The 1,100,794-nt window shown below is 39.6% G+C and overlaps 6 protein-coding genes, 2 long non-coding RNA genes and 5 pseudogenes across 26 annotated transcripts; 7 read left to right on the top strand and 6 right to left on the bottom strand.

Annotated features, from left to right (window-relative positions):
* Positions 1–27,073: 27,073 nt before the first annotated feature.
* LOC116576917 (BRCA2 and CDKN1A-interacting protein-like) lies at positions 27,074–39,899 on the bottom strand. The gene is made up of 2 exons (XM_032319474.1): positions 39,880–39,899; positions 27,074–27,575 (listed from the first exon to the last, which is right to left on the bottom strand). The coding sequence occupies exons 1-2, from the start codon at positions 39,897–39,899 to the stop codon at positions 27,146–27,148; spliced, it is 450 nt and encodes a 149-aa protein (XP_032175365.1). The 3' UTR covers positions 27,074–27,145.
* Positions 39,900–40,036: 137 nt separating this feature from the next.
* On the top strand, positions 40,037–43,059 carry LOC116576916 (annotated as a pseudogene).
* Positions 43,060–210,357: 167,298 nt separating this feature from the next.
* On the bottom strand, positions 210,358–241,932 carry TBX4 (T-box transcription factor 4). Of its 6 annotated transcripts, none has more exons than XM_032320741.1 (9): positions 241,697–241,932; positions 236,914–237,120; positions 236,026–236,120; positions 227,566–227,685; positions 226,114–226,261; positions 215,201–215,353; positions 214,155–214,243; positions 213,781–214,016; positions 210,358–212,556 (listed from the first exon to the last, which is right to left on the bottom strand). In XM_032320741.1, exons 2-9 carry the CDS (start codon positions 237,115–237,117, stop codon positions 211,937–211,939), a joined length of 1,665 nt encoding a protein of 554 aa, XP_032176632.1. In that variant the 5' UTR covers positions 237,118–237,120; positions 241,697–241,932; the 3' UTR covers positions 210,358–211,936. The 6 variants fall into 6 exon arrangements, with proteins under 6 accessions (XP_032176632.1, XP_032176631.1, XP_032176628.1 ...); XM_032320740.1 differs by having other exon boundaries at positions 241,703–241,932; XM_032320737.1 differs by lacking the exon at positions 241,697–241,932 and adding an exon at positions 241,570–241,690.
* Positions 241,933–250,438: 8,506 nt separating this feature from the next.
* On the top strand, positions 250,439–251,458 carry LOC116576915 (annotated as a pseudogene).
* A 16,233-nt stretch (positions 251,459–267,691) lies between these two features.
* Positions 267,692–281,457, top strand: LOC116577482. The gene is made up of 3 exons (XR_004280516.1): positions 267,692–267,982; positions 275,439–275,608; positions 281,108–281,457. It is a non-coding gene; the product is annotated as an uncharacterized LOC116577482 (long non-coding RNA).
* Positions 281,458–281,494: 37 nt separating this feature from the next.
* Positions 281,495–288,479, top strand: LOC116577481. The gene is made up of 3 exons (XR_004280515.1): positions 281,495–281,661; positions 282,312–282,527; positions 287,069–288,479. It is a non-coding gene; the product is annotated as an uncharacterized LOC116577481 (long non-coding RNA).
* Positions 288,480–304,902: 16,423 nt separating this feature from the next.
* On the bottom strand, positions 304,903–314,278 carry TBX2 (T-box transcription factor 2). Of its 2 annotated transcripts, XM_032320077.1 has the most exons (8): positions 313,605–314,278; positions 312,219–312,486; positions 311,113–311,259; positions 309,861–309,937; positions 309,599–309,762; positions 308,493–309,130; positions 306,287–306,340; positions 304,903–306,235 (listed from the first exon to the last, which is right to left on the bottom strand). In XM_032320077.1, the coding sequence occupies exons 1-8, from the start codon at positions 313,997–313,999 to the stop codon at positions 305,888–305,890; spliced, it is 2,091 nt and encodes a 696-aa protein (XP_032175968.1). In that variant the 5' UTR covers positions 314,000–314,278; the 3' UTR covers positions 304,903–305,887. The 2 variants fall into 2 exon arrangements, with proteins under 2 accessions (XP_032175968.1, XP_032175967.1); XM_032320076.1 differs by having other exon boundaries at positions 304,903–306,340; positions 313,605–314,277.
* Positions 314,279–321,436: 7,158 nt separating this feature from the next.
* On the bottom strand, positions 321,437–908,977 carry BCAS3 (BCAS3 microtubule associated cell migration factor). Of its 12 annotated transcripts, XM_032320064.1 has the most exons (28): positions 908,886–908,977; positions 907,391–907,478; positions 904,823–904,877; positions 897,572–897,647; positions 878,683–878,789; positions 851,510–851,591; positions 815,134–815,206; positions 771,576–771,683; positions 768,397–768,473; positions 753,263–753,339; positions 744,480–744,563; positions 731,034–731,204; positions 721,166–721,259; positions 697,765–697,898; positions 672,526–672,790; positions 644,134–644,284; positions 631,315–631,359; positions 623,057–623,181; positions 620,506–620,671; positions 618,272–618,372; positions 589,690–589,790; positions 587,024–587,220; positions 582,055–582,152; positions 344,900–345,067; positions 334,417–334,482; positions 332,105–332,198; positions 325,637–325,727; positions 322,134–322,236 (listed from the first exon to the last, which is right to left on the bottom strand). In XM_032320064.1, the coding sequence occupies exons 2-27, from the start codon at positions 907,459–907,461 to the stop codon at positions 325,679–325,681; spliced, it is 2,835 nt and encodes a 944-aa protein (XP_032175955.1). In that variant the 5' UTR covers positions 907,462–907,478; positions 908,886–908,977; the 3' UTR covers positions 322,134–322,236; positions 325,637–325,678. The 12 variants fall into 12 exon arrangements, with proteins under 12 accessions (XP_032175956.1, XP_032175954.1, XP_032175960.1 ...); XM_032320065.1 differs by lacking the exon at positions 332,105–332,198 and having other exon boundaries at positions 321,437–322,236; XM_032320068.1 differs by lacking the exon at positions 334,417–334,482.
* LOC116577193 lies at positions 757,199–757,602 on the top strand (annotated as a pseudogene).
* Positions 811,097–811,399, top strand: LOC116577865 (annotated as a pseudogene).
* A 10,448-nt stretch (positions 908,978–919,425) lies between the features above and the next one.
* On the bottom strand, positions 919,426–961,835 carry PPM1D (protein phosphatase, Mg2+/Mn2+ dependent 1D). Of its 2 annotated transcripts, none has more exons than XM_032320079.1 (6): positions 961,159–961,835; positions 943,337–943,562; positions 935,005–935,129; positions 927,481–927,671; positions 924,883–925,125; positions 919,426–920,907 (listed from the first exon to the last, which is right to left on the bottom strand). In XM_032320079.1, the coding sequence occupies exons 1-6, from the start codon at positions 961,628–961,630 to the stop codon at positions 920,350–920,352; spliced, it is 1,815 nt and encodes a 604-aa protein (XP_032175970.1). In that variant the 5' UTR covers positions 961,631–961,835; the 3' UTR covers positions 919,426–920,349. The 2 variants fall into 2 exon arrangements, with proteins under 2 accessions (XP_032175970.1, XP_032175969.1); XM_032320078.1 differs by having other exon boundaries at positions 943,337–943,565; positions 961,159–961,834.
* Positions 961,836–988,269: 26,434 nt separating this feature from the next.
* LOC116577192 lies at positions 988,270–989,330 on the bottom strand (annotated as a pseudogene).
* A 40,035-nt stretch (positions 989,331–1,029,365) lies between these two features.
* On the top strand, positions 1,029,366–1,090,977 carry APPBP2 (amyloid beta precursor protein binding protein 2). Its single transcript, XM_032320144.1, has 13 exons — positions 1,029,366–1,029,822; positions 1,058,188–1,058,276; positions 1,060,960–1,061,111; positions 1,064,182–1,064,305; positions 1,071,910–1,072,078; positions 1,076,422–1,076,511; positions 1,077,853–1,077,920; positions 1,078,003–1,078,108; positions 1,078,813–1,078,937; positions 1,081,659–1,081,744; positions 1,083,306–1,083,496; positions 1,085,213–1,085,378; positions 1,086,416–1,090,977. Exons 1-13 carry the CDS (start codon positions 1,029,685–1,029,687, stop codon positions 1,086,667–1,086,669), a joined length of 1,758 nt encoding a protein of 585 aa, XP_032176035.1. The 5' UTR covers positions 1,029,366–1,029,684; the 3' UTR covers positions 1,086,670–1,090,977.
* The last annotated feature ends 9,817 nt before the right edge of the window (positions 1,090,978–1,100,794 follow it).

The following is a 1,100,794-nucleotide window of genomic DNA, read 5'->3' as shown; positions in this document are numbered from 1 at the left end:
TTACATATTTTCTTTGAGTAATAAGTTACAAACACTAGAATGGAAGATAATTTCTAAATTGTTTTGAAAGGGTGAAACCATTTATCCTTTCTGGTTTAGTTCCTAATCCACAGATAAGGGTAGTGGGGTAGTAGAAAGAATACCAGGTGGAAAACAAGAGACTTGTGCTTTATTCCTAGCTCTGCCACTAATTTGCTAAGTTACATTGGCAATCATCCTGCCTTTGAGAAATTAGTTTCATTTGTGAAATGTGGCATTTAGTACTATAAAAATCACTTAAATCCATTTCAGCTTTAAAAACCCATAGTTTAGAGAAATATATATTGATATTATATTTTGAGTCAATTTTCATTTGCTTTTGTTCCAGAATGCTTTAAATAAGGTAAACCATTTTGTAGAAAAGGTGAAATTGACACTCACCTCCCTTTAAGGAATAACTGTTATGAATATGCTGCTTAGTAATTTGAGAAGCAAGATATTTATTTTTAACAGTGCTGCAATGAAAACATTTTTTGACCCTTAAAATTGCCTTTAGAATTGGTAAATGACATGAGAAAAATTAAGCACAATATATTTTAGTCATAATCTTGGTGTATTATCCAAATAAACCTCAAATCTATTCTCTCCAAAATCTAATTTTCTCAGGCTAAAAATTTCCATTAACTGAGAATATATATAGAGATGTGACACTAGTATTTAGTGATTCCAAAAGGTATTTCAAAAATTTCGTGCAATGATCTCACTATTGAAACAGGTATAGGGTTTCCAAAAATAGCAACATGACCAGGATAGTATTGCAAGAATTAAAGTACCAGCCTTTATGGGACACCTGTGTGGCTCAGTCAGTTAAGTGTCCAACTTTGATTTCCCTCCAGGTCATGATTTTCAGGGTTGTGGGATCAAGCCCCAAGTCGGGCTCAGCTTGGAGTCTGCTTGTCTCTCTCAGTTCCTCCATTTGTGTATACTCTCATAAATAAATAATAAATAATAAACTTACAAAATCTTTAAAAGATTTTTTTTAAATTAAGTACCAGCCTTGGGGCACCTGAATGGTTCAGTTGGTTAAGTGTCTGACTCTCGATTTCAGCTCAGGTCGTGAGATTTAGCCCCACATCGGGCCCTGCACTCAGCAAGGAGTCTGCTTGGGATTCTCTCCCTGTCCCTCTGCCCCTGCCCTCCTCCTTCAGTCTCTCTTAAATAAATAAATAAATCTTTGAATAATGAAGCACCAGTCTTTATAATAGAGTAGGAGGTAGAATATTTTTATTAGTAGTAATGTACTTTTAAAAGATGTTTTGGAGCCCAAGTTAAAACAGGTGAAAACATTTAAAGACTTTTTTATTTATTTGAGAGAGCGAGAGCACATGGGTTGGGGTCAGGGCAAAGTGAGAAGGGGAGAGATCCTCTAGCAGACTCTTCACTGAGGGTGGAGCCCAATTTGGGACTCCTTCCCATGACCCAAGGTGAAATCAAGAGTCTACCACCCAATCCACTAAGCCACACAGGCACCCCTAAAACATGAAATTAAAAGTATTTTGTACATGGTAGACCCTCAAATATTAGGTAGCAGGTCAATCATATATCTGAAGTACACATACCCTGCTTTATGTGAAGATTTCCCTGATGGTGATAGATGCTAGATAGAATGAGAGAGGGGGAGATAAACTGACAGTAAAGAATTGTTATATAATAGGAAAGAAAAATTACTTGACTAGTTTATTTCTTAAGGCTTTGGAGATATGTAAGTTTAGAAATTGTTTATCAGGTAATTTGCCTTACCCATTCAACGGATATGAAATAATTATACCAAATTTATTTAAGGCCTGAAAGTATATAAAGCATACCAGCCAGGAACCAGGAAAACTTCCAGTTGGAGAAAGAGCTTTACTGATGGAAGAAAGGTACAACATAAAGAGTAGATGTTTCATGACTTGACTTTTGAAATTTAGATAAGTCATTTAAAACTTTTTATAATTGTATCAGAAATTAATGACAGTTACTATGCTGCTACTCTGCACTTAGTACATGATTTTTACTTTGCTACTGTAAGTTCACATGAGGCTTTGTTTTTATTCTTACTTATGATCTTTGTATCTTTAAAGACTTTTCCATAATTTTTCTGCAGCGGCTTTGTCATATTTTTCTGCAGTGAAATACATTGCAAATATTTAATTCTTTAGGATTGCTTGTAAAACTGGAATCAAAGTGCCTCTTGTAAAATCACTTGAAGGACTGGTTATTGTAGTTATTTAATCTCTAATTGATGGCATTTTTTGTGTGTGTTTGATTACCACACAATTCTTGTTCGTACCTCAGATTTGTCAATGAGCTGCATAAGATTTTACTTTAATTTTTATGAATTCTTGATAGTTTCTTACCATGTAGAAAAATGCAGTCAATCCTTTGTAAATAGAAAGGCAGTATTAATACTGGACTTTTTCATAATAAAAAATAAATTTAAGACCTCATCAGACAATGAATGTCTTAACCTAAAACAGTAACATGAAGTATATGCATAGCTATTAAATGTACAATAAAGACCATCACTTCAGGAAATGGAAATTTAGACAGATGACCTAGGCTTATGATTCTCTAGGCTTAAGTGATTTTCATGTCTACCCCCCCAAAAAAAGAATTTTGTTTCTTAAGCTTTCATTTGATAGAACATTAGCTGCCCAGCTTCCTGTACTCTACAATGGAGCCTTGTTATAATGTCCATGGGATCTGAGCCAGTGGATCACCTTATTGGTGAAACCACCTTATAATGAAGTGCTTTCAGTAACTAAACTCTTGGACAAGGTCCAAAACAACCCATCTTATACCAAATTCCACTCTGTAATAAACAAGCTTCAATGTATTGAAAGAAAAATAAAAGCTACATGAAACTTAGAATTCCCAGAAATCAACCTTTGAAAATCTAATGGTAAATACTGATTTAAAAGAGTATTTTTTAACAAGGCATAATCAGGTATTTATTTTAGTGCTTTTTTATAATAAATTTGTATTTTTTTCTTCATCTTCCTTTTTGAAGCAATGTATATGATTTTGATGCTCTTACAGTTTTCCCCCAAATTCTGTCATTTTACATTAGTATTTATAAAACTCATTTGGCTCTTTGCTATTATAAAGTACTAAATTGTACAAGTGGCATATCATTTATTTAAACTGCTAGATGCCATCATCTCTTATTTATGATTCATATATAGTTGAAAGATTTAAAGATGTCAAATATTGATTGTTATTTTGAATCAAGTATGGTCTTGGTATATTTTACCTTTTTTTAAACTAGTGTTATGGTATTTATATTTAAATATTAACATTCTTAAAAACATATGTTTATAAAAAATAAAAAATTAAAAAAAAATAAATATTAACATTCTTTCAAAAATTGATCTCTCTCATCTTGTAAAAGGACCCATGTAACCTGCCTTGTCAGTCAGAACTTTACTATATTGCATGTGGAGCTGAATTATTACCTAAAGTAGGAGGTAGGAAATATAAAAAATTTTTTGTGCCATCCTTAATATAGGCCTACTTAAAATTATAATAAAGTAAATTGATATATTCATATTTCCATATTTTAGCCTTTAAAGTTGATTGCAATATACATGAAGTTTGTTACCCTTAGACTTGGAAACATGTTCCAGTTCCACTTGTTGACTTTGGGCAAGTTACTTAAGTTCTCTGAACTTCTATGTTTTTAATCTTAAAATAGAGATAAATAATAATTTCATAAGAAATGGATCAAACAGGGGTGCCTGGGTGGCTCAGTGGGTTAAAGCCTCTGCCTTCCGCTCGGTCATGATCCCAGAGTCCTGGGATCGAGCCCCACATCAGGCTCTCTGCTCGGCAGGAAGCCTGCTTCCTCCTCTTTCTCTGCCTGCCTCTCTGCCTACTTGTGATCTCTGTAAAATAAATAAATAAAATCTTAAAAAAAATAGATCAAACATTATGAGTATCAAATGCAGTAGAATGCATAAAAGCTTTTAAAATTAAAAAAAAAATTTTTTTTTAGTGTTCCAAAATTCATTGTTTATGCACCACACCCAGTGCTCCATGCAATATGTGCCCTCCATAATACCCACCACCAGGCTCACCCAAACTCTTCCACCCCCTCCCTTCCAAATCCTCAGTTTGTGTCCCAGAGGCCACAGTCTCTTGTGGTTTGTCTCCCACTCCGATTTCCCCCATCTCACTTCTCTCCATCCCACAGTGTCCTCCATGTTATTCCTTATGCTCCACAAGTAAGTGAAACCATGTGATAATTGACTCTCTCTGCTTGACTTATTTCACTCAGCATAATCTCTTCCAGTTTCGTCCATGTTGATACAAAAGTTGGCTATTCATCCTTTCTGATGGAGGCATAATACTGCATTGTATATATGGACCATATCTTCTTTATCCATTTATCTGTTGAAGGGCATCTTGGTTCTTTCCACAGTTTGGCGACTGTCCATTGCGACTATGACCATTGGGGTACAGGTGGCCCTTCTTTTCACTACATCTGTATCTTTGGTAAATACCCAGTAGTGCAATTGCAGGGTCATAGGATAACTCTATTTTTAATTTCTTAAGGAATCTCCACACTGATTTCCAAAGTGGCTGCACCAACTTGCATTCCCATCCAACAGTGTAAGAGGGTTCGCCTTTCTCCACATCCTCTCCAACACTTGTTTCCTGTCTTGTTAATTTTGGCCATTCTAACTGGTATAATGTGGTATCTTGATGTGGTTTTGATTTGAATCTCCCTATTGCTTATCATGATGAACATTTTTTCATGTCTGCTAGCCATTTGTATGTATTCTTTGGAGAAGTGTCTGTTCATGTCTTCCGCCCATTTTTTGACATGATTATCTGTTTTGTATGTGTTGAGTTTGAGGAGTTCTTTGTGATCTTGAATATCAGCTCTTTGTCTGTGTCATTTGTGAATATTTTCTCCATTTTGTGGGTTGCCTCAATGTTTTGTTGACTGTTTTCTTTGCTGTGCAGAACCTTTTGATCTTGATGAAGTCCCAAAAGTTCATTTTTGCTTTTGTTTCCTTTGCCTTTGGAGAGATGTCTTGAAAAAAGTTGCTGTGGCCAATATCGAAGAGGTTACTGCCTATGTTCTCCTCTCCTCTAGGATTTTGATAAATTCCTGCCTCACATTGAGGTCTTTTATCCATTTCAAGTTTATCTTTGTGTATGGTGTAAGAGAATGGTCAAGTTTTATTCTTCCACACATAGCTGTCCAATTTTCCCAGCACCATTTATTGAACAGAATGTCTTCTTTCCAATGTATATTTTTTCCTGCTTTGTTGAAGATTATTTGACCATGGAGTTGAGGGTCCATATCTGGGCTTTCTACTCTGTTCCACTGGTCTATGTCTTTGTTTTTGTGCCAGTACTATGCTGTCTTGGTGATCACAGCTTTGTAGTAAAGTTTGAAATCAGACAACGTGATGCCCCCAGTTTTCTTTTTCTTTTTCAGCATTTCCTTAGCAATTTAGGGTCTCTTTCGGTTCCATACAAATTTTAGGGTTGTTTGTTCCAGCTCTTTGAAAAATGCCAGTGGAATTTTGTTCGGAATGGCATTAAAAGTATAGATTTCTCTACACAGTATAGACATTTTAACAATGTTTATTCTTCTGATCCATGAGCTTGGAATCCTCTTCTATCTTTTTGTGTCTTCTTCAATTTCTTTCATGAGTGTTTTGTAGTTTCTGGAGTACAGATATCTTACCTCTTTGGTTAGGTTTATTCCCAGGTATCTTATGGTTCTTAGTGCTATAGGAAATGGAATCAATTCTCTAATTCCACTTTCTATATTTTCATTGTTAGTGTATAAGAAAGCAACTGGTTTCTGTACATTGATTTTGTATCCTTCCACATTACTGAATTGCTATATGAGTTCTTGTAGTTTGGGGGTGAGTCTTTTGGGTTTTGCCTATAAAGTATCATGTCATCTGTGAAGAGAGAAAGTTTGACTTCTTCATTGCCAATTTGTATGCCTTTTATTTCTTTTTGTTGTCTGATTGCTGTTTCTAGGACTTCTAGTACTATGTTGAACAAGAGTGGCATGAGTGGGCATCCTTGCTGTGTTCCTCTCAAAGGGAAGGCTGTCAGCTTTTCCCCATTGAGGATGATATTTGCTGTGGGTTTTTCATAGATAGATTTTATGAAGTTGAGGAATGTTCCCTCTATCCCTTTACTTTGAATCATTTTAATAAGGAACGGATGCTGTATCTTGTCATATGAAAAGCTTTTTTTTTTCCTTTTTTAATGAGGCAAGGAGAAAGATAACAGAATTTGGGGTCACAAGAATAAGTTCGAATTTTGGCCCTGTTATTTACTGAGTGGAATTTGTTGATCTTCAGCTTTATCTTCTGGGGGGAAAAGTGAGCAATATCTATGCAAGAAAATTGTGAGAATTATGCAGTATGTGAAAATGCTTTATAAATTCTGAAGCACTGTTCAAATGTTCGTTGTTAGGGAACCAAAATAATACAGTATAATGGTCATCTCTAATTATACCTTCAAAAGGACTAATAACCCTTAGAATTTGGACCATATACTCAAAACCACTTTGAGCTTCTTTCAAAGGAAACTCAGTGCAGTTATTCTTTTACTGGCAAGACATATATCATGATAGTTTACTTTCCATTTTTACATTTCATTTTTATGTCTTAAAATGTGTGTACATTGCAAACAGAAAAAGTTATAAGAGGAACACCAAAATCCATAAATCCCATTGAGAACATTCTATGAAAGATTCATAGGGAAGGGAATTTTCTTTTTGTATATGTTATTTACTGCTGTACTCCCAACATCAAATTTTTGATTAAATGTATGCACCATTTTGCTAATAATGTATTTATTTCTCTCAGGACTTTATCATATGATACCTGACTCTCATAAATGCCTATTTCATTTGACCAATTTCTAGAGTCTAGTGACCTTTCTCTTTCTAAATGTTTATTCTTATTCCTTTAACAGCAATAAATCTTTCACATCTTCTCTGTTTCTTCAATTGTGGGCCAGGGATTGTCTTTACTCTTTCTTTTTTTATTTTGAAGGGTGTACTTTTAACAACTTTATCTACAAGGGATGCTGGACTTTTGCACATTCTATTGCGCTGTCCATAAACAGTATTATTCTGACACAATTGGATTCTAAAACATTAATTAAATTTCATATTAACTAATTGGTTAGCCAAAATATCAGCTACTTTGTAAACATTTTATTACCACCCCATGATAAAAATTAATTATTCCCTATATGATATTTATTGCATGATGTTGCAAGTAATTACGTAGAAGTGGGTCTCTCTGGCACACTGTGACTGCCCAAGATTAAGGACGATTTCCCATGTTACCTAGCATTTGTTCATTCACTCACTTATCTAGTATATTTTGAGAGCCTGCTTTGCATTAAGAGCTATTCTGTGCTGTAGGGATAACAAAGATGAGTAAGACAAGGATCATATCTTCAAGGAATTCATAGCCTAATTAGCATACAGGAAATACTTACTATAGAGTGTGGTAAGAGCTGTAATAGAGGCAAAGCACACAGCAGTTTTGAGTATATACATAGTGGTAAGTATAATAATGATTCTAGTTAGAGGATCTGTAAGTTAACAGCAGAATTTGTTTAACACAGGAAATACCATCTGACAGATTTTCTTTCATTTCTTAATGGAAAAGTGCTTACAATTTTGAAATACATTCTTGAGGAAATTCAGAATATGCTATTTTTCTTGATAATCCCATCTTCAGATCTCTTGGCCTCTCTACTCAGGATTATTGAGTGTTGACTTACTTAAAGGAAACAGCAAGAACATAGCAACTAAATCTTATGTAGTATTTTTATTCTATAGCATGTAGTCTGTCATAGAGCTTTCACAACCATTAGTTCATCTGGTTCTCAAAATAGTCTGCCAAAGTAAGCAACACATTTAAAAATGAGGAAAATGAAACTGACATCACAATCAAGGTCATGATGCTCTTTCTACTGCTTTGTTGGAGTTTTGTACTCTCATATTTATTTTAGTATACTTTTATTTCCAAAAATCTCTTTATGAAAAGTATATTCTTAGAATTCTGAACATAGACTTCATTATCTAACTTTTTTTCTAAGGGAGTGCTTTCCAGAATCATCTTAACATTTCTATAATATTAAACAAAAATACATAACATCCATTAAAAAGTATAAGCTCCTTGAGGGCAGAAATAGTCCTAGAGCATAGTATACTGCTTGACACATTGGAGGGGCTTAGTAAACATTTTTTCATAAGAAGAAAGAATCTTTTTAAAACGACCCAAAAACCTTAACATTGCCTTAGGTAACTTAGCTAACTCGTGATGCTAGAATCAAAACTTGTACACAGGTGTCATAAGTTCTAATTCTAGATTCTTAACACCTTACCAACTTACCTTATATCAAAGCCTCAGTTTCCTGACGACTGTTATTGTGATTTCACTTCCATTTCATCCACTCACTTCCATTGACTATACCATAAAACTTTCTTACTCATGATACCTTGAACTCTGTCCTTCTCTCTACTTCTCTGATCTTCTGTGCTCCAGCTTTTACTCCATTCCTCCTTGTATACTTACTCCCTTGGTTTTCTCCCAGTTTATCAATCTCCTGCACTCTTAGCTTTCCTTTTTTTTTTTTTAAAATCTTATAATTCTTTTTATTTCTGAAAGTCAATATTAATATCCCTGTTTCCTCTCATTATTATTAACATACAATGTATCATTTGCTTTAGGTGTACAGGTTTGTGAATCATCAGTCTTACATAATTCACAGCACTCACCGTGGCACATAAACTCCCCAAAGTCCATTACCCAGGCACCCGATCCCTCCCCTCCACCCCGCGGCAACCCTCAGTTTGTTTCCTGAGATTAAGAGTCTCTTATGCTTTGTCTCCCTCCCTGGTCCTAACTTGTTTCATTTTTTTCCCTCCCTGCCCCCACAATCCCCTGCCCTGCCTCTCAAATTCCTCATATCAGGGAGATCATATGATAATTGTCTTTCTCTGATTGACTTATTTCGCTCAGCATAATATCCTCTAGTTCCATTCACATCATTGCAAATGGTCAAGATTTCACTTATTTTGATGGCTGCATAGTATTCAATTTGTGTGTGTGTGTGTGTGTGTGTGTGTGTGTGTGTGTGTATACACAAATATATCACATCTTCTTTATCCATTCATCTGTAGATGGACATCTAGGCTCTTTCTACAGATTGGCTATTGACACTGCTGCTATAAACATAAAGGTGCACGTGTCCCTTTGGATCACTACATTTGTATCTTTAGGGTAAATACCCAGTAGTGCAATTGCTGGGTCATACGGTAGCTCTATTTTCAAATTTTTGAGGAACTTCCATACTGTTTTCCAGAGTGACTGCACCAGCTTGCATTCCCACCAACAGTGTGAGAGCGTTTCCCTTCCTTTACATCCTCACCAACACCTGTCCTTTCTGATTGCTTAATTTTAACCATTCTGACTGATATGAGGTGATATCTCACTTTGGTTTTGATTTCGATCTCCCTGATGCTGAGTGAAGTGGAGCACTTTTTCATGTCTGTTAGCCATCTGCTTGTCTTCTTTGCAGAAATGTCTGTTCATGTCTAATGCCCATTTCTTGATTGGATTATTTGTTCTTTGCATGTTGAGTTTGACAAGTTCTTTATAGATTTTGGATAGTAGCCCTTTATCTGATATGTCATTTGCAAATATCTTCTCCCATTCTGTCAGTTATCTTTTGGTTTTGTTGACTGTTTCCTTTGCTGTGCAAAAGCTTTTGATCTTGATGAAGTCCCAATGGTTCATTTTTGTCCTTGCTTCCCTTGCCTTTGGCGATGTTTCTAGGAAAAAGTTGTTGCGGCTGAGGTCAAAGAGGTAGCTGCCTGTGTTCTTCTCAAGGATTTTGATGGATTCCTGTCTCACACTGAGGTTTGAGTCTACTTTTGTGTGTGGTGAAAGGAAATGGTCCAGATTCATTCTTCCGCGTGTGGCTGTCCAATTTTCCCAACACCATTTGTTGAAGAGACTGTTTTTTTTTTCCGTGGGACATTCTTTCCTGCTTTGTCAAAGATGAATTGACCATAGAGTTGAGGGTCTACTTCTGGCCTCTATTCTGTTCCATTCATCTAGGTGTCTGTTTTCGTGCCAGTACCATACTGTCTTGATGATGACAGCTTTGTAATAGAGCTTGAAGTCTGAAATTGTAATGTCACCACCTTTGGCTTTCTTTTTCAACATTCGTCTGGCTATTCAGGGTCTTTTCTTATTCCATATAAATTATAGGATTATTTGTTCCACTTCTTTGAAAAAAGTTGATGGTATTTTGATAAGGATTGCATTAAATGTGTAGATTGCTCTAGGAAGCATGGACATTTTCACAATATTTGTCCATGAGCATGGAACGTTTTTGCATTTCTTTTTGTCTTCCTCAATTTCTTTCATGAACACTTAATAGTTTTCTGAGTACAGATTCTTTGCCTCTTTGGTTGGGTTTATTCCTAGGTATCTTATGGTTTGGGTGCAATTGTAAATGGGATTGACTCCTTAATTTCTCTATCTTCTGTCTTGTTGTTGGTGTATAGAAATGCAACTGATTTCTGTGCATTGATTTAATATCCTCACAGTTTACAGAATTCCTGAATGTGTTCTAGCAGTTTTGGAGTGGAGTCTTTTGGGTTTTCCACATGAAGTATCATATCATCTGCAAAGAGTGAGAATTTGACTTCTTCTTTGCTGATTTGAATGCCTTTTTATTTCTTTTTGTTGTGTGATTGCTGAGACTAAGACTTCTGGTACTATGTTGAATAGCAGTGGTGAGAGTGGATAGCCCTGCTGTGTTCCTGACCTAAGGGGAAAAGCTCTCAGTCTTTCGCCATTCAGAATGATATTCACGTGGGGTTTTCATAGATGGCTTTGATGATATTGAGGGAGATACCCTCTATCCCTACACTGTGAAGAGTTTTGATTAAGAAAGGATGCTGTACTTGGTCAAATGCTTTTTTAGCATCTATTGAGAATATTATATGGTTCTTGTTCTTTCTTTTATTAATGCATTGTAACACATTGATTAATTTGCAGATGTTGAACCAATCTGCAGCCCAGTCATAAATCCTACTTGGTCGTGGTGAATGAACCTTTTAATGTACTGTCGGAACCTATTGGCTAGTATTTTGGTGAGCATTTTTGCATCCATGTTCATCAAGAATATTGGTCTGTAATTCTCCTTTTTGATGGGGTCTTTGTCTGGTTTTGGGACCAAGGGAATACTGCCCTCATAAAATGAGTTTGGTAGTTTTCCTTCCATTTCTATTTTTTTGGAACAGTTTCAGGAGAATAGGTATTAATTCTTCTTTAAATGTTTGGTAGACTTCCCCTGGGAAGCCATCTGGCCCTCGGCTCCTGTTTGTTGGGAGATTTTTGATGACTGCTTCAGCTCCTTATGGATCTGTTCAGGTTTTCTATTTCTTCCTGGTTCATTTTGGGTAGTTTATATGGAGCTAGGAATGCATCTATTTCTTCCAGATTGTCAGATTTGCTGGTGTATAGTTGCTTGTAATATATTCTTATAATTGTTTATATTTCTTTGGTATTGGTTTTGATGTGTCCTCTTTCATTCATGATTTTATTTATTTGGGTCCTTTCTCTTTTCTTTTTGATAAGTCTGGCCAGGGGTTTATCAATCTTATTAATTCTTTCAATAAACCAGCTCCTAGTTTTGTTGACCTTTTCTACTGGTTTTTTTTTTTTCTATTTCATTGATTTCTGCTCTGATCTTTATTATTTCTCTTCTGCTGGGTTTAGGCTTTCTTTGCTATTCTTTCTGCAGCTCCTGTAGGTGTAGGGCTCGGTTTTGTACTTGAGACCTTTCTTGTTTCTTGAGAAAGTCTTGTATTGCTATATACTTTCCTATCAGAACTGCCTTTGATGTATTGCAAAGATTTTGAACAAGTATGGTTTTTTTTTTTTTTTCATTTGTTTCCATGAATTTTTTTAAAAATTCCTTTTTAATTTCCTGGTTGACCCATTCATTCCTTAGTAGGATGCTCTTCTGCCTCCATGTATTTGAGTTCTTTCCAACCTTCCTCTTGTGGTTGAATCCTAGCTTCAGAGCATTGTGGTCTGAAAATATGCAGGGAATGATCCCAATCTTTTGGCACTGGTTGAGACATGATTTGTGACCCAGGATGTGGTCTCTTCTGGAGAATGTTCCATGTGCAGTAGAGAAGAGTGTGTATTCTGTTGCTATGAGATGGAATGTTCTGAATGTATCCATGAAATCCGTCTGGTCCAGTATATTATTTAAAGCCCTCATTTCCTTCTTTTTTTTTTTAAGATTTTATTTATTTATTTGACAGACAGAGATCACAAGTAGGCAGAGAGGCAGGCAGAGAGAGAGAGAGAGAGGAAAGCAGGCTCCCTGCTGAGCAGAGAGCACAATGTGGGGCTTGATCCCAGGACCCTGAGACCATGACCCGAGCCAAAGTCAGAGGCCTTAACCCACTGAGCCATCCAGGTGTCCCCCCTCATTCCTTCGTGATCTTTTGCTTAGATGATCTGTCCATTTCAGTGAGGGGGTGTTAAAGTCCCCTAATATTATTGTATTATTGTCAATGTGTTTCTTTGATTTAGTTATTAATTGGTTTATATAATTGGCTGCTCCTATGTTAGGGCATAAATATTTAAAGTTGTTAGATCTTCTTGTTGGGCAGACCCTTTAGTGTTCTTCCTCATCTCTTATTATAGTCTTTGGCTCAAAAGGTAATTTATCCAATAGAAGGATTGCCATCCCCGCTTTCTTTTGATGTCCATTAGCATGGTAAATTGTTTTCTACCCCCTCACCTTAAATCGAGGTGTCTTTGGATCTAAAATGAGTTTCTTTCAGACTGCATATAGACGGTTCTTGGTTTTTGTTTGTTTGTTTTTATCCATTCTGATACCCTGTGCCTTTTGATTGGGGCATTTAGCCCATTTATATTCAGGGTAACTATTGAACGATATGAATTTAGTGTCAGTATATTGCCTATAAAGTGACTGTTACTGTAAATTATCTCTGTTCCTTTCTGGTCTGTTACTTTTAAGCTCTCTCTTTGTTTAGAGGACCCCTTTCAATATTTCCTGTAGGACTGGTTTGATGTTTGCAAATTCTTTCAGTTTTTGTTTGTCCTGGAAGTTTTTTATATCTCCTATTTTCAATGACAGCCTATCTGGATATAGTATTCTTGGCCGCATATTTTTCTCATTTAGTACTCTGAATATTTCATGCTAGTCCTTTCTGGCCTGCCAGGTCTCTGTGAATAAGTCTGCTGCCAATCTAATATTTCTACTGTTGTATATTATAGACCTCTTGTCACAAGCTGCTTTCAGGATTTTCTCTTTGTCACTGAAACTTGTAAGTTTTACTATTAGATGATGGATATGGACCTATTTTATTGATTTTGAGGAAGATTCTCTGTGCATCCTGGATTTTGATGCTTGGTCCCTTCACCAAATTAGGGAAATTCTTTGCTATAAGTTGCTCCAATATACTTTCTGTCCCTTCTCTCTCTTTCTTCTTCTTCTGGGATCCTAATTACTCTAATATTGCTTCATCTTATGGTATCACTTATCTCTCGAATTCTTCCCTCATTGTCCAGTAGTTGTTTATCTCTCTTTTTCTCAGCTTCTTTATTCTCCATCATTTGGTCTTTTGTATCACTAATTCTCTCTTCTGCCTCATTTTTTCCTAGCTGTAAGAGCCTCCATTTTTTATTGTACCTCATTAATAGCTTTTTTGATTTCAACTTGGTTATATTTTAGTTATTTTTCCAGAAATTGATTTTATTTCTCCAGAAAGAAATTCTCTAGTATCTTCCATGCTTTTTTCAAGCCCAGCTAACGCATTGATATTGTTATTCTGATTTCCAGTTCTGACATCTTACTCATGTCCATATTGATTAGGTCCCTAGATGTTGGTACTGCCTCTTGTTCTTCTTTTGAGGTGAGTTTTTATGCCTTGTCATTTTATCCAGATAAGAATAGATAAATGAGAGAACAAAATACTAAAGGTGTAGCAACGACCCCAGAAAAATATACACTATTACATTGGAAGAGACCTGAAACTGGGGGAGAAGAAAGAAAAAGGAAAAAATATATATTATATATGTGTGTGTGTGTGTGTGTGTGTGTATGTCAGAATGGTGAATAGAACAGAGCCACACACTTGATTTTGGGTGTATTTTGGTCTGTTACAAGAAACTGCCTCCCAAAATTTTAAAGAAAGAAAAAAGAAATATATATCTATATATATAGATAGATAAATATATAGATATACACACACATACACACACACACAAGGATAAACACGGTAAAGGGATGGAATATGACCATAAAGATGAAAATTTAAAAAGATTCCAAAAAAAAGAATTGATAAGATAAGAAGACGGCTGAAAGAGGAAAAAAAGAAAGAGGAAAGAATGTGATCAGGCTGGAGATAGAACAAAGACACGTACTAGATTTAGGGTATAGTTTGATATGTTAGAAGAAACTGTATCCCAAAATATTAAAGAAAGAAAAACCTGTATGTATACAAAAAAATAAGGCTAAATATAATGAAGAAATAGAGTATGACAATAAAAATGAAAATTAAAAATTTCTTATAAGGTATTGATAAGATAAAATTGTTAAAAAAACGTTAAAATAGGAAAGAGGAAACTTTTTTAAATAGAATAAGAAAAAAAATAAAATTAAAAATTTTTAACTTTGAAAGTCTAAAGAATCATGGGGGAAAAGCCATGAATTCTATGTGCTGTATTCTCATAGCTCTGAAGTTTTGCAGTTCTCATTGATTGGTGAATTTCGTCTTGGCTAGATGTTCTTGTTGATCTTCTGGGGGAGAGGCCTGTTGCAGTTATTCTCAAATGTCTTTGCCCAAGGCAGAATTGAACCACCCTTGCCATGGGCCAGGCTAAGTAATCTGCTCCGGTTTGCTCTTGGGAGCTTTTGTTCCCTAAATGCTTTCTGTAAAGCTTTGGGGGATGGGAATGAAGATGGCGACCTCCAAATCTCCAGCCCGTAAGAGCTGAGAGCTTGGGCCCCACTCCTCAGTGAGCCCTCAGAGAAAAGCAGTCTGTCAGTCCCATCTCCATGGTCTCCAGCTGCGCTCCAAGCTCACCCAGCCTGTGACCGTTCATTTCTATCTGGCGCACAGCCCTGTTTAGGAGTCTCCAAACCCAGGATATTCCCGCAGCACACTCCTGTGCCATTCCTCCCAGAAGAGGAAGGAGGGAGTCTCCCCAGATCTGTCACTTGTGGGTTCTCTGCTCGAAGAGCAGTGGCCTGACTGTGCCTTGGATCATGGCTTAAATTAACCCCAAGCTGAAAGCCCCTTCCTCAGCTCTGTCTCTGTAGCCGGCTTGCCTGCTCTGTCTGCCACACTCAGACAGCCCTGGTGTTTTTGTGACGCTGAAGTTCCTGAGACCACACTGTCCCAGCAAAAGCTCCACCCACCTCCCACCTCTCCCCTGCTTAGCCTCTGGAATGAAATCCCTCAGTGGGGCAGACTTCTAAAAGTTCTGATTTTGTGCTCGACTGTTCTACCACTTGCTGGGAGCCTCCCCCTCTCCCCTGCAGTCTGTCTTCCCATGTATCACCTCAGATTCACTTATCCACACATCCTATCTATCCTACCTTCCAGAAAGTGGTCACTTTTCTGTTCCTAAAATTGCTGCTCTTCTTCTCTTCAATCTCCTGTTGAGTTTGTAGGTGTTCAGAATGATTTGATAAGTATCTAGCTAAACTCCTGGGACCCAATGATATTTAGGTCTCCTACTTCTCTGCCATCTTGCTCCTCCCCCTCCAGCTTCCTTCCTTCTAAGTTTGGACTTCATAGTCACTGTAACTATTCTCTTGCTCAGGTCCTGAACTCCTGTCAACCTTTGTCATTCTGCTATCTTAGTCCTGCAAAATCATAAATCTAATTTAATGTCACAGTCTATCTTCTCTATTTGTACATCTGGGAAGTTGAGTACTACTTAAAAATTTTGTATAGTAGTGTGGATTGGTGCCACTGCAGTATAATGGCTTCCAGTCTTAATTGGATTCCCAATACTGCTTTTCAGGTTGTATGTTTTCCCTGATTAGTTTTCCATCTCTTCCCTCACCTGGCAGCAACTGGACTAAACTTGCATGTTATTTCTTAGCCCAATTCCCTTCCCAGTTGGTATGCTTCCTCTGAATAATCTTATCCTCTCTTCAACTGTGTGCTGATGATGCTTGACCCATCATCTAGCTACATACTCAACATGTTGGGTGTTCCATAGTATCTCAAATTCAATTTGTACAAAATAATTCTTTCCTGAACTTGCTCTTCTCTGTTTTAGCTGGTGGCACCATCATTCATGTACTTCTCTAAATCTTAAACTATCAAGTCATCCAAGTTTTAGAGTTGAGCAATATTGCTCAACTTTCCATCTTTACTGTGATTGCATTAAGACCTTCATAATCTTTTCTAACCTAGTGTAATTGTTCTTAACTAGTCACTTTGCCACCTGTCTTACTCCTAAAGTCCACTTTACACTTTGTTGCCACTTAACCGATCAAAAATACCAATCTGACCTTTTCATTCACTTCTTTAAAACCCCTCTGAGGGGGCGTCTGTGTGGCTCAGTGGGTTAAGGCTTCTGCCTCTGGCTGGGGTCCTGGTCTCAGGGTCCTGGAATTGAACCCCGCATCCGGCTCTCTGCTCAGTGGGGAGTCTGTCTCCTTCCTCTCTCTGCCTGCCTCTCTGCCTGCTTGTAATCCTCTCTCTGTCTAATAACTAAATAAAAATATTAAAAAATAAAAATAAAAAATAAAACCTTTCTATGTACAGGACCAAGTCAAAACTCTATATGAAAACAGACCAGACTTTTTATGATCTGGTCTTTGCTAGTGTTTCCAGCCTTATCTCCTGCCACCCTTTGTTGACATTATACTTAAGAATAGTTTTAAAAACAGACCATGCTGTTTCAGATCCATTGCTTTTGCTAATGCTCTTTCACTTGTGCAGCGTTCCCTTCCTCTTCTTTACCTGGCAAACTCCTACTCATCCTCAGAGATTTAGCTAAGGCATTATTTCTCTGAAAACACTGTGTCTTCCCAGCTGCATTAAATGTACTTCTAATTTTCTTGCCCCCCCCCCCCCGGGCCTACCTTCAACATAGTATTTTTAACACTATGTTGTTTATTTTCACTCCTGTCTCTGTACCAGACTGTATAAGCTTATACAACATAAGACCTTATTTGTCCTTGTAACTCTTGCATCTGGTACATGCTTTAAAACCACCCAATTTATGACACTGTTCCGTTCCATAAGCCAAACTGAATCATGCTATTTTAAGATAGGCTACTTTTATTTAGGTGCTGCATTGTTTATTATATTGTTTATAATATAAACAATATAATATTGTTGATTATATTGTTTATTATATTGTTGATTACTGTTTTAATATTTTAGAGTAGGCCAGAACTTTAGAAATCATATACTTCCCTTACATTAAACATAAGGTAACTGAGGTCCAGAGAGATTTAGTACCTAGACCAATGTTGATAGCAACACAACACACTGTGTGTTTTTAATGTAATTTAGAACAAATTAACTTGATTTAGACTTGCTTTTCAAGGCATTCTTAGAGAAAGTACAAGGTTAGATAACCGAAAACTAACTTTAAAATACTAATTAAGAAGCCACTTGATCACATTCTTTATGATTACATATAACTATGGAGTTTATTATGAAAAGAAATATATGTTGGTGGTAATATATTTTAATGATAATATACTTTTGTTTATTGCTACCACTATGTGCGATAATTCTCCATTGAGTTGTCTTCTGATTGACTAAACTTATACACCACACCTTAATAAATTATCACAACCAGCAGTATATTTTTAGGAAATTAATATAATTGTTAGTGTGATATGACTTTCCTAAATCTTTTTTATCTTATTTTATTCTTAGGAATTTTTTATAAAACTGTTTCTAAAAATACTATGCTGATAAAAATCCAAGTTGCATAAAAATCCAAAATCCAAACATTTCCTGAATGTTAAGTTAAATTGCACACACAGTGCCTGGGTGGCTCAGTCTCTTGAATATCTGACTCTTGGTTTTTAACTGAGGTCATGATATCAGGGTCGTGGGATCAAGCCCATGTCAGGCTCTGCACTCAGTGGGGAGTCTGCTTAGAGTTTCTCTCCCTCTCCCCTCTCCCCACCCCACCTCCACCTCTCTCTCCAAAATAAAATAAGTCTTTTTAAAAAATTGCACAAAATCCCTTTGCCATTGCTTAACTGAGAATGCAGATCAGAAGAAAATTTATGTCACTGGTGACAGTGCTGCCCTTAATAATTTAAAAGCCACATCAATGGTTTATCAGACTTCAGGGACAAATTTAGGTAAACTCACTTAATTGCTACATAGCATCCTTGTCACTTTCTAAAGCCTTCAAATGTAAGTAAGACACCTTTTTAATGCTCATGTAAAATCTGAAATGAGAAGCAATTTTTAAACTTTTTAAATATGATCCAGTCTCTTAAGAATTGCAAAGGAAGAAAAATATAAAATAATCTCAGATTCTGCTCAAAACATAGAAAGTAAGAAATGTCACATTGTGGCAGATAGGCATTGCTCTATTTGTGTCTGATAATGAATTTTTTAAAAATATTCCCAAGACAAGGGGAGACGGAGAGGAGAAGGGAGTTGAGGGAAATTGGAAGGGGAGGTGAACCATGAGAGACTATGGACTCTGAAAAACAATCTGAGGGTTTTGAAGGGGCGGGGGGTGGGAGGTTGAGGGGACCAGGTGGTGGGTATTAGGGAGGGTACAGATTGCATGGAGCACTGGGCGCAGTGCAAAAACAATGAATACTGTTATGCTCAAAAGAAAGAAAAAATTAAAAAATATATATTCCCAAGATACACATAATCCAGATTTCATACTTTGGCAGGCTCGACCTGGGGAAAGGATGGTTGCTTCCATGGGTTACAGGAAGCAGCCTATAGGATGTAGTGACTCATAGAAGCAACCTACAGGATAAAGGGGGATGGGTTCCACCAGCTGTTCCTAAAAAACAATCGGATGGGTGCTCATATACAAACAAGTGACCCATAAGCCTTTTTCCTTTGCAGAAGTATGTCTTAGGTTGCCTGCTAGCCTTTTTCAATTGCCCAGCCACTTTCAATGCTGCTGCTCATATTCATTTTTATTCTAATATCCACTTCTAATGTTACATAGAAGGGACTAGGTCACACATTATGATTTACTTCAGGCCCTGCCCTCACCCAGAAATAATCTTAAACTCCTCTTTTCCTAGAAACATTATGGCTGAGGAGAAACAGATTAGTTGTATTCTAAAATGCTTATTTTAACATCTATTACTTACCCACTTTCAACATCAGTGGATTCATCTAAATTCTTTCTACCCATTTAAAATCTGAGAGTAACAAGTTCTATGATAATATGCATTCCTTCAATACTTAAGTATAAAAGACACAACTATAACGTGGGATTTTCCCTGCTTCTACCCTCTCAGAGGTGGACCATTTATGACAAGTCTGAATGTTTACTTTGGTTACAAATGTCTGCAGAAACATATGGTCAGATCATATGGTTCTAATAATGTTCCCTTTAGTACTTTGCAGCTTTGACCAATTTCAATATTTTTTCTGGAATTGGAAATTCTTTCTTGTGGGAATGTACTCATTTATCAAAAAATGAATATGTGGTTGTTAAGAACTTTTTGGCTTAGTGCAATATGAAGGACTGTAAGAATTTTTTTGAGAACTACAACTTTGTATTGATTCATAGTCTTATTATACAAATTCTTCAGATTTCAACTGTGTACTCTTGAGCTTGAAGTAAAATGCTATGTTGTTAATTTTTTTTTTGAGCTGCATCATTCAATATCTTCTCATTCTGAGTTTCCACTCCTCTCTATAGTGATTTCCAGCACAAATGTAATTCAGTCCCAAAAAGAGTTTGAGGGAGTGGTGTACGGGAGGTTCTCTCTGGGTCTATTTTCTTCTCTTTGGCGTAACTGAGAACCTTTGTTGTATAGTACCATTAATTCCTACAGAAGGTAGTGAGAGTTCACTCAACACCAAGAGGAGCTCTTCCTTCCTCTATGAAAACTTAGAGGTTTACTCACTTTGTGCAAAAGGCAGTCTGACATAAAGAAGATTGCCCTTGCTTATTTGAGATTTGCTTAGTGATTTCTTGGATTGTTCGGCTAAAGAATATAGAGAAATTTTTGTCCTGAAACCAGATGTGTAGCAGTGACTTATTACTGTTATTATAAATATACTGTTTAAAAGGAACACTACTCACACAGACTTATTACAATGTGGAGGAAGCGTGAGAAAAAATACTTTGCTTTTTTTTTATTTTAATTTTATTTATTTATTTATTTGACACAGAGGGATCACAAGTAGGCAGGGAGCAGGCAGAGAGAGAGGGGGAACAGGCTCCCCACTGAATGGAGAGCCCAATATGGGGCTCAATCCCAGGACACTGAGATCATGACCTGAGCTGAAGACAGAGGCTTAACCCACTGAGCCACCCAGGTGTTCCTACTTTGCTATTTCTAATTGCTAAAGAAATATTTGCATTAAAAGTTTTTTCTTTTAAAATAGCCTTCTCTTAGACTATGAATCATCATGTAATTTCTGTTACAGGCTCTATTATGGGAAAAGTTACATTCTTACATATTTATAAAATAATCAAATTTCTGTTTTAAAGCTCACTGGTTTGAAAATTTTGACAGGTACTATTTCAAATTTAATTAACGTAGACAGATTTTCTTATTGTAGAATATGGAGATTTGGTAATATTTTCAATTATACATAATGAAAAAACAAAGAAATATACTTTTCTCTTGAACAATTTTGATTTTTAGGAAGGCACTAAGCCTAATGGACTGGAGCATGAATTTGAGGTTATGACATTTTATTTATTTACTTATAAATAATTTTTTTTAGAGAGAGAGAGAAAGATAAGGAGATTGGGGGAAGAGCACAGAGAGAATCTCAAGCAGGATCCATGCCTAGTAAGGAGCCTAGCACAGGGCTTGATCTCATAACCCTGAGATCATGACCTGGGTAAAATTAAGAGTCAGCCCAACCAACCAAGCCACCAAGGCACCCCAGGGTTAGCATATTTTAAATCCTCACCTACTGCTTTCTAACTTTTACTTATATTCTCTGAAACTTAATTTTCTCATCTGTAAATGAGGACAATTATACTTACCTCATAGAGATGTTATGAGAATAAATGAATTAATTAATGAATTTACCTAAAGGCAATAGAAAATGTAGGCTAGTACTCTTTTTTAAAACTTATTTTTGTGACTCTTCTATGTTAAACTAAAGATGGTAAAAGTTAAGATTTTATATTTTCCTTTACATTAAACTAATGGTTTTCAAATCTTTATCCATTCTTAACATCCACTCTACCTTCTATTAGATCTTTATAAGTGAAATTGAGATGTTCAATCTGGTGGTTTAGGGTTTGTGAAAGGCCTTTTTTTATTTTTTGTAGGCATGGAGACAGGTTTATCTTTAAATGTCATCTGGAATATGAAAGAATGTTCTTTAACCAACTACTTATGGCGTAGGAATTGTATAACCAGTCTCTATTCCCATGTCTTTTAATTGGTGCTGAAAAAAGTGATCCTGGAAACATTGCTGAATCAAGGGTAAGTTTTTATACATTCATTCTTGAAATGTAATATTGAGCTGCTTATGTATAATGGTATTTCATATATCTTCATCATAACATAAGTATTGCTATGTTGCAGAGAAATATGATTAATAAGGCCTATTCTCTCTTTTAATAAAAAATATAAAATATGATATACTATTAAAGATGAACTATTTCTAGATATAATACTTCAGTAAATTTGGCATTAAACCATAAGTATTGAAGCCCAAACTAAAAAGCCATTTAAATATGGCCACATAGAAAAATTAGACACATTATACTTCCATATTACAATGAAATTACACTTTAAAAACTTGCATTGTTAAAGCAATTCTGTCTTATCTCTTTGTGTGCTTTTTAATCTGCTCACTGAAGCCTAATCAGGATTAAATATACTGGAGACAAAGACATGACCCAAAGATTAGCCTTGTAAAATAAGGATCGGATTTCCAACTCAATGTAAACTCCTGGTGTATATCCCTAAACCAAGGAGAATCAAAGTTATAATAGTAAAGCAAACAATTTGGTTATAAATACAGTTTTATCAAAGGATAGAATGACTTTCAACACATAAGCTCTATGAATAAGACTAGGTATGTTCTTAAAGAACTATGAATTACATTACTTTAAAAAACATCAAATCTCAGGTAACCAAATGTAGTAAGATTTTTAAAATGTCTTCTTAGTGTAATACAGTGTGGCGGGTAAGAATGTGAACTCTGCAATGCGATCAGTTGGATATAAAATTCTACTATTCTGCCTCTTTATTGGCTCCGTGACCTAGAGCAAGTTACTTAACTTTTCTTTTACTTTTCTACAAAACTAGGGAAATAATACCTAAGCAATAGGGTTGTTATAAGGATTAAATGAGTTAATTCCTATAAACTACTTAGAATACTAACTAGTATGATGTAAGAACTCATGCAACAAACATGATGATGCTATATTATTAATATCACTTTAAAAAACCTTTAGTCATTAAAAAATACAAAATCATGCATTATTCCAACATTAAATAATATAGTTAGAGGTTAGAATATTTATCCATTTTAGTGTTTAAATTGTGTGATGATGGTTAGGCATAGGAACAATTTAAACTGTAATATTCCTGTTTTAACATTATGAAATAGTATCATAGTCCCTCAGCAACAAGACATGCTCTACTGCTGTGGGTTTTATAAGGTGAGTTTCAATACACATTCAGACGAAATGCCATTTATAAGCATACAGTTAATTGAATGCTCACAGGAAGAGCATAGTTAAGTACTATTCCTTTGTGGACTGGTGAATTATGCCTTACAATTAATACTTCTCTGTGGGAAAAAAATAGAGCTTGTCTTTCTTCCAAGGAAGGTGAAATTGGCAGTATGGGAACATTGAAAAGTTCTGGCAGGGTTATATATTTTGTTTTTGAAAATTTACTCTTCCCAACTGGAAATGTAATAAGGATTTTGCAACAAGATTTTGTTCCATTGTCTTACCTGATAAGAAATTTAGACAGGACAGTAAGCATAACCTTATTTTGGTTAGGGCCACTGGGAATTAACTTTCAAATACGACTTGCTCTTTTTTGGTTATCCCCATACCATAGCTATCCACATTACACTCTTGTGTTAGTGAGTTATACCACTTATTATCAATTATGTTGAAATTATATCACTTATTATCATGTATGTTAACTTAACATCACTATTACCTGTGTTACTGAGAGATAATTTGCTTTCTATTCTTTCGTTCAGTCTTAACTAATAGTAGCACATTAGATATTTTTTAACTTGTTTTAATATAGTAACTCTTTTTAAAAAAATATTGGAGATATTTGGGGATCTAAAATCTGAAATGATTGTATATACAAATGTACTGTGTGCAAATGAAGGATTAGTGCTACTGATCCTGACTTTACTGAAGTTGGTTGTTTTAAGTATTGCTGACAGTCTTGTTGATGGAAATGAGATTTGCTCAAGAGATGTTAACATTTTAACCTAATTATATCATATGTAACTTAAAAGCTATGAAAGATATATTTTTTATATTTCATTACCGCCCAGAGTAAACAAACTCCATTTTCTCTAATTTGCTGTGTTCTTAACATCTCCCTCTTCCCTTTTATCTTCAAAACATCCATTGAATAATGTTAGTTTCTAAGTTTTTCTGTAGGCTTATTTTTTCTTATTGTTTTACTTCTCTCATTTATGCCTATTTGTAACCCTTCTCTCTTTTCTTGTTTTTTTTTTTGCTACTATTTATACTAAATTAGAATTTTCATACTAGTGTGCCCTAAATAACTGCATCAGGAAAAATCACATTACTCCATAAAAATACTTTATTTGTTTTAGATGATATAACACTTTTGATTCAATAGAAAAAATAGTAGGAATGTTTTCACATTTTACACATGTAGCTTAATGAAGGACCTACATGTATATGGCTTGGAGCCTTTCTTTCAGTGGAAGCAGTACTAGAAAAGCACGAGTAAATCAATGACAAGGAAGAGAATCTAGGAAAAAGGAGGAGTGGGGAAAGGAAATAAAATATAGCAAGCACTTGATCCTATTTGGCAACTATTGTAAGAGAACATTGTGTCAATCCAAAACATTCAATTTCTCCTTAGTTAAGACAACACTTCTTTCTAAGAACTAGACATACTGTGAGATTATTATGTCACTGTCATAGCCATAACGTTAAAGCAGGATGAAGGATGAAGAAGAACCTAAAAATCTCGGGTTGCATCCAAAGATCAGCAAGAGTAATGGTTCAATAGGGAATTGGTAAAAACAAACAAACAAACAGACAAACAAACAAACAAAAACCCAACAACAAAAAGCTGTTCTCTTTCAGATCTCCTGGTTTGGTTAGTATGTGTATGTAAATGAAAGAAAAGAGTTCTAAATAAATGATGTTTAAGTGTTCTTTTTAATAATCCATTCTTTATTCATAGTTCATTAAAGCTTTTGAAATTTTGTTCTTATTATTCTTTGAATTTATCTTTGTAAACTCATAGATTCTTTAGAAGATACCTTAATACAAGTAAGAAACTTTGCACACTTATAGTGATCATTAGTGAAAGGACTAAGCAACTATACTTTATTATAGTTGATCATCTAAGTTTTCAGTAATTTTTTCAAATAATTGCCTAATTCAGTTCTATTAGGCATTTTCTTCAATGAGTTAATTTTCTACCTCTTTGTTATTATAGAAATCTTTTTATGCTAATCTTAAACTTGTATAGTAATCCCGTAATTTCAAAATACTCATTTTAAATATTTTTTTTTTCTTTATTGAGAGAGAGAAGAAAGCACATATGGCGTGTGGAAGAGGACAGGGGGAGAGGGAGAATCTTAAACAGGCTCTACACCCAGTGCAGAGCCCATTGTGGGGCTTGACCTCAAGACCTTGAGATCATGATCTGAGCTGAAATCAAGAGTTGGACACTTAACCAATTGAGCCACCTAGATGCCTCAGTCATTTTAAATCTTAACGAGTATATAACTCTATGTTTAAGAATATAACTCCTGATATTTTGTAAAACAGTATATACTTTTGATAAGGCCATAATTAAAATAACTTCTAAGGAGGAAAAATTGAAATAACTAATATTCAAGATAATTTTCACTTCTATCTTTATTTTTAAAGAAAGTTTTAAAGTATTTAGAGGATACTTGGAATATCAATTTCTCTTACAAGATGAAAAAGTCCATTGAAATCTAGGAAATGTTTACAACCTATAGGAAGAAAATCATAAAACTTATCTGGAAGGTGTTAAGCAGTGATTTTCAAATGGAGGGAAGTGTATCAACTTCTACTCCAAAGATTTCCTACGTAATTAGAGTTACTATTGATGGAAGTGTGGATGCATGTAAATGACATTGAGGCTGAAAAGAAGTTTGAGAGTGAAAGCTTTAAATAGATACTGTATCATAGGATTAGGGAAATAAATATTGTACAGATATTAGTTCTTTATTACTTAAGACATAGAATTAACTGATTTGAATATGGCTAATGAAGGGATCTCACCTTAAGGGATGTTAAAAACATACATCAAACTTATAAATAATTAAAATAATTTAGGAGATCAATGTCTGGAATGGTAGTATGAGGATCTTTGTAACTCACTTTTCAACAAAAACTGTAAAACAACTAACAGCTATTTCACTAACCAAAGACACAGAATGAACTGAAAACAAAACAAAACATCTATCCAAGGGAAACTATTATACCTCAGTAAGACAACAATGTTAATGATACCATACCCATTCAAAGCTATAAGTTTCACAGCCAGTAGAGAGGCACTCAGTTAAAAGGTAACACCACTACTCAAAAAAAAATTAAAAGTAGAATTGTTATATAATACAGCAATTCCAATTCTGGGTATTGTGTTGAAAGCAAGGTCTCAAAGAGATAGTTGTACACTCATTAATCATAGGAGCATTATTGACAATAGCCAAGAGGTTGTATCAACCTAAGTGTCCATCAGTGGATGAAAAGATAAAGAAAATGTGGCAGACACATACAAAGGGATCTTTTTAAAAAAAGTTTTTTAAACCAACATATAATGTATTATTAGCCCCAGGGGTACAGGTCTGTGAATTATCAGACTTACACACTTCACAGCACTTACCATAGCACATACCCTCCCCAATGTCCATAACCCAACCACCCTCTCCCTACCCTCTTCCCCTGGAAACCCTTAGTTTGTTTTGTGAGTTTAAGAGTCTCCTATGTTTTGTCTCCCTCCCGATCCCATTTTTTTTCATTTTTCCTTCCTTAACCCCCACACCCCCCCACTTTGCCTCTCAACTTCCTCATATCAGGGAGATCATATGATAATTGTCTTTCTCTGGTTGACTAATTTCACTCAGCATAATACCCTCTAGTTTCATCCACGTTGTTGCAAATGGCAAGATTTCATTTCTTTCTTTTTTTTTATTATTTAAAAATAAAAAATAGAAGTTTTTTTTTTTTTAAGATTTTATTTATTTACTTGAGAGAGAGACAGTGAGAGAGAGTATGAACGAGGAGAAGGTCAGAGAGAGAAGCAGACTCCCCATGGAGCTGGGAGTCCGATGCGGGACTCGATCCCGGGACTCCAGGATCATGACCTGAGCGGAAGGCAGTCGTCCAACCAACTGAGCCACCCAGGCGTCCCAAAAAATAGAAGTTTTTATTGAGTTCTTTAAATTACGACTCCACGTTTTCCTTCTTACTGGAAAAGCTTTTAATCCACCAATCATAATTCGACCAAATTTTTTTTTAAAAGCTATTTTGTAAATGTGTCAAGACACAAGTGACAGACCCCTACTTTTTTGTAGAGGACCTTACTCTGAATAAAGTCTGGGTTTTTTTTCCAGTAAATCTGAGCTGTTTTCTGGTAATTTTACAAAAGCAAAACCACCCCATTACTGTCCATGGGAAACGGGTCAGAGAGAGAGATGCTCCTTCAGTTTATCCATGATTTCGTTCATCCTGTCACCTGGAATCAACATCACGGTTCGCAAGGGCTTCATCGAGACGTCATCAAAGGACCACCTGCCTCCCAGACGAGTGTCACACTCTTCCTGCACTGAGTAGTTAAACTTCAGGACTGCTTTCTCATAAAGAAATTCTTCCTCTGCATTGGCAAATATTAATTCCTCTTTCTCTTGGTTATTCCCTTTCTTTCTGGAATTGTTTTTTCCAGCTTCCACAAACGTCTTGCTTATCAGAAGGTAGAAGTAACACTTCCCACATGGCTTGTTAGTTTTGTGTGCCTCTGCTAGTTCTTTCTGGAGCTGCTGATGCATGGGCAGCGCGATCTGAGGAGGGACATTGATGAACCTCTCACTGAGGTTCCTCAGCAAGATTTCATTTCTTTTGATGGCTTCATAGTATTGCATTGAATATATCTACCACATCTTCTTTAACCATTCATCTGTGGATGGACATCTAATTTCTTTCCATAGTTTGGCCATTGTGGACATTGCTGCTATAAACATTGGGGTGCACGTGCCCCTTTGGATCACTGTATTTGTTATCTTTAGGGTAAATACTCAGTAGTGCAATTGCTGGGTTGTAGGGTAGCTCTATTTTCAACTTTTTGAGGAACCTCCATGCTTTTTTCCAGAGTGGCTGCACCAGCTTGCATTCCCACCAACAGTGTAGGAGGGTTCCCCTTTCTCTACATCCTCGCCAGCATCTTCGTTTCCTGACTTGTTAATTTTAGCCATTCTAACTGATATGAGGTGGTATCTCATTGTGGTTTTGATTTGTATTTCCCTGATGCCGAGTGATGTGAAGCACTTTTTCATGCAGCTGTTAACCATCTGGATGTCTTCTTTGCAGAAATGTCTGTTCATGTCTAATGCCCATTTCTTGATTGGATTATTTGTTCTTTGCGTGTTGAGTTTGACAAGTTCTTTATAGATTTTGGATAGTAACCCTTTATCTGATATGTCATTTGCAAATATCTTCTCCCATTCTGTCAGTTATCTTTTGGTTTTGTTGACTGTTTCCTTTGCTGTGCAAAAGCTTTTGATCTTGATGTCCCAATGGTTCATTTTTGTCCTTGCTTCCCTTGCCTTTGGCGATGTTTCTAGGAAAAAGTTGTTGCGGCTGAGGTCGAAGAGGTTGCTGCCTGTGTTCTTCTCAAGTATTTTGATGGATTCCTGTCTCACACTGAGGTTTTTCATCCATTTTGAGTCTACTTTTGTGTGTGGTGAAAGGAAATGGTCCAGTTTCACTCTTCCGCATGTGGCTGTCCAATTTTCCCAACACCATTTGTTGAAGGGACTGTCTTTTTTCCACGGGACATTCTTTCCTGCTTTGTCAAAGATGAATTGACCATAGAGTTGAGGGTCTACTTCTGGCTTCTATTCTGTTCCATTCATCTAGGTGTCTGTTTTCGTGCCAGTACCATACTGTCTTGATGATGACAGCTTTGTAATAGAGCTTGAAGTCTGAAATTGTAATGTCACCACCTTTGGCTTTCTTTTTCAATATTCATCTGGCTATTCAGGGTCTTTTCTGGTTCCATATAAATTTTAGGAATATTTGTTCAATTTTTGGGGAAAAAATGGATGGTATTTTGTTAGGGATTGCATTAAACGTGTAAATTGCCTTAAGTAGCATAGACATTTTCACAATATTTGTTCTTCCAATTCATGAGCATGGAAACTTTTGCATTTCTTTGTGTCTTCCTCAATTTCTTTCATGAACATTTTATAGTTTTCTGAGTACAGATTCTTTGCCTCTTTGCTTAGATTTATTCCTAGGCACCTTACGGTTTTAGGTGAAATTGTAAATGAGATTGACTCCTTAATTTCTCTTTCTTCTGTCTTGCTATTGGTGTATAGAAATGCTACCAATTTCTGTGCATTGATTTTATATCCTGACACTTTACTGAATTCCTGTTTAAGTTCTATCAGATTTGGTGTCTTTTGGCTTTTCCACATGAAGTATCTTATCATCTTCAAAGAGTGATAGTTTGATTTCTTCTTTGCTGATTTGGATGCTTTTAATTTCTTTTTGTTTTCTGATTGCTGAAGCTAGGACTTCTAGTACTATGTTGAATGCCATTAATGAGAGTGGACAGCCCTGCCATGTTCCTGACCTAAGGGGAAAAGCTCTCAGTCTTTCCCCATTGAGAATGATATTCGTTGTGGGTTTTTCATGGATGGCTTTGATGATATTGAGGTAGGTACCCTCTACCCCTACACTGTGAAGAGTTTTGATCAAGAAAGGATGCTCTACTTTGTCAAATGCTTTTTAAGCATCTATTGAGAGTATCATATGGTTCTTGTTCTTTCTTTTATTAGTGTATTGTATCACATTGATTGATGTGTGGATGTTGAACCAACCTTACAGCCCTGGAATAAATTCCACTTGGTCATGGTGAATAATCCTTTTAATGTACTGTTGGATCCTATTGACTAGTATTTTGGTGAGAATTTTCACATCTGTGTTCATCAAGGATATTGGTCTGTAATTCTCTTTTTTTAATGGGATCTTTGTCTTGTTTGGGATCAAGGTAATGCTGGCCTCCTAAAATGAATTTGGAAGTTTTCCTTCCATTTCTATGTTTTGGAACAGTTTCAGGAGAATAGGTATTAATTCTTCTTTAAATGTGTGGTAGAATTCCCCTGGGAAGCCATCTGGGTCCGGGCTCTTGTTTGTTGGGAGATTTTTGATGACTGCTTCAATCTCCTTACTGGCTATGGGTCTGTTCAGGTTTTCTATTTCTTCCTGTTTCAGTTTGGTTATTTTATAGGTCTCTCTCTAGTAATGCAAATATTTTTTCCAGATTGTCAAATTTGCTAGTGTGTAGTTGCTCATAATATGTTCTTATAATTATATGTTCTTATATATTCTTATAATTGTTTGTATTTCTTTGGTGTTGGTTGTGATATCTCCTCTTTCATTCATGACTTTATTTATTTGGGTCCTTTCACTTTTCTTTTTGATAAGTCTGGCCAGGGGCTTATCAGTCTTACTAATTCTTTCAAAGAAATATCTCCTAGTTTCATTGATTTGTTCTATTTTTTTTTTGGTTTCTATTTCATTGATTTTTACTCTGATTATTATTTCTCTTCTCCTGCTGGATTTAGGCTTTCTTTGCTGTTCTTTCTGCAGCTCCTGTAGGTATAAGGTTCAGTTGTGTACTTGAGAACTTTCTTGTTTCTTGTGAAAGACTTGTATTGCTATATACTCAAAAAGTTTAAAAAAATTTTTTTAAAAATATGCTTATTTCTAAATGCTACCAATAAGCATGTGGACATCAAAGTTAAAAAATACAGTTTGATTTATAATAGCTCAAAAAATTAAATACTTAAGTGTAACTCTAACAAAATATGTATTAGATTTGTATGCTGAAAATTATGCAGCACTGAAGAAAGCAAAGATCCAAAATAAGCAGGGTGTGCCTGGTTGGCTCAATCAGTTAAGCATCCACCTTTTGGTTTTGGCTTAGGTCATGATCTCAGTGTCTTAGGATTGAGCCCTACATAAGGCTCCATGTTGGGCACAGAGTCTGCTGAAGGTTCCCTCCCTTTTCCACTGCCCCTCCCCCTGCTCATTCTCTCTATATTTCTAATATATGTGTGTGTGTGTGTGTGTATGACATAAAATAGGGCATCTGGGTGGCTCAGTGGATTAAAGCCTCTGCCTTCAGCTCAAGTCATGATCTCTCAGGATCCTGGGATTGAGCCCCACATTGGGCTCTCTGCTCTGCTGGGAGCCTACTTCTTCCTCTCTTTCTCTCTGCCTGCCTCTCTGCCTACTTATGATCTCTGTGAAATAAATAAATAAAATCTTTTAAAAAAACATAAAATAAACAGAGAGGGAGGGGCATCTGGGTGGCTCAGTCATTTGAGCAACTCGCACTTGAGGGTCTGCACTCAGTGGGGAGTCTGCTTAAGATTCTTTCCCTCTCTCCCTCTTCCCCCTTGCTTTCTCTAAATTAAACGAATAAATCTTTTTAAAAATATGAAAGAAAATAAACAGAGATATGTTATGTGTTCATTCTAAGAGTTTAGATGTCATTTCTCCTCCCCAAATTGATATACCATTTATGTAATAACTGTCAAAATCCCAGGAAAGGCTTTGTAGATATAGACAATATTATCCTAAAATTTATATGGGAAGGCCAAAGTACTAAGATAGCTAAAAAAATTTTGAAAAAAAAAATAATAAAGTGGAAGGGATCAGCCTACCTGATTGCAAGACTTTTTATATACTTGTTGTAATCAAGACTATGTGTTTTTTTTTTTAGGAGGGATAGAAACATAGATTAATGGGATAGAATAGTGAACTCATAAATAGATCCTCACAATATCCCCAGCTAAATTTTGACAAAGATACAAAAGAAATTCGATGGAGGACAGATTGGCTTTTCAATAAGCAGTGCTAGATCAATTGGACATCCACAGGCAAAATAAAATGAACCTCAACAAGAACCTCATATCTTACACAAAATTTAACTCAGAACTGGTCAAGAATTTAAATGTAAAATGTGAAACTATTGAACTTTTAGGAAAAAATAATAGGAGGAAATCTTTGGAACCAGGTTAAGAAAAAGAGTTTTTAAACTTGATCCCAAAAGCATGACTCATAAAAAGGAAACATTAATAAATTAAACTTATTCAGAATTAAAAACTTCTGCTCCAAAAAGACCCTCATAGGATGAAAATTCAAACTACAGAGTGGGAGAAAATATCTGAAACCACATTTCTGACAAAGGACTTCTTTAAAGAATTCTCAAAACTAAACAATAAAAAGCAAACAACCTAATTAGGGTATGGGCAGAAGATATGAAGAGACCTTTTGCCCAGGAAGTTATGCAAATAACAAAGAATTACATAGAAAAATGTTTGACATTATTAGCCAATAGGGAAATGCAGTTAACCTTACTGAGATCACTACATACATATCAGAATGACTAAAATTTAAAAATTGTGACAACACCAAGTAATGGTGAGAATGTAAAGAACCTATATCATTCATACACTAATTGTGGGAATGTAAAATAGTACAGCCATGCTCACAATTTGGAAGTTTCTTTAAAAACTAAGAATGCACATTCACCAAGAGAACCACTTTCTGAATCTGAAAATACAGCTTAACAAACGTATTCATTCATTTATTTATTTATAGGTTTTAGTTATTTAACCGAGAGAGAGAGAGATCATGAGCAGGGCGAGGGATAGAGGGAGAAGACTCTCCACTGTGCAGGGAACCTCATGCAGGACTTGATCCCAGGATCCTGGGATCATGACCTGAGCCAAAGGCAGACACTTAACCACCTGAGCCACCCAGGTGTCCAAAAAATTTAAAAGAATAGAAATCATACAATGTCAGCTCTGAGAACACAACTGAGTCAAACTAGAAATCAATAACAGAAAGATAACTGGAAAATCCCAAGGTACATGAAGATTAAACAACACACTTCTTAATAACAAATGGGCTAAAGAAAAAAATCTCAAGAGAAATTTGAAAATATTTTGAACTAAATGAAAATGAAAGCACAACTTATCAAGATGTGTGGATGCAGCAACATCAACGCCTAGAAGAAATTTATAGCAATGAATGCATATGTAAGAAGAAAGATTTAAAATTAAAAATCTAAGTCTCCACCTTAGGAAACTAGAAAAAGAAGAACAAATTAAATCCAAAGTAAGCAGAAGGAAAATAATAATAATTCAGAGCAAAAATCAATGAAATTGTAAACAAGATATAATAGAAAAAATTCAGTGAAACACAAAGGTGCTTCTTTGGAAAGATAAAAAATCAACTAGCCTCTAGCCAGTTTAAGCAAAAAAAGAACAAAAATTACTGATGTCAGAAATGAAAGAGGGAATATTACTGCAGATCCTGTGCACTTTAAAGGATAACAAAGAAATATCATAAACAACAAATATTAGTGGTCTAGATGAAATAGACCAATTTCTTGAAGGACATAATTTGACAAAACTCACTCAAAGAAAATCTGTATAGGCTTATATCTATTAAAGAAATTGAATCCATAATTAATAATCTTCTGAAACAGAAAGAACCCAGCCCAAATGGGTTCACTGATTATTTCTACTGAACATTTAAGGAAGAAATTATACTAATTCTCTACAATCTCTTCAGAGGATAAAGTAGAGGGAATACTGCCTAACTCATTGTATGAGGCCAGAATTACCCTAATCCCAAAACCACACAAAACTTTAGAAGAAAACTACAGAACCATATCTCTCTTGAACATGGATGTAAAAATTCTTAGTAAATATTATCAAATCAAATCCAAAAACGTATAAAAGAATTATATATCACCACCAAGTGGGATTTATCCCAACCAGCCAAAGCTAACTCAGTATTCAAAAATCATTTAATGTAATCCATCACATCAATAGGCTAAAAAAGAAAAATCACATGATCATATCAATAGATGCAGAAAAAGAAGTTCACAAATTCAACACTCAACATGATAAAAACTCTCAGTAAACTACAAATAGAGGAGGACGTCCTCAACTTGATAAAGAATATCTACAAAAAACCAAAGCTAACATTATTCTTAATGGTGAGAAACTCAGAGGTTTCCCACTAAGATCAGGTACAAAGCAAGATGTCCCCTCTCATCACTCCTTCTCAACACTGTACAGGAAACCCTAATAAGACAAGAAAAGGAAATAAAAGGTAGTCAGTATGGGAAGGAAAAAATAAATCTGTCTTTGTTCAGCAATGACATGAGAATGTATGTAGAAAATCCAAAAAAACCCCACATCAACCAAAACACGCCCCCACCCCAGAACTAGTGATTATAGCAATACTGCAGGATATGAGATTAATGCACAAAAGTCAGTTGCTGTCCTATATACCAGCAACGAACAAGTAGAATTTGAAATTAAAAACACAAAACCAGGGCACCTGGGTGGCTCAGTGGGTTAAGCCTCTGCCTTTGGCTCAGATCATGATCTCAGGATCCTGGGATCGAGCCCCACATTGGGCTCTCTGCTCAGCAGGGAGCCTTCTTCCTTCTCTCTCTCTACCTGCCTCTCTACCTACTTGTGATCTCTGTCTGTCAAATAAATAAATAAAATTAAAAACAAAAACAAAAACAAAAAACCACTTACACTAGTCAAAAGAACTAATGAAATACTTAGGTATAAAGCTAGCAAAGTAGGTACAAGATGTAGACAAGGAAACTACAAAACTCTGAAGAATGAAATAAGAGAAGAACTAAATAAATGGAAAGCTACACCATATTTATGGTTATATTATCAAGATGTCAGTTCTTTCCAACTTGATCTATAGACTCGATGTAGTCCCAATCAAAATCCAAGCGAGTTATTTTGTGGATGTCAACAAACTGGTTTGAAAGTTTATATGAAGAGGCAAAAGGTCCAGAATAGCCAACACAATATTGAAAGAGAAGAACAATATTGGAGGCCTGACACTACCTAACATCAAGACATACAAAAAAAAAAAAGAAAAAAAAAGCTACAGTAATTAAGACAGTGTGGTATTGACAAATCATAGCTAAATAGATTGACAGAACAGAATAGAGTCCAGAAAGAGACCCCCATTAATACAGTCAACTGATATTTGGCAAAGGAACAGAAACAGTATGACAGAGCAAAGATAGTGTCTTCAAGAAAGGCTACTGGAACATCTGGACAACTGCATGCAAAAAAAGTGAATCTAGACTTAAACCTTTCATAAAACTTTACTCAGAAAGACTGCAGACCTAATGTAAAACACAAAAGTATAAAACTCATTGTAAGATAACATATGCTCATGTAAGATAACATATGAGAAAACCTTGGTGACATTGGCTAAGGTGATAACTTTTTAGATACAGTAAATAAAGTCTTACTTTTAAAGTTGATATATAAACTAAGGATCCTCCCTACTGCCATATAACAGCAATTCACTCCTAGGTATTTATCCCAGGGAAATGAAAGCTGTGTTGCCTCAGAAATCCATACACAAATGTTTATAGCAGCACTATTCATAACAGCTAAAAGATGAAAACAACCCAGATGTTCTTCAACAGGTTAGTAAGGAAACTGTACTTTATACACACAATGAAATTCTAAACAGCAATAAAAGATATGAGTTATTGATACACAGAACAACCTGGATGTATCTCCATAGAATTATGCTAAGTTTAAAAAACCAATCTCAAAAGATTACATGCTGAATGATTCCATTTATATAAAATTCTTGAAATGCAAAATTATTCAAATGGTGAGCAGATTAGTGGTTACCAAAGATTAAGGAGGAAATGCAAGTGAGAGTGAAGTGGGTGTGGCTATTATAAAGCAGGAGAGATCCTTGTCATGATGCAAATGTTGCATATCAACTCTTTCAATATCAACATTCCTGTTGCAATATCATGCTTTTATTTTGCAAGATATTATACGTTTGGAAACTGGGCAACAGGTCATGGGATCACTGTATTATATCTTACAATTGCATATCATTCTACAACTATCTCAAAATGAGTTTAATTTTTAAAATGAAGGAGAGGGACGCCTAGGTGGTTCAGTCAGTTAAGCATCGAACTCTTGATTTTGTCTCAGGTCGTGATCTCAGTGTTGTGGGACCAAGCCCCTTATCTGGCTCCATATTCAGCAAGGAGTCTGTTGGAGATTCTCTCTCTCCCTTTCCCTCTGCCCCTCCCCCTACTCATACTCTTATTTTCTCTCTCAAATAAAAAATAAATCTTTTTTTAAAAAGAATTTATTTATTTGACAGACAGAGATCACAAGTAGGCAGAGAGGCAGACAGATAGAGAGGAGGAAGCAGGCTCCCTGCCAAGCAGAGAGCCTGGTGGGGCACTTGATCCCAGGACCCTGAGATCATGACCCAAGCTGAAGGCAGAGGCCAACCCACTGAGCCACCCAGGTGCCCCCCAAAATAAATCTTTTTTAAAATGAAGGAGAAATTCTGATACTCTCAGATAAACAAAAACAGAGTATATATTACTAGCAAACTTGTTATATGAGAAATGCTAACTGGAGTCCTTCAGGCTAAATGAAAAAAAAAACAAAAAACAAAAAACAAAAAAACAACAACAAATGGTAACTTGAATACTCATGAAGAAATATAGAGCACTGGTAAAAGTAATTTCAGAAATAAATAGAAGACAGCACAGGGACGCCTGGGTGGCTCAGTTGGTTAAGTGGCTGCCTTCGGCTCAGGTCATGATTCCAGCGTCCTGTGATAGAGTCCGACATCAGGCTCCTTGCTCAGCAGGAAGCCTGCTTTTCTCCCTGCCTCTACCTGCCACTCTTTCTGCCTGTGCTCACTCTCTCTGACAAATAAATAAATAAAATCTTAGAAAAAAAAAAAAAAAGAAGACAGCATAAATGTGTGTTTGTTTAAAATCCTTTCCTTTTACCTCTTTTCAATGACAACTAAGTATAACAATAATTATAAAAACTACTGATGAGTTCATATTAAAGACGTAAATTGTGTGGCAACAATTGTACAAGTGACAGGATGGAGATGTTGGAAGAAAGTTGGTATATAACATTGAAATTAAGATAATATTAATCTGAATAGATTGTTTCAAGTTAAGTTGCTAATTATATTCCCCAGAGCATCCATTAAGGAAATAATTTTTAAAATGTAGGAAGAGACACAAAAGAGTTAAAAGAGTACACTACAAAATATTTAACACAAAAGAAGTCAATCTCCTCTTCTTATAAGGACACCAATTATATTAGAGTATGTCTTACACCAATGATCTCATTTTAACTTGTTTTTGCTTTTGTTTTTGTGACCCTATATTCAAATGCAGTTATACTCTGAGTTAGCAGAGGTTTGGGCTCCAATATATGAATTTTGGGGGGAGACAATTCAGCCCATAATACTGATCTATATATATTTTCTTTTTTTCTGAGGAATTTCTTCTAACATTTCTTGCAAAACATGGAAGTTGCCTATGGGTAAAAAAGTCCCTCAAATTCCATTTTTGCTTGTCTGAGAATGTATGTCTCCTTCATTTTTGAAGTTTAACTTAGCTGGAAATAGAATTTTAGGTTGTTTTTATTTTTCTTTCAATGCTTTAAGTATTTTATTTTTTTTTTGTACAATATTTTATTTATTTATTTGATACAGAGAGAGAGATCACAAGTAAGCAAAGGGTCAGGCAGAGAGAGGGGGGAAGCAGACTCCCTTCTGAGCAGAGAGAGCCTGATGCGGGGCTCCATCCCAGCACCCTGGAATTAGGACCTGATCTGAAGGCAGAGGCTTAACCCACTGAGCCACCCAGGTGCCCCAACACTTTAAGTATTTTACTCCACTATTTTTTTTTTTCTTGCTTGCATGTTTTCTGAAGAGAAGTTTAATGTAATTATTATCCTTGCTCCTCTGTGGTAAAATTTTTTTCCTCTGGCTTCTTTCAAAATTTTCTTTGTCTTTGATTTTCTGAAGTTTGAATGTGATACACATTGGTGTAGATTTTGTGGTATTTATTCTCAGTGGTTTATGAACTTCGTGGTTCTGTGTTTTGATGTTTCTCATTAGTTTTGGGAAATTGTCAGTCAATATTGTTTCAGGTATTCCTTTTGTTCCTTTCTCTTTTATACTTCTGGTATTATTATTATACATGTTACACTTCTTGTAATTTTAATTTTGCATTTCTTAGATATTCTGTTCTCTTTCATTATATTTTCTCTTTGCATTTCAATTTGGAAGTTTCTAAGATTTTTATTTATTTATTTGTCAGAGAAAGAGAGAAAGCAAACACAAGCAGAGGGAGTGCCAGGCAGAGAGAGAAGCAAGCTCTCCCCTGAGCAGGGAGCCCCATGGGGGACTTGATCCCAGGATGCTGGGATCATGACCTGAGCCAAAGGTATTTACTTAATGGACTGAACCACCCAGGTGTCCCTCAATTTGGAAGTTCTAAATTGACGCTTCTTTTTTTTTTTTTTTTTTTAAAGATTTTATTTATTTGACAGAGAGAAACCACAAGTAGACGGAGAGGCAGGCAGAGAGAGAGAGAGAGGGAAGCAGGCTCCCTGCTGAGCAGAGAGCCCGATGCGGGACTCGATCCCAGGACCCTGAGATCATGACCTGAGCCGAAGGCAGCGGCTTAACCCACTGAGCCACCCAGGCGCCCCTAAATTGACACTTCTTCAAGCCCACTGATTTTTCTTGAGAGCGTATCAATCTATTGATGAGCCCATCAAGGCATTCTTTATTTCTGTTACAGTGTTCTTAATTTCTAGCATTTCCTTTTGATTCTTCCTTACAATTTTCATTTCTCTGCTTACATTGTCTATCATTGTCTAGACATTCTTGTATGCTGTCCACTTTTCCATTAGAGCCTTTAACATATTTATTATATGTTTTAAGTTTTCAGTATGGTCATTTCAACATCTCTGCCATGTCTGAGTGCTTCTGATGCTCTGTCTCTTCAAACTATTTGTTTGTTTTGGTCTTTTAATATAACTAGTAATTTTTTTTTGAAAACTACTTCATAAGTAGTATTCTTTTCTTCCATCAAGAAGCATATGTGTAACTCTTTTGATGATGTTAACAGTCACTGATGTTCAACATCTAGAGCTATTAATTCATTAAGGATTGCAAAATAGTGATGTTCCATTTCTCTCATTCTATAGTATTATATAGAGTACTTTTAGGATAAGGAACTTCTTATCTGCTATATGGTTACTCAGAGGTAGAGTTTTGTTGTTGTTGTTTTATTTACTTGACAGAGAGAGACACAGCGACAGAGGGAGCACAAGCAGGGGGAGTGGGAGAGGGAGAAGCAGGCTTCCCATCGAGCAGGTAGCCCAATGTGGGGCTCGATCCCAGCAGCCTGGGATCATGACCTGAGCTAAAGGCAGATACCTAAGGACTGAGCCACCCAGGTGCCCCCAAAGGTAGAGTAGAGTGTATTTTTTTTTATTAAAAAAATTTTTTTAAAAAAGAGAGAGATAACAAGTAGGCAGAGAGGCAGGCAGAGAGAGACTAAGGGAAGCAGGCTCTCCACTGAGGAGAGAGCCCGATGTGGGGCTCAATTCCAGGACCCTGGGATCAGGACCTGAGCCAGAGGCAGAGGCTTTAACCCACTGAACCACCCAGGTGCCCCCAGAGGTAGAGTTTAAATAGGAAAGTCAGACTAAGTACTTGCTAGCTTTTTTTTTTTTTTAAACCATAATTAATATGATGAGTTAGCTCATTAGAATCCAATGGCAATGTTTTTTGGTTGCTTTTTAAATTATATTATAAGCTCAGAAACCTGAAAATGCTGACATATTTCAATTCCTTTCTTATTTTAAAAATAGAATAATAACTCAAATTTCATTTATATGCTGGTTAATAGAACCAATTTTAAGAGATATTACAGTTTGGCTTGGAAGACAAAATGCAGACCAAAGACTTAGATAGGCATTTCACAAAAAAGGTATTCAAATGACCAATAAATACATGAACATATGTTCAACCTTATTAGTTATCAGGGAAATGCAAATTTAAACAATAACACTACCTAATATGCCTAAAAGAATGGCTAAAATGAAGACAGAAAATGCTAAGATTGGTGAAATTATAGAACATTGTTAATGAGAATGTGAATTGGTATAACCATTTGGAAAACTGATTCATGGTATCTAATAAAATTGAATATATTTACATTCTAAGTCCCAGCAATATTCCTGGATATATGCTTAACAGAAATGCATACATATGTTCACCAAAAGACATGTGTAAGATTGTTCGTAGCAGCATAATTCATTATACCTATAAAATCATGACCATAGAATAAATAAATAACCCCAAATCTACCGTATATATATATATATATATATATATGTAATAGTATATTTGCACAAAAAGAATGAATGAGCTATAACTGCTCAAAAACACTGAAGAATCTTGCAAACATTACGTTGAGAGAAAAAGCTAGATGTAAGTTCAAAAAAACAAGCCAAACTAATACATGATGTTTAAAATTGGGTTAGTGGTCTGGCAGGGAGGGATCTAATGACTAGAAGGGCTTCTAGGATGCCATTTCTTGATGTTTAGTTTTAAAAATCTTTTTCTGGTTAACGTATGTGCTCTCTTTGTGAAAATTCAGTAGCCTCTTTATTTATGTACTTTTCTGTGTATATGTTATTCTTCAATAAATCATTTTAAAAATACAACTTGTAATATTCTCATCTAACCTCTATTATACATTATTTTTTAAAGATTTTTATTTATTTATTTGACAGAGAGAGATCACAAGTAGGCAGAGAGGCAGGCAGAGAGAGAGAGGAGGAAGTAGGCTCCCTGCCAAGCAGAGAGCCCAATGAGGGACTCAGTCCCAGGACCTTGAGATCATGACCTGAGCTGAAGATAGACGCCTAACCCACTAAGCCACCCAGGTGCCCCATCTTTGTACATTATTAATTAGGATGTATTTAGATATGAAACAGTTATTAAACCCCACTGGATCAAAGACATTTTCAGAATATAAGTATTATTAAAACAGAATCCCTTCACGTTACTCATAAAATGTCATTGGTAGGGGCAACTGGGTGGCTCAGTGGGTTAAGCCTCTGCTTTTGGCTCAGGTCATGATCCCGGGGTCCTGGGATCGAGCCCCGCATGGGGCTCTCTGCTCGGCGGGGAGTCTGCTTCCTCCTCTCTCTCTGCTTGCCTCCCTGCCTACTTGTGATCTCTGTCTGTCAAATAAATAAATAAAATGTCATTGGTAGAAAAACTTAAGCAGTGTAACTGCTAAATCTCCTACAGCATGATTTTTATCATGTTTCCAGTGTTTGGGGATCAAACCAAATTGATTTAAAACATCTCTTGGGGTGCCTGGGTGGCTCTGTGGGTTAAAGCCTCTGGCTTCAGCTCTGGTCATGATCCTAGGGTCCTGAGATCAAGCCCCACATCAGGCTCTCTGCTCAGCGGGGAGGCTGCTTCCCCCACCTCTCTCTGCCTGCCTCTTTGCCTACTTGTGATCTCTGTCAAATAAATAGATAAAATCTTTTTAAAAAAATCCCTAAACAATTAAATACATATAACTCATAAAGATGTTTGGTCTATTTTCCAGATAGACAAGTCAGCTGTTAAAAAGGTGACCTTTGTGTAACAGGGATTTTGTGTAGATTTTTTAGGGGAGTCCATGTTAACACATTTGATAAACTTTTATCTTAATGCGCCTTTCTGGAATACCAGTCTGATCTCAATTCGAACAAAGCCTTAGGTGATGTTTGCTGGTGGTTGAGGTGGCTTGGTCATTTTCCCAGCCTGTATATTTCTTATTGAATGTTAATCAGATTCATTATTAAAGATTTCATCTGCCACACAAATAAGTAATTGGCTATGTCTGAGTGGCCACCTTTTGTCTTTAGGAGATTGCTTAAAACTGCATTAAACATCATTAGACCAAAATGATGACCATTTGTCCTTTACTTGTTTTCTAACAGATTGGATCTTATTATTATGCAAACACACTACAAAGAACAGTCTTAGAAAAAGCTCATATGAATTATTCTAAGTTCATAACAAGTTTTTATATTGAAGGATGCATGAAATTATTACTAATTACGTTAAACTATTTCCTTTTGTATGTATTATAGGGCACTGTTTAGAATCCATGGGTTAAAAATTATACAAAAGTGAGACGTTTGTAAGCATTGCTTTCTACCTTAATATATTTTATCATCCTCTTTTATTGATGAAATGATACAGAAGAAAAAAGATTAAATATATTATTTAAATTTACATGTTAGTTTTCTCTTAAATTAGTCCATGAGATAGAATAAGCAGAAAATAATCATGAAGGTATAATTATTAAACAATATAATTATAAATTCACATTTTCCCTACAACATATTTTTCTTAAAATCATATTTGCCAGGGCACCTGGGTGGCTCTGCCTTCGGCTCAGGTCATGGTCCCAGGGTCCTGGGATGGAGCCCCACATCAGGCTCTCTGCTCTGCTGGGAGCCTGTTTCCTCGTCTTTCTCTGCCTGCCTCTCTGCCAACTTGTGATCTCTGTCTGTCAAATAAATAAATAAAATCTTTTTAAAAATCATATATGCCAACCCACAGAACTTTATTTGTAAGTCATCATCTATTTTGATCCCCCCAAAGAATTATATGTAATGCTATCTTTCTTGTTCAATTTCTATTATTGTTGTGACTAAATAAATTCAGTGGCTCTGAAATGCATGAAATTGGTTGTCATCTGAGATCTGACAATTTCATAATTGGTTTAAGCAGAATGTACTTCATACTGACCTTAAAATATCTTTGGCAATCTTTCTGCTCCTGGAGCTGACTTGACCACAAATGAAATTATTTCAGCCTTAGGAATGAAATCCTCACCCACTAAGGGTTCAGGTGGACTTAGCTTTATAATCTGCTTTAAAAGTTTTGAGTAGATGGAGCCCTCGCGTGCCACCTTCCTTTCTCTTCCTCCAAGCTACCTGTGGAGGTGGCAGCTGTGTGTTACAGGGCAGTGTTGCTGCCCTCAGACGTCTGGTGAAGCCCAAGATCATTAAAGAAAGGACCAAAAAGTTCATCTGGCACCAGTCAGATCAATATGTCAAAATTAAGCGTAACTGCCAGAGACCCCGAGGCACTGACAATAGGATGCGCAGAAGATTAGAGGGCCAGATCTTGATGCCCAGTATTGGTTAGGGTAGCAACAAGAAAGCAAATCATATTCCCCAGGGGCTTCCAGAAGTTCCTAGTCCACAATGTCAAGGAGCTTGAAGTGCTGCTGATGTGCAACAAATCTTACTGTGGAGAGATTGCTCACATTGTCTCCTCAAAGAACCGCAAAGCCCTTGTGGAAAGAGCAGCCCAGCTGGACATCAGAGTCACCAAACCCAATACCAGGCTGCACAGCAAAGAAAATGAATGATCAGCTTGTGCCCATTATAGTTATATCAAAACCATAAAAGTACAAAAAAATTTTTTGAGTAAATTGAATTATATGGTTTTCCTTCATATTTCCTGACCAGTTTTAGGGAAGAGTATTTATTATTTTCTGTTTCATCAAGGAACTGAATCCTCTCAAATTCATATATTGCAAATTATATTAGGAATGGATTATGGTCAAGAATTTTATAAATAAAGCAATTAATACTAATTAATAAAAATGTTTCTGTATATCTACTTAAGAGTGAAAATAATTCACTTTTTAAAAAAGATTTTATTTATTTATTTGACAGAGAGAGAGATCACAAGTAGGCAGAGAGGCAGGCAGAGAGAGGGGGGTACATGATGTACATGATGTTTTGATATTTGATACATTGTGAAGTGATTACCACATTAACCAAATTAATATATCCATCAGCTCACATAGTGACCTTTTTTTGGTATGTGGTGAGAGAAAACATCTATATTAGCAAAGTTTAAGTATACAATACATTATTATTAGCTATAGTCACTATGTTGAACACTAAGTTTCTAGAACTTATTCATCTTATAATTGAAAGCTTGTACCCTTTGAACAATATCTCTCCATTTCTCCTGCCCCTTGTGAGAACCATTTTACCCTCTGGTTCAGTGAGTTAGGCTTTTTTAGATTCCACAAATAAGTGAGGTCATGTAGTATTTGTCCTTTGCGTCTGACTTACTTTCCTTAGCTTAATATCTTCAAGGTTCATTCATATGGTTACAAATGGCAAGATTTCTTTTTCTTTTAAAGGCTGAATATTATTCCATTATATATTTTTCTTTTTCTATTCATCCATTGACAACCCTTAAGTAGTTTTAATATCTTGGCTATTATGAATAATGCTGCAGTGAACATAGGGGTACATATATCTTTTCAAGTTAGAGTTCATTTTCTTCAGATAAATACCCAGAAGTGGAATTTCTAGGTCATATGGTAGTTCTATTTTGTATTTTTTGGAGAAAACTCCATATTGTTTTCCATAATGGCTATACCAATACACATTACCACTATAGTGTACAAGGATTCTTTTCTCCACACTCTCACCAACACTTGTTATCTCTTGTTGTTTTGTTTGTTTGTTTTTATAATAGCCATGCTAACAGATGTGAAGTGATATTTCAATGTTCTTTTGCATTTTCTTGATGATTAGTTATGTTGAGCATTTTTTATATACCCATTGGACATTTGTATGGCTTTGGAAAATGGCTAGGCAGGTTCTCTGCTCAGTTTGAATCAGGTTGTTTGGGTTTCTGGTTGTATGAGTTGCTTATATACTTTGGATATTACCCCCTTATCAGATAAATGCTTTCCAAATATTGTCTCCCATTCCATTGGTTATCTCTTCACTCTGATGACTGTTTCCTTTGTTATGCAGAAACTTCCTGTTTTTGGTGTCATACCCAAAAAATTATTGCCAAGATTAATGTCAAGGGAGCTTTCCCACATGTATTTTTAAAAATAAATCTGCCCTCTTCAAGATTTATATATTTCTTTGAGGGGGAGAGAGAGAGAGAGAGAGCACAAGCAAGGGCAGGAACATATGGAAAAGGAGAGGGAGAGACTCTCAGGCAGACTCTTTGCTGAGCTTGTAGCCGGAGGTGGGGTTTAATCCAATGACAACTGAGATCATGACCTGAGCGGAAATCAAGAGTCTGACACCCAACCACTTGAGCCATCCAGGTTCCCCCTGGACCCCCTGTATTCTTCTAGGAGTCTTATAGTTTCAGGTCATCCATTTAAGTCTTTAATCCATTTTTGAGTTGATTTTTGTATATGGTATAAAATAAGGATTTAATTTCATTCTTTTGCATGTAGGTATCCAGTTTACCACCACCTTTTTCTGAAGAGATTATCCTTTCCCCATCGTGTATTCTTGGTTCTTTTGTTGAGGAATTAGTTGAACATATATGCATGGGTTTATTTCTGTGATCTTTATTGTTTCATTTGCCAGTACTATATGTTTTGATTGCCATAGTTTAAAATAGGGAAGAGTGATGCAACCAGAAGAACATCTACTTTATCATTTCTCATTATTACTTTGGCTATTTGGGGTCTTTGGTGGTTCTATACAAATTTTAGGATTGCTTTTTCTGTTTCTGTAAGAAATGCCATTGGATTTTATAAGGATTGCATTAAATTTGTAGATCACTTGTGTAATATGGATACTTTAACAATAATAATTTTTCCAATTCAAATACACAGATATTATCTTTCCATTTACTTGTATCTCCTTCATTTTCTTTCATCTTTCTTTAAGTTTCAGTTTGAAGATCTTTACTTCCTTGGTTAAACTTTTTCTTAGTATTTATCTTTTTTATGATATTATAAATGGGATTCTTAATTTCTTTTTTGGGGGAGCAGATAGTTTATTGTTCATGTGTAGAAATACAACTGATCTTAGTATGTTGATTCTGTGTCCTGTAACTTTACTTAATTTATCAGTTCTAACAGTTTTTAGGTGGAGTCCTTAGGGGTTTTTTTTTCTAATATATAGAAATCATACATCTAGATATATACATACAAACTGAGGGCTATAGATCATACATCCATGAACAGAGACAATCTCATTATTCCTTTCTGATTTGGATGCCTTCTATTTCTTTTTCTTGCCTAACCGTTCTGGCTAGGATTTCTTAGTCTTATGTTGAATAGTGGAGGTGAGAGTCGTCATCATTGTCTTTTTCCTGATCTAGAGGAAAACTTTCAGCTTTTCACCATTGAGAATAATATTAGCTGTGAACAAATCATATACAGCCTTTATTATGTTGAGCTACATTCCTTCTATATCTTAAAATGTATTGAGAGTTTTTATCATAAACAGTTGTTGAATTTTGTCAAACACTTTTTCTGCGTCTATTGAGATGATCATATAAGTTTTTTCCTTCCTTCCATTAATGTGGTATGTCACCTTGATTGATTTGTGTATGTTTCTTGCATCTTAGGGATAACTATCACTTGATCATGTTGTACGATCTTTGTAATGTGCTGGCGAATTCAGTTTGCTAGTATCTTTTGAGGATTTCTTTATTCTTCAGATATGTTAGTCTATAATTTTTTTGTAGTGTCCTTGTCTGGCTTTGTTACCAGGGTAATACTGGCTTCATAAAATGAGTTTGAAGTGTTCTCTCCTCTTCAACTTTTTGGAAGTGTTTGAGAAGAATTGATATTAGTTCTTTAAATTTAATTAGATTCCACTCATGAAGTTATCTAGACCTCGGCTTTTCTTTGTTTGGAGGTTTTTGATCATTACTTTAGTCTTCTAACTTATTATTGGCCTATTCTTTCATATTTTCTTTTTCTTTATGATTCTTGGTTGATTCTTTTTCTTTATGATTCTAGGTTGTATGTTTCCAGGAATTTATCCATTTCTTCTAGGTTACCCAATTTTTTAGTATATAATTGTTTATATTGGTTTTTTATGATCCTTCATATTTCTTTGGTATCAGTAGTAATGTCCCTACTTTCATTTCTGATTTTATTTTATTTTTTATTTTTATTTTATTATGTTATGTAAGTCACATACACTGTATCATTAGTTTTTGATGTAGTGTTCCATGATTCATTGTTTGTGTATAACATTCAGTGCTCCATGCAATACATGCCTTCCTTAATACCCATTACCAGGCTAATGCATCCTCCCATGCCCCCTCCCCTCAGCAGCCCTCAGTTTGTTTCCTGTAGTCCATAGTCCCTCATGGTTCATTGCCCCTCTGATTCCCACCCCTTCACTTTTTCCTCTTCCTTCTTCTAATGTCCTCTATGTTATTCCTTATGTTCCCTATATCAGTGAAACCAAGTGAAAATGGTCTTTCTCTGCTTTACTTATTTCACCTAGCATAATCTCTGACTTTATTTATTTGAATCCTTTCTCTTTTTTCTTAGGCTAGCTTAAGATTTGTCAATTTCATTTGTCTTTTTAAAAAATCAACTATTAGGGGTGCCTGGGTGGCTCAGTGGGTTAAATCCTCTGCCTTTGGCTCAGGTCATGATCCCAGGGTCCTGGGATCGAGCCCCGCATCAGGCTCTCTTCTCAGTGGGGAGCCTGCTTCCTCCTCTCTCTTTGCCTGCCTCACTGACTACTTGTAATCTCTGTTTGTCAAATAAATAAATAAAATCTTTTTAAAAATCAATTATTTAAAAAAATCAACTATTAGTTTCATTGGTCTTTTGTTTTTCTAGTCCCTATCTCATTTTTCTCTGCTCTGATCCCTGTTATTTCCTTCCTTCTGCTAACTTTGAGTTGAGTTTGTTCTTCTTTTTCTAGTTCCTTGAGGTGTGAAATTAGGTTGTTTAGAGATCATTTTTCTTTTTTAAAGTAGGGTGCTTATTACTATAAATTTCCTTCTAATAAATGCTTTTACTGTGTCCCCAGTGTTCTATTGTATTATGATTCATTAGTCTCAAGATTTTTTTTTTAATTTCCCTTTTGATCTCTTCTTTGACTTGCTGATTGTTCAGCAGTGTGGTCAATTTTCACATATTTGTGAATTTTCCAGTTTTTTACCTGTTATTTATTTCTAATTTCCTATTGTTTGTGTCAGTAAAAATACTGATTTCAATTTTCCTAAATGTTAAGATTTGTTTTGTGACCTTATATATAATTTATCCTGGAGATTATCCTGTGCACCTGAGAAGAATGTGTATGCTATTGCTGTTGAATGGATTGTTCTGTTAGGTCCATTTGAAGTATAGTTTAAGTCCTGTGTTTCCTTATCAACTTTTATCTGGATGACCTATATTTTATTGAAAGTAGGGTACTAAAGTCTCCTACTATTATTGTATTGTCTATTTCTGCATATCTGTTAATATTTATATATTTAGGTAGTCTGATGTTGGGTGCACATATATTTATAACTGTTGTATCCTCTTGATGAATTCACCTTTTTATCTTCATCTCTTATGACAGTTTTTGGCTTAAGGTTTATTCTGTCTCATTTAAATATGGCTACATCTGATCTATTTTTGCTTTCCATTTGTATGGAATATCTCTTTACATTTTTAAACTTTCAACATACATGTATCTTTAAAGCTGAAGTGAATTTCATGTAGACAGCATGGAGCTGGGTCTTGTTTTTTAATCCATTCAGTCACTCTGTGTATTTTGTTTGGAGGATTTAACCCATTTACATTTAAAGTACTTTTTGATGGGTAAAGCTTACTGTAGCCATTTCATCATTAATTGTTTCCTGGCAGTTTTTATAGTTCCTTTTTTCTTCAATTGCTATTTTTCTTTTTGATTGATGGTTATCCTTAGTGTGGTACTCTTTTGATTCCTTTATTTTTTGTGTGTTTACTATAGACTTTTGCCTTGTGGTTTCTATGAGGCTTACCTAAAACATATTTTAGTTATCACAGTGTATTTTAAGGTGGTATCAACTCAAAATCAATTGCAAAGAAAAGCACTATACTTTTTCTACTCCCTTATATTTCATTTTTAATGCCACAGTTTACTAATTTTTATATTGTGTATCCATTAACAAATTATTTTGGCTAGAGTTATTTTTAATACTTTTGTCTTTTAACTTTTATACCAGAGTTGAAAGTGATTAACTCACCACCATTCTGGTTTAGAGTATTCTAAATTTGACAATATTAAGACATATATTTTCTTATTGCACTTTGCAGATATTGCATTTTTTATGAATTGAAGGTTTGCGGGAAAATGGTATTAAGCAAGTCTATGAGGACTATCCTTTCCAACAGCATTTTCTCACTTTGTATCCTTGTGTCACATTTTGGTAATTCTCATAATATTTCAAACTTTTCACTATTATTAGTTTGTTATTTTGATCTGTGGTCAGTGATTTTAGTTCACTGAAAGCTCAGATGATGGTTAGCATTTTTTTTTTCAATAAAGGTTTTAAAAATTAAGGTATGTACATTGCCTTTTTATGTAATGCTATTACACACTCAATATACTACAGTATGGTGTAAGCATAACTTTTATATGAACTGGGAAACCAAAAAACTTATTTGGATTATTTTATTGCAATATTCACTTTATGGTGGTAGTCTCGAACTGAACCCTCGATATCTCCAAGGTATATCTGTATCTCCCTTTATTTTTTTTCTTCTAAATACGTTGTTTATTTGAGAGAGAGGGAAAGGGCATGTAAGAGAGAGCATGAAAGGTGAGGAGGGGCAGAGGGAGAGGGAGAAGGAGACTTCCCACTGAGCAGGGAGCCCAGCACAGGGCTTGATTCCAGGACCCATGAGATCATGACCTGAGCCAAAGACAGATTCAACCTACTGAGCCACCTAAATGCCCCTTACCTTCCTTTACCAGTGAGCTCTATACTTTTATATGTGTTCATATTAGTAATTAGCATCCTTTTGTTTCAACTTGGAGAATTCCCTGTAGCATTTCTTGTGAGGTAGGTCTAATGGTGATGAACTTCCTCAGCTTTTTTGGGAGAGTTTTAGCTCCTTCATTTCTAAGAGACAGATTTGCCAAGTGAGTTATTCTTGGTTGGCAACTTTTTTTTTTTTTCTTTTAGCACTTTGAATATCCCACTCTCTCCTGGTCTTCAAGGTTTCTGCTGAGAAGTCTTATGGGGGTTCCCTGGTATATTATGAGTCACTTTCGTTTTGCTGCTTTAATAATTCTTTGTCTTTAATTTCTGGCAGTTTGATTATTATGTGCCTTGGTGATTTCTTCTTTGGTTTAAACCTGTTTGGGAATCTTTTACTCTCATGTACCTGGATGTCATAAAGCTCCCCAAATTTGGGAAGTTATCATCCATTATTTCTTTAAATAAGCATTCTGCCCCCTTCTCTTCCTTCTGAGACTCTCATAACACATACATTAGTGTTTTGGGTTTTTTTGATGGTTTCCTCTAAATCCCATAGACTTTCTTCATCCATTTTCATTGTTTTTTCTCTCTGACTAGAATCTTTCAAATGATTCATCTTTCTATTCATGATTCTTTCGTCTACTGCTGACAATCTCTATTGCATTTTTATTTTATTTAAAAAATTTTTCATCTACAAAATTTCTCTCTCATTGGTTTTTATGATTTCTTTCTTTTTATTAAACTTCTCATTTTGTTTATGTATTTTTTTTCTGATTATGTTGTGTTGTTTTTGTTATCTTGTTTGCTGATCTTCCTTAAACCAGTTATTTTTATTTCTTTATAATGTAATTCATAGATCTCCCTATCTTTGAGTAGGTTACTGAAAAATTGTGTCATGTTCGAATGGATAACCACTTTGGTGATGTCATGTTTCTTTGTTTTGTATGTGTGTGTGTTCTATGAAGTCTTGTGTTACTGTATTCACATTTGAAGAAGTAGTGACCTCCTTTAGTCTTTATTAACTAACTGGCTTTGGGTGAGAAATGCTTTCACTACTCAGCCTGGTTAGTAATTCTGAGACTCTCTTCAACATTTTCTATGGCTGTGTCTATTTGACACCTTTTGGGGTGAATTGGAATTCTTAAGATTATATGTCTTCTCTTGATTTCTGCAAAGCCAGCGAAATGCTGAGATTCTTCCATTTGTTTTTCCTAGGATGGTACCCTGAAATGTTTAAATTTGCATACCTTCTCCCAAACTCATAAAGTCAAGTTGGATGTTTGTGTGTGCTTGCAAGTTGTCTGCAGTGGCTTTCATATATCCACAGGAACATGCATTATGATATGGCCATGATGGGGGAGATGCATAGCTTGTAAAGGGAGTCTATGGGATAGTTGTGGGGGTTCTTTAGGCAACGAGGCATCCCAAGTGGCTTTCTTTTTATTTATTTTTATTTTTTTATTTCTTTTCAGCGTAACAGAATTCATTGTTCATGCACCACACCCAGCACTCCATGCAATACGTGCCTTCCATAATACCCACCAACTGCCACCCCCACCTCCCACCCCCCGCCCCTTCAAAACCTTCAGATTGTTTTTCAGAGTCCATAGTCTCTCATGGTTCATCTCCCCTTCCAATTTCCCCCAACTCCCTTCTCCTCTCTACCTCCCTATGTCCTCCATGTTATTTTGTTATGCTCCACAAATAAGTGAAACCATATGATAATTGACTCTCTCTGCTTGACTTATTTCACTCAGCATAATCTCTTCCAGTCCCGTCCATGTTGCTACAAAGTTGGGTATTCATCCTTTCTGATGGAGGAATAATACTCCATAGTGTATATGGACAACATCTTTCTTATCCTTTCGTCTGTTGAAGGGCATCTTGGTTCTTTCCACAGTTGGCAACTGTGGCCATTGCAGCTATAAACATTGGGGTACAGATGGCCCTTCTTTTCACTAGATCTGTATCTATGGGGTAAATACCCAGTAGTACAATTGCAGGGTCAAAGGGAATCTCTATTTTTAATTTCTTAAGGAATCTCCACACTGTTCTCCAAAGTGGCTGCACCAACTTGCATTACCACTACAGTTTTAGAGGGTTCCCCTTTCTCCACAACCTCTCCAACACACGTTGTTTCCTGTCTTGCTAATTTTGGCCATTCTAACTGGTGTAAGGTGGTATCTCAATGTGCTTTTAATTTGAGTCTCCCTGATGGCTGGTGATGATGAACATTTTTTCATGTGTCTGATAGCCATTTGTATGTCTTCATTGGAGAAGTGTCTGTTCATGTCTTCTGCCCATTTTTCGGACATGATTATCTGTTTTGTGTGTGTTGAGTTTGAGAAGTTCTTTATAGATCCTGGCTATCAGCCTTTTGTCTGTACTGTCATTTGCGAATATCTCCCATTCCCTGTGTTGCCTTTGTTTTGCTGACTGTTTCTTTTGCTGTGCAGAAGCTTTTGATCTTGATGAAGTCCCCCAAATTCATTTTTGCTTGTGTTTCCTTTGCCTTTGGAGACACGTCTTAAAAGAAGTTGCTGTGGTTGATATCGAAGAGGTTACTGCCTATGTTCTCCTCTATGATTCTGCTGGATTCCTGTCTCACATTGAGGTCTTTTATCCATTTCGAGTTTATCTTTGGGTACAGTGTAAGAGGATGGTCAAGTTTCATTCTTCTACATATAGCTATAAGTATCTTCTACATATAGTATATGTTTATATATATACATAGCTATATGTATATATATATATATATATATCTCTTCTACATATAGTCCAATTTCCCCAGCACCATTTATTGAAGAGACTTCTTTCCAACGGATATTTTTTCCTTTGCTTTGTCGAAGATTATTTGACCACAGAGTTGAGGGTCCATATCTGGGCTTTCTACTCTGTTCCACTGGTCTATGTGTCTGTTTTTATGCCAGTACCATGCTGTCTTGGTGATCACAGTTTTGTAGTAAAGCTTGAAATCAGGCATCGTGATGCCCTCAGTTTTGTTTTTCTTTTTCAACATTTCCTTAGAAATTTGACTAGAAATTTTAGGATTATGTGCTCCAGCTCTTTGAAAAATACCAGTGGAATTTCGATCAGAATGGCATTAAAAGTATAGATTGCTCTAGGCAGTATAGACATTTTAACAATGTTTATTCTTCCGATCCAAGAGCATGGAATGGTATTCCATCTTTTTTGTGTCTTCTTCAATTTCTTTCATGAGTGTTCTGTAGTTCCTTGAGTACAGATCCTTTACCTCTTTGGTTAGGTTTATTCCCAGGTATCTTATGATTCTTGGTACTATGGTAAATGGAATTGATTCTCTAATTTCCCTTTCTGTATTTTCATTGTCAGTGTATAAGAAAGCAACTGATTTCTGTACATCGACTTTGTATCCTGCCACATTACTGAATTGCTGAATGAGTTCTAGTAGTTTGGGGATGGAGTCTTTTGTGTTTTCCATATAAAGTATCATGTCATCTTCGAAGAGAGAGTGTTTGACTTCTTTGCCAAATTTGAATACATTTTATTTCTCTTTGTTGTTTGATTGCTGTTGCTAAGACTTCTAATACTATGTTGAACAAGAGTGGCGAGAGTGGGCAGCCTTGTCGGGTTCCTGATCTCAAAGGGAATGCTGTCAGCTTTTTCCCATTGAGGATGATATTCACTGTGGGTTTTTCATAGATAGATTTTATGAAGTTCAGGATGTTCCCTCTATCCCTATACTTTGAAGCGTTTTAATCAGGAACGGATGCTGGATTTTGTCAAATGCTTTTTCTGCGTCAATTGAGAGGACCATGTGGTTCTTCTCTCTTCTCTTATTGATGTGTTCTATCACATTGATTGATTTGTGAATGCTAAACCATCCTTGTAAGCCAGGGATGAATCCCACCTGGTCGTGGTGGATAATCTTTTTAATGTGCTGTTGGATCCTGTTTGCTAGGCTCTTGGTGAGAATCTTAGCATCCATATTCATCATATTCATCAGGGATATCAGTCTGAAACTCTCCTTCTTGGTGGGGTCTTTGCCTGGTTTGGGGATCAGAGTAATGCTGGCTTCATAAAAAGAGTCTGGAAGTTTTCCTTCTGCTTCAATTTTTTTGAAACAGCTTCAGGAGAATAGGTGTTATTTCTTCTTTTAAAGTTGGGTAGAATTCCCCAGGGAATCCTTCAGGTCCTGGGCTCAAGACCAGCAAGGCTTGCTGGTCTTGGAGACTCTTTATCTCTCCATCCATTTTGAATGTCAGTCTTGCTGGATAAAGTATTCTTGGCTGCATGTTCTTCTCATTTAGTGCCCTGAATACATCTTGCCAGCCCTTTCTGGCTTGCCAGGTTTCTGTGGACAGGTCTGACATCATTTTGATGGGCTTTCCTCTGTACGTAAGGAGCTTCTTCTAGCTGCTTTCAAGATATACTATCTACCATTATGATTCCTCATTCTTACTATCAGGTGTCTTGAGGTCTTTCTAGATTCTATAATCTTGGGGGGAGACCGTTCTGCCTCTAGTACATGAACGCTGGTTCCATTCACAAGATTGGGAAAATTTTCATGGAGAATTTGTTCAACTATATCTTCTAGTCTTCTTTCTTTCTCCTCCCCCTCAAGGATTCCAATAATTCTGACATTGGGATGTTTCATGACGTCATTTATTTCCCTAATTCTGTTTCATGGCTTCTATGCTGTTTGTTCCAGGCTTCCTCTTGATCCTTTCTCTCTATCTGTTTGTCCTCCACATCACTAATTCTATCTTCTGTCTCAGTTACCCAAGCTTTTAGAGAATTTAGATTAGATTGGAACTTATTGAGAACATTGTGAACATCATCCCTGGTGGCTTTCAATTCTTCCCTAATCAATTCCATTTGGTCATTCATGGCTTTCTCCAGCCTAGCTATTGCCTGGATAATTGTTAGCCTGAATTCCCTTTCCAACAAATTGTCTATGTTGACAGCCATTAGCTCTGTTGCAGAAGGCCCAGCCTCTGGATTTTTCCTCTGTTGGGCACTCTTCCTCCTAGTCATTTTGGTGAGAGATGGCTGAATGGATGTAGCTGAATGTATTGACCATGGTGCAGGCAAGGTGCACCCTGGAAAGCTGAGAAATCAAGAGTCCCCACCCAACCGAAAGAAAAAAGAAAGAGAGAAAAAAGAAAAAGAGAAAGAGAAAGAGAGAGAGAGAGAGAGAGCGCGACAGGAAAAAAAAAAAGAAAGATAAAATAAAAAAGAAGGCCCAGCCCAAAGAGGTCCCAAGGTAAGATTTATGAAGTATACAAATAAGAACAGACAAACAAAAAGACTGATAAAAGTGGATGACAAGAAAAAAAAATTATATACATATATATTTATATATATATATGAAAGCAAAACAAACAAAAACCTCGTCAAAAAGAACCCCAAGTATAAGATTTATACACTACCAGGACAAACACAAATACACAGAAACACTGGCGGAAGAAAAAGATGGGAGAGTGGCTATAAATTCTCAGTGTGGGCAAGGAAGGTTATTTTGATTCTTCCTGGTTGTATCTTGACATCTTTGTTAAAGGACTCAACTTTCCCAAGATAAAGGGGGATTAAAAATTGGTTTACCTATAAGGGTAGCATTGATCGGGGAAAGGGGATTACCCTGAAGCTTAACTCTATATGAATATTAAAAAATAAAAATTAAAAAAAAGAATAAACTAAACTAAAATTAAATTAAATTAAAAAAATTTAAAAATAGAAAAGCAAAAGAAAAACACCGGTACATGCATCAAAAAGTTTGGGTTAAAAGGTTATTATGGAATTTGATGTACTGGACATCTCACTGTGATGGTAAATAGGTTAAAAAGTTATCTATAAAAAAAAAGAACCAGAATAGTGGGAACGAATAAAAAATAAGAGTTGTATCTATGAAGTAGTAGTGGTGGTTCTCTTGTCTTTTTTTTTTTTCCTGGTTGGATTTCTGGGGGAGGGGTCTGCCACGTGGATTTTCAGGCAGTGTTCCCCGAGTTACATACTTCCACCCCCATCAAGGGTGTGGGCTCTGAGGAAACTGGTTTTTCAGGCTTTCATTCCCTGGAGGGTTTTTTGTTTGTTTGTTTTCTCTTGCCTTGACAGCTTTTGATGGTTTTTGGAGGTTTAGAGGAAAGCAAACTGCACCCAGACCTCCCTCTCAGAGAAAAGCTCCAGAGCACATAAATTTCCCCTTGGTCGCTGGCAGAGCACGTTCCCAGTCGCAGTGCCTGGGGACACGGGAACTCCTGCTTGTACCCAAAACCAGCCACAGCGGGGCTGTCTGGGCAGCTCCAGACTGCCAAAGAGGTCCCAAGCAGCCATAGCGCACTGAGATATTCCCACTGGCCCCGGCTGGGAGTGCTCAGACTTTCTGGGTCCAGAGTGCCAGGCTGGCGCCTGCACGCACCTCTCTCAGGGGAGGGTGTGGGGCGAGACTCAGACTCTGGTCTTGTGGCCTGCATGCATGGAGAGTGCAAAAGGCTGTGGTTCTGCCAGCTGGAGCCTACAGGCACCTCTCTAAGTGGGAGGTGTGGTATGCGACTCAGACTCTGATAGCACAGTGCAGCACGCATGTGGAGAGTGCAAAAGGCTGTGGTTCTGCCGGCTGATGAGGCTCCCAGTGCTATGCCACCACCCAGGCGCTCTCAGGTGTGCTCGTGGCTCAGGGACCAAGACTTTATTTCTTCACCACACCCTCTCTGGCTCAGCACCAGGGGTGGCTGTCCTGGGTCCGGGGACTTAAGCCTCTGTCCCCAACCTCCCCGATTCCCACAATTTCCCCCATGATCCATTGCTCTTTTTGAGTGCTTTCAACCAGACTCCAAGTTAATGCTGGTCCCCAGTCACAGGGCACTCTTGTATTAGAGTATTACTTTCCAATGGGTCGCTTCTGGTGGCTCCCTCCCCCTTTTGTTTATCTTCCAATATCAGTCCGATGTTCCCACTCTGCTTTACCTTCCCACTGGCCTCTTCTGCCCCTGTAGAGATCCAGACATGTATAATTCTAATCTCAGTCTGATTTCATGGGTGATCAGAGTTCTTTGGTAGGTAATCAGCTCACTTTAGGGTACAGGTTGAAACGGCACCTCCTCCTACTTCCCCGCCATCTTGTCCTCCTCCCCAAGTGGTTTTCTGATGGAGGGCACAAACATTTTGATAGGATCCACTGCCCTTTGTTGAATTCCAAGTACTGGTTACTCTGAGTCCTCCCTCTGTTCCCTGCCCTTAGCCTCTTCTAGTCATTCAGCTGTGCCTATTAATTCAGTATTCTGAGTAGGGTAAGAAGTGACCTCTGAGCAGCAATCTGTATGACTAGGAAAACAAAGTAGTCACTCACCTTGTTCTCACTTTCCCCCATGGAAGAAATTGCAGGCTAAGCGGGTCTTTCTTGGCCCTGAGCTATACCACCTTGAGGGAAGTATGATATGATTAAAGTGAAGCTATTCTTCTTACCCTCTTCAATGCATCTGTTCTTAGATTTTTTTTTCCTGCAGTGATGTGCTTGAACATCTTCATTGGACTTCTAGCCTCCTACGAAGTTACTCTCATCCATGAGCACTTGTCAAAATTCATGCTTTTGTGGGGAGATGATGGTACTTTACTGAAGTCTTTCCTCCAAAATTCACTTTGTAGTGAAATATTTAGATAGTATCTGAACTCAAACTTTTTTACAACACTGTGGAGCAGAGCTGGCTTATAGAATAGTGTTAGTGTAAATGGATTTCTTTACTGAAGTGACAAAAGAACTCATTATGAAATGATAAATTGTATAATATTAAATTCAATGACATACCATCAATTTATAAAAGATAAATATTAGTTGATATAGTCTAAATAAGACTGCTCCAACAAAGATGATCAATTGACCAGTTGATTTTCAAGGCTAAAATTTTTATGTAAGTTATTCCTTAACTCTAAAATACTCCTTTCCATCCATTCTGACTATCTTGCTTTTCCAAGTTAGGATTCATTTGCTCTGTAGAGCCTTCCCTTACCCCTGTAGCAACATTCATCCCTCACTTTTCTGACAATGCTTCCTATTTTATGCACTTAATTATTTATAAACTTTGATTTTCTGTTCAATTTGTATAGCTTTTCTATTCCCCTTGAGATATGTTCTTCAGAGATAGTCTAGCATATATGGAGGGATGGTTAGACAGATAGATACTTGATAAATTTTATTTGAAATGAATTATATGTTTATCCCTACAACATCTCTTTTCCCCCTTCACCTAAATTAGCCATACCTCTGTTCACTCCTATTGTTCCTAGTGCTACTATTTTTTTCTCCCTTTTAAGATAATTTTTAAGTATAAATATCCTATTAAATATAGATGGAAATGTATACATATACATATATATATATTGTGTAGACAATGTATTCATATACCTTGAATTGATCTTAATACTCAATATTGTAATTTCGTCAAAAGGTAAAGACTCATATAACACTTAGCAGATAGTCAGTTATCATTAACAGACACTAATATCCTACTGTTATTTTTTTTGAAGATTTTTACTTATTTATTTGAGAGAGAGTGTACAGGAGCAGGGGGGAGGAGCAGAGGAAGAGGGACAAGCAAACTTCATGCTGAGCATGGAGCCCAACACGGGGCTCAATTTCATAACCCTGACATCATGACCTGAGCTGAAATCAAGAGTCAGATGCTTAACTGACTGAGCCACCCAGGTGTCCACAGAGACTGATTTTTTAAATTTAATTTTCAGTGGGCTGGGCTCTTTATTCCCCTTATTTCAAAATTGAATTAATAAATTCTGCTCTAACTTACCTCATAGAGATGTTGTATTTATATATGTGTTTGTTTTATATATATGTATGATCTGTGTATTTCACACATATGTATGTGTGTATTTCATAATCAAGTAAAATCAGTGTGCTTTGAGGCCAGAGCTGTACATTTTCAAGCAAATATAGTATATGTGTTCAAGTTATAGATAATTCAGAAGTAGCTTATTTATCTACAGGAGAGAATTTCTTTTTTTAATCTTTTCTAAATTGATGAATAATAAATATACAGTGTTATATTAGTTTCAGGTGTGCAATGTAATGATTAAACAATTCTCTACATTACTCAGTGGTTATCATAATAATCCCCTTTATCAGGGTGCCTGGGTGGCTCAGCAGGTTAAGCCTCTGCCTTCAGCTTGGGTCATGATCTCAGGGTCCTGGGATTGAGCCCCACATCGGGCTTTCTGCTCAGCAGGGAGCTTGCTTCCCCCCTCTCTCTCTGCCTGCTGCTCTGCCTGCTTGTGATCTCTCTCTCTCTCTCTGTCAAATAAATAAATAAAATCTAAAAAAAAAAAAAAAAAAAAGATAATCTCCTTTATCTATTTCACCCATCTCTCCATCCGTCTCCCATCTGGCAACAACATTTGTTCTCTATATTCAAGAGTCTGCTATTTTGTTTGTCTTTTTTTTTTTCTTTGTTCATTTGTTTTATTTCTTAAAATACACATAAGAGTGAAATCATATGGTATTTGCCTTTTTCTGTCTGACTTATTTCACTTAGCATTATACCTTCTAGTTCCATTCATGTTTTTGCAAATGGCAAGATCTTATTCTTTTTATCGCTCAATATTATTCCATTTTATATATACCGCATCTTATTTATGCATTTGTCTATGGATGAGTACCTGGTTGCTTTTATATCTTGGCTATTGTAAATAATACTGCAAGGCAACCTATTAAGTGGAGGAATATATTAAAAATGATGTATTCAATATTCAAAATATATACAGAACTTATAGAACTCAACACCAAAAAGACCAAACAAAACAAATAAATAATTTGACTTAAAAAAGGGTAGAGGAGGGAGACCTGGATGTCTCAGTTGGTTAAGCATCCAACTTTTGCTCAGGTTATGATCCCAGGGTTCTTGGATTGAGTTCTGTATCCAGCTCCTTGCTCAGGGGGAACCTGCTTCTCCCTCTGCCTGCTGCTACCCTTGCTTGTGTGGGCTCACTCATTCTTTCCCTCTGTCTCTCACCAATAAATAAATAAAATCTTTTTAAAAAATAGGCAGAGGATCTGAATAGACATTTTTCTAAAGAAGACCTAAAAATGGCCTACAAACACATGAAAAGGTGATCAGCAAATTAAAATCAGATATCACCTTACATCTGTCAGAATGGCAAAATAAGATAAGAAATAATACGTGTTGGCAAGGATGTGGAGAAAAAGGATTCCTTGTGCACTGTTCATAGGAATGCAAATTTGTGTGGTCACTGTGGAAAACAGGATAGGCATTCCTTTAAAACAGATGGGTGCCTGGGGGGGTGCGGGAGGGGGGGGCTCAGTGGGTTAAAGCCTCTGCCTTCTGCTCAGGTCATGACCCCAGGGTCTTGGAATCCAGCCCTGCATCGGGCTCTCTGATCAGCAGGGAACCTGCTTCCCTTCCTTTCTCTCTTCCTGCCTCTCTGCCTACTTGTAGCCTCTATTAAATAAATAAGTGAAATTAAAAAAAAAAACAAAACAGAGGGGTTTCTGGATAGCTCAGTTAGTTAAGCATCTGCTTTTGTCTCTGGTCATGATCTCAGGGTCCTGGGATTGAGCCCCATGTTGGGTTCACTGCTTGGTGGAGAGCCTGCTTCTTTCTTTCCCTCTGCTGCCTCCCCTGCTTGTGTGCATGCTCTCTCTCTCTATTAACTAAGGAAATCTTAAAAAATTTTTAAAATAGAGTTGCCACATGATTCAGTAATTTCAGTACTGGGTATGTATCCAAAGAAAGCAAAAACACAACTCAAAAACACTAACACTAACCCCTATGTTTATTGTAGCATTATTTATAATAACCAAGATATGGAAGAAGTAGAGAGTTTCTTTGCAAAGCACTGTTTCTCAAATTTGCTAAAGGTACTCTGATGAGAGTCAAATTAATATCTCTTCCAGGGCCCTAAAATTCATGAGAAGCAAAGATCTAGTTAGAGTATAAGAGAAAGGAAAAACTTAATTATAGACAGCATCTAACAACCTAAGCAACCATCATGCATTTGAATATGAATTACACTAGGCATAAACAAATTAATCAGGAATTCAGCAGAATGTAGAAAATAAGGCAGTTAAGCTAAAATATGTGCCTTTTGCTCAATATTAGATTTAACTAAATGTGATTGCCAACACTTGGCATTTTTTACCTACAAAAACATCAATTTCTTACAGTTCAGCCTAATAGTGTTAAGGTATTGAATTATATGGCAAGATTCCTATCAAAACCCGTTTTCTTAATAACAGTGAAGCAGAGGAGCAGGTTAAATGACTTGCCCAATGAGACAGTCAAGACTATATGCTCAAATTTTATTTGTTTTTTTTTTCTAGCTAAATACTACATAACAACCCATTACATTTTTTTCCATCATTGGCATATTGTTTTATTCTTTATATTAAATCATCTCAGAATTCAGTAGGCCTTAATTTTGCTCTATATTTGCACCACTTAGTTAATACTTTTTGGGAATAGGCATTAGAAAAAATACTGGATGAAGAATTAAAATAAAAATCCAAGTACTAGTCTCAGATTTTCCACTGTAATTCCCTTAAAGTCCCTTAAAACCTTGATAAGAACAGTATGTGAAAGATTAATTCCTTTACCTAAGATTTCTGTGAATCTGGAGGGGTATTGGTATGTTTTCTTCTTTATCATAAGTCTAAGCTTATGCTTCTGTTGAATTTATTCATTTATGGATTATTTGCTCTTCCTCCACATGCTGTCCTTATCTTACAACATACTGACTTAGATATAGAATTGACCCTCTTCATAAATATTTTTTTAAAGAAAGGAGGATGAGAAAGAGGGAGAAAAAAGAGAAGGAAGGAGAATAAAAAGAACAAAGAAAAAGAACCACCTTATTTAAGGCATTTATTTATATAAGAGGTTTAATGGCGTTTTGGCGAGAGGGGGAGATTTAAGTTGAAAGAATGTGGGGCCCCTGGGTGGCTCAGTGGTTAAGCTTCCGCTTTTGGCTCAGGTCATGATCCTAGGATCCTGGGATCAAACCCCACATCCTGCTTTCTGCTCAGCGGGAAGCCTGCTTCTCCCTCTCCCACTCTCCCTGCTTGTGTTCCCTCTCTCACTGTGTCTCTCTGTCATATAAATAAATAAAATCTTTTAAAAAATAAAATAAAATAAATGGAAAGAATGTATACATCAAATTGTATACTCTTGGAAGTGCCCAGGTGGCTCAGTGGGTTAAGTGTTTGACTCTTCATCTCAGGGTTGTGAGTTCAAGCCCCATCTTGGAATTCATGCTTGGTATGGAGCCTACTTTAAAAAAAAAAAATTGCACACTCTTTAAAGATGCTTCAGAGGCCCTAGAGTTAGCTGACAATCCATCTCCTTATCTCTTCTATTTATTTTTCTGTGCTATCCTTATCCATGAATTCCTGGTCATTTCTAATGTAGAACAACTTAGCTTTCTCTTGTTTTCTTGTCTTCAGCTACTTATGTTCTCAGAATCTCCTATTTTATTTCCCAGTGTCATATCAAAGTTTCTTTCTAATATAAAAGTGTTGATTCCTCAATAGAAAAGAAATTTTTCTGTTTACTATAAAGATTTTTGTCACCCTGCTATAACAGGGTGAATTTGGTTAAAAATTATATTTACATTCTCTAAAATCTAATTTTTTGCTCAGAAAGTTGGAGGTGTTTTACTTGATTTGCCTGTATCTCAAAGTAATAAGCATCAAATGGGTTATACATATATGAAAGTGTCATATAAACTTTTATACACATTTAAGAACTTTCATGTGGGAGAGGGCATGGTGAAAATAACACTAGACATCAGTTGGAATGAATATGTGCTTACATTGTGCATGATTTAATTTATTCCTTTAATAATGTTGAATAGTCATTACTGCCAATTTTACATATGAAGAAACTGATACACAGAAATGCCAAGTAATTTGAAATGCCAGATAGTTTTAAGGTAGGAGAATCAGGATTTAAGCCCAAGTTTAATTGCCTACAAAACTTGTGGATATATTTGTTTTTCATTATATCTCACATCCAAATCTGAGTTACTAGTGTGTGTACATTTAATTTATTAGAATTTCAGTGTTTTTTATTTGTAAGTCAGAAATAATGCCTGTGTTGCCTACCTCACAAGGATTTTCAAGAATCAAATGAAACATTTTGAAAATCTGAAGAATTGACTAAATTTAGTTAGTATTTCCTTATTAAGAAGTGGATGCAAACAAAGTAAAAGTACAAACACATACTTAAGTAAAGAATATTTAAATTCAAATGAAGATAATTGAAATTTTGTTGAGGGCAAAAAATTCAGGAGCTAAGGACTTCAGTCTTTGATTCAATAGAACGACTTGGCAGAATGGCAGTCAGAGTTCTCTGACCATAGGATTATGCCCCTACACATACATTCCACATGTTTCTTTTATTAGAAACAAAAGAAATCATAATTAAAAATCATAATATAAGATTTAGTCAAGAATTTCAGTTCTAGCCAATGTTCTAGAGTTAGCACAGATTCAACTCAGTGTCTTAAATTATCTATATTAATGATCCTTAGTCTTTTATAAATATAAGAAATGTTAAGTATAGTCTACTTACTAAATCAGTATAGTCTGCTTACTAAATATACTATAAATATATAAAAAATATTTAAATCACAAATTTTAGAAGGTCTTAAGTACCAGCATTTATCTACTCAAGAGTCTTATTTTTTGAAACCCTACAACAATTAAATAAGATTTTGCTACACTTGTTTCTTTTTAAAATCATTTAAATTTTTGGCCTTTTAAGAAACTCAGAACATTTCCAGTTTTTGAGATGTATCTCTCTCATTGTGTAGGTACTGACAACTGAAACTAAAAGATTAAAATCATTGATATAACAAATATTTGCAAGTGTTAATGTTTAAAAATACACACTATATCCTCCAAACAAAAATAGTATAATTTCAGCCAAAATTCAAAATTCTAGCAAGGCCCTTTAAATTTTAAAATATTTATGATTATATATAATTTGTTTGAGATATCCAAATAGATGAGTATTAAACAAATTTTGTAAACACGATGTATATGTGATTTGTCTTTGTTCATTATACTATGACTAAAAGGCTTCATAATAGTGTGTATATATTTTTCATCAGCTAAGGTACACATTATTGTATTTTGGGTTACAATTTAACTTTGACCATTATAAATTAATCTATAAATAAATTTCACATGAAGTTGATGAATTTTGCCATATAACATTACTTTTTAAGTTGTGGTATAATACAATCATTAAGTTGGAAATCTCATTTAGTTTTAGAAATTTGTCATGTGGTACTTTAAAGGCCACATGCAGCTTGCAAGGCTGTTTTAAACAGGGGCTCCTGGGTGGCTCAGTCAGTTGAGTGTCAGACTCTTGATTTCGGCTTAGGTCATGATCTCCTAGTCATGGGATCTCCATGCTGTGCACAGAGTCTGCCTGTCTCACTCTTCCTCCTCTCCCTGGTTGCCCAATCTTTCTCTCTCTCTCTAAAATAAATAAATAAAATCTTAAAAAAGAAAAGACAACTTTAAACAAATATATTTTGCATACCATTATTTTGCAAGTTAATGTGTCTCTGCCTTCCTTCAAGACTGTGTACTCCTAAGCAAGGAATCAGGATATATTTAAAACCTGTAAGAGTAGCTCTAAAATTAGGAATTAAAGATTAGATTGTTAAATAATCTAATAAAGATTCATTGAAGTGGAATTATATTTTATGTAGATTTTTCTGCCATTGACTCTTCTCAGGAGTATCAAAATATAAATCACTTCTTTGTTATTGGCATATTATTTGGCTTTGCAGAACATGAATGCAAAACATCAACCAACAGAAAAAAAAATCAAAGAATTGTTTTCAACATTGTATGATTTATATAAATTATATAATTTAGTTATTTGATTTCTCTGTAGTCATTTGTTATTAATTAATTCATTAATTATTTTAGAGAAGGAGAGGGGGTGTTTTGTGAGGGCAGAGGGAGAGGGGTAGGGAGAATCTTAAGCAGGCTGCATGCCCAGCATGGAGCCCAACACAAAGCTCAATCTCAGGACCCTAATATGATCTGAGCTGAAATCAAGAGTCTGATGTGTAACTGATTGAGCCATCCAGGGGCCCCTGTAGTGAGTTTTTTAAATATCAAGAGCATTAAATAAGGTTTTAGAATTTTTAAAGTTACAAATAGATTTATCCCAAGGATGTTGGTTACATAGTTTATTACAAAAATGAATAGCTTTCAGCAATAGTTTTAATGCTTTACTAGGTAAAATTTAATTTGTTAACATATACTAATATATTTTTAAAAACTTACAGCATAGGAAAGGAAATCATCAGAGAAATAAAAAGGCAACTTGGGGCACCTGGGTGGCTCAGTGGGTTAAGCCTCTGCCTTCAGCTCAGGTCATGATCCCAGGGTCCTGGGATCCAGCCCCACATCGGGCTCTCTGCTCAGCAGGGAGGCTGCTTCCCCTCTCTCTCTGCCTGCCTCTCTGCCTACTTGTGATCTCTCTCTCTGTCAAACAAATAAATAAAATCTTAAAAAAAAACCCAACAACCTGAACTTATAGACATAGGGAACAGATTGTTCCCAGAGGTAGGTAATGGGGTGGGTGTGTGTAAAATGGGTGAAGGTGGTCAAAGGTACAAATCTCCATTTATAAAACAAGTATGTAAACGCCCTTTTAAAAATTTATTTATTTATTTATTTTGACAGAGATCACAAGTGGCAGAGAGGCAGGCAGAGAGAGAAGGGGAAGCAGGCTCTCCACTGAGCAGGGAGCCCGATGTGGGGCCCTATTTATTTAATTTAACTAAAATTTTAAAGAAGAATTAACATCAAGTTTACACAGTCCCTTCAAGAAAATAGGAGGAAACACTTTTCATTTCATTTTATGGAATTAATATTACCTCAATACCCAGACCAGACAAAGTCAGTACAAAAAACAAAACAACAACAACAACTACACACCAGTATCTCTCATGCACATAAATGCAAAAATCTTTAACAAAATATTATCAAGTCAAACCTAACATTTTATGAAAGAACTGTGCTCTATGCCCAGGTATGCAAAGTTGTGTCAATATCTGAAAATCAGTGTAATCCACCATGTTAATGGTCTAAAAGAAAAAAAAAACAACACCATATGGTCATATCAATTGTTGCATTGAAAGCATTTGACAAAATACAATACCCATTCATGATTAAAAGTTCTCAGTAAACTTCCTCAACTTCACAAAGAACATCTACAAAAACCCTACAGTTACTATCATATGTAATACTGAGAAACTGGAGATGCTTTTCCTACTAAGATCAGGAGATAGATAAGGATGTCCTCTCTTCCTTCCCCCATTCAAATTCATACTGGACATCCTGGCTACACAACAAGATTTAAAAAAAAAAAAAAAAAAGGAAATGTGTGCAGATTGGAAAGGAAGAAATGAAACTGTCTTTATTATCTAATTATATGGTTATCTATGTAGAAAATCCCAAGAATTGAAAAAATGCCCAAGAACTAATTGAGTATAGCAAAGTTGAAGGATTCACAGTTAATATATAATGGTCAGTTGCTTTCCTATACCAGCAATGTACAATTAGAATTTAAAATTTTAAAAATACTATTTTTAGTAATACCAAAAAAATGAATTACTTAGGTACAAATCTAACAAAATATGTACAGAATCTATATGCTGAAAACTATAAAACTCTGATAAAAGAAATAAAAAGGATCTAAATTAATGGGAAGATATTTCATGTTCATGGTCAGAAAGACTCAATATTGTTAAGGTGTCAATTCTTCTCAAACCTAATCAACAGATTCAATGCAATTCCAATCAATATCCCAACAAGCTACTTTGTAGATATCAACAAATTGATTCTAAAGTTTTTATGGAAAATACAATGTTTAAAGTCACTTTATAAATAGGCTTACTGTATAATTACAATATCCAGACAGGAGAGAATAGGCATTATAGATCAATGCAACAAAATAGAGAATCCAGAAATGGATCCACATAAATATGCTCAACTGATTTCTAACAAAGATGGAAAAGCAGTTCAGTGAAGGAAAGATAGCCTCTTCAACAAATGGTGCTGGAAGCAAAAACAAAACAAAACAAAATAAGAAATAACCCAAACCTTGACCCAATTACAAAAATTAACTCCAAATTGATCATGAACATAAACATAAAGTATATAATGTAAAAGATAAATATAAAGTGTAAAGATATAAAATTTTTTAAGAAACAACATAGAAAAGAATTTTGGATACAGAGCTAAATAAATAGAAGCACTATTCATAGAGAAAAAGTTGATAAATTGTTCCTCTAAACTTGATTTCAATAAAAATTTAAAACTTTTGGCCTTTGAAAGCCCATATGAAGCGGATGAAAAGATGAGCTACAGACTGGGAAAAAATATTTGAAAATCAAATATTACAAAAGATTGATATAAAAATAAATAAAGTAGCCTCAAAACTCAATAGTAAGGGGGTGCCTCCATGGCTCAGTTGATTAGCGATGGACTCTTGATTTCAGTTCAGGCCATGATCTCAAGGTTCTAAGATTGAGACTTGTGTTGGGCTTTGTGCTGGGCATGGAGCCTGCTTAAGATTCCCTCTCTTCCCCTCCATAGGCCCTACCCCCCAAAACAAACACCTCAACAGTAAAAAACAAAACAAACAAACAAAAAACTAATCAGAAAATAAGAAGAAAACATTGAAGAGATATCCAAAGAGGATATACAGTTAAGAAATAAGCACGTGAAGAAGTGCTTAACACTAACCATTAGGGAAATGAAATTAACACCATGATGATATATCACATGTCTATCAAAATGACTAAAAAATTAGTGACAATACCAAATACTGGAAAGAATGCAGAGAAATGGTGCTACCACACATTGCTGGGGAGAATATAAAATGTTACAGTCACTCTGGCAAATATTTTGGCAATGTCTTAATAAACTAAATATAGAGATGCACTCCTAGGCCCTCATCTCAGAGAAATAATAATGTAGGTCCCACAAAAACCAATATATGATAGGGTTGTGACAGCTTTATTTGTAAATACAAAAAGCTAGAAAACAAAATCTTCTGCAATAGGTAATGATTAAACCATGGTACAGCTCAGCAATAAAAATGAAGGTGCTATTGATACATACACAATTTGAGTACACAATTCAGTGGCATATGCTGAGTCAAAAAAATCAAATTTCAAAAATTGCATACCATGTGATTCCATTGATATAACATTTTTGAAATGACAAAATTGTATAAATGGAAAACAAAAAGAAATTTCCAGAAGTTAGAGAAGGTGGCAGAGAGGGAATTGGATGTGTCTTTAAAGAAGTATCTTTGGGGTGCCTGAGTGGCTAAGGCAGCTAAGTGTCTGCCTTCAGCTCAGGTCATGATCCCAGAGCTCAGGGATCAAGGCCCACATTGGGCTTTCTGCTCAGTGGGGAGCCTGCTTCTCCCTTTCCCACTCCCCCTGCTTGTGCTCCGTCTCTCACTCACTCTCTCTGTCAAATAAATAAGTAAAATCTTTTAAAAAAATAAATAAAGAGGTATCTTTTTTTTAAATGCAACTGTTTTATTTTATTTTGTTTTGTTTTTTTCAGTGTGTCAAGATTCATTGTTTATGCACCACACCCAGTGCTCCATGCAGTACGTTCCCTCCTTAATACCCACCACCAGTCTAACCCATCCCCCCAATACCTTCCCTTTCCAAAACCCTCAGTCTGTTTCTCAGAGCCCATAATATCTCATGTTTTGTCTCCCCTCCAATTTATCCCAATTCACTTTTCCTTTTCTTCTCCTAATGTCCTCCATGTTATTCCTTATGCTCCACAAGTAAGTGAAATCATATGATAGTTGACTTTCTCTGCTTGGCTAATTTCACTTAGCATAATCTCCTCCAGTCCCGTCCATGTTGATACAAAAGTTGGCTATTCATCCTTTCTGATGGAGGCATAATACTGCGTTGTATATATGGACCATATCTTCTTTATCCATTTATCTGTTGAAGGGAATCTTGGTTCTTTCCACAGTTTGGTGACTGTGGCAATTGATGCTATAAACAATGGGCTACAGATGGCCCTTCTTTTCACTACATCTATATCTTTGGGGTAAATACCCAGTAGTGCAATTGCAGGGTCATAGGGTAGCTCTATTTTTAATTCTTAAGCAATCTCCATGCTGTTTTCCAAAGTGGCTGCACCACTTGCATTCTCACCAAGAATGTAACAAGGTTTCCCTTTCTTCACATCCTCTCCAACACACATTATTTACAGTCTTCTTAATTTTGGCCATTCTAACTTGTGTAAGGTGGTATCTCAATGAGGTTTTGATTTGAATCTCCCTGATGGCTAGTGATGATGAACATTTTTCCTGTGTCTGTTAGCCATTTGTATGTCTTCATTGGAGAAGTGTCTGTTCATGTCTTCTGCCCATTTTTTGACATGATTATCTGTTATGTGTGTGTTGAGTTTGAGGAGTTCTTTATAGATCCTGGCTATCAGCCTTTTGTCTGTACTGTCATTTGCAAATATCTTCTCCCATTCCCTGGGTTGCCTCTTTGTTTTGTTGACTGTTTCCTTTGCTGTGCAGAAGCTTTTGATCTTGATGAAGTCCCAAAAGTTCATTTTCACTTTTCTTTTCTTTGCCTTAGGAGACATGTCTTGAAAGAACTTGCTGTGTCTTATGTCAAAGAGGTAAAGGATCTGTACTTGAGGAACTACAGAACACTCATGAAAGAAATTGAGGAAGACACAAAAAGATGGAAAAACATTCCAGGCTCATAGATTGGAAAAATAAACATTGTTAAAATATCTATACTGCCCAGAGCAATCTATACTTTCAGTGCCATCCCGATCAAAATTCCACTGGCATTTTTCAAAGTGCTGGAACAAACAATAATAAGATTCACATTGAACCAGAAAAAGACCCTGAATCGCTAAGGAAATGTTGAAAAGGAAAAACAAAACTGGGGACATCTCGATGCCTGATTTCTTCTTTTTTTTTTTTTTAAGATTTTATTTATTTATTTGACAGGCAGAGATCACAAGTAGGTGGAGAGGCAGGCAGAGAGAGAGAGGAGGAAGCAGGCTCTCCGCTGAGCAGAGAGCCCAATGCGTGACTCGATCCCAGGACCCTGGGATCATGATCTGAGCCGAAAGCAGAGGCTTTAACCCACTGAGCCACCCAGGCGCCCCTCGATGCCTGATTTCAAGCTTTACTACAAAGCTGTGATTACCAAGACAGCATGGTACTGGCACAAAAACAGACACATAAACCAATGGAATACAGTACAGATTTCAGATATGGACCCTCAACTCTATGGTCAAATAATCTTGACAAAGCAGGAAAAAAAAATCCAGTAGAAAAAGGACAGTTTCTTCACTAAATGGTGCTGGGAAAATAGGACAGCTATGTATAGAAGAATGAAACTCAACCATTCTCTTACATCACAAAGATAAACTCAAAATGGATGAAAGACCTCAATGTGAGGAAGGATCTATCAAAATCCTATAGGAGAACATAGGCAGTAACTTCTTTGACATTGGACACACCAACTTCTTTTAAAGAGATATCTTGAGGGAGATCTTTGCAGTGGTGGAAGATTTCTTTTAATTTTGTGGTAGTTTTATGATTATGTGCAATAAAAAGACATAGAACTATACACACATTTTATACTAGTTTCAATTTTCTGGTTTTGATATTGTACTGTAAATGTGTCAGATGTATGTCAGACCATTGCAGTAAAGCAAATAGCACAATAAAGTGAGTCAAATAAATTTTTTGACTTCTCAATGCATTTAAAATTATGTTTACACTATACTGTAGTCTATTAAGTGTGCAGTAGCATTTTGTCTAAAAAGACAATATATATACCTTAACTTTAAAATATTTCATTGCTAAAAAATATTAACCATCATCTGAGTTTTCAGCAAGTCATAATCATTGATCATAGGTCACCATAACAAATATAATATTAATGAAAAATTTGAAAATATTGCAAGAATTGCCAAAATGTGGCAAAGAGACATGAATTGAGCAGATGCTATTGGAAAAATGGTGCTGATAGACTTACTTGATGCAGGGTTCCCACAAACCTTCAATTTTTAAAAAATCAATCAAACAAACAAACAAACACATTATTGGGGGAGGAGACAAGATGGCAGAGAAGTAGGAGGCACTGTTTCAACCTGTCCCCTAAAGTGAGCTGATCACCTAACAAAGAATTCTGATCACCCATGAAGTCAGTCTGAGATTAGGATTATACACTTCTGGATCTCTACGGGGGCAGAAGACACCAGTGGACAGGTAAAGCAGAGTGGGAACATCGGACTGATATTGGAAGATAAACAAAAGGAGGAGGGAGCCACCAGAAGTGGCCCATTGGAAAGTAATACCCCAATACAAGAGTACCCTGTGATTGGGGACCAGCATTAACTTGGAATCTGTTTGAAAGCACTCAAAAAGAGCAAAAGATCTTAAGGGGAAATTGGTGGAATTGGGTGGTTAGGGACAGGGACTTAAGCCCATGGACCCAGGACAGCCACCATTGGTGGGGAACCAGAGAGTGCAGCGAAGAAGCAGGTCTTGGTCCCTGAGCTGCAGGCATGCCTGAGAGTGTCTGGGTGGTGGCGCCCATGAGGGAGTCTGGTGTGGACGCCAGCTGGTGCTCTCTAGAACCACAGCCTTTTGTGTTCTGCATGTGCTGTGTGTCCAGGGTCTGAGTCTCACTCCACACCCTCCCCTGAGAGAGGCCCATGCAGGTGCTAGCCGGTGCTCTCTAGGACCCAGAGATTCTGAACAGTCTCAGCCCAGGCCAGCATGAAAATCTCAGTGTGCTATCTCTGGTTGGGAGCTCTCTGGAGGTCCAGACCTGCCCAGACAGCTATGGCTAGTATCCCTCGTGGTTTGGGGTACAAGCAGGAGTTCCTGTGACCCCAGAAACCATGACTGGGGATGTGCTCTGCCAGTGGCAGAGGGGAAATTTATGTGCTCTGGAGCACCCAGAGGGGAACAGACTGAGACTTCTCTCTGAGATGGGGTCTGGGTGCAGTTTGCTTTCCTCTAAGCCTCCAAAGAACTGCCAAAAGCCACCAAGGGGAGAAAAAACAAAAAACCTCCAGAGAATAAAAGCCTGAAAAACTGGTTTCCTCAGAGGGCAGCACCTTGATGGGGGTAGGAGGGCTCAACTCTAGCAAGACTCCCTGAAAAACCATGCAGCAGGCCCTTCCACCAGAAAGCCAGCCAGCCAAAAAAACAAAATGAAACAAAACAAAACAAAAAAACAAAAACCCCAAAAACAAAAAAACAAGAGGACAACCACCACTACTTTATAGATACAAGTTTTTTAAAAAATTCATTCCCACTATTCTGGTTCTTTTCATTTTTTTAATATAACTTTCAAATCTATTTACCATCACAATGAGATGTTCAGTACATCAAATTCCATAATAACCTTTTTTTTTAAAAATTTATTTGACAGACAAAGATCACAGGTAGACAGAGAGGCAGGCAGAGAGAGAGGAAGGAAAGCAGGCTCCCTGCTGAGCAGAGAGCCCGATGCGGGGCTCGATCCCAGAACCCTGGGATCATGACCCAAGCCGAAAGCAGAGGCTTTAACCCACTGAGCCACCCAGGCGCCCCCCATAATAACCTTTTAACCTGAACTTTTTTGATACATATACCTGTGTTTTTCTTTTGCTTTTCTAGTTTTTATTTTTATTTTATTTTTTTAATATTCATATAGAGATAAGCTTCAAGGTAATCCCCTTTCCCCAATCAATGCTACTCCTATATGTAAACTAGTTTTAATCCCCCTTTATCTCAGGTAAGTTGAATCCTTTAACAAAGATATCAAGATACATCCAGGAAGAATCAAAATCACCTTCCTCATCCATACTGAGAATTTATAACCACCCTCCCATCTTTTTCTTCTGTCAGCATTTCTGTGTATTTGTTTTTGTATTTGTATTATGTATTTGTTCTGGTAGTATATAAATGTTATACTTGGGGTTCCTTTTGACTGTGTTCTTTTTTTTTATTTCTTATTTTTTTTCTCTTGTCATCTACTTTTGTCAGTCTTTTTGTTTGTCTGTTTTTGTTTGTATACCTTATAAATCTTACCTTTGGGACCCATTCAGGCTGGGCCTTCTCTTTTATTTTTTCTTCTTTTTTTTTCCTGTCTCTCTCTCTCTCTCTTTTCTTTTGGTGAGGACTCTCAATCGCTCAGAAGTGTTGCAGAGTGCACCTTACCTGTTCCAGAGTACACCTTGCCTGCACCACAGTTGACACATTCAGCTACACATCCGTTCAGCCATCTCTTACCAAAATGACTAGGAGGAGGAATGCCCAACAGAGGAAATATTCAGAGACTGTGCCCTCTCCATCAGAGCTATTGGATATGGACATAAACAGTATGTTTGAAAGGGAATTCAGGCTAACAATTATCCAGGCAATAGCTAGGCTGGAGAAAGCCTTTGATGACAAAATGGAATTGATTAGGGAAGAAGTGAAAGCCACCAGGGCTGATGTTAACAATGGTCTCAGTGAGTTCCAATTTAATCTAAATTCTCTAAAAGCTAGGGTTAACTGAGGCAGAAGATAGAATTAGTGATCTGGAGGACAAACAGATAGAGAGAACGGATCAGGAGGAAGCCTGGAACAAACAGCTTAGAAGCCATGAAAACAGAATTAGGGAAATAAATGACACCATGAAACGTTCCAATGTCAGAATTATTGGAATCCCTGAGGGGGAGGAGAAAGAAAGAAGACTAGAAGATATAGTTGAACAAATTCTCCGTGAAAATTTTCCCAATCTGGCAAATGGAACCAGTGTTCATGTCCTAGATCAGAAAGGTCTCCCCCCAAGATCATGGAATCTAGAAAGACCTTGAGACACCTGATTGTGAAAATGATGAACCATAATTTTAGACAGGAGCTCTTGAAAGCAGCTAGGGGCAAGAGATTCCTTACATACAGAGGAAATCCCATCAGGATAATGTCAGACCTGTCCACAGAAACCTGGCGAGCTAGAAAGGGCTGGCAAGATGTACTCAAGGCACTAAATGAGAAAAACATAGAGCCAAGAATACTTTATCCAGCAAAACTGACATTCAAAATGGATGGAGAGAGAAAGAGCTTCCAAGACCAGCAAGGTTTAAAAGAGTATGTGACCACCAAGCTAGCACTGCAAGAAATATTAAGGGGGGTTCTATAAAAGAGGAAAAAAAACCCAAAATATCATTGAACAGAAATATATGGAGACAATCTATAGAAACAAAGACTTCACAGGTAACACGATATCAATAGAAATGTATCTCTCAATAATCACTCTAAACGTGAATGGCCTAAATGTGCCCATAAAATGGCACAGGGTTGCAGATTGGATAAAATAACAGGACCCATCCATATGTTGTCTATAAGAGACCCATTTTGAACCCAAGGATACATCTAGACTGAAACTGAAGGGATGGAGAAGCATCTTTCACGCCAATGGGCCTCAAAGGAAGGCTGGTGCAGCGATTCTCATATCAGATAAATTAGATTTTAAACTGAAGATTGTAGTCAGAGATACAGAAGGACACTACATAATTCTTAAAGGGACTATCCACAAAGAAGATCTAACAGTTGTAAATATTTATGCCCCAGCCAATTACATAAGAAAACTGTCAATCAAGATAAATATTCATATTGATATGAATATTAATATTAATACTAATAGTAGGAGATCTTAACATGCCACTCTCAGTAATAGACAGATCATCCAAGCAGAAAATCAATAAAGAAACAAGAGCATTGAATGACACATTGGACCAGATGGACCTCATAGATATATACAGAACATTCCACGTTAAAACAACAGAATACGCATTCTTCTCAAGTGCACATGGAACCTTCTCCAGAATAGACCACATACTGGGTCACAAATCAGGGCTCAACTGATACCAAAAGACTGAGATTATTCCCTGCATATTCTCAGATCACAATACTTTGAAACTGGAGCTCAGCCACAAGGAAAAGTTTGGAAGAAATTCAAACACCTGGAAGCTAAAGACCCCCTCGCTTAAGAATGCTTGGATCAACCAGGAAATCAAAGAAGAACTTAAACAATTCATGGAAACCAATAAATGAAGACACTTCAGCCCAAAACTTACGGGATACAACAAAGGCAGTCCTATGGAGCAAATACAGAGCCATCTAAGCCTCTCTCAAAAAAACTGAAAAATCCAGAATATACCAGCTGTCTACACCTTAAGGAACTGGAGGATCAATAACAAATTAAGCCAACTCCACACACAAGAAAGGAAATAATCAAGATTAGACCAGAGATCAAGGAGCTAGAAACTAGAGATAGAGTAGAACGCCTCAATGAAACTAGAAGCTGGTTTTTGGAAAGAATCAATAAGATCAATAAACCACTGACCAAACTAATCCAAAAGAAAAGAGAGAAGGCCCAAATTAATAAAATTATGAATGAAAAGGGAGAGATCACAACTAACACCAAGGAAATAGAAACAATCATCAGAAGTTATTATCAACAGTTACATGCCAATAAGTTAAGCAACCTAGATGATATGGATGCATTCCTGGAAAACTATAAACTTCCAAAATTGAACCAGGAAGAAATTGACAACCTGAATAGACCAATAGCTAGTAATGAGATTGAAGCAGTGATCAAAAACCTCCCAAAAAACAAGAGCCCAGTACCTGATGGATTCCCTGGGGAATTCTACCCAACTTTCAAAGAAGAAATGACACCTATTCTCCTGAAGCTGTTTCAAAAAATTGAAGCAGAAGGAAAACTTCCAGACTCTTTTTATGAAGCCAGCATTACTCTGATCCCCAAACCAGGCAAAGACCCCACCAAGAAGGAGAGTTTCAGACCGATATCCCTGATGAATATGATGAATATGGATGCTAAGATTCTCACCAAGAGCCTAGCAAACAGGGTCCAACAGCACATTAAAAAGATTATCCACCACAACAAGGTGGGATTCATCCCTGGCTTACAAGGATGGTTTAGCATTCACAAATCAATCAATGTGATAGAACACATCAATAAGAGAAGAGAGAAGAACCACATGGTCCTCTCAATTGATGCAGAAAAAGCATTTGACAAAATCCAGCATCCGTTCCTGATTAAAACGCTTCAAAGTATAGGGATAGAGGGAACATCCTGAACTTCATAAAATCTATCTATGAAAAACCCACAGTGAATATCATCCTCAATGGGAAAAAGCTGACAGCATTCCCTTTGAGATCAGGAACCCGATAAGGCTGCCCACTCTCACCACTCTTGTTCAACATAGTATCAGAAGTCTTAGCAATAGCAATCAAACAACAAAGAGAAATAAAATGTATTCAAATTTGGCAAAGAAGTAAAGCTCTCTCTTTTCGAAGATGACATGATACTTTATATGGAAAACCCAAAAGACTCCATCCCCAAACTACTAGAACCCATACACCAATTCAGTAATGTGGCAGGATACAAAGTCGATGTACAGAAATCAGTTGCTTTCTTATACACTGACAATGAAAATACAGAAAGGGAAATTAGAGAATCAATTCCATTTACTATAGCACCAAGAACCACAAGATACCTGGGAATAAACCTAACCAAAGAGGTAAAGGATCTGTACTCAAGGAACTACAGAACACTCATGAAAGAAATTGAAGAAGACACAAAAAGATGGAATACCATTCCATGCTCTTGGATCGGAAAAATAAACATTGTCAAAATGTCTATACTGCCTAGAGCAATCTATACTTTTAATGCCATTCTGATTGAAATTCCACCGGTATTTTTCAAAGAGCTGGAGCAAATAATCCTAAAATTTGAATGGAATCAGAAGAGATCCCAAATTTCTAAGGAAATGTTGAAAAAGAGAAACAAAACTGGGGGCATCACGATGCCTGATTTCAAGCTTTACTACAAAACTGTGATCACCAAGACAGCATGGCACTGGCATAAAAACAGACACATAGACCGGTGGAACAGAGTAGAAAGCCCAGATATGGACCCTCAACTCTGTGGTCAAATAATCTTTGACAAAGCAGGAAAAAATATATGTTGGAAAAAAGTCTCTTCAATAAATGGTGCTGGGAAATTGGACTATATGTAGAAGATATATATACATATAGCTATGTATATATATATATATATATATATATATATATATACATATACTATATGTAGAAGATATATATACATATAGCTATATGTAGAAGAATGAAACTTGACCATCCTCTTACACTGTACCCAAAGATAAACTCGAAATGGATAAAAGACCTCAATGTGAAACAGGAATCCAGCAGAATCATAGAGGAGAACATAGGCAGTACCCTCTTCGATATCAGCCACAGCAACTTCTTTCAAGATATGTCTCCAAAGACAAAGGAAACAAAAGCAAAAATGAATTTTGGGGACTTCATTAAGATCAAAAGCTTCTGCACAGCAAAAGAAACAGTCAACAAAACAAAGAGGCAACCCAGGGAATGGGAGAAGATATTCGCAAATGACAGTACAGACAAAAGGCTGATAGCCAGGATCTATAAAGAACTTCTCAAACTCAACACACACAAAACAGATAATCATGTCCAAAAAATAGGCAGAACCATGAACAGACATGAACAGACATGAACAGAACATGAACAGACACTTTTCCAATGAAGACATACAAATGGCTAACAGACACATGAAAAAATGTTCATCATCACTAGCCACCAGGGAGATTCAAATCAAAACCTCATTGAGATACCACCTTACACAAGTTAGAATGGCCAAAATTAAGAAGACTGTAAATAATGTGTGTTGGAGAGGATGTGGAGAAAGGGAAACCTTGTTACATTCTTGGTGAGAATGCAAGTTGGTGCAGCCACTTTGGAAAACAGCATGGAGATTGCTTAAGAAATTAAAAATAGAGCTACCCTATGACCCTGCAATTGCACTACTGGGTATTTACCCCAGAGATTTAGATGTAGTGAAAAGAAGGGCCATCTGTAGCCCATTGTTTATAGCATCAATTGCCACAGTCACCAAACTGTGGAAAGAACCAAGATGCCCTTCAACAGATGAATGGATAAAATGCAATGCAGTATTATGCCTCCATCAGAAAGGATGAATAGCTAACTTTTATATCAGTATGGATAGGACTAGAAGAGATTATGGTGAGTGAGATAAGTCAAGCAGAGAGAGTCAGTTTTCATATGGTTTCACTTATTTGTGGAGCATAACAAATAACATGGAGGACATGGGGAGATGGAGAGGAGAAGGGAGTTGGGGGAAATTGGAGGGGGAGATGAACCAGGAGAGACTATGGACTCTGAAAAATGATCTGAGGGTTTTATAGGGGCCGGGGGGTTGGAGGCTGGGTGAGCCTGGTGGTGGGTATTATGGAGGGCACATATTGCATGGAACACTGGATGTGATACATAAACAATGAATTCTGGTACACTGAAAAGAAATTTTTAAAAAACACATTATTTCTGAAGAGCAGTAAAGCAAAGCACAATAAAATGAGGCGGCATGTAATGCAATCCCTTATATTGATAGACTAAAAAGAAAAATCACATGATCATATCAATAGATGCAGGAAAAGCATTTCACAAAACCCAATACCCATTTATAATAAAAACTCCTTAGACTAGGAATAAGAGGAAACTTCTTCAACTGATTAAGAATATTTTTGAAAACCTTTAGTTAATATCCTTACTTTATGGTGACTTTATTCTCACCATACTTTATGGTGAGAAACTCAGAGGTTTCCCACTAAGATCAGGTACAAAGCAAGGTTGTACCCTCTCATCACTCCTTTTTAACACTGTACAGAAAATTCTAGCTAATGCAATAAGACAAGAAAAAGAAATAAAAGGGAGTCAGAATGGGAAAGAAAAAATAAATCTGTCTTTGTTCAGCAATGACATGAGAATGTATGTAGAAAATACAAAAAAACCCACATCAACCAAAACACACCCCCACCCCAGAACTAGTAAGTGATTATAACAAGATTGCAGGATATGAGATTAATGCACAAAAGTCAGTTGCTGTCCTATATACCAGCAATGAACAAGTAGAATTTTAAATTAAAAAAAAAAAACCACTTACACTAGTCAAAAGAACTAATGAAATACTTGGATATAAAGCTAGCAAGGTAGGTACAAGATGTAGACAAGGAAACTACAAAACTCTGAAGAATGAAATAAGAGAAGAACTAAATAAATGGAAAGCTACTCCATATTTATGGTTATATTATCAAGAAGTCAGTTCTTTCCAACTTGATCTATAGACTCGATGTAGTTCCAATCAAAATCCAAGCAAGTTATTTTGTGGATGTCAACAAACTGGTTTGAAAGTTTATATGAAGAGGCAAAAGGTCCAGAATAGCCAACACAATATTGAAAGAGAAGAACAATATTGGAGGACTGACACTACCTAACATCAAGACTTACTGGAAAGCTACAGTAATCAAGACAGTGTGGTATTGACAAATCATAGCTAAATAGATTGATGGAGCAGAATAAAGAGTCCAGAAAGAGACCCCCATTAATACAGTCAACTGATATTTGGCAAAGGAGCAAAAACAGTATGACAGAGCAAAGATAGTGTCTTCAAAAAACTCTGCTGGAACATCTAGACATCCACATGCAAAAAAATGAATCTAGACTTAAACCTTTCATAAGACTTTACTCAGAAAGACTGCAGACCTAATGTAAAACACAAAAGTATAAAACTCATGAAAGATAACATGTGAGAAAACCTAGGTGACCTTGGCTAAGTTGATAACTTTTTAGATATAACACCAAAGGCATGATTCATGAAGTAAATAATTGATAAGCTAGACTTCATAAAAATTAAAAAATGTTCTGTGTGGGGCATCTGAGTGGAGTAGTTAGTTAAGTGTCTCTTGATTTCAGCTCAGATCATGATATCAGGGTTGTGAGATCAAGCCTCATGTCAGGCTCCATGCTCAGTGGGGTCTGCTTGAGATTCTTTCTCTCCCTCTCCCTGTACCCACCCCTACTCTTTGTCTCTCTCACTCTTACTCTCAAATAATAAATAAATCTTTTTTTAAAAAAACTGTTCTGGGAAAGACAATGTCAAAAGAATGAGAAAACAGACTGTAGTCTGGGAGAAAATGTTTGCAAAATACATATTTGATAAAGAACTTTTACCCAAAATATACAAAGAATTATTTAAACTGAAAAACTTAATTAAAAAATGGACCACAGACCTTGATAGACACATCACCACAGATGATATACAGGTGGAAAATAAGCATATGAAAAGAATTTCCACCTCCTATGTCCTCAGGGAAATGAATATTAAAACAACAACAAGATACCACCACACACCTATTATAATGAACAAAATCTGTAACACTGACAACAGCAAATGCTGGCAAAGATGTGGAGCAACAGGAACTGATGCATTGCTGGTGGAATGCACAATGGTATTGCCACTTTTGAAGATGGTTTGGCAGTTTTTTACAAAACTAATCATACTCTTAGTAATGTACTAAGTCATACTTAGTAACATACTCACACAATCCAGGAATTTCAGTGCTTGGTGTTTACTCAAAAGTTGAACACTTTTATTCTCATAAAAACTTACACATAGTTGTTTATAACAGCTTCATTCATAATTGCCAAAACCTGGTAGCAATATAGATGTGCTTCAGTAGATAAACTGATACACAAATAAACTTTGGTACATCCAGCTATGGAATATTATTGAACACTGAAAAGAAATGAGCTAACAAGCCATGAAAAATTATTGAGAAGTCTTAAATACATATTACTTAACATAATATTTAATAATACATAATACTTAATACACACATAATTCGTACATAATACATATATAATACATACATATATAATACATTATACATTATACATATAATACATTATAAATACATACATAAAACTTAATACATAATACTTAAATACATATTACTAAGTGAAAGAAGTCAATATGATTACATACTATATGGTTCCAACAATATGACATTCTATTAAAACTATGTAGATGGTAAAAAGATCAATAGTTGCCCAGGGCTGGGGATAGGAGGGAGAGGATGAATGGGCAGAAGACAGAATTTTTAGGGTAATAAATACTATATGATATTATAATGATGTATACATGTCATTATGCATTTTTACAACACCAAGAGTGGACCATAATGTCAACTACAGACTTTAGGTGATCTTGATGTGACATTGTAGATTCATCAAATATAACAAATGTACCACTCTGTTGGGGTATGTTTTTAATGAAGGAGGCTATGCATGTGGGGCAGGGGATATATAGGAAATATATATCCCCTATATATCCTATATTTCCTATATATAGGAAATTTCAAGGAAGATGCAGAGATTTCCTATATATCCTATATATTTCCTATATATAGGATATATAGGAAATCTCTGCATCTTCCTTGAAATTTTGCCATGAATCTGAAACTATTATTAAAAACACTCTTTAACAAGTTTAACAAAACACTCTTTAACTACAGCCAGCAGTATACTTAAATTTGGTGAAAGATTAAATACTTTTTCCTAAGATCAGGAACAAAAGGATATCTGCCCTCACCGCTTCCATTCAACATTGTACTAAAGGCTCTCTAGTCAGTGCAATGGGGGGTGGGGGAAGTAGAGCATATAGATTGTAAGGAAAAAGTTAAACTGTTTTTATTCATAAACAACATGCAACCTATGCAGAAAATCATAAAATATCTATAAAAAACCACCAGAACTAAGAAGTGTGTTTAAGATCTCACGAATCAAAATCAATGTACAAAAATAAATTAGATTTTTATGCAGCAATGTTTCTTTTAGTGTTTATCTGTTGGTCATGAAGTCTTTTAATATGTAGTTATCTGTAAATACTCTTTCACATACATTTTTGAAGGGTATTTTCAATGGGTATAGAATTCTAGGTTGGAGTTATTTTCCTTAACCACTTTGAAAATAATCTATTGTCTTCTGACTTCCATTATTTTCATTGAAGTATCAGGTGTCTTTTTTTCTCTATGTCTAAGATTTTCTTTTTGTCTTTTGTTTTCAGCACTTTTATTATGATGCTCCTAGTTTTCCTTTTATTTATTGCTCCTGGGGTATTAGTATTTCTTGAATATGTGGCCTGCTATCTTTTGTGAGTTTTAGAAAATTCTCAGGCATTATCTCTTCAAATATTTCTTCTGTCTTACTCTCCTCCACTACTCTTTGGCTCCAGGAAAGTCTCAGAACTTTTGTACCCAACTTATTACATGTTCTCTGAAAGAAATTGGCTTAAAGTACCCTCATCTTTCTGTGTTAATATTTTTAGGCTATCATGCTGTAATTTTGTTGCATATCAATAAAAATAATTTTTTTTACTTAAGATGAGTACTAAAGCTTCTGAATACCTTTCAAAAGAATAATCATAATCTTTCTTTCTTTGATTTATGCCTTCTTGTGAATTAAATGGATGTGGCTTTTAAAAAGGAGCATCAGTCTCAAATACTGTTTTGATACTTACACTGTATTTTATAAGCATTAACTTCTATTCACCCACAGTTATGGAAAAAGTCTGTATCCTTCATTTATTACTACCAGCTAGGGATATATGATTGTGGATGCATATTTCTGTTTCAGCTTTTGTTTGAGCAGCTTCCAAAACATCATCCTATAGGTTTTTAGAATCTGTGCCAAGTTCAGCTCAGATTAAGTTTCTTTGTTAGAATTGCTTTTTAAAGCATCTGGATCAGAAATCATATACTTCTGCTGCATAGCAAAAGAACATTTGGAAATCATCAGGGGCATCATAATAGAAGATGATAGTATTGTATGTTCTTTCTCAGAGTAGGTAAAGACTACAACAAAAAATAATTTTATTAAGAATTTAGAAAATGCTGTTTTGATATTGCTAAAACATGTAGAGCATGTTTGGCTTCAAAAATAATGTCATTCTACACATTATTATTCCTAAAACCATCATAGAATATTTCTAGGTAAAACAGAGATTTCTGCTTTTTACCTATTTTCAATGGTGTACACACAGGCACACACAAATATGTTAAAAAAGCATGCAGTGTTAAAAAATTTTTGTTTAATGTGATAATTTTATTTTTGTTTCTTCTCTAAATTTGAAACAGAGACCTAATTTATTCTTCATATCCTTTTAAAAAACAGCATCCATTTTGTTAGGTTTGGTTTAGATTTCATTAGATGTCAGTAATCACTTTGCTCTCCTAAAGAGAAAGATCCATTTTTTTATTAAAAAAAAAAAAAAAAAGAAACACAAAACTCCAAGAGAAGCCTTCAATTTTTAATATAGTACATTGTGTCATTTTCATAAATGGGAAAGGAGTTTCAAAAATAGTCTCAGAACTTTTGTACCTATGAAGTAAACTTAAATCTATGGTTTTTAGGCTCTCTAATGTTTCCAAAATGATTGATGGATTTTGGAGAGATCATTTGATTATTCCATATATAGCCATGAGAGGGTACATTTAGGTTGTGGTTTGGAAATCCAAATGATTTAGTGGATAAGCTCCAGACTGTGGAACCAGAAGAAAAGAGTTCTTTTTCTGGTTGGAGTGTGACCTTTGTCATGTTTACCTCTGCTATTCTCAAATTTAGAAATAACTTTCTCTTCTATGTTCACTTCCAAAGATAGTGAGAAATCATCAAGGTACATCACAACCTAATTTTACTTTCTCATAGTTATATATGGGGTTATCAAATGATCTCTTCAAATCTCATTAATCATGAAATTATGATTAGTATGACCATTTTTGTACCAATTTAAATATTATAGTTCTTACTTTTATGAATCATATAACCTTCGTATTGATAGCACTATTTTTCAAAATCTAGCCTAATATATGTTTTTATTTTCTTCCTCTCATTAGCCAAGGAAGATAGTAGAGGAAAGGCGGACACATTCTTTAGAGAGTAAGGAAATACAATTTTGCTTCTTTATAGTCTACCTTATCTGCACCTTAAAGACATAGCTAAAATGTGATGTCTGAAATATATGTATCAATGAAGTTTTTATTGATTGATATAAATAGGGATGGCTTTGTTCAGCTGAATACTGCTGGTAGGAGTTACTGGCGTATGTAATACATTATCTTATTACACTCATTTTATGGAAGCTGATCCTGATGGGACAGTGGAAGGAGAGCTTTCTCCAGCTTTCTGGAAAAGCAATTAATCCTACTGCTTATGTAGCAACCATGTCTTGGATCACATTGGTGTACTGGCACCCTTTCTCCTTTTATTAAAACAAAAATGCAGCTGCTGACCAGAAGTGCAGCTCTACAAGTGGGGCTTTCATCGTACTGGTAAGAGATTCATATCCAGGGTTGACATCATTTCAGTTATGGCTTTTTCATTATTAAATTTTGGAATTTCAAGTTTGTTTATTAAAGATTTAAAGCTATAGGTTAAATCACCAAATTGAAATCCACTTATTTTTCTATCCTATGATAAGTGGATAAGGTGTGCTAGAAAATGTATTTTTCAGATTTCACCACCAGATGAATTATTTTAATTGTGAAATACATGGTATCATAAGGAAATTGATAATTTTCCCCAAATCTTTCTGTTCTGAAACATTTCTATTTTATATGTAACTGTCCACGTTCCTCAGTTTGTAAGTAAATTTAGTAAGTAAGTTTAACAAATAATTTAAAGTTATTGACTATTAACTGTTGGTAAAAATAGTGGCCAGGACTTTTACTTAGCCCTTGTGGCAACTTTACTGTATACTTCATCTGTTTCTCATCAGTATTGAAAATTGATAATTCTTTAAAACATGTTGCATTCACTAATGCTAGCAAAGATTTTCAACTCTTAGTATAGTCTTGCATATAAGGGCTCTCTTAATTTGTAATCCAGTCTTTTTCGAGGCAGTTCATCTTTTACTGCAAAACCAAAAATTAGCAGAATACTTTTATCTAGGGTTTAATGTAAATTATATTTTAAATATCAGAAGCAGTTTTATATAGTTAACAGACACTTTTACGAAGACATTTATGAAACTGAAAGTTCCAACTGCAGTATATTTTATGTTTGTAAATTTCTAATGCTTTGGATTTAGAAATAATAGACCCAATCAGTCTATTGGGTTTCAATTTTGGCCTCTGTGAAATCCATTTTACCAAAGACCATTGAATATATGTAAAATGGCTTCTATTCTCATGCCCTGTGCATTGTGCATATATATTAGTAGGTAATAGTTGTTTTTTAGAAATTGTTGTTATTGGGGACCTGGGTGGCTCAGAGTTAAGCATCTGCCTTTGGCTCAGGTCATGATCCCAGGGTCCTGGGATTGAGTCCTGCATCAGGCTTCCTGCTCAGCAGAGAACTTGCTCTCCTCACTATACCTGACACTCCTCCTGCTTGTGCTCTCCCTCTCTTTCTCTGTCAAATAAATAAATAAAATCATTTAAAAAATAAAATTGCTATTTATTTGTTTGGCTATTTAAGATGAAAATAACAGAACAAATAATTGGAATAATGGCTGACATATCACTCTGACATGTATTCTTTAAAGACTTTTTAATTTGGTTACATACTGCAGGAGACAGGGCAGGAAAATCCAAAAGTTCACAGTTATTAAGATAAAAATATGTGTTGCTGTGTTCCAACATCAATTCTCTGATACCAATTCGGTGTTCTACTATTCAATTCAATTATGATACCAACTACCCAAGTTAGAGTCAAATTCCACACATTTAAGACAAAGTTCGATAGCCCTCACATCAGATCCCAAATGCAAGTTTTGGGTGTCACCAAACACCCACATTTCTGTCTGGTCTACTACAAATTCATCCAGGGCCTCACACAACCTCTTCAGGTTTGATAATTCTAGAATGACTCACAGAATTCAGATAAGTGTTACATTTATAATTGCCACTTTATTATAAAGGATACAAGTGAATAGTCAGATGAAGATATATACAGAACAAGGTTTGGAATGGTCCAGAGTACAGAGTTCTGTCTCTGTGGAATCATGCTATGTGCCACCAGCATGTCAATATGTTCACAAACCAGGAAGCTCCCCTGAGCCTGTGTGTCCAGATGGTTGCATTACATAGACATAATAAATCAAATCACAGAACACTGTGATTGATTTCTCTAGACTACCTCCTTTCCCTGAAGGTTGGACTGGCCCAAAGTCCAACACTCTAATCATGTGTTCATTTTTTGGTTATAACCCTCATTCTGAAGCTGTTTGGGGCCCTGTCTTGAGTCACCTCATTAGCATGATGAAGACACTCCCATCACTCAGGAAATCTGAAAGGTTTTTTGAAGCTCTGTGCCATGAATAAGGCCAGATAAAGATTTAATTATACCATGGTTGTCTATTATAATGGTTATAATTATAAATACTTGTTATGAGATAAAACATAAAGAGATATTTAGAAAGAGAATTCTGATGTAGAGCTCATTAATAAATTAACGATAGGCACATTGGATATGTCTCTTGTGGGAGTTGAAGGTTTTTAAATGTCTACATCTACAATTAAGCTAGGTTTAAAGACTAGACCATTTTATTACATCATATACAAAAATAAACTTAAAATGTATTAAATACCTAAATATGAGATATGAAACCATAAAACTCCTAGAAGACAACATAGGCAATAATTAATTTTACATTAGCTATAGCAACATTTTTCTAGATGTGTCTCCTCGGGCAAAAGAAACAAACATATGCTCAGCAAAGGTAAACATCAACACAATGAAAAGGCAACCTACTGAATGGGAGAAGATATTCACAAATGATGTATCTGATAAGGGGATAATATCCAAAATATATGAAGAATTTATATAACTCAAGAGTGAAAAAACAAATAAATAACCTGATTAAAATAGGTAGAGAATCTGAACAGACATTTCTCCAAAGAAGACACACAGATGGCCAACAGACACATTAAAAAGATTCTCAATATCACTCATCATGAGGGAAATGCAAATCAAAACCACAATGAAATACCATCTTCTACCTGTCAGAATGGCAAGAATCAAAAAGACAAGAATAACAAATATTGGTGAGGATGTGGAGAAAAAGGAACCTTCATGCACGGTTGATGGAAATGTAAATTGGTACAGCCCACTGTGGAAAACAGTATGGAGTTTCCTAAAAAAATAAGAAATAGAAATACCATGTGATCCAGTAATTCAACATCTGGGTATTTATCCAAAGAACACAAAATCATTAATTCAAAAAGATACATGCACCTGTATGTTTACTTCAGCATTATTTACAATAGCCAAGATATGGAAGCAATCCAAGTCCATCCATAGATGAATCGATATAGATGTGGTATATACATACAATGGAATATTACTCATACATAAAAAAGAATGAAATCTTACCATTTCCGACAATATAGATGAAACTAGAGGGTAATATGCTAAGTGAAATAAGTCAAACAGAGAAAGACAAATAACCATATGATTTCACTCGTATGTGGAATCTAAAACACACACACACACACACACACACACAAACACAAATGAATAAACAAACAAAAAGCAGAAACAGAGAATAAATACAGAGAATAAACCAATGGTTGCCAGAGGGGTGAGGAGATAGTAGATGAGCTAAACAGAAGAAGAGGAGTGGGAGATTCAGGCTTCCATTTGTGGAACGAATAAGTCATAGCAATAAAGGACATAGCCTAGGAGATATGATATATCAATGATACTGTAACAGCATTGTCTGGTGACATAAGGTAGCTCCACTTATAGTGAGCATAGCATGACATATAGATTTGTCCAATCACTAGGCTGTTTACCTTAAATTAATGTAACACTGTGTGTCAACTATACTCCAATTAAAAAAAGAAATGAAATGAAAACATGATTTAAAAAATATTTTTAAAATATCTGTAATAACTGGTTACTTATTTGATACGGAATCATGAAAATAATGTTCTGATTCCTGTTTTACATTTTAAAAAGGCTTAAACTTCACAAAGTAAATGCCAAACACCAGGGTACTTGAAATATGCACTTTCTACCCATTGAAAACTGGTTTTATTTATCATGAGCAAGTTGTATTTATGATATCCATGTCATGGAAAATTGCAAAAACAAAGATTAAGTTATTTTTTCAGCCATACATAATTAGTGCCAGAAACTGAAATCTGAATGCTGATTTTCCATAGCCTGTGCTTAGTATGCTTATCCGTAATATAATTCAATTACTAAAACATAATTTTGTATGAAGTATTTGATAATATAATAATGATTTCATTGGATATATCACATACCACATCTTATTTTTACTTTTGTTAATATCACTTCCAATTGACTCAATAGATTTCCTTATGAAAAATGAATGAATGACATTACTCAAATCTCATAGAAACTGGGCAAACATGCTTTTTTTATTTTTTAAAAGGGTAGAAATTGAATTTAGGTTTTCTACTAAGTTCTAGGTCTCTATTGATTACTATATTAAATGTACACTTTTCTTGTAAAATAAACATAAGTCACACAAAAAGATATGAGGATTTATAATCTATGCATAGCTAGATTATAGAGTATTGAAGCTAAGATTGCTAACACCACCATAAGAAGAAATCAAGAATGATTTTTAAATTTATTTTATTTATTTATTTTTAATTTTATTTATTTTTTAAATTTTTTATTTATTTTCAGTGTAACAGTATTCATTGTTTTTGCACCACACATAGTGCTCCATGCAATCTGTGCCCTCCCTAATACCGACTACCTCATTCCCCCAACCTCCCACCCCAAGAATGATTTTTTAAATATATTCTTTTATCAGTATCAACCATCACTTTCTTCCAATGGAACTGGCAAATGCAGCAAAACACACAATTTTCAAGAAATTAATAAAATTAAATATTTTGAGTAGCAGATATAACATTTGAGTGAAATTATTGCTGTATTATGGGATACTGTAGACCAGTCATTAGAAGAGAGAACCATTGATTTTAGTAGGAAAAAACAATTTAAGATAACCTAAAAAACAAATCTTTGTTTGTTTTCTAGATTTCTTTTGAAGCAATAAGATGGGAACAAAGTATACTCTTTATTTATGTATCAAACCCTAATCATCAATTACCTGAAATAACAATGTATTTTTAGTATATAATTTTTGTAAGAATGTTACATAGTTGGTATTGTGTGTGTGTGTGTGTGTGTGTGTGTGTGTGTCTGGAAAGTATATGTATATATTCTGGCAGTGGGAAGAAAAAGAAAAATAAAAGTACTTAGGAGTAATAAATAGAATGAAGGAAAAATGAGACTCAGAATAAGAAATAAGTGGAAAAGGTAGCCAGCCTTACCTAATAGTATTTATTGGACTTTGGGGGTAAAAAATACATCTAGATTTTTAAAACAGACAAACATTGCTAGAATTTTACAATCAAGTATTTATTGAGTACATATTATATGCTTAAACTATGCTGATAAAGGGAATGAAAGGGAAGTTTAAGACAAGGTCCCGGCTTTCAAAGAATGTAAAATCCAGCAGGAGTGACTAACCTAACATGCAAGACAATAGAGAAGTAGATTACAGATATTGGTGTGGAATGAGTTGGCTTCTCAAAGGAGGTAGAATTTGCAAGTTTTAGACAAAAAGCATGTGTATTCCTTTCTAAAGTTTTATACAATTATTCCTGAAATCAGGGCTTCTTTTCTTTTCTTTTTAAGATTTTATTTACTTGACAGAGATAAAGAGCACAAGTAGGCACAGTGGCAGGCAGAGGGAGAGGGAGAAGTAGGATCTCTGCTGAGCAGGTGGCCTGATGCTGGGCTTGATCGCAGGCCCCTGAGATCATGACTTCAGCCAAAGGCAGACACTTAACTGACCTGAGCCACCCAGGCACCCCAGGTCTTCTTTGTTTTCATTAAGAAATTGTAGCTTCTTTGCTAAAAAGTATGGTTACCACAATTCCCTTTACATAAAAGCAGGTTTATTTTAATGTTATAACCATTTTATGTTTTTCTAGAATGTACCTGCTAAAGATTTAAAGCCATGTTTTTGCAACACTTCCTATTTCTGCTCTAAGAGCCAGTCATATAAAGGTAAGCTGATATTTTGATCCAAACCCTGATATGAGGCTGGAAGTTCTCTTTCCTCTTTTGCCACTCCCCTTTGTACATTAGATAAAGAAAAAATATTAACAGAAAGTACCATAGAAACACAAATAATCAATGAAGATAAAATTGTGAGAAACAAGTTTTTCACTTTACTCCAGTATTATTAAAATTATTTCAGAAAACATTACTATTTGATATTAAGACTTCAAAATTAATATATATGTGGTGAATATCATTATCATAATTGTATAGATCAAGATTGTTTTACAGTAAGAGAAGTCATTTGTGGTCAGTGGGGTATAAAATGTGGCTTTAGATGCCAAAGTGTTATGAAATTAAATTTATGTCAGTCTCTTTTTGCTTTCTTTTCTGTGGGCTAATCATGAATCTACTATGTCACTTGAGTTTGCTTAACAGCTTGTGTTGATGAAAAGATACTGGTCTTAATATATAGTAAGGGTGGTTATAATAAACCTAGTACAATATGCTGAAAATTTTTATGAGTCAGTTCATAATGTACATGTGAACCTGTCAAAAAAAAAATCAATACCTTAGTGAAGGATAAAGTTGAGGTGAAGTGGCTGAGATCAGACTTTTTAGATTATTCTACCATTTGCTTTAAAACTTTTTGAAAGTCGTTATTTTAGAATTATATGTAGATTGCATTTGCATATTTCTAGCTAGCTATTTTGCCTCATTAGATTAGTAAACAAATGAATGATACTTTACTGGGAAATTTCCCAATCTGGATGTTAAGAAAAATTGGATATGATGATATTAATTTGCTGTTAACTAATGTTATACAACATTGTTAAATGACAGTCCATCTGTCAAATTAACATCATGACATCCTACTTGTTATTTTAATATGTTATAATGATGAAATGTGTTTTTTAGATATGTTCTACATTTGCACTAAGTAATGGAAAGTACAATATATTATGTGCCTGTGCCCTGAGGAGAGATTTTAACAAAAATAATTGAAGGTAATAAATCTTAGCCGCTTTTCCTCTGTGTTGCCCCTACCCCAGTATACCTTTTATATTATTATATCTCCTATACATAGCAAGCTTTCTAGATAGTAACAAAGTTTGAGCACTATTGTGTGTTTTATAGAATAAAACCCACAATTCCTGCCAAAAAATTTACTTTGCCCTGAAATGTTGCTTTAATAAACACTCTCTATGATCGCTTTTATGATGATTTGATCCCCTTGACCAAGATTGAAATGCATTCTTGAATGATGTTGCTATTGAACAAAAGACAAGTTTTTCAAATAATTAGGAACATCTACAGGCTAATAAATCTGCCCTACAGTTTTAATTTGATTGTATACCTGGTAGGTGTTTTTGCTTAAGAAAGTGTGTATGGGGGGATATGCATGATTTATAATGTGTTTGGATTTTTGTTTAAATTGTCATGGGCAGCAATGATAAAATTTGGTGCAAAGAAGTAATGCAATTCATATTTGATAATATTGTCTTTAATCATGCCTTGATCTCGCCAATATTCCCTAATGCAATTTTTTAAAAAAAAATTGAGATGGCCAATTTTGAGACACATTATTTTAATAACCAGTTATTTTAATAACTGGTGTTCCTTTGTTTTCATTTGTAAATATATAGCACAGATGATTATACACTATCTTTTCAAAAATGGTTACAGGGTTTTGTAGCTTTTATATAACATTATCCAGAGTGTTTTCAGTGTATTTAAATCTGACAATATATTGTGAAAAGCAAATTTTAAAATTATATAAATGGAATACTTTTCAACAAGAAATAATGATGTGAATGAAAACTAATCCAATATATATGAACGTAGCCCAGGCTTGCCATATTGGTTTATCCATTAATTTTCTTAGCCCAGGTGTTTGTTTAGTGGGAAGTCATCTCATGAAGTGATGATAGATGTATTTTACTCAGAGCTAGTTACACAAGTCCAACATTTTATACTTTTCATGCTCAAAACTGCTAAGGAACCTTTGCTTATAAAAGTTTAAAAATCACAATTGGAGAAAATTGTTCATGATCTTTCAATAGAAGAAATGCTTTCTCAAAGCTTTCAATGAACAAAATAGGACATTTTAAAACCTAGGTAGGAATGAATTTTATTTACAATGTTATTATAAAATTCTTTTTTTAATAACATTAGAACAGATTTTTTTCTAAAATGGAAAAAACTTTACTAATTTTTCATACTTAAAAAAAGACAATATATTTTTGTTGTAAAAATCAACAATACAAAAGTCCCCAAACTAGAAATTCTACCCAATCTTACCTCTCAGAGAAAATCATTGTTAGTACTTTGCTGTATGTCTTTTCAGGATTTAAAAAAAAAAAATAGTTTTAAAATTGCCTTATACTTACACATAGTACTTTGCAAACTGCCTTTTTTCACTTACTATATTATGGATAACTTTTCATGTCAATACATATAGATCTTGATAATTTTTAATGACACATAGTATTCTGCTCATAGTTAACTCCCTATAGGTAAATAACAGTTTATTTAATGAATCTCTCTAGTGATGGTCATTTAGGTTGTTTCCAGTTCAGAGCTTTTATAAACATTACATTTGTTTAATGATTTCCTTGGAATAAATTCTAAAAATTCAAATTATTGGATTAAGTATTTAGATGTTTTAAAGTTTTATATGTCTTGTCTAGTTGTTCTCTGAGAGAGTTATGCTGATCACTATACAAATTTACAGTGCCACCAACAGTATATGATAGTATCCACACCTTCGCCTACTCTGCGTATAATCCATGTTTCTAATATTGTTAATTGGATATGACGGAGTAGCACATCTTATTTACCAACAAGTCTAGATTTTTTTCATTTGCGAAGTACTAGAAAATACTTGTGTATTATGGTTTTTTCCCCATTTTTCTATCTCTTCTTATTAATTGGTAAGAGAGTTTTAGTGAAGATATTAATCCTTTGTGATGGAGTGTCTGGGTGGCTCAGTTAAGTGTCTGCTTTGGGCTCAGGTCATGATCTTAGGGTCCTGGGACAGAGCCCCATGTGGGGCTATTTGCTCAGCAGGGAGCCTGCTTCTCCCTCTCTCCCTGCCCCTCCCCCTTGCTTATGTTCTCTTTTTCTCTCTCTCTCAAATAAATAAGCAAAATCTTCTATAAAATACTATCCTTTCTGTATTATATGTTAAAATGTATTTTTAAATTTTGTGTTTTGTGTCAATATGTGGTCAATTATGTGGTTAATTTTATTAGTTTTTTTTACTGATAGTTTCTAGCTTTAGTGCGTGCTAAAGAAGGTCTTCCTTACCCAGATTATGATATCTTTTATTTTCTTCCAGTGCTTCAATAATTCTGTTCCACTTATTTCTTTTTTATTCATTTTGAATAGATATGCAGTTAACATACAATAAATTGTACATATTTAAAATACAAGACTTAATAAGTTTTTGTATATTTATAACCCATGAAACCACCAACCCAAGATGATGTGCATACTCAGCACCTCAAAAGGTGTTCCATGCTTCTTTGTATTTCCTTCCTCCCATTTCTTTTTCCCTACCCCTCAACAACCACTGATTAGCTTTAGCTTTCTGTCACTGTAGATGCATTTTCTAGAATTTTCTATGAATGGCATAGTAAAGCATAGTAAATAATAAAACAGTAAAGTAAAAAATGGTAATAAATAGTAAAAAATAGTAAAGCATGCTTTTTTTCTATGGCTTCTTTAACTTGGCATAATTATTTTGAGATTCATCTGTCATTGCATATAATAATAGTTAATTCCTGGGAGGGGAAAAAAAACCCAATGATTAATTCCCTTTTATTGCTGAGTAGTATTTCATTATATAACTATGCCAAAATTTGTTTATTTGTTCACATGTTGATGGACATTTGGGTTATTTCATGTTTGGGGCTATTACAAATAAATCTACTGTGAACATTCATGTACAAGTCTTTGTATGGACATTTACTTTCATTTCTCTTGGATAAATACCTAGGAGTGGAATGTCTAGAGAATATAATCAGTGCATATTTGATTTTTGAGAAACTGCCAAACTGTTTTCCAAAGTGATCATACCATTTTACCTTCCTACCAACAGTTTTTCCAATTTTTGCCAACACTTCGTGTGGTCAGTCTCTTTAATTTTAGCCATTCTAGTAGGTGTGTAGTGGTATTTTATTAAAACATTAATTTGTGGGGCGCCTGGGTGGCTCAGTGGCTTAAAGCCTCTGCCTTTGGCTCAGGTCATGATTCCAGGGTCCTGGGATCGAGCCCCACATCGGGCTCTTTGCTCGGCAGGGAGCCTGCTTCCTCCTCTCTCTCTGCCTGCCTTTTTATTTTCTTTTTTGTTTGTTTGTTTGTTTTGTTTTGTTTTTGTTTTGTTTTGTTTTTTGCCTTTTTATTTTCTTAACAGTGATTTTCAAAAAACAGAAGCCTTAAATTTTGATAAAGTCAAATTTGTCCATTTTTCTTTTTTAGATCATGCTTTTGGTATCATATCTAAAAAATCTTTGCCTAACCCCAGGTTACAGAGGTTTTTTTCTTCCATTTTCTAGATATTTGTGTGCTATGATGCATTTTAGGGTAATGCCTATATATGGTGCAAGATATGGATCCAAGATATGGATACATTTGTTTGCATCCAATTGTTTCAGCAACATTTGTTGAAATGAGTATCTTCTCTCCACTGGATTGCCTTTGCATCTTTGTAAAAACTAAGTCATCCATATATGTGTGGATCTATTTCTGAACTCTCTATTCTGTTCCATCTATTTATTTGTCTACTTTTTACAATACAGCACTGTCTTGCAATCAGATAATGTTAATCCTCTAACTTTTTTTTTTCAAAGTTGACGACTATTCAAATTCCTTTGTATTTCCATATAAATGTTAGAATCACCTTGTCAATTTAAACAAAAAATGTTGGGTGCCTAAGTGGCTTAGTTGGTTAATGCTCTGCCTTCAGCTTGGGTCATGAGCTCAGGGTCCTGGGATTGAGCCCTGCATTGGGCTCTCTAATCAGCAGGAAGCCTGCTTCCCCCTCTCTCTCTGCTTGCCTCTCTGCCTACTTGTGATCTCCCTTTCTCTGTCAAATAAATAAAAAACCAAAATCTTAAAAAAAAAATGTTCACATGAATTTTGGTTAAGATTGTAGTTAGAGGGCACCTGGCTGGCTCAGTTGGTGGAATATATGACTCTTGATCTCAGGGTTGTGAGTTCAAGCCCCATGCTTGGTGTAGAGATTACTTAAAAATAAAACCTAAAAAAAAAAAAAAAAGAACAAGAAGATTGTAATTGGAAGAATTAACATCTTAAAAATATTGAATCATCCACATACGAATAAAGTATAACTTGCCATTATTTGGGTCTTGTTTAATTTCTCTCAACAGTTTTTTGTAGTCTGCATGTATAGGTCTTGCCCATCTTTGGTCACACTTATTCCTAAATATTTTATATTTTTATGCTACTGTTGATTTGAATTTCAATTTCTGAATGTTGTTAGTATGTAAAAATATTATTGATTTTTGTATATTTATTTTGTGTCCTACAACCTAGATGAGCTCATTTATAAGTTCTAGTAGAATTTTGTATAATGCATGAGATATTCTACACAAATGAACATGTTGTCTATGAACACAGACTTCCTTTTCAACTGGAAGCTTTTAAATTCTTCTTGTTTATTGTACTAAATAATGCCTTCCAGTACAAGGAGCACTTGGGTGGCTCAGCTGGTTAAGCATCTGACTCTTGATTTTGGCTCAGGTCATGATCTCAAGGTAGTGAGATCAAGCCCCATGTTGGGCTCCATGCTCAGTCAGTGAGGCGTCTGCTTGAGATTTTCTCTCTGTTTTCCTCTGCTCCTCCCCGTTGCACTCTCTCTGTCTCCAAAATGAATAGATATATCTTAAAAAAATAACAACAACAACAAACACCTCCAGCACAATAATGAACAGACATAGTGAGAAGAAACAAACTTGTCTTGTTATTGATCCTAGGGAGAAAGCATTCAGTCATTCACCATTAAGTATGATGCTCTATATGGATTTTTCTGTAAATGCCTTTTAAGAAGTTGAAGATATTTTCTTGTATTCCCATTTGCTGAGTTTTTATCAGGAATGTTTGCTGGGATTTTATCAAATGCATTTTCTGTATCTTTGAGATGAATCATATGGTTCTTCTTTTATATATATATAAATATATATATTATATATAATGTATAAATACATGTATATTCTATGTGTGTGTGTATATATGTGTGTGTATGTGTGTGTGTGTGTGTGTGTGTGTGTGTATATATGATGATTCACACTGATTCACTTTTTAATGTTAACCTACATTGCAATCCTGGAATAAACCCTTCAATTATTTCAATCCTGAAATAAACCCATGAATTGTCCTTTTCATATATTGATAGATTTGATGTGCAAAAATTTTATTTATAATTTTTACATCTATGTTTGTGAGGGGTATTAGTTCTGTAGTTTTCCTTTCTTGTAATATCTTTGATGGCTTTGGTATCAAGGTAATGCCAAACTCTGAATGGCTGAGAAATATTCTGCACTCTTCACTTTTCTGAAAGTTTTTATAGAATTTGATATTATTTATTCCTTAAGAGTTAGATAAGATTTACAGTGGAATTTTCTTTGTAGGTTTTTTTTTAAACAGTTTCAATTTCTTCAATAGATACAGGGCTACACAGATTATCTATTTCTTCTTGAGTGAGCTTTAGCAGGTTGAGTCAAGGGATTTTTTTTTCCACCTAATTTAAGCTTTCAAATTTATGGACATAAAATTGCTTGTGATAAAAAAAAAATTGCTTGTGATATTCCCTATCATTATTTCAATATATGTAGGATCTATAACATGTATTCTCTTTTATTGCTAATATTAGCAATTTGTGTCTTCTTTCTGTTTTTTTCCTGATTAGTATGGTTAGAGGTTATCAATTATATTAATACTCATAAAATATCAGCTCTTGGTACAATCTATTTGCTCTCTTTTATTTTATTGATTTCTATTTTGTTATTTATTCTTTCTTTCTTTCTTTCTTTCTTTCTTTTTTGCTTACATTGGGCTTAATCTGCCCTTTTTTTCTAGTTCCTTAAGGTGTAAGTTGAGGTCAATTTTTTGAGATCTTTCTTCTTTTCTAATATATAGGCTTTTGGTACTAAAAATTTCTCTCCAGTCAAAATGCTTTTCAATTTGCTTCTGATTTCTTCTTTGGCAAATGCATTATTTAGAACTATATTTCATAGTTTCCAAATATCTGGGGATTTAAATATTTCTGTTATTGATTTCTAATTAAATTGCTTTGTGATTATGAACATAACATACTTTACATGACTTAAATGATTTTAAATTTGTTAAGATTTGTTATATGGTCCAGAATATGGTTTATCTTGGTAAATGTTCCATAGTACTTGATAAAAGGGTTCATCCTACTCTTGTTGGTTGTAGTGTCCAAGTTCATTGAAAATTTATTCAAGTTGTGTACCTGTACTGGTTTTCTCTCTACTTGTTCTATAAATGATTGAGAGATTGAAATCTCCCTTTTAAAATGTATTTGTTTATTTATTTATCTATCTTAAATTGGTTCCAGGCGGGGCCCAATGCAGGACCTTGAACTCATGACCCCAAGATCAAACCTGAGCCGAAATCAAGAGTCAGACACTTAACTGAATGAGTCATCCAGCTGTCCCAGAAGTCTCTCACTCTTTTTTTCTTTATAGATTTATTCATCTATTTTAGAGAGAGAAAGAGAGAATGCAGATGTGTGAGTGAGGGAAGGGGCAGAGGGAGAGAATCTTCAAGGAGACTCCCCACTGAGAGCAGAGCCCAGTATGGGACTCAATCCCACAACCCATGAAATCACAACCTGAACCAAAACCAAGAGTCAGATGCCCAATGGACTGAACTACCCAGGTGCCCCCCTGAAATCTTTTTTTTTCCCGCATTTTATTACATTTTATTTTCGGAAAGCCATCAGTCATTCTAGTTAGTCACATAGATTACATGATCAAGAGATTTAAAACAATGTTAATCATGAAATCCCACTTTCATCTGCAAAAGTCAAGCTATGCTGTTAAACACAACCAAGATAATAAGAACACAAATGTCCCTAAGTCTACTGGATCTTGAGAATTATTCAGCAACACCCACAAGAAAAAGGCAAAACTTTGTCCTCCTGAAAAAGTGTAGCACTTTTTTTTTAGATTTATTTATTTATTTGTTGGACAGACAGAGATCACAAGTAGGCAGAGAGGCAGGCAGAGAGAGAGAGAGGAGGAAGCAGGCTCCTGCCAAGCAGAGAGCCCGACACAGGGCTCGATCCCAGGACCTGGGATCATGACCTGAGCTGAAGGCAGAGGCTTCAACCCACTGAGCCACCCAGGCACCCCTAAAGTGTAGCACTTTTTAGGAAACCAGGAGAACTTCCAAAAGCCTCAACATTTGTGATTATGTTAATAAACCTTACAAATGTCTTCATAAACTGTGCTGAGTCAGGTAGGGGTCAACAAGTCAAACACACCCCTGTTGCTTTTCATGAGGACATTTGGAGGTCCCAAACTACAACCCCAGAGGCTCTTCCCTTTGTGTTCATACAGTATACATATACATATGAAGAGACTTGCTTTGAGTACTACTTAAAATAGGCACACTTAATACTGAAGGTCATTTTTAACAAAGAATGTCCCGATGTTCAGTCTTTAACTGTGTGCGACAAAGCCAAGATATACCACCAATCCCATAAAAAAAAAAGTTGGGGGGATAGTTTTAACACAACATTAATATATGCTAATAAATTTTTCTAGTGAAGACAACAAAGCCCATTCACAACTGAGGGACAGAGGAAAACTCATATTTTAGCCACTGTTACCTCTCAGAAGACAGACCTGGGGGTTCCATGCCCTGCCATGTGGAAAGCTCCCCTTCTTTCCTGCCAGACACCCAGTGGTTGAGAATGCAAAGGTCATTGTGATCACCCTGCATTGAGAATTTCACTGCCTCTGACAGCCCACACGTGGGAGCTTTGTTGTGCCTGCATGGCAGCATGGGAGCCATAAAGGGAGAGGATGAAAGCATTCCCTGTGAGAGGCTGTTAAAAAGAATCCCCTGCCCCAGTCCACCAAAAAAGCACCGATCATAGTATTTAATAACTACATCCAAGGAATTGGAGGGGAAATTACTGGGGCACGCAGAGAATCTAATGTACTCAAGCTGTCACTGCAAAGCTGGTCTTGCGAAAAGCAGAGGAAGCACGTGATCTAGCTCAAATCACACATGCTGTGACCTAGCTCAAATCACACGTGCTGTACCCTTAAATTTTGTCCCTTCAATGGGTCTTCACTGCCAACACAACTGGTCTTCAAAGTCTCTCAGAGCCTCTCTCTTAACCAGGTTGCTTGTGCTAGTTTTTTAGTCTTTCCCAACAGGATCCAGGGGAAAAATAGCCTTTGGAATGCAGCAGCAAAGGAAATAAGGAATATTCAGATATGGAAAAGTTAGGAGAAGGCCTCCTGGTGTTGATTTAGAGACTAAGAGTCTTGGGGGCGCCTGGGTGTCTCAGTGGGTTAAAGCCTCTGCCTTCGGCTCAGGTCATGATCCCAGGGTCCTGGGATCGAGCCCCACATCAGGCTCTCTGCTCAGCAGGGAGCCTGCTTTCTCCTCTCTCTCTGCCTGACTCTCTGCCTACTTGTGATCTCTGTCAAATAAATAAATAAAATCTTTAAAAAAAAAAAAAAAGAGTCTAGGCTACTGCTAACAGTGGGGTTGCCAGCAGAGCCATCTTCCCAGAGACACTCGCCCCAGCATTTCTGTTACACAGGTCCTGCTGGCAGCAGCAGTACTCAAGCTTCTTAAGCCCTAGGGCTTTTGAAATATACTTGTAATTTTAATTATCAAACTTCCAACCCTGGTGGTAAAAAAGTTTTGGCTCAGCTTTGACAAAAAGACACATATCAAGATTAACTGAACAAGTGGTGGTCTTATTGCAGTCATGGTCTGGTTCAGTACAGATGGAGCATGTTAGGCTATGATCAGAGTGGCAGAGGACAGCCAGGACAAGCAGAAACAGGATGAATCCTCCTTTGCTTCCCATTGTGATTGTCCACAGAATCTGTCTGCTCTAGCACCCCACTGCTAACATTGCACCCTGAAATCTCCTTTTTAAACATGGATTTCTTCATTTCTTTTTTCCATTTTATCAGTTTTTGTTTCGTGTATTTTGGAGCTCTGTTAGTAGATGTGTAAACATTTAAGATTATTATGTCTTCTTCATGAAGTAAAATTATTCGGCCTTAAAGAGTAAGAACTCAGATAAGCAAGAGAAATCATGAGCTTATTGCAAAAAGGTTTATTCAAATACATTTGTTTTACCTTCTACCACATTTCAAAAAGGATTTGAGGCAGATACATTTATTTAGAATCTACTGTGTTCAAGATATTCAAGTAGTGTTTTTCAAAAACTAAATTCATATCATAATTTTACAGAAAGAGATACATTGTACACAGGGACCCAATATACACATTTATTTATACATATTTTATATGTGTGCATGTAAAAAACTCACAAAATTTTAACTCTTAATACATGTGATATAATCTGATATTATCTAATCTATGTCATTTAAAAAAATTAATACTAATTATTAAAAAAACTAAATTGATGAATTTGAATTTTAAAAGATCACTGTGGTGGGGCACCTGGATGGCTCAGTGAGTTATATCCTCTGCCTTCAGCTCAGGTCATGATCCCAGGTCCTAGGATCGAGCCCCGCATCGGGTTTTCTGCTCAGCAGGGAGCCTGCTTCCTCCTCTCTCTCTCTGCCTGCCTCTCTGCCTACGTGTGATCTCTGTCTGTCAAATAAATAAATAAAATCTTAAAAAAAAAAAAAGATCACTGTGGTTGCAATATGGAGAATGGATTAGATTTGAGGATGACAAAAGCAGAACCATGAAAACGCTTGTAATGGTATGGGTAAGAAATATGGTAGCCTAGAGTAGGGGTGATATCAAAGTAGCTATACAAAAGTGAATCAATTCAAGATCTATTTAAGAAGTAGAATTAACAGAACTGAATAAAATATGTGAGAAAAATGACATTGAAGATATAAGAACCAACTTTGGTTGACTTAAGCAAAAAGGGAAATTAAAAAAAAATAGGGATGTTGAAAAACTCACCAAATTGATTAAAAGGTGAGACAGTTATAATTAGAAATGACTCATAAGACTACCATCATAGGAATGAAAGAAGTCCAACTGATTTGGTCATCTCTTCTTCATATGCCCACTATAGAGAGCAGAGGTGTCAAGGGTGACTCCCTCTCAGACAACAGAACTCTTAGAGTTTAAAAACCTTTGGTTAACCACCCTCAAGGGATAAAATGGTCTAAAGGATAGAAATACAAAAGTTCTCCTTACCCAAGGATCTGAGCTCTTTGCAGGTTTTAAACTTAAAAAAAAAAAAAAATTAAATTGTCTACAAATGGGAAAAAAGGCAAATTTGAAAATGATCTGCAGTTCCCAGTGCATATTAATAGGCAAAAAGCCAAGTACTTCCAAACATCTATACTTACAGTCCTCTTTAACCCTTTTAAAGACAGAAAAATTTTCTTTGGTTCTGTTACCAAAACTATTAAGGGGGGCTGGATAGTTCAGTTGGTTAAGGGCCCAACTTTTGATCTCATCTCAAGCTTGACCTCAGGGTTATGAGTTCAAGTCCCATGTTGGACTCCACACAGAGCATGGAGTTTCTTAAAAAATAAAACAAAACAAACCTATTGACTTCAGTTTCCTAGTGAATTTTAAGTCTAGGCTGTGTTTTCTTCATCTCTTCTATGTCCCATCAAATTCAACATCAAACTTCTTTCCTTCCTATACAAGGTCCTCCCTGCTCCCTTCCTATCCTTCCTTCACTGGGTCAAGTAAGTGATGCTGTGGAAGTTGCAGTTTGAATCACTTAGTATTTCTTAGGGGCACTCCATTGACAGGAGTGACTTTTAGACTTGGAACCTCCCATCTGCAACCAAACAATGTCTACAGATTTATTTACCTTATATTTCACTGAGTGAGCATGAGGGGGAAACAGTAACGGTACTCTAGTCAAAAGCCCAGCTATATTAGGAGTTCTAGAGAACAAATTCCATATGGAAATTCCTAGAGTCTTTAGAAAATTGGAATTGGTCTTTGTGGCGATTATAGCTCTGATCCTCTTTGAAGAAATAGCAGTACACATGAAGATGATCCTAGTTAAATGGAAACCACTCTACTAAGTAGGAATCCTTTGACAAACATCTTATGGATGGAACTAATGCGAAAAGATGTATCCTTTGTATTTTAAAGACTATAGTTCTTTTTAATCCCCTATCACACAGTCACCTGTTAATAAAACACTTGGAAACCATTGCAGATGCTTTCTTAAGATTGCAGCTTCTCTTTCCTACCTATAAGTGGGGTCTGAACCATGCTTTATTTGCCCTGTTCACGTAACTAAATCTATTCTTGTCCCTAATCTTGTCTCAATCTGTCTGTTACTTTAATGAGTTCCAGTCTAATTTAATTCCATTGTGAATCCCATTCTTTGTGCATTTTGTTGTTGTTTTGCAATTACCTTTTTCTGATCCCCGCCATTTGACCATGCCACTTGCTTAATCTTACTGCAACTCCAATTTGTCTGCATAAAGAAACAAATGTGGTGTCTATTAGTATTTGTAGGCAGGTCTAAAACAGAATCCTATACTGGTAACTGATAACTTTCAAATGGTTTTGAAGGTCATCATTACAATTAAATCAATTAACAGTTTTTAAAGAATGTAATGATTGAAAAGTCATATGCTAGGCAATGGGGAGAAGGAGAATACCAAGAAATTTCATGGTTCTTGCCCTCAAACAGCTTGCTGTCTGGTGAAGGAGAGGGAAATATAAACAATTAAGTTTAACATGAGCTTAAATAGGAAAATAAGTGCAAGAAACATACGGTTGTACAGGAGTGCCCAGATGAGAATAGGGAAGATTTCACAAAGGAGTTGGAATAAAAATATATTAATAAGATCAAACATTTATAGAGTATCGTGAACTAGGTACTATTCTAAGAGCTTTACATACACAGTTGGCCCTTGAACAACATGGGTTTGAACAGTGTGAGTCTGCTGATACATGGATATTTTTCTATACACATATTACAGTACTGTAAATGATTTTTTCTTTCTTGTGATTTTCTTAATAATATTTTCTTTTCTCTAGCTTACTTTATTATAAGGATACAGTATATAATACATGTAGCATATAAAATATGTGTTAATTGACTGTTATTGGTAAGTCTCCCAGTCAACAATAAGGTATTAGTAGTTAAGTTTTGGGGGAGTCAAAAGTTATATGCAGATTTTCAACTTTGCAGAGGGTCAGCACCCCTAACCTTCATGTTCAAGAGTGAACTGTGTTAATTCCTTTTTAAGGATATAGGTAAGATTTTAATATATAACTATAGGCAGAAGAGCATAAGGCAAAGCACAAAAATCTAACTCATAAGTTTTCTTATCTGTAAGAAAGAAAGTTGATATTAATATCTCTAATGCCTTTTTTGGGTTACCTTTGTAAGCTACAAACACAGAAAGCAGCCTCAAATCCTTGGGTCATGGCAACAAAAGCAGAAGTTCAGAATCTCATCACAGAATGCAAGAGCAAGCATCTTCTCCATTTATACATGTATGGAAGCCAAAACATTTAGATAACTTGTCTAATGTTACATGAGGAATTAGTATTGAACAATGGATTAAATTTAATTCAGCTAATATATTTGATCATACGCAATTAGAATAACCTTTCACGTAGCTAAATAAGCAGGAAATAGAATATATAGCTCTTTTAATTTTAGTTCATTCCAAACTACTGTATCCTGCCTATAACCAAGCATGCTGTCATTGTAAGACCAGAGCCTTCTATTTATAGTGCTGTGGATCACTGAGGTATAGAAATTAAAGCTGGTTACTCTAGACATCTCTTTGGGACCACTTATGTGAAATAAATAATAGGGTTAAATTAAAAAAATTAAATCCAAAAAGCCTTCCCAGAAGTTATGTATAAACCTTCATTAGGTACATTTTCCATTTTGAATTCTGGTGGATGGGAGCCAATCAGTGGGTGAAGCCAGCACCACATACTGCAATATACTCAACACTTAAATGCTTCGTATTTGAACCTTTCATATTTTTGGTTGGGTAGAAAGCAGTAGCTTGCAAGCCAAGTGAGAATAATGAGAACACAGAAAATTTTTGCATGTAAAAACAGCAATTTTAATAAGATACTATAATCACATGACACTTTGATACCTATCCCCAGTTTTTTTTTTCCCCAAAGATCCCATTTATTTATTTGTGAGGAAGCATATGTGCACAATTTGGGGAGGGGCAGAGGGAGAGGGAGAAGCAGACTACCTGTTGAGCAGGGAGCCCAACACAGGGCTTGACCCCAGGACCCAGATATCATGACCTGAGCCAAAGGCAGATGCTTAACTGACTGAGCCACCTAGGCAGCCCCTACCCAGTTTTTGAGTGCATGGGAAGAAAATAATGTACTTCTCTTTGATGGCTTTGGAGATGTGTATATATATTTCCCTTTTATGTTTGTTTTTAAATATTCAGATTTAAGCAGTTTAGTAAGGAGAGACAATATTAATGCATACTTACAGTAGCTAAAGAGCCAATTTAGAAAACCCATAATATAAATTAGAATGGCTAGAAGCCCAATGTGGCATCTTTCTATGTTGCTTTGCAGTTTGTTCACTCTGGGAAAGTGATGTATTCATAATGTCCTTGGATGCATGATAAATTGAGAAAAATTGTCTTCTGGTGAGATTCTGATTTCAGTGTAATCATTCTTGTGAAAGGGAAAAGCTTCATATCTGCAGTCATTTTACAGACCAAGCAAGTTACTAAGACAGAAACTGTCATTTTCTTAGAGACCCAGAAGGTCTCAAAAGAAAAGAAAGCAAAGGGAAATAGAAAAAAGTGTCTCTTATTTCTTTGGATGCCAGAGGGCCCCTTTCCAGTCCTTGTTTATATTCTTCCTCACTTGTTACATTGAAAGGAAAAATTTGATACTATTGGAAAACAAAATCCTCAAGACCTTCATAAGTTTGAACTTTATAAACTGAGGAGGAGATTTCCGAGCAAAGACAGGAGTTTTAATAAAGGAAAACAGAATACCAAACCAGGAATCTGAAAATCGAGGAAATTCTCAGTGTTGACGAAAGGTATGGATATGGAGATTTAAGGAACTAAAGGAACTGCTTTCCCATGGAGAGTCTTAGAGATTTTTAGAAGCATTCTTTCCCTGGCATTCATGCTGAATCCAATTCTATTTTTTTCCTATTCTTGAAATTCTTGGCAGACCATCTCATTTGGCAATTGGGACTAATTACATTCTCTTGTTCACTGCAATTAGAAAACTTTGTTTCATTTTGGAACACAAAATTTATGTTTATCCAGAATTACTATATTCCACTATGAACCCATTTGCTGTCATTAAGTTTAAATCAAAATATATCTATGAGTTATATAATTTTAGTTCAAATAGAAATTCCATGACTAAAATTTACTTCTCAAAAGATGATGATGTCAGTTAGTTTTCAGCAACTAGAATTTAAGAAATAGAAAAATCACTAGATCTGGCTGGCTGTAGCTTACAAAAGCTTGGGGGTTTACATTCAATCATTTCTAGTTTCTATATTCTTTTAAACTTCTACCCTCACTGCTTCCTGATCATCCCCTGATCATTCTACTCAAGTAGAAACTCTTGTAACTAAGCTCTGTGTAACCAACACAATATTAATGGGTACTCATCCATTAACTCTATAAACAAAACATACTGACTGATGACCACAGCACACTGATAGCATTTAGGTAATTTGCCACTGCCCAGTTTACGCATAGATTTTTGTTCTCATTAGAGTGATAGACTTACCAAGAACCACTTGTGTTTATTTAACTTATTTATGCTAGATATACTTGTTATTATAATTACATAATTTAAGTGATTATTTTATAAACCATTACATAATTTTTATTTGAAATATAAATAAAGAAAATGGTTGTTTCTACTAAAATGAAGTTGAGTGAGTTGGAAACATTAAAAAAAGGAAAATGTCTTTAAATTTTTTCTATTGGGGGGCATCTGGGTGGTTCAGTCAGTTAAATATTCGACTCTTGTTTCTGGCTCAGGTCGTGATCTCAGGATCATGGGATCAGGCCCTCCATTGGGCTCAGTACTGGGCGAGGAGCCTGCTTAAGATTCTCTTTCTCCCTGGGGCACCTGGGTGGCTCAGTGGGTTAAGCATCTGCCTTCAGCTCAGGTCGTGATCTCAGCATCCTGGGATCAAGCCCTGCATCAGGTTCCTTGCTCAGTGGCAGGGCGGCTGCTTCTCTCTGCCTGCTGCTAGTGCTTTCTCTCTCTCTGTCTCTCTCTGTCTCTCTCCCTCTTTCTCTCTCAAGTAAATAAATAAAATCTTAAGAAAAAATATTGTCTCTCTCCTTCTCCCTCTTCCCCTTTCCTGTCACTAGCACGCTCTCTCTCTCAAAAAAAAAAAAAAAAAAAAGAATTTCCATTGGACTAGAGTAAAAAAGTAGAGATTGGGGGGAAATCATAAGTATCTACCATTCTGCACTTAGATTGCTTCATGAGCACTTTTTCCACTTTTTAAAATTGTGGTAGAATATATATAACATAATATTTACCATCTCTTTTTTCATTCTTTCAAGATTTTATTTCACTTCCAGTTAGTTAATATATAGTGTAGGATTAGTTTCAGGGGTAAAATTTAGTGATTCATCACTGGAATACAATACCCAATCATTATGTCAACTGCCCTCCTTCATGCCCATCACCCATTTACACCATGCCCCACCCACCACCCCTCCAGCAAACCTCAGTTTGTTCTCTATAGTTAAGAGTCTCTAATGGTTTGCCTCCCTCTCCGTTTCTTTTTTAAATTTTTAATTTTTTATAAACATATAATATATTTTTATCCCCAGGGGTACAGGTCTGTGAATCGCCAGATTTACGCACTTCACAGCACTCACCAAAGCACATACCCTCCCCAATGTCCATAACCCCATCCCCCTTCTCCCAACCTCCCTCCCCCCAGCAAACCTCAGTTTGTTTTGTGAGATTAAGAGTCACTTATGGTTTGTCTCCCTCCCAATTCCATCTTGTTTCATTTATTCTTCTCCTACCCCCTTAAGCCCCATTGCATCACCACTTCCTCATATCAGGGAGATCATATGATAGTTGTCTTTCTCCACTTGACTTACTTAGCTAAGCATGATACACTCTAGTTCCATCCACGTTGTCGCAAATGGCAAGATTTCATTTCTTTTGATGGCTGCATAGTATTCCATTGTGTATATATACCACATCTTCTTGATCCACTTGTCTGTTGATGGACATCTAGGTTCTTTCCATAGTTTGGCTATTGTGGACATTGCTGCTATAAACATTTGGGTGCACGTGCCCCTTCGGATCACTATGTTTGTATCTTTAGGGTAAATACACAGTAGTGCAATTGCTGGGTCATAGGGCAGTTCTATTTTCAACATTTTGAGGAACCTCCATGCTGTTTTCCAGAGTGGTTGCACCAGCTTGCATTCCCAACAATAGTGTAGGAGGGTTCCCCTTTCTCTGCATCCTCGCCAGCATCTGTCATTTCCTGACTTGTTAATTTTAGCCATTCTGACTGGTGTGAGGTGATACCTCATTGTGGTTTTGATTTGTATTTCTCTGATGCCGAGTGATATGGAGCACTTTTTCATGTGTCTGTTGGCCATCTGCATGTCTTCTTTGCAGAAATGTCTGTTCATGTCCTCTGCCCATTTTTTGATTGGATTATTTGTTCTTTGGGTGTTGAGTTTGCTAAGTTCTTTATAGATTTGGGACACTAGTCCTTTATCCGATATATCGTTTGCTAATATTTTCTCCCAACTGTCAGTTGTCTTTTGGTTTTGTTAACTGTTTCCTTTGCTGTGCAAAAGCTTTTGATCTTGATAAAATCCGAATAGTTCATTTTTGCCCTTGCTTCCCTTGCCTTTGGCAATGTTCCTAGGAAGATGTTGCTGCGGTTGAGGTCGAAGAGGCTGCTGCCTGTGTTCTCCTCAAGGATTTTGATGGATTCCTTTCTCACATTGAGGTCCTTCATCCATTTTGAGTCTATTTTCGTGTGTGGTGTAAGGATATGGTCCAATTTCATTTTTCTGCATGTGGCTGTCCAATTTTCCCAACCCCATTTATTGAAGAAGCTGTCTTTTTTCCATTGGACATTCTTTCCTGCTTTGTCGAAGATTAGTTGACCATAGAGTTGAGGGTCTATTTCTGGGCTTTCTATTCTGTTCCATTGATCTGTGTGTCTGTTTTTGTGCCAATACCATGCTGTCTTGATGATGACAGATTTGTAATAGAGCTTGAAGTCCGGAATTGTGATGCCACCAACTTTGGCTTTCTTTTTCAATATTCCTTTGGCTATTCGAGGTCTTTTCTGGTTCCATATAAATTTTAGCATTATTTGTTCCATTTCTTTGAAAAAGATGGATGGTAATTTGATAGGAATTGCTGTGGAGAGCCATCCAGCAGATGCAAGGAGTCACGTAGACGAAAATGCCTGAAGATTGAGGAAGTGAGAATGATTGGCTAGGTAGGGTTTGGGTGCGCTCGTGGCTGATACATGAACAGCACCAGGAGCCAAGAGAGAAATGCATGATCACTGCTTGAGAACAATAGAGCCCTGCGCGGTTACGTAAGGGTCCACGAGGAGACCGCGTGCACAGGACAGTGATTGGATAGTCGGGCTGGACCGCCTACATGTATATATTGCCAGAACTTGCTTGTAGAAGGAGGAGAACAAAGAGAACAAAGAGACGCTAATAAAGAAGTTTGCTCCTCATCACGTTTGCGGGTCGTTCTTGCTGGCGAGAGCGACATCTGGTGCTGAGACCCGGGAACTCATGCATCGCAAAACGGAGATTGAGATAGAGCAACGATAAGGTAAGGAGTGCACCTATTTCTGTCTAGTGAGCGACAGGGAAAGTTCCTAGGATTAGGACGATACAAGTAAAAGTTCCCTCGGCAGGGACGATACAAGTAAAAGTTTCCTCGGGATGGGGAACGATCTTAGTAGACGTAGAATGGAAGATCCCCTAAAAGACGTTCTCAAGATGAACGGTACCCCCTTAAAGACAGGGCTCCTAAATGTGCCACAATGGGAACACCTGGGCGAGGACTTAAAACTCTGCCCCTCTACATCCCCGGGGACTCTCGCCGTGTGGTCCCTGGTGAAAGTATGTTTGCAATCCCCCCGAGAGCCCCTGCAGCGAGCAGTACTACAGGGAGGGGAAGTTTTTTTGCAAGTGAAAGAAGAATCCCGTAAGGGCTCCTCCCGAGACCCTGACTCCGAAAGCGAAAGCTCAGAAGGGATGTCAGAAAGCGAGTTGCAGGAGCTAGGAAAGATAGAGGCAAACAACAAGAAGGAGGAATCTCCCGGTCTCCAGACAGACTTGGAAGCCATGAGGCAACGATTTGAGGATAAAGAGGCGGAATTGCAAAAGGTATTAGGAGAGTTAAGGGTGCAGGGAGAAGTAATGGCGCAGCTGAGAGCAGGGGCGGAAGCCGCAGTTGTGGCGCAATCGAAATTAAAAACGAAAGTTACGCCGCTTCCGCATTCTAGCCCCACGGCGCCACCCCATGAGTGGCCCCCGCCTTATAAGCCCAGCTGCACCAAGACGTGCTATTGTTCGGGCTGCGCCGCGGAAAATTGGAGAGAGGTCCTTGTCCCGGGAAAAGGCTTTATTCCAGTGTTAGAAGATCAGAATCAGCAGAGGTACCACCAGCCACTAGATTTTAAGTTGGTAAAGCAGCTGAAGGAGGCAGTTAGCAGCTATGGGCCCCAGGCAGCCTTTACGGTCTCCCTTGTGGAGTCGCTGGGAGCACTCTACCTTGCTCCCGAGGATTGGGCCAACTTGACCAGGGCGGTATTAAGTGGAGGACAATATCTAGAATGGAAAATCCAAAATCAGGACAATTGTCTGGACACAGCACGGAGAAATGCAGCCGCGGGTAACCCGCAATAGAATTTGGAAATGCTGACAGGCACAGGGCCATACCTCGGGGCCCAAGTGCAGAGTACATACCCCCCTGCGGTGTATCAACAGATAGCCACGGCGGCCCTCAGGGCTTAAAAGACTCTGAGAGGGGCAGGAGACTTGCAAGGCCAATTATCCAAACCTGACCCGGTGCTTGGGTGGCACCGAGGTTCCCTTTATGTTTTCCCACAGGATGCGCCTGCTCCACTCTGGGTGCCGGAACGTCTCACCAGGCTGGTGGCCGTGGAACCTGTGGAGGGTGCTGGTGATGGTGATGATAGCGACGATGACTGTCCTGCAGCCTGTTCCCATGAAGGCGGAGCCAGTTCAACTGTGGTCGAGACAAGAGACTGCCCAGCTTCAAGCCCTTCTTCAAATGGCTCAGCATAGAGTGCAATCTTCTCACCCTAACTCATGTTTGTTACTGACGCTTAAAGCTTTGTGAGCTCTTTATTCTCTCACTTCCCTTCCCTGACGCACGCATGGTATGTTGTAGGAACAATTGTAGGAGTACTAGTGGTGATTGTTCTTTTCATGTGCCTCTTGCCTTGTGCACTTAAAATTATCTTCGCAGAAATTTATACGGTGAAAGCTATTGTACGTAACCACCAGTTAATCACCCGCGGTGGGCTCAGAGTGTCACCCTGAACGCCACTCAAGTATCTCTTGGCTCCGTCAGCAATTGGGTTAGTATGTCATAACAATCAGTCTCATTCCTCAAAAACTGGGCAGGCATAGGAGCCCTGATTATGTTGATGATTCTGGCTCAAGTAGTCCTTCTAAAATGCATCTGTAGAATTGCGCGACAACAGCGGCTATGGCAACGGGCTTTGGTCTAAGCCATGATGGCTCTGGAGGCTGGTACCTCCCCCAGATATGGCTTAGTATGCTGGATCGGTAGCCAAAGACGGGTAAGACTGATCCCTCACCATAGCAACCTAAGACAGGGGCTCCTCGACCAGGGGGAGTACCCGATGACGGGTAAGCATGTGTGCTGAGGATTGGCAACCTAAGACAGGCACGATCCCTGCCATATAAACAAATAAAAAAGGGGGAGCTGTGGAGAGCCATCCAGCAGATGCAAGGAGTCACGTAGACGAAAATGCCTGAAGATTGAGGAAGTGAGAATGATTGGCTAGGTAGGGTTTGGGTGCGCTCGTGGCTGATACATGAACAGCACCAGGAGCCAAGAGAGAAATGCATGATCACTGCTTGAGAACAATAGAGCCCTGCGCGGTTACGTAAGGGTCCACGAGGAGACCGCGTGCACAGGACAGTGATTGGATAGTCGGGCTGGACCGCCTACATGTATATATTGCCAGAACTTGCTTGTAGAAGGAGGAGAACAAAGAGAACAAAGAGACGCTAATAAAGAAGTTTGCTCCTCATCACGTTTGCGGGTCGTTCTTGCTGGCGAGAGCGACAAATTGCATTAAATGTGTAGATTGCTTTAGGTAGCATAGACATTTTCACAATATTTATTCTTCCAATCCAGGAGCATGGAACATTTTTCCATTTCTTTGTGTCTTCCTCAATTTCTTTCATGACTACTTTATAGTTTTCTGAGTATAGATTCTGTGCCTCTTTGGTTAGGTTTATTCCTAGGTATCTTATGCTTTTGGGTATAATTGTAAATGGGATTGACTCCTTAATTTCTCTTTCTTCTGTCTTGTTGTTGGTGTAGAGAAATGCAACTGATTTCTGTGCATTGATTTTATATCCTGACACTTTACTGAATTCCTGTACAAGTTCTAGCAGTTTTGAAGTGGAGTCTTTTGGGTTTTCCACATATAGTATCATATCATCTGCGAAGAGTGATAATTTGACTTCTTCTTTGCCGATTTGGATGCCTTTAATTTCCTTTTGTTGTCTGATTGCTGAGGCTAGGACTTCTAGTACTATGTTGAATAGCAGTGGTGATAATGGACATCCCTGCCATGTTCCTGACCTTAGTGGAAAAGCTTTCAGTTTTTCTCCATTGAGAATGATATTTGCGGTGGGTTTTTCATAAATGGCTTTGATAATACTGAGGTATGTGCCCTCTATCCCTACACTTTGAAGAGTTTTGATCAGGAAGGGATGCTGTACTTTGTCAAATGCTTTTTCAGCATCTATTGAGAGTATCATATGGTTCTTGTTCTTTCTTTTATTGATGTGCTGTATCACATTGATTGATTTGCGGATGTTGAACCAACCTTGCAGCCCTGGAATAAATCCCACTTGGTCGTGGTGAATAATCCTTTTAATGTACTGTTGAATACTATTGGCTAGTATTTTGGTGAAAATTTTCGCATCTGTGTTCATCAAGGATATTGGTCTATAGCTCTCTTTTTTGATGGGACACATGTCTGGTTTTCGGATCAAGGTGATGCTGGCCTCATAAAATGAGTTTGGAAGTTTTCCTTCCATTTCTATTTTTTGTAACAGTTTCAGGAGAATAAGAATTAGTTCTTCTTTAAATGTTTGGTAGAATTCCTCCAGGAAGCCATCTGGCCCTGGGCTTTGCTTGTTTGGAGATTTTTAATGACTGTTTCAATCTCCTTACTTGTTATGGGTCTGTTCAGGCTTTCTACTTCTTCCTGGTTCAGTTGTGGTAGTTTATATGTTTCTAGGAATGCATCTATTTCTTCCAGATTGTCAAATTTGTTGGCGTAGAGTTGCTCATAGTATGTTCTTATAATTGTTTGTATTTCTTTGGTGTTAGTTGTGATCTCTCCTCTTTCATTCATGATTTTATTTATTTGGGTCCTTTCTCTTTTCTTTTTGATAAGTCTGGCCAGGGGTTTATCAATTTTATTAATTCTTTCAAAGAACCAGCTCCTAATTTCGTTGATTTGTTCTTTTTTTTTTTTTTTTGGTTCCTATTTCATTGATTTCTGCCCTGATGTTTATGATTTCTCTTCTCCTGCTGGGCTTAGGGTTTCTTTCTTGTTCTTTCTCCAGCTCCATTAGGTGTAGGGTTAGGTTGTGTACCTGAGACCTTTCTTGTTTCTTAAGAAAGGCTTTTACCGCTATATATTTTCCTCTCAGGACTGCCTTTGTTGTGTCCCACAGATTTTGAACCGTTGTGTTTTCATAATCATTTGTTTCCATGATTTTTTTTCAATTCTTCTTTCATTTCCTGGTTGACCCATTCATTCTTTAGAAGGATGCTGTTTAGTCTCCATGTATTTGGGTTCTTTCCAAACTTCCTCTTGTGTTTGAGTTCTAGCTTCAGAGCATTGTGGTCTGAAAATATGCAGGGAATGATCCCAATCTTTTGATACCAGTTGAGTCCTGATTTAGGACCGAGGAGGTGATCTATTCTGGAGAATGTTCCATGTGCACTAGAGAAGAATGTGTATTCTGTTGCTTTGGGATGAAATGTTCTGAATATATCTGTGATGTCCATCTGGTCCAGTGTGTCATTTAAGGCCTTTATTTCCTTGTTTATCTTTTGCTTGGATGATCTCTCCATTTCAGTGAGGGGAGTGTTAAAGTCCCCTACTATTATTGTATTATTGTTGATGTGTTTCTTTGATTTTGTTATTAATTGGTTTATATAGTTGGCTGCTCCCACGTTGGGGGCATAGACATTTAAAATTGTTAGATCTTCTTGTTGGACAGATCCTTTGAGTATGATATAGTGTTCTTCCTCATCTCTTATTATAGTCTTTGGCTTAAAATCTAATTGATCTGATATAAGGTTTGCCACTCCTGCTTTCTTCTGATGTCCATTAGCATGGTAAATTCTTTTCCACCCCATCACTTTAAATCTGGAGGTGTCTTCGGGCTTAAAATGAGTTTCTTGTAGGCAACATATAGATTTTTTTTTATCCATTCTGATACCCTGTGTCTTTTGATTGGGGCATTTAGCCCATTATCATTCAGGGTAACTATTGAGAGATATGAATTTAGTGCCATTGTATTGCCTGTAAGGTGACTGTTACTGTATATTGTCTCTGTTCCTTTTTGATCTAACACTTATAGGCTCTCTCTTTGCTTAGAGGACCACTTTCAATATTTCCTGTAGAGCTGGTTTGGTGTTTGCAAAGTCTTTCAATTTTTGTTTGTCCTAGAAGCTTTTAATCTCTCCTTCTATTTTCAATGATAGCCTAGCTGGATATAGTATTCTTGGCTGCATGTTTTTCTCGTTTAGTGCTCTGAATATATCATGCCAGCTCTTTCTGGCCTGCCAGATCTCTGTGGATAAGTCTGCTGCCAATCTAATATTTTTACCATTGTATGTTACAGACTTCTTTTCCCGGGCTGCTTTCAGGATTTACTCTTTGTCACTAAGACTTGTAAATTTTACTATTAGGTGATGGGGTGTGGGCCTATTCTTATTGATTTTGAGGGGCGTTCTCTGCACCTCCTGAATTTTGATGCTTGTTCCCTTTGCCATATTGGGGAAATTCTCCCCAATAATTCTCTCCAGTATACCTTCTGCTCCCCTATCTCTTTCTTCTTCTGGAATCCGAATTATTCTAATGTTGTTTCGTCTTATGGTGTCACTTATCTCTTGAATTCTCCCCTCGTGGTCCAGTAGCTGTTTGTCCCTCTTTTGCTCAGCTTCTTTATTCTCTGTCACTTGGTCTTCTATATCGCTAATTCTTTCTTCTGCCTCATTTATCCTAGCAGTGAGAGCCTCCATTTTTGATTGCACCTCATTAATAGCTTTTTTGATTTCAACTTGGTTAGATTTCAGTTCTTTTATTTCTCCAGAAAGGGCTTTTATATCTCCTGAGAGGGTTTCTCTAATATCTTCCATGCCTTTTTCGAGCCCGGCTAGAACCTTGAGAATTGTCATTCTGAACTCTAGATCTCACATATTACCAATGTCTGTATTGATTAGGTCCCTAGCCTTCTGTACTGCCTCTTGTTCTTTTTTTTTGTGGTTAATTTTTCCACCTTGTCATTTTGTCCAGATAAGAGTATATGAAGGAGCAAGTAAAATACTAAAAGGGTGGCAACAACCCCAGGAAAATATGCTTTAACCAAATCAGAAGAGATCCCAAATCGTGAGGGGGGAGAAAGGGGATAAAAAGAGGTTCAGAAAGAAAGAAAGAAGAAAAAAAAGAAAGAAAGAAAGAAAAGAATTTAAAAAAGAGAATGAATAAAGAAAAGTATAAAAAGAAAAAAATATATATATTAGATAAACTAGTTAAAAAATGTTTAAAAAGAAAAGGGTAAAAGTTAAAAAAAATTTAGCAGAAGAAGAGAAAAAAAAAGAAAAAGAAAAAAAAATTAAATTAACTGCAAGACTGAAGAATCATAGGGAGAAAGCCATGAGTTCTGTGCTTTGCTTTCTCCTCCTCTGGAATTCTGCTGCTCTCCTTGGTATTGAAACTGCACTCGTTGGTAGGTGAACTTTGTCTTGGCTGGATTTCTTGTTGATCTTTTGAGGGAGGGGCCTGTTGTAGTGATTCTCAAGTGTCTTTGCCCCATGAGGAATTGCACCGCCCTTACCAGGGGCCGGGCTGAGTAATCCGCTCGGGTTTGCGTTCAGGAGCTTTTGTTCCCTGAGCGCTTTCCGTAGAGTTCTGGAGGACGGGAATACAAATGGCGGTCTCCTGGTCTCTGACCTGGAGGAGCCGAGAGCCCGGGGCCCCGCTCCTCAGTGCACCCTCAGAGAACAGTGCCCAGTAACTCCTGTCTGCCTGACCTCTGGCCACGCTCTGAGCTCACAGAGCCTGCAACCAGTTCAAGGTAACCCCAAGCTGTGAGCTCACTGATGGCTCTGTCTCGTGGCCAGCTTCCTTGTTCTAATACCTGTAAGCTCTGTGACACTCAGACACCCCCGATCCTTCTGTGACCCTGCGGAACCTGAGGCCACGCTGACCCCGCGTGGGCTTCACCCCGGTTTAGCCTCTGGAGCGATGTCCCTCAGCGGAACAGAATTTTAAAAGTCCTGATTTTGTGTTCCGTTGCTCCGCCACTTGCTGGGAGCTGGCCCCTCCCCCCGGGGTTTATCTTCCCGCCACTTTGAATTCACTTCTCCGCCAGTCCTACCTTTCAGAAAGTGGTTGTTTTTCTGTTTCTAGAATTGCTGTTCTTCTTCTCTTCGATCTGCCAATGGATTTGCAAGTGTTTGCAATCTTTAGATAAGCTATCTAGCTGATCTCCTGCTAGCTGAAGTAGTCTCAGCCTGCTACTTCTCTGCCATCTTGACTCCTCCCGCCCTCTCAGTTTTTTATCTTATTTTTATTTTTCCTTCCTTTCCCCTATATTCATCTGTTTTGTTTCTTAAATTCCATATATGAGTGAAATCATGTTATTTGTCTTTCTCTGAGTTATCTTGCTTAGTATAGTACTCTCTAGTTCCATCCATGTTGTTGCAAATGGCAAGATTTCATTCTTTTCGATGGCCGAGTAATATTCTATTGTGTGTGTGTGTGTGTGTGTGTGTGTGTGTGTGTGTGTGTACGTGCCTGTGTGTGTATGTATATATCACATCTTTTTTATCCACTCATCAGTTGATGGACATTGGGCTTTTTCCACACTTTGGCTATTGCAGACAGTGCTGCTATGAACACTGGGGTTCATGTGTCCCTTCAAATCACTATTTTTGTATCCTTTAGGTAAATACCTAGTATTGCAATTGCTGGGTCATATGGTAGTTCTATTTTTAACTTTTGGGGGAACCTCTATACTGTTTTCCAGAGTGGCTACACCTTGTGCATTTACACCAATGGTGTAGAGGGTTCCCTTTCTTGGCATCCTTGTCAACACCTATTGTTTCCTTATTGTTAATTTTAGTCATTCTGACAGGAGTGAAGTGGCTCTCACTTCTCTTAGTGGTTTTGATTTGTATTTCCCTGATGCCAAGTGATGTGGAGGGTTTTTTCATGTATCTGTTAGCCATTTGTATGTCTTCTTTGGAGAAATGTCTGTTCATGTCTTCTGCCCATTTCTTGATTGGATTGTTTATTCTTTGAGTGTTGAGTTTGATAAGTTCTTTATAGATTTTGGATACTAGCCCTTTATCTGATGTGTCATTTGCAAATATCTTCTCCCATTCTATAGGTTGCCTTTTAGTTTTGTTGGTTGTTTCCTTTGCTGTGCATAAGCTTTCTATCTTGATGAAGTCCCCATAGTTCGTTTTTGCTTTTGTTTCCCTTGCTTCTGGAGATGTGTCTAGTAAGAAGGTGCCATGGCCATGGTCAAGGAGGTTGCTGCCTGTGTTCTTCGCTAGGATTTTGATGGTTTCCTATCTCACATTGAGGTCTTTCATCTATTTTGAATCTATTTGTGTATGGTGTGAGAAAGTTGTCCAGTTTCAGTCTTCTGCATAACATTTACCATATTAAACATTTTAAGCATATAGTTAAGTGGTATTAAATATACTCTTGTGCTATCATCACTACCATCTACATTGAGAACAGAAATTCTATACCCATTAAACAATAAATCCCTATTTTTTCTGCCCCAGCCCCTGGCAACCACCATTCTGCTTTCTGTCTTTATGATTTTGACTAAGCATTAATCTAAGTGAAATCACACAGTATTTGGGCTTTTTTAAAATTTTTAAATTTTTTTGGTGAGTGGCTTGTTTTACTTAGTATAATGTCTTCAAAATTCATCTGTGTTGGGGACACCTGGGTGACTCTGTTGGTTAAGCAACTGCCTCCAGCTCAGGTCATGATCCCAGGGTCCTGGGGTTGAGTCCTACATAGGGCTCCTCACTTAGCGGGGCCCTGCTTGTGTGCTTTCTTTCTCTCTGGCAAATAAATAAATAAAATCTTTAAAAAAATTCATCCATGTTGTAATGTATATTACTTTTGAAGTGTGAATAATATTCCATTGTATGTATATACAACTTTTACTTATCTATTCATCTGCCAATAGACTTTGGGTTGCTTCTGCATTTTAGCTATTGGGAATAATGCTGCTATAAATTTGGGTATACATATATCTCTTTGAGACTCTGCTTTCAATTCTCTATACCCAGGAGTGGAATTGTTAGAACACATGATAATTCTTTTTTTTAAAAATTTATTTATTTATTTGACAGATAGAGATTACAAGTAGGCAGAGAGGCAGGCAGAGAGAGAGGGAGAAGCAGGCGCCCTGCTGAGCAGAGAGCCTGATGCAGAGCTCGATTCCAGGACCCTGGGATCATGACCTGAGTTGAAGGCAGAGGCTTTATCCTACTGAGCCACCCAGGTGCCCCAACATATGATAATTCTATTTTTACTTTTTGAAGAACTGTTTTCCATGGTAGCTGTACCGTATTACATTCCCAACAGTGCACAAGGGTTCCAATTTCTCAACATCCTCAATAGCACTTGCAATTTTCTGGTTTTTTAATTAGCCATCCTAATGGATGTAGGTGGTATCTCATTGTAGTTTTGATTTTTGATTTGCATTTCCTTAATGACTAGAGATGTTGAGCACCTTTTCATGTGCTATATGGCCATTTATATCTTCTTTGGAGAAATGTCTATTCAAGACCCTTACCAAGTTTTGAATTGGACTGTTTGTTGTTGTAGTTGTTATCATTAGTTCTTATATATTCTTGATGTTATCAGATATTTGTAAATATCTTCTCCCATTCTGTGAGTTGCCTTTTTACTCTGTCGATACTCTGTTTCCTTTTTGTAAAAACAGTTTTATTTAAAAAATTTAAAGTTTTTTTAATCCAGTTAATTAATGTAGTGTTATTTTCTGTTACTTTCTGCTGAATTCAATTGTTCTAACTTTTTTTGTGAAATCTTTAGGGTTTTCTACTTATAAGATCATATCATTTGAGAATAGAGATCATTTTACTTTTTTCAAAGTAAATTACAATTTGAATGTCTTTTTATTTCTTTTTTTCTTTCCTTCTTTCTTCTTTTGGGGAGGTCTAATTGCTCTGGCTATAACTGCTAGTACTGTCTTGAATAGAAGTGGTAAAGTGGGCATCCTTGCCTTATTTCTGATCTTAGAGAAAAAGATTTCAGTCTTTTATCATTAAGTATGATATTCACTGTGGATTTTTAATGTATGGCTTTTACTATATATTGAGGTAGTTCTTCCACTCCTAGTTTGTTGAGTGTTTTTTTAATCACGAAAGTGTGTTGGTTTTTGTCAAATGCTCTCTCTGCATCAATTGAGATGATCTTGTATATCTTTTTCTGTTATCATGATATATTACATTGATCAGTTTTCACATATTGAAACATTCTTGCACTTTGGAAATAAATCCCACTGAATAAAAGATTCAGTATTCAATCCTTTGAATACACTGTTGAATCCAGTTTGCTACCATTTTGTTGAGGATTTTTGCAAAAATATTCATAAAGGATTTTGGTCTATAATTCTCTCTTGTTTTGTAGTGTCTTTGCCTGGCTTTGGTATGAGGGGAAAGCTGGCCTCAAAGCATAAGTTAGGGAATGTTTCTTCTTTTATTTCAGTCGTTTTGGAAAGTTTGAGAAGTATTGGTGTTAATTCTTTTTTTTTTTTTTAAAGATTTTATTTATGTATTTGAGAGAGAGAGTGAGTGAGAGAGGGGTGGGGAGGAGCAAAAGAAGAGAAGAAGAGAAGAAAAGCAGACTCCCCTCCTGGGCAGGGAGACTGACACGGGCTTTAATCCTGGATCCTGGGATGATGACCTGCCCCAGAGGCAGATGCTTAACTGACTAAGCCACCCAGGTGCTTCAGATGTTAGTTCTTATTTAAATATTTTGTAGAATTCACCAGTGAAGCCATCAGGTCCGTTGCTTTTCTGTTGGGAGATTTTTGATTACTGATTCAGTCTTCTAACTAGATACAGGTCTATTCAGATTTTCTATTTTTCATTATTTAGTCTTAGTAGGTTTTGTGTTTCTGGGAATTTGTCCATTTTATATAGATTAGATTATCCAGTTAGTTCGTATGCATAGTACTCCCTTATAATCCTTTTTATTTCTGTAGAATCCGTAGTAATGTCCCTACTTTCATTTCTGATTTTCAGAATTTGAATCTTCTGTTTTTCTTAATCCATTTAGCTAATTGTTTATCAAATTTGTTGATCTTTTGTAAAAACCAACCTTTTATTTCATTGATTTTCTCTATTTTTAAAAAATTCTTGTTTTTTTTTTAACCTCTGCTGTTATCTTTATTATTTCCTTCCTTTGGCTAGTTTCAATTGTTTGGGTTTCATTTGTTCTTCCTTTTTCTAGATCCTTAAGCTGTAGAGTTTGGTGTTGATTTGGGATTTTTTTTTTTCTTTTTCTTTTTTCTTTTAGCACTGTGAATGATCATCCCATGGTCTTCTGGCCTCCAAAGTTTCTGGTGAGAGATCTGCTGATAATCCAATGAAGATTTCTTGTATGTGATGAGTCACTTTACTTTTTCTGCTTTCAAGATTCTCTCTTATTAGACCTTGTATTTCCAAATTTTAGTTATAAGGTGTCTTTTTGTGGGTCTCTTACTTTGAATTCTTGTTTATTTTTATGTCTTTCATCAAATTTGGGAAGTTTTTAACCATTATCCAAATACTTTACCATTTTCTTTCTCTCTTCTCTTTCTGGGACTCTCACAATGCATATGTTGGTCCACTTGATTGTATCCCACAGGTCATTTAGAGTCTGTTCATTTTTCTTCAGTTTTTTAGTTTCTGTTCCTCAGATTCAATTAATTTCCATCGTCCTATCTTTAAGTTTACTGCTTCTTTCTTTTGGTGGCTCAAATCTTCCTTTAAATCCCCCTAGTGAATTTTTCATTTCAGTTATTGTACTTTTCAGTTCCAGAATTTCTTTTTAGTTTCTTTCTAAGTTTTCTATCTATCTATTTGATATTTCCATTTCACAGAATGCTTTCTTTTTCCACATCTTGCTTTAGTTTTTTGAGAATTTTTAAGACATTTGTTTTAAAATCTTTGTCTGGTAGATCCTCCATCAGGTCTTTTTTTCAGAGACCCTTTCACTTAACTTATTTTTTAACCATAAGTTGAATGGATCATTCTTTCATATTTCTTTATATATTTGTGTTTGTTCTTGTTGTTGTTGTTGAAAACTGGACATTTGACACTAATAATGTGGTAATTCTGGAGATCAGATTCTTCTCCTTCCATAGGATTTTCTGAGTTTCGTTGTTGGTTATTATTGTTGTTATTTTATTTTTGTAGGTGTCTCCATGCTAAGGATCAGCCGAGGTATAAACTTAAGATCTTTTCAGGTCTTTTCTTAGGCTGCATCTTTCCCTAGGCATACACGGTGACTTTCTAATTACCCTTATATATGCAGTTGCTTTTGAATATCCTAGTCTTTAATGTCTGGCTTCCAAAAGGGGAAAGATAAAAATGAAGGGGGAATAATACTGTGCTAGCCTTTTAAATCCCCTGGAAATGATTTCAGCTGAAGGGGTGGAGCTTGTTGGGGAAGTACAACAACAACAATGGCTACCTGCCTCTTTGTACCTCTGAGTTTAAAACCTAGTAATTAACAATCAGAACACAGATCCTTGATATTTTGTGGACAAAGTCCTTTTTTGCTACCTTGTATCCTGCAAGCTGGATTGCAGGCTGCCCATGTAATGCATGAAGAAGTAGGGCAGAAGCTTTTGATTTTGATGAATTCTTCATCAAAATCAAAAGCTTCTGCACAGCAAAGGAAACAGTCAAAAAAACAAAGAGGCAACCCACGGAATGGGAGAAGATATTTGCAAATGACAGTACAGACAAAAGGTTGATATCCAGGATCTATAATGAACTCCTCAAACTCAACACACACGAAACAGGCAAACATATCAAAAAATGGGAAGAAGATATGAACAGACACTTCTCCAATCAAGACATACAAATGGCTATCAGACACATGAAAAAATGTTCATCATCACTAGCCCTCATGGAGATTCAAATTAAAACCACATTGAGATATCATCTTACACCAGTTAGAATGGCCAAAATTAACAAAACAGGAAACAACATGTGTTGGAGAGGATGTGGAGAAAGGGGAACCCTCTTCCACTGTTGGTGGGAATGCAAGTTGGTGCAGCTTCTTTGGAGAACAGTGTGGAGATTCCTGAAGAAATTAAAAACAGAACTTCCCTATGACCCTGCAATTGCCCTGCTGGGTATTTATCCCAAAGATACAAATGTGGTGAAAAGCAGGGCCATCTGTACCCCAATGTTTATAGCAGCAGTGGCCACGGTCGCCAAACTATGGAAAGAACCAAGATGCCCTTCAACGGACGAATGGATGAGGAAGATGTGGTCCATATACACTATGGAGTATTATGCCTCCATCAGAAAGGATGAATACCCAACTTTTGTAGCAACATGGACGGGACTGGAAGAGATTATGCTGAGTGAAATAAGTCAAGCAGAGAGAGTCAATTATCATATGGTTTCACTTACTTGTGGAGCATAACAAATATCATGGAGGACATGGGGATTTAGAGAGAAGGGGATTGGGGTAAATTGGAAGGGGAGCTGAATCACGAGAGACTATAGACTCTGAAAAACAATCTGAGGGGTTTGAAGTGGCAGGGGGGGTGGGAGGTTGGGTTACCAGGTGGTGGGTATTATAGAGGGCACGGATTGCATGGAGCACTGGGTGTGGTGAAAAAATAATGAATACTGTTTTCTGAAAATAAATAAATTAATAATACATACATACATACATACATACAAAAAAAAAGAAGTAGGGCAGATGGTTACTAATTTACTAAAAGCTGAAATTGATCAAAATTAAACAAAATTTACCATTCATGCCTTCCCCTGGAGGTTGCAAGCCTCAGTAGACTCCAGAGTTCCAAATTAGTTCTATCAGATTCTGCCAGGGCAATTGTTATCTAGATAGGAATATAGATTCCTTGTGCTTCCTACTCTACCATCTTCTTAGAAATTCTCTCCTTGAGGACCTTTAAGTCCTTGATTTACTTTAAATAAACCAAAACAAGGAACCATAGACAATGCACTTACGTATATGGTCTATGCAAGAAAACTGATGCTGATTCCAATAAACATATTCTAATAATAGAACATATTCAAAGAAATCCAATAAAATCAAAAAAGTTTTAGACCTTATATCAAAAGATTGGAAAATAAATGCATGCAAAAAGATACATGTTTTAGGTTAAAATAAATGTTAAAGAATGTAATTTTTGCTCATAATTCCCCAATTTAATCTTTTTCAGGGAACTACCTATTGGCCAAATCCCAGGTCCCTCTTACAATTTATTAAATAAGTGGTTTTCCACTATGCTGTGGATCATCTGTAACTTATATCCTCTAAATCCAGCCTTACTTCAATTCCAAACTTCCTTGACTTCTTGGCAACATCTGACACTGTTGACATCTCTTTTTTAAATGCTCACTTTTTTGGTCTCCATGGCACCACACTCTCCTGATCTTTTCCTTTCCTTTCTATTGTGTTCCTCAGTTTCTTTTGTGGGCATCTCCTCTTCTGCACAGTTCAGAAATATTGGTATATCTCAGGGGTCTTTCCCAGCCTTGTGCTCTTTTCACTCCATATACTCACTTTAAATGATCTGATTAATTTCTATGCTGATGATTTACAAATCTGTAATTCCAAGCTCAGTCTTTGTTCTGACACACACACTTATGTGTCCAAATACCTCCTTAACAATCTTATTTGGATACCCCTCCGGCACCTCAAACATAGCATATCTAAAAGTGAACTAATTACCTCTTCTCTACTGATTAATTAGAGAATCTTCTCCAGTATCCCCTGCTCAATGAGTAGCACCATCACATACATAATTTCCAGACCAATGTGATAGTCACGTTCTTAACTCTTCCCTTTCCTTATCTGTGATATCTAATAAACCTTCAGTTCCTGTTGTTGTTTTTACCTCTTGAGCATTTCTCAAATCCATGTACTTCTCTCCATCTCTACTATGATCATTCCCTCCTAATTTTTGCAATAACCAACCAAATGGTCTTCCTTACCTCCAGTATCTCTTCTCACCAATCCATTCTGCCACCAGATTTGCATATTCATTCTTCAGTATACGTACAACTCTGAACTCCGCCATATGGTTTATTAGACCTTGCATGTTCTGATGTCTGCCAGTCTTCTCTTACTATTCTCCCAAACGTAATTAACCATACTGAATTTCAGTTCCTGTAACATCATGCATCCTTACCCCCAGACTTTTCCATGTTATTGTCTCTACTTGAAACACTCCTACATATCTTTCAAATCTCATCATTAAAGTCATTTTCTCAGGAGAGTTAATCCTGGTCCCTAGATTAACTTAGATCTCCCTAAAATATGTTCCCATTACACCATTCTTTATGCGATTGCTTATTCAATCTTTGTCTTCCTGACTAGATGAAGAATACTTGCTCTGTCTGTCCTATTCACTGCTGGATCCACAGCCCAGTGGCTACCACATAGTAGGTACTCAATAAATACTTTTTGGATGAATGAATGAATAAACACATTGGCAATAGTTAGAACTCAGTAACTATTGAATGAAATGGTCTTAAAAAGAAAAAAAACTACATTTTTTTATGCGGAGGAGAGTTGTTCTCAACAAGCTCATTGCCATGGCAGATGTTATTCAGGCATCTGGAATTCTGGAATTCTTTTCGGGATTGCCTTCAGAACATGCAATATATTTCCCCATAATACCCTAGATAGTGGCAGATATTCATCCTTCAGGTTGGATTTTATTTTGGAAGGAGCAAGATCACTTAAAGCCAAGATGGGTAATCAAGCAGGGTAATACTATCAGAGGTAAAAAAAAAAAAAAAAAATTATGTGTGACTGTAAATTAATGAGTCTGACTTTTTCATATGGCTCATAAACAGGGTCATAAGGTACTTCTAGAAGAGAAGTTTCAAAAATATTTTGAGCAAAGGCAGGATTGTTAGAATGTTTGTATAGCTTCCCAAGGGAACTTCTTTGTGGGGAACACGGCTCATTTAGATATATACAGTCAGGAATGTTTTGTTTTGTTTCCTTTAGGCACAATTTCTACATACATGTAAGCTTGACTCAAAGCTTCAGGGAGAGAATGATATAGTAGATAGCAGATATGTGAAGTAAATTTTACTTATCATCATCATTATTGTGAACATTTAATAATGTGCAAGGCACTTACAAAGTAATCATCATCATAATTTGACCACATATCAAGATAAAGTAAAGTTGTGTTAGCCCACCAACCTAAATACCACCCCCAACAAAAAGTGTTATGAAATATAGAATAATCCTTTGCCAACTAATATAGCTCTCAAGAGTACCAACTACAGTGATATTAGGTTGGCTCAGTTTATTGAAGTTAATGAGTGATTTCATCTGCTACAGATGATGCCTTCAGACTTTGTTCGGACTACTCAAAAATAGGTATTATTGGTCATGAGAGAAATCATGGGCAAGAACAGATCTACAGAAATAAATATATCTTCCCTATTAACAGCAACAATAATAGATCTTATTTAGATTCCCCATTATGTGCCATGAATTATGCTCAGCACTTAATATGCAAGTATTATTTTTTCATTTCAGAACCCAAAGCTAAGAGAGGTTAATTAACTTGCCCATCATTAAACATATAGAAACTGGAAGATTTAGATGAGAACTAATGGTCTACATAATTTCAAAGCACAAGTTCTTTCCACTTTACTCAAAGTACATAATGGACTAAAACCAGGCCTTCACCATATGCAAAGATTGCACATTTGAAATACCAGCTCTATTGATTTGATTTTTTTTTTTTTTTTGGTGGATCATCTTCTCATAAGTGTCTTAACTCTTCTGGCAGTTCCACTTTCTTCAAAATTAGCATTAAGAATTTTCTATTGATCTTTCTCTCCACTTTTTACTATAATATTGAGTGTATTCTGGCTGTCTTCTCAGCTGTCCTTATGCCTCACTCCTAACTTCATTGCCCAAAAAGTTGTTACTGAAGCTCAGATCCTGCCTGTGGAGACATGCCCCATGGAAACCAACTTTGCACGACCTTTGCCTCCTATAAAATGGTAATGGACAAATCCTTCTCTGTGGGGAGTTTTTCTTGCCACTTGATATTGAATCTTTAGGGGGAAGGTAATGGGAGATGGTTGATGGAACGTTTAGAGTTACCAAATCTGATATCCATACCTTGTCCAAGTACAGCATCCAATTTGGATTTGGACCTTGCTACTAGATTCTGTCAGTATCCCAGGGAATGCATTGACTGTCATAACATTTTTGTCACATCTCCATGCTGATTGTGCCATTATGTAGATGGAATAAAATTCAGTTACCACTTTTAACTTGATGCTCTTGATGAGGGTCTTAAAGGAAAGCATGATTTGTCTTGAGTAGGTAGGTTGACAGATTATTTTTGTCTTCTAGCTTAATATTAGCAAGAAGACTATGATGCAAGAGCCTTTAGTCCCCAGTGACAGGGAAACATCCAACTAAAGAAAATTGGAACGGAATTAGTAAAACTGTGTTATAAAAATCACCATTACTTTCATATATGTTTATATCAAACTATAAATCAATATGTTTCTACCTATTTACAACCTAGCATACTTTAACCCCACCTCACTGTGTTTCTTCTCTTGTCTATATTCCTGATTGATTTCATGGTGTTTATTTTAAGGTCAGTAGAGTCATTTCCATCTCCTCGTAATATTTTAACTCTTCATCTGTCTTTCATCCTATACCTTGATTTAATTATTTATTATAAGTATTTCTTAAGTCACATTTGTCCAGAGAACTCTTTTCTGGGCCTAAAAATGATACCAAACTCTCTAAGTCATGCTCTGTATTCTAAAAAAGCCTTTAGATTGTAATAGGAAGATTAAAAACATGAAGGAAAATCTTTTACCTAAGAGAAATATTTTAAAAGATATAAGAAACAATCAGAAAATATACAATGGAAAGGATTAAAAGGGTCTTAAAAATGCTATTCTAGCAGGTCTCTCCATCCATGTGTTTGTCTTACCTCTTGCTCAGAGCAGCCTACACTATTATTAGTCTGCTAATACTAATTTTCCAGGGGTTCTGGAAAATAGTTTAGTAGCAGGAATTACTCCCCCAAAATATACTAAGAAACTAAATCACTGTAAGACTTGTAGAAAGCCTGACAATTATAGGAATAATATTTAGATGTCCTGACTCCTAGTTAATTCTTTGCTAAAAATAAGTTGATTGCTAGGGAGATTTGGCTACACGTTCCTTTGTTATCTTTTAGCATTCATTATTGGTAGATGTTAGAATACTAAAACATATGTTCATATATGTCATCTGTTAGTATACATAATTCTTCCTTCTGCAAAACGTTTGTGTAGAACGTAAACTCCAAGATACGATAATTAGTGATAACAGAGTCAAAGGTTTCCAAGGAGGAAATCAAAGAAGAAAAATAGGCACAAAATGTTGAAGAAAACTAGCAATAATTTTCATAATTGTTCCATTCTAAATCAGTGCCTTTCAAACTTCTAAAACCATGATTCACATGATTTTAAAATAAATGCATTTTTATCATAAGACTCAAAAGTTGTTATCCTCACTATGTGTAATGCACCTTTGATGCAATTTTTATTTCATTTCTTAAAAATCTGGTTAGGATCTAATAAGTGGGTCAACGTCCATAGTTTGAAAATCACTGCTTTAAATTGTCCACTGCTATAAAGAAGAAGAAGGAGGAAGAAGAGTTAGTGATGACATAGACTAGTCCAAGTGAAGTTTAGTAAGAGATATTTAGCATGATCCTTTTTTTCCCCCTCACTGACAAATATGTACATTTTAAAGACTTCAAAAGAAGGAAGTCATATGTGCCCAACATTGCATATTTTTAAGATGCCAAAGAATTTTTAACTTAGAGTGCTTGTTCTTATTTCGGAGTAATAGTCCAAGCAAAGATGTGAATGTGTTTTTTTAAATCAACTAGTGTGAATTTTAAATAGCAGCTTTCTGCTTTCATAAATCATTTGTATCAAATTCATCGGTGGTTCTTCATATGGTATATCACAAGTGGGTTGCAGCTGGTTTCTTTACAAACTGGAATTTGGATTCTATTAACAGGTCCAGTGAAAGATTCTTCTCCAGTATCTGGGCTTTTTCATTGCTACACACACTGAACATGGCTTTTGCACTACTACTTCAAGCTCCTTCAATTAGAAATTGCAAGATAGCTGTCATCAAACTCATGTAATGTGGATCAGCCAGACATCTGGCAGAATTTGTATGTGCAAAAGACTAAATACCTACAATGTTTTCTCATCTTAAAGCAAAAACATTGCTTTTATAGCTAATGGAACAACAGAAGTGTTTCCATTATCCTGGTTTAAAAATACACGTACAACAAAGCAAGTGTCGCAATAAAATGCATGTTCTTTAAAAAAAAAATTGCTATTAGGAAGTATATAAGATAGCTTTATTTGCACCAAAGTGAAACTTTACCATTATTTTTAAGACATGAAATATAAAAATCACAAGAAATCGGGAGCATTTGAATAAGTAAAATAGTTTCTAAGCATAATGAATTTTGCTTTTTGGAAAGCCCATTTAAATTTCACTCTACTTCTAAGCAGTATTGTGTCATATAGTAGACAAAGCACTAAAGAGTATAAAAGGCCTGGGATTTGGTCTTAGTGCAGTCATTAGTTGATAGTGTAACTTTGGGTGATCCACTTAACCTTTCTGAGACTCATTTTCCTAATTTTAAAAATGAAGATATTAAATCACATGGTTTCTAAATTCCATAATATCATAGAGATAGGGAAGCTTGAGATAGTTATCTATTATATAAATGTTAACAAACAGGAATTATCCACTCATTCCTTTCCACATTAATTCGTGAGCATCTCTCATCATGTAGGTAGGAAGTAAAAACCTTTGCTTAAATGCAAGAGAGTTTAATAAACCTTTAAAAATAATCTCTGACCCCACTTAGAAACTAACGGACTAGAAGTTGCTAGAAGTCTGTTCTGGTTATACAGGCAAACTTGCAATCACTATAATAAAAGAATAAATCATATAAGAAAATGCATTAGCAAAAACTGAAGAGAGTAATCAGATAAAACATTGTGTGCATCCAACCATATCATTGAGAATAGACAATGCGTTTTTCTATGATTGAATTGAACAAAAATTATTCTAACTTATGAATACTAGAGCTACCAGAGAGAGAAAGTGGTGACCATCTGGAGTAAGAAGTTTCTTCTTCATGTAATCACAGTGATGACATCATTCACAAGTGGCAGAACATAATAAAGCATTTATCTTTCATTCCACAAGGTGGTGGTTTCATGTATAAACTATTTGGGATAGGGTTTTTATTCTGAATCTAATGATGTGCTTTTTAAACAGTTTTCTTATTTTTGTCTTGTTAGTACATCATTTAGAATCCTGCCTCTGGGTCTAACAAATTGCCTCATGCCAATGTAGATACATGTACTTTTCCCCCAAATTGATAACATATGCCAAGCTTTTCTGTACTGCCCTCAATAAACACACTTCTAGGGGCATTCTTGACCCTGATCCCAAAGAGAACTCCAAATGTGTTCCCTCTCAGCCAGAAGATCAGCTTCCTTGTGCTTTTTACCCTATTGTTATGGCCTTAAAAATTAAATATACTTTAGAAACATAATATGGTCCTTTATCTATAAATATTTGTATGTATTATATGGGTGAATGAGGTTTGTGAAATAACATTAGAAGGTATTTTAAAACAAAAGTTGAAGAGCTGTTGGCAATAAATTTTGCCAACTTTAACTTAAGAACCTACTTAGAGCCTTCCAGATACCTCAGATTCTGCCATTTCCTCCCTCCATAATGACATCTTCAACCAAACCCTTCTCAGATGAGTCCAAGATTAGTTTCAAGGAGTCCAGGCTAAAGGTGTTTGAAGGCTGATTCTTTATGTTTTCCTCCTGCAGCTCTGTTTCAGATACATCTGTAAAATGAGCATCAGTGGTAAGGTACAGGCTTATGCATAAACTGCAGTGTATATTTAGAGTACATTGACCATTTATCCGTGCATTCATTCATTCATCCTCTCACTAATTTTTCAAATATTTATTAGGTGCTTTCTTTGTTCCAGGCATGTGTTAAGCATTGAGGGTACAAAATAAAATAAACTCTCTTAAAAGTAATAATATAGGAATGATAGCATTAAACCTAATATTCAGCAAGGCAAATGAGATTTAATAACTTTTTATGCTAAATATCTTCATTTCTAATAATTTCCTCTATTTTTTCTATTATCAATTTAAAATTATTGTTTCACTTATCTTCTGCTTTTCTGTCTTTGATATAGTTTAAGCTAAGAGTTCTTTATAGTTTAAACACTACATCTTATCAGAAAAAAATTTAAACATTTTAAGAGAGTGTAGGGGCATCTGGGTGGCTCAGTCAGTTAAGCATCTGCCTTCAGCTCAGGTCATGATTCCAGGGCCCTGGGATCAAGCCCCAGGTTGGAGTCCCTGCTCAGCAGGGAATCAGCTTCTCCCACAGCCCCTCATCCCCACTCATGTTCTCTCTCTGAAATAAATAAATAAAATCTTTAAAATAATAAACATTTTAGGAGAGTTTAGTGGCACCTAATTGTTATGCCACTTTAATTTTTGCCTTAAAATAATTTTAGATTCTTTAGATTTCTAGGACTTAGAGTCCCAGAAAAATGGAGGCAAGTGGTCTCCACCAGCAGGTTTATGGGGATTGGAACTTGAATGTTATTTATTTAGAGAAGATTATAATAAGTATGAGCTAAGGGATCAGGAGCTCATATAATAAGTATGAGCTAAAGTAAATATGATTATTAATAGGACACATAATAGAAGGTTTAACTGTGTATACATCAGAACTGAGTAGTTGCTTTCCACCCTGGGAAGGACTGGTTGTGTTCTTGAAGGGTGTTCTGACTCAAATGTATGGCAAAGTCAGTGATCAAATGCTTTCCTAACTAGAGATTAGTTCAGGTGTTTACTTTTAACAGTCTTTCTACTTAGCGCATAAAAAATGGCATGTGAAGATGAAAAACTTTCTATATACTGAGAGAAAATGTTGCCACTAAATGGTAAAGTAATTCTTATTCAAACTAAAAAATGTCTTTTTTCTTTCACTCAAATTGAGTCATCAGAACATTCAGTAGTACGCTTAAGCCAATAAAAGAAAGAAAGAATAAAATATTCAGAAGTAAAACATGTCCATACTTACACAGTTTCAAGTTAGAAATGGTTGTTTAATTATCTTATTAAGCTGCCATCCACTACAGTATTTAATGCTTTCTATTTCTGAGCACTGCACAAATATTAACAAATTGATTCCATCACACTCTAAAGTTTGCTAGTGTTGTTACTGCGATTTCTAAGGCAAAGGCAGAAGAGACCATTTTAGAGTGTACTTTGAGCTAGAGGAATGACAGCATATTCAAACACCTATAAGTAAGTTAGTCTTGTTTGGGAAGCAAGGTATGCACTTCTGGAACAACTAGGAAATACTGTGCATTGGACATGATTATGTGCCAAAATAGACAGTAAGTGCTATAGATCTGAATAGAGAGGTAAAAAACCAGATCTATGATGAGTCTTAGAGCAAGAGCTATTTTACTTCTGAGGAACAGAAAGTATTCATATTACCATGATTTTGTCTTTACACCCTGACTTCTTCAGTAGCTACTTTGAGATTAGAGAAGGTAATTGCCCTTTCTCAGCTAATTCTGAAAACATATGGAGTGTACTATCATTACACATATTAGCATTTAACATGGGGGCCACCCTGCTTGTCAAATTTTCCCCAAACAAGAGGCAATAAAAACTAGCCATTCCTCAGGAGCAGATCTTCAAAATTAGAAAAGTGACTGGAAATTTGAAGGGGGGAAAAAAAAAGGTGGGGCTGTTTTTTACGTGAGCTCTCCCCACGACCCCCTACTGCCTTTTAAAAAATAAATTAACTCATCATGAGATTTCCAAATGCATTCTTTTAACATATGGTCAGAGTGTAAACATACTGGATTTATTTCAGGGGAAGAAGTAACCTGATTGATTCAAACAGTACCTCAGAATTTATTCAGTAATGTCAAGAGTCACAACTTCTTTTTATCACTTTGGATTCACAAAATTGCATCAGAGGAAGATATATGCTTGAGTGTGATTGCTCCCAGACATGCATTTTTCCTCCATGAGGGACCTGAAATAATACCAAAAAGCCAGCTTGTATTCATGTGGGTTTTAGTGGCACTCATCCGGAATGATTTCCCACTGAACGTTATGTCAAACTTGTGAAACAATAAGGTTATATCCTGACACCAGTAATTTTCTCTCTGGCATCTAAAATTCAGATCCTTCTGTTGGTAAAACTCCTCTCCAAATTTAATGAGCTATCTTGTATTACTTTTTGCAAGGTGAGGGTAAGAGTGCTGAGCGGGCCAGTATAGGGATGAACATGTGAAAAAATCAGAAGAAAGTGAGAAATTGCTTAATGATAGAGGAGTTCTAATACCAGATGTAATGGTATGCTTACCCTTTGAAATGAACAATCCAAGAGTCAAAACACAGTTAAATTGAACGTAGAGAAAGTATACACTGGAATGAAATCAGTACTGCCAGGATTAAGTCTATATTCCTTTTCATTAGGAAGTGTCCCTCCCATGCACACATGTCACCATACTAATAGGCAGCAGGAGACACTGTTGTACGTTTTCTTCCCACCATCAGAGGCCTGAGGATGAAATCAGAGATCATCTGCTTGTGAATATGGGGGGAAGAACCCATTTTCACTGCAAGGCTTTAATGTGATGTTGATGGTAAGCGACATGATCACTGAAAACAGATGCCATATGGAGTCTCATTGATTGATGTGCAAATCTTTGACAGCAGAAACCCAGGTTGTCAGTTTGCCTTCATGGCTGTCTTACTGAGATTGAATCAGGAAAGGATCCTCTTCATTTAAAATGTTGGGACATGAATCACTCTGACAGAGAAAAGTTCCTTCTGTCTGGCCTTGTGATTCTCAAGTGTAGGCAACATGGGGACTTCTTCTAAAGGTGAAACTCAGGAATTTCAAAATCCCCTTTAACAAATCCTCTTCTTTAAATGAAGAATATTTTTGCTGAAATAGTTCACTAGACACTGTTTTCTTGTTTAAAGCGAGGGTGATTGTCACCCTTAATGTGCTGGCTACCCTTCCACAAGCACATGTGACAACTTTGGTTAACGGGATTTTGTGAAATGAGGAATCATGGCCCCTCAGTTTGTATGCTGCCGTACTACAAAGAAAACACACCATTTTACCATGTGCAGTAAAAGAAGGACTGCCTTGAATTAGGAAACCTCTCCGGAAGCAGCCAGAGGAGCCTCTCCACCTGAACTCAGTTTGGGAGGCTTATGCACTTTTTTTTTACTTGGTGCAGTCTGATCAAGCAAACCAAAACAAGGAAGTATTTATAAGCTCAAGAGGGAATGGTATTCCTTAGAATCTCAAAGAGCTATATATTTTTTAGATATTAATCATATGTGATGCTGTAAAGAAAAGCAGTTGGCACCAACATGAGAAATGTTGGCATTAGATAATATGTGTAGTGGAAAGGCATCTGAACCCAAAGCCTGTAAATACTTTCTTCCAATGGTAGATCCTAATTATATTTTCTGTATTACTTTTTGATTGGTTGGCTCATTTTATGTTTGTTTTAATAACATCTATTAACAATTTTTCTACTACAAAAGCAGTACATATTTTTTTATTAAAACACTGGATAATATAAGAAAAAGCACTCATATTTTTATTACTTTAAGACAACCAATATATTTTTCTATGTACAGGTTTTTATTTTTAAAAAATGTTTAAAGACTTCATTTATTTGAGAGGGCACAAGTGGGGGGAGAGGGGGGAAGCAGACTGCCCGATGAGCAGGGAGCCCAATGTGGGGATGAATCCTAGGACCCAGAGATCATGACCTGAGCCAAAGGCAGATACTTAACCAACTGAGCCACCCAGGTGCCCTCTACAGGCGTTTATTTTTTAAAACATGTACTGCATATAAAATTTTGTATTCTGATTTTTATATATTTATTTTTTTTAAGATTTTATTTATTTATTTGACAGGCAGAGATCACAAGTAGGCAGAGAGGCAGGCAGAGAGAGAGAGAGAGGAGGAAGCAGGCTCCCTGCGGAGCAGAGAGCCCAATGTGGGACTCGATCCCAGGACCCTGAGATCATGACCTGAGCCGACGGCAGAGGCTTAACCCACTGAGCCAGCCAGGTGCCCCTGTATTCTGATTTTTAAACTTAACATTCTATCACATAATTTTTGTATATAAATTTCATCTAAATTTTCTTTTATTAGCTGCAATGATGATCATCAGATAAATTTGCTATGTTGTTCTTGACCATTCCTTCATTGATACTTACCATTTCTTATCTTTATAAGTAAGGTTGCAATTAACATTTCTCTTCAAAGTTGTATCTTTGGATCTTAGTTTAAATTTATATAATTGGTTCCCAGGTATAGAATTATTAGGTTAAACTATAAAAACGTTTTAAAGGCTTTGGTTGTTTCAATTTACATGCTCTTAAGCCGAATGTGATAGTATTCATTTCTTGGCTCATTTAGATGGCTGATTATTGAAACTCTCTTGGGGTTTCATGAGGCCCAATGGAGTTTGGAAATAGATGTGATTGCTGTTTGACTCTCCTTAACCACCCTTAAGCTCTGGAGGTTCAATTTTCTTCATTAATGAGATGAATTATAAAATATTTCACAAAACCATTGTGTGAAAAAGACAGTAAAATAAATGGAAAATATCTCATAATTTTAGAATATTTATTAAGTACCTGCTGTGCGTGGGATTATTCTACATACGAATATGTTTTTTCAACTGAGAACCTAGCATATTTTAATTTTCCCTAGACAACAGTAGTCTAGCAAAGGGAAGGATGAAAACCTTTGGTTAAAGAATCCATTCTCATTTTTACTCTTTTACTAAGTTGCTATGTGACCTTGTATAAATTACTTAACTCTTCGGGTCTCTATTTCTTCATCAAGGAGTGCAGCGGATTTAACCAGATTATCTCTAAACTGCTTATGGGTCTAAGATTCTTTGATGTTATCAAAAGTCATTTTTCCAGAAAAGAATGACCCTTCTAACCACTCGTCCTTTCAAAATCCAAGTGGAGAGTGCCTGCAATATTTATTTCCAAAAACTCTCAGAGAGTTCAAATATATATGGCTGTACTGGGTAACTTTCATGTTTCTATTCAGATTTACTTTAAAGAAATATCATGATGAGAGCATAACCTTTGCTTGATCCTTTTGTGAGTTAAACAAAAACAGATGAAAGTTATAACAAAGAATCCTTTAAAAATATAAGTATACTACAGAATGTGCCAAATTATGCTCTCAGCTTTGTAGTGTAATGGTCACTTTTTCAGTTGGAATTTCATACAAGTCTTTGAGATTACAATTTGGTGCTCATTAGTATAACACAGAAGACATCCTACACTAAACAGAGAGCATCATCTTATCTGGGCTACAGTGAACATTTATCTTTTTATTAGTGAACACTAATCTTTATCTTTTTATACAGTGAACACTTACCTTGTTTATTTTGTATACTCTTAAATATAGTGCTAACAAGGAAAAAAATCACATTTTGTTTGCTAGCAGGATTTTGTCATGGAAAATTTGCATTTTTTAAAATAACAGCTTTATTATGATATAATTGACAATTTTAAAGTGTATAATTCAGTGGTGTTTAGTATGTTCACAGAGTTGTACCAACACCACTGGTGTGTTTTAAAAACTAAATTGTGTAGACAATACACTAATTGCTTGCTTCTATTTATTAGATTTGGTATCATATATATATATATATATTTTTCACTCAAGACCTTGTTTAGTTGCAAGAATTTAAACTATTTAGAGTTAAAAAATAATTTGGCTGTGTTATAGCACATTTTCAGTTTAATGTGAAATCTACGCATCTACCCAATCCTACATGGAAATCTTTGTTTACAGAATATAGAAAAATTTAAAGTGCATATGTTTGATGGTTTTGCAATACAATTAAAATCCATGAGAGGCTGAGAACAGTTCATGTGTTTCTGAATTTATTTTAGATATTTAAAGTCATTTAAAAAAAAATTTGCCTCCCTCTGTTGACTTAGAATTCTTATGGAAGATTAAATATCATACCTCAAGAAAAAACATCTAAAAAAACATCTGAGGTGATAGAGGGGTAATAGTTGTTTTTTCTCCTCAAGCCATGAAAAAAAAAATGCTTGTATTTTGAGAAATCATAGGTATGATTTAAAGTGTAAATAATAATAATATTTTATCTCTAGCATTTCATAAGATTGATCTTGAAAGAGTTAACTAGATGTTTCTACTTAAGCCTTTGCAATAAACTTGCTAGTAATCTCTTCTTAACTGTTTTATAAACAAGCTGAGTAACTTACTACTACAATGAGTTTTTAGTAACTTGACTACTGAAGCTATAAAAACCATTGTAAATTTAGATAAAACCTTTTTTGTTTAACATTCCAATCTAAATCCTTCAGTATAGCATCTCATTTTTCCCCCTGTCCATCTCTTGGGAATTGCAAGGGTTGTCATAAATTATTTTCTCACTGTTCAGTTTGAGAAATCAGTGCCCATTTTCAAATAGAAGTTTATTTTATTTTATTCTTTATCCAGTATAATTAACATACAAAGTTGTATTTGTTTCAGGTGTACAGTATAACAATCAGATGGAAATTTTGAAGTAAACTTCTCACTAGTGAGGTAAAAAAAGAGAGGCCTAACATTCTTGCTAGAACCTCAATACAGACCTTTATAAGAACATCTTCTCAGGGCGCCTGGGTGGCTCAGTTGTTAAGCATCTGCCTTTGGCTCAGGTCTTGATCCCAGGGACCTGGAACTGAGACCCACATCGGGCTCCCTGCTCTGTGGGGAGCCTGTTTCTCCCTCTTCCGTTCCCCCTGTTTGTGTTCCCTCTCTTGTTGTCTCTCTCTCTCTCTGTCAAATAAATAAATAAAATCTTAAAAAAAAAAATCTTCTCTAAGTGTTCATACTTGAAATGACCTTGAATAAGTCGTTTACCCTTATATGGCTTATTTTCTCATCTGCCAAATGGCAGTAAAGAGTGGTCTAATTGTGTGTTTGAACATGATAACCTAAAGTAATTGGATTACATCAAATAGTGGTATATACGTTGTGTCCTTCAGAAAGACATCAACAAACTAATATTTTTAATATAACCTATAAATTTTCTGTGATATCCTTATCTACATTTGAGAAACCAGTTGAACTCTTAATCTAAAATATACAGATGGGACACCTGGGTGGCTCCGTCAGTAGAACATCTGAATCTTGATTTGGGCTCAGGTCATGAGGTCAATGTTATGAGATTGAGCCCCACAGTGGGCTCCATGCTCAGTGTGGAGTCTGCTTGAGATTCTCTCTCTTCCTCTCCCTCTGCCCCTCACTCTGTGCTCATGCACGTGCTTTCTCTCTTTCATAAATAAATAAATTCTTAAAACATTAAAATATACAGAAATATTTATCAAGTTAGTAACTCATATCATATCATAATAACTCATTATGACATTTTAGAGAGATTATAAGCATTGATTTTTGTTATTTTGCCTTTAAGTGAGCATTGAGATATATGAGAAACAAGCCTAGCTTGAGGAAAATAAGTTGACTCATAATTAGACTTAAAAATTCAGAAAAAAATGTGGGACAGTTAGCAGAAATCAAATAATTAATAATCAAATCAAATAATAGAGAAAAAAAACTAACTTGGAAACAAGTTTGAGACTGGAAATAGTGGGCACAATTTTCTCTTTTGTAAAATTGGTTATTTTGGGGAACATTCTGTGTTTTATAAATGTGATTTATATATTAGAGGCAACATTGCTTTTTAGGCAAAAAATACTGATGCCCTCTGCTGTCATCTTAACTTCCTTCTGTTTGCTGTCAAAACAGGAAGGAAAGGGGGAAACCCAAGCAAAGTAGTCAGGGAGCAAAACTGGGAAATTCTGGTACCTGCAGCGCCATGGACTGAATCACATGCCTCTATCTGACTGCTTTATAACTTCACCCCAAAGTGGATTCCATCATTATTAGAGACAAACATAATTCTTTTTAAAAGATTTTGTAGTGACAGAAATGTGTGCCTTTGAAATTCAGAAAAACTAATATGAAATGAAAGTATCATCTGTTTGAGATTTCTCCTGGAATGAAACTAAAATGGGTTCATTTGGTAATTAGAGGAAACCTCAGCCAAAAATTCTTTTGGAACAAATGAGTACCTCCTCCCTCAATGAAGCCGCCTAAAATGTTATTTAAAGTATATGCCGACTGGACAGACCTGGAATTGTTATTTTTCACAATTAATTGAAGCATTTGGAAAATTCTGGCTGTAGATGGCAGCATCGCACCAATGCATCCGTTCTAAAGCCTCTCACAGAATTTGTAAGATGCTAAAAGCTCTCTGGTGCTTAGAGGACTACAGCTCACTCACTAAAAACTAGCCACCTTTTTTTTTCTCCCCCCCTCTGAGGGTGAAAACTTGCCTTGTCTTTGCATGCATCCACCTCTAAATTTACTACATTCAGACTTATTCCCAAAGTCTTTGAGCATATTCCTTTAGTTGTGGGATTTGGAAAACAAAATGAATGGTATTTTTTTTTAGAGTGTCTGAAAATACCAATTGTAGGGCCTTTGAAAACACAGATTTGTCAGCATTTCACATTAATGGGTCTTTTATTTGTTTGTTTTTCTTCCTGATTTATAGACAGCACCCCATTATAGAGGCAATATATCTTAATTTAAATAACTTTCAAGTTATTTATGACTAGCAATGACTTTGAGGCTGGGGTGTTTTACTTTGTTTTATTTTTGTTAACAGTTTCATTCCGGTGCTAGTGATAACAGTAGAGCCTAAAATAAAAGTTTTACAGAGTTCTCTGTATGATTGGAATAATCTACTGAATTACATGAAAGACCTAAATCTTTCTTGAAAAATTTTCATTTATAGCTATATTCTAACTTAAACGTTTAACAAAAGGTAATGATGACAATTCATTATGTCACAGATATTATCTAAGGTTCTCTTATTTCACTTAACTCTTGTTATAAACACACATTATTTTTATTTTGCACATGAGGCAAAAGAGATTCAGTGACTTGCCCAAGATTTCACCACTAATAATGGTGGAACCAGGCTATAATGCAGGGTTTTTTAAATTCTAAGATCAGTTCATTCAAAGTGATGATAGCTGCTTCTCCAAGAAGAAAAATAGTCTAGTAAGTAGGACATGAAAGATTTAAGACAGAAAAATAGGAATAATTTGTAAGCATTTGGAATAGGTAGTAGGTGATTTTTAAAATTTGGGGTTTTATCTTCATTCAGTAAATATCCTTTAAATGTCTAGCATGTACCGGGCACCTGGGTGGCTCAGTGGGTTAAGCCCCTGCCTTCAGCTCAGGTCATGATCTCAGGGGTCCTGGGATTGAGTCCCGCATCGGGCTCTCTGCTCGGCAGGGAGCCTGCTTCCCTCCCTCCCTCTCTCTCTCTCTCTCTGCCTGCCTCTCTGCCTACTTGTGATCTCTCTCTCTCTGTCAAATAAATAAATAAACAAATAAAATCTTTAAAAATAAATAAATAAATGTCTGGCAAACCAAGACCTGGAAAGGAACCAAGGAAACCTTAACATAATCTATAATATATAGTTCTTGCCCTTCTATAGTGTGTGTGTGTGTGGGGGGGGAACCAAGACACAAATAGATAATTATAACACAGTGATTTTGATCTTTGCATTTAGTCTGTTGTAATATATGTTAATATGAGAACATAGAGAAGGCAAATCTTACCTGGGGTGGAGGGCAAAAGAGCCTTCCTGAAATAACTGACATTTCAGTTGAGTCTTATAGGCTAGAATAACCAATTGGAAGGAATAGAAGAAGACATTACAAACAGAATGGCAGCATAAGCCAAAGACAGCATAGTGTGCACCTTAAATAATATCTAATACTGAAGTGAAGATTTTGCATTTTTTATAGGGGGGAGAGGGAGAGAAACTTAATCTTAGGCTTGATCTCACAACCCTGAGATCATGACCTGAGCTGAAACCAAGAGCCGGATACTTAACCAACTGAACCATCCAGGTGCCCATGAAGTGAAAATTTTAGAAAATAGTTTTGTTGAGTTCAAAGAGAAGAGTTAAGGTCACTATTTTCTCATCAGCCCTTAACTGTTTTATAAAACTATGTTAACTATATTATAAAACCCTTAAAAATATTGTAATTATACCAAATCTTAGGGACACTTAGATGACAACCTCAACCGTCAAAAATATAACTCAGAACCTGGAAGGGGAAGGAAAATAAGAAAACTGACATTTATTGAGGCACCTGGTTGGCTCAGTCAGTTGAGTGTCTGCCTTTAGTTCAGGTCATGATCCCAGGGTCCTGGGATCAAGCCCTGCATGAGGCCCCTTGCTTAGCAGGGAGCCTGCTTCTTCGTCTCCCTCTGCCTGCTTCTCCCCCTGCTTTTGCTCTCTCTCTCATTCTCTTTCTCTGTCAGATAAATAAACAAAATCTTAAAAAAAAAAAAAAAAAGGAGGGGTGCCTGGGTGGCTCAGTTAATAAGCATCTGCCATCAGCTTGGGTCATGATCCCAGGGTGTCTGGGATCGAGCCCCACATTGGGCTCCCTGCTTGGTGGGAAGCCTGCTTCTCCTTCTCCCACTCCCCCTACTTGTGTTCCCTCTCTCACTGTGTCTTTCTGTCAAATAAATAAATAAAATCTTAAAAAAATAAAAATAAAAAAAATTTAAAAAAGGAATACTGACATTTACTGAATAGCACTCACGTCATCCCAATACTGGACATTAATTCTGTGATATTAATAGTAATGTGTCTGTTTTATGACAAGGCTTAAAAATATTAAGGAAGTTTCCCACAGCAAGCTAGGGAATAGTAGAGCCAGAATTGGGGTTCTGATGACTCTAAAGACTTTGCTCTTTTTTTATGCTTTTGTAGAAGAGGGAAAATATTTTTTTCTTCCTACCCTTCCAAGATCTGGACTGAAACCCCATAGCAAAAGACAGATTAACATAAGAAAAGCATACAAATTTACTCTACTTAATATAAGTTTTATGTGACACAGAAGCCTTCGTAAGGAAATGAAGACCCAAAGAAGTGATTAAACCTGAGTGATTTATGCCAGGTGTGACGAAGAGTGGAAAATTATGGGAAAATGTGATAAGACAAAGAGTGTGAGTTCAGAGTAGTAAAGGGGGAGAAACAAGGTCTGATGGTCAACCTCTTGGTGTACCTGCCTTTGGAGATAAGGATGTTCCTTTCCTTCAGGTATAGAGAGGGCACCTCTCACATGAGGGTTATGATCTGCTTTAGGGGAAAGTCAGAAAGTTCTTTCTGCACATGCTTTGCCTCAAATTCCTTAAGTTTAAAATATGCAATATGTCAGGTTTTTTGGGGGGTTATATGCATATTTTGGGGTAGCATGTTTTGAACACCGTCTTTCTTTCCTCAGAGTAGCTAAAAGTTAAGTATCACAAAATCTATACACTATGATTTCCTTATGAACTTTACTCATAAGAAAGCTCCTCAAACTCTGACTCAGGTGGTTTACTTTCATAAATCACAAATCCATTCCAATTGTCCACTCCCCATCATCTCATACACAGATTAAAAAGTAGCTTCCTGAAGTGCCTAGATGCCTCGGTGGCTTAAGCATTCAGCTCGTGATTTTGGCTCAGGTCATGATCTCATGGGTCTTGAGATTGAGCCCTGACTCCAGCTCTGTGCTCAGTGGGGAGCCTGCTTGAGAGCGTCTCCCTTTGCCCCTCACCAAACTCGTGTACATGCATGCACTCTAGCTCTCTCTCTAAAATAAATAAATCGGGGCGCCTGGGTGGCTCAGTGGGTTAAGCCGCTGCCTTCAGCTCAGGTCATGATCTCAGGGTCCTGGGATCGAGTCCCGCATCAGGCTCCCTGCTCTCTGCTCTGCTTCTCCCTCTCTCTCTCTGCCTGCCTCTCTGCCTACTTGTGATCTCTGTCTGTCAAGTAAATAAATAAAATCTTAAAAAAAAAAAAAAAGAACTTCCTAACTCTCTCTGCCTCAGTCTTACTACCAGCACCACACTCCATACTACTTCAGTTGTTTTTCTAAAACAGAACTAGTCCTATCACTTATGCAAACAAAAACCTTTACTGCCTTCCAATTGCCTTCACAAAGTTCAAACTCCTTAGCATAGTATTCAAGGCTTTTTACTTAGCCCTGTGTTTTCCCATCTATAGGCCTGTTTCTTTCCTTCTTTCTGCCCTTTCTCCTCTCCCTGTCCTTCTCTCCTTTTTCCCTTTCCTCTCTCCCTCTCTGTCTTCCCCCACCTCTCTCTCATCTTCCCCTCTGCCCCTTGCTCTCTCCCTCGTCCCCTCCTTTTTACCATGACTCTGTCACAGTGAAATACGTATTGTTCCCTGAACATAGTATGTTCTCTTCCCCTAAAATTTACTTCCCATCCTTTTCTAGCTGATAAGATGTGACAAAAATCCAATTCGTCTTTCAAGATACAGTTTAAATGTCATGAACCATGTGAAATCTTACCCTATCTCCTGGGGTTAAATTATTACTTCCTACTTCAGACTCCCACAACTCTATTCTTACCTTTAAGTGCCTTTTGCAAGTGCCCGTTGTAAGTTAATTTTACAATGAACTCTATACATATGTGCTTGTTAAATTGTGAGCATGTTCGTACTCATCTTAGAACATGACAGTCAGGGGTGCCTGGGTGGCTCAGATGTTAAGCACCTGCTTTTGGCTCAGGTCATGACCCCAGAGTCCTGGGATCGAGCCCCGCATCGGGCTCCCTGCTCAGAGGGCTCCCCATTCGCTGGGAAGCCTGCTTCTCCCTCTCTTATTTCCCCTGCTTGTGTTCCCTCTCTTGCTGTGTCTCTGTCCAATAAATAGATATATTTTTTTAGATCAACATGAGAGCCATAACTCTTCCTCAAAAAACTGAAATAATGGATATTCAGAATGTTTATTGGATACATTAAGCTCAGTTCTCTGAATTCACAGAGGCATTAAAAATAACGAATTAGGAAGAGAAAGATGAGATTATAAGTTCTGATAGGTATTCTGATTATAGCAAAAAAAAAAAAAAAAAGAAAAATGACAGCTCTGAGCAAGGGTAAGATAGAAAACCACATAAAACATAGATAACTAAAAATACCAATCTGAACTTATTTGCTGTGGAGTTGAACATTCAATTTATTTCAGTGTGTCCTGAGGTGGCACTGTTACCACACAGTACATTTTAATTTATACTAAGAATAGTGATCCTGTATCGTTTTGAAAGCACTTACGATTTGTTCTGTATGGTGTGCTTAAGAAAGCACAATGGCATAAGGATAGACGTATAGATCAGTGAAACAGAATTGAGAGTTCAGAAATAAACGTGTGTGTCTATGGCCAACTGATTTTTTGACAAGAGTGCTAAGATTATTCAATGAGGGAAAAATAATCTCTTCAACAGATAGTGCTGGGACAACTGGATAGCCAACATGCAACCCCAGGAGGACAACATACAAAAGAATGAAGTTGGGTTCTGATTTCATATAGAGAAATTAACTCAAAACGGATCAAAGACCTACATGTAAGCACTAAAACTATAAAACTTTTAGAAGAAAACATAGGTGTCAATCTTTATGACCTTAGGTTTGGCAATGGATTCTTAGATATGACACCAAAAATACAGGCAACTAAATAAAGAATAGATAAATTGGGCTCCTTCGAAGTTTAAAACTTTGTACATTAAAGGACATTATCAAGAAAATGAAAAGACATCTTGGCAAATGGGAGAAAATATTTGCAAATCATTTATCTGATAAGAGTCTAGTATCCAGAGTATATAAAGAACTCCTACAACTCCAAAAAAGAACAAACAACCCAATTTAAAAATGGGCAAAAGTCTGGAAAAGAAAATGGCTAAAACCTCATGAAAAGATGCTCAAAGTCATTTGCCACTAGGGAAATATAAAGCTAGACCACAATGAGCTAACATTTCACACACACTAGGATGGCTATATTTTAAAAAAAGAAGAAAAAGAAAAAGAAAAACTGTTGGATATGGAGAAGAGGCTGATCAGCCCAACGCAGGACTCGATCCCTGGACCCTGAGATCATGACCTGAGCCGAAGGCAGAGACTTAACCCACTGAGCCACCCAGGTGCCCCAGCAGTGCATTTTGCCTTTTTATTCAACATTTTAAATATTGTAAAATTTGTTATGTAATTTAAGACATTAAAAGGGCTGTCACAGATTGTCCCTCCCTTTAGCGTCCTACTATCCCCAGTGAAGCCTCTTTAACTATTTCATTAGTCAAAAATTCTAATGAATCAAAAAAAAAATTCTAATGAATCAAAGACAACTAACATAAAAGATACGATATAAAAGACAATTCTGTTGTCCAAAAAGATAGTCTTACTATGTTCTATGTGTTTTTCCGTCCCTTCTGAGATTTCAGAATTTAAGCTCTAAGACACAAAGCATTCAAAGAAAATCATAATTAGAAAGTACGGGAAGAACCCAAGAATGTTGGGTACTTACGTTTCAATTTCTGGAGAACACTGGCCATACATATAATCCAACAATTCGATAAAAATTAACACTATTGAGAAACACAAGTGCATTGAAAATATTCAAATAATTTGGAAATAAAACTATGTGCCTAACCATATAAAGTCATAGTATGGGCTGGATTGTAACTGCATTTAATAATACACATAGCACTGTATGTCTGGGTGTTTATTTATTTATTTATTTATTTATTTTTATTTTCAGCGTGACAGTATTCATTGTTTTTGCACTACACCCAGTGCTCCATGCAATCCGTGCCCACTCTAATACCCACCACCTGGTTCCCCCAACCTCCCACCCCCCGCCCCTTCAAAACCCTCAGATTGTCTGTATCTTTAGATCAGAACATGAAACATAGTCTCAGACCAATACTTAACCTTCAACATATTTGCTTTGAGAATCTAATTTTATTAGGGGGTTAACTTGGTGTTTAATGGTTTTATATGTTCTTCAGGTATCTCTACACCTCACCTCAGTCTCATAACTTACATACATGACAAATGCAAACTTTCCATTGACCCAGAAAAGACATGTGTTCTGGTACAGAGTATAATTATAAGTCCCTGATCTTCTCCTCCCCTCTCTCACTCTGCCCCCTCTTTTTGTGTTCTCATTGTCAAATACAAGAACTCAAGGATGGACCAGAGATTTGGCTCCAATTAGTATCCTCTGGCACCTGAGCCATTAGGTTGACAATTCATTTATGCGTCTTTGTGGTTAACTCATGATCTCATTCAATAACAGTATTTTTCTGGGTGGTATTTTTTGTTGTTGATCTTTATGCTTAAATATGGGTTCTTATTTTTCTCTGTGAATCATTGTGTCAACATAGGTGTAGTTTGGTTAGGTAAATACAGAGGAGATAAATAAACTAAATCTGAACCTATAGAAACGTTCTCTTAGTGCTTATAGTAATGACTTGCACATTTGTAATATTTTTTTCTGGCTTCTTTTCATGGGAGGTATTGAGTCTGGTAGTTAAAAAAAAAAAAAAGTGGAGATAAACAGGGAACGCTTCCCACTAAGAGTTCAAGACATGTAAAACAGAAGTTGGCCTTTGAGTAACAAAAATGTATATAAAACACTTAAAAGAAAACAAGTACCTTATAGTTCTCAGGTAGAATTAGTCAGTATAATTTTGTAATACCTTCCAAAGTGTGCTTCTTTGAACTTTCAGTTGAAATGAGACCAGTGTTAATCAGCATGCAGCTTCTTGTCTTAGAGATCAACACATTTAAAAACCAGGTGGGTAAGTCAAGTTCAGTATTAATCTAGGGTGCCTGAAACTTCTCTCAGCTTTAAACTATCCCACCCTCTAGCTCTATAGAAAGATAAGTGTTTGTTAAGGAGCTTTTCTTTCTTTCTTTTTTTGCTTCATTTTTATTGTTAGTTTTTATAGAGATAATAGTTCCTAGTAATAATTGTTTCCAGTGAAAAGAAGTTCAAGGAAGATTGAAAATATATTTGAATGAGCTCAAACAATTTGCAATTTAAATAGAGTGCAGGATTCTCTTACTCATAGGTAATATTGTTTAATCTTTGTTAACATACTAGGTATAAGATCAATGATTTCTGCCTGATAATACCTTGCACTTTAAAGTGTATTTAGTGTTTACTTACTATCTGGTTTTAATGTGGTGGAGTCATAATACATAAAAGAGAATATTCACCAGGCCCATCTTTTGGGTTACACCCATTAACACAAAAGTTGTAATGTTTTCCAAAATTCCTTCATTTAATTACCAGTTATGCTGAACTTTTCACAAGTTGAATCAATGGTGAGTCACGTAAACTAAAATCCACCAATAGGTAAAGTAAAATCCACCAATGTTACAATAGAACAAAAGAGATGGGCAAAAGAAGTTTCAGCCTCTAGACAAAAGTAGAATTTTCAAAAGATACAAAGAAATAACCTTTTGTCAACTTCCATCCTATAGAAGAGCTGTAAGAAAAATACTAAAGAGTCTAGTACCATGTAAACATTAATAGAAACTAATACTTCAGCAGGTGTGCCTGTTGCTTTTTAAATGGAACTCAGTAATCCTTTGATCATGTCTCTGAAAAGGTTTTCTTCCCCAGATATGTTGCAACTTTTCTTAAAGGTATAGTTTTCCTTTCTGGAAATGTCTTGATATCATTATTACTTTTTGTTTAAAAACATTCCCTAAAGTAATAATTTGGAAAAGAATTATTGACCATTCGAAAAATACTTGTTTTGCTTTTAGAATTTCTATTTAGACAAATTTACTAAATTCTGTTATTAACCATGTCATTAACTGATACTAAGTTTTATTATAATCAGAATTTACTTTTCCTTACAGTCTAGTTAAAGGAGTGACTTTAACATATTTATATAGTATGTGTAAGATTAAAGATATACATGACACCAAAATAATAGGCAGGTAAACCGTCAACAATTAGATAAGTCATATTAAAAAACTATAAACTCAGTGATACAGTAATGTGTTTTGGAGGTATCACCATTGCAAGATGTTTTTAGCAGTTTCACTTTTTTCCAAGTTCTGCCAATACCCTATAGATACAGGACAAACTTCTCTATCTCTGTTGCTAATACTCCAATTCAAATCTGCATCATATCCTTCCTCCAAGAGAGGCTTCCTGCCTCTCTCTAATCTTATCTTCTCCTAAATCTGTCATCTATATTGCCCCCAGAACAATCTACTTGTTCTACTTGTCCTGCTTGAAAGTTGAGTATTTCTTTATTATGCATGTAAGACCTCTGGCCTCTCACTGTCCAATCTTATCTTCTGCATCTCTCCATTTAAAAATTTATGCTCTAGTAATACTGGATTTTTTTTTATTGTTACATACACACATCTGTTATTTCATATTTTTTGGTGCCCTTTTTTTTTTTTTCCCCACTATGTTCCCTCCTACCCAGATTGTACTTCCCATGAATCTTTGCTTGGCTAATTCTTACTCATCTTGTAAGAACCCAATTCAGGCGTCATTTTCTCCTGAAGTCCTAGGTTGAACTAAAAAGTCTTTTTCTTGTGATCCCATAATGATCTCTGCAAATTTCTACTTAGTATATTATATTGAAATCATTTATGTCTATATGGAAGATCTGCCTTACTTTTTTTTTATGTCATTAGTGCCTAATACTAACTTAATGCATACATTGTGTGTTTTCTGAAATAAACATATGATAGTTTATAACAGTAGGTGGAGTTTTTTCCTTGTTTATATCTTTACTAATTTTTAGTTAATTGACTTTGAGCAAGTCACTTGCCTCTTTAAAACAGTGTTTTCATCTTTAAAATGAAGATTACAATTGCTAATATTTATTAAACACCTGCTGTTATTTTTCTAAGTACCTTGCATGCACTTTTCTAAGTACTTGATGAAAGTGCTTAAGGTAGATATTATTATCATCTCTACTTTACAGATAAGAAAACTCAAGCATTAGAAAAAAATTTAACCATTTTGCATAGTTAATAAATGGGGAAGCTGGGTTTCCATCCTAAGCAGTCTGATTCCAGAATCCATTCTTTTAAAAATTATATAATGCTGCAATGATAAGAGCAAGGTTATTGGGAAGATGGAATGAGATGCTAGTGAGAATATTCTGTAAAGCACATGGTATTAGGCAAATAATAATTACTACTACCACTTTTGGAGCCCTAGTATGTGTCCCACAGAGTGTAAAGGAATTTGCATATTGTATTAACATTATAATTAATTGTATTGAAATATTAATTATAATTAATACTAAAAATTGATTGGATCCTAGGTACTATTGTAATCTCCCCTAAAGATGAGACAATTAAGGCAAAGAAAGATTGTATGACAGTAGGTGGTAGAGCCTGAATTCAAGGGTACTGGTCTGAATTTGTAGCCACCATGCTTAACCACCATGCTGTGCTGCCTCTCACATAGTAATGTAAACACGGTCTCTGTGTGTTCCCTACCCATGAATTTTGTCACATAAATCTTCCCACTTACATTGTATGTATCTAAAACTATATGCTTTACCCAAAGTGAATTTATTCCATTTGGAACCCAAAGGAGGTGTCACAAAGCAAAGTGTGTGCTCATGCAAGTGAGGGCTTTCAGGATTGGCACCTATAAATAACCTGCTTGCTTCCTTAATATAGGCATGTGTTTAAAGATAGAATCCCACATATACTAACACGTAGGTTGTAATTGGTAAAGGAAATCAATGAAAAATTCAATTGTGATTTAGGAATGGAAGTATCCAGTTCATTATTATCTAATTTATTACTTCTTAAATAAAAAAATTCCAACACTATATCCTCTTCTGAAGAATTACAGCTTATGAAATAGTCAGAGACATTTTTAAAACCCCTAAATCGGAATCCACTGCTCAGTGGAAATAGAGAGATATGAGCTCCAAACACCCTGATTTTGGTGGGGTTAGGTGAGAAAACAGAGTGATTTCATTTTAGTGCTGGTTTTTAACATTTAATTTCCTTTTATAAAAGTAGTTTGACCTTTGTGGAACATGGGAAATATAAAAAGACGGGGGGAAAAAAAAAGCCCAGGTTTCTTTCCCATCTCTCCAGAACCATCTTCTCCAAAGGATCCCCAGACCAGACCACCTGCTTTAGCATTACTCAGCTATATTCAGATGGAGACATACCAGAGGTAGAGGCTTCTGTCTTTTAACAGCAAAAATGCAAAGTGAATCTCCTGCTTGAGAGACCTGAAGGATAATGTTGTCCCTAGGAACCATATACTTGGCATAATATGGCATGTTTACCTAACAGCCTGCTATGTGCCTAATATGTGAAGTTCCCTTTCATGGCTGTTTGTTTCTGTTGGACTGTATGTGTTAAAAATAATATAAGGTCAAATTCCATAGAAAAGCATGGTTTTGATTGAATTTCCAGTCTCAAACTCTGGACCTAAGCCAGTAGAATCTGGGAATGTGGCAAGGATATAGTATGTCTTACATTGCAACACTCAAAAGTGACTACTTAGGTTGATTAACTAGTACTAAGGATAGGTTTGGAAAGATACTTCAACCAGACTAATTAGCAAGCAGTTAGATGTGACAGAAAAGTGAGTAAAATATATGCCACCTTTCTGGTAGGGGGTTCAAAGAATGCACTGGTAGAAGATGGAAATAAGTAAGATGTATGCTGGAGCCATATAGAAAGAAAAGTTACCTCCATTGCATGACTCATGCTGTTTAAAAATAGAACTGATAGCTCTTAAACACAATTTGAGTTAGACTAAGAGCTTGACCCCGAAATATATGTATTTAGCTATATAATTTTTGATGCAATTTATTGTAGGTAATGTTGCCTTTAAGCTCATTTTAAGGTTCAAATTAAGATATGAAATCTTAAAAAAAAACAAAAACCCTATGATGTCCCCAAAACTATATTAGTCTAAATTTAAATCTGAATGGATCGGTTTCTTATCTTTTTCATTTCCTTTGCAAAATACCCAGTAAAACATGTGTATTTATGTTAACACTTCTTGGAATTAACAGTGGAATGAAACAGAATGAATTACCTGCCCAAGAATACCACCTTTAAAAAAGTGGATTGTGATTTTAGATGGTGGCTTCTCTTACATGGTTCAAACAATTAAAACTTTAACCATTACTTGGTCACCCTCATACTCAATTTTCTTCTCTTGGATTTTGGTTCTCACTTATATTTCTATTCTGAAACACTTTCTTCAGTCATCTGCCTGGAATGCCTTTCTTGCCTTTTTAGCTTAATGAAATCCTATTCATCTTTCAAGGAATATTATCTCCTGCAGAAATTCTTCTCCATTTCTTACCCTTCATTCTTCCCGAACAAAATTATTCCCCCTGCTGGTTTGGTACTACTTCTATTCCCATACTTGAAATATCATATTACAGTTAGTATGTATATGTCATTCTCCCAAACTTATCTGTAAGGCACTTGAGGGTAGAAACTATCTTATTTATCCTAGAACTTCTACTCTTCTTGAGCAAGAAATTAACATGAAGTCTTACACACTGTCAACATTTAATGTTTTCTAAACCAAGGGATATTCAAAGCAGGAATTCTACTTTAAGTGCTGGGAAGGTAGATGGGGTACTCGGAAGCATTCTTCCAAACATTCTTTGTTATTGAACTAGGCTTCTTATTTGCCCATATTCTCCACAATGTAAATACGCATTTCCCTCTTAAATCTGCAAATCTGTTTACCAATTGTTCTCCTTATGAGATTGAAAATGTTACTTTGGATCTATTTATTTATGCATAAAGTATGTGTTGACCACCCACTGTGGCATTGCTGATATTTTCATCCACATTAACTCCTCATTTTTCTCAAATGCTGATAAGCAATAATGTCCACTACAACCATTGTTTGTGTAGCATTTCATAGCTTACAAAATATTTTCATGGCCATCATTTCATTAAGTTTTCCAAAATGTATGAACTGGATAGTATGATCTCAGCGTTTAAGACTTTTCTTAGATTTGCAGCTACCTTCATGAAAGAATGTTTTTGTTTAACCACATCTAATTATAACATTTAAGAACTGTAAGGGACCTTAATGATCAAATCCTGATATTTCCTCTTACAGATAAGTAAAATGATTATTGGACCGGTGAAGTGACTTCTCTGTCACATATTCTTAATAAGTGGCATAACCTAAATTGTAATAGAATCTGTCTTCTGAGTCCTAGTTCAATGTTCTAGCCACAAACTACATTACCTCTAGGTAAAAAATTTAAGTACATCACCCTCATTTTTGAGAAATTCTACCTGTTCACTTTTGAGAAGTGTCATTTCTGACAGTCTTTGTAAATCTCTCTCTCATCATAGTCTTCTTCCTGGATTTCTACTCTCTTCCTCCTGCTACTATTGGAAGTGGAACTTATGCATACCTACACCACCACATACAAAAAATATTTCTACGCAATTTTATCTCTCTAGTAGATTTTATCTGCAGATTTTAAAATCTCCTAGCTTTTTGGCCTTTAGTTGTTTTCAATGTTCAGTAGTTGGGTAGTTTTAGAGCATTTACTCAAAGTTCTGCTGAGAGGCTTGACGAATGTGAGATCTCTGGGCACCATTGCCCCGTATTCCTCCGTTGCTGAGAACTTAGAGTTTTAAACTGGAATAATTCTTAGAGATACTTGGTCCAATTCCATTGTTTTCCGGACGAGGAAAATGACTGTGGTGAAAAGAAATGTCCTTAAAGTTATATAGCCTGAATTCGAGTCCAGGGTTCTAACCATGGCCTTTCTACTACTTGTAGTGCTTGTTGAATGTAAATAAGGTCACTGAACAAGGACAAGATCATCGGCTGAGTACTGAGAAGGGAAAGCAAGGAGTTTGTGCCGACAAGGGCCCCAAATTTGATCATCCTAAACTGACTAAGAATGTAAACATTTTGAAGATTCTGTTACAGTTCTGTAAAAATTGACCTTAATTTGCAGCTAAACCTGGAGAAGTCTTCTGAGGGGCCTAGTAAACCTTATCTTCCTATTCCAATTAATCAAATTTTTAGAAGTGTAACCATTTTTTAAAAAATATTTTGTATATTTATTTGAGAGAGAGAGAGAGAGAAAAAAAGCAAGAGACAGAGCTCAGAGTTCAGAGGAAGAGACAGAGGCAGAGGGAGAAGCAGACTCCTGGTTGAGCAGGGAGCCCGACCTGGGGCTCGATTCCAGAACCCCAGGACCTCATGACCTGAACTGAAGGCAGACACTTAACCAACTGACCCCCCACCCCCGGTGCCCCTAATTTTTTTTTTTTCTTTAGAAAATGATCTTCATGGGTGGCTCAGTTGGTTAAGTATCTGCCTTCGGCTCAGGTCATGATCCCGAGGTCCTGGGATCAAACCCCGAGTCAGGCTCCCTGCTCAGCTGGGAGTCTGCTTCTCCTTCACTGTCCTCCCCTACTCATGAGCACTGTTTCTCTCTCTCTCAAATAAATAAATAAAATCTTAAAAGAAAGAAAATTATTTTCATGTGACAATTTCCTAAAATTTTATGCCATTTTATCTTTAAATATAAGCTCCATTATCCTTTTCATGGCCCATTTTAGGGGAATACTGATAGTGGCATGACTGAAACTGGCTGAGCTTAAACATAGCATGCGAACCCTTTATAATTTATTAACAAGATTTGAGCATAGAGGCTGATTTTTTGTAAGATTGGGTTCTGTGAGACAGAGTCTTTTGCATTGATTTAGGATACCCAAATTCAGACTGAAACTTTCCAGACTTGAGAGTGTTCACATTTTTGTAGCTTAATTGTAAATCATCTTTCATTTAGAAGATTTAAAGACAGGCTAAAGACCTAAATCTTTTCAGTCACCTTCCTAACTAGGAAAAAGCCTCTAGATGAGCCTTATTATGTTTTTTTTTTCCCCCTAATGGATTAGAACAAACAGTTTGATACTGTTCAAATAGAACAAATACCATCACACAAAAACAACTTTTTCCTCCAAGAGTTAAAAGTAAAATTAGGTGTCATTATAGAGCATTTGGAAGATGTTTGAAAGGAGTCTAGCCCAAGCAGGCCAAACCGCTCCACTGGAATGGGCAGCAAATCAAAACCAGAGTGGTAGGCTTGTTGTTCCCCTATTTGTTTGGCTTCATTCTGCTTGATTATTTTGGCAAAGCTAAGCTGAAACGGCAATGCTCTGAAGTTCTGTAAATTTAAGCTTTTAATTAGGTAAAAGACTCTTTTGCAGCTCTTGTTGAGTGCTCATTTTGTGCTTGGAATGCTTTATTCCATACTTTGGTATGTTTTGAAAAGAGTTGTGGTACTCTGCTGACTCCCTTCAGTAGCCATGAAAACCCTCCATGGATTCTTTCCGAGTTTTATCTGCTGAGGTGTTGTTCTGTAGGTGCCTAGTGCATTTGAATATCTCTGGAATTTTCTGTCCATTTGTGATGTTAAAAGAAAGCTGAATTCTGCTTGAAGATTTCCTGCTTAAAATTATTTTTAAATTTAAGAAAAATGTGCCTGTAAATGATAGGTTTTTCTCAGAAGAGAGTATTTTCTACCTTTACTTTTTCACAATATTTTCTCAAATGTTTAACTGATTTGTACATGTTTTTATATCTGTGGTTTTAAGTAAAAAAATGAAACACAGGAGAAAAAGCATTGTCAAATGATGGCACAACACCATGGTTATGTGGTTTTCTTTTAAGAAAAAATTTGTGGTCTTTAAATTGATATTTTTCATTTAGATAAAAAAAAGTCTTTAAATAATAACTCATATGCTAGGGTATTAGAGTCTGTCTTATAAAGAATAATTTAACCAATCTAAAGCTCATAAGGGAAATCTTGATCAAAATCAAATAGGTTAAGTATGTGTGTAGAAACATCAGTCACTGTTAGTGTTTTTTGGTACAGGGAAAATCTCTAAATTGGCTTCCTTCTGAAATAGGAAATATATTGTCTACGAATTAATAGCTACAATTGGAGGAGAGTCTATTTATTTTCAATTAAAATCCAGTCTTCTTCTTACCTAAAATATAATACAAATCTCCATTATAGAAAAAACAGCCCTTATGAAAACGAATCCTAAAAGTATTTGTGTCAATATTCAAATGTCAACAATGTCTACAGAAAAAAATTGCTACCCACCGACAATCTTGCCACACTTACTCTTCTTGTGAAACAGGTGTCTGAACTGATTTGGGAGCTTTGGTTTTATTTTTGTCAGTGTTTAATTTCCTACCATGCAGACGCACTTTGTGTTAAGGGATTTATGTGATTAAGTGGCAAAATAACAAACAAGGTTGTCTGGTGCTCATCTTCCCTCTTTAGTTGACTAATCACCTTTGGATTCTGGGCTCTGTCAGTGAGTGTGTCCCTTACACAAGTAAGCCGCATTTATCAGGCTAAACAGTTGATCTGCACATGACCACCTTAGCTGGAGGTGAAGTCCAGGATAAAACTTAGTTTCAATTTAGGAAGACATTTTATCGTCCTGGGTTTGGAGATGGTTTCCTTGATTAGAGTTAAGGATCTTTCCCCCTGGCTATGTTGACAGCGCAGTCCTGCCCATGCACTTCAGCTTAAGTATGTAAGTCAATATTCACTGTGGCCAAGATTTTAAAGCATCGAGGGAGGTAAACTAGTCAAGACCGTATCTTCTCATAGCAGTGAGGTGACTTAGAATTCAGAATCAGTTTCTTAGAAGCAAAAAGTCCACAGAGAAGTCTTGAGGCTTAGACAAAACCATTCTGACACCAGTACTATAGTTTGCATATGTCTCACTCGCCCTTGACTTGACACACAACTTGAGGGATTTGAGGTGATTAATAGCTTGCTCTTTCTCTCTCTCCAAGGTGATGATTACTGCCCTGCAGGTACTATCATCCTGGTGTATTAGCGGTAATAATGACTGGGATTTATGTAATACCGTCTTAAGGAAGATTGCAAAGTATTTGATGCTTATTATCTCCTGCCATTGTGTTACCAGCCAGAATTTTATTTAGAGCATTCTGGTGTGGGAACTGAAGCCCCGTATTTAGAGGATTTGTCCCTGGGACCCACTCACAGGGCAGTGGCATAAACAAGGTTTAGTTCCTTGATTTCCTGATTGTTAACCCACTATTCCTTCATCCAGATTACTACTCCCTCTTCATTTTTCAAAGAGTGTGGGAGCCATTAGCTTTCCCATTCCACCCCAAGCATAGAAAACAACAAAAATCTCCTGAAAATGTGAAAATACATTTATGCACTAGCTTGAATTTGCATTACAGCATATGGTCCTCTGCATATGGTTCGAGATGTCTTTTAACAAAAAAGTTCATGAGAGGATGACCTAACTCTGAGTCATCAAAGGTGAGGCATGGGAACTGTTGCATTTTGTTTGCACAGACTGCCCAAATGTAAATGGGGCATGTGGTGAGTGTGATTTGGTGGTGGTGGAGGTGGTGTGAGACTCCTTTGTATTAGGGTCTTCAGTTTCTCTTGTTTTGAACTTACACAGGATTCTTTGCCTTATCAGGCCTATACCAAACCACATATTCACATGTGACTGTAGGAGTTAACTAAACTCTTTTGTAATTCTATTGAATTCCCTGTACAAAATGGATTATGCCTTTGGTGTTTTAGGTGTACAACCAAACCCTCTAAAACCCAATTCCTTTGGTCAGTACCAACTCAAACTTGCCTGCCTTTCTTATGGTAAAATCACAACATGAGGAAGAGAAAAATTTGGTGTGATTCACATTTGGCTTGAAAAATATATTGTTGATAAAGGACCCCACCTGGTCATATTTTAAAACACAGATAACTCTTACTTTGAAGTAATTTTTTAAAGTGTTCTTTTTAAAAAGAAGGGGAAGGAAGAGAAGAAAAAGAGATATATTGAGCCTTAATTTTGTGTCAGTCTCTGTCATATATGTTTTCACAAATTCTATCTCAAACCTCATAAAACCTGCAAGATAATTATTTTCTCCCATTTTAAGAGAAGAGAAAATTGAGAGGTTAAATGATTTGAACGAGTTACTTAGTAATACACTAATAAATGACAGAGCCCAAATTTAAGCTCTGGTGTATCTGATGGTTATCCAAAATATATCTGGAGAGGCCCTTGGGTTAGTTTAAATGTTATCAATGAATATCACGGAAATAATGGAACTAAGTCTCTCTGAAAGGGAAAACTTACTATATAGAGAGAGCCATATGCATGCAGATATTAAATATAAACAGAAAATAAATATTTTCCAACCTGATAGCTTGTGGCATTGAGAAAATCTTCTCACAAAACCCCATCTTAAAAAATAATTGCACCATTTTAAAATCTTCTGAGATAATTGTGAGGAAATCTAAGGGAAAATGTGTGTTGTAGGCTCAATGGCTTGGCAGAATCAAGTATCTTTTGGATTCAGACTTTGTAGGGGAGTAAACCGCAGGAGAATCTTTAGAGCTTTTAGTCAACATTTCAGCAACTGGGTAGATTAAAAGAAAAACTACCTGAAAAGAACAATATTTTTATTGACTATTTTGCATTTCTAGGCACTAATCATTTTACATGGACCTCTTCTCTTTAGAGGTAGGGGATGAATGTCAGAAACACTCTCTCCCTTTTCTAAATTAGATAATAAATTACTATTAGATTATAGATTACTTTCAACTCTTAGCATCAATGGATTTAAACTGTGTAAACATTACATTTGTTTGTAATCGTGCCTCAGAAAAGCCTCAGAAAAACTCCAGTAATCAAACCCAATACTGACTCATAGGCCAGAAGACAGCACTAGGATAGGGGACACCTGAAGGTGAAGTAGCTCCAGGAGGTGAGACCTAGATTTAAGTTTATAAGCATTCCTGCATAAACTTTAGTGACTATCTGAGTGCTTCTGAAGATTTCTGAACTTTGGGCAGGCTGTAGATTGCACATGCCTTGTTGATGTTTTTCTGAATGTTTCATCCTAACATTGAAGCCATTCATATTCTCAACAGTAGAGGTCCTCAGTACCATAGTTCTTCAACTAAGATGCTGAAAATTTTTCCCACTCTTGAATTATTTGACTTTATGATTGCTTGTGGAACTTAAATCATTTTATATGTACAACTGTCTATTTTTGTGTCATTAATACACAAAAACATTTTATTCCTAATTGTCTTAGGTTGGCTTAAATTTTCACTGTCTTTTGTAACAGCTGAAATGATTTGTCAAACATTATTCAGATGGGTGGAGGGATGGGTAAAATAGGTGATGGGCATTAAAGAGTATACTTATTGGGATTCCTGGGTGGCTTAGTTAGTTAAGCATCTGCCTTTGGCTCAGGTCATGATCTCAGGGTCCTAGAATTGAACTCCACATCAGGCTCCCTGTCCAGAAGGGAGTCTGCTTCTCCCTCTCTTCCCTGGTCCTGCTCTCTCTCTCTCTCTCTCTCTCTCTCTCGTTCTTTCTCTCAAATAACATAAAATAAAATCTTTTTAAAAAAATAAAGCGTACATGAATCATAATGAGCACTGATTGATGTATAGAATTGTTGAATCACTATATTGTACACCTGGAACTAATATAACCCTGTACATTAACTATTCTGGAATTAAAATTTAAAACTTTAAAAAAATGAGTCATTCAACAGTGGGATATTTGAAAAAATATGTAAACTATTTTCTTGAAATTCTGAAATAAAAAGACTGAGAAGCTGTTTAGAGGATTTTAAAAGTTTTTGAGATGAAGGACAACAATGATTTGTTAGGAAGACTAAAGGGTCAGTTCTGGTTTTCTAAAACCTGCCAATTTATTTACTTGTCTATTGTATTTAGAACTATGGGTCTATAAGCTTTGGGAGGGGTAATTTTTTGACCCTGTTTCAGGAATTTGTATTTTTATTTATTTTTATTAGGATCTTCTGCTATAAATACAATCACTAAGAACATTCCTATTTACCCCTCTTTTTAACCAAAATCTGACATTATGCTTAACCCCTCCCCATTCATTACTTTTCATAGCTAAGCAATCACTAAATGTTCTCAATTCCACCTTCTATATATTGCTTGTGCCATTTCCCAACTCTTTAGCCCCCACAGTCCTCTGTCAGGCCCTAACTTGGCTATTACAACCATCTTCTAATTAATCTAGTTCCAGTCTCTCCTCTTTCTAAACCATTCCTTGCATATTTATGAAACCACCTTTCTGAAATGCCATTTTCCTCCTGAATACCTTCAGTGGTTTGTCATCACTCCTCAATAAAGCCCAAATTTTCTTAGCGTCACCTGCAAATTCTTTTATTATTTCGTCCCTAACTACCTCAGCTTTATTACTTCCTTCTCTGTTCACCACAGCCCCAAACGCATGCGCCAGTCATCCCCGGAACTATTTAGAGCTCTTCAAACGCATCACAGTGTTTCAAATTTTCTGCTTTTACATGCTGTCATTTGCTCAAGTATTACCATTTTTTTTTCTTTTACTCCTTTTTTTTTTTTTAAAGATTTAATTTACTTATTCTTTTACTCCTTGTTTGCGTGACAAATACCTAACTCTACCTTTAAGATCCAGGCCAAGTGTATTCCACTTTGTAAAACCTTTCCCGAACCTCAGGCAGGGTTAGCCACTACCTTCTTGTGCCAGTACTCTACTGTATATATTCTTCCATTAACACTCTCCACATAGTGTGTTAGTTACTTCTGCTAGACCAGTAGTTCTGGTGGGGAGGGTAAGGACGGTGCCATGTAGCAATGTTTGGAGACATTTTTTATACACACAGGGGAGGGGGAACGCTACTGGCATCTAGTAATTAGAAGCCAGAGATGCTGCTACACATTATATAATGCCCAGGACAGCCTCCCACAACAAAGAGTTACCCAGTCAAAAAGTCAGTAATATCAAGGTTGAGAAACTCTCCCAGACTGCTGTAAACGTGTATCTTTTTTCTTTTTTTTTCAACTCTGGATCCTTATAACGTAGAACAATGTCGGGCAAAAAATAAGCACTAAATAAATACCGGTTCAATGAGTGCAAAATTTCATAGGATTCTCTGAAAGGAATCCATCCAAAGATAGAAAAACAAGATTCTTTGAGAAAATAGCCAAATATAGCCAAATCCAATCCCATTCAAAGATATAATTTGAAATTCACTTTAAAATTCCCTTAGTAATGCATAGTGAGGTTGGATTTAAAATCATGATCTGGTTATGTGCCTACTTCTCCTCCCAAAAAGTCACAAAATGTAAGAAAATATACATTAAAAATAAGAAACAGTTCATTATCAGTTCATTTTGAAGAATCTCTGAGAGAACACAGAGGGTAAAAGGAAGGAAATAATCAAAGAAATAAGAGGAAAAAGTTTCCTAGTTTCTGAAAGTCTTCATATTGAAAGGGCCTAATCAAAATTCCAAGGATAGAGAGATTAAAAAAAAATCTACAATGAATAGATATCAATTTGGCATTAAATGCTTTATTACTAAGGCTGAATGCCAAAAGATAATAAAACAATATCTTGATATATTAAGGGAAAATTATTTTAAAGTTAAAAGTCTTATTCCCAGTCAAATTAACATTTAAATGGGGGGGGTGTGGGTGGCAAAATGAAGACATTTTCAGGTACGTTAAGACTTGGAAGCTTATCATCCACAAACCTCTTTAGAGAATTACTAAATGTTGTAACTCAAACCCTCCTCCCTGAAAGGAATTTATAGAAATATAAATGATCAACAAAGCAACAAAACCTACAGTATTTCTAATAGTGTTCATAAATAATGAAAAATTATTAACAACAACCTAGAACTAAAATACCAGATCATTTCAGCATGAGCAACAGGAGGGACAAGAGGAAAGGACAGGGGAGTGAATGAATGCTTACTAAGACTCTGGCATTGTTGGGGTAAGAGCTGTGTTGATAAGTAGACTAACTGATAGGGAAAAAAAATGATGGAAAATTTAAAAAATCAATCTAAAAAATGTAAGAGTAACCATAAGAAAAATATATAGATTCCAAGACAGAAAAGGGAAAAAGAGAACGAAATCAATCCAACAAAAGGCAATACAGAAGAAAAAAGAAACAAAAAGAAATCACAGTAAATAGACAGTATAAAATAAGGTAGCAGGGTCGTCTAAATAAACCAGTAATCACAATTAATGTCAATAGATTAAATTCTCCCATTAAAAGATAGAAAATCCAATTGAACTTTGCAAAAATCCTGCCATATGCTATTTACAAGTAACATATATATTATAAAATGATAAGTTTAAAATAAAAAAATGGAGAAATATATCCCATATAAATGCTAACAGAAAGTGGATGTAGTAATTTTAATTTCAGACAAAATATTACTTTCAGTTTAAAAAGTGAAAAACAGGGGCACCTGGGTGGCTTAGTTACAAAAGCATCTGACTCCTGGTTTTGGCTTAAGCCATGATCTTAGGGTCATGATATTGAACCCTGTGTTAGGCTCTAGGCATGGCCCAGTCTGCTTGGGATTCTTTGCCCCTCCCTCTCCCTCCCTGTCTTCCCCTCCTCCCTTTCCCCCCCACCAGGTACACCCCCCCCAAAATAAATAAATAAATAAAATCATTTTAAAAAGTGAAAAATACAAAATAAAAAGTGAAAAACAACAAAAGGGACAGAGAAGGATTTTTTAAATATTTATAAAAAATACAGGTGCCCTGGGTGGCTCAGTAGGTTAAGCCTCTGCCTTTGGCTCAGGTCATGATCCCAGGGTCCTGGGATCGAGCCCCGCATCGGGCTCTCTGCTCTGCAGGGAGTCTGCTTCGTCCTCTCTCTCTGCCTGCTTCTCTGCCTACTTGTGATCTCTGTCTGTCAAATAAATAAATAAAATCTTAAAAAAAAAAGAAAAAGAACAATCCACCAAGAAGACATAAGAATTTTAAACTTTTATCTACTAAACACATAGTTTTGAAATATATAATATTAAATAAAAATTGATAGAAATACAAGGAGAAATTGAAATCCAGAATTAGAGTGGAAAATTCTAATAGCCCACTCTCAGAAATCAGATAATCAAGTACCCCCCGCTCCCCCCATACAGAGTTAAGAAATAGAGGATTTAAATTACAGAATTAAGCAAGCCTGTTCTAAATGACACATATAGAACATTATATCCAGCAAAGACATAGTGCACCTATTTTCAAACAGCCATGGGTGATTCTTAGAATTTAGCCATTTTTTAAACTACAAAGGAAATTTTAACAAATACCAGAATAGCAAAAATCTTATATTATATAACTTTCTGGTGACAATGCAATAAAAATAATGATAAAGAATTAATACTTAAAGGATTCCTCCCACCCAAATTTCTCTTCATGGAAAAAATTAAACATCCTTAGTACTATTGTATCAATCACAGACTATTTAGAAATGGAAACCAGTAAACACATAACATTATCAAAATCTAAAGGATTCTGACAAAGTGACATTTGAAGGAAGTTTCAAAGATTTACTGCATTTATTAGAAAATATAAACATTGGGGCACCTGGATGACTTAGTCAGTTAAGCGTCCAGATTCTTGATTTTGGTTCAGGTCATGTCTCAGGGTCTTGAGATCAAGCCTTGCATTTGGCTCCAAACTGAGCTTGGAGTCTGCTTAAGATTCTCTCCCTCCTAGAGTCCTGGGTTTAAGCCCCGCGTCTCCCTCTTCTGCTCCCCCTGCTTGTGTGTTCTCTCTCTCTCTGTCAAATAAATAAATAAAATCTTAGAAGAAAAAAAGATTCTCTCTCCCTCATCCTTTGCCTTCCCCCAACCACTTGTGTCCTTTCTCTCTCTCTTAAAAAAAAAACATAAAAGATGAATTAACTAAGCATTCAGCTATGAGAACTAGGGGAAAAAAAAACAATAAGATAAACACTAAATGGAGGAAATAAGTAATCAAGATGAAAGCAGAAATTAAAAGCAAGATAAAACTAGTAGATCCAATTAATAAAGCCAAAAATTAGAGTTTTTTTAAGACTAATAAAATACATACAAAACTTCAGCAAATCTAATTACCAATAAAAGAAAGCACCAATGAAGATATTGAAAAGTTGTACTTACATACCAAAAATTTGAAAATCTAAATTCAATGCGGGGGGACCCTGGGTGGCTCAGTCAGCTAGGCATCTGCCTTTGGCTCAAGTCATGATGTTAGGGTCTTAGGATGGAGCCCTGCATTGGGCTCCCTGCTCAGCAGAGCACCTGCTTCTCCCTTTCCCTCTGACCCTGCCCCCCACACTTCTGCTTTCTCTCTCTCTTTCTCAAATAAAACCTTTTAAAAAATCAAAATTCAATGGAAAATTTCTAGAAAAGTATAACTTAGTAAAATCTATTCCACAAGGTAAACAGTTTAATGTACTAAAAATAAGAGAAATTTTAAAAGTGGGAAGAAGTTGGGGTACCTGGGTGGCCCAGTTGCTTAAGTCCCTGACTTTGGCTCAGGTCATGATCTCAGGGTCCTGGATCGAGCCCCACACTGGGCTGTGTGCTTACAGCCAGGAGTAAGCTTGTCTCTCTGCCCCTCGCCCCTGCTCATGCTCTCTCCCTCTCAAATAAATAGATAAAATCTTAAAAAAAAAAAAAAAAAGTGGAAGAGGTCTTCCTCTGAGAAAACATCAAGCCTAGTTTTTTTTTTTTTTTAAGATTTTATTTATTTGACAGAGAGAAATCACAAGTAGATGGAGAGGCAGGCAGAGAGAGAGGGGGAAGCAGGCTTCCTGCTGAGCAGAGAGCCCGATGCGGGACTCGATCCCAGGACCCTGAGATCATGACCTGAGCCGAAGGCAGCGGCTTAACCCACTGAGCCACCCAGGCACCCCTCAAGCCTAGTTTTTGTTTTTAACAGATGAATTCTATCAAGCTTAAGGTATAACTGTTTCTTTTGTTAGCTAAAATACTCCAGAACATAAAGAATGAACTAAAGCTTTCTAATTCAGCCTCCAAGCTTGAAACCAAATCTAGACAAGGGCCGCATGCATTTAGATATAGAAATAGACCAATGTCATTTGTAAAAGATTCAAAAATTTAAATAATATAATGCACAAATCAAGTCCAGTGATGTATTAAAAGATAAATGCATTATGTCTAATTAGGATTTATCTCAGGAATGCAGAGATGATTTAATAGTCTATAAATTATCAGATTAACAGAGCAAAAATCAGTAATGTCAACAGTCTCCAGTTCAAAAAAGAACATTTAATGTAACTCAGCTCTATTCTTCATTAAACACACACAAAAAAGCAACAATTTTTAGTAAACTAGGAATAGAAGTAAATTTCCTTAACTTGACAAAGTTAATCTGTCCAAAATCTATAGCAAACATGTAAACATTCCCTTCAAAATCTGGAACAAGATAGGATGCCTACTATAACTACTTCTTAGTGATACTGAAAGCCAATGCAATATGAAAAGGGAAAGAAATGAGAATTATAAATATTGGAAACAAAGACAACAGTGTCATTGTTTGCGGACCACATGACAGTCTGCTTAGAAAAATCAACAGCTCTGAAAACTATTAAGAAAATTTAGCAAAGTAGCTAACTAAAGATCAATATAGAAAAATCAATGGATTTTTTTTTTAAGATTTTTATTTATTTATTTGACAGAGATCACAGGTAGACAGAGAGGCAGGCAGACAGAGAGGAGGAAGCAGGTTCCCTGCTGAGCAGAGAGCCCGATGCGGGGCTCGATCCCAGGACCCTGGAATCACGACCTGAGCCGAAGGCAGAGGCTTTAACCCACTGAGCCACCCAGGTGCCCCTCAATGGATTTTTTAATATTCCAGCAATTATGTGAAATAGATAAATTCCTAGGAATAAACCTAACAAGAAATCTGAAGGACCTATATTAACTACTAAACTTCAATAAACGCCATAAAAGGAGATTCAGTGGAGATAAATACCATGTTCTTGCATTGGCAGACCCAACATTGTAAAGATGTCAGTTCTTCTCAAGTTGCCCATAAGTTTAATGCAATTCTAATCAAAATCCTAGTAAGTTTTTTTCATGGAACTTGACAAGCTGATTCTCAATTAGGTACTGAAGAGAAGCTGAATGAGACTGTAGAGAACTACTTGATACTGAATAATGGAAGGGGAATGGCCCTTCCAGATACACTAGAAACTTATGATAATTAACAGATTGTGGCACTGGTACAAGAATAAGCAATTGGGTTAATGGAACAAATGTAGTGCTCAGAAGCAGATACATTCACATGAATAAACTTAATTTATGCAAACAACGGTATTTTAAATGAGTGAGAAAATACTGTTGGGGTAATTAATTGTCAATTTAGAAAAATAAAACAAAATCATATCACGATCTCACATCAAAATCATAATTCTAAATAGATTAGAAAGCCAAATATAAAAAATAAGTATCGGGAAAAATATAAAAGAATATTTTAAATTTGGTCTATAGAAGTCTTTCCGAAGCATTATGAAAAATCTAGAATCCATAAAATAGATTGGCAGTCAGTAAATAATTTATACAACTGAAAACACATAACATTTTTTTAAAATGACATGTGTATAAGCTTTTATAAAAACCTAGGTACTGTAGGGGCGCCTGGGTGACTCAGCTGGTTAAGCATCTGCCTTTAGCTCAGGTCATGATCTCAGGGTCCTGGGATCAAAACCTATGTTGGGTTCTGCCCCTGGGCTCTGCACTCAGCAGGGAGTCTGCTTGAGAGTCTCTTTCACGCCCTCTCCCTCTGCCCCTCCTCCCTTGCTTGTGCACCTTATCTCTGTTTCGCAAATGAATAGATAAAATCTTTAAAAAATATATATTAAAAAACCCTTTTGAACTGTATACTCACCATATGTAAATTATACCTCGATTTTTAAATTTTTTATTTAAAAAATTTAAATTTATGTTTTTAAAGATTTTATTTATTTGACAGATAGCCCAAGCAGGGAGAGCAGCAGAGGGAGAGGAAGAAGTAGGTTCCCTGGTAAGCAGGGAGCTAGATGCAGGACTCGACCCCAGGACCCTGAGATCATGACCTGAGCTAAAGTCAGGCATTTAACCCACTGAGCCACCGAGGTGCCTCTTCCTCAGATTTGTTTTTTTAACCTTCCTCAGTTTTCTTTAAAAAGGAAAGGAAAAACTGTCAGGGAGGAAAATAATCATGACATCAGTAGAAAATAAATATTACAAATTATTATAAATAAATAAACATTCAAAATATAAAGAATACTACAAAGCAATGAAAGGAATTATAAACCAAGAGTGAAAAGAGCAATTGACAGAAGTAAAAAGGACCTAGTAACATCTGGCAAGATGTTCAAATGCACTAGTAATCAGGAAAAGGCCAACATAAGCAACAGTGGATGCCACTTTTGCTCATCTGACTGCCCCAAACAAAAAGATAGGTGATAGCCACAGTTAATGAATGAAACCAATAGCCACTCACGTGAATCACTGAGAACTCCAGAGCTTGAGAGGTGCAATTATTCTCACAATGTATCACTTGCTTTTGATCCTAGATAAATATTTGCACTATATATATATATATATGCTGAAATAGGTATGAGCATGTTTACTGAAGCATTGTTTACAATAGAAAAAAGAGAAATAGCATAAATATTAACGGAGCTGACTGAGTATACTATGGTTCTATAGATGCGTGGAATGCAATGCTATTTATAAGCAAAATAAAAATATGCACATATGTAAGATATAAATATGTAGAAAAATGGTCACGAGGGATATAGGAAACCAGCAATAGTAGTTACAACCTAGAAAGGAAATAGAATTGGGGATAGGGATGGGAAGGAAGAATAATTTTCAGTATTATGCTAATACTTACATTTTTTTTAATTTCATGAGAATATATTTCTTGTATAGACAATTTAAAATTTACATCAATGAGATGACATTCTTATAACAAAAGCAATACATGTTTATGGTAGAAAACTTAAAAATTCAGAGAAGGAAAATAGGAGAATAAAATAGCCTGTAACCCAGGAATAACCACTATTAACATTTTGATGCATAACCTGTAAATTTTTTTTATTCACATATATGCATATTTCTTCAGACTACATTCCTAAATTGCTGGAGGTTTAGATGCTGGATCAGATATAATACACATTTTGTAGGCCTTTGAAATGTATTTCCCCAAGTCTTTCAGAAACTACTATTTAATGCCCCCCAGCAGTGCACGAGAGTAACAGGGTCCAGGGCCCTAACCAACACTGGATATTGTAATTTTTTAAAATATAAATTTGATAAGTAAAGTCTGACGTTTTGTGTTTACTCCTTGATTACTAATAAAGTTTAGTATTAGTGATATTAACCCTTTGATAGTATGTTGCAAATATACATAAACTTTTCAGCCCCCAAGCCATAAACAGAGATTACATTTGATTGCCTTTAGAGCTCTCAGTAATATTTGTTGTTTAAACATGCTATTAAGCATGTATTATGTAGTGTGTGTGTGTGTGTGATTGTGTGAGAGAGAGAGAGAGAGAGAGATACATGACTCTACATAGAAAAATAACATCACGTCTTGGCTTGTGATTGACCACACGGTCCCTCATCGAAAAATTAATTTATTTCAATGTTTCTAAAAATCAAAATGTTTTCTGAAAAACAACATTCTTTGGGAAAGCTTTCTTCATGAGAGATTAAAATCTGTCTTAGACTTCTACATGGATTAAGTTTTAAATTAGCATAGAAGAATAACAAAATGAATCAATTTGATCAAAGAAAAAGTGTCACTAATTATTTAAACAAGACACTTACAACAGGGATTTAAAGGCAAAGAAGCGGATTTCCCTTGCATGTGGATCAAATCAGAAGTATCCCATAATTGACTCTTTACAAGACCCTGCTTCAGTATAATGGACTAGATATTAAAGCTCTAAGTATTTAAAGCTAGTTTCCGTCTTTCTCTAAATGGAGGCCCGCCACTAAGAGCTATTTTACAAGTCTGACACATTAGCTGCATCACGGGGAAATACACTGGCTCTGCTTCTAGGGTCCGGAATTTCAAGTGCTTTCAATAGTTAAATGGTGTGAAATGGGTAACATTGAAACTGTGAGAAGCAATGAGTGCCTAAAAAATAAAATCCAGATGGGAAGTTGATGAAAAGGGATATAGATACTGTAATGGTTCTTTCAATGAATTAATTCTAAAAAGAACACATGCATATTTTGTGTGTATTTGTTTTAGCTAACTTATTTGTGCACATTTTGGGGGGGAAAACCCTGTAATTTTTCCCATTCTATTATTGAACGTTGTTTGGAAACAAAGGAGCTTTTGTAAACTATGGCTGTCAGATCAAACACAGGAGTAGAGTAAGAAGAGTCATATAAGGAGTATTTTATAACTTTCTTAGAGCAGTAAAGTCAAAAGGGTCAAGTCAAGACCACAGCTCTTCCTTACACTGTAATTTTAAACTAACTAACTTTTTCATACTTTGGTATTCCCACTAGGGAATGGAGGTTTTGGTACTTACCATTATAGTACATTATTCAGGGAAACATAGTGTGCTTTAAGTGTCAAAGGTGTTTTGGTCTCACAGCATCTTTAACTGTTCACATACATAATAACTCCGAAGAAGCATTACAGGGTCATGAAAAGGGTTTTAATATTTGACTAGATGTGGATTCAAATCCCATATTTGCCACTTAGTAAATGCATGATGTGGATCCAATTACTTAATCTCTCCGAGCCTCCCTGTCCTCAGTTATAAAACAAGGATAGTAGTCATATTATTAAGGATGTTAAAGGAATCACACCATTCAGTGTCTGAAAAGCCTGAAGCAGAGTGGCTAACTGGGAAGCCCTCAAATTCATAGCCATTAGTATTCATAGTAAAAGCTTGTGTTTGAATTAATTTTCCTATAATTTTTCTTCCCAATAATCAAAATAAAGACTAATTAGTACCAAACAGGTCCTATTTTGATACACAAATATGGGCTACTCTTTCTCTTGTACAGAATACAGAATATTGGAAAAATATATATTTGCTTCTACCATCCAATATAATAAATGGAATCAAACCAAAGCAATACCCTCAGAGTGTTGGTTTTTTTTAAGGTTCTAGCTTCATATCTGACCAACACAACTGCAAGAACCCAACAGCTTCGAGGCACTGCAGTGTACCATTAGAGTGAGAGTCACACTGGCCAGTGAAGGGGGAGAGCTTTGTTTGGCAGGAACTAACTTTCATACGTGAAAGGTGCTGGAGGAGTCAGGATAGGGATCTGGCTCTGACTCTAGTTAAAGCTCTCCATATTTTCATTACCTACTGCATTTTTATGGTTGAGACCTTGGCTATAGGAAACTCCAGATTGAATAGACGCCTCAAAATATACATCTGAGCCCAGCATTTCGCCTTAAATAACAGTCAAGTTGCCTGCAGATGGATTTTTTGAAATGGGGCATAGAAAAGGTTTTTAAAAAAAAGTCAGGCATCAAGCAGCCTCACAAATCATTTTTACGTGGCTTCCTGGACCTTTGTCTTTAACAAATCCTTTAAGGGGGGATTGACTCATTTGTGTATTTCTTCAAAGGAAGGATTTTGCAGGTAGCTCTTCATGAGGCCTGCCACCTTCTGGGATTTGGGAGAAAGAGAGTTTTAAAAGAGTAGAGATGTTTACTCTTGAGAAGTCATTGTTTTGTCCCTGCAGCCATTAGCTCACTCACTAAACTGCTGGCAATCTCTGGAGTAAAGTATGTGTCTGTGGAGGCCTGTGGTCCTCAAACTACAGACTGGAGATCCCAGGACTGAGCTGGAGACAGAGTTCAGAATCTCATTAGCATTATTAATAAATGGACATGGGTACCATGTAAACCTAGGAGCTTCTTTTATAAATACAAATTTTGTTGTAGGTCTGTTTTGAAAGCAAAACCAGTTAAACAGGGTGAAATTATTTTTTGTCCCTTCATGTTGGGTTTTTGAAATAAAATCATATATGTAATTTAGATGGCGTGTGCCTCTAACTAAGTTAAAACATAAGCAAATCTACTTAGCCAAAAACCCAAATTTATTCTCATTTTATTAGGCAGGTGGTGTACATATTAGGTGATTTCCCTCTCGGGTTTTACATTTATTTCATGTGTTTTTCTCCAAAGAACAGGAGTTATTCTGTCAAAAGTGGGGAGGTGAAACCTCGGTTAAGGGGATACTGCAAATTCTACCCTTTCAGCAGAAGTAATTTATAGTTTCATAATATTCCAGAGTTTCTCTTTGTCTTTTCCATGATAATTTACGACCAAGGTATTTTCTGTTTCCCTTACTCCTTGCTACAAGCCTGAACAAATAAACTATGTGCATATCGGGTCTGTTTCCCCATGCTCATTTCCATTATTTTTTTCTTTCCCTGACCTCAGGTGACATAAACTGGATTCTGCAATGCATTATTTTAATCCAGAAGGTGCGTAATGTGAAACTTAACTAGTGGGAATAAGCTTTTGTGTTATTTTGTCTAAAATTATTCTTTAGAGCAATCCAATGTTGAAATCCAATATTTGGAATATAGAAAAAATGTTTTGGCTGCCTAGGGAATATATATAACTTATATATTTTATTTTTGGTATACAGTTATATATATAATACTTGGTATACTCTGTGTGTGGGTGTGTGTGTAAAATCTTGTGTATACCTAAAGAATGACTTTTTCAGGCATTTGCCTTGAGTTTTTATAAAGTTTATTATGAAACTATATTACATATATATCACATATATATTACATGTATAAAACTGTAAAAAAAAATAATACAGCAAACACCTCTCTACTCACTGCCTAACTTAAGAAATGAAACATTAATAATAAAATTGAAGCCTTTTGTGTGTTCCCTTCTCCAGTTGCATCTTCCTTCCTATTCCCTAAATAAGGAAATCTGATGTTTATCATTTGCAGGCATTTCTGCACATTTTTACTATATATGTATGTATTCCTAAACAATTTACAAGAGTAATACCCATTTTAAAGACTTCATATAAATGTCATACTGTGTATTCTTATAAAACTTGCTTTTTTCCCCCTCAATATTTTGCATGTAAGATACACTCCCATAGCTCTGACTCGTTAATTTTCACTGATGTATGGTATTACATTGCATGGTTATACTACAACGTATTTATACATTTCCCGTCAATAGATATTTAGCTTGTTTAGTATTGTTTGCTGTTATCAACATTGCTACTACGAACATACTTGCGCATACCTTTCTGTGCCTACATGCAAGAGTTGTTCTAGAGCATATTTTAAAAGTAAACAGATATTCACTTTTTCTATTTATTGCCAATTTACTCAACAAAGTAGTAAATCAAATTATACTCCCACCAGCAGGTTCCGCTTCACTATTTCACCAACACTTAACATTATAAAGCGTTTTAATTATTGTTAATCTGATGGGGGTGAAATACCTCATTTCTTTGATTACTTAATGAGGTTTAATATCTATTTCTTTATTGGCCTTTCATTTTTCATCTTCTGTGCAATATAAGCTTATGTCTTTTGTCCTTTTGGGGGGCAAGGGTATTACTTGTCTTTTTCATACAGATTTGTAGAAATTCTTTTTTTTTTTTTCAAGATTTTATTTATTTGTTTGAAAGAGAGAGAGCATGAGTGGGGAGAGGGGCACAGGGAGAGGGAAAAGCAGACTCCTCACTGAGCAGGGAGCCCAACATGGGGCTGGATCCCAGGAACCCCACAAATTCTTTATATACCCTGAGCATTTATCCTTTGTTGGTTCTATGTATTACCAGTATATTTTTCTAGTGTGTTTCCTTTCTTTTCAACTTTTTTTTTATGATGTCATTTGATAAACTGAAGTTTTAATATTTAAAATAGTCAAACTTTTCATTCTTTATGGTTTGTGTTTATTGTGTCTTAATTACTGTAGCTTTATAATAAATCTTGATTTTTGGTGGGACACCCCCCCCCATTTTTCTTCATGACTATGTCCTTGGTTGGAAGTGTGCTTATTCCTGGCTTTTTTAATAGTGTAACTTTATTTTGAATATCTATTTCTAGCCATCTGATAATTTCCACAAATGAGCTGAATATAACTTCCCTGATTCTGCTCCTCCTTTAAGTCCATCTCCATCCCAACCTTTCTTTTGCCTTCTCTGATTTTCAGAAAAGTGTGAAAAATTATGGTTATCCTTATGCAGATTGCCAAATAAATGATCAGTTGTTCTATAAAGAACCATGATTCATGGCCCCTGGGTGGTTCAGTCGATTAAGCATCCACATCTTGATTTCAACTCAGCTCATGATCTTAGGGTCATGAGATCAAACCCCATGTCAGGCTCTGTGCTCAGTAGGGAGTCTGCTGGAGATTCTCTCTCCTTCTCCCATGCCCCGTTGCTCTCTCTCTCTTTCTCATAAATAAATAAATCTTAAAAAAAAAAAAAAAAGAACCAAGGGGTGCCTGGGTGGCTCAGTGGGTTAAAGCCTCTGTTTTCGGCTCAGGTCATGTCCCAGGGTCCTGGGATGGAGCCCCACATCAGGCTCTCTGCTCAGCGGTGAGCCTGCTCCACGCCCACCCCCCCGACTCTGCCTGCCTCTCTGCCTACTCTGTCAAATAAATAAATAAAATCTTGAAAGAAAGAAAGAAAGACAGACAAACTCATCCATCTTTAGTTTGGGGCAATTTAAAAAAAAAAAAAAAAAAAGAAGAAGAACCAAGATTTATAAACTTGTTTTTATGACCTAGGTTTGAAAGTCATATAGCATCATTTTTTAATATATATTTTTTATTTCATTTCAGTGTTCCAAAATTCATTGTTTATGCACCACACCCCATGCTCCATGCAATACAATTTATAAACTTTAAATATTATTTAAAACTTTTTATTCTAAAAGGAATCAAATAAATTATTGATTAAAACCCCACCATAAATGGTATGAAGATGAGAAAAATTTAGACTAAATAAAATTTGTCTAAACAATAGGAAACTAACTCATGATCAAGTTCAAAGGATATATGCTATAGATTCAGGTAGTTCTTCCTCTTATATATACCTTATTCAACCTCTCTAAACTTTGGTGTCCTAATTTATAAAATTATCTCACAAGATTTTTGTAAGCATGAAATGTTAAGGATCCTGCATAATGTCTGAAAGATGGTAGATACTTGACATTATTCTCTCCATAGCCTCAACCTAAATCTTCCCCATAATGGTAAACATAATGTTATGGGAAGAGGTAATGCCTTAGCTAAAACCTGAAAAATATGTAGTAGTTAATAGTAGGGAAGGACCTTTAGGGTTGCCAGCTTCAGCAAATAAAAATACAGGATGCCCTATAAAATTTGAATTTCAGTTGAGTAACAAATAATTAGTTAGTATAAGTATGTCCCAAATATTGCATGGGATTTAAATTTAATTGGGTGTCCTGTATTTTATCTGGCGGCCCTACTTCCTTTTCCAGGTCTCAGTTTTCTCATAAGTAAGATGAAGTTTCAGGCTAAATTACTATATGTCTACTCTTGAGATGATACTGGGCTGTGATGGTAAAATGAGAAAAATCAGCAATATATAGCATGTTTGGGGACATGTATTGATATAAAGTTGTAAACTGTTCTGTGTTGAGAAGGCCCACCATTTATTTTGAGGTTATTCTTCTACCACATGAATTCATAGCTTCGATGTCTACCATCTTCAACCCTACTTCTGATTCCATTATTCCAAATTCTGTTACTTTTTTCTTTAGAACCCAAAGTTTCTTCTCCCTCTAATACCAGCAGTTATCAAACTTTCTGGTCTCAGGGTGCTATAATATCTCCTCTTTTCATAAAATGACAGGTGTTGATTCTCTAGTGTCCTTTTCTGGGAAAAATTTATGGTTAATCCTTAAAATTGTTTCAAAATCTAACTTGTAAAAAATTTTACTTGTATGTAAAATCCAAACTACCAGGAATCACTCCACTAGATGATGTCTAAGTTTCTTCCCAACATTAACATTCTGTGGACTTTGCCATAGTCATGAGGGGCATACAGATTCTTCCCCCCCAACACCCTATGTGACTCTAACACAATTTCTTTTCTAAGCCACATTTTCCTCAATATGCAATTAAAAAAAAAAAAAAAAAAAGCTCTCACTCTCCTCTGCACTGTTAGTTACTGGAGAGTGAATGAAGTCATGTCTGGAAAGTGCTCCGAGCTCTTAAGAAAAGTACCTAGAAGGGGAGAGAGGTGCCATTACTCTGTATTGGGAGTAATAGTTGATTTTTTAGGATGAACTGAAAAGCTGAGAATATGTTTAAAGTATTGTTTTTGATTTGCACATCTTTAGTTTGATCCTTAACAACATGTTTGCTAGGATTCCAGAAATTTTGTGATCTTAGTTCAGTAATGACATTTTACATCCTTCCCAGGACTTTAAGTACCCTTTAAGGAATGCATGGTTAATGTAGTAGAGAGAAAAATTTTAAATCACACTGTATCTCAGAGCCAAAAAGTCCAGCCTTTTTATTGGCTTTCACTACTGACCTTAAACAAGCATGACTTGTTTTTCTAGAAACACCTGTCAACTTAAAAAAAGAAAAAAGGACAAAGCCAGAATTCTTAAGGTTCACTGAATAGCTAAGTCAGACATCATTTCTATTCTTCCAAAGGTTGTGATTATTTATTTTTCCACACAATTTCTTAGACTATCTATGCTAAATCTGATGCATCATGGGCAGAGAATTCTTGATCCAAAGCCCCAGAGATTACCTGACTTGATTATTCCAAATACTCTGTATTCTCAACCAAAATAGACTTCTTTTTAAAGAGAATCCAATTTCCAATGGGTTTAACCTAGAAAAACAGCAGAAATCTAATAAAAGCTAGGAAGCTGGTCCAAGGAAAGCATTGTGGCTGCTACACATTTGGAGGCCTGGTCTGGTGGAGAAGTTTGGAGAAGCTGCCAGTTCCTCCAGTGAATTTGCTGTTCTCTGAGATGTGGGATGGGGCACCTGGTAGACTCCTGGCAAATCTTATCCAGGAACAAATTTTACTTGACTTCTTTCCTGTATTGCCAAGACACGGAGTAATTGAGATACTAGAGTTGCTAACAGAGTCTTGGGAAAGAAAGAAAGAAAGATATGAAGATAAATTCTTCTCCAAGTTCTTCCTACTCATTCCTTATCACTCAAATTCATATTTTGGCAAATTCATATTTTGTGGTGCATCGGAGAATCAAAGTTCTTTAGGAAAGCATATTTAAATGCCCACAATAATGTCTGCCACTCCCCTATCCATTTTCTGCCATAGTATCCCACACCAGGAGTTTTTACTTATTTTACCAAGGAAGTATAACCTACAATCACTATTCAAAGTTGAGTTGATTATTCTTTTACCAGTAGCTGGATAATCTCAACAAGCATCAGCTGGGCAATGACCTTTCCTTTTCTCCCCATACTTATAAAATCTCTGAGTACAGTGCTCTAAGTTCTATGTCTCTAAGATCCATGTATCTACATATATTAAATGTATTATCTTGTAGTGTAAGATCTGACTAGGAATTTCTTCTTTCTCTCCTCCTGGGTTTCAAAATCAACCTTGTTTTCCTCATTCTCAGCTAGATTGACTGAACACAAGAAGCTCATACAAATTTGGCTGTCAAAGCTATTAAAGTGAGGGAGTCCCCCCCCCAGACAAAGGACCTAGTATGTCCCAATACTTCTCTGAGTTCCAAGCTTTTTGACTGCTTCTCTATATCTTAGAAAAACTGATGGCACCCTCTCTAGATGAGAAGTTGTACCTCATCAGTAAGTGTAAAGCGAACAATTATGAAGCATCATGACCTCCAAGCAGAAAATAGTAAATATCGCTATGTATAGAAATCTATTGAGGCATGGATTGATGCCACCATGATATGTCTCATTTCTAGAGCATTATACACATGGGATCCTAACATTAATTAGTGTCTTGGGAAGGCAAAGGCCAAACAGAAAAGTTTTTATGTTAAATGAATTGAACCTATTGGGTTATGATGGGCTTCAATGACTGAGAAAGACAAATGATTCCAAACCAGCTCTTAAGACAGGTTCATAGAACTTCCCTCTCTGATGCCAAGATGAACGTACTAGATCACTCCCCTGGACCATAGAAAAAATTGATAACTATCATTATCTAAAAACATAACAAAATTCATTTGTTGAAGGCCTATCATGTACCAGTAAGTATGCACATGTCATTCTCCCTTTTTTTAAAGATTTTATTTATTTATTTGACAGAAAGAGATCACAAATAGGCAGAGAGGCAGGCAGAGGGAGAGGGGTAAGCAGGCTCCCTGCTGAGCAGAGAGTCAGATGTGGGGCTCGATCCCAGGACTCTGAAACCAAGACCTGAGCCAAGGAAAAACCCACTGAGCCACCCAGGCTCCCCTGCTTTGAGTTTTTATAGATGTTTTTCATTAGAGTGAAGTACCTGCTTTTATATTCCTAGCCTGTTGAGTGGGTTTTTTTTTTTTATCATGAATGTTTGTTGAATTTTGTCAAATGCTTGTCTCTGTCCATTGAGATGGTTATGAGGTTATGTTTTGTACTCTCTTAATATGGTACACCACATTAATTGATTTTTAAATGTTAAACCAATCTTGTATTCCTGGAATAAACCTCATTGCTCATAGTATGTAATTCTTTTTATAAGTTGCTGGATTCAGTTTACTAGTATTTTGTTGAGAATTTTTGTGTTCATTTTCATAACAAGTACTGCTCTATAGTTTTCTTCTCTTCTCTTCATCTGGTTGTAGTATCAGGCTAATAATGGTCTTATACAATGATTTGGAAAGTGTTTCCTCCTCTTCTATTTTTTGGAAGGGTTGGTGAAGAGTTGATATTAATTCTAATTTATATGTCTGGTAGAATTCACTTGAGAAGAGATTTGGTCCTGGGTTTTTCCTCTGTGGGTAGGTTTCTTTTTCTTTCTTTCTTTTCTTTTTCTTTTTTTTCTTTCTTTTTTTTTTTTTTTTTTTTACTAATTCAATCTCTTATAACAGATCTACAGTTCATCTATTTATTCTTGTGTCAGTTTTGATAATTCTTGTGTTTTTAAGAATTTGTCCATTTCATTTAGATAATCTAATTTAGGGGCATATAATTCCTAGTTTATTGTAGTTTTTTATAATTCTTTTTATTTATTTATTTATTTATTTATTTGATGCCATGTCTTCTCTTTATTTCAGATTCTAGTAATTTGAGTATTCTCTCTTTTCCTTTGGTCAATCTAACTAAAGTTTTGTTAGTTTTGTCGAACTTTTCAAAGAGCCAGTTTTTTGATTCATTAATTTTCTCTATTGTTTTCCTATTCTTTCTTTCATTAATTTTGTTCTAATCTTTATTATCTCCTTTCTTCTGCTTGCTTTGGGTTTAGTTTTTCTCTCCTTTTCCCTGTAAGGTGGAAAGTTAGGTTATTTATTTGAGATCTTTCTTTTTTTAAAAAATATAGGCATTTAAAGCTACAAAGTACCCTCCATGTATTGCTTTAGCTGCATCTCCTAAGTTTTAGTATGTAGTGTCTTCATTTTCATTCATCTCAAAATTTCCTTTTTTGAGTTCTTTGATCCATTGGTTATTAAGGAGTGTGTCAATTTCCCCATATTTGTGAGTTGCCCAAATTTCTTTGTGTGATTGATTTCTAATTTCATTTCATCATGATAGGAGAAGATACTTTGTATTATTTCTTTCTTTTTAAATCTATTGAAGTTTCTGTCTTATCGTCTACCATATGGCCTATCTCGGTCCTCTTAAGCTGAGGATGAAGAGTCATGGAGAATCCAAATACAATAGAAGAAGCACCATCCAACTGAATTTTAACTCCAGGTTTTTCTACTTACCAACAATATGGACTTAGAAGTCCATTTTTTTCTCTGGTATTTAGTGTCCACATTTGCATAGAGAGGACCACTTAGACTAGAGCACTTCTAAGACCATAGGAATGATTTTAAACTCCAGTTCTTTTACTAGCTTGAATAAATCCTTTAATCTGTCTGAAGCAGTTTCCTTATTTCTAAAATGGGGAGAGTAAATCTCAATTTGCAGAGTTGTCATTAGAATGACATGTGCAGGGTACCTGGGTGGCTCAGTGGGTTAAAGCCTCTGCCTTCGGCTCAGGTCAGGAACCCAGGACCCTGGGATTGAGCCCTGCATCGGGTTCTCTGCTCAGGAGGAAGCCTGCTTCCTTCCTCACTCTCTGCCTGCCTCTCTGCTACTTGTGATCTCTGTCTGTCAAATAAATAAATAAAATCTTAAAAAAAAAATAAAGCAAAAACCAAAGCTAACATCCATACTTAATGGTGAATGACAGAAAGCTTTCCCTCTTAGATCAGAACAAGGCAGGAGTGCCTACTCTTGCCACTTCTATTCAACATTGTACTGGTAATTCTAGCCAGAACAATTAGACAAGAAAAATAAATTAAAACATCCAGGTTAGAAAGGAAGAAGTAAATCTGTTTGCTAATGGCATGATCTGTGTAGAAAATTCTGAGGAATCCACTAAAAACTATTAGAACTAATAGACAAGTTCAGCAAGATTTCAAGACATGTAATCAATATACAAAAATCAATTGTATGTATAATTGTATATGTAATTTACATATGATATAAAGAATCAGTTGTGTTTCTATATTTTTGCAATGAATAATTCAAAAATAAAATTTTTAAAAATTACATTTACAATAACACCATAAAGAATAAAACTTAGGAATTAATTTACAAGAGAAATATAAAACATATACTCTGGAAACTATAAAAATTTCTGAAAGAAACTAAAGGCGATCTTAAATAAATGAAAAAAATTGCATGTTCATGAGCCAGAAGATATATAATTAAGATGGCAATATTCCCCAAGTTGATCTAAGATTTGATCGCTATCAATTTGATCTCTATCAGAATCTGAGCTGGCTACTGGATAAAATTTATATGAAAATTTGATGTGAAAATTTCAACCTTGAAAAAGAACAAAGTTGAAGGACTCACACTTCCCATTGCAAAACTTACTACAAAGCAACGATAATCAAGATAGTGTGATACTGGCATAAGGATACCCATGGAAGAGAACTGAAAGTCCAAAAATAAACTCATGTGTCTATGTACAAGAGTGTCAAGACCATTCAGTGGAAAGAATTCAACAATTGGTTCTGGGACAACTGGATGATAGCCACATACAGAAGAATGACATTGGACCCTTACCTGATATAATATACAAAATTAACTAAAAATGGATCAAAGACCCAAATATGATAGCTAACTATATACAACTCTTAAGAGAAAACATAGGGGTAAATCTTCATGACTTTGAGTTTGGCAATGGATTCTTAGATATGACACCAAAAGCACAAACTACCAAAGAAAAAAATAAATAAATTGGATTTTATCAAAATTAAAAAAAAATCTTTGGGTCTCAAAGGACAATCAAGAAAATGAAAAGGTAACCCACAGAATGGAAGAATATACTTGCAATCATATTTCTGATAAGGGAATTGTATTTAGAATATAAAAAGAACTCTTACAACTCAATTATGGAAAGATAAATAACCCAATTCTAAAAGTAGACCAAAGATTTGAATAGACATTTCCACAAAGAAGATACACAAATGTCCAATAAGCACATGAAAAGATGCTCAAATGCTAATCAAAACCACAACGAGATGCCAGGTCATATCAACTAGGATGGCTATAATCAAAAAAGTCAGAAAATAGTAAGTGTTGGTTTGGTGAGTCATAGAGAAACCAGAGCCCTCACACACTGCTGATGGAATGTAATTTGGTGCATCAGTTTTGGCAAACTGTCTGGAAGTCCCGCAAACCATATGTTACCAGATGACCCAGCAATTCTACTCCTAGATATATACCCAAGAGAAATGAAAACATATGTTTTCAAAGAAGCCAGTCACAAGAGACCATATATTGTATGACTGCTTTTATGAAATGTCCAGAAGAGGCAAATCTATAGAGATAAAAGATGATTAGTAGTTGCTCAGGGCTAGAATATGTGGGAAATATGGGGGCAAAAATTAATGGATACAGGGTTTATTCTTGATGTGACGAAAATGTTTTAAATTGATTATGGTAATGGTTGACTACTCTGTGAATATACTAAAAAATCATTGAGTTATACACTTTAAATAGGTGAATTATATGGTATGTGAATTATATCTTAATAAAGATGTATCAGTGGCAGAGAATATTATAGAGTATTTATTTACTCAAATAAAAATTTTCCAAAAGTTTAAAAATGAATAAAGAAAAAAATGAAAAAGAAGAAGCTTAAATCAGGAAAAAAAAAAAAAAAAGCTAAATGAAGTACAAATCTGAAAGTTTACAAAATCAAGGCTGGCTAGAATCAAATAGCCTACCAGGTTTTCATCTCATGTATTGGAATCTTTATATATCTCACAAGGGTTTCCACTGTCAGTTTCAAGTCCTGTATATTTTCACACTTCTTTTAAAATTTTTGACCAAGAGGTAAAGATTTAGTTAGTGATATCAATGAAAAAAGAGGGAGAATCCCTTCTCAATTGGTTTGGGGGGAGGGCCGTGAAAAGGGTGATTAAAATCCACAAAGATTTGAGAGCTTGCTGTATGTTTTGTACTAGGCTTTGTAGAGAAAACAAAAATGAATATGTTCACATGGATGTTATAGACTCTAGGAGAAATTTGACTAAGTGACCAAGCTATTTGGGCTTGAGAGACAAGAGGGAGGAGAGAATATCTACCTTGAAGTTTTCTGGGAAGTTTGCATGTTTCACAAGTTTAAAAAATTGAAAAATACTAGTCTGGACTGGATATGGTTCACTACACTGTGATAGATGATCCTTTTTCATTTCTCTGATCGGTTTGGTCTAAACTTTTAGAGTTCGGACCCTCTAACAAATGCAAAAGTCTGTCAGCATTATGTGTTTTCTCCCTTCCTACCCCCCTTTTTTAAATTCATCAACTCATCTCGTGTTGATCTCTCCACATCTAAGTGGAGGGCTCAAAGCAGAGTTCTTCCTGACCTTTCTGATATCCTGCCCTATCTCCTAGGACAATCATAGTTTACCCGTTGGAGTCCTAAATTGACCACTTGTTACACACACAAGGTTTCTGTTGCTTTTTCTTTTTTTTAATAGAGCCAGTAATGTTCTGGATGACTCTGTGGTTAACTCTGGTCTGACCCTGCACCTTAGTGGTTTTATTAGCTGTGTGTTTGGCTCTGAGATCCTCTCTCTAGCTATTGTCGTTATTGAGACTATTTGTGTCTCCAGTGAATCTCTCCTAAATCCCCTGCTGTTATCTGGCTTGGGTATGTGTGTCTAAGAAGTGAGTGCATTCTTGTCTGAAGTATGTCCTGACTGTCTCTGATAGCAGCCATTTCTGTCCTAACTTTACTGGGTACTCAGATTGATATGATTAAGACTAATGAGACTTACTCTCAGTCAAGGACCTACTCAAGGATAAACTTGTAAATCCAATGAATTCTGAAAATGACTAGTAACTACTTACCTTTCAACCTTTAGGGAATTTGAGGGATGATTTATAACTACTCCTTTTCCATCCAACAACATCATTAGAAAGATGTTGTGAGAGATACTGCTGTGCAGCCCACAGATTCTCACTCACAAAAAATGTGCCTTTATTAACAATGATTCATAAAATATATTTATATGTTTGTACAAACTCTACCAATGAATGGTGATTCAATAAAGTCATTGCCACAAAGGCAGGACAACACACACCCCAACTGGAAAGTGTATAGTTTTCATGATTACTATGACAACATTTTTCCTGAATTGGATTTTCTTCAAAATGTCACTGAGGTAACTATATCAGATCATCTACAAGAAATACAGACATGAAAATTACAATATTGCATGAATAGTAAGGTAAAGTTGGGAAAAGTATAAGGCTCTGGATTACATAGCAGCTCCTTTTTTATTGTGTATCTGGTCATTCTGGAGAGCTAAGTCTTCCAGAGAACGGGGTGCTTGTACACTTTTCCACTAGTTTAACCAATACGATTTCCCTGAATTTTTCCACAGTTTTAAAGTCATCTTCTTTGGGGGCGCCTGGGTGGCTCAGCCAGTTAAGCGTCCAACTCCTGATTTCATCTCAGGTCATGATCTCAGGATTGTGGGACTGAGCCCTGAGTGGTTGAGCTCTGTGCTCAGCTTGGAGTCTGCTTGTCCCCCCACCCCCTTTGCTCCTCCTCCTACTTCAGCTCACACTCTCTTTCTAAAATAGATAAATCTCAAGAAATATAGATTGATACTATTTTTAATTTGAATGATTTTAATGACTCAGAGCCATGCCTATGAATGTGGAGGCAACATGAGATGGCAAAAGCACAGGCTCTGAAAAAGACCTGCGTTTGAATACTGACTGGTTCCTCCTCTTCATAGCTACATGACCTTGGGGGACATTTCTTAGTAGTTTTTGAGCTCCGATTTCTCATCCATAAAATGGAAATGGTAGAATCAACCTGAACAGTGATGGGGTACCTGGGTGTCTCAGTTGGTTAAACATCTGACTCTTGATCTCAGCTCGGGTCTTGGTTTCAGCTCAGGGTGGTAAGTTCAAGCCCCACATTGGGCTCAGCGCTGGGCCTAGGGCCTGCTTCAAAACCCCAAAAAAACAGAAGAGTGATGATTTGGTAATTAAGTGATATAACGCAATGGTTTCTCGGTATTTTTCACCCCAAAACTCTTTTTACAAATGAAATCTTGGCCAGAGCTGTGTCATGAACAAGTGAAAGTAGAAATGTTCTGAGTTTTTAAAATCATGTCAGAGACCAACACTTAGTAGATACTGTTTAAATGATAGCCATTTAGTTATTAAGATCACTTAATATGAAGCTTTTATTCATGTTTATGGTTTTATTCTATGTCAGCTTTTATTTTTATTTTTTAAGTTTTTATTTATTTATTTGACAGAGAGAGACACAGTGAGAGAGGAAAACACAAGCAGCGGGACTGGGAGAGGGAGAAGCAGGCTTCCTGCCAAGCAGGGAGCCAGAGCAGGGAGCCCAAGCAGGGAGCAGGATCAGGGAGCCCGATGCGGGGGTTGATCCCAGGACTTGGGGATCGTGACCTGAGATGAAGGCAGATGTTTAATGACTGAGCCACCCAGGCGCCCCTTCTATATCTGCTTTTAAAGTTTTCTGTCTTGCCATCAAGCTGTCTGTATCTGTCTCTTCTCACTGTCATCATTGTACTTTCTCACAAAACCCCTTCTCCCATCTTTTACTTTGCTACTTCTTTCTGATCAGCTCTGGACTTAGAACCCAGACAACTGTAACTTAGAATTATGTGTAAAATAACAGTGACCGAGTTCCGCGAAGAAGGTTGTAGACTGCTTATGTGAGTACAATACATTATCACATACTTCGGGCTTGTACTTTGTAACACAACCCCTGGTTATTCAGAGACATTTTCAGAAAATAGTGTGGTCCAGTAGAAGGAATATGAGTTTGAAAGGTAGACCTACAATCTGCATCTTAACTCCTCTACTTGTTAATTGTGTGACCATTGGCAAGTTACTTGATCTCTCTGAACCTCAGATTTATTATCTTTAAAATACAAAGAATAAAACCTGTATCATAGAATTATGATTAAATGAAGAAAGTATATAATGGAGCCCTAGCTACTTAGTAGATGGTATATAAAGTTTCGTTCTCTTTCTTTGCTTTGCCCTTCATTTTCCTTTCTTCCTGATTTTTCAGTGTGTTTTTGGATAGATTAAATTGCTGACTGGCTCAGGTGCAGTATATGGTCTAACGGCATAAATTTGGGGATATGTTAGGAACGGAGTGGTGGGGAGACTATAGAAGACTGAGACCATGAGAAGCTGTGACACGGAGGACGGCTATAATTTCCCACCTATAAAAGAAAAAGGGAAGGGCGCCTGGGTGACTCAGTCAATTAAGTGCCTGCCTTTGGCTCAAGTCATGATCCCAGGGTCCCAGGATGGAGGCCCACATTGGGCTTCCTGCTGGGCAGGGAGCCTGCTCTCCCACTCCCTCTGCCGCTCCCCCTTCTTGTGCGCTCTCTCTCTCTCTCAGATAAATAAATAAAATCTTTTTTTAAAAAAGGAAGAAAGAAAAAGGGAAGAAAAATACCAAGATGTTAAGGCAATTCTGTGAAGGCCATTGCGTAGTCAGCAATGCAAATTAGCATCCCGGATGCAGTTGCAAGTGTGGAGCCTCCTTATTCAGGCACTAGTCTGAGCTGTCTACCTTGCCTGTTCGTTTTTCACATAAAATCTTGACTTCAGCTGTGAGCTGGAATCCAGTTCATTCAAGTGTCATCAACAGTTAAATGGTTTTGTGCGTCTGAACTCAAGACTTCATAAAGACTTTTATAAGTTTCTTTTGATAATAACTACATGTTATAGAATGAACCATATTTTATCAAATAGTTAATTTAAGCATAAATCTATAAATACAACTATAGGAATAAAGAACTCAGCTTTGACATGAAGCACTGGGGAGATAGATGGCTCTCTCCTGGTCCTGTTAACACTGTTCTTCTTACACTGTGTGTCCTGTCTATCCTGTCTATAGGGCACTGTTGGCCCATATTCTGTGTCCCACACTGTCTCACAGTCATCCCTGCCCACCTAGTCCAAATGCTTTTAACCAAACACAGAGAATTTTCAGCTTTTCTGTCTGCAATTGCTCAAAGTTTAGTCTTTAATTATAGGCCTTTTGAACTATATTTCCACAGCACTAGCAAAACTGTTCCACATCTGCTCCTGAACAGAACAATTTAAAGCTATAACATATGAAGGTTCATTTTCTTTTACTGTTGCACCCTGCAAAATGCAAGCCACAACCATCTACTCTTTATCTTGTACAGCTTTGATATCTCTTGCTCTCACTTACTTGTTTGTGTTCTCTCCCTTTCTCTTGCTCTGTTCCTTTTTTTTAAAGAAAGAGAACAGTTTCCAGGTTGGTAACAATCTGAAAAGTCTTCACTGTACAGAAAAAAACAATAGTTCTTATAGCACACCATTTCCTCTCTGGTTGTAGTGAACTAGATTTGTGTATGTTTAATTATTTCAGGCTCATATCTAAGCACATTTTACTAAATTGTGAAAAATTTCCTGGCAGTTCCCTTTGATTTTATGTTGTTTTACTCTACTGTTTGCTAATTAAAGTTTGATCATGGAGTGAAAGATTTTTAAGGCAGTTTTTGAGGAAAAGAAAATAACTAAAACCAAAGTTGGAGAAAGTGTGAAAGAAAGAGGAATTAAGTTAGTTCCACTTAATTCCATTTAAAAACATGCCGTGGGGAGCCTGGATGGCTCAGTGGGTTTGGAGTCTGTCCTTGGCTTGGATTATGATCCGAGGGTCCCGGGATTGAGCCCCACGTTGGGCTCCCTGCTCAGTGGGAAGCTTGCTTTTCCCTCTCCCTCTGCCAGATGCTCTGACTGCTTATGCTCTCTCTCTCCGTCTCTCTCTGTTTAATAAATAAATAAAATCTTTTTTAAAAAAACATGCTAGAATTAAAATAAATGGAATAAACATATTCCATTTAAAAACATTTGAGCCTTGATTGTACCAATCCCAAAGTATTTTCTGGGGTTCTCTCTTTAAAAAAAAAAAAAAAAAAGGGATATGCTTTCTTTAGATAGTGAGTGTTCTAAAAGGTGTAATGTCAGCCTTTTAGAGTAAGATCCCATAAGGTGGGGGCACCTGCATGGCTCAGTCAGTTAAGCGACTGACTCTTGGCTTTGGCTCAGGTCATGATCTCAGGGTCATGATCTCAGGGTGGTGAGATCAAGGCCCACATCAGTCTCTACACTCAGCATGGAGTCTGCTTGTTTCTCTCCCTCTGCTCCTCCCCCTGGCTCATGCTCACGTTCTCTTTCCTTCTCAAATAATAAATAAACAAACAATAATATCTTAAAAAACAAACAAACAAAAAAGGAGCCCACTAGGTGATGATGACTCCACCATCAGCCATTCCTTCTAGTTCCATGAAATCCAGGGAACGTTGAAAGGAGTACCAAACTTAGTATCAGGATATGGTTCGAGCCCTAGTTTTTCACTTTTTAGCTTTTTGGTCGTGGCCAAGTACTTAATCTCTCTGAACCTCAGTCTGTAAAATGGAAGTTCTAATTAAATTATGAGACCATAAATGTAAAGCACATCAAATTTTATTTCGAAGTCTTTAATTTCTATCTTCTCTCCTTTGGTTCACTCATGTGCAGCCCTTCCAGAGTCAGTCCTCTTTGTTCCTGATCCTGCCTCTTGATTCCGTTGTATCCTAGTGTCAGGCACGTGGATATATTACCTCACTGAATCTTGAAAACGATCCTGTGAGGTTGGTACCATGTGGATTTGAATCCAGGCATTCTGACAAAGTCTGCATACTTGAAATCATGCTGATTTGAGGTAACTTTCAGGTCGCTGTCAATACCTATCACTCTTGCTGCCATGAAGGAAGAAGTCTCTGGTAGAGGTTTTCTTTCAGGAAGATGCACCAGCCAAAAGCCACTGATAAATCTGGGTTGGGGTGGGGGGGTCCTGGATACCTCAGGAATGGTGGCCTTTTGCATCATGGGAAGGATTCCCAGGAAGGTGGTGGCCTGCCGTAGGACAGGAGCTCAATGTAGTACCTCTCAGGGTCACTTGGGAGACGTTAGACTAAGAGGCCTTGTAGACAGCTCTGAGATGCACCACAGAGCTCTGAAAATAGGAAGCCTTCCACAAGCTGGCCTGGGCAGTCAGTCCAGACATCACCCTGAACATCTCCAGATGGGCCTGTATCTAAGCTGCCTTTCCTAGCTGGGCTAGGGGAAGGCTTGGTGAGATCTGAAAGGAGAAAAAGAGGCCCCCAAGTAAGGGAAGCTGGACAGGAAATTTCCCAGCACAGAAGAGGACAGGAGCGGCAAGAGGATAGCATCACCCCCACCAGCACTCGACGTTCTGCGAAGTGCAAAAATTGTGTCAGCATTTCCATTTTAAACCCCTCATTTCTTAGGCTTGCAGCTCAGGTCATAAAAATTCACTCCGGGCTGAAGTTTGGCATCCAGTCCCTTAGCTGTTCTTAAGCAGTGTGCCCCAAAATAGAGATGTTTCTAGTTTCAGACATTTGGGGGACTGCTACAAACATGCCCCCAAAACTTCATCGGGTAAAAATGGGCTTCTAAGCTGTTGATCTACAGTGCATCAAAAGCTTGCCTCTATAAACCTATAGGAAACATGTTTTGAAAAAGTAGTATCATTCCACCGCAAATATGGATTCCCTACACGCTGAGCTGGAGAAGCGGATGTCAGAATCTGCTGCTATTATTACTGCTTGCTTGGAGTAACACATCAGGTACCCTTCACTGCCGCTCATCACCAGAGCTATTCTCACCCCAAAAGCCATTTGAATTTCCAACCATTGTAGAGGTCTGGAGTCAGCAATTGATTCAGATTTTTACAGGTTATTGGACTTTGACCAACATGTATTTAAGCCTCAATTACACTTTCCTTACAAGTTTAGTATGAACAGAAAAGATAATATATGTCAATACAGCCTGATGTAAAATAGACCGACCTTTATCAGTAGCAACTGATTGGCATTTTGGAGATGAGAAGGTATCTATGGTAGTCATTAGTGAAAAGTCCTTTAACCTCTTGACTGTGAGGTTTCTACCTATTCTCCTTTTCCCCTAATACCCCTCACTGGCCTCCTAAGCTATACAGACATTCAAAATAGTAGACAAATTGAAACATAAATTCCCAAGAGAAGACTCCCAATGTTTTAGAAATCAGACAAATGACAAGGAACTAATAATTATACCAGAATGATGGGGATGCCTGAGAGCTATGCAAACTCGAATCAGATAACTTAGCTCAGGTAAGTAATACTCAGCCAGCTTGGGGCGTTATAACAGCCTGACCTGAGGGAATTTTGAAGAGACTGGTCTCCTCAAGTGTTAGGACTTCAGCCGTTAACAAAGAAGAGGAATAACCGTAATTTCAACATATGCCCTAGCTGAAGGAACGGCAGAGCAGGAGCCAGGCAGCCACCATTTTGGACCTCCGCATCCCTGGGCAAGAGGTTGCCCCTAATTCTCAAGTAGTCTGTGACACTTGGGGTGTCAACGCTTATCTTAGGGGTAGAAAGGTAATGTCTGGCTATGGCACCTGGTTTGGGAGCAAACAGAGGAATCCATGGCTCTGAGCCCCAATCCTAAGCTTCCCACTTAGTATCTATCTCTGGAAACAAACCTCCAACAACCGAAGGATTTTCAAAAACATCTTCTTCACTAATGGAGGCACTGCTGAAAGGTCCATGGAGCTTTTGGGGGTCAGTTAAACCTGAAGGTTAACTTTTATTTTTAAATGTCAAAAGTAAACTGCAGATCTACCAACAGTTAACAGTTTTACCTACTTCTGTCTAATCCTTTTATCCACTGCAAATTTCATTCCAAAGGGAGTCATTAAGGTAAAGTAAAAATGATGAATACTGAGTACAGAGGGGAAATTAGTGAGGTCCTATTAAAACTAATGCATTTCTAAGCCCCCAACGCTATTTCTTTCTTCATATTGTTAAGTTATGGACTCAAAGGAATGCATTTTATATATATATTAAGATAAACACTTTTGTACCCAAACACAGGCTAAGAAAAAGGACACCATCCATACCACCAAAGACTTCTATATGATTCTCCCTCATTTCAAATTCTCTCCCTCCTCCCTGGAGGTTAACCTGTCCTGAATGTCATGTTTATCACTCCTTGACTTTCCTTTAGTGTGTGACTCACTTATGGGAGTAAGTATTCCTAAACTAACCTGCTCAGTTTTTTGTTTTGAGCTCCGTATAAATGGTATCATACTGTATGTATTCTTCTGCAACTTACTTCTTTCATTCAGCATGCTTGCAATATTCACTCATGTTGATCTACATGGCAAAATTCATTTTCACTGCTGTATAATATTCCATTATCTGACTATACTGAAATTTATTTAACCATTGTCCTCTTGAGAGACATTTGGGTTGATTCCAGTGCTTTACTATTGCAGACAATTCTGCTTTGAACATTATTGTACCTGCCCCTTGGGGAACATAGCAAGAATTTCTCTAGGGATTTATTTCTTCTGAGTCATGGAGTTTATACATCCTCAGCATCCCAAATCATGCCAAACTGTTTTCCAAATGGTTGTACATTGTACACAATAGCCAGCAGTGTGTATTTCTTCCAGTTGCTCCATATCCTTTCTGATTCTTGGTTTTGACATTTCAAGTTTTGGCACTGTGAATGTGAAATGTTATCCCTTTGTGATTTTAGTTAGCATTTTCTTTCTTTTTTTTTTAATATTTTATTTATTTATTTGAGAGAGAGAGATCACAAGTAGGCAGAGAGTCAGGTGGGGAGGGGGGAAGCAGGCTCCCCATTGAGCAGAGAGCCCGATGCAGGGCTTGATTCCAGGACCCTGAGATCATGACCTGAAGGCAGAGGCTTCAACCCACTGAGCCACCCAGGAGCCCCTAATTAGCATTTTCTTGATTTCCAATGAGGTTAAGCATCTTTTCATATACTTATCAATCTTATTTATTCTTTTATGAAGTGTTTATTCAAATCTTTCAGCCAGTTTTATTTGGAATTATTTGTCTTTTTCTTGTTAATTTGTAGAAATTCTTTATATACACTATATCTTCGTCACTTGGTATGTTGCACATATATTACTGACTTGTCTTTCACTTATTTATGCAGACTTTTGATAAGCAGAATTTTCAATAGTTTGTTATTACTATCTTTGTTCTTTCTTTGCATAATTGTTTCTCACAGGAGGAAAAATAAGTTGGAATTTGGTTCATCCTTAGTGAGTGGTTCCCCTAGTCCTACTTGGATAGTATTGGTTGGGATGAATCTGGACTTGATTCAGTTTATTTTACACGTATTTTTTTCCGAAGCAAGAGTCTGTCTCTAGAGGCCCTCAAAAAGTGTGGGCTTTTGTTGATAACTTTCACCTGTTTCTGGGGGAATTCTGCTTAGCATCAAACAACCATCAGAGTCTCACAGAGATTTTTTTTCCCTGAGAGTATGTAAGAAATTGTAAAAAAGAGTCTTACTTAGGGTTCATGGTAATGTGGTAATAGGGTGATATGGAGCTAACAGACCTGGTATCTAAACCAAGTTCCATTCTTTACCCACTGCCTAAGCTCTCAGACCCTCAAACTTCTTGTTTGTTAAATGAAGATAATTGCACTTGTTTTATTCCCTTGTGAGAATCAATAAGATGATACAGTTCAAGTGCCTGCATGACACACAGCTCTCAACAAATGTTTGTCCCCTTCACCTTAGGAAGTGGGGTCCTTTTGCAGTCAGCCTACTCAGTCCATCTGTGATCTTTGGCCCAAAACTTTTCTTCCACCACTCTCCCCAAGCTTGCATCTGCACATTGGGCATAGGGGAAGACTATAGTAGACAAATAACTGTTGGCCAGGGATTCTGATTTTTTTTACTCTTCTTTAAATACTCAGGAATATTAGCACCGTGTGCTTAACCATCCCAATTCAACTCACTCACCATATTCCATATATTTGTCAAATGAAAAGCCAATATTATTTTTGCAAGTACAAAATCTGGGGAGGAATCCTTACAACAAAGTATAATTGAACATATTGATTTTCATTTTGTCAATCACAATGTTTCACTACAAATGCCTCATACACCTTCATTCATAATATCTTCCCCTCTCTCTCCACTTTCTCTCTCTCTCCCCCTCTCTCTCTCTCTTTCTCATTCTCTCTCTCTCTCTCTCTCTCACACACACACACACACACACACACGCATGTGCACACACACACAGGCCTCCCTGCTTCCTGCACTGGTATTTCTTAGTTATCATAATCAGCGATGACCCCATTGGTGTCATAAAGTTATGACCTTGGAATGAATCAGGAACCGTTGCAGTGAGGCAGTGAGGTTTTAGTTAAAAGCCTCCAATTCCACCTTTATGGCTCCTCATACCAGAATTTAAGAAGCTTCTAAGGCCTTGATCAGTCTTCCTCAGTTGACCTCACCCTGGCTGGCACCAGGGTTTGTGATCTTGATAAACAGCATCTATGCTGTTCATTCTTTCTTTAGTCAAATTTATTTTGTAGTCATGCACCCATTCAGGATCTCAGACACTCTTTGTAAGCCATCCATTATTTTACAGTCTTTCCTGCTTGATCCATTACACTGATTCATTTATTACTTTCCATTCTGAATTACTTTAACAAATTCTTTGCTCATTATTTATTTAATCAACAAATGTTGTGTTAAGTTTCACTTTTAGGGATGTCTGGGTGGCTGAGCTGGTTATGCCTTGGGCTTAGGTCATGATCTTAGGGTCCTGGGATGGAGCCCCATGTCAGGCTTCTTGCTCACCGAGGAGTCTGCTTCTCCCTCTCCCTCTACCTGCCAACCGCCCTGCTTGCGCTCTCTTTCTCCATCAAACAAAAACAAAAACAAAAACAAAAAAATAATCTCTAAAAAAAATTAAAATGAGCTCCTAAATTTACTATTGGAGGAATCACTGTTACAGTTTTCAGTAACTCATAGCACATTTATCTGTGTGTTATTGGTATGCATGTTGCTTTTATTATATGTGCATTCAGATACTTCTATCTCATTCTACTTTCATTAATATCAAAGCCCTCCTTGGTGTGGTGATTTTCGATGTTGCTATTTTCCTATTCTATACTCCAGTAGTTCTTTGTATATACACCTGTCTTACGGCGTGTATTTTACGGTGCTTTGTATCATGATTTTACTCGTGTTAATCTCCTTTCTAAACTGTAAGTATAACCTAAGTGACTGCTTGGGCCCTTTCAGAGGTCACTTTCTTCTGATATCCTTTCTGAAGGCTGTTTTGTTTACAGAAAATAGTCCTTAATCGTCCTCCCTCAACAAAGTGCTGCTACTGGCCACACTGGCCTCGAGGAGGGGTGATATAGTGAAAGCTTCATTTCTTTTTATTGTCCACACCTCTACTTTCCTTCAACACCATTTATGCAAGTCTGTTATGGCTAGTATACTTTTATGAGAGTCACAGAGAGCTAACAACGTAGCACAGCAAACAACTTGGAAATGAACATCATTGTCATAGAGTTTCCACACCATCCACCTTCCAGAAAATCTCTCAGGAAGAAAGGAAATTTCTTCCCTTCGGCTCTAGCTTCCGGGCTATCTTCTTGGGCCCTCTTGTCTCCCTAGGCCATCTTCACATCTCTGGACATCTCCATCTGATGGTCCCACCTCATCTCTTTCACAATGATTCTGTAACTCAAGCCTTCTTCCTTTCTTCCTGGAAATACTCAGCTTTCTCTTTGTTTAGTACATTGAGGCTGTGCCTTTCTCAGCCAAAAAGTTCCATCAAAGTGTTTTCCTTGACCTTGAAAATCCATTTTGCAACTTTCCTGTAAGTAAGAAGGGGCTGCGATGTGTGTGTGTGTTTTAATAGCATTTTTTCCTACCACTACAAATGTGAGGATCTTATTTCACATCATTCATAATGCCTTACACATGAGATGATCTGATTTTGCTCTTCCAACCCTGTTGACCCCCATTTAATAAAAACACCCGCATTTCACCAGTATATATATATATATTTCACCTTCTCCTATAAGAAGGAGAGGGGAGGAAAAGGAAGGAGACAAAAGTTTTCCTCCTTAGATGACCAGGTGATTGGTAAATCATGAACTTCTGCTTAGGGCACACAGGAAGAGGAGCTTTTTTGTGGGAAAAGGATTTCAATTTTGAACATATCAAGCTTGCAGTATCCATCAGGTAACAATACCCAGAAGGCACTAGGAATACAGATGTTAGTGCTCAGGACAGAAGTGATTTTTCTCTTGATTTGGAAATCATTAGTGTGTAAGGTATTGGTTAAGCTGTAAAAGAAATCACGCAGAATACCAAGGAAAAGAAGAAAACTATGAGAGACCACATGATAGATCTAGAAGTCAGTGGATAAATGAGGCTCCTAGAAAGGATAGTATAAATGGGGACAGATGCAATAATCAGATGTATTATATAAGAAACGTAAGGATAAAATACCAGAGGATTTCAATAGAAGTCAGGGTCAGGAAAGAAGGCCCACTATCACTACACTTATTTATCATTGTTGTTGACATAAATTCTATCTAATAAAAAGATAGAAAGGAAGGAAAGGAGGGAAGAAGGGGGGATGGTTTATTATTTGCAAATATTATCAGTATTTACAAATAATAAGATTGTGTAACTAAAAAATCTAAGAGAATCAAAGCTACTAGAACAAAGATAGTAATAGTACCCATTTACAAAATAAAAACTGTTTTCTTGGGGCACCTGGGTGGCTCAGTGCGTTAAAGCCTCTGCCTTCAGCTCAGGTCATGATCCCAGGGTCGTGGGATCGAGCCCCGCATCGGGCTCTCTGCTCAGCAGGGAGCCTGCTTCCTCCTCTCTCTCTGCCTGCCTCTCTGCCTACTTGTGATATCTATCTGTCAAATAAATAAATAAAATATTAAAAAAAAAACTGTTTTCCTATTACATCTCAGAAACAACCCTTTAGAAAATATAATGGAAATGGAAAAATATTGAAATAAATATCATGCACAATAAAAAGCAAATAAAGACAGGGCTACGTTTGGAAGTGCAGAGGAAAAAAGTTAAAGGGACTTCCTTCTTAGGGCCCATGTTAGGGGTGGTAATTATATCCTACCTTTTTGCTGTTTGTTGCACGTGTGCTAGTCCTGAATCCCCAGTCAAATAGCAAGCTCCTAGACTATCGGACATGTCTTCCCTTCTGCTTCTTAGCTGAAATTTACTAGAAAGGCTTAAATTATCTGATTCATGCTGTTTTTGTGCATTTTTTTTTCAATTTGACTTAAAGTAGAGATTTAACCAGAGAAAACAACCACTTTGTAAGCTAATGAAAAAATATCACTGTATCAAAATTAGAGTACCTCCCCCCACTGAGAACTAATAGTTCCACAACACAAGATTTAGTGTCCACATTCCTGTTCAATTTCCTTGCTTCAACTAAGCACATTTTATAAAAAAAGACCTTTTAAAAATGAATCCACTAGAATAACCGTAAGAACCAGCATCCTCAAACAGACTAAGGTCAGGGAAAGTGAAAGCAAATTCTTTCAAACCAGTTTACACTCTCCTGTCATTTCTCTCTCCTCATCTTGCTGGCTGGGGGATTACCTGGTGGTGCAACAAGGAAAATAATTAGTACATCTAATTCATAAGGAAGTAAGTCACAACAAAGAAGATAATTAGTACATCTAAGTTAGAGTAAGACAAATACTGTATGATCACACTTACATGTGGAATCTAAAACAAACAAACAAACAAAACTCATAGAAAAAGAGATCAGACTTGTTACCAAAGGTAGAAGGTGGGGAGAGAAGGAATTGAAGAAAAGTGGTCAAAAGGTACAAATTTCCAGTTATAAGATAATTAAGTACTAGGGATGAGGTATACAACAATAGCTAAACCTATTGTGGCAATCATTTTACTATATATGTAAATCAAACCATCATGTTATAGGCCTAAAAATTATACAGGGCTATATGTCAATTATTTCTCAATAGATCTGGGAAAAAAGATCCAGAGGAATCCAGAGTAATATACGAAGAATCATTTGTTAACTTAAGACTTTTTTTTAAAAGATTTATTTATTTATTTGAGAGAGAGAGAGAGAGAGTGAGCGCGCAAACAGGGGGAGGGGCAGAGGGAAAGAATCTCAAGCAGACTCCCCACTGAGGGCAGAACCAGACCTGGGGCTCCATCTCATGGCTCTGTGAGATCACCACCTGAGCCAAAATCAAGGGATGCCCAACCAACTGAGCCACTCAGGTGCCCCAAGACTTTTCTAAATCACTTTTCTTTTGCTGCGTGGTTGACTAAGCCTAGATCCCTGCTTTAATTAGAACAGTCACTTGAGAAGTAAAAATGCTTAAGAAAATTCAAACAAGTGGGGGTGTAATAGTGTTATATTATGGTTATAATTTACATTTTCCTGATGACAATTGAAGTCAAACATCTTTTCAGAAAAGACTTCTAGTTTGGCAATATTGTGTCCTAGAGAACCTGAAAATATGCTCCTGCTCAAAAACCTTTTGAAAGATAAAGTATAAGTAACTTTCTGCTAAGAGAGTAGATCTTAAAAGTTCTCATCACAAGAAAAAAAAATTGTAACTATGTGTGGTGGTGGATGGTAATTAAATTTCTTGTGGTCATCATTTCACAAGACAGTTCCTTGAACAACATGGCTGTGAACTGCATGGTCCACTTTTACACAGATATTTTTATAGTACAGTGATGTATTTTCTCTTCCTTATGATTTTCTCAGTAACATTTTCTTTTCTCTAGCTTACTTTATTTTTTTAAATCTTAAATTCAGTAGAGTTAACATACAGTGTTATATTAGTTTCAGGTAGACAATATAGTGGTTCAACTGTTCCATACATTCCTCAGTGCTCATCACGAGTGTACTCTTAATCCTCTCCTACTATTCCACCCATCCCCCAGCCCACCTCCCCTCTAGCAACCACCAGTTTGTTCTTCACAGTTAGAGCATACTTTATTTGTACGAATACAGTATATAATACGTATAACATACAAAACATGTCAATCAGCGGTTTACTTCATCAGTAAGGTTTCCATCAACAGTAGGCTATGAGTAGTTAAGTTTGGGGAGAGCCCCAAGTTATAGCCAAAAGTTTCAACTACATGGAAGTTAATATTCCTAACCCCCAAATTGTTCCAGATTCAACTGTATATATGTATATCCAATCATTATGTTGTATACCTAAAACTAATATAATGTTATATGACCATTATATCTCAATTAAAAAAAAAAAAAAAAACAGAACAGGGGCACCTGGGTGGCTCAGTCGGTTGAACATCTGACTCTTGATCTCAGCCCAGGTCTTGATCTCAGGGTCATGGGCTCAAGCCCCATGTTGGGCTCTACACTGGATATGGAGTTTACTTAAAAATAAAAAACAAAGAAACAAAGCAATTTTCATTTAAGTGTGTAACTGAATCTTAGGAAAGTAAGAAAAATCCTTAAAGATGAAAAATGTAGGAAGACTGAAGACAGAGTTGCAAATCAAAGCTGATGCTAGGACTGCCTGGAGATAAAGAATCTATCTTATTAAATCCAGGGGACTGAATTTTGTTTTTCTCTTTTCAGTTGGTTATGGAGTGTCTTTTTTTTTTTTTTTTTTTTAAGATTTTATTTTTTTGACACAGAGAGACACAGCGAGAGAGGGAACACAAGCAGGGAGAGTAGGAGAGGGAGAACAGGCTTCCCAGAGAGCAGGGAGCTCTCAGAGGGGATGGATCCTAGGACCCTTGGATCATGACCTAAGCCAAAGGCAGACGTTTAATGACTGAGCCACCCAGGTGCCCCTGGAGTGTCTTTTCTAAGTTAACTTTTTTAAGTAAACTTTTATGAAGTATGACATGCATAAACCATAATTGTATTCTTCGATTAATTTTAGCAGCTCGAACACACGCATGTAAGGAGCGCTCACACCAAGAGACAGACTTCTCTGCCAGCACTCCAGTAGCCTCCTTTGTGTCCCATTTAATCACTACTCGTGGCCTCAAGGGAAATCCTACCTTCTAACAGCATCAAATTAGTTTTGCCTGTTCTGACTTTGTATAATGAAAACACACAGTAAGAACTCATCTGAGTCTGGCTTTTTTTTTTTTTTTTGCTTCACATTATGTTTGTAAGATTTATCTATGCTTTTGCATTAAGTTGTAATTCCCTCATTCTCATTGCTGTATATGAATCCAGTGTATGAATATATTGCAGTTTATCCTTTCTACTGCAGATGGACATTTGGGTTGCTTTCACTTTTGAGTTACAATGAATAGTGCTACTGTTAACATGCTATACCTACCTTTTTGTTAATATCTGCACATATTTCTTTTCCATATATACCTAAGAAGGGAATTGCTTGGCCATAGGGTACATTCCTACATTCCTCCTAACCATAATTGTAGGATGCTGACAATTCAGTAGATACTGCCAAATAATTTTCCGAAGTAGTTGTACCAATTTACATTTCTACCAGCTGTATGTGAAAGTTCCACAAACACTCAGTATTGTTTGTCTTTTTCATTTTGGCCATTCTGTTGGGAGTATAATAGTATAATAGTATTGTTTTATGGTCATAATTTACTTTTTCCCAGTCACTATTGAAGTTGAGCACTTTTTCACATGTTTCTTAGAAATTTGGATATCCTCTTTTGCAAAGAACCTGCATAAGTCTTTTGCCCATTTATTTTTTCAAATTGTCTGCCTTTTTCTTATTAACTTATAGAAGCTTTTTAAATATTCTGGACTTGAGTCCACATATATCCAAAGATTATTTTCATTTTTTTTCTATTCTATTTCTATTCATTTTTTATTTCTATTCTATTTTTTCTATTCTTGTATTTGGCTTTTCATTGTCTTTTGATGACCATAAGTTTTTATTTTTTTTAAGATTTTATTTATTTATTTGACAGACAGAGATCACAAGTAGGTAGAGAGGCAGGAAGATAGAGAGGGAGAAGCAGGCTCCCTGCTGGGCAGAGAGCCGGTGTGGGACTCGATCTCAGGACCCTGAGATCATGACCTGAGCCAAAGGCAGAGACTTAACCCACTGAGCCACCCAGACATCCTGACCATAAGTTTTTAATTCAATATAGACCAGTCTATCAGTTTCTTCCATTATGGTTAGTGCTTTTTGTGTCTTCTTTAAGAAATCTTTGCATAGCCCAAGGTCATGGAGACATTCCTCTTTGTTTTCTTTTAAATATTTTATTTCATATTTAGATCACAATCCACCTGGAATTTATTTTTTCTGTATGGTGAGTCAGGGGTCAAACTTCCCTTTGTTTCAAATGGATATCTAATTGACACAGGACCCTCCTTTTCTACTGCACTGTCATGTTTCTCATAACTCGGGTACTATAGGGGCACCTCGGTGGCTCAGTCAGTTAAGCGTCTGACTCTTGGTTTCAGCTCAGGTAATGATCTCACAGTTGGTGAGATTAAGCGCCCTGTGTTGGGCTTTGTGCTCAGCAGAGAGTCTGCTTGAGATTCTCTTCCTCAGCCCGTCCCATCACTCACACACTTGCTTTTTCTCTCTCTCAAATAAATAAACTTGGAAAAAAAAATAATTCAGGTGCCATGTATGTGTGGGTGTATTTCTGGACTTTGTGTGCTATTCCATTGGTCTATCATCTATCTTTGCACTAGTACCATACTGGTAATACCAGTAAGATAAAGACTGGTGTAGGATGAATTTTTACAAAATTGCAAAACAGGGTGCCTGGGTGGCTCAGTGGGTTACACTTCTGCCTTCAGCTCCAGTCGTGATCCCAGGGTCCTGGGATCAAGCCCTGCATCGGGCTCTCTGCTCAGCAGGGAGCCTGCTTTCTCCCTCTCTCTGCCTGCTGCTCTGCCTGCTTGTGACCTCTCTCTCTGTGTCAAATAAATAAACAAAATCTTTTTTAAAAAATTACAAAACAATAGAAGAAAATCCTGTTGTGAAACATCAGTAAACTCATATCATTTCAATGATGGTTTCCCTAAGAACCTTAGATAACAGAACAACCACAAGCAGAAAAATGAAACTGGACAATTTCTTTATACCACACACAAAAATAGACTCAAAATGGATGAAAGAACTCAATGTGAGAAAGGAATCCATCAAAATCCTTGAGGAGAACATAAGCAGCAACCTCTTCGACCTCAGCCACAGCAACTTCTAGCAACTTCTTCCTAAAAACATCACCAAAGGCAAAGGAAGCAAGGGCAAAAATGAACTATTGGGACTTCATCAAGACAAAAGCTTTTTCAGAGCAAAGGAAACAGTTAACAAAACCAAAAGACAAGTGACAGAGTGGGAGAAGATATTTGCAAACGACGTATCAGATAAAGGGCTAGTATCCAAAATCTATAAAGAACTTATCAAACTCAACACTCAAAGAACAAATATTCCAATCAAGAAATGGGCAGAGGACATGAACAGACATTTCTGCAAAGAAGACATCCAGATGGCCAACAGACACATGAAAAAGTGCTCCACATCACTCAGCATCAGGGAAATACAAATCAAAACCACAGTGAGATACCACCTCATACCAGTCAGAATGGCTAAAATTAACAAATCAGGAAACGACAGATGCTGGTGAGGATGCAGAGAAAGGGGAACCCTCCTACACTGTTGGTGGGAATGCAAGCTGGTGCAACCAGTCTGGAAAACAGCATGGAGGTTCCTCAAAAAGTTGAAAATAGAGCTCTGCCGTGACCCAGCATTCACACTACTGGATATTTACCCTAAAGATACAAATGTTGTGATCCGAAGGGGCATGTGCACCCCAATGTTTATAGCAGCGATGTCCAAAATAGGCAAACTATGGAAAGAATTTAGATGTCCATCCACAGATGAATGGATAAAGAAGATGTGGTATATATATACAATGGAATACTATGCAGCCATCAAAAGAAATGAAGTCTTACCATTTGCAGCGACATGGATGGAACTAGAGGGTATTATGCTGAGCGAAGTAAGTCAATCAGAGAAAGACAATTATCATATAATCTCCCTGTTATGAGGAATTTGAGAGGCAATGTGGAGGGTTTGGGGGGTAGGGAAGGAAAAAAATGAAACAAGATGGGATCAGGAGGGAGACAAAATATAAGAGACTCTTAATCTTACAAAACAAACTGAGGGTTCCTGGGGGGAGGAGGGTAGGGAGAGGCTGGTTGGGTGGTTATGGACGTTGAGGAGGGTATGTGCTATGGTGAGTGCTGTGAAGTTTGTAAACCTGACGATTCACAGACCTGTACCCCTGGGGCTAATAATACATTTATGTTAATAAAAAATAATAAATTTTTAAAAATCAATCAATTAATTTTTTTAAAAAACCTCAGATAACAAAATTATCACCTAGAGATTATTCTAAAGTATGTTTAAGGTACATAAAAAGCAGTGATCACAAAAGAGAACAGTATTTTTTTTTAAAAGACTAAATTGGCTTAAAAAAAAACAGAATTTCAAGGAATGTAACACGTACTCCTCAAAATTGAGAGTATTCATTGATTCCAACAAGTGGCAAGTCTTAGTTAAATAAATGACAGGTTTTAACTGTGGAAGCATAAACATGACCCCTGGTTATTGTCCCTTCAACTGTAGGCATCAGGCAACCTTCCATCTTTTGTTGTGACCTACTAATGCCAGCAGACATGAAATAAGCAGGAAATGTGCTGAATGGGCTGGGCAACACTATGGATTCATGTCCAGCATATTGGTCTGTCTTAAATATTAGGTTGGCATTAAAAAATATTTATTTTTTAAATTTAGTATTTATTTGAGAGAGAGCACACCAGTGGGTGGTGGGGAGGGGATAGAGGGAGAGGGACAAGCAGACTCTCCACTGAGCAGGGAGCCCAATGCGGGGCTCGATCCCAGGACCCCAGACTCATGACCTGAGCCAAAGGCAGACACTCAACCTACTGAGCCACCCAGGCGCCCATAAATGTGGCATTTTGTGAAACATCATCAGGAGGATAACGCTAAAAAAAATGACCCAGCAAAACAGAAATTTAAATGAAGCTTTCTGGGTAGCTACACAGTGAGCTTTGGAGGGGGTTTTTGATGCCTCATAAGCGGAACAAGCCCCATCTCACTGATTCAGGCTTAGGCTGTGTTACAAGCAGCTGACATAATTCTCAATATTTACCAACTTGGAGAATGGACTCCAAGGTTTTGGACTCCAAAACTCCAGGTTTGGGAGTCAGATCTGAATGTAAATTCTGATTGCACCAGTTATTGCTGTATCTGGCCCAGAATGGGAATCCAGTCCCTGAGGCCTCCCTTCTCCCACTCCAGAAGGCTTAACAAAACCAGGGTCCACACAGCTGGTGCTTTTGCCCATCTGAGTCCTAATGACCCTCAGGAAGTAGGAATGGTAACAATTTACAATCTCTGGCAGGCACAGCACTAGATGTTTTATATACATTACTTCATTTCAATCCTCACGATCACCCTGAGATAGACAGAGACACAGACACAGATATAGATGATTTCCCCCATTTTATTTGCCCTGAATCACATGCTAAATTGTGCCAGAAATGAGATTTGAACCTATGTCTGTTCCTGGTTCTTTCCATAATGCTAAGTGACTTATTTTGAGGCTTTTTACATTCATTTTCTTTCTTTTTCTTTTTTTTTTTTTTAAGATTTATTTATTTGACAGAGATCACAAGTAGGCAGAGAGGCAGGCAGAGAGAGAAAGAGGAGGAAGCAGGCTTCCCGCTGAGCAGAGAGCTTGATGCGGGGCTCGATCCCAACACCCTGGTATCACGACCTGAGCCAAAGGCAGATGCTTTAACCCACTGAGCCACCCAGGCACCCCATTCATTTTCTTTCTGAACAACATATTTTCATAAAACTTTAAACACTGGCCAGTAAGCCAAAGGACTCAGCTGATTTTCTTCTAGGCAGCCTTGTGGTCTTTGTGACAGTCGTGTTTCTGTTGCAGGTCAGGCTGCTCCCCTCCCCTGTGCTGGCCGCACACTCTTCTGTCAACCCCTCATCCAGAGACAGGCTTTATTGAGCTTTCTTGATGCTGCCTTCAAAGCTAGGGTGGCCATCTGAGAGGATGGAAGAAACCAGTAAAAGACGGGATTCTGAGGAGCCATCCCAGGTAGAGCTGTGTTTTCACGCACGCGCGCGTTGGTGGAGCAGCTCTAGTGTAGTGAGGACAGCGAATGAGCACAAGTGAAGTTGAGTTCTCTGTGGAAGCAAGGGGGAGAGCATGTGTCTGAATGTAATTCTGACGGCATCAAGGTCATGTTAGAGCTGGTGGAGCTCTATTTGTCTTAGGAAATCTCGAAAACTTTTATAGGGAATTCGGAAAATATTTTCAGCCGTCAGGAAAGATAAAATCCCTGCTCACAAAGTACAGGCACGGGCCCAGAGACTGAACAGACAGACTGCTGTAAAACCCCCATTTAATAAGGCATTAAAATGCCATCGACCTGGACACATTAAAAAAAGAGAGAGAGAGAGAGAGAGCAATGAAAACAAATACCATTCAAGTAATTAGGATCTTATGCCTGAGGCCCGCCTGGATGCCAAGCAAGGACTTCCCTGCAGGAATCCGCGTGGAGCCCGATCCCAGCAAGGAGGGATCGGCTAAGACAAAGGCAGCTCTGGGCCGGGATTTTTCTCCGCAGTCCCCCTCGACCGCCTGCCCCTGGATGCGGAAGGCGGGACATTGGAAGCGGTCCCCCCACCCCACACCCCACCGGCGGCCGGGAGCACGCTCCTGGCTCCAGCTGCTCGGCCAGCAGCGCCTGGGCTTGTGCCTTCCTGCTCCGCCAAGGACAAGGAGGCATTTGAAGGGCTGCCTTATTGGGTAAATATGCTCGGAATTGGGGTGAGGGCTGGAGAGTGAACATTTGTTTACGAAGGTAGCTGTGAGGGGGAAAAAGCTGTCTTTTCACGAGCTCCTGCAAATACGGAAGCTGCCTCCCGGCTATTTCCTGCGGCCCCGGGCTTCTGAAGAGTGGAAGGCCAGGTGCACAGCCTCCAGCCCGCACACTTCTTCCCCCCTCCCAACCCCCGAGGTAGTTCCCCAGGGCTCAGCCCTAGAAATGTAAAAAAAAACAAAGGACTTGTCCTCTTCTTCTTTCTGGAGTGACCCCGTGTGTGTTTGTGGCACCAGCAGGGTGCAGGGCTGCGTGTCACCGAGCAATGCCTACTAGCAGGTCTCCCGGTAGGAGAGACCCGTTGCATTTTCAATCGCCTCATGCCTCTGGTACAAATTGAGAGGGTCTGGTATTTTTCGCCTTTTCATTCACTTTTTAAAACTTCCCATCTGAATTTATGACACTGATGAGTAACTTTTGTTAAAGACTCCCACAGAGAAACTTGTTGACTCTGAATATGTTTCTGTTCGATTTCTTCGTCTTCCCGGACCCTTTCCTTTTCTTCCAATACATTGTAATCGCCAGCAAAATGTGGCAGCGAGAGATGGGAGAAAAGGAGAGAGGAAGAAAGGGAAAAGAATGAAAGAAAGACAATTAAAGTCTAAACATTTTCTGGGGTTACTTTGAATTGGACCAGTTGGTTTCGTTTTGCAATACAAAAGAAAAATTCAGGCCTTAGGGCCTAAAACTTTCATTAAGTTCAGCTTTGGTGAGTTCTAATAATACAGAGGTTTATTAAAAGCGTGAAAAATGTCATTGCAGAGGCCTTCCCTGGGCAGCAGCCTCACCTCTTGGGAATGAGTCATGCTTCCTCCATGGCTGCCTGAGCTGTAAAGTTGTGGGTAGGATATTTAAGGTCCAGTGAATCTTTCTTGCCATTTTACTGGGATCACGTCCCAATTAGCAATCTTGCCATCCAGGGCGGTAGCCCGACAGCAAACGTGAGAGAAGGGCTGGGTGCTTAGGGCTGTTACAAATGATTAGTCCAAAAGGGTAGCGGTAAAATTTAGAACTTAGTCTCCGGCAGGAGTCTGCAGGAGGAAATGAAGGGATCAACAACATGAGAGGAGCACTGTGGCCGATTGTTCCCAACCACAGCCACAGGCTTTTCTGTGTGTGCTGGAAATTGACCTCGTCCAAAGCTGAGGACGCAGGCAGGGCAAAGATACCGATAAGGCAGATGATGATGCTAAATCCTCCACCTCTCAGAGCCAAGGAGATTGCTCCATACCTTGCCAACTGTTCCCCCTCCTTAGTCTATAAAAAGCGGTGATTTTTTTTTTTTTTCATGAAAATGCAAACATGAGCCTGGATGGTACTAAGTGGACCAACAGGAAACATAATAATTGCAATCCCTTTCTTTTCTCACTAAGTATTTTCATGCAGGCCATCTCATTGGGCCCATGAAGCAGGCCTAGGAGGTTGGCGGCACAGATAGTACTTATCCTTCTTTGTAAAGAGGAAATCAAAGCCAAGAAAGACGGGGGTGGGGGAAGGGAGCCTCTAACAAAATAGTGGCAGAGTTGGGACTTTCTTTCAGGAATAGGGTAATTCCCAGCATCCCTGAATATGGCAATGAGCTTTGAATGAAGGAGCAGAAAGCCCAAGCTTCCTGAGGCACCCGTGAAGATAGCTGTATCTCCGCTGGAGGGATACCTTTTCCTAAATGTCCTTGAATGTTGTCCGGAATCCTGGTTGAGTCCCAAGCCCCTGGAAGTGTGAGGTGCTCAAGGGGCTGGAAAGACCAGGCGGGGTTCTTCCCAGAATGGCCCTCCGTCTCCCTTTGGCACTCTATACCTAACTGCTCATAGGTTTTGGCGTCTGTTAAAGGAGGCTTAACTGTGAGACAGGAGAAGCAATAAAGTCCTGAAAAGCAATAAAAGGAATTTCCCAGAAAAAAAAAAAAAGTCTACATCTTTTCGGCATCTAAAATAAAACCTGTGCAGACTGGCATCCCATGTTGGGGGAGGGGACCAAGTTAATTGAGCTCGGTTTTATCTGTATTGTTTTATTTAGCCTTATCTATAACCTTGGAAGAGAGGGAGCACTTCATTACCCATAATTAACATATAGGGGTATAGAGGCTCACAGAGATTAGGCCTACAGCTAATAAGTAAAGGGCTCCAGGACCATTCTTTCTCCATTGTTTTGCCTCTCCATTTCTGGGAGGTCACGTAGAGCCCAGACTCTTGCAAGGACTTCTCTAGCACCCTTTAGCCTCCATACTTTTTTATTTTTATTTGTTTTTTAAGATTTTATTTATTTAAGAGAGAGAGAGAGAGAGGCGAGAGCACGGGCAGGGGAAAGCAGGTTCCCCACTGAGCAGGAAGCCTGACACAGGGCTCCATCCCAGGACCCTGAGATCATGATCTGAGCCACTCAGGCATCCCTCCATACTTTTTTAAAAATCTCACCTCCCTTCAGCAAAAAGCTTTCAAGCACGTACCCTAATATATTATTTATTTTTATAAATTTACTTATATAAATTACACGTATTTACTACTGTACTAATCTAGACCTTAGATATTTGAAAAGGATGAGATAAATATAGAGAAAGAAGCTTCTGTATTTCCTACCATTACCCTTCTTTGGAGAGAGTCCTGCTATAGATTCAGAGTCCTGGATATAACTAAGAAATTCATGATTGCAGACATTATCCATGGAATTATAGACTTTCAGTGCTACAAGGGTTAAGAGGAGCTGCGCAGAAGAAGAAAAGGAGGCTCAGAAAGAGGGCGAGTCACACAGCTGGCGAGGGACAAAACGGACCAGAACCTGTATCTTCTGCATCACCCAGTCCCAAGCACTTTTCACTGTTCACCATTGATAATAATATGCCAAAAGCTCATTTTGGGGGTCTTCAGATAATAATATGCCAAAAGCTCATTTTGGGGGTCTTCAGATAATAATATGCCAAAAGCTCATTTTGGGGGTCTTCAGATAATAATATGCCAAAAGCTCAGGTCTTCAGTGTAACTGGCCATAGCTTAATGCCTGAACCTTCGGTACCGAGTTTGGAGTAAATACAGGCCCATCAACTGCCCTGAAGAGACAGCCCTTGGCTTTGAGTCTGGGCCACAGAACATGTGGGCCAGGCCGTCAGCACGTGGGGTCTAAGGGGAGGAAGACTGTGCTGTGCTGTATTTGGTGTTAGTAAAAGCAGCTCACATAGTTTCCACCATTCCTAATGGAACAACATCATTTTACAGACCCAGCCCTTGCTTCAGCCACCCTAGCTAGGAATTCTTGGTGTAAAGAACAGTGACTCCAGATCGAGTCTCTTCCAGGCCATCCCAAGGAAGAGTTCTGTGACCAGGAGTTGCAAAGGCAAGGAAAAGACACCCAGGCTCTGCCACCCAAGCCAAGAAGCCTTGGGGCCATCCCCCCCCAACACTTTGAACAGTTGTTTTAGAGTGACCTGGATTATTTACTAAGTCTGCTAGTTTGGACCAAGCTGTCCGTCTCATGGATAGGATGAGACCTAATGCAGTGGCCTCCTACCCACCCCACCCCCAACCCCCGCCCGGTGAGGCAGAGGCCAACAAGTTCATGGCCAGCCTATGGGGAGTGGTGGTAGAGGCAATGATAAATCTAAGTGCCACAAATTCTTTACTAAATTATGTTTGGACAAATCTCCAGCTTCCTTAGGCCTTGAATATAAGGAAGTTTCAGATTAGATCATTCTAAGGAACTCGTCTACTCAGGTGGGATGGTGAGGGGCTCATCTGCGGCTGTCCTAGCTCATAGGCACCTGTGTTCTAGGGAGAGAGGTCAAGCTGAGAAGGGATGTAGGACGAAGACGCACCATCCTTTCCTAAGCATATACCCTGTCCTAGGTACTTTATGCAGGGAGTCATGTTTGGGGGCTTCTTATCTGGCTTTGTTGGGGTTATCTCTTTCTAAGGGAGGGACAAGGCCAGTCCTATCTTGGCTTAGGCAGAGTGGTCTCCTATAGAAGGGCTTGGGAGAGGGGACTATTTGGAATCCCTGAAACAGAAAGAGATATAAAGACCTGGAGAGCAGAGGCTGGAAACAACCCCCATCTAATACTCCCAGAGCTCATTTGCCCTGTAACAAGCAATTAGGTGAGACAACAGAGAATTTTAAGTTTGGGCGTTACACTCTCAATGTAAGCCTGCTGTGCAAGAGGGTGCTCAGACTGCTTGTGAGCTTGGGGGGCCCCAGGCCTGGCCTGTGCGCCTACAGAAATAGCTGCAGGGTGTCCTGCTCTCTCACCACACCCCGGTGGTGGCCAGAGCAAAGCAATCAGGCCATACCAAGCTGAAAGCAGAGTCACCAGTGAAGACAACTCTCCCTTGCTTGAGCAACCTCTTGTCTTCTGCCTGGGCCATTCCCTGGCTCCAAGTCTGAAGAGCCATCACCTCACAGGCAATGCTTTTGTGCCCTGGAGTGCTGCTTCCCACAGCCCTATGCTCTGCAGCCTCACACTGACAACACTAAACACTGGGCAGCCCAGACCCAGGGATTTGCCGCCATGGCGGACTCTGCCAGCCCCGATGACAGAGCAAGAAAGTATACAGATGTAAGCCAGCTTTAGAAAATAGAATCTGCCTCAATTAGCACGGGTTTGGGAATGTGCGGTAGGGAACTGAAGCCCAGGTTTCTGACTTGAGCTGGTAGTGCTCAAGTCATTGGCTGGTGGTACCGTTTACCAAAACAGAGACGGCCAAGAGGACGTTTGGAAGGCTCCGGTTTGAGCCGGAAGAGTTGGAGATCCTGACATCTAGTAAATGAAACATCCAGGAGACAGTCTCAGGAGAGAGAAAAAGGAGATTAGACCTGAGATTGGTCAGCGTATGTCAGTGAAAGACCTAGGGAGAGTGGCTAGTGAGGAGACATGGCTAAAGCCCCAGTCCTGGAACAACAGCTGCATTACAGGCCCAGGCAGAAGAAAAGGTGTCTAAGTAGGAGAGCCCGAGAATCGGAAGGGAAACAAGCAGGGTGAAGAGGCCCAGAGGTCAGTCTCTGTCCACGTGACTGGGAGCAGCAGCCACTTCCCAGACTTACTATCATAGCATTTGGGCACGATTTCATCGACTCCTTCTTTTATTCCAGGCACTTCTATAATCACAACTTATTTTTCTTTGGTACTTAGTGAAATCTGTTAATTATAAAAGTAATACATGCTCATGTTAACAAGGCAAATAAAGCAGAGATGTATGGGGGAAATATCAGAAAAAATTACTCCTTAACCTCTTAGCCCCTATCACACACACACTTGCACACACACAAGCACATGTCACAGGTTCACACGTCACACACACACACATATATAGACAGAGACACAGAACACACACATATCACTCACACATACATGCACACACACAGAGGGGTTTGGGGTTTTTTTTGTTTTTTTGTTTGTTTGTTTTACATTTCACACAAATGGGAAACCGTATCTATTACTTACAAAATTTTTTTCACACAATAAATACATCATGGAGCTATATATTTATATATTTCATTCTCTTGTTGATTGTTGTTTAATGATCTGTTGTTTGGCTGCAGCAGTGTGTTTTTTATTCCCGAGTATTCTTGAGATCATACTCTATGTTATGATCCCCTTTTGTCACTTAGTATTAAATCAGTTCCCATATCATTAAACACATTTTGTAAGTGTAATTTCAATGACGATATCATAGTCCTGAATATGAGTATATCATAATTTATTTAACTGTAATTTACTTTCTGCCAATTTGGGCTATTAAAAATAATACCATAATGACCATTATAGAACACTAAGCTATGTCTCCACATTTCTGGTTATTTTCTTTAGTATATGAACACTAATCTTAGAGTCTTTGTCCAAGTTACCAAACTGCTTTTCCTAGAAAGACTGTAGCAATCTGTGTTCCCACTGACAGTGATTGAGAGGTGCTCCTCACATCTTTTCTTAAATGTTTATTAATCGGTTAGATAAAAATGGTGTTTTATCACTTTAATTTGCATTTCAGGTGATTCGGAAGGTTAGCTTTGTTCAAGTTCATTATCCCTTTGCAATTCTTAAATGATGCTGATCACAGGCACCCAGGGCCGTTCATTTCTAAATCAGCCCTTCCTCTTTTGCCACTTGCCCTACCTCAGATGCTTCTTTCCCACCCTGGGCTCCAGTGTGGTCCTCTCCTTCCTGGGTCTGCATCCCTTGCCATCAGCTCACAAGCCTCTCATTCCTTCCTTGGTCCCAGAGCTGGTCTCTGTCATAGCTTTCCCACCTGGGGGTGCCCTGGCTCAGCCTACGCCAGTCCCCCTGCCCTGGAGGACCGAACAGGAGCCTGAATTTTCAATCAGGCTTCCAGGGCCCAGCATCAGACTGGGGTCAGTGCTGACCTTGGGCAGACATAGCCAGGGCCCTTCCTGCCCTGCCCTGGGCCCAGGGAAACCAGAGGGCCGCTGTTAGGGCCTTACCTGCTGCGACTTTGTACAACTCTGTCTCATCTGTTCCTCTCCCATTTTCCTCCTCTCCCCATTACTCCAACTCAGGCTTTAATTTTCACAAATGATACAATTTGGTGGTTTGGGGTTTCTGCAGGAGAATTTCTGTGATCCTCTGAGCACTGGGACCTGTTTGCCCTTGTTAGAGAAGAGGGACTCTGGATGCTCTGCAGACCCCGTCAGGCTGTGGTAATAAGCAGGGGCTGTTTGAGCGGCAAAGTGTAAACCTGGTCCTTCTTAGTGAGACTTTGCAGAAATCCCACTGGAGATTTTTCTGCCCCTGCCCTGTCTACTTTCCTTCATAATGATAAATGGCTGAAAAGAAAACTATCTAATCTCCAAACTGCTTGCTTTTTTTCCTCCTCTTGCTTCAAGAAGAGAAAGAAGAACACAGTCACATAAAACAGAGTCCTTCATCGCCTGCTTCTCAGGAGACAGTTCCTTCCCTTTTCATCCCAGGCCTGTTTCTGATCTCTGATGGGCTCGCACTGAAAGCTCTGGCCAGCCTCTCTAATCAGCTGCGACAGATGACAGACGCTGCAGTTGCTTGGGTTGCCCATTGAAATTGAATTGATTACCCGGCCCCTTTGCCATTTTGTTCTGCACACAATTGCTTAATAGCTGTCACCTTGGCTTTCAGTTCCAGCCGGCTGCAGGCTGACTGGTTCCCATTACTTGGGATGGCCAGTGCAAGTTCATCACCTTTACAGGATGTCCCTGATTGATTCCGTATGCCTTGGAGACCTGTAATATATTTGCATAGGAGGGAGCAGGGCGCTGTTGGGGGACGGGATAGAACTCTCTCGGCTGCGGGAACTGCCAGGTTTCGCTGCAGGGCTCGCCATATTTGAATCATTACCAAGGCTTCTTGTCAGGAGTCTGGCCTCTGCTGACACAGCTGCTAATGAATTTGTAAATTTTTAAAAAATACAAAACAACCCAGCCTGATCTAACCTTTGCTGTCGCCACCTGCTGCCTGGGTGGGGATGGCCAACAGAACCGTGCTTTTCCTGCTGAGCTTGTGCTGGTCTTTTGCAATGACAGCCTCTCCCTCCCCGCTCCGTTCCGTTCCCCTGCCTGCCAAGCAGGAGAACTGGGCTCAGAGGGGAACATCTTTCAAGTGAAATCTTTGCACTGGGAACTACTTCAATTAGACAGCAGGGGGAATGTTAACATGCCCTCCGGCCTTTTAAGTGGGTTTTAATTTTATGTTGTAAGATAAGACACTGCAAGGCAGGGGCTGCTACTTCTCCAGCAGGCTCCATTAGTGGGGCGAGCCGAGGCCTCTTGACCCCCTGAGGCCCAGCCAAGACTGGAAGTTGGTTTGGTTTTTTAACAATTTGTCAGTCTGACCCAGCTTCTCTTTCATTCTCCCTTTTGTTGTGCCAGGCTCTTCTGTTGTTGGAGGGCAGTTGGGTAGCCGAGTTGTAGCTGAGAGCCTAGCCCCCTTTCCCCAAGCGGCCGGGCCTGGGCTAGAGAGCAGAGCCCTGGGTGGGAGCTGCCTGTCCATGGCCTCACAGCTGAATATTCATCGTTTTTTTTTTTACCCCCTTCCCAGGCAGAGCACTGTAGAAGCAGACACTTTTCATGTGGCAGGTTTCTGGCCCGATGATGTATGACCTGTTGGCGCTACTGAATGGTGCCCTTTGTTCCAGGGTATCCCATGTGCCCCCTTTTTATTGACTTGTTGATTCAGAGGGGCAGGAAAGTTCCACAAATCCCACTGCAGGCCCTGCTCTCTAGCCGTGCCCAGGTGGGGAAGCCCAAGGACCTCATGCTTCCCAGAAAGCAGGTAGAAAGATAGGGGCTGCCTAGAGGCAGAATATTCCTTAAGAGACAGCATTCTTTACCTTGGACTCAGGCAACTATGTGTCCAGAGAGCCTGGGAACCCACATGTAGCTTCCAGCCCTCTGTCTGGCGTTCTAGAAAGTGTGGGATATCCCAGAATTCAGTCTTCGCCCAGAAAGAAAAGAGCAGAGCGGGTGTGTACACAGGCACACATACATGCAGACAAAACCCACTTAAAATTAAAATTAAACCCACCCCTTCCCTGAACCCTAAGCCGGGTTCAGGTAAGTTTTTCTCTGTGACCAATGAGCCCAAGATGGGAACCAACAGCCAAGGAGAGAAGGAGTTGGCCTCCTTCCGCAGCAAGAAGTTTCCCCAGAGAGCAGTCCTACAGCCACAGGGAAGGACTTGGGGGCGGGGGGGGGGGGGGGCATGACAAAGTCGACTTTTTACCCAGCAGGAAACCTCATCATCCTAAAAAAGATGAGGGTTTAAAGAATACCCTTATCCTTGCTTTCTCTTCTGCTGACTTCCCAGACCAGCCTGCTATACAGACAGTGGGTAACAATGAGCAACTTTGGGAAAGGAGCCACAAGGGGAGGGGGCAAGAGGCAGGACTGTAAGGAGGGAGACCCAACACACCTTTCCACACCAGCTTCTCTTCTAATCTAACAGGGTGAAACTAGACTGAATTTCATCTCTCCTTTTCACACTCCATCTTATGGCCAAGCTGTAGGGTATCTGGCGGACGGGTGGGAAGCAGAGGTCTCTGCCAGGCCTTCATTCTGTTCTCTGGGGTGCAGCTGGCTGATGAGCTCAGACATCTGACTTCTCCAGGAAACCCCAGGCTTTCGCTTCAACCTGCTCTTCAGTTCCTTGTCTGAAGAGGCCACACAAATCCCACCAAGAATTCCCTTCTGTGTAAGACCACCTCTCCCAAATCACCAGGTTGTGTGTTGATTACTAAAAGGAGACGAATTCTGGTGTCTTGCCTGCCTTGCCCTTCTGGGGTCTTTGTGGGCCCTGGGAATCCAGACCCATCATCTGGGGAGTAACATGAGAGCAGAGGTACAATTGTTCCATTGGTTCTAAATTCCTTCACTCGAGGCTCAGAGGTTCCATGGTATAAATGCTCAGAGGCACAGAAAAAAATACCAGCAAAGGGGACACTAAGACCATTGCTGAGCCAAGAAATGACAAGTCAGTAGTAAAGAGCATCCACACACTTCACAGTTGTAAAATGGCTTTATGTTACGATATGTAAAATAAAATGTCCATGCTATATAACAAAACACTTGAAGTTCCATATCCCCTGTTGGCTATTGTGTCTTCTAATATAGTTTAATCTGTGGTGGGTGTATATTTATATATATATAGATTTATTTATTTATATATTTATTATTTATTTATTTATATGTTTTCTCTAAACCATTCTTAGTTTTTAACATCAAATGTGTAATAAAAATTTAAATAGATGTCTTTTCCAAATACCCCCTCCAGCGTTTATTTTATTGTTTATTCGTTTGTAAAAAGCAAAGCTGAGTTTGACATGTGGCCTGCATTTGTGAGAGAGAGATATATATATTTATTTATTTATATAATATATAAATAGCTATTCAGCATGCAAAGAGTTTAGTGATTTCCCAAATTAGATTACAGAGTTCACACCAGCCGCATGGATGGTCTGGTGACTTTCCACGCTGAAGAGCTGGGCTGGGGGACGACACGATCCACCTCACGGGAGAATTATCCTCGCTTCTCTGAGCTCACTGGCTGAATGTACTGGAAGAAATGAATGTTTTCTCGATTCTTGTTTTTATTTCTGTCGGGCTTCCTTGCTCCAAAGGCGAGGATTTTCTGGGAGCTGAACAGGCTCTGCCTGGCAGCAGCTCCAATGTGGTCTCCTGGGGACGTTGCCAGGTGAAGTGTGTTTCATGATGGCCAGTCATCGGATGCAGATGGTGCCCGAAAGGCCGAGTCTTGTACATCAGAGAGAGAGTGGGAAACTGGATGTCGGGGGCTGAGGGGAAGGACTTTGTACCATATTAAAAAACCTGAATGATGACAGAGATGCTATTGGTCGCATTTTCCCTCCTCTTGAAGGAAAAAACTAAAATGTTTTAATACCCATCAGGTGGCACTTAGCACATGACCTTCTCTGAAAGTCATCCCTCAGACCTTGGGACTCTAGGGATCAATTTCCAGGCCACTGACTGAGCCGTGAGCTCTACTCTCGGAGAGCGCTTTGTGGCTTAGCTGAGCGCACGTCTCAGGTCATCTCACAGACTCTCCAGAGGCTAAAAGAGGGGTCCTCTACTCCCCAGACAAGATTTCCAGCTTCTCTTGCTAACAGAAGGCCAGGAACTCAAAGATGTGCACAGAGACCTCCCACCCCAGCAATGAGAGTCTTCTCCAACCTTCCCTACGAGAGAGACCTCATCACCTGGCCCCTGAGTGAATCAAAGATTATTTTATCAAAACCTCTCTAAGTAACTCACATGAACTCTCCACCCCCGTCCTATCCATGCACCTGTCAGGAGATGTGAGGTAACAGTGGACCCAGGTACCAGAGCCAAAATCACTTCTTAGGTCATTGTGGTTTTCTTCCTCGTCATGGCCTCAGCTGTATGTCAGAAGGCGGATATTCTCCAAACGTAGGCACGTACACAGGCACACATACATGCAGACACACACGCAGACACCCTCCCCTTTGAAATACCTTCCCGTGTTTCTTGGTAGCGCAGGCCACCCACAGAGGTTAACACCGGATTACCGTGGTCCTGGGGCTATCGATGGACATGGGAGTCATCCGTCAGTCCAGTTCTCTACCGTTCCCATTCCTGAATGATACTGTAAGGAAGCTTCCCGGGACAGGGAGAAGCTCTGAGAGTAGAGAAACTCGTTGGCAGCATTCAGATGTGGAGAGGGCGGCTTCCTCTCGCACACGGCGGGGAGGCCGCGCTCCCTGGGGAAGGAGGCAGTGGGGCCCCGCTCCCGGACCTGAGACTGTGAGAGCTGATTGTAGACGCTGAAGTGGGTGTTTCCCGGCGGCTGGGAGCTCTGAGCGGAGAGAGTGGGCAGCCGAGGCATCATAGTGGTGGCGGTGAAGTGGGTGGGGAAGGACTGGTAAGGCACAGTCTCCATTGTCTGAACACTGTAGCTTGTGTACGGGGACACTGACGTCCACATGTTACAGCTCAGCGGGGGTGGGGGCAAGTCGTCCACCCCAGACACCCCCGCAATCTCCGGCCCCGAACCTGAGTACATACAGGCTTCTCTTGGGGTCACCTCACTGCAGTAGGAGGGGCTCAGCATCTGCTGGTCGTAGGGAGGGGGAGAACGGAAATAATGATCCTCTCCCACTGCGGGGGGAGCTTCCAGATAGGATCGCTTGCAGGGTAAGTCCAGATGGCGGGCACTGTCTGCTGGAAGACAGAGAAACCTTCAGGAAGAGCCATTTCCACCAGCCCAGGGCCCAGAACCCTCTTCTTGGATGCCAGGACAGCCTGCCACTGTCACTTAGGACTTGCCCCTCAGCCCACGTGGCCATGGCACTTCCAGAATCACTTTAATCAGCTACAGCTTTTATAAGGTGGCAGCAGCCAAGAAGTGGTCAGATTATGGACCCTGCTCAGAGGCCACAGGGGACACCACATCAGTGGACACGCAGTGATGTGGTCAGCCAGGCGGCATATAGCTTTCATCCTTTGCCACCATGACTCCTGGGGATGGGAAGAGGCCTTAATGTGCCCTGGCATTCTTAGGCGAGGCCCACCCTGGCCAAGGAAAGTGGAGGCAACTGCCAGGCCAAACTAGGCCCAGAGGCCACATCTGTGTGAATTAGCCAGAAAATTAAAGCCACAATGTTTCTGCCTTAATCCTCAGCTCCCAGGAAGGCCTTCACAAGCCAAAGATACTTGCAGGCACGTTCCTGTTGCTTTTAGAAGAGGAAGTAAACCCTACATGTGTTCAAAGGAGTCCCAGCATTGTTATAATACAGATTCCAACCAGTGTTTACAAAATGGAAACGGAGCTGATAATCAGTAAAAGGTGACTTGGACTTTTAAGGCTAAGCTGATACTCTCTTTGGGGAAAGATGACATCAGCTGCCCCAAACCATCTATGTGTGTCTTTCGATGTCCTCAGCCATGACGGCTTGACTGTCTGGAGCGGCATATCCTCTGGGTCACCCCTGTTTTAGGATTGAGGGGGCTTTGATAAATGATAGCTCCAGTCCCCACACCTCTGGACTCTGAGATGTCGGCCTCCTCGCAGACTTAGAGACAAAGCCCATGTGACTTCATGTGATGTGCCCACCCCATGAAGGCTCTGAGCAGTGGCTATGAAAAGCACCTGGCACTGGGCAGGGGTACCCACCGGGGTCCTGGGGACATGAGGCCAGAAGGGGTCTGTGAGGATTAAAATCAAGAATCAACATCCCTGCACTAAGCCGGCCATGCTCCTGACCCTCCAGGTTTGTTCTCCCAGGCCACTCGATAACCAGGTATGTGTGTGTGTACATGCACACATACACGCATAGGTGTGTGCCCACACGGCATGAATGTTCGCACATATGATGGAGAGTGTTTGTAGGAAGAGCTTTACCCCTTGTCTGACCCTCTAGGGCTGCCAGCCTAGGAGAGAGCTACCTCGTCTTTTCAGGCAGTGGTAGAAGAGGCTGGAGTCCCTCTGGGCTGGGAAGGTGTTGAGGGGAAGGTCCTGTGGCTCAGCAGTGGCGAACTGCATGTGAGCCCCGTTCTCGTACTGGTAGTGCTGGAGCGCCTGATGGGCACCGTGCAGGGGACTGACGTCGGGCTTGGCTGAGAGCTGGGTGGAGACGAGCCTCTGCCTCATGATGCTTTTGGAGATCACAGGATATTCTTTGCTGGCGAGGCGGGGAGGACAGGGACAGGAAGACAGGAAGAGAGTAAAGATACTTTGAGGGTTACCCTTCGTTCTCCTGAACCCAGTCTGCACCCCGACCCCCGACCCGCATCCCGTCCCCCGGGCCAGGCAGCCCCACCTCTGCAGCCGGGCCACACGCAGGTCACTGTCGTCACTGCCCCGGAATCCCTTGGCAAAAGGGTTGTTCTCAATTTTCAGCTGTGTGATCTGTCAGGAGAGGACACACAGAGTCACCATAGTAGAGGACTGAGCTGGTCCTCCTCCCCGTCCCAGACTGTTCAGAGCTCTGGGCAGAGTCAAGGGACAGGGTACACCCCAGCCCTCGGCCAGCTGGCCGGCAGCCTGGCCGAGTCCTCCCGGCCCTCTCCATCCATGACTGGCTCCTTGCTGCCTCCCATCCATTCTCCTCACTGCGGACCTTCTGACTCTGCCTCCTGTTCTCCTACCTGTGTGCCTCTCACAGCTTCACATCTGTGTCACCCCATCCAGGGCATCTGCCACATCAGCTTCTGAGGGACCATACTAAATGCAAATCTGTCACTCTTCTGCCTGAAATCTGCCACAGCCTATGGCCCTTCCTCAATCCCCCAAGCCGACCTGGCCAGTCCCTTGCACGATGTGACAAGCCCCCTGAGAAGGGTTGCCTGGGCAGCGGCAGAGGGACAGAGGAGAATGGCCCATGCATGGACCCAGAGGCGGTCTGGGGCAGTCAGGCTGGGGAGGGGCGTGGCAGGGTGGGAGGTAGACCCATCTGACCACTGGCTGACCACAGGCTCAGTCTCCCGGCTCCCACACAGCTGACCATGCCCCGAGGCTCCTTTCCCCAATCTTTCCCCTTTCCTGGCAGGCCCTGAGTCCGATCTTTGAATCCCAGCAGGGTCAAGAAGTTTGTAGGACAAAACGGCCTAACACTCAAGCCACAAGGCAAGATCCACGCTCTTGGTTCTTATAGTGCCGACTTTGTCCATTCCCCATAATTACTTCGCACTGGAGATTTAGGAATCTGGTTCCCTTTTTACTCAGCATTTGCTTTCTCACTGCTCCGAGGGACAGTCCAGGTGTCCAAGGCGCCTCTGCCCCGTGCATGGGGGTTTCCCTTCCTGCCTCCCTGATGGCACAGAAATGCCAGGCAGGGTCAGCGGTGGGGGCTGGGGGTGACTATACCTTGTGATTCTGGTAGGAGGTCACAGAGATGAAGGAAGTCTCTGGGAACACATGGGTGCAGAAGGCTGTGTTTTTGGAGCCGAAAGCATTGTTCTCATCAGCCTTCACGATATGTAGCCTTGGCTGGTACTTGTGCATGGAGTTGAGGATGATCTGGAAGACAAGGGTCTCTTTCTGAGCTCTAGGTCCCCATGCCCTCGTCCCTGGTCTCAGTCAGCTGGCCTCAGGCTGGCTTTCATGCTCCTAAAAGCCCAGGTTCCAGGGCCTGACTCCTGGGACAGGCCAGAAAGGTGCCAATGCTCCCAAGCAAAGAAGCAGGCTCCTGGACCCCCGCTCAGCCTCCACGGCCCCTGCTCAGCCCCTCTGCTCCAGAACGAATGCCTGGCCCCAAGACCTTCCTGATGGCACAGATGTTTCACTGCAGTAATGGAGAACTGAATAGTTTAAAGCCCAAGTGACCTCAGCACTGTGTAGGAGGTGGAATTCCGAGCTCATGCAAAGGCCCAGGGTGTCACGGACTCGCTGTGTGACCTCAGGAGAGTCACTGGACTTCTCTGAGCCTCAGTTTTCATATCTGTAAAATAGGATCCTAATTCGTAACTCATCTCCCTTAGGTTTCCTGCTCCAGCTGCCTCTTTACCCTGCCCATCCTGTCCTCTCTTCCCTCTCCTGTTCCTCACCACCACCGCCCCACGCACGGCTGTATGACCCGCTTTTCATAAAGATGCCCGCCAGGGTGTGCAACATGGGGGAGGAGCTGAGGGGAGTGTCCCACTTGGGGTTTTTTCATCTGTTTCAACATGTGCAGAGGCCTGCTGAAGGGATTCTGGGAGACCCAGATGCATCCTGCCGGCAGACCTGCTCAAGACTGCCCCATAGCCTGGAGGGAAGCTCCGTCATAAGCTACAGTTCCAGGTGCCAGGGTAGGAGATAGCAAAGTTCTAGAAATAATGCCACAGAAGGCCAGAGGCCCCACGCACCTACAGGCCCTTGAGGATGCCTGGGGCTGGGGAGGTGGGTCAACCCACCAGACCAAAAGAACCCAAGAGGCCTGGCCCTGGAGCCCTGGGAGTAACACACAGTAGTTGCGGCTCCAAACCTGCTTCATTCGGCTGTGCCCCACGGTAGCGGCTGCATCATGTGCCATTAAAATGTATTTTTTATCGTTGACATTTGCCAGACGCCCTCCCTATTGGAGGTAGGACCAGGAATTTGGGGCATTTTATCAGCACCGCTGCTTTTGTTAACCCTTTGGCTCCTATTCTGGCTGGGCAAGGCTGGCCCTCTGGCCCCATTACTCTCTGAGCTCCCTTCTCTCCTTCCTTTCCTTCTAGGTGTGCCCCTTCCTGGGCTAGCCCTGCTGGCTCCCATCTTCCCAGTTCCCAGGGACAGGTCTGGGGCCAGATTAAAACCCTGAGTGACCAGAGTGCCAGAAGAAGGGCCAGAATCAGACTCCTCTAGGGCACACCAAGGCAGAAGGGTTAGTCTAGGGAAAGGTGCCACGTTCAGCACGGCCTGGGGACAGAGAAAGCCTAGGGGACAGGCACAGCTGAGGAGCAGGTGGGTAGCAGCTGGGCCATGGCCTCTGGCTCTCCCTGGGCTCCTCAGCTTGCCTGGATCTCTCCATCCAGCAGAGCTAGTTTTTCTGCCTTCTGCACTGGGTGTGACAGCCTCCCGTGACAAATCTCTGGACCCTCTCGGGGCAGATACAGAGCACCCCAAGCCCTCAGCCAGGGCCTGCAGCTGAGGACCCTTTGCCCAACTGGGAGCCTGCCAGATAAGCAAACGCAGAGTGGACACAAGTCCTGCCTCGGGAGGCCTCAATGGACATCTGTTTCAAGAGGTTGGGGATAGGGGATGGGTCTTGGGAAACACCTCTCAGTCCCTTTAGGTTATTCTGCCACCCCGCACTGCTCCCCAGCTGCAGGAGTCCACAAAGGACCCAAGTTCCCAGAAGACCAGGAAACTAAATCCCTGGGAGGTGGTCAAGATGCCTCCAGAAGTCTCCAAAGTCCCACCTCCTGGCCTTTTCACATGCAGTTCCTTTGGCTTGATCTTCCTTTTGCCCCCTCTCTCACCTTCTAGGGTTATCTTCTCTAAACCTGATTCTTCCGGGAAGCCTTCCCAGATCACTAGGTCCTTTTGTGAATCCCTGATTCTGAAACTTCCTCCCTACACATTGTCTACTTGGCTGTTGTGTTGCTCCCTAGTGGTTTCCTGTTCCTGCTTGTCCCTTCAATTAAACTGTGAACTCCTCAAGCGAAAAAGAGAAAAGGCCATATTTTTTACTCCTTTTGTACCTCTGGGCTCCTTTACCCTCAGACAGGAACTAGTTAGTGCAAGGCAGCCTCTAAGGCATTTTTCAGGTAAAAATTCAAGATTAAACCTGTGCACAGCATGCTACCATCTCCCGCAGCAGGACTAGCCCCTGGCCACTTGGGGAGAACACAACCAGTGGACTGACAGATCTAAGCAATGCCAGGCCCCAGCACAGTGAGGCTGGGCTGTCCCTCAAGGATACCATCAGACAGATGACAGCACCCTCCCTGCTCCTTGGCCACCTGGGGAGTCCTAGGCTCTGTCGGTCTGTCCAGAGCCCTGGGTACCATCAACTCCCTACTCCCCACTGTCACTCACCTCCAGGTCCAGTCAGTGACCAAGTCCTGTGACTCCATCCACAAGATAAATGTCTCTCTGTTCCCACTGCACAGCACTGATTCAGCAACCCCCCACCCCACCCCCGCCATCTCTCTCTGAGTTTGGGGCTACCTCCTCCCTGTCTCCCTCTCCATTTTCACTGCTACACACCAAATCAGGTCACTCCCCTGCTTATAACATTCCGGTTCATCCAGAAGGACTGTCCACTTGCTTTGTATTTCTTCCTCTTGCCTCCCAAGTTTTCCTCCCTCCATTCCTGCCAACATTCAGAGCTCAATAAATGTCTTATATTCATAATGCCACCTTTGATGGTTCCCTCTTGCCCCTTGGGATAAAGGCCAAACTCCTCAGCCTATCAGACAAGGTCCTTCATTGACTGAGGTGGAGAGATTGCCAAATACACCTTCTAGGGGAGGGACCCAGTCTGGCTGGCAGGGAAAACTGGGAAGAGAGAAAGTGCCAGACGTGAAGGACAGGGAGGAGCCATAGGGGGTTGCAATCCTGGAAAACAGAGAAGTCGGGAAGAGTCCAGAAGCTTCAGTGGATCTCTGCTCAGCAGCTGCAAGTCTTGAACAAGCTCTTTCCGCCCAGGCAGATGGGGTCCCTATCTGCAAAGGGAGGCCTTCGACTAAGAAGTGGTCCCAAACACCCCTCATAACTCAGACACTCTGGAATCCATACAGGTGTCTGGAAGAATGTCCTGCTTATTGAACCAACGCAATTTTAAACTTGTGCTTCCGCCCCAACAGCCCAGGAGAATGTGGAACTAACTCCGTGACTCACACCTGGCTTTACTCGGAAGTTCCTCAGGCGCCACATTAATCTCCTTTGCCAGAGTCTCCCATTTATACTTGTGGCAGAGGACGTTGGGCCAAATGGACCAGCCAAGTCAACAAACCCCACTACATAACTGGTCTCATCATTGTTTTACAGACATGGGATTCATTACGTTCTGGCTACAATTCAGAAGCCTGTTCTATTTTAACAAACTGTGATAGCGCCAAACATCCATTTCCTCAAGAGATCACCCTAGCGTGCTTGGCCAATGAGGTTGAGATTTATCTGCATTAGAATCACAGAACATAAGCACATGGAGAGGCAGACCTTAGAAATCATTCTAGTCCAACCTCCTAATTTACAGATGAGGAACAGGAGGCTTGTAGTGGGAACGTGACTTGCCCAAGAACACATAGCTGGCTGGAGACAGAATCCTGAGAAGAGCCCAGATGGCCTTTGAGAGAGCACACGCTGCTCTCCACAACACGCTCAGAAATTAATGATAAAGTGTCAGCCCAACACTGTGAGAGACGAGGATTCACCAGACCCTTATGTCCATCACGGAACACAGTGTATCTGGATGCTGGCCGCACAAATGTGGCCAATGTCCATTTTGTCATAGATTAAAACCAGATTTTTCCCTGTGTCGTAATTTTACTTTTTAAGACCACTTCTCCATCTTCCTTCTTACCCGCTCCAGTTCTGCAAAGAGGTAAGGATGGAGGCAGGTTCTAGAGCTTACACAAAAAGAGGAAAAAACCTGACACCCAGAAAGGTAAGCGATTGGCTGAAAGAAGACCCAAACTAGAGCTGAGTCGGGCAGCCCATTAGCCAACTCAAGAGACCTCGGCCAGGTATGCCTTAGGCCTCACTCCCAGGGCAGCAGCCCAGGGGCCCGGAAAGCTTTCTGCCTTCTCTCACAGTCACTGCAGTGTTCACAGAGCATAGCCTATGTGCCAGGCCCTGTGCTGAGGAGCCTACCCACATCGAATAAGTAACTCTTTACAACATCCCTGTGTAGTAGGCATTATTATTGGGTGCATTAGGCAGAGCCTAAGGGCACTGCAGCTCAGGGAGGTGAAGGCATCTACCCAACCTCAAACAGCCAATGGGAGGCGGAGCTAGATTTTGGACGAATTCCTGAGCCTGAGCTCATACATGTCCCTGGCTGGAGAGCACCAGGCCCTCTTGGGAGTTGTACAGGGCATCTGTACAACTCCCCAACGCACCCAGCAAGGGCTCAGCCCATTGTCAGGGTGCAAAATATGTGGGAGAAAAGGAGGAAAAGAGGGAGATCAAGAGCCCTGGGTCCCCACCGACATGCTGACAGCATAAGCTTTGGAGGGAGTTCAGCCCCTGGCAGAGAACAAGCCTTCTCTAGCTAAATCCCGCCCCTGTCAGCCAGTTCTCTCATTCACTTAGTGCTTACCAGCACCCAATGTGCCAGACCCAGTGCCAGGCACTAGGATACAATTGTGACTTAAAACCTTGTGGTTTCCTATCTAGTGGGGAAAGTCACGCAGTAATCCAAAAACTAGGCAAAAGTAAGTAGTGAGAAAATGTACTGGAACAAAGACGACATGTATTTATTTATTTTTTATTATGTATTTTAAAGTTTAGCCAATTTTTATCTTTTAAAAAAATTTTTTTTTTAATTTGTCAGAGAGACAGTGAGCAAAAGCAGGGGGAGAGGTAAAGGAAGAAACAGACTCCCTGCTGAGCAAGGAGCGCATTGCAGGACTCAATTCCAGCCTGAGCCAAAGGCAGGTGCTTAACCAACTGAGCCACCAGGTACCCCAAGACTACATTTATAATAGTGATGACTAAGATGAAATACCTAACTGAAAATATGTAGGTTCTGATGAAGAAAACTTTGGGGGGGGGGTAAAGATTTTATTTATTTATTTGTTTGTTTGTTTATTTATTTATTTGACAGAGAGAGATAGAGATAGACAGCACAAGGAGGCAGAGCAGCAGAGGGAGAGGGAGAAGCAGGCTGAGCAGAGAGCCAGATATGGGACTTGATCCCAGGACCCTGGGTTGATCCCAGGACCATGGGTTCAGGACCTACGCTAAAGGCAGACACTTAACAATGGAGCCACCCAGACATCCCTGTGATGAAGAAAACTTGAGGACACTTTTGAAAAACAAAAAGCAGGCATCCACAAAGAAAAAGGCATTCCTATCCATCCGTCCCTAAGTCAATTTATAATTTTGAGTGATCGTAATAAAAATACAAATAAGTGTCTTTTTTAATTATATGCTGATTCTTAAAGTTCATATGAAAAAAAACAGATAAGACGAGCCAAGAAAACTCTGCAAAAGAAGAGCAATGGGGGACCAGCCCTGCCAGACACTAAAGCTTATCATGAAGTCTCAACAGCAAAGGCACTGGCACATGAACAGACACAAATTCAAGGGGGATTTAGTGTACAGAAATAACGCATCTGAAGCCAGGAGGGAAAGAGAACCAGTCAATTATTGGTGTGAGGACAACTGGACAGCTTTTTAGAAAAAAAAAAGTTGGATTCATACCTCCTATTGAATGCCAGAATAAATTCCAAAAGGATCAATGGTTTAAATGTAAAACTAAATCCATAAAATATTGGAAGAAAACAGAAGAAATTTTCCTTCAAAGTAAGGAGTGGGTAAGGGCTTTCAGTCACTCAAAATCCAGAATCCATAAGGAAAAGAACAATATTTTCAGTCAAAACCTTCTGTGTGGGAGTACCCCTATAGGCAACGTCACAAGGCAAATTGCAAACTGGGAAAACACATGAGCAGTTCCTGTCACATACAGGGGCTAAGCCTTCCTCATTTATAGAAGCTCCTAGAATGGATAACTGCTCAAAAATCTGAGAGAAAAAATGAGCAAAGGATAAGAACAGCCGTTCACAGAAGAGGGAAAAAGATATTTAACTTCACTCAGAATAAAGGAAATGCAAACTGAAACCACAACCAGCATCTACAGTTCACCCCTCAGACTGGGAAAAGCCCAGAACGTCTCTCCCACCTGCTAGGAAGGCTCCAGCCATCAAAAGGCGAAACCACGAGTTACAAATCCAAACACCTCTGAGCAAGCAACTCGCCACACAGAGATACTTGACGCAGGTGTAAAGCGATATATGTACCGGTTTAATTGAAAGAGCAAAAACGGGCATCTTCATTTCTTCAATAAGGACTGGCTACATGATTTATAGAACCATCGCACAATGAAATTCTACGAGGCTACAAGGAAAGGAATCAAAGGAAACTCTAGATGAACGGCGTGATCTCCATTTTATACTGTTTACAAAGCAAGGTGCAAAAAGCTTTTATAGTGTACTACCTTTTGCATATGAAAGAAAGGACTTGAGATTCTGCATCCTGCTCGTTTATGCAAAAAGAAATGCCAAAAAGAAATGATTAACAGTAGTTAGCTGTGGCTGGGGATTAGAAGAAACTAGGATATGGAGAACCAGAGGATAAAAATGGTTTATTACAGACTTTTTTTTTAATTTACTCATTGGTTTGTTTCTAAATCACGGAACTGTATATTTCCTATTCAAAAACAAATCTGATTTATAAGTATAAAATTCTAGGGGGTGCCTGTGTGACGCAGTTGGTTAAGCATCTGACTCTTGGTTTCGGCTTGGGTTGTGATCTTGGGGTCATTGGATGGAGCCCCAAGTCAAGCTCTGTGTTCATCGCGGAGTCTGCTGAGGACTCTCTCTCCTTCTCCCTCCACCCCTCACCCCTAAAGTAAATAAATAAATCTTTAAATAAATAAAATCCTAACTGCGGTAAGAACTAGGACAGAAAGGTGGATGGCACGTTGGGAGCATGTAATGGGGACCCTGAACTGTCTCCCTGAAGAAGGGGCATTTGAGCTTAGATCCCAAGGCTCAGGAATAACTAGGTGAAGAAGCCCGGGGTCAGAGGAGGAAGTGGCACACCGAGGGGACAATGTTGTGCCACTTGGTGACCAAAGAGCCACAGCCTAAACCCCCAGCCCGGAGCCAACCCGGCCTCTCGAACAGTTAGACTTACTGTGTCAGAAATCGTAAGCTGGTCTCCCAACTCAGCAGTCTGGGAGTCCTGGGATATAAGAGGTCTCTCTTCTCACACAAAGATGCACAGACGCACAGACACACCCTGCTGCAGCCATTGGCTCCCTGCCTCCAGATCAGGAGAAAAGATAAGACCCAGCCATCATCAAGTCCTGCTGTAGGAGACAGGCCCTACCCCAGGGAGGCCCTCCTCAATTTCCAGAAGCTGCTTCTCTTACCATTTCTTGGTGTCCTGGCCCAGGACCCTGTGGGGGTGGGAGGCAGTGCAAGTAGGAAACAATGGGCACCTGCCCCTCCCTAGGCAGAGGAACAGAAGTGGAGCTGAATTAGGGCCCTAAGGCAGCAGCCCTAAGGTGCTGCTCAGCACCCCCTGATCCTTTCTGCCCATCTCTGGGTTTAGGCTTACTCCCAGAAACTTACTCCCAGGGTATTACTGGTGGTAATACCCTGAACCTACCCCAGGAAGGAATAGAGGGCCCTCCTGGACTGCAACAAACACCCACCAGGAGTTTTCTAGGGAGAACCTGGTCCTAGAACACATGGGCCATGTGGTCCAAGGGGTCCCTCTGGCCTGTATGTAGGACTAGCTGCCCTGTCCAGGCCTTCATTGGGACCCTGAACCCTCTCCTGGAGGTGGGCTGCAAATGAAAGGCAACAGCTAAAATCCCCAAGATACTAGGAGACCCAAGCCAAAAGTGCAAAGTTCACTTGGTTGAGAAAGTGCCTCGAGGTCCAGGAGGTTTTAAGGAAAACTGAAACTGTGGAGGTGAGCAGTGCAGAAGCAAGGGCTTGTTTGGGGCAGACTCGTTGCCCGACATAGCTCTTTCCCAGGCTCCTGCACTGAGAAGCCAGGCAGGGTGCCGAAGGGCTCAGCACTCCCACCGGAGCAGGCCAACAAGCAGAAAGCCCTGGTCCACCTGGTTTATCTAGGAATCCATCCTCCACAGCCCATGCCTGCATGATCAAAAGCTGCTCCCTCTCCAGGGATGTTCCAAATAGTTAAAGATACCACAGCTCAAGCCCTGGTACAGAAAAAACAGGCGGAGAAGCCAAAAGAACGCTGGACTGGGAACAGGTATGGGTTCAAGACAGCTCCTTCACACCCAGCCCCTGAGATAACGGCCTTGTCTCTGGGTCCTGCCACCATACATGGGGAGCTGTCACCACTGAGCTGCTCATGCTGGGCAGATGCAGGGCTGGGGGAGGCTCTGCATCTCAGCCGTCTGCAGAGAGCTGAGTTAGTATGGGGAGTATCCCTATCGCCAAGGAAAGATGAGCTCCAGGCAGATGTGGTGAGTGTAGTCGGGGGCACCCCCAACATCACGAGCCCCTCAGGCAGCCCCATGGGCTCAGACTCAAGACAATATTCAGGGTTATGGCAAACTCCTTGTGGACTCGAGAGCCACCGAGGAGCAAGCCAGGCTGGGAAGATCTACTGCTGGGCTAGGAAGGCCAGGTCTCTCTCCCACTTCTTAAAAAAGCCCCACTTTGGGCGCCTGGGTGGCTCAGTGGGTTAAGCCGCGGCCTTCGGCTCAGGTCATGATCTCAGGGTCCTGGGATCGAGTCCCACATCGGGCTCTCTGCTCAGCAGGGAGCCTGCTTCCTCCTCTCTCTCTCTGCCTACTTGTGATCTCTCTCTCTGTCGAATAAATAAATAAAATCTTAAAAAAAAAAAAAACCCACTTTTCAAGCACTTGAGTCCCACCCCTGCCACCTTCTGCAGGGGTTAAGGGTGGGGGTAAGGGTTTGACGAGTCCCCTCAGGCATCCCTGCAGCTGGGAACCATGGTAGCAAGCCGTGCCTCCACCATTCTCACCAGGACTTTGACCTCTGGGTACTTTGGATGGCTCACTCCAAGATCCAGCTCTTGCTAAGCTCTGTGCTCACCCCAGTGGTCAGTCCCATGGGGTCCCTGTGTGCAGTGTTGGGCAGAGACAGGCCTGCCAGGGAGGCTCCCACACACCCACCACAGAGGCCCTCATTAACTTCTCCACGTTGATGCCATGACTTGGGCAAGCAAGGGAGGCCGGGTAGGAGCCCATGGGGAGTGAAGTCTTGGCCAGGATAGTGCCCAGGAAGAACCAGGAGGCCCTTCTCTTCCTCTGTTAAAAGGCCCCGTGCTCTGGGAGGTGGGGGCTTGGCCCACCCTTCCATTAGATCGGTGGTTTGTCTCTGGCCCCATGAGAAGTTGGGGCTGCATCTTTCTGCCACCCCTCCCCCACGGCACCTGCCTGCATCGCATGAGAAAACCTGCACCCCTTAAAAACAGAAAAGTCAGGAGTTAAATACACTAATTAAGCTTTCTCCTAGTTGCTTGTTTATAGATTACCAACTCAGAAGAGAACTGAACAGACTCAGAAAATTAGAAGCAAGGGCTGCTTGTCTTATATACCACTCAGAAATGACCCACTGCTGGCATTTTCCATGAGGAACTATGATTCAAAGGATTCTGATATGCATGGAACCCCTCAGTAATAGAATTTAGGTATAAAAGAGGCACCTCCCTGCACCCCCAGCCCTACCCCTGTGTCCCCCACCACCAGCCACACCCTGAGGATTTCATGAACAGCCTGGGTAACTGCATCTAGTAGCAGCCTCTGCTGCTCCCGTGCCCCACCCCACCCCCACTCTGTACTTCCAGAGTAAGGATGGGTAGCTGAGAGGGGCTGGGCCTGTGCCCTGGCCGATAATACCAAGTCCCCAGACTTCAGTTTGCCACACACTTGAGCTAAAAATTTCCACATAAAACGCTTTTTGTGGGTCTGCCAGAGCCAGATGAGGAAAGAATGAGCTTTAGCAGCCTGGATCGGGCGTCAGCGGCAGCATCCCTGGAGCTGTAGAGTCTCCCTTGTAAGAGCCAGGTCCAGGGCAAGGCCAGGGAGGAGCGGCCACCAGGGCCAGAGTGAGGCCCTCCCTTCCAGAGTGCAGAGGCTGCCAGGCCAGGCAGATGGCTCACGCCAGAGGCCTCAGAACTCATCAGTGACTCTTTCCGAAGAAAGTTAACGTGTGTTAGGCTCCAGCAAGGCCAGATTTGGGGACACTGATGCAGAGAGAGATTACCCATCATCATCTTCCTTGTCAACCGTTGCCATTTACTTAGAGCCTCCCACGTGCACGGTGCTTCCTGCGCATTCTCTTAGTTAATTCTCACAACCGTGAAAGGTTTCCAGGTAAGAAAACCAAGGCTCAAGAAGGCCAAGAAACTTGCCCAAAGTTACCCAGCCAGCAAGTGTGAGGGGAAGGATGCAGGGCCTTGGGGTGAGGGGGACTCAGACCCTGGCTTCCTTCCTCACTCTGGCCCAGGCACGGACCAAAGCCCGGAGCTGGATTCCCGGAGGGGAGTCTCCACATGGCCACCCCTACCCAGCCCCCCACCAGCAGGGCGGTGCGCCAGGACTGGTTCTCAAGGCCAGGCAGTCTCTTTCTTACATGGCCGAAGGGGTCCAGGTGGTTGTTTGTGAGCTTCAGCTTCTGGAAGGAGACGAGCTGCCGCATCCAGTGGGCCCCAGTGGCAGGAGAATCAGGGTGGACATAGAGCCTTCCTGGCATGGCGGGCTCGGCCTTCCCTGCCACCATCCTGCCAACAGAGCAGACAGAACCACAGCAGCTGATTACTCTGGGGTCTGGAAAAGCCCAGATTCCCTGCCCCCTCTGAGAGCAAATCCCCATAAACCTGAGGGGGGCCGGGTGGGAATCACTGCTTATCCTATACTCTCAATTTAGGGCTCTGGGAGTTTGAGTGTTGGTCAGAGGAGAGCGTGTTGAGGAGAAGCCACGACTCTGAACCTTTTATTTCATGGCAGTATAAAGAGAAAGGGAAGTTACAGACAGATGTGATTATTTACTTCAAAGAATGGGGCTAATCACAAATATATTGTGGGCAGATTTAGGCACTTGTGTATACGTGTTATCCTTTCAATTTTGAAATGTAATTATTTATATTATTTGGAGGGAGCTTCTTAGAGGACCTAGACAGCTTTCAAATTGCTTGTCTCCAATATAGTGTTTACCCCCAAAGAAGTTAATTGGTAACTGTCCCCTCAGCTAGAGCCTGCTCTGAATGATAATTCAACCTGAAGAGAGAAGAAATAGAAATATGGCCCTTGCTAGGACCTGGCCACTGAATCCTGCGGCCTCTACCCAGTCTCTGCTGACCCTACTACCAGCCCACTGTGGAACCCACATCCCAGCTGGCTACTAATTCATTCAATCCCTCTCTCAACTTGAGCCCTGTCCCGGGCTCTGGGGATAGACAGTGTACAGAGGAGGTGGCCTTAGGAAAAGCAGCTCAATGTTTATTTACCCACCCCCTGGGTAAATGTTTATTTACCCTACAACCCACTTGTTTCTCCCAGCCCCTTGCTGAAGGGTCCCCTCATCCAACCACCAGGCAGCTGCCTGGATCAACCGCTTAAAGGAAGGGCTCACAGCCAGAGAATGAGCAAGTGGAAAAGCAGCAGAAGACACCACAGACCAGGCACCTGGATGCTAACCATCCGAATCAAAATCACCCAAGAAAATAGCTCCCATCCTCCAACCCAACGAGTGATTGATTGCACCCAATCAGTGCAGCCCAACCAGAGCCTGTATCCATCCAGCGTTGGTGTCCATCTGTCACCCCACAGCACAGCCCACAGCTGGAGGGAGAGAACAGACTCTCGAAAGCCACCAAACAAACACTGCAGCTCATTTCTAGCCCCAGCCCCTTCGGCAGCAGGTGGACAAACATTTGTGGACCCTGTAGCCCCTGCGAGTTTGGTTTCCAAGTCTACCGGTCCAGGCAATCATTGGAACTAACTGGGGAGTCCCTGGACCAAACATCAGGTGGTAGGGTGGGGGTGGCGAGAGAAGACAGGGGATGTCAGGGTCCCAGGTTCTTACCATTTGTTGTCACAGAACTTGTAGCGGTGGTCATCCGCAGGGACGATATCAATCAGCAGGATGTACTTGGTCTTGGGGTTCATGCCTGTGACTTTGACCTTGTAGCTGGGGAACATCCTCCTGGGAGGCACCAAGGTGTGAGGCAGAGGCATAGAGCACCAGGAGAGATGGCACACGGGGTGAGGGGACAGAAGGCCCTATATCAGAACTGCAAGCTGGGTAAGACCCTTCCCTCTCTGGCCTCAGCTTCCCCCTACACAAGGGAAGGCCTGCACCAGATGCTCTGAGCCCCCCGAGCTGTGTCTAGGAAGAGGGCTTACCTGGCTTCCCCAATGCAACACAATTCCCTACTATTTAGTTCTCCTGGCTGTGAGACCTAAGGCATAGGAACCCTCAGGGTCACAAGAGAAGATTTCAACACCAACCTAGCTGCTTAATTTCGCTTCTGTCCTTTGCCATCCATACACAACTAAAGTTCTGGGCTGCCATTACGGGGGCCAGATCAAAAGACCTCAAAGTCAGGGCGCCTGGGTGGCTCAGTGGGTTAAAGCCTCTGTCTTCAGCTCGGGTCATGATCCCAGGGTCCTGGGATCGAGCCCTGTATCGGGCTCTCTGCTCAGTGGGGAGCCTGTTTCCTCCTCTCTCTCTCTCTCTCTCTCTGCCTGCCTCTCTGCGTACTTGTGATCTCTCTCTCTTTGTGTCAAATAAATAAATAAAATCTTAAAAAAAAAAAAAAAAGACCTCAAAGTCACTGTCAGCTGCTTCTGTAATCAGTGGAGTGTCTCCTCTGGGCCTTGTCTAGGTGGAAACCCTCAGGCCTCAAACCAATTCATGGGAAAACAGGAGAGCGCTGCTAGGTCTTTGGATTCCTTTGGAGTGTTTAGAAAAAGTGTTTAATTGTGTGAAGACCTTGCCCGGGCCTATGCACACTAACCGGGGACCAGGGAAAGTCAGTTCAGGAGTCTCATGGAGAAAAGCACAGATTCTAGAACCACTGTGCCAATGAGCCCCACCACTGGCAAGTTGTGAGGTGTTGAGCAACTTGCTTGGATCTCTCTGTGCCTTGGATTTCCTTATCTCTAAAATGGGGATATTAGCACCTATCTCATAGGCTGGTGTGTGGATTCACGGAGTCCATCTGTGACTCCTACCCCTGGCCCTCACTGCACTCCTCCCTCCACAAACCGGCGGACGACCGACCTCTGCGAAAATGGCCTCACTTAAAAAATAGGATGTTTTCCAGTTTCCATAGCCCTTGCTAAGCCTGGGACCCTCAGTCTCAGTGACTATTCTAGAGAAGGGCTTCCCCAGACCCCCATTCACACACATGAACAACAGCATGTACACAAACCTACAAGGGCACCGCTCTGCCCCCTGGTCACTAGGCCCCTGATACTGGATCTCCCCAGAGGGGCAGACAGAGCTTCCTCACAATCCTCCTCCAACCCTTTCTTAGCTGATCTCCCACAAAAGTGTTTCCCCAAGAGAGAGGCCGATCCAAACCTAACTGAAGATGCTTAAGGTGTCAGGAAGCAAATCCCCTGAGCTGGGACCCTGCCCAACCAGTCCCCTCAAGGAAAGCCATCAAGTGGTCCTCTGCCTCCTCACTAAGCTGAGAGTCTGTAAGGGGAACCTCAAGAGAAGCTGCCCTAGACACCTCAAAACAGATGACTGGAGCCCCTCATTTTGTCAACAGGGGTTTCAGCTCACCTGGACAGGACAGGGCTTCCAGAAGGGGTCAAGGCCTCCATAAACTGGCAGACCTACAGCAAGCCCCGGCCAAGACCCTGAGGTAGGAGGTTCAGTTCTACCCCTGGCTCAGCCCCAGCCTGCTCACCCTCTTTCTTGTGGGAGGAAAGGCCTGTGGGAGCACTGCAGTGGGCCAGGGACACGGGAGGTGTTTGGCCCTGTGTATGCACGAGCGCATGTACTTGAGTACACAGTGGAGTGCGCATGTGTGCATGTGTGCGTGCCTGGAGGGAGGAGGGAAGTTCTAGCAGCAAGTCTAGGGACTTATAAACCGTGTGGAAGAATTTGTCTCAGATGTCAATTGAAAGCATTTTCAAATGTCCACCCCACCCCCTCTCCAGGAACAGGGGAAGTGAGAGGGCTCAGGAACCCAGTCCTGCCTCCTGCTTACCAGTCCCTGCCTGGCCTGGGGGCACAGCTGCAGCCTGCACCACCCTCTTCCCCAGCTCAGCCTCTTCCCTGATAGGCCTAAAGCTGAAGTGTGGAGGGCAGCAGCTGCCTCCCCTCCCCTCCTCCCTGGGGGAAGGCCAAGAATCCTGTCCCCTCCAGGCCACCATTTTGTAACTGTTACAGAAACTGCCACAAAATGGGACAGCCCTGGCTGTGCTTGGGCTGACCTGGCACCAGTGCCCTGCACTTAGCCTTAGCCTGTTTCTCCTGTAAATCACTCCAGGTGGCAATGGCAGAGGACAGATATGACGGCCCCCACCCCCTCCCGGCTCAGGCCAGTACCTACCAAGGGGGCCGGGCGAAAATGGCTCCTTGCTACTGGAATAGTCTCCCAAACCTAGACTGAGAGGAGGGTGAAGGACCCCGCCTCTCCCCTTCTCCTACTCCCTACTGCCCTTCATCTCATGGCTCAGGAGGCCAGGCTGACATTGGCTAAATGCTTTTTAGAAGGCCTATAAGCAGCCTTGGCCCAGCTCCTCCAGGCACTGAGCTGGGGTCCTGTGATTTGGCTTCTCCCAGAAGCTGACCATGGACCAGATAGATTCCTAACGGAAAACACCCTCAGGGAGGTTTTGCCAAGACTTGGGCAGGGAAGGAAGGTATTCCCCAGCCTCTGCCTACCAATTCCCCTCTTCTTAGGGCAGGAGCCCCTGTGGCAGGGGATATCTGGTCTGAGAGAGGGGTTCAAAAGTCTACTGCTCCAGGCTGAACTATCGAGGCTCAGTAAGTTCCCACTGCTTTCACCGGAACAAGCATCTCCCCATCTGTCAGGGTCCAGTTTGGTGACTGCTTCTGAGAACACAGGCCTTGGGGACCCTGGGCACTATCATTTCGCCACCTGCGCGGCTCCAGTAGAATGAAGGGCGCAGCCGGGCGGGGAAAAGGCTGCGTATGCGGTCCACGCAGCCTGCAAACCTCTCCTCCGGGCCAGAGGGGGCTCAAGCTGGATCCTAGAGGCCCAGCGAGGGAGCGTTCACCAGGTGGGCATGGCTCCGGCCACCGACAGCAGGATGGGTCTGGGAGCTGTGGCATCCTCGGGACTCCCCGTCCACTGTGAGGGCCCTCTCTACTGAAATCTATGAAAGGATGGGGCGCGATGTAAGTTGTTTCTGTGATTTAGGACATAAATGTAGCTGAAAACCACCCCGGGTGGGGGGGGGGATGAATACCTCAGCGGGTCGGGGAGGGAGGGCCGGGAGGAGAGGGAAGGACTCGGAGCCGCCTGGCTCGCACTGTGCCCCGCCGCCCGCGCTGGCCGGGAATCGCTGGCTCGCCGGTCCCAGACACCCCGCGGCAACCCGCCCCCCCAGTCCCGCGCCGTCCAGCCCTCTCCCCTACCCCCTCCCTGTGCCCGGCGGGCCTCTCGTCCGCGCCCCTGGCGACCCCTCGGGGCTCCGGGCCCCGCAGGCAGAGCTGCGCTCCGGGCGCACGCGGAAACGGCTCCGCCGGGGAATAAACAAGCCGCCCGCCCGCCGCCCGGGAGGAGATGAAAGCCGGGGGTTTCTCCTCTGATCATGAAACAGGCTCTGAAAGGGTGCGGGCTGGAGCCTTTATCTACTTCGTACTCGGAAATGGTTTTAGAATGAACTGCTAAGATAAGCTTCCTTGGACGTTTCTCGGCGTGGGAGGCTTGCGGGGCGCGGGGCAAGGGATTCGGGGCATTGTGATTTTGGCAACAACCCCTCAACTGCTCGCTGGCTGCTGAGAGGGGACGTGCAAGGTCAGCTGGGCTCCCAGACCCGCGGGGGCTCCCGGCTCCCCGGCTCCCCGGCCAAAGCCGTAGCCAAATTTCTGGCCTTGACCTGTGAGCCCCCCACCCACGGGGGGGGGCGGTGCAGGGAGTAAACTAGGAGACCAGCCAGATTCTCTCCACCTAGCCAGGCCACCAAACCCCAAACCCAACGGCACCCGACTTTCTCTGAGAGCCCGGAAACCCCAGGAGCAGCCAAGTGTGCCTTCCCTTAAACATAGGCACAAAACCAAATCGAAGGGGTGAGAAGTCGGGAGAGGGGCTGTGAGGGGGGCGGGGAGTGGTGGGGGGTTGGGAAGGCACGCAAGAGGATTCGCTTCTGTTTCTTTATTTGGGTGGTGCTTTGATGGGGGTATTCATTTTGTGTAAGTCTTTAGAGCTGTACAATTAAGGTTCGTTCATTTCTATGCAGAAATTTTCCACTTCAATAAAATGGGCATTGAAAATTATATCCCTGTATACGGATACTGTATATATCCCTATGTATATATTGATATATAACAGAATATATCAGCAGCAGAGCCCAGAGTCTGAAAGGAACCAGTTACAGGCAAAAGACGGGGTTCCACAGAAAACCCCACCCTTCTTTCTATCCTTAGTGTCTGGGAATCTTGAGAGAGATTTCTGGGAAGAGCTTAAGGCCCATCAACCAAGGTTCAGTTTGCTGGAGGAGGGGGGCCTGTGTTGCTGGTACGGCCTATACTGAGACCAAACTTTCTAGAGCAAAATTATTTCTGAGAGCATGGCAAAGCTTCATAATTTTTTCCCACTTTATACACACACACACACACACACACACACAGAGTTTTCTAATTCACTCAATGCATTTTTAAGAAATATTTTCCCTGAGGTGGGAGGCAGGAGTGAGGGTGTGTGGAATGGATGCTGTTTTGGGAGATCAGTTGCTTCTCAGATTTTTTTTTTTTTAAAGACACTTCCTTCTGATAGACTTTTGCTTTCAGAAAATACTTTAGAAAGAGATCAAAGGACTCTCTCCCCAACCCACTTTCCCAGTGTCTTCAACCCTTACTTGTCTTATCACCCACGCCACTGGGCTCTGACGCTCTGTATACAGAGCGAGGGCAATTGGCTTTGAAGCCCCGGATTAAGCTGGGCCAAATCCTTGCCTCAGAATAACAAACAATACAGGTTCAACAGGAGTTCTCATCGGTAGTTCATTTTTCAAACGCAAATTCACTGTCACTAACACAAGCAACATTGAACTCAGCAGGCTATGAAGGCTGATAGTGGAGATTTATCTGGTGGCAAAACCATGACCTAGGAGGAGAGCAGTCAAACGGTTAGGAAATTTTCATTTTTGGGACGTTTATATTTAAATTTTTTGTGGAGCTCACTTTTATCTATGTTTGGGAGAAAATGCAGTTTCTCACATGTATCAAGCTTGGCAGGCTATGTGAAGGAGGTAGAGAGAGGAGGGGTCTGCTCTCTGCAGCAAACGGCTTAAAACTTGTGAGTGCAGGAGGCTGAGAGGGACCGAAACTGGCTGGGAGCATTCTGGCCCCATTTTACACCTGACATCATGGGTTTCTGAGCATTCAGAAATTGATGTCTCCCTATGTGATTGGCATTTTATTCCCCAGATCAAATGGTTTGAGAATCCAAACCACTATCGGATGAAGGGGGTGATTCTCTCCTTGGCCTGCAGACCTTCAAGGGCTTAAGGCAAGAGGCTTGTGACCCAAAGACAAACTAGCTTGAGAATATTCTGGTTCCCCTTCTCCAGGGCCTGCCTCTCCCTCAACCAGATAGCAATGACCATGCCCCTAACCAGCCAGGGTCCCTACGGTAGAGCAACAACCCCGCATGGAATGGCCTTGTAAATAAGCAGTAAGGGGAATTTCTCAAAGTTGGCATGTTGTTCTGGGGGTGGGGTGTTGTTCTGGGGGTGAGGTGTTGTTCTGGGGGTGGGGTGTCACCCACTTGACTTGTGCAGACCCGGCAACTGCCTAATCTTGCTTCTGTCTGTAAGAGCCAAGTACCTTCTCTTCTCTGGGGTAAGGTTCATGTTCCCTCGGTTTTCCTCCAGCTCGAGCAGTCTAGGAATCTGTGATTCAAGGTACAGGAGAAGAGTCTAGGCCCTTTACTAAGAAATGCAGGTGTCCCAGGAAGGGTGCTGGTAGAGATATGAAGAAGAGAACTGGGAGTCCACAGGGTAGCCCAAACAAAGCCAGGTGCCTCCCAAGGCTGCCCAGTCAGGGGAGGCAGGAGGAGGGATCATGGGGGGGGGGGGTAGAGCCCTGATTTTGGTCTCTGAGGTCAGCGAGCAGCTATGCAGGAGGAAAGAGGGTCTGTGAGAACCATGGGGAGGGGCAACGAGACTAGTGACTTTCTTAAGGACTAGACCTGTTGCACAAATAACGTTCCGCCAGAGAAATGAAAGAGTGTGATGAAACCGTAGTTGGCCAACTTCATCGCAGTCACTTAAAAATTATCATCATTCCCTGAGGTCCATCTCTTAAGATCAGGCACAAACGTCTACCTGACATTGGTCACCTATGGAAGTGTGTGTGTGTGTGTGTGTGTGTGTGTGTGTGTCTGTCTGTCTGTCTGTTGCAGGGAGGGAAGGAGGAGGACCCATACAGATGCAGGAAACCCCACTAAGGAGAATCACAAATGCCTTTTGTTTTAAATAGCAGAAGCCAGCCTTGCCCCCAAGAACATGCTGGCCATTTATTTTCAAAAGACAAGGTTATTTCTGCTGCCTAAAAAGGAAATTCTGGAAAATTCTCTTTCTTCTTTCCTTCCCTCAACTCTAGCAGTCGTAAGAAATAAATTCCCCCTCTTCACACCTGTAATCCACTCAACAATTGACCATACATAGCTCACAGGACCCCTGGTTTGAGTCTCATAGTAACCAAGAAAGGAAGGATGGCAGGTAAGTCTGCAGTCACCAGCTCTGTTTTACCCAACACCATTGAGCCACAGGAAGCTTAGAGACGTGTCCAAGTGCACTCAGCTAGGAAGAGGCAAGGCTTGTGACACCTGGCTCCCCACTGAACTCAAGGACTATTCCAAGTGGCACCCTCTACTGGGTTCCCCTCATGTGTCCTCCTTCCTCATTGCCCAAATGTAGCAAATTCAGGCTCTGATAGTCCCCTACTTCTTCTCGTGATAGCATCCCCAGGTGCCCTTGCCACCTACTGGGGCAGGTGGCCAAGTGCCCAGACCTTTATCCCCCCCCCCAAAAAAACAAAGGAAACCTTGCATGCCTGCCAGGGAGAGGACATGAGGGGCCACAGCACTCCTACACCACACACTGCAAATCACCAGCTTTTTGTTTCTTTTGAACAGCCCACCGTTCTCTGAGCAGGTCAGCGGAGTTCTTTAAAAAGTAGAAGAAAAATGCGGAGCGGATGCCAGACGTTTCTCTAATTACGATTAATTTTAGCTAGCATTTAGGGCACGCTTACATGTGCCAGGAGCTATGCTACGTGCTTTGCATACAACTGTATGCATGGTTTTTCAGAGAGGCTATGAGGAGAGGGGGATAAGCGAGTGGAGAGACTCTTGCCTGGGGGTTGCACAGATGCCAGCAGCTGCGGTCTGACTCCCCATTCCTGGCTATTGATGCTTCACCACCTTATTCCTTGGAAAACCTAATTACGGGCACACAGCCAGGCAACGGGACATTTTCACACCTACCCTGTCCCCAGGGATCAAAATCAAATGTGAGCAAGTGGGGAGGGGGTAGTTCCTACACCTGAACTCCCCAGCTTCTCTGTCTGCGGGTCAATCCCCCTTCACTGATAACTGCTGGCCAAGCCCTTCCAGCCCCGCTCAAGACTCCCGGCCCCATCCAGTCTCTGGTCTTGCCCCCTCTGCATCTCCCTCCTCTCGCCCTCTCCTCCAGGCTCTCTCCCACAGACACCAGCACATTTTAAAGATGTTTCCACTTTATAAATCATTATTTCTGGCAGCCACCCGAGAGCTGCTCCCTAAACAGCACACACACAGGGCCCAACGGTGCCTTTCCCTTTGCCGAGGGGGTTGCTGGCAAAAGAGGAACAGCAACCCTGAGATGAGAGATCTGGGGTTCATGCTGCCCTGGAAAAGTTACGGAAATAGGATAACACCATCAGGGCCCCTTCCGCTATCTGTTGAGGGTCATCTCCGGGTCCCCAATCAATGCAATCCTGATAAACCAGGCAGGTCCCCAAAAGGAGGAGGACAAAGCAGTCCCCCACAGGGGCCTATAGTGCTTGAAGTGGGACCTCCGACCCCCAGATCCTTATTTGCATTTTATTTGCATAGAGCTGCCCCTCCCATCCTTCCATCCCTCTGGGCTTCTAAAGGAGGAATCCCCTGGGTGAAGTTCTGTGGCCCAGTCACAAACTGTGGTAGGATGCCGCTGGGCTAAGGCCAGAGCGTCCAAGGGGACTCCCATCGCTCCCCTGTCTCCAGCCGGAGATGATTGTTAAGCAAGCTCCTGGGGATCCCCATCGCTCCCACCAGTCATCTTCCAAACCCCAAGTAAACATCCCAGACCTGACCTGCCCGCTTTGGTGATGATCATCTCGGTGCCCGCCTCGTGGAATTTCTTCCAGAGCTCCTTCTCATGCAGGCCAACCTTGATGTTCTCGATGGTCTAGGGGCAAGAAGGAAGGGGACTTATGTTGGCCTGGGATGTGGCTCCATGCGGAGCCCTGAGGACGGAGAACACAGGCCCAAAGAACTATGCAGAGTGCTGCCAGCCCCAGGACTTCTTGCCTGAAGGTTTCGTTTCGTAAAATTATAAGCTACCATTGGTGAATTTTTCAAACTTTAAAAAGTAGCTAAAACCCGCTCCTTTGGAGCTATAGCGGTCTGCAGAGGACACACACTGACTGTGTCAGGGTAGATGACACACTACACAAACATAAACACTCCATGTAGTGGGATGTAGCCACAGGCTTGCGGACAGACACACAGACACAGGAGGGACGCGCGCACCCGCACACCCTATGCAGACCCACGCAGGCCGAGGGCGTGCACAGACGGATTCCTTTCATTGTGATCATCAGGTTATCACTGAGACCCTCTTAGGGACGTCCCCACAGCGGCTCCCGGCTCGCACCCGCCTGGATCCGCTCTTCCCTCCCGGGGCCAGGCTTTCGCCCCCGCCCTCTCGGCGTCGTCTGAGCTGGACACTTGGCCGGGGCTCGCCCGGATGCCAAAAGGGTGCCCTCCGCACCCTGTTCCAGAGGAGCCCCGAGGGCGCGAAGCCGAAGAGGGACAGAAGGCAGAGTGTGAGCCCTACTCCGCGGAGGAGAACACACAGTCCAGGACGCAACCAGATCCTGGGGAAGCGCGTCCTGTCCTCTTTGGGGCGGACTGGCAGACGCAGGCGGCCCTATAGCCAGACGGATGCCCAACCTCTGCCCGACGGCCACAGGCCCTACCTGCTCGGCGGCGGCGGCGGCGGCAGCAGCTGCGGCTTCGGCGCCGGGGCCCGGGGGGCTGCCGAGCGCGGCTCCGCTGAGGCCCGGAGCAGCCAGCGCGGGCTCGGGGGCGTTGGCGGCGTTGGAAGCGCTGGCCTCGCCGAGCGCGGAGCCCGGAGCCCGGAAGGCTTCCTCGCTCTCCGACAGGCCCTTATCCTGCAGCATCTCCTGCGGGCACAGCACACACCGAGTCACATGCCTGGGTCAACACTCGCCAGAGGCCCCGCAGCCCGCTCCAGGCCAGCGGAGGGACTTCGGCCCGGGACGTAAAGGCAGCCCTGGCGCACGTGGACACCGCCCCCTTCTGAACTGGGGGAGGGAGAAAATGCGGAGGGTAGGACCGTGGCCGTCTCCCTCTGGGTTCTGGACCTGGGAGGGTCTGTGTGCGGTTCAAGGTCTGGCTGGTCCTGGGTGTGGGGCTGTGTGATGAGCAGGTCTAGGGGAAGGACCGCCCTCTCGGCATTGCCCCAGCTGCACCCCCAGTCCCTCCCTCCTGCTGGGCTCCAGTGGAGCCTGAGGCCTAGGTCTCTTTTCGCTGTTTCCTAATGACGGTCCAGGCTCACTCTTGGGTCAGGGCAGCCAGGAGACTTCCTGGGTCGGCACCAGAGGACAGCCAGGCCAGGAGGGCAGGGCCCAGGCTCCTGAAGCTCCACACCTGCAGGAAGGGCCTAGGGCTGGGCAGTCGCTCAGGTCCCTGCTCACCCATCTGCCCTCACGCAGTCCCTTAAACACCAGTCAGGAAAAGACTTCCTGAACCATAGACAACCTATGGGTCCCTCCCACAGGCACACACAGCCTCACACGGACACAAGCACCCTCACAGGGCCTTCTAGTCCTTCAAGCAGCCACACTCTCCTAGTGCAGCGTTGATTCAGGCCTTGGCCAGGGGCCTCACAGCCTTCCCCACACATTCACATGCGCTGGTTCACTCTGTCACACTTCAGCTCCAAAGGGCTCTGCTTTGGGGCAAAGGACTGAGACCCTTCCCAGCTAAGGACCAGGCCAGCTGGGTGGGTCCAGGTCACAGGCACAACCTAGTCCTGCTCCCAAGCACAGCCATCCTTCCCCAAGTGTCTAGAACTATTCACCAGGCTGCCCCAAGTGCCTGCTCCCTTCTAGAAGTTGATCCTGGGATATCAGAATGAGAGCCCAGGCTGCAGGTCCTGCCTTTCCTGCCTCCATCATGGATGCACCCCTACATGATCCCTGCTTCTCCTTTCCAACTTCCTGCTCTTTTCCCTTCTTTTGCATCGGGTGGGTCTTTTTTCTGTGTGCATGGCTGCCTCTCTTCCTGTCTTATTTCTGTTCTCTTCTGGGTTTCCCTGAGCATCCCACGGCCCAGGCCTCTGACCATCCTGCCCACTGGCCTCCCCATCCCAGGTCCTAGACATTGGCTCCCAGGGCCTCACAAAATAAACAAGCCAAGTGCAACCGAGGGAGATAAAAAGGGGCCTGGGCAAGTTGGGGCTGGGAAAAGCCCATAAAGATAAAGCTGACAGCCCTCCCAGTCCTCTGGCCACAAGCAGCAGGAAACAAGTCTTGCTAGTCATGGTTAGCACCAGTACCCGCCTTGGGCCACGTGCGGTTCTGAGCCAAGCCTGGGAAACCTGAAGCCCCAGGGCGAAGGGACACAGCTCAACGAGGGGAGTTGCACGCTCCGGCCCAATATACTGGTTCCAACTGTATCCGGGGTCAGTCGGTTGGTCCCCCGCGATCCGCTTGGGCCCGGAGGGCGAGCCGCTTGTTGCAATGCTGTTTTGGCCATTGGGTCCTCTACGGGGTACTTGTCACACCAGAAGCCATACAGGGCCGCTATCTGACTCACTCCCGGTGCTCTCAGTCCTGTGCATGGAGCTCCTCGGCCGCCGCAGGTATCCACTGACACCAGTCCCATGGCTCCGACCACGGTGTTCTCCTTCGCTTCTTCCTTTTCTCTCCGCCCCGGAGACACACGCGGACATCGCGACAGCTGGCCCTCGCCCTGGCTGGAGCTCCCCGCCGATTTCCTTTTCTTCCCTCCCGGCTGGCCCAGAGTGGCCCCCATGGTTCCCCTCGCACCCCCGAGCCCTGGCGCGAAGTGCACAGCCGGGTTCCGCACCAAGCGGAGCCCACGGCCCGCGGCCTCCGCAGCCTCCGCAGCCTCAGCGCTCTCCCCACTCTCCGACTCTTCCGTGGACGCGGCCCGCCAGCTCGGCGCCCTTCCGCTCCGTCTGCCGCTTTCAGCCAACTCGTTTTCTAAGGAGAAGGGCATTTTACTTTTCATTCTAGATTACTGATCATATAATTCTCGCACTGCGGGAATTAACATTTTGTATTATTTTAAATATTTTAATTATTTCTATTATCAGCAGTATTCTGATCAGTTCAATGACATTAAGAATATCCTAGCACATTAAATTATTAGTACTTTTAATTTTTAATACTGTAAAATCAAAGCACTGGTTTGATTTGTTAATTCATCATTATAAAATACGTTGGTGCTTTCCTGTCACTGCTCCATCATTCTAGGGTCTCCTGGTACCTTAGTGATACTGTTACCAATAGTCAGGTAATTAGTATATATCGTATTCCCATAGGTCATTGTAATCTATTGTTATTTTAATTTTTATTCTGTACTCCTAAAATGCTTCCATTGCTGGCTCCTCTGTCTCTGTATTTTGTCACAGTTTCGGTAACTTGTTATCTACCATTACTTGTAATATTATTGTTCTCAATATTGATGTTAATTTTCTTCACATCCTTATAATACTTCTTATTTTGTCATTATTTGTTTTGTTAGAATTGTTCACAATATTCTAGGTATTCTTCATCACATCGTTATAATATCTTGTCATTATTTGTAATTGCGATCTTGATTCGCTGGCTATTTTTCATCAAATCATTACTCCTTGTTACTTTGTCAGCATTGGTGATATTGCTGTAGTTCCTAATACTCTAATTATTTTTCATCACATTGATATGGTTCTTCTTATTACTCTACCATTATTTATAATGTTGTTGAGACTATTAATACCTTGGTAATAAATTGTCATAATATTCCAGCAATTCTTGCTGTTGTCTTTGTTTGTATTAGTATTGCTCTAAAGATTTTGATTAATATTTAGTAATTCATTAGAGTATCTACAATACATTATATGATAGTATTCCATCAGTACTACTAATATTAGTATTTCCCTTAATAGTATTTTCAATTGTTCACCCTTTTCCATGGTTCTGTCATTTGCTACTATTTCCCATACTATTATTATCGATCTTAATACAATGGTTCTTATTACATTGTTCCTATATTTGGAGTTACTTTGTCTATAATCCGTTTACATTTGTGATTACAATTTTCACTTGGTTCTGAAACTGACTACTCTTTTACTCTTGTTTTAAAGTGTGAACACTATCAGTTTTGCCGCTTAGCCCTGTTTCTTTGGTAATTGCTCACATTCTGATAATTCTCGATGATCGATAATTATTCGTATACAATGCTCCTTGCTTTAATTTTGATGAGCCTGTTGCATCAAAGGCTCTGAAGTCCAGGTTTCCGATCGCGCACTCTCACAACGATATCGCCGCAAGTACCCGGGCCCTCTTCTTGGCCTTTCTTATTCTGCAAACACCAGTTTCTAGACCACCGCTCCGCTTGTCACGGCTTAACCTTGTTCCTTTGGAGCCGGCGCTGTCCCTTCTTTGCCTTTGGGTCCCTAGACCCAATCCATCCTGTTATTCAGAGGAGATGAGGGCTCGCGCCCCAAAACGCGGGGAGTCCGGCCGAGGCGGCAGCCTGATCTGAAGCACATCTCGCCACCCTTCTGCAGCCTTGCGGGTCCCTGACGTCCTTCTCCCGGTCCCGTTACTCGCTTCTTTTCCAGTTCATCCTCTTCTGCCCTGCAGCCTAACCCTGGGCTCAGGGTAGCCCCTGTCCCGCACGCCCGGCTCACCCCCATCCCGCCGGAATCACACTCACCCTAACTGCGCTGCCGCATGCGGAGGCGCCTGCGGCCCGAGGTCCACTGCAGGCTCGGGTCCGAGGGGCACGGGACGGCTGGGGCACTGACTTGGGGCCGCTGGGTCAGTGTCCCGCTGCCCGCCGTGCCCTCGGGGCCGGACACATCCCGGCTCTGGAGCGGGCTCTGGAGCGGGCCCTTGATCTCCGACGCTGCACTTTGGGGCCTCAGCTCCCTCCTCCTCCCTCCCTCCCTCCCTCCGGGGCCGCCACCCCCCTGCGCTGACGTCGCCGCTGTCAATCAGTCTGCGCCCGCCGCCCCCCCGGGGAGGGGGGCTCGAGGGTCCCCTGGCTTCACGGGCCCCAGGACGCCGAGCCCTGTGCGGGCCTCGCACTCCCCCACGGCGCGGCTTGGTGCCCTCCCTGCGGCCCTCGGGCCCCGCCGGCCCAGCCGGGCTGGGAGCCCCGCATGGTTTAGATTAGAGGGGGCGGGAAGAGAGACAGCGGCCCGGCCGGGCCCCACTGCTCGCACCAAGACTCGACAACCAGGACGGCACGCCCCGAGCCCCGGCGCTGCCCGCACACTGAGGCGCGGCGCAGCCAGGCCTGGTCGGGCCGGAGCCAACTTGCAGACAGCCGCCCTCAGCCGAGCCCCAGGCCGCGGGCTCGGCGCCCGCACACACCTCCGTCCGAGACCCGCTCCCAGCCGTGCACGCAGCGGCTCGGTAAGCCCACGTCCCGGGGGGGCGGGCGCACAGCGCCTCACAGCCCCGCACTCGTCCACCGACCATGCCCCCAACACATTCTCACACCTACGCGCTGCGGCCCGCGCGCTACTGCTCCCCGGCTCCCCGCGCGGGCGCGACGGCCAGGGCGTGGACCCTCTGCTCACCGGCCCCCGCCCCCGGCTTGTCCCGGCCTGGCGGGCAGCGGGCAGCGGGCGCCGGACCCGGCCTGGCGCGCCTCAGAGTCGGCCGCGGAGGTCACGGGTGAGGGCAGGCCCTTCGTCCGGGCGGGGAGGAGGCCGGGCGGCCGGGCCTGGAGCTGCGGCAGCGGGGAAGTGCTGGGCCGGCTTCTGAATCTGAGCCGAGGCCCGGGCTTCAAGGTGCCAGGGCTTGGCAGAGTCCCTGGGGGAAACTGCGGCGAGGGCCAAGACTCCGCCAGCCGCCTCAAAATCCCAGAAAGCTGAGGAGGAAGTCCAATGCCCGCTCCAGTCTAGGAAGCTTAGACCACTGTGCCGGGAGCTCTCCGGCCTCTGTGCCTCAGAAAGGGAGGCCCCCTCCCTGCCCAGCCTCTGACTCTCCATTCCCTCTGTCTCCACTTACCTCTCCTTCTCTATGTCTGTCTGTACCTTGACACAGGACCCTTCAGGGCCAGGTCCATATGGACCTTAGCCTATGTCCAAGCCTCACAGCCTGTCATATGCCCAGGATACTGAGGCAGGATTAGGTCTGCCCACCAGAGTCCCCTCTCAGTAGGATTCCCAGGTTAGCCTCTTGGTCCTCAGCGTGAGCTGCATCCCTCCCTCCACTCATTTCCAATGAGCCTCTGTTCCTTTCCAGACTTTTACCTCAAAATCGGATTGACGGGAACAAGACGAGGCAATAGCTTCCCTGGATGGATTTGTCCCTATTCTTATGATAGGAAAGGAAAGCCAGGATCAGTGCCTCCCCTACTACCCAGCACTCAAAGGTGGAAGCCTAACACCAACTAGGAAAAGCCAGCTGCTGCTGTCGGGAGCCATTCGCCATCTCCATGATGGGCTAACTGCTCAAGAATCCCTATCATCCTTAGCAGTACCAGATTCTGCTACCCCATCTTCCTTTCCCAGCTTGTCTCATGGAGTCCCAAACCAGGAAGAGGAAGTAAGATCTAAGGGATGGAGAAGTTTAATCCTCCTCCAATCCTGCCTTCTCCTGGAGTGGAGAAAGGAAAGGCCCTGGTGTTTCAGAGATGCCTGGGGAGTCATGTTTCCTGTGTTAGGGAGAATTGGATGACACATCTCAGCTTCTGCTCCCAAGCCCTCCTCCCATGCCCTCCCCAACAGCCTGTAGGGAAATCCCTTGCAAATAAATAGTGTACAGATGAGCCATCCAACGACTGTGTGGAATGGTGAACAGGGAGGGCAGTGAATCACCAGGTACCATGGGAAGACTACATTTAGGCCAGAGTCTGGAAAGAACTGGTTGATAATCATTGGAGGAAGTTCATAATGAGAGCATCTAGAGTTGTTCTTTCCAGAAACTAGAGTGGAGACTTTCTATAAGTGCAAGGCTTTCTGAAGACTCACAGGAGATACTCCAAATCAGCATTAAGTAGTTCATGATGACATGGAGAAATGAGATACAGAAGGGACTGGCAAGACTTTGGTGATGAAAACAACGGGGCAAACCAGCCAGCATGTAAGAGAGAAAGGGAAGGCATGTATACACATTCTCTGTTAGTAGAATGGAATTCTTTGTTTCATTGATTCGAACAGGTACATTTCTTTCCACATTTTGATAGCTCTGAAATGGGGATGCATCTTAGAATCAATGGAAGTTTAATTCATTGCAGTGCTATAGTGTAATAAATATTTTTTCTTCTTAGTGGTACATAAAATAATAGAAAGGTGTAGTATTTGTTGATAAACAGCTGATGGAGAAAAGAAAAAGACAGGCGGTTTTTTTGTTCGCTTTTTCCAAAGTGAATTTGAGTAGCTCTGAGTACAAAAGCTCTCTTCAGCTAGCTAAGTGAATAATTGACCATTTATCATACAAACTTGGGTTGGTTTAGGGGAAAGCCGTCAGGTTTGGTGTCAGGCTCACCTTGGTTTTGAAACCTGGCTCTGAATCCTGGCTCAGCATTTAGCAGCTGTGCGACCTTGGGTAAGTCCCTTAACGCTTAAATAAAATGGATACAATCACTCCAACTTACTAGCTTATTGTGAGGTTTGACTAAGTTAATGCATGTAAATTTCTGGCATGTGGTAGGTAATTAATAGGTTAATTCCCAAATATTTCTAAAATTTATTTTATACCCCCTCTTTTCCAAAAAGGCTTGAGATGGTTTATAACCAAAATAAGCTAATAAAAACACAAGTAAAAAGACAAAATAGGAGTAAGGGAAAAGGAATAAAAATACATGCTATCACCAAGTGTTGACGAAGTCACTATAATTGAGATCAAAATCTGGCTTATCAGCAGCAGGCCAAAATGGTCTTTTTCCATTTCAGAAATGTGGAAACAGTATTTCTTTGGTGAAGTGTAGGGAACAAACTTTCCCTTGGCCCTAACTTTTATTTATTTAATTTTTAAAGATTTATTTATTTATTTGAGAGAGAGAGAAAAGGGAGAGCACAGAGGGAGAGTGAGAGGGAAAAGCAGACTCCCTGCTGAGCAGAGAGCCAAGGCAGGGCTCCATCTTAGGACCCTGAGATTATGACTTGAGCCAAAGGCATTCACTTAAGCGACTGAGCCACCCAGGTGCCCCTGGCCCTGATTTTTTGTTTTTTAAGATTTTATTTATTTATTTGACACACAGAGAGAGATCACAATAGGCAGAAAAGCAGCAGGGGTGTGGGGGGAAGCAGGCTCCCCGCTGAGCAGAGAGCCAGGATGCAGGGCTCTGATCCCAGGATCCTGAGGTCAAGCAGAAGGCAGAGCTTTAATCCATTGAGCCCCCCAGGCAACTCGCCAATTTTTTTTTTTTTAAAGATTCCATTTACTTATTTGACAGAGAGAAAGATCACAAGTAGTCAGAGAGGCATGAAGAGAGAGGGAGGGAAGTAGGCTCCCCGCTGAGCGGAAAGCCCAAGGAGGGGCTCAATCCCAGGACCCTGAGACCACCATCCCCGGGGGAAGGCAGAGGCCCCAACCCACTGAGCCACCCAGGCGCGACTCCTCCTCCCAATTTTTGAAGTAGTTTCTCATGTCAATTTTTACCTATATGTCTGGTACAGTGTCTTACCATTTACAAAGTGGTTTCACAGTTACTATCTCATCCGATGCTGTATTAATTCCATTTTGTTTCCATTTTATGGATTCATTCATCCAAAGTATTATTTATCATGTGCTTGCTATGTGCCAGGCATAAAAAGGAAAGGCCAAGCTCTTGGTTAGTTTATTAGTTCTATTAGTTAGTCAACTGATTGTCTAACCAGTTACTACCACAAATTCACTAATGAATGACCTGCAAACTTACTAATTAATCACCTAAATAGTCAACTCCGAGGGGAGCGGGGGCTGCAGGATAAACTGGAGAATCCTGGTCAGTGCACAGAAATGGCTTGCACCGAGGCAAGGGGAGGTTTGGTTGAAGACGACTGCTTGAGCTGGCTCCATAGCGTGGTGAAAAGCAAATTACAATTAGAAAAAACAAACAAACGAAACAAAACAAAAACAAAACTAGGTTTTTGGAGTATTTAATAAATACCAATGTGAAGATCCACCCCAGACCAACTGAGTCAGAACCACTGAGGATAGGAGCAAAGTACTGCCCTATGCCAATCCTGGAAATCCTGTTCCTTGCTTTCCTAAGTTCCCTGGTAACTAGGAGTGGTCACGTGATCCAATGTTGGCCAATAAGGCCTAAACAGAAGACTGCCAGGAGGAAGTTAGGGAGGGAGGAGTTGTGTTTTCTTTTTTTCTTTTCTTTTTTTTTTTCTTTCTTGGTAAAGGGGAACACATAATCTTCTTCTAAGGATGAGAACCCTGGAATTCTCACCCCCTAGAGACCCTGACGCAAAGACAAAGGGCACTATACTAAGGATATCGGAACAAAAAGAAAGCGCCTGAGGGCATCAATGAGCAGGTAAGCCAGTGCCGACTGTTTCTTGTGAGAAAAATAAGCCTGTTTCTTGACATCATTGTTAGCCTGGGTCTCGGTTACTTACAGCCAAACACACTCCAGAGACATGTGTAAAGGTCGCAACTATGTGTTGAGTGAGTCCTTATTAGGCACTCCACCGTGAGGGATACAATCTGAATGTTCATGTGTATCCTTGTGTATTTGCACACACTTTCCTGTTCAAAGCCAGGACACAAAAATCCCTCCCTCCACATCCCCTTCCCAGCCATGCTCTTTAGTGTGCGCTATGACCTAAGGCCTGGGGTCCTTATTAAGTCCCCCAGAAGGAAAGGATGGGTAAGAAGCACAGAATTCACTGTCCCCTGTGGCTTTATCCCACTGTGTCCCCAATAGCCCCAAATCTTGGTTCTAGATTTTCCAGCCCACATCCCATTAGGATTATCAAGCTCAGCTGGGGTGGGGGCAGGAGCTGAGCTCATTCTGGAAATTGGAGGATTGAGCAACAGGAATGGGTAGTAGGTAGCAGCGGCTGCAGGTGCTTCCCCTCAGGCCCCAGGTGCAGTTCTGCTCACCTGACCTCTTACCCTGGCCTCCCAGGCCTTCTCCCACCTAGAATATTAAGAGACTTCCAGTTAGAAGAAATTGAGGAGTGGATTGGCTTGATCCCTGACCTGGGTGATATAGGCTGGTCTGAGCCCCCTCAGGCCTGAGGGCAGAGGCAGTGATTTACCATTTACCCTGTGAGTCCTTTCTATAACTCTTCAGTGGGGGCGCTACAGAGATAAGGAACGAATACTCCTTTCTGGGTTTTGCATAGTCAGGGCTAGCAATCTAGGTCTTCTGTTCCCAAGGCCTTAGCCACGGGTGGGTTGTCTGCCGATCAGACTTTCTCCCCCATTCCACTACCTGCTCCTGCACTGCCACTTCTTCCCATTTCCTCCAGTTCGACTGCTCTGAAATGCGCGCTTATTTTGCTATCCCTCTGAGTAAGGTATCTCCACAAGGGTGGGATTGGGTAACAAATATGCCTACATCAGAGAATTTGTCTCATTAGCCAACCCCCTTTTTCTTTCTTCCTCTTTCTCCCCTCTATTCTTCCTAAGCACAGACTATCCAAAACTGGGTTTGAATGTGGGTCCTCCGAGGGTATTTTTTGAATGAGGGGCTGAAACAAATTAGGACTAAGAATGAGAGAGTATGTGATCGATCAGCAGGTCCTTGGAATTTGAAGTGAAAAAACCTGAATTCAGGTCCTCCGCAGGCTGCTTACAGAGGGACCTAGATCACGATCCACTTAAAGCCTGTTTCCTCATCTGTAAAATGAATTTAATAATAACAGCCACCTTGAAGGATAGTAGAAAGGATGAAACACATAGAAGTGCTTGAAGGGCTCACAACAATAGCTAATGTTTATTGCGTGCCTACAACGTGCCTGGCAGAATTCCAAGAGCTTTATGTGTTTACCCTCATTTCAACCTTACCATATTATCAGGTAAATACTATCATGGTCCTCATTTCATAGATAAATATACCTAAGGTCATACAATGAGGAAACGAAGTCAGGATTTGAACCCAATTGATTAGTCTGGATCTCCAGTGCCCATGCATTCAAATATACTGTTCTATGGTCATTTAACCTAACTAAGCTCCTTTCACTTGTTAAACAAAGATAACAGTACCTCCCCTACAGTATTGTTGTCAAAGTGTAATATACTGCCTGACACAAGATAATCCTATTATCATTACTGTACTGTCAATTGATCTTACCCACGGTCTCACGCTTAAAAAAGGAGTTCATTCGACCTCTAAGTTTCTAGACCCCAAGATCTTTACTATCGTTATTGTTCATTTTCTAAAAAATACAATACCTACCTAGAGACCAAAGACTTAGTCATCTCTCTTTAGACTCCCCAAAGATAGGGGCACCTAGGTGGCTCAGTGGGTTAAGCCTCTGCCTTCAGCTCAGGTCATGATCTCAGGGTCCTGGGATCAAGCCCCACATCGGGCTCTCTGCTCAGCAAGGAGCCTGCTTTCTCCTCTCTCTGCCTGCTTGTGATCTCTGTCTGTCAAATAAATAAATAAAGTCTTAAAAAAAAAAAGAAAGAAAGAAAGACAGATATAGTACAGGGGCACCTCCTGGGTGGCTCAGTTGGCTAAGTGTCCAGCTGTTGATCTCAGCTCAGGTCTTGGTCTCAGGGTCATGAGTTCAAGCCTCCCCCCCCGCCCAAGACATAGTACATCCTTCATGGTCCCAGAAACATCATGCTCTGTCTCCCACTGACCCCCACCAAGCTGGCCACGAAAGAGTCAGCAGGACTCATGGAAGTGGGCTGCTCAGTCACCAGGACATGCTGGTAGTAGAATGGAGAGCACTGATTCTACTGCAATCTTTTCTTATGCAAAGATGGTGCCGATGGCCCCTTCTAGCTGGTAACACCATCTTGGCCAAAAAAGGGCAATGTTTAATAACCCAGGCACAAATGGGGATGAGGATAAACGCACTTTCGTCTGGAATAAAATCCTCTATAACAGGCTTTCTTCCTTGCCTCCAAGATCCTTAAGCTCCCTCCATCTAGATAATGTTTGGGAAGTGCCTCCTAACATCTAGCTTCATCCCCTCTTGCTGCAGTTGGTCTATTCCCTGTCTCTAAAGAATCAGAGGCATTCTGGGGCTTGGTTAACTGGTCAGACCTTCACAGTGGAGTTGCCATTCTCTAATTTCAGCCACCAAAGCTGGGTTTGAACTGGCATTGAACAGGGCACAGACCCTGGTCTGTGTTCCTGGGAGGCAGAGCCCGAGGTTGTGGCTCCCCTAGAATTCAACAGACCCTAAAAGGGGAGGCCAGGAAGGAGTCTCTAGGCTCAATCCCCCATGTCCCTGCATTTTCTGAAGTTCCTTCTTTGAACATGTCCCTTTATTTATTGGGCTTCATTTAACCTCAGCCTTGTCCTCTGAGATCATTTATTTGGTAACTGTCACTCAGCCTGCTGTGGCATTAACTTCATAATCCTATTGATTTCCTCCAAGCCAGTTGGGGGCTTTCTCAACATCTTCCTGGGTCAGTAGGGGCTGATTGCCAGTTCTGGTCATTACAGAGTATACTGGAGGGTCCAGACTGGTATGGATTTGCCCAGAGGACCATCTTCGTGTTCCTTTGTCCCACACTGGCCCTTCTCAGGCTGTAAGAGATGGATTTGTGTGGCTGCCTTGGTTGCTGAAGTGTGAGTAAAGTGGCAAAGTGCCCACTACCACCGCCAGGAGCTCCCTGAATGGCTACTGAGGCCGTCCTTCAGCTCAGAAGTCCTGGGCTTCACCAACTGCAGCTTGCTTGGGCCGGAACCCCACCCCCTCCGCCATCTTGGATCCGGAGGGGTAAGGGGTCCAATCAGCACAGGAGAAGCGGGTGAGGGTGGGGTGAAGCTGCAGCTCGAGCCCACGTGGCCACCGACCTGCGCCTTCCCGCCACCTGCGGCCGGGGCCTGGCCCCTGTCGAGCTGCAGCTGCAGCTCCCAGACACCACCCCAGCCCGTCGCCAGGGGATTAGTGTCCGTCTGTAGGTTGGGACAACCTCAGTGGGGGTTGTCCTGGTCCAGACGAAGGCTCTCCTTCACCTTCCGCAGGACCACTTCCCCAGAGTCCGGCTTGGGCAGAGGGGATTGTGTTGGGGGGTCTGACAGCCTGGGGTGCTGATCTCTCCCAGAGCTGAGGTGTGGGGTGACGGGAGCCCCCCTCCCCTCCAAGCCTGAGCCACATGTGCTGGGAAGTTCATTTCCCCTTGTTTTGCACAACGGGCTCAGGGATTGACCCCAGGAGTGACCTCAGTGTCAGGAGGCATTAATGATCTCCATACGGGCAATAAACAGGCAGACCGGCTGGCTTGGTGTGGAGGTGCCCTGGAATGGGGCCGCCTTATTAGCCTCACATTCGTTTTTGGGTAGAGGCTTAATTAGCAAGAGCTCCCTCATTCGTCTTCCCTCCCCCAAACATCCTGGAGCGCGATGGGAACATGATTGGAGACACTGGACTTCTCTGGCTGGTTCCTTTGCTCCTCATGGGCCTCCTCAAGAGGCAGACTCTTCAGGCGTCTGCTCGGTCATTTGTCTGCCTCTAACAGAACTTTGGGCTTAGTCCTCCTGATAAAATCTCTCTTGTTTTTAAAAGCCCCCAGAGGTCAAGTCCATGCATTCTGAGTCAGTTCACTTTTTTGTCTATAAGAACCCAGGAACAAGAGGATCTTACTCTTCTTTAACTTAAATCTCTCCTGACTCTTTGAGTTTGAGCCCAATTTTGCCAAAGGGAGATTTCCCAAGGGAGTAAATAAGAGAATAAATAGGTGGTTACCAGCCTGTATGTGGGTGCAACGTGGGTGGTGGGTGCTATAGGGTCCTTAGCAACTGCCCAAGCTATTAAAATCACCATCTGATGTATCCTATCTCCTCCAAATCCATTTCCCTCAGGTTGGTTCGTTTTTTCTAGGTGTGTGATTTACCCTCTTTGGGCTTCAGTTTTTTTTATCTGCATAGTTCCTTTAAGATTCAGCAAACACTATATGCCAGGCACAGTGCTAAGTGCTACAGAAATGAAACAGAGAAAACCCAGGCCCTACTTGAGATGGAGCTCCCAAACTAGCGGGGAAACAGACTTGTAAAGAAATGCAGTAATAAAATGTGCTTGGGGCTATAATCTAAGTCCATATTGGGTATGATGAGAGTAAAAAGAGGGAGTTACCAACTCATCCTACCTTTTCGAGGAAGGCTCGCTCCATGAGCAGGTACCATCTGAGCCCATCTTTGGAAGACAAATATGTATGGATTCCTGAGGAAGAATGTGAAAAGGGTATTTTAGGAAAAGGGAGGAACCTGTACAAAGGCACAGAGGCCATGTTTGAGGAACAGCAGGGCTGCGGTGATAGAAATTGGAGCTTTGTGGGAAGGGAGGGCTTGGGAAGGGCCTTGTAAACCATATTGATAACTTCATCTAGAGAGCCATGGCAGTACCTTGAGTTCTGCAGAAATAGCACCAGGGCCCTTGAGATCCAGATGGGCACTGGGTGACTCAGCCTCAAGGAGGAAAAAATAATTAAACGTAGGCAAAGGAGACCCTAAGAAGGATCCTGATAGGCAGAAAACATCGTGTGCATTCTTTCTGCAAACTTGTTGGAAGGGGCACAAGATGAGGCATGAAGATGCTTCAGCCAGCTTCTCCAAGTTTTCTAAGTAGTGCTCAGAGGGGTGGAAGACATGTCTTCTAGAGAGGAAGGAAAATTTGAAGATCTGGCAAAGACTGACAAGGCTCATTATGAAAGAGACATGAAAACCTGTATCCATACCTCTTAAAGGGGAAATAATAAGGAAATTCAACGATCCTGATGTATCCAAGAGGCCTCCTTTGGCCTTCACATTGTTTTGCTCTGAGTAGCATCCAAAAATCAAAGGAGAACACCTGGGCCTGCCCATTGGTGATGTGGGAAGGACCTGGGAGAGACATGTGATGATGCTGCTGGAGACGACGAGCAGTCTCCGGAGGCTGCCTAGCTGAAGGGAAAATAGGAAAAGGATATTGTTGCATATTGAGCTACAGGGAAGCTGATGAGGCAGAAATGGGAGTTATCCAGGGCTGAAAAGAGCAAGATAAAGAAGGAAGGCAAGGAAGAAGATTTTTCTGGTGGAAAAATTGGTTTGAGGGCAGCTTTTTTTCTTGTCCCTAAAGCATTTAATGCTCCCCCTCCTTTTAATGAAAAAAAATAAATAAACTGTTAGGCGGTGTAAGATCTCTTTTTAAACTTTACCATGTCTTTTTTAAAATGGAGTTTACATACTACCGAATTTGTCTTTAGCTAGCCTTATCCCCGTGGTATTTTCAATAGCTATTAAATTTGTTAGCAGTATGGGCATAAAAATGTAAAGCAAGTTCTTGGTGCACAGCCCAAATCAGATAAAAGGGGGATGATGGGTTTTTTCATCTTTAGTTGTTTCTGATGCGACTTATATGAAATCATTGTTTTTCTGTTCACTTTGTAGTTGTTAAAAAAAAAAAAAAGTTGCGGCTGTTTTGTTGACTTTTTTTTTCTTTTAAAGGTTTTATTTATTTATTTGACAGAGACAGTCACAGTGAGAGAGAGTATACAGGCAGGGGGAGTGGGAGAGAGAGAAGCAGGCCTCCTGCCGAGCAGGGAGCCCAACTTGGGGCTCAATCCCAGCACCCTGGAATCCCAGGACTCTGGGATCATGATGTGAGCCAACGGCAGACACTTAACAACTGAGCCACCCAGACGCCCCTCTATTTTTTTTTTTTAATTTTATTTATTTGGGATGCCTGTGTGGCTCAATTGGTTAAGCCTTTGCCTTCAGTTCAGGTTGGGATCCCACAGTCTTGGGATCAAGTCCCACATTGGGGTCCTTACTCAGCAGGGAGCCTTCTTTTCCCACTGCCTGCTTCTTCCCCTGCTTGTGCAGTCTCTCTCTCTGACAAATAAATAAGATCTTAAAAACAATATTTATTTATTTATTTACTTGAGAGAGAGAGAGAGAAAGCATGGCATGTGAACAGGGAATGTGACGGAGGGAGAGGGAGAAACATTCCCCACTAAGCAGGGAGCCCGATGTGGGACTCGATCCCAAGTCCCCCAGGATTATGACCTGAGCCGAAGACAGACACTTAACTGACTGAGCCACCCAGGTGTCCCTGTTCTGTTGATATTCTGAATGCTTCTAAGTAAATACAAGTTCTTAAAATGTGTTATCCTTTTCATAGGTCTGAATTTTTTCTTCTTGAGGGGAAGCTATAATCTTTTGCTTTTGCCCATTTTGGATCACACGAATGATTTACACTATTTATCTTTTCATATAGTTAGCTGATAAGAAGCTTTTTGCTACACACCTGCATATAATGAGGGTAATAAAATTTGAATTGAGACAGAAACAAAACAATTTAAAAAACCACCTCTATCTAAGGGCAGTAGGAATCCATAAAGGGTTTTTAGGAGGGAACAGGGCTGGACGGGTCAGACTTGTATTCTAGAAGATGACTAGTGATGAAGGAAGGGAAATTATTAGAATAATATTTAGAAGTGGAGTAGGAAAAAGGCAGGGCAGTAGTTGGATGTTTCTGGGCAGGAGTATGGTAGTCATTTGTCATCTTCACCTCCTGTATCCACACTCAGAAAAGTTTGTAGTTTTAGGGGAAAGAATCATTCCCGCTGAGTATTTTGGTGGACTGTCCGTGAAGGGGCTCTGTCCATCCTCAGCCAGGACCATGTTAGATGCTCTCAGAATTCTAAAGTTGAGCATAATGGCTAAAGAAGGAAGGAATGTGAGTTTAATCATCCTCTTTGGGCCTCAGTTTCCTCATCTGTATGTATCATTTAAGATTCAGCAAACACTCCATAGGAGGTAGCATTATTTTTTTCTTATATAACTCCAATATAATTTACATTAAAAAAATAACAACAAGTCCATGGTATCACCCAGTATTTATTCCACATTCAAATTTCTCCAATTTTCCCAAGTCTATCTTTTACATTTTTCCGCAATTCAAGATTCTTGCATTGTGTTTGTTTTTTTCTTCTTAAAAATTAATTAATTTTTTCTAAACATATAATGTATTATTTGTTTCAGGGGTACAGGTCCCTGGATTGTCAGTTTTACACAATTCACAGCACTCATCATAGCACATACCCTCTGCAATGTCCAGCACCTTGCCACCCTATCCCTGCCCCCCCACCCCCTAGCAATCCTCAGTTTGTCTCCTGAGATTAAGAGTCTCTTATGGTTTGTCTTGCTCCCTGGTTCCATCGTGTTTAATTTTTCCCTCCCTTCCCCACAAACCACCCCTGCCACCTCTCAAATTCCTCATATCAGAGAGATCATATGATAATTGTCTTTCTCTGATTGACTTATTTTGCTTAGCATAATACCCTCTAGTTCCATTCACGTCATTGCAAGTGGCAAGATTTTGGGGGTTTGATAGCTGCATAATATTCCATTGTATATATACAACTTCTTTTTTTTTTTTTTAACTTCCTGAGTCCTCTGTTCATTTTTTTAAAGATTATTTATTTATTTATTTGACAGAGAGAGAGAAACACACACACACACACACACACAAATAGGCAGAGAGACAGGCAGAGAGAGAGATGGAGGCAGGTTCCCCGCTGAGCAAAGAGCTGATGCAGGGCTCAATCCCTGGAACCTGGGATCATGACCTGAGATGAAGTCACAAGCTTAACCCACTGAGCCCCCCAGGTGTCCCTATACCACATCTTCTTTATCCATTCATCTGTTGATGGATATCTAGGCTCTTTCCATAGTTTGGCTATTGTGGACCTTGCTGCTATAAATATAGGGGTGCACAAGCCCTTTTGGATCACTACATTTGTATCTTTAGGGTAAATACCCAGTAGTGCAATTGCTGGGTCATAGGGTAGCTCTATTTTCAACTTTTTCAGGAACCTCCATGCTGTTTTCCAGAGTGGTTGCACCAGCTTGCATTCCTACCAACAGTGTAGGAGGGTTCCCCTTTCTCTGCATCCTTACCAGCATCTGTTGTTTTCTGACTTGTTAATTTTAGCCATTCTGACTGGTGTGAGAGGATATCTCACTGTGGTTTGGATTTATATTTCCCTGATGTCAAGTGATGTTGAGAACTTTTTCATGTGCCTACTGGCCATTTGGATGTCTTCTTTATTGAAATGTCTGTTCATGTCTTCTGCCCATTTCTTGACTGGATTATTTGTTCTTTGAGTTTTGAGCTTGATAAGTTCCCCATAGATCATGGATACTAACCCTTTATCTGATATGTCATTTGTGAATATTTTCTCCCATTCTGTTGGTTGTCTTTTGGTTTTGTTGACTGTTTCCTTTGCTGTGCAAAAGCTTTTGATCTTGATGATCTCCCAATAGTTCATTTTTGCCCTTGCTTCTCTTGCCTTTGGTGATGTTTCTAGGAAGAAGTTGCTGCAGCTGAGGTCGAAGAGGTTGCTGCCTGTGTTCTCCTCAAGGATTTTGATGGATTTCTGTCTCACACTAAGGTCTTTCATCCATTTAGAGTATTTTTGTATGTAGTATAAGGAAATGGTCCAGTTTCACTCTTCTGCATGTGGCTGTCCAATTTTCCCAACAACATTTGCTGAAGAGACTGTCTTTTCTCCGTTGGACATTCTTTCCTGCTTTGTCGAAGATTAGTTGACCTTAGAGTTGAGGGTCCATTTCTGCGCTCTCTATTCTGTTCCATTGATCTAGGTGTCTGCTTTTGTGCCAGTACCACACTGTCCTGATGATTATTACAGCTTTGTAATAGAGCTTGAGGTCTGGAAATGGGATGTCGCCAACTTTGGGTTCCTTTTTCAACCTTCTTCTGGTTATTCGGGGTCTTTCTGGTTCCATATAAATTTTAGGATTATTCCATTTCTTTGAAAAAAGTTGATGGTATTTTGATGGGGTTTGCGTTCAATATGTAGATTGCTCTGGGTAGCATAGACATTTTCACAATATTTGTTCTCCAATCCATGAGCTTGGAAACATTTTCCATTTCTTGGTGTCTATCTCAGTTTCTTTCACAAGTACTTTACAGTTTTTTGAGTGCAGATTCTTTGCCTTTTTGGTTATGTTTATTCCTAGTTATCTTACGGTTTTGGGTACAATTGTAAATGGGATCGACTCCTTAATTTCTCTTTCATCTGTCTTGTTGTTGATGTATTGAAATGCAACTGATTTCTGTGCATTGATTTCCTATTCTGACACTTTACTGAATTCCTGTATGAGTTCTAGCAGCTTTAGAGTGTAGTCTTTTAGGTTTTCCACATGAAGTATCATATCCTGCATAAAGAGAGATAGTTTGGCAACTTCTTTGCCAATTACAATGCCTTTTATTTCTTTTTGTTCTCTGAGGCTTTTTTGTTGTCTGCTGTCTTTTTGTTGCTGAGGCTGGGACTTCTACTACTATTTTGAATAGTGAGGGTGGACAGCTCTGCCATGTTCCTGAGCTTAGGGGAAAATCTCAGTTTTTGTCCATTGAGAATGATATTGCTGTGGGTTTTTCATAGATGGCTTTGATGATATTGAGGTAGGTACCCACTATCCCTACACTGTGAAGAGTTTTGAACAAGAAAGGGTGCTGTACTTTGTCAAATGCTTTTTCAGCATCTATTGAGAGTATCATAGGGTTCTTGTTCTTTTATTAATGTATTTTATCACATTGATTGATTTGTGGATGTTGAACTAACCTTGCAGCCCAGGAATAAACCCCACCTGGTCATGGTGAATTATCCTTTTAATGTACAGTTGGATCCTATAGGCTAGTGAGAATTTTTGGTTAGAATTTTTGCATCCATGTTCATCAGGGATATTGGTCTGTTAATTCTCCTTTGTGATGGGGTATTTGGTTTTGGTATGAAGGGAATGCTGGTCTCCTAAAAAGAGTTTGGAAGCTTTCCTTCCATTTCTATTTTTTGGAACAGTTTCAGGAAGATGGGTGTAAATTCTTCTTTAAATGTGTGGTAGAGGGACGCCTGGGTGGCTCAGTTGGTTAAGCAGCTGCCTTTGGCTCAGGTCATGATTCCAGCGTCCTGGGATCAAGTCCCACATCCGGCTCCTTGCTCCGCAGGGAGCCTGCTTCTTCCTCTGACTCTGCCTTCCACTCTGTCTGCCTGTGCTCGCTCTCGCTTGCTCTCTCTCTGACAAATAAATAAAAAAAATAAAAATAAAAATAAATGTGTGGTAGAGTTCCTCTGGGAAGCCATCTGGCCCTGGGTTCTTTTTTGGGAGATTTCTGATGACTGCTACAAGCTCCTTACTGGCTATGGGTCTGTTCAGGTTTTCTATTTCTTCCTGGTTCAGTTTGGGTAGTTTATATATCTCTAGGAATGCATCCATGTCTTCCAGATTGTCAAATTTGCTGGTGTACAGTTGCTCCTAATATGTCCTTATAATTGTTTGTATTTTGGTGTTAGTTGTTATCTGACCTCTTTCATCATGATTTTATTAATTTGGGTCCTTTTCTCTTTTCTTTTGGATAAGTCTGGCCAGGGGTTTATCAATCCTATTAATTCTTTCAAAGAACCAGCTCCTAGTTTCATTGATCTCTTCTACTGTTCTTTTGGTTTCTATTTCATTGATTTCTGCTCCTATCTTTATTATTTCTCTTTTCCTGCTGGGTTTAGAGCTGTTCTTCCTGTAACTCCTGTAGGTGTAGGGTTAGATTGTGTACTTGAGACCTTTCTTTTTTCTTGAGAAAGGCTCTGTTGCTATATACTTTCCTCTCAGGACCGCCTTTGCTGTGTCTTAAAGATTTGGAACAGTTGTGTTTTTATTTTCATTTGTTTCCATTCCATTCCATTCCAATCATTTTTTAAAAGATTTTTTTTTTTTTAAATTTGAGAGAGAGAAATCACAGTAGGTGGAGAGGCAGGCAGAGAGAGAGGGGGAAGCAGGCTCCCCGCTGAGCAGAGAGCCCGATGCAAGCCTCGATCCCAGGACCCAGAGATCATGACCCAAGCCGAAGGCAGAGGCCCAAACCACTGAGCCACCCAGGCGCCCCAATTCCAGGAATTTTTTAAATTGCTCTTTAATTTCCTGGTTGACCTATTCATTCTTTAGTAGGATGCTCTACTGCCTCCATGTATTTGAGTTCTTTCCACCTTTCCTCTTGTGGTTGAGTTCTAGTTTCAAAGCATTATGATCTGAAAATATTCAGGGAATGATCCCAAACTTTTGGTACTGGTTGAGACCTGATTTGTGACCCAGGATGTGATCTATTCTGGACAATGTTCCATGTGCACTGGAGAAGAATGTGTATTCTGTTGCTTTGGGATGAGATGTTCTGAATATATCTGTGATGTCCATCTGGTCCAGTGTGTCATTTAAAGCATTTATTTCTTTGCTGATCATTTGTTTAGTTGATCTGTCCATTTTGGTGAGGGGGTATAAAGTCCCATACTGTTATTGTATTTTGTGAAAATATTTTTTTATTTTGTTATTAATTGGTTTATATAATTGGCTGCTCCAATTTTGGGGGCATAAATATTTAAAATTGTTAGGTCTCCTTGTTGGACAGACCCTTTAAGTATGATATAGTGTCCTTCTTCACCTCTTATTATATAGTCTTTGGCTTAAAATCTGACTTGTCTGATCTAAGGATTGCCACCCCAGGTTTCTTTTGATGTCTATTATCATGGTAAACTGTTTTCTACCCCCTCACTTTAAATCTGATGTGTCTTTGGATATAAAGTGAGTTTCTTGCAGACCGCATATCAATGGGTCTTGTTTTTATTTGTTTGTTTGAATCCATTCTGATACTCTGTGTCTTTTGATTGGGGTTTTTATCCCATAACATTCAGGGTAACTACTCAAAGATATGAATTTCATGCCATTGTATTGCTTATAAGGTGACTGTTACTATATATTGTCTCTGCTCCTTTCTGGTCTGTTACTTTTAGGTTCTCTCTTTGCTTAGAGGTCCCCTTTCAATGTTTCCTGTAGGGCTGGTTTGGTATTTGCAAATTCTTTTAGTTTTTCTTTGTCCTGGAAGCTTTTTATGTCTCCTTCTATTTTCAATGACCACCTAACTGGTTATCTGCATATTTTTCTCATTTAGTGCTCTGAATATATCATGTCAGTCCTTTCTGGCCTCCCAGGTCTCTGTGGATAGGTCTGCTGCCCATCTAATATTTCTACCATTGTATGTTACAGACCACTTGTCCTGAGATGCTTTCAGGATTTTCTCTTTGTCACGTAGACTTGTAAGATTTATTATTAGATGACAGGGTGTGGACCTATTTTTATTGATTGTGAGGGGGGCAGGTCTCTGGGCCTCCTGGATTTTGATGCTTGTTCCCTTCACCAAATTAGGGAAGTTCTCTGTTGTAATTTGCTCCAATATCCTTTTTGCCCCCCTCTCTCTTTCTTCATCTTCTGGGATTCCAATTATTCTAATATTGTTTTGTCTTATAATATCAATTATCTCTCCAATTCTTCCCTCGTGGTCCACTAGTTGTTTATCTCTCTTTTTCTCAGCTTCTTTATTCTTCCTCAATTGGTCTTCTTATCACTAATTCTCTCTTCTACCTCATTTTTCCTAGTGGTAAGAGCCTTCATTTTGGTTTGCACCTCATTAATAGCTTTTTTTTTAATTACAACTGGGTTAGATTTTAGTTCTTTTATTTCGGCAGAAAGGAATTTTATTTCTCCAGGAAGGGATTCTCTGGTATCTTCCATCCTTTTTTCAAGCTGAGGTAGCATCTTGATAATCATCACTTTGAATTCTGGTCTGACATCTTACTGTCTGTATTGATTAGGTCCCTAGCCATCAGTACTACCTCTTGTTCTTTTTTTTTTGAGGTGAGTTTTTCCACCTTGTCATTTTATCCAGATAAGAATAGATGAATGAGAGAACAAAATAATAAAAGGGTAGAAACAATCCTAGAACAATATACACTAACCAAATCAGAAGAGACCAAGACTGGGGGAGAAGAAAGGAGAGAGAGAGAGAGAGAGAGAGAGAGAGAGAATATATATGTGTATATGTATATATATATATATATATATATATATATATATATATACATATACACATATATATATATATCAAAGTCAAGTGTGTGGCTCTGTGGGGATATATATCCCTTTTTAAATCCCCACAGAGCCACACACTTGATTTTGAGTGTGTTTTGGTCTGTTAGAAGAAATTGCCTCCCCGAATTTTAAAGAAAGAAAAACATACACACACACACACACACACACACACACACACACACACACACATCATACATATACATACACACACACACAAGGTTAAACACGATGAAGGGATGGAATATGACTGTAAAGATGAATATTGAAAAAGATTCTAAAAAAGGAATTGATAAGAAGTTGGTTGGCAAAAGAAAAACAGAGGAAAAAAGAGAAACTATGATCAGGCTCAGACTAGAACAAAGCTATATGCTAGATTTAGGGTATATTTTGGTTTTTGGAAGAAACTATATCCCCAAAATTTTAAAGAATGAACAACTTATAAGTCTACAAAAAGTAAGGTTAAATACAATGAAGTGATAGAATATGATTATACTAATGAAAATTTTAAAAGACTTTTTAAAAATGTATTGATAGGATAAAATAGTTTTTTAAAAAGGTAAAATAGGAAAGAGGAAAAATTTTAAAATATAGAATATGAAAAAAATAAAATTTTAACAATTTAACTTGAAAAGACTAATGTATCATGGGGAAAAAGCCATGAATCCTATGTGGTGCATTCCCCTAGCTTGGAGTTCTGTAGTTCTCATTGATTGGTGAACTTGTTCTTGGCTGGGTGTTCTTGCTAATCTTCTGGGGGAGGGGCCTGTTGCAGTGAGTCTCAAATGTCTTTGCCCAAGGCAGAATTGCACTGTCCTTGCCAGGGGCCAGGCTAAGTAATCTGCTCGGGTTTGCTCTTGGCAGTGTTTGTTCCCTGAAAGCTTTCCATACAGCTTTGGAGGACGGGAATGAGGATGGCGGCCTCCCAATCTCTGGCCCTGTAGGTGCTGAGAGCTTGGGGCCCCACTCCTCGGTGCACTCTCAGAGAAAAGCAGTCAGTCCCCACCCCCCGTGTCCCTGGTCTCTGGCCACACTCTGTGCTTACCCAGCCTGTGACTGAGCATTTCTATCTCTGGCACATAGCCCAGTTTGGAGTCTCCAACCCAGCAGATTTCTGCAGTGTGCACTTGTGCCACTCCTCCGGTGGAGGAAGCATTGGTTTCCCCAGATCTGCTACTTGTGGGGTCCTTGCTCAAACAGAAGTGGCTTGAATGTGCCTTGGATCCCAGTTTAAGGTAACCCCGAGCTGAGAGCCCACTCCTCGGCTCCATCTCTGTACCTGGCTTCCTCACTCTGACACCTGGGAGCTCTGCCACACACAGGTAACCCTGGTCTTTCTGTGACTCAAAAGGCCTGAGACCACACTGTCCCCGTGAGGGCTCCACCCCCAGCTTAGCCTCTGGAGCAACATCCCTTAGTGGAGCAAACTTCTAAAAGTTCTGATTTTTTGCTCTGCTGCTCTACCACTTGCTGGGGGTCAACCCCTGCCCCCCCCTTCCCATATATCACTTTGGATTCACTACTCTGGATGTCCTACCTTCCAAACAGTGGTCACTTCTCTGTTCCTAGAATTGCTGCTCTTCTTCTCTTTGATCTCCTGTTGAGTTTGTAGGTGTTCAGAATGGTTTGATAACTAGCTGAATTCTGGACCCAACGAAATTTAGGTCTCCTACTCCTCTGCCATCTTGCTCTACCTCAGTAGGTAGCATTCTTATGCCAACTACATTCTTCAGTCCTCATGCCCTGAAGGAGTTATGCTCCTGCACCCTCTGTTTGGCTCCCCACAACTGCTCTAGCCTCCATCACTTCTAAGCCTGGATCTTCAGTCTTCCCTGTAACCTGGTGAGTGGATTCATCCTTCCAATACATCCCCTCTCTGCTTCAGCCAGCCAGAGGTTCGTTCAGTCATGACAAGCCTGAAGTTGGAAATACAGGAATTGAGGATCTAGAACACATCAATGTGTGGTTGGGGCTTTATATTGGTAGTTGATGAGCTCACTAAGGGAGAATTCATAGAAGAAGGAGACCAAAAAGAGAGTCTGGAAGGTGTGGAAAAGAAGAAAGGACACCAGTGATGCAACCTAATAAGAGTCTGTTAGAGTTGGCCAAGACAGAGTGCACTCCTGGCAGAAAAATAACTTTTTCAAAGTAAAGGAGTGGTCAGCAGTGTAAAATACTAGAAAGAATGTCAAAGAGGAGGATGTAAATGATTAGGGGAGGAGGACAATTCAAGGTCACTGGGGACCTTAGGAAGAGCAGATCAAGCACAGAGGAGAGGTGTCTACCTGTTTCCCAGACTGTAGGAGGATCAGATGAGCTGGCTCCAGTAAATGAGGAAGGGCCACCAAATAAGAGAGGCAGGCGTTCTGGTTTCTTTGGGCTTCTAGAAAGGGCAATAGTGCTAGCCTTCTATATCATCCTTCCCTCTTTTGCACAGTGACTAAAATTTAGCAGCAAGCCCCGACACACCACTGGAGCCTTCACCCACCCAGCAGGCTTGTCCTGGGGGGCTCTGTCTCAGACTCACTTAGGAGCCCAGGGGCCCAGGGGCCCAGCTGAGAGGCTGAAGACAGCCCTGCCATCATCCTGGATTCTACTCCTTCTGCTGTAGAGTCAAGTATCCTCCTTGTAGAGCATCTGGCAGTTACAGCCTGATGTGAAGGAAACCAAAGAGATAACCACTGTCAATATTTTGTCAGATTACCTTTCTTTCCCTTTATTTTAAAAAAATATATTTTTTAAAATTATGAAGCAAAACAGATCTAGAAAAGTCAGTCCTTGGCTCTTCAGATGAGGGTTGTTTTGATGAACACCATTTGTGTAACTTTAAGCATTGGTGCCCAATTTTTATAATTTTACAGGATTTTCTTTTTTTTCCCTAATTTTAATCCATTATTTATGCTCTTGACTACTTTTAAGAGCAAAGAGTTGGAACAGCAGGAATATTATTTAATTAAATTATGGCCACTTATAGTGTATGTATGGTGTGATTGGAATTTTGTAACCAATTAATTCTATCTATAGCAACCCACAGCCAGGTGTGATTGGTAGTTGTCTCAGGGTAAGATTGTAGATGTTTTTCTTTACTTTTTTGGCTTACATTTTTCTTTGGTTTGCATGTAAATTTTTCTATAAAGAGTATGTATTGCTATTTTAATAAAAGAAATAGGAAAAATAATGATAACTAATAGCTAACTGTAAATACTTATCATATGCCAGGATGCTAAATGCTTGATATAAGTTCCCTTACTGAAAGCAACAACATAACCTAAACCCTATTATACACCTTTTAAAATTTATTTTTATGTTTTAAAAGATTTTATTTATTTATTTGACAGAGAGAGAGAATGCGCGCTCGAGCAGCAGAGGGAGAGGGAGAAGCAGACTTCCCTACTGAGCAGCGAGCTCAATTTGGAACTCAATCCCAGAACCCTGGGATCATGACCTGAGCCAAAGGCAGATGCTTAAATCACTGGGCGACCCAGGCACCCATATCCACTTTTTAAAGAAGATTTATTTATCTGAGAGAGAGAGAGCACATGAACATGTGAGCAGAGAGAGAGAGAGGGGATGAGAGAGAGATCCAAGCAGACTCCTGCTGAGTGCAGAGCCCAATGTGGGGCTTGATCCCTTAACCCAGAGATCATGACCTTAGCAAAAACCAAGAGTCAGACGCTCAACCAGCTGAGCTGCTTCTCCTTCTCCCTCTACCCCTCCCCCTGCTTGTGCTCCCTCTCCCTCCCTCTCTCTCTAATAAATAAATAAAATCTTTAAAGATATATGTGTTAACTGATTATGTTATCAGTAAGGTTTCTGGCCAATAGTAAGTTATTAATAGTTAAGTTTTGGGGGGAGGCAAAAGCTATTGCTAGATTTTCAGCTGTGCAGAGGTGGGCACCCCTATCCCCCATGTAGTGCAAGGGGTCAGGTCACATGTGCTGTAGGAGGTTAGCCTGGGGAAAGAGATGTTGCAGCAGGCTCTGTGTAGTTGGCCCACTAAGTTGATGACCACTTACACCCACAGCTGGTGTTTTGGAAGTATTCATATATTTAGTTCCTTTTGAAGTAATTTTGCAACTTTAGCTATCTTTAAGCATTTCTATCTTTTCAAGGTGTTTTAAATCTATTTTATTATTTACTTATTTGTTTATTTTATTTTTTAAAGATCTTATTTATTTATTTGACACAGAGAGAGAGAGAAGATGAGAGAGGGAATACAAGCAGAGGGAGTGGGACAGGGAGAAGCAGGCTTCCCACTGAGCAGAGAGCCTGATGTGGGACTTGATCCCAGCACCCTGGGGTCATGACCTGAGCCAAAGGCAGACACTCAACCGACTAAGGCACCCAAGTGTCCCTTTATTTATTTTTTAGATGGCTTCTTGAAAAGATTTTATTTGTTTATTTATGAGTACAAGTGGGCAGAGGGGCCAAGGGGCAGAGGGAGAGGAGAGGAAGAGAGAGAGTCTTGACGAGACTCCACACTGAGCACAGAGCCTGACATGGGGCTTGGTCTCACAACTCTGAGATCATGACCTGAGCCAAAAACTAAGCCACCCAAGTGCCCCTAAATCTACTTTTAAATTTCTAATTCTTTTGTAGCTATTTATTTTCTATGTTGTATATATTAGCACAAATTTGGAATAACTGAAATGTCCAGTAATAAACATTAATTGGGAACAAAATTAAATATCTAACAACAAAAATTGGTGGGAAAAAACTAGATGATCTCTCCCACACACATGCATGAAAAGAAAACCATAGCCAAAGATTGTGGATGAAGAGAAATTAGAAAAGTTTTGTAAGTGGGAAAATGTTTTTCCAAACTCTTCAATTCCTAAAAACTTCTGGACTTGTTATGTTTTTAAAGATTTTTATTTATTTATTTGAGAGACAGTGAGAGTGAGAGAGATCACAGAGGGAGAGGGAGAAGCAAACTCCCCGCTGAGCAGGGAGCCTGATGTGGGGCTCCATCCCAGGACCCTGGGATCATGACCTGAGTTGAAGGCAGATGCTCAACCAACCAAACCATCCAGGTGCCCCTAAAAACTTCTGGACATCTACACAGCTGTATAGTTCCTACCTCTTGTGTGTGAGAATTACAAAAGAAAGCAGGATCCTCAAAGGAAGTCTCCATGTGCTACCCAGAACCATGTTGCCCGCCACTCCTGATCTCCTCCTCCATGTTCCAACCATACCTGGCTGTTTGTGACCCCATAAGGATTATCCTCCCTTCTCTTGCTGGCCACCTGGGGGAAACGCTATGTCCACACACAGAAGACTACTCTGTTGGTTGGTGCTGCTTGGCCTTCAAGTTTTCCAAAACCCAGCCATGCCCTTCACTTCCCCTGACCCTCAGAGCAACCCTCTGAAGAAGGCAAGAGCAGGCACCAGTGCTCAAAGGAGGAACTGAAAATACTGGGGTATAGAGGTTAAGTGACCAAGTCAGAAGGCAGAGTCAACCAGAACTAGAACCCACATGTTCCCCTTCAAATCCAGTGATCCTCCCTGTTGCTGTGGCTGGTCTCTGTTCTGGACACTCTATCATGGAAGATGAGATGAGATACTGACTCAAGACCTTGCCTGCCTTTATCATGCTTGGGTGGGTACCTGGGCACCTCTTCAAAGGCAGTTGTCTCCTTCTGCCGACAAAGGAGGAAGCAGAAAAGAGCAGAGGGGTCCCAAGCCTCTCCCCTCTGATGACAACGTCAAGACCAGGACCAAAGTAGGTAGGATAAAAACCGATGCCAGGGCCAACACTGTGGGGTCCACAGGTACAGCACCAGAGAGCCTAGAGCAGTGTTTCTCGACCTTGGACACAGGCTGACCTTTAGGGCTGGAGGATTCTTTGTTGTGGGGCTGTCCTGTGCATTGTAGGAGCAGCATTCCTGGTCTCACCCATACCTGAGGTAAAAGCCAAAAATGTCTCCGAGTATTGCCAAATGTCCTTTGGGAGTCCAAAATCACCCTGTTTAGAACCACTGGCCTAGATTTTTCAGGATATTATCTGCTTTGATTGCATTCCTTTCCAGAAATATAAGTTATTCAGTATGTAACTATGACTTGATTTATATACCTTTTTAAAATCTTTATTTATTTAATTTATATACTTTGTTTTTTAAAAAAAGATTTTATTTATTTATTTATTTGACAGAGATCACACGTAGGCAGAGAGGCAGGCAGAGACAGAGAGGGGGAAGCGGGCTCCCCACTGAGCAGAGAGCCCTTTTGGGGCTCGATTCCAGGACCCTGGGATCATGACCTGAGCTGAAGGCAGAGGCTTTAACCACTGAGCCACCCAGGTGCCCCTAATTTATATACTTTTAAGGGGCTTTTCACATCAATAAATCCACAGATTTTTTTTTAAAAAATCAGGTATAATGTCTTGATTTGGGATTTTAAAATATGGTCACCATGGCATGTTCTTAAAGACAGGACAGTCTACCTCTTCCAGAAGGAAGGATAGCCACTAAGGACTAAACTCTTGCCTTCTGCCCAAAGGCCTGGCCTCCTAGGGAGGAACCTAGCCAGCTTTGGGAAGGGCATCTAGCTGCTGCCTCTGAGATAGTGAGTGATCTTTAGCTGTGACATAGACCTTTTCTGAGTGTTTTATCCCCACTGCCACCATACATCCTCCTGTTGCGCTGGGGCATTACCCATGAAAACAAAATGGTTGCCTGCAGAGTAGAAAGTGACCACATGCACACCCTCGCACCCACCATTCTCAGCATGGGGAATGTGTTCACTGGGTTTCAAAGCTTAGCATTGAATTCTCAGGCCCGAGGAGCAGAAACACTAATCAAAGGACCAATATATTTGATCCAAGTTGCAGAACTGCTTAGTAAAAACCTTTACCCTTCTGAAATATGGTGGGAATTGGGTACAGGGAACTTTTTTCTGTTTTTCCCAGGTTGGACCAAAAAGCCAAGAACTTCTGAAGGGAGAGAGAGTTAAGTAGATAGGAAACTGGCAGACAAGCTGAGACTGTAGGAATGGAGAGGAAGGAGTTGGTGGATTCTCATTAGTCAGGGGTAAATGAGTGGGTTGCCCTTCACATGCCCTTCTAGTTCAAAGTCTTCTGATTGCTGAAGACAGTGATTCCTACCTATGCCTGAAATGGAGATCAAGTCAAGCACTTTTTCTGAATTTACCTGATGTGGAGATTTACCTAGGATACTTACTAAAAATAAAGATTCTCGGGCCTTTTCAGCAATTCTGAATAAGTCAGGAATGGGGACCCGACATCTGTAATACTTGTTATAAGCATCTTAGGCACGGAAGCACCAGGGACACCAATTCTTATTCTTTCCCTTTGGCATATCTTTTTTTTTTTTTTTTTAAGATTCTATCTATTTATTTGACAGAGAGAGATCACAAGTCGATGGAGAGGCAGGCAGAGAGAGAGAGAAAGAGAGGGAAGCAGGCTCCCTGCCGAGCAGAGAGCCCGATGCGGGACTCGACCCCAGGACCCTGAGATCATGACCTGAGCCGAAGGCAGCGGCTTAACCCACTGAGCCACCCAGGTGCCCTAGCATATCTTTTTCATCCTAGCTTGTATCTCTTTGAAAACTCGGGGAGCTGTGTTATAGCCTTGGGCTTCCTGAGGGTACAACCTGCCTTATAGACTCACCAGTGCCAACCAGTGCCCACACTGGGCTGCTGTTTAATACTTAGCTGTTGTCTGAATGAGTTTTCAGATAGACTTCACATGTAAGACACATATCTTATTGAAGTAAAGGATGTAGTACTTAAGGTCCACAGCTTCACAAATTTTTCCTTTTTTTTGCATTTGAGAGAGAGAGGGGTATTGAATGCAAGCAGGCAGGGGAAGGGGTACGGGGAGAGGGAGAGAATCCTCCAGGAGACTCCCTGTTGAGCGCAGAGCCCAACAGGGGGCTCAATCTCAGGACCCCAAGATCACGACCCCAGCCAGAGTCAAGAGCAGACTGCTTAATTGACTGAGCCATTCAGGTACCCTTAGAATTTTCTTCCTAATTAAGTTTATTGAGATATAGTTTACATACAGTAAACTGAACCCATTTAAACTATCAATTTGATGAATTCTGACAAAAGTATACATCAGTGTAACCTCGACCATGGTCAAGCTGCAAAGTATTTCTGTCAGCTTCAAGAGCACCCTTGTATCCCTTTTCAGCCAATCTTCTCTCTACCCCAGCCCCAGGTAGTTTCTGGTCTTTCTGTTACAGTAGATTAATTTGTATTCTCTAGAATTACATGTAAATGGAATAGAATATTATGTATTATTTTGTGTCTGCCTTCTTTCAGCATGACTTTGAGATTTGTCTATACCAGTGGTTAGATCAGTCTTTTTTATTGCTGAATAGTATTCCATTGTATGGATATACCATTTGTTCATTCACTCAGATTTTGATGGGCATTTGTATTGTTTCTAGATTTAGCTATTGTAAATGACATTTGTGTACAACTCTGTGTATGGACATGTTTTCACTTCTCATGGAATTTTCTAGGACTAGGGCAGAGTAGGGACATTAGTAAAACTCCCTCCCTCATCCCTTAAGTCAATAAACTCTTATTTGGACAATGATGTGGCAAGTCTGCTCCACAAACCAAGCACGACCGAGAGGGGTCTCATGATCTTTTTGGTATGGTCAGTATTTTGGCAGAAGAGTCCTCTGCTGAATGAGCCAGCCCAGCCAGAGACACCAAGAAGGCCTTGAAAATCTAGACCCACATTCCAACAAGAAGGCTTCATTTGCAATGCAGGTATGTGAGGGAAAGTTTTTAATGCTAAGAGAGAAAGACTTTTTATTTATATATTTTTAAATTAACATATAATGTATTATTTGCTTCAGGCATACAGGTCTGTGAATCATCACCCTTACACAAGTCACAGCAATAGCGATAGCACATATCCTCCCAAATGTCCATCACCCAACCACCCTATCCCCTCCCATGCCGGTCCCAACACATTTCATTTTTTCCTTCCTTTCCCGCCATGAACCCCCACCCTGCCTCTCAAATTCCTCGTATCAGAGAGATCATATGATAATTGTCTTTCCCTTGTTGATTTATTTCACTTGGCATAATACCCTCTAATTCCATCCACATCATTCCAAATGGCAAAATTTCATTTCTTTTGATAGCTGCATAGTATTCCATTGTGTATATATACCACATCTTCTTTATCCATTCATCTGTGGATGGACATCTAGGCTCTTTCCATAGTTTGGCTATTGTGGACATAGCTGCTATAAACATTCAGGTGCATGTGCCCCTTCGGATCACTACATTTGTATCTTTAGGGTAAATACCCAGTAATGCGAATGCTGGGTTGTAGCAGAGCTCTATTTCTAACTTTCTGAGGAGCCTCCGTGCTGTTTTCCAAAGTGGCTGCACCAGCTTGCATTCCCACCAACAGTGTAGGAGGGTTCCCCTTTCCCCGCATCCTCACCAACATCTGGAGGAAGCAGACTCCATGCTGAGGAGAGAGCCCAATGCAGGGCTCGATCCCAGGACTCTGGGATCATGACCTGAGCCAAAGGCAGCGGCTTAACCTACTGAGCCACCCAGGCGCCCCTGTACCAACGATTTTGAACCGTTGTGTTTTCATTTTCTTTTGTTTCCAGGAATTTTTAAATTCTTCTTTAATTTCCTAGTTGACCCATTCATTCTTTAGTAGGATGCTCTTCTGCCTCCATGTATTTGAGTTCTTTCTACCTTTCGTATTGTGCTTGAGTTCCAGTTTCAAAGCATTATGGTCTGAAAATATGCAGGGAATGACCCCAGACTTTTGGTACTGGCTGAGACCTGATTTTGACCCAGGATGTGATCTATTCTGCACAACATTCAGTGTGCACTAGAGAAGAATGTGTATTCTGTTGCTTTGGGATGGAATGTTCTGAATATATCTCTGATGTCCCTCTGGTCCAGTGTGTCATTTAAAGCATTTATTTCTTTGCTGATCATTTGTTTAATTGATCTGTCCATTTTGGTGAGGGGGTATAAAGTCCCATACTGTTATTGTATTTTGTGAATATATTTATTTTATTTTGTTATTAATTGGTTTATATAATTGGCTGCTCCAATGTTGGGGCATAGATATTGAAATTTGTTAGATCTTTAAATACTGTTGCACAGAGTCTTTATGTTTGATATAGTGTCCTTCCTCATCTCTTATTATAGTCTTTGGTTAAAACCTAATTTATTGGATCTAAGGATTGCCACCCCAGCTTTCTTTTGATGTTTATTTGCATGGTAAATTGTTTTCCACCCCCTCACTTTAAATCTGGAGGTGTCTTTGGGTATACAATGACTTTCTTGTAGATAGCATATCAATGGGTCTTGTGTGTTTTGTTTTGTTTTTTTTTTTTAATCCATTCTGATCCCCTGTATCTTTTGCCAAGGCATTTAGCCCATTTTCATTCATGGTAACTATTGAAAGGTATGAATTTAGTGCCATTGTATTGCCTATAAGGTGACTGTTACTGTTACTGTTGTCTCTGTTCCTTTCCGATCTGTTACTTTTAGGCTCTCTCTTTGCTTGGGGACCCCTTTCAATATTTCCTGTAGGGTTGGTTTGGTGTTTGCAAATTCGTTTAGTTTTTGTTTGTCCTGGAAGTTTCTATCTCTCCTTCTATTTTCAATGACCACCTAACTGGTTATAGTATTCTTGGCTGCATATTTTTCTCGATTGTTGCTCTGTATATACCATGCCAGGCCCTTCTGGCCTGCCTGGTCTCTTTGGATAGGTCTGCTGCCAATCTAATATTTCTACCGTTGTATGTTACAGACTGCTTATCCCAAGCTGCTTTCAGGATTTTCTTTTTGTCACTGACACTTGTAAGCTTTACTATTAGATGAATATTAGATTTACTATTAGATTGACCTATTTTTATTGATTTTGAGGGGGGGTTCTCTGGGCCTCCTGGATTTTGATGCTTGTTCCCTTTGCCAAATTTGGGGAATTCTTTGCTATAATTTGTTCCAATATACCCTCTGCCCCCTTTCTCTTCTTTTTCTGGGATCCCAATTATTCCAATATTGTTTTCATCTTATAGTATCACTTATCTCTCGAATTCTCCCCTCGTGGTCCAGTAGTTTTTTATCTTTTTCTCAGCTTCTTTATTCTCTGTCATTTGGTCTTCTATATCACTAATTCTCTCTTCTGCCTCATTTATCGTAGTGTTCAGAGCCTCCAATTTTTATTGCATCTCATTCATAGCTTTTTGATTTCTACTTGGTTGGATTTTAGTTCTTTTATTTCTCAAAAAGAAGGATTTTATATCTCCAGAAAGGGATTCTCTAATATCTTCTCTCTTTTTTTTGAGTCCAGCTAGCACCTTGACAACCATCATTCTGAACTCTAGTTCTGACATCTTATTAATGTCCATATCAGTTAGGTCCCTGGCCCTCAGTACTGCCTCTTGTTCTTTTTTTGAGGTGAGTTTTTCTGCCTTGTCTTTTTATCCAGATAAGGATAGATGAATGAGAGAATGAAGTATAAAAAGGGTAGCAATGACCCCAGAAAAATATACACTAACCAAATCAGAAGAGACCCAAAACCGGGAAGAGAAGAAAGGAGAGGGAAAAAAAAAAAGAAAGAAAAACAATATGATTAGTCTGGTGAATAGAACAGAGCCACACATTTGATTTTAGGTGTCTTTTAGTCTGTTATAAAAAACTGCCTTCCATAATTTTAAAGAAAGAGAAACATATACACGCACAAAGAAAAATAAGGCTAAACACTATGTAGAAATGGACTATGACTGTAAAGATGAAAATTAAAAAGGATTCTAAAAGAGAAATTGATAAGAAGTTGGTTGAGGGGTGCCTGGGTGGCTCAGTGGGTTAAAGCCTCTGCCTTCAGCTCAGGTCATGATCCCGGGGTCCAGGGATTGAGCCCCACATTTGGGCTCTCTGCTCGTCAGGGAGCTGGCTTCCCCCTCTCTCTCTCTGCCTGCCTCTCTGCCTACTTGTGATCTCTGTCTATCAAATAAATAAATAAAAAGAAGTTGGTTGAAAAAAGAAAAAAAAAGGCAGAAAGAATGTGATCAGGCTGAAGACTAGAACAAAGCCATGTGTTAGATTTTGGGTATATTTTGATCTTTTAAAAGAAACTATATCCCAAAATTTTAAAGAAAAACCTCTATGTATACAAAAAATAAGGTTAAATACAATGAGGGGGTAGAATATGACTATAACAATGAAAATCTAAAAAGATTATTTAAAAACGTATTGATAAGATAAAATAGTTTAAAAAGGCCAAAATGAGAATGAGGAAAAATTTGAAAAATAGAATAAGAAAAGATAAAATTTAAAATATTTAAGTTTGAAAGACTAACCTAACATAGTAAAAAAAAAAAAAAAAAAAAAAAAAGCCATGAATTCTATGTGGTGCGTTCCCTTAGCTCTGGAGTTCTGCAGTTCTCATTGATCCGTGAACTTGGTCTTGGCTGGATGTTCCTGATGATCTTCTGGGGGAGCGGGCCTGTTGCATTCTCAAATGTCTACCTAAGGTGGAATTGCACCTCCTTTTCCAGGGGCCATGCTAAGTAATCTGCTTGGGTTTGCCCTTAGGAGCTTTTATTCCCTGAACGCTTTCTGTACAGCTTTGGAAGATGGGAATGAAGATGGTGGTCTCCCAGTCTTTGACCCCGTAAGAGCTGAGAGCTCGGACCCCCACTCCTCAGTGCATCCTAAGAGAAAAGAAGTCAATCCCTCCCATCTTCCTGGTCTCCAGCCGTACTCCGTGCTCACCGGCTTGTGACTGAGCACTTCTATCTCTGGCACATGGCCCCATTTAGAGTCTCTAAATCTGGAAGATTCCAGCAGCATGCTCCCACACCACTCCTCCCAGAGGAGGAAGTGGGGGGTTTTCCCAGATCTGGCACTTGTGGGGTTCCTGCTCAAAGAATAGTGGCCCAACTGTGCCTCAGATCATAGTTTAAGGTAACGCTGAGCTGAAAGCCCACTCCTCAGCTCTGTCTCTAGAGCTGGCTTCCCCGCTTCAAAACCTGGCAGCTCTGCCACACTCAGTTACTCCTGGTGATTCTCTTACCCTGAGGGTCCTGAGACCACACTGTCTCCACAAGGGTTCCACCCCCTTCTTAGACTATGGAGTGACGTCCCTCAGTGGAGCAGACTTCTAAAAGTTCTGATTTTGTACTCTGCTGCTCTACCACTTGCCGGGAGCCAGCCCCATCTCCCAGCAGTCTGTCTTCCCATATATCACCTCAGATTCACTTCATACATCCTACCTTCCAGAAGTGGTTGCTTTTCTGTTCCGGGAATTGCTGTTATTTTTCTCTCCGATCTCCTATTGAGTTTGTAGGTGTTCAGAATGGTCTGATAACTATCTAGCTGAACTCCTGGGACCTGATGATATTTAGGTCTCCTACTTCTCCACCATCTAACTTCTCCCCCCAAGGGAAAGACTTTTTAGCTAAATTATCCTTCCCCCTGCCCCAACTTAACACCAAGGTAGATTTCCCTAATTGGTAGGAGTTTCTGCTAAGAGCAGAGAGAAACGTGAACAAATCTTTACAAGAGGGAGTGAGCCCTGGGCAGGGTCTCTGGACAATCAGAAAAAAAGTTGTATTCATTTCCCAGGGCTGCCATGACAACTCATCACAGACTTGCTGGCTCAAACTATAGTCCTTTTATTCTCACAGTTGTGTAGTAGAGCCACACAAGTTGCTAGTAGAGCCACATTCCTTCTGAAAAATTCTAAAGGAGAATCTTTCCTTCCTCATTCCAGCTTCTGGTGGCTCCAGTTCTTTGGCTTGTGGCAAATCTAATCTTCATATGGCCTTCTAGCCCATGTGTCTCCCTTTGTGTCCTTTCCCTTGTGAGGCCACCAGTCATTAGATTTAGGGCTCACTCTAAATCCAGGATGATGTCACTTTGAGATCCTTAACTGAGCCTGTCCAAATAAGCTGCTATTCACAGGTACCAGGGGATAGAACTTCATATATCTTAGGGAGGGGGACACGTTATTGAACCTACTACAGAAGCTGAAATGCCAAATAGTTTGAGAAAACACTAGCCCAGAAACTAGTAGTAATAAAAGTAAATATTAAGGGTTTCCTATGTGTCAGGATCTGTCCTAAACACTAGCCATAAAATATCCCACCTAATCTTGGCAATTCTGAGGCACGTAAGATCATTAGCTTCAATCTGACAGAGGAGGAAACCATGTGTGGTACCAGGAGCTTCATGAACATATCTGTAGTTACATGGATAAGCAGTCCAGCCCCAGCACCACTGCAGCATCTTACCTGCAGCGGGTATTGAGAAGAAGGGCATCCCAGGGCAGGCTCTACCTCTGTGGTGCTTGGAGCTCTTGGACATCTTTTAGGGCCTGGGAGAGGGGGGGATGAAGCAGTGGGAGGGGCCTCTCAGGCCTAGCATCTGAGGTGTGGCAGGAATGAGGATGTGTGGGTGCAGCCAGCCTGCACCTGGGGGGCTGCATTGGGAGTCCCATGCATCCAGGGCAGAGGTTTGCCCTGCCTGGGAGCCAGGCTAGGCTGGGCACCCATTTCTTGAGTTCTGTGCTTTGCTTTCTCCTCCTCTGGAATTCTGCTGCTCTCCTTGGTATTGAAACCGCACTTCTTGGTAGGTGAACTTGGTCTTGGCTGGATTTCTTGTTGATCTTCTGGGGGAGGGACCTGGTGTAGTGATTCTCAAGTGTCTTTGCCCCAGGTGGAATTGCACCGCCCTTAGCAGGGGCCTGGCTGAGTAATCCGCTCAGGTTTGCTTTCAGGAGCTTTTGTTCCCTGAGAGCTTTGTTCCCTGAGCGCTTTCCGTAGAGTTCCGGAGGACGGGAATACAAATGGCGGCCTCCTGGTCTCCGCCCAGAGGAGCCGAGAGCCCGGGCCCCACTCCTCAGTGCGCCCTCAGAGAACAGCGCCCAGTTACTCCCGTCTGCCTGACCTCCGGCCGCACTCCGAGCTCACCGAGCCTGTGGCTGGTTCAAGGTAACACCGAGCTGTGAGCTTACTGTCAGCTCTGTCTCTGTAGCTGGTTTTCTCGTTCCAATACCCGCAAGCTCTGGGACACTCAGACACCCCCGATCCTTCTGTAACACTGCGGGACCTGAGGCCACACTGACCCCGCGTGGGCTTCGCCCCGGTTTAGCCTCTGGAGCGATGTCCCTCAGTGGAACAGACTTTTAAAAGTTCCGATTTTGTGCTCCGTTGCTCCACCGCTTGCCGGGAGCCAGCCCCTCCCCCCGGGGTCTATCTTCCCGTCACTTTGGATTCACGTCTCCGCCAGTCCTACCTTTCAGAAAGTGGTTGTTTTTCTGTTTCCAGAATTGCTGTTCTTCTTCTCTTCGATCTGCCGATGGATTTGTAGGTGTTTGCAATCTTTAGATAAGCTATCTAGCTGATCTCCTGCTAGCTGAAGTAGTCTCAGCCTGCTACTTCTCTGCCATCTTGCTGGGCACCCATTTCTTGACCTGATGTCTGTGAATGGGCCATGTAAAGTAAGATTATGACAGCATCACAAGTAACTAGCTAAGAGGCAAAAAAAAGAAAAGCAGTGGGTACAGGGGTCTTCCCCCCAATTCAGCCAGGGTTGCTTCTTCCCACTTGAAGGATTTATACTCTATTTATTCTGCCATCTACTTCCTTCAAGTAACCAATTCTGAAACCTACCCACTACCCAGATGAACCCAAGAAAAGCTAAGACCAGGAACTGACCAACCCCTACTCCAGTATGCAGATGGACGGACCAGCAATGGTATGTGAGTGGTTCAGAAGAGCAACTGGCACCGATTCGTTACTAGGCATATTACTAGGAGTCGATGCTTATTGATCCCTGAGGTGCTAGGCACTAAGCTGTGTGTTTTCATGCATTCCCTCTGTAATTTATAGCTACTGCAGGAAGTGAGATTATTATCTTGATTTCAAAGAAACTGATGCTCAAACAAGTTAAGGACTACTTGACTGCAAAGTATTTGCTCTTGTCTCCACACATCAGTGGTTTTCAAGATATGGTCCTTGGACCAGCAGCCTTAACCTCACTGGGAACTTACTAGAAATGCAAGTGCTGGAGGGCCCCACTTGGACCTCCTGAATATGAACTCTTTGGGCAGAGCCTAGCACTCACTGCCAGGAGATCCTCATGCATGCACAAGTTGGAAAACCATTGCCCTACATTATCCCCCTCCCTCCAAGATCCAGGCATGCCAAAATAATCTCATTTTCTTTTGTAATAGGATGTCCAGAGTGCCAGACGAAGGACATACCCTGTCTCCAGAGTGCAGTAAAGCCTTTGATCTACTTCTTAAGAAATCTTCGAGGACAATGTAGGAGAACACAGAGGAGACTGGTGAAGAAGGAGGCAGGACACAGCATGAGGGGTCACTCCAGTTCTCCAGAGGCACAGGTAGGACGAGTGACAGTTACACAAATCTGGCAGGAGGTCTCTACTGATGAGCCACAGAGTTCTACCTGGTTTGACTGTTTAGTCAGTGGTGTGGAAGATGGTATAGGCTTGGTTCAGTAGGTATCACAGAGCTGGGGGAGATGGCAAGCCCAATGGATAAAACGCAGACCCAACATGATTTTGACTAACCAGAAGCAGACATTAAGTCTAAAGTCAAGCACGCTGTCACCGTGTATGGTTGTGTAGGCTGTTCCCTCCCCAGATGCACCGTACAGGTTGAGGGATTAAATGGGAGCTGAAATGAAGGTACTCTACTCAGTTTTAGCCACGGGAAGAGGAACCCTTTTTGAAGTTCATCTTGAAGGTATTTTATGAACTTGCATCTGTGCTGACCCTTTATTTATTTTTTAAACTGGGGTAAGATATATACAATATAAAAATTTCTAATCATGTAAAAAATTTTTAATTATGGTAAAACAGATGATGTAAAATTTACCATTTTATTAACTTCTGATTATATGGTTCAGTGACATTAAACACATTCACATTTTGTGCAATCATCAGCAATACCTATTTCCAAAACATTTTCATCATCCTAAACAGAAACTGCACCCAGTAAGCAATAATCCCTCATTTTCCCCTTCCCTCAGCCCCTGGTAACCTCCAGCCTCTTTTCTGTCTCTAAGAATTTTCCTATTCTAGATATTCTGTGTGAGTGGAATCATACAATATTTGTCCCTTTGTATTCAGCTTATTTCACTTAGCATAATGCCTTCAAGTTTTATCCATGTTGTAGCAGGCATCAGAACTTCGTTTCTTTTTATGGCTGGATAATATTCTCTTGTACATATGACCCGTGATTTATTTATAGATTCATCTGTTGATGGACACTCAGGCATTTTAACTATTGTGAAGGATGTTGTAATGAACATGGGTATGCAAGTATCTGTTTGAGTCCCTATTTTCAGTTCTTAGGGGTATATACCTATGAGTAGAATTCCTGGATCATAAGGTAATTCTTTAGTTTTTGGAAGGACTGCAAAACCATTTTATACAGTGGCTGTACCATTTGAGATTCCCAGCAGATATGCAAACACTCCATTTTCTCCATGTCCTTGCCAACACTTGGCTGTTTTTTAATTCTAGTGATCCTAGCGGATATGAAGTAGTATCTAATAGGATTTTGACAGGCATTTCCCTAATAATTAATAATAATGAGCGCTTTTTCTCATGTGCTTTTTGGTTATTTATCTTCTTTGGAGAACTATTTATTCATGATCCTTTGCCCGTTTAATTAAGAAAATTCTTTTTAGAGAGAGAAAGAGAGCATGTATGCACTGGGAAGGGAGGGGCAGAGGGAGAAAAAGAAACTTAAGCAGGCTCCATGCTCAATGCTCAGTGGAGCCCAGTGAGGGGGTTCCAGCTCATGACTCTGAGATCATGAACTGAAATCAAGAGTCAGATGCTTAACCAACAGAGCCATCCACATGTCCCTCCCTTGCCCCACTGGCTCAGTTGGAAGAACAGTCTCTTGATCTTGGGGTTCTGAGCTTGAGTGCCATGCAGAATGTGGAGATCACTTAAAGAAATAAACCTTTTAAAAAAGATTTTATTTATCTGAAAGCAGACAGTGTGTATGAGTACAGGGGAGGGACAGAGGGAGAGGGAGAAGCAGACTCCCCACTGAGTAGGAAGCCCAACGTGGGGCTCAATCCCAGGACCCTGGGATTATGACCTGAGCCGAAGGCAGATGCTTAACCAACTGAGCCACCCAGGTGTCGCTCAAAATAAATTTTTTAAAAATCTGGAGATAGTGAGAGACAGCCCAGACTAATCTGACTCCCTGGATCCAGTTATGCCTGAAGTCCACTCCTGTTTTTATCAGTTATGTGAGCAGCAAATTTCTTTTTTGGCTTAAGCTAATTTGAACTGGGCTTCTGTCAGTTGGAGCCAAAACAGCCCTGATCAACATAGCTTTCTGCAGGGCAGCTGTGTGGATTAAAAGAAATCCTACTATAAATTACCTACCACCTAGCAGGCATTCTGTGAGAGAGTAACAAGCCTGCCTGGGTTTCTAGTGTAACCATACCAGCAATAGTGGCAGATGGAAATGAACTGTGTAGGTGTATGAGGGACGTGAGCATTTGATCCCAGCTGAGCCAGACTGTTTCTCTGGGTTGTTCTCAGGGCCACTAAGCTGATTTCCATAGCCAAGCTCCCTGTCCCATGAAGAAGCCCTTGTGTGGTAAGAAGGAATGAAACTGACATACAAAGAAAAAAAACGAAAGGAGACCAACAGTGTTCAAACCCAGGACATGTGTCCCTGGCTATCAGCATTCGGAAGTCTGGCTGCCCCCCTCCCCTGTACTTCTAAGTACCATAGGCTCCACTAAACTGTTCCTTCTTTTCAGCTTGAACTGGATTTTTGTCCCTTGCCACTGAAGGATTCCTATTGTTCCCAGAGGCCAGCCAAGGCTATAAAAGACCCACTGGGTCAGCTCTGCAGCTGGGATGGTCTGTCCCTCATTCCTGGCATGAGAAAAGTCAACATCCTTTCCTGTCAAGTAGCTCTCACATCCAGGGTCTGAGGCAGACTGGGTCCTGGAGGGGGACAAGCAGGGACGATGCAGGGCACTGACATCACTTCTACTGCCCTCTCCAATTGCCACCTTGCAAATCCTTGACTAAGCAGTTACCTTGTCTACGAACAGGGTCCTGACAGGTGGGCCTATTAGGTAATGACTGCATGGTGAACAAACTTGCCTCCCCCACCTTCTGTCTAGCTTAGGGGAGAGGTTCAGTCCCCCTTCACCCTAGCTGGTGAGGGTAAGAGCGTGAATGGTCTGAGCTGACCCACAGTGACAGATTTGACAGGTGGAGGCAGAGTCCAGACTCGGTGATCTTGGGACTTCTTTCTGAGGCTTCACCATACTCTAGCCTGTGTGCCTAGCCTGGTGCCATCCATGTCTTCATTCATGTGTTACTCAGCAAACGTTTGCTGAGTGGGTGCTAAGTGCTGGGCACTGTGCTAGCAACAAAACAATGAACAAAACAAAGTTCACACTCTAATGAGGGGAAACAATAGAGTAAAAACTGCATAGTGTGTCAGATGTCAGTCATGACAGCCACAATCAGAGGAGGGGAGGGAGGCTGTGGAGATGGGTCACGACTTGGTACAGGATAGCCTTTCCAAGCAAGAAACGGGGGAGCGAGGTGGAGCATGCCTGGAATATTCCAAAAATGACAAGGAATTGCTGGTGGGAGTATAAAGTGGTGCAGCCACTTTGGAAAACAGTTTGGCAGTTTCTCAAAAAGTTGAACAGTTACCATTTGACCCAGCAGCTCCACTCCTGAGCATCTACTCAAGAGAAATGGGAACACACATCCACATAAAGACTTTCACATGAAGGACCAGAGCAGCATTATTCTCAATAACCAAAAAGTGGAAACAAACCAAATGTCCAGGAACAGATGGATGAAGATACTATGGTATATCCATACAGCAGAGTATTATTCAACCTTACAAAGGAATAAAAGCACTGATACATGCGACAGTGTGGATGAGCCTTGAAAACACTATGTTACGTAAAAAAAAGCCAGCCGCAAAAAAACCCACAAATTGTATGACTCCATTTATATGAAATGTCCTGAATAGGCAAATCTACAGAGACAGAAAGTAGATTATTGGATGCCAAGGGCTGGGGACAGGGGCAGTGACTGTTGTTATGTCAGGGTTTGGTTTGGGGATGATGGAAATGTTCTGGAATTGGATAGTGGTGATTGCTGTACAATGTTATGAGTATACTAAAACCCACGGAGTTGTTACACTTCAAAGGGTGGATTTTATGCTATGCAAATTATATATTAGTTTTTTTTAAAGAATTAAAAAAAAACAAAAACAAAAACAAGGAGGTCAGTGCCTCTGAGAGAGCAAGGATGAAGCCCGGCACACAATAGTGTAGAAGCTGCTTAATATATATTTGTTAAGTCATGTAAAAGCGAGAATAGTTAAACTCTTCATGGCCTCTGCTTTGTTCACCATGGGGGAGAGACTTCTGGCTCCCCACGCAGTGAAAAGCAGGCCTGGCTAGTTCTGGTGTGTGGACAGTGAAGGTTCTCATGCAAATCCTTCTTGCGGGGAAGGACCAGTGACCTCTGGGGAGGAGCCACCTAAAGGAAGGAAGAGACAAGTGATTTAGAATGAACCGTTGCAAGCTCCATGTTCGGCTTCCCTGGGCTTGTCCTTCAATTTTCCTGTTTGTGGAGCCCACACTGGGCTCTCTGAACCTCAGTGTTTCTGTCAATGGGGGAGAAGGAAGTTAGCCCTCAGCCCTGGCCTGGGACTTAAAGGAGGCAGAGGAAGCAGTGCCTTTTTGTGATGGGGAGGAAACTTCTGAGCCTCTGAAGTGAAGCCTTGGGACCCAGGCCAGAGTCTGACCCCTAGATCCTGAAAGAAGCTGCCAGTGTGGCATCTGGGGGAGAAGACACAGTAAGCTGAATGGACCTTCCCCAGCATGTCTCCAAGGGAGGAGTCCTGGGAAAGCTAAGTTCCCACCAGTGAGTTGGGGGAGTACGGAAGGTTTGGAAGACAGGCATTGTCTAGAAAAACACGTGGGAAGTCAGCATGCAGGGCCATGAGACGGGTCCTGAGGACAAGCTATACAGATGCCACAAGCCAGCCTGAGGCTCAGGCTCTGCCAGGACGAGGGCCCAGCCTCTGTGTAAGGAAAGAAAAGGTGGGGGTGATGCAGGGAAAACCAGGAACCACCATGCAGGGCGGAGCAGGGCAGGGGGTACCAGGGACCAGTCTACTCCTGGGCCCTTGGGGAGGATAAAGAGAATAACCATTCTGGTAAATGCATTGGTTCCTTAAAACTTAGGACAACCTGGTGGGGAGAGGGGGATGTTCTCATTACTGTTTTACAGGTGAGGAAACACTCTGTTCAGAGGGGCGGCCACTTGCCCAAGGTGACCCAGCTAAGGGATGGCAGAGCTAGAAGGACATCAGTTCCCTCTGACCCCACAGTCGAAGCTCTTCCCACTCTTCCCCCTAACAAACCAAGAAAGAACTGAAAACGGCCCTCAGTAGGGCACACAGGGAGCCACCTGGCCTTCCAGCCTTATCACAGGTCTTGGCTCCACTGACTCTCCCCTAGGTGGGGCTGAAGAGAAGATGGGGCATTGTAGGGTGAGGGGGGTGTGGGGATGGGGTCATGACCCCCAGAGAAAGGCTGGATATGCCCCAGGCTCTTGTCCCAGCACTGTGGCCAGGCAAGCGAGGAGTTTCAGATTGGGGGCTCCAAGGAGACTCTCTAAGGAACCAGATCCTTTCCTTTCCAGGTCTTCCAGCTACCTCTGCCCTCCTGGACCTACCCTCCTCTCAGGGCTGCTTGCTCTGAATAAGTTCACATCTTTTCCTGAGCTGGGGATGGTGCCCCCTTCCCTGCACAAGCCCAGCCCTTTGCCCCTGTGCTCTTGAAATGTCTCCCATCTTCTTAGGGCACCTCTCCATGAAGTCTTCCTCACCTTCTGGCAATGTTCTCTTCCGTGCATTAAACATCTCCCCTGTGCCAGAAGCCCAAATCCAGCCCTAAATATCTGGCCTGAGGAGCCATCGCCAGCAGAGAGGGATATACCAGGACTGTGGGAGCCCAGGATTGGAGGAAGGAAAACTCAGGTAAGGCACGATGAAGTGAAGGATTTTTGGCCTAAGCCTTAGAAAATAATGAAATACTCAGAGGACATGGGAGAAGGGGCAGAAGGGCATTCCAGGCAGAAGGAATGAGGGGTTGCCCTGTCTCGGAGGACGAACAGCCCAAAGCTGTTTATTCTCACCTCCCTGTGGACTTGCCACATTTTTTTTTTTTTTTAAATTTTTGTGGGGTCGGGGGAGGAGCAAGATGATGGAGAAGTAGGAGACCTAAATATCATCGGGTCCCAGGCGTTCAGCTGGAGAGTTATCAAACCATTCTGAACACCTGCAAACTCAACGGAAGATCGAAGAGAAGAAGAGCAGCAATTCCAGGAACAGAAAAGCGACCACTTTCTGGAAGGTAGGACGTGCGGAGAAGTGAATCCGAGGCGATATGTGAGAAGATAGACTGCGGGGGGGCGGGGCCAGCTCCTGGCAAGCAGTAGAGCAGCAGAGCACAAAATTGTTACTTTTAGAAGTCGGCTCCACTGCGGGGCCTCACTCCAGAGGCTAAGAAGGGGTGGAACCTCACGGGGACAATGTGGTTTCAGGAAGACCAGGGGTGTCTGAGTGGCAGAGCCCCCAGGTATCAGAGTGGGGAAGCCAGCTGCTAAGACAGAACCAAGGAAGGGGCTTTCAGCTCAGGGTTACCTTAAACTGTGATCTGAGGCACAGTCAGACCACTGCTCTTCAAGCAGGGACCCCACAAGTGGCAGATCCAGGGAGACCCCCCCCCTCTGGGTGATAAGGAAAGTCTGTGTTCTGAGGTGGCTGACCAATCCAGCAGGGGAATCCCAGTCCTATTCCAGGCTTTCCCCCAGCCCCATTGGCCACAGCAGCAAGAGGGGCACAGATCGAGAAGTCCAAGTGTGTACGATACCCCCTTTGTTTGTGCTCCAGGCTCAGACCTTGAGAGATTACTCTCTCCTGGGCCCGCTAGCATAAAATAAATATCCGATCCTCCAAGGTCTCTGAGTGCTGCTTGTTTTGTTTTTTTTTTTTTTTGGCCAGGATCCAGTCTACAGTCGTAACATTTGTTCCCTGACCAGGAAACCCAACCACACTGGCCCACTGTTGCCACCAGTTTGGGGGCAACAGCAGCGCAGTGACGGAACAAGGGTCATAACAAAGAAGGCGCACCCTGCCTAATCTTTGGCAGTCTCCCACCCACTTGCCTCGGAGCAGCCCAGTTCCGCTGTTCCCGCCGGACTCCAGGAGATTTGGCAGGTGAGGACCTGGTTCTGATGTCGGATTCCCATCAGGCCTGGGGCCCCAGGACCAGTCAGACCCACTTGGCAGGGTGGAAGCGGGAGCTTGACCACCTCCTAGAGACCTCCAAGGTCTCACAGAAAATCCCCAAAAGGAGGATCAGAAAGGAATTTCCAAAAGGAATTCCACAGGTAGGGCCTCCCAAGGCGGGAGGAACTATAACAACTTCGGTATGAATCAATGTACAGTTTGACCTGGCGATTCTGTAGCTCCACTCTATTGAGACTACGGAGTCTGAATGGGTCCCAACCTATTTCCGTGGTGACCTCATAGGTTAGAGAGAGCCTTTTGGGGCACCAGTCCAGGATTTATACAGACTCGCTATAGCTAAGAGGCACCCAAGTCTCCTCTGGGAGGGCGGACAGGCGGGCATCTGATTGTTCTCTCCTCTGGAGGGGCACCCACCCTTTATCTGTCTCTGTGCCACCGCACAGGGGAGTGTCACTATGGGATCAAGGCAGAGTAAACCTACAGTCCTAGATTGTATGATCAAAATTTCAGAAAGGGGTTTTCAAAAGACTATGGAGTTAAGATGCATCCTGGCAAATTGACAACTCTGTGAGTTAGAATGGCCCACCTTTAATGTCGGATGGCCTTCAGAAGGGACACTGGATGTCCCAACAGTTAGTTGGGTGTGACAAGTTGTAACAGGGGAGCCAGGACACCCCAACCACTTTCTGCACATTAACTCCTGGCTAGGAATCACCCAGACCCTCCCCTCTGGGTGCGATTTGCTTGCAATAGGCAGGGACAGGCCAGGGTCTTAACTGCCTTATCTAAGCAGCCCAAAAAGACCAACAGAAGCCCCAGCCTCCACAGATCTTAGCTGGAGATCCCAAGGATAAACCGATCCTGGCCCCTCCATACGCACCCCAAGGCCATCTATACCTGGCCCCCTCCAGTTCCAGACAGTCCGTCTCCCCAGCACCCCAGGCCCAGCAGCCAGGATGCACTCCAGGCCAGACCAAATGCCCTCCAAATGCCAGTACAAGAGAAGCAAGAACCCAAGCGGCACAATAAAGACAGACAATCCAGCCTGGCCATTCCATGATGTATTGTCAAACTTTCTCCACCACCGACCCCCTCAACTGAACACATGAGCCCACCTGTTCATTCTGGGAAAGTTTTCAGAGTCGGCCTATTGGCAGGTCTATAAGGCAGAGAGGCTCCAACCACCGAAAGGAGGGAACCCAGAACCCCCTTGGCCAGGGATCAATGTCCCTACTGTAAAGAAGAGGGGCATTAAAAAATAAGTATGTTGCAACTGGGAGAAGTCTCAAAAGCCCTGCAGCTACAAGGAAAAACCCCCAAAAGGGGACCTTATAGGCCTTGCAGAAATAGACTCAGACTGAGGGGGACCAGGCTATCTTCTTCTTGGCCTCCATGAGCCCACAGTCAGAATAAAAATAGAGGGCCAACCAGTGACTTTCATGGTTCATACTGGGGCCAAGTACTCTGTTGTCACCTCCCCAGAGGCCCTTTTTCAGCAAAGAGGACTGTGACCATCTTTGGGGCTACTGGGACACAGACAATACAACAGCACTTCTGCCAGGCTCACCAGTGTAAACTCAGACGCCACAAGGTCCAACATGAATTCCTTTATCTACCAGATTGCCCCATTCCCCTCCTGTGCCAAGATATACTCTCTTAAGCTTGGGGCTCAGATACACTTTGAGCCCACCGGGCACACCAGCCTCCAATTAAACCCAGGGCAAAAGGAGATGGGGGTCCTCTGGTACTAGCAATTACCACACCAAGAAATAATGGAGAGAATTCTGCACCCAGGCCCAGCCGAATGGCCTGCCAGAGTTCAGGTTCACCTACAGTACAGGCTAAAGACAACCCAACCCACCTGGACTAGCCCAGAATCAGGCCCCTATCACTGTTAAACTGATCCCGGGAGCCCAACCCCAGAGGCAAAGGCAATACTCCCTCAGACAGAAGGCTAAGATTGGCATTCAAGAACATCTGGCCAAACTTACAGAAGCAGGTATCCTAATCGAGTGCCAGTTGGCCTGAAATACCCTACTCCTGCCAGTTAAGAAGCCAGGAGGGGGATATCGACCAGCCTAAGACCTGCAGGCCATCAACAAGCGTAGCCGTCTCCCTGTACCCAGTGGTCCCAAATCCATGCACCTGCCTCCAGTATGTGGACGATCTCCTCGCCAGTGACACACAAGAAGACTGCATGAAAGGCATGAAGGCCTTCCCACAGTTCCTGTCAGACCCGGGGTACCAAGTCTCATGGAAGAAGGCACAAATCTGCCAACCACAGGTCTGTTATCTTGGTTTCCTCCTTACCCAAGGGAAAACAGAACAAGGACCAGAGGGGAAAAAAGTCCTCTCCTTGCCACAGCCCCAGACAAAAAGGGGCCTATGAGAATTCCTGGGGGCTACAGGATTCTCCTGCATCTGGATTCCTGGGTTCTTGGTCATAGCAAGACCCCTCTGTAATCTCTTGGGGGACTAAATCAAGAACCTCTGCCTGGACTGAAACAGCAGAAGCCACCTGCACAGAGAGAGAGGCTGCCCTGAGGCAGGCTCCAGCCCTGGGCCTACCAATCTCTTTGTACATGAAAAAAATAGTGCCCAGCGTACTCACCCAGATGGTTGGGCCCTGACAACAGCCAGTTACATATCTGTCAAAGCGACTGGACTCCATGGCAGCAGGATGGCCACCGCCTCAGGGCGCCAGCAGCCACAGTCCTACTCAGTAAGGAGGCAGACAAGCTCAACCTGGGGCAAGAACTTAACGTCAAGGTCCCTCATGCAGTTACGACCATCAAGAACACACAGGGGCACCGCTTCCTTTCCAGCTGTCAACTAGCACAATACCAAGGGCTCCTCTGCAAAAAATCCTTGGGTCACCCTTAAAACAGTAAGGACATTAAACCCAGCAACCTTTCTCCCCAAGGAAGAGGGGGAACCAGATCATACCTGCTCCAAAGTAACTGGTAAAGGCTACACGAGCCGTCCAGACTTATGGGATCAAGCCATAAAAAATTCCAGAGCTCACACCGTTCAGAGACAGCAGCACTTATCTACAAGAAGGTGCCCAAAAAGCGGGTCCTAGGACTGAAGTCTTAGAAGGTAGAGCATTACCAGCTGAATGGTCAGCACAAGGGGCTGAACTATACACCTTCTTCCAAGCCCTCACCCTCAGTGAAGCCAAGCCCGTCAACATCCAGTGACTCTCGGTATGCCTTTGCTACTGGGCCTCTACAGGGGGCCGGCTACAAGGAGAGTGGCTCCTAACTGCTACAGAAAAGGCTGTCAAAAACAAAGAAGAGATACTGAAACTCCTCGAAGCTGTCTGACTTCCAAAGGAAACAGCAATCCCGCACCGTAAGGGACACCAAAAAGGAGACATAGTGCAGGCAAATCGTCTGGTAGATGAGGCTGCCAAGACCACAGCCAGTAAGGACAAAGACAGAGCTCGTTCCCTCACCATGGCCCTGACCCCCGGAAGAAGTCCCTCTACCCAGTTACACTAAACAGAAAAAAATGGGCCACAGCTAAGGGGGCCACCCTGACTAAAAAGAGATGGTGGGTAATACCAGATAGGCACATTTTCATCCCAACAACAGGAGGGCATCTAGTCAAGAAGTAGCACCAGCTCACCCACCTGGAAAAAACCGCATTAGAGGCCCTCCTCCAGAAGCACTGCTACATCTGCCAGCTGCCAGCCCTGGGCCCAGCAACCAGGGAGCAAGGAACAACCTGTGCTAAATGTCATGCTCGGCCTGCACCAAAGCCCCCACCAGGTGTCCAGAGGATAGGAGTAACTAACCCCTTTCAAAAATCTAGAAAGAAATTCACAGACGTCCAGCCAAGCTGGGGGTTCACATGGCTCCTAGTAATGAAGTGCCTATTCTCTGGATGGGTGAAGGCCTTCCCAAACAAGACACAGCAAAGCCGGAAAGGAGCCAAAGTTATCTTGGGGGAGCTCGTGCCCCGGCTTGGCCTGCCATTAACAATCAATAGTAATGATGGGCCTGCATTTGTAGCAGACATTGTTCAGGTCTTAACCAAGTTTCTCAACATTACCTGGAGGCTCCACACCACCTACTGACCCCGAAGCTCAGGGAAAGTAAAGCAGATGAATCGCACTCTCAAGGGAACTTTAGCAAAGTTTTGTCAGGAGACTAACCTCCCATGACTGGATCTGCTACCCCTGGCCCTCCGTGCCCGCTGCACAGCCGGGATGCTAGGTTACTCCCCTTCCAAATCAGTGTATGGACGGCCTCCCCCGTGCCTGGGGAGCCTTCAAGTAAACTTACATCAAACTGGGGATAAAAAAATAAAAAAAACAACAACTTCAGAACCTGGGGGCCACCCTAAATAAATCACAAAGGTACCATTGAAAGGGCCCCAATCTCCTTAGGGATGCACTCCTTCCAGGCAGAGACTCAGTCTGGGTCAAAAATTGGAAAAGGAACTCTTCAAACCACAGTGGACAAAGCCTCACTCTGTTGTTCTAACACCCTCCTGCCCTTAAGGTCTCGGCTGTCACCCCATGGGTCCACCACTCCAGAGTAAAAAAGCCCATCACCTGGATGAGAAGCCGCAACAGTGGAAAGTCCAGCCAAACCCGGCAGACCTGCTCCGGCTTCGCCTCCAATGAGAACCCACTGACTGACTGCCCGCCGTCATCCTTACTTCTCACTGGCACGATATTCCTCATCCTAGGGGTCAGACTCTACGCCATTGTCCCCTTCTGACTGGACATTCCCCCAGAGACTTGCTGTTGTTATTGTTTACCAGATGACCCTAGGCTGCTTTACTGCCCTTACTTGTCCACAGGTTTTATCTGCTGTTGGGCTAGCCATAATGGCTCCCTCTAACTAAGGCGTGGGCCCCACTTTTATTGGCCCTCTGCTCTCTACTCCTACAGGCATTCCACTGTTGTTTTCCCAACCCCAGTCAGTCCTGGTCTTCTGCTACCTGGTGTGTTGTTCCTCCTCCCTGCCTCTAGCTCACCCGACCCGGCAGTGGAGGGCAAACACCCACACAATCAGTCATGCATGCCTGTCCGTCTCTTACCCGATCTTTCAGTCCTCCCCAGGAGCGATGCTCCACTTACACAAAAACCTCCTAGCTGCCCTGACACACCCCCATGGCCCTTCCCCTTCATGTGAGCCTGTTGGCCAAGTCAGGAGCCCTAATGCCACTGGCATGAAAACGTCACAGGTTCAGCACCAGGGACTAACTCAACAACTCACGGCCCTGACCTTACAGCACTAACCTGATTCGCCAGCTTCAGTGTCCTCCAAAACAGGTGTCGACTCGACTGACTCATAGCTGCACAAGGGGGACTCTGCCTCTTCTTATGGGAAAAATTTGTTTCTGTGCTCATGAGTCGGGGGTAGTCCAAGAAACTCTAACCCAATTGCAGGAACGAGTAATTTGCCAGTGGGAGGCACTCCAGCAGGCGACTTCGTGAGAGTCCCTCTCACAACAGTTCCCTTGGTTTGCCCCCCTCATCGGCCCCCTCCTATGCTCCTCCTCACAGTAGCATTTGTCCTTGTATTTTTAATGCTCTTACCAGGTTTATCACTGCTTATATTTCCAAGGTCAGACTCCAGTAGCTCCTCACTCACTATTGCTCTGTAAATAATAAAAATAATGCCCTCTAAACCAGGTATTTAAATTGGCATCAAAGGGGGAATGACAAGGAAAATCTGTGTTCCGCGGTGGCTGACCAGTCCAACAGGGGAATCCCAGTCCTGGCCCCAGGGCCATTCCAGGCTTTCCCCCTAGCCCCACCAGCCACAGCTACAAGAGTGGCACAGATACAGAAGTACAAGTGTATAAGATACCCCCTTTGTTTGTGCTCTGAGCTCAGATCTTGAGCGATTACTCTCTTCTGGGCCCACTAGCATGAAATAAATCTCTGGATCCTCCAAGGTCTCCAAGTGCCACTTGGTTTTTTTGGCCAGGATCCAGTCTGCATTCCATAGCACGGGAGGAGTGGTGCAGGAGCAGGGTGCAGGAATCTGCTGGATTTGGAAAGTCCAATCAGGGCCATGGGCCAGAGACAGAAGCGGTTGGTCACAGGCCAGGAGAGCACGGAGTGTGACCAGAGACCAGGAAGACAGAAGAAATTGACAGCTTTTCTCTAAGAGCACACTGAGCAGTAGGGGCCCGAGCTCTCAGCTTCTATGGGGCTGGAGATTGGGAGGCCTCATTTCCATTTCCATCCTCCAAAGCTGTATGGAAAGCTTTCAGGGAACAACACTGCCAAGAGCAAACCCAAGCAGATTACTTAGCTTGGCTCCTGACAAGGGTGGTGCAGTTCCACCTTGGGCAAAGACATGTGAGAATCAATACAACAGGTCCATCACCCAAAAGATCACCAAGATCATCTGGCCAAGTTCACCAACAATGAGAACTGTGGAACTCTAGAGCTAGGGGAAAGCAACACATAGAATTCATGGCTCTTTCTCCATGATTCTCTAGTCTTTTAAAGCTAAATATTTAAATTTTTAAAATTCTATTAAAAAAATTTTTTTCCTCTTTCCTATTTTAACCTTTTTAAACTATTTTATCTTATCAATACCTTTTTAAAACTCTTTTAAAATTTTCCTTGTTATATTCTATCCCTTCATTGTATTTAACCTTGTTTTTGTTTTTTTTTTTTTTGTATACATGTAAGTTTTTCTTTCTTTAAAATTTTGGGATACAGTTTCTTCTAACAGGTCAAAATATACTACAAATCTAGCATATGGCTTTGTTCTAGTTTCTGGCCTGATCACATTCTCCCCCCCCCTTTTCAACCAACTTTTTATAAATTCCTTTTACCTTTTAAATTTTCATCTTTTCAATCATATTCTATCCCTTCATCATGTTTACCCTTATTTTTCTATGTATTTTAGGTTTTTCTTTAAAATTTAGGGAGGCAGTTTCTTCTAACTGACCAAAATATACTAAAAATCAAGTGTGTGGCCATGTATGTATATATGCATGTGCATGCACACACACACACACACACACACACACACACACACACACACACATATAATTTTTTTTTCCCCCTCTCCTTTCTTCTCCTCCTAGTCCTGGGTCTCTTCTGATTTGGTTAGAATATATTTTCTGGGATCATTGCTACCCTTTTAATATTTTGTTCTCATTCATCTATTCTTATCTGGATAAAATGACAAGGTGGAAAAAACACCTCAAAAAAAAGAAAAAAAAAGAACAAGAGGCAGTACTGATGGCTAGAGACCTAATTGATATGGACATTAGTAAGATGTCAGAACTGGAGTTCAGAATGACAATTATCAAGATGCTAGCTGGGCTTGAAAAAAGCAGAGAAGATACTAGAGAATCCCTTTCTGGAGAAATAAAAGAACTAAAATCTAACCAAGTTAAAATCATAAAAGCTATTAATGTGGTACAATTAAAAAAATGAAGGCTCTTTCTGCTAGGATAAATGAGGCAGAAAAGAGAATTAGTAATATAGAAGACCAAATGATGGAGAATATCTTAAGGAATATCCACACTATTTTCCAAAGCAGTTGCACCAACTTGCATTCCCACCAACAGTGTAAGAGAGTTCCCCTTTCTCCACATCCTCTCCAATACTTGTTGTTTACATTCTTGTTGATCTGGCCATTCTAACTCGTGCAAGGTAGACTGGGTATTTACCCCAAAGATACAGATGTAGTGAAAAGAAGGGGCATCTGTACCCCAATGTTCATAGCAGCAATGGCCACAGTTGCCAAACTGTGGGAACAACCAAGATGTCCTTCAACAGATGAATGGATAAAGAAGATATGGTCCATATATACAATGGAGTATTATGCCTCCATCAGAAAGGATGAATACCCAATTTTGTATCAACATGGACAGAACTGGAAGAGATTATGCTGAGTGAAGTAAATCAAGCAGAGAGAGTCAATTATCATATGGCTTCACTTACTGGTGGAGCATAAGGAAAAACACGGAGGACACTGGGAGAAGGAGAGGAGAAGTGAGTTGGGGGAAATCAGAGGGGGAGACAAACCAAGAGAGACTGTGGACTCTGAGAAACAAACTGAGAGTTTTGGAGAGGAGGGTATGGAGGGTTGGACGAGCCTGGTAGTGGGGATTAAGGAGGGCATGTTTGCATGGACCACTGGGTGTGGTGCATAAACAATGAACTTTGGAACACTGAAAAAAATTAAATTTTAAAAAATGAAGAAGAGAGAAAGAGAGGTAAACAACTACTGGGCCACAAGGGGAGAATTTGAGAGATAAGTGATACCATAAGACAAAACAATATTAGAACAATTGGGATCCCAGAAGACGAGAGAGCAGGCCAGAAGGTATATTGGAGCAAATTATAGCAAAGAACTTCTCTAATTTGGTGACAGGAACAAGCATCAAAATACAGAAGAAACAGAGAACCCTCCTCAAAATCAATAAAAATAGGTCCATACCCTGTCATCTAATAGTAAATCTTACAAGTCTAAGTGACAAAGAGAAACAAAGTCCGTAACATGGGTGGAAATATTAGACTGGTAGCAGAACTATCCACAGAAACCTGGCAGGCCAGAAGAGACTGGCATAATATATTCAGAGCACTAAACGAAAAAAATATGCAGCCAATAATACCATATCCAGCTAGGCTGTCATTGAAAATAGAAGGAGACATAAAAAGCTTCCAGGACAAACAAAAACTAAAAGAATTTCCAAATACCGAAGCCCTACAGGAAACATTGAAAGGGATCCTCTAAGCAAAGACAGAACCTAAAAGTAACAGACCAGAAAGGAACAGAGACAATATACAATAACAGTCACCTTATAGGCAATACAATGGCTCTAAATTCATACCTTTTGATAGTTACCCTGATGTAAATGGGATAAATACCCCCAATCAAAAGACACAGGGTATCAGAATGGATAAAAAACAAAATCAACAACAACAACAAAACAAGACCCATTGATATGCTGTCTGCAAGAAAGTCATTTTAGACTCAAAGACACCTCCAGATTTAAAGTGAGGGGGTGGAAAACCATTTACCATGCTAATGGACATCAGAAGAAAGCTGGGGTGGCAATTCTTAGATAAATTAGCTTTTAAGCCAAAGACTATAATAAGAGACGAGGAAGGACACTAAAAGGTCTGTCCAACAAGAAGACCTAAGAACTTTAAATATCTATGCCCCTAACATGGGAGCAGCCAATTATATGAACCAATTAATAACCATATCAAATAAATACATTGACAATAATACAATAGTAGTAGGAGACTTTAACACCCCCCTCACTGAAATAGATAGATCATCTAAGCAAGAGATCAACAAGGAAATAGGGCTTTAAATGACACACTGGACCAGATAGACATCACAGATATATCCAGAACATTCCATCCCAAAGCTACAGAATACACATTCTTCTCTAGTGCACATGGAACATTCTCCAGAAGAGACCACATCCTGGGTCACAAATCAGGTCTCAACTGGTACCAAAGATTGGGATCATTCCCTGGATGTTTTCAGACCACAATGCTCTGAATCTAGGACTCAATCACAAGAGGAAATGTGTAAAGAACTCATACACATGAAGGCTAAAGAGGTTCCTACTAAAGAATGAGTGGGTCAATCAGGAAATTAGAGAAGAATTAAAAAAATTCCTGGAAACAAATGAAAATGAAAACACAACTGTTCAAAATCTTTGGGACACAGCAAAGATGGACCTGAGAGGAAAGTATACGTGCTTACAAGTCTTTTAAAGGAACAAGAAAGGTCTCAAGTATACAACCCAACCCTACACCTAAAGGAGCTAGAGAAAGAACAGCAGGAGAAAGCCTAATCCAGCAGAAGAGAAATAATGAAGATTAGAGCAGAAAACAATGAAATAGAAGGCAAAAGAACCATAGAACAGGTCAACAAAACTAGGAGCTCATTCTTTGAAAGAATTAATAAGCCTCATAAACCCCTGGCCAGACTTACCAAAAGAAAAGAGAAAGGACCCAAATTTAAAAAATCATGAATAAAAGAGAATAGATCACAACCAACACCAAAGAAATACAAAAAATTGTAAGAACATATTATGAGTTACTATAGACCAATAAATTTGACAATCTGGAAGAAATGGATGCATTCCTAGAGACATATACATTACCAAAACTGAACCAGGATGAAATAAACCTGAACAGACCCATAACCAGTAAGGAGATTGAAGCAGTCATCAAAAATCTCCCAAAAAACAAGAGCCTGGGGCCAGATGGCTTCCCAGGGGAAGTCTACCACACATTTAAAGAAGAATTAATACCTATTCTCCTGAAACTATTCCAAAAAATAGAAATGGAAGGAAAACTTCCAAAAACTTTTTAAGAGGGCAGCATCCCCTTCATCCCAAAACCAAACAAAGAACCCATCAAAAAGAATTACAGACCAATATCCCTGATGAACACAGATGCAAAAATTCTCAACAAAAAGGATCCAACAGTACCTTAAAAGGATTATTCACCACGACCTGGGGTTTATTCCTGGGCTGCAAGGTCGGTTCAGCATCCACAAATCAATCAATGTGATACAATACATTAATTTAAAAAAGAACAAGAACACTATGATATTCTCAGTAGATGCTGAAAAAACATTTGATAAAGTACAGCATCCTTTCTTGTGAATATCACTGTAAATGGGGAGAAAATGAGAGCTTTTCCCCTAAGGTCAGGAACATGGCAGGGCTGTCCACTCTCACCGCTGCTATTCAACATAGTACTAGCAGTCCTAGCCTCAGCAATCAGACAAGAAAAAGAAAGAAAAGGCATCCGAATTGGCAAAGAAGGAGTCAAATTCTCGCTCTTTGCAGATGATATGATACTTCATGTGGAAAACCCAAGAGACTCCACTCCAAAACTGCTAGAACTCACACAGGAATTCAGGAAAGTGTCAGGATATAAAATCAATGCACAGAAATCAGTTGTATTTCTATACACCAACACCAAGTCTGAAAAAAGAGAAATTAAGGAGTTGATCCCATTTACAACTGCACCCAAAATCGTAAGATACCTACGAATAAACCTCACCAAAGAGGTAAAGAGTCTGTATCAGAAAACTATAGAGTACTCATGAAAGAAATTGAGGAAGACACAAAGAAATGGAAAAACATTCCAAGCTCATAGATTAGAAGAACAAATATTGTGAAAATGTCTATGCTACCTAGAGCAATATACATGTCTAACACAATCCCTATCAAAATACCATCAACTTTTTTCAAAGAAATGGAACAAATAACCCTAAAATTTATATGGAACCAGAAAAGAACCTGAATAGTTGGAGGAATGTTGAAAAAGGAAGTCCAAAGTTGGCGGCATCCCAATTCCAGACTTTAAGCTCTATTACAAAGCTTTAATCATCAAGACAGTATGGTGCTGGCACAAAAACAGACACCTAGATCAATGCGCACATTAGGGAGCCCAGAAATGGACCCTCAACTCTATGATCAACTAATCTTCAACAAAGCCAGAAACAATGTCCAATAGGGAAAAGACAGTCTCTTCAGCAAATGGTGTTGGGCAAAATGGATAGCCACATGCAGAAGAATGAAACTGGACCATTTCCTTACACCACACACAAAATAGACTCAAAATGGAACAAAGACCTCAGTGTGAGACAGGAGTCCATCAAAATCCTTGAGGAGAACAAAGGCAGCAACCTCTTCAACCTCAGTCGCAGCAACTTCTTTTTAGAAACATTGTCAAAGGCAACGGAAGCAAGGGCAAATATGAACTATTGGGAATTTGTCAAGATCAAAAGCTTTTGCACAGCAGAGGAAATTTCAACAAAACCAAATGGCAACTGACAGAATGGGAGAAGATATTTACAAACGACATATCAGATAAAGGGTTAGTATCCAAAATCTATAAAGAACTTATCAAACTCAACACCCAAAGAGCAAATAATCCAATCAAGAAACAGGCAGAAGACATGAACAGACATGTCTGCAACGAAGACATACAGATAACCAATAGACACATGAAAAAGTGCTCCACATCACTCAGCATCCGAAATAGAAATGAAAACCACAATGAGATACCACCTCACGCCAGTCAGAATGGCTAAAATTAACAAGTCAAGAAATTACAGATGTTGCCAAGGATGTGGAGAAAGGGGAACCCTCCCATGCTGTTGGTGGGAACCCAAGCTTGTGCAGCCACTCTGGAAAACAGCATGGAGGTTCCTCAAAAAGTTGAAAATAGAGCTCCGCTATGACCCAGTATTTGCACTACTGGGTATTTACTGTAAAAATACAAATGTAGTGATCCGAAGCGGCACGTACACCCCAATGTTTATAGCAGCAATGTCCACAATGGCCAAACTATGGAAAGAACCTAGATGTCTACCCACAGATGAATGGATAAAGAAGATGTGGTATATATACACAGTGGAAAACTATGCAGCCATCAAAAGAAATGAAGTCTTGCCATTTGCAACCATGTGGATGGAACTAGAGGGTATTATGCTGAGTGAAATAAGCCAATCAGAGAAAGACAATTATCATATGATCTCCCTGATATGAGGAATTTGAGTGCCAGTGCCAGGAGTCGTGGAGGGCGGGGAGGGAAAAATGAAACAAGATGGGACCAGGGAAGGAGACAAACTTTAAGAGACTCTTAATCTCAGGAAACAAACTGAGGGTTGCTGGGAAGGGATAGGGTGATTGGGTGATGGACATTGGGGAGAGTATGTGCTATGGTGAGTGTTGTGACTTGTGTAAGACTGATGATTTACAGACCTGTACCCCTGAAACAATACATTATATGTTGATTTTAAAAACTTACTTGGGGGTGCCTCAGTGGCTCAGTTGGTTAAGCATCTGCCTTGGGATCAGGTCATGACCACAGGGTCCTGGGACTGAGTCCTGCATCAGCCTCCCCACTCAGTGAGGAGTCTGCTTCTCCCTCTGCCTCTCTGCACCTGCTTGTGCTCTCTCACTCTCAAATAAATAAATAAAGTCTTTAAAAATAAATAAATAAAAGATTTTATTTTTAAGTGATCACTACACCCAAGAAGGCGCTCACACTTACAACTCTGAGATCAAGAATCACACACTCCACCCACTGAGCCAGGGAGGTGACCCCTGCCAAGTTCTATCCTATGCCTGCCTACAGACAACCTGAAGAAGGGGACCAGGCCATGCTTCCTTGGGAGAGCAAGGAGCTCCAGGGGAAGGTTCAATGAGACAAATGGGGACCACCTTCCCTGGTCCCATCTTGTTTCAGTGTTCCCTCCCTACCCTCCATGACTCCCTACCTTGGCACTCAAATTCCTCATATCAGGTCCCTCCTCCTGGGTCAGGATGTTTTGTGAACCTGAGCAATAACCATTCCCCACCCTCTCTGTGGGGCAATCAGGGAGCCCCACATTTCCTCTTGCCCTTTGCAGACAAAGTGGACATAAGTCTTTTTTTTTTTTTTTTTTTTAAGAAATGACACGTGAGGCTCAAGGGGTCAAAGCCACAGAGCGAGCCGTGCAGCTGGAATTTGAACTCAGAGCTCTGGCTGCACAAGGGCCATGGTCATTCGCTTCCCTCAGTGTCATTGCCTGGGCAGCAGGACCTAGCCAGAAATTAGAATGGCGGCACAGGAAGGAGGCGTGGATTCCCCCAGAGGCAACAGGCAGGTTGGGAACCCTTGATCTGAAACAGGCCTAAGGCAGGAGGGGCAGGGACTGTGGGCAGCAGAAGCTGGAGCCCCAGACTCTAGGCCCGTACAACTCCAGATCCCCATCTAGTGGTAAGAGGTTGCCACTGCCTCATGGCCCAGGAGGCTCACAGGCCCGGCAGATCTAGTCAGGTCATCAGCAAACCATCCTCCAGCAAGAAACACCCCTTCCCTGGGCCTGGGTTCTGCAGGAGACAGAGGAGGCCCCATTGAGGGGCATGTGTACTGGCGTTCATGGCCCTCAGGATTTCTCTGCAGCAGCACAGTCCCCTGTGAGGGCTCGGTCCTCAACCACAGACACCCCAACATACAGGCCCTGAAGTCTAGGCCACACTCCTTCCCCAGACTCAGTGACTTAACAACCTGTTGCCCCAGGAGGCCAGGTCTCATTGGCCTGTGCTGGCCTCCAGTGCAGGAGGGGTCACCTAATTCTGGTGGGCTGGCCCCTGGGTGCTGCCCAGGACAGAGGGGAATTGGCACTGTCTCCAGATGGCCCCTAGGACCCCATCCCAGGAGCCGCTAGGCGCCTCTTCAGGAGGGGAGCAGAGGGGCAGCATTCACTTTCCAAATAGCATCTCAGCCAAAACCCCCCATGAGCTCGGTCCTGTTATCTCCCTGCAGAGGAAGCAAAGGGGGAGGGGTACAATGATGAGCCCAGGTCACCCATTCCCTGAATACCAGCTATAAAACATTGTGTTCGGGCCCCTTGCCCAGAAAGGAAAAGGTCCAGGGGAAGCTTCCTGGAGAAGGGTGCAGTGGGCCAAGTTTTGAAGGGAGACAGGAAGAAATTCCAGGCAGAGGGAAGAATGTGTGAGTGTGAGAAGGACACAAGGCCACAGGGGCAAGGTTAACCTAGACCTGGGTAGGCGGGCAGTGAGGGTAGAGCCCTGGGGTGGGGGTGGGGAATGGGGGGCATGGTGGGGTTCATAGGCAGAACTCACTGCCAGGTTGAGCATTCTGGACTCCAAGATCACGGGAAACCCACCGTCCTTCCTTCCTTTCTCTCTCTCTCTCCCTTTCTTTCCCTTCCTTCCTTCCTCTCTTCCTTCTCTCTCTCTCTCTCTCCTTCCCCCTCTCTCCTCCTTTCCTTCCTTACTTTTTTTTCTTTCTGATTTATTTGTGAGAAGGACTGAGCAAGAGAGACAGCACAGCAGAGGACAGAGGCAGAGGGAGAAGCAGACTCCCTACAAAGCAGGGAGCCCGATGTGGGGCTCGATCCCAGGACCCTGAGATCATGACCTGAGCTGAAAGCAGACGCTTAACCAACTGAGCCACCCAGGTGCCTCCCTGGGCAGCCTTTAAATAGGGCAGCGACCCCGTCTCATCCCTGTTTCAGGAAGGTCCTGGCTGGCAGGAACTGTGGGCAGGCAGGCCTGCTGTGACTCTCAGGGCTCTGGGTGGAGAGGCTCACCTGGAGTTGGGGGTGGTGGGGGAAGGTTGTTACTCAAGGCAGGGGCTCAGCAGCAGCAAAGACCCAAAGGCCAGAGGGCCCCAGAGCCTCTCAGAAACAGAACATCACCCAGGATGGCTGGAGAGAAGGGGTGAGGGCTGGGAGGGCTTGGGTATGGGGGGTCTTCAGTCCCCTTGGGCCACTATAACATAATACCACAGACAGGGTACCTGAGAAACCACACACATTTATTTCTCACAGTTTTGGAGGTTGGAAGTCTGGGATCAGAGGGCCAGTGGGGCAGGTGAGGGACCTCTTCTGGGTGGCAGATGTGTCACTGCATCCTCACGTGGTGGGAAGAGTTGCTTTTATAACAGCACTAATCCCATCATGAGGACTCTGTCCTTGTGACCGAATTACCTCCCCAAATCTGTACCTCCTTATACCAGCACCTTGGTAATGAATTTTGGGATGATACAGAAGTTCAGACTACAGCAGTCTGGAGTACTTTCCTGCAGAGGCAAATCCTCACACAAGATATACACCCTCCATGGGACTCGGTTCCTCAGGACAGAAAGGAGCCCCTGTTGGCCCTCAGGGTCCCTCTGGCCAATGCCAAGTAGACTTGGAGCAGGGGCTACTGGGTCAGGGCTTGGGCAAGCATATCCTGGAGGGACCAGGTGTGGGCCCTGCTTCCAAAGGGTGTATTTCATTCATTCATTCATTCATTCATTCAGCAAATGCTTTATGTATGCTGGTCATGTGTTTATTAAGCAGTTTTACGTCTGGGGACGTAAGCCCAACAGACACCAGCCCCGCCTTGAGGGGCTGTCATAGGAGACAGACCTTAAACAAATATAGCCCTTCCCAGAGCAGATGTGGCCATGCTGAAGGGTAGGGTGGGGTGGGAATGTGCGTGGCTCCAGCAAACAGGGGTTGGGAGGGGGGCACAGGAGCCTCAGAGTCTGGAGAAGCTGTTTCTCCAGGGAAAACCACCAGGCGCCTTGTGTAGGCATATCTCTGCTTGTTTATGTGCATGTGTGTCCCTGCGAGTGTGCATGTCTGTGTATGTGTGTGTGTACATCTGTGTTTGTGCGTGTTGTTAAATGAGTGTACCTGGGGGGGGGGGTCCATACATGGATACATCTGTATGTCTGTGTGGGGGTGGGTGTTAGCTCGCTATGCGTGAGTCTCCATGGGTGTGCAAGCATGGATGTCTCTAGAAGGAATCCATTGGGGAGGGTCTGTGTGTGAAAGGTAGAAGGTAGGGTGCCTACTGGGTGACTTCTAAGAGGTTTCTCAGAACTCATGATATCAGTAATAAAACTAGAACTGCCATGAACACAGGAGGACAGTCATGGGAGGTCAAAGCTGGAAGGGTGGACAGCCCCTCGAAGAAGGGAATAAGACCCCAAGTTGGGGCAGGGTGAAGAAACGGGCCAGCCACACCAGGGCTGAGGAAGCACCAGTCCCATAGGAGCCTGCCACGTGGGGCTGGGCCAAAAGCCTGATGGGACTCAGAAGCCTCAGGTTCTGTAGAGCGGGAAATCAGGTCTCCAGGAAAGAACATGGGCTTGGGGACAGGCAGACCTGGGTGTGGCTCTGGACCCGCATCTTAGCAGCTGAGTGACCTCAGGTATGTCCAAGCCTTGGTTTTCTCCTCTGTAGAATGGGAATCATCATACCCACTGCCCAATGCCTAGAACCAATAAGAAAATGTATGCCCAGTGTGAAGCACACAGTGGGGACTCCGCAGCTCCTCCCATTACCTCCTCCCCTTAGGGCCTGAGGATATCTTTTTCTCTTTGGGATGGAAATCAAGAATAAGGAAAGCAAACCTGAGCCATGCCTGAGCTAAGCCCTTGCCAGGTGACATCTCAGGTAACCCATGGACACCCTTGCTATTGTGTCACACAGAAGTCTCTGTGTCCCCCTTCTCCCCCACCCCCACTGGCCTCCCTGGCAGGTCCTGCTGGGCATGCGAGGCAGGGAGCCTCCAAGTCCAGCGGCAGCGGTGTCTTTCATGGACACGCCACCTGCTGGGCCAGAGGGCATTTGCCCAGCCTCTCTGCCCCTGCCCAGTGGAGGCTGATCCTGACTGATCAGGCAAGCTGATCCCTTATCAGCTCACATTTCCAAGGATGAGGCCCATGGGACTGTGAAAGACCTCTTCCTTTATTCGCTGGACAGCCTGAGGCATCTCCCTTTATTTCTCTGAGCCTCACTGTCTTCATCCCTGAAATGGGGATTCACAGCCAACACCCTGCCATCGAGGACTCAGCGGGGCCCATGGGTGCAAGTGCTTTAAATAGAAACTTCCACACAGGTAAGGAATTAGTCCCCGGGGTATCCCAGGTTGGGGGGGGGCATCCTTCAACATGGGCTGAGAACGTCCTCCCCTGGTGTCCCTTGGTCTCTTTAGAAAGAAGTCACACTACTCCACACACTGGTGCCAGGTGGCCAAGTCATGTCCCCCCACCAGTCTGTGCCTCACCTACAGTTGGCTCCAAGGTGGAAAGTAAGGGAGGAAATAACCACGTCCCACAAGGGGTGGAGGCAGCTAGAGCCAGCGGCTTCCCTGAGGCTTTCAGGACCTGGAATGCACTTCCCCCACTGGGAATTCATCCTGGCCACCAGCCCCGCCCCCACACCAAGCTCCACAGCAACAGCAGCACCCCTCAGGCTTGAGTTCCAAACACTAAATAGAAGTCTAGCCCCTGCCTGTGGTATGAAGTGGAGACTGGGGATCCCTGGGAACTGGACCCAGGTCGACGGGTCACTCACAGATAACGTGATTTTGGCCCAAACTACTTATTCTCAGGAAGAGGATTCTGAAGCCAGACAAAAAGTCACATTGTCCAAGGTCACCCAGCTAGAGCCAGAGCTTAGCCTTGTACCTATCTCCCCTGCCAGCGGTAGAGGAATGTATAGATAACTATTGAAGCACCAGAGGTTTGATTCTATCCTGTATTAGACATTGAAGAGGAAAGAGCTGGAAGTCTAGTGCAGGAAAGACACCTGGCTTGGGTCACAACAAGCTGATGACTGTGTCCTGCTGGAAACCACCCTAGCTGCTGTGGACTGGGCTGCTTTCTAGCTATGCACCTTTAGTTAATAATAAAGGAGATAATCTCCCAGAGTGCCAGAGCTCATCCAGGGGCATAAGGGTCAACTGGAATCAGGCTTCCAAAGCCTCCCCCAACCCCCCAATCAACCTAGCAATCTGGCCTCACACCTTTCCCCTCTCCCTTCAAACCTGACCCAGAGCCTTGGTGGCTTTTAACCAAGGGACAAATTCTCACGCTGACCACTGTGTGGTCCCCATTCCCCACCACCACCTCTCACTGGAATAATGCAGCCCCAAAGCTACCCCAAGGCTTCTGACACCCAGGGGTTACCGCAGGTCACCAGAGCAACTCTGCAGGGCTCACCCCAAGGGCCCCATCCTGCATCTTCCCCCACCCCTCTGCACTCCACCTTGCACTCGACCTTGAAGATCACAGAGGGAAGGTGGAGGAAGGAGTTTAGGCTGACTTCTGGGCGGAGGAGCGCTGGATCCCGCCCTTGGGCCCCTGAGCCACCGCAGCCTCCTATCCCGCACAGCTGCACCGTCCAGTGGGCCCTGCAGGCCAAAGCAGTTTGTCAGGCATGCAGCAGAGGATCCAAGCCCACAACCCCGCTTCTGAGAGGCGTGGAAGGCCAGTGTCGGGACCTCGAGAAGGCCCCAGACCAGCGGAGCACTCAGAAGGTGGCCCGGCGTTCTGCAGCCAGGGTCTTGCAGGCCAGAGAGCTGGCACTGCAGGACAGTCCCAAGGGGAAGGGAAGAAGCCTGGCTCGTGTCCGTGTGTCTACAGTCCCACCACAGTCCCAGTGGGGCTCTGCGGAGCCTCTTGGTCCATCTGATGCTTGTGCCCGTCTCTAGGCCTGGATCTACGTCAGTCTGTGGCTCTGTCTTCGTGCCCATCTCGGCGGATCTCAATGTCCACCTCTGGCTCTAGTCTGGGGCTGGCTGTCCGGCCGCGGTCTGGCCCCTGGCCTGGAGCGCCATCTCGTGGGCACTTGGGGAGTTGTCGCGGCTCGTGGACCGGGCAAGCAGCAGGTTTGCTTTGGGCGGAAGGTTGCGGAAGATACCCAGGTGAGGAGCCGGGAAAAGAGCGGCGGTGGGCTCTGAGAGCCAGGTGCTTTGGAGGAGATATGGGGTGCGGCGAGCAAATCTGACCCTCCCAGAGCCCAAAAGGAGCTCCAAGAGCAAATCAGAATCCCAGAATCCGCCATGGGCATCAACGCATTCACCGAGGAGTGACCAGGCTGCACTCCCGAGGGTGCTCGCTGGGGAGTGCCCCCAAGGGACCTGGGGCTCAGGTTCCGCTCCCTTTGCCTTCTTCCCCGGGCGCGCAACGGTCTTCCCTCTGCTGTCCAGTCCCTAGAGCACGAGTGCTCGGCCCCTCGCCGGACACTGCCTGCTGGGCTGGTGCTCCAAACTTTGAGAACCAGGTCGCCAAAGGAGAGAAAAGAGTGGGATTGGATTTAGGGTATTTCCCAAAGCTGGGAAGAAAGGCAGGCTCAGCGTTTAGACTTCGGTCTCATCCAGACTCAGTCCCTCGAACCATCCAGTATCTGGGGAAAGGGATGGAGGGACTCGAGCCAAGGCGTTCACCTGTGTGTGTCCTGGCAGCAAGAAGCTGAACGTTGTCTTCCAGCTCCAAGGGATGCCCTGAGTGGGCGTTCACGATACGCGGGGGAGGCGGACCCCAGCTCAGCGCCTTTGGGTGACAGGCAGGGCCAGGCTCCTAATGCTGTACGTTTCCTCCGCCGCAGCGTGAGTGGGGATGGGGGCAAAAGAATGGCTAGAGGGACTCGGGAGACTCGGATTAACCCAAAACGAAGTGAGTAGCTCCAGGTCTCGAGATCCGTGCTGCTTGGCCGCCAGGGGTCTCACAGAGCCCCCATACCCACATCCCCGGTCTCCAAGATCCCGTGAGTGACGCTCACCATCCCGCACCCACAAGAACAGTTCCCTCTCTGACACCACAGTCTCAACGCACACGGCCCCGCAGCGACCCCTCAAAGCCCATCACCCCAAACACGCCCTCCGCACATATCCGCGCACTAGCCGTTCTGCCGTCTAGGGCCCCTGGTGCCAGGCCCCAAACACGCCCTCCGCACATATCCGCGCACTACCTGTTCTGCTGTCTAGGGCCCCTGGTGCCAGGCCCACAAGGGTTAAGGTCTTGGGACACCAGAGCGGCGAGATGTGAGGCGCCTGGGCTAATTGGCGACCCCAGGAACAATGAGGGATGTGAGGCAAGGGGAGGTGGTCGGCTTAATTGGGCCAGGGAGCGTCCTGGTCTTTGCCTGGGACAACGCCCTTGCGGCCGGCTTTCCGCAGCCAAACTCAGGTGGACTCAACTTTCCCCAGCTCCGACCCAGTGGAGCGCCGCGAGGGCGACTCCGGGAGGAGACCTGCCGGTGGGGCTATGGGGGGCCACTCCCCAAACACTCAGAGCCCGGGGCCCTCGAGGCCCTGCAGTATCACTCCACCCCATATCGTGTGCTGCGGCGACCGCACCTCGAGAATGCGGCCGCAACCCGGCCGCCCAGCCTAGCGTTTGCAGCGACCCTCCTGGAGTTCCCCACTCCGCACCCGGCCCCTAACGCGGCTTGAGGTCGGTGCTGCCCCCTGGCGTCAGCATCCTGCTGAGCACTCGCCGATTTCCCTTCCTAGACGTGCAGGGAGAAGCCGGAAGAAGTGAGCGCGCCCCCGCTCTTCGAATCTGAGAGGCGTTTCGAACCCAAAGAGACCTCGAATAAGCACACTGCCACGAGGGGTTCTACTTGAGCTGAGAAAGGGGTCTCTCTGCCCCGCCCCGTTCCGGGACAAGCCCTTCTGTGTCCTGCCTGCGAAAGGTCAGAGAGACCGGAAAGAAGCAGCCCACTCACCCTCTGGGGGCTTGGGACTGGCTTCTGCGCCCTTTCACGCTCTCACTGGCCAAATCTCTCACCGAATTCAGCGTAGCCTGGGTCCAGCTTCCTACCTGGGAGAGGCGGGCATGGCTCTCTTTCCTTGAGAGTGCGTTGGCCCACGGAGGTGTCCACGGCACTTGGAGGCCTGGATACCGTCGATCCCAATTCCACCTTCACCCGTCCTTCATCTCACCATTCCTGGTGTTCCTGGTGAGTTGGGGACCCGTGCTTCCCGCCCCCAAAGTGCCCTAGGTGGGCAGACAGTGTGTTCGTCCTGGGCTGCACGGACTCCCAAGGCTTAAAGGGGAGGCTGGGAAGGAGATGGCCGCCCCATGACGCATCAATAGACCCAAAGGTGGGTTAAAGGAGAGACCGCCCATCTCCCACCCCTGTCCACTACTAGGATTTGGGACTGGAGACACCTGTTGGCTGAATGAAGCACAGGTGAGCTCAGAGGATGGGCAGCAGCTGTCCGTGCAGAAGCAGGCCGCGGGGAAGAACATGCCTGATGGAGACAAACACGGTGGGACTCCCAGGGACACCCCAGCAGAGCCCTTTATTATACCTGGGAAAACTGAGGCAGGAGAGGTAGTAGCCTATGGACCCACACTCCCCACACCCTGAAGAAACATCTAGATGAGTTAGACGGGAAAACTCTCAGGTTAGATTCTGCCACTCTAGTCAACAACCCTGACAAGGAGAAATGTTTCTTTCCTCTTCTTTTTTGCTAATCTCTACACCCACAGGGGTCCGAACTCAGGACCCCGAGATCAAGAGTCGCATGCTCTGCCCACTGAGCCAGCCAGGCGCCCTGAGAATTATTTCTTTCTGAGGTTCAGGAGGCAGAGAGATGGAAAAGGATTCTAGCGCCCGCGGTTTTGGGTGCACCTTGGCCAAGCTCCTTAAAGGGAGAGAGGGCGTAGGGTGCAGCCATCTTCCCAGCTCCAGCTCCCCAGAGGCACTAAAAGGCCATGCGTTTCCACTCCGGAGCCCCAGAAAGGGAGCCCGGAATCCCCGTGCGGAGTGGCTGGGGCGGCGGCCAGAGGCGAGTGGCCAGCAGAGGGAGCCCGGCCCCCGGCCCGGGAGGCTGCCCGCGCGCGAAGAACGGGGGGCTCGAAGCTGCTCGGCGCCTCCCGGCCCAGCCCACGGCCCTCGCCGGCGCCGCCCGGCCTCGCAGCTCCGCCCGCAGCCCCAGCCCGCTGCCGCCCCCGGGGTGCAGCTGCTGCCGAGCAGGGGGCGCCGAACGTTTAGTCCCCGCCCCCAGCCCCTCCCTACGCGCTCGCTGCGCCCCCTGCCCCACGCGGCCCACAGAGCGCACAGCGCCGTTCACTTCGCATTGCAGCGTTTTATTGTTTTCTCGCGTTTTTGTCTTTTCGTCTCTCTCCGTAGCGAAAAGTGAAAACCTGAGGTGGAGCCCGCGGGCCGGGCGAGCAAAGCCCGGGCGTGGGGGGTGGGGAGGGGAGCCGAGGGGCTGGCGGGTGGGAGTTCCTCCAGGGGTCGGGGCTTCTCCCGCAGCCAAGGACCCCCCCCCGCCCCCAACCAGCCCTGTACAATATAGATGCTCATGTAAAATGAAAAGAAAATTTAAATGCTATGAATTAATCTCTAGATATTATGTACACAGCAATGTACACCTTTGAATAAATTAATACCAATTTGCATATTCTGGGAACCTTAAAGCTTATTTACACAAATTACCATTTATTTCATAAATATCTTTTTTTTCCCCCCCTGGAGACTCAAGGCCGAAGTGCCACTCCCTCCGCTGATCCAGGGGTGGGAGGGGCGCCTCTCTTTTGAGGGGGAAAGAGTGGGAGGACTAAAAGAACAGGTCCCTCCCAGCTCAAGTCTACACTGACTTCAGTCTTCACTGAGCCCAGCATCCCTCACTGCAGATTCTCAAGTGGTCCAGGCCCAAGACTAGGGGCTCTGGGCTTCTCTCCCAGGCTCCCATCCCTGACTCCTGCACCTTCTGGCTCTGGAAGAGACAGATGGGCGGGAGGACGAGGCCTCCCCACGGCGCTGGAGGACCCAGAGGGGCCCCTGGCCAATACCACCTTGACACTGGAGCAGATCTGGACCGTGACCAGTGGTTCCTAAGCGACTGTGTTCCCGGCAGTCGGATTCCTTGTGAGGCCCAGGGAAATGTCCCAGGCCCCGGATGGCTGGTCGGGCCTCTATTCCGGCTGCTGCAGCCTGCTTTTGCTCCTTTATTTAAATAAATACCCATTCTGTGCTGTACACGTCCCAAGCAGCAGGGGCAGGCAGCCCGGGAGGTCTGCGTGGCAGCGGAGCAGCTGGGCAGCCCCCTCACTTGGGCGACTCCCTGCCGGGGGAGAGGGCTCGCTGGCTCTCTAGCCCACTCACCAGTCTCTGGATGCTCTGCAGTTCACTGGCCGCCTCTTTGGCTGAGCCGCTGGGTGACAGGGCCCCCCGGGAAGGGGCCCCAACCTTGCGGAGAGCTAGCTCCGGCAGGGGGCTGGGCTCCCGGCTGTTGCCGCCTGCAGCCTTGGAGCCCTCCGCCGCCAGCCCAGTGGTGAGGAGGCTGGCGCTAGGCGGGATAGTTACCGGGATCTGGTAGGGGCTGAAACGCAGGCGGGGCCGGGCACTGCCCAGAAAGTGGCTCCGGGACAGGGAGCCTGCGGCGGCGGCAGCTGCGGCCGCAGCACTGGTGGCGGGCAAAGCAGAGGCCGCGGCCGCAGCAGCTGCCATGTACGTGTAGGGGTAGGGGAAGAGGCCTCCGAAAGTGGGCATTGGGATTCCCTGAAAGAAACAGAACAAGACAAGGGTTAGGCATCCTGCCAGAGGTGTTCCGAGGGTAAGCTCGGTGCTGGGGGTGGTGCTACCACCAGCCATCCCTGCCCTACGTTTCTAGGAATATAAGCCCAGAGCTCCCAGAACCCGAACCCCAAGCAGCACAGGTAGGCATGAGCCGGTGTGCTTAGGCCAACCCCTGTTAGAAGGGCGCTCACTTCTGAGTATGATGCAAAGGTCTGGCGCCATCAAGCTCTGGGCCAGGTATTACAGTAAGAGTGAGGGAAAGACACGCCAGGTGGCTGCACTAGCATGGGCAAAGGCCTGGAGGCAGGAAACTGGGCAGGCAGAGAGCCAGGTGGCAAGCAGGCAGATTTGGCTGTCTTGGGAAGTTCTGCTCACTTCGAACACTGTCTTCCCCAGCCCTTCTTTCTGGAGGTGCCCGCAAAGGACTGAGGAAGCACAGGCAGGAGAGGGGAGGAGCCCTATAAATTCTCCTTTTACCTGCCTGCCTGCCCAGGGATCTCCTGCCTGGACCAGAAGAGCATAGATGCCAATCCGTTTATAAACTCGCCTGGATATTCTACAGAGAACTCCTGGCGGCTCCTCAGTGGCAGCTGAGGAAGGAATGCAAAGTCTGCCTGTGGAGAGCACAGTAGCCAGGAAACCCCAGACAAACACCCGTCTGAGTCCATGAGGCCTGACTTTTGGATTAGCTGACCTTTGAGATAATGGCTCCCTCCCCGGAGTATGGAGATATGGGGAGGAGTGCAGGGGCTGGTTGCGCTGGGCTTCCAGGGAGCCTCAGGCCTGGCTCAAGCAGGGAGAAGGAAAGAAGTCGCTTAGTCAGGAATGAGCAAATATCCTTCCCGAGAAGGTCAATTCTACTGGGCATTCAGTCCTGGCATCTCAGGTGGGGAGGAAGGAGGGAGGCTTCAGATCTCCCCAAAATTGGCTCTACCTGAGGGCTAGGGGCAGGCTACCCTGGCTCAGGAACTTAACCACTAGCATGAAGCCTCCTGAGTGCTGGGTATTCTCCACCTGGCCCTGCACCTGTGGCCCAGGCTGTATCTGGAAGGCCTGACTTCTGCACGACCTCTCAGACGCCCGTGCTGCGGAGGGGGCATTCACATACACACAGAATCAAGAATGCAGGTTAAACCTCCAGGCCCTACGTTCCATTTTCCCGAGGCTTCCTGGCCATCTCAGAGCCACACACACGTGATGTGAGCGCTTCACTCACTCCAAACATCCCTGACACTGAGCTCTGTTAAAAACCCATTTCAGAAACCCCTCACCCCCCCCTTAAAAATATTTGCTTCAGAACCAAAGGAGTCTTCTCAGACCTGAACTCCTATTTTCCTTCCCTTAAGATAAGATCTCAAGGATTCAATTTGCCAGAAACCTCAGAGGGAAGAAAATGAATGTAGAGATTCCAAATCTTTCCACAGGGAATATTCCACCCAAACAACCAAAGAGGCCGCTCTCCCCATGGGATCTCCACATTTTGCTGCTGGCCAGTTTCAGAGTCTCCCCTGGGAGCTCAGAATTTCAGCCTGGACCTGGGGAACTGAACCCCTCTTTCCTGAGATTTGTGGCTGAAGGAGCTGGGAGACCCAAAATGGGGGGAAGAAACAGCCCAGCCCTGTCCTTTGTCACGTCAGAGGACTTCCTAGAGGACTTGAAAGTAGCCAGAGGCATCTGAGAGGTGGGTCTCTGTGGCGTCAGTTGTTCAGAAAATATTGCAAATTTTTCTACTCCCTTTTTCCAGGCATCATAGCCTTTCAGGGACTGACAGTGAGCCAAGAGCTTTTGCCTCCAAGAGAAGTGTCCTGAGGCCAGGAAAGCGGCCTTCACCAAAGTCAGAAGCAAATCCAGTCTGTCAGAGGAAGACTCTAATGGGTGCCACTCTGTGCCTGAGGCATAGGGAAGGAACCCCAAAGAGGGCCAGGGATTTGTTGAGAGTCAGACACAAGTAAGAAACAGTGCCTGGCCAGACCCTAGACCTACAGTCTTAGTCTCCCCTGAATCTAGGCATCCTGGAGAGTGTCTGTTGGGTCTCCCCAGGACAGAGTCATTGCCAGTTGAACTCAGAGCGCCCATGGCACCCTCAGGCCCTATGCCCACCTCGCTCTTTCTCCCTCCCGATCACAGGCCTTACCTGAGATGCCAGCATGTGCTGGGAGAGGTGGAAAGGGAAGGGCGCGGCGGTGTTTGCCGCACTGGCCGCGGGACCCAGCCCGCTTGCGTCCAGCCCAGTGGCGGTCCCTGGCCCGCCTCCTCCACCACTGCCGCCGCCGCCCGCCACCGAGGCCAGCAGGTGACCCATGCCCATGGCGGAGAAGGCTCCGGGGCCCATGGCGAACTGTCCCGGGTGCAAGAAGAGCGGCTGGCCGGCCCCCAGCGGCCCGAAGAACTGCTGCCCGTGCAGATGGCCAGAAAAAGCCAGGCCCGGCAGGTGTCCGGCGCCCAGGGGGGACGCACTGTCCGTCTGCACCACCAGCGGCGCCAGGCCCGGCTCCTTGCCCTCGCCCGCCTCCTTGCGCCCGTCGTCCTTCCGCCTCGCTTCGGCGCGCTCCTTCTCCAGGCTCCGCAGGCCAAACGGGCCGTCCCCGCCGCTCTCGGCCGGCTCCTTGCCCCTCTCGGGGCTGCGCCGCTCCCGGGTGCGCTCAGGTTCGGTCAAGCGAGGGGGGCTGCCGCTGTCCAGGGCCGGACTGCGGCCTAGCGCTGGCCCCGCGCGCTCCTCGCTCAGCCTCTCCGGCTCTGGGTCGCTGTCCGCGGCACACGACTTCTCCTCGGCTGCGGAAGAGAGGACGCGCGAGGTCACAGGGGCCCGGGAAGACACACCCGCGAGGCCTCCCCCCGGCATCTGGGCCAGGTCGGAGAGACTGGGAAAGGCCGGCTCTCGGGAAAGCCGCGTCCGAGGAGCTTCAAGCTCCTCGTCGGGCAGGGGGCAGTTGCAGGTCACCTAATTTAAGGCCCCGTATTTACTGCTGGAGAAACTGAGCCATGTAAGGAAACTCACTCCCAGAGTCACACAGCGCCCGGGGCCTGGCTCGGAGTCCAGCCAGATCTTCTAGCTATCCGGGACCACCCTCCCAGGGAAGGCCTGGGTCGGGTGCCCCAACCCAGTCACAGTGCTGACGCTTCCCCCAGGCCGTACGGTTACCCGGTTACCCGACGCTCAGCAAAGAGCCAACCGGGCCCCCGGAGGAGGGCCTCCCCTCCGCCCTTCCTCCACCCCCGGTCCGACCACTCGACCCTCACCTCGGGTCCGATGCAGGCGCAGGGGGCTAGGCGCTGACCCCGGGGAGGGTGGCTGTTCCCGCGCGGGGGCGGGGTCGCAAGACGAGGCGTCCGACTCCGCGCCGTCGCGCTCGGGCTTGCAGTGTTCCTCGTACAGGCGCAGGGATGGCAGCGTCAGCTGCTTCCTGGGCAGGAGCGGAGGGAGCGGGTCAGAGGCGCGCGCACAACCCTGCGGCCTGCTCGCTCAGACACCCTACCCAGAGCCGCCCGGCTCGCCCCTCACCTTTTCTCCCGCCGCCCATTCCCGGTGTCGCGGAAGCCCTTGGCGAACGGGTTGTTGTCGATCTTCAGCTGCGTGATCTGCGGGGGACCGAGGAGGCGGTGTCAGGTCAGGAAGCGGCTCCTCCAGCCTGGCCTGGGGCACCCCGAGGTCAGAGGCTGCCGGCGCGGAGGAGAGCCTGGCGAAGGTCCCCCTGGTCCCCGCCCGCCTGGGACAGGACGCCCCAAGACGGAAGGCGAGGTGAGGCCTGCTGGCGGACCTCGCGGGAAGCCACAGGGTCTCTCCTCCTCCAAAAACTTCATTCGAGGCGTATTCTCTTATCTTGCACACACAAGCCCAGAGCTGTGCGCAGAGTCGGGATCTGCCTAAGCATGCACCCGGGCCCGCTCGGTCACTCAGGTTAAACAAACCCGGCGTAGGAGGCGCGTAAAGGGACAGCAGAGCACATGCTGGTCCACGCCACAGGCGCAAATCACACTCACGGGCCCGCACACACGCAAGTACACACAGACAAAACAAACACGTGCCACGGAACCAAAGGAATCCACACACCTCCACACCCAAAATGTTGCCCGCCTACCCGCATACACATCGTTTCACAAAGACAAAAAGAATGACCGGTTGAGCACTTGGACACTCTCCGGAGAGGGGTACACATGGGCACAGGCCCAGAGGGAGTGCTTCTCTGCCCCTCTAAAGAGAGAGTGTAGAAAGGCAGCAAGAAGAAAGACCCCTTTAACTTAAAGGAAAAGTCTCTAAACACTTCCCAAGGGGTTCAGGGCCTGGACGGATGGGGGAGGAGGTCTTTGGGAACCTGTGTCACCTGTCCCGCCCTCTGGGCCCTAGGTTCCTATCGCTGGTTCCCCAGCCTCCGAAAAGCCAGGGCAGATTGCCTCCGGCTTCCTCTCTTCATTTAAATCCCCATCTCCCAGCCAAGAAATAAACGAATAAAATGTAAAAATGTCAGCGCAGTCTGGGGTCTCTGCTAATTGCTAAGTAAACATCCCCACCCCAACGAGCGCCCAGCTGTTCCCGCGCTGGGGGAGCCTCTGTGTTCGTGTGGTGGAATTGGGAGGAAGCCTGGGGGATTTCAGTGGGTGCTGCGCTTACAGTGCAAGACTTGGTGCTGGGGAGGGAGCTGTGAGGGTGCAGGGTGGGTCCTGGGGGCTCAGGGGGGGAATGAGTGAAGATTTGGAGCCTGCAGGTGTAAGGGGGTGTTGGTGCAGGGACTGGGTCCGCTGCCCACGCAGCGCACCTTGTCGTTCTGGTAGGCAGTGACGGCGATGAAGTCGGTCTCGGGGAACACGTAGGTGCGGAAGGTGCTGTAGGGCAGCTTCAGGATGTCGTTCGCTCTCACGATGTGGAAGCGCGGTTGGTACTTGTGCATGGAGTTCAGGATCGTCTGTGGGGAGGGTGCGGGTCAGTCGGCAGCCCCCAGCCTTTGGCCCCAGCATTTCTACTTCCTGGGAGCCCCACCACTTTCCAAGTCTCTCTGTCTCTTTCTTCGTCTGCCTCCTCCACCCCCTCCATGGCGATTTTCTCCTGTGTTCTCTGCTCTTTTTCTTGCCTGTATTTCTTTTTCTTCTATTTTTTCCCCTCAGTTTTCTTTATTGCAGTTTCTTTCTCTCTCCACTTAAAAAATTTATCCCAATTGAAAACAAAACAAAATAAAAACCCAACAAAACTCCACTCTTAACCTCTCTCCTTGGGCTCATTGCTAAGGCCCTAGTAACTCCACGGACAGAAGATTTGGACCTTCCAGGGGCTCAACAATGGGTAGTCCCTTTTGCCCCAACTCCCCCCTCCCATTCACTGCGGGGCCTGGCTCAGGAAGAAACGGAGAGAACCCCCAAACTCTCTCCTCCTGGTGGGGCATCTGCCTGTAGAAGGAGGGAAAGGAGTCTTAGGATGTGAAGGGGGCTGGTTTAACTTTTGAATCTCCTAGTTTGGGGGGGAAATGGGGACATGGGTCAAGGGGAAGGGTGAAGAAAAGCTGAGGTCGGGGACGGGACTTCCAAACTCAGCAGTTAAAGACCAGAGGCTGCACAAATGAGTCCCGGTCACACCTGCCTCCCACTGGGCTCTAGAAAGAGCTTTGGAAGGCCGGACCCCAGCCGAGATTGTGAGCAGCTTGAAGCTTGCCGCCCCACAACCCCTTCCTTCCCCAGGCCTGCAGAGCGAAGCCCTTTGGGCCCAGGCTCAGCCAGCATGGGCCACAAGGCAGTGACCCGAGCAGGGGCACTCTGAGGGTTCGGCCAGCGCTCCCCTCTGGGGAATCCCGAGGCCTGCTCTCCCGCCCCCACCCCCTGCGGAGCCGGATGCAGTGTCCGACCCTCTTCCCAGCGCCTGCCCAGGACTCACGAAGCCATGCTTGTCAGAGATGTTGTTGGTCAGTTTCAGCTTGTGAAAGGCCACAGGCTTGGCCATCCACTGCTCTCCCGTGGCCGGGCTGTCCGGGTGGATGTACATGCGTTTGGGCATCTCTGGGTCGGCCTTGCCCGCCACCATCCAGCGTGAGTTATGGAACTTATACCGGCAATCATCAGCGGCCACAATGTCCATCAGCAGGATGTACTTGGCCTTCTTGTCCAGGCCGCTGACTCGCACCTTGAAGGGAGGAAACATCCGCCTGCGAGAAAGGGAAAGGGGAAGACTCCGTGGAACCCGGTTTTATTTCTGAGGACCCCACTCTCCAGGCATACACTACTGCCAGGAGCTTCCCTATGTGGGTTTCCCTGTTGTCGCTGTTCTGCCCTCATATGACTGCCCAGGAGACCCCACCTGTGGTTGTTATTCCTGTGGGAGCCCATTTCCGCTGGTCAAATCCTTTCTTATTATATGGTTACCCCTGGGCCCTATCCTCATATCCTCAGGTTTGGTGACTGTCTTTCTCCCTCATCTGAGATGAAAGTCAATGACCAGAAAACCCAGGCCCCCTAGAAATACACCTGCTTCTTTTGAATCTCCCCCAAATTCACTCGGGGGATATGCCCACTGGGACTGAAACTCCCAAAAATAAAACCAGAAGATGTTTGCTTGGGGAACTGGGTTACAGCCCAACGAGAACCTTGCATTTCGGGGGAAGAGGGTGAACCTGAGGCCTGGATTCTTGATGGTTGAGTCGAACGGTGGAGGGGCTGGGGACTGTGACTTTCTTCAGTGTTTAAGGCTGGAGCAGTGTGTGAGTAGGGGGCTTCTCACTCCTTGGGCCTGGACAAGGCTCCCAGCCGAGGTCAGGCTGCAGCTGGGCCCGCTTGGGGCTTACTGCCAGAACGGAATGGCGGGCTGGAATCCGCTGGCCAGCCTGGGCCTAGCACGGTGTGAGTTTCATTCTGGGTTCCCGGGTCAGAGGACGGACGGGAGATGCTGCATCTCCTCAGAGCTCCGAGAGCCAGACCCGGAGGCAGGAGAGCCAAGCGCCAGGGCTGGGGAGCCGCAGCCGAGATCTCGGAGAACCCGCCCGGGCCGAGCCGCGGGGCCTCCTCGGCTTTGAGACTCAGAAAGGTTGGGACTATTATTTAGGAGCGTGTTTTCGTTTTGTTTCATTCGGGTAACTTTGGTGTTTTCGTTTTAAAAAATTCGCTCACAGCTAAATGAGAAAAGTCAACTTGGTTGTCTGTGGGAGCTAAGCGTGGCGCCTGGCCGGAGCCGGGAGCCGCGAGCGGCCGGGTCGGCGCCGGTGGGTGCTGTCGGGTCCCCGAGCCTGCCCTCCCGCCTGCATGCCCGCCGGCCAGCCAGCCGCCCTACCTCCCGGACTTGGTGATGACCATCTCGGTGCCCAGCTTGTGGAACTGGTCCCACAGCTCCTTGGCCTCCAGCGTCACCTTGGGGTCGTCCTCCACCTCGTCCTCGGGCTCCAGGCTCTTAAGCGAGCGCAGATGCGCGGCGGGCGGGTGCGGGCCGAGTGCCGAGACGTGCAGCCCCGCCTCGGCCGCCGCCGCCGCCGCGGCCGCCGCCGCCGCCGCCCCCGCCAGGCCCGGGTCCGGCAGCGGCTTGGCCAGCGCGCCGGGCGGCAGTGCGAGCGCCGGGAAGAAGGAGGGCTGCGCCGCCGCCAGGAAGGCGGACATGGGGAAGTCGGCCGGCCGTGGCGCGTGGAACGGGTGGTAAGCCATGGCGCTGGCCGCCAGCGCCGGCTCTCTCATCGGGACATCCGGCCCAGGCGCCCAGGGGCCGGGGCCGGGGGCGCGCGGCTCGGACCCCCGGCCCGGGCGGCGGCGCGCGCGGAGGAAGGGCGACCCGGGTGGCAGGCGCGGCGGCGGCTCCTCCCGGCTCCCCGTCCGACGCACGGCTAGGGGCGCGGGGCTCTAGGCGCGGGGGTGGCGGGGGCTCTGCGCGGGGCTGGGCTGGGCTGGCCCGCTCCGGCGCCGGGGACCACGCGCGACTGGTTAGATCTTGTCGTGATCTCTGGAAAACTGTGACTATCTCACATGTCCTGCCCTGCTCGGATCCCCTGCGCTAACGAGCCAGGCCCCCCTTGATTGCTGATTTTACGCTTTTTGGACCAATTGTGGGTCTCCGGGGGCGGGGTTTTGACAGCTCAAGCCAAGCTCCGGCCGGGAGGGGGGGTGCCGGGGAGAAGGTGTCGGAAGCCTCAGCAGTAAGAAAACATGTCAACAGAATAAAATATTAACCAATGACGGGCCAGCGGGCCCCGAGACCCCTCCCCCTGCCCCGGCCCCCACCCGGACGCCCGCGCCCGCGGCTGCCTGCGCCGGGACGAGAAAGCGCGGCGGGCCGACCCGACCCGCCGAAAGGGCCTGAGGCGGGGGGCGCCCGGGTCCCAGAGCCCTGGGGAAGGACCCCCAGCCGCACGCAGGCTCCAAGTGCAAAGCATTGACACGGCCCCGAGAGGAAAGGGGGCGCCCTTCTTCTCCCTCGCCTGGCGGCCCAGCCGCTCTGGCCCGCGCCCCAGCTTGGCCTCCGACCCCGCTCTCGGCCGCAGAGCAGCCCGGGGCCCCTGCACTCCTGCTGGGACTGGAAAGAGAGGCCGGTGGGCGGGCGAGTCGGGAGGCGCGGGCGGCCAAGGTCCTGGAGCCGAACCCAGGTGGCGGGAGCCGGTGAGTGGAGCGGTGGTAGAACCCCGGTGGGGCCGGCGTGGGCGGGAGTGGGACGCGGCCTGGCTCTTGGGAAACGCGGGGACCCCTAGTCCGAGCCCCCCACCCCTTAGGAAGACTCAGGAGGAACGTGGAGTTCCTGGCAAGCCCTGAATTAAGCCCAGTATCTGTCTGCGTCCCAGATCCAGCCTTGAGCCCTCCGACAGCCAGGAGAGGCTCGGGGTTAGGAAGGTGTGCGCATCTTCCGCCGAGCACCGGGCGGCACGGCGTGGGCCAATCCCGGTTCCCAAATCCGTGACCCGCGACCCAACGAATTTTCGCCGCATCCGGTACCGGAGACCCAAGTCTCCCTCATCCTAAACAGCGGCATCCTCTCTCCGCTCTATGCCGCGTTCTTAAGAGTTTGTTTCCGTTTCTCTGGAGCGTACGTCTCTCAAGTTCAGTAGTTCGGAGCAACGAGTGTGGGGGTCGGAGTGTCTGGGCGCACCTGTGGTTGAATCCGCTACCCCACCCCAGTCTTCGTTCTTCGGCAGCCCCACTATTTCCCCCGCCCCGTGGTGTGTGTGTGTGTGTGTGTGTGTGTGTGTGTGCGCGCGCGCGCGCGTGTGTGATGCGCCCAGTACGGTGGTGCACACTGTGCACGGCGCGAGCCGCAACTTCAGGAACGCGCCAAGTGAGTGAAGCGGCCACACACCTGCCTTGAATCGGGCTCGGGAGCTGTCACTCCGACTGATTCCTGGTGGTCACTTTCTAAAGGACAAGAAGGACCACAAACTACACATGGATGGCACTCTTGCCCGCACATCCTATATAAGTGTGGGTGAGTTCGGCCGGCGCGGGCCCTGTGCCCGCGTGGTAGGCGCGTGCAGCCCACATCCCACAGTGACCCAGGCAACACTGCCCAGCCACTGCACACACCCAGTCACAGGGCACCTTGTCGCTGCACACTTGGACCTGGCATTTAAGCCTGATGGCTTGGAGCAATGCGGATTAGGGACCGGCCAGAGGGGTTTGGCCTCCCGACCTTTTTCTACTTTTCCAAGCCAGTCCTTTCACAGCTCCCTTACCCAGCTTGCAAACGAGCGCCGCCCCCACAGGGTTTCTCTTCACGACCCTGCTCCTGGCTGGGTCGCTACTCTCTGAGTGCCTCCTCTCTCTGTCCAGAACGAATCTTCGACTCTGCGCTGCGCCGTCTACGCAGGTGGGGCAGAATCCGTTGCAGTTCTGCACAGGCAAAGTCCTGCCGGCTCCATTTAGGCGGGATATGGCCCCTCGGGGAGGAACGTGTGTGGGCATGTTTGTGCCGTTGGTGAGGTGACCAGATAATAGGGCAGCGTTCCATAGTCAGGAATCCGGGGACGGGCCGGGAATCCGTGAATATATTTACAAAGTCATGGGTGTACATTACTTTCGTACTTGTAAGAATGTGTGTACATCTAACTGTGCAATTTGGACATTTTCCTGGGAAATGTCCGCATCTGGTCCGGGGTCTAAGGCCCGGAGAGTTCGAAACGGGCGGACCTGGGTTGTTTGCCGAAGAACCCTGGAGACAGTGCATGCATGGCTGCATTGGGGAACCACTATCCCACCTGGCCACAGCCACTGGGTCACCATCTTGCCCTCCCGCGGCCACAGGCTGTTTCCGGCAAGGCCCCTGTCGTCTGTCCTGCCTTTCTATCCCACAGCCAACCCGAGGTCCTGCTATAGGCACTCTCAAGATTCTGAATCTACCCCCTCCCCGCCCCCCAGCCAAACTCTCTAACGAGAAATATTCTTGGCTCCTCGGAAACCCACGTAGGGGAGGCCCAGGAGGCCTCGGAGCGGCGCCTTGAGGCTCCCAAGCTCCAGCTCGGCCCCTCCCCCACCGGGTCTACCCCACGTCCCCTTCCCGGGAACAGGCGCCTTGGGGGGGGGGGTCCCCGGGGCTGAGAGTTCGTGTCTCTTTAAGAGGCCCTGGGGGGCGCCTCACAAGCCGCCCGGGGCTGGAGGGGGAGGGCACGGGCGGGGGCGGCTGGCGCCAGGCGGCCGAGGCTCCACAACAAAGCTCCGGCCCCTGTCACTTCGCATCGGCCGGGCCCCGCAGACGGGCGGGGGACGCGCGCTCAGCCGCCCCTCCCTCTCCTAGGCAGTCCTGGGCCCGGGCGTCGGGCGGGCGCGGGCCTCCCGGCCTCCCGCGGGTGGTTGCGCGCCCTCAGTACGCTCCGCGCTTCCCACAACTAGGAAATCAGGAGGGGGGCGGCCTCGGCCGGATGGTGCCTTGGTCCCGAGCCATGTTGGGCCGCCCGTCTGTCCTTGGCCCCGTAACATTTCGCGGCGTCAGGGGCCACTATTGGGACCTTCCCCGGGTTGGGCCTCTCGGGTGTCTTTGCCTGTGTGACTGGATGTGGATCTGCGTGCGCCCGCGTGCATGGCTTAGGGGGTATATGGTCGGGTGGCGCAGGCGACGAGCGTCGGGTAACGGGGCCCTGTCCTGAGAGGAGAACTAAAGATATGATTGTGCCGGGCTAAGCTCAGGTGACGTGTGTGGCCTATCCGTGTAACCAGCAGCGGAGGTGCCACTGGACGTCTGTCCCCAACTTGGCGCGGCGTGCGTGCGTGTGTGTGTAACGCGTGTGTGTGGTGGGGCGGGGGTAGACGCGGAGTTGCTTCCCATCCCCGCTTCCCGGCCGGACCCGCGCCTCCCGGAGGCTTGGCGCCAGCCAGCCCCGTTTAGCGGCCGGGCCCGGCTCCCCCGCGGTCCCGGGTCTGGCTGGGGTGGGGGCCGCGGCCTCGATGACCCCGGCCCGCAGCGGCCCGGCCTGTCCCGTCCACTTAGACAAATTGCGGCTGACAGGCGCGCAGTCTCTCTGGAGTCGCCGCCCGCCCGACGCCTCCCTCCCGACCCAATTACCCCGCGCAGGGTCGGGCCAAGTGGCTGGGAAGGGGTGGGGGGGGCGTGGGGAGAGCAGGAGGCCCGACCTGTTCTCCGCCCGCGCGGTGGCCCCCGCCTTGCTCCAGGAAAGGCAGCGGGGCCACTTTTTTCCGGTTAGGTCCCGGGAAGTGCCTGGGCAGGCTGCCTGTGTGGCCCAGTCCCCAGTCTTACAGGCGAACGCGAGGACGAGGCCCCTCCTGGCAGCTCAGGTTCCGGACTTACCCGGCCTTTGAAGGGGGTCGCTTTACACCCGAGGGCGAGGTGCGTCAGCCCGCAACCGAGGGTGCGTCCCCTCCGGCCTTTGGACGACGTCCCCCGGAGTTTTGGGGACCCTATAACGCTGGGAGCTCCAGACTATTAGTGGCTCTGGGGTCTTAGTCCGCTGGTGGCCGCGGTCCGCTTGGGAGCAGGGATGGGCCAAAGTGAGGTGCACGTCTGTGAAACGGCGAGTGCGTGGACGCGCACTTGTGAAATGGTGGGTGCGGGTGCTTGGGATTACGGCGGCGCGAGCGGGCCATGCTGCCGCGGGGCTTGAGGGGGCAAATCGCTTAAAGGACCCCTAAGACCAGCCCACCTGCGAGAGAGGGGCGGGGCTGGCCTGCGCGCGCTCGCCAGGATCGGGATTCACTTTCTCAAACGCTTTCGCAGGGAGCCGCTCGGGATTTCCTGGCGCAGCGTAGTGGGGGACAGCGCCCCACAATCAGGGTTCCAGCTGGGTCGTACGCGCCCTCCCTTTCCCGAGGTAGAGCTACTTGGCTGTCCCGTCAGCCTCCGGGCCTCCAACCAAACTTTTGCCTTTTTAACCGATAACTTCCTCTTTGCTTGATTCAGCCTGGTTGCTCTTCTTGGCAGGACACGCACCTCTCCCCCTATTTTACAGATGACGACCCTGAAGCCCAGAGGGCAGTAATTTACCCAAGGTCACGCAGCTACCAGTGGCAGAGCTGGGATGGGACCTTGGGACCTTAGAAGAGAGTCAGGGCGCATCCAGTCCTTAGAAGCTGGTGCTGTCACTGCTGTCCTGAGAGCTTCCCCCACTTACACAGCAAGGCAACACTGAGACTTCAGCCCCACTTTCAGGCTGAGCTCTTGTTTTAACTATAGGACAGAGGAGAGGCTCTCTCCCTTTGCCCCTAGAGTTTCTGGCTCTAGGTGTGCAGGAGGAGGCTGCATTTCCAAGTTACACAGGGACAGGGAGTAGCTTCAAAAGCCAGGGTCTGGAAGCTCTTAGGGGTAGGGGATAGAGATGAGTGGGATCAGAGTCTTGGATTGTGTGGGGGCGCAGGACAGGGAGGTCAGCACAGAACAGAATCCAGCCCTCTTAAGAGCACAGGAGGCAGCAGGGAGCATACAGAGGTCAGATCAGCTGTGTGACTTTGCAACGCTGTGGAAGGCCCGAACCTTCTCTGGGGCTCTGGCTTCTCATCTACAAAATCAGGACTGAGCAGTACTCCTTTAAGTACCTTCTAGTTTAGAAAGTCTCTGGTCTGTGCAAATCAGAAAAATCAGCCCTTGAGAAACTCTTTCCAACCCCAAACTGGCAGCTGCCTGCTCTGGCCTCTGCTTGCTTCCAGAGCTGATGCTGCTGTTTGATGGAGTACTTGCGCTCCTGGATTTGCCTTGGGACCACTGGGCCTTTTCTCAGATCAATCCCAGACAGTGCCCTCCCTCTTTGAGCTCCCATCAGCCTCCTCAGACCATGAAGATATTTTTTCCTCCATCAGACTGAGAGAAAGTCCACGGTAATTTGCCCTTGGAGCAGGTAGCACTGTGAGAATCAGGGAGGTCTCATAGCTCCCTCAAGGTCACTCGGTCAGGCCACAATTAGATGCATGTTCTGATGGCCTCCTAGGTGATGGCATCATGGAGGTCTGCTGGGCTGCTGGGGAGGGTGAGGTGAAGATTGCCCTTGGTGTTATCTCTAGAGGATAGGAGGCTGGCTGCTTGGGGGCCAGTGGGCAGTACAGTCCCCCACCTAGGGGCCCAGATCTCACTTCCAGCTGATTACAGGCTGTGGCAGGGTCCATAACCTCCCCAATTAGCCAGGGGCCAGGCCCAAGGCCTCTCTGATAACCCGAGTTCTGTGGCAGCCGCCATGGGGCCAGCTTATCTGGCCTTTCTTATCCTCCCCCTTCCCCCACATATTCAAAGACTTGCCCTGGCTGTGAGCAGATGAATAACCAGATTGTCCTGCAAGCTCAGCCGGCAAGTCCAGCCCTACACCCACAACTTTCCCTGACTGGAGGAGGCCACAGATGTTTTGCACCCCCCTGGAGGGAAAGGGCTGAGCCAGGGAGGACTCCTGACTCTAAGCTGCCGGCCAGTTCCCCGCATGGTTGGAGAGAGCTGCCCGCTCTCTGTCTTTGCCCCACCCATGAACCCACGTGGATTCAGAGGATCTCCCCTTTCCTAGAGTTTGGGACCCATCACCAGGGAGCCAGGCCATGGGCAGGATGCACAGGAAGCCTGGTTGCAGCCCTGTCCCTGCCTCTTTGGGACTGAAACCCTGCTCTGGTGGGGGGTTGGGGCTGTGCCAGCCACGTCAAGGTCTCGGCTTCAGCTGAAATGGGGGGAAAGCTGCTGCAGTCTGGCAGCCCCCACTGGCCGTGCCCAGACTTCCTTATGGCCCCAACATGCCTCTCCCAGCACGGCCTGTGATTCCTTACCGCAACTGCCAGCCCCAGAGGGGACTGGCTTCCGGCACCCTAGCTCCAGAAGGCCATCTACCCAGCCTGCAGAGCCCACGGAGATTCAGGTCCAGCTTCTCCCAATAGGCCCAACTGACCAGGTGGAGGGGAACTGAGGATGAAATCTCTTCTCAGATGTCATGGGGTGCACGTGAAGGGGCAGAGGCCTCTGGAGCTACGCCGGCTCCAGCTGGACGGTCGCACGGGAGCCCCTGCTTGTGAACGCAACTCTTCCAAGGCTGTTACATTAAACTTTACCCCAAACCACACCTGGCTCAGTGGGTTTCCTTCAATCCTCCCAGGCCTCGCCGGCTTCTCAGGGAAGAGGGGGAACTGGGGCTGGCATTAGTCACCTTCCTGCTCAACACCCCTTTTTGCTCCTCCTGGTCTGGTCTCCTTCCTGCCTTTCACTTCAGGTCCAGAACTGGGAAGGGGTGAGAATCAGGAACCTGTCATCCAAGGTTCCAGTCAGGATTCATGAGACCTGCCTATACCCGACCACCCTTCCACCTTCTGAGTTTGAAAAGAGAAGCAATTACATGGTGCCTGCCCCAACGAGAAGGCTAGCATCTTCAGGCTTTCTGTCCCCCAGCAGCACCACCCCTGCCCCCAGCCCAGCACATGTCAGGGACACCTTACTGGCCCTGACTGCCATAGCCGGGGGGCGGGGGGCTCCTGGCCTGTGTGGTGCCTCCAGAACTCACTGGCTCTGGTAACCAGCAAGAAGTTTGGAGAAAGAACTTCAATCCGGCCCTATACAACTTGCACAGCAAACATTCTCCTTCTCCTTCCTACCCCCTCACTGACCCTCCAATCAGCCGCTCATGTTGAGGCAGGGGTGCTGGTAGCGGGGACACATGGTCAGATCCACAGGACTCTGCTCAGGGCTTGGAGAGGACCCTGACCCCAGCGACGCAGGGACGGACACCAACTGTAGCGTGATTTATTGGACAAGACGTGCACTTTTTGACAGGGCCTTATTAACCACGGTTTCCTTCACTGGACAGCACAGGACCAGGGTAAGAGGGCTTACAGACAAGAACGACAAATCCTTCCCATGAGCCAAAGAGGAAAGAAAAGAGGAAGGGGGAGGCTTCTCCTTCCTTCCTCCTTCCCGAATACTCTGGGTCTCAGTTTACCTCACGCCAGAGGGAGGTTGGCCAAGGGAAACTGGGCAGTGCATCTTGTAGCCAGGAGTGGGCTGGGGCTGTCCGCTCAGGGTCAAAATGCCCAGCCGGGCCATCCACTCTTTCTCCCCTTCCCCGCACCCCGTGGGTATGGTTAGAAGATACAAAAGCGGATCCAGTACAGGACATCATGTGCAAACGGAGGAGGGGACAGAACTTTCGCAGAGTCTCCTTCAGCCACAGCCCCACTGGTGGGGGGCAGAGGTCAGAGTGCGCCAAGGGAGAAGGGGCTCTTCTCCATCCGGGGAGGGTGGGTGGCTGTTGTCACTAAGCTTGGGGAAGGTGGTTGGTGGAAGAGGAGCAGAGACTGAAGGGCAGGACCAAGAGGGGGACTTCTCCCTCTCCCTCCAGCAGGTGAGTGGGCCGGCCAGTCAGAAGCAGGTTGCTGGTACTACGGGAAGCCGGTGGGGAAGAGGCTGAGGGGCTGACTCTCATTGGTGGGCAGTGGAGATCGGTAGCCATCGAAGTTTCGTGGGATGCTGCCGCTGGTGGAGCCTGAGCTGTTACTCAGTGTCTCGATGCTTCCCTCTCGCTGTAGTTCTGCAAGACAGAGGAGAGGACCAGACCTGGTCAGAACGGAGTCTGAGGGGCTGGGGCACACCCTGGGCCGCGCTGTCTGCCTGGAGGCACCTTCCACAGGGGGGGTCCCCACCTGCTCCCCAGATGGGCCAGGCAGCAGCTCCGGTCACAGGGAGTTCACAGCCAAAGGAGGGGGAAGATCCCTTGGCTGGCAGAGTCCAGTCTTAGGCCACAGTCTGTCCCTCGGTGTGGGAACCCCTTTACATAAGTCTGGCCACCCTGCTGATTTGTCTGGACCACACTGCCATACACGGGACACGTGCCCACACCTGCACACACACTCATGCTCAGCCAGCATGCTCCCCGGTTCCAGAAGTGGCTCCGGGCCTGGATCTACAGGTCAGGCAGGCAGGAGAAAAGCCAGAACGTGGCAAGGACCGCAGCCTCCCTGCCTGATCTGTCCCTCCCTCTCCTCCCTGGCCCTGCCTGCTCCCTGGAGCTTCCGCCCTGGCTTAGCAATTCACTTGCTCACTCATTCTGAGCCATACAGTCTGCCTGCTGGCCAGGCCGCCGCTCATCTTTGGCACCTCCTGGAAAGTGTCCAGTTTCCCTGCAGGAGGGAATGCCTGGTTGGAGAGGGGCCTATTTCATTGGAGAGAAGGTCCCTGCTTGCTTGCAGTGCCTCCTTTCTCCCTTTCTCTTAGCCCCCCAGTGCCCAGGAGGCCCCTCAGAATGCAGAGCTGCCCTGGGAAGCAGGCGGGGAGGCTCCCACCCCATCTACTGCCCCTTCCCTGGCCCTCCCACAGCTGAGCTGGCATCTTGGATACAGCAACTAGCCCTATCTCATTCAGCTGTGGGCACCTTACTGCCTCCCACCCCCAATCCCCAGTCTCTTGACCTAAGATAGGTTTTGGGTCAGGTGGTTTGGGAACAGACTTCCCTGCATGTAGAATACAAGGAAGAAAGAATTATTCTTGGCTTTTTGCAATTGGCTAGTTCCTATCCCCTTTCAGTCCCTCAGAGTGGGCTCTGAGACCTGGGCACACACATTCCTGGGAAGACTCTGGGAGCCTACCCCAAGCCAAGATGTGGTGATCTGCAATTTCTTCTCCTGCAAGGTACGCCTGCCTGGGACTAAGGGGTCTTGCTTGTCCCCCTCAGGAGCTCAGGACCTCAAAGCAAACTTGAAGCAGCCAAGTGTACTTGAATGTTATACTTGTCGGGTCTGGCTTGAGACCTGCATCTACAGCCTGCACCCACTCCCAGGCTCCCTGCCACCACACACATGCAACACAGCTAGCTTGGATTAGGGTAACAGTCATGGTCTTCGCTCTTGGTCTGGCCATCGGCAGCCAGCCAGGAACTAACCACTGACTCCCACTCCCTACAGGCCTCCCCCAAAGCACAGAAGCCACCCAGCTGTAGCAGCCACAGAATGAGGTGGGAAAGTCTGTGCTGCCCACCTTCAGAGCAGGCATGACCCAGGGGTGAGGGGCCCTCAGGCTGCACTGGCCATGGCTGGAACCTTGACACTGGAACCTCTCAGCAGATAGGGGGTAGTGGAAGCGGGGGGCTGTGGACACAGGCTGTGGGCCTGAGGATGGTCCCAGTCTCCAAGAGGCACTGGCTTCCCTGTTGGGTCAGAGACCCTGGGATACATCAAGAGTTATCTAGATATGGACTGCAAACAAGACAGGTGGCTACCACATGAGCTCTGTCTCCCCTGCTTGTTCTCTGGTCTCACCCTAATTTGGGAGTACAGACTGTGTGCCAACAGAGGGAGAAGATGGAAAAGCAAAGAAGAGACCCTGGGATTTCTACATGGAAGTGTCAGATTCCAAGAAAACGTCTTTTGTTCCTTTCTTTGCCCACAGGCAAGCCAAGGAGTGTGTGGGGGATTCCCGAGGCCCGCTGGATTTCCAAGACCCTTGCCCTCATGCACAGCCATCCTGGCACTAGGGGGCGCTGACAGCAGGGCCAGAAGGGCAGAAGAGCAGAGCATTGGCAGGAGCACGGAAAGCAGGGGCTTCCTCAGAATCTGGACACCATGCCCAAGCAAGAAAGCCCCAGATGAAGGAGCAGGAAAGGCCACTAGAATGGGGAAGGCTGGCCCCTTTCCAGAGCTGGGGGATAGGCCCAGAGTTCTTGATGCAAAGGGCTGACACATCGACGCTGCCAAGGAAGTGGAGGACACTGGAGCCCAGGACCAAGCACAGCAGCCCCGCTGCCCCTTGGCACAGGCCCAGGCAACACCCTCAGCAGCCTAATGGGCTCCACTCTGTGAGTCTGAGTGGATGCCCTCATCCCATCATGTGACAGCGCAGGGACATTTGCCAAAAGAACTTAGGAGTTTGCTGCTCTTGGGGGCCAGATATGTCCTGACCGGCCTGGCTATTTTCTTTTCACCAATCAGGCCTGGGATTAGACAGGAGAGGGCAGGCTTCTCCCTTGCCCACCAGCCCCCCAGAACCCAGGTGGCTACACAATGCAGACTTGACATCCCCCAGTTTCCTCTCTCTCATCCCCCTCCTCTCCACTACCACTGCCTGCATGGGACTGCACTTCCCATCTAGATGATTTCAAGAACTCCCTCCCTGTCTCCCCATTTCCAGCAACCCCCTCTTCAACCCACCATACCAGAGTGGCTCGTCTCTGGCACAAACCTCATCTTGCTTTTCCTCTGCTTCAAAACCTTCATCGTTCCTTGAGTCCTCAGCATCAGGTCTAAAATCAACCCTCCAAAATGGCCTTTCATGACTTGCCCCCGAGACCCCACCCACTGATGGCACCTGTTATTGGATCTGAAGAACCAAAGTAATGCACTTGTGCAGTTCTGGGATCTCTCCAGGCTGCCTCAGGCCCCTGGGCCTGTGTTTATGCCATTCCCTTTGACTGAAAAGCCCTTCCCAGGCTCCTGTGGCCCCCAGGACCCCTACTCATCTTTCAAAGGTGAGCATAGATATCCACGCCCCACAGATGAGCCTGTCCTGCAGCCCTGGTAGCCGGCCGGGCTCCATCCTTATTCCTGCCCCAGGTCTGTTCACGTCTGTGTCCCCACCCGGGTGCAGAGCCCCTTGGGGACTGCTTCTGGGCCTTAGCTCTGTATCCCTTGTGCCAATCACAGGGCCTAGAAAATAGCTGGTGCTCAAAAAACGTTTCCTGACTGAATGGTGTGGTGAGGAGAGGCGAGGAGCTTCTCTTCAGCATATGGTCTATTAGTAAGAGAACTAGGGGCCTGGCTGGACCCGGGCACTTTTCTACATGCCTTCTGTCAACCCCCTTCTCTCTTCTCCCTGAGACAGAACAATGAGTGTGTGCAGAAGAGGAAGTGGAGGAGGGGTGCACACAGGTCCCCCCCCTTCGAGTCACCCCGGCCGCCCAGCCCTAGGAGCAAGCGGCAAATGGAAATGTGTGGCCTTACCTTCCTCCATCCCGAACACCTGCTTTGTTACTGTTGGGTTGCTCACGGACGCTGGGCTGTTGGCATTGTTTTTTTTTTCCTTTTTTTTTCCCTTTTGAAAAGAAAAGCATTGAGGAATCTTTTTGGAAAAGATATGGACAACGATTGAGAAGTACACTGATCCCTGCAAGCAGGTGGAGAGGTCGTAAGGAGGTGTGGGGTGTCACGCTGGGAGGAGGGCAGGCTGGCGGCGAAATTCCGCAGTCAAGGACAGTGACATGCATGTGTAGGGGGTGGGGGCCAACCCATCCGGAGGGCCCCAGAGATGGAACTGTCGTGATGGAGCTGAGAGCCCCTCCGGCATGGGGGCTGGGAGAGAGGAGGAGCCACACACGGAGCAGGAGGGCAGCGGTGGCGGGGGGAGAGAAGGGTGCTGGCAGGCACCCCATGCGGGCAGGTTGCTAGGAGAGGGAGAGGAGGCAGGCTGCAGAGTTTTGGGGGGACATCTCCAGACCTTTGGACTCAGGGGCCCAGATTCTGGGCTGCTGCCCTCCTCCCCCATTCCCAAGCCCCCAGATCTGGGCAGCTCTTCTAGGGCCGAGGTGGGCTTATGGAGAGAGTCCAGCAGCTACCTGCTAGGGTCTCAGGAGAAAGCTGGGGGCCCTATGCCCGGGTGGCTGGGAAAGCACACCCCGTAGCCTCCCTACTTGGAAGAATGCAAATGCTGCTCAGTCGGAAAAAGCCAGCTCTTAAAGAGGTTGCTCCCCAGGCCTCAAAGCTTGATAGGGGATGAGGACTAGTTCCCCGCCAAGGGGCAGGGCTCAGACCGAAGATAACTTATGGTGCCCTCACCTCCTGCATGACTCTGCACCTGCGAGCTGGGTGCTCATCTCCCCCTCTTGCGGACAGCAAAACCCAGGGAGAGTAGGAAGCCATGGGCTTTGGGTATGCAGTCCCCTGAGAAGGAACTGGGGTGGGTGCAGGCCCTGGGATGGAGATGTGGGCAACCCCAGACATCAACTGACTGGCTCCCAGTGCTCCCTGCTGGCTGTGTCCACCCATTCCCGACTGCTTCTCACTGGGAAAGGAACCTGCTAGCCACAGACACCCCTCCATGCCATGGCCAGGGTGGGCAAGCCACAGGGGGTAGCGGGACAATGGAAGGAACAGCAACTACGAGGGAGGCGCCAGGCTCTCACAAGTGAAAGAAAGAGAATGCACTCCACATGGAGTCTGGCAAAGTTCAGAGGGGACAGGGAGGTGGCTGCCCTTGTTAGGGAAAAGCAGCTCTGGCTACCTGGGCACATATGCAAAGGGAGAAGTCATGGTTATGTCTCTGTGAGGAGGCGGGAGCACGGCTGGCTGCAAATGTGGCCCCACTGGGGCTGGGCCATGCGGAATGAGGGGGGTCTCTCTGAGATAGTTCACTCCCTCATTCCACAGCTGGATACCGCAGCCCCTCTGCAAAGGTGGGAGCAGTGGAGACTGGCTCCTGGGAGCCGTGGGTGGGTACTGTTGAGCTGGGCAGGGGTGCACCAAGAGGAGAGGCAGAGGTTGGAGGCAGACGGGACTCTCACAGGGAGCCAGAGATGGCCTCTGGGGGCTGGCTGCCAGGACACCCCTTCTGTGGCCTTTCCCACAGGCTGGTCCCAAGGCTGCCTCACCCTTGAGATGTTCCCTGGGGCCATCCTCTCCTCTGGATACAGACCCTTCTCTCCCTTGAGGCTGTCCCATACTGGCAAGTCAGAGACTTCCAGGGACAGACTGGATGGAAGCCTCTTCTCACTCATGAGTCACTTCTCTAAGTGCCATGGTCTTGATTCCCCCGTTCCCTAGGAAATGCTGGGGACACAGGAACTAAGCCCGGAGAGAGTGGGGAAGCCCAGGTGGGCAGGGGACCCCAATGAGAGGTCAGAGTGAGGTCCTACTTTGGGCTTGACCGTCTCTAGGCCTCTTCTGGGCAGATGGCAGCAGGGGCAGCTGGCCAATCAGAGACCCTGAGGGATGCCCCACTGGCTTCTGGTGGTGGCGGGGGAACACTGTGGAGAGCCCAAGGCTCAGGACTCAGAGAGAGGCCTGTTTCTGGGCTCCAGCAGAGTCCATGAAGGCAGTGCTGTGGCTGTGTTTGGGAGGAGGGTGCCTGGGCCCTGTCGTTCAGCCTCCGGGCAGCCCTGGCACTTCCTCCACCACCAAAGCAGCACCATCTACGGGTTGCCCCTCCGGTGTGCCCGGCACTCAGCCGTGTTCCGCACACTCAGAGCCTCACAGTGCTGCTCATTAAAGGGATTAGCAGAGCACTTTTATTGGGCTCTGGCTGCAGCCACACAGCCCAGCCCTAAATGAGCCACCCAAGCGGCTGGGGTGGGGGCGGTAGGGCTAGAGCTCAGGACAGTCTCAGCCCGCACCCACAGCACGCTTCTGGCAGTGGGAAGGGAGAACGCCCCCCCCCCCCCAGCCCCACCTCCTATCCCAGGCTCTCAAGGGCCTGAGGAGAGGGGAGGGGCAGTGTCTGTCCAGAGCGGGGAGGCAGTTTAGGGAAGAGGTCGAGAGCACAGGCTCCAGCCTGCGGCCACTTGGGAGACTTTGGGCAGGTTACTCAACATCTCCTGTGCCTCAGTTTCCTGTGCATGAGGATAACAATGCTTCCTAGTGTGGCTGTGGCATTAAATTAAATAACACAATGCACGTAGAGTATGTCACAAAGCTTAAAGCTTCCAGCAGGCAAATGTTGAGTTACTACTATTGTCGCAGTTGTATTAGTGATGGTGATTATCCACAGGGTCCTCTGGGTCCCTCTCCGTCTTCCCTCTCCAGGAGGTGCCTCTGCCAAACAGACCCCTTTCGGCTCACCTGCCACGAGGGCTTGGGAAGGATTCTTTCTTTTTAATCAAGAAATGGCCCGCTGAGGAAGATGGCAGATACGTGTTTACAGCTTTTCATTTCCCTCCTTGCCTCTTTGTAAATACCCTTTTCCAAGCTGGAAAAATAAATTTCCAACCCTGTTGACATGCATTGATTTTTCCCTCCTGCATCTACCTTCCCCGTCAGCAGGGCCTTTGGTTAAGCCCCTTGCCTGGGTTGGGCTCAGTGGTACCCCGGGGAATGGGTGGCTCCAGAACACAGAAGAGCCAGCCAAACTGCCCCATCCTGCCCACTGCCTGGCTCAGAGGAGGTCTGCAAATAGAAATAGTTCCGGTTCCCTTCTTGGCTGGGGAGGGAGGTTGGGATTGGCGTGGGGTATGGGTGGGCTCTGACTAGGGGGTTAGAGATTTTCAGAACTTCTTTGGATGGGATATATGGAGAGGAGACCAGGGATCACGGGACTGCTGCCAAGTTCAGCAGATGCTTCCAAATGGGGTCTGTCCCAAGCAACCCACTTGGTCAGCCGGGAGCCTGCTGGGACCTGCTGGCTGGGACCAACCAAGCACACTGGGACTTGGAGAGAAAACGGTGAAGCAGGAAGGGGGGCTGAATGCTTCCTGTGGGGCTGAGCAGGACTGGCGACCCCCCGATGCTGGGATCCAGAGAGACAGCCTAGATGCCGATCAGGAGACTGTCCGCTTTATACCAGTCCCGGGCTGGGAAACTCCTGCTCACTCCTCTAGAGTGAGGGAGAGACAGAAATGGAGTTGGCTGAAAATGTTTCCAGAAACCCCAGCAGCTCTGTCAGAGACCACACTCTGGGCCAGAGCCAGTCTCAGCACTGGCAATTTTTAGGAGGATGCGAGGACAGCAGGTAAAGGAGGCCTATGGGGAGGTCTCGCTTTTCCTCACACTCAGAAATGCCCCATTTGGAGGGTGCCTGCCTCCCCGACACCTTTCCCCTTCCCGCCCCGTTCCAGCCCCACCAGTTGGGCTCTCTCGCACGCAGGCAACCCCACAGGCCGCGGAGCTGGCACAGATGCCAACAGACAGACCTAGAGGTCTTGGGAGAGAACAGGACCAGGGGAGACAGAAGGGCTGCCCTCCCCTTCCAGCAGGGCTTTTGCTCCCTTCCCAGGCATGCTTGTGGAGGGAAAGAGGGCAGCTTCTTGAAGCTGAGGGCCAAGGATGAAATGGCTCCTCCACATCCAGATAATAGGGATCCCAGTTTGGGCTGCTGGAATCTGGGCATAGAGGAGAAACGGTGCTAATTCTGGCCGGCGTACCTCCAGACCTCGCACCCATGTCTGAAGGCAGAGCCCTTGCCCACTGTTGTCATATAGTTCTGGTGACCTGACTGCACACAGCCTGTAGGTAGGCCCGCACCTTCCCTCCTGCCCGGGGTCCCTTTCCACCCACAGGATTCCCACAACTGTGCTTTCTCTCCCCTTTGCCCAGCTCTCGTTCCTGACTCCTGCAGCTACTGAGGTCTAGAATGTCACAGAATGAGGCCAAGGCCCCATGGTCTGCCCGGACCCCACCCCTCAGCTCTGAACAATGAAGGGGAATATCCAGTGCTCTTGGCTCAGGAGACCAGGAACGGCTTCCCTTGGCCACTGGGGCCATACACACGCCTAATAACCTTAGGGCTTAGGGGGAGACCTGAGGTCTAGAGAAGTCCTCAGGTCCTCCAGGCATCCACTGGCTCCTGGAAGATGAAAGCTGTGGCCAGTTGTGGGGAGTTGTAGAAAGGATGATGGTTGAAGAGACTAGGCAAGCAGACAGCCTCCACCCAGGAAAACTGGGGAACAGACACATCACCTCTCTTCCCCATCACTCCTTCCCTCCTCCCTTCACTAGCTAAAGAGAAACCTTATTCATGACAGCAGGCCAGTGTGGCATTAATATCCTGAGGGAGAGGCACAGAGGTAGCTAGATCCCCAAACTCCTTGTGGGGACAGGGGTGTGGCAGATGCTGGAATGTTGGGGAAGGGAGAATGAGGGCAGAAAGAGAGGGAGGGGGAGGCCTAATGAATGAGGAGGACTCCGGAGGCCTCTGTTCAAAAGAACGGATTCTCACCACATCCTGCACCCCCTCTCCTTTGGAGCTGGCTGGGGGGGTGTGTGTGTTGGGGGAGTGGGGAGCACAGCGTCTGAGTCCCAACAGAGCAAGCAGCTCGTGGCTCAGCCAGATTCCTTCACGGCCTTTGAACAACTGATGAGCAATGGCGGTAGGTGGGGTATCAGCTGGAGGTTGTGCTGGCCCAGGTTGCCCCATATAACAGCCGTAATAAGGTAGGGAGAGACAGAAATGCTGCCACACTTCACTCCCAGGAAATCCATGTTACCCTAAGCCAAGTGTTGGCTTCAAAGCAGGAGAGAGCAGGATCCCCTACCCGGACCACCTTGACCAGTACCCCGTGTGCAGTGACCTGCTCGGTACCACTCTATTACTCTAACTTCACATCCTGACCTGTCACAACCTATTGGACATGGGGACAGCAAAGGCTGAGCAGAATGGGCTCCTGCTTCCCTGGTTTTGAGGTATTTGACAAATCTGGCTGAAGCCACGCCTCGGGAACAGCCCTGCACTGACACCACCGTGGATGGCAGGAAGGAAGAGTCCTGGGGTAGGAGGCTGAGAGTTCTGCCACAGGCAGATGTGCTGAATGACCTGTGCGAGTCACTTCACTTCTCCTCCACCTCAGCATCTGTCAGGCGGGAGGGGAGGAGCGTCTCTGGCAACCTCACCAGGTGTGTGAGGCTCTGAAGAGAAAAGGATGGGACTTTCAGAAGCAGAACACGCATCAAACACGCAGAGTGTCCTGGTTAGGAGGTCAGTGCAGCCGCCTCTGGTGTTCCAGCAGGCGGAGGCCCCCAGAGGCGGGCTCCTCAGGCAGGAGGGCCTGAAAGGGCCTTTTTAGCTCCAGGTCACGGCACGACATTGGGGGCTGAGTCTTGGCAGACGCCATCTGAAGTGAACACGGGGCCAGGCGATTCGGAGATGTGCCTTTGACAGAGAATGTTCAGCCAGGTGCTGTGGCATGAGCTCTTTGTGTGTGTGTGTGTGTCTGTGTGTGGAGAGGATGTGGGTGCCAGTGAAGGCCCCATAAACATGCCCACTCAGCATGGCCACGAGGAGGACATGGCACTTGGAAAGTCTCCTGTGGAAATGGTGCTTGGAAGCTAGCCTGGACCCACCTATCTTCTCCAGTCCAGCCCTGAGGCTCGGGAGACCCCACCGAGCTCACAGGCCGGGTCTTCCCGAGCTGCCCTCCAGGGCAGAGAGGCAGCACAGGGGTCCACAGGAGGGATGCAGCTCCTTGAACTTTGCTGGCCTGACGGGCCAGAGCCACATCTGGTTCTCATTCAAATGTCCAAACATAATTAAATTCTCTATGATGCAGCGGAAGAGTTTGGTAAGATGTGGCTTTCCCCCCTTTCCATCAAGGTTAAGAAATCAGTCTCTCATTCCACTGGCCGGCCGACTCCTTCTCCTCCCTGACACTGGTCTGTCCCAATCTAGAAAGCAGAGGCCTGTGTTCTGATCTGATTTCTCGAGCTGACTGGGCTGGGGCCAGTGTGGGCTACACGGAGCCCTTCTCCCCCACTGTCCCACTTACCCACCTGAGAAGATTAACAGCTGAGGCCAAAGCAGCAGGCTGTCGACTGAGCAAGTCAGTACCCTGTGAGCTGGGCGGGGGTGGGGGACGTGAGCCGCCTGGACGAGGCAGAGGCAGCTGTCAGCTGTCCTACCCAGGCTGCGCCAGACATACCAGTGTCTTCTCACTGACTAGATACAAGGATCCCCATTCTCTAGGTCCTCACAACGGGAAGCCCTTGAGAGTCTTCAGTCTCCAGCCTGGCCCTTGAGTCCCTCTGTGGAAAATGGAGCTTCCCACAGTCACGGAGGGGTGAGGCAGTCACCCCACCCCCAACCCGTGCACCTCCCACCTCTCACCTTGCAGCCTGGGGACTGCTGCAAGGCCGCACCGAGCCCTGGCCCTCCTCCACATATAAAGGAGGGAGGCAGGGGGAGTGCTGGAGGCATGAAGAAGGCTGGGAGCTCCCTGCCTCACAAAATTGCTGGTTGTTTCTGGCCTGTCAAGGCTCTGAACAGGCTAAAGGGTAGCAGGGTCCAAGGTGCAGTCCTCGGAGATGGCGGGCAGCCTCCTCAACAGAAAGGAGGCCCACAAACCAGAGGCTTCACTGCCTCTCCTCAGTGGCCAGTCCAGGACTGCCCCAAATTCTAGCAGAATATCCTCTAGATGGGCTAGCGTACCTTCCCAACTGAGTAGCTTCTGTTTTGGGCTTTTTTTTTTTTTTTTTAACTTAGGGATTTATGACTTTCATGGTTATGGGTTCCATTCTACTTCTTGTGCCTATTCTAATCTTTGTGGTACACACTTTATAAGAGTTTCTTAATAAGTCAGGATATTTTTCCTTTTGAAACAAGCTGTCCTGCAAGTTAATGACTTACAGTGGGTGTGGATGCTACCCAGAGACAAGCAGGGGCTGGGAAGATGATAACCGGGGTGCAGTAGAGAAGAATCTTCTAGATAAACAGAGCTATGTGGACCAACTCTTGTGCTAGCGCCCTCCTGAAGTTCGCCAATGTCCCTATCAGAGAACTAGGACCACTTTCAGGTGCACATGTTTTTTCCATGCTAGAGAATGCTCAACGCTCACCCTGGGGACAGGTGCACACATACACGTACACGCATGCACATGCAAACACACACACACATTCACAAGCTGGTGTGAACCAAACAATTCCAACATTGCTGACCTGACTCTGAATTGGAATAATTCTGTTTATCTTTTTGAAATGGTAAACTTCTGTTTAGTAATGAATTTAATTAACTTCTTGGTGGCATCAGTGCCAAGGCCATGTGTCTGGTGCCTTCACATCCATGAAGAAGGCTTTAAGGAAACTTAAGCCAGTCTTTAGCACAGATGCCTGAGGCCAAGTCTAGCAAAGAGAACAGAGGTGGGGCCGAGGTCCACGTTGTCCCTGCCAGGGTCGCAGCCTGTGTTCTGGAACCCATGCCCCCCCCCCCCCCCCCCCCCACCGCTGGGAGAAGAGCACAGGTCTCAATTAGCTGCTGTGGAGCCGCCTGTCCGGGGGAAAAAGCTGAGCAGGATGCCGCCTCTGCTTTGTGCTCTGTTCACAGACTGGCTGCTGGAGCCGGGGCTCTATTCATTATTCAATTCAGCTAGCTCAGATGAGTCTTTCCATTTGCTCCTCCAGGAGGAATAACAAATCTAGAAATGCAATTCCACTTTGGTGTATTAAGATATTGATTTGCCCAGCGAGGGGAAGTGCATTTGTTCTGTCAGCCCTCCCATGGGCAGGAAGGGGTTAACCAAATGTTTATCACAAGGCTGGCTTCAGAGTTGAAAGTAATGTGATCAGTAATGAATTTTGTGTTACATTAGGTTGTATAAATGGACAGACAAGCGCAGACAACAAGTGGCCAGGAGTCGGGGCTAATCTAATGATGTAAAAATAGAGACAGCACCAATTATACTAGGGGCCAGCTCCAGGCTCCTGCAGGGACTGCAAATGAATAGGTACAAATCAAATTACTCACTAATAGACGCACTACAAGAGGGGCAGTCAATGGTAAGTGCATTAGAGCCCAGTGACCTCTCTGCTCTGCACAGCAGAATCCGAAAATTTGACTTCCATCTTAAAAGTGGGGGGCAGGGAACGAGGGTCTCAAAGAAACTCTTGTTGGGTGAAGAACAACAACTACGGCCCATCCCAAACCAGTCCGCTGCCAGGAGGTACCTCCTGTCTGTGTTGACCTCTTGCCCTCATTTCAAGGCTCCTGAGAGCCTGAGCACCCGCGGGGGGTAAGGGAGCAACTTCTTGAGGGACAAACAGAGCAGCGGGACGAAGCCTTGCACGTAGGCAAAGACAGGAGGTTACATACCAACATACTTCACAGCCACGTGTCTCTCAGGGGTGGTGTTTTTTACGGCTACGTCAAGGGCTGTGTCTGTATTGAAAATAGAATATTTCTTTAAAGAGGATCACAACATGGACCTTTAAGAGAGCAGCAAGTGCTCAAAACAAAGCAAGTAGATATCAAAATCCAGTTGGGCCACGGAGAGCTCTGCAGGGGGCTTGTTCGTGGTCTGTTCCACGGTGCAGCACATCCGGACTCTGCCCTAATGCTTGTCAGCCTCGACCGCCGAAATCCTTCCCTCCCTTCCTCCTGCCCCGCGCTGCCTACTGAGTGCCTGTATCCATGGATCATGGAGACGTGCTCAGAGGCAGGAACCCGATGCTCCTTCTCAGCTCTCCGTGGCGTGAGGGGAAACCCAGTGTGAAGCCAAAGCATCTCCAAGCCTTCCGAGGACCCAGCCAGGCCCAGACGGACACGGGACCCTGCTGGGCTTCTCCCTCCACCCCCTCGAAGGCCAGCACTATCACACCCTCCAAGTCGAGATGGCATGCTGGTCCTGGCCGACTGGGGCCCAGAGATTATGGAAACATGCTGGCAGAACGAGCACAGGGAGGACACAGAGTGAAAAAAGGAACCGACACAAATGTAGCAACTGGATGTTGATCTTCCCCAAACTTAATTAAGCACACAGAGCGGTGGGATAGGAAGCTCTCAGGCTTCACTGAATAACATGTGGGGGGAGTTGGGGGCGGTCTGTGAAGCCTGGTGCTGGGGGATTCTGCCAGCAAATTAAAAAATTTATGCTTATGCAGTGGGCCTGCAGGTGCCTGGGGGCAGGGGTGGGGTTCAAAGAGAAGTGGGCAGGAAGAAATCACCGAAGTCAGTGGTCAGGCGGCTGATTCTGACAGAGGTACTTGGAAATGCTTTCTTCTGCTACATTCAGTCACACTGGCATGGCTTGGCCTTCTTGGTATAGTGAGGCTCTGGATTCCTGAAGGGTCAGAGGGTCATTTCCAACTTTCATTTCCTGTGTGTCATGTGTCTCTCCTCTATTACCAGCCATCAAACCTAGGGGCCAGTCCATACACCACAGACCATCTTCGGAGGACGCGAGGCAGGCTCAGAGGGAAAGATGGGTATTTAACCATCCATGACTGTGTTCAACTTTGTTCAGATCTCACACCTCACAGAAAGGTCAATGGTTAAAGGTGAATTCTTTGGCAGAGGAGGAGAACAGAGAGAAATACTCCCTCTTGTTAACCATTTACCTATGTTAATGTCTCCAGAGGAGGGCCCTCGTCTGGGGGTCCATCTGCCCTTCCCCACCCTCTTGTCCGAGCCTGTTCAATTTTCCACAGGAACTCCTGCCTCCATGTTGGGGCAACACCCGGAAAGGGGATTCTGAAGGTTCACCAATGAAGTCACACTGGCACTTCCTCCTTGTTGACAGGAATCAGGGTGCTTTGGTTACAGAATTCAGAGCAGACTGGGCAACTGAAAAGTGCACAGAGGAGCTTCTCAGTCCTAAGCTCCCATTATAGCTCTGCCCTGGCCTGGGACTTCTAGCAGCCTTGGGAGACAGGGAGAGGGAGAGAGGGGGGAGAGGGAGGGGTAAACAGGAAGAGAGACGGGAGAGGGCAAAGGGGAAGAGTGGGGACTACGAGAGAGACAGAGATGGAGAGAGAGGGAGATGCGGGTAGGAAAGGGAGAGGGAGGGAAAGAGAGAGAGAGAAATGGTCTATCTAGAATCAGATTTGACAATGGGCCAGAAACTAACAAGTGTGTCCTAAACATGGTCATTTTTCCCATTGCTCTGGCTCGCTTTCATTTACTTCTCAGGAGCCACAAAAACCCATGCAGTCATTCAACAAACATTACTGGGGCTCAGCTTGGCTCTCGTCCCAGTGCTGCATGGTGGGCAATGAGAAGGCTGGTGGTTAGAGGTAACAAAGAGGAATAATGAGATTCTGTCCAACGCACCAGAATCAGGTTAAGACATGCAGTACGGGCAGTGTGGCTGAGGGAGGGGCTGAAGGGACCACCCGGCTGTGGCATGTAGAAGGGAATCAGACACGGCTAGGTAAAGGACAAGGCAACAGACACTACTTATCTGGGGCCAAGTGTCCAGGGAGCTGGCAGTTCAGAAGCTCAGAGGAGAGAGAAAGGGCATTGGGTGGCAAGGTCAGGGAGGGTTTCACAGAGGGGATGTGATTGGAACTTGGTCTACAGAAGTGACTGGGCAGAGAGGCAGGGCAGAGGGGACTCTAACATAGAGCCAGGTGAGCAGGGCTCGTGCTGCGGACGACGGGATGGTTCTGATGGGAGCATGTTTGCATGAAGGTGGTGGTGAGGATGAATACCAATAAGGGGTTACTGGGGACAAGTGAGTGAGAGAGCAGGTTGCCAAGGAGGGTGAGGGGGGCCTGGAAGAGCCCTGAAATCTCATGGCAGCAGCCGAGGTGGAAACATGGGGGCCCTGGGCATGTTGTGAGTAGGGAAATAGGAACAGGCTCTGAACGTGAGAGCCCCATTCCTCTTCTGGGGATCCCTTCTCATTCTGAATAGCGGGTGGGAGTCACTGAACTACCCTCTGACCAGTGAGACTGACCGGATCTTGAGAAACTCCTAGCTCTCTCTCTCTCTCTCTCTCTCTCTCTCATCCTGCTGTCAGCATTCCTGGGCTGTGTGAGCAGAGTGGCGTTATTTAAAGCTCCGGGCCTCATTTCACTTCTTGTGAGGTTACAGCTCAGGCTTCTTAACCTCAGCGCCCACTCTTTGGATGAGGTGACTAGATGGTATACAATGTAAACTTCTTTAGAGATACTGTATCTCTTTGACCTGTTTTCTCTGCATTTCCTGAGTCAAGTTTATAAAAAAAATTACTTTCCTTCTGTTTTGTGTGGATCCCAATTTCACAAATCTTTCTCACGAACCAATTTTATCATTTATATACACACATACAAGCTTATTTTCATTTTTCAAACAATGACAAAAACAACTAGTAGTGCAGGCCCTTGTACAATGTCGCTTACCCATGGAGAATATAAGCTTTGTGAGCACTCAGTTGGTTAATGGGTCACAAAAGGGCCCCCATTATCTTGACCTGGGGGAGAAATAAACATCTGCAGCTGGGGGCAGGGTTGGTTGGGAACCACTAGGTGTGAATTAAGTCCCAGATGAAGGGTCACAGATAGGACCCACAGGTGTGGGAGATCCAACCCAAGAAGCCTGAAGACCTACAGGCATGGGTGTGGGCACACCTGGCCAGGACTGGAAACCACCACCTGGGTTCAGTGCGCCTGTCCCTTCACCCCTCTGTCCAGTAAGCACCTGCACAGAGGTTTGGTCTGAACACCAAGGACAACATAAGTAGGGCTGTCCCTGAAGATGCTTTTGCTATTGTCCATGGGACAGACCCTTAAAGAAAACACTATTCTGATACCAGAGCAATGAAAACTCATCTAATCCCACTGTTTTACAGAGCCTGGGTTCCAGTACCTCCTCAATATCTCATTTTGATCCTGTGTTTTTTGTTATGATCTGACTTCAAATCTTTCCTCTTTCCTCCATTGTGAGTCAGAGAGGGGAACATCTCCCTGGCACTGTTGTGATGATGAAAGGACATTTCTGTTACTAGCCTAGAGGCTGAAATATAGAAGCCACTTGGTAGGGATGGCCATTATCATTGTGAGGAGCCAATGAGAAGACAGATAATGGAGCGTCCTGTCCAGCAGCACAGTGCCCGGCACCTAACACACACGGGGAGCAGACGATTCCATGTTGCCTGGTTTCTCTTGCCCATGGTACTGGAGAAGAAACTGAACCCAGAATGGGAAAGGAACTTGCCCAAGGTCACAAAGAGTTCCCCCATTCCTTCATGAGGACTTCCAAATGCCACTGAGAAGAAAAAAACCAACATTCTTCCCAGCATCAGTAGCTGGGTACTAGGAATGGAAAGGGCTGTCAGATTCAACCTTTCCCACCAGTGGAAACTAGCGAGGAACAGGCCATCTGACACCGAACTGGGACACAGATGGCAATGCCAACAAGGCCGCGCCCCAGTTCGCAGGCAGCAGCTGCCTCCCCGCCACCCTCAGCAGCAGTGCTGTGGCCGCCGTGGTGCTGGGCTCTGTGTCTGGGGGCTCCTATGTCTCTGGGGACTTACTCTTCTCTCCCCACCCTCAGCAACCATGGCAGCTGTGACTGGGCAACTGGCAGTTTTGTCTTCACATCCTAAAAAGACCCATCCAGACTCCTGGTCCAGCCCTGCTAGGCAGGCCCCTGTGGAAAGCCCGAGAAAGGAGCCAGAGAGGAAAACACACCACTCAGCACTGCTGCCTCCTCTGGAGCTTTCATCTCTGTGAGGGTAACAACCATGCCTACTTCCCCACAGTGCCCAGCCCAGCGGGGAGAAACCAGCAGGTGTCTACAGTGAGCCTGCCCACCCACTGCGACCATGGAAGAAGGTGCAGGCCATTGACGAGGTCACTGAGAAAAGACATGAAAAGCATTTTGCAGACATACTGTAGAAGGAGCAAAATTCTAGGGCCCAATTTGGTAACGCAAACGGAAGGACCTAAGTGATAGGCTAAATTGCTAGGATGAAAGCGCTTGCCAGAAAGTAGAGATGTCTAAGGAATACGAGAATTAATTCACTACCACGATTGTCACCTGAGCATGTGGCAACTTGAGATGGGGACAGGGCCAGTATGGCCTCTACAGAAATGCAGCCTCAGCCTGATAATGACCACAGCCCTCAGCAGTGGGCTGAGTGAGAGTTCCAAGGCCCATTGGAAGAGCTAATCCTGGAGGGAGGCTAGAGGGACCAACACACTGGGTTACTTGCCTTGGGGAACACATCTGGTCAACTCCAATAAGAATAGCTGACATTTATTACTAACATCGATTTCTGCAGTCCTGAAATGGAAGACAGTATTGGCACAAGGCCACGCACACACAAGTGCACATACATGTGTGTGCATGCACACACACACGCAGTGCTCTTCGTTCTTCTTCTGCAGATTATCAGGTATTTGTTAATTTACTGAAAACGTCCTATGACCATTTAAAAATGGTGCATGTTGTTCAAAATGTGCTTTTTGTGTTAAAAAGGAAAAAAGACAGCCTTTCAAGAAGGAAAAGTTTTCTGACAAATCCTTGAAAGAGATTTCATTGAAAATAATCCTAATAATTAATATACATACATGAAAACTGAGGGGATTTGGGCAAATAAATTAGAGCATTGGTTTAAACTATAGGCTGAAATTCACTGGTGTATTGTGAAATAAATTTAGTGAGTCATGACCACATTCTTTTAAAAATGTAAGAAAATAGAAAGTACTAGAATGCACTGCTTATAACACTGTTTTGTGAAAGTTTTGTATGGTTGGTTGGGTAAGGAAGTAAGTGTATGTCTGACAGAAGGCAAGAGGCAAAGATTGAGCCTGTACGGTGATCCCCTAAAGTAAATGTTTCTGGACTAGAATAGTCCACTTGAAGAGATGGCAGACAGAAAAAGATGAAGCCTCTTTTCTCCCTTTAGTGCCATGATTATAAATGAGAAATGGTGTTCCTGGGATTGCAGGAAGTCACAGTCAGGGGAAAGAGACAGTTCCTCTTGACCTTGAGAGCTGACTTAGTGAGCTCTTAAGAGTCAACAGCAGCAAAAGGAGGCTGCCTGCAACAGAGACATGTTAAGCTTATCAGGGCTTGGGAATGAGTCCTGGGACTTTTGCCATTAGACATGGGAGAGAGCAAAGAAGAAAGAAAAAAGTTTAGCTGAAGACGGAAAGAGTTAAAGTCTAAAGAGAAAACACACTTAATATGTATCCAGGTGTTTATGAAGATTTGTTGGTATTAGGTTCTATCTATCTAGACACAAAACAACTGGAGTAAGTACATGTTTTGCTTATTTAAAAAATTCTATTTTTTCTAGAAAAGGCAATATTGAAAGGAATGTCTGCTAAGCAGGAATTAGTCAGGTTGTTTTGAGGGGGGTGAGAGAGAGAGGAGGGGCTGTGGGAGACAGCATTCCGGGCAGGAGAAATATGTGTGGGGGGCCTGGCGGGCAGAGAGAGCACGTGGGCTCAGGGACCCTCCGGGGAGTTCAGCTTGGCTGGAGCTGGCAACAGCAGTGGGAGAGGAGTCTGGAGACAGGGCAGCAGCTGGTCATGAAGGGCTTTGTACACAGTGAGATGGGGTGGACCCGGACAAGGCCAGGGTTGGGGGAGAGGAAGTATCAGCAGGTGCCTGGGTGAGTGGTTCTGGAGTTCTGGAGAGAGCCATCTTGGAGATTATTTGGAATTAGTCAGTTTAGAGGAGGTAAGGGAGGCCCCAGAAGCAGAGGAGATTGCCCTGTACTGACTGAGGGTGAGGGAAGAAGGCCAAGGCAGGGCTTTGAGAAATATACCTCAGGCCGAAACGGAAGGAAAACCCAGAAAAGCAAGGGAAGAAAAGGAGCCAGATGCAGAAGAAAAACCAGGAGAGTGAGGCAGAACAGGAGCCACAGGAGAGCACCTTGAGATCATGGGGCATGGCTCATGGTGCCAAAGCCAAGGGTCTGGTGGTGACTTTGGGGAAATAGCTGTTGTGGTTGGGCAGGCTACGGAGGCTGGGACTGTGCCTCCTCTGTGTCAAGAGCGGATGGGAGGCTGTTGTGAGGACGGCTAGGATCTGGGTGCGTGGAGTCAAGAGATCTCTTGAATAATGACCACCATTTTCTCTCGGAGAGTGAGAGACAAGATGGTGGGGTAAGAGACCTGAGAATAGGGAAGTCTGAAATACTAGCCATGCAGAAGGAAAAAGAGATTTCAAAATGATGGACTGAGCACATGCACCATATTAAAAAAAAAAAATGAAGGGAAAATATTAAAAAAGGAAACATAAACTCCTACGGGACTAGAGATCTGCGGAATCTTAAGAGAAGGAAATCAGGCCAGAAGCGACAGCAGGAGACAGGGACTGTGGCAGAACTGCTCACTTCTAGACTGGATGCAGAGTTCATTCACTCAGCAAACAGTGACCACAGGCCTACTATGCACCAGACACTGTTCTAGGTGCCGGTTGCTGGATTCTGTGGGAAAAAATGAGCATAAACTGAGAACAGGAGGAGGGGCTACTAGCACAATAGAGAAGGCCTTCTCTGGCTCACTGGAGAGTCAATGCCAGAAATCTGTAGAGGTGCCAAACTGAACCGCTTGGGATTCTCCTTCAGCAAGTGTCAGAGCAGAAGTGTCAGAGCAGAACTGGACTGACCTTGATTTGGAGTTTTGCTGAACGGGGACAATGAAAGGCTGACGGGGCAAGGGGTGTGTTAATACTCCAAGACAGCGACTCAGCCAGTTATTTTAGAGCAGATTTGCAAATCACACATGTGATCTAGTTAGAATACCTGGTCAGCAGCCCCCATGGAGGACAGAACTAACACCTGCCTCCTAGATGAACTGTGTTTAAAGACAGACCTTGTCACATGTGCATAGAGACCTTATTAGGATGCTTGTGTTGACTCAGCGGGGCTGGGTGGGGCCCGAGACTGCATTTCTAACCCACCCCCAGGGACAGAGGGTGCTGCGGATTCCCAAACCACTCCTGGAATAGCAAGGCTTAAAGAGAGAAAGAAAAAAAAAAGGTTTTGCTTTACTTTTGGGGCACAGCTAAATTGCCTATGGTATAGCTTTCTGGTGAGGTGCTGAAGCCGGCTGACAGCGACATTTTCAGGAATTCAGCAAGCCAACTGACACCATGTTGATGGCCTGACATTGGCCATAACTCGAATTTTTATACTACAGAAATGTCCAAATGCTAACAAGCAGGGCCTACCTGCTTCCCTCTGGAAAGCCGGTTGGTAAACAATTCCCAGCATGTCACTAGCGTAGCCTGTTATCACCGTGACGAATGCTCTAAAATGGGCTTCAGTGTTGGGGGGTCACAAGCGCATGCTCTGTTCACACCTTGTTAAAGAGGCCATTGATCGTGATTGAGAGACTACACAAGATGCCTGCTGGAAGGTACTGAGGATTGATCATCTCAGGTGCCTTGGAGTACCTGACACCAGCAAACACTTACTGTCACCTTATGTGTAGGTCCTGTGAGCCACGGAGAGGAGGAGAGTGGTGGGAAGGCAGAGATGGACGGGCTGCTATGGCAAAGGGAGGCTTGATGACATTCGCATCCAAGTCACACCGCCTGTCCCAGGCCATTCCTGGGTGCGCAGGGCTGCCCCTCTGAGGCCCTCGGCTGCACCACTAAGCCTGGGACTTCAACTGGAGTTGCACGACGGGACAAGTGATTCTCCGCAATGGCAGAGGGAAACGAGTTAATTTCCATAATACCTGCTTTACTGACTGACCCTTCAAATGGAGGCAGATTTTAAAAAACTGATACATTTAATATGGTCAAAAAACCCCAAATGAATCCCTTTTGGTGACAGTTTGGGGAGGAAAATGAAATTCCTCTGCTCAAGAAGGGCATCTCTTATTTTCTGACCTGTGGGTCATGCAGTTTTAATTTCCTCTCTCATCTCTTCTTCTTCTTTTTTAATTTCACAAACCTGCTTAAGGCCACAAAGACACTCCTGAATCCCTCAGCTGTCTGGCAGATGAACTGCTGCCAGGTTTGTTCAGGTTACTGTTTGCGCCAGGCTGAAGTTCTCCAGCTCCGGACCCGGCACCCCTTTAAATCTGCTTGCTGGCAGAGGGGCTCCAAGTACTGTCTGAGGAGAGCAGCCCATGAGCCGTGTGAGCCCCGGCAAGGGTGGCTCCTGGGGAGTGAGTCTGGTGACACCAGGCCCTGGTGGATGGAGCAGGGGCTGGCAGGGAACCGATGGGTGCAGGGGAAAGGCGGTGCTAGAGGGAACTTTTGGAATGAGAAAAGCTTCCCCCCTTCTCTGAACTTCCAAGGAAAACAGGGTCAGAGCGTCTGTAAATGGCAGAGCCCGCCTCATCTGCAGATGCAGGGAAAAGAACAGGGGCACGGTGGGCTACCATCCATGGTTGGGAGGGCTGGATGATGGGGAGAATGATGGTGTGCACATGTCTGTGCATGTGTGTGCACGAGGGAAGGGGGCATAGCTGGTTGCTGCTTCCAAGGTCTGCATCTCCTCTCTCTCCAGGGAGGAAGGGGGTGTGGAAGGGGGCTGGCCCTCAGAGATGGCTGTCTCCTGCGGCCTAGGGCACTTCTCTATCCCCAGGCACACTCCTTTTCTTCCCTCCTTGAATCCATTCTGTCCATTTGCCTAGTACGGCGCAAGCACTGTGGACGGGCCCAGAGCTGATGCTGTGGAGGTGGAGAGGAGAAAGCTGGGTCTCTCTCCGCTTGGCACAGAACAGGAGGACTGAATGGGAGGTGAAGAAGGGAGGGGAAGAAGAGAGGGAAAAGCTTAACTGCTGACTATCTAGGGGAGGGGGAGGATCCACACGGAAGTGGGACAGACGTGTGATGACGTCGGGCATTTCAAGCCCTGCTAAAAATGGTTGCCTCTCTAAATCTTGCTGATCCTGATTCCTGTCCCAGGTTGTAAGTTTCTCCTCGCTGGGATCCTCTTCCCAGGTAGGCCGGTGCAGTGGGGACGATAATGATCACAGTAAAGAATAGTCTCCAGAGACCTTGGGCAAGCAAGAGTGGAAGGCCCACAGCCAGGATCTGCTCGACCCAGTAGGAAGTTCCTGTTGACCTCAGGTACTGGGGAAGAGGCCTGCTGGGCAGTCGTTCTTGGGCCTAAAAGCTGGGCTAGAGAATGCATTAGCTACATAGGAATGGAGAATGAGGAGGTGCTTCGGAAGAAAAGGAGCGGCAGGCTGCGCTGTAATTGTGCGGCGATGGGAGCATCGTGGTCTTTCCTGACTGCATGCTGTGCACGTGTGTGTGCATGTGTGCATGGACACATGCGTGCGTGCACGTGCACATGTATGCTGCTTGCTGGCACAGGGCTCACCCATCTTCTAAGGACATCTTCTGACTGCTCTACAGATTCGAGAAGCTGCCCTGGGCTCTGGCTGCCGAGCCCTCTCACAGGCAAGAGCCCAAGGGCAAAGGCAGCAGAAGAAAGAGTAGCCTGGGGGCTCAAACCAGCCTTGCTTCATGCTTGCTCCCTCCAGGCAGGCAGGCCCCACTGCTACTTGCTAATCCACAAAGCCTCGGGCATGAGAGAATGACGGAAGGTGCGCTGCCTTCCCACTCCATGTCTTAGGACTGTTGAGAACTGAGGGACTCCACAGTTGTTCCTTCCCTTGGAGTAGGTGTCCTTCCAGGAGCCACATGTACAACACAGTTGCATTTGTCACTGCATTTGTGTACATGTTATTCCACGTACGACGGGTCACTGGGTCCCGTGCACTCCTTCACACAGGGCTCTCCCAAGACCAGAGACTTCCAAACTGATGCTAGTCAGAGTGCTGACCAAAGGAACACACAGTTAGAATAAATGGACACCCTCTCCTGCCAGAGAAGGTCTATGCCAACATGTGCTGGTCCTGACCCCGTCAGGCTGGAAGTGCGAGGCCACCTTTACCTGTTCCGGATCCCACCACGTCCCGGCTCGGCGACTCGGCCATGGCATCGGCGAGCCGCTCCCGGAGGCCTTCCTCTGTGTGCTCCATGGAGGACATGTGCCGCAGTCCAAAGCCCTCGGGCCAGCTCCCACACACCTCTAGCAGGGTCACGCTCCGGTCAAAGGTACCTGCGGCACACATGGGATATCCGGCCTTGAGTGTGTGCTTTCAGAGAGCGGGCCCTTCCCCTGTCTACCTGCCACTAGCCGCCCCCTCCTCACCCCCACCCCCACCCCCACCACCGTCCGTTTTGGCTTTTCTTCTCCAGGCTGGATGGAGGAGACACCACCATGAAACCCGTGCTGAGGGCAGCACAGCTCATGACGTGAGATCAGACACGGCAGACTTTCAGGAAAAAGACCTCAGAAACAGGTCAAGGGCAGAGCACCTCTTGGCCAGGTTCAACCCAAACACACCTCTACTTTTCTTTCTTTGAGGCAATAGGCCTTTCCCTAACAGTTCATTTAAAAAAGTGGTACATAGCTTAAAACTTCAAAAAAGTTTTTCATCCCACTCCATCCTCTAACCTGTATCCAACCTCCTCATGTTACATCTGAGGCTCAGATCCATCAGCAGGTTTGTGACAGACCTGGGTCAAGAACTCCCATCACCTGACGCCTCAATCTGGAGCTCGCTCTACTCTGCCGCACGCAGTCCCCCAGCTGCCCAAGGACAGACGGACAAGAGGGGCACCATTTGGGGGACGCCAGCAATGGAGCTAGGTGATAGAATCTCCAGCTAAAATTGTTCCTTAACTTGAAGGCGTGTTCCAGTTCCAAGACGTACATGGCGCTGTGCTCGGTGCCAAGATGAGATTTTAGGTGCAAGATCACTTCAAAGTCTAAATTTAAATTCTTCTCCTCTATTATACAGCAAGTCTTCTGTGAAAGCTTAGTTCGTCTACTCTCTCTTGGAAGGAGATTATCGTCATGCTCTGTTGCTTTAAGCACATACCATTTTCCCAGTGATTAGGTAACTGAATCTACTGCATTTATTGGGCTTGGTTCCTGCCAGCACCAGGAAGATGGGGAAAAAATGCAAATGCCAATGTTTCCTAAAGTTAAAAGTACGCACAACACACACTTTTTATCAGGCCTTGCTTCTCCTCTTTGATCAGCCGTCAGAAACTATCTTCCCCAGGCGGGCAGGACTGGGCAGCGTCAGCGCACACTCTCTGCCAATGACAGGTGGTAATAGAGAGGGTGCGAGCCCCAGCCCCGGCAGGCGGCCCTGCCTCTGATAATGGCCAAAGCATCGAGGTGATAACCGTTAGTAAACACTCCGACAGCCGGTGACTCCATACATCAGCAAAGAGGGCCAGATAATCCTGAGCTCTTCTGACCAGACAAAGGCCCTTGGCCAGCCCGCTGGGATTTATATGTGTGGCAAGGGTCACCACTGGCTCCTGAATGTCATCAGCCAAGTTTGGCTTTGATTTATCTCTTGCCTAATTGCAGGGAAGATTCCTGGTGCTGGGAGGATGGGTAACATCTACAAAAGTATCTCCCCAAGAAGAGGCCACCTTGAGACTGGGTTGCCGGGCATCGGCTTGTTGGGTGGGACCCAGGAATGGGGAGCTGCCTGATACTACCTTCTCTCTTCATTAGCAGGGTCAGGATGGATCTGGGGAGCCAGGAGCCAGTGGTGGGGGTGAGGAGCTCTGAGCATCAGCCCTCCAAGGGTCTGAACCGTGCATTCATGCCTTGGCAGTACCAAGCCCAGAGCCAACCCCCGAGAGCATTAGCAATAATCAAAAGTGCCCAGGCCCTAAGGACTGGTGACATACTGATATATGTCACTGATGACATATGACCCACTCTCTAAGTGATGTTAGGTAAGTCCCTCAATCTCTTTTTTCCATCTCTGAAGTAGAACTATTAACTCTGCCTCGAAGGAATGGAAGGTTAAGCCAGGTTCCCACCAGGAGCCGGAGTTCTCCCCTGGTGCTGTCCCATTCTTAGCCGACAAGATCAAGAGCTACAGTGTCATTGCGCCTCTGATGACCGGCAGATGAGGGAGTTAGTAATAAAACCTGCGCACTCCCCCACCTTGTAACCTCAGGGCTGTGGTGACAGCTTTCTTATGGACAGACATGTCTCAGAGTCTGTCTCAAGAATGGGGATGCCCTTACCTTCTGTCACTTCACAAGAGCAGCGTGCCTGTCCCTAAAAGGTGCTCAGTCAGTGTTAGTACACGCCGTTCTTAGAGGTCAGGGCAGCTGAGCAGACAGCAGGAGCCAAGAGGAAGAAGAAAACAAAATAAGCCAGCAACATGCTATGACAAGAAGGGTGCAGGTAAGAAGGCAGGCCTGATCTACGACAGATGGTAAAGGCCAGAGGAGCATGTGGTATTTTAGGGACAAAACAACAGTAGACATGTGAAAAAGAAATCATGAGCTGGTGGAGAATGGAAATAGAGCTGGACTCAAATGTAGGTTCTCGACATGTATTAACTGCGTAGGTCCGGGCAAGTTCTTTAACTTTCTGAGCCTCTGATTCCATACCCATAAAAGTGGAAAAAACAGTACAACCCTACAGGGTTGTTGTGAGAGTTGGATTAGATGAACATACAATCAATCCCTAGCACATAATGGGGTTGCTCATGTGCATGTTAGTAACAGCAAATATGTACAACTTTATACCGCTGGAAGCATCATCATAAATATTGCCTATCACAATCCTGAGACTGGTTTTTTTTTTGTTGTTGTTGTTTTAATTTATTTTTTTGACAGAGACAGAGATAGCAAGAGAATACAAGCAGGGGAGTATGAGAGGGAAAAGCAGGCTTCCAGCTGAGCAGGGAGCCTGATGTGGGGCTTGATCCCAGGACCCCAGGATCAGATCCCAGGACCCTGGGATCATGACCTGAGGTGAAGGCAGACGCCTAACAACTGAGCCACCCAGAAGCCTCAATCCTGACATTGTTAACAATTATTATGGAAGAGGGGCTGGAAGCTCTAAGGGATTAAACGGTATGCTCGAGGTCTCGAAGTGACAGATCCTGAACACAGGCTCCTAATTCTTAGTTTGGACTTCATTCTGTCGCTTTACACTCTACTTCTCTTAGCTGCATCTGTAGTGGAGAACTGTTTTTGTTTTTGCTCTTTTTTGTTTAAATTCAGTTCATTAACATATAGGGTATTATTAGTTTCAGAGGTAGAGTTTAGTGATTCATCAGTTGCATAGAAAGAACACCCAGTGCTCCTTATGTCACATGCCCTCCTTGATGCCCATCAACCGGTTACCCCATTCCCCCCACCCCCTCCCCTCCAGCAGCCCTCAGTTCGTTTCCTAGAGATAAGAGTCTCTTATGGTTTGTCTCTTTCTCAGACTTCGTCTTATTTTACTTTTCCCTCCCTTCCAGTGGAGAACTGTTATAGGGAGAAATCACCTCTATCTTTCCTAACTTGTTGAGGGCTCTTATCACCTTCAACCAATACCTCTAAAAAGTCTTTTCCACTTCCAACTAGCCCAGCTTCTTTGGAGTATCATGGTAATGCTGACATGTCATCCTGTCTGCTGGATGGCACACAAGAGGGAAAAAACACTGACGGAAGATATATTCTGTTCTCTCTTCACAGGGGCACTGCTGAGGTGGTGTGGGCAGGAGGCTGGGGATACAGTGTCCGTCAGAGGAGCACGGTATTGTCTCTACTGTCCTGAGAAGTCCCAGAGAGGACTTATTGTGCTGGAGGGAATCTCCACAGAGACTCTGTGGTGCCCTCTTCCTTGGCCTTGCCTTCTACCCTGGCCAGCGTGGATGAGGACAGCAAAGGAGCTCCTGGACTCTTCTGGGTCCGGAGTGAGAGAGAGCTGCAGGTGTGTGTGTGTCAGCAAGGGCTGGGGTTAAGAGGCCAAGCCCTCGGAGAGTGAGGTCATCTCTGCACTCTTAGGCAACTGCACATCGTGTCAGCATTGTCGGCATGGCTATCATTCATCGGGTGGGCCCTGAGAGTCTCGATCAGATGGGCTGGCCCTCTGAGTCCCATTATGGGAGAAAGGGTCAGTTTCAAGAGAGAGAAAACACTTAGTGCAGGCTGTTCAAGAAGCACAAAATATATGTACTTAGCAACAAAGATTTTTTTGCCGAAGCAATGCTCTGTGGTTTGCAAAGCCCCCTCACATTTATTATTTCAGTTAACTCACACATTCCTTAAATACTGATTAGCATCCACTATGATATGACTCAAGCACAGCACTGAGGTATGGGGATACAGAGTGAGCCAAAAAAAAAGGTTCATGGTCTTTCATAAAACTCTGAGAAGCAGCAATTGTCACCATTTTACAGATTTATATTTTACTGAGGCTGAGGGAGAGAGGTGAGGTAACTTAAGGCCATGGTTTAGATGTGACAGTCTTGCTCTGATGCTTTCTGGGAGTCCCTTCTTTTAGGGCTGCCTCCCACCCTGCTATTCTCTGCACAACATTTTCTAAGATTTGGTTCAAGTCTCACCTGCTTGCTGAAACCCTCAGTAACCAACCAAGTTATAATGAGAGCTGTTCCAGAAAGTCTGTTTGCATGGCAGGTTCTTTACCTTTTGGATGAAGCTGATGAAAGCTCTGAACTTGCCCCCAAAAATGTATGTTTGCATACATAAAATTATGTAAACAATTTCATAAAATGCTGTAAAGTGATTACGCTTCTGTATGGTTCTCTGAAGCCCATCTTCGGATCCCAGGTTAATGAGATCATTTCCATGGTGTCATTCCCATCCTGCCTTATGTTGTCTTCATGATTTGCTCTCCAACCTACTTTAGAAGCTCCTCGAGGGCATGGATTCTTCCATAACCCATAAGTCTGTAATAAGTATAGGACTTTGTGCATCACATTTACTCAAGATATGTTTGATTATCAACTGATTGAGACCATCTAAGAAATCTGACAGTCCCTTTTGGGTAGGATCCCGGTGCCTAAACATCTAGGGCTGGGATTAGGAGGAATAAGCTAGAGGTAGGCAGAAAAGGGAGCTAAAGTGAAACAATAGGAAGGAAGGAGCTTATAAGGGAGCAGAAAAAAAATGTCACGGTATTATTCTACAGCCTTCTGCATTTATTTTAGACTGGAGACCCCGGGAATTGGAGGAACCGAACAATCTGCCTTGGATGGCACAGAGAGTCGGGCTTGTACAGGTGAGCTTCCTGAATCCTGCTTCCCAGCTTGGCATCCTGTGTTACACTCTTTCCCCAGAGGAGAAATGGGTCAGGTTCTTGGGTTTCACAAACCCATTAAAGACATGCTGTGACAGCTGGTAAGCCTGCAGCTCCTGGGGAGCCTAGGGGAACATGTGCTCTGTCTTTGGTATACCATTGCTGGGGGGCAACGGAGCCTGAGGGAAAGAGGGGGCATGGGGTGTGTTCCTCGGAGCTGATAGTGTCTACTCACACCCTAGCTATTTAGAAGATGTGGCACAGCCTTCCCCGTGCCTCAGTCAGGTTTAGCCCAGAATTTGGACTTTGATGAGAGGCTCCTGATCAGATTTCTAGCCTCCAGCGAGGCCAGGTAGCAGATGCAAAACTTGTCATTAAACACAAGCCCTTCTGGGCGAGCACTCACGATAATGATGATGTCCGTGAGAACTAAGAAACGATTCTAGGTGGGATGGGAGCAACTACCAGAGAGTTTCCCTGTCTGTTCTCCAAATTAGCTCACTCAACAGATCTGGAGACTGGTCCTGTGGTGGAGAGCTCCTCTGTGTTTCAGGCTGGTTCACACAAGCACAGGCTGAGGACATTAGCTTTATCTGGTACCTGGATGTGGCCGCAGGCATATCTTACTATATCAATACGCACTGTGTTGTGACTAACACAGACTGGTTCACTGTGGGAAGGGGAGAGAATATGGGTACCCTGTCTGTCGCTCTCAATTCCTTAGGGTAGCTCCCAAGGTAACCGTGATCTCACAGCCACAGACACGGTATACAGCTAAGGGGCCTAGACCCCAGCAATCTTTTATGACTCAGATTATCTAATGGTCACCAAACTTGTGACAGTGTGCCATCTTTATCCCATATTCATCCATTTAGCTGTGGGGTTTGGGTTTAGGTCATTTTTATTTTTCAAATTCAATTAAATTAAATAATTACATTTTTAAAGTAGGCTCCATGTCCAGCGTGGAGTTCAAATGCAAGGCCTGAACTCATGACCCTGAGATCAAGACGAGCTGAGATTAAGAGCTGGATGCTCAACTGACTGACCCACCAGGTGCCCTGGGGTTAGGTCACTTTTAAAGGATTCGCTACTCGTTGGGGCACCTGGCTGGCTTAGTCAAAAGAGCATGCAACTCTTGATTTCAGGGTCGAGAGTCTGAGGCTTGTGTTGGGTTTAGAGATGACTTAAATATATAAAACATTTAAAAAAGAAAAGGATTTGTTACTCCAGGTCAGAAGTAAATTGAGCAAGAGAAAGGAAAGGTACCAGCAGCAGAGAAATGCCTTTGCTGATGCTGGCAAGCCAGGAGATGCTGACGTGCCAGATGTGATGATGTTATGCACATCTGTTCTCCCAGGCTGTTGGGGCCAGGGCTGGGAAGGGATTATTCATCATTCATCACAGTCCACCAACAGACTGCCCGGTGTGGCCAACATATCAAGCCAGAGGAGAAGAGTTCAACAGTAACTCGGACACCAAGATTTCTTCAATTTAACCAAGTAGTTGTTTTGGCAACTACTTTCACAAGTGCCATGTATGATCACAACTCATACTTTCAAGAGGAGGAGACAGACCACAACTCAAGATACCAAGGTTATAACTGGACTTCTTCCATTAACTTTTCTGGACATTCTAGGTCTTAATTTCCCCATTTCTCACATGGACAGTAAATGAGTAACTCCCACAACAGAGGTTCATCACACTGGCATGAATAGCCTCAAATGTAATTAATAATAATACACTAACAGGGCAATGGTGAGATGATGTTTGATGTATCTGGGGATAAAAGGTACCATATTTCATTTTCCATGAACCAGAAAACATAATTAAGCATTCATACCGTAAGTGGGTTCTTTTTTCTTTCTTACTTTATTAAAGGTATATGGTAAGCATCGGACCTGGGTTCACATGCCATCTCCTGCTATTTTCTCACTCTATGACCTTGGGAAAGTCATTTGGCTTCTTTGGACCTTGGTTTCTCTACCTGCCGTAGTGGGCTGAATTGCATTTCCCCCCAAAATATGCCCACCTCAGAATGGGACCTTATTTGGAAATAGGGTCTTTGCAGACATAATTAAGGATCCAAGATGAGACTATCCTAGAATTAGGGTGAGTCCTAAATCCAGTGTCTGGAATCCTAATGACAAAAAGGAGAGGAAAATCACCAGACAGAGCAGGAAAAAAGCCATGTGAAGACAGAGGCGGAGAGACTGGACTTATGCTGTGACAAGACGAGGAATGTCGGGATCCACCAGAAGCTGGAAGAGGTAAGGAGGGTTTCTCTCCTAGAACCTTTGGAGGGACTGTGACCTTGCTGACCCTTAACTTTGAACTTCTGGCCTCCAGAAATCTGAGAGAATAAAATTCTGTTGTTTTTAGTCACCAGGGCTGTGGTAATTTGGCATGGCAGCCCTAGGAAAGGAATACACTTAGAGAACAGGGACATGAAATCTGCCTTCCAGGCTGTTGTGAGCATCTGATCAGATTGTGCATGAAAGAGTGTCAGGTAAAGTCGCACAGGGCCACCTGAACACGGACAGCTACTATGGGACTACGGGAGCAGTTCTTCAGAGGTGCGCTGGGATTCTGAGAAAGGCTTAGAAAGTGAAGACAGTGATCTGGGGACATCTCTAGGCCAGAAGACAGGCACTAGGCCAAAGACACTGGTGTGCAGACTCCATCATTAAAGCTGAGTGGTTCTGTGTGGTGACACAGCAAAGGCCCTTGATGGGAACTCCCAGCACAGAAGTGGGTGTGTGGCCCCCACTTCTCTGAGGATGCCTGCAGGGGGCACAGGAGGGCAGGCCAGGTGGCTCTTAGCTCCCAGCTTAGCTCCCTTCCATTCTCGTGATCTCCCTACCTTTCCCTACATCTGAGGGGGATGTTTCAGCTCCTAAATTGTTTAATAAATAAATAGGATCATACTCAACATGGGTAAGGACAGAATGAGGGTAAGGAAGAAGGTAAGGGTAAGGAAGGAATGAGACGGACTGGTGCTGGTGGGGAATATTATTGTTATAAACCCCATGAAGGGCAATTTGGCAATACGTACTAAGAGCCTTTTAAAAACATTTCCAACCATGACCTAGGGATTCCACCTCCAGAATTCTAGCCCAAGTAAGTAAGATGCTAACCAACCCTCAGGCTTAAAGATGCCCCTTGCCACTTTAACACTGCCTTAAAACAAGGTATTTGTGAGGTAAATCATACTTCCTTCTTGCAGCAGAATATTAGGTAGTCACAAAAAAACCATGTTTATAATAGGGGAAATTCTTTAAGATATCATGTCAAATAAAAGCAAAACAAAATCGTATAGTTATTATTACCAAGCAATGTAAAGGAAGCGTAGACAAACATTTTTTTAAAAATTCACAATGAAGCATTAATCATGGTTGCCTGGGGGTAGTTGGGTTACTGGGGACTCTCCTGTCACTTTATACCCATCCATGTGTTTTCTGTAACTTTGGCAATACATAAATAAATAAATAAATAAATAAAGCAAGTCAACAAACATGAGGAAAAAGCAGAGAGAGAGAAGAGAGAGAGAAAAAAGCCCCGTGCCAGAAACATGTGCACTGGGACACAGACAGTAGCCCCCTGAGGAACATCTGAGTGGAGGGCTTCCCCTGAGCCTGGTCTTGACACGCCTGGGGGGCGGGGGGAGCCTGCAGCTCCACGGCCCGCATCTGACTCCTCTCCCAGTGTCTGCGGCCGGCCGCACGCGATGTTGACTCATCCCTGTGTACATCGGACATATTTCCTTTTAATTTGTGTCAGGAATGTGCACCAACCTGTGTGTGTGAAAACGGCAGAAACAACTTGACCTCTGTACAAATTTCATACAACAGTTCAGAAAGGACCAGAAGAGCAAGGCTGGAAGGACTCCATTTTAAAATCAAGTCCCTTTACCTGTCATCTTTGTCCTGCCCGGCCACCCCAGCCCTCAGCCTTTCGATAAACAGGACAGAGCTTGCTAGGAGACACCCTTTCCTGATTGCCAAGGAATGTCTGAGCCCCTCACACATCATTAGGAGGTCACTGAGACGGGCCCCTGCCTTTTGCCTGGGAGCCCAGGAGATCAGTCATCACTGCAGGGCCCAAAAAGGAGAATTTCAATGGGCTCCCCACTCACAGCAGACCTGGAGGTGCCTCAGACAGAAGAGCTTTCCAAGTCAGGCTGACACTGGCATTTCCCAGACAGGATCCCAGAGATCTTTCCTCCTCTGCTTTGAAACAGAAACCATCAAGATTTCTACCCCTCAAAGTGGGAAGAGAAGAATTGTCTTGCAGCTAGACTGCAATGAAAATATTCCCTGCAGGATGGTCTGCCCTGCTTCTGAGGATGGAGAGAAAATTTACACACGGCGTTCTGTTACAGGACTCCTAGGGTAAGGCTCAGAATACACCACAAGACAAACTATATCCTCGGAAACCTAACATCTCCTTTTTATTCCAACATCTCCTTCAATGGAAAAACTTCATGGAACTGTATCTCTAAACACAAATGAGCAAACAAAATGGGTTTTCCAGAACAGTCCCGCTCCCAAACAAGTCCTGTGATCACATCAGATATGGTGGAAGGCAAGAGAACTAACATTTATTGTTTATTTTGTTCCAGGCATGGCCACTTTATAAAACCTTACCTCACTAAAATTGCCCCAGCAAGTCTATGAGGTTGGTGCTGACATTCCCATTTTATAGATCAAGCAACTGAGGCCAAGAAAAGTAAAATTTTGCTCAAGATGACGATGTCAAGGCTACAGTCAAGATTCTGATTCTAGGTCCAAGGCCTGTACTTTCTTCCACTAAAATTCATGCCGAATTTTCATTTTGAAAATATGGCTGCAGAACTAGTAAGGGGGTTTCCAGTTAAGCCTTCCTACTGCTGAATTTTTAAGTGGTTCTTAGAGTTGGGCAGTTGGGAGGCCGGACAAAGAACCCAACCCAAACAAATCCTGTGTGTGTCTTAAAGAGACTTCAGTACTCCGCAAATAAGCCAAATTTGAGGCTCTCCACGGAGAACTTTGAAGTCTGAAACCTGGGACTAAGAAGTCTCCTGTTTTTATTAATTAAAGAAGATGTTTCAAAATCATCAGATTTAGCACAATGACTGGACTTCAGATGTGAAACTCAATATACACACAGACATGCATGGCTTGTCCTTTTGGGTTATTTTTGATCTTCCCTGAGGATCTGCATCTCCTCAGATGAGATCTCTCTGCTTCCTGGGCTGGCTGACATGTCTGCAGGCCCAATTTTGCAGGCCTGGGCCCCTGCTGGCCTCAGGAATTTCAAAGGCCAGGGAGAGAAGTGTGGGCAAAGTGGCTCCTACCACCATTTGCTCCTCTAGGCCCCCAAGGCAGTAGCTGTGGGAAAGAAGGGAGGAACCCACTCTGGGCTGAAGGAAGGTCCTGGATGTGCCTGTAGGTCCCAGAGTTGACTGGTTTGATGCCCTGCCAAGTTTTGGTTTTGTTATTTTGGTAGTCACCTAACCACGTGGGCTTTCAAATGGTGTTTCCAGCTTGGGCAAAAGGCATTTCCATTTGTAGTGTGTGGTCAGCCTTCCACTTTTCTCTGCCACCAAACCCCATCAGCTCTCACTCCAAGGGGCAAAGCTGAACCAGATTTTTAGCTGCAGGGGTCTTGGATGAAGATTTGTGCCTGGCCTGCCATTCTGACACAGGGTATATTATATAACAGGATCCCTACTTTCCAGGCCCTTACAACAAAGCTGTTCACCAAAGACTTGGCCTCAGGGCCTGAGAGGAGCAAGATGAGAAACAGCACTGTTTGGACAATGGGGGACACCCACTAAAGCTGGAGTAGTCGCGGACAGTTTCCATCAGTTATGGCGTCTTGATGTGGGTGGAAGATATGCCACAGTAGGGGGGGATGTCTGGGTAAAAACACCAAGGCAGGGATGTTCCTGACGTAGAGGCAGTCAGTAGAGTCTACTGGAGTGGAGGGTCCCTCATGAAGAATACTACCACATGTGGTTCCTCAGAATTGGTGCCCATTTTCACACAGCTATTTCCTTGTGACTGTGGGACCATAGCAATCTGTACCATGGGCAGGACAGATACTGTTGACTCCATTTTACAGATGAGGCTCCCGAGGCTCCCGATGAGGAAATGACTTGCTTCACTCACCTTAGGTTCTTTACTTTTTTTTCTTTTATTGAAGTATAGTCGACAGTTACTTTAGTTTCTTGCCTCCCAGGGTAGTTGTGGCACCCTCTGTGAAGATCCTCAGTGAACAAACTGGCACTACAGAAATATCATCATGGCGGCCTAAGGCAGGTGCCGAAATGGGATCACAGGGCAGACTGGTGACTGACTTTGCTGCAATCCTAACTAGTGCTGGCTTGGGCCCCTTGTCCTACAAGGGCTTCCTTGACTTTTGGCCTCATTTCCTGGTCCTGCGGCCCACGGGGGTGAGCGCGGTGGTAGGGTTCAACACGGTATCACTTGACTTTATCACACAAGGTGTGTCCATGGCTTGTTCCACACCTGAAACAGTGAGGGTGCTTGGGAATTGTCATTCCCTGCCTTGACATGTCCACGTGTTTGTTCAGCCTTGGCTGCTCCCACTGACTCATCCTCAGCCTGGGCATGGAAACCAGGGAGGATGTAGGGAAAAGAGAAGAAGCTGCAGGAACACACAGCAGGAGCAATGAGGTGTAGAAATCTTAACAATGACAATAATCCCTTACAATGCACCTGCTTTACCCTTTACAAGGTGCTTTCAACTGCCTTAATCCTCACAACACTCCTAGAGAGGAAGGCAAGGCAACTCTTATTAGCCCCCCTTTCACGGCTGAGGAAGTGAATGCAGAGATGAGGGGGGCAGAGATGAGTTTGGAGAACCCGATCCTGCGTGCTACACCTTTGCTAGTCCAAGTGTGGGCCACTGGCCAAGACAGCAGCATTGCCTGGAAGACTGGGAGAAATGCAGCCCCGTGCAGGCCCTGCCCCAGGCTTAATAAAGCAGAATGTGCACTTAAATCACATCCCCAGGGGGTTGTGTGCACACTAGAGTTGGAGAGAATAGCTTACACGGCACTCCCCTCGCCCTGTTCCGGTCCCTTGGAGTATATCTGGTTCTACCTACTCATTTAAAGACCAGGAAATTGAGACCCAGGAGCCGATGGGATACGGCCTGTGACAGAATCAGGAGCAGACAGAACTTTGGTCTTGCAAAGCAGTCCTGCTCCTGTTTAATCCAGCTGACACTCAACTACTGTGCGCCTTGCCTTTTCTCCTCTGTCCCTGCCCCACAAGTTCAAGTCTCAAACCGCTCTCAGCTGCCAGGCCCTCAGCCTCACCCCTCAGTTCCAGCCTTGTATTAAGTGTTAACACAAGTTCTAGGACCTAGGGTTAACACTCTATTAAAGCAAACAGGCAAGCTGAGACCTCCTGCTACAGTGGAAGAGCTCAGTGGGGGTGCAGAGCACCCAGGGGCTCCCAGGCACAGCTGCGGAGGGGTGGGCTGGCGCTCAGCTGTCTCTGCCCTGCCCCACTCGGAGGCCCTACTGCTTTAAGGAGAGGACCAGGCACTCCCTGCTTACCTGTGGAGGGGACACTACACATGCCTTGTAAAATGCCCACTTCATTAGTAAGTGTGGAAAATGCCCAAATAACTGTGTTAAGCTGGTTATGATTTTCCCTCCATTCACCGGTCTCCCTGGGTGCCAAGTTTGGCGCCTGTGGGTAAAAGCAATTCCTAGGCCTTGGCTGGAGCTTGGGCCAGGATTCTCCCTCCTTCCCCCCAACCCCCCACTTCTACTCTATTGAGGCCAATCAGGATGTTATTCATTTCCCTAGCAGAGACGCAAGTTCAAAAAGGGCCAGGAGAGCTCCTCGGCCCAGTCACAGTGTGAGAAATGCCAGTTTTTCCCATGAGAAGGAAGCAACAGATTTTGTTTCTGCTACTCATGCAAGGAGCAGCCCAGAATGAATGTGTGTGTGTGTGTGTGTGTGTGTGTGTGTGTGCGCACACACATACACACGTGCACATGCACACGCCCACGCAGAAACCTAGCTTTTTATCTCTGGACCTATGGAACATAACAAATTTACAGGAAGATTGGAGTCATCCATAAGGAGAGAGGCGAAAAAAGCTGAGGCGCCCAGAGGTCCCTAGGAGGGGCCTGGAAACCTCATGTTACTATCTCAGACAGACATGGACCTGTCATCCAACCTTGAGTTAGGGCTAACAGCTGAATGAAAGAATTTCTCATTGTGCTTCATTTGAGTTTTAGAAATGCTTTTAGGGCTGAAAAGCTACTTAGAAGAGCTTTCTCACATCCCTCAGACTGTTAAAAATAAATAAATAAAAACCAAGTGTATTTGTTGTAGAAACACCTACCAAATAGCTCCAAATGAACTTGCAAATTCATACAAACTCCCCTGGGCCAGTCATTAACCCTTTCTGGACTGGACCTCCCTTTAAAATAAAGAGGCCTGGATAGGAGCTCCATAATCTTCAAATGCAGGAAGGGACTCTCACGCTGTCAAGATCTAAATGGGTGGTGGTACCCCATTTACTGGGTGAACCATCCCCCTCTTTCTTGCCCTGCCTCTGGGGTCCACCTTCAAGAACCAGCAGCAGTGGCCTGTGCTCCAAATCTGGCTTTAATCCCTTAATCCTTTAGTACCTCTTATGCCTTATTTCAAAGGCCATTGTGAGAGAGGGGTGGGGAGCAGGTCTATTGGCCAGATGAAGTGGCTGTAAGTCACTGAGCTTTCTGTCGGTCGAAAGAGCACTTGATTAAGAATGGGAAACTGATGGCTAGTTCTGGTGCTGGTATATTCTAGCAAGTCACCTCCTGGCCCCTCAGTTTTCTGCACTGTAAAAGAAGAACAGTAACGCTACTTATTAATGATGCCTGGGTGGTACGGTCCGTTAAGCATCTGACTCTAGGTTTTGGCTCAGGTCATGATCTCAGTGTCGTGGGATTGAGCCCCGTGTCAGGCTCTGAGCTCACCGTGGAGTCTGCTTGAGATTCTCTCTCCCTCTCCCTCCGCCCCTCCCACTTATGGTCTCTTTCTCTCTAAAAATAAATAAAGCTTTAAAACAATAATAATACTAGTTATTATTACTGTTAGTTATTTATAATCCTCAAAATTATGCTAAGATTCAAATGTTGATGTTCATGATAGACCCTTCAAGACTACAATGTGTAACGGGTACGTAAAGTATTGACTTTACCCTTAGAAGCCAGATGGCTTTATATTGGTGCTCTCACCACTTCTCCCAGATCCTTGGAGACTTAAGGATAATATCTAAGCTGTTTGGCTTCTGGAGGTATGGGAATGTCCACACAGCTCAGCACACTGCTCAATCCTAAAATGGGAATGTGAAGTTACCAATCATGTCTTCACTGGAGCTTTAAAGCTGCACAAGACACTTAACTGCTGCCCTCCAGGGTCAAACAGAGCTGACCCTGAAGTTATTCTGATGTCCCAGAGATATCTAAGAACCAAGAGCCTGCAGCACAGATCTTGCCACATAAGAGGGGCCTAATGGGGGCGCCTGAGTGGCTCAGTTGGTTGAACATGTGACTGTTGATTTCGGCTGGGGTCATGGTCACGGGGTTGTGGGACTGAGCCCCGCGTTAGGTCCCACGCTCGGCGCAGAGTCTACTTGTCCCACTCCCTCATCCTCTGCCCCTGCCCCTGCTCACACACTCTCTCTAAAGTAAATAAATAAAATCTTTAAAAAATGGGTGCCTAGTAAATGTTTATTAAATGAATGAAGAGCGAATCTTTGCTATATTTTGATCTGAAGTCTGAAAAGGAACACATAAAGGCATTTCCCAGCCACCTAACCTCCAGGCAGCACTACCCTTAAATTTCTCATTCTAAAATAACTCCAAAAAGAAGGGGTCCCTATGCTCCTTGGAGCCACATTCCTTAGTATTCTCCTCAGCAGGTAACTTCTCCCTATAATATTAAAATAAGTATAATTAATATCTCTATTCATCCTGGACAGATAATGTCCCAAGATCAAGTGATTAGGAAATAATATTTATCCTGACTATTCATTCACAACAATGTCTGGATTTCAAAGATTTGCAATTTCACACAAGGGGCACAGACCCTCTGCACCATTTCCATGCCTCATAAAATACATTTAGTAGAGACAAAGCCTTTATTTACAAAAAGTACATACAACTGATCCTGAGAAGAGTTGTGTGAAACACGCCTCATGATGAGGGGCAGTGAACAGTTAGGTCTCAAACATATAAACAAGTAGAGCCAGCTCTGGCCTTGGCAATCAATCACCTAAAAATTTCTTCTTTGTCTACAGGTGTTGCTTCTTCCAAACTTCTTTAATAGGATTTTAACTTATGTTTTGTTTTGTTTTGTTTTAAATGCTGGATCCCATTCAAGCCCATTATTCCACAAAACAGAGCAGCCAATCAGACTGTCTACAGGGAAGAGAGGATGCTCCAGTCCAACAGCTTTGAGAGAAGCAGCACTAGGGCAGTTACCTGTCTAGATGCAGGGTTTCCACCAGATTCCGGAGTATTCACTTGCTCAGAAACCCTCCTTCAGATGCGTGGGTGAGCACTTCTCTCTCCATGCACCTGAGGAGTGCCACGGAAGCGCTGGCTCAAAGGATGGGGGTTCTCTAGAATCTCAGGGGGAATCTGTGTCTAGGGTGGGAGGTTGGGATGTAGTTTGTGTAGTTGGAAAGTGCTCCCAGGTTATAAATCAACAACCTCTGGTCTAGAGCCTCATTCCCAGATTTTCCTAAAGGGAAGAATCGCCAGGGGCGCCTATGGAATAAACAGATGCTCAGGCCCTTCTCCAAGATGATCCAATGCAGCGGTTCTGGGATAGGGTCTGAATCTTACCTGGGAATTTGGGGAACCACGGCTCTGGAGCGGCAGGCCCTCTTATCCAGCCTCAGGGGAAAAGGCCTCTGAATCTCCTCCCTCGATCATGGTAGCTCAGCCATAACCACTTGGTCCCCTGTGGCAATCCCGATACTGCGAAGGAAAGCTGCTTACACTGGCAAATTGCTGACTACTCCTCATCCTTCCTTAGTTTCCTTTGGTTTTCCTCCTTCCTCCCTGAACACCCCCTAAGCTTCTCCCTAGGCCTGACTTTGTTCCCTCTGCCCCTCAAGTTGTTGTGCTTCTACAGGTTCCACCCTTCACCCTCTTCTCTTCCTTCTTTGCACACTAGCCTGGGTGAGCTCATCTACTCTCATCGTTACAACTATCACTGACACGCTGCTGACTTCCCTAACTGCACTTCTGACCCAGTTCTCTCCTGGCCTCTGGATCCATCTCTGTCTGACCCAACATACTCCACAGGCACCTCCAACTCAGTGTGTCCGAAACAAAGTCATCACCTGACTTCTCTGAAACTTCTTCCTTCCCGATTCCCTAAGTGAATTGGCAGCACTGTCTTCTCAGACTCCCCCCTTTCCTCACCCCCACTGATCAGGAAGTCCTATGGATTTTACTTGCTAAGCCCTGCCCAATCTGTCCCCTACTCCACGGCCACTGAACTTAGACCCTCCTCAGTTCCCATCGGGATTATTCCAACAATCTTTATACCAGTCTTTCCATCCCTTAATATAGCTTCCCTTTATTTAACTCTTCTTAGTGCCACCAGAGTTACCTTTTCTAAAATGCAAATCTGAACATTTAACTCGTCTGTCCTCAGGATAAAACCCAATCTTCTTAGCACCACCATCTATCATCTGGCCCTGACCAGCTCTCCACACTCTGCACACCCTGCCCCACCTTGCGCTTTGCCACCATGCATCTGAAACGGCTGCTCCTTCTGCCTGGAATGTTCTTCTTCCCTAGTCCTATTATTCATCCTTGAAGACTTAGATCAGCCGGGGGAGTCTATCACCCTCCTTCTTCATCTGACTTAGGTCTTGCAACAGGCCAACACCCTGGCTTGCCTTCCACATAGGACATCGTCAACTCCACAACGAACACTTAACGGCTGTCTATTACAGTCCAGCCACGGTGCTGGGTGCTGGGAGTCTGGGTAAAGGGGATGGATGGCTGAAAGAACAGTAACATGTTTTCTGGTCTACTTTCTGACCAGACTGTAAGTTCCTGGAGGACAGCATCTGTGGCTGCTGGTTTTTTGTTGTTGTTGTTTTTTGTTTGTTTGTTTGTTTTAAAATCTCTGTATTCTGAGTGCATAGCATGTTGCCTCAGTTCTTGGCACTTAGCAGGAAGGAAAGAAGGGAAGGAAGAAACTGGGGTTGTATAGCCCAGAGAAGAGATTGAGAGAGCTGAGATTCTAGTACTCAAATATGTGAAGCACAATTTTATGGAAAAGGGAATCAACTGATTGATCAATTGATCGATCAATCAATCTATTTAGGGGCTCCAGAGGCCAAACAGGACCCAGAGAGAAAAGACAATGGGCTGATGTATTTCAGACCAACATGAGAAGAAGCACCAACTGCCAGGACAAGCTACCTTGTACTGCCCACTCAAGACTCAACCCATGTGTGAGTTCCTCCATGAAGCCTTCCGGGAGTCCTCTGGGCAGGGAATGGTCCCTCTACTGTAGCCCCACAGCACCTGCACAGCCCCTAACGTGGTGCATCCGTGACTGCAGTGACCCATTCTCCTGTCTTCCCCTCAGCTTTGTGCTGTGAGTGTTTTGCCTTATTTTTGTATTCACAGGGCCTTAAGTCACAGTACAGGAGACGGTTAAAGGCTCAGGCTTTAGGGCTCTTGTTCTGTCACCTAATAGTTGCATAATGTTGGGCAAATTAGTTACCTCTCTTGGGTCAACAAATACCTCTTTCAAATGGGACTCATAAAAAATATTAAGGCTTAAACGAATGTGTTCAGCGCAGTGTCCGACACAAGTGAATGCTTACATGCACTATTATCCTGCTGGTCCTCGTCCTGATTCAGTGAAGGTCCTGTTTCACAAAGAAACTGAGGTATAAAGAGACTTTGCGTCAGGCCACAGTGCTGGGCCCTGGGGCCAGGATTTTGGACATCTCAGATAGTACACTTCTCCCAGACTTAAACCTTTAAAAAGGTTATCCCCTTGATTTTTCAACCATGCTTAAGTGAGCTGAAAATAAAAGGAAGTACTTTGTTCTAGAAGGGAATACAAATGTTCTTTGTGACTTCCATCACCTCTTCCAAAGGAATTCTCTTATTAATCAGGAGAGAAGCTCAGAGCTCATAGGAGCTGTCGAGAACAGTGTTCCTCATCCTTTTGACAGGACTCTACGGACTCTCGAAGTCAACAGCTGGACTTCAGAGAAGACTATGGCATGACACCACTGTCACCTTCTAAGTAACAGTAAAAGCTGAGAAAATGCAATGCTTAGGTGCATGACCAAACCACTGCTCCTGGCCTCACACTTCACTGACCACCACACACCAATGACTTCACCTTCATTCCTATGACTCCCTCACCTGGATCTTGCAATAGCCTCTTTTAGTATTGGAAGCAAGAAATCCCACCTCTTGATCATGAAACTTCCTATTTGTCTATCTCCTTCACTTCCTTATTCTTCCTAATGATGCCTTTCCACCTCATTGAGCCTGCTAGCCCCTGGAGCCCTTCCCTGTCATCCCAATCCACTGGTTCCCTCCCAGTGACACTTCTCCACGTCCATCCTGGTATTCAGGCTTGTAAGTCCAATAACACCCTCAACACCTGCCCCTCAACCACCCTCAACCACCGCCACCACTGCTCCCCCTGCTTTGCCAGATGCCTCCAGGATGATCTGCCTACCATCCGGCCACCTGATTCCTCTGCTCCTGCTCCTGGGCTGCTGGGCTGTGCTGGAGAAAACCTCACACTTACATCCACTGGCACCACGACAAATTTACCAGTAAGGCCTTTCCTGCTCCTCAGCCTTTTTTTTTTTTTTAACCCCCTCCCCATTCATTCCTGGTCAGTTCCCTCCTGTATTTTCTCTTCTTCCCAAACCCCCTAAACCTGTCACAACTCTCTCCCTCATTCTCAGCAGATGACCTGCCAACTAACTGCCTTTGGGATTTCTGTTTTCGTTCTTTCTTTTAAAGATTCAGAAGACCATGCATCTTAAAAGCGACCAGTGTAAGAGTGACAAGCACAGATCACAGCCCCTGAAGAATCACCCCGTCAGCCAGTCAAGCAGAGTCTCCTCTGATAAGAGAAAGCAGGCGAGGGGGTGTCGGCTGGGAACCAGAGAACCGCTCTTCCCGCCTTTAGTTTCCCACTGAATACATTCTGGAGAGTTTTTGATTTTGCCCTTGTCACTTCTATTCTTCATCAGAGAGCTGCTGCTGTGTGAGGCTGAGTGGCGTCCTAAGGTGGGAGAAAAAGATGATTACAGCAGGCGAGTGAGCCCGTGCCCAGGCGGATGGCTTATAATCCAGAAATGACCCTGTATGGTCTCCACATGAGAAGGGACAGAGCAGTCAGCATTCCTGTGAGATTTGCAGGCTCGCACACACGTGGATGTGTATCTATTTCAGAATCATCCCAGGAGTCAGAAAATACCTGTCCAAAGTGTCAGAAAGGTGCAAGAGTGATGCCTCCATGCCTTGGCGTGGTTGCCAGGCCTCGTGATGACCCGGCCCGCGCTCACGCATCCAGGCTCCTCTCTCCCCCTCCCTCCCTGCACCTTGCATGAAATATAAGGAACCCCGTTCTGTTCCTCCAGGGGAGTGTGCTCCCTTTAGCCTCTGGGCCTTTACATCTTCATCTTGCTCATCCTTTGATGGCAGCTTAGACAGAGCTTCTGGGCACCCTCCCTGACCCTCCTCTAGATGAGGCCAGGTGCCCCTGCTATGGGCTCCCGCAGCAGAGCCCCTGAAGCTACCTCATCACAGTACACTCCATGAATATTGCTGGTGTGTCTGTTTTCTCTTCTAGAACAGAAGCCCCACAAAGGCAGAGATATCATCTGTCTTGTTCTCTGTAGTATCCTCAAAATTTAAGACCCATCTTCTCTAATAGCTCTATACTGATCCCAGAAAAACCAAGGGGTTTAGATGTGGACAGAGCACCCCTGTCAGTGCACAGAGGGAACAAAGTCCTGGTGAAGATGAAGCTGGGCCTGAGAGGGAACCAGTCAGGGCCCAGCATCAACGGCTACAGGCTTCACGAAGCAGTGGGCCCAACTCTCAGTATAAGCTCCTGGATGAAGAGACCCACATCTCTGATAAAGCAGAAGCAACTGGTAAGAGATGGCCCTTGAAGACAAGGGGGACTTGCTGTCAAAGGACAATGTGGGCAGGTAAACTTAGGTTCTAGCTCCTTCTGGGTTCCAATGAGACTCTACGACTCAGTTGCAGTGCTCTCTCAGATTGGAGTTTTGTGCTGCTCTGGCCTTCACCCCTGGCCTGCTGTCCAGATTCCTGGCCCTAGTCTCCTGCTCTCTGATCTTATTATGGACATTCACCAGTCTTAGCTCACCCAGGACCTTCTTGCCAACCAGATTTCATCTGGCCAACTATACCCAAGCCTGCATCCAGCCAGACACTCAGTCTTGCTGGAATGAGTGGACTTCTCCAAGGACTTTATGGCAGGAAGAGAAAGTTGGACCCGGAGTGAGGGCAGGGCAAACAGAGAGAGTGCCCCATGGAGCCTGTAGAACTGAACCGAGCAAAGAACACTGCCACAGATTTGCTTTGCTCGTTCTAGGCAAAATGCCCAACTGGCACTGTTTTGGGAAGAATTAAGCTGCTTTTGTCTCAGACAAATTCCTGGGGGATACTATTGAGAAGGGACCTGTCAGGAGAGACATTTGGTCACACAGATCTGGGAGGAGAGTAGCAGTGGCATGTTGGTTATCTGGCTGTCCAGCTGTTTGTTGCAACTTTCCACATACACTTCCTCAACCGGTACTTCTCAGCGGGGCTAGGGAGGTTTCTGAATATAGGGAGGTACAGGTCTCATCCCAGGCCATGGGGTGTAAGATTGGAGCCTGGGCATGTGTATCCCCAAGTAACTCTGAGGCACTCTTTGTGGCTATAAACCATGACCAGATCAGTGCTCCTGTCCAGGTCAGCATGTCTGCCTTGGCCAAGGTGCTCACAGAGGAACACGGCAGGGAGGCTGATGGGCTGATGGAGGCATTGGGTACCCACCCTCCATGAATTTTCCTACCTCAGTAGCAACTAGGATGAGGTGGTGAAGGATAGCTTACCTTCTGGGAGCATGCAGGAATATTTTCAGCTTCCTTTAAAAGGAAACCTCTTTATACAGAGTTTGGATAGAAACCCCCAACCGTTGACTGAGCTTACTTCTCGTAGTGCTCATCTCTGTGTGCTCAGTACTATAATGGGTGATCAACACGTGCTTGGCTAAGTGAATGAGCCACTGAGACCACCTTCTTTGGGTGTGGGCTCCCTGCCTGAGCGGGGGTGGGGGGGTGGTTGGCCCCTGAAGACAGAGGGATGGGAAAACTCAGCAGGTGGGAGAGTCCTAGACTGCCGTCCTGACCACTCACTGTGCCTGAGAGCCAAGAAGGAAACATTTTTAAGAACCAAGCCCTGAACCACCATGGCTCGGGCATGTTCTTAGACACCTAAATTCTTTAAAACTAAAATATCATATTATTTCCATTTAGGAACTGGTATCCAAATTAGCCCTAAAAGGAAATGTCCACTTGTGTCCCATTCCTGACTGCTAAGTTTAGGGTATTTCAGATATCAGAGAATAGTCAAAAACACCTGGGTGGGTCTGAGTGGGCAGAGAGGAGGCCAAGTCGTCTTTGGGTGCTGAAACTTACGCTGTGGAGCGTGACAGCAACAATTGTGGCTTTGGATCAAGTATGGCTTCATGGGGTCTGTGGAAGGCCTGCTGGCCTCCTGTGGGAAGGCAGTATGGTACAGTGCCCCGAGCACTTAGGCCAGAATCCACTGCCAACCAGCTGAGTGTCTCTACAAAATACCTTGCTTCTATAAGCTTCAGTGTTCTCAGGCGTCAATTGTGGGTAAGGTATCTGCCCTCCCTACTTGAAGGGCTGTTGACAGAACCAAGTAAAATAGGAAGTGTATATATACTTCCTGTTTCTGTAAATCCTGAAGTGATGTATTTTGATAAAATACCAGGATTTCCTTTGGGGACACTGCCTGCCCAGCGGTCCTCCCCAGCAGCTGATTTCTCTCCCACAACCCTTCTCACCCTTTCCCAATGCAGACTTCTCTTCTTTGCTTCATAAAGCCTATAGCTTTGACCCTGCTGGCCTAAGACTATACTGTCCCCTGCCCCTCCTTGTCCAGCCCCACTCCCTCCCCGCCTCACCACATCCCTTATTCCTCCAAGAGTTGAGCTCCTGATTTCTGTCATAAGTCACACAGATGATCCTTCCAACAACCCGGTCTCTCAGTTCTTGAACTTTCTGATTTCTAGCGCTCACCTCCTTTGCCTCTGCCACTCGCCACGATGGCCATTTCCTTGATATAATTAACGGCTGCAAACACCATCACAATCTCAGTTACCAAAGTACCCCACTACTGCCTATCTTTCTAGTACCGCAGCTCCAACAATCCTTCCACCCCACCAAGGTCTCTAAACCACTGATCCTGCCTGCCTTGGGTCCTTCTCCTCCCACCATACGCTATTGTTTTACTTTCTTTCAATTAAAAATTTTTATTTATTTATTTGAAGGTGGGGAGGGAGGGGGAGAGGCAGAAGGAGAGAGAATCATAAGCAGCCTCTGTACTGAGAATGGAGCCCGACATGAGCTTGGATCTCATGACCCTGAGGTCACAACCTGAGCCAAAACAAGAAGAGTTGGACGTTTACCAACTGAGCCACCTTGGTGTCCCTGCAATTGTTACACTCAATCCCTCACACTCACTGTACCCCTCCTTCCCTTTGCTACACTCCCCTGGTGAAATCAAAACCTTGTTAATCTGCCCACTCCCTGTCCCCATGCGGTTACTTGTAGCTGGGAAAAAAGCACATCCTGCTAACCAGTCTTACTTCAAATTCATGATCACTAAGAGCAAATGGGCTTTTTTTTTTTAAGGATTTTATTTATTTATTCAACAGAGAGACAGCAAGAGAGGGAACATAAGCAGGGGGAGTGGGAGCAGGCTTCCCGCTGAGCAGGGAGCCTGATGTGGGTCTCGATCCCAGGACTCTGGGATCATGACCTGAGCCAAAGGCAGACGCTTAATGACTGAGCCCTACAGGCGCCCCTGCAAATGGGCTTTTAATGCTGCCCTCTGATCACAGCTCCTCGGTCCATCTGCTCTCTCACTCTTCTGGCCAGTGACTTCCCATGCCTTCTCCACCACTTCCATGCTCAGCTGAGGATATCAATCGCACTTCATCATGAAAACTGAAGCAATCAGAAGGGGATTTAAAGTCCTAGTTCTGCACCTACCCAGCCACCTGCCTCTGAGTGCGTATGCTCCCTCCCTGCACCAAGGCCAATCAGGCCACCCATGCCCTGATTCCTCTTGTCAGCATCATGCCTATATTCCCTCTAATAAATGAATGTCTTGACCCCACTTCCTCCTCTCATTATCATCCCATTTCTTTCTTTCTCTTAGAATTCCTTGAAAGAGATGTCTAGACTTGTTGTCCACAATTTTCTTCCTCTCTTTGAACCCAGTCATGGTGTTGCCCCACCTCTCCACTGAAACCACTCTTCCAAAGTTAATGACCACCATATTACTAAATTCCACGGCTGTTTCTCAGTCATCTGTCCTGACCTGTCAGCAAATCGAGTCACGTGGCTCTAAATGTTGAGACTCCCAAGTTTATAAGCAAAGATGTGGTTGGGCCAAGAACGAATCAGAGACAGTGCCAGGGAAGTCCCAGTTTGTATACCTTCAGGTCCCCCCTTCCCTGGCTTCTTACGGTAGCCTTATCACCTGAGTCTCAAGTGAGCTGGTGCCTGGGAGATCTACTCGCTGAACCAAAATCTGTTCTTCACCGGCTTTCAAGGTGTAACCCAGGGATGCAGGAGAAGGGGATACTGGTGGTGAGGGCAAGGGGCAACTGCCAGCTGCGGAACATGGCCACTGACCATCAGCTTCTGCGGGCTCCACACGACGACCTTCCTAGGAGGTCACATGTTGCCTCTTGAATAGACTGTAGTGAAGTCCAGAAGAATATGAGAAAATGGGAGAACCTGATGGTTTTTCGCAAACTTATTTTTTTTTTCTTAAACCAAGATGTTAAAATCTGGCTCACTGAGAAAGAGTATGAAGAGGGACGTGACTGCCACGAAGGACAGAAGCAAGGGTTCACTTAATTTGTTGTTTTTCCTTTCTTTTTTGGTTATGGCACCAGACAGCCTTCCCATTTGAGGACTGATAAGGATTTGCCTTGGGACACTGAAAAAAAATAAATAACTTTTCTCAGTGTCACAAGGGAAAAATGTATTCTTCCTGGGAAATGGGAAAGGCATTAGTCAGGGTGAGGGCAGAAAGATCCACTCCCACGTTGGCTGATTTGCCAGATTCGGCGGTGAAAGGGCCGCCTCCCAGCCCGGAATGGGCCTTCTGCTTCCAGGCCTGGTTTAGCCTGACTCACAGCTCCCAAAGCCCCTACCTCCACTCAGCAAACAATGCCAGAAAAACATCTGCTACCCCTAACCCTCCGCTTCCCAAAAGAAATGATTAAAAAGTTAAAGAAACACTTCCATATGGAAGAACCCTATCCCAACAGGTCACCACAAAGATACTTCAAACACAATAAAACAGGAAGAACTAAAAAAAGCAGAGAAGTTCACAGAACCCACACAATCTTTTATACGGGGGGGGGGGGGGGGGAAGCCACCCTGGGTAACTTTACACAGTTCAGAACACCATTTGGCAGTTAAGTATGTCCTTAATCTGCTCAATTTGCTTATTATAGTAAAGGTTTAGGAGAATTTGAGAGTAGTGGCCAAAAATACTGCAATGATCTCTATTCCTAAAGTAAACTCACAGAGTGAATTAATTTCTTCAACTGAACTATTGCGAAGTTCAAGTCCCCCCCCCCCCCCACGTAGAAACAGGCCACGGGGAAGCCACGGTTGCTTAAAGGCAGAACCACTTCAGTGGACTTAGCTTATTCATCCCACAAGTATTTATTGGACGCCCAAGACAAGCCAGGTCTGGTACTAGTCACCAGGAAACAAAATTAAGTGTAACATTAAGCCTACCTTCATGGTGTTTACAGCATAGAAGGGATACTGTAGTTCCTAGATTAGAACTTGGACCTTCCACCAAAGGAGGGGTAGAACAGAAGCACTGGGGAGAGGCCACCCAGCAGAGAGCACAAGCTTTGGAGTCACACAGATCTGGCTGCTTCCTTCTTAACTATGCCACAGAAGTGTGATGTGGAGCAAGGCCCTCACTGAGCCTGTGCTTTCCTCAGCTATAAAATGGGGATGGAATGAACTCCCTTGCAGGGTTGCAAGGGAGTGAATGAACAGAAACAGGGGCACCTGGGTGGCTCAGTGGGTTAAAGCCTCTGCCTTCAGCTCAGGTCGTGATCCCAGGGTCCTGGGATTGAGCCCCACATTGGGTTCTCTGCTCAGCAGGGAGCCTGCTTCCCTCTCTCTCTCTCTGCCTGCCTCTCTGCCTACTTGTGATCTCTGTCTGTCAAATAATAAATAAATAAAATCTTTAAAAAGAAATGTTAAAAAAAAAAAAAAAAGAATGAACAGAAACAGGATTCCTGGTGGCTCAGTGGGTTAAGCATCTGCTTTCAGCTCAGGTCATGATCCCAGGGTGCTGGGATGGAGCCCCGCATCAGGCTCCTTGCTCAGCGGGGAACCTGCTTCTCCCTCTCCCTCTGCCTGCTGCTCCCCACTACTTGCACTCTCTCACTCCCGCTCTCTCTCACTGTCAAATAAATAAATAACAACTTAAAAAAAAAAAGAATGAACAGAAATACACATAGGTATTCCACTGATTGTTGATACTAGGGAGACTATTTCCATCTCTAAAGTCCTGTGAAATGCTAAAAGGCTTCAGCTAAGAACCCTGTAGATAATTAAGACCAGAGGAGAGGGAATGGACAGAAAATGACCTCTAATGAGGGAGAACAAATAAGAAAAAGAAAAAAAAAAACAACACTGACAAAAAAGTTCCCCTGGTATTCAGTTTAGGTGGATTAGAAATAGTGATTTTCTTTGGAGAGTAAAAACAGAGGCAGTTCACACAGCGTTTGGCAAATCAAGGGCCAAGGGCAGCCTGTCAGGAGCTTGGCAGGACGATGACGGGAGTTTTCTCTTGCTCCAAGGGGAAGGCCTGGGCCTGAGGGCACTGGGCAAGGCTGAGCCTCCCATCCAGGAGGCTGCAAGCTGACTTCTTTGGCTACCTCCCTTGGGCCTTAAATTGCTTCCTGAGGCGAGGACCTGGCTAATGGTTTATTTACAACAGGAAGAAGCAATTACCTTGGAGAACACGGAGTCATATGCCCCACCATTAGCCAGGAACACCACACTCTACCAATAACCTCCAAAGATATATGAATCAGTGACTGCCCCCACTTCAGGAGTCTGCCACCCCTCTCCTCCCTACTCTACCTCGGTGATGATTTTAAATAAAGTGTGACAAAGAGAGCCTGAGTTGAGCTCTGAGTTAGGAAAGGATAAAGTTATTTGGGGTTCTGCTGCCGCCCTTTCTGTGTCATGTTGGGCCTTTTTTGTGAGACCGCAGTCCACTGTGGGCAAAATGACATGATGTGTTCATGCCCCCAAACTACCTTCTCCCAAAGAATGCTGTGGGTATCATTAAAACAAACAAAAAGTGGATAGAGGAAAACTCCTTGTGGGTGAAGGAAACAGAGCACTAATACAAAGTACTCAGGCCCAGCAGTGTGGGGAAGCCAGACTTGGAACACACACAGTGTACCTCCAAAACTCGAAAGCCAGATTATCCGTTAAGGAAGAATTGGCAAGGCCGCTGCCAGGGAAGATGGGTGTGGTGGTAGTTGGGGGTGGGGTGGGTGCATAGATGGGTACGGTTTCTAGAAAGACCTACTAAGAATGGGAGGCAAGCCGGAAGCTCTCTATGGGAGGAGGCTGACAAAGACAATGGGAAAGAAGCCTAAGGAAATGCAGGCTGTCTGTTCTGATATTTAATATCCAAGAACGAAAGGCAGAAGAGGTGCAAAAAGCTTAATAGTATTTGTAGTTCAAATTAAAGTGTTCAAAGCCCCGTTACAGAGCAGGGTAATGTATGCAATGACATCTGGGACTGTAATCAGCAAAGCGCTTTCAAGAGCTGCCAAAGCAAACAGCCAAATAACAAATCCACTTTACAGATCATCAATCTGGTCCAGGACTTGCCAAGGTAAATAGTACAAGGCTGAAGTTTGCTTTGCAAACCAGGGAGCTGGGAGTTTAGCGAGGCCGTGATCCAGAGCAGCACCGTTGGGGCAGGGCCTCTGGAGTCTCGCTCGCATCAGGAAAGCTGACAAGGCCTGCATCTGAGCAGGACAGAGAGAGGAGGTGGGAGTCTGGGCAGCCCCCTGCTCCGGAGCAGGGTCTGAAGACAGTTGTCACTCTGGGCAGCCGCCATAGCTGCCAGGCTAGGTGGTGACCTCGCAGGGGCCCATTATCCAGCCAGAGTCCCCCAGAGCCTCCAGGCTCTGACCAGACTGGAGTCATGGGCTTCTAAGACAAAAAAAAAAACAGCCCAAAGTTGCTTTTTCTCCCTTTTTTCCCAGTCACTATGAAGGACCATGAATTCTCAACACAAGGATTTGTTTAATGTGTTTTCCCACCCAGACTGGGCGAATAGCTTCCTGACTGATTGGGCTTCTCACTGGGGTACCCTAGGCCCCACTCCAGAGTCTTGTCCACAGGAAGTCCGAGTCAGTATCTGGTAGCTGAGGGGGCAAATGAATGAGAACTACCAAGTACAGAGCACCTCAAATGTGCAGGGCTGCTAGTCTAGGGACGTGGCTTCATCCTTAAAAGGAGCTTTATTAGGTACCATTACTGCCCCCCCCCCCATTTTCCAGGTGAGGACATGGAGGCCTGGAAAGGCAAAGGTCATTTAATTTGACTTCCTCCACCATCAATATTAATTAATTAGCACAAATCACTGGTAGTGGGGACACGGCTGCTCTGGTGGTCCCTCCACCGTGTGCTTTGCATGTCTCATTGCACAGGATTCAGAGAAGCAACCAAAGAAATACCTGTCAAAAGCCTGGCAAAGGAGAACAGAGTTTATTCTGCTTCTTTCTTCTTATGTTAAGGATGTAGGGCAAGAACAGCTGTTTTGGGTGATAGCAGAAGAAGAGGTATTTCAAAAAAATCAGGTGCCTTGACTGCGGGCCTACTGTGGGCAGGACTCAGCATGCGGGGGCTGGGAGGGAGTGGGCCCCTCTCTACCTCTGGGACGAACCTGTTGCTCTGACTTTACTGAGCACACAGAGGCCTGATGACTTTAATGGCCGAAAGGGGGCCTCCCAAAGGAAGGTTTGCTTGTGCTGACTATGAGAAAAAGAAACGGGCTAAAACTGATGTACATCTACAAGAGGGCAGTGATGCGTCTGAGGAGGAACTCTGTGGTCTGGCCATCAGAGCTTTATTCTTTCACTTTTTTTTTTTTTTTAATTTATTTATTTTAGTAATTGCTACATCCAATGTGGGGCTCAAACTCACGACCCCGAGATTAAGAATTGCGTGCTCTACCGACTGCGCCTGCCAGGCGCCCCTCGAGCTTTCCTCTTGAGTGAGCTCTTGCAAAGAGCCATGGATGCAGGCTCTGGTTCTTTCTACCAGACAGTGACGTCTGCTTGGGAAGCCCAGAGCACAGTAGAGGTTTCAGCCTCAGGAGCTGGGGCCAAGTCCCATAAAGGGGTCAGGCATTTACTGGGCACTAATAAATACCACTTGCTATTCTGAGTTGAACCTGTGACACTTACTTTTCAAAAATTACAATTCAGTATTTTTTGTGGCACCTTTGCCCTCTATGACCTATTATGTACAAGGCGTTGGCTTGATGCTTAAGTACATTCTACATTCTCCTTACAATAAAATCTGTGACATAGGCTTTATCCATCCCATTTTATAGATAAGGAAACTGAGGCTCAGAGAAGTTAGATCACTTGCCCCAAATCATCTAGTTCACCCTTATCTTCCACAAGTTTTCTGTGACTTCTAGAAAGGAATGATCCCCACATTCTCTTTCCCTCAACAGCCTTCAATGCAGAGTGCTTTGACAGGAGCTGGGAAACACTTCGTTAATGCTTCTACTGCACAATGATCATCTCTGTGTACATCTGTCTGCCCTGCTAGATCCTGAACATCTCGGGGTGGGGGTGGGGTGTAGAGAGATTGTATCTGATTACTGTTCTGAATCTCTAAGGCCCAGGGTCCTATAATCTGCATCATGGGGGCCCATCAAATCATATGCTGGTTAATCCAAATGAGTGAATTGATGAATGCATCTATGCATTCTGACCTCATTTCTCAATCAGGAAGATGAAGGACCAGAAAGGTTCAGGAACTTAATAAAGCTGTAGAGCTAGTCTAGTGGGCCAAAGAGGGGCTCTTGGGCTCAGGAGGAAGGAAGGACTGGCAAAACAGCCTGGTATGCGTGGGACTGGCCGGGGCTGGGGGTGGCAGGGAATGGGCCAAGAGGAAGGTATGCTACTGGGGGTGATGAGGCAGATACCCAACTGTCTCACAAAATGCCTCCATTTTGTTCTGGGCCTGGCTTGAGGTCAGGGACAACGGTTGCCTGATGGGAACTGGTGCCTTCCAAAGATTACAGGTAGAGATTTGCAGCCGGGCACAAACCTCTCTGAAGACAGAGCTTTTCCCTGAGCAGTAGCTACGGTGGCGGGGCTGGCGGAGTCTGAGGGGCTGGTGGCTCCCTGGCAGTCACTGCTCTTGTTCTCCGCACCGAGACTGCATTCTGAGGCTCATGCAAGCTGCTGCCCGACCCATGCCCACCCAGGTCCAGACACAGGTGTGTGGTGGCACCAGGGAGACAGGAAGAGCCAGAAAAAGCACCCTGCCGGGACACTCTCTCAGAGAGATGCGAGGCTGCAAGGACAGAAGTTTGGGGAGTGCTGTGCTTTACCAACAGCACTGAACCCAGGGTCAGGAAGCCAGGATAGAGCCCTGGCTCTCTCACTGCCTCTTACTTGCAACACACCTTCTCTGAGCCTTGGGGAGAAGAACTCCTACTCCACAGGTTGGTTGTGGAGATTCATGAAAGTCAGGAATTCTGTAAAATTATAATATTCTCATCATATGAAGTTTCTTTTTCTGCTGTCAGGTTGTTCCCCCTCCTTTCAATCCGTAGCCATAAGCCCTATCAATCGGTCTATTTGCTCTCACAAACACGGTGAGCAAGGGCTCCATCCTGCTGGGGTAGGAAGCTCATCTCTAGAGTGGAGAAGGGATGGGAGGGGAGAGCACTGGTTGTCAGAGCCCAAAGTTCAAGGCCTAGAACACTCTTTATCTGAGAGCCACACACTGCTTGGCTAAAGCTGGGCATACCTGGGGCCCACTGTCCTAGTGAGACTCTGTTTCAGGTGGGTCACCAGGTAGTAGTTGTTCAAAGAATGCCTTCTTCTCGTGCCCCGCTAAACTCCAAAGAGAAGCCTTTCTGGGTGCCTCTCCACAGAGCCTAACTGGGCCTACGCTCTTCAGAGAGTCGACCAGTGGCCTAGCTCCAGAGCCCAGCCGGCTGGGCAGCAACTCTCCGAACTTGTCTGAGGCAGCCTCGCCCTACTCATGGGAGGTCGGGATGCACATGCCAAACCAGACACACATATGGAGACGATTAGTCCAACACTCAAAAGAAATGGGCCGGCATAGGATGATACATGGAAAAGGCCGGTTTGGTACAAACCAAAAAAGTACACCACCCAAACCCATTATGGGCTCAATTATGGGAAGACAAAGCTCTTGTCAGCACCAGTGATGAGCTGAGGGTTCAGAATGGGACTCACTTCGGGCCACTAAGTACACCTGCTGTGTGTTGAGCACACACCGATAAGCCACAGCACACGGAAAGGACAGAAACGGGTCCTCTCTTCATGGGTTTCTTGACAAGAATTCCCTTTTCCCCTTCCCTAACTCCTAAGTGTGGGTTGTAAGAAGGGTTATAATCATTTGGAATCTTCCTTTCTGCCAAAGTGGGCAGTAAGGGTCCTCTAGAAGAAAGGGAGGGGGGGCATCTGGCTGCTTTCCAATCCTCCCTCATTCCCAAGGAAACTGCAGAAGATCTAGTGTTCATACCCTGTCAGAAACTCATTCAGGGAACAGGATGGAGAGAAACAAGCCAGTGGGGATTTGCCACGTTCTCACCAACAGCATCTGAACAAGTGCTTCAAACTTTGAAGAAAGGCAGCGGCCACAGTTAACCTGCTGTGAGCTGACCATCACTTCTGCAAGAGTTTCTTGGGCTGTTCTGTCATGTCCCCCCCCCAAACCCCCTGCTGTCATCCAACTCCTAACAGAGCTCATCTCATGTCTCCAACATTGACTACTTATTTGCAAATATCTCCTTGCCTCTGTAGTCCCACTGCCTCTCCAAATACTTTTGGGATGCCTACAGGGAGAGAAGGTATCTATTCCATCAGTTTATCATCATTCACCAGCATTCCTTCTCCAGGGACATGCCTAGCCCAAACATCTCTTCCGTGAAGCCTCACAGATCCAATTCCACCGATGCAGAGTCAACTTCTTGACATCTGCCCAGAAACTCAGTGGGCCTAAACCTCCTTCTCCACATGACCAGCAACCCTTGGTGAATGAAGTAAAGACAGTAAAATAAGGCAGAACACTGATGCCACAAAAAGTCCTGATGATCATCCCTCCTACATATCACTGCTCTGTCCATTGTTATCGATTCCAGCTTAGTCCGCGCCCTCGCCTCCTATGGGACTCTCACAGCAGTCTGCTTCCTGAACGATCTTTCCAGAACTCAAACACGATCCTATGACTCTCTGTTGTGAACATATTTCCCAGTGCTTTTAGGATAACACTGAGATCCTTCATAGGAACAGTAAAGGGCCCACAGCCTGAGCCCACACTGTTCTCCCCTCTGGACACCGAGCTCGAGCCACATAGGCCATCTTTCACATGGACCACTCTCCTCCCCTCCCTCACCCCTGCCTCCTTTGCTGACTGAACTCACCCTGTAGGACTAGCTGAAATGTGACTTCCACAGGGAAACTCTCCTCGAATACCGCTTTTACACCACGTGGAATTTCTCCTCTATTACACTTCATACAATTTACAATTATGTTTATTTGTGAGGCTATTTGACTGGTGTCTTTTTCCCTCCCTGGAACACAGACTTCACAAGCTCTGCTGTGTCCATGCCTAGCACATGGAATAGTACCCAGATCAGCACTTCAGAGATATTGGATGGATACTGAACTCATGAATGGTGGGTTCTTGGAAATATACGACAACATGAATTTTCCATTTTTTTTTTTCTGTCGAGGTTTCTTTGCTCTATATTTTAACCAGATTTAGTCAGATACTGTGAGTTTTTTGGTGGGAGAAGCATTCAGCATGACTGGTTCCCACATGACAGTCCCTCGGGACCACCCTACACTGTTTATCCTGCCAAAGACACCAGGGGAAATGGAGACACTCTTCTCAAAAACACCTCCTAAAAGAGTCCCTGCTTGGTAGAGTTGGCCAATCTCTTTCTTGCTGGTCAGGCCTATTACTCCTGGAATCCAGCCAGTCATTTTTTGAAAAAGAAGCCCTGTCACTTTAAGATTTTTGTCCTTTGCCTGGGCCATATATTAGCGTTTCTTGCTGTAGTGGCTATGCTGCCTGCTGTTCAAATTTGTCCAATTAGACACAGCCCCACAGGGTGGAATTTAGTGTGAAATGTGCCTGCCACTGACCAAGAATGAACTGGTGTGTAGCTCTGCTGCTCTACAAAGCCCCAGGGGAGGCGGGGGCTAAGGGAGGTCTTCCCAGGAATGGCGCACCACCCTCTGGGTACTGCCCAGTGCCCAGGGCAGAGGGTCACCCTTCCCGCCCCTGTAAGGCCTGAGAACCAGGCAGGGCAGAGCGGGGTGAGGCTGCCTGAGTGAGTGGGGGGGGGGGAGGGTGGAGCCTGGGAGTCAGCCCCCACAGACATGAAAAGGTCAGGGAGCTGTTTGTATGGCTGAGAGTTCCTTACCATGCTCTCTACATGGCCCAGAGATCAGGATTCTGCCACTCCCTGAACGTGACTATGCGAGAGCCTGTGCCTTGTGCTGTGGTCCACAGAGACAGACTCAAACATTCAAGAGCCTCCAACCAGTAACTCAGCTGTGATGGGTACTTCAAAGGCACAGGCAAAGTGCTCACAATGGGACCCTAGTGGAAAGGGGCTTTAAGATGAGAATTAAAAATATATATTTATTTATTTGAGAGAAAGAGAGAGAGAATGGAGGGGAGGGATAGAGGGAAAGGGAGAGAGTGCCCTAAGCAGACTCTGCTAAGCACAGTGGAGTCCCATGCCAGGCTCAATCCCACGACCCCGAGATGACAAGCCGAGCTGAAACCAAGAGTAGGATGCTCAACTGACTGAGCCGTCCAGGCACCCCTAAGATAAGAATTTTTATCAAAAGACCTCCTTTGCATTTTTAAACGTGTTTTGTTATTTTTCTTCGACAAGTTCAAACTCCTAAAAACTCATGCCATTCTTAGAACATTAGACTTTTGAACTATGGAGAGACTTCAGAGATCATCTAATCTATACCCTTATTTTATAAACCAGACAAATGAGATGAGAGAGAGGAAATGACTTAGCCAAGGTCATGTAACCAGCCACTGGCAGGGCTGGCAGCCAGGCTGCTGACTCCAAGCTTGGCTCTTACCTGACTACCCGATACTGCTTTCCTTTCCAGGCTACTTACACTTCTACTGTATCTGTAGATATACTAGAGTCACGTATTCTAGAACAGAGACTATTTAAATATACATATATGTATAGTAAATAAATATAATATACATATATATTTATTTTAAAGATTTTATTTAATTATTTGAGAGGAAAGGGGAAGAGAGAAAGAATCATAAGCAGGCTCCACACCCAGCATGAAGCCCAACATGGGGCTCAACCCCACAGTCCCGAAATCATGACCTGAGCTGAAACCAAGAGCTGGACACCAAACCCGCTGAGCCACATTAAACTTAAACATTAAACACTTAAATATTAAATTTAATGTTTAAATACATTAAATAAAAGTGTATTTAAATAAAATACATTTAATCCCAGTTCTAGTTTCCTCTACCTGATCAATACACACAGCAGCTGTGGATCTTGGTTTATGTCATGTGTACAATGAAGGAGGTTGGGCTGGAAGTACTCTAGGTCCTTTTCATTTTTCATTCATTCATTAATTAATTCATTCATTCATTGAAACATTTATTGAGTGCTTAGCATGTGTAAGGTCCTGGGTAAATGTAGATACAGAAGGGAGGGGTTGTCAGCCCAATCGGGAAAGGGAAGCACAGGATGCCCTGTGCGCTATGTGCTCTAGCAGAGCTGGACGCAGAGTGCCCTGGGAACACAGAGGAGGCAGGCCTTGCGGAGGAAGTACAAGGATTCCAGTTGAAAACTAAGGTGTATGTGATGAAAAGGCCCCAAATACCTTGCAGACACTAAAATCCTAGTCTTATCTCCCAACCAAACTCACTTTTGACAGTGAGTTATCATTTTTCTCTGGAAGGAATGTGCAAACGAGAAGGGAAAAAGGTAGTCCGGGGAAAGAGGAGAAGCAAAGGGCCAACAAATCCACACAGGGACCAAGGGGCCAAAAGATAAGCCAGGGCTGCCTGCTTCTGCTGGATAGCTTACAAGCAGCAGAGCACAGCAGACAGGCCGCCTGCTTCCTGGCAAACGTGCACCATGGTGATGAATGGTCTCGGAATCCTTGGAGGGAAGTGGGGTTTCCTAAGGAAACACAGACCCACCTTTTAACTGAGAGGACATATGGAGGAAGGAATGGGGACCTTGGTCACTGAAACTCTCCCCAAATTCACCTCCCCTGCACACCTTTCAAGCTTGTCATTTTGAAAACCTGAAATGCCCTATTATACATTATCAACTATTTACTTCTCTCCCAAGCCAATCCTCCAAGGTAGGAAGGATTCCTTGTATTCCTTCATTTTCAGAGAGTAGAAAACCTGGGGCAGCTCAGGGTCACTCCAGTGACTGACTCCCCAGCTTCCCTGGGAGCGTCCAGGCAGACACTGGAACCCAGAGCTAGAACTCTCGCTAGCCGATCTCCTACTGCACTACTTATTTCCATGGTGTAGCTGAGTGTTCCACACATATTCATATTAGCCAGTGAGGTTTAGGAGGAAAAAAATCATCAGAATGGGTTATAAATGAGTCCTTTCCCCTGGGGAAGTTTGGGCTCTAGACAAAAGTCTTCTCATCTTTAAAAGACTCCCTTTTGTGAAATGAACAATCTGGCCCGTGGTCATCAGCTGTCTAAAAGACCGCTGGCTTACAGCGAATTTCCCCATGTGATGCTAAGTCCATGTGACTATTATCCTTTTTCTTCTCCTTTTTCTTTTTTTAAAATCAACTGCTTAGCAGCTCAATCAAATTAATTGTAGTGCTTTCAAAAGGCATCAAAATAGCCACAACTCTCCCTGAAAAGAAGGCAGGCGCCTTGTTTTCAGGAAAAGATGTAAAGTCCTCACTTTAGGGGACTCAAACAGATATTCATTCCATGACAAATCCCCCCTTTCTCCCAGAGTCTTTTTTTTTTTTTTTTAAAGACTTAAAAATATCAACACCAATAATGAGACTATACTCTCAGCTTACTTCTGGCCAAATTTTATTTTCAGCTTTGAGTAACTGGGAGTTCTTTATGGTCAAGGACAAAAAAAAAAAAAGGCTGGAAAAACCTCCTTAGAAAACTAACTAACACAACTCACTTGTTTGAAATGAAGTGGAGGCTGGAGAGAGGGAGAAGAAAGGAAAGCAGAGTGGGAGGCACAGCAAGGCCATGTTCTTGGCCAAGCCTCAGGCCTGGAGAAATATCCCAGCCAAATCATGGCTGAGTTACAAGCTCATTCCTAAGAGGATGGCGGAAGGCTTGGAGGATTGGGTGTAACCCCGGTAGGCAGTCCTGATCCTCACCAAGAGTGATGAGAGGAAAGAATTCTTTCTGTTCTTAAAAACTGCTCAATTTGGCAGCTCTCCTAAAACACCATCTTTCAGAGACTAGCACCTTCCCTCAGAGTGAGTGCCTTGCATGTGAGGGGGCTTTGGAGTGATCACAGGGCCTTTCTACATGAGCTCTTTCTTGCCTCATAATAATAACCCAGGAAAAATAAGTGGGAATCAGTGTGATTTAGCCACATTTTACTGATGAGGAAACTCAGCAGAAGACTGCGAGACCAGACACCCAGCCCTCCAGGGGTTCTTGCTACTATTCTCTTCCAGCCAAAGCCTGGGCCAGAATGAAGAACACTAGGCCAGGCTGAACCTTGTAGCCTAGAGTAGCCACAGTCACAATCTCTTGGTTGTTCTTCCAAGAGCTTGCCCCAGTGTGAAGAATTCCTGATAACCAGGCCCAAACACCAACCTAGTGACACGCAGCAGAGCAAGGCTTCCTGAAAGCACAGGGAGCCTACTGGGCTACAGGGCCATGCAGATGGCCCCAGGAAGAAAGGGCTGCCTGGCCCAAGCCTCCCACATCCTCGGCTGAATGGCCTTTTGCTGGGGGTCATCAGCCACTTATGACCACTGTTTTGGCTCTTTGCTTCCTCCTGGCTCAGGACCACAACCAAGCTCTTTGAAAATGGGGGTCATTAGCTCCCGCAAAAGACAGGGGATGGATGAATACAGGGAGAGGAGGGTGGGGGAGGCGGCCTGAGTCACATATAACCAACATATAACCAGCATCTTTCTTCTTTTGTTACTTACTCCTCTGTCCTCCTCTGGGTGAGTGAAACGTGGCCATTTAATTTCATATGTCTATCCAGAGTATTGGATATGAGAAGGAAACTGACAGCCTACTTTAAACAAGGGAGCATGAAAAGGGAAACTGGAGATGCCACAATTTTAGTTATATTTTGGGAAAAAAGACAGGAGGCCAAAAGACCCTAGATTAAGGATGCAGAAGACATGAGTTCCAGTCTCCATTGATACGGGAAAGTGTTCAATTCTCTGGGTTTCTTTTTTTTAAAAATCTGTAAAATAAACTAATAGTAATAACTCCTGCCTGTATCACACCATGCCTTAAGGCTCGTCAGGGATAATGTATGTGACAGCCTTCCTTAAATGCTCAAACCTTACACACATGTGATCTATTACCATTATGACTGAAGAGTTTATTACACATGTTTCAGGCAGATTAGAGAAATCCTCTCTGACTATTAAGAAAACATATGAAACACCCAAAGCAAATATTAGAAGAAGTCTAACTATACTCTCTGGGTTCTTTCACTAAAGCAGGTAAAGGTTTTGTGACTTAAGAAAAGCAGAGAACAGGGATGAGAAAAGAACCTAGAGTCCAGTATTTTCCTTCACTCGGACCTGGCTCCGAGTCCCAAGGACAAATGAGGAACCCAAGACTTTTTTGGGTTGAAGTGTAGCTGTCCAGGAAGAGATGGGCTGGTATGGAAGAAGAAAACTGGGGTTTAGAGCCAAAGATTTCCAGCTCTACCAAGTGCTAGCTATGTACCTGGAGCAATCTGCCTTACCACTTTGGGCTTCAGTTTCTGTGTCTGAACAATGAAGATGAACATACCTATTTGTGCAGAGTTGCCATAAGAATTTGGAATTACACCTAGAAAGTTGACTGGCACATGGCAGATGTTCATCATTAAGTGATCTCGCATCTTATTATACTTCCTAAAACATCATAAAATTCTAGTGGCTTGCTGAAGAAGACATCGGAGAGACTATCTAAAGAAACTAGATAGTAGAGCAGTGTGGTAGACTCGGGTTTTGAGGCCTGGGATTACTAGCTGTGAGACCACGGGCACCTAACAGCTCAAATTTCCTCCCCTGGAACATGGGAGAAATACTATACTGTCAATGTAAAGACTATAGGAGTCAAATCATGAAAAACTTCAAGATGCCAAGCACAGAATCAGAGATCAATAAACATCAGTTTTGTTTTCTTGTTTTCTCATCCCCCCCTTTTTTTTCCCAGTTCACTATGTCTGAAATTTTCCTGTGCAGATATCATAAATACATTACATAGAATTTTAAATTTTGTTTGCTATGTTTCTCAAGGCCCATGAAGCAAAGTATAGATATACAAAAGTGGCCAGTTGTTTTCCTTGGCTCACCAAAATAGAAAATGTCATTCCCTCTCCTTCTTTTGGCAAACATCTAGGGCCTTGGATTTAAAAATAATGGACAACTTTAGTGTAACGAGTGTAATAAGCATTTCAGAATGATTCTAGATGTAAACATCAGAGATATAGCTGTGTCTTATGTACCCTAGAGGTTTTCCCATCTGTCTCTAATTTCCTAGTCTTACTGCTGTCATCCTTGGCCTCTGGTACCCTGGGATAGCTCTGTACACACCTTTACAGCCACACCTGTTCTCATAACCTAATCCAGAAACACCTCTCTTCTCTCAATTCCTATCTTACCTACTTATCTTATTAGAGCTCATCTAAGAAGTTGGACTGAGTCTCATTTCTACTACTCTTAGCAATACAGTAATTGGCTAATAAATGCATACTTCTTTGCCACTTCTGTCCTAAACTGAAGAACGCAACTGAAAACTAGAAAAAAATCATACAGATGCATTTTTTCCTTTGGAAAATATCTCAATAAATGCATAAAAAAATTGACTGTTCTCTGAAAACCATGAGTTCATGCAGAAAAAGATGTTTAAAACCCCACCTTCAAAGATATATACTACTTTTCATTTTAATGGAATTACAACTATTTAGTATGGCAAAAGGATAAAAGAGAGCACTGTATCAGAGAGGAAGACGAAATTACTTTAGTCAATGTCAAAATGACAAGCCATCAAAAATTTGTGGTTTATTAAAAAAAAGAAAAGATCTCTTAAACAGACCTAGATACCTTGGCAAACTTTTGAATTTAATCCTGTGATATACTATAACAACAAAAGGTCTCTACAGCACATGAAGCAAATTTATAAGAAAATGATCAATACATTTGACAGATTATTTAATTATAATCTTTAGTGACAGAGGCAATATGAAAACCTACTATCACTGTTCTGACAGTGGAATAAATAAATAGGTATAATTATTCCTCATACTAATCCCGACAGAATTGTAAATTATAAGGCCAGACTGTAGGTCTGAGTTCTAAGGTTTCCTTAATAAGATTGAATTTGATGTAGGCGGTGTCATAGCACCAATATTATGCCTTTTTATTAGAACAAAAAGCTCTCTGCAGAGTTCAGGTTCAAATGCTCAGAATAGCCCAAGGTTCCCTCTGTATCACTAGTATCCACAGGTCATGGGTACCTCCCAAGACGTGCACACAGAGAAGAAGCGTGCAGCGAGGGAAGTAGGGCCAAAGCAGAAGCAGGAGGTAGAATAACTGTGTTCTCCGATTCTTGGAATCTCAGCCTTAGAGGTGGGAGGGCTTGAGAGACCTGTTAGCCCTTCTCCATCACCACTCAGAGCAGGAAAATGAAGATCTGAGAAGAGAATGGGCAGCCTCAAGGCCACATGGACCTGGCCAAAACCAGGTCCAAACCCAAGTTCCATGATGCGTGGTACAAAGCTCTTTTGGTATCACCACAAATTTCTCATTGAGAGAAAGCAAATGCTGAGGGGGTCAGCTAGAACACAGTCCATAGAACTGTGCCTATTATCATACCGGCAGAAGGAATGCACTCTCCTGCAAGGGCCAAGAGAAATTATAGTTAACATTTAACGTTATGGGACCAACTTCAAAGGCATCCCAGCTGGACTCTAATAATGGGAGATGAAACTGCTAAGGGCAGCAGAAAGTTGCAGGTGGACAACTGGCTGGAAATAGCACAGTTCCTCAGAGTGGGAGGCCGCCTCCGAAACCCCACACAGGGCTGCTGCCTCACCGCAGTGGGGGAGAAGTTTGGGGAGTAACCTTCTGTCTGTCTGTGCTTCACTGTGGTATTAAGCTGTCTGTCCCTTGTCAGTGCTACAGGACACTTAGAAATGGCCACATCTGCCATCTGGGGAGGGGAGGAGGGCGTGGCTACTGATGACGACGGGCAGGGGGCCCCTGCTGCCCCAGTGGGCTTCAAGAAAGACCACATTTCACTACGATAACAGGAGAGGAAGAGAGGAGGTGCCTGGTGCTCAGATGTCACTAAGGAGCAGAGACTATCACCTCTGGATGGGCTCTGGTGAGGACCCCCCCCCACCATGGTCCACTGGCTTTGTCCTGAGCTAGTAAGGGTGGCAGGAAGATGTGGAGAAGAAGTTTCTTGAAAGTTTGGCAATAAATGCACACACTGACTAAATACCTGGGGGGAAAAGTCTAACTATAATATAATGGATTTCATATACAAATCCATTAAATTTAGAGAGAAGATGCTACTCTTTGGAAACCTGGAATTTTTAAGAAAATAAAGCAGGGAAAGCAGTTTTCATCCATGCTACACCCATCTCAGAACTGTACACGTGTCTCCTGAACTCTAACGGTCTCACGAGGGTCTGCATGGAAAAGGCGTTTTGGATCATATTCTAGTAGTTTCACAAAAGGACCAGCAATGGCTGGACAGTTGGCTCCTTGCACAGATCGATCACATCCATGAGGAATTCCTTAGGGGAAAACAGCTAAACATAATTTAAGTTGAAACTGTTAATTTAATAAGCCTAAATGGCAGGAATTGCTGTATCTTAGCCCGAGGAAGCTAGCACAGCAGACACGGGCCAGCATGCAAGCCTGAGCAGGTGTTTGACGAGGCAGAGGAGAGGACCACACCATTCAGAGGGCCTGGATTTCTTTCCTGAAGAAGTCACCTCCTTTTTTCTGTTTATTTTCTCCTTTTCCTTCCCTCCTTCTCTCCCTCTCTTCCTTTTTTTCAGACATTAAGTATCTACAGCTCAATGATTTTTTTCTTTGCTGCTCTATGAATGACATCTAGGCTCCCCCCCCCATCCCCGAAATACATCTCTCATTCAGCACACATCGGCTAAACACTGGCTATATACCAGACCCTATTCTGAGCACCAGAGAATCACAGACAAAAAAATGGAAGGTCCTACTCCTGAAGAAGTTCAGTGACACAAAGGAACAGGTGGATAAGGGACATGGAGTCATGATATTAGCCATGGGACCCGTAAGCCTCCCAAGGTGTGAAGGAGGAGGTTGGGCAAAGGTGTTGCCATGGGGATGCCTGGGCAGCTCAGTTGGTTAAGCATCAGCCTTCGGCCCAGGTCTTGATCCCAGAGTCTTGGGATCTAGTCCTACATTGGGCTCCTTGCTCAGTGGAATGCCTGCTTCTCCCTCTGCCTGCTGTACCCCCTCCTTATACTCTTGCTCTCCCTCTTTCTCTGACAAATAAATCAAATCTTTTCTTAAAAAAAGGTGTTGCCATGGAGGTGACTCTTGAAGGACAAGTAAGTGGCATCTGGCAGACGGAAGGGAAGAGACAGTGAGGGGAAAGGATGAGTGGGGTGACATTGCAGGGCCTGGTCAGGATCTAGGACCCACGAGGGGAAGCGTGGAGTGGGGAGGCTCAAGTGCACTTGGGATTAGGTAGAATTGTTGGTTTACTGGTGTGTCATCTTGACTCTGTCATTAACCAGCCTAACTGTGCACCTTTTTCCACAGGCTTATCTGCCCTCTGAGGTAACAGTCCAGCCTCTGGGGCCGAGAGTGAGATCTGAGGCTGTTGTGTAGGCCCTCTGTGCCTCAGAATAGGGAGTGCAGGCTGAGATGTGCACGAGTGCAGAAGGGCATGCCACTGGAATGTTTGGGAGAGGATTAAAGGCATTTTCTAAGCAAACTGTTCCTCAGATGGGTGAAGAAGAGTTCCAACATCAGACAAATGCAGCTCTTGCTAATAGCATTCAAATTTGGAGTTCTCTCTGGTGGCTGAAATCAACGTTTCCCACAAAGGGAACCTGAACAAGTATGATCTGTAAAGAGCATTATCCACTCCCTGTGTACAATTTCTTGGCCCAGAATATCAGGTTAGCAAGCTGAAATAATTAAACATCAGGCCAGCTGTTTTAGGCAATTAGGTAACATTTTTCATCTAGGAGACCACACAACAGAGAGGAGAGAATACGGAGATAAGACCTGTGTTTTGATTTACTGAGTCTCGGCTGCAGATAAAGCCCAGCTTTTTGGAATCCTTCAGGCAATTACTATTTCAGGCTTGGCAAGAACTCGAGTCTGAAAGTAACTATTGGGCTTGTCTTGGCAAGACTCAAAGTCACTGTAGTTGTAAGGTTGTCCCAGGCAGTGGTAGAGGGGAAAGTCAGTGGCAAGAGGAAGCCAGGAACCATAGGGCCATTAGGAGGGCTGTTGCAGGCTTGGAGCTCAGAGGAGGCCAAATTTGGTCCTCCCACAACATATTCTTAGAGAGGGAATGTGGTCAGATGGTGAAGGCCCAAGCCTCCTGGTTGGGATTCTGTGGTTCCCTTTCTGGCATCTGTTCTTGTCAGTTCTGCGGGCATTGCTTACACCCCCTGTCTTAGTATCCTTTCCTGTAAAAGAGGAGGAGGGCCAAGCACTCCTATGTTCGGCGGATAAAGGAAAAAGATGCACGACTGGCACGTTGTCAAATGGCGGCTTAGTGCGCATGGGGGATGGGCGTGCTGCTAAGGCCACTGGAGGACCTTGACTTTAATCTCCTCCCTGCCAATTAATAACCTAGCTGACAGAGGGACTTCAGTCAAGTCACTTCCCTTGTCGTGGGCCTCAGTTTCCACAGCATTAAACCAGGTCTTTTCTAAAGACCCTTCTAGTTCTGACCCTCTCTTCTTCCCGAGATGCTAAAGAAGATAAATCGCCGGGCTGAAGGCAAGCAAGTTTTTCTTTGAATGGAAAAGAGAAAAAGCCTACGTGCTGCCAGCTGACATCCCCCACAAGATTCTGGAGCCAACGCTAAGTATGGGGTGGGGAGAGTGGGGCCGTCTGAGGAGACAGCAGGCCCGCGTGTGGTCACTGGCGACACTGTACTGAAACATCTCTTGCTCGAGCTCTTCCACTTAATTGGGAGCTTGCCTTTCCAGTTGTATATTTTTATCCTGCGCCCTGGAACCCAAACCATTAGGTTTGTAGCCAAAGGCTGCTTCTTGTTTAATCGTTAACTGCCTCAGCACTGTAGAGCTGTAGGCCAGCCGGAAAAGTCCTCATCCAGATGCCGCACCTCTCCAGCAAGCAGGACTCGAGGGAGGATGCAGAGCTGGACCAGGATTCGAGTCCTGTCCTCCAACTCGGGAAATAAATCCCCTACGCTGTCTGGCCCACACAAATCCCAGTTCAGCCCGCTCTCTCCTGTGGGGTTATTCTGGTAACAAAATGCTTGAGATCAGCAATTCTTTTCTACGCTTACCCATTCTCAGTGAGGAGCCAACTGGGCTATTCCTTCGGCTCCACTTTCTGTGTCTGAAATGCGGTTGAAAACTAATATTCCAGATGTTTCCTCATATTTTAAGTGGAACCACAGATGAAGCTTCCTGTAGGAAGGCAGTATGGCATCGTGGAAGGAGGACAGTCTTTGGATTCAGACAGGCGCCTGCAGGGGTGGCTTCACCCTCTCCAGCTGTATGGCCTTGAGAAAGTACTGCTTTTTTTGAACCTCAGTTTCCTCTTTCATGGATGTAACAGCACGCACTTCTACTCGGCGGTAACCTCCGTGAGTCCAAAGACTCTGATTTGTTCCTTGTTATGTAGCCTAAGCCGAACACAGACATTTCTCAATCGTACACAGTGAGTCAGTGATTAAAAAACCTCACAGGATTTTGAGGAGATGAAAGAGATTAAAGACGTGAAGTGCCTGACCTTGTATCTGGCACCTGGAAAGTACTTATTTTCTTGTCGGCCTTGCTTGGAGACACTTCTACCTGAATGAAGCAGATGCTCCGAGAAGAATAAGGGGCCCTTGATTATGCACATTTAAGTAATGAAGAGGCCACCTCCTGGGAGAAAAGACAGGCTCTTTGATTTACAGATATTTTCCACCCTGAGCAGTCAGGACTCTGAAGCCACTGCCATAGCTAACCTTCTGGCAATGGGAGAAGCAGCCAATCAAATACAAAGCCACTGATGTCACGGAAGGTGGTAGGCGGTCCTTCAGGAATACCAATGGCTTCCTAGCCTTAGGGTCCTCTGAGGAGATTCACAAAACTAGACCCGGGCATGGAAACTGGATTTTCGAGGGCCCCTGGTACACTAGACTATTGTTTCAGGACAGAAACAACTCAGAATGAAACGATGAGTGGGATTTTCCTTGCACTGGCCACAATACATATGTTTGTTCAAGAAAGAAAAGTTGGAGCAAGAAGACATGGATGTCTGCTGCTAAAGAAAAGCCCATTTGTGCAGCCACAGTGGTAAGATTGTTCAGGGAGTTCATCTTGAAAGTCCAATTACCCCAAAAGCCAGGCCAAGATCAGTGTCACTTTGGGGTGTGCCAGCACTCCAGCCTCTCAGTACCAGGTGTGAGTTACATGGGGTATCTGCTTTGTGGGAGAAAAGGCAACCACCAGACTTGATAGCACACCTGGGCTGACATCACCTTGCTCCCTGCTCCCGTCCATCTCCTTGGACAGACCTGTTCAATGGATACCGCCATAGACACCAAATAACTATAAGATACAGAATGCTGGGGCCTGGATCCAGATCTGTTGCTCCTAGTGGGGTAAACCAGGAAGAACACTTGCAAGGAAGGGCCAGCACCTCTTCATGATGACCCGGAGCCCATAACCGAGGAGCGAGAGATGAAAGATCCTCTTGCTTTGTTTCTAACAGACTCTACACCAATCTGGAGAAGCATAAGTCTTATGAGGCTGAGATGGGAAGTAACCTATTTATCCCAACACTTAACTTAAACACAGAGTGCCAAGTTCCCTTCCACTCTACATGTCAGGGGGACTGAAGAGCAGTAATTTACCTATAAATTCTTCAACCAGCCAAGAAATAAGTATACACTGATTTTTCCAAACAGTGAATAATGTGTCCTGATATGGATTTAAAAGACAAATATCTTAAAATTCTCATAAACTAAATAGCCCAAATAGAGATCCTAAATTTAGTCTCTGAAGGACATAAGTTCGTCAACCACAGCAAGGTACAGCCTTGAAGAGGTACCACCACATAGAATCTCCAATCTCTGATGGGGTTAGTCATAAAATTTCTCAAAAAAAGCTGATTTTAAGTTAACATCTTAAGAGAAATCTGTATGGGCTGATGTGGAAAGCAAGTTAGGCTCTCTGTATAATGTGAGCTCAAATAAGAAAAAAAAGCTACACAGAGATTTTTATACACGTATTTATACACGTTCACACAAAATCTGTGAAAATAATACTAATAGCCAATATTTATATAGCATTTACAATCAGGTAGTTATTTTTTTGTGTGTTGTATTGGTGGGCCAGCACTATTTTAAGCATTCTGCACATATTAACACACTGAATCCTCACAACAACCCTAGGATATAGTTTATACTATTTTATGGATGGAGAAATGAGGCACAGAGTGGTTAAGTAACTTGTTCATGGTGACACAGCTAGTAAGAAGCAGTGCTGGGAAATGCAGTCAGTGTGGACTGTTCCAGAGCTCAGGTTCTAATCTGCTGGGCTGAATTGCTCCTGGTGTCCTAGAAGATCCTCAGAGCCATTTTGAACATAACCCTTCTTCTTTGGCCTTCTACCCTGCTCCCAGGTGCTCAACAGAATGGGGTGGGCTGGGGCGGGTATTTGCCATTTGAACCATTTGTTTATACAGAATGAGCCTGGGAGCTCTCAGAGGACAGGGTGTGGAGGCCTCCCTCTCGTCATGCACCTCACACCTTTAATATATGCTTCATAGCTTGCATTAATTAATGGGGTTCAGGAGAAACACTGGTTTCTGAGAGATGGCTCGCATCTGAGATCTAAGAGTTCTTTAGATGGCTTCATTCCTGATTACTCAAATGACCCTTCAAAAGTGGGTCACAGACAGGGAAGCTCATATGCATGTATGCACAACAGGGAGGAAGGCCTGGAAATCTGGAAGCTGGGAGAAAGAAGAAACGTGATTTCTTTTGATCCATGCACCTGGCAAACCTATGGCAACACCCCTGATCATTAAGAACCAGAACCAGGTTCATTAACCTCTGAATTCTTATATTTATTATTATTAACCACATGGACAACAATGACTAATTCCCAACACATGGCTGGAATATGGCTTCCTTATTAAGGAACACAAGGAGGTGGCCTAAATGCTGTCATTTTGACAAAGAAAACTGCTTTGAGCATATATACCTCCATCTTTCACCACTGACATTCTTATTTGCCAGTGCTCATGGCTTCCTTTTACAAATTGTTTAACTTTACATTTGACGTATGAGGGTTGTATAGATTCATGGGAGGCTCCTTCCTCCTTAACCAATAAATAGGTCCCCACTTTCCCACAGTGGCTTCCTCACAATCCCAAAGCAGCTAGGGTCACCTTGGGAGCTTCAGACTTTCCTCAGATGGCCTTACATATATGGTGGTAGGACACACTTTGGGAAGAGGAAGCGGCATCCATCTGAAATGAGAACTGTGCTTTTTCAGGGAGAACAATCAAATCAAACCACAATCCCATGCTATGATGAAGCTGGGAAGCAGAGGGTAAGTGAGGCAGGAAAGGATCAGGTCCAAATTGGCCACAATGCATTCCATCTGACCCCCACTTTAGGTTCAAGTCTGGCCCTCTCAATGGCTCCCTGCTGCCTTTCCTACAAAAGGGCAACCTGGAGAGTGATGTTCTAGAATTTAGTACTCAAACAGCCTCATCTCCACACATTGGTTCCCTCCGCAAGTTTACATTACCTTGCCATTATCCTTCATTATGGAGAGGGAGGAAAGGAGACTCAGGAGATCTTTCCATTTTGAAAATTTTGAGATTTGCAAAGCAGTAGAGAACTATCTAATTCCCCTACAAACATTCTCACACAGGCCAAGGTTCTTTTCTCACCTGTCACTAAACCCAGGAGCCTTACTCTTCATTGGCGGAGGGAGGGGGCAATGAACCCTTGTTTGGGTCAAGAACCAAGGACTTCAAAAGGAAACAGGATTCCATGCTGAAAGCACTCAGAGGATGGAACAGACAGGTCCTCAGCCTCTCTGCTGGAGGAGTCCACACAGCCAGAGAGAGGGGGACACGACATGTCTAATACTCCCCTGGCCTACTTACACTTGGGTGCATAAACTTTATTGTAAGTACAATGTTGCCAGATTCCAGTGCATAAAAAACTCACTGAAAAAACCCAAACCATAAATAATGCCAAGTAATAAAGGAGGTGAATGTTTCTGTTATTAGATTCTTTCATTGTATAAATCTGTTTAATAAGCTGGCTAGGAATCACTGATAGAAAACAGACTTAGTATGGTGTTACAGACCAACCCGTTCTAAAAGGCCAGTATGGGAACTCATGCCAAGTTAGAGTTTTCTGTTCTTAACCAATGCAACTTAAAATGCAATTGTTGTTGACTTGTTCAAAAGTGGAAAATGTCTTTCGAGGCTGTGTTTAGCAGGAGTAGAAGGCATGCTTGGTGTTGCAGATGCCTCCCTCCCTTCTTCTACCCCCACCCTTCTCCCCACAGTGCTCTTCATTGGAAGGCACTTGACCATATTTATAGATCACACTGCCCTTTGTCTTACTCACTGAGAGGGGCTGGGGTCTGTGTATGACTCCTACTTTTCAGAGTCCTATTTCTCAACATTTATATGCGTGTGTTTAGAAAATCCCTCCAAATACCCTCCTTTTGACCCAAGAACCATAGCAACCACTTTGGCTAAAGAAATTCACTGAACATTAGAGGGTGGTGGGGGTTGTTGTTGGTGGTGTGATGAGATGGCGGAGCGGCTGGAATGGAGGTCTCTGGGGTCACATTCATCTTCCAACACTATGGTTTCTAACGGCTTGTTGATGTTTTTCTGGGGTTGGTTACTATCATCATGATGGGCTGTAAAATGAAATGCTATAAACTAGCTGAGGGCTTAAGGAGAAATATTTGCCAAATGGCATAAACAACAACACCAGGAGTCCCCACATCCTCAGCCTCACTCACAGGGCTTGGCCATTGTACCCAGGCTGCTGTTTACAGCACTGTGATGCGTAAACTCCACCGCCTGGCCAATCTGCTTTCTGACCCCAGATCCCAGGCCCCTTTTTAGGAGGCCCACACACAGCTAAATAGATAAAACAGAGGTAATTGGATGAAATAGGTATTTATCTGTCCAATTTAATTAGTGTTTGGAAAATCTAAGTCTCAGCGGTATCAAGGTACGCTGGAGTTGTTTGTGTAACTGTTGGTTACATTTATAGCTATATATCAGATGCTTTGCTATGCATTTTATACAGGTCATATGGAAGAGCCTACAGAAGGTGCTCCAAAAAATTAGTTAAAAGTTGGAATTAAATACTTTTTTGATTTGGTTATTTCCCTACAAGTTAGCCATTAATTCCTTAGTTAGGAACATGACTCCTTCTAGAACACTGTTTACATAGGATAAGGTAATTCAATGTAGAGCACTTGGGACAGGAAATTAGAGGCTCTTCTGAGTTTCTGGGTTCATATTGTTCCTTCTGTTTCTGAATATTAATTCTGGGGGACAATATCTCACTGCGGAAGATTGGGATTATTCCTATTTTACACAGTTTGATGCCAAACACAGAAGATGGGAAGTTTAAAAGGGTTGCTTAGTAATGTATAGCACGATAACCATAGTTAACAATATTGTATATTTGTAAGTTGCTAAGAGAGTAGAACTCAAAAGTTCTCAACATACGGAAATAAAAAGCAACTATGTGAGCTGATGGATATTAACTAATCTTATTGTGGTGATCATTTCACAACACATACACAGATCAAAGCATGATGTTTTATACCTTGAATTTATACAGTCCTATACGTTGATTATATCTCAATAAAACTGAAAAAAGGACACCTGGGTGGCTCAGCTGATTAGGCTGTCATTTAACCTTCAGCTCAGGTCATGATCCCAGGGTCCTGGGATCAAGTCCTACACTAGGCTCTCTGCTCAGCGGGAAGCTTGTTTCTTCCTCTGCCTGCTGCTCCCCTTGCTGTGTGCGCTCTATCTCCCTAACAAAAAAAATAAATAAAATCTTTTAAAAAATTATTTAAAAAACTAAAAAAAACCCAAAAGGGGCTGTTTACATGTTGGCCAGAGGCTAAAGAAAGTTATTTCTACATGGGTCATACTTGCAGCTGTGGGAAATGCAATGGGAGAGAGAAAGGATGCGTTAGATGTGTCTGAGGTCACTCTCAAGGAACTGGAATAAAACTGTAGTAGTGAAACCAGCGGGGAGTGGGATGGGGAAATGGGAAAAGTTATAGGTAGTATTCTTTGTTCCCCAAAGAGCAAATGAAAAATGGACAGCACGTTTTCTTTCTGGGAACAATCCCAGAGCAAGGACGTGGCTGAAGGAGATAGCAGTGTATTCTTCGTGACTGTGGGGAGGGCAACCAATATTCAGTAAGTGCCAACTCAAGCCCAACACTATGCTAGGTTCTCAGCTTCATCCTTCTTCTTCTAATCCTGTGGCTTATGGGGATAGAAGTAAAAGAAAACCACAAGGACTCAGTGGGAATGATTTTCTGCAAACTTAGACTTGGGAGAGAATCACAAAGTTGGGGGGAAATGCGCCCGGAGGTTCTGACGCCAAACTGGCCCAGAGATCCAGAGCTGTTGTTCCTAGACAGATCTGATGCCAGGAACAACAGAGTTAGAAATAACCATCCTACTTAAGCCTGGGGAAAATCCAAAGTTCCATTAAGGGATGACTAATAGTGAAGAACTACGGGCTTATAGTCAAAGAAGTGTTTGAAAGAAAAGAACTTCATGAGTTATCTTGGAAAATTGGTATCTGGTGATACTGATTATGTAGTGGGTTTGCTTTTATTTAAAAATGAAACAAAACCTGCTCATCTCTGCTAGCTATATTTAAGGCTGAAGTCTGACAACTAAATACTTATGACCAAGCCACTATTATAGTGTCAGAATACTCTCATTGTAAGCAACATGTCTACAAGGAAATAAAAAGCATCCAACAATAGAAAGTTTCATCTATATGTTAATCTCATTGGATTTTTACAACTCAGGTGCAGAATCTAAGGGATGCACCTGAAGCCATTCAGCGGCCAAAAGGAGACACCAGCACCAGGACTCACAGACACATTTTTTATATTATGCTGCTTTTTTACAGACTGAACTGGAGGCTTTAGCCTGTCCTCCTTAACTGCTTGAAAACTGGAAATGCATACTAGGATGCTGGAGAGGCCTCCTAAGTCAGAAGTTGCCTACTGCTCTGGATTGGGCACTGAGATGGATCTGGGGGATAAGCCTCAGGGCCACATTCAGTGAAATGAGAGGGACACACAAAGACCTTGTTTTCATTGCTCAGCACTGTCTTTCTGATGGAACCAAGTCAGGGACGATAACAACAAATTGCCCACTATATGCCAGTCACTCTTCTAAACACAGAACATATATTACCTCATTGAACCCGGTGTGAAAGGGTTATATGCATGTTTACTGGAGGAGGAAGGAGTTTAAGGAAGTTGCTCAAGTTTATACAACAAAGAGGGAAATGATGGGTCTGAATAGCAGTCTTTCAATCTCTCAAAGCCCCTGTCCTTGCTAGTGAGGCAGGCTTTGCCCTGGCTGCGCTCAGCACCACTTTCAGCTCACTGCTCTGCTGGGCAGCGGGGCCTGGAGCCTGGCGCTCTCCATTCCTTGCCCTACACCCGGGAGGGACTGCCCGTCCAGCTGAGCAGCTGAGTCAGAGTTCACTTGATTCTTCATTCACCACTGGGTCATCTGGCAACCCCGAGATGCTTCCTCACCCACTGAATAAGGCCAGTAGGCCATTGTTAGAGGAGTGAGGCCCTATAAAAATGGCAATCCTCCTAAGAAAGTTCATGCATACCTGTTACTCCCACCCTAACAGGAATGAAAGCTTTAAGAAAGGATTGCGAGGGGGAAATGGAGAGAACATGAGGGTATTAGGCAACTGAAAGAGACACACTGGAGGTTCAGCACCTTATGGAAGTGTCTAGCAGGGTCAGGTACACGGAGGCGCACATGGGGCTCTAGGAAAGCCCAGGGGAGATATTACATAGCCACCCTCCTCCCTCGCACCCCCCTTCCCTCCTTTCCTTCCTTCCCTCCCTCCCTTCCTACCTTTTTCCTCCCTTCCTCCCTCCCTTCCTTCCAAGGAGGCTCTCTAGACAAGGTGACATATGTGCTGCATCTCACAGCAGGACTGAGAATGGAAAAAGCAAAAGGGAGGGGGCATTCTGGGCATCGAATAGCATAACTAATTCAGAGAACTACAAAAAGTCTGGTGAAGCTGAAACATAAAAATTCGAGGCAGGAAGTGGTCAGAGCTGTGGATCGAGAGGCAGGCAGAAGCCAGACCAAGGAAAGACTTTGTAGAGTAGGCTAAAAAGCTTGGGCTTTTTGTTGTGGGCCAGAGGCTGTGGACAGAGTTGTGACACAATCAGAACAGCCATGCCACAAGACAGGTAAGTGGAAGCCAAAGTGAGGACAGGAAGTTTAGATAATTCCAATCATCAGGCAGTGAATTAGGTAGTGGTAATATGAATGAAAAGAAAAAAGGACAAATCTGAGAATTATTTAGAGAAGAGATCAGCAGGAGCTGGCCGTTTCTTCGTGGGAAGTGAAGGAGGAGGAGTCAACAGTGGGGATGCTTGCACCCCCATATTTCCAGTTTTACTGACAGGGGTGCTACAAAGTCAGACCAGGAACACGGACAAATGACACTGTCGGAAGTGGAGCATGGTTAGGGTGGATCAGGCGAGGAAAATGAGATCTACTCTTCATCCAGCCATTCAACAAATATTAAGAGCACCTACTAAATGCCAGACACAGAATTTGGTGCTGGGGTCACAGAGACGACTTTTCAGTCTCTGCTGTCCAAGGGGCTTGCAATCTAGAAGGGAATCAGAAAAAGTTAACCAGGGGCACTGGGCTGGTTCAATTGGAAGAGTGTGCAACTCTTGACCTCTGCGGTCATGAGTTCGAGCCCCATGTTAAGTGTTAAAGATTACTTAAGTTTAAAAAAAAAAAAAAGAGGGGTGCCTGGGTGGCTCAGTCTGTTGAGTGTCTGACTCTTGGTTTCAGCTTGGGCCATAACTTCAGGGTTGTGGGATCGAGCCCCTCATCAGGCTCTGCCCTCAGCGGGGGCTCTCTCTCTCTCTGCCTCTCTGCCCCATGTGTGCTTCCTCTCTCTCAAATAAATAAATACATCTATGAAGGAAGGAAGGAAGGAAAGAAAGAGAGAAAGAGAAAGAAAGAAACAAACAAACAAACTAACTTTAATCAGAAAACTAAAGCATGATGTGCCAAGGGCTTGATACAGAGGGAACCGAAGAGAATGGGGAAACACTGACGGTGCCTCAAGCCGAAGACAGGTTGGAAGAGAGGGTGAGTACTGACCCATACCCCAGGCCCCTTCCCAAGGGCTAGTCACTCCCCACTGTACTCACTCCCCTAGAAAGAGGTCAAGGACAGCAATGAGAAATGACAGCAGGAGGAGAGAGCACCAAAGTCCAATTCACAACAGGTGGTAAGGCTGTCAGTTCAAATCGCCATCCCAGAAGTCAAGTTGATTTGAGGAAACTAGAGCAGGATTCAAACTCCGTTATATCTACAGCACTAATTGCTCCATGAAGCCCATGTGTTCCTTCTCACCCGGTAGATATTTCTCTGGCAGTTCAGAAGTTCCAGGCTGTTGCTGTGTCCCCACACATCGGCGCTTGTTTACATTCCTTCCCAGTTTCATAGATGAGAGACTATTTTTTTTTTCTTTTTTTTTAGGCAGCCCAGAAGATGCCCGCAGACGGCATCTCTTGCAGCCATGCGCAGCTCTGGTACCCCATAAATCCCCTCTATTTTGCTTCCATCAGATGACATTCAAATATTATTTGAAAAATCAATAATCTCCCTGGCTTTGCTGTGTCAGTATTGCTGATCAGTACACAGGCCAATGGCTGCAGTGCCCGCTGCCCGATCTCAGAGGTCCCACTGCTGGGCAGGTCTTTGCCTTTAATGACCCGCCTGGAAGGCAGGTTGGGAACTTTTCAAGCCATCCTTTGCTTTGAATATGCTAGAACTTCTGATGGTTACCTGGCACTGGAAGGCACCTTACAGAGGGTCTTCTTGCCCAAAGCCCTTATGGCATAGATGAGAAACTTGGGAAATGATCCAAATACTAGATCCCCTGAGTTAATAGTCAGAACCACTCCATTTCACTGTCTTCTCTTAGATTTAAAAAAAAAAAAAATGCCCAGAGGCCATAGCTAATCCTGTATACAAAGGGACATATAAAGTAAGTTTGTCTTTTCTTTCAAAGCTGGAAAAAACATACATGAATTCTGGAATCCTCTCACTTATCAATGTGTCCTAAACTCTGTATATCTTAGTTTTCTTCGCAGTAAAATGGGAATAGTGACATGGACCTTCTGAGTCTGTTGTGAGGATTAAGTATGATATCTTAGGGCTCCTGGAAAAGACACTATTTAAAATTAGTGTAAGAAAACACCACATTTTAATTTCCAGTTCTTAATTCATAATAAAGAGGATATTTCATTTCTCAAGAGTCAAAAAATGACAATACCACAAAAGAAGGGCAGAAAAATTTGCATTTCATTATTGGAATGGTGTGGTTAGCATGTCGAAGATTCTATTAGATGGTACCAATTTTCACATTAAGTGGACATGAGTTATTGCTGAATACTTGAGGCTGTCTCTGGAGAATAAGACATCATAGCCACATAAATGATAAAGTCAAATCCCGTGGTATGTCTTGATGGGACATTAAGAGACAAGATAAGAAAAGTCGAGTAATATACCACAGAGGATAGGAGAAGCCTCAGAGGAGGGGGGGAAATTCTGGCTCCTTCTCTTGGTGGGGCAAAAGCGGGATGGGGCAGTGGGAATGAGTGATTGTATGTGTAGAAAATCTCCGATTTTTCTTAGCAATAGCTGACAGAACTAGCCTTTCCCCAGAAAGACATCCCTCATTTTAGGGATGATCTGACTTCTTTTTCATTTACTACCTAAAAATCCCTATGTGAAAATGTGAGATTGCAATATATAAATTTGTAAGAGGAGTGGAGAGGGAGCAGATTTTCCACACTGCAAAGAATTCCTTCTTTCTGCTGAAAGTTCCTTTAAACTGTAATCTCATTCAGAGGTTTCTGGCCTGGGGTTCACTGGTCCCCAAGGGAATCTGTGGGCAGAATTCAGGTGGTCCATGGATTTGAATGGGGAAAAAAAAAATCCACCTACATTTTTGCTAACCTCTAACTGAACTTTAGCACTTCTACCAATTATGAAAATCGGCAACATTAAACAGCGGACAGCGGTTCGAAGTACCTATGACTAGTCACCCACAGAAATCCACTTTTTTTTATTGCACATTACTATTGTAGCAATTTACACCAGAGACTGGGAAACTTTTTCTGTAAAGAGCCAGAAGGCAAATATTTTAGCCTTTGAAAGGCATATGATCGCAGTCCAACTATTCAACTCTACTGCTGTAGCATGAAAGTCAGCAGAGACAATATGTAAATGAATCAGCGTGGCTGTATTCCAATAAAACTTTATTTACAAAAACAGTCTGTGGGCTATAGTTTACTGACCCTGGTGTATACACATTATGACTTTAAAATTAGAGTAGTTTAATTAGTTCTGATTCTTCATTTAAAAAACAGATATGCATTACTATATCACAAATGTGTGGGCATATAAAATATTTCAGTACCAATGTTCTTATGAATTCTATTTTATGCACTGAAAAATATTCTGATAAGGGTTCCAGAGGCTTTACTGGATCACCAACAGTCCGTGGCATAAAGATTAAGACACCCTGTCACAGATATAGTGCTCATTTTCAAGTTACTCCCAAGTAGAGACTTAATGACAGGGAAGACGGAAGCTGGAGAAAGAAAATCAGAGTGGATGGCACTGACAACTGAAGCTAAACAAGCAGGAAATAAAAACCTCCCTGGACTTCTTGGGGCAACTGATGGAAATATGGGATTCTTTTCCCTATTTTCCGCTACTGCATAGAGCTTTACTTTTTGTACATTTCTTCTGTTCATTTACAAGGTACTCACGGTTCCCATCCTGCCTTCCCTGCCATTACTTCTTGCTGCCACAGAGTTCTCTGAAGCGTTTACTGTGCCAGTCTGTTACTTAAGCACAAGGCGTTTATATATCCCAAAATGCAACTTGCCTTCCTGATGATGTCCTTCCCCAAATGTCACCTGAATGATGCCTTCTGGAATATAAGGGAGCAAGTTTTCCTTTTTGCAATTTTCTACTTAGAAACCTGAAGTTGAAAGATGGGGGAGTTGAAGGAGAGGAGGGGACATGGAGACCAGGCTTCCCTGTGTCTCACCAAGGTCAAAGCTCTCCAAAATATCCTTAGGGTCTCAGAACAGTGAAATCAACTGGGAATATATGTGACAAGTCACATCTTTCTCATGGAGGGCAGGCTGTTTTGTCTTTGAAGGAGAAGCCATATTTACTTCTAATAATGCAACCGCAAAATATAATAATGCGAAGAGAAAGCACCTTCTGCTTCGTCCTGTACTAAACAGCTCTGGGTTACATTTACAATTTTAATAAACTGATTTGTCAAAACTGTCAGAATCAAGGGAGATCATCTGGATACCAGATGAACAAAAATATCTGTAATTATAAGTTGTCCATTTTCCTCTTTCATCTTCTATATATGTATCTGTGAGCGGCTACATATTTTCATGCACATACGTACACATAAATTTTAGATCATTTTAAAAAATCTGTCATAATAGAATTCAGGAGAGTAGAAAATACAGTTCTCTTGGGATAGCAATGGGGCCCGAAGGCTAAGCCGCACTCCCCATCCCAGGAACAATATCCTCTTGCTGAACTCTTCTGTCAGAGCCAAAACATTTCAGTATCATTACCACCTGCACTGTTACCAATGCTTGCTGCTCACTCACTTGCTGTGTGACCACAGGCAAGTACCTAAATTTCTCTGGTTCTCTGAGATCTGTGTGTGTGGACACATGTTAACCCCCCCTCCTACACACACACACACACACACACACACACACACACACAAGTGGCACAAATATTAACGAGATTCTTTTGGGGAAGAACCCCACGCCCTCTGAAGAATGCCATGAAGTATGGCCATGAAGTTGTCATGAATTAACGAGTTAGTTCAAATACGTATCAAATACGTTAGTTCAAATAGTTCAAAAACCCCCAAATTTAATCAGAATCCCATCTCTTACAATGCAGCTGTTAGAGTATGACAGATGATGACTTTCAACTGGAAGGTAGCCTGCGTTTGAGGGCACTGGACTCTTCCTGGTGAAGCAGAAGGAGGAATGGCCAGATGGATAGTGGGATGCAGCCTGAAACACAGAGACTGAAGAGGCGTGGATGCCACCTCAGAGGCTGTGGGGACATCCCCCGCTGGGGACCCAGATCTCACTCCCTTTGGGAAGCAGTTTGGAAAAGCAGTGGCATAGCCATCACTGCTCTTTTCCGTCATTATTCTCGGGGTATAGAATTTGAGCTAAAACCTCAACTTGCATGGAGAATGAAGGTGCTGGGAGAGCCGGTGTCAGCACGGGCAGAACCATCAGGACCTGTGCCAGAGTTTCCGCGTATCAGAGCTCACCATTCTTCTCATTTTATTTTGTTTTTATTTGGACTCAATAAGGAATGAAGCCTCTAAACGAGGCGAGCTAGGGAGCTGACTTTGGTGGTGGTGATGGCAGGTGGGGGGCAAGATAGATAGCTGATTTTTAAACCTGACATTTTAAATGACCCCTGATGGGTTAAGGGCTGCAGTGAGTGTCTCTATGGCAATTTTCCAGCCCTGCTATACACACCAGGCATAAAGTGTACTGGGAAGCACAATTTATTGAAGTATTTTGCTGATATCCAGGGCTGTGCCTTTGGTGAGTGAGAAGAACTGGCCACTCTAACCTAGCCTCAGGCTTGTTTAGATAGAAATGGATACAGATACAGAACGACAGTGTTAGAAGTGACCCTAGAAACCTGCTAGGATGTGTTACTTTACTTTCTCAAGACTCCACAGTGAGCTACTAATAAAGCTAGAGGGGGTCCCCACGTCTGTCTCCAGACTGCTGGTCCACCATGCCTGCCATGGCAGACTGGTAATCAGTGGTCTGTCTTTGATACTATTCTGTCTGGACTACCAAGGAAGTCTTAAGGGACGACACACTTGACTACAGAGCAAAGGGGAATGTGCTACTAATAATGGATAGAATAAAACATTCCTGGAAGCCTAGCCACTGGGCAGAAATTACTCTCCAAATGAACACAAACATCTGCACTTGTTCTAGACTCCCTTATTTCACCCTCTCCATCACACCCGGCTTGCCTTGTTTTATCTCTGTCCATCAACCACTGGGGACCCACATCACAGTGATCTTTCTAGTAAGAACACCTGGGCTTGGCTTTCTCTGTAGGCTTGCTCCTTTGCCTATCCCTACAGCGAGTTAGGTCTCTGCCGACTGCTGCTTTAATCATTTGTTAATTTGCTTAAACATCTGGTCAGATTTTGGAAATAATCTCAACAGAAGGGTTTATGCTAACCTCTCTTGGATGCTGAGAGTTTCCACATGCCTCTTCTCTCCCCTCCCCCACCACGTTCACATGTACAAACAAGTCATCAAGGACAGTGAGACAGTCTAAGGCAAGAATGAGAAAGTCAAGGAATATGACTTCAGCCACGATGTCTCCTGGTTGTTCCTTGGGCTCTTTAAATTCAATAGGTTATGAAGTAAACATATCTTCTCTCCTCCATCCCTACCCTCTTTCTGTATGAATGGTACTGCCTTCTACTCAGTTTGCCAGACCTTGAGTATCGTCCTGGACTCCTCCCTCTTTATTACATTCTGAGCACAATACACTGTTAGCCCGCATAGAGCCCCCGAACTTTCTCTCACATTTTGCATACTACCTCACCAGTGGTACCTGACAGTTTTCCTGGATCCAGCCTCACCCCTACTTCAGTCCATGTTCTACACTGCAGCCAAAGTGGTTTTTCTGAAGCACTTATCTGATCATATTGTCTTGCTTAAAATTTCACATGAGCTCCCCAAAGTCTTCAGGTTCCTACAATGACGTCTACCCCATTATCTCCTATTTCTGACCCATATCCTGGCCTTCCCAAACTAAATGAAGCTCTACTGGTGCTCCAGCCTCTCTTATCTGTGGACTTTGCCCATGTTGTTCCCTCTTCACTGCTGCCTGTCTAACTTCAACTTACTCTTCAAGACTTGGTTCAAGACACCATTTCTCCAGGAAGCTTCCTCTGGCACATCGTTGGGGCTCAATACACTTTTTTTTTTTTTTTTTTTTTTTTTAAATAAAGGAGTAAACCAAACAAAATGGTAGAAACACATTTTGTAAAGACATCCCTTTCCTACAAAAGCACAGTAATAACTGTAAAGAGAAAGGAAAGAATATAGGCTGGGAATGAGACTTTGGGTGGAAGTTGGCATCAACACTGGCACAGACAGAAGAACCCTGTTTTACCTTTGTCAGAGCTGCCTTTTCAAAAGAGATGGAAGCCCTGAAGCCTGGAGCCCCAGGGCGGGGGTGGGAGGGAAATGAAGGAGTAGTGGAGGCAAATACATTCTGCTTTATATGGTGACGGTACGCATTTAGATTCTGTGTCGCTGAGGAAAAACTGGGGGGATATTTTACTAACTATTATCAGCAAAACAAAACTCATTTTGGGAAGAAAGAGATACTTTTCCTGACCCTCTTGGGCCAGTGCAGGAGCTGTTTCAGCAACTGTTATGTTTAAAATGGTGATAGGATCTTTGGAAATTTCAAATGACCACCACAGGCATCTTGTAAGATGAGTCTTGAACTGAGTGGTATCAGAGACAGGTTTTACCATAATCATGTCGAGAACTAGACAAAAGAAACTTCACCTTGAAGCTGCTGTGTTGGCTCTTGGTGGCAGCCATGTCACAAATAAGGGACCACCTCAGAGACGCAGAGACAGCTACTCTTCTGAAAAGACTCTCTCAGTCTGTCCTTTGCCTTGGGAGTAATGCTGGGTATTGTCAGTCTCGGAGATAAAGGTTTTCTACCCCATCCTCCCCCCGCCCCACCCCTGGGAGCCAGACTGCTCTCGCAGAGGTTCCCATCACTGACACCTCCTTGCCGCCATCACCTGCTCCTTATAAACCTCTTCACTTGAGAATTGAGTTTTAGGAAGGAAGAAAGGGGCTGCTAGCGGGGCTGCCTAGTAATGCAGCATGATCATTCCAGATGTTGTGACTCACTTAAAGGGGGTTCCTTGTCTGGATTGCCCATCTCAGGCAGCTTATTAGGGAGTGTGCCCTCCAAAGGCTGAGCGATAAGTCTCAGGGGGGAGCACATTCCCCAATCAAGACTTCATCACCCAGCAGGGGCTTTTTAGAAGCTGGGCTTCTCAGCTTGTCTCCTCTGGAGAGTGACACCAAGACCTTCCTGTCAGCCACGATCTTGGTTCCGGTCATGTGGGTGGAGGCAGTCTATGTTTTCTGAATTACTAAGGTGGCCAAGTGCTTAACTGACCTGCCGTATTGAAAGCACCACAGGAACAGAAAGAACTATCTTCGGGGCAAAGAACTGCAGGGTAAGAGATGGACCAGAAGTCTCAAGAGAAACTGTCTTACGCTGTTTGAAAAAACTGCTTTGATCCCCAAGCCCAGCTGCATTAAATGTGGGGGACTGGCTGGAGCCTGGCCCAAAGGGATGGCTCTGGCTGACTGGGTGGGAGTAACAACACCATCCTGAGAATTCGGACCCACACAGGGACAGGAGAGGCGGAGCAGAAGAGTAGGCAATGGGACCAGGCTTTGCTGCCAGCCAACCTAGGTCTGAAAATTCAACTCTGTTAACGACTCTCCCAAGGCCTTGCGAAGCCAGTCTGCCCAACACCTGATGCAGAGCGTTAAAACAGCACTAGACAAAAGCCCTCTATTTCTTATCCCTCCTCAGGCTTCCTGAACTCATACTACCAGTGTGGAATTTTTTAATAACAAAAGGAATGCCAAATACCATGCTGTGGGTAGCATAACTCTGTTTGCCCCTTGGATGGCTTAATCAAACATTTAAAAGATACTTAGGATGGATGATTCTTCTCAGGCTGGCGAGAAGTTCCACGTGTCTCGCATGGAGAGGTAAAGAAATTGTGAGTGTGGGGACATGACAGAACTTCTAGCTTACCTGTGGGCCCAGAAAAAAAAAAATTAATATTCCATTTCAAGTCTCTTTTTAAACAGAATGAGTGACTCCACAGTAGCTGGGCATCTCTTGTATACTTTTCTTTTTTTAATAACAACTTCTTGTAGTGGCTGGCAGATACAAGAATGAAATGCTCTAGTCTATGACTTAACTACTCTGACCGCAGACACAACACATCCTACTCTGTACCAATAGGAGTTGCTACCTCAGCAGATCTCCTGAATCCTGCTGCATATCAAGGAACTGAAGCTCATGACCATGGCTCTTCATACCGTCTCACCAGCGACACACGGTCATTTCTCTTCCCTGCTTGACCACTGTTGACCCTAGGATGGCTTAGAAGTGCCTGATTTAGGCTGTGACTTCTCATCTTAAAAATGAGGTGTTTTTGTTTTTGTTTTCCCTTCTGTCTCAATGTATCTGAGAGATCAGCATCTCCCCCAGTAAGAGTTTGAAATTGGGGCAGGGAAAGTGAGAAATAATAGAGAAGGTGAACAGAATCCCTTGGATAGGAGAGACAGGGGGATTTTCTCAAACTCTAAGTGAGATTTCCAGCCAAAGGATTTCTTATGTCCCTTCCAAATACGTTACTTGGACCACCTCTACACCCCACCACCCCTTAATTTTCTCTCCCATTGTTCTCCAGTAAAGTTGGGGCCACTTCTCTCTTAAGATTACATCAGTTACTATTTTTCTTTAGTGGTCTCTGAGATTGCTCACAGAATATGAGTTCAGAGAAAGCCCTACTGGTTGCCAAACTTTAGCAGTAACTGGCATTTATACTTGAGAAATCTTTATCAAAAATCTTATACATGTATCAAATAATACATTTGTCAAAAATAGCTCCCCATAAATGATTTTTTTTTCTGGCACATATGATCACAGGTTATTGCTTAAGTTTATATGATTTAATTGGAGATGTTTAATCACCGAGGGTTCAACTTTGCAAATATTCTGTATGTACTGATGAAAAACAGACATCTCTGGGCAGATTTTAAAAAAAATGAAATCCACATACTTTGTTACTTACATGACATCATGTAAGTGATAGTTTGTGAGGCTAGAGTAACTCGTTTGTCAAGTACAAATACTAGGGGCACAATCAGGGGATCCTCTGTATTCTCCCAGTCTGGCCTCAACTACCCAATTCCCAAGTATGCAGGACTGCCCCCTCACCCCACTCTGCTTTCAATCAAACTAGGATACTGTCCTTTTCTCTTAATTCTCTGAAAACCTACCTGAAAAAGCGAGATATCTAAGAACTGCTGTGAGAAGTTTTAGTGACAAAGAAGGAAAGTGGAGGGCGGTGGTGAGGGGGGGTTGGAACTCATCTAAAGAAAACATTGGGGTGACCCTAGAATCCTATCCCCTAGAGGTGAGTGGGTGCCAAGTTCTGCATTTCTACTAAATGACCCCGGCAGCTGTAGCACGTTATATGTGGCAACTTTTTTAGGATCTGAAAGGGTTTTCAAAGTCATGCTGGCAGCTGCCTCCTGTCGCCCCACTCCGTAATGATTGAACCTCTTGTTCCTTTTATAGAGTTGTTCTCTCCTAATAAAACACTAAATGCTGGTCTGAGCAACTGTTCCAGGATCACTAGATGCAATCCTCCCTCCCTCTTCCACCTCACCCTACATGCCTTTTCTTTTCTGTCACAATGGACCCCTGTGTAAATGGTTCCAGCACAGATTTACAGGAGCACAAGCACACACACACAAACACACACACGCGTGCATGTGTGCACACACATGCGCACGCACACACACACACACACACACACACACACAAAAGACTCACCAATCCCATTTCAACCAAACCTGAGCTCCACAGCCATTTTTGGCTATTTTAAGAGCTGCTACTTTAAAACTGGGCGCCCGTCCTAAACCCATGAGAGCGTACACGAAGCACCAACTGCCGTAAGTGAAGGACCGCAATTCATTGTGTCAGGAGCCCACAGACATGACACCTTCAAGCTGTCTGTCAGAACTGAGAGCTGTGACTTGCCAGCTTTTAGATACTACGCCCTGCAAAACAAGCTATTTTTTTCCCCTGGCAAGTAGGAACCATATTTTAAAGGTGTGAACCTCTTCCAAATGGCAACATGCAGATGGAGAGAGCACCGCGATCCTCCAGGAATTGTCTGGAAGAGACTTCCCTGCTCATCCCCAATCTCAGTCCGTCTGCTGGCCATGACCTGGGAGCTACCGCAAGCAAGCACGATTCCCTTTCCCACATCAAACACGACAGCTTTAAAAGTGGCCTCTGCCTCTTAGGTTTCATGCCTAGTTTATATTTAATCTGTATTTTTATATTTCCACTGAAGACTGTAAAGCTTCCCAGGAGTGGGAGCCCAGGTTACCTGGCTTTTTATCACTGGCAGCTAGCAACATGCCTGAGAGGTAGTAGCTGTTCAGGAAATGTTTGCTGAATACATAAGTGAAATCCAGAAAACAGAATGAACTTGGCTCATAGGTGCTTGCAAAACAGGCAAACTATAAAAGTCCCTTGACCCCGTTTGTTCCTGAGATTTGGAACGTTTTTTTTGCTGGGCTTTTAATAAGGGAATCCTACTTTTTAAAAATAATTCTATTTAAGCAATGGCCATCTGACTATAAATGAAACAAAACAAAACAGAAAGAAGCTTCAGTCTCTAATGGGTAGTACGCAAATTACGGTGCCCCAATTTTCTGTGCAGCTTTTATCTTAAAGATCTCTCTGAAAGTATAAATAAAAATGCTGTAACCGCTGATTTAACATTTTGGCTTATAGTTGTGTGTGTGTGTGTGTGTGTGTGTGTATGTTTCTACCAAGTGCTAAGCATTTTACTGAAACAGATTTATTTATTTTCTGTTATGAAAACATTTTTAAATACATAAGCAGAGAATACGGTATAATGAACCCCATCCGCGTGTCACTGGCTTTAATGATTATCGATTCACGGCCCCTCTTACCTCATCTGTATAAATTAGTTTTTAACTTGGGTTTTGTGACAATCCAACTTTTGCCTCGAGCTCCCCAATTAGTTTATAATTACTACCAACGTCTTGGTTTTGACAAACCTCCCACTCGGAAGGTAGAAGTTTTGAGCCAAAATATGACATTTGACATGGGTGCAGCTGCTTAAAATATGTCTTCATTAAAGTCAGATGAAGGAGATAAGCCTGGTCTCGGCCTCCAATGGAACACAGTCAACGTTTGCATTTTTCTTTTAAGTATAAAAGTAGAACTCTCTCCACCACCACGCTCCCTTCCTGACTCCCTCCCTCACACACACACACAACTGCACACAGTAAATACCCTAGTTCTGAACAATTTCCTAAAGAGTGCGTTCCTACACTTTTTGGTCATCAGCACTCACGCCTCCTGTTCCCGGTTTCTGCACCATACTCTGAAGGACCTGAAGGCAAGGACATGGGGCAAAATAAATGCTCAAACAGATTGATTTTAAGAAACAGACCTTTATACATCTTTTCATTTTTATGGTTTAAGATGGTGCAAAAATGTTACTTACTCCCTAAACAGTTATTAGTCTCTGTAATGTAACACAGCAGATACTTTCTAAATCCTTTTAGCCTTCTCCCCCTTACTGGAAAGATCATCATTTTTTTTTTTTTATTTCAAAGTGGATTTAATAAAGAAAAGGAGTGCTGTTAAAGTAATACGTGAGGCTTTGACATTAAGCAGCGCAACCCTGCGGAGTCGGCAAGAACAGGGTCTCTAATCTCCAGTGATTTATAGAGGCTCTTCCTTCATCTCTGTACTTGGGGAGGGCCAAAAAGTTTAGAGACAGCCTGGCGTCCCTCTTACTCCACACCACTAACTCCTGCTGGCCAGTCTGCCTGCTAAAACTTTTAACTCTTTAGCTGCTAGCAGAGAGCACATCCATTAAAGCCAGTTTATTTGCTTTCAGAGGACAGAGTGGTTTCATATTGCAGTAATGCACAGGGAGGTAAACACCTACATCTGATACTGGGAAATTATAAGCAAAGAGAGGGGAAAAAAGCTAAAACCAAATTGGGCTCATTCGAAGATGTCTGGAAATGGTCACAAGAAAAGCCCTTTTTCAAGAGTGAACGAGAATTTACTGGGTCAGCACCCTTACCCCACCCCCACAACTTGGAGTGAGCCCGCTGAGTCATGGTGGCTGTATTCTCTTCTAAGTAATGCTCAGTACTTGGAAATATAACTTAAGGTCAAAGCAAAAGTTCCAGAATCTGATTAGAAGGATGAGACAACACTAAGGGTCTGAAACAAGCCATTCTAACCAGTACACCACAGTGTGAGAGGAAAGTATACTTGTACTGGGCCCTGCCCAAAAGGAAATGTGCATAGACAGGGCACCTGGGCCTATGTTGTCCTTCTGGAGTGGGAAGGACTAAAGGAATGATGCCATGAAGGTGACTCTAATAATTTTAAACATTTTATTGGCTGATAAATACTATGAGCATATTTCTTCGCCTCTATCCCTATCCTCTAAAACCAAAATCTTATGATCCAAAGCTCTCTTTAACACTAAGGTACCTGAAAAACACCAGTCACCACCTTGGCCTAAGGAGGATTCGCCGGTTCTCAGCATAGTACTTTCACCCAGTTTTGGGTGCAATGCCTCGTGAAAGGATTGGCAGGTGAAGGAGTTACAACCATCAGGGAACCTTCCTGGCCCTCTGGAAGACCATTATTTTGTGGTTGCCTCACAGTTGGTTCCTTGTCCCTACCATTGAGACAAGGAAGCACTCTCCTAACTCATCAGGAGTGAAGGAGAACTTACCTGTGTCAAGGTCTTGGCCTGCATTCCATCTATTAAAAGATCAGAGCACTGCATTTGTCAACAAGGCCTGACAGGGGGTCTGAAGTAGAAAGTATACGCTGATCTAAAGCTAGGACAATGCATATCAGAGATGACCCCCTGGGACACAAAGCCCTTGTACTTGATACCCTTGGGCCTCTGCTGCCTGGGCAACTTATGACCAAGAAAGGTAGAGAGCCCTATTTTATGAGGCCTTCTGGAATCAAGTACACAGGTCAAGAAGACTGATAAAGATCAGTATCACTTACTTTATAGCTGGCAGATGACAAACCAAGGTCACAAAATTCACAACTGATAGGAGCAACACAAACAGAAAAGACCTTACTCTTTCCCTCGCGACACCCCAACTGTTTCTTGTGACTCAGGAAGCTGGCTGAGCGGCCCCATTTGATGGTGGGGCTAGAGGGGGAACTGAGGCTTGCTCAAGGCCTCACCACCTGGTGGTGTGCTCGTCAGCCCCAGACCCAGAGCTTCAGAAACTTGAGTTCTAGTTCCTATCTCTGGTAAGCTGCTTAGTTTCCAAGCTTCAGTTTACTCCTCTCGAAACAGGAATCATAAAACTGTACACATATGATGATGTAAAGATTTGATCAACAAAATGAACAAAAGCCCTTAGAATGGTAACTGGTACACACAGCGTACTGAACAAATGTTCTTAATTATTGTATTGTTGTTGTTCTTACTGTTTTTTATTTTCAGAAATTCCCACTCAAGTGCAAGGGGTAACAAGTGCACTTTTTTGGAACAGCACATGGCCCTCAGGCCAACTCCAAGCTGCTCTGAACCAATGCAGTATGGCAGACAATCTCCCCCGTGACAGCCCACCACCATATGCTTCCTTACTTCTGACACAGCACATACCACATTTGGTTGTAATTCAGCTCTATACAGATCCATTCCCCAACCAGATAGAGCTCTTCTGGGGTACAGTCCATGGCTTATTCCTAGTCATAACGTCAATAGCTGGCCCAGGAGGTGGCCCACAAACACTTACTGGGTGAATAAGCGAATGGATGCCTTTTACAGGGCCTAGAAAGCCTTCTCTGTCTTCACTCACTCTGCCAGGATTTCTAGAGTGTAACTTGTCTAAATATGCTGCCTTCTCACTCTAGTAGGCCCAGGGCAGAGTTTAGACACCAAACATATTTACAGTCTAACCTTCTTTGAAGGTGACACGCTCAAGGAGTCCCTCTGTGATGCTCTGGGCAACTCTTTCACCAGCCTGTGAAGTGAGTATTTAACACATCACACCTCTGAACAGCATTCCCACAGATCCTGGCATCCTGTTAGTGTGAAAATCCCTATTTTGTCATGTTATTTTTTGATCCTGCACCAAGCCACAGCACACTAATGTGAGAAAATCTGGAGACACTCCTTCTAGGTCGCATTGCCAATGGTCTAGAGGGTCATAAACACTATGTCACAGTTTTCCTCTGGTGGCCCATTTACCAGAGGCTCTGCCCCGCGCTGGATTTCACCAGCTCAAGAGCAGGAGTGGACATCGATCTCTTCATCTCATCATGGTGACCTTCAAAGGCAGAGGGAAAGAGTGTGAGCGAGCAATGTGTCACATTTCCCATCCGGCCTCACCAAGGGCCACCTGCAAAGACCTTCACTTTGAACCCTCTCGAGCAATCCCGGAGGAAGACGTGTACCCAGTGAAGCTGCTTTGTGGTAGGCCCTTGCCTCACACTCACATGCTGGAAACTCTTTGGAGAAAACTTGCCACAGGTTGTTTCCTTTTATGAAACATCTTTGGTCAACAAGTAACAAAGGTGTCACAACATTCTGACAGCCAAAGCCTGGTGCTGATTTTAGGTCTGAGCTTCCATTAGGTAAACACCTCTATTCACTTGACTGTTTTTTGTTGTTTTTTTTTAAAGACAAATTCCTGAAGTCTCCAAAATCAGAAAGTGGAAGAGCTTGAGAATTTAATGGATTAAGCTGATTTGCCAAAAGTAGGACCAGAAAGGGGAAGGAAGATGTCGAATCAGGAATCTTAGCCTCAGGCTCTTTACCTCTGGAAAACTGCAGACCCCTAGCTCCTCGCTCTGCTCTCTGGGCACCCTGGATAAACAAGCCTTATCGGCCACCCACACTACTTCAGTTAGTAAAACGGCTTAGGAATGTAAATCACACTGGAGTGAAGTGTGATCCTAATTTGCACTTAATCAAAGCCAATTAGAGGTACATTATTTACACAAAGCCCATGCATCTCAATTATGCCTCGCACAGCCCAAGACAGTTTTGAGTCCAGACTTTAATTCTGCTTAATTAGAGAAGTAAACATTTTCACTGAGTCAATCCTCCAGTCTAGTCTAGAGCCTATGGCTAAACAGAACCAAACACGCAGAGTTCCCCAGTGGAGGGCCAAGAAAGTGTAACTGACACCTGCTGGAAATGAGCAGAAAACAAAGATCAGTATTCAGACCTGGGGGCTACTCTGCACCAAGCAAGTAGCACTGGGTTCTCTGTTTGACACACTTATTAGCACCTCCTCTGCCAGGCACTAAATAGCACATTTGTTTTTCCTCCTTCCCTGTATTTCAGTAAGATAAACCACAATGTAGGAGGACCGGAAAGCAAAGAATCCAGTTCAGCTCTTAGGTGATACTCTTAATTTCTCTGGTTCATGTGGTCCCTGATCTCCTGAGGGGGAGGTGATCTCAAGGTAGCTGGTCTGAATCAGGAGGGGGCAGAAGAGGCCCTGAGGTCCAGGCAGGAAGCCAAGAGGGAACAGCTTAGTCTGAGTAGAGACTGAGAACAGGAATTTAGGGCAAAAGGGCTTCCTGAGCCTACAGACCAGAGAGCCAGGAGAGGGCCTTGGTGACAACTGCTTGAGAACATCATTCACCCATCCCTTCAATGAATAGGTGCTCTACACTGAGCTAGGTGCTGAGAAGGCCTCAGGTCACCGTGCTGTGCCCGGCAGTGCCAGGGAAAATCCTCTGACTTTCCCCTGTGAGCAAAGGGATGAGGGGCTCTCCTGGCACTGACCCAGATGGCACAGCTGAGGGGACCTTCTCTTTAGTTGACGGTGGTTGGCATGGCCTCACAGGGACAAATGGATGCCCAGGCAGGTGGAGGACCCAGCAGAGTACAGTCTAAATAGCAACCTCCCAAGCTCAGCCAGAGAGAGAGAAAGGGAGCAGAGGAAGGACATGCAGCTGTGGCCCCGTGCTGCTAATTCCTAGGAGCCCCAAAGCAGCAGAGCTTGGCAGGCTTCAGATGAAAGTACCCAAGGGCCAATTCAAGATGCCCAGGTGAGTGAGGTCAAGTTCTAACTTGAACTATGGTTCTCAAGTTCTAACAGGTCAAAAACCAGTTGATATTTACATTTCATTTTGGTACAATTCCCCTCTCAATGCACATGTCCATCCCTCTGCCAGTTGTGTCCAGCCAGGTAGGGACGGAGAAGGGAGAAGGCAATGAGTATATATGCAGTGTCTGGCATGGCTTGGTTATAGGAAACCAAAGCAAGTCAGATTCGTTGGTACTTTTCCAGCACCAACAGTCGCACGTGTATTAAAAAATAAATTAGACGGTAAAATTGCTGAAAGGATGAGGCAGTACCATGGAACATTCGGTGGCCCAACTGTTTTCAACACAAATAGGAGCAAAATGGAGTGAAGTAACCATCACAACTTCAAGTATCACATCATAGTATTATTTAGATATAAAATGCCATGGGTTGCTTCATTTTCAGTATTAAAGGGGGAAAACCACAAATACATACGTTTAGATGTATTTCCAATTGTTAGAATTCATTTCATTACACACTTAAGACCTGTACATTTCACTGTATGAAAAATTAACCTCAATAATAAAATGCTTAGGTTCAGGTGTCTGGGTGGCTCAGTCAATTGCACATCCAACTCTTGATGTCAGCTCAGGTTATGATTTCAGGGTCCTGGGATCATGCCCCACATCAGGCTCCGGGCTCATCAGGGAGTCTGCTTCTCTCCCTCTCCTTCTGCCCTTCCCCCTACCATGTGCATGTGAGTGCTCTCTTTATCTCTCAAATAAATCTTTAAATAAAAAAATGCTTAGGTAGATAAAGAGATGATATAATTTGACTAATGCATTAAACCAGGATGGAAACACAAAAATAATAGTGTTCAAAGAAAAATAATAGTGTTCAATTCTTCCCAGACCTGAGGTACAGAAACTTCCAGAATGATTTGGTCTACAGGACTCTGTATTGACAGGCTTCCTTCTTTTTCATTCAACCCAGCTCTTCCATTTTATTAACAAGGACCAATCCATACATAACTTTCTATAACTTGGGCCCTTAACGTGTCCTGCAGCCTCTGTAGGTCAAGCTAAGGAATATCCCCCTGACTGACATAGGAAGTCACATCTGTCCAAGAGTAAACCAACTTTAGTTCCTGAAATATTTTGCCTTTGAACTCTTTCGACACAACCCGAATGAACTGGGTTCTCTCTCCTTCGTATTAACCAAATGCCCTGCTCATTTTCCCCAACCATTCAATTCCTAGAAATTACTAGTCTGGACACTTGGAGAGAACCTCTCACTAACGGCCCATTATCCCCCTCTTTCAGTTGCCAACTCAGAGGCTCAGTAAAGACTTCACATTGGTAAGATATTCCCAAAGAAGCAATAAAGGAAATTTCACATTTATGAGGTTTGCTTTTTCCTAGAGACAAATTTTATTTCAAACCTGAGACCAATTAGGGAGGAAAAATAACAAAAGCATGTAGGCAGTCAAATGATCTACTCCTGAGTTATGCCCCCAACAAAAGTATGTATGAATGTGTTCACTGAGACGCCATCCTGAACAATTCTTTTACAGATGAAAAAGCTCTTTCTCCTATTTATTTCATTCGAACTTATTAGATATTCACAAAAATCCAAAAGGCAGGTACACAGTAAAGAACTGGTATCTATGTGGTACAGTTTGTCAATGAGGTCTTCCAAATCCAATGTCTCCCCCTCTACCTGAAATAGTCAGATTGAAACAGTTGACAGGAAAAAAGTTCTTGAGCTTCTTTTATGTGTCCAACCTCTGAAAGAGGTAACAAGGAAAAGAAAGTAAAGATATCCTACACATGAGCTAATATTACACTGTGTGTTAACTAACTGGAATTTAAATAAAAACTTGGAAGAAAAAAAGATTTACCATGAAAACACAGGAGAACTTTTTAATCGGTAGAGAAGGGGAAAGTTATTCTAAGTATGATGCAAGCCCCAGAAACCATTAAAAATGGCTCATAAATTTACAGACATAAAATTTTAAAATATTTTAAGGTGAAAAAAAAAGGACTGCAAACATGTTAAAAGATATTGACAAACTGGGGAAAATATTTATAATACGTATGAAAAATAAAACTCTAGTTTACATAGTATGAAGAAAGCTCCTCCAAATCAATATGAGTAAGACTAATAACCCAGTAACTATAGAAATATGAGCAGAGATCATGAACAGAAAATAAAAAATAAGGAATTTACATATGAGTGAAGATGTTCATGGCCAGTCTAAGGGAAATGCAAATTAAAATCACAATGAAGTATCACATTGAATCTGTTTGACAAAACTAAAAAAATCTGTTAACATGCCATATTGAAAAGGCAAAGAGAAATTAGCACTCATATATTGTTGGTGGGAGTATAAGTTAGTAGAGCAACTATGATGGGAAATTCAGCATTTGTTAACATAATTACAAATGGAAGTACTCTTTAACTTGGGAGTTTTACTTCTAGGAACTAATTGTATAATTTCGAGTTGAACATTACACAAATGTTCAAAGATACAAAAGGTATTTACTTTAGCATTGTCTATAACAACAAAAGATTAAAAATCATCTATACATCCAAAAATAGGGGTTCTAAGTGAATTACGGTAAATCATTGCAATGAAAAACGATTCTGTCTCTAAAAAGAACAAGGAAATTTGTAAATACTAAAAAAGAAAAAATATCCAAGATCTATGATTAAACTAAAATACAAGAGAGTGTGCATAGCAGGGTGTCCTTTTGATGGAAAGAAAAAAGGATGTATGCATGTGTACAGAATACTCTTGGAATGACACACAGGAAACTGGTAATTGTGATTACCTCTAGGGACAGACCAGGAGATAGGGGTGGGAGACTTTTCACTCTACACCATTTTGTGCCTAATTTTCTAACTATTTTCTAATTAGAATTGCCACATAATTTTCTAACTAAATTGCATGGCATGTAATACCTGTTCAAGAAGTTGAGGTATCATAGGAATAAAGTAGACCAATGAATTGAGACTTACTGGAAAAAAGCCTTTGATCTGTTAAAGGTCCAGATATTCCCATATGGCTCCACCTTTGCTGCCCAAATGAGCAGGAATGTGTGAGGAGAGCAGGCAGAAGCCTTGGCTCTGGTCCTGCCCATGCAAACACTAATCTGTCCGAAGAATGTACTTGGAGGCTACTTCTTGCTGAGAACCCACACAAACACACACATCTTCGAACAGTACTGATCTTTTCATGGGAATGCACCTTTTGTTCTGAGTTACAAGAAGCTTTTACATCGATTATTTCATCAAATCTTTACATGTTCCAAGGCAGGTACTTTTATCCCTTCCTGTTACATGAATTTGTACACCAAAGTTCAGAAACTGAAGTTCTCACCCCAGATGTAAAATCAGTAAGTGGCAGGGCTGTGATTCAAATCAACATCCCTTAATTCCAAATTGGGTATTTTTTCTGCCATATCAACTACCTCCAATTCCCTTCCCAAGACAAACTGTGATTCCTCAGTCCCCAAGCTGTGCTGATTACAAGCTATGAAGTATTTAGTCTGTCTATACAACTCCCTGGTTTCAGGGGCATCCAGTGGCCTCCTGGATTTCACAAACCACAGCTGCCTTTCTCTGGGCATCCAGGGTGCTCACGTGTAAAGGAGGGAGCTTCAATTATAGGAACACTGAGGTCCCTTACAACTCCATTCTTCAATGAAACAGAACATTTCTTGAGTTCTGCTGACAGTGGGAAGAAGATCACCGCAGGGATGAAAATTTAACTAAAAAAAAAACAAACCCAAAAACAGACAAAATAAAACAAAACCAGTACTCCTGGCTCTGGAGTCAAGCTAGAGTTAATGTAGAGAAAGACCGGGAGAGGGAGAAAGAGTGAGCCAGAAGAGGCTTAGCGAAAATCACACTATCACAGTCATCCAACCAGCCCGGAACAGCCAAGCCCAATGTGGCTTGTGGTCTTCTGCCTGGTTTTTTTCACTCAAGCAGAGGGATCACTGCCACCTCACCATAGAGGCCCAATGGCTTGGTCCACTATTTTAGACATCATTTGTGCTCTAAACTAGGATGGACTGAACAACTCTGTGTCCTCCAAGGGATTAAGAGCAAATGTAACATAGGCTTATCCCAGTAACAGTGATGGGGACAAGTGAACAGACACTGGGTCACAACAACACTGGACCCAAAAATATCCTCTGCAAGGCCCCAGGGCAAAGTTTGCAAAATACAAACAATGCCTAGTGAATCTCTTTACCACAACAAGCTAGGCAGAAGTTGCCATTTAAGAAGAACCCAAATGATAAGGAATGGAATATAAGTCCCTAATTGCTCACACACTTGCCCACAAAGGGAATTATTGACTGAGGAAAAAAGGAGAAATAAGCAAGAGCTTCTAATCTATTAGGTCTATCAGTCCTAGGTCACCTCCAACCCCTTGAAATAATAACAGCTTTACTGAGATATAGCTCATCTCCTGTACATTTCACCTATTTACATACTATACATACATACATGTTCTATTTACATAGTATAGTTCAATGGCTTTTAGTACATTCATAGAATGTGCAACCATCACTACAATCTATTCTGGAACATTTCAATTACTCCAACAAGAAAGACCCTGTACCTCTTAGCCATCACCTCATCTCTCAACCTTCCCATCCCCCAACACTACACATCTTACTAATAAACTTTCTGTCTCTCTAGATTTGCCAATTCTGGACATTTCATAAAAATTGAACCACACAATCTATGATCCTTTGTGACTGGCTTCTTTCAGTCTCATATATTTTCCAGGTTCATCTATGTTATAGCATGTATCAGAACCTCATTGCTTTTTATGGCCCAATAATATCCTATTGTATGGACATACTACATTTTGTCCATTTATCTGTTGGACATTTGGGTTGTTTCCATCCTTAGGCCATTGTGAATACTGCTGCAATGAACACTGGTGTGCAAGTTTCTGTGTGGACATGTTTTCATTTCTCTTGGGTATATATCCAGGGGTGGAACTGCTGGATCATATGGTAACTCCATGTTTAACCATTTGAGAAACTTTCAGACATTTTGCCAAAGGAGCCACACAGTTAACATTCCCAAAGGCAGTATATTAAAGGTTATGATTTCTCTACACCCTTATCAACACTTATTATTATCTTTCTTTATTATAGTCATCCTTGTAGGTACAAAGCAGCATCTCATTGTATGTTTGAGTTACATCTTCCTGATTCCTTTTTATCTATTGGTTATTTGCCTATCTTTTTTAGAGAACTATATAGATTCTTTGTCCATTTTTTTTTTAAGATTTTATTTATTTATTTGACAGACAGAGATCACAAGTAGGCAGAGAGACAGGCAGAGAGAGTTCTGAGAAAGCAGGCTCCCCGCTGAGCAGAGAGCCCAATGCGGGGCTCGATCCTAAGACCCTGAGATCATGATCTGAGCTGAAGGCAGAGTCTTAACCCACCCACTGAGCCACCCAGGTGCCCCTCTTTGTCCATTTTTAAGTTGGGTTATCTGTCATTTTATTATTGGGTTGTGGTAGTTATTTATATAGTCTATATACAAATCCTTTATCAGATACAGGACTTGCAAAAATTTTCTCCCATTCTATGGGTTGTCTTTTCACTTTGGTGATATTGTCCTTTGAAGCATAACAGTTTTTCATTTTTTTTTTAATTTTAAGATTTTATTTATTTATTTGAGGGAGGGAGAGAGAGCATGAGAGGGGAGAAGGTCAGAGGGAGAAGCAGACTCCCCACGGAGCAGGGAGCCTGATGTAAGACTCAGTCCCTGGTCATGGGGACCATGACCCAAGCCAAAAGCAGTTGCTTAACCAACTGAACCACCGAGGTGCCTCAGCTTTTCATTTTGATGACGCCCAGTTTATCTACTTTTTATTCTGTTTGTGCTTTCGGTATCATATCTAAGAAATCCTTACCTAATCCATGGTCATGAAGACTTATACCTCTGTTCTCTTTCAAGAGTTTTTTTTTTAGTCTTTGATCCATTTTAAGTTAAGTCTTGTATATGATGGGAGGTACAGGCCCAACTTCATTCTTTTACATGTGGCTATATAGCTGTCCATCACCATTTCTTGAAGAGATTATTCTTTCCCCAGGAATTGCTCTGGCATCCTTGTTAAAAATCAGTTGACCAGGGGAGCCTGGGTGGCTCAGTGGGTTAAAGCCTCTACCTTCAGCTCAGGTTATGATCCCAGGGTCCTGGGATCAAGCCCCGCATCAGACTCTCTGCTTAGCAGGAAGCCTGCTTCCTCCTCTCTCTCTCTTTGCCTGCCTCTCTGCCTACTTGTGATCTCTGTCAAATAAATAAATAAAATCTTAAAAAAAAAAAAATCAAGTGAGCATGAATGTGAGGGTTTATTTCTGGAGTGTCAACTCTATTCCACTGATCTATACATCTGGCCTTATTTTAGTAAGACACTGTCTTGATTACTGTAACTTAGTAAATTTTGAAATTGAAAAGCTAAAGCCTATGTTTGTTCTTCTTTTTCAAGACTGTTTTAGTTATTCTGTATCCACTGCATTTATATGTGAATTTTAGGATCTGTTTGTCAATTTCTGCAAAGAAGTCAGCTGGGATTTTTACAGGGATTTCCTTGAATATGTAAATCAATTTGGGGATTACTGCATCTTAACAATATTGTCTTTCAATCCATAACATGCTTACATTTAAGTCTTCTGCAATTTCTTTTAACATTTTGCATTTTTCCAAGTATAAAGTTTACTTCTTTTAAAAATTTATTCCTAAATGTTTTAATTATTTTATTCTATAGTAAAGAGAACTGTTTTCTTAGTTTTATTTTTGGTTTGCTCATTACTACTATAGATACACAAGTGTTTTTTGTGTAAGATTCTTTTTTTTTTTAAGATTTTATTTATTTATTTATTTATTTTAGAGAGAGAGAGAGAGCGCACACATGTGCTTGAGTGTGGGAAAGGAGGGGCAGAGAGCTAGAAGGAGAGAATCTTGAGAAGACTCCAAGCTGAGTGTGGAGCCCAGTGTGGGGCTCACCCTCATGACTCTGAGATCATGACCTCAGCTGAAATCAAGATTCAGACGCTTAACCAGCTAAGCCATCCAGGTGCCCTGTGTATTGTTCTTTTATCCTGTACCCTTACTGAATAAGAATTTGTTCCTAAGGCACTTAAAAAATAATTAAATATTGTGGTAGCTTTGTACTGAATCAACTTACATAAGCTGAAATGACATTTCCCCAAATTTCCTTTCCTATATGAGTTAGGCTTGACTGTAAGAAAGATTTATGTGAGATTCAAAAGATGGGCATGCAGCAGTCATCACTACACCCTGAAGGTTAAATGCTGGGCACTGGGCACTGTGGCATCGCATGTGTACTCTTGCTCCTGTGCCAGCAAACCCACCAGGTCTGCATGTCCCCCCAGCCCTCACCAGACATCCTCCTTCAGATTCTTTGTGTCCTGGCCTAAGTGGATGTGCAGCTCTGTAATGAAGAATGTCAGTGCCCACTGCAGAGCACATGTTTCATCATGTCTAACAGCCCTACGAAAGAGACCTGGGTTACAGGTGTTCCTTTCCTTCTGTCACTTCAGATTGAGCTTTATTCCCAACATCAGCCCTGATCTACACTCAGGCCCACCATGAGAGGCAATAGACGTCTTGAACAGTTACCACAATCATACAAGGTCAGTATAGGTCTATCCCTGTAAAGGATCCCTTATTCTGTACAGTGGTTCCGTTTCTATGATGAAAATTTTCTGGAGATCTATTGTGCAACAGTATGCATAAGATCAATATGACTACTGTATACTTAAAAATGATTAAGATGACAAATTTTGTTATGTGTTTTTTTACTACAAAAAAAAAATAATGTGTAGGGGAACTGGGTAGCTCGGTCAGTTAAGTGGCTGCCTTTGGTTCAGGTCATGATCCCAGGATCCTGGGATTGAGCCCCGCACTGGGCTCCCTGCTCAGCGGAGAGCCTGTTTCTCCCACTCCCGCTCCCCTGGCTTGTGCTCTCTCTGTCAAATAAATAAATAAAATCCTAAAACAAACAAACAAATAAACAAACAACAAAAAAACCCCATCAAAACCCAAAAAACAATAATGTGATCCTGGTAAAGGGAAAGCAAAACAAGACTAAAAAATGTCATGGTGAGGGGGGTGGTTGGTGGTGGTGATACAAAAGGAGAAGGAGGGATAGACAAGCTATATAATTCTGCCTTCCCAAATGAAATAAGGATATTCCTTGAAAAGAGAGTCTATGACTTACTCATTTTCATGTCTGAGGAGTTACGAGACTCATTCATTAATAAAAGGAATGAAAGAATGAATGAATGAAGAGTGAACGAATGAAAAACAGGCAGGTATGGAAGAAACGAAGGTACAAACAGTACCCCAGATCAAATATGACTAGGGATGCTGAATCTTCAGTGAATGACAGAAGATCTGTGGCTTGAGTGACATCTATAAGTGAGTAACGGTTTCTCTCTAGGCACAAAATGTAGGACATGATATTAAATATTCAAGAGATACATGACCTAGTTTTGGGGGGTGGGGTGGGGGTATTGGGTTTTCAGTGAGCTCTGAGCATACACAGACCTATATAGGACAGGTTTGTGGACACAGGAGAACAAAAAAAGAGAGCAGAATCTTTTACCGTATGGTCATGTTTCAGGTCAAACAGTCCTTTCTTACATAGCCCTTCCTGGCTATGCTCTGGAAAATTCCATGTTTCACCTCCTTGCCATCTCTCTCCTTGAGTTCAGAATCAGTGGGTATCTCATGCTTCTTCTTCTTCTTCTTTTGTATACCATACTTCTTGCCAAGGATAACACTTCTGGGCAACACAGCAGTCATTCATTTATTCACTCGGTCACCCACCAACCACAGTTAATTATTGGGGATTTACAGTTCAGACATGGTTCTTACCACTGTAGCTTTTGGTAAAGGCCCTGAAAACTACTGGGAGACCAGTCTCTCTCCTGGTGAAGTTTCCAAAGAAATTAAAGCCTTGGTGTCATTACAAATTACCTTCTAAGTTACCAACCACTGGGGCAATTTAAAAATTAACCTTCCTATCTTAGTAGAGAGGGGGCAAGAAGAAAAGAACCTTGCTTTTGGAATTATGGCTTTATAAAAAAAATATTGACTGTCCCCATTTAAATGTATCTCTGGCCGGAGATAGTTAATCTCTGGCAACAAATGATGTGCGTGTGTGAGGACACTGTTTATTCTAGCCTTTCTGCAATTTACAAATCGAAACAAATAATGGTGGAGACATTTGCAACTATGGAAAAAGGGTGTTTACAAAGTGGGAGAAAACAGACTAAATAGGCTTAGACTACAGAAAATTTCTAACACGGCATGGGATAGACTCCACAACAACGGAAGGTGCAAAAGGCTATGAGTCACACTTATTGTAGCAATTAGATCTTATCAGAGATTTCCCAAATATGTCAGCTTTAGAAAACATTATCTACATGCAAGGTTGTCCTGGTAAACCCTGGGGACACTAAACAGGAAAATTTTCCTAGGCCTCCTGTTTCATCTCTCCACCCTTAGATAGAGCTTCTCAGATACCAGGTCTTAGTTTAGTGTTAAATCATTTAAGCTCAAGGTGCTTCTCACGCTTTCCTTTGGAAACTAATTCTTTCCCAAACCTTTCCTTAAATGGCATTGTTCACAGTGAATTCCCCTGTGAGAAGCATGGGAGAAAGAAGATCTCCTTTAAAATCCATACCAGGGGGGCGCCTGGGTGGCTCAGATGGTTAAGCGTCTGCCTTCGGCTTAGGGGTCCTGGGATCAATTCCCACATCCGGCTCCCTGCTCTGTGGGAAGTCTGCTTTTCCCTCTGCCCTCCCCACCACTGCTGGTGCTCTCTCTCTTGCTCTCTCTCTCTCTCAAATGAATAAATAAAATCTTAAAAAAAAAAAAATAAAAATCCACACCATGTTACTTTCTTTGTCCATGATCTTTCTCTCTGTTTTTAAAGCCACCCTTCTCCTTTCCCACCACAAAGTTTTTCTTCTTAACACTGAATGTCATAGCAAACTCCCCAAATACTAGAGTAAAAAAGAGGACAAATCCTAAACTGCAATTCTTAATTTGCTATCTTCATTGTCACATAAGTGTTCATATGAAAAACATCAAATGACTTGTTAATGATCAAAGGGAGTCCACCTAGAACAGATAAAATTTTAATGACAGTGAGGACAAGCTTCAGCCATGTAGAAACTGACCCTGACTACATGGCCTTTCATATGGATTTCATACCTTTGCAAAAACAGTAATCAAACAGCAACTCATTAGAGAGGAAGAAGGGAAATAGTTTAGTATCCATGAAAAGTAACACCGGGTTTTCACAAGATAAAGACATTTATCTTTTATGGGGCAGAGGGGAATAACTATTCCCCAGCTCAGCTAGCAAGAGAAGGTTTAAGTTCACAAGTGCTTATTACAAAAACAGTATAGTCAGAGATTTTTTAGGATAAATGTAAGGACTGTGGTCATTAGCTCTTCCTCACACAAAGTCCAAGACAGCACTACACACCCAGACACTGGGAAGTATCGTACTTGATGAACAACGAGAACAAAAAGAATGAAGGTTTGATGCAGTGAGATCCTGAAGTTCATTTCTTTATCAAATGAGCTTGTTCCACTATGTTTGGGCATGAATTGGCAATGCTTACTTAGAGTAAACATGAAGTAAAGCCAAGACAAGATTGTGGAAACCAGGCCCACAGAAGCAGAAATTTGGTCCAGAATATTTTCCAAGGAAAATGTTGATTAGACTTTTTCTTCCTTGTACAAGACGGAAAAGAATGGACCGATTATTGAATGTCTCTTAAATATCAGGCACCACGCTATGTTATGTACAATATGCTATGCTATATTTAATAAAAAATATACTATGCTATTATACTATACATGAAATATGCAGATCTCATTTAATCCTCAAGATATCCTAGTGAGGGAGCTGATGTTAAACAATTTATATAAAGTTACAAATCTAATTCTTAAAAATTTAAGCGCAACAGATCCCAGGGCTGTCTGCCTACAAAGACTATATATATTCTTCCTCTACAGGGTTCTTTCTATCACACTTCTTAGCATCTCTTTCATATTGTTAAAACCTGACCATGACTTACTGCTTAGCTATCTTTTTGGTTCAGATTTCTTAAAAGGTTGTTAAAGATACCAACTATTAGAGATATAGCTGAAGCCTCTGTGTACTTTACTCCCCCACCCTGTTCTCCCTCCCAGTGTCCCAGGAGTCTCATTCCTCTGTCATCTTTTCCTCAACATTTTAAAGATTTATCTATGTTGCTACAGATAGTTTTTTTTAGTTTGCTCACTTCTACTTTATATAATAGGTGTACCATGATTTTAAAAAAATCCATGCTTTTGTTCATTTGCAATGAACATCATTATATGAGTCTTCTTTTTTTAAAAGATATTATTTATTTAAAAGGGAGAGAGAGAGAGATGGGCAGGGGAGGGGTAGAGGGAGAGGGAGAAACAGACTCTCCGCTAAGCAGGGAGCGGTGTGGGACTCAATCCCAGGATCCTGGGATCATGATCTGAGCTGAAGGCAGACGTTTAACCTACTGAGCCAGCCAAGTGCCCCTATATGAGTCTTCTTTTATACAAACCAGAACTTTCTCTGATTTATCAAACCAAGGGGTGGAACTGCAAAATCCTAGAAATAATAATACTGATAATAACTGATACTTACAGTATTATTATGTGTCATTGTTCTAAGTACTTTTTATATTAACTCATTTAATTTTCACAATAACTTTGTGAGGATTTTGTTACAGATGGAAAGTAGTCTGGCTCTAGAATCTTTGCAACTGCACTAGACATTGCAAATTACCTTTTGGAATGATTACATCAATTTCTATTCCACCATCAACATATGAGATCCCACATCTTTGCCAACACAAAGTTTTTAATTTTTGTTATGCTACTATGATTTTTTTCTAATTTCTTCCTGTATGCATAACCATTTCTCCCAGCACAATTTATTGACTAGTCTACTCTACAGCACTGATTGGTGCTGCAATCTGTATCATATTTCAAGTTTTCACAAACATGGTGACTTCATCCTACTGTTTGTCTACCTCTAACAATACCATTCTATCTTAATTATCACAGTTTAGAATATATCTTGATATCGAACAGGAAGAAATGAAATGAAATTCTAATGAAAATCATAATTGGTCTGTTCTCCAAAACTTTTGTCTTCCATATGAAGCTCAAAATCAGCTTGAAAATGTTTATGAAAAAATCTGTACTGGATATTCTCTCATCGTTGCTTCAGATTCACTTGCCTCTTCTCCATCGTGCTCTATTCCCATGAGGCTGTCCTCCAGATGAACAGCAACCATTGGGTCCCTTCACCCTAGATGCAGCCAATGAGAGTCAATGGCAGCAGAATGAAGAGTAAGAAAAACAGACACTTTCCCCCTGGGATTTCTTGCTGCAAGGCCCAGGTGAGCTGTGGCTGTTTCTCTACGGAAGCTTCTCCAGTGGCTCCAGCTCCAGCATGCTCTGGGTTCTGAGAGCTGCTCTACCCCTTGATGTTTCAGATCTAAGGGTGCTCAAGGCATCTATCTTTTGATAGCTTAAGGTAGTTTGCCTTCCCCCCTGTTGGTTTCTTGGTTTCCCTAAGCTTTGTCTAAATATTTGCAAATAGGTCCTTCATTAACTCTCTTCAGTAACCGCTTCTGTGTGCACCACTGGTTTCCTGCCATACGTTTGGATGATACAAAACCTATAATGATTTTGATTAAAATTTCACTTCTCAATTAATTTGAGGATAACTGACAACTTTAATACATTGAGTCTTCTCCATGAGTATGTTATATCCATTTATTTATGTTTTCTTCCATCCCTTCAATTTACTTTTGTAAATTTTCTATAAATGTTCTGAGGCTTTTTTTTCTCTAAGGCTTCTAAGGCTTCTTTGGTGCTTCTGACTGTTATTGCAAGTAGGCCTTTTCTTTAAATGGTTATTGCCAGCATGTAGGCAATTTCTGTATTCAGCAACCTTGTTGGACTCTTACTTATTCTGTTCATTGACTCTCCTGGATTTTCTTTTCTTTTCTTTTTAAGATCATACTTATTAATGAGAAAGAGACAGAGAGCACGCAGTGGGAGGAGGGGGAAAGGGACCATCAGACTCCACGTAGAGCTGACGTGGGGCTTGATCTCAGGAGCCTGAGATCATGACCTGAGTTGAAACCAAGAGTCGGGTGCTTAACTGACTAAGCCACCCAGGTATCCCCCTCCTGGATTTTCTGTGTAGCAAATCATATCTGCAAATAAGATAAACTACATCTCTTTCTTTCCAATTCTTATATCTCCTATCTCTTGCTCTTACTCCATTCTTACTCTGTTCCATTGGCTCATGCTTCCACACGATGTTGAATAGAAGTGGTGTTGATGGGCATCCTTGTCTCATTTATCTTAGCTTATTCTTCTCTAAGTAAAACCACTGTCGATCCTAAAGCTATGACTCCCAAGCTTCCATTTGCCCTTAAATAATTCTATTCAAATTGAAGTGCTCAGGAGTCGCATTAGCCAAAAAAAGTCACAATACTACCATGCACCCAGAGAGTACGCTATGACATTCTAATGTAGAAATGGCAAGTCCTGACAATCATAGTCCACACGGAAAGAGCACTGTGTGAGCTGTGAGCTCTGGCTTCAGTGGAGCTAATTTAAACAATAAGGTTCAACCAATTCCTATATAAGCAACCATCCATTCAACCACTAGAATTTGTGGAGATGGTCGTTATCAAACATCACATGATTTACCATTTTAGCTTTTGAAACCGGGAGGAAAACACACCGAAAAGAAATAAACAGCACGCTTTCTTTCTCTTTTTTTAAATGAATGTAATAACAGAAGAGTAATGAGGTTGGAAAACAGATGTGGACAAAGGGAAAGCGCATGCTACAGTGTGGCCCACACAATCTGGAAAGGAATGATAAAAAAAAAAAAAAAAAAACTTTACAAGCTGTTCTGAGTCTTGAATTAAAAGAAGTAATCAAGCAAGGCTGACTTATAAAGGGTCAGGGGGATAGCATCCTGCAGCAGAGAATAAGCAGAACTCTTTTTCCTTAACTGTCCCCTGCCCAGCTAAGTACGGGAAGGAGGATTTTCCTGGGTAGCAGCCTCTCTGAACATATTCTTAATTCAGTGTTTAAGAACTGCCGTGTAACCTCCTTTCCCTGCCCACCCGCTCCCCAGGGAGGTACTTCCCTAATGGGTTGGCTCTTTTTAGTCTGGTTTTAGTCTCTGGCTCTTTATATTCTGATGGGGGCACCACAGTCTCCCTCTATGACTTCCAGGCAAAATGTGTCAAATTAGATAAATGTGTTCAATGCTGGTTTGGGAGAACTCTCATTCTCTAAATGATTTCTTCCCACACTCTTTGCACCACATTTGCTTCCTACAGTCAGTCAGAATGTGTATCACAGAAGAATCCTAACTTGAGAGTGTCTAAATCCTCAGAGAGAGGTTTGTTCTTGTCTTGTTTTATTTTTTTAACTTCCACAGTACGCACACAGTAGAGCAACATCCAAGAGGCAAATGCAGCATCTTGGTAAAGGAAGATAAAGCCTTATCCTGTTTCCAAGGAGATGAAAGGCACACAGATAATTGTCTCGCGTTCCTATAGGCACTGGTCTTACTGGTGTTTTATGGCAGAAATTGTGAGAGACTCATCAGTGAACCAAACTATGTTAGTCTGTACAAAGTGTCTCTCGAAGTGGCACTGTGAGAAAGCAGTCTGCGGCACTTGTCTGACCCGCCCTCTGAAAGCTTTCAAACTCAACTACTGAAGTCCAGCCAGCATCTAATTTTACCCGTGAGTTCCAGGAGAGAGCAAAGCTGGTGGGAAGATTACAGAGTTCCTTGAAGCTCTGACCTACAACAGGAAGAGAGTTGTCAGCCTTCATGTCTCTCACCCTAAATCCCAAGGCAAACAACAGTGGCAGGGCGTTTTATAACACGTTCCCATTGTAAAATTGCATATTTCAGAAACATGATGCTGGCTCCCTCATTTTCCATAGACTTTGTGTCAGTATAAACAGATGACCTTAAAATGAAATTTTTCTTTTTTTTTTTTTTTTTACTTAAGATTTTCAATTCCAATTTGTCCAACGGACTTGGGCTTTTCTGGGTTTTCTTGTAAAACTGTGGAAATCTACTGTTTTCAAATTGCCAAATGCCTCTACATATTCAACTCTGATCACTTCATTAATGTCCTGGGAATTTCTGGTAATGTTAGTGTGAAATGCCACAGGGATTTCAGAGTTTCAGGGGCATTTTGAGCTTACTGTAAACAGAGGGAGAAAACAGGGCTTTGAAGTTAAGTCTTGGCTTTGACGTACAGTAACTTAGGCAAGTAGCTTAATTTTTCCCATACTTATCTGTAAAATGGGTGTCATGATACTTTTAAGGGCTGCTGGAAGGATTAGAGACAACCTACATTAAGTGCCTTACACAGGGCCAACTCACACAGAAGTTTAATTAACAGTAGTTTTTGCCAGTCCAAAGTGAAAGAAAACAAACCCACAGTTTGATTCCATAAAGATGACACAGAGGACACCTCCTAGGGAAAAAGATGACCTTAGAAGCCCTTAAAAGCCTAAGGAAGATCAGCCAACAGGAGAGCAGAAGTGATAGCAAGTGTCCGGTGTCTAGGGAGATGGCCAATATGATTGTCCTAGGCCAGTAATGGTGGACAACTGCCCATTCTAAGGTTGGTTCCCTCAGAAAGAACATGAGCCTCTTCTTGGAGGGAGGCTGATGAAAGGGGGAAAAAAACCAAAAACCAAAAAATACAAAAGAAGAGAGCTAGCTTCCACAGGTAGAAAACTTAAATGGCTTCATTAAAATTCTTTTTTTTTTCCTTTAAAGATTTTATTTATTTATTTATTTGACAGAGAGAGACGGAGATCACAAGCAGGCAGAGGCAGAGAGAGAAGCAGGCTCCCCACTGAGCAAGGAGCCCAATGCGGGGCTTGATCCCAGGACCCTGAGATCATGACCTGAGCTGAAGGCAGCAGCTTAACCCACTGAGCCACCCAGGAGCCCCACTTCATTAAAATTCTTACACTGACCAGCCTGTTTTCTGGAGTAGCAGTTCACACAAGAGCCAGTCACCTAAGAATGGACCAGACTTCGGCACCCTCAGCTTCTCCAGTGTTAAACAGGTGATCTGTTGTTCTTGACCCCTATGGACAGGAGCTGACAACTGCTGTGCTATTAAGTCAGAGCTGGACTCTAGTAAGAACAAAGCACAAACCATACCAGAACATTGACCATAACTCTGGGTCATTAACTGGCTGAATTTCAGCATTCTCAAATTCTACGTGCCCTTGGGAAAAGAGATCAACACAGATTAGTTATGCTCACTACTCCCAGCTCTTCCAAAATAAGAGAGTAAATAAAAAGCAAAGATCATACTATTTACTAAGCAACTACAAAGAAGCAGGTACTACTACTAATACCACTCTTCTGTCTGCTAGAAAGAAACATTTTAGAAAGGGCTCAGATGCCAGAAAGCTCCTTTAATATCCAATAGAAAATAGCACGTTTACTTCTGACATTTAAATAAGCTGTTCAGGAGAGAAAGGCAGTGTGTATTTAGACCCTTGGGTTTAAGAAGGAAACTCCTCTTTTAATCAGAAATGAAATAAGAATCCCCAAGAGCTCAAGGCTCTCCACAACATCTGTCAGTTTAGAATGGATTAATAAAATTAAGAGGTAAGGTGAAATCTTATCTAGGGGGAATTACAAATACCAATCCATATGCTGGGATAGGATGGAACAGGCAGTTGTCAATATTTAGATGCTGTTCTGTAATTCTTTCACAGAACAACACCTGGCTTCCCAAATAAACCACAGAGAGTATATACCGGTCTCCATTATGTTAGATGAATCCACTAAAATTATTATTGATAAATTCCTTGTTTAGAAAATCATGGCATGAGTGAGCATCACCCTATTTACTGCATCCATTTCTTAAAATTGTGATTAAGGGAAAGAATCTAGCATGTATTAAATGTCTATTTGGTGGCAGGCACTCTAAATATTACTTCATTTAATCTGTACAACAGGACCATGAACAAAGTATGATTTCCTGAATTTTAGAGGTTCAGTTGGTGAAGTAACCTAAGGTTAAGAACTAGTCAAGAAATGGAAGACCCAGTATTCAAACCCAGAGAAGTCTTCCTCAAAAATTTGTTCTTCTTTTTTTTTTTTAGATTTATTTATTTATTTGAGAGAGAGGCAGGGGGAGGGGCATAGGAGAGGGAGAGAGAATCCAAGCAGACTCCATGCTGAGTGTGGAGACCAACATGGGGTTGATCTCATGAGCCCAAGGTCATGACCTCAGCCAAAACTAAGAGCTGGACAACTAACCGACTATGCCACTCAGGTGCCCCTAAACTTTGTGTTCTTTTGACCATACCATACCTTTCAGGAATCATGCTATGTATTATGCTTGCTATCTGGAGACAAGAAGTTATAATCCCTTTCCACATTGAGTTTAATGTCTGAGCAAAAGATAATCAAGGTGTATAAATAAAGACAACCTAAGACAAAACATGATAAGTACCACATGAGGGCAATGATTATTGGACATTTGAAGAACAAGACAATTTCTGACTGGAACAATTAGGAAAGGCTACCAGGAGGGGTGGTATTTGATCTGAATCATGAAGGACAAGCTGACATTCTAGGTGGCTAAGGAGGAATATATGAAGGGACACTGATGACAGAAGGGTTACTCAGAGGAAGGGGATGATGTATCCAAAGATATGAAGGTGGGAAGACAGATGGCATGCTCAAGAGATGATAAGTAATGAAATCTGGCATGAGCAGAGGTTTTATCTAAGGAAGGAATGGGAGTAAGATAGAAAAGGTCAGTTTGAACCAAAGTGAAAATAGGAAAAGAGTCTTCAGTTTATTATTCTGTATGCCAGGCACTGTGCTGTGTCAGTTCATTTAGACTGATTAGAAGAAAGAGAGTAAGTGAAGACCCCGTGTTTACTATAGAGCAGAATCACGTTTTGAATTATTTCATGGCTCCTAAATTCCATGTTTCTCCCACAGCACCATGTCACCTTAAACAAGAATTTAATGAATTTGGATTTCTATTATTTGAAGGTGGCAAAAAAACCAAAAATACAACTTTGTTAAAGTTTTTGAGGAGGAAAATATTTTGACATGATCAAAATATTTGTTACTTTGGGATAAAGACTCTCCTGGGGCCACTGAAGTATTTCGTTCAAGGGAGGGTAACTTGGTAAAAAGTATCCTTGAAGGAATGACTGAGGACATGTTGAATGCCAGAGTTCTGCCCTTTGTCAGCAATGTGATCTTAGAGTAGTTTCTTTCACTGTCCCTCCTCGGCAAGATGGTGATGACAACACCTATCTTCCGGGTTTGGATTTAAAAGGATACAATGTGGGCGGAAATACTCTACAAGTATAAAGCATAATTTGCATTTTTAAAAAATCCAAAATTCTTCATTTGGTAGAGAAAATATCTTTTTTTTTTATTTTATTTTTTTTTTTTTTAATTTTTTTTTAAATTTTTTTTTTTTTTTTTTTTTAAGATTTTATTTATTTATCAGAGAGAGAGGTGGGGAGAGAGTAAGCACAGGCAGACGGAGTGGCAGGCAGAGGCAGAGGGAGAAGCAGGCTCCCTGCTGAGCAAGGAGCCCGACGTGGGACTCGATCCCAGGACGCTGGGATCATGACCTGAGCCGAAGGCAGCTGCTTAACCAACTGAGCCACCCAGGCGTCCCTGGTAGAGAAAATATCTTAAACAGAACTTGAGGTCACCTGCAGGAATTGCTCAGAGACATACTTCTGTGCAATAATAAGGCCCACCACCCCTTACTTGTAAGTTTCTCAAAGTCTGTCTGCAGGGTTTGGGGTTGACTGAGGGTGAGTAAATTACTTTGGGTTCTTGTGCCATGGGATACAAACCAACTTAAAACCCTTAGGTCCTTTTTTTTTTTTTTTTTTAGATTTTATTTATTTATTTGACAGATAGAGATCACAAGTAGGCAGAGAGGCAGGCAGAGAGAGAGGAAGGGAAGCCGGCACCCCGCTGAGCAGAGAGCCCAATGCGGGTCTCGAACCCAGGACCCTGGGATCATGACCTGAGCTGAAGGCAGTGGCTTTAACCCACTGAGCCACCCAGGCGCCCCCCTTAGGTCCTTTCTAAAATGGTTATTTTTATGTAGCTCTTTCTCTTATTCACCTGTATATCCTACTCAACCCCCTTTAGCTCCAAGACTCAATGGTTTTAAAGGCAAGAAGTAGGCATCAATGTTGGATACACAGCACTTCACAGGCCAAGACATTAAATTTTTAAAAATCAATAAAAAAGAAACTACCTTTTGACTTTTAGATATAAGGTTGATGACGCCATGGAGTCTGGTCCGGTTCATGGTCACTTTGAAGACACTTTGAAGTATAGTACTTTCATGTTAAAAAAGGAAGCCTCAACTATACAATGATCCATTGGTCCCCTTATCCTATGACTACCAGTAGAGGTTGGCAAGGGGTAGGAAACATTTACTAACGGCAAAAAGTAAAGATCAAAGTCAGAAAATAAATATGATATACTTGTGACTTAAGACTTTCAGAAAATAATCTCTCACTTTGATGACTCACTTTTTAGGGGAAAAAGGATTGTGTGGCATCTCCTATCCCCAGAGTCTAGGAGCAAAGTTTCATAGAGTTGGCAAGGAAACCATCAATGCCTCAAACTTCCTTGAGTCAAACCCCATCCACTTAATAATTTATTAGGTGTTACTTACTGAACATCTAAACAATTGCCAGGACTTTCCTACCAAAAAAAAAAAAAAAAAAAAAAAAAAAGAAAGAAAGAAAAAGAAAAGTTCAGGGAAAACAAAGCTGTGGTAAGGTTCTCCACATGAGCAGCTCTATCAGAAAACTATTAGTCCCCAAACCCTACACACAGCAGAGCTGACCAAAAAATGTTTATAGAAGTATTCCAAAGAATGAGTACTCTAACAAAAAAACTTCACTCAATACATACACTACACATAAGCCAACTACTGAGATAGACACACAAAGCCAAGTCTACTCTGATTTCAGGACTCACACCAACACCAAAGGATGCAAGGATGTGTCCATCGTGGTTCCTGAGAAGGGTGGGAAGACTTATGGGTACTGATGGCGTTCACCACTCTCTGCACATTGGCTGTCACCACCAGTTTCCCATGATGCCTTCTAGACATTGTCAAACTAACAAGAAATTTAGCAAAGCAACATGTAGAAACTAAACAAAGTATACTCTGGAGGTGTTTTAGAGGCTGTAAAGGAAAGAAACTTGTGTGCACTCATCCAAGCTCTCTTCTTACCTGGTCAGGGCTTGGTTTTTATTCCGTGGAAAATCAGAAATGTGATTAGCTGGGAAGGGTATTTCTGACAAGCACCAGAGAAAGGAAAACTTTGATATTTTCATCCAACTCTGGGGTAGAGATGAGGATGGAGAATTTGTTCCAATCTCCGGTGGCTTCAAACAGAGCAAAATCTGAAACTTCAATAAGTCATTGTGCTCTTCCTGTGACAATTACAGCTCTTTGAAAATTTGCTTTAGTGCCTTCAGAACAAATTTAGATTAATGAGGCCAAACAGAGTCCCAAAGAGGAAGGTTACTAGGAAGGAGAAAGTGGGATGACACACACACCGGCCTGTTTCAACATAAGCAGGCAATACCAGAACTTAGAATCTTAAAAAAGAAAAGCTAAAGTATTCAATTGAAGACTGGAATGAATTTATGGTCAATTTTTCTAGGTAAATAATCACTGATGTTCTTATAGCACCATTGTGGGTAAGTACACAAGACCTTTCCAGCAATCTAATACCAGACTTATTTTCTAATCTTACCAAGTACTTGATGAAACATTCTAGAAAAACAGGAAAACCAACTTGATATGAGAGCAAAGTAGAGATAAAAGCTCAAGGAAAAGACAACTGAGGCATAAACTAAGAAAGTAATTTTACTGTCTAAACCAGGGAGCCTTATGTTAAGCAAAGAAAGGTGCTTGCATTGTTTTTAAAGCAATCTGAAATAAGTCTTTTGAGTTGTACTGTGTGAGGCCTCTGTGGCTCACAGAGGACAGAGGTGTGAGTGAGGCAGTGATGGCCCAACAGGGCTACATCTCTTCAAGGTTTTAAAATGGAAAACAAACATACACTTAACTTGTATAGAGGATTGTTCTCTAAAAATACCTAAGGAAGGGGCTGGATCTCTTGGATTTTTCATTGGGGTTGTCTCTGTGTTGACTAAGGAATATAAGGTCACAACTGGGGTTTTAAATAAAGAGGCAGTGGGCCTAATGCAGAAGAAAGGCTGAAGGATTTAGGTCTTGTGGCTATTCCTGGTGGCTCTTCTCCTCCAGTTTTCCTTTTATATATAAATAAGATGAGAGCTCTAGTCAATTGTGAAGTTAGGGTAACAAGACATAAGGCAAATCACTTTATCTTTCTGAGTATGTTTTCCCACATGTAAACTCAGAAGAATGAACTTTATAATATATAATTACTCAGTCAGCTCCAAAGTCCCTTTCAACCAAAATTACATAACGAAGTCAGAAAAGCAACCCCCGCAGCCCCTCCCCCAAACAAAAACAAACAACAACAAAAACACTTCGAAACCTCTGCTCTTCCGCTGGAATGTGACAATAGGACTTTATGAAGCATGAGCCCAGAGGTATTCATGACTCATTCTCCCCTCTACTTTGCCCTTGCATCCTGGGTGTGACAGTCTATGAGTGACAGAGCTGATGCCCGTTCCCCCAAATCCCAATTCCAAAGGGTGACCCCTGATGTAGCAACTGTTGAAACAATAGCAGTCATAATGATGAAGATACAAATGATAGTCCCAGGGCCAATATATGCTATTATTAATGATAACACTAGCCAACATTACTGAGCCCTTCTCCAGGGCCAGGCACTGTGTTACATGTATTTACTCCTGCAGTCCTTCTAACAACTTCTAACAAACTTCACCCTGATATTATCCCCATTTTGCAGATAGAGAAACTGAGGCTGAGACACAGAATAGTTAGGTGAGTAGTAAGAGCAGATGGTAGAGCAACAAATAATTGTTGGATAGCCAAAGTCCACAAAGGAGGGTGCCCAGAGGGCCCCCAAAGAGTATGGAAGGCCACTAAGGACAAGCCAGAATTGCGAAGACAGAAGGCCCTGCCCACAGAAGTGGGAGCCAGTGGGTTCAGCAGATGGAGAGCTGAGAGCTACAGACTCCACCACCGGCTCTTTCACGACTGTCGAAGCAGGCCCATTTCCTTGTCTATCAGACGAGGGCAGAGGAGGAGATAACCTTTACGGCCCTTTTCAGCTCTGACATTCTCCATGAGGGAGCATGTTCCATCAGGACTCAGCAACTGCTTGATTCCCAGGCTCTTTTTTTTTTTTTTTTCAAGTTCTTCATTTCTATTTTAAAAAATAGCATGTTCCCGTGGCCCTGGAATGCCTGCCTCCGGCCCCTCTGGAGCCCTGGGTTATGTGAAAGCAGCCGTGCCAAGCTGGCCCATGGGCGGGGCTGAGTCTTCCTGGCTGGCTTGTGACATGTTCCTGACGTACTGTGTGGTCAAGGAGCTGGAACTGGGGGGGCTGAACAAGGGCCAAGCCTTGCACTTCAGCTTCCTGACCTGGCAGCCATTCAGAGAGACCCCGCTAAGTGCTATTTCCTAAATACACTCTCTTTTCATAACAATCTTACCACATTGCTTTCCTTTACAAGCGCTCTTAAAAAAGGGAACTGGACTCCTTCTGGTTAATCTACACAGACTACATTTGGAAACCATCAGAAACTGAACTCTAAACAAAACGTTATTAATGCGTTGTAATCTGCCCTCTATGTTGCAGATGAAAAGAAAATGTTTTATAGTTTCAGAGCATACGTTTTAATTGCCTTTTAAGAGTGCATATACTTTTAGTACTTAGTGTTATAAAACTGTAGTATCTGTTTCTTGATAACTGTTGAGTGATCTCAGCTATTTTTATTAGTTTTTTTCCTTATCCTTTCCTCCCTTTTTCTCCTACACTGCCACCCATGCAAAGTTCCTTTAGATGAAGCTTGATACAGGGCTCACATATTTGAGATCTTCATTATAAATAGCTTCTTAACAACCTCCACCTCACTATAAAACACTTGTTCCTGAAAATGAGTTCTATAAACAAAGATGGAGTGGGTGGCTTTGTCTCATAATCCAGTATTGCTGGGAACCTAACAGTCTAGCCTTTTCCCACTTGCTATGGCTTTTTTATAGGGGCCAGATGACCTACAGAGATCTGATGCTCTTGCTACTTTTCTCAACTGTACAGCTTTGTCCCAAGAGACTAACATATCAGTCATCAACCCAGAGGTTTCAAGGGCAGACTCTTGGACACACCAGGATCCAGTCTTCTTTTCAGCAAGGAATCCCAAATCCATTAGAATCAGGCCAAAGTTAAGTGAGGGACTCGACTCTTCTGTGGCTTGTCACCAGGCTGACAACCCCCCTGGAAGGGCCAGTTCACTGACAGACTTTGCAGCGGCTGAGGCCTCCGCTGTTCACCTTCCAGTTGGGCAAACAGTACCCAGCGTCAATGATATAAGACTGAATCATAGGCTGACAGGAAATGAAGTGACCTTTCAGGCTTAGAGTCTGTTGGGCCAGGGGCAGAGGATGAGGGTGTCTGGCGATCTGAACTCCTGGCTATGCAGAAACAGGGGCATGCAACACTGATATTCCTGAGGAGTCTGAGCAGTGAGTGGTCCCAGTGATAGGAAGCAGCTGCAAATGATAAAACCTTTTCAGGTAAATCATCCAAGGCAGGACAATGTTCAAAACACCAGAATATCATAGATTCCTTGGGCAAGAAGGGCCCAGAGAGATGATGTGGTCCATCACTCATTTTCAGGTGAGGAAACGGAAGTGGAGATGGGCAGTAACTCACCCAGGTTCTCATGGCTGAGGTGAGCTTTGGAGCCTGGTCTCTGACTCTCTGTCCTGGCGCTCCATCGTCGACAGGATGGCCATCAGTAAGTAAAGGAAGCGTCACTAACAGCGATTCCCTCTAGTTGTCCAAAAATGAGAGCTCGTGCCCTTTAATTCTAGTTTCTTTTCAGAGATAGTTATCTTCCTTATCTCAAACATTAACTCCAATGTTTCATAGGGTGTCTCCAGTGCTTCCCTAATGCCTTCATGACTCACTGGCTATTACGGCCTGATACAGCACAGAGCGTTGCTCAGTTACAACCTTGGTTTCTGAAACAATTTTTATGAAAAAACAAGCCTTGCGTTCAGCCCCCTTCCCATCAAAACTCACACGCTATATTGAGAATTCTCCTAATGGCTTAGCAGACTGTATTTCCACAGTGCATCAAAATTTATACTGTGTGTGGGACCCCTGGGTGGCTCAGTTGGTTAAGCCTCTGCTTTCACTCAGGTCATGATCTCAGGGTCCAGGGATCAAGTCCTGCATAGGGCTCCTTGTTCAGCGGGCTCCCCTTGCTTGTGCTCTCTCTCTCTCTTCCCCCTTATTCTCTCTCTCAAATAAATAGTCTTTTAAAAACATGTTTTTAAAAGAATTTACACTGTGTGAAGGAGCAGTTGTTATAAATCTCCTCCTGAACTTTTAAAATTATAAAAACTTGGATTTTAAGTTGGGTTTTCCTCCCTACTCTCCTTTTGGTGACCTTTTACTTCATATATGTGCTGAGGAGGAGAAATGAACTAGGGACACTGATGTCTTACTTCATTCAGACAATCATGAGGCAAAGCTCTCTACAGGGGCCGGGGTACAAACTCTTCTAAAACTCCTCAAACCCATGGAAAAGACCTTTACTTTAGAAAAGCAAGGCCTCCCACACTCTTCTTAGTTCTACAATGGCTGCTGTGAGTCAGAACCTTGTTTTGGATCCTCCTCAAATCACTGATTCAATTTGATTTCTGATTCTTAATATTTGAGGCAAGTGACACTTGAACACCCTCAGAAATCAGTTGAAAAGAAAGCTTTAAAAAATTGGTAATGACATTTTTGTCTTCCATGGGTCTCTTAGCTAGATAGAGCAAGTCTGTCTTCCTTTTGGCAGATCACAGATTAAGGAGTGACAATTATAAAAATATCAGGCAAAGAACAGCTAAATATCTCTGAAAACAATTCCCACTACCACAATTTTGCAGCTCCCTCTTAAAGAATTCTCTTCAGAGACACATGAAACAGCATGAAAAGAAGTTTTCCCTTAGGTTAACGGAATGCTGGAATGCCGTTTCATTCGATCACTTTTGTATTCACTGGTGCTCCTAAAACTAACCGTGTCTTTGGCCAGGGACACAATTCTGTGTTGGGATATGAGAGGCCATCTCTGCTGCTCAGATGTCCTTAAGATTTCAGCAATACAGTTTCTGGGTGTGTTTCATGACCTTTTGTGCTAGCAAATAAGCCTTTGGAGGATTAAAATTAGCTTTTCTCATCCTACTTTAAGGCGTGCTCTGCCCTGGGAACATTAAAGAAGAAAAAGGAAAAAATAAAAACGTAAAGCCCCAGTCCTGAGCCCAATACCCAGTCTGGTCATACTGATAATGCTTTCAAGGTTCTTATTTTAAAAATAAATTTTTGAGAAGAGGGAGACAAACCATAGGAGACTCTTAAGGACAGAGAACAAACTGACAGAGATGGGCGGGGGGATGGGCTAGATGGGGGGGATGGGGATTGAGGAGGGCACTGGTGGTCATGAGCACTGGGTATTGTATGGAAGTCATGAATCACTAAATTCCACTTCCGAAATCAGTATTGCACTGTATGTTCACTAACTAGAATTTGAATAAAATCTGAAAATAGAAATAAAAACAAGTTTTTACAGGAGTACTCTAGGAAACAGGGAAAGAATATACATTAATTTAAACAAGTTCTTCTCTTTAAGATCACAGAAGAATGAAGTTTTATGCCACAGGTATTTGAGAGTATACTACTAATTCAAACTATTCCAAGTGGTTTGAAATATTAAAAGTGAATATACTGCTTCAAATCTCTTGACCTATAGATCTAAAGTAGTCACTCACCTTATCACATGTATCCTTTTTTTTAAAAAAGATTTTATTTATTTACTTAAGAGACAGTGAGAGAGAGACTGCATAAGCACGAGAAGCTGCAGGGGGAGAGGGAGAAGCAGCCTCGCCACTGAGCAGGGAGCCCGGTGCAGAATTCAGTCCCAGGACCTTGGGACCATGACCTGAGTTGAAGGCAGATGCTTAACCAACTGAGCCACCCAGGGACCCCATATTCTTTGTATCCTAATATGAACCAAATACAATATTCAATGAAGTCCACATATCATATGCATTAGAGGCCTTAAAATCAGGCTATCAGAATTGTTTATCTGCCACAAAACTGGCTAGATACATTTCCATAGTGACACACCCCTGGTATGATAATCACTGCTACTTCTTCCCTGCTGAGGAAGCACAAAGTGGGCAAACGTTGCCCTCTGATCTTGTATCTTACCTGTCCTCCCTAGCCCAAGGCTCTATGGGAATTCATGCCAGACTAGGGCTTAGACCCTCAAAGTGCCATCATCTTTATGTGTTGATTTCTTTGGAAAGTCCCAGGCAATAGGCTGTAACCACTGAATGGAGTGGTTCTTTAAAGTTCCAGTAAAAAAAAAAAAAAAAAAAATGTATCAGCCACAACTGGAAAATCTATCCCTTTACCTCTGTACAAGGAACACAGTAAGAAACTGTATTAAATCACCCAATCCAACCCCAAAGCAAAACCAGGCCTTTAAAGTGCTTCAATTTTCAGGCTCAAATAGGTACCATCCATGACAGGTACAAAGGGATGGGATCAGAAGAAGTTCCCGGAGCTGTATTCATGGGGAAGGTTTCAAGAAGTGCTTGGGGCGGCAGAAAGCTCTCCAAAAGCAGCTAATTCAAAAGAGATTTCCAAGCCAACATCCAAACCAAAACGATGTGGAAAATTCCAGAAAAGCATCCGAACAAAATATCCTAACACAGTACCCTAACTCCTTTTTGCAAACCCACAACTGGTAGGAGCAAAGTTCAACGTGACAGCCTTTCTTAAAGCAGCAAGTTGCAACCACAAGTGTGGTTGCTGTCCCAATATTATTATTATTATTATTTAAATTACATGGGTGGGTAGGGAAGCAAACCCAAGAGGACTACAGTTAACCAGTCCCAAGGCCTGGGAGGTAAGATGCATGGAACCCAGAAGTGGCGGCCTCATGATAGAAGAAACGTAATCTTATTGCCCAAGGTGGCTGAGATCTCTGGCTGCTCATCAGGCAGAGTATACTGCTCTGTATTTGCAAAACTGTTCAATAAAATTTTACTGGCAGGGCAAAAGAAGAAACATCTGCTCTAGTCAAGAGCAGCTGTGGTCAGCAATAAGGCAGCTGGCACAGGGTCAATGCTGCTCTTGCTAGTAGGTGGTATTGTGGTCACCAGTAATTACTTTGGAGAATTTCATGGAGTCAAGGATAACTAAATGGACAAAGAACATTTTATTTTACTTTCTATCTTTAGCCCAGGAGCAAAAATCGTGACATGTTGTACAGGATTCAGAAGCCCAATGCGCTCCATATTTTTCATGGAAGAACTTTTTACCTCAAAGACTGGAAACCCTTAAATGTAAGTATTTCAAACAATATGTTCTTGACAAGTGACCTCTCCACTCATTATTTCTGATTGAATAGTTCCTGTAGATTGCATTAGTCTTTAAGTGTTTCCTTCTGAAAGATATATTATAGACTACTATAAAGAAAATGTGAAAATTATATTTAGCAAATCAATAAATGGTGCAAGTTTTTAAAAACCTCATCTTTATCAAATCTGTGTGATATCTTCAAAGTTAAATAACTCTACACTGAATGAGAATTTGGAGTGTAAATAAAAATCTGTTCAATGCATGCAGTTGTGATAATTTTTCATGGAATGATGAATGTCAGAAAGTAGCAGTTAAATTAATATACACTATACTTAAAAAATTAAACACTTGGGAAATAACCTTTTGAGCCACTGGAAAATGACAAAGTCTCAGATATTTCAATCAAGTTAATTTCAGTGCCAAAGTAATGCATTTTTCCCACCAGAAACTATATGAAAAAAAACAAATTAACCAAAATGGGTCTCCGAATGATGGGATAACATCGGGCTCAAAGAGAACTTCATGATTGCTTGTCAATTAGGTTATTCTACACAAACACACTCAAAAGCAAAACTAGCCACATTCATTTTAAATCATGTCAAGGCTGAATGGTTGATATTATATTAAAATAAAAGCATGACCTGCATTTCAAAGAGGAAAAGGAAATTCTCTTACTAGCCCTGAGAGCTGACTTGCAACAATTGGTATAATTCAGGTACACAAGCTCCAACAAAGCCATGCCAGGTAAGCCAGGCCCAAACGTTATTGGATATAAGGTCCTTAAGTCTATCCCTTGGCCACTTGGGCTCCTAGAACATCTTTTGGATAGTTTTGGAAGTGGAGGGAGAGACCCAGGGACTATTTTCAGCCTCTTTTTAACCTATTCTGACTCAGCCATCTCCAGACTGCCACCTAAGACTCAAGCCTGGGGTCATGTTAGATATTGAGCTCTCCCAGAACAGCTAAGAATCCTGGGTCATTAGGCAAGGCAGGCCAAATATGGGTGTGGGAAGACCAGCATAAGTATCAGCTCTCTCAGTCACTGTGGAACCTTGGGTAGCTCACCTGAACCCTAAGAAGTTCAGGTTTCTTTCATATGTCAGAGGAGGAGGCCTTCCAGCTTTAACATTACAGTGAGTCTCTGGACGCTAAGAGCTGCCTGTCAGCTCCATTACTTTGTACTAGATAGTAAGAGGTACCTAACAATCTCCTGCTGTTTCTGCCTTCAATGGGATCGTCACTACCATTAAAAAGAAGTACTAAATTTAGGAGTTCCCTTAGGAACTGCTTTTTATGATAGTCCAACATCTCACGTTCTTACGTTAAAGCCTACAGTCTGAAACCACTGAATAGCAGGCCGTGAAGTACTTTCTCTAACTTTGATTTGTACATACAAAATTTCGGACCAGAGAGAAAAACTCACTGACATTAGATTGTCTGGAAACAACTTTTCCACCTTTAAAAATAAACACTTTTCTACAGGTCAATAATTTGCTTAAATACTGCTAAATTATACCCCATTACAATCTATTTGGGAAGGTGAATAGTAAAATCACAAACTACTATGCAATTATAGTTAAGTCTTAAAAAACATCGCTTCTCCCCTGTATATCCTGTTTCATAAAACATAGACTAAAGTCTGTGAACATTAGGCACTTATAATACTAAAGTAAGATAATCGTCTGAATTTTACTTCTCGTTAGTCTTTTAGGACACATATTTTTGCCAACCCTGCCTCCAAACGCATGTCTTTGCCTGTGTTATTTCCATAGACTGAATGGACTTTCCTTATTCTAAAGAACTCGCAAAATAAATCCTGACATCAAATGATGGAATAGTACGCATCCATTATGTAAGGGAATTTCTCATGGAAGAAAGTGGAACTTCACTTGTAAAGGCAGCAAGGGATGCAATAATCTTTAGAGAACCATGATCAACACTATTCCTTATACTCAACACTGGCTCAGAAAAAGTGGGATAAACTCTGCAAAAAGGGGAGCATATGTGGCTCAGTTGGTTTACACTGCCTTCGCTCAGGTCATGATCCTGGAGTCCTGGGATCAAGTCCCGCATCAGGCTCCCAGCTCTGCAAGGAGTCTGCTTCTCCCTCTGACCTTCTCCCCTCTCATGCTCTCTCTCTCACTCTCAAATAAAATCTTTTAAAAAACTAACAAACAAACAAAAAACTTTTGGCAAAAAAGCAGGGGGAATGGTAGAAGAGAGGTTCCGAAAGTGAATTTTCACTTTAGCTCTTCGTGAATTCCACACTCTGCATCTCACGATATTGTAAGTATAGGTTCTACCACAGCTCTTTGCAACAATTTGCATTCAGTGAGGTCACTCTATTTGGAAGAAGAGTCTAGGCAACACAGACTAAGTCAGTGAGGAAGTTTTTGTCATGCCTAAAGCATCAAATACAAAGAGAGAAGGGCTGGAGACTAGGCCTAGCCACATTAACCAAATATGGATTGGGATTAAAATAGACTTGAAAGTTGCTCAAACACCACTACGAACATCTTTATGTGTTTTAATGTATAGTGATCTGTCAAAGGGCTAACCAGGACATATTAAAGGGTCACTTTTGATTCAGATTCTTTATACTATCTTCCTCATGTTTTTGGCATCTTCCTCTTGGATAACAGGAGCCACTCTGGTGCTAGATATACTTATCACTGGGAAACCATTCCCTGTTAATTAAAACACACACACTCTCTCTCTCTCTCTCTCTGAACTTATTCCAATATTACGAAGGCTCTTAGTTTTCTCAGAAAATTTACACATTTATTCAGAAACTTTAAAAAAATACCTATATGCTAAATGCTATTAGTAGGGGGAAAGTATGATTTTAAAACTGATTTTGCCTGAGAACTAATGTTTCCTTAGGCTTATTTACATTCTCTTCTCTTCCATTATTAACATAAAGAGACGGTTAAATTGTTGTTGTGTGTGTTTTAAATCGTGGTGGTGTTGATGACAAGTAGGGAACAGCGGAAGCAAAAGGAAACGCAGGTGCTAGGTTGTCGGACAGGCTGACTTGTTGGCTTTGCCACTTGCTCCTACAAATCAGTGGCGATAGCGAATTCCTCACTGACTTTTGGAATCACTTTTTCAAATAGTCAAACCTCTAATGTCAAATCTACTGCTTCAGTTTGTCTACTGTATTGGCCCCTCAGCCCAAGAAAGCCTAATTGTATTGTAATTTTGGGCTGGATTCTTTTAAAGGGTGAGAGATGGGGAGTGAGAGTGGAAGGGAGGGAGCAGATGGTTTCTCACAGTAAGAATTCTCTCATGCCCGAAAGGAAAATTCCCAAGTAAGAGTGGCATATTGAAATCTAATCAAATGTCTAACCTATTTTTGCCCTTGAATTCATCAAAATCAAAATCAAAAACAACCACAACCACCCTTGGTACCTCTTAAGAATGCTTCTTTTAGGGGGAAGGTTTTAGTTAAGATATACTTCAGTGTGTTTAAGTCTAGTTTAAAAGAAATGAGCCCTTTAGTCTTAGGGTTCCCTGCCACAGGTAAATGAATTTGGTCTGCTGAATAAGATAAGGTTGGTTTTGAACTTCTTAAGGTACATGTGCTACATTTTAACGAGAATCCGCTACAACTCATTCCTTTTAATATTATGGCAGAGTGGGAAGATGTGGATTATGGAGTCAGAGAAACCTGAGTTCAAAGCCTGTCCCTATCAGTTATCGTCTCTTTGGTCAGTTCTCTTACTTGTGAAATAAAAATATTATTCTACCTGGCAGGAATAGTTGTGAGGATAAGAAATTATGTATATAAAGTGGCAATGATGAAGTAGGTATTCAATAAATGGTAGCTCCTTCTGTTACTATTATTTTTAAATAACAATAATTATTACTATAATTATTATTATTTTGAGACAGCATGGTTATGGTTCCCAAGCATCCAAAGGTGTTGGCATGCTACCTAAGCTAAAAAAACGGTCAGCAGGACAATGTAACCACTCTCACAGAAAACCCCAACAACATATTTTCATCTTATACATATTTAAAACTCAACTATAAGACTCTGAGTCCTGTAAACTTCCAACACAACAGTTATGGCTTCACATACCTGAGTGTTCTTTTAAAAAAAATATATCCACATCTGAAAGGTCAAGTTGTAAAGCCATTTGATTAAAATAGTAATGAAAGAGTAAACATTAACTCACAATTTCTCCTTTGGTCTTTACTATGCCAAGTGGTACCACCTCCAGAGTAAGTTGCACCTTAAGACATTTTGAGATTATCTTGATTAAAATCTTTAAGTCCTTAATTTTAAGTAGGGTAAACCTAATTTCCAAAAGCCAAGTTTAATACTTTTAGCATGATCTAGATCTTAACAGTAGCAAGTTATCCCTCTGCTACTCCTAAAACATTAACACATTGAAACATGATCACCCAAAGTAAATGAAGTTCCCTTTTTATATTAATTTTAGAGCCACTGATAGAATGCAAAGTATTAACATTAAAAAGGAGGAACTCATCATTAGGCCACCCTCGTGTCTCAAAGCATCCTAAGTCATAGAAAACTTGTCTCTAGAATTTCAACAGTTTTTGCAAAGGTTTCAGAGCTATCTGCTAGAGGCCTGGTGCACTGAATTAAAAAACAAAACAAAGCAAAAGAATGAACCTTTCCCCCTTCCTTGCCCCCATGTGTATGGCTTTCTTCTTGAGTATGTAAATATCCTTCACGGAGATGCTGTTCAAGCTAGTATGTTCCATACAGAGAATTTGTTTTAAGCCAAGCTAAATAAGGATGTTGGTGTCAATTAACTTCCACTATCTATAATATGCTAACATGCTAACTTGGTATTTTCTTCACTCTTGCTTTTGCTTTTCAAAACCAAGCTCACTTAAGCAGTACCTGATCTTCCCATAGAACTATAAACCCAACCTATCTGCCATGCATAGGAAAAAATGACACAGAAATATGTTATATTGCTTTTATTGTTAAAAATATCCACTAATAAATTAAAAAATCTGAAGTATCCAAGTATTTGGATTTCTTATTTGTTTGCCTGGATGATCTGCAATATCCATTTCGATTTTTGCTATTTCTAGCCACGAAGCCATCACAGGAGTTGGCCTCCGGGCCCTGAGAGGAAATCTGGCTTCCACCTCTGGGACACACGTTTCAGTACTTATGTCTGACTGACCCTGCCAATCACCCCTCCCAGAAGCCACAAGCCTGGCTTACAATAACAGAGTATATCAAAGAGGACAGGAAAGAAAACAAGACAGTGGCAGGGTCAGCAGAGGATAAGAATACGGTGAAGATGCCCTGTGGAAACCGGGAAGTGAGGAACCATATTCTAATGGTATCAAATGCGTTTCTCAGAAAAGGAATGTCATCAATGCATAAGACATTAACTGCCAAAGTCAGCTCTGTCCAACTGTAAAACTGCTGTCAGAAGTCACTAGGAGAGAAGACTGTCTTGTTTGATGGAACCAGTCAAGAAGAAATACTCTTGTTCACACAAACTCATTACAGCTCATATGCTTAAACCAACTCAAAGTGTTCATTGTCACTGTATAACTGATGTCCGATATAAAAAATCATCCCATGTGGGGTAATTCTCTTGACTCTGGCCATCTAAGTCAAGAATAGTGATAATCCATTAGATTCAAGCATCTTGCTTCCATATAAAAATATGTCTAATCCAATTGGCATTATAATAAAAAAGCTAGCAAATTAAAAAGGTATAGAAAGTAGAAGAGAAAAGCAGTTCAGAGCTGGGCAGTGGGGATGGGGGATGACTGTCTACCCCAGCCTAGGTTTGACTTGACTCTGCCACTTAATGGGCTGTGTAATCCTGGGAAAGTTCTGTAGTTTCTCTGAATCTCAGGCTTGAGGAGAGTTATTATGAGGATTCATGGTTAACAGATGGTAGACTTTTAATATATGTTAACTTACCATTTTTTTTTAAAGATTTTATTTATTTATTTGACAGACAGAGATCACAAGTAGGCAGAGAGGCAGACAGAGAGAGAGGAGGAAGCAGGCTCCCTGCTGAGGAGAGAGCTCGATTCAGGGCTCGAACCCAGGATCTTGGGATCATGATCTGAGCTGAAGGCAGAAGCTTTAACCCACTGAGCCACCCAGGCACCCCTATGTTAACTTATCATTAAAGACAGCTATATAAAAATAAAAGGGAGCTTTTACTGGCTTCTTGATGTACCAAATAAAAGCCACTCTCCTAACCCTCGCATTCTTGGTCTACTTTTAGTCCCGATCTACCTCTTCAGCCTTCTCTGCCTACTTCCCATCACATCCACTCTCCAACTCTCCTGCCTCCTGAATCCTTTTTTTTTTTTTTTTTTTTAAGATTTTACTTATTCATTTGACAGAGATCACAAGTAGGCAGAGAGGCAGGCAGAGAGAGAAGGAAGCAGGCTCCCTGCTGAGCAGAGAGCCTGATGCAGGGCTCGATCCCAGGACCCTGAGATCACATTCTGAACCAAAGGCAGAGGCTTTAACCCACTGAGCCACCCAGGTGCCCCATCCTGAATCCTTTGTTTGTACTACTTCTCTGCATAAAATCACCTTAGGATCACCTTTAAAGATCAAGCCTACCTTCCCTCAAAGTTAGTTCAAATGATACCTTCTTCAAAAAGCCCTTATCTTCCACATCACCCTCTAGCTAAATTACTCATAATATTTTGTAACCTTTCCACAACTGATTGTTTTCTGCCATCTATGACAGTTTTCTAGACACAGGCATACCTTGGAGATATTGTGGGTTCGGTTCCAGACTACCGCGATAAAGCAAATCAAATGAATTTTTTCATTTCTCAGGGCATGTAAAAGATACATTTACACTAGGATGCCTGGGTGGCTCAGTTGGTTAAGCCGCTGCCTTCGGTTCAGGTCATGATCCCAGGATGCTGGGATGAAGTCCCGCATCGGGCTCCTTGCTCAGCGGGAAGTCTGTTTCTCCCTCTGCCTCTGCCTGCCACTCTGCCTGCTTGTGCTCTCTGACAAATAAATACAATCTTTAAAAAAAAAAAAAAAAGATATGTTTACACTCTACGTAGTCTATTAAGTGTGCAACAGCATTTTGTCTAAGAAAAAAAACCTACTGTACATACCTTAATTAAAAAACACACTATTTATTTATTTATTTAAAAGATTTTATTTATTTATTTCACAGGCAGAGATCACAAGTAGGCAGAGAGGCAGGCAGGGAGAGAGAGAGAGGAGAAAGCGGGGTCCCTGCTAAGCAGAGAGCCCAAAGTGGGGCTTGATCCCAGGACCCTGGGATCATGACCTGAGCCAACGGCAGAGGCTTTAATCCACTGAGCCACCAGGCGCCCCTTAAAAACACTTTATTGCTTAAGAATGCTACCCATTGTCGGAGCTTTCAGCAAGTCAAAATCACTGATCTCAGATCATCATAACTAATATAATAGTAATGAAAGTTTAAAATATTGCAAGAATGACCAAAACGTGACACAGAGACACAAAGTGAGCAAATGCTGTTGAAAAATGGCACCAATAGACTTGTTCCATGCAGGGTAGCCACAAACCTGAAATTTTTTAAAAAACCCAGTATCTGCAAAGTGCAATAAAGCAAACTGCAACAGAACAAAATTTGCCTGTATAAACAGTATCTAGCAGAGGCCTCTGTCCATAGGAGCACTTAATAGATGCTGGTTAAAGGAATAAACAGGTCCCTATTACTATCTCTCCAAAATAAAGTCTAAGAAAATGAGCAACTTGTCTCCCCCACTCCCCTGCAGAATCCCACGAAAATACCACTCCCCCTGGCGGGACGGGAGACAGAGGTGGCCAGGAGTCCAACCCATGAGAGATGGCACTTTTCTCTTTGCAACCAAGGAGTTAAACTGAGTCCCAGGGAGATAAAGATCTCTGGTTTTATTGTTTAGTGAGGCTGCCTGACAAACGAAGATCCAGCTGCAATTGTAACATTCCAAGCTCATAAGGCGCCAAGTTTTACTAACTATAATTTAACTGGTCCGGCTGCTGCAGTCCAAATTCTTGTTTGGATAATCAGCCTTTGTTTGAATATGTTCAAAAACAGCACAGGCTAGCATTAGCCTCTGGGTATGTCATGTGAGCTGATTACCCCGTGGCTCCCAGTAGCAGAAACTCATACACAAGAGGAGGGTTATTTTCCTAGTATTACTGTTACGCTAACATATAATCAGTCCCTCCCTCTCCCCCTGTCTCCACAGCGCTTCCACAGCCTCCCCCGACATTTTTGCTCCTGTCCTTCCTTCTTCTCTTTTTCTTTTTCTTTTTTCTTTATTATAATTTTTTTTTATCATTCAAAAGTCTTCTTTCCAAGTTCAAACAAAGTTTAAAGGTGAAAAGGTCAAGAAAGTTTCATGGCCGCGGCTGTTTAGAAAGGGTAGGACTAACTGGGGTCTCTAGCTCAGCCTCTACTAAAGGCTCAAGAATCTCATATTTCACTATATTTCTGCAGCGCCCAGTCGCCTTGACACAATCTGTTTGGAATGAAAGTAAGCCCTTGTTAATAATTTTTAACATAATAGAATAATAATAACTCCACCTGCCAAGCAATCATTTCATACATAAGCAACCCAAGTGGCTCATTTGTTTCCAAAAAAAAAAAAAAAAAAAAAAAAAACGATTCTCAAAATTGTAGATTTTCACTGGAGGGCACTCATTTGGGATCTGCCCAGCCCACCAGTCTTTAAGTCATTTGGCTCCAACCAGCCAAGGATTCTGGAATTCTGCACCTATCCTGTCGCTTGGGCCTTGGTCTGGCCATTCTCAAAGAGCCCTCATGAGTTAACACATTTTAAGTACTTAGGACAATGCTTGGCTGACAGAAAATGCTAAACAGTATTTGCTATTATTATTTTGGGGGAGAAATCCTGACTCAGAGCTACAGATCTAACAATCAGTGGAAAAACTGCGGGCTGGGGAAGGCCAAGGCTCAGGAGATGCCATGATTACCCGTTAGTACACAAGTTGGCGAAATGTTGCAGACAGGGAAGGTAAGGTGGGAGCTCTAAACTGGTCTGGAATTGTTGGAGTAAATCTGGCCCCAGCAGCTCCCACATTGCTAGAGGGAAGCCCACCAAAGGAGAAGGAAACTCCGCTCCCTGGAAGGGAGATCTGTTTATTTTGCAATTAACAACGGCAAAGGAACCCTTTCTGAAGTTTTTCCTGGAAGGCTCCAGGTTTAATCCTCTACAACAGTTTGGTATTGAATCTGCAAGGTCTTGGCGGAGATGACAGGTAGAAATCAGACTGCCTTGGATGTGGCTCTGGTTAGAGAGAGAGACATAGGGAACCAGGAAGAGCCCTTCTGGGGCCCAAATTCTGAACCACGTAGTCATCTAGGACTTGCAAGAGGAGAGGAAAGACAAAGAGGGAGCTGTACACTATTACTCCGCAGGAAATATATACAAGCAAGGTCTACTGGCTAAAGGTTGGTCATTCATCTGTTCCTCTGCGTTCTTGTTCCAAGCATTCTGGGGCAAAGGAAGAAGGTTTCTATTGTGAATTTCCACAACTTGTAATAGTCGTATGTTTAGACTTGTACTCATCTTTAATATCAATGAATTATATCTTCTACTAACTTAAATCATGCTGAAATTTAATACCATTTTTTTCCCTCCCTGCTTTGGGTACTAAGGGGGGAAAAATAACCTAGATCCACTGATATTAATAATGCTCAATTCACATTAATTAGAATTATAGAACGCCACAGCTGGAAGAGCTCTTAAAGAAAGATCAAATAGAGCAGAAATGCCTCAGGGACCAGAACTGAGGCCAGAGAAGGATTCTCCCTGAACCTCCATTAACGAAATAGCTTAACTTGTATCTGTTTTATATACTGCATACAATTTCTGCATACAGTCCTGCATACAATTTCACTAGAAAGAAAGGCTCTGTCATTAGGGAGGAAAGTTGAAGAGGGAAACTCAAAGAGCTGGTCCAATTCTTTTATTTTAAAGTTAAAGAAACACAGGGCAAGGAGGTTATGACTTGTCCAAGGTTTCTCTGTGAGCTGAGAACAGGGTAAGACAAGAATCCCTTTCCAGTCTCCAGTTTCTGTTACCCACAGTCAAACATGGCTGTAAAGCAGCTGACCCACCTTCCAACCCGGACTAACTCCATGCCACATGCTTACACCATTCATCTCACTTACCTCATCACATAGGCATTTTATCATCTCACATCATCATCATGAGAAAAAGAAGAGTGGATACAATCCAACACGATATTTTGTGTGTGAGAGACCATATTCACCTAACTTTGATTACAGTATACTGTTACAGTTATTCTATTTTATTATTAGTTCTTATAAATCTCTTACACTGTGCCTCATTTATAAATTACCCTTTATCAGAGGTATGTATGTATAGAACAAAATGTGGTATATATAAAGGTTCAGTACTATTCGTGCTTTCAGGCATTCCTTGGAGATCTTGGAACATATCCCTCAGATAAGCAGGGACTACCATATGCTTCATCTTCAAATCCTGTCTGTCTACTTCACTTTGTAGGGAAGCCCTCCATTTACTATGTTTTGATTACAAGACTGGAACCCAAAAAGAAACACTTCTTGGAAATATTTTACTGGTGCCATAAGTCACATTAACAATCATTTTTAGATCTGGACAATGAACTAAGACAAGCCTGGTTGATGGCCATCTCTAGTTGTAAAATCACTTCTGCTATAGCCATTAGCCACAGAGTGTTCTGGGCAGCTCACTTTTTACAACAAAACCTATAAACCTGGGGTCAAAACTCTTCCCTGGGGCTCAAAGGTGTGAAGCTTCCGAAATGAAGCTTGGGCATTCAGAACTTTCCCAACCAGTTCTAATCTTTACCACCTCCTTTATGTTATCCCTCAAAGAGTGTCGTTAGATAATATGGAGGGGAAAAAAAACACACCAAGAAGAAGTATTTTTAGCCTCTTCTTAAGTGGTGACAAAGTTTATCACACTCCTACTCAAATTAGTCACACAGGTTAGTCCCAGGAGAGAGCAGTCTGGCTACAGATCATTGCAAAGGAATGACTTCTTGGAGGCCTAAAACAAACACTTAGGCACATGGTTCCATCTGGAAATACAGTCAAATAGAAGCAAATTCCATGAAATTCCCAACTGATGCAAGCAACATAATTTTGTATCTTACAATACCAGTTCAGGCTAGCTGCTGTGGTCTGCTAAATGGATATACAACCATGAAATACTAATAAGGGAAATAGTTATTTTAATAATAATTATCATTGTTATTATTATTCCAATACACATAGTTGCAAGAGCTGGAGGTGCCAATAAAGCAGCAATGGAGGAGAGAGAACAATTGAGAATAAAATAGGTCTTGGAAAAATTCCCCACCATTTTAGTTCTTTTTCCTTTTAAGAAAGAGAGCATGGTCCTGGATCCTTAGGATGAAACTCAGACTTAAGGTTTTTAAACATCATCTTTGCAAACAATAAGGTTTTCATGCCAGAACTAACACATGGGCCATGGATTGGCTATATTCAAAGGGCCTGCCAAATGCAACGAAGATTTCAACTTCGACTTCCCTGTCCATGAAAGAGAAACACTCCCTCCCTACCCTTGCTAGACACAGATTTTGAGAGAAATTAGCCCTCCACTCTTGTTTGCCAAAAAGCATCTGCTTGTGAAACATTACCACTAGTATCTACAGTTACAAAAAACATACATGCTTATCCAAAATTAATTATTTCTAAGCTATCTGGGAAACTAAGTGCACTGCACGTGAATAACTCATAATGACTAACTTTGTGGAATGTTTTTAAACCTGCATTCTTATTTCTTTTGAAGATAGGATTCCTTAATACCCAGCATGGATTTGTATGATAGATTTGGACCTCAAGAAAGACATGGGTTAAAAAGAGCTTTGCTACTTTGTAGTTTATAAACTTGAGCAAGTGCCCAAACTTTACAAGACCTCTTTCTTTTCTGTAAAATGGGAATACGACAACAACAAAAAACTACCAATGCTTGTGTTGTTGCACTATTTCTGAGAGTATGCAGTGGTGGGTCAGGGAGAGCTGATTTGCTTGGAAATTTTAGGGGAAAAAGTGAAATAATTTGGCAAATAATTTAAATATTAAAACATATACATTGTGGAAAAGAATATACCATCAACACTAATTTAAAGATAAAGCCCTAGCTTTCAAGAAAACTTTTCAGCTAGTAACAGCGCTGTGGCTCTAGAACTGGAGACTGGGTACAGGGGACATAGAAGTATCCCTCCTCTGCTATGCGATGTACCTTAACGGAGAAGCTTTCAAAGCACAGGAGTGTGGTTCACCAACTTAAATGGGGGCTGCCTAGAAAAGTTATTGTATTTAGACACAGAAAATAGATCTGTGACTTCAAAGGTGACATCTTTCATTCTTTAGGGTGACATCCAATGATTCTGGAGATTATTGTACTTATTGAACCTTTTACTTTAGTGTTTTCAAGTCCTTTTAAAATATGCTATAAATTATGGTTTCCTGTTAAGGCAGCTCTGCTGGTTAAAGACTTTAATGTGTCTATAGTCTCCTTGATAATTTCTCAATACTATACGGGCTCAAAATCTCAAGGCAAAATAAGAAAGGCCTCCTGAAACTGTTCAAGGCTTCAGTTAAGAGCCAGATGACTGGACCTCCACATGGGAGTCACAACTGCCAAAACGAGGAAGGTCCTACTGCCAAGTGTCTACTGGGCCTGGGGGGCTGAAGCAAAAACATGCAGGGATGAGTGTAAAGGAAGAGGTATTCTTATGAAAACAAGATGCAAAACCTATCAGCTGAAAATCCGAAAGGAGAGTCTCCAGGGGAGAAGGGAATCTATGGCTACACCAGTGGCTAAGCCTTTGCACTTTATTTCTGGGGGTAAGGAGGTTATTCACTCACAAGGAAGAGGAACAGTGCTGCTAACACCACTGTAGGAGCTGTCCTTCCCTTTTATAAAGGCTCAAGGACTGATTCACCAAAACCCCTTTCTAGGGTGACCTTAGTGCACATTTTACATAAAACTGAGGAAAAAGCAAAAGTAAACCATTATAGAAAATATGAACAGCAAAGCAAGTTCACGTGTCCCAAGTACAGGTTTCCGATTCTTAAAATCTCTCCTTGGAGCAAGAACCGTCCTGAGTTCAGGCCAGTGCGCTCAGATCTGATGGATGCGCATTAACTCTACAGGACCTCTGCCTCATCTCTTCTTTCTTGGCTTCAGCCCTTCTCTCAGGCATATGACCTCCAGGCACATGAATTGTCCCCAGCATCTGGGACTGCCTCTACTGTCTCCTTGCTCACTGCACCTTATTCAAGAGCAAATACAAATCCTAAACCCACCCCACCACGTCCCCCCATCCCCATCTCAAAGCTAAAGCCCTTGTCTGTTTCTAATCTCCCAGCTCCTCTGGGAGGAGCTCCTCTGTACTCAATGATCATTTCTGGTCTGAAGGACAGCTTTCAGTTAAAACAGCATTGGTGACCGACACCTCCCCACAGAGGCCAAACGGATTATCTTAATCTGGGGTCCAGGGATGAATTTTGGTTGGGGGGGGGGGGCGCGTCCTGGAATCCCAGACACCATATGTGACATCTGTATGAGTGTCTGTACATTTTTTTCCTGGAGACAACTTGTAAATGTCACTTGCCTCTCAGAGCAGAGCTGAGGACGCCAAAATACTAGTAACTGATTGTTTAGCCTTTCCACATTTAGGCTATGGAACATGCACCCTCCTAGAACAGTCTGTGAGTGTTCATTCAGGTAATCCCTCTATCCCTAGGCAAAAAACTATCTCCCATCCTGGCTCATAGTAGAACGTTAACTTAACTGTAGATTAACTAACCATAACTTATGTAAAAAGGCAGGAGCCTACCCAGGTAAAATACCTCATGAATGCCTGACCTAGAACCCCTCTCCTGGTCTTCACCATTCTTTACCCAGAGGCTCACGTCAGAAGGACTCACCAGAGGATACTTTGTCATATGCATGATCCAGTTACCCTGACTTCTGGCTGCAAGAACTGGAAGTAACAAATTCAAAGGAAAGGAATGGTGGAGGTAGGTGCATGGACAGCAGTAAGAAAACAACTTCATCTCTCTGAGCCTCGATTCCCTCCCATGTAAAGTGAAAACGGGGACAGCTACCTCCTGGGTATGCTGTGGGCACTGAAACGTCCAACATTAAGCTATGCATCTGGCACATATTACATAGTCAATAAAAGATTTTGTCTGGCTCTCTCTTTCTCTAAGAGATAAGGTTATCAGTCTTGATGGCAGAAAGACAAAGAAAAGTTACAGGAAATAGACATGAGCACTGAAGCTATTTTGCATTTGAGGAAAAAAGAAAAAAAGCCCTCAAAATTTAAGATCTAAGTGCCAGTACAGAATTGTAAGCTCATAACAATGAGTCACTCAACATGATTCCACAACTGAGACCCGCATGCATGTCTGTTATGGAGAGGCCCCATCCCAGATCAAAGTGTATTCAAGAAGTAAGCAAGCATAAAACCCCTTGAGAAAGACCTCCATACAAAGGGCTACAGCATTAAAAAAAAAAAAATCATCTGAACATGTTGTTCTCCAACTATGCACAAAAAGATGAAGTGTTAATATAATTTAAATGCTTTGAATATTGTCAGTCTTCTTTCCGACAAGCTGGAGTTATCTAGAAAGTAGGTGTCACAGGGCAGATATTTCCTGAATTCTCTACAGAGAGGATTTGAACATAACAGCAAGCATGATAAAATGTGGGGCGCCTGGGTGGTTCAGTGGGTTGGGCCTCTGCCTTCGGCTCAGGTCATGATCCTGGGGTCGTGGGATCGAGCCCCGCATCAGGCTCTCTGCTCAGCGGAGAGCCTGCTTCCCCCTCTCTCTTTCTGCCTGCCTCTTTGTCTACTTGTGATCTCTGTCAAATAAATAAACAAAATCTTAAATAAGAAGTTAAAATGTATACAATAGACACTATTTGTGGTCACCAAGCATTTTAGAAACCATGCTGTATTTCTGAACATGTAACAAGTATCAAATCAGAATTAGCATGTGATAGAGAAAAAAGCGAACCTTGATTGGCAAAGGCAGAATCACATATTCTGTAGCTGAATACAGATGGCCCCATGATACCACATGTAAAGGAAATAGATTCTCTGAATGATCACTAATAATTAAGCTCCCACCCTCATACCCATTTAAAATGGGAATAAATACCTGCTAAGGTCTTAGGTAGAAAAAGAAGCCAGGAGAATAAACTGATTATACATGTATCAAGTACAAGCATATAGATAGATGTATTTCTGGATTGTAGGGATAAGATGCTGTGGGTTTATTACTGCTCCTTGATCCAAAGAGGTTTAAAGATCTGGCTTCAATTAGATGTTTTAAGCTGATAAAACTACATCAATAAAGACACGTATTGAAGAACGTAAAATGAAGATAATTAAGATGCGGAGTAAACTGATGAATTTCATTCATTCTCTTTCTCCTTTTTTATCACCTATTTGCCATCCAAATGAAGGAAGAAAAAAAGTGCCTTATGATTTTATGGCAAAATTAAATAAACTAATCTAGAGGGATCCTAGCAAATGGAGTACTGATACAGTGAATATACGGGGAGGAAGTATACAAGTTCATGACCTTTAACACTGTGGTCACTGGCTAAAACCAACACAAGCGTAAAAGGTAAACTTCAGAAGCAACTGGAATTAGATCAGTACAGGGGATTCAGATGGCCAGGCATTAAATGGAAAAGGGTAACTGCTATATTGAGCACATAATCTGTGTTCTTCTGAGGTTGTTAGACCTATACAATGGCAGGCTTGGTCAGGAAAGAATAAAAGGAGAGATGAGTCTTATTCTTCATGCCAGAGCAAATCGTACATGTCCCCCAGGATGGACTTGTACCAGTAATTGCTTTCATTCTGGATAACTGCTGACAAATCTCTTGTGACTGGCCAACTGAGAACAAAATTTATTTGGATTAACTCCTTCTGTCATGTCAAAATGTAAGCAGTAGCTATGGATATCAGCAATGGAATGACTTTTGAGTTCCACTTGAATGTCTCTCTCTTTGTGTTCATAAAACCAAAGGCAGTAGAGAGCCAAAGAAGCGGTTCTAAAGACTGTGGGTCTGTGCTGGTAATGTGTGGCCAATGTGTTGAGCACTGGAAATACAGAAAGTCCAAACTGAGATGTGCTGGTAAACACAAACTGTACAGGAGATTTCAAAGACTCATCATGGGGAAAAAAAGAACATAAAATATGTCATTAATAATTTTTATAATGATTAAGTCTTGAAATGGTGTTTTATGGAGACTAGGTTAAATTAACTGTAGTATTAAAATTCATTTTACTGACATGCAGAGATGATAAGGAGTATGCCTGAGGTCACAGTGGTAAAGAGGTGGTAGAAGCAAGATTCAAATCCTGACGGACCAATGGACTCTAGAGCTGTCTGAAACATTGCAAAGTATTTAAAGACCTGCACTCTCTAGTCTTACTTTTCAAATGTTCTCTTTTTTTCCTCTCTTGGTCACACCTTCTCCTCCAGGCATGCCAAATCACCCGCTTTGCCTGTATGGACACCCTGTTTTCTGAGCATTGTTCTTTCTGCTGGACTGACTTCCCTTTCCTATTCCCATATCACAAAACTCAGCTCAAATGATAATCTTCTAGAAACCTGTCCAGAATTTCATGTGGAGACAGATTTTCCCTTCACCTCTGAAGAACCCCCCACCCCCACAGCTTCACCTGTACTTCTGGTGTGACTTTAAAGTCACAGGTGCCCTCAGCCCTCCTGCTAATGAGAACTTCGGTTTATATGTCTTTAGATCACCTATGGGTCCTAATGGAGAGAGGCACAAAATACGTGCTTGAAAATCCCTTCTGATATAGGATTTAAAACAACAATTGCTTTCTACCCTCTACAGGAACCAAGGACAGGAGGAAAGATGGACCCGCAGCCGATAGCAAGCAAACGCTCCTCTGCCCTCAACTAGGTGGTTGAAGGGAACTGAAGGAGGGCAACTTCACTCTCACCACCTCCCTCCACTCAAATCCAGCATGTGATGATACTTGGCAGACACCCTCCAGGCATGATCAGGCTACAAGTGAGTTCTAGCTATATTGCCTGGTTGACATCTGTAGCAACAACTTTACACATGGCAAGGAACCCAGATTTAGGAAATGAGCTGTTTGGAAAATACCTGACCCGTGTCTTTCATTACACAGCCACCTCACCAACAGTGCTCAGAGATGCAAATATCAATTGCTCCATGCGGTGTTCTGAGAAACCAAGATATTCCTCCTATAAAGTATACCCTAATTGCTTCTTTTAAATTTTTAAAAACTTTCCATCATGAAAAGGTACTTATGCAGCCCTTTATAATAACTCATGGCCACAGACATCTCGTAGCTAGACATTGGCAGGTGGTATATAAAATAAGGAAACCCACATGCATGAAGAAAGACAGGACGCACGGCAGATGGGAGAATGACTGGGTCAGGTGGCTTGCTAGCCCCCCAGAACCTGGTTACCCATGTCTCTACTAACTTTTAAATTGTTTTGAATATTTAGAAAAACCAGCTTTGAATCCTGAGTCACATCCTGAAAGCAAAATTAGTATTTGTAAGGGTTCTATTCTACAATCACCTCCTTCAGTTATGATTAAAGAAAGGGAGATACTGCAGAGGTACATAATGCAACATCTTCTTTAATTCATGACAATCTTATGAGTAGTTTGTAACTCTCAAAATAATTTTCATCTTAGAAATAAGGAGGCTGAGTCAGAGGGATGTAAGTCTATTTGCTAGGTAGTGATGTGGCTGGCTTTCTCTTTAACACTATTTCACCATTCTACTCTCCCACGGGCCATATTCTTATGGTTTTTCCTTTATAGGATGTAGCCTCCTGCAGTTTTCTTCACACAGTGCCCTACAGAAGATTCCAAACACAGGCGCATCTAAGGAGCCTTTTGATGATGGTGGTTCGGGTAACAGTCCCCACAGCAGGAGAGCAGCAGCAGTTTTGGGAAAGGTGCCCAGCAGTGAGAAAGCAAAGGGTAAATAGGCTTGGGCCTTGCCAAGAATCCATTTCTGAATGTGTCCCAGAGGTGTACTGGCCTTTTCTCCCTCCCGACCTTGATAATCAGATTTATGCCTTAATAGCTAAAGTCATGCCTCCACTGGTGACGAGAAGTTAAGAATCTTAAATCTCTGAAGGACAGTTGATAACCCACTACTATCAGTTTGGTTTGGGAAGAGAAGGCTGTGAAATGGCTTTAAGTGTCTGATAGGAGATTCTTCTTAGGCAGCCTGAAAAGACTGTGGAGGGTGACAATGACAAAAGCCAATTCTAAGCAGGTAGAGGTTGAGATGAAAGAAGCCTCTTTCTCCTATTGGAAGGAAGTATTCTTAGATCTCCTTCAGACTACTCCAACCAAACTACTGCTTCTCTGCCCCTGAGAAGGGAAGGTGATGGAAAGAAACAGTTACAGCAGTTGATGTCTGCACTGATGCTTCCAGACACAGGGATTCTACTAAGAACTAAACTTTTGGGGTGCCTGGGTACCTCAGCCAGTTGAACGTCTGACTCTTGGTTTCACCTCAGATTGTGATCTTAGGGCGGTGGGACTGAGTCCCAAGTGGGGCTCCACACTTAGTGGGGAATCTGCTTGTCCCTCTCTCTTCCTCCTTCCCCTCCCCTGCCATCGTGCATGCACACGCTCTCTCTCAAATAAATAAATTTAAAAAAAAATTTTTTTTTAAAAAGAACTAAACTTTCCAAATGGAATGGAGACATATTCTCTTCAGGCAGTCCCTCCTGGTTAGAATGAGTTCTTATATCACACTAAAAACGTTATTATTTTATAGCCTCCATTTTTTTTTCTTCCATTCTCATCACCAGTCTCCTTTTGGGTACCCCTCTTGACCCTAGGCACAGAGATCAAAAACTATCTTTGGCACCACAGCTGGAAGGTCAATGTAATGTCTTTTTTTTTTTTTTAATTTTTTGCTTCATTTTACTCTCTCATCTTAAACAAAGAGAAGTCTACCAAGAAGGGCTATCCATCTGCTTTCATCCTACAATTTGAGGTTTTAAGTTACTAGCCGGGAATTCAATCACTTTGTTGCATCTGAAGATCAAGTGATGGAACCAAAGCAAGTGAAGCAGCATTAATTCACTATGCTTTAACCCTTGAGATATATTTCATAACAGTAGAGAAAATCTTAGGGTATCATGAAATAGTTTGAAACCATCTTCATGTGTGGAAAGGGGCCCTCATTTGTGTGTCTGTCAGCCATTAAATAAAACTCTAAAATGTGGGAAAGCTAGAAAACAGGGGCTCCAGGCGTGGCATTCTCCAAATAGATTCTTATGACTCCGTCAGATGAGAACACTTTAACGACACACCAGGACTTTTCTCTAAAAGGTTCTGGGAATGGCAGACTTATTCCTGCTTAGACCCTCTCTCTTGCCACCGCCCCCCCGCCCCCCGCCACAACTTGCCTTATTTTTCCTGCCCCCAACAGGATGGGAAGAAAATGTCCTTAGGAGACCTTTCCTTTTTTATATTACACAATCTCATCTCTGGAATTCAAGTCCTAGTTCTGCTCAGCCCAAATAAGAAGTGCTTGTCACCAGGAAGGCGGCCATCTAAACAAGCAGCAGCTGGATGAGAAAAGAGGGCATGTCAGCCCGGAGCAGCAGAGAGGGTTTCTCACGCAGCTATTTGCAACCCTCCAAGGAGCTACAGAGGCTGCCCATTAAAACCCTGTTAAAACACTTCTGATGTTGTCAGCAGCAGAGAGCTGAAATAGCACAGTGATCACTGAGATGCTATCTGCCTCAAGCAATTCCATGGTACTGTCAATACTATGAGTGAGAAGGTACAAGATAAGTAACAACCTAATTTCTACATCAAAATTTCATAAACTCCCTAAGCTGGCAGCACCAGTGAGACCAAACCGATGGACCACCTTAGGGAGAGAAGGACCTTTAGGTTGAGATCTGGCCCAAAAGTCCTGAACTTACACACTGCTTATGTCTCAATATTCCCTAGGAAATCTGCCTAGAAAGGAATTACTGGAATGTTCCTCTCCAGGGCACCACTGGGCATCACATGAGGCACGGGAACTCTGGATAAGGTTCCCTTCTGAGAGGTGTTCAGAAGACAAACTGCCGCACCATCATCTATCCACTGTTGTCCCCCAAGAGTCAAATTTTCTTGAAAAGGTTGCAGAACCTGCCTGGTTTTCTCCTTCGCTGCTTTCTGATTTCCTAAGAAACTACTGGTTAGAGACCAGAATCCTGAACCTAGAACTCCTTTCTTTGTCACTAAACATAGAGAAGACAACTTACAACTTTTGGGGTTTGAACAGAAAACAACAGGCTAATTCTAACGCTTGAGAAACACACATCCTGGTGTCATTCCAATTAGTGGTTCTTTCTTTTGGCTCCTAAGACTAGCACTGGGTCATAACCAGGGTGACGGTCTTCCAAACCTGTACACTCATAATGGGGAAATGGGTTTCAGTGATCATTCAACTAGTCCAAGGGAGAACAGGATCTGGGCAAATTGGGGCCTACAGTCACCCTAGCTGAGTCCCTATCCTCATAGCAAACTGAGGCCCAAAAAGTTCTGTGATGAAACAGGAAATGAGTAAGTGGCTGTTTCCTCAGAGAACTAACAGGCAGCATGGAATGGAGATGCTCAACCCACCAGCTGGATGTCTTGCTTGCTTAACAACAAACATCGGCTGTTTGATCCACGGTGTCCCTGCACACAACTGTGCTGACAGGCGCTGACTCCTTAGTGAGAGGGAGGAAGCATCATCAAGGTGATTACAATGCAGTTGTAATGACCCACCGCAACTTCACGTGCAGGGTCCCAAGACCATGTTTCTGTAAAATTTACCTGAAGCCAAGAGCACGCGGGTCTTAGGGTCCTTTTTTCGGGCTCAAAGGACAGACTCTAGAAGACAGACAGAATGTGGCTTGGCCATTTGCCACTTGGACAGCGGAGAACAGATGAATTTAAGATAATCCCAAAAATCCATCCCCCAAATTCAGGCTCTAGTCTTCAGTTAGGGGAAGGAGTATTATCTCACCCTCTGCGTGCTTCTAGTTATTGTGATAACAGCCTAGGGATGGGGTAGCAGGGAGGAGACTTAAGACTGAGAAAGTCAGTACAGCCAGCTCCATGAGAAACAAGAAATAAAGTGCTCAATCTAAATTCTCATGGCCCAACATTTCACATTTCTTTCTTTGAAACATCTTAGTTCTTGCTCTGGCCTGATCAAGATCACGATAGCATAACTAAATTGCATTATTAAATGAAGAGGCACCTGGAGAAGACAGGATAATCTCCAGGACTCTGGCTACAGAGGCTGCCCATTAAAACCCTGCTAAAACTATTTCTCGTATGATTTTTGTTGTTGTTTATTATTTATACCACACCCTGGTCCCAAAAAGGATATGGGGGGCAGGATAGCTTGGAATAGCTTGGCACAGGGAGAGCTAAGGAGTTCACGTCCCCTGCAAGATGTCGGCTTAGGAGGCTCTATCAGGAGAGAGGGGTGCTAAGAAGAGCAGTGGCAACTTGTCCTACCTCATCTTCCTTCTCCTTGTCTGTCAGCCCCACCTCAGGAGTAAGGTGGGAGGTGGGAGGGCTGCAGCAGGCAAGGTTCACAGCAAAGCAGGAGGGCTGATTCCCAGAGAGGTACCCCATCCCACCATCCTTGTCCCCCCCGCCCCCGGTGCCTGCTGAAGGTAAGGGGTTTGGGCTTCTCTGAAGGACTTTGGCCAGGCCTCAGGTCTCCTGTGGAGAAGAGCCAGCCTGGTCAGTCTGAAGCTGGAGGCCCACTGCTAGCTGCAAGCCCCAGGCTCTGCCCCTCATCATCCCCCACCTCCTCCTCATCAGACAGCTCTGATGAGGGAGTATCTATTCGGCCATCACTAGGATTTGGGCTGTGCAGGTTGGTGGAGTCATCAGAAGACCAGGAGGAGGTGTAGGATACAGTCCTTTCTGGCGTGGGCATTGGCAGGGTCAGCTTGTCTAGATGGGCATCTGCCCCAGACGTCTGGGAGGCCAGTGGAGGGTCTTCGTGAGGCAAGAACGCATCTGCTCCATCCTTGTCTCCAAGGTCAGTAAGCTCTACCTGCTCCCATGCATCTGGAACATGTAGGCCACCTAAACTATGGGGGCTCAGTGACAGCAGTGTTCATGCAAAAGCATGAAGGCCTCTCAGAGGAGGAAGGAACTCAATCACCAAGACTATTCTAGAGGAAGTGTGACACTTTTCTCATACAGTTTATTCTGTGACTGTCATCAGGAATTTTTTTTAAAGTCATTTTAAAAAAGGTAAGGAAAAAAAAAGGCTTAGAGGAGTAGAAGCAGAGCAGTATGGGATGCTACCTGAGCAAAAACATTTCTCAAGCAAATGAACAAGTTATTAATAATTTGCCTAATGATAGCAGGTTTATAAAACCTAACTCCAGTCACATAACCTAACTTTGGAGTGAGCCTAAGTCCTGGGAATATACCCTTCCTTTATTTGTCCATTCACTAGCTTCAAACAACCATGACAGGGTAAAAAGCATTCTGCCCTTAGTTCCTGTTTATCTTTTTCAAGAAAGATTTCCTATAATTTACAGCACTAAAGCAAACCAAACTGAACCAGAATGATTTCTGGGCCACAACATGCTTACTAAATGCTTCCAAACCATTGTAAGGACTGGAAATCATCCAAGTGAGAAAAGAATTTATTCTTTTCAGGAATTCAGATTTTTCACTATCACAAAAAGCAGAGGACACTTTAAAATTTGTGTCAACTTTAAACTTTGCAGATTAAGGACCTGAAATTTAGATAAAGAAAACCTGCACAAGAGTGCTCAGATTCATCATTAAAAAATGCTACATTTAAATTCTGTATCTTGGTGGAGCAGTGTATTTGAAAATTATCTTATTCCATATAAAATCACAAATATTTAGTGAATTGTCAAGTCCATAGATATAATGATATATGCTATAAACCTACATGAGGTTTAATCTGGTATCTCCTTTCTGAACTGTTTTTCTCACTTTACTTTTTAAAATTTTTTTGGAAGATTTACTTTTTATTTTATTTTTTTTTCCATTGTACTTAATTTATTCTTAAGTAATCTCTATATCCAACATGGGGCTTGAACTCACAACCCCAAGATCAAGAGTTGCGTGCTCCACCAACTGAGTCAGCCAGGTGCCTCTGTTTTTTCACTTTAAACTTCATTTTGGGGAAAGCCAATTCTGGAAGAAAAACCTTGTATATGTGAGGTTAGGGCAAATCTGACAAAACAGTAACATAAGTCCCAATAGTAGCATCTTCTGTTGTAAATAAACACATATCAACACCACCTTAATCCACTCACGACTCTCAAGCCACAGAATTTCCAGACATCCCATGGAGTACTAAGGAGTCTTCCTCCTAGCTTAATCATAGGAAAAGGGAATAGAATGTACATGTCATGCTGCTTCACCTGAAGCCATGCAGTATCTCCAAAGGGAGGAAAATGGCTATCAAGAGAGATTAGTAAGGAATAAAATATATATTCAGTTAAAATATTAAGGAAAATGTTCTGAAATATAAGAGATCCACTGCTGGGAAAACTAACCTAAATATATTTTTTAATATATTAGAAGAATGGACTTACATATTTATAGTCTGAAAAGCAGAGATCCAACTAAGGTCAGAGGTTTTCAAATTCGGTTGCATGTTAGAATCATCTGGGGAATCTGAAGAATACTGATGCTTATACTCCAACCTCAACTGCTCTGAGTATGGCCTGGGTGTAGGGATTTTTTTAAAGGTCTCCAAAGAATTTCTAATGTGCAACCAAGGTTGAAAGCCATTGCACCAGGAGTTGATGCTCGTAATCTAATGAAGCCTGAATGCCATGAACCGAGGAGCCGGCAAATTAAGGAGATGGATGTGAAACAGACGGAAATTGGGAGAAGTTAAAGTTAATCCAACACATTTCTTTTAATTCTAACAATTTTATTTGAGCTCAAGTAACTTTTAAAATAGGTAAAATTAGGGGCACCTGGGTGGCTCAGTGGGTTAAAGCCTCTGCCTTCGGCTCAGGTCATGATCTCGGAGTCCTGGGATCAAGCCCCACATCGGGCTCTCTGCTCAGCACAGAGCCCACTACCCCTCTTTCTCTACCTGCCTCTCTGCCTCTTGTGATCTCTGTCTGTCAAATAAATGAATAAAATCATAAAAAAAATTTTTTAAATAGGTAAAAATATATCCCTTTGTATTTGAGAGCACCATAAGAGACATTACTTCCCACTCTATGCAGAGGGAGCATTTTGCAAGTGTTTGGAGATGGACATTCAAATATTGTCTGCATTTCTTAAGTGATGTATCGGTAAAATTACTAAAGATCTAGAGGAGAGGTGAGGAATCATCTAGTTCAGATGCTTCACCAAATAAATATACTTGGCAAACAGAAGACTCTTGTCCCCTTGTCTCCTACTCTCAAGAAGGTCTGAACTGAAAAAAATTATATCAGGCCAAGGAGTAGAGTAGATTAAGAAAAACTATAATAATAGATAATGGGTGAAATGAATCCTGGTTAGTTACATGTCCTGCTTATCTTCTCCAGCTATCAAAAGAGATCCGAAATAGTTCCTTAAATTTTACCTACTAAGTGAAAGAGACATACTGTTTGTATTTTTTTTTTTCCTTAGAGGGCAAGCTTGTATATTAAATACACACAAATGGCAGGGCACCTGGATGGCTCAATGGCTCAGTGGGTTAAGTCTCTGCCTTTGGCTCAGGTCATGATCTCAGGGTCCTGGGATGGAGCCCCACATCAGGCTCTCTGCTCAGCAGGGAGCCTGCTTCTCCCTCTCTCTCTGCCTGCCTTTCTGCCTATTTGTGATCTCTATCAAATAAATAAATAAATATTTAAAAAAAATACACACAAGTGGTAAATTTCCTAATATGAAACCAACAAAAACTTGTTAGTGCTAGATACTGCTTAGCATCTGTAGAGTGTGTTCACAGCCAGAGCATATCCCTTTTAACAGTTAGCTTTCAGTATTTCCCAGAAAAGGAGTACTTCCATCAAAATAGTCCTATGTTTAGAAGGAGCTTTGAAAGGAGCCATCCTGTGTGACAGGTGTCTTACGTGCAGTTACATCAAGCAATCACACAAAGCCATAGCTCTCTTGCCTTTCCCTCCAGGAGGCATTTGGCTGCCAGAATTCCTTACTCATCCTTTTTTGTACTCCATTACTATAACCCTTCTATGCTGTTCTCTGACAATTATAAAAAGGTAGAAGGGAGAGTTTAATATCTCATTCAATTCTCCCCTGCTTGCTTCCTTTACAATCACATGCTGGGAACTGACAGAGTTTGGTATTAAAAAAAAAAATTCACATCCAAAAAATTCAAAATTTGTGAGTTCTAATCCAGTTGCTGCTCCAAATGTCTGTCTGTCCATTCATCTTCCATTTTTCTCCTACCACTTTCAAAAGCAATCGTGATTTAAAAAAAAAAAAAATTCCAATGTAAGACAGCTAAAGGTCTGGAAGAGAGATGAGTCATAATGTAGACAAGTGGCAAAGAGATCATTCTTCTTGACATAAGGTGGTTACCGTATTACGATTGCTTCAAATTTCCTGTCAATGTTTTGCACAGCAAAGGAAACAGTCAACAAAACCAAAAGACCAACAGAAAGGGAGAAGATATTTGTAAATGACATATCAGATAAAGGGCTAGTATGCAAAACCTATAAAGAACTCATCAAACTCAACACCCAAAAAACAAACAGTCCAATCACGAAATGGGCAGAAGACATGAACAGACATTTCTGCAAAGAAGACATCCAAGTGGCCAACAGACATATGAAAAAGTGCTCAACATCACTCGGCATCATGGAAATACAAATCGAAACGACAATGAGATACCACCTCACACCAATCAGAATGGCTAAAACTAGCAAGTCAAGAAACAACAGATGTTGGTGAGGATGTGGAGAAAGGGTAACCCTCCCACACTGTTGGTGGGACTGCAAGGTGGTGCAACTGCTCTGGAAAACAGCATGGAAGTTCCTCCAAAAGTTGCAAATAGAGCTCTGCTATGACCCAGCAATCGCACTTCTGGGTATTTACCCTAAAGATACAGATGTGTGATCTGAAGGGGCACGTGCACCTGAGTGTTTACAGCAGCAATGTTCACAATAGCCAAACTATGGAAAGAACCTAGATGTCCATCCACAGATGAATGGATAAAGAAGATGTGCCATATATATACAATGGAATACTATGCAGCTATCAAAGGAAATGAAATCTTGCCATTTGCTATGACATGGATGGAACAAGAGAGTATTATTCTGAGCGAAATAAGTAAATCAGAGAAAGACAATTATCATATGATCTCTCTGATATGAGGAATTTGAGAGGCAGGAAGGGGGGTTATGGGGAGCAGAGAAGGAAAAAATGAAACAAGATGGAATTGGGAGGGAGACAAACCATAAGAGACTCTTAATCTCACAAAACAAACTGAAAGTGCTGGGGGATGGGGGTGTAGGGATACGGTGGTTGGGTTATGGACATTGGGGAGGGTATGTGCTATGGTGAGTGCTGTGAAATGTGTAAGCCTGATGATTCACAGACCTGTACCCCTGGGGCAAGTAATACATTATATGTTAATAAAAATAATTATTTAAAAATTTCCTGTCAACTGAACAAATAATAAAGTTCTCTTCCTGCCTTACTTGTTTTCATATGGGAAATTTATGGGTAACAATTAAATATGTAAAGGAAATTAACACCTATTTATGCACTGAATGGTATGTTTTAAGGAACCCAGAAAAAGCAAGACATGAGTCCTGCCTCAAAGATGTTAACTATCTGGTTGGGAGTCAATTCTAAAACATAAACACATTTGCGGTGCCTGGATGGCTCAGTCGTTAAGCATCTGCCTTTGGCTCAGGTCATGATCCCAGAGTCCTGGGTTCAAGTCCCGCATCAGGCTCCCTGCTTGGTGGGAAGCCTGCTTCTCTCTCTCCCCACTCTCCCTGCTTATGCTCCCCCTCTCGCTGTCTCTCTCTCTCTCTGTTAAATAAATAAATAAATCTTAAAAAAAAAAAAAACCCACATTGCACACAATATAATAAAACAGGTATTAACTAAATAAGGGATCAACTCTAAGGAAAGGGTTTTGGAAGCACCAGAAGTTTCTAAAGATCCTGGCAAAATTTCCCAAGGGACCTCATGAAAACAATGCTAACCAAATGCTATTGGCTAAAAATGGGACAGCCAAAAAGGCTACTTTGATACCTAGTATAATTTCAAAGAATTGCTGAGAAACAGAAGTTGGAAACTAGTACCAATGAGCCTCATAATTGTCTTGGTAACAGTTAAGGCTGGTGTACTCTTACTGCCTAAAACAAGGCAAAAGTGAAGGCATCTTTGTTCTCTCCACGGAGTTGTATACACACACTCTTATATTTTATATTTTTGTACTGATTATGTTTATAGATTTATACATACATTATTTTGCTATATTATTACATATAATTTTTATACTGTTCAAATTCATATATAAAAATAAAGTTTATGGGCTGAAAAATTAATATTGTTGAAAGCCCCATACTACTCAAAGCAATCTACAGACTCACTGAAATCCTTACCAAAATATCAATGGCATTTTATCACAGAACTAAAACAAATAATCCTAAAATTTGTATGGAACCATGGAAGGCCCTGAAGAGCCAAAAACAATCTTGGGAAAGAATAAACCTAGAGGCATCACATGCCCTGATTTCAAGTTATATTACAGAGTTAGAGTAATCAAAATAGTATGGTACAGGCATAACAACAGACACATGGATCAATGGAACTGAAGAGAGAAGAAATAAAGCCACACATACATGATAAATTCATCTACAACAAAGGAAGCAAGAATATACAATGGAGAAGAGATAGTCTCTTCAGTGACAGTGCTGGGAAACCAGGACAACTATATGCAAAAAATGACACTAGACCACTATTGCCTATTCCATAGGCAAGAGCAAGAAAAGCAAAAATAAACAAGTAAGACTGTATCAAACTAAAGAGTTTTTGCACAGCAAAAGAAACTATAAGCAAAATGAAAAGGTAACCTACTGAATGGGAGAAAATATTTTCAAACCATATACCTGAAAAGGGTTTAATATCCGAAATATATAAGGAACTCATACTGCAGAAAACAGACTACCCAAATAAAAAATGGGCAGAAGATCTGAATAGACATTTCCCCCAAAGAAGACATGAAAAGACGCTAAGCATCACTGATTATCAGTGAAGTACAAAATCAAAATCAGATATCACCTCATACCTGTCAGAACGGCTAATACCTAAAAACCAAGAAATAACAAGTGTTGTCAAGGACTGTTGTCGTGCACTATTGATGAGAATGTTAAATTGGTGCAGCCACTGTGGAAACAGCATGGAGCTTCATCGAGAAATTAAAAATAGAAGCACTATATGATCCAGCAATTCCACTTCTGGGTATTTACCTGAAGAAAATAAAAACACCAACTTGAAAGTTATGAGAATTACATGCAGTGAATTATATGCACCACTATGTTCACAGCAGCATTAGTTAGAATAGCCAAGATATGGATGAAACCTACCTAAGTGTCTATCAATAGCTCAATGGATAATGAAGATGTGGTATATATACACAAGAGAATATTACTCAGCCATAAAAAAGTATCAAATCTTGCCATTTGCAACAACATGAAGGAACCTTGGCAGTATTACAGGAAGTGAAATAAGTTTGGCAAGAGAAAGACAATACCATATGATTTTACTTATATGTGGACTCTAAAAAACAAATGAAACAATTAAACAAAACAAAATAAAACCAGACTCACAGATATAGAGAATAGACTGATGACTGCCAGAGGAGAAAAGGGTTGGGGTGGGGGGTGAGGCAAAATGGGTGAAGGGGATCAAGAGGTACAATCTTCCAGTGGTAAAATAAATAAATCACGGGGATGTAATGTATAGCATGGGAAATGCATATAATAATGTTGTATTAAAATTCTATATGGTGACACATGGTAACTAGACTTATGGTGATCGCTTTGTAATATATATAAATGTTGAAAATCACTATGTTGTACACTGAAAGCTAATATAATACTGTATGTCAATGATACTTCAATAAAAAATAAAAATAAAAACAAATTTAAAATAATTTAATTATTTAAATTAAATAATTAATTTAATTACTAATTGTTAATAATTAACATTATTTATGCATGTGCGTATGTGTGTGTGTATTAATAATTTATTCTATGCCTTGTCTTTGCTAATATAGCAGGTTTTAGATAGCTCTTCAAAGGTATAAACAAATTCTTCACTGAAGACAAAGAATTTAGGGGCTTATTACATATATCATCTTATTTAATTTTTTTAAAAAGATTTTATTTATTTACTGGACACAGAGTGAGAGAGGGAACACAAGCGGGGAGAGTGGGTGAGGGAGAAGCAGGTTTCCCACTGAGCAGGGAGCCCGACATGGGGCTTGATCCCAGAACTCTGAGATCATGACCTGAGCCAAAGGCAGACGCTCAACAACTGAGGTGTCCCTATCCTCTTATTTTAAAACTGTGCTTCGAAAGGGGATATCCTCACAATGGAACAGATCTTTTCACAGGTATGCTTTTTCACAGGCTATGGATAGTCTTTAAGGAACAACAAGCTGAGGATATAAAACTGTCAAGTCTAGAATATTCCTATTGAGTCTCACAAATGACAGAAAACAATAGTGTACCAGTTCTTTCTAACATTAGCTGCTTTGTTCCTCCTCATAGCCTTATAGAAAAGATTATTTGCAACTCTTCACATCCTTACAAAATATTCAGATTCTTCAATGAAATGAGGTTCCCACGTTGTGGATACACCCACACAGCGAACTGCAACAGTGAATGAAACGGATTATAGTCACATCTTTGACAATATTAACTTTATGCTAAGGCCCTGCTCTGGTGGGCAGCTTTCCCTCCAAATCTATGCCTGAAAAATTTTACCCAGTAAACACGTCCTAGCCCTTCAGAGGAGCTGCTGAGTGGTGATCTGAGTCATAACATTTCATGTGTGGGAACAGCCTGATGTAAGTACAAGTAGGGTTCCCTGGCTGAAATGTCAGAGGCATTCTTGATGGAGAAACGACCTGGACATGAGGAAAAGATCCTGAGTCTAATGATGCATAATTCCTACTACACCAGTGCACATCTGCAAACCCAACCTCGGGAGAGCCTGCCTACCTTCCGCAGCCACCTCTGCTGCTCTGGATAGCGCTCTTTTCAGCCAATAGCTCTTTCGGGGAGCAACACTCACTTTAAATCAGCTTTCAAACAGCTATTCATCCAAGGGAGGCCAACTCAAAAGGGCTCAAATTGGGCAGCTAAGACATCTGCGGCCAGAGACGTGATGAAAGAGGTCAAAAGGGACCCCGTGGGAGGGTGGCTCTCAAAGAAGCCGGGAAGTGTCTGGATGTTTAAATCCTTGTCTGCAAAGTCTTCCAGGGCACAAATACAGTCAGTACAGAGGTGCAACCCCTTGGTGGCCAGCTGGGCTCTCATGTGAACTAACCAGGCAGCGATTCCTGATTCCAGAGCGGGGGAAGGTGAAGGGAAGCTGGTTCCAGCATTTCTTGTAAAGAACTTTAATGTCATTCTATTTCTTTGGAAGAAGTGAGAATGCTTCAGTCCCCTCAGCCCCTCCCCAAAAGGCCTTCTTCTTGCTTTTCCTCCACTTGGGGCCAGACCCTGGCTCCCAGAAGGCCGCAGGGCAGCGAAGGCTCTCTCCCTTCCATCACCTCCGTGGTTGTGGGTCAGGTTGCGCGCAGATGAACTAGAGAGAAAAACCCTTTCGGTTCTGCTGAATGAGTTTTATGCATTCCTTCATTTTCCTGTGATAACCTACACTTACGTGCAAAGAAGAAAATGGCCAGGAAAAATGGACTCCCTTTCTTTTGTGGTACTCCCGGCTACAGAAGAGGATTGTGTGTTAGTGGCAGAAAAAGCCCCTTCTCTTTCACTTCTCATTCGTCTGTGTTACGGCTCAGAGTTAGGGAAACACTTTAGGAACTGATTTAATAGCTGCCTCTGAAACTGCTTCTGCCAAGCAGCTCATGATTACCAGCACCATGAGGAGATTCCCTGCTTAACACCTGGTCACAGAGCAATTTCAGTGACAGGTCCTACATTAGAATATAATGGAGCCAAGGCTTTCGTTGATATTGTCTTATTCCTGGCCACCAGATATGAACTGGAAGAAATTTGGAACTCTTACTTCTTAATGCTGGTCCTGTCTTTCAAGACTTTATTCCAACATTCACTCTGTTAGGAGTTCTGGATATCATTTAATAAACTGTAAAGGTCAATTTCTAAATGGTTCTAAAAGGAGTTAAAAAGCCACTCTTTTCAAGAAAACTACAAATTTCCTTATTTTACAACGAGATCAAATTCACTGGGTTACTGCACCTTTCAGGGTATAAACTACTCCCTGCCTGATGGGATGACATTAACGTCTACAGCAACAACTTTTTAATCAGTAGGTGCCAATATTCCTGATGATCCACTTGATCAATCTGAACCTTCCTCATATTCTATACTTTTGCAAAAGGTGACACTTCCTCTCCGATCTGAGGGAATCAATTTCCAAACCTGGTGAATTTCGTGTCTAATGAAAGTGGTCCCCAGATCTTCCTGCATAGGCTGAAGACTGAACCACATTCAACTGGGTTTCTGTTCAGCCTCTTTAAGAATTAAGCAGTGACAGCAGTTCTCCTACAAAATGGTCTAGGGAAGGCACCTAAAAGGGTGGGTGATCTTCATAAATGGACAGGAAACAGAAAAGACGAATATTGGGCGGATGACAGATCCCTTAACTGGCCTTCAAGATACGAGCTGTTCTATTAAACATAGGGCCATTATGCTGGCCGGCCATCCACTTTAAACCCCAGAGTGATTAAAATGCTGGCAGGAAATGAAAGCTCTCTATTGAAGGTCCTTCCCTGAGGTCCTAATTTCAAACCAAATTTTACAGCACCGCACAGGAACAAAGGAAGCCCAGTCTTCCAAGTCTTCTTTTTGTCACTTTGGACAAAGACACCCCCTCATACTCTTCAAAGAACAATGGCCTCTGTAGAGCCACAGCCACGCCAAGAATGGGCACAAACCATACAGAAACACATTTTAAAAATACATTTTACACTGCCCTTGACATTTCAGATAAATAGAAACCACTGCACTGAAATTCCAAGTATTTCATCCTTTCCCTCCTCCCTTCGCCTTTATAATGAGAATTTTCCTATTCTCCTAATCTACTTGATCTTTGACATTTTGGCCTCTGTGAATGAAGGACACAGTAGAGTAGCCAAATAAATTAATTATTCAGATAATTGCATTTTATTAAAGTAATCACTGTAACTGAGACAATCCTATGATTTTCACCAACAGAAGACAACAAGGATGCCTACAAATCTTTTTTAATTGAAACATCTCCAGAGCCATTCCCGCTCCCCAGTCCACTATGAGCAAGCCAGGGAAAATACGTTATCAGAACAGGGATTTCTTTTTTTACTCGACTAGCTGTTGTTTCGGGGTGGCCTTTCCCCCACCCTTCTTCTTCAGCAAAAACAGCTTTTATGTTTTTACTGAACCACTTCAGATTCACTCTTCCACACAGTGGATGTTTACTTGGATTTGGCAGGCTGAGAACAGCTGGTTGTTTCCTAACGAATGGAACATGAGACCATATGTTTCAACATTTAAGCAATTTTGAACCAGAGGTATAATTCTGAGTGTCCTTTGTTGAAACTGTACATTACATACCCAAAGGATCTGAGCTATACAAGAGATACATCTTCCCCTAACCTCCCCACCCCCACCCCAAGCACACTTCCCTTAGCAAAGAAAAAAAAATAAAAACCCCTCGGTCCACTCTACTTCTATCACAGACTCGTCCCAAGTTTGCAGGGAGCACTGGTGAGCTGACAAACGGCTCTGCTTCAGGGGCAGCTGTATTTTAAACAGGAAAAGACAGCTAAGCAGACTTTTTCCTTCTAATTCTGTTTGGGAACAAAATGTGTCTGAGGCCCTCTCTGGGGGAGCATCAACAACATGGATACCTGCTTTCCTCATAGAAGCACGAACATAACAGATTCATAAAAGAAGGGCCACTGATATTAGCAGTTAGGCTGACCAGCACTTTGCTTCTCCTTCTGCCTTTTTTAAGAACATCCTCAGGTTAAACTGGGCTAATGAGACTCAGGCTGAACTCAAGGTGGAGATAAGAAATGCCCCAAACAAAAACTTCTCATGAAACTTACTATCTCGGCTCTCTAGTGAAACTCTTGAATTTCCTCTCTTTGGTGCTTCAATATTATTCATTAATCGTGTTAAAAAACAAAACTATGGATTTAAAGTCAGGCTGAGTCACAGCATTAGCAAAGCATTAGCAGAGAGCATCAAGAAGAAAATTTTCCTGTTCCTGGAAGCAGAAGAGAGTTCAGCTTTGGCGAAAAAAAAAAAAAAAAGAAAGAAAGAAAGAAGGAAAGAAAGAACGAACGAACGCAAGCAAACACAATGAAAAGTCAGATATATTTAAGTAGGCAATCTCGTCACTGATATACCAAACACAGGGAAGTGGGAAAGGAAGCCACCAGTCTCTGGAAAGTCTGGGAGCTTTCCAGAAACCTCCCCGTGCTGAATTTAGACTTGAGGTAGTAAGTTGAGGTCAATAAATTTTTTTACAGTTTCTAAAATATTAAATGAAAGTTATTTATTCAGATCTAATATGTAGGAGGTAAAACTATAGGTGAAAACAGGTTATTTCTACCCTAGGTTCACAGAGACATTTCTCTGACCTTGCTTTTGAGTCCCTAAGTGTGTCGGTCTCTAAGTTCATGCACCTGTGTGGCTGGGTATACTTTTTATGGGGAGGATTTTAACAACAGCCTCACTAATTATCATGACTGTGTATTTTAATGATAACTTCAACAGGTGATCAAGATTACCTCCTGTTTGTTTTTGTTTTCTATCCAGGTTTCTATGTAAAGAAGATTAATAATACCAGTAACACTTTCCTTTTCCTGATTCTATTTAACATGCAAGGACCTTACAGCAAATTTTATAAAGCCCATGTTTTCAGCCATATTACTAATAACATTTCAGCAAAACCAGAAACATCATCCCTCCCCACCTCTTCCCACCAACCAAGACACAAACACATTTGTCGGTCTTAGTTTAAATCTTACAGCTCCACGAAAATTTTGGAAAAATGGAACCTAGCTGAATTTCTTTGAGCCATGGGAGAGGACAGGTTTTCCCCATTTCTGGTTCTGCAGCAACGCAGGGAGTGCTTGAGGTAGGAGTGGGAGGAGAGGACAACTATATCCATACTTTTAAGATTGCTTATAAAACCAAATGTTTTGGAACAACTATGATAGAGAAGCAGTCAAATAAATTTTAATACCTCCATACAACAGAACACTATTGAAAAGAGCTCAGGGAACAGGAGCACAAGCCAAGGAACCAGAGTATCCTGGTTTGAATCCAGACTTGGGTTTTACTGTCTTTGTCACCTTGGGCATGGCTGTAACCTTTCTTTAACTCCATTTCCTCATCTATTGACACCTATATCCGAAAGTTATGGTGCAGACTAAATGAACTGATACACACCTGAGATATTACCCATTCTTATTACTATCCAGCCCGTAGAATGAATGAAATAGATTTGGATATATAATCTGTACTGACAAGGAGACCAAAGTCTATCATCCAAATGGATGAGAGGACAACATGGCGGGAGGGCAGAAGAAACAGCAGTGTGAGAGCAGTGAAGGAAAATCTGAATTCTTGTTCTTTTATGCACGAGGCAGATAAAAGGTTAAAGAACAACTCTGCCATTTTTGGCACACTGCAAGAGTTTATGTGCAGAAAACTTGGCAAAAGTGGTAAAAACAAATATTAATACTGTATCTCCAAATGAAGAGATCCTCAAAAAACATACTCCTCTGGAAGCCTAAATGTCAACTGTTCCCCTAATATGCTTGTCCTTTCAAAACAAAATTATTTTGGATCTGTATAGAGTTCTTCAAGTTAAAAAAAGAACTAGATTTAAATTAAAAAAAAAAAAAAACTAGGGACACTCAAAGTAAAAACTGGTATATCCACTGTGGCGGGGGCTCCCTACGATTCTCTAATAAAGTAGTTTCAAGTAACACGACAGTCATTCACAGTGCCATAGAATAATTTACAGATACGTGTGTGTACAAACCAAGATAAAATATGGCCTTACTTGTTGTAAAACACAAAGAGATTCCCAGCACTCAAGAACCATCTGCACAGCTCTGACTCAGAACATGGGGGAACACTGTGGACATGATGCACAGAAAATGCCACGGAGTGCCCTGAGCAAGTCAGCTATCCTAACATAAAGCACATGCCAGGGTATGTCAAGGTGTACAACAGCACAAAAGCTAAGGTATCAATTTTAGGCTAAAAATCAAAGGCATGATATAGATTGAAGGTCTTATTTTATTTTTATTTTTTTATTTTCTTTAAAGATTTTATTTATTTATTTGACAGACAAGATCACAGGTAGGCAGAGAGAGGAAGGGAAGCAGGCTCCCTGCTGAGCAGAGAGCCTGATGTGGGGCTTGATCCCAGGACCCTGGGATCAAAACCCAAGCTGAATGCAGAGGCTTTAACCCACTGAGCCACCCAGGTGCTCCAAAGTTCTTACTTTAAGAGTGATGATTTGATGGCTTAAGTAAGGCTTTTCCCAAGATTATCGTGTACTGTATACATCTTGAATTGTGCAGCGTTCACTCACTGATTCATTCACTCAGCATTTATTAAATACCTATAACTACAGTGCTAGAAACAGTCAAGAATCTATACAAACTTTTACTGGCTAAAACCTATGTTCCCCAGATATATGGAAAACCTACAAAAGTAAAAGAGAAGTAGAATTCAGAAATATGCTCACTTCAGTTGACTCTGAGGTAGGAAAGAGATACTGTTTTTCCTTTAAAAGCATAGTTTCAGGATGCCTGGGTGGCTCGGGTGGGTTAAGCCTCTGCCTTCAGCTCAGGTCATGATCTCAGAGTCCTGGGATCGAGCCCCACATCGGCCTTTCTGCTCAGCAGGGAGCCTGCCTCTCCCTCTCTCTCTGCCTGCCTCTCTGCCTACTTGTGATCTCTCTGTCAAATAAACAAGTAAAATCTTCTAAAAAATAAATAAATAAATAAAAATAAAAGCACAGTTTCTCCTGGTCTGATGGGTACAGAAAGTGTAAAGCACTTTGGGGCAAAAATTATCTTTCTAAGAGGAGCATCAAAACTGTCTTTCTGATTGTGTCAGCCTTAAACTCCCCTCCTAAAACAGTTCATACCCTAAGAATACAAAGACTATTCATCTATGAAGTATTTGGGTAAGACTAGGTATGCTCCACAGGTCCTACAAAGCTTCTAGGAAACATTAAAATAGCCATTTTAAGACTAACCAGACTGGGAAAAGCATGCTGGGCAAGGGTCTACAGAACATACAAGAAGCATATTCTCTGATGAGTAGCCCTTTCTCCTGCCCCCTCCACTCTAGACCAATGGCAGGGTTAGAAGGCACGACAGCATGTGGTAGCAATCACAAAGACCAATTTGTTCTGAGCATGTCAAGGTCAATGACATTATGGCTGAGGAGACGGTCTTGAGCACTGGAAGTCTGCAATAGTTCCTGAATGTCACACAGGATCACCTATGGTGTTTGTTTGCCATTTCCTTTATACCAGTTCTCTTAACAGCTATCTTTCCTGTAGACTTAGAAATATGCAGAAATGCAAAGACCTCATTCTGGTGGTCTTTTGTTGGTCAACAAATAAATGTTATTGAAGCTGACAATGTGGGAGGCCCACCAGGAAGTCCAGATGGATTTGTTGAAACAAAACAATTTTTCCTTCTTAAAATACATGTTATCAGGAAAGTAGTCTCTGGCTATATCCAGCTGAGGATATATTCTGTCTGTTCCAGCTCTAAAAGACAGAAAAGGAGGAAAGAAAATAATACCTATTTGGTTTTTTTTCTTCCAGTTTCAACTTTTTTTTTGACAGAAAGAAAAGAGAAACATAATATTTCTTACATTTCCCAGACAGGTAAGTTCCAAAGAAAGTCACTTTTGAGTAAGAGAGTCTTATAACTTTGCCTCTACACTAATAGTGGGCTAGGAAAATGAATGGATGGGGAAATCCATTGTGTATTTGTCCAAACTTGCTACTTAATCTCTTCTTAGTCTAAACCAGAAGTCTGCCTTTGATTTCTGATGGAACTGGACTTCCTAATCTTTATCCTATCACTCTTTAATTTTTCTTCACATTATTCTTGATGCTTATTAAGTTCCAATGCATTTTTCTCCCTTTTAGACAATGTAAAGACTGAAGAATACAATGGGACTTAGATTTAAAGAAAAAAATCCTGACACTGTGTTTTCAAGAGAATTATATTCTCGATATATTTAATGTAAGGGCTATAAACTCTGTTTTAAAGAAAGTTACAATGATAAAGCAACAAGAAATTTTGTTATTTTTAACGTGGATATTTTAGTTTAGAAAGATTCCATTCAATGTTTCCCAAATTCAATGTTTCACATAATGGTCGGTCTTAATATGAATGTGGGAAAAAAAGACAAAACCAAACATGGAATATTATTTTCAAAAAATAGTGAACTAAATGTAAAGGTCCAGTAAAATGTGATATCTAGATTTTTCTGAACTCATTCACATGACCTTCATTCTATTTATAGAAATGCAGCAATTCCCATTTGAATATAGAGCAATACCTTGTAGGAGAATTTGGTTTAGCACAAATAAACTTGGGGAAAGTGTTGACTTAAAAATAAAACACTGGAAGAGGAGGGAAGGGATTTTTTTCCCCCCTCTGTGAAAATTTCCGGAAAAGTTGTAAACAAAGGCAGGTTTGGCTCAGACACTGAGTGACTCTGGTGAGCTGAGGAGGATGAAGAGTATATCAAACCTCCCAGAGTGAGGAAATGTTTGTAAAACAGTTAGTAAATCACAGGCAGCCAGGGTCACCATGCTGAACAACCCAAAGGACATGCAGCCAAAACCCCAGCTGTGAAAGAAGGGGGCCAGGCACTGTTCACAGCTTGAACCCCATTTTGAATGATCTCTTGGTTCCATTCTCTGCCCTTTCCCCTCTGTCACTCAAGAGCTCTGATGGCATTTAATTAGCTCTGAGCCACAGGGCAGTGCTAACTATCCCTCTCCTGATTGACAAGGTGAGGATACCAGCACACTGAAAATGTTCTCTGCAGGGTGATACTGATTGAGCCTTTGGTCCTAGGGACAAGGCTGAAAGTTCCAGCTGGGAAGAAAGACTCACACTCAACCTGGGGAAAAAAAAAAAAAAGTTGACAAAGATAAACAGAAGGCAAAATATGTAGCTGGAAGTTTCCACGAATTTTGAGCTATCTTTTCAAGCCCCTTTTGATCACTGTTCTCCCTAACTATTCTATGATACATCTGTTAATTATTCTTTTCCTGATTTTACACAGATGACAATGTGGAAATTGTTAAGTTCTTCATAAACCGTCCCTTTTGTGCCCCCATTGTCCCCCAGAAGTCAGGAAGACAAAAATAAAATAAAAATAGGAACGAAGAACTGCTAACGCAGAGGAAAGGGAGGATGCCCTTTGGAAGTCTCTTCTCAACTACTCTGTACAGAAAGTTCTTCCTGACTGGATTTACATTTAGTTCTCTTCATTAATCTTTACTCTCCAAAAGTAGTTTTTTAAAACACTCAGATTCTTTCTCTACACCAAACTCAAATTTACTCGCACAGAGAATGTTACTATGCACTTAAACTATGGTATGAATGAAGGATAATTATTAATGGCTTAAAATTTTTCTTAAAAATGAGAAGTGTGTTGGGGCACCTGGCTCAGTGGGTTAAAGCCTCTGCCTTTGGCTCAGGTCATGATCCAGGGGTCCTGGGACAGAGCCCCGCATTGGGCTCTCTGCTCACCAGGGAGCCTGCTTCCTCCTCTCCCTCTCTGCCTGCCTCTCTGCCTACTTGTGATCTCTGTCTGTCAAATAAATAAATAAAATCGTTAAAAAATAAAAAAAGAGAGAGAGAAGTGTGGGGGTGCCTGGGTGGCTCAGTTGTTAAGCATCTGCCTTCGACTAAGGTCATGATCCCGGGGTCCTGGGATTGAGCCCCATATTGGACTCTCTGCTCAGTTGGAAGCCTGCTTCTCCCTCTCCCACTCCCCCTGCTTGTATTCCCTTTCTCGCTATTCCTCTCTATGTCAAATAAATAAATAAAATCATTTTAAAAAAAAGAGAGAGAGAGAGAAGTGTGGTGATAAATAAAAGTGTTTATTTTTCTGCTGGCTAACTGAATTTAAATAAAAAATAAATAAATAAATAAGGAGGGCATGTGATGTGCAATTGGTTATATGCAACTAATGAATTGAATACTACATCGAAAACTAATGTTGGCTAACTAAACATAATAAAAAATAAATAAATAAAGTGTTTACTTTTCAAATACTGAATGAAAACAAGGTGGAACAGACAACAGCATATACCTCTGATTACAACCAGCAGAGACCAAAGATAGGCACAGTAAGGTGCTTACACTGAAAAAGACAGGAAGGAAGGAAAGATGGAAGGGAGGGAGGAAGTTGGTCTCAAAATTATACAAAAACTTTTCCCTTTTAGACCTAGGAGGTACAAAAAAAGTTTTTTTTGAAGAGAGAGGTGATCAACACAGACATTACAGCAAACCTCTCCAGCAATCATACACAATTTAATATGAGCCCTGATTCACAACAGAGACGAAGACCTCCTTAGTTTCAATGCTGATGGTATAAATAGAAACGTGCTTAGAGAAAATTCAGTACCTTGATAACTTAACCTGAAACAGGACGGATACATAAGGGTCAGCTTCACTACTGAAAAGCTACTGGCTTAATGTAAGTTATTCAGGCTGTTTATTTCTACCACGGGCACATTACTTTTATGCCTTTTGGATCTTCAGACCATGTAAGAGCAAGAGGGCATGCGCAGCTGAGTTCTTTCTCTGAGCTGGCTGGCAGTGAGTCAGACACACTCTTAGCTCATCTCTCACACTTTTGTCATAATGGCAGGCCAATGATGATGCCATATAATTCTCAGTTTTCCTTTGTAAAAAATTCACTGGGCCCATCCAGAGATCAAACAGAATTTGGGGCCCAATGCATTCCCTATTCTAACTAATGGAGTAATTAGCCCAGACAGCCTGGAGCAGAAAAGCAAGGAAAATGGAGGAGGACAGTAAACTCTGTCGAGAGCTCTAGTTAATGCTTTGAGTAATACTTCAAGGCATTTGAGAAAAGCGTGGGCTTTGGAGCCAGATCTGGGATCAAATCCTGACTTCCATCTTACAAGCTGTGTTGCACTGGGCAAACTATCCATCATTAGTTTCCTCATCTGCAAAATGGAATGAAAAAAATCACTACCTACTAAGCATGGTGGTAGAATGAAGTGTGATTACTTCTGAAAGTACCTGGAATGGTGTCCGACACAGAGCTTTCTTTAAAAGTACATGGCTTTTTCAGACAGACCATGGAATGTGCTTCATGAAGGGAGCCACACCATTCTCTCTCACCATTAACCACAACCTGGGCAAACTCTGCGGGACCTCGAGTCTCTCACCTCCTCTAGCACCACATCTGTTACAATCAAAGTCAAAAGGACTCTGTTAAGCCTCACAGAAGAGAGTGTCCCCCCAATAATAAATGGGCTTGACTCAAACTTTGGATATTTAGCTATTTAAACATGTTGCTCACAGCTCATGTTCTCAGCTTGAGGAATTCCTCTTGGATCCTTTCTCCAGTGGCAATGGAAGGTTTCCACATTACATTCTTTGCCCCCTTATTCAGCTGGCAAGTCAGATAAAATAAAAATAAATTCAGAACAAATACACACACATATACATACTTCAGTGCTATTGTGAGCCAGACAACTATGTGATTAATACAAGATGGAAGCACGATTATTGTTCGTAAGGCTCCTCCCTCTGACTTTGATACTAGTAGATACTGGCAAATGTCAGTCTGCACCAGAGGAGAAATACTGCTGTCGTGTTTGATTTTAAGTTTAGGTTAAACTTTACCTTAATTTTTTAAAAGCAAGTTCTTACAACTTTAATGGGACTAAAAGACAACTAAATAATGGCTTAGAATTTTTTACCATCTGTCCTTTTTTGTTCTATCTGGTGGATGAAGAAACAGCACTTCCTGAGTAAGGATCAAGGGCAACTACCCGTCCTACTAAAAATGACTCAGCGCTTCCCCCTTGGCTTTAAGATCCTCTGTGGAGGGGTTTTTGTGATTTTGTTTTGTTTCCTAATGGGGATATTCATGGACTGTGGCAGGGGTAGAGAGAGGATTATCCCAACAAAACAGAGAATGTTCCAATTCTATCTGGCATTTCAGCACTTGAGTATTAGCCCAGAGAAGTTGTTTCATATGGAGAACCATAAATCCAGTCTACCTATACTTGGCCTTATGGTGGCAGAGACAAAACCCAAATATTGGCTGAAACAGCAGTGACATAATACTAAAAGGATACTAACATAATGAAAGCTAGTCAGTTGCACCACCCTAGCTGAGAATCAAAAGAAATTTGCTCTACTTCTAAAGCCCCTTCAACAGGAACGGTTGGTTGCAAAGGATCAGAAGACAGGAGGCTAACAGTCCACACCAGCTCTGCCATTTATCTCTGTCTGGCTCTGGACAATCTGAGGACCTATTCTGCACCTCAGGTTCCTTTACTGTGGAAATAAAGATAACCTTCTCTGCATTGATATGGCTATAAAATGATCAAGATGACAATGCTTTCAACAGTTACATGCCTTAGGGGGGTTAGCTCTTACAATTATTGTCCAATAGTACACTGACCAGGAGGGCAAGAATAAATGAACCACCTAAGTTTATTAGTCCAGTTCTCACTCACTGAAACCACTTTTACTTCCTCTGATACCTCAAGTGAGCTGTTGTGACCTAAATGAAAACTTTATCACAGAGTCAACAGTAAATTCTAAGGTTTTCTGTTTTTTGTTTTTGAAAGGGAGTATATGAAATGAAGGGGCCTTGACTTCAAACCGGCTTTGACAGGATGCTGTAGTTAGTTCTGTTAAATTTTTTCCAAGCATGTTTCTATTTAAAATCATCCTTTTGCATTATTCTAGAAGAGAGGGTAACTCTTATCTCATCCCAAATTGGTGTTTCCAATTTCCTTATATAACAAGGCTTGAATGTTGTGGAGGAAGTAGGCAAAAACTACGGAACCAAGAAAGATCAAAAAGCAAGAGACCTATAACCTGTAAGGTTAAGAGGTTATGACCCTAGGGCCCCGAAGTAAGGTGGAAGTCTAGAGAGATGTTTTCAGGTAGTTTCAAGCAACTAACTTTACAGGGCTTTTTGAAAACGGATGAAGATAGGATCTAATACTTACGACAACATTCCTGGCATGAATACACTTAGAAAGAACATAGAGATCCCATCAAAATTAACCTGCCTGCTGTCTGAGGAAGGATGTACAGTATTAGTAATTCATTACCCTTTGCGTCCACTGCTTAAAATCCACATCTGTCCATCCTGAATGTATTTCTTTTGACTTACCATAGCTTTTATTCTAGTCCCAAACCTTTGGCAAAGCAGAGTCAGACCACAAATTAAAATAATAAATATGATGAGGTAACCACACAGCATCACACACACACCCATACAAGAGTGTCAGCCACATCCTAAATTTGGTTTTGACACATACTATTTGCCTTCACACTGACAGAGGAAAGTCGCCATCCGTATAATGTCAGGATATCATTAATACAACACCACACACAGGTCTCCTCCCTGTTTTCCTACTAGTTGATAGGGAAGTAGCTGTGGCTGTAGCAGAATGGAGAAAAGAGTAAGGCTGGGGTCATATACATTCTGTCCAACATATCTTATGTGGTTGTACATGGTACACAAGTAGTTAAAAGAAGAGGAGGAAATGGAAGGGAAAAAATACCTTTCTGGGATATCCCAGCAAGACCATAATGTATCATGGACTAGGAAAGTTTTAAGAAACATAAAAATAAGATACAGAGCTGCTTTAACTAAATTCAGGAAGCCTCTGCCAAATAACTTTTTTTTTCCACTAAGAACCAAAAAACAGAGAAAATGTTTCAGTTACAGAGTTCTAGTAATCAAAGTATGGTAAAATACATTCGAAGTCTATGGAGCTTGTAAATATATATTAAATACATCAGCCATCAGGGAGGAATCAGTGATTTCTAAGTATCATTATCTTAAAAGCTTTAGAAACATGCACCTTTCAAACTTCCAATTATGTTAAACTAATCTGCATCAATCTAAGGAAACATTTAGGTTCTCAGAGTCAGGAAATTAAACCACTAGTTCTTAAATTCTGAGCACACCTCTAAGCTTCTGTCTTGCTTTTATACTTCGTGTTTGTAGATAAATGCTAAGAAAATGTTTGAGATGAAGTGAACAATGTATTCAAATTAAACAGATTAACCAGAAGTAAGTGCACAGAAACTTTTAAAAAAGGGTCAGGTACCCAGCAGACAGCAGGAATAGCAATGACAGTTTGCGAGAAACACCTTCACCATACACTCACTCTCCTACAAAACATAACCCAACTGGTATGTAAATTAAGGCAATAAAAAGCACCTCTCCAAGAAAATTTGGCATAAAGCGGCTGTAGGTATTATAAAAGAAAACATATAAATGAGAGAATGATTTCAAAATTAACATTTCCTGTCCATTGTTTAAATATCACATCAGCAAACATCGACTAGACACTCCTATCTGCAAGACTCAGGGGATATAAACAGGAGTAAAACCTAGTTTTCTTGCCCTCCAAATGCTTAAAATCTAGTACTATACACATAGCAAAAATAGACTCCTAACACAGTCCTAACACACTTGCCTTATTATCCATAGAAGTACCTGACTAAAACATAATCTAGAAGCCATCAGAATACTTAATAAAATGTTGATGCTTTAGCAACATTTGCTTTGACATGCTAGGGCCATAGAACAAAGTGGGAAGCAAGTGTGGTTGCAGAGTAAACCTGGGTACATCTGGGATCAGCAGATGGCACTGATGATTTCAGGCTTCTGCAGGTCTTTTCTGGCTTGGCCTAGCGCTGTCCTTCAGTACAGGGTCTGTATGCATGCATACCTGACCCTCGGTCCTCAGCCTCCCCCAGCTGCACATTCTACCTTGGTGATCTCTACTAGTCCGGCAGTAAGATGAGAGGAAGTATCTTAGATGATTACTAAAAGTTCCTCCTAGCTGTGACATTCTATGAATAAAGCTAAAATGTTGGTTTTAGGCGGAAAGAAAGAAAGAAAGAAAATGCATTATTTAACTTCTGTGTCAGATGATCATTCTCTAAGACAACGTCTCCATTTTGGCAAAAGACCCTAATTTATGTCTCTTTATGGATTCCAATAGCATGAGCTCATCCTACACCTAAAAAAAATGTATTCATTATGTAAGCTTTCCCTTAAGCAAATAGAAGGCTGGCGAGGAGGAAAGTGCTGCTTGCCATTCAATTTGGCTTCAGCAGAACTTTCCATTATTAGGGAGGAGGCTGCCCATTTCTAGATAATGAGAACAAATTTTTCATCATCATGGTGGTGTCTTTTATTTTACTGTGTCACTCTGGAACAGTCTGAAAGTCATATACTCTCCACCTTTGCCTCTTGTAGCAACAACAGGTTAGAAAAATAATACTTTGTCTCCTGGTATGCAACCTTAAGATGAACTCGGGAAAATGGTATTCGTTATCCTGTTGGATATATTAGATGTGCAATAACGTTGTATTATAAAGTAAATCAAATTACAAAAATGAGTCCTATCCCGTGGATAAAGTTCTGGGAGGGAGCCAACACCACAATTATTATCTTCTCTAGCATTGAATGTTCTACATAAGTGTTTGGAAGATGTAAACAGGATATAAATCTGAGATCGGTTCTTCAATCTGTCTACAAATAACCATGACATTATATATAAACTCGACTTTAGAGCATATATGCTTTCTGTTTTAGCAGTTAAGAAGTGTATTAGACACTCTGATAAACAGAACAAAACGAATACCGATAAATGCAAGCCTTCCGTCTCGGAAAGTCTTCCCTTATTTGATTAAGTTAGGTGAAAAACAGAGCAGTCATGCTTGTAGCCTTTCTTCCTTTTCCCTTTCCTCTCCTCTTTTCATTTCTAATGCGAATCGGAAGTCTATGTGGAGCAGTCTGGCTAGCCCCAGTCTAACCTCCCCATCTGGAAGGGGACTAACCAGCCTTGGGGCTACTTCCAACCCTTCCCAGCTGTTGGGTTGGGGTTTTTTGTTTTTGTGGGCTTGAGAAAGCATATTTATATAAATGATTGCCATATCCTTTGCCAGCTGTTGACCCTGCTCTTGTCCCGGCTGGGGCATGGTTTTCATTTTTAGCGGCCACAGACTGGAACTGACCCTGATAGAGTTAGCACGCTATGCAAACAGCTTTACGCGCTATTGCTGTGACAGTTCAGACAATGGATGCACAGTGTAATCCGAGGGACCGGTGTTTCCCTTTGGGCAAATGTCACAGAATCCAGAGCTGGAAGTATCAGTTGAAAAAACAAATTCTGAGATGCACTGTGTTATGGAATATCTTCTCTTCAGTAATTCAGACTGCAGTGATCTCAGCTAGGGTCAGAGCAAGAATTTATCAGCAGCAACAAATGAGTTTTCCCTTGTACATATATGAACCCCAAAAGTTCTCTAGATGGATCTGCAGAAGCAAATGCCTGTATAGCTATGGGAGAGGTAAAAAGAAGTTATATTTTGAAGACTATGCCTGTATCTTTCTGATGTTAAGGTCCATAAATTTAAAAAAATTAAATGCTTGTATTTTAATAGGACAAAAAGAAAAATCATTCTGGGCTTTTGATCATTTCTATAACCTACCAATAACCATTCTTAAAGATCCACTCATATCACTTCTTACACTCATTATCAACCAGAAGAAATATATGTTTAATCTCTGGGTAACTACAGGCACAATGAACTAGAAAGCTGAGAAATATTCTCAGGGAGAGAACAACTGGAAGAGGGGGACCCACAGGGATGGGAGGGAAGAGTATTCCATTAAGGATAATTTATCCTGAACAACAAATATTTTGTCCACAGTTAAATGGGAGTAAGAGAATGAGCAGCATATTTTTACAACTTTCATAAATTTATGAAGTCCTTCTGGCCTTAAGGACTAATGGCATGCGTGGAGAACGAAGACATTTAATTAAAAAGAATTTGATGGTGGATGCTTCAAGTGATATACTTACAGGAACTAAAGATTTCTAATATTTGATAATTTACCAGGTCATTTAGTCATCACAACAGACTATTATTTAGGGAGTCTAACTGCAAAGGGAAAGTAGCAAGAAAGCTTGTCAGAAAGAAGTCCTGTGTTGGGTTTTCTCCTTCTCTGCCGTCAAGCCTGAAGGCTGGCTGGCTATGGCAGATGGAGACGGCATACGTAACTATAATTAAAATGTGAACCCCATCTTAGAGGTCAGAATAGAATAGTTGACAAATAGGGAAGCTGGGAGACGGAAAGAGAAAATATTCCCTGACACAGGCAGTTTTCAGTCTTTGAAAAACAATCCAAAAGGAAATTTAGCCTATGAATTTAAGCGTCACATACTTAGTATATCTTTTTAAAATCCTTAGAAGCTTGAGGTCTGGAATTGCTTTAAAGGCAGCTCAGAATTTCAATCAGCTTTAGCACAATGAAAATTTCAAGTGCTGGAGGAATTAACTGATGGGATCTTTGAAGCTTCTATGAGCTCTGATTAACTAATGACAAAATCTGTGAAATTACAAGGCAATGTTTTCTTTCTCTGATGTAAATGTATTTGGAATAATGAAGAAAAGGAAACGAAACCATTTGTTGCTTACAGCTCTTGACTGAAAACTTTACCCCACGGGAACAAGCTAATGGCACAATCTCCAGATAATACTTTTTCTGTAAGCAAAATACAATTATATTTTTAAAAAATTCAATATTGTATCTCCTGTCTTTTGTGTTAATTATTGATATATTTGGGCTTATTTCTACAGTCTTATTTTGTATGCTCTGCTATTCTGTGCCTACAATTGTACATACATTTATTTATTTATTTATTTATTTAATTTCTATTGCAGTTTTCTATAATCATTTGTTCTCTATATGTTTGAAAGCTATCGATTATATTCTTGTTAATGGTTTACTCTTCATTTTCATCATACTGCACACAACTTTTAATTTCCCCAAGTTACTCAATAAGACAGTATTTGTCCTAACTATGCTTTAATTGCCACTGAACTGCCCACACCTTCCTTGACATTATTGTCTGGGGTTTTACTTTCGTACCAATATATGATCACATGAAAGGTAATATTATTACTATAATATTCAAAGTTAATTACCAACATAATTCTCTGTAGTCTATGTAACTCCTTCCCTCTGCATTCACATTGTTGTGGTGAATACTTCTTTAAAGGGTGTTAATTTCAGCAAGACAGTGTGAAAGTACTGAATGATAACTTTAGCTGGGTATAGAATTGAATATCTTTGCTCAGCACTTTGGTGTATTATTCTACTTTTTCTAGCATCTAATGCTATCTAGTGGAAGTCTACAATCTATGTAATTTTCATACCTATGTAGGTAATGTCTTTTCTCTCTATTAGCTTTTTAAAAATCAATGGTCTTTAATTTTACTATAAAGTGTATATATATATATATATGAATTTATTTACATATATTCTGCTCAACACTCAACTTATACTTTCTTCTTTTTTTCTTAAACATTTCATTTATTTATATGAGAGACAGAGCGAGAAAGAGAAAGCAGAAGGAGCAGGGAGGGACAGAGGGAGAAACAGCCCCCCACCCAGGAGGGAGCCCAACACAGGGCTTGACCCCAGGACCCTGGGATCATGACCTGAGCTGAAGGCAGATGCTTAACAACTGAGCCACCCAGGCATCCTCAAATTATACTTTCAATCTGAGGATGAAATCTCTCCAATTCTGTAAATTCTTAGTTATCACGTGTACATCACTTCTTGGTCATTCCATCTTATTATTCTGGAGCTCTTATTAGATACATATAGAAGTCTCTAAACTCTCTGCTTCTTAAGTATTCTTTCACATTTTTTAATACTTTATTTATTTGTCAGAGATAGAGCACAAGCAAGGGGAGAAGGAGGCAGAGGGAGAAGCAGGCTCCCTACTGAGCAAGGAGCTCGATGTGGGACTTGATCCCAGGAGCCTGGGATCATCATCTGAGTGGAAAGCAGATGCTTAACTGACTGAGCCACCCAGGCGTCCCAACTCTTTCACATTTTCATACCTCTGTGCTGCTTTCTGAGAACTACTATCCAAAGATACAGTCTGAAATAGTTACTGAGTTTTAAAATGTCAATGTCTTTTTATTTTATTGCTAATATTTTGAAGTGATTTTTTTAAATCTTCACTTGTTCTTATTTCTGCTAGTTTTGTTTTATAATTTCTTGTTTTATAAGGCTATTCCTTTTTTTAAGATTATTATATTATTTTCTTTCACCTGAGCAAATTCATCTCCTATCTTCTAACTTTATTGTCTGTCTTCTTTGGTATTAATGTATTACTTTATTTTATGCATTTTGACATTTGATCTGTAGGTTCATCTTGGGTCTGAGTTACAGTGAATTCTTTTCACTTTCTCTATGAGTATACCACTCCCTATCTTCCAGTTTAATAGTTGCCTCTATGGAATCCGTAAAACTCCAGTCCAGAATTTGGTCTTATATTGAGCAACTAGGGATCAGATTCCTGCTAATATTGGGGAAAACTGAAATCAGAAATTGAGTCAGTTCCTAAGGCTATCATTGTCTTCTCACCTCCCTGGGCATTTGATTTCAAATAAGCCACAGCTCTTGGCAGTAGTCCTCAGCAGCTTTCATTAGACATCACTTGGTCCCAAATGGAGCACCCTACAGAAGCCTAACTCCCAGCCACTTGAACCATCTTTCAGACATTAACACCCATACTCTTCACCTCTTGCCCCTTAACATTTCTGTTCCAATTTTGGTGCATGGAGATGTCTTTTTTTTTTTTTTTTAAGATTTTATTTATTCTTTTGAAAGACAGAGATCACAAGTAGGCAGAGAGGCAGGCAGAGAGAGAGGGGGAAGCAGGCTCCCTGCTGAGCAGAGAGCCCGATGCGGGGCTTTATCCCAGGACCCTGGGATCATGACCTGAGCCGAAGGCAGAGGCTTTAACCCACTGAGCCACCCAGGCGCCCTGAGATGTCTTATTTTTGAGCTTTGTCGTGTCTTACACATTTTTTTTCTGTTTTTTTCCCCCCTCTTTTATTTTTCTAATAGCTTATCATCAAGGTACAGACTATAACATCATTTTACTGAAAAAGTGCCCCCAACCAACTTTGTAGTAGTCTCCAAGTCATTAACCTTTTGATTTTCCTCTAAGGAAATTATTGTTATATCATAGATACCGAGATATGCAAGCCATGCTGAAAACTTCTTATAATTTATAAGGATAATTAATTTCTCATACTCTTTAATTATTCAAGTAATGAAAAACACTCAAATTTGGGGTGCTTGGGTGGCTCAGTCAATTAAGGGAATGACTCTTGATTTCAGCTCAGGTCATGATCTCAGAGCTGTGAGATCAAGCCCCAAGAGCTTAAGATTCATTCTCTCTCCCTCATGCTCTGTCCCTCCCACCCCTCTCCCAGAAAGAAAGAAAGAAAGGCACTCAAAATACATTCTCTTAAATGATCAAAACAAAAATTCAACATAAAAAAAAAATAAAAACCCACTTAAAGCAAAAGACACCACTTTTGCATAGTGAGCTGGAAAAAAGCTAGAGAAGAGACAGTAAAGGGAAACAATTTCCTCCATTTATAGGGTAGTGCAAACCTGACAATTGTTTGAGAAGTGATTTGGCTAACATATATCACAAGCCCTAACAGAATACATACTCAATGGATCAGCCATTCTACTGCTGGCAAATTTATCCTGAGAAAATAATAACATAAATGTACCGAAATGTACAAGGAATTCATTTGTTTATAAAAGCAAAAAACAAAGCTAACAATAGCAAAACAAACAAAAGCAAAGGAACAAATAAAGTATTTATTATCAAGAGACTTGTTAAATAAATTACAGAAGACTACATGGTCAATTTAAAAATACACTCATATACACAGAGGAGAGATGAAAGCTTATACCAAAATGTTAACTCTGGAAGTATGTTAACGGGTAATCCATATTTTTTTTCCTATGGCTATGATATTAGGAATTAAAATTAAAAATTAAAATTTTTATTGTTACTGGATCATGTATGTATATCTCTGTAAAGAATAAAAATTAAGCAGAGGTGAGAGGAGCAATTACTCTTAAATGCACAGAAGGTAAGTGATGGGAGTAATATGAGCTTGAGGCCAACCAACTGAATCCCTCGACTGTCTTTACATATAAATATATCACCATCCACCTAGAATTATTTCTTCCTATTACATAAATCTGAGCTTCCTTCTTTTCAAGATCTCCAACCCAACCTCCTCCTGGTTGCTCAGGATCTTGCTCCGTCAGGCATCTGAACACTCTTTCATTTCTAATTCACCCATCAATTCTGCATCCCTCCCTAGACTATAAATAAGCTCTTTTTTAAGAGAAAAAACAAAACCATCTCTTGAAAATGACATCCCATGTCCTATTTTCTCACTCACTACTTATTCCAATTCACTCCACAATTAGTAGGAGTAGGCTCTCATTTTTGACTGCTATACTCGAACTATTCTTGCTAAATGCCTCTCGTGACTTGCTAATTGCTAAATTCAGTGTATATCTCTATTGTTATTATCCAGGACCATTGCACTATCCTATATTTAATGACACTGCTGGTTTAAAGTCTCCCTCCATCCCCCCATGACTCCGGATGATAACATACTTTGGGGTTTTAGTCTTCATTTTCTGGCAACCCCTTCTGAACAAATCATCCTTTGCAGGCCTCTAATATCTTGCTGATTCTCCAGAGCTGCTCCTGACCCACTAGTCTTCTCATTCCACAGAGTTTTCTCTTTCATCTACACTGACAGCTCCCAAATTTTTACTCAGGGTCAGGCTTGGTTCTTATAGGTACATCACTTTCAATATTCCTAAAATTAAAAATATTAAGTTCCCCATTAATCTGCTTCTCCCTTTATATCTTCTCTTTCATTCTCTTTCATTCAATTAATGTAGACAGAAACCTGAGATTCATATTAAACTCCTCCCTCTTCCACATGCCTGATATCCAATCACCATTTCTGATAATTTTTACTCCTAAACACTTCTCAACTTTCTGCTCTTCTCGACTCTCCTTCATTTCCGTTTACCACTGCCCTAGGTCAGGTCAATACTATAGGTGGTCTCCCCGACCCCGGTCTTAACCTTTCTTCAAATCTGCCTTCTCTACAGCTACCAACTGGAGTGTTTTGTAACATATGTAAGTGCTAAATTACTACGTTGTACACTTGAAACAAATATATTATATGTCAACCATACTTCAATTAAAGATTTTAAAATGATAATAAAATAAAATAAAATAAGTTAGGTATGGGACGCCTGGGTGGCTCAGTTGGTTGAGCAGCTGCCTTCGGCTCAGGTCATGATCCCAGCGTCCTGGGATCGAGTCCCACATCGGGCTCCTTGCTCGGCAGGGAGCCTGCTTCTCCCTCTGCCTCTGCCTGCCGTTCTGTCTGCCTGTGCTCGCTCTCTCCCCCTCTCTCTCTCTGATAAATAAATAAAATCTTTAAAAAAAAAAAAATAAATAAAAAAAAATAATAAGTTAGGTAAAGAGAAAAAATAAAATAAACGCAAGAATGATTATATCATTCTTCTGCTTGAAACACTTCTCCATTCCTTACAAGATAGAATCCAAATTTATTCTCTCTCTCTCTCTCTCTCTCTCTCTCTCACACACACACACACACACACACTGTTCTGGATTCATCTCCCATAACTCTCTGCCTAGGAATTTATATTATGGCAACATCAACCTCCTTATGAGTCCTTTGAATACACTGTGGCTTTTCTTGTCTCTATACTTTTACTTATGCTACATTCTATACCTGCATTCCTCCTCATCCTGGGTATTTTACCTCAAGAAAGCTTTCCTTAAATATTCTCTACCTTCCTCAACACCAAGACGTAACAGAACTTAAAAACGAAGGACATCCCCTGTAAAGTCTGTTCTTTGCTGTATCCTATTATTAGAAATCCAGTGGATTTTAATCTCTTACCATAGGTTGGATATATTTGAAATTTTTTGTGTATCTGTTACTTCCTCTCCTGCTTTTTACCCAATAAGCTCAACACTGCACTCTGAGAAGTCTGCATTAGGGAACTTTCCCTGCTTGTTGTACCTTCCACCCAAAGAGTATTCATTATATGCTTAGTCACAGGCTAAGACCTACAACTAAAATTATAGATGGAAAGAAAGCAAATCACCAGTAGTAAGATAGGGTTGTGTTTTTTTTTTATATAAAGTATGTTTCTTTTTTTTTTTTAAGATTTATTTATTTATTTGACAGAGAGAGAAAGAGAGAGGGCACAAGCAGGCAGAGAGGCAGGCAGAGAGAGGGGGGAAGCAGGCTCCCCACTGAGCAGAGGGCCTGATACGGGGCTCCATCCCAGGACCCCGAGATCATGACCTGAGCCGAAGGCAGAAGCTTAACCCACTGAGCCACTCAGGTGCCCCAGTAATATAGTTTTTTAAAGGCAAGTAAAATCTTCTAGTAATCAAATAAGCCAAGATATAAGAGAAACAACTTTGGTATAAGAGACTTAACAGTGACTGCAACCAGAGCAGGCTTGCAATTTATACCAGAATATAAACCAGGAATTGTGCAGAAATTCTCAGGAGGAAACTCCACAGGGAACACCTACTACATGACAATTGACAAAACTACATTATAACAGGTGATTCTTTTTGCTGAAAAGTAGAGAGAACAGGAAGGTTTCAGATATCAGGGCACCAATTAAATCCCTAAAATTGGAAACAATAACAACAACAAAACTTGCTAGTTTAAAAGTTGGACGTTGTTTAATAGCAAGAAGAGCAAGGAGAAAGGCTGTCTCAGGAGAGAATGCATCCCTGAAATCCTAAAATTCTGCTGTGTGTTGGTGAGTTTGGTATGTAAATACATGGAGGAAAAAAACCTTAAAAGTTGAAAACTATAAAAAATAGTGGCATTTGTATGTTGGGAAATGGATGTTAAAAGATACAAAATTTTTTAAATCTTAGAAAAAAGTTCACATTGCTTCATGGACTAGGAAAGGGGGCTAGGAAAAGATCTGGATAGAAAAAAAAAAAACCACCTCTATGAAAACTTAAATAAAATTTGATCAGAAAGAAGAGATTCTTTAAAAATTGGGAGAAATTAATTTGGCACGTTACACAAATAGGAGGAAATCTATTAAAAAAAAAAAAAAAGAAAGAAAGAAAGAAAAAAAACTTAGCTGCTAATCTTAGGTTAATAGCAAATGACCCCATCCACTCTTAACCTCAAAGACTGACCTCTTGACCCACAGCCAGTGGCCCTGTTCAGAAACATGTTGCCACCGGAGTAAATAAAAAGAGAACATAACGTGCTGAAATTGTTACTGCTAATGATAAGTGACACACACTTTATCCTGCCAATGAGCAAAACCATCAATAAATAACTCTGAACATGTTTGCCAATATTCTTCTGGATTTTAGTTTCCTCTCATGTGTTTGTAAGTTTTTATTTATTTATTTATTATGGAAGGAAGGAAAATTAGTATTCTTAGCCCTGGGCATTTCAGAAGGAAGTTTTTTTAAGTACAGATGATAAACCTAAGGGGAAATCCCCATGGCTAGATGTGTGGCTGATCAGTACACTCAATAATTCATATTCACGCTCTCTTTCACTGGCATGGTCCATACTAGAAGATAAACAGTAAGAGAGGAGTTTCACAGACATATCAGAATTCTAGCCTAGAACACACGCCACAGACATAAAGTCCAGAGATAGGAAACTCTAAAAGCCTGACATTCGAGTATTTCTTAAAATCTCTTACTGGAGAGACTATCTTGATGTCACCAATAATGCTTAAGCTTAGATTTGGTTGATGTTGCCAAGGTGATGCTATAAAAATCAACATGCAGAAACTGATTGCACGATATTTTTGAAAATTTTGAACACCACCCCAATTTATAAATAAAGTTTGCTTCAGTTTTCTTTTTTTCTTCTCACCTAAATATATATTGCATCAAACATTTCTGGGAGGATAAAGAAACTGATAGTATTGTTGGCCTCCAAAGAGGAACTGGGTAGCTGGAGGACAGAGGTAGAAGAAAGGTTTTTCATTATGTACCCTCTTGTATGTTTTGAATTTTGACCCATTAAAATTAAAAACATGAAAAATAAAAAAATTCAAATGAATAAATAACACAAATTATAAGCCTATCTATAACAAAACTCAGAGAGCTGGAAAACACATATTTAAGTATGAAAAGATATGAATTCCAAACAGGAAGCAGGCTCCAAGGTACACAGTATAGATTTACATGGGTAGAGTAGTGGAAAATAGAGGTAAAATATAGGGACAGGTAACTAATTTTAATAAAATTAACCTTAATACACAGGTTTAAAATTATAGAATGTATATGAATCAGCACATAAGATGTAGTAAAAATAAATAATAATTTAAGGGAAGAGAAAGGGTAGGGACACTACATTTTTCAAAGTAGAGGCCTCTTAGATGGAAAATAAAAATTACATTTCACCATCCATCCTACCCCAACACCTCTCCGCCAAGAATACTATGTAGTAAACGTACAGATGGAACTGAACTGTGTATATACAATTGTGAATTGACTATTTTCTTCTTACACAGTATTTCCAACTTGAAAATAAAATGAAAAAATGAAGGCTTTTGAGTACAGTTATAATTATAACCAAACACAAGCATATAAAGTAATATAATCCATAGTTCTTAGTGATAAAATTATGTTTAGCTGTAAAAAGCAACCAGTTTCTCTCCATTTCTCAAATTTTTATTTTTGTAAAATGTTCTCCGCTTTAAAGTTGTTCAAGAGTGAAAGATGCTTTGACATGCTTTTAATTGATTCGTTTTACACTCAAAGGGAGGATAACAGTGATTTGTGAAAGGATTTTTTTTTTCTGTCTTGCACACATCTCTCATTTGTCCATCTTAATTCAATTAAAGGAAATAAGGACAGTTTGACCGATGAATGAACCATATTTTAACCGAGGACACTTCTATTTAAACTGGAGTGTATCAACCACTGTAATTGTCAGTTAGTTACTTCCGATCTCTAACTTTTGTTTTCAGAGGTCATAGCATGGTCATGGAAGAGAAGAACATACTAGAATATGGGTAAGTATTTAAACCATTACCCCATTAGTTATTCCAAGAAAGAAAATTTTTAATTATTACTGGCTTATATGAATATAACTCCGCTCAATGAGTAGCTTTTGTTGTGCTAAAGGACTATAAATTCAAATACAATAAAACTTTTATTTGTTTTCATTGAAAAAAGTAGGCATGGTTTTATTATGCTGGGCCCCTATAGTTTCCGGTAAGTTTTGTTGTTGTTGCTGTTGTTTTAATAGCTTGAAAGGGGCACTGATTTATCTTCGATTAAACTATCCATTTTAAGTGTTGACTTTGATGAGGGTTTTTTTTTTTTTAAGGGTATACAATATGTAATCCATCACCACAGTCAAGATATGTAATATTTCCAACACTCCAAAAAGTCTGCCCATGCCCCTCTGGAGTCAATCCCTGTACAGTGACAGGTGGTAACTAGACTTATTGTGGGGATCATTTCATCATATATTAAAATACTGACCCAGTATGACATACACCTGAAACTAACGGATATTGTATGTCAGTAACACTTTAATTTTTAAAAAAGCATTGAAAAACTGCCATATTCTTAACCATTTCCCTAGTACTTAGTGGATATTTTTAAAATTATTCTGTAACCTTCCAATTTGCAAAGCCTGCTTGATTACAAATTTGGCGTTTTTGTGCTGTACTGTCTTTTGAAATATGCAAGCCAACCAACACTAGTCAAAATGGCTATAAGCCTTTCCTGCCCCTGGGTAACATGACTATAAAGTTCTTTTCAGTTTTGGGTTTTTTTTTTTTTAAGTTCTTTTCAATTTTAGCTCTTACTTTAGATTTAGATGATACCATTTAGAATTAAATTTGATATAACTTTGGGGCGCCTGGGTGGCTCAGTGGGTTAAGCCGCTGCCTTCGGCTCAGGTCATGATCTCAGGGTCCTGGCATCGAGTCCCGCATCGGTCTCTCTGCTCAGAGGGAGCCTGCTTCCCTCTCTCTCTCTCTGCCTGCCTCTCTGTCTACTTGTGATTTCTCTCTGTCAAATGGATAAATAAAATCTTAAAAAAAAAATTTGATATAACTTTACCTGTGATTCCCCAGGGGTAAATAAATTTTTAACAATACTGTCCACCACAATTTTTTTTATCAGTTGTCATCTCCTAAATCCACAAGTGTAGCTGCTTTTTCATCTTTTCCATAGCTTTATCAAGCACTATAGATGTTACTCTAGCATTTCCCAGAGCAGTCTCATGTACTCATCAATGAATTCCTTGTCTTTTCTCAATATGTATTGTATTGTTAATTCATTAACATTGTACTCATGGCTAACGGAACTATAACTCATACCTGAACTAAGTTTAGGTAACATACCTATTTTTTCCAGAAGGCACCTTGCAGCTTTCTTGCACTCAGGAACACTAGATAACACTTCAGCACTATGCTTGGGTATTGTTTTAAACAGAAACATCACCAGCAAAAGCACAAAAATGCAAAAAATGTGCCACTAAATAGATCCAAAAAGGACACTTACCCCATAGCATGAGAGTTCAACAAGAAGGCAGAGCAAGTGTTGCATTTTTTGAAGTCAGTTGGGAAAGTACATGTCAGGCAACTTAAACGTTTGGCAGCTTTACCCCATCAGCCCATGAAAGCACAGCAAGTGAATATTGATTTGGAGTTATAAATATACTCTAGTAAGTAGGTGAACTCACAAATACAGAATCTGTGAATAAGAGGAACCAAATACTTATGTTCTGCAAAGATTTTCTTCCACTCTGTAGCTTGTCTTTTTATTTTTAAAAAAGATTTATTTATTTACTATTTTAGTGAGAGAAAGCACATCGGGGAGGGGGTAGAGAGAGAGAGAGAATCCCCAAGCAGACCCCAAGTGAGCCCAGAGCCTGACAAGGGGCTTGATCCCATGACCCTGAGATCATGACCTGAGCCAAAATGAAGCTTAACCAACCGAACTACCCAGATGTCCGGTCTTACCATTTTCTTAACAACCAAAGTCAAATATTTATAATTTTGACTTAGTATCAATTAGTTTTTCTGGTTAAAGTTTTTGAATCCTATCTAAAAATTTCTGCTTAATTATGAATAAAAAGATATGCTATTTTTTTCTTCTTAAAGGTTTATAGTTTTAGCTCTTTAGATTTATGATCCCACTTAGAATTAATTTTTATATATACCCTTACTTGTGACTTCCCAGGGGTAAATTACTTTTTAATTATTATTAATCTCAGCAAACCTCATGTTGAAAAATAACAAATATATGTTTATGGTACTTTTATAAGTCTTCTGTACAATATTTAGCTTGAAGCATCATATAAATTAGAATAATATATTTTAAATATTTAAATTAAATATCCATTTTGAACTACAAAGATAAGGAGAGAGGTTTTTTTTTAAGATTTTATTTATTTGAGAGACAAAGCACACAAGCGAGAGAGAGAGAGAGCACACTCGAGGGAGACTGAGTGGTGGGGGGAAGGCAGAGGAAGAGGGAGAAGAAGCAGCAGACTCCCAGCTGAACAGGGAACTGGGCACAGGGCTCGATCGCAGGATCCCGAGATTAACTAGAGCTGAGGCAGAGGCTTATCTACTAAGCCACCCAGGCACCCTGAGGAGAAACCTCTTACTAATATGAAACAACACACTGAAAACACATTTGTCTAGGGGCATCTGACTGGTTCAGTGGGTAAAGCATGAGACTCTTGATCTCAGAGTCATGGGTTCAAGCCCCATGTTGAGTGTAGAGATTACTAAAAAAATAAAATAAACTTGGGGCGAAAAAAATAAAACACATTTGTCCAAAAACCACAGTTAAAACCAGGTTTAAGCCTTTGTTCCTATGATGCTCTTGCCAATGAATTTTCCTATCAAGAACACCTTGGCCACTGATACATGAAATCTGTTAACCATGCAAATAAGTAAGTTTTCTAAAAGCAAGAAACTATAAATTTCTAAATGAAGGAAATTTCTTAATGGAAAACTATAATAGCAAAAATTTTTAAATGATATTTAATATTTCAATAGTAGGAGGACCTCAAAAGAGGTTCTTCTATTAAGGAAACATATCCCTCAACAAGTTACAATTAGAATGAACACATAAGAAAGGTGAGTTCATTAAAACAAAAACAAAAACAAAACCCAATCTCCTTTCCCTCTAAAATGACACTGAAAGTACCAGTATATGTTGGTGTTCAGCACACAGCCCACAGAGTCAAGCCAAGATGAAGGCCAAGAAAGCTGAAATGAATGGGGTCCACAGCCACAAAAAGAATATCTCAAAAAGTTAAGGGACAGTGATGAACACAGAGTACAGAATTATTGAATCACTATATTATATACCTGAAACTAATATAACAGTGTATGTTAGCCATACCAGAATTAAACTTAAAAACATAGTAACATTCAAAAATTTTTTTTTAAGTTAAGGGAAAAAGGTACTTCTGTATTGACCAACATGGATGAACCTCAAAGACATGTGAATAAGCCAGACTCATAAGCCTATGTATTATATGATGCCATTCATATGAAATAACCAGAAAAAAACAAATAGAGACAGAAATCAGATCAATAACTGCCTACAACTAGGCATATAAGCAAGGATTCATTCTTAAGGGTTGTAAGGAAGCAAATAAACCAAGCACCTGTCCTTTCCTTCTACTTCATATTTCATTCTTCAAATCCCTTTTCTTTTCTGTCCTTCATCCTCTCAATTATGCCCCAAAACTTTTTTTCAAGTTTTATGTTTCATTCATCTCTCAAGGCATCTTTGTAAGCCAATGGATGCATAATATACTCCTGACAATGGGTCCCCTCTCTCTGAGCAAACAACCTGACTTGAAGAAGCAGTCTCACAGACCAGCAGAAAGAAGGTGATCTTTGCTGACTTCCTACTGTAACTCCCAGCATTGTCATCATAAGGCTACTCAAAAAGAAATACCAATTTGCAGATTTTTTGCCAAAGAGGAAAAAAAATTACTTTAGATCATAAGGAAATGGTTGGAATACTTAACTTTTTGTGTTGTGTCAGTATAGAAAAGATTGTTTCTGGGTATATTGATCCATAAATGGTTGAGCAAAGGTTCAGAGAGAACATACCCAGCAACACCGAATAGCTTCTCAGTTCTGAGCTGCAGTCAGCATCGTCTCCTGGCAACTCCATCCTTTGTTCTGAGCTGCTTAGCATCCTTCCTTTGACCACTACCAGTGAGCCCACAGTATTCTAGGCCTTACCATAGAAGCATGGATTCAGGCCCAGATCTAATCATCTCTTGTCCCTCACCAGTCATGTCAATTAATTAATTAAAATTTTATAACAAATTGCCATTTTCTGCCAGGGATTGTTCCAACTGCTGGGAATTCAACGACAGAAGAGAAGGCACCATTAGCTTATATTCTATCCTTGGGCTCTATGTGGTTATCTTACTTCCTCCTCAATTCAAGCACTGCCTGGCTAGGATAATTTTATTCTGTGCCTCAAGTACAAAGTAAACTATGGGCAAAGCCATCTGTGAGGTTGGACTGCTGCTTTTTGGTCCACTACACAGACACACAGCATGGGACCAACGCTCCTGATAAAGATAGCAAGCATCATCATCAGCCAAGACTTGCCATAAAGGCCCATCACTTGCTCTGAGTCCTGAGTTGTCTCCTCATACTTGTAGGACACCCCTGTTCTTTGCTGATACCTGGGAGCATGTGACAATTTCAAATGTTTCTCTTGTATCCTCTGACAAAACAGGGTCCAAATTCAAACCACATTATTTCTACCCAGTGGCTCCCAAGCTAACAGTATATTGGTTCAGTATTTATTTATTACAGCTTGTTGGCTGAATAGCTTGATCTCTTATCTGTGGCCATAATAATTTTCAGTCTTCATTTGTCTTTCAAGGTTTTTTAAATGAAATAATGTGTCTTCTCAGACTACTCATTAGGAAAAAAAGAGAGAATATTGTAAAGCTCTTGGGATTAATATGAAAATGTACAAAGGCTTCTCTGAGCTTTTAATCGTTCCTTCACTACAAGTCTCCTACATTAATGACTTAATGACGTTTGTCAAACCAGGGAGCACCGAATCTGGTCTCAGACACTAGAATATCTGCAATATTGAGAATTAATTACATAGCAACTCCATGCAAATTAAGCGTCTCTTAAAAAAAAAAAAATCCCAGGTTTTTTTCTTAAATACAACTTGTTTTTATGAAATATCACAGCAAATACAAAGGGACTGCCATGATATACTACTGAATATCCTGCTGAAAGTATCTGAAGTGAGCTCTTCCAGATGATGAATGCCCCCAGGCCTGGACCAAGTTGGCCTTAAAGAAAAGAATAGTGGCATTTCACCTGCAAATCTCTAGTAAGGACAGACCACCATCCCGCCTACCCTCCGGAGCTCATAAGGTTATTCTTGTGTTAATGACCTCACACAACATACAGATTCAGTCTTTCTGCTTCTCTTTCTCTTTAGAATGATTTCCCTAAAGCCAATGTTGGGCAAAATGCCACTAATACCACCATAAAGCCCCCACAGTCCTTGAAGGGGGAGGCATGAGACAGAGGGTTAGGAGGTAATCAAGCTTACAGATTAAAGCTTACTAAAGCTACAAGATGAGCACAGCTCCTGGTGTTTATTGACTCTTCTAGTATTGAGCACCCCTCCCCCACCCTCATGGCACAAAACACAAAGGTCTTTTCATCAATGGACCTCAAAGGCTGGTATGTTTCAGCGTTAAACTTCCAAGAACAGCATCCCTACTGGGGTTTTCTTTGGTATCCACCACAATCAGGCAACCATTCCTGCCTTTCCATACAAAATTATTCATGGCTGCGGATAATGAAATCATGCTATCCATGCACTGACATCTGGGAGGAGGGAGCACTGAGTATGCATAATAATCTGGACACACACACACGCATACACACAAGACTTTTTCTGTGACAACAGGAGACAGAAATAGGAAAAAGTTAAAATAAGAAAAATTTTAAAAATTAAATACTATTTTAAGAGGAAAAAAAAAAGACTGTATTTGCTTATAATTCAACAGTTTATAGTAGGACCTTTTCTACTAATCTACTCTGGTAGAGGTGCTCTAAGGATTGATTCCCCCTCCCAAACGTGCTAATGTTAGGCTGATTGGCTCAATTTACCTGTAACCCATCTCAGTCACTTTGCACATTAATCCCCAACTCTTTTCCTACTTCTTGAATTCCTCAACCCAAGTCCAGGAGAAGCAGTCACTTCACTTTTAGAATTTAACAACCACAGGACTTCTGTAATGAGCTAATGCTCGTTACTTTGCAAACTTCCAAAGGATATGTAAACTTCATGTAGGATATGTAGGATATGTAAACTTCATTCATTATTTCCACTTTTTAACGTCTTGGGGCTATACCTAGGTTGCTAAATTGGGGAATACTAATTCCTGAGGGATATTTATTTGATTTTAGGCCATGAAAAATTTCCCACTGCTATTTGATAAATTATATTGTTTCACCATCACAACTAACTTAAAAGTTATGTAAATTATCCAGATGAACAAAAACAATTTACTATTATAACATTGTTAAACGAATTAGATAGCAATGACCACAGCTTCCCAATCGCAGTTTGAGACAGATAAATTTATACTTTATTGATAGCAGGAGCAGAAAGCCCTAATCACTAAACGCCGGCACAGTCTGGTTTCTGTAGGGTAATGACCCATCTCTCTATTCATAACAACAATCTCATTCATCATAATTCACATAAAAAAAAAAAAAAAGAACCCTAGTCAAGCTAATGGAGGAAACGTGTGAAAAGTGATTGGCTGGGTAAAACTCTGTATGCAGCTGGAGGGTCCTAATTGATTGTATTGTGCTGCAACTAAGCCTTCTGCCTAGTACAACAGATCTTTATCTAACTGCATTTCAATTGATTTTCACTGATAGTCTTCTTTCTTATGTCTAAGGCTTAAAGTACTAAACTAATAAAAGGATAAAAGACTTTGTAATACAGATTTCAAAATACAATGTCCAAGCAGGACTTCCAAGGAATAAGATGGCAGACTGGGTGTGTACAGCTCACCAAACAAACCAATGCCAGAACCTGGGAATTGGGGAGGTAATTTTTTTTTTTTTAAATGTTTAGGATTTGAGTCTCTATTTTATTAGAGTCCAAAAGCAAAACACTAACCTAAACATTCAAAGATACAGTACCTAATGTTCATCTTGTCATAGGATGTAGAAATGTAAGACAAAAGATTACCCATTTAGTAGCTATTACATGTGTTCTCAATATACCCATTTTATTGGTTTAGTACAGAATCAAAATGCCTTGGATTTAGTTTTCTCATTAAAAATAGTGATGGGCTAGGGCACCTGGGTGGCTCAGCTGGTTAAGCATCTGCCTTCAGCTCAGATCATGATCCCAGGGTTCTGGGATCAAGCCCTGCATCAAGCCATGAGTTCGACGCTGGACTCCCTGCTCCAGCAGGAGTCTGGTTCTCCCTCTATCCCTCCCCACTGCTCATGCTCTCTCTCACTTTCACATTCCTCTCTCTCTCTCTCTCACAAACAAATAAATAAAATCTTTAAAAAAAAATTAAAATAGTGATGGGTTTGGAAAGAAGGAAAGTATGATGGCTAGATAATGTTTAGCTTCCAGGTGAAAAAACTGGATTAACTGAAACACTAGATTAATTGAAACACTAAATCAAAAATCTAAAATTGGCCAAACAAACAACCCACTCCCCAAATAGCATTGTTGAACAGAATTTAGAATGAGGATATACACTGCCATCCTTAAAGTTGTAACAGTTTGACCTACAATAAACTGTGCATATTTAAAGTATACAATTTGATGTTTTGACATAGTATAACCTATGAAACCATCACCACAATCAAGATACTGAACATACTCATCTTTGCCAAAGGTTTCCTTATGCCCCTTTGTGATCATCTCTCCCCTCACCCCATCTACATATCCAGGAAACCATTCATTGGTTTTAAAGTACCATAAATTTGTTAGCATTTTCTAGAATTTTATATGAATGAAACCATACAGTATGCATTTGTGTGGTCTGGTTCCTTTTATTTATCTGAGATCCATCCATGCTGCTACATTTATCAAAAAAAAAAAAAAATCCCTTCCTTTTTATTGCTGCATAATATTCCATTTTATGGATGAACAATAATTTGTTTACCCACAGACTTGATGGAAATTTGCATATCCTCTGCAGTTCTTAGCTACCACAAATATAGCCACTGTTAAATTTTGATGTATGAGTCTTAGGGTGGACACATACTTTCATTTCTCTTGGTTAAATACATAGGAGTGAAATGTCTAGGACATATGGTAGGTATATGTTTAATCTTTTAAGGAACTGTCAAATTGTTTTCCGAAGTGTTTCTATGATTCTACTTTTCCAATAATAGTGTATGTGAGCTCTGGTTGCTCTATGTTCTTTCCTAAACTTGGTATGGTCAGTAGTTTTTAATATGAGACAATCTACTAAGTATGTAGTGGTACCTCATGGTTTTAATTCACAGTTCTCTAACGATTACTGATGTTGATCATCTTTGCATGTGCTTATTTGCCATCCGCATTTCTTCTTCAGTGAAATCTATTCAGATCACTTGCCCAATTTTTCTTTGGTGGTTTTCTTGTTATTGAGTTTTGAGTTTTTATATATTTACATTTTCTTTTACCATATATGTGATTTGAGAATATTTTCCCCTAATGTATGGCTTTCATTAATATTTTCTCCTCATATGTGGCATTCCATTTAACAGTATCATTAAAAGAACTGAGGTTCTTAATTTTGATGTTCAATTTATCAATTTTTTCTGTTATGCACCATACTTTCAGTGTAAAAGCTATGAAATTAGTCTTATACTGATTTTCTCTATTGTTTTTCAGTTTTCATTTATTTGACTTACACTTTGATCCTTACTCTAGCTTATTAAGATAGGAACTAAGATGATTGAGTTGAGATCTTTCTTACTTCCTAACATAGCCATTTAGTGCTATACATTTTCCTCTAAGTACTGCTTTAGTACATTCCACAAATTCTGATATGCTGTGTCTTAATTTTCACCCAGTTCAAAATAAATTCTAATTTTTAAATTTCTTCTTAGACCCATTAGTTTAGAAGTGTTAGTTTCCAAATATTTGAATGTTCTTCCAAATATTGTATGGTTATTGATTTCTAACTTACTGCATTGTGGTCAGAGAACATACTTTGTATAATTTAAATTCTTTAAATTTATTGAGGCTTGTTTTATGGTTCAGAATATGGGTTATCATCATAAATATTCTGTATGCCTTGAAAAGAAGGTGGTTCAGCTGGTGGTGGTGAAAGAGACATATACCTGTATAGAGATAGATATCAATTAGACTAAGTTGGCCATTAGTGTTACTCAAGTCTTCCATGTCCTTCCATGTCTGTCTGTCTCTCTCTCAATTACTGAGAGAGGGATATTGAAATCCCCAACTATAATTCTGTGTTTGCCTAATTTTGCTTACAGTTCATTTTTGTTTCATAGGTTTTAAAGCTCTTGTAATGAGGCACATAAATATTTAGAATTGATAGATCCTCTTCATGAATTAACACCCTTATACTATGAATATTCCCTTATTCTGTACTAATATTCTTTCTTTTGGAGTCTACTTTGTCTATTATAGAAACTTTACTGTTTTCTTTTGATTAGTGTTAATATAGTATATTGTTACTTCCACACCTTTACTTTTATCCTATTTATGTCTTTATATTTAAGTGGGTTTCTTATAGGTAGCATACAGTGGAATCTTCCTTTTTTAGCCAAGTTCATAACTTATGTCTTTTAATTGGGCATTAGGCCACTTATACTTAATGAGATTTTGTTTTAAATCAACTATATTGCTATATGTTTTCTATTTGCCCATATGGTTTTTTTTTCCTTTTTTTTTTCTTCCTCTCTCTTCTTTTGGATTGAATATTTTTATGATTCCTTTGATCTCATTTGTTGCCTTATCAGCTATATAAATCCTTGGTACTTCAGTGGTTACTTTAGGGTTTATATCATATATTTGTATTTATCAAAGTTTGCCCTTAAGGAATATTATAACACGTCATATATAGTATAAAAAGCTTACAATGTTTTTCTCTTTATCACTGGCTCTAAGTAATTTGATTATGATGTGCTTTTAAGCTTTGTTAGGCAGGCCTGGAACAGTCTAGGAAAATACTATAGGAAAAATTCTGCCCCACTGTGGAGACAAAAACCCTTCTGAGTATTCTCCCCATTTGCCTATAAATGATAAGACTTCCCATGTGGTTGGTGGGAACAGAAACTTCTTTTCAGTCCTATGTGAATTTCAGTGAATTATTCCCTTTTTAGGTGGGTCTTCCTGGGCCTTGGGTAGCTTCCTCATGTGTCAAGCAGGACTCTGCTGAAGGCTAGAGATCTCTGCAGATTTTTAGAGTTTTCTCTCCGTGTAGCTCTCTTGTTTTCTGCCCTGTGCATAACATACACCTCCCCAAACTCCCAGTTCATTTCTTCTACTCAGAGAGACTGCTGTGCTCCACCTAGATCTACCTCTCCTTAGAATATGTATTGGCAGTGAGCCAGTATAATTGTGAGCCTCACTTCATTTGTTTTCCATTTCTTGGGGATCACTGTCTTTAACTACCCGATATCCAGTATCTTGAAAGCCACTGTATCATGTAATTGTCCAGTCTGTTTCAGGTGAAAAGGTAAGTCTGGTACCTCCATTCATTGAAGGCCTTGTAAAATTCGATGCAGGGAGTATCCAATTAATACTCAGAAAATAAATATTAATTTTTTCACCTTTATTAAAATTAACTCACAGAAATTGAAAGGAACATAATCTATTTTAAACGACATTAGTAAAAAATTGTCCAATATCCACAAATATCCTTAACTTCAAAAAACGCCAATTCATAATCTTATCACCAATACCACTCTCTGCTTTTCAGATGTCTTTAACATCTGTATAACAAATGAAAAAATATACTGGTTTTTCTGATTTTGTGTATACTTATGGATGTTGATGTTAAGAATTTCTATAAAGTACACTAAGAAATCCTTACACAAAACAATCCTGTCTCATAGTACAGTTAGCTTAGCCACAGGCAGAACCCCAAACCAAGTTGTTATACAAAGGACTGGACACACAAAATGTTATCTTCATTCTGGATTTCATAAAAACTGTTCAGTTTAAAGGGATTTACCATTTTGCTTCACGTGAAATATTTAAAAAGTCAGTTAAAAGTTTTTGTTTTTGTTTTTTTGCACTTTATGGTCGAAACAACATATGGTATTGTCTAAACACAGGAATGAAATGGTTATTAGAATTATTGAGAAAATACGTGTCTTGATTGTAAGGTCTTAAAAATTACCATGAAATACATTCCAACTTTTAATAATGTATTAGCTGAGAGCACAATGAGAATCCTTGCATTCTGGTCCTTAAAACAGATGACCTTTTTAGATAATTAGGTTTAGAACAGGACCCTGTATGATGTGTTCGTGGATGAGGACACATTTATTAACACATGCATCTTGAGGGGTGAGATCTTCTATTTGCAGGCACTAGAAAACTAGGCAAAATGACTAGAAGTTAGCTTACACTACTGTAGATCTTTCAACATTCTATATCACTCTATGGCATTATTGAAGTGAACATAAGTCATTTCAAAACTGTACTATATTGTAATTAGAATATAAGGTATGAGAAGTCATATTTACAATGACTATAAGCCCTCAGAGGAAGTTAATGAACTGAGGCTGACCTTGATCATTGACTCAGATCCTGCAGCACAGGGCAGTACCTGCTCCCTCTCCCACATTTGCCAACGTTTGCTACAACAGTAATCAATTTGCTGTCTTGATCTCTCAAGCATATCATACATTTTTTGATCCATCATTAAGCCTCAAACTTGTGGCCTAATTAAATTACTGAAGAAAGACACTTTGGAATTCTAGACTTTGGTAGGAGAAAAATTAGAGATAAATATTTGAACAAGGTGAGAAAATTATGACCTAATCTCCATGCAGTCATTAATGATTCAAAATTGCTGTTCAAAATAAATTAATTTTTACTTGAATGCTTTAAAAACAAAACAAAACAAAACAAAATGATGTCAAACCATTTTACAGCGTGGTAATTACATCCTAAATATAATATGTAGAAGACAGAAACAGAAAAGGCTCCAGGGACAAGACAGCTCCACGTAACAGGTGTAAATAGATATGGAGTTGGTGTCTAAGAATCATCAAAAAGATCTTCTGGACTGTAGAAGTTACATGGGAAAACTGTGGAGGGATAGAAAAAAAAAAAAAGCCTAGAGTTAGAGAAATGAAAGACAGAAAAAGGAAGATAGATCAGAGAAAAGAAAAGTCAAGCTTGACACAGCCAATGAAATAATGAGCTAATGCTAAATTTTGTCAATGGGTATAAATTTCACTTGTTTCCTATGAATGATAAAAGCCAATGGAGAAATCAAATTATTTCTAGAATCAGGAGACAAGCAGTGCCATCTTATACCAAAGAGGAGAGAGAGTAAACCTCTAGTTACAGCAAATATAAAAAAGTAGGTTTTATAGACTCTTAAATACAGGGGATACTGGTAGTTGCCAGAAGGGAACTGAGTGTGTGTGTGTGGGGGGGTGAAATAGAAGGTGATTAAGAGGTACAAACATCCAGTTATCAACTCACAGAAAGTATAGCATAGGGAATACAGTCAACAATACTGGAATAACGTTGTATGGTGACAGATGATAACTACACTTATCATGGGGAGCACTGAGTAATGTACAGAATTGTCAAACCACTATGTTGCACACCTGAAACTAATATAACATTGCATATCAATTATACTTCAATTTTTTAATAAAGTAGATTTTAGCAAGGCAAAACCCCATTAAGAGTGGCTAAGACGGTGAAAAATAGGCAGGAGGAACAGATGATATTAGAAAGAATAAAGGAAAACAGGAATTAATTGTGTAAGCACTAAAAAACAGAAAGTAAATCACAGCATTTCTCTTCGCACAGAATGCCTTTCCAAAAATTACCACCAATTCAGACATAACCCCTACAAGAAGCCATAGTCCCATTAATAGGATTTCCCCCCCTTACCTCTGGGAGCCCACAGCACTCCATATATGTAAGGCTCTTGTGTGGTATTTGTGTAAGTTTATCTTGTAACCCAGTTAACTGTAAATATTTCTACCCCATTCGATTGCAAACTACTTATGTCAGGGGCCTTTTCTTTAGTACAGTACCTAGGACCTCATGCCCTCGGCCACGGCCCACCAGGATGCTCAATGGATAGCTGCTTTAAAGCTACCTGTCAGAAGCTTAAAAATACCAGTGCTAAGATTTCATTTCTCTCTCAATAATCTAAATGATTACAGATCAGGGAGAGTGGAATTCTAGATATGGCAATATCTTGTTATATAAATTTAAGCTTGTATACCCATTTTGCTGAATTTTACTTTCATTTAAGGTGGTAGGACTTGATAAGCATCCTCTTAGTGCCTCAGTTCTAAGATGATGATTCTCCCTTCCCTGAATGCAAAGCATTTATTATCTGTGTCATTAATTTCGCAATGGATCATATAATGCCTCATGGTATTTCTTCATCTTTTAAGTAATTCAAATTCATTTATGCCTCATCTTTCCCAACTGAAGTGCCTTGAATGGAGAAAAGGAACAAAATTTTCTCATCTCCCACACGCTAAGAACACAATAAAGATTCAATAAATATCTACCTACTTCACAAAACAAGAAAATGCTCCTTGGGCTGCAAATTCCCATCCTGAGATCCCACGGCAGATTGCCTTTTAACTAGAAGTACATAGTTGGAAGGGAACACTGATAAAGCCATCAGTTATATAACTGAGTTTATAGGACAAAAATATGACACAGAAGAATTCAAGGCTTCTGCTTGTTGATAACCTGCCAAAAGGAGCTCCCAGGAAGGGTGTTTTGTTTTGCAAGAATGAAAACCAATTGAGCAGGGGCATCTCCTAAATCAGCAATCATAGGGGAAAACTTACCAGAGACTTTGTGTCCTTTGTTCACTGAGAGGCCCAAGGAGCAATTACCTGCTTTCGCCATGGTCATTACCATCACAAAGAATCAGGCACTGTCCCAGGGTGGAAAGACAGTATTTGCCTTTACAAAATTTCCATTCAACTCCCAGCTCTAACACTTGGTTATCAGGCTGAAATTCCTTCACCTCACTAAACCTCTGTTTAAAATCATCAATACGATATGAAGTACTAATTCCTGCCTGGGATTAATTCAGGCAGCACAAATGTAGAGTTCTCTATAAATTAGAGCAATGTTTCAAAAAATCACACGTTGCACTGAGAGTGCCTGACACCACTGAAGTAGGTGGGGCTCACCTCGGTAATGGTGGCCAGTACAGGTAACTGACTTTCTCCAGAGCATCTGTGTTCTTACATGTGACTGTACTGATTTCTTTGGATCCCAGGATTTCCTTTGAGGAAAAGTCTCTAATTTAAGTACTCCGAGCCCTAACAGGGCTTCTTTTGAAACCTATCAAGTAACTGAAGAAACTACAGAGAGAGAAAAGACCATCTAAGGAGTAATAATCTAGTGGGTAGAAACTGTCATGGCATGTGTTCTCCCAGGCAGGCCTGCTGAGCACCCTGATTCCTGGACAGATATTGTATGGAGAACCAGCTAAGGACTGTCACCTTTCAATCTGAGTGCCTATAGTAGGGTCTCTGGTTCAGAATTCTCAAAACAGATCATAGAAGTAGCCCAAAGAAGAGAAAACATGTTGGGGTTAACAGAACAGTCTTACTAATGAAGACGTAAATTATTTTATCTATGTGGATAAAAGTTACAAGGAACTGGAAAATTATGACAAAAACTATACTGAACATAATATATTTTTTTTGATGATTTAGAAGACAAGTTCACTATCATGTCACTGTCTCAGAATCACTATACAGGTGATTTCATGGTACTTTCATTGCCTTCTGTTAAGGGTTTTATAAATTTCCCATTATCGAGGTCTCCAAAAATAAAACAAACTGAGTCCTTATCATTGATTACAGTGCTTAACAATATGTCCAGTTTAATTAAAACTTTAGCTTTGTTGTTTTGTTTCTTTGACTCCTGGACAGATGGTATATTACCATTTCTTAAACTATATTCCAGAAGAGACTCTGGAATAAAACCTTTAAACTAAATAATGAATCTAGGCAGCTCTGCATTGGAATAAGGTACTGGCTACTCTTTCAAAACTATAATATCTTGGTGAAATAGTGAGAGAAAAGAAATTATTCTATCTCTGGTACTTAAGAAGAGTTGATCCCCTAACTTTTAATGTAGAAGAAATGTGTTATTCAGTAATATCTACCATGTGTGCTATAGTGCTTTGCTCATATGATGGGAGCAACATCTACTCATTCTAAGCAAACTCACTCTAGGTATTCACTATCACATTACACAAATAGGGGTTCATTTACTAAATGAATGTGAATAGAACACTGCCCTGTTCTTTCACAACGTAAGACTAAACTCACAGAACTATATACGAAACTTGAACAAGATACATATGTAATTTTCTTAAGGAAAAAATTCTAACACTATGATGGTCCTCTTGAATGTCTCCTGTAGGAAGAAAAGGCAGGAACATTAAGGATGTAAACAATACCCTGTTCTTTCTTATATTCCACCAGGAGTGGTTCCTCCGGTTCCAGCCTTGGCCAGAGATACAGCTCCTCCCCAAGGAGGGCACTATGACATGGAATCAGTTTCAGAAAGAGAATATATCCCTGAGCTGGTTTACTTATTATTTTTGTTTTCAACAACAAAAAGCTGAAAACTGCAAAAAGCTATCAGAGAAGTCTGCTAAAATAAATGCAGAGTCCAAAAAAATCAGTGAACCATACCAATAAGGTTTATTCCTGGGATCATCTTGGTCTTAGCTGCTGTACAACAGACTGTAGCACAGAAAAAGATAGGCATTCTGTGAACCTCTCCAAACAAAATATGGGGTATGTATCTGCCCTTCCTCTGTAGCCATTTCTCTGTAGGAGAAAATTCCCTTTCTGGGGACACAAATGCAGATAAAACCTCTATTTGTTGGAAATAAAAAGAAACCCGGGGTCAAGAGCACTTCTGCAATTCCAATGTGAGACCTCCCTCAAGAGATGATTCTCTACCTAATCTACCTCCAACCCATTAATCTTCACGGGGCCTCCCCTGCTTACATGAACCATACAGACACCTGTAAAAATGGCGGCTCCACACACATTGCAGACACTGCCTGCTTACCCAGGAGATTTTCCAATAACAGATGTGTAGTTGTTTTTTTTTTTTTTTAATTTTATTTATTTATTTGACAGAGATCACAAGTAGGCAGAGAGGCAGGCAGAGAGAGAGAGAGGAGGAAGCTTTCTGCTGAGCAGAAAGCCTGATGAGGGGCTCGATCCCAGGACCCTGAGATCATGACCTGAGCTAAAGGCAGAGGCTTAACCCACTGAGCCACCCAGGCGCCCCAACAGATGTGTAGTTTTTACTTTTAAAAAATGTACAGGGGCACCTGGGTGGCTCAGTGGGTTAAGCCTCTGCCTTCAGCTCAGGTCATGATCTCATGGTTCTGGGACGGAGCCCCACATTGGGCTATCTGCTCAGCAGGGAGCCTGCTTTCCTCCCTCTTGCTCTGCCTGCCTCTCTGCCTAATTGCGATCCCTCTCTGTCAAATAAATAAATAAAATCTTTAAAAAAAAATTAAAAATGTATAGCACCAGCATATATATATATACATACAAACATAAATACACACATACATACATATCATTTGGGATAGTAAAACCACCCACATACAGACTAACCTATATATTCTAGCAACCACATCTACATTCAGCAGGTAACTATAAATCAGCTCTACATTTATCTATTATACACAGATTTAGGGTTTCTTAGAAGAAATCCAATTTAGTCATGGCATCAAATATGTGTTTTTTCCCCCTCTGAGAGAGTAATATAATTGAATTCTGTCCCTCATAGCAGATCAGTGCTGTTCATCTTTGTCTAGCAATGTGTTTATAAAGTCCAGGGAAGGCAATACTGATACTTTTCCAGTACAAGCTACTAGTTAAATATCAGCTGAAGAGAATGAGTTCAACCAACCAGACAGCAACTCAGGCACCATGAAACTGGCTTTGCGGAGGCTGGTGTGTGTGTTGGGGGGAAAGGGTAGATGACTACCCTCAACCAGCAACCACCCTTGCCCTCAGCTGACATCACCTTTCCAGATGGCTTGCTCAACCCTTGCTTAGGTGGTTCAAAATAAAGGCACTGTCTGTCTTTTCACCCAGAAATGTGTACACTGAGGTATAAAATGTAAAAAAAAAAAAAAAAGACACTGATAAAAATCACATGATCGATCAAATATTGCCTAGACCTACCAGCATATTCTGTCTTCTGTCTCTGCCTTTTAACGAATAAATTGAAAAACAGTGTGCTCTGTGATAATGAAATCAGGACAACTGCTTTAAATTAAATATAACAAGTAGACCTTGTAACATGACTGAAATCCATCCCAGCCTTTTTCTAAATTCCAAAGGCACCAAATTCCTCCTTAACAATATTTGATAAGAGATGTTTAACACTTTTCATATATTTCCTGTAATTACACATTTATAACCAAATGTGGATTTACTTGGCAGCCACACCAAAATGTTTTATATTGCCCTTCGATTGCAACCCTTGTTGCTGAAATACAGTATACTAAAAATGAAATAACTTTTCCATTTTAATGTGGTTATAAGCTTCCTGCTAGGCAGCAACCTAATTGAGACTTTTGATGTTAGCTTTTTTAAGACATGCTATCCTTCATCATCTGTAGAGTATTTTAACTATAGATCTCTTGCAGTCTTCCTCAAGTTGACAGAGGGAAGGGGGAAGGGGTGGGAGGAGGAAGGCCACTTTATCAAAGTCAGTGGAAATACAAGGTATTAATTATGTTAAATGAAGAAATATGGGCATTTGGTTACTTTTGTGGGTCAGAAATATTTTAATCTGTCGCTGCCAGCCCGCTGCCTCACCCTGAACACCCCTGCACTTATATCAGTTGCAGGAACACATCAAAGTTCCAAACTGTGAGGAAAGCAGCCACCAAGTAGGGCCTTCCCCACCAACCCTGCTAACCACTCCCTCTTCACCCTACCCCCCCCACCATCCGACCCCCGCCCCCACCAAGGTCACAGTTTTAACTAGCAAGACCACAGCATTATCCACTACAATTGGTAATAAGGCCACGACCTTTCTTTTACATTTTGGAAATATAGATGTTAGAAAAATTGGTAAACCCTTGGCCCAAGGCAATAAAAAAAAGAGCCCTCATAAATAAGAAATAAAACTTTTGTGATATTTAGAAAAGAAAACAAATGGTGTACTCAATTGCTCTCCGTCAAAGCAGAGTTGGCTCACACAGATGCAGCTGACTTCTAAGCTTTGCTAAGACAGCCAAGCACACGGTCCAGCAGCAGAGTTACAGGGAGGGAAACATAAATGTCGGCTTCCACGCCCAAACGCATTAAGGCAACACTTGGAAACTCTGCATATGAACAGTCAAGAAAGCCAATAGCTATTCTGTAAATGCAACATATTCTCTAAAAGACCTGGATAGGGACTTATTCAAGGTCACCCAGCAACAGTTTAAAAATTCACTCAAACTATTTTGTAAAATTTTTCTGATCAAGGAATCAGACAGGTTAAGAATTCAGGTTACTATAATATGGTGCAATAATTGTAAAAATAAACAACACAAAAAAACCAGCCCAACCACACTGCTTTTGACCAAAAAAGCAACTTTTTAGTGAACTATACTTCCCTGCACTCACTTTATATTTTTTAATCTAGTTGCCTATAATGATTTCAGACAGATGCATTTATAGATTATTCTAATTTCAAAATAAATCTTTGATTTAAATAAAAATCAAAGATAACTACCAATTTTCTCTTCTACTTCACTTTCAGAAAATTTGCAAAGCAATTAATTTAACCATGGTTCAAATTTAAAGAAACGGATCCTCTCCATATAATAGGCAAACAAAATTTACCTGTTCTAGGGCTGGGTTTTGAGAGTTCTCATGTTCGAATTTTTTTAAAAACAGGAACTCATCAGAGTAAGGCACAAAAATCCTGTGATTGTCTTTAAGCTTACATTTCATGATGGTAAGTAAAGAGGGGGACATCTTTTAGGTAAAAATCCCCCCCCACCAAAAAAAACCCCAAATACAATAAGCCCACAGCACTCAAGTGAAAAGACAAAGGCCCTCCCTCTCCCTGCCTCTGAAAAGAAACTATGAAGCCAAAGGCCTTTTCACTATTGTTGAGTCACTGCGGACTTACTGAAATGTGTGCACTTCACTACAGCCTTCCGCATCCTCAAGGATGTTAAAACTACACAAGATATCTATCTAAAGATACTCATTACAGAGCTGCATGAACTTTTTCTAATCCTAATTCAATAAAAATCCACATACCATGAGTCAGGCTTACCCACTGGTGTTCAATCAGGAATAAAAGGATTTAGAAAGACATTCACCTGCAATCACCTCACAATCTTCTTTCTCATTTCACATACTACTTCTTGGAATAAAAGCGCTGTGATAGGACATTTTACTTGTGTTGATAATTAATTGTTGCTAGAGGTAACAGCTCTCGCCACAAGGAATTTAAAAGTAAACAAAACGAAACCTCTTTAAGCTGACCCTGGGTATACCTTCTCTGATATTAAACCATAGCAACATTCAATTTTGAAAATAAGCAGAAGTAAACATATTGATTTTCTGTTCCTATGTGTAATTCTTACTGAGTAGTCAAAGGCAAAAAAAAAGTCGTAGCTGAGACAGTGAAGACTATAACTCTATTCTCAGGCTCTAAAGGAGAAGATTTATGAATACATATGGATTCATAAGTTTGTGCTTTAAATGAGAAAAATTATGGTTACATATATTTTGATTTGTTGATGTTAAATTGTGTCAAGAAAATACGCAAGCTGATATATAAATAATTTCTACCTATATATACACGTAAGAAAATAAATACATTTCTGACAATACAACATGTGAACTTCCTATCAAATTTCTGAGCTTTTAGCAATTTGGTTTAGCCATTTGGTTATTTGCTAACTTTTGCATTTGTCTGTATCTTTCAAATATAGAAGCCTCTTATATTAAACAAATGTAGTCAGACTAGCCTGGCTTTTCCACTGATGTCTAAACAGAATTCCTTTACTAGAGCTTCCCTACTGCCTCATGTACTACCCCTCTCTCTCCCTTTAAGCAAATAACAGTTATCAGTCAACTGGCTATTTGTGTAACTTGAATTTCATTGTTAGGAGAGGAGTGTGGAAATTATTCAAAAGTCTAGATAAAGAGAGCCTGATATTTGAGGCATTATTAACACAATCTGTCTAATGTCAGTTAAAGATTCACTACTAAACATTACCAATTGTAACAGCTACATGAATTCAGTAAAATACTTTTGAAAAAGGTACCAGCCTTGTATGTCTAACTTGATTTTTAAAATGACTCAGATTTAGCTTAACTACACGAAAGCAGCCGACGTTGGACTAAAACAAATACCAACCACAAAAAGCCACGCACATATTCTAGCACTCTTTCTAAAAAAATGCCTGAAACTCTTGAAAAACTTGGCATAAGGTACAGTCCTAACATTACTAGAGATTTGATGGGTCATGTAAAGAGTAAGAATTCATCTCCCAGATTTGAAAAACAGGAAAATAAACCTTTCCATGGATATAGAAAAAATATCCAAGTATAAACAAAATATCCATGATTAAATAAAACTTTACGTGATTAAAACTGGCTAGCAATGTATGATATTAATGCTAATGGTTCATCATAGCCTTGTTTGCATGTTTAACATCTCCCATGGAAAAAAAAAAAAAAAAAAAAGACTTGCAGGAAGGAGAAGCAAAGGGAAAACTAAAGTCATACATGGTTAAGGATGGAGAGAGAAGAAATATCCCATCAGCCAGAATTAGACAATAGCAGTTTCCAATGTTGGGTCAGGAAATAAGGTAGTTAGAGAAAAGTTGCAATCTAAGGAGAAAACACTTTTAGGAAATGGCAAAATTAAAACAGAAGTAGATATGTAAAATAGATGAATGAAGACAAGGTCTTCCTGCACCAAGGGAGTTGTTTAGGAGAAACAGTGTCCGTTTGTGGCCAGCGATAATACTTTCCATTCAATAGAGTTTGCAGCTTGCTGATTCATATGATTGCAGGCTGGCGCCCTGCTGGCGAGCCTCTCCACTGAAATTAAATCCACTCTCTTCAGTTATAAATTATAATGCTCTATAAACAACACTCCCATTGGGAATGGGGAGAGCGAGAGAAAGAGAGGAAGAGAAGGAGAGGGAAGAGTGGAAAAACCAGGGAGGGAGAGAGGGAGGGAAGAAGAAAAAAAGAGCTGGAGAGGGAGAGCATTTCTGCATCGTCCACTCACTGTTTAATGTTCTGCTCGTCTGCAAAAACGAGGAGAGCAAGTCTTCCACAGATAGCACTCCTGCTGTAATTCCCACACTGTTTGATGTAGAGCCCAGAAAGGAAAGGGGGATAGTAATGCGAGGCTACGAGGAAAAGCACTTAGAAATCAATGAGTATGCAAGAGGGAGAAAAATAGATTTTAGACATGGATTTTGCAAATATATTATTGAATGTATCTCTGGGGTCCCATGGGAGACCCAAAATAAAATTCCCGATTCTACTTAGATAAATTAGATCTACACGTTGTGCATCTTTTGATATCCAAATCAATCAGTGATAGTCCCTCAAAATGCATGGGGGGGGAGGGGGGAGCAAAGGAAACAGAGGAAAGCGAAGATGAAAATACTCATGCCTTCACGGCCACAGACAAGGAGTCCGTAGCAAAAAGAAAGTTCAATGATTTGCTCACCCGCAGCACCCAGAGATTAACCATACTTCTTGGGTTTTTTGTTTGTTTATGAATACCTATTTCAGAATTCAATGCTAAATTCACAGGAAAGTGAACCTCAGTTGTCTCATGTTGTAGAGGTTTTTTTTTGTTTTGTTTTGTTTTAAGGTGGTTTCAAAAGTGGAAAAAATGGCAAATATTTGGTGTTGCCAATTAGCTAAATAACTTGGGGAAGAGCCCATGAGGGCTGTTCCAGATGCAGCAGCTTCGGGGCATTAACTTCTACCCACAGCCCAGGTTTCTCTGGTGTGTGTGTGAATCTTCTTTAGGAGGGATTTATGCTGCGAAGCAGGGAAGAAACCATTATTGTCATATGCCAATCAGCATTCTGAGGAATCACGTTCACGGGTTACTCATCAACTATAAAAGGACATGGTTCCGTAAGAAGAAAACATTTTAAATATTTCTTACTGAATGATGAGCCTGGACATAAAAATGGAAGGGAAGGCAGGAGCTGGAGGGGTGAGAGGAGGAGGGAGGAGGCAGAGGAGAAGCCTGTTCAAACCTAGGTCTGAACGTGATTTAGGGAAAACAGCAAACCTTCAAAACCCCAAGGTGCGCTTCAGGTGAGGAAACTTCCAGGGAACCAAATCCCCCCCCCCAAACACAGACTTCTGTTTCTCTATCTCACTGACGCAGACCAAACACTGCTCTCATTTTTCTTCCAAAGCAACACGATAAAAGCAAGCTGCAGCTTTCTACTGAAATCACGGAGTGAAGAAGGAAAGGAAAGGTGACAGATCCCGGTTTTAGACATAAAGTAATTTTACCAGGCTAAATTCCCAATCCTGAAAAAAAGGTTTCAAAATGGAAACACTGACCCAAACCTTAACTAGAGAATTAGGTTTAGGAACAACTCAGAGTTTACGCTTTCTTTCTTTTTTTAATGTGTCCGGCTGACTGTCTCTCTCTGTCTCCCTGCTTTTGGTTGTGGTGCATACCAAGTAAATTATTTGCTGATAGGTGAATCTCAGCAAATGCGTTTCTTCCTTTGAACGCCTGGTGAGCTTGTTGGGAAAAGTCATTTAAGTCACTTAAAACAATCCCATGAAAAGTAAAACTCAATTCTGAAATAAGAGTATAACTTAGAGCTAAAAAATAAATTAAATAAAGGAAACATTAAAAGATAAATGGAGCAGGATGCTCTGTGGCTGAGGTAATCTGAGTGGAAAGGGAAGAAGGGGGGTTACGTTAATAAATGATTAAAAGGCCTTAACAAGGGCCTATCAGGTTGACCAGGAAAGCATTCTTCTCCTCGGCTCCTCCTGGAGACCACCTTTTTTACATTTGTTCTCAATGCTGATCAATATGGTTTTCATTTGCTGATTTCCATAATGCCATATGCGATCTGCCGGCCTGACACAATGAAGCTGGAAAGAGCTGAAGTCATTTGAACATTCTCGCTTATATGACTGTCGCCGGTTCACCAAATGCCTGATATTTGAAAGCCAATATTTCCCTTTTGCTTATTGACAAGTACCAGAGGAGTCTGGCCCTAGACACGTGTAAAAACTCCGCATTAGGTGGCAAATTTAAATAAGATTCAAGTTAGGTACTACACTTTCTCTGTATTACATTTTTTTTTTTTTTTTGCCACCACACTTAACCTATAATTTAAGTTTGATTAAACAGAAAAAGACAAGATTGGAGTGTGAATTATCCATTTTTGAGCACAAATGTTCCCTTCTGCTGATAAAGCAAGAAATTTCTGAGTGGAGATCCACTTTCTTGAATAAAATTCTTTTATTCAAGAAAGAATAAAGCACAAATATTTTCCGATGCCACCAAATGCTCAGGGTACATTTATTCTTTCCTGTAAAGAATCAATCTGGTTGGGCCACTACTATGTGTCTCCAAGAACTTTCACCAGAATTCATATCAAACTATGTTGACTAATTTTTTTACTCTGTCAAAGTTACTTGAATCCATGCTCTAGGATGTTGAAACAATTTTATCATGTGTTCGTTTCTTACACTTTTCTTTTTTCCACTGCGTAGTAAAAGGAGCTTGTTGAGGTCATCTCACACTAGTGAACCACACACAAACCTTCCATGAAGCCTGAAATGTCTCATTAAAAATTCCATTTTGTTTATTGGTCACATTTCCATACTCAAAAGACCATTTCAAGTAAAAATGCAGACAGGAACACATTTCTGAAGTGACTTTTGTCTTTTGCAAGCCAAACCAAAAAAAAAAAAAAAAAGTTTGCATTCAAAGTAATATTTCAAATTTACCTTTAAAAAAATGAGATTATAAGGAGTGCCTGGGTGACTCAGTGGATTAAAGCCTCTGCCTTCAGCTCAGGTCATGATCCCAGGGCCCTAGGATCGAGCCTGCATTGGGCTCTCTGCTCAGCGGGGAGCCTGCTTCCCCCTCTCTCTCTGCCTGCCTCTCTGCCTACTTGTGATTTGTGTCAAATTTTTTAAAAAATGAGATTATATTTAGTGCCAATACCTTTATTCACAATAAATTGTATTCCTTTTTACTACACTGAACACAATAAGTAATAAATATTCCAGTGATTAACCAAAGTCATGTTTTAGTTCTCAAGAATGTGAAAAGTCTGTAGTGGGCAGTGCTGTCCCGGAACTATGAAAACAGAATCTCAGAATTTCGCCAAAAATTTTTCCTGAGTTTTCCCAAAAAGGTGAATGTGTCATGACTGAGTCAGACCCAAAGTTTTAAAAATAGTTATATCTCCAAATATTGTATTTGTCCTGACTCGTAATTCACAATCTCTGCTTGCTGTATTACATTAGTCCTTCCTTCCTTCCTTTCTTCCTCCCTCTCTTCCTTCCCTCTTTCCTTCCCTTTTTACACATGCTCATCCAATGAAGGGCATGGCTGGCTCAAAACAAAGTGAAGGAAGGCAACGTGACAAATATCTAAAAGAAAGGTTCTTAAAGAGAACCAAGTGGTCCTAAGGAATGAACAAACACCAAGCTTCCTTACTCAGTCCTTGCTTCCCATCTCTAAAAGAATGAATTATTGTCCATCCATTTTCCTTTCTCATAATTCCATTATCAATGAGAAAAGGACATTAAAACAATAACCCCTTAAACTGGCTCGTTTCAGAACATGGATTGTTCAAATTTGTTGATGGTGGTGGTTGTTTTTTTAAGTCCTTTGGAAAAGAGCAGCAGACTCTACTCCCAAATGGGAAGACAGAAGTTCGAACATGTTTACTAAAGAATCTTATAAATGCTGTTGAGTTTTGATATAAAAGTTGATAAGATGGGGGCGCCTGGGTGGCTCAGTGGGTTAAAGCCTCTGCCTTCAGCTCAGGTCATGATCTTGGGGTCCTGGGATCGAGCCCCGCATCGGGCTCTCTGCTCAGCAGGGAGCCTGCCTCCCCCTCTGTCTCTGTCTGCCTCTCTGTCTACTTGTGATTTCTGTCAAATAAATAAATAAAATCTTTAAAAAAAAAAAGTTGATAAGATGCAAACAGTGAAGCTTAGCAAAAAACAAGAAAACAAAAAAATCAATACAAGGATTCTACAGGGATACAGTGGTGGAGAGAATGCATTTCAGGGACCTGCTCTGTGACTCTGAAATTTTTGGATTAAGGTAAAAGGATAAAAAACATGCAGTCTGTCTAAAAGTACCAAGTTATTTTCTCTTATGAATTCCAAATTAAGTAAATGGTAGAGGTCACATTACTTAGGGCGTTTGGAGAAGTCAGATCTTTTATGCACACAGGCATTGCTTTCCCTCTCATATTCATAGTTAAAACAGTAACACAGCAAATGGATGGAGAGAAAAGATAATGTTGCCTACACAGGAATGTAGAAAGGCAGGAGTGATATTCTCAAAGTCTAGTGACCAGTGGCAGACTGCCCTACGAGAGCTTTAGCTACTAACATTTTGCTTTACTTGAACCATGATTACCACACAGAGACAGGTCAGATTAACACTCTCCTATATCAAAACATTATGGTAACAATAGGTTAGTCAGAACACTTGAATAGACTCTCATAAAAGATGTAATCACAATCAGAATAGACTTCTAAAGTGGGAGCGAGGCAAAGGCCACTCATATGTGCAGAAGTAACAGGAAGAGAAAGAGGGCTCTATGTACAATTGACAGGTGAGAAATCCATCCAGGTTCTTCTGAGCTCTAATGAATTTGGGAGGATGAGAAAAACTGAGTTAGAATAGGATGACAGAAGAACATTTCTTAAATAAGAAGGAAAGGAAATCTCTCCTGCAATGTCCATATAGCACAAATAACAACAGTTTACTAACAAATGGTTCCCTTGTAGAGAAAAAAAAGTCTCTGGGAAGCTGTCTGTAGAGCCCTTGCCTCAGGTGGGACAGGGCAATCACGATTCACTGCTTTGTAGAAGGAAGTGTACTCAGCAAATGAGAGGGCACCCTTCTTTCCAAAAGGAAAATGACCAGGAATTTGCAGTATTGGGATAGTTATGGTCTTTTATGATTTTAAACCTACCCTAAAGATCTCATCCTCTTCATAACAAAATGAAACATGCAGCTTAGAACTGGATGTCTTGGGGCGCCTGGGTTGGTTCAGTCAGTTAAGCATGTGACTCTTGGTTTTGGCTCAGGCCATGATCTCGGGGTTCTGGGATCGAGCCCTGTGCCCACCTCCATGCTCAGCAGGGAGTCTGCTTGGGATTCTCTCCCACTGCCCCTACCCCCTGCTCACACGCACTCTCTCTCTCTAAAATAAATAAAAATAAATCTTAAAACAAACAAACAAACCTGGATGTCTAGCCCTTCCTCTTATCTCCTCCCAGTTCAAAGGGCTTGCATCTCTTACTAGCCAACATCCTCTGAGCTCTGTTGTTAGGGTCAACACATTCAAACCTCAGCACCATCTTCTTTGTTGAGTTAGCCTTTCCTTGGATAAATCGACCTGGTCTACCCACCATTGCCACTCCGCTTCCTGTCGTGACACCGCTTTCCGTGGGCAGACAGCCCTTCCTGTGCTGTGTTGTGTCCCTTTGTGGGGGTGGGTGCCTGCCACACTTCTTAGAAAAAATCAGGCAGGCTCAGGACTGTGCACTATGTCCGCGTGGGCGCACAGTGCCCCAGCTGCCAGCTGTTGTCCCCATCGCCACATCTGCGGCACTGGTAGGGGTGTCTGGAAAGCAGCAGTCATTCAAAGCGTGGGGGCTGAACGATGGAGAGCTTTTGAAGTAATGAGAGGAGCTGCAGAAGTCCTTAATTTTTTTTTTTTTTTTTTAAGTAGCAGCAGTGAAGTTAAAGAAGCAGAAGAAACGAGAGGAAGTAAGTTGTAGGCAGTGGTCATTGTGGTCACCACATCCTTCAGTGACAAGCTGGAAGGGAGGTGAAATCCAGTGGTCTGGATGTAGCTACACAGAATTCTGTGGCTTGAGGGCCTTATCATCAGTAGAGATTTACTCCCCTTCACCTGGGCTCCCAGGGAACTCTGAACTACAAAAGAGGGCTTGAGCAAGGGTGGGAAACCAAGATCTTGAGTTACAGAAGGATTTATAGTCAAGTGTAGCCAGTGAGAAATGAAATGATGAAGTAAGTACCTTATTAGTAATGCTCAGGTCAGGACCAGGTCAGGGTGGGTTAAGACAGAAGAGCCCTGTCGCAAGCTCCAGAAGGCGCCTCGATGGCTTAAGACATTTTAAGGAAGGCCTCAGTGTCCTTAACTCTAAAATACCAGAGACCCAATCTAACTATTAGGAGTCTTACAAAAGCAAATCCAAGGGTAATCAACTAAATTAACTAAGCTAAATTGTAACTAAATTACAAGGAGATGAGAAACAAATCTGTTGAAGGCAGATAAAAGAAAAGACTGTCGATTTCTGGAATGACTATAAACACTCTGCCGGTAGCCGCAAGTCTATTTCTAGAGCAGGTAGGGCTCTATTACACATCGGGTCTGACTGTTGCCACTTTCCAGTCCATGTGGGTGGTGGTTATTATTTTTAATGTATTCCTACTTCAATAAGTCATAAATAAGCTTACCTATTCAAATGACCACAATAAATGATGAGAAATAGCACACTGACCCATAAGCAGCAAAGACCCAGAAGGCAACACTTAAAACATAAACTGCCAACAGCAACCTGATCAGGTTTCATAAATCAGAGCAGCAATGGCCCTAAAGAGTGGGAATGAGAGCTCCAGTAATTGCAGCCTTCTGTCTGGGCGCATACTGTAAAAACAGCCACAGTAAGCACTCCTACTGACCAATCAATAGACTCCTATTAACCTCCTGGCCAATTACAGGATGATTGGCTAAGCAAACAAAGAATTATTGGCTGTTTAGTTGGGACTTTATTCAGGCCTCTCTCTTCCCCTGTTTCTCATTCTTTTCCTCCTCTGTTCCCCACCCCCTTTCCTGTTAGGAAAAAACATCTGCAAACACCTGATATTCATCTACGTCTCTGCAGTTGTACAGTCTTGTTAAATTGTTACCACCTTTTCCACAAGCAGTTTTGGCAATTAACCTCATGGCCAGGGACTTCAAAGAAAACAACTGTTGAGTTTAACCTCTCTGAGCTACCATAGATTCTTTTATGATTTTTCCTGAAACACTTTCATCCAGAGAGGAAAAAATGCAGACTGATAAAATTAATGTTTATTTTAATATTTGGTTAATTTATTAAGAAGATAAACGCCTCAGATGTTGGCCGTAATGTGGCACACTCGCTTCTCAAAGTCTCCACTGAGTGAGGTTTTATTTTAATTTACATTCCCAACACATGTGTGCTTCTCTGCTCTTCCACAAATCCTACATTTGCTGGAATCCAAGGATTTGATACATTTGACCCTCTCTTGCCCCTGTTCACAAATCTCTCATATGTTTCTCAAAACTGTTTAAAAGTTCAGAATGAAAAATGCATGTAAAATTAATGCTAAGAACCAAAGTTGCCATTAAAAATCTATTTTCATTTTATATTTTTACCCTCATAGATACACTTTTTACATTAAAAGCAAGGCTAATCCCCAACTCTCATGAGAATAAACTACTAGCAATAAAGATCAAAATATATGACTGAACAAGCAATACAATTCTTCTTGAGTAATCTTGTGGCCTAAGTGTTTCAATGCAATTTATGCTATGTAACCAGCTTTTTACAGCTGTATATAATAATAATAATGGGCCTGATCCTACCAGCTGAACGCAGGTTTGTGGAGGTGTGTTAACTCCTTCAGGCCACAAAGTTCATTTAGAATTTTAACAAAAGTGCTTAAATATTTAGTAGATCCTGAGAACTAATGATTTCTCCTCTCTCTCTGGCAAGGTCAGGCCTTGTAAAGTTGCCACTAATACTTTTGCCACTCTTTGTGAAACATGATGAACTCTACATACGATTTAGCGTTATTTGTGTAGCTTTTCTAGAAGTACTATGAGGTTGAAATAATAAATCCACAGCAAAGGAAACCGCCTTTTAAAAAAAATTTTATTTATTTATTTATATTGACAGACAAAGATCACAAGCAGGCAGAGAGGCAGGCAGAGAGAGAGGAAGAAGCAGGCTCCCAGCTGAGCAGAGAGCCCAACGCGGGGCTCGATCCCAGGACCCTGGGATCATGACTTGAGCCGAAGGCAGAGGCTTCAAACCACTGAGCCACCCAGGTGCCCCAGGAAACCGCTTTTGTTTGATAATCACAGTCGCCAACACCTTCATGCTATCATTAATCCCACGCCCTGCCAAAGGCAATGAGTAACTGTTCTCTGGAAGATGAGACTCTGGTAGAGTACGACCTGATGTGATAATTTTGATATGGGCCTGGCTTTAACTATCATCAAAACTGCCAAAAAACTGCCAAAAAAATATCACCAGCTCCACCCCCACCCAGTGAATCTACAGAAAACAGCAAAGAGCAGAGTAGCGCTGTAGCTTCTGGAGACAGACCCAGGGTAGAATTCCACTTTTGCTATGTATTAGCTGTGCTGAAGGGGGGCGAGTATAAATAATTATGTTTATTTTGCTGGGATGTTGTGAGAATAAAATGAGGTTGAGTATATAATGTAAAAGTCACAAACTTTTACTTGGCCTATACTGTTTTTAAAATCAGGAAATATCCATAAAACATGTGAATTTCCTGTCTCTCTTGACTAAATGGAAGGTTTGGCAACGCCAAGCCCACATTTCTGCAGCAGTGACACGGACTGCAGTAGCGGGAACAACCTGAAACACAAGTCACTTGCCATAGCCCCACCGCTTAAACTCTGCCATCGGAGATTCTGATGTTTTACACTCTGTTTGAAACAGAGTTTGGAACAGTGTCAGACGCAAAATGTCTGGTAATAATAAATACCCAATAAAAGGGAGGTATTATAAGAAGAGCTACCACATCAAATTGATGGAGGTTTCTCAGATACCAAGTAAACGTTTTATGCCGCAAATAATATACTCAGCTCTGGAAATAAAAAACAAAAGACTCCCATGTGTTTACATATATGCATAAGTGTTGTTTTCCAAACCGTCCAAATAATCTCTTTACTGGTCTAAAATTCCTATAGCATTTACTTTTTCTAATGCTTCTGGAATTTAGCAGAGTACTACCTTATATTGGTATTTGCATCCCCAACCAACTTGTAAGCTCCTTAAGTGTGTATTCCTTTTTTTTTTTTTTTTTTTTTTTTTTTTTTTTAAAGATTTTTATTTATTTATTTGACAGAGAGAGATCACAAGTAGGCATAGAGGCAGGCAGAGAGAGAGAGGAGGAAGCAGGCTCCCTGCTGAGCAGAGAGCCCGATGCGGGACTCGATCCCAGGACCCTGAGATCATGACCTGAGCCGAAGGCAGCGGCTTAACCCACTGAGCCACCCAGGCGCCCAACTTAAGTGTGTATTCCTAAAGCGTTGTTGAGAACATAAAAATAACCTCTAACTCAGACAATTAGAGAAATGGCCAGTCTTAAACAAGGGAACAGGTGAGTTATACTTAAGAAGAATACTTGTTGAGTGGCAGAAGTCTGTTAGGGCTACTTTGAAGGAAGAAACACCTGCAATTAGGAACACTGTATACAACTAGCTGCATATATCGAAGTGTTTGAAATGCTTTCATTTTCTTCAGTTAGTGAATGGTCTCCTCTGAAATACGATTTAAAATACCGCTTGCATAACAAACTTTACTCACAGTTAGTTCAAAGATCAGCAACAACTGAGCATAGTCACACATCCTGAATCAGTGGGACCCAAATTAGGGACTTGATTTTGTTCTCATCCATAATCCCATCCTTTTGCTGTGACTGTGAGGGTCACAAGGAAAGAAACAAAATCTGTTTGGAAGAGCAAAGCCTAGAATTCAAATCCGCCTTCTTAGCTCAGGATTCTGTCATGTTTTGTTTTTTGTTTTTGTTTTTTTAATGGGGGAGGGGCTGAGGGAGAGGGGTAGAGAGAATCCTAAGTAGGATCCACGCCAGGCACAGAGTCCTATGTGGGGCTCGATCTCACAACCCTGAGATCATGACCTCAGCTGAAACCAAGAGTTGGACACCCAACCCGCTGAGCCATCCAGACGCCCCCAGGATTCTGTCATTTTTTACCTTAATTATAGTCTTACTTTCAAAGCCATGAAAACAACCTACCAATTTGATTAGGTCATTTTACACATCTGGGGGAGGGAGTGGGTAGAAACACTCCTAAGAGGTCATTTTAAAGAATCTGTGTTTGAAACCAATTTTGAGACTGATCCAAATTGCACGTAAGTGTCCAAAAGCACGTAAGTGTCCTTGCACTACGGAACATTAACGTGCCAGCTGCCTGCCTGGGGTAGACTGGATGCAGAAGGATGGGTCCTCTGCAAAGGACTTGAAGGCACTGCAAGGAAAGGGACAAAAATATGTCTCCACCAAGAAGATAAAAGGCAAGCTCAAATTCCTGGGGTATCTTCGATGCAGCCAGGGATGGTTTGGTGGGGTTTTTTTTTGCAAACAAGTGGCCTGGGCTGAAATTTGTGAGAGAAGGGAAAAATGAAATATGTCATGTACATGAAGTTCAAATCAAACCTCAAACTTCCTCTGTCCACTCTTGTTAAGTAGACTTTCATATTAAACAGAACTCTCCAGAGAGGAAAGTGATTTCTGGTCATTCTCATCGCAATATTTGGCTTTTTTCTTTTTTTCTTTTATTTTAATCCTTTGTCAACTTAAGTAAAAGGGGGAGGGATATTTGTGCTGAACATTTAAGCACAATTTTAAAAAGAAACTTTAAATGACACAAAGTCTGGTGCTAGGCTGTACAGTTCAATGAACTCCCGCACAGATCAGCAAGATGGTTGGAAATGCCTCTCTCCGTCTGTTTTTCATCTCCAAAGTCTGTGTACTCAGTAGAGTGTGAAGAGAGCCTCTCTTCTCTTCAGAACATTCTCCCAATGGTCCTGCCCCATCCCCCACTCCCTCTCCATAGCCCCTGCAGCAGAGAACAGGAACTAGAGCAAATGCTTTTGTGAATTAAGAGATCTTGTGAGCGTAAATTTGGTCAGGCTGCTCCTTTCTGCAGGCCAGCCCCTGCTGCTGCCCCAGGATGTGAACTGTCAGTTTGCATAGCTGGTGATGAGTTGCAGAACCATCAGCAAAGGTGAAGACGGCAGAAACAAGAAAGATTCAAGACTGGTGGAAATCATTTCACAAGGAAAATTTCAGCCATCAGTGGGAGGAAGCTTTGAAAAATGCTGCCATTTCCGAGTCAGAATGAAGGAAAAATTAAATTACTGCCGGTGAGGCGAGCCAAAGTTGCATCTCCCTCCAGGGAGAGTTTTGATAATGGTAAACATTTGACAGCTGGCCTGGAGTTGTTATCTTGTTCTAACAGTTGTTATGGTCTAAATGAATATTTCTGATAAGGAAATAGAAAGAAAAATTTAAACACTTTTATACTTTTATGTTTTAAACCTTGTGGTGGTAAGCCAAACAGGTTTCGAGCAATTTGTCACTCAGGGCCTACTCAAAATCCTGTAATGATCCTGGTCTGGAAATCTTACCGGTATCCTAATTTCAGTTAATCTACATGAAGTAATTCTTTGATGTAAATCAACTTACTAAGAAATTATCTTTAACCTCTAGTTTCCTCAGCGACTCAAAAACAATTCCAACCGTTGATGGGGAGAAGAAAATAAAGGGTTAATTAAGGCAGACGTAAATGCTCAAGAACTTAAAGCTCCCAAGAACTGGACACAGAAATGCTGTGCTGTTAAAGAGCTTGGGTTTTTGTTTGTTTTTTTTTTTTAGCTATGGAGGGTCAATGTTAGAAAAATCTAATCTTTCCCGAATCCTGTTATTTTCGTGAACAATATTGGGCCAAACATTTTAGATAGGTAATAGATAAAGCAGCCGACATTTTAAACTTAAAAAGGATCGCTTATTGGATGCCTCCTGAGGGTTTCGCATTGCTAAGATGTAGAGTGCATGAAGAGATATTTCATTATAAAACACTCGCTCAGTTCCTAAATATAGCCCAAGAAAACAAGTCTGAGTTACTGTCTGAAATGTTCCAGGTCTTCATAGGCATTGGATCTATTATGGTATCTAGACATAAGCATAAGGAGGCTCAGAAGAGGTGGGAAGGAGTCCAGTTGCCTTATATGGAGTTGCTGATGAATGTGTCTTCAGAGAAAGAACTGAAGTCCTGAGAATACTAGAACCCCCTCAATCTGCTTTTAAAAAAAAAAAAAAAAAAAAAAAAAAGGAATAACTACCCTTCTACTTTACTGCCTCTGACATTCTACTAGATGGGAGTTTACCGATGGCCAAAATATAAGGACAAGGGCAAATGAGTAAAGAGAAGAAAGGAATCAGGAAACAGCCCCGCTCTGGAATGAATAAAAACTTAGAACTCATTTTTAGAAAAATTTTAGAAAATTTGAGCTTTGTCTAAAATATAATTGACACGATGTTATGAGCATTTAGTATTTACCAGTCAGAAACAAACTCAACCAGCCTTTATCCTCAAGCAGTAGGAAGGCACGCAGGCCGTGGGAATCAGTGCCCCTAATTGGCCAGCATCCTATCTTTCTGTGACTTGCATACTTTAGAATACATTTACAATAATCATACCTGACCAAAAAAAAAACTTAACCCAAACTCTTTCCCGTCTTTTCTTTAAAAAACAAAATCAGAAAATCTACCTTTATTCCTATAGTTGTGGGAAGTAAGAGTTCATTACTTTTCCCCCAGGGACCCTGCCCTTCTTTAATACGAAAGTATATAAATCGATATTAAAGTATGGTATTTTGAGAATGTTTCAAAGTAAGGTCAAACTGGTGTTAAAAACCCTACTAGTGAAGGCTAAAATAACAGTCTGGCGGAACAGTCTTAAGTGCAGCTGACTCCAATTACTAAGTACATCCTAGCGATTTTTTTTACTAACAAGAACAATGCAAGCAAGCCTTTGAGTTCAAAAATAATGTCAAAGAGAAGGTACTCATAAGAGAAATTAGATAAATTATCCCAAGACTGCAGCCATGTAGGCAGATGACAGTTCACTTCACCTTCAGCACTGGCAATGCTGAGTTCTTTCTTTAATGAATAATCAGAAAAAGAACTGAAGGACGTTCTAAGAGGGAACAAATGCTAGGGGAAAGAAAGTGCTCCTTTTGACATCCAAGAGAGTTCTGGATAAGAAACATCCAAGAGAGTTTTGGATAAGAAAACATATACATAATCTAACCACTATAAACTCATGAAAACAGTGCTTTCAAATAAAAACTTAAAAACATTTTGTTATGGAGAATTTTGAACATACACCAAAATAGAAAATATATATATAATAAAACCCAAGCATCCATGGCACAAGCCAACAACCATCTAACCATGGCCAATCCTGCCCCATCCACATTTACTTCCCCACTCCTGTATTATTTTGAAGTAAATCACACATGTCATCAAATCGAACACAGTACATGAAAAAGCAGAGATCCTTCAAGTACGAGATTCCACAAACCGCCTCTTTCTGCCTTCATCTCCTCCCATAAATCAATTTTTTTCTAAAGATGACTACCTCCCCCCACAACAAACACACACAGGATATTGTTACTGGTACTAACTCTTAATACTCAGGGCACTGTATGAATCGAATAGAGAGAACTCAGACACACAGGACTTTTGTTTTACATGAGGTCTAAGGACTTCCATATACCCTTCCATTCTTAAAATTCTATGACTCCTCTGTGGTAACACCACTTTGGACCAGTGTTCCTCTATTACCAAAACTGGGGTCATATCATCTGGCACCAAGGAAGACACAGTGGTTAAGGAAGTATAATGGTTAAGACAATGGCTTTGGTCATTCAGATCTGGTTTTAAATCTGGCTCTGCCAATGACTAACTTTGTGTCCTTGGGCTAGTTACTTAACCTCTCTGAGTCTCTGTCTCCTAACGGCTAAAACTGGAATAATTACTGCCTGGCAGAATTGTCAAGAAGAGTAAATGAAGTAATACGTACAGAGTGCTTATTAGCCAAGAACCTTAATAATAAATGTTAGCTCATTTTAAAAAAATTTAGCAATAGACTCTTACAAGAGACAAGAGTCTCTTACATAGACTCTTATTATTACAAATAATGAAAAAGGGGTATGTATATGGTGAAAAAGGAGCAAGGAAAGGAGGAAATGAGAGTAAAAATACCCCATTTTTATAAACTGTACTCTCAGCTACCTTCTTTTAAGAACTTGAGTATCTCAGTATAATTGTTTAATGGGATTAAAGATTGTAATTATTTAATGGGATTAGATTAAGCTCATAATTGAAAACACAAGTGATTCAACCTGTCCATAAATATTGATCCTTAAAAAATCAAATGTCCCACACACCAACATAAAGGGCTTTGGTTAAGAATGTAATACTGGGGGCACCTGGGTGGCTCAGTGGGTTAAGAATGTAATACTGGGCACCTGGGTGGCTCAGTCAGTTGGGCGACTGCCTTTGGCATAGGTCATGGTCCTGGAGTCCCAGGACTGAGTCCCAAATTGGGCTCCCTGCTTGGTGGGGAGTCTGCTTCTTCCTCTGACCTCCCCTCTCTCATGCTCTCTCTCTCTCTCTCAAATAAATAAATAAAATCTTTTTTTTTTTTAACGTAATACTGATAAACTGATGCAGACTCAGAATAGACGGGGATGAACACTCACTACCTTACTTATATGAACCAGCCACGTCCATTCGTGCAGGTGATGGGGAGTAAAGCAAAGAGAAGTGATCGTGCTGATAATGAAAAGTAGCAACGGCAGCCATGGGGCTCTCACTTGGCTTCACGCCTACACCACTTCAGTATTACACTTTTGAAAAAAATCACTCAAATGAACAAAGGGCACAGGGAGGCATGCTTTTTACTTACTTAACATTTGTCAGGACGCTTGCAGATTCGGACAAAATGTATCTTAAATCGCTCACTATCAAACCACTGCATTACCATCTGTAATGTGCCCAATGTCATACAGTCATTTCATACGGAAAAGAACTGATACAAAAGTTGTAAGATCTAGTAATTAAAAATCACAAACTAGTGTTTCACTGACTTTGTAATGAAAGTGTTCCTCTCTCTCTCCCTTTTGCATTCCAAAGTTTTCTAAAGGTACGCTAAGATGGCCACATGCCAGAGCAGTATTTCTCTGGGATGTGGTGGGGGTAAGGGGAGAAATTGGCAACTTTCATGTGGTTTTACAAATTAAGCCTCAGTTGGTGTGATTACCCGATAAATGTTTGATTGTGATAACCATTTAATGGTTTTCTTTTGTCCTTCCCACATCTATTCAGTCCTGCTGCTTGGATAAGCTTTCTAACCTCATCACTCAACCCACCTTAGCATTTTGTTCCTGATACCCTCTTCCAAATCTTTCACCAGCATGTTCCTTCCATGGTCTGGTCCTCACCTCCCTAGATGGCTGGGTCTCCCACAACATCCCTTCACATAGCCTTTCCTATAAATCAAAGCAGTTTCTGGTTTGTCCTCACATTAGTCCAGTACATGTATGCCTTGGTGCCCTTGTGTCCTGCCAACAGGAGCCCTTTTCTCAATCTTTACCTATCAAAATTCTACTGATTCCTCAAATTCTAGCTCAAATGGGATCTTTCCTACTCTCTCTGACTTCAGTTAGAACTAGTCTTTCCTCTTATGCACTCAAAGAGGACTTGATCTACCCTCTACTATAGTCACTAGAATTCTATCCTTGTCACCCATATGCCAAATTCCTGGAAGTCAGGAAGCATGCTTCTTTCATTTTTTGTACTCCCTACAGCATGGGGGGTGGCAACTTTTAATCACATTGAACTGTGCTGCGTATTTGAGATCTAGGAAACCATCAATAATAGCATTTACATCTTCTCTGATAAGCAGTCCACACAAGGAATTCTTTTAGGAAATTCCTTAATTGGCTCACCAACTCCTGGACATTATGGTTTTTGCTACAGACAAAGCCCCCACTGAGCCCATCTGTTATATGCACAGAATCCAAACAGAGCAGCCAATTCTCTCTTGACAGAGGAAGAAACTGAAGAAGGAAGACACATGTGTAAGAGGAAACACCAAAACCACAAATATGGAAACAGTATTTGTGAAAGTCTTTTGGCCAGATCACAGACATCTTTAACCTTATCACACTTCCTTAAAAGGAGAAAGTCAGGAAAAGGGAAAGGGAAAAAAAATCTTTAAGCTTATTTTTAAGTCTTCCAAATTTTTAGATTAGATCATCTGTAATTCTAAGGAGAATAATTAATAATCTTTAAGAATGTACCTATTGCTTCTCTGCCTTCTGGCTAAAATCAAGTGAAAAAAATGTACCTATACTTCAAAACGTCAATCCCTAGCAATTCATACAAGCTAAGTGCTAGATAAAATAAATATAAATAAAAAATTAACAATAACTCTTGAAAATGCAAAAATAATAAAACTCATCTCTGTCTCGATTATAATTAAGTTGCTTTTTTCCTAGATCCAACAGACAGGCAAAGGCATAAAATGGGTTTAAGTACAATTTGCCAAAAATTACAGATTAATTAAAGATTGAAGGCCTTTGAAATAATTAAAGATTATTAGAAAAATATTTGAAGATTGAAGGCCTTTGAAATAACTGTTTTTCTCCCTTTTAAGAATATATTGCTCATGAAAATGTATCAGTATAACATCATATTTATTCTCATCACCATAAATAAAATATTATGGACATGAAAAGAATATTTTAAAACACTGCATCTTCTGAAATACTCAGCAATATACTCAAAGAAGAAAAATTTTGTTAAGTTCCCTAAATGTAGCTGTCACTTGGACCAAGAGTCAAAAAACAAATATTCTAGTAAAAAATTCTAGAATTTCAACAAAGCAAAAGTCTCTTATTGCAATTCTTACTTTACTTTAAATTCTTACTTTAAATTCTTAAATTACTTTTAAATTCTTACTTTAAATACTCTTACTTTAATTCTTAAGCACCTAAAACAATCAAACACATCATGTTATTCATTTTAGTCCTCAATGTCTCATCATCCCTCTTTAATGGAGAATTTATCACAATAGTAATCAAGTCAACAGAAAAATACAAAATTGCTTACTAGAAGATGTTCACAAATGTTGAATTAGCACTGCAATGTGAGTTTACTCCCTATAGAGTAATTTTGTCCTCTACAAGTCACATATCTGATATACAATAGTAACCTTTGAAATTACAATGTGAAAATACATATCCTACACTCTTCCATATGTATTCAGCACTGATAATTTATTCAGTCTGAAACTGGTATCTCTGACCCTGAAGATATTTGCTGGGGTTAAGCTTAGGTTTGTGGTTTTATCAAAGCTAAGACTTCCAAAGCTATCCTGTCCTACACGATAGCCACTAGATACATATGGCTATTCAAATTTCAATTAATTAACATTAAATTAAAAATTCAGTTCTTTAGTTCTCTCAGTCACATTTCCAGTGCTCAATATCATATTGGAGAGCGCAGAGATCTAAGTGGCACGTATCTATCACTGTAGAAAGTTCTATTGCACAGTACCCTTCTAAAGATTGCCAGTTTTGACAGGTCATCATTTGTTTTAGTGCCATTGCTCCAAGGTAAAGTGAAAGATGGAACCCATAATGCCAACTATTAATTTTCTTTTCTTTCTTTCTTTTTTTTTTTTTTTTTGGATGAAAATTAGATCTTTATGTTTTAGAATCAATTCCCCACCACCTCAGGATCTAAAGACATGGAAGAAAAAATCAGTGTCCCCTTGGTGTCCTCAAAGAAAACAAACTAAAAAAAAAAAAAAAAAATCATAGAGCATGTGTGCTGTTCTACAGATAAGAAACTCACTATTTTGAACAAAAATAATGTTACCATTATTTAGAAACTGTTCATATCTACTATCTACATGCACTGTCTTTGGTAGGTACATGCATTTTCACCTGACCCAAGAAATTAGGCTTCTTGTGGCTAACCTCTGGCTTGTGGAAGCAACATGGTCAAGTGATATGAACACAGGTCTTTACTTTCTTTTTAAAGATTTTATTTATTTATTTGTCAGAGAGACAGAGAGAAAGAGCACAAGCAGGGGAAAAGAGCAGGTAGAGGGGAAAACAGGCTCCCCACTGAGCAAGGGGCCCGATGCAGGAATCAATCCCAGGACCCTGGAATCATGATCTAAGCTGAAGGTGAACACTTAACTGACTGAGCCACCAAGGTGTCCCTGAACACAGGTTTAAAACCAGACAGGAGCTGAGTCCTCTATTCCTTTATACATACTCCCTAGTTTTGTGACTTTTGAGTAAGTTACAAAATCTTTTTGTGTCTGCATCTCTCCAAAAAGTAACAAGCAAAACTGAGGTCAACTTCCCAGGCCTGAAGTTAGTACTAAATAAGATAATGTAAATTTGGTATCAACTAGCACTATATATGACATTAACAGTTGCCCTGGCAACTATTCTAGAACACAAATAAAAACCACCATAATAACACCATTAGTGATAACTAATAGTAAACCAAATCTTTTTTTTATTAAAAAACTGCTTTATTGAGAGATAATTAACACACCATACAAATCATCCATTTGAAGTGTATGATACTTAATTCAACATTTATTCAGCACCCACTATGGGCTGATGACTGCAAAGTTCTAGGGCAGTGGTTCTTAAATGGGGACAATGATGGCCACGGGGAGACATCTGGCAATGTTTGGAGACATTTTTTATTATCACGACAGGGCAGGGGATGGGGGAGGCCACTAATATTTAGTGGATAGAGGCCAGCGATACTGCTATACATCCTACAATTTCATGGGATGACCCCACAACAAAGAACTATTGAGTCCAAAAGGCCAATAGTGTTTAGGCTGAGAAACTCTAACTAGGGCTACAAAGGTGAACGGGAGACAGTATCTCTCTTATAAGAGCTTGTTGTCTGGTGAAGAAACACAGGTAGAAAAGAGCACAGAATGCTAGGTAGGGTTGCAGAGAAGGGGCGCTTAAACCAAAAGAATGGCAGACCAATAGGAATGTGCTAGGGGTATTCAAGATGGAAAGGAATGATGTCATGCAGAGGGAACAGCATGGAGAAATAATTAGATATATAGAAAGCAGTTCAGAGTTTAAGAGGTTCTGGTAATTCAAATTGGTTAGTACAACACAGTTAGACCTTATCCTGCTTACCGGAGAGAAAAAGTATAGAAGATGAAGCAGGAGAGGTATGCAGAAGCCAGATCATAAAGGTTTTGTACACCATGCTTGGAAAGAGTTTGGATTTGATCTTATAATCAGTGGTTGGCAAACATTTCTGTAATGAGCCAGACAGGAAGTATCTTTTGGCCATATGGTCTCTGTTACAACTCCTCAACTCTGCTATCACTGTGAAAAAGCAGCCCTAGACAATACACAAATGAGTGAATATGGCTGTGTTCCATTAGAACATTATTTATAGCCACTAAAATTTGGCTTTCATATAATTTTCAGGTTTAATAAAACATTCTTCTTCTTTTTATTTTTTCTACCATTTATAAATGTGAAAACAATTCTTAACCCATGGGCTGTACAGAAACAGGTGTTAGCAGTTGTTTGCCAAACCCTGCCATAGCGAATACACAGGACTCCAAGGTGACGAGTTAGCTGATTAGATAAAAAATGAGGCAGGGCATTTCTCTTTAGATCTCTGGAAGTACTGACCATCCTCTAGCCATTTTCTGCTCAGGAACAAATGGACGTGGGCCCCAGTTTTGTCAATAGCTTGTTTATAATACTTACAATAAGAGGGTATGCTAACTAAAGGAATAAATAGCTAATTTCAGGCTACTGTGGTGAAATGACATTTACCTAATGCAGATAAAAATTTCTTCATAATTAGCGGGCACTTGACACTGATGTAAACTGATTACTGCAGAAAAGTCATCCTTAAACTAGCTCCCCACTACTAACAGAGTATGTCCTTGATAAGACAATTAGGGTTAAGTGACAAAAAGCACCAACTATTAAGAAAAAGCTCTGTATTTATAATCATTCGTTACAATGAAGATAATACCAAATACCTGACAGTGCCACTATGAGAAATATGAAATGGGGTGCATGATATGTAGCTTAGGTGTTCCCACTATCTCAGATGGTCCTGATGTTATCCCTAGTCAGATTCTGGAGACTTCAACCTACTACAAACTTCATACCTTTAAATTTGGACCTATTTCCAAGAGAGAAGTTTAATAACATGAATTCAAACTGTGGAGAAAATGTATCACTTTTAATAAATTTTTAAAATATTTTTTAAAAGAATTACCATATAATCCAGTAATTGCACGACTGGTTATTTACCCCCCAAAACCAAAAGCACTAATTTGAAAAGATATATGTACTCATATATTCCCTGCAACATTATTTACAATAGCCAAGATACAGAAAACACCCAAGTATCCATCAATAGATGAATGGATAAAGAAAATGTAGTGAATACATATACTGTAGAATATTACTTGGCCATAAAAAAAGAATGAAATCTTGCCATTTGGAAAACATTGATGGATCTACAGCGTATAAGGCTAAGTGAAATAAGTCAGAGAAAGATAAAAAACCGTATGATTTCACTCATGTGTAGAATTTAAGAAACAAGACAAACAAAAGAAAAAGAGGACAATCTAAGAAACAGATTCTGTATAGAGAACTGGTGGCTGCCAGAGGGAAGGTGGGGGAGGGAATGGGTGAAATAGATGAAGGGGATTCAGAGTACTCTTATTGTGATGAGGACTGAGTAATGTATAGAATTGCTGAATCACTATACTGTAGACCTGAAACTAACAGAACACTACATTAACCATATTGGAATTTATAGATAAATTAATTAATCAAACATATTTTATTTAAAAAAACTGTGTAAGAGAAAAGTACAGACTACTAACCTGGAGAAACATTTCCTTCAAAAAACCTGTTTCTCCATGAGTCCAACTTTTTGTTACTTTTAGGAGCCACAGTGGTATACTATGATAATTAAAGCCATTTGAAATCTAAGCAATTGTCTTTTACACCTTTGATATGGCTGACTCTTTATGAATATTTATGATCTTTCTTAGGGACACTAAACCTATGTCAAGAAGATTGTTTTGAGGATTAATTGAGTTGTTTGTAAATTTAATTACATGGGGCCTGGTATATAGTATACACTGAATCAATGCTAGGTGTCATTAACTTGAGATGGTATTATAATCTCTACTTGCATTCCTCTAAATGCTTTACTGTGACAGAGTTCTCCTAACTTTTTAATACTTTCCAAGAATTGTAGAACTGAAAGAATCTAGAAATTGTATACTTCAACTCTCATGTTATCTAAATGCACTGACTGACCAAAGTCACACAGGGAGGTAGGGGAGCCTAGTATAAAAGGTGAGGGCTCTGGAGTCAAGCTAGTTTTGAGTCCTGGCTCAACCAGCCCATCAGCTGAGTTAATGCTGGCAAAAGCTCAATTTCCTTATTTATAAAATGGGAACTGAATAAGATAATGCTCACAAAGTACTGAGCACAGTGCCTCTCACCTATTTTTAAAAATCAATAAATAGGGCACCTGGGTGGCTCAGTGGTAAGCCTCTGCCTTCTGCTCAAGTCATGGTCTCAGGGTCCTGGAATCAAGCCCCACTTCGAGCTCTCTGCTCGGCAGGGAGCCTGCCTCTCCCTTTCTCTCTGCCTGCCTACTTGTGATCTCTCTCTCTCTCTCTCTCTGTCAAATAAATAAAATCTTTGCCAAAAAAATAAATAAATAAATGTTCACTAGTATTATTGCTCTTCCTACTGTATAATTTTATTTCCTTGATTCGTCTTTGGAAGAAAGGTGTATCAGCTGCTGTGATACTGAACTTGACTCCCATCTAACCCTACTGGCTGATCAAACTGAACTAAAGCAGACTATTTAAAATACTATTTTCCAAATCAGGCAAACTCTACCTCCTCTCCCTTTTTTGTGTGTGATTCCTTCCTTAGTGCATCTCTCAATTTCAAGTTACTTTCTAGTCTTCTAATGCTTCAAGTCTCTCCCAACTCTGCTCCATGGATCCTGGGAATACATATGTGAAAATAATATGCTAAATATGTCTGTGAAATACTTTGTTAAAGATCAGACAATAAGGAACAAAAGATGGTGTTCTGGAGATTCCGGGCAGTCGTGGGCCAATGAATGTCACAGAAAGCATCCTTCCAATTCGCTTGCTTCAAAAGGCTAAGGAAATAACCTATTTCCTTTTCCCCCTTTTCTATCTGATTTCTCTGATGTGTTCCCAGATACTCAAAGAAAGATTCAGATATCCATGAAATCTTAATATGCCTGTTTGAAGCCAGGAAAAATAAAGAACAGTATGCCAGTATTTAAGACCAGGAAGAGTCCATCAGTACTTGGGGGGAATTTGGTGCAGGCTTGGAAATTACTACAAGAACATTTCTTCCCCAGTTAAAAGGGAAGTAATGTCAAATGGCTCTAATTTGCATGGAATTCTACTACCCTGGAGCATGCTCCTGAAGTAATCCCACGATCTTGGCCATTAGTCCAGCAGCCTGGATCCTCCTCTGTTGCCAGATGAGCTGCAGCAGTCTTTGGCCCTTCCTACAGCCCTTGTACTTGACATCATTTAGCCTAAACTAAGACCTTGACCTCGCCTTTATAGCTGGGGGAAGAGTTCAGAGGAACCAAACCTCAACAGGAACAACCTAAGTGTGAAAGACTTTACCCACGTCTTCTCTCAGCGAGTGCTCTTTAATCTTCAATGTTGATCTTTAATCTCTTATGTTCATCAGAATGGAATAACCTCTAATACTCCCTTGTATCTGAGAAACGTTAAGCTCATAATTACTTGCCATTGTTGTTCATTTCCTTGTTTTTGTTTTGCCTTAGGACACAAGTAAAAATGCCAGAAAGGCCACAAGGGTAACTTTAAAGGCTCTTCTTACACCAATGATTGTGTTAATCAGCTTTGTTCATCTGATAGAATTAGATTTAAATTTTCCTTTAGCCTTGGATATTTGACAAGGTTCTCTAAGTACACTAAGATTCTCTCCTCCAAAAGAAATCCATTTGATCCAATAAGAAACCACTACTTGCCTCTGGAAGCCAAACCTTTTGGTAGGTCAAGTCAGTCAGGGGTGGGGTGGTATCTTCTAAACTCTGCTTGGGTTCTTTAATATTTCCCTTTTCATGCGTGGAGATCTGCTAAGGGGCTTCTTAATGACAGGGGCAGGAGGCAGACTCTGTCTTCTATTTCCTGCCCTTCCCTCTCTCCGCCTTGAACACTGCATCCTCCTCAGCACTGAACGACGCATGGAGCCCACTAACCGGGTACATGCATAGTGGTTTGCTCCCACTCGCCGGAGTACCTCACAGCTCCCGAAGTACTTCACCTTTCTCTCTGTGTGCTCCGAATAGGACATTCTGACCATTCAATGTGGTTCAGAGGCTCACTGTGTAAGCCTGCGCAAACAATCTAGATCCTTAGTATTAATTCCAATGTTAGGGATTCCTCTGAAAGAAAACAGGATTTTTGGTTAGGTCTGACCAGGGCAGTGGATTACAGCTTATCGGGCCACACACAGACGGTAGGACCACTGATTTGGTCATACCCAAAGACCCAGGTCAAGTCATGACACTTATTTGCAAAGTTCCCACTTAGACTCAAGTAATTCAGGAACAGTGTCCTAGGTTATGGACATAACACTGGATTTGAAACTTCTGACTCTAGTTTTGATTAAAATTACTAAGTGAATGAGAATTTGTGTTTTCCACTGGCCTTCTGTCTTCTAAAAACAAAAGGAAGGGAAGATGATTATAGGCACCCACCTAACATCAAATTTAGTAAAAATCATTGGGAAAAAAAAACAGAAGTGTGATTTAATGATCTGAGAAATTAGGCAAAAGTGTCAAGTCTGAAGAATTTAAAAATGGTTATAGGTCAAAGCATTAAAAACTTCTTCAAGGATGGAGTGGCTATAAGGGGAACCTGGTGAGGAATCTGCCAGGGGTTAATTGCAACCCTGCATGAAAAGCAGTTAACAAGTGAGAATTAGAACACCCAAGAGGAAAAGAAAAATGTTGCCAGTGCCATGAGAAATAAACAACAAAGGAGAAATATTTCCTTTGGCTACCACCACCTCCTTTACAAAAGCTCAGAGGAGCTACGGGGAATGCCAAGGACTGGTTTTCTCTCAACTCCCTCTGAAACATTTGTCTTCATTACCACTCTTTTTAATCAGGGCTCCTTCATGAGTGTTTCTGCTCAGCCCCTAAGGGGCAGCTCTGGTCTGCGATAAATCAGAATCCACACCGCAAGTCACTAATCAGCACTCCCAGGGAAAGAAAAACAGAGACGTGCAGACCACGACGCTTTGAAAACCTAGGGGCTCACAGGCCTCAAGGAAGAAAGGCCTTTGTGGAGAAATACTAAGTTAGTGAAGGTAGAACAGCACTCGTATGTTTAGGCTTTATTTTAAAATCTCAAAAATAAATTGTTCACACTTAATGGGAAGAGTTTGGAACATAATTTTGTTTTCACGATGGAAAAGAGATTATGAGTTTGCTTAATAAGTTGTGATTGGTACACTAGGCTTGACGATTTTAATATCTAATTCAAAGCTGAATAAAGCCAAGGCAGAGGGACAGGAGATAAATTTCAAAAATTAAAACTAAGTCAGAAACTCCTTCCCACTTCTGGTTTTAGGGATGTCATTAAATGAAACAAAAAATCCCAGGTGGGAACTCTCTAATGTCTACGATATGACTGTTCCTTTGCTTCAGGGGAATTAGGATCATAAAATTATAAACACATTGTAGTTTTTCACTGAAAAGGATCTTAGAAGTATACTCTAAGAGAAAAATTAAACGGACTTGTAAAAAGTCAGCATAGCTGGCTGGTAGCAGAGTTTCCTCTAGAGCCTAGGATTCTAATTATACAGCTACAGATCTCATGCATGAGGCAAATACTGAAATACCACCACTCACAGAGGGAGCATGAAGTGAGGAGAAGAGTAGAATGTAAATCAGGAAATGAGGGCTCTAATCCTGGGTCCACCACTTACTGGTTTACCTTGGCAAAAATAACCTAATAGTCTGAGTCTCAATTTCTTCATCTGTAAGATGGGGTTTACATCTTTCCTAAATTTACTATAGGGTTGCTACAATTCCCCCTAAACTCAAGGTATTATTAAATTATTATGAACAATTTTTCTGAGAGCACTAATGGGCTGAAGAGCTAACAGAATTCATGTAAAACAGAGAAAACACACTTTTCATAGGAAGATAGATCCAGATGATGGCAAATACTCCTAGGACCCTTGGATACAAGTAGAAATATGCAACCACCCCTTAAATACACTGAATCCATGTTTTCCAAAATCGATGCTAACTGCTCTACTGACAAAGCTAAAACCTACTTTTTCTCTAGCTGCCTATGACAGAGTGTGCATGGCATGGACTCCAAAAAGAAATCCTGGGTGACACTTCGCCAAATACATGATGCCATCTGGCAATAAAGGCAACACACCTGCCTAGGAGTCAAGAGCTACTACTGTTCTGACCCTGCTTGCATTTTGTTGCTTGTTGTCTATGAAAGCTGATGGCATAATAATATCATCCCACTATGGCCTGACAGATACGGACCCTGCCCTTACACAGAGGAGCCCCTCTGAGGCAGAGTCACATCTATCCCAAAATGCTAGTTTTCCAACACTCCAATAGTACTAAAATATAACTAAGAAACTAGCATCCATCAAAGCGATGAACACTTTCTGAATCTAAGCGCATAAAACATACTCCTGCTTTTCCTATTTCAACCAGAGCCCTTGTCTGTCACCGACTTTATGAATAAAAACTCTCAAGAGACCTCACGAGACATGTTTTTTGATACTGACTTCAGAAGCTAGGATCTGAACTGCTCAGACTGACTGAACCAAAAAGGTCAATTTGGCTAGAGGGCAGGTGCTTCCAGAAGGGATATACAAAAAACATGGCCAGAATCTTGAATCTTTACTCACAATATTTAGACTTCATGTTGTAAAATGGGAAGAAATCAAAGGTTCTTGAAAACAGAGTGACATAAAAGCAGTATTTGAGAAGATTCTATTAGCATTACTCAGGATTAACTGTAGGAAATGACAGGGTCAGAGATCCGTGTTTGTGGGACCAAGATGGACCATCTTGTAGTGTTGCAGACAAGAAGTAATTGAGGATCAGTTTTGTGCTATTCTGATGAATGGGCTTCCTCAGGTTGTATTGCTTATTCTTCTGGATATTAGAGCACTAATGACAGTAAATAAACTGTACAGATTAGCTTTCTCACAATTAATTGGAAACAACTTTTATTTGTTGGGTTTTTAAGGAGCCCTGGAAATGAGCATTAGAGAAATACTTTCACAATTATTATTAAGTATTAGTAAGCATTTGAAAGAGTTTTAGATTTTAAAAAAAAGTGCTTGCAGTAAATTTAGAATTAGTGATATAAACTTAGTAAAGCTGAATGTGGGTTTTCAGTTGTCTACCAAGTATGTGATTAGAACAACTGGACAGATGCTATCAAGGCACCATCCATATGCTCTCTCTGGGACCTGCCAGCTCTCTGAGCCACAGAAGCAGAGTGTGGGTAGATGCTGTGGAATACAACATTGCTTTGTGAACAAACCAAGAATCACCCTCAGTCTAGAGAAAAGGGTTGGCAGCATTTGTTAAGTACAAAGATGGATTTTATTTTTCTTTTAAATGTTGCAATGAAGTAAGATACAATTTAATGATCTGTTGGGAGAAAGAAACAGGTCTGCCTTATGCACAAAAATGGCTTCTGTGGACCCTGCAGAGTGGCTCAACAAAAGAAAGAAACCAAACTGCAGGCTCTAACATATGGGCACAGAAGAACATGGAGACGTTCATGGGAGAATGAGAGGTGTCGCACAAAGGCTCTACTACTGAGGCTCCCCACATCTCTGAACTGGACATTCAAGGTGCAGCCAATGTCACACACAGGAGAGCAGCAAAGCTCCTCCTCTCTGTTTCCAGAGTGCTTTAAGGAGGCTCAAAGCCCTGAAAGTTGAAAATCAAGTTTGGCTGCTATAAAGCAGCCCCTCTCAGACATATTCTCATTCCTGACAAATACCCACCCACCGGCAGGCCTGGGAGACACATGGCGACCAGAGCGAGTTGTCAAAACTTATCATTATAAAACGTCTATCTTCCAAAAGTACAACCTTTGCTCAATACAATGTTTTCCTTGGAAGACAGCTCTTCTGAGAGCTATAAAAAGGAGGTCAGAATTGATGAGGTTAGCTCCTGAAGTCTGTGCTAACAATCCTGCTAAAAACGTGAAGGTGAATAATGATGGTGGAGTGTTTTGCCAAAAACAAAAGCAAAGCAACAACAAAATCATCAATTATGTCCCCCTACTTCAAAGAATTTCGTTTTTAGCTTTCCTCTTAAGAAAACCGCCTGAGTGGCATAACCCTCCTCCTTTCATTTCCTTTCTTATCCCCTACCCTCAGGTGGCTAGCCTGGTGCTACACAGCCAAGGCTGCACAGAAAGTTCACAGCCCTTCGCCTGATCTCATGATCCTCTATCAAAACAGCACTTTCAAAACAGTTTCCTGTCTGGCGCTGCCCATTGCGTGAGTGTTTTCTTGGCTGGATCAGCTGCCAAATTAAGTCCCTTTGGTAGAGGACCACAGAGAACTCACTAGAGTCCTGTCCTCCTTCCACCTTAAGGCTTGACATCCGGAAGTGACTTAGGAAGTCCTCTAATGGTTACCAAATTTGGGGGAACTGATTTAACTTTTCTGAGCTAAACATATGTTTAGGGGAGGCTGCATCACTAATCATCACTTGACCTTGTGACAGACCAAAAGTTGCTGAATTTCTTTTCCTTAAAAAAAGAAAAACACAACTTTTCCCAGCTAGCTGATGTAAATGCAAAGTCATGTTGTGGGGTGACTGCAAACACGCTGATTTCCAGATGTTTGACAAGACCATGCAGGAGCACCAAGAAGGCTGGTTCACAGTTTGTCACAAACTCAGCTGGGTTACTTGCGTTCTGGGGATTTTGCACAGCTGTCAAACTACTTAGTATAGAGAAGCGCTGAAGGTCAGTCTATTATGTATCAAATTTTAACCCATCGATTATGGGCTAAAAAGAACTTTGCCTTTGAAAACAGAGAAAATGTTCCAAATCTATTATCATTACTATGTTCAGAAATAACTGTAGTGGGCTTTTTGCTTGAATGTATATTTATCGTTGCCCCAACATTCACTTAAATATGCTTTACACCAATCAAGTGAGATATGAATCTTGAACAAAGCCCCGCACATTCCACTAAATAACCCCTCTGTATATCAGCCATAGATAAAATCTGACTTAAGTCAAAACATAATATTGCTCAGGCTGTCCTTGATGTACAGGCTTCTTTTTTATGTACTCATCCTTGATTCTCACTATTCCTGGTGGAAGTCTTCCAAAAAAAACCAGATTTAGTTGTCAGATTTACAGTATCAAGGAATCTCTAAAATGAATGGGTTCTTTAAAAGAAAAGCCAAACTTTGGGTAATTACATTCAAATTCCTTAATCACATTTTCTGAGCTCAATGGGAATTGTGGTGTTTCTTTCCAGAGCCACACGAATGTAATAGAGACTCTTCCTTCAAAAGGGTATCTAATAAAAGGACTCCCCCTTGGCAAAATGTTAGTTTCAAGTGCATGTTTCTTATGTTTTCTTTTTTATGCAGTTAGAAGCAGTGTGTGTGGGTGGGGGGGTGTGTATCTATCAATCTCACCCTCTTCACTTTTTACACACACACACAGGGAAAAAGAGGATTTAGAGTATCTCAGTGTGTATTTGCAAGCATTTAGTTTACCAACGGTGGTAGACGTCATTGCAGTTCGGTAGTATCTGCTTCTTCCCCTCCTCTGGGCGCATAAGAGGACTGTACTTCCCCATCCCTTTAACATTCTAGTCCAGTAGTCTCCAACAGAACTTCCTGTGATAATGGAAATGTTCTATATTTCTGTTGTCCAATATGATAGATTTATAATATGGCTAGTGCAACCAAGTAGCTCAATTATACATTTTATTTAATTTTCCCTCATTTAAATTTAGATAACCCAATGGAGCTGGTGGCTATCACACCGGACAGCACAGTTCTAACCCAGGAATTATGAGATGTTACCAGCACGAGACCTCCCGTGTCCCCTCTCCACCAACCCTTCCCATCCTACCATCATCGCCTGCAACAATTCATTGCTGAAGCCTCAGTTAACCTAGGTTCCTGAGGGGAAAGCAGAAAGTTGAGGCCCATGCAACCTGTGACAGACAATCACTAAGCCAGAAAAGCCACAAAAATAAACAAGAAAGAAAATACGGCACACTCTGATCTTTGTAAAGAATGCATGGGTCAGGGACGCCTGGGTGGCTCAGTTGGTTAAGCAGCTGCCTTCGGCTCAGGTCATGATCCCAGCGTCCTGGGATCGAGTCCCGCATCGGGCTCCTTGCTCGGCAGGGAGCCTGCTTCTCCCTCTGCCTCTGCCTGCCATTCTGTCCGCCTGTACTCGCTCTCTCTCCCTCTCTCTCTGATAAATAAATAAAATAATAAAATCTTAAAAAAAAAAAAAAAAGAATGCATGGGTCAAAGATGACTCATGAAAATAATGTCAAGAAGCTCCTACTTCACACGCACAGGTGTTGGTGGAATAAGATGGGGGAGAGGTAGCTGTTCTAACAGACTATAGCTACTGCCTCATAATATAAAGGTGTATCCTAGTGTAAAGATTAAGCTGCTCTGATAAGGGGTAGATAATGTTGGGCACTGTACTACCAGCTGGAAAAATAACTCAAGAAGAAATCTTAACACCTTTTAGGTTGCTGTTGCCATATAAGCCATTCTTGTATCCAAAGTAGTAAAGATATGTTTGTTAGCAATCTTTTTTTCCCACTAAGGGAAAAATTCCCCAGTCGCGAAAGAGTTAAAAGAGACCAAAATTAGACACAGTTCATGTTAAAGGTTAGAAGAATAATCAGTCATTTGAAAAACACTACATAAACATTTTTCCGGATGCAATTTTCAGTCCAAGGATACATTTCCCAGTAGAAATCAGCAGCTAAAAAGGAAATCATTTCGTCTCCATAAGTGCCAAATTGTATCCTGATTTTTCCTGGTCTGGCTCAACTTTCAAAACTAGTGGTTCAACTTCTGCAATCTTTCACCCAATGACTATGTAAACATATCTTTATAAGACAGACATAATCCTTGGGTGGGCCAATTTATGTTGGATTATGAAAATAGTTAAAATACAAAATCGTATAATGACTGTTGTCCTTTGGTTTTTCACTAAAAGGAAAGAAAAAGCCAGTTAACATAGGCAGTGGTTCAGCTGAAGATAATAAGGGCATATATACATTGCTTTCTTTTTCCAATATCTTTGAAAATACTCCTGACAATCCAGTAAAGGATGGCCTCATATTTTGGCAGGGGGATATGTACATTTAGAATTTGTAAATATGCCTCTGATATCCTCATATCACATGATATCCTACACCACACAATCAGAATGAATTCAACTACTCACATGAGGCCAGGAAAAATTCTCACCCTTGGAAGTACTTTGGATCTTCTATACTTGGTCAGAGGTTATAGAAACATTGGTTTTAAGGATAAAGTAATCTAAAGTAAAAACTCAAAGATTCATTCAGAATTTATTACTGCCTCTGATTCATATATATCTTACATTATTCAGGACTTTTCATAACACAATTCAAGCAAAATCTCAACCACATAGCTAGAAGAAATCATAAATTTTAAATCTTCATAGAGAAGTAAACTCTGCTTTTTCACTTCTTTGCAATCCTAGAGCTTTTACAGTCAACTACAAAATGCATCATGAAAAGCTTATCTCCATCATTTAGCATGTGGAAGAGAAGAATTTTAACTTTTCCTCCAATGGATAAAGTTATGTAAAAGAAGACATTTGGGGAGTCTTTGGAGAGTGCAGAAAAAATTATAGTGGTAAGATCTGGAAAAGTTTGGTTGAATGTTAAGAGATTTTCACATCTGTGTCTATACACTCCTGTCTTGGGAATAATGGATCTCCAAAATCATTCACAGAAAAATGTTGTAAAGCACTCCTTCCTTCAGTAAGCAAAACTTGAGTTGCAATCAGAAACATTTCATCATATGCTCTTGACAATTACATCAAATATCCATAATTTTATTCATATAAACAATTTTTGCCAATATGTTACTGCAAAGCAAAGAATCTAGGATAGCTTAACCTTAAAGGCTCCTTACAATTTATAGTATAACTCTGAATAATTTTCTAATGGTTAGATTAATCCTTCATCTTTGTTACCCAGAAAACACAAAAATGTCACTGAAGCAGTATGAAAAGACTATAAAAGACTATAGAAACAAACACAGCACAGCACACATTTTATTTCCTATGTGAGAAGAGGCTGAGGAATGATACACTTTTTTAATTCATAAAATTTTAACTGAGTGCAAGGACATACTAGGATTGCATTTTCCTCTTCAAACGACTGCTGCTGCCCAAACCAGTATGAAGTGTTTAATTAAATATTTTCCTGTGGGTCTAATTTGAAGGCCATAAAATTTTTAACTTGTTTGCCAAAATTAGAAAATCTTGAGTTTTTTTGAATATACATCTAAAGACACTCAAAACTAAAAATCACAGGTTGATTATTTAAATCTCGCCTTAAAATTAAAATATTTTGCATTCCTTTCTGACTTAAAACACTCTCCAATGAAAGCCACCATTATTTCTAAGTGAAGAAAGAAAAGGGAATTTGTCTTACTTCTCCCCACTCCTCACTTTGCCATTGTCACCTGTATCTATTTCCAGGAAGCCAATATTCATTAGGGTTAATCTGCCTACTAAATGAATAAACAAAGGATTTCTCTGTCACTAAGAGGCCAGGTGAGCCGATAGCATCTTCCAACACAGAAAATCATCTGTACCATACAGCTCAGGAAATTACCTGCTGCAACCCCACACCTGGGATCATTTGGCAGGCAGATCACTAATGTTGAGTAATATATGGAAAATAGTCTATAAGCATTTTTTCAAAGGACTGAAAATCTCACGTATTTTATTTTATTTTTTTAAGTGAAAATCTCACATATTTTAAAACAGAAGAAAATTTTTATGTATTTAACTGTCTGACTCACCAAAGAAAACAAGTTGCGGGGAAAGCCCAACTAGAGACTTTTTGCATGTTTTCCCCCCTATGAAACAACAATGAATATAAGAACTAATGTCAAAGTCCCAACGGGCAACGAAATCAGAACAGGTACAACAGTACCAGTATTTCTGTGGATCACAAGATCTTAGAAATAATTGAACAGTTCCACAATAAAATGCAGTAAATAAGGTAAACTAAATAAGGTATACTGTTCTGATCCCTGACTTTATAGACTGAGAAATTCAGACCAAGCAAAGCTCAGTGATTCAAGACTCTGGGTAAAGAACACAAGACCAATTTTTGGTTAATAAATTAAATGTATAATACTCCCTTTGCATGTTTTCCTTTATGGAGCAAAATCCCAGCTCTTGTTTCCCTGTGGTAATCATCTTTTTCCAGCGAAATCCTCCAACAGTTAACCACTGGTGGTAAATAAACAAGCGCAAAATAAAAGAAAGGAGGTCAAAGACATCTGACCTCACTATATATGCAGAGGGAGAGAGAGAGATCCAAGATACTAGTTATAAATAACATTTGATAGCCTGAAAACTATGTGGTATAAGCAGATAAAAGAACCAATTGGAGGAGGATTGATGTGATTAGGCATGTGACACTGTGGGGAGAAAACTCATTTGCAAAACATGAAAATAAATAGTGATTAGCTATTATGGCCTTCTCAGAGTTCAGTCCTACAAGAGGGCTGATTTGTGACCTGGAATGAGGAAAGACTAAATCTATCAGTTGGCATGCCAATGAGAACCAGCCAGTGGCTCTCCTCGGCACACAGACCATGAAGTAGCTGAGGCTAGTGCTATCTTTATTCAACTTTTAATAATCTACAGAAAAGGAGTCAAACTTTGGGGCAGATATTAGGTCATTCAATAGAGGGACGAGAGATTGGAGAATGAAAAGACTGAGAGAAAGAATTAGTCAACATTAAATGAGTGCCTACTATTTGTCAAACCCCATATGACACAGGACTGGGTTTGCTCAAGGGTGATTAAAAAAAAAACAGACCCAGTCTCTGTACAGTGTGTGTTGTTTTTTTAATTTCTTAGCTTCACAAGGGCTCCCTGGCTGTTTTTAACTGAATGTGTCACACACATATCAGATACTACAAAACTGTGGGAGGAGGTGACCATGAGGGGAGCAGTGTTCTCAATGGAGAAGTAGCGAAAAAGAGGAACCCTAGTCCCACACGCATTGCACCTAAGGAAATGCAGAATAGAAACAAATAAAAAGGCCTTACTGAAAATGTGGGCTCTTTCACAGTTTTTAATCTGTGGGCCAGGTTTTCTGAGATAAGCCAGTGAAACATAAATCAAAGTAAATGCAGACTGTGTGTGACTCCCAATAGCCATCAGGTTATATTGTATTGACAACAGATGTTAAAGATATGAATGTCATATATACATATTGCTGACTTTATTTTTGCTGAGAGGATTTTTTGGTGTATGTGGGAAAATTCAGCACGTCAGTCTAAGGAAATGTATATGATTTCCCTTTCAAGATCCTACAAAAACATATGGAAGCAAGATAATGTTTGTCCTGACCTGCCAAAATCCTGGGAAGATCATCTCAAATCCACATCACATTCCTGAGTACTAATGCTCACACTGGGGCTTTTGCATTAGCAGATGTGTGAAAATGCATGTACTCAGAGAACTCCCTCACGGCTTCACATCTAAAGAAGCTCCTCGACGACAGCTATTCCAGCCAAAAGCCGAAATGGTATTTCCAAGTGAAGTAGACCTTCATTTAAGCCAGTGTCTGGACAGAAAAATTCAACTGAAGAGTTTGTGATTTGGCTCCGAACCAAGAAGAGCCTGAGTGAATGCTGGACAGATTTTCAGGAAGCCTCCCATGTTCTACTCCCAGACCTCAAATCATATCAAAGACTCTGGTAAATTTTTCCTCACTCATGTAACAATTTCTAGCAATCACACTTTCCCATTTCAAACCTATCACTGGAAGAGTCATGTGTATGATTCTAGTTGTGATTGAAATGGGGGTCGGGGGGCTGATGTGCAACACTGTCCCTAGTTCATTATTTAGGCTGAGGCAAGAAAATATGCTGAAAACATTAAGGAAACCAAACTACTCTGCATACTTTCTTTACAATTTTCTTCTATAAAGTAATAGGTTTTGAGCCTCATAAAAGTAACACAAGTTCACTGTAAAAAACTTTGGAAAGACTTTGAAGAAGAAAATTTAAATTGCCCATAATCCCATCACTCAGAGGTTAAAAACTATTTACATTTTGGTCTGTTTCCTTCTAGTTTCTCAAATACCTATATCTATAACATTGTCTACATACATACTGGGTTTGTTTGTTTGTTTGTTTAGTGTAACACTTAACACAGTTCAGTATTCTTCTATGTTCATAATGACAAAATGAAAAGCAGGGGTCGCAATCTTAATTAAACAAAAAGCACTACACAAGAAAAAAAAGGGGCACTTAGAAATGTTAAAAAGGATATGCAGGTATGTTATATTTATTCTATAATGAATCCCTAACAGTTATGCATATCTACATATTACATAACATTAAGATTGTACAGAAGTGCTACAGAATGTAAGGAGAAATAAAGAGAAAATTAGTAGCATGAGATTATAATTCACTTTTCTAAGTCCACGATAAGAGAGATGTTCATGTATGTGTGTGTGTAAACTTAATAATATATACACATGTCATCAGAGGATACACAATTAAGGAGGTAAATCTAACTAACATAAATGTAACTTTATGTCAAGAAGATAGAGATAATAGCTTTTTCAGATGCCCATGACATAAATTCATAAAAATTTAAGTATTTTTTGCCAAAAAATAAAATCCAATCTAACCAATCTTCTAGGTGTAATTAACAATTTACAGGAAATTTCAGAAACCAAAGAACACCATGGGGATGCAATCAGCAAAATTCCATCCATGGGAAAGGAAACACTGTAGGATAAATGGTCCTGTTTCTTCAAAAAATATATGGAGGTGACAAAAGGAGATGGAAGAGAAATCTATAAATAGAGGGTCTTATGAGATATACCAACCAACTGCAATGTGCACAGGTCTTACTTGGAAAGTTATTTTTAAAAAATGAGATAATCATTTGATAAGGAATTTGACATGGGTTGGAAATTTGATATTAAACAATCAGTTAATTTTTTCACACCTGATAATACTATGCTTTAAAAAAGGACTCCTTATATTGTGGAAATACATACTGAAGTATGTATAAGTGAAATAACATGATGTCTGAAATTGGCTTCAAAATAATCTGGAGAGGTTGTGGGGTAAGATATAAAAGTAGTCTGGCCAGGAATTGAAGCTACCTGACGGTCAGCGGTTCGTTATGCTAATCTTTCTATGTCTGCATATGTTTGAAATTTTTTATATTAAGCAGTTAAAGAGAAGAGAGAGCGTGTGTGTATGTTCCTATACACACACACACACACACACACACACACAAACTGATAATAGAAAGGACACATAAGACACCTAATTCTTTTGAGGAGTTACGCTTTAAAGAAAAAGAAAGAAATGGGTCTGTAGCTGAGGTCACTCTTAAAACAGACCTCACAGTTCATTCATTTTTATTTAAACTTTATTCTGGCTAGAGAGATATTATAAAATGTTGGCAACTGTTTAATGAGGATATTTATATATTTTTGGATTATATTTTTAAATTTTTTCTGGAGGTTAGAAATCTTTCATAATAAAATATTGTGTAGTAAAGATATCTACTCAGTGCCAAGTTGAAAAATAACCTCAGCAATTCTTGCCTGTTTATACTTTCAAATGCACTAACAAATAATTTTATTGAGACACCAATAAAATCCACTGGTATTCTGACTGAGATTGCATGAAAGTTCTTTTTTTTTTTTTTTAAGATTTTATTTATTTATTGTCAGAGAGAGAATGAGCAAGCACAAGCAGGGGGAGTGTCAGGCAGAGGGAGAAACAGGCTCCCCGCGGAGCAAGGAGCCAAGTGCTAAACTCGATCCCAGGACCCTGGGATCATGGCTTGAGCAGAAGGCAGATGCTTAACTGACTAAGCTACCCAGGGATCCCTGAAAGTACTGAATTAATTTTGGAATACCTGCAGTTTTTACATTAGTCAGTTTCCTTATATAGAAACATACTTCTCTGAAGAATTACAGCTTTCCTTATTATAGGCTTTCCATATTACTTTTTAGGGTTTTTCCACATATTTTATGTCTTCTGGTACTATCATAAGAGAAATTTTTTAAAGAATTAGCTCACAGCTCATTTAATTAGTATTTATTGGTTCATAGAAATCATATGGATATTTTGCATATTAACCAAGTATCTGATCAATATAATCAGTTCTTTAAAAGTTGGTTCTCTTGAATTTTCCAGATCAAAAGTTGTATTATCTATAAATCGTGATTTTGTAATTATATCTTCTTTATGGTTTAATATTATGGAATTTTCAGAGTAACTGTATAAAAATGGGCATGACATGATTGCCTTATTCCCAATCTTAGAAGAAATGCTAATAATATCCTACATTAAAAACGATGCTGGCGTTTGGTTTAACTGGCCATTCTTTATTATCTAAAAGATGAATCTGTCTATTCCTAGTTAACACAGGATAAACCTCATGGACAAACCCTGAATTTTATAAAATACATTTTTCCACATCTAGTGAGATTATGATATTTTCTTACTAGACCAATTAATATTACATAACATTAGATTTTTCTAACATGGAATAAATCATATCTGATCATGGTAAGTGATTCTCTTGTTATAATGTTTAATCTGGTTTATTGGTATTTTATTTGAGATTTATGACTCAAGATTCCAACCGAAGAGAATAGCATAGTTCTCTTTTTTTGTATGTTACGTTTGTTAGGTTTTAGTCATTCATTTTTTAAAATCCTCCCTTAGAGGGGATATAAAAATCCTGCCCTCAATAGGTGTTAAAAAGTTCCTGAATGCTAATGCTATTTGTTATTAAATAGGAAAAGGCAAGAGGCCCCAGCCTGCAAGCACAAAGGTGAGATAATGGCTTCCACATCACTTAACTGTCAGCCTTACTTAGTGTGAAGTGTTGTGTCTAGAGACTCCCGACCCAGCAACCATTTAAAAATATACAGAATATTAAAGCAATTGACAAACATAAGAACTGTCAACTTTTTGGAAGGTAATCTAAAAACCATAACACACTTTTTTTCAGTGTCAATATGGAATAAGAAATAATAAAGCCGGGTTAGAAAACAAGCAAATAATATGTATTTCAAATAGTAGCACCAGAATCCCAACAAGTTCGTCTCTACTTCGGGAGATGTTATTGAACATGTCTAGAGCTCACTGGAATCCTAGTTTGCATCGGATTCTAGCAGTTTGTGACAGAATCTACACAGTGACCTGGGGAAAGAAAATACTTTGATCTTTGGGATGGGTTCTTCATTTTATAAGGTGTACTATGTCCCTGAGTTATGACATTGCAATTGCTAGATACTCAGAACACAAAGGAACACAAAGGAACAAAACAGAGGCAGTAACTCAAATCACCTACCATATGAGAGAATACCATCTCATTTCCAGAGAAGTGGAAGCTTGAGATCTCTGCAGGTTAACTAGTAAGGTGTCTAGCAGGGAAGAGATTGGTCTACAAACTTATTTGTAAAAGAATAAAGCCAGATAAAAGAAATGGAAAGAAAGCAAAGCTTCACCCAAACTTAGCAAGTCTCAAAATTTCAAATATAAACCCAATCTCATACTTGGTCAAGGCACATTCTGTGGCCATCATAGTTTCAATGTTTTTCTTTCCCAGTCTTTTCCAACATATTTCCAAAAAAATAATGGTACCGGCAAACTTTAGCTTACTTTATTGTAGATGAAACTTCCAGCTTGGATTTTAGCTTGTGTAATACTGAACATGACACTCTTAAATACTGGTAAATCGGAAGGAATCAAGGAAGAAATGAAAAATTCAAATGTACCTACCATTATAGTATGGCCTTCGAAGTCTAAAATATTTACTATATGGCTCTTTAGAAATAAAATTTGTTGACTCCTGATACTGACCAAATCAGGAACAGAAGGTTCACTTATAAGATATATTATCTTTTTCATATACATATAGACAGACATATACAGTGTATATTTGCTGAAAGATTTGAGTAAATTACAAAAGCTGATTCTACTTAAGGGAAGACAGTAGGTGCTCATTTCTCCTGCTAGGTACAAACAAAAATTCTGGACATTACATATAAAACAAACATCAGATGATTCTGAAAGGTGGAGAAAAAAAGGTAGTCAAGCTGGGCTTTTCAGGACACAAGTACTGATACAACAAACATGAAATCTTTGGTTTTCTTTGTGCCTCAAATTTCCTAGACTTAGAGGTTCAAAAGCCAGAAACCTGAAAATGCCAATGAATAAGGACCAAAAAAGTCTGAGCTGGGGCACCCAAGTGGCTCAGATGATTAAGCGTCTGAGTTTGGCTCAGGTCATGATTCCAGGGTCCTGGGATCTAGCCCCACGTTGGTCCGGCTCCCCGCTCAGCAATGAGTCTGCTTCTCCCTCTCCCTCTGCCTCTCTCTCTGCTTGTGCTCTCTTTCTCTCTCTCCTAAATAAATAAATTAAATCTTAAAAATAAATGTTTGAACCAAAACCTGATCTCCCTAGCCAAGGAATATGAAAGGAAGAGCCCCACTGGACAGAAACTTACAGAAAATAATGTATTACTCTACAAACACCGCAAAGAAAAACTGGTTCTACCACCACCCACACCGGCAAAGACCAAGTAGGGAACCTAGACATTAAGCTTAGTGAGGGTATTACAAGATACACAACACCTCCACTGGGATGGTGTCAGAATAAGCTAGGTAGGAGTAAGGACATTCATTCCTGCCAGCTGTTAATAAGCACTACCACCTAACACACATGGAGTGTCAGAACAGGGAGTTTGGACTTCCATCCTCATCTGGCGGTAAAGAAGTACTCCTGTTCCTCCTCACTTGGACACTGTCAGAGGAGGCCTGGGAGGAAGTTAGGATTTAACTCATCAGCCAGCAGTAATGACCTCACGGTGCTGTCAGTGGAGACCAGATGGGAAACTGTAACTCCCATCTCTGTCCATAGTATCCTGACCTTGGATGGCAAGTCTGGCCAAGCTGCAGTTCTACCTCTTTCTGCCAGAGTGATGTCTGAGAAAGCCAATCAAAATGAAAGGTTTAAATATGTTCCAAATCTTAGGAAATTTCAACTGAAAATCACTCAACATACCAAGAACCAAGAAGATATCAAGCTGAATGGGAAAAAGACAATTAACAGATGCCAACACTGAGATGACAAAGATGTTAAAATTAGCTTACAAAGTTTTTTTAAATGCCATGATAAAAATGTTTCAAAGAACAAGAAAAAAAAAAAAAGTAGAAAGGCTCAGCAAGGTAAATAAAATTCTTAGCAAAGATATAGAAGATGTAAAGAAAAATCAAATGTAAATTTTAGAACTTAAAAACACAATTAAGCTGGGTACCAGAGAGGCTCAGTTGGTTAAGCAACTGCCTTCACCTCGGAGTCCTGGGACAGAGTCCCACATTGGGCTCCCAGCTCCACGGGGAGTCTATTTCTTCCTCTGACCTCCCCCACCTCATGCTTTCTCTCGCTTTCTCTCTCAGATGGATAAATAAAATCTTTAAAAAAACCAAACACAATAATCAAAGTTAAAGTTCAGTGGGGCGCCTGGGTGGCTCAGTGGGTTAAGCCTCTGCCTTCGGCTCGGGTCATGATCTCAGGGTCCTGGGATCGAGCCCCGCCTGGAGCTCTCTCCTCAGCAGGGAGCCTGCTTCCTCCTCTCTCTCTCTGCCTGCCTCTCTGCCTACTTGTGATCTCTGTCTGTCAAATAAATAAAATCTTAAAAAAAAAAAAAAAAAGTTCAGCGGATAGGTTCAATAATAGAATGGAGAAACAGTGGAAAGAATCAATAAGCTATAAAGAACAAGAGGAATTACCCAATTTAAACAATACAGAGAAAACAGACTGAAAAATTAATAACTTATGTATAGTTAAAGTAGTACACTTAAAGCAATCAATAAATATCTATATGCATATGTATACGTATAAAGCTAACAGAAGTAAAATAAAAAAATAGATAAATCAAAATGGAATTTTATAAAATGTTCAAGCAACCACAGGAAATCAGGAAAAAGAAAACTAAGAAACAAAACAAAACAAAAAAACACATAGAAAACAATAAATAAAATTGTACACTTCAGCCCTAACATTCAACCTAAATGGTCTATAAAAACCAAATAAAAGAAGATTGGTAGATAATTTAAAACATGACTCAACAACATGCTGTCTGTAAGAAACTAATTTCAAACATAATGATATAGACAGATTAAAAGTCAAAAGTTGGAGATATATAGATATATAAACATATAAAGATATATATCTGTATCTATATATATATTTAGGAGATCTTAGAATCAATGAGAATAGGAAAACTCCAAAGGTAAGAGTCAATGGTTAATTAACAATTTTTCAATGTTTAACTTCAATAATAAATAAATATAAATTAAAATTACCTTTTTTCCAAAAATAAAACTTATTTTCTTATTTTTTGATAATATACATATAAGAAAATTTGATGTTTTAACCATTTTTTACATTTAAAAAATTAAAATACAACTGACATGTAACATTATATTAATTTCAGGTATACATGATGGTATACATCTATACTGCAAAATGATCATCAATGTAAGTCTGTTTAATATCCATCAACACACACAGTTATAATTTTTTTCCTTATGATGAGAAACTTTAATATCTACTCCCTTAGCAACTTCCAAATATACTCTACAGTATTATGAACCACTGTCACCAAGCTGTATATTATATCCCCAGGACTTACTCACTTTATAACTGGAAGTTTGCAGCTTTGACTACTGTCACCACTGGGACCACATCCCTCCCTCCCCCCTCTACCTCTGGCAACCACCAATCTGTTCTCGGTATCTTTGAGATCAGTTTGTTTTGTTTACATTCCACATATATATAAGTAAGATCATAGAGTATTTGCCTTTCTCCACCTGGCTTACTTCATTTAGCATAATGCCCTCAAATTCTATCCACGTTGTCACACTAGTAGGATTTTTTTTTATTTTTTAATGATCGAAAAATATTCCACTATATATATACTATACTTTTCTTCATGCATTCATCTATCAATGGATACTTAGGTTATTTACATGTCTTAGCTATTGTAAATAATGCTGTAACAAACACAGGGATGCAGATATCTTTTTGATTAGTGTTTTTGTTTCCTTCAAATAAAAACTGCTGAATATATGGTAATTCTATTCCTAATTTTTTGAGGAACCTCCATGCTGTTTTTCACAGTGGCTACACCAATTTACTGTCCAAAATACCAATTTATGGTGCACTAGTGTTCCCTTTTATCCACATCCTTACCAACACTTGTTATTTCTTATCTTTTTGACAACAGCCATTCTAATAGGTATGAGAGGCTCTCTCATTGTGGCTTTGATTTGCATTTCCCCACTGATTAGTGATGCTGAGCACCTTTTCATGTACTTATTGGCCCTTTGTATGACTTCTGTTGGAAAATGTCTAGTCCAATCCTCTGGCCATTTTTTAATTGATTTTTTTTCTATGGAGTTGTATGAATTCTTTATATTCCTTATAAATATTTTGGATATTAACCCCTTATCAGATACATGATTTGCAAATATTTTATCCAATTCCATAGGTTAATTTTTCATTCTGTTGATGGTATCTTCTGCTGTACAGAAGCTTTTAGTTTGTGTAGTCCCAATTGTTTATTTTTGCTTTTGTTACCTTTGCTTTGGTGTCAAATCCAAAATATTTCTCCAAGACCCATGTCAAGGAGTTTACTGCCTATGTTTTCTTCTGGAAGTTTTATGGTTTTAAACGGTTTTATATTAAAGTCTTTAATCTATTTTCAGTTGAAATTTGTGTATGCTGTAAGATACCAAACCAGTTTTCCCAACACCATTTATTAAAGAGACTATCCTTTCCCCACTGTGTATTCTGGATCCTTTGTCATTAATTAATTGATCATATATCTATGCATTTATTTCTGGGATCTCCATTCTGTTCTCTTTATCTATGTGTCTTTAATAGTAACACTATATTGTTTTGATTACTAACTAGCTTTAGAATATAGTTTGAAGTCAGGAAACATGATGCCTCCACCTTGTTTTTCTTTCTCAAGTTTGCTTTGGCTACTCACGGTCTTTTCTGGTTCCATACAAATTTTAAGACTGTTTGTTCTATTTCTGTGAAAAATACTATTAGAATTTTGATAGGTATTGTACTGAATCTGAAGATTGTGTGGGTAGTATGAATTTTAACAATATTAAATCTTCCAATCCATAATAAGCATGTAATATCACTCCATTTCTTTGTGTCTTCAATTTCTGTCATCAATGTCCTATAGTTTTTGTTTACAGGTCTTTTACTTTGCTAGTTAAATTCATTCTTAGGTATTTCATTCATTCTGCAGCAACTGTAAATGAGATTGTTTTATTTCTCTGTTAGTTATTAGTGTACAGAAACCCAAATGATTTTTATATACTGATTTTGTATCCTGCAAAATTTACTGAATTTATTTATTAGTTCTAACAGCATTTTGGTGGAGCCTTTGGAGTTTCTACATACAATATGTCATACGCAGATTATGACAGTTTTACTTCTTCCTTTTCAATTTGGATACCTTATTTCTTTTTCTTGCCTGATTGCTTTGGCTAAGTCTTCCATACTATGTTGAATCAAAGTGGAGAGGGTGGGCATTCTTGTCTTTTTCCTGATCTTGGAGGAAAATCTTTCAGCTTTTCACCACTAGGCATAATGTTAGCTGTGAGTTTGTCACATACGGCCTTTATTATGCTGAGGTATACTCCCTCTATGTCCACTTTGTTAAAAGTTCTTATCAAAAATGGAAGGTGAGGGGCACCTGGGTGGCTCAGTGGGTTAAAGCCTCTGCCTTCGGCTCAGGTCATGATCCCAGGGTCCTAGGATTGAGCCCCACATCAGGCTCTCTGTTCAGTGGTGATCCTGCTTCCCTTCCTCTCTCTCTGCCTGCTTCTCTGCCTACTTGTGATCTCTCTCTGTCAAATAAATAAATAAAATATTTTAAAAATCTTTAAAAAATAAAAAAATAAAATCTAAATAAATAAAGTCTTTTAAAAAAAAATGGAAGGTGAATGTTGTCAAGTACTTTTTCTGAATCTACTCAGGTAATTTGATTTTTAAACCACATTGACTGATTTTTGGATGTTAAACCATCCAAGCATCCCTAGAATATATCCCATTTGACCATGGTATATGATCCTTTTAATGTATGGCTGAATTTAGTTTGCTAATAGCTTAGTAAAGATTTCTCTATCTATGTTCATCAGGAATAATGGCCTGTAATTTTCCTTTCTCATAGTGTCCATATCTGGTTTTGCTGATGTTGTACAATGAGTTTGAAAGTGTCCCTTCCTCTTCTATTTTTGTAAGCATTTGGGAAGGATTGATATTAATTCTTCTTTAAATGCTTGGAAACATATAAGCCAAAGGTTTATATAAAAGAATTTTACTTACTCTTAATTAGTAGGGTTAAAAAAATCAGAAATCAAGAAATTTAATGATGAAAGACTAGATAAATGACTTAAAGAATATAACTATTAAATTATCTATGTTTTGAAAAATATTTAATTATTTGAAGGAAATCTGATAATAAATGAGGCAAGTTACAAAATACTGTTTAATATATTGCCAATTTTAAAACCTTTTAAATAAAAAAGGCACTAAGAAGTTCTTTGCCAAAATGTTAAGAATAATTGCACCTGAATTTTAAAATTTTATTCTTTATAATTTTCTGAACTTTCCAAATTTTTTAAAAAGAACATATATATACAAGTAGGAGAAACCTTTTAAAAAATATTTTATTTATCCATTTAAGAGAAAAAGAGAGTAAGCACGAGCTGGGGTTGGGGTATGCGCAGAGGGAGAAACAGGCTCCCTGCTCAGCGGGGAGTCTGATGTGGGGCTCCATCCCAGAACCCCAGGACCCCAGGACCCACAGATCATGACCAGAGCTGAAGGCAGATGCTTAACCATCTCAGCCACCCAGGTTCACCAGGAGAAACTTTTAAATAAAGCACCATTAAGGGACAAAAGAACTCAACCACACTTTCCTTGCTCCCTTGCTTTCCCAAAGTATACCAGCCCTAAAGTTCTTCCACCCTCCTCATTTTTTTTTCTTTTCTCCTGAACACTGGAAGCAAGTAGTGTCAGAATTCTGCCGTTTTTCCTCTAGTGTCAGCAGAGTCATGGCTTTTCACGGGTCTGGTTTTCTAGCCACACTCCACTACACTTTTACTGAAAAACCTCACAAATGAAACTGGGTTCCTCCTAAGTTTTTCTGTGATCATTTGGTTTAAAGAAATTAAAAGTCTGAGTAAGGCAAACTCCAGGTTTGGGGGTAAACCAGCTGGCTGGAAAACTGGGCTGGTGCAAAGCAGTTTTTCAAAGTGCTATGCCCTACGGCAGGGTAGTTTTCAATAAACGTCAAGTTGAGAATATTTAAGTAGCACCCAATTTACTTTTTACTCCCATAAAAAAAGGGAGGGATGAAAGAGTGGAAGTACAGAAATGGCTCCATTAAAATCCAGTTGAGCCAACAGCAGACAGGCAACCCATGGAGCTCACTGGAAGTATTATATAGTTTGTGATGATAAAAAAGAACTCACAACTCTTCTTTTTCTTGGATATGTCTAGGTTTGTGTTCTAACCTGAAGCCTTACTGAAGGGCACTACTTGCTTTGGCCAGGAAATACTTAAATTTCTTCAGTGGTTACTTGCGGACCCTTCAGAAGCTTAGACCTACTGGGCTCACATTCAGAATGATCCGCTCCAAGGCTGGATAAAGTAACTCTGATTAGCAAAATGTAAAATAAAAGCTTTTTAAGTATTATTTTCAGGAAGAGGGGAAATAGTTTTCATTTCATTAAAGCCTTCAAATACCTTGGAAAAATGAAGATGCTTACATGAAATCCTTTCATGAAGCAGAAACAGATAAGGGCAATGCAGAGAAACTCTCAGAAGGTGACATGTCATGCCTGATCTGGAGCTTAAGGTGCTGACCTGAATGCTGATCAAATGAGACTGGTATTTGATCCAATAAATGATGAGGTATGACATTAAGTATATATTTGAAAAGCACGGATCTCAATTCCCAAAGGTGGCTTGATGGTAATTAGTTGATATTCCAAAGCATTTGTCCTACATTCTGTAAATGAAACAAATAGTCAAAAACGGCCTGTGGTATTCTGTCCTGACTTCCATTTCGGCCAAAAACATTTATTTAAAATAACAGCAGAAAAGTGTGTCTTGGTTACTCCTTGGTCAATGATTTGCCTCCCAGAAGTCTGGAATTATGCTTAAAGCTCTCAGCATTTCTGCCAATGTGAGAGTGTGGGTAGGGAAAGAGAGTGGGAGAGAGGACATCAAGCCCACCCAACTCCCGGAAATTTTAAAGAAAAGACAAAACTTTCCAAGAGAAATAATCATTTTGGTAAGTGAAACCATTTGTAACTTTAGAGGAGTTTTTTTTTTCCCTCCAACATATCATAAGAAAAATCCACACTGTGCACTAATAAGCTATAAAGCTTTGGTTTAAAAGGAAGGGTCAACAAGAGCTAAAACCACTAATGTCATACTTCAAGAAGGAAAAGTGGAGGGCAGTGACGCGCCAACACTTTCATGATCCCAATAAAAAGTCTCACCCAGGCTAAAAACTATCTGCCAAATTTATGCCAAGAGTAAGCTTTAGAGCCAAAGCTAAAATCTTCTGTGCATTTAAGCAGTGCTATAAAAATAATGACATATTCAGCATCCTGGGAGAGTCTTTCACTTACAGAAATAAAGCAGAATTATCCAAATAGGAAGACAGAAGCTAGGAGAGAGGAACAGAAACAGAAGACAAACTAACACAGAGACAGAGGGGAGAAAAGAGTGAAAGGGAGCAGTGACAGTCAAAAGCAAATGTAAATAGCCAATCTAACACCCACAAGAGAGTGATCTGCTCCTCTGGCAAACAGAACAGCTCCATTTTTAAAGACTGAACAAAATATATTTACATATAAAACAAGCATCACTAAAGTCAAATCCATTTGGGCAGAACTATTTTGAGGTTCCAGCACCACCCCCAAGATTTATTTATTTATTTTAGAGAGAGAGTGCACTGATGAGAAGGGGGCAGATGGAGAGAATCCTCAGACTCCCTCCAAAGTATGGAGCTGGACTCGGGGCTCGATCCCATGACCCATAAAATCATGATCTGAGCCAAAACCAAGAGTTGGATGTTTAACTGTCTGAGCCACCCAGGCATCCCTGAGGTTTTTCTTTTCAACGAGCAAAGAGGCTTACGGAGTTAATTCCTGTTCTATAGTCCCCACCAAAAGCCCCATGAAATGGCTAATTTCAGTTCAGTAGAGAAGTCAACGTATTCCTTTTTAAGCCAGGAAAATGAATCTCTTTCCCTTAAAGGACTATCAAAGCTGTCTCAGAATACTTCAGATACAACCAAATAATACAGGATCCCAGATTTTAGAATCAGAAGAGCCTCTGAATGTCTAATCTAACAAACGTACTGTAGGAATCAAATGAGGATCAGGAAAGAAATTGTCATATTGTCACAATCTACAACTGGAAGAACTTGAAGGGGTGGGGGTGGAATAATAATTTCTGAGACTTAAACTGTTGCCTAGAATATCAGAATCTAACCTATTGATATTGGAACATATTCTCAAAGAAAATCACATATTAGTTCAAAATACAAGCTCTGGAATGAAAATGCCTGGCCTCCACCATGGGATCTACCACTTCTCCCAGTCTGTGTTCTCAATCATAAAATGAGGACAATACCATAACCAGTCCCCACAGGTATATAAACATAACATATAAAACAGCAAAACAGGGGCGCCTGGGTGGCTCAGTGGGTTAAGGCCTCTGCTTTCAGCTCGGGTCGTGATCCCAGGGTCCTGGGATCGAACCCCGCATCGGGCTCTCTGCTCAGCAGGAAGCCTGCTTCCTCCTCTCTCTACCTGCCTCTCTGCCTACTTGTGATCTCTGTCTGTCAAATAAATTAAAAAAAAAAAAACAACAACAACAAGAGCAAAACAAAAACTTTGGGATATAGTAAGAGCTATTGCCATAATCATCATCATCATCATCATCATTAAAATAAAGTAACAAGGAGAGAACATCTAATGAGTCCTTATTGCATACCTGAACTATGGCCAGAAGCTTTACAAATGTCATCTACTAATTTTCACAATATAGGAGACAGGTGTTCTTAAATCCTTCTGAGGACAAAGAGACTCAAGGTCAAACACCTAGTTGGATATAAAGACAGAGCCTACATTTGACCACAGAGTTCATGAGTTTCCACTATACACCTGCCTATTATACAAATGTCTCTATCAAAAATATATTTGGGATGCCTGGGTGCCTCAGTCACTTTAGTGTCTACCTTTGGCTCAGGTCATGATCTCAGGGTCCTGGGATGGAGTCCTGCATCAGGCTCCCTGCTTAGTGGAAGCCTGCTTCTCCCTCAACCTCAGCTGCTCCCCTGCTTGTGCACACGCTCTCTCTCTCTGACAAATAAATACACAAAATCTTTAATATATGTATATATATAAATATTCCTTAATAAAGAGCTGTATAAAACATGCTCATGACAAAGAAATTCAGATGGCACTGCCAAAGTGGAAGGTAGTACAGTGTATGTAATTTTTCTGAATCATAGCTCCTTACTTTGAAGAAAAAAAAAAAGAATTACAGTTGAATATTGAACAACATGGGTCAGTTAAACATGGATTTCTTTTTATAAATAGAATATAGTACTATAAATGTATATTCTCTTCCGTATGATTTTCTTAGTAACATTTTCTTTTCTTTAGCTTACTATATTACCAGAATACAGTATATTAAAAAATAGCATGCAAAATATAGGTTAACTGACTATTTATGTTCTCAGGAAGGCTTCTGGCCAATAGGATGCTATTAGTAATTAACTTCTAGGAGACTCAAAAATTAAATGTCACTTTTCAACTGCACAGGGGAGTTCAGAGCCCCTAACCCCCAACTGTATAACAATACCTTAAACTCATGAGAATTTTATGAAGAATAAAGAAGATAATGTATGTGAAGTACTTAGCACAGTATATTGAGCAATCAAATATTATAAAAACCAGCATTATTCATTTTACATAAAATTTAATATGCAATACAGACCTGTATTGGCTGCATGTAACTCCAGATTTAAATAAAGATGTTAAATATCCTATTTATTGTCTTTTAACATTACAACTTTCCCAAAATACACAATCCAGTTAGGTTTTCTTCAGAAGTAAGGATACACGTAATTCAAAATTATGACAATTTTCATGGTCACAACCTCAAAATATTTTTGTCTCAGTCAAGGGCATCTAATAATTTGCATATAGCTATTTTTGTGAATGTTAATCATTCTGTATTCATTAATGTTCCTTAATAATTTTTTTTATTCTTAAGACTATATTGCTAAAAAAAACCAATAATGAACCAAAAACAAACCGTAATGTTTATTCTTGAAACCACAGTGAACAAACTACAGTGAAAATTCTACCATCAATAGCAGGAAGTGACAGGGTCCCAATCTAGAACCTCTCAGTTTACTAGTATTTTCTTCATATCAACCAAATAGAAGTCAGTGTTTAGTTACCATTTTGCAGATGAAAAAACAGAGGCATAACGTGGGCTGGTTAAGACCCTATAGTTCCCATGCATTAATGGACAAGAAAAGCAAGCAAATACACATATATCTCAAGTATACTTTCACATTTGAGCTGAGTTCTTCTTTCCACATTTACTGGAAGACGAAATATTATTTTTCAGAATTTGAAGTGGGAGTTATTTCTGAATAAACTATACAAAACAAACCAGAATAATTTAAACATGTGAAAACACAAGTCCAGTGAATGGGATCTGAACACCCTTATAAGTTTCAAAGGGATGAAGAACCCCCAGATCTTTATAGTAATAAATATTGTAGTGTACAAAAGTCCTTTGGGAATCCCCACTTATATGTTATGCCAAGATAGAAGATCAAGGTGTCAGGTCCATTTAGGATCAGGGCATTTTTAGCTTCTTTATGCTTTAATTCATATTTTGAAAAAGCAATTAAAAATAATTCTAAGAGAAATATAATCACTTTGCCTCCCTCTCTTCTATCCCCAAATATAGAATAAATTACGAATTTCAAACACTAATATTCTGTTAGTTTGCATTTGCCCACAAATAGATAGAAAAGAAATGTGACCTTGGGCAATCACTATTCTTTAGGGAAAGCCTTTTTCAGCTTGAGAAAACATTACCTGATTGATAGTGGCTTTCCTAGCTGAAAATAAATGTCTACTGCTTAAAGGTGAAGAGTTTCTCTGCAAGCAGCCGGGATACCTAGGTGAGTCATGGGTGAAACAGTCTTCAGTCACCAAAACTTTATCAAAGAGGCCTGACCAATGGCCCCTTAATATAGACATGCCATTCAGGAGTGGAGGCGCTGTATCTACTGACTTCTATGATGTACACAGTATATGATATAAAGAATAAATAAGGACAGTTCCTAGGTCAGATATAATGCCGCTACTTGCTGATCATATGAATGAAATCAAGGTAGGCAACTGTGGCCAAGATGCTGTTTAATATTCCGGAAAAAATTAAGGTTTCAGAGATTTATATCCTTGCTGCACTGCCTATGAGCTATATGACAATAGACAAGTTCTTTAACATCCCTTACGCTCAGTTTCTTCATTTGTATAAACAAACAAAGAACTTGCAATGGTAACCTTTCAAATGCTGAAAACTATGTTTGGTGTTAAAGAGTTTCATTTATGTTTTATGGATAAAGCATGCACATGTTCTAAAAGACTACAGTGGGAAAGAAAAAAGTCTCCTTCTTATTTCTGTTTCCTAGCCGCTCAGTTCCTCTCCTAGAAGGCAACTACTGTGTCTAGTCAAATGCAAAAATTTGGTTTCAATATTCCATGCTGAAATGTTGAATTCATTAACATTTATTGAGTGCCTATTATATGTCAAAGCCATTCAGGGTGCTGTGGGGAGTACAAAAGATGAGCTCACAGTCTAGAATGGGAAATGGTATCCAACTAACTTTAATATGAGGCGATAAACACAACAGTAAAAGTTTAAGAACAGCAGAGAAAGTAATTAATTTAATCAACAGGGTGAATAGGAATAAAGAGTAAAATTAAGAACAGGTTTCAAGGCAAATGAAAAGTTTCAAGCACCATACCAAAATTTTACTAAGGTCTCTCTAGCTTAGGCCGCCTGCTTCAGGAACTGGGATCCTACCGCAGCTCTAAAAATTCTCTGTAAAGGTATTCACTCACGGCTAAAATGGAAAAGTCAGCCCTACAGGAGAATGTCAAAGGGACTAGTATGTATGCTGTAAGGGATCTCTTTAGGAAGAGAGAAACAGAGGGGTGAAACAAAAGTCTTTTCTCTTCCCAATCATGCAAACACTCATTTGAAAGGTATATAAACTCATCTAAAAAAGGGATTAGTAACTGGGGAATTCAAGTTGCGAGTGTAACTTTGGTATTCCCTCCGATCTCAACACGGAGCATTTATAGAATAACTGTGATCTTTCCAATATGCTTAGCATACCAGAGCAAAACCAGTTTAAGACTTAAGACACTGTGGGACGCCTGGGTGGCTCAGTTGGTTGGACGACTGCCTTCGGCTCAGGTCATGATCCCGGAGTCCCGGGATCAAGTCCCGCATCGGGCTCCCAGCTCCATGGGGAGTCTGCTTCGCTCTCTGACCTTCTCCTCGCTCATGCTTTCTCTCACTGTTTCTCTCTCAAATAAATAAATAAAATCTTTTAAAATTAAAAAAAAAAAAAAAAAAGACTTAAGACACTGTGTTTTGCAGGGCTGCCTGGAACATCAGTACAAGTCATTGAACTGTAATGACATTACCAAAACGGTGGCAATTCTTCAACAAAATATTCTGGTTTAATGGAATTTAGGTCAGATCCTTATACGCTAATATCCTGGGTTCCTGTATGAAATGGCTGAGCTTAAAAGGCAGTCCCAAATAACCATACAATGTTATGTCAGAAAGTTAGCCTAGTATTGCCAGAACAAAAACAAGTCCATTCCCTTAAGTGGATTTTTGCCAGGCTTGACCATAGATTCCAGAAAGTGGGAATTTGCTACAGTGAATGCTTTATAAAGATAACCTTAAAACACAAATTCACATGCCAGCCTAGAAACACAAAACGTAAGTGATTTGAGGGCCATAATTCCTTTATTTTTATTATCTGATGATGTAAAAGCTCTCAAAGATGAGAAACATACTACTTAAACATAATGCTGCTTTTTAAAAAATGACATAAAAGATGACTTGAAATACTTTGCCAAATATTCCAACGGATACCCACAGTTTACCAAAGGCTCAAACAAAGAAACAGTGACCATAAACATAAGGGCTAAGTCTAATAAAGGACTCTAAGCCAAGATCACGTTTGCTAAGTTTAAGTGACGTAATGGAGATATAAAGATGTGGCATTATTAAATTTTAATCTGTTTATGGTATATTTAAAGCCTTACGCTTAATCATTTACATATAACACCCAGGGCTCATTGTGACAAGTGCCCTCCTTAATCCCTATCACCCATCTATCCTATCACCCACCCACCACCCTGCATCAACCCTGTTTTGTTCTTTATAGTTAGAGTCTCTCATTGTTTCCCCCTCTGTCTCTTTTTCCTGTTCATCTGTTCTGTCAACAATGCAACAAATATTGATTTTCCTCTCTGTGGCAAGCACCGCTACCAAGCATGAGAAACATAAAGCCAGCCCTTGTTCTTAAAGAGCCCTCTATTATAAGACATTACCTTCCCCCTCTTTTTCAAGGCATCCTATCCACAGGGTAATCCAATAATAATGCCAACCAGACTTATTTTAAGCCAAGCAGTGACAGAGCTATCAGGATCCACATCTCCTGTTAAGTAATTCATGCCTCTTTTTCACTGTTTTTGCAGGCAAATTAATCTCGGTCTCAATATACCTAAAAGCATCAGCATAGACAGTGACTTAAGAACTGCTACCAGTCTATCTCCAATTCACTCCTTCCCAGGGATAATCACGGATGTTGTAATATCTGCTTACCCAGTTTCTGTTTTCACCATACGCTTAGCTTCCGGAAAATATCAAACTCAAATGTGTTATTATTTAAAGCTGCACTTCAAATCCAGGTCCTTAGATCAATGAAAAAAAAATTCTCTTTTGGTATTCAAAAATTCACAGTCACAAAACATTAAAGTCACAACTTTTTGCAGGATATTAGGATCACATCAGAGGCAAGATTTAAACTTCAGCTCCCCAAATCCTGGCAATACAATGTTCTAATCCTATAAGAATACCCTATTCTGTGATTACTATGATAGCCTCTTAAATACTGTGAAGTATAGGAAGAAGGACAAAGCTCCTATTTTTCTTCTCTCCATTCACAACTTAGCACAAAGTTCTGAATATAAGCATTTTCTGTAACAACAAGCTACCTTTATAACATCCAGATAATTATAGGTTCAGGTCAAGAACTCTGGACCATATTGATTACATCTCTGTGCAATCAGGACCCTCCAGCACTGTTTGTATTCACGATAACAGGGACAGCTTTTAAGTATCTGTGACACTAAGAATTTTCAGTCCTATCAATGCCAGAAATGGAAAGCCAATGACCAGTCAGGCCTGTCAGTTGTTGCCTGAAGCAATAAGGACAAGCTGGGAATTCATCATACTGGAACTTCATCTGCCAGCTGCATTCACACATTTTCACCACCTGAATAGTTGATTCTCTTCAACTCCCACGTGGCTCATTTCAGCATACAATGTTTTGAAATGAATATTTGATCAGGCAGGGTAAAAAGAGGTTTGGACTTATCTGAGGTGTCACCCTAATGCACTTTAAGTAATTCTAAGTATCAGGAGCTAGGTGTCTGTAGGTCCCATGCTTTGCATATTTCTGAAATGGACCTGTGATCCTAATTAAATATGATTAAATGAGACAAGCCATGTAAAAACACCTAGCAGTGTTGGGCACAAAGCTGTTTATCAATAAACACTGGTTCTCTGTTTTTTTACTTCTATCTAAATGGTGAATATCCTGAAGATTCCTCCTAGATCACTGGGAGATGGGGACCTCAGGATGCCAAAGAAATTTAAGAATTACCCTAATTCTGTCAAAATTCTAAACCCTCACCCAAATATAAACCTAAGAAATACAGAAACATTTAAAATTGCCTCAGGGACATCAAAAGAAACCTGGGGTGGCAATCCTTATATCAGATCAATTAGATTTTTAGCCAAAGACTATAATAAGAGATAAGGAAAGACACTACATCATATTTAAAGGGTCTTTCCAACAAGAAGATCTAACAATTTTAAATATCTTGCCCCTAACAGGGGAGCAGCCAACTATATAAACCAATTAGTAACAAAACCAAAGAAACACATTGACAGTAATACAATAATAGTAGGAGACTTTAACACTCCCCTCACTGAAATGGACAGATCATCCAAGCAAAAGATCAACAAGGAAATAAAGGCCTTACATGACACATTGGACCAGATGGACATCACAGATATATTAAGAACATTCCATTGCAAAGCAACAGAATACACATTCTTCTCTAGGGCGCATGGAACATTCTCCAGGATAGATCAGAGTGTGGGTCACAAATCAGGTCTCAACCGGTATCAAAAGACTGGAATCATTCCCTGCATATTTTCAGACCACAACACTCTGAAGCTAGAACTCAATCACAAGAAGAAATTTGGAAAGAACCCAAATACATGGAGACTAAAGAGCATCCTACTAAACAATGAATGGGTCAACCAGGAAATTAAAGAAGAATTGAAAAAATTCATGGAAACAAATAAAGAAAACACAACAGTTCAAAATCTGTGGGACACAGCAAAGGCAGTCCTGAGAGGAAAATATATAGTGATACAAGCCTTTCTCAAGAAACAAGAAAGGTCTCAAATACACAACCTAACCCTACACCTAAAAGAGCTGGAGAAAAAACAACAAAGAAAGCCTAAAGCCAGCAGGAGAAGAGAAATAATAAAGATCAGAGCAGAAATCAATGAAATAGAAACAAACAAACAAACAAAAACAATAGAACAAATCAATGCAACTAGGAGCTGGTTCTTTGAAAGAATTAATAAGAATGATAAACCCCTGGCCAGACTTATCAAAAAGAAAAGAGAAAGGACCCAAACAAATAAAATCATGAATGAAAGAGGAGAGATCACAACCAACACCAAAGAAATACAAACGATTAAAAGAACATATTATGAGCAACTATATGGCAGCAAATTTGATAATCTGAAAGAAATGGATACATTCTTAGAGACATATAAACTACCAAAACTGAACCAGGAAGAAATAGAAAACCTGAACAGACCCAGAGCCAGTAAGGAGATTGAAGCAGTCATCAAAAATCTCCAAACAAACAAGAGCCTAGGGCCAGATGGCGTCCCAGGGGAATTTTACCAAACATTTAAAGAAGAATTAATTCCTCTTCTCCTGAAACTGTTCCAAAAAATAGAAATGGAGGGAAAACTTCCAAACTCATTTTATGAGGCCAGCATTACCTTGATCCCAAAACCAGACAAGGATCCCATCAAAAAAAAAAAAAAAAAAAAAAATGTGGACCAATATCCTTGATGAACACAGATGCAAAAATTCTCACAAAAATACTAGCCAATAGTACAACAGTACATTAGCCAACAGTACATTAAAATTGCCTCAAGATTTCAGGATTTCAATAGTTTGACTCTGATATATCTAGGTATGATTTTCTTTGTTTTTATTCTATGGGGTACACTGAGCTTTTTGAAACTTTGAGAGTTGATATCTTTAACTAATTTTGGAAAATTTTCAGACTTTCATTTACTTCTTTGCCATTTCCCTCCTTGTCATCCATGTGTAACAATCACACATACATTAGACAATTTAACACTACCCCATACTCCTCACACTGAGTTCTTTTTATTTCATTATTTTCTTCTTTTTCCACTTCGGGTTGATAATTTTTGAATTGTTTCTGAGTCTCTGAGCCTTTCTTCTCCTGCATCCAGTCAGCTATTGAGCCCATTCAACAAATGATTTTGACTGTATCATAGACATTTTTTTCTTTTTCTTTTTTTTTAAATTTTATTTATTCATTTGACAGAGACCACAAGTAGGCAGAGAGGCAGGCAGAGAGAGAGGAAGGGAAGCAGGCTCCCTGCTGAGTAGAGAGCCTAAAGCGGGGCTCAATCCCAGGACCCTGGGATAATGACCTGAGCCGAAAGCAGAGGCTTTGACCCACTGAGCCACCCAGGCGCCCTTCTTTTTTTTTTTTTTTTTTTTTTAAGTAGGTTCCACACCCAACATGGGGCTTGAACTCATAGCCCTGAGATCAAGAGTTGCAGGCTCTAAGGACTGGGCTGGCCAGTAGCCCCGTATTATAGATATATAGATATATATGTATCTATATATAGATATTTTAATCTTTACTTGAGAGAGAGTGCAGGAGGGAGAGGGAGAGGCAATCTCAAGTAAACTCTGAGCTGAGAGCAGAGCCTTACATGGCACTTGATTTCATGACCCGAAGATCATGACCTGAGCCGAAACCAAGAGCTGGATGCTTAACTGACTGCACCACCCAAGTGTCCTCAACATTGTAAGTAAACTGTAATTTGTTTGTTTGGGTTTGTTGCTTTTTTTTTTTTTTAAGATTTTATTTATTTATTTGACAGAGATCACAAGTAGGCAGAGAGGCAGGCAGAGAGACAGGGGGAGGCAGGCTCCCTGGTGAGCAGAGAGCCCGATATGGGGCTTGATCTCAAGACCCTGGGATCATGACCTGAGCCAAAGGCAGAGGCTTTAACCCACTGAGCCACCCAGGTGCCCCTGTTTGGGTATTTTTTTTTTTTTTAAACTATGAGTGAATACCTTCAACTACAAGCGTAGTTTGGTGCCCCTGCTTTTATTATGCTAAGACACCATCAGTTTATCTACCATTGCTTATGCACCACCTGGACTTAATGTCAATGCAGTATAAAAAAGGAGAGGCAAATAATGACTTCACATTACTATAAAAATAGTTTTCACGCACAGACCCCTTCAAAGTGTCCTGGGAACTTTCAGAGATCAGTGGACCACACCATGAATTATACATATACATTTGTATCCATATGTATAAATATACACATGTGTTTGGAAATGCAAAGAACCTAGAATAGCCAAGATATACATGAAAAACAAAAGTGAAGGCATTAGACTGCTAGATCTCAAAACTGACTAAAAAGCTACAGTAATTCAAACAGTATAGTAGTGGTGTAAAGACAGAAAAACGCACACACATATATCAATAGAAAAGAATAGAGAATCCAGGAAAAATACATTTTTTAAAAAGACATCAATGAAATTCTTTGGAAGAAAAGTTTATCTCTTTGATAAATAGTGCCAGAGGAAACTGCATGGAAGAAACTAAACCTTGATCCTTTTTCTCATAGCATAATAAAAAATAATTTGAAAGGGACCATATACCTAAATGCAGAGGCCAGAACTACACAATGACTAGAGAAAAGCATCACTTCAAGACTGGGTGAAATGGCAAAAAATTTTGCACAAAACACAAAACACAAAAGGAAAAGCAATAAAACTGGACTTCTGGCTGTCAAAAAATACCAAAAAGAAAGTGAAAAGGCAATAAATTGAAAGGAAATATTTGTCAAATATCTGATAAAAGGCCTACATCCAAAATATTTAAAGAATTTGAATTCAATAAGATAACAGGCCAAATAAAAGTTCGTGAGAGGCTTCACAACTACATTACAAATGAAGATAAACAACTGGCCAGTAAATACATTCAAGGGAGCCAATATCAGTATTCATCAAAGAAAAGCAAACTAAAACTACAGTTTACATTTACAAGAATGGAGAACACACTGCTAAGAATGAAAAATGGTATAGTTGTCTCAGGATACCTTCTTGGAGGTTCCTAATAAAGGTAAACAAGAGCCTGCTTTGTGATCCAGCAATTCCAGGCCCAGGTATATGCTTAAAATTTATGATTTCACATGCAAAAAAAAAAAAATGCATATCTGATAAAAAAAAAGATTTGTACAGGAAAGTTTATAGCAGCTTTATTCATAAAAAGCTAAAAGCTGAAAACAATAGGGCAATGGATATATAAACTGTGTTATGTTTATATTATATTGCAATGTAAAAAAATGAATTAGTGTCACAGGTAAGATGTGGATGAATCTCGAAAACATTAAGTTAAATAAAAGAAGCCGATGCAAAAGAGTATCTATAAGATAATTTCATTTACATGAAGTTCAATACAGACAAAACTAATTTATGATGATAAAAGTCATAGTGATAATCTCTAGGTCAAAGGTAGTATATTGACTGGAAGGGCATGAAGGAACTTTCTGGGATGATGGAAATAATCTAATTTGTTCTGAGTAGTGATACATACAGGTATAAAAATACATCAAGTTATATGATTAAGACATGCACATTTCTGCTATATGTAAATTATACCCTCCCTAACTTAAAAAAATTCCTCAAAAGTGATCCAAAGTACACACTGATAGATTTTTCAACCTGGAAGGAGCTTTGGAAATAATCTACTTCAATTCCTTCATTTCTTATGGGAAGAAAGCCTTGGGTTTCAAAGCAATTTACCAAAAAGGCAATTACAGGCAGAGTTAAGACTAGAACCAAAGATTTGTTAAGTTACTACTCTATTCTTTCCACTACACCAACTTTTCAAAACAAGACTTTCCCCGGGAACAATTATTTTCACTTTGATTATTTGCTTTAGCTTTTCTCTGACAGTTTTCAACAATATCCAGGGGACTATCATGAGCTCTGGTTCCGACTAGTTGCCCGGGTGAGGTCCCAAGCTGCTTTTTAATTGCTCACTGGGCTTACATATTCAATGGGGAGAGACCCTTTTGTTTCTTTCTAAGTTTATAGATGGCACCTATAAGCATAAGCCTCGGACACAATTTAAAATAGTGTGGCACTAACAGTTTGACACTAATGTCACTAAGACAAATGGAATTCCCGGTTCAGACTTAAACAAATTCTAATACTGCCCCCAATATTGTCCCTCTGCCACTACGGTCTCAAGCAACAGACTGCATAAACAGTCTGGCCTTGTATTAAAGATGTAGTAATAAAGGTACAAAAAAGAGAAGTTGGGTCTTTTGGCCAAAAAACGCCTTGTAAATATATGGTACCCCAGTATATCAACAGTGGGGAGAATTCCATCAATTCCTTCTCAAAACGCTTAGGAAAAACTTAAAGCCATGTCAAGGACTTGATGCTTGCAATAGAGAAAGCAAAGGCGAGGTTTTAGTTGACACAAAGATTTATTCAAAGAAGCAATGTGTCATCAGAAAAAAAGCTTTCCCAACAGCTTCTTCTACTTCTCTTTATAGTTTGTTCATCTTCAAGTGGGGCAATCTTTTTTTTTTCTTAATTGTGCTGAGCTAAAATTTTCCACATTGTTAACTTGAATTTCATCTTCTAGCATCCTACAAATATTAAAAAGAAGAATGAGAGGAATATTTAAATCAGAAGGAGAGGGATGAGGCCGATCACCTTCCTCATGGACAAAAAATTTTTGATTCTATACAGACAAGTAGGTGTTCATCAGATTAGAGTTGAAATAATGCATAAACTTTCTCTTTTCTAATTAAAAAAAAAGCCAATCTTAACATCTGAGTTTGAATATTTATTAACTGTTTCAAGAATAAATAGTGTCAAAGTAAAATTACTGACCTCCTTTTTCCCCTCTGAGGGACTGTTCACAGGTCACGACTAAGCCTTCTTTTAATTTCGCCCTCATCCATAATCCTCTTACTGATCCCACATAGGCTTTGAATACACAAGGTACAAGTATGCCTGGGCTTTTCGTCACCTTATAATCACAAAGAGTATCTGGAAGTCTACTAAATGAAAACCACATCATGTATGCAAAGAAATATGTCAAAATTTCTAAAGACTTGATTATCTTTCACATCTGAGAATTATTTTAAGAAATAACGAACACATCTCTGCCCAAAAAAGTAAAACGATTTTTTTGCACTGGGAACCTTAAATTCTTTCTGAGATGCAGAGAAGACCAGATACGTAGGAAATAACACCTGTTGAAAGTTTTGGTGAAATGTTCAAGGCCATGATTTCAATGTCATGGTTTTGTCATTCAACTCTAGTTTTTGAAATCATGGCGTTAAGTAGCCTCACCACTGGATGACTAAATGGTGTTTCTTACAAATCTCTTTGCTTCTTACCACCATCATCTCTTGTGTCTTCGATGGCTTTAAGACACAGTAACTAAGTCTTTCCGCCTCAGATTGGAATGACAACTGTAGATACAGTGAAATATAATCCCTTGGAATATTCTTCCCTCAGCACTTCACAAAAATCTCTGTAAAATAAAAGCATGCCTCTATATGAACATCCCTCCAGCAGAGATTTGACTTAAATAAGCTCCTTGTTGCCTACCCAATTGTACTTCTCAAATAAGTATTGTTTTGTTTTTTTAAATGTCCGATGCACCAAATGCTAAGTACATAAAGCAGGCATAAATGATCATTATAAAATCAGTCAAAGCAGGCATAAATGAATCATTATAAAATCAACTGAATCAAACCAATTTGCATTTTTAAGTGTCTCATTTTCTTCAGTAAACAAATATTTTGATAGTGGGAAAAACTGGGTGCTGAAAAAGTATCTTCTGGATTAATGAATTTCTTAGAAATTATTTAGATTTCTTTAATTGTACAACAAAAATAATATTTCTCTTGAGTCCAGAACTCTGTCCCTACTTACAGAAAAGTTTATTTTAACACTAATTCCTGATTTATCAAAGCCTGCTCTAAAGTATAAGAACTCATTTTACCTAACTGTCTCAATTTTCCTTCTCCTACTATCATCTTCCATAGGAATGTACATAAATGATGCCCCCACCACTTCCAATAATGTTTTTTCTATACAATGTTTATTTCTGTAGAGTTGGACAAAGGTGTCTGCTTTCACATGAGCCAGGAATAAGTCTGTCTTTCAATCTCAGATGCTTTGAGTTCTTTATTGGTAAACATCAACTGCTATAGTAAAGCCACAAACGAAGAGAAACAAACTTAGGATGAACTAGATCTTTCTAGGCTTTCTGTCTGGATGACTCCAAAGCCACTTGAGAGTTGCTATTAAGTTACCCAAGAGGTACAGTTCACAAGTCTGGAACAAGAGGATCAGTCACCGAGGTGGGAAACAAAGTCTGAATGAGGCATGGACAGCTATCTTTCTACTTTCTTTTCAGAGGTCCTACACCTTTATCAAAAGGACACATGTTATAAAGAACAAACAATGAGAAGAAATTCTCAGATACCTAACCAAAAGGAATGTACAGAGAAAAAAAGTCCTTTGTCTAGAAATGTTATCTATGATTCAGAGACACCGATGTTAATGAAAAATGGAATGGTTCCTTCAAACCTCCTTTATTCTGGGTAACCTAGATATAAGGGTAAAATTCTATAAAGTATCCTTCCAGAATGGTCTTCTCCTTAAGTCCAGAAGGGAACATCTCATAATTACCTAAACTCAAAATTTTAAGTAGGATAGTACCCTTTTGAATCACCAAAGGTCAAATGTTACAGGAATGACATCTCCTTAGGAAGCAATTACAAATATTTATACACATATTTATACAGAGACAGTAATAAGCTGGTTCATTGACTTCTAAAGGCATAGAATTTATGCCATGCCTAAATCACTGAAGTTAAGAAAAACATAATGTAATTTAGGGAATGTTCTTCTTTGTGAAGGAGTGAAGAAAAGACATACTAGATGATCAAGAAATTATAAAAACAAAATTTCTTAGCTTTCAGTTTCAATAGAATAACACTGCCAGATAAATATATAGATATCTAAAACATAACAGGCTGGCCCACGTTATAAAAATAAAATACTTTCATTCTGAAGTCTGTTACAACTGTCAAAAGATTTAATCATATCACATTAAATTTCTAAATTCTATGCCTCTGAAAAGCAATTAAATGAAAACTAATTAAGCCACCACTAGTTTAGACAGAGAATGAGCTGTCACTGGAAATAGAAGGACAGTTATAAAAGGTGCCATAGGAACAATTAAAAAGGCAATACATTTAGTTGTATAAATTGCATGAAGGTAAAACAAAGCAGTGAAGCCCAGTAAGCGGAGGTGCTGCAGCAGTCATATCACCAAGCAAAAGCAATCAAAACTCCAGAAAAGCATCTTCAGCATATGTAGCTAACTCCAATGCACGGGTCATAATCAGAGAAGCACTTCCTGGTTCATGAGCACTTGTACAAACTTATTAGACTCCTTTAATAGAAGAACCTGAAGCAGAATTTTCCCATTAACTTCCTTTTATAAGGAACCCAAACCATTTAGTCTCTCAGCTTCCTAACTTATCAAAAGAAAAGTAAGTCTATTAGAACAGTGGTCCTATTAGATAAAGTAGATTAAGCTTCCCCAACAAAACATTATTCACTCACTTAAAAAAATGTGTTGAACAAAAGGGATCCAAACCATTTGAGAAGTAGAGAATTATTATTTCATAACAATCTAATTCCTCATCTATGGGGTTTCTTTAGCTCAAAGTTAGAGAAAGCAACACACACATTTCACTGCTCTGTCTCAGAAAGGAACTCTGGCTTTCTGGAATGAAAATAGGCTTAGAAAAATAACAACAGAGCTTAGTCACCAAGAAGTCCTTTCTCTACTCAAAAGATTAGTACTTTCGGGCAGAAGCTCACAGCTGTAGAACAATATCCTAGAATCTCCTACACTGTGTCTCTGCTGCAAATATAAGTAAATCAAGGACAAAGATCTAGTTCCTTTTTCAAACATGAGTTGAAAAATTCTTCTCACGGCAGATTTAAATCAAATGATGGTTGCCAAGAGCTCACTGAAATTCCTATCTGGAACCTTATTACAAAGAGCTAAAACTGAGATAATGCTACATGATAAATATGTAGTATTACCTCAGAGCAGAGTGCTGAATACGGCAACTTCTCATAACACCAGTAACTGCTTTAGTGACATGTATTTCACTTGCCTGGGAGTCACTTGACTCAAACATTCACACTATGGCAGTCTGAGAATGTTGAAACCCCCCAACAAAGGCTACTACTGTAATCCTGAATCAAAAACTTCAGGTTACAATACAGCGCTGCCAGGATTCACGACGGTTAAATGATAATTCCAGATGAGCGGAATCTGTTAGCATTCTCAGACTGAAACTATCAAAAAGATGTATTGTTTAAGTTGCCCATCTCAATATTTCATTCAATTCAGGGGAGCAAGGATAGAGACTTCACACATTTCTGTGCTTGTTTCCAGGGGACGAACCATGGTTGCCAAGAGAACGCAGAGGGGCAAGTATGAGCTCTCTGAAGTAAGAGTCTACATTAAAAATGAAGGCACAGCCCTGGATATGGACAGCTAAATCAGACATAAGGTACAATCCACTGATCAAAGAATCAGAAAACTAAGAAAACGTACAAAACCATTCAGCTTTCAAAACTTCCAAATACATCCAGACACAGAATCAGAAACAGAAGCTTTAGTCTTTTAAAAGTGACCTTCACAAATCAGTTCTGTGTTTGTTTCCATTTTCTTTCACAGTTTAAGCCTCAATCAAATCAGCAGTCTCCAGGGATTTTGAAATTGCTATAGATTAAAATCCTCTCTGACTCAACTGTTTGGCTAATGCCGAGTATTTAATAATTCTACTCATAAGAGACGTTTTCTTGATGAAACCCTGCTGTATGCTTTCTTCAGATGCTCTGCAGCTGCATCAAAAGAGAAAGCATCACTGTCCTTATTTTATCAATACATTTAGAGATGAAAAAAATGTATTGTCATAAACAGGTCTGTTATTTGGCAGATGCAGCAGAAAACAGTTTGATAATACTAATGCAGCAACTATCACCTACAGAGGCAAAGATCTACTCCCAGGTACTAATGGTACATATCCATGGCTTGGCTCCAAGGAGAGGAGGTTAATAACTGTGATAGATAGACTAAAAGTTAAGTTAATGAATTTCTAAACTTTATGCTTTCAATAATAAAACCATTTAAGCTACAGCATTTGGACTCTCTACTTCCACAGATCAGACCCTTTGATACTCAACAGGTTGAGTAAATTGAATCCATATATTGTATTTACGTTCTCTGTCAAGGTTGCTTCTCCACATTTGAGAGATCAAAGGCAAAACAGTCATCAACCCTGTAGCCTTCAATACTGTGTTCATTACATTTAATCAAGTGCCAACCCCACCGCATCATTCACCAACCTTAACAATACTTAAATGCATGGCATTGTTTAGCAACAAATGTAGGCACAGTATTGTTTTAACAAACACACACATGTATACATGCACAACATGCACGCACGTCCCAAAATAAACAAACACACAAAAAGAGGAAGGCAAAAAATATCATTCTCTCCATTGTGCAGGAAAAGAAATTTAAAATGCGCACAACTATCAGGCACACATTTTGGAGGTGGTTTCTACCTGAGGCAGCATCAATCACGGTGGAAATTCCCCTTCGATCAGAGACTGGACGGGATGACCCTGGCATGCTGACTGGGTCAGAGCGGACCGGCTGGATCCTGTAAGGCAATTTAATTTAATTCACATATGTTACCGGCATCAAAACTGCCGCGTGCTGCAACAGACCTTAAATCAGGAATGCAGGAATAGGCCAATCCATTAAAGAAGCATTCATTCTAAAACGAGACAAAAAGGGGAACCGCAGTCCCTAACTCTTGCACAAATCTAATGCACTGCAAATATTTCCTACACTCTGGACCTCTTCTCCTCTTTGTAATTTACTCAATAGATTTTAAGGGGTTGAAAAATTGACATTAACTGAAAGGGATAAATTTAGTAGGATGGGAATGGAAACAAAATACTTTATACCAAAACCCATGATATTTCCAAGGGACAAATCTGAAGAGTTTTGATACTTTTCAAATTCATGAATAGCACCATACCTCGTAACACCCGCCATAAAAGACAGCATATATTAGATTTGAAATTTTGAGGAACTCCCTTACAATCCTGAGTGAAAGTTACTTTATGTATGATAAGAAGCATAGGAAAACAAAGCTGTGTTGGAATGTGATGGCCACAGGTTTAGCTAAAATCACTATTATCTGAGTTACCACCATAAAATTATCAATTAGCATGTAAGAATCAATTAGAGTATCAGCAAAACTGCAATATACTACATATAATTTCAAGTTGCTTAGGAATGATAAATCTATAGATGCCAAGAGTCGCTTTCCAGCTGTATTAGATAAATACTATTAAGATTAAAAAACTGGTATGATTAGAAGATCTGAGACCCACACGCAACTTAGAATAAAAACCTGTTATAGCAATATAAGCATGCATTTTCAATAATTCATTTATCCAATGACTATCTACTGAATATTAAACATGTGTCAGTATTATTCTAGGGACAGGCAGAAATAAAACATGAACTAGAAGGTCTATGTGTGGATATGTGGTCTAGCACATGACTGATGCAAAATAAAAGTGTGAAAATGAGTGAAATAGGCAATAAGAGCTCACAATGAGAAAATGGAGTAATGAATACATGGTCCACAGCAGACTTAAAGATCTCGTGGAGGTAGAACAAGAATTGGAGGGACGCCTGGGTGGCTCAGTTGGTTAAGCAGCTGCCTTCGGCTCAGGTCATGATCCCGGCGTTCTGGGATCGAGTCCCACATCGGGCTCCTTGCTCAGCAGGGAGCCTGCTTCTCCCTCTGCCTCTGCCTGCCATTCTGTCTGCCTGTGCTCACTCTCTCCCCCTCTCTCCCTCTGATAAATAAATAAAATCTTTAAAAAAAAAAAAAAAGAATTGGATGTGGACACAGTCATAGGCTATGTATATATGCAGAGGAGCAAGAAGCACTCCTTCAGCATAGAATGAGAACAAACAGACCCTTGGATTGGTAACTAAACATGACAAACGCAGGGCAGCTTAAGGAGCTTGATTTGGCTGAAGCACAGAGTTTCCAGTGGATCCAGGTGGAAGATAAGGGGTTGATAAATGCCATGGGACAGATTATAGAAGTCTGAAATGCCAATGAACAGACTACAGAAAAAGAATACTTACTAAAATCACAGTTTAAATGTTTGTGTATTTGTTTTGTGAGAAAAGTACTGAGAACAGAGACTGCTTGCTGCCATTGCAGACAGCAGGTACCACCTAACCTTTGTTCTACCCTAGCTGATTGCTACACCAGTCATGGTAATCCTATCAGCTCATGGCAGAAATTAATCAGCTCCATGATGGGCAGGCCTAAGCAAATTTGGGCCAGTGAGAAAAGAGGAGCCATTTATTTGAAATATCTGGAAAAAATGTTTTCTGGTTCTTAACAGAAATAAGAAAATACATAGTTAGATATGGTCAGTTCATCCAAAGAAAAGCCCCTTCCTGGTCTAAACAACTTAAGTGGGTTAATAAATTTCCTATCATTAATTCAATTTATATTAGGTTTTCTGAATAATCGAGTTGTAGGTGGAGTAAAACAAGGCTGGCCATGAACTTATGTGTTGAAGCAGATACATGGGGGCTTATTCTATTATTTTCTTTAGTTTTAATTATGTTTATATATGTTCAAAATTTTTCCATAATAAAAATGACAAAAATAAAAACAAACTGGTAGAGGTGATAGAAATGTTCTGGAACTGGATAGTGGGGATACCGTCCAACATAGTGAATATACTAAAAACTGCTAAATTTTACCGTGAATTTTGTTATGTGAATTATGTATCACTTAAAATAAAATAACGTAAATGAGGTCTGAGGATCAAATGTATAACATGATGACTGTAGTTGATAACACTATATTATATAACCGAAATTTGATGAAAGTAAAACTTTAGATGGCCTCACTAAAATAATCATAATACATATATACTAAATATGTGAGCTGATGGATGTGTTAAGTAACTAGATGAAAAAAGTAAAACAATAAAGTAAAAGGAACTAATCTTGAGTAGAAAACTAGACTTTGTATCTTAGCTTCTTTTACATGATCTATTTCTCAGATCTAAAAATAAATATTTCATTGACCTTTTTTTAGTTTAACTCCTGGCTCCAAGTAAGGAGCTGCCATGAGTTTAAGCTAACCCTTGGTTCCCTCCTGGACATGACAGTCAACTCTATACCTGCCTGCTCCCCACTTAGGGTGGGATATAGGGAGGTTGACTGTCACAGCATCACATCATTCTTAGTGCTGTCTTGTGGAGTACAGGAAAGGTACCAGGTGTAAAGAGTCGGCCAAATAAAGAACATCTAATAAATCTTTTACAATTTGAAGGAGAATATAAGGATAACAGCCATAGTACATAGCCTAAAGAAATGCAGAAGAAATAGAGATGAAGCACTCAGAGCAACAGGAAACCGGAATGGGGAGAATATAAATACTTGGATTTCTAATTGGATGCTAGGCCGGAAATGGTACTAAAGAGGCCACTTATAATTCAAATTATGTAAGTCAAATCTGAATTTCCCATCAAAACTGTGTTCTAATGGAAGTTAAGGTTTTAACCAAGGGCCCATATGCTCAGATTTTTAAATATAAATTATAAGAGCAATCAAAAGAAATGTATAAGAAATGTATAAGATAAAGGTATCTAAAGTTTAGATTTATCCAATCAACAGGACCATAATTGGGGCGCCTGGGTGGCTCAGTCAGTTAAGCAACTGACTCTTGGTCTCAACTCAGGTCTTGATCTTGGGGTCCTGAGTTCAGGCCCTGTGCTAGCTGTGGAGTCTGTTTAAAAAACAAAAACAAAAAAACCAAGGCAATATTCTAATCTAATACATACAGCTTAAAATCATTTAAATGACAAATACTGGGAGTGCTTTAGTGTAAGAAAAAGGAAAGCCCCTGAGGAAAATTGTAGAAAGAATTTAGGACAGGGGCTGTCTAAAGATGCACGTTAGAGAGCTCTTAGGTGAAGGGCTATGTTTGAAGTAAAGAGTCATGAGCAAGCTGGAGGTTACAAAGCAAAGGAACAGAGCTGCATATATAAGAAGCTAGAGATATCCTCCAAAGAAAAGGGACAAGGGCTTATTATAGTACGAGGTGACAGTCATCAGAGGAAAAAAAAGAATAAACACAGTTTTATGGGTTTTCTATTTAAAATGCCTTATTATTAACATTTGAGTACTCAAATGATTTATAAACATGAATGACTACACACTGAATCATTAAATTGAGGGCTGACAACTTCCTGAAAATGGACAATCTACAGCAGATTACATTTGACAGTACCAGTGAAAATGGGTTTAGCATTCAGTATTGACACTATTGCCCAACATCTTGAGGGAAAAGTTCCACTTTTGAAAAGCTGAAAGACATGCTAGGTTTAAAAAAAAAAAAAAAAAAAAAAGTAAAAATGTATGTATGGAAGAAAGAAATAAAGTACAAACAAACAAAAAATTAAGACACTGAAAAAGATATTATAGGAGACATGTTTCCATTATGCCAGTTACTTTTATTTTTAAACCAAACTCTACACCCAATGTGGGGCTTTGACTCAGGACCTGAGATCAGGAGTCTCGTGCTCTACTGACTAAGCCAGTCAGGCACTCAATAAATTACTATTAAGGAAGAAACATTAGGCCTCATCTACAATAGCTTTTGCATTGTTAGACAAACAGATACCGACAAAAATATATATAAAAATGTATTTCCAATATATAACTGGGACACATTTTTCATAATTTTTAAAGGAAAAGGTCTATTTTATATTCAAGTAAGATACATTACAGAACTTTTTGTAAGAGAAGACAAGGTAAGAGAGATTACGTTGCCTTAGACTGAGCCCTTTATTGTTGAATCAGAATGTATCAGGTCTGGATAGAACAAATTAAACTGGTAGGCAAACCTGAGACTACAAAAGTCAAAAAGTTCTCAGTTGCTTTAGAAAAAAATCTTTAATAATAAAAAGCATACTTCATAAACCTTATACCGTGATTCTTACAAGTGAGGGCCAGAGCACGTATATGATGAATAAATGTGTGTTTGTGTGTGTGTGTGTGTGTGTATTAAACTATAAGTGAATTTATATCAATTCTTTCTCATCCAAAAACTTGTTAAAACCTAAAAGAAGGAATAAGTAGGATTTAGATGAAGTTAGTTGAAAGATGAAGATCAGGAAGGGAAGGTACCCTCAGACTTTAAGCAGTTAGAAATATGAGGAAGGCAGCATAAAATGAGAATTTTTTTTTTAATGCACTGAATATTAGATTTAGGGAAATATAATCTGAAACACAAATATTTATTGAATGTAAGGAGATCCCACATAAGATCCCCAGCAATAATAATGAATCATAAGCTACAGTGGATGTATTTTGAACCACAAAACTGTGTCGAAAAGGAAAATGTCAATATTACCTAGGATGCTCATTAAAAATGAATATATTAATCCAGTCAAATTACTCCTTAGTTCTTCTTACCTGAGACTGTTGAGATCAAGATCATCTGTGTCAAAATCCAAAAGGGGCTGTGGAGTATCACTTGGACCGTGAGACTGCAACACGGATGAACTGGATGATATGACTGTGGTTTGGCCTGAGGGATGGATGGTTTTGAACTGGAACTGTGGACCCATCCACAGACGTCTGTGGGGTCCAGTGTGCGTTACAATTTCTACCTGGAACAGATTACAAATCATGACTTAAATGTCTTATGACCTCCTTTTAAGAGCCTATCTGGATCTTCCCATCCTGCCTCCAAACACCCTCCATGCCCTTCTTAACCCAGTGGGAGAGGTACAAGGCATTCACATTCCAAAGGTAATGGTAATCACAGCCTATATAATCATTCTCTACATCCCTCTACTGGTTTTTACCAAAATAAATAAAAAATTCGTGTGTGTGTATGTGTATTTATATGGGTGTGAGCATGCACACGCACACACACACACGTTCCACAGTAATACAACACAAAAGTCAAAGAGTAAAAGGACCAGTTGCCTGCCTCTCATATAACTAAGACCAATTCCCTAGGGACTACCTTCTTCATTCATTCATTCTAGTACTTACCACTTACTACACCTATCAATCCACAGATTAAAAGTAATTCCTTCACTGAGGATCAAGCTCATGACAAACTAGAAGCTGTTCTTGAACTATCCAAGGAAAAGAAAAGGTCTGAAATAATTTTCAACACCCAAAGCCAGTTTCTTTCCATAATTAAATATTGGAATATTTACTATGCTACCCTCACATCCCCCCAAATCAACTTTTAAATGAAGAGAGTAGTATATACTTTCTCTCAGACTAGATTTGTCTTCAAAATACCATTATTTAATTAGAATGTTTCCTCCACTACCACAAACACTGACATAGGCATTGTTAAGTGCTATGAAACAGTAATACTGTTTGTGAATTTCATGCTCTATGGAGGGGACAGGGAATGGTGCCAATATTAAAGACTTTAGAGACAAAGCAGAGTGTAGAAGATACAGAGTAAAACCTGAAGATAAACCTGAAGATAAACATATCATATGATTTCATAAGTGAGCAACTAGAAGAAGAGACTAAATATGCAAACGTTTGGTGAAAGAAGACTACCTCTTCAAGTCTTTAACTGCTACATCTGCGTCTGTATATACACTTTATGGAACTGACTTCCCATGTGCCATAGTTTTGCCCTGAGTTCTTTCATATTTAATCACATTTCTCTGATAGCGGTGATTAATTCCTAACAAAACATAACTGAAAAGGTTCACAGAGTGCAGCTCTGTGTTTGGTAAGTCCTAAAGGGCAGAAGCATCACGGTCTTGGAACAATATTCTCATTCCCACTAATCACAGGGCGAAAAACACTCAGATTTAGGACAGCGATTTCTGATTCAAGTAGTTGTATTCTGCAATGTAAATTAGGCCACAGATAAAGCATTCTGTGTATTTTAAGCTCAAAACCATCCGTGTCACAGAGCCGAGAGGTAAACAGATGCCTATGCAATTTCACTGAGGCGATGGCCAGATGTTCCTATTCACTCTCCTGTTGTGTGCAGTACAAACATATTGTATATACTTTCACACTGACAGCACACATTACCCCTTTTTCTAATTGAAAAGTTGAAGTGAAGGACAGTGGTTTCTTTGCCAGCATTTTTGTTGTTGTTGATGTTTTTTACTTTACTGTGGTATTCTCAAGACAGGAGGCACCTCCATATACCAGGAACCGAAGCACTGGCCCTCCTTCAAGAGGATTCCTACGAGTATTTCAGGTAATGAAATGTATGTCACCTAGAAACAATGTGGATGCTCTGGCTTCCAGATTCCTTTTAGTTTTTCAGGCTACCCTCCCTGAGAAAGCAGTGAAACTGTAAGGCCTCCATGAGGCACCTGTCTGATGACAAGCTGCTTGGATTGGTAATCTGAGACAGGTCATTAACTTCACCAAATGATGTCAGACTTGAGGCAGACATAACAGCATTTGTAATGAAGTCATTCGTAATCTCATCATTTTGAAATCTGCCCAAGTATCTTTTATTTCAAAGCCCTTGAGATGAAGACGGCTTCACCTGGCAAGGGGAAGAAGGGTCAGCTGGAGCGGTCACAGGATGGGCTTAGAGTCCAGTACAGGCAGCAGTCCAGGAGCCGAGGGAAGGAACCCAGCTGGGCACAAACAGGACGTGTGCAGATTAGAAGGCTGACCTTTTCTAATCAGAGTATGGGTCTAATCTTCAGAATGTGTTGGCTCCACAAAACATAGCCAACACATTGTTGAATGGCTTCATGGTTTCAACAAGACCAATTCTCATTTTAATCTAAATAGTCCATCTAAAACCCAAGGTTCTAAGGGATATCAATGGCTTGTCTGAAAGCTATGCATATTTTATACCCTCTGTATGAAAGCTAATGTACACACACACACACACGTATATAATACATATAAAATATATGTATATGTATCCTTGCAGCAGTAGTTATAAGAAATTCTTAATATGGAAGACATCTGATTAATTCTTGATGATCCCACAAAGAGTTCCCAATTCTTCCCATTCTCCTCTAAGGAAAATAATTTTTAAGTTTTCAGAATTCAAGCATAAACACAGACAATGGATATCTGTTTTCTTTCACTTTAACAGGCCAAACATTTTAGAGTTTTACCTGAGAAAGCCATTCTTCATCTTCCTGTCCACTATGGTCAGAAGCTAAACTGTCATAGGACCCATGCCGAGTAATGGGCCCTGGACTTCCAGGGGGAACCACTGTAGGAGAAAGAAAATATATTTAAGCACCTTTAACTCATGCAGTGGAAAAAGTCATGTGGCTGCAACCATCCTGGTTACTGTGTTAATTTTTAAGATAAAATAGGACATTTAATGCACAAAGCCAATTCAAATAATTGATGAATAAGAAAGACTGAATTTCTTAGGAATAAGAAAGATTTCCAATGAAGAGTACACTTTCAAAAGTATCTACAGGAATTTTGTCATGACAGGTATCAGTGTAAACGAAATAACCACCAGCTGCACCTTAGCAGCGTGAGTACATTAAGGAGCAGTGACAATTCTATTACATGTGCTCAGGATTCAGGACATTTCAGTCATCTCCAATTAACAATGAAATGAATTTGATGCAGTTCCTATAAATTTGGGAAGGAATTTATAAAACAAACATCAATATTCTTTAAGAGCCTATTTAGTAGTTTCATATAAATTAAAAGGCATAAATATGCATTTTTAACTTAAAAAAACTTCCTGAAACATTTCATTCATCCAAAGAAATATTTCATTTTCTTGGATACTTCAGTAGTTTCCCCAATTCTTAGGTGGTAGAATACAGTTACAAAATACCAACAAAACAAAACAACCCCCCCACCAAAAAAAAAACAACAAAGAGCCTATTTCCTCATACAAAGAAGAACCTTTGCTTAGTCAAAGTAATAAAATTATTTTACATTTATTGAATTCCTACTATAAAACAAATATTACCCCAATAAAAACTTAGCCTTTCTTTTTAAAGTCCCATGGTATTTATTCGCTTATTTATATTATAAAATAGACTTTATTTTTTGGATTTCTTTAAAGATTTCATTTATTTGAGAGGGAACGAAAGAGAGAATGCTGAGGGAGAGAGTACAAAGAAGCAGACTCCCCACTAAGCAAAGAGCCTGACATGGAGCTTGATCCCAGGATCCTGAGATTATGATCTGAGCCAAAGGCAGATGCTTAACAGACTGAGCCACCCAGGCGTCCCAATTTTTTGGAATACTTTTCAGTTAACAGCAAAACTGAGCAGAGGACACACTGATTTCTCATATACTCTCTGCCTCCATCTATGATTTTAATACTAAAAGAAATAAAGCAGTGAAGTACTGGGGGAAGTGGGAAAAAAAGGGGGAAAAAGAGGAAGAAAAGTATGTGAGTACTAAAAAAAAGAAGAAATAGAAAAGAATGAGAAACCGACAATTATCTCATAATTTCCATCACCCAGAGGTTTGTGTGTATGCATCTATATGTGCTCATTTGTTAGGCTACATTCCTAAAAATGAAAGAAAAGGATATGAACATATTTAACTCTTTTTTTTTTTAAGACTTTACTTATTTATTTGACAGACAGAGATCACAAGTAGGCAGAAAGGCAGGCAGAGAGAGAGGGGGAGAAGCAGGCTCCCCGCTGAGGAGAGAGCTCCAGGCGGGGCTCGATCCCAGGACCCTGAGATCATGACCTGAGCTGAAGGCAGAGGCTTAAGCCACTAAGCCACCCAAGTTCCCCATATTTAACTCTCTCTCTCTCTCTCTTTTTTTAAATATTTTATTTATTTCTTTGGCAGAGACAGATCACAAGTAGGCAGAGAGGCAGGCAGAGAGAGAGGAGGAAGCAGGCTCCCTGCCGAAGAGGGGATGTGGGGCTTGATCCCAGGACCCTGAGATCATGACCTGAGCTGAAGGCAGAGGCTTTAACCCACTGTGCCATCCAGGCGCCCCACCTATTTAACTCTCTTAATGCTGATTAGGAGTTATACCTTCACAGGCAGTTACTGAGAATACTAATCTCACTGCACTCTTGCCAGACAAAGTATTCTAAAGAATTAAATCTTAGTGAGATACAGAAGAACCTAGGGCCAGATTTTAAAGGATGCGTGCTCAAAAAAACCCTAACTTACTTGCTGGTGGAGGAGAAGTGGTACCTAAGCTATCAATTACCATCCAGAAAGGGATAAATAGTATTAAAGTGTCATATTTGCAGCAGTGAAAACAATTAGCTACTATTTTTTTCAAAATCATAGTTCTACTTCTAAGTGGCATGCTGCCATTTGGCAAAAAACACCAGTGATCACCACAGAATAACATCTAATTTCTTACAATTCTCAATGATTACCATGAAGAAAAGAGCATCATAATAATTATCTAATTAATATCTGAGCATCCTCTTGGGAATAATTTGGTGTATATTATAAAACTGTTAAGTAAATTTATGCTTGCAAAAGGCTGAGTTGTTCCTAAACCATTTATCTTTTCAATAAATAAATTTAATATTAAATTCTTTTTTAAAAAGATTTACTTAGGGGCACCTGGGTGGCTCAGTGGGTTAAGCCTCTGCCTTCTGCTCAGGCCATGATCTCAGGGTCCTGGGATCAAGCCCCGCATCAGGCTCTCTGCTCAGCCAGGGAGCCTGCCTCCTCTTCTCTCTCTGCCTGCCTCTCTGCCTACTTGTGATCTTTGTCTGTCAAATAAATAAATAAAATCTTTTTAAAAAATAAATAAATAAAATAAAATCTTCTCTGCCCTCAACTCCTTTCCAAAGTATGTCCTAACCTTTAGATATTTGTCCTTAGTCACCTTCTTGACTCTTATTTATAGAGGGTTTGAAGAATCCACTTTTTCTGTATTAAAAACTTAATACAGGGGTGCCTGGGTGACTCAGTCGGTTTAAGCTACTGATTCTTGATTTCAGCTCAGGTCATGATCTCAGGGTTGTGAGATTGAGCTCTCCACTGGGCTCCACACTGAGTGGGAATCTGCTTGAAATTCCTTCTCTCCCCTCACCCCTCCCAAATAAGTAAATCTTTTTTTTTTTTAAGATTTTATTTATTTATTTGGCAGAGAGATCACAAGTAGGCAGAGAGGCAGGCAGAGAGAGATGGGGGAAGCAGATTATGACCTGAGCTGAAGGCAGAGGCTTTAACCCACTGAGCCACCCAGGCAGATAAGATTTTAAAGAGGTGAGGGTATGGGCCATGAAGATATGTGAGGGGAAAGTGTCACAAAGAGAATATCAAGTACAAAGATTTTGAAGTGGGGCATAAGGAAAATGTTTTGATAATTATAAGGAGGTAACACAGTTGGGTGTGGTAAGGCAGGCTGAAAATAGAAGATGAGTCAGTAAAACAAAGGGGGTGGGGAGAGAGGACCAGCAGATGACTTAGGGCTCCCCCACCCCAATAAAGCTAGGGTATTGTGAAAGAAAGATATCAGAATGTTGTAAAGAGAAGTGAGAAACTGCATCCTTGTATAACTAACTAGTATTTAATGAGAATGTTTTCAGGAGTTCACACTGCATTCCATAAATGCTGAGCCCAGGCTAGTACCTGTCACAGAATAAGCACTCTGTAAGTATTAAGAATGGAATTTTGGATTTTGGACTATGCAAGGACACCAGAATGGTTGGACATTTATTTATTCCTTATCAAAATGGGATAAACTTAATAAGAATACAGTGTCGGGGGAGGGGTAAGGAGTAGGATTGCAGTTGAAACAAGATTAAATCATGAGTTGATCATTGTTGAAGCTGGATGATAGGTACATGGAGAGTCATTTACACTATTGTTTTCTAGTTTTGTGTATGTCTGGCATTTCCCATAGTAAAAGGTTCAAAAGAGAAGAAGAAAAAGAATACCCCTCCTCCCAACTATCTCCCTACTTTCCAAAGAAAGTGAAAAAATATGAAATACATATCTATGAAACATTAAATCCAAATCCTGAATTCCTAAATAGAGATTTTAAGAGTTCCATACCTTATGCTCACTAAAAAATAATTTTCCAATAGCTTTGAAGCATCCAGAAGATTCATAATAAAAAATAAAAGTCTTATGGGGTAACATTTTTAACATCAAATAAATATCCTTCCCTCTCCCTCATTTTTGCGTTTAAAAATTTTCCCCAATCCAGGTGGGAAGAACATTCCACATTCACTACTTTAAGGAAGCAATGACATGCCAAGTCAGGATGAAAAAATAATTAAAAACTCTAACCCTGGCGTAAAAAAAAAACAAAACCTGAAAGTATGATAATTAAGAGCAAGGCTTCCATACTTTCTATCCAGCCCATTATTAGGAAAGATTGAGATTACAGCAAGAGTGCCATCAGCAGAAAGGGGTAAAACAAGAGTCCTTAAGGAAGGGTAAAAAATAACAGAATCCCATGAGTTTTAGGGATAAAACATCTGCAAAAAATACTATCTTCATTCTCGGGTAGAGTTCAGGGAAGTAGCAAGAAATCCCACCTGGCTCAAGAGAAGAAGAAGTGTGCACACAGGGTGTCTACACAGTCAAGTCTGTGATTATCTCTCCAAGTTCCCTGTGGATCAGCTGAGAATAGTCCTTCATATGTGTACAAGAGGAACGGGGATAAGATTCAGAGAACTGACAGGCATTGGAAAGGCTCTGAAGTAGAAACAAGGATGGATACTACAGAGACCTATCAGAACCTATAACCAGTGATCAGGTAGGGAACTGGGACATCCCCCAGTGGTAACAATAAGGATAAAACGTCTCCAACTCTCCCATCTCTTATCTTTGCACTCTGTAAGTTCTATAGAATTTAGAAGCAATTTTGTAACTGATTGAGATTAATTTTTCCACATTTGTTAGAAAGAAGGCACGAAAGATAATTATGTAAGAGAGTTTGTTTATAAAAAAAAAAAACAACTTCCACGTCTCACAAATCTGAGTTTAACTGACCAACATAGACAACTTCTATATAAAGAAAAATGTTTAGTATCTTTTACATTTACCAACTATTCTTAGATCATTAATAAACTTGGGACAGGAAAAGAATGTGGAATTTTGTAATAAAAATCTCTGCCATGTTCCTTCCCTACCTTAGGAACAGTAATTTAAAACAAACCTAACTAGAAAGGTTACACTGCCAATTTCCTATAGAGAATACAACTTCAAAAGTACTGTCTCTACACACAGGCATGTGGTAAGTATAGATCAACAAGCAAGGGCAGAATGAGCAGATCATTATGAGGTAACTGTGAGCCAGACTTTGTTTATATTGTGTTCTCAGGAAAGCAGATCATGCTTCTAGTGAGTAAATAAATGCTAAAAAAAAATCACGAAGTGTATTTTGCTGTCTTACAGTGATAGATGAGTGTGTCTATGTGTACATATGTGTTTCTATGTATATATTTATATATTTTAATATGTGTTTATGTGCAAAGCAAACAAAAACAAATCTGTTTCACTGCCGACCTTTGCAAATTAGTCCTGTTAATCTGAACCCCAAAACGTCCAAGTCAGTAGAACAACATAAGTAAAATTATGAACAGGCAGATAAACGCACCTTTGATAACGACCCTAAGTCTGAATCCCACAACAAAATTCTTAATATTATAAAGTGGAAAATGTCAACCCATAATATAACTTTTCAAATATGTAAATAGTTTGCACAAGTTCTCTGGTTTTGACTTTTTAGATGTCATCTGCACTGTAATGTAAGGATCAATCAGTATAGAATTTTTACAAATTACCCATAAAAAATATAGTATTTCTTTTTTTTTTATTTTTTAATTTTTTTATTTTTTAAGATTTTTATTTATTTGACAGACATACCACAAGTAGGCAGAGAGGCAGGCAGAAAGAGAGAGGAGGAGGAGGCAGGCTCCCTGCTGAGCAAAGAGCCCGATGTGAGGCTCGATCCCAGGACCCTGGGATCATGACCTGAGCCAAAGGCAGAGGCTTTAACCACTGAGCCACCCAGGCGCCTCAAAAATATAGTATTTCTGAGTTAGAAAAAGTTAAAAGTATTAATTTAGATGCTGTTAAACTATAGCTACAAAGTATTAAGCTACTCAAATAATAACTCCTAAATTAAAGAGTTATAAACATTGTATTTTTTAAAAGATTTTATTTATGTGGGGCATTTGGGTGGCTCAGTCGGTTAAGCATCTGCCTTTAGCTTGGATCATGATCCCAAGGTCCTGGGATCAACCCCTGCATTGTGTTCCCCACTCAGTGGGGTGCCTGCTTCTCTCTCTGCCTGCCTTTCCCCCTGCTTATGCTCTCTCTCTCTCTCAAATAAATAAAGTAAAATAAATAAAGTCCTTCTTTCAATTATTTTTTAAGATTTATTTGAGAAAGAGAGAGAGCGCACACAAGCAGGGGGGAGGTAAAGAGGGAGAAGCTGACCCCCTGCCAAGCAGAACCCCAAAGTGGGGCTTGATCCCAGGACTCTGTGGGTCAGACATTTAACGCACTGAGCCGCCCAGGTGCTCCAAGAGTTATAAACATTATATTAACAAACCTCTAAAGACACTCAGGTGTTCTTCTTAAGTAAATAATGGTCTGTATTCATGCTATTAACCAGAATGAATACAGACCATTATTTTATTGTAGGTTAGGATATGTAAGATTAAATCAAGTTTCCAAAATTGAGTTATTACTAGTCCTAGAGAAATTTAAACCTCTTGACATTTCAGGATGTTTCCCCAAAAACAATAACAGTATATCCTAAATTATAAGGAACCGAATTCTTTCTAAAATACCCAGAAAGTAATAACTAGATCTCAGTAACCTAGGTTCATCTGCAAAGTATCTAGTCTTCTAGTTAGAAGACAAGTTTTTACAATTAATATATTGAGGATATTAGGGCAGGTAATTATTTTTCTTACTGTATTAGTCATGGTTTAGATATTCAGAAAAAAGCCAGATCTCCTAACTGTGGCATTTACAACACAGTGCACAGAGTCTAGATATTCTGTTAAGAGGAAAGAATAAATGGAATAATTATTTGCTCCCAGCACCATTTGCTTTTAAAGCAATGAAAGGAGGGACGCCTGGGTGGCTCAGTTGGTTAAGCAGCTGCCTTCGGCCCAGGTCATGATCCCAGCGTCCTGGGATAGAGTCCCGCATCGGGCTCCTTGCTCCGCAGGGAGCCTGCTTCTCCCTCTGACTCTGCCTTCCACTCTGTCTGCCTGTGCTCGCTCTCGCTCGCGCTCTCTGACAAATAAATAAATAAAATCTTTAAAAATAAATAAATAAATAAAGCAATGAAAGGAAAAAAGATTTGACAATGCATATCAAAATAAACAGATAAACCATGTACAGGTTATAAGCATCCTTTATATATGAACTAACACACAAAGCATAATATTAACAATGAGCAGTGCTTATTTGTGAAGCCAATGAAGGAAAAATCCATTTGGTTCTGTTCTCTTCTTCCCTACATTTCTTGAACTCCCAGTAATAAATTCTCTTACATGGGGCTCTGGAAGCTTCAGGAGACATAGCTAATCAACCACAGGTCTGTTGCCAGTGAACTCCACACTCCCAACTTCCGGGGATATAAAATAGCTATTCTCCTTGAAATGAACCTCACTATTGGAATCAGGGAAATCCACTTCTCAAATAAGGGGCAAAACCCTAGTCCAACTGCTATCTAGTTTTTTATGTGAGATATACCTCTCTGCTTTATCTCCTGTTGAAAAACCTACAATATGTTCATAAGCTGAACATATAAATCTAGAAAGAGACTTAGGGGGTCTTTTAATATGAAGAAATGAAGGTGGATCCAAAGGTTTTTATTTGGAGAACTGAGTACAAGCTGGTCAAACTGGCAGCTGTGTGGGCAGTGGAACAAAGAATTCTTCGAGAGATTCAAGACCAAAAGCAGCTTGTTTCCTACTCCCTACTGTAACCCCACCAATCCTCCGCAAACAATAAAACCTTCGCCATACTGAAGTCTTTAGTGGAGACCGGAGAGGTGAATAATGTTGTGCTGGCATTATTCAGTCCTTTCAGTTACTTAGGGGAACAACATTCCTTTTTCCAGCAAAAGAAAAATTTGTGAGTTAAATGACATCACGTTGCCTTGAATGAAACAGTTCAGGCTCAAAGTTCACCCGAAGGCCAACAATGATAAACTCTCATCCAAGGACAAATTTCAGTACATTTTTGGTACTTATTAAAAACAGCATTTATATCACAGCCATACAATAAGTGATGGCTCTTTACCAAACTGTTTCTGATCAGAAAGCACTCAGGACCTGAGGAAGAAATGCTGCTTGGGAATGCAGTTTCCCAGCACAGAAACCAAAATGTGCCTTTTAAAAAGTAAGGCTCAAAAGACAAATAATCCCAAAGCAAAGTGGTCTATGGCGTTTCCCAATGAACGAGCAATTCACAAAAGAGGCAATGCAACAGCCAACAAGAACATGTAAATGGCAGTAATCAGAAACTTGCAAATTAAAACAAGTCAGGCTTTCCTACTATCAAACTAGCAAAAATTAAACCTTGGCCTTTTAAACAAGAATTTTTTTTAACAAGGGAGAAGGCTCTCGGGTCAAAAATAACACACCTAAATACATTGAGAAATGGTAAGCATTCTTATTAAAGAAGCAACTCTGTTTCTACTGAAGTCTAGAAAGAAGTTTTTCTCTGATTTATAAATGTTTCCATTAACTGTAAAGTGATTCACTGAATTTCATACACAGAGCAGTTAAGCAGCAGCACTGTATATTACTGGCTATTCTGTTTATTAGGAGCCAACTTTTGTACCAGAGCAACAACAGCTGAAGTGTTACAATACATAAGAGGGAACAAGCGTTACCTACGTTATATACTAAACAGATCAATGATTTTCCTTGCACCCTGACCCCGTGGTACCATAGATGTTCTCTAATTAATTATTAAAGTTTTCTAACAGTCAGTCATTGTACATCTCTGGTTTCACTTTCCTTTTATTCTACATTCCCAGAAGAACAGTCACAGGCAATATATAATTAGAAAACTGACATATCCTCATTGCCTATGAGATAATAGATTTCACTGAGTAACTGACAACCCTGGGTGCATCTCTTCCTCGCCCTGCTCTGTCTCCTTTTCCCTCCCCCTTTGGTATCATATCATATTCCCACAGAAGACATAAACTAAGGAGCTTTCATTTGTTATTCCAGTTGCCATAATGGTCATTTGACATATAGCATCTGGACAAGTTATACCTGGAGATAATCTGGAAGGGTTCACAATTTAGTTTTGCTCAACATCACCGTATATTCTGTAGAATGAAGAGAAAGAATAAAACATGCTGGCTTCATGCTACCAGCAAGATCAGCTATTCCGCTAAAAACTTCACACTATTCCAATATACTTCCAAGAACTAAAAAGACTGCAACAATCCCTTCAAAACATTTGCAGTTAAGGTCACGGTAGAGTTTATGTACCTGGAATGATGCACACAGTGCCTATTTAATGTGTATTATGGCAACTCGATTCTTAGTACAACCACATTATACATACATTAAAACAACAGCATGACAGTTTAGAAAGTCCACCCTTACTATTTTAAAAGATCATATTATAACTCTATAATACCTTGCTTGTGTTTATAGCTAACAACTTTGTCTTCCTACGGGTTGTAGAATGGTTTTGTTGTTATTTAGACTTAACATGTCTGGGTACATTCTACTTCACACTGTTCCAATATACTTCTGAGAACTAAAAAGACTGCAACAATCCCTTCAAAACATTTGCAATTAAGGTCAAGGTAGAGCCAATTTACCTGGAATGATGAACACAGTGCCTATTTAATACCTTGACACCTTTAAAATTACATTTACCATGTACCTATTTAAAATTTGTATCCACAAAAAGTTGTGGAATAAGCACAATCTAATTGATATGGTTAGTGTAGTCAATCCAAGAAGTCAAGAAAGGAAAACAAAGAAATCAGATGGATATCAATGAATCATAGGAAACAATGTAAGAAATATAAGTTGAGCTTACTGCATAATGAGTCATGCATTTTCCTCCTTATTTTCTTAGATTCAGTGATGCTTTCTTTAAAGGGTGGGGGGGTGCATGGAATTGCTTATATACACTCATTCTCCTACTATTCCACACAGAGCCATTTATCATTATCTCTATTTACACACACATAGCAAATACAGGACCAGCATTTAGCAACTGCTCAAGTATGTGAACATATATATATGGTAGTATGTGTTTCCATTGATGAAAATGACTATTTTGCAGGAAGCCAGGTCTCCTAGTGCTAATCCTATGTAGAATTATGAGCTGTAATCCTTACCTAGTGGCAAATGTATTCTTACAGACAACCCTCTATGTTAGATGCATCTCTTTCAAGAATAATCAATTCTCCATTCTAAATTCAAGGAACACTATAAAATATAACACCCTTTACAAAGAGACTAAGATGAGTAGAGGATATGCAGGAACTTTTTTGAATTGATGTCTTGAAGGTAAAAAAAAAAAATCACTGCTTTTGGTCATTAAACTGTGCTCAGTTACCAATGTACCAATTTGTACAAGGGGCACTAGGACAGTTATTATAAACTTACTGTTCTTGGTCCCATCTATAATGGCAGCCTCCACAATGAAGTACAACAAATAAAAATAAAGGGGAGGCAGTTGTTTATAAATGTAAAACTAACAAATACCATTTTTTTGTAAAGAATTAATACAGCTTCTTCCCCACTTCATTTATTTAGTATCTAGTTACATATTAAATAAGTCCAGATCATTATACAGCAGGATGAATTAAGTAACAGATTTTCTCTTGCTTAAGCAAAAGAGGTAAAGTTCTCTTGGCATGGAGAGTTAAAAGCTTTTAGACATGGAAGACATCAACATATGCAACCTATACTTAAGAATATAATAAAAATCTTTCCAAACAATCATTATGGAACCAACAATGTGCTCCACACAACAGAGAAACTACAAGTTCAAATTTTTACCTCTAAATAAATCAGAAAATTCACAGAACCAAGAAGATAGGGGAAGAATGAGACAGAGAATACTAGCCCACAACTACCATAGGGTTTTCTCTCTTTCCAAATGCAAGGGAACAGTTTCAAAGGCTTGCTCTCCCCTCTACTTCTCCATAGTGTAAAACTATCAGAAAGAGTTACCTCTAGAAATCATTGCCATGGAGTAAACTACATAGTATATAATGGCATAGTAGTTACTTTTTTTTTTAGTTCTTATCATTAGATACATACTAAAGTATTTGTAGGTGAAAAGATACAACAGTGGGTCTCATACTTTATCTGCCATTCACTTAAAGAAAAAAAAAAAAAAAGATTTTGGAGGCACCAAGCTGGCTCAGTCAGTAGAGCATGTGACTCTTGATCTTGGGGTTGTAAGTTTAGCCCCCAATTAGTGTAGAGATTACTTCAAAATACAATCTTTAGGGGCACCTGGTGGCTCAGTTGGTTAAGTGTCTGCCTTCAGCTCAGGTCATGATCAAGCTCTGTGTCAGGCTCCCTGCTCTATGGGAAGTCTGAAGTCTGTTTTTCCTTCTTCTTTTTCCCTTCTCCACCCCCCACCTGTACTCTCTCTCTCTTTATCTCTCATTCTCTCTCTCTCTCTCTCAAATAAATAACTAAATATTCTTAAAAATAAGGTCTTAAAAGAGTTTAAAGGAACAGAAAAGACAAGAGAGGGACAATGTTGTTAACAGTTGAAATTGGGTAATATGTAGATTTATTATACTGGCCAGTGTCTTTCTGTGTATGCTTGAACATTTCCATAATTACATTTTTTTAAAGACTGCTATGTGAAGGTTTGAAAAAAAAAAAAACTGGGCAGACTCTTGATCTGCAGATGGACTAGGAGTCATCATGATTCTTTCCTTGGCTAGGGTATGAGATGTGTGAAATATTCAGAACTATGTTGTTTTCATACAACACTGTATGTGTGAGAATCATTCATGTTAACTCCTTTAGCTCTGGTTTACTGGATAACATTTAATTTCTATTCTCGATGACAAACTAGTCTGTCCCTCCTTCCTCTGTTCTTTCCCTTCCTTCTTTTCCTGCCTTCCTCTTCTCTCCTTCCTTCCTCCTCCTTCATCTTTCTCTCTCATTGCTTTCCAATTTGAAAATCACCTAATTAATATTATATGAATACATACTTATTATAAACCTCAAAGAACATGAAGTAAAAAAATTAAAGGTTTACTGGAATCATGAACAGTGATTCCAATGATAATCCTTCAGAAAATCAAATGTTGTTCTGATATTTTAGAAGTTTTAAGGTTGAGAGTCTTACATTTTTAAGTAAAAGTTTCAGAGTCTTAAGGCAACTATCATAAAGGACTTCCAGGGCAAAGCATTTTTGAATGCAGTGAAAACCAAGAAAAATTTCACTCCCTATAAAATTACTAAGGGAACGAAAATACTCAAAACAAGTAAGTCTAAAAGAAATTTCAATTTGCATCAGTAAGTTAGAACTGCTAAGTAAAATTTCTATAGCTTTCTATAGCTATAGCTTTCTATAGCTTTGAAAATGCACACATATTAGGATAGTGCCATATTTATCCAGATGACCACTAAGAACAGAAGAGGTATGATCTAGCACAATGTTTTATCTTCACTGTTGTTTGTTAACAACAAAGCATCTTTAGCCATGCCATCTGGTAGTATCTCAGTCATAAAGCACTTGGAATTGAGGAAGGCAAAGAAAGACATCCAGAGAGAACAAAGATACCATTTCTATCAACACCAACTACAACCAACAGCTATCTCTAGTGAGTTTTTATTCTATAAGATAATGTGTGAAGACTTTTAGATGAATAATCTTACTTAATCTAACAACTATCCTATAAAACAGGTATTGTCAATTTCCCATTTCAAGGACAGGTAAACTAAAAGGGCCAGGCAGGTTAAATTATGTCCCCAAAATCACTCAGCTAGCAGTTAGTAGAAACGGAATCTAGAACTGCAAACTCCAAAGACCATGTTCTTAATCTGAAGCATAAACTGCCTCAATTCATCATGACTTTACCTAATGAGTTCATGATTTTAAATTAAAATTTTCATATAAACATGTGAAAGATGCTTATCACCAAATACTAACTATATCATTGATTCAGAGTCTCCATGATTTGTGTTTCAGGTCTCCTTTATTTAATATGATCATTTTTATCATCTTAATAAACATCTATGTATCTTGATCTGAGATACCATACGAAGCCATCAAACAATGGAGAAAAATAATCTCGACCAGATGTTCACAACACAAGAAGTTACAGACATTCACAGAAACTTCACAGATAGTGACAGAAACAAAAAAAGTACTTTGGGCCACAGCTCTACATTCTCTGTAATATCCCTGAAGAACCAGAAGACTTCATTTTTTTAAAAATACTGAATTTGCTTTATATTAAAAAGTATATTGACATAACCATGGAAGGACCACTGGCACCTGGAATACAGCCTTGGAAGGCAGCAAAGTGCCCAAAAGAGGAAAAATAAATAAATAAATAAACCACTAGCTTCAAAATACTCCTTATAAATCTCAGCTCTGACCCAGACTTGACATCATATAAGAGTGATTCTGATGTTCTTCATGTGGTCATAAAATACAAAGAAAGCATAGTAGAAAAGGCAAGAAACTGATGGTATAAAAGCAATGAAGGCAATTCAGTGTTTCTCGCCTCTCTACCAAGTTCCACAAAATCACATGGCAAAAAGCCTCCTGTCATATGACAACAATAAGGAGAACAGATTCTAACTGTAGAGAGACAATCTATGGCATTCACCCACAACCTTTATGCCTCGGTCACTGGGTGGTTACCTTTATTAAGACAGATCATGAGAAAATTTTTTTTCTAAAAAGGAGAAATTCAGTGATGATAAAAAGCCTACACAGCATCAAAGCAAAAGTAAATAAATTTGACTTAAATAAAATGACCATGCAGATGTAAATAGAGATAAAATGAGGAATTGAGCAGAAAGTCTCAACTATAGAGTTTGCCTATTTTTTTCCACTTTTCTGGAATAATAACTAAAAACTATTTTGCAATTAGTAGAGCCTGAAACCTATAATACAGCAGAAATCATTATTTTTGTATCGGTTAAAAGACAGTAGGTAAAAGCAGTCCTTCTGTTAATGGCAAAGAAGTGTAGATACACACATAAGTAACACTACCATAAAATAGAGATTTTTGTTTTAACAAAATCCATATTTATGTGATTATATTTCCTATGGTTGAGAGCAGCTATAATTAATGGATTTCCCTCCTTCTCTTAATGCAGCCATTTGTCAATTCAAATACAGAATGTCCAATCAATTTTGATGTATTTAGTAAGCAATTTGTCAAATGGTGCTATAATCCAGTTAATATATTAATTCTTGTCATGGAGAGAGTTCTGACAACTACAGTTGACCCTTGAGCAAAACAGGGTTTGGGGTGCTAAAGCCCCCCCAGTCAAAAATCCATGCATAACTTTTGATTACCCCAAAATTTACTACTAATTGCCTACTGTGACCAGAAAGCTTACCAAAAGTCAACACATATTTTGTATATGTATTATATACTATATTCTCACAATAAAATTAGCTAGAAAAAATATTTAGAAAATCATAAGGAAGAAAAAATATGTTTACAGTATTATACTATAAAAAATTTACATATAAGTAGACCCACGCAATTTAAGCCCATGCTGTTCAAGGGTCAACCATATGTGGTTTTCCATAACTGGTTTGGAGAGAAAAATCTGTACTGGAACTCAAAGGTCATTCTCTGGAGCTAACACCTCTATGTCCCAATATCTAAGAGCATGCTATATAGCACATCAATTAACAGGAAAATTATTTTGCTGGAATAAAGACAGCTGGGTTCCCCTGGATAGTGTGGCTGCTGATTCCTTGTAATGAGCTGGGTTTCTCTGAATCCCTGTGTATCTCATATGTTTTTATTTTTTTTTTTAAGATTTTATTTATTTATTTGACAGACACAGATCACAAATAGGCAGAGAGGCAGGCGGTGGGGGGAGCAGGGTCCCTGCTGAGGAGAGAGCCTGATGTGGGTCTCAATCCCAGGACCCTGAGATCATGACCTGAGCCGAAGGCAGAGGCTTAACCCACTGAGCCACCTACGCACCCCTCTCATATGTTTTTTTAACGAAGTCAGCAAACCGATACATGTGACACTAAATGTAAACTAAGTATGGTTCTACAAGAGGAACAAGGCTTTATTAATGAAATGTATGAATTTTAAACTTAAAAATATTTCTATAAACATTTTCCACTATTCCAAAAACTTCTTCATATGGATTGCTAAGGAAGTAGTCTCAATCCTTTATTTTTTCCTATCCCAACATTCTTCAGGCAAATACACCTATCTACCAGTACTTAACACAGACACTGTACTAAGGCCACACAGTTAGTTACTGGTAGTGAAGCTTCTCGGAAGGCTGACCTTCACTTTCCGCAGGGGGAAGCTCTGGATTTGACTTTATAAATATATTTCATCTACTCACTGCTATGCTATCTCCATCTTTTTCCAGGTCTTTCTACACTCCAGGAGCTAGAGACAGAACAACCAGATGTTCCAGGCTTTTTGTCAGGGGGTCCAAGTTCACATCACAGAAAAAATCTGGACTATAATGACCAAGAAAGGGTCAAATCCTTCCTAAACTCTTCCTTCCTACCCATCCATCCTTCCTTCCCTCTTTGTCCTCCTAAAGAGAGAGCAAGCGAGTGTGGGGTGGTGAGGGGCAGATACAGGAGAGAGAGAATCTCAAGCAGGCTCCACACCCAGTGCAGAGCCCAAGGTGAAGCTCAGTCTTACAACCCTGAAATCATGACCTGAGCCAAAATCAAGAGTCGGACGCTTAACCGACAAAGCCACCCAGGCACCCCAGCCAAACTTTTCATGGGGAGATTTCACCACTACCAGTTTGGCAGAGCAGAGGACTAGAAGACAGGTTTTTAACATGTCACAGATAGCCCCCACAGCACCTGGGCATAACTGGCAAACACTGCCTAAGATGATGGCCCTCTCCATGCACTACATCCAAACCTCTATTTCTCTAACAGAATATATAAAAACAGAGATAAAGGCAAACTTTCTAGAAAACAAAACTAAAAAACATGGGGAAAATTTTTTTTAATTACAAGAAAGAAAAGGAACACCACATTCATCTTTCAGACATCAGACTCCCCTTAGCCATTTATGAACCATGCAAGAGCAGAGGAAAAAAAAAAAAAGCCAAAGTGATTTGGCACAAGGCTGTGTATTTTAAAACCTGCAATGTGTACGAGGCCTCCAGACTACCAGACGTCCCATTGTTTCATGTGTCTGCTGAGAAAGGTGCCCTATGTGTCAGAAAAGCACACTGAATATTTTTCAATGACCCAGGGGGCAAAGGTCACTTATTATAAATGGATAATGAGACCTAATGCAATGCTCTGAGTATGGACAAAGAAAGGGTCTATCCATAGCCCCTGGTGGATTGGTCATTCAGGCTTTTATTTCCTCTCCACACTTAATGGAGTCAAACAATTGACAGAAATTCTATAGAGAAGGCTGAAATTGAGAGAAACAACTGTATTCTAACTCTGATAGACAGACACAAATAGCGACCCTGAAATGGCGCCAGAACTCCTGTTACCACTAACGTAGCAGACAGCTGTAGCATTCCCCCTAAATTCCCATTTAGTCATTTGTTAGCAATTAACCTTACTGATGGAAGTGATGGCACATCAAACCACAAGCTCCTGCCAATATCAACCCATTATATTATCGCAGGTAAGCAGACATAGATCATTCTGTTCTAGCTCCTTATTTTTGAAGAAAAGGGCAAACAGATATCCCCATTCCCTCCATCCTATATTCCTGCTACCCAAATAACAAAATGCACATTCAGGGATATCAGTATCTCAATATATGAACCTTAAACTCAGGTGGGACACAATAAATGACATCAGAAACAGAGATATGCATAGACTAGTGGCTTTATGACCCATAGATGATTTTTCTTTAATCTATCAGAATCCATGTCCTATCCTAGTCAACCTGCCAAGTAAGAAATAATGATGGTGGTATCCATAGAAAAGAATGTATACGCTCACCTGTACCTGAAAAAAAGCAAGTCATAAAACAACTTAAAGAACATGAAGATACTAGCATCACTTACAATTTTGTAAAATAAAGAAAGACATTTAAAAATACAAAACAGTCCTTTATAAAAACTTTCCTTTTGTTTCTTTTTCAATTTTAAGGACAATTAAGAAAGGAAGGTGGATTGACATGTAAACTGTTTTTTGCCGCAAATAGTAAATGCTAAAGCAAATTACAGAAAAGTCAAGATTTACTTCAGAAAGGAGCAGACAGGTCATTAGAATGTAACAGAAAGGATTTCTGATGTTGATACATCTCAACGATAAATCAGCAAGGACAGAAAAACCAATGAACTATTCCATAGATGTGAAGACCCATGTATAGATTTGGGTATAAATAAGAAGTATGGCTCCCATAGACAAAAAAAAAGGAAGAAGGGAAAAGGGTAATCTAATCCAAACTTTTCAATCCATCATTTGTGAAGTTTGCCGATTGCTGCTGGTACTTTCATTTAACCATTCAACATCTTTTCATTGAAGAAAAGGTATTTAAATTTATAATGTTCCTCAAATTATACAAGACATATACGGCTAAATTCATGGTTAACACGTCTTAAACTTTTAGCCTCCTGAAGAAAAATACCATTCATTTCACTAAAACTATCTTGCTATGGATGGACGTGTCAGTTGATAAAATTAAGTATAACTAAGAGAAATCATCAAATATAATTCAATCTGAAGTGGTTTCTTAACTAACTCAGATATTCAGACCTGGATGGAGGAGTATGACACACCCAATGACCAACAATGGACTATAAATACTCTTTAAATAAGTCCTGCATTACAAGTTTCCTCTACAAGAGAAAAACATTTCTTTCTTCCCCTTCCACCCTACCCACACTTGGGCAAATATTTATTATGGACAATGCAAGGAAATATTGTTGAGTACCTCCATCATACTCAGTACATACCACAATAGCGATGCAATCCAGGATGTTAAGTTAAACCTAATGTGACATTCGAAAGAGAGCAGCCCAGAGAAGTGCTGCATATTTAATTGCTTTTCCGGGGCACTGACAATGACCATGGTAGATAAGACCAACAATTTTTTTTCCTCTTTGTACCAATACATTCAAAATATTATCACTGTTGTACTGTAAAACCAACAAAACAACAGAATAGTAAAATATCCTCAAATAGTTCATTCTAAACTCAAAAGTGTGACTTTATATTACAAGGAAAAGATTTGCAATTTATATTCTCATGGTTATTGCTGGTAGGAGAGCAGTACAAAACTTTGTTAGCAATCAAAATCTCTAGACTCCAACCTTAAGTGCATTGTTGACATCTTATTTTCATACTTGATAGGTAAGATAAATCTCAATACCAGCTTTAGTTACTGTCTACTTCATTATATGTAAAGACTAAAAAGTGCTAGTGAAGTCTAAGAGATTAGTAAAGCAATAACATCTTTTAAAAACAGATATACCAGTAGAGAGCCCAGCTATTCAAAAGAAACTCAGAATGACTTAGTTCTCTTCAGGATCATAAAACCAAGATTTTTGTCAAACCAACACTAATACTTTAAAGTAAGGCTCTGGTTGGAGCTTTTAGAGTGATTAATACTGCGTCCTTACATGTCATGCTGTCTAGGGTATCATAATGGGCCTTCATCACTTCTTTCTATGTTTCTTTCTGGGATAAGATTATTTCATAGAAAGTGTACTTGAATTACCAATTACATCCCCAAAAAGCCCCAGAAGGGAAATGAAATCTGTAAACACACATGGAAGTTCGGAGATTATTTCTAAAAGCTTACTGAACACAACTGCCAGGATAGATAACATGCACCGAAACAGAAGCCACACTGCGATCACCAATTCTCTGTCCTACACTAGGCAACATAGTTCCCTTAGTGTTGCAATGAATCGCATAACCTATTGCCCAAGCCAGTCACCCCCTTCCTCCTCACTTTTCTTCAGTCACCTCACAGAGTCCCAGATCCCACAGATGCAACCTCCTTAGCCACTTCTCTCCATCCTCACTAATAAGTAACTTCTTCCTTCTTTGAATTTCTATACCAATTAATTCAAGCTATTAACATAGCACATATCACAATGTGCTACAGAAACTGGCATGTATGTTTCTTACTTGTCTTTATGTTAGAGACAAAAGTAATAAGTGCCAAAAGTAAAAGTGTGTAGCTGGTATAATGCAATGTAAAGGTAATACGTAGGATTTAAGCATCTGAGGTTTAAAAAATAATTATGATCTTACATTTCCACTACGAGCTATATAAGAGAGACTAGAATTACATTATCTTCTAAAATGACTAAATGAGGCCTAAGGAAAAGCCTACTTTGAACCCTCCATAGCAAGGCTTAAGAATAAGCATGGAAAGAATCAAATTTATTCCAAGTAATGTGAATGCTTCTTTGGAGTAAAGAACAATCTACCACTTAACAACATGAAACTGAAAATGTCCAGCATCCAATCAAAAATCATTAGGTATATAAAGAAGCAGAAAAACACAACCCAGACCTAGGAAAAAAATCGATCAATAGAAAAACCTCCAAGAAACATCATAGTGGTAAAAGTCAGAACATGGGGATTCTAAAACAGCTATTATAAAATAAATGCTCCATGTGTTCAAACACGTACATGATAAGGAAAGAAATGAAAGACATAAAAAAGACACAACTGGGACTTCTAGGGATGAAAAATAGGATATCTGAAATGAAAAAAATGCTGAATAAATTTAACAGCAGATTAGGCAAAGTAGAAAACTTGATGCATTTAAACATACAGAAATACAAATTATACAAAATCAGAGAGAAAAGTATTTTAAAGATCGAACAAAAAATTTTAAAAATTGAACAGTAAGCTGGGAAAATATCAGGTGGTCCATATACATATAACTGGAGTCACAAAAGGAGAAAAGGGGAGTGACAGAAAAAAAAAATTTAAACATGTAACTGCATGAAAAAGTTCAAATTTCAGGAAAAAAATAAATCCACAAGTCCAAGATTCCCACAAATCACAGCAGGAAAAAACCACCAAGACACTATAGTTTTACTGATTTTTTTGTTTTTCTATATTACTTCTATTTTATCTATTGTTTATATGTTTTTATTTCTACCCTGATCTCTATCATGTCCTTCCTTTTGCTTTAATTTGCTCTACCTTTTCGAGTTTCTGAATGTGGAAGCTGAGTTCATTGCTTTCATAACATTAGGTATTATTTAGTCCTATAAAATTACTCTTGAGTACTGAGGTAGTGCCATGCCACATATTTTTCTATTTTTCTTTAAAGTTTTTATTCTGAAATGATTACAGATTCATGAGAAGTTACAAAATAGTACAGCACAGTCTTGTATAGCCTCCACCTAGTTTCAAAACGAGGAAATTACCATTGGTACAATCCAAGACTTTATTCACTCACCAGTTTTATATACATAGTTTTATATACACTCATTTGTGTGAGGGTGTGTATGTGTGTTGTTTGTGTGTTTGTATAGAGTCCTATCCAATTTTGTAGCATGTTTATTTGTGGAACCTCAACTATAATCAAGATATGGAGCTATGTCTTCACCACAAAGATCTACCTAACCCTTTATAATCACATCCAACACCTTCCCTTCCATTCTGTCTCTAAACCCTGGTCAAAACTAATTTGTCGTTCACCTCTCTAACTTTGTCGTTTTGAGAATGTTATATAAATGGAATCCTTTCTACTCTTGGTGTTTTTAAAATGTGTAGTAAGCAAACCTTTGAGATTGGCCTTTTCATTTGGCATAATGCCCTTGAGATTCATCCAATTTGTTGCATGTATTTATACTGCAATCCACCTTTTTTCCCTGAACAGTATTCTAAGATATGGCTCTGTTCTGTTGTCGTTTTCATTCAGTTCAAAATAATTTCTAATTTCCCTTTTGATTTCCTCTGTGAACCATGTATTATTTAGAAGTATGTTGTTTAGTTTCCAAATATTTGTGGATTTTCCAAAGACCTGTTATTCATTTCTTATTTGATTCCATTGTGGTCAGAGAATATATACATTGTATGACTTGATAGCTCTTCAATTTATTAAGAAATGTTTGATGGCCCAGAAGATGGTCTATCCTTGTCACTGTTTGCTGTGCACTTGAAAAGAATGTGTATTCTACCGTTGTTGGGTAGAGTATTCTAAGTAGTCTGATATTAATGTAGTAACTCAGGATTTAAAGTATGTTTCTCGTAAGCGTCAATATAGTTGGTTTTTTTTTTTAATCCAATTTGACAATCTTTTTTTTTTTAAAGACTTTATTTATTTATTTGACAGAGAGAGATCACAAGTAGGCAGAGAGGCAGGCAGAGAGAGAGAGAGGAGGAAGCAGGCTCCCCGCTGAGCAGAGAGCCCGATGCGGGACTCGATCCTAGGACCCTGAGATCATGACCCGAGCCGAAGGCAGCGGCTTAACCCACTGAGCCACCCAGGCGATTTTTTCTTGGATGTTCAGACTATTTATAACTAATATGAGTGCTGATACGCTCAGGGTTACATCATCTTGCTTATTTGTTTTCCTTTTATTTCCTTTCTTTGTGTTGGTTGCTTTTGGTTTCATTACATACATCACATATATTTTGTTATACACATCACAGTTTACCTTCAAGTCATGTTATACCACTCATATACATTCTAAAAACCTTAAAAAAGGGCACCTGGGTGGCTCAGAAACATCTCAGGTCATGATCTCGGAGTCCTGGGACTGAGTTCCACATCAGACTCCCTGCTTAGCAGAATCTGCTTCTCCCTCAGTGGGGAGTCTCCTGCTCCCTGCTGAGCAGGGGGTCTGTTTCTCTCTCTCTGTCTCAAATAAATTAAAAAACAAAAACAAAACCTTACAATAGTACCATTTCCCATACTCTCGGCCTTAATGCTACTATTGACATACATTATGCACACATACACACACACAATATATATACATATATACACACATTCATGTGTATATGTATTTATATGTGTATTTTAAAGACCTCAATAAATGGATACTGTTTTTGTATTAACAACTAATTAATTAATTTTAAGAGTGACAGCACGCTGGGAAGGGGTGGAGGGAGAGGGAGGGTATCTTAAACAGCCTTCATGGGAGGACAGCAGCTTATGTGGGGCTAGATCCCACGACCCTGAGATCATGACTGAGCTGAAACCAAAAGTCAGATGCTCAACGGACTGAGCCACCCAGGAGCCCAAAGAGTAAATTTTATTTTAAAAATTTTATTTATTTGACACAGAGAGAGAGAGATCACAAGTAGGCAGAGAGCCAGGCAGAAGGAGAGGGAGAAGCAGGCTCCCACTGACCAGAGAGCCTAATGCGGGGCTCAATCCCAAGACACTGAGATCATGACCTAAGCCAAACACAGACACTTAACCGACTGAGCCACACAGGCACCCCAGTAAATTTTATTTTAAAGAGACATAAACCATTACCAAAACCCCTCCCATATTGTATATTTTAAACCATTTTCAGTGTTCTTCATTCCTTTCCATCTAGTATCATTTTTCTTCTGCTTGAAGGACTTCCTTTAACATGCCATATAGAGCATGACTATTGCTGATCATTTTTTAATCTTTCATATATCTGAAAAAAATGTTCTTTCATTTTGAAGGATGGGGGAGGAGCACAGAAATCTAGATTAACAGGTGCTTCCTTTCAGTACTTAAATCTGTCATTCCTATCATTTTTGCCTTGGGATATAACGTCTTTATTTCCCTCTTGCTGCTTTTAAGATTTTTCCCTTTTTAAATGATTTTGACCAATTTGATTACTATATACCTTGGTAGAGTTTTCTTTAAGTTCCCTGTGTTTGAGATTTATTGACCTTTGTGGATCTGTGAGTTTATAGTTTGTATCAGATTTGGACATTTTTGGGCCATTTCGCTTGTCATACCACCCCTCCTTCAGAGACTCTGATTTCAAGCATAGGATTATCCCACAGCTCTGTGAAGCTATTTAAAATACTGGTTTTTTTGGTGTTTCACTTTGGATAATTTCTCTTGGTCTATCTTCGAGTTCACTAATATTTTCCTCTGCAATTCCTAATTTATACTCATCTTATACAAAGCGCAGCTTTCAGATTTAGGCTTTCTTATCCAGAACTTTGATGTGAATCTTTAAAATTTCCCATGTCTCCATTTAACTTCTTAAACACACAGAATACAATTATAAGAACTGCTGTAGTGTCACGATTCCTGACCATGTATGAGCTCCAGGCTCTGTGCCCTCTAGGACTCTCTGATGGTTATTTCCTTGGCTTCCGGCAGTTTCCTACAACCACCAATACTGTGTTGTGGACTCTCTGCAGATCTTCAGAGCTCACATTCTGTACAGACCCCTTCTCTCTGATGGTGTATCCCGCAAATTCTAGGTTAGGAGTTAACAGACAGTAAACAGGGCTTTGTGGGTCATGATGACTCAAACCTGTGGTTACAATTTTAAAGTAGTCATAAACAACAGAGAAATGAAATGGCGAGGCTGTTGGAGTAAAACTTTATTTACAATAATAGTTCATAATAGTTTGCTGATAAGTGCTCTTCCTTGGTCTTACTGGACTCTCTGCTCCATCTTCCCTGTATTCCACTTGCACACACACACCCCCAACCCCTGCTACTGCAGCGTGGCCCACAGACTCCTGCAAGGCAATAACTACAGGCAGTTGTAAGCCTTTTGCCTCGTTTGTTTCCCATCTCCCAGAAACCCTGTCCTTCATTCCCTGGTATCCAGTGACTTGAAAATGGTTGTTTTACATATTCTATTATTTGTTGTTGTTTCAGAGGAATGGTCAGTCTCAAAGGGAGCCTCAAGAAATACCCAATAAAAAAATATTACTTTCACATATAAAAAAGTTTTAAATCCAACCGAAATGTACATGTCTGAAACATATATGTTTTAACCATCTTCTGTGTTTTTCATTCCTTTCCATATGGTGTCAAAGGTTCTCCTCAACTTTCCTATAATGCTTTCAAAGGTAGAGGAAAACAATTATATCCCCAGTAAAACAGAGAGGTTCTATGGCTCCTGATCACCTTTTTATTGTATATCAAAGCTGTGTTTCTGTTGAATGATCCCTTGTTACCACTTAACAAAGAAAACTCCATGAGTTTAGGGAGGAACCTCTCACATACCCAGGGATTACCTCAGAAATTCAAAGTCTGACACCCCCACCCCCAACAAAGCCAGTTAATGTCAGCAACTTAAAAATACTGCTGCTGCCAAATTACCTGGAAGAAAAGGAGGAAACATTCTTTTTCCCCTAAATAAAACTTTCCCAAGTCAATTCACTAAGCCCTATCTTTAATTTACAATTTGGGAAGCTCTGAAGCGGACAAAAGAACAAGTTACTGTCTATTTTGGGATCATATTCAAGGCTAGATGACATTTGTTAGTCTCCTAATGTTTATCTTTGTTTTTGGCAAAGTAATACACTGAAAAAAGTGCCTATTTTAGAAAGGTAATTATAGTATGTAATTTTCTTTCAAATGAGAAAAAACAGCATTAACACAAAAATTATGAATCTCCTCTGCTATAATCTTTTCATATACTATTCATGAGATTTTTTATGACCAAAGCAAAACAATTTTTTAATATTAGATTCTTGAATTTACCTTTACTGAACTACACATTAAGATCAGATTACTGTCTGTACATTCACATTGCACATTTAACCAAGCTACTCAATAAAACCATAGGAATTTGCTGATATTTTATTTCTGTTTTACTTACTCAAAATGGTAATATCTATGATTCAACCTAATAATGAAGACGACATCTCCACCTCCATAATGTAAAGAACATTCTAGTATAACTCAATTTCTGACAAACCAAAATGCCTTAATTTTGTATCATTCCCATTCAATTAATATAGGTGGGAAATATCATGACAGTTATGAACACAAAATTAGGGGTGCTTGGGTGGCTGAGTTCTTTAAGCATCTTACTCTTGATTTAGGCTCAGGTTGTGATCGCGGGGTCAGGAGATCGTAGCCCTGTGTGGGTCTGCTGCTAGGAGAGGAGCCTGCTTACTCTGTCCCTTCCCTACCCACCTGACACCCCATCATGCTCTCTCTCTAAAAAATCAAAGTTTTTCTAAAAACACAAAATTTTGGTTTTGACTTCCTTCACTTTAAATTAGGTGATAAGTCTTTAGTGTTTCAGGCAGATTTCTCTTCCCTTCCCCCACCATTTACTCTTTTGCCACATATGTAGAACTCTGTTTATCAACCACCGGTGAGTGTATTTATTATGATTACAGGGCTGGAAGGGGAGTGGGGATTCCTTGCTAAACATCCTGCTCTCCTACTCTCTTCTCCCTGAGACAAAGTCTCTTTCCCATTTCCATTTACATCATGCTTTGTCTACTATTATTATCATTTCCGGAGTTTGTACAAGTCTGCTTCATTTGATCCACAGATCCAAAATACAACACCAAAAAAAAAAAAAAAAAAAAAAAGCTTGCAACATCTGAGAAAATGCTTGCAACATCAAATTAGCATTAGAGTTTTACTCCGAATGGTTATATCTGAAAATACTTCCAGTAATATATTTATCAATTCTTCACGTTGAGAAGTAAGAGGTGATTTTCAATATGGTTAAGTAAAACAAAAAACTCCTCGGCATCAGGTATGGTATACTTGTGTTTTAAGAGGTCACAACATCTTTTCAAATGGTTTCAGTAAGAGGAACTAGAGACAAAGCAAAAGGGTACTAAGAATGTCTTCTTAATGAAGCTCTAACTTACATAAAGGACTCAACAGATGGGCAGGTAAAGACATTTTCTCTAAACTGGCTCTAGCATTGCTTTTACCAATTATATTTCAGGCTTTTACTCCTCTGACGCAGATGTCCATCTTTTGCATATTTAATTGCTTCAGTCCTGTAATATATGGCATGTCCAGGACTCCCAATCAAATTATCTTCCTTTATCTAAGGAAACGGGGACTTTAAAATCAGACTAATCTGGGGCAATTGGGTGGCTCAGTCATTGGGTGTCTGCCTTTGGCTGGGGTCATGATCCCAGGATTCTGGGATCAAGCCCCAAGTCAGGCTCCCTGCTCAGTGGGAAGCCTGCTTCTCCCTCTCCCACTCTCCCTGCTTGTGTTCTCTCTCTCTTTCTCTCTCTCTGTCAAATAAATAAGTAAAATCTTTAAAATCAAAATAAAATAAAATCAGGCTACTTCTGTGTCTCTGCCATCAATATAAAGAATATAAAATTATTACAGAATTACCTATCTCTTAGGTGTTTTTTTAAAGATCTACTAAATTATATCAGTGGTATTTCACAAAGTAAGATAAAACAAATTAATTACATCGATCACTTACACAGCAGATATTACAACATGATCAGAATCACATTGTCGGAATAGGTATTATTAAGTCCCTGAAGTCTATTATTTGAAAATCAGTACTTTTGAGATAAGAAACAAAGATACAGATGATGCTTAAACTGTTTTACAGGTTTTTTCCCCTTTTTTAAAAATTTAAATTCAAGTTAGTTTCTGTATAGGGTGGATGTTTACAGTTTTTACAGAAACCCATCCCTTCGTTGACCATAACAACACCTTTATAAGAGTAAATATTATTATTAATATTTTATATTTATCAAATAATTGAAAGGTGATTTGAAACTGGAACTCCAGCCTTTTTATCCTTGTCCCAGGCTAGTCCATCTGGAATGGTCTAACATAAAATGCATTTATATGACATATTTTCATTAGAAACCATAGAATAATCAGTGACTCCTTTCTTTCAAATTATCTCTAATTCTTTTGTATTCCAACTCTGCAACATCTCACAGGTTTGTCCTGACTTTTCCGTAATACAGACTGAATTGAAGCCCTCTCATCCAGGATCACTGAGCCTCCTCCACACCCCTCCCCTCCTCTGAACCTCGCATTACAACATTGCCAGAGTGCCTTTCTAAAATGCAGTTCTGACAGTGTCACTCCAGTGCCTGAAAACATTTGGTGGCTTGCTACTGCCTACAGTGGTGGTTCTAAACTGTGCACCTAGAGATCTCTGTAATTCTGAGAACTGGACAAAGGTGTTTAGAGCTGCTGAAATAAGCAACGTCAATCAGCTTAATTTGCCAGAACACAAAAATTAAGGTACAGAACTGCATTTGGTTTTTGCCCTAATTTTTGTTCTGTGTATCTTTTTGCCTATATACTGTTCGCCTACTGGACACAATAAAAACAAAATTATCAAAATAACAAAACAAAGCAAACGAAGATTTATTCTGGGTCAACTCTACCTCATTCAAAATGAAAAAATAGCAGTGGTTATTTTCACCCCTGTTGAGAGGTAGGGGGGAATATGTTCTTATGATTTAAATTTGATATTGTATAAATGTCATTTTTTCCTAATTCAATGATTCAAATGATAAGAACTAAGTGTATGCTTCCATGACCTAATAACAACTATAGGTGCCTGTAAACTCTGCTTCTTGAACCCAAAACCACTTACATATACCTCTCTCTGAGGACTTTGGCAAATGAAATTCTGCACTCATAGTTCACTGATATACCTATCTCATTTTATTTTACTTTTTTATTAAACACCTGCTCCCGAATTAGTGAATTCACTGAGAACAGAAGCAACATGCTATTCATGTTTAACTCATAAGTGCCTGACACAGAGAAGTTACTCAGTAAATCCATGCTGGAAGAATCAGTGAATTCAATTTTAAAAGAGAGCAAGACTGCCAACTACAAGTTACAATTACGGACTTTTAGAAATTTCAAATAAAGTTGGTAAATTTTCTGTTTCCAGTATAATATATAACACATTATAAACATAAAATAAAACAGTTTTAGAACTATTTCACTTCGTGCTGCTAAAACAGCCAGGCAAGATAGTAAGTTCAATACAACAAAACTCCATTAAAAGTATGTCAATGTTGATTTTTAGGAAGTTTCTTAAAAACATACAGGACTCACAGCCATCAAGTTAAATTAAGGATCCAGTCAATCCTACAAAATTAAGTTAAAATTGTAAAGAATTTTTAATTCTATGACCATAAACTGGATAATAAATATTAAATTGTCTTTCCATGCCTCCCCTACAAAATAAGCTGTTTCTACCTCAATGTACATGTTCTCAAGTGAAGAAAGAATATGGATCAATTTCTATAAATGTCAGGGCTTAGATATAAAAGTAAACAAACAAATAAATACCCAATGAGGTTGTAATCATTACTTTACTGTTCCCAGTAAAAAAAATCTACAGAAAGAAAACCTGGCTGATACTTTTCACAGTGAAACATGCTTTTTTTTTCATGTCAGAAACAGATACCAAGTTTTATGAAGTTTATTATATCCTAGTATCCTCCTTTAAAAAAAAAAACTTTCAAGACTACCAGATATATCCCCATGAACTTATATAACTGCAGGTGTACATCTCATGGCCATGGAACATGAACAGCCAGAGGCATACTTAATGTGTACTAAGGCTTACGGTTTACATTTATATTAAATATCTTACTTGCCTCAATCTGATTTTTATGGCCTATGGTCTGTGGACCTGTGGTAATATCCATGAATGCATTAAAAGTCAGCATTTTAAGATAAATCTCAAAACACTGTATGGTAGGTAAAAAACAATGGAAACTACTTACGGCCAGCAAGCAAGAACTGATAATACTGGACTGCATCTGCAGCAAGGAGCAGAGGGTGGTTTGCATTAAATGGTGGTTGCAATTCATTCCATTGAGGAGTTCTAAGGAAACGGCAGAAGAATATTAATATTTAAGGTTAATAGATGGGATGTAAATCACATCACTGTCACCACTTATAGACATTGATATAAACTCACACTATCTTTGTAATCATTAAAGTGAACTTGTTGGGAGTGCTGAAACCTAAAATACAAGGCCATCTGCTTAAAAAGAATAAAAAAGGTGGTGGTGACTCATACAATTACATAGAGCTGATATTGGTTTAATAGCAGAAGACCTTCCAATAGGATAGACAAGACATTCAAAGCACTGGACAGAGAGGAAGCATGTTATTCAAAGTCAAGATAAAGTAGCTCTAATTTTACCTAATTTCAGATAACTGCTGGAGCTCACTACTCTCAGAATATGTGTATATTTTTTAAAATAAAATAAATCAGGTAAAAGTGCTTTTAAAAACCCCACACAGTTAGGGGTGCCTGGGTGGCTCAGTGGGCTAAAGCCTCTGCCTTCGGCTCAGGTCATGACCTCAGGGTCCTGGGATCGAGCCCCACATTGGGCTCTCTGCTCGGTGGGGAGCCTGCTTCCATCTCTCTCTCTGCCTACTTGTGATCTGTCTGTCAAATAAATAAATAAAATCTTAAAAAAAAAAAAAAAACCCCACACAGTTAAATTAATGGCTGACTTAGTACAGACCTAATTAGAATCTGAGTTCCAAAATAAGCCATTTATTTCAACAATGATGGTGCAGTAATTTTAATTAGATCTGCCTGTTCCTAAATAGCTTGATAAATAAGATATTGATCAGATCAATCTAGTCCAGTGAAGTAGTAGTAAAGAATGCTGGAGCCTTCAAAAATCAATATAAGAATATTTTAAAACGTCAAAAGGAGAAGGATCATTTTCATATCCATTTTTGTCTGTTTCCTTCAATAGTTGTCAGGACAAATTTTTTCTGTCTCTTTTATACCCTTATACACTGTGTCAAACAGGTTTTATTCTAGATTTTATTTCTCCCTCTTGACACTTGCTTATAAAGATTCTAATGATCATGTACTTTTGAGAAGGGCTCCAATTCTTAATAAACATTTCTACAGTGTTTAGCCATTATATCTTGGTGAAACCTTCCAATCTGTTTATATTCATTTCCAGTCCCCTTAATGGTTATTCCAATATTCTTTCTATTTTCAGTGAACATGAGACTGGAAATAGAGGAAGCACTAAAGCTCTATACATGGAATAGAAAAAAAAAGAAAAAAAACCCAAGTTCTGGAAAATGTAATACAAAGATGCAAGGACAAGGTAACTCAAAGGGGCAAACAAAGACAACTGAAAACATGATCACACAAAAATCTGTACATGAATGTTCTCAGCAACATAATTCATGACAGCTAAAAAGTGGAAGTGTCATCTACTGATGGATAAATGAGAAGAATAAACAAATGGACACAAAACATGGCATATCCATGCAGTGGGCTATTATTTGGTCATAAAAAGGAATCAAGTTCTGATGCATGTTATAACATGGATGGACCTTGAAAACATTATGCTAACTGAAGAAAATCAGATGAAAAAGGACATATGCTATATGATTCCATTTATATGTAATGTCCATAGTAGGCAGATCCAAAGAGACAGAAAGCAAATTGGCTGAAGGGTTTGGTGAAAATGGAGAGAGACTGCTAATGGGTATAGGGTTTCTTTCGGGGGTGATGAAAATTGACTGTGGTGATGGGTGCACAACGTACTGAAAATTCACTTTAGAAGGGTGAACTGTATTATATGTAAATTATAAATCTAAAAAGGAATTACTGATACATGCAACAATAGGGATGGATCAAAATAATTTTGCCGGGTGGAAAGAAGCAAGACAAAATAAAAAGAGCACACACACTATGATTCCATTTATATAAAATTCTAGAAACTATAAACTAATCTCTGATGATAGAAAGCAGTGGTTGCCTGGGGCTCAGTGGGTGAGGTAGGGATGAAGAGGGGCAAGAGGGAGAGACTGCAAAGAGGCACAAGAAAACCTATGGGGGTGATGGACATACTTATAATGTTGATCACAGTGATGGTTTCACAGCTGTATACATATATTAAATTTGATCAGATTGTAGATTTTCAATATTTTATACCTCAATAAAGCTGCTAAAGACAATGGAAAGAGGTTTTACCTAACCAGGGTCCAGCTGGCTCGAGGTGAGGTCATCACTTCCAGTGGGGTGTCATCACTAATCTTGGGGGCAGTGCTGAGCGGCCGTGGCTCCATCATGTGCTCCACTAAGGTCCCATAGCAGCTAATGATGTAGAGAGACTCAACTACAACTTGTTTGGACTGATCTACAAACAGAAAAACAAATCCTCGTTTTGCAATAATGGCATAAAAGGAGCACAGTGCAATTTTTACAAGTTATTGACCTTTCCGTCCATTTTTGACGCTGTTGAGAGAAAATATGGCAGGGAATGTTTTATGTGGTGCCTGCTCCCTGCCTAAAGGTTGCTTCTTAGAAGTGAATGCTAATGAGTATGAGAATCAAAATATTTTTAAATCTTAAGCAATTTATTTCAAAAATGATTCTCAAAATTCTAATACAATGAAACATTTCACAGCCTTTTGCATTTTTCTGCCATGTAATTTGTTCCCCATTATAAAAAATGAACAATAGCAGGTGGGATAGGGACGGCCTGACTGGAAAGGAACAACATATGGACAAAAAAGTAGTTATGCAGGATGTACCAATTCAACTGCATGAGAGGCTCTCTGCATGCCTAAATCAGCCTAACTTCTCCTCTGCTTTCTCTCAGAACACTTTATTTTTTTTTTTTAAAGACTGATTTGTTTATTGGACAGGGGAAGGCCAGAAGGAGAGGTAAGGAGAGAATCTCCAGCAGACTCCCCCCGCTGAGCAAGGATTCTTGACACAGGGCTCAATCTCACGACCCTGAGATTACAACCTGAGCCAAAATCAGGAGTCAGACACTTAACCAACTGAGCCACCCAGGCATCACAAACTTTATTTTTAAAATCTGGATTAAAACAAATAAATGAAAAACATGCACATCCTCCCTCCACCCAATCTTCTTTCTTCTTTCCTCTCCATGGGATCACTGGCCTCTACGGTAAAGGAAGACCACTCATACTTTAAGGTCAGGTGCTGAATATGGTTCTAATCAAATGACTTTATAAGGAGTACACATGTCCTTACTACAAAAACAGGTTTAGTCCTCTATCTTGGGCTTTACAGTAAACCCAGGAGCATATAAAATGACTCATGAATGCTGGGTGGGTCACCTTATCTCCATGCCAGAGGAATCAATTACAGCTGATTTGAGAAAATGGCTAACGACCAGTCAGGGGGACATAAAGGAGGAGTAAGTTAAAAGGGTAATTAGAACAGAAGGGAGAAGCATTTGAAATTGAGCTTCACAGAGGGTTTTAACTAGTAACAAAAAGTCATTTTGATAGCATCATTAAAACTAAGGAGGTAACAAAAAAATAGAGATGGGATAAGAAAATGGAAGGCTTACATACTTTACTGTATCCTCTCCCACTTAGGCAAGGAACCTGCTGTGCCTGAGATCCTATTTCCAAGGAAAGGGTCACAGAAAGGCGATAACAAGGGAGAGGGCTGATGTCTGACTGCCAGTACTGAGCGTAAAGCAGGGCCATTTTGCCAAGAACAATACAGCCTGTGGAGCTGGGCAGAGAAGAGCCTCGCTAACAACTCAGTTTGTGACCTACTTTAATAATGCTGAAATAATAAGGGCACAATCTTAACATTCAAAATTATATACCTGATCCACGAATGCAGGCACTCCTCTACACACAAGCAATAAGGAGCAACATACTAAAGCAGTAATTATACAAAAATTTTAGGTATTGTTCTTGGCAAATGAAGCAGGGATTAAAAAAACACAACTCTATAAACTCAGAGGAGCAATGGTTACCATAAAAGATGATTCTTAGGGGTGCCTGGGTGGCTCAGTTTGACTGTCCGACCCTTGATTTCAGCTTAGGTTGTGACCTCAGGGTCATGGGATTGATCCCCGTGTCAGGCTCCATGCTCAGTGTGGAGTCTGCTTGAGATTCTCTCTTTTCCTCTCCCTCTGCCTCTCCCCTTGCTTTCACATGTGCTCTCTCTCAAATAAATAAATAAATCTTTTTTTTTTAAATGACTCATTTATGAGCAGGAGCCTGTTTTTATCTTTTAACTTATAACATGGCGAAGGTGTTGGTGGTGGTTTTTTGTTTGTTTCTTAACGTCAGGACAGCGCTTTAGAAAACCCGGATTCAAACTCGGATGCCATCACTCCCTAACTAGTGCTTTCAGCTAAGATATTCAAACTTTTTGGATTCGAGCTCCTTGTCTCTAAAACAGGGAGAACACCTCAGAGGCAATGGCATGGAATTTGCTTGTCACAAATGTAAGTATAAAATAATGGAAAAATGCAGATTGGAATGGAATTAATGATGTTGAGGACACTGGTAGACTGTCATCAACAAAGCAAAATACATTTGGATGGGCAATTAATTTTACATTTATAGTGAGAGGATAGCCTTTGTCCTTAATGAGGCTTGACTAGTTAAGGAGAAACATGCTAACTGAATGGAAAAATGGATTCAGAGAATACTGGGTTCAAGATTATTCAAGAAGAACTACTATGACTTTCCCTCAAGAAACAAAAATTAAAAGTGGCAAGTTTAATCTACATTAAGCTCCATACCTTTTTCTCTTTTCAGACCTGCATTATTTGCAAACCACGATCTGGATGTCCCGAACATTGCAGCCACACAAAATTCTCCGCCCATCGATTTGCTGGGTGAAATTTGTGGAGGTGGTTTAACTTTGCTTAAAAAATAAAATGATAGTAAAAAACAATTAACTATGATGGAATCACAGACCTCAAGACAGTAACATTATTTTCTTTAAAATTTCACCTCTGAGAAGTGGACATGCATTTTGCCTTAAATGATAACTGGTGCTGTAAAACTATATTCTGCAGTAGAAGTAAAATTAGTACAGAATTCTGGATAGTAACATATAAGAACAATAAAAATTAACCCCTTTTTGAGGTATGTGTTGGTGAAATCAAAGTCCCTTCTTTTCAGATGGATAACATTTCCTTGAAGATTTTAAAGTGGAACAATAGAACCAGTGTAAGTATTTCACAGTAATAAAATCATTTATCATTTCATTTTGATATATAAGATGTGGGACTGACAGGACAATTGAATGGAGACGGCATGTATGAAAATAATGAGATGATACAGAATGAAACCCCGCAAATGGTTCAGCCACAATGCTACATACAGTTATACAATGTAGGGGGAGAAGCTCAAATGTTCTAATGCAATCATATCCACTAATTAAACTATTTGTTTATTTTTTCTTCAAGGCTTTGTGAAAACAATGTGTGTTTCTGCTCTGTTCTTCACATGTTTAAGGACGCCTTAAATCACTAATGTAACTACCATAAAAAAGTACTTGCTTTCCTCTTTATTTTCTCCAAATTAGCTTGTATACCATCACTTCTAATATCAACCTTTCATCTTCTGTGAAATTCTAGTATTTCTCTTCTGATTTGGCAAAGGCCACCTCAAAGCTCACTGGAAATTCTGCTGGCCACCTCAGATAAATGGTGGTCAGACTTTCTCTAATTCACACACCAGAAAATAGCCTCACTGCATCCTGGTCAAGATCACAGCCCAGTCTGGACACCAGAGCTCTGATGTTCCTACACTGCTACTCAGTCTCCAGTGTCAAATAACATCATTTCTACCTTCTTTTGTTCACTGTCCTTTATCTCTTTATCTTTTAGTAAAGTATGATTAGGTGGAGAAAGATTGGGTTTGGGAGCCGAGAAGAAACCTGGATGCTGCCACTTCTTAGCTATGTGACTTTGGTTGAGTTATTTAACTTCTAGGGGCTCAGATGGCTAATATGTAAAATAAAAATAGTAACGCCTATTTCATAGGGTTATTTTAAACATTATTTGTTATTTATTTCTGTTATATTTCTTATTACTTGTTCTTTGTTCTCTAAGTGGGCTCCGTGGCTAGAAGTACCATCTGAGTACTTCTTAGATATACAAATATTCATCAAGCCACACTCCAAACTCTGGGGGTAGGGCCTAATCATCTGTGCTTTTAGTTTCAGTAATTTTTTTTTTTTTTTAACAAGACCTTCAAGAAATTCTGGTGCATGCTCAGGTTTAAGAACCACTGTATTAGGGCAAGTGCATAAGATAATCACGGCAGTGCCTTCCCGTATGATGGTACTCAACAGGGTTAACTGTCTTCTACACGGCACACCACCTTCACCTAATTTTCCAAAACACCAAACTGTGTTTTGGTAATTTCAGTTTCCAGGTCCCTGTGACACCTGAAAGTTTTCCATGTATTTTATTTCCCCAGCCTTCTGCTCTGACATCTTCCTCCTACAGAAAGCAAAAAGTTTGGGTCAGAGTCCACTCTGACTGGTCTTTTTGGCTCTCTCTTTGTGCCAAATCTATGGTAATGCCCTTACCATATATGAAAAGGCCTCTTCTTTTCATCATTAACATTTCTAAATCACTTCACATCATTACTCATAAAAACCACACCCCAGCCTAACCTACCAACACCAGCCACAGTCAGACTTCCAGTGACAGCGAATTAAGAGACATGGTTTTTAAAAAAAAGTGTTTTGATGAAATGAATCTGGTTCTAGAAAGTTTCACATCTTCCTGGTTTCATCCACCACAGCTACAATAACCTACCAGTAGAAAAGAAGACTCCCACACCTTGATCCCACCTACCCCAGAACAAACACACACCTTTCCTAGGTATCAGGGTAACCGCCATCAGATTACACTTTCTAGTCATGATGCTCATTGCTGTAATACCTTAGAGTGTAAATTCTCCTTCAAAGCCTTTATTTCCACCATCACTGAACTGCTATCACTCAGCCAATAAGTTCCTATAACTAGCATTTTTTAGTTCCTTTGGCCATTTTTAACCCTTAAAGAGTTTGGGGAGGTTGGAGAGAGAAGGAGAAAAAAAGCCATTCCAGAATTTACTGAAAGGTGTTTCCAATTACTTAACTATGTGTTTTTACTAGAATCACCATCAGGGAACAATAATACTATAATGTACAAATAAGCTTCACAGGGACAAATTCAAAGCTCTTTGGAAATTACTGAATGCTATTTTTGTTTTTGTTTTTTTAAGACATGTGGTAAGCAATGAGAGAGAAAACAAGTGGGTATGACACTTCTTCAGAGAGACTATGGCACATATAAAGTATGCCTCCTAAACAGAACTGAAAACGGTTGCTATTAGGCAAGATAGTTCCTTGATAACACAGTAATAAAGAGTAGAAATACGATAACAATTTATTCTTTGGCCATGCAAAAATATATTCTGTATGTGTTTATTAGTTTCCAGTCTAATCAATTGATGTCAAAAGCTAAAACCTCTTATACTTCTATAACATAACACACAACTCAGCTTCTGAACACACAACTAAAAAGCATCAACATGGTATTATTTTACACAAACTCACTATCTCCTGCAGGGAATAAGTATCTTATGATAAAGGTATGCTTAAAATTATGTAAAGAATGATCATTTTCTTTTTTTTTCTTTTTAAGATTTTATTTATTTATTTGCCAGAGAGAGAGAGAGAAAGAGCAAGCGAGCGAGCACAGGCAGGCAGAGTGGCAGCAGAGGCAGAGGGAGAAACAGGCTCCCCGCCAAGCAAGGAGCCCGATGTGGGACTCAATCCCAGGACGCTGGGATCATGACCTGAGCCGCTTAACCAACTGAGCCACCCAGACGTCCCAATCATTTTCATTTTTATACACTATTTCTTCTTTTTCCTCTGATGGGGCCTTAATAAATCACATTAGCAGAAGTCTGTGTTTAGTGAGTGATTAAAACAGTTTCCATCCCTGGAGTACCAGGGTGGCTCAGTCAGTTAAGCATCCTACTCTTGATTTTGGCTCACATCATGATCTCAGGGTTATGAGATCAAGCCCCACATCAGCTCTGCACTGGGTGTGGAGCCTGCCTGGGATTCTCTCTCTCTCTCTCCCTCTCTGCCCCTTCCCAAAGAGTTTTCATCCCTGAGAATAGCTTGCTATTCTCCTCCATGGTACAGTGCTATCTAGTGGGGAGGAAGCATATCTGGTGAACATATTCATAGCAAGTCACTTCTACCATCAAACTACATTTGGGACCACTGTGGTATTTAACAAAACAGAATATAAAGATATGTGTCTAGAAGACTTTCAGAAAAATTAAAAGGAGAAATAATATAAAGAAAAGACTATCACTAATTAAGTATTTCTATACAAGGGAAGAAAAATTTCACTTTGATTCATTTTGCCCTTTATCTTAAGTTTTAAAAGGACTAACAAGGAATTTGGAATGGAGGCAGAACTGAACTTTTCCAAAATAACCCAGAATATATTTCTAATGCAAAATAACCTTTTGTTGGCAGAAAAATAAAACACTGAAAAATGATACATATGTGAAAGGAACAAAAGATAAAAGTACTAGCCTTGTAAATCATGTTCACTTCTATACTGGTGACCCAATCCTTTTAGAAAAGCATTCCAATACTACCTTTTTTCCTGTCTTCCTCTCAACATCTCCCTTTATCCTCCAAAAGGGGCTTAATAAATCCCATTACAAAACATTTGCAAGTTTTAAAAGAAGACCTGTGAGTGTTTGGAGGCCTTCTCACATTTATTTATTAATTTATTAAATAGTCCAATATAAAAAATAAAATTCCAATGTATATGGCACCCAGAAATTTAATTGTGTTGATCATGGTTTTAAAGAAAAACAAAACATACTGATGGAGCTCATGGACTCCTCTGAGAACTCCTGCTCCTTACTCCCCTGAGTCCATCATAAATAGCCTCATGTTCAAAAATGAAAAGTAAAATTTGGCTTAATTTGTGAGCAGTGTATAAAAGAAAAATGGAATGAATTCAACTTTCATTATTATTTTTAACTTCCATTTATTATTTTTGCCCTACCGGGCAAAATAATGATTATAAAAATATCATATTTACTAAACTCAATACAAGAGAACAACATAATAAAAAGTAAAACAAAGAAAAACAAAACAAGGTACTAAATTAAAACTCAGGAGTTTTACTCTTTTTCACTTCTATTGGGAGACTTAACCACCTAACTATAGCATGAGAATCATTTTCACTGCTATCATAAGTTCTGCGGCTATTAACATTATGACCTCTTTCAAAATACTTACAAAGACTATTGAAGTTACCCCATTGGCTTTTACTGTATTATATAATCCAGTCAGATTAACATATCAAATTTCTCTAGCCTCTTTTTCTCTCTACATCCTACTGCAAAGAGAAAAAAGCAAAACTCTAATAATATCTGCTTTAAAATTACAGAAAAATTATGTCCGTCTGGGTAAATCTACTACATCCCATAGAATAGGACGTAAGAGGAGTATCTGCACATGGCATGAAAAGCAGCAATGACGTCCACTGCCTTGTTTAAAGGACACAAACATGGAAAGAGTTAAATTGGGATAGAAGCACTGTTTCTTTCCTTTTCCACTGTAAATGTTAATACAATATTGTTGTAAGAATTACAAGTGGTATGTTATAATATCTTTACATGTAAGAAAAAAAATATCTTATCTTTATATTCCTCACTGTGACTGAGCTTTTAAAAGGAATTTAGAAGGGTTTTTTTCACTCTAAACTTTATTTTTCTAAGAGAAGAACTAAGAAGGAAACTGAAAGTATTTTATTTTAAATAAAGATATTAATAATATACCTAAAATTATTCTATCACAAATTATTCTTAAAGATCTAACAGATTAATGTAAACTTAAGAAGATTCTCCTCTTTATATAAAACTTTTCTTTCAAAAATGAATTTATAATATTTTAAATATCCTCAAAAGAACAAGATTAGTTTAAATGAACTATTTACATATATATAAACTGAATAGTCTCAGCACTAATTAAAACTTTAAATATAATTTGATATGTAAGTTTTAATTCTTCTTTAAATTAACCTGATATAACACAAACCCAGGTTATGAGTATGGGATATATTCAAATGGGTTTTCATCTACACTATTATGTATATATATTTTTCTTTTGATAAGCAACTAAAAAATAACAGCAGTTTAAACATAATACTACATGTACACTGGGAGCTCAATAAATACTTATTACTTAATTGTAATATTGGGAGCAAAATTCATTTTAAAAAGTTCACAATGGCTATTTCTCCTAAAATTTCTGTATTAAAAATATGTTATATGTGTGATTCTTTTATAATATTTTACAACACTATAATATAAATTATATTATTATTATATAAAATATTATACAATATTTTACAGTCATTCAGACTCAAATATCCTGGAGGATGCATAATCCCCAGAGTTCATAAAATGGCTAAAATGTCGAAGACGGTCCATACAACTTTCCAACAAGCTTATTTTGTTATCAAAAGGGCAGACATTATTTTAAACTGACTCACTGCAACTGCATGAATTTAAACAAACCAGTTTATCAAAGAATAGAGAATTAGTAGAAATTGTGATCTACCAAGAGCAAAATCTTAGCTAAAAACAAAGGTTGCTACTTGAAAGTATTTTAAAAAATTGAATGAAATGTCCATTCCATTTTTTCTTCTAAAATACAAATATCACACTGCAACTGGAAATACTATAAACATATTTATTTGGCATAATGTTTTATTTCATAATGGTAAATAAAAACATCCACAGGTTGAATGCTAAATATCAAGGAAAAATAGCAAAGACTATTAAAACAAAGAAACCCTTATAAACAAGCTAGGAGAAGTTGTCAAATTTATATTCATTTTGCTGCCTTAATTTGAAGTTTCATTAAGATCTTAATGGGAAAAACATGCACCACTAGTAAAGGAACGTATTTTAAAGGAGGATCTTTTAGGCTAGTATAAGTGACTAAAAACGAGTTTCTTGTGAGCTAACGATGGCATCAAACAGACCACAGAGCAGTCTTCTAAGGGACAGGCAATGATTTAAAAGTCTACTATATTTCATATATCCCTTTCTTTAATCTGGCTCTTTTAATCTTGTTTCAACCTCAAATCATTTCTGGTTGACAAGTGCTTTTGCTTAAATTTGAGGAGCACATAAGCTGTTGAAGGAATGGAGTTTTCTGATTTCACATACAACATTAGTTACTCCGTCTTTACTTCTATGCTAAAACTTCAATCTCTATTAACATACTAACCCTTTTTTTCTTTGTACTTAGAGAATGAGAAATTTATCCTAAGATGGAATCTAATTTTAAGTTTGGTCTACAAAGAAATGTTGTCCTATGTTGAATCTGGCATTTAAAAACTGCTCATCCAAGCTTCTAAATAAGATCCATGTATCTTGTTTGTTTGGGGAAGAAATCTGGTTAAAAAAAAGAATAAAGATTGACTTGTATGGATTTTTTACTCATTTATATGCTGAATTTCTTTAGAGTAGTTTCACAATCTGTGTCCTAATTTTGAGGCTGCATTTCAAGGAGGTTTTTATGATTTGTCGCCCTATTCTTATATGATAATGAAATCTTCAGATGTTCCTGTGGCAGATGACCACTGAAAATAGTTTGCATCAAATTATAGTATACCTTCAAGAACTATTTCAGATTCTTTTTGTCCAGGAGAAAAACAGCTGAGGGGCTTTTCCCTGGGATAATGGGACAGTATGAACAATTCCCAGTAGCAGTTATGAGAACTACACACACACGTGCAGAACTCTTTTAAGTATCCTGTCTACATTTATAAAATTGATATACTTTATATTGCCCCAAATTCCCTTTTGGCTCATTTAACTCTTAAAAGTGAAAAAACAAAAACAAAAACATATGATCAAATTTTTAAAAGCTTCTTCTCAAAAATGGTATTTTTCCCTAAAACAAGAAATAGCAGCAGAAGCATCTAACATTTACTGAGCTCTTACTATGTGCCAAGCACTGTTCTAAGCACTTTATATTGTCAGTTCATTTCATCTTCATGATGAACACATACCGTAGATGCTACTGGTAACTCCTTAACAGATAAGGAAACCAAGAAACAGGGTTTAGAAAATTACACAAGATCATATAGGGAGGTAGTGTGTGAAATGGGGTTTAAGACCTCGATGATCTGATACTGGAGCCCTGACTCTTAGCCATATGTTAAATATACGAGCTCCTAAATATTCTACTTTGCATCTTTACATAAAAGTATTAAATATGCTGTTTCTTTTCCATGACCATCATATCTAAGACTGATAAAATTGTATTTTAGGCAATGTAACATAAGAACTTATTAAATAAATAAGTTACAGTGAGGAGGTGCCAATAACTCAAAATAATAAATTATTTAGGAGCTTTTATTTGAATCACAAATTTCCTTATTATGTGGATCCTTAAATACCTAAACTTCTAAATAAATAAAGAACAGAAAAGAACGTCAGAACTAACTCTATTCCTTTGGTACCAAATAAAATGCAATAATATTTATAGGGTATTTTTAGTAGACCTTAAATATATTTATATTTCAAAATAAATCATATCTTTGAATGTTCAGCACAATGTGTAGGGAGCTTCTCTATCATACTCGAAGCTCTAAACTTGGGTGTTAGCCTTGTCTTCTAACATATGCTAGCATTATGAGAGGATCCTTCTAATTTCTTATTTTTAAATATTAATCTGTGATTTTTTAACCCACTGAGCCACCCAGGCGCCCCAATCTGTGATTTTTTTTTAATAGACACTTCAAGAAATGAAGTGAAACCAAAATGCCTGCTCTTGTAAAGCTTAAATATCAACATTCATGTTCCACTCTACAAATTATTCAGTAATTTGGTGCATCTATCTGTGATCAGGCCATGCAACTGAAAACAAAAGTACAAAACAGAGTTACTTTCTGAGAGTACAGCAAATGAATTAGGCATGCGGGACTGAACTGGGACTCACCATGGAGCTTTTATGGAAAAACACCCCGCTCCAAACAGATAAGGCCTTCATGGAAAAGGGGGGAAAATGCACAAAAAATTAGAGGAAAACTCATTTCACATTAACAAATACATGTATATCATACGGTTATAGAGTATGGATAAAATAACTGAAAAAATTAGTAATCATTTGCTATTCTGCTGCAGATACTAATGAGTCTGATATAACCAATAAACAGATAGACGTGAAATAACAAGTCCCTTAATTTTCATAGGATTAGCAATTTCAAAATGGTCTCTTTCTCCCCCTTTTCTGGAGTACCCCTGTAGGGTTTCTAAAGTAAAATAAAATAAATTTCATTTTAGAGGCACTTAAAACAAAGTACAGGTTAAATGGAATAATTAGATGGAGAAAGGAGTGGGATCAGTAGCAACAGATGTGTGGTTGTAGAACACAAAATGTTTAAAATCAGCTAGAGAGAATGCAATAAAAAATTTGATAAGCATTATTCACTCTTCTTGGTTGCAGCCTCAGGGCCACAGAAAGCATGTCTTTTCCAAGCTACTCATTTAAAGTACATTGAACTGGGTATTGCTGGCCAAAGGAACAAACACTAAGTAAAAGTAGTATGATTTATTTCTATGTAGGGTCTCATTCCAGAAAATCAGCATTTCTCTTAATAGTGATAGAGGCTTGCTTCTTCCACCTGGCCTGCTTTGGGCTAGGTCGGAATACCAGAAATGACAGCCACAATTGCTTATTTTAAATATAACTGGGGATGCAAAGTCAGACTTCATGGATACATGTATTTCTTACTAATATTCTATTCACAGCCATTTCTAGCATGCTACACGTATTTGCACACAAAGAAGATGGGCCGATTTAATTATATACAAAATCAAATGTTCCTATAGCATCTGACATGTGGAAGTGAGACACGGATTGAGAATGAAAGCACACTGGCAAAACCTGGGTATTTTCTTTTTCAACTTTGGGGCTAAAAACACCTCAAAAATAAAAATTCCTGCTAATTGATTAGCATTCATCTGCCAGTGGATTGAGTTTCACAAACAGAAACTTAGGGTAAAAGGTTTTGACAACACTGAGCACAATTCTGAGGACTGGTGCATAAAAGAAACAAAGGAGGGAACAGAGAGGGAAGAGATACTAATTAGAGAAAAGTGAGCTGGAAGTATTGAGAGATTGAAGAAAAAAGCAAAGAAACCTCAAAAATGGTGTCAATGCAAAGCAAGAAAATCTCTTATAGTTAATGTGACCACAACCAAAGATAGGATGTTGTTATTTGAACAGAGGATGTTCAAATTTTCTTAATCATGACCTATAGAAATACATTTTAAGGTGCAAGCTGGTGTATACATAAATACACATAAATTGAAACAATAATTTAATGAAGGTGTTTTTTTTCTGTCATCAACCTTACTCTTTTCTATTTCAATGTATTATAAACATTAATGCTGGGATTTTGTTACAATGAAGATCATACATATTCTGGCGGGGTAGGTCTGAATGGGGCCTGAGATTCCATATTTCTAACAAGCTCCTAGCTCATGTCAAAGCTGCTTATTTGCAGAAACAACAGCAAAACTGCATTTTATTTTATTCTATTTCATTAATGACAAAAAAAATTAGTCAAAATCACCTTATCTGATTTCATGATTCACAAATTATATCAGAAACAAAGTGTTACTGGAGCTCACAATGCACTCTGATGAACCCTAATTTAAATACCTGAGACCACTCAAAGACTCCAATCTCAATAACATGGTAATGCCGTGCAGAAAGGATCAGAAAATGGAAGCTCCCGTACGTTTCAATATGCCCACAAATGCTTCCAAAATGAAGAGGTTACTGTTACCATACAGTACCCAACTTCCTTTAAGTTTCTTCATTAGGCAGGGCACACGATACAGTCCAAAAGTTCAAATGATTCTGACACAGCAGCTGACCATCTGGAACATCTAGACATGAGTGGCTCTTCAGTGTATGTTATGTCAACACTGAGCAGTCTGCCATCTCATTCTGAATACCAGACTACAGCTAATTTGTTGTAAAACATTTGAAAGTTTTATCTTCATCCTTTATGCCTTAAAAGGCTTCTCTACTGACCCCCAAAAACCAACTAAACAAAAATGAAACAAAACCTTCAAGTTTCTACATTTCAAAAGGCTAGCTGATATTCCCTACCTATAGCACCAGTAAATACCCTTTTTCTAGGTTAAGGTTTCCTTATGTATCAAAAGGAAATATGTATTTGCCAAACAAATTAAACACAAGCTTTTAAAAAAAATCTCCTAGATTTTCCTTTCTAGGCAATGGCAGCGTATGTTACCAACGAAAGATTTCAACAGCCCTTTCCTTCCCCACAATCCTAAAATGCACGGTTAACTCTCCAGACACTGTAGTAAACAGGCCTGTACTAAGTAGCAGCCTCGTCAGATTTAAAGACAATAATATAGGTCTCACTGTTCACAACATAACCCAATTGTGGGAGTTAAAAGTAACCCTTCTTCAATCAAATAAGGATCAACTGGCTAACACAGTTCAGGGAGAAAACAGAGAGCTGGAAGAAACTGAATGAGGACCCTCTCTAGTATATGCTTGGCATGTTCCCAATTTTCACTTACCCACTTCTTAGCCACCCCTGTAAACTGGACCTCTGCCACATACATGTAAAAGAAGAGCCACAAACTCCAAAGAATCAAGAGTGGCTGACATAATTACGGACTTCGTATGGGTTGTGTCAGCTGTTCCTTTGAAATGTGCCTGCTTCATCTTTCCTCAGTAGCAAAAGAATGAAAATATAAAGTCACAAAGGACAGGCCCATGATCCAGCTGTCTTCACCTATGACTTCCCCTCCCCCTTTAAAATCCCACAGTTGTAGTTTTACATGAGGACACTTAGGAGGAGGAAGACAGTATATGAGTGGGAGTGTACGCTGAATTAAAATGATCTGTATTAACATATGCAACTCCAATTATGATGTTCAGATATCAAGAATTTCTGTGTTTTTCTAAATACTATTAAGTTTCAGCCAGTTTAACAAGCCTGCCATAAAAAACCTATTCACTCTGCCACAATTATATCCTTTTTGAGCTGAATTCTGATTGAAAAACAAGAGGACTGGCCAAGAGATTAAAAATCCAGAAATATTTTTTATAGACTTATTTATAGTACAACGTGAAACTACTTGACCATTAGTTCTCAACAGGTTTCTTCTGGAGATTCTCAGAAGACAAGAAGGAATTATGCTTCATATCATAACAGTAATGCCATGTAAGTTTTTAAATGCTGATTCATTTTGTTGAATGCGACATAATACCACAAAAGCTTTGTTTTTACTAGCTGAAAGGAAGGCAAACATGAAGATTTTTTTAAATGCAAGGGAAAAGTAAAACTAGATTTGATTTTGAATGTGCTAAAGTCTCCTATAACTTGAACCTCATGGTAAAAGGTATAAATGATAAGGTTCAATCATCTTTAGAGTTAAAAAAAACTAGTTGGAGTCAAAGAGAAAAATTCTATGAACTTACTCTGAAAGTCCTATTTTTTAACTGATCATTTCTAATGAGAATTCAGACATTATCATTTAACAGACATCAGAATAGCCTATACTTACTATGAGCAACTATATATCAACAAACTGGACAATCTAGCTGAAAAGGAAAAAATTCTTAGAAACACAACTTACCAAGACTGAATAACAAAGAAACAGAAAATCTAAATAGACCAATTATTAGTAAGGAGATTGAATCAGTAATCAAAAATCTCCCACTGAAGAAAAACAAAGGACCAGATAGCTTCACTGTCTTCACTGTAAAAATTTAACCAAACTTTTGAAGAATTAACACCAATCCTTAAACTCTTCCAAAAATTCTTGGGGCGCCTGGGTGGCTCAGTCATTAAGCATCTGCCTTCGGCTCAGTTTATGATCCCGGGATCCTGGGATCCAGCCCCGCATTGGGTTCCCTACTCAGCAAGAAACCTGCTTCTTCCTCTCCCTCTCCCCCTGCTTGTGTTCCTGCTCTCCTTGTGCCTCTCTCTGGCAAATAAGTGAAAAAAAAATCTTAAAAAACAAACAAACAAACAAAGTCTTCCAAAAATATCTGAGGATAGAACACTCTCAAACTCATTTTGTGAGGCTAGCATAGTCCTGATACCAAAACCAGAAAATGACAGCACTAGAAAAGAAAACTACAGACCAATATCCCTAATGAGTATAAGATGGAAAAATTCTCAGGAAAGCACTAGCAAACCAAAGTCAGTAGCGCATTAGAAAGGATCACTCACAATGATTAATTGAGATTCATCCTGGGGATGCAAGGATGGCTCAACATAACACAAAGCAATCAGTTTGATATATTACATTAGTAAAATGAAAAAAAAATCATCTGATAATCTGACACAGGAGAAGGATTTGATAAAATTCAACATCTATTCATGATTAAAAACTCCTAAGAAATTAGGCATATAAGGAATGTATCTCAACACACTAAAGACAAGCACATCATACTCAATGGTGGAAGGCTGAAAGTTTTTCCTCTAAGATCAGGAATAGGGGGCGCCTGGGGGCTCAGTGGGTTAAGCCGCTGCCTTCGGCTCAGGTCATGATCTCGGGGTCCTGGGATCGAGTCCCGCATCGGGCTCTGTGCCCAGCAGGGAGCCTGCTTCCCTCTCTCTCTCTCTCTCTCTCTCTCTCTGCCTGCCTCTCCATCTACTTGTGATCTCTCTCTGTCAAATAAATAAATAAAATCTTAAAAAAAAAAAAAAAAAGATCAGGAATAGGACAATGGCACCTACTCTTACCACTCTTTTTCAATATAGTACTGGAAGTCCTAGCTAGAGTGATCAGGGAAGAAAAAGAAATAAAAAGTATCAGAACTGGAAAGAAAAGAAGTAAACCATCTCTGTTTGTAAATAACATAACTTTATTTATAGAAAATCCTAAAGACTCAACCAAATAACTGTTAGATCTAAACAATGAATTCAGTAAAGTTGCAGGTTATAAAATTAGCATACAAAAATCAGTAGTGTTTCTACACATTAGGAACAAATTTTCTGAAAAAGCAACAAGTGAATCAATCCCATTTACGATAGCATCAAAAATAACAAAACACTTAGGAATAAATATAACTAACAAGATGGAAGATCTCTACTCTGAAAACTACAAGACACTGATCAATGAACTCAAAGAAGTATACAAATAAATGGAAAGGGATCCTGTGGTCATGGATTACAAGAATTAATGTTAAAATGTCAATACTGGGGCACCTGGGTGGCTCAGTGGGTTAAAGCCTCTGCCTTCGGCTCAGGTCATAATCTTGGGTCCTAGGATCAAGCTCTGCATTGGCCTCTCTGCTGAACGGGGAGCTTGTTTCCCCACCTCTCTCTGCCTGCCTCTCTGCCTACTTGTGATCTCTCTCTGTCAAACAAATAAATAAAATTTTTTAAAAAAGACTTGCTTTAAAAGAATAAAATAAAATGTCAATACTACCCAAAAGCTATCTATAGACTTGATGCAATCCCTATCAAGATTCCAATAGCATTTTTTACAGAAGTAGAAAAAAAATTTCCTAAAATTTATATGGAATCACAAAAGACCCCAAATAGCCAAAGAAATCCTAAGAAAGAAGAACACAAGCAAGAGGCATTATATTTCCTGATTTCAAATTATATATAAAGCTATAGTCTTCAAAACAGTATGGAATTGGCATATAAACAAATAGACCAATGGAAAAGAATCGTGAGTGTACATGGTCCTCTAATATTTGACAAGGGAACCAAGAATACTCAATGGAAAAAAGTCTCTTCAATAAATGTTACTAGGAAAACTGGATATTCATATGTAACAAATGAAACTGGCCCTATATCTTACATTACTCATCAAATTAACTCAAAATGGATCAAAGACTTAAATGTAAGGCCTGAAGCCATGAAACTCTAGAAAGAAACACAGGAACAAAAGCTCCTTGACATGGGTCTTAGTAATAATTTTTAAAATATGACACCTAAAATACAAGCAACAAAATTAAAAATAAATTTAAAAGCTTCTGCACAGCAAAAGAAACCATCAACAAAGTGAAAAAACAACCTACAGAATGGGAAAAAATATTCACAAACCATCTATCTGTTAATGGGTTAATATCCAATTCCACTTCTGGGAATCTACCCAAAGGAAATAAAAACATGAACACAAAAAGATATGCACACTGATGTTCATAGCCTTATTTTCCATAGCCAGGACATGGAAACAACCTGAGTGTCCACTGATGGACGATGGATAAAAATGTGATACACACACACACACACACACACACACACACACATAAACACATGCGGTGGAATATTATCCAGCCATGAAAAATGAAGAAATCCAATCACTTGAAACAATATGGAAAGAACTTGAAGGCAATATGCTAATTGAAAAACATTAAAGAAAGACAAATACTATATGATCTTATTTATATGTGGAACAAACAAACTCATAGAAAAAGAGATCACACTTGTTACCAGATGCGCAGGGTGGAAGAAGAGGGAACTGGAGGAAGGTATCAAAAGGTACGTACTTCCAGTTACAGGATAAATAAGGACTAGAGATGTGATGTACAACATGATGACTACAGCTAACCCTGCTATATGAAATATAGGAAGCTATAAATACAGTAAACCCTAAGAGTTCTCATAGCAAGGAAAAAATGTTTTCCATTTTTCATCTTTCTTTTCTTTTTATTGTATCCATAGAAGATGGATATTAGCTGAACTATTGTGGTAATCACTCCACAAAATATGCAAACCAAACCATCACACTATACACTTTAAACTTACATAAAATATATGTCAATTATTTCTCAATAAAACTGAAAAATGAATAAGCCCATATAAATATTAAATGTGCTAACCACCAAAAAAACAGAGGAAATGCTATACAACACAATGTGTAAAATTGTAAAGTGAAACCATATTCTCTACTAATATATTCTAGGAATTTTAATGACTCTGCTACATTTTGTGAACCCCCATAAGCAGCTACTGAAATGGACACACAATTCCCACATGCATATGAGCAAATTAGTCCTTACGTTATTTTTTTCAAGTGTTACTTTTAAATTTTCATTCGTTTAATTTTAATCACTCCCTACTAAAGAGTAGCACTGCTGGCTCTCAAATTAGTGATTTGTAGGGAAAACTGGAGCCGAAACAGACAGCTACACTACCTAATTTGAGAAATACTCAACATGCAAATTTAAATTACAAACTCAAGATTTTCATTAGAAAACATTAGATAATGTTCAAATTCTGCCAGATGTTGCAGAAAAGAGACTAGAGTAGCACAGACTTTCAAATTTCTGTAGAAAGTTATGCCTGTTGATTTTTAATAGTAGGCTTCATTCAAAAACTACAAAATCCAAGGATTTATGGCAAAGTGGAACAAACATATGTAAGTAAACATATGCAAAGCATAGATGAACTTTAAGTATTCTAATGATGGAGTACAAAATTGTAAACCCAAACTATGGTAAGTATATATTGTACATGCAGATCTATCCATATCCATCCTAATGAAAATACACTGTCCATTATTTTATACCTGGGACCAAAGATTTATAGCTTAGTTATCCAAAACTAACACCTACATGAGACAGGGCTGGAAAGTGGAGAATTATGATCCACTACTCTACCTGATGAGTCTTTCTCCAAATCCTTCCTGTTTAATTCTTGGAGCTTCCCCTATAAGGTTCGGGGCTCAGGCCAAACTGTATAGATGAGTCAAAGAAGACCTAACTGAATTAGAAAAAGACAGAATAGACCTTTCTTCAAGGTCTACTATATCCCGATGTCATTTACTTACTTAGCAAGCTCCATTCCAAATTTGGTCTACAAATTTCAAGTAGAGATAACCAAATCAATGCTATGAAATGTTTCCATTTCTAAATAAGAACAATTACCTATGTTTTCCTAATGAAGGTCTTATTCAGCACTAGCGAAGGACAGTGAATAAGGCTTAGAAATTAGGTAATTAGGCCTGGTGGGAACTTATATAGTGTATAGCTGAAAGATCATAATCCATACATATAAACTTGTATTCTTCACATGAAGAAGCTTACGTAGGACACACTGGTAATAGGTACCAGAACCAAATGAGAAGTCAGGGCATCAGATTCCTATGTTAATAACCTTCCCCTATATGACCTAACTTATTTCTACAGAGTTGTGCCCAAGGTTCCTAATACCCACTTCAAACTGCTCCCAAAGAAATGAATAAGTATAAAGATGGGGAGAGGGAAAAGGAACAGAAGCTGCTCCATTTAAGAAAAAGGAAACTTATAAAAGACAAAAGATCATCTCATTACTTCGCTAAAAATGGTCAGTTAAGAGCAAGGAAATGACTTCATTACCAATGTCTACATTTTTCATTCCCCTGAAATCACTCAGATCTTTTCAAAATTTACTGCTCTCTGTGCCTTAACAATGAGGTATATGTATTAATAACTTTAGATTTAATGTACATAAAATTAAGCTTACTGATGAAAAATTATCTACTTAGTAAAATTTTACATAGGAAGCATTCAAAAAAGTTTTTATCATTTACTTGATTCATTAACTCAGCCAAACATCTATCAAATGCTGTTTAATAAATCCCTACTATAAATACTTAACACTCCAAAATAATGCAATTCCTTAGCACCCAGTTTCACTTTACTAGATAAGACCTATTCTTATTTACAAATCATAAAAACATGATGGAGATCTTTCCAATCCTCCAGTCTTAGACTGGAAGAAACTGGATTCTGTTCAAATGAGTGCTGAACCAAATGATTTCTAGCACTTCTTTTGGCTTCATCAGTGTATACTGTAGTCAGGTTAAGCAACAGCTGTTACCAAAACAGGCCTTATTTCCTCCAAGTGCTGCTTCAAGGTACAAAACATGAAGGTGAAAATACATCTGTCTTTTGCCATTTGTAGTCCTACTGGCCTTGTGCATGTCTTGGAGTAAGACAGATGGTCCCTGACACTGCACAGGCTTCCAGGGATATATATTTCCAAAAATAAGAAGGCAGATGTGAAATATTGTAAGCACACGTTTTATCCCCTCAAGATTTGAACTGAGGCTTCCATCTCAATTTGAATATTTAAATACAGGATCCTAGGCAATCCTTAGAAATCTCTGTGCTAGAAATACAACGTTTTATGCTTATGTTGCCTTTTTGCCAAATATCTAGGACATGGAATAAATAAATGCTGATCTAACGAGGTAGGTATATAATTTTATTAGATACATTATCAGGTATGTTGGAAGTAGTCACAGAATTTACACGTCTATAAATAAGTCAGCTCTGTGTTGTATTTCTACATAGTCCATGTCAAATACTCCTTGTTAATTTTTTTTTTTTTAAATGCTAGGAAAGGCATGGCACAGAAGCAAAGTTAGAGTTCAACTGGAATTTCCAGAATGAAAAGAGACCTGGAATATGAAAAGTCTATTCGCTCCTCAGTCTAGTGGCCTTAATATGGCAATCAAAATTCTCAGTAAATACAATGAAATTTAATGGAAATAATGCAAATTATCTGACTGCAGATTGAGAATTGGTCATAGTAAAAAATTTTTAATAAAAATGAAATAAATATAGCCTTTAAAATCTAATGAGATGAAATCTAATGACATGAAATGTATGGGATTTGGTTCAAATCTCAGCATATATCAAAAACAAAAATTAAGGGAATATATTATATTCTCATGAAACATTACTTTTCATAAGGCAAAATACATATATTTCCATGAAAATGATCCAATTTAAGATAATAAAACCACAAACTGTATTCTCAAAATTCTATAACCAAATGGGGTGACTTAGAGTAAAAGAATTATAAGGAAAGTCCCCTATAGCAATTTCTGGATATAATCAACGAACCCTTCAGAAAGCGGCTGACGGGTACAAAGTCTTATAATCTAGCAATAGCCAACTATAAGTTACAAATACTATTATCAAAGTACTTATAGGTCACTATGATCTGTGTTAATAGGAAGCGAGAGAAAGAACAGAATAGAATAGAATAGGAGAATAGGGAGGAATGGGGAAAAAAAGAATTATAAGTGAAGGGGGTAAAAGAGTAGGTGGGGTAATTTGTGGTGCACTAAAGGCTCTGGTACGAACAGAGAACTCATTAAAGACAACAACTACAATTTAAAAACCTCACAGTGAGTTTTAAAATCTCTTCTTTTGATACCTATACTATGGTTTTAGAAGAGGATATCCTTATTTTTAGAATTTATATATTGAAATTTGTAGGAATAAGGGTTACTAAGTCTACAAATTACTTTGAAACAATTTAAGAAAAATATGGGGGGGAGGGTTGTGTGTCTGTACACAAGTGGGCAGAATGAGCAAATGTGAATGATAAGGCAAAAAGGAGAGACTGTTAACATTTGGGAAATCTGAGTATATAGGAATTCCTTTTACTTGTCTTGGAACTTTTTTTGTAAACCTCAATCTATGTGAAGATTTTAAAAATTACAAACCAAGTACTCCTTATGGGACAAATATTATTCTCTTGAAACACTTCAGCATAGGACATGCTAAAAAGAATTTAAAAACTCAGCAAAAACAGAAAGATCTGAGAATTGAGATAAATGGCCAAGAGAACAATGCGGTATTTTGAACTAATATTAATTTCAAAGTATGTAACTCAAATTCATATAATTGATTTCATTAATAAGAAACTACTGAATTGTCTATAAGGGGGCATAATATACATACTCTAGAAATCAAGGAATTGTGACTTTTTAAAAAAAGACAAGGAAACACAATTTATCTAAGTTCATAAAGTATGCAGCAGGAGACACCAGATGATTACTAGTTTCTGCCCATCTAAGGCCAGAGAGCGCAGCAAGAGACAGTGTGAAAGTCTAAATGAGAGACTATGTTTTCATAGTGGAAAATTTCAAATACATACAAAAGTAGACTTAGTTTCCACTCCTCCCCACAAATATATTGAATTAAATTCTAACATCATAGGATTTCATATATAGAACTTCAATTACTATCTTAGATAGATAGATATCTATATATATGGAAAAGCTTATTTGAATAAGCTTATATATATACAGAAAAGCTTATTTGAATAATAATATATATATGGAAAAGTTAACTTGAAAAAGAAAGCTAATTCTTTGCATTATAAAAACAGCATAGCCCTTAAGTTTTAAAAACAACAAACACCAGAAACAAAGCTAGAATTAAATTCAAGAAGAACAATTTTGAGGACTCTTTGACTTAGATTCAGGAAACACACATAAAAACTCATAAGTACTTTACAGGAATTGTACAATGCTCTGTTGAATCAAGAAGGTACAATTACATACTGATTTCTATGAGTAAAAAAAAAAAAACATTATGATTCAAGATTTAACCAATTTTTACTTGATTCTGCATCCCAAAGAGTAACATCATACAAGGAAAAAATGAGCTAATTGTAAATATAAGTTCATAAGGTCTTTCTTACTCATGGCTACACTTACTTATTTTAAAATAAAGAAACTAAGAGGAAAGGAAGTCAAAATTCTACTTAAATTACTTAACACAAAGAGTTAAAAAGCTGAAACCAATTTAAAGAGAAAGGAATATAGGCCAAATGATCTATATCATAACATGTCTGATTTAGGGCCTGGGTTTGCTCTATTTTTCCTTCCACCCAACCCTTAACATGCAACAAACTCAATTTTATTTCTGCATTCAGCAGTAAGATCATATTTGTATACAAATACCACTCCACTACATAAAGGGTCCATTTCTGTGCCATGGTGAAATCTGGAGCTCCAAAGCCTTATCCTTGAGAATGAGTATTTCTCTTCACAAAAGTAACTTCTACAAACACTTTACCACCCAGCACAAAAATATTAAGACCTTTTCATATAACAGCCAAGTAATTTACTCTATTCCTTTTGTTGGAAAGACCCTGAAGACTGTTTCAAGCCAGGATTGGGTTTTCTCTGGACTACATGAATACAAAATTTAAAACAGTTGTTTCATTTCAAATTAGGTTAAACCTCAGGATTGCTTATTGATGATATAGGTAATTTGCCTAGAGACATATATATTTTCTCATACAAAATGGAATTTCAGAGTCATCACAAAATTGATCATCTAAAGATATCTTAGATATCACACTTTACTTTCAGGAACCCAAAGAAGTGATAATTTTATATTCATAGCCAATAGTAATTAAGATTTATAAACTCAGACACATCAAGCGAGTCATTAAATATCTTTGAGGATGTTAATGACCAATCATGAGTAAAGCCCAAATCTTAGGACTCTGGCTTTTGAAAACTACCTATAACATCATATCGAACGGACACTAATGACAGATTATTATATGTAAATTATACCATAATACAGGTGATTTCTTACGTGTTAGAAACACAGTTGTCATCTGAGGTTCTTCCTTAGTGTCTGGACCAGTTAAAATTTGGGAGTCATTATAAATCCAGATCATAATGGATTTTGTCCACAAAAGCAAGAAACTGACACTACTTTCAGTAAGTGTAAGCCTGAGGAGATGGGTCTGGTTTTTATTAGCCAATACTAGTTTTCACAATTTGTCATTGCTTTGTTTTTGCTACAGATGTATATGTACATGGTTGTATTCAGGTATGTTTGTGCATGCTCTGTACTTTGTACTTAATCTGCTGCCATTAAAGTTTCAAGTGGGCTGGAAATAAAGAGCATAATTAAACCACCCAAAGGAAATGGACATTTTATTTTTATGTATCCAATCCTCTGAAACAGCTATTTTAAAAAGTATCAAGCCTAAGGTCTTACCCTGTTCGTTTGGTGATGGTCCCCAATGTCATTGGCTGCTTGATTTGTGCAAGAGGCATCAGTACCATCAAGCTGGGAAGAGGAGAGAGCCGGGGGTTGCCAGGATTGTTGTTGGCAAAATTATTGTAGGAGTCTTGGCTGTTTAGTTTCCCTATAAAAAGAAAAACAAAGAAAAGCATCACCAAGGGACATCTCCTTCTCTGATGGGGTTTGCACTCACCCCACTAATCATTTAAGAAAGTTATCAAAGGCAGAACTGATTCCAAAAGAATCATGGTTATATGGATAGGAAAAAAATAAATAAATAAAGGATACTGGTAACACCAAGTGTGGCTTATTATAAACAGATACTTTAGTCTTTGTGGGGAGAGGAAAGGAAGATACAGAATTGGATAGATGTTAAATGGTTATACAAATAATCAGTATAAAATTTAATTAGAATTTTTTGGTGTTATGAAGAAATATAGGATCGCAAAAGAAAACACAACAGGAAGATGTAAAAGTAATCTAAAGAAGGCATGGGGCATTTCTCTGAACAGGTTTGAGAGTAAATGGATATAATACTCCAGCCACAGCAGCCTGTGAAGCCTGGGAGGGTGAAAGAAACGTGAGTCATAAGTTGAATATCCAAAGGCAGTACGGATGAGACTAACAAAAGTCATAGGCAAAAACATCACCTTCTTCTCAATTATCTACCACACCATACCATAAAATTTAAAAACATCAAATCAACACCTCCCTTTTTTTAATGCTGGGCATTAATATAAAAAATAAAAAGAGTCATTATGGCTCACTAATAACTAGGAAAAACAAACTCAACTGTGAAATAAAATCTGATCCACAAGGGGAATAATTGCTCTCAGCTCACCAGGAAGCTAAACTTCTCCTATGTACTTATCTTTTCTCCCTCTCTGTGGTTTTGTATTTTCCAGACTGTCTGTAAATGAAATCACAGAGTATGGAGCTTATTGGGTCCAGTTTCTTTCACTTGCCAATATGCATCTGAGATTCATCTACTTTATATTTTCCTGAAAGGATCAAGAGATCTTTCCTTTTTATTCTTGCATATGATCCTATTATATGGAACTGGTTCATTTGTTTATCTTATCACTGGTAAAACAACATCTGTTTCCAGCTTTTGGCTATTACAAATAAAAGTACTGTAAACATTTATGTACAGGTTTTGTATGAATACAAATTTCCTTTTTGGATAAATCATCTGGAAATGGAATTGCTGGTCATATAGTAAATGAATGTTTGCATAGGTAAAATAATTGAGACCGCATTCTCACCAGTGAAGTATGGTAATTCCAGATCTTCCATATCCTCACCATCATTTGGTATTGTTACTCTTTTTATTCTAGCTATTCTGGCTTTTATTTGGATTTCTCTAATGCACAATAATGTTTAGCACTTTTTTTGTTCATGCATTTATTTGTCATCCATATTTCTTTTTTGATAAAGTGCTCAAATCTTTTGCCCATTTTAAGAACTGTGTTAATATTTTTTGTTGAGCTATAATTCATATATTGCAGAAGTCACTCTTCTAATGTATATAATTCTGTGTTTAGTATATAGAGTAGCACAACCATGACCACTATCAAATTTCAGAACATTTTTATCACCCAAAAAGAAAGCCTATACCCATTAGCAATTCCTCCTCCTTTGGTCCATCCCTCAGCCTTTGACAACCATAATCTCCTTTCTGTTTCTATTGATTTGCCTATTCTGGATACTTCAGAAATGGAATCATACAATGTGGCCTTTTGTGACTGCTTCTTTAATTTAGTATCTTTTTAAGGTTCATCCATATTGTGCCATCTATCAGTTCATTCTTTTTTTATAACCAAATAGCATTTCATTGCATGGATATACCACATTTTATTTATCCATTTATCAGTTGATGAACGAGTTGTTTCCACTTTTAGGCTATTATGACTAATGTGTCTATGAACATAATAAAGTGTACAGGTTTTTTATGGAGACATGTGTTTTCGGTTTTCTTGGGTATGTATACCTAGGAATGGAATTGTTAGGTCTATATTTAACATTGTGAGGAACTGCCAATCTGTCGCTGCACCAATGTATGAGGTCTCCAGCTTCTCCACATCTTCAACAGTACTTGCTATTGTCTCTTTTATTTTAGCCATCCTAGTAGGTATGAAGTGGCATCTCACTGCAGTTTTGATTTGCACTTCCTTAACTACTAAGGCTGCTAAGCATCTTTCTCATGTGCATTTTGTTAATTTGTAGATCTTCCTTGGAGAAATGTCAATCCAAAACATTTGCCCATTTAAAAATCAGATCGTCTTTTCACTGTTCAATCATAAGTGTTAATCATATTCTCTAGATACAAGTTCCTTGTCAAATATATGATTTACAAATATTTTTCTCCCATTCCACGTGTTATCTTCTCACTTTCTTCATGGTCCGTTTTGAAGCATGAAAGTTTTTAATTTTCACTGTATCTATTTATTCTTTAGTTGCTTTTGCTTTTGTTCTCAGATCTAAGAACTCATTGCCAAATGCAGGGACACAAAGATTTATGCCTATGTTTTGTTCCAAGAGTTTTTTATTCTTATCTCTGACATTTAGGTCTCTGATCCATTTTGAATTGATTGTTATAAATGGTGTGAGGCAGGGGCGCCTGGGTGGCTCAGTCATTACGTGTCTGCTTTCGGCTCAGGTCAAGATACCAGGATTCCAGGACTGAAGCCCACATCGGGTTCCCTGCTCAGCAGGAAGCCTGCTTCTCCCTCTCCTACTTCCCCTGCTTGTGTTCCCTCTCTCGCTGTGTGTCTCCCTGTCAAATAAATAAATAAAATCTTTAAGAATAATAATAATAAATGGTGTGAGGTAGGGGTTCACTATCATTTTTTTTGAATGTTGGATACCAACTTGTTCCACCACCATCTGTTGAAAAGACTATCCCGTCCCACCTCAATGGATTGTCCTGGCACCCTTGTCGAAAATCAAATGGCTACAAATATAAGGAATTATTTATAGATTTTACTCTCACATTTTAAAAGTTCTTTATATATTCTGGACATAAGCCTTTTGGAAGATAAACAATTTTCAAATATTTTCTATCACCCTGTAACTTGTCTTCTCATTCTTTTACAGATCTTCAACAAACAAAAGATTTTTTCCCCATAAAGTCCACTTCATGAATTTGTTTCATATATGCAGTGTTGAACTGATAAAATATCTGCCTAACCCCAGATCAAAAAATTCAATCTAAAAATTTTATGTTTTAATTTATATATATATATGATTTATATTATATGATACAGTTAATTTCCTGTAACATATGAGATATGATTTTTTATGTATCAATGAAATGAAATGAAATGAAATAAATGAAAGCTAATGAAACAAGAATCTCCAAAGCTTAAGTGAATGAAGTTTATCACAACTTTACAAGTAGGGGCTTAGGACTTTTTTCTATTTTTTTTTTTAATCAGTGCCCTCAAAATATAACTGATAATGTCTATTATTCTAGTATTATGAAACCTGAAAGCCTGAGGCAAGGCAGGATCCATAATCTCTGTAATTCTTTCTTTTAACTGATATGTTGGCCAAATGACAAATTTTGAACTAAATTTTGTTGGGCAGAAGTGTTAGACCAATTTTTCTTAACACAAATAGAAACCACATACAGTCACTGAAAAAAGAGAGAGAGAGAGAGAGACCAGCATATCAAAACAGAATATACTATATTCTGGAATAGAAGCACCCACTTGGGCATTTGGTATTTCTGTATTATTTGGTGTCACCACCTTGTGGCCTACAGCTACAAAATCCAAGTAAGTTACAAATCTCACAGAGAGTAAGGTATGAAATATAAAGGCAGAAATTGTTATTACATTGTCAAAGTCCTCTTCAGATAAAAGCCACACGGAATTAGAAATTTTAGGTGATTTTGCTTGTTCTTCTGAATTTCCATGTTTTGAATCTTAGGAATTCGATTTCTAAATAACTTATAACTTCTAAAATAGACATTACACAAAGATCTGCCCAAATACAGACAGACTACTACAGATAGTACTTCAATTTTTAAAAACTCTGAGAACCCCTGTTCAGTCACCATTTCCAAGGAAGAATAGTGATTGTGAAGCATCTTTGTAACAGTAAATTTTCAGAGGGACTAAAGATAGGAAAAGAATAGAGAAAAATCATATTGAATTTCTTTTCTGTTTAGAGATAGCCAGTGGTTTGATGCCCTTCTTCAAGGGGTCATTATATCCAACAAAACTTGCTGCTTCCACCTATAACTTGTCATTCTCTGCAAAAATGCCAGCTAGGATTTTGATTGGGATTGCAATGAGTCTGCAAATCAGCTAAGGAACTACTGCCATCTTAACAAGATGGCAAGCTAAGAACTTGAGATGCCTTTTCATTGATGTAGCTATTCTTTCATTTCTTTGCACATTAGTTTGTAGATTTCTGGGTACAAGTTTTATACATCTTTGGTTAAATTTATTCCTCTTTTTTACGTCACTTGTAAAAAGAAATTTTCTTAATCGTACTTTTCAGATTGTTCATTGCCAATGTAGAGAAATACAACTAATTTTTGTACATTGATCTTGTATATCCTATAACTTTGCTGAACTTGCTTATTTCAGGTTTTTTGTGGATTTCTTATGATTTTCTATGTACATGATGTCATCCCCAAAGAAGAAAGTTTTGCTTCTTCCTTTCTAATCCAGATGACTTCCATTTCTTTTACTGCCTAAAAGCCCTGGTTACAACTGCCAGTACAATATTGAATAGAAGTGGCAAGAGTGATTCACTTTGAGTTAATTTTTGTATATGGACTGAGGTATGAGTTGAGGTTCATTGCTTTGAAATAGGACATCCACTTATTTCATCGCCATTAAAAAGATGGTCCTTGCTCTACTGAATTGCCTTTTCATCTTTGTCAAAAATCAAGTGATCATATCTGCATGGGTCTAATTCTAGATTTTGTTCCATTGATCCATGTGTCTATTCTTTCACCAATACCACATTTTCTTTATAACTGTAAAGCTAGAGTGATTCTTAATAACTCATGCACTTACACAGAAAATTTATAGAAAAATTTCCACACTCTCCATGTTATAATAATGACTCCCGTGTTTATAATTCAACAACTCTTCCATACAGAAAACATCTGATTGACCCAATGTTACTTCCAAATCATTATTCTTGACTTCTTATAAAAGTCACCTGCCCTGGTTCTGTGGTTAACAATAAATATGGTATTTTATAAATAACAGCAACAGTAAACACACACTTTATTTTTTACAAATTTGAATTAAGAAGACAAATTTATATACACATTAAAAGAAAAACAATACCTGCCAAAAGATCCTGATGAATATCTTATTTCTAAATGACATCCTAAAAGACATTAACCTTTTTTCTCTTTTTTAACTTTTTATTTATATTCCTGTTAATTAACATATAGTGTAATATTAGTTTCAGGTGTACAATATAATGATTCAGTATTTTCACACATTACCTGGTGCTCATCACAAGTGCCCTCCTTAATATCCACCATCTATTTAACCAACCCTTCACACCCTCTCTCTGGTAACCATCAGTTTATCCTCTACGGTTAAATGTCTGTTTCTTAATTTCCTCTTTCTCTCTTTTCTTTTCCTTTTGCTCATTTGTTTTGTTTCTTAAATTCCACATATGAATGAAATTGTATGATATTTGCCTTTCTCTGACTGACTTATTTTGTTTAGCAAAATATTCCCTTGCACCATGCATGTGGCTGTAAAGACAAGAGTGCATTCTTTTTTATGGCTGATTAATATTCCACTGTATATATATCACATCTTTTATTATTATTTTATTATGTTCAGTTAGCCAGCATATAGTACTATCATTAGTTTCTGATGTAGTATTCAATGATTCATCTTCTTTATGCATTTATCAGCTGATGGACACTGAGGCTGTCTCAATAATTTGGCTATTACAGATAATGCTGCTATAAACATTAAGAGTGCATATATCCCTTTGAATTAGTATTTTTGTATTCTTTGGGTAAATACCTAGTAGTACTACTACTGGATTGTAGGGTGGTTCTATTTTTAGCTTTTTGAGACCACCGAGAGTGCAAGAGGATTCCCCTTTTTTCCACATCCTCAACAATACGTGTTGTCTCCTGTGGTATTGATTTTAGCCATTCTAACAAGTGTGATGTGATATCTCATTGCAGTTCTGACGTGTATTTCCCTGATGATAAGTGATACTGACCATCTTTTCATGAGTCTGTTGTCCTACTTATTGTTTGGAAAAAGATCTATTCATGTCTTCTGACCCCATTTTAAATTGGATTATTTGGGTTTTGGGTGCTGAATTTCATAAGTCCTTTATAAATTTTGGATACTAACTCTTTATCATATTATGTCATTTGCAAATATCTTCTCCCATTCCAGATGTTGCCTTTTAGTTTTGCTGTTTCCTCGGCTGTGCAGAAGCTTTTTATTTTGATGTAGTTCTAATAGTTCATTTCTGCCTTTGTTTCCCTCACCCTCAGGAGACATATCTAGAAAGAAGCTGCTACAGCTGATGTCAAAGAAGTTACTCCCCATGTCTCTGAAAGACATTCACATTTAAAACATCATGGATTCAGTACAATGGGAGAACTACCACACTGTAGCTAATGGTAGTTTCAGAGGAAGTAGAAAGTTAAGAAGGTCTTTTAAAAAAATTATTACAAAATGAAGGAATCTTCAGAGTTAGCATAATGGCTTAACCAAATGTGACTTGTTTGGGGAAACACACATCTATAGGATAATCAAGTTAAACACTTGATATCTCCTCAGCAAAATAAGATAAGAAATGCCCACAAGTACTTCTGTCTCTCTCTCCCCAATTTCCAAATCAGAATTCACATTAAAGTTAACTGAAGTAACCCACACCTACTGCAGGGATAATAAAAGGAAACATTCATAATATACATAAGATGCCTTAAGCCATTTAATAAATTACCCAATAATATCTACCCTCACACAGCATAGGACCTTATAAGTAATATGAAAAGTGGAATCCCACAGAGGAATAACAGAAAAACATTTTTATAGTTAAATCATTCAAAGTGATTTACTATGACACTCTTTAAACCACTGTAGATGTAAATAGATGCAAGATTCACCATTAGACAATAGTAATACTAATTTGATTCTGAAATCAGATTGCAGCACTAAAATGTCACAAGCTAGTGAAATTCAAGGACTGTTTATAAAACACACATTTCACAACTAGTAGCCAAATACTTGTTGAATAACGTAGCCCAAGATTACCTGCTGGGAAGACTGCATTCCTTGTTAGCACGAAGCTTACAGTTGAATGTGCATGAAACAAGAATAATTTAAATGCTAACTGCCTAGTACTAAAAGATAAGTACAAATGGGATCAACTATTTGGAGAAGAAATCATGAAGCAGATAGGACATAACCTAGGCTTTGAAAGATGCACAAAATATGGATATGAGCAGAAGAGAAGAAATATTCTGAGCATGAAGGATAACATAAATAGCAGAGAGTGTAAGGGGATGCTACATTTGTGAAACAATAGTAAGGAATCTCTAACTAGAGGAGACGATTATAATGGAAAGCAGTAAGAAGATAAAATGATTTCAGTTTTAAAAGAACTTTTTAATTGAGCCAGAGGAACAGGAAATTAGGTAAATTCTTTAGCAAGGGAACAGTACAGATTCTGAGATCACTGAACTTTATGGATAGGATGAGTGGTCTAGAAAAATGAAGCCATTCACTGAGAAGCTCCAAATCTTGTAATTTAGTTAGCCATCATTCAAAACCCTTCACTGGCCCACCAGGATGAAGGGCAACTTCCAAAGAACATACAAGGTGCTTCAGACCTTTCCCTCTCAGACCCCTACTGTACTGTCAAGCAACACCCAAGTTTGCAGGCATTTACTCTTAGTGTCTGTGTTTATGAAGGAGCCTCTGACACCCAGCCCATCTGCAAGAGTAGAGTTAGCTGGGTACATTTACGTACACAGAGGGGTATCATCTGTCTCATATTTTATAGGACATGGCAAGCAATTTATAAAAATAGCTTTAATGAAAGAGTAAATGGCTTAACAAAACTCTCAAGGGTGACAAGGTTCAGGAAGGTGAATTGAGAGAGAGCTACTAACTCTGGTAATCTTCAGTAGGTTCATTCCAGCCAAGAGGTGGGAAAGTCAGATGAAAAGGGGTAAGAAAAGGAAACGCTGATAGATGATCAAGGGAATGGATACAGAACACAGATTTAAGAACTTTGGGGGCCGAAATGAAGACTTTCTTTTGATGTCTGTATACATCAAAATGAGATACTGTACCAAACAAAGGTTTCATCAACATTCATTTTTTCGATTGACATTTTTTGAACCTTATCAGTATGAGGCCCTGTTCTAGTCCTGAATGAGTAAGTCCAAGGGCCTCCTAAAGAGTTCATAACATAATGAGACAGAAAGTACATAAGCAAAAAAACTACGATGGGAAAAAACATGCTAAAAAATAGTTGCAAAATGTCTCAGGAACAAAAAGAAAAGAGACCTTTTCATAATTGTTTTAAAGGGACAACTTAGAAGATAGCTATACAAAGTTTAAGCACAGAGGAAGAAACCTGCATCTTTACACTGTTAGTTTTCAAGTAGAAAACAAGGATAAGATGAAAGACGTGTGAACAATTACATCAGCAGTTAGTAAAATAAGGAAACCGGATTGGACAAGAAATGTTATTTGCTGACACATAATGATCCTCATGTAAAAAATACACAATAAAAGACACCAAATTTAAAAATGAAAGTTCATATGCAATAAATTACACTCAAAAATTATAATGACCCTAGGGGCACCTGAGTGGCCCAGTCAGTTAAGTATCTGCCTTCGGTGCAGGTGATGATCTCAAGGTCCTGGAATCAAGTCCCGCCTGCTCAGCAGGGAGCCTGCTCCCCACTTCCCTGCTCCCCTTGCTTATATGTAAGCTCCTTCTCTCTAATAAATAAATAAAATCCTTAATAAAAAAAACTATAGTGATCCTCTCCTCCCCTTTTCAAATGTTCAAAGTCTTTGGCTAACGATAGTTTTTCACAACAAGATGGGATCAGGAGGGAGACAAACCATAAGAGACTCTTAATGTCACAAAACAAACTGAGGGTTGCTGGGGTGTGGGGGGATAGGGACAGGGTGTCTGGGTTATGGACACTGGGGTGGGTATGTGCTATGGTGAGTTGCCATGGCATGTGTAAGCCTGATGATTCACAGACCTGTAGCCTTGGGGCAAATAAGACATTATATGTTAATAAAAATTTAAAAAAATTTTTTTCACTATCCCTTGTGTTATTGATTTTCTTTGAAAAAGCAGCTAGAACTAACAAACCTCGAGATTTATCCTACAGGAAAACTGGAGACTCTCTTCCAGACTAGGGGCAGTGTCTTACTGATTGTTGACAGCGCAAAAGTTTACCAAATGAATGGAAGAAATATATTTTTTCCCATGTCCAGGAAGCACAGGAAAATAGAGGCCTATGCTCTATAGAAAAAAATAATTTTGGAGGGGACACAAAATACTTCAGAAGATAGCCAGATGCTGGAATCCATGGCTTTAGCTATTCTGCTTAGTCTCATGTTGACTAAGCAGAAGCCTAGATTTGATAACTTTTGAACAGATCTTCAGACACTTTCTTACGGTTATATCAAGCCTAAATTTCCAAGCCAGGATTTTTCATTAGATCCAAAGTCTCTTAATATAATGAAGTTCAGCAGGAAGAGACTTGTAGTATCCCAAGTCTTAGATGAGGATTAAGTCTGTCCCTCTATTTTATCCTTCAGTTTCCCTTTGGACAGAGAGAGATAGTAGCACTTTTTCTTTGCTCCAGCTCTCATGCATATATAGGATAGTAACAGCAAAATTAAAAATGTCCAAGATCAATGAAGAGTCACTACACTAACCATTCTTTACTATACTTTTCTCTTAATTGTATAAGTACAATGGAAATAGCAGAGGTTGTTTAATTGGAGTTTTAGTAGTGAGCTTCATAAAACCTTAAAATACATATAATATTTCCACACACCATTACACTTTTGAATTCCAGCTGGGACAAGACCTGTAAGTGACAAATGCCATGAGAATGGATATTCTCACAGTATTTCTGGCACATCCAAACAGAGGAAGTCCCAAAAATCTCATGAGAAAATAAGCCTTTCTAAGACTCTCATCCTAGTTTTTTGGGCTTACTCTATACAGATAAACTTCTATAAGCCTTAGGCTTTTGGGTCTTTATCCAAATCCACAAGAGCTTTGATCCTTTAGAGGTTTACCAGTCCCCAAGACAGACAGAGTTCTCTTGGGAGAAAAAAATCCCAAGTTCCAACAAAATGGTTTCTCAAAAAATTAAAGCAGGAATTCTACGTGGGAATAGAAAATCATTTAAAAATCAGAATTGATAAAACATCCCTTGATGCTTAAAGCTATGATATGTTCTTATTTTCAGTTGTTCATTTGTTTAATTATTATTGTTTTTATTGTTAGAATACAAAGCACTAAACCAGAACAGTTCACACTGGGGTTTAACCACTGACTTTCTGTGTTTACTTGAACACGTTTGCATTTTTGAAAAAGGAGTCATGAAAACAACCTCATGTGCTTTTTTTTTTCTTCTTCTACCTTTTGCTAGAAGAATAGTTGCAGGTACCTTATACTGAGGAACTCTCCATCCCCATACTAACACATGAATAAGTACCACTGTCTGTGCATCAAGCTGACTTTGTATAACCTGTTTACTAGAAGTTTTGCTAACTTCAAAATGCCATCTTATCATTTAGGCATTGTCTCCAAGTATGTTTTCCCAGACATTCTACACTATAAAAACACAGAGGAAAAATGGATTAAGTTGAGGATAAAAGTAAAGAGACAAAATAACAATGGGCTTTGTTGCTGCACTAAAGGAACAGCTTGTCAGGTCAGCTTTGCAGAGAGGAATATTCCCAAACCAGTCATCATTAATGGACTCACTTCCACAGGAAAAAAAAAAAAAAAGACAGAGTCTGAAAACTCCGGACAAAAGAAATCCCTGCAGACAAAGTAAAAACAAATTAAAAGACCCATTATAAAACACAGATGCTACAAGGAAAATAAACTTTGCAAGATTTACTGGGCTTTGACAAACGTGAACATTTGTGTTAAAGACATCAGCAACAACTCCCAGGTAATGCGGCTGCAAAGCTAGACTCCTTTCTGTTTTATCTTTACCCTCTCCGCAGAAGCTGCCAGGTTGGTATTCTTAGCTTCTGAATGCAGTGATGTGAGAACATGTGAATGTGGCAAAGGGCCAGCTTCAAGAAGTTTCTGAAGGCAGCAAGATCCTGAAAGTGTTGGCCATTTAGATTACGCTAAATATTAAAGTTAATATCAGTGTATCTGTGAGTGTATACATTTCTTCTTAAAAACAAGGAAGAAAAGACATAAATGTAATATATGCCTCCTCCCCCACTTTAAAAATTTTCCCTGTCCTACCACACTGTGAACCAATGCAAATAAAAGCAGTTAAAATCACATTAGGCAATCAAGGGATCAGAGCTATGATCAGAAAGTACCTTAAAACAGTATCATATCAGTGACAAAGAGAAAACTTTTTTCTTTTTTTGAGAAAACTTTTTAGTATAGGTTTCTAGAAGCACAAACTACAGTCTGCTGCCAATGGCATTCAAAGGAGTCTTCTAGGAACAAAAGGTGTAAGAGACTAAGCGCTATAAAGGAATGAAGCATAGAACGTTTGGAGGATAAAAGAGCATTGTCTTGTGTTATCATGAGGGATGCAGGGATAAATACAAAATGGCAAAGATACAGCTGTGAAAAAGCAAAAGGACATGAGGCTGTGTAGACAGTACCCTACAGGAGAGCACTGTGATTAGGAGGCCTGCATTTTCTCCTTACTTGTTAACCCTTTCATGGACACAGACCTTAGTCACTCCAGGTACTCTATTTTTCTGAAAGTTTACCATAAGAAACTTTCCTATAGGTTAGACTCCTACACTAGTATCAAATTCTCTTCTCATCACCTTTCCACACTCATCTATAAGATCCATGCTTGTTCTGGGACAGAAGCCTGCTTGTCAGTGTCCCTGACAGGGGACTAATATTTTCAACTATTATATATTTTTTAAAGATTTTATTTATTTGACAAAGAAAGACACAGTGAGAGAGGGAACACAAGCAGGGGAGTGGCAGGCTTCCCGCTAAGCAGGTAGCCCAACATGGGACTCAATCCCAGGACCCTGGGATCATGACCTGAGCCAAAGGCAGACACTTAACAACTGAGCCAACCAGGTGCCCCACAACTATTACATTTTGTAATTGGATTCATGAAGCCCACTGAAAGCCGATGTCCATGTAACAACCTGGAACCCCAAAAAGGCAATTCCATAGGAAGACCTCCATTCCTAAATATCCCATTATTACTGTTCATGTTCCAACAATTTCCCTGTTCTCAGACCTCAAATAGATGTTCTATCCCCTACATATCTTTCCAAGATAAAAACCAGGTAATGAGTTCGTAGGGGGGCACGTGTGTGTGTTTGTGTGCACGCGCATGCGTACACTCTTTTGCTTTCTACAGACGACCAAAACTTTTGGTCTGCTTTTAATATCCTGCTGTGGAACTGACAGGGATAAAAATCCAAAATATACCCGTGAGTTAACTAAGTTAATTCTGTAGTTGAAAAGCTCCCGACTTCTTGACTCTGAGAAAAGAGCACAATGGTAGCTTGTTTTGAAACAATCACTGGAAATCTGGGCTCCGAAAAGTTAAAAACACTGCTGAGCTCTCGCTTGCCATCTAATTTAACATTAAAGCTTTCTCAGCCAAACACTCGATAATTATTTAATCAGAAGCAAATAAAATGCTTTCAGAGTATATATAAAGTATCCTGTGCAAATGAGAATTTCCTGAATGTGGGTTGTTTTGGTTGGGAGGAGAGTGTCTATTTTTCTATTTTGTTCTTTCTCTCCCCCCACCCCTTTCCTAGATGAGAATGACAAGCTTCCCAGCTGCAGTTCCAGGACTTTCACCCTCCTTTTTGACCTTTTCTCAGGCGTATTCCAGTATAATCTGTAATCTACTCAAGTAGGAAAAGGAAACAGCAGCGCCCTGGTGAGAAACACTGCCTTCTGACCCACATACCAAACTGGGCGGAAGCAATGCTTGCTCCCAGAAGCCAACAAGAGTAGAAGACACAATTAAAAGAAAATGAATAATATACACATAGTTTTTAAAAGACTGTTAACAACAACCAGTTTATGGTGACAAAGTTCAAGACAGAAAAGAGTTCAAGGACAATTCTCACTGGGCGTTAACCTGTGTCTCCCTGTAACTTTTCTGGGGGGAGCAACAGATGATGAAATAAAAACACTGCAAAGCTTTATGCATTTCAAGCAAAAACACCTGTCGCTCTTCAACTAAACAGTTCGTGGTGACACAGATATAGGTATTTTAGGGAAGGGTGGGAAGGTAAGAGAAATTTCTCACAAACTGACTCAGAAACAGAAACAAGAATGTAATCTTTTTGGGGGGGTGGGGGTGGGGATTGAGGTTTTTACTGACATCGTCATCACTTCTTCCCACCACATACAAGGTAGCGTGTAAGGAGATTTGTACTAGAGCTTATGACATGTCAGGAGAATTAAAACTTCATGTTCTGGAGAACTGAAATGCTACTAATTACTCAATAACTATTTATAAACTTATTTCTTGTATATTTACACAAATATATGTTTAGAAATAATTAAAAATCTGCAAGGTGTGGGGCGCCTGGGTGGCTCAGTGGGTTAAGGCCTCTGCCTTCGGCTCGGGTCGTGATCCCAGGGTCCTGGAATGGAGCCCCTGGAATGGAGCCCCGCATCGGGCTCTCTGCTCAGCAGGGAGCCTGCTTCCTCCTCTCTCTCTGCCTGCCTCTCAGCCTACTTGTAATCTCTGCCTGTCAAATAAATAAATAAAATCTTTTAAAAAAAAAAAAATCTGCAAGGTGGTTTTCCTTTTGTAGTCTCAATACATTTCACCTGTTAATTATTATCGTAATGTACTCATGACTACTGTATATAAATCGGATTGTTTTTCTTTCCTTAAATCTAAAAGAAATTCAATTAAATGTAAAAAGTTGAAACACAAAAATTAAAAATCAAAAGGAACTAATTGTTGCTAAACTGCATATACAGCAAGGACAATCTAGGCTACTCTGAAAAGATACCATAGCATGCTTAGATCAAGGAGTCCTGGAATGTAAAAATAAGCCTGCAGAAGGAGAGGAGATCAGGCGTTAAAAACTTCGTTTACAAGATGCAAGAATACAAGCAGGGGAAAATTAAGAAATATGTCTGAAAAGTTTTAGAGATAAAATAAGGTATATGGGACAGGCAATGAAATATATTGTAGGAAATTCTTTTGCCTATACTTCCTCTCTGCAATTTAGTCTCAATCACACAGCAAACCCAGATTTATAAAATGAGTGAAAAAATTCTCTCCTGCAAGTGGGAAATTTATTAGTTTATTGTTCTTAGAGCACCCCAAGATTTGAGATGAAAATTTGTAAGAGCTGGTACTCTTAATATTTAATTAGTTTAAGCAAGTTTTGATTCATTTTAAACATTAAGATTGTTTGCTACACTTAAAACAATGAAAAACCAAACAAAACAGTAAATAGACTATATTTAACACTAGAGATGACAAAGCAAACTCTTTTATAAATAAGAAGAATAGAAGAAAAGGATCCTGGGTCTTTCACTTTACGATTCAAATTAGTCGTAAATCTGATATAGTTAAGCGCCTCAAAACTTCCCACTCTTCTGAATTGAGCTCAAATAGCATTTTGAGACTAAGTGCTCAGAAGCGAAGACTTTTAACCCTGGTGAAAAATCTCCACAATCTAGCATCACTTAGACCAAATCTGGGGTTCCATGAACTCCCCAAAGTATAAATAAATCCTCACTGAAATTCTTTTGAAATTACACTACACCCATATCCCCCATGCTTATCTCACAATGAATTCTGTATCATGTCAGCAGAGCAAACAGAAGGATGAACTTCACTAGCCAAAGGGGGGAAAAATACATAAACTTATCTGCATCATTCAACAAATAGAACTATATTACCGAAACTGTTGAACATATAGGATGTGGAAGAACTGGGGTTGGCTCTGAAATAAAAACAAACACTGTTAACAAGACACAATATTAAATAAGTTGCATGATTTAAGGTGCATTTGTTTCAGACTTGGAGGATTCAAAATGACTTAATTCAACATTTGCAAAACTTGTCTTTTTCAAATAAACTGTATACTTCAGGAAAACTTAAATACAAAATCAAAGTATTTTCTGTTGACACCATAGTAGTAAAATGTAAGCAACTTTCCTAATAATCAGAAAGATATAAACTGGAATATCAATAGCAAAGATGCCCTTCTCCCTACAATGTTCTTGCCTCTTCCCCACCCCCACCACACAGAAGCTTTCCTTCTTTTTACCCATGACTGTTAAGGATATTTTCTGGCTCTATTTCAGCATCATGACTCAGGTCATGAGAAGTGTCAAAGATGCATTTCCTTCAGATGGGAAAGAGCAACAGATTTTAACAACCATACAAAGTTGGGAGTATAATACAAAAGGGCCAAGTCAGCACTTTTGAGAGCAGAGAAGATAAAACCTTTTATATTCACATATATTTTATTTCCAGCTTAAAAACATTTAAATATCTTTCTATCAAAATATGCTTACATGTCCTACTCAAGAAGAAAACAGGAAACCCATACCCAATTTAGCTGCCTAAATTATCAACAATTTCTGAAAGAACTGTTCACTCTCCCGAAAAAACCAAAGTACACTATATAAGCATTAATAAACAGTTCAAGTCCTTGTCTTCAAAACTTATTTTTCCAAAAGCAAAACCAGGAATTTACCTGTGTACATAAAAACTCCCTTGATAGAAAGTCCTTGAGAGTGAGAACCACAAAGAGGAGGGATACTATGACCATATCTGGGCACCATATCCTTCCCTGGAATTCTCCTGCCTTAGCAGAAACACTTTTTCTTAATCAGCTGGATCATTGCCAAAAACCATATTCATTTATCAGTACTGTCATTTTATATTTTCTCTCATCCACAATTTTATCAAACGTGGAAACACTTCAATCCATTCCAAAATCAGACAAATGAAATACTATTGAACATACTAAGCATTCCCTACTAAGGATGAAAATGGAATAGCCTGTCTTTTCTGAAGCTACCAACAACAATGCCCACATTAATTCCAGTCTATCCATTCTGAAATAGTTTCACTCCTGTGCCTCATTCTAGCTTCAATATTCTCACCTGCAAAAACATATCACCCAATGTTAATAACTCTTTCAATGAACCTTAAATCCCTTTCCTTTTCTCATCTTCCTCCAAATTCTAAGCATCATTTTATGCTAAGAACAGTTATACTAAGAACCGTAGAAGTTTCTATTTCTCAGTATGTGTAACCCTGGCACAGCCCTGACCCCATTCTCCCTGCTTGTAACTTATAAACTATGAGCTGGCAGTCAGATTTTTTACTTCCTGCTCAGATTTTAAGTTCAAGAGCACTCATGGCTGCTACTCCCAACTCTGATAATTTCTAAATCTGTTTATTTGATTTGGTCAGTCATTCAGACACTGGTCATTATGTATCCTAAGAAGTAATTTCTACTGTCTTCTTCCTCTCCATTTTTTTCTAAAACTACATTTTGAAAAATACGTTTCAGTGGACTCTGACCCAGAATTTCTTATTAATTGTCTTCCTCACTGGAAAAGTAAGGCAATGGTAACATCAAATTCTCTTGTTGTTATTCTCCTCACCAGACTGAAGTAATAGAACTTTTCAACTTCCTGAAAACTGACTTCCAACCTGATTGTCAGAAAGTCTCTTCCACCCCATGCCCACCCTAAACAGAGGATTCCTTTCTGGGAAAACAGACCACTAAGAGAAAAGATCTACAAATAATATTGACTAGGGGTTCCCTAATACAACTGCCAGTCTCACCTGAGGGATCAGTGGGAACTACAAGCTGATATGACCTACTCATGCTCAAACAACTTCCAATCAGCTCTTTGGTATGGATGTGATTAGCTGAATAAAGATAAAATAAATTAATAACATTTCAATAATAAAATAAAAATGAGAATGATCACCAAGGATTCTTAGACATCCAGGTCAATATTTTGGTTTAATCAGTCAGAGACTGGGCCGAGGCATCACTACTTTTTAAATCTACCTGGGGTAAATTATAATGTACAATCAGGGTTGAGGACCACTGACCTAGTAAGAAAGATAATGATCACAACAAAAAAACTGAAAAAGGAACTCATATGAAATAGAGATAATGCAAGAAGCAAAAAAAAGTCTCCAAAATTGTATCTATATATCAAAGAAATAAAGAATATTCCATCTATAAAAAAGACAAGGTTGTGATAAGAAAAAAAAATCATTCAGAGAAAAGGATATTTTAGAATATGTTGCAGAAATAAAAATACAACAAGATTAGAAGACAAAGTTGGGGTATTCTCATAAAGTAAAACAAAAAGACAAACAGAAAAATAGAAAAGGAAGTAACAGGTTCAGTGTAGGAGATCCATCATCCACTAACATGATTTCCAGAAAGAGGCAAAAAAGAAAACACAAAGGAAGAAACTATGAAGAATGGAAAGAAGAAGCCTCTGGGGAATGACACCTAAGAGTGGGGAGGGAGGGGGAGGCAAGAGAGTGCCATTTTTCTTTGTAAAATGTGGTCTCATTTGACTTTTATAATAAATTTATTACTTTGATAAAGAAATTACATTAAATAGGTACAGAAAAACAATAACACTCCAATCAGTGTTAATAGAAAAGACCAGGAGAGATTAACTATAAGCTCTAATATTGCCTCAATGGTAGAGTTAATCATTCTGGTCCCATAAAGTATGGAGATAACAAGTCCTTGAACAGTAATATACATAGAAACGAAGAAAAGGAATTTTTAGAACATACAGACACCACTTATTCAAATTATTTAAAAGTTTGCTTCCTCTCAACTACCTGAATTCATTCACAGAAGCTAGGTATCTGGATGGGGTACTAAAAATGGATTTTAATTAATAGTAATATATTTCACAAGTCTGATTCTCTACAAAGACTTTGAGAAATAAATAAGAGAAAACATAATAAAAAGGAAGCCAGGTTATTATAAAATGTTATAAGACATCAACATCCACAGTACACCAGGTTCATACCAGGGTTGCCATGATTACAATCATAGGAAAGTTTAGAAAAGATCGCCCTCTAGAGGCATGTCTCATTAACCATTTTAAAGCAAAACTACAAAAATCTGGAGTTTGATTTGCCAACATAAAAAAGAGAGAGAATGCATTTCACCAGCAGTAAAAAAAACAAAAGAACAAATTCCAGGTTAGTTTCGATTGCTAATTACTGTATGTGGCATTTAAGAGAAAATTTTCACAGGGAAACAATATGGCATATTCCAAATGAAGTAGACCAAAGGATAAAATATTCCAACAGAGTTCAATCAGTTTTTATGGCACTACATTTTTAACATTTATTTTAAAGGCAACATAAGAGTTTTTAAAGATACTCCACAGGTCATTTTATTTTCCTCAAAAACTATGCTATCTGAACCTCCCTCTCAATTTTGCTATGTACCTAAAACTGCTCTATAAAATAGTCTATTAAAAAACTTTGCTATCTTTATTTCAAAGATGGATTCTTCAGTTAGTGTTTCTGAAATGAAAGCATTTTATTTTCAGTAAGATACTAATTATAACGTCTCTCTTTTCCATCCATTTTCCTTAAAAAACTTATCTGTTCTCTCTGAGAAACAATAGGAAGTGACATGAAACTATTTAAAATGCATACAATTTTGGTGTACAGTAAAGGTAAAGACTAGCATAATATTGTAATTTTGCAACATCATAAAAAGGATGATTAAAAAAACTTATAAGATCTAACAAATTCATTAGATCTAACAAGTACAAATTCATTAGATCTAACAAGTACAAATCAGAAACAAAAGTTCAATCTGAACTAAAACAATAAAGTACACATAACCAGGAAAAACCCAGGTAGTAAACTAAGATAGCCAAAAAGAAGATTTTATCCAGTTAACGTGTTTATACTATATATATATATATATATATATATATATACATATATATATATATATATATACACACTCTGTGTGAGATGAGGCATGAAATTTAAAGCAGAACTACAGTGCACATGATTGATTTTTCTTGGCAAAAATTAAAACATACAAATGAAAACTTCAATCCACAAGTAAACAGTGATGTGGAAAGAAAAGTCATGAAACATCACATTATTATTGATTGTCTTAAGTAGGGGAAACTATATAAGGCTGAAATGTGGTTGTTTTGTATTTACAACTGTAATGTGGTCTGTATCAAGAAAACTACTGATCAACAAAAGCAAGTAATTACAAAAATATCAAATAAAGGCTATAAACAATTTCTGAGTGGTAAAAAGAATGCATCCTACAGATGCTAAAGAGAAAAGTGATGCTACCAGTTACTTAAAAGTACTTCACTAAAACCTGGAGGCTTCAAGTCCAAGAACTCAGAGGCCTCTCTAGAGGTCTCAATCTCATCAGCCAGCTCCATTTGGAAGAAGCAGAATCTGGAATCCAGAGGCCAAAAGCTGTGACTCAAAGAGGACTCCTCCCCTGAGGGAACAATGAGTTGATGGGAAAGGAGACACTTCCAGGATCTCTGGAGAACAGCATAAGTCAATCAAAAACCCTTCTGTTAACTCGATGGAAACAGCAGGATAAAAAAAAAAAAATTGGGGGTGGGGGGGAAAGTGAGCGCTACCACATAATGAATGCCATATTCCTGAACCTACATTGGAAAACTAATTTGTAAAGTAAAGAAATGCAAAGACTAAAAGAATAGGTGAATAAATCAATCAAATTATATTTCCTGATGTAGCATATTAAAATGAGCAAAAAAAGATGCAAGAGAAGGAATGCTACTGCTCATACTTTCAGGTTTGAGTTGGTATCTTCCTTCATTTCAGAAACAGTATCAGAAGTCAACTTATCAATTCTGAGTCCAACAGTGCTATAAAAAGTCTCTACATAATAAAGTCACCATTATATTTCATTCACTCATTATTCAGTAAATTATTCATTTATTCTGTTTTCTGGGTAAGAGGCACTACACAAAAACATGAAAAATGAGTCAGTCCTGTAAACCCCATCAATAATAAACAGTATCAAAGACAATAATCATAACAGCTAATCTTTTACTAAGACAATAATCATAACAGCTAATCTTTTGATATACCAAACACTACTTAAAGTTGATGTGATCCAGACAGTAACTCTGTAAAGGTAGGTAATATTATTACCCTCATTTTATAGTTAGAAAATTAAGGCACAGGTATATTAAGTAACTTGTCTAAGATTACAGAGATAGGAAATCATGGGGAATAGAGTCTATCACAGGTAGTCTGACTTCAGGTCCTCCAACTGCCTGCTCAAGCCAGTTACAACTTAGTAATGGAGATCATCAAAAAAAGAAGAAAAAAGGTAGGAAGTCATAAGCAACAAGTACAGATAAAGAGTACAGAGAAGGAGTAAATACATAAAGTTACACACTTAACATGAAGAGGCAAAAAGTACATCATAAACTGAGCTGAGCTTAAAAGATGCATTCATCATTTACCTGAAGAAATAGGCAGAAAGCAGTTCAGGGGTAGGAACAAGGTGTTAGAATTGGAAAGCAAAGGCAAGTCATTAAATTTGCATGGGGCATAAATAATGGTGGAAGAAATGGTTTCTTCATTCATCAAAAATTTTCTGACTGGTAGAAGAAATGCTGTTCTCCTAGAGGACAATTTTCTGACCCTTTTTTTTTTTTAAAGCTCCCAATACCTACCACCATCCTCAATGCCTGATTCCATTAAGAAACAAAAGCAGTCTTCTCTTTCCCTTCCAACTTTTCCCCATTTTCTTGCTCCCTTTTATTTCATTTTTTCTTGAAAGACTTATCAAGTACTGGTTTCCTAATTTCTCTCTTCCTGTCCTACCAAAATCCACTGTTATCGGCCCCCAAACTCTACCAAACTGCTCTTATCACAGTCACATGTCCTCTACGATACTAAATTTGATGGTATTCTTTTTCTCACTCTTTATCTTAATTGACCTATCAGTAGAATTTAACATATGGTTCCCTCCCTTTTCTCAGAAAAAAAAAAAAATATTTCTCATTTGGCCTCCAGGATTTCTCATGTACGGTTTTCCTTCTATGTCACTAGCTACTTACTGGTGGAGGGCGCAGGGCTCAGTCAAAGACAAGAATGTGTAAGAATATATGTGGTTCTTGAGCTTGGGCGAGTTTCACCTGGGAGCTGGTGGGGGTGGGAGGGTGAAGGAAGAAAGGATGTTAAGTAATTTATCAAGAGCAGAGCCCCAGAGCTGGTTTTCAGAAGAGCGCTATCATTTGATGGCCAGATAAAGGTCTAAAGGGAGCTTACAAAGTACCCATTCTGGTGGGTGGAAAGCCTACTGAATCCCTGGCAGGTCTACAGGGTCGTTTCTGCAGGTGGGGAGGGTCAGGTGAATGAATCAGGTCTGCTGGTCGAGTTTCCTCATTTTGTCACATTAAAGTGGGAAGTTATTTTAATAAAAATCGTCAAAATCGCGCACAAAAAAAAAATCTTCATCTTTTTTTCATACTCACTGAACTCACTGAATGATCTCATCCAGCTTTTGGGTTTATTTATGCCTTCTAAACATTTATCCTCAGCCTAGTCCTTTCCACCAAACTCCAGGCTTGTAGGACCAAGTATCCACTTAATATCACTACATCAAAGACACATCTTAAACTAAACACGTCCAGAACTTCTGCTCCTATCCCTATCCCCAAACCTGCTTTAACACTGTGTTCCTCATTTCATCTGAAGGCAACTTCATCCTTCCAGCTGCTCAGGCCAGAAGACTTACTAGTCATCCTGACTCCTCTCCTTTCATACCAGACATAACATATATCAGAAATCCTGTTGACCCTACCATCAAAATGTATCAAGAATAAAACTACTACTCGCAATCTCCATTATAAACGATTCAGTCTAAGCCTTGTCTTCTCTCATCTGGATTTTTGCAATACTCTCCTAACCAGTCTCACTAGGCTTCTACCCTTGTCAAGCTAAGACTGAATTCTCAATACAGATCTCCATTCGGATTCTGCTAGAATACAGTATTACCACATCACTCTTATTCTCAAAGCTCTCCATGGCTTCTCCATCTCACTCTGAATAAAAGTCGGAGACTGACATTATCTAACCACATTTCCTCTGTGACCTCATCTTCTCGTATACACCTTGCACAATGTCCTCTTTCCTGTTCCTTGAACAATCCAGGCACATTCCCAGTGCAGGGATTCTACACTGGCTATTCCTTCTACCTCGTACTTGTTCCCAATATCTGCATGACTTCTTCCCATACTTCCACCAGGTCATTGTTCAAAAGTCATCATTTCAGTAAAGTCTGTAGGAAGCTTTCTAATTTCGAACTGCGATCCTCTCCAGGCATTCTCTATTCTCCCTTCCATTCTTTAATTTTCTCTATAGCACGTAAAACTACCTCCCAACTCATCATCCACCCAACCATCCTGTTCATTGTTCATATCACTCCACCAGAAAGTCAGCTTCATGGGAACAGGGATGTTTTCCTCTTTTGTTCACTGCTATACTCCTAGGGCTCAGGAAGAGCACCTGGACACAGTAAACATTAATTAGTAGTTGTTGAATAAATGAATGTTATTTCACAGATGTTAAAATAAAAAGCACTGTCAGCATGAATAAAAGGCTCTTCATTCTGGCAAGTAATGATTTAAATCTAAATTGTTTTTATTAGAACATCTAAAGATGTTTGAAAACTTTGGCTCAAAGCCTTAGAGTCTACATTTTACCAATAGGCTAAGTGTCAAGATACAAAATACAAACCAGGAAAAGACCCTATGTTCATGGAGGTCAACCTAACAGGAGATACAGGCATGTCAATGAACAAGTAACATATTACAGTATGTTCAAAGTATGTTCAGAGTGCCAATATCAAAGCTGATACAGATGACACAACATCGGGAGATCTTCAAGAGAGGCTTAAGAGGTGAAGTAATATTTTTAGCTAGATCAAAATGAAACGGGGTTTCATTGGGCAATCAAAGGGGGAGTAATAATTACTTCAAGTAAAGAAAAGTATATAAATAGGAAAGAGGCCAAGAAATGAATATATATGGCATATTCAGGGAAGGGTACAAAAAACAAGGTATGGTGGGACAAGAAGTTAGAAATAAGGTTGGGTCTTCTCTAATGTTCTAAAAGAATAATGAGACACAGAAAGATTTTAAGCAGAAAAGTGTAAGATCATATTTATGGTTAACAAGGGAAATGCTTGTGATAGTCATAAAAGGATGAAGTCTACTGAAACAGATGAAGTAAGGAATGATGATCTTTATTTAGGCCTTAGGAAGAAAATTAACTTTGGTCACATATTACCTTAAAAAAAAATTCCAGTTTTACATATTCCTAAATAGATAGGACCAAATGATCAGAGAAATAATTTCTTCTGTAAAAACTGGCCAAATTTTATCAAAAATCTAACATACAATGTAATTCAAATTATATAAAGACTGCTTGGGATCATAACATGCCAACTGTATGACAGTTGCAACTCCATCCTAACAGGTGTGAAAGTATTTGCTCTCATCTTGCTTTGGTCCTAAAGAGTAAAGCTGAATCAGTAAGAGTATCATTTTTGTGTCAAGGACTACTTGGACAGTCTGGGAAGGCCTGTGGACTCTTTTTCAGAATAATACTTATAAATGCATGGAATAAAATAAACAGAACTACAAAAAAACAATTACATATATATAGAAGCATTGTCATCAATATATGCTAAAAATTAAGTTCTGCTATAGTATTATATGTAATAAATATTCAAATCAGTAATATTATTATATAACATAACTGCAAAGCATGTTAAACATAATATTTCAAAATATGTTCAGTAATTGAAAACATTTCAAGATACATTTTTTTAATACAATGTGATACGAAATGCATTTTTATTGGTGACAATGTCACAAGTACAACTAATACTACTATCATGTGTTGTCTATAGTCAAAATAAAAAGAAATGCTTAATTTTTGTTAGAGGATAGTAAACACAACAAAAGAATTTCTCTCTATGCACATTTATGGATCTTAAGAATCCTCTTAGAGACTAAAGTCTAGGCAACAAGATAGGAAATGAAGGAGATATTTAGAGAGAATATATTTCAAATAAATAAACATCCTCTGTTAAGTAAAAAAAATTTAAAAAGGCAAACAGATAAAATAACTCTACCTAAACTGGATTGACTCCAGAAAGTAAAAAGGAAATATCCCTATATCAACTGTTATTTAACAGTTTCCTTTACTTTGCTAAAAAGGGCACAGACAAACAACGGTAATACCGCCAAAGCATGATTCATTTTCAAGATGAATCCCTCCCTGTTCAAGGTTTACATTGTTTTTTGACCAGCATCAGACTGTTTATCCACACAACTGTAAATACATCATTTTTAGAACTAACCAACAACAATGCCCATTTTGTTTTGACAGTAAGACACAAAAAGTACATGCAGAAAAATGACCATCACTTGAAGGTCTACGCTTTAAAAATAAGAAATACTATACAGAATAATGGGGTGACATTCCAACATAATAAAATTTTAACACGTCACCAGGAGGAAAATGCCTCCTGAAATCCCTTCTTTCAAAGGGAATGTTAAGTGCAACACTACTGCAAAACAGTATAATCTCTTCTCTGAGATGCCTTCTGTTAGCTTCATGCAAAAAAAGGAAGAGAGCTGTGAAAGCAATCAAGCTGAGGGAAAAATCATATATTTTCACTCAGGAATCGAGTATTGTTCTTCTACTATGTGTTCTTTCACAAATGACAAATCTTTAATTGACTGGCATCTCGCACCCTTCTACAAAAATACACTGAAAGTTATTTGTTCACGGTCATTTAATTTCGGCCTTTTCCCGAGCAGAGATTACCTCAAATTTTTGTCTACGAATAACCAAAGCCTAGCACAAAACCTGGTATGTCGTAAGCTTAACAGGGAAGGAAGAACAGGAAGAAAAAAGAAGCTCAAAAGACTTTCTGAATACATATAAATGTAAGGACGAAAAATCCTTCCTAATTTTTTTACTATTATATCTGTTCTCTAGTCCACCTAGTTGCCCCACATGCATTCTGAATCTTTCTCCATCAAGTGTTTGGTGAAATTTAATTGAAGAAATAAACTCAGCACAAAGAGAAAGGTCCTCAAAGAACCTATATTATGAGCTAATTATATGACAAAATAGTTATACCTAAAAGTTTAATTATTTCTGAAGTAAAATTTCTTGCAAATGGCTGAAAATACAAATATTCCACAGCTTACTAAGCTTATTTTTTTTTTTAATTCCAATGCTTTTTAAAATGACTGTTTTCACCTAGGAATGATTCTAAAAGATTTTCAACTTTGAAGATCATGGGTCACTAGTTAAATTAAATATAAATAACAACTGTTTTTATAAAAATAATGGGGCCAAAGCAAAAAGCATCATCTAAGAAGAAAATAGAAGTCTTGAATTTTTTTTGAGTTAACAGAATTTCTCCCCAGAATCCATTTACCTACATACGCTTTCAGTTTATCTTAAAACTTCCTACAAAAAATACATATCTAGGATTGATTAGGTATTACAAAAAGATGTATGTTTCAACAGAAGCTAGAAAATAAGGATGGGTATATAGCCAAAAAGAAGTACTCAAAGAAATGCTCACACATGCAAGTTCATAACAGCACTACTCAAAACAGTAAAAAGGTGGAAACAACCCAAATATCCTTCACTGGAAGAAATGATAAAATATCGGTATATACATACTGTAGAATATTATTGGGGCATAAAAAGGAATGAAGTACTGATAAATAATACAATGTGGCTGTACCTCAAAAACATACCACGTCATATGAGCCAGAAATGAAAGATCACATATTGTATGACAGCAGTTATATGAAATATTCAGAATAGGTAAATCCATAGAAATGGAAAGCAGATTTGTGGTTGCTAGGAGCCTGGTAGAGAGGAACAGAGGAACTGGTGCAGTCAGTTAAGCCTCCAACTCTTGGTCTTGGCTCAAGGTCGTAATCTCAACGTCATAAAATCAACCCCGAGCTAAGTTCTGCACTCAATGCAGAGTCTGCTTAAGATTTTCTCTCCATTCCTCTGCACCATGTGCATGCGCTCTCTCTCAAGTAAGTAAATAAATCTTTTAAAAAAAAACCAAACAAACAAAAAACACATGGCGTTCTTCTTGGGTGAGGAAAACATTTTGCAGCTAGTTAGAAGTGCTGGTTCATCACTGTGAATGCACTAAATGCCATGAAATTGTTAAAATTTAAATAGATAACTTTTGGGAGAAGTCCCCTCTGCCTCTTGGACACAAATGCTTATTTCCTTCCCCAGATTATGGAAGCTCTCAGCTATGATCTGCTCAAATACATCTTCCAGACCTCTCTCTATCTTTACCTCTTCAGGGATCCCAATAATTCTCATACTGGAACATTTCACTGAGTCACTAACCACCTTACACCAGTTAGAATGACAAGACAAGAAACAACAAATGTTGGAGAGGTTGTGGAGAAAGGGGAACCCTATTACACTATTGGTGGGAATGCGAGTTGGTACAGGCACTTTGGAAAACAATGTGGAGGTTCCTCAAAAAGTTAAAAATAGAGCTACCCTATGACCCAGAAATTGCTCTCTGGGTATTTACCCCCCAAATACAGATGTGGTTTAAAGAAGGGGCACAGGCACCCCAATGTTCATAGCAGCAATATCCACAAGAGCCAAACTGTGGAGGAGCTGAGATGCCCTCCACAAATGGATAAAGGAGATGTGGTCCATATATACAACAGAATATTACTCAGCCAACTGAAAGGATGGACACCCAACATTTGCATCAGCATGGATGGAACTGGAGGAGATTATGCTAAGTGAAATAAGTCAAACAGAGAAAGACAATTATCATATGGTTTCACTTATTTGTGGAACATAAGGAATAGTATGGACGACATTAGGAGAAGAAAGGGAAAAATGAAGAGGGGGAAATCAGAGGAAGCAACGAACCATGAGAGACTATGAACTCCGGGAAACAAACTGAGGGTTTTAGAGGGGAGGGGAGTTGAGTGATGGGTGAGCCTGGTGATGGGTATTAAGGAGGGCACATATTGCATGGAGCACTAGGTGTTACACACAAACAATGAATCATGGAACACTACATCAAAAACTAATGATGTAAATAATAAAAATTTTTTAATAAAAATAAAACAAGTTAACAACTTAAAATAGTTACTTTTACATTATGTAAAGTTAAGATCAACTGAATAAATGAAAATGGATTTCTGTAATAACCATAATCTCTCTAGCTAAAATTTCCTATTCTTAAAAACCTAAATTGGTCATCTGTCAAGGAGAACCTGCAATGCTTTAGAAAAAATGTCATTTAATGTAAACAAATAACTTTCTGTCATTCCAGTGGAAATAAAATGGTACAACCATTCCAATATTACCTACCAAGGTCAAGATCCACATACACACCCAGCATTTTCATTAAAAAATAAATACACATTTGCATGAAGGAACATGTACAAAAATTTTCATTGCATCACTATATATAATAAACCAAACCACAAACCTGCCAAATACATAGTAAAAAGGATAGATAAATAAATAAATAGAAGCATATTTGTACAATAGAAGATGTAAGAGCAATGGAAATACATAAAGTAAACCCACACAGAATAACATGAATTAATCTCACAAACGTAATCCCATGGTGATATATTTTTAAAATAAAATGCAAATACTGGTCTAAAACACATGATTAGCAGCTATTCCTCCAACAATGAATATTTCTTAATGAGCTAAAGTACTGACTCTGGTTAAAGACAAAGTTTTCTGAAAAAATGTATAGGTATGTGATTCAATCTATAAATTTATAAAAATAATCTCAACTTCATATTCCACACGTGACACAAAGTATGCCTTAGATATTAAAAAAGTTAGCATGGCAGAGATCATCATTCCTATATTGGCTTCAATTTATTAAATTACTTAATAAATTTAAGAATGTCCCCAATGAGCCTAAGATCTTCTATTTGCATGAACAGATGGGGGGGGGGAAATGTTTTAATTATTTTATCCCAGATCTCAAAACATAAAGATAACAAGAGAAGAATGGGAGGATTCAGTGGGGAGAGAAAAAATTGGTTTACCGTGCAGAGGTGATCCAGAAGGGCTACTTGATAGACCTGGAACAGGGCTACAGCGACCTCCTTGCTTAGACGTCAGTTCTTGTTCAATTTCTTCCAGCCCAGCACTTTTCTGGAAACGGCTCATACGATTCACAACTCGTGGTGACATATGTGTTCGAACACAAGGCTGGCCACCATAAGGGTTGATGGGGAAAACGTGGGAAGTCCCCCGGAGAGTACTGACCACGACCCAGCGACAGTCATGGCTGAAGCAGATGTCTTGTACCTAGAAATGGATAGGGAAAAACACAAACAGGACTGAAACTATTTGGATTAATATGTTAATGGAATTTAAATTTTTTTTAAAAGGAGGGGGGAAAGAAAACGATTTGGATTTATCTAGTATCACACATACCACCAGATCTAAATAGAAACATCTAACTTGTTACCAAATTTACCTGATATTAAGTTATAAATTAAAATTTTCATTCTACAGGTGAGTTACCTGGTGAATATTGATCAAAACTCCCTATCAGGAATTCTGTCTCTTGCAGCCCAGAGTGCCAAGTCAAAAATCAGAACCTAGGCAGTTTCACCCTATATATATCTACAAATATATAAATGAGTCAGGTTTATTTCTCTAAATTTATTTGCCTTCTAATAAGCATAAAATAGTAAAAATAAAAATAAACATTATACAGTGTAGGTGCAGTTATTAATCCAATCCTTCAGTGAAGGACTGGATTAATATTCATTAATACTCATTAGGTTCCATGCTAATGAATGGAATAATAATTAATATTCATTAGGTTCCATGCTAAGCGCTAGAAATAAAAAGGTGAATAAGAAAAAATCTTTGGGAAGAGCTAGAGGAAGGAGCCAGACATAGTCTCATGATCTGAAGGAACAACTCTGCACACATCTGCTTGTTCTTTACTGTGCGTAAGATTTTTATTTAAAAAAAAATAAAAGACGAAGAAGAAGAAGAAAGAAAGAAAGAATCTTTGGGCTCACAGCCTAACAGGAGAAAAAAACAAGTAAGAAATTTGTGAGAATGTAATGTAAAAAAGTGAAGTTATTTGCCTTATGAATCAGGAACAGTGGTAAGAAAAAGGAAGAAATATATGAAGTTTCTGTGAAAGGTAAAAAGGAGATGGTGAAGGTGGAGGTGTAGGAAGGGCCTGGATTCTGGAAATAAGTTTTGACATAGGAAATACAGAGAAGGAGAGAAGGCAGTCCAATTTAGATATATTGAGACATTCTACATTAGATATAAATGCATAGATAGAAGATGGAAATGATGTTCAGCATATCCAAAAAATAATAATAATAATTTAAAAATCAGACTTGGCAAAAGCCAGAGCAAGAGGTATTTGGATTTTATTTAGGAAATAGTGGAGTCAAGGGACACCTGGGTATCTCAGTTGTTAAGCATCTGCCTTCGACTCAGGTCATGATCCCAGGGTCCTGGTATCCAGCCCCACATCAGGCTCCCTACTTGGGAAGCCCGCTTTCTCCCTCTCCCGCCTGCTTCTCCCTCTCCCACTCCCCCTGCTTGTGTTCCCTCTCGCTGTCTGTCAAATAAATAAATAAAATTTTTTAAAAAGGCGGCGGGGGCACCTGGGTGGCTCAGTGGATTAAAGCCTCTGCTTTCAGCTCGGGTCATGATCCCAGGGTCCTGGGATTGAGCCTCGCATTGGGGTCTCTGCTTAGCAGGGAGACTGCTTACCCCCACCCCCCCACCCCGGCCTGCCTCTCTGCCTACTTGTGATCTCTGTCTGTCAAATAAATAAACACAATCTGAAGGAAGGAAGGAAGGAAGGAAGGAAGGAAGGAAGGAAGAGAGAGAGAGAGAGGGAGGGAGGGAGGGAGGGAGGGGTCAAGATTTCAAATTTGGAAGGATGATTCTGAGAGAGAAATGTAGGGGAGTAGATCTGCAGTAGGAATAAGGGTAAGCTGAAGGAAAATTATGTAAAAGTTCCTTCAATAGTCAAGGATACAGGACTCTTAAGAAAAGTGGAATGCAGAAGAGAAAATGTATCAAAACACCCTAATCTCACACACACACACACACACATACACACACCCCTCATATATCTCTAGTGGCTGACAAACTTTGGCAGACCATCCAGTCTCTATTTTCTGCTATAACTACTCAACTCTGTCCTTCTAGTGTGGAAGTAGCCACAGAAAATATGTAAATGAATGAGTGCAACTATGTTCAAAAGAAAACTTTATTTACAAGTGGCTGGACATAGACTTGATTTAGGGGAATTTAGTTACTAATTTGTATGACTCTTATCAGGTGCTGAATATAGAAGTTCCATTACTTTCAGATTAGCAAACTCAATGTACTACTTTCATCTTGGTATCACTCTAAAGATGACAAGTTGAACAAAAATGTGCCCATTTACTTTTATCCTTAAAAAAGAAAGTCAAGGGGTGCCTGGGTGGTTCAGTAGGTTAAGCCTCTGCCTTCAGCTCAGGTCATGATCCCGGGGTCCTGGGATCGAGCCCCACGTCGGGCTCTCTGCTCAACAGGGAGCCTGCTTCCCTTCCTCTCTCTCTGCCTACTTGTGATCTCTCTCTGTCAAATAAATAAATAAAAATCTTTAAAAAAAAAAAAAAAAAAAAGAAAGTCAAGTAGAGGCAGATGGGTGGTGCAGTCAGTTGAGCGTCCCTCTCTTGGGGTCATGGGGTCGTGGGATCAAGCCCCACGTGGGGCTCCATGCTGGCCTGGGATTTTCACTGCCTCTCTCGCCCCACCCTGTGCACATGCGCACTCTCTATCTCATCAATAAATGTTTTTTAAAAAAGAAAATGTATATATGTATATACACATATATATTAATATGTGGCATATTAGCTATCCTTATAATATGATCTAAGTAAAACTCCTCTGGCAGTCAGAGAAGCCCATACTTTCCAATATATTAGTACTTCAAATAAGCCTAAATTCAGATGAAAATCCTGAAAATTCTGCTACTCCAGAAACAGTCCACCAACAAAAGCTATAAGTACACATCATAGTATAAGTCTCTAAAAGAGCCCAGAACCTTTGAAATAAAAAAGAAATCGTAGTCTTACAGATAAAGACAAGATATTTCATTGTTAGACTATTGCTAGACAAAAACTATCACTACATGGACAAACCCCAAATTCAACCATACGCCTGCCCATTTCAATCACTGTGATATATGCCCTAATGAAACATTAAGGTTATAATTAAAGAATCGACTGAAACCTGACAAATTTAACCCCCAGGGATTCTAGAATTGGGAATAAAAAGCCAGTTCACAAGTGGTTTACCTCTGTAATTTGCCTACAATAACTTCCAGCTAAACTGACTTATGAAAAAGCGAGAGAAAGTGTAAGGAGCAGGCCAAAAAAAAAAAAAAAAGTATAAATAGCAGAAGCAAAAGAAAAGAAAAACAGTTCCATACAAGTTTAATATCTTACTATCAAATGCATTAACATGAGCCAGAATCAAATATATAAAGAAAAATAAAAACCACCTGTAGACTTACTGAGTAATTTATGTCCCGTCCACAGTGCAACTAAATCACGTTATCTAAAACCTTGTCCAAAACACTTATAATCAAGACTGCTTCCTGGTCTGTCAGTGAAAAGAAGTTTCCTTCTTTCATTTTAAAAATACTTGTGATACGAAGTGGCGCTAACAATCCATATCAGGGCAGGAAGACAGAATTCCACCTCAGCGCTTACTTAGAAAACTGCTCTTAGAGAACTGATTCTGCTCTATGACCCTGAGGACATATCAGGATACTTAAACGAACAGAGAAGATATTCGTTGTCAAGAGACAGAGAGAGTTTAATCCTTTAAATAACATAGAGGATAACAAGTCGCCTACACACAAAATGTGAAATGATGTAACTGTTGGTGTTATCAAACAAGTTGGGGGGTTTTTCACTACACTATTAAAGACAAGAAAGACTATAAATAAATAAATAAATAAAGACAGGGAAGACTATATATAATGGCAAACTAGTAATAAAATGATGACACCATCTGCATGATTTTTGGACCTCAGTTTTGGAATGATACTTCTAGTAAAGAATTTTTCTCATCACGAAGCAGGGAAGCTACATGGGAGGTGTATCTCTGATTTAGTGATACAGTACCGTATATCATGGCAAATAACATTTACCAAGTACAGATCAGGCAATTCTTAGAAGTTTAAACTAAACCAGTACAGATACTAAAAGGTACCTGTACTGGTACCAAAACGTACTATCCAAATACCCCCCCTCAAATTTAGGAAGCAAGCATATTTAGACAATTGTGATTTTTAAGAACTATTTACTATTCTGAAACTCAGGAATTGACTCAGTCAAGCAGATGTGGACAGCAAAAGATAGATCGTATGGCTCCAACTTAGCATTTCACACTGGTATGAAGCTGGAGCAGAGAATGAATGTGAACATAGGACAAGCCCAGGTTTCTTCCAGAAAAGGGGTCAGCAAACTTTTTCAGTAAGAGGCCAGAGAGTAAAATTTTAGGCTTTGCAAGCAAGAAAGCAAAACTAAGAATACTATGTAGGTACTTAGAATAACAAGAAAGAAAACAAATTTTGACAAAATTTTCACTGAATTTTTTGTAATGTAAGTCTACTAATAAGAAGAATGGAATCTATTTTTTTATAGGAGATAACAGTTTGTTTATTCGGGGTTCAAATCTAGTATTATTATCATCAAATAGATCCCAAGGCTTTATATATTTATAAAAACCATTCTTGGCTCATGAGATGTACAAAAACAGACAGGGGGCCACATATGGCCAATGGACCACAGTTTGTGACCCATTTTATACCACCACCACAGTAGTAAATGTAAATTTGTCAAGTCATCATAAAACTTCAAAGCAGGAAGGACCTCAGAAATCTAAAGTCAAAGTCAAAAACACAGTAAGACCCTCAGGTCAATATTATTCTTATGGTTTGCAAGATACTCCAGAGTAAAGATAGGAAAAACTATAAAGAAAGCCTTCCCCATAAGAAGAATCCATGCAAGATATTAGTTAGGAACATGAAACCAATGAGATTATAGTTCTTTTCTAAATCCAACAGCAAGCAGACATTCTGTATTGTCTTCAAGATGAATATAGCAGTATTCAATTCAACATTAATACATAACTATTGGAGTAAGTCATCTGAGTTGGAAAAACAAAATCACACATACACTCATAAGCCCTACAACCTGGAGATAACTATTTCAAATTATCCTGGACATCTCAATGCACAGACAGGTATGTATAGATATTTATGTGTATATTTATGTGTGTGTATGTGTGTGTGTATATCATATAAACACAAATATAGATACATAAAGACTTATGTATGCACATACACATATAATTTTTCACTGGATAAGAGTAACCAATTTGAAATATGAAATAATAATTCAATATTATACAAGATAGTGAAAAGATATGGAAACAGCACTATAAGTATAAAGTATTTACATGTGATTACAGGCTTTCCCTACAGGTAGCACGTAATGGCAAATATGTCAATTACTAGCTACACGGCCATGGAAAACTTAGTTAACAACTCTCTGTCTTAGAGTTCTTCATTTGCAAAATGGGAACAATAATGCAAGTCTCCTGGGGTTTTAGATTTAATGAATTAACATATAAATCACTTAGAACACTGCCTATCACTCACTAAGCACTAAACAAAGATGTTTACTGTAACTATCATAATTACCATAAAAATACATCCCTACTCAGTTCAAACATCTCTATTTTTACTGCTAACAACATACACTAAACCACTATCATCACTCCAATAGGTTACTACATTACACTCCGAACTAGGCTCTTATTTAGGACCATCTACAAGCAACAAAAGACAAAGTAGATAAACTGTACTTATTCAATATTCAAAACTTTCCTGCCTCAAAGAATACTACAAAAAAATAAAAAGACAACCATAGGGGCAACTTGGGTGTCTCAGTGGGTTAAGCCTCTGCCTTCAGCTCAGGTCATGAACTCAGGGTCCTGGAATAGAGCCCTGCAGCAGGCTCAATGCTCAGCAGGGAGCCTGCTTCCCCCCTCTCTCCCTCCCTCTCTCCCCACTTGTGATCTCTCTCTCTCCCTTTCTCTCTCTCTGTTAAATAAATAAATTCATTAAATCTTTTAAGAAAGAAAAAAAGACAACTATAGAATATGAGAAAATATTCCTAAATAATAGGTCTGATAAGGGTCCAGCATGTAAAATACTTAAATAAGTCTTTCAACTCGACAACATAAAGACACATAATTCAATTAAAAATAAGCAAAAAAAAAAAAAAAAGAGTCTTTTTTCCAAAGAAGATATAAGAAATGGCCAAAAGCACAGGAAAAGATGCTCAACATCTTTAGTCATTAGGGAAATGTATATAAAAAACACAATGAGATACCATTTCATACTGAAAAGAGTGGTTATTAAAAAAAAAAAAGTGCTGATGAGAATGTGGAGAAAGAAACATGAACCCTCATACATTGCTGGGAAAAAAGCAAATGGTGCAGCCACCTGAATTCCTCTAAAAGCTAAACATAGACTTTCATCCTTAGATAACCAAGAAAAATGAAAACATGTTCAAACAGAAACCTACACACTAATGTTCATAGAAGTATTCCTTAGAATTCAAAAGTGGAAACAACCCAAATGTCTATCAACTAATAAATGGAAAAAATGTGCTCTATACATCAAGGGAATATTATTCAGCTACAAAAAGTAATAAAGTTCTGATACATGCTACAACATGAACTTTGAAAACACTATGTAAAATGAAAGAAGACAGAAAAGGCTACCTGTTATCTGATTCCATTTATATGAAATGGACAAAATAAGCAGATCCATAGAGACAGAAAATAGGTTAACAATTGCGAAGGGCCAGGGAGAAGGGAACGGGGAGTAGCCACTCATGGGTACCAGGTTTCTTTCTGGGGTGATGAAAATGTTCTGGAATAAAATAAAATAGTGATTGATATACAAGTCTGTCTACCAAAACCCACAAAACTGTACACTTTAAAAGGGTGAACTTTATGTATGTGAAGTATGTCTCAATAAAGCTGTTATTTAAGAAAATGAAAAAACTAGTTAGTTCTCTGAAAGGTAAGTTCTATAGCCTCTTTTTCTAGTTTGTGGTTTCATTTACCTGTCCTTTGGTTCTCTGAGATGTCTATTATTCTAGGCTCAAAAGAAGATAAGCAACTGCTAAGAACCCTAAGCTAGCATTTTATCGTGCCCAGCTCAGCTCACTTCACATCTGAGGCTGGGGTAAATGAGTGAATACAGTATAATATGGGGAAATACTATAACCAGATGTTCTTATTATTAAGTTTCCCTCCATTCAGCAAAGAAGTGTGGCATAAAATGATAAGGAAAAAATCAAGCAGAGTACCTAAAGTAGTATGGGACTACTCGACACTCACAATAATCAATTTAGAGCTTTTAAGTATACAAATATCAGGATTCTTAACTAATGGGATATGAATTTTTAAAATACAGACTGCTTAATTAAATGTTTTGCAAATTTTTATTAGAGTATATAATTTATTATTTATAATTATTTATTATAAATAATTATATAAATTATTTATTATAAATAATTTATTATTTATTATTTATACTTTATTAGAGTATATAATTTGTTCGTTAAATGGTTTGGCATATTGATAACATCTCACACTTGTTTTTTATTGTAATGATGTAAAATTTAGCTATCAGAAACCACTAGGCCTCTAGAAAGCAAATATATTTGTTCCTTAAAATATAATGTAGCTATATATATAATTCTAACTTATATAAATATTTTTTGGCAAACTGGATTATCCTTTTTAAAGTATTTTATTGATTTAATAATCCAAAACAATATTTGGAACAACCAAATCTACTATAGCACACATACACTTACACAGAACAATTTTGCCCATTTTATCAAAACCTAAAAAAACCCACTCCAAATGTGTATTTAATTCACAAAACAGGTTGAATTCAAATTACATATGATACAAGATTATTTGAGCACTAGGATTAAGTGGTACCCCATTTAAGCATCTAAGGTATAGAATTCAGCATTTTACAGGGCTTCAATTTATGCCACAAATTCATCACCAAAACCCAATTAACTAATAATGGAAATAAAAATATAGGGTTATTATTTTTTTCTTTTGTGAGGGAAGGTGGGGCAGAGGGAGAGGAAGAGGGAGAATCCCAAGCAGGCTCCATGCCCAGCACAAAGCCCAATGCAGGGCTCGATCTTACACCCCCGAGATCATGACCTGAGCTGAAACAGAGTCAGACACTTAACTGAGTTACCCAGGAGCTCCATAATATAGGATTATTTTAACATCCTAAAATCTAAAACAAAGTTCCTCAAACTTTAGTGTGAAAAGAAGCACCTAAGTTACTTGAAACAAGTGCAAATAAGTTGGTCCTACCTTCAGGATTATGATTCTATAGGTATTGGGAGGTGACAGATACATGACCAAGAAAACTGCAGTTTCAGAACACTCAGAAAACGACTCTGCTACTGACCTAAGGTCTCTAATACAGAGCCATAGAATAAAGTGACCAAAAATAGCAGCCCCCCTATTTCTGTACCAAATGTTAGAAAGCATAAAAAGAGGTTTTGGTCTTTGTTGTTGTTGTTGTTGTTTTTAAATAAAGTAATAGCAATGATTTCCTAGGACAAGAGTGAGGCGGAAGGTTGAAAAGAGTTGTAGGATGTTTTCTGGAATGATAAAAATGTTATGTAGCTTGACTGCAGTGATGGTTATATGAATGTGACTAGCAGATGGCAAATTGAACACCCATCTCCAATCCTCCCTCCCTCACCTGACACCAGGTGCTTCATATGTGCTTGCCCAGCCTCTCCAACAGGAAGTGTTGACACAGCTGTGATCAGTCAGACAGAAGCAGGATGCTATTTTGCAGGATTTGGGGAAAGTATTTGCTTCCTGATTTAAGAAATTAACATCACTGAGGCTGCCCATACTCCCCATCTTAGTGCCTTGAATTCAGAAACAATGCCCACAAGAATAGCAATTACATAAAGCCATCACAAGGGAAAGAACAAAAAAGTCACAAAGACATTGTCAAACAACTGTACCAAACCAGCAACAGAATTCTTATAACATGACAAAAATAAACTCCGATTTTTTAAAAACCATCATTAAATGTGATTTTCTTTTAGCCAAACATACACCTATGGTTCAAATACCAATTTGCTTTCCAATTCTCTTAAAAAAAAAAAAAAGTAAGGAAGGAAAATCCAAAAGCAGACAGTACTTGGATAGAAAGTCTGTAATCCAAGAGTATTATAGTTTCAGAAGCCCATGAGAATGGCAACCAAAGCCATAAAGACAAGTGCCATATATCAAAAACTAACTGGTAAAGGTCCAAGCCCTCAGATGATGTTATATTTAATGAAAATTTACATGAAAATACATAAAAGAAGTTATTTGCTTGAAAATTAATATACAAGTTCTAGAGATATCCCCAGCACTGCATTTCAATAATTTTATCCTTCAAAATTGATATAGATACTTTCATTAAAATGTTATAATTCTGACTATCATGACAAGGTTAATGGCAATAAAACTTTGCTTGGGAATAAGTGGCTTAGAAAGGAAATGTGTTAAAGATGGATAATCCACACATATCTTCTATCCTATCTGCCCCCCTGCTCCCCCTATGAATTCTTCATAATCATTCATTTAGTCAGTAAATATTTATGGAAAGTTTTTTAGATCTTTTACACTCTTCTAAGTACCAAAAACTGAAAAATGAGCTAATGCTAATAAGCAGTAGGCAATTATCATCTGAACCAGCAACTACACTCTTGGGCACCTATGCCAGAAAAATAAAAATTATGTTCACATAATATATTCATAATAGCCCCAAACTAAAAACTGTCCAGGTGAATGTATGAACCTGTGTGAGTTAGGTCTACTCATAAAAGGGCAATGTGAGGGAATGGTTGAGTATCCTCAAGGACACACAAACCTACACAGGTGATTAAATTGTACAGAACTAAACACACACACACACACACACCCTCATTTCCACACAAACCCACAAACGCACAAATAAGTAAACCCAGTGAAACCTGAAAAAGATCACGGATTATACCAGTGTCAATATCCTGGTTGTGATATACTCTAGTTTTGTAAAATGTTACCCATTGAAATAAACTGTGTCAAGCGTACATGAGATCTCTTAATATTTCTTACAAATCTATATGAATCTACAATTATTTCTATAAAAATCTGAACTAAAAAAAAAGTTAATACGATGCCTCACACACACCACAGAGCCAGCAGTGCTAATATGGCCTAGCTCCTGCAACCTGAACTTAAGGGGTAACAAGGATGAGGGGTATCCAAGATACCAGAGGCTGCAGGGGTGAAACTTGGCAGTGTTGGGAGTGTGGGCACACTCGCAGGATGCTGGAAAGTAGCACTAATGCCCATGGGGAAATAAGTGGCACCCACACTGGGGAACAACCACTTGGTCAAGTGAGAGGAAGGCCAACATTTCTGGCTGCCCCCAGAGTGTCTGCAGGGCAGCCTCTCCTGCTAACAAGATAAAGGATAATGTGACCACCTGGCAACTGTCACTGGAACAACAGACATGTGCACATTGAATACATTAGTCTGTGTTCTCCTGTAGGGAAAGTAGTCCCTGTCCTTGTTGGGGAGATGGGGGGAAGATGCCCCAGAGAATACCCTGTAAGGAAGTGTAAGCAAATTCTGCAGTAGGGAAGAGAAGCTAAAGTGACCCGGTAGGTACTGCTATGCTGTTGATCAACGTGTAACTGGTATTAATGGCTTAACTTATATGCTTGTAAGTGTCAGAGGGTATATCCTCTGCCATGAAGAATGAAATAGTAATGGGGAAAGCACACAACAGACTACCTACTGGGCTTCCAGTTCCTTCCATGTTATACAATAGAAAAAACAGAATCCCAGTAGGAAAAGTTAGGTAGTGACTTAATGGCTGGTGAAATACTCAGGTGTTATCCCAGTACAACATCGCCACCTGCCTGATCCAGCAACCAAATACATTGCCTTTTTCAGATGGTGGCTACCAACCTGCTGTTCAGTTCTTGAAAATGAACAACTGACCCATAAGGCCTTGTGATTTTCAAGACCAACACTGGGTTGGGTCAACTCAAATTTGATGATGAACATGGTGGTGAAGACCCAACAGAGCTTTCTAGTCAAATGGAAATGGTATATTTCAGAGTATGTTCCAGCCCAGCCCTAGAAGAAGCATCTTGTTTTTACAGCTACTTTATCAGCTTCTCCACCTGCCTTAAGCAACGGCACTGGTTCAATAGACCCTTGATTCACACAACTTCCTCTAAATGCCTGTGCCTGATTCCCTGATGGCTTGCCTAAGATGAAGGCTGATGGTGTCCACTAACCTGTGGCAGGTGTGCAACCCCAGCAAAAACTCTGCCGGGACCAATGAAGCAAAGCCCCATCAGCACAGTAGGATAATGGAAAGCTGTCACTTCTGTTTTAGTTGATGGGTCACTATAGCTCTGGGCCCATCATATCTACCTGTTGATGTATTCTCTATGACGTTTTTGTACTATGATGGCAAAGTTAAGTACAGAGAATATATACAACACAGAGTTTAAATATTTACTACTGCTCCTTCACAGAAAAACTTTGCTGAACCTGCTTTATTTATTTATTTTTTTCAGTGTTCCAAGATTCTTTGTTTATGCACCACACCCAATGCTCCACATAATACGTGCCCACCTAAATACCACCCCCCTCCCCTCCAAAACCCTCAGTTTGTCTCTCAGAGTCCACAATCTCTCATGCTTTGTCTACCCCTCTAATGTGCCCCAATTCACTGAGCCTGCTTTAAACAATATTGCTAACACTTTGGTGACTGCCAATGTCCTGGCCAAACCTCGTGTGGTTTGCCGTGAGGAAGACCACATACTGGCAGACTGCAGATATCCCTTCTTTCAGGGCTAAGAGCTGCACAAACAAATCATGGCTAGTAACTGAACAATCTGGTTCACTCCCACCCAAGGTAAGATTCCATCCGCTGATGGAAAGGACTAGAATCAAGCTGCTCATCAAGCCTGTACTGCCCTGCTCTGCACAGTGATTCCTAACTAAATCCATCAATAATAAATGTTTGGGGTTTACATCCTTTCTATTATCCACTGTTTTATAATCACTCAAAGTATATGTGATGTCATAGTTAAAACACACAAACTGAAGGTGTGTTATAATGTAGTGTAGTAAATTATATACTATATGTAATATGCTATTATATATAACAAGTAAATATAATAAGTAAATTATATACTATATGAAATATGCTATTATATATAACATATATAGTATGCTATTATATATAACATATATATAGCATATACATAAATATACTGTAGATTAGTTGCTTACCTATTAATATAGCTGATATGGTTCTCAGATATTTGACCCTTTTCACCCTATTTGTTCTATCAAATATTGAGAAAGAACTGTTAAACTCAGGTTTAGGTAGTACATATTTAAATCTTCCTGATAATTTGACTCTTTAACATAATGAAAGATCTCTAGATCTTTCTGTTTTAACTTATTTTAGTTGATATTAATATGGCCAAGTTTTTGACATTATTGTATTTATCATTTGCATGACATATCTTTTTTTTTAAGATTTTATTTATTCGGGGCGCCTGGGTGGCTCAGTGGTTTGGGCCGCTGCCTTCGGCTCGGGTCATGATCTCAGGGTCCTGGGATCGAGCCCCGCATCGGGCTCTCTGCTCCGCAGGAAGCCTGCTTCCCTCTCTCTCTCTCTCTCTGTCTCTGCCTGCCTCTCTGCCTACTTGTGATCTCTGTCTGTCAAATGAATAAATAAAATCTTTAAAGATTCTTTACAGAGATCACAAGTAGGCAGAGAGGCAGATCACAAGTAGAGAGAGAGGAAAGGAAGTAAGCTCCCCGCTGAGCAGAGAGCCCGATTTGGGGCTCGATCCTAGGACTCTGGGATCATGACCTGAGCCGAAGGCAGAGGCTTTAACCCACTGAGCCACCCAGGTGCCCCGCATGACCTATCTTTTAACATGCTTGTACTAACATTATATTCATGTCTCAACATGAAAAGTGAATCTCTAATAGACAATTCCTTTAAACTAAAATACATTAATATTTAATATAATTATTATACTTTGGTTGAATTTTGATGTACCATTTAATATCTGGTTTTTGTTTATCCAGTTTCTTGTGCCTCTGTTCTTCCTTGTCTGCCTACTTTTGAATTAACTGAAATCCATGTTAACTGAATTACTTTCTTTTAGGTATAGCATGTTGAACCCTGAAACAGTTCCAGATATGTGCTTCATACGCCATACGTCAGCACTAGGTCCATCATGCTGTATTTATGGTATGCATTACATGAACACATGATATTAAACCCCAGAAAATGACATAAAAATTTCATATACATAAATACTATCATTTTAACATTCCTATATATTTTTAAATAAATTAAAATGTGGGGCAACTGGGTGATGGGCATTAAGGAGAGCATGTGATGTGATGGGCACCGGGTGTTATATGCAACTGATGAATTACTGAACTCTATATCTGAAACTAATGATGTACTGGGTGTTGGCTAACTGAATTCAAATTTTAAAAAAGAAGAAAATTTTAAATGGGAAAAATCATCCTTTCCCATTAGAAACTGACCATTTCTCAGATATTTCATTACTTCTACAAGATCCAAGCTTGCTCTGCTATCATTTACCTTTACCATAATTTTTATTGTGAATGCACTGGCCTTATTTCTCACTGCTTCATTTTTGAATGATACTATTACTGGATGGAGAATTTTTGATGGCTTGTATTTTTTTCCTTTCTGTCCTCTAATCATTATATTCCACTGCCTTTGGACTTCCATGGTTTCTATGAGAAGTCACTAATTTGTTGATGTTCTTTCCCTGTATACAATGTATTATTTTCCTCTGGCTATGTTCAAGATTTATTCTCCACTATGATTTTCAGAAAGTTGACTACGATGTGTTTTGTTTTGTTTTGAAGATTTTATTTATTTATTTGACAGGGAGAAAGAGATCACAATTACGCAGAGAGGCGGGCAGAGAAAGGGGGTGGAGTAGGCTCCCTGGTGAGCAGAAAACCAGACGCAGGGCTCAATCCCAGGACCCCGTGACCATGACCCAAGCCAAAGGCAGAGACCCAAGCCAAAGGCAGAGGCCCAACCCACTGAGCCACCCAGGCACCCCATGATGTTCTTAAGCTGGGATTTTGTCATAGTCAATCCTATTTGGTGTTTCCCAGTCTTTCTGAAGATTTAAACTGCATTTCTCAACAAATTTGGGGGGCTTTCCATCTTTATTTCTTTCTATATTTTTTTCCGCCTCATTTTCTTTATATCCTCCCTTTCCACACAGATCAATGTGAATTTTGTCATATTTGGATAATTTAGATGATGACACGGACTTTTGGGCTAATGATATTATCAAGAAATTTTAGACTTTGAGTAGATGCTGCCATGCACTGAGACTTTTAGGGATGTTAGTATGCAGTAAATGTATTTTGCACATGGGGTGATCCTGAATTTGAGGGATCAGAAGGCAGACAGTAGCGAAGTAAACAGTGGCTCAAAAAAAAGGCATATTCTAATCCTAATCCCTAGAACCTGCATATAGTACATTATAGACCCAAAGAGTGGCCATAACTTTATACACCAAAATGTGATTGATGTATAGATGTTGGGAGTTTATCTTGGATTATAGGTACAGGTACTAAATGTATTCACATATATCCTGTAAGATAAACAGAAGAGGAGAAGACATAGACACGAAAGGAAGAAATGTGATCACAGAGGCAAAGGTTGGAGTGATATAGATGGCTGCAAGGCAAGGAATCCTGACAGTCACTGGAAGCTGGAAAAGGAAAAGAACAGATTCTGCTTGGGAGTGTGGCATTGCCAACACTTTGATTTTGGACTTGTGGCCTCCAGTATTGTGGGAGAATAAATTTCTGTTATTTTAACCGCCCCCCGCCCAGTTTCATGGTAATTTGTTACGACAACCATAGGAAAGAAATATAATAAATATGGATATCCAGAACAATGTGAATTCTATGTTGTGGACTGCCCAGGACTGGGGATGCTGGGTGGTATGGTAAGTGTATGTTAAGATTTCAAGAAACTTCTAAACTAATTTCTGGAGTGGCTATATCATTTCACATTCCCAAAAGCAACGTATGAGAAATCCAGCTCCTCCAACTCACTGACTTCTGAGAGTTCCTTAAAAGGTGTGGTAGATATAAGACAGTTTGTGCCTTTTCATTCTACTACCAGTGGTTTTCAAAGAGCAGATATGTTTTGTTTTAATGAACTGTAATTTATCAGTTTTACTTACATGGATTTTGCTATTCAAGTCATCTATGAGAAATCTGTGTCTAACCCAAGTCACAAAAGTTTTCTCCAACATTTTCTTCTAAAAGCTTTATATTAGTGAGTTTCACATTAAAATCTATGATCCAATTTGAGTTCATTTTTATATATGGAATGATGTATGGATTGATGCTAACTTTTTTTTTTTTTTTGCATGTAAGTACCCAAGTGGTCCATCACCATTTTTGAAAAGACTAGCCTTTCTCATTTTGCACCTTTGCCAAAAATCAATTGTCCATATATACAGGAATGTTCCTGGGTTCCCTATTGATCACTGTAGCTTAAGTAAATCTTGATAGCAGGTAATAATATCTCTTCAAATTTGTTTTTCTCTTTCAGTGTTATTTTGTTACTAAAAGCTCTATGTATTTACATATGAATTTTAGAAGTAGCTTGTCAATTTCTACCCCCCCACAAATTTTATGGCTCTGTTTTTTTATCCTGCTGGCCTTTTGATGGGGATTGCATTGAATATACAGATCAATCAAATCAACAAATATAATCAACAATATTAAGCATTCTAACTCCAAAACATGGTTTAACTCTCCACTTATTTACATCCTTACTCTGAGCAATGTTTTATAGTTTTAAGGGTACATGTCTTACATATTATAAGTATACATTACACACTATTTTCTACCATTAACGTTTTTAAAAAATTATCACTTACCTATTGTTTGTTCCTAATATGTAGAGGGGCAACTGACTTCCATATTGATCTGATACTCTGAAACCTAATTAAAATCACTTTTTCTAACTATTTTTATAGAATCCAAAAGATTTTCTACACAACTATATCATCTTTAAATAAATATAGTTTTACTTTCTTCCTTTCTGATATGATGACGATTCTTTCTGTGGTCTCAGATTTCCTTTGCAGATCTCAGGAGGGTCTATCTTTGCAGCTTTTATCTCTCCAGCACTCTATCCTAAGAACTCTATGATCTTCACCTCTCAGTATTCTTAGCAATAACTCATCAATAGAGGGAGTCTATCCAGCTCCACTTGGACTCCTCTTTCTTGCACCATCGGCTGGAAAATCTGTCAAGGAAGTAAGCTGGGGCAATCATAGGCTTTTTCTCATTTGCTTCCCATCTCTCAAGGATCACCTCCTTCATGGCCTTATGTCCTATGTCTAGGGAAACACTGTTTGTTCTTTCATTGTTTCATGTAGGAAGGTAAATCCAGTTTCTCTTACTCCAGGTTATTTATGCTGATTTGGGTGTTATCTAGTTGTATCCCTAAGACAAGAAGAGCTTAGGATCCTCTTACTCCACCCTCTTCCTACCAACCTCTCTTTCTTAGTCTATAGTGACCCAAAGTGAAGGTCCTCATATTAGCTCTTTGTCATTTACTGTGCCAGGTTTTACAAGTACAGTAAGACACATTTTACATCTATTATTTCTGACACTTCCTGAAATAAATGCTATGGAACAGTCTTTGGTCCCATTTTACAGATGAGTAAATGGAAACTTAAGGAAAGTAGAAAATTTATCTTTGGTAATAGAATTACTAAGCAGCATCCAAGTATATATGGAAGTGGGGGACAGGAAATGGGGAGTGAATGCTAATCAGCAAAAAATTTGTTATAAAAAATGTTCTAATAGTAGATGCTGGTGATGGTTGCGTAGCTCTGTGAAGATACTAACAAAAAACAAACAAACACTGAAATGCACATTTTTAAAAAAAATTTAATTTATATTCTAAGAATTATATCTCAATAAATCTAACATTTTGGTGGGGGAGGGAACTGATAAAAGTCAAGAGCATAGGGTTATACATAGGACCGTGAGGATTAGCAAATAAAAAATACAGAAAGTCCAGTAAAATTTGAATTTCTTTTTTTTTTAAAGATTTTATTTATTTGACAGAGAGAAAGAGAGATCACAAATAGGCAGAGAAGGGGGGGGAAGCAGGCTCCCCGGTGATCAGAGAGCCTGATGCGGGGCTCGATCCCAGGACCCTGAGATCATGACCTGAGCCACCCAAGTGCCCCTAAAATTTGAATTTCAATATAAATCTAAGTAAGCAGTATCTGGATATATTCATACTAAAATTACCTATTTTTACTTGAACTGACCATTAAATACTATCAATTAAGAATATTAAATAGCTAGATTCTTTTGCCATTAAGAATTAAACCTATAAGCTTACCATTTTATAGGACTATACTGATAAAAGTAACACCTGATGTGCAAATGTTTCCAAAGCAAGTTGACCATTTAATAAAATTTGCATGTTAAGTACTAAAATGACTTATACCTGCTTGAGTAAGACATTACAGAAGTATATTAACAAATATTGTAAAGGTTTCACCATATATTCCTGCTGAAAAAGAAGTATTTTTCTAACTGCATATGTGCCTTATGAGGAAAATTACTGTCAGATGCAGAGGATATCCCAAGTCATAGATCACAAAACAACTTAATTCAACATAATTAGATCCACATACTTGAGTTTTTTCCTTGCCTGATTAAAGTACCCTCAGAGTTTTTGGAAGAATCTAGAATGACATGATTTTGAAGTACTCAAAGACAGTTAGCTAGCTAATATGCCATATAGATTTCATAATCAGTGCTAAATTTTATATATTATTTCAAAGTAATTTTCAGTAGAAGCTTATGGAAATTAATTTTATAGTCATTACTTGAGTTTCCTTAGATCTTAATATTTGGGGTTTAGAAATTCCCAATCTTCTAAATTACAGAGTGTGACATCTCTATTTCCAGGTTGGATGTACAGGTAATTAAATGATAAATAATGCTAATGCAAATGATTTACCAAAAAAAAGGTGTAAGCAAAAAAAAAAAAAGTATAAACATTTAAAATAGTAGAATTCTAGGTTATAGCTGAAGTAGGGCATACAAATTACTGGTGAGGACAGAAAAGGTATTACAAAAACAGAGTTAAGAAATCAAATGTGTGGGCACCGGAATGGCAGTCGGTTAAACATCTGATTCTTGATTTTAACTCAAGTCATGACCTAAAGGTCATGAGATCCAGCTACGTGTCAGGCTCTGCACTCAGCATGGAGTCTGCGTAAGTTTCCCCTCTCTCTCCCTCTGTTCCTCCCCAACCCTTCCCATCTCTCAAATAAACAAATATTTTAAAAATAAAATAAAATAAAATGTGCCAGCAGCATAGCTAAATATTGAATCTTCATCTAAAACGGTCATCTACTTAGAAACTTCCATACAAAAGAAACAAAAATGAACAGTAACTAAGAATAAGCAAGTTTAGATGTGCAGAAGGTAAGGACACTGTAAGAGAAAAATTGAGATATGTCAAAGGACACACATGTCAAGTTGATAGATGCCACTGGACAAATCTGAGATATCCTGAGCATTAAAATAAATAGTCATTGAATGAAAATAAGCCACTGAAATAAAATAGGAATCTATTAACCAAATGATATATATAAATAAAAGAAGTGTTATAAATTTGGGGAGGGGAAGGGGTACTTACATAATTTAAAATGACTTCTACCCAGGGCACAGAACAGAAGCAGTAGACAAAAATGTCCCACTCCTAAACTATCCTTAAGAGAGATATATTTTCATACTTTAAAAGCTGCTGCCTGACAGTCCAGCTTTCAATTAGCCACCATCTAGATGCTGACTGAGATCCACACATTAACAAAATGAAGGATAAAAAGCCAATGACCATCTCAAAAGATATGGAAAAAGCATTTTAAAATATTCAATTCATAATAAAAACATCCATTCATGATAAAAACTCTCAATAAAATGGGTATAAAGGAAATGTACCTCAATATAATAAAGGCCATCTATGAGAAGCCCACATCTAACATCACACTCAACAGTGACCAGCTGAAAGCTTTTCCTCTAAGATCAAGAACAAAACAAGGATGCACATTCTCACCACTTTTTTCAACATGCTACTGGAAGTCCAAGTCAGAGATATTAGGCAAGAAAAATAAAGAAAGAAATCAGTCAATGTGATATAACAAACACTTCAACAAAAGAAAGGATAAAAACCATATAATCATTTCAATAGACAAAGAAAAAGCATCTGACAAAGTAAAATATCCATTCATAATAAAAACCAGTTGTAAAATAGGTTTAGAGGGAACATACCTCAATATAATAAAGGCCGTACATGAGAAACCCCACAGCAACATCATACCAAATGGGAAAAACTAAGAGCTTTCCCCCTAAAATCAGGAACAAGATCACCAAGTCAATTCTACCACTTTTACTGGAAGTCCTAGCCATAACAATCAGACAACAAAAAGGAACAAAAGGCATCTATATGGGTAAGGAAAAAAATAAAACTTTCAAAATTTGAAAATGACATGATACTATATACAGAAAACCTGAAAGACACCACCAAAAACTACCAGAATTGATAAATGAATTCACCAAGGTCACAGGATAAAAAAATCAATGTACAGAAATCCATTGCATTTCTATATACTAATAACGAAGCAAGAGAAACAGAAATGAATAAAGCAATCCCATTTACAAATACTCCAAAAATAAGACGCCTAGGAATAGACTTAGCCAAGGAAGTGAAAGAACAGTACTCCAAAAACTATAAAATACTGATAATTGAACATGATACAAAGACTACAAAGACATTCTATGCTAATGGACTGGAAGAACAAATATTGTTAAAATGTCCATACTAGCCAAAGCAATCTACACGTTTAATGCAATCCCTATCAAAATACCAACAGGATTTTTCACAGAATTAGAACAAATAGTCCCAAAATTTGTATGGAGCTACAAAAGATCCCAAATAGCTAACATAATCTTAAAAAAGAAAAACAAAGCTGATGGTATCACAATTCCAGATTTTAAGTTATACTACAAAGCTACAGTAATCAAAACAGTATGATACTGGCATATAAACAGGCACACAGGTCAATGAAACAGAATAGAAAACGCAGATATGAACCCACAACTAATCTTTGACAAAGCAGGAAAGAACCCAGTGGGAAAAAGACAGTTTCTTCAACAAGTGGTAATGGGAAAACTAGACAGCAACATGCAAAAGAATGAAACTGGACCACTTTCTTCTACCATATATATAAAAAAACAAAACTCAAAATGGATTAAAGACCTAAATGTGAAGCCTGAAACCATAAAAATCCTAAAAGACAGCATAAGCAGTAATTTTCTGACATCAGCTGTAGCAATATTTTTCTAGATATGCCTCCTGAGGCAGAGGAATAATACGAAAAATAAACTCCTGGAACTATATAAAAGTAAAAAGCTTCTGCACAGCAAAGGAAATAATCAACAAAACTAAAAGGCAACCTAATGAATAGGAGAAAATATCTGCAAATGACATATCCAATAAAAGGTTAGAATTCAGATTATATAAAGAATTTATACAACTCAACATCCAAAAAAAACCCAATAAATAACCCACAAATAATGCAATTAAAAACAGGGCAGAAGGGACGCCTGGGTGGCTCAGTTGGTTAAGCGGCTGCCTTCAGCTCAGGTCATGATCCCAGCGTCCTGGGATCGAGTCCCACATCGGGCTCCGTGTTCAGCAGGAAGCCTGCTTCTCCCTCTGCCTCTGCCTGCAACTCTGTCTGCCTGTGCTCACTCTCTCTGACAAAAAAAAAAAAAAAAAAAAAAAAAACAACCAACCAGGGCAGAAGACATGAAAGACCTATCTCCAAAGAAGACAGACAGATGGCCAACAGACACATGAAAGGATGCTCAACATCACTCAGAATCAGGGAAACACAAATCAAAACTATAATGCACTACCACCTCCCACCTGTCAGAACAGCTAAAATCAAAAATGCAAGAAACAATAGGTATTGGCGAGGATTTGGAGAAAAAGGAAACTTTTACACTGCTGGTGGGAATGCAAACTGGTGCAGCAACTCTGGAAAACAGTATGGAGGTTTTTCAGAAATTTAAAAACAGAATTGCCCTACAATCCAACAATTGCACTAGTGGGTGTTTACCCAAAGAATACAAAAACACTAACTCAAAGGGCTACATGCACCCTTATGTTTATTGCAGCATTATTTACAACAGCCAAACTATGGAAGCAACCCAAATGTCCATTAATTGATGATTAGATAAAGAAGATGTCTCTTTCTCTCTCTCTCTCTCACAAACACACCATACCTCCCCACACACACAGTGGAATATTATTCAGTCATAAAAAAGAATGAAATCGTGTCATTTGCAATGCCGTGGATGAAGCTAGAGAATATAATGCTAAGTGAAGTAAGTCAGTCCAAGAAAGACAAATACCATAAGATCTCACTCATTTGTGGAATTTAAGAAAAAAAGCAAATGATCATAGGGGAAAAAATAGAGAGAGGCAAACCAAGAAACAAACTCTTAACTACAGAGAACAAACTGATGGTTACGGGGGCGGGGTGGGGGGAATGGGGGGGTGTGGCAGGATGGGTCAAACAGGTGATGAGGATTAAGGAGTGCACTTGTCATGATAAGCACTGGATTATTAAAGTAAAAACTTAAAAATAATTAAAAGAGAAAAATCATAAGAAAGAGAAACTACATTTATAGTACTTATCAAAATAAATCCACATATGAGTGGACCCATGAAGTTCAAACCCATGTGGTTCAAGCGTTAGCGATGTTTGTTGTTAAGATTCAGGTCACTAGAAAACCCAGAAATGAAACCACAACTACATGGTCAATCTTCAACAAAGCAGGAAAGAATATTCAGTGGAAAAAAGACAGTCTCTTCAACAAATGGTGTTGGGAAAACTGGACAGCAACATGCAAAAGAATTTGAAATTGGAACACTTTCTTATACCAAACACAAATAATTCAAAATAGATGAAAGACCTAAATGTGAGACAGGAAACCATCAAAATTCTAGAGGAGAACATAGGCAGTAACCACTCTGACATCAGCTACTGCAACTTCTTACTAAGTTGTTATATAGTAACTTCTACATAACAACCATATAGTTGGATGTTGCCACATAGTAACTGCTTACTATGTTTTACTAAGTAAGACATATCTTACTAGATCTCTCTCCTCAGGCAAGGGAAACAAGCAAATACAAACTATTGGGATTTCATCAAGATAAAAAGCCTTTCATCAGGATAAGATAAAAAGCTTTTGGGTAATGGGTATTAAGGGGGGATTTTGTGTTGAGTACTGGGTTTACATGTAAGTGATGAATCACTAAATTCTACTCCTGAAATCAGTATTACCCTATATGTCAACTAACTAGAATTTAAACAAAAATTTGAAAAAAAATAATAATTTGGTAAAGTTAAAAAAATGATAAAACCTTCTGCACAATGAAGGAAACAATCAACAAAACTAAAAGGCAACCTTTGGAAGGGGAGAAGATATTTGCAAATGACATATCTGATAAAGGATTAGTATCCAAAATCTATAAAGATCTTATAAAACTCAACACCCAAAAAACAAACAGTCCAGTGAAAAATGGGCAGAAGGCATGAACAGACAAAAAAGATACCACATGAAAAGATGCTCAACATCACTCAACATTAGGGAAATACAAATCAAAACTACAATGAGATACCACCTCAAACCTGTCAGAATGACTAAAATTAACAACACAGGAAACAACAGGTGTTGGTGGGAATGCAAACTGGTGCAGCCACTCTAGAAAACAGTATGGAGGTTCCTCAAAAAGTTAAAAATAGAACTACCCTACAATCCAGCAATTACACTACTGGGTATTTATCCAAAGGAAACTGATTCCAAGGGACACATGAACCCAAATGTTTACAACAGCATTATCAACAGTGGCCAAATTGTGGAAAGAGCCCAATGTCCATCAGCTGATGAATGGATAAAGAAGATATGGTATATATACACAATGGAATACTACTCAGCCATAAAAAAGAATGAAATCTTGCAATTTGTGATGAGGTGGATGGAGCTAGAGAGTATAATGCTAAGCAAAATAAGCCAGTCAGAGAAAGACAAATACCATATGATTTCACTCATATATGAAATTTAAGAAACAAAACAAATGAACACAGTGGAGAAGAAAAGAAAGGCAAACCAAGAAACAGACTCTTAACTATAGAGAATAAACTGATGGTTATCAGAAGACAGGTGGGGGGGATGGGTTAAATGGATGATGGGGATTAAGAAGGGCACTTGTGATGAGCATCAGGTGTTACATGTAAGTGCTGAATCACTAAATTCTACACCTGAAACTAATATTACACTGTATGCTAATTAACTGCAATTTAAATAAAAACTTTTAAAAAATCGGTAACATTTTGAATGAAGAACTTCCCACATTTTAGATTTGGCTGGCTGTATTCTCATGGTATTGTTTAACTTATCTATCTCTGTCTTTTATGTAAAGTACTAATTACATCTAGGGGCTGAATTGGATTCAGGTTTAATTTAGAAGACTGGGCAGAAATAGTTCATAGATAATATTGTATACATCCTATTACATCAAATCAGGAAGTACATGATATCTGACTGTTCCACTTTGGTAATCAGCTAAAACTAAATACAGATGATAAATGCCTAAATCCATTGTTTCATTAGGGGTAGCAATAATGGTGATTCTTAAAATTCTGACTTTTTTTTAATTGAGGTATAACTGACATACAACATTCTATTAGTTTCAGGAGTACAACATAATGATTCAATATGTGTATATATTACGAAATGACCACCACACTAAATCTAAATTCTAACATTTTTAATACTGGAATTCTTCCATAAAGAAAAACTTTCCCTCACCAGCTATTCAGTTATCTTATTAAATTGAAATAAGGAAGACAAGGTACATGCTTCAGTTATCAATTTTCAAAATAATGAGTTAGTAAACAAGCAACCTACACTTATGTCCAATACTTCCTTTTTAAGTATCATTACAAACTCATAGATTTCTATATATTTAAGACGTTTCATTCTATGATAGAAAATTTTAATGGAAACTTATGATAAACAGCATTTTCGACTACCTGGAAAGGATGGACTAGCTAATAAGTGGTGATGGGTCAATGAGCTCTTAGGATAAAGGATATACAGTAGCACATGGTAAATGCATAACTACAAGCTCTGGGAAACCAGAGATTGAACAGTTGGAATTTTAGCCTATTAAGTATCTCAGTATCTACCAAGTGACATTAAGAGTACATGTAAAAGCACTTAGCATGGTACCTAAAACAAATAGTAAGTTATATCTGTGGGTGTGGGTGTGGATGTGTGTGTGGATGTTGTGGGGATGTACACCCATGTATACATGCATGCCCATACATGCATGCACAGTGATGTGTTGCTAAACGTTAAAAACTGGCTCCATAAGAAAAAAAAATAGTTCTGACTTGCAGTGTGTGTCGATTTCCATTAAACACTCCTAACACAAATGTAATGTCACTACAGCCAGAGCTGGGAACACATGTACACAACTCATTCTCACTATACCACCAAATATTATCCATAGAGTCATGTCATAAAATGCAATAATTTTTGCATATATATGAATATGGGCTTACCTGCATATGTGTGTGCATGTGCATCTATGCAAGTATATAAAACCAAAACACACAAAAAAGACCTGGAGAGATATCTAATGGATGAAGGGGTTTTCACCAGTCGAGGGACGGGGGTGGGAGAGAAGGAGATGGTATAGAGTAGGAGGATAAGGATAAATAGAATTTTTGTTTTACCAAGTTCACTGACTTGTTTACCCACTGCTTATGTATTTATTGGGTCAAAATAGGGAATTTTATGTTCTCAATAACATTAAAATTAAGTCCCAAATAAACAGCTTAATCAGATGTCATATTACACACACACAAACACCTTCTATAAAATATACTACTTACTTTGGCTTCAGTTTCTCCTCTGTGAAGAGTATACAGATGATGGACAGCACTTTGTGATGAAGACCAAGGATGAGTAAGAATTTGGAAGACATGAAAGTCATGGCCAAGGGTGTCTGTTGTGACTAGAAGCATTCCTGAAAGACACACCAAAAAGAGAGTAAAAATAAAAACAATTAGGCATGTGGATGAAATATTTTTCAAAGTATTCATTATGCTTTTTTAATTTTTTTTTGAAAAGTCTACCTATTTATTTGACACACAGAGAGAGATCATAAGTAGGCAGAGAGGAAGGCAGAGAAAGAGGGGGAAGCAGGCTCCCTGCTTAGCAGAGAGCCCGATGCGGGGCTCGATCCCAGGACCCTGAGATCATGACCTGAGCCAAAGGCAGAGGCTTAACCCACTGAGTCACCCAGGCACCCCTCTTTATGCTTTAAAGTACTACCGATGGGAAAAAAAAATAACCAAATATGTAAAAAACTTCTCCCAATTAAAAAAAATAAAATACAACATCTTTATTCTGTATGAACCTTCATGCAACATCAGTATACATCAGTATAATTTAGTGAGGACACTAATTGTAGAAGTTTTCTGTTCCCGTATGCCTAGTAAAGAAAGGGTTACTAAGAGTTCTCAAACATTTTAAAACAGCCAATGTGATAACAAAAAATGTGAAAATGACTTCTCTCCATGAAACTAAAACCTGCTCCCACTTTTTACCATTTTTCAAAACCTGAATTTTGAGTTTCAGTTACAATACCCTACCTTAATTCACTAGTTTAAAATGTGTCTCTACCCTAGCATAACATTTATCCAAACTGCTTATAGTGTCTCACAGAGCAAGTTTTTAATTTTGACAAAGTATCTCGGTGAAGAACTCTTTCCCTAATCCATGGTCTCAACTATTTTTTCTGGTAAAATTTTCAGAGTTTTATATTTTACATACAGGTCTATCATTCATTTTGAGTTAATTTTTATAAAAAGCATGAGGTATCACACAAAGGAGCTTTTTTTGGAAATGATGTTCAATTGTTCCAGCAAGATTTCTTTCAGAAACTATTCTTTATCCACTGAATTCTTTATCCTTTATTTTTTTAATCTATTGTCAATTTGCCAAATATCAACTGGCTGTATCTGCATAGATCTTTTTCTGGAATTATTATTCTAGTCCATCAATTTCATCTATAGTCATCTATACTCTCATTAATACCACACTTTCTTCACTACTGTAACTTTATAGTAAATCTTGAAATCAGGTTAGAACCTTTTCAACATTATTTTGGCTATTCCAATTCCTTTCCAAACACAGAATCAGATTTTGATATTTTAAAAAATTCCTAGGATTTTGTGGGAGGATTATATTAAGTCTATAAATCAATTTGAGTATGATGAACATCTTAACAATATTGAGTCTTCTGACCTAGGAACACTTCACATTTCTTAACATATATCTTCTTTGACTTTTTTTTCCTTGTTTGGCACACAAATTGTAAATATATTTTCTTGGATCCATTATAAATGGTATTCTTTATTTTATCTCAATTATCAATTTTTCCCTGCTGATACACAGACATAAAATTGGCATTTTTTATATTCTGCCAGCTCTAGCAAAGGTTTCTTTGTAGATTAGATGGAATTTTCTTTACAGAATATCATGTAGTATGTGACTAGACATAATTTCTTCCTTTCCAAACTACATGCCTTTTTCTCTTTTTCTTCACTTACTACATTTGCTGAGGGAAACAGGACTGGTGAGAAGCAATATTCATAACTTCCAAATTCTAAGACAAGTATTCAATCTTTAAGTATGATTTTAGCTGTAGGATTTTTTATAAATGCCCACTATAAACTTAAGGATGTTCCTTTCCAGTCATAGTTTGTTGAGAGCTTTTATAATGAATGAAATGTTGAATTTTGTCCAGGGTTTTATACCTGTGAGATGATTATGTGGTCGTCTTCTTTACTCGATTAATACGGTGAATTTTACTAATGACTGATTATCAAATGTTGACCAAGCTCCACCTGGTCAAAATCCTTTATTATATGCTGTCAGATTCAATTAGCTAATGTTTTAAGATTTTCATGATGTGTTCCTGAGGGATATTCATTTGTAGGTTTCTAATCATGTATTTATCTGTTTTTAGAATCAGGGTAAAGCTGGTCCTATTGTGAAAGGTTCCTTATATTCTTATTTTCTAGAAGAGATTAGGGAAAAGTGCTATTATTTCTTACCTAGATGTTTAGTAGAATTTGCCAGTGGGCCTTTCTGTAGTTGAACACTCAACAATTTTTTAAATTTAATTTCTTTGTAATTTAAATTTTATTACTTTAAAATGGAAAATTTGAGTGTTTAATGTTCTTCTTGGGTGAATCACTTTCTGTAACTCAAGGAAATGGCCGGGTCTTTGGTGATGTCCACTTTTTCATTGAGATTATCAACAATTTGTTTTCTCTCTCTCTTTTTGCTCATTCTAGCTAGATGCTTTCAAGGATATTTATTTGGGTGTCGCAGAGATATTTTTTTTCTTTCTTTTTTTTTTTTTTTTTTTAAAGATTTTACTTATTTGAGAGAGAGAGAACAAGTTGGGGGATGGTTAGGAAGGGGGAAGCAGACTCCCCGCCAAGCAGGGCACCTGATGTGGGGCTAAATCCCAGGACCCTGAGATCATGACCTGAGCCAAAGGCAGACACTTAACCAACTGAGCCACCCAGATGCCTCAACTGTCATTGATTTTCTTTCGATTTCATTGATTTCTCCTATTTTCCTCCTTCTGCTATTAGTATATTCTGTTACTATTTCCTTCATTCTTTTTAGTTTTATTTGCTTTCTTTTTTCCACTTTTTTTTTTTTAGTGTACATGAACTCACCACCCTGAGATCAAAAGTCAGATACTTAACCGACTGAGCCATTAAGGTACCTCCTTTTTCAACTTTAAGGAAAGCTTAGATTATTGTTTCAGGAACTTTCTTCTTTTTCAGGATACCATTTATTAGTATAAATTTCCCTATAAACCTGCTTTAAAATGGAATGAATTCCAAAAATTTGATACTGCCTTTTTTTTTTTTCATTCAGTTCTAAATGTTTTCTAAATATTTCCTCTTTACTCATGGGATATTTAATATGTTGTTAAGTTTTTCCAAGTATTTGGGTATTTTTAAGGTATCTTTCACATATTGATTTTAATTTAATTCCATTATGATAAGGAATTTGTTAAACCTTATTTTATATGAGACTAGACTAGAGTAGTCCCACATATACTTGAACAGCTGCAGTGTTATAAAGGTCAGCTAATTCAAGTTTATTTATAGTGTTGTTAGGATCTTTAATATCCTTTACATTAAAGAATATTAAATATATTTAATATTATATAAATATTATATAAATATACATATTATTTATATATAATTAAATATATAAATATATACTATATTATATTAAATATATTGTATATATAAATATATAAATATGTAATTATATATTTATATAATTTATATAAATTTTTATATATACAAATTTATATAAATTATATAAATATATATAATAGTATATTAAAGGATATTAATATATATTTAATATCCTTACTGATTGATTGTCTACTTTCTTGTTCTACCACCACTGAGCAGAACTGAACATCTCCAAGTATAATTGTGGATATGTCTTTTTTTTTTCAGTTATATAAGCTCCCTAAATTTTAGACCTTTTTTAAGTCCATACACATTTAGGATTATTAGGACTTCTTGGTGAACAGCCTCTTTTATCGTGATGTCCCATTTCAACCCTGATATTTTCCTGTTTTGAAGTCTATTTTTTCTGATACTGATACCATCACTCTAGCTTTGTTTTGATTGGTTCACACATGGTATGTGCTTTTCCATTTTTTCACTTTTAAAATCAATATAAATATATTTATAAATATATTTAATATTTTTATTTTATAAATATTTTAAAAATGTATTTAATATTTATATATAAATATATATTTAAATTAATATTATATTTAATTAATATAAATTACTTTGTTTTAGATAATAATTGAGGTCTAATTTGGGTTTTTGTTTTTTTTAATCTAATTCTGGACTTTTTAAGTTGGCGTTTGTAGTTCATTCACATTTAGCCTAACTTACTTGTAGTGTTAAGTTTATAGCTACAAGTTTATTATTTTTTTATTACTTTTCTGACGGTTTCCTTCCATTTGTTGTTTCTCTGCTCTTGCTTCCTTCCTTTTTCTAGATAATTTCAATACTTTTAATATCCACTTTTAATTTTCCTATTATCTTTTTAAATATCTCTCTTACATTACATTTCTATCGGTTATTCCAGGAACTATAATACACACATCCAAATTTGTGCGTGTTTGTTTATATTTTGTCCAGAATTTATATTTGTTTTCTGTGGGAAGAATGGTTTATTGGCTCACTCTGCTATGCCAAAAGCAGAATCACATTTTTTAACTCTTAAAACTTTTCTCGGTTGAAAAAAATGCTATGAAAGCATATTAAGTGCTAGTGGGAAGATTAAGGTAGGCATTGAAATGAAAAGATGAAGTATATGTGAGTTTGCTATCCACCTGGCTAATATAAGGTACAACTCTAGTCACTATGTTAAATTAAAAAATACCATACAAGATGTCAGTGTCCTGACTACTTCCAAGAGAATACATTTTAGATGATGAAAAGTGTCATTTACTGAGCTCTACTTCAAATGTGTAACAGTTTATGTAACATTGCCTCCCACTCTGCACCCAACTATGGTCATGAGGTCACTGACATATTTTATCTTCTTTCCATATTACTGTTGTTATCCAAACAATAAATTTCTAAGGTTGGGCATGAATGCTTAGTTATCCTTTTGTGGACAATACTTCTTCACTCCTCCTAGTTTTTGCTGAGTTATACTAAGTCTGAATTATCACAGTTCTGCTCATGTGTTCTGATTTCACTTTTCCACAACAAAATGATTTTCTGAACATGACAAACAATTCAATGGAAACATTCTGACAGGAAAATGATGTACTTATAATACAAATATATGACTCACCTACTGAAGATAAACTCCATTTCTTTTAGAATCATATCAATATTTTACTCATAATAAGAACTCCAAGTCAAGTTAGCCAAATCAAGACAATTACTGTTTCACATGTGAATGACAATCACAAATGAACACTTTTCAATAAGCTCCCAGCTTTTCCAACTGACATTAACATCTGTCTAGTTTCTAATATCTAAAACAAATTCCGATTTTTAGAGAAATAGGCCACTGAAAATTTATCTTTATTACCTATCTCAAGTAGTGCCTGGGTGGCTCAGTCAGTTAAGTGGCTGTCTTTGGCTCAGGTCATGATCTCAGGGTTCTGAGATTGAGCCTTGAGTAGGGCTCCCTGCTCAGTGAAAAGTTTGCTTTTCCCTCTCCTTCTGCCCCTCCCTCTGCTCATGCTCACTAGCTTGCTCTTGCTCTCTCTCAAATAAATAAAAATATTTTTAAAATAGGTTTTCTTTTCCCACTTTCCCATGGAAGTGGTATAATCTACCAATGAGCTTTTTTTGATAAAATTTTAAAATAGTTAAGAAAAACTGGAAGAGCATAGAGGAAAGGAAGAAATAAATAACTAGTAAAAGTACTATACAATCATGTGCTTCCTTTTAATTTATAATTTCCTCTTTTGCACACATTCTGCTGGGAGAAATGACAAGCCTTTTTTTTTCTAGAAAACAACTTAAAAGGCCGATATACATAAAAGGAAAAACTTGTACAGAGTAGACTGTGGCTTGAGAACTATTTATGCAGCATCAGAAGACTAAACCAGACTCTAGCCTGGCCATAAACTAAACCCACGCCCCAAATGAGGTGCCAAGCCACAAAAAGCATTTGCGTCATCTGGGAATACAAGGAAAAGAAGGACTTCTAATTATAGGGCCTGGAAGCGGAAGCTTAGAGTGATTAGCTGTTTAGACGCTGTTGTGTGTTTATCTGGAAGCTTCCTCTCCCTCACTCTCAGCCTCAAGTTTGATAGATGAGCGTTAGCATTAGAGGGTGGGGACTGAAGCTGCTGATGGTACATGGCGTTCTCCAAAATCTGAGGTAGCTGGAGACTGAACATTAAGGCTTCTGCAGCCTCATAAGAACATAAATCTTTTCAACTGGGCGTCAGCTGGTTAGCCCAAAAGGCAAAATTAAAGAGTAGCAAACCTCCACTAGGCATATGCCATAAAATCTTGGAAACATGAGTAGGTATGTCTTTTTTACCATATCCTATTTATAACACCTCCCTAATTGTATGGTTCTTTATCATGTGCACACATATGAACTGGAAAACAAATTACCAGCTATTACATTATCTTCCAAAAAGAGATATAAACACTGATCTACTGGGGCAAACAGAAATCATTACAGGAATTCAAAATGTATCACTCTAAAATAATTTTACATTTTGGTATTAATTCTTGTAAATTTAATACTTCCCCCATCAATACCTGTACAGATTAAAACTTATAAATTATTTAATTATCTTTCAAAGTTACTAGTCAAATTTGTAAACATAAAAGAAAAACAAAACTTAGTACGGATAAAAAAACCTTTTAGGTCTTCAAATTACATAAAACCACAATAATAACCTATGAAAGTCTGATTCATAGAACCTATAAACTGAATGTGAATACTTGAAAACAATGGTCTCAAAATTTCCCTGTGGGCAGCATTGATGTTAGCACATTTCTTAAGCTGCTTGAAGATGCTGATAATCAAACTCATGACTGTATTTTTCTACATTTGTGGCCCAGAATATATTAAGTCTTTCTTAAATTTAAGCTGAAAAATCACTGTTAAAAGCACTGCATTACACACTGTTAGATGCACAAGGGATATGATTCATTTTATCCCTTCCTTAAGTTGCATATATCCACGACCAAGATAAATTAGACCAAAATCTCTGTTATGGTTCTTACTCATTTGTTCCATGTGGAAAAATCTAAAATCAATAATTGGTTTTCTAGTCCACTTATTTTATAACTTACTATCTCCATCTTCTTGCATTTTTAGGAATTTCAAGTTAAGTGTCCTAACATCTTCACTGGAACAATTAATTCGTTTTCTTCCTTTCACTTTGCATCATGTAATATTTAGGATTCTGAAGATATCTTTGACCATATTCAATGGGTTTTTATATTAAATATGCAAATATTCATTATTTTCAATGGTCTTCTCATCCAGGAGACATATAGGAAAAGTGGTGCATGTCTATGTATTTTTATTTTTCCAAATGGTTGAATACATTTTTTGGTCAGATGCCAAAATAGTTTTTAAGCTTTATTAACCTTCATTAATATACAATTTATTTACAATAAATGTACTCATTTTATACAGTTTGATGAGTCTGACAAGCATATACACCTACACTGCTGGCATCATCAAGACAGAGCACATGCGAAAAAAATTCCCTTGTGTCCACTTGCCAGTCCATCCCCTCCCCAGTGCATGGCCCCAGGCAACCACTGATTGGCTTTCTGTCATTATGAATTAATACTGCCTACATTAGAATTCCATGTAAATGGATTCACACAATATCTTGTTAAACCTACTACTGTGGCTAACAGTACTACATTCATTTATTTATATTACTGGGCAGTATTCCATTATACAGATATATGATCATTTATTTGTCCATTCAGCAATTGTTTCTAGTTTTTGGCTACTCTAAAACTAACTCCTAGTAAGAGTCAAAAACAAGTCTGTGCGAACGTGTGTTTTTATTACGTGAATATGTAGGAGTAGAACTGTTGGCTCACATGTATGTTTAACCTGATCCAAAAAAAAAAAAAAACCATGAAAATGCTTATTCAAAGTGGCTGTATCATTTTAACTTTCTCATGAGCTCCATAATTCATTAGCATTTGGTACTGTCAGTCTTTAAAATTCTTATTTATTTATTTATTTATTATTTTTTTCAGTCTTTAAAATTCTTAATCATTTCAGTGAGTATTTGGTGATTTCTTCTGGTTTTCGTATGCCACATTCCTTGATGACCAGTAATGCTGATCAGCTTTCCATGTGTTAAATGGCTATTTGCATATTTTCTTTTGTGACATGATTGTTCAAATCTTTAGCCTATTTTTAATTGTTTTGTCTTTTCATCACATATACCTATTTGTATGTATGATGTATGACTATACACATATATGACACTCTCTCCCAGTTTATGGCACCCCAACTTATTTTCTTAATCATATCTTTCCCAAGATCCTTAATTTAATGAAAGCCAATTTTATGGTTTGTGTTTGGGTATCCTATCTAAAACATCCTTCTCTATCTCTCCTGGGTCACAATGATATAATCCTTTTGTTTTCTCTTTGAAGGTTTATAGTTTAAGCTTTTAAATTAAATCTATGATCAATTTAGAGTTCATTTTAGTATATGGTGGTAAGTAAAAGTTTGGGTTTTTTCCCAAGTGGATATCCCAGCTGTTCCAGCACCACTGTTGAGACAACTTTACTATCCACACTGAATTACTATTTTGGTCAAATAATCAAGAAACCATGTGCATGGGATCAATTTTTGAATTCTACTCCATCCATCTATAACTATATTTGTCCCAAACTATCTTTTCTTGATTACTATACATTTAGAGTAGGCCACTCACCTTTTCCAGATTGATTTGACTACTGCAGATTCTTTGAATTTCTATATAATTTTGGAAAAAGCTCGTGTTGATTACGTTTGGTTTAACCATTCACTTTTAATAAAGTGATCCATTAGTGGACAATATTAACACTAAAAGGATATCAAGGCATAAAGTGAGTAAATATTTTTATAAAGATATAATTTTCTTTCACAACTGAATGAGTTTTCTTATATTATAGTATCACAACATGGAGGCAAATGTAAAATTTTTAGATAAAGTAGAACTGGCAAATACAATGTAGTACAATGGCAAATGTAGTACAATGGCAAAAGTAGTACAATGGCAAATGTAAAATTTTTAGATAAAGTAGAACTGGGAAGATAAGGAACTATTGTTTGGGAAGATTAATTTGATGCCTAACTTTATTCAGGAAAAGTTAAAGTTATCATACAATTTCAGAGTTTTATAACTCTAAAGGCCTTAGAATCAGCATGCCTTACTTCAATTAATAGATACAATTACCGAAACCCACAGTGAGAAAACCAAATTTGAGGGTCTAAAAAGTGTTAGCTTGTGTTGTATATTATTAGTACCAATACCTTATTGTCCTCAGAGAAAAATTATAAACACAGATACACACATACAACTATTACAGACAATACGTTTCAAATTGAGGTTAATAGGAATTTGGTAGACAGAGGAGGAGTAAAGTGAAATATCATGAAAAGCAGAAGACAGGAGAAGCAAAGAGGATATGATGCAGAGCAGTCTGCTTGGAACAGACAGTCTATGTATTAGGACTATAATATACAATTTGAAAGGTAAATTTGGAAATTAGGTATTTCCAAGGAATGCCATTCAATGTACTAAGGGGGGGGGGGGGTGGCGGTGTGTGTGTGTTTTTATGTGTGTGTGTGCGCACGTGCATGCACGTACCAAGCTATATACTTAGCATTCATGCAATCTACATTTTGTAAGCTACGTTCAATAAAAATGAAGACAAACCAAAACATAAGGGTAAGAGAACAAGATTAAAATTGGTCGTTTTATAGAGAGTGAATGGAGAGAGAGGAAAGACAGATGCTCAACAGAGCAGTTAGTTAAAATCCTACCCCTATGGGGCAGGGGAGGCGGGGGACACAATAAAACCTAAACAAAAAAAAAGCAACCAGAGAAGGATGCATAAGAAATATAGATTCGTGGTGAGGGTCAAGAAAGAGGTCAATGAGTCTTAGATGTGCAGCCTGGCCAAATGGGTGGTCAAAGCACCATGAATCATGTATTCCAGAGCATATATATGACACTCTAACAGATTTCAATCAAGGGTCTAGCAGGGGAGATCAGAAACTATGTAACAAATAGTTATTAGATGAAAAATAAAAGTGATGATCATTAAACATTTTTATTTTGGGCATATCTGCAAATATGTCAAATATTAGCAAATTACCAACAGTCTCTGGAAATTAGATTTCATTACCTATCTACACTATTTCAAAACATGACTCCTTAATTACGTTTCAGAAAGAATATTCATAAGAACAACCACTGTCATACAACAAAGATCACTGGGCAGGTAGGCACTCTTTGCACAACCTCATTCTACACATCTGTATCCATAATAGGTAAGTGTAATGGCTTTTTAGCCTGTCAGAAAGATATGGCTTTGGGGTGTCTGGGTGGCTCAGTCAGCTAAGCATCTGATTCTTGATTTCAGCTCATGTCATGATCTAAGGGTTGTGAGATCGAGTCCTATATCAGGTTCTGCTTGAGGTTCTTCTTCTCTCCCTCTCCTTCTGCTCCTCCCCCACTCTCTCTTTCTCTCTCTCAAGTAAATATCTTTAAAAAAAAAAAAGACTTGAATAGTGAGATCAAAACCAACTATAACCATCAAAAACTTCCCACAAAACAATGAAAAGAACAAAGGGAAAGCCAAAAGACAAGTTCATTTTATTTTATTTTAAAGATTTTATTTATTTGACAGAGATCACAAGTAGGCAGAGAGAGAGGGGGGAAGCAGGCTCTCTGCTGAGCAGAGAACCCAATGCAGGGCTCGATCCCAGGACCCTGGGATCATGACCTGAGCCAAAGGCAGAGGCTTTAATCCACTGCCCCTAGTTCATTTTAAATTAAATAATTTTATTCTCATCTATACTGTTGGTACTCTAAAATGGCTTTTTTTTGTAAAACCCATTATGTTTATTCTGAATACTGATATGGACTACTGTTTTGTTTATTCTTTTTTTTTTAAATTTTTTATTTTTTATAAACATATGTTTTTATCCCCAGGGGTACAGGTCTGTGAATCACCAGGTTTACACACTTCACAGCACTCACCAAAGCACATACCCTCCCCACTGTCCATAATCCCACCCCCTTCTCCCAAACCCCCTTCCCCCAGCAACCCTCAGTTTGTTTTGTGAGATTAAGAGTCACTTATGGTTTGTCTCCCTCCCAATCCCATCTTGTTTCATTTATTCTGGAAACAGTTAACAAAATCAAAAGACAACTGACAGAATGGGAGAAGATATTTGCAAACGACATATCAGATAAAGGACTAGTGTCCAGAATCTATAAAGAACTTAGCAAACTCAACACCCAAAGAACAAATAATCCAATCAAGAAATGGGCAGAGGACATGAACAGACATTTCTGCAAAGAAGACATCCAGATGGCCAACAGACACATGAAAAAGTGCTCCATATCACTCGGCATCAGGGAAATACAAATCAAAACCACAATGAGATATCACCTCACACCAGTCAGAATGGCTAAAATCAACAAGTCAGGAAATGACAGATGCTGGCGAGGATGCGGAGAAAGGGGAACTCTCATACACTGTTGGTGGGAATGCAAGCTGGTGCAGCCACTCTGGAAAACAGCATGGAGGTTCCTCAAAATGTTAAAAATAGAACTGCCCTATGACCCAGCAATTGCACTATTGGGTATTTACCCTAAAGATACAAACGTAGTGATCCAAAGGGGCACGTGCACCCGAATGTTTATAGCAGCAATGTCCACAATAGCCAAACTATGGAAAGAACCTAGACGTCCATCAACAGATGAATGGATCAAGAAGATGTGGTATATATACACAATGGAATACTATGCAGCCATCAAAAGAAATGAAATCTTGCCATTTGCGACAACATGGATGGAACTAGAGCGTATCATGCTTAGCGAAATAAGTCAAGCAGAGAAAGACAACTATCATATGGACTACTGTTTTTAGCATGCTCCCTTTCATCATCCATTCCTACACCCAGTCCCCATTCCCATCCCTTTCTACCCTAAGTACCCATCCTATTGGATGTAATGTATGTCCTTTGGAATATATGTATCCTTGAGAAATATTTGCACTGTTTTCAGAGCAATGTTCAAAATAATTAACATATGGCAAGAGAACAGACAAATCTGAATGAGAACACTGAAACAAGCCTGAACCCAGGGGAGCACCAGAGCATTCTAGAGGAGAGGAAACTGGAAAGGACCACAAATATTCAAGCACTTCACTGCTTAACAACCAGTGAAGTTTTCCTGATAAGCAAAAGTTAATTCACCCTTGGCTACTTTGCATGTATGTACTTGGCTAAAAATATTCTTCTTTACTTTCTTCAAAATTTAATACTCAGTTTCTACTGTTATAGTTACACCTGTTATGGGCAGTACAGTGTTACAGATTATGTGTGTGTGTGTGTGTGTATATATGTTTGCTTCACATTTTACATAGCATACATACATGTATTCTCATCTTTCATTAATCCTTTTAGGGCTAACTGAGCACCTTTGCTTAATTAACTAGAAATACTATGGCAGTCATGGTGGAAAAGGAGAAGGGCTCCCCCTTACTAATGGACACCCAGGACCCGGGGCTACATTAGGATATTAATGGGCTTTGGGCATTTTGGCCTTTATGGACACTGTCTTCAGTGAAAAAATATTTAAAGTTGTATTTTATGATTACAGTTGCTGGTTTAAACATATATTAAAGTATCCCATTAGCGTAAAAGTCTATTTATTTATTTATTTATTTATTTATTTATTTTTGCTTTTAAAAGGAATTAAACATTTTGGTGGGGCCACAATAATAGCACAGGTCCTGGGTATGATGCCTAGTGTACTTTATGGTAAGTCAAACCTGCAAAGTTCCCACTGACTCTCATACAAGTCCTGCGCCACAAAGAGAGAGCAAAGAGAACACATTCTTCAGGGAGTAATCCATTACATGAGTAAAACATATCATTTTATGAAATGACGACAGAAGAGAGTAACTACAAATCTAGAATGGAAACATCTCTTTCTTGGGGAGGGGGAGCAATAAACTCTCCAAGCTGCCTCTGCATTGTTCGTGATACAGTATAAGTGACTGGCAGTAATAAACCAGAAGCTGTCAGATGAGAGAAAAAATCTGAAGCCACATAATTCTGTAAATCTAAGGCATTATAGATGTTAATAAAAATCAAGACAAGGTATTTTCCTGACCACTCACTATGATTAATGGGGACAACTCTGTGCAAGAGAAAAAAAATATCCAACCTAAACTTTTTAAATGATTAACCCAAGACCACCATCACCTTTCAATATATAGCATTTAATTAACCAGAAAAATTTCAAGTCTGTTAAAGATGCAGTCAAGCATCCAAAGAGGTACATGTTTAATCTACTTTACTATAGACCCAACATTCATTTTCCTCTTATTAATGGATGGAAAAGCAATTTCCCTGCCAAGGAAGGGCAATTATTTCAAATGTAGATGTGCTGCATTTCACAGCTCTCAGCTACTCAGCTGGCAGAAATAAAGCCTCTGGAAAACAGATCAATTATTTACCAAATTAAAGACAACAGGTCTGTTTTAGAAATGTCAGGCTTACTGCATACGGTTGAGTATTTCTCTATTCTATTTCTAATTTCCAATTTAATTAACAAAATATACTTGTCTTCTTTTATGTCAAAGACAATATACTTAATAATACGCCAATCTAGTGTACTTAGTTACACAAATATGATACATTTTCCACAGGATATTTTTAATATTTATGTTATATATTTCAGTCTTAAGTATATGTGATATGTTTCTTCATTTAATACAATTTGCCACCAGGGATCACTTCCATAATTTAGGGGAAACGATGATTCTTGCTCAAACCACAAATGAGAAATAATTTGGTTTTATTCAACAAATGAATAATTATGCTGAATTAATGCCTTATCTCTGCCCTGCCAGAGTTTTTCCATGATGATAATGAGAGAAAAGAATAATTAATTAATGTAAGTATTCAGTGTATACTTACTACCAACTATGTGAAAATTACCAGGCTAATAATAAACAATGCCTGGGGACAAAGTAAGAGCTTACCTCTAGTAGAAAACATGTTGAAAGGATACTCTCAATGGGTATAAGTAAATTTAAAGTAGGATGAGGTAGGTTAATAATAATAAAAACAATGCCAGCTGAATTTCGTGAGGCCTCATCATATTTTGGTATTGTTTTACACACCATTATCACCCCCCATTTCACTGAAGAGAAAACTGAAGTTCTGGGGGTGATCCAAATAGACTAAGTAACTTGCCCAATTAAGTGGCAAGGTGGAGGGGGCATGACATTTTATTTAGAGTCAGGCAGGTCTTCACAAAATGATATTTAAAGTGGGACTCAAGAGATAAAAAGGAGTTACCCTGGTAAGAGAGGATCTCAGAAGAGGAAAAATGATGTAACATGTTTAAGGAGCTGAAAAATTGTGTGGCTAAATGTTGGAGGGAAAGGGTAGGAGAAAAGGTTGAAGCAGTAAAGTTGTGTTGGGCTATAATACTTTTAGACATCACAATACAAGATGAAGGTATAATTAATATTTAACATCTCTTACAAAATATTTGAGTATCTTAAAATGGAAGTAAACATATTGGAAAAAGTATGACACAACATAAACAGAAGAACCTAGAATTGGGCTGTGAACAAGTAAGACTTTTTTAAAAAACTAAGAGTAACTGAATGATTCTTACATGTACTGTTGTGAACTCAGTATTTGTGCAGCCCCAAATTTCTATACTGAAACTCTTAAAAACTCAAGCTATATGTGGAGATGAGGTCTTTAAGGAAGTAATTAAGTTTAAATCAGGTGAAAGGGTGAGACCATGATCTGATATGATTAGTTTCCTTATGAGAAGAGCCATCACAAACCCTTGTACACCACTGGTAAGAATGTAAATTGGTACAACCACTGTGAAAAACAACATGGAAGTTCCTCAAAAAATTAATAATAGAACACCCATATGCTATATGCACCCCTATGTATAGTACAGCATTATTTTTAACAGCCAAGATATGGAAGAAACCTAAGTGTCCATCAATACATGAATGGATAAAGATGTCATATATATTTATATATATATAATAAAGAATATTACTTGGCTATAAAAAAGGATGCGATTTTTACCATTTGCAACATAGATGGAGCTAGAGGGTTACTATGCTAAGAGAAGTCAGGAAGAGAAATATCATATATCTAATTAAATGTGGCATCTAAAAAAATGAAACAAATGAACAAATAAACAAAAAAAACAGACTTAAATACTGAGAACAAACTGATGGTTGCCAGAGGGGAGGTGAGGGGGATGAGCAGAAGAGATAAAGGTTAAGAGGTACAAACTTCCAGTTATAAAATAAATAAGTCAGGGAGATTAAAAGTACAGCATAAGGAATATAGCCGGTAATACTGTAATAATGTTGCATGGTGACAGATGGTGATTACATTTATCACGGTGAGCACTAAGTAAGGTAGAGAATTGTCAAATCAAGATATTATACACCAGTAACTAATAGAACAATCAATTATATTTCAATTTTTAAAAAAGAACAAAAATAAAAATTTAAAAAGAGAGACCACAGAACTAGCTTCCTCTCTCTCTCCTTGCTCCCCTACACCAAAGAAAGGCCATGTGAAGACGCACTGAGAAGTTGACTATTTGTTAGTCAGGAAGAAACACCTCACTAGAAATCAAATCAGCTGGAACCCGGTTCTTGGACTTCTAGCCTCCAGAACTGGGGGGAAAAATGCTGTTGTTTAAGCCCCCCAGTCTATGGTATTTTGTTAGGACAGCCTGAGCTAATACAGGTACACAGGTTACTGTCTACATCTAGTGTCTTCAACATTTTACCTGCTCCAATGACCAGCAAAGAGGATTTGGGGTTGAATTTGTAAAATCAAAAGAGACCGCTGTTCTTATCCTACAACCAAAACAAAACCAATAAAAAAACCCTGAAGTATTTTAAAAAATAAACTTGAAAATTCAATACAAAAAACATAAATAAAAGTAGTTTCTCTTATATCAAGCAGAACAGCAGGAGGAAGAAAAATCCACAATATGTGAGGGCAAGAAGAACTCAGCAACCTTTTTAAAAATTTTCAATGGCTCCATTTGAACTGATAACCATAAATTAGAATGATGCCCCCCAAAGCACAACTCTGTACTCAACTAACCAAAAGGATCAGATTAATAATGCTTTAATGGGGTACCCAAGTGGCTCAGTTGGTTAAGCACCTGCCTTTGGCTCAGGTCATGATCTTGGGGTCCTGGGATCAAGCCCCATGTCAGGCTCCACACTCAGTGGTGGGGTATGCCCCCCCAAATAAATAAATATTTTTTAAAAGATTAATGTTAAAAGAGAGCTGACATTAGAAAATAAATAGACAACTGTCAAACTAACCTATCCCGTCTAGTTGAAACATTCCTGAAAATTATGGGCAAGATGCAGATATTCCCATGCAGAGAAAAACTAAAAAAGTCATCTTCAGGGGTGCCTGGGTGGCTCGGTGGGTTAAAGCCTCTGCCTTCGGCTCAGGTCATGATCTCAGGGTCCTGGGATCGAGCCCCGCATTGGGCTCTATGCTCAGCAGGGAGCCTGCTTCCTCCTCTCTCTCTGCCTGCTTCACTGACTATTTGTGATCTCTGTCTGTCAAATAAATAAATAAAATTTTTAAAAAAGTCATCTTCATCAGAGAATCCAGAAATAGCCCACAGAAGTATGTTACTTGAATAAGAAAAGTGCAAAAGAAATTCAATGGAGAAAGAATGGGACCTTGAAAAAAATGATGAAGTATCACCTGAATATCCACAAGCGAAAAAACAAACAAACAAATGAACCATGACCTAGTCCAATGTATTATACAAAAACTAACACAAAATGGGGAACCTGAGTGACACAGTGGGTTAAGTGTTCAACTTCTGATTTCAGCTCAGGTCATGATCTCAGTGTCCTGAGATCAAGTCCCGCATCAGGCTCCACGCTGGCCAAGAAGCCTGTTAAGACTCTTTTTCCCTCTCCCTCTGCACCCCCATAAAAAACTAACACAAAATGGATAAATTTAATTATAAAATGTAAAACCAGAATACTATTAGAAAATCACATAAAGAGAAAAGTCTTCAGGCCCCAGACTGGTGCACCACTTTTAGACATGAACAAAAAAACTGAAATGATTTTTTTAAATTGGATTGGACAAAAAGTAAGTAATTTTGCTCTGCAAAAAAACCCTGTTAGATAAAAATACAAACTCCTCGCTGGGAAGAAATATTTCCAAGTCATCTTTCTTACCTGTATCTAGTATTTATAAAATAAAAAGTGGTGAGAATAGCAAATACCAGAAAGGGTGTAGAGAAAGCATGTCTAGGGGATTAAAGGAAAGTATGAGAAGTATGTCTCACCAAATAGAGAATATCAATAAAGATAAAATATTATAAAAAGGAAACATACAGAAATTCTGGAGTTCAAAGGACAATAACTTCAATAGAGGGGCTCATACAGCAGATCTGAACCAGGCAGAAGAAATCAACTGAGATCATCTAGTTTGAGACAAAGAGAATTTAGAAAAAAAAAAATGAAGAGAGCCCCTGAGACATATAAGAAGACTGATCGATAAGTAGAAAAGAAGGAAAAAAAGGCAGAAAAAAATGTTTAAAGAAATAATAACTGAGAAGTCTCAAATAATGATGAAAAACATTAAGGCAATGAAACTATTTGGCAGGATACTACAAAGGTATATACATGTCAATTTTAATTTGTCAAGACAGAGAATGTGTGAACACCAAGAGGGCACCTAAGGTAAACGACAGACTTTGGTTGATAATGATGTGTCAATATAGGTTCATCACCTATAACAATACTACCACTGTGGTGTAGAATGTCAATAGTATGGTCAGTTTGGGGTGAGGGCAGGATTATATGAAAGTTCTCTTGTACTTTCTAATTTTGCTGTGAACCTGAAACTGCTGGAAAAACTAAAGTTCATTAATTTAAAAAAAAACTGCAGAAATAGAAAACATTCCTCTTTGTGTATCTAAATCACTGAAAGCAACAAATTTACACCACCCATAGTGAAATCTGCCTAGATCTGAGCACAGGCGGCCTCTCTGGCACTTCCAACCAAATCATAAATGTTGCCATTAAAATATTTGTTCTAATTCAGGACTCAGAGTCACAGCTAATAAACAAGAATGGGAAGGAGAAACTGAAAAACAAACTGCTTGCGGCTGCTGAACTAGAAGTTTCACAATGCTATTTAACGGCAGCCCATAATTTCTTTGCTGAATAGGCCCATACAAGACCGAATGGCATACCACCCAGTCAAACAACTGATGTTTTCTCCTTACTACACTTTGGAGTATTATTTCGTCATGTACATTTTACACTGCTTTTAAAATTTCTCAGGTGGACAACAGGTCTGGTTTCTTCTTGTATTCTGATGTATGTCCAGGACATTTTAGTAATTCTGTCATCCAAAAATATGCCTTTCTAAAAAAAAAAAAAAGAAAAAGACTGAAATTTATTTATATTCTTAAGTGTAACAGGGATAGGTTCAGGTAAATGGTTAGAGAAAGATAAGGTTTAAAAACAAAAATACAAAATCAACATTTTTGTTGTGTTTTGTTTGGTTTTTAATGAACTTCCCTAAACTTGTAAAAAGTATTCTAACAAGCACTGTTATTATTATTATCCACACTATGTACCCCATGAGAATGTCTTTAACCAAATAAAAGATTAGAAGAGCAAAACCGTTAAAACTTACTGATACAAGCAAATTTAGAAGCACATATGGATACATGTAAAGAAAAACTGGAAGCTGTTACTAGAGGATCTACAAGTTATATTTTGAAAAAGCCAATTTAAGCAAAAATATCATAAGTACTGTGTAAGAGCCACTTAAATTACATACCTTTCTACAAACCACCAACTGATAGAAGTTCAAAAGCTAATAAAACTAAATCAACCAGAGAACAGAAAACTGTCTCATTTTATAGCATAAGTAAATTTTTTTGAGGGCTTAAAGATCAATAGAAAATACATCACTTGATCTCCCAAAAATATTTTTTAAAACTGTAAGTAACTAAAGGAGAAAGTAACAACCACTAAGGTATCTGTGCATTTACAAACAGTAATGCAGCCTCTTGCTTCAAACATTTCACATGTAAGTAAATATATATGTCTCAGTCTGAGAGGGTTAAGATAAAACAAGAAATATAATACAGAAACTAGACAAGCAAAATAAAATGTCACATAATCACAGGAGGTGGATAATAGTAGCCACAGCTGAGTCTGACGTCCTTATATAGAAACAATTCAGACACTGATCAGTTTAAAAAAAAAAAATTCGAGGCTTTAAAATAATTGAGAACTGAATCTTTTATAAACACACTTGCTTATACTCAAGGCATAACAGTCATATTCTGAGTAGCAAAAATACTCAGAGCTGAACAGTAAATAACTAAGATGAATTGCAAGCAGTTGAATGAAATCTCTACCATCTTCTATGAAAGATTTTGCAAACCAATTTTGTGAGTGGTTGCTGAGTTATGAACCCTCCATTTAATTTAAATATTTAAACAGGTACAAAGCATTTATAAAATGTTGCAGAAATGAGGACACGTTGAAAAATACATCTGCCACATAATAAACAGAGGAGTCCACTGTATAGACTCCGCTTCACAATCTATGTCAAATGTGCCATATTTTTCTTGCCTCATTCATTCAACTAATTTTATTTCTATACCAGACACAGAATCATTATTTCCTAGCTAACCATCTTTTAGGTTAGAATTTAGAACTGACTTCCTTTGAAGAACTTTCCCCCGTAGTCGAAAAAAGTTAATATTCATCTCCTGCCATTCTGTCCTTACTCCACAAAGGATTTTCCTTCCTTGTTTTTAAGTCTCTATCACACCAGCAGATTCCATGAGTAGGGAATGTCACTTGTTAACTCAATCACCAAGCCTGAGTCAGTCAATGTGAATGGCATCTCCAGTGAGAGAATTAGCTTCCAAAGTGTTTTGCAAGGTGAAATTATACCAAACATAAACCTTTGGATAACAGGCGCTTAACATTCTAGTGCCATGAACCTTTTTAACAATATGGTGAAGCCTAGGAACATCTTTCTCAGAATAATATATTTTTAAGACAAAGTAAAACACTCGTGATTCTAAAAACTGGCATACAGAGTATGCGTTTTTTGATATATATTAAAATACAGAGTCTACCATAATTTTGAACCATAAGCCGTACTGAGAGAATTATATAAATAAGATAGAAATGATGTAAAAACATGTTACTTTTATTGCTCATACTCATAGGTACAGCTAATATTTCATTGGTTTATTTTACATATTCATAAGTGAAGGAAACTTTCATCAGTTATTAGAAAAAATAAAGATGTAGTTTTTTTCCTAAGTTCAAAAACTCTCTCTGAATTTTATCCATGGACCTTCCAGATCCTAGATAGAAGTTAAAAAGCCTCGTTTGAGATTCAAAAAAAAGGGATCTTAAAACTCATGAAATAGTTCTCATAAAACGATCCCCCTCCAAGAAATTAAAAAATTCACTGTAAGATTGACTTAAGAATCCAAGAGCAGAAGAATGTCAATTTATATGTTTTAGAGAGGTTATATACACACCAAAGGAATGATCTACAAAAGAAATAATTGATAAGCTGGACTTCACTAAAATTAAATAAGTCTGATCTTCAAAAACACTTTCAAGAGAATAAGAAGACAAACCAAAGACTACAAGAAAGTATTTATAAAACACATATTTAATACAAGACTGTTATCCAAAATATACAAAGAAATCTTAAAAGTCAACAATTAAAAATTGAACAACCGAATTAAAAATGAACAAAAAATCTGAACAGATACCTCATCAAAGAAGTTATAAAAATGGCAAATAAACTATGGTATGTCCACACAATGGAATGCTATTTATCACTAAAAAGAAATGAGCAATCAAGGCATGAAAAGACATGGAGGAGATTTAAACACATATTAGTAAATGAAGGAAGCCAATCTGAAATGACTATATACAGTAAGATTTCAACTATGTGACATTCTGGAAAAACTGAAACTATGGAAACAGTAAAAGGATCACTGGTTGTGAAGGGTTAAGGGAGGGAGTGATGAACAAGTACAGAGGGGATTTTTTGGGCAGTGAAACTAATCTGTACCGTACTATTACATGTTTGCCAAAATTGATAGAATGCACAACACCAAGAGGGAACCCTAATGTAAAGTGGAGCCCAGAGGTTAGGTAGGAAAACAAATATTTAAAGAAATGATTACTCCAAGATAAGTCTTATCATAGAATTATACAACTAGCGCATTAGGAACACAAAAAAAGTAGTTATAAATATAAAAATTCTTAATCTTACCATAGAAACACTAATTTGGGAGTTCAAACAGAAATCAAATAAAAATGTACATCAAAATTATGAAATCATAGAAAACTATAGTTAGACAATGATAGAGATAACTAAAACATTCTTTAGGTTATATAGGATGTTCTTATTTTAATGGAAAGCCACAGGCAGGAAAAAACACAGCTTCCAATGTCTGAAGCACTCTGACTATGGTAATATGAAATATACATTAATACAAAGGAGATATGACATAACAGATGGACTATCAAAATGAGTCATACTGGTTATTCCAAGTAGAGTGCTGTAAGTGACATAACTTCCAGATTGTTTCTTCAAATTTAACTTAATTCCCATAACATTCAGAGCATTTCCATAAATCTTTGTCTTCATTAATTAAATCAATCCTACTGATCAACAATCACTGGAAAATCTTTCTCTCTATCAAAAATGACTTATTAAGATATTAGAAGGGAGATTATTCAAAATACTCTATATTATCCTCTTACCATCATTCTTTATTTGAAAAGATGAAAAGGGAAAAAAGATGAGTCTTTCCATCAATTTTAACTAATAGGATCATTTCTACAGAATAAGATAAAAATGACAATCTCCTTAGATCCATCAACTGAAAGGATAAGATCAGAAAAGATTGTAAGTTTATGAAGATTATTTCAGCTCTGAAAGCAAAAGAGCAATTTTACCTTTTACTTAAAAACAAAGCATTTTAAAAATAGTTCCACCAGAGTGGAAGTACACCACTCTAAGTATTAAATCAATTCCTAACCATGAAAATTGGTAAAGAGAAAGAATTACGTGTGTATCTTAGCCTTCTCATACAAGAGAACTATGGTTCATTCCTGGCTGATGAGAAAAAACTGGTTTTTTTTTAATAGAAGAACAGCAGTTAATCATGCAGAAAACATGACAGAAGTAGAAAAACCACCATTCTACAGCTTTCCACTTAACAACACTATTAAGTAAAAAGTTGTTTCAGAAATGCAGCCAAAATACCACTCTACAGATTACTTGCTAATCTCCACAAGAAAAACTTACTCCAATATGTAGATATTTTGATGAGCTACTAACATATCCATGTGATCAAACGCAGTACCACATTACATATTTGTAGGACACATTTTTGAAACAATTGGGAAATTTTCAATTATGGTTTGGATATCAGATACTATAATGTGTTAACCTTTTGAACTATAATATCTGGTTACATGGGAAAAGGCCCTTATTCTTAGGAAATAAATGATTAATTTGTAGTCTGGTGAAATGTCATCATCAAGTATGTAACTTAAATTCAAATGATTCGACAAAATACAATATGCCTATGTATATATATTACACATACCATGGGTGTACACGTATATACAAATATATAATACATATGAAATGTGAACACCTATTTAATCAAAGTGGTGATACAAGCATCATTACTATACCATCTTTTAAATCAATTTTTATGTTTGAAACCTTATGTAACAAAAAGTTTGGTGAAAGAAAATGAATAGTAGGGCATTCCATATACTATAACATCTCTCCTTAACAAATTCCTTAAGAACAAGCAGAAAAATAGACACTACCACCAAAAAGTAGGGGAAAATACACGTAGTTTATAATATGCTACAAAATGAAAAAGAAACGAAGTTACAAAGAAAGTGTCACTTACATGCATTAATATGTAGTCTGGAATATTGAAATTCTCGGCTTAAATATAATACAGAAATTAACACAACTCAACAGCACTGTTTACAATCTTCTTGAGAACAAAACTAATGATTAATAGAAAAACAAATTGTTTAACAATCTGCTTGTCTTGCTAATATGCATATTAAAGGAAAATGAAGTAAAAACAAAAACAACAACAAAAAAACTAATGATTAGAGGATTTCTAAATTTTTATTTTAAATTACTTCATTCAAGAACCACCTACTAAACACTAGTTACTTTTCTGATATACACTGACCCATATAATAAAAGTCAGAGTCCATAGTTCATATTTTCCATTTCTAAAAACAAACAAACAAACAAAACTGGCTGAAAAACCCATGATATAAATGCCAAAAAAACAAACAAACAAACAAAAAAAACCACCCAAACACATACCACTCGTATTAAACGCCATACAGCACACTGGTTTTTCATGAGCAGGAAAGTGGGCCACAATACCATCACTGTCAGAATCCTCGCTCACAAGCACCTTTACAGAAAGAAAGAAAGCATATGGAAATTAAGCTTTACTCACCAATCACTGAGCCTGAGGTATACACAGCTACACTAAAATACCCCTGACCAAATAACATGCTTCCACTATATAGGAAGATTATTCTTGTCACTAGAAGGTGAGAATGCCACTTTAGGAATGAGGAAAAGATATAAAATGCCCCAGCAGATCAATCATAGAAAGTTGACCAGCTTTACTGTAAATAACAGAGACAATAATTTATTGAAGTAGAGGTTTAGAAAAAAAATAAAAAGCATAAAATCAGCCATGTAGAGCTTCCTCCAAAGAACACACACTTCTTATTGTGTGATGGCCTGCTGGAAAATACTGGCTCACGACTAGGTTATCATTGGGTCATAATACTCAGACGTAAGTAATTTAATCAATAAATATTTTTTAGGGCGCCTGGGTGGCTCAGTGGTTAAGCTGCTGCCTTCGGCTCAGGTCATGATCTCAGGTTCCTGGGATCGAGTCCCGCATCAGGCTCTCTACTCAGCAGGGAGCCTGCTTCCTCCTCTCTCTCTCTCTCTCTGCCTGCCTCTCTGCCTACTTGTGATTTCTCTCTGTCAAATAAATAAATAAAATCTTTAAAAAAATAAATAAATAAAAATAAATAAATAAATATTTTTTAAAGAGTTTGTTTATTTATTTGTGAGGGAGAGCGAGCAAGCATGGGCACAAGCAAGGTGAGCAGCAGGCGGAGGGAGAAAAAGGACCCTGATGAGCAGGGATGCGGGATTTAATCCCAGGGTCCTAGCATCATGACCTAAACTGAAGGCAGATGCTTAACTGACTAAGCCACCCAACGTGTCCCTAAATAATTTAATCAAAGTACACCTACATTGGCAATGTTAATTTTTCTGTTAGTGTGAAAAGTTTTACAAAGGTGTAATTCACATACCATAAAGTTGCCTGTTTTATGTTTATAATTCAATGACTTTACACAATACTGTAACCATTACAACAATCCATTACATACAAGTATCTGATTTGTCATCCTTTCCTATCTTAATGCTTTAATTTTCTTGCCTTATTGCTCTGACTCGAACCTGCAATTCAGTGAAGCCACAGGTTTGTCAATTTTTTTGTGCGTGGATCATTACTGCCATCTTAACAATATTTGAGTGTTCAGTTCAATATATTAAGTATAGTCACACTGTTGTGTAATGGATTTCTAGAACTTTTTCATCTTGCAACACTGAAACTCTATACCCACTAAACACTGATTCTTCTTCCTCCCTTCCCAGCCTTTGCTAACCACCTTTCTATTTTCTGTTTCTATGATTTTAAGTATTTTAGAGTCAAAATAATGGAAAGAATAGAGCATTTGCACTTTTATGACTGGATTATTTCCCTTAGCAAAATGTCCTCAAGGCTTGTCCATGTTGTAACACGTCACAAGATTTCCTATTTTGAAGGCTGTATAATATTATATAGTGTGTATATATCACATTTTCCTTTACTCACTCACCTAGTGATAGATATATGGATTGCTTCCACATCCTGGTTACCAGGAATATGCTGCAATGAATGTGGGTGCGTAAATATATCTTTAAGATCCTACTTTGAATTCTTTTGCATGGAAACCCAGAGGCCAGATTGCTGAATCATACGATAATTCTATTTTTATCTTTTTGAGGATCAATTCTGTTGATCTTTTCAAAGAACCAATTTTGGACTTTCCCCAATATTGTACTATTTGCTATTTTGTTGACTTCGATTCATAACTTTAGTATTTATTTCATTTGTTTTGCTTGGTTATAATCTGCTCTTCTTTTTCATATTAGAAAAAAAGAAAAGTGAAGACTATTACTTTCAGACCATTTTTCTTTCCTACTAAAGCATTTAAAGCTAAACATTTCCTCTATACAAAGGAAGAGCTGCACTTCATAAATTCTGATATGTTCAGTTTTTCTTTTCATTCCATTCAAAATATTTTCTAATTTCCTTGAGATTCCTTCTCTGACTCATGAGTTATTTATAGGTAGGTATGTTGTTTTATTTCCAAATATTGGGAGATTTCCATAATTTCATTCTGTTATTGATTTCCATAGTTCACAGGGAACATACTTTGCATGATTTTAATCCTTTTAAAGCTATTTAGATTTGTTTTATAGCCAATTGTAAGGTCTATCTTGGAAAGCATTCCAGATGTTCTTGAAAAGAATGCAAATTCTACAGATTTGGGGGCGGGAATGTCACATTGTGCTGGTTGATAGTGTTAATTGAGTCTTATAAATCTTCACACATTTTGTCTAGTTTTTCCTATCAGTTATGACAGCAAAGTATTTAAATCTCAAGCTGTAAAGTTAGCTATAATTTCTCCTTTCAATCTGTTGGATTTTGCTCAATGTTTGCTGGCTATGCTGTAGGTGTCCACACATTAATATTTGTTTTATCTACTTATTACATTGACCCTATTGCTACTATGAAAAATCTTTCTCTCTGGCAATATTTCTTGACTTTCTATTTTGTCTGATATTAATATAGCCACTCCAGTCCTATCATGGTTATTGTTTGCATGGTACATTTCTTCAATCCTTTTACTTCAGCCAATTATGTCTTCGAACTTGAGTCATCTTAACTTCTTTTAACTTGAGTCCATTTATAGTTAATATAACTATGTACATAATTGGATTTACGTCTGCCATTTTGCTAATTATTTTGTCTCAGGTGTTTGTTGTACCTCTGATCCTCTTGTGTTAATTATTTTTAAAGTTACCATTTGAATTCCTCTGTTAATTTTTTGGAGTAATTTTTAGTGGTTGCTGTATAGGTTACAAGGTACTACATATATTATAAGACTGTCCATTAATTATAAACTTAATTGGAATAAAGCATAGCTCCTTGCTCCAGTATAGTTGCATTCCCTCCCCATTCTTTTGTGTTACTGTTGTTATATGTATTATCAACTGAGAAACATGTTATAATTATTCCCTAAAGCAACTGTCCACATTTTAAAGAAATTAAAGGAAAAGAAAGATAAATATTTATACATTTTGTTTCCTCAAATGTTTTTCTGCCCCTTTCTCACCTCTCTTTCTGAGACCCCAATTACACATATGTTAGTACCTTTGATGTTGTCCTAGAGGTCTCTGAGGCTCTACTTACATTTCACTAACAATTTTCCTCTCTGTTCTTCAAATTGGCCCCAAGCTCAGGCTAGCAGGGCTACACATTATCCTTTATTCATCACCTACAAAGTTTACTAATGAAAATAATCCAAATCAAGTAAATCATCTGGTAGAAGGGAAATGGCTTGTTCACCTGGCCCACTTTACTCTGATAAAACTGTCACACTCACCAAGCTCCAGGCAGATGTGAATAAGAGCAGCCTCAGGCAAAAAGGCCATTATCTCCTATCACTGTTATCCAAATTCTAAAATCTTTACATGTTTATCATTACATTCTTTTTTGGTCTATATCCAGATTCCCCAGATAGCAATTTTTGAAAATTCTTTCAAGTTATATACTTATTTTCTAGGGAGAAGATTTGCTTACCTCTTCACCATAACTGATAGTCATTCCCCAATCACAGTAAATTTATACATTAAAACCACCATTTAATACATTTTAATAATGTATAAATTTAATGCTTAGTAAATTTATACAACTGCATAACCATTACCACATTCTAGATTTAGAATTCTTCCATCACCCCAAAAAATGTCTTCATATTAACTCTACAGCAGGTCTCTACCTCTAAGCTCCAGGCAATCCCTATGTACATTTTATTTCTTTTGTCTTTTCTAAAATTTTTGTAAATTTTTCATATAGACAGAATCATGCAGGAGGCTCAGTCAGTTAAGCGTCTGCCTTCGACTCAGGTCATGATCCCAGGGTCCTGGGATCAAGTCCTGTATCAAGCTCCCTGCTCAGCAGGGAGCCTACTTCTCGCTCTGCCTGCTGCTCCCCCTGCTTATACTCTCTCCCTCTGACAAATAAATAAATAAGATCTTTAAAAAAAAAAAAAGAATCATGCAATTTGCCTTCTATTTTCTTTCACTCATTCTTTTCTTTCACTATAATTTTTATAGTTCAACCATGTTGTTTCAGGTATTCATTTCTTTATATTGCTAAGTTGTATTCCACTGTATGGAGGTATCACAACATGTGGGTTCACCCACCAATTCTTGGCAATTCTTGGCAATTTGGATTATTTCTAGTTGGTTACTATGATGCATAGTCTGTTATGAATATCTACGTATACATATTTTTCTGAACATGCTTTTATTTCTCTTGGGGAGATATCTAGAGTGAATTTGCTCAGTGATATGATAAACATATGCTGAACTTTTAACAAACTGTTTTCCAAAATAGCTACATCATTTTATATTTCCACCAGTAATGTATGAGGTTTCCAATTTCTCCACGTCCTTTCCAACACTTTGTATTGTACATCTTTTTAATTATGGGCAATCTACTAGAGGCAGAAATCAGAATGATGATCACCAGGGACTGTGGGGACAGGGGGTTGGAGAGTTACAGTATAATGAATCCAGATGATGAAAAAGTTCTAGAAATGGAGAAGAGTGATGTATAACACTATGAATATACTTATGTCACTGAAGTGTAAACTTAAAAGTGGCTAAATGTCAAATTTTATGTTATGCATATTTTACCACAATTGGCAGGAAAACATGCCTTGTAAGTTATTTTTCTAATCTTTCTTTTTGGTTATTCCACTGACTTTCTTTTTTTATTATTAACATATAATGTATTATTTATTTCAGGGATACAGGGTCTGTGATTCATCAATCTTACACACATTAAGTGAGAAAAATAAGAAAAAAGAAAGAAGTCTTATAGGAGTAGTCTTCAGCAAAGTATGTTACACCAAGTTTGTTAAATGTAAGAAGGGTTTGCTCTGGGTATATGGTATATTCCCATAATTGTATCACCACAACCAAATTTAGAACATTTTCATCACCAAAAGAAAACTTATAATATTAACAGTTGCCCCACATTTTTCCCCTTCCTTCCAAACTACCAGCCCTGGGTAACTATAATCTACTTTATTGATTTGCTTCTTCTGGACATTTCATTCCATAAGTGGAATCGTACAACATATACTCTTTTGTGACTGGTTTCTTTCACAAAGCACATTATTTTCAAGATTCATCCACACTGGAACATGAAAAGTACTTCATTTCTTTTTATTGCTGAAGAAAATCACATTGTATGTCTACATCATGTTATTTATCCATCTACCAATCAGTTGATGTGTATATACCAAGGTTGCTCCTACTTTTTCGGCATTACAAATAATGCTGCTATGAACATACATGGACATGTATTTCGTTTCTTTTGGGTATATCTGGAAGACAAACTGCTAAGTCATATGGTAACTCTTTTCCAAAGCACCTAGACAAATTTGCATTTGCAGCAGCAGTGTAGGAGGGCTCTCATTTCTGCTTATCTCATCCTTGCCACAAACAGAGCTCTCCCTGCTTCTCCCAGCCAATAGCAGGGGCCCACTGGGACCCATGGCTTCCCGGCCCCCGATAGGCTTCAGAATAATGTGGAACCCAGGCCAACCTGTGGCCCCTTCTACCTCTGGCCTTCAGGTTTATTTCCCAGTTTGGTGGGGGCAAGGAGGAGGGAAGTAGGAATGGTTGTGTGGGTGCAGAACAGCTGTAAGTGTATCCGTTGTTTACCCTCCTGATCACATGGCTGACTAGGAGCTATGGCCGGCAGTCGCTGCCCAGCATCACAGGAGAGTACTATACCATGTATCACTGAACTAGGGAAGTTCAAAATTCCCAAAATTCAAAGTACAGTATCTGCTGAATTTATAAAGGACTTTCATGTCATCAAAAAGTTGAAAAATCATTAAGTCAAGATATTTTAAGTCAGGGAAATTTTGTAGGTTTTATTTTTTTTTTTCTGTGAAATATTTGTCTTTGCCCATTTCACTATTTTAACTCAATTTTACAAGATTCCCTTTCATATATTATACCCTACATCTTCCTCTCCAACACAATTAGTAGTAAGTCCTCTATTTAATGGTACCAACACAGAAGCTGTCTAGTAAAATGCACATTAATCTTGGGGCACAGCAAAGCCTCATACCACTATGTACAATTCTTTGTATTGAACTTTATGAGCTTCACAAATATAACAACCAGATACTTTTGGAAGAATTCTTTCCATTGCATTATCACCTTACCTAAAACATCAAATTAATAATAGAAAAGATATCCCAAAACAATTGTCCTAAGACATACACCTTTTACTCACCAGTTAACTAAGCAGGCTGAACTTAAGTATATGTAATAACAACTTGACTATATTAAAATTAATCAAAGCACTTTAACTGATACAAGGTGGATAAACCTTTATCATGTGAACAAAAAGACAGACAAAACACTTCAGGAGCCACTAAATTATTATGAATAACACTTGTACCCAGGGAAAGAAACAGCTCGAGTTTATGTCATCATTGTGGAGGATTTTTCTCTGATTAGAGACTTTGCCACACTGCTAACTTCAATTATATAAATTATAATTATATTATACCACTTAGCTTATCTAGCAACAAAATGCTTTTAGATAAAACAAGTAACACAGATTTTAAAATGGACACGAAGTCCATCAAATCCACTCCTCCTTAACGCAGTTACCACACAATGATCCCATCAACATAAAATCAAACTAATCAATTTAGCATTAGAAAGATGGTGAATCAAATTTTATACTGCCACTGTAAACATCAAAATATCTTTATTAAAGGCTCACTGAATTTAAACAGCAAAAGTGAACATAATGTTAGTTTCAGCTCCTGAGATATATATGGAAAAGGAAAAACATTACAGCTAAGGTCAAACATCAGTTGAAAAGGGCTAAAAGTGATAAATCTATGACAATAACCCCTGAAGTCTTTTTAATACAATCCAGCATAACCTAAAAACAGCCCTGTACTCCAACTGAACTATGTATCAGAGACAAAAATGTCTTCTTGACAAAAAACAGATTCCCATTAATAAAAGAAAGGAGGATAGTATTATACTCAGGAAATCTTGTTGCTTTAAAAAATATTTGTAATTCTCTCAAAATGCACATAGCAACTTGCCATTTATTGAACATCAACTTATTTCCTGCTTTATAATAGAATTTTAAAATAAATTAAAATTTCAGAATGTTGTAAGTGGGAATGAAAAGAGATTATGATCTCAACAAATAAAAGAAAGGATAACATTTTTAAGATTGGGCAACACTTAACTTCTTTTCACTTTTAAAAGCTAACAATTCTGTAATTCTTATTTCCTAATGAACTACTTTACTTGTTTCAAGTGTCAACAATTCCCTTAACAAGGAAAAATGAATTTTGCAATTCCACAACCTCCAGTTCATTTCCATATTCCAAATCTGAGAATTCCATTTTAAACTAATAAAAAGTTAATAAAAAATGGGGGGGGGTGTGGGGGAACCACATTTGATAACATAAGGCCTAATGCTAAGCTTTTTAATATCATTACATCAAGATTTTCTTTTTACATGTTCCTACACTTAAATATAATAAAACAAATTGAATTATACCTCTATTTCATGAAAAATAATCAGATAACATTTTTTACTTCTAAATGACCACAAATCTGTCTGTCAACAAATGCTAGACGCTTAACAGACTTACTTAGACTCACTAAATAGACAATGTTGACTGTTACTACGCATTAAATGTGGGTGGCCTTGGAAGTAAATTAATTAAGAACTAAAGAACAAAAGAAAACATTTTTTACTTTAACACTCATAAAACACTAAGGGTTTAAATATTTAATTCCAATTGAGAAAGAAAATTAACATCTCTCTGTGTCTATCAACTTGAGCTAATTATCACTACTTAAAAAAATTTCATTACACTCAACAGAAAAGTTTGCTAGCACTTCATTAAAAAGAGTTTTAAACTAGATTTGGTGAACCGCAAAGTTAACATGGGAGAGGTAGATTATCATTCAGATTTCAAATAAAATACAACAGCTAAATTGAATAACGCAGAATTTCAAAGATTTGTCTTTTTTTTTTTAATTTTATTTATTTATTTGACAGAGAGAGATCACAAGTAGGCAGAGAGTCAGGCAGAGAGAGAGGAAGGGAAGCAGGGTCCCCGCCGAGCAGAGAGCCCAATGCGGGGCTCGATCACAGGACCCTGAGATCATGACCTGAGCTGAAGGCAGACGCTTAACCCACTGAGCCACCCAGGCGTCCCAAGTATTTTTTGTCTTTTAATTGCAGTAGAGTCCACGTGCTTTTGAAATGCCATTTGAGGGCGCCTGGGTGGCTCAGTGGGTTAAGCCGCTGCCTTCGGCTCAGGTCACGATCTCAGGGTCCTGGGATCGAGTCCCGCATCGGGACTCTCTGCTCAGCAGGGAGCCTGCTTCCTCCTCTTTCTCTCTCTACCTGCCTCTCTGCCTACTTGTGATCTCTCTCTGTCAAATAAATAAATAAAATCTTTAAAAAAAAAAAAAAGAAATGCCATTTGATCTTACTATAAGAACTAGTACATAAGTAGTGGTCAAAGGTAATCTTTTATCAGATACAGAACCATGTATTACTGGAAGGAGATTTTCTAAAAAGAACATGCAAAATTTACGGTTAATACTTTAAAGATTCACATAGCTTCCAGACATTATGTTCTGAAAACAGAAACATATATTATAGAAAAATTAAAATAACTTCTATTTTACAATTGTTGCTCTACTCCTATCCTATTCTAACAATCAACTTTAGATTGGATTTTTTGTAGCAATAATCACAAACTACTAGAATTTTAAAATTCTCTTCCTTTCAGAAATGTATTTTAAAATTCAAGACTATTAATAGAAAAGAAAATAACTTATGGGTACGTGGGGGAAGAAAACAAAATCCAATGGGTTTCTCACCAGCAATATATTGTCACATATTTTTCCATGTTTATAATCACTCCTTCCAAATGTTCCTTCATTATCTGAAGATATAGGATTTGGTAAGATGCATTACCATGTATGTATTCTAATATACACTTTGAGATATTTGTCCATTTTTCATATTTATAAATAAGTGTAATAAAATTTGATATTATTTACATTACTGTCACTTGTAACCATCATAATTAGTCAATAGTTTTTTAAATTCCCTCCAAAATGTGGAAGGTCATATTGATTGCTTCTATGAGCAAGCCTCTACCTTAAAAATTAATTATTAAAGGATGCCTGGATGGTTCAGTTGATTAGGCATCTGCCTTAAACTCAGGTCATAATCTCAAAATCCTGGGACTGAGCCCCACATCAGGCTCCCTGCTCACGGGGGCATCTGCTTTTCCCTCTTACTCAGTCCCTCCCCCCAACTCATGTACTCTCTCTCTCTCTCTCTCAAATAAATAAAATCTTTTTAAAATCAGTTAATAATCTTCTGATTTAGATCATAACAAGCATCATTTTTTAAAAAATGTATTATAAACACAAGAGTATAAAGAGGTATGAACTATTTATTTATGAGACAAATGTCCTAACGAAGAGATAACAAGAACTCCTTAGAACCTCAATTTTACCTTCAGGTTCAAAACATTAATAATGTTTGAAATAAGAGGTTTTAACATATTACTCATCTTTTCTTGAAAAAAAAATTCTAACCTGAAATAACCTCAATTTCTAGAATTCCAAATTAAGAATCTCCCAAGGCCAAGTGCATCTGGCTGTTCCTGATCACAAATGACATTCTTAGTCACCCCATCCTTTGAAGAAAAAGGACATTGCCTGCATCAGAAGTTCTTACCTGGCCCTCTCCAACTGTTTCAGTGTCAATTACTGTGATGATGCCTGGAACCAAAGGACTCCGCCTTGAATTACTATGGAGGGCAACATCGTCTTCTGTCACACCTGAAGGCAGTGTGCCTGTCAGCTGAGTCACTACTTTCCCGACCATTGTCAAACCAGTTTTCAGTGTCTATAAAATGAAATGTAAAATATATGACTTCACATCAGTATTTAGATTCTAAACAGAAATATGCATTTTGTTAATTCTTCTATCTTTTAACTTCCTTATTCTCTTACAAGCCTATATGTAGCAGTGAATTGTCATAGAAATTCAGTCTGACTTTTCATATGATCTTAAATTTTAGTCAGAAAATCAGTATTAATTTAAGTGAATGCTATCAGTAGACTCCCCAAAGTCAGCATAGTGAAAATATAGCCATACGTAAATACCTAAAAAGCTTTATTTTGCATGAAGGAACAATTATATTTTTATTAAAAAAAAAATTCTTCTCTCCCTTCTTCTTAATATATATAACAATGGCAAGATTTCATTCTTTCTGATGGCTAAGTAATAACCCATTGTGTTTATATACCACATATTTATCCATTCATCAGTCAATGGACATTTGGACTCTTTCCATAATTTGGCTATTGTTGACAGTGCTGCTACAAACACTGGGGTGCATGTGTCCCGTCAAACAGCATTTTTGTATCCTTTGGGTGAAAACCTTGTAAGGTAATTCCTGAATCATAGGGTAGTTCTATTTTTAACTTTTTGAAGAACCTCCATATTGTTTTTGTAAGTGGTTGTACCAGTTCATATTCCCACCAATAGTCTATGAGGGTTCCCCTTTCTCTGCATCTTCACTAACATGTTATTTTTTGAAATACAAATCTAATTTTAAATCTATTTTTTAGCATGAAAAAGACTGACCAATTGTAGAATTCCATTTGACCAATGGTAGAATGAAAAAGACTATGTTTTCAAAGTAAATCTATAGTATGCTATTATATAATATTGTGCTTCAAGATCAGGCATGTAGATACCTATTCCTATTCCACAGCCATACATCACAGGTGGGCCAGACAAGAGCCCTACATACTCCCATGCTAGAGCCATAGCCCTACCACAGTAGGTGGGCAGACACATGCAGCTCACACAGGAGACACTCCTTGAGTCCCTAGGAGAGATAAGTGCTTCTGAGCCTCACAAGCTATCTCCCACAAAAGCCACTCCTTCAAGACTATTAGAGGTAGTTGTTTTGCCTAATAATAGAAACAAACACAGAAAGACAAAATGAGAAGAAAGAGGAGTATGTTCCAAAGAAAAAGACAAAACCTCAGAAAAAGACCTTAATAAAATGAGATAAGCAACAGAGTTCAAAATAATGGTCATAAAGATACTCATCAAATTCAGAAGAATGAAGGAACACAGTGCAAACTTAAACAAAAATAAGAGAAAATATTAAAAAGTATCAAACAGAAGATACAGAGCTAAAAATATAAAAACTGAATTGAAAAATACACTACAGGAGTTTAACAGCAGACTAAATGAAGCAGACCAGTGAGACAGAAGGCAAAACAATGAAACTCACTCAAAGGAGCAAAAAGAAAAAAGAATTCAAAAACCGAAAACCTTAGGAGAACTTCAAGCAGAACAGCATTCACAATACAGGGTCCCCAGAGGAGAAGAGAGAAAGGGCCAGAAAAATTATTTTTAAAAAATAATAGCTAAACATATCCCTAATCTGGGGAAGGAAACAGGCATAATGGTGGGAACCCCAGAGTGTTCCAAATAAGACAAACCCAAAGAGATCCACACCAAGACACATTATAATTAAAATGGTAAAAGTTAAAGAGAGAATTTTAAAAGCATCAAGAGAAATACATACAAGGAAACCACCTAAGGCTATCAAGATTTTCAACAGAAACTTTGCAGTCCAAAGGGAGTGGCATGCCATATTCAAAGTGCTAAAAGGAAAAAACTTTCAACCAAGAATTCTCTACCCAGCAAAGTTATCAGAATTGAAGGGGAAATAAGAGTTTTCCAGATGAGCAAAAAGTAAAGGAGTTTATCATTGCTAAAATGGCTTTACAAGAAATGTTAAAGGGACTTCTTTAAGCTGAAAAAAAATATTTAATATTTAATAATAAGGAAACACACAAAAGTAAAACTCTCATTGGAAAAGAAAAATATATAGTACAGACAGTGGGTCAATCACTTCTAAAGCAAGTATGAAGGCTAAAAGAGAATAGTAGTAAAATTAATTAAAACTACAATCAGTTAAGGGATGCATAAAATAAAAGATGTAAAATGTGACATCAACATTACCCTGATACTAAATCCAGAGAAGGACACTATGAGAAAGGGATATATCCCAATATCCCTGATGAGCATATATGCAAAAATCCTTGGGGTTCCTGGGTGGCTCAGTGGGTTAAGCCTCTGCCTTCATTACTCAGTCATGATCCCAGGGTTCTGGGATCAAACCCTGTATCACACTCTCTGCTCAGCAGGGAGCCTGCTTCCCTCTCTCTCTCTGCCTGCCTCTCTGCCTACATGTGATCTCTGTCAAATAAATAAATAAAATCTTCAAAAACATTAAAAAAAATGAATTAAATAACTGAATGTAAGACCTGAAACCACAAAATTCCCAGAAGAAAACATAGGCAATAAGCTCATTAACATCAATCTTAGAGATGTGCTTGTGGATCTGACTCCAAAGGCAAGGGAAACAAAAGCAAAAAAAAAAAAAAAAAAAAAAAAAAACTGGACTCTCTCAAACTGAAAATCTTCTGCACAGCACAGGAAACCATCATCAAAATGAAAACGCTTAACAGAAGAAGACATTTGCAGATTACATATCTGAATACATAGTTAATATCCAAAATATATAAAGAATTGACACACTCAGCAACAATAACAAAAAAATAAAAATAAAAAATAAAAAATGAGTAGAGGATCTGAATAGACATTTTTCTGAAAAAGATATGCAGATTGCCAAAAGACGTGAAAAGATGTTCAATATCACTAGTCAGCAGGGAAATGCAAATTAAAACCACAATGAATTATCATTTCACATCTGTTACAATAGCTATTATATATAAAAAAAAAAAAAGACAAGAAATCACAGGTGCTGGAGAGAATGTGGAGAAAAGGGAAGCCTTGTTAGCTGTCAGTAGGAATGCAAACTCGTGCAGCCACTACAGAAAACAGTATGGAGATTCCTCAAAAAGTTAAGAATAGATCTACCATATGATCCAGCAATTCTACTTCTGGGTATTTATTCAAAGAATATGAAAACACAAATTCAAAAATTACATACACTCCTATGTCCAATGGAGCGTTATATACAATAACCAAGACATGGAAACAATGTAAGTGTTCACTGACAGATGAATTAGGATAAAGAGGATGTGATATATATATACACACATATATATGTATATATATAATATATATGTTTAGTTATAATATATAGTTATATATTATATATTTATATATTCTACATTCTATTTTTTAATTTTTAATTTATATATTTATATTTATGCATGTAAATATATATATAAAGAGGATGTGAGGTATATATATCAGAATATTACTTAGCTACATAGAAGAATAAAATACTGCCATTTGTAACAACATGGATGGACCTTGAGGGTATTGAGCTAAGTGAGATAAACCAGATGGAGAAAGACAAATACCCTTTGATTTCATTTATATGTGGAATCTAAAAAAACAAGCAAAAGAATATAAAAACAAACTTAAAGAGAATAGACTGATGGATACCAGAGGGGAAGGTGATCAGGAGGTGGGCAAAAATGGGTGAAGGCAGTCAATTTGATGGTGATGAACGGCAACTAGACTTTTGGTGGTAATCATTTTGTAGTACTTACAGATGTCAAATTATAAGGTACACGTAAAACTAATATGTTATATACCAACTTTACCTCAATTAAAAGAAAAAAAAATTTGGCATGTGGAAATATAGTCTCCATCCAAGATACCAATTACTAGATGAATAAAACATCACAAAAGATTAGCTAAGAAGATTTTTACTCTGGTAACAGAAAACAATTCACTGTAATGCTTCTAATATACTATTTCAATTAAAGATAACTTAAGATGTTTTATAATTACATTTTAGTTCCATTTCGAGGCAAATAGACAAACTCATGAGTTTTTTCTTTTATGTGAATCTTATTATCTGATTACTGCTATTTGCATTAACAAACAATAATGCGAAAGTAATGCGTTTCTGTGGGATTTTTTTTTTTGTCCCACAAAGAGAAAAAACTAAAAGAAAGAGAAAAGCACGTGATTCATATATATTAAAAAAAAAAAAAGATTTAACCAGCAGAGTGAAAATAAGTAGATTACATGGACATATCAGAAATTATGTAGGATATACACATTCAGAAATAATTTTTTCCAGGGATGCCTGGCTGGCTCAGTGGGTTAAAGCCTCTGCCTTCAGCTCAGGTCATGATCCCAGGCCCCGCATCAGACTCTGCTTGGCAGGGAGCCTGCTTCCCTTCCTCTCTCTCTGCGTGCCTCTCTGCCTACTTGTAATCTGTATCTATCAAATAAATGAATAAAAATCTTTAAAAAAAAAAAAAAGAATTTTTTCCAATTCTCAAATTGTGAGAAAAAATTTTTTTAAATACTGCAAATTAATCTTTAATGAAATGACTCCCTCTTTTTAGAATAATTATGGAGAATTCTGGCATATGCTATAGCTAAATTTTAAAATGAAAATTATTATATACATGGTATTTCAAATACTGCTTCATAAAAGATAGGCAAAGAATGTACTTTATAAAGACTTAAATGTGATTTAAGCAACAATTAGATTGGAATTAAAATAAGGAAATGTATTTTCCAAGGAAATTTTCCATTAAAATACCATACAACTAAGACTAGTAATATATGTATTATTTTACTGTAGCTATGTCCTGCGGAATCTTTACTGTGCACTTGTCAAGGCTCTTAACATAGATGATCTCTACAGATTTCCTCGAACACTTCTTTTCTATAGAAAAGAAAATTGAGGCTACAGAAGTTAAATAAAATGGCAGCTCAAACAGTTAACCAATGAATGACAAAGCCAGAATTCAATACTAGAACTGTCTATCTCTAAAACCTGATTTCAACCGTCATCCAATACTGCCTTGTATTCTACTCCTGTTACTACTTGTGACCTCACACTTCATGAATTCAGAACACAGACATATACTGGGGCAGGGGGGAGTGTGTGGAATGAAGACTATAATAGTGTGTCCTAATAAATACTTAAATAAAATGACCATCAAAGCCATTTGCTGAACTCAAGCAAAAAAATGTAACTTACTGCCGACTGAAACCATGAAAAAGCCACAAATCAATTGTAACTCTTTTGTTTAGCGCTAAAACCTCAGACTGCAGTGATTATAAAACACATTAGCATTCCTCAATTATCAGCCAAACATTTGTTTCAATAATTCACAAGCAATGACTTACACAAAGTCTGTTAGAGCGTTGTCAAGAAAGCCTCTGAAGGACCAACAAAATCAGGCGCCACTGTGTATTGATGTGAAAGCTGGCCAGGAAGCCTGATTAACCTCTGAGATGCCTCAGCTGCTATACTTACTCCATCAGGGCTAATGGAGATGCTCCCACTTAAACAGAGCTATCCCTTTATCAAAGGAATTCACTTTTCAGGTTTAAAGTCTGGTTGTATACCCTCTCCATTTGCCCTTGAGCCTATTATTTCATGCTTTTACACTAATAAACAGGAATAAAACTAAAAGAACTGGAGCACATAGAAAGTGGGAAGAAGTATACTAAGGAGACCACGGATGAAAGGAAAAGTCAATGTAAGAGAACTAGGAAAAAACTCCAGAAAGGGGGAAAACAGAGTAGTGTATTTCATAGTCAAAGGTTCATTATCATATGAAGAGTTATTGATAATTCTCACACACACACCAAGAAAACTTACAACTACCATTTTATTAGTGGACAAAAATTTAAACCCAAAATTTAACAGTTATCAAATCTGAACTTTGTATAGTAAGCGACAAGATAGCACTTTTAAAGCTCATTAACTGGGCGCCTGGGTGGCTCAGTGGGTTAAGCCGCTGCCTTCGGCTCAGGTCATGATCTCAGGGTCCTGGGATCGAGGCCCGCATCGGGCTCTCTGCTCAGCAGGGAGCCTGCTTCCCTCTCTCTCTCTCTGCCTGCCTCTCCATCTACTTGTGATTTCTCTCTGTCAAATAAATAAATAAAATCTTTAAAAAAAAAAAAAAAAAAAAAAAAAAAAAGCTCATTAACTTTCAAAACACGGTATGATGCAAGGGGTGAAAGGGGTACTGGATGTTTCCTGCACCAGTAAAGACCTTTGCTTCTAGAAGAAATTTGTTACCATGTTAGACTCAAACACACTGATAAGAACTAGTGTCCAGAAGAAATCCATAATGTTATTCAATAATGTTCACATACCATATTTAGGTCCCTAAATCAGAGTAATTAGTCTTTAGATTTTAGCCAAAAGAGCCTGTACATACCTGATGACTTCCTCGATATGCCAAAAAGGAATCCATAATGTTATTCAATAATGTTCACATACCATATTTAGGTCCCTAAATCAGAGTAATTAGTCTTTAGATTTTAGCCAAAAGAGCCTGTACATACCTGATGACTTCCTCAATATGCCAAAAAGGATGAAAACTCAATAAAAATTAGAAATAAAAAAATCTAATTTGGCCAAATGGAGAATATTAAATTAGACTGTCTTCACAGTCTTTAGGAGCTAAAAAATTTATTATATTCCTGACAGATCTTAACAAGAGTTATTCACAGAACTAAATTTTATCGTGTAGGAGAACTGAATGTAAGACTTTACCAGGTAAGTCAGATAATCCACTCTGACCAAAAATTCAAATGAGCATGGTACTTATTCTGTTCTGTGTAGACAGATTTGCCGAAGGGTCACTAGTCATCTTTAACCTTTCTCATGCCATATCAGTTGTCTTCCCTGTCCATTAGTGCTAATGGTGCTGCTCTCACAAAAGCTGTTAGTTGTCATTAAGAAGTTATCAGATAACCAGGGAAAAAAGGAGGCATTTTTATTAAATCAATTTACCACACTGGGGGTAAAACACATTAAAAGGAAAAATCAAAGAGGACAGATGTATGGTAATTAGGAAATACATACCAAGATTTTATAAATGTATCAAAATAACCAATTTTGAATTATTTCAGTATTAGACTTTTCCCCTTAACACTGCCACAGGGAATTCATCACCATTATATTCTAAGGAAAGCCACATAAATTATTTGGAAAAGCAAAGAGAAAAAAATCTAAAAGTATAAAGATTAATTTTAAGTGCTATTTAAAAATCCAGAAAATTTAAAAAGATCATTTCCTCTAAGGAGATTCAAGTACATATATAATTAATATATCTGTACTTACAACTATATGGTGAGACAAAAAATAAGAAAAAATTTAATAATTACTCCTTCCACATGACAAAGTTACTACCTTGTATGATGTCCTATAAACAGCTGTCATCAGTGAGAGAAAAATACTAATGATTACTCTTTCAGAAAAAGTTATTTAATAAGCAATGTGAATATTTCAAGATTAGTATTTTCTTAAGGAACACATGCTACATGGCTTTTTAAATATCTTCCATGTTCAATCTCAAAATAAATATATTGCCTAGAAATTATAAAAATGGTAAGAAATTATAAGAAATTTTATTTTCTATTTCCAGTAATGGCAGGCTAGGTAAATCAGGTCAGTCCTACCAATGAAAACAAGTAGGGTAACTGGGGAGAATTTTTTTTTTTCAACTCTGCTTAAAGGTACTAAATATTTAACAAGATAGTAAAGAGTTACTAGATCCAAATCCAAGAGAACAAGAAAATCCAGACATGTAAGCAGGATAGTTAGGCCTAGAAGTATCTAATGATTCTAGGAGAGGCTTCTGAGAGACTGTGTGGTGCTTTTGATGGACTTCTGATACTAGGTGGTCATGTGCAAGGGGGTCTACCTGGTGACTTTACCTCCATGTTTTTTGCTTAAGACACACAGGAGTATTATACAACAATGATAAGAGTAAACCTGTAGTAATCGGGATCTCATAGCTATTTCAGCTAAGCTTTACTTAAATAATTTAAGTAATTCAACCCCTGAAATCTTAGCATTACAGGATCCAAGACTGATAGTGCCACAGAACTGTGGTGTCTCAAACTCAAAATTGTTTTTAAAGATTTTTAAAATAAATTCTGGCAAACAAAGAGTCATGCTATCATTGGTGAGAACCAGCAAAAATAATAAACAATAAAAATACCCCCCAAAAAAGCCAGACACTGGAGATATCAGAAATAGACTTTAAAATAACTATGTTTTCTACATTTAAACAATTTGGTACCTTGAGAAAAAACTGAACTCTAGAGAACCAGAAACTATCACTATTTACTAAAAGATTTTATCAATGAATATATGTTTGATTTTATCAAACTTATTGTGTGTGTGTGTGTGTATATATATATATATATATATATATATATATATATATATATATTAAGATAATCATGTAATTGTTCTCTGTTATTCTGTTCACGTAGCAAATTTCATTAACTGATTTTGAGTAATAAGCCAGCCTGTATTGGAATTATCCCACTCGATTGTGACATTATCATTACAATATACTGTTTAATTTTTTTCTGCTAGTATTTTGTTTAGGATTTTTCAGATTCATGAGTAAGACTACAGTTTTCCTCTTTCATAATATTCTTGTCAAGTTTCAGTATCAAGGTGATCCTGAATCATAAATCAAGATAAGGCACTATATGACTTTTTTATTCTATGGAAGTCTTTGTAATATTGCCATTGTTCACTCTTAAATCTTTTTTTTTTTTATAAGGTTTTATTTATTTATTTGTCAGAGAGAGAGAGAGCGAGCACATGCAGACAGAATGGCAGGAAGAGACAGAGAGAGAAGCAGGCTCCCCGCTGAGCAAGGAGCCCGATGCGGGACTCGATCCCAGGAACGCTGGGATCATGACCTGAGCCGAAGGCAGCCGCCCAACCAACTGAGCCACCCAGGCGTCCCATTGTTCACTCTTAAATGTTCGCATTCCCTGAAGAAGGTTTCTAGGTCTGAAGATCTGAGATTGTTCTTTTCTTAGTAAACTTTTATATTCCATTATACAGAAAAGTATGGGAATTATAAGTATACATCATGATGAATTTTCACAAGTGAATATGCTAATATAATACAAATATAATACATCATGTAATAGTAACAAAGACAAAAAACATATTTATAATTATACTTCTTAATTAGAGAAGTCATTTTTATATACTTATCATGGGAAACTGGAACCGTTTTATACCTCAGAAGGCTAATTTACCCACAAAGTTTCTTATATCTAATAACTTACTAGGAGAAATTATCCTTTGGGAGGTAAATGAGATTATTCTCAACTTACCAACCTTTCCTATAAAAAAAAAATCCACAAAGGAAGGATCATTCCATTTCTGGCAAAATTTTGGGAAAATAACTAAATACTACACACTGATACTAAATACCAAATACCAAATTAATTTAATATTTTAAAAGAAATCTCAAAATATTCATGCTAACACAGGAATCCACAAGTACATAAACATTATATAAGAAAAATGTTCTTAAAAATATTTCATGGCATGGGGCACCTGGGTGACTCAGTAAGTTAAGCGTCTGCCTTCAACTCAGGCCTTGATCCCAAGGTCCTGGGATCAAGCTCCACATCAGGCTCCCTGCTCATTGGGGAGCCTGTCTCTCCCTCTCCCTCGGCCCCTCCCCCTGCTCCTGCTTTTTCTCCCTCTCAAATAAATAAAGTCTTCAAAAAATATTTCATGTAAGTTACACACAAAATTTTTTAAAAAGGCAATATATAGGGGCGCCTGGGTGGCTCAGTGGGTTAAAGCCTCTGCCTTCAGCTCAGGTCATGGTCTCAGGGTCCTGGGATCGAGCCCCGTGTCGGGCTCTCTGCTCAGCAGGGAGTCTGCTTCCCTTCCTCTCTCTCTCTGCCTGCCTCTCTGCCTACTTGTGATTTCTGGCTGTCAAATAAATAAATAAAATCTAAAGAAAAAAAAAAAAGGCAATATATAGGGACACCTGGGTGGAACAGTCAGTTAAGCAACCAGACTCTTGTTTTCGGGTCAGGTCATGATCTTAGGGTCATGGCATCAAGCCCCACCTCAGGATCTGCACTCAGCATGGAGTCTGCTTGAGACTCTCTCCCACTCCTTCTGTCCTTCTTCCCTCAAATAAATAAATCTTAAAAAAAAAAAAAAAGCAATGTGTAATATATGATTGGATTTAACTACTCACTAAGTCCAAAAAGACTATCAAGAAATAGGTGACTTTAGGGGCACCTGGGTGGCTCAATAGGTTAAGCCTCTGCCTTCGGCTCAGGTCATGATCTTGGGGTCCTGGGATCGAGCCCTGGATCAGGCTCTCTGCTCAGCAGGGAGCCTGCTCCTCCCCACCCCCCCGCCTACTTGTGATCTCTGTCAAATAAATAAATAAAATCTTTAAAAAAAAAAAAAGAAAAATAGGTGACTTTACAGATGGCTAACAAACACATGGAAAGATGCTCAACATCACTCAGCATCTGTGAAATACAAATCAAAACTACAATGAGATACCATTTCACACCAGTCAGAATGACTAAAATTAACAACACAGAAAACAACAGGTGTTGACGAGGATGCAGAGAAAAGGGAACCCTCTTAACACTGTTGGTGGGAATGCAAACTGGTGCAGCCCCTCTGGAAAACAGTACTGAGGTTCCTCAAAAAGTTAAAAATGGAACTGCCCTATGACCCAGCAACTGCAGTACTAGGTATTTATCCAAATAACACAAAAATACTAGTTTGAAGGGACACATGCACCCCAATGTTTCTAGTAGCATTGTCAACAACACCCAAATTACGGAAAGAGCCCAAATGTCCATCAACTAATGAATGAATAAAGAAGATGTGGAACATATGCACAACGGAATATTACTCAGCCATAAAAAAGAATAAATCTCGCTATTTGCAGTGAGGTGGATGGAACTAGAGAGTATTTTGCTAAGTGAAATAAGTCAGAGAAAGACAAATGCCATACGAGTCCACTCATCTTTGGAATTTAAGAAACAAAACAAATGAACATGGGGAAGGAAAAAAAAAAAAAGAAGCAAACCAAGAAACAGACTCTTAACTATAAAGAACAAACTGAGGGTTACTGAAGGGGAGGTGGGGAGATGGAATAAATACACGATGGGTATTAAGGGCACTTGTGATGAGCACTGGGTATTGTATATGGGTGATGAATCCCTGAATTCTACAGCTGAAACTCATGTTGTACTGTATGTGAACTAATTGGAATTTAAATAAAAATAAGGAAGGAAAGGAGGGAGTGAAGGGAGGGAGAACGAAAGGAAGGAAGGAAGGAAGAGAAGAAGGGAGGAGGAAAGGAAAAGAGGGGGGAAGGAAAGAAGGAAGAAAGGAAGGAAGGAAGGACTTTTTTATGTCCGTGGTTTTATTCTTGCTTCATTTTGTAAATTTATAAACAGGAGCATTCATTTATAAACAGGAGCATTAAAATCAGACAAAAGCGAGTAAACAAAAATTAAATATTAACTACTTTATTCAAGAGTTAATGCCAGAATTTTATAAAATACTAGAGCTAACAGTGAATTTCAATCCATACCAATTTCATTAGGGGCCAACTGCCTACTGGAAATCAATGGGATTAAAGTATTCTCATCATAATTTCTGAGAGTTTAAATATGAAGACATGAACCTATCCCTTACAGTTCTCAATATATGGTAGAGAAAAACTGGGGAGTTCACACTTGTTCTTCTCAGAGTCTATTAAGTCTAGCCTCATTCCAGCATGTCCACATTCAGCTGACAGTTAAACAGCAAAATCGTTACTACATGACGCAAGTCACTTTCCTTTTATGTAGGCACACAAACTTGTGACAGCAAAGCAGAGCTGAAAAGTTGTCCTTTATCACGTAAACTGAAAATTATTCAGGTAATAATACAATGAGCTATCCCAGTGAAAGTATACGGCACAGATAAATCCAAAAGGAATCTAATACTTGAGAATTAGGTATCATTGGTATATTTTGTGGATCTATTATAAACTAACTGAATAACACTGATTACTGTCTCAGATTTCTCTCCTTTGAAATAACCATCATAATTCTTGCTTACACAAAGGAGAAAAGTAAACAATTTTTATGAAGATTCTAAAATCTAAAATACACAGTGATGTAAGCATAAAGGCATTCAGCATTTCCTTTCCGTGCAAAAAACATGTAATGCTTTTCTCATCAAACCTAGGAACACATTCTAAAGTCCATCATGTAAGCACTTGTGATCAATCTTGAAGTATTTTTGTATTTGTTTTACATAAAACAGAGTGACCTTTCATTCCCTCCCTGTGGTTTGCTTTAAACTGTTGTCCTTTTCTGAATAGTTGTGTTTTTTATTACATGCTGTCATTTAGATTCACTATGTCATCCCTATTATTAGAATTGTTTTGTTGTATACTTCACAATTCAAAAGGATAGTGATTATAAGAATACCTTATAATCAGCATAAAGTTTACGAGTCATCCTCGAAATTAACCCTCACACACACAGAAAGAACTCATTTGCAAACACACAGGGGGCAGCCCTGTGACATGAAAGAGTCTTTGAATGTGCCAGGGGTTTGACTCAAATTTTCTTAAGGAATAGTATTCTTTCTATGTCAAGAAGATTCATAAATGTTCAAAGACATGAAAGGATTCAGTATAGGTAGAATGATACAAATAAAAAAAAAAAAAAAGAACCCAGAAGTCAGTACTGAAAACATGCAAAGCTTCTTTCACAAGTGTTAGTAATTAGGTAAAAAAGACTTTAATCGAGCTAAAAGACTTAAAATTTAAAATTTAAAAATTTAAATTAGAATTTAAAATTTTAAGTTGGATGAACACAGGGACGCCTGGGTGACTTAGTTGGTTAAGCAGCTGCCTTCAGCTTAGGTCACAATCCCAGAGTCCTGGGTTCAAGTCCTGCATTGGGCTCCTTGTTTAGCAGGGAGCCTGCTTCTCTCTCTGCCTGCTCTGTCTGCTGTTCCCCCTGCTTGTGCTCTCTCCCTCTGATAATTAAATAAATAAAATCTTAAAAAAAAAAAAAAGAAGCTAAAACTAGATGAACACAAACCCTATAATCATTGCAAGAGAAAATAATATATTATTTATGAACCTTAAGAGATTAAATACCTAATCATTTAGTCATCAATCCTCATGAGTGGCAAAATAATTCTAACTTACTTAAGTTTATTCCGTATTTGTGAATGAAAAGGGAAGGAGTCATTTCAATACAACTCAGCAGAGAAACCTGATAGTTACTCCACAAAATCACATCTCCCAGGAACTATTTGATACTCACTTTAGCAGCACTAATGACTGTGGCAGTGTAAGACTGAATGTTGTCTCCACAGGCTCCACCACGGGACTGATGACATCGAATCAGCTGGAAAAAGAGAGACAGAAAGAAGCCAGAGAGTCATTTCTCTTAAACTGTTTAACTCTGCAGGCTATTAGGATAGGGCTTATTTACCGTGCAGCATGGTGGGGGTGGGTGAGAATGTTTGTACAAGTGTTTCAGACAAACAGCTAAAAGCTCTGCTGAGACACTTTTCCCCCGTTTTATAATCTACTGGTGCCACTTAGGCAGTTTCATGCTCAAATACAATTTTTAATTACAAGATGAATAGTCTTTAAGAATTCATAAACTCTGAAATGGTAGTATTAGGATCTGGCCATCTTTCCACAAATAAATTTCGTAACATAATCAAAGGACTTAGACTTGACTTCCTAACATTAAATATTTAACATGCTAGCAAATTGGAAGCTCTATCCTCTTAATTCCTACAGAACGATTGTAAAAGATAACCAAAAAAATAAAAAATAAAAAAAAGAAAGAAAGAAAGAGAGAGAGAGAACAAGAGAGAGATGAAAGAATATGTCATATTTCCATTTTCAATTAAGTCAGTGGAAAAGTGGTACAAATTGTGCATAAAACCACCACGACACACAGAGTAGCTGTCCACTTCAGAGGGCTTACTAGTATTACCATTAGAATGAAAAAGACATGCCTGTACTCATGACTGACATAAATAAATCAACCTGTCAATTTTCAAAGTGAATCACTAATTTAACATGCACAACTGTTTCCTGTGCTAAGCAACACACCAGGATTAAATTCCCCACTGCTCCTATACACTTCCTAAATTTAGGTTTTCTTAAAACAAAGCAGAAAAGCACTCATTAGCCAGATTTTTACATTGAAAATTTTTTAAAAATAGAATGACAGTAGTAGAATACTAGAACAGCTCCACATTGGGTTATAGATTATTTTAAAGGCCTACAGAATTCAGATAGAATCTTCCTCTTCCAAAACATAAAAACAAAAAATGCTTATATAATTTAAAACATGGTCACTTGATAAATATTAATACATAAGCTTTTCTGTTCTTTTATTCTACAATCAAAATTTTGAGGGTACCTGGGTGGTTCAGTCAGTTAGGCATCTGCTATTGGCTTGAGTCATGATCCTGGAGTCCCAGGATGGAGTCCCAGGATTGAGTCCCGCAAAAGACTCCCTGCTCAGTGGGGAGTCTGCTTTTCCCTCTGACCCTTTCCCCTCTGGTGCTCTCTCACTCTCTCTCCCAAGTGAAAAAATAAAAAATCTTAAAAAAAAAAAAAAAAAAAAAGGAGGAGGAGGAAGAAAAAAATCAAAATTTTCTTAATCACTGACACTGTATTAAAAAACAGTTCCTCAGGGCGCCTGGGTGGCTCAGTGGGTTAAAGCCTCTGCCTTTGGCTCAGGTCATGATGCCAGGGTCCTGGGATCGAGCCCCACATCGGGCTCTCTGCTCAGCAGGGAGCCTGTTTCCCTTCCTCTCTTTCTTCCTGCCTCTCTGACTACTTGTGATCTCTGTCTGTCAAATAAATAAATAAAAATCTTTAAAAAAATAAAATTAAATAAATAAAATTAAAAAACAATTCCTCAGGGCGCCTGGGTGGCTCAGTGGGTTAAGCCATTGCCTTCGGCTCAGGTCATGATCTCAGGGTCCTGGGATCGAGTCCCGCATCAGGCTGTCTGCTCAGCAGGGAGCCTGCTTCCCTCTCTCTCTCTCTCTGCCTGCCTCTCTGCCTACTTGTGATCTCTCTCTGTCAAATAAATAAATAAAATCTTTAAAAAAAAAAAAATTCCTCAAAGCAATAATAATATGTTAGAATGGAATATCTTTAAAAGTCTGATAGGAGATGTATAGCTGGCACATGAAATGGCTGCTGACACAGATTCCAAGGTCAGCAGTGAGGAATTTTCCAAATGAAAGGTGATGATAAATGTGGTTTCGAATAGGGGAAAACAGAGTTCAAAAGTGATTGTTTTAGGGACACCTGGGTGGTTCAGTCGGTTAAGTGTCTGCCTTTGGTTCAGGTCATGATCCTTGGGTCCTGGGATGGAGTCCCACATTGGGCTCCCTGCTCAGCAGGGAGCCTGCTTCTCCCTGTCCCTCTGCCTGACACTCCCCCTGCTTATGCTCTCTTCTCTCGCTCTCTCTCAAATAAATAAATTGTCTTAAGAAAAAGAAAGAAAGAAAAAAAGAAAGAAAGAGAGGAAGAGATCGTTTTAACTAATAAAAAGTAACCCTTTCACTCACTCACTCATTCATTTGTTCATTCATAAGTACATATTCAAAGAATTATGAGTTATCCCTCCGCTACTTCCTGCTGCATGTGTAAGAAAAAAACATTATCTTAAGAAATACTACCATTTTTTTCTGTTTCAGGAATAATCAGGAATAAATCTACAAAAGCAAGCAATACCATCACTTTTTCAATTCAACTAAAACTGAGTCAGCATTTCTATATAAACATAACTAAGTCAGAACTTTTTGTTTAAAACTTTAGTCTCATTAGAAATTACATTTGTCATCTCAATTCATTAAAATTAAAGACAAATCAGAAATTTCTGTAGTGCAAACCTCTATAAAATGGATTAATTTCCAGGAAATGTAAGTTAAAAAGGCAACATACAAAAGAGCACATGTGTTATATTATCTTTTGGAAAGAAAGGGAAATATAAATATATATAACATAGTGAAATATATTAGCATGTAAACAAAAAATAAATATAAAAAATATTTTTAAAATATTTAAGGGGCACCCGGGTGGCTCAATCAGATAAGCATCAGACTCTTCGTTTCAGCTCAGGTCATGATCTCAGCGTCCTGAGATTGAGCCCCACATCAGGTTCTATTCTCAATGCGGAGTCTGCTTGTCCCTCTCCCGCTGTTCCTCCCCCTTTTCCTCTCTCCCTCTCTCATAAATAAATAAAGTCTTTAAAAATTATATGTCAATGAAAACTGTAAAAACAATGAAGGAAGGCAGAAAGTGAGAAATAAAGGACAAACTAATCAAAATAATATATCAGCACAGTATTTGCACATCTTCAGTTTGGGGCAATAACAGGAATGGACATAAGTGCAAGAAAATCCTGAACTCTTTTTATTTGGATTGATATTTACAGTGTTGTGAGCAAGCAATTCTGTCATTACTTTTTTCATTATAGGAGTCAACAAAGAAGTAAATATGCTGATATCAGTCTCCCATGCAAAAAAAGGACATAAAAATGTGAGATGGAGGATGAAAGGAAAGAATCCTATGGAAATACCCATGTGTACCCTTCATTTCCAAAATATGTGTGGAAGTGCATAAGTATGTGTGTATATGTATATTTGCTGACTTATGTACATACAGAAGTATGTATGTAATATGCAGTGTTTCCAAACTTTGTCCACTGAAAATGTCTAAAAGCAAAAACAGCCCCATAACTATGAGCACATCCACTGGACAAAGCTTAGTATCTAAAGCCATGGCCCATTAAAAGGAACAGGGGAATCAAGAAGTAGAGGATTCCAGGACTAACAACAGGGCAGATACTAGATGAACCTTAACTTATGATAGCAAGTAAGGTAATTTAAAAAAAATTTTAAGTAAAAACTTGATGAAGGCATGTCACCATGTCACAAGAACCAGCCTGAAGGGCTCTCCTTGGTCAATTGTGGGACAATTTGAAAGCCACAATAATTAAGGACAAAAAAAATTACACTATAAGAAATACAGAAAAATATTCATGTAGTATTCTAGCCAGAAATATATAATCTGAATATAATCAAGAGAAAACATTAAAAAAAATCAAACTAAAAATCATTCTATTAAAAAAAGAGGGGGAGGTAAGGAGTAGTGGTAGTGGGCCATATTCTTCAAAATCATCAATGCTGAAAAAGACAAAGCAAGACTGTCAACTCTTACATATTAAAAGAATCTCAGGGGACATCCCAACAAAATATAATATCTGGTCCTAGCCTGGACCCTGAACTACAAAAAAAAAATAATAATAATTTAAAAAAAAGCTCTACAAATGATATGATAGGGTTAATTGATAAAACTGGAATATGGATGGTAAAATAGCTAAAAGCATTTTCTCAAGATTAAATTGACTGATAACTTAAGTATTTAGGGGTAGTGTGATACATGCAACTCACTCTGAAATAATAAGAGTAAAAGGTACATGAGTGTGCTTTGTGGTATCTGTACTATATTTATTCTTAGAGCTTTTCTGTAAACTTTCCTAGTTAAAAGTAAGTTTAAAGAGAAGCCCCGAAAAACAAACCCCTTGAAAACAGAACTACCCTACAACCCAGCATTTGCACTACCAGGGATGTACCCCCAAAACACAATTGTAGTAATCTGAAGGGGCACCTGCATCCCAGTATTTATAGCAGCAATGTCCACAATAGCCAAACTATGGAAAGAGCCCAGATGTCCATTGACAGATGAATGGATAAAGAAGATGTCATATATATATATATATACATACATATATATATGTATATATATGTATATATATACATATATATATATATATATGCATGCAACGGAATATTACTCAACTAGCAAAAAAAAATGAAATCTTGCCATTTGCAACAACATGGGTGGAAAGAGAGGGTATTATGCTAAGCGAAATAAGTCAATCAGAGAAGGACAATTATCGTATGATCTCACTAATATATGGAATTTGAGAAACAAAGCAGAGGATCATAGGGGAGGAGAGAAAAAAATGAAATAAGATGAAACCAGAGAGGGAGACAAACCGTAAGAGACTCTTAATCTCAAGAAACAAACAGGGCTGCTGGAAGTGAGGAGCTTGGGGGGATGAGGTAATGGGGTGTTGGACATTAAGGAGGGCATGTGATGTAAGGAGCACTGGGTATTATATAAAACTGATGAATCACTGACCTCTACCTCTAAAACTAATAATACATGCTAATTTACTGAATTTAAATTTAAAAACTAATTTTAAAAAAAGAGAAAAACAAACCCAATCAGTATATAATGGCTTCTTTCTTTATGACTTAATTATATTTTTTTATTTATTTAAAGTTTTAATTTAAATTCCAGTTAGTTAATATATAGTGTAACATTAGTTTCAGATGTACAATTTAGTGATTCAACACTTACATACAACACCTGGTGCTCATCACAAGTGCCCTCCTTAATTCTCATCACCTATTTACCCCATCCCTTTATCCACCTCACCTCTGGTAACCATCAATTTGTTCTCTATAGTTAAGAGTCCTTTTCTTGGTTTGCCTCTGTTTTTTCTCCACTATGCTCACTTGTTTTGTTTCTTAAATTCCACACATGAGTGAAGTCATATGGTATCTGTCTTTCTCTGACTGACTTATTTTGCTTAGCATAATACTCTCTACTCCATCCACATCACCGCAAATGGCGAGATTTAGTTTTTGTTATGACTATTATTCCATTGTGTATGTATGTATGTATGTATATATGTACGTGTGTATATACATGTATATCTATATAGATATATCACATCTTTTTTTTTAAGACTTTTATCTATTCATTTGACAGAGATCACAAAGGGGAAGAGAGTCAGTCAGAGAGAGAGGAGGAAGCAGGCTCCCCATCGAGCAGAGCCTGATGCAGGGCCTGATCCCAGGACCACGACCTGAGCCAAAGGCAGAGAGAGGCCTTAACCCACTGAGCCACCCAGGCTCCCCATATCACATTTCTTTATCCATTCCTTGGTTATTGGAATTGGACTATTTCCATAATTTGGTTATTAATATTGGGGTACATTTATCCTTCTGAATTAGTATTCTTGTATTCTTTGGGTAAATACACAGTAGTGCAATTGCTAGATTGTAAGGTAATTCTATTTTTAATTTTTAACTCCATACTGTTTTCCAGAGTGGCTATACCAGTTTCATTCCCACCAGTATTGCTATAAGTTCCCCTTTCTCCACATCCTCACCAACACCTATTGTTTCTTGTGTTGCTGATTTTAGCCATTCTGACAGGTGTGAGGTGATATCACATTGTAGTTTTGATTTGTATCTCCCTAATTATCAATGATGTTGGGCATCTTTTCATGTGTCTCTTGGCCATCTGTATGTCTTTGGAGAAATGTTCATTCATGTCTTCTGCCCATTTTAACTAGATTATTCATTTTGGGGGTGTTGAGTTGTCTGAATTCTTTATATATTTTGGATTATTGACCCTTTATCAGATATGTCATATGCAAATATCCTCCCTCATTCCATAGGTTGCCTTTTAGTTTTACTGATTGTTTCCTTCACTGTGCTGAAGTTATTTTTATCTTGAGGAAATTCCAATAATTTATTTTTGCTTTTGTTTCCCTTGCCTCGGGTGACATATCTAATAAGAGGTTGCTATGGCTGATGTCAAAGAAGTTACTGCCTGTGTTCTCCTTTAGGATTTTCTTGGTTTCTTGACTCATATTTAAGTCTTTTTAAAAAATTATTGTTAAAATATATTATTTGTTTCATGGGTACATGTCTGTGATTCATCAATCCTACACAATACATAGCGTTCACCACAATACATACCCTCCCCAATGTCTATCACCCAGCCATCCCACCGCACCCAGCCACCCCAACTCCCCTACCTGTCCTCTGCTCCAGCTACCCTCAGGTTGTTTCCTGAGATTACGGATCTCTTATGGTTTGTTTGCCTCTCTGGTTTCGTCTTGTTTCATGTTTTCCTCTCTTCCCCTATGATCCTCTGCTTTGTTTCTCAAATTCCACATATAAGTGAGATCATACGATAATTGTCTTTCTCTGACTGACTTACTTCGCTTAGCATAATACCCTCTCTTTCCATCCGTGTTGTTGCAAATGGCAAGATTTCTTTTTTTTTTTTTTTTGCTGGTTGAGTAATATTTCATGTTATATATATGCGTGTGTGTGTGTATATATACACATATATATGTATGTATGTATAGAAAACGTACATACATATATGCATATATGTACATATAGATATATCTATGTACGTGTGTAATATATACATATATATATACACACACACACTACATCTTCTTCATCCATTCATCTGTTGATGGACATCTGGGCTCTTTCAATAGTTTGGTGATTGTGGACATTGCTGCTATAAACCCTGGGATGCAGGGGCTCCTTCAGATTACTACATTTGTATCTTTGGGGTAAATCTCCAGTAGTACAAATGCTGAGTTATACGGTAGCTCTATTTTCAACTTTTTGAGGAACCTCCATACTGTTTTCCAGAGTGGCTACACCAGCTTGCATTCCCATGTATAGCCTCTTGCTTAAAATTTTAGTCAAAGAGCATTTTCATTGAAAGAGATTGTTACTCCAAAATTTAATTAAATTTTGCAATTCCACACTCAGCCCAAAAACCAACGATCAGAAACTGTTAATAAATACTAGCATTTTTGTAAATACTATGGAAAGACATTTATCTAAAAATATTTCCTTCAAAGGATGGTATAGTTATCTGATTAGCAAACTCCTTGTAAATGCCACTACACTTCTGTATGGAATGCTAGATATTAATGACACTTTACAAAGGCAAGACAAGCAAAACAACTGGCACACACCCACATATGCATCTATGAAGGGAGTTCCTTCTGCTAGAAAAAATATGTAACTATTTGCATAACACCTACAATTCTAAATGGGTAGTTTCCCACGTGTGAGAATACATTTACAAGAGCCAAAAGACAATTTTTGCACATTCTTCTTGGATGTCTCCAGCACTCAAGGAAACGTATTACAGATATAAATATTAGAAGATATCATTATGTCACCACTGAATTGTATGCCTCGTCTTTTTTGAAAATGTTTTGAAAAGAGCTATTTTTATGAGATATACTAGAAATGGCATTATGACATTCAGTAAGACGTAAAATATCTGTAGCAAACAGAATTTTGGGAAAAATATCAAGAAATTTATCTACAAAAATAACTTTCTTCAGGAGTTTCTTGATTTTGTGAATTCCAGAGATTTACATGCTCTGTGGTTTCTCCAAATAATTATTGTACTTGCCATATTCAGACTTGTGTCAAAAATTCTTCAATAAATATTATTTCCTATTATTCTTAATATGTAATAATTATACAAGCAGGCTAAAATGAAATAAAAAACAATAATCTTCTCTGAAGTCTGTAATATTTTTAGATTTCATTCTATATTCACATGCAGAGCATAACATGGTATAAAAAAGATTTCACTTTTTCTTTGCGAAAATCCAAATTTGTCTTTGGCTTTGAATTGGACATAAAAAGAACACTTCCATGTAATAACATAATATCTTCATTTACTATTATGACTGTAATAGATAAATTAAATTGATAAATAACTGGAAAATTCAACAAAATGTGATCACCTGTGATTTAATTATTAAGACAAATGGCTGAACCCCTGTTTAGATTTAGCTGTAGACACATAAAGTCAATTAAATTATTCTATGGCTCTGTTCCCAATATACCAATAAAAACAAAAGTCATCCCTGCCTCCTGATTTCTAGCTCCACAGAAACTACTAAGGTAATATCAATGTTGTGCCTAAGTTTAATGGAAAACTAAGGTTAGAAAATTAAGGTTGAGCCCAAATACTGATCCTAAGCAATAAGGGAAATAGGATAACTACTGAGTGCCTGATTAAAATCAAAACCAAACCAAAAAAAAAAACAAACTAGTAAGTTAAACACTCATTGTTGGTTGGTGATCACCTTTAGAAAACTCTTCAACACTTGCTCCATTACAAATAATCAAAACACGAGCCATGCCTTACCTTGTTTTCTGCATAAGCAAGCCAGCGGCTCCCAAGGGCAATAGGATTCATGTTGGGCCCTGGACAAGGATAGCAGCCTGAAAAATTTTAAATGGCAATACTGAGATATTTCTTAATAAATTTTTTTGGTACATCATATTTTGATGCCATAAAAACAAAACAGCCAAATGGTTTTATTTTTTCAAGTCTCACAAAAAATCCCCATAAAACCAGTCATTATTTTAATAGCTAAGTGAAGTTCATTTTTCTTCCCTTCTACAGTTTCCTTTTGGTTTGATGCTGTTCCAATAAGAAACAAATCTGGGAGGAACTGGTTATAACTTTTAGCAAAAATTGGGTATTTTATACAGTTATTCCTAGAACAAGAAAGAGAAGCTAAAAGGAAACAAAGTTTGGAAGTCAAGCAACAGTATTTAGAGAGGAAAGAGAAAGGATACAATTGGTTCAGAAATTTAAAGGCAAAAGATAATGAAGACATACACCTAAAAGGGAATATGATAAAATAGTCAGAAGAGAAAAACAGAACAAGTACTAAAGCAAGGACCAATGAAGCAAATTCACAAAGAGTGCTTCCATAGAAAGATGATGGAAAACTACACGCTCCTATGTATTTACATTAGGCACTCAATTTCTTTTTTCCTACTTTCAGTCCAGCCAGTAACAAACTAGTAGGAAGGACTGTCTCGTGGTTCTCTCCTTTAAAGAATAATAAATCATGTAGTCATGACAGTGAACACCATCACTGCATGGAAACTCCAATACCACCTTTCTGAACTCTATTAAACAAGGCTCAACATGATTCAGTCAAGTAAGTGATGTCTGTCTCCTAGAGGCTCTCCTCTCTGCTCCTGGCCAGGCCAATAAGGTCTTTGAGTCTAATGCCCTCATCCGTCAACTACACAAAATAATACTCGACTGTCTCACAAAACTTTAGAGGGACTACTCAAAGGCAACTGCAGAATCAGACAACATAAAAAGCCTAACTTAAAGAACTTCTGGCTTCTCATTCCACAAGTGTCTGTTTAACATTTTTACAAATGTTTTCCTCTAAAAGGTACACTAGAGGATCAAACTCAAGTATTCTACTTTACAGTTTAGGTCCCAAGTTGGAATCTAAATTTATACAATCATGAGACAGACAAGATTCCATAACAATAATCTTTACTTCCACTAACAAAATAGCCAAATTACACGAATCAAATGAGCATAAGCACAAAAAAATAGCATCACCTGAAATGTAAACTTCCCTACCCAGCAGAAAGTCCCAGTGTATGTTACTGAGTTTAAGAGGAACAGAGTTATCAATGTATGATCATGTTTCATGCAAAAGCATACTTAATAATGAGAAAAAGAACAATAATGAACTACTTTAAGATTTACTTTCAATAATAAAAATAATTTACATGTTCTGTTAATATATTATTATTTTTAAATTTATTTTGTCTTTCGCCCATTTGATTAGAGGGGTATGTAAGAATTTGTGTTCACTGCTGAAATTCCACTGTGTAGAATAATACCTGAACACAGCTTAATAAATGTTTGACACTGGCAAAAAGTCATCTACATAAAAAAGCTTTTCAAATACTCAAATAGTGTGCTCACCTAAAAGCCAAGTCTTTCACTTTAAACTATTTTTTAAAAAATAGGCATCCCTCTTAAACATGTATTACATGTTGGGGCACCTGGGTGGCTTAGTCAATTAAGCATCTAAGCCTTTGGCTCAGGTCATGATCTCAGGTCCTGGGATCAAGCCCCACTTCAGGCTCTCTGCTCAGTGGGGAGTCTGCCGCTTTTCCACCTTCTCCCTCTGCCCACCCCCCTGCTCCTTCTCTCTTGTTCAAATGAATAAATAAAATCTTTAAAACATACACACACACCCATATATTAGATGCTTTCTGATTCAAAAAGCCTGTGTGCAGCAGTGATTGTCATCCTAAAATGCTAGTGTCATGGTGTTCATGGGCACTAAAGAAGCACACACCATTATTGGGCCCCTCACACAGTCGTTTTTTCTTTTTTTTCTTTTTCTTTTTCTTTTTTTGGCTTTTCTACATTTTAATTTTATTTTTTAAGATAATACCATAGTAGAGAAATGCAACTGTTCTTTTTTTCTTACAGCATTTAGTTTAAATTCAATTAGCCAACATACAGTCCATCATTAATTTTGATACAAGGTTAAATGATTCATCAGTTGTGCCTAACACCCATCACACACAGTTTTCATTTGAGCTCCTTCAATCACTACCTATTTTGAGTTTTCCTTTTTAAAGAAGGTAACTTCTAAAAAAGATAATGGGCCTAAGAATAAATATGTATGTCACGTGAAATACAAGGTATGAGCTTTCTAATTTTTTACTCATCTTTTAAAAAAACTTTTATTTCAGGGTTTAAAGGGTTCTGTTGGGGATGTTTTGGATTTTGGGAAAACTGACCTATAGGTAACTATGATATTACTATATCCACTGAATGCACATTATGGACACATATTATAGATACATACAAAGGACAAAGCACACTAAATAGTACAAAGATAATACACTTTGACATATGTTCTACAGTATTTCACAGATTTCATTATTACACTCCCACTGAGCAACCTAATTCATATACACATTCCATAGATATTTTCAGAGCTGAAGAAATTAATATAAATATGGCCTACAGAAAACGTCCCCCTTTTAAATAGTTTTTTAAAATTTCCCCCTTTTAATATGTCATGAAAAAAGAACCAAATGGGGGCACCTGGGTGACTCAGTGGGTTAAGCCTCTGCCTTCAGCTCAGGTCACGATCTCAGGGTCCTGGGATCAAGACCGACATGGGGCGGGGGGGGGGGGGGGGTCTCTGCTCAGCAGGGAGCCTGCTTCCCCCTCCCCCTCTGCCTGCCTAACTGCTTGTGATCTCTCTGTCAAATAAATATTTTTTTAAAGAACCAAATGAAAAACAGAAATAAATACTTGTGAACTGCAGCATTACATTAGAGGCAGCTAATCTCCTAAACTTTAAAGTCCATATAATCAAACTCTCAATCAATTCTGATATTCATCTCATCTCAATAGATCCTAGTAAGTATATCTCTCCTTTCCAAATACTAGAAGATACTAAGGAAAAACGTAGTTCATAATTCTTCATCTCACTTTCTGAGTCATTGTTTTTAGAAACTCAGTGGACCTCAAGAATTATAGTGTATTGGAATGGAAGCAAATTGTTTTTCTGCTCTCCAAAAAACATTTCACAGCTGGAATCAGCAGACCATCAGCCACTCAGCACTATCCCAACTTTACAAGAATGACTCCTTTAAAAATTAACCATTCCCTCCAGCTAAACTTTGAAAACAAGGGGGGTAAAAACCCAAATCTCTATAATACTATAACTAATACTAACATGTTTACAATGTTTGTGAAAAAAGCAAGAGAACTGGATTTTTTTTTTAACTGAGATTTCCAAATTTAAATAAAGGTAAGATCCAAAAAAAGCACACTAAATGAAGGATTTCTCAGAAATATTTCAAAAGGCACAGGACAGTGATACAACTTTAGATGGGATCCTCCCTTAAGGTTGGTCCCTAGTCAGGAAGTGACCTGAACCTATTTTGAAAAACAAAGGATTCAACTACTCTCTGCAACACTATGCCTAATTTTTCCTGGTGAAGACAACTCAAAAGATTACAGACTTTTTTACAAAAATAGATGTCTGCATTTACGGTCATCTGACTCTCAACAAGGATAGCGAGACAAGTCAATGGGGAAAAATAGTCTTCTCAACAAATGATGATGGGTCAACTGCATATTCATATCCCGAAGAATATAAGCCTGACTTCACACTGCACACATAAATTAACTCGAAATGAAACCAAAGACTTAAATGAAAAAGTTAAAAGTACTACTCTCTTCCTCCGCTCTGCCTGCAATGGTGGCAGCCATCCTCTACTTCACATCATGGCCTCCCTGAGACCGGTGGAGAAGCCCAAGATTGTTGAAAAGCAGTTCACTGACACCAGTCAGACCAATATGTCAAAATTAAGTTCAACTGGTGGAAATCCAGAGGCACTGACAACAGGGTGCACATAAGACTCAACGACCAGATCTTGATGCCCAACGATGGTAACGGGAGCAACAGGAAAACAAAGCACATACTGCCCAGTGGCTTCTGAAGTTCCTACTCCACAATGTCGCGTGGAACAAATCTTACTGTGCAGAGATTGCTCACAACGTCTCCTCCAAGAACCGCAAAGCCACCATGGAAAGAGAAGCCCAGCTGGCCATCAGAGTCACCAATCCCAATGCCAGGCTATGCAGCCAAAAAAATGAATAGACAGCTTATGTGCACATTGTATTTGTATTAAAACTATCAAAAATGTTAGAGTATTAACTTCTTGGAACAAAACACAGTGGTAAATCTTTATACTCTGAGATTAAGGAATGCTTTCTTAAGGGGAGCCTGAGTGGCTCAGTGGGTTAAGCCTCTGCCTTCAGCTTAGGTCATGATCTCAGGGTCCTGGGATCAAGCCCCACATTGGGCTCTCTGCTCAGCAGGGAGCCTGCTTTCTTTCCCCTTCCCTCTCTGCCTGCTGCTCTCCCTACTTGATCTCTCTCTGCCAAATAAATAAATAAAATCTTTAAAAAAAAAAAGGAATGCTTTCTTAGCTATGACACCAAAAGTACAAGTGATAAAAGAAAAAACTTATAAGGGCTCCTGGGTGGCTCAGTGGGTTAAGTGGCAGCCTTTTGCTCAGGTCATGATCCCACGGTCCTGGGACTGAGCCCTGCATGGAGCTTTCTTTTCAGAGGGGAATCTGCTTCTCCTTCTCCCTCTACCCCTCCCCACTTCTCTTTCTCTCTCAAATAAATGAAATTTTTTAAAAAAGAAAATAGGGCACCTGGGTGGCTCAGTGGGTTAAGCCATTGCCTTCGGCTCAGGTCATGATCTCAGGGTCCTGGGATCGAGTCCCGCATCAGGCTCTCTGCTCAGCAGGGAGCCTGCTTCTCTTCCTCTCTCTCTGCCTGCCTCTCTGCCTACTTGTGAGCTCTCTCTGTCAAATAAATAAATAAAATCTTAAAAAAAAGAAAAAAGAAAATAGATAAATTGGATTTCATCAAAACTGAAACATTTGTGCTTCAAAGGACATCACTAAGAAAGAGGAAAAACAGAATGGAGTTTTATAAAACATATGTCTGATAACTAACTTATATCCAAAATATAAACAGAACTATTACAACTCAAGAAAGAAAACACAAATAACTCATAAATTCAAACAAAAAAGATATATGTTAGTGAATGAACACGTGAAAAGATGCTCAATATCATTAGCCATCAAGGAAACGCAGATCAAAGGTATAATCAGATACCATTTCATGAGACATCAATAAGATGGGTATAGTTAAATGAAGGTAGTAACAATCAATAGTGGAAATGAGGAGAAATTGGAACTTTCATGCACTGCAGGTGGGAATGTAAAATGCAGTCCCTCTGCCTGGCAGCTCTTCCCATAGTTAAGGACAGAATTACCATATAACTCAGCAATTCAACTCCTAGGTGCATACTCCAGAGAAATGAAAACATTTGTCCATACAAATACTTATACCCAAGAGAATTAAAAATATATTGACCCTTGAACAACATGAGTTTGAACTACACAGATCCACTTATACAGGCTTTTTATAAAACAGTATTGTAGATATATTTTCTCTTATGATTTCTTTCTCCACATTTCTGGTAGTTGTATTTACTCATTATTTGTTTCTTTGTCCTTTAGTCTTATTAACATTTCTAGTTTTTTTTTAAGATTTTATTTATTATATTTGTCAGAGAGTGAGAAGGAGAGAGCACAAGCAGGGGAAACAGCAGACAGAGGGAAAAGCAGGCTCCCCACTGAGCAAGGAGCCTGATGCAGGACTCGATCCCAGGATCATGACCTGAGCCAAAGGCAGACACCCAGCTGACTGAGCCACCCAGGCATCCCCCAAATATTTTTTTTAAAGAAGAACTGACAGATTCTACAACATAGATGAACTATGATTATCTATGTGCAGTAAAAGATACCAGTCACAAAAGACCACATATTCTATGCAGCCCAGGAAAAAAACTATGAACACTCTCCTCAGAAAGACATAGAAGCACATAAAATATTAGATATCACTTCAGGGATTTATTTGACTATCTTACAACTGATTAATGATCCTCTTAAAATTCCATGAGCATTCTGATTTATTTTTGCTTCATTTTTCATTTACATAAATATATCATGAATTTTTTTAAAGAATTATTCATTTATTTGAGAGAGAGAGAGAGAACATGTATGCATGGGGGAAGGGCAAAGGGAGAAGGAGAGAGAGAATCTCAAGCAGACTGCCCACTGAGCACAGAATCCAATGTGGGGCTTGATCTCATGACCCTGAGATCATGAACTAAGCCAAAATCAAGAGTTGGACACTTAACTAACTGAGCCACACAGGCACCCCAAGCATATCATGAATTTAAGAGTACAGCCAGTGTGAGGTTCAATGGGTAGGGAATTATGTTGAGAGAACAGGAAAATTACAAGTGATTTCATTGCATACACATTCATTACGTGTCCACCATGTTCCAGTGCCTGCCCAGGCTGTGAAAAACGTTATGGCAATATACAGATGGGAACCCAAAAGAATAGGAATAGATTTGACTTCAACTTGGACTGGGCTTAGACCTCACATTCACCTGCCAATCTCTCCTAATAAATGTTATAAATTGCTTTTAAACATTTTAAAATAAAAATAAAAATAATTTTTCATGTTTGAGATCCTTTAATTTCTTATCCTTGTTATTAATCATTAACGTAAATGAAGAATACACGTAATAACAGTAAGAAATAGCATTGGATGGTAAGGAATAAATTTTCCTCCTCAAAGTTAAAAACAGGGGCCACTGGAAAAAGTTACTGCACAATCCTTTGGTCTCTCCAGAGACTTCATATCTAACTTTCAATTTAAGCACACTGGAAATGACTGCTAATGACATCTATCAGTCCTTGTCTTTTGTTTTCTTCACCATACATGGGTTTTGAATTTCCACATTAGACAGCTGCTCAAGGCCACCGTTTCTATACAGGCAAATACAAAGGTGTCTCCTTTCTCATCATATTGGCTGCGTTCCCTTTCCAGTTCTCTATCAGCTCTCTTTACCTGATCCTTCCACCCTTTGGCACAAATTCCCATGATGGTTTCTCTGATGGACACAGCTGTCTCTATTTACTTTACAGCCCCATCATTGTATTCATACATAACTGAGGCACTCACAATTGTATTATACAAGAGCTTTTCAAGCTACTTTAGAAATCAAATACCTGCACCATCAAAACAATATCCTCATTAAGTGGAGAATTTGTCATTCTACGTGCGCTCTCGCCCTAATTCTTCAAGAATTAGAAACTAATCACTGGAAAAAAAACTACGCGGCACAGGCAAAGAGGCTACATACAACAAATGCTACTCTCAGTATGCCTACTGCCTCTGCACCAACTTTTAAGCGTCCCAGGAAAACTGGCTTATACACATGGGCCAGCCCAAATTCATAGAAACATGAGTCGTTCCACCCGCTAAAAGTTTCAGTCTGTGTAAAGAAAAGGTGGGTGGGGGTTGATGCTACAATTAAAGAAAAAGAAGCTTCTTTCAAGTTAGGAAATGGCTCATTTGTTCTTTGATCTTAAATATCAGGTTATGTGAAATTTTGTTCAATGTGTTGATGTAAATCACTTTAGGTGAAGCTGTAACTCAGAAACAAGAAGCTAAACTCCTTCATATAAATTTTTGCCAAATATCATCAACCTTACCAAGTCTACATCACTCACATAAATCCAATCTCTAGGGTTTTCCAGTCAAGTAAAATAATATGTAACTAACAATGAGATACTTCTTAACAGAAGTACTATGGATTGGGGTATTCACAGATGAAAGGGACAGGTTGGGAAAAGCTGTTGTGGAATGCTACAACAGACAGTACTCAGAGCATGAGGAGACAAATCACAAATGTGTTGTTGTCATTGCTATTGATGCTTTTTCAACTCTGTAAACTATATACTCAAATATACATCCAGAAGCACCTGAATCAACAAAATGAACATATATATATACATAAGCAGTACCCAAAACAAAACAAAACAAAAAACCCCAGGACATTACAGAATCCCAAAAGCCCTCTCTCATATACCTTTCCAGCCCTCTTCTCCCAAGGCTACATACTACCCTGTCTTCTGACGACCATACTAAACATCCTCAAAAGACATCGCTGGGTTCTAATACACAGTTTATTACACTTATTTCCATCTTTTATCCCTAGAAATGTACTTTTATACTACCCCATTTTTCAACATTTTAAGTAATATACATTTCAGATTTAATGAAATACACACTAAATAGATGCTATGGCATCCCCAAATCATGACAGCCATTTTACAAATACTACAATGAAAGAAGAGGTGATAATCCTAATGGATCAGGAATTACTAAAAATTCACTTCTGTGGGCCTCAAGCCACTTGACCAGGACTTACTAATAAAATTATAGGTCACTCATAAAGCACTTGAGTGACACTCGTAAAGCATCATTCCAGATCTCTTATCATGAACAATTCACAGAATACAAGAGAGCCTAATGTATTTTTTTAAGATTTTATTTATTTATTTGACAGACAGAGATCACATATGCAGAGAGGCAGGCAGAGAGAGAGGGGGAAGCAGGCTCCCTGCTGAGCAGAGAGCCCCGATGCGGGGCTTGATGCCAGAACCCTGGGATCATGACCTGAGCCGAAGGCAGAGGCTTAATCCACTGAGCCACCCAGGCACCCCATGAGAGCCTAATATTCTAATAATACTTATTTCAACTATTCAGTAGGTCCAGCAATGCAAAGGGAAGCATTTAGGACCACATGACAAAGATGTTCCAAAGGTGGCACGTGGGTGGCCCAGTCAGTTAAGTAAGCATCTGCCTTTGGCTCAGGTCATGATCCCAGGTCCTGGGATCAAGCCCCACGTTGAGCCCCACATTAGGCTCCCTGATCAGCTGGGAGTCTGCTTCTCCCTCTGCCCTTCCCCCTACTCATGTGCTCACGTGCTCTCTCTCTCTCTCTCTCTCTCTCAAATAAATAAGATGTCCCAAAGGATATCAACTTAAAAAGAAAGTACAAAGGCATTAAGAAAAAGTAATAATGATTCACTCTCCCATTCATTTTTATCAAACTTCACTAATAATTTGTACTTGCTAAAGACTCATAAAACAGAAGCTCCTATACCCAAAAGGAGAAACACTCCAAGTACTGGAGAGATACTCAAGAGATGATGACTACAAACATGTAACTTTCAAATATCAGATTTTCTGGATTTACTCCAACACAATATATAGGAGAAACTTCACTCATATATTCAAACATATATTCACTTCTTTAAATATCCATGAAACACCATTAATTTCCAGCTCAGTCCGACGTATCGCTTTTCCTGGAAATCAGTACTGATCCTATATTAATAATTCTCTTCCTCATCTGATGACTTTTAAAAGAGTTGCAGTACATTCTAAACCATTTTGGTTAACTAAACATCTTGGAAAAGGACCACTGATGCTTTGAAACCAGAAAATCTTTGTAATAAATGTTTTCCATCTTTAGCAAACTGAGTTTTATTCTTACAAGAAGCAAAAATAAACATCAGTAATATTTTTTAAGTTAGTTAGAACATATGGATATATTATACTTTCCATGTGGCCCTTACTTCCTTCATGTAAATCAAGCTAGATAACTTTGCTCTCAAGGAGATTACTGCCTAGTGGCAGAGACAGAACAAGTAAACACAAAATGCATACAGTAACATGGAAAGTTAAGCGTCTTAACAGAGACAACGATTACATGTTATAAAAGCATTCCCAAAAGGTGTTGAGTAATTAAAGAGGTCTGTAATCAAATAAATCAGAGAAATATGTAAATGCAGTAAATAAATTTAAGCAGGTTAAAATGCTAGTCACCATTGCCATTCTCCAACAGAAGGCAGCGTTTCCTGAGTATATGTGACCAGGGCACCCTGATTCCCACAGCATGTTGAAGGTCTACTGTTCTGCCAACAGAATTTGAGAACTGCTATCTTTGGGGACTTAAAAGAAGGCAAGGTTACTTTAAGCCAAAGGTGTCAGGAAATAGTTCACATAAGAACTAATACAGACACTCAGCCAAGAAAGATATGCAGGATTAAGACATTCTGGGAAAGGAGGGTGCTGGTATAAAGGCCAATTCAGACAGGAAAATAAAGCAACAGTGCACCTGCAAAGAAATGAAAATGAATGGGGTTCAAAGTAAATGCAGCATAAGCAGCATGAAAAAGGAATTGTAGAAATAGTTAACAAGGATATTGGATACTGATAAAGAAGATCCTTGTGTGTGAAAAACCTTGGGAGATCGGATGGTAAAAAATATACAGGATTCATGTCCCTATTGGCCCAGGACATTTCCAGTACACATGTTGACCAGACTTGTTCAGAATTAAATTAGTATGGCAGTTGTTCAAAATCGGAAGACCTCAGTTTAGATAATAAATTATATATGATCACTTGGAAATGACCTCTGGAGAGGTACAAATGAAAAAGATTGTTCATGAATTGATAATTGTTGAAACTAGTTAAGTACACGGTGGTTCATTATACTACTATGTTCTTTAAATAACATTATTTACTTCCCAAAATAAAAATTTAAAAAAATTCTTGAACAACATACACAGGAGATGAAATAGTATTTCTATGGCATTAATGGTTTAATAAAACACAATATTTTCACCATATCACTAAATGTTTATCAAAAAAAGAAAAATCATTAAAAATCAAAAACACATTTAACTATTTTAAAGTAACTAAAAATTCATCTTTCTGTAAGAAATGCATAATTTCCTGTGAAGTGTGTAAACCTAGCAATTCACAGACCTGTACCCCTGGGGCTAAGAATACATTATATGTTTGTAAAAAAAATTTTAAATTATTTTAAAAATAAATAAATAAAAAATAAAGCAAAAAAAAAAGAACCACATAATTTCAAGTAAGAGTGAAAACTAAGAATACATTTTCTAGTCACTCTTCTTTTGCTTAAAAACATTTTCATTCTTATTTCCACTATAAAGGATTTAATTGAGAAATTACGGTAAAATCCCAAGAGTATATGAAATTTCCTTAATTTTGACAATGTGGCACTTTCTATACCAATTCTGCCAATTGATTCAAGAGTTTTATGTATCTGAGTTTTTTTAGGTCAGACAGAAAATCTGTAAGTAGGCCCAAGTTAAAACATTCTACAAACAAATCTTTCTATAGCAAAATCTCAAATTGCAAAATACTCCTCCACAAAATTGGCAAATATTGTCAATGTACAAAAAACAAAGATTTTAGAAGACAAATTGCATTTATAGCCTACAGTATCATAGGTTTTTATAAATTGTTACATGTAGGTCCTTATTCAAAGGGATACATTCACCCCAATGTTTATAGCAGTATTATCAACAATAGCCAAATTATGAAAAGAACCCAAATGTCCATTGACTGGTGAATGGATAAAGAGGATGTGTGTGTGTGTGTGTGTGTGTGTGTGTGTGTGTGTTTGGAAACACACACACACACCACACACACACACACACACACACGAATATTACTCAGCCATCAAAAAGAATGAAATCTTGCCATTTGCATGGCATGGATGGAGCTAGAGAGTATTATGCTAAGTGAAATAAATCAGCCAGAGAAAGACAAACACCATATGAAGAGAAAGACAAACACTCACATATGGAATTTAAAAGACAAAACAGATGAATACAGTGGGGGGCAAACCAGAAAAAAGACTCTTAACTCCAGAAAACAAATGGATGGTTACTCGAAGGAAGGTGATCAGGGGATGGGTTAAATGGGTAATGGGTATTAAGAAGGGCACTTGTGGGCGCCTGGGTGGCTCAGTAGGTTAAGTGACTGCCTTCGGCTCAGGTCATGATCCTCGAGTCCCACATCGGGCTCCCAGCTCCATGGGGAGTCTGCTCCTCCCTCTGATCTTCTCCCCTCTCATGCTCTCTCTCTCTCTCTCAAATAAATAAATTAAATTAAATTAAAAAAAAAAAAAGAAGGGCACTTGTGATGAGCACTGGGTGTTGTATATAAGTGACGAATCATTAGATACTACATCTGAAACTAACACTACACTGCGTTAACTAACTGGCTTTAAATATAAACTTTAAGGAAAAAATGAAACAAATACATTTCCCATTACCTGTTAAATAACAGACACTCCTGTTAGTAGAAACATATTTCACCTATTTGTAAGAGGTATACAATTAAGGATATAAGGTAGATCTACATCATTTTATAGAAAATTTTATTAGACCATCTAAGCTTAAAAGTTACTATTATCACATATAATTTTGCCCATTTTCTCAATTAAACAGAGTACTCTGAAAGGCCTATTCTCATTCTAGTGTATCAAAAATATTAAAAAGCCAGTGTCCTTCAAATCTAATTATAAATTCAATATATAAATCTAGTGATTTTATGCTAAGTGAAACAAGTCAGAGAAGAACAAGTATCATATGATTTCACTCATATGTGAACTTTAAGAAACAAAACAAATGACCAAAGAAAAGAGTCCAAAAAAAGACTTACATACAGAGAATGAACTGGGAGGGGGAGATGGGTGGGTAAAATAGGTGAAGGAGATTAAGAATGCACTTATTGTGATATATAGGAATGTTGTATTATTACATTGTGTATCTGAGACAAATATAACACTGTATTAATTATATGTGAATTTTCATTTTTATTTAAATCTAAAGATTTTAAATTGTTCCTTTATAATAAAGCTCATGTTTTCTTTTAAAATTTTATCCTGGGTATTTAATTACTGAAAATCTGTATTTTTTACTTATTTACTAAAAAAACCCAACATCATAAATATGCTCTATAAAGATTTCTATTATATTAACTTCTCTTTAGTTACTATAATAACTGATTTTATACCCAACACTTATTACAAAGAAAGAAACAAATCCACTGATAAATACGATATTACTTTCAGCCTAATGTTTAAATAAGGTTTAAATTTCAAAGCATACACTGCCGCTTAAATAAACTATCTTAACAAGTAATGATTTGGGATGTTTTCCTCCAATTTTACACTCAGCTGAGGGAGCAAAAGCTATCATTACATTTTAAAAATAAAAAAGAAAGTAGGTCTAGGTTCCTGACCTTATTTTAGAAGGAAAAAGCGGCTACTAAGGAATACAGACTCTAAGTGTAAAATTAATATGAGATATTGGACTTTGCAGAAGCCAAGACACACACATTGTTGATTAATGATGAAGTACAGAAGACCACTGATAAAATGTAAGCTAAATGCTCAGGAAAACCTGGTATCTGAATCTGGCTGAAATATTCATACTCTGTCCTGATTCACTGCTCTGTAGCTCACAAATATGGAGGTAATAGATAGATTTATACATGGTTACTCATATACATTCTATTTCTCTAATTATTTTAATTATAATAACGAGTAACACAAATACAGTGTAATATATTAATGCATAAGAACTGTATAAAAAGAATATACTAAAACAGGCCATGTAATATCCAAAGCTGCCCATATTATATCTAAAATACATTTGTGAATGAAGATGTTATTAACAAATATATGCTCCTCAAAAACCTTTTAATTTTTTTACATATAGATGTGAAAACATAAGATCCTGGCTAATGATCTACATTTTTTTTTTAATTTTTTATTTATTTATTTGACAGATCACAAGTAGGCAGAGAGGCAGGCAGAGAGAGAGGAGGAAGCAGGCTCCCCGCTGAGCAGAGAGCCCGATGCGGGGCTTGATCCCAGGACCCTGGGATCATGACCTGAGCCGAAAGCAGAGGCTTTAACCCACTGAGCCACCCAGGCGCCCCTAATGATCTACATTTAATAATTATTAACCACAAATAAATTTCTGATTACCATAAAATCAATGATAGCTGAATTAATGTACTCACTCACTCGTTCAAGAAATATTTAATGAGATCCTACACTGGGCTACTTCAATGTCCCAGGGGCTAAATATATGAATGGTATACATTAGAGTTTGTGAGAAAACAAAAATTATCTCAATGAACATAATCTCCATTACTATCTTTGTAGATCTGTCAGAGACTATTGCAAGCTAAGAAAGACAAACTCTCATAATTCTTCTTCCTAATCTACCAAATTAAACACCTAATGAATAAGTATGTAAATAGTTGTGGTATTTCAAGAGCAACAGCAATATGAGTTGGATTACCTAGTTATAAAAAAACTGAAATCTGTTCCAACAAAACTATCTCTACATCACGTGCATAATCAGACTCTGGAAAAAAACAGCTTACAGCTTTGATGGAGAGTTCAAGAAGTTAAAATACAAGAATGAAAACTACTGTTTTACTAGTGTGTAGTGAAAAAAAAAATTCTAGTATATGTGCTCCAGAAGCAAGCAAAAAAAAGAAAATTCTAACTCCAGACTTTATTTGAACTCTGTTCCTGCTGGAATCTCCTTCACCTCTTGGCCTGCCCCAGAGACCTGGGACTTCCCAGCCCCTCCCTACCACTGCATGAACCAATTCCTTTCAGAAAAAACATCAATCAGCCAGTCAGTGAGTATGTATGCGGCTCCAGATTCCTGCACTTTCAAACAGTACTGGAAGTCGTGGGAGACGAAGAAAAAAGGAGGGAGAAAAGAAAGAGACGGGCACATTTCTCTAAGTTTCAGATCCCTCATATATGATAATCCAGTTATCTCTTCAAGAATATTATGTTAATGAAATAATTTAACAACAGCTCCAAAAGTATGGCATGGCTACATGAACCTAAATTAATCAAAATTACTCAAGGAGAGTATGTAAGGAGAAACTGAGGCAACATAGTACAAGCCTTGCTCACTAAGAGGAAAAAAATGTGTTGTGGGTTGTAAATACATACCATAAAATGAGAGTAGTAAGAGATCCACAAAAACACAGGAATATCAAAACAACTAAAACTAATCACAAAATACTAATGTAACATTTACAATAAGTTTGCTGAGTCTATCAAATAGCATAAACTCAAAAGCATATTATAAGAAATAAACCAAGTTGATACATACTTGTGACAAAAAATTTTTTTGTGAAAGTACAGCTATCAAAGGCAGCAATTTTCTCCTGTAAGACTACAACGAGGATCCTAAAATTAGAGGGGGAGGAAAAAAACAACAAAAAATGAGAATGCGAAATTCGGTAAATTAAATCATAAATAAGTTAAATCATTAGATTTAAAGAAGTATCCACTAATGCAATTTAGTCAAGAAACATCAGCCTCTTAAAATGTAAAAACAGAACCACAAAATCCTTACTGTAATCAAGAAAGACATGATTAGAAGAAGAAAAGTCACAGAAGAAACTACAGCTCAAAACATTATTTTCCTCTAAATAAAACTTTATTTTCATTCATTATAAATCTGTCTTCATTAGGAATGTATGAAATCAATAAACTGCTGGCTATTTACTAAAAGTGTTTTTCCAGTGTGGGCTCAAAGTCATGGAATTAAACATAAAATGGATTTATGTAACCTGTCACTTAAAATGATTGCTGAATTTCCCAATGCAAGAGCAAAAGAAAGAAAGAAACCCAAGCTCAGACAACTGTTATTCAGTATAAATGAGTCATTTCTGATTGACTCAATATATTAAAATCTAATCAGAATCTCTATGAACTATATCTCTCCCAGAACCCAAGATTTGTAAAAAAATAATTTAGAAAAATAAGAGTTAGAAAGTATTTTATAACCAAAATTCCTAAAATACATCCCGGATGAGGTTACTTTATAAATTATGTTTTTGAGTACTTTTCTTTGCATAACATTAATATAAAGTTCCAAACTGCAAAGTTATTTTAATAATCAAATAAAAGATTATAATTGTTAAATATTTAACATGCTCAGGGTATTTTTCCAAATTTGGGGGAAGTAAATCTGAGTAACAGATGTTAATGATGAGTGGGAAAAAAAGAAAATGTTGTCTTTAACATGGATGCTTTATTAATCTTGTTCATTTGCTAATGCAGAACAAAATCCTTAACACAGCTGACAACACATAATAAATGATTCTGTCATGGCACTTAACATAAGAAACCAACCAATCATCAGACCCAGGTTAAAAGGCTTAGAGAATCCATAATAAAAAGGTGACAAACTCAAAAGAAAGAAAATGCAGAGAGACAAACAGAGATAAAAAGGTTTTCTTATAATCAAGCAGCCCCTCCCCATAGTAGAGTAACATACAAAATCATTTCCATAAGGACGGATTAATTTATTATGAATATTCCTAAATCTAAAAGACTGTGCCATATCACTGATTTGCAAAACCAAATGCAGAATTAACCAGAGAATCAGATTTGACATTTTATAGAGCAAAATCTAAGCAATATCCTGACATCCACATGATAACTTTACCTCTAATCTTTACCACATTTGAATTCATGTAACTTCTAAATTTTTTAAAATTACAGAATGTGTCCAAATCAACAGGTGTTTTTGTTGGAACATATATCTTCAATGGTTTTTCATTTTTAAAAAAGGCGAATATGAACCTTTGCTACATCAAAAAAATTTCCAGAGAATTTTGTAATCACTTTTCATTAATGACATCTCATATTCATAAATCACTTTTATCTGCTTTTACTCCTACTCAGAAGTTTCACCATCATTAATCACCTATGATGAGCACACAGATGACTATGAAAAGATTAACTGCATCAATTTTTATGGTAATTTATGTATGTTGAAATATTAAATGTGATCATTATTTCACAGTTAAAATTAAAAGTAATAAACACAAAAATATCTGTTTTAAGAAAAGTTGACCTAACTGCATCATCCAGAAACAAAGTATTTGGAATAAGTACAGATTTACTGTAACAGTTCAAAAAAATAATGCAAGAAATACTTTTTTAAAAATTCAACTGCACTGCGTTTTTGTTTTCTAGTATATTTGTGTATTTGTACACATTTGTACGCAAATGTACAAGTAAATTGTGACCTAAAAATCTTATTTGTACTTAATCTCCCTTTCCCAAGTGTGTTTAAGTTTCTGTTTGACTAAATATGTACATAATCTATTTTGTGAGAACACAAAGGACACTTGAAGAAGAGCTTTCATTATATTTTCCCCAGGTTAAATATATTACCCAGTAGATCCACCCACTCAATAATGCTGATTTTGAATAATTTGATGTGTCATTGGATAATTACATTATCCCAGCAATAATATTTCTGTTTCCTATAATTTTGAGTTTGAAGTATAAATATGCATAATAATTAGATCTCTACTATAAATGGCACCCTATCACTGAACAGCTTTTCTTTGTCCTATTTCATTTTTCTGCTTGAATTCAAATACTTTTATCATTAGTATCAAACCCACATGTTCTTTTAGTTTATATTTGTCAGGTATGTCTTTACCTTCTTTTTACAGCCAACCTTTCTGAGTCATTCTTCGAATCTCTTTAAAATCTAACCTGAGAGTCTTTTATTACAAAATTTATTTTATATTGACACAGCATAAATTATTGTGTTTTCCACATTCCATGTATTTGTTTTTTTATGAGATGTAAGATTTACAGTTTCCATCCGTGACCTCGATCAAGATATTTACCATTGCAGGGCTGCAGTTTTCTCAAATGTAAAAGGAAGTACTGAGTAACAGAGATTCTGAAAGCCCCTATCTTCCCTAATGTTCAGTGGCTATAAACTAATTCTTCATTGTCATTAGGACAGGTTCAACCCAGATCTGAGTATTTTCCTGGAAATGAAAGAAGGAAAATCTGCCTAGTCCATGTTTTAGCTCTACTGAGAAATATAAAGAAATAACAACATTTAAAAGCCATTTTATTGTTCAGAATATGCTTTGTTTTGATGAATGTTAACAGGAAATTTATACTGCATATCACAAACCACAGATCCACATACATTCTATTCATTAACATTATGTTATATATGTAAAAAAGTTCCTCAAAGCAATACTTAATCTTTGTACATTTGCTCAGATACTTTTCATTCTTTTCCATTTCAGTTTTTAAATGCTAGTTATGACTCACTAAACTTAATTCACTAATGGGTCAAGACCGGAAATTTGATAACATTAATTCAGAAATCTTAACCGCTACTCCATTTGGCAGAATTCAGAAGGTATTTTGTGACTTCAAAATCATAGATGGCAAATGATACTAGTAGAGCTCTACCTGCCCGGGAGGTACCTTACTTTGAAAAACACATAAAGAAATGCTTACCGTTTGTTGCAATGGAGATCATAGATAGGTGTCTTAAACTGAATAGACTTGACCATCTCCCCAGTACGAAGTGAATAGAGATCTACACAACAGTAAGGTGGACTTGTGCTTAAAAAAAAAAAAAAAGCCATTATTTTTTTAAAAAGGTGGTAGGGCCAGTAAACTCTACATTTTCAATGATTCATTATGTACTAACACAGTGGCCAACTGAACATAACAACAACCCAAAAAAATCAATTAAAAAATAATTTTAAAAAAAGAACATGTATGGATAAATCTGAAATAAAATACATGGATGATCAATTTAAAAACTCTACATTTTCTTATTAACATGATTATTAAACCCCTAATTAACATAAGGAAATTGATTTGAACTACTAAAAAAATCGTAATATATCCCAATTAACTCATTTCAGAAATATAAAATTTGGGAAAAAGAAAATGAAACTCACCAAATTATTACTATAGAAAAGAAAAAAATCATAAGATTATCTTAATAAATGTAGATATGTATTTGATAAACTTAAAAACTTGTTAATGATAAGAAGTATTTCATTAATCTGATAAATTATAGCAACCTTAAAACTAATAAAAACTATCAACCATATATAATGGTAAAACACTGAAAATCTTCACCCTAAAATCAGAAACTAGAAAAGAATATTCATTATGAAACCACATCTACTCAACATAGTACATAAAGTCCTGTGCATAAGGCAAGAAAATAAATTACTATTCAGAAGAAATAAAGCTGTCATTACTTGCCAAGAACTTGACTGTGTAAGTATAAAACCCAGTAATACAAATCTGTACGTCAAAATATACATAAAGACAACCCCACAAAAGGGGTGCCTGGGTGGCTCAGTATATTAAGCGTTTGCCTTCGGCTCAGGTCATGATCCCAGGGTCCTGGGATTGAGCCCTGAATCCAGCTCACTACTCAGCAGGGAGTCTGCTTCTAAACTCTGCCCCACACCCCCACTGCACTTCTCTCTCTTTCTCTCTGAAATAAATAAAATCTTTAAAAAAAAAAAAAAAAGACAACCTCACAATAAAGATGAACCATTAATATATACGTCATTAATATGGATTGTTAACTCATATATCAATTTACCCAAGTCACTAATAAAACAGCGCTTGTATTTTTATAAATTAAGCACAAACCATTAAAAAATGAAATTTAAAAATATATATGTTGAATATATGAATATACTGAATACCTTGGAATAAATCTTAGATTTTGACATATTTACACAAAAAGAAACAAAACAAAGCAAAATAAACTGAAGTACACATAACACAGGCTGACAGACTTTCTAAATTGATATAGTTCTACCCTAATAAAAAATTGACCAGAATGAGACCTCATTCTAAAATGTATATTGGGGCACCTGGGTGGCTCACGGGGTTAAAGCCTCTGCCTCTGGCTCAGGTCATGATCCCAGGGTCCTGGGAACAAGCCCTGCATTGGGCTCTCTGCTCAGTGGGGAGCTTGCTTCCCCCTCTCTCTCTCTGCCTGCCTCTCCACCTACTTGTGATCTATCTGTCAAATAAATAAATAAAATCTTAAAAAATAAAATGTATATAAGTATCCAGGGGCACTTGGGTGGTTCAGTGGATTAAGCCTCTGCCTTCAGCTCAGGTCATGATCTCAGGGTCCTGGGATCGAGCCCCGCATCGGGTCTGTGCTTGGCGTGGAGCCTACTTCCCCCTCTGTCTCTGCCTGCTCTCTGCCTACTTGTGATCTCTCTCTCTGTGCCAAATAAATAAATAAATACATATTTTTTAAAAAATAATTTTAAAAAATATGCATTCCACGTGATCAGACTTAACTGGAATGGTACAGTAATTAAGACACTGAGTTCCTGACACTAGAACAGATGAACAGATTGATGTTTCCATCTTAACAAAGTAGGAAAAGAATAGCAAGTTAAATCCAATAAAAGTTCAATGAGGGAACTAGTAGTACAATATGAAATGAAATGAAACTGGAGTAAGTAAAAGAAAAAGAATCTATGGAACTAAAGCCTCGTCTTCTGTAACCAATCTAAACCAATCTATAAAGAAACAAATAATTTAAATATCCCAATATCTATAAAAGAAACTGACCTTATAATTTAAAAGTTCTTACAGTGAAATCCTCAAAAATGGCTTCATTTGTAAATTCTATCAATAATTTAAATAAAAATGTTTAGATATCCTACTAAATAAAAACTTAAAAAAGAAAAGGAAAAATAGAACTATCATAACTATCATATGACCCAACAATTCCAACACTGGGTATTTGATGGAAAAAAAAAAAAAAAAAGACTCACTCAAAAGGATATACTATGCACTGCCATGTTCATAGCAGCACTATTTACAACAGTCAGGACATGGAAGCAACCTGTGTCCATCAATGGATAAATGGATGGAGAAAATGTGTTAGATGCAGATATAGATACGCAATGGAGTATTAGTCAGGTATTTTATTTAAAAAAAGAAAAAGGAAATCTTGCCATTTGTAACATGCATAGACCTTCAGGTCATTATGCTGAATGAAACAAGTCAGACAAAAACAAATACTGTATGAATTCACTAATATGTGGAATTCTAAAAAACAAAAAACCTGAACTCATCAATATAGAGAACAGACTAGGAGTTGCCAGAGGTAAGGGTATGCAAAATGGGAGAAGATAGTCAAAAGGAACAAACATCCAATTATAATATTAACAAGTCCTGCAGATGTAATATACAGCATGGTAACTAGAGTTAACAATTCTTTATTATATATTTAAAAGTTGTTAAGAGAGTAGATCTTAAAAGCTCTCACCAAAAGAAAAAAAATGGTTACTGTGTGGTGACAAATGTTAACTAGACTTACTGTGGTCACCATTTTGCAATATATACAAATACCAAATCATTATATCATATACCTGAAGCTAATACAATGTCACAGAGCAATTATATCTCAATTTAAGGGAAAAATAGGTATTATAATACTGGTCTGAGCAAAGAAATACAGGTCAAGGGAACAGAATAGAGAGCCATAAATAAACTCACACATATGGCGAAATGATTTTCACCAAAAAAACCATATAATTAAGCGATGAAAAAAACAGTTTTTGAACAAATGTCGCCTTTAAAAATTAGATATTTGCATGGAAGGAATTAAATTTTCCCCTAACTTACATACAAAAATTAACTCAAAAATGGATCACAGTCTAATATAAGGACCAAACATAAGAACCAAATAGCTTCTAGAACAAAATTTAGATAAAATCTATTTCTTAAACAAGAAAAAGCATGAGTTACAGACATACTGATAACCCAAAATGATCAAAATTATCAACTTTTATATTTAAAAATGAACAAGCAAGTCCCATATTGTGAGGAAATATTTTCAAAAGATGTATCTGACAAAGGGTTTGTATCCAGAACATAAAAAGAACTCTTATCATTCAATAACAATGATACATACAACACATTTTAAAGGCCATAATATTTTAAAAGACACTTTACCAAAGAAGATAAAGAGACATCAACTAAGTGCTTGAAAAGGTGCTGAACAGTGAAATGCACATTAAAACCACTAAACCATTAAGGGATACCACTACACTCACTAGAATGGCTAAAATTTAAAAGGCTGGTAATACAAGAATGCAAAGTAATTAAGATGTCATATATTGCTGTTGGGAATGCAAAATGGCACAGTGACTCTGAAAAATAGTTTAGCAGCTTTTATACATTAAACATACCCTTACCATATGTCACATCTAGGTAATTTGTTATTCATAATAACAAAACATTAATGTAGATTAATAGGTGAATGGATAAACATATTGTGATATACTGAAGCAATGGAATATTATTCAGCAATTTTAAAGAACGAGTTATCCATGCAACAACATAAATGAATCTCAAAACCATTATGAAGTAGAAAAAAGCCAGAAACAGAGTCTACGCACTGCATGAGTCCCTTTCCATGAAAAGGCAGAAAGGTAAAACTATAATCATAGGAAGTAATCAGTGGTTGCCAAGGGGCAGGGAAAGAGGGAAATAACATGAAAAATGTATGGGATGCTGAAAACATTGCTGTGTCTTGATTAGGGAGGATCCTTACACAACTGTATACAACTGGCCAAACTGGAGGATCCTTACACAACTGTATACAACTGGCCAAACCTGAACTTCTATCTATAACACTGACACAAGGCAAAAATTTTTTTCCTAATGTTCCCAACTAATTAATCCAGTCCTCCGCTGAGAAGCAATGAGTTAATAATGAATGAAATCTAACATTTTGCCAGACCAACCGAGAAGAAAAAAACAGCTTGTCACCTTCAATTAGCAGCTCATTATAGCACAGTACACTAGAAACTTGAATTCTGATCATTTCACTGGCTTCCATACAACGTCACAACTGAGATTCTTTCTGCAGAATACCTTCAACAGAAGTGGACAAAACAAATGCTATGAAGGCTCAGTTTAGAGTTGACCAAGCAAGGCTTGGAAGAATTTATATATGGAAAAAAACTCTTATTCAATGACTAACAGAAAAAATTCTTTTAAAACAAGAGTTTTCAGAAAGTCACACATTCATAATGGAGTCATGTTATCTGCCAATGGCACAGTTGTGTACACGCCTGACATATCCTTTTGTTCTCTATTTTTCTCTCTTTTTAAAAGCCTTGACTATTTCCCTGGAACACAACAAGACAATCTTAATTTTCCTCATGGATAGGCTGATGAGAAAGTTTTCCATAACATCACCAGTATGCATGCCCCATAACAGAAAGAACGTATGTTAAACTAAAACTAAAACATACAAACATGAAATAAGCTTTTACTTTGCACTCTAATACACACCAGGAAGTGCCACAAGAAAGCTGTATAGAGAATGAGTCTTCGTTAGACCTCTAGAACTCAAATGGGTTAACATTTTAACAGGTTTGTGTTTCACATTTTAATCATAAAGCTATCAATTAACTTTACAATAAGCTTAATTAATTATTTAAGGGAAAAAAGTTCCATATAGAATTGTTGAGAGCCAAATTTAAAATGTAACCTAATATATTGGAAGCAAACAGCAAAGATTGGAAAGAAATCAGGAATGATACAATTTTTATTACTAAATGGTTGGCTCAGGAAGTCTAACTTGTGGCCCCAGCTTCTCTGTCTTTCCAATACATAGATATCAACATGCATAGTATAAAGTTATGTTGTACTTTTCATGACAAATACAAATACAAATAGAACTGAACACAAATCATCCTTAACTGACCTCTTTGCTAGCTTGTTCTCCAACTAGCTTGCTTTATGGTGAGTAACCAAGAATGTAAGCTGAAAAATTTTGTATCAGAATAATCTGTTACCTATTGTACCCATGACCTATACCCATAAGGGATATTATTAAGCTTTTCTTACAGAGGGAAAACTCCTCCCACAGTCAGTGGTATGGTATTTACACAGTTCATTCATTTCAGTGAGGAGTGCTGATGAGAACTATTTGAAGGGAAATTTTTTTTTAAAGTTTCCATTATTGAAAATACAATGGTTAAATTAAGAATTAAGGAACTGGGCACTTGGGTGGCTCAGTTGGTTAAGCGACTGCCTTCAGCTCAGGTCATGATCCCAGAGTCCTGGGATCAAGTCCATCATTGGGTTCCCAGCTCCGTAAGGAGTCTGCTTCTCCCTCTGACCTTCTCCCCTCTCACATTCTCTCTCTCTCTCTCTCTCAAATAAATAAATAAAATCTTATTTTAAAAAAAGGAACTATAAAACAAAATAGATTTCTTAAAAGAAAAATATTTAAGTATTATAAATATAGAAGATAAACAATAAAATACTAAACATTTCCATCTAAATACCTTGCCTACTTCAGTATACCTTCTCTGTAGTATTTCTCATATTAAAAAACATTAATATAAATATATTTATTAATTTTTTTATTTTTAGAGTTTTTGCTTCACAGCAAAATTGAGTAGAAGATACAGAGATTTTCCACATACTCCTCTTACCATTCATGCATAGAATACCCTTTATCAACATCCCCCATCAGAATGGAATGTTTGCTATAACTGATGAACCTATAATGACATACAATCACCCAAGTCCACAGCTTACATAAGTGTTCACTCTTGGTATTACACATTCAATAGATTTGGACAAATTTATAATGATGTATATCCAACATTAGAGTATCATAAAGAATAAACTCATTACCCTAAAATTCCTGTATGCTTTGCCTATTCACCCCTCCTTCAATTACCCTTGCAAACAGTGATCTTTTTACTATCTCCACAGTTTTGCCTTTACCAGAGTAGAACTGAAATCACAGAAGATGTAGTCTTTTCAGACTGACTTCTTTCACTTAGCAATATGCATTTAACTTTCCTCCATTTCTTTTTATGGCTTAATAGCTCATTTTAGTCCTGATCAACATTCCATTACTCAGATGTACCACAGTTTCTTTACCCATTCATTCACTGAAGGGTATCTTGATGGTTCCATGTTCTTGTAATTATAAATAAAACTAATATAAACACTTGTGTGCACTTTTTTGTGCAAATATAAATTTTCTACACCTCTGGGTAAATACCAAGCAAGGTAATTTCATTCATCATATGGTAAGAGTTTAGCTTTGTATGAAATTGCCAAACTATCAAAGTGGTTTTACTATTTTGCATTCCTACCAGAAATGAATGAGCATTCCTATTGCTCTACAGCCTTACCAGCATTTGATGTTATCAGTTTTCTGGAGTTTGGCCATTCTAACAGGTGTGTAGTAGTATCTCATAACTGTTTCAATTTGAATGTCCCTGATGACTTATAAGATATGGAGCATATTTTCATATGCTCATTTGACATCTATACATTGGAGGTGAGGTGAGGTCTTTTGCCCCATTTTTAATCAGGTTTTTCATTTACTTTTGTTGGATTTTGAGAGATCACTATATATTTAGATACCTGCCCTTTGTTAGATGTGTATTTTCCAAGTGTTTTCTCCCAATCTGTGTTTCATATTCTCATTCTATTGACAGTGTTTTCGAAGAGCAGAAGTATTGATTTTAATGATACCCAACTTTTTTTTTTAAGATTTTTTTGTTTATTTATTTGACAGATCACAAGTAGGCAGAGAGGCAGGCAGAGAGAGAGAGGAGGAAGCAGACTCTCTGCTGAGCAGAGAGCCCGATGTGGGGCTCGATCCCAGGACCCTGGGATCATGACCCGAGCCAAAAGCAGAGGCTTTAACCCACTGAGCCACCCAGGCACCCCGATATCCAACTTTTGTTCAGAAAATTGAATCTGTGAAATATAAGATAAACATCCAAAACATTTCTAGAATGAAAGGAAATTAATAAAAGGGATGAAATGGAAAAAATCAGATAAAAAGAACTGAACGTAGAGATTCAATTTATGGAAATACATATTATTGAAGAAATTCTGCCTTAAGACTGTATCATCTATCCCCACCTGAGTTTCCAACCTGCCACCCTATGCTATTTCTTACCTTTGGGCCTCCACAATCATGTAAGCCAATTCCTTTAAAAGAAAATCATGTTGAATCACTGCATTTTACACCTGAAACTAATATAACATTGTATGTTAACTATACCAGAATTAAAATAAAATAACTTCTTAAAGAAAGAAAACTCCAGAAACCAATACTGTACTGTATGTTAGCTTAAAAAAATTTAAATTAAAAACAAAATTAAATTAAATTAAAATTAAAATTAAATGAAAGAGAAAGAAAAACCATGTGTATGGGTGTGGGTGTGTACACTGAACTGGGTAATCAAGAATATACTATACATGCCCAAAGCTGGATGTTTGCTCAAAAAAGAACTTCAAGGACACAACTTGTATCTCTGGCTGGCCCTTTAAGTCTGCAACAAGCTGGAGATGAAGGCTAAAGCAGTGTTATAGATGCCATCACTATGGACTCAAGGACCATCCCAGCTCTGTACCAATTTGCAAATGTTGGAGTATTTCTTTTTTCTTATTGGTGTCTGTCATGTAAGAACATCTCCGTCAGGTCACTGCCTGACCACCAAGATAACAGCGATTTCAGTAATCACATAAGACAATAAACATAGGCTTTACAGAGAGTTTGGAAAAGCCACTAAACAATGGGTGGATACTGGCAAAAACAGCATACTCTAGGGAAGAGGACAATCTGATGTTCAGAGCTGCAGATTACAATATTCAAATGCCCACTGTATAACAAAAAATTTCAAGGCACACAAAAAAACATGAAAGGATGGCCTATTCATAGAAATAAATGGAGGGAAACATTGAGGAAGCCCAGATATTACACTTAGTATACAAAGAATTTATATCAACTGACTTAAATATCATACTCAAAAAGCTAAAAGAAAATAGGAGGATAAACTAACAAATTGAGAAAATCAGTAAAAATCTAGGAATTATGAAACAGGAACCACATAGAAATAATGGAACTGAAAAGTACAATAATTAAAATGGAAAACACAGTAAAAGTTTCAGAACTGTATCTGAGTATCAGAATAGGCAGAAGACAGAATGTGCAAATTTGAAAATAAGACAACTGAAATAACACATCAGAGGAAATTAAAAAGAATGAAGAAAAATTAACACAGCTTACGAGCAACATTATAAGTCAACTAAACGTAACCAACTTATAGAAGACTCCACCCAACAGAATACACATTCTTATGAAGTACACATGGAACGTTCTACAGGCTACACCATATGTTAGCCACATAACAAGTCTGAATAAATTCAAAAACAATGAAAACAAGCTTTCTAACCAAAATGGAATGAAATTGCTAATCAAAACCAGAAGGAAAACTGGAAATTCACAAATATGTTGAATTAAACAATAACCTCTTAAATAACCACTAGGCCACAAATATGTGGAATTAAATAATAAACTCCTTAACAATCAGCACCACATTAATGGAATGCAGTGGGGGTGGGGGGAGACTCATGATTATTTGAACTGATAGAGAAAAAGCATTTCCCAAAATTCAACATCCTTTCACGATAAAAAAAAAATGTAAGAAATTAGGAATTAAAGAAAATTTCCAAATATGATAAAGGGCATTTATAAAACACCCACGGCTAATGTTATACTCAATGGTAAAAGACTGAATGCTTTCCCCGTAAGGTTAGGAAGAAGAAAAGGATGCCCACTTTTAATACTGCTATTCAACATTGTGTTGAAAAATCTAGCAAAAGCAATTAGGCAAGAAAAAAATATTAAAAATCTTATAAGTTGGATAAAAAGATTTACTAACTCACTCTATTCACAGATAACATGATCCAATATATTAAAAAATCTCAAAGAATCCACAAAATAATACTAGAAATGATAAATTCCAGAATGTTGGAAGGTCCAAGATCAACACATGTAAAACAGCAATTATCAATCCAAAAGAGAAATTAAGAAAGCAGTTTCATTAACAAGAGCAATGCAATATCTATCAAAATTCCAATTTCTGCCCCTTTTTGCAGAAATGAAAAGCAAACCTAAAAGCAAATTGAATTGCAAGGGGCCCCAAATAGCCACACAGTACTGAAAAAGAACAAACCTGGCAAACTCACATCTCCCAATTGCAAAACTTACAATAAAGATATTTTAATCAAAACACTGTGATACTGACATAACATCAGATATATAAACCAATGGAACAAAATTCTGATTCTAGTATCAGTTAGTTTTCAAAAAAGGTGCCAAATCTATTCAATGGAGGAAAAAGACAGTATCTTCAAGAAGTGGTTCTGGGTAAACTAAAAGTCTATCTGCAAAAGAATTAGGTTGGACCCCTATCTTATATCATAACTAAAAATTAACTCAAAATAGATTAAAGACCTAAATATAAGATCTAAAACTATAAAACTCTCAGAAGGAAATATAGAGATAAATCTGCAGGACCTTGGATTTGGCAATATTCTTAAACATGATACCAAAAGCAAAAGCAACAAAAGAAAAAAATACATAAATTGGTTTACATCATACTGAAAACTCTGTGCATCAAAGGACATTATCAGGGGCACCTGGGTGGCTCAGCTGGTTAAAGCATCTGCCTTCAGCTCAGTCATGAACTCAGGATCTTGGGATCAAGCCCTGCCTCTGGCTTCCTGATCAGCCGGTGGAAGGGAGGCTGAAGGGGGAAGCGGGGCGGTGTCTGCGTGTGCTTCTCCCTCTCCCACTTCCCTTCCCCCACTCACTTTCTCTTTCTTTCTCTCTCAAATAAATAAATATTTTTTTTAAAAAGGACATTATCAAGAAAGTGAAAAAACTTAGAGAAGATATTTGTAAATGATTTATCAGATAAAGGGGTAATATCTAAAATCTATACAGAAGTTATTAAACTCAACACCCAAAAAAGCAAAGAGTCCAGTCAATCAATGGGTAGAAGACATGAAGAGACATTTCTCCAAAGATTTACAAATGGCTAAAAGACACATGAAAAAAATGCTCAACATCACTTGGTATCAGGGAAATGCCAATCAAAACCACAATGAGATAGCACCTCATACTGGTAAGAATGCCGAAAATTAACAAGTCAGGAAACAAATGTTGGTGAGGATGCAGAGAAAAGGCAGCCCTCTTACACTGTTGGTGGCAAGGCAAACTGGTACAGCCACTCTGGAAAACAGTAAGGAGGTTCCTCAAAAAGTTAAAAATAGAACTACCCTACGACCCAACAACTGCACTACTAGGTATTTATCCAAAGGACACAAAAACAGTGATTTGAAGAAGCACATGCACCCCAATGTTTATAGTAGCAATGTCCACACAATTGCCAAAATATGGAAAGAGCCCAGATATCCACTGATGAATGAATGGATAAAGAAGATTTGGTAGATATATATAGATATAGCTATATATATTCAATGGAATATTACTCAGCCATCAAAAAGAATGAAATCTTGCCATTTGCAATGACAAGATGGAACTAGAGTGTGTTATGCTAGGTGAAATAAGTCAGAGAAAGACAAATACTATATGATTTCACTCATCTGTGTAATTTAAGAAACAAAACAGAGAACACAGGGGCAGGAAAGGAAAAACAAGATAAATACAGAGAGAGGGGTAAACCAAAAGGACTCTTTACTCTAGGGAACAAACTGAGGGCTGCTGGGGCTGAGGTGAGGGATTGGGATAATTGGGTGATGGGCATTAAAGAGGGCACATAATGTAATGAACACGGGGTGCTATATGCAACTGATGAATCAGTTAAAAAGAATGTGAAAAGACAACCTAAAAAATATGAGACAATAATTGTAAATCAGAGATCAGATAAGAGCCAAGTACCCAGAATATAATGAACTCTTACTATTCAATAAAAAGAAGACAAACAACCCATACTCACAAAAGGACAAAGGATACAATTAGACATTTCTCCAAAGAAGACAGATATATGGCCGGCAAACATATGAAAAGATGCTTAACATCATTAGTTATTAAGGAAATGCAAATCAAAACCACAATGAGATACCACTTCCCACCCACTAGGTTGGTTGTAATGAAACAACTGAAAAAGAGCAAGAATTGGCAAGGATGTAGGGTGGAACCCTGGTCCAATGCTGGTGGGAATGTCAAATGGTGCAGCCCCTGTGGAAAACAGTTTGATGGCTCTTCAAAAAGCTAGACACAGAACTACCATCTAACCCAGTAATTCCATTCCTAGGTGTATATTCATGAGACATGAAAGCATATGTCCACAGAAAAACATATACATGAGCATTCATATGAACATTATTCATAACAACCACAAAGTAGAAATAACCTAGACATCCCTTAACTGATGAAAGCATAAACAAATTGTGGTCTACACATACAATATTATTTGGCCTTAAAATGGAATGAAGTTACAATTATATGACATTCTGGAAAAGGCAAATTTATGGAGACAGTAAAAAGATCAGTGCTTGCCAGAAGTTAGGAAGGGATGAATAGGCAGAACATAAAGGATTTTTAGAGCAGTGAAAATACTCTGCTTGATACAATAATGATAGATAACACACCATTACCTGGTCTAGGAAACACAGTAAGATTTTTGAGCAAGGCAGTGGGTGGGGACATCTGTGTGTTATCTATTCAACCATATTGACAGAAAAAGCTGATAAATAAGTAGAAAATGATAACTTAACCTAGAGAATAGAACAGAGGACAGAACCTTGGGAAACAATGATGGTTCAAAAATATTACAATATTTTTATCCTTATTAACATTATTTTCAGATCTCCAATATACTGTGATCTTGTTCAAGCCACTAACAACAACGTATCATTCATTTCTCATGACCTCGTCATGTGCCTAGAACATAGTACACCATCAATTAATATTTTTGGAGGAGTAATCAGAGTGGATGAAAGAAAAACAAGATGTTCAGAAATAGAGTGTAATGAGCAGTGCCCACAGTTAGGGACTATAGGCATGGGGATTTGTGATCTATTTCATGGTATCACACTCAAAGGTTACGAACCTAAAAATCTATCTACTTTGCCATAGTAATCTCCCTAAACAATATCTCTAATCATTTATTCCTTTTTCAGAAACTATCAAAGACACCCCACTGTCAACCTTTCATCTAAGCAATGATACTGACTCAATTTTTTTTTTTAAATATTTAGTCGACACTCTCTTCTTTCAACTTGTACTCTAGCTCATGTACCATTAGTGCCTTTTTTACTCATGGTCTCTATCTACCTATTCCCGTCTCTACACACCTATTTCTCCAAAATTCTTCAGACTAACTACAATGCTTGCTTCTTTCTTTGAAATACCATAATACTTTACCCATCAGGTCAATTAAAGGATCTGCCAGCCATAACCAACTTAATAAGAAATGACCTACTAACCATTCCATGAGTAGTCAGCAGTCTTGAAAGGCCATGCTCTTTACTACAAAGGCCCTCCCCTTATATGACCAGAGAAGGCATCTAACATAAGGTCAAGCAACTTATGGATAGGTGTAAAGTATTAAACTGTATCCATATAGAGATATACCACAGTACCTTGAAAAGGAAAACAAAAAAAGAAAAAAATGAACTATATTCAGAGAACAGAGGATTATAGGTGATGGCAGTATATCCTAATGCCTCATATATCACACATTTAAAATGGTTAAAGATCAACAAATTTATAGAGCAATATGGAAGTAAACAATGAACAAAAAAAGTATCAAAATTGGGTTTCATTCTCAGAATGATGGAAGAGAACCATTGCCTTTTATTTGAATTCACTTGATAAATTTAATTAGTTATCTCTGTTCTAGCCAATCTGAACAAAACAGGCCAAAGTTCTTTCCTTCATTGAGCATATTCTAGTAGATGAAGACTAATATAAACACATAAATAAGTGAAATAAACCAAATGATAAGTATAGATGAACAGTATGAATAAAGAAAAACACAGGAGGTTAGGAGAGGAAGTACAGGGGAGGAAGGTCTTATGAGGATTAGAGAGAAAGAATTAGAAATGATCTGGGAGTACTGGTTTCTTCTGATGACTAATGTGAACCTATACAAATGGCACAGTGTCATGATGGTCACAAGGTATATAACAGCAGTGTGACTAAGAGCGTAGAGAGAAGAGCAAAAGAGTACATCTCGTCTGGAGTATGGAGATGAGTTCTCCTCTTAACTTCACTGAACAATGATCAAGACACCACAGAAAAAGGAATTATATGTTTTAAGCCAATTTTTAAAAAATGAATACTACATGGGGTGCCTGTGTGGCTCAGTGGGTTGGAGCCTCTGCCTTCGGCTCAGGTCATGGTCCCAGGGTGCTGAAATCGAGCCCCGTGTCGGGCTCTCTGCTCAGCAGGGAACCTGCTTCCCCCCCACCCCACCTACTTATGATCTCTGTCAAATAAATAAATAAAATCTTTTTTTAAAAAATGAATACTACAGGGGCACCTGGGTGGCTCAGTGGGTTAAGCCTTCAGCTCAGGTCATGATCTCAGGATCCTGGGATCGAGCCCCGCATCAGGCTCTCTGCTCAGTAGGGAGCCTGCCTCTCTGCCTACTTGAGATCTCTCAATCTCTCTCTCTGTTAAATAAATAAATAAAATCTTTTAAAAAAATGAATACTACATAAAACAAAGTAATCAAAAAAAACACAGAAAAATTAACAAAACTATGAGAATACAAAAATCTAATTAAGGGAGTATTATTAGGAAATTGTGACTTCTGAAAGAAAAGCCAGGCTGTAGATATAGAGGAATTTATCTTCAATACAATGGCAGAATGCGAGGATATAAAAGAAAAGAGCTTAGGAAATGGACACTAGAGTAGGAATAAAAAAGAGGGAGAGGATACTACATCTCAATAAAAAAAGAGAAAAGTGGAGGAAGGAACTATGTCCCACCATGAGAAGTCACAGAGAAGCCCTATTCCACAGAGTATATGGAATATTGGGAAGTAGAGGGAAAGGGGCTTAGAACTAGCTACGGTCAGATTCCTAAATAGAAAGTTGAAAAATTGCATTAGCACACTTTCTATTTTCTATCACCATACAGGCAAGGGCCATCTTGGCCCCAGAAGTTAGCACCAGAGTAATAGGGGCCAATACTACTACATATGATATGTTATGAAGTAGCATCGACAGTATGGCTGTCCACTACCAATAAACTGAAATTCCACTGCCATCAAAAAGGGAGGTGGGTGGGAGGGATGGATTAAATAGGTGATTAGGATTAAGGAGTGCACTTCTGATGAGCACTGGGTGTTGTATCTATATGTCTGCTGCCTTAAGACATTAAGGCTGTCATAATTTCTTACACAGCAACAGATAACCAATACAGGCATTCTCCCTCTTCTGCACACAATGACCTTTAGATATAGTACAATCCTAGTCAAAAAGCAGTAGGATTTTTTTTCTAACTGGAATTTAAATAAAAACTTTAAAAAAAAAACCACGAGTAGGAATTTTAATGGAAATATAAAAGTTTAAATCCTTCTGCCATTCATTGTACTTCAAAAATAACATCAGGTTGTCTTTTCACTTACTGTATTTGAAAATTAAATTTGAGCAATGTATCTAGAGTTATGATTTACTGACTACTAGCATATTAGTTTCTTAAAGTAGAATATGAATAATTATGCTAAACCAATATATATTTCAATAATTTTTTTAATTTTCCAATATAAACTATTCTGAAACAAATCTGAGTGGACTTCCATTTCTCAGGTTCTTCTGTTACACTAACATTGTTGGTATCCTAATTCATTTTTTATTAAGACAACAGAGATAGTTTCCAAAATAATAAAACTGGAAACCTACTGAGCATTAAGCACTTTGTTTTAAAAGATTTTATTTATTTATTTGAGAGAGAGAGATAAGTAGGCAGAGAGGCTGGCAGAGAGAGAGGGGGAAGCAGGCTCCCTGCTAAGCAGAAAGCCCGATGCAGGGCTCGATCCCAGGACCCTGAGACCAAGACCTAAGCCAAAGATGCCCCACATTAAGCTCTTTTAATTGAAGAGCTATCTTAATTTTCTGAGGTTATATCAAATTGTTCTTAATAAATTGAGTTTGTACAGTTAGAAGATTTGGTCAAGTATATATAACCATATCCTTTGGTTGAATGATCATCAGAACTCTCAACCCATCACACCTCAGAATTTTTATATACAAATAATACTAATACATGTTATAAACATGGGGAAACATTCTGACAGTTTGTTTCAGATTCAACAATTACTACATAAGGAAAAAAAGCCAACAGTGAAGCTGGCCAAATGAACCATTAAAGGAGCACGAATTGGTCAAAGAATAGAAATTAAATACGATCTTTAGGTCTGTAAAGTTAAGTCCTCCTATTGAAGTATATCTTTCCATGGAAGAATCAGTAATACCTTCCCATGTCAAAATGAGGTTATTGCCATCTAGAAAATGAGGAGTGACCCAGGTATCTCGGCCTTTTTTTGTGAAGATTTAGTAGGATATTGAGTACTTTAGCATTTTTGTAATAACGTGGGAACAAATTATGACATCACAACATTACACTTTATCTCTGAAACTTAAAGACTGCCTAAACAAATAATACAGTATTAAGCTCCTAAGCTCAAATTTATAAATCTCTATCAAATATATTTTTAGCTTTAAATTTATTTAAGTTCAATTTAGTTATCATACAGTGTAGTATTAGTTTCAGGTGTAGAATTTAGTGATTCATCAGTTGCATATAACACCCAGTGCTCATTATATCAAGTGCCTTCCTTAATGCCCATCACTCAATTACCCCATCCCTCCACCCACCTCCTCTCCAACAACCTTCAGTTTGTTTCCTATAGTTAGCCTCTTAAATTTTGAGTCTCAGAATCCACTTTCAATTTTTATAACAATATGTTTTTTGTTTATTTTCATGTATTTTATTAGAATCATAGCCATTTCTTACCATGGACAATGTTTTCAAAATAGTTTTTTGTAATGTAATACCATGAGCATCATGTTTAAGCAATGTGAAATATGGCTTTTATGATTTGAAAACTCTAAACATTAATACCATTTTCCTTTTACAAAGACTTTTATTATTTCTATTCATGATATTTAACAGATTGAATCAAAATTAGGAAAAGCGGAGCAAAGTATTTGAGAAAGTGACATTTTCCAAGAATGTGCATGTATAAAGTGAAACACAAAATAGCAAAGACATTTTAAATCTACCACAAATTGCAAGAAGCATGGAAACACTTATTTTTAAATGGGAAAAAGCTGCACAACCTTCAACATGTGTTACTGAATCTAATCCTTTAAATATAAGAGGAAAATTTTTGATAGTATTACATTATTTGTATTCTTATTCAGCTCTCAAAGAACAAAAGCCAGTTGGGTCACGTTTTTTATAAGTAATTAAAAAGAAAACCAAAGAAATGGAAACTTACCATATTAAAAGCTAAATTTGTGATTAGCCTAGTTAATAATACAATTTTTCTTCTGTAAAGTGCTAAATAAACACTGGCTAATTAAAACTTCCAATACTCCCGTAAGTTAAGAGAGTTATATTAACAATGCTTTTACATGAGGAGGCAATCCTGCAGAAAAGAGTAATATCTCCACATAAAAACACAAGGTAATGTTAGAATTAAGGTTAGAATCTGATGTTCTTCAATCTTCATCTCACATGCCATTAGGAGGCAGCCAAAGGCATAATACACTTTTTTTTGTTGTTTTTATGTTTAAATTATTTATTTATTTATTTATTTATTTGATAGAGAGCACAAGTAGGCAGAGAGGCAGGCAGAGAGAGAGGGGAAGCAGGCTCCCCGCTAAGCAGAGAGCCCAATTTGGGGCTCGATCCCAGGACCTGAGCCGAAGGCAGAGGCTTTAACTCACTGAGCCACCCAGGTGCCCCCACTGTATTTTTTAAAATAAGTTTCTATCGGGGTGCCGGGTGGCTCAGTCAGTTAAGCATGTGCATTCAGCCAGGTCACAATCCCAGGGTCCTGGGATGGAGTCCCTCTGCAGGCTCCCTGCTCAGCAGGTAGTCTGCATCTCCCTCTCTCTCTACCTCTCCCGCTGCTCATTCTCTCTCTCTCTCTGCCAAATAAATAAAACCTTTAAAAAAAAATAAAATAAAATAGGGCACCTGAGTAACTGAGTCAGTTAAGCGTCTGCCTTCAGCTCAGGTCATGATCCCAGGGTCCTGGGATCAAGCCCCGTGTCAGGCTCCCTGCTCAGCGGGAAGTCTGCTTCTCCCTCTCCCCCTCCTCCTGCTTGTATTCCCTCTCTCACTGGTCTCTCTGTCAAATAAATAAATAAAAGCCTTAAAATTTTTTTTAAATTAAAAAAATAAATTAAAACCATAAACATAGCACTTAAAATTTTATTTAGAAAAAATTTTCAAAAATTTTACTGTGGAGTAGAGGTTAACACACTATGTCCCAAATCCAACCCCTACTACTAGTTTCAGCGGAACACAGCTACACCCATTTATTTATTTATTTATCTTCTAAGGCTGAGTTCAGTAGTTGCCACAGTGACTACATACTCCACTAAGTTGAAAATATTTTGTATATGGCAAAAAAGAAAAACTTTACTGACACCTGATCTATAGTTTTTTATTCTAATGTAACGGAGCTGCTTTACAGTCTTTCTCAAGGGTCTTCTATTATTTGCTTCAGTCACTGTAGGGGAATATGAGGTGAGCCTGAGTTCCTAAAATATAGAAATTGTACAATGATATATTGTGGGAATCACCATTCTGATACTTGACGTTTCCTTCATTATATTATTTTGCTTCTCTTATTTGGGAACCATGCTATATTCTAATTTTCCTTCCATTTTCCTCTAGCTCCCATTTTATTCAGTTTTCTATCTATTCTCCCTTCTGTACCTTCCAATTTCTCCATCAATCCTGTGACAAATTTGTGGGGTTTTTTTTCTTTCTATTTCTTTCCCTTCTATTATCTCACCCTGTCTTCCCTGGATTCTTGTATTTCTGGTTTGTGCTCTTCCTTCAGGGAGAAAGTTAATTAAATTATAAAAAATAATTGTAAAATGTTTGCTTACAGTTATCAACTGCTTCACAGCAACATAATCTACTGATTGTTCTTCACTTACCGTAACTTTTTTTTTTTTTAAAGATTTTATTTATTTGACAGACATAGATCACAAGTAGGCAGAGAGGCAGGCAAAGAGGGAGAGAGGAGGAAGGAGGCTCCCTGCAGAGCAGAGAGCCCGACTCGGGGCTTGATCCCAGGACCCTGAAATCATGACCTGAGCTGAAGGTAGAGGCTTTAACCCACTGAGCCACCCAGACGCTCCAACTTACCGTAACTTTTAACTAAGTTCTCAATCCATCCATTTCACATGTTTTCTTTTTTTATTTTACTTTATTTATTTGACACAGAGAGAGAGAGATCACAAGCAGGCAGAGAGTCAGGCAGAGAGAGAAGGGGAAGCAGGCTCCCCGCTGAGCAGAGAGCCCAACATGGGGCTTCATCCCAGGACCCTGAGAACACAATCTGAGCTGAAGGCAAAGGCTTAACCCACTGACCCACCCAGGTGCCCCATTTCACGTAAGTTTTCAAAGATAAAGTTGTTCATGGTATTGTTTATTATCCTGGAGTAATAAATGTTAGGTGATCAGACACCTTACAGAGATGTAATAAGCAGGGATTCCTTTACAATACAGACATAGGTAAGTAAGTTTAGAGGCAGAGGAGAAAGAGTCTAAGACAATTCCAAATAGACTGGATTAAAGTTCTAGAAAAATAAATGGGTGATGGGGATTAAAAGTGCAATTGTGATGAGCACCGGGTGCTGTATGGAAATGTTGAATCATTATACTGTACACCTGAGATCACTATATTGTACACCTGAAACTAATATTATACTCTATGTTGACTGGAATTTAAAGAGAACAGGTTTGATAATCTGCTAAATATGAAAGGGGCTTAAGTTATGAGTTTTTATAACAGCTAGTTTGCCATCTTTTGTTATATCTATTTATTAAATACATACACTTACTAATACGAGTTTCACCATTCAAATCTAAATAGTTCAACTTTTCTGGCATCTGCTAAAATAGATAAGGTAAGATTTCCATTACATAAAATGAAAACAGGGTTAAAGTTAAATCACTTGAGAAAAGAACAAAATCCTCTAAGTTTCCAGGAAGTTATTTAGTCTCATTTCCCAAAAACACAAAATACAAGTTTATAAGCCTGTCAAATACCTCTCCTAAGTTTCAGATCTAGGGACCTGCTCCCCATACATAACAATATTAATACAAATCAGGACATTTTAAAACAGGTTTTAAGTAGACTAATTAGGTACAAGCAAAACATTTTTTTCAAACAAAACATATTTATGACTTTACTACATAACCTGACCTAATATGAAGTAGTATATAACTCTGTAGAGAATATAAACTAAAACCCTAACACACAGGAAGCATTTTATTTCAAAGCTATCATATACCATTATATAATGCTAAAAATGATGTATGACAATTCATAATATACATGTGAGATATTTATAAATAACATTAATGATTCATATTATTATCTGCAACATTTCCAAGGACAGCAACAGAATTTTAAGATTTTATTTATTTATCTATAGGACAAAGAGAGAGAGAACACAAATAGAGCAGAAGGCCGAGGGAGAAGCAAGCTCCCTGCTGAGCAGGGAGCCTGATGTGAGGCTCGATCCTAGGACCCTGGAATCATGACCTGAGCCAAAGGCAGACATTTAACCAAGTGAGCCACCCAGGTACCCCAATTATAGAATTTTGAACATATAATTAGTTTATTCTAACAAGTGAGGAAAATAACTGCCCACTAATTCTCCCAGAATATTTTCCATGTTTTTAAATCACTTAGAGATATTAAAACATTCTTAATGAAGGAATGCAAAGGGACTAAACAAAGTTAATGTCATCTGTATATTTCACAGACATATCAGCCCTTTCATGCAAAAGAACTATGTTTTGCAGAAACTACATCTTGCTTATTGTTATATGTTGAATACAGTACTATCTTTTTTTTTTAAGATTTTTATTTATTTATTTGATAGAGAGAGATCACAAGTAGGCAGAGAGAGAGGGGGAAGCAGGCTCCCCGCTGAGCAGAGAGCCCGATGTGGGGCTCGATCCCAGGATCCTGAGATCATGACCTGAGCTGAAGGCAGAGGCTTAAACCACTGAGCCACCCAGGCACCCCTACAGTACTATTTCTAAAATAAAAAGAATCAATTAAGTATTAAGAAAACTGGGACACCTGGGCAGCTCAGTCGGTTAAGCAGCTGCCTTCAGCTCAGGTCACAATCCCAGGGGTCCTGGGATCAAGCCTTACATTGGGCTCTCTGCTCAGCAGGGCACCTGATTCTGCCTCTCCCTCTGCCTGCTGTTCCCTCTGCTTGTGCTTTCTGTCAAATAAATAAATAAAATCTTTCAAAAAGAAGAAAAGAAACTAGCTTACTTTAAAAAAGGAATTAAGAAAACTAATATTATCAATTAATTATTCTATATAATACTATAATGATGATACATATCATCATGCATTTGTCCAAAACCACAGAACATACAACACCTGAACTAAAACCTACGTAAACTATGAACTTCAGGTAATTATATGTCAATGTAGGTTCATCAAGTGTAACAAATGTACTCTGGTGGAGGGTGTTGATAATTGGGGAAGTTATGCATGTACAGGAGAAATCTCTATATCTACCCTCAGTTAAAATTTGCTCTAAGTCTAAAACTGCTCTAAAAAATAAAATCTATTTAAGAAAAAGTAAAAACTAAAGAAATTCAAGAGAGAGATACTTGGTAAAATTCCATTTCTAAAATAAAGATATGAAAATGTTTGACATTCTACCTTTTTGGAATTTACTTTTCTGATAATAACTCCCATATCAGTGGCAGCTCTGTAATTCTGATTACTGTGCGTTTAACAAATACTAGCTATTGTTATAAAGACATTACATGTATTATTTAATTTTAACCATTGTAGTGATCCTGTGATGTAGGTAAAATTTTATAGAGGAAAGCTTTTAAGCATTTATTCTTCAAAAAGTTTTTAATATTCAGCAATAAAAATACCATGGAAATGTTTCTATCAACAGCAAAGATTTCAAATACTAAATCGCTAACATTTTAAGGTGCTAATATTTGTTTACTGATTGATTAGAAAAGTGACTTATAGACACAGAAGAGAACACAGATAACAAAGATTAAAAGCTGCAACCTTGCTTTTATCAGTATGCTTCCAAAACCCAAAAGGAAACAAATAAATCTGCCTCTGGTATTCACACCGTAAATATTATAATTAGCCACACTTATAGTCTAAGTATTATACAGTAATCTTGAAATTAATAGTTCAGGATATTAAAATCTCACTTTGTAATTACTTACGTAAAAAATGAGTTTTTATTGATAAGAAAAATTAATAAATTGCTCACAATTTCACAAATTTGGAAGACATATTAACTTAGTGAGTCTACTAGAAACTTTAACTTCCTATTTTTTTCCTTCCCATGGACATTTTCCTCTAAAATAAGGGATACCAGTGACAGAGGGATACAGGACAGAGGCAAAAGAAGTTAAAAATTAAAATTTTATTTAATGATTAAGAAATACATCATAAGTAAGTTCCCTAAAAAACATACAGTTAATTCTGAGTCATAATATTATCATGAAACTTTGAGTGGTAACTAAACACTGTATCAAGGAAAATGTATGTGTTGTTTATGGTAGAAGCAATAATGCTCCAACAAAACAAAGCAAAATCCTGCTTGAATTTACCTCCCTAATAAGCAAGCTAAAGTATAACTGCTTATCTTTTATGATAAAGCATATACAGAATCATGTTGCATATCAACCATTAATTTATAACCATAGCTTAACTGAGAAATATGAAATACCTGAAATGAGAACACTGAAGTGTGGCTCAATTCACAAAAAGATGTTAATTACACTAACTTCTGCGAAGCCAGCACAGAGGCCAAATACACTATACTGTGTAAAAGCATAGCTGCTTTTTTTTTTAAAAGGTTTTTATGTATTTATTTGACAGAGAGAGACACAGCAAGAGAGGGAACACAAGCAGGGGGAGGGGGAAGGGGAGAGGGAGAAGCAGGCTTCCTGCCAAGCAAGGAGCCCAATAAGGGACTTGATCCCAGGACCCTAGGAGCAAGGGAGACGCTTAATGACTGAGCCACCCAGGCACCCAGCATATCTGCTTTTATTATGCTAGGGTTACCCTAAGACTTTATCAGTGTGCATGAAATCAATACAAACACATCAAGGAAGCCAATAAATCATCACATCATTTGAGACACCTTGAGAAATGTAGGAAAACTAAAATTCATAGATTATATGAAATCTATTTCAAAATCAAAGAATAAGTAAATGTCCTGAGATGTTTTAGAAAAAGATATGTGTAAAATCTATTACTTCTGTGTTTTGCCTTCTTAATACTTAAAATGATAACAAAAACCTGAGCATTTCTTTTACTTTTTAGGGGAAAATTAAACATATTCTTCTAAATTAAATCTTCCGAAGTTCAAGAAAATCATTACTTGTATACCACAGAGTGCATTTGAAAGTTGAAAGGAATATTTACACTCAGTTTTGCTAAATGTTTTTATATTCCATAATATGTAACAAAGCCACATTGTTGTCATTTCTTTTTCCTGAGAGAGGCAAAAAGCAGATGAGATTTTAAATACGTCTCATAATAATACTTCTCAAAGTTACCTTATAATGAAGTATAAATTAAATTTGAACAGCACTAAAATGCCTAAAAATACATATGTGGTTAAGACATAAGTGGTCTCCAGTTTTAATAGTATTATTACAGCAAAATATTACTTTTATAGTATCGTTAGAAGAAAAATGTTTTTCTTACGTGGCTGTCCTTATCAAGATAGGTGGAATGGGAGGGAAGGGAAATCAAAGGGAAACAAACAACAAAACTTGTGAAATACATCTACTGAGGATAATCATAATTTCCAAACAATATATTAAAGTGAAAATGTATAACTGCCTTCCACTAATTAGAAAGTTTTTACAAACATATGTACTAAACAAAATAAAATAAGTTACTTGCAACATAATTTTGAAACTGGTAATTCAAAAAAACTAACCCTCATTCACAATTTACAAATAAAACTATCTGAATGGTCACAGATGCAGAGCAAAACTATACAATATACAAAATACTAAGGTTGTATTGGAGCAATTGTAACCACAGTTTAACCACAGCAAGATGTGAATTTGTGACACAGGCTTATAAGAAATTTTAGATTTCATTATGAGGAATAAAAATTACCTTTATTGCCCAGGATCAAGAAAACTAATAACACACCACCTTTAATACAATACCTAAATAAAAGACTGCCAAAATACATTTCTACTCATGTGAAACCATGAATTTATTTGCATTACAAAATAACAGTGTAATTAGTGTTTTTCAAGAATTATCTACAAGGTATTTTAGATTAGTAAAGGCTGGAGCTGGAGCTACAAGTTAACACAAATGTTCATAATTGAAATTTGGATTGTCTCAGAACACATAAAATGCAAGGTCAATGTACTTATTATACATACAGCAGAGAAATATTGATTTTAAAAGCAAAGGATGAAAAGCAGGTAGTTTTCACAAAACTTAACTCTTTTCACTTCAAAAATTTATACAAGGAGCCAGAAATTATATGACAGATAAATGGAATGATGTAGTTTTAGAAAAAACAAAAAGAAAAATTTCAAACGTTCAGGTCCCAGTCAGATGGAGAGTTAAAAAGGGAAACTGGAAATTCCCATTTCAACTTCCAGGATTAAGCAATTTAATAGTTATCAGTTCAATGCTAAGAAAGTGGTTAGACTTCACTTTGAAAAAATACTTTAAAGACCCAAATTCTCTTAAAAAATGGGCAGAATGTTTTTTTCTCACTTATCAAATATAACTTCTAAAAAAAATAACTTCTTTACATTTGAACCTAGATTTTAAAATAAAGGAGAAACTTTAAAAAAGAAGAAAAAAAAAACCCTACCTCAGGCAAGCCTCAGTTCACTGGATCTATGTCACATTGATTTATAACAGTTATTTCTTAGAGGGAAAAAAAAGCACACACAGATGCAAACAATTACTCTATTTTTGTAGGCAACAAGTGAGGTGGGTGGTAACTGAGAAATTTTTTTAAAATCCTGTCACAATATTCTCCTTTTTCTTAAGAAACCCTCCTCACACAACAAACGTTTGCCACATCAGAGAATTTCCAGGGCCCGAAGCACCACTTTGATTCCAGACCGCTGCAGGCATTAGCAGGAGGTAATTAGGGTAAAAAGTTCAGCCACAGTTCCATGTCTAGAGTCCTGCCAGAAATAAATTTCCTCTCTATTCACTGGTTTCTACTGTACCCTCCCTAAGAATCATATTGAAAACATATTTATCTTTGTAGAGTTTGTTCCTCTTCTAATTAACATCACGACGTTTAGTGTTTAATAATTTAAAGCGGCCCCAAAAGCCGCAGTTCTGTCTGTAAGAGTGGAGGGATGCATTACCATTTTTCCTATATTGCTGCTTCATTTGACAAGTGACTCACAGAAGTATGCACTGCAGCTGTTCTCAGCTATCTGGTCATCATAAACTTAACTTTTATTTCCATGTTTGAGAAAGGTGCATGGACAAAACTGACAAACAGATGCATTCAGAATGTGTTCTTGAACTTTTTCAACGAAATGAGAAGATTCTAAGGAAACAAGGTTCAAAAGGAAAGAGGAAATATTACTTTACAACATACAAAGTCATTATATCTCATTGTTTCCACAGAGAGAAACAGTATCTGTTACATTTGAATAAGTGATAGAACTTGTTTACCACATGTTTAAACCACTTATAGCACTTACAGGTTTAGAAAATACTAATAGTAACTCCAAAGGGGCACTCAAAGTATTGGCTCCTGTGTGTCTCCCTCTGCACTCCCCTCCACGCACATTCACCCACACCCAAGCATGAGGCGCTAATTAATATACCAGTTATCTCACAGTAACTGCTGGGGCCTTCTTTAGACACCAGGTTTGAAAAATAAGATGTTAATAAAATTACTTGAATGCCAAGAAAAACCACTTGTTAAAACAATTGTGCCTAACGAGGGATAAAATCAGTTAACATTAAGATATAACACACTCAGAAGTCTTCAAAAAAAAAAAAAAAATCCTGCCTCTGAGATGCTATACTGATTGTGACAATTACCTTATTGAGGCCAGAAAGTTTATTTTTAAACAATAATAATCTGTTTCTAAACCTAAAACAATACTTCAAGTTGTTTGTAATTTTTTTTCAAGTTTTTCAGCAAAGTAGTAGTCCAAAAGGAGTTTTCCCTCTTTCTAAATCCCCTTCAAAGTATCCTAAGTTACAACTAACAGCTTTACATTTAGAAATAAACAAGAAAACTGTGGCCCTCTATATGATCCTGCACAGAAAACAAAGCCCGGGATTTTAAAGCATTTAAAAAAAATTTTTTTCCTCTACCATTTCACTTAGCAAGCCTCCCAGAGTACCTAGCTAGCCAGGACTTCCTATTTCTCCTTTTTCCCTCTCACGACCTGAATAGCTGGAAGAATTTCTGCGACCTTTCAAGTTAAGTTTTTCAACCAGACTTGTACAACGGTATCCTGCTTTGTGCCATTACATTTGGCTCTACTTCTCAAACATAAAGAAACACTATTTAAAGGTGTTCAATAATTGGGATACTGGAAGAGAAATTAAGAAACAAAGGAAATCTTTTAAAGGAGTACAGATGGAGAAAAAGCAAATCCAAGATTTCCAATCCCCATTTTAAAAATAATCTTATAAGATCCACAGTATATCAACATAGGAAATGATGCACATTCTTCTATACTGTCCTCATTAGATAATAATTCCATATACTGACATTAAATAAAGGTTTGTGGGATAATAAAATCCTAGCTTTTCAGTGCATTACACAACAGGCTATCATATATACATAATATGCCACCAAATGCAGCAATTTTCTGTATAATATTGAAACCAAAAAAATACAAAGGATACAAATCTTTTGCATTTTAGTCCCTGTTTAGGGAATCTCTGCCTACCTTAAAGTCATGAAGGTAATTCCTTTATCTTCAAATACTATTGTTTTTTCTCTGATATTAAGGTCCATAACACCTCGTAAATTGATTTTTGCATGGTATAAGGTAGAGAATATGATTCTTCATTTTCCATATGAATATCCAAATGAACCATACATGAATACTCTCTGTACTACACTGCCAACTTTTTCATAAAAATACGTGAATCTGTTTGTGAACTCTCTATGTATTCAACTAAACTAAATCTTCTCCTTATGCCAATGTAACTTATTTACTGCCTCTTCATAAGCTGATAGCAAGTAGTGTAACCCCACCCACTTTGTTCTTCAAAACTGTCTTGGCTAATCTTGGACCTCTGTATTGATGCCCATGTACATTTTGGAATCAGTTTCATTACCTTGGGGTAAACATGATTCAATCATAAAAGCACTGACAGGGAGTACATGTTAAAAGGGCTCCAAAAAAAGAATAAGAAAGAGACATATACTGCAAAAGAAAAATGAGCAAGACTTGGACAGGCACTTCAGAGTACACTGAAATAGCTTACAAATACATGTTAAAGTAATCAAATTCATTAGCTATCAGTAAAATGCAAACAAAACTACATGTGATACCAATGTATACCCATCAGAATGCCTAAAATGAAGACTACAAATGCCAAGTTTTCACAAGAAGTACTGCAGCTGGAACCCTTATGGGCTACCAGTAGGAAAGTAAAACACTTCAGAAAACTGCATGGTACTATCTAACAAAATATAATTTATGATCTAGCAATCCCACTCCCAGGTATATATGCCAAACAGAAATGTACACCAAAAAAATGTACACATGTGGACACAAATGTTCACATAACTCTATTCACTATAGCCCAAACATCAAATTTATCTAAATGTCCATCAAGAACACATGACACTGCCCTGTCCAACATTATCTAACCACATGATCTAGTATTTTTTATACATCTCTTGTCACTATACGACTTTACTAATTTTCTTCTCTCTGTGCTAGAATGCCACCTCAATTGGTGTGTAGATTTTTGTTTCCTAAGATGCAAACTTCTCAACGTTGGCCCTATTTATTGACATAGGCTGGATAATTACTTATTGTCAGGGGCTGATCTACCTAATATGATGTTTAGCAACATCTTTGACTCTACCCACTAGATATGACCAGCTCCTCCCCACCTCAAGGTGTAATAACCAAAAATGTCTCCAGGCACTGCCATGTGTCTCTGGGGATCAATATCATCCCCCTCTTCCTCCCTTCACTTCAAAACCATTGTCTTGGATTACTACTGAATGCCCAGATACTGTAAGAGTAGCCAAAAAATGATATTAAAAGAATACAGGGGTGCCTGGCAGGCTCAGTTTGTTAAGTGTCCGACTCTTGGTTTCAACTCTAGGTATGATCTCATGGGTTTTGAGACTAAGCCCCTCCAATTCCACATTCAATGGGGAGTCTGCTGTAAGATTCTCTCCCTCTCCCTCTGCCCTCCCTCCCCATGCTCTCTAGCACTAAAATAAATAATCTTTTTTTAAAAGAATATCATGTTCCTTGTTAGAATAAAAGAGAAAAAACATTAAAATAAAGCCTTCTTTGAAATAGCAACACAGGTAATCTATAGCAAACATTTTTAAAAGCAGAGATTTTTAAATCATATACATACAAGGTATGATTCACCCAGAAGCAAGTAAGGATTCCTTACATCTCCCTGAAGTTTGTAGTAATTTACTGTCAATTATATCAATATAGCCCTTGATTGAAACAGATTTAAGTCTTAGTTAAACCAATACCTCTCTCAAATCCCAATACTTGGATTCAAGAAAATCATCAAGTAACACAACTAGTGACATTTAACAGGATTTTATTCTGGCTAAATATCGTATAGCTACATCAACAAAGTATTTTTTCTCAAAATTATGGAATAATATTTTATTTGGAAACTGTCATGGTTCTTCATAATGAATTACTTAATTTTCATCATCAATTTTGTCTTCAGGACAAGCACAACAGAACAGTGATCTCTTTCTAGCGCTTATGCACTGTGCACATGCCCTGCTTCACCAGAAGTAGAGTAAGCGTGCCTGTATGAAATTCCACAAAGTCAGAATCTATGCAGATGTTCTTTCCCTTTTGGTTTTCCTTTAATTTGCAAATCTTGTAATCTAAGCCTGAAGCTGACCGAACCAACATTTAAACCAGTAGAGTAATATCAGCCAAAAACTCAATCTGTTTTCTATTTATATGTCAAGACTGCATCCTTTTGGTGGCTGAAAAAATTTTGTTTTGAAATGATTACACAGAGAAACTGCAAGCCCTTTAGTAGTTTCATGAACTTGTCCTAGATGGAAAGCTTTTCTTTTGAAAGGGCTTTAGTTTCGAATGTAGAGCAGAAGAAAAAACAACTTTGAATTAAAAACTCCTACCTTTATGTTTTTAACTATATACTAAAGTCATCCTAAACTACATGGCAGCAAAGTTTCTCCACAAAAAAGACCCCAATGATACTCAGAGACTTACTGCATAAAAATGTGTTGCTTCTACTCCCTTCCTATTGGGAAGGGCGATAGATGCATTTTATATGAAGGGCCATGAGAAAATTATCATGGGTGATGGATCTGCTCATTACTTTGGAGTGCTGCTTTCATGGGTGTATACATATGTCAAAGTTTAGCATACAATACACTTCAAATATGTGATTTGTTGTACTTCAGTTTCACCTCAGTAAAGACATAAATATATAAATATGGCATGAGCTTCTTTGGGGAAAATAAACAAAAAACCATTTTCCAGTGGAAGGAAAGGTCTCCTGTTCATCAGAAATATAGAGTACAGGGTTGACATGAAGCCTGACAAACCTGTAGCATGAGTACTAGACAGACTGGGCAGAACACATTTCTCCAATAGTCATACAGGCAAAGCTTCCCCAAAGCATTACCTATGTATACGCATGCATACATACACCCACTTGTTCTTCGTATGTCTGCACAGGAGAAGAAATTCCTGGTAGAGTACTCCTTGGCTGCCCTCCATATCTTTCTAACCCAAAAAATATGAGGTGCACCTAATATGGATCTGATACTATACTAAATACTTGAGAACATTACCTTATTTAAGTACAGTAGTTGTATATCAGCACCACTTAACAAATAAGAAATTGAGCCTGAGAACTGGGCATAATTTACTAGTTTATGCAGCTAATAATTCAAATCTAGGTCTGTGTGCGTTCAAAACCTTTGTTGTTTCCAATATCCTACACTTCTTTCCATGAATTCTAGGTGGATCAGTGAATATTATAGAGCACCAACTTCAGCGTAAATGCTTACAGAAAGAAAATTATAGAACTGAAAATGAAAACCAGATCCATTAAACACAAGTATCACAACAGGTAGAGTTCTTGTCAGATTAACACTAAAAATGCTGCCACTGAAGGCTCAGTATCATCCAGAATATCAGAAAGTCAAGGATGGCTTTGAAGGCTTCTTTTCTTCAACTATATATTACAGAGCACTACCCTCTGGCAATCTTTCCTGACACTACATTTCCAGGAATTGGAGAAATATTCCTGGCTAACAGCTCAGAAGAAATAAATCTATCAATCTGTACATGTAACAAGAAACTGTGATGATTTTCCACAAAGAGGTCAGCAGAAAGAATCCAAATACCTATCTGTAGCCCAAAATAAGGTTACAGCAACACAATTCAATAAAAAAATAAAGTGAGCTACACATATAATGTTAAATTTTCTAGTAGCTACATTAAACAAAAGTAGAAATAAACAGGTATAATTAATTTTAATATACTTTAACATAATATATCCACAATATTAGCATTTCAATCAGCACCAACCATATTTGAATTGCTCAGAGCCAAATCTGCTTGAATAGCTCAAGAAGAGAATTTCTAGTCAGTCAATACTTAAGTATACATATCCTAAAGAAAAGTGGTAACACATGAAACACATCCAAAAAGGAGGTAACATTCTCTCAACTCCTTGTAATGATGGGATTTCAATATTCACTTTCTGAATAGAGGCTCAAAACGTGGTTTGGGTTTGTTCCCCCAAGACTTCTATTAAAATGAGGCAGAACCACATGACAAGAATTAAACGTAGCTCTTGGAAAATATACCTATCTGCAACACTGCTACATCAAACATACACTGAAGTAAAATGGCAGGAGAGATGGTCCCCTTTTAAAAAAATCTGTGGCTAATTTTTGCTTTCAGAAAGTTTAGAAACAGATAATATAGGAAACAAACCTTTCATAAATGCTTTCTTCTTTGCCTTACCATCATTCTCTGACACAAAATCTTATAAAGCTAAATATGAGATCCTTAGATTTGGTGACAGCACATCGTGGTCTATTTTAAGCTTCAAGCTTTCTATTTATGATCAATAATTTAAAATATGTATAATAATGGAATACGTATTCAATGAGATACTGTAAGACTAGCCAAAATGATATTTTGGTATGCATGAGGTGTGCATGAGGTAGCACTAATAACCATTGTTAAATGAAGACACAGGAAAAAATATTAACAAACGGCAAAAACAAGCAAGGTGCAGATAAAAACGATAAAACCCAAATATTTGTAAAAATGTGTTTGTGTGTGTATACATGGCCATATAACTCTGTCTCCAAATACCTTTAAAAAATAATATATATCAACAAGGAGGGCAAATGAAATTGCTCCTGAATTGCACTATAGCATAACTAAGAAAAAGAAAAACCAACAAATCTAAATAACATTTACACCGTGGGATCAGAAATATTCAAAAATTGGCAGAGTCTTCTCCTGAACTGGCCCAGAACTGAGCAGGGATTACTTGGAAAACAAGTAGAGTGCAATAGTACTACTAGTGGCGGAATGTAGATAAAATCACCTAGGATTTACTCCCAGAGGCAAGGAGTCTCACGTAAGCAGGGAATTACTCAAAACAGGTCTCAGATCGCTTGGATCAAAGTGTTGGCAGCTTAAGAATCAAAAGAAAGGGGCTGAGAACAAGTGTAGGACCAGAGATGCCAGTCAGAGGGAAAGCATCAGAGAGGAATCCTAACACACATGGTATGTGTGCTCAGGAACTTAATGGGAAAGGAAAGATGGAAAAAAGCAGCTGAATGTAAAAGGCTTATCAGAAAACCAGAGGAAGGACTGAAGACATCGTCCCAAGGTGCCATTTATTAAAGAGTACCTATACTACACCAAATCTACAGAAAAATACAATTCCTACTAGGAAACCAGATAAAGCACTGAAACCCCTCCAAACCACAACCCCTAACCTCTATAAAATTAATTGTTAAGGGACGCCTGGGTGGCTCAGTTGGTTAAGCCGCTGCCTTCGGCTCAGGTCATGATCCCAGGGTCCTGGGATCGAGTCGCGCATTGGGCTCCTTGCTCGGCAGGGAGCCTGCTTCTCTCGCTGCCTCTGCCTGCCTCTCTGCCTGCTTGTGTGTACTCTCTTTCTCTATCTCTGGCAAATAAATAAAATCTTTAAAAAACAATTGTTAACCTGCGCCAAAAATATACTGAACAGAAAAAGGAATAACATTCACACTAAACTACTAGAAGAAAAAATGGAATTTTATCTTAATGAACATAACCTCCCTAAATCCCACAAAATAGAAAACTGTAACAACTACAAGATAACTACCCAAACACACATGTTTCACTTAGTGACTTTAATTTGTTCCTGAAAACTCTATAACTAAATGAAAGGGCATTAAATGGAAAACCATTTCTCTTACTTTTAATAAGAAAAATTGTAATGCATTCTATTCCAGTCCATATTTTCACAGAAAAAGATATTAAATACTAAAAGTGAGTTTACATGATAAACATTACTCTGAAAATAAATATAGATTGTACTTCAATTATAGAAAGGTTATCATCCTAGTTAAAGTAGAAAGACTTGTGTATAAGTGGTTGTTGATAAAGAAGGGTATCAGGGAGTCATTTCTTTGAAGGTGAATCTCCTTTCTGGTGATCCTACTTCCATGTGGACCTTCAATATTAAAATCAGGCATGTTTGATGAGAATTATCTTTTCCTTCATACTATGATACTAAAAAAATTTTAAAAGCCTGACATAGCCATAAAAGAGAAATATGTGTGGGGAAGAAAAAAAAAAATACAAGCTGGAAACCTGACTGACTTCCCACAGTTTGTCTCCCATTTAATATATCACATACATTTTAAGTTTCTAAAGTATCATGACTACTTCTCATGACATGATGTAATTTCTTAGATTATAGAGCCAATCATTAGCTAACTCTACAGAAAATACCCCACTACTTCAAAAACTAATGATGTATTTTATGGTGACTAACATAACGTAATTTTAAAAAATAAAATAAAATTATATTTCCGTTTTCAATCCTCTTTATAAGAAAAACCATCTTTTGCTAAATAATTTAGGTGGGGGGTTATTGGTTGTTGCTTTTTTCCTTTGCTTCTCTTCTATCTACACCATTCTCTTCACCATTTTTCCAACCTTTGGGGGGATGCATGAATCCCTTGCTCCAAAATCCACATTAAAATAAAATTACAGAAGAGAAAAACCGATTAGGACAAAATAAAAGCTAAAATCAAGAGTGTTTCCAGACCCGCGTGGCGGGGCGGGAGCCAAGTCCCCCGGAGCCTCCCACTGAGAACACACGTCTGGACAGCTGGACAGCGAGGATACCTGAGGCGGCATGGAGCCCAGCAGAGACCAACACCGGATCTGTGGGGCAATGACAACTGGGGGGATCTGTGGTCAGAGAACTGGCAAACGAAGGCTACACTGTCCTGGATGAAACTGGCGGGTAATCGAGGCCAAATGCACTGAAAAGGCAGCGACGGGCGCCTTGAAGCTGGGAACCCGGAAGCTGGGAACCCGGAAGCTGGGAACCCGGAAGCTGGGAACCCGGAAGCTGGGAACCCGGAAGCTGGGAACCCGGAAGCTGGACTGAACTGCCCACGCGGCCACTTCCGGTGCAGAGAGCTGGCCCCTGCCAAATGTACTTCGGCTTCTTTCGTGTGAACCCTGAGAGCCTGGCTGGCCCAGGCAGGTGTATCTCACATGTACATAACGAGAGCCACAGTAAATTCTATTTCACAAAATAATAAGAATAACAATAAAGACTATTCCTAAACATATAAAAGCAGTGACTGTAAACAGACAGGACTCATCCTTCTCACTAGGTATGTACATAAATGGTTAATATGGTTCATGTAGCTATTGCTGTATGACAAACGACTAGAAATCGTAATGCTTTAGACCAATAACCACTTTATTCCTCAGGATTCTGGGGATTGGATAGGTGGTGGTTCTGCCATTCTCTCCCGCGCTCATATTCCACCTTCTCAGTTGGCCCAGTGCTGGGCTCAGTTGGGAAAGTGAGAATGGTTAAGTGTCTCTTCCCATGTGGACTTTCACCTTCATATAATGTTGGTGATTGTGACTTAATATAGAGGACCCGGCAGGCAAATATCTATCAAGCATGTGACTGTGGTATATTTCCTGATAGATGAGTTAAAGCAAGTCCCAGAAAGTAACTTAGATTCAAGTGAAAAGAATGAAATCTTGCCATTTGCAACAAGGTGGATCGAACTAGATTGTATTAAGCTAAGTAAAGTCAGTCAGTCAGAGAAAGGCAAATACTATATGATTTCACTTATATGTGGAATTTAAGAAACAATTATAATAACTGTAATTATAATACAATTGAAACAATTATAATAATTCCTCCTTTCTGGAGGAAAACCATAAGAGACTCTTAAATGTAGGAACAAATGGTTGCTGGAGGTGAGGTAGGTGGGGGGTGAGGTAATTGAGTGATGGACACTGAGGAGGACATTTGATGTAATAAGCACTGGGTGATGTAATAAGCAACCGGTGAATCACTAAATTCTACCCCCAAACTAATACTACACTACATGTGAACTAACTTGAGTTTAAATAAAATCTTGAATGGAAAAAAAAAAAAAAAGAAAGAAAGAAAGATTCAAGAGGGAAGGCCCTATACAAGAACATTGAGAGATGTGACTGGAAGTTCCACTCACTGAAAAATATTACTGTAATAAGTGGCAGTAGTGTATGTTTCAAAGTTATTTGATACAATATTCTGACTAGAAACTATTGTTTTGATTAAGCTGAAGTGGTAGCTTCACCTGAAACCATATGTAGAAATATTACTCTTAATTCATATTCAATTTCTGTATGTTGTGAAAAAGCTCCATTATACCAAGAAAAAGAAAGGTATAAAGTTGTGGCTTTTCAAGAACCATTACATATAGTAAATCAATACTGCTTATTGCTTACAATACGATAATGTTTATCTAGCAATTACAGATTTGCAATACAAATTTGTATTTGTATAATAAGCAATTACAGATTTGAAACAACACTATGAATCAGAAAGTCACAAACTCAGAATGCTCAAATAATAGTAAGATATGAAAGAAGAGTTAACTAAATTAAAGAATGAAAAATTTTTTAAAGAATAATTTTTTTATTATGTTCAGTTAGTCACTGTATAGTACATAATTAGATTTGATGCAGTGTTCAGTGACTGATTAGTTACGTATAATACCCAGTGCTCACCACAGCATGTGCCCTCCTTAATACTCATCACCCTGTTATCCCCCTCTCCCCTCTGAAACCCCCAGATTGTTTCTCCAGGTCCACAGTCTCTCATGGTTCATCTCCCTCTCTGACTTCTCCCTTTGGATTTCCCTCCCTTCCCCTATGGTCCTCCATGCTAGTGCTTATGTTCCACAAATGAAACTTTTAAGTGAAACTTAAAAGTGGTTTCACTCATAAGTGAAGTTATGGTCTCACTCATAAGTAAAACCATATGATAACTATTTCTCTGCTTGGCTTACTTCACTTAACATAATCCCCTCCAGTCCATCCATGTCAATGCAAATGGTGGGTACTCATTGTTTCTGATGGCTGAATATTATTCCACTGTGTATATGAACCACATCTTTATCCATTCATCTGTTGAAGGGCATCTCCACTCCTTTCACAGTTTGCCTATTGTGGACGTTGCTGCTATGAACATTGGGGTACACATGCCCCTTCTTTTCACTAAGTATGTATCTTTGGGGTAAATAACTAGTAGTACAATTACTGGGTCATAGGGTAGCTCTATTCTTAATATCAAGGAACCTCAATACGGTTTTCCATAGTGGCTGTACCAGGTTGCATTCCCACCAACAGTGTAAGAGGGTTACCCTTTCTTTACATCCTCACCGACATTTGTTGTTTCCTGATTTGTTAATTTTTTTCACTCTGATGTAAGGTGATATTTCATAGTGCTTTTGATTTGCATTTCCCTGATGGCTAGTGAAGCTGAGCATTTTCTCTGTGTCTGTTAGCCATTTGCATGTCTTTTTTGGAGAAGTGTCTGTCCATGTCTTCTGCCCAATTTTTGACTGGGTTATTAGTTTTTTGAATGTTGAGTTAAAGAAGTTCTTTATAGATCTTGGATATCAGCCTTTTCTCTGTAATGTCATTTGAAATATCTTCTCCCATTCCGTGTGCTGCCTCTTAGTTCTGTTGACTATTTCCTTTGCTGTGCAGAAGCTTATTATCTTGATGAAATCCCAAAAGTTCACTTTTGCTTTTGTTTCCCTTGCCTTTGGAGATTATCTTGAAAGAAGTTACTATAGGCAATGTCAAAGAGGTTACTGCCTGTGTTTTCCTCTAGGATTTTGACGGATTCCTGTCTCACATTGAGGTCTTTCATCCATTTTGAGTTTAGAAGATTGAGAATTTTTTTTTCAAAAATTGGTAATGTACAATGTACACCTGGGTGGATCAGTGGGTTAAGCGTCCGACTCTCAATTTCAGCTTAGGTCACAATCTCAGAGTCCTGAGATCGAGCCCTGCATCAGGCTTCATGCTCAGTGGGGAGTATGCTTGCGATTCTCTCTCTCCCTCTCTCTCTCTGCCCTTTTCCCCACTCTCTCTCTCTAAAATAAATAAAGAAATACTTTTTAAAATTGGTAATGTACAAAGTGAAATCATAATGAAAGACCATTACATATTTCCTAGAATGGCTAAAATTAAAAAGACTGATAAAAAGCCAACTGTTGGTGACGAAGTAGAACTAGAAATTTCATACACTACTGGTAGGACTGTAAAAATAAGATAACCACTTCGAAAAACATACACCTAACATGTGATTCAGCCACTCTACTCACAGGTATTGGTCCCAAAGCACATGTTTATACAAATACTTGAAAATTATGTTCATAGCAGCACTATTTGTAAAAGCCAAAGTCTACAAAACAACTGAAATATCCATCAACAGGTGAATGGGTAATCAATATTCATGATATGATACTAGTCAGCAATAAAAATAAATTATTGATAAATGCAACAACATAGATGAATCTCAAAATAAATATGCTACATAACAGAAGCCTGACCAAAGATGCTATATGATTCCATTTACATAAACATCATAGAAAATGCAAACTAACCTATTGTGATCACTAGTCATCTAAAGAAAAGGAGCTGAGAGGGAAGAGTTATAAAGGAACACAAGGAATATTTTGTGGGTTATGGTTTCCATAGGTGTATACATATGTCAAACACAAAACTGTACACTTTATATATAGCTTATTTTATGCCAATTATACTTCAATAAAGCCATTAAAAGCATGCTAATACAGGTTTTTTGGTATTATTTATGATTCTAAATGGAGATTATATCAGTATATCAGGAAGCTGTGTTAATAAATGAAATTGACAGCATTTTAATTTTTTGTGCTACAACCCAACAGCAATTGAATACAAAGTACTCTAACTCAACTGAAGAGAGAAAACCAGGAGGAACCAGGTTCTTTATGGCTCCGTCTGACCATGTGTTAAGGCATGCTTAGGCATACAATGTACTTAGAACTTGTTTCTATACAGTCTTTGTCCATTTTGCTCTTTTCTCCCTAATTTAACTGTCTCGACACTTCTTTACACACCCGTTACAAAAAAGTATCTTCACTTCCTTTTTCAGTAAAATTCCTTATTACTAGTGTTTTTTTTCATTAGTATTAACATTTCTATTTAAAATTTCTAACTTTTAATTAGTATTATTGCTCTGATTACAACACAGCAGAAATTTCCTCCATACTTGTTTTCCCCATAAACTCTGTTTTAGTGTGGAATTTTACTGAATAGAATTGTGCTGCTCCTCCCAACACACTCCGTATTGTCTGCACCCTGCTCCCTGCCGCGGAAGACTGACCCATATAGTATGGATTGCTTCAGCAGGCTCTCAGAACCTTCAGAACTCAGCCACTGGCTTCTGGCTAGGTTCAGCCTGAGGGAGCCATTTAGAGAAATGAAAGTATATAGTTGCCATGCCCCTCAGTGCTCCACTGTCAGGTTATTACAGGTAAACCAAATCCTTACACCAGAGTTTCTGTATGTGAACCTTTTGATAGGGCTCCCTTCACAGTTTCTGCTAATGGCTCTCTTCCCTTGCCTAGAAATGGTAAAAAGTCTCAGCTCCCACATGTTTGACTTGAACTTTCCTCAAATTACTCAGTTTGAGTATTCATCTGTTTCCAGGTTTTCAGGGATACATGTAGCATATAATAGCAAGTAAGGAAGTTCTTTTAAAAACTAAGCAAACATTCCTTTGGTTTGGTCACTTATATGCAAACATTTTGGTGGGCCTTTTGAGATTTGCACCAATTTCAGGATCACAAGGAAATACACAGTAATGTCTGTAAATATGACTTTAAAACACACCACTTAGGAGTGTCCATAGTTCAGATACTATTTTTTAAAATAAACACATTTTTCAAGCTTTCCGTGGTTAAAATATTACATAATAATGTGTGTCTCAGTTTACAGATTTGTCCAGCATGTGTTTTAAAACTTTTTAAGCGTAACTCAAGTGTGTAATATTCTGGCTCTCTGCCTTCCCCCAACAGGAAAATTAAAAATTTGCTTTAAGCGAGAAAGTGAATACTAAATGCTGCATGATTAACATTCATGCTAGTGACGTTCGTTTACTAAAGGCAGTGCAACATTTCAAGATATATAAAGTGTACCTCTAAGCCACAAGAGAGAAAGCACTTAAGTAGTAATAGTAAAGTCATCTTGTTTCCTTAAGATTTCATTACATCCACAATCAGATAAACAGGGCATACTCTAGATATAAAGTCCAGAGCCCCGTGAGCAATCCATGATACTGGATACCCTACTATGTTGATCCATTGCATTAAAAACCTTTATGCCAATGTGGCAGCTCTGATAAATGGTATGCCAAAGATGTAAAAGACCATTCTTTGAAAACAAGAAAGAGAGCCACAGAGCCAAACAGAGAGCCAGAAGAAAATGCACAACACCCAAAGGAGTGAAAAATACCAGAGATGGGCAAGTGAAAGACTTGGTCCTTGAAGGAAGGCCAAGGAACTGTTTGGAAAGCTCATATATTAAAGCACCCAAAACTGGAAGAACATCTTAAATCTCCCATGTCTGCAGAAGTAACACCAGCCCAAAATGTGATTTCATCAGACCACATGAACACAACAGGATGAAAATTAGTCAAAACTCAAAATACATGCTATCATATGTAACATCATCTGTGACATTTCACCACAAAAAGAAACATTGCATACCTATAATCCCAAGCAATCATCTTCCTAGTTTTAATTAACAGAACTTTTACTTACTTTATATACAACTTGAAATAAAGTCTATTCAGTAACACTTCAGGACAGTGAAATAGTGCTTAACCTCTACCTAAATAACTACTGCTTTCAGGCAGTGGCTACTAAATACCAGACCCATGGAATTCTGCCAATCCAAGTTCTGCAACAAAACTGCAAAAAATAAATACTGTGAACTAACTGTATTGTATTTAATGAATAGTCCTTAATTTTTAAATTAAGACTTTATTCTTATTTAGCTCTTAAACTTACTTTCTTTTTCAAGGTAAATTTAAGATGAAAACAGATATTTATTTGAATATTAGTAGGGAACCTGCCCTGTCTTGAAATTACTTCATTTTTTACAAAGGTTGCCACTGAACTTCATTAAATAAGAGCGTTCCTTGGCCTTGGCAACTGCAATACAATGTGGTTCAAGATTCTGCCCAATACAGGTGTCATGGTTGTGTGCTTGTTCATTCTGGGCACAGCCATTATGCACATCCACAGGTTCACTGAAGGGGGCAAGGAAGAAAGGGCTGTCCATTATTCATATTACTGGAGTCTAAAAGAAAGACGCAGGAGCTCTCTGGAGTTCATCTCACTATGTGTCAAAAGACTTAGAGAACATCAGTTAAGGAAGCATTTTGCTGATTAATGAAAAATAAGTCCTTTATGCCCATCTACCCCTTCTAGAAGGTTATACAATACTGCAGTGCATAATAAAGAAAAAACAAAAACAATTTTTAAGTGTTTCTTAAATTAACTAGTACTATTTCCCAATGCCTATGTCCTTTGTATATTACTGCTATCATGCAAAGGAGATTCCCTTGGCGTTTACTAAACATTGTGTTCACATGAAGAAGAAACAATCAGGGAAGTCCCTTCACACTCTGAAAAATTCCAGGTAAGTAGCTGCAAAACAGTATGCATTACACTGCTTAAAACAATAAAAGTAAAATCAACAACAAAAGTATATTCCATTTCTACAGAAATACTGAGACAAAATATACAGAAAACAAAAAGTCTCCTAAGAAGTTACTGTTTAAATAAGTGTATAAATATAACTTAATTGCTACATTTTAAAATAATTCTTTATTAACTCTAAAAATAACTGCCGAAAACAGGAAAGTAAGTTTAATACATGAACAAGAAGTTAGAGTACTCTAAATGCAAAAGCATGTTCTATCTACAGACTTGGAAAATGGGCAAAGGCCTGGGTCCACAACTAACTGTGACTGAATCTCACTTAATTTTAGTTTCCTCATGTATAAAATGAGGATAATGCAATCTCCTTCAGAGGCTTGTTTTAAGATTAAATGATGTTACATAGTGGAAAATATTTAATAGACCTGATACATAGTAGGCATTCAACATTTGCTTTCCATTCCCCAGTGCTATATTAGCACAGTCAATAAGCATATGCCTCATAAAAATTTTGGGTTATAACTTTTTTAAAATCCCAGAATCTGGGAAACAGATTCTAAAAGAATTGACCTATAACTAGATTTCTCTGTTATTATATTCAGCTTTGGAGTTATTAAAAAGTGTCTAGTCTATTCAATATCACCATCTGCTAACCTACTGCCCACTTAGAATAACTCTTAAAACATACACATACTCTGGCGCCTGGGTGGCTCAGTCATTAAGTGTCTGCCCTCAGCTCAGGTCATGATCCCAGGATCCTGGGATGGAACCCCGCCATCAGGCTCCCTGTTCTGCGTGAAGCCTGCTTCTCCCTCTCCCACTCCCCTGCTTGTGTTCCCTCTCTCACTGTATCTCTCTCTGTCAAATAAATAAATAAAATCTTTAATATACAAATACACACACAAACACACACACACACACACAAAGCACTAGCTCAGATTAGAGAAAATTGTATTCACCAACAATCATAGCACTTGCAAGAAACATAATCCTGGGGCGCCTGGGTGGCTCAGTGTTTAAAGCCTCTGCCTTTGGCTTAGGTCATGATCCCAGGGTCCTGGGATCGAGCCCCATATGGGGCTCTCTGCTCCACGGAGAGCTTGCTTCCTCCTCTCTCTCTCTCTCTCTCTACCTGCCTCTCTGCCTACTTGTGATCTCTGTCTGTCAAATAAATAAATAAAATCTTAAAAAAAAAAAAAAAGAAACACAATCCTACATAACATGTCCTTCTTGAGACTATAAACATTCTGACAAAGATACTACACACACAAGTTGTTTATTGTAATCAGATCAGCAAATAAATATGTGAAAACAAAACGGGTATTTCCTGCCATTGTCTTCCATTGGAAAGAAAGGTATAAAACAAGAGAGAAAAAAGACAGCACACAGGCAAGAGAGAGCTTATATCCAGTAACAACAGGATATATCATGCTCGAAGTTACGGTCCATGAAATGACTTATGAACTTAATTCAAAAGTATCTTTACATTTATTCATCAATAACCACTCTTAAAATGACACAGCAAATGATACAAACATATAAAAGTCTCTTACAAGAATGATTCCTCTACTATGAAATAATTTCAGGAGCAGAAACGAGAGGAGGAAAATAAGTATCTACAACAGACTTTTTCTAATAGGCAAATGCTATTGTAATTAAGACTAAATTCACTGTCCCTATGGTGATTAGTTTTATATGTCAATAGGACTAGGCCACAATAACCAGATTTGGTCAAATATTATTCTAGATGTTTCCGAGAAAGTAGTTTTTACACAAGATTAATATTTAAATCAGTAAAGTTTGAGTTAAGCAGATTATGTTCTATAATCTGAGTGTGCCTCATCCAATCAGTTGAAAGCCTTAACAGGAAAAAGCACTGACCTCCTTGGAGGAAACGACAATTCCATCTTTGGACTGGGACTGCAACTCTTCCCTCAGTGTCTAGATTTGGACTTGCCAGTCTTCACAGTCATGTGAGCCAATTTCTTAAAATCTCAAACTCAACCTCCCTCTCCCTCTCTCTCTCTTTCTCTCCATACAACTACACACATATATACCCCACATCATACTGGTTTTGTTTCTTTGGAGAAACCTAACTAATATGACCCCCATACCATTAAATGCATCCCTCAACAAATGATCCCATCACCAACTGCATATAATCACCTTACCCTTCCTTTCTGCCTTATTTTATAAAGTGATACCTCAATAAATGAATCTTGTAAAAACAAAAGCAATCTCCCTCATCATACTAACGGTTAGCAGGGTTGATAAGGAGTAGAAAACCTTTCAAAAATTGCAAGCCCAACTCAGCAGGTAGGTGAATGCCTTCCACGAACGCATCTTTTCATGGGGTTTCCGCAGGTCTACATGCCCTGAACTACAGAGGGCTAAACATCAGGAAAAAAGAAGTCAACAAAGCGGCTTTACCATAGCAGCCAACCCTCTTTGTAGCTCCCACTCTTGTTCAGCGCCTCTGTAAACACATCAGTTCCCTAATTCTCATGCTCTCGTGTACTGAGTCCCTCTAATGAGATTATCACTTCACTTTTCGCTCTTTTCAACTCCAGAATTTCCATTAGGTTTTCTATAATTTCTAACTCCTTATTGAGGTGCTCTATTTGTTGAGTCACTGCTACCATACTTTCTTTAATTTTAGAAACACGACTTATTTACTTCTTAAAACATATTTTAAATCCTCATCTGTAAAATTTAACATCCAGAGACTAGCAGAACAGTTCCTACTGCCTCCCTTTTTTTCCTCAACGTGACACACTTTCTTGTTTCTTGGAATGTGTCCTAACTTTATGTTGAAAACTCAACATTAAAATTATATAAATATAATACAGTATAACAACTCTGTAAATCTGTCTCCCTCTACAATGTGTAGTTACTAATATCTCTGCTCAGTTTTACTTTTCTTTAATTCTTATTATTTTAAAGCCTGGTTTCCTTGGGTTGCCCCAAGTCTATGTAGCTCAGTGGTTAGTCAATGATTCAACAGAGAATTTACTCGAATACTCAATAAAGGTAGTCATCCTTTCCAAAAGGATCTGTGTGTGGGTACTGCAGCACATTCAACATTCAGAACAGTATCAAGGCTCCCCAGATTTTAGTTTGGTCTCCATAAAAGTTACTATGATAAAAAACACATAAACTTTAAAAAAAAAAAAACCTTAATGATGCTAATCTTTTATTTCAAGACTGAATTCTAATCTATTGCTTGTTTTCTTTTGTCTCCTGCTATCACCCTGCATATGAGAAAACAGTAAACAGAAATCACAAGACCAGAGCCACAGAAAACCCTAAATATGCTTTTAATTCTTTTCTCTTCTTATAAGAGCATTGTCTTACAGTAACAAGGATTTTAAGATACCAAAATTCACCCTCTGAAATAACAATACAAATTTTTAAGTGGTTCAAAGAATTTTTTTAATTTCCTTACCCAGAAGATCCAGTGCTCTTACAAACACCAAGGAGGGGCCTTTTTTCAGCAAAGTTATCACACTTTTGAGTACCTGAAAAGGAACATAAAATAAAAGGTAAAATAAAACTTTGGGAAGGATTCTTTTACACTTTCCATTATTTTCATGCTCTCAAAATATAGGCAGCTAAAAAGATAGCAAAACATTTATGACAAATTGACATAATACACTTGATTGAACAAAAATAGAATAGCTATAAATAAACATATAACTATTTTTAAAATTGAACCAGCATTTAAAATATCTTTTTTAAAAAGTTGGCACCAACTTCAATCTTATACACATGCTCCATGAGATCAAAAACCACCCTGAACTCCACCAACTAATTACCTAAGACTAGTATAATTTTCATGTCAAAAGTAATTAAAGAGAGGTAAGGACAGAAAAATTATAAAATTATAGGCCATTATCAATATACATAAATGCAAAAATCCTTTTAAAAATAGTAAACTGGATAGCAATATATTAGAAAAAAAATAAAATCTCATAACAAAGTTGATTACCCAACTAATAATTTCACATTACAAAACCTATTAATGTAATATTAATGTAATTCATTATATTAGCATTTCAACAAATGCCAAAAAAGCATTTAATTCTACATCTAGTCACGATAAGAACAAAAGAAAACAACCAAAAATAAGTTTTCTTTTCCCAATGATTATTTACAAAATATTGTATAACAAAATCATAGATAATGCTTTAGATCATTCCCATGAAAATGAGTAATAACACAAGGATACCCAATTAACTGTTCCTATTCAACCCTATACTCAAAGCCCTAGACAGGATAATGACAATAATTGAACTCAACAATATTACTGGATATAAAACCAATGTAAAATAGCAGCAACAAGCAGAAGAATAGTCAGGAAATACAAAAAGGCTCAGAACCACATAAAAAGGTGCTCAACCTCACACATGAAAGAAATTCCATTTAAAACTATATTGAAAAATTATATTGAAATTTGCTAATTTTGAAGAAGTGAAAATGGTACTATGGCTATAACTGTAAGATTCTTTATCTTTTGGAAATAAATAATAAAATATTAACCAAGAGGCTGGTACAGTATCTGGAAGGGGATAGTTCATAATATTTTGGAAGAAGGAGAATAGATGCTAATGAATTAAAAGTGGCCATAAAATGATGGAGTAGTAAAAATAGTATAACAATCTTTAAGAACCTAAGTAAGTTATGGGCGCCTGGGTGGCTCAGTGGGTTAAGCCGCTGCCTTCGGCTCAGGTCATGATCTCAGGGTCCTGGGATTGAGTCCTGCATCGGGCTCTCTGCTCAGCAGGGAGCCTGCTTCCTCCTCTCTCTCTGCCTGCCTCTCTGCCTACTTGTGTTCTCTGTCAAATAAATAAATAAAATCTTTAAAAAAAAAAAAAAAAGAACCTAAGTAAGTTAGAAACTTTCTATTAAAAAACTTTTAATTCTACTAATATACATTGACCTTCACATAAGACCTTCTCAAAAAAATCCAAAAGTCCTGTAAAATTCCCTGGCCATATCAATCAAAATTCTAAATGCAAATAGCCTTTAACAGAGAAATATCACTGCTAAGACTTCACCCTACATATATAATTAGCCATGAGGAAAATAATTTGAATACAAAATTATTCACTATAGCATTGTTTGTAACAGCAGAAGACTACTAAGTTCCAAATATATAACGAAGTATTTCCCATAGCTGTAAAAAAAAATGTGTACTCTATGGAAATATTAAATGAAAGCTAAAATATAAAGTGGAAACACACACACACACACATATATATATATATATAGACACACACAAAAATAGAAAAATACAGAATACTAACCCATCTTTTGTATAACATGGAGAAAGAAAGACTTATTTGCATATATACATACCTACACACACTCTCTAAGGATACATAAAAAATCCTAACTAATGGTGACCTATGGGAGGGAAAATGGAAAATGCAAAAGACAGGGAACAAAACTAGGAAAAAAGCTTTCACTGTCCATATACTTTGTATGTTCTAGTTTTCAAACCATACAAATATATTAATTCCTCCCGAAATTTTGCTTTGTTTTTAAATAAGGAGACAAATTCCAAAAGAGACAAGTAAATGGTTTCATCTTCTGAGACAAGCTGGTAGACTGAAGACATGTATTTCATTTTATCCCTTCTGAAAATTCCAGTTAGAGTACATTAAATCAAACAGTGTTGAAAACTATATAATAATGCCCACAAATTTTGGAAACAGATAATTGATGACTAACTTAGCAGCCCTAAGTAAAAGTTCAAGCTCGTCATGGGGGAAAAAAAGAAAATCTGAGACTCAAACAATTTGATACCTGATTATGTCGGGTATACCTGAGATTTATCCTTATACAATTAGGAGATTGTAAAAGAGCTTGTGAGCTTTCTCTGGAGAATTTAACAAGTCAGTCCATGAAGACAGACCAAAAGACACTGTCAATCAGAAAGCTCCAACAAAGAGTACAACCAAAGCACCAAACTAAATTAAAAATTGACAAACACAACACAGAACTTTTGATCAGGTTTTTAGTTTGCCACTCACAAATATGTGCAGACAATGAAAACAACCATCTGCAAGTGTCTAACTCTAGACAGGAAGAAAGACATCAAAAATTACATATATATCTATATATATAATCACTTCACTAATAATTTATAAGATACAAGAGAAGATATTGTAGTCATGGAATAATATAAGAATGCAATGAAAAATGGACTCTTAGAGAATAAAAGGAGCTCCAAGAAATTAAAAAAACCAAGATAGATTATTTAATAAACTCAACACAAGGGACAAAGGTAAAATTGAGAAAAATTTCTCGGCAAAAATGTAAAAACTAGAGGAAACAGCATTAATATAAACACGCGTACACATAAAATGTTAAAGGAATAGTCCAAAGTCAAATTCTAGTCAAAAGTCCAATTTATAGATAGGAGAAAAGAAAAAAAAAAAAAAAGAAAAGGAAGAGAGAGAGAGAGGAAACAGAGATGAAGAAATCATCTATGAAATATTCCAAAACTTTTTCCCAGAACAAAAGAATATGATTTTATAAGCTCTCTGAAGGTCTGGAACAATAGATTCAACAAACAACATCAATGCGCATCATTTCATGATAGTGGTAACAAGAAGTTTCTGCAAGCCTCCACGGAGAAAAAAACAGGCTATTTACAGAATCAGGAACTCCAATGGCTGCTTTAGATATTACATAATATCACAAAACCCTACAGCTAACACCATATAGACTAAATGCCCTCCCCCTGAGGTCAAGAACAAGGCAAGAATATCCACTCTCATCACTGCTATTTAACATACAATTGGAAGTTCTAGCCAAAGCAATAAGACAAGAAAGAAAGAAAAAAGACACGCAGATAAGAAAGGCAGAAATAAAATGCCTGGGTACTGATGACTAATACACAGAATCAACAACCACAAAAACAAACAAACAACAACAAAAAAAACCCTAATGCTAATAAGTGAGTTAATCCAGCAAGGTCACAGGAGACAAAATCAACAAACAAAAATCAAATGTGTTTCCTTTTTAAGATTTTACTTATTTATTTGAGAGAGAGAGACAGAGAATAGGAGGAGGGGGTGGGGAGAGGCAGAGGGAGAGGGAGAAGCAGATTCCCCACTGACCAGGGGAGTCAAAGACACGAGGCCTGATCCCAGAACCCTGAGATCATAACTTGAGCTGAAGGCAGATGCCTAACTGACTGATCCACCCAGATTCCCCCCAAATCAAATGTATTTCTATATGCTAGTAATGGATTAACTAGTAATGAGATTAACGGTACAATAACAATTTGTAGACCTGAAATTAACATTACACTGTTATTACACCAACTGGAATTAAACTTTTTTTTTTTAAAGATTTTATTTATTTTATTTTATTTGACAGACAGAGATTACAAGTAGGCAGAGAGGCAGGCAGAGAGAGAGGGGAAGAAGCAGGCTCCCTGCTGAGCAAAGAGCCCGATGCGGGGCTCGATCCCAGGACCCTGGGATCATGACCTGAGCCGAAGGCAGAGGCTTTAACCCACTGAGCCACCCAGGCGCCCCTGGAATTAAACTTTTTTTAAAAAGTAAAATAACATTTATAATTGCTCAAAAGAAAATTAAATTAATAAATCTAACAAAACACATGTAGGATTTACATGCTGAAAACTGCAAAATGCTGATAAAAGAAATGAAAGATAATCCAAATACATGGAAATATATAATTGATATGATACACAGATTAAGGGAATAGAAGAGTACAAACAGACCCACACAAATATGGCCAACTAATTTTTATAAAGGTATAATAGCAATTAAACAGAGAAGAACAGTCTTTTCAACAAGTAGTCCTGGAGCAACTGGACAGGCACAGGAAAAAAATAAAACTGGACCTCAAACTGGACCTTTATCCAAAATTAACTCAAAACAGATCACAGATTTATATGTAAAACTATGTAACTTTCAAAAGAAAATCTGCAGAACTCAGAGTTTGGTGAAGAGGTCTCAGACATACACAGCATCAAAAAGTATGATGCATAGGACCAAAAAAAAAATTTTTAAAAACAAGCAAAAAAATTAATAAGAAAACAAAAAACAAGCTACACATTGGGGAAAAAAATACTTAGAAAACCCATGTCTGACAAAAAAAGTCATACCCACAAAATACAAACTCAAACTCAACACTGAAAAAAAAATACAATCCAATTAGAAACTAGGCAAAAGAAATAAAAAGATACTACACTGGAAAGAAGATATGAATGGCAAATAAAACAAAGAAAAGATTCTCAGCATTATCAGCCATCAAGAAAATTGAAATTAAGACCAAAATGACATATAATTACATAGCGATTAGAATAACTAAAACAGAAAATCATGGTAATAACAAGCATTGGTGAGGACGCAAAGAAACTAAATCTTTCGTGCATTCTTGGAAATGAAAAATAGTACAACCCCTCTTGAAAAAAGTTTGATGTTTTCTTTAAAAACAGCAAAAGAGGCACATGGGTGGCTCAGCTGGTTAAGTGTCTGCCTTTGGCTCAGGTCATGATCCCAGGTCCTGGAATGGAGCCCTGCATTGGGCTCCCTGCTCAGCAGGGAGTTGGCTTCTTCCTCTCCCTTTGCCCCTCCTCCCCACTCATTCTTTCTCTCTCACTCAAATAAATAAATAATCTTAATTTTAAAAAAAAAAAGAGTAACAATAACTTATACTTCCCATACATCCCAGCCATCACAGTACTGGGCATTTATCCCAAAGAACCAAAAAATTATGTCCAGACAAACCAGTACACAAAGTTTTACAGTACTTTTATTTGAAACAGCCAGAAAGGGAAATCATCCTAGATGTTATACAACAGATGAATATCTCTATACCATGTAATACTAATCAATACACAAGTAGAACTGTTCATATGTTAGACAACTTGGATATACCTCAAGAACATCGTGCTAAATGGAAAAGCCAATCTCAAAACTTACATACTGTGTAATTCCAGCTATGTAATTCTAGCTATTGTCCACCAATGTCGTTTCTTGGTTTATATATTATTCTGTACTTATATATGAGGTAACCATGAAGAAATACTAGGTAAAGAGTATGCAATACCTCTCTCTGGTATTTTTGCAACTTCCTAAAATATCTAGTATTTCAGAAAACTTGCTAGGATTAGTTTATAAATGTTTTTCTAAAAATATTAAAAATTTGGGTTTTACTCTTTAAAAAGGTATGTATATCAGGGCGCCTGGGTGGTTCAGTCAGTTAAGCGGCTGTCTTCAGCTCAGGTCATGATCCCAAGGTCCTGGGATCCAGCCCTGCATCAGGCTCTCCGCTCATCAGGGAGTCTGCTTTCCTGCCCCCTGCCTGCCTCTCTGCCTACTTGTGATCTCTTTCTCTCTGCCAAATAAATAAATAAAATCTTTTTTTTAAAAAAAAAGGTATGTATATAAAAGAATGAGAAAACAAGCCACAGTCAGGAGACATCTTTGCAAAAGACACATCTGATAAAGGACAGTTATTAAAAACATACAAAGAACTCAACATTGAACAATAAGAAAGTGAAGAACCCAAATCAAAAAATGGAAAAAAGATCTGAACAGACTCCTAACCAAAGATGATATACAGATGGCAAACAGGCATATGAAAAAATGCTCCACATCATATATCATCAAGGAAGTTAAAATTAAAACAATGAAATATCACTACACACCTATTAGAATGGCCAAGATCCATAACAATGACCATAACAAACGTTGGCAAAGATTTGGAGAATAGGAACTCTTATTCCTTGCTAGTAGGAATGCAAAATAGTACAGCCACATTAGAAAACAGTTTGGCAGTTTCTTAGAAAACTAAAGATACTCATACCACTCAATCCAGTAATCACACTCCTTGGTATTTACCCAAAGTTGTTGAAAGCTTTGTCCACACAAAAATTTTTTTTTAAAAATCTTTTTTTAAAGATTTTATTTATTTATTTGACAGAGAGATAGAGAACACAAGTAAGCAGAGCAGCAGGCAGAATGAGAGAGAAGCAGGCTCTCCACTGAGCAGAGAGCCCAATGCGGGGCTCAATCCCAGGACCCTAGAATCATGACCTGAGCTGAAGGCAGCCGCTTAACCAACTGAGCCACCTAGGCACCCCTGTTCGTAGCATTTTTATTCTAGTTGGCAAAACTCAGAAGCAATTAGGACATCCTTCAGTATGTGAATGGATAAACTGTGATATATCCAGACAATGGAATATTATTCAGGACTAAAATGAAATGAACTATCAATCCATGAAAACAACATGGGGGAAAATTAAATTTGCCACTGAGTGAAAGAAGTCAACCTGAAAAAGCTACCTACTATGTGACCATCATATGACATTCTGGAAAAGGCAAAACTATGGAGACAATATGAGAATGACGCACTACCTACTGCACTAACCAGGCACCTAAAACTATGGAGACAATAAAAAGATCAGTTGTTATCAGGGGTTTAGAGGAAAGAGAGATTAATTCATAGAGCACAAATGATGTTTAAGGCAGTGACACTATTCTGTATAATATTACAATGATGGGTATATGGCATTACTCATTTGTCAAAACCCATAGAATATATAACACTAATAGGGAATTGTAATATAATCTATAGACTTTGGGTGGTAATGATATATCAATTTAGGTGTCAACATGGAAAAACGTGGATAGTGGGAGAATTGGAGGGTAGGCAGGGGGTACACAGGAACCCTCTGTGCTTTCCATCCAATTCTGTTATACAAATAAAACTGCTCTCAAAATATTAATTTTTAAAAAAAGATGTACCAAGCTCTTAAATACTCATGTTCATTGCAGCATTATTCACAATAACCAAAAGGTGAAAGCAACCCAAAGGTCCATCAATGGATTGAATGGATAATGAAAATGTGCTATATACACACAATGAAATATTATCCAGCTTTTAAAAAGAAGGAAATCCTGTTATATGCTACATATGGATAAATCTTGAGGACATTATGCTAAGTGAAATATGCCGGTCACAAAAAGACAACTCCATTACTCTACAAACAAGAAACATCTAAAGTAGTTAAACTCATAGAAACAGAAAGTTGAATGTGGTTACCGTGGGCTAGGCCTGGGCCAGGGAGAGATGGAGAGCTGTTACACAATGGATACAGAGATTCAATTTCACAAGTTGAAAAAGTTCTAGAGATCTATGTACGTACTTAACACTACTGAACCAAATGGTGATCTAAAGATGGTAAACCTCACGTGATTTTTACTACAACTAAAAACTTTGAAAAAGGTAGAAATAAGTTGTGCACATACATGGGTACACCAGTGCAAGCATGCACATTGATGTGCATACATACACATACCGATATTCAGTCACATTACACACTAACCTCATAAACATCAATTTCAAAATTTGGGATATACCTCTTAGGGGATTAGGATAAAGATATTTAGAAGAGGTAGCCAGGAAACATCAGCATGCTATTAACAATGTCTCATTTTTTCACTGGCTGATAAAAAGGAGCTGTTATATTTAGAATCCATATTAACAGAACACTCCAAAAATAATGGGGACTGACCCAGAAGAGACAGGCTAATGGTTATACATTTCGATTGTGACATGATGCACCTAATATGACACTTTTAAATTGTTAATATTATTATACAAAATAGGTTAAGACTAACTCTATCATTCCTTGACAGACTATACTAACATATGAATATGATAAAGATAAAAGATAAAAACACAATTAGTATTTATGAATAAAGTTCTCACTATTTAATTTTCTAGGAGCTTATAACAATCAATGTGTTAAGTCTCTACAAATTACTAATTTACTATAGATTTGTACTGTTACTCCCGCTCAACAAATAAATCAAATTTCACAATTAACAATACAACTTCAATCAAGTACAAGTTAACAATTAACTCGCCCAAAGCCCACAGTATTTATGTTCCAAATTAATTATAGGTGAACTTCATCTATGGAAGCCCAATTCTTCACTCCTAACATATTTCACCTTCACCTTCAACAATAACCATTCTACTTCTGCTTCCTGGTGTCTAGAACGTCTTTACAATTTGTACCTGTATTATACATAACAACTTGATATTTTGATGAATGAAACATCATGTCTTTAAAATGCAAATAATACTGGTGAGAATGGTGTGATGGTTTTGTGTTTCTCAAACCTGAATGAAGAACTCCAATTGGTTTCAGCTACCTAACAGGTTATATCTGTACTCCTAACTTTGCACTAGAAGGTCAGCCATCCAACAATTACTGAAGACTTGGATTCATCACAGATATTCAAAGGGAGCCAAGCAAAAATTTAAACAAAATAAAACCTTAACTTGCAAATGGCTTAACCTCCAACATAACTACTACCCAAACCAGGCAGGCAGAAAAGACCAGAGTCAACAATAAGCAAACAAATAATAATGGAACCTCCAAATTTATTTGAGTCATGCTCTTCAGTTTAAAAAAAAAATTTTTTTTCTAATTTCAGAGTCAGAAAACTAGGTAACAAAACCTTAACTCTGCTTTAAATAATGTATTGTAGATGGTTTGAATAAACACAATTTTTAAAGTGTTAGTATAAAAATTCTACAATCTCATGAACACTGTAGCTATTAACCTGATTTTTCATGCAGGAGAAATAGGAGCATGTACTCTCCATGATGCCTAATGGAGTCACCACCCTCCCATAATGTAATCCTCCAAATTGTAGAGGATTAACTTTTTATATATAAAATTGTGTTTATTTGCATGTACAATAGAGAGAATGACGTTATACACACCTGTTCTACAGCATTTAACAGAATGTAGCATGATGATTGAAATGAAAAGCGGCTAGCCAAATCCATCAAATATAAAAACTATTGCAATCCTGTTGCAAAGTCCTTTTGTTAAACTCCTTTTATTCTAAATCCTTTTAATTCTGTCCTATAACACTAAAACATTTATAAAAAGCTTAAAATCCTAATAAATCGCACAATTAAAGTAATGAAAATGGGTTTGCCCCCCAAGTTACAACTCCTCTTTTCCTCAACAAAATTTAAGAAAATTACATGTCAGAAAATGTTAAATAATATCCCCCACTGGTCTGTTTAATACATACAGACCAGTATTAAACTCATTTGAACCAAACAGTTTAAGCTCATAAATCAACCTTAAAGATTTCAAGACATCAAATAGAAACCACTTCTGTGAAGATCCAAAAGCAGATCCAGAGGCAAATACAAATCCAACTCATAGTGAAATATTCCAACTCTACTCTTTTGATGTGGAGAATGATCTCTTAAATATAAAGATTTAAAGTATGCTAATACTAACAAAATTTAACTGAGGAAGTACTTTGTAGAAAATCTCACTAAACAATTCATCTTATCAGTTAATTAAACCACTTACAAGCCTTCCACCCCATTTTTTTATTTTGCTGAAATAATTTTCTTTTATAAAAGATTTAATTTGGGGTGCCTGGGTGCCTCAGTTCATTAACCATCTTCCTTCAGCTCAGGTCATGATCCTAGGGTCCTGTAACTGAGTCCCTGAGCAGGGAGTGTGCTTCTCCCTCTCCCTATGCTGCTCCCCTTGCTTGTGCTAACTCTCTCTCTCTCTGTCAAATGAATAAATAAAATCTTTTTAAGAAAAGAAAAGAGGGGTGCCTGGGTGGCTCAGTGGGTTAAAGCCTCTGCCTTCGGCTCAGGTCATGATCTCAGAGCCCAGCATTGGGCTCTCTGCTCAGCAAGGAGCCTGCTTCCTCCTCTCTCTCTGCCTACTTGTGATCTCTGTCTGTCAAATAAATAAATAAATAAAATCTTAAAAAAAAAAAAGAAAAGAAAAGAAAAAGAAAGGATTTAATTCAACCAGTTTGTCATGTCCAGTTTTCCTTATAAATTCTCTCAATGTGAGCTTCAAGTTGTAGTGACATTTTACACATCTAAAATTTAGCTAAAAACTGATTCCATTGTCACAGGCAAATTTTGTTGTATGATAATTTTAGATTCTGTAGAGATCTTTTCCCACTAAAAAGTTCTATTTTCTTACAAAATTTTCTTTAAAAACTCTCTCCTTATGTTACAAAATAATCCCCATTATAAACTGGGTAATCCTCATATTTATCTCTTACCTTAGCAGGGAATTTTTTAAGGCAGAGAAGACAGAGATGAAATAAAAGAGATGAGAAAGGAGACAGACTCAGGAAACTAGATGGAGGTTGCAGGTCCATCAACCAACCACAGGGAGAAACAGGATAGAAATCATATTGCCTTGAACAGTTTTATCTAAATATGACCAACCAAAGAGATCTTTGCCATTTGCCTCAAATATCCAAAATGTGTGTATACATTTTAGCCTCCACTGTTTCAAAAAGCTTAATATATTAAAGACATTCGTTTCATTATTGCTAGCCTTATTACCTTCCCCATTAGTTAAAATGTGAAGTCTCCGGTAACACTGAGTGGCATCATATTTCACCTTGATGATGTGGCCCTTGTGGCTCCTTCACAGTTTAGACGCATCAGACCTTAAGAAGCACAAAGCACAAACCATCCATTTGACAGCGGATTAAACTGATATTAACGAGGCTAAATAACTTGTGCAAGTTGGTGTGGTACTGAATGCCACATGTGAACCTGAAAGAGAGTCTGAATTATTTCCTTTGCTACCCTTGGCCTTGGCCGCTGAAAAAAGCTACTATCAGAAAATTAGAATCAATTTCTTCTCTCCTGAATAAAAAACAAAAGTATTGACAAAGGCCAATGTATTTAATCCATTAGTGCTTTAATTCTCTCACCTGTAAAATGAGGATAAATACCAACACCTCACACAGGACTGTTGTGAGGATTTAAAAAGATAATAAATGCACTAAGATAATAAATGGACTAAGCAAGGTACTGCAACAGGTAACAACTGAGTAAACCTGATGTAATGATTACAGCAACTGTCAATTCTGGGATGGCCAATCCATTCATCTGCTTTTCTGGTAAACAAACAAACAAACAAACAAACAAAAACCAACCTGTTCACATCCTTGACTTCCCTTTTACTTTTCTACCATGGGGCCAATATCTCGTTGACCTAACTGTCTTTTTCACCCATGTAGGAAAATGCCAAGCACACTTCCGCCTAAGGAATGCTGCATTTTCTGCTCTCTACTTGGACATACCCAGCTATGCCCTAGTCATGTATCTAATTTACTCGCATGCTTATTTTTAAGTCATGCTAAAAAATTTTCCAATCAGAAAGATATCGCAAAAAAAAAGAAAAGAAAAGAAAAGAAAGAAAGATCATCGCCAATCAGGTTCTAGTTCTTTACCCCGATATATTTTTTTTCCAGACACTTAATAGCGCCTCATATTATACATGCTCCATTGTTTATTTGTCTCCACACACTCAAATAGGGACTCAAACTCTATGACACAAAAAGATGTGGATAAGAATGTTCACAACAGGGGTGCCTGGGTGGCTCAGTGGGTTAAAGCCTCTGACTTCTGCTCAGGTCATGATCTCAGGGTCCTGGGATCGAGCCCCACATCAGGCTCTCTGCTCGGCAGGGAGCTTGCTTCCCCCGCTCTCTCTGCCTGCCTCTCTGCCTACTTGTGATCACTCTCTCTCTCTGTTAAATAAATAAAATCTTTTAAAAAAAAAATGTTCACAACAGCTTTATTCATAACAGCTGAAAACTATATTCACCTAAATTCCATCCACAAAACAATGGATAGTTTAGTATATTCATACAATGGAATATTACAATAATAAAAAGGAAGGATATACTGATATACACAACATCACCAAGAACAGGCAAAGCTACTCCCTCCAAAGTGAAAGAAATCAGAATAGATGGCCTCTGGAGGAGATGAGCATGACTGGGAAGGGTATGTGAGAACTGCCTGAGGTGATGGATATGATCTCCATCTTTATGGAAATATGTGTTACAGGAGTGTATGCATCTGTCAAAACAAACTATAACAAAAATCTCTGCATTTCTCTATTGTAAATTATACCTGCATTAAAAAAAATTGAAGCAAATGATTGGGGTGCCTGGGTGGCTCAGTGGGTTAAGCCTCTGCCTTCAGCTTGGGTCATGGTCTCAGGGTCCTGGGATGGAGCCCCACATTGGGCTCTCTGCTCAGCGGGGAGCCTGCTTCCCCCTCTCTCTCTCTCTCTGGCTGCCTCTCTGCCTACTTGTGATCTCTGTCTGTCAAATAAGTAAAAAATTTTTTTAATCTTAAAAAAAAAAATTGAGGGGCGCCTGGGTGGCTCAGAGGGTTAAGCCGCTGCCTTCGGCTCAGGTCATGAACTCGGAGTCCTGGGATCGAGCCCTGCATCGGGCTCTCTGCTCAGCAGGGAGCCTGCTTCCTCCTCTCTCTCTGCCTGCCTCTCTGCCTATTTGTGATCTCTCTCAAATAAATAAATAAAATCTTTAAAAAAAAAATTGAAGCAAATGAGAAATTCGTTCAGCGGCAAAGGAAATAAACTGTGTACATAACATTGAGTGGCTAATTAGAGTGATAAGACTAGAAGTGGGCTTTTACCTCCTTTTTATCTAAAATATGACCAAAATAAGTATTAATAAATAGGAGTTTATCATTCTACTCATTCTACCTTTCCAGGGGCTTGATGTTTTTCAAAATAAGATATTGGAATATATATGCATTAGAATAAAAAATAACCCACTTCATTGAAAATGTTAATTACTTACACTTTAGCAGGGATTGCCAATACTACAAATAAGGATTTAAGAAATTTTGCCTCAACCTCTTTAGAGAAAGGTTGCCTAAAAAGCAAAATAGGGGGTTTGGGAGAAGGGGGTGGGATTATGGACATTGGGGAGGGTATGTGCTTTGGTGAGTGCTGTGAAGTGTGTAAACCTGGTGATTCACAGACCTGTACCCCTGGGGATAAAAATATATGTTTATAAAAAATAAAAACTTAATTAAAAAAATAAATAAATAAAAATAAAAAAAAATAAAAAGCAAAATAGCCTTTTATTTGAATTGCTATTTTTGAATTGCTAATTTATTTGAACTAACCTTTTATTTGAATTGCTGAACCACAAATACAAACGTAATCATGTACAGTTTCATATCAAAGTCAAATAATGTTTATAATTTAAGTTAAGTTATTTAAGTTAAATTCAATAGAATGGGAAGATAATTTTAACAAATCCTTCCCAAAATACAGAATAAATGGAAATTTTTTTTAATTAAATGAGAAAGTTATAGATGCCCAATATCTAACTTGTAAAAGTTCCAAAATGAGAGACTAGGGAAAACAGAAGGAAATTATAAGTAATATAAGAATTTTCCAAAACCAGGGGCGCCTGGGTGGCTCAGTGGGTTAAAGCCTCTGCCTTTCGCTCATGTCGCGGTCCCAGGGTCCTGGGCTCATGTCGCAGTCCCAGGGTCCTGGGATCGAGCCCCACTTTGGGCTCTCTGTTCTTCAGGGAGCCTGCTTCCTCCTGTCTGTCTGCCTCTCTGCCTACTTGTGATCTCTGTCAAATAAATAAATAAAATTTAAAAAAAAAAAAAGAATTTCCAAAACCAAAGAACATAAAGCCCTATACCCTACCCTCTATTTATACAGCAGATATCATGATTCTACAAAAATACAAGCCTGAATGATTTAATTCTCAAAATCCTCTAGTGGCTTCCTATCTCACTCAGAGATGGAAAGTAAAAGCCAAAAATACTTATAAATACATCCTTTGGTACCTCATTTACTTAGCTCTCGTCTATCTCTTAATACCCCTTGCCCATTCTGCCTCAGCCTCACTAGCAGCCTCCTTGAGGTTATCCAGATACGCCAACTACCTTCCCTCCCTTGGGTCTTCACACTCTGCCTATGAAGCAGAGGATGACTAATTTTTGTCAAGCCCTGGTTATCTGTCATTTAAAACTAGGTATGTGGGTGATTCATTAAAAAAAAATTAAACTTTAATAAAAATATATATATAAATATAATGCCTCTGTTGTTAAATGAATACCCATTTAGGATTGCCCTGTCCTCCAAAGAACTGATGTGGTTTGGCTTTGTTTTGTTTTGTTTTTTTCATTATGAAATGTTCCTCCTCACCTCTGAGAATACTTGCTCTAAAGTCTTTACCCAATATTAATATAGAATTTAAACTTTCTTATGATTAATTTCTATTCTGGATTATTTTAAATATATTGGTATCTTTATATTTAACATTTATTTGTTATAGACAGCATATAATTAGGTCTTGTCTTCTTTTGCATTAACTAAGTCTTGTTTAATATTCTATTTTATCCCTTCTATTGTCTGATGAACTCCACTTGTTTGGTTTTTGTTGTTGTTTATTCCCCTTTTTTCCTCCTAGAGTTTGCAGTAGATGTGTAAGTTATTTCACTCATCATCAGGGAAATACACATCTATATTCAAATAATATAGTATTTCACATATAATGTAAGAGTCTATTTGTTTTTTGTTTTTTGTTTTTTTATTTGACAGAGAGAGATCACAATTAGGCAGAGAGGCAGGCAGAGAGAGAGAGGGGGAAGCAGGCTCCCTGCTGAGCAGAGAGCCTGATTCGGGGCTTGATCCCAGGACCCTGAGATCATGACCTGAGCCGCACGCAGGCAGAGACTTTAACCCACTGAGCCAACCAGGCACCCCCAGTCTATTTGTTTTTTAAACACCGGTTATCCTCATATGCTGCTTATCAGTTCTTATATAAGGCAAAAACAAAAACAAAAAGTAGTGGTGTGGGTTTCTTTTCCTTTTGTGAAGGTTTTGCCTGTTTCCTAGGTAGGTTATTCACCTGGTATGGAATTCTTGACAAAAATTTCTATATGGAACATGGCAAATAAAGGCAATGACAGAAGGAGGACAGAAAGAATTAAAAATGCAATATTCAGGGGCGCCTGGGTGGCTCAGTGGGTTAAGGCCTCTACCTTTGGCTTGGGTCATGGTCCCGGGGTCCTGGGATCGGGCCCCGCATCGGGCTCTCTGCTTGGCGGGGAGTCTGCTTCTCCCTCTCTCTCAGCCTGCCTCTCTGCCTACTTGTGATCGCTATCAAATAAATAAATAAATAAATAAAATCTTTTTAAAAAATACAATATTCAGAGAGATAAGCAGACAATTTTCCAGAATTATATAAAGGCAACAATCCTGTGATCCAGTAAGCTTGATGAATCTGTAGTAAAATAGAAAGAAATTCACACCTAGAAAAAAGCCTTGAGACATCTACATCAATGGTTAATATATTCCCTAATGAAGAAAGAAATGGAATTAAGGAATACATATGCAAAAAGTATACATGCGTAACTAGATATAATTCATTTTTATAACAACATATTTTCTTTTTTTTTTAGATTTTATTTATTTATTTGACAGAGATCACAAGTAGGCAGAGAGGCAGGCAGAGAGAGAAGAAGGGAAGCAGGCTCCTGGCCGAGCAGAGAGCCTGATGCAGGGCTCGATCCCAGGACCCTGGGATCATGCCCCAAGCCGAAGGCAGAGGCTTCACCCACTGAGCCACCCAGGTGCCCCCATTTTTTCATTTTTTAAAAAAACTTTTATTTATTTGACAGAGAGAGAGATCACAAATAGGCAGAGAGGCAGGCAGAGAGAGAGGAGGAAGCAGGCTCCCTGCTGAGCAGAGAGCCCAATGCGGGGCTAGATCCCAGGACCCTGGGATCATGACCTGAGCTAAAGGCAAAGGCTTTAGCCCACTGAGTCACCCAGGTGCCCCCCATTTTTTCATTTTTAAAGACTAAGATAAAAGAAAGGTGAGAATAAAACACAGACAATATGAGAAAATATGTTCCAAGTAAATATAAGATAGAATAAATAGAAGAAGAAAAACAAGAAGGAAAATTCTTTGAGAGAGATGACTTAAAATTCCAAAATTAAAAAAGAAAAATTTAAACATGGTGGTAAAATTATCTTAAAGGGCCAATATTTAAACTATTTCCATGTATGCCTAACAAAATATTTATAGATATCATATAATTAGCTTAGGGCTGTATCTCAAAAAATGCCACATTGAGCCAAAATTCTATGAAAGATACAAAGGACCCTAACCTAGATACAAAACCAAAATACATAAGTTGGTTGCATTTCTATATACCATTGATGAAGCAGCAGAAAGAGAAATTAAGCAATCAATCCCATTTATAATTGCACCCAAAACCATTAGATACCTAGGAATAAACCTACTCAAAAATGTGAAAGACCTGTACTCCAAAAACTATAAAGCACTGGTGAAAGAAATCTAAGCAAACACAAAGAAATAGAAAGATATGGGGTGCCCGGGTGGCTCAATCAGTTAAGTATCTGCCTTCAGCTCAGCTCAACTCATGATCCTGGGCTCCTGGGATCCAGCCCTGCATCCAGCTCCCTGCTCAGTGGGGAGTTTGCTTCTCCCTGTGCCTCTGCCTGCCACTCTCCCTACCTGTGTTCGCTCTCTCTCTCTCTTTTCTTTCTCTCAAAATAAATAAATAAATAATCTTTTAAAGAGAGAGAGAGAGAGAAAGAGAAAAAGACATGCCATGCTCATGGATTGGAAGAACAAATATTGTTAAAATGCTTGTACTACCCAAAGTGATCTAAAGATTTAAGGCAATCCTTATCAAAATACCAATAGCACTTTTCACAGAACTAGAACAAACAATCCTAAAAATCCAAATAGCCAAAGCAACCTTGAAATCAAGAACAACAACCACCACAACAACAAAAAGGGAAGAACAAGAAGATATAGGCGTCATAATTCCAGACTTCAAATTGTATTACCAAGAATACTTTTGCTTTTAAGTTTTTATTTATTTGACAGACAGTGATCACAAGTAGGCAGAGAGGCAGTCAGAGAGAGGAGGAAGCAGGCTCCCTGCTGAGCAGAGAGACCGATGTGGGGCTTTTTAAAGAGCATTAATCCATCTCTGCATGATTTAGAAAAATTCTATTAGTAGTGACAGAACAATGTGGTTAGAATCAAGCCACTGTTAAGACAAATTAAAAACACTAATACTGGGATGCTTGGGTGGCTCAGTGGGTTAAAGCTTCTGCCTTCAGCTCAGGTCATGATCCCAGGATCCTGGGATGGAGCCCCGCATCGGGCTCTCTGCTCAGCAGGGAGCCTGCTTCCCTTCCTCTCTCTCTGCCTGCCTCTCTGCCTACTTGTGATCTCTGTCTACTAAATAAATAAATAAAATCTTAATTAAAAAAAAACACTAATACTGTGTTAACCAAAAAGTATACTGTAAAAAATATATATTTAGGTGTTCATTCAATATCTGCCTAGAAAAAAAGTACTTTGGATATAAAGAAATTTTAAATAAGTGCTAACATGTACATAGCCCAGAATTTATCTGCCCACCCAACCATATGCTCCTCACAGCACACACCCAACACACATGCATGAACCACTCAATTCTAGCCAAAAGAATGCCTGGTCAAACGCTAGGGTTGGTCTTTTTACACAATAGGTAAATTATATACTCATAAATAGACATAAAACCTCTTATAACACTCAAGGATCAACCATATCCACTAGGAAACTTTGAGATTTATCCAGTTCTTTTAAGGATTTGCAGACTGCAGGGAAATAAATCTTGCTGAACAACACAGAATTCTTGCTGAGTAAGACCAATTTCCCCAAGCATAACAATATCTGAGAAACAAGAACCAAAATACAGAGTATCAAAGTTAATGTGTAGAGGGATCTCTACTACTTTGTGCCAAAATATTCCTGAGGAAATAATCCTTTCATTTGAAAACAAATTATTAACTAGAGTTTATTTAAACTGAGATGATGAGAAGCCGTGGATAGAAAAACGTATTTGTAAATCACACATCCAATAACAGATGTGCATCCAGAATATGTAAAGAACTCCCTAAATACAACAGGAATTGGCAAAAGAAATGAACAGACATATTGCCAAAGAGATATAGAGATTTCAAGGAAGAATATGAGAGATGTTCAACATCTATTCTATTAGGAACTGAAGAGTGGTACTACATAAAAACAAACAACAACAACAAAAAAAAACCCTTAATCTTTGAAAACCTAAAGGTAATAACTAAGAAAGACTGCAACATGGAGAAAAGAAAAGAACATTCTAAAAGAGGTTGGTTAAGGATATAGGGGATTTTGCAGATGACAGACAATGACTTCTAGAGCACCTAGTCAAAAAGTTTCAGAAGCTGGGGAGAGTAGTAGAAGGAGAAGGGGAATTAATAGAGAGATCTGAAAAGTTTGACAAGTGAATGCTATATGCTGAAGAGTATAAGAGAAAGAGAAGACTTTTGGGCTTTTCATGTTGATTGAGTTACACAAAGATAAAGGACATAAGGAATTTAGTTCCCATGGTTTCAAGATAGTGATGGCAACATTTTTTAGTATGAGAGGGGAAGGGGGAAAGGGTAATGGGAGAGTTACTAAGAATTCTGGACTCACTCACTTCTTTTCTCCTGTCAATAGTGGAGTAGGGGTCACAGGACTCCCTTTGGATACCTGGTCAGTTTAGCCACTTTATCAATGAAAAAAATTTTTTTAATTATACTTTGATTCTGGAGCAACTAGATGACTCCGTCAGAAGATCCTCCAACTCTTGATCTCGGGATTGTGAGTTCAAGCCCCATGTTGGGTATAGAGATCACTTGAAAAAACAAATAAAATCGTTAAAAAACAATTATACTTTACTTTGTTTATTCTCATAAGAGTTCTGTGAGGTAGGTTAAAAAAAGGATAGTATTTACATTTAAAACTTTGGTATATAGGTTAGAAGATCAATTTGAGATGATACTTCAGTGGTTTTTGCAATAATATGAATAAAAATACCAAGAACAGGTGTTAGCTCAATACAAGCAGTCATTGTTCTGGTTAGAGAAATATATACATACACATACGCACATACATACACACACATACACATGTACATACATACATGAAAACACATATATGCTTTTTTTTTAAAAAGACAAAGACTTTTTTACAAAAAGACTTTTTAAAGTCTTTTTAAAACGAAGAACTGATTTAATACTACTCAATTTTAGGGGTGCCTGGGTGGCTCAGTAGGTTAAGCCTCTGCCTTTGGCTCAGGTCACGATCCCAGGGTCCTGGGATCAAGCCCAGCATCTGGCTCTCTGCTCAGCAGGGAGTCTGCACCCCCCACCCCACCCCGCCTCTCTCTGCCTGCCTCTCTGCCTACTTGTGATCTTTGTCTCTCAAATAAATAAATAAATTTTTTTTTAAAATACTACTAAATTTTAAATATTAACAAATTGAGGAATATATCCTTATGCAAAAAATAATAAATCTCTCAATAAAAAATACACACAGAGAGAAATAGCCCTCCCTTTTATTTCTTAACTTGTAATTCCCATTTCTGATTTCCATTTCTGCCCTAGTAAAGACTGCTATAATCAGTTTCTCTTCCTTACATCTTTCTCCACTGTACCCAAGGGACTGAGAATTAGGCCATTAATAATCCCTGGCTTATTTCTCATCATAAATGCTTAAACCTCTCCATTATGTTTTAATAACATACAATAAACACCTATGAACCCACCATCCAAGATGAGAGGTAAAACATTGCTCCATTTATTTTTATAGATTCATATATCCTAAACCCTGTCACTTACCCACTACCAGGTAGCCATTCTCCTAAATTTTGTGTTCCTCACTCTTGTATTTTTGCTTTTCGCATTTTAAAACTAGAGCTTTGATTAGTTCATTGACAGGTTGTTGCTATTAAATATAAAGTTATATAAGTTCACTTGACCTCAAATTAGATTCTTTCCATGTTACACAAGTAAAAATAATGGAAATTCTAAAATCTTCCCCAAAGTAAATTCACACATACATAAAAACTACAAGGCACAATTACAGCAACAGGAGAGAAATTTTCAGTGAAACCTGGGTTAAATAGTAGGTGCCAAGAAGATACTTCAAGTGATAACAAATGAGCTTCAATTCTCTTGTTTTTAGACTAAAAGTATCACAAGCAAAGGAAAAAAAAAAAAAAAAGATGCCATTCTCTGAAAGCCAAGAATCACAGTAGTCCCTTGGTGACAGTAAAAGGGGAAGGAAAATTTAAGCTTCCTTTACCTATTCATGAGATCAAAAGAAATAAAGGAATCCCTTGGCGTTTTTATCATTTTCTTTTGGTACTACATCTAGCACCAGAGAGAAGAAAGTACAATTAAGACTACAATACCTCTAAAAATTCCTGTATTATACCTGCAACTTTTAAAGGATCTGAAATTCAAGGTCTCTAAAGATACACTAAATTATATCCTACAAATAAAATCCAAATCCAATTTATTTCTTGGCTTCGTTCACAAAAATTCATATGGAGCTTTGAGCACATACTAGGTGCTGTTCTAAACAATCTTAAGAAAAATTATCCAAAACTTAGAATATCTCCCTCTCCCTCTGCCCCTTCCTCTCCCTCTCAAAAAAGCTTAAAAATAAAAATAACTAAGTAAATAAATTTTTAAAAATTTTTTAAAAAGAGGCTTAGTTAAGCATCAGACTCTTGATTTGGGCTCAGGTTATGATCTCAGGGTCCTGAGGTCAAGCTGCAAGTCAGGCTCCACACTAGGCATGAAGCCTGCTTAAGATTCCCTCTCCCTGTGCCCCTCCCCCTTCCCTCTCTAAAAAAATAAGGAAGGAAGGAAGGAAGGGAGGGAGGGAAGGAGGAATTAAAGAAGCAAAATGTTGAACTTCCACATCTAGCCATAATGAAGTAACAGGGAGTAAATTTATCCTCCTCCTACAGATAAAATGTATGAAAAGACATTTTCCAGACATTGAACAATAGGAAGCATAGGCCAGTAATCCTTGAGACAAGAGAGTCCTATGAATGCCCCAGCATATTTCTCCTTTATTTAGAAACTCCCAATAGCTGCTTTTGCACTATGATGGCAGAGATGAATAGTCATGACAGATACTATATGGCCCACAAGTCTAAAATATTTCCTATCTAGCCCTTTAGGAAAAGATTTACACACCCCTGCCTTATAGTAAATGCTGCTCCAAACATACCAAACAAAAAGTCAAGTTATTTAAGTCCCAGAACAAAACAAAATCTTGCCATTTGCAAGGATTTGGATGGGAACTAGAGGGTATTATGCTAAGCGAAGTCAGTCAATTAGAGAAAGACAATTATAATATAATCTCTCTGATATGAGGAATTTGAGAGGCAGGGTGGGGCTCATGGGGGGTGGGGGGAATGAAACAAGATGGGACCAGGGAGGGAGACAAACCATAAGAGACTCTTAATCTCATGAAACAAACTGAGGGTTCCTAGGGTGTGGCGGGGTGGCGGGGAGGGATAGGGTGGCTGGGTTTATAGACATTGGGGAGGGTATGTGCTATGGTAAGTGCTGTGAAATGTATAAGCCTGATGATTCACACACCTGTACCCCTGAGGCAAATAATACATTATATGTTAATAAAAATAAATAGAAAGTGAAAAGTCCCAGAACAAAGCCCCAAAATATTTATAGGAATACAAAATACCAGCCCTGAGCAATATAAAATTCATAATGTGTGGCATCCAAACAAGTATTTCAAGACATGCAAATAAGCAAAAAAATATGACCCATAGTAAGGAGATAAACAGAATAAACTGATATTTAAACTGCTATGAGAAACATACTCTATTCAAGAAAGTATTCGAAAGTGTTAGCATGCTAAAAACACATGGGGGATCTCTCTATACAGATAAACACACACTTCTAAAAATGAAAAATGCAGCATCTGAGGTGAAAAATACACTGGATAAGCTAACAATATATTAGATACTTGAGGGCAAAAGATGAGGAAAATGAAGAAACAGCAGTAGAAACTACTAGAAACAAAAAAGGAGAGAAAAGACTAAAAAAAATGAACAGAGCCTCGGTAAGCTGTGAAACAGCATTAAGTGGGCTAAAACAGAGAAGACAAAGAAAACGTATTTGAACATGCCCTGGGAAAGATGCTGTCTAGAGAATAAGACAAGTCATTGGCTGGCAAAAAAAAATACCTGAAAAAAATTATGAGAGATATATGTATCTCACATATGATTTATATATATGATAAAGGGCTATTATCTAAAATATACAAAGAAAACTTAAAACTTAAAAATAAGGAAATAAACAACTTGGGCTAAAGACCTGACAGGTACCTTACCAAAGAAGAATACAGAAGGCCAATAAGCATATGAAAAGAGGTTGCTCCACATCATATGTTATTAGGGAAAAACAAAGTAAAATGAGATACCATTACACAGCTAGGAGAATGGCTAAAACCCAAAACACTGACAACATCAAACACTAACAAGAATGTACAGCAATCCACATATATTCAGGAAACATATGGGAACTCTCCATACTTTCCATTCAATCTTTCTGTAAATCTAAAACTGCTCTTAAAAAATAAAATCTAGGGGGCGCCTGGGTGGCTCAGTGGGTTAAGCCGCTGCCTTCGGCTCAGGTCATGATCTCGGGGTCCTGGGATCGAGTCCCGCATCGGGCTCTCTGCTCAGCAGGGAGCCTGTTTCCTCCTCTCTCTCTCTCTGCCTGCCTCTCTGCCTACTTGTGATCTCTCTCTGTCAAATAAATAAATAAAATCTTTAAAAAAATAAAAATAAAAATAAAATCTAGGGATAGGCAGACATAGATAGATAGATAGACAAAGTCTAAGGGCACCTGGCTGGCTCAGTCAGTAGAGCCTGCAATCCTTGAACTTGGGGTCATGAGTTCGAGCCTCATGTTGAGTATGGAGCCTACTTAAGAAAAAATAAAATAAAATTTTAATTTAATTTAAAAATAAAATATATGGGGCATATGGGTGGCTTAGTCAGTTGAGCACCCAACTCTTGGTTTTGGCTCAGGTTGTGATGTTGTAGGTTGTGGGACTGGGCCCTGTGTCAGAGACCATGCTCAGCAGGAAATCTGCTTAAAGATTCTCTCCCTCTGTCCCTCTCCCTACTCACACATATACACATACACACTCACTCTCTCTCTAAAATAAGTAAATAAATCCTAAATATATGTGTATATATATTCTATTTTTAACATTTAAATAAATAACCACAATTTTTCATAAATCCACTGTTTTTGAGAAACCACCATACCACTTTTCACAGTGGCTTCACTATTTAGTGGCTATGCTTAAATATATGGGTTTCGATTTTTCCATACCTTCATCACACTTGTTATGTTTTGTTTTATTTTTTTTAATAAGAGCCATCCCAATGGATATGAAGTGGTATCTTATCATGTGTTGCTTTTTTTTTTTTAAGATTTTATTTATTTACTTGAAGGAGAGAGAGACACAGACAGAGAATGAACAGAGGGTTGGAAGGAGAGGAAAAGGGAGAAGCAGACTCCCTGCTGAGCCGGGAGCCTGACATGAAGCTCAATCCCAGGACCCTGAGATCATGACCTGAGCCAAAGGCAGACGCTTGACTAACTAAGCCACCCAGCCATCCTTCATCAAGGTTTTGATGTGCATTTCCCTAATGATGATGTCAAGCATCTTTTCATGTGCTTATGAACCATTTTTACATCTTCTTTGGAGAAGTATCTAAACAAGTGACCATTTTTGTCTTTATTTTAAAATGTGGCCATTTTTAAATAAAGTTTTTTGTTGTTTTAAGATTGTTATATAGTATGTGAAATGGTATATTACTTGAAGGTAGGCTGCGATGAGTTAAAGATACATACTACAAATCCTAAAAATCCAATAAAACAAAACAAAGCTTCATAATAAACACAATAAAGGAGGAGGTAATGTGGAGTGATGAAATAGCCCACAAGAAGACAGAGAAGTAGAAAAAGGTAATAGTGAGCACATAGGAAAAAAAGAAAACAGTGAAATGACAGACAAATCAATTCCCATTAACACACACATTAAATGTAAGTGGTTTAAAGACATAATTAAAAGATAATGAAATATTAGATAAAAAATCAAGACCCAATTATATGCTGCCCACATAAGTACATTTTACATATAAAGAAAACCTAACATTAAAAATTTTAAAAAAAGGGGCGCCTGGGTGGCTCAGTCTTTGAGTGTCTGCCTTCGGCTCAGGTCATGATTCCAGGGTCCTGGGATCAGGGCCCGCATCGGGCTCCCTGCTCGGCGGAGGGCCTGCTTCTCCCTCTGCCTGCTGCTCCCCCTACTTGTGTGTGTGCTCTCTCTCTCTCTTTCTCACTATCAAACAAATAAATAAAATATTTTTAAAAAAAAAATTTTTTTTAAAAAAACACAAAAAAATTTATCATGCCAACACAAGTCTAAAGAAAGCAACAATGTCTAAAATAATAACAGAAAAAGAAGGTTTCTGAGCAAGGAACATTACCAGGGATTTCAGTAACAACTAACTGATCGATTCACAAAGAGGACTTTATCATCCTAAATATTTTTGCTCTCAATAACAGAATGGCAAAATACACAATAAAATCTGAAGAGTAACAATTATTATGGAAGATTTCAACAACCCTTTCTCCATAACTGACAGACTATGCAGAAAGACAACTCATAAGGATAGAGATGAATGAAACAAGATAGGCTATATTTGGGGCCATAACACAACTCGGGAAACACTTAACACATCTGGAATCATATAGACTATGTCTTCTCATGACAATGGGATTAAATTAGAAATTAGTAACAGAAAGACATCAGGAAATCTCTCAAATTTAAAAACAAAACAACATCCTTTTAAATAATCCATATGTCAGGGACAAAAATCACAGGGTAACCTAGAAAATGTGTTGAACTGGAAGAAAGAGGAAACACAACAATCACAAACTATTTTTTTAAAACTGAGCAAATGGGAAATTAAAAATGAATTTTAAAATTAAAATGTAAAAACTTTTGAATATTAAAAATGTTTGTTCTTGAAAAGCCTGAATGTACCCTCTATAGGAAGATGTTGCTATTAGGGGAGGATATGCATGGGTGGGGTATAAGAGAAGTATCTACCTTCTGCTTAATTTTACTGTGAACCTAAGTATACTCTAAAAAGTAGCCTATTTCTAAAAATCCATTAAGCCAACTCACATAAAGGGACACAATTTTTGTATATATTTTACATATACCTAGAAGAGCACTTGACATCTAAACTACATACAGTATTCTTACAACTAAATAATAAAACAATGCTCTTATGGCAATGAATTTCAACAGTTATACAAAAACAATGAAATGACAAATATGCACAAGAAAGATCAGTATCATTAATGATTAGGGTAACTGGAACATTGTTGGTGGGAATGCAGAACAGTATAGCCACCTTGGAAAACAGCTGGGCAGTTTCTTGCAAAGGTAAACCTATACTTATTATATATCCTAGAAATCTCACTCCCAAATCCTCACCTAAGAGAAATTAAAACATATATCTCCAAGCAACTATTCACAGAAGTTTTATGCATGAGGGAAAACTGAAAACAACCCAAATGTCCATTCACTGGTGAAAGGAAAAACAAATTACAGTATATCTGGATAATGGAATACTACTCAGATTTAAAAAAAAAAAAAAGGAATGAACAAGTGAAACACATAACACAGATGCTTCTCAAAAGCATTATGTGAGATGAAAGAAGCCAAGCACTATAAATGTTACATATTCCATTTCTTCAAACTCTAGAAAGGCAGAAACAACAGTGACATGAATTATATCAGTCATTGCTGGTGTTCCAGGTGTGGGGTGGTAAGGCACACAGGGGGACTTTTGTTATAAACAACTTCATTAAACTGTAATTCACATAAATAGTTTTCACCAATTTAATGTATACAATTGAATGGTTTCTAGCATATTTACAGAGTTGTGCAACCATCACCACAATTTAACTGTAGAACATTTTCATCACCTCGAAAAAGAAATCCTGTGTACATTAGCAGTCATTCCCAAAACTTTCATAGTCTCTCAACCACTGGCAACCACTAATGTGCTTTCTATGTGTCTCTATGTGTCTCTATGGATTTGCCTATTCCGGATATTTTGTATGAATGGAATCAACAACTTACGGCCTTTTGCAGCTGTTTTCTTTTATTTAGCGAGATGTTTCCATGGTTCCTATTGTAGCATTTATCACAACTGCATTTATTCATGGCCAAGTAATATTCCATTGTATGGTTATACCACATTTTCTTTATCAGTTAATAGACATTTGGCTACTATGAATAGCACTGCTATAAATATCCACATACAAGTTTCTGTGTAGACATATGTCTTCATTTTTATTGGTTACATGCCTAGAAGTAGTATGGCTGGGTCAATGTTAACTCCATATTTAATATTTTAAGGAACTGCCAAGCTGTTTTCCAGTGACTGTACTATCTTAACATTCTCATAAATAACATATGAGAGCTCCAATTAGTCCACATCCTCACCAACATTTGTTGTTCTCTCTTTGTACACAGCCATTTTAGTGGGTATGAGTAGAAAAAGGGACTTTTACAGGGACAGAAATACTCTGTATTTTGATTGTGGTGGTAGTTACCTAATTGCACCCATCTGACAAAACTCAAATTATATACCTAAAACTCATGAGTTTTGTTATATGTAAATTATTTCTCAAAATAGATGAATTTTCTGGGGTGCCTGGGTGGCTCAGTTGGTTAAGTGTCTGACTCTTGGTTTTGGCTCAGGTCATGATCTCAGAGTTGTGACATCCAGTCCCCTGTCAGGCTCTGCACTCATCACACAGTCTGCTCAAGATTGTCTCTCTTTTCCCCTTTCCCTCTGCCCCTTCTCTGGCTCACTCTCGCTAAATAAATAAATAAATAAATAAATAGGGGCACGTGTGTGACTCAGTCGATTAAGCACCTGCCTTCAGCTCAGGTCACGATCCCCAGGGTCCTGGGATGAAGCCCCATTGTCAGGCTCTCCCTGCTCAGTGAGGAGTCTGCTTCTACCTACCTCTCCCTCTGCCCCTCTTGGCTCATGCTCTCTCTCACGTGCACTCTCTCTCTAATAAATAAATGAAAGCTCTTAAACATGAATAAATAAATATTTAAAAGAAACAAATTTTTAAAGGCTTACTCTATAATAACTTTACTTAGAAAATTATGAGTTTTCACACCTAGGAATGTGTTATGATAAATGAACACAGATTTCTAAGACCACAGCTTGTCCAATTCACTAAGACACCCACTTCTTCTTTACAATTCTACAGTAGAAAGCATTTAAGCTGTACTGATAATCATCAGCATCTCCATTACAAGTCTGTTTATTTGGGTCAGAATCATTAAGCTCACATGTAATTTAGTTGCTTCGTGTTACACCTTTGCTTTTATCTGATTCGAGATATCCGTCACTAACCCTTTTGATGTACTTTTAGTAGTTTATACCAAGTCCTGTAAAAGGGAACCAACATTTCTTTTCAGCGGTTGATTTAATTTAAGGTGAATGTAACTTGAATAGACTACAGCTGTTTTTGCGACATACTCTGTCCTGACAGCTTAAAATTTTAAATGTAGTTATGTTGGATAATGGCTTCTCTATATATTGGTGCCCATGTTGACTATTTTAATCACTCTTCACCCTTAGACTAAACAACCAAGGACTGCAAATATAATGAAGACACTAAGACAACTGAAGATACTTTAGACTTTCAAAATGTAAGAAAATACAGAGAAACAGAGCTACTTTTTATATATTTCCATGGATACGCAACAGTTTGATTTCTTCAGTCAGAGACATAGCCTAGAAACACCTGGATTTGGTCAATGTGTTTCTCTGTAATCATGGAGACAGTGAGGCCTAATGATTAAGAGGCCAATCTTTAAGTTTAAATTTCAGTTCTACCACCTACCACAACTGAACGTCTTTATACCAGCCAATTACCCTCTTTCAGCTTTAAGTCTCCTTACCTATCAGACCAGGTAATGGTACTCACCTTTGCAGACTAGCAGTAAAGAGATGATAATGTATATAATCAACCTAGAATTTCATCTGAAAAATATCAAGCATTATTATTCACTTAATTTATAAATTTAGTTCCTTTCTTTTCTGTTCAGTACACTTCCCACTCACTACAGCCCTCATAGAAAAGCCCTTAATTACAAGGTTCAAATGGGTATAAACTTGGGTATAAACTGAGAATACTCTCAGATCAGGGTCTCAAATTCAACAGCATGACATCACAAAACTAAAAAACTAAAAAAGTAGCACTTATAAAACAGGTATTCTTTCCTGGAAATACTGTTTTCCAACCAAAAACATTAAAGAAATTGAAGAGGAACAGAACATATGTTTCCATAACTTACCTAAATCACAGGCTTAGCAAAATTTTATAAAAACCTAAACAATTCCAAGTAGTAAAAGCCCCAATGATAAAGACGAGGTGTTATTTAAAAAAAAAAAAAAAACAAAACACAAAAAACAAAAAAACAAAAAACAGAAGGCAAACTGAGAGTAATTAGAGCAGAAAACATTAGGGAGGCCCTAAATCTCATAGTTTGGCCATTTAAAATGTCAATAAGCCTGTTTCCTCTTTGCAAAATACTGGTGATGACTGTAAGCAAATGTCAGTTGGCCTACTTTTGGAAGGTTGCTGGTGTCTTGGTTGAACAGACTGGGGTGTGTGTGTGTGTGTGTGTGTGTGTGTGTGTGTGTGTGTATGTGTTTACAGGATTTACTTGTTTAACATTAGAACTTCATAGGGAAGAAAATTATAGCAAACCCTTCTGGACAAATTAATCAAAATCTCTGAATTCACAACAGCAGAAAAATCAAACAGCTCTTCTTTGAATGTGATAAAAACCACATGTACATTATTTGAAAAGGATGAGACTGGTATTATGAAAAATAATGAAAACTGGACACCTAGAAGTGTGTGAAAGTTTACAAAAATAAGCAAATGGAAAAAAGCTTAACAACTCTAGGATTATTCTGCTCATGTTTGTTTCTAGAAAAATAACTTTAGCCATTCATAGTATAAAAAAACAGCAACAACTAGTATTTCTGACTGCATGGGTGAGCTGTTTATAATATTATAAGTTTCAGAAAACTTTGCATTTTCACTCCAGTAGGAAAAAATAGGTTGTATCTTAGGGGTTTTCTTAAACCTTTAAATATTTTGAGACATGAAATTGTAAATTCCTTATTTAGCAGGATGATAAATAACAGTACCTTTCTAACAATAAGTAATAATAAAATAATCTAGAAGAAATAAGCCATGTTGGCTTCTTGGTATTGTGGATGAGTAGCAGAAATTAGGCTCAGAGACATTTAGGAAACTTTATATCCAGAGTCCTATTCTCAGAAAAAGATCCTAGCATATAAGAATTAGTTCTAAGACATTCTTAGAAGAAAATTCAGGTACTTGGTACACTGGACTCCTAAGGATAATGAATAAGATCGAAAAGGCATTTCTAAGAAATCTGATTCAAGTTTGAGAGCAAAATAATCGTCTTTCTCCATAAAATAAGGAAACAGCACATACAAGGCTAATGTAACTCCTGAGTTACAAGCTCTATTAGAGTTAAAAAAATAGCATTATTCATTTGGTCACTGATAAATAACAAAAATACTTTATACAAAAGCAGAGTTCTGGTTTCTCTTTTGTCAAATACAGAATAAATTCTTTTGGGGTCACTACTCATATTCCATATAATCAAGCAAGGCATTGCATAGGATGAGATGATTAGTAAATTACTGTTCCCGTGATTCCAAAGAAACACATTACAGTATGGGAAAGACCATAATAAAGGCGAAATTTCAAAAAAAAGTCATGAAACTCAGAGGTTGGCAAGGAAAAATCAAGAAAATATAAACAGAAAACAAATAACAAAAAAATTAAATTCAAGGACAGTCATGATTTAAAATTAGACATGGTTATAAAACATGCAAAAATATGCAAAGATTTTCTTTGAAACTAAAGACATAACATAAAATCTGCTAGATTTCACCAAATAACTTGACAAATCACAAACTATAAATGAAGTATATAGGATACATATCCATAATAATATACCATTAATAATAAAAAGTTCAATCAATAAGAGCAAAGAGTACAAACAAGCATGGTATTAATTAGAATAAACAGCAAAAACATGAAGAATTTCCATTCTCCCTAGCATTCAAAGATCAGAAAATTACAAATGAAGATGATTTTCCTCCATCAGATATGCAAAGACTAAAAAGATTCACAATAGCCAGTAGAGGACAAACTTGGAGAAAAAAGGAATTTTCTTGTACAGATGTCAGTATACTCTCTCTGAGAACCAACTTTACATGTATCAAAATTTTACATGTATATATTCTTTGACCCAGTAAGAGTTGTCCTAAGAAAATAATTCCTTCTATTTTTTAAAATATACACATGTAGAAGTACCTAACAACATAACTTGTTACAGGAGAAAGTTTAATATAAATGTTTATATAAAGGAATGACACACATACCCAAAACCAATACATGCAACACATGTAAAGAACTTGAATCAGACCCAGGACATAATACTACAAGTTAATTTCATGCATGTTAAGGGGAAAAGGCAGGAAATGTATACTCTAAGCTGTGAATACATGCTCAGTGTCCAGAGAAAGCAAGAAAGGGAAAGAAAGAGATAACCTAGGTTTATCTCTGATAACACAGAATCAAGTGAATTTTCACTTTCTACTTTTAGTATTCCTTAAATTTTTATAATAAATATTTTAACTGGTTAGAATTATAGGATCTTTATTTTATATGATCTTTAAGAAATTAAAAACATATTAAAGTGAAAGTGTTTTCTGATCCCGCTCCTTGGAAATAACCATTACGAGCACAAAATTTATAATCATATAACTTTTTTAACTTGTACATTAACACATACATATTAATATGTTTTAATTCACATGTGAGGTACTGAGATAATAAAAACCACAATGGCTACTTAGAGTAATGAATACAAAGAATTCACTTTACTTGAAATAAGTTCTAGAAAGATTTGAAGGATAATAAATAAGTTTTTATCTGATATAAGAACACCAATAGATTGGTCATAGTTTTCTGAAGCACTGTCCTAAAAAATTCTAAAAAAGGTACAGGTTCATTAAGAAAGTAACCAATTATTGATACTGACCATGAAGAAGTAGGAAAGCTAAACTATGCTGATACAAGCAAATGCCCACTTATACTTTAGGAAAGCTAAACTATGCTGATACAAGCAAATGCCCATTTATACTATACTATAATATGATCTTCTGCGGAATAAGATGCCATCAGATCCTTCATATCTTTACTTTTTTTTTTTTAAGATTTTATTTATTCCTTTGACAGAGACAGATCAGAAGTAGGCAGAGAGGAAGGCAGAGAGAGGAGGAAGCAGGCTCCCTGCCGAGCAGAGAGCCCGATGCGGGACTCGATCCCAGGACCCTGAGATCATGACCTGAGCTGAAGGCAGAGGCTTTAACCCACTGAGCCACCCAGGCGCCCCCATATCTTCACTTTTAATTAAAGGACAAACTTTCTACAGAAATACCTACAGAGGAGCACCTGAGCAGCTCAGTTGGTTAAGCATCTGCCTTCAGGTCAGGTCATGATACCAGGGCCCTGGGATTGAGCCCCATATCAGGCTCACTGCTCAGCGGGGAGTCTGCTTCTCCCTCTCCCTCTGCCAACTCCCCTTGCTTGTGCTCTCTCTCTCAAATAAATAAATAAAATCTAGAAAGAAAGAAAGAAAGAAAGGAAGGAAGAGAAAGAAAAGAAAAAAGAAATACCTACAGAAAGGGAACTTGCTTTTCTCCTGATCATAATTTTCAAGAGATTATACCATTCAGCAACTTTCAACAAATATTTATTAACACCTTATATAAAGTACTTGGTGAGGCACTAAAGATATGAAGACAGACTACAAACCTAGCAAGAGGTATGGGGCCCTCAGCTGGTTGTTGGTGGAGCATGCGACTCTTGGTCTCAGGGTTGTTAGTTTGAGTCCCACATTGGGTGTAGCGATTAATTAAAAATAATAAAATCTTTTTTAAAAATCTAGCAAGAGGTAAATGAGGAACTAAAATTAAAAACAAAAACAAACAAAAAACAGTAAGTCCTGGGGGCCCTGGGTGGTAGAGTGGATTGAGCATCCAACTCTTGGTTTCAGCTCACTTGGGTTGTGATGTCAGGGTCATGAGATCAAGCTCTGCATTGAGCCCCACATCAATTCCATGGTCATTGTAGAGTCTGCTTGGGATTTTCTCTCCCTCTCCTTCTTCCCCTTTTCCCTGCACGTATGCATTCTATCGCTCTCTCCCTCTAAAATAAATAAATCTTTAAAAAGAAAAAAATAGTAAGTCCTAGGAGAGCACATACTATTAATATTGACTATGGAGCAAAAAGGGTTACATGGACATGAGAGTTCTAGAAAAGGAAATAGCAATGAAATGACCTTTAAGAGGATGGATCATTTCAGGAAATGAAAGAAGTACAGTTAAATTATCAGAGAGTACTATTAGGGCAAGGAAGGGGAAGATGGGGAACGCTGGTAAAGAATGACTAAAAATGATACTGGAAAAACACACAGTGAGGGGATCAGTTCACAAAAGATCTAATGAACCTGGTATGCAAAAGCTATAACTAAATCTACTTACTAATTTTAAAAGTTTATAGATTCTTTTGTATTTTCCATACACACTATCAAATTACCAGTGAATAAAGACAATTTTACATCTTTCATTCTAATATTTACACCTTTTATTTTTTTTTCTTGCCTTACTGTAATGACTAGGTCGTACATTCAAAGATAAATAGAAGTTACGGTAGAAGTCATCCCAAACTCAACAGGAAAGTATTTAATACATCACTGAGTATTTATTTAATAATTTAAGTTATTTATTTTATATATAATTATAATATGTATTATAATTTTATATATTATATAATATATATTATATATAATAAATTATATATAAATAATTTAAATATTTAAATTATTATTTAATAATAATAATAATGAAAGTACTTAATACATCATACTGAGTATGATGTTAGCAGTAGATTTTTTATAATCTTTATTATACTGAGAATGTCTCTTTCTCTCCTAATTTGCTGAAAGTTTTTTCTAAGATTTTATTTCTTTAGAGAGGACAAATGAACAGGGGGAAGGGTAGAGGGAGAGACAGAATCTCAAGCAGACTCTGTGATGAGCAAGGAGCCCAATGCAGGGCTTAATCTAACTACCCCAAGATCATGATCGGAGCTAAAATCAAGAGTCAGACACTTAACCAACTGAGCACCCAGACACCCTGCTGAAAGGTTTTTTTAGTCATATATGGCTACTGAATTTTATCAAAGGTTTTCTCCACTTACAGTAAGATGGTCATATGGATTTCCTTCGTTCTATTAATGTGAATTATACTGATTGAATTTGAAACATTAACCAGCCTTATATTTCTGAAATATCCTTTATTGGTGGTGATATATAATTCTTTTTATGTGTCACTGGATTCTACTGGTAATATTTATATGTAAATTACACGAAAGAAAAGAGAGGGCAGAGAGAGAGGAAGAGGGAATGCTGGTTGAGAGAGAGCAAGATGTTAGGTATGATAAGGTAAGATTAAGAAAAACATGATAGTAGAAAAAAATTATTCAACAAAAGAATTAGTAATCCACATTGAGACAATCTTCCAAAAATAACATGAAAGAAATTATTTTTCCAAATTAATCATTAATCAATCTAGGGGGGTCTAAGAACCAAATAATAAAAGTACCAGAAAGAGAAAACAAAGAAAACTTAGAAGAAATCATTAATTAATTAATTAAAGAAAACTTAGAAGAAATTATTAATTAATTAATTAATTAATTACAGAAATTTTCTCAAAACTATACTACTTGCATTCCCACATTGAAGGGGCCCAGGACAATGTATGACCTAAGAAACAACAATGTAAAGTTTCAGAACACTAGGAACAAAGACCAACATTCTACTAACTCCCAGACAGGAAAAACAAGCCATAGACAAAGAAAAAAGTATCAAAATGGCTTCAGACTCTTCAATCATAGCACTATATCAATGCCTTCAAAATTCTCAAGTAACATCATTTACAAACAAGGATTTGTTACCCAGCCAAATCACCAAACAAGAATTAAGAAAGAATAAAGATATCTTCAGACAAAATTTACCACACATCCTTTTTCAGGAAGCTACTAAAAGACTTACTCCACCAAAATGATCACACAAAGGAAAATGGACAAGAGAGGGATGAGGTGTTCTACTTTCCATTACAAATTTTATGTGATCAGTCACATGTCAGACTTCAGTAAAAACAAATCCAAAAAGTTAATCAAATACAACAAAAGTGACACATAGGTAACCTGTGGATAAGAGAACCCTTAGCTATGTGAAACTGTATTTCAAATCTAATGTTATATTTTTAGAAATATTATAGAGAGATAAATCTTTTTTTAATTAGACAAAATAAATTATATATACTCAAATCCTACTAGCAATATTAACTTTTATAGCTTTATACTCTCGAAGTATTTCTGCCCAAAATAAAAGCTGAGAAAAGTTGAACATTAATAACTGGCATAAACAAAAGAGCTTCGTAAATGAACTGAAGAGAGAAAAATCTGCGTCTGTGAATTACATACAAAAGAAACAAAGACATAGCAAATTCTTTTAATAAAAACATTGTTCTTGAGTCCAACCATCCAAAGAGAAAGCTGGCTATTCTATAAACCTTCTGGGAAAAGATGTTCCACAATCTTCCTCATCAAAGGATTTCACCAAAACTCAAATGCAACAAAAAAAACAGAGCAAGAGAGAGAGAGAGCGTGCGCGCGTAAAGGAGAGAACACTGAACTCTGGGTATACCATATCGTCCAATAACAAGGACAAAAATCTCTACATGACTGCAGGATGTCACTGCCTTGTTACCTTCACCCTTCCACTTCAATTAAGCAGACTCAGCCACTAAAATAATCCCTGACATTGCTTATGCATATGCTTAATGCATAATGCACATGGTAGTAAGTTTTAACACACAGCATTCTTACCAGTTTAGAGAATTAACTGCTCAATGAAGTATTATAAGGAAGATGACTCAACTTCTGGAAAAACTTTCAAGTTTAATAGAATTAAAATATTTTAACATCCTCTTTTTTAAAAGATTTTAAAGTATACAAATAAGATTTAATTGACTGTGTTTTTATTGCTCGTGCAAAAATATGACTCAGTGAACAGAGGCAAGTTCATGAGAAAACACAACAGAAAGCTCAGATCATTAAAGTGCCACCCAACTACTAGGTGTCATTTAAACATGTATTTGATTTAAAAAAATAATAAAAACAAAACATACATAATATCTAAATACAACATTTAAGCATTAAGAAGTATTACTTTTTAAAGCAGAGACGGAAGGTCAGAAGCCCGAAACTGTACTTCTGACATAGCTGGAAATGCAGACAGCAGACTCATCTACAAGCGAGATAATGGTGAAAACCAACCTCGCCAGGGCAGTAAGAATAACTAAGAAGAGCAAAGACATGAGAACAACAGAGACTTGGGGAATACCCACAGAAGAAAGCTAAGCCAGAAACTAACAAAAGCAGCACAGACAGCAAGGAAGGGATCTGGGAAGAGTAATGCCATGCAAACCAAGAGAGAAGAGGGCTTCAAGACAGAGCCAGCAAAGTCAGAGGCTAAATCGAGATCAAAGTGGTTGAAGATAAATCAAAACCACAGTAGAATGTGAATGGCCATACTGAATTGGTTAAGATTACCTATTTCCATCTCAACTGACGAACAGGAGTTTATCTTGTGAGGAGGAAGGGAAGGGTACGGGCACTTGGAGGAAAATAGACTTTAGTTATCATTCTTGCTGTCTGTAGTCCAAGACCAATAAAAGAGAAACTCCTCAATGATTTGTTTTTTCTTAAGGGCTACACTCACCAAACTGCGGAGCAGGCAAGATTCTAGCCGCTCGAATGGGGCCATGTCGAACAGAAAAGAGCTCCTGTGCTTCCCCACTGATCTGCATGAGAAGACAAAAAATTTCAGTAAATGAAAATGCAGGTCAGAACATGATTATAAGAAAACAAGATCTCCTAAATTTTATTACTTTTTTTGTCTGAAATGTAATATATGCACACATGCACACAAATACACACATTTATGGTTGTTCACACACATTAGGTATATTCATGCTTAAATTACCACAAATATTTTGAGAAAATGAAGAGATTTTCATTTCCTCACACTTGACATAAATAGGAAAATGAATGATCTGTTCTTGAAGTCTGTAATTCTTTTCTTTAATAAACTACTATAAGTCTATTCAGTTCCTGCACAATTGCCTCTCATTTCACAGCAAAGCAGTTACGATTTTTTAAATCAGTACGAAGCTTTCCATGTAAGAAAAAGGTAAATACTCTGAGTATTCCGAAAAGCAGAACTTAAATGTGGTAGTAACTTTTGTAAATATGTTGTAAATGAGAAAAAGCAAAACAAATTGCAAAGAACACTGTAGTAAATGTGAATGACAGGGTCCTGCAACTACCTACCTGTTAAGCACCTTGAATAAATCATTTAACTTATATATACCTATATTTTTAAAAATATATTTTGGATGAAAATTGTATGTATTTAAGGTGTACAACGTGATGATTTAATATACATATATGATAAAATGATCACTGCAGCCATCTCCTCAGTTACCTTGTTTGTATGATGAGAGCACCGGTTTTCCAGTATTCAGTACAGTGTTACTAACTACAGTCATCGTGCGTGAACATTAGATCCCTAGACTTACTCATGCTATGTAACTAACCCTTACCCTGTGATCAACATCTCCCCACTCCCCCCACCTCTCCTAAGCCCATATTCGTTTGCATGTACAAACTGAAAAGGTAAAGGGGCTAAAGGACCTCAAAGATACTTGTAATTTCAATATTCTATGAATTACAAAAGTAATATGTAAGCACCTTTAAATGTCATCATTTTTATTATACACCTAGATCAAACACTGCATGAATGTCAGATTGTTTTGAGCTGTACCGAAGTTATTTCTCAGATACAGAAAGTACAGTAGTCTATTAGCCCAAAGGAAAAAGAGATATGACAATGTATGTGTTGAGTGTGAAAACAATCGCTTTTCAAAACTAGCAGCTCAAGGAAACACTTTGTGGCTAATTGAAGTATTGAGCAGATTAAATTAGAATTAGTTAGGAAAGGCTTTCCAGACTGCTTTAAGTGGTAATGTAGTTCCCAATACATTTCCATATTTTTTTTCTTTTTAAGATTCAATTTATTTGCCAGAGACAGAGAGTACACAAGCAGGGGGAGCAGCAGGCAAAGGTAAAATCAGGCACCCCACTGAGCAGGGAGATCAGAGAGCAGAGAGTTGGATCCTACGACCCTGGGATCATGACAGGAGCCAAAAGCAGACACCTAACCAGCTGAACCACCCAGGTGTCCCACATTTCCATAATTCTTAAGTGTTTGATGGCCTATGTGATATCAGACAGGGAAAATGGCAAAAAAGATAAAACCAGTTCTAAATACCCAAGAACTGACGACAAAATGTAATAAACAGTCAACAGAGGAAACACGCTGATGGTAGTTTTTTAATGGACCTGCCAAACAAGCAGTTTAGAATATCCACAATGCATACAAGATAAATGGCTTCTAAAGCTTTCAATATTAAACTGTGTATCTGCAGTGCTGTCTTTAAGATTAACTGCTTTTTCAGCTCTTCAGCTTGTCTTCTATCTGAATTTAAGACCTGCAAACTATAAATACTTTGTTTCTTATAAATGTTGAATTATCAGGATACCTAAAGATACATCATATTCATTTTTCTTACAAAAATTATTTCAACTCATTTATGGGCCACAGTGGCGAATCCCTCTGGAACACGTGGGATGCTAGGAATTGAGGAATGCTAGGCTCTTCACACTAACTGTGCAACAACAGCACCACCTATCACCAATTAAACATACCAAAGCCATAAACTCAGGATAGCAGAAGATAAGAATGGAGCGCTCTACAAATTCCTTTGTAGATATTAATTTTCTACATGAAAAATAGGGCTATCGTATACTGTAGTTCTTAAGTCTACAGTTTACTATTAGAGAACAAAATTTAAAATCTAGAAGTCTTAAAAGGTCACCTTGTTCAAACTCCCACCCAGGGCAGTAACCATACATTCTCTGAAATCTAAAAATCATGATCTCTTTGAACTTGCACTGAAATTATAATTCAGAGCAATGAAAAATACTTTCACTATAACAAATACAAGTCACGGTATTCTGACACAAAATCTGCTCTGTACTTTATTGCTATATGCCACAGGTCTAGCATGTAGCTTTTGGTTTTATGAAATAAATCTTAAAGTTAAAAAAAAAGTCTAATCATATTTAACTGAGCTATGTACTAAATTACACTAAATAATGAAGAATAAGGCAAGCTGTTTCGGCATTCTCACAATACGATAAATGTTTAACACTGGATTTAATACACAAGAGCTTACTCGGACACCAAAAAACATTTTGAAATTAGAGCACACCATGCTCCTCAGTATAACAGCTTTCAAAACAGACCTCTAAATGCTCTATTCTATTCCTAGCTTCTACTCTAAATCCCTCTTTAAATGTACAGCAACAGCTAAGAAAGAACATTAGGAATGATTACAAAATGCACCCTGCATCTATTACCCATCCTTTATTACCTCTAAGTTAAATTCTAAACTCTTTAATTGTAACATAAGGATGAAGAAACATCCTATCACTATTTATCACAGATATTTGTGAATATGTTAAAATCAAGATTGTTAGAAGCCTAATTCTAAAGTATACTAAGGGAGTCGCAAATGTCAAACTTGGAGAGAACTCTCCCAACTGTGTGTGCAACTGCTACACTGGAATGCTATTTCAGAACAGAACTGCCAACAAAATATATACAGATAAAGACGTGACGTGTGCACATTGTAGAAAGAACACAAAATGGATAAGTCCTTACAGGCTCAGGTTTAGCTGCCGCTTTCAATTGCCTCTAATAATTTCATACAGTATGTTCACTGGTAATTCTGCTCTCAAATAAATGAGTGTCAAAACTGATTAACTTTTTTAATGGTTTTCACAGTGATTTTTACATCTCTTAAAAAGAGCTAATTGAAAATGGCAAAAAATCTCAGAGATGAGGGTTTTATATATCCTGACAAGAATTACCAGGAGCTGTAAGTTCATTTCTAATCCAACAATAATAAATACTAGGGCAGAACTACAAGAAGGAGTGTACCAAGCAATGTTCCAACTTCCTGGCAACGGTGGTAACTTGGGGAGAGGAGCAAACAGGGAGGAAACCTCTCCAAGAGTTCCTCATGGGTCTCTGCCTTTGTTCTTACTGGCATTTTAATTTCTGATGACAGACTTTTGTTGTTTGGAGCATAAACCGGACGTACCAGTTTGGAAGCACAATAAGGAGAACAAAGAATGATTTGTTCACACTGTAGGAAAAAAATCTTTTCCAACCATAGAAAATAGCTTTCGCATGGTGAAAATATGCAAATTACATACCAAAAAAGTTGGGGGGAGTACAAGTCTAGAATCTCACAGCTCAATCTACGGCAAAAGGAAATTATAACAGCCGAGACAATAATACACACAGAGAAAGGGCTATAAAAGTTGTGGGAGAGCTTTATAACTACCGTTAGAGAATTCTAAAAGCAAACAAAGGTCATCTAGCCCTCAGAACTAAACTTTTTTCTGAAATTGTGATGACTTTTCAAAGGTATCTGACTACAGAACAGAAAAGTCAATCAAATACTAACAACAGTAATAATAATGCTTGGGCTCCTGGGTGACTCTGTGGGTTAAAGCCTCTGCCTTCGGTTCAAGTCATGATCCCGGGGTCTTGGGAGGGAGCCCCATATTGGGCTCTCTGCTAGGCAGGGAGCCTGCTTCCCTTCCTCTCTCTCTGTCTGCCTCTCTGCCTACTTGTGATCTCTGTCTGTCAAATAAATAATAAATAAAATATTTAAAAATTTAAAAAATAATAATAATAATGCTCCGTAATGACTAAGAATCAAGACAAGAGTACATATTTATACCCCCAATTCCCCTTTTAGATACTTGCCAAATTGGAGAACTGTGTCTGCAAGTTGATTCTTTTTAGCAAACTTTGTTGAAAAATAACCAACACAGAAATAACACATAAATCATCCATCTATGTACAGCTTAGTGAATTTTCCATGTTAATATACCTCTGTTACCAGCATAATCATCAAGAAACAGAACATGATACGCAGAAGGTTCCTCCACATACCTTCCCAGTCACAAACCCAACTCCAGAATAATCATAACCACTAATGCATTACACACAAGTTTTACTCATTTAATTTTATGCAGAATCACACAGTATGTACTCTTCTGCGAATGGCTTCTTGTGCACATTGCATGTGCATGAAATTCATCCATATTGTTGCATATGATTGTACTTTTTTCTTTTTTTTTTTAAGATTTTTATTTATTTGATAGAGAGCACAACAAGGCAGAGCAGCAGAAAGAGGGAGAGGGAGAAGCAGGCTCTCCTCGGAGCAGGGAGCCCAGTGTGAGACTGGATCCTGGACCCCAGGATCATGACTTGGGCCGAAGGCAGCCGTTCAACCAACCAAGCCACCCAGGCATCCTTCTTTTTTTAATTGTACCTTTTTTTTATCCCTGTTGCTATACAGATTTCCACTGCATGAAAAATACTACAATTTAACCATTTTATCCTTGGTGGACTACTGGGTTGTTTCTAGTTTTGGGCTCATAAGATGACAGAAGAAATTGCAAAAAACTTTCAAGTAAGAAAAAAAAATACTGTATGTCCTTTCAATAGATTACCAGGAGTGTCTAATGGGCCCTTTGGGGTTATTTGGTTCTATAGACATCTGCACCTTTCTTTTGAATGGGTTATTTTGCAATACTGTAAGTTACAGAAAACCAATAGTAATGTTACTGACTCTTGTCCACAGAAATGCCAATGAATTTTGTTTGGAAGAGATACAATTGAATTGCCTCTATAAAAAAGATTATTCCAGGCAGTACATTTTAGTTTCAATAGTATATTAACCAAGTTTGCATCTCATAACAAGTTCATTTCAGTATTCCCCTAATTGCCTGAATCAGTTCTTAAGATTCTCCTCTGATCCAGCTGTAACAACTTGCCAAATAATACCTCATTTATTAATGAGTTAAATAAAATCTATAACTTGTTCATTTTACAGCTGTAAAAGTGCCATGATTTTACCATTTTAAAAATAATACTATAAAGAACACTGCTATGAATATTCTTGCACATTCTGTTTAGCGAACACACATATGTATTTCTTCTGGGTATATGTCTACTAGGAGAATTGCTCCCATATGCATATGTGCATATTTTGTAGATTTCAACAAAATCGTTTTCTACAGTGACTGTACAAATTTACACTTCTACCAGCAATGTAAAAGAGTTCTACCTGCTCTATATCCTCACCAACGTTTTGTATCAGCCATTCTGGTGGGTGTTCAATGGGACCATCATTGTGGTTTTAATCATTTTCTTCAAGACTGAAGAGGTTGATCAAATGTCTTTTCATTTGCTTACTGGAATTCAGTAGTTATACTATTCCACGAATGACTGTTAAAGTATCCTGCCCACTACAGTTGCCTGATTCTAAAGGATTATGGATTTAAATCTATTTTGCACAGTGAATGAAATGCAGATCAGTCTCTTCTGAAAAGCAATGCTGCCTCAAACTAACTATATAAACAGTCTTTATTATAGTGACTCTCCGTCAAGGCAAATGACGTAAGAATTTTGTCCTGAAGGACCCTCAATTTCTAGATGTATTTATGACAAACAGTTCAGAATATGAATGAGATTCAAGAACTCATTTCAAGAAAAAGATAGAACTTTTCCTACTAATCTAATTCATATCTTAATTCCAAATCCAGTAATGAGTAAACTTTTCCCCAAACTAAAAAATGCTAGTTGAGTTATACCAACACGATATCCACCTCTTGAAGTGGAAAATATTGATTTGTAAAAATTCATACAAATATTCAAAGCAAATTCAGTCCCTGTTTAAGATAGGAAACATATAAAAATAACTATGTATTTCCTTATAACTCAAGCAGTTCAAACAAAAGATAATGATAAGTTTTTTTCTTGATAAATACTTTCACAAATTTTTACCTTTGAAATAAAAAAATTTAAAAGAGCTTGTCTATTTTTTTTTTTTTTTCCAAAATGGCTATGCCATATATAGCAGATGATTTCCAGGCTAGAAATACAAATTGAAAACCAAGACACCAGACAAGAAAGACAACAGAAGAAAAAGTATTCCCTGTGTTATCTCACGCACATCCTGACTTTCAATCAAAAATATCTTTCATATCAGAGTGCTCCAAACTAGTAATGGCTTTCGTTCCCCCTGGAAAGTCTGAGCAAGCCAACAAGGGGGGCCCTGGAAGTTTTATTCTTTTCCCAAAATCATGGCCTATGGCAACAATGCCAAGTACATAACAATATGCCAGGATCATCAGTGACAAATACCACACAGCAACATCAAATATCTGGCAGTTTATTTTAGTAGAAAATAATTTACTAACTATACCAATTTGCTAAATATGAGTTAGCTTTAAAATAAGGAGTGGGGTGCCTGGGTGGCTCAGTGGGCTAAAGCCTCTGCCTTTGGCTCGGGTCATGATCCCAGGGTCCTTGGATTGAGCCCCACATCAGGCTCTCTGCTCAGCGGGGAGCCTGCTTCTCCCCCTCTCTCTGCCTGCCTCTCTATTTGTGATCTCTGTCAAATAAATAAATAAAATCTTGAAAAAATTAAAAAAAAAAAAAAACAAGGGGCAACAGTGATGACTAAATTGTGTGTTTAAAAGATGTAACCTTAAACATAGTTAAATCAAGATGTTAATGAATGAATGGATGAATAAAATGACTGGGCCTATATTGGCCTCATTATTCAACGTTAATGGTATTGGGCATAAATCAGACTTGCCCCCACTATTCTCAAAGCATGTTATTAATACTTCATGTCTGGAAATTTATCATAATACCATATCATAAAACATTTGCTACAACTCATTCTTGAACCACACGGTATATTACTTCCTATGTTTTACAGCTCTCAATAAAAGGACTCTTACCAAGGTGGGAAGGAGCATATCATCTGTACTGCAGTTTTTATCACACTACGCTTCACACTTACACTCAAGATCAGGGCAGTCTCCAGCCTTTCTGGCAACTATCCCACACTCATTCCAACCTTTAGGAGTTTATATGATGTTTTTACCTGTGACAGGTTTCCTAACCAACTGTGATGTAAGAACAGACCATTTAAATATTCAAATGTAGAGCTAGCAATCTTTCTAACTGTTCCACATGCACTAACCAAACAAACACAACTGAAATGAAGTTCCTGAAAAAAGAGCATTGTTTCACTAGTTTTAAACTTAAGAGGTAACACCAAATAAAAAAATTTTAATTAAGGAGAAAATGTAAACTGTAACTTACATTATTAATAATTTATCAATATTGGTTCATTAATTTTAATAAATGTGCCTTACTAAGGGGCAAACGGGAGTGGTAAGGGGATACAGGAATTCTCTGTACTTTCTACTTAATTTTTATGTAAATGTATAAAAAATAAAAAAATAATTACATAAAAAATAATTTTTATATAAATGTATAAAAATAGTCTATTAATTTATATAGATATTGATGTAGACATGGGAAAATGTGGAAATTCCATAAATTAACCTTCCCTAATAACCCCCCAAAAAATAAGGATAAGAGGTAAAAATACAGAGTGAGAATGAAAAGGTGATGAGGTCTTATACTAAGGAATTCAGTTTTTAAAGCAACAAAAGAACTCACTTAGCTGATTTAAATGTACAAGTGTATAGATACTAATTGTTACATATTTGCTAATCAAACAGACCACACAACTGAACCGATGAAGAAATTCTGTAAAAAGAAGGCTGCTTCATGACTGTTTTTTTACCTTAAAAAGTCATGGCAATATATTTTTTTAGAGAGGAAAGGTAAAAAATACAAAGGGAGATATGGAAAGAAGTCAGAAGTGTCATCTAATACTTAGGTATTCAACTAGTAAGTAACAAAAGGACTGTACTAACTACATGAGTGACTATTATAACTTCAAAGCAATTTCTATTAAGAGCTGATAGTCTCTCTCTAGCATCACCCTGTGAGTCAGTTTGATGATATATTTTCATTTTAGATCTGAGGACACAAAGAACAATATTCCCCCAAAATGACAAGACCAGAGGCATTAGAATCTCCTATGAATATACTGTATTCAAAACCATTTTTTTCAAGATTTTATTTATTTGACAGAGATCACAAGTAGGCAGAGAGGCAGGCAGAGAGTGAGAGGGAAGCAGGCTCCCTGCTGAGCAGAGAGCCCCCTGCGGGCTCCATCTCAGAACCCTGAGATCATGACCTGAGCCGAAGGCAGAGGCTTTAACCTACTAAGCCACCCAAGCACCCCTCAAAACCATTTTTAAACTTGGGCCTTTTTTTCACTAACAAGTCATTGCCAGGGCGTTATTTTATGTGTCACACTTGTTCTAGCAATTTCAAAAACTTAAGATAGCATAGTTTGAAGAAAGTATTTCTAATAATTAAAAAAAAAAAAAAAGTCATTCTTTTGAAAGCTCCTAACATTAGGAGGAAGGCAGGGACAACGTTTTTGTTTTATTTTTGCCTAACTAACCACAAGTGATTAAGTTAATGTCAGAGTGTCAGTATCTCTGTAACCTACTCTGTATGCCATCAAGAAAAAAAAAATGCAAACCACAAAAACCACCTAAAACACATATTTTTGAGGACTAACATCTTATAGAGCAGATATTTGCTAACCACATAAAGCAGACAGCAGCTGAGTCTATATTTTGGTCTTGACACTAAATTCAAAATATAAAACTGGAGGCAAGAAGGAAGTGAGTTTCAAGAACAATATGAAAACCACAGAACAAAAATAATGAATGGAACTTATAATCATATTTTCATACTTCCAAATTTTCACACACATAGAGAGTAGTATTTTAAGGCGACTTTCACCTTTCCCCTTCAGCCTGATTTTTGAAAGGAAGATGAAAGAAAGGCCGTTTAAACTCACACGTTCCTTTGGTTATGCAACACAGATTCAGACATTACACTTCAAAACCCCAGCCACTGCTTTGGCACCACCAGTCCACATACCATCCCAAGCTTTGAAGCAGCCCTAATGGTATCTTCCATTTGCAAGTAACACTTCTGTAGTCAAAAGATCTTACTCAGGGTAGATGTTAATGTAAAACCACTCAGACTACACAGACACACACGCCTGGAGGCAGACTGGAAGGTGTTCAGAAGTCAATGTAACACCATTACACAGAGTGTCAGCCTAGCAGCTGTCATAAACACTTCATCATCACTCACACACACAAACTGGATTCCCTTTAACTTGTTATTTTATTTTGTGTGGAATACATGTCCAATTGGAAAGAGAGAGAAAACAGTGCTACAGATAAGCCAATTCTGGCTTACAGTCTTTTTCCACTTCTAAAAGACTGAGTTTGTCATATTTCATTGGTATTGTAAACCTATCCTGATATAATCTGTTGATTGAAGATAGTTTTGCAATGGATATCTAACCAAAGAGAAACATTATATTAAATAGAAGCCTAAGGTTTTTCTTCTATAAAATAGGTATCATTCGAACTTGTAAGATTGAGAAGATGATAAAAAATGACTGACACCCCCAATGGCAGCAGGAAGTGGAGCAACCAGAACTCTCAGATAATGCAGGTAGAAGCGTATAATAATACAACCCCTCTGAAAAACTGTAAGCAATTTTTTTAAAGCGTCTATCTATTTATAAGACACAGAGAGAGACAGTGAGAGAGGGAACACAAGCAGGAGAGTGGGAGAGGGAGAAGCAGACTTCCCGCTGAGTAGGGAGCCTGATGTGGGGCTCGATCCCAGGACCCTGGGATTATGACGCCCCTGTAAGCAATTTCTAATCAAGTTAAATATGTGCCTAACCTGTGACCCAGGAATTCTACTCTTAGGTACATACTCAAAAACAGAGCACACATGGGGTGCCTGGGTGGCTCAGTCAGTTAAGCTTCTGACTTTTGATTTTGGCTCAGGTCATGATCTCACAGTCATAAGACCGCGCCCCATGACGGGCTCCACGCTGGGAATGGAGCCTGCTTAAGATTCTTTCTCTCTCCCTCTCCTTTTGCCACCCCCCCCCAAAAAAGGGAAAATGGAGCACATATATCTACAATTATGTTCAGAGAAGCTATATTCATTACAGAAACACAAATGCCCACCAAAAGGAGAATAGCTAAACATGGGGCGCCAGGATGGCTCAGTCGGTTCAGTGTCTGCCTTCAGCTCAGGTCATGATCCCAGGGTCCTGGGATGGAGCCCTGTGTGAGTAGGGAGCCTGTTTCTCCCTATGCCTGCCTCTCCCTTTGCTTGTGCATGCTTTCTCCCTCTCCCTCTCTCTCTCTCTGACAAATAAAATCTTTTTTTAAAAAGGGAATAGCTAGGGGCGCCTGGGTGGCTCAGTGGGTTAAGCCTCTGCCTTCAGCTCAGGTCATGATCCCAGGGTCCTGGGATCAAGCCCCGCAGCATCGGGCTTTCTGCTCTGCAGGGAGCCTGCTTCCTCCTCTCTCTGCCTGCCTCTCTGCCTACTTGTGATCTCTGTCTGTCAGATAAATAAATAAAATCTTAAAAAAAAAAAGGGAATAGCTAAACAAATTGGTATAGTTAATCAGCAGACTCTAACACAGTAATAAATTAAAAAATACAAACTATTGCAACATGCAAGAACATGGATGGATCTAAAACATACACTGAGTGAAAAAAGACAGATGCAAAGGAATATATACTGTGTGCCTCTATTAATATGAAGTTCAATTAACTCTATTAATATGAAGTTCAGCAAATGATTATGAAAATTAGGCAAAACTAATCTATGGCCAAAATATTTTTTATCCTGTCCGGAGGGAAGGGAATACTGACTGGGGAGCTTTCTGAGTAAGAAAAATGTTCTACATTTTGTTCTCAATAGCACCTTCATTTATTCATGTATGAGTACACACAATATATATAATTACATAAACATACACACAGTCGTCAAACCACAGATTTGAGATCTGTACATTTTATAGTATATCTTAATCTTTTAAAGGTATCTATCATAAATTATAGTCCATCCAGACAATGGAATATTATTCAGCACTAAAAAGAAATGAGCCAACAAGCCATAAAAAGACTTGGGCTTACATGCATATTACTAAGTGAAAGAAGCCACATGCTATATGATTACAACCATATGACATTCTGGAAAGGCGAAACTATACAGTAGCCCCCCACCCTTTCTATGAGCAATATATTCCAAGACCTCCAGTGGATGCTTAAAACTGTGAATAGTAAGAAATCCTATGTATACCATGTTTTCTCCAATACATATGAGCCATGATGAAGTTTAATTTATAAATTAGACACAGTAAGAGATTAACAATAATAATAAAACATAACAACTATCACAATATACTGTAACAGAAGTTATGGGAATATCTCTCTCTCTCTCAAAACATCCCATTGTACTGTACTTACCCTACTTGAGATGACATGAGATGATAAAACGCCTACGTGATGAGGTGAGGTAAGGTGAATGATGGAGGCATTGTCATCGAGTGTTAGATTACTGACCTTTTTTTTCAAGATTTTATTTATTTATTAGAGAGAAAGCACAAGCAGGGGGAGTGGCAGAGGGAGAGGGAGAAACAGGCTCCCCACTGAGCAGGGAGTCCAGTGGAGACCTGGATCCCAGGACCCTGGGATCATGACCTGTGCCAAAGGCAGACGCATAACTGACTGAGCCACCCAGGTGCCCTACTACTGACTTCCTGACAATATGTCAGAAGGATGATCATCTGGTTTTGGACAGCTGACTGTGGGTAACTGAAATCATGGAAAGTTAAACCAAAGATAAAGGGGATTACTGATGTGGAATGTTGATAGTGGAGAGGTTGTGCGTTTGTAGAGGTTAAACGTGAGCTTTAATTTTTTATCTATAAAATGAGAATAACACTGAATAAATAGTAGGTTGAGGAGCTCCTGGCTGGCTCAGACAGTGGAGCATGCAACTCTTGATCTCAGCATTTTGAGTTCAAGCCCACGATGGGTGTAGAGATTACTTAAAAGTAAAAGAAAATCTTTTTAAAAAATAGTAAAACTGACAAGATAATAAAGAATAATAGTCAATTTACCTAAAATAATGTGTATGGTATATTCTGATCATTCCAATTATAGATGCTAATATTTATATTAACATTATGAAACATCACTAGGCAGCACAAGCGTCAAAACTCTCCCAGGCATCTCATCACTACTCTGTGCTCTACAGCACTTTATCCATGCCTCCATTGTAACTCTGATCTCATAGGCCAGGGTTTCTCAAACTCAGCCTTACTGATATTTTGGAAGGGACAATTCTGTGTTGTAGAAGTTGTCCTGGACATTATAGGATGCTCAGCAGCATCTCTAGCTTTTACCCACTAGATGCCAGTAGCAACTTCCAATCATGACAATAAAACATGTCCACAAACATGGCCAAATGCCTCTTTGGGGGCAAAAGCAATCCCATTTGGGGATTAAATGAAGCACTGATACAGACTGCAATTAAGTAGCGACATCTCACACAAGTAGAATACGATCTCTTCAAGGCTTAGGTCTTAGTTATATTTGTATTAGGTCTTAGTTATATTTAGGGCATAGGCCCTAAAGTTTCAGTGTGGCTGAATAGAAAAATTATGGTGCTATTAATTAACAAAAATAGAGATTTTAGGAAGAGGGGATAGAATAGGAATGGAATGGGACATGAGCAAACAGCAAATGATTATGAAATTTAATTTGGGTCTTTCTGAATTGACTCCCTTAGATGAAAATATTCAGCAAAAGACTGAAATCTTGAAACACATCTACTAAACATATATACACATACATATATAAATGAACACACAGATGTAACAACTAACTGCCAGACAATTTACTTGGCACCAGATATATAAAAGCCATTAAGATATGACCAGAGCCCCAGAAGCCTGGGTGGCTCAGTCAGTTCAGTGACTGACTCTTGGTTTTAGCTCAGGTCATGATCTCAGGGTCATGAGATGAGCCCCACATTGGGTTCTGTGCTCAGTTCAGAATCTGCTTGAAATCCTCTCTCTCCCTCTCCCTTTTCCCCTCCACCCTCTGATGCACACATGCCCACATGTGTTCTCTCTCTCTAAAAATAAATAAATCTTTAAAAAATCAAAAGATATGACCATAGTTATAGAGAGGCTCACAAAGAATTCTCCCAACTGTGGGATGCCTGGGTGGCTCAGTCAATTAAGCATCTGCTTTCAGCTCAGGTCATATCCCAGAGTCCTGAGATCAAGTCCAACATCAGGGTTCTTGCTTCTCCCTCTGCCTAATGCATATTCTCTCTGACAAATAAATCAATAAAATTTTTTAAATAAAATAGCAATTAAAAAGAAAGAACTCTCCCAACTGCTAATGCAAAATCAAGACTCCCAGAAAATACTAGAACTCATAGGCTAATTACACACACACACACACACACAGAATAAATCCCTGATATTCTTAAATACACACAACTTTTCCCCCTTAAATTATATACATCTAAGCCAGTGGTTTAAACCAGAATTTCCTCTAGAGTCATGGTTCACAACCTGAAGAGGTTCTAAACCAGAGGAGGACATCCTTAATTGTCACAGGGAGTTGCTTCGGACATCTAGCAGACAGAGGCAACAGATGTAGCTACATATCCTGCAATGTACAAGGCCAGCCCCCCGTAACAAAGAATCCTCTGGTCTAAAATGTCAATAATGGCAAGATTGAGTCACAAACATAAAATTTATATTTGCATATTTTCATGTCTTATATTTTTAGATAATTTCCTATTTAAAATAGTGTTAACCCTCTAAAACAATCATTTTTTTAAGTTTTGTTATCACTTCTTATTAGTTCCCATCAAGCTGACCAATACTTTTAAACTAGGAAAGTACACATAAAGAAAAAGAACAGAAAGCAAAGGCACAGAATATGAGAACTATATGATCAATGTACACTCTTCCTCTAGCTGTAAATAATCCCCAAACCAGACTTAAAGAATATTAATATATGGTCAATTAAAAATACTGGGACTCCATTTCAAGATTACTCATCATGTCTACAGATGAAAATCTGATAGGGTTCATATCCTATCAGTACACTTAAATATAGGTCAAACCAGCAAAATGATCACAATTTATGGTGTTAAAAATCTATGTAGTAGGTCAATTATATCTACATAAAAATTGGAAAAAATGAACTACAAAATTTTTTAAAAATTAATGTAATTGTCTCTTTCCTGGTTTTGATACTGTACTATAATTTATATAAGATGTCATCTTTGGGGGAAGCTGGGCAAAGGATACACAGGATTCTAAATAAGATTGTGCAACTTCCCGTGAGTCTATAAGTATTTCAAAACAAAAGGATCTTAAAAATCAATTCAAAAATAGTTAAAAATAGACAACAGAGAGGGCAAAAATTACCTACATATATATGGTATTACTGCACTTAAGAGGGGAAAGAATGGTCTTTTCAGGAAATGGTGCTGGATCAATTAGGTTTTTGTTTTGTTTTGTTTTGTTTTAAGTAAAAAGAGCCTTGACCCCTGTCTCACACTATATACAAAAAATTTCAGATGAAGCATAAACCCAAAGATAAAAACAACCTCTGACAAAAAATATATGAGGGGCGCCCAGATGACTCAGTCAGTTAAACACTGGACTCTTGGTTTCAGCTCAGGCGGTGATCTCAGGGTCATGGGATTGAGCCCCATGTCGGGCTCTGTGCTCAGTACAGAGTCTGCTTGAGAGTCTCTCTCTCTCTCTCTCTCTCTCTCTCTCAAATAAATAAATAAATCTTTAAAAAGGTAAAAAGAAAATATAGGAGAATATCTTCATGGTTTTAGAATAAACAAGAATACAAAAAGCATTAACAGAATAAACCACTTAAAATCTGATCCAGATTTCTGTCATCAAAGAACAACATTAGGGCACCTGGGTGGCTCAATCGGTTAAGTGTCTGCCTTCAGCTCAGGTCATGATCTCAGGGTCCTGGGATCGAGCCCCACATCGGGCTCTCTGCTTGGCCGGAGCCTGCTTCTCCCTCTCCCTCTACCTGCTGCTCTGCCTGCTTGTGATCTCTCTCTCTCTGTGTCAAGTAAATAAATAAAATTTAAAAAAAAAAACAAAAAAAGAACATTAAGAAAGTGAAAATCTAAGAATACCTACAAAGGAGACATTAAGACAAATGATGAAAACGGAAGATGGATTGAACATAACAGTATTTTATCAAATATAAATGTCCTGGTTTTGACAGTGCTATGTTTGTGTAAGATAATATGCTTATTCTTAGGAAATATATAATGAGTTATTTATGGAAAAGGTGTACATGGTTTCTCCTACTGATAAATGGTTCAGAAAAAATCTTCACAAATAAAAAAACTGAGAAAATAATACAGCAAATGGGGCAAAATGTCTATAGCTGGTAAATCTGGGTAAATCAAGGCGTACCTTGTAAAATTTCCTGTAAGTTTAAAATTACTGCAAAATGAAAAGCATCTTTAAAACTCCACAATGAGATACTGGTACATACCTACCAGAACGGTTAAAATTTTAAAAGCTGAAAATACCAAGGGCCAATGAGAAATAGAGAGCAAATGAAACTTTCATACATTGCTAGTGGGCATACATATTGATAAAAGTGCCTTTTTAAAGATTTTATTTATTTATTTATTCAACAGAGAGAGACAGTGAGAGAGGGAACACAAGCAGGGGGAGTGGGAGAGGGAGAAAGGGGCTTCCCATCGAGCAGGGAGCCCAATATGGGGCTGCAGGCAGCCACTTAATGACTGAGCCATCCAGGTACCCCAGTAAAAATACTTTGGAAAACTGGCTCTCTGTACTAAAGTTAAACATACATCTACACTATGACATAGCAAATCTACTCTAGGTCTATATATACAAGAGAAATGGGTGCAGTATATGTCCACCAAGAAACATATATATCAACTTTCAGAGTCACTTCATTCATAATACTCAAAAACCAGAAACAAAAATGACTATTGGATATATAAGGGACTTTTTATCTTTTTTTTTAAAGATTTTATTTATATATTTGACAGAGAGAAATCACAAGTAGATGGAGAGGCAGGCAGAGAGAGAGAGAGGGAAGCAGGCTCCCCGCTGAGCAGAGAGCCCGATGCGGGACTCGATCCCAGGACCCCGAGATCATGACCTGAGCCGAAGGCAGCGGCTAAACCCACTGAGCCACCCAGGTGCCCTATAAGGGACTTTTTAGAATGTGTTGTATTCATCATAAGATACTACACAGAAAAAAATAAGAACAAATTATTGCTACACAAAAGAACATGAAAGAATCCCATAACCAGGGGCGCCTGGGTGGCTCAGTGGGTTAAGCCTCTGCCTTCAGCTCAGGTAGTGATTTCAGGGTCCTGGGATCAAGCCCCACATTGGGCTCTCTGCTCAGCGGGGAGCCTGCTTTCCACCCACCCGCCCACCGCCTACCTCTCTGCCTACTTGTGCTCTCTCTCTGTGTCAAATAAATAAATAAAATCTTAAAAAAAAAAAAAAAAAATCCCATAGCCATACTGCTAACAGAAAGAAGCCAGACATAAAAGAATACAGACTGTATTATCTGTGACCATATTTTTTTTTATGAAGTTCAAGAACAGAAAAACTAGTTTCTGTTACAGAAGTTAGAATACTGGTTACCTGGAGTTACAAGGAGGACAGTATTAAAAGGGAAGAGGGACTCTTCAGAGTTACTGGGAACATTCTCTATCTTATTCTGAGTGATGTATAGGTTGTATACATATATAAAAATTCAATCTGTACACTTAAGATCTGTGTACTTTATGGTATTTACTATACTCAATAAAATGTATAACAAGAGGAAAAAACTGCCTTCTACAAACTCATAACTCTGCTTATGTCCTTTGTGTCCAAAGACTATCTTCTGCTTTAGCATAGAAAAACATCAAAGATATTTCAAACAAGAAAGATTCCAATTTATGATAATAAATTTCAAACTCAGAGTGGGTATGAAATCAACAAAAGCCCATAAAGCCACTATAAAAACATAAGGAAAGATTAAACTTCAGATGCAAGATTTCTCTAAAGAGACACGGTAGGAAATACATTTGAAGCAAAAGCATTTTCTCCATTAGTACAGGTGGATTCTATAAGTTAATTCAACATTATTCTTCATTTTTGCTTTTATTCACTGCATGAATCCCAAAGGTCTTCCACCACAGATGACTAAAAAACCATCCTTTATTTCTCTTCCCAGTAACAAGAGACTGGACACAACAAAATAAGGCCTCATTCTCAACGAACACAATTTTTTGATTCAGGTCCATATTCAAACTTTCTCTGCTTGCCAGTTATCCCAAATCATGGACTTTATATTGCTCCCAAATGAAACTCATAAAAATTGTTTCCTGGCTAGCAATCTTGACATGGCAAAGTCTACTGGCACCCAATGTCTAATAAATAATAGACTAATTGGTATTTACCTCAACTATGCCCTCAAACATGGCTTTAGAGCCATGTTTCTCGAAAGCTTAAGTGTAAAGCTACAGACACTAAAAGCTTTAGGGCAAATACTTCAAGGGAACGGCAGCACTCTTCTTAACCCAATGTGTTAGCGACACCTAGTGTCATTACTTTTGAAGTACAGTCAAAGCTCCAAGATTAAGCACTCCAATAGCTGACTTACTGAAGCTAAAATATACATGAGTTAAGATTTTGGTGCTGGAGGGGAAGTAGGAGGGGGGATAGACTAAATGGGTGATGGGGATTAAGGAGGGCACTTGTTTTTGTTTTTAAGATTTTACTTATTATTTAAGAGAGAGAGAGAGAGCATGAGAGAAGGGGAGGGTGGGAGGAAGAAGCAAACTCACTGCAGAGCAGGGAACCCGATGCGGGACTCGATCTTCGGACTCCAAGATTATGACCTGAGCCAAAGGTAGTTTGCCAAAGGGCACTTGTGAAGAGCACTGAGTGCTATATGTAAATGATGAATCACTGAATTCTACTCTTGGAAACTAGTATTACACTGTACATTAACTAGAATGTAAATAAAAACTTGAAACAAAAAAACTCTTTGAAACTAAATACATATACTGCTTCATGCAACACAATTGTCACCTTTTAGTTGTTGTAATGAATACATTTTAAAGATTTTCTAAGATATTAAGAGTTTCAAAAGAGGATGCAAAAACTAAGTAGCCATTTAAACATATATCAAAAAAGTAGGGAAAATTCTCAGGACTTTTATAAAGGTATATCTTGGGTTTCTTATCTGCTGAATATTTTAAATGAGAATTCTTTATTACTTATACTATGCAATGCAATTTTTGCCTTATATAATTTTTAACATAATGCAAGTCTAAGTCTAATAATAAAATTACATTTCTTCTAAAACTATCCCATCTTACATACCAGGTAACACCAGCCCCAAGTCAAAACCCTGGGAACATCTTTAACTCTTCTCTCCTCTTTAATGACTTACCAGATACCACCATAACAAATTTAGTTCAGGTTCACAACATCCCACATTAGGACAATGCTGAAATTGACTCCTAACTGGCCTGATAACCTTTTCTTTTCTCCTTAGTCTCTATCTATCCGACCATCACTACAAGATAAATCTTTATTAAATATGGACTTTGGAATGTATTTCTTGTTACTCAAAGATTTTTAATGAGTTCATAGTGGCTGAAAGATCAATAAATCCGTCTTCATCCCGCAATTCAAATTTCTTCCCTGAAACTTCTATATCTCATTCTATGTCCAGAGAGCATATAACCACTAAAATTAATATTAATAATCATAGAAATGATTGTCTGTGTTAAATGAAATAACACATGACTACACAACATCTAAAACATACCCACTCTCATAAACAACCCCTGCTCCACCTGGATGCCATGTTGACAGTGTTTGTCTAACCATGTTATGAATGCCCGATTATTTATCTTTTAATTTCCATTCTGGCACAGACTCTTCCATAAGCAACAGACACATATTTGGATCATGTTCAACTGGCAAATAACTATCAATGTCTAAAAGCTTGCTCTCATTTCCTGTACTTATTTTGTTGCATACAGCAACAAACATTTCACTATGACCAGTTTGTGGACCAGCACCACCAGTCCACAGTCCAGAAACTTAAAACCAAACTCACTATCCTTCCACTCCCATTTGTGCTTCATACCATCACTACTTTTGTAAGACACATTACTGTCTAATCATACAAAGTCCTCAAATGGCTTCTCCAACTCACTACTTTTAGTGAGCAAAAAAATGTACAGATAGGAGTGCCTGGGTGGCTCAGAAGCCTCTGCCTTCAGCTCAGGTCATGATCTCAGGGTCTTAGGATCAAGCCCCACATCGGGCTCTCTGCCCAGCGAAGAGCCTGCTTCTCCCTCTCTCTCTCTGCCTGCCTCTCTGCCTACTTGTGATCTGTCAAATAAATAAATAAAATCTTTATTTTTAAAAAAAGTGTACAGATAATTCCTAAAAGATATTCAAATGGCCAAAAATACATTAAAAGTATTCTAACATTATTAGCCATCACAAGGTACCTCCCATCAGAATGGCTAAAATTAAAAAGACAGACAACACCAAATGTTGATGAGGTTATGGAACAACGTGTACACTGCTAGGGGAAATGTAAAATGGTACAACTACTCTGGAAAAAGGTTTGGATGTCTGTTATAAAACCGACCACATTCCTACCCTATGAAGCTGCAATTCCACTTGTAGGTCCTTACCTAAGAGAAATGAACACACCACTTGACAAAAAGACTTACAGAAGATCTTCACAGCAGCTTTAGTCAGAAAAGGCAAAAGCAGTAAAGAGTCCAGCTAACCATCATTAAGAGAAGGGATAAACTATGATATGTTCATACACCGGAGTATTATTCAGCAATAAAAAGGAATAATATGGGTGAATCTCACAAACACACTGAGTGAAGAAAGCCTTACACACACAAAAATGCATACAGTACAATAATAGCACAGGAAGTTCTAAAACAGGCAACACGAACCAATAGTGGGGGGAAGAGGGGCACTTGGGTGGCTCAGTGGGCTAAAGCCTCTGCCTTCAACTCAGGTCATGATCCCAGGGTCCTGGGATCGAGACTTACATCCAGCTCTCTGCTCAGCAGGGAGCCTGCTTCCCTTCCCCCCTCTCTCTCTCTGCCTGCCTCTCTGCCTACTTGTGATCTCTGTCAAATAAATAAATAAAATCTTAAAAAAAAAAAAAATGGTGGGGGGAAGACATGAGAACAGTGGTTGCCTCTGCATAGGATAGAAAAAAATTTAATTGGGAATAGGTGATGAGGGAAATTTCTTCAGTGATAAGCACGTTCTACATCTTGACAAAGATTTGGGTTACTTAGGTGTATATACTTGTCAAAGCCTAGGAAATGGACATAATACAGATGTGGTGGAAAAAAGGCCCACACGTACCCCAATGTTCATAGCGGCAATGTCCACAATAGCCAAATTATGGAAGGAGCCGAGATGCCCTTCAACAGACAAATGGATAAAGAAGATGTGGTCCATATATATACAAGGAATTATTACTCAGCCATCAGAAAGGATGAATACCCAACTTTTGCATCAACATGGATGGGACTGGAGGAGATTATGCTGAGTGCAATAAGTCAAGTAGAGAAAATCAATTATCATACGGTTTCACTTACTTGTGGAACATAAGGAATAGAGCGGAGGACATTAGAAGGAAAGAAAAAGTGAACTGGGGCAAACCGGAGGGGGAGATGAACCATGAAAGACTGTGGACTCTGAGAATCAATCTGAGGCTTTTAGGGGGAAAGAGGGTGGGGGTATTGGTAAGCGTTGTGGTGGGTATTAAGGAGGGGATGTATTGCATGGAGCACTGGGTCCTGGACAAAAACAATGCATCTTGGAAACTGCACCCAAAACTAATGATGTATTTTATGGTGACTAACATAAAACAATAAAAAAAAATTTTTTTTTAAGGAAGTAGACTTATTAAGATTTCAGTATCTAACTGTGTATATACTTTAACAAAAATTAATCAAATACTGAATTCTAGTTAATGCATACAAAAGTGGCTGGGGGAAAGTCTACTGATGTTTGCAATTTACTTCAAAATGTGTTGAATGAGGGGCGTCTGGGTGGCTCAGATGGTTAAGCAACTGCCTTCAGCTCAGTCATGATCCTGGAGTCCCAGGATCAAGTCCTGCATCGGGCTCCCTGCTCAGTGGGGAGTCTGCTTCTCCCGCTACCTGCTCCCTTCTCATGCTCTCTCTCTCTCAAATAAATAAATGAAAACTTTTAAAAAAATTCATGTTAAATAAATGTTAAAATGTGTTGAAAGAGATGGATGTGAAATAAAGGAAGCACCGTAAAATTTAACGCTTCGATCTAGGTGGTGAATATACTTGTTTTCACTGTAAAATTGTTTCAACTTTGCTCTGCATTTACAATTTTTGAAATCCATGGTTGACCAAGCTCTAGCCCACCACCACCTCTCAGACATCCTCCCCCAGCATTCGTCACCTTGCCTGCACACCTCCAGCTGAATGGCCTCCTTGCTGTTCTTGAATATAGAAGAAACATAATCCTCGCACGGAGTACTGGCTTTGAATGTTCCTCCATCAAATACCCAGAAGGATCACTCCTTCACACTTCTGCTCAAAAGATCTTTGAGAGAGGCCTTCCCTTCCCAGACCACCCTGTATGATACAACAACCCACCGCAACATCCACCACCCCACCCTAACACTCATCACCAGCTTGCATGCTACATGCTTGCTTATTATCATCCTCCCCACCTACCTAGAATGGAAAATCCACAAGAAAAATGATTTTGTTCTGCTCATTGTTGTTTTCCCAGCACCTTGAACAGGGTCTGGCTTGTAAAAGGCAATCAATAAATCTTCACTGAGTGAATGAATTAATAAACAAATGGGGTAAATGTAAGTGGCATGGCTTTACAAGAATGCAATCTGGCAAATCTATCAAGAGCCTTGGTGTATCTACTTTTATCGATCTCTCCAAACTACATGATCATAAAAATATGTATCTCAATATTCTTAAAGAAGAAAAAAAATTAAGAAATCTAAATCAATGTCCAACCACAGAGGAAAGAACATTTCCACCTCAGAGCCACTGACTTTACTGTATGCTATTCTAAGCTTACCCTCACTAAATCTTAATTTCTAGGCCACTTCCTTATTATTATGATCTCTTATTCTATTCTTCATATTACAACGTAAGTTGCATATTATTTTTATTTAAATCCATCTTTCCTACTTGCTCCATTTGACCAAATACCATGTCTATTTTGCTCAAAATATATATTTTATCCCAGATCTGTGCTGAATAAATGAATGCCCTTTTTTTTTTCCTTTTTCTTTTTTTAAGCAGGCTCCATGACCAGCGTGGAGCCCAGCATAGGGCTTGAACTCACAACCCTGAGATCAAGACCTGAGATGAGATCAAGTGTTTGAGGCTTAACCAACTGGCCACCCAAAAGCCCCAATAATGAACACCTTTTAAGTCCTCAGAGTTCATAGCACCAAGTTGGTCTATGTGTAACACTGGGAGAAAAAATAAAATCAAGAATGTAAGTAGGAGGGGCGCCTGGGTGGCTCAGTGGGTTAAGCCTCTGTCTTCAGCTCAGGTCATGATCTCAGGGTCCTGGGATCGAGTCCCACATCGGGCTCTCTGCTCAGCAGGGAGCCTGCTTCCCTCTCTCTCTCTCTCTGTCTGCCTCTCTGTCTATTTGTGATCTCTCTCTGTCAAATAAATAAATAAAATCTTTAAAAAAAAAAAAAAAAAGAATTCAAGGAATTGTGAAGGAAGAGCCAGAACAGCTTATTTTTTCATATGAATCACACACACAAAAAAAACTATTCGATTTTTAATCCACATACAATCTTGATTTTTTTTTAAAGTTAAGGATTTTAAGCAAGAGAACCTATTATTTATATGACCAAAAAGAGGCAATGAGATTGTTAGACATGAGTTGGAAAAGGGCCTGTTTATCCAGAACCTCAACAAATAATCACGCTTTCTTATGTGACATCAGATGTGTTGACAGAAGGGACCTGACAGCTTGGGAAAGCGGGGAAGGCTGGTGTTTCCCTCCAGCCACCCCATATACAGAGTGGTGGGAATTGGGCAGTACAGCAACTATTTCTGGGCAGTTCTGATCCTAAGCATACTCCACTTAACCATATGTCGAGACACCATTTAGGCCTTGTTCAAATTTGTGCAATTCATAAACAATTTTTTTATTTTATTTTATTTTTTTTTAAAGATTTTATTTATTTATTTGACAGACAGAGATCACAAGTAGGCAGAGAGGCAGGCAGAGAGAGAGTGAGAGAGGGAAGCAGGCTCCCTGCTGAGCAGAGAGCCCGATGCGGGACTCGATCCCAGGACCCTGAGATCATGACCCGAGCTGAAGGCAGAGGCTTAACCCACTGAGCCACTCAGGTGCCCCTAAACAATTTTTTTAAAGGTGTAACCAGGATCTGTTTACTTTCTTAATCTGAGACTCACAGGTTATATAAAATCAAGAGAAGGGAACCCTGTTTCACAAACTTGAAGCAAAAAAATCGGGCTATGGCTTGGACAGGGATTGACTTTCCGCCCACTCACACGTACTCAAAAGCAAGTATGATTTATGGTCTGCAAAGATTCCCTAAGAGCCAGGATTATTTCTGGGTTGACCAACATAAGCTCCCCACTGTCTAGCACATGGTAACACTTAAATGATTACTGAATAACTGACGAGTGATAAACAAGTTTTGGAAGGGTTTAGTTAGTAATGGGTTACAGTCACAGTACTCTATAAAAGATGAAGAGTTGAAGGCACATCATAAGCTTGCATAATGAAAACTAAAACTGAACTGCCAAAGTACTCGCATGGCATATCTTTTGCTATCACATTTGGGGAATAATGAAGTACAGCTCTAAGATCAGAGGCTTTGAACCTGAAGTCAGATAGAACTGGGTTTGAATTCCAATTCCAACTCTTATAAGCATATGACGTTACCACCTGTGAAACAGGGTAACTTCTACCTCACAGTCTACGACAGATGAGATTCTGTGTCTGTAAAATGCTTTGAACATAGGAAGAGCACAATCAATGTAACAGAAGGAGCTCATTTTCCCAACCTCCTAATTCTTGAAACAGTCCACACAGAACTATAATACTACAATAATAAACAACCAGCTACTGAATATTGCATGAAGAAAAGATTATTCGAGTCTCTCAAAATGCAATCTAGGCATAAGAATTACGTTAAAGGGCGCCTGGGTGGCTCAGTGGGTTAAAGTCTCTGCCTTCGGCTCAGGTTATAATCCCAGGGTCCTGGGATCGAGTCCCGCATCGGGCTCTCTGCTCAGCAGGGAGCCTGCTGCCTCCTCTCTCTCTGCCTGCCTCTCTGCCTACTTGTGATCTCTATCAACTAACTAAATAAAAATCTTAAAAAAAAAAAAAGAATTATGTTAAAGAGGTAATTTAAATTACTCAGAAGGCCTTTAAGTCACTCAGAGATAGACGCAAGTTAACTTTAAAACTATTAAAAGTGATACCTCTAATTATAACCGGAACAAGTAGGTAGCCTGAGTACTACCAAAGGAATGTACTCATTCCAGTCAACACCCCTAATCACACAGGCTCAACCTTCTTGTTAAAGCTCTAGCTTCCCCTCCACCTTCAAGTCTGTCAACAGTGTAATGGATCACAATATTGTATCTATTAATAAGAAAAAGTTACGTTTACAAAATCTCTTCCCCTGATCACAACCTAGAAGTTTTTCTCTTGGTAGGAAAAAAAACCAAACCACTACCTAATTTTAAGTTCTCTGTCTATGCCTTCAGTGTGATACTTAAATTACAAACAGCATTGCAGGGCCATGAAAAATGTCAACTACACATCCCAAAAGGCAAAAGAAAGAGGACACTCATTTCACGACACACCAGCATACTATCTCTGCAAAATAAAGCCAATCTTTAAAAATAAGAAATATAGGGACGCCTGGGTGGCTCAGTTGGTTAAGCAGCTGCCTTTGGCTCAGGTCATGATCCCAGCGTCCTGGGATCGAGTCCCACATCGGGCTCCTTGCTCAGCAGGGAGCCTGCTTCTCCCTATGCCTCTGCCTGCCATTCTGTCTGCCTGTGCTCGCTCTCTCCCCCTCTCTCTGATAAATAAATAAAATCTTAAAAAAAAAAAAAAAGAAATATAAAACCCCTAATCCTAAATAACTAATAGTATCATACATAATTACATGATTAGATGGAAGACCAAAGTTTATCAGCAGTGACTTATCGAGGACTAAATAACTTTTTACTTAAATTATTAAAGAATTATGAAGTCCAATGTGATCATTATTTAATAATCTTTATGCCACTGAGGCCAAATTCTGTACTCAAGAACATCCTGAATTCCTTTAAATTTAACATAATATACTATGTTTTCCTATATACCTTTTAAGGAAGAATGATATTACCCAACAGAAGAGGTGGGAAAAACTCTAGCTGAAACACACACATACACAAGGGGGTTTGAAAAATTTGGTGGTGAATTTATTAAAGGTACAAATAGCCCTGAGCCTCCAACTGCAAAAGAACCACAGAACAGAAGTCCACCGCCCACCCCGCCCCCGCCCCCATCTACTGGAGAGATCAGATATTTCGGCCAGGCCAGAATGTAAGTACAAGCCAAACTTTGCAATCTGTACTATGGTTCACTCAGCTGTGATCCTACCAAGCCTCCGTCTCTTTTAGGGCATTTTATTTTTGGTCATCCCAAAGAGGAACATGTAGGATTTAAGAGGCAAACTGGGACCAACATTAGGCAATTTTAAACACTTATCATAATTGAAATTTATCTTTCATAGATACACAGACATAAAATAACCTTTGTTCAAATTCCTGTACTACATCATTATGTATGATCGCAGGAAAAAAGAGACACTCAAGCTTTTTCAATATAGGGAACAAATTATATAAATCAAGGAAAATCCAAATAATGGAATTATATGCAGCTTTTAAAATTCAATTTTAAAATAAAAGAAGCTCTATGAATACTGACATTATGAGTACAATACAGCAAGGTACAGACTAAGTTGTATAATGTGCTCCCATCTGTTAGGGAGGGCAGGGAGGCAGAAACAAATTTATTTATGTTTTTATTTACATAAAACATAGCTTTAAGGATACACAGCAAACAAGAAACCCAGGGTGCCTCAAGAGGAAATGGGAGACAAGGATGAGAGGGAGTTTTTGTTTGCTTGTTTAAGATTTTATTTATTTATTTGACAGAGAGATCACAAATAGGCAGAGAGGCAGGCAGAGAGACAGGGGAAGCAGGCTCCTTGCTGAGCAGAGAGCCCAATGCAGGGCCTGATCCCAGGACCCTGAGATCATAACCTGAGCCTAAGGCAGAGGCTTTAACCCTCTGAGCCACCAAGGTGCCCCAAGAGGGAGTTTTTTAACTTTTCATAACCTCGAGAATTTTGTACCACATGACTGTTTTAACTGATTCAAAACACTGATTTTTAATGACTGCTAATTTTAAAAAACAAAAGAAAAAGCCTTCTATAAGCTTGTTCACTCTTTTGGAAAAAAGGAGGGAAATAATAATACCTACTCAACAGAGTTACTAGGATGAAAAAATGAGATCTTGCATGTAAGGTGATTCCCACAATCCCTGGCCCGACATCACAAATCATTTACAGCCCCTCTATCCCCTCATTTGCCCCTTGTTCTTTGTGCCCTGTTACACACACAGCAGCCTCTCAGCAACTGCTAATGAAGTAAATGGATGAGACCTTACAGAAACTATGGCCAGGGTTCACAGCAGTGAGCATGCTGCCCAGTATTATATCAGGGATTCAACCTTCTCCAGACTTACCGGAATGCTCCAGACCTGCATTCCATCACTGTAGCCGATCATAATCAGCAGAGGTGGCTCATTCCCAGTGCTGTGTATTTCATGAAATTCCAGATTTCTTGATGTATCTGCAAGAGAATGAAGCCACAAAGAAGCAAATCAAAAAGAAAACAGCTACACTTCTTTAATATTATTAGTCTAATAATTGTTTATATTGTTTTTCAGTAAAAATTAAGTATTTGGAAGACATCATTTGTAAGAAAGTGAACAAGAAGCTGAAATTATAAAACCAGTAGTTGGGGTTTTTTTTAACAGTACCTATAATTATTTGCACAAGTAAGATTTTTTTTTTTTTTTTTAATTCTCACTAGGGGGGCACCAGGGTGGCTCAATTGGTTGGACGTCTGCTTTTGGCTCAGGTTATGATCTCTAGGTCCTGGAATCCACCCCCATGTTGGGCTCCCAGCTCAGTGGGGAGTCGGCTTCTCTCTCTCCCTCACGCTCTCCCTCTCCCCCTGCTTGTGCTCGCTCTCTCTCTCTCTCTCTCTCTCAAATGAATAAATTAAAATCTTTTTTTTTTTTTTTAAAAAAGAGACTCCTTTAAAAAAATATTCTCACTAGAGAACTTGGGAATATTAATACCAGGAACAAAACCAGAATCTATAAATGATACATGAAAAAAAATTTACAAAAATTAATTAAATATAAATATGAAGTACAACCTACTAGATTTTCTAATATTTATATACTTAACAGTGGAAGACAAGTTATGTTCCTTCATATTTAAGAATTTAATTCTGATATACCTGAACACCGGGCATATGGTCCACTACAAGAGAATTATAGATACTTGTCTAATCACTTCCAATTCACATCAGTGAATATTAAGCATCTGTTATATAGTCAGTATTATGAAAGATATCCTTCCTGAACAAAATTATTGCACCTCACAAAACACGAATTCAAGCCTTCTAGTCTCAAATCATGACCTTATCCTCTAGCAAGTTTTCTCAACCACTTCCATTACAATCCATTCTCTGACTTCATTAGGCCTTCTGGTCCACCAACAACCCTGCCTTCTTCCTATTTTTCGGACCACCTTATGTTGACTCTCCTTCCACCTTACGGTCTTTGATCAATCATCTCAGTAACTTCTGCCAATAGTCTACAGTCTGATCTCTCTTTATGGGCTCTCTGCATGGCACCCATCTTGCAAAATATCAATCCCAGATGAACCCAAGTACCTGCTATCTTCGTACATTCTACGGCAATCAAGTATGCTACAGGAATATCACACAGTTAGACAGAATTTGGTACCACTAAAATAAATTTATCCCTACAAACCTCACTGGACCCTCAAAACAGCACAGCACATTTATTCTTTTTTCTAGAACTTCACCTATAATTTCTTCTATGATTTTCTTAAGCTTTCTCCAAGCCCTGACTCCACCCAGTCTCTCCTTACTGAGCAGATAGTCTGTCACAGATGGCACAGAAAAATCAGAAATCTGTTGCTGAAGACCCAAGTGCATTGGTACCACTCTGTTCTCATTCCATCCCATTACAAATAGTTGTCTTTCCTTCTCTCTAGACTAAATTTCTGCATCTGCGCTTTGGATCCCATCTTCCCCAACCTTCTCAGGAGCCTTTTTCTAATCATTTCTTTCCTGTATCTTCCATACTTTCCATGCTACTAGATATTTTCAATGAGCACTTGAATATGCTAAAGTTTCTCCTACCTTTTAAAAAATTTCAAGTAAACCAGTGCCAGGGAAATTTAGATGTAAGTAACAAAGGTAAAATTACATGAGTGGATAATGTAGAAGGACACTTTCATCATCATGGTACAAGGAAAGACTTCTTAATAGAACACCAAAAAATTCTTTGCATAAAAGATTGGCAAATTCTACCACATTATCTCTTACATTAAAATGGAGAAGTCCTGCTAATCATCAGCCACCCTTACCAGAAAAGTGAAAAGGCAAGCCACAGCAGGGGAGAAGAGACTTAGAACAAGTATAACCCCACAAGGACTCATCTTGTACATGTAACAGTTAAAAATCAGTATGAAAAAGATAAGTCACTAGAAAAACAGGCTGGAGACATGAAAAAACACTTCAAAAAGAAAACATTCAAATAAATCCACCATCAATAAGCATGAAAAGTGGCTCAAACTCATTTGTAATTAAGGAAGTGCCGATTAAAACCACAATGACAAAACCAAGTGTTGGCAGGATGTGGAATAAAGTACTGCTTATTTTCTGCTAAGGAATGTAAATCAGTACAGCCAGTTGGGAAAACAGTTTGACAACATATGCCCACATTGAAGATACAATGCCCTTTGACCAAGTAGCTCCAATCTAGGTATTTACTCATTAGAAAAAAGAGCAAATATACGCCAATAGACAAGCACAAAAATATTCACAGCAGCATTATTTGTGGGGTTTTTTTAAGATTTTATTTTTTTAAGAATTCCCTACACCCAACGTGGGGCTCAAACTCACAACCCCAAGATCAAGAGTCACCAGCCAGGCTCAGTTAGCAGCGTTACTTAGTAAGAGCCAAAAGTTGGAATCAATCCAAATGTCCATGAAAAGGAAAGTGGATAAGCACAGCAGTATACTGAAACAATGGAACACTATTCACCACAGAAAAAGAATGAACCACTGTCATACATAACAGGCATGGACCTCACAGACAAAATGAGCAAGAGAGGGGCGCCTGGGTGGCTCAGTGAGTTAAAGCCTCTGCTTTCAGCTCAGGTCATGATCCCAGGGTCCTGGGATCGAGCCCCGCATCGGGCTCTCTGCTCCGTGGGGAGCCTGCTTCCTCCTCTCTCTCTGCCTGCCTCTCTGCCTACTTGGGATCTCTCTCTGTAAAATAAATAAATAAAATCTTAAAAAAAAAAAAAAATGAGCAAGAGAAACCAGACACAAGAAAACGAGATAGCAAATAATTTCAAATGCAAAACCATGAAGCAATTAGGTAACAATATTCTATCTCTTACCCTAGGTGATGGTTACACAGGTGCTGGATTTGTAAAACTTCATTCACTGATCTACCCTTTTGTATTATTTACCATGATATATTTGCACAATAAATAAGGCTTTAAAAAAATCATAAATTGAAACAATAAAACCCTCTCCCTTTACTTGACTTCATTACTGTCCTCTCCTTCTAGAAGATGAACTCCTTGATTAAGTTGTAATTGTCATCTATACTTCATCTCTCATTCACCCCAAATCCGTTTCAAAATGGTTTCTGCCCCCCAACACTCCTCCCAAGTAACTTCTGTTGTGGTCACCAGTAATCTCAAAGTTGCTGAATGCAATGTATGTTTTTCAAGTCCATCTTGTTAGACTATTTAGCAGCTATAACCAACGCTCACCATCTTCTCCTTAAAATATTTTCCTTTGGTTTTCCAGGCATAACCTTCTCCTGGTTTTCCTCCTATCACTCTAATCAATCATTCTATAACCACTCCTTCCCCTGACTCATTCCTTTCCACCTACTCTTTAAATACTGGAGTTGTTCAAAGCTAACTAACTCCTAAACACTGTTCATGCAGTATAACCTCCAAAGTGGTCTCATTCCGTCTACTGCTTCTCTTAGTATCTGCTAGTGACTTGCTCAAAATGGGTTTTTGGATGTCTCAGTAGAAGATCAAATTCCACTCAAAAATCATGATTTCCGGGACGCCTGGGTGGCTCAGTTGGTTGGACGACTGCCTTCGGCTCAGGTCATGATCCCAGAGTCCCGGGATCGAGTCCCGCATCGGGCTCCCAGCTCCATGGGGGGTCTGCTTCTCCCTCTGACCTTCTCCTCGCTCATGCTCTCTCTCACTGTCTCTCTCTCAAATAAATAAATAAAATCTTTAAAAAAAATTTAAAAAAAAAAAAAAAAAAATCATGATTTCCAGGGCACCTGGGTGGCTCAGTGGGTTGGGCCTCTGCCTTCGGCTCAAGTCATGATCTCAGGGTCCTGGGATTGAGTCCCACATCAGGCTATCTGCTCTGCAGGGAGCCTGCTTCCTCCTCTCTCTTTCTCTCTGCCTGCTTCTCTGCCTACTTGTGATCTCTGTCAAATAAATAAATAAAATCTTTAAAAAAAAATCAAGATTTCCTCCACAAACCTGATCTTCCTCCAGGGTTCTCTATTTTGGTAAATAACATGACTATCCAGCCAGTTGGCAAAGTCGGGAATCACCTTCTTCCTTTCCTCTAACAATAAATCTATCAGCAATCTATCACCTGTGTCTTCCTAAACAGCTCTTCACTTACACTACCACTACCCTGTCCATTAAAACATAAACTCCAAAAGCATAAAATGGCTTCCTACATTCATTGTTACCCACAAACTCCATACAAAAGAGTACTTTTTTACAAAATATAAATAATGACATTTCTCCTCACCTCCATCCTCTATATTAGTGACTTCCTGTTGTCCAAATATAAAGATCAAAATGCTCAACATAGCTTCTAATCAGTAATTTTTAATACTGATTTTCATTTGACAGGAATTCACTGGTACAAAGTTAACAGCATACGATTCTATCTCCAGGAAAATTCAGAATTATAAACTTATTTTCCAAAGGTATAATTCTCTTTATACCTAACATTTACATGGTCTTTTATAGTTTTCAATGTGCTGTGATATACAGATCAGCTAATCTGACAACAATCCTGCTTTATATGCAGAGCAGGAGCCAATTTCATTTTATCATTGATGAGAAAAAGTTAGGTATAATGTACTCAAAGCTGAAAAGAAATCTCAGGATTCTTGACACTCAATCCAGTCATCTTTCTACTACAGCTACCATCTTTTTTTTTTTTAATTTATTTGACAGAGAGAAATCACAAGTAGACAGAGAGGCAGGCAGAGAGAGAGAGAGGGAAGCAGGCTCCCTGCTCAGCAGAGAGCCCGATGCGGGACTCGATCCCAGGACCCTGAGAGCATGACCCGAGCCGAAGGCAACGGCTCAACCCACTAGGCCACCCAGGCGCCCCTACAGCTACCATCTTGATCACAGGTTGTTACTTTTAGAAGGGCTCAAATGCCACATACAAAACCCTGAGGTCATTATATGAACAAAATCTCCTTTTCTGTATTTTAGATTCTGCCCAATAACTTGTACTATTTTTCATTCTCTATATGGTGGTACAGCAGACTTTATCACTCTGGAATGGAACTCCTAATTTTGTAAAAATTGAGGTTATTCTTCAAAACTGTTACAGCTTTAAGTAATCCTTATTCTTTGACTTTTCTTTATATCCTCTATTATACCATCATTGGCTATTCTAACCATAACTGTTCTTCATCTTTTTTCCTGGTTTCTTTATCCTTATTTGCCCCCAAAATACAGACTTTACAGTCTTTCCTATAGAGACATGTAGCATTCTTCTGTGGTTTTAGTCAACTACAACATTCTCCTCTCATTCACCCATCCTCCGAAACCCTGACCACTCAGTGTACTCTCTCTCCTTAGAAAAATGTTTGCGGGCGCCTGGGTGGCTCAGTGGGTTAAAGCCGCTGCCTTCGGCTCAGGTCGTGATCCCAGGGTCCTGGGATCGAGCCCCGCATCGGGCTCTCTGCTCGGCAGGGAGCCTGCTTCCCTCTCTCTCTCTGCCTGCCTCTCTGCCTACTGGTGATCTCTGTCTGTCAAATAAATAAATAAAATCTTTAGAAAAAAAAAATGTTTGCAACTGGGGAACAGAGGCCCACTGGGTGTTCTGCTCATCTAAAAAATCAAGGTATAAAGTGAAATTAGATCTTTCTCCCAAACCAGCTGCTTCTGTATTCCCTGTGTGTATTAATAGCAGCAGTGTACTGCCAATACTCAGTCTAAAAACTGGAAAGTCATTTTTAGTAGATGCTAATAGGTGAATGAGGATTAAGGCAGGAAAGAACGTTCAACCAGAAGGCCCCGGGTACAAAGATCCTGAGGCATGAAAAGTTCTGTGCCATTAATAACCTGAAAGCCAAACAGAGCTGAAGCATAGCTTGTGAGGGAACATAGTTAGATGGGAAAAGGAGTAAGAAACTGAACCATTTGTGAGACATATAAGTGAAATGTCTAAGGGGTAGCTTACATGTGGAGCACTCCAGAGCTGCTTGCAGCTGCTATTGCCTTTGTATGCCCCACACACTTCTTACTCTATGCCACCCCCTTTTCTGGTAACTGATATTACTCCCCACTTAGCACAGGAACAGGCACATAACCAGCTGAGCCAATTCTAGTATTACATCCTTGGCCACTGGAACTATTCCAGTAACTGGAAGGTAATCTTTCTGGACACACAATGAGTATGTTTTCCTCTTTGATCATATAGTACAATCATAAATGTATAATCAGGGAGCTTTAACCAATCATGGCTCCAACCTCATTAGAGAAGTCAAAAAAGAGAAGTAAGCATTCAGAAAGAAGTATTGACAAGAAGTGAATGACTAGAAGTTTCAGGCCACTGTCCTCTCCAGCTATATGATGTGAGCAGGTTTAAAAAAAAAAAAACAATTCCTTGGGGCGCCTGGATGGCTCAATGGGTTAAAGCCTCTGCCTTCAGCTCAGATCATGTTCTCAGAGTCCTGGGATCGAGCCCGCATCAGGCTCTCTGCTCAGTGGGGAGCCTGTTCCCTCTGTCTCTCTCTGCCTGTCTCTCTGCCTACTTGTGATCTCTATCAAATAAATAATTAAAATCTTAAAAAAACAATTCCCATATGAAAACAGTATGGAATTTCCTCAAAAATAAAGACAGAATTAACACATGAGGGGCACCTGGGTGGCTCAGTGGGCTAAAGCCTCTGCCTTCAGCTCAGGTCATGATCCCAGGATCCTGGGATTAAGCCCCTCGTCAGGCTCTCTGCTCAGCAGGGAGCCTGCTTCACCCTCTCTCTGCCTGCCTCTCTGCCTACTTGTGATCTCTGTCTTTCAAATAAATAAATAAAATCTTAAAAAAAAAAAAAAAGAATTAACACATGAGACAACAATTCCACTTATAGATATATTCTCAGAAAGAATCAAAAACAGAAACTCGGGACGCCTGGGTGGCTCAGTTGGTTAAGCGGCTGCCTTCGGCTCGGGTCATGATCCCAGCGTCCTGGGATCGAGTCCCACATCGGGCTCCTTGCTCGGCAGGGAGCCTGCTTCTCCCTCTGCCTCTAGCCTGCCACTCTGTCTGCCTGTGCTTGCACTCTGTATCTCTCTCTCTCTCTATAACAAATAAATAAAAATCTTTAAAAAAAAAAAAAAACAGAAACTCAAAGAGATATTTATACAATAATATTAATAGGAGCATTATTCACAAAGCCAAAAGGTGGAAGCAACCCAAATGACAATCAACAAACAAATAAATAAAATGTGATATACACATACGATGGAATATTAAATAAGCTTGAAAGGAAAATTCCAACACATGCTACACATGGATGAACCCTGACATGCTAAGTGAAATAAGCCAGTCACATAAAGACAACTGCTATACGATACCACTTATGAAGTACCTTGAGTAATCAAATTCATAGAGCCAGAAAGTAGAATGGTGGGTACCAAGGGCCAGTGGGAAGGAGACAATGTGGAACTACTGTATAATGGCTACAGAGTTTCAGTTTTACAAAGATGAAAAGTTCCAGACATTATTTGCATAGCAATGTGAATGTACTTAATACTACCTAACTGTACACTTAAAAAGGGGTAAAAAGGTGAATTTTATGTTATATGTATTTTCAATAAAAATTATTTTTATTTTTTTAAACCAACTTGCAACTAAAAAAAAAAAGTCTGTTGAATATAAAAATAGATACCTAAGTATAGTGAGTACTACACTATAGCATAGTATATATAATATACAATATAACATATGTAACATAGTACTATACTAATACTTTTATATTAGAATTGATTATATATATAGAATTGATTGAGTCAGGATGGGCCAGCGGGGGGGGGGGGGGGGGGGGGGGTGGTAGGAATTTTCCCTCACAGTCTAGAAGGTTGGCAGTTCTTGTTTTAAGGTAGCAAACCAGCTATTAACGTGATGCGTTCTGGGACTCAAAATTATATGCTCACCTTTAAGGAATCTAACAGAAACATCAAGGTATTAAGCTGCTTTGGCTACTCCTTACATCTTTTTCAGTATGGAGCCTCAAGAGAAACAAGTTTAGGTATAAGTCAGACTGCCTGGAAGCAGAAAGAGAACAGTGACAATGACATGAAGGAACTATATGAGTTCCACTCACGAATGAGTTCCAAAAACAGGACTCTCCACCTATCACCAAACCAAAGTCAGTACAATGATTAAGAATGGAGATACCTGGGCGCCTGGGTGGCCCAGTGGGTTAAGCCGCTGCCTTCGGCTCAGGTCATGATCTCAGGCTCCTGGTATCGAGTCCCGCATCGGGCTCTTTGCTCCACAGGGAGCCTGCTTCCCTCTCTCTCTCTGCCTGCCTCTCTATCTACTTGTGATCTCTCTCTGTCAAATAAATAAATAAAATCTTAAAAAAAAAAAAAAAAAAAAGAATGGAGATACCTAAGAGAGCCCACGATTGGAGAAGTCCAAGAAGACAGTTCCCTTAGAATTATCTTCTGTTAGTCATTGCCTAGTCAACCCCCAACCACGATAAGCCATAATCAAATGGGTTGCAGCCTGGAGGCAAGGGGCCAACTGGTATCACTCTATCATTCCAAGCAAAAAAAGCAGAGCTCCCAGGTCTGTTGGAAAGAATAGAAAGCAATCACCAGAGCAGAGTTTTCAATTCAAACACTGCAACTTTTAAATTAATTAATAGCTAACAGAGTTTCATTAAAAATATAAAAGAACTTAAATCTACAGACAGCTAATAAACTTCTAAGATTGTTCTGCCAGGAAAAAGTCCAGGTCCGGCAAAGAGAAGCCTAAATACCTAATACCATCTCCAGGTACCCACAGCTGCTCTCTGAATTATTCTGTAAGCTGCTAAATTAGCCTGGCTGGGACCAGAAGAATCCCCCGGCTAGCTCCCCTAGGGTATCATGAAAGACAAAAGGCGGTGAAGAAGGAATTGCACCCCGGGTGTACCAGGCACCAGGGAAGGGCAGACTGGCTGATCAAGAAAGTCCAACGCAAGGGAAAACTTAGCCATTGTTGGCCTTCTTCAATGAGATGCTGGAATTGGAGCCAATCAACCCTACTTTCCTGCTTTTCCACAGTCAAATTTTCTTTCAATTGTAAACACCTCAGGTTTGCTGCAAAAAGAACCTTAAAAAAAAAATGCTTGAAGAAAGAAGACAAATAGGGATGTCTGGGTGGTGCAGTTGGTTAAGCGTTTCACTACTGGTTTCAGCTCAGATCATGATCTCAGGGTCACGAGGTCAAGCCCTGCGTCAGTCTCTGAACTAAGCACAGAATCTGCCTGAGGTTCTCTCTCTCCCTCCCCTTTCCTCGCCCTGCTCATGCTCAATCAATATCTCTCTCTCACTCAAATGAAAGAAAGAAAGGAGGAAAAGAAACGGAAGAGGAAAGAAAAGAAGGGAGGAAAGGAGGGAGAGAAGTAGGGAGGAGGAGGAGAAGGGAAGGAAAGGAAAGGACACATATAGACAAATTCAAGAAATGCTATAAGAGACTACTATTGTCTTAAAACCTAATAAGTGTACACACATACTCCTAGGGTCAGAGATAATAAAAAGTATATCCATTAAAAACCTGGGCCAAAATTTCGTACCATATCAATATGATACAGAAAGGAGAGACCAAAGGACATGTGAGTGTGCTAAAGTATTTGAGGAAAATTTATACATTTAAAAGCTTAATAAATCAACTGGGATATGGGATACTACATTTAAAACCACTATAGGGCGCCTGGGTGGCTCAGTCATTAAGCGTCTGCTTTCGGCTCAGGTCATGATCCCAGGGTCCTGGAGTTGAGGCCCACATCGGGCTCCCTGCTCGGCAGGAAGCCTGCTTCTCCCTCTCCCACTCCCTGTGCTTGTGTTCCTTCTCTAGCAGCCTCTCTCCCTGTCAATTACATAAATAAAATCTTTGAGGAAATAAAATAAAATAAAACAACCACTAAAAGTTCAATAGCACACACAGACTAAAATAATTTTCAAGCAGGATCAATCTACATTTCCAGATGCATTTTACTTCAGTAAAGCAAAGGTTTTATGGAATATTATGCCAACAAGTCTTACTGTTAAAAAAAAAACAATAACAACAACAAATAGAAAATCATGCTTAAGATTATTTTGAAGAAATTTTCTAAATGTTAGTTTTGTAATATTAAAATAATTTTCTTTTTTGCTGCTGATATGAACATATGCCCTTAAAAATTATTTTTAACATTTTGCGTATGTTGTAAAACAAGCTTTTGTTACTATCTGCACTAGTATTTCCAAGACCATGACCACATTTACTTTGTTATTAAATCAAGAAAGCTCTTTAAGAGGGCACCCGGCTAGCTCAGTCAGTGGACCATACAACTCTTGATCTCCACTCTTGTGGATTTAAGCCCCAAATTGGTTGTAGAATTACTTTACAATGAAATCTTAAAAAAAAAAAAAAAAAGTTCTCTAATACTCTCTGCACAAAGCAAAAAATATATTTCCGAGGCGCCTGGGTGGCTCAGTGGTTTAAGCCGCTGCCTTCGGCTCGGGTCATGATCTCAGGGTGCTGGGATCGAGTCCCGCATCAGGCTCTCTGCTCAGCGGGGAGCCTGCTTCCCTCTGTCTCTCTCTGTCTGCCTCTCCATCTACTTGTGATTTCTCTCTGTCAAATAAATAAATAAATAATTTAAAAATATATATATATTTCCAGGGGCGCCTGGGTGGCTCACTGGGTTAAGCCTCTGCCTTCGGCTTGGGTCATGATCTCAGGGTCCTGGGATCGAGCCCCACATCGGGCTCTCTGCTCAGCAGGGAGCCTGCTTCCCCCTCTCTCTCTGCCTGCCTCTCTGCCTGCTTGTGATCTCTCTCTGTCTATCAAATAAGTAAATAAAAATCTTTAAAAAAAAAAAAAAAAAATATATATATATATATATATATATATATATACTTCCAGAAAAGAAAAAAGAGTCTAAATTCAAGAGGAAAAGATGATAGAAAACAAAAGATGAATAGTTACCTAGTTATTAATAAAGAGGGAAAAGGAGAGAAGGAGGACCCTACACTTGCCTCATCCCTTGAACACCCAGGAAATCGATCCAAGGGCTGAGAGAACAAACTGTACAACTAGAGGGAGAAAAAAGGCCACATCGTGGAAGGTGAGATGTGCAGAAATGTCATTTGGGGGAGAAAAGAATCCCGGTGCTGCAGAGAGGAGGGAGAGAGGCAAGGGAGAGAGAGAGAAACAGAGAGAGAGAGAACAGAGCTCAGGACATTGCACAAGAAAACACTTCCCCACTGAGGCGAAACAGGAGGGGCTGATTATTTCGAGTTTTTACAAGCAGTGGAGCTCAAAGTCTTAAGTTTTAGAAGACTGCACCACCTCCAGGTGGAGCCTGGAGGGCACAAAGGTACATGTGTGGAGAAAGAAGGCAGAAGAAGCCCAGGAGCAGACAGCATGGCATGAGGATTCCCTGGGTCACACGGGAAGAAACAGTTCCCCTTCCTGGAGTGTATCTGGGAGAGGCGGCACCTCCTTGTGGGGACAAAAGAGCCACTGAGTGCCACTGAGCTGCCAGTTCATTAGCATAGGAGGAGAAGAAACAGCTGCTGAGGGCAGCTCACCTGGACGCCAGCTCTCAGTGACATTTTGTCACAAACTCCAAGCCTCGGCACATTCGTGCTATTGTCCTTCTGGAACAAACCAGCACTACCCACAGTGTGGCAAGACCTTCACCCAGAGGAACAGCATGGGTCTGTGTAGCACCAGATCCCTAAAATTTGGAGTTTTGAAACCCAGCCAGTGGGCCTGAGCTAAAACACAGGAGCACTGCAGCACCAAGTGAGCAGATGGCTGGAACACAAACAGGTTGAAGATAGGGATCGGACAGAAGCTGGGGACACAAGAGGGGAGATTGTTCACACGTCTGTGAGGGCTTCCTGAATAGTAGCATGTGCGAACTCCCCTCTCCAAGGACAAGAGAGTCAGCTGATGCCGTTTTTATCCCTGTCCCTCAGCAGTAATGGACTTCAGTGAGTAGCGCGGCGCCCACAGCAGAGGCTTGAGTCACTTACACCAAACCCCGACCCCTGCGCTCTACAGGGGCTTCTTTACTAAGACAAGTGTGCCTCAGAATCAGAGCACCAGCAGGTCCCTCCCCCCCAGAAGACCAGCACAAACCCCCAAAACGCACCAAGTCTACTGACAATAGAGTACTACAAAGCTTCAGCTCTAGAGGAAATAGGATCTAGCCTCTTTTAACAAGCAGACTGAAACGCACTTAGTTAAAACTCACCATACAGTGGACAAGATCCAAACATTCCCAACTGCAGGCAAAGAGAAATTCTACATTGGACTGACACAGGGGAAAGAGCAGCCAAATACAACAGCAGAGTAACTAGAAACACTTCCTGAAGTGCCAGGCCCTGGAGAGTATCAGACCTCTTAATATGAGTAGGAAACATAACAGGCTTTCCTAACACAAAGAAGAGAGAGCCCTAGACAAAATGCCAAGACAAAGAAATTCATTCCGAAAGAAAGAATAAGAGATCACAGCCAGGGATTTAATCAAAACAGATACAAGTAATATTTCTGAACCAGAATTTAAAACAGCAATCATAAGGATACTAGCTGGACTTGAGAAAAGCACAGAAGACACCAGGAAGTCCTTCACCACAGAGATAAAAGACCTAAAAACTAGACAGGCCAAAATAAAAAAATGCTATAACCAAGATACAAAACTGACTGGATATAATGACCAAGGATGGAAGAAGCAAAGGAACTCATAAGTGATACAGATGAAAAACAATTAAGCTGAATTAAGCTGAAAAGAAGAGAGAAAGAAAAATATTGGATCACAAATTCAGACCTGGGGAACTCAGCAACTCCCTAAAGCACAGTAACATTCGTATCATAGGAGTCCCAGAAGAAGAGAGGGAAAAGGGGGTAGAAGGTATATTTGTGAAAATTATCGCCAAAACCCTCCCTAATCTGGAGAAGCAAACAGACATCCAAATCCAAATCCAGTAAAATCTCATAGTAAAATCTGCAAAATAGAGAGACAAGGAAAGAATCCTGAAAGCAGCAAGGGAAAATAAATCCCTAACCTACAAGAGAAAACAAGGTTAGCAGATTTCTCCACAGAAGCTTGGCAGGCCAGAAGAGAGTGGCATGATATAGTCAACGTGCTGAATGGGAAAAATATGCAGCCAAGAATACTTAATCTGGCAAGGCTGTCATTCAGAACAGAAGGAGAGATAAAGAGTTTTCCAGATAAACAAAAACTAAAGGACTTCATGACTACTAAGCCAGCCCTACAAGAAATATTAAAGGAGATTCTTTAGTGGGAAAGAAAAGTCCAAAAGCAACAAAGACTAGAAAGGAGCAAAGAAAATCTCCAGAAACACTGACTTTTACACATAATACAATAGCACCAAAATTCACATCTCTCAATCATCACTGAAAAAAAAAAAATCACTGAACGTAACTGGACTAAATGCTCCAATCAAAAGACACAGGCTATCAGAATGAATAAAAAAATAAGACCCATCTATATGCTGCCTCCAAGGGATTCATTTTAGATCTAAAAACACCTGCAAACTGAAAGCAAGGCTGGGGAGGATGGTGTGACTGGCAGGCTTGGTTGGTGAAACATGCAACTCCTAATGTGGGGGCTGTGATTTCAAGCCCCATGTTGAGTGAGAAGCTTACTTAAAAAAACAAAGTGAGGGGATGGAGAACCGTTTATCATGCTAATGGACATCAAAGAAAGCCAGATTTAGCGATATTTATATCAAACAAACTTTAAACCAGACTGTAACGAGAGATGAAGAAAGGCACTATACCATAATAAAGGGGTCCATCCAATAAGAAGAACTAACAAGTGCAAATATTTGTGCCCCCCAACTTGGGAGCACCCACGTATATAAATCAATTAATAACAAACATAAAGAAACTCCTTGATAATAATACAATAATACTAGGGGAATTTAACCCCAAATTACAACAATAAACAAATCATCTAAGCAGAAAATCAACAACGGCAACAATGGCTTTGAATGACACACTGGAACCAGATGGACTTAACAAATATATCAGAAGATTTCAACCTAAAACAACAGAATACACATTCTTTTCAAATGCATTTGAAACATTCTCCAGAATAGAACACATAATGGGTCACAAATCAGGCCTCAACAAGTACAAAAAGACTGAGATCATACCATGCATATTTTCAGACCACAATACTATGAAACTTGAAGTCAACCACAAGTAAAAATGCGGAAAGACCATAAATACATGGAGATTAAAGAACATCCTACTAAAGAATGAGCAGGTTAACCAGGAAGTCAAAGAAGAAATAAAAAAAATATGTGGGAGCAAATGAAAATGAAAACATGACAGTCTAAAACCTTTAGGATGCAGCAAAAGCAGTCATAAAAGGGAAGTACATAGCAATACAGGCCTGACTCAAGAAACAAGAAAAGTCTCAAATACACAACCTAACCTTATGCCTAAAGCAGCTAGAAAAAGAACAGCAAATAAAGCCTAAAGCCATTAAAAGAAGGGAAATAATACAGATTAGAACAGAAAAAAAAAGATATAGAAACAAACAAACAAACAAAACAGTACAACAGATCAATGAAACTAGGAGTTGATTCCTTCAAAGAATTAATAAAACTGATAAACCCCTACCCAGACTTACCAAAAAGAAAAGAGAAAGGACCCAAATAAATAAAATAATGAATTAAAGAGGAGCGATCACAGCCAACACCATAGAAATACAAACAATTATAAGAGGATATTATGAAAAATTATATGCCAAAAACTGGGCAATGTGGAAGAAATTGATAAATCCCTAGAAACATATAAACTACCAAAACTGAAATAGGAAGAAATAGAAAATTTGAATACAGCCATAACCAGCAAAGAAATTGAAACAATAACCAAAAATTTCCCAATAAACAAAAGTCCAGGGCCAGATGGCTTCCCAAGGGAATTCTACCAAACATTTAAAGTGTTACTACCTGTTCTTTTCAAACTACTCCAAAAAATAGAAATGGAAGGAAAACTTCCAAACCCTTTCTACAAGGCCAGCATTAACCTTGATCCCAAAACCAGACAAAGACCTCACCAAAAAGGAGAATTACCAATATCCCTGATGGACATGGATGCCAAAATTCTCACCAAAGTACTAGCCAACAGGATCCAATAGTACATCAAAAGAATTATTTACCACAATCAAGTGGGATTTATTCCTGGGCTGCAAGGGCAGTTCAATATTTGCAAATCAACCAATGTGATATACCACACATTCATAAAAGAAAGGATAAGAACCATATGATCCTCTCATTAGATGCAGAAAAAGCATCTGACAAAATGAAGCATCCATTCTTGATAAAATCCATTCGCAACAAAGTAGGGATAGATAGAACGTACCTCAACATCACAAAGGTTATACACAAGAGACCCAGAGTTAATATCATCCTCAATGGAGAAACACTGAGAGCTTTTCCTCTCTAGTCAGGAATAAGACAGGGATGCTCACTCCCACTGCTGTTATTTATCATAATACGGGAACTCCTAGCCTCAGCAATCAGACAACAAAAAGAATTAAAAGACATCCAAAGCAGCAAGGAAAAAGTCAAACTTTCACTATTCACAGAAGACATGATACCCTACCTAGAAAACCCAAAAGACTCCACCAAAAAAATTGCTGGAACTAATACACAAATTCAGCAAAGTCATAGGCTACAAAATCAATATACAGAAATCCGTTGCATTTCTCTTTTTTTTAAGATTCTATTCATTTATTTGAGAGAATGAGCAGTGTGGAGGGGCAGAGGGAGAGAAAAAGAAAGAAGCAGACTCCCTGCTGAGCAGAAAGCTCAATCCCAGGACTCTGGGATCATGACCTGAGCCGAAAGCAGAGGCTTAACCAACTGAGTCACCGAGGTGCCCCTGTTGCATTTCTATACACCAATAATGAAGCAGCAGAAAGAGAAATTATGGAATCAATCCTATTTACAATTGCACCTAGGAATAAACCTAACCAAAGAGGTAAAAGCTCTGTACTCTGAAAACTATGAAACAATTACGAAAGAAACTAAACATACCACAAGGAAACGAAAAGACATTCATGCTCACAGATTAGAAGGACAAATATTGTTAAAAGTCTATACTACCCAAAGCAATCTACACATTCAAGGCAATCTCTATCATAATACCAACAGCATTTTTCAGAGAGCTAGAACAATCCTAAAATTGGTATGGAACCAGAAAAGACCCCAAATAGCCAAAGCAATCTTGAAAAATGCTCAACATCACTTGGTATCAGGGAAATACAAATAAAAACTACAATGAGATACCACCTCACACCTGTCAGAATGGCTAAAATTAACACAGGAAACAACAGATGTTGGTGAGGATGTGGAGAAAGGGGAACCCTCCTGCACTGTTGGTAGGAACGAAAGCTGGTGCAGCAACTCAGGAAAACAGTATGAAGTTTCCTCAGAAAGTTAAAAATTGAACTACTCTACAACCCAGCAACTGCACTAGGTATTTACCCAAAAAATACAAAAATACTGACTTGAAGGGGCACGTGCACCATGATGTTTATAGCAGCAGTATCAATAATAGCCAAATTATGGAAAGAGCTCAAATGTCCATCAACTGATGAATGGATAAAGATGATGTGATGTGTACACACACACACACACGAATATTACTCAAGCATCAAAAATAAAATCTTGCCATTTGCAACAATGTGGATGGAGCTAGAGTGTATTACACCAATTGAAATAAATCAGTCAGAGAAAGACAAATATGATTGCACTCATATGTGGAATTTAAGAAACAAAACCTGAACAAAGGGGAAGGGGGGCAAAAAGAGAGGGAGGCAAATCACAAGAGAATCTTAACTATGAGAACAAACTGAGGGTTGATGCCGGGAGGTGGGCAGGAATGGGCTAACTCGGTGATGAATATTAAGGAGGGCACTTGTGATGAGCACTAAGGTATTATATGTAAATGTTGAATCACTAAATTTTCCTCCTGAAACCAATATTATTACACTATATGTCAACTAACTAGAATTTAAATAAAAACCTGAGGGGCGCCTGGGTGGCTCAGTGGGTTAAGCCTCTGCCTTCAGCTCAGGTCATGATTCCAGGGTCCTGGGATCAAGTCTCACATCGGGCTCTCTGCTCAGCAGGGAGCCTGCTTCCCTCCCTCTCTCTCTCTCTCTCTCTCTCTCTGCCTGTCTCTCTGCCTACTTGCGATCTCCCTCTGTCAAATAAATAAATAAAAATCTTTTCTAAAATAATAAATAAATAAATAAATAAAAACTTGAAAAATGGGGCACCTGGGTGGTTCAATGGGTTAAAGCCTCTGCCTTCAGCTCAGGTCATGATCTCATGGGATCGAGTCCCGCATCGGGCTCTCTGCTCAGCAGGGAGCCTGCTTCCCCCTCTCTCTCTGCCTGCCTCTCTGCCTACTTGTGATCTCTCTCTCTGTGTCAAATAAATAAATAAAATCTTTTTTTAAAAAAAGGTGATAAAAAAGGAGGGAAAAGGGAAAAAGGAGGAAAAATACACGAGTAAACAAGGCAGTTTAATGATCATAAAAAGAAAAAAATTAAAACTATAAGCTTTCAAAGAGAAACACATTAGGAAACGTTTATATATCATAAATGATCACCCATACAAATGAATATTTGTATTTATTTATTTAATATTTATTATTTATTTAATATTTAATATTTATTAAATAAATAAATTTATTAAATAAATAAATGAATATTTATTTCCCACAAAGAGGGCCGAACAAGTTGCCATTATTTGAGTGAACCATTAATAAAGAATCCAAAATTCAAAAGAAGCCAGTTTGCAGAAGTGCAACTTAACCTCTCTCTCCTGGACAGTAACTTTAAAATCTATCTATATATACAGCACTACATTTTTAAACTGTTAGAGGAGATGAAGACTCAAGAGTATGATATCTGCCAAAATCCAGCTAGCAAATGAAAACAACTCGGTGTGTTCATACTTGGGATTTAATGAAGACAAATGGTTACACACATGATGGAATAGCTGAGAGACCAAAAAAGGAACCATGAGGCTACCTATTTCATTGGCAGCAGCAGGAAGCCATGACCATGCTTAGGCTAGGGAGACACAGGAGTGCAGGGTGCTGGGTCACCTGGCAGAAACTAGAACAACAGTAGAGCTACCTAGAAGAAGCCAGAACCACAAAGGAAATGCAGCCACTAACAGAGAGGGGAGAGGTGTGAGTACTCTTCCCTTTCTTCCATCCTCTCATTCAATTTCTCACCAGTGCCTCCCAAACTCAGCAGAAGAAAACAGAGTAGGTACCCTGGGAAACTGACAAGGGGCAGCCACCTTGCAAAACAGAGCATGAAGAGGCCATGAAATGGAATGTAGGAATGTATTTGGGGTAAAAAAATCCAGACATAAATTCTATGCAGGAAAAATTAACTAAAGGCTACGACAATCAACAGTAATGATAATTATGTAGGTATATCCTACAACATCTGATCAAATTTGAATTAATACCTTCTTTTCTAAGAAATCTTTATGTCCTAAAGTTTAAAGTTAGCCACTATATGTAACTGTTACTTCCAGACTTACACAATATCAGTTCTAATGAACTTTCTATAGCGTGATTATGTTACTTTTTAAATTAAAAATGAATTTGTTTTGAAAACTAAAAAGTTACTGTAAGAGAAAGTAACCTGACTAAAGTAAGAGTTCTCATTTTGGAATGAGGTCAACCTCAAACAAACATTTAATTTATATGTCCCCAAAAAAGTAAAACCATACCATTTAAATCTGCATTTTCAAATCTGACCCAGACTATCTTCTCCTTTTCTTCTGTTAGAGGTGTTCCACTGTAAGCCTGCAGAGTAAACAGAAATGTCCGAATAAAATTTTTTTACAGCTCTAATATTACTGATGTTCAAGACAAAAAGCAACTTAAATAAAGCCAAACTTACCCCTCTCCAATTCCACCAATCCAACATCTTGGGAACCAACACATTTTGTAACATTTTTACTACTAAAGAAAGTTATCCAGGAGTCTGATAATCTTGGTTAAAGGAATTTAACTTACTAAGGAATTGCAGAAACCTAAAATAAAATAATCACAGCCTACTAGGAAGTATCACTATAATGCAAAGGAACTCAAAAAGTAAATCATCCCCGGGGCGCCTGAGTGGCTCAGTGGGTTAAGCCACTGCCTTCGGCTCAGGTCATGATCTCAGGGTCCTGGGATCAAGCCCCACATTGGGCTCTCTGCTCAGCGGGGAGCCTGCTTCTCCCCTCTCTCTGTCTGCCTCTCTGCCTGCTTGTGATCTCTCTGTCAAATAAATAAAATCTTTAAAAAAAAAAAAAAAGTAAATCATCCCCTACATTAGCCAACAAATAAGAAGGCTTAAGAAATAAAACTACCACATGTATCTATTTAGCCCCAGGTGTTTATGATCAGGTAATTACACACTACCTAGAATTTTCAAAAATATTTCTTCCAGCTTGCCTTCAGTTTCAGGTGGAAGACAAAGGCCAGAGTTGGGGTGGGAAAAAAAAAAAAAAGTACAGTATTACTTTTTCAGTCTTTTGTCTGGCTTCTAGACTCAACCTATAACCTGGTTTCTGCAGGCCTGCAGGGTTCACAAAGATAAGCATAAACTGCCACGAAATCATAGGAAAAGTGTCAATGGTATCCATCAGTATTCAAAGGGAGTCATTTTTTCATAAAGCAAATGTTTCTATTTAAAAGTTTCAAAGATTGTATATATTTATAAGCATTTAGAATGTCAAAATAGGGGTACCTGGGTGGCTCAGTGGGTTAAGCCTTTGCCTTCTACTCAGGTCATGATCCCAGGATCCTGGGATCCAGCCCCGCAAAGGGCTCTCTGCTCAGCAGGGAGCCTGCTTCCCCCTCTCTCTCTGCCTGCCTCTCTGCCTACTTGTGATCTCGGTCTCTCAAATAAATAAATAAAATCTTAAAAAAAATAGAATGTCAATATAGACCTGCAATATTTCAAATTATAAAGTTGTACTCAGTTCACAAAACAATGCTTTAACATAAGCTATCCAAAAGCATATAAAAACTACCATCCCACATATAATTTATATTATACATAACCTGCTTTAAATTTCCATGCCAATTTACAGCCCCTGTACTGTATCATAGAAGCTATTAACTTGCATAACTGAAACTCATCTACAATGAAAATACTACTAAAAGACAACTACTTCAATAGATTTACTATACAACAGAAATTATCTTACAAATCCTTACAATTTTATTGTCTTTTTTAAAAAAAGATGAAATGTGTATAGGGCAGTCAATTTCTTTGGAGAAGAGGAAAGCCTACGCTAGAACCAACTAATTCATCAACTTTATCTTCGGCCACCTCATCCTCATTTCCTTCCTCTTCTTTGGGCTTGGTCTTTTCAACCTTGAAAATACTTTTAAAAATAAACTTTAGGAGGGCGCCTGGGCAGCTCAGTCCATTAAGGGTCTGCCTTTGGCTCAGGTCATGATCTCAGGGTCCTGGCTCCCTGCTAGATGGGGAGTCTGCTTCTCCCTCTTCCTCTATCCTTCCCCTCTGCTTGTGCTCTCTCTCTCTCTCCCATTGGCTCTCTCTCAAATAAATAAAATCTTTTTTAAAAATAAACTTTAGGGACACATGGGTGGCTCAGTCAGTTAAGCTTCTGCCTTAGGATCAGGTCATAATCTCAATCCAGAGTCCTGCGATTGAGCCCTGCATCAGGCTCCCTGCTCAGCGAGAAATATGCTTCTCCCTCTCCCTCTTCCCTCCACTCATACCCCCAACACCCACCCCTGCTTGTGTGACCACTCTCACTCGAGTGCGCTCTCTCTCTCAAATAAATAAAATCTTTAAAAAAATAAAAAATAAGCTTTATATTTTGGAATAATTTTAGGTTATTAAATATAGTACAGAGTTCTCAGATACCCCTCAGCCAGTTTCCCCTAATGTTATCTAACAAACCTGACCTTGCTATGGTACATTTGTCAAAACCATGTCACTGATATTGATGTATTACTATTAATTAAGCCTCAGACTTTATTTGGATTTCATCAGTTTTTCCACTAATGTCCTTTCTCTGTTCCAGCATCCAATCTTGAATAGCACAGTGCACTTAAGCAATTTTTTTCCCCCACATCATGCTCTCCTTTAATCTGGTAAAGCAGTAACATTTTTCAAAGTTTTCTTCAGTATAGCAGATTATAAGGCTGCTTATCACCTGCAGCATAGTCAACCTTCTCCCAATTCCTTTGCAACATTTGCAGGATGCTCTCCTTTGATTTCTGAGCGATATGCTGAGCAAAACAAAGTTGAATGAGGTCTTTCACTACACTGGGATTCTTGAACTTCTTTTTTTTTCCCTTTCGGGGGAAAACAAGACTTTCAAAACAAGCCTTGTATGCTTTTGCCATGTCTTCAAGTTTTCTTCTTTCCTTTGTGTTCTCTACTAAGCCTTCTTGAGAAGATTCTGTGAAGCTGACTGAGGTAGCTGAGCACTGTTTCGTGTGTGCCTTCCTGAACGTTCCCATGGAGAAGGCACATGTGGGTATTTTATTCTCAGTGAGGCACATACTCAACCCAGTGCCCATCTAGCTTTCATTTGGTATCTTAACAGAGGTCAGTGTACTACTACCCTGAAGGTTTCCCCCACATTCCAGCCCCAATCATTAGCCTTCCTTCTTCAACCAACATCCAACTACCTTAGCCCTCTTAGAATCAAAACTTCCACCCCATTATTGACAGGATTTATTTATTTATTTGTCGTTTTATTCCTATAAAGGATATATATAAGGTTTAGAATATAACAGGTTTCTAACACATACACACTTTCATAAGCATAAAGTTATTGCTGAACTTTATTTTTTTTTAAAGATTTTATTTATTTATTTGACAGAGAGAGATCATAAGTAGGCAGAGAGGCAGGCAGAGAGAGAGAGAGAGAGAGGAGGAAGCAGGCTCCCTGCTGAGTAGAGAGCAGAGAGCCCGACGCGGGACTCGATCCCAGGATCCTGAGATCATGACCTGAGCCGAAGGCAGTGGCCCAACCCACTGAGCCACCCAGGCGCCCTGAACTTTATTTTTTTTAATATTTTATTTATTTATTTATTTGACAGAGAGACATCACAAGTAGGCAGAGAGAGAGGAAGGGAAGCAGGCTCCCTGCTGAGCAGAGAGCCTGATGCAGGGCTCAATCCCAGGACCCTGAGATCATGGCCCAGGCTGAAGGCAGAGGCTTTAAGCCACTGAGCCACCCTGGCACCCCCTGAACTTTATTTTTTTACATTGAACTTTATTTATTTTTTTTTTTTTTTGTTAAAGATTTTATTTATTTATTTGACAGAGAGAGATCACAAGTAGGCAGAGAGGCAGGCAGAGAGAGGAGGAAGCAGGCTCCCTGCTGAGCAGAGAGCCCGATGCGGGGCTCGATCCCAGGACCCTGAGATCATGACCCGAGCCAAAGGCAGCGGCTTAACCCACTGAGCCACCCAGGCGCCCCCTACATTGAACTTTAAAGACACGATCATTGTAGATATGCTATATTTACATGTTGTGTTTATGTATTTCATTTTTTTCACTGTACGTAAAATAACACCCATTGTGTCAAGAAGCATAATTTCTACTTATAGCAAATTATTCTATAGGGATCACATACCATAATTTGCTTGACTTCTATTGACATCTGGGCTGGCAACAATTTTTTATACTGAAAATGCAGACTTTTGACACACATACACTGAAAAGTTCTGAGCTTTACCTTTCTTCCTTGCTGAATTATTATTTAAAAGATTTTCAGGGGATGCCTGGGTGGCTCAGTTGGTTAAGCAGCTGCCTTTGGCTCAGGTCATGATCCCAGCGTCCTGGAATCGAGTCCCACATCGGGCTCCTTGCTCAGCAGGGAGCCTGCTTCTCCTCTGCCTCTGCCTGCCATTCTGTCTACCTGTGCCTGCTCTCTCCCTCTCTCTCTCTGATAAATAAATAAAATCTTAAAAAAAAAAAAAAAAAGATTTTCAGAAGTAAAATTTTTAGATCAAAGAGCACAGCTAAGAGCATCTACAGCCATCAATAACACCTGTTAAATACAATGGAAATTCACTCTATCTATAATAGCTGAAGAAGCGGACACCAGTCTCAACACATTTTCTCCCTTTTCTGGGTATTTGGGAACTCAGAAGACAATTCCTAGCCTCCTGGAATTTGAAGATTTCCAGAATAGGCGTTGGAACACAACATCAGCAAAAAATATAATTTTCCTATTTTCCATAGGTCACCAAATCTGGCCCACCACCTGTGTATATAAAGTTAGTTTTATTTTGTTTTTAAAGATTTTATTATATTTGACAGAGAGAGAGACAGCAAGAGAAGGAACACAAAAAGGGAGAGTGGGAGAGGGAGCCTAATGTGGGGCTCAATCCCAGGACCCCGAGATCATGACCTGAGCTGAAGACAGACACTTAACCCACTGAGCCACCTAGGCATCCCAAATAAAGTTTTATTTTAATAGAGCCATGCCTTTTCCTTTACATAAAAAGCAGTGTCAAGTAGTTGTAACATGTATTATATGAACTGCAAAGCTTATCTGGCCCTTCACAGAAAGTTTGCTAACTGCTGCACAAGACCATGAAGCCTTACAGAAAGGAATCAGGTATCCCTTCAACTTAACACAGTGCCCAACCCATAGTGGATGCTCAAGTAAATGTCTGTTGCCTGAATTTTTGCTTTATTTCCAGGGTAAACAGAATATAATGACCTGCATAACATACATTTCTTGAATGAATATTCTAATTCTTAGATCTAGGACTACAACTTCACTTCCATAGTTGCTACTCTGATCTAAACCTTCATAAGCAATTACAGAGATTATCTCCTTCCGAATGTCTAATGCTCAAAAAACTAAATTAATCTTTTTTTTCTAAATTAATCCTCTACCCTCCAGCATTTTTACCCTATCAATTTTAACAGTCCCCTATTTCCCATCTATTAGTCAATCTGGTATTCTTGTTTCTCCAGCAAACTCTCAAGCTATTCCCTCAAAGCCTCTAACCACAGCCTCTCTCCTCCCGCCAATAAAAACTGCTTGCCACGCAGGGTTTCCACTAACACAAAAGGTGCCTTTGTAAAAATGTCATTAAAAGGCACTCTAGGAGTAGGCAAATTACAAAAATTTTTAAATGCCCTTTCCTTGGAACCAACCTCATGCCAGGGCTCAGGGCTTAAGAGAAAGAGCAGATTGGAGACACCAGTTTGGATTTCAGCCCCAGGTTACTCTCTAGAACTGCCATTCCGAGCACAGTCCAAAATGCTCTTGGACAGCAACTCTGTTGCCTACCATACCCGGCTAACCAGCTCCTTCCAACATCCAATACCTAACCTTTCCATTCATTTCAACTGCTACTTCCAATGTCCTTTAGAATTTGACTCTTTTGGGGCACCTGGATGGCTCAGTGGGTTAAGTCTCTGCCTTCAGCTTAGGTTATGGTCTCAGGATCCTGGGATCGAGCCCCGCATCAGGCTCTCTGCTCAGTGGGGAGTCTGCTTCCTCCTCTCTGCCTGCCTCTCTGCCTACTTGTGATCTCCCTCTGTCAAATAAATAAATAAATTCTTTTAAAAAAAAGAGAGAGAATTTGACTCTCACTCTTTCTTTGCTATGCATTCTCTTAGCAAGTACATATTAGGTCTATACTATCATGTATAACACTTACTGAAATGCTGCTGTAAGCTCTGCTTGTTTCAGCAATTTGACTTCCTTTAGTAACCAAGTTCCTCCAAATAGGAAAGCATTTATTATCCTTTACATGCCCAAGGACCTTGTCATTGTGACCCATTTCCATGAACATCATAAAGGAGTATCAACATTCCCTGATACTTTCCCTTATTTGATAAATACAACTTACATAATATAACTGAAATCTGGATTTTAGACTTTTCTAGATTGCTGTCATAAGGCTGGGACACTGGATCTATGAATTCCTTTTTTTTTTTTTTTTTTTTTTTTTTAAATATTTTATTTATTTATTTGACAGAGAGAGATCACAAGTAGGCAGAGAGAGAGAGAGAGAGAGAGAGAGAGAGAGAGATGAGGAAGCAGGCTCCCTGCTGAGCAGAGCGCCCGATGCGGGACTCGATCCCAGGACCCTGAGATCATGACCTGAGCCGAAGGCAGTGGCTTAACCCACTGAGCCACCCAGGCGCCCTATGAATTCCTTTTTTCAACTGCGTGGTTACAAATAGCCTGGCAGTCAGGAAACACTGACATCACCATAAGCAGAAAATACCTTTCCTTTCAGTCGTCCCACAGAACAGAGCTTCCCACGGCCACTGTTTCACAAGAATCCCCAGAGGCTCTCACTACACACACACACAAGTTACTGGATGCCACCTCGATTCCACTGAGTCAAACTCTCTGGGACGGGGCCTGGAAACGATTATTTTTAACACATGTGCCAAGTGATACTCATGTTAAATCTGGGCAACAGTGCACTAGGTATGACCCCAGGAGGGTTGCTCTCATTCTTTATTCTTACGTTTATATAGAGACAACTTCTCTTGTAAGTTAGAGTAACAAAGAATATCCCACTTGGCATAAAGATACTGCACACTATGAAAGACATGTAGATTTGTGCTCAGTATAGTATTTAGCCAATATAATCTGTAGTTAATGAAATGCAAAGTATAGACTTTGCTTTGATCATTTCAGACAGGCAACATTTAACTAGGGCAAGAGGAAGATTCTGGAAATAGAACCCAACTAGAGATTCAGGAGTCCCAGCTCTCAACTAACATCTCACCTTGATTCCTCTTAGGAGAGCAAGTCTTGAGGAATAATAATTGTGCCACAAACAATGCAAAACTAAGGCACTTGTAATACTAACATGTATAGTTCTACCCTACCAATGCTCAGGATGTTAAAACGTTAAAAATCTTTCTGAAGTTCATGATACCAGTGTCAAGCTTAGGAAAGAGAACATTTCAGAATATCCCTGTCCAATGGTAAAACCTACTATATTTCTTACTTACTTACCTGTGGCACAACGTCCTGTAGAAAAGTCACAACACTTTCCATGTAGGACTGCTCCCTGAAAAAAGGTGAAATGGATAAAATTGATCCTGACATCTTAAAACAAAACATGGAAAAGCTCTTTCTCTAAGCCTTAAGAAAGTTACTCACAATATTTAAAAATATCTCATCAACCAATAATTCTGTTAACTTGCTTTCCAGTTTCTTTGTATAATGTTATTAAATGAAATGGAGATGAGATATTAATCTTTTTAAACAGCATCTCTTCTTAAAAGTCATGCTCTCTTAATTTGACATACAGATTCTAACTTGTGATGACACAAGGCTAAGACAGGATCTTCCTCTTGAGTCAAAGCAAAAGAATTCCCCAGTCAGAGCAAGAAGAACTGTGGCTGATGACTCAGTACTTAGTGACCTTCTCTTTATATTGGTTAGCACCTAGTCCCTTACCTGTATATAGCAAAATCAATCTGCATTTTGCTGCAGGTGCAGGGCAGGTATTAGAAGATACTAAGAAGTCCAAAAAAAAGAATTTTTGCCATAGACAAGACATGGGAAAATATTAAAACACATAAAAGTTAAGAAAAATGATACTGTTAAGGTCACTGAGAGATTTTAAATGGAAGCATATGGATGTCAGCAAGTGGGAAAAAAATTCTTCAAAATACCAAATCAAATTCATTTCATTCCATGTGAAAAATTACATTTGAAGAAACTCCTATGAGTTATTCTAAATCCAATAAAAAAGCAACATGCCTCCAATAGCTACAAAAACTGATTAGGCAGAATAAAAACAAAAAACACGCACACAACAATTTGATTAGGCCTGCCTCTCCCCGCTCATTTTTTTGCCACTCTCCTCACTCTGCTTCCATCATCTGCAACTTCCATTCCTAGAATACACCAAGCTCTTTCAGTCAAGACCTTTACGCCAGCTTTCTTTCTGCCTAGATTCCTTTCCATGCTTTTCCATCCCTTTCATTTCTCCAGCTTAAGCGTTACCTCCTCAGAAAGGACTTTCCTGACAGCCTGAAGTCAGACTCCCCACTATCATTCTGTATCATAGCACACCAGGCACTGATCAGAGTCTGTAATCACTTTTCTTATATACTGTTTCCCCCACTAGAATGTAAACTGTCCTACAGAAAGGACTCCAACTCTCATGTTTACCTTCTACCTCCAGAATCTACAAGCCCGTACTTCAGGCATGGAGTAGATGCTCGAGCATTATTTGTTAAAAGAATACAAATATATAAAAGATTTTTTTAAAACACTAAAATTATGTATTGAATAATAAAAAGCAATATAAGTTGGATACCATATGGTGAGGCAACACAGAATACTGCCTAAATGCATAGACTCTGGGGACAAACTGCCTGGGTTTGATCCAGGTTCCCCTTCTTGGCTTTTCCTGAAGATAATTTACTTAATTTCTCCCTGCGTTGGTTTCTTCACCTGTAAAATAAAGACTGAAAGAGTACCTAACTCATAGCTAGTAAAATGTTTAACTTGTTGCCATGGCCCACAGTTAGCAAAGAAGTATGGCCCAGGGAAATGCAAGAGGAAAAAAAAAAACAGATGTATTATAGTAAGATACTGTATTATACATATACCTTTCTTAGTCTGAGAGGGCAATCTTTATGTAACATGCCAAACTGCCCAAGGGAATAATATAAAATGCTACAATTCCCTTATGAACATTTTAAAAGGTAGAAAAGTTTCACCTCCTTTCATAGATACTGAAGGATCTTCACTGTCCACCCTAACCCACTTTATATAGGTCAACTTCCCTATATTTCATTTATAAAAAGAGCTTGCCCTACCTACATCTGCTCACCTTATTTCCTTTGTCTAAAATGTTCCTTTGATTCTAATTGCCCAAACTCTACTCAGCCTTTAAAGCACATTATGATAGCTTCTTAATAAAACCCTTTAGGATCTGAAATACTAAAATATCCCCACTAAATACTCCCACTAAAATATTTCCTCCCAATTCTCACATTTTGCTGATACCTTTTTTATTGATTATAGTGATTTCAAGTATACATCTCTTAAAACCACATTAGATCATAAGCTCCTAGAAAGTATAAGCAGGCTTTGGCAAAAAATGCTTAAAATATAGAATGTTCTTTATGACACTGACTTTGAAACCTTCTGACTAAGACCTAGATAAGAGATACATTTTACATCAGCATCTGGTCAACATACGTTCATATGAATAATGTGTGTCACAAGAGAATACTCCCAACTATATTTTCTATAATATGCCATTTCATTTTTTAAGTAATGGTCCTGATCCACTGAATCGATCTAATTAATGAGCCATGAATTTTTGAAACTGGAGTTTAAAAAAACATTACTCCTTAGGATTTAGCATAGTGCTTTTGATGTACTCTATAAATGTGAATAACATTCACTTGATCCTCCAATTACTCCTTTTATTTGGTCTTGGCAATATTTATCATCCTGTAAAGGTAAAATTAAGTAGATGTTCAAAAAGGAAACGTGAATATTAGTTACTATTCTGAGCAAAGTTTCTTTAGCTTTTAGGCTTATAGGAAATTTGCTTACGTGACAGCCTGGGGGCGGACCACAACTCCACCAGTACAACGACTGGGTCTTCGGGGAGAATCTGTAGCCATAGCTTCATTCGCTAAACCTGTTTCCAGCACAAAGAGACAGAAAAAAAAAATGGATTATTATTGTTGTGGGTAGGAGTGAGGGTTTATGGTTGCCCACTTGAGATCCCTTATGGAAAATGCCTAAAATGTAGGAAACCTTCCCAGCAAGCCCCATTACATGAGAAAGGGTAGATATTAGGAGAGGAAGTAGATAAAGAAGTTTTTTAATTATCATGAATTTTTTTTTATTTGGACTAAGCCTTAGAACCACAGAAGAAGTTAAGACTCTTTCTTTCTGGACCTTCTGATCCTCTGTTAACATAATCTAGAAAGGTAAGGGATGGAGAGTCTAGCACAAGATCTCTTAATAAAAACAAATGTGCTATCTCTGTGAGCCAAAATTAGAGAATGTACTAAAATCCTGACATAGTGAAAACACACATGGCACAATATTTCGAGACCAAATGGAACAGTGAAATAATTGATACCTTCCAACTAAGACTGTTGGAAAACTAGGAGCAAGACTGCATACTGTAACTATGTATAGTGATAAATGTTAACTAGACTTATTGTAGTGATCATTGCACAATATGTACAAATATCAAAACATTATGTTTTACACCTAGAACTAATATAATGTTATATGCCAATTATAGCTACCAAAAAAAAAAAAAAAAGGACTGCATGGTCATAATCTAACGAGTTTTTAAACCATATTTGTCAACCCCCTGCTACTGTAACCTAAACACCAGAGCCTAAATAAGTAATAAAAACTTATATGACATTAGAAGCCCCTTATCCTTTCCTGTCACATCACTGAATCCTGACCCTTGGATGTCCAATAAGCATCTGAATCACTTGGGAGGTTTTAAGAGTATGGAGTGTACTTGGCTAAGGTTAAAAAAGGAATGACAGCAATATTAACCATCTCTTTCAGGGCTCAGGAAAGTCCACAGCCTGGAACTAATCCTGAAAGCCCCTAAAACCAACACTTCTAAGGAGGGAGGATTCTGTCACCGTATTTGAAAATTCACAAACTGTGGAGTCTCATCTGCTACTACAAAAACACCCTTTGCCCCACCTGGCCCAGGTATCTTCACCACCAGCTCCTCAGCCCTCCCATTTCCATTCCACCCTTTATTTCCCGAAGCACAGCCTCCCAAGAAATGTCCTTTATGGGCCTGTGCCCTGAGGACGACCCTCGCCAGCCCCTCAGGCCCCACTCTCCTGAGACACACTAACACAGCTCTACCCACTTAACCTCCAACGCGGAGCCACCGCTGCCCCCGGCCGCCCTCTGGCCCCTTGCCCTTCCTCCCCTCCCCCTCCATTCTCGCTAGCTCTCCCTCGTCGAATCTCTGCCAGCCAAGCCCTCTCCGCTCACGCTGCTTGCCCCTCGTCCTCTCCAAGCCTCCCCAAAGCCACAGCCCCACCAGCCCTCTCACCGGCCGCCCCGCCGGTAAACGCTGTTCTCCAGCTCAAGCCTCACTGTTTGGAGTCTCCCCTTGTGATTGACGGCTACCACTTCCTACCACGCCTCAGCGGAACTACTTTTCTAGCCAATCCCAGAAGGAAAGTGTCTACCGCCGGGCACCGCCCTTGGAGGTCAGCTTCGCCAACCAGCAAGTAGAAAAGAGGCGGACCCGCCTCCTGAATTTATCCAATCCGCTGGGGCTCCATAGACAACAAAACAGTATGTAAGTTCGGGTGATGCCGAGGGGTCAGGTTCGGTTGCGAACGCAGGCAGGTAGGGAGAGTTACAAACACGTCTGTTTTTCTTTGCAGACAGCACACCTACGTGGCTTTATCAAAAAGAATCATGCCGCAGGCTCCTTTGCACTTCAGCTGAGCGTCTCGGGCTGGGAGCCTGAGGTCGGGGGACCGGTCTGTTTACATCGAATTCTCGCGACAGCTAGTTCGAAGCTCAAAGCACGTGGACATGGCAGCTGCCAATCACTTTCTGCTGGCCACTCACCCATTCCGAACCCGCCTCCTGCCCCGCCCTTTTCGATGTGTTTATCTTCCGGGAGCCTAGGCCGGCTTGCGAGGTGGGCAGCTCTAGAGCCAAGGAGTTATTGATCTAAATGAGGGGTGCGGCCGATGATCCTGTGAATTTGAACGAGGTTGGTGGATCCCGCCTGACTCCTTTATTTCTTTCCATCTCCCCTATGGAAGAGATCGCGATTTCATTAGAGATATTGCGTCAGCTACATTCTTTTATAATAATGATAACATTTATTGATTTATTGAACAAATGTTCAGCAAGTCTCAAGCACTTCATAAGTATTATCATAAGTAATACGGCAATCCCGTGAGGATATGACTTTTTAATAGGCATGAGGTTTGTAAAAAATTAGCTGGAACGGCTTTAAAAATTCTAAGGAGGGGGGCACCTGGGTGGGTCAGTGTTTAAGCCTCTGCCTTCGGCTCAAGTTATGATCTCGGGGTCTGGGATCGAGCCCCACATCGGGCTCTTTGCTCAGCAGGAGCCTGCTTCCCCCTCTCTCTCTCTGCCTGCCTCTCTGACTACTTGTGATCTCTGTAAAATAAATAAATAAAATCTTAAAAAAAAAAATTCCAAGGAGGTTTTAAGCACAATGGAGAATGTAGTAGAGAAACAACCTCAACGAATATATGCAGTTAATCGGGTACTAGAGAGAGAGAATGGAGATACGGATGTAGCTGTAGATATAGCCAAGAAACCATCCATTTGCTCTTGACACTCTATCAGTGCCAATATAGAGCACACCCAAAGTGCTGTTTCTCCGGCTAATGTTTGAACATATTGGCTAATAAAAGATTCTGAACATTTATCTTCCACTACACACACAAATTCCAAGCACCATCGGCCTTTTAAGATTTGCTTCCCACATTAAACCCACTAATGGAAGAATCTTTCCAACACTCTAAATTCTTTTTGCTCTTACTGCTCTCTACCACTATTACGTCTTTGTTGTATTTGAAATCGCCTGGAGTTTCCCTTGTGCGTATCTCAATTTCCCCAACTAGAAAGTTAAATTCTTCCTAGGCATTAGAAGACTGAAGTTTTCACATTGTTCAATCTCTTTTAACACTTAACTGCCCTGAATACAACAGGTATTTCAAAATTCAGACTTATTTGAATTAAACAATTACTGTTTTCATGTCGTCCAGACCCAGAGCAGGAATAAAGAGGATATCCAGAGGGTAATAATCACAAGTGGGATAACCAGCATTTATATAAGGTTATTCAGTTTACATAGCTATTTCATATACATTGTTAAACTTCATAGCTCTCTGACTATTCCTCTACAAAGCATTCTCCATGGAAAAAACAAAGAAACAAACAATCATAAAGAATATCCTTGTACACAAGTTCATGCATTCATTCATTCAACAAATATTTGAGTACCTGTTAAGTGTCAGAGGTGTCTAAGCTCCAGAGGTACAGCAATAAATCAAATGTGCTTACCTCAGCCAGAGAATTTACATTCTTTTTTTTTTTTTTTTTTTTTTTTTTTAAAGATTTTATTTATTTATTTATTTGACAGAGAGAAATCACAAGTAGTCGGAGAGGCAGGCAGAGAGAGAGAGAGGGAAGCAGGCTCCCTGCTGAGCAGAGAGCCCGATGCGGGACTCGATCCCAGGACCCTGAGATCATGACCTGAGCCGAAGGCAGCGGCTTAACCCACTGAGCCACCCAGGCGCCCGAGAATTTACATTCTTATGGAAGACAGAAATAAACAGAGAAATTCAAGTAGTGTAAAATGCTATAGAAAAAAACATAATAAGCCAGAAAAATAGATAGCTTAATTCATCCGGGGAATGCCTCTCAGGAGATGACATTTGAACAAAGACTTTACTGAAGTACGTGAGAAAACGACTCTGAGAGAAAAGCAGTTCAGATAAAAGGAACAAGTACCAAGGCCCTAAGAAGGGAATGAATTCTGATGAGGAATGAGAAAAAAAGTATGGTTTAAGCAAAGTGAAATAAGTAGAATTCAATAGCCAACTAGTTAGGAGAGTTAAGCAGTGACCAGATGGAGAATGGTCTTGTACAGAATTATAAGGAGTTTCAATTTTTATTCGAGTGTGGGAATCTTTTGGAGGACTTTCAACCAGAAAGTATCATAACCATATTTACATTTCTAAAAGACCAATCTAGCAACTGTACATATAATAAACTATTGTCAGGGAGGGAACAAGAGTGAAAGCAGTGGGACAAGTAGAGAAGCTATTTCAGTAGACAAGGTCATAGATGCAGTCCAGAACTAGGTGTCAAAGTGAAGCAGTAGAGGTGAAAAGAAACCAACTTCAAAATATTTTGGAAGAGAAAATTGAAAGATCTTGATACTGGGTTGGTTGTAGGATAGAAGGAAAAAAGAGAATCAAGGATGATGTTGTGTTTGGGGCTTGAACAACTAAGCGATGACATTTATGGGTAGGATAAACACTGATGACATTATACATTTTGGTGGGGGGTGAATTTCTGTGCTTTCGTTGCTTCCTTTATAAATTGTAAAAAGACTATTATGAACCTCCTATAATTTTTTTTAAAGATTCCATTTATTCACTTGACAGACAGAGATCACAAGCTGGCAAAGAGGCAGGCAGAGAGAGAGATAGGGAAGCAGGCTCCCCGAGGAGCAGAGAGCCAGACGCGGGGCCCGATCCAGGACCCTAAGATCATGACTGGAGCCGAAGGCAGAAGCCCTAACTCACCGAGCCACCCAGGCACCCAGAGCCTCCTAGAATTTTTATGAGGAGTAAATAAATTTCAAATTCTTAAAACCAGTTAGAAATTTCTCCAAATAACTAGTTCTAGTTATGAATTAACCAACCATGTCTAATTAATTACTCCATTTTTTCCTCCACAAAAATGGGTTTGATTCTCTCATGAGACTTCAAACAGAGAGCGAACAAAATTTGTAGGGATCATTTTTTTTAGTGGAAATAACTTGACGGTACTTAGCACACATTATCCGCTTATGAGTCATTTCAAAGCATTAGGATGTGGGGAAACTTTTCAACATCTGTTCTTATGGCTGAGCAATCCCGGCGAGGAAACTGATTTTCAGTGTAAAAGAGTGACTTCGAGGGGCGCCTGAGTGGCTCAGTGGGTTAAGCCTCTGCCTTCGGCTCCGGTCACGATCTCGAGGTGCTGGGATCGAGTCCGGCGTCGGGCTTTCTGCTCAGCGGGGAGCCTGCTTCCCCCTCTCTCTCTGCCTGCCTCTCTGCCTACTTGTGATCTCCCTCTCTCTGTCAAATAAATAAAATAAATAAATAAAATCTTAAAAAAAAAAAAAAAGGAGTGACTTCGAACCAGAATTCTGTCTTATTCCAGTTGCTACAATTCTAATAATAACATTATAATAAATCACTAAGGACTAAAATTGCCTCTCCTATGGCCCTCCGAATCAAAACCAAAAATCTCCATAAAGTCAAGGAATTATTCATATGAAAACCAGTTTCAAGATCGGTTTGTACTTTATTGTGAATTTTCATTTCAATAGGATTAAGATTCCTTTTTAGCTTCAAGCAAGCCTCACTTACTCTGGCCACCAAAAACACATGAACAATAATCACATGATTCAAGCAGTGGTGGAAAAATCTGATTTCACAGAACCATGATAAACATTAATATTTTAATTTCTAGTCAATTGAAATGGAAAAAAAAAACACCCAAAGAGGTTAAAAAAAATAACCATCATCAAGCATAGGTTCATCAATTGTATCCCTCTGATTGGGGATTTTTATAACAAGGGAGACTATAAATGTGTTACAGCAGTAGAAAGTGATAGGAAACTAGTTAGGAAAGGGCATATATGGAATATCTGTACCTTCTGCTCAGTTTTTCCATGGACCTATAACTGCTCTAAAAAAAATAATCTATTTTTAAAAACCACGTTTCTCTAAAATCCTCCAATTGTGAAGTAAAACTATACTAATCACTCACTATATGGACTTTTTTTGGTGCATTTTTAGGTTGCAACTTTTGAACACTATCTTTTGTAGTAATCTCCTAAAAAGTAGAATCCAAACTTTGTAGAATAGCAAAACCAACAAAGATCATATCACCTCATCTCTGTCTAATTACAGTAGTACCTGCCATGTGTCTGTCCTGCATGTTACGACATAACTGGCTTCAAAAACAGCATTTTCCCACATTTTTTCAAAGTTCTAAGTATTTGTTCATTGTGTTGGAGCCCTTCAACCTCCACCCAGTTCATACTCAGGCCCAGCAAACTATGGTGATTGCTTTCCTTTCATTATCTTGAAACTAACTAGTATCTATAAAGTAGCCATGTAATTTATCATCCTAACCAGAGGCTCTATTAACGGTTATACTTTCTTGCCCCCTCCCTTCCCCAGGGCAAAAAAGTAAAGTAGGACTGTATCAGGTAAATCGTGAAGTATGGCTTCCCTTTATCTCTGACATATTAGTACTACTTTGTAACTTTTCTAGTAGATTAATGTATAAATCTATTGTCTATTTAGCTAACATGTAAGCTCTTTTAGAAGGGATTGTTTGTTTCATTTCTGTTCTCCATAAAACTCTCTTCATTAACAGGAAAAATTACATGTCAGAACCCCAACAATTTACCCTGCAATCTGGAGTTTGTACTTATAATTCAATGTACCAAAAAGTAAAACTCTTGACAAAGACCAAAAAATTAGTTTCATCAGCTGTTTTAATGATACCCAGGGCATAGTTTATCTCCCTCAAACATGCCTAACCCTAGATAAAAACTACTTTAAAATCTGAGAAACCTGAATTAACTGTTATAACAGTTTTGAGAAGCTAAAAATTTAATAAAAATAATATTGGGTAACATTTATTTAGCTCTACATGCCTGTAGTATTACTTATCTACATTTTATAGATGAGAACCAAATGTTGGCACAGTAGTGGAAAGTGCGTGGTTCTTAAAGCCCGAGATTTCTGGCCCCAGGAGAATTGAAAAGAGGAGCCCAGAGCAGGATAAAGTACCCTGGAGACTGTAGAGAGGGAGGAGCTCAGGAGAGTAACCTCACAGAGTATATCTAGCAAGGATCAGATCCTAATTCGCATATCAAAGACTTAGAGAATTGTGAAAGAACCAGGAAATCTAACTTCCCAGAAAAAATAATCAACAGATGCTCACAAACATCACCTGATTTAAGCAGTGGTGAAATAATCTGATTTCATGTAGAACTGTGATAATCATTAATATTTTAGTTTTCAGCCAAGAGAAAGGAATACCTAAATGGCAAAGATTATCTGACACACTTTAAAGCAGTACTGTAACAAATGTTCCTGCAAACGAATTGTGAAACAAATTGTGAACCCTCTTGACATGCATGAAAACACAGAACATTTCAACAAAGATATAAAGAAGAACCAAATGGGAAAAAAAATAAGGAACCAAATGGAAATTTTACAACTCAGAAATATAGCATCAAATGTTCTAACGAAAGGAAAAACAAAGAGAAAAAAAAAAAAAAAAAGAGGGTGCCTGGGTGGCTCTGTTGGTTAAGTGTCTGTCTTCGGCTCAGGTCATGATCCCAGGGTCCTGGGATGAAACCTTTTTGCTCAGCAGTGAGTCTGCTTCTCCCCGCCCTCCCTCTGGGCTCTTTCTCTCTCTCAAATAAATAAAATCTTTTTTTAAAAAGGGGGGGGAGAGTGTGATGCTGAAAAAAAATTTGAGGGAAAAATGGCTGAAAACTTCCTAAGTTTTCTGAAAGATAAAAACCTACAGATTCAAAACTCTCATCAAGCCCCAAGCAGAAAGCCTCAAAGGAATCCATGTATAGGGACTTCATAATCATACTGTTGAAGACAAAAGACAAAGAAAAAAATCTTGAAAGCAGCCAGAGAACAACTATGCATTACTGACAAAGACACAATTTGAATGACTACAGATTTTTCATCGGAAACCAGACAATAATACTAGAAGGAAGCCTAGAATATCAGGAATGAAAAAAGAGCAATAGCAATGGTAAATATCTGGATGAATATCACAGACTGTTCTCTTGAGTTTTTTAAAATATGTGCTTTTTGGTATAAAAATTATAACATTGCCTGATGGGGTTTTCAATATATACAAACATAAAGAGGAGAGGATAATACAGTGGTAAGTTTTCTACATTGCACTTTATTTGTTTTAAGATTTTGTTTATTTATTTAAGAGAGAACACAAGCAGGGGGAGCAACAGAGGGAGAGGGAAAAACAGACACCCCATTGAGCAAAGAGCTTGATGTGGGGCTCAATCCCAGGAACCCAAGATCATGACCTGAGCCAAAGGTAGACACTTAACCATCAGAGCCACCCAGGCACCCCTCTGCATTGCACTTTAAGTGGTAAAATAGATTCAAGTAGACTATCAAAGTTTGTATACTGTCATCCCTAATGCAACCATTCATACAGTCAAATTATTTTGCCTTAAAGATTAATATTTGGGGTGCCTGGGTGGCTCAGTCAGTTAAGACTCTGCCTTCAGCCCAGGTCATGACCCCCGGGTGCTGGTATCAAGTCCCCCATGAGAGTCCTTACTCAGTGGTAGTCTGCTTCTCCCTCTCCCCGACCCTGCTCATACTCACACATACTCTAATAAATTTTTCAATAATCTTTTTTAAAAAAAAGACTAAAATCTAAGCTTTCAACTTTTCTCATGACAGAGTATATTTAGGAGAAAGAACACACTAATCTCCATTACAGAACTTTCTCCCAGATATCTGGAAGATGAAAATAACATCATTCATGCAGTGCTAAAAAAAAAAAAAAAAACAAAAAAAACAAAAAACAAAAAAAAACCTGTATTTTATATGATTAATGCTTCTAACTTCTAGATTCTGATAGACTGCTTCCAAGATGGCCCTCAATGATGCCCAGCTCCTAATACTCATGCCCTCTGTAGCTGCCTCCTATACTGTCTCAGTATGGTTTATACAACTAACAAAACACAGAACTGGTATCTATCTTTGAGGTTAGGTTACAAAAGTCAGTGAGCCTTCTGCCTTGTTCTTTCTCCTATCATTAGGAGAAATTTAATTTATTTAACTAATAGGGGAAAGTTAACTAATATATTTTGAGAGGCCCTGTCGGGCACACGTGACATGTAACTGAGGCCTCCTACCAACACATATCCTCCAGGCCCTAGTGAAGTCTTTAGTTGACTGTGGCCCTGCTTGGGCCCTACATGATTCTGTAGCCTAGCTTAGTGGTTCCCAGATTCCGAACACTCAGAAACTTGAAGATGTTCGTTGTTTAAGGCTACTAAATTCTGAGGTATTACGCAGCAGTATATAACTAATACATATTTTAATCTTTGAGGCACATGGTAGAGAACTGTTTTCAAAATACTGAGAAGAACCAGTGTGTGGATGTGATATTGTGATATAATAAGATACAGGTATTTTGACCTTTGTCCCAGGCTCCTGGCTAGAGCATCTAAAACCTTTGTAATTTCTTAGGTGATAAAGGCGCTAGCAACAACTTTTATCTTTGGTCACCGACTCTTATTCCTTACAAAGGTCCTAAATCCCCTGGAATTTCTCCAGTACAAACATCTTTTGTTTTAATGAGATAACTCTTTCTCAGTGGGCTCACTAACACACCCTTTTTCTCCTGGGAGGGAGGAGTTTCAGATTAACAACTGATCACACCTAAATGATAAAGCCTCTATAAAAATCCCCAAAGTATGGGATTCAGAGCTTCCAGGTTGGTGAACACACATGGGGTGAGGGTGATTCACCCTAAGCCAATGGGATCGGAGGCTCCTCTGCTTGGGGCTGTTCTGGACCTTACCTGGTGTATCTTTTTTTTAGAAAGTTCTTTTGTAACTTTTGTATATAATAAACCAGTAAATGTTGCCCTGAATTCTTGTGAGCTGTTCTAGCAAAAAATTACCAGACTTGAGGGGGTTGTGCAAACCGATTTACAGCCAGTAGATCAGAAATGTATGAAAACCTATGACTTGGAATTAGTTTCTTAAGTGAGGGCAGTCTTGTGACACTGAGCCCTTAACTTGTGGGATCTGGTGGTAACTCTGTAAGTGTCAGAACTGAATTGAATTGTAGGACACCCTGCTGATGTCTACAGAAAATTGGAGAATCGCTTGGTGTAGGAAATCTTACATATCTGGTGTATATGAGTAAAGAAGAAATGTTTTCCTTTCAGTGGACATGGTTAAATAATGCAGTTAAATAACTTATATCCATAGATGGGAATACTAAAGATTGAGGAGGCTCTGCAAAATACTGAAAGAAAAATCTTCGTAATTAAGAAATGAACACCTCTTGCATGTCTGTGCACAGATTGTCACAAGATGAGGGAAATGCTGGCTGCCTCTGGAACTGAAGTGGGAATTTCCCATAATGTATTTCATTATCATTTCATAATCATAAATTTCCCATAATGTATTATACTACTGATCTACATCACATAGGCAAATAAAATTAGAAAATAAAAGACAAACATTAAAACATTACTTATGATTGCATAGTATCTTCAGCTCCTTAAAGAATTGGCCTAAACACAATCCTAGGAACAGATACAGAAAAGGGCTAATATTAGCATTTGCAGTTATGTCTTCAACCAAAAATGTTACTAGTATTAATAGCTACTACTATCTGGAATTCGGGCTCCATTGCACTAAAAATGTGATCTAGGAAAGAGTAACATTTTCACATTAAAAAACTGATTTGAAAAAACAAAGATTACACTGGCATGCTTGGGTGGCTCAGCTGGTTAAGTATCTGCATTGGGCTCGGGTCAGTCCTGCATGAGGCTCCTTCCTCAGCAGGGAGCCTGCTTCTCCTTCTGCCTGCTGCTCACCTTGCTTGTACTGATAAATCTTTTTTTAAAAATATCAGAAAAATAAAGATTACATAATCCATTATTCTAATCAAGTGGAAATTTTAATTTCATGTAGATATAGGACTTACAACCACTGGCAGAAAAAGTAAAAATGGCTAAATGAATTTTAATATGCATTCAGATTTGTTGAATTTCTAGTTGGTGCACCTAAGATGGTATCACAGGTCTAAAAGATGGGAAAGAAACAAAAAATAAAAAAATAATTAATAAAGGATGGAAAAAACCTTCACAATAAATCGACTTCTAAAGTGTCTACTAGGGGGTGCCTGGGTGGCTCAGTAGTTAAGCATCTGCCTTCATTCGGCTCAGGGCATGATCCACAGAAAGCCTGCTTCTCACTCTCCCACTCCCCCTGCTTGTGTTCCCTCCCTGGCTGTGTCTCTGTCAAATAAATAAATACAATCTTTAAAAAAAAAAAAAAAAGTATCTATTAGTGGCTGTATCACTCTCTTGGAAAGATCTGAAAAACAAACCCTTCAGTGTGCCTGGGTGGCTCAGTCGGTAAAGCGTCTGCCTTCTACTTGTCATGATCTCGGTGTCCTGGGATTGAGCCCCACACCAGGCTACCTGCTCAGTGGGGAGTCTGCTTCTCCTTATCCCCCCATTCATATGCTCTCTAATGAATAAAACCCTAAAAAAAAATCCCTTTTAGGTAACTATAAATCCTTCTTAAGGAGCTAGCCACAATTGTTTTACCTGGACCCCTAGTTCTCAATCTTGTTACTGAAAACTGGTATGCTTCCAATTGCGCAGTTCCCAGCATACTGTGGATATTGAATGCATGAATTAACTCTTCAATCTCTTAATAAGAGATCTTCTAAATTAATAAATTTAAATTTTTTCTTATTGTAGAACAATACATCACACCAAAATGACACTAAGTGTCTTGGTTTTTTCCTGTATTATTAAGTGCAACATAGTATCTCATCAAATGTTTATAAGCCATAACTAGCTTCACCATATTCTTAACCATATTCTATTGTTGGATATTTGGCCTGTTTCAATGTATTCTAAATTAAAATTAAAAAGTGAAGAGTGCAAAAATAAACATTACATATATTTTTAAGTTGTTACTCTAAAGCATGATCAAGGCAAAACACAAAGTTTCTATCATTAAAACAAACCAACAAAAGTCCAGCAACATCAGGAACAGTTCACTGATTTATTAGATGAACAAACATATATCCACATAATCAATGAAAACTGTATGATATATAAAATAATTTAAGAAATGTTGGGAATTAGCAGCACCATCTGTTATTGAAATACCAAGAAAAACTTCACATATTTTATGCAAACACGAGAAAAGAATAACTACTTTAAGACCTAATAATGCCACTGAGTGTCTGGGATGATTGAGAGGGACACCTTTTTAGGCAAACACACCTCCTTCTACTCCAAAGATTTGGGGAGTATATCGGATGATTAAGGTTTCAGAAAATGCTACTGAATTAAGAGATACTGCATAGTATTTTAATTAGAACAGGGAGACTAACACCAAGCTACTTTCAGCATGGCTCAACACTTTTGCTATGAAAAATTTAGTTCTGAATTATGAAATTAGAAATAAAAAATAATTTTTAAAAGACACTAGCTGTCTCTAAGAAACATTAAGTGGAACACAGGTCACTATGAAAATACATCACTTTTCCAGTTTGCTTAATAATTTACTTTAAAAAGTTGTGTAGTTTTCATCACAAGTGACTTATACAAATTTCTTAATAAGCATTTTTAAAAGTTTAAATGTATTTCTAAAATCTAATAGATTCTTTTGATTTTTTTTAACCTTTAGCCCTATTGTTACATTTACTGTGTATCAGAGTAAGAGACTGAGTTTGTGTGAAAGTATACAAATTTACACACATTTTACAGCAACTTATACCCTAACATCTACAAAATTCACATTTATAATACAAGCAAGTACAAGGCCAAGATAAAACTGTTGAATTCCAAAAAGTCAAACTGTATACTATTTTTATTTTGTCCCCTTAAAAAAAGTTCAAGTTCTGCACCAACTTCAAAAAGCCCTCTTAAATCCTAAGTTTGGAAAAAAAACATTTTTCATATACATTTCAGCAGACACAAACAGTTTTTCTGTGCTGATGAAGTAAAGGATTTCCAATTTTCTTCTGGCCCCGAAGTCTGCGTCGCATGGTAAGTTTAACAGAGTTCTTTCGCTGTGAGCTGGTGGGGAGGCTTGCAGGCTGAGCACCACTACTTCGACTTAAACCATTTCGTCTGTGCTTCTTCATGAGAGGGCCAGAATTGGATTCTTCTAATGTCCTTTTAAAGTTTGCTGGAGGGGTTCTTTCAACTTCTTGGGCTTTCATTTGACCTGGAGTTGACATCTTTACATTTTTTTGGTCCATGATGGTATTTGTTGAATTGGTAGGCACAAGGCCAACGGGCAGGCTATTATTCAAAGAATCATGTATCCTTAAAGTCAGAGCTTTAGTGCAATTTTCTTCAAGTGGCTCTGGATCTTTTGAGGGTATGACTGCCGGCTGGACATTCCCTCGGGCTACCTCCGCTGGGACTTCTACATAATTCTCTGAGAAGGCATTACTACGAATAAGGGCAGGTACATGGTCCTTAGAGTTCAGCCGTGGCCATGGGTCCTCCTCCAGTGACTAAAAAACAAGAAAGGTAAGCCAAATAAATAATTTATCATAGAATTCAGCTTAATCATTAGGAGACAAGATGAAGTTTCATTAGAATAAGTGAAAACTTTGGTTGGTTGGTTAATTTCTTACTTATTTTTTTCTATATTCTCATTTCTGAATATTCAGTAGTAGAGAAAATGTAAACTGCAACATTAAAGCAATAATGTCATACTGCAAACTCGTACTGTTGCTTTGTACCTATCTCCCAAACACTAGAGACTGTTCTAGAACTTAAGAAAAGCAGGATGTCTGAGAACCTAGAGAACATGGCTGGGGCAACTCTCAGAGAAATAAATGAAAATTATATGGAAACTTTCAAGTATTCTTTTTTTAAAAGCTTGACGGGTCACTTAGACATGCACCACTCGTTTAGATCCAGTGTCCTAGATCTACATATACTCAGGATATTTTTCCTATCAAACCCACATCTCTCATAGTACTAATACTTTATAAAATCATTGTTAATAGTTCCTCAAGAACAGAGTTTAAGCATAAATACTGTCTCCCTCAAGTACATAACATTTCCCTCAAATCTTTTTCTCCTTTAATCAAGTCATTTATTAAAATATTAATATAATCTGAAGTAAACCCTTTGTAGAAGGATAAATGAAAGCATATTATCTGGTCTTCCTCTGATATAAAAATCCCTTAGAAATAAACACCTTTCAAAAAAACGCTATAGAAAAGTATACTTATAAAAAGAATGTTTCCTTTAATGGTTCTAGAATTGAGAAGAAAAGGGAAATTTAAGCCACCCAAAAGCATTTCAATCTCACCATAAACATGAATGAACATGCTTTAATGGAAAAAAATGTATTGACTTTACGTCAACTGGAAGCTAGAGATGAGAAACCCCGGTTCCTAATTTGGGACTGCCTCAAAAAGATTGCTGCTGCTGCTTTTTTTTGTGGTTTTTTCTTCTTTTTTTACTAGGAAAATACTCTTTCTTTCTGCAGAAAGAATTGATTCATTTATTTCTTTAACACTGCATAGTTTACTGAAACCACAATTATTCTTATTTGTTTTATTTTATATTTTAAAGATTTTATTTATTTGACAGAGAAGTAAGAGAGAGCCAAAGAGCACAAGTGAGAGGGAATGGCAGAGGGAAAAAGAGAAGAAAGCTCCCTGCTGAGCAGGGAACCCACCCCGCCAAATGCAGGCTCCATCTTAGGACCCTGGGATCATGACCTGAGCCAAACGCAGACCTTAACCAACTGAGCCACCCAGCCCCTTTTCTTATCTGTTTTAACACTGACTAGGTGTTAGGTAGCAATCTTGTTTCAAAGTATCAGTGTTGAGAAAGGGTAACAGGATAGTCTTCATTCCAGAATATTTACATATGGCTTTCAAAAATATCAGCAAGAGATGTATGTGAGCTCATCCTTTTGCAATAGGTTGATTCCAATACCTACCCTGGTCACAAGCATGTTCTGGATAATCACAGAAAACTATACCTACTCATAAGAAATTGTTGAGCCAGAGTTTGTCCTGCTTTAATAAAGAAAAAAGGATTTACAGTAAGATCAGGCAGACAGAGAAGGCTTCCTACTACCAGTCACGTCACTAAATTAGGCAAAAGAAAGTAATAACCAAGCCACTGGTAGGAATAGAACATGCTGCTCTAGTTTGTAAAATAAGGTTAGCTATTAGATGGAATTCCTTTATAAAAGAAAACCAGTGGAACAATTTCAGAGTTAATACGATTTATTTTAATTTCTGTTGTGTTCTTTTTATTTTATTTTTTAAAAGACTTTATTTGAGAGAGAGAGAAAAAGAAGTGGGGAGGCTCAGAAGGGAAGAAAGAGAGAGAGGAGCAGACACCCCACTGAGCAAGAAGACCAATACAGGGCTCGATGCAGGGCTCGATTCCAGGACCCAGAGATCATGATCTGAGTCAAAAGCACCCACGTAACTAACTAAACCAACCAGGTGCCACTGTTCTGTCTTTTTAAATTCACAAGATTATTATTCTGGCACTACATGTGTGCTGGCTTTTCTTCCCCCACTTCCTCCTTGAACTTTTCCTTTTCCTGCTCTTTTTATTGGCATTCTGCGGGAATACACTGCATCTGTTAGCACAGGCAATTGCTCAGACTTCTCAGACTGATCCCAGATGAATTACCTGTATTGCTAAATCTTTTTACATGTACATAAAATGTAATATTGAGAGATTACCTCCTAAAAACACAAACTTTAAAAGTTTTACCACTTCAGAGATCAACTTCCTTGCTCCATCAATCTTATAATCCAACATTAAATCTAACTGAAAATTGTGCCTAGAACACAACTGAAACTAAAAGCTAATTTTCTGAAAGAACTCCCTTCCTCATTCCTCCTTCCAATAACTCTTGGCTTATTTAAAAAGAACTATATTGGGGTGTCTGGGTGGCTCAGTCAGTTAAGTGTCTGCCTTTGGCTCAGGTCATGATCCAGCCCCTCATCGGACTCCCTGCTCAGCAGGGAACCTGCTTTTCCCTCTCCCTTCTGCTCGCCCTGCTTGTGTAATCTCTCTCACTCTCTGTCATATAAACAAATAAAATTTAAAATAATCAAAAGCAAACAAAAAGCTAAATTTAGTTTTGCCCTAAAGAAAGGACAGAGAAAAATGTGTGCCAGAGTGATATATCACTTAAACAGAGGTATTTCTACCATATTCATCCCAAAACAAAGATCTGACTACTTGGATACCTTAGGATCCATACAGAAGTTGACATGTCTATAAATAGATAAACCTAGTCTCAAATGCCTACTCTAAATGTGGGAAAGTATTAAAAACTAAGCTGACCAAAATATCATTCTATTTATCTAGATGTTACTAAATGTGGGATTATTTTACCAAGAAAATAAATCAACAGGTTACATGTGTAGTCGTGGTTGTCAATTAAGATAAAACACAATTTCTTGGGCAGAGATTTGTCTTTATTTACTTGTTAGGTCAGAGCTAACATCACTAATTATTCTGAATGGCTCCAAATATTTTCCTATATTTTGGTGGGGCCAACTAGTTAACTACCAATGCCTAAATATAAGTTAGGGTATACATAAATCTCCTTATCTTTATTATTATATCATTAGGTCTCCAGATTTTCAGAAATAATTTAAAAAACATTTTATATAGGGGCCCCTGAGTGGCTCAGTGGATTGGGTGATTGACTCTTGGTTTCAACTCAGGTTGTGAGATCGAGCCTGGCGTTGGGCTCCGCATTGGTTGTGGAGCCTGCTGAAGATTCTCTCACTTCCTATTCCCCTCTGCCCCTCACTCACACATGCTCTCTCTCAAAAATACAAAAATAAAAGCACATTCTCAGAAGTCCCACGTATAACAAAGCAGTTATCAGTACTACCAATTTTTAGTAGGAAAATACTGGGATGAAATAATAAAAAGGGAAATGCAGTACCATTTAAATTTACTTCACAGCTTATCTTAAACTCATTCAAAATTATCTAAGAAGAAGAATAATGTTTCTTATCCATGTTATTAGACAACCAGTTCTAAGATCTGATATCCTAAGGTCCACTTCAGTCTGTAGTCTGTATGATCTTATCCAAATTGCTTAATCTCTCAGTCTTATTATCTGTAAGATGGAATAATACCTGCACTAGTTACCCATTCCATTTATGAGGTTCAAATGAAATATACAAAAGTACTTCACAAACTTAAATGTTTATAAATGTACATAGTATTAGAAGGGGATTGTTAAAATATTGTTATGTACATCTCCTTTCTATTAAGCACTGTGCACACAGCTGGCATGCAGAACAGTACTGATGGGAAGATGAATCAATGATAATAAAAGTTACATGACACATATCCATCACTTTCTTGAACCCAGTTCAAATCCAAAATCCTATGATACAAAGAATCTGAAAAACTTTTCAGGCAATTCTAACCAAAGAAATTCTATTTAAAAACCTCAAATACTATAGAGAACTGTATACCTTGACTGGCGGTGTAGAACATGGAGAAGGAGTCATCACGCAGGTTTCTTGACTATTATACGAAGGACTATCAGTCAGGTTCAGATAGAGCTCATCTTCACTGGTGAAATTTCCCTGGCTGTCCACTCCTGGAGAAATGCAGATCACTATAGCACTAGTATTATCTGCTCGAAGCATACGCTGCCTCCAGCGGCCTAGTGCTCGATTCACAAGCATTTTGGCACAAGATTGTCCATGTTCACCCTGTAGTTAAAAGAACAAAGAGAGAAAAGAACAAAGAGAGAGAAGGTTAACAACTCAGATTTCGTTCCCACTACAAATTAAAAACAAAGTATCAAATTAAAAACAAAGTATTCAATATGGCTCACATAAGTAAAATTTTCTAAATTTCAAACATTATCCACAGACCCCATAACTATGTTAAGAGTATTGCTCTAATTTTTTTTTAAATATTAAGACAAGGCCTTATCCTGTGGTTAAATTCCAACTGTGTTTTTATCTTTTTAGTAGCAAGAAACTCAGTCTTCACTGTAATAGGAAAAGTTGTACAGAAGTTATCTAAAATGGAAAGTAAACATCAAGTTATTACAGATAAACAATTCGCAAACGAGATAATCAGGCATAGCAAAAACAAAAAACAACAACAAAAAAACCCTTATTGCAAAGGGCCAATCTTCTCCTAAAATAAGAGCTTCTACAAATCAATGACAATAAAATTTTGTCAAAGAATATGAACAAAATTCAGAGACAAGAAAATATAAACAACTGTTAAATATATACAATTGACCCTTGAACAATGGGGGGCGTTGGAGATGCCAACTCCCCCATACAAATGAAAATCCATGTATAACTTTGGATTCCCCTCAAACTTAACATGATAATAGCCTACTGCTGACCACAAGTCTTACCAATAAAATTAAGTTGATTAGCACGTATTTTGCATATTATCTGTATTATATACTGTATTCTTAAAATAAAGCTAGGGAGGGCGCCTGGGTGGCTCAGTGGGTTAAAGCCTCTGCCTTCGGCTCAGGTCATGATCCCAGGGTCCTGGGATCGAGGCCCGCATCGGGCTCTCTGCTCAGCTGGGAGCCTGCTTCCTCCTCTCTCTCTGCCTGCTTCTCTGCCTACTTGTGATTTCTGTCTGTTAAATAAATAAATAAAAATCTTTAAAAATAAAATAAAGCTAGGAAAAAAAATTATAAAGAAGAGAAAATACCTGTATGGTGCTGTATATACCTAAGAGAAATGAAAACATATCCACACAAAAACTTGTATGTGAATGTTCACAAAAGTCATTCATTCATAAGAGCCCCAAAGTGGAAACAACCCAAATATCCATCAACTGGTAAATGGATGGATAATTAAATGTTGTATATCCGTTGATGGAAAATTATTCAGCCCTAACAAGGAATAAAGTACTTTTATTACAAGCAACATGGATGAACCTTGAAAGTATTATGCTTAAGTGAAAGAAGTCAAATATGGAGGTCACATATTATATGATCTCTTTACATGAAATATCCAAAACAGGCCAATATAAAGAGAGACAGAAAGATCAGTGGTTGCCAGTGGGTGGGGATAACAGGAGGCAGTGAATGACTACTGGCAATTATTGGTTTTGGAGGTAGTGATAAAATGTTCTGGAATGATATAGTGGTAACGGTTGCACAACTTAGAGAATATAGTAAGAACTACTGAGTTAGTTATACATTTTTTTTTAAAGACTTTATTTATTTATTTGACAGAGAGAGATCACAAGTAGGCAGAGAGGCAGGCAGAGAGAGAGGAAGCGAAGCAGCCCCCTGCTGAGCAGAGAGCCCGATGTGGGACTCGATCCCAGGACCCTGAGATCATGACCTGAGCCGAAGGCAGCGGCTTAACCCACTGAGCCACCCAGGCGCCCTATACATTTTTTTTTTAAGAGGATTTTTTATTTAAGGTTTTATTTATTTATTTGATAGAAGATACAGCAAGAGAGGGACCCAAGCAGGGGGAGTGGGAGAGGGAGAAACAGGCTTCCCGCTGAGCAGGGAGCCCATTGCGGGGCTCGATCCCAGGACTCTGGGATCAGGACCCGAGCCAAAGGCAGACACTTAATGACTGAGCCATCCAGGTGTCCCTGAGTTATACATTTTAAAAAGGTAAAATTTTGGACGCCTGGGTGGCTCAGTTGGTTAAGCAACTGCCTTTGGCTCAGGTCATGATCCCACGGATCCTGCTTCTCTCTGTCTCCCTCTGCCTGCCACTACCCCCCTGCTTGTGTGGTCTCTCTCTGTGTCGAATAAATAAAATCTTAAAATAAAATAAAAAATAAAAAATGTAAAATTTTGTGGTATATGAATTACATCTCAATTTTTTAAAAAGAATTAACGAGGTTTCATAGGCCACTAAGGGCTATTCATAACAAAGTCTGTGGTTGTGTGTTTATCTAATTTATATCCTGTCTCATTCCCTTTATGAGCTGCAAAGTTTGTTTTATGTAATTCTAGAGCCAGGCAAATGGAATACCTACTCAAAGTGAACATCCTTAGACCTATGACAAAGTAGCAGAACAATGTATAGACAACAATATCAAATTATTGAGTTACTGCTCACCATCAAGTATTTCTTCTCCTCTTGGTCCTGGCACATTGAGATGGCATCTTGCGGTGGAATCATATTCCAAAGTCCATCACTCCCCAAGATAATATACTTGTGCTTCTGGGGGTCAAGAGTGTGGACACTTGTGTCTGGTTCAGGTGACACCACAAATTCACCACTGAAGAAATCATAGCTCCACAAATCACCTGGGGGGGGGGCCAGAAATAAGCAAGAAGTGTTATTTCCAGGCTAGTAATATTTTGTCAACAGATTAAAGGAGAGAATCTACACATTCATCAAAATAGATGCAGAAAAGCAATTGATAACATTCAAAATCCATACCTGATTTAGGAAAAATACAAAACAAAACTGGGGCACCTGGGTGACTCAGTGGGTTGAGCCTCTGCCTTTGGCTCAGGTCATGATCTCAGGGTCCTGGGATCTAGCCCCACATCGGGCTCTTCGGTCGGTGGGTAGCCTGCTTCCCCCTCTCTCTCCGCCTGCCTCTCTGCCTACTTGTAATCTCTCTCTCTGTCAAATAAATGAATAAAATCTTAAAAATAAAATAAAATAAAAACTACTTGGGGCACCTGGTGGCACAGTCAGTTGAGTGTCTGACTCTTGCTTTAGGTTCAGGTCATGATCTCAGGGTCGTGGGATCAAGCCCTGCGACAGGCTTCCCACTCCATGAGGAGTATGCTAGAGATTCTTTATCCCTTCTCGGTCTCCCTCTACCCACCTCCTAGCTTGTGCTCTCTTTCTCTCTCTCTCTTTCAAATAAAGAAATCTTTAAAAAAAGGGGGAAGGTGGGGTGCTTGGGTGGCTCAGTGGGTTAAGCCTCTGCCTTCAGCTCAGGTCATGATCTCAGGGTCCTGGGATCGAGCCCCGCATCAGGCTCTCTGTTTGGCAGGGAGCATGTTTCCCCCTTTTCTCTGCATGCCTCTCTGCCTATTTGTGATCTCTCTGTCAAATAAATAAATAAGATCTTTTTTAAAAAGAGGGGGAGGGAGGAAGTGAGGAAGGGAACTCTTACTTTTCTGTGATACATAAGACAAAGTTAAGTGGAGCTATCTAACTTTTTTTTTTACTCCTCCAAACTGGGGAAAGAATAGACAAAAAGAAGAAAACATTAATCTCTATCTCTTTTGTTTGTTGTGAAATACTCTGGGTAAAGGCCTAAATTACAAGCAAAAGGTTTGGGGCACCTGGGTGGCTCAGTTAGTTAAGCATCTGTCTGCCTCAGGTCATGATCCCAGGGTCCTGGGATTGAGTCCCAAGTCAGGCTCCTGCTAAGTGGGGAGCCTGCTTCTCCCTTTCCCCTCTGCTCCTGCCATCTCTCTCTCAAATAAAGACAGAAAGAAAATATTTTAAACCAAATAGAAGCAAAAGGTTTTCAGACAAAAGAGTGGTTTTAGCACTCTTTCAGCAGGTCTGACTTACTGCTAACCAAGAGTAAATCTCTTTGTCCTTTCTCTGCCTTACTTAAACTTCCCTTCATTAGGTCCTATCAAAAGTATTGTCCAATTAAAACACATTCACAGTCTAAGGGACAAGTAATTCAAATCAATTGTTCTACTTTAAAATAGCAAAATTCATTGCCAAATGAGCCCCTTGAAAGGTAAAGTGGCAATTCATCTCTCAGAGTAGCAAAAAAAAATAAACCCACACATGGGGCACCTGGCTGGCTGAGTTACTGGAGTGTGCCACTCTTGATCTTGGTGTTGCAGGTTCAAGTCCCCACACTGGGCATACAGATTATGTAAAAATAATATCTTAAAAAAACAAAAACAAAAACAAAACATGCAACCACTAAAAGCTAATTATAATCCAAATAAACTTACAAAGATGCATTTACTTCTTTTTTTTTTTGAAGTTTTATTTATAATCTTTTCAGTATCTTTCTTTATAAGCTTATGGATTCTCACAACTCTGAGATCATGACCTGAGCTGAGACCAAGAGTTGGACACTTAACTGACTGAGCCACCCAGGTGCCCCTTTTATTATTGTTTTAGTGCTCAAGTTGCTTTAAATTTGCCGGTGAAATTTGCTGGAACGTGAATTTTTAACAAACTCACTAGGTGAGTTGTATTCATAGTCAGATTTAAGAACATATGACATAGGCATGGTTCCCTTATTTAATCAGTTTAGAGAATCCTGGCTTTACCCGAGATAAAATGAGCAACGATCAGAACTGGGCCTTGAATTAAGTGTTTCTATCATTGGTCTATTGTTTGTACACCAAAATAGGATCAAAGAATATCATTCCTGCAGTAAAGGGAGAGCCTTTGGACACTGCGGCAAATGTTGTTAGTTGTCTCCTTGATGACCATTTCCCTTTTGTCCTTAGTAGGGGCACTGGAAGGACACCAGAGGAGAAAAAGGCCTTTCTTCTGGTTTCAGTATGTTCTCTGCTGGCTTCTGTGGCACATGGCAGCCCACAGTGCACAGGCTACCCAGTAGTCTTTACCTCTAGTGACTTAACATTTCCCCCCACTCCGTGAGTGGCTTCCCACAGAGCACTTCCAAAGAGCCTCAATTCATCTATTCTTTAAACCGCAACCAATGGGCACCTGGGTGACTCAGTTATTAAACGTAGGCCTTTGGCTCAGGTCCTTGATCCCAGGGTCCTGGGATGGAGCCCTGCGGCAGGCTCTTTGCTCAGTGGGGAGCCTGCCTCTCCCTTTCCTCGACCCCTCCCCTTGCTTGGGTTCCCTCTGTCACACTCTCTCTCTGTGTCAAATAAATAAATAAAATCTTTAAACTGCAACCAAAAATCATCCCTTGAAAACATAAATTTAAGGGGTGCCTGGGTGGCTCAGTCGGTTAAGCACCTGCCTTCGGCTCAGGTCATGATCTGAGTCCTTGGATCAACTCCCAGATCGGGCTCCCTGCTTGCAATGAAACTCTTTTCTCTCTCTTCCTTGCTCATGCTCTCTCTTGCTATCTCTCTCTCTCAAATACATAAATACAATATTTAAATAAAAAATAAAACATATTTATGATGGATGGTGATGGTTGCAAAACACTATGTAAATGAACTTAATACCACCACTGACTTGTAAACTTAAAATGGTTAAGATAGCAAAATTATGTATCTTTGTCATAATTAAAAACATACGTATACCCAAATTTAGTTGTTTCCACTCCCACTCTGCAATAGCTTAGTCTTATTCCTAAGATACAACTCTTAACCACAATCTAAAAAAAAGTCATTTTATCTATGCCTCTTATTCTCATATCTCTGTTCCAGCTACACTGGGCTTTGTCAGAGTTCCTTATTATTCTCACCTTCCTTCCTCTTATCAGAGCTGCTTGCAGATGCAGCTCCTATGCTTAGAACACACGTTCTTCCTCTCTTAACAACTAGTAATTCTTCAAACTTCAGCTCAGTATCAAATATCTCTTGCCTCTCCAGCTAGGTATAATACCCTTATTTTAAATTCTCATTAGCACATATTGAAGTATTTAGAGATGTAATTTTTCAACTCGTTTTGTGATCCGATGAATGCTTCTCCCCTTCTCTATACTGTAAGCTTCCAAGAGGACAAAGACCACATGCTTAGCACATATTGCACTCAGTAAGTATCTGTTCAAGGAATAAATGATTTGCAAGATTCACATACAATTCTATCACACAGCCACTAGAAGGCACCTTTGTTTTATCTGTATGCAAGTAATTCTAATCCTCATGAGTATCTAAAAATGGTACCAATTTCTGTTAAGCAAACTTTTCTTTCCCAAAAAGCTAGATTAAAAATGGTCATAAACTATAAGAATGGTGCTAAATACTATAATTTACTATGATCCAGTAAGTATTACCATGCAACAAGTTAAAAAAAAAAAAAGTTTAAGATTTTATTTATTTGTGGACACCTGGGTGACTCAGTCAGTTAAAAGTCTGCCTTTGGCTCAGGTCATGATCCCAGGCTCCGGGTCTTTTATAGGCTTTGGCCTAGGATCAGGAATAGCATGCACTTATAACATTTCTTTAGGTTATACATCTTGGCCAGAATACTACATAGGGAATATTGTGTCAGTCTCAGCACTATTCCTCATTAGTGATGATAATTTTGATTATTTAGTCAAGGTACTGCCTGATTTCTCTGTTCTCTAATTACTAGTTTTTTCTTTTTTAAAAGTTTATTAATTTTTAGTATCTCTACACCCAATATGGGTTATAACTCACCACCTGGAAATTAAGAGTTGCATGTTCTTCCAACTGAGCCAGCCAGGCACCCCTAATTACTATTTTTTCTCTTTTGCAACTAAAAGCAGTCTATGGGGAGATATTTTAAAACAATGCTGATATACCACTGCTTAAGTACTTTTGAGTATCTGTGCAAAATAAACATTAAGGACTATATTTCTTTCTCTCTACATAGTTAACAAATGTTGAATCAAGCTAAGGAAAAAACACAGATGGGGTGCCTAGGAAGCTCAGTCAGTTAAGTGCCCGATTCTTGGTTTTGGCTCAGGTCATGATCTCAGGGTTATCAGACTGAGAACCAATGGGGCTCCACGTCACCACAGAGTCTGCTTGGGATTATCTCCCTGTCTCCCACCCTTTGCCCCTCTCCCTGCTTGTGCTCTAGTAAATAAATAAAATCTTTTTAAAAAATCACATCAATATCTCTCTCCAAATACAGTAATAGATACCTTTTGGACTGACTAGATATTCTATAAGAAGCTCATTCAATGCTGCTATTAATTCCGTCTCTGTCTCCCCACCCTCACTACTCCAATAAAAACCAAAGTGTATGTAATAGAGAAATCTGACTGGTAGCAGTTCATAAGAAAAATATCTAACGACTGGAGCTATTTCAATAAACCAACAAATGTGGTAGGATTACTAAAAGCTAATGACAGATTCCAGGACTCTACTAGCAGAAGTACAATGCTCAGGTAGCAGGAATAAAATATTTCCATCATACTTCAAACTGTTCATACCACATCTTGCAGAATATCCTCAATTCTGGAACATTTAATGAAGAAATAAAGCAATATGACAAGAATAATGAATGGTCTGAAGCCTAGAGGAAAGACTAGAAAAACATGCTAGCTAATTTTGAATAGGTAAATGATGGTCATTATGCAGAAGGAAAAATAAATATACTGCCCTATTTTTGTTTCAGCACACAAAACTAGAGCCAATATCTGAGAGATTCATGGTGGCAGATTTTAACTGACAATTATGCAAGAGTTTGTACTTTGAAATATTAAGATTTACTGAAGATATTCAAGTAGGAGTTAGATTACTTCTTGTCTGAATTACTCTAGAGATACATAAGTCAAAAAGAAAAGTAGAAAGTAGAAAGTCTGAAACAGAAAAACCAGTTGGTTTTCCTGCTCTTTCTGCCAGTCCTTCATCTGTTCCTACTTTTCCACTACACAATCTCTTATGAGTTTCAAGGCTTAAAATGCTTGGCACACACACTTCATATATACAAAATAACTTGGCGTCTATTTTTCTAAATTGAAGGTTCAATTTTTTTTTTTAAGATTTTATTTATTTGACAGAGAGAGATCACAAGTAGGCAGGCAGGCAGAGTTGGGGAGCGGGGGAAACAGGCTCCCTACTGAGCAGAGAACCCCATGTGGCGCTCAATCCCAGGACCCTGGGATCATGACCTGAGCTGAAGGCAGAGGCTTTAACCCACATGATCCCAGGCACTCCTCAATTTACCCCTCAGTTTGAATCTGAAGTAAGACCTTGCCCTCAGTATAATTAGTTGTATTCCCCATAAAAAAAAAAAAAAACCCTCTGTTCTTGAGGTGCCTGGGAGGCGCAGTAGGGTTAAGTGTCTGACTCTTGGTTTTAGCTCAAATCCGTGATATCAAGGTCCTGGGATCAAGTTCCCTGTTGGGCTCCGCACTGAGCACAGATTTCGCTTGAGATTGATTCTCCTTCCCTCTCCCTCGGCCCCTCCAGCTCCTGTCCTCTAAAATAAATAATCTTTAAAAACAAAACAAACAAAAAAACGCTGTTCTTTAGTAATATTAATTACTTGCCAATTATCACATTCCTCCCTCTTTATCCTTGCTAACAACTGAAAGATCTATTATATCACATGGTTATACTATTAATGAATAACCTGAGAAACAGACAGCCTTTGAGTTCTGCAAAAATCTACAAATATGTAGAGTGCCTAGAATACTGCTACAGGCCCCCAAAAGTACCTTTGCCTCCAATTTTATCACCCTATAATTTTACCCACTACAGCATCAAAATGACCCTTAAAAAAAAAAAAAAGAAAGAAAGAGAGAAAGAAAAAGAACTGAGGACACCTGGGTGGCTCAGTCAAGCATTTTGCCTTTAGCTCAGGTCATGATCGCAGAGTTCTGGGATCCAGTCCCACATCAGGCTCCTTGCTCAGTGGGAAGCGTGCTTTTCCCTCTGCCTGCTGTTCCCCCTGCTTACACTCTCCCTGACAAATTAATTTCTTAAAAACATCGATCATGTCACTTCCCTATTTCAATAAACAGCAACAGTAACATTTACAGAACACTTATTATGTGTCAGGCACTGTTTTAACCACTTTACATATATTAAGTCATCCAATACTCACAACTGAATGAGGCAGGTACCATTATTAGCCCCATTTACAGCTGAAAAAACTGTCACATATATTAAGTAATTTATATATAGTAAGTGATTTGCCTTACTATATGTAATTGTGCAGTAAATAACAACATTGGCATTGGACCCTAGGAATTTTGGCTCCAAAATCTATCTCTTCACCACTGTGGTATACTTCCTCCACTCAATTACTTCCTGAAAGTATTTAAAATAAAATTCCCGGGCGCCTAGGTGGCTCAGTGGGTTAAAACCTCTGCCTTTGGCTCAGGTCATGATCTCAGGGTCCTGGGATCGAGTCCCAAGTCAAGCTCTCTGCACAGCAGGGAGCCTGCTTCCCCCTCTCTCTCTGCCTGCCTCTCTGCCTACTTGTGATCTTTCTCTGTATATCAAATAAATAAATAAAATCTTTAGAAAAAAATGAATAAAATAAAATTCCTTATCATGGTCTAGCTATAAACCCTTGTAAGGTTTATCTCTTGCCTACCACACATAATGGCTGCACCAAACTCCTTATCTTAACCTGCATGCCCTCCCTTTTTGTGTCCAAAACCAGGTAGATTAGAAAATAAGTATTTTTATTTTGTCATGAACAATTTATTTTGCTAGCTAATGAGAAAGAGACCTTTGAAGGTTCTTAAGAGAAATATAAAAGGCTGAAGTAGGGAAGCACATTTTAAAATAATTTTAAGGATAACACCAAGCCTAGACATATATATACTTCCCTAAGTACTGGTGTGAATCACCAAAGTGTTGAACATGACTCATGGTTAAAGAGCAACCAGCACTGAAATCCATTTTAACCTTCCCCTCCATTAAGTTTTAAAGCATTTACTATAACAACAGCGTATTTCTACCCCCATTATCAGTCAAATGAGGATTTAGTTCTTAGTCTCCTCTTTTATGTTACCACCATACATTGTAGAAAATCTAGTATGATTTACCAAATAGAAGTCCTACTTACCAAGTGCTCTTGCTACTGCCAGAAAAGGAATCTGGTCAATAACTGTGCTCCTTCTAACAGGTCCATTGTGAGTGAGCCGAGGTCGTTTCCAAACTACACGATTCACACCAGACTTGTTCATCACACTGAAAAAGAGTTAAAAAAAAAAATATTCTAAGCGAATAAAATAGAACAACTAAGGTAGCTTAATGTGGTAAATAACTAATATAATCAGATAATATGATCATGAAATAATGACTTATCTGTTTGAGACACAAAGATGCTTAAACCAAAATTCCTGTTCAGAGAGGAAACACAGAATAGGTAAGATTAACATGAGGAGAACTGAGATTGCTGAGGTAGTTTAGAAAGAACAGAGTAGAAGTAATGAGAAGAAAAATGAGTAGACAGCATGTCAGAGAAAAAAGCAAGATAATGTGATAACTAAGAAAACTGAAGGGAGGAAGAAGAGGTTATAAATAAATAGTGATTAAAAAACTGAAAAGGAGGGGCGCCTGGGTGGCTCAGTGGGTTAATGCCTCTGCGTTCAGCTCACGTCATGATCCCAGGGTCCTGGGATCAAGCCCCACATCGGGCTGTCCGCTCCGCGGAGAGCCTGCTTCCTCCTCTCTCTCTCTCTGCCTACTTCCGATCTCTGTCTGTCAAATAAATAAATAAAATCTTAAAAAAAAAAAAAACCAACAACTGAAAAGGAGATGTAAGATAATTTTTGATGGATTTGAGGGTGCTGAAAACAGTACAACTTCAGTTTTAGTATTTTTAATTTGATGATATAACTCAACAGAAATATCATATATTTAGATATTTCTGTAATTACAAGAATGAGAGTAGACTTTGGAAATGGATCAGCTGTAGAGATATAGATGTTGGAATCACAGAATAAGAAAACTCTTAGAGAGGGGCCTGGGTGGCTCACTGGGTTAAAGCCTCTGCCTTCGTGATCCCAGGGTCCTGGGATCAAGCCCCATATCAGGCCCTCTGCTCAGCAGGGAGCTTGCTTCCTCCTCTCTCTCTCTCTGCCTACTTGAGATCTCTGTCTGTCAAATAAATAAATAAAATCTTTAAAAAAAAATAATAAAACTCTTAGAAAGGAATCTGGCATAGCAGCAACAGAAATCTATAATTAATACACAGAATAGTATATGTTAGGTTGCCTAAAACATGGAAATACAGTCAAATCTTTAAGCAAGAAAAGTAATAATGAAACCACAACAGAGAGGCACTTGGGTGGCCCAATTCGTTAAGCGTATGCCTTTGGTTCTGGTCATGATCCTTAGGTCCTGGGACTGAGTCCTGGAACGGGCTCCCTGTTAAATGCAGCGTCTGCTTCTCTCTCTTCCTCTGGCCCTACCCCCTGCTCATGTGCACGTGTACTCGCTCGCTCTCGGTCTCTCTCATAAATTTAAAAAAAAAAAAAAACACAAACACTAGAGATGGTCTCTCAGCAGGTGCCTGGAATGACTGAAACAGTAAACTGACCCTTAACTAATCTTGACCTGCCTGAATTTAAAAAAAAAAAAAAAAATCAATGAAAGAAAGATATTCCTCTGGAAGGCTAGAAAAGGTGGCAGAAAGAGCAGCAAAGAGAATTTTCAAGAAACACTATTAGCCTAAAAATTGATATTAAGTCCACCTGACAAGATACATGCATAAGAAAAAAAAAAAGAGGGCGCCTGGGTGGCTCAGTGGGTTAAGCCGCTGCATTCGGCTCAGGTCATGATCTCAGGGTCCTGGGATCGAGTCCCACATCGGGCTCTCTGCTCAGCAGGGAGCCTGCTTCCTCCTCTCTCTCTGCCTGCCTCTCTGCCTACTTGTGTTCTCTCTCTGTCAAATAAATAAATAAAATAAAATCTTTAAAAAAAAAAAAAAAAAAAGATACATGCATAAGATGAGGTTGATCCCCAAGACTTTCAAAGATAGAGGACACTAAAATAACCTAATTAAGTCTTCTCACTTAGCGCCCCTATACATCCAGAAACCCTTTGATTACAATCTGAAATTTCATTCATCTACGGCAGGCCAGCTGACAATAATATGTGGTTTCCTTGTTGGTCATTTTTCTCATGATTAATGAGTACTAAGACATCCTGATATATATATGAGTCTTTATTAGTTTATTATGTTGACCTTGAGTAGCATGACTCTATCCTTCTAAACTAGATGAACACTGAAATGACACTGGCTTCAAGACGCTGAAAGCTGAAGACAGGACAAACAATGGTTGACCATTCTCAAAGGAATGTCACTAGAAAATACCATACACCTCAGCAGCTGCCAGCCAGTTAAGCCCCAACTATAGCTTTTCTATCTCTATTCCAACTTCAAAAGAATGAAAATACTAGAGAGAAAAGAGGTAACAAATGAATAAAAATCCTAAGAGAAGCAAAATAAAGGCATAAGCCTTATAAATGAGAAATAACCACTCTGTGAGCCAAGAAAAATATGAATATGGCAGAAGAGCCTCAACCTTCTTTCTGAAATAGACAACAAAATTATCTCACAAGAGGAAGCCAGGAGATTTAAGCAGCTCTGTCTCCTGAAACTCTGCAAAGATCGAAATGTTCACTCTGTCCTGTGTGGCCACTGAGCACCCTAACTGTGGCTAGTGCTAATGAGGAATTGAATTTTTTATTTTCATTGTAATTAAATTATACTGAAATTTAAACAGCCATATGTAGCTAGCGGCAACCATGTTAGATAGCAGAGAGGAGGAATAAAGCAAGTACAGAGTGGTCACTAAACGTTGTCAATCATTAATAACACAGAAGAGAAAGTCAGGAGTTGTTTATTTACTATCCCTTTTGAGAACCCATTTAGTTTAATTCAGAGTCCTCAAAGCAACATTGTTCTACATCATAGCAAGTTAGAAAACCAAAGCTGGTCATTTTGTTATTTTATGTTTTCTTTAATACTTACCCTCAAAAAACAATCAGGAGAGTAAAGATTAAATCTACCATTCACAAGAAGAGACACAATAATTTTGCCTTCATACTACCTTAATTAAGTCCTATTGTTCTTTCCTAAACCTGCTCCCTAAAATGTAAGGCTTAATACTTAAGTAATTATGGTAGCTACCCAAATTGTTTCCATTATAAATCTTAAGTAGGAGCCTTCTTGATATTTAATAGTCAAAGATATTATTGTCTCTATGCTTCTGAGGAACAAAAAACTAATGGTACTGGTTAAAACAAATTTTAAATCCAGCATCAAAAAAACAAAGCAATCTTATAAAAGATGCTGCTTTTATTGCACTCCCTACTGCTGTCCTGTATGATTAAAAGGCATAAACAAAGGCACAGCCTGATATGCAGAGAGCTGACTGAGCAGCAACAGAAGGCTGGAAAAACAGAGCACTGGCCAGTTGCCTAGGGTGAGACAGAGGGAAAGGAGGAAATAACTTATAATAAAACAGCTCAATTTGTGCAAAAAGACACCTGCTCCCAAATGGCAAAGAGCATCTGTCCACCATGCAGATGGTATTTTAAGCGACAAGACAAAAAACATAAACTCTAAAAAAAAGTTATTAAAAATCAAAGAATATATAATTTAACAATTCATATAGAAAAATAAAGAATAGTCCAGAAAATATTTTTTAAAAGATTAATGAAAAGGGACCAGTACTACCAATGTTAAAAATTATAATGAGCCAGAAATTTCTTTTTAAAAAGTATGCTACTCATACAAGAACATACAGTATAAAAATAGCCCAGAAAAAGACCCAAACATATACAGGAATCCAGTTTATAGTTGCAAAGCTCACTTTGCATGACTATGAGCAATGGTCTCAGATACAGACTGATCTTCACACTACAGGATCAAATAGATAACTTTGTAGGATATAGAACAGGAAACAGTATGCCAGCACGCCAGCTTCAGTTATGCTGTCTTCAGCAATCATCCTTAAGAGAAATCTAAGAGCCATTTTCTAGCACCCATAAACAAGCTTCATATGACCCACATAAACTTCATATGCCCCAGGAATCAGTGTCCTATAATAGCCTTTGACTTACCGGTCCCTGCATAAGTCAAACTGCATGTACACAGCGCAGGTAATAAGGTCTGTATAGTCCACTCAAAATCTTCTCTATCCAAATACAGTTCCAATTCAAGGATCATTCTACCATAAGCAATGTTACCTTATAATGGAACTGACATTCCATCTTAACCAGAGAAATGGTGCTAGAAGAGGGTAAACTCAAGGTCATTTTCCCATTAAAGAGGGGTTTTATGCCTGGTTACCCTTCTAATCAGTAAGAAAAAGATACATAATTGTTCTAGTAGCTACTAATGGCCATTGAGAAAAAAATATTAACTTGCAGCCCTACACACAGCTCAGATTTTAAAATTCCAGGGAGTCTAAAGGTTAAAATGTATACGATAACAACCAAAGAAGTACTAGAAAAGTGGTTCTCAAAATTACTAGAAAAGTAGTTCTCAAAATATGGCTCAGAGGCTCCTGGGAGTCTCCCAGACCTTTTCAGGGAGTCTACTAGGTCAAAACTATTTTCATAAGACCATGTGTATACAGTGGGGTTTCTGAGAGGCTATAAGATTTGATATGATATTATATAATAAAATATGTCAATATATGGATCTGTGTTAACTCAGCAGTATTTCACAAATGACCAATGCCTATGTTACAAAACCACACATAGGGACTATATATTACATGTTTCCAACTATATGATCTTCTGGAAAAAGCAAAACTACGGAGATATACAGAGAGAGGTGGTTCCCATGAGTAAGGGAAGAGGAAGGGATCAACAGGCAAAGCACACAGAACTTTTAGGAGAGTGAAACTATAATGGTGGATACCTGTCAAAACCCTAAAACATCCCTAATGTAAACTACAGGCTTAGGTGATAATGGTACGTCAATGTAGGGTCATCAATTGTAATAAATGTATCACTCTGCTAGAGGATATTGATAGTGGGAGCTGTGCATTTAATAGGAGGCAGGGAATATATAGGAACACTCTGTACTTTCCATTTACTTTTGCAGTGAACTAAAACTGCTCCAAAAAATAAAGTCTGTTAATAAAAAAAAGTCATTTAACCAAAATGGCTCTTAACTGATACACCTATGGATCTGGAACATAAGCATATAAAAAGGTCACTGATGTAATTTCAGTTACCAGGGCACCTGGGCGGCTCAGTTGGTTAAGCAACTGCCTTCGGCTCAGGTCATGATCCTGGAGTCCCGGGATCAAGTACCACATCCAGCTCCCTGCTTAGCAGGGACTCTGTGTCTCCCTCTGACCTTCTCCCCTCTCGTGCTCTCTCTCTCTCTCTCTCTCATTCTCTCTCTTACATAAATAAGTAAAATCTTTTAAAAAAATAATTTCAGGGGCACCTGGTGGCTCAGTGGATAAAGCCTCTCCTTAGGCTCGGGTCATGATCCCAGGGTCCTGGGATTGAGCATCGGGCTCTCTGCTCAGCAGGGAGCCTGCTTCCCCCTGCCCCCCGGCCTGCCTCTCTGCCTACTTGTGATCTCTGTCTGACAAATAAATACATAAATAAATAATCTTTAAAAAAATAATAATTTCAGATACCACACTATTATTAACTCTTAAGAAACTACTTCTTTTTGAGTTTTAGAATAATATCAAAGAAGACTATCTCCATAAATAGAAAAGCTATTAAAATAATCCCCCTTTTGCAATTATATACCTATGAAAACCAGTTTTACTTCTGATACTGCAACCAAAAAACATAAAAGATTGAAGGCAGAAGCAGCTATGAGAATCTAGATGTCACTTATTAAGCCAGACATTAAGCAGACTTTGTGTAAAACAATTCCAAGTCTCTCCCTAAATATCTGTTTTGGGAAACAGCTATTTTTTCATTAAAAAAAATGTTCTTTATGTTAACACAATGGGTTTACTTTTTTTTTTTTTTTTTGAAGATTTTTATTTATTCATGAGAGACCGAGAGAGAGAGAGAGGGAGAGAGAGAAGCAGTCAGAACTCGACCCCAGGACCCTAAGATCATGACCTGAGTCAAAGACAGATACTTAACTGACTGAGCCACCAAGGTGCCCAACACAGTCAGAGTGTATGGGTGTCTAGTCAGTTGAGCATCTGACTCTTGATTTCAGCTCGGGTCATAATCTTAAGGTCCTGGGATCCAGCCCACCACCAGGCTTTCCACTCAGCAGGGAGTCTGTCTGTCTCCCTTTCCCTCTGCGTCTCCCCTACTCATACATGCACACTCTCGCTTTCTCCCTCAGATAAATAAATCTTTAAAAAAAGTTATTTTTCAATGAACAAATATTTGGAAAGGTCTTTACATTTAGTTTCTAAAAATCATTATATATAACCCATATAAACAAAAAGCTCCTTGAGGTCCTCAATTTTTAAGAATAAAAAGCGTTCCGCCTGTAAGTAGGAAATATTTGTAACTACTGTAATAGATTCATAAATATTTGTAATATATTCAAAACTACTGTATTAGTAAAAATATTTGTAACTACTGTACTAGAATATAGAAGACTTTTTAATAACCTCCGAATGAGAGAACTGTATGTACAGCACAAAAAAACAAAAGTCATAACAAAAGAGACTAAACATTAAAACAAACTTCCATGTGAAAAGAAATTTCAGGGCCATAAGTGAAAGTCAGATTGTGAAAACAACAACTGAAGCACATCACATACATTAGACTAATTTCTCTAATTGTATAAGCAGCTCTTACACATTAATACAAAAAAGGCTAAAAATTTTCCCCCTAAAATGAACAGAGTATAAACAGAAATACAAAGAAAAGGAAATATACATAGCTGCTAAACAAAAAGATATTTAACTTTTCTTGTAAGACAAATTAAAATTAAAATATCACCAAGTGTCCCCTCCTTTTTAACCTAAACATCAATATGATCAAAAAGTTCTAGAAGTATATTGTCAAGGGCATCCACATACAATGCTGATGTTAATATAAACTGGTACAACCTCCATGAAGACTAATGGTTATCAATATTCAAAACATACTCCTCTTTGGCCCAGCAATTCCTTCTAGGAAATGATCCCACAAATATATATGTACAAAAAGACACACGTACAGGATTTTTCATTTTACAGTAGTGTTTGTAATAACAAAAAAAATAGAAATACACTTCAACAGAACAGTTAAACAAATGATGGTACATCCATATATGGTACAGCTTCATATCTGATTATGTATGAATCTCTATCAAAGGATACACAATAATACTGGTTTCTTGAGGGGGAGGGGAACTGGGTGGCCTGTGGGACAGTAGCAGTGGAGAGACCTTCTAAAGTATAATCATTTTATGTTACCTAAATTTTAAACAAATGAATGCTACCATTAAAAAAAAATGTGTATGTACATATCATCATACAGATTTTATTTTATTTTATTTTTTAAAGATTTTATTTATTTATTTGACAGAGATCACAAGCAGGCAGAGAGAGGGGGGAGGCAGGCTTCCTGCAAGCAGGGAGCCCGATGCAGGGCTCAATCCCAGGACCCTGGAATCATGACCCGAGCTGAAGGCAGAGGTTTTAACCCACTGAGCCACCCAGGTGCCCCCATACAGAAGATTTTAAAATTTGGTGTATTTCTGTACTACTCCTATTTTTCTGGATAGTTGAAATCACACTACAAATATAATTTTATATCCTGTTTATTTTGTGACCAATAAGCATTAACCCATATTATAAAAAATTCCCCATAGATGTGGGAGTTCATTATACTATTCTTTCTACCCTCACCTGTGTTTGAAAATTTTCATAACACCATGATTTTTCAAAATCTATAAGCATTAGGGGTATCTGATGGCTCAGTGGGTTAAGCCTCTGCCTTTGGCTCAGGTCATGACCTCAGGGTCCTTGGATGGAGTCCCACATCAGGCTCTCTGTTCAGCAGAGAGCCTACTTCCCGCCCCCCACTCTCTCTGCCTGCCTCTCTGCCTACTTGTGATCTCTGTCAAATAAATAAATAAAATCTTTAAAAAAAAAATCTGGGGCAAAGTCAGATTCAAATTGTTCTATTCTGCAATCCTAAAGACTGCTCTGTCCAGATCCTGAAAGTCATGCTTCAGTATTGATGTAAAAGGTGATCAATAAATCTTTGTATGTATTATTTGACTCCCATTCAAATATTATTTCCCCCTGGAGCCATTATCAGAAATAAAACAGTCAGCTCAAAATAATGACATAAATATGAATACAGATCAGTACTTTATCAGGAAAACTAAAAATCTGTAATACTGAAAAAGTAACTTCACTAAAAGGGAGTAACAGGTCAATCTAGTAGTAAAGCAGAAAAGAACAAAATAGAACCAAGAGAGGAAAGACAAACAGCAAAATGATTACCTCCCACCAAGTCCTTCGATTCGTTCTCTTTCCTTGGGAAGTTCTGGCTTATGGTCCTGTGTCACCTCCACAGCTCTGACAAAATCATCCTTCGGGTCATCCTGAATTCCAAGAACCACCCCTGAGTCACCCACGTGAGCTACATACATCTTCATGCCCCGTATGATGACCACACTGGCAGTTGTCCCTGACGTGCTGGGAAGACCTGTCATAGTCTTTGGCCATTCTGCTGTAATAAAAAATAAAATATTTTACTCTTCCAGACATAAACATTAATATGGTATCAGAATAAAAATAGCAATGCGTGCTGAATTAGCATGTTAAAACTTGAGTTAGCACAGGATAAATTTTAAAAACATTTTGAAAGCTATTAAAAAAGAACTTGTGTTCATTTCTTCATCAATATAGTAATGAATTAATTTTATAAATAATATAATTTTATTACAACCATCAAACCAATCCTAGGAGAAAAATATTACAGGACAGATTTACTAGTTCCACATCTCTTAGTCCCAACTACATTTAGTGGCAGGTATGTGTTCAGAGTTGTTTGTTGTTTTTTTTCTGTAGCTTAGCATCTATGTATTAATCTCTCTTTTAAGATTTTTAGGAAAAGGTACTTGATTTGTTTTTGAAATAGCTATTTTAGACATTCAAAATCTATGGTTCCATGCTAAGAGCTTTACACGTATTATCTCAAATAATACTTGCATTAAACCTATAAGATTGGTAAAATTAGTCCCATTATTTTCCTTTTACAGATGAGGAATCAATAGTTTGAATAGTTAAAGTTGTTTAAGATAACTCAAATATTAAGTGGCAGAGATCTGATATATTTAATTCCAAAATCTTATATTGACTAATCACATTCATCATTTAATAATTCTAAAATATTCTGTAATATTAAACTACAATTTACAGCTTAAGATAGCCAACTGAATCCAAACAACTGACATAGGCTCCTCACCAAAATCCCACTGAAAGAACAGAATATAAACATTAGAAAAAGTCCACAGCAGTCATGAAACACAGAGGAAAGTCATACACAAATCTGAGGAAACCCTGGAATCTTAAAGAAATGGAATTATACTAAGGGAAAAATCAGAATACAAAACTTGTAGTCCAATATAAGTGAAAAGCACAATTGTAAAGGCAATACATCAGTTTTCCCTCTTAAAAGTCCCTGAAAAGCTCTAATTCAGAGACAGTGACAAAGGCTGAGATAGGAATGGACAGTAGAAGCTTGGCAGATTTATTTAAAACTGCAGGAGCTAGGTCAATGCCTAAACTCTCTGCACAGTAAAAAGTAAAATATTTTAGTTCCTAAGTGACCAGTTCCTATAATAACCTCTCTCTCTCTCTCTCTTTTAAGATTTTATTTATTTATTTGTCAGAGAGAGAGAGAGAGAGCAAGCGCGAACACCAGCAGGCAGAGTGGCAAGCAGAGGCAGAGAGAGAAGCAGGCTCTCTGCCAAGCAAGGAGACTGATGCTGGACTCGATCCCAGGACCCTGAAATCATGACCTGAGCCAAAGGCTTAACCAACTGAGCTATCCAGGTGTCCCTAGAATAACCTCTCTTAAGGGAAGTGATGCATCTGTTGATAGAGACAAGAGGGTCTCAACCAAGATGGGGCATAAGAAAAAGGGCCTTAAAAACTGGATGGGGGGGGCACCTGGGTGGCTCAGTGGGTTAGGCCGCTGCCTTCAGCTCAGGTCGTGATCTCAGGGTCCTGGGATCGAGTCCCGCATCGGGCTCTCTGCTCAGCAGGGAGCCTGCTTCCTCCTCTCTCTCTCTCTCTGCCTGTCTCTCTGCCTACTTGTGATCTCTCTCTGGCAAATAAATAAATAAAAATCTTTAAAAAAAAAAAAAAACAACTGGATGGGGCACCACACAACTTTCAAAGCCACAAGGCAACTCTAGCATAGTCAGACTAATTAGAGTTCTTTTCTTTAAAAAAAAAAAAAAGAAAAAAAAGATTTTATTTATTCATTTGAGAGACAGAGATGACAAGTAGGCAGAGTGGCAGGCAAAAAGAGAGGGGGGAAGCTGACTCCCTGCTGAGTAGAGATCCCGATTTGGGGCTCAATCCAGGACCCTGAGATCATGACCTGAGCCAAAGGCAGAGGCCTAACCCACTGAGCCACCCAGGCACCCCTAGACTTCTTTTCTTTACAACATTACATAGCTGAAAAGACATTTCTTGAATCCTTCAGCGCATCTCATCTCATCCTGCAGAGGGAATCCACCCTACAGAATGCCCTGTCACCACAGCAGAGGGCTGCTTGCAATAATGAAATAATGACCCTCACAATTGCTGAGGGAAAAAGAATGGCTACCAATATTAATGAAGCTAGAAATTCATAAATTTACGCATGTAAAACGAACTTCAACAGAACCAGACACATAGTAAGTGCTCAATAAATGTTAATTTTTATTGTTATGATCATTATTTAAGAAAAGCAAATAGCCTAAGAGGAGTCAAGAATATACAAAGAGATGGGACGCCTGGGTGGCTCAGTTGGTTAAGCAGCTGCCTTCGGCTCAGGTCATGATCCCAGCATCCTGGGATCGAGTCCCACATCGGGCTCCTTGCTCGGAGCCTGCTTCTCCCTCTGCCTCTGCCTGCCATTCTGTCTGCCTGTGCTCGATCTCTCCCCTCTCTCTCTCTGATAAATAAATAAAATCTTTAAAAAAAAAAAAAAAAGAATATACAAAGAGAAAATGGCCCCCAAGAAAACATCTGCGGAACAATCAAAAGCATTTATAGATTATTGGCTTTGATAAGGTTCAGTAAGGTTACCGAATATAGACATTGTTATATTTAAAAACAAACAATGCTATCTCCATAAGCCCACCACAAAAAATTACAAAATGTAACTTTTAAAAAAGATACCATTCACAATAGCAGCAAAAGGTATACTGTATCTGGGAATAGTGCTAACAAATCTCTAACAAGACCTTTATGGAAAAGTTGTAAACTAGTGGACCAAAAGAACAGAACAGTGAGCACAGAAACAGACCCATGCATTTTTAAACACTTGATATATGATTAGTAAAGAAAAGACTGACTTTCGGGGGTGCCTGGGTGGCTCAAGCAGTTATGGGATTGAGCCTCAGGGTCAGGCTCACTACTAAGCAGGGAGTCAACTTCTCCCTCTCCTTCTGCCCCTTCCCTCCCATTCAAATAAATAAAATCTCAAAATGAAAAAAAAAAGGGGGGCGCCTGGGCGGCTCAGTGGGTTAAAGCCTCTACCTTCAGCTCAGGTCATGATCCCAGGGTCCTGGGATCAAGCCCCACGTCGGGCTCTCTGCTCAGCAGGGAGCCTGCCTCCTCCTCTCTCTCTCTGCCTGCTTCTCTGCCTACTTGTGATCCCCGTCTGTCAAATAGATAAATAAAATCTTTTTTAAAAAAAAGATTGACTTTTGGTACATGGAATTGCAACAAGATTACACAAAATAAAACAAAATAATAAACTAAACACTTTGGGTTTCTGATGCCAAGCAAAAAACAAAACAAACAAAAAAATTCCAGATACATTAAATGACAATATGAAAAGCAAAGCGAAAATAGCTTAGAAAATACAGGAAGGTATACTCATGACCTCAGAATAGGAAGGGACTTCCTAAAGACAAAGGATGGACTAGCCATATAAAGAAAATGATTAAGAAGCTACACTACCATTAAATTCAAGAATTTCTGTTCATCAGGGGCACCTGGGTGGCTCAGTGGGTTAAAGCCTCTGCCTTCAGCTCAGGTCATGGTCTCAGGGTCCTGGGATCGAGCCCCGCATCGGGCTCTCCACTCAGCAGGGAGCCTGCTTCCTCCCCTCTCTCTCTGCCTGTGTCTCTGCCTATTTGTGATCTCTCTCTCTCTCTCTCTCTCTGTCAAATAAATAAATAAAATTAAAAAAAAAAATTCAAGAATTTCTGTTCATCAGGGGCACCTGGGTGGCTCAGTGGGTTAAGCTTCTGCCTTCAGCTGGGGTCATGATCTCACGTCCTGGGATCAAGCTCAGCAGGGAGCCTGCTTCCCCATCTTTCTCTCTGCCTGCCTCTCTACCTGCTTGTGATCTGTCAAATAAATAAATAAAATCTTAAGAAAAAAAAAAAAAAGAATTTCTGTTCATCAGAAAATACTATTACTAGAGTGAAAAGACAGTCACAGAATGTAATTTATAATAACACACCACAAAGATGGTATCCAGAATATAAAAATGCTCCTACAAAACAAATCAACAAGACAAACTATGCAACAGAAAAATGGACAAAATGCTTGAAAAGGCCTTTTGCAAAACAAGAAATCCAAAGAGAAAAAAAACAAACACGCAAAGGTGTTCGGCTTCTTTAATCAACAGGGAAATACAAATTAAAAACCACAATGAGGTACCACTAAATAATTATCAGCCTGCATAAATTAAAGTCTGACAATAGAAACTGTGATTAAGAATGTGGAACATGTTCTATCAACTACTCTTGGGAGTATAAACTGACATAACCACTTCAGAAAACATCTAGGCATTATCAAAAATGAAGATATGTGTACACTTCAATTACTCACTATCCCTAGACATAGATCATGAATTAATGTACATGTACACACATAATATAAGAATGTTCAGAGCTGCATGGCTCATATGGGCTCAGGTCATGATCTCAGCGCCCTGAGATCCAGTCCCACCTCCAGGTTGCTTAAGATTCTCTCTTAACATTCTGTCTCCCTCTGCCCCACCCCACAGGCTACCAATCAATAAAACCTTTTAAAAGAAAAAAAAAAAAAAAACAAGTAAACCCCTACAGAACTATCATCACAAAAGTCAGGATGATGGTTACCCCAAGAGAAGATTAAAAATATGAGATGAGAAAAGACATATGGGAGCTTCCATAGTACAGGCAATGCTCTCTTTCTTAACCAGATGGTGTTCATTTTACAACTCTTCATTGAAGTGTACATTTATGTTCTATGGCCTTTTCTATATGTATGCTATATTTCACAATTTGTTTAAAGTTAGAAAAAAAGGAAGCAGGAAGAAGGCATCAACTATACAGGCATAGATCACAGCACACAGCTTCCCTAGCCCATCTAATTTCCCAGTATGGTTACAGATATTATTATTCCTAGAAAGCTTAGCCTAGAGTATGCTGAATGTTTCTTCAGCCCTTTCAGTTATCTTGTGGGTTAATTACAGATCTTGCTAAAATCTTTTCTTTTCAAACAAGCTAAAACAGAATTTTTTTTCTGTAGCTAAGAACCCAAAAAGATAAATATCTATTATCACAATTAAGGAGGTGAACTCCCAGAAAGAAAGGGTTTTAGGCACATTCAAAAAACAAAATTTACCTAAAATTAACCAACTGTTTGCAAAAAGCACCTACAAGGTGAAAGAAGAAAAAGAGCTTAAAAAGGGGAGGGGAGATATTGAAAGATACAATATTAATATTTAAATCACATTTTTTGGTCAAAAGCCCTAACATGTACAAAGAGATATTCTGCAATTATCTTAAAATACTGAAAAAAAATCCATGCTTTCTTCATTTGAAAAGTCACCTTTCATCATATGCTACATTTTGCCTCAGATCTATTTCTAGACTCATCCTACTATTCTATTTATGGTTCTTTTCAATAATTTGGAGTTTAAGTATCCCCCAATTATTCTTCTTTCTCAATACTCAATAATTTTTCCAAATAAACTTTAGAAGCAACTTGGAAATTAAAAAACAAACCAGCCAACCAACCAACCCTGGGGCACCTGGGCAGTGCAGTCGTTTAAGTGCCTGACTCTTGGTTTCAGGTCGGGTTGTGATCTCAGGGTCGTTGAGTGAGATCAAGTCCTACATCTGACTCTGTGCTCACTGTGCAATCTGCTTGAGATTCTCTCTCCCTCTGCCGCTCCCACTTGTGTTCTCTCTCTCAAATAAATCTTTAAAAAAACAAACCTTGTTGAAGATCTGATTAAAACTGCAATAAATTTATATATTAAGGAATAGACATCTTAATTTTTATTTTCCACTTTACATTTTAGTTTTTTAATTTTTAAAAAATGACTTATAAATAAATCTCTTAAAACCGGGAGCATATTGGGTGCCTGAATGGCTCAGTCAATTAAACCTCTGCGTTCCACTTAGGTCATGATCTTGGGATCCTGGGATCAAGGGAATCCTGTCAGATTCCCTGCTCAGTGGTGAGTCTGCTTCCCCTCTCCTATTCCCCCTGCTTGTGCTCGCTCTGTCAAATAATCTTAAAAACAACAACAAAAAACCAAGGAGGATATTAGACAGTACATGAATTCTAACTTACAGAAAGTATTTTTAGTAAGAAAATATGTATGAGCCATTTAAAACAAAGAAAAATAAATTTTCTAACAAAAGTACAAAACTTCTAGGAGCGACTGGACAGCTCAGTCGGTTAAGCGTCTCCCCTTGGCTCATGTCATGATCCTGGTGTTGAGGTCCTGGGATCAAGTCCTGCATCAGGCTCGCTCCTCAGTGCGGGTGGGGGTGTGCTTTTCCCTCTCCCTTTGCCTACTTGTGCACGCTCTGTCAAATAAAATCTTTCAAAAAAAAAAAAAGTATGAAACTTCTAAATAAAATAAAACTACTATAAATAAGTACAGAATGTGTATGTATTTTGTGATAAATTTAAAACTTGAGGTACTTATGTACTTACCATGTACCAAATAATACGTACCAAGTTATGTAACTCTCAGGAGGGAAGTACTATCATCATCTCTATTTTAGAGATGAGGATGCTCCAGATCAAAGAAGCTTCACCCAAGGTCATATAGATAGTAACTGGAAAATCTGGGATTCAAGCCCAGGCAATGTAACATACTCCTAAATCACTATGCTAAGAGCTGTTACAGAATTCTAATGCCAAAGTGGTATGGAGATGTAAAAGCTTTCAGGAAAGCAATTTGAAAACAAGTACCCACAACCATCAAAAGATCTACATCCTTTAAACAAATGATTCAGCTTTGAATATTTTTTTTCCCTGAGGGAATAATCCAAATGAAGTATAAAGCTATGTGGCGTTCACTTGAGCCCTTATTAATAGTACTAAATATAGTGTGCACCTGTCCAGCCCCCGATCCCTCCTCCTAGTACTAGCATCCCAATTCTGTTCTGGAGTACACAGCCTCCACTGCATGCAGTCTTTCTCTAATGCAACTGAAAAACTTGCTTGTTCTAGCCTAGAGGGCAAATGACCTAAACTAGGTCAGACTCTTTCAGATATCTGCATCTTAGAAAGGCATAATCCTAGAAAATTGTGGAGCTGATCCATCCCACAGACTAAAACCTTTCAATGAGTGTCCACTAGTTCCTATCACCTAAAGCCCCAGAGGTACCCTGGTTCTGTCCGCTCTGCGACATGGTTTAGTCTTCCAATTAATTCTGTGACCTACTGAATGTCCTTCCAATAAATTCCCATGTTCTTTTCCTTCCTTAATGCAGACCAAGTTAGTGTTACTTTCAAAGAACTGTAATATATAACTTGTATCACAAATAGCTTGTAGGGCACTATCCCTCAGAAAAATGTCAATTAGTTATGGAACAGTACAGATGGTAACAAATAGCCCATGTTATACAGTGGTAAGATAAGGCTAACCTTATCAATAAAGAAATAGTAGGCAAATAAGCAGACAGTCTGTAGTCAGCATACTAGCTTAGAACTGTGGTTATAAAACTTTTCTGGGTCATCTAATTCAAACCTAGACTCAGGCCGGTCCTAAAAGGCCATGTGACTCTGAAAAACAACAAATTTGTTATGACTGACTGATATGATTTGGGATGATGGATTATGCATTCAATTGTGTCCCTCTAAAAAAGATATCTGAAATCCTAATACCCAGTACCTCAGAATGTGACCTCATTTGGAAACAGGGACTTTGCAGAGGTAATCAAGTAAAATAAGGTCATTTGGGTGGGCCCTGGCCCAATATGACTAGTGCTCTTATAAAAAGGGAAAACTTTTAACACAAAGACAAACACACAGAAGGAAGATGATGTAAAGACACATAGGGAGAAGATGCAAAGTACTAGTACTAGACGTAGTAGAGTACTAGAGTAATGACACATCGACAAGTCAGGGAAAGCCAGGGATTGCCAGTATACATCAGAAGCTAGAAGAGGCAAGATAAGAGTCTCCCTTAAAGCTTTCAGAGTTGAGTACAGAGAGAGCATGGCCCTGCCAACACCTAGATTTTGAACTTTTGGCCTCCAAAACTGAAACAATAAATTTCTTTTGTTTAAAGACAACCAATTTTTGGAATTTTGTTACAGCAGCTCCAGAAAACAAACACAGTGAAAGAGAGGAAATAATTACTCTATTACATGCATATGAATCCATATCCATTCCCAAGAAAGATTCAGATGACTTTCTTCAACTTAAATGCTTATGGAAGTAATCATGTAAACATCAAACTCTTTTAAACATTTTTTATTGACTCCTCTCTAGGCAAGGAATACTAATAAAAGAGGCTGAAACTAAAATTGGTTCTCTGATCTGTGTGGGGATGGGAGAACCCTGAGGTGACAGATCAGACAGGAGCAGTTAACAATCCAAAGCAAAGCTGGTAGGGTTACCTTACCTATCTGACAACAAGGCAGAAGAAAAAATGGATCTCCAGAATGGTCACTCACAAGGCCTTATTTGACTCAAAGGACCAAAATAAAACAAGAAACAAAACAAAAACCAAATAAATCTTCCACATTTAGTTAAAGGAGTACTGTTAATCTTCTTCAAAATGGTATGTGGCCATTTTCACGTGTAGCTTATGCAGAGTAAAGAGAAATACATCACTGAGTAACTACTGAAGGATGGCTCTAAGATAAATCTGGAGCTGCAGAACAAAGCCACAGTCCACTGGTCAGGAGCTAAGACTCACGGAGGTCAAGTACTAAATAAGACTATGAATCCAGTCTACCTCAAACTCTGTGGAACCCCAAACCTATCCCACAGGTAGTTTAGTCCCCAAATAACTGCAGCAATGAACAGTTTCCCCTCATAGCTCTTAATTGATAGGTGAGTAAGTCTATTATAGTAGAAAGGGCCAAGTGTAAGATTTTGGAGCATCCCACTAATGATACTCTCCTCCAAAATAGTAAACTAAAAGCATTACTTCATCTCTCAGAACCACAAAGATTAGCTGTCACCATTAAAACAAGAAAGCAGGGGGTAGAAAGTCTGATTGCTCTTGGAAAATGACAATGGATTATATTCAAATGGTGACCCTAAATGCAGCTGCTCTTTCTGATTTATCCTCTTTAGTGAAACAAATAAACATAACCCTGGCTATCTGGTATGCATGTAGCAGTAGGGCCCTGATGAAACTGTTATCCGAATTCCTGGAGATATTCAGATGTCTCAACTTTCTGAGACCTGTTACTTAAGGTTTGCCTTTTCTTTTTTGCATGAATAATTCAAAGAATTTCTTTTTTCTTTTTCTTTTTTTAAAGATTTTATTTATTTATTTGACAGAGAGGGATCACAAGTGGGCAGAGGGAAAGAGAGAGATAGGGAAGCAGCCTCCCTGCTGCACAGAGAGCCCGATGCGGGGCTCGATCCCAGGACCCTGAGATCATGACCTGAGCTGAAGGCAGAGGCTTAACCCACTGAGCCACCCAGGCGCCCCCAAAGAATTTCTTTTTCTTGAACTGACAGAGACTAAATGGCCAACAAGATAGACTACACTCCCAAATACAATTGCATTATCTAATTCCTACAAACAAGGACATTCTACATGTCCACAATCAACCAACAAAATCAGAAATCTATATCTATTCAAGGATCTTAATCAAATTTTTATCAATTATCCTAATAATATGCTTTATAATGAAAGGATAATACTCAGAACCACTTCATTAAATTTACTCATCATGTCTCTTTTAGTCTTTCAATCTGGAACAATTCCTCTGTTTCCTTGATGCTTTTTAAGAGTACTAGGCCAATCATTTCAAGACTGTCTCTCCATTTGGATTTGTTTCATGTTTCCTCATGTTTGTATTCAGATTATGCATTTTGGCAGGAATATCACAGAAGTGTTAAATACATCTTTTTATTGCAAGTGGTACACAGTTTCAATTTATCCATTAAAAATGATGCTACCTTTGGTCACTTGATTAAGATGATATCTAGGAGGTTTCTCCACTATAACCTTTTTCCCCTTGTAATTAATAAGTATTTGTGGGAAAATAATCTGAGATAATATAAAACTCCTTGTAGTGGGTTGAATGGCTCCCCTCTCCCCCATGAAAGTTAGGCCCACCCAGAACCTGTGAATGTGACCTTACTTGGGAAAAGGGTCTTCACAGATGTAATTAGGTTAAAGATCTTAAGAAGAGATCATCCTGGATTAGAGTGGGCCCTAAATCCTAAAACAGGTGTCCTTAAAAGAGAAGGGAAGAAGACATAAAGGAGGTGATATAAAGACAGTGGAGACTAGGTAATTTATCTACAAGCCAAGAAGTGCCAAAATTGAGGGCAGCCACCAGAACCTAGGAGAGACAGCATGTAACAGATTCTTCCTCAGAGCCTCCAAAACAGAGGCTAACACCTTGATGTCCCTTGATGTCAGACTTCTGGCCTCCCAAACCATGAGAGAATAAATTTCTGTTGCTCTAAGCTACCCAATAAGAAACTAACATATAATTCTGTTCCTCTAATTTTCACCCACTACTTTTAGCATTCACTGATGTTTCTTGACTGAAATCATTATTACTAAATATGATTTTCTGGGGCGCCTGGGTGGCTCAGTCATTAAGCGTCTGCCTTCGGTTCAGGTCATGATCCCAGGGTCCTGGAACCAAGCCCTACATCAGGCTCCCTACTCAGCAGGAAGCCTGCTTTTCCCTCTCCCACTCCCCCTGCTTGTGTTCCCTCTCTCGCTGTGTCTCTCTCTGTCAAATAATAAATTAAATCTTTTTTAAAAAATATGATTTTCTAAAAGTCTATCTTTCCTTCTATATTTATTAGTGGCCTTCTACTGTAAAGAAAAACTTTACATCAGCTTTATCTGTAATAGCCAAAACTGCAGACAACCAGATGCCCATCAACAGGTGAATGTATAAACAAATTGTGGTATAGCTATACAATGGACTACTACTCAGTAGTAAAAAGGAATGAATTATTGATATATGAACAAGAGGTAACAGGTCATCTAATACTGATCAAAAGTAAAAAATAATTTAACAAAAATAGAAAAAAATTAGTACTTGAAAAATATGGCAAACTCTTCTAAACATGTGATGTATGAGAGGGTGAAGGTCCTTGAAAATAAAAACTGAGAAATACCAAATGGGTTTAAATTCTTGGATTTAAGAGATCTCTTCTTCAAATTTAGCTCTATCTCACTCTCCCTTGTCTTTCCCTCTATCCCTCCCATTTTCTTTTTGTTTCAGTCTCTCTAAATTTGAGGTAACAAAAACTACCTGCCAAATCTACAACCAACAATTTAGGTTAAGACGAGCTCCTTCATAATTCCTTTGGTCATATTCTTTTTTTTTTTTAAGATTTTCTTTATTTATTTGACAGAGAGAGGGGGAACACAAGCAGGGGAGTGGCAGAGGAAGAAGCAGGCTTCTTGCTGCACAGGGAGCCCAATGCAGGGCTCCATCCTAGGACCCTGGGATCCTGACCTAAGCCAAAGGCAGACATTTAACAACTGAGCCACCCAGGCACACCTCCCTTGGTCATACTCTTTAAAGTAAATGCTCTGAACCTCAGTCACAGTAAGGTAGCGAAACTTCCACTTTATTTTAGCTATAACAGAATTAAAATTTAAAACATTATTTTTTTTAAAAGATTTTATTTATTTATTTGACAGACAGAGATTACAAGTAGGCAGAGAGGCAGTCAGAGAGAGGAGGAAGCAGGCTCCCTGCTGAGCAGAGAGACCAATGCGGGGCTCGATCCCAGAACCCTGGGATCATGACCTAAGCCGAAGGCAGAGGCTTTAACCCACTGAGCCACCCAGGCATCCCTAAAATTTAAAAACATTATTAAAAAAAAGAAAAAGAAATTTAAAAAAATCTTTTTAGACATATTCATCACCTACATTTTATTATTTTGGAATAATTTTACACCAGCAAAAGTAATGCATGCATGCCACACACACACACACACACACACCCTCTCTCTCTAGCAATTTCTGAAATATTTATACATGTCTAATAATACTGAAAATCAAAAAGGGGAAGGAAGGGGAAGGAAGTAACAGTCCTTCAAAAAAAATTCCGTATTTCATCTTCCTCTACAAGTACTGTGGTAAATTTCCCACAGTCACATCAGAGATCACATTTATTTCAACAATGTACTATTATCTTTCCAGGGGCTCTCTTGATAACCTAAGTAAACCATAGTTCCAGACACAAAGGAACTAAAACTGCAATTTGTTTACTACTTTCTTTGAACTATCAAAAGAGGCGAAACAAACATTATTTCAAATGAACAAACCTAAAAAAAGCACAAACTTTAAAACATTATTTCTTAGAAGGCAAACATAAGAACAGTAAATCCATACATGTGAATATACATAAATTAGGCACATACTGTAACTTGAGATCAAGAAATAAGAAAATAAATTTTTTAAAAAAGGGACTTTAATTCCACTTCTAGGGTTTCTACCCAAAAGACTGAAAACAGAACCAAACATTTACATACCTTTATTCAAAATAGCATTATTCACACCAGCCAAAAGGAAACAACCCAAAAGTTCATCAACAGATGAATGGATAAGCAAAATATCGTATACACATAGGATAGAATATTATTCACCATTAAAAAGGAAAAAATTCTGATATATACTATAATTTGGATGAACCTTAACGACAGTATGCTAAGTAAAATAAGACAAAAGGACAAATACTATATGATTCCACTTACAGGAGGTACCTAGAATAGGCAAATTCATAGTGACACAAACTAAAACAAGTTATCAGGGGGTGGAGAAGAGGGTAATGGGGATCTACCATTTAATGATTCGAGTTTCTGTGGGATGATGAACAAATTCTGAAAATGGACAGTGGTGATGGGTGCACAATACCGTGAGTGTACTTAATACCACTGAACTGTACACATAAAATTGGCTAAAATGGTAAATCTTAAGTGTATTTTACAACTTTTAAAAGGGGAAAATTTTTTAAATTAAAAAAATAAAAGTAACAAAGCCAATTTAATCATTTCACCCACAGAAATTCAACTAAACTTACAGCTACTTTGAGCAATGAATCAGCTCTTACAGATTAATGATAAAAGTATATAAGACATCCCCCTACCAAAGACCTTAAGATTTATCTGAGAGGCAGATAAAACATACTGGTTATCTCACAGTGGTCTGTGTCATCTTTACAGGAATTTCACAAAGCCAAAATATTTTCATAATAATTCTGAGTTTATTTGCCCTTTCCACTGTGTTCACATTTGCACTGATGGTTCAAAAACAGTGGTAAAACTGCTGGTTTTATTAGGAATCGAGGCAGTGACACCAAAATGAACTAGCAGTCACTGTATTCTCCATAGCCACCCACTTGCAGTTTAAAAAAAAAAAGGCAAACCAGTTTTACTTAAGAATGTCCTTGATATCACAATAAAATTTAAAACAATAAAACAGAAAAAATTTTTATTAAAGCTCCACCCATGAATACTTCTGACTCTGTGAATTATGGAATGAACTAACCCCATTTTTCATGGTTTTCACTTTTACTTGGAAGACTGATAAACTGATAAGCTATGTTAGTAAGACTTGGGCATCTGACATACATTTTTTTCAAACTAAACAAAGTGAGCCTCTCCCTTTCAAGAAAAACAACTGACAGGGGTGCCTGGGTGGCTCAGTCGTTAAGTGTCTGCCTTCGGCTCGGGTTATGATCCCAGGATCCTGGGACTGAGCCCTGTGTTGGGCAGCCTGCTCGGCGGAGAGCCTGCTTCTCCCTCTCCCTCTGCCTCTGCCTGCTGTTCCCCCTGCTTGTGCTCTCTATCAAATAAATAAAATCTTAAACACAAAAAAACAAACAAACAAAAATCTCGGAAAAAAAAAAAGAAAGAAAGGAAGGAAGAGAAAAGAAAAGAAGGGCACCTGGGGTGGCTCAGTCTTTAAGTGTCTGCCTTGGGCTCAGGTCATGATCCCAGGGTTCTGGGATTGAGACCCACATCAGGCTCCCTGCTCAGCGGGGAGCCTGCTTCTCCCTCTCCCACTGTTCCTGCTTGTATTCTTTCTCTTGCTGTGTCTGTCAAATAAATAAATAAAATCTTAAAAAAAAAAAAGAAAGAAAGAAAGAAAGAAAAGAAAAGGAAGAAAAAACAACTGAGAGTATTTGTTACCAATGACAAATTTCTAATTGCTGCTTAAAAAACTTACATTTGGAAAATGTGTATCCACTAGAGTGAACTTGATAGCTTCCAAATCTTAAAACTTTTCTGATGAGATCAGAAATATTTACAAATGTGATATTTTCATATTACATAAAAAAATACATCAGTATTTAGATCTGCATAATTCAGTGAAATACTATTTTCCAAGCGACTAATGTACCATGTCATAAATTACACACAGGTAGAAGATTTATTCAAAGTACAAGACAAGGGCACCTGGGTGGTTCAGTCGGTAAGCACCTGCGGTCAACTCAGGTCATGATTCCAGGGTGCTGGGATCCAGCCCCTCATGGGGCTTAGGTGGGGAGTCTGCTTCTCTCTTTGCCCCCTGCCCCAGCTTGTGCTCTCTCTCTCTCACTCTCAGATAAATAAATAAATAAATAAATAAATCTTTTTTAAAAGTGCGAGACAGACCAACGGGATTTCAATGTAAAACTACAAAAAGTCCTTTGATAAGGTTTCAGATTCCATTTGTATTAACCTTAAGAAACAGGGGCGCCTGGGTGGCTCAGTGGGTTAAAGCCACTGCCTTCGGCTCAGGTCATGATCTCAAGGTCCTGGGATCAAGCCCCGCATCGGACTCTCTGCTCAGCAGGGAGCCTTCTTCCCTCTCTCTCTCTCTCTCTCTCTGCCTGCCTCTCTGCCTACTTGTGATCTCTGTCTGTCAAATAAATAAATAAAATCTTTAAAAAAAAAAAAAAAGAAACCATCACTTTGGTATAGAATATCCAGAATTATCTGAAAACACTACTAAACTATTCCTCCCTTTTCCTACTATACACGTGAGACTGCCTTGTTTTTTTTTTTTAAAGATTTTATTTATTTATTTGACAGAGAGAAATCACAACTAGATGGAGAGGCAGGCAGAGAGAGAGAGAGAGGGAAGCGGGCTCCCTGCTGAGCAGAGAGCCTGATGCGGGACTCGATCCCAGGACCCTGAGATCATGACCCGAGCCGAAGGCAGCAGCCTAACCCACTGAGCCACCCAGGCTCCCGACTGCCTTGTTTATGTACTTTAACCACACAACACAGCACAACAGACAGAATGCAGAAGCAGTTATGAGAATATTTATTTCAGTATTAATTTTTAAAAAGTGACTTTTCATTTAAATTATATATTAATAATGAATATTTACTAAAGAGATAATGAATTATGAATAGTATATTCACTCAAACATATTAACATATATTTAGTTTATTTTTAATAGATTAATAAATATAAATTTTCTGTTTTAATTTCTCACAGAGTAAATATGACATGTATCCCACATAAACAAAAGATCTTTGGGATCCTCAATCATTTAAGAATAAAAAGTGTTTTAAGAACAAAAAGTTTGGGAAGCACTGCTATAACCTAATGAGCACTACAAAAGTAGAAACAAAGAACGCTTAATTCCAAAAGAAACAAGTCTTCACAGAAGAAAACAAACTGACTTAGAGATTTGAGTTTATTTTTCAGTTTTCTTTTTTGGAGGAGAATTCAAGAAAATGGAGTATTTCAGTGTGCCATGGGGAAAAGGTAAGTAGACTACTGTGTTGGAAATATGAGTAACAGATAAAATTGAATAGGGAGTCTAAAGTTGGAGTGGAAAGAGCTTGGCCTGCAGATTACAACCTGCAGTTTGTTTATTTTATAGAAACTGAGGAGCCACCCATGAATTTGGGACTGAAGCACAATTTTTCTTAAAAACCTGCATCTCCTGTGTCAAGACTTTCATATACTCAGCATTTTCTTTTTTTAAATTCAAGTTTCAAGGATGGAGTACAAGGCTTGGCTGTGGAACAAAGCAAACTTGAGTATTTGGTATACAAAGCTCTAAACCACGCCTCATAGGAGTCAAAGTTTGACTCAAAAAGCACGTGTATGTCAAAAAAACATACACATTCGCATTTGAAGGCATGGTCCATGCCTTATTTAAAAAAAAAAAAAAAAGCCCAAGTAACAGGATTTATGCTTTATTCTTTTAGCTCAAATATATGACAAATTCATGCTGCTCCAAGTGTACTGCAAAATAAACATAGTACTCTTTATAGTTCTTTGTGTCTAATCTTCCTCTATATAGTTATCTCGGTGTCCACTCCTGGCTGGCCTGCAAGCCATGAAATGACATATTTCTGAAATACACTGCAGTTCTGCTCTGCCTACACAAAAACAAAACAAATAATAGGGGCCTCTGGGATTGGATGGGAAACGCCTCTGACAGGAAGACTGGTTGTTCTATGAGTCAATCAAACAATTTTTGGCAGAAAGCCAGACAAACAGAAAACAGACTTCTAAAGAAGCTAATCTACAACTCTATGACAACACCTTTGTAAAAAATGTTCTCTGTTTGACCAACCTTTACACTCTTCTCTCTCTATCCCTCTGTTATAAATAAAGCAACATCATGCTACCATTAAACAAGAGGGTTTTTTTAAATGACAGAAGTTACGATCTTTTCTCTAAAAAAGACCCCCGCCATTCATACAGCGCAATGCAAAAGCAGCTCTAAGTCTGTATGATAACACATGTCGGGTACAGAAACACTGGATACTTTAGAAAACTAATTTTAAGTTTAGATGAAACTACAATTCCACCGGATTTTTAGAAAGTAAGCTATTTCCTTTTAGCTGATCAGTAATTTCCTATCTCTTATAACTTTGACGGGCAGTTACAACTTTTAACTGGTAACTGGTGAGAACTATCTGACAGCAATGCGCGAAGGCAACTTAAAAAAAAAAAAAAAAAGTATACCTTTAAAAAGCCCTAGTAGAATTTAACACACACCCTAACGTGGGGCCAGTTTAAGACCTAACAACGCATTCTTCGCTTTTGTTTTTCATAAGCAGTACAACCATAAAGATCCTAAACCCATTTTATGATCAACACAACCGAATTCCTCCCAAGACTTTATTTAAGTCGCTGGATGATTACATTTGACCTTCTTAATTAGTCTACAGTATACTTCAACGGCCAGCCACCTAGGGTCAATTTGGTGAACTGACACCACCGGTAGGAGGCAACCCGACAGGGCCAAGTCCTTCAAGAGCAAAAATTATGACAGATTCTAAGGCAGCAGTCTCATTGCTGCCGTCTCCGGCTTCCTTTGCGTGGGGCTCAGGTACCAAGTGTTCTGAATACGTCTTTTGGCCAAAATCTGGCGCCAGGTTTCAAACACTATTCGCAACCTTGCCACCAAAAAAGTGAAGCCGGGAGATGACCGCTTTCCTGGCTTCTGGGAGGGTGGAAATAAGGCGCCGGGCGGCGGCGGAATAGAGCGATCCGATCTCTCCCGGGACCACTTTGGCCGGCCCTCCACCCTGGAAAGCGCGACCCGACCGAGGAGAGACTTCACTCCCACCAATGTGCACTTTGTAGCGCGCTCGGAGCCGGGGGCCACGAGGTGCTGGCGCTCTTGAGAAGAGCCCTCAAGTGCCCGAAAAAGAGGCGGGCGGCAAACAAGCAGCGAACTTACCCAGTTTCTTCCACATGGCGAGGTGACAAGCGAGGAAGCCTTTGCGGATGGCAGCGCAAACCTTCGCCGGCTCGGACGACGTAAATCCCTTCTGCTTCTTGATGAAACCCCACAAATGCTCCCGGGCAAACTGTGCCGCCTCCCGCCCGCCGTGCCCGTCGCACACGGCGAAAAATGCCACTGAGGAACGGCGGCGGCAGCAGCGACCGGGAGCTGGAGAGGCCGCGGCGTCCGGGGGAGGGTCGCGAGCCTCTCGGGTTGCCACCACTGGGCCTTTCCCCAAGACTTCGCTGCCAGCAAGAGCTGGCGGTGACGGCTGCGGAGGCGACGCCTGAGAGAGTGACCGCCGCGACCAGGGTTTTTCTTCAGCCGTCGGCTCGGGCTCCACCACGATTTGAGTAACGTCCTCCATGTACTTCCTCCCGCCCTGGTCGGAGAAGACGCTCACTCCCAGCGAGTACAGCCCCGCCATGGCCGGCTGGCTGGGATCCCGCCGGTCCCACGCAGCCCGCCGAATCCGGCGGCGGGAGACACACTCCGCGCCCGCCGGCCAACTATTGTTTATCTTCGACGACGCCGAGAGGGGGGAGGGGGCGGTCCCGGAGGGGGGGGCGCGCGATGTCGGGACTTGTCCGCGAGAGCTGGGCCGGAGCTCTAGGACGAGAGGAGCCGAGCAGCTGCGCCTGCGCAATGCGCTTCCCCGCCTGCCCGCGCCCACCACACAAATCAGACGTTCTCCCCGGCTGTCGTCACTCGGCTCTCTGGACCGGACCAATCAGGAGTCGAGTTGGACCAAGCCCGCCCTCCACCCCCAACCCTCGCTCCTCCCAGCAACTGCCGCGCACCGAGCTCCTGCGCGGGCACTGGGCCCGCCTTTGGCGGCCTTGGCTTTCTCTGCTTCTTTGGGTGTTTTTGCTCTCCGGGTTTTCGTCGTACGTTGAGTACTTACCGAGCATCCTGGGCTGTCACCTTTTGGGCTCAGTCGCCGGGATCGTTAATGCAGCCTACAGCACTCGGCATTTCACAGCTCGCCTTGCGGGGATAGCCGCGTAGGCTCGGGCCTCCCAGGACTGTAGAGAAGCTGGGCGGCGGGGGGAGGTAAACCTTCCATTCCTTGAAGTGAAATGGCGGGAAACCTCACTTTGGAAGGTCGTTTGTGGGCACGCCGCAAAAAAGTGTGGCACTCTTACTGGATTTGGGTGGGATGTATCCGACCGGGAGTTGAAGCAGGCTGTCCAGTTTGTGTTGTTAAGGAAGCTTGGGAAAATTTCCACCATCCGCTGAACGGTCCTGTCTCACCTAACTAGGTATGTCAGAGACTTAAGGGTTATATTTTAGCTAATTTTAAACAGATCTTTTCAGCTTTTGTTAAGCCTAGTACTTTTTCCAACGAGCCCTGGGTTAAGTATTTTATTCCTTTGGTGTATCACTTGAAGTTACCACTTGAAAATAGCTTGCGGAAACCGCCAAGCGCGCTTGTGCTGTAACAATTTGGTTACGTTCCCACCTCTTCACCCCAAGAGTAGGGAGGTTAGTATGTTCTCAGCAGCAAATTTTATTGCAGAGAATCAGTTTAAAGTTCACTTTTTAAAATTATTTTTTTCCCGATTTTAGCCACTTCACCATCAATACTCCGGTGTGCCCTTTGCTGTACAGTTTTTTGAGAGTGAGGAAAATGTTCATCCAACAATTGGCACCAAAAAAAAAAAAAACCACGAGAAGTACAAATAGGAAAACTCTTTGAACCAATAAAAATAAGACTAACCAAATCAGCTCAAAATATAGAGAATACGAATTACATAAAATTAGTTACGTAGAAAATAAATGTAGTCAAGAGATAAGCCCCTGTATCAAAATACACTAGACCACATAGTTTCAAGCTGAAAATGCTTGGATAAAGTCCCAGCTTGTTTTGAAAGATTATTACAATCCAGTTATCAAAACCTAACAATTATTAAGAGTAGGAGGATGGGACTCGGGGGTGGCTCAGTGGGTTAAAGCCTCTGCCTCGAGCTCAGGTCATGATCCCGGGGTCCTGCGATCCAGCTGGGCATCAGGCTCTCTGCTCAGCGGGGACCCTGTTCCCCGCACCCCGCACCCCGACCCCCGCCTGTCTCTCTGCCCACTTGTGATCTCTGTCTGTCAAAGACATAAATAAAATCTTTAAAAAAAAAAAAAAAAAAAGAGAGAGAGTAGGAGGAAATCTGGACGCCCAGGTGGCTCAGTCACCTTCGGCTCAGGTCATGATGCGGAGTCCTGGAATCGAGTCCCCCATCTGGCTCCTTGCTGGGCAGGGAGCCTGCTTCTCTCTCTGCCTCCGCCTGCCACTCTGCCTGCTTGTACTCTCCCACTCTCTCTCTTTCTCTGATAAATATAAATAAACAAATAAAATCTTTTTTTTTTTAAAGAGTAGGAGGAAATCTATAGACTCTTTATCTGTAAATGCAAAAATCCTAAATGAAAAATTAGCAATTCTAATCCAGTGGCCTCCAAACCATGAGACCTGCAAGAGAGAACAGTTTGTGTAGCTCTGTATTACTCATCTTTAACAGTTTGCCCACCTTCCCTCCCACCCTAGAGATTACAAAAAAGATAATTCCTCCACGCTTTATAATCCTTTTCACTCAATCACATCCAGTAGCCTCCAGGTCATATACGATTAGCCTGATTAGCATCTCCATGCTACCCTCCACTTTCATTAATCTGATTCAGTGTCTACTTTTCACTAACCATTCTAACCATTTCACTCTACACTTAAGATTTCAACATCTGTTAACAGCCATTTCCCCTTTATTCACCTCTTCTCTAAATGTTCCCATCAACTTCCTGTTCGAACTGAAAACTGGTTTATCACCTGGCAAAACTACCTCTCTTGCAACTTTCCAAGTGAAGGAGATTATTTTACTTCACTCTTCTCTTCAAACCTGCTCTTCATGTTGCCTCCAAATCATTTTTCTTTCTTCTTCAAAAACCCAGGCTCTTTTAAAGGTACTGCCAGCCGAATCTACACCAAGATGTCATCATCTACTGGTCCCTAGGAACTCCTTCGTTTGTTCCTGGTTCATTGTCTTCCTTTCTTCCACTATTTTTGTCACATCTCAGCCACTTTTTAAAAAATGTTATCCACATTTTCCATCCAATACTGTGGCCTCTCAGTTCCTCATTTTCCTCTTCATGAAGTGGCCTTGCTACTATTATTCCAGATCCTTTTGTATTCCAGATCCTTTTGTATTCCATTTGTATTCCAGATCCTTTCTTTTCTCTCCTCCAGAACTTTACTTCACCATTTATCTTTTCTTGCTCCTACCTCATCAATTTTTTCCTTTTTTACAGGATCATTTCCATCTGCACACGGACGTGTTCTGATTTCTGTTTTAATTAACAACAACAACAACAAAAACTACCCAACCCCTTACACTATCCCATTTCTCTGCTTCTCTTCATGGAAAGATTTTTTTCTAAGAGTTGTCTCTATCTAAATTCTACTTATAATTCCTACCTTATAATTTCTCCTAAACCTATTCCAAACAAGCAACCATCCCCATCATTCTTTTGGCACTGTTTTTGTAACATAACAAGACGTTATTTCCAAAGCTAATGATGACTTTTCTGTTACTCTGCTCCAAATGAAAAAGCAAATAGAACCAGTTTCCTTCTTGAAACTTCGTAACAAGGAAAATCATCACTTCTTTTTAAAAACTTCTTCTCTTGGGGATGCCTGGGTGGCTCAGTTGGTTAAGCAGCTGCCTTTGGCTCCGGTCATGATCCCAGCGTCCTGGGATCAAGTCCCACATCGGGCTCCTTGCTCGGCAGGGAGCCTGCTTCTCCCTCTGCCTCTGCCTGCCATTCTGTCTGCCTGTGCTCGCTCTCTCCCCCCCTCTCTCTCTCTGATAAATAAATAAAATCCTTAAAAATAAATAAATAAATAATAAAAACTTCTTCTCTTGGCTTAAAAGAAACCACACTATCCCGGTTTTCTCCCTGCCCCATTGACAAACCACCACTTCTTATTTCAGTTGCTGATTTCTCCCTAGCCAGACCTTAAATTGTTGGGAGATACCAGGGCTTGGTCCTTAGCTCTTTTCTTTTCCTATATGCTCTCCCTTGGTAATGCCATCCAGGACCATGGCTCACCTTCCATGGTCTTACACACATCAGTAAGCATCACTATCTACTATGCCATTCAACCCTCAAAAAAGACTAGGAGTTGAGGGGTGCCAGGGTGGTTCAGTGGTTATGCCTCTGCCTTCCACTCTGGTCATGATCTCAGGGTCCTGGGATCCAGGCCCGAGTCAGGTTCCCTGCTCAGAGGGGAGCCTGCTCCCCCACCACCACCACCACCTGCCTGCCTCTCTACCTACTTGTGATCTCTCTCTGTCAAATAAATAAATGAAATCTTAAAAAAAAAAAAAAAACACCTAGGGGTTCGGGGGCCTGGTAAGTTGGTTAAGCATCTGACTTTGGCTCAGATCATGATCTCAGCATCCTGGATTGAGGCCTGTGGCAGGCTCTGTGCTCAGCAGGGAGTCTGCTGCTGCTTCTCCCTCTGCTCCTCCCCTTGCTCCTTCTCCCTCTTTCTCAAATAAATAAATAAAAATATTTTTTAAAAAATAAAACCTAGGAATTTTTTTGTTCTTCTCTTTCCCCCGTTCTCCTCCCCTTTCCACCCTCCCACCAGTTTCCCATCCTTCTAAATCTATCAGCAAATCCTTTTGACTAAATCTCCAGGATGAATACCGAACCTGCCTACCACTTCTCACTGCCCCCACCACTATCAGCCCAGTCCAAGCCACTATTACCCCCTACTTGAACCACTACATTGGTCTCCCCACAAGTCTCTTTTCTTTCACTCTGTCCCCCTGCAGTCCTTTTTCCACTGGCTACTGTCAAAATCATAAATCAGATCAAGTCATTTTGCTACTCACTATGCTCTATGACTTCCTATCACATTTAAAATAATATGGATGGGGGTGGGGAGATAGACCAAATAAGTGAAGAGAATTAAGAGGTACAATATTCCAGTTCTAAAATGTATAAGACAGGGGTGCCTGGATGGCTCAGTGGGTTAAGCCCCTGCCTTCAGCTCAGGTCGTGATCTCAGGGTCCTGGGATCAAACCCTCGGGCTCCCTGCTTGGTGGGGAGCCTGCTTCCCCCTCTCTCTCTGCCTGCTGCTCTACCTACTTGTGATCTCTCTCTCTCTCTGTCCAATAAAATAAAATTTCTTTTAAAAAAATAAATGAAATAAAAAATAAAATGTGTAAGACATAGGGATGCAATGTACAGCATAGGGAATATAGTCTATAATATTGCAATAACTTTGTATGGTCACAGATGTAGCTATATTTTTGTGGTGACCATTTCATGATGCATATAAATATCACCTGAAACTAATACAATATTGTATGTTAACTATTCTTTAATAAAAATAATAAAATAAAATAATATGCAAACTCCTTATGAAAACCTACATGAGGGACGCCTGGGTGGCTCAGTTGATTAAGTGTCTGTCTTTGGCTCAGGTCATGATCCCAGGCTCCTAGGATCCAACCATGTTTCAGGCCCCCTGCTCAGGGGGGGTGCCTGCTTCTTCCTCTACCTGCTGCTCCCCCTGCTTGTGCTCTCTCCCTCTGACAAATAAAATCTTTTAAAAAAGCAAACAAACAAACAAAACCTACATGATCTATTTGGTCCCTAAATGTTTGTCTAACATTATTTCTTAACAATTTTCCCCTTCCCCACTACACTCCAGCCTCAATGGCCTGCTTCCTGTTCCTTGAAACAACCAAGCTATTTAATGGCCTTAGGACTTTTTGCCTTAGCTGTTCCCTCTCCTTAGAATGCTCACTTCACCTCTAGCATCTTAATGAAGATGGATTCTTGCTATTCAGACCTTGATCTAAATATTGAGAGACTTTCCTAGTCAGCCAGTCTAAAATAGCCACCCATTATCTCTATCACATAATATCTCCACCTGGTTGGATGTAGGAAACAAATGTGGGGTGACGATTGGGTGAAAGCCAGTGGTGCAGTCAATGAAAGAATTTACCCAGGCAGAACAAAGAAGAAAGAAGTTTATTGAATACACAGCAAGGGAACAATGGACAGGACAGCAAAGGAGCAACGACTGTCTGCCATGAGGCAATGGGTGGGGACTGTATTTAAAGTGGGAAGGCAAGGAGGTATGGGGACACATGGAATTTTCCTTTTTTGGTAACTGTGCCTGGATGTAAATAGCCCATTGGTCAGCTAGGGCTTATAGACATTTTGAGCTGGGTGGACTGGTGGGTCTGCCTGTATTCAGCCAGGTGGTTGCTGTGGCCCTTTTGCCGTAATCAAGTTTCCATGGCACAAGCCTGTTGTCTAAACGTAGCCTCTACAATAATCCTACTTTAAATCTCTACAGAGGACTGCTTACTATCTGATCCTTTTTAATTTATTGATTATTGACCATCTTTCTCAAATAGAACCTAAGCTCTGTGAGAACAGGGAACTTGTCTTGTTCGCTACATCGCCTGAATCTACCACAAAAAGTTATTTTGTGAATTCACTGATTCATTCGTTCATTCATTCATCATGAAATGTGTAAAAATGTGTAAAATTTTCTTCGTATGCAGAAAACCATGAAATTTTCTAAAGGAAAAAATAAATCTCTGAATAAGTGGGAAAACATGCACAATTCCTGGGTGAGACACTTACTTTGTTCCAAATGAATCTACAAATTCACTATCATTTTAATCAAAATTTCAACTGGATTTTTTTTTAAGTCAGCTCTACACCCAATGTGGGGCTTGAACTCAGGATCCTGAGATAAAGAGTCACATGCTCTACCACCTGAGACAATGAGCACTCCCTCACCACAACTTGATTTAACTGGACAAGTTGATTCTAAAATTTATCCAGAAGAGAAAATGAATAAGAAGAGTTAGGATGGAGGCACCTGGGTGGCTCAGTTGGTTAAGCGTCTGCCTTCGGCTCAGGACCTGATCCCAGAATGCTGGGATCAGGCCCTATATCAGGTTCCCTGCTCAGCCGGGAGCCTACTTCTTCCTCTCCCTCTTTCTGCAGCTACCCCTGCTTGTGCCCTCTCTCTCTCTCTCTGTATCACATAAATAAATAAAATCTTTAAAAAAAAAAAAAAGAAAAAACTAAAAGAACTAACTTACCACACCTTAAAAAAATATATTATTGAGAAAGAGGAATATTAAGATAGCTAGGTGCCCTGTAGTTACCAGAATATTTCATAAGTTGGCACTGGCAGATAAATGTCCAAAAGGACCTACATAATGGAACCAAGAGTACAAAAAGGGATCAATATATACATGCACACGAGTATATGATGGGTGTGACATTTCAAACAATTAAGGAAAGGACTGACTGATAATTCACTGATGTTAGGACACCTGTCTCTTTGGTGGAACACTCAATATCTTAAAGGGGAAAAATGGTGAAGTCCTTAACTTGGACAAGCCTTAAAATAAAATGGCAAGTGGATTAAAGAGCTAAATTAAGAAAAAAAAAAATGTAAAAGTGCGAGAAGCAACAATGAGATACTTATCAGATTGGCAAAACCCTTTTAAATTTGATAATATGTAGGGCTGGGAAAGAAGTGGAGACAAGCACTCTCATTAACCATTAATGGAAGGGGCACCTGGGTGGCTCAGTTGGTTAAGTGTCTGCCTTTGGCTCAGGTCATGGTTCTGGGATTGAGCCCCTCATCAGGTTCCTTGTTCCGCAGGGAGTCTGCTACTCCCCCTGCTTGTACTCTCGAGCGCTCTCTCTGTCTGATAAATAAATAAAATATTTTTTTTAAATGTTAGGAATTTACCATCTTTGCAAAAGGTACATATGTAAGGACTTTCACAGAAGCAGTGCTTATAATAACAAGGGAATTTTTTTTTTAAGTACTGGAACAAAACATGGGATAGAATATACTAAAAAACCTCTTGAGATTTCCTTTCTTATATTTCCAGGGATATTATGTTTAAAATGTCCTTTTAACTTTTTTTTTTTTTTTAAGATTTTATTTATTTATTTGACAGAGATCACAGGTAGGCAGAGAGGCAGGCAGGGAGAGAGGAAGGGAAGCAGGCTCCCTGCTGAGCAGATAGCCCAATGTGGGGCTAGATCCCAGGACTCTGGGATCATGACCTAAGCTGAAGGCAGAGGCTTTAACCCTCTGAGCCACCCAGGCATCCCATGTCCTTTTAACTTTTGAGATAAGTTAATACGACTAAAATTTCATATTTTCTTCTAGTATTTTTAATGGTTAAAATGTGTATTGCCATTCAAATTTCTCCAGAATTATTTTGGCACAAAGTGAATTTGAATTTCTTTCAAATAACTGTGTTTCCCAATGTCTTTTGTGAAATAATCCATTTTGTATCTATTGGCTAGTGATACTCCCTTTATTAGATAGTAGGTAGGTTTTTATCCACTCCGATCTATTTCAGGGTTAACTGTTCCTATGCACTGATTTGTAGATTCGAGAGTCATATCTTACTTTTATTGGGTTTAGAGTCTTCAAATGTAGACTGTAAGAATTAATTTGAAAAGCAAAATAAGAATCTAATTAATTTGCTATTGTTTCTTCCCATAGCTAGAAAAATCAGTAACATCTACTAAGTATTAGTCTGTTGTTCATTTATTAGAGCCACAGTGTTTAAAACTGTGAGATAATTAATGTCTCAAGAGGTTAAATTCTGTGACTCTGACTTTACTCTGACTCTGTTGTTTTGCAACTCTGTATTTGACAAAATAATCAGTCTAATCTGGCTATCACTGTCACATTCACTGTGTGCAAATGTAAATTGGTAGGGGACATAAAATTAGAATCATTGCTGCCAGAATCCCAAAGGTATCAAACCTGTATCTGTTCTTAATTAGCCATGGAAATTCAATCTGTCATGTTTTCTGCAGATAACTGGTTTCAGAGTCATTAATGTGAAAAGAATATTCATACTATTTCTCTTCAGATAGTTTTACTTATACAATTAGCTTAGCCTTTTCTTCTGAAGAGAACTACTCTTGAATTTGTTTTTCTTTGATGAAAGTTCCATTTTTTAAAAAATTTTTGAATAAGCCACACAATAGTTACTTAAGTCATTTGGAAAAATCTTTTTTTTCTTCTTGAAGTAATTACTCAGTTTTATTCAGCAGCACTGTTTATTGTGTTTATGTTGGAGAAAATTTTAAGCTCCCAATAGCGTGCCCTTCAGAATTAGAGACAAAATCAGAGACCACCTTTAAGATAGAAACCAGTAAAATTTAAACATTACATTTTTTTAAGAAAAATTTTGAGTGGGGGAGGGGAAGAGGGGGAGAGAGAGAGAGAGAGAGAATCTTAAACAGGCTCCAGACTCAGCATGGAGCCCAACACAAGGCTGAATCTCACAACCCTAAGATCATGACGGAGCCGAAATCAAGAATCAGATGCTGGGGCGCCTGGGTGGCTCAGTGGGTTAAAGCCTCTGCCTTCGGCTCGGGTCATGATCCCAGGGTCCTGGGATCGAGCCCTCCATCGGGCTCTCTGCTCAGCGGGGAGCCTGCTTCCTCCTCTCTGTCTGCCTCTCTGCCTACTTGTGATCTCTGTCTGTCAAATAAATAAAAAAAATATTAAAAAAATTAAAAAAAATAAAAAGAACCAGATGCTTAACCAACTGAGCCATTCAGGTGCCCCTATTTGTTTTTAGATGCTAATAAAATCACTTGGTTTCTGAAGTAGGGTAGGACCAGATTATTTAGAACACTCACTGCATCCCCTATGCTGAGCTATAAGGCATAACATTCCTTTTTTTTTTTTTTCTTTTGTATTTTCTTCCTCCATCCGGGCTGTGGGACTTGAGTGAACTTAGAAGGGACTTCAGAACTGTTAAAGATGAATTTTTAAATCACCTATGTAATGAGGGAAAAACTTGCACATATAAGTGAATATTGGTAAGAACACTTAATAACTTACACTTTGTTTTTTAAAAGGTTTATTTTTATTTGTTTGAGAGAGAGAGAGAAAGAGAGAGCAGGAAGAGGGGCAGAGGGAGAGAGTCTTTCAACCAGACTCCCTACAGAATGTGGAGCCCAACTCAGGGCTTGATTCTAAGACCCATGAGATCGTGACCTGAGTGGAAACTGAATCAGTCACTTAACCCAGGTGCCCCTAGTTTGCTGTAGATTTAAACCTTTAAAAAATTATAAAAATTTTTTTCCCTAGGATATTCTCTCATCAGAAAAATCTTGAGGTTCCCTCCCCCCAGAATGTGCTTTAACAGGGCACCTGGATGGCTCAGTGGGTTAAACCTCTGCCTTCAGCTCAGGTTGTGATCTCAGGGTCCTGGGATCGATCCCCACATCAGGCTCCCTGCTGAGCTCCCTGCTTCCCCCCTCCTCTCTGCATACCTCTCTGCCTACTTGTGATCTCTCTCTCTCTCTGTGTCAAATAAATAAATAAAATCTTTAAAAAAAAAAAAAGAATGTGCTTTAACAGAAAAATCTATTTCGCTTTCTAGCTGTCTAACTTGGTACAGACAATGTTGTACTTACCTCCTAAGTTGTTTGTGAAAAAACAGTGCATGGAAAATATCTGAGATCATGCCCACATGCAATTAAGCATTCAGTAAATGTTATCTCTTACCATTTGTTTTTTTTTTTTAAGATTTGTTTTTTTAAAAGACATATATTTTTTTTTTAAAGATTTTTATTTATTTATTTGACAGAGAAAGGCTGGCACAAGCAGAGGGAGCAGCAGGCAAAGGGAGAGGGAGAAGCAGGCTCCCCGCTGAGCAGGGAGCCCTATGTAAGACTCAATCCCAGGACCCTGGGATCATGACCAAGCCAAAGGCAGCTGCTTAACCAACTGAGCCACCCAGGTGTCCCTATATATATATTTTTAGAGAGAAAAAAAGAGAGTGCAGGCACACACACACACACACACACACACACACACACGAGCAGTGGAAGAGCAGGGGAGAGGATAGAATCTCCAGCAGACTCCCCACTGAGCAGGTAGCCTGATGTGGGGCTCAATTCCACAACCCTGAGATCATGACCTGAGCTGAAATCAAGAGTCTGACCCCTAACCAACTGAGCCACACAGGCATCCCTCTTACCATTTGTTATTAATGATTTATTTCTATTAAGCTTCTTGATTAATTTTTCTCCATACAGTAGTTTTATTTTTCACCTTATTCTCCTGAAATCTGGCCTTTATCCTCTTTACCTTCCTGAATGACTTCTTACCTTCTACTTATCAATTTCAATTCCAATTCTCTTACTCATGGACCTCTCTGTTTAATTTATAGCTTTTGCCACACACATACATGCATACTTTAAATATTCATTTTAATTTGCATGAACATATATTCATTTGACAGTCTTTCAAAGTAGGACCAAGGCCTTTACTTTGCATATGAATCCACTGTTTGGAATTCAGCATCCCTTCTTTTTTCATAAACCACAGCAATAGTGTATCACCTAAGGCTTTCAGTTTTGACTTCTTTAAAGTGGAACAAGAACTTAAAAACATATGCAAAGTGCTTGCAATGCAGAATCCTTCTGGATTTTATAATTTATGCAAAACACCATCAATCTTTTACAGTTGTCATACATATACCTAATTCACAGCAGTTTCTTTTATTGATTTACCTTTATTAAATCTTTCTAAAGCACTGAATTTAATTTTCATGGAGATAAATTATTTTTCCTCCCATTCATATTTCATCACGTTGCACAATATTTAATTAAACAAGAACAACTGGAATAAACAGGTTTGTGAACCAGCATTGACTCACCATGTGGGAGCAGTGGAGCATGGATGTAACAGAAGATTAAAGTCGAGCCCCAAAAGGGTATCAAAGTATCTGTGATGTTTTAGTTTATTTAAATAGGTCAAAAAAGGTGTGAGGAAAATATTAACAATCTTCAATCCTTGGTAGTGAGGACAAAGGTGTTCATTTTAGTGTTCTCTATATTTTCTATATTAAAAAAGAGTTATCGGGGCACCTGAGTGGCTCAGTGGGTTAAAGCCTCTGCCTTCAGCTCAGGTCATGATCTCAGGGTCCTGTAATCCAGCCCCATATCTGGCTCTCTGCTCAGCAGGGAGCCTGCTTCCTCCTCTCTCTCTGCCTGTCTCTCTGCCTACTTGTGATCTCTGTCTGTCAAATAAATAAATAAAATCTTTTTTTAAAAAAAGTTCTCAGGATGCCTGGGTGCCTCAGATGATTAAGTGTATGCCCTTGGTTCAGATCATGATCTCTGGGTTCTGGGATGGAGCCCCGCATTGGGCTCCCTGCTCGGTGGGGAGTCTGCTTCTCCCCCTACCACTCCCCCTGCTTGTGCTCCCTCTGTCTCTCTCTCAAGTAAATAAATAAAATCTTAAAAAAAGAAAAAAGTTCTTAAAGAGAAAAAGCAAATGATTCTATAGGGTGTATGAGGAGGAAAACTAAAAGAGAAACTAAAGATCTTAGACTTTAAGATTTAGACTTTAGACTTAGACTGGTATGTCCAAGAGAAGGTTATCCTGTGCCTGCTCCTCTCTCTAAACTAAGCCTGGAGGAGGTCAATTGAATTCCTCCACGTGGTTTGAGGATCAGATGCTCCAGAGTGTTTACCTCATTTTCTTGGGAAGGCAGTCATCCTTACCTCTCCACTCTGTCCACCATGGTAGGGCATCAGAGGAGTAGAAATGCCTGCCTTGGGATTTGGGAAGGTGTATCCAAGGCCCCTTTCACCACTCAAGTTAAGTACAGCCTCGCATATGGGAGACTCTTAAAGGAATCAGCCCATCTGAATTATTTGAAAGAATACCCAATTTCCTAAAATCAACAACCAAGAAACAACAGATGTTGGTGAGGGTATGAGGAAAGGGGAATCCTCTTGCACTGTTGGTGGGAATGTAAACTGGTGCAGCCACTCTGGAAACAGTATGGAGTTTCCTCAAAAAGTTAAAAATAGAACACCCTACAATCAGCAACCGCACGAATGCAAAAATACTAATTCAAAGAGATACATGCACCCCAATGTTTACAACATTATCTACAACAGCCAAATTATGAAAATAGCCCAATAGCCAAGTATCCATCTACTGATAAATGGATAAGGAAGATCTGGTGTGTGTGTGTGTGTGTGCATGTGTGTGTATGTATATATAATGGACTATTACACAGCCATAAAAAAGAATGAAATCTTATCATTTGCAACCACGTGTATAGACCTAGAGACTACTATGCTAAGTGAAATAAGTCAGTCAGAGAAAAATACCATATGATTTCACTCATGTGGAATTTAAGAAACAAATCAAATGAGCAAAGGGGAAAAAAGAGAAAGGGGGGCAAACCAAGAAATAAACTCTTAACTATAGAGAACAAACTGATGGTTACGAGAGGGGAGGTGGGTGAGGGGATGGGGAAAAAAAGGTGATGGGGATTAAGGAGTGCACTTGTGGTGAACACCAGGTGATAGATATATGGAATTGTTGAATTATATGCCTGAAAGTAATACAACATTGTATATTAACTAACTGGAATTTAAATAAAAACTTGTAAAAAAAAAAAAAAAAGAAAGAAAAAGAAAATTCAACTTATTAAGACTAGTTTTTCATTAACTTGAGGAAGTGGGGCTATTAAATATAAACATAATTATAGAAAATAAGTTAATGGGGCACCTGGGTGGCTCAGTGGGTTAAAGCCTCTGCCCTCGGCTCAGGTCATGATCCCCTGTCCCGCGATCAAGCCTCGAATCAGGCTCCCTGCTGCTAAGCACTATCTCCTATTCAGATATCCTTTCCTTGTACCTTGTCTTGCTGGAAAATCTTGAAGGTAGTTTCCATAGGTGGTCTATAGTTTATCCAAGTTCTAAGTAGGACTTCTAGGGATTTAAAAGATCCTGAGGATGTAGAGATGTCAACAGGACTGAAAACCATAATTATGATGAAACAAGATATTCTGCCTAGAGGAGTGTAGTAATTTGCTAAACATAAATTCTGTAGTGGCAATATGGGTGAATCTGTCATACTGTCAGCAAGAAATAAGAAATGTGGGTATTCCCTGAAAATCCATTTGAAATTATTGGCATGGCCATCCATCTCTGTGATTGGTGAGAAGTGACCTTAGAGATTCTTCAAGAATTTCTAAGATTCGGGGTGCCTGGGTGGCTCAGTGGGTTAAAGCCTCTGCCTTCCGCTCAGGTCACGATCCCAGGGTCCTGGGATGGAGCCCTGCATTGGGCTCTCTGCTCAGCGGGGAGCCTGCTTCCCCCGCCCCCACCTCCCACCCTCGGCCTCTGCTTGCCTCTCTGCGTGCTTGTGATCTCTGTCTGTCAAATAAATAAATAAAATCTTTAAAAAAAAAAAAAAAGAATCTCTAAAATTCTTTCAGGCCTAGGATTGTGAGAAACATACTAGAGACACATGATGCAGGTACAAAACAAAATCTATTGTGGAAGAAGTTTATATAGAGGGTCAGCAGAGTGCACACAGCCCCCTACAGTCTCATTATGCCGTGGAGAGGTAAGCTTGGGTCAGGCATTGCTGAATATTCTAGAAATGGTGCTCCAGGAAAATACACACACACACACACACACACACACACACACACACACACACCCTGCCCCAAGCTGCTCTATGTATTCACAGGAAAATGGGAGGAGTAGAGAACAGTAATCAACCAGAGTTTTTTAGTTGGAGGAATAGCCATGAATACAATAGGGACATTCTGTGGGACAGTTGTCCAAAGGAGTTCAAATGCCAGTGCTGGTATCTGCTAGTAGTAGTGTGGCCCTTCCTACTGAGCCACCTCAGTAGGTGGCTCAGGTGGCACACGGGATTACCTTTAGACCAGTGGTTCTCAACCACCTCAGTAGGTGGCTCAGTAGGAGCCAGGAGCTCAGCCAGGTCTTTGCTAGGCTACTCCAGGGTAGAGGGGATTACCTTTGCAGTCCAGTAGATAAAAGGTTTGTCTCTTCTTACTCCAAAGTCTGGGATTTAAGTTAAAGGCAATGATTAGAAGGGAATGAGCCATTCCCTTCAGGGAATGGCAGGCAGGTATCACTGAAAATTGATTGGCAATGAGTAGTATATAGTGCGGATTGAGTCAGGAAATAAAAAATGTGCCATTATGAGAACATGTCAGATCTATAAAAAGTGTAATCTTCTAAAGAAAACCCAGGGTATCTGAGAAACGTTTGGTTACCGATCTATTCATTCTTTGGGAATCAGGGCTTCCCAGGTCAGTCCTTGAGCTAAGCACAGGTACCTAACTGTGGTCCCAGGCATGTGTGTCATGTGGAACTGTCCCAGAACATTCTGCTTGTATCCTATTGGCCAGATTTGATTCACATGGTTCCATGAACTTAAAGAAGGCTGGGAAATGAATTCTTTCTGAATGGGCAATGAGCCCAAATTAAAAATTCTACGGCAATCTTGCATACTTAAAAATAACCTGTTTTGGGGCGCCTGGGTGGCTCAGTGGGTTAAACCGCTGCCTTCGGCTCAGGTCATGATCTCAGGGTCCTGGGATCGAGTCCCACATCGGGCTCTCTGCTCAGCAGGGAGCCTGCTTCCTCCTCTCTCTCTGCCTGCCTCTCTGCCTACTTGTGATCTGTCTGTCAAATAAATAAATAAAATCTTTAAAAAAAAAAATAAAATAACCTGTTTAAAAAAAGGAGGGGGGCACAAGCGTGGAGCTGACCCCTGGTTTCAGCTTGGGTCATGATCTCAGGGTGGTGAGATCCAGCCCCAATTAGGGCTTCACACTCACTGCAGAGTGGAGTCGGCTTGAGGATTCTCTCCCTCTGGACCTCCCACTTGTTCCCTCTCTCTCTCTCGCTCTCTTCTCTCTTTCTCTCAAACAAATCTTATTTATGTTTTTTAAGATTTTATTTATTTGACAAAGAGAGACACAGCGAGACAGGGAACACAAGCAGGGGGAGTGGGAGAGGGAGAAGCAGGCTCCCCACTGAGCAGGGAGCCGGATGCGGGGCTCAGTCCCAGGACCCTGGGATCATGACCTGAGCCAAGGCTGACACTTAACAACCAAGCCACGCTCCACCCAATAAATCTTTTTTTAAAAAAGAGAATTTATTGTATAAATGTAGGGGTGTCTTGCAGAACCAAAGGGCAGAGAGACTACAAGGCCTAATTAGGACTTTGAATGGGGACTTGTCAGAAACTGAACCAAGGCACTTATTCTCTATCTTTCTAGGGGCATATAGGGTCTCAACTATGCCTTTCTCAGCAGACCAGCCCTTTAACTGCTCATCAGCACATTCACTCAGCAAATACTGACTGAGCATTACCCCGGACTAGGACTGTTCCAGGCACTGGGGATAGAGAAAGGAATCAAACAGACAAAAAATATGTATTTCCAAAATGTTCACCCATGCTCCTCTAGTCTGTGTGTCTTTCTAATCTCAAAGACCTGTAATTTTTGGACTCCCTGTTTCTATTTCTCAATCACAATTCTCCCACAGGACTAAGTGGGAGATCTTCGAACTCCAAAGAAAATTGGTTTCAAGTTAGAATAGTTCAGCCACAGGGGTGCCTGGGCGGCTCAGTGGGTTAAGCCTCTGCCTTCGGCTTAGGTCATGATCTCAGGGTCCTGGGATTGAGCCCCACATCAGGCTCTCTGCTTGGCAAATAAATAAATCTCTCTGTCAAATAAATAAATAAAATCTTAAAAAAAAAAAAAAAGAATAGTTCAGCCTCTTGACCTAGTATCAGCAGAGGATACCAATGAGTCTCAGGTACAGTGAAAGGGGGTTCTGAGCCTAGCCAGACCTCTTTTCTGACTTCTCTGTTCCAGCTACCCCTTCTACTGTTCAGAGAGAGTTGTTTCTGAGGTTTCAGTTGAGCCCTAGAAGCTGGGAGTCATCATGACAGTGGTGAGATGGCTGGCCTCCATGCAAAACATGGAAAACGAGAGAAAAATTAGTGTCCACTGGGAAACTAAAGTAGAAAACCAAACAGTGCAAACAAAATGTCAGACTAAAGGAACGAGCTGAGAGAGGAAAAACAGGTCCGAGGAAATGAGACAACAGGAGGCAGTAAGATGAGTAAGTAAGTTTGGGAGGCATATTATTCAAGATTAAGTCCAGAGGAAGAGCAGACATTAGGACTGGTTGATCCAGTGATTCGGTGATGTCATGAGACTCATCTCATTCTTCACCCAGAGTTACAGGCTGGCTGCCTGTAGCGATCAACTCACATGCTTCCCCCATATAGTGGGAGAAAAAGAATGGCTTTCCAGAGCTCTTTCTCAAGTATGGAATTTTCCTAGAAACATTCAGAAAGCCTCTCTTAAGTGCTTATCAGAATTAGGGCACACGGGATTACCTTTAGACCAGTGGTTCTCAACCATGGGCAGCTTTTCTCCTGAGAAGATATTTAGCAATCTCTGGGGACATTTTTGTTTGTCACACCTGGGGAGGGGGGCTGCTCCTGGCATCTAGTGGAATAGAGGTCAGGGATGCTACCAAACATTCTGCAATGCACAGGACAGCTGCCACAATATATTATCCAGCCCCAAATGTCAAGAGTGTTGAGACTGGGAAAGCCTGCTTTAGACCAAGTAGGCCCACTCTTCTGAAGCACCCAGACTGGGTGTGTGTGTGGGGTGGAGGGTACATACCAGAGAAAGACTGATAACAAGAGGCCAAAGAAGTCAGAGAAGATGGAAAAAAATATCCTGTTCAAAAGCCAAAGGAAAATTTTAAGGAAGCTATGGCAGTAATATCAAATGCTGTAGAGAGGTCGTTAAGTTTATAACTGAAAACCACCCAGTAGATTTGTCCCTAAAGGGGTTACTTGTTACCTTTGGCCAAGAAGTTCCAGGAGGGTGATAAAGGCCAAATTTAGGCTGATAAGGAGTGAGTGAGAGGTGGTGACCGAGAGATCTTAATTATGGTTTAGGCAAATCATTCAAGAAGTCTGTCTGTGAATGGAGGAGAGGGAAAAATAGCAGAAGAGTCAGGGAATAATAATATTAGTAGTAGTAGGATTATATTAATTTATTATTATTATTACTGATTTGTTTTTTAAATCATGAAGAGACGAGATCAATTTTAAAATGCTGACTGGAGGGGCGCCTGGGAGGCTCAGTGGGTTGGGCCTCTGCCTTTGGCTCAGGTCACGATCTCAGGGTCCTGGGATCGAGCCCCGCATCAGGCTCTCTGCTCAGTGGGGAGCCTGCTTCCCCCCTCTCTCTCTGCCTGCCTACTTGTGATCTCTCCCTCTGTCAAATAAATAAATAAAATCTTTAAAAAAAAAAAATGCTGACAGGAAAGATCCAAGAGAGTGGAAAGTAAAAGAGAGGGAAAAAGGAGACTGCCATCTACAGCAGTGTTTCTCAAACTTTAATATGTATATGAGTCACCCGGGGATCTTGAAATCACCTGTGGGAGTCTATTAGTTGCATATTCCGATTCAGTAAGTCTGATGTAGAGCCTACGATTCTGTAGTTCTAACAAGCTCCCAGGGGATAACCAGGCTGTTGCTCCATGAGGATGCTGGGCCCCATTCCGAGCGTTTCTGATTCAGTACATCTGGGATTGGGCACAAGAATTTGCATTTCCTTCTCTTCTTTTTTTTTTAAAGATTGTATTCACTTATTTGATACAGATAGAGAGAGAGGGAGGGAGAGAGCACAAGCAGGGGAAGTAGCAGAGGGGGAGGAAGAAGCAGGCTCTCCACTGAGCAGGGAGTCCCATGTGGGGCTCGATCCCAGGACCCTGGGGTCATGACCTGAGCCAAAGGCAAATGCTTCATCAACTGAGCCACCAAGGCGCCCCAAGAATTTGATTTTGTAACAAGCTCCAAGGTGCTTTTAATGCTGCTGGTGCAGGGATCCTGCTCAGAATCATTGATTTCCTGTATATGTGGAGAATATCACCTTTGAAGAAAGATTGCTTCACCACTAAGAAAATAAGAAAAAGGCAAAAATTGACAAGGTACCAGAGGTTAGCTGGTAGGTTTAGGGGGAGGTAGGATGCTAAAGAATTTACTGCTTATTGCCCTGTATCTTCTCTGTGAAATAGGAGTAAAATGGCCAGCTGAGAGCAAAGAGCAAGGGTGAAGGGATAAGGAACTATAAATACTAGGTAAAGCTTATTGCCCTCCAATTAGCTCTTGTCATAACACCATACAAAAAGTCTATTTGCTTTGTTACTTATTAAAGGAATGTTTTGCAATTAATTCACCCAGACAAGTTGACCAGGAAGTTATGTAGTGCTGGGGAAGAATTAGCAAGATTTTCCTTTGGCCAGTAACTAGAAACTCCTGCTTTGGAAATTTCCAAGCTCAACTCTGGTTGACAATGTGTTTTGATGTAGAAATGCAGAAATCCAATTGGTTTTAAAAGGCGGAATGACATGGAATTTATGAAGGGGCAGACTCTACAATGAAAGGCTCTGGTTTCTTTTCGTTTTTTTAAATTTTATTGTTTTTTTAAGTAGGCACCATGCCCAGTACAGATCCTAACACGGACTTGAACTCAGGACCCTGAGATCAAGATCTGAGCAGAGATCAAGAGTCCGATACTCAACTGACTGAACCATGCAGGTGCCCTGAGGCTCTGGTTTCTTTTTCTTTTTCTCCCCCTCCTGCTCTTTCTTTCTTTCTTAGAGTGCACACACATTGAGAGGAGCAGAGACAGAGGGACAGCAGCCCCTGAACTCAGTGTGGGGCCCAACACTGGGCTCGATCTCAGGACCCTGAGGTCATAACCTCAGCAGAAGCGAAGAGATGGACACTACACCAACTGAGCCACCCAGGCACCCTCAGACTCTGGTTTCTAATCCAGCCTTCACCACATACCAGTGTGAAACCTTAAGCAAGCATGTTAACTTCTCCTGGCTTCCATTTCTCACCTGTAAAATAGGGATAAGCATCGGAACGGTACCTATCTCACAGAGTTTTGGGGAGAATGAAACAAGATAATGTAGTACGTACTTGGCACAGTGTCTGTCACAGGAAATGCTTCCAGCTGTTTCCTCATTTGAATCTATTTTGCGAAGATCTTGCGAGGGGATTGAATTAAGTCGAATCTAGAGCCACCCCCCTCTTCATCCACAACTCCAGGTGACCATTCATATGCAGTCATGAAAAATGTATGTGCCACTTTTATTTTAACAGCTAACATTTACTGAGACTCTTTTGGTGCACTTGGCATTGTTTTAAGCCCTTCACACGTATGAATTCAGGTGACCCTTGCAATGGCTCCGTGAGATGGTTCTATTATTATCCCCATTTTGTAGGTGAGGAACTGACACCTGAAGAAAATACTTTCCTCAAAGTCACACAGAAAATAAGTGGTAGAGTTTGATCCCACACAGTCTAACTCCAGGCCTATATCCCCCAACTACCTCACGGTATAGACTTGCCAGGGCTTCGCAGTGTACATTCAGTTCAGATAAAGTATCGGATAGTCATATGATACTTAAGAAGTCTAGTTTATGTGAAATGAAAATTATAATAATGGTCACTATTTGCACTCTAGCCTTAATACAACAGCTCTCCACCATTTAACAGATAAGAATCTGAAGATCAAAATTTGCTGGGAGGGGCGCCTGGGTGGTTCCATCAGTGAAGCAATTGACTCTTGGTTTCAGCTCAGGTCATGATCTCAGAGTTGTGAGATCGAGTTCTGCATCTCATGGGGCTCTGTGCTCAATGGGGAGTCTGCTGGAGATTCCTCCCCCCCTCCCCACCCAACGCTCCTTGGCTGCTCGCCCACACATGTGAGCTCTCTCTCGGAAATAAATAAATAAAATCTTTTAAAAAAATTTGCTGGCAGTCAGGAAAGTCTCTCTATTTCCCATTCTGTAGAATGAAAATAATTATTTTCCAAAAAGTAGTGTATATTGATCTCTCACAACTTCAGGGTCTGTCAATCTCTCCAACAGGGCTTTACCTTCCGTTTATGAGAGGTTATTTACATCTGGTTCTGGGTAATTTGTGATAATCCTATTCAGCACCTTCTATACTGCAGCATAGTAAAGAGACAAGGTTTTGATCATTTTTATTTTCCTCAAGTCTTTCATTTAATCCAGGTTTCTGACACAACACTTATTTCTTTGAACTTACATCTGCAGAAGGAAAGTGACTGAATCATAGAACAGCTGAGAAAGGAGATGGAATATAAAGATCATGTTGTTCCTCCTTTTGATCCACCCGTCCTCGGTTGTCTGAATTAATAACCTTTTTTTACTTACGCTAGTTTGAATTGGATTTCTGTCATGACCGAAAGTATCTTAACTAGTATATCTATCTCTTGGGTATGCTGTTTCTCTTTTTCTTCTATGTTTCTTGAGAGTCACAGACCCTGGGTTTTTCCTCATTATTCATGTTTAAGTGAGGTTAAGTCTAGATAAGCAAACTGTAGCCCATGGGCCATATCTGGCCAGCCTCCTAATTTTGTTTTTACAGTCCACAAGCTAAGAATGTTTTTTATATTTTTAATGATTATGTGTTCTTTAAAAGATTTTATTTATTTATTTGACAGAGAGAGATCACAAGTAGGCAGAGAGGCAGGCAGGAGCTGGGGTTGGGGTGGGGGGGATGCAGGGTCCCCGCTTAGCAGATAGCCTGATACGGGGCTAGATCTCAGGACCCTGGAATCATGACCTGAGCGGAAGGCAGAGGCTTAACCCACTGAGCCACCCAGGCACCTCTAATGATTACATTTTAAATGGTTTTTTAAGTATCTGCATAATAGCCTTGGTTGTGTCTCTTGGCCCACAAAGCTTAAAATCTTGACCTATCTGGCCCTTAAAGAAAAAAATTTGCTGAACTCTGATTTAAAGATGTGATAATTGACTAAAAATATTGTGCATTTATTTTTCTTGGGTCCCTCACTATTTACGTGGCTGCTGTGGGAATCCTTCATTATGTGGCTTTAAATCGTCAGTTCAGCATTTTGGCGTCCTGCACAGGACTGAGAGGAAGTCAGGGTCATGGTCATCTTATCCAGAAGTCTGTGAAACTTTTCTCATTGTTTGTTCAAACTGCTGCCCCATGTAACAGTTTTCTGTTTGGCCTGCCTTCTGCTTTTGGTTCAGGTGTATGGCTTCCTTCTTGGCTGTTTTGAGAGTAATTGCTTCACAAGGTCATTTGCTCCCTCAAAATAAGGAAACTTCTCCCAGTGTTGTAATTACCTGCTCTAGTGAGACGTACAGTCAGGGAAAGACCTCCCCACAGGTTTTTCTGTTTTCACAGCCTCCTTTTCTAAAGTCTACACCTGCCTTCAGGTGCTATTGATCTGTAGTATCAAAAGAGTTTCCAAGAAATAATGGCCCCCATCCCCCTTTTTCTAGGAGAATTTATTTCTTTGATTAGTAGGTACTTATGTGGATCTGCCAGGATTTCCTCAGCTTGGTTTTCATGATACTGCACTATTCTTTTGGAAATGATCTAAAAGGGGGGCACCTGGATGGCTCAGTTGGTTAACATCTGCCTTCAGCACAGACCGTGATCCCAGGAGATCATGATCCCAGAGTCCTGGGATCATGTCCCACATCAGGCTCCCTGCTCCTCTCTCTGATTATCTCTGTCTCTCTCTCTCTCTTTCCAATAAATAAATAAAATCTTTTTTAAAAAATGGTATCTGTGGGGTTTTGCCTCTCATTGAGTCCTCGGGGACCATTAGCTAGCAGAAATTCTTCTGTGATTATGGTATAAATCTATGTCTCCCTTCCAACATTTCATCATTGATGTTATTTTCCTTTGATTATTTCAATCAGTTCCATAGAGATAGGGGAGTAGATGTATATGTTTTAGTCTGGAGGATAACAGAAACTCATTATAACAGAATGGATATATAACAGAAAGGATAACAGAAACTATACTGGAGGATAACAGAAACTCATTAAAGACAGAAAGCTTTTGTCAGACTAGCACCTAGGAGCCCAAAAAGGCACAGTTCATGTCCCAGCAGTAAAGTCATGAATGACATGGAGATGATATGAACTGATTCTTAGAGAAGGGACTGAGAAGTTGGCTCCACTAATTGGATTGGCTCCACGAGTGCAAGGTGAAAGGTCCAGAGCTAAGTAGGAAAGATTTGTACCTCATTTCGACTAGCCCATGATGTTTTTCCCTTCCCCCAAGGTAGCAATGATGGATCAAGAACACTTCCTGGATGACAGGATAGATAAAAAACAGAACCAATGGGTTAAAGCCTCTGCCTTCAGCTCAGGTCGTGATCCCCGGGTCCTGGAAACAAGCCCTGCATCGGGCTCTCTGCTCAGCAGGGAGTCTGCTTCCTCCTCTTTCTCTGCCTACTTGTGATATCCGTCTGTCAAATAAATAAAATCTTTAATAAATAAATAAAATAAATAAATAAAAAACAGAACCAGAAGAATCTCCTGGGATTTGTTTCAGCCAGGGCAGGATAATTTGTTTCTGTCTTTTTTTAAGATTCTATTTATTTATTTGAAAGAGAGAGAGCATAAGCAGGGAGAGCAGCAGAGGGAAAGAGAGAAGCAGGTTCTCCGCAGAGCAAGAAGCATGACATGGGGCATGATGCCAGGACCTTGGGATCATGACCACAACTGAAGGCAGATGCTTCAACTGACTGAGCCGCCCAGGCTCCCCTAGCCAGGGCAGTTGTACAGAGAACTTGAGAGTACTCAAGCTACTGCCTTCTGTCCAGGGTCTATCAGTAAGCAATCAGTGAGTGGGATGCTCTCAATGAAATACGTTCCAGCAACCTCTCAAAGTTCCATTTAAGAGAACCATACACTTTAAAGATAACTGGGATAGTTCACATCAGAATAAGTTTAAATCACACTGTGACGAAGACTCATTCTGACATTGAATCTGGTGGAAGAGGCACAAACTTTAAATAAAAGCTCTACTGCAGAGATGTAGGTTACATGTGAAGAACGGTGTTTAGGAATGAGCTTGCCCGGAGATTAACTTCCAGAATGGCAGAAGGAGGACCTCAGTGAACTTGCTTCTCCACAAAAACAATAAAAATACTGGCAAAACAACTAAGATGAACCGTTTTAGAACTCTGGAAATTAACCAGAGCCCTAGAACAAACTAGAAGTCATCTATCCAAGAGAAATTACTGAGCTTTGGTTAGAAAGTGGGACCTAAGGGTGCCTGGGTGGCTCAGTCAATTAAGTGTCTGCCTTCTGCTTAGGTCATGATCCCAGGACCCTGGGATGGAGCCCTCCATCAGTTTCCCTGCCCAACAGGAAGTCTGTTTCTCCTTATCCCTCTGTTTCTGCCTGTGCCTCCCCCTGCTTGTGCCCTTGCTCTCTCTTTCTCTCTCTCTGTCAGATAAGTAAATAATCTTAGAAAGAAAGAAAGAAAGAAAGGAAGGAAGAAAGGAAGGAAGGTGGGGTGCCTGGGTGGCTCAGTGCGTTAAGCCTCTGCCCTCGGCTCGGGTCATGATCTCAGGGTCCTGGGATCGAGCCCCACATCGGGCTCCCTGCTCAGCAGGGAGTCTGCTTCTCCTTCTCTGTCTGTCTGCCTCTCTGCCTACTTGTGATCTTTCTCTCTCTCTGTCAAATAAATAAATAAAATCTTAGAAAAATAAAAAGAAAGAAAGGAAAAAAGGAAGGAAGAAAGAGAGAAAGGGAGAAAGAAAGAAAGAAAGGAAGGAAGGAGGATCTGTAGTATTTTAACTTGTGGATAGAATGCTATTCCCATCCACGCTCCCTCTCCAGCTCTGAGAAGTCTTGAAGCCAATGGAGAGGACTGACCTCTTGTGGAGCTCACTCAGTTAAAAGCAACATCCCCAGAGCACAGTGAATATTTTGTCTGAATTTGCAGCACCCTAGAAAATCTCTATCTTTAGGTCGTTCTGGCTATTTGATTTGACTCAGAATTCAGCTCAATAGAAAAAAAAAAGCCCTATTCACAGGGCCTTTTCAGAACAATAGCCATCTACTGGCAACCTTGTGGCTGCATAAGGTTATGCTTTTAGGAACTCCAAAAAGCTACATCATATTCCAGGGGACTCTAAAAGGCTGTGTAGGGGCACCTGGGTGGCTCAGTCAGTTAAGCATCTGCCTTTGGCTCAGGTCGTGATCTCAGGGTCCTGGAATAGAGGCCCATGTAGAGCTTCCTGCTCAGTGGGGAGTCTGCTTGTCCCTCTCTCTGCCCCTCCCCCTGCTCCTGAGCCCTCTCTCTCTCAAATAAATAAACAAAATCTTTAAAAAAAAAAAAAAAAGGCTGTGTAGGGACACCTGTCTGGCTTAGTCGGTAGAGTATGTGATTCTTGATCTCAGGGTTGTGAGTTCAAGCCCCATCTTGGGTGTAGAAATTACTTAAAAATAGAATCTTTAAAAAATAAATACCTAAGCATAAAAGACTATGTAAATGCACAAGGCTGTGCACATGCTCAGAAGAGACACAGGAATGGAAAAGGTCCTAGTCACTAATTTCAGGTTGACTTTAAGGCTTTGCAAGCAGAAAGTGAAAGCTGAGGCTGTCTTGTAGACTGCCTAAGGTATGAAGACATGCAAACAAAGAATAGCCCCTGTTCCTCATGGATTTTAATTTTTCTCATAAGTTTAAGGAATGAATTACGGGATCAAGGACCTCATTCCCAAGGAGTGCAAGAAGAGGGGAATTACTTCTCTTGGGCATATTAGAGGGGGAAATGGAGAAAGGGATATGATAATGTGATCCTGTAAGGGTACAAAAGTGACCTGGTACTGAGGCTGGGCCACAACTCCTGAACTTGAGAATCAAATATACAGGGAGAAAGTGAAGAGCTCAATGGTCTTTGCCTTCCTCTAACCTATCATGGAAGTCTGCCTGATGACCAGCTGGGGGTATCAAGAAAAGCGGGGAGATAAGGGACTAAGGAAGGCCAGGATGACCTAGGGATCCTTGAACATAGGGTCTGAACCAAGCACTCCCTTCTCTCCTTAGATTTTTCATACTTGTCATTTATTGTCTCTGGAATGGAGATAATAGACATTACTGCTCCTGCGTGTGTCTGGGGCTCACAGAATCCCTGGAGCTATCAGAATAAGAATTAGGGGAAGAACAGAAAGAGGGAATAATATGTCAATGTAGTCTCAGTACAGTCTTGAGCTAGTCTTCTTTCTAGAGTGAGGGTGTGTGCACATTTTCAGATTGTCCAGCATCCCCACTCACCCTCTTCCCCATTCCATCAAAACCCTTCCTCTTCTGTCTTGTCCAGGTCTGAATTCTTTTCTGTCCTCCCTCACCTCTCTGGTGTGGTATTATCCCATATGCAAAACCATCAGTTTGTTCCCACATGTCCCCAGCCATAGTTCCCTAGAGGTACCAGGTGCCAAGATATCCAGGTTGCTGTAGAGAGAACTCAAATACCCATGATGACTCTTGGGTTCACCTGAAAGCAGAGCCTTCAACAAAGAGTTGAGTGAAGGTAGTTTATTTGGAAGATAATCATAGGAGGGATGGAGGAGAATAAAATAGAAAAGGAAAAGATCACATAAGGGCCACTACCCAGGTTGTTTCTGAGTGAGAGGGGCTCCAGTTAATTAGGGCCTCCTGAGAAAGTACAGGATGGATCCCAGAATGGTCCATCTGAAGGACAGGAGGGTGGATCATCATCCCTTCTCAATCCCCTTTGGATGAGTTTGCCCCGGACTGCACTTGTCTGTGGCTCTAGCAGAATCCCGTGGCATTGGAGAATATCCTGCAGCAGAATATGCAAGACACAGGGTGCCTGGGTGGCTCAGTCAGTTAAGCAGCTGCCTTTGGCTCAGGTCCTGATCCCAGGATCCTGGGCTCAAGTCCCGCACTGGGCTCCCTGCTCGTTGGAGAGTCTACGTCTCCCTCTGCCCCTCCCCACGCTCATGCACTTGCTCGCTCACTCTCTCTCTCTCACATATGCATGCTCTCACTCAAATAATAATTAAAAAAAAAAGACACATTTATTCAGTGTCATGATCAGACTGTTACATTTAGCAATCAACAGCATGGGTGCAAAAAAAAAAAAATCTACATTAAAACCCTTTGTTGGAATGCTTTACCCTTTCCACAGAACAGAAACTAAAATAACCTGTTATACAATTAGTCACAAATACAGTCTTCGAGTTTTTTGCCCATACACATGAGTATTGTCTAAAACATGTCTTCTTTGTAGCAGCTAAGCCCTGCCACCACTGCTTCGGTGAGTTCACAAATCTGTTGTAACCTGTGGCTTCCCTGTCACTTCTCTGGCTCTTCTCTCTTGCTAAGCTTTGTTTCCTGGCAGTAATAAAATCCTTCTGCCACTGCCATAGCTGCTGCTGCTGCTGGAACTACCGTAGCCACCTTGGTTTCATGGTTTGGCGAAGTATTGGCCTCCACCACCATAAGGGCCAGAGCTTCTGACTCCAAAATTTCCTCCTTTCACGGATCCAGAATTTGAGGATTGATTGTTGTAATTGCCAAAATCATTATAGCTTCCGCCACCTCCAAAGTTGCTTCCATTATTACCAAATCCGTTATAGCCATCCCCACTGCCACCATATCCACCTCAACTGCCACCAAAGCCACCTCTACCACTGAAGTTTCCTCCATGACCAAAGTTGACATTCCCACCAAAACCACCTCCACAACTACCATCAATGTTTCCAGAACCACCTCAACCTCTTTGGCTGGACAGAGCACTAGTCATCTCTTGCTGAGATGGCGCTTTCCTTACTTCACAGTTGTGGCCATTCACAGTACAGCATATCTGAATGACAGTCTTGCCTACAGAGTCATGGTCATCAAATGTTGCAAAAGCAAAACCCTTCTTTTTGCCACTGCCTTGGTCAGTCATGATCTCATTCACTTCGATTTTCCCATACGGTTCAAAACAATCTCTTAGATAATGTTCTTCAGTGTCTTCTTTAATGCCACCAACAAAAATCTTTTTCACAGTTAAGTGGGCACCAGGTCTTCAAGAATCTTCTCGTGCCCTCTTTAGTTCCACAACTCTTCGATCCACCTTGTGTGGCCTTGCGTTCATGGCTGCATCCTCCTCCTCCACAGTGGCATCTGTGACAAGCCCAAAGCTTCTGGAGCGCTTGATGTTTGGATCACTCATTACCACACAGTCCATAAGTGTTCCCCACTGCTCAAAATGGCTCCTCAGACTCTCGGCGGTTTTTTCAATGCTCAGACCTCCAATGAAGAGCTTCTGCAGCTCTTCAGGCTCTTTGGGAGATTCTGACTTAGACATGACGGCGGTGGGAGGGGAGACTTTAACGATGCTTACTCAGCGGTGTCCACAGGCAGAAAGTCAAATAAATAAATTTTAAAAAATTTTTTTAAAGACTATGCAAGGGCTGCCTGGGTGGCTCAGTGGATTAAGTCTCTGCCTTGGGCTCAGGTCATGATCTCAGGGTCGTGGGACTGAGCCCTGCATCGGGCTGTCCACTCAGCGGGGAGCCTACATTTCCCCCTCTCTCTGCCTGCCTGTGACCTCTCTCTCTCTCTCTGTCAGATAAATGAAATCTTTAAATAAATAAATAAATAAATAAATAAATAAATAAATAAATAGACTAGTCAAGATGCACAGTATATAGTCATGGGCACGGCCAGTGTTAAGCATGTCTGAGCTCATCCCAGGTGTTGACTGAAAGCAGAGATGGGTCAAGGAGATATAATGCAGAAGCCAGGAGGTCTGCCATAGACCCTTGCCCTGAGTTTTAAAACTTTCTCATCAGAAACTATTGTTGGGGGTGCCTAGGTGGCTCAGTGGGTTAAAGCCTTTGCCTTCGGCTGGGGTCATTTTCCCAGGGTCCTGGGATTGAGCCCCACATCGGGCTCTCTGCTCTGCAGGGAGCCTGCTTCCTCCTCTCTCTCTCTCTGCCTGCCTCTCTGCCTACTTGAGATCTCTGTCTGTCAAATAAATAAAATTTAAAAATCTTTTAAAAAATTAAAAAAACCTATTGTTGATGACATAACTTGTAATGTGTGTTCATTTCTGTCACTTCTTCTAACTGACATATATTCAAATATGAAATTCCTGGTTGGGAGAGAGGGAGAAATTTACTGTTCCGCTCAACTAGGATAGATCAACAAAATTGAAGAAACACAGAAGGGGTTCCATATGACTCAGCAGAAGTGCAGCCACTGATAATTTGACATTTCAAGTACTTGCATAAGGTTCAGAGAGCTTTTCTGTTTAAACCCAGACTGGATTTTAGTTTTACTCTGACATTTCTCAAGAGAAGATTTCAAGTATCTTGTCTATAAATGTTCAATGTCTGAGGTCAAAGAACGCTTCTTACCTTTATTTAAAAGACTTCCAGAACTTATTTTATTTTCTTAAAGATTTCATTTATTTATTTCACAGACAGAGATCACAAGTAGGCAGAGAGAGAGGAGAAAGCAGGCTCCCCGCGGAGCAGAGAGCCCAATGTGGGGCTTGATCCCAGGACCCTGGAATCATGACCTGAGCGGAAGGCAGAGGCTTTAACCCACTGAGCCACCCAGGCGCTCCAAGACTTCCAGAACTTTTAGTTGCTACTCTTATGGGTGGGAAGGAACAGTCGTAATTTATATTTTTTGCAAACAAAAAGTTATCTATTGAATTCTTACATGATATATAGGATTTTTGGTTTAGTGGTTTTCCTGTTGAGTGTGAGTATTCTATACTGTTGGAGAGTGGACATACTAATTACTAACTTCCTGTAATTGCCTAGCACCTGAACCTTTATTGCATATACTTTCCCAAAATATCTTGCTACAGCAAGAGCTGCCTACTTGGACAGCATGATAACACAAATTAGAAAAACAAATATTTTCCTCTTAATGATTGTATTGTGATTAATTTAGAGGGAAGCAGAAAAGACAAGAGAAAAGGTAGCGGTCATCAACGGCCATATTGGCTGGATCGTATGGTAAGTAGACCCAGGTGGAGGGTTTGTTTATATCCTGTGCCCACTCTTACTCTCCCCAGGGACTTTGTAGTAACGGGTTTTATAATGGCAACTATACCAATTCTGTCCACCAGGGGGCATTTTCAAAATAGAAGGGATAAAATTATGTAGCAAGATTAGCTCTTGCCTAATTGGGAATGTTCCAAAGTTCTAAATTGGACATCCAGTTTCAGAGAGACTGTGCCTCTTCTGAAGAAGTCCTTTGAGGATACTTGTTAGCAGTAAAGAAAGATATTACATTTATCATCAGGATGGAAGAGAGATTTCTGTTGCTGATCCACAGTAAGCGATAGAGACTCAGATGTCACCTGGGTTCCAGATCTTAGTACAGGATGGGCTTAAAGACCCTGATGTTTCACAGGATCAGTAGGTAGGTTCTGTTGGTTAGAAGTACCAGAACTCCCTGTTTTTCTATTAGGGGGACATTAGACATTAGGTCTAATGCTTTGATCCCAAACAGGGAATTTTCTTTTCTTTTTTTAAGATTTTATTTACTTATTTGAGATCAGAGAGAGAGAGCACTAGGCGGGTGGGGTGGGGGAGGGGCAGAGGGTAAGGGAGAAGCAGGCTCCAGGCTAAGCAGGGAGCCAGATGTGGGGCTTGATCCCAGTACGCTGGGATTATGACCCGGGCTGAAGGCAAACATAACTGACTGAGCCATTCCGGTGCTCCCAAAACAGGGAATTTTCTTATTGCCTCACAGAAATCCTAATGCACGCAGGGGACAGGAAAGTACCGGGAATGAATGTTTTACTTATCTCTAGCAAATCAACAAGAAAACAGACACCTCGATCAAATTTACACAGACCAGATGGGTGGTTTCTTTGTGGGGATCCTCAAGGACTGAAGTACTAACTGCTTTTATCTGCTTGGCGCTCTGCTATCACTTTCTTCTGGTTGCAGACTCACCTTCTAGGCAGAAGGAATATGACCAAACCAGGCTAATCCTAACACTCATCTGCAGGGGTTTGGCCACCAGCGGTCACAAACATGGGCAGATTCTATATCCCAGGAACTGCAGTCTTGAATGGAGAAACACAGAAACAGTTTAGAATAGGGATGCCCTGTGGCAGCGTACCAACGAGAAGTTCTCTGAGCTGCCTGGGCTGCTCCAGGGTCTATTCTTTCCAATCTAGGCAGAACATTTAAGAAAGAAAAAGAAATATAAGGTATCCATATTAGAAAGGAAGAAGTAAAACTATTTCTATTTATAGATGGTATGGTCTTAGATGTAGAACACCCAAAAAATCCACAAAAAAGTGGGCACCTGGGTGGCTCAGCTGGTTAAGCATCTGGCTTCTGCTTGGGTCGGGATTCTAGGATCCTGGAATGGAGTCCTACATCAGGCTCCCTGCTCAGCAGGGAGTTTTGACTTCTTCCTCTGTCCCTCCCCTCTGCTTGTGATCTCCCTTGCTCTCTCTAAAGTAAATAAATAAAATCTTCTTTTTTAAAAGATTATTTATTTATTTATTTGACAGACAGAGATCACAAGTAGGCAGAGAGGCAGGCAGAGAGAGAGTGAGAAGCAGGCTCCCCGCTGAGCAGAGAGCCCGAGGCAGGGCTCCATCCCAGGACCCTGGGATCATGACCTGAGCCGAAGGCAGGGGCTTTAATCCACTGAGCCACCCAGGCACCCCAATAAATAAAATCTTAGAAAAAAAAAAGAATACACAAGAAAACTGTCAGAGCTAATAAATGGTGTTAGTAATAGTGCAAGATAACAAAATAAACACACAAAAATCAGCTCTATTTCTATACACCAGCTATAAACAGTATAAAAAGGAAATTAAGAAAACAATTCCAAATAGCTCATGGGAATGTCATGTACAGCATAGTGACTATAGTTAATTGCTAATACTGTATTGTATATTAGCAAGTTGCTAAGAGAGTAAATCCTGGAAGTCCTCATCACAAGAAAAAAAATTTTGGTAATTAAGTCTGATGACATATGTAACTAGACTTACTGTGGGGATCATTTCACTATACATACAATTATTAGCTCCTTCCTCATTAGTATAGTGGTCAGTATCCCTGCCTGTCACAATGTATACAATTATCAAATTGTTATGTTGCACACCTGAAACCAATGTTATATGTCAATTAAATCGCAATTTTAAAAAAGATTGCTTGTATATGCACTCCTAATAAATAGTAAGCTCCTTGAAAACAAACAAACAAAGAATTCTGTTTATGATAGCCTCAAAAAGAATAAAACTCTTGGGAATAAACTTAGTCAGGGAGGTGTAAGACTTGTATACTGAAAATCATCAAATCCAGCAAGATGAAATTAGAGACCTAAGTAAATTGAAAGACATTCCATGTAATGAATCGGGAAAGTTCGTATTGATAAGATGTCAATACTATTCAGTGATCTACAGATTCAATGTAATCCCTAGCAAAATCCCAATTATTTTTTACAGAAATGGAAAAAGACAAGATTATTTTATCCATTACAAGTTTTCTGATATGATCATATTTAAGAATACTTTCTAGGGGCACCCGGGTGGCTCAGTGGGTTGAGCCTCTGCCTTCGGCTCGGGTCATGATCTCAGCATCCAGGGATTGAGCACTGTATCCGGCTCTCCACTCAGCAAGGAGCCTCCTTCCCCCTCTCTCTCTGCCTGCCTCTCTACCTACTTGTGATGTGTCTGTCAAATAAAGAAATAAAATCTTTTTTTTTTACATTTCTTTTTTTTTAAGATTTTATTTCTTTATTTGACAGAGAGAGAGATCACAAGTAGGCAGAGAGGCAGGCAGAGAGAGAGGGGGAAGCAGTCTCCCCACAGAGCGGAGAGCCCAATTTGGGGCTTGAGCCCAGGACCCTGAGATCATGACCTGTGCCGAAGGCAGAGGCTTACCCCACTGAGCCACCCAGACGCCCCAAGAAATAAAATCTAAAAAAAAAAAGAAAAAAAGAAATACTTTCTAAATCACATAGGGAATCAGTAAAAAATAAATGTTACTAAAAGATTAAATTATGAAAACAGTATGGTGGTTCCTCATAAAACTAAACATAGAATTACCTTATTAGTAATAGAGTCCGCTTTTAGGTCTATGACCATAAGAACTGAACACAGGGACTCAAACAGATATTTTGGGGTTTTTTGTTGAAAACATTATGCCAAGTGAAATAAGCCAAACATGAGGAAAAATATTGTATGAGTCCACTTCTATGAGGTGCCTCATGCAGCCAAGTTCATAGGAACAGGAAGGAGAATAGAGGTTACCAAGGGCTGGGAGGATGGGAAAAAGTGAAGTTATTGCGTAATGAGTAAGGAGTTTCCATTTGGGGTGATGAAAAAGCTTTTGGAAATAAACAATAGTGACATTGCACAATATTGTGATTGTAATTAGTGCCACTGAAATGTACACTTCAAAATGGTCAAAATGGCAAAACAAAACAAAACCTACTATTTTTTCCAAGACCTGTGAGCTGCTTCAACATTAAATTTATTTTCTTTCCCTTAGCATGTAACAGTCACTTTCTGTTTATATCCAAAGGATTTTAACTGATATACCACCTCCACTTTCCCATTCATTGTTCATTAGGAATTCTGAGTAGTTGTTAGATAAGCCCTTATACTTTCAGGTTTCAGGCATTCATGGTGTCCGCTCAACAACAATGAATGGATGAATCCATGGGAACCACATGTGGCTTCTTGAAAAAAACGGTGGGAGAAAAATGAGTGACATTTTTGGCCTTTAGGTTTATGAAATCTCATTTAAAGAGAATCCAGATTTGGAACTGTCAGCTTTATGGATTAGATTGAAAGAGATGGAGGAAGGTCCTCCGGCAGAAAGAAGAATGACTATAGGAAAATTTAAACAAAGAAACAGACAGCCGTTTTTTGTTTTGTTTTGTTTTTTAAGTGGGCTCCACTCTGGGTGTGGGGTTTAAAGCCTAATGTGGGGCTTAAAGTCATGACTCTGAGATCCAGACCTGGGCTGAGATGAAGAGTTGGACACTAACCGACTAAGCCACCAGGCACCCCCCAACAGCAGTTTTGTATACAGAATTGGCAGAGGGTAGACTTGGGGTTATCAGAGTGTGAGGGTGGAGTGGACCTTATCAGAAGAAAGGCTGTGTTCTTACAAGGGAAGAGACATACAAAGAAACTTTTACTCAGCTCTGACGGTCTTGGCAATCCATCATTGTTACTACTTTAGGGAGATTTTGGGACCCCAAAGATTTAACAAAGGAAGAATCAAGTAGTACGCTCAGAAGTAGCTGAATTTCCTCCCAGAAAAAGCCAAAGTTCAGGAAATTGTTGAACGTTATCCTCTGAGGGACGCCTGGCTGGCACCGTTGGTAGAGCTTCGCAACTCTAGATCTCAGTGTTGTAAGTTTGAGTCCCGCGTTGGGGGTAGAGATTACTTAAAAACAAATCTTTAAGGGCTCCTGAGTGGCTCAGATGGTTGAGTCACTCTTGGTTTCAGCTCAGGTCCTGATCTCATAGCCGTGAAGCTGAACCTCTGGTCAGGCTCCTCGCTGGGCAGGAAATCTGCTGGAGATTCTCTTTTGCTCCTTCTCCCTCTGCACCCTCCTCCCCCAACTCGTGCACTGTCTTACACATTCTCTCTCTAATAAATAAATCCTTTTTTTAAAGATTTTATTTATTTATTTGACAGACAGAGATCACAAGTAGGCAGAGAGGCAGGCAGAGAGAGAGGAGGAAGCAGGTTCCCTGCTGAAAAGAGAGCCTGATGCTGGGCTCGATCCCAGGACCCTGGACCATGACCTGAGCTAAAGGCAGAAGCTTCAACCCACTGAGCCACCCAAGCACCCCATCTAATATATAAATCTTTAAAGTAACATAAAATCTTAAAAAGAAAAGAAAAGAAACAAAGAATGAAAGAAATTAATTTACCCTCTGAAAGCTGCAACTAAATAACCGGGTTGGCAGCCGGGGGAACTAAGTGGGGCACTAGCGTGTACAACCAAGGAGGCTCTTGCACGTGCAGGCTGCGTGTAACACAGAGCCACTCTCAACCATTCAGCTGTACTGTTTGGATCTTGAGTCCCCAGCCTGCCAGAGGCAGAAAACAATCTTGCCCATGGAAGCCAAACAGTCAAATTCAGTCATGTCTTAATTCATGTTTAAAATACAGTGTGTTTAGGTTTGTTTCTACATGGTTTTTCTTTTTTTCTTTTAAGATTTTATTTATTTATTCGACAGACAGGGATCACAGGCAGGCAGAGAGGCAGGCAGAGAGAGAGAGGGCGAGCAGAGAGACCGATCCAGGGCTCTATACATAGCTCAATCCCAGACCCTGAGATCATGACCTGAGCTGAAGACAGAGGCTTAACCCACTGAGCCACCCAGGTGCCCCCTACGTGGTCCTTCTTTTATCCTGCCCCGGGTGGGGATGGGAAGGTGGTTACAGGAATGAGAAGTCACTTCCTCAGTCTTGACCTATTTGGTCTTCTCTGCTGGCTATTTTTATCAACTTTCTTAATATTTTTTGCTTTATAATGCAGCAACAACCTTCGAACTTACAAATCCAAATTTACTGTCTTTTGTTCCTGATACGACAGGGTGGTCAGTGAGGTTCCTATCTCTTTCCTTGTTTTCCCAAAGCAACTGGGGTGGGGGAAGGTGAGAGGTAACTGTAGGTTGTAGGAAAATCTTTTCTGGAAAAAGCAAAAAATTAAAATAAAATAATAATAATGGTAATTATTATTATTATTATGATGATGATGATGATGATGATGTGTGTGATCCAAAGGGTAAGAAAACACACATTAACATTTGAAATCTTATAGCCCATCTTACACACAAAGACATATGCTAAAACGAGCATGCTTAGGGAGCATATGAGGATGGGCTTAGAATGGAAATGCAGCCAAGGGAAACCACAGGTGTTGAGGTGAGCAAAATGGGAGCCAGACAGCACCACAAGTGAGGACACCACAAAAGTTCATGTGTCGGACTGGGTTGGATCCTGAGCTAACAACAGAAGGCTGGTTCCCTGAGAACTCCATCAAGGAAGTGCAGGGTTAAGAGGAAGTTTTCAGACTTTAAGCTCATTGACTTCGTATCTCACTCTAGAAGCTCAGCACATCACATAATAGAAGAGTCTTTCTTTTTTTTTTTTTTTTAAGATTTTACTTATTTAATTGACAGAGAGAGAGAGATCACAAGTAAGCAGAGAGGCAGGCAGAGAGAGAGGGGGAAGCAGGCTCCCTGCTGAGCAGAGAGCCCCATGCGGGGCTGGATCCTAGGACCCTGGGATCATGACCTGAGCCAAAGGCAGAGGCCTAATCCACTGAGCCACCCAGGCGCCCCTAGAAGAGTCTTATTATGGAAAGACCTCTAAGTGCCCGTGTTCCTTTCGTAAGGCTACAGAAGCCAATTGCCACAAAATGGGTGTCTTTAAACAGCAGCTCCCCTTGTGAAGAAACTGACCTTTGCTCCATCTTTTCATCTCTCGATCAAGGCTCAGATTCCTGGGTAGCTGCATCTGTTTAGTTCTGTGTTCTGGCTGCTAGGAAGAAGGAGGAAGGGAAAATATGCCTCTTTGGTTTCTGTTGTGGGAGGTGAACTGCTACTGCTCACCATGAAAGAGGTTGGAAGACAAACAGAGAAAAATAAAACACCTCGCATTAGTCTGGGTCTTAGGAGTAACTATTGTAAGTTTCTTTTTCCTTTTTCTTTTTGCAGAGACAAAAGTATTCACATGCTGTGGTCTGGGAAGGGAAATTTTATATGTGAGGTAAATTTTTCTTCTCAGTCCATGGGAAGCTTAGTGTCACAACTTAATGTGGATCTCCTCCCTCTTGAGTTACAATTTCATAGGCGGTGTGTTCCGAATATCTACAAGGGACTGATAAGACTTACGGCAAGTCTAAAATGAGGAAGCCCTTTCTTGTTGTCTCTACCTTTTGGCTCCAGCAACGCAAACTCTGCAGATTGGTACCAAGCCTGTGGATTTAGATTGCTACTGGATCATCAGAAACACTATTGCTTAGGAAATGAAGTTTTGTGGACAAGGGGATTATGCTGGAACATTTTCACGTGTCCTTCTAAAACTCAGGAAAAGTACACAATTGGATTGGAATGTTCTGGGAGGAGCTGGAAGAACAACAGTGGGTCTGATGAAAGATGGAGAGAGTTGTGGTTGTCAGGAAAGAATCCTGGGGCGCCTGGGTGGCTCAGTGGGTTAAAGCCTCTGCCTTCTGCTCAGGTCATGATCCCAGGATCCTGGGATCCAGCCCTGCATCGCACAGGGCTCTCTGCTCAGCGGGGAGCCTGCTTCCTCCTCTCTCTCTCTGCCTGCCTCTCTGCCTACTTGTGATCTCTGTCTGTCCAACAAAATAAATAAAACCTTAAAAAAAAAAAAAAAAAGGAAAAAGAAAGAACCCTGATGAAAAGGCACCTGAATGAGATCTTTCCAGCTAAAGCCCAGAATTAGGAAAGGGAAAATTGGGTGATTTTAATTTTTGGTTCAGAATAAAAGAGTTTCATTTTAGGGAACACTAATTTCTCTTAAAATGCAAAGAAAGGGGTGCCTGGGTGGCTCAGTGGGTTAAAGCATCTGCCTTCGGCTCAGGTCATGATCTCAGGGTCCTGGGATCGAGCCCCACATCAGGCTCTATGCTCAGCGCAGATCCTGCTTCCCCCTTTCTCTCTGCCAGCCTCTCTGCCTCCTCGTGATCTCTCTCTGTCTGTCAAATAAATAAATAAAATCTTTTTTTAAAATGCAAGGAAAATGGACCATTAGGTTACATTCCCAATGTTAGGATTTTTAAAAAATAGCTGGCATCGTATTATTTGGATGATATCATCAATAAACTAGACTTGAAAATATAACTGAGCGGGAAATAATGTGTGACTTCTTGGATAGTATATAATGGGGCTGTTGGATAAAAAGTGGATGTTCTGCCTTGACCCATTTCAAAGGCTTCAGAGGCCATCAAAGAGGCATTCATAAAGGCCTTGAGGAGCTAGACTGCTTGTCTCATTTGCTCCAGACCAGTGTCTGGAAGGCCAGCGCAGAATGTGTGGGCAGGACTTGTCTGATACTACCTTGATCCCCTCCCCGAGAACATCCACAGGGTACACTGTGTTCCAGGAAAGTCTGATACAAAATGGTCAGCAAATGAAAAATTCTGAAAAGCTTGCCTACTGGACTTCAAGTCTGACAAGATATTAGAAACCATTAAAAACACAAAACAGAACACACAGAAATTTAAACTTCTTCCAAGGCCAAAAATCACCATAATGAAGGTCAAACCAGGAGAAATACTTTGCATTACTTGATAAAGGGTTCATGTTCTTAATATATAAAAGGTAAACCACTCCCTAGAGGGAGAAAAGGAGAAAAACATAAATAAGAGTCTGATAAAAAATAATAACATGAACAGTTTTTCAATGTTACCAATAATTTAAAAATACAAATTAAAAAAAAAAAAGAATGCAGAAGTGAGAGGCAGCAATGTAAAAGACCAATACTACCCAGTGACTTTCCAGATTATGGAAATCAAGCAATTGTGCTGTTAGTGAAAATGCAAAGTCGTACAGCTTTTTTTTTTTTTTTAAGATTTTATTTATTTATTTGACAGAGATCACAAGTAAGTAGAGAGGCAGGCAGAGAGAGAGAGGTGGAAGCAGGCTCCCTGCAGAGCACAGAGCCCGATGTGGGGCTTGATCCCAGGACCCCGGGATCACGACCTGAGCCGAAGGCAGAGGCTTTAACCCACTGAGCCACTCAGGCGCCCCTGGTACAGCTTTTTTGCAAGGTTATATGACAATGCTCATTGTCATATATTTTTTATATTTTTTATTTTATTTTTTTAATATGTATTTCTTTTAAAGCTGTTCCTTTACTAGAAATGTATCTTACAGGCATATTCATACACCTGGAAAGAGATATATATATACAAGGTTGTTCATTGCAGCATTACAATAGGAATAAAAAACCTAAAAAAAAAAAAACACCTAAATTCAAGGTAAATATCCAACAAAGGGAAAATAGTTAAATACATTAGTAAATCTCCATCTAATGGAAGACTGTAATGAATCCGTTAAAAATAATGAGATCAATATCTTTTCACTGCATCAATGTTCAGCTCAATAAATTATTGCAAAACACCCACAGACAGGCCAAATGATGGCCTTCATATACCTTCATATACTTTCCTAGTCATAGGCATCCTCTCCAGAGGTAATCACTTCCTGACTACTATCACTACAGATTCATTTTGCCTGTTTTGAAATTATAAGTATAATCCTACAGAATATTTTTGTGTGTGTCTGGCCTCTTTTGTCATCACTGTAAGATGTAGTCACGCTCACTCTTGCTATAGTTTGTTAATTTCTGTTTTTACATGGCATTTTATGGAATATACCAAAATTTATTTGTGCAGTCTACAGTGGGTTGTCTCTAGTTTTTATTTATCATGAATAATCTGTGGTTGTTTCTTTAATATATATTTTTAGTTCACATATATCTACATTTCTGTTAGGTATGGACCTAGGAATAAAACTGTATACATTTAAGTCCTTTATTTTTTTTTTAAGATTTTATTTATTTATTTGAGAGAGAGACAGATTGTAACAGAGATAGCAAGAAAGAGCACAAGCAGGGAGGAGAGGGAGAAGCAGGCTCCCTGCTGAGCAGGGAGCCAGATGTGGCGCTCCATGTGGGGCTTGATTCCAGGACCCTGGGATCATGACCTGAGTGGAAGGCAGATGTTAAACCAACTGATCCATCCAGGAGCCCCTAAGTCCTTTAAAAAAAAAAAATAACAGAATTTTTTCTTTCTTTCTTTCTTTTTTTAAGATTTATTTCTTTATTTTAAAGTGTTGTTTTTTGTTTTTTGTTTTTTGTTTTTTTGACAGAGAGAGAGATCACAAGAAGGCAGAGAGGCAGGCAGAGAGAGAGAGGAGAAAGCAGAATCCCTGCCAAGCAGAGAGCCCGATGCGGGACTTGATCCCAGGACCCTGAGATCATGACCTGAGCCGAAGGCAGAGGCTTTAACTCACTGAACCACCCAGGCACCCCTTATGTCTTTATTTTAGAGAGAGAGAGAACATGAGCGAGGCGGGGCAAAGGGAGAGGAAGAGAATCTTAAGCAGAGACCCTGCTGAGTGAGGAGTCAGATATGGGGCTCCATTCCATGACCCTGAACTCTTGACCTGAGCCAGACGCTCACCTGACTGAGCCACCCAGGCACTCCCCCACCCAGCATTATTATTTTTTTTAAAACTAATTTGTAATATTATCTTCTTTTCTATATTCCATTGATTTTATAATTTTAAAAAGCCAAATCTTAAATATAAGGACAGAGATTTGGTTCAAAGAAATGGAAAATGTAATCAGGCTAATTAATGAATAAGAGTTAGTAATAACAGTTCAGTGAGTAGACATCAGATTTAACTTTGAGCTGCTGATAGTTCAGGCAGGATATATTCTGAATAATTCAGGGTAAATAGGTGTTCAAAACATTGATAAGGTATGTCAAAAACATGATTCATCATGCGTTGCCTAACGAGACAATGGCCAGTTTTTTGGCATAGTTGAAAACTGGATTTCAAAAAATAGGAAAGTGGGGTAGAAGGTAGGGTAGGAATAATGAAAGAAGTGGAAATATAGGTTTGGATTAGATTGTGAAGGGTTTTTTTTTTTTTAAGATTTTATTTATTTATCAGAGAGAGAGAGGGAGAGAGAGCGAGCACAGGCAGACAGAATGGCAGGCAGAGGCAGAGGGAGAAGCAGGCTCCCTGCTGAGCAAGGAGCCCGATGTGGGACTCGATCCCAGGACGCAGGTATCATGACCTGAGCCGAAGGCAGCTGCTTAACCAACTGAGCCACCCACGCGTCCCAGATTGTGAAGGGTTTTAAAAGCCAAATTAGGAAAATATTGACTTTATGATTTGGGCATTGATGAATCATCAGAGGTCTTTTTTTTTTTTTTTTAAGATTTTACTTATTTATTTGACAGACAGAGATCACAAGTAGGCAGAGAGGCAGGCAGAGAGAGGGGGGAAGCAGACTCCCCACTAAGCAGAGAGCCTGATGTGGAACTCCATCCCAGGACCCTGACTGAGATCATGACCTGAGCTGAAGTCAGAGGCTTTAACCCACTGAGCCAGCCAGGCGCCCCACCAGAGGTCTTTAATCAGAAAGTGAAACAATATAATTATACTTAAGAAATATATCCTGCTATCAGTAACTATGTAACAGTAAGCCAAAAGCCCACCTTTCTAACTACTTGCCTTCAGTAATATAGCTCACTGTAACCATTGGCACCAGGAATCAAGTCTCTACTTCTCTATCCATCCAGTGGAACAACAGAACAATGGTGAAGCAGAAATGAGCCCCTCCAGTACCCAGTCAATTATTTTTCAAATCAAGTCTGAGAAACAGACCTCAGTTCCCTTCCTTAACAAAAAGGATCCTTTGGGGCACCTGGGTAGCTCAGTCTTTAGGTGTCTGCCTTCGGCTCAGGTCATGGTCCCAGGGTCCTGGGGTCAAACCCTACATCAGCTCCCTGCTCGGTGGGAAGCCTGCTTTTCCCTCTCTCACTCCCTCTGCTTGTGTTCCCTCTTTCACTGTGTCTCTCACTGTCAAATAAATAAATAAAATCTTAAAAAAAAAAATCCTTTGGGACTGCCTCTCCACATGCCCTTCTTCATCTTGATTCAATAGAATAGGGGCTCCTGGGTGGCTTAGTCTGTTAAGCATCTGCCTTCGGCTCAGGTCATGATCCTAGGGTCCTGAGATTGAGCCCCATATGGAGCCCCACATCCGGCTCCCTGCTCTGTGGTGAGCCGGCTTCTCCCTTTCCCTCGGCTGCCCCTACTGCTTGTGTGCTCGTTCTCTCTCTCTCTCTCTCTCTCTCTCTCTCTGTGTCAAATAAGTAAATAAATAAAAGGGGAAAAAAGAATCAGTAGAATAGTTCTTTCATCTGGGAGCTACTCGACAGGGAGGATGATTCCACTTTAGAGGTGTTTCAGATGGGGCTTCACCGTTGGGGGTAGGGGGAGGATTTGAGATTTAGCTACTGCTGTTGGAAACCAGACTCATCAGGCCCAATTAATTGAGGAGAATACAATTTGGGCCTTTAATATATAAAAGAAGAGAATTTTGGTTTTTGATTGATTTCTCTGCAAGAATGCCTGAGCGTGTGGGTCACAAGATCTGAATTCAGGCCAGCAGTAAGAATCTATCTGTATTTTGGCATCAGACCTAAGCTAAATTATAGCTTAGTATTGGAGTAGTAGGACCTTGACCATATTAATGGAATTGTATTTCAATCACCATTTGACCAATTTTGAGGGGGGTGCATATTCTTCATTAATCAGAATTTGAGTAGAGATGGGGAAAGGAACATCCATAATCTCCAAAGATACAGTTCCTAAAGGTGTACAGTGGTTTTTTTTTTAAGAAAAACTGGCAATATTTATCAGATGTTTAAATGTACACACTCTTTCACTCAGCAATTTCATTTCTTTTTTTTTTAGATTGTATTATTATTTATTTATTTGAGAGAGATCACAAGTAGGCAGAGAGGCAGGCAGAGAGAGAGGGGGAAGCAGGCTCCCCGCCGAACAGAGAGCCCGATGCAGGGCTGGATCCCAGGACCCCGAGATCACGACCCGAGCCAAAGGCAGAGGCTTAACACACTAAGCCACCCAGGTACCCCAGCAATTTCATTTCTAAGAATTTACTCTAAAGATAATGTACAGGGGTGCCTGGGTGGCTCAGTGGGTTAAGCCTCTGCCTTTGGCTCGGGTCATGATCCCAGGGTCCTGGGATGGAGTCCCGCATTGGGCTCTCTGCTGAGCCTGCTTCTCCGTCGCTCTCTCTGCCTGCCTTTCTGCCTACTTTGATCTCTGTCAAATAAATAAATAAAATCTTTAAAAAAATAATAAAGATAATGTACAGGTATGTAAAGATATAAGGGATGTTTCTTGTTTATTAATAATATTGAAAATTTGAAATAATTTAAATGTCCAAGGACAGAACAGGTAAAATATGGTACCTCCATTTTATACTATTCCTATTCTTCTGAAAGCATTAAAAAGAAACAGATTCTAAGTAGTTTGGGAATGGGGGGAAATTAGAATATACTAAAAAAAAATCTTGTATTTCATGAAAAGGAAGGAAAAGTTAAAGAATTAATACTCAGGAATGTATAGAATCAGGGCAGTTTCAGAGAATCAGGGAGTTGTCCTTTTTTACGTCACAAAATTTTGTAACGTGTGTGTCTGTGTAACAAGAAGAACACATTATGGTTGTAATTTTTAAAGCTTTAAGAAAGAATTGTCATTTTTTCATTTTTGTCTTTGCAAAACCTAGCATGAGTCACATATTCTTAGGGCAGCAGTTTACATTCATTTGATCTAGTTTTCCTATATGCATAAACCTTGAGTTAACTCTTTCAAAATTCTCCTGGCCATGGGATATAAGTCACCTACTGCTGCATAGAATATTATCCCCACATTTGGTGGCTTCAAATAACAAACATTTCTTCTGTACAGTTTCAGTGGGTCAAAATTCAGAAGGGGCTTAGTGGGGTGGTTCTGACTTAGGGTGTGTCATCAGACTGCAATTCAGATGTCATTTGGGGCTGCAGTTATTTCAGACTTACTGGGCATGGGGAATCCACCGCCAGGACGGTTCCCTCATAAGGCTTTTAGCAGGAAGCCTCAGCTTCTTTTTGAGTCCTGGCTGGGGGCCCCCAGATCCTCACTACATGGACCTTCTGTGTAGGGCTGCCTGAGTATCTTCACAACGTAGCAGCGGCCCCTCACCCCACTCCCAGCAAGTGATCCAAGTGCTAAGCTAAAGCCGTTTTATCCGAGCCTCAGAATGGACATCCCAGAGCCACTGGGTAGCTCAGTTGGTTAAGCTTCTGATTCTTGGTTTTGGCTGCCACATGGAAGGCTCTACACCCAGTGAGAAGTCTGCTTGAAGATCATCTCCTTCTGTCCCTCTCCCCATCACTCTCTCTTGCTCTCAAATAAAATAAATAAATAAATAAATAAATCTTTAAGAATAAAAGAAAAAAGAATGGGCATACCATTTTCTCTGCAGTATACCGCTGGTCATATAGACTACCCCGGTACAGTGTGAGAGGGAATTACGTAGGCCTTGTCAAGGGAAGATACACTGTTTTCTCTTCTACTTCTGGTCACCGCATGTGTGGGGTGGGGGCAGTTCTACACACTGACAAATACTCCAACATTAGCTGGGTATCCTACAATTAAACTCAGTTCTGACACCATCTACTTGGAGTTAGCAACAGATCCCATAAATTAGGGGCTCAGTCCTACAAGACCATCTTCAAGACTTCAAATGTCAATTCCAAGACCCAGCTTATCACTTACACTTCTGATGACTGAAGCTATAAATTGGGGTTCCCATAACCCCATCCTTAGGTTTGATAATTTGCTAGAATAGCTCACAGAACTCAAGGAAATACTTACACTCACCATTTTATTATGTAATAAAGGATATGACGAAGGATACAGATGATAGCCAGACAAAGAGATACATAGGGCAGGTCTGAAAGGCTCCCAAGTGCAGGAACTTCTGTCCCTGTGGGGTTTAAGTATGCCACATCCTAGTACGGGGACAGAACCTTTGGCAGAAAGAGCAGCACTTTGCCATATGAAGCTGGTGGCTGTACGCTTTCGTGCTCAAGGGGGAGGGGATGTGCAGGTGATAAGGGAGCAGAAGGGTAGCTGAAGACAAGGCTGACACTCGGCAACCTCCCCCCACCCTCCATTCCTGGGTGGGAGTTGTGTGCTTTCTTCAGGAATCTCCCAACTATCTTAATGTTAATACCTTGTTAGAGGGGAAAACAATCTTAACTGGACAGTGGGGAGGCCTTCGGTATCTTGTAGGTCGGTCATCCATAGCATATGAAAGTTCTTTTGAAACCTCCCTTTTCCTTTTGGCCCCCAACTCCCAAGTATATAATCAGCCACCCCTCACAACCTCGGTGCCACAGCTCTTTCTGCCTGCAGGTCCTGTCCCCGTGCTTTAATAAAACCACCCTTTTGCACCAAAGACATCTCAAGAATTCTTCCTTGGTCAGCGGTTCTGGACCTCCCCACACCCAACCTCACTTCTATTCTAAAACCACATCACACGGAGTATTAGATCATAAATGTTTCTTCACATTTCTACTCATAAAACTACTTTCACAAGATTTCTCTGGTGTTTATCATTCAGTTCAGTATTAACTATCAGTGAGATTTACAGGCAGTCATGAGACCCCTCAAGAATGTAGCAACCAGCACGTATTTGATCCTTATCGAAACTATGCCGGCTATAGGTCAGCCTTCTGAGCCAAAGGTGAATGTTTTCTTCTCTCTCTTTTTAAAAAGATTTTATTTATTTATTTGAGAGAGAGACAGAGAATGCACAAAGGAAGAGGGAGAGGGAGACGCAAACTCCCTGTCCTAAGCCTCCTGACCTGGGGCTCGATCCCAGGACCCTGGGATCATGACCTGAGCCGAAGGCAGATCCTCAACAGACAGAGCCACCCAGGTACCCCTAGATGAATGTTTTCTGCTTCTGTCCCTCATCAATACTGCTCGTCCAGGGAGTACACTTTGAGAAGCACTGATTAAGACCCACTATGTCCAATATGATTGAACTCTAACCGCATATGCCTATTAAGCACTTCAAATGTGTGTAGCCCAAACCGATTTGTGTGATAAGTACACACTGGAATTGAAAGTCTTAGCAAAAGAATGTAAACTATCTCCTTAGTAATTTTCTTCATTAATTCTATGTTGAAATGATAATATCTTAGATATGTTGGGTTAAAAAATTACAAATAATTCCATATGTTTCTTACTTCCTGTTACTTACTGGACAATTTCAGGTAATGTATATGGCTGGTATTATATTTCTAGAGGACAGTGTGGATTCAGATAATTCTTGTTCTCTTCAATGCTTACTATTTCTGGTCCTTGAACACCAGGATTTTGCTGAGAGACTAGATCTGATAAACTGAATTGTTTATATTGTTAATTGTTAAGTTGTTAATACGTGACTTAGTAAATTTGTTCCAGTTAAAACTTGTTTCAACCTGCTGTCCACTACAAAAGAGTAACTAATAGGAGGAATTTTCGGACATCTTGATAACCCTGTGGGGGTGACACCTTTTGTTGGGCAGACCTTCTCAACCCTTCTTGACTTCCACTGGGCTCCAGCAACTTACGTGGCTTCAGCATAGGAGGGACAGGACTGGCAGGCAAAAGAATTCATTCCCTTTTCTCAGGCTTAACAGAAGTTTTTTCTCATAATGTTGGCATTTTAAAAAACAAAGACCCTATTAATGCTGAACTACAGGATACCTGTTTTAAAGGTCTTTAAGTCACCACTTCATGAATGTCACATTGGTTTTTTTTTTTTTTTAATGTGGGCCAAAGGAATTTTTAAAATATTTTTTATCTCCATTAATTAATTAATTTTTTATTTTTTAATCTCTGTACTCAATGTGGGGCTCAAATTCACAACCCTGAGGTCAAGTGTCACATGTTGTTCCAACTGAGCCAGCCAGGTGCCCCTCAAAGGAATTTATTGAATGCAGACCCTAGTAAATATTTTCACAACATTCTAACTTAATCACTAGCTAGTTATGTTATCAAGTAGAAAAATTATCTTTTAATTTCCATTTAGGAATAATAATGAATCAGCTGATTCAGTCATCATTAGTCATTGTATTTTTAACATAGCATCCTAAAGAAAAGTACATCAAATATTTTATAATTAGTTTTTTTCAAAATTATGCACTGAAATAGTTGAAAGAGTCAAGTAACTCTACAAGTTTTATTATTTAAAATAGCAGTCCTTTCCATTTTTTGTTCTCAGATTATTTTAGATAGAAAATAATTTTTCCTTCAAAGTTATTCACCGAGTCTATACATTAATCAACAGTTTCCCAACAACAGTGTCTCTTTTGAAAAACTTAATAATGGGGCACCTGGGTGGCTCAGTCATTAAGTGTCTGTCTTCAGCTCAGGTCATGAACCTAGGGTCCTGGGATCGAGCCCCACATCAGTCTCCCTGCTCAGTGGGGAGTCTGCTTCTCCCTCTCCCACTACCCCTGCTTGTATTCCCTCTCTCACTGTCTCTCTTTGTGTCAAATAAATAAATAAAATCTTTAAAAAATATAAAAAGAAAGAAAAGAAAAGCTTCATACCGTTGTTACTTGTTTACCCTTCTGACGAAATATTTTTCCAAGAGACCACCAGTTTTCAACTTCTTAGATAATTCTTTTGGAATTTATCTCACCGTCTCTAAAATAACATGCATTGCTACTCCTTGTTTTTTCAAATTCAGGTCTTATCTATTGTTTTCCTTTCATTGGAAGATGAGGATTTGATTCTTTTGCTTTTTGCTACAATGTCACATATGTGCCCTTCCCACTTCCTTATCCTTCTCCTACACTGAAATAGAATTTCAACAGCATACCATACAGCATAATGCCTTATTAAATGAGTAAATGCTGCTCTTGTACACGCATCATGATGAACACTGACTAATGTGTAGGATTATTGAATCACAGTATTATGCATCTGAAACTAATATTAACACTTATGTTAACTATACTGGAATTAAAATGTAAAAATTTAAAAACTGAATAAATAAATGTTATTCTTATAGAAGTTAGTATTATACTATGGTTACTCTTCCTTTCTTTTACATTTTGTCTATGGTGGGATTATCTTGGTTTTTCACTTATTAACTAACCCCACACTTTCTCTAGTTGTATATACATCTGTGCTTGATACATTCAAAAACATTGGTATTCTAGCAATCATAGTTAATCAATTTAATCTTCTTTTAGACCTCTCTTTCAGAGCTCTCAGTATGGCTGCAGTCTATATTGTTTTCTCTCTAGACCTGGACCACTCTTTCACTGGTCTCTGCATTTACTTTCATCCTAGGGGTTTACTTCAGCTGCTTCTCTGTTTTGATTGGACCCTCAATTTTCTATCCTATGTTTCCCCCTTCTTGGTTTACTCCTTGATTTTGGTGGAGGGTATTTCCTAATTGTCTTTGAGAAAGGGTATATGGAGAACAATTTTTCTTTTTTTAAATGTTCTACGTCTGAAAATATTTTTACTTTACTTTCATACTTAATTGATAATTTGGCTGAGGAGGGATTTTAGGTTGGAAATAATTTTCTCTTAAAGAAGATTCCTGGGACTGTAAAGTAATAAATATTTTCTTTTCTTTTTTTCAAGTATGCTTGCAGACAGAGGAAGGGGCAGAGGGAGGGGGAGAGAGGGAATCTCAGAGAGACTCTACACCCAGCATGGAGTCCGATCCTGAGATCATGACCTGAGCCAAAATCCAGAGTAGGACGCTCAACCAACAGAGCCACCCAGGTGCCCCTATAAGTACTTTCATTATAGTGTTCCTACTGATAGGTTTGATGTCATTTTGATTGTGTATTAAAGTCCTGCTGAAGGATTTATCCTTTATCCTTGCTGTTTTGAAATTTCACTATGAAAAACCTTGGTGGTAGGTCCATTTTCATCCATGTTTGCTAGGCACTTGGTAGGCTTTTTCTTTCTGGAAATTCTTGTCCTATGGTTCAGGAAAAAAAAAATCCTAAATTATTCCTGGATTATTTTATTCTCCCGTCTATTTTTCTCAAGTCTCCCCTTTAAAAACAAACAAACAAAAAAACAAACCAAAAAACCCTCTTACAATTTGAAATGTTATTCCTCTCAGTCTGATCCTACATTGTTTTATTCTTCTAGCCTCTTTTTAAGTTTATCTTCAGCTTTCTGGGAGATCGCCACAACTTTGAATTCCAAAACTACTATTTAAATTTTGGGAGGGGGGCGAGAGAGAGAGAGAGAGAGAGAGAGAGGATGAATAGTAGCCAGGTGGAGGGGTGGGGGTGAGGGAAGGCAGATAGAGAGAGAAACTCAAGCAGAGACCACATTGAACGCAGAGCCCAGCATGAGGCTGTATCTCAGCCGGGGCCAAAACCAAGAGTGGGACGCTTAACTGACTCCACAGCCCCCGAGCTCCTAGTTACTATGATTTATGTTAGATAACTTCATCTAATGCCTGATGGTTTGTGGCTAAGTGCTCATATTTCATAGTGAGCTTCCTCTAGGCTGTGCATGTGGGTGGAGCTTGTTCACTGGGGCCTTCGATCAAGGAGTCACTGATGGCAACTTTCTTTAGCTGGTTTGGGCTGAGCTGGGGATAGAGAAGCCTCTTCTCTTGAATGACAGGTGGTATGGACCTGCATGTCAGCATTCTGGGACTTGAGGCAGGAAGAAGGATAGAGAGTAGGGAAAGCATCTTAACATTTATTATAAAAAATTTTTTTACTTAGGGTCCTTGTTTTTATTTTTTTTTTTTTTTAAGATTTTAAGGTTTCTTTTTTAAAGATTTTATTTATTTATTTGACAGAGAGATACAGCGAGAGAGGGAACACAAGCAGCGGGAGTCGGAGAGGGAGAAGCAGCCTTCCCGCTGAGCAGTGAGCTGGATGCGGGGCTCAATCTCAGGACCCTAGGATCATGACCTGAGTGAAGGCAGATGCTTAATGATTGAGCCACCCAGGCAGCCCCAGGTCCTTGTTTTTAATGTGAAATCCCTACCTTCAACTGAATCCGGTATCATCCAGTCCAGACCCTGCATTTTACCCTCTCTAAAGAATAAGCTTCCGGGGCACCTGGGTGGCTCAGTGGGTTAAAGCCTCTGTCTTCAGCTGGGGCTGTGGTCCCAGGTTCCTGGGATTGAGTCCTATATGGGACTGGGTGGTAGGGAGGAGTGGGGGGTGATGTCTCTGCTCAGCGGGGAGCCTACTTCCCTTCCTCTCTCTACCTACTTGTGATCTCTGTCTGAAAAATAAATAAAATCTTAAAAAAAAAAAGTTTCCATTCTTCTGTCAGGATGGAAGAAGCAAAAGTTGTTTGTCAGCATTTGTGTGGGTGGACCCCTGAGAGCTTAATGTTTCCTTTTTTTTTAAGATTTTATTTATTTACTTATTTTTTAAAATATTTTATTTATTTATTTGACAGACAGAGATCATATGTAGGCCAAGAGGCAGGCAGAGAGAGAGGGGGAGGCAGGCTTCCTGCTGAGCAGAGGGCCTGACTCTGGGCTCTATCCCAGGACCTTGGGATCATGACCTGATCTGAAGGCAGAGGCTTTAACCCACTGAGCCACCCAGGTGCCCCAAGATTTTATTTATTTATTTGACAGAGTGAAAGAGCGAGACGGTGGGTGTCCACAAGCAGGGGGAGGGGCAGGCAGAGCAGGCAGAGGGAGAAGCAGACTCCCCGCTGAGCAAGGAGCCCAAAAGACCATTCAATCCCAGCACCCTGGGATCATGACCTGAGCTGAAGGCAGACACTTAACTGACTGAGCCACCCAGACATCCTGAGCCTAACATTTCCTTCTCAGGTTTTCAGTTTTTCTGGGTTTAGCCTCTCATTTCCCCCCAGTTCAAGTATCTGGCACCACCAACTTCTGAGCCTTTTATGAGTTCTACAATATAAATCAGATTGACTCAGTTTTTTCCGTTGCTGGCTTAAGATCTACCGAGTCAGTTAATACCTATCCATCTGTATTCCAGTTGCCAAAATATTATTGTTGTTGTCTTTATTTTTGTTTTCTTTATTCGTGCTGGTTTATACCCCTTTTTATTTTATTTTTTAAATACAGGCATTGTTTATATAATGGAGTTTTGGCAAGAAGGAACTCTTTAGCAAAAACAAACAAACAAACAAAAAACAGAACACAGTTGTCCAGGGACGCCTGGCTGGCTCAGTTGGAAGAACTTATGACTCTTGATCTCAGGGTTGTGGGTTCGAACTCCACACTGGGTGCAGAGAATACTTAAAATAAATAAATAAAAATTTTTAAAATTTTTTAAAAACCACAGTTGTCCAAAGTACCTTTCAAACTAGAAGTCAGGAATATTTAAAATATTGTTTAGTTTTACTAAATTTATTTAAATTTATTTAAAAACGCATGTTGAATTGGCCAAGGTGGTGAACAAATCACACACATTCTATTTCCTATCTCTCCCAATTTCCTGATGAAATGATTCAGGAATTGTAAAAAGAAAATTTTTGTTTTGCGTCTAGAAACTAAAGAGGAACCCTTTTCCCACTGTAGTCTTGAAGTAATTTCCATGGAAATTACTGAATCAGATAAAAGGTCTGGGGCACAGAAGCAATTATATAGACGATTTTTTAAAGATTGGAACTATCTCATTTGGAGATGAAAAAGAAGGCTTCTGCATTGAGAATTCCCCAAAGATTACCTGTATTTGGGAAACAAATATATAAGCTAGTGTTGTCTTTATTTTAGGCTACTAAAAAAAAATCCCATCTAGATATATCCTAGTCATCCAATTCAACATATTTATTGAGAACCTGCTATGTGCTGAGTACTGGTCTAGTCACTGGAAAAAGGACAATGAACAAAACAGACAAAAATTCCTACCCTTAGGGAACTTCATTCCAGCAGGAGAAGAGACAATGAACAACTCACAAAATAATTACTAATGTATCTAACATGTTAGAAGACTGTAAATGTTATGGGAAAAAATAAAGGAGAGGGATGAGGAGTAACTGGGTTGGAGGGCTAGTTACAACATTATTTAGGGTGATCAGTGAAATCAGGGCCTCATTTGAAAGGTATCATTTGAGCAAAGACTTGAAGAAAGTGAGAAAGCTAATAGTAAAGTTATCTGTGGGAAGAGCATTCCAGGCTGAGAAAATGGAGGAGCAAAATGACCACTGTGTTTGGAACAGAATGAAGAAGAAAACAGTAGGAGATCAGGTCAGGGAGATGAGGTAGAGTGGTGGTGCGGGGGGGCGGGGAGCACTTCAAATCTTATGGCTATTGTAATGGCTTCAAATCTTGTTGTCTATTGTAAAGACTTTTGTTTTACTTTGAATGGAATGGGGAGGCATTGCAGGGTTTTGAGCAGAGAAATGACTGGAGTGAATGCAGTAAGATCATTTTAGGAAACTGTTTCAGCATCCAGAGGAGAGATGACGGTGGCTTAGACCAGGCTAGTAGAAATAGATAGGGTGAGAAGTCATCAGATTCTACATATATTTTGAAGGTAGAACCAACTGGATTTCCTGGTGGGTAGGATGTGGAATGTGAGAAAGAAGGGAATCAAAGGCAATTCCAAGTGAATCTTGGTGGCTACTCTATATTCCAAAGATAATAAGAAACTTGTAACTTTCCATGCATTCTCGTATGCAGCAGTAGATACAAAATGACAATGGAGCAGTGTTAGCTGTTTTAAGGGGGGGGGAAATCATCATTCTGCACGGCTATACCTAGCTCTCCCTGAAGTGGCAAATTACTTTGGCAGTCAGAGAGATTAGCTGGCTGAGATCCAACTAATTTAAGCAACCACAACAGAGAAAGGGAAAATTAGTTTTAAAAAAATGCTCAGCACAATAGTCAAATGACATCAATGAAATACCTTAAGCCTCCATCTCCTTTGCTTTCTTGTCTGGGAGGGATTTCTCTTTTGCAGATCTGTTCCCGGCCCATGAATCACACTGAGGGTAAAGCCTGCCAGAGAATGCTGCAGCCTTGGAGTGGGAGGCCTAGCTCAGGGGAAACTGAACAGCTCAGTGACTGGCACAAATTCTGAGGCAGTGGAAACCATCTATCAACACAGAATTTTTTTTTCCTTAAGAAAAAAGAATCGCAACAAAACCTCAAAAAAATAAATAAATAAATAAAGCATGATATATAAGAAACAGTGATAAGCAAAGAAATTGGCAAGCTTACAGCTAAGTATAAATAGCTGTTGACAGAGTGATTTTGAAGTTTAATGCAATTTCTCGGAAAAGATTCTTAAAATAGAACAGATAAAATAAGAAAAATTAACGGCAATCTTGAACTGAATCACAATAAACTGGAAGTGGGGTATAAAACAGGGGAGAATTAAAATCTTGCGAAAAGTGTCCTCTATTATACGTGATATGCAAAAGACAGTCTCTTCAACAAATGGTGTTGGGAAAATTGGACAGCAACATGCAAAAGAATGAAACTGGACCACTGTCTTACACCACACATAAAAATAAACTCATATAGATTAAAGACCTAAATGTGAGACCTGAAACTATAAAAATCCTAGAAGAAAGTACAGGCAGTAACTTCTTTGACATCAGCTATAGCAACTTTTTTCTAGATACGTCTCCTGAGGCAAGGGAAACGAAAGCAAAAACAAACTACTGGGACTTTATCAAAATAAAAAACGTGCACAGTAAAAAAAATAAAATAAACAAAACTAAAAGACAACCTACTGAATGGGAAAAGATATTTGCAAATGACATATCTGATAAAGGATTAGTATCCAAAATATACAAAGAACTTACACAATTCAATACCAAAAAACTCCAAATACTCCAATTAAAAAATGGGCAGAAGACATGAACAGACATTTCTCCAAAGACATCCAGATGGCAACAAACACACGAAAAGATGCCCAACATAACTGATCATCAGGGAAATGCAAATCAAAACCATGATGAGATATCATCTCACACCTGTCAGAATGGCTAAAATCAAAAACACAAAAACAATAAATGTTGGTGAAGATATGGAGAAAAAGGAACTGTCATGCACAGTTGGTAGGAATGCAAACTGGTGGAGCCATTGTGGAAAACAGTATAGAGGTTCCTCAAAAAATTAAAATTAGAAATACCATATGGGGGCACCTGGGTGGCTCAGCGGGTTAAGCCTCTGCTTTCGGCTCAGGTCATGATCCCAGGATCCTCGGATTGAGCCCCGTGTTGGGCTCTCTGCTCAGCAGGGAGTCTGCTTCCCCCTCCCCCTCTGCCTGCCTCTACCTACTTGTGATCTCTCTCTCTCTCTCTGTCAAATAAATAAATAAAATCTTTAAAAAATAATAATAAAAATAAAAATAGAAATACCATATGACCCAGTAATTCTTCTACTGGGTATTTACCCAAAGAATACAAAAACACTAATTTGAAAAGGTATATGCACCCCTACATTTATTGTAACATTATTTACAATAGCTAAATTATGAAGGCAGCCCAAGTGTCCATTGATGTATGGATAAAGAGGAGGCAGTATCTATAATGGAATATTACTTGGCCATAAAAAAGAATAAAATCTTACCTCAGAAATGTTACCTCAGAGAGGTAACATAGAAGTGGGCTGTCTGGGACGCCTGGGTGGCTCAGTTGGTTGGACGACTGCCTTCGGCTCAGGTCATGATCCCGGAGTCCCGGGATCGAGTCCCGCATCGGGCTCCCAGCTCCATGGGGAGTCTGCTTCGCTCTCTGACCTTCTCCGCTCTCTGGCCTTCTCCTCGCTCATGCTCTCTCTCACTGTCTCTCTCTCAAATAAATAAATAAAATCTTTAAAAAAAAAAAAAAAGAAGTGGGCTGTCTTATTTTTTTTCTTGAAACATGGCTATATTATTCAGCTTAGGCCACCATAACAATACCATAGACTGGTTGACTCAAATAACAGAAATTTATTTTTTAATAGTTTCAGAGGCTAGAAGTCTGATACAGGGTCCTGGCATAATCTGGTTCTTGTGATAGCTCTCTTCCTGGCATACAGACAGCCGCCTTCTTGATGTGCCCGCATGTAGAGCAGAGAGAAAACAAACCCTCTGGTATCTTTTCTTATAAAGGCACTAATCCTATCATGAGAATCCCAACCCCCCCACCCCGCCATGACTTCCTCTAAACCTAATTATCGCCCAAAGGCCCCGTCTCCAAATACCATTACTTTGGGGTTAGAATTTCAACATATGTATGGGGGGCAGGGAACACAATTCAATCCATGGCAATGGCCATCTTAGGTCTTTAATAAAAATGATCACACCATGGGAACAGAGGCATGTTCTACCATGAGAAAACAATAGTGCAAACAAAGATTATAAATATAAACTGAAATTTACTTTCCACTTAGAAACACACACACACACACACACACACACACACACACACATATGGGGGGACTATAGTGAACTAGAGAGCACACACCTCCTTTAGGGGGCCAGCCACTATTTAGTTCTAGATGATTGTTGCCATGTGAGAGTAGGAGCCTCTTTTTATATATATCTTTGGTTTTTCCAGTGTGGCTAGATAGATATCTGAATTTCTATGTGAAATAACCATAATTTTCAATATTAGCTCAAAAAATTTTAAATACTCCATGAGGTCAAAACAGAAACAAAAACAAAACAAAAAACACAACTGTATCTGGGGGCTGAATATAAGTTATCTTTTTTTTTAAAGATTTCATTTACTGGGGCTCCTGGGTGGCTTAGTGGGTTAAAGCCTTTGTCTTCAGCTCAGGTCATGATCCCAGGGTCCTGGGATCAAGCCCCACATTGGGCTCTCTGCTCGGCGGGGAGCCTGCTTCCCCCTCTCTCTGTGCCTGCCTCTCTGCCTGCTTGTGATCTCTGTCTGTCAAATGAATAAATTAAAAAATCTTAAAAAACAAAAAAAGTTAAAAAAAAAGATTTTATTTACTTATTTGACAGAGAGCGATCACAAGTAGGCAGAGAAGCAGGCAGAGAGAGAGGAGGAAGCAATCTCCCGGATGAGCAGAGAGCCCATTTCGGGGCTTGATCCCCGGCCCCTGAGATCAGGACCTGAGCCGAAAGCAGAGGCTTTAACCCACTGAGCCACCCAGGCATCCCTGAATATAAGTTATCGATTTGCAGCTATTGATGTAGGACTTCAGAATTACTGAAGCAAGAAAGTAAAATACATAGACTGAATGAGCCCAAACAGCAAGAATAAGAATAACTGTAAGATTAAGCACATAAAAGTAAATATAGTACATTTTCTCATTCATAGGCCATCATGGTGAGAAAAGAAAAAAAAAAACTGAGCCAAAGGTATACCTAAAATAATATAATTTTAAAAATTTGAAAATCAAGAGAAATGTTTTATATCAAACATATGCTGGAGGGGCCCCTGGGTGGCTCAGTGGGTTAAAGCCCCTGCCTTCAGCTCAGGTCATGATCCCAAGGGTTCTGGGATCGAGCTCCGCATCGGGCTCTCTGCTCGGCAGGGAGCCTGCTTCCTCCTCTCTCTCTGCCTGCCTCTCTGCCTACTTGTGATCTCTGTCTGTCAAATAAATAAATAAATAAAACAAAAAAAATGCTAACAAAATAAAGCTTTTGTGACTAAAATGATGGGCTCATATAACTGGAAGACTAAAGTTAAGGTGGGGTTATGGCTGTTTCTAAATAGTTCAATAATTTTGTCAAAGACCCGCTTTGTTTGGTGTAAGTAATTTGCTCCCTGCAATATTATAGTCATCCTAAAATTGGCTTCCTTTATGATAACAAGATGGTTGCCAGTTACAATCTGAATTGGGTTCTCATGCTTATGGGTAAGTGGAAGATCTCTGGGTTTAAAAAAAAAAATAGAAAAGAAAAGAAAAGGAAGCATGTCCCTTTGGTTGATTTGGGACAATTTAGTAACATGCCTATTCCTAAACTAATAGAGTTTATCTGGGAATGGCATGTTCTCATTAGGTTAGGTCTGGATTCCTAAACCAATCTTGTATTAGTTATCTATTGCCACATAACAAATTACCCTAAAACTTCATGGATTAAAACCTACCACAAACATTTGTTAATTCTCAAGGTTTCTGTGGGTCAGGATCAGCTTACCTGAGCGCTTGCTGGCTTGGGATTTTTCATGAAGATTCAGTCAAGGTGTCAGGTGGAGATGCAGTCTTCTGTAAGCTCAACTGAGACTAGAGGGATCCCCTTTCAAGGTGGCTCACTCACTCCTTCTCACAAAGCTGTATGACTCTCTTCACAACATGGTGACTAGCTTACCCCAGAATGAATAATTCAAGGAGAATGCCAAGTGGAAACTACGTCCTTGGAAGTCACATAGCATCATTTCCACCGTATTCTTTTTGTTAGATTTGAGTCACAGCAGAGAAAAAGAATTCCTCTTTCCCGATAGTTTCAACCAAAGTTCCAGAGTTGTTTTCCATGAGCCTTACTTGGGTCATCGACGCTGACCAAACCTGAGTCTCGTGCTAGTCCTTGGAGCTGAGGGGTGGTGGGGTCAGTCCCATTTGAAACACATGAACTTAAAGTGAGGGAGAGAGAATTCTCCAAAGGGAAATCAGGGTACTATTACCAGAAAAAGAAGAAATAGATACTGGACACGCAAAAATAAAAGATGTCCACTATAGTGCCCATGTATTAAATGAAATTGTTATAGGAGATGTGCATTACTTCCTCAAAAATGTTTAAAATGCAAAAGGTTTAAAGATATTAACAGTGGTTATCTCTGCATGGGGAGATTACAGCAAAATTTTTCCTACTTTTCTATGTATTCTAAACTTCCTTCCATACATGTGTATTACTTTTTATAGTTAGAAAATAACAATAACTATTATTTTATAAAAGGTTAAATTCACCACTCTAAGAATGGAATTAGGGTGCAGTACTTCGAAAACAACAGATTTTTTTTTCAAGATTTTATTTATTTATTTGACAGACAGGGATCACAAGTAGGCAGAGAGGCAGGCAGAGAGCGAGGAGGAAGCAGGCTCTCCGGGGAACAGAGAGCCGATGCGGGGCTCTATCCCAGGACTCTGGGATCATGACCTGAGCCAAAGGCAGAGGCTTTAACCCACTGAGCCACCCAGGTGCTCCCAAAACAACAGATTCTTTTATAATGTATTTAGCCAAAGTCAGGGATAGGAAAAAGAAAAGGAAACAAGAATATACAATGGTAGACCGGGCGCCTGGGTGACTCAATTGGTTAGGCGACTGCCTTCGGCTCAGGTCATGATCCTGGAGTCCCGGGATCGAATCCCACATAGGGCCAGAGAGTCTGCTTCTCCTGCTGACCTCTCTCCTTTCATGCTCTCTCTCTCTCTCTCTCTCTCTAATAAATAAATAAATAAATAAATAAGAAAAATATTGTAAAAAAAAAAAAAAGAATATACAATGGTAGAAAATGTAAAGCATGATGGCTGGTCACAATCATATATACCAGTTATTAATATCCAAACGTGTGTATGAGTGTGTGTGTGTGTATGTGTGTATTTTTTTCTTTAAGGTAAAGTCCATAAAACTGACAAGCATTGACCATAAAACTGACATGGGATTGTTGGGGCACGTGGATGGTTCAGTTGGTTAAGCATCTGACTTCAGCTTGGGTTATAGTCTCAGGGTCCTGGGATTGAGCTCAAGCTCAGTGGGGAGTCTGCTTCTCCCTCTGCTCCTCCCCCACCATCCCCAACCCCCTACTCCCTCATCCTGCTTGTATGGGAACATGAACTCTCTCTCTCTCTCCCTCTTCCAAAATGATTTTTTTTAAATGACATATAATTGTTGAGAATTAAAGTAGAAATCACATCTTTACAATATTGTCTTTCTGGGAACAAACCACGTCCCCTCCTTGCCTTAAAAAAAAATCTTTAAAATGTAAAAGTAATCTTTTTTACATCCCTTGATTGTTTTGTGGCTTTTCTGACATAATCTTTCTTACTGACTCTATTCTTCAGTTGTTTATGTTTTTATTGCTCTTACACTCTTTCCTTCCGTTATACATATATATACCTATATATGTATGTATATACTTTTTTTTTTTTTTTTAAGCAGGGTCCACGGGCAGAGGGAGAGGGAGAATCCTAAGTAGGCCCCATACCCTGCTTGGGGCCTGACCAGGGCTCAATCTCACAACCCTGAGATCATTTGACTTGAGCCAAAATCAAGAGTCAGATGCTTAACTGACTGAGCCACCCAGGCACCCCTCGGTTATATTGTCTGACTTGCTATTGTTATGTAGGAAAATCATTACCACTACTGGTAGGAATGTAAATTATAATTACTTAAAGATTTTATTATTTATTTGACAGAAAGAGAGACACTGTGACAGAGGGAACACAAGCAGAAGCAGTGGGAGAGGGAGAAGCAGGATTTCCACTGAGGAGGGAGCCCGATGTGGGGCTCAATCCGAGGACTCTGGGATCATGACCTGAGCTGAAGACAGATACTTAATGACTGAACCACCCAGGTGCCCAGGAATGTAAATTAGTAGAGAATAAAGTACTTAGAAGGAGTTTGGGTCTTCAAAAATGATTATATCTTTCCAAACAGCTCGATCTACGGAAAGAAAGGAAAGAGCATGAGGAGTTGTAAATAATCAGGAAAACGGAAAAGACTCTTTTCTTTCTTCTTGTAATTTACTTAAAAGACAATGTTTAAAACAAAAAAATATATAAAGATGGGTTTATGAAATGTTGAAAGAAAATATATGAGAACAATCATACAAAATACAGGAGGGCAGGTAGATTTATTTGCAAATTTTGTTTTCAAGTTATTTCATTGTGAAGCAGGAAGTATCACTTAAGTAGGGGTAAGGGTTAAGTAGAAAGTGGGAAGTGGGAAAAAATACAGTATTGCCTTTAAATAGACTCTAATAAGTTGAGAATACATGTTATTAGCCTTATTAAAAAAACACTGAAAAAATAAGAGAGATGTACAGCTAAGAAGTTAATAGGAAATAAAATGAAATATTTAAAAAATAACAGATTACTATTCCATTTATATGAAATTCCCAAACAGATAAAACTAATCAATAATCCTAGAAATCACATCAGTGGTTGCCTACAGTGGGGCAGTTGGGGAGACTGACTGCAGAGGGGCACAGGTAACTTCTGGGGAGATGGAAATGTGCACCTTGATTGGTATGGTGGTTACATACATTTGGACATTTATCAAAAGTCATCAGTTTTTTCACTTAAAAAGTGCAGCTTTTAACAAATATATATATACAATATATATAATAATATATAATAAAATATATACATATAAAACCTTTTAAAAAGTTGATTTAAAAAAGTATTGTGTCTTTGACCCAGGAAATATGCTCTGTAAATTCAGCTATGGTACATACCTATACATACCTATATATGTATGCCAGACATCCCTTACCTCATCTTTTGGTAATATCACCTGATTTATTTTTTTTTAGGTAACCACCCCTTTTCTACTTGATATAGCCTTGGCGAAGAGTCAGTTATATCACCTTCTACTCCCTTGGCGAAAGTTAGACACGTAAAACAAGCTAGCCAATCAGACTCTCTGTCTTAATTCTTAACTTAAATCTTGAACTTAAATCTTGAGTCATGTGATCTAAGAACTAAAAAGGATTGGAGCTGTTTTATCTGCCTAATGATCAGCATCTTAAAGATGATAAATGTCCTGTTTAATCTTTGCCATAGTCCATGCCCATCACTGCTGTACTTTTCTCCTTTTGGATCTCAGAGGTTCCCTCTTTTTTTTTACTTTTTCAGAGAAAGAGAGAGAGTGCGCGTGTGCGCACGCACACACGTGAGCCTGGCTCCAGGCAAGAGGGAAGGGCAGAGGGAGAAGGGTAGAGAGAATGTTAAGCAGCACAGAACCCTACTCGGGGCTTGATCTCACAGCCCTGAGATCATGACCAGAGCCGAAATCAAGAGTCAGCCACTTAACCAACTGAGCCACCCAGGCACCCCTGGATCTCAAAGGTTCTTAAAAGACAAAGTTCTTTCTCCTTCCTCATGGGCACTCTTTGCTACTTTGGAATTGTCAGTCCCTGTGACAGGTTGCCAGTGACCATGTAAGGCTCTTGGACACAGAAATCATTCTGAACAATTCTCGAGCTGCTCAAAGCCCTTCATAGATGCTGGTTACTCCTGGGTAATTAAAGTGAGTCATTCTACTACTCCCATATCATGCTGGGGGGCCCTGTGACATTGTCTTAGGCTCACCTGCTTGGGCCTATCAACCAACCATTCCCACTATGCATTCTTACTGCCTTTCTGGACTCTGCTTACGAAAGTAAAATTCTCTGCACTCAGATCACCATAAATCTTTTTAATACCTCCTCTGGGATCCATATGGAGGTGTGGAGGTGAGTGGTATCTGTGGTCAGGGAGCAGGGTGTAGGACACTTGGTCCATTATCAGATTCCTATACTTTTTTACTTCAGGTTTTCCCTCTTCTTTCTCTTTTCCTGGGAAACTGGAAGGGAGGACGAAACTCTATCCATCAAATCTGTATTGTCTATGCATGTAAGTTCTCTCTGTTTCCCCTGCAGGGCCTAGACTTTTAAAATGCAAAAGTAAAAGAAAAGGCTCCTTGTTTCCCCTTTCTGTGTCCTCTCACTAAAAACAAAAGGCATAGAACCATTCTAGCTGCTGTCTCAGTGCGGAGGAAGGGCTGCTCTTCATATTTTACAACTGATAAACACATGAACAAGTTTTATGAACATCCTTATACATATGTCTATTTGAACGTGTGAGGAACCATCTATGAATTAAGTTGAAATTTGCACATTTTTAAGGCTCTTGATGTGTATTATCTAAACATTTTCTCCAGCATAACTTTAGCCTCTTCAACTATATACTTTCTCTTCTTATCTTTTTGAGATTTTATTTATTTATTTGAAAGTGAGAAAGAGCATGCACAAGTCGGGGGTGGGCAAAGGGAGAGGAAGAAACAGACTCCCACCGAGCAGGGAGCCAGAGGCAGGGCTCAATCCCAGGACATCAAGATCGTGACCTGAGCCAAAGGCAGGCGCTTAACGGACTGAGCCACCCAGGCGCACCTGTACTTTCTCCTCTTATTGGGCTAGCTCTTCATTCTAATGTGAATTTTGGTGGAACAACAAAAATATTTTAATACCCTTCACAGCTATTTGGGTGGCTATTATCCCAAAAAATGAAAAAAAAAAGGGAAAATAGCAAATGTTAGTGAATACATGCAGAAATTGAAACCTTTGTGAATTGCTGTTGGGAATATAAAATGGTACAGCTGCTGTGGAAAACAGGGGTGCCTGGGTGGCTCAGTCAGTTAAGCATCTGCCTTCGGCTCAGGCCCAGAGTCCTGGGATAAAGCTCCACATCATGCTCCCCGTTCAGCAGGGAGTCTGCTTCTCTCTCTCCTTCTGCCCCATCCCCCTGCTTGTCCTCTCTCTGTCTCTCCCAAATAAATAAATAAATCTTAAAAAAGAAAAAAGAAACAAACTAAAGTGAATGTTTTTGAAAATTTGAATGTGAAGGAAGTAGATATTTTGCAATGCAACCAACTGTGTGGGTTTTTCCCCCAAAGAGAAGTAGGAAGGCCTATTCACTTATTAATCTAATTACTAAATGCTCACCTTATGTCTGCTCTAGGCTTGGTATCTGTAATACATAATATTTGTTATCTAGTTTTCAAGATGTTTATGGGCCATTGGGGAGTTAAGACATCCACATGTGATATAAGTGACACATGACATCATTATAAGAGATGTTACAGGGTAGATTACAATGAGATCTCTTAGTTTTTTTCCTCTGGAACACACATTCTTTCTCTCTTTTGATATATTCTCTTGTCTTAAACTATCATAGACAATTATCAAGGTTTTTTTTTTTTTTTCCCACACTTGAAACCTTTCCTAAGTCGGTCTGTGTATCTTATTGACATTTCATACATAAAAAATCCCAGGGGTGCCTGGGTGGCTCAATGGGTTAAAGCCTCTGCCTTCGGCTCAGGTCATGATCCTAGGATCCTGGGATCGAGCCCCGCATCCGGCTCTCTGCTCAGTGGGGAGCCTGCTTCCTCCTCTCTCTCTCTGCCTGCCTCTCTGCCTACTTGTGATCTCTCTCTGTCAAATAAATAAATAAATAAAATCTTTAAAAAAAAAAAAATCCCAAACTGAGGGATGCCTGGGTACCTTACTGGGTTAAGTACCCAACTAGATTTAAAAAAAAAAAAAAAAAAGATCTTATTTATTTATTTGACAGGAGACCCAGCAAGAGAGGGAACACAAGCAGGGGCAGTGGGAGAGGGAGAAGCAAGCTTCCTGCTGAGCAGGGAGCCCGCTGTGGAACTCGATCCCAAAACCCTGGGATCATGACCTGAGCTGAAGGTAGATGCTTAACAACTGAGACACCCAGGTGCCTCTATCTGACTCGATTTTAGCCCAGATGGTAATCTCAGGATTCTCTCTCTCCCTCTCTCTCTACCCCTCCCTGCCCCTTGTTCTCTTAAACAAACAAAATCCAAAACTGAACCCAAACTCTTCAGTATGCTATTAACCTCAGTAAATGGGTTCACTACAGATTTTGTCATCTAAGTTAAATACCTGTGTCATTTGTGTATTTTATTATTTTAAAAATTTATTTTAATACAAGTTTTTAAAAAAAGATTTTGTTTGACAGAGAGAGCATGAGCAGAGGGAGGGGCAGAAAGAGACAAGCAGGGAGCCCAACACTGGGGACCCTGCTTGTCTCTCATGACCTGAGCCAAACGCAGATGCTTAACCGACAGAGCCACCTCATTTGTATATTTTAACTAAAATGTTTTGTGGGGCATTGGATCCCACTCAGGCAGGATAATAGTATTTCTCTCGGATTGGCTCAAGGGTTATTATCATATCACTTTGCATAGAGCTTACCGTGTTCCTATTTCTATCTCATTGAAAAAGTCAAAATTTTCAGTGTCAAAATTAAAGAACTACAAGTTTGTTTTATATACTTTCCTGTATTTTTTACATTCTGATAATTAGAAAAATTCCCAGAAATTAGAGGTGTAGTGTCATGGCAAAATAAACCTATTTATAATTGTTCAAGTAAATCTGTTCAAGTGTGCTTTTCCCATGAATTTCATTGCAACTAAAAATACTTTGAGGACTGACCTACATTGGAATCGTTATAGCATTACTACATCCCAAACCAACTCATTATCTCCTCCTTAGCACTCCCAAAATGTCCTGTGCAAACTATCACCATGTTTCTCACACTGTATTATTATTATTATGTGTCTGTCTTTCCAAGAATAACCCTTAGCCTTTATTACATACAACGGAATCAGCACAAGTTTTCTACCAACATGGGTAAAAGTACAGAGGAATGAGAATTGGATTGAATCTCTCATCTGCATTACTTCTCCAAGCAAAAAGAACTTGGTGATAAACCCTTGTGACAAGTTACAGGACCTAGTCATTTTGCCTCTGTGACATGTGGTACCATATGTGTGCCTCAACAGTCTTATTTATGAGGCCCATGTGATTTTTGGTCTGTGGCTAATGGGTGTTGAATATGTGGATTTTTTACTTGGAGGGCTCTGGAAAAGATTCTTTAGTTGTAGGACAAAAATTATTGTCTCTACACTAATACTCTACAGTTAGGCAACTTCACTCTTATAGCAGAGCCATCATCAGAAAGCTAGAAAGATTGTCCAGTACAGGTTATGAATTTTATCATCTTCATGAATGCATTTAAATGCTTAGCAATATGAAGCCTTGAAAGGGAATAGGTTCAATATGCAGTCTAAGGGGTTGGGTTCCCCTGGGAACTTAAGTGGTCTACCATGGTATAATAAGCCACCCAACCTTAGTGATACATTAACAACCATTTTATTTTGCTCTTGTGGGTCAAGAATTCGGACAGAGAAGAGGGATGTTTGTCTCAGCTCTGTGACGTTTGAGCCCTCATCTGGGAACACTGGAGTGGCTGAGGGTGACTCAAATGACTTGGATTTGGAATCATCCGGAAGTTTCTTCACTGAAATAACTGGCACTTGAGCTGGTATGACTCAAAGGCAGTACTTAGCTGGAACTCTTGACTGGAGTGCTTACACATAGGCTTTGCATGTGGCTTGAGCTTTCTGAAAACATGGTTGCCTCACAGTGGTTCCTCTTTTTAACATGGTGGCTCAGGAATCCAAGGATGAGAATTCCAGAGAACAAAATGGGCTCTGTATGGCCTTTCCTGACCTAGCATCACTTCTGCTGGAATCTACTTGTGGAAGCAGACATAATCTAACCAGATTCAAAGGAAAGGTACGTATGGGGCACCTAGGTGGCTCAGTCAGTTAAGTGTCTGACTTTTGATTTCAGCTCAGGTCGTGATCTCAGGGTCCTGAGACAGAGCCCAATGTTAGGCTCTGTGCTTAGCTGGGAATCTGCCTGAGGATTCTATCCCTCTCCTATATGGGAGAGCCATATGATGATGGCTCTGCTATAAGAGTGAAATTGCCCCTTCCCCAACTCCTGCACTTACGAGTGCAGTCTCTCTCAAATAAATACATTTTTCAAAAACAAAACAAAACAGGGGCGCCTGGGTGGCTCAGTTGGTTAAGCGTCTGCCTTTGGCTCAGGTCATGATCTTGGAGTCCTGGCATTGAGCCCCAGGTCAGGCTCCCTGCTCGGCAGGGAGTCTGCTTCTCCCTCTGCCCCTCACCCTGCTCATGCTCTTTCTCTCTCACTCTCTCTTTCAAACAAATAAATAAAATTTTCAAAAACAAAAAACAAAACAAAACAAAAAAAAGGAAGGTACTTAGATTCCACATCTTGATTAAGGGAGTAATTGCAACTTAAAAATGATCACAATGTATATCGCCTCTTCGGAATATTTTTGGACCAGGTTCAGGCCTCAACAGCTCTGTATGCTAGAAGGTCTCCTACCAGATCTGAGGCTACCAAGGCTAAAGGGGATTTACTTTGCAATACAAAGAACCTCTGTCCATCAAAATGTATAGGTGGTCAAGACAGTTAGCTGGCCTCCCCTGTATTCTCCCTTCCCATAGCTAAGAGTGCATGATTCTGGACCTTCTCTGACTCTTCCATCACATATGATTGCTGCCTTTTTTCTGACACACAAATCTGATCTTTTTTCTTCCCTGTTTATAATCCTTCAAGGATTTCCTATTATCTCGAAGATAAAGTCCAAGGCCATTACCATCACCTATAAGCCCCTTTATGATCTGACCCGGTCCACTGAAAACTCAGATGCTATGCTGTTGTACAAAATATGGAAAGACGGTGTTTATATAATTAGTGAGTTCAAAGCCCAGTTGCTTTGGGACTCATTGATGTCCTAGAGCTCAAGGGAGAACCTTTCTTCCCTCAGTTGATGCGGTGGGTTAAGCCGCTGCCTTCGGCTCAGGTCATGATCTCAGGGTCCTGGGATCGAGTCCCGCATCGGGCTCTCTGCTCAGCAGGGAGCCTGCTTCCTCCTCTCTCTCTCTCTCTGCCTGCCTCGCTGCCTACTTGTGATCTCTCTCTGTCAAATAAATAAATAAAATCTAAAAAAACAAAAACAAAAACAAAACAAAAAAAAATGGTCTAGTTTCCACTGGTTTCTTTGGTAAGCCAGTCCTTGATGGGTTCTTGTTCTGAAGTTAATTCTCCCCTTAGATGCTTAGTCCTTTGTACCGATGCCAGCTATTGGTCCTGACTCTTCCAACATTTCATTCTCAGGGGCCCTGTCCTTCCAGGTAATCTATCTGCCCTTAGTCAGGGCCTCCCACACCATCACACACATTTTAGTAACTTTCAATCTCAAAACAATAAAGGATCAAAAGGCCTTTTTGTCCATAGAGATCCCTCTATATACATTTTTGGATGTCTAACTCTGCCCAACAGCATCTAAGGTCCATAGAGCAATCAATAGATAGGTCAGTAGAGCGCCTGGGTGGCTCAGTGGGTTAAAGCCTCTGCCTTCAGCTCGGGTCATGGCCCCAGGGTTCTGGGATTGAGCCCTGCATCCGGCTCTCTGTTCGGTGGGGAGCCTGCTTCCTCCTCTCCCTCTCTCTCTGCCTGCCTCTCTGCCTACTTGTGATCTCTGTCTGTCAAATAAATAAATAAAATATAAAAAAAAAAATAACTGTGTCTGACACAGCTTAACCCATATAGGAACTGAGCCCAAGTCCTGATTCAGCCAAAATGTCCTAGAACATCTGCATTCAATATCAGGTTATTCATGGATCCCTTGAGGTAGGGTTGCTGGATAAAACACAATGCCCAGTTAAATGCGAATTTCAGATAAACAATGAATAATTTTTTAGTAAAAGTATGTCCCATGCAATATTTGCATGGCTAATGTATGGATAATTATACATATTTGTGGAAAGGTCCAAACAGCTTCAAAAGATCTAAGAATTACTGATACAGAATTTGCTGAAGGAACGGATGTGCTTGAGTAACTTGAAATGGGTATGTAAAACTACTGCATGCAACATACTTATATGAAAAACTATTCATTAGTTATCCGAAATTAAAATGTAACTGGGCATTTGTGGGGTCTTCTTGTTTGTTTTTTTGTTTTTGTTTTTTTACTTATAAGTCTGCAACCCTTAAGGCCAACCATATCTGTCTTAGGTTCATGGATTATAGAACTGGTATAGACTGAGAAAAGAACTAAGTGTATATCTTTTTTAAAAAATATTTTATTTACTTATTTGACAGAGAGAGCACAAGCAGCGGGGAGAGGGAGAGGGAGAAGCTCCTCTCAGTAGGGAGCCCAATGTGGGACTTGATCCCAGTACTCGGGGATCATGACCTAAGCTGAAGGCAGGCACTTAACTGACTGAGCCACCCAGGCACCCCTAAGTGTATTTCTTTTTTACCAAATTATGTATCCATTTAACATAGGAATACCAGGGTGAACTGTAAGAACCAATTCCAATTCCTTTAGCTCTAAATATCAGGACGCATTTTCATTATTGTTTTTGGGTTTTACATTGTTACAGAGTGACTATGAGACAGTGATGAGACAGTGTCATCAATTATGGCCAGTAACTTCCTTGTTGAATTCCCAGAGCAGAAAGATACTGCACAAAGTTCTTGAGATGGCCGACTTGGAAAGTTAAGTTACATAAATAGCAACTGTACAGGCTGACTGAGGAAGGGAGCTCAAACAAGTACTCTTAATTATTCAATAATCCCCTGAGATTGGGACTAGAACTATCAGAGAAAATTGAAATCTTCATTTCTGTCTTCCCATTAAGTCCTGACACAGCCAGCAATTAACCCCTTTATTCTCACCACTATCTGTAATTCCATAACCAAGCTAACCTTCCTACCAAACTCTTCCACAGAAGAAGTTCTTTTTCTCATTTTTTGGGTTTATTTGTAAATTTTCTTTGGAAAAAAGAAATACGGTTTTTAAAAAAAGTTCAAACAAGGCAAATGGTTATACAATGACCCATAATGACCCTTAGTCCCCGGACCGAAGGTTCCTAACTTGACTTAGGGACCGCAGTCTAAAGAAGGGAGGGGGTCTAGACCCTTTAGTTCCCTGAATGCATAATTTTCAATGTTCTGATAATGCGCATTTTTGTGATGAAAGGATTCAAACTTTTCCATGAGCCTCAGAAGTTCCATGCCTAAGAACTCTCGAGGCACGATTTGCTGAAAGGCCTGACGCGCCTGCGGAGTTTGGCACGGGAGAGAGTTACTCGTCCCAGTGTAAAAAGCCCACTCCCAACCACCAAGTCCGGCCCCCTCAGAAAGTACGTTCTCTGTGGAAACAATCAAGGATCTTTTCTCCCCAAGTTTTCCGCCTGCCGCATTCCTTCCCTCTGGCGCGTCGGCGTGCACTGACGTCATGACGCCGCACACGCAACCCCGCCCCTGCAGAGCTCCGCGCTGGGACGGAACCCGGGTTTCTCTCAAACCCGGAATGTGAGGCCTGGGCTTGGTGCTCTCTGGCTCCGTGCCCCCTGTTTATCCGGGCCTGCGTGCGCCGCTGCTGCCCTATAGCTCGCCCCGGAGGAGCCAGGGCGGCCGTGCGCTTCTGCCCTGTGCCCGCGTGGCTGCCGCCGCCCGTCCGAATCCTCCGGGGCCGCAGAGGAGTTCGCTACGGAGGGAGGCGGGGGCCTTCGGGAGGAGGAGGCGGAGGAGGCGGAGGAGGAGGGAAGGAAGATGGCGGCCGTGGAACTAGAGTGGATCCCAGAGACTCTGTATAACACCGCCATCTCCGCTGTCGTGGACAACTACATCCGCTCCCGCCGAGACATCCGCTCCTTGCCCGAGAACATCCAGTTCGATGTTTACTACAAGGTACGGGCGGTGGGCCTGCTCTCCGCTCCCCTGCGGCAACCCCGGGGGCCGCACCCCCTTCCACGTCTGCGAACCCTCGCAGTTAACCCCTCACCCCTCGTAGCAGGATCGCCTCCCGAGACATCTGGTGCGGTCTCTAGGTTGCCAGTTGGAATACCCTGTCTCCATGTCCTCTGTCTCAAGCTCTTGGGCCTTGATTGGTATCTCTTCCTAATGAGACTCCCCGTTTTTTGGTGTTCCCTCCTACACTGTTCCCGCTTCCCCCCCCACCCCAGTTTGGGTAGGCCTTTTGCGTGGACTTCCTCTATTGCGCCCCTGTCCCACTCAGTCCTTCACTTCCAGCCTGTGCCTTCCGGATATTTTCTGCCCTTTACCCAGATGAAGTGTCAGCATTAGCTGAACTTTTTGCTCTGCTCTTATCCCCCCTTCCTACTTTCTCCTCTTGCCGTCCCCTCATCCCAAGAATCTTTTCTGCTTTGTGTTCTTCGTTTCTCCTTTCTCATCCTAATCGAGAGGGAGTTGAGGATTTACTGGAGATAGTTGTGTGCTTTATTCGCGTATCTTTTAAAGCTTTGGTTTTTGTTTATACTTGGGGTCGAATTGGGGATTTTGTTAATATGTGAGTGGTGATAAACTGTTTGGAAGGAAAGGGGGAAATCTTTCCTGAAAGAAAAAAAAATGCTTTAGAATTTAAATGAGGTTCATGTATTTGAAAGTTGCAATCTTGCAGCATTCCTGAATAGCTCCCCCTCAGAAATCTGAACAAAAAGTCTCCCAAGTCACTCTCCAAGGAGTTTCAAGGGTAAGTGTCTTAGACGTGGACAATTTTTGCAATGTTTGGAGAGGGAGGAGAACTTTATGAACTCGGAGCCCCCCCCCCCAACATTTGAATGTGAACAGTGGCCTTATTATTCAGTCCTCATTGCCTTGAATCAGCGTGGATAACTCTCCAGTAGTCTCCAGTAGCCACCCGTGCAAAATGTGACCAGAAGTGGAGTATGACTTATTTTTTAGATCTTAAATACTTCTTGATTAGTAACTTGGCTAGAACACAGCGTAAACTGATATTTAACAGATGTGTATGTTCTTATATATGTATGGTGTTTTGTGGCAGTTGTTTTATTGGGAAGATTGCCCACTTTCTCTACCCCATAATAATTTTTCAGAAAGCAGCTGACTTGCTACATTTTACTAAATCCAGCTGCATTACACCAGTTCTAACAATTCAGATGGCTTTTTTTCCCCCATAAATATTTGGAGAAGATTTATTTTGGTTATTAATTTTATTATTTGGCCCTGGGGTAGAGAAAACCTCCCTTCATCCTAAATCCCTTGGATAAATTGATTTACTTTTATATGTATCTAAGGGAATTTTGTATATTTAAGATTCATTCCTCCCAAGGTAGGATGAATTTGAAATTTGTCTTTCCCAGCCTGGGGAACTACTGCTTTGTGTGTATGCTTACTCTGTCCATTATATTAAATCTTATGTAATCTTTTACACTCCTAAGAGGACATAATTGGAAATTCAAGCAAAATACAGTTACTGCTTGAATTCCCTCAGAGTATACTTGACCATCTTCTAATAACTTTTGCTCCTGATTGAAGCTTTTCATTTGAAGATTATTATTAGTGTGAACAGATGGTGCTTTTGTCACATCTTCTGATTCACGTAAATTCAGAGTTTTAATATGGCTTTTTTTGGGTACACTTCTAAATTGTTCTGTCTGATGGAAGTGTGGCAGTGTGCTAAAGTGCAGGAAGGTATTTAACATGTGCCTGGAACTGTGTTAAGTGCTTTTACACGTGTTGTCTTGTTTAATTCTCAAAAGTAAACCATGGAGTAAGGCATAACCCTTTCTTAAAGGTGATAAAATTAAGTAATTAAGTCAAGGTCTAATACTTAGTATTTAGTTTCTGTGTTCTTGCTTTCTTGCTTGAAAAGATTTTGCATTTTGAAGTAATTGATGAAAGACATTCATAGAACAAATTCCTGGACTTGAATCTTTGATGGAAATAGAAGAAGGAGCTTTTCTTACTTTAAAACGTGGTATCAATACATAAATATAAATACTTTTAAACATTTGAATGCATATGAATATAAGATCCTCATCCCCTGCCCAATTTGTGAACATTTTAAGGCTATTTACAAGTTTACAATTTTATCCAATTTAGAACCAAGGAGAAATGCATTATCAGATTCCTTCAGCAGTCCCCACTTCCAGCAATAGGCATAGTCACATACAAAATTAGAATATTTGTGGAACCAAAAAATACCACAGTCCTCTTGATTGTTGTAGTTCAGTGTGACTGTGTTAATTTTTTTTGTGAGTAGCTTCAGGCAAAGGCATAGTCTTTGGACTATTAGGAGATGGGTTATGGAATGAATAGATGAGGTAGGCATGCTGACTGCTCTCTGAGGAAGTGAAAAGAGAAAGGTGTTGATATATAGAAAGGGTAAAATGTAAAGGGATTTTTTTTTTTAAGAATGGAAGACATTAGAATATATTTATTGGCTGAATGGCAGAAACCGAAATGGAATGAGAGTCCAGTTGTACAAGTAAGGTGGGAAATGAATGAAGCAGAATCCCTGGACAGGAGAATTAATTGAGTCTTACCTCTTCCTTCACCATGCATAAATTAAGGTACTGGTCTTAAATTGAAGTATGTATCTAAGGAAGAAGCAAGAATACTTACTTCTCTGAGATCAGATGAAAAGTGTTGGGGACATATAAAGTATCAGCATAGTGAGCTTTGCAAAGAATGGTTGTCATGAATGGGAAGATCATCAGCTTAGAGGAAGGGATAAGAGTGGTGGTTTCTGTTTTGGAGGCCAAACTGAAGTTGAAAATGGCTGCTGATGTATATGGGAAGGGAAGTTCACCAAAAAAATGTGTTTTAAAAAATAGCAAGTGGGGAGCATCTGGGTGGCTCAGTTGGTTAAGTGGCCAGCCCTTGATTTCCACTCAGGTCATGGTCTCAGGGTGGTGAGATCCAGTTGGCATTGGGCTCTGTGGTTGCCAGGGAGTGGGCTTGGGACTCTTTCTCTCTCCCTCTGCCCAACCCCACCCCCATGCACTGTCTCTCCTTCTCTCTCTCTCAAATAAATCTTTTTTTTTTTTTTTTTTTTTAATGACAGGTGGGGAAAAAATGAAATTTTTAAAAATGACAGGTGGTATAGATGGCTCAGTAAAAACCCATATTTTACAAAATAATGTTATTGAATCTGAATAGCTTTTAACCAGGGGTGCTCATTTAGGTATAGAAATGGAAAGATAAATAGAAGGAATTGTAAAATTATATATACCAAGTGAAAGCAAACAGAGTGAAGGGCTGATTTTTTTTTTTTTTTTTAAGATTTTACTTATTTACTTGTCAGAGAGAGAACACAAGCAGGGGGAGGCATAGAGGGAAAAGCGCGCGCGCACACACACACACACACACACACACACACAAACACACACCCCGCTGAATAAGGAACCTGACACAGGACTCAATCACGGGACCCCAGGAGCATGACCTGAGCTGAAGGCAGATGCCCAGCCAGCTGAGCCACCCAGGTGTCCCTGAAGGGCTGGGTTTTTTAAACAATGAAGTTTATGATCTTTGAAACTGCTGAACGGTCTATTTTGTATCCTATTCCAATTACAAAATTGTCCATAGAGTTAAGTTTTGGTTAGGTAAAGTGTTTCCATAATATGTTCTACTTATTATTTTCAGTCTTAACAACTTTGGCTTTTATTATAATTGTAAGTCTTGTGCAGAAAACCATTAATAACTTTAGAGTTAATTTTTTTTTCTATGTATATTTCTGTTGTATACCTATATAATGCTTCAACTAATTTTCTGATAAACTTTTTAATTGTTAACAAATTGAAAAATTATTGCAACATATTTGACAGCCAGAGAGTTAATAATCTTTTCATATAAAGAGCTCTTGGGCTTAATAAATTGAGAACTTAAACTTTGGGGTAGGAGCATAAAAGACCATAAATAACCCTCCATACCATGTATCTCTGGATGGTAAGGTAATATGTTATAAATAATATCAACTCATCTCAGTTTAAGCTGTGAATATGTGTGATATATGAATCAGGCACTCAGAACTTTATTGGTATAGGAAAGTGATTAAATATTGACATTTGGGAGAATTGATTATATGAGAATAAATGAGTCGAAGAAATTTTGAAGATGCACAGTACTTAGGAGAGATGTGCTTTGTAAGATAGTAAAGTATATTAGAAAGCCACATATTTTAAAACAGTGTAGCATTGGGGTGCCTGGATGGCTGTTGTTAAGCTTCTGCCTTTGGCTTAGGTCATGATCCCAGGGTACTGGGATTGAGCCCTGTGTCAGGTTCCTTGCTCCACCAGAAGTCTGCTTCTCCCTGTCCCATTCCCCTGCTTGTGTTCCCTCTCTCGCTATCTCTCTCTTTGCCAAATAAATAAATAAAATCTTAAAAAAAAAAAAAAGTGTAGCATTGGCACAAGAACAGCAGAGAGATTATAGAACATAGGAAGCAGTCTAGATAGAAATCAGAGCATATTTAAGAATTTTTAAATGAGGAGCGCCTGGGTGGCTCAGTCGGTTAAGCCGCTGCCTTTAGCTTAGGTCATGATCCCAAGATCCTGGGATCAAGTCCCGCATGGGGCTCCTTGCTCGCCGGGGAGCCTGCTTCTCTCTCCCCCTCTGCCTGCCACTCTGCCTGCTTGTGTGTGCACGTACGCGTGCTCTCTTTTTGGCAAATAAATAAATTAAATCTTTAAAAAAAAATTGTTAAATGAGAAAGTTATGGGACAATGCTATATTTTAAATGGGGAAATATATAAAAATATTTTGGGAATCTCTCTAGAGAAAAGTTAGACCCCTATGTCACACCATATAGTAAAATGACTTTCAGGTCAATTAAAGATTTAAATATTGCTGGGACGCCTGGATCGCTGTTTGTTTAGTGTTCAGCTCTTTGTTTTGGCACAGATCATGATGTTTGTGGGATCAAGCCATGTACTAGGCTCTGTGCTTGAAATGGAGTCTGATTAAGATTCCCTCTCTCCCTTTCCCTTTGCCCCTCTCCACTCTTGCTCTCTCTCAAATAAATGGATAAAATCTTTAAAAACAACAAAAAAGATTTAAATGTGGCAAATGAAATCATAAAAGTTTTAGAATGGGGTGCATGGGTGGCTTAGTCAGTTAAGCATTTGACTCTTGATTTCAGCTCAGGTCATGATCTCAGGGTCATGAGATCAAGCCCTGTGTGGAGTTCCAAGCTCAGCTCACAGAGTCTACTTGTCCCTCTCCCTCTGCTCCTCCCTGTCACCTCTCAAATAAACATAAAAAAATAGCTTTTTTAAAAGTACCAATAAATTATTGGGTCAGTGTCTTATAGTGGGAAATGACTGAAATTTCTTTTTTAAAGAAATTATTAAGGGTACCTGCGTGGCTTAAGTCTGTTAAGAGGTTTCCTTTCAGTTAGGTCATGATCCTGGAGTCCTGGGATTGAGTCCTGCATCTGGTTCCCTGCTCAGTGGGGAGTCTGCTTCTCCCTCTGCCCCTTCCCCTGCCCTTGTGTGCTCTTTCTCTCTCTCAAATAAATAAAATCTTTAAAAAATTATTAAGGTACTTTACAAATTTTAAAAATGTCAAACATTATAAAAATAAGTCATGTAACAGGCAGAGTCTCTGTTACAGTGGCCAACATTGTAATGCCATGTTGGCATGGGGAAGGCTTTTCTAAGCATGAAACAAAAACCTAGAAAGAAAAAGAGAAATTGATACTTGTAAGTACATTTTAAAAAATGGAAAAATTGTAAGCATTTTTTAAAGACTATGGAAATTAGAATATTTGACAGATAAGGGGTGTATTTTCTAATACAGAGAGATCAAATACTAATCAATATGTAAAAAATAACCAACTCATTTCCAGAATACTTGGACAGCTCATAGAGGGGGAAGATATGAATGGCCAGTAAACATCAAAAGATGCGCAACTGAAATGCAGAATCAAGCCAAGGCAATCATGAGGGGAAAAAAGAAAGAAAATCTGGAGAACTCACACTACCAAGTGTCAAGCCATAGCAATTAAGATTAATACAGTATTGGCACATGGATAGACAAATAGACCAGTGAAACAAAACATTCCAGAAACAGACTGATGCATAAATTGTCACCTGGCTTACTATAAGAGTGACACTGGTACAGTAGGGAAAGGAAATTAATGGTATTGGTCAGACTAATGGTATTGGTCAATTAGGTATCCATTTGGGGGAAAAGTATATGACCTTACCTTACACCATACACAGTAATCATTTTTGTTTTAAATTTATTTATTTATTTGACGGATAGAGAGTACAAGTAGGCAGAGCAGCAGGCAGAGGGAGAAGCAGACTCCCCGCCGAGCAGGGAGCCCGATGCGGGGCTCGATCCCCGGATCCCGAGACCACGACCCAAGCTGAAGGCAGTCAGTCGCCCAACAGACTGAGCCACCCAGGCGCCCCACACAGTAATCATTTTTGAATGGTTTGCTGACCTAAATGTGAAAAGATTTTTTAGGAAAACAGTTTTCACTATGTCATCAAAGAATTATTTAATAGTATAGAAAATGACCTAAATATAAAGATAACTTGATAAATTGGACTTTATTAAGATAAATAACATCTATTCTTTTTTTTTTTTTAAGATTTTATTTATTTATTTGACAGATAGAGATCACAAGTAGGCTGAGAGGCAGGCAGTGAGAGAGAGAAGGAAGCAGGCTCCCTGCTGAGCAGACAGCCCGATGTGGGGCTCGATCCCAGGACTTTGGGATCATGACCGGAGCCGAAGGCAGAGGCTTTAACCCACTGAGCCACCCTGGTGCCCCAATAACATCTATTCTTGAAAAGATACCATTAAGAAAATGAAAAGCCAAGCACAGAGTAGGGAAAGTGGGAAAAGATACTTGTAGGACATATGTCTAATCAAGGACTCATCCTGCATCTAAAGAACTAATACTAAGGAAATGAAAAATAGCCCATTTTTTTAAATGGGGAAAGAACTTAAATAGGCATCTAAAAAGAGTATATTCAAAGGACCAATCAAGCTTTTAAAAAGGGACTCAACCTCATTTTGTTTTCAGGGAAATTGTCTTACTGTACAATTCCTCAGAATGACTAAATGAAAAAAAAAATGTTAGGAAGTACATGGAGGAATCAGAACTCATACCTTGTTAGTGGGAATGTAAATTGATGTACCGTTTAGGAAAACTAGCATTGTCTACTAAAACTGAGCATATACATACCCTGTAACACAGTAATTCTATTTCAAGAAATGTACGCTTAACGTTCAGGGGCGCCTGGGTGGCTCAGTGGGTTAAGCCTCTGCCTTCTGCTCAGGTCATGATCCCAGGGTCCTGGGACTAAGCCCCACATCCGGCTCTGTGGTCAGCTGGGAACCTGCTTCCTCCTCTCTCTGCCTGCCTCTTTGCTTACTTGTGATCTCTATCTGTCAAATAAATAAATAAAATCTTAAAAAAAAAAAAAAGTTCAAAATGGGGGCACCTGGGTTGTTCAGTGGGTTAAAGCCTCTGCTTTTGGCTCAGGTCATGATCTCGGGGTCCTGGGATCAAGCCCGGTATCAGGCTCTCTGCTCAGCAGGGAGCCTGCTTCCCTCTCTTTCTGCCTGCCTCTCTTCCTACGTGTGATCTCTCTCTCTGTCAAATAGATAAATAAAATCTTAAAAAAAAAAAAAAAGAATGTTCAAAATGGGGGTGCCTGTGTGGCTCATTCAGGTGATTCTTGATTTTGGCTCAGATCATGAACTAAGGGTCCTGAGATCAGCCCTTTCTTGGGCTCAGTGCAAAGTTTGCTTGTCCCTCTCCTCCCCACCTTCTCTCTTTCTCTCTCCAATAAATACATAGATACCTACATAAAATCTTTGAAAGAACAGTTCTAAACAAATGGAGAAAAGATTCTTAAATATAGAAAGCAAACTGGGAGCTCCTAGGTGGCTCTATCGGTTAAACGTCCTGACTCTTGATTTTGACTCAGGTCATGATCTCAGGGTTGTGAAATCAAGCCTCTGCACTGATCAGGGAATCTGAAGTTTCTTTCCTTCTGCCCCCCGCCCCAAGCAGGAGTTCTCTCTCTCAAATAAATAAATTTATTTAAAAAAAAAAAAACAAAAACTGATGGTTTACCAGAAGGGAGATGAGTGTGGTAGGTGGTTAAAATAGGTGAAGGGAATCAGGAATACACATTGTGATGAGCACTAAGTGATGTATAGAAATGTTGAGTCACTGTATTATAACTTGATACTAATATATATGTAAACTAAACTGGGATGAAAACTTAAAAAATTCACACATACACAAAGAATGTTTATAACAACGCTATTCATAAAAACCAAGAAGTATAAACTGTCTAAATGTCCATCAATAGAATTAATAAATAAATTGTGGAATAGTTACATAGTTGAATATGATGCAGTGAAAATGAATGGGATTCCCTGGCTGGCTCAGTTGGTAGAGCATGTGATTCTTGATCTCAGGGTTGTGAGTTCAAGCACCAGATTGGGTGTAGAGCCCCCGGCAAAAAAAAGAAAGGAAGAAAGAAAGAAAAGAAGAAAATGCATGAACTGCAGCTGTTTGACACCATATGAATGGTGTCACAAGTATCACAAGTGATACTGAGTATAAGAAGCCAGTGATAGGAATATACACCAGAGGCTCCCCAACTTTCTCCCTTCCCAGCAGCTGGTTCATGGCATTCCTAGGCCAAAAGAAATACCTAACAGTTCTATTTATTAAGTAGTAGAAACAACCTAATAATACTTGTGCCCTAATAAGAGCCATTTAAAAAATAATGCACATAAGTTGAAAGAAAAAAATACTATTTTTACTTTATTGTTAAACATAATTACTTTTTTTTTTTTTAAGTTTTTATTTATTAGAGATTGAGAGCATGAGCAGTAGGGAGGGGGCAGAGGGAGAAGGAGAAGCAAACTGTTTGCTGATCAGGAAGCTAGCTGGCCGGCTGGATCCCAGGACTCCTGGATCATGACCTGCCTAACGGAGGGCAGATGCTTAACTAACTGAGCCACCCAGGTGCCCCATAACACAATTACTTATCACTGGGATGTGCATGTTCAGCACTGTACAACTTCTCAAATCTTGGAATCTTGTTGGATACCCACCACCTCATTTTCTATTCCACGATGAGTTTTTTTAAAAAAAGATTTTATTTATTTATCTGAGAGAGAGTATGGGGGTGGGGAGCAGGGCAGAGCAACAATCAGACTCCCCTCTGGGTGTGGATCCCAACATGGGGCTTGATCCCAGAACCCTGAGATAATGACCTGAGCTGAAGTCAGACACTTAACCAGCTGAGCCACCCAGGTGCCCCAGTTCTATGTTGAGTTTTAAATGTTACTTATTACTGTAAGTTAACACTGAAAATGCAGCTTATTAACCAAGATTAGATGTCACTGAAAAGAATACAGCAATCTAGTAGTTGGTATGGTGTAACACAGATATCAGGTATCATTTCTCTCAAATTTAAAATTCCTTGCAGTTCCCGAGGCACCATTGGTGCAGTTTGGAAGCTGTGGGTATATTGTGTATGATTCCACTTATATAATTTACAAAAACACAGGGTGCCTGGGTGGCTCAGTCAGTTAAGCATCTGAATCTTGATTCCAGCTCAGGTCATGATCTCAGGAGTAGTGGTGGGATCAAGCCCACTTTGGGCTCCACGCTATTCATGGAGTCTGCTTGAGATTGATTCTCTCCATCTCCCTCTACCCTCCCAATCCCGTGCATGCATGCCCTTTTTCTCAAATAAATCTTTTTTTTTTAAATGTGCGAAAACTAGCAAAACTAATCAAAAGTGTTGGAAGTCAGGAGAGGTTACCCTTGGAGGATAGTGATTACATAGGGGCACAAAGGGAGGTGTCTGAAATTCTGATAATATTCTGTTCCCTGATCTGGATGTGGGTTATGTGTGTGTTCACTTTGGGAAAATTCACTGTTAAATTTTAAATATGTGAGTTGTATGTTCTCTGTATATTTCAATTAAAAGGTTTTAAAAATATAACATTCATCCTCACTTATTGTCAAGGTTTAAAGATTTAAATCACTCATACCTTTTAACCACAATACTGTTTAGAGGTGTTTTTTTTTCCCCTACAGAAATGTTTGTTGAGTGTGAAGAAAGTTCACTCAGTGAGGATGTTTGATGTAGTGAACATCCATGTTCACTAGGATGTTCACTACATCAAACATCCAAACAATATTGTTTATGATGGCAAAAATTGGGTACAAACTATATGCTAATCAAATAAGAATGGACTATCGCACACAGTTACAAAGAATGAGAATGCTGTATACACTAGGGTAGAGATGCCAGAGCACATGAGTTAGAATAAAAAGCTTGCTACAAAGTAGTAGTAATAACATAATCCTCTTTGTTTTTGTTTTTGTTTTGTTTTTAGTAGAAGAATATATATGTATATTGTTGTTGTTGTTTTTTAAATAGTCTATATGCCTAGTGCGGAGCTTAAAATCATGACCTTGAGTTCAGGACTTAAGATCAAGAGTGAGATGCTCCACCGACTGAGCCACCCAAGTGCCCCTATATGTGTATGTTTCTGTGTGCATTGAAAAAAAAGAATCTAGAGGATCACAGAGTTTTAATGGTATTTATTCAAGGGGTAGGACTGCAGTTGCTTTATACTTTGCACATATATCCTTTCTGTTTTATTTTAATACTTGGATTTTTATAACCATATATTATTTTGATATATAAAAGAAATAAAATAGAATTTTTAAGGTATCTGGACACAAAATTGTTCTAAGAGGAGAATAGCCTAAAAACTGATACTCTCAAGGCACCTAGATGTCTCAGTGGGTTAAGCCTCTGCCTTCGGTCCAGGTAGTGATCTCAGGTCCTGGAATCGAGCCCCGCATTGGGCTCTCTGCCTACTTGTGACCTCTCTCTCTGTGTCAAATAAATAAATAAAATCTTAAAAACAAAACAAAACTGATACTCTAAAATATTTGTCAGTGTGAACGGGATGTCCATGTAGCTAAATTAAACAAAATTAAAAATTCATTTAATTAAATAGTTGATTCAGTAGCTGGCCAGATGAAGAACATGAGAAAAAGCGCTCATTCTCAAAATTAAGAAAAAGAATTAAGGGATGCCTGGGTGGGTCAGTGTGTTAAGCCTCTGCCTTCGGCTCAGGTCATGATCTCAGGGTCCTGGGATCAAGTCCCACATCAGGCTCTCTGCTTAGTGGGGAGTCTGCTTCCCCTCTCTCTCTGCCTGCTTGTGATCTCTCTCTCTCTCTCTCTCTGTCAAATAAATAAATAAAATCTTAAAAAGAAAAGACAAAAACACAACTTAAAAAAGAAAGAAAAAGAATTAAAAAACAGATACAATGGAAAGGGGAAAGTAGCTTTTTAAAAAAGATTTATTTATTTTAGAGAGAGCATGAGCACACAAGAAGGGGGAGGGAGAGAGAATCTCAAGCAGACTCTCCTCTGAGCATTGCCCAGTGGTGGGTTCCATGTGGGGCTTGACCTTACAATCCTGAGATCACGATCAGAGCAGAAATCAAGAGTAGGCTGCTCAACCCACTGAGCCAACTAGGTGACCTAGAAAGTAATTTTTTTTTTTTTAAGATTTTATTTATTTGAGAGAGAGAGTGAGCAAGCAGTGGGGTAGGGCAGAGGGAGTGAGAGAGAGAGAGAGAGAGAAGCATACTCCCTGCTGAGCATGAAGCCTGATGCAGGGCTTGATCAGAAGACCCAGAGATCATGACCTGAGCCAAAGGCAGACACTTAACAGACTGAGGAGCCCAGGTGTCCCAGAAAGTAGCTTCTTAAATTGTAGAATGGCTTCTTTAGAAGAGCTTGTATAATCGATGCTAATCTGTCTGAAAACCTTCCTAAAAGTGTTTTAAGGAAAATACAAACGACCAAACGAGAAGTTGATAGACTAAAAACCATGAAAGAAATTGAGAGATTATACTTCTTCCTTTGTCCATCTGCCTCCCATCTCAGCAAACAAACAAGAGCTCCCACTGACTTCAGGCACTTTCTTGAGTATATTCAAAGAAGAGTTGATGCTGATACTTAATTTGTTCCAAACCAACCTAATTCTTTCCAATTAATTAAAAAAAAAAGTAGAAAGAGGTCAACATAACATTGATACCTAAGCCTAAAATAGGAACAGATAGTATCTAGAAAGCCTCACTTGTGAATTGTGAGGCAGAAATTCTAGATAAAATAATAATAGAATATTAATAGAACAGAACAACTATCATAAAAGCCTAACTTCCTTCCTTAAGATTTTTAAAATTTATTTGACAGAGAGAGGGAGATAGAGGGAGCACACAAGCAGGGGGAGCTGCAGGCAGAGGGAGAAGGAGAATCAGGGCTCCCCACTGATCAAGGAGCCCGATATAGGGCTTGATCCCAGGAACCTGGGGTCCTGATCTGAGCCGAAGGCAGATAGATGCTTAACCTACTGAGCCACCCAGGGACCCCTTAAGATTTTATTTATTTACTTATTTTAAATTTTGATTTATTTATTTGACAGAGATCACAAGTAGGCATAGAGGCAGGCTGTGGGGTGGGGAAGCAGGCTCCCCGCTGAGCAGAGAGCCCGATGCGGGGCTCGATCCCAGGACCCTGACCCAAGCTGAAGGCAGAGGCCTAAGCCACCAAGCCACCCAGGTGTCCCTTAAGATTTTATTTTTAAGTAATCTCTGTACCCACTTTGGGGCTCGAACTTACAACCAAAAGTTGAATACTCTACCAGGTGAGCCAGCCAGGTGCCCCCAGACTGATTTTTTTCTTTCCTCAATTGAAATATAGTTGAGTGTCATTAGATTTCTTTCTTTTTTTTTTTTTTTAAGTGAAGACTTTCAGACTTATTTCTGGAGCTGTATACTGAGTAGTCAGTATTCCTCAAGTGCTGATTAGTGCAATTAAGAAATTTAAAGAAAAGAATAAATAGCCAACAAAATCAACTGAAGAACTAGAGCAATAAGATAATTCAGGGACACCTGGGTGGCTCAGTTGTTTAAGTGTCCAGCTGTTGATTTTGGCTCAGGTCAAGATCTCAAGGTTGTTAGATAGGCCAACATTGGGCTCCCAGCTCAGTGCAGAGTTGGCTTGGGATTCTCTCCCTCCACCCCTCCCACTGCTTGTACTTGGATGTGTCTGTGTATGTGTATGTCTGTCTTTCTCTCTCAAATAAATAAATCTTGGGGTGCCTGGGTGCCTCAGTCACTTAAGTGTCTGCCTTCAGCTCAGGTCATGATTCCAGGATCCTAGGATTGAACCCTATGTGGGGCTCCTTGCTCAGCTGGAAGCCTGCTTCTCCCTCTTCTTATGCCTTCCCTCTCTTGTGCTGTCTCTCTCAAATAAATAAATAAAATATTTTAAAATAAATAAATCTTTAAAGAGAAAAGACAATTCAGTGAGGGGGATCATTACACATTTATGATTTAAAATTCTAATTTTTAAAAAAGATTTTATTTGAGAGAGAAAGCATGAGGGAGAAGCAGACTGCCCACTGAGCAGGGGAAGCCTGATTGGGGGCTCAATCCCAGGACCCTGGGATCATGACCTGAGCTGCAGGCAGACACTTAACCAACTGAGCTACCCAGGTGCCCATTAAAATTCTATAATTTTTCTATATGCAGTATGGGAAAGAGTTTACTAAAAGTAACAACAGGAAAAATGCTGTGGAGTAAATCTAAAAAGGGGAGTGTACAGAAATCCAGAAGTTTTCAGTAAATGTAGAAGAGATGTACTTTGTTTCTAGCTTGAAAGATTCAGGATTTTAAAGATAAGATTTCTCTCTAAGGGTGTATATTCAGTATAGACTTAAAATCCCCAGAATATATTTTGAAACCAACTTTGAGAACTTAAAAATGTGGGGTTCCTGGGTGGCTCAGTGGGTTAAAGCCTCTGCCTTCGGCTCAGGTTGTGATCCTAGGGTCCTGATTTCGAGCCCCGCATTGGGCTCTCTGCTCAGCAGGGAGCCTGCGTCCCCCTCTCTCTCTGCCTGCCTCTCTGCCTACTTGTGATCTCTGCCTATCAAATAAATAAATAAAATCTTTAAAAAAAACACAAAACTTAAAAATGTGAAATGGAAGTAAAAGTTTTTAACTTACATAATGGAGTATTGAAGATTATGAAACACTCAAAACTCCTACAAATCAGTAAGAAAAAGAAGACTAAAAAGAAATGTGCCATTATGTTCAGTGATTTTTTTCCTAGGCGGTAAAATTGTTGAGTTTTCTTTTTTATAAATTCTTTTCCATATTTTCTAATTTTTCTAAAAATAAGTAATTCTGCAATCGGAGGAAACCAACTGTTTAAAGTTGGTTATCTAGAATACAGAATGGGTTTTTTCATAAAGACAAAACATATTTCTTAGAACTATACTACTGTTTTTCTACTGCCTCATGGGTCTACCTAATTTTCATCACAGATTGGTAATGAAACTATTAAGAAGAGAAGCTCAGTAACTTCTAACCAAATAACAGAGATCATGGTCACATACTGAGTTATAGATGGCTGGTGGTTATCGATGTTACTGTTGTTAGATATTACTATTAACTAAATTAGACAATGGAAGACAAATGGTTTTCCATTTGTATCATAGTAGCTTCTGCCACCATTAACATAATCATGCAAATTAGGTGACTGACCTTTCAAATGTGGGATAGAGTTACAGATTCTGGCTGGATACTAGATTTAAGTTCATCCTCACAATGATAGGGAAAAAACTCTTAATTTCTTGTTTAATGGATGTAGATCTAATAACATCTTCGTATGTGGACAGCATTATTAAGCTTTAGTAAAGGTTTGCCCTCTTAAAATTTGAGTGTTAACTGCTCCTTTTACTTTTTAATAATAAGAACTTGTTCACTTAACCTTTTGGCTTACTTAGCAATAAGCAAAGCATTTACCCTGCAAGATACGAGTATGTTGGTCAGTTGTATTTAAAAAAAAAAAAAAGTATGCCATAGAACCAGTGAGTGTAGAGCAACTAAGAAATTAAAATGTTAATAAGAAGCAAGACATTCAAGTGTTAGCTTACCTTCAGAAGAAGGCATTTACCTTTTAATTACATGTATGTTATGTTGAAACACTTCTGTGGTACTTGCTTTAATTCAGGAATTTCTAATCCAGGATTACAATGTAATCAGTTACAGAACTTTATGTATAATATATAACATAAGACCAAAGGAGGAACTAGAATATATTATGCTAAGCAAAATAAATCAGAGAAAGATAAATATCAAATGATTTCACTTAAATGTGGGACTTAAGAAACAAAACAGAGGAACGTAGAGGAAGGAAAGGAAAACTAAAACAAGATAAAAAGAGAGGGAGGCAAACCATAAGAGACCCTTAACTACAGTAACAAACTAAGGACTGCTGGAGGGGAGGTTGGTGGGGAGAATGGGGTAATTGTGTGATGGGCATGAAGGCAAGCAGTTGATATAAGGAGCCCTGGGTGTTATATGCAACTGGTGAATCACTCCTTTTTGCCCCTGAAATGAATTCTACACTGTATGTTAACTAACTTGAATTTAAATAAAATCTCTTTAAAAAAGGACCAAAGGAAATGAATATTAAGTTATATTCCAATGTGAGTTTTTTCGGAGCTACATTTCAGATGAATTTTGAAATTAGAGAACAAGAATAAATGTATCTTATAAGTGAAGATAGTACATGTGTATTTTTTTTTTTTAGGATTTTATTTATTTATTTGACAGAGACCACAAGTAGGCAGAGAGGCAGGCAGAGAGAAAGGAGGAAGCAGGCTCCCCGCTGAGCAGAGAGCCCAATGCGGGGCTCAATCCTGAGCCATGGGATCATGACCTGAGCCAAAGGCAGAGGCTTTAACCCACTGAGCCACCCAGGCACCCCCAGTACATGTGTATTTAATGAAACAAAATATTGCTGATTTTACTTACTTTAGAGGTAAAGGATATATTTGGAAATAAAGGATACATACTTTTCTAAAACTTTTTTTTTTTTTTAAGATTTTATTTATTTATTTGACAGACAGAGATCACAAGTAGGCAGAGAAGCAGGCAGAGAGAGAGAGAGGAAGAAGCAGGCTCCCTGCTGAGCAGAGAGCCCGATGCGGGGCTCGATCCCAGGACCCTGAGACCACGACCCGAGCCGAAAGCAGAGGCTTTAACCCACTGAGCCACCCAGGCGCCCCTTAAAACTTTTTATTGAAAAAAACTAAACACAGGGGCGCCTGGGTGGCTCAGTCGATTAAGTGTCTGCCTTCAGCTCAGTTATGATCTCAGGGTCCTGGAATCAGGTCCCATATCAGGCTCTCTGCTCAGCAGAGTGTCTGCTTCTCTTTCTCTCACTCTCCCTCTGTCCTTTACCTCTCCCTCCCTCTCTCTCTCTCTCAAATAAATAAATAAAATCTTAAAAAAAAAAAAAACCTGAGTGAAAAAAATGAAACATTAAGGTGGATAGAATGGGGTGCCTGGGTAACTCATTCAGTTAAGCATCTGCCTTCAGCGCAGGTCATGGTCCAGGGATCGAGTCCCATGTCAGGCTCCCTGCTTGGCATGGAGTCCGTCTCTCACTCTCCCGCCTCCCCTTGTTCCTGCTCTCTCTCACTTGCTCTTTCTCAAATAAATAAAATCTTTTTTGTTTTTTTTTAAGGTAGATATGGGAGCACCTGGGTGGCTCAGTGGGTTAAAGCCTCTGCCTTCGGCTCAGGTCATGATCCCAGGGTCCTGGGATCAAGCCCCACATGGGGCTCTCTGCTCCTCGGGGAGCCAGCTTCCTCCTCTTTCTCTCTCTCTGCCTGCCTCTCTGCCTACTTTGATCTCAGTCTGTCAAATAAATAAATAAATAAAATCTTAAAAAAAAGAAAGTAGATATAAAAATGGGTCTCCATGTGTCCCTCATCCAGCTTTAACAGTTAACCATTTTTGGCCAGTCCTGTTGGTAAATCTATTCTACCACATCCCCCTTTCCTGTACTATAAGGAAGCAAATCTAAGCTTCGTGTAATTTCATTTGTAAATGTTTTAGTAGCTACCATACTATTATAACACCTAAAAAAATTAATAATTAAACTTACTGTTATTAAATATCTAGTCATTGTTCCACTTTTCACTTTCAAATGTTAAGTGTGTATGTATTTTTACAGTTTGCTTATTTGGATCAGGATCCAGATAAGTTCTTTACCTTGGCTGTTGGTTGATCTCTCAAGTCTCTCTTGATCTGTAGGTTCCCTTTCCCTTCATGTTTCCATTGAAGAAACATGATCCTTTTCCTGTGGTCTAGAGTTCAGTGATCATGATATAAAACATTTTCATCATCCCTTCTGGGTGTTTTATGTTTTAACCTTTGTCTCTGTGGGGACTTCATGGGTTTTACCGATTTCAGACCAGTTTTTAATACCAGGTTCTGGGATTAGGGTCTGTAAATCATTTAGGTAGCATGAATTGGGGCTGATTATTCATTGTCTTAGGTTGGAGGTCTCGGTTTTTCATAACAGACTTTTAAGGCTGTGAATGTTTTTGACTTTTTTATTTCTGGCTTAGGTAGGTGGTTCAGCTCTAGGTCCCTTTGCTTAAATAGGATCTGCTGCCTGGACTCCTTCCTATCTGGTGTTTGCACCCTACACAGCCATTCCGAGGTATAACCTGTTCTGTTTTTCTTCCTTCCTGGCTGTTTTTGAGTTTGTGTCTTCTTAATTTTTGACAACTGTGAAGTTTTCGTTCTTGGTTTCAAACTCAGCTATTTATCCAAAAGTTATTTTCTGATACCTTTTTCAGCATTTCCCTTTGTTTGAAAAGAAGCTGGAAGCTTTTGGTAAGGTATCTCTGCTATCTGCCCTATTGCCACAAGCTTTACTCCTGTTCCTCTTCAAAACTCAGCTGAAATTTTTCTTAGGGTAGATACAGATATTTTATTGGTGCTACTTAAATATTTTGCTTACCTCTGTTGTATAATCTGTGAACATTATGTTTCTGCTCTAACAGATTTTATGGGGTGTGTTTTTTTTGTTTTTTTTTTTTTGAGATCAGAGGACAATTACTGACTTTTTATTCCTGTAGTGATAGTCACCACTATATCTCTGATACCTAGCACAGTGTCTTATACAAATGTTCCTAATACTTACTATCTTGATGAAAACAAATAATAAATAAAATATTCCTGGCTATAGTTTTCTTGCCTTTGATGTGAAAAATCACAAAGACAAAACAGGTTCAGTAAGCTAAAAGTTTCATGAATATGCCAAGGTGCTTCGTAAAACATCAAGTGTTAAAATAGGAAACCACCTATTTTTGTATATAAATTTAAGCAGCTGTTATTTAGATTTTGTTCTTGATTTTTCTCCATTTAGGTCCTGGCAGTTTATGTTCTTCATCATTAGCGTATTTAATTTGCATTCATGTTTGTTCTCAGAGTTTATTCCGTGAGCACTGTTCTATACAGAGCACCATAGAGACAGAACATGAGATTTATGCCTGACAAGGTGCTTACAGTGTGGTTGGGAGGCAGAAGTAACTATGTATGAAGCTGGGGCTTTTCCCTAGGTGTCAACTTTTTTTTTTTTTTTTTTAACATGTTATTTATTTATTTGACAGAGAGCAAGGGAGAGAGAGAGCAAGCACAAGCAGGGAGAACGGCTGGCAAGGGAGAAGCAGGCTTCCCACAGAGCAGGGAGCCAGATGTGGGGTCCAATCCCTGGACCCTGGGATCATGACCTGAGCTGAAGGCAGCTGCTTAATCAACTGAGCCACCCAGGCACCCCAGTGTCTGCTTCTTTAGATGAATTTGGGTACTTTGTTTCTTATAAGGTTGGGTTTCATCCAAAATAGATCACTACCAGTTTGGATTATGGATTCAGAAAGCACTGAATGTGTACTTATACTAGGCACTTGTGGTAGGTCTTGGGGATATAGTGGTAACAGTGGTCACCTCATAAAGTGTAGAGCGTATGGACTGACATGTTTAACAAGTTGGGTGAATGTATGATGCATGTCTTGATGCTACTATGGGGGAAAAATAAAATATGTCATGATACAATATTAACAGGGAACAACAGAATTTAGACTGGGGAGTCAAGGGAAGGTCTCTGTGAGGAAGCGACATATTAGTTGAGGCCATTAGGAAGAGTTACAGATTAACCAGGCAAAGAATCGTGGTACTAGTACTTCATATGGCCTCAGTTGTGTGTGTGCAAAAGTCATGAGGTAAGATAGAGCTAAAGGAAAACTAATGTGGCAGAATGTGAGGGACAGGGAGAAAGAATGGTGGTAAAAGATGAGGTTTGAAAAATAGGCAGGAGGGGCGCCTGGGTGGTCAGTGGATTGGGCCGCTGCCTGCGACTCACATCCTGATCCCAGAGTCATGGGATCAATCCCCGCATCGGGCTCTCTGCTCAACGGGGAGCCTGCTTCCTCCTCTCTCTCTGCCTGCCTCTCTGCCTGCTTATGATCTCCATCTGTCAAATAAGTAAATAAAATATTTAAAAAAAAAAAGAAGAGAAAAATAGGCAGGAGTCAGAGGACTTTCAGAGACTCTTAAGACCACATTAAAGATTTTGAATTACATTCACATTGACACCACCGTTGAAAAATTTTAAACAGGAATGGTATGAAATAATTTACATTTTAAAAAGATCGTTCTTGGGGCATCTGGGTGGCTCAGTGGGTTAAGCCTCTGCCTTCGGCTCAGGTCATGATCTCAGGATCCTGGGATCGAGCCCCACATCGGGCTCTCTGCTCCGCGGAGAGCCTGCTTCCTCCCTCTCTCTCTGTTTCTCTGCCTACTTGTGATCTCTCTCTGTGTGTCAAATAAATAAATAAAATCTTTAAAAATAAATAAATAAAAAGATCATTCTTGGTACTGTTTGGACAGTTGACTAGAAATGGACAAGAGTGCAAATGGAGAAGCCAGTTCTTATCAAACCTTTGCAGTAATCCAGGTGAAAGATTTGAAATAGAAACCCTATCTCATGGGTGTACAGTTTATTGACTATAGTCCAGATTTCTAAAAAACATACGTATATATGATGGTAGATATATAATTTAAAAACAAAAGTGGAGGTGTAGTATTCAGACTTTGCTGAAACTTGTTCATTTTATGTGTCATGGTAATTTTCCTTGATAACTCCTTTTCATTTCTGAAGATTTTTGCTCCTTAATGACTCTTAAAAAGGGGTTAACAGTTCAAATATGAGTGAGGTACACAAGTTTCATAGATTGTGTCTGTGTGTGACTTTTCATAGTTACTTTTAGACAATAGTTTGAACTCAGTTTCTTTCTTTCTTTTTTTTTTTTTCTAAACCTTTCCAAGTTTTTGTTGTTGGGAATTAACCTAGATTATTTTGTATGCTAATTTGATGTCTAGACTAAGCTGTTCATTCTTAGCCTGTGGTGATCTTGAATTGGCTGGGAAAGCACCCGTGCTAATTAAAAATCCCTTGGGTTAAGGAAGACTTTCATCCCCATCTTTACCTCCCAAAGAGTTTTCTGGGTTTGGGGCTGTTTTGCATTGCCGTTGCAATAGTTTTTTCCTTTGGTATGTTACAAGATTTTTACTCTTGTCTTTGGAAGCCTTTGCTTCTAAAACATCACCAGGAGTTCATTCCTTTGTGTCTTAAAGATATTAACTCTTATATGTGTGTATTATTAATTTTACTCAGTTTTGTTATATTTAAAATTGTTTATAATATTCTATATTTATGGGCATTTTAAGGTTTTGTGTAATCATTTATCTCTTACTTTATGATTTTTGCCTTTGTTATGTTTTGAAAGGCAATGTTACCAGGTGACTTTTATCACTACTGTGATTTAAGTTGAAAAAAAAATTTTTTTTGCTATATTTAATCAGGAGGCATCTTACTTTGCTTCCCCATTTTTATGTACTCTTTATTAGCTACTTCAGTGATTTAAAAATTTTTTATTTCATCATATGTTGATTTTTGCATTTTGGTACATTGATTGGTCTGTCTTCATACCTGTATAGTATTGTTGTAGGTGGGGTTTTTGTTGTTGTTTTTTTGTTTTTTTATTTTTTAAGTGGGGGAGAGGGGCAGAGACAGAGAATCATTTTTTTCTTTTTAAGATTTTATTTATTTATTTGATAGACAGATCACAAGTAGGCAGAGAAGCAGGCAGAGACAGAGAGAGGGGCAAGCAAACAGGCTCCCCGCTGAGCAGAGAGCCCAATGCAGGGCTAGATCCCAACACTCTGGGATCATGACCTCAGCCACCCAGCTGCCCCGACAGAGAGATTTTTTTTTTTTTTTCCAGAGAGAGAATTTTAAGCAGACTCCATGCCCAGCACGAGCTGGCTGTGGGGCTTGATCTCACAACCCTGAGATCATGACCTGAGCTGAAATCAAGAGTTGTATTGACTGAGCCATCCAGGCACCCCTGTTCTAGTTGTATTTTATTGTCTGTTTTTGTATCTGTTGGGAGGTAATTTATCTACTTCTAAAAATAAGCTATTTTTCCTTATTTTCCTTAAAGAACCAATAGCTAAAAGTAGTTGATCAGAGTCCTTTAATAGCCTCCTTATTCATTGCATACAGAATATGAAACACCGTTGGGGTGCCTCGGTGGCTTCGTTGGTTAAGCGTCTATCTTGGGTTCAGGTCATGATCCCATGACGTGTCTTGCGTGGGACTTCTTGTTCAGTGGGGAGCCTGTTTTTCCCTCTGCCAGCCACTCTCCCCTGCTTGTGTGCACTCACACTTGCTATTGCTGTCTCTGGCAAATAAATAAAATCTTTAAAAAAAAAATATGGAACACTAAGAATGAACTGAAATAAGTCACATTTTAAAAATCTAACGAAATCAGTACCAAGAACTCTACTGTATAAGCCATATGAATCTATGAAGGAATTACTCTTTAAATCTTCTACTCTATAAATTTTTAAACATTACCCTCTTATGTGTACTCTTAGTTCCTGATAGATTATCTTCAGGAGGCAGTCTAGAGTAAGTTATTAAGAACATGGATGTAGGGACACCTGGGTGGCTCAGTGGGTTAAGCCACTGCCTTCGGCTCAGATCATGATCTCAGGGTCCTGGGATCAAGACCCGTATCGGGTTCTCTGCTCAGCATGGAACCTGCTTCCTCCTCTCTCTCTGCCTGCCTCTCTGCCTACTTGTAATCTCTGTCAAATAAATAAATAAATAAATAAAATCTTAAAAAAAAAAGAACATGGATGTAAAGACAGACTTCCTGGGGCCAAATTTGTATTTTACCACTTCTTAATTGTGAGGTTTTGATCAGGTTATTTAACATGCCTCGATTTCCTTAACTGTGAAAGGATAGAAGAAGTACTTACAAAAAGTACTTAGAACAGTGCCTGGCACATACTAGATCTTTGTAAGCATTAAATGCTATTTTTAATCTGAATTAGTGTCCAGAAATTTTGTTCATAGAATGTGTAAATTTGCTTTTTTTTTTTTTGCATAAACCTGATAAGGATAATTTGAAGCAAATCATTAAACTCTTCCCAGAATTGAAATATGAACCCATTTTTAGCTAGAAAAATTGAATAGTTGAGTAAAGGGGGGCTGTTATGTTAATAAGGGCATGTTTATGATATATTTATAACTTTAACTAAGGAAATAACTTCTCTAAATTTTAGTTTCAAGGGGCGCCTAAGTGGCTCAGTGGGTTAAGCCTCTGTCTTCGGCTCAGGTCATGATCCCAGGGTCCTGGGATCAAGCCCTGCATCAGGCTCTTTGCTCAGCGGGGAGCCTGTTTCCCTCTCTCTCTGCCTGCCTCTCAACCTACTTGTGATCTCTGTCTGTCAAATAAATAAATAATCTTAAATTTTAGTTTTGAACCCCATTTAGTAGGATATATACATTTTTAGTCATTAAAGGGATATTTTGAGTTGTAGAACATACAAGGTTGTCTCTTTTTGACCTAGTGAGTATAGGCAAAAAGTTGTACAACTTGTTTTCATTTCTCCTATCTTAAAAGAAATGCTAAACCTTAAGTTTGCTAATGATGAGTTATTTTGGTAAGCAGAAATTTTTTTGTTCTGTACTGTTTTTGGAGTGTGTATATATTTATTTTGTTAAGTACATTTGTTTTTCTGCCCCATATCAGAAATTTATCACATTGTTAAGCCCCCGAATAGGGCTTATGTTATAAATACTCAGATTTATTTTCCCTGAGTTATTCTCTGTTGGTTGATTAGTCAAAGTATGACAGTGGTTAGTAACACTGAATTTTACTGTGTACATTCCTAGAAGCTCTTACTATAGCAGAAAACATAATAACCTCCAAAATGAACAAATCTTTCCTTATAAAGTTTTACTGTTTTTTGTTTTTTCAATTTTTCTTAATTAACATATAATGTAATATTTGCCTCAGGGGTACAGGTGTGTGACTCATCAGGCTTACACACTCTACAGCAGTCACCATAGCACATACCCTCCCTAGTGTCCATAACCCAACCACCCTGTCTTTCCCCCCTGCAACCCATCTTTTCCTTCCTTACTCCTCAAACCCCCCACTTTGCCTCTCAAATTCCTCATATCAGGGAGATCATATGATAATTGTCTTTCTCTGACCAACTTATTTTGCTCAGCATAATACCCTCTAGTTCCATCCACATCATCACAAATGGCAAGATTTCATTTCTTTTGGTGGCTGCATAGTATTCCATTGTATATATATACCACATCTTCTTTATCCGTTCATCTGTTGATGGACATCTAGGTTTTTTCCATAGTTTGACTATTGTGGACATTGCTGCTATAAACATTCGGGTGCGTGTGCTCCTTTGGATCACTACATTTGTATCTTTAGGGTAAATACCCGGTAGTGCAATTGCTGGGTTGTAGGGTAGCTCTATTTTCAACTTTTTGAGGAACCTCCATGCTGTTTTCCAGAGTGGCTGCAACAGCTTGCATTCCCACCAACAGTGTAGGAGGGTTCCCGTTTCTCTGCATCCTCGCCAGCATCTGTCATTTCCTGATTTGTTAATTTTAGCCATTCTGACTGGTGTGAGGTGGTATCTCATTGTGGTTTTGATTTGTATTTCCCTGATTCCAAGTGATGTGGAGCACTTTTTCATGTGTCTGTTGGCTATCTGGATGTCTTCTTTGCAGAAATGTCTGTTCATGTCCTCTGCCCATTTCTTGATTGGATTATTTGTTCTTTGGGTGTTGAGTTTGATAAGTTCTTCATATATTTTGGACACTAGCCCTTTATCTGATATATCCTTTGCAAATAATCTCCCATTCTGTCAGTTGTCTTTTGGTTTTGTTGACTGTTTCCTTTGCTGTGCAAAAGCTTTTAATCTTGATGAAGTTCTACTAGTTTATTTTTGCCCTTGCTTCCCTTGCCTTTGGCAATGTTTCAATGAAGAAGTTGCTGTGGCTGAGGTCAAAGAGGTTGCTGCCTGTGTTCTCCTCAAGGATTTTGATGGATTTCTGTCTCACATTGAGGTCTTTCATCCATTTGGAGTCTATTTTTGTGTGTGGTGTAAGGAAATGGTCCAGTTTCATTTTTCTCCATGTGGCTGTTCAATTTTCCCAACACCATTTGTTGAAGAGACTGTCTTTTTTCCATTGGACATTCTTTCCTGCTTTGTTGAAGATCCGTTGACCATAGAGTTGAGGGTCCATTTCTGGGCTCTCTGTTCTGTTCCATTGATCTGTGTGTCTGTTTTTGTGCTAGTACCATACTGTCTTCATGATGACAGCTTTGTAATAAAGCTTGAAGTCTGGAATTGTGATGCCACCAACTTTGGCTTTCTTTTTCAACATTCCTCTGTCTTTTCTGGTTCCATATAATTGTTTTGGTTCTTTTTTGGTTCCAGGTCTTTTCTGGTTCCATATAAATTTTAGGATTATTTGTTCCATTTCTTCGAAAAAAATTGATGGTACCTTGATGGGGATTGCATTAAACATGTAGATTGCTTTAGGTAGCATAGATACTTCACAATATCTGTTCTTCCAATCCATGAGCATGGAACATTTTTCCATTTCTTTATGTGTCATTCTCAATTTCTTTCATGAATACTTTATAGTTTTCTGAGTACAAAGCCTTTTCCTCTTTGGTTAGGTTTATTCCTAGGTATCTTTTGGTATTGGGTACAATTGTAAATGGGATTGACTCCTTAATTTCTCTTTCTTCTGTTTTGTTGTTGGTATATAGAAATGCAACTGATTTCTGTGCCTTGATTTTATATCCTGACACTTTATACTGAATTCTTATACAAATTCTAGCAAATTTGGAGTGGAGTCTTTTGGCTTTTCCATAGAAAGTATCATATCATCTGCAAAGAGTGACAGTTTAACTTCTTCTTTGCCGATTTGGACGCCTTTAATTTCTTTTTGTTGTCTGATTGCTGAGGCTAGGACTTCTAGTACTATGTTAAATAGCAGTGGTGATAATGGACATCCCTGCCGTGTTCCTGACCTTAGCCGAAAAGCTGTGTTTTTCTCCATTGAGAATGATATTTGCTGTGGGTTTTTCATAGATGGCTTGGATGATATTGAGGAGTATACCCTCTGTCCCTACACTTTGAAGAGTTTTGATCAAGAAAGGATGCTGGACTTTGTCAAATGCTTTTTCAGCATCTATTGAGAGTATCATGTGGTTCTTGTTCTTTCTTTTATTAATGTATTGTATCACATTGATTGATTTGCGGGTGTTGAACCAACCTTATAGCCCTGGAACAAATCCCACTTGGTTGTGGTGAATAACCTTTTAATGTACTGTTGGATCCTATTGACTAGTATTTTGGTGAAAATTTTCACGTCTGCATTCATCAAGGATGTTGGTCTATAATTTTTTGATGGGGTCTTTGTCTGGTTTGGGGATCAAGGTAATGCTGGCCTCATAAAATGAGTTTGGCAGTTTTCCTTCCATTTCTATTTTTTTGGAACAGTTTCAGGAGAATAGATAGTAATTTTTCTTTAAATATTTGGTAGAATTCCCCTGGGAAGCCCTTTGGCCCTGGGCTCTTGTTTGTTGGGAAATTTTTGATGACTGCTTCAATCTCCTTACTGGTTATGGGTCTGTTCAGGTTTTCTGTTTCTTCCTGGTTCAGTTTTGGTAGTTGTTTTTTGGGTTTGTTTTGTTTTGTTTTGTTTTAAGATTATTTATTTATTTCACACAGAGAGGGAGATCAGAAGTAGGCAGAGAGGCAGGCGGGGGGTGGGGGGCGGCAGCAGGCTCCCTGCTGAGCAGAGAGCCCCATGCGGGGCTCGATACCAGGAGCCTGAGATCATGACCTGAGCCAAAGGCAGAGGCTTTAACCCACTGAGCCACCCAGGCGCTCCCAGTTTTGGTAGTTTATACATCTCTAGGAATGCATCCATTTTAAAGTTTTACTGTTAGTATGACTATCTGACCATTTTATGTGGAAACATTTCTGCCTTTTCTTCCTGAGCATTTGGTGGTCCCTTATCTGTTCTCCCCGTCAGGAGTTAGGGATTTTTCAGAGTTGTCCGTATTGATTTGCATTAAAGTATCTACCTAATTTGACCTGGCTTCCATTGAGCCTAGTGATTGGCCCAAGAACTAGCTGACTGAGCTTGTGGTATATTTTCTTAGCACAAAATTAATGGCCCATTTGACAAATGAATTCTAGATCTTGTCCTCTTTCTGAAACCCATGTTCTATCAACTGAGCTAGAGTTAAGTGCCTATAAAGTGAATTAATGAAACAAAATTCAAGCCTTCTAAGGCACTGTATTTATAAAATACATATAAATTCAAAAGCTGGTGAAGCTGGAGTGGGGCAGAGGTATTTATTTGTCTCTTTTTAACTGTGTGCATGTATTATTCATGATAAACATTTAACACATTTGTTAAAATTTTCTTTTTCCCTTTTTTTTTTTTTTAAAGATTTTTATTTTAAGTAATCCCTACACCCAATGTGGGGCCTGAACTCACCACCCCAAGATTGAGCTGCATGTTCTACCTAACCAACCAGCATCCCTAAAATGTCATTTTTAAAAGATGTTCTAAGGGTGCCTGGGTGGCTCAGTCAGTTTAGTGCTTAACTCTCCCTTTCAGATCGGGTCATGATCTCCAGGTCGTGAGATCACGTTCCTCCCTCAGTGTGGAGTTGGCTTGAGATCCTCTTCCTCTCCCTCTGCCCCCTCTCCCACAGACTCACTTGCACTCTCTCTCTCTCTCTCAAACAAATAAATGTTTGAAACAAAAGTTCTAAAAAGGCAAAATGAATAAATGATTGTGACATGATTAGAAATCCTGCCATCTTGGATTACTTTGTGTTTTTAGTTCTTTTTTCATCCTGGAATACTTTATTTATTACTATTTTTTAAAGACTTTATTTATTTGAGAGAGTGAGAAAGAGTGCGGGAGAGAGCACAGAGGGAGGGGGCAACAGGAGAGGAAGGAACAGATTCCCCACTGAGCAGGGAGCCCAACCTGGGGTTTGGTCCCAGGACACATGAGAGCAGGACCTGAGCTGAAGGCACACACTTAACCAACTGAGCCACCCAAGTGCCCCCCTAGATTACTTTAGATGTCTTTTGGTGTGCTTGTAAAGTATCATGGCCAGAACTGAGCTGAGATTTTTGTGGTAGGCTGAGGAGCCCTTTAGTGGGGCATATTGAGCATTCTGGCTTTTGGACATTATTTATGCTGTAATTTTGATAATTTTACATTAACTATCTAGTTTGTTTAAAGAAAAGTTAATTTTAAAAGTTTCTTGTATATAATTTTTTATGTTTATTTAAAGGTTTTATTTGAGAGAATGCGTGAAGCAGACTTCCCACTGAATGGGGAACCTGACATGGGTCTAGATTAGGACCCCAAGATCATGACCCGAGCCAAAAGCAGATGCTTAACTGACTGAGCCACCCAGGCGCCCCATAACTTTTTAAGTTTATATAATAAATAATTATATAGCACTTTGTAGTATTCAACATGTACCAGATACTATTTTATAAATACTAACTTTATATACAACTATTAAAATGTTTTTTATGAATTGTAGAAATTTGTTAATTTAGGGACTCCTGAGTGGCTCCGTCAGTTAAGCATTTTGACTCTTAGTTTTGACTCAGGTCATGGTCTCAGGTCATGGTCTCAGGGTTGTGAGATTGAGCCGCTGGGCATGGAGCTTGCCCTGGATTGTCTGTCTCCCTCTGCCCCTTCTCCCCTCTTAAAAAAAGTTGTTAATTTACTGCTATATTTCTCTAAGACAGCAGACGTATGTTTCCTGATACTGCTGTGTGATCATACCGACTTGGGGTAATATCCATGAAATAATCAAATATTAAGTCAATTAAATTATATCTATAAGTATAACTAAAGTATAAAATTAAATTAACATTTTAAAATTACGTTTTTCATTTTCATTTCAGCTTTACCAACAGGGACGCTTATGTCAACTGGGCAGTGAATTTTGTGAATTGGAAGTTTTTGCTAAAGTATTGAGAGCTTTGGATAAAAGGTAAAATCACTTTTTAAAAAAATTATAGTAAACTATACATGCCTGAATTTTACCATTGTAACTTCTTAGGTGTACTTCACTGGCATTAAGTGCAATTCCCATTATGAAACCATCAGTACCACCTTGCTTTTTGTGTTCAAGAAAATGAGATTGATTTCATCTTTCCCATGGTAGCTGTTACCATGTAGTAAGAACCACATACATGTATAGTGACAGAGCCTTTGATTATACTTGCTGTTCTCTTTAGCATTCTTCCCAGAATTTGCTTTATTTATTTATTTATTTATTTATTTATTTTTAAGATTTTATTTATTTACTTGTCAGAGAGAGAGAGAGAGAGAGTGCGAGAGCGAGCACAGGCAGACAGAGTGGCAGGCAGAGACAGAGAGAGAAGCAGGCTCTCTGCTGAGCAAGGAGCCGGATGTGGGACTCGATTCCAGGACGCTGGGATCATGACCTGAGCTGAAGGCAGCGGCTTAACCAACTGAGCCACCCAGGCGTCCCCAGAATTTGCTTTAAAAGCCATTTCTTTTTCCTAACTCTAGGAAAATAAGAATGTAGTTTTTACAAAATACTGCTGTCTCTAATAAGAACATTATCAAGTTCCATTTGTTCAACAAATTAACTAAGTATATACTTGTTGAATGCCTAGTCCTTGTTAGGTACTGTTGAAGATCGGGGATTACAGCAGTGAATAAAATCTGTGTCTCTTTTTGGTGGATTTTGTATTTTAGAGAAGAATGATAAAATAATAAACAAGTGGGGCGCCTGCGTAGCTCAGTGGGTTAAAGCCTCTGCCTTTGGCTCAGGTCATGATGCCAGGGTTCTGGGATTGAGCCCCACATCGGGCTCTCTGCTCAGCAGGGAGCCTGCTTCTCTTTCTCTCTCTTTCTCTCTGCCTGCCTCTCTGACTACTTGTGATCTCTCTCTGTGTGTCAAATAAATAAATAAAATCTTTAAAAAATAATAATAGTAATAATAAACAGGTAAATAATCAGCATAATTTCAGTATTCAGGGGTAACTTTGAAATGTGGCCTTTGTATTACAGAGAAACTGCTGGTTGAATAATTAAAATAAATCTGTTTAAAAAAAACATAACTGAGAACTTCATTTTGATAAAGAAGGCTACAGAAAAACTTCTTTTAAAAACATTCTTTAAGGGGCGCCTGGGTGGCTCAGTGGGTTAAGCCTCTGCCTTCAGCTCAGGTCATGATCTCGGGGTCCTGGGATCGAGTCCCACATCGGGCTCTCTGCTCAGGGGGAAGCCTGCTTCCCCAGCTCTGTCTGCCTGCCTCTCTGCCTACTTGTGATCTCTGTCTGTGAAATAAATAAATAAAAATCTTAAAAGAAAAAATTCTTTAAGAAAAGATTAGCTTTCCGGGATTTGAATTTCTCTATACAATTCTAAACATGGCCATTGTAAAGATTTAGTGGAATACCTCTCTTTCATCTCTCAGGTTATCTTTCACCAAGTCCAAATCCCTTGGTAAGTGTTTAATATATTTGTAAAACTAAAAGCATGTAGTTTGACTTTTTTTCCCCATTATCTAAAGCAGTGATTCTGTTATTTACAGTTGTTATTTACAATTTTTTATTGAGATATAATTCACATACCACCACATTCACCATTTTAAATTGTACAGTTCAGTGGCTTTTAGTGTATTCACAAGGTTTTGCAACCATCACCACTTTCTAATTCTAGAACATTTTCATCACCGCAAAAAGAAATCCTGTACCCATTAACAGTCACTTCTTATGTCCTCTTACCCTGGCCTACCATTAATCAACTTTCTGTCTCTGAATTTACCTATTCTGGACACTTCATATAAAGGGAATCAAAATATATGGTCTTTCGTAACTGGCTTCTTTTACTTATAATGTTTTGAAGGTTTATTCATGTTGTTGCTTGTATCAGTACTTCTTTCCTTTTATGGCTGAATAGTTTTCTATTGTATGAACATACTGTGTTTTGTTTAGTCATCTGTTGATAAACATTTTGCCTATTTGGCTATTCTGATAATGCTGCTATGAACATTTATGGACAAGATTTTGTGTGGACATATGTTTTCAGTTCTCTTGTATATATAACTAGGGTATATAAATATGATCACCCTATGTTTAGCTTTTTTAGTAACCTCAAAACTATTTTCCATAGGTGCTACTGGATTTTAACATTCCTACCATCAGTGTATGAGAGTTCCAGTGTTTACATATTTTTGCCATCACTTTTTGAGAATAGTAATCACCTACAGGGTGTGAAGTGGTATCTCATTGTGATTTTGGTTTGTATGTCCCTGATGATTAATAGTATTGATCATCTTTTCATGTGCTTATTGGTCATTTGTTTATTTTCTTTGGAGAACTCTCTGTTTCAGATCCATTGCCCATTTTTAAATTGGGTTATTGTTGAATTATAGGATTATTTGGATTTTAAAAGTTAGTTTTACTTCTTACTGCCATTAGTTTACACATAAAGGATCACTCAGTGATTCTCTGAATAAAGATACTAGGCTAAATTGTGGATTATTGTAGCCTCATAATTCGTAAGGCAGAAAAGGTTTTTTTTTTATCTTGTTCCATCTTTTAAAATAATGGTACTGTTATTTTTTAAAAAGAAAGCTAGCACTTTCTAAAACTATAAGATATGTTACCTTTATAAAATAACCTTTTCTTACCTTGCAGACATTTGCTTCATCATTGTTTCCAGGCTTTGATGGATCATGGTGTGAAAGTTGCTTCGGTCTTGGCCTACTCATTCAGTAGGCGGTGCTCTTACATAGCAGAATCAGATGCTGCAGTAAAAGAAAAAGCCATTCAAGTTGGCTTTGTTTTAGGTAAGTAATAGTAAAATAGAGGAGTATTTTGTCCTATAATAGGACTCATATTAAACTTACTAACAATAAAGGATTCAACGAGGACATTCCAAAAGTCTACATATGGAGGTTGTGAGAAAAACTAAATGTAATTTATTGAATGTAACTTTAAACCAAACACTACAGGAGGCATTTATTTAAAAACAAAAAAAGATTTTATTTATTTTTTTGAGAGAGTGAGCAAGAGAGCACAAGTGGGTGAGAGAAGCAGGCTCCCTGCAGGGAGCCTGATATGGGGCTTGATTCCAGGACCCTGGGATTATGACCTGAGCCAAAGGCAGACACTTAACAGACTCAGCCACACAGGTGCTCCCTAAATGTTATGTTTCTAAATCCTCACAACATTTCAGTATCGTGAGCACTTTACAAATGAGGAAGGATTCAGAAAATTTAAGTAACTTGCTCTAGTCACATAGCTAGTAGTGTACTAAAAGTTTAGAATCCCCTGTCTGTAGCCATACCATATATTTTGCTACATATCATGCTGCCAGCAGCCTATTTCACCAGCTTACCATATGCTGTGACATGGGACTTAATCCTTTTGGAGCCTCAGTTTTCAGGCTGTAAAATAAAGATAATTTTTTATTTCCTCATGAGGATGTTAAGAAAATACTGAAAACATACATGGGAAAGGGATCTCTAAAGTTTTTATATGTTACATAGAGAAAAATATTTAAGGTTTATATAATATTTAATATGCTGTTTATAAATCTACATAGATAAGTATGTTTCAGGCAACTACTTATTAAAGTTGTTGCCCTTCTTGCTTTCTTTTTAAAAATTTATTTTTTTTTTAAAGATTTTATTTATTTATTTGACAGGCAGAGATTACAAGTAGGCAGAGAGGCAGGCAGAGAGAGAGAGGAGGAAGCAGGCTCCCCACCGAGCAGAGAGCCCGACGTGGGGCTCGATCCTAGGATCCTGGGATCATGACCCGAGCCGAAGGCAGAGGCTTCAACCCACTGAGCCACCCAGGCGCCCCTCTTTTTAAAAATTTTTTTGATGGGATGCCTGGGTGGGTCAGTTGGTTGGGCGTCTGCCCGAGGCTCATGTCATGATCCCAGGACCCTGAGATTGAGCCCCTCATTGGGTTCCCTGCCTACTTCTCCAATTCTGCTACTACCCCGTTCTTCCTCTGCCACTCCCCCTACTTGTGGGCACATGCTTGCATTCTTTCTCTCTCTCTCAAATAAATACAGTCCTTAAAAATAATTTTTTTTAGGGGCACCTGGGTGGCTCAGTCGGTTGGGCCACTGCCTTCGGCTCAGGTCATGATCCTAGAGTCCCAAGATCAAGTCCCACGTCGGGCTCCGGGCTCTGCAGGAAGTCTGCTTCTCCCTCTGACCTTCTCCGCTCTCAGTGCTCGCGCACTCTCTCGCTCTCTCTCTCAAATAAATAAAATCTTAAAAAAAAATTTTTTTTTTTAATGATTGTAGATCATTGTATCAAAACCAGGAATTAACACTGGTTTAATACTGTTAACTAGATTATAGACCTTATTTAATTTTCAAGTTTTTGCATGTACTTTCGTGTACATGTGTCTGTGTGTTTCTTTTTCTTTTTTTTTTTTAATATTTTATTTTATTTGTCAGAGAGAGGGTGAGAGAGTGAGCAAGCACAAGCAGGGGGAGAGGGAGAAGGAGGCTCCCTGCTATGCTGGGAGTCCTGGCGGGGCTCAGTCCCAGGACCCTGGGATCATGACCTGAGCTGAAGGCAGTTGCTTAACCGAATGAGCCACCCAGGCATCCCTAGTGTCTGAGGTTATTTCCACATAACGGTATTCCATGAGGTTAATTCCATGTAAAGATTTGTACAGCTGTCATTACCATCAGAACACAGAACTAATCCATCAGTACAGACTCTCATGTTTAACTTCTCACTTGCATGTATGTGTTTTAGCTGTCTTAACACATACATGCACATACACTTTCTTTGCCAACACATTTTCATGATCATTTCTGGTAGTCTTAGAATAGTTCTTTGTATTGGTTATAGACAGTTTGCTGGAGGAACTTCAGAACTTTTTTTTTTTCTAAAAAAAAAAAAAAACATGGGGTGCCTGGGTGGCTCAGTGGGTTGAGCCTCTGCCTTCCACTCAGGTCATGATCTCAGGGTCCTGGGATTGAGCCCCGCATTGGGCTCTCTGCTCAGCGGGGAGCCTGCTCCCCCTCTCTCTCTGCCTCTCTGCCTGCTTGTGATCTCTCTCTCTGTGTCAAATAAATAAATATCTTTTTAAAAAAAAAAAAAAAGCATTTATCCTTTGGTAGTCCCATGGAATAAAAATTGCAACTAAGAATTATGACCAGAGAATGTCTATAACAAGAATGTGTGATCTCAGGGAATGTTAAGGTTGACATCCCTTTAGTCCTAGAGGGTCATGTAAAAATCTGTGGGAGAGCAACTTTAGAATCAACAAAAGTAAAAGGCAGGGAGGTCTGTGTTCATTGAGGTCCTCTGTCATCTCCACAAACATTTATACCAGTATCTGGCCATTGTACTGAGCCAGGTTGAAGAAACATCTTGGAGATAGAATGAAATTCTAAAAAACTCATAATTACATTATTGGTCTGGATCCTAAAATTACCAAAACAGTGAAAAAAACTTAATACCAAAAGTATGCAGTGATGGAGATTTTTTTTTAATGATAGCTTTATTGAGATGTTCTTTGAAATTGAGTATGGAGAGATTAAAAAGTTATGTTTGCCCTGCAAATTGAAAACGTTGGGATCATTAGAGTATATGGCTAATTAACCAGAAAATGTCAATTCATAGGCTATGGAGTATTTTTAGAGAGTTAAAACTCTTGACTCCTTATTCAAGGCCTCAACATCGTTCTGATTCCCCTAGTTTATAAGTTTTTGTTCTGTTTTGTTTTGTTTTGTTTTACAGTATCTTTGTTTTGGGCCAGGCACAGAACTTGAATACTAGGTTGGTTTTCATTTTAGATGATACTCATTTTACGCATGTCACTTTAGCTTTTAAGTGATTTATTATTAAATTATTTAAAATTACTAGTTTTCTTGTCCTTTAGGTGGCTTTCTTTCAGATGCAGGCTGGTACAGTGATGCTGAGAAAGTTTTTCTATCCTGTCTTCAGTTGTGTACTCTACATGATGAGATGCTTCATTGGTTTCGTGCAGTAGAATGTTGTGTGAGGTAAGTTGGAACAGATCCTACTCTAATGGTCTTTAGTGGCTTTTATAGTTTTAGCTCTTTAAGCGTGCTCCAACAGTTATCTCTGAGGTGATAATTTGTATGTTTCATTAGTCTGGCCTCCTGTCTCTCATCTCTGAAATATAGTTAACTTGCTATAATCACCTTAGCTTAATATTTTTTACTTTGTCTTAGAGCTTGTGTGTTCTCTCCACTCACCAAATATTTATTGAATGCCTCAGTGTACTCAGAACTGTGCTAGGCACTGGTTGCTGGTAAAATAAATACGTGTTTTTCTTAAGTATTATTTTTTACTTTTTTTTTTTTAAGATTTTATTTTTTTATTTGACAGAGATCACAGGACGCAGAGAGGCAGGCAGAGAGGGGTGGGGGGAGCGGGCTCCCTGCTGAGTAGAGAGAGCCCAGTGTGGGGCTAGACCCCAGGACCCTGGGATCATGACCCGAGCTGAAGGCAGAGGCTTTAACCTACTGAGCCACCCAGGCGCCCCTTATTTTTTACTCTTGATGCATTTTTAGAATTATGTATAAGAAGATTAGTATTTTACTTATAAATAACTGTTTTCTTTAAAAATACATTTTTTAACAGATTACTTAAAGGAAAGGCAAGGTAGTTGAGAGGTAATGCTTTCTTCTTACTGTCTTTATTTTTTCTATGCACGTAACAGAAAATTATGAAGAGAATAAATACTATCTATAATCCTGTTGTCCAGAAATAACCACAATTATTGTATTGGTGTATTTTTCAATTTTAAGTGTGGAAAGGAACTTTCTGAACTGCTGGGAGAAAGACTTGAATCTAGATTTTAAAAGAACCTGAGCCCCTACACAATTGGAGTTCCTAAAATCAAAGAATACATAGAAATTGGAAGCTATAAGATAGAAATATCTCCATTATTGAGAGAAAATGCTATACCTCACCAATTTTTAGGGTAAAATAAATTTTTCAAATATATAGGGTACAGTATACTTAATGTACTTGAGCTGACGAAAATACTTAAGGAATTTCTCTAAACAAATAAAAGCTCAGTAGAGTAGGAATGGCTATCATGGTCATACCTTATCAGTGCTAGGGTTGGATATTATAATTTATATAATGGAAAAGTGTGATAGACATTTTAAATTAGGGTAGTGGTAGTGGGGGTAAGAATGATAGGAAAACTGTCCAAACGAGATAAAAACAGAAGAGAGGAAATAATTAAATATAATAAATGAAAAAAAAAAAGCTTACTAAATGAAAAATGAACAGTAATATGATAAGCTTAAAACCAAATTTGACTATCATCACAGTATATGTAAATGAGCTCAATTCCTTTGTTTAAATGTGGTATCTACAAAGAGTGTTAAAAAGTGAAATCCAGCTATATATTATTAAAATAGTATAAACAGGGGTGCCTGGGTGGCTCAGTGGGTTAAAGCCTCTGCCTTCAGCTTGGGTCATGGTCCCAGGGTCCTGGGATCAAGCTCCACATCGGGCTCCCTGCTCAGCAGGGAGCCTGCTTCCTCCTCTCTCTCTGCCTGCCTCTCTGCCTACTTGTGATCTCTCTCAGTCAAATAAATAAATAAGATCTTTAAAAAAAAAAAAAAAGTATTAACAGTATTAACAATAAAGCAAAATTCAGGATAAAAACCATTAGTTGATACAAAAGGGATATTGCTAATAAAATAAGTCCACTAAAAAGATTATAAATGCCATGTGTAGCAAATAAGATAGCAGCCACCTATAAGCAGCATACCCTAAAAAATACCCAGAATTTGAATTTTATTTATTTATTTATTTGACAAGCAGAGATCACAAGCAGGCAGAGAGCGAAGCAGAGAAAGAGACGAATGCCTAAACAAAGTCAGGCTCCTGCCAACAAAGCATGAGGTGGAAAAATGGCTGTTAGTTACGGAGCTAGCAGTGTCTGCAGCATCTCACAGTGCTTTGCTCCCACACATAAAATTAAAACCACACTAGACTGACCCACCCCCCCCAAGAAAGATGCAAATGGCTAAAATCAGAAATACAAATCAAGGTTTCACTACCAGCCTTCCAGAAATGGAAACATAAGAGAATCCTATGAACAGCTGTATGCAAACAGAATAGATATTGTAGCTGAAATGAACAAATCCCTAGAAATGAACAAAATTACCTAAATTGGCCCAAAAAAATCTCAACAAAACTATAGCAAGTAGAGATTGAATCAGTAATCAAAAACCTTCCAACGTGGGTCACCTGGGTGGCTCAGTTGATTAAGCATCCAACACTTGTTTTAGCTCAAGGTCTTGATTTCCAATTTGAGCCCCACATTGGGCTCCACAATGTGCATGGAACCTAAATAAAACCAAAAAACCTTCCAAAAAGAAAACTCCAGGACCAGAATTTTTCATCAAATGAGTGCTACCAAACATTTAAAGAAATAACACCAGACCTTCTCAGCGTTTTCCAAAAAATTAAGGAGGAAGGAATACTTCCTAACTCATGCTATGAGGCCAGCATTACCCTGATACCAAAGTCAGAAAAAAAGACATCACAAGAGAAGAAAATTACAGGATAATATCCTCTGTGAATACAGATGTAAAAATTCTCATCAGATTGCAGGGGTGAAGGGGTAGGGAGAGGGAGGTGGGGTTATGGACATTGGGGAAGGTATGTGCTATGGTGAATGCAGTGAAGTGTGTAAACCTGGTGATTCACAGACCTGTACCCCTGGGGCTAATAATACATTATATGTTAAATTAAAAAAATTTTTTTTAATTAAAATTCTCAATAGAATACTAGCACATCAGACTAATGGCATATAAAAGGATTGTATACTATGAGTAATTGGGATTTATTCCAGGAATGCAACGATGATTGACATAAGAAAGTCAGTGGGGGCACTGGGTGGCTCAGTTGGTTAAGCAACTGCCTTCGGCTCAGGTCATGATCCCAGGGTCCTGGAATGGAGTCCCGCATTAGACTCCCTGCTCCACAGGAAGCCTGTTCTGCCTCTCCCACTTCCCCTGCTTATGTTTCTTCTCTCACTGTGTCTCTTGCTGTATCTCTCTGTCAGATCATTAATTAGAATCTTTAAAAAAAAAAAAAAAAGAAGGGAGGGAGGGATGCCTGGGTGGCTCAGTTGGTTAGGCATCTGCCTTTGGCTCAGGTCTTTTAGTCCCTCATTGGGCTCCTTGCTCAGTGGGGAGCCTTTTTCTGCCTCTGCCTGCCTCTCTCCCAGCTTGTGCGACACGCTCACTAGCTCTCTTTAATAAAAATTTTAAAAAGAAGGAAAGAAACAGAATCTTCTCAATAGACCAAAAAGACGTTTGACAAAATCTGACACCTTTTCATAATCGAACATTCAAAAAACTGGGAGCAGAAGAGTTCCTCAACATGATAGCATTTATGAAGAACCCACAGCTAACATCGTACTCAATGGTGAAATACTGAAAAGCTTTGTCCCTAAGATCACGAACAAGATCTAGGATGCCTGCTTTCACTATTACTATTAAACATTGCCCTGAAAGTTCTAACTAAAGGAATTAGACAAGAAAAAGAAAAAATGGCATCCATATTGGAAAGAAAGAAGTGAAACCATTTTTGTTCACAGAGGAGTTGGATTTCATCAAAATAAAAAACTATGCACATCAAAGGATGTTATCAAGAAAGTAGAATTGGAGAATTGGAGAAAATATTTGCAGATCATATATCATATAAGGGTGTAGTATCCAGAATATATCAAGAACTACCGCTCAACAACAACCTGATTAAAAAATGGGTAAAGGCCTCAAGAACACATTTGTCCAAAAAAGAAGATAAAATAGCCAAAAGATGTTCAGCATAATTTTTCATTAGGGAAATGAAAATCAAACATGAGATACCACTTTACACATACCCAGCATGGCTATAATTAAAAATAAAAGTTAAGTGTTAATTAAGAATGTGAAGAAATTGGGATCCTTGCTAATGGGAGTGTAAATGGTGCAGGTGGGGTAAAGGGTATATGGGAATTGATTGCTTGTTATAAGAGTTTCTTTTTGGAGTGATGAAAAGTTTTGGAAATAGATGGTGGTGATGGTCACACAGTATGGTGACTAATGACACTGAAGTATATGCTTAAAATAGTATGGCAGATTTTTTGTTGCGTATTTTACTACAATAGAAAAGAATTTTAGTCTGTCATTTATTTCCAAAATTGTTAAATAGTTCTTGGAGACATACTCTTGTAAGGAGGAGAGAGATTATTTTTTTTCACATTTACTTTTAATGTATTTATTTTTATTGTGTCTTATGAGGTTTGGCCTAGTCATCTTGCTTAGTCTCAGAGTGAATATATTCATAAATTAATGACTTCTAAACTTATAGGGGTGCTGGGCTGCCTCAATCAGTAGAGCATGCAACTCTTGATCTCAGGGTTTTAGGTTTGAACCCCACATTGGGTGTAAAGATTACTTAAAAATAAAATCTTAAAAAGCAAAAACTTGTATATTTGCCATTCAAACAGTGAATTATTTAACCAATTAAATGTAATTGTTTTTGACAATAGCTCTTGATCAGGTAGATGTGATTGTATTTTTTCATAAAGCTAATACTGCAGGAAGGAGGGTATATGAGAAATCTCTGTACCTTCTGCTCAGTTTTACTGTGAACCTAAAATTTCCCTTTTTTAAAAAATGTTTTATTTATTTATTTATTTATTTATTTATTTATTTATTTGAGAGAGAAAGCTCAAGCAGGGTTATGGCATTAGAGGGACAAGCAGACTCTCTGTTGAATGGTGAGTCCCACGCAGGCGTTGATCCCAGGACCCTGACTGAGATCATGACCTGAGCCAAAGTTAGACACTTAACTGACTGAGCCTCCCAGGCATCCCTAAAACTGCTCTTAAAAATAAAATCTTTTTTTTTTTTTAAGATTTATTTATTTATTTGACAGAGAGAGATTACAAGCAGGCAGAGAGGCAGGCAGAGAGAGAGAGGAGGAAGCAGGCTCCCTGCTGAGCAGAGAGCCCGATACGGGACTCGATCCCAGGACCCTGAGATCATGACCTGAGCCGAAGGCAGCGGCTTAACCCACTGAGCCACCCAGGCGCCCATAAAATCGTTTTTAAAAATAGTAAAATACTATGCTTACTTTGGAGAACCACAGTTGGAGAACCTTGAGAACCTGCCTTTTTGTTAGGCTGAGTATTAGGCAAAATTAGATCTTCAGTTGACCAAAAGTTTCTTGGATCCTTTATCCTGCTTTGTGTCAGCCCAGATGGATGTACAGACCCTGAAGAGAGACTCCATATGTTTAATTTGCCCTTTTGTTTCAAGAGACAACCAGCAGGGACTGGAGAAGATAACAAGCTGTGCTTTTCTGGCTTAAGCATATTTAGTTTGCTGCCCCATCATATGCCAATTATTAGATAATTTCTAGAAATTTATTTTTAGGAGGAATATCTACAGTGAATGTTGTTGGAAATGCAGTTCTTAGTATTGTAGAAATAAGAGGTTAATACCGTTCTTTGAGATTAATACCGTTCTTTTCATTCTGTGAATTTATAACCTATGCTTGAGTTTAACCTTTTCCTATTGAACTGTTTGGATAACTGTCAACTCTATCTCTAGTACCTATCCTTTTTTCTCAAGGTCTGTCTGTGTTCTGGATTGTTGCAATACCTCTGTCCTGATTGCCTTACTTCCACTCTTGGCTTTATTGTAATCCATTTTCTTTTTCTTTCTTTTTTTTTCCCCTCCCTTTTTAAAAAAAAAGATATTTATTTATTTAAGAGAGGGGGAGCATGAGAATGAGCATGAGCAGTAAGTAGTAAGAGCAGGGGAAGGGGCAGAGGGAGAAGCACTCTCCCTGCAGATCAGGAAACCTGATGTGGGAATTCATCCCAGGACCCTGGGATCATGACCTGAGCTGAAGGCAACTGCTTAACCAGCTGAGCCACCCAGGTGCCCCTGTAATCCATTTTCCACAGCATAGCCAGAGCAATCCTTCAAGAATTGCACTGTCCAGTATGATAACCATCCACCATGTATGACTATGTAAATTAATTCAAGTTAAACATTAAAAATCAGTCCCTAGTCACACTAGGCACATTTGAGATATTCAGTAGCCATCTGTGGCTAGTGGCTACTAGATTGAGCAGAGCAGATCCATAGCATTTCAGGAAATTCTATTAGCATTGTTCTAGAGGATAAATCAAATCATATATCACCATTACAACCAAAATTTCTTACCCTGACTGGCAAGGCCCTATAAAATCTTTTTGATTTCTGCTTTTTTGCCTCTTTTTTATAATCCTTTATTCATAATATCTTAGACAGGTTGGACTTTTGTCTGTTCTTTGATTATGCCAGATTTTTTTTTCCCTTTCTCAGGGCTTTGCACTGGTTATTCCTTATGTTTGAAGGAATTTTTTTAAAGGATTTATTTATTTATTTTAGAGAGTGGATGTGCTCGCTTCGGCAGCACATATATTTTAGAGAGTGGAGGAGAGGGCAGATGGACTCCCCTCTGAGCTTGGAGGCAGACATGGGGCTTGATCTCTGGACCTTGAGGTCATGACCTGAGCTGAAATCAAGAGTCTGATGCTCAACTGACTGAGCCACCTAGGCACCCCAGTTATTCCTTCTGTTTGAAGCATGCTTCCTTCCAGACCTTTACATGATTGCTTCATCATTTAGGTATCAACTCAAATATTAACTTAAGAGAATTCTTCCCTGTCTACCCTGAGAAGTACCTTTAAGAAGTTCCTGCAGGAGCTCACACACTCTCTCGCAAATCTTTTTTTTTTTTTTTTTTAAGAAGTTCCTGATTATTGGGTCACCTGGGTGGCTTAGTTCATTGGGCACCCTCTTCCCGCTCAGGACTGAGCATTTTCAGAAAATTGTATTGGCAGTGATACGTGCACATAATGTTGTAGCCAGCTTTATAATATATACACAAATACATGTCTGGTCTTCACTGTTCTGTTTTCCATAGTCTGTTGGTATCACAGTCTGACCTACTCTTCTTACATATCATTAGATAGTCTAACATGGTTTTACAGTTACTCTGTGTGAAGAACTCTGTATTTTTCCACATAGAAGATAAAGGTTTTAAAAGAAATAGGTGACAACACCACTGTTTTCAGTGAACTTACCTTACTGGAAAGATAACAAAAATGAGCATTTATGAAGCAACATGAGATGAGGTTACTGATCAGGTGTTCCACAAATATACTAGAAAAAAGAACAGAAAGTAATGGTAGGTAATAGTAATTCATGTTGATTTTGTTTTTTTCATTGTTTTCTAAATTTTTTATAATGAGAGTGCATTACTTTTGGATTTGGAACAGAGAGAGTTAAGTATTAGATATAGCACATACTGAGTGCACAAAGTACACAAAATATTTAAAGAAGAAAAAGAAGCAGAGTTGGGTGAGAATTAGTCATGGGTAGTTTTCTGGAAAGAGCGTATACTCTTACGTGTTTTAGTCAATCTTGGTTTGGCCCAAACTGTTACTTTCCAGTGCTGCCTCACTTTTTGCATCTAGTTTCCTTACCTCATTTGGGTACTAAGTGGTGACCTGTAAGAGGACCACGCTGGAAATATCAAAAATAGAGGAATGTTATTTCTGCCTTTGCAGGTTGCTTCATGTGCGAAATGGAAACTGCAAATATCACTTGGGTGAAGAAACATTTAAGTTAGCTCAGACATATATGGATAAACTCTCAAAACATGGCCAGCAAGCAAACAAAGCTGCACTGTATGGAGAACTGTGTGCACTACTCTTTGCAAAGAGTCACTATGATGAGGTGAGTGTTTTGAAGTGCATTTCTTTGTGACCAGCAAGTAACTATAAACAGATGGTAAAATCAAAACAAACAGATAAACCAAAAAAAAAAAAAACCCCAAAAAACAAAAAACAGAGGAACCTGAGCTGGGGGTGATGGACACAATAGGTAAAAGGTATTTAAGAGGTAACATCCAGTTACAAAATAAATAAATCATAGGGATGAAAAGTACAACATAGGGAATATAGTCAATAATATTGTAATAATGTTATATGGTGACAGATGGTAACTACACTTACTGTGGTGAGCATAGCATAATGTATAAAATTGTCCAGTCATTGTGTTATACAACAGAAACTACTATAACATTGTGTGTCAACTGTACCTCAACTTTAGAAAAAGGAAAAATCATATAATCTTGTATTAGTCTTAATAGATTTTATTCTCACATATCAGGCTTACTTAAAGCAGGCTTACTTACTTACTCCATTTGTAATGGAATATTTGAAATGAGGCAGAAAGAGTATACTATGAGATGTATTTTAAACATACACATGTATGGTTTATGGCCTATTTTTTTTTTTTTAAAGATTTTATTTATTCATTTGACAGAGAGAAATCACAAGTAGATAGAGAAGCAGGCAGAGAGAGAGAGAGGAAAGCAGGCTCCCTGCTGAGCAGAGAGCCCGATGCGGGACTCGATCCCAGGACCCTGAGATCATGACCTGAGCCGAAGGCAGCGGCTTAACCCACTGAGCCACCCAGGCGCCCCCTATTTTTGTTTTTAATTTGACCAAATCTCTATCTAAATTATTTTGATGGGCATGCTCTGTCAAATCAACCCTTAGTAGATCCTTTTTTTTTTTTTGGATGTGTAGCTCTGGGTGAACTCTTAGAACTTCATTCTAATGGGAAGCTAGATTTTACTTTATACTTTTTCGCATTGTTTTGCTCCTTCCTCTGCCTTACAAGAAAGATAGTTTCCCTCCTGTCTTTATGCTATTAATTTCATGCTTCAGTGCTAATGAATACATAGTTGAAAAGTAACCTATGTCTTTTGAACTCCTTTACTTGGTGGTTTTCTGTATGGAAAAATAATTATTTTATGTTGCCACATAGCAGTCATTTAGCTTTCATATTTTACAATTATGCCTGTCTTGATTTTTGCTCCATTAATATTCCATATTTAAAGGAAAATTATAATTAGAGGTAAAGCTAGAAAATTCTAGAATGATTATAAAGTGAGGTTGTGCAGCCCTGATGCTAGGATTATCCTTAATATCCATATAAGAAGGCATCAAATCTGCATGTAAAAATCTAAAACCCTCATCAACAAGCCTACAATTTCTTAGAGGGGTGTTAGGTATGTTCTTCTGGGTTTTTTTGATGATAAATTCCTATATCTGCTGAATTGGTTCTATTTTGCTGCTTCTTCTGTGCAATAATTGTTCTATAGCTTATCCAAATATAAAACTCAGCCTCTTTCTTTTATTTTCAAACACCAAGAACAAAAAACCCCATTCACAGAAGGCCTTTGTGTGGATAGCTGACTTTATTGGAAATGAGAGTACGATATACAACAGTTTGAGTATTAGAAATGTCTACCTTAAAAGTTATTCAGGTGCCTCACCATCTTTTTTTTAAATCATTTTAAAAATTATTTTTATTAACATATAATGTATTTGCCCTAGGGGTATAGGTCTGTAAATCATCAGGCTTACACATTTCACAGACCATAGCACATACCCTCCCCAATGTCCATAACCCAGCCACCCTATCCCTACCCCCCCACTGCCACCAACCATCAGTTTATTTTGTGAGATTAAGAGTCTCTTAATGGTTTGTCTCCCTCCGGATCCTATCTTGTTTCCCACCATTTTTATATATCTATGTATAGGAACTCACTTTTTTTTTTTTTTTTTTTTTTTTTTTTTTTTTTTTTTAAAGAAGCTCTGTGGCCAGTGTGGGGCTTGAACTCATGACCCCAAGATCAGTAGTCACATTCTCTACTGACTGAGCCAGCCACACACCCCAAATAGTTTATTTTAAATATAGGTAAGTTTCGGGCCACGTGGGTCGCTCAATCAGTTAAGTGGTGCCTTCGGATTCAGGTCATGATCTCAGGATCCTAGGACTGAGTCCCGCATCAGGCTTCTTGCTCAGTGGGGAGCCTGCTTCTCCCTCTGCCTGACGCCCCCTCTGCTTGTGCTCGCTCTCTGTCTCTGACAAATAAATAAAATCTTTAAAAATATATAGAGACAAGTTTGTCATTGATAGCTACAGAAAAGTACACAAATATTGAGGATACAGTTTGATGAATTATCACTGTATTTTGATACTATTGGCTAGGCTTTGCTGACAAACTAGCAGTGACGTGGAGAGATAAGTTTATTTCTTGTTCTGCATCTTGTCTTGGGATGCCTATGGTTCTGCTTAATGTTCTGTTCACATTTGATTATCAAAACCCTGTATGATGGAGCACCCTCTGTCTAAAACATTAGCAGCCTTAGAGCAGAGGCAAAAGCATCTTGAGGAAGTACTACTTGCTCTTGAAGCTTTTTCCCAATAGAAATTGCTTATTTCACTTTCATATTTTAATTAAGTTTTTAATTGACCAGAGGAAATCACATGGCCTCTATGATCTTTAATGTGGAAGGGAAATATATCCTTCCCCAAGGAAGTAAATATTTTAAAGAACTATTACAGTAGGGGCTCAGTGGGTTAAAGCCTCTGCCTTCAGCTCAGGTCATGATCCCAAGGTCCTGGGATCAAGCCCCGCATCGGGCTCTCTGCTCAGCAGGGAGCCTGCTTCCCCCTCTCTCTCTGCCTGCCTCTCTGCCTACTTGTGATCTCTCTCTGTCAAATAAATAAATAAAATCTTTAAAAAAAAGTATTACAGTGTACAGTTTTGAAGATTTTAACTTACTACTCTGAAACAAAATCTGCTTATTTAACATTTTTTTAAAGATTTTATTTATTTGAGAGAGCGAGAATGAGAGGGAGAGAGCACAAGAGGAGGGAGGGTCAGAGGGAGAAGCAGGCTCCCCACGGAGCAGGGAGCCTGATGCTGGATGATGCAGGACTCCAGGATCATGACCTGAGCCAAAGGCAGTTGCTTAACCAACTGAGCCACCCAGATGCCCCAGTGCTTATTTAACGTCTTAAAAACAACAGGTTTTTGGGCCTAAATCATATACATTTCATTTTTACATCAAAATTACTTTGGAATCTTTTAGGTGGAATGAAAAGAAGGAAGCTTGCAGAGGGTAACAAATGTTTATTTTTTTACTGTTTTCCAATTTTTCCTCTCCCTCCCCCATTCCTTATAATTCTTTTTTTTTTTTTAAGATTTTTATTTATTTGACAGAGAGAGAGAGAGGAAACACAAGCACAGGGAGTGAGAGGAGGAGGAGCAGGCTTCCCACAGAGCAGGGAGCCCACTGTGGGGCTCAATCCCAGGACCCCTTGGTTCATAACCTGCGCCAAACGCAGATACTTAACAACTAAGCCACTGAGGCACCCCCTTTTGTGTTATTTTATTAAGATTTATTTATTTGACAGAGCGAGAGAGCACAAGTAGGGAGAACGGAAGAGGGAGAAGGAGAAGCAGGCTGAGCAGGGAGCCTTATGCGAGGGACTCAATCCCAGGACCCTGGGATCGTGACCTGAGCTGAAGACAGACACTTAACCAACTGAGCCTCCCAGGGACCCCTATAATGTTTTGTTTCTTTGAAACAGTTCTTACTATCCAATGTAATTTGTTTTGCCCCCACACACACACACTAACCACTAGGGGAGGAAGGACATATTTTATCGCTGCCCAGTAGATACCTAGTGCTAGCACATTGCCTGGTACTTAACCTCTCTGTACCTCAGTTTTCCATAATAGTATGCATCTGATAGGACTGGTGTATCAGTTAAATGTGTTCATGCATATAAAGTACTTAGAACAATAACTCTCACAAACTAAGCACTCAACTAAACAGGCAGTTAAGATACAAAATAATAAGATGACAGTAGGGGAAGAAAGTACAGTAAGCCTAATACAGGGCTGAAACCTGGAAAATAAGTTATGTGGGTTTAGTTCAGGAAAGAGGAGTGTGTGTTATGCAGAGGGACCAATATATGCAAAGGCTTGTGGGCAAGAGAGAACATGCCCCTGACTTCCTATGTGTCACTTACTCAAGGAAAAGTGTAACAAACTTGAAACTTTCAAGAAAACTTACTCTCAGAAAATTGTAAGTGGAAATACTTTGTATGTATTCTTATTCAAGTACTTGAAAGTTGGGTAGAAAGATACACAGTCATTTCATTATTGTCAATTTGACTGATCAGTTTTTGCTCTTGTGTAAATATTTTTTTAGGCTTACAAATGGTGCATTGAGGCAATGAAAGAAATCACAGTGGGCTTACCAGTCAAAGTTGTGGTGGATGTTTTAAGACAAGCTTCTAAGGTGAATATAATGTTAAAATTTATTAACAAATTAAAGGATTTAGCCAGCTTTAAATCTGTTTTAATTAACCTGTTATTTAACAAGTTAGATATTGCATAATTCCTGAGTTTCTGTGCTTAGTTTTAGAAACCAGATTTAGAAATCTGCATATAGAATTGAGCTAATTTTCCTATACCTAGAAAACCCATGAAAAAAATCATTTTGATAATTCAGCTCACTGAACTATAGATTGAGGCAGTATTTTGGTGCTACTCTAGCTTGGGTTTGCTTTTGTTTTTCTTAACCTTTCCAGCAGCGTGAATTCTTCATGCCACAATTGTATGGACTTCCATCATTTTTCTCCTAAAGAGTGGCCTCATATTAAGTCTGGGAGTGATAGTGTGCAGCCTTACAGTGTCACAGCTCCCTTTACTTGAGCTGCTGAGTGGCACTTACTTGATTTTCTCTTTAGTTTTTTCTTACTCTATAGATAAGTGCATTCACTCTTTGAAGCCATTTATTTTTAAATTGCAGGTTTGGTGTACTAAGGTTTTAAAGCATTGATGTGCTTTTCAGATGTATTCTTTCTACCTAGAGTTTTTTTTATTTTGAATATTTCATTTTGATTGGTTTTAATTATGGAAATTTCACTTAGAAGAAAGATTCTAAAATTACAGATTTAGAAGAGTCTAAGATTTCTGTGAAACTTACTAGGTAAATTATTTTAGAGAAGTATATCGTATAAGTATTCAGATTATTATCAGAGCCAGAAGAGAGATATTAATATATTTTAATTAATTTAAAACATTAAAAATGTGGTTAATGTAAAGACAGCTTAATTATGTGCAAGATTTATATTTCTATATGCAGATAATATTTAGGGTTTGAAAACTGTCCATTTTCATGAATCAGAATATTTTAAGATGAGAAAAACTTGAAATTCTATGCATTTTAAAACTGAAAGATGAAAATTACAAGATATTTAAGCCACTCTAGAGCTAGGATAGAAAATTCTGTGTTGAGCCCTTCCCCCACTTATTTACTATATAATCTGGAAGGATGGGAGTACACCATCTTTGTAAAGTAACTTTGTTATAACAGGTTTGTATTGGGCATGAATGTCAAAATTTTAAACTATTATTTCCCAGGATATGTACAGGTCTGTTTATATTAGAATTTTCGAGTACTTGGAAGGAAAGAAATTACAAATAGAACCCTTCTATTTATGTTGGAGGATGCTTTATTTTATTTATTTATTTATTTTGGGGGGACCATCGTAGTAGTCTGACTGTCTAATCTACTATTTTAGTACACTAATTAACTGTTTGAGAGTTATTTAATCATTTTTCACTTTATTCTTAGGCTTGTGTTGTAAAACGTGAATTTAAGAAAGCAGAACAGTTAATTAAACATGCAGTGTATTTGGCACGGTAGGTGATTGTTACTAAAAATACCATTTCAGATTGTCTCTCTCTACTTTATATATCCTAATAGTTTTATATCTTCTTATAGGGATCATTTTGGATCCAAACACCCAAAATATTCTGATACACTGCTAGATTATGGGTTCTACTTACTCAATGTAGATAATATCTGTCAATCTGTTGCAATTTATCAGGTATGTTAACAGTTAATGCTTTTTTTCTTTCAACCTGAATTGACTTGCTGACATGATTTTGTTTGCGGCGTATAACCCACTCTCTAAAAGTAACTCTTTCTGAGTCCCTCCTCATATATGGAACATTGTTCTTTTACTAAATAATATGTAGAAGCATTAGAGGTAAATGTTTTAGGAATTATGGAGAACCATCGAGGAAAACAATTTTTGGCTTGTGGGGTCATATACAAGAGTACTTTTCCATTTTTCATTTGCCCAAATGAAGATTTGTCTTCATTGTTGATTTAGCCTAAGTCATTATAGCTGTCTTTGTAATAGTAAGGAGGGTTGATAACAATTACTTTAGGCCTTGTATTAGTCATTCTTAGGTAAATGTGTTACACCATCACTCCGGACAAAGTATCCTTGATTTTATGTTTCACTTATGAAGAAGGACATAGAGAGAAAAATACTGCTGTAATTCTCAGACATATGAATAATTTTTATTGTGAAACCATTATCTTTTAAGTTAGATTCAGTCTTCAGAAAATCAGGCCTTTTGGTGACTTTTATGTTCTCTTATGATTTAAATACAGCAGGATTTTTGCTTCAGAACTGATGGTATTGATATGTAGAACATATATTTAAGTAATTAGGATGCTTAATATTACTGGGCAGTGCTTTCTAAGGATTTATAGTAATAATTATTTTCATTATACTTTCAGGCAGCCCTTGACATTCGGCAGTCAGTGTTTGGTGGCAAAAATATCCATGTAGCAACAGCCCATGAAGACTTGGCTTATTCTTCTTATGTTCATCAGTATAGCTCTGGGAAATTTGACAATGCACTGTAAGTTCCATGTTCCTTTTCAGTGAGCGATTAAATGCTATTGCTGTTGTTTTTTTCCTAATGCAATAATATTTAATATATTTATGGATTAAATTTATCTTCTGGAGCTTTAACAAAATGCCTGAAATGTTCTTGAACTCATTTAAGTCATACCAATTTATAAGCCATTTATTTAGAAGTTACATGGTTTAATATTAAGAGTTATGTATCTTCATAAGGAATATGGCTTATCTTCTGAATACTTCAGTAATTTTTCTTTGAGTAATACAGTAGTCTCTGGCTAAATGACAGACATAACCTAAAAACATTTTGCTCAAAACATGCAGAAATACTGAATAAAATATAACCACTGTCTTCAGAAATGCATAACTGAGCTTGCAGGAGATAAATAAAATCCCCAAGGGCCCCTCATGGACTAAAATCCAGTAGGGTAGCATGAACTATGGTATAACCACCTTGGGATGATGGGAAAGCTTAGAAGTTTCTGTAAACTTTGGTTGGACAATAATCCTGAGTTTATGAGTTAAGGCATTTAGTCCACAGGAAACTGAGTTAGAACTGAAACCCTCAACCTGAAGCCAAGATCAAACCTGCACCATCAGGGTAAGGGGAGACTAGGAGGGAAAAAAATGTTCCCACTGACAAGAAAGGACAAAGAAACTAATACATCTCAGGTTGGGCTCTCAGTTAAACAAAAACAGAATCTCACAGTGGAATTTATAACTGCATCATATATTCAGGAACCCCCAAACTGAGGAAAACATTAAAAAGCATTTTGGGACTGCTAGTTCTCCTGAGATACCTTTTGGGAGAAAGTGTAAAACTCTTGGAACTTCTCAGTCCAAACCAAACAGAATTTCCATAGCTCTAGCTCCACCTAAGACGAACTCACCATGAAACATTTCCTCTGTGAGTGAGAATCAGCAGATACAACAAACAGGATTAGAACCCAAAGAATACTGGCTAACAGAACTTCTTGATTGATACTATAAATTATCTTTAAATGATTAAATATATAAAATGGGTTAGTAAACTATGGCCTGCAGGGAAAATAAAATTTTATTGGAACACGGCGATACTCATTCACTCATGTATTGTCTGTGGCTGCTTTCCTGCTACATTAGGAGAGTTGAGTAGTGGAGACAGAGTGTGTGGCGTACACAACCTAAAATACTTGCTATCTTGCCCTTTACAGAAAGAAATTGCTTACCTGATATAAGAGAAGGAATCAGTAATATTTTGGAGGGGAAAATAAAAGGGGGAAAAGAGCAGATTTAAAAATAAAACAACTGATACCTGCTACAACCTGGATGAATCTTGAAAACATTCTGCTAATTAAAAGAAGCTAGTCACAAAGGACCACATATTGTATGATTCCATTTATATGAGATGTCCAGAATAGGCAAACCTATGAGACAGAAAATAAGTTTGTGGTTGCCATGGGCTGATATAGGGTTGGAGAAAAATGGAGAGAGACTGCTAATGGGCCAGTATTTCTTTTTAGGGTCATGAAAATACTCTGAAATTGGTCGTGGTCATGGGCACACAGCTCTGAATATACTAAAAACTATTGAATTTTGCTTTTTATTTTTTAAAATAAATTCTTCTGTGTGAAGAATAAAGTAAATTAAAGAGCTATGATAAATTTTTTTAGTTTTTTTTTCTTTTAAGATTTTATTTGAGTGGGAGCGCATAAGTAGGGGGAGTGTGAGAGGGAGAAGCAGACTCCCCACTGAGCAGGAAGCCTGATGCAGGACTCGATCCTGGGACTCCAGGATCATGATCTGAGCCAAAAGCAGTCGCTTAACCAACTGAGCCACCCAGGCACCCTTTTAGGTACTTTTGTACAAGCTGGTCTGAGAAGGGTATTCATTGAAGAGTGAGCCATGTGGGTAGATAGTCAGGGGGATAGTATTCCAGAGGGGACAGTAAACCAGGTGCAAGAGTCCTAGGTGAGAGTATGCTTTGCATGTTCAGAAAGCTGCAAAAGCCTGTGTGGCTGGAGGAGAAGGAGAGGGCTGTTTCTGAGAATAGTAGATGAGGTCAGACAGGTAGCCCAGGGAAAGAATATGGTGAGCCTTGTAGGCTGTGGTAACCACTTCACAGTTCATTCTGTGGGAGATGGAAATCCAGTGGATATTTTTTTTTTTTTAAGATTTTATTTATTTATTTGACAGACAGAAATCACAAGTAGGCAGAGAGGCAGGCAGAGAGAGACAGGGGAAGCAGGCTCCCTGCTGAGCAGAGAACCTGATGTGGGGCTCAATCCCAGGAATCTGGGATCATGACCTGAGCCGAAGGCAGAGGCTTTAACCCACTGAGCCACCCAGGTGCCCCAATCCAGTGGATATTTTAAAAGTTCAGTCCACAACAGATTAGAAATTTAAGAAACAAAAACCAGTACCTTTACCACAGAAAGTTTTAGAAATTCCATCAGTATTATAAGTTGTGGGGGTTTTTTTAAAGATTTTATTTATTCATTTGACAGAGATCACAAGTAGGCAGAGAGGCAGGCAGAGAGAGAGGAAGGGAAGCAGGCCCCTTGCTGAACAGAGGGCCCGATGCGGGACTTGATCCCAGGACCCTGAGATCATGACCCGAGCCGAAGGCAGCGGCTTAACCCACTGAGCCACCCAGGCACCCCAGTTGTGATTTTAAAAAAAAAATGCTATAATTATTTGTACCTAAAAAGAAATACCAGAATATATATTTGTATTACAGATTTCATGCTGAAAGAGCTATTGGTATCATTACCCACATCCTACCTGAAGATCATCTTCTTTTGGCTTCTTCAAAGAGGGTGAAAGGTACCCTTTGCAATTAGTCTCCAGTATAAGTGTGTATATATATATATATATTTTTTTTTTTTTTTAGATTTCTTTTGCTGTCAGTTGTAATAGATGTCTGGTGTCATATATTTTAAAGATACATAGTTTAAAATCAGGTTATTTGTTTATTTCTTTGGATGGTAGCATAGGATTAGACTATATCTGCGTATTACTAAGATAACCAAGCCACTGATTTAAAGTATCTGCCTATAGCTCTACCTAGCAATTTCCAGTGGTTCATAATAAAAGGTTTGCTTCTCTCATACAGCATTGTTAATAAGCCAGAATATGTTTTGTTGCTTTTTTCCTTCCTTCCTCCCTCCCTCCCCTCGCCACTCCCTTTTCCTCTCTGTCATGCCTTCATTCGTTCATTTCTTTTGAGGGGAGGGTAAAAGAAAGAAAAACATGATTATTGCACAGTAGCATGGGTTTTTCACATACCTTCAGCCTTATAGTGTAGAATTTTGAAGCTCAGCTTTGTATCAGGTTACCCTTAATGTTGCAAGGCTCTTAGCAAATACCACTTTCTTCTTTCCTTATTTTAACCTTTCTTCTAATCACTACCAAAGCCCTTTCATTTAAAAAGCATTTTTTTTGCCAACATGATTGGGTCACCCGTGTGGTAATTCTATGCATGCTGGAGAAATTTTACCTTAATTCTGGAACTAGTTCTTTTTTCTCCCTTTAGGTTTGCGTTTTTAACTTAAACACAAGTAATACATAATTGTTATAAAAATTAAAAGTTAGAAAAGAGAAAATAATAAATTAAGTCACCTGCAATCCCACCAATCCAGATTCAGCATTTTGGTGAATATTTTTTAGACGTTTTTACCTCAAAATAATGAAATGAATAAATTTCTTTAGTTTTATATTCTGCTTTTTTCACTTAATACCTTGTGAATATTTTTTCATTGTAGTACCTGTGGATATATATCTTTTTGTTCTTTAAAAATGCTGTAGTGGACTAAACCTCTTTTACTTTTGCACATATGGACAGTTTACCTAGAAGTAAAATAAAATCATAAAAAATATGTATTTTTTTTAAGACTTTAAATGGAATTTGAAAGTCTTGTATGTGACTTTGAAATTGCACTGTCTTCTTGCCTGATTTGGTTAGTCAAGTGAGTAGGAGGAAACCTGTTCTTTCAGTTGTGTTTGGTTAGAGGTTATATTTTAGGAGTGTGGTTTCAAAATGTTCAGCAGTGCTTGGGGACTCCTTGACACAGTTTCATAACTTTAAAATTTTGCCTTTGCCTTGTCTTACATTGCTTTAAATAAGAAATTAACATCAGCAAAATATAAGTCTAGTAAAGCAGAAATTCTGCAAAATACTTGATATATACCATTGTTTTTAAGTTCATTATATTGTGCAAACTGGAATGGCCCCCAAAAGTTCATTTTTTCATTAACGTGGAACTCATCTTTACCATTTCTAAACCATAAACACAAACATTTATAGAATTTAATTTTAAATTATATGCTCTGATTAGCTTTGATAGATGGTTTGGAAGTGTGCTAATTTTATTGCTTTCTTAATCAGCTCTTATTTTAGAGGAGATTGCAATTGACTGTCATAATAAAGAAACTGAACAGAGGCTGCTTCAAGAAGCTCATGATTTGCACCTGTCTTCACTCCAACTAGCTAAGAAAGCTTTTGGGGAATTTAATGTACAGACTGCAAAACACTATGGAAACCTTGGAAGACTTTACCAGTCAATGAGAAAATTTAAGGTAGAAGCATGTTTTACTATCTTTTTCTTTCAGTAAATAATTTTAGGTAATAAATTATAATCTTAAATAATATATCTTCAGTAATCTTCACTAATAAATGTACACTTACTATACTTCTTCCTTATTCCACAAAAGAATTGAAAAAATAGCATAAAACAGCAGTGTTAAAATATAAATAAAATTCAAAATCTAAGCCATGGAAAAATAAGGCATAATATCAAACCATGAAGGTTAATATGGTTATTATAGTTAGACTTAAGACATAGCTATTAGCAGGGCACCTGTCTGGCTCAGTCAAAAGAGAATGTGACTCTTGATCTCAAGGTTGTGAGTTCAAGCCCCACGTTGGGTGTAGAGATTACTTAAATAAATAAAAACTTCGGAAAAAAAAAAAACAGGGACCCCTGGATGGCTCAGTCAATTGGGTATCCAGCTCTTGGTTTTAGCTCAGGTCATGATCTTATGGGTTGTGAGAAATGAGCCTCGGTTGGGCTCCCCAATCAACGGGGTGTCTGCTTGAAGATTATCTCCCTCTGTCCCTCCACCAGCTTCTGTGCACACATGCACAGTCTCTCTGTCTTCACTCGCTATCTCTGAAAATAAATAAAATCTTTAAACAACAACAACATAGTGTTAGCTATGTTAAGTGTAGCCCTTACCTTCTGGTTGGCACCGTAGGTTAGGTGTCTGCCTTTGGCTCAGATCATAATCCTGGGGGTCCTGGGATCATCCTGGGATCATCCTAGGATCATCAGGCTCCTTGCTCAATGGGGAATCTGCTTCTCCCTCTGCTTTTCCCCCAGCTCATGTTCTCTCTCTTTCTCCCTCTCTCTTTCTCAAATAAAGAAATAAAATCTTTAAAAAGAAAAAAAAGTATGGCCCTTAGCATAATGTCTGGCACATGGTAGGTATGCAAGAAATGTCAGATACTGCAAGTATTATTAATTGTGATAAAAATTTACTGAATTCTCTCTAAAAATTTTGGATTGTAAGTTTTTAATATTGTTCATTTTAGGATCACAATAAGGACAGGATGAGAGTCATTGCCTAAGATACTATTTTTTACCTGAAAATCCATTACATATCCCTCACTTAACTTGAGTTTTATTTGTTGGAATAAAAATTGTCAGAATTCCAGAATAAAGTGTGTATCTATGTAACTGAATGTACTATAGTATGGAGTTTCTTTTTTTTTTTTTTTTTTTTTTTAAGATTTTATTTATTTATTTGTCAGAGAGAGTGAGCACAGGCAGACAGAGAGGCAGGCAGAGGCAGAGGGAGAAGCAGGCTCCCTGCTGAGCAAGGAGCCTGACATGGGACTCGATCCCAGGAGGCTGGGATCATGACCTGAGCCAAAGATAACCGCTTAACCAACTGAGCCACCCAGGCGTCCCTAGTATGGAGTTTTTTAACAAGATTCAGTTAAATTTTGGAGCATGTTAAGAAATAATTTTCATTTTGGAAAGTTTTTATGTTAATTTCTTCTAACAATTTTTCATTACCAGGACAGATTTTCTCATCATTTTTGGCACAGGACACTTACTGTCATCAGCTTATGTGTGTAGCTGCTCAAACCAGTAATGCTTCCCATAAGCAACTTTTGGATTAACATAGTATGTCCTCTGATCTCCTTAGCACTTAAAAGAGTCTTACTCGGAAAGAATTGTTACTATGAGAGTATAGTCTAATGGCTAAAACAGCTCAATTATTTTTCAGGAAGCTGAAGAAATGCATATCAAAGCAATTCAGATAAAAGAACAACTTCTTGGTCAAGAAGATTATGAAGTAGCCCTTTCAGTGGGACATCTGGCTTCTCTATACAATTATGACATGAATCAGTATGAAAATGCTGAGAAACTTTATTTGCGATCTATAGCAATTGGTATGTTTCTTTTAAATTTCTTACTCAGTTGATTAGAAATAACATGTAACATATCTTGTATGTTGTGTAAGGGAAGTATAATTATGAAGATTTAAATGAGCTTAGAGCTGCTAAGGATACCAAAAGCCACCCAAAAATCATCTCAAACATTTTGCTTAAGGTGATTTATTGATCTTGAAGCCAGTGATAAGTATGACAGTTGAGGCAGAGTGTCAGGTATAGGCAAAAGCAGTTATTCTAAACTAGTTGCGTAATTAGTACTCCCTTCATCTCCCTTCTTCTGGCTGTAACATAGATCAGGTTTACCAGTTTTTGAATGTAATATCAGTGGAATCATGCGATGTATATTTTTAGGTTTTGGTGAACATGAATTGTGAAATACATCTGTGTTGTTCTGTAACACTATCGCTTATTAATTTCCAGGGCTATATAATATTTTATTGGATTAGTATATCATTATTTATCCATTCTACGGTTAATGGGTATTCAGAGCATTTGGATTGTTTCCATTTTGGGCCTGTTACAAAATAAGATACTGTAATTATCATCTAATGTGCCTGTTAAAATTTTTCCCTGTTTTGGGAACACGTGGCTGGCTCAGTTGGGAGAGCATGTGACTCTTGATCTCAAGAAAATGGCTTTGAGCCCTGTGTTAAGGTTTTAGAGTTTACTTAAGAAAAAAAAAATTCTTCCCTATTTTTATATTGAATTGTCTGTCACTCCTTATTGATTTACAGAAGGTCTTTATATACTATGGATGCAGCAAGCCCTTTGTTGGTTATATATTTTGCAAATAGGTAACTCTGCTGCTTGTTTCTAAATGGTACCTTTCATAGAACAGAAGTTCTTAATTCTGATATTAATCTTGTCTCTGGGTACCCGATCTCATTAGTTCCTCAGCCTAGGGAATAAGATTAAACCACCTTATTTAAAGAATTGAACTTGTGTTGTCTTTTAAGAACCTCTTATTGTTTCATTACTTGAGCTTTCTTTCTTTCTTTCTTTTGTGTGTGTGTGTGTGCGTGTTTTACTTTCAGGGAAGAAACTGTTTGGTGAAGGCTACAGTGGACTAGAATATGATTACCGAGGTCTCATTAAACTTTACAACTCCATTGGAAATTATGAGAAAGTGTTTGAATATCACAATGTTCTTTCTAACTGGAACCGGTTGCGAGATCGTCAGTATTCAGTGACCGATGCTCTTGAAGATGTCAACACCAGCCCCCAGTCCACTGAAGAAGTGGTGCAGTCCTTCTTGATTTCTCAGAATGTTGAGGGACCGAGCTGCTGAGGGAGGACCTCAGTTAACTAATTTACCTTTTCCCAGATTGCAGGGAATTCATACTGTGAAATCAAAACCATGTTGTTTTTTGGGGCTGGAATTTGCATTGAAACACTGGTCCAGTCCATTGACCCTATTTGGGTGATCCCTATCTTGCAGAGTGTCTGTAGGAATAAGCATATATTCAGTTATATTCAGCATGTACCGCATGTATAAGTAGTCTGGCCCATATTTTCAACCTAGTAGAACAAACAACAGGAAATCTTTTTTTTTTTTTTTTTTTTTTTTTTTCATTTTAAAAAATAATTCATTTTGCAGAAAGCCTGAAAAGAACCCCCAAATAAAACTATTTAAGAGTTTAAAAGAGTTGCATTCTTATTATGTAAGGATGATTTTAACAACTTTTTAACATATTCTTCCTTGTGGAGGTATTCAATACTGTATTGTAAAGATATTTTATGGGGAAAATCTTTATATGCAGTATAGAAAAGTTAACACAGTGCTAGTAGAAGAGGGACATCCTGACTTAGGTTTGGCTACCTTACCCAGAGAAGTGGATGCAACCACTCCAGAGCTCTGTTACAAGGGAAAGACTGTCAGATTCATCTGAACTGGACCAGTGTTGATCTGTAAGTAATAGAAAAGCTGACAGACCAGCAGTTTTATTAACCCTTTGGTTGTTTCAGGGTTTTTTGGTACAACAATGCAAGATGCTCTGATAGCGTTTGCTAACAGGACCAGGAGGACCTAAAAAGGACCAGCCTATGTAGAAAGGGGTTATTTGGACCAGAGGCTTTAGGTGATTATTTTAGCCCCTGCATATAATTTTATCAGTAGATTGTTTCATTTAGAGGTATAATGAAAAGTGATAATGCAAAAATTATATTCATGTAATTAGACACCAAACCAGGGAAATTTGGCGATTACAGTGGCATATCTTTAGTCAGTGTGCACAGATGGCAGTACCATAAGCAAGTCTATAAATATCTTCTGCAACCATCCCCTTCATTTTAAATGTTATCCTAATAATCAATGCAATTAACAAGTATATTGGCTAAGAGTCATGAAATAGCTCATGGGTGGGAATTTCATGTTACTTTATGGCTTGTGGGGATTAATGGAAAAACTAATGCCCAAAAGAAGCAATTCTTAGAAATCCTTCATTTTTATGGTAAATAATAGTCCAACTATGTCATTTTCTTTGAAATTCAAGAGTCAAATGCAGAGATTCCCTAATTATATGTTTCACTAACTTGTCTTCCTGTTCATTGGGTTTTGATATTTTTTTTAATCTTATGCCAGTCAGGTTATTTAATGTTGAGGTAATTAATACTCAAATTTGGAAAGTTGTGACATGTAGCAATTAAGAAACAAAGTCTTTTGCTGTTACCTCAGTTCTTACTATAGTGGCCTATGTGGTGCCTCTATAGTTAAGAATCAGGGTTTTCCCCCCTATTTTCAGGGGTTCATGACTTGGCTGTCAGAGATGTTGCTCTTGGCTAATGCTTGGAGTAGTCTGTGGGTGAGTGGATGTGTGTTGTATTTTGGTTTTCTTTTAACATGCACGTTAGGGTTGGAGGGGGGAAGAAATGTAAACTGCCACATTGAGTACAGGAAAATTAATTGGAGATTGCGGGTAAATTTGATTTTAAACACTTTTTGGGCTTCCCAAACCTAATCTTGTTTAAAACTGTTAATTGCAGTCTTGTTAGTTACAAGCCAGTGTTTTTAAGTCCCCAGGAGGGGATTGACTGGGGGAGGTATATAAAGAGATGAAGCAAGCCCAGACACTAAGACTGTAACTATGATTTCAAAACCTGGGTTTATTCCTCAAATTGAATTATTTTCTTTTTCATTTTAAAGAGTACATTGGCACACCTGCACCTCCCCTCGCAGTTAATTGCAGTCTGATGCCAAGAGGCACCTCTTTATTAATTACCAAATAGTCTGTGTGACCAAGGACTAACATTTATCAAGTTACTCAGCACTATCCTCACGGGCCTATATATTTAATACCTCCAAAGATATTTCCAGGATAGGCTTTGTATACTTTTGTTGGTTATTTAGAGTCCTGTGGTATGTTTGTGGTATAGGAATGTCATGGTAAATTGTTTTTCAATAAATATTTTGAAACTTAACGTTTCCATATGAAGTTTTTTTTTTTTTAATCAATGTGTATCTTTTGGTTTTGTGCACACGTAACATTTCCTAGGATAAAATAAAGCAAATAACTTAAGGCCTCATCCTCTCTTAATTCAGTTTGAGCTCTACTTAGCTCACAGTGATCAAGCAATATGATACTTAGAAGCCTAAGATCACAGGGTGATAATGTTATGTGGCAGCCAGTTTTTCTAAAAAAACATCGCTAGTTTCCCCTTATTACCACTGCTTTCATGTAGTTTTCTATAAATCTGTACACTTTGATTTAATCCAAAAACTGTAGGCTGAAAAAAGAGATTGACAGCTTGTTAGTGAAATAACAAATAGTATGCTATTAATTCGGGTTGTAATGAAGAATAATACCCTAATGATTCTAAATGTGGGGTTTATCCTTTTCCTGGGGATGTTTAAGGTAGGATAGAGAGGTGAATGTTACCGTGCTTTATGGGGTTAAAAAGAATACAAAGAAAAGAATGAAATGTACCTCACAATAACCAATAGGTTGCACAGATTTTTCACATATGGTGGGGTTGTGTGTAAGGAAGCCTAGACCAACTTTAAGATTTTTCTGGAAGTTCAGCAAAGTCATGTTAAATAAGGGGCCTTTGGTCTCATCCTTCCTGACTTTGATTTCTTCTCTTTTACCCAGTCTTTTTCCTAAAGTTGGTGCTACTCAGATTGGGTGCATCAGGGGGCTCTGTGATCCTCCTGTGCCACACAGATGGTCAGTCTCTCCTGCATCCAGTGTAATAGAACTGATGGGGCTCTTCAGACCACAGTTTTTATGGGTCCCCAAAGCTGACTTTCCCAAAGCTTTAGGACCCTTCTTGTCATCGAAGCTCTGTCTCCTTGGTTAAAAACAAACTCACTGTTGGTCTGTAGTAATATGTGTGCAGGTATGCGCTTATTTGTGAAAATAAAAGATTTGACAAAGGCCTTTGTTCCTAGCCTGCTTGGGAAGAGTTCGTAATGTTGTGAAAATTAAGTACAGAGGATGTTACCTTATAAGTAAACAAGAGTGCCATTTGGTGGCTCCTTACATGCAAACAGAGCGCTGCACAGTCAACATCTAAAACACGACTGAAGCTTTTGGCCATACTTTACAAATTGAGAAAGATGGTTTGCTTAGGTAGCAGGTATTCTTAACTGCCACTTGGTCTTTATCTTTTCCCTAGAATTCATAGCCTTGCTGCTTGCAAACTGTTCCCTTTCTGGATGAAAAAGTTACTACTGGAAAAATACTTATTTATATAAGTATGAACTTTTTTAAGAGTTTTATTTTTGCTTTAAAAATTAATGTATATATTTCACCTCTTGGCTTTGGAGGACCTCAGTTCTTGATAGGAAAGAAAAAAATTTTTTAATCGGACATTTGGATTATTCTCCAGCTTGAACCCTAGTAGTTGTATTGTCCACAAATCTCAGGAATGTGTTAGGCAGAAAACTGGTTTTACCCTGTCGGTGATCTGAAGGAGTGTGCTTATTAAGTAATACTATTCTTTAATTGCAATCCTAGGTATCTATAGCATGAGTGGCCTTAGTGAGTTTGTTGAAGTGCACATTTTTTTTCAAAAGTAAAATTTAAGATTAAAAATATATGCTATATATAGATATCTAGAAAACCTGGTTTGTGGTGCACAAGTTAAGTGTTGGATCACTAAATAATTGTTGCAGGTACCATTTGTGTAACATTACTCATTTCTGTATATTCCTTTTATGGAAAGATATGTTGCCATGGTAACTAAAAACTTTTCAATTTAGTTCTACTTTTATGATGTGAATGAATGCTACATTTTATTAAATATTACCAAGTCAGTACTATTTTTATACTTTATTAAGCAACAGGGGATTTTAGTTTAATAGGCTCAAGAGCTCTTAATGAAACAAATTACTAACAATTCTTTACATGAAAATCCCCACTAATAGTGCCACAGTAATTTCTATAGAAATATCTAGGGTCATTGATAGATTTTTTAAGACAATTCTTCATTGTGTCAGAATGACCTTTCATATCATCCTTAACAAAAACTTGTAGTGCCCACCATTATTTGTAACCATTGAACCATACTAAGTATGTTTGTAACCAGCATTGTGATATATTCTGTACTTGTATTGCTAAAAATGAATTATTGACCTAATAAATATAGTGTTCCTGCATTCGTAGTGTATCTGTTTCCATTTCCGTTGTGATCACTTTTGGTCGGGACTTGGGATTATTGCTGCAACCTGTTTTTATTAGAGAACAGTGCAAGAGAAACTGTTGAAACTAGAACAAAAGTGTTCTTGTTTGAGAAAAATAAGATGCGTGGCAGAGGAGACACATGGTACCAGCATCTGGAGATGGTACTTACGAAACTACTTTGGAAAAGACAGCAGTACGTTAATTAATGCAGGGGGTTTTAATCTTTACAAAAGTCACTACCCCGTTCTTTTCCCTGGTCTTCCATCTCTGAAGGGCAGGAGGCTGGTGCAGAGACCTGAGGAAGCTGTGCCGGCGATAGTGGAGAAACCCTGCGTCTGTTTCAGTTCCAGCTCAGCCTCTGAGCAGTAGGAATTTGAGGTACGTCATTATAAGTAAGCCTCTTTGTGTTTCATTTCCTCGAATGAATGGTGGGGTCATATTAGGTCTTTAAGAAAATCTGCCATGGAACAGTGTTGAATCATAAGCACACAGAACAGCTAGTGCTGGAAATGAAGCCACACTTTAAATTACTATAAAGAAAATTAACATTTTGACAAAATCCCACCTTTACTTTTAATAGCACTGGTTTGATCTCGCCTGCCACCTGCAGTGATAACTGACTTCTTCTACGTTTTTCTTTACATTCCCATGACTTTGAGCATGCTGTTCTCTCTTTAATAGGGAATGCCATTTCCTGCTTAACTTTTATTTATCTGTCAAGCTCGGAGGACAAGGAAGCCTTCCCTGAAAGTTTGAGTTGCCTTCTCTTGGTACTTCAGCGGCATTTTATTTAAAACTTAAAGTCGGGCACCTGGGTGGCTCAGTGGGTTAAGCCGCTGCCTTCGGCTCAGGTCATGATTCCAGGGTCCTGGGATCGAGTCCTGCATCAGGCTCTGCTCAGCAGGGTGCCTGCTTTCCCCTCTCTCTCTCTCTCTGCCTGCCTCTCTGTCTACTTGTGATCTCTCTCTGTCAAATAAATAAAATCTTTAGAAAAAAATAAAAAAAAACTTAAAGTCATTACCCTATAATCATATAACTTAAAGAATTAACACTTTCCAGCTTATAAGTGTTGCTGATTTGTGCATTTAACAAATTTTACATAGAATTTTCTCTCTAGCAGATACTATTCTAAATGTTAGCCAACCACACCCACTTATTTTATACACATTCATTTCTACAGTTAAAACTCAAAGCAAACTCAAACTCATCAGGATGGTTAGTACCAAAAAAACATTGTTGCCAAGGATGTAGAAAAGTTGGAAACCTCATGCATTATTGGGAGGATTGTAAAAAGGTACATCTGCAAGGAACAACAGTGAGATGGTTCCTCAAAAAATGAAAAATGGAATTACCATGTGATCTAGCAATTCCTCTTAGGGGTGGATGTTCAAAAGAATTGAAAGGATCTTTGATTTGTACACCATGTTCATAGCATTATTCATGATAACCAAAATGTGGAAGCAACCCAAATGTCCATCAGTGGATGAATGGATAAACAAAATATGATACATCCATACAATGCAATATTATCTAGCCTAAGTAACATTCAAAATAATAATTAAATTGTTACTCCTTAAAAATGAATTTTTTAAACTTTTTTTTCTAAGATCTTATTTATTCCTCAGAGAGGGAGAGGCAGAGGGAGAAGCAGGGCCCCCATAGAGCTGGGAGCTGGATATGGGACTCTCAGGACCCCAGGATCAAAACCCCAGCCAAAGGCAGACACTGAACCAACTGAGCCACCCAGGCGCCCCAAAAGGAAGGAATTTCTATCCCATGCTACAACACTGAAACTTGAGGGCATTACGCTAAGGTGATGCAAGCCAGACAAAAAAGGGAGGGGAGAGTATACTGTATCTACTCTAAGTATGATTCTACTTACATGATTTATGTGGTCAAACTCAGAAAAAGAATGGTAGTTGTCAAAGCTGGGAGGAACTGAAAATGAGTGGTCACTTAATGGATATAGAGTTTCAGGTTTGCAAAATGAAACAGTTCCTGGAGATTCGCTACACAACAATGGATATAATACTACTGAACTGTACATTAAGATGATACATTTTGTGAGTTACCACAATTAAAAATCATTGGATGGGGCGCCTGGGTGGCTCAGTGGGTTAAAGCCTCTGCCTTCGACTCAGATCATGATCCCAGGGTCTTGGGATCTAGCCCTGCATGGGGCTCTCTGCTCGGCAGGAAGCCTGCTTTCTCTTCTCTCTCTGCCTGCTTCTCTGCCTACTTGTGATCTCCATCTGTCAAATAAATAAATAAAATCCTTAAAAAAAAAAATTGGACATTGGGGAGGGTATGTGATATGGTGAGTGCTGTGAAATATGTAAGCCTGATGATTAACAGACCTATACCCTTGGGGTAAATAATTTTTAAAAAGTTAGAATCATAAGACAAACTCTCCAATTGCATAAGCAGTTACATAAAATATGATAAAGTATGATAAAGTTTGAAAAAATCTGAATGATCACTTCCATTCAGTGCCTTGATAAAACTTAACTGCAATTTATTTACTGGATTAGAACGTTGATAGAACATGCCAAACTTGAGTTGTATTTAAATTCCTGTTACGCATACAAGCAAGAGCTGCTAAAGAGTATTTTTCTTTCCTGTTATTGGCTGTCGTCACAGCACATATTCTGTATTTGGTATGTTGGTGTCAGAGTAACGAAATTACACAAGACCAAACAAACAAAAGAGTCATTTAAAAACCAACCTTAGGGGCGCCTGGGTGGCTCTGCCTTTGGCTTGGGTCATGATCTCAGGGTCCTGGGATCGAGCCCCACATCAGGCTCTTTGCTCAGCAGGGAGCCTGCTTCCCTCTCTCTCTCTCTCTGCCTGCCTCTCTGCCTACTTGTGATCTCTGTTTGTCAAACAAATAAAATCTTTTTAAAAATAAAAATCACCCTTAGGGGCGCCTGGCTGACTCATATAGTAGAGCATGTGATCCCTGATCTTGGAGTCATGAATTGGAGCTCCACTTTGGATAAGAGATTACTTTAAAAACCAACAGGGGCATAGATGGTTCATTCGTTAAGCATCTGCCTTTGGCTCAGGTCATGATCTCAGGGTCCTGAGATTGAGCCCTGCATCAGGATCCCTGCTCAGCAGGGAATTTGCTGCTCCCTCTGCCTCCCACCCCCACTTCTGTGCAAGCTCGCTCGCTCTCAAATAAAATATTTTATAAATAAATAAAGTCAAGTTTTATCTGAAGGTGAGAATTCTAGAGGGGCAGGGTGCTTACAATGAGAACAAGGACTTAAGAGTCCAGAGGAGCTGCCTTTTTACTAGCTGGGAGAATGTAGGCAAATTTCTGACCTTGACTCCTCACCTTTCAAGTGAAAAGGACACTAATTGTCTCTTGGATTATTATGAAGATTAACCAAAAATGAATGCAGTGCCTGAGTCACTACTACGCCCATTATAGACATTGTGGAAATGTTAGTCCTTTCTCCCTCACTAGAGGATTGTGGAGGCAAAGGAAGAGGAGCATGGAAACTTTTCTTTTACTAAATAACGTGATGATGCAGCATGCTTAGCCAGGGGATTCCATCTGCCAGGATGACACCTTGTAAGACTCAGCTGATACCTAGCATCATAGCAGTTACTTAGGATTTTGAGAGTAAGTAGGGTTAAGCTAAGCTCTTTGGTTTCAGGTCAGGTTTGTGGAGGAAGAGTGTTAGGTAGATTGTGTCCTTTTGAAGGTTGGTTTCAGTGACAGAGAAGTCACTAGAGGTAAGAAAGGTAGGAGTCTCAGAGAAGTTGGAGGAGGGAGTCTATCAAAGCCAACCAACATTTCCAGGAAGGTCACAGTTCACTAGTACAACCCAGGACAGAATGGTAGTACGGAAAGATTCACTCAAGCCTAAGATTGCCCTGGGTCCTCAGGGATCTCTTTGCCCCTACAGACATCCCATATCTCTTCCTTAACGTCTCCCTGATGACTTATGTCCTAGAGACATCTCTAGTGTGCTTTAGGATACACACTCTGGAGCTGCACCAGAATCCTACGTCTGCCATTTACTAGCAAAAAATGCAAGCAGTACAGCAGTGTCCTTGCCTCTGGTCATCTCAAAGCCATAGATAGCACCAGGTCTCTGGCTGCAGACTCCCAGGGCCAACTTGAGAATTTAGGAAACTACTCCTACACCAGGAGAAGCTTATACCACAAGGGGGGAGGGGTGGGGAGGAGTTGGGGAGAGTGTTAAATGAGCTCACACAAACTTTAGGGAAAATGCCAAGAGGAGACTATGAGATCCTGTTTCTAGCCATACTTAGAGCAATAGTGAAAGGAGGGGAGGGAGCCCCATGAGGTGGAATGGGATTGATAAACTGACATGGAAAACCAATTTTTTTTTCTTTCTCTTACAGGTGATATGTATTAACTATTGGAAAATGCTAAAAAGTCTTTTTAAAAAAACAAAACACCTTAAGAAATCAAAAATTACATGAAAATGAAAATACAACAGTCCAAAATCTTTGGGATGCAACCAAAGTGGTTCTAAAAGGGAAGCTTGTAACTACAGGCCTACCTCAAGAAAGAAGAAAAATCTCAAAACAACCTAACGATATACCTAAAGGAGCTAGAAGAACAACAACAAACAAAACTCAAGCCTTGCGGAAGGAAGGAAATAATAAAGATTAGAGCAGAAATAATGATACAGAAACTAAAACAAACAAAACACAATAGTGTTTTCTAGTTCAGTGAAACTAGAAGCTAATTCTTCGGAAAGATCAACAAAATGGATAAACCTCTAGCCAGACTCCTTAAAAAAAAAAGAGGACCGAAATAAAATTACTAATGAAAGAGAAGAGGTAACCACCGCCACCACAGAAATAAATTGTAACGGGCTATTATGAAAACCTAGATGCTAACAGATTGGACAATTAAAAGAAATGGATAAATTCCTAAAAACATATAACCTACCAAAACTAGAAGAAATAGAAAACTTGAACAGGCCAATCACCAGCAATGAAACTGAATCAATAATCAAAGAACAAAAGTCCAGGACCAGATGGCCTTACAGGTGAATTATACCAAACATTTAAAGAAGAGGTAATAACCCTTCTTCTCAAACTTCTCAAACTATTCCAGACAATGTAAGAGGAAGGAAAACTTCCAAATTCATTCTGTGAGGCCAGTATCACCCCAATACCAACCAGATAGAGACATCACAAAAAAAGAACTACAAGCCAATATCTCTCATGTATGTAGGTGCAAAAAGCCAAATCCAACAATATATTAAAAAATCAATTGCTCGTATTGCATGGAACACTGGGTGTGGTACATAAACAATGAATTCTGGTACACTGAAATGAAATTTTAAAAATAAATAAAAATTTAAAATCAATTTCTACAATCAAGTGGGATTTATTCCCAGGGTAGCTGGCAAGGGTAGCTTAATATTTGCAAAACAACATAATACATCACATCAATAAGAGAAAGGATAAAAACCATATGATTATTTCAGTAGATGCAGAAAAAGCATTTGATAAAGTACAGCATCCATTCCTGACTAAAAAACAACAACAATGGGTGCCTGGGTGGCTCAGTGGATTAAGCCGCTGCCTTCAGCTCAGGTCATGATCTCAGAGTCCTGGGATCGAGTCCCGCATCGGGCTCTCTGCTCAGCGGAGAGCCTGCTTCCCTCTCTCTCTCTCTCTGGCTGCCTCTCCGTCTACTTGTGATTTCTCTCTGTCAAATTAATAAATAAAATCTTAAAAAAAAAAAAAAAAAAACAACAACAAAAAACCTCTGCAAAGTGAATAGGTCTAGAGGGAACATATCTCAATAAAGGCCACTTAGGAAAAAACCCATAACCAACATTAAGCCCAATGGTGAAAAACAGAGCTTTTCCCTTAAGGTAAAGAACAAGACAAGGCTATCCACCCTCACCACATTTATTTAACATGGTACTAGAAGTCCTAGTCATAGTCAGACAAGAAGAAGAAAGAAAAGGCATCCAAATTCGTAAGGAAGAAGTAAAACTATTTGCAGATGACATGATACTGTATATAGAAAACACTAAAGACCCTACCAAAAAAAAAAAAAAAAAAAACTACTAGAACTGATAAATGAATTCAGTGAAGTTGTAGATTAATCTAATTATGTAGATTAATCTATAATTATATAGATTGATCTAATTATATAGATCAATCTATATAATTAATCTAATAATCTATAATCTAATAATCAATAGAAAATCAATAGATTTTTGTACATTGATTTTCTATCCTACAACTTCACTGAATTCATTTCTAGGACTAGAAATAAATTTAACCAAGGAGGTGAAAGACCTGTATTGTGAAAACTGTAGAAGACTAATGAAAGGAATTGAAGATGACGCAAAGACATAGAAAAACATAAAATTAATTTCTTAATTAAAAATGGAAAAAACATTCCATACTCTTAGGTTGGAAGAACAAATACTATTAAAATGTCTCTTCTACCCAAAGGAATCTACAGACTTAATGCAATCTCTATGAAAAAAAAATAACGTTTTTCACAGAGCTAAAACAAAGAATCCTAAAATTTGTATGGAACCACAAAAGACCTCGACTGCTTTGACTAAAGCAATCTTGAAAAACAAAACTGGAGGCATCACAATTCCAGATGCACGTTATATGACAAAGTGGTAATAAAAAGTATGGTACTGGCATAAAAATAGACACACATCAGTGGAATAGATAGAAAACCCAGAAATAAGCCCACAATTATACGGTCAGTTAATCTTTGACAAAGGAGAAATGAATATCCAATGGGAAAAAGACATATCTTCAACAAAGGGTGTTGGGAAAACTGGACAGCCACATGTAAAAGAGTGAAACTGGGCCACTTCCTTTCACCAGACACAAAAATAAATTCAAAATGGATTAGGGGCACCTGACTGGCTCAGTCTGTACAGTGTGGAACTCTTGATCTTGGGCTTGTGAGTTCAAGCTGGGTGTAGAGATTGAATGAATGAATGAATGAACATTTTTTAAAAATCAAGAGTCATACCCTACCAACTGAGCCAACCAGGTGCCCCTTACCATGTACTATTTTGTTATAGTAGTATATTTTTCTCCTTTTTCATTAAAATTCTACATGGAGGGGCACCTGGGTGGCTCAGTGGGTTAAAGCCTCTGCCTTCGGCTCAGGTTATGATCTCAGGGTCCTGGGATCGAGCCCCACATCGGGTTCTCTGCTCAGCGGGGAGCCTGCTTCTCCCGCTCTGTCTCTGCCTGCCTCTCTGCCTACTTGTGATCTGTCAAATAAATAAATAAATAATCTTAAAAAAAAAAAAAACTACATGGACACAGATCAAAGGACCAGAACAGAATGTTCAGAAATAGGCACAAATAAGTCAGGAATTTAATGTATCATAAGAGTGACATTTCAAATCAGTGTAAGAAAGGTGGTTGGTTTTTTTTTTCCTATGTGGTGTATACTATAAATACACTCCCACACGTGCAAGGACAACTGTTTAGCCATCTGAAAAAAGATATGTTGGATTCTTATTATACAATTTATACCAAAATACATTCCAGAGACCAAAGATTTAAATGTAAAAATTGAAACCCTAGTGCTAGAAGGAAAGACACGATTTTAAATATTCTCTGAGTGGGGGAAACCTTTCCAAGTCACAAAGAAACCATTAAAGGAAATACTGATAACTGCATAAAAATAGAAAATGTCTGTATGCACAAAGGAAAAATCATAAAGTCAAAACACAGAAGCACTGCAGCCAGGAGATCTGGAAAGTCAGTATTTTCAGTTCAGCTGTACCAGCTCTAAGTTGCGTTTAAGGAAGACTTCAGGGAAAATATCCATGTTCTCTAAGGGAGGGGGCCTTCCTTGAGGGCTGCCTAGCCTGGCTCTTGGTGAAGAGCCCTATACCCTACACTCCCTACAGTGGGAGTCCCTACAGTGGGACTACCCCCTAAGGCACCACAGGCCAAGGTATAATTGGGGGTTCCCACGTGGACACTCCACCTCCAAATAGCCTTCCCCAACTACCTGCTCCTCGTGTTCCCAAGTCCAGCTTAGAGAGTCATGCTTTGGGTAGGAGATATCTTAACTAAGACAATGCAAACTATCCTAGAACGAATACATTGAGTCTTGTGGGTTATTTGTGGGGCATGAGCATTTTGGCCAAGGGTGGGTGGAGCATGTGTCATGTTTTTTGGGAAGTATGCCAGCCAGGAGGCATTGAGTTTGAGTTCTAGTCCTGGTTCTGGCATTGACTTCCTGCCCAACCTCAGAGAAGTCAGCTTTTCTTCTTGGGCCTCTATTTTTCCCTCTGAACCAGAGTGGTTGGACTAAATACTCTAGGTTGGTCCATTTGTTCATTCATTCATTCTACAAATGTTTATTAGGTACCTACTACAGGCGAGGTAACTGCTGTAATTGCTTGGGACACAGTGATGAACAAAACAGTTGGAAAGTTCCACCCCTGTGGAACTTACATGTTAGTTGGATGGCATCAGTAAACATGAAATACAATCATTAAATTATATAATATTTGAAAGACTTAAGTGCCTTAGGAAAACAAAAACAGAATAAGGGATATTCAGAATGTGTGTGGGTGTTGGATTTAAAATGAGGGTACATGCTGGCTACACCAAGAAGGTGACATTTTTTTTTAAAAGATTGATTTATTAGAGAGAGAGTTTAAGTGAACAGGACGGGCAGAGAGGAAGAGAGAAGCAGACTCCCCAATGATCAGGAAGCCAGATGTGAGGGTCAATCCCAGGACCTAGAGATCATGACCTGAGCCAAAGGAAGACACATTAACCAACTGAGCCACCAAGGCACCCCAGAAGGTAACATTTGAACAGAGATTTGAAGGCAATAGCCAACTGGGTATCTTGGGAAAGAACATTCCAGATGGGAAACAGCCAGTGAAAAGGTCCTCAGGCAGGAGTGTAATTGTCAAGTATGAGAAAAGCAAGAATGAGGTCAGACAGGTAACAGAATGGACTATGGGGGATAGATCATAGTAGGTCTTGTAGGTCCTTGTAAAATCTTTGGCTTTTAGTCTACATGAAATGAAGAACTCTTATTTCTTTGTTTTGCTATTTTATTATTTATTTATTTATTTATTTGAGGGTGAGGGGATGGAAGAGGGAAAGAATCTCAGGCAGACTCTCCACTGAGGGCAGAGCCCTATACTGGCTCAATCCCTCACCCTTGAGATCATGCCCTGAGCCAAAACTAAGAGTCTGACACTTCCCTGACTGAGCCACCGGGGCACCCCTTAATATTTTTTAGAGCAGTTTTAGGTTCACAGCAAATTTGATCAGAAGACTCAGGAGATTTCCCGTACACCACCATCCCCACACATGCACAGCCTCCCTTATTATCCACACCCCCTACCAAAGTGTACGAGGACATGCCATCACCCAGTTTACACTAGGGCTCACTCTTGATGTTGCTCATTTTATGGATTTGGACACATGTATAATGACATGTATCCACCATTGTAGTATCACACTGAGTATTTTCACTGCCCCCAAAATCCTTTGTGATTGGGGCACCTGGATGGCTCAGTCCACCAAGCATCTGCCTTCAGTTCAGGTCATGATCCCAGGCTGGGGGATTGAGCCCCATGGACTGCATGCTCAGCAGGGAGCCTGTTTCTCCCTCTTCCTGCTGCTCCACCTGCTTGTCCTCTCTCTCTGTCAAATAAATAAATGAAATCTTTAAAAAACAAAACAAACACTTTTGTTCTATTGGAGGGTTTTGAGTGAAGCAATGTCCTGTGATCTTGTTCTCTGGAATCCTGAGATCCTACTAAACTT

Source organism: Mustela erminea, chromosome 18, assembly GCF_009829155.1.
Source record: "Mustela erminea isolate mMusErm1 chromosome 18, mMusErm1.Pri, whole genome shotgun sequence".
Lineage (NCBI taxonomy): Eukaryota > Metazoa > Chordata > Mammalia > Carnivora > Mustelidae > Mustela > Mustela erminea.
This window is presented reverse-complemented; position numbering and strand designations above follow the sequence as displayed.

Bases quoted from the DNA above. Each gene is read 5' to 3' on its own strand.
- PPM1D (XM_032320078.1), bottom strand. From the start codon at position 961,630: ATGGCGGGGCTGTACTCGCTGGGAGTGAGCGTCTTCTCCGACCAGGGC. The intron at 925,126-927,480 runs GTGAGCAGTAAC...TTTTAACTACAG, and splicing joins AGGAGAAGAAATACTTGATG to GGTGAACATGGACAATCTTG. The intron at 920,908-924,882 runs GTATACAGTTCT...CTTGTTTTTTAG, and splicing joins GTTCTACACCGCCAGTCAAG to TCACTGGAGGAGGACCCATG.
- LOC116576917 (XM_032319474.1), bottom strand. From the start codon at position 39,899: ATGTCTTTTGGTGAACATAT. The intron at 27,576-39,879 runs GTATGCATTTCT...AGCCATCAAAAG, and splicing joins ATGTCTTTTGGTGAACATAT to AAATGAAATCTTGCTGAGGA.
- APPBP2 (XM_032320144.1), top strand. From the start codon at position 1,029,685: ATGGCGGCCGTGGAACTAGAGTGGATCCCAGAGACTCTGTATAACACC. The intron at 1,058,277-1,060,959 runs GTAAAATCACTT...CTTACCTTGCAG, and splicing joins TTGAGAGCTTTGGATAAAAG to ACATTTGCTTCATCATTGTT. The intron at 1,083,497-1,085,212 runs GTAGAAGCATGT...ATTATTTTTCAG, and splicing joins AGTCAATGAGAAAATTTAAG to GAAGCTGAAGAAATGCATAT.
- TBX2 (XM_032320076.1), bottom strand. From the start codon at position 313,999: ATGAGAGAGCCGGCGCTGGCGGCCAGCGCCATGGCTTACCACCCGTTC. The intron at 312,487-313,604 runs GTAGGGCGGCTG...CCTTTCTCGCAG, and splicing joins GTCATCACCAAGTCCGGGAG to GCGGATGTTTCCTCCCTTCA. The intron at 311,260-312,218 runs GTGAGTCCTGGG...CCCTCCCCACAG, and splicing joins TCTCTGACAAGCATGGCTTC to ACGATCCTGAACTCCATGCA.
- BCAS3 (XM_032320063.1), bottom strand. From the start codon at position 907,461: ATGGCTACAGATTCTCCCCGAAGACCCAGTCGTTGTACTGGTGGAGTT. The intron at 753,340-768,396 runs GTATGTATCAAC...AAAATTTTTCAG, and splicing joins AAAAAAATTTTTTGTCACAA to GCTGCTATCCTTGTCCAGGG. The intron at 672,791-697,764 runs GTAAGTAGTATA...ATCCATTTCTAG, and splicing joins GAGGAGAAACTGAAGCCAAA to GTACAAGACATCTGCTTCAG.
- TBX4 (XM_032320737.1), bottom strand. From the start codon at position 241,677: ATGGTCGGTGGACGAGTGCGGGGCTGTGAGGCGCTGTGCGCCCGCCCC. The intron at 237,121-241,569 runs GTGTGTGCGGGC...CTGTGCCCGCAG, and splicing joins GGAGCGGGTCTCGGACGGAG to GAGATGCTGCAGGATAAGGG. The intron at 215,354-226,113 runs GTAAGAAAGAGA...CTTGTCTTCCAG, and splicing joins ACCTGGACCCCTTCGGCCAT to ATCATCCTCAACTCCATGCA.